This window comes from Crocodylus siamensis, chromosome 2, assembly GCF_052110815.1.
Source record: "Crocodylus siamensis isolate JL-2025a chromosome 2, ASM5211081v1, whole genome shotgun sequence".
NCBI classification, from domain to species: domain Eukaryota; kingdom Metazoa; phylum Chordata; order Crocodylia; family Crocodylidae; genus Crocodylus; species Crocodylus siamensis.
Window position 1 is genome coordinate 190,553,076 of NC_143396.1, and position 1,064,081 is coordinate 191,617,156.

Consider the following 1,064,081-nt stretch of genomic DNA (forward strand, 5'->3'; position numbering starts at 1 on the left):
AGCCAGGGGGAGGCAGAGGCACTACTATCCCACTTCAGTGAGGGCTGTGGGGAGTGTGTGGCTGCCTGGGGACAGTGGTAGTGGCATGCAGGCTGCTCCTGGCCTGCCTGCCTATCACCTCAGGGCCCCTTGCTCACTGGAAGCAGGTGTTGGAAGGAGGAATCTGTGCCTCACAACTGCTGTCCACTGTTGAGCCTGGCACCCTGGGCAGCCAGTCCCTGCAGCATGGACAGGAGCATCTCTGGGGCTCCCCCTGTGCCCATATTAGCTGGGAACAGCAATGGCAGCTGTGGAAAGGGTGTGTGTCCACATCACTACACCCCCAAGATCCACTCCTGCCCTTTTACAATTGGGTTAACTGTGGGTGGCCTTTGTTGTAAGTCCAGAGTATGGCTTGAATGTAAGCAGCCATAAAAATGGAGCTCATTTTTAACTACCTCTCCATGCTCCATACTAAAATAAGAGATAAAGAAAGGAATGCCAATTGCCACTGGCTTCAGCATGTGATTTTACTGCATAAACAATATGGAATTATGCTCATAATGTAAAATAAAGCTTTCCAAATACATTTCAATCTTATGTATTTCAGGATTCTGAGGCCACTGAATGTATCTGTTTGCTGCAGGACTGTGCTCCAGGATATGACCTTTTCTTTCTTTTCTTTTTTAAGTTCTTACCTGTTATGGTTACTGAAATAACCCCAAAATGTGAAAGTAGTGGGTAAACTGATGCTATGTCATCCATATAGTTTTGCAGAAAGCCACAACAGCTTTCAATTGGAGTCCCATTGGTCTGTAATTCTGCAGTTATATCATTTGGCATTTTCACAACTTCCCATTAAATGTGGCCTTTTTGCCACAGATGTCACCATTTTTCTAGGCACCTGACATATTATTTTCCATTTCCTTGCCCCATTAGGACCTGTCTGCAGTTGCCTCTTTCTTTGCAGTTTTTCTCACAAGAGGGAATAAAATGAGTTACAGTGCTCTCTTCCATGTAGCTAGGGATCTGGGGGTCAAGGAGTGAAAGCTGTAGTCCATCTCATGAACAGTAATCACAGAAATCCAGAAGGGCAGTACTGTGAATTAAACTGATTGGCAAACAGTGCAGCTGAGTGCTGAAGCACCAGAGACGCTTGACTGCCAAAACCATGTACAGTCTCCCTCGCTGCATGGAGGGAAGGAGGTTCTGAGCCTAATGGAAACAGGGACTTGAATGTGGAATAATCTACATGGAGAACATAGAAAAAAACATAGTTTAATATTAGTTTAAAGCCAGACTGGACCATTAGATTAGCTGCTTTGGCTTCCTATATATAGGCAAGATTACAGGCAATTAAATTACAACCAGATACCCAGTATTGAGGACCAAAGCTTTCATTTTTGTCTGTAGCATAAATTGTGTTTTGACTAAGGCATCTCTTCCAGAAAGGGGTCCAGTCATGAACTGAAGGAATTAAGAGATATGGAATCTACAACTACTACTGCTATTTTGTTTCAATGGTTAATAACCCTATTTAAAAAGTGTCTGATTTCTAATTTGAATTTGATGGCTTCAGCTGCCAGGCATCGGCTCTTGGTACTCCTTTCAGCATGATCTAAAGAGACTTTCTCCTGGCCACTGTTACCAGGTCAGAGAGACTCAACCTTTTCCTACATTCCTTGTCCATTCTTGGGGGGGTTCTTCTTAGACCCCCTGCATTGTGCATGCCAATCTTCTGGCTATTATTCACCCCTCAATCATAGAATCATAGAAAAATAGGGTTGGAAGGGACCTCAGGAGGTCATCTAGTCTGGTGGTTCTCAACCTTGTTTATATCAGGACCCATTTGTAAACATTGACAGCCAGTCTTGACCCAGTGCCTCTCACTCCCCGCCACTGCCCCAGGCTCCAGCCCCCAAGTGTATGGGGTAAGGGGCACTGGGTGGGGGGGAGGGCAAGCAGCCTCTTGAAGGCTGGAACTCTTCCAGCCTGCAAAGGAAAAGCCAGTTTCCCATGTTTTTCTCCTTTAAAGAAGAATCCATTTTTTAAAAAGTTTTTTGATCCATTTTTAAAGTTTGTTTGTGACCTTTTCATATATTCTTGTGACCCACTTTTGGGTCACAACCCACGAGTTGAAAAACGCTGATCTAGTCCAACCCCCTGGCTCAAAGCAGGACCATTCCCAACTAGATCATTCCAGCCATGGCTTTTGTCAAGCTGGGCCTTAAAAACTCCAAGGATGGAGATTCCACTGCCTAAGTAACCTGTTCCAGTGCTTCACTACCATCCTAGCGAGAGAGTTCTTCTGATTATCCAACCTAAGCTTCCCTTGCTGTAACTTGAGACCATTTCTCCTTGTTTTATCTGCCACCACTAAGAACAGTCTAGCTCCAAACTCTTTGGAACTCCCCTTCAGGTACTTAAAGGCTGCTATCAAATCCCCCCACAGGCCATGTCCACATGTCCCCAGGGAACCAAAAATCCACACCACAATTAGCAGCGCACCTTATGCCACCACTGCCTGTCCCCAGGGAACACCTGTGCCACACGTGTTCTGGTGCACAGTAAGTTACCCTGGGGGCCGTAGGAGAGGCTGGGGCCAGCAATTGGGCTGCCCCAGCAGCCTTACCTGGGTTTCTGGGGGACTCCCAGGGCTCCAGGAGTGGTGATTCTGCTGCACAGAGCCTAGCTGGCAGCCACAGTGTGGCCCTGGGCAGCCTGGCTCCACTTTTGAGCAGCACGCGCTGCCCATGTGTGCACTGCTTTACTTTTCTTCTCTGTGGGTTTTTTTGACCCCTGGATATCCAGGAGTCACACCCTCTGTGCTGCTCCCTTGCAGCATGGAGAACAACTGAACATGTGATATGTGGCACTGCAGATGCGTCTTCCATGCCATATACTGCATGGCCATACTCATCTAGACGTAGGCTCAGTCTTCTCTTCTGCAGACTAAATAAGCCTAGTTCCCTCATCCTCTCATATGTCACTTGCCTCAGCCCTCAAACCATTTTCATTGCCCTCCCTTGGACTCTCTCCAACTTTTCCACATCCTTTCTATAGTGGGGGACCCAAAACTGGACACAGTACTCTAGATGTGACCTCACTGGTGCAGAATAAAGCGGAATAATTGTTTTATAGTGAACTAAAGAATGTTACTAAAATGGTTGCTACTATAGCAGGAGTGCTCAAACCCTAGTCTGCAGGCCAGGTCCAGCTTGTGGATGTCTTCTGGACTGCAGGACTCCACATAGGTCCAGAAATTTGGTGGTGGGAGAACAGTAGCAATTAACACTGATGCTGTTCTTCTGCCACCAAACTTCCAAGCCCTGCATGGCTGGATTGGGCTCTGGTTGGGCTAGCCATCCAAAGACAGATCAGGTCCTGGCCGGACTGTTACCGCATGACCGGATTGGGCTCCAGCTGGACCAGCACCGCACATGAAATCAAGCCTACAGATCAGTTCTGGCCCACAGACTGCCCTGGGACTGCTCATCCGGCCTGTGGGGTGATTGGGTACAGAATTTGATCTTGTTATGCTGTAGAGCTGACCTTGTGCCAAGCATCCACATCCATAAGTCACCCTGAAAACAAATACGTATGTGCAATGGAAGAGATGGAAAGAGACATTTTTGCTAAGCAAGTGGACTCTATTTTAAAATTTCCAACAGAACCAATCTTCCAATAAATAGGAGCTGGGCAGCTGTTCCTATTTATTTTGGCAGCTGCAGTAGATGCCCAGCACATCACAGCATTGGGAACAGCGTCCTCTACAATGGCATGAAAGAAAGGAATCTGTCGAGAAACTCTCTTCCTCTCAAAGGGAGCTCAAGACTGAGATGTAATGAGCGTGTCTCAGCTGTCCTTTCACAATGTCTGATGAAGTAAACTTGGGTTTGAGAAAGTTATAGAGAGAGAGCATAAGTTTTCTCATTTCGTCTTTGTTGGGAATGCTTTGACTGGAGGAGCTCTACCATGGTTTGCTGATGGGTGTTGAGGTGATTCAACAGTTCAATCCTTGAGTTGCAAATCCATCCACAGAGGTTGCTGGTCTTTCCACAGAGGAGAGTGGGCTGGGATTCCTCTTGTTCCTTCCACTGCACTCTCTTTCTCTCCTCTGCTTGGAGGGCAAGACGCTTTACCTCGAAGGTGCTTGGTTGAGATTGTGATGCTGCTGGAGGTGGCTGGCAGCCTATTCCTGCCAGCTCTGGAGGCTGTGCTCTAAGAAAGCTTACCTGCTCTCTCTCCGTATGTAGTACGTAGACTGGCTTGCCCCTGGGGCCTTACGGCTGAAGGCAAGCAAAACTCAGGGGCATCCAAAACCCAAGCCTCTGGGCTTGGGCATGCAAGTAGGATACCCACCAAAGGTTTTGGAAGCATCTGAGGCCCCAGATGGGGGTGGAGGATGTTTGCCGGTAGTTAGGGCCACTTATGGTCCTGGACTGTCTCTTGCATTTGGAATTTGTTTTGGCTAATTTGGCTTGGAATATGGAAAATGTAAAAAAAAAAAAAAAAAAAAAAAAAGATACTTATATAGTAAAGGGGCCTCTCTCTCCTATGCAGCTTCCTGCCTGGCAGGGCTTGGTCTCTGCAGGGACAGCCGCCAGCTGAGGGGGGCAGCTCTGCAAGGAGCCTCCGGGGCCCCAGCTCTCTGCAGGGACTCGGAAGAGGCTGAGAGGCATTCAGCCGCAATGGGCCGCTTCCCCAGTCCCCGCCACGGAAATCTGCAGTCGGGGGTGGGGGGGCAGGTTTGAGACCAGCGGCTTTAACCAGTTTAACCAGGACCCATTTGTAAACATCCACGGCCAGTCCCCACCCGCTGCCCCTCGCCCCCAGTGTGTGTGGCAAAGGGGGATGTGTCCCCAAGCAGCCACCACAGGCTGGAGCTCTGCTAGCCTGCAAGGAAAAGCCCACGGTGCCCCACTTTCTTCTCCTTTAAAAATCTATTTTGTGAGTTAGTTTGAGTCCCTTTCAGCTCTTCTTGCCACCCGCGGGTGAGACGGGCTGTTTCGGAGAGGCGAGGACAGCCCGCGCCCACCCCCAGACCAGCAGCCCACAGGCAGCCTGTGCACGCAATACCGGCGACCCCGTGGGGCAGGCGCACGGGTTCTTCCGCCCCGTGGCGTGGCGTAGCGTGGCAGGGCCGGGCGGGGCGGACTACAGCTCCCGTGGTGCCCTGCGGCGGAGCGGAAGGCCCCGCGGGCGGCGGGGTTTGGTCTATCCGGGGCCTTGCGCGGCTCTTCCTTTCGCGCCGGCGGGTCCATGTGCGCATCGCGCCGCGCGGCCCCGGCTCTCCCGTCTCCCGGCCCGGCCATGGACCCTAGCGCTATCATCGAGGCCCTCCGGGGCACCATGGACCCGGCCCTGCGGGAGGCCGCCGAGAGGCAGCTCGACGAGGTGAGGCGCGGCCTGGCCGGGCCTGGGCGGTGCTGGGGCGGCGGAGCGGGGCGCTCGGCCCGGGCCCGGGCGAGGCGGCTGGGTCGGAGCCGGAGCCGGGCCCGGGCCGGGGGGCGCCGCCTTGGTGCCGGCCCGGCCCGCCCCGCCCCGCCCCGCCCGCGCACGTGGCCGGGGGACGCGCTGCCCTTCAGGCTGCTCCCCCTCTTCCCCCCGCGGGGGGGCCGCTGTCAGCGGCGCCTGCGCTCCATTGTCTGCCCCGGCCCGGCCGGGGCCTCCCGCCCCGCGCGCAACAGTTGGGCCGGGCTGGGCCTGGCCCGCGCGGGAGGCCCCGCCGCGTGCGCAGCGCCCGCCCAGCCACGCGGTCGGGCCCGGCCCTGGCTGCGGCCCCCAGGTGGAGCGGGGCTTTCGGCGCTGCGGAGTGGCAGCCGCCCCGCTCCCGCGCAGCACACGGGCCTGTCACCGCCGGCGCCGGTCTTTCTCCCCCTGTGTGAAACCCGTGATCTCGCTCCCGTCCCGCTTCTCCCGATATAAAGGAGGCTTGTCCTTCTGTCTTCGTGGGCCCAAGCTCGGGCGCCACTGGGCAGGTCGAAAGGCCTGGTCGGAGGGGTGGGTGCCTTCCTCCCTTGCAGCACTTGTTACCAATGTCTGACCCTCGCTCTCTGTTTTCTTCTCGGGTTGTCCCAAGTAATTAGTGGATGTGCCCTCACTGGCCTCACTCATTAAGGGAGGCTTATAGTTTCGCTTGGTGGGCAGTGGACCACGTTCTCCTGTGGCATGTCAAAAGGCCTGTGGCATGCAGCTCAATCAAGGGCCAGTGGGCCCTGTTCAGTGTGTCGTCTCCCACCCCCCTCCTTGCAGCACTTTTCCACGTCTGACCCTGTTGTTTTAGTGATCCTCCCAAGGAATTAGTTAGCACGCACCTGCCGCTGGCTAACAGCAAGGGGGCTAACCATTCCTGTGAGGGCACAATGTCCATGTCTCTTTGCACATCATATAGGCTTGTGTTACACAGACGCAGAGGGAACAGTATGACCAGGGTTTCCTCCACTGTTCTGCTCCCACTTGCAGTCTTTGGCATTGAAGGTCTAGGGCAGTGGTTCCCAATCTGTGGTATGGGTACCACCAGTGGTACACAGAGAACCTGTCAGTGGTACGCATTAACAGATTTATTATAATTACTTTTTCTAACAAAAATTTGCTGGTGATACTTAAAGTTGTATCATTTTAAATTGGTGGTAGGCAGTCTGTCAGGGTTTGGGAGCCACTGGTCTAGGGAGTTTTCATTCAGAAGCTGTATCCCCCTAACTCCCTCATTCAGTGGCTACTGGTGCAGTTTTTTTTGGAAGAATTTGTCCAATCCCTCAAGAAGGTGATGACATGAAGGCCAAAGTGAAGTTAAGCTTGCCCCCAAGTATATAATCCTCCTTGAAACTGGTGCTTTTTAATTTGACAGGTCTAGCAGCATACTTGTTTTGCTTTGGCAGACACATGTAATACACTGCGATAACACTGGGCCAGAGATATGATTGGTTGTACTGAAAAATGAGAGTGTCACTGTTCTGTAGGTTAAAAGAATAATTAGAAAAAGGATATACAAGAATTGGCTTGAGTGAAACAATGTCTCTTGAAAACTTTTCCTTAAGTTAAAAAAGGGAGCGCGAGAGAATGCACTTAACATGAAATCAGTGGGTCCCAACCTCTCTATATATGTTGCCAGTGAGAACTGTTATTGTTGCTCATAACCACAGAAAATTAAAAAGTTAAAACTTAGGTTGATTGGAAGGACAAAATATGATGCTGCTTGCAGCACATTACTTGTTGCCCATGGACCACCAGGGTTAAATGACGTATTTAAATTTGTCTAATTTAATCAACTGATTGCTTGGCTATTCTACACATTTATTGCAAATATTTTTGAAGTATTTACAATACAATGCTCAGTTTAAATATTTTTAATTTGTACTTGGGTAAAAGTAATAGAGATTAGCTCATAAACTGACTAAGAAGAAAGGTAGCATTTTGTATTATTAATAAACATGTAGGTTAATTTGCATCAGATTTATTCATTTGGATATTTACTACACAATTTCAGTTGCAAGACATTCAGGAAACTTTTGTACTCTGTGTAGCTTGTATACATGCATCTTGAGCACATACTTAGACATACTCTGTTGCATGGGAAATCATGCTGACCATCAGTTCTTAATTGTTTTTTTTAAATGAAACATGATGGACTATGATATACCATACAAAACCCCAAGACTTTTGCTGTATTTGGGTACAATAAATTGTGATTTTTTTACTTTAAATGCCAGGTTCCCAGCTTCCGGAGCAATGCTAATGGTAAAATACCTCTGTGTATGTGTAGGCCTTGATTCTGCAAACACTTATGCATGTGTATAACTGTACTCATGAATAGTTTCTATAACTTATCTGTTTAGCTCATTTGAAAGTCAGTTGCACATTTGTTTGCTGGATTAGGACCTTAAATTGTCTCCTGCACTTCTTTTGTATGGTAGGATATGTTGTATTTTGAACTGATGATTTTTTCTTCTGATATTGGGCCTATCTTGCTGTAAAGACTAACTTGTTTCTAGCACTAGAATGATGTACTGCAAGTTACCTGTGGCAAACAAGCTTTTTAATTTAATTGTTTATGATGGGCCTACCTTTTTATGTTTGCTTTGTTCAAATAGCTCGCCTGGGCTCATGAAACCTAGGCGTTTTCTGTGCTTGCCTTGCTCTGCTGCCAGAAGCTCTGGTGGCAGGCAGCAGCCACTACCATCAAGATACTAAAGCGCATTTGCGTCAATATGTTTGTGTCAGATTCATGATTTGTCGTTCATCAAATACGTTGACTGTGCAAAAAATGCATGCAGGGGTTCTCCAACTCCTGAAGCCAGATGAAGGTAAGGAATTGTCTGTGTGCCTTCTGCCGGCTGCTGGACAGCGGCAGGAACCTTACTTGGCAGAGATGCTTTAACTCTGCTGGCAGAGATGAGGTATCTGTTGCTGCAGAGGAGGATTGAGTGTGAACACGCTTAGAGTTTTGCCAGCAGACCTCCAGTGTCGCATCGAATAAGCCTTATTTCAGTAGAAGACTTGCAAATTGCTCTTCCTTTTACCTACTAAGAAGAGGGGGGTGATACTTGTCCAATTAATTGATAATTGCAGTGGTTATGAGAACTACATGCATTCTTACCAGTCTTGGCCATGTTGTTGATATGTAATAACTTGAATCTTAATTCTACAGCCAGCAAATTTATTACTTGAATGAGCTATAACATAAACATTTTACACACTGTTTTTGAAACTGTGTGTCATGTACTGGTTAGTAAAAGGGACTGGGAATCAAGAGTCCTAGATTTTTCCCAGGGTTTGCTGCTGATTGTTTAATCTTAGGCAAAATTTAACTTTACCTATGCTTCATTTCAGTTTTCTCATCAATTAAAAAAAAATGTAAAATTCACTGAATTTTTGTGCAACTTTATTAGCAAATGACTTAAAATGCTTTGAGAGCCTCAGCTTGAGAAATGGAATGTGAATGCTGAATGTCTCAGCATGCTAACCTGTTGGTTTTAATCAGAGGCTTGCAACACAGATATTAAGTGCACTTTCAAATGTTGAACAGTTGCTAGTGGGATCTTCTCTGATCAGACATAAATCCTCAGTACATTTGCAGGCAGGAAGTTGGACCATGCATGTGCAAGTTAATGAATTGTCATACAGGCGAGTTGTAGGATTTCCTGTTTTGGTTTTCAACTCCTTTCCCATTTAATAAGGGGTTATAGTAGGTCAGGGATTGTCCTGATCATAATCAATGTCTGTGACACTGCTGGGGGAGATGATTCATAGACATTTGGGCTGGAAGGGACCCCAGAGGATCATTGAGTCCAGCCCCCCACCCTAGGGACAGGAAGTCAGCAGGGATCATAGGATCCCAGCAAGATAAGCATCCAAATGTGTTTTGAAGGCGTTCAAAGTGGGCGCTAGAACCGCCTCAGGTGGCAGTCTGTTCCAAACCTTGGGGGCTTGGACAGTGAAGAAGTTCTTTCTTATGTCCAGCCTGAACTGGTCACAGTGGAATTTGTGACTGATCTTGTCATCCCTTGGGGAGCTCTGGTGAACAGCCATTGATGGCCATGATGCCATCAGTTGTTAAACAGCTGCTGCTCTCCCTCTGCTTCTCCCCACCTAGGATTCATATAATTGGGTACTTACAGAAATGGTTCTAAAGTCACGACACTCCTCCATAACTTTTCTGAATTTGGTAGCACCCTGATTGAGAGCTGCTCTTTTTAAAAACTTGGCTTACCTACTTTGGCTCGGTGCTGCTGCCAGGGGGAACTGTTACATATCTCTTTGCAAGAAGGGCATTTGGAACCAGACCAGGAAGCACCTGCAGTAGGAGCAAGCGCTCCTGCTTTCATTAACCACACTCCTGCTGCAGCCAGTTCTGTGTCCAGCTCCACATGCCCCTCCTAGAAAAAAGTGTGTGGGGCAGTTTCCCTTAGATGTGGCAGCCTTGCTAACTATCTTGAAAGGGTGTAGTGGCACCTGAACCGAGAATCACAGGCTTCCAGCATGTTAACTGTTGTCTCAGTCTCTGTGTGAAATAAGTACATCGTTCAGACTATTGGTTAAGAAGTTCAGTATGGGCAAAGCAGGTAATGCTGGTGAGCAGAAAAGAAACATTTAGAACTGGCTTTTTTTTAACCACTTCTTAACCAGAGGTCATTTCTCCCAAGTTAGCAAGATGGACCTAACTTAATGATCTTCTCTGAAAGTTAAGGATGAAGACAGCAGAGTTAGTCAAGATCTTCTCCCCTTCTGACTGGTTTGCTTGTTTTTTAAAATAAAAATAATGGATTTTTATCAATTCTCCATTCAGCCAAGGAGCTGAAAGTATTGAGCAAATATTTGTTTTTGAACATTCTGAGGATAAGGTGAATGTAGTGTTATCCCCATTTTTCAGATGGGCAATCTCCAGTAGTTTTAGTATAAGTAACCTCATAGTTATGTAGCAAATCAGTGTTAAAGCTCCAAACAGAGCGTAAGAGTTGTGGATCTTTCTAATTTTCAAACCACTACATCATGCTTTCTCAAGTGTCTCACTGTAATAATGAGTTGTGCTTCTTCCTTAGTAACTGAAATTCCCCCACTATTCAAAGCCAGAGTAGTCAGTGTGATATTCTTCTAAAATATTTTACCTTTTTTGCCTTTCTTCCATAACTGCAATTCTCTCTCTCGCTCTCTCTATTTGTGTAAGGGGAGGAAGAACAGAGTTTAGCTTGTGGAAGAATAGATTATTTGAAGTACATGGTGCATGGCCCCAGGGAAGATACTTGCCTGAAATCACTCAGGGGCTGTAAGGGACCACAAAAGCTGTCTTAACTGAGGAAAATATTACAGTTTTAAACTGAGTTGATCCTAATAAGGAGAAGGTAGTGTGTTGTTTTCACACGACTAAGTGAAGAATGTGCCATATTTTTCCTTGGGTGAAGATGACAAAGCCAAACAACTTTCTGAATTTGCAGGTGACCTTTTTTAGTGTACTGAACATTTAATGAGTTAGCACAGCAATAGCTGGCTCGGCAAGATTGGATGTGCATATATGCTTCAGTAATTTTGCATATCTTATACTTTTTACATATATAGTAAGCAGTAACTTTACTAGAGGTTGGTAGAACTACCTTGTAAAAAGTTGAAATCAGAAAGGCTTTAATATCTTAATGGCCAAGTGAATTCTTAAAGAACTGAAAGTAAGAGTATTTTGCTGCCTCAGCATAGCTTTACAGAATCTGACCATAGCTTTTGAGAAATGCTGTTGCATCTCATTTTAGTAGTTACATTCTCAGCATGCTTTTGGAGGGACAGCACATGAATGAACATACCAGATACTAAAAAGGAAGGGAAAAGTTAGAAGTTGCCTTTTTCTGGCCTGTTATACAAATCATTCAGCTGATCTTCATTTAATTTGCATGTTACGGTAATATAAAATATTTTTTTTCTAGTAGCTAGCTTTCAGTCCAGAAATATATTAAACATTTTATGTTTAGAAATAATCCTTTAAAATTCTTTGTACTAATTTTAAAAAATTGTCATAGGTAGTATAGCTGATATGACAACTTAATATCTTTGTGGCTCAAACGTGGTCCACATTACTGGAACTACAAAACTTTTCCCAAAAAACTATGACCACATGCACACTTTAAAGGTGGTCTTTGGCAGCAAAACACCTTCTTTATTCTGTCAGAGTAACACTGTTTCTTAGTGAAGAAGGCTGCTTCTGCTGACCAGCAGCAGGTGCATTGTAGGCATACCCTTGCCTTCTGCTAGGCGCTCTGATCCCTTCAGCGACTGGAGCCTTCCCGGAGTGGACTTCATACTGCCAGTACAGCTGATGAGGTGGAGCAGCAAAGATCTAGCTGATCCAGCAGAAGTTGTCTGATTGTGCACGTGCTGTGGTAGCTTCCACGTCATGGCTGCTGTCTGCTCACAAGAGCCCCGCAGTACTGTATAGACAAGATCTCAGAACAAGGAAGCATGTAATGTCTGTAGCCAAAATTAAATCAAGTGTTCAGACTTTATTGCTTAGTAGATATAGTTTATGTAAAATCCTCAGGTATTAAAACTGAGCATAAGTGACCTTAATGGATGCAGTTATGTGAGAAAATAATGCTTTTGTGTCTGTACTAATTGCTTCTCTGTGGCTCCATATGTTGTCATTTGCTCTGTATGTTAATTTCAGATTGAATTTTATATTTGATATTATGGAGCAGATGTGACAGCTTTTTGGTAATAAAAATGTGTTTGTATGAATTGGGCAAGCAGGTCCTGAGTAAATGACTTTTTTATTAAAAAAAAAAAAAAAAAAGTTGCAGTGGATATGTGTGGAGGCTTGTATTCTGGAAACTTATTTTGGAAAGCTGATTGATGTTAACAGACACTGCTGTAACATTTGTGGTCTGATAGAAAACATTCCCCAGCTAGTAAGGCAGCATAGCAAAGATTGCTTTTAGGAAATGTCCCTGAATACTTGGCTCTTAGACAACAGAAAAGTTATACTGGTGACACAGCATGCATGATAGGGGAGGGATAGGGAACAGAGATAGTCATTTTGCTATTACACATTAATTGCTAGATTATGTGGTAGGAAAGAATAGGCTTCCAGTATGGAGATCCTGTTGCAATTAAATGGCACTAAAATTCTGGTATTTTTATGTACAGACAGTTGATGCTTTTTTTTTTTTGCTTTTTTTTTTTTAACGAGCAAGATTAGACTAAGACAATATTTTCTACCTTTTACTGATGCCAAAGCTTTTAAGATTTAAGAACTCTCCTCTTTGCTGCAGAATTTAGAGCATATGTTGGAAATACTTGTATGAGCTTGATCTTCATGCCTTTCTTGAGAGGTGTAGTAGTCCTGCCGAGGGAAGCCTGTAGGAGATTTCATTTATACCACACCAGTTAATCCATGGTATTTCTGAAGGTGACATAAGTAGAAATCTACACCAGCAAAATCTTCTGAATTCAGTTACCATAAGAAGGAATAAGCATGTGTATGATCAAGCTCTTGCTGTTTACATTGGAAATATTCTAAAAGTAAGTTTTGAAATAATGAGGGACGAAAGTCGGGCCTCAGATGCACCTGAATTCTCAGCTTACATTGTTATCTTTCCTGGTATCCCAACTCATCCTGTGCATTCAAAACAAAAAGAAAACACAAGCTAATGATTGCATAAAATAAGTCTGAAACATGGAACTTTATTTAGCCCTGGTGTCAGTGAACAGGAATGGTAAGAGCTGGGAGGCAGCCATCTTTAGAGACTGAAAATGTGGCAGGAGTTAGAAGTGGCTGAAGCAGATGCATGTGCAAAAACTTTTGTCATAGTCACCATGACTACCTTTAGGAGATCGTTCTAATCTTAGTTCTATAGTATGCAAGTCCAGATATTTGTAAAAACCACTGAAATACTTGGGTTCAACAAGGCATGTTATTGGAATGCATTTGTTTGGCTTTGCTGGTTTTGTCAAACACTTAGGCCACTGACAGATGTTAAAAAGGAGGCATGATGGGATCTGATGTGTGATCCCAACAGTTGTGCTATCTGCCATGTCACACCATGATCCCGGGCTTTCCCTGCACCGTCATCTTTGTTCTCATCGCTGGGAGCTCTCAACCACAGTGGTGCACAATGTACTGCCTCAGCTGGTAGTCCTGATCAGCTGACCAGTACTCCTAGCCTCTCGAGCAAGTGAGTTTGCTCCAGAGACTGGGAGTATTGGCCACACAATCAATTTAAAGGCATGTAAGGAACCAGCCACAAAGTTATTACACTTCTTATGTAATCATTTTGCCACTTATTCCTGGTTTTATCATGCTGTTAGTTGAATGAATGTGTGGCCAGGTCACTACTTAAGACAGTGGTTCCCAACCTTGGGGTCACAACTCCATTTGGTGTTGTAAAGATAAAAAATGGGGTTGCAAAGACGCTCAGCAGTGTAGACCGATTGTAATGAAAATTACAGAAAAAAGCAGGAAGTGGGTTCCCCATGCAGGCTGGTGGAGTTCCAGCCTACAAGGGGCTGCTTGGGGCTGGCGGGGGAGCAGGAGGAGGGTGATCAGGCAAGGGGGTCCTTGTGCATGTCCATGCTCACATATGCATGTGGCAGCCGGGCAACATGGAGAGCAGCTCCTTCCAGGTAAGTCTGTGTAGGGGAGGGGGCAGATTGAAGCCCCCATGGTAAGGGAGGGAGTGGGGCAGGGCTGGGGCTGGAGGCACTGCCTAGCTGGACCACTGCATGAGGCCTGGGCCTGGGGCAGGAATGTGGGCCCTGGCTGGGGGGAGCAGGATGGAGATGCAGGCAGCTCATCTGGGGGGCAGTGGGAGGGGCTAGCTCCCTGCTGCTGCATGCATGCCTTGGGGGAGGGGCATGGTGGGACATGTGCCTCCCAGATTTGTGCATGGGGCAGGGGCAGATGTGAGCAGGTCCTGGTGCAGGAGGGCAGAGTGGGGTAGGAAGCTTGGGGATGCTGCCAGGAGCCCCATACCGGCTGTGCCACCATGGCAAGGCACCCCCTGCCAGCCTAGAAGCAGCAGGGGGCACAACTACATGCTGCCACCATTGCTGCCAGGCTGGCAGGGGGCACCTCACCATGGCAGCACAGCTGGCATGGGGCTCCCAGTGGCAGCACTGAGCCTTCCTGCCCCACTCTGCCCTCTCGCTTCAGTTCTTCCTCACGGGTCTGTGAGGCCTTGGAGAAAAGGCAGCAGGGAGGGGAGGCCTGAGCTTGTGGCAGGCAGCCTGCATCTGCGGCTTCCCCCCGTCATAGGCTCCGTTCTAGCTGTGCTGCCCATGGAGGGAGTGGGAATTGATCTTGTCTGTATCATTTTGGGGTCAAAAAGTTTCCAGTGTTTCCATTTTGGGGCTTTGGTGAGGAAATGGTTGGGAAGCACCAACTGAAGATGTGCTTAACCAGTTAATCACGCCTTAAGTGTGTGTAATGTAGGTCAGGGACCTCGGTGAAAACCTGGCTACATTAGTAAGGTGCAAAACTTACGTGCATTTTGGTAGGGCCAGAACTTCATCCATTTATACACCCAGGGTTGGTTAAAGTAATTGGGAAGACTTCAGTGGGTTGGATCAAGGTCTTGTTTGAACGCTTTCTTTAATAGTAAGGCAACATGAAAGGGAACAATGTGAAATGAATGACTACTGTTAAGGCTGAAGTTTCACTGGACTTTAAAAGGAGCAGGTATACCAATGATTCTCAACCATTTTAGTCTCCAGGCACCCTTCCATAACTTTTCTGAATTCTGTAACATCCTGGTTGAGAACCACTATTGTAATGTTTTAGTTTTCTATTTTATCTGATAAACCAGTAGCAATGGCAGTGTGGCAGCCTGGAGACAAGTCCAGAGAACAGCAGTTCTCAACTTACTGGCCATCTCTCCAGGGTGCTACAGCTACTTCCCAGTCTGGCTCAGTGTGCATCTCCTGGAAATGCAGATTTGTGTGGCAGTTTCAGCTGGTGGTGGCAGTGGGGGTGCTGTGATACCTCAGTTAGGAACCACTGATATATATTTGAAAATTAGCAGTGGTTCTTGGCACTTTATATTGGCCCTCATTCCGGAAACCTCCCATTCACAAGGCAGTTTAGGAAGTCCAGCATTGTTATGAGACACCTGCAGACTTATGGTATTTTATATAAAATGGGTAACTACATGATTGTTTTTTGTATATGACTTTAGTACCCATGAAATACATGGGTTAGGAGAATAGACTCTCCATGAAAGGTGTAAGCTAATCCTAGTATATGACAATGCAAGCTATTTTCATAATGAGCCTTGCTTCTGAAGTGAGCATCTACAAGCAACTTGCTCATTGTCCTTGACCAGTTTTCCACCTGGTATTTGAGACAGTCAGGTCTTATATGCAAAACTTTAAAAGAAAAAGTGGTTTTTGACATTAGTGCTTTTTTCCTAACTTTTATAGTAATCATTAAAAGTGTGTAATGAAAAATGCACTCTGGCAGAATTAGTACGTTTTGTTGCTACAATCTCAGTCATTTCTTACATAACTTGCAGGTTAAACAAGGGCCCAGTTTGACATCTTTAATCGTATAGCCTGGGTTCAGTAAACTTTTATCACAGCAAGCCACCCTTTGCAACCTGTCCCCTGCCATGCTTTGCAGGTCTGCTCCTTGGCACACCTGGCTGCTTGTGCTTATCCTCTCCTATTGATCCCTGTCTCCTGTGCAGCAAGAGTAAACATGCATGGTGGAACACCAGCCTTTGCAGCAGAGGAGAGTGCAGTGGAGGGGATGGATGCTACAGCTCTGTGCCACTGATTTCCCCCTGTGCTGAGTTGGACCTCTTTGCAGGTTGAATGTGGTCCACAGGTTGCCAACTCCCAATGCAGCCATTTATTTTTTTTTTAAGCGTGGGAATTGTACCATTGATTCAGATTGGGTGTCTGGCTCAATTTGGGTTAATTCATGTCATTAAAAACATGCTGCAAAATAAATATTTTAGTCTTACTCTTTTCCACAAGTTAAATTAATAGAGCAGCAGGTCAAAGTGGGTGCAGAAATGTATGTCAAGGGATATGTAGACATTTAGAACTCTTGGTTCAGAAATGATTCCTTTATTAGATCAACTAGGAAATCACAAAACAAAATTATTTTTTTGCAAGCTTTTGGGCTCAAAGGCTTTTCATTAGGCTCTGGGAAAATTAAAGATGGTAAAAAGGCCCATCGGTAGGAAATAAACTTCATTTTTGCACAGAGGGAGCTGGAGATGGAAAAGCTGTCCTTCTGGGTTTATGAGAATGTCTCATGGATGCGAAGGGACAACTTCTTCATTTCCAGCTCCCTCTTTGTGCAAAAATGAAGTTTATTTCCTACCGATGGGGCCTGATGAAGGGACTTTGAGCACAAAAGCTTGCAGAAAAAGATTTTTTTTGTGAGTTCCTAGTTGGTTTAATAAAAGGTATAATTTCTGAACCAAAAGTTCTAGATTTTTGCATTTCATTGTCTTAGACAAACACAGCTACCAAATATATCCCCCCTAACAGGGATGTATATATATTTTTAAGTTGTCACTTACACTAGAGTTTCAAATAAACTTATGTAGCCCTGATGAAACTCTCTCTAGCTTCTAGACACTTCAAGAAGCAGGGGTCACAGACCCTGAAATGTCATAATATTTTATTACTCCCAATCCCCCAGTATACGCTGTTTAAATGAATATTGGAGCTACATGCGGTGGGGACATTGTTTCTGTGAACTTTCAGTGGGTTGTAGGTTTTCAGACACCCAGTGCTTTAGAATATTCAAAACTATAACTATATTGTTATTTATAAAGAAGGCTTTTCTAAAACCACCAAATATTTAACAGGTAAATAATTGAATAGAGATGGCAAGTTAGTGGTATATGGATCTAACCCTCAAATAAACATTTGGAATGGATATGATGATATTTTAAATGAATATGTATTTAGAACAATTAGACTTTTTTTTCCATAAAACTTATGTCCAGGGGGAAGGCCCTACCTGGGTAGCCCAATGTGATATAAATGTTTATAAGCAGTGTTTGTATTACTGTTAATACTTGATTGCTTACAGCAGTGGAGGCCAACTGTTTTTTGGCAGGTGTGCTACAAATTAGCCTCCTACCCTCCCTAAGTGCCACCAATATCTTTTCCATACCTCATCTGATACTCTGATTTCTGCCCTGTCTGGCACTGTGTTGCCTGTTTCCCCTCCAGTTTGCTGTGTGCCATACGTACAGGCTGCCCACCGTTGGTATTACAACAAGCATTTGATCCTATACTTTTCATACTTAGGTCTTGAAGAGTATAGAGCACTCTAAAAGTCTTAAATTTAGTCAGTAGTATTAAAAAATAAAATAAGAGCATTTTGTTTTCAGGATAACATCTCTTCGTGTAAGGAGATTTCATATCTTTCTAAATCTATGTTGCTGATATTGCTCAAGATTGTTATCTATGTGAAAACTAGAATAGTTTATTTTGCTATTGGACAGTTATCAAGACTGGGGTTCTTTGAAACTATAGCTGGTTGTCTTCAGAAGACCATATTTATTGATGGTAAAGTACAAGTGAATTAATTATCAGTTAGTTTTGCTAAAATTTGGGTACGTTTTTAAGAACAGTTGCAATCTTGCTCAGATTATGCTGTTGTGAATATGGCTTGATTGCTTGAACTTGTCTCAATTTAAGAAGTAATTTGGCATCCAGTGGGCGCATCTACACGAGATGCTGACTGTGTAGTAGCCTGATAACACTGCACAGTAGTGTCGGGCAAAAACCATACTAATACACTACTGCACTGTAGTATTTGCTTACTGTGCAGTAAGCATCACTAAAAGCCTGTGTGCTGGCACTACTGCGCAGTAGAGCAAGTTACTGTGCATTGATTTAGTACTTGGTTAACCAAGTACTAAACTTAATGCACAGTAATATGGTGCATTAATAAACGTGTAGATGCACCCACTGTCCCCAAAAGATAGAAGATAGTGAAAGAGAGTAAATCTGGGCTTATTGGGAAATGGTTTCACGTTTGAAATAAATAGCAAATTGCAATTTGATCAACTGCACTACTTACATATAGAGAAGGAAATAGCCTTGTTTTTCTTAGTGTGTAGTTTAAATTCCATTAATCAGCTTTTTGTAGAAAACAGTTAACTTATCAGTTTCTTTTTGTTGGACAATTATACTCGCATACTTGGGCAGCAATAGGCTAGCGCCTTATGGTTTTCTATTTGAGCTGTCTACTTGCATATGTTGAATGTTCATATAGAGTTCTTAATTTGATACGTTTGTTTTAAAATGATTCGTTAGTGGGTGGTGTCTCTTGAATAATCCTACATAATAGAATGTTATGTATGCCAACAGATTAATATAAATCTAGGTCTGGAAGCTAGCAATGTCCCCCCCCCCCCCTTATTTTCAACTTAACCTTGTATGCAAAGTCTGAGGTCATGACTTGTAGCTGAGCATGGAATAACAGATACAACTGAGAAAATTGGAATACTATGGTTACTGGAAAATAAGTAGAGCCCAACATCTTTAAATGTGAAAAGCCACAAATAGCTTAGGTTAAAATCTCCATTCTATAAATTTCATACCTGAATGTCTGGTTATATAATTCCTGTGCTGTAATATAATTGTCTTTAAAATTTTTCTATAGTTAAAAAAGTAAATCTGGTTATAGAAATCTGTTTCAGATGCAAGAGCACTAGGGCAAGCAAAAATCTAGTTTCTTCAGTGAAAGTTTTCCCCCATGCCATTCTCTCCCCCTCCATATAGTCTTTTAAATCAACCTTAAGGGGTTTGAAAGCTTTCTTTTGTTAGCTGAGTATTTTAACATAGTTTGAATTGCTGGTGTCATATCAATTCCATCATATATGGTCCTCATAAATCATTTTGAAAATATTTTAATTTACTAGAGTGTACAGATGTTAAAGTTTTACTTGTAACCCATAATTGAATGATTTTAATATTTTCATTTTCTTGACATTTGACTCCTGTTTTTTGTATTTTGCTTGCAGGCTCATAAGTCGGTGAACTTTGTTTCAACTCTGCTTCAGATTACTATGTCAGAGCAGTTGGATTTGCCAGTGAGACAGGCAGGCAAGTTTTGAATCCTTTTTTTTCACCATTTTGACTAAGTATATGTTCTATATGCTACATAAAAAAACTTGCAACATTAAGTGTTCTTTTAACAAAGTCAAGCACTTAAGCTAGGAAATGCCAGATTTAAGACCTGGCCCTACACACTGAATTGTGAGGATAAAAAGATGTCCGGTACAGACACATCTGTGCTTTCAGTGGCTGGCATTTTCTCAGGATGTAGTTTGTGGTCTACTGAAACAGCTACTCCTCGGAGTTGCTGAAAGTGTGTAGGCTACTTTCTATTGCCGTAAGTTCTCATGGTAGAGCCAGGTAAGTATAGAAAAGGCCATATTGAGTCTTCCAACTAGTAGCTTATTCTACCAATAAATTCTTCCAAGCAGAATAAGCTACTAGTAGAACATTGACACCGGCTCAATTTTTTGTTGGGAAGAATTGCTTGGGAAGAATGTTATGCTTCAGTGGGAAAGGCTATAAACTTGTCATATTAAAAAAAAAAAAAGGATAAATTTTACTGTTGGTTTCAGAAGAAAAAGTTTGATCTTATTGTGAGTCCAGAAATAAGAAACAGTCTATAGAGGTTCTTGGTTCTGTTGAAATTAACAGCTTTCTTTTACTTTTGTCAAATTAATTTTGTTGGAACTAATTATCCTGCCAAACCTTGTGGTTTTCTGAGAAAGCCTGGTACATATCCTTCGGTAATTTAGTTTTCTTGTGGGGTGACCAGAATAACCTATGGGTACAGAAAATAAGTAAAAGGACAGTAGAAGAAATAATTGCAATTAAAATTCAGTTCTAGCAATCTGATCTATGCAAGCAGACTGTATTTGTGCATATCCACTAGCAGAATTAGGGTGTATGTCGTCATTGCAATACAGAGAGCTCTTTTAAAGGCATATTGCCCTAAGGTTTCTTTATCATAGTGGAAATGAGTTAAACATTTGAAAACATGAAGCAGAGAACTGTACCAGAGGGAGTGATCCTGGATTTCCTTTGTCACTTGTAAAGCAGTGTAATCTAAATTCTGCCACGCAAGCAGTTTGAATTCGGCTGTCAAAAAGCAGAAGCATGCATTTGTGTCAGGAGCATAATGTCTGCCATGAAGAGTTGTAACCTAAATTATTTGTATGGAGTAACTATTTTCTAACTCACTTGAATGTAAAGTAGACTCAAATCAAATAATTGCAGTATAAAGCTACCAGATTTTTTTTTTAAATACAAGAAATATTTGCCTACAGAAAGGTGATGTTACGTAGTATTTTTAGAAACAAAAATAATTTCAAAATACTTATAAATGGAGCTGCTTTAGAATTGTTTAAAAAACTCCATCATTCTTATGTAGAAGCAGTGGTAGAAATAGTAGTACTCTGGTGCTCAAAAACATTCTGTCTGAAAAATAATCAGGTGTTGAATAGCACGTTTCAGAATTATTACAGGTGATTAATTGGAGAGGAAAATGCCATTTTGGCATATACTGTAGATCAGCTTTCTTCCTAGATAAGTGTGTCCATGCAGTTAGTAACCAAATAATAAAGGAATACATATGTAGCAGCAGGTAGATTCAATCTGTGCATACTTTGTATTAATATCAAGTGGTCTCCTGCTTTTATTTGACAGGTGTTATTTACTTGAAGAATATGATAACCCAGTATTGGCCTGATCGTGAAACTACACCAGGGGAAATTCCACCTTATTCCATCCCAGAAGAAGACAGGCATTGTATTCGTGAAAATATTGTAGAAGTCATTATTCACTCTCCTGAGCTAATTAGGTATACCGTTTTAATCTGCTCCCAGTTCTGTCATGGTTTTATGCTATTCTCTTGCAGTTAAGAGCATCTGCATATTAAACCTCTTTATGACACAGCATGTTTTTGTACTGGAGAATACAGAATTGATGTAGCTAAAAGAAAAATTGTATCTGGTACAACATTGATGGAATTTACAGATACAGCACCCTTCATATTGGTGGGAGATTGGATCTGTAAAAGTTTTTCTCTTTACACTATTTCAGAAGATAGTAAATGCTAAGCATGTGTGAAGCAGAGGAAGCCCAAAGAGAGGGCTGACTCCTCTGTACATAAAAAAGACTTCCAAATTTATATAGAAACTTAAGTTTAGCCAAAATTAGTTTTTCTGTTATCACAAAAATACTATTAAAATAATGTAAGTAGTTATTTGTTTAACTATATGTATCTTTGACTTCCAGAGTACAGCTTACTACTTGCATTCACCATATTATCAAGCATGATTATCCAAACCGCTGGACTGCAATTGTGGAGAAAATTGGTTTTTATCTTCAGTCTGAAAATAGTGCTTGTTGGCTTGGAATTCTCCTCTGTCTTTATCAACTTGTGAAGAACTATGAGTAAGGGTTGTGTTTTGCTTTTTTCCCCTCCCCTTCCAACAAAAAACTTTGAAAATATGTTTGTAGCAATATGTTTTGTGATCTGTATGTCTAACAGGATTTGGAGTAGATACAAATGTAAAAAGTATTGAATTGTGCAGAGCATTGAGTACTAGTAAATATAAGGTTTTGAATTAAGTAACTAATCTTTATAACTTACCATTTGGGATGTAGTAGTTCATGTCCCATCTTCACTAAGTTGCTCCTAAAAACTAGAAAAGTTGTTTTCATTAATGTATTTAAGATCCAAAAACTAGGTATTTTTTAAAGATTTAATTTTCACATAGGAAATCCGCATCAAAGCCACAGTTAGAATGCTCTTCTCCTTTATTCAGTGCCTTTTACATAGGATATCCTTTCCTGCCATATGTCTCCTGAGATTGCCATGAGGAATGAAGGCTTGGTGGTACTGGGATCATGTTTAGCTCCATTGGCACGTATGAGGCTCATTTGGGGCTGGAGTATGCTTAGTGTAGTTTTTATCCAGGACATTTAGTGGGGCTCAAACATGCTATATGCAATGCTGGTTTGAGATTTTTTTTTTTGGTGAAAGTCCTTAACATACATTTCCAACCATGAAAATAACAAGTTTCTGAGGCTTATAATTGAGCTAAATCTTGATAGGCTTTCGTGGATCCAGCAAACTTCCCTGACAGTAAACATTGCTAAAAACAACCTGCTTCATCCTCTGGAACAGCTGAACTATTTGACTATAACTTGAAGAGAAAATTAGCATGAGACAGAGACTTGGAATGGAAAGGAATGTGTGCATGGGGAATGAAGGCTGTTCATTTTATGTAAATGGGGATGTACTGGGCTTAGGCTGCAGTGGAAATGTCTGTTCCTTTTCCTGTTCTTGGTTAGCTCTACCCCTCTTCTCAATTGAGACCACACACGTGGTCAACATCTGAGATGAGAAGGCATGTATGTGGCAGAGAAGACTTGCGAGTTTGGCGTTCGGGTATTATGGAAACATAAAGGAACCCAAAAACATTAAAAAATATGGTACCGTTTCAGAAGAGAATGTTTAAATTGTTTCTTCTGAAAAATTAGGAAATATTTTTCATAAAATGGCATGTCAAAAAGATCAGTTGTTTTTTTTGCTGTTTTATGCCGAATTTGGGGATTAAGCTCAACAATTTTTATAAAACAGAAGAATATTTATTCCTAAGTGCAAAATCCAACGCAGCCTTAGCTATTGAAATATTGGAAAGACCTCCAAATTATGCATTGCTGGTGTTTTATCTGCGTCTTTGCAAGTCTAAGACCCTTGCCAGATATGCAGGTAAAGGCATGATGGGATATCTGATGTGCGATCCACACAATCACACTTCCTGCCAAGTCGCACAAGCATGGCAGAAGGTGCGATTATGGGACTAAGCAAACTTCCCATCACGCTGTATTGTTGGTGTAGGGGGACCAGCAATATGATTGCCCTTACCCAGCAAATCAGCAGGCTTCTGTGGCTGGGAGCCCCATCAGTTGATTCACCTGGCCACACGTTCAATTAATGACATGATAGGAACCCCTGTTTTTTGTGAAATAATTTTGTGGCTTATTTCTTGTTTTATGATGCCATTAAGTGTGTCAGCATGTGGCTGGGTCACAACTTAAGGTATGTTTAACCAGTTAATCCCATCTTAAGTATAAAGTGGCAGGGGCCTAAGCCATTTTGCTTTTTTACTGTATGTGTTTCATTATTCTGAAAATCAAAATAAGTTTATAAATGGGGTCTGTCTTACTGTGTTTATCAATCTTCACTGAGTACTGAGAGAGGATTCTCTGGTATAGAGATTTTTTTTTCTGAACCAGGGTTAATTTTGCAACAGATACCACATATAGATGGTTATCATGTAGCTCATAGGTTTAGGCTTGGTTTCAGTTGCTCAGAACTTCATCTGATGGGCAGTGACTGTTAGGGCTTGCCAGTTTTGTGATAAAAGCTTGAGGGGCATGTTTATATTTGTCCTGTTGAATAATGCAAGCCAGGTATTTAACGAATTCAGCCCATGAAATTTCAAGTGTTAGCTTTGTTTTTAACAAACAAGTAAGTATTTTCTTCTGTGTGGAGTGTGCTGACTTCAAGTGAGTTGTTCCAGTTTGTAGTTCTTTGTTTTTCAATTAATCTGAAAACTAAAAAAAAATTGAGATCTGTTAGTGTTTGTGACATTGACTTCCAGGGTGGAAGGTTAATCACTCCAGGTATTCAGGTTTCTTGCTTCAAAGCTAGCAATCCTTTTAGTCTGGCAGGTTTTTACCTAAGTCAGACTTTTCACATCTGTCCTAACTTTGTTAACATTCTTGTTAACTGCATCTTCAGGAAAGCAGATTATAGATTTTCTATGTCAATAATTTAACTTTAACTTGATATTCTGACTAAGTGAATATATAGGGACTTTATTTGACTTTTGATAGTCTTAGCTCTTTAAGTTCTAAAGTAATTTGTATAAGACATGACATCTGGCACCAGATTATTTAGGTTTTTGTCTTGTGTCCTCTACTTTTGCGTATTGGAATTGTTAAATCATTTCTGTGTATTTATGCTCATTTTTATTAGGAGTGGTTTAAAGATGTTTTGGCACATGAATGAGATTAAGCAATTAATGCTACAGTTATAGTAGTGTAGCTGTGAATTCCTAAGAACAGTTTTACACTATTGACATTCTTAGCTAATGATATCTTTAGTATTATATTAGATGTGACCTGGCAGTTGTGCAGTTATTAGAGTCTCTTCTTGCTTATAACTGGATTTGGGTGAAGAAAGTTCATTTCATTTTGTGGAGGATTTACAAGTTTTGAAAGATTCTGTGAAAGGGGGATAGAGCTGTGGCTCCAGTGAGGTCTGCATAACAGGTTGCCCCGAACCCCCGGAGCTCTGGGATCTCTGCTTCTAAGGCTGGCAGGCTGCTGGCTAGAGGTCCTGAAAGCCCAGGCAGCCAAGACAGTAAGAGCCTAGAAGCACAGGTTCTTCAGTATTCTGTTGACACCGAACCAGCAAAATGGCAGGAAACCAGGTTAGTTTCTGTTGGGACAGAGTGATCTCCGAAACATTTTTATTTTGACAAATTGGCAAATTCTGACAACGCTGCCTTGGATTTTTTCTGACTAGCTGTGCTTTATAGCCTTTATGTCCGTTAACTTCTTGGTTTTGCTCACTGTCTTCCTACTGTTCTGACCTCATTTTACCTTAGTGAACTGTGTTGCACGCATGTGATAGGGTATTCAGAGTGAGTGAGTCAGCAGGAGAGTATTTTGAGCAGAAGTAATATAGCTGTACAGAAGAGGGGGATGGAACCTAAGCTGTGTCCTGCCTTCATTCATATTTGGTTGTAATGTAATACTTCTTGGGTTATATGAAAAGTGAAGCCATAATCCAATGAGCGCCATAACAATATATTCCTGGGTTTTATAATGCTGTGTCCTTGTGAACTGCACTGGTCTATATGCTTCTATTCAGGATTTTTAATTGGAAGAGCTGCCTATAAAGCCTTAAAGCTGGCTTTATTCTTGTCTAAAGGTACAAGAAACCAGAGGAGCGGAGTCCCTTGATAGCAGCAATGCAACACTTCCTGCCAGTTCTGAAGGATCGCTTCATTCAGCTTCTTTCTGATCCATCAGATCAGTCTGTCCTCATCCAGAAACAGATCTTTAAAATCTTCTATGCTCTTGTTCAGGTAGAAGCAATTTTTATATGCTTTTGAACAGGAATGTTATCTGAAGAAAGTTTTACTTTTTACTGAAATACTACACTACATTAGGGTTGTGGAAAGTTAAACATTTAAACAGTTGATATGTTTATACCAGTAATGCATTACAGTTACCGTTAAGCACAGGACACAGTCTTGGGGAAGGGAAGCGGTGCTCTGCCCTAGGAGGGCTGCTGGGCAAGCAAAGCCTCTGCCTCTCTCTCACTGCGCAAGCGGATGGTGGAAGGGAAGGAGGGGGGACTAGCATCTATGGACTGAGCAATTGAAAAGAAGACCTATTTGTCTGTCAAACACATGGCTTCACCTCTACCTCCCTCCCCCCACACAAGCAGATGGAGGGGGAAGAGGGAACTAGTACCCATTAAAGATAGTGAGTGGTTGCAAAAAAGCCCCAGTTGTCTGTCACAGCATGTGGTTCTGCCTCCACCGCCTCCCCCACCCCACCCCAGTGCTGCTGCAGCCAATCCCTTGCAGTTGCACACTGGCAGCTACAGCAGGCTGGGAAAGCCCCTGCGGCTTCATGTGGGTGGTGTGGTTTGCTGCTGCCTCCTCACCCCCTTGCTCTGCTGCAGCTGGTCCTGGCAGGTCAGAGCAAGTCCACCTCCCTCCAGCCTCAGCAGTGCAGCTGGGATGGCAGTCCAGTACAGCTGGCAGTTGGGCTGAGTGGTGCGAGGCATACTCTTCCCCCCCACCTGCATGAAGAGCAGCACAGATAGGAGAGGGAGAAAAAGGGACCGGTCCACATTGGCTGCAGCAGAGGAAGGGGCAGGGATGTGCTGGTGCTGCCGCTGCCGCCACCACTGGGCCAGGAAGGAGCACAGGAGTGCCTGGCTCCACTTAAAGGGAAGTTCCCAAGAGGATGGGGAGGAAGCCTGGGAGACCTGCCCCATGTGCACCGTATGTGGTGTTGGTTAACTGTTTAACCAGTATCATTAGAGGAGTTTAAATGGGTAATTATTTAAACAATAGTTACATCGCTACAATTACATATGTTCTAATTTGGATTAGATTGCATCAAGGACCTTTTCTATCAGTGGTCAAATATGGTGGGACTTAATACAAAAAATCATGCCAAGAACATATAATAAAACCAATGCTATGAATTTATCCGGTTGTTTTCTGCTAGTCTGAAATTGGGCAACAAATACTTAGAGCCTAGTGTTTTTAGAGTTGATCAGTATCACTCCTTGGTAAGACAATGGTTGGTATAAAATGCTAGATTGTGAATGGTTATAGATTGGCTGAACAAGCGCATATAATAACTTCTGTAGAGCTTTACATTGTTAGACTTTCCTAACTGTTGAAAAGGAGGTGGAATTAACATGCTGTTCACTGTAAATTTCCCTGTGGGATGAGGTATGTTAATACTGATACTAGAGAGATTGGTGGTTTTGCAGTAAGAAATATAATTCTTTCTCCCAATCCCTTTATTATGTTTTTAATGAGGAAACTGGTCATCTCCAATTCACAGAGCTATTGTTACCTTATAATTATTTCTTGCTGCCTGTTCATAGTAACCCCATGCAGCAAATGTTTAGTAAAGTTTTGGTATATGACTATATTATATAAAATTGAAGCAGTGGAACAACATTTCTTTAAAAATGTTTTATACTGATTTTTGTTTTTTTGCATGTATTTTTTGTAATAGTATACGTTACCACTAGAGTTGATAAATCAGCAAAATCTGGCTGAGTGGATAGAAATTTTAAAGACTGTTGTGGACAGAGATGTTCCTGCTGTAAGTACTTTTTGTTTTTTTTCAAGTTTTTAATCCTATGATTTGCTTCTGAATTCTTATATTTAAAAGTTTTCACCTATTTTTCTTCTGCGAGACATCTTAAATGCGTTTAAGCAGGGACTAGAATGCTTGAAGTACACTGCTTGTAGGTGAAAAGAAGACCTGTAGCATGAGTTGTTTTGGATTTGTCTTAAGAAATAATTTATTCAAGCATTTTTACACTGCCTCTACATTATGTGCTTTAATTTCTATAACTTGAGTATCTTTGACATTTCTGTGAGTCTAGAGGAATGTTGTGTAGCTAGCAGCACAGAAAAGGATAGGTAGTTCATTTGTTCCAAATAATTTTCTTGTAAATGTCATATTTCATGAATAAATAGTAAATAGCAACCTGGAAAAGTCTTAGAAAGACAAGAGGTTAATCTCAACCATGAAGTTGGTTCATTAAAATACACACAAAAATCCTTGCCTCTATTAAATAGTAATATATCTTTTTTTAAAGGAAACTCTTCAAGTTGATGAAGATGATAGACCTGAATTGCCTTGGTGGAAATGCAAAAAATGGGCTTTGCACATCTTGGCTAGACTTTTTGAGAGGTAACTCTTCTTTCACAACTATTACATTTAAAAAATCCTATTTAACCTTTATGAAATTTAAGCAAAATATTTCTGTTTTACTTTCAATGCTAGGTATGGTAGCCCTGGTAATGTTTCCAAGGAGTACAATGAATTTGCTGAAGTGTTTCTGAAGATCTTTGCTGTTGGTGTCCAGCAGGTAAAACAAACAAACAAACAAAAATTTGAACCTGGGGTATTAAAGTAAATGTAATATTCATAATAACTTCCTCCTTTCTTCATCTGTTTTCGAAGAGGCCTTGTGACGTTTTCTAAATTCCTTGTATTAGCCTGAAATTAAGGAGTATGCAGAAAATCCTTGCAGTTTTATTCCTGGGAACAGTTCCCTAGTAGTAGCTTAACAATGTTGTGTATGCAGTTTGTGTAATCTGTAAATAAATACACATGGGTTCTTTAAATGAGCTTCACATAAAGGGCTATCGTTTTTCCTTTGTGGAACAAATAGACCTAAAGTTTACGGGAGTGCAGTTGACATTTGTTGCTGTTGCAGCTTCCAGGGAGACTTCTCCTAGTCCCACTGCTGCAGCTTTGCAAGTGTATAAAACCAAATAGAAACCAAGTACAGTAAAAGCTCTCTTATCTGGCATCCCCTGGGAATGAGGGATACCAGATAACAAAATATGCTGGTTAATTGAGCGGCCCGGGCCACCGCTGCTTCTGCTGCATTTGGGGCGTCCCTCTGCCCCTCCCGCGGCATCACTGCCCTTCCCATGGGTCCTGTGGGACATATTGGTGGGCCCCGTGCAGCCCGTTATGCCCCCAGGCTGCAGGGGCTCAGCATTTCAAGCTGCTTTGCTCTGGGCCATGGGGGCTCGGAGAAACCAGAAGTGCGATGGCGGGCACTTCCAGTTTCACTTTCATCTTACAAGCCGACATGCCGGTTAGTTGAGCATGTCGGCTTGTAAGATGCCGGTTACCGGAGCTTTTAGTGTAGCTTTATTCACTGTCAGTTTGCTGGTCAGTAAGTGACAGAAGAGAGGAATGCCAGGGTACACAAATCCAAAGCCCTCCTCAGGGCATACTTCTTTGTACATGCAATTATTCTTTGTACTATCCAATCACAAGCTAACGTGGATACACACAGCTAGATGCTTAGGGGTGTGCCAATAGGGATTTTTGAGGCCAATGCTGATAGCCGATATTTAAGGAGGCATATTGGCCAATACCGATCCAATATGCAGTACACTACCTGCATCAGGTATGTCTCCCACCTAGGAGAAGGGGCAGGGGTAGGGGGAAGGGAAGGGGCATAGGTTGGGGGGGGGGGGGGAACGACACACGATGTGTGCCCTCAGATCTGCGCCAGGTGGGGTGGGCTGGGTCCAGGGCTGTTCCTCACAGAGCTTGGGCTGGGCAGGGCATGGGGTGGATAAGGTTACTGCCAGGAGTAGGGGGCTACAGCGAATTTTGGGGTGGCTGCAGCCCTCCCTGTAGCCACCTCCCAGTAGCAGTACCACATGTCCTGCCCTGCTCAGGCTCTGCTGGGAATAGACCTGTCCCCAGCCTGCCCCCTGGACAAGTCCTGCTCCATCCCACACTCCTGGATGAGCTGCAGCTTCATCCCTCACCTGCCCGCCCTGACTGGGCACCACTTGCCCCTGCCTCAGCTCCTGCCCCTACCTCTCTCCCTCCCTCACAGCAGGATCTTGATCTGCCCCCCCACGTCCCTTCCTTTCCCTCCTTCCTCCCCACCCCCCACCAGACTTACCAGCTGCAGGCAGCTGTCCATGCTGCGGGCTGTATCTTCACTGCCTATGTGCTGCGCTGCAGCTGTGCACAGCACGGGCATTTGTTGGCCCAATTATCAGCCCTTAAGGGTGATATCCGACATAGATAATTTTCTTTATATCAGTACTGATCCGATATTGGACCAATGTATCAGTGCACCTCTACTAAATACTCTTCTTTTTTCTTGCATATTATCAGAGAAGGATGGTTAGCTGTGTTAGTTTGCAGTGAGGCGAAAGGCAGGGTAGTGGCATCTTAGTGCAGCATTTCTTAACCTGTGGATCACAGCCTAAAAGTGGGTTGTAAGAGTATATGAAAGTGTTGTGAACAAACTTTAAAAGTGGATCAACAAACTTTAAAAAATGGACTCTCCTATAAAGGAGAAAAATGTGGGAAACTGCCTTTTCTCTTGCAGGCTGGCAGAGTTCCAGGTTGCAAGGGGCTGCTTGGGATCCCCCCTGTACTACACACAGGGGGACTGGGGCCTGGGGGCAGTGGGTTGGGAGTGAGGGGCACTGAGTCCAGACTGGCTGTCAATGTTTACAAATGGGTCCTGGTACAAAAAAAGGTTGAAAACCACTCCCTTAGATCTGTGTTTTTCCTCCAGGGTGTTGTAGCACCCTTTCAGGGGTGCCATAGGATCCCACGCAATGTTAGGTGTGCCAGCATAAACCCAGTGATTTCAAAAATCCATAGTTTAAAAAAAAAAGTCTGACCTGTTGTGGTCTCTGCATTCTCTGGAACAGAAAAATTGCTGTATAGTTTTTTTATAGACAAAACTTGAGTGAAAATTTAACAGCTGGGATTTGCTGAGGGGTGCCTTGAGCCTAACAAGCAGAGCTTTGTGTCCAAAAAGATGTATGCCCTAGAGACTTAACTGGTTTAGACAGGTGTAAACTTTTTGTAGGCGATAACCTATTTCACTGGTCTTCCCATAAGGCCCCCTCAGGTGCTGCAGAGGCAGTAACCAGGTAAAAGTACCCTATACTTTCCAACTGCATTAGGGATCTCTAAGCCTAAAGCAGGCAGTAAATCTGCCTAGTGTTGTGTAGACCTCCCTGGTCTGCCTCCTCTCATCCTTTCCCCTCTCCTTCCCCCCCTGGGTATGGACCAAATAAGGCTGCACAGCATGAGGCAGCTCTTGGCTGCTTCAGGTGCATCGGGGAGCCCTAATTCAGGAGTGTCACATGTACATGCCATGGCCTCCTGGAGGGCTGGCTGTGCAGCAGGCATGTGGGACAGTTTCATTCTGGAGCCAACTGAACCTGGCTGAGTAGCACTTGGGTATGTGGAGGCAGCACCAATAGTGGTCTTCAGCCAGGGGTACCACCAATTTCAAAGAAGTGGAGGTGTTCTGACCCTGAAAAGGTTGAGAACTGACCTACTTCATTACATCCCTGTTCATAGCATCTGACAAAGTAGGTGAAGTATGTTGTTGCCCAGGGAAGCTTATACTTCTCTGAACCGGTTAGTTTCTAAAGTGCTACCCAGCCCTGCTTTGTTTTGCTTATCGGTGCATTAACATTTCAGTTGATTTTCACATTCTTTGCCTATCTTGTCAGCTTCCAAGTCACTCAGTAAGTTACATCTTGATCAAATAGATACGGAATAGAGGGTATTTACAATCACTTTTTAACTGCTTAAGACTTTAACATATCCTAGATGTGCAAGGGTGTTCACCACATTCTTGCTAGGTTCTAAGGTGGATCTTGACCATTAAGGGATCCCTAGGCTGTGGATGTTTTGCTGCCATCCTAAGGTGGCCAACAATAGCTACTTTGTAACGTTTTTAACAATACTGGGACTAGATGATTTTTCAAAAGGGGAGATAGGCTATGAAGAATGGTGAATATGAAGACAAATAACTTATGTTTGGTATTTATAGGTAAGAATTTACCTAATTTGTGGCAGCTGCCTCCAGATGTTGTGGAGTGCGGCGAGGCCCCTCCCCCCCCAGATGCCTCTCAAGAGACTGACAGATGCTATCTATCAATTTCCAGGGGGGGACTTCTGGAGCCCCTTGGCCAATTGGAGGTGTGGGTAGGCCATTCCTGCCCCTCACCAAAAATTGACAGTTGGGTCCCTCAGCCAACCAGGAAGAGGCTACCACAGTCCTTTGCAAAAATCCCCCCCTTTACTGCCCCCTGCCCTGCTTTAGGCTGCAAGGGCTTCCTGTTTCTGTTTGCAGCCCTGCCCCCTCCCCCCAACTTGCTGCCTGTTTTCCTACTTTTTTTTCCCAGGGACCTACCAGATTCACAGTTTTTCATAAAATTGCAAATTTGGTAGGTCCCTAATTATAGAGAAGTGGCATGGGGGCAGGTTATGAACAAATTAAAACATAGATGTGATTCAAAGTTACAGAGTAGGGGAGTGAATTTAAGAAGCAGATTAGGAGTTGTAGGGCAAGATGGTGTTTTTCAAGGTTTTTTCACTAACTGAGGATGCCTGCAGACGTTTATGGGTCATGCTCTACCTCTTGGCACTTTTATATAAAGCACCATGAGTTAGAGACCAAGCACTAAGGTTTTCCAGTGAGTTGCAAGAGTTGGTACCTTGATCTTTGAAGGGCTCCATTATTAGAACTATGTTCCCACACTGGTAGTTGGCTAGTTTGAGGCACCATTGTGTAAATCAGAACTGTCCCAACTGGTGGTCCAAGGACTGTATGTAGCCTGCAAAAGGATAAGGTCTAGCCCCTGGGCTTCTACCTGGCCCGTGGTCTCCTCTGGCTGCTGCTGCAGCTAGGGTTTCTAGGTCCGTTGTCTCCCCCATCAGATCTTGCTTCCTGCTTCCATCCCAAGGAGTGGGGTGGCAGAGTCCATGGTGTCAGGGGTGCATTGGGCAGTGGTGTGTGTGGGGCTGCACACATGTACAGCACACGGGTCATGTGTGGTCTAGGAGCCCATGGCTCACACTAATGTGGCCCTCATGGTTGCAGCTCCGTGGTGTGCAGTCCCCCAGCCACTTAGATGTAGGCCAGCCCTGACCTAAATAATAGATGACTTTTCTAAAATAGGATTGTCAATTTGTTACTTCTTACAACGTTGAAAATTACCTCAGCAAATTAACTCCATTTGTGTTGGTGAACTGGAAGTGGCACAGACAGCACAACTCTTTATGTATGAACTAAATAAGTCAACACCATTTTACTATAGTAAAAATCTACTTTTGCAAAACTATGGGGGGCTTTGTGGGAGGTGAGGAATAGTTGAAGTCTGATTAAATGGCTTTTTGTTATTGTCCAGACACTTGAATTTTTATAAACTATTAATGAGATTTGATTTTTATAGGTGTTACTGAAGGTGCTCTATCAGTACAAGGAAAAGCAGTACATGGCTCCTAGAGTTTTGCAACAAACACTCAACTACATCAATCAAGGAGTGTCACATGCTGTCACCTGGAAGAATCTGAAACCTCATATTCAAGTAAAATATTTTCTGGGATTACTATCTAAATGACTGAGTTATGGTTTGATTCAGGGTTCGACAGCGTTTTGCAGTAGGGGGCTGATTTAACAGAGGTTAGTTCTCAGCGCAGCCTCAGTTCCAACTAGCATTTCTTGTCTCGTCTTGGCAGTGATGCTGTTGCCGTTTATCTCTACCATATGGGCGAAGCCTTCTGCTGCTGAAGTGCCTCAGAAGTCCCTTGCCAGATCTAGCCCATGAATTGTAGGTTGCCACTCCCTGTTTTGGTTGGTTCATTATAAAGCCTCTGGCTTCTTACAGATGTGAATAAAACAAAATAAAACACTGCTTTACTTTCAGCTCGGTGTGCCCCTGCACCAAGTGCAACACATGCCCAGAAGAGGCATTGTGTCAGTTTGTCCTGGCTCGTCCAACATCTGTATGGATTGCACGCTTAAGTGGGGCTTTTTGGTGCTTTTGTCTGCTAGCTGATTGAATCAGCTAGCAGATATAAGCGCCAGAAAGCCCTGCTGAAGCGTATGTTCTATACAGATGTTGGGCAAGCCAGGTCAAACTGATGCACTTCCTCTTCTGGTTTTCCATGTCTGTCAATGGGTTTTGGCTAGAACTGAAGGTGTTTAGGTAATTCAACACATGGCCTTCAGCCCTGCAGAATCTTACACGTGCTAACTTCATGCACTGGGAGTGAGGCCATTAATTTCAAGCCTATGTGTAAATTGTAGCAAAATTTGGGACCATTAATAAATACACTCTCTCAGTCAGCATAACAGCCAAATCCCAGTTAGGTAAAGGCTCCTTTTTAAAGACTTTTAAAAAACATGTTTATAATATTAAGATAGGTTACTGTCATTTTGGGACCTGAGACGTCCAAATACACTTACAAATTAAAACCCTCATAATGCAGTAAGGTCTACAAAGCTTTTGGACATCATCAGCCCTTTCTGTCTTTGATGCATTGAGCCTATTATTGTGGAGTTTTCTTAAGGATTAGAAATTGTACAGTATAGCACAGTACGACAACAAACTCAGAATTGTCAGCATCTAAATTCTTGCCATCCTACTGTACAAAATTAAATACAATTCCTTGTATTGCTTTGCAGTTCTACCTACGTTTTGAATTAACATAATTTCTTGCATTGCCTTATAGTTCTACCTACATTTTGAACATATTGGATTTTCCTCATTCAAGGCAGACCATTAAATTTTTAGAATGTGGGAGTGCTTCTGTCCTATTTTATAAAAAATATAAAGGAGAAATTTGTAAATTGTTTTAATATAGAGGAAAGGAAATCAGGTCTGGTTTAATAGCTTTAGGTTCTTCTTTGTTTTTTTTTGTTTGTTTGTTTTGTTTTTTTACTTTTTAATTGCAGGGAATTATCCAAGATGTTATTTTTCCATTGATGTGCTATACAGATGCTGATGAGGAACTGTGGCAGGAAGACCCATATGAATATATACGCATGAAGTTTGGTGAGAATTTTAAAATTTACATTTATACAATTAAAATAATATGAAACAGCTAGTATTTTTTATTCTGTGAAACAAAAGATGTGGCATACTTTTTTTTTCCAAGTGTGTTGTGCTTTTATTTTTAAGTGAGGTATTCAGTGCTTATCAGTATACCTACAGATGACTGAATTGTTAAGGTGTATTGTTCTCAGTGTAGGTGACCAAGCTAAACTATGTTAATGAGATGCTTAGATAGTGATGCAGCTACTCCTTATAGGTTTTAAAGGAATGAATCAAACTTGGAAATTCTACAAATTTTATTCAGATAGACTTATACTCTTTTAATTTTATTTGCTCAAAAAACAGTTACCCAAATGTAATTTTAAAAGTGTATATGGCAAATACAGTAGTTGTTTTTCAGGTCTTGTAAGTTCTGATTGTAGTTTTCTTGCTAATAGCTGTTTGGCTCTTTCTTTTATTTTTGAAATATGCCTGTGGTCTAATCCTCAGTAGTCATGAAAAGGGAATAATTGGGCCTTCCTGAATAGGATGTACTTTGAGACGTCAACTTGTCTGGGACCATAGTATGCCAGTATCCCAATGGTTGCTTAAGAGAGAGAAACCCCAAGGTGCAATCCTTACCACTTGTTATAAGGTTCTGAAAGAGTCACTCAGTGGAAAACCCTTAGTTTTTCAGCTGTGTCAATTATGGCTGGCTGTTGCAGCAACTGATACTTATTTCCAAAGTGTAATCAGTGTGCTAGTCCCTTTGCAGACATGAAAGAAATTCCTTGGGGCAAGGAACTTTACAATCTCAGATTTAGAAGCAGTGCAGACGGAGATCAGGCAGAGTGTTGAGCGCTTGCCTTTATGCCTTGTTGGTTCAAAATAGGAGTTTGTTTTCAACTAAAAGGAAATCTGTGTTGAAATTCTTTAATATCATATCACAGTTTGGTGACCACCACGTCAATCTAAAATGTATTACTTTTGTTTTGCATTAGCCCTAAGATTATTTTAGCATTGTGACTTGTACTAAAGGACAGAAATTTATAGTTTGTTTTAAATTTATTTAATAGATGTATTTGAGGACTTTATTTCCCCTACAACTGCTGCTCAGACGTTGTTGTTTACCGCATGTAGTAAAAGGAAAGAGGTAAGTTGTTTAATCCAGAACTAATCCTCAAATAAACCAGCTATTCACAATATTTGATATTTTCAGTGCATTTTACTGAGTGAAATTTAAAACAAAAGATGGTTATCATTAAAATGACAGTTCTTTGTAATATGCAGAATTACAGTAAACTTTATGGTTCCTACCGTTTTCTAGACATTTGCTTGATGTTCATCCATTGTTAAGAGTATGTTTACTCTAAGGTGAAGTAGCATAGTTTGCTAATGTGCCAACATGTTATATATCAAAGTGGCAATGTTTTGTTGGCAGCATAAAGTACTATTTAAATTCTAGACTTATTAAGATTAAAGTGCTGAAACCCCTTAAAAATTATGTGGAGAATGGAGAGTGGTATTTCAAAAATTGTCTGTGTTATTTTGACTAACAGCCATTATACTTAAATTAGGTTTTGCAGAAAACTATGGGCTTCTGTTATCAGATCCTCACAGAGCCAAATGCTGATCCTCGTAAGAAAGATGGTGCTCTCCATATGATTGGTTCTTTAGCAGAAATTCTTCTAAAAGTAAGTTGGTCTAATAAAAGATATTGCCTCTGGTCTAAGAGATTTGTGCATCTCTAAAAGTAAGCACAGATTTTTATCTGCTGGGTCTTCTGGTTCTTTTTCCCCTATCCTTTCCTTCCAACCCAAGTTTTAAAATAATGGAGATTTAGTTCCCTGAATTTTCAGTCTTGGTATAGGAGTCACTGTTTCCCACTGGAACTTTAATTAGATAGCTTCTAAACAATTGCAAACTTTATTGTACAGGTTTTTGCTTCAGTCTCTTAAAAAGTTAGACTGCAGGAAAAAAGCATGCACAATTCCAGTGTGTTGACACCAAAGAATGTGAATACTTCTGAATGGTAACTTTGTAAGCCTATTATTTTAATGGATTTTTTTAAGTTTCTAGAACTGTTTATTTTGCTGCCTTCTGATCTGAAGACAGTTATTATGCAGAATTTTTTCTTTTACTTAGTCAAATTCCTGGCTTTCAAATCAGAAAATTTTGGTCAGGACATACAGATTTAGATAGTCCCCTTTTTTTCCTGTTAAAGAAAAAACACTAGTTTTGTAATGAGTTTTGCAACCTTGTTTGCTTAAGGTGAGTGGAGAAAACATTTTCAAGATTCAGGGGATGACAGGATAAAAAAAATCATGTTGTTGGTTGTAAATAGGAAAGCTTTGTTACTTGAAATCAGGGTATAATAGGAAGAATTTTTTTTGTCTTGGGGTGGGTCAAGGATTCTTGGCCACTTCTTCTGCAATTTTTATGTGTAAAATGAGAAGATGGATTAATAACTATTTTCCCTGTTTTGATTTTTATTTAAAAACACAAACTGATATCATTGTCTTAATATTCTGACAGAAGAAGATATACAAAGATCAGATGGAATATATGTTGCAGAATCATGTGTTCCCTCTCTTCAGCAGTGAGCTGGGTTACATGAGAGCACGGGTAAGAACTGCATATGCATAGGAACTTATAAAATATATGATTTATTTGAATGTTTGTCTCCTGCAGTAAAATATGGTAGGGTTTTTTCTCATTACGTCTTGCTTCAAGTTAACATGGTATTTGGATGTTTCTGTAATGACTTTTACTCATAAGCATGTTAATTTTGTTAGATGTAGCAAACTATTTTTTTAAAATGGCTGCAGTACTGTGTGCATGGTTCCCATCTGTGTCTGGTGGTATGGTGTATTTGCGTTTTGCATTTAGATTGTACTGCTCACATAGAACCTGTGGCCAAAGATTAACTTGAGATCATAGTACTGGTCTAGTGAAGTCTGAAAGACAAACTTACCGCTGACCAGCCTCCAAATTCTCAAACATCTTTTTCTGAAAGTTTTCTAGTATTGTAATTAATAAACAGTGTTTAAAATACTGATGAACCATAGATTCTTAGCTTGCTACTTGGCTTATAGATAATTGCCCATTCACTGATGCAGGTTTAAACATCCCCTTTCTTTGTTTAAGAATCTTTTTTTTTCCCTCAGGCTTGCTGGGTCCTTCATTATTTCTGTGAAGTTAAATTTAAGAGTGACCAGAACCTCCAGACAGCCCTCGAACTCACAAGACGATGTCTGATTGATGATAGGGAAATGCCTGTGAAAGTGGAAGCTGCCATAGCACTTCAGGTTCTGATTAGTAATCAAGAGAAAGGTACCTCTTTCCCTTTTTCCCCCAATTCTCAGGCAGAAAAATCTCCTTGTGCAGTTCAGAAGAAAACACAGTTGAAGCAAAAAAAGATATAATGCAGTCTTTCTGTGGACTAAGCATAAATGTCCAAGAGAACCTTTTTGTCGGATTTTCTTATTGTCTACTGATGGTAGTTTGCCAGCATTAGTTTGGGATTAAATGCTTGACATATTTAGGGGGGTAGAACGACTTCTGTGTTGGATCAGTAAGTTTAAAAAGAAACAAATCTTGCGATATATAATTATTCATTGTTTTTCCCAGCTGGAGTTAGGAGTCCAAATGCAACACTGTGTTTTATTAAACTTGAGATGACATAAACGGGTGTTTTTACTGTTATGTGTTATTACCGTATAAATAAGTTTTCATGTTTTTGGGTTTTTTTTCAAATTATCTTGAACTTTTAATAGTACTGTAGTAATCTTTTATTAATGTTCTGGCTTTAGTTGTATGAAAACCACATATCAAACGTTTAAGTGTGTGTTGATTTGTTTTCTTATGCCTATATGGTTGGGTGCTAAGTATCAAAGTAAGAATCAACATAATTTCTGTTTTCCTTCTGTTTATCTTGCAGCTAAGGAATATATTACAGCATTCATTAGGCCTGTAATGCAGGCACTGCTTCATATTATAAGAGAGACTGAAAATGATGATCTCACTAATGTGATTCAAAAAATGATCTGTGAATATAGTGAAGAGGTTACTCCCATTGCAGTGGAAATGACCCAGCATTTGGTAAGACTTGTGATCTTGCACTGAAGAAGAATATTTCACATGATGGAAATAAAGATGACTGTCACTTGTTAGCTGTTTTTTTTTACCAGCTGGATTAAACATGTTAAGGGAGCTCAATAATTTTATTGCTGTTTGGGTTGCCATGTGTTCAAAAGCTGCTATTGGGGTACGTTAAAGGACAATAGCAAACATATCCCATAATGAAATACCAGCCTAAATAACCCTTGTAACTCATTTTTGTGCATACTGTAGAATCATTTCACACCGTCTTACTTGACATTGTTGTTCTTTCTACTTTAAAGTGGAGTTAGGAGCAGATTGGGTGTTAAATATTGTTTTTTAAACTAAAAGCACCTGCACTTAGCAGCTGATTTTGTAAGTGCAATTGCATGCTTAAACATCGGTACATTGTACTTGCAGTTTGATAAGCATGGCAGCCAGATTGCTTATTTCAAAATCAGGCCCTTCGTGCTTAGGGTAGTGGTTTATAAAAATTGAAAATGTTAATTTTACTCTTTACTGTAGTAGTGCATGTACAGTAATGTAATCTACTCCAGATGTGTTTTAGAAAAACTGTCCTGTTTGTTAAACCATTTAGTAATTCTCTGAGTTCTGTTGCATATGATGAAATGTAATTTACAGTTCCAAATCTTTGTATTTAAATATCTGAGAATTGCAAAAATTGAAAAATATAGGTTTTTTGGGGAAAATCAGAATGTCAGGAAAAAAAATCTCTCTTTGAAGGGTTTGGGGTAATTAGCATTCACTTTTATTTATTGTTTAAGGGGAAAAAACCCCAAACATTCATGAAGTCTTGAACTTGCATAATCATCCCTAGGCATATCCTTTAAAAAAAAAAAAAAAAAAGCTACTTAAGTGACGCATTTAACTGGTATTTCATTGTTCTTCAGGCAATGACATTTAATCAGGTAATTCAGACTGGACCAGATGAAGAAGGCAGTGATGACAAAGCAGTAACAGCAATGGGAATATTGAACACCATAGATACACTTCTCAGTGTAGTTGAAGATCACAAAGAGGTGAAGAAAAATTCTTTCTAAGCCATTAAATGCCTTGACACTGGATAGTACAGTAATTTGGTTAAAAAAAAAGTCAGTGTATAATGGTAAATCTTGATAATCTATACTGTTTCAGCCTGAACATCTTGGAAATGGCTGAAACACTTGTATACCCCTATACACACAGTTATTTTAAAACAATGCAAGGTGGGCTTTATGTGTCTAACATGGTTTATACAGTCACAGAGCATAACATGCTTTTCATTGAAAATGTGCTGTCCTGTAACATAATTCTTCTATATGTTACAGCAAATGGAGACTAACAACTAGAACTGGATGTCATTTCCTCAGTTTGTTTGTAGCAAATAAAAGAATTTTGCCAGCTGTGCTAGAAATGTCTGCCTTGATGTAATCAGTTCTTGGAGGAAAAATACATCTAATAGCACTTAACTTACAACAGTCTGCTGATTTCATTTTCTGCTTGCCACACAGCAGAATGTTAGAAGATCTGCATAAGGTCAAATCAGTGCACTAGGGTTTTATCTGTTTAGTTTGTCTTGCTAGATACTTCAGAAAAGGTAAATCTGCACTATTGAGATTTGCTAGTACAGCATTTGTGGTGTTTCTAGTCTGAGTATAATTTGTCCAACAGATACTCTTGCTATTTAAGGCCTTCCTTCATTTCTGATTTTTATTTTATTTTTTTTAAAAAAGAGGATGGAGAAATTACAAAGGGTACAAAGGTAGGCAACGAAAACAATTAAGGGGATTGGGAGGAAAGCTGGACATATTTAGCTTTCAGAGAAGGTGATTATGGTAGGGCACTAGCAGCTTTCACACATCTGATAGAAAAGGGACTGCAACCCCAACCTTGCCGCAAAGCGTAGGATGTAGAGCAGTGGCTATAAACTGTAGCAAAGTAGATTTAGATTAGAGTTCAGGAAAAACTTCCTTAATGTTAGAGTGGTAAGGTGGTAGAATAAACTGCCCAGGGAAGTTAAGGAATCACCTTCACTGAAGCAGCAAGAAGAGTATTGGACAGGGATAATAGAGTATTTTTACAGGGGGTTGGACCAAGTGGCTCTCAAGGTCCCTTCCAAACCTGTGATTAGTAGCATGGGCACTTGTGTGTGTGCAGGTGACTCAGTTTGGGTCCCTGCTCTTACTATCACCAGTCTCAGGGGACTGCCCTAACCATCAGACTGTTTTTGCAGTTGGCATAAATCATCTTGGCCTCTTGAAGGCTCAGATCAAGTGTTTAGTTGGGCTTAGTTGGCTAACATTGTATTTTGTGTAACCTAGTTGCGTTCCCCTCCTCACCCCCATCCCTCTTAGGTTAGTTCCTCACTTGGGCGATCTGTATTTCCCTGCTGGCTTTGTCATCTTTTTGGATTCACAGTTCTAAGCATCTACTGATAAAGTTCAATCTGTTCTTATCAGTTTATTCACTGGGGAAAGAGAGACTGACTCAGTAGCTTGGTGGTTGGGGCACACACTAGAGATAAGAGACAGAAATTGAAGTGTCTGGTCTGAATCGGGTAGATTCTTGAAATCTGAGTTCTGTGGGACAGGGATTTTTTTCCCAACTCAGTGGTTTTCTTTGCTGTTATATTAGATATGCAGATATTTTATACGAGTTGGGTCTAATATGTTAGCCCCATGGGTCAGATGAGGGGCCTGGGGCCTGTCCATGGGCTGGTTTGGACACTGCACTACCTCCACCTGGTCCAACCTGCTACGATCAGTCTCTGGGCTCTGTGCTGCCATCCCCTGGCTTTACATTTTGAGATCACGCCCCACACTGCATTATGTGTCCAATCTAGTGCACAGGGCCGTGGCCTGTGGGGCTCCCCACTGATCCATGAGGAGCCCTTACAGGATGGATGACATGGCACTGGGGGCCAGATCTGGCTTGCAGGCCAGGGGTTGAGCACCTCGGTATTAGTTTTATGAAGACTAAAATATTTTTCTGAAAAAAATTAAAAGAACAAGCCTTACAGCAAACATAAGTAAGAAACCTTGAAATATGTTTCCTCCAACACCCAAAGAGTAATGGTGTTCCACCAAAAAGGTTCTGTTAGAAAGACTGACATCATCAACTGTAAGTGTATAGCTGTAATGTATTTGGTGTTCTAATGCTAGGACTTCCTTTAAGATTTGTAATTTTGTGTCATCTTCTAAAAAAACAATTTACTTTAGATAAAACTTTCTAAAAGGATTTTGATTTTAAACTGTGTATTTAATCCCAATTTTGAAGTGTTTGGAATTAATTTAACCCTCTTTTTTCAGATTACCCAGCAGTTGGAAGGGATCTGTTTGCAAGTAATTGGAACAGTTTTACAGCAGCATGTTTTAGGTACCTGCACCTTTTTTTTTGGTCTTAATTGAAATCTATGTGATCAACATTCAATTTAACGAAGAATTCCTTATGTTTCAGAATTTTATGAGGAGATATTTTCCTTGGCTCACAGTCTGACCTGTCAGCAAGTCTCTGCACAGATGTGGCAGCTTTTGCCTCTTGTCTTTGAAGTCTTTCAGCAAGATGGCTTTGATTATTTTACTGGTAAGAAGCCTTGATTAAAAAATAAGGCCCAAGGATAGTGGGTTTCATAAATTTGATTCCAGATATAAAATGAAATGTGTCTTCATTTAAAGAATAGCCAAAGGACACTATATTTGCTATATGTTATTTTATTATGCTGGTGACGAAAGCTGTTTTATTTTAAGCTGTTTATAACTCCACTTTTCAGGTGATAGTCTAGTATGTTGGCCAACCTCTCTGTGTCTGACATCTTAAAAACAGACTGAAAGCTGTAAATAACAGCTAGTCATAGGAAAGATATGTTTAACAGCTAACTGACTGCTTTTGTTTAATACAGATATGATGCCTCTCTTGCACAACTATGTTACTGTTGACACAGGTACTCTTCTGTCTGACACAAAATATCTTGAAATGATCTACAGTATGTGCAAAAAGGTACGTAGGTCCCTGTGACCAACCGATGTGAAATGTATGCCTTCATACTAAATATAAGACATGCTTTATAGCAGGTATCACAGATGTGGCCTGCAGAGCTGTATCGTCTGGCCCACAGTGCTACTTGCTGCATGCAGCATGTGCTGGCCCCAGCCCACGTGGAGCCAGTATGGTGCAGGCTGCACAGAACCAGAGTTGGTAACATTTTGGGGGGAAAGTGGGGGCGCTGTTCTAAGGGATCTTAGTGCCAAGCATGGGCTGCCTCCAACCCAGCCCATTCCATAGAGTCACAGCTGCTGTAGCTTCTCCTATTGCAGGCCCTGCACCCAAAACACTTTGGAAGCCCAGCTCCCAGGTACACTAGCCTGAGGCTGTAGATTGCCAACTCCTGGTTTACACTGAAATGTCCATGGTATTCCCTCTTGGTTGGAAGTTTGAATTTCATCATGAAATACTTGTGTTTGCAAATTAGGTTGATTTTTATCAGTGTGTTCGCCTATAATTGAGTGGCATTGGTAAACATACTTTAGACTATTAGTTTGCTACCTAGCTGTTTGCATTCACTGCTTGAGATTCACTGTTAGGAGTATACGATTAGTCACCTAAATTGTATGGTAATTGCTGGTCTGATTAGACAACTGAACTCTTTTAAAAATGACTTTTCACAACTCTGCATAATTACCTTTCCATGGTTCAAGGTGTATTGGTTGTAGCCTTGTTGGTCTAAGGGCATAGGCAGACAATGTCATTTGGGTAAGTCTGATATCTTTTATTAGGGCAACTAAAATCTGAACTCATCTGCGGCTGAATATAAAGCTCACAAGAGAACTTACGAGAGAAAAGGGTTAACTCAGGGATGGGCAAAATATGGCCTGTAGGCCCGATTCAGCCCGCGAGGCCATTCTATCCGGCCCACGGGGCCCCTAAAAAATGTAGAAAATTAATATTTCTCTGCCCTTGGTTCCTGTCAAAAATGACAAGAACCAAGGACAGTAGGACCCAAGGGAAGCCCAGCAGGCTCCAACAACAGCGGGGCCCACCTGGCCCTGACCCCTTAGCCAGAAGCCCCAGATGGGGCTTCTGGCCTGGGAGCACATGGCTGCCCCGTGCTAGAACTGCAGGTAAGTTGGGGGGTGGCCCCAGGCAGGGAAGGAGCCTGGATGGGGTGGAGCAGCCCCTTCCTCACCCCATGGCTGGCGCCCAATGCTGCAGCTGCTTGCAGCCCACATGGGGCTGCCTGTGCCTGCTCCAGACAGCCCTGTGTGGGCTGCGAGTGGCTGCAGCAGGGAGCACCAGCCATGGGGCAGGCGAGAGGCTGCTTTTTTCCCCCGCACTCAGCTTTTCCCTGGGCTCCTTCCCTACACGGAGAAAAGCAGCCCCTCTCCTGCCCCATGGCTGGCACTCCCTGCTGCAGCCACTCACAGCCCACGCGGGGCTGTCCAGAGCAGGCACAGGGAACCTCATGCTGCAGCCGCTCGTAACCTGCCTGGGACTGCCTGTGCCTGCTCCAGACAGCCCTACGTGGGCTGCGAGCGCCTGCAGCAGGAAGTGCCAGCCATGGGGTGGGCGAGAGGCCACTTTTCCCTATGCTCAATGCCAGCTTCTTCCCTAACAGCAAGCAGGGGGTCACGGTTGAGCGCTGCTCCCTGCCTGTACTGTGGGGCTGTGGGGGGGACTGGGTGTGAGTGGTTGGGGAGCCAGTGGGAGCATGGGGTCAGTGCTAGCGGGGCCCAGAGCAGGGTGGCAAGAGCGCAGGGTCCCAGCTGGCAGGGGCTCTATGGAGCTGAGCCAGCTTCCCCCTCCCCTGCTGGTGCAGCCCAGCCCAGCTCCATGGATCACTGCCAGCCTGCACCCCGCTTCAGGCCCCACTGCTGCTAGCCCTGGGGCATTGGTCCCAAGATGGTGACCGGGGTGGGGCACCTGTCAAGGGGTGGGGCTACCCATGCGGCCCTTGACAGCCTGCTAAAACTGGTTAAGCAGCCCTCTGCCCAAAGTAATTGCCCGCCCCTGGGTTGACTGCTTTAGATGTTAGTTGGCCTGATAAAAGATTACCCAAAGAACTTTGTGCGATTGCTTATGCACTCACATATACCACTCTTCCACCCCACTCACATAATCATAAAGTTGGAGATGACCTAAAAGGTCATGAAGTCCAACTGCCAGCACTGATTTAAGATTTGTTGTTCCTAAACGCTCCCAAACAGATGCTTATCAAACTTCTTGAAAATCTTCAGTTAGGGCAATTCCACAACTTCCCTGGACAGTTTTTTCCACTGTCCTGTTTTTTACAGTTAGGACGCTTTTCCTGTGTTAAAATCTAAATTTGTTTTTCTCTATTTTAAACTCATTCTCTGCATAGTTCTGAAAATACAGTGCTCGAAACTGGACAGAATGCTCCAGATAAAATCTAAACAGTGCTGAGTGGATTGGTACTCTTGCCTCCCCTGACTTGAACACCTCGTTGCTGCTAATACAATTCAAAGATGCATTTTTTTTTTTTGTGATGGCATGTTTCAGAGTGTGATGCTAAGTATTGTGATCCATGATGGCACCCAAATCCTTCTAGATATTGCTACTGCCAGCGTATTGTATTTGTTTTTTTCGTCCTTTATACATAGTACATTACGTTTGCTTGTGTTGAATTTCATGTTGTTTATAGCCTAGTTCTCTAATTTTTCAGGTTCCCTTGGAATCTGTTCTATTCTTGCATCTGAGTCCTTAGTAAAAAAATAAAGTGAAATGCTGAATTTAGAACAGACCCCCATTTGAATCTAACTTGAGACTTCTTGCCAGTCTGACATTGATCTGTTAAAAATTACTCTTTGCTTGAGGTTATTCAGCCTGTTATGAACCCACCTAATGGTAATTTTCTCTAGTATACAGTTTTCCAGTTTGTGAGAAAATACAAATACTATTTTTACTCCAGGTCTCTTGGCAGAAGGATATTTCATAGTTTCTAGGGTCGGAAGGGACTTGAACAGATCATCTAGTCCGACCCCCTGCCATGGCAAGAAAGAGTACTGGGGTCAAATGACCCCAGCAAGGTGTTCATCTAACCTCCTCTTAAAACCCCCCAGGGTAGGAGCCTGCACCACATCCCTTGGAAGTTGGTTCCAGGCCCTAGCCGCCCTGACTGTGAAATAGTGCCTCCTGATGTCTAACCTAAACCTACCCTCTGCTAGCTTGTGACCGTTATTCCTGGTCACTCCTGGCGGTGCTCGGGGAAACAGTGACTTCCCCAATGCCTGCTGATCCCCCCTGACTAGTTTATAACAGGCCACAAGATCCCCCTTCAGCCTTCTCTTTTGGAGGCTGAACAGGTTCAGGTCCCGCAGCCTCTCCTCATGGAGGCTGCCTTGTTGTCCCCTGACCATACGAGTGGCCATCCTCTGGACCCTCTCCATGCTGTCCACATCCCTCTTGAAGCGTGGCGCCCAGAACTGGACGCAGTACTCCAGCTGTAGCCTGACCAGTGCTGCATAGAGGGGGAGGATCACCTCTTTGGACCTGCTCGAGATGCATCTGTGGATGCATGACAAGGTGCGGTTGGCCTTCCTAACTGCCTCCCCACACTGCCGGCCCATGTGCATCTTGGAGTCAATGATGACCCCCCAGATCCCTTTCCACCTCCGTGCTGACAAGAGGGGAGTTCCCCAACCTGTAGGTGTGGTGCCGGTTGTTCCTCCCCAGGTGCATCACCTTGCACTTGTCTGTGTTGAAATCCATCCTATTCTCATACGCCCACCCTTGTAACCTGTCTAGGTTTGATTGTATCCTGTTGCTTCCTTCTAGTGTGCCCACGTCCCCCCACATCTTAGTGTCATCAGCAAATTTGAACAGGGTGCTTTTTACCCCCTCGTCCAAATCACTGATGAAGATGTTGAACAGTGCGGGCCCGAGGACCGAGCCCTGCGGAACCCCACTGCCCACGCCCTTCCAGGTTGAGAAGGACCCATCCACTACCACCCTCTGGGTGCGGCCCTCCAGCCAGTTGGCGACCCATTTGACTGTGTGGGTGTCTACGCCACAGCCCTCCAGTTTCTTAATGAGAACGGGGTGAGAGACAGTGTCAAAAGCCTTCCGGAAGTCCAGGAAGACTATGTCCACTGCTACCCCTGCATCTAATGATCTGGTGATCTGATCGTAAAAGGCCACCAGGTTGGTCTGACAGGACCTGCCACTGATGAACCCGTGTTGGTTGCCCCTAAGCATGCAGTCCCCTGCTAGACCCTCCTGGATGTGTGCCAGAATAATTTTCTCAAACAGTTTGTCTAGGATCGAGGTAAGACTAACTGGCCTATAATTTCCCGGGTCCTCCCTCCTCCCTTTTTTGAAGATGGGAACCACATTGGCCCTCTTCCAGTCCTCCGGTACCTCTCCAGAGCACCACGAGTGCTCGTAAAGCCGTGCCAGGGGACTTGCAATGACCTGGGCCAGTTCCTTTAGAACTCTAGGGTGGAGATCATCTGGACCGGCTGACTTGAATACGTCCAGCCCCTCCAGAAGCTCCTTAACTAAATCCTCACTAATGTTAGGAGAGGGTGGCGCCATAAAGATTGAAGTGCCATCCTGCCCTGCCTTCTGCCTGACTTCAGACTAGCAGTTAAACTTTTTCGCTCTCAAGTTCTCTTGTGAGCTTTATATTCAGCCCAAGATGAGTTCAGATGCAACCTATTGGCTTTTCTTTGCTTATCAGTCTCCAGTTGTGATCTTAAACTTTGCTTTTTTTCTTTTTTTATTTATGCATTTTCTGTGATGGGAGTTGGTTTTAATGGCATTTTAATGAGGTCGGCACAGTTTCATAGTTGGCAGGGTTGGAAGGGATGTGCGGAGATCGTCAAGTTTAACCCCCTGCCATGGCAGAAAAGAGTACTGGGGTCAAACTACCCCAGCAAAGTGTACATCTAGTCTCCTCTTAAAGACCCCCAGGGTAGGAGCCAGCACCACTTCTCTTGGAAGCTGGTTCCAGATCCTAGCCTGACGGTGAAATAGCGCCTCCTGATGTCTAGTCTGAATCTACCCTCTGCCAGCTTGTGACCGTTGTTCCTAGTCACTCCTAGTAATGCTCGGGGGAACAGGGACTCCCCCAGTGCCTGCTGGTCTCTTCTGACTAGTTTGTAACAGGCCACTAGATGCCCCCTCAGCCTTCTCTTGTGGAGGCTGAACAGGTTCATGTCCCTTAGCCTCCCCTCGTAGGGCCTGCCCTGTTGCCCCCTGATCATGTGAGTGGCCCTCCTCTGGACCGTCTCCATGTTGTCCACATCCCTCTTGAAGTGCGGCGCCCAGAACTGGACGCAGTACTCCAGCTGCAGCCTGACCAGTGTCACATAGAGTGGGAGGATCACCTTGGACCTGTTCGAGATGCATCTGTGGATGCATGACAAGGTATGGTTGGCCTTCCTGACCGCGTCCCCACATTGCTGGCCCATGTTCATTTTGGCATCAGTAATGATTCCAAGATCCTTTTCTGCCTCTGCTAAGAAGGGAGTTCCCCAGCCTGTAGGTATACTGCTGGTTCTTCCTCCCCAGGTGCAGCACCTTGCACTTGTCTGTGTTGAAACACATCCTGTTCTCATCCACCCGCCCCTGTAACCTGTCTAGGTCCAATTGTAGCCTATTCCTCCCTTCTAGCGTGCCCACGTTCCCCCACATCTTAGTGTCTGTGACCACATCTTAGTGTTGTCTTGATTGTTGATTGATCTGTTGAAGCATGAGTATAGAAAACACCTTTTTCCTTCTTGCATAGAGTCTACAATAGTCTAATATTTTTCAGGTTCTTACAGGAGTTGCAGGAGAAGATGCAGAATGTCATGCGGCAAAGCTGTTAGAAGTAATCATTCTACAGTGTAAAGGGCGTGGCATTGATCAGGTTAGTAATAACCAGCTGCTTGATGTCTTCAAAGTTTTGTGATTAAAAAGTCATCATTCTGTAACGTGATTTGGTTAAATATTTTTCCACATGAGACACCCTATCACTTTAGCAAAACTAGGGCGCTTCTGAGATCTTACACTGCAAACGTAGTGTTATGAAGCAGTTTTTGCCTCCTCTGATAGGGTTGAAAAAATGCATGCTATATACTCAGTCTCCAGCAGTGCAGATACTGCATATTCTACAGCATTTTCATAAGTGTGGGAATATAGTTTTAGGAAGAGCGTAGATCTTTTTAGCTGCTGAATTGTATGTTCTAAATTTAAATCTTGTGCACATGGAGAAGGGTCAAATACTAAACCAGAATGAAGAGTGAGATTGAAGCCACTGGATTCCTGAGTTGAACTGGCAGCTTCTTTTTTCCAGAGTTATCAATGTTAAAACTATTTGCAATAGTTTTACTAGCACACACATTGTACTGGAGTTATTAGTATTAAAAGTATAAAGCAGAATTACTTAATTATTAGGCACTTCCATTTAGCTATATAGTAGTAGCAATAATAAATGTAGTTTGTGTACCATGGATAACGTTACAGGCCTAACTACTGCATATAGTGTGGCTCAGCTTTTTATCATTTGTATTACGGAATCGGTGCTGGTTTATCTTCTACCATCAACTTAAGGTTTGATATGCCTGTATTTTTTCTTGTTATGCTTCCTCTGCATATCTAAATCAGGTAGGTATAGCTCAGATATGTAATAACTTGCATATCCAGAGTCATGCACCATCGTATAAGCAAATACAGAAATTTCCAACTACCTTGTGCTTCTAAACCCGGTGGTGGGAGGTTATGGCTCTTGAGACATTGAAACATCAAACTGTAATGGTTCTTTATCTTCTAGTGTATACCATCGTTTGTGGAAGCTGCTCTGGAAAGACTGACCAGAGAAGTAAAAACAAGTGAACTGAGAACAATGTGCCTCCAGGTTGCCATTGCTGCTTTGTATTACAGTCCTCATCTACTATTAAATACCTTGGAAAATCTTCGTTTTCCCAATAACGTGGAGCCGGTCACAAATCACTTCATTACACAGTGGCTTAATGATGTAGACTGTTTCTTAGGGTAAGTTTGGATAGTGCAGCAGCTCTCTTTGAAAAAAAAAATCCTGGAAATTGAATATATATTAAATGTGTGGCTCTTTTGTTGTATTTTAGACTTCATGATAGAAAGATGTGCGTACTGGGCTTGTGTGCTCTTATTGATCTGGAACAAATACCACCAGTTTTAAATCAAGTTGTGGGGCAAATCCTGCCAGCTTTTATCCTTTTATTTAATGGACTGAAAAGAGCATATGCTTGCCATGCAGAGCACGAAAATGACAGTGATGATGATGATGAAGCTGAAGATGATGACGAAACAGGTAAGGGAACTGAAACGATACTGATAAGTGGCATTTTTCCATAGACTCTGTATGCAGTCATCTGAACTGTGGGACATTCTGTTCCTTATTTCTGGAGTTTGGGGGCACCCATTTCCTTTCTTCAGAATGCTTTACTTCCAGGCATAAAGTTTGTGAAGAAGTTTTGAAGACTATTTCACCCTTCTGGGTACAGCCACCAATTTTTCCCCCTGATTTTTGTAAAAAGTAGGAATGTTTTTTAAGCATGGAGATTGTTAGGATTCTTCTTTCTGGGGTCTCTTTCAGCCTACTGCATTGGGATATCCCTTGCTTTTCAGAAGGGGGATAATTTATTTTCTTCTCTTTTCTCCCCATCATTCTAATCTGTCTGTCACTTTTTAAGTCCTTTTGTGGTTTTGTGTACCTACATATCTTCGCTGCCACCCTTCTCCACCCCCTCTCAATGTTCTTCATACTCTTTTTCACGTAGCTGTTTCTTCCTTCTCTGTTTGCTTTCACCTTTTTTGCCTTTGTTACAGGAAAAAAAAGTTCACCACTACTCATGTACCATGAGTCCACACTGTCTTTCATGGCTTGGACCCACTTTTTTTTCCATTCTGTTGCTGACTTGTTTGTTACCTGTCTTACTGTTAGACTTCTTTTTGAACAAAATTATTAGATCATCAGAAGATAAAGTGCATGGCATTACAAATTGTATCTCTCAACTCTTCTACCGTTGTCCCCTCATTTTTCCTTGTCATCTTTATTTGTCTAATTTAGTTTCTAAATTTCTTGTGGGGGAAGGGGGAGGAAGGGTTGCAGAGTGGTAGAAAGATCTTGCTTAAATTCCTGAAAAGTGCTATATGCACTAAGTCCTCAAAATTTCCCATATGAACATTTTATTAGCTAGGTTCTTGGAGCAGGAATACATGTCTTTCTTACTGCTCAGGCCTATAGGAGAGGCAAACTGGAGGGGAGCAGATTCCTGTCAGTCTGAAAAAGTGTTATTGATTCCATTGCTGAATTGTATAATGCATCTTGCTTAAGCTGCATTTTTATTTTGAAGATAAAAATCTAATTATTTCATTATTTATAAAGAATCCTTTTCTGTGACATTTACTTTACAGAAGAATTAGGGAGTGATGAAGATGATATTGATGAAGATGGACAAGAATACCTAGAGATTCTGGCAAAACAGGCAGGAGAAGATGGAGATGATGAGGACTGGGAAGAAGATGATGCAGAAGAAACTGCATTGGAAGGCTACTCTACAATTATTGATGATGAAGACAACCCTGTTGATGAATATCAAATATTTAAATCAATTTTTCAAAGTATGAATGATTGCTTTTTGTTGTCTGTGGTGGGGAGGAGACAATTTTTGTGTTTTTAACTTTAGTATTTAATGAAAGATTTATTTTTGTTTCCTCCACTATGTTTTTAAAACGTAGTTTGTTCTTTAGAGAATTAGTAAGAGTAGGGTAAGGAGCACTGAACGTATTTCCACAAGGGATGGTTAATATTTCTGAGGCATTTCCCATTGTTTTTAGGATGGTTTTTAAGGTCATGCTAAAGTTGACATCTCCAAAAACTTAGGAGTCCCCTTGTGCGGGTACTGGCTTGGGTCTGCTGTTTCCTTGCCTGGTGTCTAAGAATGCCCCCTGAAGCATGGGCAACTGGTGCCCCTGAGTCTGGGGGGCACCCGCAGAAGCCAGCAGGGATGGGGCTGGTGAGCACCCGCAGAAGCCAGCAGGGATGGGGCTGGTGAGCACCCACAGAAGCCACTGCCGGCAGCGGGGATGGCTCTGTCAGGGGTGACATGTTCCCCTCCCCACTACTGGCCTGTGCCCTGAAGTCAGTCTAGGTATGGCTGCTAGAGCAATGGAGAAACCTTGGCTCTTTCCACCCTGAGACCCTGGCCTTTTGATTCCTGACCCTACCTGTGTCTGTGGCTTAGACTCAGAGCTGACTTCCTGTTCAGCTCCTAGAGAGCAAAATTTTTCTTGTTGAGGAACAAGTGCAACCTAAGTTCCAAGTAGCAAAACAGACAGCTTCTCTTTAATAAAGATTTGCACTGGGGCAAAGGCCAAAGAACAGACCCCTTCAAAGGGTTAAGCAGTGCCTTTGTCCCTCATTCTAGCCTGTACAGCCCTGAGCACCCCTGAGCTAACTCAGCTCATCTCTTTCTGGTCTTCCCAGCTCCTGAGATCCAGCACTGCTCAGCTGGTCTCCTCCAGACTAGACACCGGCCAAACACTGACCTTTGTTCATCCTGTTCATTGTCTTGATAATCTCTGTGATGATTATCCCATTGATGCCTCCAAGGCATTTGCCCCATGGAGAAGTACCAAACCCATCTGAAGCATCAACAAGGCTATTCAAGTTGTCTTGATGCTGAAGATCCTTCTAGTCCAGCATTTCTCAACCCATGCATTGTGACACAAAAGTGGGTTGCAAGAATATATGAAAGGATTGCAAACAAACTTTAAAAAATTCAACAAACTTTAAAAATGGATTCTCCTTTAAAGGAGAAAAATGTGGAAAACCATTGCTTTTCCCTTGCAGGCTGTCAAAGTTCCAGCCTACAAGGGGCTGCTTGGGATCCCCCATGCTCCCCGCTCCTCCCCCCCCTCCCCCCCCCCCCCCCCAAAAAAAATAAAAAATTCATCCCTTGCCCCACACACTGGGGAGCTGGGGAGTGAGGGGCACTGGGTTGAGACTAGTAATGAATGTTTACAAATGGTTCTTGGTATAAAAATGTTGAGAACCACTGCTTTAGTCTTGTCCTGCATGTAGGCAGCTCTGGGACTTACCACTTCCTTCCCTGAGACAGACTAATTATGGAAACTGAGGTGGACAATGTTATAACAGCACGGACACATTAAAAACAGAAATACTACAATAAAACCCTCAAAGCATCACACATTGTTGCTTTTATTCCCTCCAAGTCCAACATTTGGCTTAGAAGTGTGAGAGATCAAATTCTTAATGAGAGCCTATTTTAATGAAGTTAATTCTGCTTTTTTCTTCATAGCAATTCAGAATCGTAACCCAGCGTGGTACCAAGCTTTGACACAAGGTCTTAATGAAGAGCAAAGAAAACAATTACAAGACATAGCAACTCTGGCAGATCAGAGGCGAGCAGCTCATGGTACCTTTTTGTTTTTATATCATTAATTACATTTTATGGTTTAAGTGTTCACTTACTTGGTGCTGCACATAAAAAGCAGGTTTTGTGTTTCTCTCCCCCAGAAACTCTGCATGTTAATCAGACAGACAGAGGTGAGGGTGACTAGTTTGTATTTTGAATAAATCTAGCATTAATTTTCCTTTTGACAAGGTAACATCAAGAAGCCGTAAATTATTTACTAAATCGAGACTTCTTCTCTTGAAATACATGTGCAGTTCAGACTTGCTGTTGTGACCCCAGGACGTGGCTGCAACTTCTTTATTTTCTTGCTTGTTAACCTGCTTTGGGCAAAGCTAACTGGCACATCAAAGCTGTCATAGTAGTCCTAACTTTATTAGCTGGCTGGACGAAAGGGACAGCTGTGTGCAAAATTTTCATGGCTTTGCACCTTCAGCAAGAACCACCTGCCAAGTTCCTTCTGTTTTTTCCTCCTTTATCAGGGCAGAGCAGGTCAAACAGACCAACTTGGAGTACAGAAAGAACTCCAAGTACAAGGAACCTCAGGAGTTACAGAAGCAAAGCCCGGCTACCACTGGTCTTGCCTACTGAATCCTTCGTCTGGGGGACAGGTTTCAGTTTGGGCCCATGCATCCCACTCGTTCACTATATGAACAAAGACTCTTCTAGTCAACTCTGCATGTGTAAATCTTTTTCATGAATTAGGACTTTGGAATGTTGCCTCTGTTCAGGGTGATCTACCTAGATGGCTTGTCACCAAGCCGACTTCCAACACACCTTGCTAGAAGAAGTTAGAATGCAGTCATCCCTGCTGGTCAAGTACTGCACAGGAACAGCCATAAATGAGCAGATTTCAGGCTTCATAGGCCCTGTCGTAAGGGTCCATGGAATGGATAAGATTCTAGCCATAAGTCTTTTCTTATTGCTTTGTGTCCTGGGCCAGATCTGGATTGTGGGGCTCTTTGTGGTCTGGTTTTGGACCGGGGTACAAGGAAGCTGCTGCAGTGGGAGCAGCTCTGGTCTGGGACACAGGGAAGCTGCTGTGGCAGCAGTGGCTCCAGTTTCTGCCATTTTTCTTAGTTCAGAGCTGCCACTGCTGCCACCATGTGTTCCATGCCCAAGATGGAGCTGCTGCTGCCGTGTGCCCCCTGCCATAGCAGTAGCTCCAGCTTCAGTATGAGGCATATAACTGGCTGCTGACTAAGGAGGTAGGGCTGTGGCAGTGGCAACCAGCAAAGGTGTCAATCCTCACTTGCCCTCTTGCTGCCAGTAACTATTCTGTGGCAGGCCACTCCTCTGCCCCATGCCAGTAGTCCAGTGCGCCAGACAGGGTGGCTTCATGGGCTGTATGGTTGACACCCCTGGTCTAACCCAAAGGGCCATGGGCAAGCCATATAACCCCACAGATAAGTTCAGCCTGGCTTTGGTACTTGCAGGAAGACACACACAATTCAGATACCTCAGACTCGGAGATTTCCTTTCTGAAAATGGTATGTTTGGGCAGTAGGTGTTAAACATTTGAGTCAGAGTCATTGTCTCCCCCTGGACTACTGTAACACTCAAATTGAAGTAGAAGTAGAGCTGTATGCTACCCTTTGCACTGTACCAGGCAGCTTTTAATTTGTACATACGCTGTATGTTGCAAAAGCTGCTGCATCCTATATTGATCTTTAAAGTACATGAAAATGTGCAGTTGGTAAACATGCTCCATTCAGGCAAAACAGTTGGTTCTTTTAGTGAGGGTAGAGATGGAGATATGGATGTGGACTCTTAAGTGGTAGAATGGGAACTGATGTTCAGAATGTAGGTGGGATGTTAACTAATCAAAGTGCTTCTTGTCTTTGTAGCAGAGGCATAACTGTCAGGGTTTACGCCCTCAATAGTGGCAGCAGCTGGGCCAGCAGCAACAGCAGCTGATGTTCTTGCACCTCTAACACTGCCAGGGCTCATGCCTTGGTCACCCATTCTTTGTTACTCTGCTGTTCTGTAGCATTCATTGGACTATGCAGCCTAGCAACCTCAAGATAACTCTTTTTATAAGAGACTTCAGTGTATCTGTGTGCTCATTCTTATTTCGCAGAGAATGGCGTTTCTGTCTTCTCATTATTTTCTTTAATATTTGCAGTCATATTGTTGAATCTCAGCAGGAACATCATTGTATTAAAATTTAAATTAGTGACTTGACTGCTGTCCCTAGAGAGAACTTATTAAGTGTAAAGTTCATTACTCTAACTACTTTAAGTTCAGTAGAAATCTGTTTCAATAGACTAAATTTCAGTTAAATTTGAGTCCTTCTGTAATATGAAATTCTGGAAATACTTCATTTATAAAATGTAAATTTTGAGATTTAGTATTTTTGATTTTCTTTATAATCATAATAAAACTGGCCAAGGTTTTCAAAAATGGTTGTTACATTTTTAGGTGTCCAACTTGAGAAACCTTCAAGAAACCTGATTTTTTTTTCAGCAGGTTGGATGCTCAGTACTTTCTGAAAACTAGGTGCTCCTTATTTTGTCTTTTTTCATGTGTGCAAAGTTAAAACCAGAAAGTGGTAGCCAGTCATCAAAAGGGAGTTGGTCTGTACTAAATAGTTGCATCTTGTAGATGTTCACTCAAGTATTTTGTTTTTCAGAATCCAAAATGATTGAAAAGCATGGAGGATACAAATTCAATGCTCCAGTTGTGCCAACTTCATTCAATTTTGGAGGCCCAGCGCCAGGAATGAATTGAGTTATCACTTCTTTTCCTGCTACTGTGTGATTGTAGTGAAGAGCTTGTGTTCCTCCCAATAGTGGTTCCAGAACTGGTTCATGTTATCTACAGCTCACTCTAAACTAATTGATAAATAGATTGGACAAAAACCCCAGGAAGTGGGGCATGATCATGCAACCTAATACTGGAAAGCAAACCAGAGGTTTTCTGAAGATAGGAAGAACTTGACTTTAAAGCTTCAAATGACACACTTTGGAAATCTGAAATCAAGAGGGGATGTCATGATGGCAGCTTTTCTTTTTCTGAGGAAAAAATAGGCATGGGCTGCAGGACTACTTAAAATGTCTCATTTACAGTACAAACCGGAAGGCCGACTTAATTTTTACACCTGTGGCAGTATGAGTATTTGCCCAATTTCTTTCCCTTACTCTCCTTCCTGTTGGATGTCTATTCTTTTAATGTAAATAAGATAAGGTAATCAAATAGCCTTACTTAATCTTCATCATTTCCATTTATCAAGATTGTTCATATGTAGAATATTGGACACTTAATGTAGCACTACATAACTGATAAATCTGTAAATGAATTAGCACTTTCATATTGAAACAAGCCTGCTAGCCTATGTAAAAAATAGCAAAATGTTTGCTGTTTATTAAAAAAAAAAAAAAAAAAAGGGATGTAATGGGGAAAATAATTTCAAGATATTAATTTAAAATGAACTAGCAGTTTTGTACCTGGTGACTTTGTGGTGCAGTCACCTCTGGTTGTGACTTGAATTCGGTTATGTAAAAAAGGGGTTAGTGATATTTCATTGCTGCTAAAAAAAAAAAAAAAAAAAAAATGGCAACACCCTCTGTGTCTTTTGTTTTTCTTAAAGCTTTTAATGTACGAGTGGAAATTTGGATACGAAAATTTAATGTAAGCACGGAGAAAAAATTACCTTCTCTGACGCGTGTACATTGGACATTAAGTTCTGCTCTTAAAGAGTTGATTGAAGCGTGTGGATGAAACATCTATATATGCAACAAAAACTTAATTCGGCTAACCTGGGTTTGATCTATAATTGCAGTTTTTCCTAATTTTGCAAAATAATTTGTCCTGACTTTTTTTTCAGCACCTAGTAGTGGTTTTAACCATTACACTTCCTTCCCCCTGTTTTTGCACTCCCAGCATTAGTGTGTGCTTTTGTTTGCCTGATCTAGACAGGACATTGGAAGCTTCAACAATCTTTCATTCTTGAAGCCACCATTTTTTGTCCTTTCAGTTGTTTATAGTACCTAGTATTTTAGCTAGAAAGGCAAAATACAGCTCCCTCTGGGACCACTATCAAAACCACTGAATGAAGAAGCCAGCAGCAAGAGGCTGTGAATGGGTTGGGTTAGATCCCCTTTTTTCTTCTGAAAATCTAAATTCATAGTTTCTTGATCTTGCCTTGAGATCGTGTCAAATCTTTTAAATCAAATGTTTTTTTCTTTTGGCTGTTTTTATATTAACTGTCACCTGCTGTTACAACCAATATTAAACAAGCTACCTTAATTTAAATGTAAGCCTCCAAAATTTAAATGCAGGTTAAAAAAGGAGTTTATATCTGTAAAAATTAAACTGAAATGCACATATATATATTATGATATTCAAATGCAGTCTTCAGAAAATCGGTTTGTGTGGTGTGTTTTTTTTGCATCAACAGATTAGCAGGTATCTAGAGTTTGGGGTTTCCCTCAGTTGACCAATAATAGCCTCTACCTTTCACTTGTTGCACAACCATTAGGGCTACTTCAAACAAGGATAATGGGTTTTTCACTCACTCCTTCATTTTGGTGTCTCCATGCACAAAAATACCATACCATGTGCACAGAATTCTAAGGCGACAAACTAATGCAAGCCTGTGATGCTTTGTTGCCCTAATATGAATCTTTGGACATAGTTGTAAGCAATTTATAGATTTGAAGGAGTAAGAAAACGGCACCTGGTGTAGAAGAGCCTACTGATAGTCTTGAGTATGGATAATCCTTGAAAGAACTGATATAAGAACCCTTCTATCACTTGCTGATTACAGGGTTGGTTGGTAAAGTACATGTAATTAAACTGTTCTGAAAATGTGTACTTATTGCAAGCCTCAATGTCCTAATATCTAGGTGGGACTCTCAACCAGGTTATACTTTTGTGGGAAGAGGCGATGGACATGATTATAGCATTTACTTTCCTGTGCATTCCTGAAACTTGAACAACTCCCTAATTTAACATGTTAAAAAAGATTAAACATTTTATTTCTGAACTTCCACTTGTGGGGCAATTATTTATCTAGTAGTGCTTCCCAGGGATTTAAAAACAATTTTTTCCCAGTATAAAACATAAAAAAATTTAAAATTGCTTATGGCTAAGTGGGAATAACGGTGATGGGGAAAAGATCTTGTATACCTGAAGGAATCAAAGGAAAGCTAATGACTGAAGCTTGTTCTTTGGTCATTTATGGTTTGAATGGTAACATCTGTCAAGTCAGGTCAGTGGAAAATTTTTATATCTGTATGAGATAATACAGTCTTGATTCAAGAATGCTCTCATATCACAATACATAGCAAGGACATTCCTTTATAGAATGGAAATGAAATATACTTTATTCTGGCAGGTAAATTTATGTACACTTCAAAGGAATGCCTTTCTATTTAGATCACCTAACAAGCAATTTCCAGCTCTTAAGTTGTCAAACAGTCTGATTTAAAGCTGACCCTTTTTCCTTAGAGACCCCTCACTCATTTGAAGTTAATAGCTCTCTAAGGTAAGAGTTGTGAAATGTAAAGACTTTTTTCAGTATTGAAATTTTACTGGACATTAATATATCTAAATTAAATCTTTATTTATATCATTTCATCTCACTGTAGTTCCAAATACGTGCTGCATCTTAAAACATCCTGGAATCTTAGTCTAGCTACATAGCTTTTTAATAAGGTTTCTATTTTATCTCACTATAATATTTTTCAACCAGACCTTTTCAGAAGCAAAGCCAAATTTATATAAAAAACTGCTTAACCCATGTTACAAAAGGAGAAGTTATGCTATGCTGATTGCTAAGATACAGGCCCCTAACAATTCTTGACAATATAGGTTTAACACCTGCTGCTGCCCTAAATATTTTACCATAGGAAAAATTTTAATTGACTGGTTTGGAAACCATCTTACACTTTGGCATGTCTACACATGACACTTTAATGCAATTTAGCCTAAATGAATGCAGATTAAGGGTGCACATATACACATGCGCACCTTTAATGCATATTAAAAACAGCAAATTTTAGGCTATTTGCACCTAAACTTGATATCTGCATTTGATGCAGGTAACAAATTTAGGACAAATAGTTAAAGAGCATTAATGAACAAGTAGACTTTTTAAAGCGAATTAATGCTGCGTGTGTTGACTGGCTTGGGCACTAACTTTAGTCCCAAATCCATCCACACACAGCATTAATGCGCTTTAATGCATGCTCTTGTAGACAGCTGCCTAAACCCACTTAATGCACATTAAGATAAGATTCATTACATTTAGGCGCACTTACATGCACATGTAGGCATGCCCATAGTTCTGTATTAAATCCAGCACAGTGGCCAGGAGTTATAATTCATGGATAAATGGCTTGTCTAGTTGGATGAAGGCATAGTTTTATCCCAGTATTAGATGCTTTGGAGGCAAGTGGAAAACAACTTCACTGGACAGTTATGGAATATCCTGTTCATAGAGGAATTTTGTGTCAATTCCCAGCTCTTACTAATTTGCCTTGCATCTAAAGCATGAGGTTTTATATCACGCAAATCAAATAAAAGAATGTCCTATAAACTAATATTCTGTAGCAGTAACACTGTGTAAAGTGTATTTTCTGAATCTTATTCAGTGCTTTTTCCATGGTAGCTGGTGGTAGGAAGACATTCTTCAGGATAAAACTACAGGATAACATGGATAAAATAGAAATGACAGACATTTCAATATGCCAATGTTCTTGCCCTGTAAACAGGAGTTTGATTAATCTTCCATAAACCATTGTAATATGCATACTTCTAGCCAGGCCCCTCTAAAAATTTTCAGTCTTTCATCCTTCCTCATACAGTTTCTTCATGTCTTTAGATTTCATTCCCTGTTTGAACACTTATGTTCTTCCAAGAGAGGTTGCTCAGAACTGAACAGTGTAGGAAATAATGGCATATGATTAATCTGTACTTTGACCACTAGAAGATGGCACAAGTGACACCTTCCAAAACAACTCTACAAAAACAGTTGCTGTTCTTAAATATTTGGTTATCTGCAGTTGGACTAATCTTCAGTAATACAGATCTTTTTAATGAAATCCAAAACTTTCCAGCCCTCTAAAAGATCAGCAGAGTCCAGCAGCTTAATCTTGTAGGTAGATTACTGAGTCACTTCAGGAGAAAATGGGCATATTTTCTGAGGCATCTTCAAAAGATGCTTCAGGTTTTGAGATATGATCCTTTGCACTTCTTCCATGAAGGAGCCTATTATCTTTCAGATAGCCCAGAGAAGGGAGGTGATATTCTTGAACAGGCCAACCTGTGGCATGGGGGCCACAAGAGGGAGAAGTGTGTGTGGGCAGGGAGCATAATCTGAGCAGCAGACTGGGTATGGAAAAGGGCACTTGAGGACTGTGTGAGGCTAATGCAGGGGTAGGCAAAATGGCAGATTTGGCAGGCAGCTGGATTCCATTTCCCAGCAGCCCCAGCCCGGGTTGCTGAGGCCAGTTTCCATGGAGACCCCAGCAGCAGCAGTGCCATGACAGCAAGGGGCTAGGGTTCCCACAAACTGGCCACAGCAGTGGTGGTAGGGCATGCAGCTGTCAGGGAATGGTGATAGCCTGGTCCAGAGCCGGGATTCACTGCCTGCCCACCCCTGTCCAGGGCATGCAGGCAGCGAATTGCAGCTCTGCCACACTGTCACTGCTGCAACTCCCCACTCTGCCACATGCCCTCCCAGTGCTGCTGGGGCTGGTCTCCATGGATACCCTGGCCTGCACTGTCACATGCCACTGGTGCCAGGGTCTCCATGGAAACCAGCCACAGTGATGCTGCTGGGAAATGGAGTCTGCTGCAGGCCCAATCATGCCCAGAGGCTGGACTTTGCCTGCCTCCGGGCTAACTGGCGGCATGCCTGCCACCACTTTCTAGAAGACTGGAAGTGCACAAAAAAAGCATTTGTCTTAATAGATACAGGAAAATTAAATCGTCCAATATTGCTACTTGAAAAGATAATTGTTTAATGATGTGCTCAGTTAATTTGTAAACAGTAAGAAGCTAACAAGGTGATACATAACAATTGATACGGATTTGTTAAGGTCAAAATGTCTAACCCACTTCTTTTCCTTCTGTAAAGAGGTAATTGGTCTTGTGGATGGGAGGGAACAGTGGATGTGATATACCTTGACCTTTAAGACCTAAACTACAATTGGTTGCTGCTTAAGCTCTACTATTTCGTATTAAAAAAGATTTGATTAGTAATCAAAGTTAACTGGAAACATGAAAAGAAGTAACAGCTCAGGCTGCAACAAATGAGAGACGTCAAATAGGCAGTTGGGGTGCTGACAGATATTGGTGACTTGTAGGGGATGCATGCCAGATGCATGTGCACCCCCTGTAAAAAGGTGCTGCCGACACTGCAGGCAGTGCCTGTGGGTGGTTGCTGCTCACCACTGTTGGTGGCATCTGTGGCTGGTCTGCGATTGCTGCTGGCTGCCACCAATGCTGCCAGCAGCATCTCTAGGTGGTTGCTGACTGCTGGTCAGTGCTCACTGCCTCTTTCCCGCCCTGCCAACAACACTGTGGCCATCTGCAGGAACTCCATTTGCCACTGCCATGCTCCCACCACCAACACTATCACCTCATGCAGGAGCTCACCGCCCCCCTCCCCCATGGGCATGCAGCGTTCATGACAGACATGCAGCTTCCTGGTCCAACTCATGGCACTTCACAGGAAATACCGTGAGTTCTATCAGCCCTTCCTATCCACAGATGTTCACTGTTGAATCAGGTGTGTAATTGAACACCTTTAGCAGGTGATCCAGGAGAGGCTGTGTCTGTATTCTGTCCCCTAGTCCTGCCCCCTCTCCAAGCTCCCATGCTGTCAGGATGGGAGGAAGGGAAAGCAGGGGATGGAGTTCCTTTTGGGATTGCCCCAGCCACCCTGGAGTAAGAGGTGGATTGGGGGGCTCCAATCCACCTGCCCCACCCTCCAGCTCTGGCTGAGGAACCCCTGACTAAATTTATTCCCTCCCCCGCCCTTCTGAAGACAGACTCCATCAGCTCAGCGTGCTTCCTGCTGCATTGACAGATGTTAATGAAGGCACCCTACTTTGGACCACCTTCATCTGACCCCTCATGACAGTTCATATTGTCACCTAACCAGATTGCTTCTGTCAGTGCACAGCTGTACAGCACTTCCAGTAGCCAACTGCACAAGAAAGAGCTTTCTAATTGTGGCAGCATAGCTAAGTACTCTATCAGATTGCCTAGAGATGTGTTATTATTGGAAGCTATTAGGTTCAAAATGGACAAACACTTGGCTAAGATGGCTGGAAGAAAGATGTGTTGGTCTAGATGACTTCTCAGTCTTTTCTAACCCTATTTTTCTATGACTTTATCGTGGATACTCAAGATTCTCAAAGGGAATGGCTGATTTTAAAACTAGTTGTAAACTGATGTGTAGTTGACCACAGGCAGGATTTGCACCAAATTGGTGTAAAAATCATTGTTACAGCAACACAAGTTTTGCATATAGATGCACCTTTCCTTTACATACCCACCTTCCATTTCTTTGAGTGCCAAGGATGATTTCACCTCCATTTGTGTAATTGATGTGTTTTTATCTAGCCTATTCCCAGAATGTCTTTATTCGGGGTGTCCAACTCACCAGTATTGCATAGCCCTCACTCCCCACCCGCTGCTGAGGGGCAGGGTGCCAGATTCCGGGGCGGGCTCTACTCATTGCTAATAGCCATGTCCCCAAATTCCCTTGCCCACCAGTAGTCTAGTAGACTGGATAGAAGAGCTCTACAAACTGGATCCAACCTGCAGGCCGTGTTTGACACCCTTTTGTTCAACTGCTGAAAGCTATGAAGGTAGGATACTCTGTTTTGTTGTTAAGGAAAACAAAAATGTAGATATCACTCTTATTTATAATAAATGGTTTTGAATGGTCTTCCCATAAACCTAATGCTAAATCTACAAGGGAAGCATTATGAGAAAGTGTTTCTCAAATCACTGCATTATCAAATCCTATTTCAGATGAGGTCTTAAGACCTATCTGCACTGTGAACACACTAAATCCCAAGTACAATGCAGGTCCATGTAGCTGGATGAATGCCTTAATATGCTTCACATAACATTTTAAGTTATGCAAGCCAAACTGTGGAAAAATCATATTGTCATAACAGAAAATAGTTTTGGCAAAATGCTGACTTGCACAAAGCTTGGTGGTCACAACTGTTAAGTGTACCCCTGCCAGCACTGAAAATGAAGGTAGCTTTAAACATGCAAGGGGAGAAAAGGGGCAAGGAAAATTAATAAGCATATGGGAAAAGCAGAACGAACAAATATAAGGTAGGATGTGGCACAGGATTTGATGGCACTACAAGCAACTATCCCTCTCTGGTAAGTATTTTTAGCCATGATTGAAAATAAATTGATTTAGAACAAGATCTTGTCTTGGATGCTTGACTGACAGACCTGCATCTGTGTATTATTGCTTAATATGGCAGAAGACAAAAAGTTTGTGCATATGGAATCAAGTGCCATTGAACGTGGCAAGTATCTTACCAACTGAATAGAAAAAAGAGGAGGCCCATATGTTCTGTTGTAATTAGGTTTGCTTACTATGGCCGGGGAATAGCTACACCTGAACAATTCCATTCATACATAGCTGAGCCATAGGAACATAAGCACTGCCATTTACTGGGTCAGATCATCTTGTCCATATCCTGTCTCACAATGACAGAGAGATGCTGAAAGGGAGAGTGGACCAGGTATGGCCACGGGTGTTTTCTTCTACTGTTCCCCTCTGTTGCAGCTCCTGTATTTAAGATTTTAGGAAGCTGTTTCAGAGGCTAAGTCCCATGCTCAATAGCTACTGCTGCCCCTTTCCTCCACAAATTTCTCCAATCCTTTTAATAAATCTAGCTACGCTGTCATCGTCCACAAGATCTGGTAGCAGTACCCTCTGCACGTTAATGACATGCTGGGCAAAAAAGTAACTTCCTTTTGTTAGCTTTCAACTCCCTACCTACTAATTTCATTTTGTGACTCCTCTTCCTTGCATTCTGAGAGAATAAACAGTAAATCCCTATTCACTTTCTTTTGGCCAGTTGGTATTTTGTAAACCCCATCTGGGTCTCTGTGGAGCCTGCACCCTCACTCTGCCACATGGGCCTTGCTGGCACAGTGCCTCGTGGAGCAGGTCCAGGTATCACGGGGGCAACTGCATCCCCTGCGTGCTCCGGCATTGTCAGACCACCCTGAGCTCCCATAGGAATGCCAAAGGCTTGAAACCTTAATGTTGCACATCCATCCCCGCCCCCAGTCTCTTTTCTAAACCTGCACCAGGTCTCTCCTCCCCAGGAAGCCCTTCCATACAGTGTGGCTCATTACCCTTCAGCAGGGGCACCACCCTCACCACTTTGCTGACAACCCTCTTCCTTCCTCCCCCCGAGTGCTTTGTTCTCCACACCCCGTCTCAACAATACAGCCTCAAGCGACTGGGGTGTTTGTGCCGGGCATGTCCGCCCCACAGCGCCCTTCCCCGCTCTGCTGCGCGCCACTCGGGGCACCCGGAGCACGGCCCAGCCCGCAGCAGCGCCAGCGGCTCGTCCGCCCGCCGCTTCCCCGCCCAGGAGCTGTGGGGCGCCTCCCCTCTCGGTAGCGGGCTGGAGAAGCCGCCCGCCCGCCGGTCGCAACTCGCGGAAATGGCGGCAGCCGCGCTGCGAGTCGGCCCAGGGCCTCTGCTCCCCCGCGGCACAAAATGGCGGCGGCAGCGGCCCCGAACCCAGCATAGCGGAGAAGCCGGCGGCGCGGCGGGGGGGCGGGCCGGGCGGCACTCCGCCAATGAGCGCGGGCGCGGGGCGGCGGCCGACCAATGGCGCGCGCGGGTGCCAGCGCGCTGGCCAATGGCAGGCGGCGGTGGCGCGGGCGGCGGGGCCGGACTGCGGGGCGCGGGGCGGTGCTGCAGCCAGCGAGCGGGCGGGCGCTGAGGAGGCCGTTTCCTGTCCTGGTGCATGGTGGTCGGACGGAGGAATTGTTGGAAAATTTCTCGGCGAGGTTCGTATATAAATGTGTTTTTACCCAGTGTGCCTTATTCTAGCCACCGCCATCTCCGGCTGGGGCCGCCGCACCGCGCTGCCTCCGGCCCGCCCGCCACCTCCCTTCCCCCACCCCCCCGCACCAATAAAGCCGCGCTCCGTCGCCCGCCCCGCGCCGCTCCCGCCGCCGGCTGCACGCGGGGCGCGGCGAATGGGCCCGTCGCGCGCAAACGCGGCGCGGAGGGCTCCCGCCTCGCTGCGTCACGCGCCGGGCGGGACACGCGGTCCCGCACCCGCCGCGCTCGCCCTGCACGGCCGGACTGGCCTGTGCGGCGCCCTCTCCACGGGCAGTAGAGTCGCCCCGCGAGGGGAGCTGCTCCCCGGATGACGCGGCTAGCGCGGCCTCGCGCCCTTTTTTTTTTTTTTTTTTTTTTTTTAATTGTATTTTTTTATTTTATTTTTTTAAAGGCAGTGACTCAACCAGGGTCACTGTCCTTATTTATCCCCCCTTCCCCGTAGAAAAGGGGAGGGGGTATAAGGTGTGTGCACGTGTGTAAGGCGCGTGCGTGTCGAGCCTGCTTCCTAGCTCTCCCTTAAGGCCCATTAGCAAGGTGCCTTGTGGAGCAGGCCCAGGTAACTTGCTGGGTGGGGCAGCCTCGCCCCCACCACCGCCTTTGCGTTCTCAGGCATCAGCCCCAGAGGTCAGAAGCATTCCCCAAGGACAGCGGGTGTCAAAATCTGACAGATTGCATGCCACCAATTTAAAACAATACAGCCTGAAGTACAACCGGCAGATTTTTGACATATAATGATAATAAATCTGTTAATGTGTACCACTGACAGGTTGTCTGTACCACTGGTGGTACGGGTACCACAGATTGCAAACCTAGGAAGTTTTAAAGGCCTGAAACCTGAATGTTATTTGCCCAGTAAGGGAGTGAGGTTGTAGTCACATTGGTCTAAAGACATAGATAGATGAGGTTCTTTGGGTAAATCAGATGTTTTTTTATTAGACCAACTGAAATAATTGGAAAAGTTCTTCTTTGTGAGCTTTCAGGTAGCTTGTATCCAAAAGCTTACAAGGAAGAATTTTTCCAGCTATTTTAGTTGGTCTAATAAAAGATAGCGGATTTACCCATTTGCCTGGTAAAAAGTCTTTCACCTTCCCACGGTGAAGCAGCCCAATGATGGAGTGCTACATAATGGTTGTTTTTTTGAGGGGCAGGGGGACACTGCTAGTATCTTTACAGATGAGATCTGCTGTCGTAGTTTGTTGCACCGTTTGCACCAATTGTTCTGATGGTTGCAAAAATCCTGTTTTTTTACATGAAAGAAAAAAATGGAGTGTATAAAAACTTATTCGGGCTTTCTTGACAAAGCCTGGGTGCAGTGGATACTGAAGCTTGTTTATATATAATTTTACTACAGTGATTAATTTTATGGGCTTCACGGGATTGATTGTGTAGGGACACAGGTGAGTGCTCCTCAAACCTTAATAGATTTATCTGCTTCACACTTCCCAGAGGGGAGGTGGTTTCAGTGCTCCTATTTTACATCTGTAAAATGGGCAATTGATCACAAGAAGTTGAGATCAAAAGGGTTCATTAATACTGGGTACCCAAGCTGAGAGTCCAAAACCTAATTTTTTTAGGTTACTTAGTATTATACAGCACTTTATTTTTTGAAGGTACAGCTCCCACTCCAGTTGCAGTCAAGAAACCTCTGCTTTTTTTGCATGCCAGATGCCTGCAGCCCAGAAAATGGGAGAGAAAAATTGATGATTAGTTTGGTGTAAGTGATTCTGCCCAGTAGCTTAAGAACTCTATGGTGGAGACAGGGGTGGAAGCCAGTTCTTATGGTACCTTTTGCCTGCCTGAACGATTCGATCTTCCTTGTTTTTTTGCCTGCCATCTCCTGGCTCACCCACCAGTCTCTACAGTAAATAAGGCATGGGGCTGACTTATCCATTCCCCCGCAACTGCGCAGTGCTGTTTCACTCCCCAAACACCATCCACTTACCTGGCAATGGAAACACCATGCATCTGGGTTCATGAAGGCAGTTTTCCTTAAGCACTCCTGGGGATAACTGTTTTTCTGGCATGGTTTGGTACCTCCCAAAGTGTTGGGGCTTAAAGCCCACTTTATGGAAATGGGAGAATCCTCCATAGCTTGCTCCTGCAGTCATATGGCTGAGGGCAGGTGAAACTTGCGGGCATCTGAACCCCAAGCCTCTGGGCTTGGGCCTGCATGGAGGATGCCTGTCAAAAGACTTTGGAAATATCTGAAGCTCCTGGTGGGGGTGGAAGATGTTTGCCACTTATGGTTCTGGACTGACTCACGGTCTTGGACTTGATTTAGCTTGGAACACGAAACATTTCTTTTAAAAAAACCCAACCCACTTTGTGGATTGAATGAGACTGGTCCAGTGGAAAAAAAAAACCTGTGGCATCATGTTAGTAAGGCAGCATCATAATCCTTAAGGAGGACCTGTATTAGAGTTGCACTTATAACCTTAGTTCGGTCATTTCCTAGCTCTTCTGGTGACTGACTTTGCAACCTCAGTGATGTTTTTTTAATGTAGTTGGTGCAATTGCTTAGGCTTTAACAGCAAAGTTAAATAAAAATGAATTCTGTTATCTACCATTGCATTAATAAACACATCGGTTGTTTAATTTCACTATGCAGACCTCTGCCACTTGAGCTGAGAAAGTAACCAACACCCATAGCAGGTTGTCATTCTCTGGTTTGGACCAGCCAAAGGGATGGTTTGCAAGTGGCGTTTCCACAGCTCTAGGACTCCAGCACCTTTCCAAACTCTGATAAGGACTGTTCATATACCATTTTGCCTGATGCTAAGTATGAAACCCTCTGACCTATCCCTTCCAACTTTTCCTTATTCCAGTCTCCTTACTTCCCAGTCATAGTGTTTGCTCTTTAGAATTGTCATCCCAGTTTCACCCTTCTAAGACTCAGTCCCCCAACTGGCTGCTTGCCTGAGCTGGCCCCCAGTCTCCTAATACATTCAGTTTCTTCTCCCTCATTGCTTGGCTGCATATTCCAGTCTATTCAGTCTGCCTTGCTTCTCTCCAGCACATTAGTTTCTTGTCACATCTGTTTCCTCCTTCCTTCTGGCCCCACATAGCAGTTTCCCCACACTCTTAGCTCCTCTTTGTATTCAGTTTCCCCCTTTCTTCTAATTCCAGGGGACTTGTTTCCTTTTCTACCTTTGTTCAGGATGTCCTCATTTCCCTACCTTGCTCCAACTTCTTGTTCCATTTCTTTTGCCTGGGACAGTTCTAGAGGTGCACTGATATATTAGTTGCATATTAGATTGCATATTAGATTGGCACCAATAAAAGGAAAAGTAATATTATTGGCTTTTTTTGGCCAGTGTAGCTGATAATATCACCGATAAATACAATATGCCTTCTGGCCAGAGTGCCTGGACACTACATGCATGGATGTAGCCGGATGCAGTCAGGCATTGTTGAGAGCAGTGTCCCGCAGGCAAGTCTATGGAGGGGATGGGGCGGTGGGGGCGCAGATCAAAGTCCTCCACTGTGAGGGAGGGAGTGGGGCTGGGGGCGCTGTCCAGCCACAGCAGTGAATGGGACCCAGGGCAGGGAGCAGGATGGAGCCACAAGGCTCATCCAAGGAGTGTGAGCGGGGGGTGGGTCTCTGCTGCTGCATGCATCCCCCAGAGAAGGCATGGGGGGGCATGTGCCCTTTCCCCCCTGCTTTGTGCACGGGGCAGATGTAGGCTGCTTGCTGCAAGGTCAGGGCTTTCTGCCCTGCTGCCTTTCCCTTGGGCATCCCATACCTGCCACATGTCTCCTGCCTGCCCAGCAGCAGCATGGGTAGTGAGTTGTGCCTTCCGCTGCTGGGCAGGCAGGGGATGCATGGCCAGTGTGGGGCCCTCAAGGCAAATGCAGCGGGCTGAAGAGCCCTGAGCCCACAGTGGGCAGCCCACATCTGTCCTTGCCCCATTTGGCTCTGCTCCGGTTAAGTGTCCCTGTGCTTAAATATGGTGGTGCTTGAACTTTCAACAAGCTTTAGTTCAAGTGCTGCTGCTGCCATTTTTAAGCCTGGGACACTGATCCCCTGGATAAGCCACCCACAACTCTGTCCCGCTCCCCGCCCTGGATCTCATTCATCACCCTGGTTGAGCAGCATCCCCAGCCCTTGCCCCTGCCCCACTCCCTCCCTCACTGGGGGGGGGGCCTTGATCTGCCCCCACCCAGACTCCTTCCCTCCCCCATGCCCCTTCCCTTCCACAGACTTATATGCAAGGAGCTGCTCTCTGTGCTGCCCAGCGGCACTCCTATAAATCAGTTATCAAATCGGTACTGATCGATATGGCTGGTTAATGATTGGCTACCAGTATCAGGCAAGAAAATTTTTATTGGTGCACCGCTAGGAGGTTCTCAGTTCTCCAAGCCTCACCAATTCCATTTTCTTGTCTTTGCTACCTCATCCCATCAGATTTGTTCACTTGTTTCCCAATGTCCCCAAAATTGCATCCTCTGTTTCCATCTGGCTCCCAGTTTCAGCTAATTCTACTTTTCACTTCCTTGCTTATCAATACCAATCAACTTTCTTAGCCATTATCGCTCTCTGTGCCTTGACCCATCAACCCTAGTCTGTAGTTTTAGTCTTCCTGTCTAACAAGTCTCAGTTTCTTTCCTGGAACTCCCAGGACAGTTCCTTTGTCCAACCAGTCCCTGTATCTCTGCTTTGTGCCTCATCTATCAGTATATTTCCACTTTTTATATTAATTTGTTTTTGCAGCTTATCCTTCTGTGCCTGGTCTTTTGACTTTCTTCCCCTTGCCCCCTGTCCCCATCCCGTCACCTCACACGTCAGCCAGTAGTCTCCCGATAATACAACTTGAGACAAAGAGTCCAGCATATTTTACCCTTTGCCTGTGATCAGTTTATAACTTCTTCTGCACTAGTAACAGGTGGGTTTCCTCTCCACCCTATTAGGTGCCAGTGAGGGTACTGTTAAGAGCACAGGGCAATGCTCATACTGTGTTTATTTCTAGTGCCTGATCCATGCAGTCCTGGGCTATGATGTTGGGAGGACTGTAAAATTCTATCAAGTTTCTGTTTAGCATGCATGAATTGATTGTGTGGCTTATAACTTGACCCAATTTAAGCAAATTTTTGCAGGGATACTAAAACAACCATGACATCAGGATAGTCCTGTTAAGCTTTTAAGTTCTTGGTAGGAGAGAAAGAGGAGATTAGGTCTTCCAGAAGAAAAGGTTGCTGCATGTTTTGTTTTGGTTTTTTTTGCTTTTTTAAATTGTCTAAAGAAGCTACTGTTTTACTTGAATATAAGATGAGTTTTTTCCCCCAGTCAGCATGGGGGTGGGGAAATGCTCCTGGTCTTACATTTGCACCTTGTTAAATACATTGGCTATTACTAAACTGCTTCCAAAACTAGCATGTGCTCAGTAATTTAAATGAACTATGAAGTTGATTGAATGCAGCCAACACTGAGCATAACTTATAACACATTGCCCATATTGGGCAAACATACTGATTTCTTTCTTTCTTTTTCTTTCTTTCTTTCTTTTTTTTTTTTTTGCAAAAATATACATATGTTTGTTTATGTGTGTATATGTACATACATATGCACGACTATACCTCTACGAACCTGTCTTATGACAGTTATGGTTCACTCGACAGTCCAAAACACACCTTTACATTTACACTATTCTTATTCCTGTTACAGAACTGCACCACATGCCCACTTTCCCTATTACCATCACAGTTATCAAAAACAGTCACCCCCTCAGTGCCCTCCCCACACTTGTTTCCCCAGTGAAGATAGGTTACTGCAGCCCATCTGAATAAAATATGTGGTAGTGCCCATTGTGCTTAGACCTCAGCATCAATTCTTTCAAGTCATGGTAGGCTGCTACATTAAATATGTTTTAACTTCCTCTTCATTGCTACAGCTGAGCTGTGCCTTTCTCTCCCATTTCCAATTATTCTTGTTTCATCACCAGCCTTAAGTGCTTGGCAAACATCACAGAATGGGACCCCAAAGGGTTCACACAGAATCCCTCTGTTGGTCCCTCTCTCAGCCTGTTGCACGTGATTAGTGTAGCCCTGCCCTCCATGAAGTAGAGCCAGGCCCGGTTTCCCTGCACAACAAGAACACGGATGCCATCGTAAGTGGGTGGCTAACTAGCACATGGATCCTTTGTGTGGGGGCGGAGCAGTACGTGGAGTACACGTATATTGAACGGTGTGGAGCTTATGGGGTCACCGTGGCTTGAAATGCTGTTGATTCTGCTGGGGCCAAGCCTAACGAACTATATGGTAAACTATGAGCCTTTTGCCTTTGGATTAATAGTATAGTATGCATAGTTTGTATTTTATACTTACCTGGCAGGAAAGATACTACCATGAGGTGGTTTTCAGCTCCAGTGTTTTTACTCACTGGGCTGGGGAGATATCATTCTTCTTGGCTTGGAATGACTTGGTGTACTTAGAGAGAGAAGATAGGTGGGTTTGCACTACAGGCAGGCTGACCCATGCAGGAGTCTAGAATTACCTTCAAATGCAAGGATCTCGGGTACACAATTTATGATGGTGAGGGATTGCTCTTAGGTTTTTCCTCTAGTTTGCTCCTTTGGCCTTTTGGCTAGGGGCAAGTGAGACTAGGAGGCATCTGAACTCCAAGGCCTCTGGTCTTGCACATAGGATGCCTCCCATGGATTTGGTTGTATCTGGAGCCCCAGGCTGAAGAGTTTGGGAGGTAGGAGTTTTGCCGGTGGTAACGCTACACAGACTTGAACGACTGAGCTCTTCTCAGTCAATAGAATTTGGAACTGATTTGGCCCGAGACACAAAGTTAAAAAAAATAAAAGTTTGTACTTCATAGGTGCTAACTTGGGTGCTCAAGCATCCAACGAAATAAATTACCTGTTGCTCAGGACTCACAAGCCATAGCCATTTTGTTTTTGCCGTTAACCCCCCCCCCCCAAAAAAAACCAAACGCACTTTACTGGAAGATGCAGATACTTCAACCCAGCTCTGCAGCATCTGTAAAGATTGGGTGCTTCAGAAGGGCTTTTTCATGCGTTTAGCTAAAGCTGATTCAATCGGCATTGAGATAAAGGCACCAAAAAAGCCCCGCTAAAGCACCTGATTTTTACAGATGGTGCAGAGCTGGGATGAAGTAACTGCATCTTATGGGCATGTGTGGAGCTTGGTGCAGGAACCTGTGGAGTTTTAAGTGCGGGGGCGGGGGGGGTTTGCCTGTTAGCACACACCAGCAAAAACCAAAGTCAGTGCCTATGTTGTACTTTATTTAAGTAGATGCCAAAATGCTGCTTAAAAGTATTTTTATGGAGTACTTGTGCTAAAAGTTGCAGCAGTTTCAAAAAAAAGGTAACATGCATCAATTCTGGATGAACTAAGTTTGTGGGTACTACATGCAAATTACTACAGCTCTGTTTATTTCCAAGGTAATTATTTTCAGATTTGTGTCTCACTTCCATGTGCTCAGGTGATAGCAGGGTCTGACAGGAAGGAGAATGGGAAGAAGAGGCTGCAGAGGGAAAAACTTGGGGTGGGGGAGCAGAGGATTTATTTTCAGATTTATTTTCCCTGTTGTAGTGAGTGGGGGGATAGGACAGGACAGGGGGATGGACACATTCAAGGCAAACCTCCAACAGTTAGATTCCATACCTGGAGAGTTATAACTAATTTATAAATTTTCCCTATATAAGGGGTCTGGTTATTGGGGGATCATTTTATATTTGAGTAAATGTGGTAAATTGTGTCTGTTCTTCTGTCCAGCTAGTCTTGTATTAATTATCTTCAAGGAAAACAGGTCTTGGCCAAGAGTGAGAAAATAGCTTTCTATATTTAAAGTCTTTTAAACAAGTTTAAACTTGAAATGCAAACTTTTTAAAACGGTTCTTCTGAAAACTGCTAAGCTTTGTAATTCCTTTACCTTAAATGTGTTAGGTGATGTTAGCTATGATTTTCATTGCTTGCTTAGTCCAGTACTTACTGTGGGGTTAGTGCCCGAGTCCCCAAATTTAAAATATTTACAGTATACCCAAGCCCCTCTTTTTTGGGACTTCATGGCTATAAGAAAATTTCCAGGATTCAGCGTTTACTGTAAAATTGCATATAAAACCAGTGCCAGTTCACACCTTCCAGTGCCTTGAGCCCTGTATGTTTGGGGTGTTCTTTTAAAAACTAGAGGTGCACCAGTACATTGGTCCATATCGTATTGGCACCGATAAAAGGAAAATTGACATTATCAGCAATTGGCTTTTTTTTCTGATGTGGTCGATAATGTCACCAATAAATGCTGCGTGCATGCGTAGCCACAGCATGTATGTGGCTAGCCTGGTAGCTTGCAGAGCAGCATCTGGCTGGTAAGTCTGTTGGAGGGGGAAGGGGCAGGGGGAGGAAAGAGGTGTGGGGAGGGCAGATAGAGGCCCCTCCAGCAAGGGAGGGAGTGGGGCAGGATGGGGTGCAGGACAGCCACAAGCGGCTCATCTGGTGGGGAGGTGGCTCCCACTGCTGTATGCACCCCTGGGGGAGGCAAGGGGGCATGTGCCCCTGGGATCTGTGTGTGGGGCAAGGGCAGGCTGCCACTGGGCCTGGGGCAGTGCCAGGCTCTTCCCAGCGAGAGGGCCTGGGCTAGGGCTGCTCTTGTGACAGGCAGTGGTGCTGGGGAGAGGTTTGTGGGGGAGGGAGGAATTACAGCAAATTTTGGAGTGGCTGTACACTCCCTCCCACCCACCCACCCCCACTCATAGCCCCCCTCCCACCATTGCCACAACCCTCCTGAAGTGCAGTCCTGGCCCAGCTCCCCCACCAGGAAGAGCCTGGCACTGCTGGCCCCAGCCCATAAGCAGCAGACTACCCTTGCCCCATGCACAGATCCAGGGGCACATGCCCCCATGCCTCCCCTGGGGGTGTGTGCAGCAGTGGGAGCTACCCCCCTGCACACACGGTCCGGACAAGCCACTCACAGCAGTGTCCTGTGCCTGCCCCAGCCTCAGCCCCAGCCCCCCTCTTCCCTCACCATTGGGGCCTTGATCTGTACTCCCCACCCCTTTCCCCCCAACAAACTTACCAACCATATACTGATCTTCAAGCTGCTGAGCTGCATATCGGTAATTGGATCAGTATTGGCTAATATAGCTCATTAATAACTGGTTATTAGTATTGGCCCAAAAAATCTTTATCGGTACACCCCTATTGAAAACATTTATTAAGGTAAGAATTCTTGTTTCTGCATAATACCTCCCACAGTTGATAGCAGAATTTTAGGGAACCTGAAAACAATGCATTTTTGAATGTGTACAGCGTGCCCACATTTCAGAGCAGATCAGAATAAAATGTTATGCTCTGATTTTAATAAAGGGGAGATGGTTTCAGCGTCTGTCTTAGGAATGTTTAACCGTAGTGCCTTTCAACTTTTTAATTAGAAAAATGTAACTATACTTTAAATAACTGAGAATAGTTTGAGTTTAGAATATTAAATTTAAATGGATCCTTGGTCAATACTGGTTTAAAAGCCTGTGATTTAGTTATCAGATCACTAGTACACAAGTATTTATATAACACTATGGGCACTTGACAATCGACAGTTTTGTTGGCAGAGTTCAAAGATTGAATGGGCAGGGAGACAATAAGCTATGTTTCTAATGATTTAAATTTGGCACTTTTAATGATTTCTTCAGAATTAAAATGGACTGAAAGGTCTGTTCACTACAGATGGTTATATAAAAGGATATTCTGTCTCATTAGATTTTTTTTACTTTTTTCCTCACCTCTTCAAATTTTTGTTCCCTTGAAAATGCTCATATATAAAACTAAAAGTCTTACGTTTGTCTCAAAAATACCATTCTGAAATGCTTTAGAAGAGGCATTGAAAAAAATGAAAAATAGCGTTCCACTTGTATGTAACTCCTGCGAACAGCGCTCCCAGTCCTTGTATACTTGCCTGCTTTTGGTAGTTCATTTAATTGACATGGATTTTGATGTGTACAAACTCAGCTGTTCAAGTATTAAAATCCAGCATTTTAGAGTGACACCAGAATTCATCTGTAGTATTTCTTCATTCCCTTTTTGTGTAATAACTTCCTGAAAAAATATTTAGGATGGAAGATGCAGTGCTTGGTCTCATTCTGTAAATTAGTGGAGACCAACCTTTTTGGCGCACATGCCACAGATTAGTCCCACACCCTTTCCTAGTGCCACTTCAGTCCCTTTCCCTGACTTGATCTGCTTCTCAGTTTCCTGCTCACTGCCTTGTGCTCCCTGTCCAAGCTGCTTCAAAGCTTTCTGCTTCCTGCCTTGTGCTCTTTTGCTGATCTGATGCTCTGCTTTTTATTGCCTGCCCTATCTGCCACTGCTGCCTGTCCCCTCCCCAGTCTGTGGCTTGCCATACACAAAGGTTATCTGTGCCTCTTGGGGCATCTCTGCTGCAGGTGGGCCATCTCTGCTATAGATAGTTAATTTGGTTTTGAAAGTTGAAATGAGATCTGATTGTTATGTTTTGGGGTTTTCAGTTCAAAAACAATGCATGCCTCATTTTTACAGATGTGCTTAATCTTTTTTTGGACTCACATAATTTCAAGAATATTTTTTGCCTGTTTTGTGACTTGGCATACGTATCTTCTGAAACAGAAACTTTTTAGCAAGTGTACACATTATTGTTTTCTCTCCTGAGATGCTTATTTATTATTTTAAATACGCATTTGTGATTTTATTGCCTGAATGATTTCTCTAGAGACCTGAATCTTCTTCACAGTGTGGACACAGTGTGAACACATTGTGCTCATTATACTTAGATGAATATTCTCCCACTAGTTCAGCTGTGAATAGTACACTGCTCTACTGACACAGGTGCCAATTAATGGTGAGTTTATATTGTAGCTACTTACACATTTTGACCGCTAAATTCTGTGTAAATGCACATATTCAGGAAAGGTATTGAATGGACTGTTAATCCAAATTAGCCTGAATCTTCTCCACATTTCTGACCCTTTTCTGTAGTGATCTTTTTTGTCACTTTTACCATTCTACCGTTGTTTTCAACGTGTTCCAAACTCAAGGGCATTTATACACATACCTTTGTATCCCATGAATCCACTGCATGCGAGCTGACATGCACTGCGCTGCAGTGCGTGCAGTTGTATGAGCAGCAAAATGCGTGTCAGAGCACAGAAAACGGCAGTGGTGCGCTTTTGAACTAAAGCACCTCCAAGGTATTTTAAAAAGTGCACCACTGCCATTTTCTTTGCGCTGATGTGTATTTCATTGCTTATACAACTGCGTGCATCACACCGCCAGGCACTTTTCAAAATACCTGGTGCTGCAGCACTCACACATGTAAAAAAGCCCAAAGGTGCTTTTTAAGCACCCAGTAATTTCTTGTAAGTATGCTGTCTGCTAACAATAACAATCAGTACTCTGAAAAACAGACCTTTTAAATGTCATTTGTTTCTGTAACTGAAGTGATCAGTAAGATTTTTGTATAGAAAATATAAGCATCAGTGATGGTTGTACATTCACACTGATTATTAACTGTTTAACACAGTACATTGAAAATGTAAGATAACAGTCTTGTCACTTAGTTTCATAGTTTCTAGGGTCGGAAGGGACCTGAGCAGATCGAGTCCAACCCCCTGCCATGGCAGGAAAGAGTACTGGGGTCAAATGACCCCAGCAAGGTGTACATCTAGCCTCCTCTTAAAGACCCCCAGGGTAGGAGCCAGCACCACTTCTCTTGGAAGTTGGTTCCAGCTCCTAGCTGCCCTGACTGTGAAGTAGTGCCTTGTGATATCTAGCCTAAATCTACCCTCTGCCAGCTTGTGACCGTTATTCCTGGTCACTCCTGGTATTGCACGGGGGAGCAGGAACTTCCCCAGTGCCTGCTGGTCCCCTCTGACTAGTTTGTAACAGGCCACTAGATCTCCCCTCAGCCTTCTCTTTTGGAGGCTGAACAGGTTCAGGTCCCGAAGCCTCTCCTTGTATGGCCTGCTCTGCTGCCCCCTGATCATGCGAGTGGCTCTCCTCTGGACCCTCTCCATGTTGTCCACATCCCTTTTGAAGTGCGGCGCCCAGAACTGGACTCAGTACTCCAACTGCGGCCTGACCACCTCCTTGGACCTGCTTGAGATGCATCTGTGGATGCATGACAAGGTGCAGTTGGCCTTCCTGTCTGCATCCCCACACTGCCGGCCCATGTTCATCTTGGCATCATTGATGACTCCAAGATCCTTTTCTGCCTCTGTACTGACGAGAAGGGAGTTCCCCAGCCTGTAGGTACAGTGCCGGTTGTTCCTCCCCAGGTGCATCAGTTTGCACTTGTCAGTGTTGAATCCCATCCTATTCTCGTCCGCCCACCCCTGTAACCTGTCTACGTCCGATTGCAGCCTATTCCTCCCTTCTAGTGTGCTCACATCCCCCCACATCTTAGTGTCATCAGCAAATTTGAGCAGGGTGCTGTTTACCCCCTCATCCAAGTCACTGATGAAGATGTTGACCAGTGCGGGCCCAAAGACCGAGCCCTGCGGAACCCCACTGCCCACATCCCTCCAAGTCAAAAATGACCAATCCACCACCACTCTCTGGGTGCGGCCCTCCAGCCAGTTGGTGACCCATTTGACTTTGTGGGTGTTGACACCCCAATCTCCCAGTTTCTTACTGAGAATGGGGTAAGAGACAGTGTCAAAGGCCTTCCGAAAGTCCAGGAAGACTATATCTACTGGTACCCCTGCCGAAACTTGTGTTTGGGATAAAAATGACTTAATTGTAAGACGTTGTCTGAAGCTATTAGTGAGCATTATTACTCACAGATGCATTTGTATTGTAATTAGTGAAGTTGCACCTGGATATGACAGTGAATTTGTTTTTGAATGTATATTTTGATTTAAAATGTAGTTTTTTAATCCTATATTGTTTATAGGAGAATCTTAAAGCTAGCAGCAATAAATTATCCTTGAGAGGAGCTGCATTGTACTACTCATTGGACAGCAGAGGAATATTGGGAATTAATAATTTTAGGGTTTATTTCTGGCTTTGGAAAGAACTATGGCCAAACAGTTACAAATGTCATTTCCAGATGCATATATATGGGATGTTTTCATTCTGAAAACCAAGGTGAACAAGTGAATGAGACTTGTATCTCTATCAGAGACTGGGAATTGTTACCAATAGGATTTCTTTTCGCCAGAGCCCTAAAGGATTGACCCAGCAAATTGTCTGCTTTGGTATGGCAATATTACAGATTTCCTCCACATAATATGACCTTGGCAAGTGTCTCCTTAGATATTTCAGTGGTGACCTTCAGGGGTACCATGCCTCGGGTCTTTTGCTGGATGTCTGATGTTTCTGTCTTCTCTGTTGTCCAGCAGAGAGGTTTTTCTTTTTAATTAATATATTTTATGTTCCAGGTCAGATCAGCCAAAGTGGTTCCAAATCGTATCGATTGAGCAGAACTCAGTTATTCCAGAAACTTTATCAATCGAGCAGGCAGAACTTTGTCTTTGAAAAAATTATCAAGGGCCACATTTGTGAGAGCCCTGCAGGGGAAGTGAGGTTGAGGGGTAACCAACATGGGTTCGTGCCAGGCCAATCCTGCCTGATTAACCTGGTCTCTTTCTATGACCAGGTAACAAAGAGCTTAGCTGTGAAGGAGGAAGCCGATGTCATCTTCTTGGACTTCCAGAAGGCCTTCGACAGTGCACCACCCAATTCTGGTGGGCAAGCTGAGGGACTGTGGCATTGATGAATGCACAGTCACATGGGTGGCAAACCGGCTCTAGGGGTGCACCCAGAGGGTGGTGGTGAACGGGTCGATGTCGACCTGGGAAGGTATGGGCAGTGGAGTCCCCCAGGGCTCAGTCCCTGGGCTGGTGCTGTTCAATATCTTCATTAGTGACCTGGACGAGGGTGTGGAGTGCACCCTGTTCAAGTTTGCTGGTGACACCAAGCTGTGGGGTAAAGTGAATACACAGGCAGGCAGGGACTGCATCCAGGCAGACCTGGATAGGTTTGAGAAGTGGGCGGATCTGAACAGGATGCGGTTCAACAAGGACAAGTGCAGGGTGCTGCCCCTGGGGAGAGGGAACCAGCATTATGGTTATAGGTTAGGGGCTGACCCTCTCAGCAGCACAGAGGCAGAGAGGATTGACTCCAGGATGAATATGAGTCACCAATGTGACGAAGCAATAGGCAGAACCAACCGCACCCTGTCCTGCATCAACAGGGGCATCACTAACAGGTCCAGAGAGGTCTTGCTCCCCCCTCTATGTGGCGCTGGTCAGGCCGCAGCTGGAGTACTGTGTCCAGTTCTGGGCACCGCACTTCAAGAGGGACATGGAGAACCTGGAGAGGGTCCAGAGGAGGGCCACTCATATGGTTGAGGACCTCCGTGGCGAGCCCTATGAGGAGAGGCTGAGGGACCTGAATCTCTTCAGTCTCCGCAAGAGGAGAATGAGGGAGGATCCTGTGGCTGCCTACAACCTTAGCAGGGGCCACCAACAGGGACTCGGGGAAAGTCTGTTCACCAGGACCCCCCTTGGAGTCACCAAGAACAATGGCCACAAGCTGAGGGAGGATAGGTTTAGGTTAGATATTAAGAAGAAATACTTCACTGTAAGGGCGACCAGAGCCTGGAATAGGCTTCCCAGAGAGGTGGTGCTCTCACCTTCCCTGGAAATCTTCAAGAGGAGACTGAATAGGTGCCTGGCTGGGGTCTTATGACCCCTGCCACCCCCAGTGCTCCTTCCTGCCCATGGCAGGGTGTCGGACTAGATGATCTGTGTAGGTCCCATCTGACTCATTGATTCTATGATTCAATTGTTCTAAACACCATGTATGACACTACAACTGACGAGCATCCTCCATCCCAGGCTTTCACCCTGGGACTTCAGATGCTCCCGAATTCATTGGTAGGCATCCTACATGCAGGTCTAAGCCCAGAGGTCTTGGGATTCGGATGCCCCCAGATACCTACTACAGGCAAGCATCCTCCATCCCAGACTCTCAAGGCCAGGACTTCAGATACTTCCCACACTTGCTCTTAGCCCACAAATTGTCTAGCAGAGATTTTTTTTGTAAAAAAATATATATATACACACAGACACACACATTATTTATATCTATATAATCTTCTATCAACTTTTCGTCACATACCTTACACCAGAAAACAACACAAAACCTATGCAGTTATTACAATACATGAACCCGCAGAAGTGTCCTCCCGCGCACCCATCTGCAAGTCTTCCTAACTCAAAACACTGTCCCTTACTTCTGGCCGCAGTTACAGGGTTTAAAGTCTCAGTTCATTCACTGTTGCTGTTGGTCTCACTGGAGGATCTGCTGCCGCTGTTGCCACTGCTGTCCTCGTCATTGTCTCCAGGTCCGGTTGCCTCATCATCTTCTTGGCTGTCACTGTCCATTCTCCCTCTGGGGGGGGTCTTGGAAGGTGCCAAGTGCCCCTTTGCCAGTGGAATTGACTGCATCCTCACCGTCTTACGCCACCAATATCCAGTAGTAGTAGTCCAGCAGAGATTCAACAGCTGTGTCTTTTTTTTCCAGGTTCATCACATACTTTGTGTTAACTACTTTTTATAACTTTTTCATACCAAATTGTCCAATCCCCTGCAACTGGGCCAAGTATTTCTTATGGTGGACCAACCTTCTGGCACTGTGCCAGGCACATTCCTTATAAGGAAACTGTTGTGCCTTGCTCACCCAGCACACCAGTCACAGCACTCGCATCTCCCAGTGCACCAAAGGTACTCTGTTTAATTTTATGTCCTAGTTCTGGGATGGCCTGAACTCTGGCTAAAAGCCTTAGCACAACTCAGTTTGCTCACTACTACAGGGATCAGAGTCCAGATTTCATTTTGGTTTCTGTACAGCACTTCAGCTTGTTTACATCACAAATGATGCAAAGTACTTCTGGATCCTGGCGGACATTAAATAATGGCGTCATTGAGGTCTGGGGGATGTTATGCAGCATCCCACGAATTGCGCATCCAGCCATGCCAGGATGAAATGGATGAACTCGAACCGAATAGCATAATGCATCAGGGTTGTCCAGGGCCAGTGCTGTGAGTCGGCTGATTGTTGGCATCTACTGAAAAGCTCTGGATCTGGGACACATGTCACATATTCAGTTTAAGGCACCATATAAACTGGCTACAAAAATATTCTACGCTATATGTGAAACATCTCTGTGGCAGGTTTGTCATTTTATGACATATAAATTGGCTGAACATGTGGCAAGTTGCAATTTCTGGTATGATTAATGCCAGAGTCCTGCCATAAATGCTTGTACAAACTACGAAGTAAGTTTAATTTTCCTTTAGTACCTGGTTCCTATGGAGGATAATTGCTAAAAATTACTACCAGTCTAGCATTTAACACATGGGAAGTCTGTGTTGTATATTCCAGTCCTACCAGTAATCTATGCAGTGGGTCAGGCAGTATGATTTCACATAATGGAAATTATTTTCCAGTTTGCTTCATAAAACAAAAAAAAATGTAAACAAATTGCATTGTGACGCACGTAACATTACAGAGTTGTGTGCTCAGGCATTAGGAAATGCCAGTAATAAGGATGGCTGTGCAACCCTAATTTGTCTATATTGACCATGTTCTGTTTGTTCTACAGCACTTATGCTTCATTCAATGCACTGAAAGAGGCAAGGACTGTAAGGAGAGAGAGCATTTCCTTTTCTGTTTAAAGCATTCATTTGGGATCCATAAGAGATTAATTTTTATTCCTGGCTCTGCCACAGATTTCCAAAGCAATGTTGAATAAGGCTATCATAATATATAGTAGGGTGGCCATATTGCAATTTACAAGCTATGTGCAACTTCCAAACAGTTTAAATATGGCTCTTGAAGAGAATTAGTTAAATAAAAATATTCTATATCTGTTTATTATTTTCTTTTGTTCTTTCTTCTTAATTTTAAAAAGAAATTCAGCAACGGATTTATTATTTGAGCTAAGGGGCTTTATGTAGCTCATTTGTTCTGGGGCGTGCATATCTAGCAAATTTTGTTTGTGTGTGTGTCTAGATAGATAGATGTACACATGGGAGAAGGATTACAATTTCACAGACAGCCAGACCTGTAGCTGTGAATTTCTTAATTTTTAAGTTTGCAATTGTAATATTTTCACAGAATTACATACAGGTAGGCAATTCATATCGTGTGTTCAGGAAGCTTCTAATCTAAATTAAGAGGTGTCATTAATACCTTCTAACAGTTGTCATTCAACATTTTATGCTATGGCCTAGACAGCTGTAATACATAGAGATTGCCAGTTAGTATGTTAACTGTTAGTTGAGGAAGTTAATGTAGACAATAAATGTTACTTTTTGGGACTCATTTTGTAAAACATGTACATTAATATTTACAATTATGTCTGTTAACAAGGGTTACACTTTAAGTGGTAAAATACCTGTAGTTACTTTTTATGTGTTATCCACAGCTGTGCTAAGGGAGACAGTTTCATTAGCCTCCTTAGTAAAAACCTGTATAATTTATTTAAGTTCCATATGTTACTGGACTATGTGTTGCTTTGCATTTTTTATAGACCCGTTTTAGTTGTGTTTTTCTAACTTTTCTAAAAATAATTATTGTACATCATCAGATGTGTGCGTTACAAATAAAATTAATGTTTGCTTAAAAGTAAGTCAAACTGGGTATCATTTCAAACCCTTCATATATCCTCTGCACGTGAAATGAAAATAACTTACCTTTTTCAGGTGGATTTTTCTTAGTCTTTACTTTCTAGACATAACCTTTGGTTTCTCCCAAGCTATGCTAGTTTTCTTTTCCTTTCTCTTTTATTACCATCATCACACTTTGCTTTCTCAGATGCTACCATTATTACAAACTTTATTCCAATTCCTGTTACCTTCTCCTTTGTGACCTCCTTATCTCTCTTCTAAGAGGAACTGGTCATCAAGCTTAATTTTCTTTCTTCTGTTTCCCAGTGATCATTTCAGTTATCAAATGCCAAATTACAGTTATATTTCTCAGTTGGTGCTGCAACCAGTTGATGCCTTGACATCCTTTCCAGGGTGCTGCACAGTGTTAAAACTGTTAGGGGTACAAATATGATTCACAAGATAAACCTAGAGATTTTAAATAGGAATTCATAAGGTTGAACACATTTTGACCTGTTGTCAGCTTCTGAGTTTTTTGCAACAGAAAAATTGCTTCATTATATTTTTATAGGCCAAAAATAAATGAAAACTCAGAGCTTACGATTTTTAAGAGGTGTTTTGAGTCCCTTGAGTCTAAAAAACTTGAGAACCAGTGTACTACAGAAACAGCACCCAGCAGATTCTGCTACTTGCTTGAATAGCCATAGAAGGAGAAAATACAGGAAACCCTCGCTATTCATGGTTTCAGATATTCACGAATGCCAAATCCGCATTTTAAATACACTTTATAGACTTACAGGAGGAGCTCCTCCGGAGCTCCACACTTGCTGCTGCTGTGCTCCGTCCATCGCCGCCAGAGCCATGCCTCTCCACCTGAGCCGCCAGGAGCACTGCATTCATGAACACAGTGCCTTATTTGCAGATTTCGCCATTCTTGCATCCCCCGCGAATGGCGAGGGTCGCCTCTATCCTTCTCTCTGTTAATAAGCATTTTATTTAACTTAGAGATGTAAGGTGGAAAAGTTTCCAGTGCTTTATTTTTCCATGGGAAATTTTCCATTTCTGAAAATTCATTGTTTCATAAAATTAATTAGTAACAATTAATGGATGCCAATACAATATTATGCAAGCTTGGCAGTTTCAGAGTTGTAATTAAGATTTTTCAGGTGATTATCCCTAGGAAGTGTGTGAGAGAGTACATATACATATTACTGATTTGTAAACAGGAGGGTAAATACACTCTCATAACTTGATTTTTGGCTTGGATTATTATGAATTCACCTAATTGACTGTGCAGGTCAAATCAAAACCAAAGCATGGCATATCATGCACAATTCTTTGGGAGTGCTAAAATTAGTGTGTCAACCGTTTTCAGTGCCTTCGGTTTTTTTCCTTAGAGTTAAACAAGCAATGTGAGGGAAGTACATGCTACTGTGTATTGTCTTTACATTTTTACAAGTATTCCAATAAAAATAATTTCTTTCTGTATAAAGCTCTGAATTTGTTTGAATATAACATTGAAACCACATTAAGTGTGCTATATGCATTTATTTTCCTAATCAAATATTCCAATTTCAAGTTCAAATACTTGTAGCTATTGGGACATACAGTTAACATAGGGGTACTTTTTTAGTTTTGTTTACTAATTTTCCAATTAAAATTTTTCTGGAAAACCCACATCTCTAGTTTAACTATCTCTGAACTTTTCCTTAGGCATTCTCATTGAAATGTTCATAAGAACTGTAAGTCTTCAAGGATTCAGTAGTCTGAACCCTCCAAACATACATAAAAATCTTAGATTTTAAAAAAATAAAATGTGCGTTACCTGAACATTAATGGAAGATAAACTTATTAAGCAGCAGTAGCATATTTTAAATTACTCTGGAATTATGCTTTCTGTATAGACTTTGCTAAGAGAAGCATCAACTGTTTTTGCCCCCCAGTCTCAGATCCTGTTTTCAGTTGTTTATAACTTTGCCAAATTTTAAGTAGAAATGTCCATGCCAGTTGTCTGCCTCAGGCTGAATATCAGTGGAGATGTCAGTATCTTGAAACTTTTTTGAAGGCACTTCTGCTTTGAAGCATTGAATGCTTTGGAGTAGGGACTGTACATTTGTCACACTTGTGCCTTTTGTTACCCTAGTGAAAGTAATTTTAGATTTAGCCAAATTGTAAGATTTTGAAATATTATATTTACCTGAATCCAAGGCAACTCTAAATTTAAGATGACCCTCCAATAATTAGATTCTATACATGGCAAATGTATACATTTGTTAGTTCTCCATGCGTAGAATCTAATTATTGGAGATTTGTCTTAAATTAGTCACCACCCCCCACCACCCCCAAAAAAAAAAACTACGCTGTAGCAGGGGAAGAGCCAGCTTGGGATGGTGGGGAGGTGGTAAGGGGTCAGGCAATGGGGGAGTAAAGTGATCTGACCCTTGTACCACTGCTGCCAGCTGCCCTTGTTGCCTAGCCTCCACTGCAACCTCTGGTGAGCCCTGCTCTCAGCTGCTAACCCTCTGACAGGGCTCCAGTCCCACTCCAACTCAGGGTACAGAGCATGTAGTTGCTCCAGCTTCAGCCCGGCCATGCAACAGCTGTTGTGGCATTGGGAGCTGTGGCTGGTTCCCTGATCCAGATCTCATGCTGGAGCTGCTGCCACATTCACCATTACTACCAGGCCAGGCTGGGGCTGGAGCAACCACATACTCCATGCCCTGGGCTGAAGTAAGGCCAGAGGACTGCCAGAGTTGAAGGGTAAGCAGCAATGGCAGGGAGACGGTGGCCGGGCAAAGGTTGTTGGGTGGGGAAGCGATGGTTGCAGAGGTGGCGAGCAGCAGCTGTGGCTCTGACTCTGACCCCAACCCCAAGTTGGGATGTGGGTTGGGGTTATGGTTGCACTTGCAGTTACCATCTCAGCTGCTACCTGCCACACACACCTTCCCCCTGCCTTGTACTCAAATACAAGACAAGAGGCTTCCCCCATGTTTACTGAGTGAGGGGGAACCTCATATTAGAGTCAAGAAAATACAATATTGTAGTGTTTGCAGGCTCAGTACAGATTTGTTAGTTTTAACAATTAAACTCTGAAGCTGCCATCTTCTATGGGATTCTTGCACCTACTGTGACTGATCAGACTTCACATCTGCTTTTCCCATGTAGTCTTGAGCAGGACCATGCTCAGTTCTTCCATTGCATGCTTTCTCTGCAGTGGCTGCTCTTGGCTGGTGTATGGAGGGGTGCTGGAAACAAGCAGAATGCTCATTCTTGCTCTTCACCTCCCTTGGTGCCCTCTTAGGCATGCTGGTCTTAAACTTCAGTGAGATGACATGCATCTTTTCAATCCCGTACTGGATGGTTGAGGAAGGTGTAATCTGCCTGGTCAACTTGCTCCTGGGTTAGGCTAAAATGGCAACACTGAAGAGCTGTTAGAACTGGATCACCACATCCAACTCTGACAATGTACTTTGACTCTTTCAGCTCCTCCTTTGGATGTGTATGACTTTTGAGTTTAGGCATTTTGACCTAAAGCAAAATTTGGACCAGTTTGTATCCCACTGGGCCGTTGTGGGGGCTTTTTATACTGTGAAAGAGGCCAGCTGGTTCTTAAAGTGTGATCATAGGTACGTGGGAAGAGGAGAGGTGCAAGATTTTTCTTTGTGGTAATTTCAATGAATTGTCCTTTTGTTGTTTTATGCATAGCTCTATGTGGGGTTCCATGCTTTTAATTGGTTCATTGTTAAACTTTTTATAATAAAGGTCAACAAAGTCAGTCTAGGTCTGTCTGTCACTCACTCGCTCTCTGGCCTTGCCAGCACAAAGCTGTGCGATTCAAATGTAGAGAAGACAAAAGACAGGTGGGAAGAAACCATTGATTCGAACAAAGAGTCTCCTGAGACTGGATTTGGAGGGGTAGAAAGAAACTGATGGAAAGTTAGTGGGAGCTGGGATAGGATAGTTTAGAAGCCAGTTTGCTGGTGACGTGAAGGACCCTAAAATTGGACAAGAATTTGAGATGAGAGGAGAAGATTGCACCTGTTTGGACAAGGAGACTGGCACTAGAAACCTGCAGAGGGGAGAAGCCACACACTGGACAAGTAATCAAGATGGTGGGCAGAAAAGTAGAGTTGTCTGAGCCAAGAGATTCAGAGGAGCCAGGCCTCCTCTTCCTTCAGGAGACTGAAACTTGGAGCCATGTGGGGAACAAAAGGATCTAGGACAGGAGAAACTGGGACAGGTTGGGCAAGGAGCTGGGTTGGCAGTGGGGAGCAGGAACTGTTTTGACACAGGGACTGAGACTTGGATAGGGGAGGAGGACACATTGTTAATCTGGTAGCAAGTCTAGAAAGGGGACTGGCCAGGCAAAATAGCGAGTAGGGTAAGGAGCCTGGGACAGAAAGCTAGGGGTGGATGAATGTATGACTGGTGTAGGAACAGACTGGGGAGAAGAATGGAGAAGGAGAAAGGATTGAGGAAAACAGCACACATCTGTATATAAAAGCCCATGTCCATTCAAAGCCTGGAATGGAACTAGAGTCCTGAGTCTGCCCGTTTCCTTGCAGTAGCTGATATCTGTAGAAACCCCTCTGGCATGCTGTTTTATCTCTTGTGCTGGTCCAATCAGAGAATGACAGTCTACTATGGGAATCGGTTACTTTCTCAGCTCAAGTGTAGAGGTCTGCATCGTGGAATTAAACAACTTATATGCTTATGAATGCAATGGCACACAATGTAATTTATGTTTTCTTTACTTTTTTTACAATCTAAGAAAGTGCACCTACTACATTTAATTATTGAGTTTGTAAAGTCAATCTCCAAAAGAGTTAGGAAATGACCAAATTAAGGTTACCTGTGCAATTTTAATACAGGTTTTCAAGAGCATTATGACATGTCCTTATTAATATGATCCCACGTGGGTTTTTTCCACTGGACCACTGTCTTATTCAGTCCACAAAGTGGATGGTGTTCTGGGAGTGAATCGGCACTATGTAGTTGCTGGGGAACTGCCCAGTCAGTCCACTGCTTCATGTACTCCAGAGGCTGGTAGTAGGCCTTTGTGAGTTGGCAGCAATCCAATCCATCTTTGGATCTGGCTGCTTCGAATGCCAGGGATCTGATCCAGAGTTCTGGACTGGGTTTCTGCTTCGATCCGGCTGAAGCGGCTTTGAAGCTTAAGAGCCGCCTTGGAGATCCGGCCATAGGGTATAATGGGGAATCAATGAAATATCTATAACTTTGTCGTTTTTTGTCTGATTTGGATGAACCTTGCAGGGGTGGTAGCCCCTGCTGAGAGCAAGATGTCTGCCAAATTTCGAGATGATTGGTGCGTGGGCTTGTGGGGAACTGTACTCCAAATTGCTGAAAGCAAATCTCATGTCACATGTATGTATTACAACACAGGGGGGTGAAAACTGGGGTGGCGGCCCCTAGTGAGGCCACAAAGCCTGCCAGGTTTCAAGAAGATTGGTGCAGGGGTTTTGTGGGAACTGTATCCCAAATTCTTGAAAGCAAAACTCATTTCACGCCTATGTGTTACAACACGGGAGTCAAAACTGGGTGGTAGCCCATGGTGAGGCCACGAAACCTGCCAAGTTTCAAGAAGATTGGTGCAGAGGTTTTGTGGGAACTGCACCACAAGCTGCTGACAAGCAAAACTCGTGACATGGGTGCTTGTGCAACTTACTGTCTCTGTCTTGGGGCAGTTGATTGTCTGTATTGATTATTTCCTCTCCTTAGTCCAGGGGTGGGCAAAATACAGCCCGTGGGCCAAATCCGGCTTGGGAGGTCATTCTGTCCGGCCTGCAGGGCCCCTAAAAAAAATTTGGAAAATTAATATTTCTCTGCCTTTGGTTCCTGTCAAAAATGACAGGAACCAAGGGCAGTAGGACCCAGGGGAAGCCCAGCGGGCTCCAGCAACAGCTGGGCCTGCCTGGCCCCACCCCCTAGCCAAAAGCCCCAGCTGGGGTTTCTGGGCTGGGAGCACATAGCTGACCCAGCACGGGAAGCTCAGGTAAGTGGGTGGGGGGACCCCAGGCAAGGAAGGAGCATGGGGGGGAAGCCGCTTCTCCGACCCCATGCCCAGTGCTTTGTGCTGCAGCTGTTTGCAGCCTGTGTGGGGCTGCCTGTACCCACTCTGGACAGTCCCATGTGGGCTGCAAGTGCCTGCAGCGCGGGGCACTGAGTGTGGGGCAAGGGAGGGTCCACTTCTCCCCTGCGCTCAGCTATTCCCTGGCTCCTTCCCTGTGCGGAGAAAAGTGGCCCCTTACCCACTCCATGGCTGGCAGTGGGGCCAGGTTACAAGGTGGTGCTAAGCATGGGGAAAAGTGGCCCCTCGCCTGCCCCATGGCCAGTGCCCCAGTGTCCTGTGCTGCAGCGACTTGCAGCCCACCTGGGGCTTCCTGTGCCTGCTCTGGACAGCCCCATGTGGGCTGCGAGTGCCTGCGACGAGGGGCTACTTTTCCCCACACTCAGCACCAGCCTCTTCCCTGCTGGCGAGCAGGGAGTCGGGGCTGTGTGCTGCCCCCCACCTGTACCGCAGGGCTGGGGGGCACTGGATGTGAGCGGGTGGGGAGCCAGCGGGAGCACAGGGCCTGCACTGGTGTCCTGGGGCCAGTGCCAGTGAGGCCCAGAGCAGGGTGGCAGGAATGCAGGGTACCAGCTGGCGGGGCTCTATGGGGCTGGGCCAGCTCCCCACTCCCTGCTGGTGCAGCCCAGTCCATCTCCACAAGCCCCTGCCAGCCTGCGCCCCGCTTTGGGCCCCATCGGTGCTGGCCCTGGGACATTGGTCTCAAGACAGTGTTGGTCCCAAGATGGTGACCAGGGGGCGGAGCACCTGTCAAGGGGTGGGGCACGTGTCAAGGGGCAGGGCTACCCATGCAGCCCTCGACAGCCTGCCAAAACTGGGTAAGCTGCCCTGTGCTCAAAAGAATTGCCTGCCCCTGCCTTAGTCTCTGCTTTTGTAGGTGTTAATTGATGGTAATTAACTGGTTACATTAGCTACCTACTGTGTATTGAGCTGGTGGCTGAGTGAATCATGATTAGTTGGTAACTGGTAACACAGTAGCTTAGCAGCTAGGCCTGCAGTAGTGTCTCCGGGGCCCCAAGATAGACACAGTTGCACAAGCACCCATGTTATGAGTTTTGTCTGTCAGCAGCCAGAGGTGCAGGGCCCCAGAAGCCAGAACCACTGCAACGATCTCCTTGACAGCTGGCAGGCGTTGTGGCTGCAGCAGGGGCCACCGTCCCTGCAGCTTTCATTCCGCTGTGTCTTAACACATACAGTGTCACCCATGGCATGAGTTTTACTAGTCCACAGTTTGAGGTGCAGTTCCCTCCAAACCCCTGCACCCATCTTGAAACTTGACAGGTTTTGTGGTCTCACCAGGGGCTAATTAGCCTGCAGTTTTCATCCCCCTGTGGTGTAACAGATAGACGTGACATGAGTTTTGCTTTCAAGAATTTGGGGTGCAGTTCCCCCCAACCCCCTGCACTGATCTTCTTGAAACTTGGCAGGCTTCATGGCCTCAGTCAAGGCCACCACCCTTGCAGTTTTTACCTCTCTGTGATGTAATACATACACATGACATGAGTTTTTGATTCATAAATTCGGGGTACAATTCCCTCCCGGAATCCTTACACTGATCTTCTTGAAACTTGGTGGACTTCATGCTCTCAGCAGAGACTACAGTTCCTGCAAATTTCATCGAAATCAGACAAAAAACAACAAAGTTATAGATATTTCATTGTTTCCCCATTATACCCTATGGCTGGATTTCCGAAGCAGCTCTGAAGCTTTTCCGAAGCACTTTGGAAGCTCCAAACTGCTTCGGAAAGCTAATGAAGCCAGCCTTTCGATCCAGACATGCTGCTTCGGATGCTGAAGCGTCCATATCTTCTCCTGACCCAAAGCTCTGTCCAAAGCCTTGCACAGCCCTAGCTGGTAGGTATGTGGTGGGTGAGGCAGGAGACAGCAAGAAAAGAAAGGAATATCTAACAATTAAAACAGGCAAATGGTACCAGGAGAACTGTACAGAGTTCTGCCACAGAGTTGATGGAGTCAGGATTCTGCGCAAAAAAAAGTGTAATTTAAGACCATATCATAACAGACATGCCCCTGGTGGCTAGATTAAGGTTGCACAGGTAAGCTTAGTTGTGGTATTTCCTAGGGTGCCTGTAGACATGCTTGTTCATATTCTAATTAGAATGCATGAGAGCAGACTTGATTAAGCCACTGGTAAGCAGTTGCTTGCACATATAGTCCTATAGAACTTCGCTAAGACTTGCATGATTTTCATGATTTGCTTCTAGTTACAGTTTACAACTTCATTCTTAATTTTGAACAGAAATTATAGTACAATGTGAACTGTACCATTACTTATTAGATGAATAATTTCTATAATTTGTTTTAATAGTTAGACGCCTAAAATTCAGGGATTTCTATGTGATAAAACTCACAAAAATAAGTAGGTTAGCTAGCAATACTTGGCCATCTGATATAACTTTTCATCTTCTAAGCTCTTTGAGACATTGATCAATCACTGCATCATATCTTTGGGGCAGGTAAACCTAAATATCCATAATACACTAAGTAAAATTTTTGAGAGGATTTTTAAAAAAAATTTCAGGATTTGTTTGCCATCTTATTGGGCAAGGAATAAACATGTATTTTTTTATTTCTTGATGTTACTATTTATTGTTCAGCATTCAGTTCTTATTTTTTGTAAACTCCTCATTTTTTTCTAGGTAGACAATGTTATTAGCCCAGATAAATCGAGATTCTCAGGGAATGACTGAATTTTCCGGAGGAGGAATGGAGGCTCAGCATGTAACTCTCTGTTTGACAGAAGCAGTAGCTGTACAAGGTAACTATTCAGGTTAACATATCTCCACTTCATTCTGACTGTGAAATCTGGCATTTAAAAAACACATATATCATTGTATATATGGGGGTAATTTAGCATATTGTACATCTAAAATGTATTGAAATAATTACATTTGTTTAGATAATTTGTTTGATTAATCTAAACTGCACTGTAATTATATTTTAAATCATGCTATCTTTTTAGTGAGCCTTACCATGTTTAAAGTGTCTGAGTTTGACAATACTATAAAATAACTTTTTTTTCCCAATAGATGGTGACAACTTAGAAAACATGGAGGGTGTAAGTTTGCAGGCAGTTACACTTGCTGATGGTTCCACTGCTTATATACAACACAATTCTAAAGGTAAGTACGTGAGTAAAACTCTTTGCTTTATTTATTGGCTTCCATATTGTTTCTCTGTTTTAGTAACCTGTATCTGAGTTTAGATTATAAACTCTTAAAAGACAAGGATTATTCCTTTTCCTGGAGCCCCCAGCACAATGGGGCTCTAATTCCAATTGAAGTGCTACCAAAAAATAACTATATACTACTACAGTTAATAGGAAGGAGGGAATTAATTAGTAAAACAATTCCTTAAGGAGTAAAGCAAAAAAAATAGCCTTTCTGTAGATTTCAACACTAAATACTACCAATGTACAGATTAAGGGCCCGTAGAAGCATATTTGTAATAACAATAAAGATTTTCCACCTTCAGCATTTTTTATCCCAGAATGTCATGCAATTTACATACATTAATATGTACTTAGTATTTGTCAATACCAAATTTTTATTCTATGAAACATTTCCCTCACCTCATTTAAAATTGTGATATGTCATGTGGGATAATTTATATTGACTCTTGATGTATTCCAGATGGTAAATTAATGGACGGTCAGGTGATTCAACTAGAAGATGGCTCTGCTGCCTATGTTCAACATGTATCTATGCCCAAAAGCAGTAAGTGCATGAAAGCTAGAAATATATTTTAAAATATTCATTTGGCTGATATAACAATGATTTGAATGTAGTGTTAATCTGTTTGTAAAGATTTAAAGAAAACTTATTTCTAAAATTATACCTTTTTCCCTTTGAACAGGAGACAGCCTTCGTTTGGAGGATGGGCAGGCAGTTCAGCTGGAAGATGGAACAACAGCATTTATTCATCATACTTCAAAAGGTAAGTCCTTTTTCAAAGTATGATTCATTTTATTAAAAATATGTTATAATTTCCTTCAAGAATACTATGCTGGTCAGTATGATTAGATTCTGAGCATATTTACAACATTGTGGATGACTTGCTACATTAAATCCTAGCTAGATTTTAAGTATTAGCAAATGGAACTGCTGACCTGAGGGTGGTTCAGTTCCTTATTTGGAACATAGTGGTTCCCAACTGAGAAAAAATTGCTGTGGGTTTCTAGAGCTATTTTAGCTTTTCAATGCAGAGAGATGCTGATTATGGAGAATTTAAACCCCAACATGAATTTCAGTAAAGATTGAATGTAATGCAAAAATGAGAGAGGCAGCTAGAGAAAGCAGATATCATTCAAATTAGAGTGTCTAAAGCAATCATTCTCAACCAGGGTGCTGCAACACCCTGGGGTGTTCTGAGATCCTTTAAATGGTACCTGGGGATGCCACACAATGTCAGCAGTCTTAGTGTGTAAACATGATTCACATGATAACCTCTGAGATTTCAAATAAGAATCCATAGGCTCAAAAACATTTCTGACCTTTTGTGGTCTTTCTGTGTTCTTTGCAACAGAATTGCTTTATTATTTTTTTATAATAAAAAAAAAAAGGAGTGTGATGAGTGTTTGAAATGGAGTGCCGCTAAATTTAGAAAAATTATGGAAGGGCCTGGAGTCTAAAAGAGTTTGAGAATAGCTGGTCTAGAGATTGAGTTCTCAGCCACAGAGTATTTAGAATATATGCTACTTTTTTAGAAGAATTCTCTGTGTAAGAAGTCAAGTAAGCAAATTTATTTATTTCAAGTGTGAATGTTGACTTTTGGAGTAATTAACTACACTAGTTAAGAAATATTCTTATGCTTGACAAGCGTATAAGTGAATATTTAACTTTTAAACCAGTATTTTGTAAGGATCAGCAAAGCTAAAAAAATAGAGACAGAGAATGTAAAGTAGATAATCTTAGAAGAGCCTCAGAAGTAATCCCATATTCTACCATTACAGGACCCTCCCTTTAGAAATTTCTTTTGCAGGCACATTGTTTGAAAGAAAGAAAAAGTAAATGATTATACTTTTACTGATTTACTTTAATAAAGGTATTGAATATCCTAGGATCTTCCCTCTTATTCATTGTCACATTTAAAAAATCACCTTCCTCTTTGCAGCCCACTTTCCCAATCAAGTACAAGGGCACAGATTAAACCAGTGGTTTTGAACATTTTTAGGCTTGAGGCCTTGGAAAATGCCATCTCAGTTTTTACTAATTTTTTAACTACAGAAAAATAATAAAGCAATAATTCTGATGCAAAGAACTCTGAAAGACCACAACTGGTCAGAATGTTGTTGAGACTATGGATTTCTATTTGATACCTCTGGGTTTAACCTGTGAATTATGTTTGTACACCTAACAGTGCTAATATTATATGGAGCCCTTGAAAATCTCAAGGCATCCCAGGGTGCTGGAGTCCACTGGTTGAGAATGACTGGATTAGAATATGTAGCTGTGAAGAAAGGCTTGGACAAACTAGACTGAAATGTTGTTGGTTTTCAAAATCACTGAAATTCATAGTGAAGTAATGCAACAGGAGGATAGTTACTTTCCCAAGACACATCAGAGTGAAAACTGATCAGAGGAGTTTCACTTTCTTTTTTCTGCAGGGAATCCTGAATCTGTTAAATTGTATTTTGCTGCAGTTTTACAAAGCTGTAGTAAACAACAGTGACAGTTCTGGAGCAGTTTATTAGGAAGGAAAATGCAGTGGCTACCCGAAAGCTAGAGCTGTGCAGTACTCCTTTCACTCACACATTGCAATATTTAGGAGAATGAAGGGAGAACAGAAGGAAGAATGCTCCTTCCCCCGTTTGTCAGCCAGAAATGATTGGGATAGAAGAACTGTAAAGTATCAACATTGTACTAGCAAATATGGAACCTGCAAATAGGGGCCAAAGAGAGGAACTGGTAGGAATGCTAGTCCTCTGTTAGCAGTTTGGTTAGGGATGGATGACTTTTTTCACAATATATAGTATTGTCTGGATTTTGCTTCTTGAAGCTGGAACACCTACCTAAAGGTTTATGGCTGATAGGAATGAACATTCCGTTTATAGTTTGGAGTAAAATTGCCACAACTTCTGTGTTGATAGGAATGATTATTGAATAAGAGAAGGGAGGAGTGAGGTGGATGTGAGAAATTGAAAACAGAAGTATAGCAATGATGGAGGACTTGAGAGGAGAAAAAAAAAGAGACAGAAAATATAAGGGCATAGGTATAAAATGAAATGAAAGGAAAAGAGAGAGGGAGAGAGAAAGTGATAGGAAGTGAAAAAAAAGTAAGCTGATCTCAAAGACAATTCAGGATAAGATATACTATAAACTGTTTTGGGGAAAAAATGCAATCAAACCAGGAAAGGAAATAAAGTACAACAGAAATGAGCTCATTAAGTTGGTTGAATATTATATGGTTAATGTACCATATTTACTCAAATATAAGATGAACCTGATTATAGGATGACTCCCCAATAATTACATGTTATATAGAGAGAATTTATAAATTTGTTATAATTTTCTAGGTATATAATCTAAATATTGGAAGTTTGCCTTGAATTTGTCACCCTTCCCACTGCTACAGCAGGGAAAATAAATCTGAGGGGGTTGGGTAGCCCCTTGCCCTCTGCTTCCTACCAGCCTCTTCCCCCCCTCTTCCCCCTAAAGTGCCTCCCGAATCTCCATACTGTCAGACCCTTCTCTCCCTGAGCACATGGAAGTGAGGAACAAATTTGAAAACAATGGCCTTGAAATTAAACATACTAGCAGTTTGCATATAGTACCCATAGACTCCTGTTCATCCAGAATTGATGCATGTTGCCTTTTTTTGAAATTGCTGCAAGTTTTAGATTCCATACACACACTTTTAAGCGGTACTTTGGCACCTACTAGTATATAGTACAAACTGCATGATAGTCCAAAGCCAAAAGGCTTGTGATTTGTATATAGCTCATTGGGCTGGGCCTCAGCAGAGTCAACATGATTTCAGGCTGTGGTGACCCCGCTGTTCAGCACTGTTCAGTATGTGTGTGTACTCCAGATACCTCCTACAAAGGATCCATGTGCTGATTAGAACCCCCACTCATGAGTAGAACTAGGTGTTCTTGTTGTGGGTTCTGGGATCCTCCAAAATTTTATGCAGATGAGGCTCAGGGCAACTTAGTCTGGTTCCATCTTAGGGAGGGCAGGACCACAGTCATCACATGTGACAGACTGAGGGGCTGACAGAGGGATTGTGGATTAACTGTGTGGGGCCCTGTGTAGTGGTGATTGCCCGGCATTTATGGCTGAAGAAATAGGAATCGTTGGAAATAGGAGAGAAAGGCACAACTCAGCTGTAGGAGTGAAGAAGTCTAAATGCATTCAGTGTAGCGGTGATGGGGAGGACTGAGTGCAATGGGCACTACCATATGTCTTATTCAGATGGCCTACGCTAACTTATCCTTGTGGTAGGCTATCATTATTATGTTTTCCCAATAAGGGTCATGTGTTTTATAGTCATGCTTGGTGCTGGCTACATTTAATCAACTTCATAGTTGGTTTTCATTGCTGAACACATACTGCTTCTGGCAGCAGTTTAATGACAGCCAGTGTATTTAATAAGGTTCACTTGTATGTGAATGTAAGAGATGATTAAATATGGAATTTTGAAATTTGATTATTGTATTACTGGACTAAATAATGTAAAATTAATTTCATAGTATTCAATAAATATATCTTCTGTTATTCAACCAGGTAATATATTAAGTGACATTTTTAAATAAAATTAATTAAAAACTTGTTTGTTTGCCAGCTTGACTACATTATGTAATACACAGTATTCTTTGATTCCTTTTTATGACTTTGAGGGGAGTGACAACACAGGTATTTTCAACCTTAGTTAGAAGGCTTATTCCTTGGACTAGCATATGTTAGCTAAAGTTTTCAGACTCTGCTAGTCTGTGTTATTTTCATGTATTGAAATGAATTAGCGTGATTGCTTATTATGTACTCACAGAGTACTTCAGCTTCTGCATACCCTGGCACGTGCGTAGTAATGAATGTATTATATTCCTGTATTCAGAGTAATTATAAAACATTGTATTAGACATTGAAAGGATGCTTGGGTCCTTAAGGTTACAGGAATCATATACCTGTATTTTTCAGACCATAAGACGCACTTTTTTCCCCCCAAAAGTGGGGGGAAAACGAGGGTGCGTCTTATGGTCCGAAGGTGTGTGTCCCGGGGAGACGGGGCGGAGCTTGCCCGCGGAGGCGGTGGAGCCCGAGCGGGACACCCGCCGCTTGTTTATGCCGTGTCCCGGGGAGACAGGGCGGAGCTTGCCCGCGGAGGCGGCGGAGCCCGAGCGGGACACCCGCCGCTTGTTTATGCCGTGTCCCGGGGAGACGGGGCGGAGCTTGCCCGCGGAGGCGGCGGAGCCCGAGCGGGACATCCGCCGCTTGTTTACACCAGAAGCCGGCGCCCTTGCCGGTGGCCGGGAGCCGGCAATAAAAATGGCCGGCCACCGGCACACATAGTCTCTCCTGCCATAAAAACTGGGTGCGTCTTATGGTCAGGTGCGTCTTATGGTCCGAAAAATACGGTATATAAAAAACTTGTAACTGATGGTATTAACAAGTAAACAAGATAGATGAACAAATACATATTAGCCCTAGCGCATAGAAATTTCTAAGTGTATTTGTGGATTTGGCCCTCTTTGCAAGTGAAGATTAGGCTTTGTCACTTTTGTAAATCTTCCTTGCCACTTTGATAAGTGGACAGAAATAAAAAATATTTTGCTAGGCTGTAGCTTGCAACAAATTCAACCTGTGTTACTGATGTCAATATTATAAGGCAGTGTTGCTTGATCTTTTGGTGCTAAGGGCCACTGAGGGACACAGGGCTGATCCATGGGCTAGATTGCACCCCTTTGACTGGCTTTCACATGCACAGATTGGGCCCCAGGACCCTACACCACCTTCCCCTGGCCCCCACTGGCCAGGATCAGGACCCTGGGATTCAGGCTACCCCCATGCATCAGGGTCAGGACCTGCGGTCTTAACCCACCCTACATACCGATTGCAGCATGCAGGGCCATGCTGTTCAGCCCACATGGCTCCCCACGGGTCCAGAAATTTCACAGCAATTACTTTGGAACCAGCCACATGTGCAAAGTAGCTACCACACCATAAAAAGCTCCAACCAGCTATGAAGTTAAACCTCAAAAATGTGTATTAACTTCATAGCTGGTTGTTACCAAGCTTTAATTTGCACATGTAGCAGAGGTCTCTCCTGTAGCTGTGAGCTTCATCAGCTGATGGGGCTCCCAGCTATAGGAATGCACCATGCCCAGCTGGGACTGGGAGTCTAGGAACTGAGGTGGAGGTGCAGATGCTGGGTTCCTACAGCCTGCCTCCCAGTGCCAGGACCCAGATGGGTTCCAGTAACCACAGAACATGGCTGTGATCTCCCAGCCCCAGAGGTGAATGGAGCCCCTGGGCTGAGAGATGCAGGTGCCGGGATTTCCAAGCTCCTGTGGTGCACGAAACCCCCACAGCTGTGAGATCGCAGCTGCTGCAGTGCTCCTCTGAGGCTGTAAAATCATGGCCACTGTGTGTCCCAGCCCCAGGGGTGCGTTGGGTGCCCCGCCACTATCTCATTTCCTGACGTGCATGTGTAGCATGGCAGGAGGTGTGATTGTGTGAATCATGCATAAGATCCAATCACACCTTTACCTGCATGTGTAGAGAGCCCTCTGTTCTACTTGTACTTGTCAGTGACCTTTTAATAGATTGTGATTATTTCTCAGGTTATATTTTTATGTTGGTCAATTGCAGGCACTGGTATTCATTCTCTGTCTTGTAATAATTATTTCCCAGACAGTTATGACCAGAGTGCATTACAGGCAGTCCAGCTGGAAGATGGAACCACTGCTTACATTCACCATACAGTTCAAATGCCACAATCAGATACCATCTTAGCTATTCAAGCTGACGGCACAGTGGCAGGTCTTCATACAGGAGATGCTGCCATTGACCCAGATACCATCAGTGCACTGGAGCAATATGCAGCCAAGGTACATTAGAGTACATTTTGTATGTCTGTAGTGTCTTTAAGTAGCATCACTTTATAGAAATCCCATTTTAAATTAAGAAGTAAGATGTGAATTAGTTAGATAATGTATTCCTCAGCCTGGCAAAAAGATGAAGCATCTGAGATGGCAGCTTCTTCATTAAGATGCTTATTAAGAGTAGAGGGATCAGTGGTATTAAAAATGATCCTGCTATTAAGCTGGATAAGAGGAAAAGATACACTTAAAAAAAACAACATTGAAATAGGATGTATTCTAGAATGAATCAATTGAAGGGGCACCAGCAGGGGTGTGGGGGGCTTTAATTTTAATCATGCATTTGGGGGGGGTTATCTCAGAGAATTTGCGATTTTTTTTATTATTATTTTTTTAATCAGGGAAAACCAAGATCCCTGCTCATCAGTATGACTTGGGAAGCTCAGAATTCTGCTTATTATTTAATGCTGTTATAACATAGGTTATATTTGTGGAATTTTACATTTCTTGGGAACTAACATGTAGTATAAGAACTGAGTTCCAAGAGCAAAAAGAAAAACTGTGAAATGAATGAAAGTGTGGAATGAATGAGCCCACCATTCCTCAGCATTTCAGTCCTTTGTTTTATGTACTGAGTAAAAACAACCACTAAATATTTTTGGTTTTTATATCCTTTTAGGTGTCTATTGATGGAAGTGAAAGTGTTAGTGGCACAGGAATGATAGGTGAAAATGAACAAGATAAAAAAATGCAGGTATGTTATACTATACCATGCATTTGGATTGCCCATGTATTTACTTTCTTTGTCCCCTTTATGCCCAATATTTTTTTGTCACAAAAGTCTTCTACAGTCATTGTCTCCATAACAGCTAGAACGAGAACAATTATTTAGCTCTGAACTATTCTAGCTCCAGGTCTGTGAAGATAGGCTGTATTTCTCCCTTTGTACAAGAGTAAGTCACAGGATTAACAAATGTACATAATGTTTTAATTTTTGTCCTGAAAACTACTACGTTAAAAAACTTGGGTTTTTTTAATAGAGCTCTTTTAGTTGGCTGGGATCCAGCAGTATTGCAGATGATAATGAAGTGGTGACCCTTTTCCTTAGGGGGCTGTGTATATGTCTCCAAGCACGCTCCCCAGTCACTCTTATAGTTTTCCATTCCATTGTCAGAGGATTCCAGTTCTCTCTCAGATTTGGCGAAGGGACTGGTAGATGAGACTGTTACTCCTAATTAGCCCTTAAAGAAGCAGCACAGAATTTCAAGTTTCCTTGAAAAAAACAACAAGTTCCTGGCCTTCTTAGTGCTACTTTGATTTTAAAAACTTTTCGAAAAGGCAGGTTTTCAAAAATCCTAAGGACAGTGGGAGAACCCAGACAAAATTATGAAGCCAGAGCCCAGAACTAGATTCTACACCAATGCACGACATCCCAGAATCTGGTGGGGATATTATCTTTCTGTTTACAAGCTTTTTTGTTAAAGAATTAAGACAAAGGGGAAAGTTGCTTTTGAACTTTAAAGAGTCATGGGAAGGGATCCTAGTTTTTCATGGGGAAAAAAAGCAAAAACATCTCAATTTGAAAAGCATAAACATCTGCATTTTTCCCTGACCCTCCCCCCACCCCAGTGCTGATTGGCCAGAGGCAAAAACTGCAGCAAAAATAAAAGAACAGAAATGGCGCCGGTTGCTGTGCAACACTGCTGCATTTTAGGTAGGTAGCAGGAAACTGTTGAGTCCATGCTTTTCCATGGCAAATGGAAAACTGGAATCCCTGGTCATGAGTAAAAGAAACAAAAATAGAGAGATTTGTAATAACAGCGCAGAAGAAATGTGGGGGAGAAACCAAAATCTTTCTTGCTAAATCATTAAAGATTTTGTTTTTCCTTTTTTACATGATTTATGGGATCATGATTTAAACATGCCAGAGGATTCCTTATTAAAGGCGAATGTCTAGACTGTTCCTATGAAAGCAGAATTTCAGGCTATCATCTGAGGAGGTCTTTCAAATACTCTTTGTAAATTCTTTGGAAAGCCAGGTTAGGCCAGATGGATTTAGAACTGAATCTCATTTGGCAGAGAACTTGATGAAAATTACTCAAGATTTTGTCCCACAAAGTAAAAAGAAAATTTCTGCACAGAGAGAGAAATGTGATACTGTGAGTATAACAGATTACATCAGATTGTCTACTGCCATGAACTCAACTCTTCCACTGTTCAGGACTGGAGTGCAAAGAGCCCTTTCTACTTCTCTGATGCATCCTTGGCAGAAACATCTCAAAACTCCTTATTGTAGCTGCAGAAGTTTGTCACTCACGCAGCATCTGACTCCAGTGCTCTAGAGTTCTTCTTTCCTGCTCTCTGGCACAAATTATCTATAAACCTTGCTGACAACTGGTAGCAGATTTCAGAGCACAGCATGCATGAAACCATTTTATCAACATAAATGACAAATTGTTATGCTAAAGTCATATCTGACCATGAATAAGAAGGCATGTGCAGCTGAATAATATTCTGCTATGTTATTTTGTCCTTGAGATCTCCTTCATAAAGAAGAGTGAATCAGGGCAGTTGATTTTCAAAAGCAAATTGGAGGAATGGATGGATGCTGAAAACAATTTAATATACTATCTTACTTCTCATTCTCTGAAGAGCCCTTACTTAATTTGGTTGTACTTTTTTGTGGTATATTTCTGAGGTGTCTAATTTGGTTATATCTTAGCACCAACATTTTTCAAATATTCTAGGGGAGCTGTGTCCTATCTGTGGCCCTTGAAGCTCTTATAGGCAACTATGTGAAAAAGAAAATTTGTATTTGGTTGTGAATTTAGGGTTACCATATTTCCAGGTCCAAAAAAGGGGACACCTGTTGGGGGAGAGGTGGGGGGCAGAGTGCCCTGCCCATTCTGTTGCCCCTCACTGACAAGCCACACACCCCCCAGCCCTGCCAGTGCCCCTCACTCCCAAACAGCAGTACCCTGCCCCCCACCCCTTGCTGGTGCCACTTACTTCTGACCCTGAGTCCCCTGCCACTGCCAGTGCCCTGAACACCCAACCCAGTCACCCGTCCTGTCCCCCGTGCCCCTCACTTCTGACCTGTGGCCCAACCCTGCCAGTGCCCCTCACTTCCGACCTGCAGCCCCCTGCCCTCCATTCCGATGCCCCTCACTTCTGACCCACAGCCTCTGCCTCCCCCAGCCCTGCTGCCCAAGCAGCTTCCTCATTGCACATGCCTACATGCGCGCTCGCTCTCTCTCTCTCTCTCTCTTTCTCTCTCTCTCATTGGTTTGGCGGAGCTCTCACAGGGAGCACATAACCCCTGACAGCCAATCAACTTGCCCACTGTTCCCAGCCCCAAGCAGCCAGCCTGGGAGAGGTGAAACCCAAACATTTGCTCTTATTTAAAAAACCCACCCAGACACAGCACAGGGGTCCAAAAAAAGGACATGTCTGGGAAAACCTGGGCGTATGGTAACCCAATTGAAGCACATTCTCTAAGTTATCCCTTACATTTTTTAAATTCAAGTTTTCGAATCAGACCTATCATTGTATGGAGGAGGTAGGGGCACAACCCTTCTCAGTTCCTTCCCATCACTTCCACAGGAGCGGCTTTTATGTAAGCCAAAGTGCTCTGAGAAGTAGCCTCTCTATTTCAGTTGCACAAAATTCCTCTGCTTAACTTCTGTTACATCAGAGGAAGAAGGTGAGAGTAGCTGTATAGGTAACTAAGATTGTCCATAGACATGTTGTTGGAATGTACTCCAAAAAAGAAAATGGATATTAACAGTTCTTCTTGCCTTGCCATTGGGCACAAGTATATTCCCCTATCAGAATGCGAAAGCCCCAGGGAGAACTTGACTGGTACTGCCTGGTGTAACAGAAAACCTGTTAGAGTAAAGAGAAGAAACTACAATCACCATCCAATCACAAGTCCTTCGTTAGTGCGAAACGGGTCTGGTTCCAGTTTGTACACAGGCTGGGTATGGCCCATGAGGGAGCATATGCCAGTTTAGGTGAGCCAGACCTCAGTGTACTCTGACCTCTTCTCATGTATAGCATGCCTCAGGACTGTAGTTCTCAACCTTTTTAGACTCAAAGCACCCCTTATTAGCCTCAAAAATACCTTGCTGGAATGAAGGCACCTCTTGTAGCTTTCACTCGTCTTTTCACTATAGAAAAATAATAGAATCATTTCTCCCACTGCAAAGAACTCAGGAAAATCAAAAATCAGAAATGTTTTTGACGCTATGAATTATCTGTTTATCTTGTGAATCATGTGCAGATGTATGAAGGCCTAACAGTGCCAATTTTGTACAGCACCCTTAAAAGGATCTCACAGTACTCCAGTGTCTCATGGCACCCTCCTTGAGAATCACTGCCTTAGGGGATCTTTACTTGAACATCTAGAATCACTATTCAGTTTTGGAAATCTTGACCTGAATTTCCTTTAGATTCAGGCATGTTATCTCTCAGATATAATAATTTTCATTGTAATTTTAAGATCTTCGTAAGAATCTGTATCTTACTTCTGCTTTACCTTTAGTATTAAATAAGTATATATACTGCTTTTTCTCAGCCTTCTGTAACACAAGAACAGAACAGATGTCATACTACAGAACAGTCATAAGGTTAAGTTTCACACCATAGAAGAACACAAAGCCTCCTTGTAAATCCTAACGTGAATTGTATGTGTGAGAACAAAAGAACAGATATAAGCAAATGAATCTCTAATGCTATAAATGCTTTTCTTTTCAAGCAGAAGATGCCCATCTGCTTGCAAGAATAATATACTTGAAATACACACACACACACACACATGCACACACATGTACGCACGTGCGCGCGCGTGCACACACACACACACACCCTTTATAGATTTCTTTGTCACCCCTATTATTCCTCTCCTGTGTTACAACTGTGTTTGCATGTACATGTTATGGCTATGCTCTCCTTTGCAGTTACCTTTTTACTTCAATTTAAGGCTATTTTGAGGGAAGAAGTTTCATGTTACAAAATTATCATTATTTTCAATGTTCCTCTGATACCAATTCTAATGCTCTAGTTTCCTGTTTTCTTTAGAGATGATAATCTTCCAAAGATGTTTGCATAAGAACTTCATTTGTCTTTTTGCGTGATAATTAGTGCTAAATTCTTGGTACTCTTCAGTTTAATCGTTTGTGTGCATCTCGCTGCACGTGTTATGGGAAGGCAGGTGCTTTCTTGGATTGTAATTTAACTAGGCAACCACATCATTTCTGACTTGATTCTAATGATACTCTGGGGGAGAGTTATTTTCAAATCTTTACATTTATTATAAGTTCTTTCTCATCTATATCCCTGTAAATCCTTTAATAATGTATAGGTCTTAATCTTTGTTTGAAGAATACAGTTCATCACATTAGCAGAGTTATTGCTTATGTATCTATTTAAAGGTGTTTCTGAATACTCACAGCTCAATTTGCCTGACATCTCAAATCGGCAACAAGTATGCATATTTTATCTGCTGCAGTGATGTGGAAGTAACGATGAAATATGGGTTTACAAATATACGACCAGTTTGAGTTAAGGTTAAATAATTCCTGTTGGTGCTACTCTGTATGGCAGTCAAATGAAAAGGTATTCTCTTAAGTACACTTTTCATTGAAATAGTGGTCATCTACTAAGGTCATGAAACTGGATGCACAATTTCTCTTTGTAATATACATGTTATATAGTAAGTGTTTATTACAGATTTTATAATTGATATGCAGGCTGCAGGTCCAAGAGTACTAATAATTACTGGGGGGAGGTTTATTCACAAGGTTCTGTACGCTCACTGATTCAGGAGAAACTCATGTGCTGAAAACTGAAGTTGAAGTATGTCAAATCCCACTCAGATACCCCATTCAACTCTGAAGCCTGGGTCTTAAGAACAGTTTTAGGTTAACTGGGAGCATCTTAACCAAAGATTCCTTAAGAAATATTCTAGAGGAAATAATTTGAAATACATAGTCCTGTATTTTAGGAGAAATGCTCTTGGCCAGCAATTGGACCCATCTAAAAAGAAATTGGTTTAGTGAGTTATAGCGAGTTACCATACTGACATTTTGACATCTATTCATTTTGGACTGTATGGCTGCTTACAGAAGTGGAAAAAAACAAAACGGTGCTTTACTTTCAGCTTGGTGCGCCCCTGCCCTGAGCACAGCACATGTCCAGAAGAGGCATCACATTACAGTAAAATCCCTGTTATCCGGTATTCTGCTAGCCGGAATACTCTTATTAACTGGCATCGTGCCACCCTGCGCCGCCACGTGCAACCACCCTGTGCCACTGCCACCATTCAACATCCTGCACTGCCACTGCATGCAAGCTCCCCTTCCCCACCACTCCAGTATTTTTAGATATCCAGAATTCTAATATTATAAAAGACTAAGCCTGTCTGTCTGTAACACTTTATTCGCACTCTGATTGCCTTACGGAAACAGCCAGTCAGAGTGCTCCAAGTGTAGGGGAGCACCACCATGATTCCGAAGCTACACCGAGGACTGGACAAAGCGTGGGGGAACTGCTGGCCTTGGCTCCACCACCCTGCTCCCTGCAAGAGGCAGAACAGTAGCAGCATGGGGCGTTCGGTGGCAGCACTATCCCAGCCCCCTCTCTCCGCCAACTAATCAATCAACTATTGATTAGTTGATTGAATCAGCTATCAGAGAAAAGCACCTAAAAGACCCACCGAAGTACCCAATCTTTTACAGGTGCTGGGGAGCCCGGTCAAAGTAATGTGCTTCCTGTTCCAGTAAAGCGGTGCTTTTTTTCTACGTCTGTCAGCAGCCTATCTGACTTTCTTGAGTTGGGCTGTGAAGGGCTATTGTTATCTAGATGCTGTTGCAGTGTTCTTTGGTTGTTTCAAAAAATTGTACAACAGGTATCCTCAAATGACTTGCAGCCAAGAAGGTCTAGTTAGTTTTGTTTGTTAATTGTAGATCATTGATCAATGTCATGTTTTTGTCCTTATGCAATAATTTGTTGCAGCAGGATTTGTTACAAATACTGCTGGGGAAGGTTTAGGTCACTATTTTCATGGAAATACATTTTTTAAAAAGTCTATATGAATTAATATTGGGTTGTACAAAACTTCCTAGAGTTTTTATTTGTTTTTTTAAGTGAACTGAGGTTGAATTCAGGCCACCTGATATTTAATGTTTTATTTTAAAAGGCAAATTGAGAGTATTACTTTAAAAAGTAATGGAAAATGAAACTGAAAGGGCATTTCAAAGAGAGAATTCGGAGGAATGTAGACTGCAAGAAAAGAATCAGTGAATGCAGGAATTCTTTAACTTACATCAAATCGGCTGTGTATTTTTAAACTTATTAATATTTCATTGTCAGTTCAGCATCACTTCAGAAGATACAAATATGCATATTTGTTGCTGACTGGAGTTGTCAGGCAGATCAAGCTGCCAGTGTTCAGAAACACCTTTAATCAGGATAAACTCTTTTGAAACAAGATTTGTCCAGTTGATTATAATCATGACTAAATTCATTTTAATATTGTGGTATTTGTTTTATTCTAGATTGTCTTGCAAGGACATGGCACAAGAGTGACTGCTAAATCTCAGCAGAGTGGAGAGAAAGCTTTTCGCTGTGAATATGATGGCTGTGGGAAATTGTACACAACAGCTCATCATCTTAAGGTAAGAAGTCTTAATGAGTATCTGGTGCTTTGTAAATCTTCCTTAAAAGTATCTGAGCAAAAATAATGGAAGTGTGCATTAAGTCAGGCACAGTGTCGTTATTTTATCATAAATATAGTACACTGAAATCTCTATCAGTTAGTAGTCTGTCTTCCCCAGTACTCAGTTTGTCTAACATATTATGTCATGAAAATTTTGAGATTTTTGGATCCTAATTTTGAGAAACACTGTATAGAGCATGTATGAAACAAAAATCATTACAGCTGAGTACAGGAAAGATCAGCAGGAAATAAGGTTGAACAAAGTTTATTCTACTGATTGTCAAGGCATGATGGAAACAGATGTACAGTATTTTATATTAGGCTCATGTGTTGGCAACATCACAGAGAGTATCTTTTTTCATCAAAATAACCAATAGTATTTGAAAGCTAAAATGAGATTTATTTGACAGTGCAATTCACATTTATACATAATACAGCAGAGTTTCTCATCTTGTGATGTATAACATTACTCTCTTGCAACGTCTAATTCTTCAGAGTGATCAAATATTTGAAAAAAAAATCTGGAACATCTGGTCTTTTCTGCCTCCCCACTCCCTTGTTCCCTTTCTTAATCCAGGGCTCAGCTCTGATACAGCAAAAGTGTAGAGAAATGTCTGGGTTAATTGCTTTCAGGTGGAGGTAGGGTACAGTTGGATTCTGTTGCAGTGCAGCACAGTCTAGAGCAGTGGTTCTCAACTTTTTCAGACTCAAGGTACCTCTCAGTAGACTCGAGGCACCCCTTGGAAAATGCCAGCTGTGAGTTTTCAGTCCATTTTTGACCACAGAAGATTAATAGAACAGTTCTTCTGTTATAAAGAACTCAGAAAGACCATGACAGGGTGAAATTTTTTTAATACTGGATTCCTGAGTTTATCATGTGAATCAGGTTTGTAAACCTAACAGTGCTTACATTGTATAGCACCTTGTGGCAACCTTCAAAGGATCTTCACAGCACCCCAGGGTGTCATAGCATCCTGGCTGAAAATCACCAGTCTAGAGGCAGTTAGTCTCTGACTCTGTGTGGGTCTAATACTGTGGTGGAAGGCTGACCAGAAGTCTCATGCAGAGTGGTTGTGGGGGTTGAGAGATGGTTAGGGTGGAGAGTAGACTTTGAGGCACATATACAATCAGTCAAATTACCATCAGTTTCACTGTTTTGCCTATTTGATGGCTGGCCTGCGCATGTTTACAGAAACCTGTTTCTGTAAAACTGACCAGAGCTATTAGATCAGAAAGTGAAAACAAACATAACTAATTCTCAGTATATGCTGTCATTCTACTTCTTTAAATCTGCATCTCTAGTTAAGTAAGGATGCTTCTGGCAGAGTAAATTCCAGAAGGAAAAATAGAACTGCTAGTGTCTGAGAGTGAAATAATTTTTGTATTGGAGAAATCAAGTTACAGCTTTGTTACAGTGGTGTGTTGGATATTTTTTTAACAGGTGCATGAGAGGTCGCACACAGGAGATCGACCATATCAGTGTGAACATCCTGGCTGTGGCAAAGCTTTTGCAACAGGTAATATTGGTTACTGTCTGTCTCTTATGTAAGAAGTAAGGTCAATAATGCAGTTTTTAAGCTGCTGTGCCAAAGCACTTCTTGTCATTTATTTATGTATGAGAATTGTATAGAAACAGACAGATTTTCAGCTAATGCTCTTTGGTGAAGATGAACTGAGGACTATGGAAAAAAAATGGTATTTGAATGCAACTGAAGCAGGAATGTAATGAAACAGAGGAAGAAAAAGGAAAATGTGCAATCTAGCATTCTGTTATCAGTTTTATGCTATGAGCAGAAGTCTTTAATGTGAAACAAAAGTAACCGCACTAATGAGGGGAAAATATCAAGGCTCAACTACCTGTCTACACATAAGGGTATCTAAGTCTCTGATCACCAGGGATCCTGGTTTTCTCTGTTTAATTCTCTGAGTTAAAAATCCCAAATTCTCTAATTAAAAAAACCCAGAATCCACATTTTCCATGATTAAAATGACACACCACTATATATATAGGTGTCAGTTGAACACAATGCTTTATTGATATAGTTACAATTTTAAAGCAATTTGGAAGCCTACCAGTGCCTCAATTATTATAATAAAATAAATTCTAAATACCTATAAATTTGGTGTATGATATTTGGGTTTTTTATTATAGAAAATCAGAGTTCCCCCTTTGCTCCCCAGGATGAGGATCCAGCTGTGGCTGTTTCCCCTGCTGATTTGTGGCACTGAGCAGCCCTGTTATATGCCAGTCCCCTGCCCCAGTGTGGGTAGTGCCTCCTTTCCCCCCACATGGCCTGTGCCCCTCCTCCCCACCCCCTCTTGACCCACCTCCACATAAACTTACCTGGAGGGAGCTGTGGGAGCTCCTCTCTTAGATTCATAGACTGTAAGGGGCTGGAAGGGACCTTGCAAGGTCATCAGGTTCAGCCCCCCTGCACTAGTCAGGAAAGACAACTGAGGTCAGGTGACCCCAGCAAGGTGACTGTCCAGTATCCTCTTGAAGATTTCCAGGATAGGTGATTGCACCACCCAGAGGTGATCCAAGTAGGGTGTGGGGCCCAGGGCAAATCAACCTGTGTGGGGCCCGCCCCCAGATGCAAGGAACTTGGCAGCAGATTCGGGGGGTGGGTGGGGATGCTAAGCGGCTGGACGTGAAGCCAGCAGCAGCACAGAGTCACTGCGGCCACTCTGGACGGCTTTGCGGGGCCCCCCAAAGCGCAGGGCCTGGGGCGGTCTCTCCAATTTGCGCTCCCCCCAGGACAGCCCTAGCACCACCTGTCCACTGCTGCCTGGCTGCCGTGTGCATGTCCATGCACACATGGTGCCCCCTGCCTGATCAGCCTCCTCCCACTCCCCATGGCCCTTTGCAGGCTTTTTGTGTGACATGATACTTTCTCACTGATATATTTTTAATCATACAGTATTGTAATATCTAAGTTTTGGGTTTTCCTTTCTGTTCTGTTTTCTTGTGTTCCTTCCTTCCTTCCTCCTGTTAAAACTGTGTTCAAGGCTATGGATTAAAAAGTCATGTCCGAACACATACTGGGGAGAAGCCCTATAGATGTACAGAGGAGAACTGCACTAAGTCATTCAAGACCTCTGGAGACCTGCAGAAACATATCCGAACCCACACAGGTATGAGGAGCATTTATAACAGCCATGCTCTCTCTTATTTTCTTGTTTGTTTTGTCTAGATTTTTATTTCAGATGCATTTAAAAAAAAAAACCCTCTTCTGCTTTCTCCATGAAATGGTCACTTGAGAAACAATGAAAATCAAGTCTAGACTACAGCTCCTATCCTCATGCAAACCCTCTGTGCACGCAGGCACAGCTCCCGCTGCTGGCGCACCCCAAGGGAAGCACGGAGGGGCACATTCCCTTGGATCTGTGCGGGGCGAGGGCAGGTTGCCGCTAGGATTGGGGGTGGCACCAGCCTCTTCTCAGTGGGGGGGGGCTAGGCTGGAGTTGTGCGCATGTTGGGTGGCAGTGGCACTGGGAGGGGGAACTACAGGGTGGGCTACAGCCACCCCAAAATTTGCAGTAGCCCCCTTCCCCAAACTATCTCCTCCCAGTGTCACCGCCACCTGCCCTGCGCACAGCTGTGGCCCAGCTCCTCCCCTGCCCACCAAGAAGAGCCTGGCACCACCTCTGACCCCAGCCCGTTGCGGCAGCCCAGGGGGCACATGCCCCTCCTTGATTCCCACAGGGAGCATTAGCGGCGGGAGCCACCCCCTTCCTGCCTTATGTCCCCAGACAAACCGCTTGTAGTTGTGTATTGTGCCCATGCCCTGCCCCAGCTGGGCAGCATGTGCCCCACACTCTCTCCCTCCCTCACCATGGGGGCTTCGATCTGCCTCCCCCACACTCCTTCCCTCCCCTTGCCCCTTTTTGTGTGTGGCTGGAGGTTGCAACACTGCAATTTTTAATGTAGGTATATCCAGAGTTCCTCAACCCTCTCAATAAAGACTGAACTTTTTCTTTTCCTGTCCACTAATGACAGTTCCAGCACCTACCTAGCAACCCCTCTCCATGTTAGTCCGACTTGATTTTTCTTTTCCTACTTCTAGTTCTTTTCTAGACCCTCTTTTTTATTGCTGCTGGTCTAATCTTCCAGTCTTGTATCAGGCATTTTGAAAGACATCTTGAATTGAAAAGTTTGTCTAAGTTTATTCTAAACATGCATTTAGTTTAATAAAAGATGTTACGCCGGAACAATCCTTGTCTCTTGTATAATTCCTGGAACATCTAAGGTATTCTAGCCCTTCCCTAAACATACACTTTTTTTTAGTGCCTGATGCAGTCAGTTTCAAAACTAAGAGCAGAGAGGTTGATAACACGGGAGGTTGTTATCTCTAGGTATCGGTGATGGTTTCTGGTAGCTGGAAGGGCATAGGTCTTGTTCAGGGGAAGAACTCTAATTTACTCTCTGTTTCTGTTGTTAGAGTTCTCCTCAGCCACCTAGACTAGCTAATCCAGCAGACTGTGATATCAGTTTTTAAAGCAGCTATGTTCTGCCACAGTTAGATTAGAAAAACAAAGAACTGGGTTCACAAACAGGTTGTGTGACATTCCTGCAGGCCTCCTTTAATTTAAATTAAAAAGACCGACTTTAAGGGAAATCTGTTGCTGGGTGGGTCTAACTCCAACTTTCCTTTTTATTCTACCTGTAACCTGATGTGGGTTGTTCAAGGAAGGATTATAGGCACCATGGCAACGCCACATCAAGGCATGTGTGCTTAAAAACAGCACATATTCTTTTGGCAGTAAACTGACAAACTTTTCTGGAACAGCTGTTCTAAGTAGTGAAATACAGTTTCCTCTGCCAAAAAGTTAACTGCTTTGGAGTTCGTTGGGAGATAATGTCTTTCTTACAGCTTTACTTATTTTACTTCTGTCTTTAGAGTGCTTAATTTTTACTTATGGGATGAATTGATTCCTTCAAGAGTCCTCCAAGTCTTTTCTGTGGCAAAAAGAACACAAGTTGGATAGCACTTAGTACAAACAAATGTGAAAATACAACATAATAGCATGTAAGGAAGCTGGTATTTTTTAAGGGTTTCAAAAGAGATCAGTGTGGTCTTTAAAATAGGCTAATATAAATTACAAAGCAGAGGTCATGTTCATTATTTAGTGTACCTTTCTGGTAGCATTATATTGCAAATGAGTTTGACAGCAGAAGTTTACTATCCTGAAGTGCTGTGTTTAAAGTTGACAACAGATTAAAAAGGACAGCCATGTTGATACTTAATTTGCCATTAGTGGGCTGAAGAAATAAACTAACATTTCAGGTTTTTTTATCTTGAAAAGGTGCTTTCTTCACTTTTTAAAATGAAGTTCAACTAATATAAAAATGATCCATGTGATACTGGTTATAGGCTTATTTTTGGCACTACAGCTGATGAATGCGTGAAGTGTATGAAGCACTTGCATTTCACAATGACTTTTAAAAATATGAACAGCGTATATGTTTGCCACATTTGAGTATTGAACCCCCTTGTCCCACAAGAATCATAGAATCATGAGGTCAGTACTTGACACCATGGAAAGGTAAAAGTTCAACTTCAGTGATTTGCCATCACCACTTCTTCAAGATTGGCTCTGGATTAGTCAATACCCAGTGGACAAATGTACTTATCCTATGTACCACCATGTTGGGGTTAGTGGGATTCACAGTTAAATGCATCAGGAAGCTGGTCTTCACCACATTCGGGGAAGAGATCACCCTCTTTGCCAACATCTCTGGTAGTCAGATCATCTGTGTAAGAGCACCGAGGGAACCAATTGTAGTGGAGGAGCAACACCAGCACCTGTTATTACCACCAAAGAAACTTTGCAAAAAGGTATCCTTGTAGGGGGAGTCCAAGGATTCTAAATCATTCCAGGATCTCCTTGTGAGGATTGTTGAGGCTCTGGAGATGAAGTCGGTATAAATAACGTCCTGGTATGAGGACTTTTGCCTGTTTTAGGCCTTGCCATAGGTGAATTTATCTTGTGTAACCAACCCTTTTTCATTTTGCTAAGAGGGGAGCTATTCTGCAAATTTTTTTTTTTTCCTTGCTAAAAGTATAGAATAAGCACTTTATTTCAGAAATCAGTAGGTCAAATATCCAGAATCATAACAATCACTAGTGATAAAACTGTCACAAGCTATTGCTGTTTAAGAAAAGCTGCATTTTTTTCTGCCTTGGAACACCAGATATAACACAAATGTTAGGAAAGATAATGTCAGCAATCCTTGCAGACCCTGTTTCTGCATTCTCACAATTTTCCCTGTGTGGAAGGCAAAAGACCCCTTGTAATATGGTTGACCAACTTATAAGCCACTGCAGGCCGCACCAGTGGGGGCCACATGCCATGCCAATGCTCCCCTCCAACCCTCCACTGTACTGCATAAACACAATTTCTCCCCCACTGCACTGTGCTGGTGCAGTACCCTGTGAATGTGGCCCTGTTTCCCCCCACATTCCCCACATGGTCCCAGACTCACCCTCAGCTCTCCACACTGCCTCACTGGCCTGCCCCATAGGGCAAAGGCAGGAAGGGGCAGCTGGAGGAAAGAGGAGATTCCAGCTGCTGTTACAACCACAGCCATGGGGGGAGTGAGAGCTGGATGAGAGCCTGCAGGCTGCACATGAATCTTTTGCGGCCACATGCAGACCATGAGGGATTATGTGTGGTCAGCCCTGCCTCAGAAGAAACAAGATTAACCAATCACCACAGCAATATCAAATTAGCAAGGAACCATGTTATAAAAGTGAAGTGCCCCACAGGGAAATTGGGAGGAACTGTCCATAACCCAGAAGTCATTTACCCCTTCCCTTCCGGGGGTGTCAATACGTTCTCTGTTCTTATTCCTAGACATAACTGTATCCTCATGCCACCGTGACTGAATAATGCCCAGCTCTTGGGCTTGGCTTTCCAATAAAGAAGTGATTTTCTTCTCTGAGTGCTTTAATCTGCTTTTAATTTTAATTAGCTTTTAATCCAGAAAACCTGTTATAGGTCAAAATGGCGAGGGTCTCCTCCTATTTACAAGTTCATACCCTTCCCAACAATGGATATCGGAAAAATATCACAAGGTATTTGACATTTCTGTCAGTTTTTTGTTCAGCAGGATTGCTCTTCCCATAAATGAGGGTCTGTTTGATGCAGCTAAATCCCTTTATCTGGCCTTCAGTCACAATAATGCCTACTGAGATATCAAGTATTTCTATTTTCACTTCAATCCCAACTGTACTAGAGAGATAGCAGTTGAATGACAGTATCCTCAAAGACAAAGATCCATATGGGTTGATGCATTTGGGGGAAAGTTATACTCCACCTTTATATAGCTTCATGTGGCCAATGCTAGGCCTTACAGTGGGTGATTTCCTAACCAGGATGACACCTTGGGAAAGTTCCACATGATGACATCTATAATTAAAGATCATCTTCTTGGAGTTTTATGCCCCAGCCCATATTTCAACTGCACCATTCAATCCCAGACTGCTCTATAATCAGGCAACCTCAATATCAAGCCAAGAAAAAATCAAAATATAAAGGAGGTTGCTAACCCCTCTTCTTCTTTAGTAATGCAGCACATCATCAAATGTGACAGGACATTTGGGAGCACTGCCTTCAGAAGCTGTCCACCAGGTTTGATCTGTCAAAATATCAGACAGCAGGGTGTTCTCGATCATAACTGTGGCCATCTCAATCACATCCTTTCTTTAGTGCCATACTTGTGTTCCTTCTCTTTCCCTTTTCAGCAGAGGCATAATAATGCAACTGAATGCCCAGGGCAGTTCTGACAGGTGAGCAGCAGTGACTTCCAGCTGCTGTTGTGCCGCCAGTATAATTGTGTGGCCATGGTGACAGTGTTTTTTTCCATCCCTCCCAAGTTGGTGCCTGGGGCAGCTGCTCTGATTAGCATGCCATAATTATGCTACTGCTCTTCAGGTACCCTTCTTGTATAAATCTTCAATCAGAAATGATTCATTGCTTCCTCTTTGAGCCCAAGGGAGATTCCACCAGTGTTGCAAGGAGAAGAGGCTTGTACGCCTGGTTTTTTTTGTTTTTTACTATGAAGAAAGAGCTTGCTGGGGCCATTGAATGCAGAAGGGTTATTTCCTGCTCCCCCCACCTGCCAGATATAATGCTTAACATGGATGCTACAGGAACAGGTTGAGTTCTTTGCCTGAACCATGTGTAGATGCAAGGTACATGGCTTCACAATGATCTGAAGCTAGGTAGCCATCAGACTTATTTGTATAATGTTCCTGTATGTGATAAATAACACATGCAGTATACTATACAAACAAACAAAGACATTCTGAATCCCTTCTCTGCCAAGAAGCTATCAAGCTCTAGAAGTGGTGTCACCAATATGGGATGACCTCACTGGCTCTACACCTCAGCAGTGATTTCTGAAACAGATATGCACTAACCAAATCATGAATGTTTTTCTGGAAAGATCTATCAATCCATTGATCCAATATTCTATCAATGAGAGACTCCCAGGACATATTTCTTTGCTACAAAAGACCAGATTAAATGCCTGTACATCTGCTTAAGGAGAGATGTGATCCAAGACTTATAACCAAGTACTTTTCTTTGGCTGCAGTCTTGAATTCCTATGTGCCTTGCCATTAATTCTTCTTATCCCTTGTGCAATATTTAAGATTAGTACAAAAGTATGGTTATCACAATAGCCGTTATTGGTGGAGGCAGTTTTGGCAGGACACTTGGCTGCAGATGTCCAGATAGCCTTCCCTGTCTTATGGCTTTTGATGTTCCAGAACCAGTGGCAGATTTTATGTCCAGATCTACAGTTGTTGCATACTGGCTTGTTTGAGTACTGGTGATAAACACTGCTTCATACAGATTCTGAAAATTCTCATTCAAAACAGGTAACCTTCCAGCTAGAAAACAAATTTGTCCAAATGGAAATGATTTTTTATGTAGGCAATCCAAAATAATATGGACCCAGTGAGGCACCAGTACCAACACTCCTTGATTTATATGTTGCTGCCTAAACCGATTGGACTGGCATTTAAATTAAATCAACTATTTTAGTAGTGCTAGTTGTAACTTCTTGTATTTTTTCCAGGTGAAAGACCCTTCAAATGTCCATTTGAAGGTTGTGGCAGATCATTCACAACATCTAATATTAGGAAAGTTCACATCAGGACACATACAGGTGAAAGACCCTATTATTGTACAGAGCCAGGATGTGGGAGAGCATTTGCCAGTGCAACTAACTATAAGAATCACGTGAGAATACATACAGGTACGTGAGTTACATTTTGTTGTTCTGCTTGAAGAACAATTTGTTTGTAAACAGGCAATTTCTTTGTGAGCAGGTTATTGCCACACGTTAGAACAGAGCAATAAAAATCCTTATATTGATATGTTCTGTTTGTGATAGTTTTGTTTTTCCCTTTTCTTGGTTCTGTTGACCATTGTGAGCAGTTGGCTTCCTTACCCTGTTCTCAGCACAGAACAGCTAGTACTTGATTCAGAGATCTTTGAAGGCAGTGGGAAGGCTTCCACTGATTTCAGTACACTTTGTATCAAATATTTAGTCCATTCCTGGGGTTTGTCTTTTTATTATCTTAAATAACAGCAAAGCACAAATCTCAGCTAAGCTTGGCTGACCCTAGGATTCTTCCCTGCGGGACTTTGACCCCGTTGTATTTCTCCCTTCCAAAGAGAGAATTAAAACTTCTATTCTCAGGTAGCAGATAAAAAAAGATCTGGCTCCCTTAATAAGTCAGCAAAAGTAACTCTACTCCCATGTGCAGGATATAAAAGTTATAGCCATCATGTTTATATCTGTTGTATTCTGTAGTGAGCAGAGATTGGCAAGTCTTATGGAGTTCAAGGTATTGTATACCTCTTAAAATGTTCGGGGATTTGTAATTTAGGTTCCTTTTAAAAAAATCTATATGAAATGTAGAACATCAATTATATTTACCCATAATTGTTTTAACATACGAGTAGAATTTTTGTATGATGTAGAATTTTTATGGAGCTAAGATGACTGAGGTTTTGTCTTCTTATCGATAGAAAATTAAAATAAAGTTAAGAAAATAACGTATTTGACTGTTAAGGAAAAGAACTGGGCTTCCACTATAGTTAGCAGAAACAACTAATAAAATAGGGCAGAATTCACTGCACTGCGAAGCTGAGGACCACACTGCTACCTTGTCAGGAGCTTTGATGGCTGCATGTCATTTGTACATGGTTGAGCAGATTACGTCTGCCTTCCTTTTTAGTGTGTCTGAAATTAAAATGACATATTCCAGAATGTTTTGCTCTCTCCTCATTGAAATGGCCACCTCCAATGGCTGGTGGGTCTACCTTTGTTGACAGAACTCTATATTAAAAAGAAGGAAAACCATAGTCTGCATTGATAAACTCTGAGCTACACTGTGGTCACTTCTGAATTAGGGAAAAAAAACTGGAGAATACTAGGCTGACTTGTTTGATAATGAAGGTAAGTCATTAAATGTCTATGCAAGTTGCACTGAGCCTGAGTGTGGTATCTCTATATATTGCCAATTTTTTCCTCCTCGTGGTTATAGTTTTCTTAAATTACCTTTGTTTTTATACCTAGGTGAAAAGCCATATGTCTGCACAGTTCCTGGCTGTGATAAACGTTTTACAGAATATTCCAGTTTATACAAACACCATGTTGTACATACCCATTCCAAACCTTACAACTGTAATCACTGTGGGAAAACATACAAGCAGATTTCCACACTAGCTATGCACAAGCGGACAGCACACAATGACACAGAGCCCATTGAAGAAGAACAGGAAGCTTTCTTTGAGCCACCTCCAGGTCTGTGTGTTGTATTTTATGTCCTCTGACTCTAAATTTCCTCCCATAAGTGATAATTCTGTCAAGTGCCATCCTTGTCAAGAGGGTTAGCAACTCGATGGACAAGTGCTTTGGTTCTGTCTGTTGTCAGCTTGGCTAGTCTGATTATATACAATCCAGTCCAGTCCACTGTGTCTTTATATCACCTTTTCCTTGATCAACCCATTTTTTCCCTGCGACACAATCTTTTATTATAGTGTTTTCTATGTTGTTTCCTTCTGTTCTTAAAGCATTCCCACAATACTCTTGGTTGCTTATTTTTCACCATTTGTATTAACTCGGGCTTGGTTCGATTTTTTTTTTTTTTAGCACCAATTTATTGAATATTTTTTGGCAGATTGGGGCAGTGGGAGGAAGAGCTCTGGGAAGCATTAATTCAATAATCTTGTGTAGCATATGTCAATGACTGGAATTTTCTGTAAGTCTTCCCAAATTATTATTCAACATATTTTCTGATGTTCCTTGTAGCCAAGGGAATTGCAGCATAGATTAAATATTTTTTTATGATTAATATTTTTCAGTTATCTACTGCCTTTTTATCTGAGAATCCTAAAGTACTTTGCAAACATTAATTAAACTTCAAAGTGAGGTACACTGGTTAGATGAGCAAACAGGCACTGCAAGATTAATTGACTTGATCATAAAACAAGTCAGTTGCAAAGCTAAGAGAGAAATATGTCCCAGTGTTGTAACCACTATAAATATCTCTATTGAAACTAGCTGCAAGAGGCTACATAAAATACTTACCTTGCTTCCTAAAAGATTCTTTTATGGGTATATAAAAGAGGGATGAAAGTCTGTGCTCTGGTTTAAAGGCATTCAGCCTTGGGGAATGAAAGAAAAAAGTAGCTTTCCATACCTGTTTATACTCCTGTTTCTGAGCTATTCCTGAGACCAAAATGTGGTGCCCTTTATTAAGGCAGCCACCCTATACTGCCTTTGGGTCAAAGGTGCTGTGAAGCAGGGTGCTATGATCTGGATTTAGCCCCCAGGTAATCTCTAAGTAAAGTATTCCCTGTTGGTAGTTATTTTTATGTGTAGGAACCAGTGTAGGTTTTTTTTCTTAAATAGTTTGGTAGATTGCACTGAAACTGTTTACAATGCAGTGCTTTTAAACAGACCCTTTGGAGCATAGAGAAAATTAATTTTCTTATTGTAAGACTGAGAACATAATTTGTCAGATTTTGATTTTGCATAGTGCCGAGGTTGTATATTGAATAGTTTTAAACAAATGACTTAATCTGATTACAAAAATTGATTACAGTTTTACTGTTTGTATTTGGGAGATTGCACTGATGCACCTCTTCAGCAAATTGCTGAATTCTGATGGAACACTAATAAAAGAGAGATTAGAATAGGAAGTTTCCTTTTGTCCAAGTTAAACATTTATTAAGGTAATGTACCGTTATAATGTTTTCACACAATGGTGTCTCTTCTCTGAAACTTATTGCGTTAGTTAATAATTCTTTTTATAAGCTGCCAATTGTGTTTCCATCAAACCGCTAGAGTACAGAAGTTAATGTGTAACTGAAAGAATCATAGTAAAGTTTGTCGGTATTTTTAATGTTCTCTTTGTCTGTAAGCTAAGCAAACATGATATATAAACAAACGTCATTTTTTTCTCAATGCACAGAACTTATTTGCTTTGCTCCCCACTGTTGAAAGAGTTATCCCCCAGAATAAATATGTCTGATTTGATTTTGATCTAAGTTTTCCCCCCTGCCCCATTTTCCTTCCCAGAATTTATAGTTTTATAGCCAGAAAGTGTTTTATTTTTAGCTTTTATTTTTCCTCTTAGCTTCAATCTCATAGCTATTTGTATTTTCAATATGTATAATATTCTTCTGCCTTGTTTCATCAAATAGGTCAGGGTGATGATGTGCTTAAGGGCTCCCAGATAACATATGTGACAGGTGTGGAAGGAGAGGATGTAATTTCTGCACAGGTTGCCACAGTTACTCAATCAGGACTTAGTCAACAAGTAGCACTTATTTCGCAGGATGGGACACAACATGTAAGTATTCACCATGGTAAAGCCCATTCTGATGAGGACATTCAGGATGATGGCTGACATTTATCTAATCTCCATTGTGTTTTGGTTAGAATAGTTGAATAATAGATGTATTAGTATATAAATGTACCAAACTGAAGGCATTTGATCGCAGAAGCTAAGCAGTCCTGCACTTGGCTTGTACTTGGATTTGGTCATGAAGTCATTGCCAAATATATAGCAATTATTAGACCATGAAAACAGATTCATTGGCAAGACTTAATTTTGCCCATTGCTAGGCTGAAAGATGGGAATACAGGAAGGGAGGGAAGCACGTATTATATTGGCTCTCACATCTCTCACATTGACCAGATGTAACTGGGATGTGTGGAGTGATCCATTGTTCTGAAGAAGTAGCACTCCTGGACTCAACTTTTGATAGTGGTTATTCACAAAGGCTTATCACAAGTACTTTTCACAAGCTTAATGAAGCTCACCTCATTGATAGTCTTGCCTGTTGAGAGGTGGTCATTATGATTACCCTTTTGCTGTCTCAGAAAACATGGCCATGTCATTACTGACTGATGTCATCTTCCTGAATTTCTTGGGAGGTGAAGACTGTGTCTGCTGTTTTGTTTAGGATTAAAGTGGTGAATTCATGTTTCATCCTGAATCACAATCCTACCCATGACTTTTTTGGATTTGCTTAGAACTGTTCCCAAAACTTTCTGGAAATTTAAGCCATACCATTTTCTGATCAGCACCCAACATTCTGGGCATCCATCTTGTTGACAACTTTTCACAGCCAAATCTTCACTGAGGATGACATACGTTTACCTAGTGCTGATGCCCACTGTCTTAGCTATGTGTCTAACTACTGTAAATCTTCTGTTATTCATAGCTATCTCATGGCTGCATCAACTTGTTTTGCTGTGGTCCCTGGGATATTGGCACCGTGGCCGATTCTCAGTGCTGATTTTTCCTTGCTTAAATATAGCTCTTCAGTGTTTTACTATGGCCTTTGAAGGGACTTCATCCTCCAGTGTTGTTGCCATGTCCTCAGGGACGTCCTTTAGGATTGAACCTTTCTTATGGAGGTTCTTAATCTCAGTTCTGATTTCATTATTCATTTTTCAAATCTTTGGTGTCTAACTTTAACACGTCCACATACAAGTTCTGTACAAACAAAATAATGGTGACTAACAAAGACAAACGCATCAATATATCAGTACTTTGGTCTGTGAAAATCTTTTGAAATTTAATTAAGAATTTTTTTCTGAATCTCTGTAGCTAGGCTGCAGATGTGCTAGACCAAGTGCATTTAAATCATAGGGGAATATATTGAAAAGTAATCCAGTAATTCATGGGTATCAAAGTCACCTGTGCCCCTGGGCCAGATCTGGACCATGGGATGCTTCACTGGGCAAATCCTCACAGCAAGAAGCCTCCTAAAACATTTCCGGACCTGGTGGTAGCAGGGCGAGTGGCTATGGTAGTGGGCAAGCAGCAATAGCATGGGGTGGTGAGTAGCAGCACAGAGGTTAAGGTAGTCATGTCTCTTGCCACCCTACCCGACCTCCTGCCAACACAGGTGCCCACGAGGGCTCTATTCCATGGCAGACCCTGCCCATGCTTGCCCAGACCCCAAATTCCTGGCCCCTGTGGGAGCTCCAAGGGCTGAGTCACATACAAGATATTCTTTGGGACTGTTGAGAACAAGCTGCCTTCTCATTCTGGCTTGCTACTCATTTACTTTCAGACAAATAAATTGTGGTACTAGTTGGGAGGAGGTTATTCTATAAATGCCAATCCATTTTAAATCTCTCTTGTCATTTATATTCTGACTCAATCAAATAAAAATAAACTTGTTTTAATGCAAAAAGTGCACTATGTTTCCAGGTCAACATATCTCAGGCTGACATGCAGGCCATTGGCAATACTATCACTATGGTAACACAAGATGGCACCACCATCACAGTCCCCACCCATGATGCAGTCATTTCTTCTGGAGGAACACATTCTGTAGCAATGGTTACCGCAGAGGGCACTGAAGGACAGCAGGTAAAATTCTATTCACTATAAATATTTATTTTTTGTAATATGGTTTAAAAGCACTTAAATTTTATATAGTCCACATAAAATTATTTGTATTACAACAGAATTTCTCATACATCACCACAGCATTCTTCTCATAATACAGTGTAAGCCAATATGGCAGCTTGATTGGCAAACAAAATTTCCTGACATGCAAGACCGATGATGAATCCTTCTAGCTCAACTTAACAATTGTCAGCACTGCTGTTAGTAAACTTGAAGTAAAGTGATGAAGTCCAATTAAATCTAAGCTGCTGGTAGAATAAGACTGTCCAACTGGAAGCCCATGGACCTGGATGCTAGTCCCCTCATTGTTCCTGCCACTAGCAACTGGGGATTCCATGCTTTCTTCTCCTCTTCCAGCCTCTGCTTCAAGCAGGGTGGATCTCCCAAGTCCCCACTACTCCTGGAGGCACTTGGCTTGGGTGAGCAGTATGGCGGGCCAGTAGGAGGCACTCCTGCACTGAGCCACCCACCTTACTGCACCCAACCAAAAACCAAGCCTTGAGTGCCTCTCCTGGGGTGCCTACTTCTGGCCAACCCCCTTCCTGGAGCACACCCATGAGTCTGGAGTAACCCATGCCACCACCAGGGACCTGGTCTTTGTCTGGGCTCTGTTCCCCCTGGGCAGGGCATAGAGAAGCAATACAAACCAAAATGAATTTTGAAAGAAAACAGCCTTGAGCAAAACAGTATAAGGGGTTCATTGGCCCTTTAAGTACGTGTCTAGAACACTTATTTCTACGTTACTGGCTACAATTCAGATACGTTACACGCAGTAGCATCCAGAGGATTCTGAAGGTACACAGCTTCATCCTGATTAAGTGACCAGAAGATGTCTCCCGCTTCGTCCCAAGATGGAGGGACTTTATATATAACCTTTCTGACCTCACCACCTGGACCCAACCAACATCAAGTATTTTCTAAGCATCACTGATGTTAACCAGTGAATTTGAGTAGTCATCCCTCACCTTGAAGAGGAACTACAGCCTTAGGACAGCCCTCCCAGGTCAAAGGCGGGATGTTTAACAATAGACCTGGCCACAAAGAGAGGGAATTTCCCCCTCCCTAGGGCCTCCCCTAGGCACCCAAGTGGTTGCCTAGCAACCAGTTGATGGACACATGGGCTGTGAGAGAGAAAGAGAGAGAGAAAAGGGGAGAACAGGCAACCCAAAAAGAGAGGGGGCTGGAATGGAGTTCTTTCACAGGCAGTCCCCTAGCTGCTCAGAACTTGGACACAGGGCTCTGTGTTAGAGACAAAGGGTTATATTAGCAACTCTTTAATTACAGCTTTAAAGATAAGAGCAGAAGCTGAGTACCCACTTTGAGTAGCAAGTCTTAATGAGTTGCAAATAGTTGAGAGCAGGCTATTTCCAGACATATTGACAGGTACTCTTATAACCTGACTTGAGCAGTGCCTTTAATGTTGAAATCAGTGTGCCTTGGCAAATGGATGATATATGCATTGTATATTGTATAAGCATAAATCATCACAAACTAAACAGCTCTGTGTACACCAATGTACAGATGATGCAGTACTACTCTTTAAGGATGTTTTTACCATTTGAGAAGGAGCATGAATATAATGATAATTGTATTGCTTTAATTTTTTGTCATTTCTCTGTTTCTTGGATTGTTTTGCTGAAAAAAATAACATATTTAATTGTTCCAGTTAGACTTTGTAGTTAGCAGCCAAAATGAATGACAATACTGTAACATATTTTAGGTGAGTTTATTTTCTTCCTTTTGTATTGAAGGTTGCTATTGTGGCTCAAGATTTAGCAGCATTCCACAGTGCGTCTTCAGAAATGGGACATCAGCAACATGGGCATCATCTAGTGACCACAGAAACCAGACCTGTTACATTGTTGGCTACATCTAATGGAACGCAAATTGCAGTGCAGGTAATATAGTAATGCACAGTTATTTACAAAGAATCCTGTATCATAAGTCTTCTGGCTACTTCACAAAATTTAACTAATAAACTTGTCTTGCAACAAACAAAGGTAGTATGACTTGATAGTTAAAAAAGTAATACCAGAATGAGTTCAGAAATAATTAACATTACCTCCTTCCAGACATAAAAGGAGTACCCATCAAATTGTGTTTTTTTCCAAATAAATATATTGAGGCATATTGTGCTTTACCTAAAAATATGATGCATTTATAATCTTTCCTTTGTGAAAGAAGAGAATACTCCAGAGTCATAAACCTTCAGTCGTAAAGCACCCTTATTAATCCTTTAAGAACAACTTATTGGGATGATCAGAAATTTAGAACTCCCAAATTTATGTTTCCCTGACTAGAGAAAGGGATAACAGCTATTCCTTTGGTAGATGGAGTATGTGTTATAAATGGTTGGAAATACCAGTAGTAAAATCTACAGATGAAATTAGTTATCTAGAGAGAGACAGCTCCAGGCATCTCCAAAAATAGGTATCCTCTGTTTATCTGCATAATGTAGAGTACATGCTGCAGTAGTATAAGCTGTTCATTCTGCTGAACCCTGAAGGGGTTGGATCTAAAGTGAAACACAAGTTTAGTTTAAATACAAATTTTTAAAGGCAGTGGAAACACAAATTTTAGTTACAGAAAGGCAGAAAAATAATAATAATATGCTGTATATAGGTAGTTTATTTGGCGGGGGGGGAAGCATACTAAACGGGTAGCTGGATGTGAAGTTTCACTTAGAGATGAGATGTCTATAAGGCCAAATCCCCAAGTATGTTTTTTATACAGATACCACTTTTATGTATTACTTGTAGTATGATTAAGTAAAAAAGGAGTACTATATGCGTATTAGAGCCATAATTTGAAGGTCATGATATATTAACATTTAAAAACAAATTAAAAAATGAGATGCTACAGTCACAGGTAAGCTCAGGAACCCTGTGAGAAGTATCAGGATAATACTTTCTGGTGATGTATAATCCAACTCTAAATTCAAAATAGAAAATGGATGATATATGAACTGTGTTTAAATCTGACAATTTATATTTCAGCCAACCCTGCCAAGGTGCTGAGCACTCTTAGGCTCAGGTCCCTTAACCATTTGCTTAAATTCTAAGCATATGAGCAGTGCCATTGAAATGTACTGAAATTATTTTCTTACTTTCATTTATCATAGGGTGAGGAGCTGATTGCTCCTCATTTTACAGGATGGAGACTGTAGATTTTGTTTTATTTTACTTAGAACCAAAGAGACGCATTGTACATGCAGGAGTATAAGAATATAAGAAATTTGACCTCCCACCCATCAAACCTCAAAACCCTAAGTCAAAAGAATTAGTCCTTACTCATGAGAGTTGTCTCAGTAACTTCATTTGGATCTGACTGAGATAAGGACAACTATAGTGTAAGGATTTTTAGGACTGGGCCTTAGACAAATACCACATACCGAACAACAGTATGGCTGGGCAAAGATGAAAAATACAAGAACATTAGAGTGGAAATAAACATTAGAAGCTTCTTTTTACTTTTTTATTTAATACTATCTGTTAAAATAAGTTGGTTTGGAAGAAGATGATGTCCCTCTATGAATGGTAGAGAAATATTTCTAGTTTTAGTGCAGGTATAATGCAGAGCCTTTCACTGCAGCTCTAGGAGCCTTTTTTCTTCAAACTACTACAGAATTGATAAACATTTCACTACTGTACAGTTTTTTATTCCATCAGTTTGAATGATGTCACACATGTCAGTTTTAATAAAAAATGTTGATGTGCCACTTTTGTTAGAGTGTTACTTAGATATTAAAAATTAAGAAAAATGTTGTCTTTCATTTTGGCTTGTCAAGATGAGTAAGTCATTATTTAACACCTGCCTTGGATGATTGAACCCTTATCTTAGCCTTTTCTAGTAATATCTACCGAGCTGACAGATTATCTCTATGCATGTTAGGACATTTGTTTGTTATGTACAAAGACTTTTTGAAGAAAGGTCATTTGGCAGATACACAGAAACTGAGCTTAATTCCCTAAAGGGATTTATTTTTATTTTGATGCTGATTAGATAATTGCTAATACATAGTATTGAGGAAAGCCATGACAATACCAATTATCACACGTATTGCATACAGAAGTATTAACTGAAACGCAGGTTTTGCTTTTCCCCTGTGTCATTGTGTGCAAAAATGTTTTATCTTATACAGTAGTTTTGATCAACTGATGTTTCAAATACCATTTTTTCAGCTTGGAGAGCAGCAGTCATTGGAAGAAGCCATTAGAATAGCCTCCAGAATACAACAGGGTGAAACACCAGGGATTGATGATTAACTTCGAGCATTGCTACAAGAACAATAGAGTGATATTTTATTTTCAATCAGCATCAGTTCATAAAAAGTTTGAAGTTTTCCTGCTCATTGATACAGTGTACACATTTAATGCAGAGTGAAGAACACTTTGTAACTTCTGTGTACCCTTGGAATAGACTGACACCATCTACTTGAACCAGTGTATATCCAGGAATATGGAATTAGGATTATATAAATTCCCTTGTTATCCTTTCATCAGATTTCTGACCAGTCTACAAGCAAGTAAAAGCTGATGTGGAAGTACTGGAACAAATTGTTACTGCCGTGAGCAAAATAATGAAGGCATTATTGAATATTTCAAACGTTTAAAACCATTTAACAAAATCATCATTTCAGAAACGCTTACAGATAATAAAGCAAGCAAACAAAGCCTTTTTTAATTGTTTCCCATAAATAAAGGTCTTGAAGTTGGAGCCTATTATAAATCTTCACATTTTGACTTATGTTGCATACAGATTTGAAGGTTCTTCTTATTTAGATTCCCTGCCCCATCTCACTCATTGTAAATACAGACTGTTAATGCTGGAAGTGCTAATTATATTATCTTTAAATTGGATTATGTACAAAAGAGAAACTTTGGTTGTTCAATATTAAATATTAAAGACAGTAAATCTAATCATTTTGTTTCTTTACATATTTTACTTAAATCTTAAAATGTTATCCTCAAATTATGATGCAATAAAGTATAACAATATTATATTATCTGGATAGGATTATACTGTGGTATGACATACTGTTTTACTTTTTAATGACACTGAAGTAAAAATTATTTATTTCCTGCTTTGTATAAATTGTTCCAAAGTTTATTTACCATAAGCATTACTCTGTAGCATATTCATTTTGATTGGAAGCTACTATAGTGTATTAAACATTTAATATACATTTTAATTCAATTTTAAAAATTCTGAGATAATGCAAGAATGATTAAAATGGCAGATTAGCTGACAGTTTCTGTCAAATAAGTAAACTAATGGTGAACATGATAAAATATGTGTTTTACAAACACTAATGGTTTAATTTTCAGAGATGCAGAACACCTTTGAGACTGTGTAGGGGATTTGCAGATGCTCAGTGCTTTTGAAAACCAGGCCAAAAGTCACAAGAAATAGGCTTAATTCCTGGTACTGTAAGTATAGCACTCTTTATTACCCACCATATATAAAAAGAATTAATTGTAGTTGCACTTCAAGACATAGAGTAAAAGGAACCTTTAAACTTTTTATATAACCAAAAGTGACTTTAATCTTACCTTGTTAGTAGACTTGCTAAATTAAAATATTTAACTTAAGATAAAAATCAGTGCTTGTTTTAGCTGAACATGTTCATCAATGATCCAGGTACATGAGCTTCTGAGTACCTCCTGTCATCATCCCAAGAGAGAGACATCACCAGCACTTTGCAGGATCAAGCTCTAAGGAACAGTCCTTTTGTAAGTATTGTAACAGAGGGATGGATTTGTTTATGTACATTCACCCCAGCATTTGATTTCAGAAAGGCCAGCTTAAAATAGAGTCAGATAAAGTAATGTAGTGTTGGTGTTATTCTGGGTTACTGATTCAAAAGTGGTTGCATCTTTTCAGGTTACCTGTACAAATATGTCAATAACAATGAAACAAAACAATGAATGAGTACAAATGGAAAAAACGTTTGAAAGTGCCATGTTCTATTGACTTTCAGTAGGACTTAGATGCTAAATTAGTTGCTGGTTTTTCTGTTGCATTAACTTCTATTATCCCATCAACGTAAGTGATATGGAATGGTGAAAGTACATTATGAATTGGCTGGGTTAGTTACCTCTGCTAAACCTTAAAAATAATCTGAGGGAGAATGTGTACCAAATGCCCTATCTATATAAAGGGGCAAATTTTAGTCCTCGTAGTTAAGTTTTGGGGAGAGGTAGAAGCCTAGAACAGAAGTCACTTATTCTCTGTTCCTGTCTTCTTCCTCCTCAGGACATTCTGTAATTAGAATCTATACTTCTCCTATTCAGCCCATCTCATTGCTTCCTAGTCTATCACTATTGGAAATAGCTTTATACAGTAGTATTTCTGAACAATTCTCTTATGCATCATAGAAAGTACAGGGGCATGTCTGTATGTGCCCGTATGGCAACGTTGTTACTGAGCTGTACTTTAGTACTTTCTTCTAGTAGTACCAAAGTATGGGGCAGTGGCAGCCCATACTGCTCCATATGCCAGGTGCGTGGTTATTTTTAGCTGCTGCTTTGCCATAGTGGCACAATATAATGAGGGAGCATGCTGCTACGGTGAAGTAGCTGCTGGTCACGAGTAGACACACATGGTCACTACATCACCATAGTGTGTCACTAGAACAACATAGCATCATGCATAGAGAGGCACCCTTTGTGAAACTTACAAGTCCTTGAGTTTGGTTCAGTATTTTTTGTTACTAGTTATATGACTAAAATTTCAGTTTGGTGTTCACAGTGAACTGGAATTGTTGCTGCTTTTGCAGGCAGGTGTGGGGAAGAAAAAAGAAAGTTATACTAGTTAAAAAAAAAAAAAAAAGTTCACTGAAAGGTAATTGTCCTTATATTTGACTCTCTTCTCCTCCCCTTGCTGCACTGGAGGCAGAAGATATTTGACTTAATGGCCTTCCGTTCTTTAATGCCTGGCATCTCAGTTTTGGAGATGAATAAGGAATGTCCTTCTAAGAATAAAATTCCTTGGTAGCCACTTCCCAGACCTTACAGAATCTCTATGAGGCTAGACTTAAGAAAGCATGGTGCATGCTCTTCGTGTCTCCAAACTCATCCCCAAGGGCACAGTGGGTTGGAGTAATGGAATCGTCCCAAAGGGGGAAAGGATGGGGCAGATATCCATGTAAACAGCATACGGCACCAGTAAAGACAAGGGGGAGCTCCCCTCCTAGTCTAAAAGCTTTTACCGCTGTGGAGTTCAGCCAGGCTGTGTGCCTGAGGCTGATGCTGGGTTACAGAGGAAAACCAATCTCAGCTGGATACAGAGATTGTTCTTGGTGCAGAAGTGCTCTTTATAGCTACATTGTACGCCACTTCTATTTCACATAGCTGCAGTGTGCCAGTCTCTCTTGTGAGTGACAGGACTGAAATATTCTGTGCAGCTCTTCAGGCTGAAAAAAAGAAAGAAATTGTTTTTAGCAGTTAGAAGATGCCAATGGGCTGATTGCTTTCTGAAAGTATAGGAATGGTTTAGCTGACTGACCTTTTCAGCTACTACTTTCCATCTCAGCTATCCTGGAAAACATGTAAAACAAATTTGTAAACAAAATGTAGTAAGAGATGATTTGCATTTGGATTTGCAAACATGAAAGCCCAAGTTCCAAGTGGACACTTATAACAGTCATACTCCCAGCAGAGCATATTTAGGTTTAAAATAAACTATTCCAAGGTTGATGGTATGTTGTGGTTTAAAACATAAACCTTTTTAATATAGATGGCAATAAATGATTTACCAAGTTTGCAAACTACATTTCCTGCAGTTCCACGTGGTCTGTAAAGGTGATTGTAAAAGTAACAGTAGCTATGGGTGCCAGCAGCCAGTGAACTCTGTTAGGTGACAAAGATAGTTATTGTATGACTTTTATGTCACACAAAGGGCCAGAAAATAAAGAGCAGTCTGTTACTAATCTGCTGATGCATCACAACTTTATTACAGTAACTATTACAATGTCCTTAAGCAATACAAGGAAGCATTTCCCCTTGTCTCGTCTCACCCAGTTTAAGAATTCACCTTAGGTTTGACTCTCAACTATGTAATTGCTGCTTGTTTTTGATTCTGCCATGAGAATTCACTTTGTGAGAAAAGAGAATATTTGGTATTAACTCAATTAGACCTTTGCAGTGTTAACTGGCTATCGCTGACACCTAAGATCTTCGGGATCAGGATAGAAGACGACATCAGCTGCAAGGTATTTTCACAGAAAACTGTGCTTAGCTCAGTGAATGCACAAGCATGTAAATGGCAACACACAATAATTCCATAAGCATTTTGTCTTAAATTCTTTGCATAGGTTCCATACAGATTCCTTGAATGCCATCTCAGATTCTGAAGTGACAGCAGTGGTTGGTTTTGCTTCTTCTGTGTTGAGATTATTTTAAGCATTATACTTTAAGGAATGACACACTAGGTACACTATTTGTGGCATACTTGAATGGAGGGTTTTTACCCAGGGGAAGGGGATCTTTTGCATTCCTGTCAGAGCCATGAAAATGTCATCATTTCTTTTCTTTATATTTCCCACCATTCTCCTGGCAGAGAAGGAATAACTGAGAGACCTAGCAAGGGAGTTTTTTTATTGGTTATCTAATCTGATTTGGGTATGGTAGTCATTTTAATGGCCCTCTTTACAAAAGTGAGTCACAAAGTTTTGTGATTTGAGTAAGAGGTTTCTCAATATGCAAGGCCAGGACTGCTGACTTGAGGCCTGGTAGGTTGCCTATCATGACAGTACTAATACTCAGCTTTTCGAAACTGCAGGAGAAACTGAAATGTTACAAATTTTTTGTTGGATTTTTTTTGCTTTGGTGAAGATGTAAGAGAGTTTTTAGTCGTTAGGATTGGGATAGTTTAATGTTATGATGCTTGCAAGATATAATTCAGTTAAAGAATGGCTTGAGGGACAAATTGAATTAACTGGCACTTGCGTTATATGTAATTATTTAAAAATGTACATGTGGATAAAAAATTATATATTTAATTGTATGCCTCTCCCCCAATCCTTTGTGTGCCTCTTGTCTTCTTGAGCCCTAATCCTACGAATTCTCACACGTGAGTAAGGTAGATCATTCTACGTGTGAATAGTCCCATTGAGTCTCTTGGGACTCCTTATATATGTAAAATTACTTACATAAGTGTTTTCAGGATTATAGAATTAAAGCCTGAGCTATACACAATTTTTGTACTCCTACAACTAGACTGGGCTAGGTGTTTTGTATTATAATCCAAAATTTAAAAATATATATCTTGAGTTATTTACTAATAGAGCCAATTTTTATAGCTTACCCAAAAGAGTTAAGCATTCAAATTGGTGTTCTCCTTTCCTATCAAAAGACAAATTGGTTCTGCTGATGTATCACCTTTCTCCTGAACACCTGATCTTCTCAATCCAGATCAGCATAGTTATTGCCCTTTCACTGGTATCAGAAAGTATAACTGTTGAAAAAACATGCCACCTGGACAAAACATGTGTTTATATATCCTCAGGGCTTCAATGACTTACTTTTTTGCTTTGTGACTTACTGAGTCATAATGAGACCTCTTCTCTAAAATGTATTAGAATATCCTCTTCAAACCCACTTCAAGGTCTTTTATCATAAAATGTACAAATACTGTACTTGTATGGCAAGCACAGCTTTTATTCCTTGGAGCATGAGGAATAGATGGATGAGAAAAATACCAGAGGTTTCTTTGTATTCTTTTTTAATACAGCCATCATATGCAGAAATAACAGAAGTTCTGTAAAAATATAAAAGCAGGGGGTTTTTTCACTGTAAGATCTGAAACTAGAAGGTTATCAATCAGGGTGGACTGTCTGCCAGGTAATAAACACAGAAGACAGCTTGCATTCTATGCTTATTTGATAAAATTTCATTGTTTTAATTAATGATTAATAGGTGTCACAGAGGTGCCCCGTGATTGTGAGGGTGATTGGCAGAGCTGCCAATCACCCAGGCAGCTCAGGTGCCTGGTTGCCAGGGCAACCAAGTGGGTCACATGGCCGGAAGAGGGCAGGGCCAGGCCTTTATAACTAGCTGAGGCCGGAGCTGGAAACATAGTTCCCTTCTGGCGGCCGTAGGAGCAGGAGCTCTGCGGCTGAGCTGAGTGGCCTGCGTTAGTGGTTGCTGCTTTACCACACTAACCGGCTGCAATGATGCAGGGAACAAGACCGCCCTGACGGAAGGTAGGATTGAGAGCCCTGGCGGGGCTGGGAGGTATTGTTAGGCGTGTGGAGCCTCTGTTTATGTTGTAGCCAGATGGCTTGAGGTTATGTTGCAGTTTACACCGGAGGACCGGGTGAGGCTGTAGGGGAGCGAGGAGGCCTCAAGGGGAGCTTCCCCACAGCTTGGGGGTTCCCAGTGCCCAGTTGAGGCACAGTGCCAGGGGCACTAGTGTCGGTGCTGCTGGGCATTATATTGCGCCAGGGAGGCGCAGTGTGCGGGGTTACAGACCCCAGCCCATAAGGGCGGTGTTTAGCCCCGGAGCAGGGCAGAGACAGGGCGCAAGAGGCGCGGAGTCAGCCCTAGAGAGGGCAAAGCCCTGGAGCGGGGCAGAGACAGGGCGCAAGAGACGCGGAGTCAGCCCTGAGAGGGCAAAGCCCCAGAGCAGGGCAGAGACAGGGCGCAGGAGGTGCGGAGTCAGCCCCGAGAGGGCAAGGCCCCTGGAGCGGGGCAGAGACAGGGCGCAAGAGGTGCGGAGTCAGCCCTAGAGAGGGCAAGGCCCCGGAGCGGGGCAGAGACAGGGCGCGTGGCGTGTCGGCCCCAGAGTGGGGAAGCCCAAAGGGGCGAAGCGCAGGGAGCGCGGTAGAGGCCCCTGAGGGGCGAGGCCCCAGAGAGGGGCCGAATAGCCAGGCGTAGCGAGCCGGCCCAAGGGCGCCGGGACCAGGGCGGCGAGAGCGAGCCGGCCCAAGGGCGCCGGGACCAGGGCGGCGAGAGCGAGCCGGCCCAAGGGCGCCGGGACCAGGGCGGCGAGAGCGAGCCGGCCCAAGGGCGCCGGGACCAGGGCGGCGAGAGCGAGCCGGCCCAAGGGCGCCGGGACCAGGGCGGCGAGAGCGAGCCGGCCCAAGGGCGCCGGGACCAGGGCGGCGAGAGCGAGCCGGCCCAAGGGCGCCGGGACCAGGGCGGCGAGAGCGAGCCGGCCCAAGGGCGCCGGGACCAGGGCGGCGGTAGAGCCGAGATCCGGGCGGAGGGAGCGTGCTGGCCCAAGGGCGCTGAGACTAGGGCGGCGAGAGTGTGCCGGCCCAAGGGCGCCGAGACTAGGGCGGCGAAAACGCTCCAGTTCCAAGGAGAGCTGGCGATTAGCGCGGCGCTAGCTAGTCGGGCCCAGGAGGCGCCGGTATCAAGCGGCGCTAGCTAGTCGGGCCCAGGAGGCGCCGGTATCAAGCGGCGCTAGCTAGTCGGGCCCAGGAGGCGCCGGTATCAAGCGGCGCTAGCTAGTCGGGCCCAGGAGGCGCCGGCAAGTAGCTGGGCGCCAGTGGGACAGGCCCAGGGCGCGGGGAACGGGTGAGAGAGGGGCCCGACCCAAGGAGGCGCCCGGTGGGCGAGGAGCCCCAGTGCCCGACAGAGAGAACGAGGGGCGAGGGACTACACAAGCGTCCCCCAGAACAGCTGCGAGGCTTGGGGTGTGCTGAGGGGGAGGCTTGGAGGCACGCATTGCCCTTAAGGCAGGACGCATATCGAATCCCCAGTCTGGAATAGGGACGAACAACAAGACCGTCCATTAGGGAAACTGGCAGCCTCCACGTTATATATTTAACCATCAAAGTCGTGGCGGGCGAGATTCTGAGGGTGCTACGTCACCCTAACGTGACGGTAGGCGGCGCTAGGGAGCTCACGGCCGCCCCTAGCCGCCACTCCCTCACAATAGGTGACCAAAAATATGAGTCCTTATCACAAACCTGTGATCCAGAATATATGGTATACACAGTAGAATTTACTAAAATGTCACCGTTTATTTCAATCTCAGTTCTGTTCATTTGAGAGCTGTCTCTGTTCAGTACAATACCATTAATGGTTCCAAGGCCATTCCTAAGGTTTATCTTTTAAAGTCTCCTCTTTTTTTGTCTCAGTGATACTAGTAGAAGAAGAAGGATAGAAAACAGGATGGGGAAGAAACACACTGATTTGCCATTTATTTATTTAAAATGATTTTTGTCTCAGGGTAAAGCAGAACATAGGAAAATATTGACATTTTTGACCACAGTCACAAAGGAATATTTTGTGTTGTGTCCTCAGGTCTGGGTGAGAAAAACCTGCTAAAAATTAGGAGTGGGGGAAGGTGTTAAGGTGGCCTTGGCAGGCATTGTTTTTGTGCTATTACAAAGTTTGCAGCACTACAAAATATACAGTGCTGTGGGTAGGCACACATGCACTCTCCCTTGCCTGCAGCATGACAAACTTGCCACAAAGACGCACTCTCCAGCTAGGAGGTGAGGGGCCTGCTTTTTAGTTCCCCTGCAATACTCAGGGAAGCCTGTCAGTGAGTCAGGTGGCAGCAACAGCAGGTCTCTGATCTGGGACAATTTAGCAGCTGGAATCTTTAATGGGCTCCTGATACTTGAATGGGTCAATGTCATCAGCAGGGATCCTGGTTTTCTGTGATAATAAACCCCACAAATTCTCTGATAAAAAATCCCCAAATGTGTGGTTAAAATGAAATGCCCCCCACAGCCCTGCTGGTATTTGTCACTTCCCACCCTCCCCACCACAGCCCTTGCCCCCTGGGCCCGCTGGAGGGGGCTCCCAGCTGCCAGGACTGTAGGGCCAGGGACCCAGGTCTGCAGCCCCCTGCCCCCACAATGGAAGGCAGCGGCTGCTACAGCAGGAGCATGAGCTGGCTCCCCCCCCTGCTGCTGCCTGCTGCAGGCTCAGGTGGGGCCAGCTCCCAGTGGCAACGTGCACTCCTAGTGCATAGGGGAGACCTGCACCCCTCAGATCTGTGGGGGGGTGGGGGTAGGGCAGATGTGCACTATCCCTGTGCACACAGAGGAATTGTAGCCAGGGCAGCATGGAGCTTGCAGCATCAGGCAGCTTTCGTGCATGGCCCTGCTGCACCCTGCCGTGCCAGTCGCACACGCTGAGCTCTGGAGAGGCTGGGGGAAGGCAGGGAGCACAGTGTTTGTGACCCAGGGTTTGCAGCTGGCCAGGCACTCTGGCGGGGAGGGGGTTTGCAGCCTGCCTGCTCCCAGCCAGAGTGCTTGGCTGGCTGCAAACCCCTGCCACTCCCGGTTGGCTGCAAACCCCGCCTCCCAGCCAGAGTGTTTGGCCGGGGAGTGCCCAAGCTGGCTGGGGGCGCTGAGGGAGCAGGGAGGTTTGCAGTTGGTTGGAAGCAGCAGGGGTTTCCAGCCAGCTAAGCACTGGTTGGGAGCAGGGAGGCTGCAAACCCTCTCCTGCCAGAGTGCCTGGCTGGCTGCAAACCTCCCTGCTCCCTCAGTCCTTAGCCAACTTTCCCTCCTCCCTCCCCCCCAGCCCAGCCCCACAACCCCCAAGCCCCGCTTACCACCAGCAAGAAGAGTGAGCCTGAAGCAGCTTCTGGTAAGTGTGAGTGTCGGGCCCTACCCTTCCCCCCTTCCTTCCCCGCCCTGCAGGGTTGAGGGTTTCCCTGCCCCTTTTGCAAACAGCTCTTGTAGGCTGGAACTCTGCCATCCTGCAGAGCTCTTTGGAAAAGGGGGAAATCTGTGGGTTTCTCTTCTAAAAGGGAAATCTTTGGTTTTCTCTGTTTTTCTGTGGGAAACGGAAAACCAGGATCCCTGGCGATCAGTCTCTGCCACCACCTCAGCTGTGCCCCTGTTGCTGCTTGGCCTGTAAGCCTTCTTGACAACTCCCTGCTGGCTAGGCTACCAGAGCACCAGCTCCTGGAGGGAAGGACAGAACAGAGAGCAGAACCCTGTGGGATATGGGAGGTCTAAGGCTTGGCCACACTCTCTCAATTTTTCTTGGCATGACAACTTGCTGTTTGAAACAGCAACTCGTTTGTCACAGACCAGTCATTTTTGTGACGCATTGACCACTTTTATTAGGGTTACCATATTTCCAGTTCCAAAAAAGAGGACACCTGTTGGGGGGACACCTCACTTCCCACCCACAGCCCCCTGGCTCTGCCAGTACCCTCCACTCCCAACCTGCAGTTCCCCATCCATGCTGCTGCCCCTTACTCCTGACCCACAGATTCTAGGCCCTGCAAGGGCCCCTCACTCCTGACCCGCAGTCCCTCACCCCTCTATGCTATGCTGGTCAGTCCCAATGCACAGCCTCCCAATCCCTGTTTCTGACCCTCACTCCCAACCTGCATACTCCTGGCCATGCTGGTGCCCTTCACTCCTGACCCACAGCTCTGTGCTCCCCCCAAGCTCTGCTGGAGGGGGCCCCCAGCTGCCCCTGTCCCAACCGGGCCAGAGCATGGTGACTCCAATTTGTGTGGGCAGCAGCGGAGTGAGCCCAGCCCCAGTGCAGCAGAAGGAAAGAGGGGAGGCCTGTGACACCCCCCCCCACCCTGGGCTGGGGCTGCAGTGCCACTCCAGGCAACCTGGCCACGTGCCCCCACAGGCAGCATCTTCTGCCAACTCGGCCCCATAAACAAGGACACTGGCCCAGTGCCACCAGCCCAGCCACAGAGCTCCCTGCTGCCCTCAAAGGGCCCCCTTCCCCTCAAAGGGCTCCTTTTACTCCTACCCAGCTGCAGCCCCAGCACCCAGACAGCTTCCCCCAGCGCTGGTAGGCACCCCCCCCCCCCCACACAGTCACCCCCTCCACACACACATGCATGCGCATGTGCATGCCCACCCCAGACAGTCCTCAAACTCTGGCCATCCAACCCCTGCCCTGCACAGACATACCTGCATCCAGCTGCCAAGGCTTCTCCCACGACCCTGCCTAGCTACATACTGGCCACGTGTACGTGCACACAGATGTACATTTCCCACTGCCTCCAATCACCCTCCCCTACCTTCCCACCAGCGGAGCAGAGCAAAATCCCAGACATTAGCTCAGATTTCAAAAAAATGCTTGGATGGAGATTGGAGGGTCCAAAAAAAGAATGTGTATGGGAAAACCTGGACGTGTGGTAACCCTATTCTTATATTTATATTGTGACAAACAGTACAAATGTTCATGTTTTGTCACACTAATTTTCCATATGGAGTGGGACAAATGTAACACCTGCCAGAGCCTTATGCCACCTGTTGGCTTCTCCATCTCTGGACTATTTGCCTGTTATATTTTGCACCAACAACAGGCAGGTCCACAAGGATGTTCCAGCCACTGGATCTGATCTCTAGTGCTGTCCTTAGAAAGGACTTGCATAAAAACTACAGTAGAGGCATTCTTTAAATACAAGTATACATATCAGTAGTAGGTTTTTAGATATATATAAAAAAAGAATGAACAGAAGAAACTCCATACCTATTGAAAGTTCAACTGATCATCTAACGAACAGAGATAATGTTGCCTCATTTTACCTCACAGAATTTGCCCTTTTTACTAATAGTTTGTTTATAGTTTAAAAGTTGATGTTTGTTGTTAAAGTGTGCCTCTTTTAAAAACTCCACAAGTTGTTCTCTTGGGGCTCCTTGTGATTTGCTATTTCCTGCACTGTCTCGGCCCAGTAAATAAAAGGAGGACATTGGGTTTCCTTGCACCAAAAACTCAAATACATATGAAGAGGCTTGCTATGGTCTAGAAGTGTACCTGTGTATAACAAGCAAAGGGATTAATGACCTTATTGTGTGTGTCCATTAATTTCTCTGTTCTGCCACAAAAAGCAATAATGGAAAGGGATATGTGGTCTACATATGGTTACATAATCTAGCTAACTTTATTAACACTCTTCATTGACAACAGTTCAATTGATTTGTTTAGCCTCTGCTGATTACAAACCAACATAGTTAAACTGATTTAAAATGCTGTGATGCTAATACAGTAGTGTCTGCTAGGTTGCACCAGTTTACCTAAATTAGTTTAAAAACAACACCTTTTGGTGAACTGGAATAATTGAGAGCATTAGACCAGCCTGGGAAGTCCTTGAGCTGGTTGACAAGTGGGTGCTCCAACGGTAAGACACTGGCAGTTGGTGGCAGTTGCGCGGGCCTGAAGCAGAGGGAGCTCAGAGAGAAAAGAGCAAGCACAACTAGGAAAGAGAAACAAGAAAGAAGCCATGCCATTTATTCAATGCAGGCTGTGCAATATGCTTGGCTGAACTGCCAACTTTTGTGGCATTTCTCAGGCCTCCAGAGTCCAGGAGCAGTTGAGTGCTCTGGCTGCGTGAGCAATGCTGAACAGAACAGAGGAGGGAAAAGCCGACTATAAAAAGTTTTTAAAAGGTTACATTTCCTTCATGCTAATTCTCAATTGTTTTCACCTTCAAAAAAGAAGCTTACCAGACAAGAGTTCAAGGGTAGCCTGGATGCAAATATAGTGTTTTTCAATTTTTCGGTGTAGGAGGGTGGATTTTAGACATGCAAAGTGTCTGCTCTCATTGGGCACCCCGAGCCCATTCCTTGCTGACATTTTTGCTTGCAAAGACCCACTCCAGCCTGTAGCTGGTGCTGTGGCAAGAATTTGGCATCCATTTTCTTCTGTTGTATCACAGATCTGAGACCAGATCCTCAGCCTGAAGACAGGTCTAATGATCAGGAGCTACAAATGGGAATGGGGAAGACATGCAAAGGGAATCTGTTAAGAATGTGAGAGGCAATGAGAAAAGAGTTAGGAGTCTTCTCAAAAACATGTTAATATGAAACTGAAATAAATGTACCTGGGACAGCAGTGGGAAGACCCCGGGAAAGGAAGAGTGTAGCCAGGGAAGGAAGCTCACTGTGTTGCCTTAGTTACAGATCTTTGAGTGGCAGGCAGAGTGTACTGAGGGTAACTGGAGAATATGGTTGGTTGGATGGATGGATGGATTAGCTCCCTGGGACATCTTTCTTATACCATTTGCAGGCCTATGTCACCAGCTCTGAGCCTAATTCAAGGTCAAATAGATATAACTGGTAAAATGAATGGGATTACCAAGTACTTTAATGCCTGGAAAGAGTAGAGGTGGGCTAGAGAGAGATTTCTGATGAATGTATATATGTTTAGAGGTTATGTCAAGCATGAGGCCCATTTCTGTTTAATTTATGTAAAGGAACCCAGGAAAGGTGGCAGGTGTTTCTGCTTCTGAGAGCCCAGGAGGCGTCAAAGGTGGCAGGATGTACATGCAATAGAGGGTTGGGTTTGTTTTGTTTTGTTCTGGGGGGGGGATTATTTATTTATTTAATTTGTATCTGAGGCCAAATTAGCCAAAACTAATTCCAAATCCAAGAACCACAAGTGGCCCTACTACTGACAAACATCCTCCACCCACACCTTGGGCTTCAGATGTTTCCAAAACCTTTGGCGGACATCCTACTTGCAGGCCCCCAAGTTTTGCTTCCCCTTAGCCGTAAGGCCCTTGGAGCAATTAAGGGAGGAGGCTCCCATTTTCATAAACTGGGCTTAAAGCCGCTGCACCTTGGCAGGTACTGAACCACACCAGAAGAGCAATGCTCCTGGGGTGCAGTTCAGAAAAACTGCCTTCTTGGACACAGATGCATAGTATTTCCCCTGCCAGGTTAAGAAGCCATTACACTTGTCCTGAGCCTTCAAGAGGCCGAGATGTTTTCTGCTTCTGCTCAGATGTTTAATCCTTTCACAGAGCAGCCAGGAAAAAAAAAGGTTTCTTCAAGCTGTAGGAGAGAAGTATTTCCATAAATGTGCTCTAAGGCTCCCAAATGTATGGCAGGGCCATGGGATCAGGCAGCGGGTACGGCAGAATTGGAGACAGAGTGGAGAAGAGGGCGCCCTAGAAGGCTCTGTGTGATTGCATATTTATGGTGCAGGGGGAACGTTGCAAACCTGTGTTAAAAGGGGAGGCTCCAAGACACTCCTGGAATGGCATTTGGGGCAGAAAAGGCTAAGGATAGGCTAACAGAAATTAAGCTAGGCTAATAGAAATGAAGTGGGGAAGAGAGAGAGAAAGCAGTGCTTATAATGTATTCAAGTTAAGGTTTCTTTTATTAGGAACCACCCTTTCTTGGAACCTCAGTGGCCCAGCAGCAACAGAAGAGTAGAGCAGTGAACGCACCTGGATAAGTATAAACTTATTTTATCTTTTCTAGAGCTTGGGTCTGGTGTGTTGAATTTACCTTTTTATTCTAACCTCTTAAATGTAAAACCAGCTGGTACCTCCCTCAAGGGAGGGCGTTTCCTCTTGCAGCAAAATTGGTTAATTTTTGATGAACCCAGGACAGAGGCAAAAGAATTTGGAGTTGCCAAAAAACAGATGTAAAGTAGAGTGTAAAGTGGATCTGTAAAGGGGGACAAATGTATGCTGTCACGTGTGGCCTGATACTGAAAGATGCATCTTGCATACTTTCCTCCTCACAAGGAAGCAGGAGACCAAAGACTGAAGCCAACTTTAGTTAGTAACCAACTGCAGAATAACTCCGAAGCTGGGGAAAGGGGAGGGAAACGTGTCTTGTTTTGAGGGTCAGGAGAGGTAATGGTGAACTCTGGACTGAGTTATTTCTGGATGGGCTGAGGTCTCTTAGCTGAGAAAACAATTGTTTTGGGAGTAGGTTGCTTAAAGTATTTGTTTTACTTCAGACAACTTAAGTAATAAAGGGTAGATGCAGACAATTTTATCAGGTCACCAAGGACAAGCAGATATAGGTAAGTACCTAAGATGAAGCAGAGGGTCAAAGTCAGAGCAGCTCTAGAGCAATTCTTTGCCTTGTCAAATGAAATGTAATGTATGCATCACATTCGTTGTACTGTGACTTTTTGGTTCATTTACAAAATGCTTGTAAGTCAAAGGCTGTTAGTCAATGAGAATGCTGCATTTGAGGTCTCAAGACACTGAAGTTTTATGGTGTGTGGTTCAAATTTAATTTTTAACAATTTGCAGTTCTAAAGTTGAACACAATGTTATTAAAAAAATACTTGGGCAAAGAGTTGTTAAGCCCTTTACAAATCATGAAAACTAAAAGTGAAGCTCTTCAACAGCTTTTCCATAGGAGTGAGGGGAAAAGTCTTAGCTGATTTTTAAGATGGAAATATAATTATTTTATGAAGGGGTTATATCATGTGCTTCCTTGGGATACTAGGAGGATGCAGGGTACCCTGGGTCAGAAGTGAAGGGAGAAGGACTGGGGTGACCCAGGAATTTCCTGCAGTCCTTTATTTCTAAAAGAGAGCACAAGACACTAGTATTTTTCCCTTTGCAAGCCATCCTGAATTCAAATTAATGCTTTGCTACAGGTAGAAATGGTGAGTTGATCTAATGTAGTCCTTTTTTTGTCCAGACTACCCAATATTACTCTTGTCTTAGAGGTGGGTGTGGAGTAGCTGTGGACAACTGTCTGAACTGTATCTTTTATTTATATAAGAACATAAGATTTGTCATTTACTGGGTCAGACCACAGGCTCGTGTCACTCAGTATCCTTTGTCACAGTGGATGCTGAAAGGGACAGTGAACTGGGTCTGACCAGGGCTTTTTTTTCCTTTGTTCTTCTCTCACTTGCAGCCTCCAGCATTGAAGTTCTGATTCAGAGGCTGTGCCCCTAACTCCCATGCTCTGTAGCTAGATGCCCCTTTCCTCCAAGAATTTTTCCAATCCCTTCTTGAGTCTAGCTAAACTGTCACCTTCCACAACATCTGGTAGCAGTGAATTCCAGGCGTTAAAGACACCCTGGACAAAAAAGAACTTCTTTGGTTAGTTTGCTGGCAAATACCTTGTTCACGATTGCATTACCTAGACATTGAGGCAAAGCAGTGATGCAAATGCGCCTATAACACTCATGTTTATGTTCACCGAAAAAACTGCCAAGACCATCAGTGGCTGGGTTTCAAAAAATCTGGGCATTCCTCTGTGATTCAGGAGCCTGATTTATTTGCCTGCTCAAGCCTTCCTCAGTCACCACTGCTGTTTTTTTCTTCTAATAAATGACAGCTGCCAATCTTAACCAGTGGGGGAAAGCTTTAGGACTGGGAGGTTTAAGGAACATGCGACTGGGCAATGTGTATGTCCGCCAGACATAGCCAGATGCCTAATGAAAGAAGCCAGTGCTCCACAGCAGTGGTTTTAAACCGTTTTTGTACCAGGACCCATTTGTAATCACCAATGGCTAGTCCCAACCCACTGTCCCTCTCCTGTTCTGCTGCCCCCTGCCTGCAGTGTCTGGGGCAGGGGGTAGGTATGTGGGGCAAGGGGAGTAGGTATGGGGCATGGGGGCCTAAGCAGCTCCCACAGGCTGGAACTCTGCCAGCCTGTAAAGGAAAAGCCACGGTATCCCACGATTTTCTCCTTTACAGGAAAATCTGTTTTTAAAGTTTGTTTGTGACCCTTTCGTATATTCTTGTGACATCCTTTTGCGTTACAACCTGTGGATTGAGAAATGCTGCTGTGGAGCGTTTTCGTGTGGCAGAAAAGAGGGGATTTTCCTTTCCCACAAGAGGAGGCATATGAAGCACATGTGTACGTCCAGCCTCTGCAACTCTTGTGTGGAGGCCAGGTTCACCAGGCCTTAAATATAAAGTTATCATATTGGAAGCTCAATATCACTGTATTTGCTGAAAAACGACCGTACACTGACAAATAAGCAAATAAGTATGCAAATCAGTAAGTTGTGTAGTCTTTACTTTATTTTGCTCACTGTAACCACAGTGAGTGAGAACTGGATCATCATCAAAGTTGATCTTTCATTTGACCAATTAAAGTATGACTTTATTTATTTATTTTGCTATTTAGTTGATTAAACAAAAAAAAAATCTAACAGATACAGTCTCTGACTGAAAAGCTTTGTCTGTCAAAAGTTAGCGGACATTTTTCACACTTTTACTATTATTAATCGTGCAATCGGTTGAAATAATCCTGTACCTATGACAAGAGCTGCGACTCTCTCCTGGTCCCCCACCGGGGCCGGGCTGTGCGCTCAGTCCCACGTGCGGCCGCGCCCAGACTAGGAGCCCCGCCCTGCGCCGCAGCCCCTGGCCCCGCCCCCCTCCCCATGTGCCCCAGGCAAGCAGCGCCCTGTTTCCCCCTCCTTCCGCGGCTTGGCGTTCGCGCCAAAGCAGCGCGTGACGTCGCGGGTGTGGCTCCGCCCCTCCCCTCCCCCGCCTCCCTTGTTTTCAAACCGCGGGGGCGGGCGCGATTGGCTGGCGTGGCGGGCCACGTGACTAACGGTCGCGGGAAAGCTGCGGAGTCTGAGGGGCGCGCGGGGAGCGCGGAGCGGAGCCCCCCAGCGTACTCGGCCCGGTTCTGGCAGCTATGAGTTTCCTGAGCCGGGAGCAGGCGGTGCCCCGGCGGGTGTCGGCTCGGCGGGCGGCGGTGGCTCCGATCCGGCAGAAGCTGTTGTTCCCGGCCGGCGGCAGCGACTGCGAGGAGGAGGACGACGAGGACGAGGAGGAAGAGGAAGGCGGCAGCAGCGGCAACAGCACGGGCGAGGACTCGGCCTTCCAGGAGGCGGACTCGCCGCTCTCCGCCTCGCGCACCCCGGCGCGGCCCGCCCCCCCGGCACCGCCGCCGCTGCGCCCGCCCGACGGGCCGCCCGGCCGCATGGAGACGGCGGCGGCGCTGCCTGGGGACGAGGGGGACTCGTGGGAAGAGGAGGGCTTCGGCTCCTCACCCGTCAAGTCCCCCGGCGGCGCGGCCGCCTCGCCCTCGCCCTCCCCGTCGCCCCTCAAGGGCCGGCGCTGCTGCGGGTGGGCGCCGGGTGCGGCCGGTGGCTCGTCGCCGCTGCCCGACTACCCGGGCACGCCTCCACACAAGACCTTCCGCAAGCTGCGCCTCTTCGACACGCCGCACACTCCCAAGGTGAGCGGTCATGGGGCGGCCCCGTGCGGCCGTTACGTGATGTCACCCCAAGCCCCCCCCCCCCCCGGGATCCAACCGTCTCCCCCCCCCCCCCGCCCCGGGTGTGAGGCCACAGCGCAGCGCCGAGCTCGGCCGGGCCAGGGGGCCACGAGCCCCATCCCCCTGCGGGTGCCACACCTCCCTCCCTGCCTAACTTCCCCCTGCCCCGCATGAGCTCCTCCTACTATGTGAATAGTGTTGGGCACCCGGGGGCTTTCAGCAGCTCTGCCTGCTGGGTGGGGGGGTGTGAGATCATTTCATATTTAAGACCTGGCAAGGCTGATCATACTGGAAGCTCAAAATGATCGCATTTGCTGGAAAAACCGTGAAAAACATGCAAATAAGTTTAAAATATTTTATGTTGCTCACTGGTGAGAGCTGGGTCATCAAAGTGGAGTGTTTATTTTGAGGCAAGTGGTCATAAAGTGCTGGCAGAAAGCTGGAAAGTTAGTTAAGGCTTTGCAAGAGTGACTTGGGTTTTGCATACGTTGTATCAATTAGCTGGCTTGGAAATTCTCATTTATTTTGAACACTTTCTGTTGTTGGTCATTCCTCATACAAGGGTTGAAATTATTGTACACCCGGCAACGCTACTTGAGATCTCTCCAAGAGCCCTGTGCAACCGCCCAGTGCTAACACCGTTCACAAGATAAACCCCAAAGCATCCAGTTGAGCTATCGCATTAAAACCATTCTGCCCTGTTGTGGCTCTCTGAGCTGTTGGCAGTGGAAGAATTGCTCTAGGATTTTTCTGTGGGCAGAAACCAGGTGAAAACTAGCAGCTGGTGTCTTCCAAGAGGTACCTGAAGCCTAAAAAAAGCAGAGAAGGGTGGGTCTGACGGAATATTCAATACCACTATTTGAAACTGCTCCTTCTATGGATACTCCAGCAAGCTGCCAGTTTTCAGTCCTAGATGTTGCTAGCTGAGCCCCAGCCAATGCCTTATTGTCACTATACTACACATGATAAACACCTTACCCTGATGTTGCTGCCTGTTGAAAAGTGCCAATGTTAAAACATACAGGGATAGTAAGAAGTCAGTTGCATTCTTAAAGGCTTTTTCAGCTTACACTAAAGGGCTTTGGTATTGTTAAAAAACAAAACAAAACCCCCCACTTCAGGCTAGAAGTCAGCTAAGAGTGCTAGTAGCTGAAAGGTGGGACATTATGGTATGAGAATTATTCTGCTTAATTTGGGTTGTGTGGTGTTGCAGACAAGCATAGCTTCAGAGTTGGTGTGTGCTTGTATCAAAATCGGGGAGCAGCACATCTTTTAGGTGATACATGCTTTTATATTGATACAGTTGAAAACAGAGGAGGTAGTACCTGCCCCCCTTCCTAACTGTGACTTGTAGGTCATGAAAGAAAGTAAATACTACGGTGCAGGAGAAGGTATAAACAACTTGGTTAAAAATGTTGCAAGAGATGTGGCTTTTCTTTCTTCTGTCCAGACAAAGGTGGATGAACAGGTTTGACTAGTACCCTGCATGAGGTTGGGGTTGAATTAAGAGGAGGGGGGAAAGTGCCCTTGCTTACATAATGAAAAGCTTTTGAATGGATGTAAACTCAAATACAGGAGTTACTGCATTGCTAGTGTTCCACATTCTCAGCTTGTATTTAAAATATATATAAAAATAAATTTAAAAATCTGGGAATTTTTTGGGAGTTACCTTTGAAATATAAAAACCGGAATGAAATCAAGATAAAAGGAAAAAAAATCAGTTTTTAAATTGGGGAAAAATCAGCAGGGAGGGAGTAAGGCTAGGACAAGGGAAGGGCGAGGGGAGGGGCACTGCACTGCCTGTTGGCCACTCAGGCTGACAGCGAGGAGCAAAAGGGGGAGTTGTCAGTTGCGGGGGGGCATGCAGCTCTTGCTGCTACATGCCCCCTGGGAGGGCTGTGTGCCTGTGTCACAGTCTTCCTGGGGTGGTGCATGCTCCTGGATCAGTGGCAGGAAGCACATGGCACTGTTCCCTGCCTTTCTTTTCTGGCTGCATTTGCACCCCTTCCCCCTGCAGCAGCAGCCAGGCTGCCCTAGTGTTTGAGGGAAGGGGGGCATGGTTCGTGGCTGGATATTGTGAGGAATGGGACCTGACCCTGGCACCTCCTGCCCTGCCTGGGGTCAGAGCTAGGAGCCCTGCACCCCCAGGCAATAGTTCTAACCAATGTGGGGTCATGCAGAGCAGCTGGGTGCAGCATCCACTGGAGGGAGTGGGGCCAGACTGTCTCACTTGCCCCCCCCCATGGGGTTCCCAGTGCCCAGGGAAGGCCTGAAGGATGAGGGGCATGAGCAGGGCTAGGGAGGAAGGCCTTTCAGTTTAATCATGGATTTGGGGGCACTGAAAAAAAATCGGAGAATTTGCAATTTTTTTAAATCAAGGAAAGCCTGGTTATAAACAGTGTTGCAATACTGAAGTCTCCATTGTAAATGTAGCCTAGAGAAGTCCCCCATAAGTTGGGATAAGTTCATCTACAGAAGTAAGTATATTAAGAAAATACTCTTTTTCAACAAGAAAACTGTAAAGTATAACTAGATACAAAGGTATTGAACTGTAAACTACTAGACGGTAAGGACCTGTTTACCCAGGCAAGTTAGTGCACATATAGCCTAGGCCCTAGGGCAGTCAGCCTTTTTAAACTCAAGGCACCCCTCAGCAATGCAGTGTTCTGCATTCTCAGTTTATTGCTTTTCACTGATTTAAAAAAAAAGAAAAGAAAAATCAGGGAATTTTAAGTCATTCAGTCTTTACTGATTTACACCTGTTTTTCAGTTCAAATCCCTGTTAATTGGCACGAGTGGGGAAGGCCCATTCCACACACCTGCCAGGTAACAGGGATTTGAACTGAAAAATGGGTGGTGCTAGTAAGCTAAGAGTGTTGCTGTGCCTGGTTACTCAAGGCACAGGTTTCAAGCCAGATGTGGTGGGGGCGGTGGCAGCGGCTGCCTACGGAACAGGGGCTCGGGGGTGGGGGTGGCTGTGCAAGAGCGGGTGGCAATTCTGTGCTGCCACTCCCACTGCTGCTGCATGGGCAGGGGATGCATTGCTAGGGCAGCGTGGAGCTCGCAGTGGTGAGCAGCTTCCTGCGCAGCCCTGCTTTGCAGCTCCTGGTTACACCCACCAGGCTGTGGAGCCCCCTGGGGATGGCAGCAGGGCAGGGAGCAGGCAGTGTGCACCCACCTCCACCCTGTGCACAGATCTGGGGGACACAGTTCCCCCCCCCCTCCCCTTGCAAACACCAGTAGGGAGCCAGCCACATGCATGCTGGCACTACCCCCAAGCCACCCATGGCTCAGTCCTGCTCCTGCCAGGGCCCTGTGGCTGCACATTGCAGCCCCAAGTACTGCCCAATTCCCTCCCTCCCTATGGTGGGCTTCCATCCCCTCCCCTGCCCCACACTGGCCTGTGCGAGCTGCTGTCCAGACTGCCTGCTGGTCATGTGCATATACATGTAAATGGCACCCACTCCCACTAGCCCCCTGCAGGCTGGAATTCTGCCAGCCTGCAGAGAGAGCTCTTTGCAAAAGAGCAAAATCTGCATTTTACTTTGGTAAAGGGGGAAATCTGCAATTCGCTCCACTTTTCCATAGGAAACAGAAAATCTGGATCCCTTCTGATAACTTTCAAGCATCCTGCTACTCAGTGGAATTTCTAAGCCCGAGTTAGATGCCAGGACCCGTTTGGGGGAAAGGAAGGGAGTATCACCTAAGAATAGGATCCTCAAAAACCAGTAGACTAAGTAGGAATTGCAGAAGCTAGCTATTAAAAATACTGATGGGTAAGGTATGGTTTAAGGCCTGTTCTTCAAGAGAGCTTATGTACCTCCTTTAGTTTAAATTGGGTGCATCTCTGTGCTCACTGTTCACAAAAATGAACCTTCTCAAGCTAGATACTTGAGCCAGGTCAGTAGTCTGTTTTGCAAATTAAAACCAGGAGGAGGTGGTGCTCTTAGCCCTTTATCGAGTAGGCTAAAACTAGGGCGCTCTCCAGGGGCACGGGGCATTTTAAGTTGAGGTCCTTCTGCCTGATTTGAAGCATTAATTTGAACTGGTGTCTCATTTCTTGAGTAGTGCTGCAACTGCTGAGTTACACGTTCTATATAGTGTGTCTTTGTTGTTGTGAAGCAGAACCAGTTTGTGTAGTTTATATAACTGGAGCAGACTTAACCCTAATTGCATCCAACAGGACAGTAAAATAAAACCACCCTGGAATATACTGTAGGCCAGCAGTTGGGTCAGTTTCCTGGGATTTGGAAAACCTGGATTAAAATTCCTGCTCTGAATTGAGCAGAAGGCAGACCTGACCATGGTGTCAACCAAGTTCTCTAGCCAGTGAAACAGTTGAAGCAAACTGGGGTTCCACCCTTACCTTGTGCTTTGCAACCACCAACATATCTCGGGCAAAGTAGATGAGATAAGTGAGGGAATGTTTTATCAGTCCCTATGGGGCTTTGGTGCATCATGGACATGAACTGCTGTTCTGTCATCAAGACTTCAAATAGTTGTGCAAGTGCAGTATATAGAGATCTGAGTCTTAATTTTAAAATTCCAACTGGTAGTGACGAGTACTGAAGGTCTTGGGAATCTAATTCCTGCTTCTTCCCACATTCCTTTTAGCACTTTCTGTATCAAGAATAAACCTACAGTTTCATACGTAGTTCTTCGACACTGGGCTGTCTCAAACTAAATAAATAAATAAAACAGATTTGTTTTTTGTAAAGCAGCACTTGTATAGTAGTTTCGTGGGAAAAATAATGGAGTGTGCTCAGATCAAAAGGATATACAATACTTACTGATGAGTTTTGTTTCTCTCTACCTTTTAAGAGTTTGCTCTCCAAAGCTCAAGGAATGGGCTCTAGCTCAGTTAAGCTCCGTGTTGGATCTCTCTTCATGAACGTTGGGAAATCAGAAAAACATGATCCTGATATCAGACGGACGCCTCATGTGAACATTAATCCTTTCACCCCTGACTCTCTGTTCCTTCACACTTCAGAAGGGCAAAGTCGCAGAAGAAAAAGAACATATTGGAATGAGTGAGTTGCTCAAATCCCTTCTGTTACTTAAGATTGTTTTAATTTTTTTGTTGTAAAAGTTGTTGGTTGCAAAAGAGGTATGTTTAAATGTATTCAGACGCTACATTTTCTTAATAGTGCTAGTCAGTTTCAAGGTAACTGCCAGAAATATGTTATGAGTTGGTCTGTGCTACAGTGGGCATGTACCAGCAGTAGTGTAACTGCGGACAGGAGGGGCAATGGATTACTGGGGCAACAGTCCTGGGTGCCACATTTTATTGGGGGAAGGGCCGTTGGCAGTTCATCAGCAGCCAGCACCATGTGATGTGCCAAAACTGCTGCTGTTCCTCTGTGTACCAGTCCTTGGATCAGAAACAGTTACATTTTATCTTCATCTAGAATCATAGAACTATAGAAAGTTAAGGTTGGAAGGAACCTCAGGAGGTCATCTAGTCTAACCTCCTGTTTAAAGCAGGACCAGCCCCAACTAGATCATTGCAGCCAAAGCTTTGTCTAGCTGGGTCTTAAACATCTCCAAGGATGGAGATTCCACTGCCTCTGGGTAACCTTTTCCAGTGTTCTACTACCTTCCTAGTGAAAAAATTCTGCCTAATATCTAACCTAAATTTCCCTTGCTGCAACTTGACTGTTGCTCCTTGTTCTCAGTGGTGGCAGGTAAGAGAACAGTCTAGCTCCATCTTCTTTTTAACCCCCTTCAAGTAGTTGAAGACTGCTATTAAGTCTCCTCCTCTTCTCTAGACTATATAAGCCCAGTTCCCCCAGTCTTTCCTCGTAAGCAGGGATCCTCAATTTTCCTGATCTAAAAAAATTGCAAATTCTCTGGCTTAAAAAGTTGCAAATTCCATAATTGAAATTCAAGTCTGTCCCCCCCCCCCCAGCCTTGCTAGAGGGGGTCCCCAGCTGCCAGGGCTATGGGGCCAGGGACCCAGGTCCACAGCCCCCTGCCCCTCACAGAAGGCAGCTGCTGCAGGAGAAGGAGCCTGACGTGTCCTGTGTCGTCTTCATCCGTTCGTCCCTCCCACAACCACCTGCTTGGGGCAGTGGTTGGGCTGGCTCCAGCCTGCAGCACAAACTCCTGGGGGCAGGCAAGGACTGGCGACACTTCCCTTGTGCACACAGGCAGCAGTGAGGGGCGCAACATAACGCCACTGCCCACACATGCAGCGGAAGTGTTGCCAGGGCAGTGTGGAGCTCACAGGGGCAAGCAGCTTTCCTGCACAGCCTGCTGCACCAGGTTGCATGTGCTATGCTACGGAGGGCAGGGAGCATGAACCTGCAGCACACACCCACCCCACTCCCTGCACAGACCTGGGGGGCATGAGTCCCCCCTGCCCACTGGGAGTGCATGCTATGGCGGGGAGCCAGTCCTGCCCCCAAACAAGCCACCTGTGGCCTTGTCCTGCCCCCTGCCCAGGTTCTGAGGCCGTGCACGCTGCCCAACAGGGTAGCAGCCCTAGCCTTGCCCAGCTCCCTTCCCATGGGGGCCTCAATCCCTTCCCCCCGGCACACACACTTACCTACAGGAGCTGCTGTGCAGGCTACCTAAGGCCTACTGCCTGACCACCCTGCTCCTGCTCCCTTGCTGCAAAACTACAAAATCCATGGGTTTCTCTGCTAAAATGAGAAATCTACCATTTTCTCTAGTAAAGGTGGAAATCCATGGTTTACTTCATTATTTTTTTTTTTTTTCCTATGGGAAAACCTGAATTCCTGCTCATAAGTCGTGTCCCCCGGCCCCTTTACTTTTGTTGCCCTCTGCTGGAAATATTCAATAGGGCAAAGTGTCTTTTTTTTTTAATAGTTTATGTAGTAAACTTGGCTTCTGCTTGTCTTACTCTAGTTGTTGAAAGAAACAGTTTAAGAGGCTCAATAATGAATGTACTTTTATATTTAAAATAATATTTTCAGCTCCTGTGGGGAGGACATGGAAGCAAGTGATTGTGAACTTGAGGATGAAACTATCAGGCCTGCTAAGGTAACACACTTTTTACTACGTTTGCATTTAGTTTGGTAATGTGTGCATCTGCACTTCTGAATCTTTCCTCTTTTAATCATTGCAGAGAATCACAATTACGGAAAGTAATATGAAGTCACGGTATGCAACAGAATTTCATGAGTTGGAGAAGATTGGGTCTGGAGAATTTGGTTCTGTGTTTAAATGTGTAAAAAGGCTGGATGGCTGTATCTACGCTATAAAACGGTCCAAGAAGCCGTTGGCTGGCTCAGTTGATGAGTGAGTGTTTTAATTCAAGAAAATGTTTCTGCCTACTTTGCTGAACTATTTTGGTAGTTCTTTGTGCTCTTTTACTCCTACATGACATCTATATGCACATATTCAAAATGAGCATAGACTCAAAAATATTTTCTTGTTTTAGAGCTAACATTTTAAAATAGAAATTACTTTGTTTTCACTATGCTTAAAGATTAGGTCTCATGCTGTGTGTCAAAATCTGGGACAAGATGGGTTTTAGTCCCATGTCTGCCATAGGTATCCTTTTCTTGAGCAAGTTACTCAACCTGTAAAATGGGGGTAATGCTTGCTTGTTAATCAAGGAAGTTTTTAGTTCTACTTGATGTCTGCGAAACACGTTGATCTTTTGAAAACAAAACATTGTAAAAATATAAAATGTTCAAGCAAATATCCTATGTGTAACTTGAATGATGTATTAACTACCGTATTTCACAGTGTATAAGCTGACTTATGAAGATGGAGAGGCTCCTCAATGGGAAGGATCATCCCCCTTACCTGTGTGTGGGGTTTTTTTTAGAAAAAAAAAAAAAGGGGGCTCTTGAAGTCAGCAGGACATCTGGTACCACTGAGGAAGGGGCTGGTGTGCCCCATGGGCAGCACAGGTTGTTGGGTGGGGGGGAAGAGGCCTGCCAGACATGGGGCATGCTGGCCCTTTCCCAGGCAGCCCCAATTGCTCTGCCAGCCCCAGGACCCTACTGAAGGCAGACATGGTGAGGGGCCCCTATCCTGCGTTCAGTAGTCTCCCCACCTGCCCCACAGCCAGGCAGTGAGCTCAGGTAGCCCCTGAGCTACTGCAGAGGTGGAGGGGTTCTTCCCTCAGCAGTGGTGCCCTCTGGGTCTGGCTGGGTGGGTCAGGTGCTGCCTGAGCTCACAGGGCCCAGTGCAACTTGCTAGGAGCCCACTAGCATGTCACCTCTCCCATGAGCCTGCCTGGGCTTCCAGTGCCCCCACAGAGGTGGGGTTGATTTGTACAATGGATCTACAAAAATCCTACCTTATTTTTGTACAGAAACATGGGGTTGACTTATGCAGTTTGTTGCCCTATATGCTGTAAAATACGGTAGTTGAAGAGGTGGTTTCCCTTTCTGCTGTTTGTGCACAGTTCACAAGATTGATTAAATATAGAGGTTATTGAAATGTAAACTTACACTAGTGCACGTAAGCATCAGAACATAATTATTTTTATTATTTTTACCATTTGGGTTTTAAAAAAAAAAAGCGGGGGACGGGGTTTGTATTCACTAATTTTTTTCTGAAACATTTTGGTGGCAGTGTTTAAAGGTTAGATGTTACTGGTGCTTTCAAAGTACAATGACTTTGAGCATTTTTACCTCGCTATTAGTGAGGAAGTACCATTTTAGTTTACAACAAAAACTTTGATGCTAGCAGTACCCAAGCATTAAAATTTGTTTACACTGTAAAATAAAATTAAAAGTTAAATACACCATCACATTGACATTTGTATGAAGGCAGTTTAAGGCATCACACTACTTCTACATTTTGTTGAAGGCTCTACATTTGACTAAAAGACTCTAGCCTTTAGGTTATACAGTATAACCTCACAAATCCAGCATGCTCAGAAATGAGCGTCTGCCAAAAATATGAAGATTCCAGATTTGTGAAATTGAGCGGTGGCCAGTTGCGGAGGAGGGGAGGCTCACGGGTAGTGGCAGCTGGTCCTGAAGCAGTGGTTGCATGCAGAGCGGTTGTAGATGGCGGCAGCAGTCGCTCCGTGGAAGCTTCCTTCTCCGCTGCTCTGGGACCAGTTGCTGCTATTCCCCAGCCTAGTGTATTTTTAAAAAGTGCTGGATTTTTGAGAATTTCGGATTTTTGATAGCCTCATAAATACGGGCATACTGTAGTAGAGAGGTAAGTATTGCCTTTCACCAATGCAGACTTCCTTGATGATAAGCTTGTGTTGAGTCTTGTGTACTAATTTTTCAAGCCACTCGCTGATTAGCATGGCTACTACCTTATTGTTCATGTGCCCTTAAGAGATTATAGGTAACAACTTCTAATAATTGGACTAAATTTGACTTCAGGACACTGCTAAATATTTGCTTCTCTTTTGTGTATAACAGGCAAAATGCTTTAAGAGAGGTTTATGCACATGCAGTTTTGGGACAGCATTCTCATGTAGTGAGATACTACTCTGCATGGGCAGAAGATGATCACATGCTTATACAAAATGAGTATTGTAATGGTAAGCAAAACTTGTTATTAACTTGATTTGAATCCCTGGTCTTCAGAAGTTGCCTGCAAGATTTGGAAGGTAGATAGAAATACCCATACTCTCCCAGGGATAAGCTTGGAGTAGATGGCAGTGGTTGATTATCGTCCATGGTCATCAAATGTGAAAGAGAGTTGTGTGTGGGCTGTAGAAGGAAGGTATAGCAAGTTAGTTGTGCAAAGCAAAAAGATCTATTTTCCAAAATGTAAGTCTGAGCCCAGCTGTTGAACGCTGCCTAACTTGGGGGCAGGCATTTATTTCAGTTGGAGGGCTGCTTAATGAGTTTTTTGAGCTGTTGAGGGCCAAAAGGGTAGCTCTACACCTTGGCAAGTCTTCCGCTCCCTGGTCACCATCTTGGGACCAGAAGTCCTACCCCAACCTCTGACCTTTTGCCACCAGAAATCCCTTTCTTTGCCCGCAAAGTACTCCTGGGGGCATGCCATCTTGGAACTGGAAGAAAAAAAACCAAATCGTACTCAAAATCAAGCAGCTACTATAACACACTTTAATTTTATTTAAAAAAATGTTTTGTCCTGATTTGTGTATTTAGCCTGGTGTATATAGAGGCAGTTCCTTAATAGCTCAAAATAAAAATTTTACTCTTGTGTAATGTGTGGGATGGGATGTGTGTGGTTGAGGTGGGGGTATATATGAAGTGGGGTGGGAAGGCGGTGGTAGGTCCCCACCTTGGGGCAGATCCAATCAGCTGGTTGGCTGAATCCAGCCTGCAGGCTGTATTTTGCCAACCCCTGCCCTACCTAGCAAAGTAAATTTTTCTGGACTTAAAAAAAGGGGGAAAAAGCTTTTTCTAATTTAGTAGCTTAAGGAAGAAAGGATATATAATTTTTAGAATGTAGTTTGTTTTTACCACTAGGCGTACGGACACTTTTAAGAACAAAGGAAAAAATAAGTACTTGCTTTGTTTTATAGTTAAGAAAATGGAAATTAAGGTACTCTTAAGTTGTGTGCATATGGGGGGGGTTGTTTTGTTTTTTTTAAGAACTTTGTGTGATTAGCAACAGTGTATTAACATACTACAATCAGTAGGAGCTCCCCTTAGGGGGAAAAAAAATCAAATCCAAGTCTGAGCTGAATTAGTGTGAGAACTTTTATCAGTGAAACTTTATTCACCTCAGCAACTGTACTGGAGGTCTTTTGAGAGAGGGTTAAAAACTTATACATTTATACTCTGGTGAATTGTGCAATTATGCACCCGTGCAATTTTGCCCATAAGGTATGACCGTGCATACTTGCATAATTTTATATAATTTAACCACAGTGGGCTCCATTTCTCCACTTCCATGATGTGGAGGTACAAAGCCACGTGACTGGACAGCTGAGTAAATAGGGAGGAGAGCTCCTGCCTGCGGGGTTCATGGGGTTTGTGGGTGGGTATGTGTTTATGCACTGCCGGGTGGGCCAGTTCCACGCCCTCACATGCTGCTTCCAGCACTCCAGTGGGAAGCCACATGTGGAGGCACGGAGTCCACTTGTCCTGATGCTTATGCAGGAAAATACTGTTGCTGCATTAACACCTTTTTAAATGAGGGGAAAGAGATGGATATCACATGAATATATAGGTCAGTTGCAAGCCCTTGGTGGTTTGTGGCCCACTAGTTTTTGGGAGTCTGCTGTAAAACCTTAATCATTTTATATGAAACGGCTATGAAAATAAGGAGCTGACTCATTTGACTTTGTTTTTAGGTGGCAGTTTAGCTGATGCTGTAAGTGAAAACTATAGAAATATGCGCTACTTTACTGAACCAGAGCTGAAAGATCTTCTACTTCAGGTAGCTCGTGGCTTAAAATATATTCATTCAATGTCTCTAGTACACATGGATATAAAGCCTAGTAAGTATATAAGTGTTTCACTCTGAAGTTCCATTGACTGTTTCTTTTGGTCGGTTTAGTCTGTTGCATAAAGTAAGAAGCCAGCCACACCTTTAACTGTAGATTCTTCTTTGAAAGCCTGAACAGTAGTGCAAAAGATATTATTGTAAAATTGGCTGGCATAACTATTCTTGTTGGGTTCATCTTGGGTCATTTTTTCTGGAGTGAAGTTTGTTGACTTGCCTAAAACTTTGGTTTCTGTTCCCTGAGGTGGTTTCACTCCTGTCTTATTCCAGGGACTGGGTATATAACTGAGTCTACTTTGGTAATAAATATCACTTCGAATGCAAATGAGGTAAAACTATAGATCTGTGTTTTTATTCTAAAAACTTTGTCTTTTCCCTTTAAGGTAATATTTTTATATCTAGGACATCAGTTCCAAGTACAACATCAGAAGAAGGTGATGATGACGACTGCTCATCTGACAGAATTATTTTTAAAATAGGTGAGGAAAATATTGTGTGTGTGGCTGATGGCACACTTCACTTGTTCTCTGAAAAATTAATTCCTCTTTACTATTTCTTGTAGGTGACCTTGGTCATGTAACTAGAATATCTAGTCCTCAGGTGGAGGAAGGTGATAGTCGTTTTCTTGCGAATGAAGTCTTACAAGAGGTAACACCACTGTCTTGCTAACTGCAGCTAAACGTGTTAAGTCTGTACTTCCTTGTTTTTATAATAACAATTTTTTGAACTACCTCACTTTGTAAAATTATAATTTTTTCCAATAAGATTTGTATCTGGAACAAGAATAATGTTGAAGGGGTAATGTACTTGGAAGGTGAATGCTACATGCTAATTGCATGTGTATAATAAACTCGGGTGCAGTTTGCACTGGAGTTGTTGTGGTCCCAGGCACATGTGTAAAAATTATACCTGGGAGCAATCATGTTGAGCCAGGGCAGAGCAGTGCTAGCTGGCATGAGGCCCAGGGGATGCTGTCAGCCTGCCGGCCCAGGTGTTGTTTCATCCAGGCTGTGTGCTGTAGAAGGGTGGGCTGTGGCACAAGGGTGCTTCAGTGCAGGGCTAGCTGGCAAGCAGCCCCTACACTAGTGCCCCAGCTAATTTGCTGTAGGATAGTACTTGTCCTGGACAGTACTGTCCTACAGCAGAATTAATTAATTAATTTACTGCACCCCAAAGCAGGTGCACATGTAGATGGTAACTCTTTACTGCAGAGCTAATTAGTCAGCGTTGTAATAAAGTGGATGTGTAGATGCACCTGGAGAGACTTATAGTGCTGAGTAGTTTAATTGCACCTTAGAGTTGTTTGTTTGGGTGCCTTTTTTCCTTTTAAAGAAGGATAAATCTTCTTTCTTTGCAGAACTACGCTCACTTGCCAAAAGCTGATATTTTCGCTCTTGCTCTAACTGTTGTATGTGCTGCTGGTGCTGAACCACTTCCAACAAACGGAGACCGGTGGCATGAAATTCGACAGGGAAAACTGCCAAAAATACCACAAGTTCTTCCTCAAGAATTCTTGGAATTGCTGAAAGTAAGACTTGTTTTATGCAAATGGTACCCTTTTTATTTTCTTGCTCTATTTGATACTGGATTTTAAATGCAACCGTTTCTTTGAAGGTTATGATTAGTCCAGATCCAGAAAAAAGACCTTCGGCAGTGGCTCTAGTCAAACATTCTGTTCTGCTGTCTGCTGCCAAAAAGAGTGCAGAGCAGCTGCGGATAGAACTGAATGCGGAGAAGTTTAAAAATTCACTCTTGCAAAAGTAAGTGACTAAAAAAATATTGTTTATTGGCTATAAATAACTAATAGTATCTTTGTAAGGTGGGGATTTGGTTGTTTTCACTGAATGCCCCAGCAAATGAGAGAGAAAAGCATGTTGTAAATAAACTTTCATTCCTTTCCAGAGGCTTAAAAGAATAGGAGCACAGATGTTAAGGCCAAAAATAAGAGAAGTGTTTTGAATAATTTTCAGATTCCCTTTTTGAAGAGTCGTATCTTGTTAAATACTTTTTCACATGTTAGGTCTTTCTTCTAAAATTAGCATTAGGCCAAGGATTTATGGAGTTTTCCAGCATTTGAATCTCTTAGGTTTATGGATTTGATGCATGATGACCACAAATTTAAGTGTGTGTTGGTGTTTGTTTTGGTTGAAAATTTTTCTTAGTTAACTTCCATGCATTCCATCTAGCTGAGCTCTGAGATTCCCTCTTCGATTTCATGCCTAGCCTTTGCTGTGATCTGTAGAAGTGCAGGCAGGCTTGCTATCTTGCATGGTTATCTCTTGTACTTTTCTCTAGGTGAACACTGTTTACTGCAGAATGGACCAGGTCTGGCAGCCTGTGCAAGCTTTTATTGAAGGACAGACTGAGGATTAAGACCATTCCACTGGTTCACATACAGACAGCATATTGTGTTGCATGAAAACTGGGGGAGAGTAGCTTTATTAGAGTTGGTTATTTTTATGGTGCAATTTCCTTGGTATTTTAAAAATAAATACTTATCTCGATGTTAACATGGCCTTGGCGAAATAATAGATAATATAAGTTTTACCATGGAGCCTGTGATTGGCTGCGTCTTAAATGCACTTGTATAGCTGTTTCTTCAGCTGCATGCAAGAACTGGTCTATCCCCAGTAAATTTTAATATATTTCCTTAGGACAGTTTATATTGGGAGATTAGATGCCTGAAGCAACAGTTTTGTTTATTTTGGAGTTCTTTGAATAGGTCTAGAATAGAATAACCATCTCTGACATCCATTTTCTGGCTTTTCAAGTGTTTGAAATCCTCCCAAGAAGCTATTTTTAAATAAACTAAACTATTAACAGGGTAAACAGTTGTGGATCAGATCTGTGTAAGATACAAAATGCAGAGTAGGTATAAAAGACTAACTCTCTTACAAGTGCAAAATGTCAACCTGGAAAAGAGGGCGAGAAGTAGAATGCAGTAATTTGTGGATGACTTTTTATATTGGTTAATATCTTGGAGAAAGAGTAAGTATCAGCAATGTTACAGTGAAAGAAGGAATAGTGTTTAAAATTAGGTCCTAAATCAGTGGGATGCTCATTCCTAGTGTACTCAAAACAACAAAATAACAAAAAAACCCAAATAGTCATGAAGGATCATCGTTACATAATTTAGCCATCAAGCAATAGATTTTTACATAGTAATTTGTTCATCAAGACCATAACTTTTTTGTGTTTTTGTGCTTTATTTCGCCTGAGAGAGGACATAGCAAAAATACAAGAAATTCAGAGATGGCTGAAAGGAATGATCAGGGGCATAAAAAATGTATTTAAAAGATTAAAGATTGAGAGGCAAGGATTTCTGTGCATGGAACTTTTATTGTAGAGATGTCAAACCTACCACCCACTAGCTCAGGGGCGGGCAGTTATTTTGGGCAGAAAGCTGCTTACTGAGTTTTTTGGCAAGCCATTGAGGGCCACATGACAGGCAGCCAGGACAGATTAATATTAATTTTCTAAATCTTTTAGGATCCCTGTGGGCTAGATAGAATGACCTGGTGGGCCGCATTTGGCCCCCGGGCTGCATTTTGCCCGCCCCTGCTCTAGCTGGACATGTTCACTGGATCCTTCTAGGCCACTTGCAGGCCACTGGAAGCTGGTGGTTTAACCAAGGGGAGTAGCCTGCTGCAGCATCTTGGGCCTGGGTGGATATGACCCTCCACAGCAGGAGGGCAAGCAACAAGAGCTATATCAGCCCTTGTCCTCCAGGACCTTTTGCCTGCTGTTGCTGCCCCATGCTGGACATGCTGCCACTGCTGTTGTATACCCCATGCCACGGACATGGGGCATATATACCAGGAGCTGAAGTAGTTGCCTGTTGGAGAACTGCCACTGCCACTTGATATGCTGTAGGGGTTAAAGTGAATTTTTTTACCACCTATTTTATTGTAACATCTGTAGAGCTGGGAAGGACATAGACAAGCTTTCAGCTATTGCTATACCCTTTTTCAGGTCTCTGAAAAAGGATGCAAGAAAACCTAAATAGTAAATGGAACAAAGGCGTGTGCAGAACTCTATATGTACCTTTAAAAAAACAGGATATAAGAGAAATTTATCAAGTGCCTAACAAGCGAGAGAGAGTCTATGGTAAAGATAACTTGCTAAGTGAAAGAGCCAAGGCCATTTAACATGGTTGTTGCAAAGGGAGACTTCTTCGTGGAGGAGGTAGATAAAGTAATACACAATACCGTAGATAAGGCATTACTACTAACTTGTGCTTTGCAAGAACAAAGGGACATTTGATTAAACTGAAAAATAGGCATTTTGTTTTAAATATGCTAACATAATACACAAATAGTCTGTGGAATTCTCTTGCTTTATGTTGTTGAGTCTGAGACGGAGAGCTTAGTAAGGTTTAAAAATGGATAGAGCATTTCTTATGGAAAGTGACAGCACCCAGTTTTTTTTAGTAAGAATTTCACACACAAACAGACTTATGAAGAATGGGGATTTCTCCCTTCTAGAGTAAGCTGAGATACTGGACTCTCCCCCTGTAGTCAGGTTACTCTGTAGCTACTTAGCAGCAGAGTTTTGTTTTAACTTCCTCAAAAGCAGCCATTACTTGAGATGGGATTCTAGACCTAGGAGGCTTTTGGTTTTGTCTAGCCTGGCAACATTTTATTTTTTTTTCTTTATTGGCTTGGTCTTGTAGTCTAGTTAAAGTTGTACATCTTGAGAAGGCACCAAGAAAGGAAGATAATATTGGCGTCCTTGGGCTAACTGGCCATTTGATAGCCTTCCTAGTGGGTGCTTGTACTTTCTGTTACTAGAATTTTCTGCAGAGGTCTCAGCAGTGACTGAACACTAAATTTCTACACTTAGTACACTCTCTGAAAAGGGTTTGTGATGAGTACCCCTCCTTCTAACAACTGCTCTCTAGATAATAACCACAAATATATATAAGTTGTAATTGAAGTACAAAAAACAAACACCTTTTTGATTCTCCTAACATGCCTATGTTTAGATCTAGTCCTCTGTACTATACTGGACAGAAAAATCCTGATTGATTTTTATCTTTTGCAGAGAACTGAAGAAGGCACAAATGGCAAAAGCTGCAGCAGAAGAGAGAGCATTATTCACTGATCGAATGAAAACTAGATCTACATCCCAGAATAGAACATCTCGACTCATTGGGAAAAAAATGAATCGCTCAGTTAGTCTTACTATATACTGAACTAATCAATTCCTAAAGAACTGTTGAAGAAAGGCCACAAAATCTTCCTGGACTGAGTTTTTTCAGGAGTTGAAGGAAGGGTTCAAGTTCTGGCTTCTTGTCCAGTCCTCAATCAGTGTCTTATTTTACAGAAATAGCTTCTAGATTTTTTTAAATTGCAAAATACAGCTGATGGCTGTATTCAAATATTGAGGTAGTGGACTCTATCTGGTCTATTTGAGGACCTTAGTGTTAATCCATAGGCTATTCAGTTACACTGTTAGATGTTACACCGTCCCAGGGTTAACCACTATGGTGGTCTGCTGCTTTTTAGTGTTACAGCATTGTAATAAAAGGTATTTTTCTAACAACCTGTAAAAAAAAAAAAGTGGGGTGGGGTGCTTCATTGTAAAGTAGAGTGTCTCTGGCACAGAGGGAAGAAGTTTGGAGGAAACTGGCTTAAGGCCACCCATACTCAATATACCTGAAGTCAGGTAAACTTTTATTGTGAATTTTACTTGTATATTCAACTGGGAGCACTTTGTAGGCATTGCAAAAACCATGGGACCCCAAGCCTGTGGGAAAAGTATGTGCCATGTGAAACTGCTGCTATTAGTTTTTGTCTTTGCTGTAAACATGTAGCATTAAAACAATCATTGTTGTGTTAATAGGCTTTCTGTTGAAACAATTATGTGGGGGGTGGGAGAAAACCCTAAGCTGCATTTAGTGAAAGCAGCATTTTCCTTTGAAGCTAGTGCACTGTGAACTACATCAGTGCACCAATTTTCAAGTCAGATTCTTTGTATTAGTGTAGTGCAATCGTTTAATGTCTCACCTTGAATGTTTTTTGTAACTTTTTTTTTTTCTAATAAGGTTTTTTTTTTTTTAAATGTTGGGGTTTATCCTCCTCTTCCTTCCTCTGTTCAGTTTCATGTTTTGTTTTTTTTTTTGTTTTTATTTTTGTGGCAAATTACATATTTTTATGTTGGAGTTCTTGTACATAATTGTATTATTTCGTGTATGTGTTCTGGCTGTTCTTCCTTGATGTTCATGTACATAATTGTTTGGTCTTGCTCATAGTATACTATTACTAAACTGCAGTCAGTGCCAGCAGGAGAAACTTAACTGTTCCAATTTTAAGTTCTGAATAAAATTTGACTGTCTAATCACTTGCTCTGATATCGTTAACCTGACGTTGTCAAAATGGAAATTTCTGTTTTGATTTTTTTTTTTTTTTTTAAACAATAGTCCCCATTTGTGTGTTGTTCTTAATGGCATTGAATTGGAATATTAAAGGTCAAAGATTGAGTTAACCGTCTAATTCTTTATTTACAGTCAATCTAGTATTTTAAAGCATATTAAGGTAAGCTAAGACTTAGACTGCCCCCTCTCCTAATTTCATTGGTTCCACTCACACTGCAGGGTAAGACTGAAATTCAGCATAGTTGTTTAATGGTGTGCTCCATCCCCTTTTGCTATCCACAACAGTTTGACAAATGGCATTTCAAGAGTGCAGTCAGTTTGTGGGGATGCGGGCGGCTGTGAGGATGCTGAACCAGACTTAATGCTAACATAATTGTTGTAACTCTCTTGAGATGCACTTGCATTCTTACTACATAGAAAGAATGGCACTTTGTACATGTGTAGTACTATCCCTTATCTAAGAGGTTTGAGTGAAATGGTATAAAATCAAAATTTTACAGGACTTTCTTAGGAATTGAATCACTTTGTAGAAATGTTTTCTGTATGTAGGTGCATGAACTGCAAAAGCCAAGATGCGCAAGGTCTTAATTATAGAGGTAATTAGCATGAAAATGGCAAAGTTGCTTGTTGCAGGTGACTAGTTCTAAAAGGATAGTGGTTTTTAAAAGTTTACTATAACAAAGCAACTGCCAAAGCCTGGAATGTGCAATAGACTTTTCTTCTGAGTAACTTGCAGGCATTGTTCTACATTTTGAGGATAACTGAGTCAATAGAGGGAACAGAGATTACTAGTTACATACAGTACTCGTAGAAATTATCTATCTTGGCTAATTTTAATATTTCTTTAAATTATAACTGTTTACCTAAATGTTAAGGAGAACTGGTAACCTAATGTTATTTGGAACAGTACCACTTTAGTGTTACACAATTATTTTCAGACATCTGCAGTGTCAGTAACACTTTTTTTTTTTTTACTCATTTTAATTTGCTGTCATCAGTGTTGGAGGACTGCACATGCTTTGAAGTGTTTACTTGTCCATTACTATGCCAACAAAATTATTATAACCTGTTATCACCTGTGTGTTTCCTGTAGTCTGCAAGAAAAGTTGCACAGGGGTGTGGGCCAGCAGTTGCAGACCACAGTCAGATATTTTTTTGTGAAGGATTGTCTACCCTATCTTGGTTGTGAAGATATTTTTAGGCATGCATGTGTGCACCTTTCCCCCCCCATTATAAAATTGGGTTCCCATCTATGCTATACAATTTCAGTCTCCAAAATGTATGCTAATTTAGACAACTGCCCAAGAAGCAAGTAAAATTAGGCTCTATGCATCCAGGATCAAACATGCTTTTTATAAATTTTTTGCAACAAAAATATTTGGACATTTTCCCATTACTTGCTGTATTCGGTGTCCTACAAGAGTAGTATGTAACCTTGACATAGGTGAACTTTCTTTTTGAGGTGTATCAGTAAGTGACCTGTATCTAGGGTGACCATACATCTTGGTTTGGTTGAGACCAGTCCTGGATTTCGTAGGTTGGTCCTGGCTGGTTGGTGAAAAATGAAACAAGTCCCAGAATTGCAGGACTTGTAACAGAACCCCTGACACAGCACAGAGCAGCAGGGATTGCCCCCAACCTGGCAGCAGCCAGTGAGTAGGGGCTTTTTTTTGAGGGCCAGGAGCTGGGGTGGGTGGGGTAGCCATGGGGGGGAGGGGCTGGGAGCAGGTGGGGGTCAGGGGCCTTGTGGGAGAGCCCCCAACGTAGCATGGTGCAGTGGTGATCACCACCACCCTTCTGCTTGGCAGCAGCTGGTGAGTGAGGGCTTTTTGGTGATTGCCTAGTCACTAATGGTGTCTTACTGATGCTCTGGCAATAGAGACCTTCCTAAAAATGTGCGCACATTCAACTCAATATTCTCATTGTCCCTTAGATTAAGGCCAGAAAAGAAATATTTTAAACTACTCTGGTCTCCAAAATACAAAGCATGCAACTTTTAATCCATTAAGTCTTGCATCAAATTCATATCTTGTTAAGCTGTTGTGTTTCTTTTAGAAAAACTTTTTTAATATCTTGATTTGAAATATTTCCTAAGAATTCCTGTCTTCCTTCCCCTCTCCTTGAAAAGGTGTTTGTTTCACTGAAAAATGTGCATCTAAGTTGTTTTTGTTTTATTGTCCAAATTTTTGTTAACTGTCATTTTCAGGTATTTAATACTATTTTACACTTGCCTACTAGGTTGAAGGACTGAGAGGAGGATCCCTGTGTAAAAGAACATTTGATTTATCAACTAGGGTGACTTTATACCCTGCTGTCAATTTCTACTTTACAAAATAGTCCCTATCACATAAGTGTGACCTGTGTTCTTGAGTCCTAGACATTGGATCTCTTATTCGGCTGTATTAATATACATTTTGATCAAAAAATCCCAGTTTAACAAGCAGTTGCGATGAGACTGGCTGGTCTTTTTATGATCTCCATTTCAGTGTAAGTTGACCCCTAAGCCAATTTACCAACAAGGATTGAGTGATTTGTTTCCAGTATACTGATACATACAGAATAGCCTGGAGCAAAGGACAGGTCCCTGTGGGACTCCAATATAAATGATTAATAGGATGTAAAAGGTTAAAATGTTAATCATTTAATGAATACATGCAGTGATAACTGGTTATCTTTTATCTGGGGGCTGGTGCAGTCTGGAAGGGAAGCCCCCAGGTGCCCCAGCAGGGCAGGTGGGAGGGAGAGGAGAGGAGAAAGGAAGAGGGAAGCCACTAGGGTGTGAGGGGAACTAGTACTCCTAGCCTAAGAGAAAACCAGCCAGCAGCCTAATGATTCATCAATTAAGCAGTTAGCTGCTCATTCACAGGTGCTCCTTCCTTCCTCCCCTGCCAGCACAGAGCTTCAGGTGGGCTGTGTTGTCTGGCTGGGCTTGCCCCTGCCACTCATTCACAGAACCCCTGGAGTGGCTCCCTGCAACAGCCGTGTCCAAGCTGTTGTATTCTCAATTGACCTATAGGAGGCTAAACATCTTTTTAAATATTTACATTCCTAACACTTAGGTGAAGACAACTTGTCTTTTGAGAGTTATGCTAGCTATATTAAATTTGCTACATTGAAGAATAACATAATATAATGCTCACTTTTTAATTGGAGTATCAAGTCAAATGTCTTGTGGAACTTAAGTGTGTAGTTATTACACATTTAATGTAATTTTTTTTGTGATTTCTTAGTTGGTCTAATAAAAGGTGTCATATCTGAGCCAAGAGTTCTAGAGTTTTGTGTAGTATTACCATCAAACCTGTCTTGGACCATATGTAGCTTGTTTCTTTGGAAAGACGTAGCTTCCATAAAACTGTTCAGTTGTATTAGCTAGACTGCTGTCCTTCAGTTTTAATGTATTGTATTTCATGTCAGTAAAGGCCACGCAAAGAGCATTCATATCAAGGTCCCTCTCAGGTTCTATGATTCTGCAAATCCTCTTGAATGCTTGTTTCCACCACCAGCACAGATGCTGTGTCAAGCGAGTCATTGTCAGGTAAAAAAGTGTTCTTCAGGGCTGGCAGTGACAATAATATCTGTAAATGTTAAAAGGATCTCAGCCTTCAAACAAGAAATCACCAAACTACTAATTTCAAGTGCCAGGTCTACAGGAGACAGCAAAGTATAAACAGCAACAATGCTCAGATCGTGAACAATGTAGCAGTGTAATATTAGCGAATCCTTTCCTTGTCACCACATCAGTCATCTGTGACGTATCCAAGAACGTGGGCCCTTGGATGTGCCTAACTTTTTTGAAAGAATTTAATGTTTGAAAAATAGTGGTGGAAGGATGTGAGAAAATCCTGTTATGAGTTTGGCCAAGAGCCAATGGCAAGTTAAGTACCCTGATGTTACTACAGGGGCGGGCAATTATTTCAGGCAGAGGGCCACTTACTGAGTTTTGGCAAGCCATTGAGGGCTGCATGATAGGCAGCCAGGGACAGATGAATATTAATTTTCTAAAATTTTTTTAGGGGCACTGCAGGCTGGATAGAATGGCCTGATGGGCTGCATTTTGCCCACCCCTGCGTTACTGCAGTCACTCTATTTAAACCTTTTTAAACCTCAGAATTAGCGTTCTGGAATTTCCAAAATATCTTAAGATTCTGGTAAGCATTAGCTTCAAAAGCACAGACAGCTTGAATCGGGTTGAATCAATTCTAGGAAACAAGTTGTCAGTTCCTATAGATTTTTAAAATGTTTACCTTGGTAAAAAGTTAGAGACATACTAAATTTAGAATTTAATGTGTTTAATTATCACTTATCTCTGTTTTTTTCCAAATATAGAACTGAAATCATGATGATTCTCCTTTTTCTGCATTGTTATTGACATGTAAAAATGTCTGCTGCTAGCCTTTTAAATTTTATTCTGAATAAGATAAATCATACCTTCTTATTCTTAATTCTTTTTTACAATTTTTTTCATTGAAGTTTTTTACTGGAGCTTCCCTTAACAACTGAATGTATTCCAAAATGGCCACTTGTAGTCACTGCTGTCAACTTCCTCCTTTTTACATTTGTGTTCATAAAAATAATTAATAAAGTCGCCATCACTGGTTTTATTTTCCTTGTTGACCAGGGTGTGTGTGTAACTGAATAAGCCTTGTTCTGTGAATAGAATAATGGGGAGGAGATGGGTGGGGAAGAGCATCTGCAGCTAAAGCATGCTCAAACAACTCCCAATTATTACTCATTTTGCTTTCTAATCACTTCTCCTCACAGCTTTGCTGCCAATAGATAACTCCCTACAGCTGAAAACTATTTTAGAATGTAGTCAGTGCAAAAGCCTATAATTTCTCCAGGTTGACAATTCTTCTGGTGATACTTGTATTAAAATATTTTTTACTGGAAATTCCTGTAGTGGTGTCTTTTTTCTTTTTTTTTTTTTTAATGGTAGCATGGAGCTTTCAGTGTTGTCTCATTGATATTTGTGCTGATATTTAATTTCTGACCTCTGTGCAATGATCTCAACTTGTTTTGTGATGTTTGCAAAAGTGATACCCTTTATTTTTCCTGTTCATTCAAACATGATAATTGAAATGGCACTAAGAGAACACATTTCTCTTTCAACTGAAGGAGACTTGAATAATACTTCCTATGCTAGTGCTTCCATTGAGATGATGTCTGAAAACTTTCACAGTGGACAAGGCAACAAATCACTGTCAAATTCCCAAACTACCATGCAGAAAAATTAAAGAACTTGTTTTCTGCAAATTTTTCTGTCATTTTTGTTGTTAGATGTGGCAACAGATAAAAATGGAGAAAAAATTGCAATTGTCACTCCATTACCTCTATGAAAGTGAAACACCAAATGCTGTTGTGCAAGATACAACACTTAAGAAGTTGAGAATAAGGCAACACTCATATGTGCATATTTAGTAGCCTACAGCAACACCTACTGGTTAAAGTAAATTGGTTGACAAAAGACTGAAGGAACTTGGGGTGGGATAAGGTGGGTGGGGACCTCTAGGGAAAATAAGTTTACCAGTTTGAAGGCTTTACTGAGTTAGCGATGACAAAAGTTTTAGGCAACAGGATTCCCTCATCTACGTTTCCCACATAACTAAGGGAAACCGGGTATGAAGATCCTTATACAATCAAAACAGTTTATGGATTTTTCTATTTTAAGAGTGATTGTTACTATTACTACACTTGATGTATAGCCATAGGTCAAGGAATAAATCAACCTTGGGAGGTGGGAATAAACTAAAGGCAATTGAAATGAATGAGCAGTACACTTCAAAATACAGGAAAATGATGCTTGGATTTACCTGTAGGTGTGCTCAGCTTTCCTTCTGGTTTCCTGATACGGACCAGTTCAGCTTCAAGTGTAACCCAGAGCAGGGCTGTCCTACTTTTGGGCTACATGGGGTGAATTTGCAGGCTGCTGCCTGGCTGACCCTCCTCCCTCCCCTCTCCTACCCAATTCTTGCTGCTGATGTCTTTCTCTGGCTTTTGCTTCCTGACCTCTCCCCTTAGGGGCAGAGTGTGGGCCATAAATGTCAGGGGAGTCTGCACAGCCTGGGGAGTGGGGTTGTTGCAGAGGGTGCAGCCCTTAACTGCTCAGACCTAACCTAAAGCAATTGGAGCTAGAGTAAAGGTTACTGTAAAGGACAGGTATTTTACCAACAGTAACTTCTGTCTGGACCATACAAATCAATCCATTCATGTTGCTTCCTACCCAATTATGCCTTCGGTAGAAAGGCGCAAGTATCATAAAGCCAGTTATCAGCTCTGTGTTTCTCAGGGACTCCCCTGAGCTGGGAAATCCCAAATTCTCCTGTAACAGGCATTTTTATCAATGTTTTTATCACTGAGTAGTTCAGAGCTGTTACACAATGGGAAGCTAGGTTGATCTAACCATCCAGTTTTAACTGGTTTCAAGAAGGTTAAGTTAGAGCATAAGAAAATGACAGGCTGAAATAATACATTTTTGGAACAACTTTTCTATGTACAACAACTTGTGATTTGGGATTAATTCAAAGTCAGTAAGGTTGATATAACAGACTAGAACTTGGTTTTCAGAATTCAGGAAGAGTCAACTGTGTAGTAATTTCCCCTTCCCCATCTGCTTGTGAAATAAGGAACTGATTCAAGAGAGCAGCTAGAAGCTTTCTAGGAGGAGGCTAGCGTGGTGGTGGGAATGGCTAGTTGTCTTTAAGGAAGAAATGTTGCAGACAGAGAAGCAGCAAGAGGAAGTAGTGACTGGCCTGGCCAGCACATAGGAAACGAGCATCCTGCTCACAGTGAAAGCTGAGTGGAGACTTGAGCCTCCTTCAATAGGAGATGATCAGTATCTGGGCAAAGTAACATACAATTTGTAGACCTGCCCTCTGAAAATTGGAATGATTCAGCAAGCACACAAACAATGTCCTTCACACCTCCTAATAGTCTAAAGCCACTTATACACTCTGGGAATTATGTCCTTGCTTACAATGGGGTTTACAGTACAGAGCAATCTCAGACAAAACAAAGACCACTAGCCTGAGTGCCACGTACAGCAGAGCTGTCCAGCTGTAAGTCTGCAGGTTACATATGGCTTGGGTGGGGGGGCCGGCAGTTAAATTGCTGCCCTCACCCCTACCTCCCAGAATTCCCACCTGGCTGTAGCTTTCTCCAACTTCCCCTTCTTGCCTTCATCTTTGCCCCAAGGAACCAGGTGGTGCAGCCTAAGTAGCACAATGCAGTGGGAGAGCTTGCAACTGGGATGGTAAAGGTGAGGCAGGAGGCTTGGGGAGCAGCAGTGGGGTAGGAGGTGCCTGTGGTGCAGTGGGGAGTGGTAGTGGTGCCTGTGGTGCAGTGGGGAGTGGCACCCAAAGGGTGTGCGGTCCTCAGCCACTTAGCAGTTGGACAGTCCTGATGTACAGTAACGGTTGTCACTTCCTTCTCAGTGACATTCTGCTTTCACAATGTATCAGCAGATTTGATGGTCTGGCTGGAAGCTACAGCAGGGCCATTCTAGAGGTTCAGTTCTCCGGAAGCCACACTGATGTGGTCTGGCAATAATAATGGAAGCTACAGCAGGGCCATTCTAGCTGAATCAATAATAATGGGCAGTTTGGGTGCAAAAGGTGGGTGCCTATGGTTTCTGCATACTTACCCATCTCTTCCTCTAGGAAGTCTTTTTATGAGAACCTATGCATTCAGAAGTGTTACTTTTTTAGGAGCCACAAGACATGTCTACACTTGCAAATAATATAAAGCAATAAACTCTGGAATTTATTACTCCCTAGTGCACTGTTTGAATGCGTGCCTAAGCCTGCAGCATGTTGAGTGGGGTCAGAGCAGCCCTGGCTGGCAGGAGACCTGGGGGGTCAGCTTGCCACCCTAGGGCTGCTCTCCCTTTCCTGGCTAGCTGACAAGCAACTCCTACCTTGAAGGACCCTCATGCCCCAGCCAGTTGGGGCACTGTCTAGATGTGTGCTGCTGTGGAATAAAAAAAGCTCCACTGTGGAGCTAATTAGTCTACTCTGCAGTTAACATCTCATGTAGACACATCCACAGGGGAGGTGCTGCCAGAACTGAGGAGGAGAGGCTTCTATCCTGAAATCTTCTGTGTCTCAAAGATAACATGGTATTTGAGTGTGTTGCTATCCATGAGAAGAAAGGTAGTTAGTTAGCCATGTTAGTCTGAAGTCCTGTCTTATCTTAAAGATGGAAGGGGAAACTCAGTGAACTAATATGCTATCTTGGGTTCAAGCTAGCTAATTCACTTCCATCATTTCACCTCTTCAAACTTAGAACTAGTGTCTGGTTTTTAACTTATAAGTTAATACAGATGTTCACCTCACTGGGTGCCCATACACGTGCAGCGAGGCTGCTCTAATGCACTGTAATTACAGCACATTAGAGCAGACTTGATCAATCATGCCTGTTGGAGTTTGGTAATTAACACACTCCAGTGAACTCCAGCATCACATGCATCAGCATCCCCATGATGAAAAAATGGCAGTGGAGGCACTTGAACTAAAGCTTACTTGATTAAAGTGCCCCTGCCACCATTTTTCAGCATGGAGACACTGATACACATGACTCTCTAGGTGCTTTAATTAGAGTGGTTTCTGGAACTGCTCTAATTAAAGCCCCTCACAACCACAGCACACGTATAAATGCCTACTGAGGAGAGGTATCTAAGATTTATAGTACATAAGATTCACAGGTTTTGCATCTTTGAGGAGCCCTTATTTGATGAGATGTGCAGTAACCAAGCAAGAGAAATATATTATAGAACTTATATTTCATCAAAAGGGTCTACATAAAAAAACAAACATCACGTGCCTGTACTTCTGCTTAGAGTCTGTATTGTTACTACAGTAGTCTCCTCTGTATTTTGCCTCTGTTCCCATGATTTCAAGCATAATCTCTGGGATCAGATGAGGCAAGACCATACTGGCAAGGCAATTTTGACTGTCAGAGCCCCCTGCTTAGCTCTCATACACCTCCCAATCTGCCAGATCTGATATTTCAGAGCCATGGTCTGATTTTTCATCTACCCCCACTAGTGTTGCACTTAATGGCTTGGATGTCTAGCTAGTTGAGCAGTACTTGACAAGGGAGTGTTCTCAGCAAGTACAGTAAGTTTTTGTTTATAGCCAAAGAGCTACGAAGAGCTACTTCTCAGTAGAAACCATTCTTGTTATAGGGACCCCAACATAATCTGAAACCTTTAAAGCAGTGTATAGTAGGAGGCTTAACAAAATGCTTAAAAGCAGGTGTCACAGTGGATATAGTCTTTCTGGACTTTAGGAAGGCCTTTGACATGGTCTCTCACCCCATTCTCATTAAAAAATTAGGCAACTGTGGTGTCGATGCCTACATAGTCAGATGGGTCACAAATTGGCTAGAGGGCCGCACCCAGAGAGTGGTGGTGGATGGGTCATTTTCAACCTGGAGGGATGTAGGCAGTGGGGTCCCCCAGGTCTTGGTCCTCAGGCCTGCCCCTGACTTGGACAAGGGGGTGAAAAGCACCTTGTTCAAATTCACGGATGACACTAAGATGTGGGGAGAGGTGGGCATGATAGAAGGGAGAGACAGGCTGCAACGAGATCTGGACAGGTTATAGGGGTGGGCAGATGAGAATAGATGGGGTTTCAATACTGACAAGTGCAAGGTATTGCACCTAGCGGGGAAGAACCAGCAGCATACCTATAGGCTGGGGAACTCCCTTTTCATTAGCACAGATGCAGAAAAGGATCTTGGAGTCATAGATGAACATGGGCCGCCAACGTGAGAGGATGTGGTCAGTAAGGCTAATTGTACCTTGTCATACATCCACAGATGCATCATGAGCAGGTCCAAGGAGGTGATCCTCCCCCTCTAGGCAACATTGTCCAGGCTGCAGCTGGAGTACTGCGTCCAGTTCTGGGCACTGCACTTCAGGAGGGATGTGGATAGCATTGAACAGGTCCAAAGGAGGGCCACTCACATAGTCAGGGAGCAGCAGGGCAGGCCCTACGAGGAGAGGCTATGGGACCTAAACTTGTTCAGCCCCCAAAAGAGAAGGCTGAGAGGGGATCTGGTGACCGTCGATAAACTTACCAGGGGGGACCAGCGGGGAATGGGAGAGTCCCTGGTCCCCCAACCACTACCAGGAGTGACTAGGAATAATGGCCATAAGTTGATTGAGAGCAGGTTCAGGCTAGACATCAGGAGGTGCTACTTTGCAGTCAGGGCGGCTAGGATCTGGAACCAACTTCCAAGGGAAGTGGTGCTTGCTCCTACCTTGGGGGTCTTCAAAAGGAGGCTGGATAATCACTTTGCCAGGGTTGTTTGACCCCAGTACTCTTTCCTGCCCATGGCAGGGGGTCAGACTTGATGATCTGCTCAGGTCCCTTCCGACCCTACCAACTATGAAACTATGAAACTATAAGCTTGGTGTTTCTGCTACTTGAAGAGCTGGCAGGAAGCAGGAGAAGCAGGCTGCAGATAAGGGCAGAGACAATCAGGAGCCACATGATGCAGAAGGGGGCTGGGCTCAGAAAGGAGGCACTGAGCAGGCAGTAGGGCCCAGGAGGCCAGTGTCAGTACACTGTCTAGGCAGGATGGCTGCAGCTTCTGAATGCCAATGAGGAAAGTACAGTCTGTGGCAGTCTGGAGGATTTGGGGAAAGGATTAAGCAGTAGGGGAGGCTCCTAAGGGCCCAGTAAGAGGTCTGGGAGCCCAGAGTGGGGCTGGAGGAGTCTGAGAGCCTGCAAAATAGGGGCTGGGTGCCCGAAGCCTGAGAGGGCAAGAGTGCATGATTCCAGGTAGGAAGGCTGTGCTTAAGAGTAGTTGAGAGGGGAAGGGCCAGGGGTGGAGCAGGCCACCCTGGAAGTTGAATCAACATCAGTGAGTGATATACCTTCTAGGCATGGGGTCAGGTATATGGGTGGAGCCAGAGCCATGCAATTAGCTCTGAAGGCAATGACCACAGACATCTGTGGTCATGAGCAGGGATCTTGGTTTTCTCTGATTAAAAATTGCAAATTCTCTGGTTAAAAACCCAAAATCCGTGATAAAAATTAAAGGCCCCCCACAGCCCCTCCCAGTGCTGCTGGTGGTCCACACTCCCCCCACAGTCTCAACACCCCTCCTGATGCCCCTCGCAACAGCCCCCCAGACCAGACCCACAGACACTGACACTGTCACCCACTACCCAGCAGGTAGTGTGTGGCGGGGGAAGGGGCAGGGCAGGGTGGGGGAAAGGGAAGGTGCTGAGGGGGTAGAAAAAGAAGGGGGGAGTGTGCCCCTGTGCCCACTCCTAGGAGCAGGGCCAGGGGGTGACGACAGGGTTGCCACTCTGTGGACCACACACATGCTGGCTGGCCTGACAGGAGGTTCACACACAGAGGCCGCCACCACAAGTCTGCCACTGTGCCCTGCGCTACCTTACCACGGCCACCTGAATGGCTTTGTGGGCAAGTGGTGCAGGATGCAGTGGCAGCAGTGCGGTGGCAACCACCGTGTGTGGGCCACATATGTGCTGTCCGGCCGGGGGGTGAAACGGGGGGCATCCATGCAGTGGCATGCCCCACAACCAGCTGCACAGCTCCGCAACAGTGTGGGGTGGTGGCGGCTTTATGCAGGGTGGGGTGCTTTGTGGGCAAGTACTGCCACCGTGGAGCCATGCCCTTTGCCCCGGGATCCTAGAGGTAAGTGGGGCTTGGGGGCTGTGGGGCAGAGCTGGGGAAGATGGTTGGGGACTGAAGGAGCAGGTGGTGCTGTCAGCCCCAGGCAGCACATTGCAGGTGGGAGCAGGGCCAGGGGGTGAGGGCAGGGGTGCCCCTCTGCAGGGGGCTTTGTGGACAAATGATACAGGTGGCAGTGTGGTGGTGCCCGCCATGTGTGGGCTGCACACATGCCGCCCAGCTGGCTGCCCAAGGGAGGGGGAGAGGGAGGCTGGCATGTGGCCAGAGCACAGCTCTGTGGCTGATGCTGCAGCCACGGTGAGGGATGTGGTCGTGGGGGTGGGGGCTGAGGCCTGGGCTAGCACACAGCGGCCACTGCCACTTACTTGGAGGGCCCTGACAGTGGTGATGGCTGCTTCTGCCTTCACAACCTCCTGCTGCTGGCACCACCACACTGCCCCCCCATTGCTTACCCGCAAAGCCCTCCCTCCAGAGGGGCACCCCTGGCTTCACCCCCGGCCCTGCTCCCACCTGCAATGTGCTGCCTGTGGCTGGCAGCACTCCCCACACCCTCTGCTCCCAACCATCTTCCCCAGCCCTGCCCCAAGCCCCACTTACCTCCATGCTCCAGGGGCGAAGGGCAAGCATAAGCCTCAGGCCCCGCCCTCTCCCCTCTCCCTTCCGCTCCGGGGGTTTCCTGCCCTGTGCCAGCCAGCCTGCAAAAGCTTTTTGCAAAAGCGGAGAATCCATGGATTTCTCTGCTAAAAAGAGAAATATGCGGTTTCTTGGATAAAAAACAAGAATCCGTGGTTTTCTCCGTTTTTCCATGAGAAACGGAAAGCCCAGATCCCTGGTCATGAGAAGGAGGTCAGGTTTGGAAGCCCTGAGGAAGCCTCCTTTACCTAAAAGCTAGGACCCATCAAGGTGTGCTGGGTGAATGAAGGGGTGACTGTCTAAAGAGAACGGAGTGGATAAGGGAACTGAGGGGACTCCAGGGGCACAATGGCTACCCATGGAGGTGTGAAGCCTGTTACACAGTGGTTCTCAATCTTTTTAGACTCAAAGCCCCCATCCATACCTTTGGTGAATTGAGCAGCAACCCTTTTAAAAGACTATGTATTATTACAAGGCTTACCTACTTGCTGGGCAGTGTAGGGTGGGGCAGCAGCCAGGCAGGGAGGAGCCCGACCTGCACTTCTCTCCTCACCCCTGCTTATCTTCTGACATTTCCCATCACCCTGGTTAAGAATCACTGCTGTAAAGGCACTAGCACTAAAGATATTGTACCACTTGCTTCAGTTGAAACATGCTGGGAGTATCAGGAAGCCATGCTCTAATACAGACTGATACTCCATCTTTTCTCATGCACTGGCATGGGAATTCTACAAGGGTCTCTTCTTACACTGCTATTTCAAAGGCTTCACATGAGGCACACTGATCATAACTTCTTGTTACTTCATACACATTGCTATCTGAGCATCTTTCAGCCTTTCAACATTGATTCCAGTCACAGACCCCAGTGATACCAGGAGCCAGGCACAAGGGCTAGGGACAGAAGTTACATGCAAACCAGTCTACGTGATTGGAAACTGGTTCAAATGTGTAACATAACAAGTTCAATGCACGTAAACTGCTTTCAAAATGGCCAAAACTAGTTTAAGATAAACCTGGATGGATGTAGTATCAGACCTAACTGATGAAGGTTAAATCAGTTTATTGAACTTCTGTCCTAGATCCCCTCCAGATTCAAGTTAATTCGCAGTCCCCCAGCATCACAGGATGCTTTGCATCTCCCCCTGCAAATGCCCCCTCTCAGGGTGGGTGGGCTAGCCTTGCCTCAAGCTGTCTACTCCAGTGGAGCAGGAAGGCATGCTCTAGTGCCTTCCAGCTTCTGGCCTGGAGGCATGTGGCTGCATTTTCAGAATCGAAAGAGAATTTCTGTTCACTTGCTTATCGGTTCAATCTACGCAGCTTAAAATAATCTGCAAAGATTAAATTGATTCAACTTCAAGCTTTTTGACTGCCTGTACTTAGCCAAGGTTAGCCAGCAGAGAAGTTTGAATGGGACTATGGAGCTCCCCTCCATCTGCATTTTAGCTCTTTACTGTAAGTTGGCTGAGCACCAGCAGATAAAGGACAAAGAAGGATTTCCTAGGAGGTACCAGAGGAAGAATCAATTACATGGTTTGAAGATGCCATAATGCCAAAGCCACCACTGCTGTCACCTTTGCCTGTATCTGTGTTGGCTCTGTCAAGGCAGGTGGGGAGGGGAGGCACTGACTGCCAAAATTCATGCCTAAGTCCTGGTTTGGCTTTGTGAGGAACATAGCTTGATGGAGACAGCCAGGTGAAGGAGTGCTTGTGAGATGAGAGAGACCTCCTGGTGGATTCCCTCAGTAACCAAGTTAGGGAGCTGCAGGAGGAGTGGCTAGGCTGAGAAACAGCCATGAACATGAAGAATTCATTGACACAATGCACAAGGAGACCTCTAGGATTATGGAAGAGGGTCAGCCAGAGACACTTAGAGAAAAAGGGAGACTCTGATGCTCTCCAACCAAGCTGGTAGCTGGTCACCTCTGACAGCAGGTAGTGCTCTATGTCCAAACCCTCAACCATATAGGTGAAGAACAGGTATGAAACCTGGCATCAGAAGAGTAGAAGCCTACTCCATTTGTGAAAGAGGCCAAACCATGCATCCCAAAGGCTGGGAGGATTGAGACTACTGCCACCAAGAAGCAGCAGAGGATGGCAGTAGTTGGTGACTCCCTTTGAAGAGGATGGAGGATGAATCTGTTGTCTGGGGAGATGTACCTACATCTGAGATACGGAAAGGTTGCTGAGACTTAGCTGGCCCACTGGCTACTACCCCATCCATATGGGTACTAATGATGCTGCCAGGGGTGATCTGGCAGGGCTTTAGACATGAGAAGTTCAGGCTGTTTTCCTTCAATCCTTCCAGTTAATGGTAAAAACCCAGGTAGGGCTAGGTTTTTTACCGCAACCTAGTGATGAGGTTCAATGGGGAATAAAGAGAAAAGCCCACAGGTGACCTGGATATAAACCAAGAGGAAGTGATATGGGGAACCTTAAAAGTTTTCTCAGACGGAAATTAGCAAAACTATCTAAGATGTTTATTTAGTAATACAAGAAGCATGAGGAAGAAGCAGAAAGACTGGTAAGTCCTAGTACAGTCCTAAAAGCATGATGTAACTGGGATAATTGAGACTTGGTGGGCTGTCATGCATGGGTATAACTTTTTCTGGAAGGACAGACAGAAGACGAAAAGATGGAATATAAATATACACTTATCTTGAAGTGCAGTAAAAAGTGTGAGGTGGGCCTGTTGAAAGTCTCTGGGTAAAAGAGAGGAACAGTAAAGGTAATGTCTTGGTGGGTGTCTGTTACAGACCGCCACACCAAGTGTAGGAGCTGGACAAGGCTTTTTTCAAACAGCTAACTGAAGTATCCAAATCACAGGACCTGGAAGCCTTACCCTCCAGCATACATCATGGTAAACTCAGCAGCACACAGGAAGTCCAGTAAGTTTTTGGACTGTGTAGCAGGGCACTAAGGTGCCTGCTACTGACAAACAGTAATATGGGCTCAGCTGCCAGTCACCAGGGCAGCACAGGTGTGGGTTGCCGAGACAACCAGTTTGGTCAGCTGACTGGAAGGGGGCAGGGCCTGGCCTATATAAACAAGCCAGGTTGAGGCTGGAGGTCAGTTTCCCTCTGGCAGTTGAGGAAGGTGGAGCTCTGTTGGAGCAAGCAGAGCAGGGAACCCTGATGGTCTGAGCGGTTTCTGCATGAGGGTACTGGGTGGAGGAAACGCTAGCAGGGATATGAAGGAAGGTTAGCCAGTTTGGCTTGGAATTTATGTTGGAACACAGGAGTGTGAGTTTTCTGATTTCTTGTTGTGTAAGACCAGAGGACCGGGTGAGGTCGGAGGAGGCTTCATAGGAGTTCCCCAGTAGTGTGGGGGGTTCCTGGCGCTGGAAAGGGTGCTGCGTTTTGGGGTGTATCGACCCTGGCCCCAGTGTGGGCAGTGTCAGGAGGGTAAAACCCCAGTGTGGGTGCAGCCGAGAAGGCCCAGTGGAGCGCAAGACCCGGAAAGGGGGTCTGGAGGCCAGGCACGGCTACGGCCACCTGAGCCTCGATTGCGGGAATCGCGAGGCAAGGCCCCAGTGTGGGCCAGAGCACAAGAGACAGGCCCCAGTGCAGTTGAGAGCCCGGGCAATTGTAGGACCCACGCGTGGCCCCTGAGGTTAGAGCGTACCATGTCACTGAAGGCAGGGCACGGACTGGGACATCTCAAGGCCCCGTGCCAAAGAGGGTAGAAAGGCAGCCTCCCTTTAACAATATTACCATCAAAGACATGGCAGAAGAGATAGTGAGGGTGCATTGAACCCGATTTGGCACGGTAGGTAGGGGGCGCTAGGGGAGTTCACGGCACCCCTAGGTCGCGTCCTGCCACAGACTGTATTTGGAATAGTTTTTTAGTATGGTGGAGATTGTGAAGACAGCTAGGAAGAAAGCTTTTCTCTTCTCAATTTGCTCTCGTGAATAGAAAGGGATTAACTGAAAATGTAAAGACAGAAGGCAACTTGGGTGACAGTGACCATGAAATGACATAAAGATCTTGTGGAGAGGAAAAAAGAAGAACAAAAGAATAGATACTACACTTCAGAAAAGCAGACTGTAACAAACTTAGGACACTGGTGTTCAGGATCTCAAAGGAGGAAAGTCTTAAGGGGTAAAGGAGTCCAGGAGAGTTCAGGCTTCCTAAACGAGGGGCAAGACAAGTCTCACATTGTAGAGAGGCAACAGCTGGGCACCAGACTACCAAGCGTTGACCCTGAGATGTTGCAGAGTCACTTGGAAGGACTGGATGCATTTAAGTCGGCAGGCCCGGACGAGCTCCATCCGAGGGTACTGAAGGCACTGGCCAATATTGCATGGCCACTAGCAAGAATATTTGAGCACTTGTGGTGCACAGGAAAGGTCCCGGAGGACTGGAAAAGGGCCAGTGTGGTCCCTATTTTCAAGAAGGGGAAGAAGGAAGAGCCAGGCAACTATCGGCCAGTCAGTCTCACCTCCATCCTTGGCAAAGTCTTTGAAAAGATTATTAAGGCTCATATATGTGACAGCCCAGCAGGAAAAATTATGCTGAGGGGAAACCAGCATGGGTTCGTAGCAGGTAGATCATGCCTGACTAACCTAGTTTCTTTTTATGACCAGATTACAAAACACCTCGACACAGGAGTAGGGGTAGATATCGTTTACTTAGACTTCAGGAAGGCCTTCAATAGGGTATCCCACCCCATACTGGTGAACAAGTTAAGAAAGAGGCTGTGACTTGGATGATTACACAGTCCAGTGGGTGGGAAATTGGCTAAAGAGTCGTACCAAGAGAGTGGTAGTGGATGGGTGGGTATCGACCTGGAAGGGAGCGGGTAGTGGGGTTCCACAGGGCTCAGTCCTTGGACAGATACTCTTCAATATCTTTATCGATGACTTGGACAAGGGAGTGAAGTGTACTCTGTCCAAGTTTGCAGATGATACAAAACTGTGGGGAGAAGTGGACACACCGGAGGGCAGGGAACAACTACAGGCAGACCTGGACAGGATGGACAAATGAGCAGAAAACAATAGAATGCAACTTAACAAGGAGAAATGCAGAGTGCTGCACCTAGGGCGGAAAAATATCCAACACACCTACTGCCTAGGAAATGACCTGCTCGGCACCACGGAAGCGGAAAGGGATCTCGGAGTCCTAGTGGACTCCAAGATGAACATGAGTCACCAGTGTGACGAAGTCATCAGCAAAGCTAACTGCACTTTATCATGCATCAGCAGATGCATGACAAACAGAACCAAGGAGGTGATACTTCCCCTCTATCAGGTACTGGTCAGACTGCAGCTGGAATACTGCTTGTAGTTTTGGGCACCACATTTCAAGAGGGATGTGGATAACCTGGAGAGGGTCCAGTGAAGGGCCACTCGTATGGTTAAGGGCTTGCAGGCCAAACCCTACAAGGAGAGACTAAGGCACTTGGACCTCTTCAGCCTCCACAAGAGAATGTTGAGAGGCAACCCTGTGGTTGCCTATAAATTCATCATGGGGGCGCAGAAGGGAATTGTTGAGGATCTACTCACTAAGGCGCCCCTGGGGGTCACAAGAAATAATGACCATAAGCTAGCAGAGAGCAGATTTAGACTGGACATTAGAAGGAACTTCTTCACAGTTAGAGTGGCCAAGGTCTGGAATGGGCTCACAAGGGAGGTGATGCTCTCCCCTACCCTGGGGGTCTTCAAGAGGAGGTTGGATGGGCATCTGGCTGGGGTCACCTGAACCCAGCACTCTTTCCTGTCTATGCAGGGGGTCAGACTTGATGATCTATTGAGGTCCCTTTTGACCCTAACATCTATGAATCTATGGTTGTATCTTAAAGAAAATGTATTAAGGCCACAAGGCCACATTAATCCTAATGCAAAGAAAGGATGTGCAACAAGAAGTAGCCAGTCTGGCCAAACAGCAAACTTTTCAGTGGACTCAAAAAGAGATCTTACAAAAAGTAGTAACTTGTGGCGTGCTAATATGATTAAAGTGCTATTTCTATGAAGTTTTTTGTTTCTTTAGGTTTTTTGAGGGTTAAATTCTTAAATAGAAGTGAATATTGTTTAGTGACATTGACGTAATTTGGTTTTCTTTTTCTTTTCCAATTAATTAAGTGACATTTATCTGAAATAATAGGTAATAGTTAAAAAATTTTAAATGATTTTTAGTGCAATGAACTCAGTGCTTTCAGCTACATTGTCTTCATGCTTTTTGTTCTTCTTTTTTAGTTTGTTGTGGAAGAGGTCAAAGCAGAACTGAAGTAGTCAAAGAATGAAAAAGTTTGTTCTGGGTAATAATGGTCTGGCATTCTGCATGTATTAGTGTGTCTGAATTCTTTCCCTGATTGCAATCTAAGCAGCCAATGCCAATAAATACACTGAGTGACATTTTTAAATGTATAGTGCGTCTTCCGGTTGGGAGCTGCCTGACAAATATTTATTATTTGGTTAAACAAAGGGTAATTAAGCTTCTAAAGGAAAAAAAAAGAAAAGTAATTGTGACCTCCTATGGCTGAGCTCAGCAGGATCTAGTCATAGCTTCCTCCTGAAAGTCTGAGTCACTCTCAGATGCTGAGCCAATTTTCCCTCCCTCTCCTCCCAATTCCCATTTCTAACCACCATGAGCAAATGTCCAGAATCAACAGATTTTTGTTTAAAAAGCTCAGACTTTGTACAGGGTACTTCTGCATTTCTTGGAAGTTATAATCACATTTATTGTACCATCAATCCTACAAATAAAATTCATGGCATATATTAAATCTGCAGCTTTATTTGAGCAGATTGCAGCTCATGGGATGCTTAATCACTTTTGTTGTTGCGAATTATTTTTTCCCCAGGACACTTTAGCGATTTAAGACATTTTTTCAAACAGCCTTTAATTTTGCTTGTAAATTTTTCACCTCTAAATATTTGAGTGTGACCCTCAGACTAATGACTTTAAATTGAATTTGCATAAATCAAACTATGCAGTAACACATTTTCTGGTGATATACTAACATATATGGTGAGAGAGATATCTATATCTCTCTCTCACCATATATAGGAGCTGAAGGGGCTAGACAGGTTCAGCTTGTGAAAAAGGTGCTTAAGAGCGGGTGCTGTAGTGGGGGCTGTGGCCCTATACCTGGGATCTCGTTAACATATATTGACAACCTTTCATAGAAGCAGGACATTGACTGCCATGGTCCCCTGCTTTACCTGTGGCAGGTTAGAGCGTTAGGTCTGTATTGTGTCAGGGCTGAAGGTAGTCTTATGTAGCATTTAGATTTTGGTTTGTATGGGATGGTTATGTCAGGAATGATCCTGCCTCAGGCAGGGGTTGGACTAGGTGACCTCTGGTAGTCTCTTCCAGGCCTGTTTCTTTATGATTCTGTATCCTCATTAGTATGCAGGCTTGAGGGGCTACTAATGCCTGTTTTCACTGTTTGTGGGCTTGGGTTATACTATTTGAGGTTACACCATGCAGTTGAAAGGGCAGGTGGATCAGATTTTGTGTCCTCCTGGCCCTCCCTTCCAAATTTGTGAAGTTTGTATGCATTTTAAATGTTGTCAACACCAATCATACAAAAGTAACTAAAGGGACAGCCCTCATCTTAAACTGTGCAGAGGTCTGCAGTGGACTGTCCCTCAGTTTTAGTGTAAAGTTGGCATAAGTAAAAAGAGTAGGAATACTGCAGACAGCAATTGTCCCCTGGGTGCATCTGAACTCCCAGGATTCTGGGCCTGAGAGTTGCATGTAGGATGCCAGCCTGGATATGGGGAGCATCTGAGCTCTTTAGACTTGCAGGCCTGGGACTTGCATATTTGCAAGGGGTTGGACTAGATGACTTCCTGAGGTCCCTTCCAATCCTATTTTTTTTATGATTCTGTGTTCTGATGTTTAAACCTGCTCTGAGTGCGGATGCCTAGATCCTAAAGTTAGTTTAATAAAAGATATCAGATTCACCCAAATAACCTTGTCTGCTGATGCCTAGAACCTACATTTTACACTCTTCCCACTCCCACAGTAAAAGCTGCTGCCCCAAAGAATACATGATTCAAATAGACAAGATGAGCATATTGGAAATACTATTATGGCCATTTTACCAATAGGAAAACGGGCACAAAGATACTAAGTAACTCGCAGAAGGGAGTTTAGCAGACTGTAGAAAATTAACATAGGCCTGCTTAATCCCAGCACAGTCACCTAACCAAAGATAGCTTCTCAGAGCTGAAGATCACGTTTGTAACTCTTCCTTCCAAAAAGGATACGTACTCATGATGCAGATGCTAATATCGCTGCTGGCAGCATTACTTTAATCTGTGCTGACAGGGCAAAGCCAAGATTTGACTTTGTGTGTGCTTGGTGCAGATTGGATGTGACAATGCATGTTTTCATTCTCTTGCTATACAATTCTTTCGTGTGAACTGTATCTGGGAAGACTGCCTTGATGAGCAAACTAAAATAATCAGCAAACCAAACAGGAATATATGTTTTACCACGATGACAGCTCAGCTTCTGGAACTTTCTGTTGCTAAACAGTATTAAAAATTACAGGAAGAGAAAAGACAATATTTTGCTCCATGAAAGACAATGGAACTTTTACCATTAACTTCCCTGAGATTAGAAGTCTTAATATTACCCTGAAAAAATAATGGCTGCATAGAACTTGTTTGTTTGGTCATCTCAATTTATCTACATTACCTGAAGGATGGTTGCAAAGAGGATGGAGCTGGACTGTTCTTAGTGGTGGCAGATGACAGAACAAGGAGCAATGGTCTCAAGTTGCAGCAAGGGAAGTTTAAGTTTGATATTAGGAAAAACTTTCTCACTAGGAGAGCAGTGAAGCACTGGAACAAGTTACTCAGAGAGGGTGGAATTTCCATTTTTGGAGGTTTTTAAGGCTCGGCTTGACAAAGCCATGGCTGGAATGATGTAGTTGAGGATCACCCTGCTTTGATCAGGGGGTTGGACTAGATGACTTCCTGAGATCCCTTCCAACCCTTATTTTCTATGATTCTGTATCAATGATGACATCTCTCTGTCTGAGACTGGACACAGCTTAGATCTTTATTGCATGTACACTTCACCAAAATTTTAGATACTTTTTTTTCATCAAAAACCAAAAGTATTTCTTGTTTGATATTTGATATACATCTTAACTTTCACACATCTGCACAGGAAGGGCTGTGGGCACACTGATGTCATACAACTTTTATGTCTCTAGCTTTGTAACTTAAAATTCAGTTATACCTTATTGGCATGATGATTATATAAGTGTTGTCAAAAAAACAGACAGACTTCCTCTGGTGTCTAAACAAATCGTGGGGCATACACAATTTTGCATTTGATACTCTGTGTTAATTTATCATCTGTCTACTAGGGGTGTGCGAAGTGGGCCCTATTAGATTTGGATTTGGATTCGGTCCAAATCAGGGACTAGCTGATTTGTTGATTCAGATCACCAAATCTGAAGATTCAATACTGATTCGGAGAATCAGCTATCTGGACTTAGACACAGCTTTAAAAATTTTTTCTACATACCTTGTGGTAGCAGGCACAACTCGTGATTGCTGCAATGCTGGGGCAGATGGAGCGTCCCACAGGAATGCGGGCGGGCGCTAAATGTGCTCTGCGGTGAACCTGGAAGTGGACTGGAAGTACTTCTGGTCCACTTCCAGGTCTGCCAGGGAGCGCACGGGGGCACCCCGCATTCCCCTGGCTTGGCGATTGGCCACAGCGGGACCCTGGGTGCCCCTCCCCCAGTCCCAGGAGGCACCAGTCACTGAGCTGGGGGGGTCAGGGGGGCTCCCCCAGTGGACCCAGAAGTGGACTGGAAGTCCTTCTAGTCCACTCCTGGGTCTGCTGCTGAGCGCACTGGGGATCTCCCCACACTCCAGTGAGATGCTCCATCCATCGCAGCATTCATGAGCCCCTGCTACCTAGAGGTATGTAGAAAAAACATTTAAAGCTGTGTCTATGTCTATGTCTTTCCGAATTGATTTGAAGGGTTCTGATTTGATTCGGACAAATTAAAGGGTCCTCTGATTTGATTTGGATTAGGAGATTTGGCCACCGAATCAGACTGAATCGGGCAAGTCTCCGCTGAATCAAATCAGGGACTGAAGCTTCATAAAGCCCTACCGTCTACTCTTCATGAGGTGGCAGATTGCAGGGCTTTGTGATGCCACCTGTGCAGTCATACTCAGTTGTTTTAAAAGACATGGGGTCGGTGTCTTCAGCACAATGGGGTTTTAAAAGCAAACCTTAGCATTTGCTCATATAAGAACACTGTGGTATTGTCTGTGATCACTATTATTCTTTGTTACTTACGTGTCTCTAATCCTTTATAACGCCATGCTTATAGGGAGTTTACAGCCTAAGAAAGAGGGTTGTGTGATAAGATGTAATGATTTCAACCATGAGATGTAAAAGATCAACCAAAAGTTTGTTGAGGTGTTGAGTCACAGCAGGGATGGATTTGGTCTGTTGGATTAGACAAATTCAGGGACAATGACCTTGACACTGCATAGATTGATGTACATGCTTATCTTTTAACAGTATGGGGTTTGATCCTATGCTCAGTGAAGTCAGCTTTCTAGCTGCTGTTGATGTCAATAGTTCAAGATCTGGTACATTCATATTTAGTGTGAAGTCTTTGATATCAGATTGATGTAAAGTGTATAATGATCTCTTTCTGTCCCACTGCATCATGCAGCTCTCATTTTGCATTATCTAATCAAAACAATATTCTTTTTAACACACAAAGGGTTCATCTTACTGGGCACTGAGTGCCCCCAGGAGATTTGGAGCAGCATCTACTCCCACAGCTATCAATAGGTCTTATTTTGTTCTCTTTCTTTTTCTCCTGTGTTAATTTAAAACACATAGTTTAGGAAACTTTATTTGAGCTGCTCATCTGGGATGGTGTTTAGTAGTAATTGCAGTGGATGGGAGCTTTCCAGTGACTTCACTGGGAGCAGGTTCGGTATCAGTTTCTCGCACGAGTAGCGGCACTTCAGTTGTGGGTGACCTCCTGGTTTACAGCTCACATCTCAGTTTATGACTTCAGATCCTGCGAAATGCCCAACGTGGTGGCTGTTGTTTGTCTCCATGCGAAAGCTTTACTGATGCGTTGCCTCTGTGTGAGTGCTTTCCTCAACTGATGCTTTATAGTGTATATATTTACAGCACAGAAAGTGGCCCATTGTGCAAATATTGGCCGTGGCAAGGAGCCAGGAGCAGTGGTCCCAACAACCATACCGAAGCACAAAGGGCCTGTTTTGAATGCAACCGATGGAGCAATATAATGAACAATGACTGAAACAGAAATGATATAATGATCTTTGAAGAAAAGACGCAACTTCACTCATCGGGCAATTCTTCCCTGTTTGCCCCAGCTGGCTCCAGCCTTGGCATTACTCCTGACTCCGCTCTCTGCTGACACCTCCTTTGTCTGCAGCACTGCCCATTGCTGCCACCACGCTCTCCTCTCTGCAGCCTGCCGGCGGGTCCCACCCGCGCCCGGGGGCTGCTCCTGGGGTCCCTCAGGGCTCGGTGCCCGGCGGCTCCCGCCTGCCGCCACCAGGGCCGCGCAGCCCCGCCCGCTGGCGCCACGTGGGTGGGGGACGCGGCAGCTCCCGCCCGCCCCGGCGCGGCAGCCAGCTCGGGGCTGGTGGCGGCAGGCGGCTGGCCATGGCGGGGCTCAAGGAGGAGCTGCTCAAGGCCATCTGGCACGCCTTCACCGCGCTCGACCTGGACCGCAGCGGCAAGGTCTCCAAGTCCCAGCTCAAGGTGAGCGCCCCCGGCTCCCCCGCAGCCCGCCCCTCTCCGATCCGGCAGGCACGACGTCCCCGCTCGCCCGCCTGGCACGTCTGCAGGCCTGGAGCTGCCCGGGGGCCACCGCCCGCCCCGCGACAGCAGGAGTGGTGGAGAGGCGCCGGCCCCGCTGCGCTTTCCTCCCCGGGCTCGAAGCCCTCACTCAGAGGAGAAGTAGGGTGGCCGGCTGTAGCCGCCTTGGTCGGCAACGTTTTCGGGCGGGGTGCCAGAAACACCCACAGACTTGGCCTGCAAGAGGTCGGCGTGCCAGGGAGGACCGCAGGGAGCCATCATAGTACTTGGGGCCGGACGGGACCTCGTTGTGGCAGGGCCCGAGGGGAAAGCGCCTTTGTGTGCCGCGCTCTGGCATGCGTGCCAGGGGTTGCCTACCCCTGGTCTAAGGACATAGGCAGGCGGGGCTCGTTGGGGAACTGTTATATCTTTTATTGGGCCAGCTCAAATACTTGAGTTTGAGGCTTAGAAAAGATGTCACTGCTCCCCCAACGCACCTTGCCTGCCTGTTGGAGAAGCAGGGCTGGCGGAAACCTCCAGAGGGCATCCAGTGCAAGCCCCTGCCTGAGGCAGGATCAGCCCTGTTCAAACCGTACTGTACAAATCATAATCTTAAACTCTACATAAGACTGGTGGGGTAAAATTCCTTCCCGACCCCAAATACACCGATTGTTGCTTGTGCTCCTAAAAGCACTCGGGCGGCTCACTGTACTTGATCCCAGCCTGGCTTTGCAGGCTGGAGAAGAGGAGGAGTTGGGCTAGATCGGCAGTTCCCAAACTGTGATGGGTCGCAATATCAACGGATGGGGTTGCGGGGGTGGAGGGCTATGCTGAGGAAATGGGACCATAAAAGTGTGGGAAGTATTGGGCTAGATGAATCTGCTGAAAAGGAACAGTTCACATGTTGATAACTGGGGCTGTAGATGATTGTGTTGAAGGCTTGTGGGCAGAATGGGGATTAACCTGTAGTGGAAAGAAGGCTTGGCTTAATCGCTTCCTGATTGACTGCATTCAGTGCCACACAATTTAATTGGATTCATAGTGCATGAGGAGGAGTGGAGCGTTGTAGCTGTGATGGTCCAGGAATATGTATCGAAGGACTCCCAGTTAAGCAGCTGGTTCAATAAAAGGTGTCGCTTAAAAAAAAAAATCCTTGCCTCTAGGAAATTGAATCACTGCCTTCCTACTGTGCTACTATAGTGTCAGCACAACTTAAAGATTCAACCAACATCTCTTTCCCCTTCACGACAGCCCTTGGGAAGGCTCAGTTTAACTTCAAGTGAGAGTTTTTGACCGGAGGCAGAATGTGGCAGAACTGCTTGAGTTACAGCTCAAGTTGACAGGGTGATGGAGATAAGCTCTAGGTCACCTCTAGCCTCCATAGTCTCTTCAGGCAACACTAGACTCTCACTGTTCTGCAGCAGGGTCAATAAGAGTACTCTAGTGGGAAACCTGGGGCTAAATTAACTTGGTTGTAGAGACAAATGTTCTAATTGTTCAGGTCTAGCATGACTTCTGGAGGATTCCTGTTTTCTTTATGTGCCACTAGTCCTTGTTCTCTCCTGTCTTGATTTGCATGTCCAGAGTGTCTCTAGTGGGTTATGGAAGAGTGAAAGATCCCACACAATTTACTGATTAATTTGATGCACCTGGCTGGGGGAGTATTTGGTTGATTGCACGATTTCACAATGATTGCACACTTAATTCATACAACACAATTTTATTTTAAAATTCCTTGCTATGCATATAACACTGCTTAGCTTTAAGAAAAGCTACAAACATTAAAAACACAGTAACTACATATATTAGAAACAATGCTGCAAATGCACTTCCTTCTCAAACAATGCTATAAGAATTAGTATTACAAAAACAACTACAATTACAAGTAAAGGTTATTTCTCATGGTATACTTACAATCCTAGAATTCCTAGAAACCAAATCCCCAAGGATACTTTCATTCTTTAGTTATGGTTTTAGGGTTGGTCTCAGCAGCGATAGAAACAAGTCCCCTTCCTTCCGTCCCACTTGGGCACTCCGCGGCTTCATCGTGAATGGGAGTTCTTGTTCATGGAGAGGGTGGCTCAGGTGATCAGTCTGATCCAGTCTACACTTGCGATTCTTCCTTCGGTGTTCTGCAAGTGAGGTTACTTCCAAACTGGGACTGTAGGTTACAGTTTTTATTGGGTGAGTTGCCGTCTTGGGCCCCTCCTACCCAAACCTGTCACTACTCCCAAATTTTACCCAACAGATTCCTTTCCTGGGTCTTCTTTGGGAAATTTTCCAGATCACTGCTGTGACCTCTTGCCAGCCCTCTCCAAAATCCCTAGGTTTCTATCTCTCAGAATGTTTGCCCAAGGGTTACTTTTAGGTTAACTTTGTTAAAGGCCTCTAGAGATAATAGTCAAAAACCAAGACATTCAGCACGTTCACTGCAAGGCCTCTAAAGATAAAATTCAAAATCAAGATATTCATCATGTAGGCAAAAACAAGCAACGACCCTAGATAAAAAGATGAGCCTTGCCTTTTTTCTAAACTGGCTAATGGATATTTATTACAAGCATTCGAACTATTACATTCAATATGACACAGAGCTGTGTTCTCATCTTCACTGCAGTCTCCAGGAGATGTTGCAGCTCTTAGAGGCATGCCAAAGCTTTGATCTAGCCAACTGAAGTAACACATGTAATGAAAACAGTGGTCTAGGCTCTGGGTGTGAGCCAGTCTCCCTAATATGCAGGGTCACAGATGAACTTGTATGGCTTACGGTCAAACCCATGAAGCTGCATCTTTGCTGCTGCTCTTCCCTGGGTTGGTCAAGCTCAGAGATGCCTTAGATGTGTTGCAATTGTATTGCCTCATTACAGTGTATACTCTCTCCCCCCTCTAGTTATGTTTTGCAGTAGTTATTTCCCTTTACTCTTAATTAATCTGCCTTGAGTGTAGGAGAGCATAAAGGAAATGGCTTTGTCCTCTTTGACAGTTTCCCATAGAGTAAGCGTGTTGGGCACTGCTTATGTTAAATAAAGCATGTTGGGCACTGCTTATGTTAAATATCTGCTCTATTACTTACAGAACATTCTCTTAAACCTTTTCGGTATTTGTAAGTCTTCTGGAATAAAAAAAATAACTTCAGTCTTTGCAGTTTGAGCATTTACTCATGAAAATAAAATCAGATTAACAGCCAGTTTGAGAGGTCATTAACCAGTGAAAATAAGGAGTTCATATACTGGCCCTATGAGATTAGTGTTTCGGAAAAGTGAGGAGTGTGCTCCATTTACTCTGGATAACTAAAAATTGTTCCTATCTAATCTAGGGGTAGTAGATTGTACAGGGAAGACATTTTATTATAATGATACTATTTTTTTAGTGCTACTGGACTTATAATTTTTTCTAGTGTTACATTGCAGGACAAAATATCCAGGTAACATGGCAGTAGGTATGCTGAAAAATTGATTGATTGGTAGATATTTAGAGCATTAGGAGGAAGTATGTTTAATGTTGACAAGATTCTGCTGCCAAAGAGTGGTGTAAAAGTCTGATGAAATAACTCTGTTTTCTAAGAACAAGAAGTAAACATTTACAACTTGCAAACCTACCATCCACAAAAGGAAGGAAAATCAACTACATATAAGCTTTCCTTCTTTTAAGTGTAAACTAATTGGGAATGATTCTTTAGTTGTGCATGCCTGTGTAATGCCCTCCTATTAATATTGTGTTCAGCAGTGAAATGTTCCAATATTTGTGCAGGAAACAAAAGCTTTTTTGGACAATAGGGTACAATGCTGATCCATTAATTTTATTGCAAATGGAGTACAGTACTATTTCTGAAGAAAATGCATTCTAATTTATCTTCCCAATTATTGTGTTTGCTTTCCAAACGGGACATTTTAATATGGAATAAAAATAGACATATACAGTAGAGGTGTGTACCTCCTACATTGATTGTGACTGAATATAACTTAAGTAGAAAGTACTGTAATAGAAACAAGTTGGTTCGTGGTTTCATTCCCCTACTGTATTGTCTGGAGAGGAGCCAAGCTCATGTGATCCATGAGGCAGTTACTTGTATGAAATCTCCCTCATCCCTTATCAGCTAACAATTTAGTTCTGTTGTCTTTCAATTTACTAGTAAAGAGACTAGAAGTGAACAGAGAAGATGTAGTTCTTTACTCTAATTGGTGAGTCTTTTAAATGAAAATATTGGTGTTACTAAAGCAAAATCAGTACTCCAGTGTAGTTTAAAATTTTCTTTTTCAGCGCACATTGATTTTTTTCATCAGTATTTTGCCATTGCACTGATAACTCATTTTCCTCCAAATAAGCAAAAAATTTAAGCTTTTATGCTGCTCCTCGTTCTTAAGTTATGCACACTACATCTAAACACCATCATTGTTTTGTTCATATTGCCCATGCTCTTTCACATGCCAATACAGCAAAACCACAATAACTTTTGTGGATGTAATTATAGCTTCAGTTTTCTAAGGTGGTTGTAGGAGCTACAGGCAGGCACTTGTATTGCTATCTTTACATCTGATTTAATCTTTTTTGCACACTGTTGTGTCTAAATATTTGAATTTTTTTTTAATTAAAATGTTTTATGTTGTCAGTTGGTAATTTTGGAAAGTTACTCCCATTGCTTCCTGTTGGACTTCACTAAGTTTGCTTGTAGCATTAAGTGCTATTCTGGTAGTGTAGCTATGGCATTAGATTTAAAGAGCATCTCTAAACAGTGTTGTGCCATGCTAGAGAGCACCACCATGAAAACATGCCTGGCTCCTCAGTCCATTTTCACATGTATGAAATGCCAAAAATGTCATGTACAGTAGCTGCTTTTTGGGGGAGGGGAAGGCAGGCCTAGCACCACTGTAATGACCTATGCGACCTTTTTTCAGCATGCAGTCAAGGAGTAAGTGAGACATGCCTTGATGACACTTCCTTGGTGTGGCATAGATGTGCCTTGAGAAGTGACACAAGTTGAACTATATTTACAAACTATATTTACATAACCATTTCTTGATACTTTTCATGTAACTGTTATCATGTTCTCTCTCTCTCTCTCTCTCTCTCTCTCTCTCCCTCTCCTGCTGTCTCTTTTTTTTCTGTCAGTGATCTAGATCAACAGTCAGCATCCTTCATATGCCATGAATAACTTTCATAGGTTGTGGGCCAGAATGACCTAACTCAGGTCAGAGCTGAGCAGACACTGAAACTCAGGTGCTGCTGCTTTCTGCACCGGTGTGGGGAAAGCTCAATTATCCTTGGCTTGGACCAAATAGCACTGTGGGCCACATCTGGCCTGTAGACCATAGGTTGACTGCCCCTGGTTTAGATTTTGAAAAGTGTTTTTGGGTGCCCAGTTCAAGATACTTTTAAATAAGGCGACTTTTTGGAATGTGTGTGACCAATGCTTTTGGAAAATCAGGCCTATTTTTGGTTTGCCAAGTTAACTGCCAAAAATGAACCTACTGAAGTCATAGCTGCCTTTGAAGGTGTAAGCCAATGTTCTGATGGAAGTCTGCTGGGTGATACAGGATTAACTCAATAGGCGGGGTGGAAACAAATAGGTATGAAGTATGGAGCGGTAGTTCAGTGCACGTGGTGAGAAGATATGAGAACACAGTTAAGATGGGCCCAAGGGTTTTTCTGCGTGGGGTAATAGAGTGGGTGGAGTAGGATGGAGTTTTAAAGTTTTAGGATGTCCATTGGGGAGTGTGCTGGGGTGTTTTTGTTTTTATCTTGTGGGATGTTTGTTACTGCAAGCTTCTCTGAGCCCTTCTGGGTAGGGTGAAATATAAATCTAAATAATAATATTAATAATAAAAGTGGGTAATCAAAGTGAGTGTGTGGTGGAAGGATGGTGTGTGGTTGGAGAGAGACAGACCCCTCAGGAAGGAGGAAGTTAGACAATACAATAAAGAATTGCAGTCTGTGGCAAAATGGGCAGGACCATAATAAGACAATTGATGTCTTCTAGTATTTAAGGATAATGAGTCATTCTGACTCATTATTATTATAAATCATTACTATTATTTTAACTGGACTACAATTTTATCTATCTGTCTTTGAGGTGGCTAGGAGCAGTAGTTGTAAACCAGGATGTTTTTGTGCTATGTGCAGTACAAACACAGGGCAGAAACATGGACCCTGACTCCGAGAGTTTATATTCCAAGACGCATAACAGTGGCTAGATTTATACAGGTCAAGGAGGAATACAAAGAAACAATGAGTTTGTGTGCATCAGCATGATAGGCAGTGGTCTTGGTGCACCAGCAGCCTACTAAATTATTTTGTAGATGTCATAAAATAGAGTTCTAAAGAGGGCTTGAAGGAAGATAATGAGGGATGTTTATGGGAAACTCCTTTAGGAAAAACATAAAAGATAGAAGCACTTGTTTGAGAATTCTGACAATTTAGAGGTAGAGGTAGGCCGGTATTGTGGGCAGCTTAGAAGCAGAAGCTGACTTTCTGATAGAAAGAGGAGCTGGTCTGGTGTGGATGGGCTGCAATTAAGGCTTTTGGGCATGAAGACAAATAAGTGGCATATATTTGCAATAGAGAAAGGGGGAGTAGAAAAGAGATTCAGAGTGACAGGGCAGCAGATTATTTTTTTCAGCAGTGTTGTGAATGGACAGAAGGAGAGGGAGACTGTATTTGTTCAAGCTGGAGAAAAGGATGCTGAATTAATGAAGACCTAAGATGGCGAGACTCTGAATGAGGGTTGTAGCTGTAAGAATGAACTGGAATGGCTGTTTCACAGCAGTGTTACATTGACAGAATCTACAAATTAGACAGTCTGATAATGAGGACCTCAAGATAGGTCAATCTGGAATGATACCCAGTTACAGGTCTTTGTAACAGGTAGGATGATGTTAGTGTTCACAAGAATTAAGGGGGAAAAAAAAAAAGCATTTCAGGGTGAAGCTTGAGTTAACTGGCTAGATTGCCTACAGTGTCAGAGGTACAGTCCTGATGCATCCAGAAATTAATCCTTATGAAGCTACTGAGTAGAATTGTAAGGTTCTATAACCTCTCTCTTTTTAAGCCTGTAAAGAAGGTGGGAGGGAGAAAACACTCTCCTACAAAGACAAAAGCAGCGCTGAAGAAATTAATCACGGCCAGCGTGAAGTTTTCTTTCTGGTCACACTTGTCAACAAATGCTCTTTTACATGGAGAACTTAGTATTTCATGCTGAAGCTGACCAACAGGCATGTCTTTTTTGGGGAACAGCAGAAAATGTGAGTGTCCAAAGTAAATGGGCCCGTCTGTTTACAGTAAAGTATATGCATAAGTTTTGGATCAGGGACTAAGTGGTTTTAAAATAACAGAAGTAGAATTGTTTTGGACAGACAGACTCCAAGTAAGCTTGCTTTAAAAGAAATAAGCCAATCTGATTTGTCCATCTTTGTTTACCTTCACTTGCTGCTGGTGAAACTACTCAGTTACAGCTCACTACAGCATAGCTGGAAAGATAAGCGTCTGGCGCAGAAAGAGAGTGGTTCTGGCATGAAGGTGGATTGTTAAACGTGGCAGAAGAGCATAATAAGTACTGAAAGAAAAAGTTGCTTAGCAACTATGTGGGCACTAGAAGAGTGATTCTTACTGGTAAAGGTTTTTTTCCTTCTTCTCACAGTTGATAGCGATTCTGCAGTACAAATACATTTTAGTACCCTAATTAAACTAGTACTGGATTTTATTATTATTACTACTCATAGTAGATGATATGCTGGTTCTGGTAATGTACTGAAGAAAGAGAAGTAAGATCTTGGAGCAGAGTTTACTAAACATACTGGATAGCAAGAAAAGAAGTTGGTTCCCTGCCACTGCAAAGAATGCCAGGCTTTGGAAGGAATCAAGGAATTTCCTGAATCATGAAAAGAAAGCACCAAACTTAGGAGGGAAGTTAGAGTCCCTTCCTGGGTAATTGGTTTCCAGTTGTTGAAGCCACCCAAGTGTTTCCTTCAGACTTAGGACAGCAGTAGTCCCTCAAATTGGAGAGGGAATATAAGTGTAAGAACTGAGATGGCAAGAAAATACTGCATGTGTGAGATTTCATCATTGTTGTCAGTAACATTTTTGTAAATCAAGATTAGAATATTATGAATAGTTTTGCAATATTTTTTATTATGGGCAGTTTAGTTGCCTGAATCAAATAGATTCTCCCTCTCCTTTAATCTCCTGTAGATGATAGGTAAACAGGAAAAGTCTTGATCAGAGGAAGAGAGGATGCCATTCTTTTTCATTGTGTTAGATAGTTGGACTTCAATGTTTGGGATACTTTCACCAAACAGATAAGTAGAAGGGAAACATCATGTTGAAAGTGAGCTGTCTTTATTTCTGTTTGTGTGCATCAGGTTTTTTGTTTGGTTAGGTTTTTTTTTTAAGAAGATTGTCCACTTATACATAGTAGGTTGGTGAAAGACTAACTAGACTGAATGGTAAAAATTGCTTGAATGCTTCTGATCACTGAAGTGGAGATGTGCATTTTAGGAGAGTCCAGGAGGGTCATAGCATCTTTCCTCAATATATTAAAGTCCACTCTCAAATGGTCAGTGTGATGCATAAGACTGAATTCTACCCCACTTCTGCTTCTTCCCCACCTTTCTCCCTGGAAGTCTATCCAAAAATTTTTGTTCACTTGAATTCTTGTGTACAGTCTAAGAGACCAGACGTTGTGTAAATGCAGTTTTTTTTTTCTTTTTTCTTTTTGCCTGGATGGTTATTTGTGCAGTTCACAACGTAGACACACAGTTGCAGAGACCATTTTACTGTCTTGAAAATTTGGCTCTTAATCTGAAATGACTGTCAATACCTAGCAGCACCAATTTTTGTTCCTTACGTCTTTGCTACATGTCAGTGTGTTTTTATCATGAATTGTGAAGGGTGTGGATAAAGTGAATAGGGAACTGTTAATCAGTTAAGCCCCAGAATACAAGCTCCATGGGACATGCACTGAAATCAGGAGGTAAATTAACAAGAGAAGTACCATTTTTACGCAGCAGTTAACATATAGAACTTGTTGCCACAGGAGGTTGTAGAGGTACATAGTAGAACTAGGTTATAAAGGGGATTAAACAGATTAATGGAGGTTAGGTCTGTTGGGCAGTATTATTTAGACAGTCAGGAATATGTTCTCTGACATCCTTAAACTAATGAAAGTTGAGGCCAGGGAGGGTATGGCAGGGAACAGATCATTCTAGACTTGCCAGGTATTTATGTGCTTTTTCTCTAAAGCATTTAGTACTTGCCATTGACAGAAACTACCTGGCTAGCTGGACTATTGATCTGATGCAGTGCAGAATTTATGCTCTCATTTTATTTAAAGTACAAGCACAAAGACTGTTTTTTCATAGAAGCTTGTGATTTTTGTAAATGGAAAATACACAGATTGTGGGGTAGGGAGGAATCCCTCTTTGAACTGTTGGTGGTCTTGATAAGATTTCATACTCTGAATACTTACATTTTGCTTGTTTCTTACCCTACAAACTGTAATGTAACTTAACTTGAAAACAAACCAGAATTACTCTTAAATATGTAACCTAGGTACTTTTTACTTCGCTCATAAATTGAGAGACTTGAAACATATTTCTACTTCTTGTTCTGTAGCTAGCCTATTCTGAACTGCTGTCTCTGTAGTCAGCTAAATATACCTGCTTTAAGTCATCTGCAGATTTGTTTACTACTTTCTCTCTCTCTCTCTTCCTTGTTCTATTTTTTAATTTTGTACTTGCCCAGCAAACAGAGGAACATTATATATCTAAGTAATGTTGGCTGCAGCCTTTCTTTGCAAGTTGGGGGTTAACTTTCTTTAAGTAGGCAGGATGCATGTATTGAAAAGATGTAAACTATTTTATTTCTGTTTACTTAGTTGGCATCTTTCTGTGTTTTTGTGCATTTCTATTAACAGTTCTTGTGTAGCAGATTAGGAGAAAATTTACAGTTTCCGCCTGTTCTTAATATGAAACTAAATTCTTAATCTGATTTCTGTAGCTGTAGAAAGTATATAATCCTTAGAAGGATGAATCTGTATCATTCAAAATCATAGGACCATCCCCTGCAACTTGAATGAGAGTAGGTTCAGTACCTAATAAGCCCTGTTCTGCTAGTTGTTAAGCAGGTTGTTTTGATTTTTTGGGAACCTGTTCACAAGGGAAGCAAAAGAAAGATAGCATATAGTATTTGTGTTTGAGAACTGCTGTAACGTTTATTTACACTGTAGATGCCACTAGGTTCATGGCACAAAAGTAAATATGATTCCAGTTCTGCATTCAGTGAGACCAATGTGTTAGTGAATAGGTAGTTGTTTGCTTACAAAACACAATATACTTTGGAAAAGTTTAAAGGCATTTATTACCAATTAATTTTTGTGAATTTTTGTACTTCCTTAAAACTACTCAAGCATGGAGCCTTTTAAGGTCATTTACTAGAATCGGCATGGGGTTGTGGGTGAAACTGCCAAAATAACACATGCAAATATATTGTTTTAAAATGAAGAGTTGAAAAGTTTCTTCTGAGCTCTTTTCCTTCATATGACATTGTTTACTTTTTAATAGTTGAAACACTTGAAATATTGAAATGTAACTATAAAAAGGAAGTAGATGAGATATTCAAAGTTAATACCTTCACCTGACAAGTGTCACTCTTCCATAAACTGAGAGGTTTATTGAAACATTTTACTTGAGTCCTATTTGCTACATCTCAAATAGGTATAATCAGAAAAGATAGTTATTTCTTATCATTTCCTTCTTGTTTCTAAGATTCCCTTACTTCCAAAAATGTCAGCATTCCAGGTATACTTTGCATGGCTACATGCCTGTTGTAACAATTATGTTCCTGTTAACAGTGTTACAGTGGGTGCATCTACAGGAGACACTTACTGTGGAGTTGCCTAATTAGCTCCGCAGTAAAGCATCACTGTTTACATGAGTGGTGTTATTGGGCGGGAGTAAACTAATTAACTCTGCTTTAGCATAGTACTGCATGACACTAGTGCTGTTCTGTGGTGGAATTATTTATTCCACCACAGTGCACATGCAGACAGTGACTGGGACTGGCTGAGGCATTAGGCTGCTACAGTTCAGGGCTGCTTGTGGGCTAGTCCTGCACTGTAGCACCCTTGTGCCCCAGCTAGCCCCTCCATAGCATGTTGAGCCAGGCAGGAGCAGCCCTGTGTTGGCAGGCTGAACCCCTTCCCTCTCCCCCGGCCCCTTGCCAGCCAAGGGCACGCCACCTCCGTCTCAGTGTGCTGTGTTCCTGGGTACACACATAAATACTGCACCTGGGAGCAATAAATTGTGCTGGAGTTATTGCCCTGAATTCATTTAATGTGTAGATACATCCAGTTTGAAGTATTTTAATCCCTGCAACTCTCAAAATATATTTTTCTTCCCAAAAAATCCCAGTGTAAAATTTACCCTGACAAGAATATGTCCCATCCTTTGGTGGTGGTAAATTTGAGATCCTTACATTAAGAAAACTAAGAGGAGGGTGGCTAAGTGTAATAGTGAACTTACTGATGTGCCTTCAATTTCTAGGTCCTTTCTCACAACTTGTGCACGGTGCTCAATGTTCCCCATGACCCAGTGGCCTTGGAAGAACATTTTAGAGATGACGATGAAGGACCTGTTTCCAATCAGGGTTACATGCCTTATTTAAACAAATTCATCTTGGAAAAGGTAAGGTGTAGTTTCTTTTATTCTGCCTTCACTCAAGCAACGTTTGGATTTGGCAGTATCACAGAATGAATTACATACATGTATGCGCACCCACAACATACTCAGTAGTGATAAATTCCTATATTTAGAAATGTGCTTGGGTTAAAGAAATGCTGATTCTATATCTCTGTATTGGGCCGCAATGGAGATATGCTCTGTACAGAGCTGGGTGCTTTAAAAGGCAAGGTGCAGTATTATACTTCCCCCCCACCAACCCCGCTTGGTTTCTATTTTCTATCATACCTAGTTGCTTTCTGGGCCACCCTCATGCAGAGCTGTATTTGTACAAATACAATTTTACAAATTGTACAAATACAGCTCTGCATTATTAGGATCTCTGTAGGTCCTCATTTTAAAATATTTTAGGGCTGCACATGGATTCTGCTGTTGCTGTGATGTAGAATTGTGAATCATGATGTTATTTGCAGACAGGAAGGTCATAAATCCTGTAGATCAGGGATTGGCAATCTTTTGCTGTCACAGGCCAGAGCTTGCAATCTGGTTTCTAGCTGTGGGCTACAAACCTCTGCCACGCCCTCACCATTTCCCTCCCCTCCACCAGCTCAAGCCACCCACACTTCTCCGTACTGCAGGTACTCAGCTTCTGCAGAGAGAGAAAGAGAGCAGGGGGGAGGGCTGTGGATGAGAGTACTGTGGAGGGGATAGGCGGCATGATGCAGCTGTGTTGTGCTGGGCAGGTTGGGCCTTCCCCAGGCCAGGTCCAACCTCTTTGCATGCCTGACCTGGCCAAAGCCATAGGCTGCCATCTCCTGCCTTAGATCTCTAGCAACAGGTTATTTTAGGTAAAATACCTGCAAGAAAAATTCTGGTGAGATTCAGTATATAAGGCTGTTAAGTAGAAGTTTTTACAAGTTAGTTCTAGTGTGTAGGTGCTCTCTGGGTACTCTATTTAAGTTGGTTTAATAAAAGATATTAGATTCACCCGAAGAACCCTTTCTGTGTCCTTAGACTAACACGGCTACAACCTGCACCCCTGGGTACAGCCTTTTGTTGTTAGTTTGGTTTTGTGATGTATTTTTGGGGACAGGAATCTGGCGAGCAAAAAGCAGGTTTGATTTCTATTTTAATCTCATTAGAGATGATTTTTAAGGCAGAGTAGATCTCCAGGAGCCGAGCACTGGTGTTTTGGCTGGAATTCTTGAGAGATGGGATTATGCATGTGCTCTTCGTAACCATCTCTGTTCAAGAACTGGTGTGTTTAGTATAAAAATAAAAAATCTCCAAAGTTTCACTAAGGATTTATGTTTTTCTGCATCACTAATTTCTCTTTTAATGGGAAACTGACCTAAAAGACCCTAAAATCAGCTGAAGGGTGAGATAATTGTAGTGATCTTCTCTTATAACATGGAAAAGGTACCCGACAAAGTCATAAACATAGGCAAAACTTTGCAACTCCAGAGATCATGCTACATGCAAATTATTTAATGGCTTAATTTGCTTTTAATGTTTGCTTGAACTTAATATTTGTTTGCCTTTAATGCCAGTGAAAGAAGGGATATGACGTGAAGTGCAGGCTGTCTATTCGGAGATGTGAGATCCTTGAAATGTCTGGCTGAGGTGCTTTCAGCACTGAAGGCTGTTACAGGGGTGCTCAACCTCTCGCTTGCGGGCCAAATGCTGCTTGTGGAGCTTTGGAATCTGGCCCATGGGGCTCTCTGTGAGATGGGAAATTTGGCATCGGGGAGCAGTAAAAATGCCAACCCTTGGGGAGAGCTGGGCCACAACTCTCCCCCTGCACAGCCAAATTGGAACCAGGCCATGTCCCCTTCCCTCTGTGCTGCTGGGGTAGGGGTTGGCTGTATCCCTTTTTCTCTGTGGGGCCAGGCCATGCCCCTTTCTCTCCACCAGGGCAGGTTGGGGCTGGGCTATGCCCCCTTCCTCCTGTGGGGCCAGGTCAAACCCCCTTCCCCTGTGCAGCTGGTTTGGGGCGGACCATGACCCCTTCCCCCTCCATGGGGCTGGATTTTAACTAGGTCATGGTCCCTCCCTTCTGTGGGGCCAGTTTGGGTGGGAGTGGCCTAAGTCATCTTCTATCACAAGGTTGGATCGAGGCCAGGCTGCCCCACCCCTCGCGCTGCACGACCAAATGAGGCCCTGCTGAATCTGGCCCATGGAAAGATCGGGCAGTGCCCATCCAGCTGTTCAGCTAAAAAGGTCGAGTGCCACTGCAGTATTAGATTGTTCCACTCTACTCAATACTTCTCACCAGTCAGTTTCTTCTATCGTTCTGAGCTCTGTTTTTCTTCTGTCACCCATAGCTGGCTTTTAGTGGATTAGCTCTAAAGATTCATCAAGGAGTGTCACAATGCTCTTTATAACCAGGTGCTGTCTTTGTCACTCTCTGAAAATTTTTTCCATGAAATACTTGTGAAGAAGGAAGCATTTCAGTTCTGACTATTTATTTTAATAACGATACAGAATTCTAGCAGTGTTTTCCAAAACTTTCCAAGTAAGGAAGGGCCTTGTCTTTTCACAGTTTGAAGCAAATGTAAGGGTCATAGGATGAGTGTCTGAACTGTAGTCAAAATTTGTTACAATTCCTCTTTGTAGGTAATTTTAGGCAGTTATAGTCCTTCAAGGCCTGTGTGACCAGAGAGAGCGAGGTAGTGTTAGGGTGTTACACCAGTCCAAGCCTGTAGTGCACCATACAGAGCAAATAGAAAAGAGGTGGATAGGAAATGGAAAACCCTGGAAGGCATAAACAAGGGTTGAGGTATAAAGATGCTTTGACATAAACTCTGAATATGAGGAATTGCAGTGGCATAGGATTTTTACTAATGAGTGGCAGTTGAATTTGCAAATGAGTTTAATTGTAAAAGGCAAAAATTATTTAGAAAGCAGGGCTAGAATGCCTGGAGTTTCTTACTTTGTAATGTTAATTAAATGTTGCCTGTGATAACGCTTGCATCTTAGATTCAAACTTAAAAAAGTTGATGTGTTTTTTTCCTTACTTTTAATTCCTCTTCTGAGATCTGAATATGCATTTTTGTATGCAAAAAGCCATCCTTGGGGACAGTATCTTAATTATGGCCTGTTTCTTTGAAGGCTTAAAGGTTATAAGAGGAAATGCAAAGAGAAGAGATGCAGCAGACAAAGGCACTAATGCATGACAAACCTCACTTTCAAAACTAGTGATGTTTTTCCTTCTTCCATTTCAGGAATTTCTGCCTTTTAGTTTGGCATACCTGGGAATAAGCAGTGGTTAGGCATATTTCTTCAAACTTTAGTATTAGTAAAACATATAACCATTTTAGGATCAGTGCCTTTGGCCTATATCATTCCTTTTGCTATTCCTGCTTAATACATAAGAAGCCCTGTCATATTGTTTCCTGTAAATCTTTCTGTTAGGTTGGTCATATAACTGTCATCTTAATTTCAACAAGAGCAGGAATAGCTTCTTAGTGTAGGAGTCCTTGAACTCATGAGATGTTACTTTTTGAACATTAGCTAAATTCCGTTATTAAAAAAGAAACCCTTACGTGTGGTTTTTTTTTGTTAATGACATTGAGCATTTCTTAGCAAGTAAACATCAATGTTAGTATATGCTGTAGATGCTTGCATTTTATCACCTCATTTTAAAGAAATCTGATGAAAACCATCTTGTAGGTCAGTCTACTATTGGCAGATGTGCATTCAGATAATCCTGATCTTTTTATTATCAACAATCATGACTGTCTGTACAAAAAAAAAATCAGTTTGAGACACTAAGTAACAACTTTCCCTGCCTTACTTCTCCTGAGTAAACCTTATTGAGAAAAATGTTCAGGCTTTTAAAATCTTTCCTCTTATACTCCTGAATGCAAATGAATTATTTATTTAGAGAACTGGGCAGTGTCTTGCCCTGCAATAAAGCCTCTGTTGTTGAGCCAGAGAAGCATGGAGAAATGCCCAGGTTGACTAATTGAAGGAGGACGTTAATGGCAACAAGTTTTCCTTTGTTAGTATATGGAATTGTATATAACTAATAATCTGATCTTTTCATGCCATATTTCACTTATTTTATCTTTGGCATGTTTACATTGTAGTGCTGGTATCACCTTAGTCAAATATTACTGTAATATTAGAGGTACATACAGTACTACAAAAAATTTGACTTCTGCCTACATTTTATACTCTTCTTGTATATGTTAATAATTACAGTAGGTGCAAGGCAGAAGAGAATCTTATCCTTCAGCCATAGGTTACCTCTCTCCTTTGCTTTGTGATGCATGCAGGGTTTTTTACATGGTTAACCCACTAGGGACTGTGTTGGTCTTCATCAACTGTTTTGAGTCTTCATCATGAAAATAAATCAGTATTTGCATTTAAATGCTGTTTGCTTAAAGTGCCCTACTTTATAAATTCACCAGATTTCACAGATTCATAGACGTTAGGGCTGGAAGGGACCTCAGAAGATCATCGAGTCCAGCCCCCTGCCCAAAGGGCAGGATGTCAGCAGGGGTCATAGGATCCCAGCAAGACAGACATCCAAATGTCTCCTGAAGGGGTTCAAAGTAGGCGCTTGAACCACCTCCGGCGGCAGTCTGTTCACTGTATGGCTAGTGCAGGGGCAGGCAATTATTTCGGCTGGAGGGCTGCTTAACAAGTTTTGGTGAGGCGTTGAGGGCCGCAAGGGTAGCCCTGCCCCTTGGCAGGTGCTCTGCCCCCTGGTCACCATCTTGTGACCAGAAGCCCCACCCACCAACCCCTGACCTTTGCCACTGGAAATCTCTAACCTTACCCAGGAAGTACTCCTTTGGGCTGGGGGAAGGGGGTTGCTTGTATATTTTGTGTGGAGGGGTAGGGGTGTGGGGGAGTATGTGGATGGGGGTGTGGGTGTAGCGTGTGGGGGTGTAGGAGGGATGGGTATGGGGGTGTGTGTGGGATGTGTCGGGGATGCTTGTGATTGACGTGTATGTGTAGGATTACTGGGTATGTGGGTATAATGGGGGGTGTGGGGTGTATATGTGGATGCGTGTGGGGTGGGATGGGTGGTTGAATCGTATGGGACTGTTGGATGTGTGTGTGGGTATGACAAGAGGGTGGGGTGTGGGAGGAGGTATAGGTATGTGTGGGATGTGAGTGGATGGTGTGGGATGTGGGGTATGTTTATGGTGGGGGTCAGGGTTTGGGTGGATGTATGTGGTTAGGGTGTGTGATGTGTGACACAGTGTTGGGTGTGTGTGTGGGTATGGTGGGGGTGGGGGGTGGGTGGGTTGAGTGGGTGGCTTGTGGGTGGCTTCCCCCTGCCCACTCTTTGTGATGTGGCTGAGGCCAGCCCCTCTGTGGGTGAGGGGAGGGAATGGGGGCTCAGTACTACCTGCCCGGCTCGCAGTGCTGCAAAGGGCAGGAAAGCAGCTGCCACCAGGAGGCAGCAATGGTGGGGGGGGGGTTGGGGAAGGGAGCTGAGCCTGGCACCTCTGGCCCTCTTGGTCTCTGTCCCACACCTGCCTGGTGGGGGCTGCAGCCAAGCATGTGCTGGGACCTGCTGCTGTTGCTTTTCTCTCATGTGCCTGCCCAGGGGGGCTGTACCATGTGCATGCTGACTCCTGCTGCCGCTCTTCCCCTCCTGCCTGTCCCATGCCTGCCCTGTGGGACTTTGTGAGCAGCCAAGCTCCTTCATGCTCCCCCTGCTTGGCATGAGCAGGTCAAGAGTGAGCTGCAGCAGAGCCTACCCTGCTCCCCTCAGTGTTGCAGCTTCCCTTCCCTACCTTCTGCCTGGAGCGCTGTGGCCCTGGGGGAGCCCAGCAGTTCCCTGGGCAATGGCAGCAGTAGCCCTGCCTGGAAGTTGTGCCTGCTGGTGCCCTCTGGTGGGGGAGGCTGGGAGTGCAGCACACTTTGTCCTGGATGGGAGGAGGCTCCATACAGAGTGCAGCATGGGCACCCGTGAGTGGGGCCAGATGCAATTAATTGGTGGGTGTCTGCCTGTGGGCTGGATCCAATCAGCTGGCAGGTCGCATGTGGCCTGTGGGCTGTATTTTGCCCACCCCTGGGTTAGTGGGTCATTGGGATATCTTGTCACTGTTCTTAGTGCACTGAATCCCTTCCAGAGTCCTACTGAAGTATTTGTGTACAAGTCATCATCTCTTAAAGTGTAAGTAGTTGTTTGCTAATATTGGTGCATAATAAATCAGAATGGAATTTGTTCCTTATGATTAGCTGGTTTAACAGATACTGACTGGTGCCCTCTTTAGCACCTGTCAAGCCAGCTGATGCTTACAAAGTATTAAATACCCTTCAGTGTTTCTTGGCTCAATGAGACTTAAAAGATCAATTGTTCTGTTTTACAGAATTTCCTTCTCTTTGGGCAGTGAGTATATGTAAGAATGAAAGCAAAAAGCTTTGCTTATTCTACTCCATAATTATGTAATACTTTAAAGTGGGCACTCTGAATTTTTAAAATAATAATTTATTTGTATAATTATGCAATTCTTATATAGCGAGTCAGAATGCTGTTTTGTGGTCAGCATTTTTGTGATATATTTTTTCTTCATTATAAATGTCAAAAATCATGCTTGACTGTGCCTTGATATGATTTGCAAAATAGGCTGCCTACGAAAAGTTGCTAACAGTTAACTTCTGATAACTACTGTGATTACCACTCTCCTTCACGTCATGAATTAACCAGATTTCGCTGTGTTTTGTGGTTTTCCACATCGAGAACAGAAATAAGACGTCAATAATCTCTGAATCCAGTAGGGTTTTCATTTCTTTGGGTGCTTATTGTTCTGCTATAGTTTAACTGGGTAGTTTAATTCGGGAGATAAGCAAGTGACTTTTGTAAGTCATGGTTTTATTAAGAAAAATGCTTTTTAATTTTTTTATTGCATATGTCAGCCTCTGAACAGACCTACAAATTAAATGTAATGTTTTCTATGCAGTAGCATAGAGAATTACAGTTGTTTCAAAGAGGAATGTGTATGTGGAATTGACTGCCTACATTGTATAACAGGGTACAATCAGGTTGTTAATATAAAGATGAGATTCCTTGAGATTCATCAGGTTTCAAGCAAGATGAGGATTCAGTGTGACTGAAAGGAAAGGCCAGAGCTTAAAATCTTTTATAATGTTGTAGATTCAAATCAAGTCAAGTCATAGTTAGTCATTTTAAGCTATTTTTAAAAATTCTCTTAAATTTAAAATTCTGAGATGGTATTTGGCTTTATTTTTAATAATCAATTCATGGCCTTTTGCTTAAGATCAGTGTAGTTCTTTCTTCTTGGCATAGTGTTGCATTGAAATGCCGTTACCCCCTCTGACATAGACTGCATGTTCTAAATGGCATCAACATATGCCAGCTATGTTCTGTGTAGCTAGCATGTGGGGGGTCCTACATTCACTTCAATATCTATAAAGCTGTGTAAATAACTTTAACTTTTAACATGCATGAAGTTTTAAATCTCTTCTTATAAGATTTGCTAATGTCATAAAAAGCAAGCTTGTGTGCATTTGGCTTTGAGTTTGTAGTCATTTTAGGAAGCTATTCTACAACCGTCCTGAATGAGGCTTAATGACATTATATTTATCTTGTGTAAATACCTTCTAAGTGTAACTTGAGAACCTACTTAACTGTCTTTAAGTTTAGGAAATGTAAGCTAGATGCCTTACAGATTTATAAGGATTTATTCAGAAGGCTAAAATATGATTACAGTAATAGCTTGTTTATTTCCTTGCCACCTGGAGTGAAGCTTTCGCCAAATGTGCAGTCCAAAGTAAAGCAGCCAAGATTTCCATGATGTGAGTCTAGCTGTAGAAACAGTTCATTTTCAGTGTGGGGACTTGCATTTTTTCCTCTGCGGTTGTATGTGAAGAATGTATGCTTCACAAAGCATTATAGCATCATCCATACAATATTTTCAAGAGGGTTCTTGAGTATTTTATTGGATCTTTGCTAACTGTGAACAATTTAGCTTCACTTTTCACTTTTGATTTCAACATCCTTGTTTTTGGGTAGACATTATATAGCTCAGAAATGCATCAGTTTTCATGAGCAATAGCTTCATCAAATGCTTAATCGGTTCTTATGCATCTTATTGAATTAGTCTGTAAGGTGCAGCTCTACCCTGCCTTCTGCCTGACTTCAGACTAACATTATTATCTTCTTCTGGACATTTAATCCCTTAGGGCTTCCTCTGATTAAACAATTGTCTTAACTTTAAGGAAAAAAATTCTAGTGTTAATCCAGATTACCTGACTTGGTTCCCCTTTTCTTCCCCCAACTCTTCACCAACATAAAGTTGGCAAACTCACTTACTTTAGGCTTCAGTCCAGCAGTGAGCTCTGCATGGAGTTTATTGTGTGATTAGCGTAGGGGTGAACAATTATTTTTGCCCACAGGCCAGATAGGCAGTTCTGGGAGCTGTCGTAGGCTGGGCATCACCCCTTCCCTCCCTGCCCCCCTCGCAGTAGCCTGGAGCCCATGCACCACTGCCAATAGCACACAACCCTCAGTCTGCCCTGCCTTCGTAGGCATCCTGGGCGGTGGTGCCAGCTTCTTCCTACTGCCACTGGCCCTAGCCCTCCAGTACTGGCGGGGACCCATGCACACAGCCCTGACCCCAGCCTGCCCATGCCCACTCTGGACTCAGCCCAGCAGAGCAGACCAGCTCCGGGCAGCAACAGCAGTGCAGAGGAGTGGCAGGGCAGCCCATGTGCTGGCTTTGGGTGGCTGCAGCAAGAAGCACCTGGCAACAGGAGGGAGAGCGGTGCTTTTCCCCTGTGGTGAGCAGCAGCTTCTGCCTGCCCACCAATGCTGCTGCTGCTTCTCCTTATCGTGGGTAGGCTAGTCCAGAGCAGGCACAGGGCTGGTTGGGGCTGTGTGTGTGGGTTCCAGCTGGTCCGCTTTGGGCAGAGTCCAGAATGGGCGCAGAGCGGGCTGGGCTTGGGTCTGTGCACATGGGTCCCTGCCAGTACCAGAGGGCTGGGGCCAGTGGCGGTGGCAGCCGGAAGGAGCCACCTAGAAAGGCAATCCAATTGTGGTGCTGCCCTAGCCCCACTGTGTGCCCAGGGGGTGGCACAGATGGTGCCTAGGCCAGGCTGGACAAAGTCCCTCTGGCCTACGGGCCATATTTTGCCCACCGCTGGATTAGAGCCTTCAACTTTTGTCCAGTAAGGATTTTGACTAAATTGGGACTTCAGTGGAATTTCGAATCTCAGACTATAACCCTGAAAACTCTTGTTCAGTTCTTTCCAAACCCTGGGGAGGGCTCAGCTTCATAGGTACCTTTGTTTTTTCTCATCTAAAAGTGCCTCAGACACCCAGAGTTTTGTTTCTGTGTACATGCAGAAGCACCTCTGCTCTCTGCTTATAGCAAAGCTCAGCCAGAATCCAGAAATGAGGCATTCCTCTGCTCGTCTCCCTAGTGAGTGTTCTCAGAGCATGCTTACTTCACTGGTTTTTGCTCAAAGTGCAGTGACAGCTGGTGCCACCCAATTTTGTATACAGTAGTGCAATGTAGAACATGCCATTACGATGTGGGAGACCTCCAGTTCAGTGCCATCTTCCTGAAAGGAGTTATACCCTCATCCCCCACCTTCCTTGAGGGTGTTCATAGTTTTCATGGACATTAGGGCTGGAAGAGACCTCGGAAGATCATCTAGTCCAGCCCCCTGCCCCAAGGGCAGGAAGTCAGCTAGGGTCAAAGGATCCCAGCAAGATAAGCATCCAAACATTTCTTAAAGGAGTCTGGAGTAGGTGCTTGCACTGCCTCTGCAGGGAACCTGTTCCAGGCCTTGGGGGCTCGGAGAGTAAAGAAGTTTTTCCTTATGTTCAGCCTAAAACAGTCACGGAGGAGTTTGTGACCGTTGGTTCTTGTCACGCCCTGGGGCTGTCTGGTGCACAGACATTCTCCCATCCTGATGCACACTTCTGATGTATTTATAGCCTGCCACCAGGTCACCCCTGAGCCTGTGCTTCTCTAGGCTGAAGAGTCTCATGACTCCCAGCCTCTCTTCCTAAGGCCTGTTGTCCTGTCCTCTGTTCATGTGTGTGGCTCTCCTCTGGACTCTCTTGAGCTTCTCCACATCCTTCCTGAATTGTGGAGCCCAGAATTGGATGCAGTACTTCAGTTGTGGCTTCATCAAGGCTGAGTACAGTGGGAGGATGACATCCTGAGATTTACTTGAGAAGCATCTGAAGTTGAAGCACTCCCATTTCTCATGGTGGAACTGTTCCACTTCATCAAGCCTATTGCTGTTGAGATGTGGACCTAAAACAGCTGAAAAGAATTCAGACTTCATTGGTTTGCTGATGGGGAGGGAAAACAGACATGGCTTTGTGATGATGGCCCTCACCTGGGAGCAGAAAGACCTGAGTTTCAATTCCTGCTCTCGTGAGTGTTTAATTTAAAATTATTCCTTGCTTAATGTGCTGTCTGTTGTGTGCATCAGCATGGGATTCCTGACTCTCCCTGTGGAGGTAGAGGTGGCCTGGACGCCTTTCTTCGGGTTGTAGATGCTGCTCCAGGGTAAGGCATGCTATGGGGAAGAATTGCAGTGCTCAGTGCTGGAGGGCCATGCTCTCTTGTAGGATCTAACCCTGAATAATTATTTTTTTCTGGAAACAAACAGGATATAGAAGAGCTCACCAATTGACCAGTTGGAAACATTTTCTTCCTAATCTGCTTGTATCTGTCAGTTTACTCTGTGGGAAGGCTAGGTCTTCCCCCGCTCCCCCTCCTCCCCTCCGCATACTGCTGCTTGTTTTTGTTTGCATCTTACTTGCAGCAAAATAAACCATAACATGCTATTGAAAATAAAAGTAATAAAGAAACAACCTGTTAAGTACAAGTCTCGACATGTGCTCCAACATACCTGGGAACCTTTTTAATGGGCCATACTCTCCTGATACAATGTTTTTGATTGTTTAGAGTAGCCAAGGGATCTCCCTCTTTACAAACCCAAAGCCGGTAATAATATTACAGGAACTTCAGTATCTCAATGTTTATGTAAAGAAACTAGTTGAAAAAAGGAAGCTTTGTTGCAAGATTATGGCGTAGTGGCAAATGCCACTGAGGGTATCTCAGTTACTCAGGAGATATGCATTGTGTGAGAAATGCACTTGTCTGTGTTACAGTTTATTCCTCTTTTTTTTTTTTAAATAACGCTTTGAAGCAAGCCAGGGATTTTATGGAAAGTAGAATAAGACAAGGGCCTGCCACTAAATCTTTCTGGTTAAAGTAGATGAAAAGAAAAAGATGTGCAATGGAGGGTAATAGCAAATGGACAAACAAAGCAAATGCAATAATATTAAAGGCGTCTTGTTACATTGTGATGTTTCGGGCTTCTTTTTAGAGCCTCATTTCTAAACAGTTTTACTCTGATCCTCTCCCTCCCCAGCATCATATCCTTACTCTGTACTGGCAGTCAGATGTTTGAAAGAAAATATAAGGCTTTAACCTGATAAATATAAGGCTATAACCTTCCTTCATGGTTTTCTTCAGCCTTGGAAATCTTAGTACATATATGTACACTACTTAGCATGGGCTTGGGATTTTTTTTTTTTGTCCTTGGAAATTTTGTTTTTGTCTATACTTTATGCCAGTTAAGTTGCTCCTTGAGCTAACCTTTGTCTGTCTTCTGTTTACCCTCAGTGTAAGGGGGCAGCAACCTTTTGCTGGCATGGGCTGCCCTTTGTGACCCAGGCCCCATGTCATGGGCTGCCAGTCCCTGCCCCCTGGAGTGGCCAGCTGCCTCCACCTATCCCATTTTCTCTGCACCAATAGTAAGCACAGATGCTATGGAGCAGCAGACTCCACAGTACAGGGGAGTGCTATTGAGGAAGGGATGGATGGCATGGTGCAGTTCTGTGCCATCAATTCCCTGTGCCATATCAGACCTTTTCACTTGATGGATCCAGCCCCCATGAACCATAGGTTTCCAACCCCTGCTTTACCATGCTAGACCTCTTTGCAGATTAAGCTTTGTGCAATAAAAGTAAGTTGCACAGTTTACTGGTGATACCTACCAGATGATGGGCAATTGAAAATGCATTTTGTGCCCAGTCCCAAGGCAACTCTGGGATTACATTTTTCAAGGGGTAAAAGGACCTCTTATTCATGCTTTTTAAAAATGAGAGAGAACCCATTATAATGGAAAATGCACATTCAACTTCCCTGCTGGCAAAGAAACAGTGTGTCAGAACTGTAGGGCAATCAATGGTGGAATTGGCTTGGATCTAACAATTTCATAGGCATTATTTCATAGACATTAGGGCTGGAAGGGACCTCGGAAGATCATTGAGTCCAGTCCCTGAAATAATGCATAAAAATGATTGTAACATGAGGAATAGAAGACTTTAACATCTGTAGGTTATTTACAAATTATAGAATTGGATGTTGAAGGTGGTAAAAGTTTATGAAGAAGAAACTGAATGGAAATATTCAATCAGATAAAGAATAAATTTCAGTGAGTTTGGGTGGGGGAAGAATTGCATGACTTTTAAGAAAAAAAAGTGAGTGCATGCTTATTATATAAGCATTACATTTTATCGTATGATAATCTATTTATTTATTTTATATCTTTTACACTTACTCTTCCCAATTTGTTTTCTTAGTGTGAGGTGTGTGCATTTTAATATAATGGCATTTGGACTGATTTTGTTCATCCATCTGAGGAACATGTTACAACACAGGGATAACTGGAGTTGAGAAATTTAAGGTGATAGATATCTAAATTGACAACTGGACTAAACATGAAATATGGTGGGGTTTCTTTCATGAAATATTTTAAAATCAGGACTTGATGTATTTTTAAAATATGCTCTAGTTCAGACAGAAATTATGGGTTTGCACTAGCTTTTATTGCATGAAAATCTATGGCCTTCAAAGCCAGAGATCAGACTAGATAATTATAGTGGCCTGTAAGAATTCAACTTTTCTGTGCGCATTTGTTTCTTGATCAAAATAGTCTCAATTATGCTCATCTCTCTGCACAACGTATGCTATTTCATGTCAGTTAACTTTTTTTCTTTCTTCCTATTTAGGTTCAAGGAAACTTTGACAAAGTTGAGTTCAACAGGATGTGCTGGACTTTGTGCGCCAGAAAGAACACTGCTAAAAGTCCTTTAGTTATTAGTGAGGATGAGGCATTTAAAGTGTGGGTTATTTTCAATTTTTTATCTGAGGACAAATATCCATTAATCATTGTGCCCGAAGAGGTAAGATATAACCATTTAAAGTACTTAATAATATTAGTTTCTTCAGAGTTCCAGTTAACCTATGTTGCTGTTATTTGCTGCTCTCTAAATACTTTGGAAGAAGTAGTAAGGTCTCCTGAATTGGATACTTTTTTTCCTCTTCTGACAATTGACCTTTTTCTGAAATGAGCCATGATGAGTTGTATGTTTATGATTGTATATGCCTGTTATAATAATAGTTTACATTGTATAGAACTATGGTGAGGCAGAAATGGTGCCTGCTCCTTAGCAAACAAGGGTTTTCCTTTAGCTCGGCTTCATTTTGCACACATGCTGAGGAAAAGGGTGATAAAAATGGTCATGTGATGGACAGAGAGGAATGATGAATTTTAGAAAGTTGGCCTTAAAATACAGAGTTTCTAGGACTGGACTGAGCCCCCAGTTGTGAAGCTAAATTTTTCCTCTACCTACATTGACTCTTTCATTTTCATTGTCTTCTTGCAAGCCTGACCCACCCACTAACCTCACTCATTTTTTTTCTACCACTTAGCAAAGTGTGATCCTATGTGAGTGTGGTACTAAACCACGTGCAAATAGTGGGTACAGTGGTTAAGTTGAATCCTTTGCAGTATATCTTAGTGTGGGAACAGTTCTAAAGAAAACATATGTTCTTCCTCTTACTTCTCTGTTGTCACGATCTGGAAGATCAGCCTTTACTTGCCTGCAGCCATCCTGCTGGAAAAAAGGTTTGAAGATTTGCATTAACTTCTTCCTATTGACTGGAAGAAAAAAATTACTATTTATTACAGTGGCTGATCACTATGAAGTGATGAACTGAGGTCTGAATGAAATGCCAGAGGTGATCTGCTTGTCATTTAAGAATGTGAATAACCCAAGGCAGAGTTCAACTAATTATAAGTGTTCTGCACCAGTTTAAACCTCAAACAGTGTAGACTTAATTATGGAGAAGAGGACAAACCAAACTGTAACCATAATGTGACAACAATAGTAGGGGCTTTGTACTGCAGGTCATGAAGTACTTAAGCATTGATTTAGCAAATTCTCCTAATGGTGAAGGAGTCATTGTTCAGGTTCCAACACATCATAATAGGGTCAGGAAGTAGTTCTTTCTCTCCCTTTCCCCCCCATCAATCCCCACTCAGCCTAATACCATTGATAAATTTTAATCTTGCACAGAAAATTTGTACATTGTCATTGAACATATAGTTATTTTTCAACACAGTCTCCTTCTCCATCAGGGGAGTTTTTTCTACTGGTGAACAAAGGCATGTATCCTAGCATTGTAAAAGTCCTTGTCCTTACTGTCACATGGCCTCCATCACTTCCTCTATCCTGAAAAAGTCACCTTCACATTACCTCATTTATCCTTTGGGCTCTACAGAGGCTAGGGCAGCACAGTCCATCCAAATAATGAAACTGTCTCCATAGCACACAAGCTGATGTATGGCCAGGCAGAAACAGCATCTCTGTTATGTCTGAGTCAGGACAGGCTCTTTGCACATCATGTTTCAGTTCCTTCAGGGCCTTGGTATAAACTTCTGAGTTTACTGTGGCTTCATTAGGCAAGAAGTAAAGAAGAGAACCTTCCATGTCTGTCGTTTATTTGAGAAAAATTAGACTCATTACTTGCTGGCTGACTCTCTCTCGCACAGTGTCAAGGTACAAGCCCTTGTTCACTAGTAGAAAAAAGCCATTGTCAGAAGGAGACTATATTGTCCAGCAAATGAAATACAAATTTTCTATGCCAAGTTTAATTTTTTTTTACAATGGTGTTTGGCTGTGGATAAAAGCAGGTGGTGTTACTTGGCCTGATCCTTATAATTAAAAAGACAGCTTCAAATAGATAGCATGTAAAACAGTGAAATGAATGCTCCTTATTGTCTGACAAAGGTTTAAAGAACATTTGGTCAAGAAAGGTGTTTTTAATCCCCAAAAATACAGATGCTTATTGATTATCTCCTCACTCTTATCCTTTTGAAGGTAGTAATGTGTTTTACTCTGTTGTAACTTTGACACCTTTCTCAGTGGCTTGAGATGCGAATTGGATCCGCTGTTTTCTACACCAGTTTAAATTCAGCAAATTGAAAGAGAGCAAAAAGTGCTGTATTTCAGAGAACATAGAAACGTTGATAATGGCCATTTGGTGCAACATGGGAGAGTCATTAATATTCTGTCTGGATAAGTGACTTCTTACTGGCATTGAAATACATTTCTCAGGTTTGCTTTACATGTATTATTTACCTTTACCCAGCAAAAATGTTGCTATGCTGGGACTTGGTGATGTTGGAGACACCGCCTCCCCCTATCCAGTATCTTTTCTCGGGGTTTGGGGATGTGACTGTGACTCTCCTTTAAGCCAAGGAATATTTCCCGTGATGGAATCAGTGTTGACTTGAGTCACTGGATACTTTCACCCCTTCCAGAAGATGGTGTGGGCTACTATTGAATTATAGCACTTCAGAGCTAGAGTTCAATTCCTTACCTACTACTTAATTGATTTCTCCTTTAAACAGCCTGGATGCCCTGAGAATAAGTATTTGAATCTTATCTGATAGAAAGTAAGGTAGCTTTGCACGTTATAGAGCAACTAAATTAGAGATTCATAAGCTTTCGTAACCAGTGGCTTATTTCATCTGATGTTGTGAGGGGACTGCAGGAAGCAAAGTTTCTAATAGAAAGCAGTGACTAACATATAAAGGGTAAGGAAGGGGGAGTTAAAAGAGGGGGCACTGCTGAGAGAGGCAAGATAGGTAAGGTTAGAGAAAAAAATGTTAATCCATTGAGGGACATGGAAGTTTCGAAAAGCTAACCCAGGTAATGGCTTAAGAATCCATAGTCTTGGTTTAAACATACTTAACATTGTTCAGTCTTGTGTGTAGATGATTCCTTGTTCGCAGTTTCCCATGCCATCCTCAAGGTTTGAGAGCTGTCAGTTGTAAGATGTTGAGTTTTTCTCTTTTCTCCCAAACCAAGTGCAGCTATAAATAGCTTTGATGTCTGGCCATACAAGGAATATTGTGGTTATCCAGGATGAATCATCAGCTCCAAGGTTAAAATGCAAGCTGCATACTCCATATTTTGGGGTCTGTTTCATAGATGTCAATTCATTTCATTTCCACTATTATGTGTGCTTCAGCTCGGTGAAAGTGCAGCATAGGAGCCAATATCTAGGGTAATGCTGTGTGTGTTTTTATGAAAGGGTACTACTGTCCTAATTAGCCACTATAATGTTCCAGCCAGGAAACATTCCCCCACACCTCCTCTGTTTTGAGGTTTTTATTAGTGTATAAGTAATATCATAGCACATAGTTAACTGCAGGTTCCATCTCTGAATCCTTTGTGTGGCCTGGGGCCCTTCTCTCCACTCCTTCCCATCTCGCTCTTGCCATCATTTCATAAATAAATCAATTGTGGATTCATTCCGATTCCTCTTGATTAGGAAGCTAATCTCCTTAACATTCCTGTAGTTGGCACCCCACATTTTAGATTGATTCCAATGCAGGGGTTGGCAACGTTGGCTCTGTGGCTGGTAGCATCTGCCCAGAGCCTGGGCTGGCTGTGGTGTGCTGAGCAAAATTGGCCTTTTTCTTTCATTCATTCTTGTATTGGTACCTTCACATGAGGCACTGTTGTCAAACAAAACTTCAATTTGGGAGCTACCACTCATTTTAAAATTTACTGACGTTCAGAAAGCCTTTGACAGTGTGGACAGAGGATCTCTGTAAACTGAAATCTGTGGATTCCTTGTATACTTATCTAGGTCTTCCAAAACTCTTGTTAAGATGCCAGATGTTCCTGGTTGGTGATCACAGCATGAACAATCAGTCTGGTGTTACTCTCGGGGCTAGACTCTCCTCTTTGTTTGTAGCCGTTAACTTTGCCATGAAACAGACTTCTGGCAGGAAACTGGAATTCCCTGGGTAGACAGAGAGCTTGAAGATCTGGAATTCAGCTATGTTCTTCTTGAATACATTGATAAATTAAATTTTGGCAGAAGACCAATGGCTTAATTAGAACTGTTTGCAATTGGGGGTTATTATCAATAAGTTAAAAACAAAGGTTATAAAAGTTGGTATGATTTCAGATTATTTTATTATTCTAAGATAAGTAGCCTTGACTACTGTTGATGAGTGTGCTTGCTTTTGTAACTCTGATGACTGAATATACTATAAAATGCCTTAAGGTAACTGTATAAGGTGAGTGCTGCTTATTGGAGACTCAGCCTGATATGGAAATTTCATCACCAGCAGTATTGGCAGTAAGCTTCAGTAGCAACGTACCAAGCATACTGCAGTATGGATTGGAGTGGTATATGTCAGAAGGAAGAGGAAGATCAAGGAAACTGCTCTTCACATTCAGTAAGAGAACTACAATCTAATAATGGATGATGCAGAGAAGGCTTAAGTATTTAATGTCTTTCCTTCTTCAGTCTTTACAAATAAGATCAACTACCAGATGGCAGAAGAAGATAAACAGTTTAGAGCAGAGAAAGTACAGGTTTGGGATTACTTGCGAGAAGCTGGGTGTTTTTAGGTCATCTGGGCAGATGAGGTGCATTGGAGAGTACTCAAAAGAACTGGCCAAAGCAACTGCAGAGCCACTGGCTATTCTCTCTGAGAATTTGTGGAGGTTGGGTGAGGTTCCAGGCAATTGGAGAGGGTAAAAAATAATGTCCATTTTTAGGAAGGGAATTATAGACCAGTCAGTCTGGCCTTGTTACCTGGAAAGGTTATGGAGCACATTATCAAGGACCTTATTTCTAAGCATCTAGAGCAGGGGTTTTCAACCTTTTTGAGTCAGTGTACCCCCGGCAGCCAGTCAAGAAGGCAGGAGTCCCCCAGCAGCCAGACGAGCGGGGGGTGATCCCCAGTGGCCAATCGGTAAGCATGCCAGTGACACAGCAGCAGATGTGCTGGTGGCACAGTGGTGGCAGAAGTGGTGGTGGCACCAACACCAGCTGCCAAGTACCCCAGGGGTACACATACCCCTGTTTGAAAACCCCTGGTCTAGAGGACCGCAAGCTGATCAGGAGTGGCAAAACACATTTTTCAAGAGCAACTCATGCTGACCATCCTGATTTCCTTATACAGCAAAGTGGTGGTCTCTGTGGATGTGGAAGAGCAATGGGTTATACCTCAATTTTAACAAGGTTTTTGACACTGTCTCTCATGACATTTTCATTTAAGCTAAGGAAATGTAGTCTAGATAAATCATTGTATTCAGCAGTGTTCCACTGTCCAACTGGTAGGAGGTATGGGGTGGAGTTCCCCAGGGTTTTGTCTTGAATGTTTACTATTTTTATTAATGATTTGGACAATGTGGTTAAGTGCACACTTAGCAAATATGCAGATGACACCAAGTTGGGGAGAGCTGCAGACACTCGGGAGGGTAGAGCTAGATTTCAGAATGAACTTGATAAACTTGTTAAATTGTTTGAAATCAACTGAATTAAATACAATAAGAACAAATGCAAATTTCTCCTCTTGGGATACAACAATCTCATGCACAAATAGAGACTGGGGAGCAACTAGCTAGGTTGTAATATCTCAGAAGAGGACCTGGGGCTTATAAGGAACCCTAACCTGAATATGAGCCAGCAATGTGCTCTTGCAGCAAAATGAGTCAATAGCATCACTGAACTATATTAAAATGAGTGGTGCTTGCAAGTCAAGGTAAGTGATTCTCCTACTTTATTCCGCAGTGGTAAGACCCTTTTTCTAAAACTGCAAAGTTTCAAGATGTTAAATGAATAAAGGATATCAAACAACAAGAATGCACTTTTACAGAAAACAGTGATTAAATCGAGGCTTCCAGACCAGGGATTTAAATCAGGATTTAAATTGATTTGATTTAAATCAAATCCACTGTAGTCAGGATCAGATCCTGGTTTCAAGCCTGAACATGTTTCCAGTGTAGCGTAGAAAGCAAATTAGCATCTTATTGAGTTATTGTCTTGCCTGAAAGGGGCAGGCCTAATCAGAATTGAAGTAGTGACAAACTGGGTCATGTCATTCTATGTGCATGTTATAATTATCCAAGCTGGAGAGTCCAGGGCTCTGGATTAGTGCAGTAATTATCTGGAAACAGCTTGGCCTTCTGTTCTGATGAGAAAACTCTGAAAATGATAATAGTGATGCATGCATGTTTTTTATTTTCTCCGCTTGCTTGTTCCAGAGTTGGGTACCCACAACTCTCTAGCTTTTGCAAGCAGGCTTCTACCTTCCTGGTACTTGGAGAAAGAAGGTAGTGGAGAAAATTGTAGACTTAAGCAATACATTACTTTCATCTATGGCCCCATTTTGAGTCTTATTTTCAGCTCCCTTATCTGCAACTGAGCTTCACCACTGTTTAACCAAAACCTGTTTCTGTTTTAAAAAGGGTTTCTAAACCCTTCCTGCTTCTTGTTTCTACACGTGGCCCCGGGGATAATTTATCATTTAAAAATCATTGGTGTGCGGTTAGTAAACAGCCATATTCTTGGGTCACCTTTAATGATTAAACCTTTAGAGTTGTGCAATCCTTGTGACTCAGTATAGGATACATTCAAGTCATATTTAAAGACTTTAAAAATAAGTCAGAATAAATTCTCTATTTTCTCAATTGTTCCCATCTTTCTGTTTAGAACAAAATTCTCTTAAGTTTTTCTGCTGTTTTTAAAACTACAGTGTTCCCAAACCTATCTAATTTAAGACCAAATGTGTCAGGTTTGTGTCCAGTGGTTCTGAGCCTTTTTTTAAACTTAAGGCACATCTCAGAAAATGCCAGTTCTTACCTTTTCACTTATTTTTGACTACAGACAAATAACACCAGTTCTCCTATTACAATGAACTGGGAATAGGTCAGAATGTTTTTGACACTATGGATTCCCATTTGAAATCTCTGGGTTTATCTTGTAACTCATGTATAGGTGTTTGCACACCTAATAATACTAATGTTGCATAGCACTCTGCAGCACCATTAAAAAGATCTCATAACACCCCAGGGTGCTGCACTCTCCTGGTTGAGAATCGCTATTCTAGACCCATGTTTTGTGTTCAAATGGCATGATAGTGTCAAGGCTGGTTATGAAGTACAGGATGTGAAATAGCCCAATAGTGGTTCTAAGGAGAAATGTTCTACAAGAAACCATTTTTTTGGCTCTGACTGATGGTCATTATCTTGACTGACACCCTTGGGATTGAATTTGGGATGTTCAGAAGTTAAAAGCAAAGTTTAATATAATTTCAGCAAAAAAGAAAAGATCTGCTGTCTGGGGTGGTAAGTCTTGCATCCTTTACAAGGTGCTGGGGCACGGCAGAATGAGAGGCCTGCAGCCTATAGGTTTCTTGGACGTTAGTACTGGAAGGGATCCCACGATATGCTCATTAGTGGATCACATTAGGTTTTTTTGCTTGGTGAAAAGAATAAGGATAAGTGGACTGTTCTGGTTTAACACAGAACTGTAGAATCAGAGAAAATTAGGGTTGGAAGAGACCTCAGAAGGTCATTTAGTCCAGCCCTCTGCTCAAGGCAGGACCATCCCCAACTAAATCATCCCACCTAAGGCTTTGTCTTGCTGGGTCTTAAAAACCTCCAAGAATGGAGATTCCACAACCTGTCTGGGTAACCTGTTTCAGTGTTTTACTACCCTCCTAGTGAGAGCTTTTCCTAATATCTAACCTAAACTTCCCTTGCAACTTGAGACCATTGCTTCTTGTTCTGTCATTTGCCACCACTGAGAACAGTCTAGCTCCAAACTCTTTGGAATCCCCCTGTCAGGTAGTTGAAGGCTGCTATTAAATCCCCTCTCAGTCTTCACTTCTCCAGACTAAATAAGCCCTTTTCCCTCAGCCTCTCCTCATAAGTCATGTGCCCTAGCCCCGTAACCATTTTCATTGCCCTCCTTTGGACTCTCTCTCCAGTTTGTCCACATTGTTTCTGTAGACAAATTGGAGAGAGTCCAGCATGTATCTGTGTACTTGATTTGCACCTTTACTACTTGTAGTGCTGGTTAAATTTCCTGAGTTATTAATAGCTTAATTTTGAAGAGGGTAACGAATGATGATTTCATGATAAAAGCTTTGTACATCCATTGACACAATCTCTCTCTGTGCACTAGTTTCATGGGTGTGTGTGTGTGCGGGGGGGAAGGAGGGGGCGGCTTAGTGTAAGAGTGAGGTATTGTAGTCACGATCATCCAGAAATGCAAAGGTTTTTTAGGATTATATCTTTCATTTGACCAACTGTTGTAGCTGGGATAGAGTTAGACAAGCTTTTGAATGCAAGATGTTTTTCCTCAGGTATATATTAATGGGGAGGAAGAAAAAACATTTGTTTTATGAATACTTGCATATAAATTTACAAGATTGTGCAGGAGGTTTATAATAGCATGTAGTGCTTTTTAACTTGACTGTTGGATATTTTGATGTGATAACATCAGCCCAGTGCGGCTGACTGATCTTACATGTTGTTATAAAGTCTAAACTAACTTTGTACAAAATGATGGAGGTCAAAGTCCACCAGATATAAACCATATTTACAATGGACCCCCAATATATAAGTGGTGGGCCTAAAGAATAGCTGTGAATGTTTGGAGCAGAGGAGCCCTGTGGCTCACATAGTACAGGGGTGGGCAATTATTTTGGGCAGAGGGCCACTTACTGAGTTTTGGCAAGCCATTGAGGGCCGCATGATAGGCAGCCAGGGGCAGATAAATATTAATTTTCTAAACTTTTAGGGGCCCCACGGGCCAGATAGAATGGCCTGATGGGCCACATCTAGCCCCCCAGGCCTCATTTTGCCCACCCCTGGCATAGTAGCTAACTTGTTTAGGTCTTTTATCTTTACAAACAGATCTTTTCATCCAGTTAAGGGTTGCAAAAGGCTATATAAACATGAAAACAATATTTTACATTCAATATTATAGTATGGATTGAAACCAGTTGACTAACTAATAATGAAAGAAAGCCATCAAAATGTGACTATAGAGCAGTGATTCTCCACCAGAGTCCCAGAGCAGTCAGAGATGCGACAAAATCCTTTGAAGGGTGCTGTGACATTTGAAGAGATAAGCCAGGTGTGAGGAGATAAGGGTAGGATCAGGCTCTCCCCTGCCTGACTGATCCTCCATGCATACCATACTGCCTGACCCCTCTGCAACGAGGCAAGTATGAAATAGGGTGCTGCTCAATTCATAAAAATTATGAAGAAGTGTCTCAAGTCTAATGAGGGGTACCTTGAGTCTAAAAAGGTTGAGAACCACTGATATAGAGTCTCTCCATTGAAAGAAGGTACTAAATGGGCTTTTTACCTAGTATTAAATAAGAGACTTTTAATAGTCATAAGTTCATTTTATGGCTCTTGTTGAAATTTCACCTACTTAAAGGTAACTGAAGTCTTCAGTTCACTTAAGTGGGAGATTTTCACATGGTTTGTAAAACATTAATCCTTCTTTTAAACCCCAAGGCTCTTACCAAGTAAATTTTACAGCCCTCTCACAAAGTGAATAACTTGCAGTCAAAATAGCAGCAAACATTGCATCATACTTGCTTCTCAACCCTTTCAATGTATTAACCATAGGAACATTAAACCAGTTGACTTAATTGGTGAGTTATTTTGCTATGTTGACATGTCTCCCCTTGTAGAAGAAGGGAAAAGAACTGCTTCCAGAATGATAAATTGACCACTTGACCAATTTAAATCTGTTCATTAGATTGATCATCCATTGTTTTATGATGACATTTTCTCTAGTCCTCACTGCTGTAATGCATTGTATTTCTTTGGTTAGCAACATGCATGCTATATACATGTAAAAGCACAACGTATCTATTAGGCAGGGCATTGTGGCATCTTATAGGCCGGGGCAGGCAATTATTTTGGGCAAAGGGCCACTTACTGAGTTTTGGCAAACCATCGAGGGCCGCATTATAGGCAGCCGGGGCAGATGAATATTAATTTTCTAAACTTTTTAGGGGCCCTGCGGGCCGGATAGAATGGCCTGGCGGGCCACATCCAGCCCCTGTTCCACATTTTGCTCACCCCATTATAGGCTAATTCAGAGGCACAAGCTTTTGTAGGACACAGCCAACTTTCTTAGATGCTGTGAATGGACCTAAATCCATTCATAATACTGGAGGAGATAGACTGCAGCCTACTGAAGTTCATAGTTTCTTTTCAGACCCCAGTTGTGCAAGTAAACATGGTTTTGAATATATACTTGAAGGGATGTTTGGTGAATGGAAGTTAGAGTATTTGAAGAGCTGGTCTCCTTCAGGTGCAAATCTGTTTCCGTCATTTAGTCACACATTACTCAGCTCTTATCGGACTAATGAATGTAACGTCTGTTGTTTAAGGTGTTAATATGATTTGACAGTTTTTCAGTATTCCTTTTCACAGCCAACTGATCTGATGTAAGTTTGAGTGAAAAACTGTTTAAATGCAAGTTCTAGGCCTTCAGAACTGCTGGTCTCTCAGGAGAAACCATGAGTGTACAGGCTTTTTCTCCCAGACTAAAAATGGTCACTGTAGGAGAAAAATAACTTGGGCACAGCCAGGGTTAAATCACTTTCAGAAGAGTTTCTCCCAGGAGAGCAAATATCTGTACATACTGGGTGCATCTCTACATGGAATTAGTGCTATATGGGTTTACTCCATAGTAATGTATGGCACAGTAGACCTGTCCTGGGCAGGTGTCTACACGTGTGGCTATTTGGGAGCAAATTTGCTCTTCAGGACACTAGCCTGCTCCTGGCCTCCTCTGGGCTGGCATCAGCCCCATAAAGCAGCCAGGGGAAGCTGGCTCAGTGGCTGAGTGGGAAGTGCCCATGATGCCCATGTCTTTCACAATTCCTCCCTGCTAGCCCTGGTGGGGAGCGGGCGTTTTATGCCAGCTGGATGAGGTGATGGCCCTGCTCCTCCTCACTGGGGAACTTGCTTGCCTATCCACTCCTCCCCCTGGCTTATGTGGATCGACACGGGCCAGCTGGAGCCCCACCAGGCATACTTTAGCAGTGCCTGGGCTTGACCCATGCACTAGTGGAGTAGTGGACCTTCAGGTCAGTAGTGGACCTCCAGGCTGCAGTGAAGGCTCTAGCAGGCCGTCTGCGCTAGAATACATGTCATGGCTCTGGCCAGGGTCCTGGGGCATGAGGATGTGGTCCAGTTGCCACGTAAAGGGCATGGACCTGCAGGCAGCCCCTGATTGGTGGTTGGGGTCAGTGATACTGATCCGCTGTGCCCTCAGGGCCTTGACCTTTATGTGGCACCAGTGCGCCTGTGCTCCTGCATGTGGCCCAACAGGCCCTCATAGATGGGGCCATTGGAGTGCCTGCTTTGGAGGAAATGGCTCAGAAATTTGGCTGCACCCCACAGTGCCATGAGGTCTCCCATTTCCTCCTAGGACCAGTTCTGCCCCTGGGAGGTGGTGTTTGGCATCAGGGACAATGCCAGTGTGGCTCCCCCAGAGGCTGTGTGCAACACTCTGGGTGTTGCTGGGCCCAGACAGGTGCCCAGTGCAAGGGCACAGCACGGGCATGCAGGCAGGTGGTGGGGCTGTGCTGGAGGACAATGCTGGGGTCCAGGCAGGCTGTGTGCCTGGCCTGGGGCCACTGCTGTGGGATCCGGAGGCTAGAGGCTAGCTGCAGGTGGCACAGAGCCTCAGGGTCACTGCAGCATTTTAAGGGGCAGGCTGGGGCAGGCAAAGAGGCATTCTACCCCTGTGGCTAGAGAAGCTCCTAACCCCATGACCCTGGGACTAAAGGATGGTCCCCTGGTGGTGGGGCAGATTTGCTCCTGGTTGGTGTCTACACATGCTCTACTGTGCAGTAACTAAAGTGCAGTTAATTGCCACCTCCACTTGCAAGTAGCATATTAACTGTGCACTAGACTAATTTACTCACAGTAAGCATCTGCATGTGTAGATGGTGGTGCTTTACCACGCAGTCAGTTAGCCTACTGTGCTGTAAAGTGTTTTGTGTAGATGCTCCCACTGACAGCACAGGCTGACCATGGGCCATCTGGGTTAGCCAATCAAGGCTGCCCTGTTGCACTTATGTTATGTTGTCAGGCAGAATAGGGTAGCCTGAAGAGCATACTGAGATATGTGCACAGGGCTCCCCCTGCTCTTCACTCTTCAGGGCCTCAGCATTCAAAATGTCTGTACTTGTGGCTTTGGGTAAGTTTTTCTACCATGGGAACAAACCTGGGAAAATTCTCCCATATCACTTGAATATATGTACTCAGCCCTAGTCTCTCTAAACCTAATCCTATGAAATGATTAACATGGGATTTGAAGGTGCTGTATACCGCAGGTCCTTTAAAAGTTCTCAAAAAATCTGTGAACAGTAATTCCAGTGAGAAATTCAAAATATTTGAATTGCTGTCTTGTAGTCTGGCAGTTGAGGTTGCACATCACAAAATAAATGTAAGAGCTGCATGTTCACTTAAATTAGTGCTTTCTCCTTTGGTTATTTTAACTTCCCGTGTAGTTAAGAGAATATATAGTTTGTGGCTAAAGGCATCCTGTTTAGGGGGACTGTGCTGATGGGAGAAATGTATTTTAAATTTAGAAAAAGAGACTGACCTTCAAACTTTTCTTGGGGAAAGCATAGGGTGTTTTTATATCCAGTGTTGATTTCTGTTCACTAATCACAAAAATGTAACACTGGATGTGACCTCAAGATGAGTCCATCCCCCTGCAGTGTGTCAGGAGGATGTATACCTAGTCCATTTGAAACAGATGTCTGACCATGCTGAATCATGAATCAAGTAACTTCAGGCCTTGGAATACTTGCTTCTAAACACTGTAGTTTATGCATACTGTGAGCTAATGTTCGTTTGTTGTTTTTTGTGAAACTTGCCTGGAAATAGGAAGTAAGCTGCTTCCTGCATTTGATTGCATAGTGAGGATTTATGGAATCTGGGGTTGGTAAAATTTAGTCACACATGGATTATGTCTTAACATGACGAGGGGCTGGAAGATGGAAAGCAGCTACATTTATGTTGGGGATTTATTTTTAGGTGTTCTATAATACACACACATTCGCACACCTTGTTAAATAAAGAATTCTTCAACATCCAGTAAGTGGCTGTAGTTGGATAGCTTTACATGAAGTGCTAAGAGTTAAGTTAGTTATTATCTGAGTCCTTCAGTTTAAATGAGCTTAAAACAAATGATTCAGAGGCATGAATCTCTGAAATGCAAGAATCTTAACATCTTATTCCTGTGCACGTGTGTTCCTTGGACTTACTGCTGACTGCTGTGGGTGGTGCTATTGAAAATGGCAGGATTACTTACTATGGGAATCTCTGGGGATGGTATTAGATGTGTACAACTGGGTTGTTAACCCATCTATCTCTAAAGTACAGTTACTGTCCTGAGATTAATACACTACTCTCTGTGATAAACATTATGCTCTGGATTAGCCAGACAGGAATATTGCTCCTGATAAGGGCCTCTTTTAGCTCTCAGTGTAGCTCATGTATTTTCACATCCCTGCAGTTTCTGTGCACATGCTTCTATGCAGGTTTTTAAAATAAAAATTATACTGGCCTCTTTTTAAAGGCACCTCCTGTGCTAATGTGTCTTTGCTTGCAATAATCTTTGAGAAAAAGATTTCACAGGGATGCAGATTTAGCTAGCAAACATACAGATGGGGAACTTTTTAATACAGCAGAAGGATTACAATTAACTTCTTCATTTTAACTTTAGTATTAAGGCACATAAAGCTTAAACTGTTTAATAACTAACCTCAAGCTTCTAAAAATAGCAGTAAAAGTCCCCTAAGTATCAAGTTGATTTTAAGCACAGTAGCTGGGTTCTCTGCCACAGACTGTCTAAAGCATTGCTTTACTTTGCAGTATGTGTGAGAGTAAAGCGGATGCGTCTGTGCATCAAGGAGAATGAGAAAAGAAGTAATAGCCACAGGGTTAGCATGCACAGTGTGGTTAATGTCAGGTGCTTGAGGCCTTGCAGACTGAATACATAGAGGAGCTTTTCCTAATGTCTTTCTTCCCAAATTTCTGATGAGGGATTGTGTTGTGTTACTCAAAAGCCTACCAGGCCACTACCTTATGCGAAAGAACCACAAAGTTGTTCAACACAAATGCTGAAAGGCTAGGCTGCCTTGTGGAGACATCTCATCCATCCTCTCACTTTGCCTTTTCCCCTAATCTGTGGAAAAAATGACTCCCTGTTTCCCAGCAGCACTAGGGCAGGGACATTATACAGCATCACTGACTGGTAAGATGTGGATTTCAAAAGTGTCTACATTATCCAAAAACTTGTTTGCTTCCAACAGATTTACCTGACCCTCCATCACACCGACACCAGGCCTGAAAACTGTCAGCATTTTCAGACAAAGAACAAATCTGAAGGCCATCTAGTCAGATGTGGTGTGTCAGTGCCCATTCCCAGGTCTTTTCTTCTGCCTCCAACTCTTTCCACCACTGCAGCATGCAAAGAAAATCGGTGATCACTGAACCACTGTTGGGCTAGCTTTTGTGGGATGGCTAATCCATTTTGGGTCATGGTGTGGTGCTGAGATGAAGGAGCTGTTGGTTGACTTTGGCTCTTTCTGTCAAAGGTCTGAGAACCTAGTTTGCTATGGCAGGTGGGAACTGGCAGGCCATGGTACACTGCAGCGATCTTGCTCCCTTGGCGGCCATGCAGATGCTCTGTGTTTTTTCAGCTTTGCACGCGGTTGGTTGTTGAGGGCTGGAGTAGGATAATGTAGGGTGGGCAAGCAGGTACATGCCTCAAGCACTGCCTAAAGGCAGGGGTGCCAGAAAGATAGGGTCGGTGGGGGTATTGCTTGCCTTGCTGCCCAAATCTGTGACACAGGCTGCTGGCACAGGCAGTGTGTGAAAGATCCCAAGGCATTCTGGGAATTGTAGTTTTGTGGAGCAACAGTGGAGTTTGCTGTTGCTGAGGGTAGAACTGACCCATTTTTTTGCTGATGAATTCGAATTCACCATGTCTGGACATGGGCTTGTGAGCAAAAAAAGGGGGCGAGGGTGGAGAAATTTTACTCCGGCAGCAGCAGCAAACTCCACTGCCTGTCTAGAGTCCTAGAATGCCTCGCAGTGTGTGAGACTGCCTTGGTCTTTGCTTGTTCCTGTTTCTAGACCTGCAATTGAGAAGGTACGAGGTCAGGGAGAAGGGTGAGAGATGAATGTCCCAGATACATTTTTTCCATGCTGAACTTCTAGGGAACAGACATGCAGAGGTCTTGTCCATTGCATTGATGGGTAGTTGGAATGCAGAGTGAGCTGTGGTTTCCTTTAAGTCCTTCTCTGCTGTCTGAATATGGGTCCACCGAGTTGCAGGGATTTTGAGCATTTCTTCCCCTCCTGAAGGTGACAGGAACCTACAGTCTTTGACATCTGAGGCCTTTTTTTTCATTTGGGTGCCTAAATATGGACTAAAGAACCTAATTAGGGACCAGAACTTGAACGTTTTGGATCAAAGTTTTGAAGCATTTGAGTGCATTTTTCTTGTTTAACTGTACATTTTTGCTTGCATGTCTTACAGATTGAATACTTGCTTAAAAAACTCACAGAAGCAATGGGGGCAGGCTGGCAGCAAGAGCAGTTTGACCATTACAAGATCAGTCTCAACACCAATCAAGAAGGTCTTTCTGTATGGGAACTGATTGATCTTATTGGAAGTGGACAGTTCAGCAAAGGGATGGACAAACAGACAGTATCAATGGCAATTAACGAGGTCTTTAATGAGCTGATATTAGATGTATTGAAACAGGTAAGAACTGCATAAATGTGTGAAATGGAATAAATGTGTTACAGGGTTAAGAGATCATTTAAAACTTGTATAACAGTTTCTTTACCTATTGTTTTGAAGAAGTCCAAACACTTGTCAGCTTTCACGGGTTTTTAAATGTGACTTTTTATTTTTTCAAGTAACTTCTTTATGAAAGCAAAACTGCAAATATTAAAAGATCTATTCATTCCTTATAGTACTGTGAGGGATTAGTCTTTGGAAAATAGTACGTAAGAACCTAAGGAAAACGGGCCTTTGCATTTCTGACTTAAAATACAAACTTCTTTTTTATTGGTATTAATAATTCACTAGCTAAGAAAATATCCACAAAAAAAGTTTAGTAATTTTTTAAAGCTTTTATGAAAATATTAACATTTAATCTGCAGCTACTTTGTAGAATAAAAGTTCTGTACCTGATAGATGTTTTTATGATGCTAGAACTGTCCGCTGGTCCTAAATATGTAAGGCTAAACTGGTATAAAAACTATGCATAAGCAAGCCTGCACACTGTCTACGTCTACGTAATAAATCGTAGGGTTAGTAATTTATTAAACTGAAGTTGGTCAGAAAATAATAGATCTGTCTTGATATTCACAAGATATTTCTGTCAGTCTTCTGTATCTCCTTTCTTCCCCCAGTTGGAAGGATTGCCATTTTACTATTTTATCATTCGGCCCCAAAATATTTCTGACGGTCCAAGAAGGGCTTTAAAGAACTACATTTCTTTCATAGGAAAAAAGATGTTCCTTAAAACCCTAAATCAAGCATGTGTGTGATGCTCTTTTCAGGCAGTGTGCCTCCACCTATCTAAAGTTGTAATTCATGCTCACAAGTACCATATGGAGGAATATCTGTCATCTTTGATTTCTTCATAAGGAGAAAAAAGGCTTTCTTGGCAGGCTTTCTAGATCCATTCAGAAGTCATCAGAAAGTCTTGGCACCAAACAGTGCTTTCAACAATGCAAATCATCTATTCTACTTAACTCTTGATCAGCTGAATTTTGTCCTCAACCATTCTGCTGATACTGTTAAAATACAATAATTGGCATCGGGTCAGTTCATCATCTGGGATTTGAAAGGAAATCGAGGGGTGGGGTGGGGGAGGGAGGAGGAAACGTGTTGTGTTATTTTAAAACATTTTCAGTTTTGACACCATACAGTCTCTGATATAATGTGTGGTATCCTATCTTGACTGTCTCCTTTCTTTCCTCTCTGGTGACTGTGCCTTTGTTCAGGAATATTTCACTGCTTTTCAAAAACAGTTTTCTGTTACAAGTTGGCTCCTATTCCTCACCCAAACCCATCATACTCACCATTGGCATAGGTGCAGGCACTGGTGAAATCTCAGGTACCTTAATTTCTAAGTCAGAGGTATCTCTTTAAAATGCCTATGGAAGAGGAAGAAATCACAGGGAAGAATTTTTTTAATAGAAAGGGGAGACTGTGTGAAAGTGAGTTTTATCTAAATATACTCACTGAACATACAAATTCATTTGAATACAATGGGCTGTATTCCAGCTTTGTGCACAGCCCTGGGCAAGGGAGTTTTGCAAAGAAAATGGGGTTTGACAGTCTTAGACATACCTTGGTCTACGCAGTTAGCATCTGGATATCTCAAACTCCAAGTTATCCTGACTCCTTTTCAGGATGATAATTTCAAACTATTAATAAATGCTGTGCCAATTCCTGACATGAGTTTACTCCACCCTTTTATTGTACATTATTTTGGACACTCCAGAATTTGCAATAAAGATATGCAGTGCACAAAATTTAAATTTGTGACTTTATTTCTCTGAAAATATGATAATAATACTTCATACATTGGTTATTACCCCCAAAAGCTTTTCCTTTAGGGGCTATTAGAGGGGCTATTAGAAATGTACAAGAAGCTGATTTGCAGAAATCCTAACAATAATCTGTTTTTTGTATTTTTACTGTGTAAAAATTACTAAATACATTCGTGAGCAGGAAATTGCCTGTCTGGTTAAGGATGGATTGTGCAAATTATGCTACACTTCTGAGACTCTTTTTTGCGCTCCTGCGTGGCTACCCAGATCTTAAAGACTGGGTATTTAGGCATAAACAAAGTTTATTTAATCACTCCCTCCATGAAGCAAGTGAGTGGGGAGGCCAGGGAATGGACAGTACCTTGGCTCCAGTTTATTCCTTGTTGTCTGGAGGAGTGGAGCATGCATGGGATAATAGCCCTTCTTGTCTGATAGACATTAGGTTGCCTGGGAGAAAGGAAGGAGACAAATGAAGCTTAGGGAGGTGCCCTTTAGTTACAGTCCCTCTCAAATCTGCTCCTGAAGAGGTGCATCTTATTCTTGCTCAGGGCAGTACCCAGAGTGGAAATATTGCCCCTTGTATTTGAATGAACTTGTATATTCAGTGAATACATTTTCCCAGTCTCTTCTTTCTATTAAGAAACTAACTCCTCTCTGTTACTACTTCCTCTTTTGGACTCATCCTAAAAAGGCAACTTTGAATTACAAATCAGACTACCATGCTCCTTCGCCAACTGTATGATGGTACTTTGTCTACAGCTAGTTTAACTGCTGGACTCTGAGTCTGTCAGTTTTCCTTGTTGCTGAGTGAGAGAGCCACACAAGTAGGGCAGGGAAAAAAAAGAAATATGAGACTAATTGCAAAACCAGCATAGCAGCAGGGGCTGGTATAACTTGGACACTGATAGAACTTAAAACTCATCTTTTGAAACTGACTAGTGTTCATGTTGATGCCCCTTCTTAAAAGCCAGTAAAATCAAATGTTTGGTAGACCATTAAGGTATTTATCTTTCAACATGCACATCCTTTCCTGTGGAACATCTTCTCAAATAGCTTTTACTACACTGGATAAAGAACAACAGGTGTGTGGCTTCTAGTATGATAATTAATAGTGCAACAATTAATATTGACCTACTTAATTTTTAATCATCAGACTTCAAAGGTATACCTAGTTGAGAGGAATGGCAGATCATGCACTTTGTAACCAAATCCTTAAACTTTGCACAAACTGGGACTAAATGTGGTTTATTCTGGGGATCTGATAGGAAGTCAGAAGGAGTGGAATTCTTACAGGCACATTAAAGCTGCATAATGGTTGGCTGGCAGCTGCTGAAACTGCATGTTTGCCATGGTTTCAGCTAATAGAGAGCTCTCAATTTGTCTCTCCTATTTGCCATGGTTCTTAAAATAGCTGGCATTTGTAATTATACATAAACATGTTGTATATTTGTTATGCCTTTGTGGAGCTTAAGAAAGGATGCTAATTTTTCTTAAGTAAATAAATCTTTGTGACCTCTTTAATATTTCCTTTGTGTGAAATACAAGCATGTCAGTGCTTGCATTTCACATACAATTCTCCATGTGAAATATAAGAAGGTTCTGGTAAACTTTTTTGCCCCCGGGAAAAGAAAAGGGATGTGACTTTGAACTCATTCTGCTTCAAAAGAAAACTGCAGTATTTTTCTCTCTCACAATTATATCCGTTTTCCACATAAAATAGAGAGGCATTAAGTATAGTGCTTTTGTTTTTCCCTGGGTGCTCCTTTTACCAAGAAACATTTGGGAAATTGAATCCACTTTCAAGTATAGTTAATCAGTTACCTGATATTCCAAGTACTTTTAGATGATTTTTCAACTAAGAGTCCCATATTACATCAAGAATAATACTTCTTTGCTAAGGCATCAGTGCTTTTGTTCAAGTTACCAGTAAATGTAAATAAATGGAGCCAAAATTCCACTAATGGCTCTGCTTCTAGTTCAGATGAGAATGAATCACTTTCAATTTTGTCAGACTCCTCCTTCCTGGTTTCTGAAAGGCCATCTGCTATAAGAAGTTTGAGACTATCAGAGGTCAGGAACTGGAGACACACATCTTTCAGGAATTTTAGGTTGATTGAGTAGCTTTCAGAAAAACTAAAATGCTGTGGGTGAAGTCCTGGCTCAATTGAAATCAATGGCAAAATTCCCGTTAAGGTCAGGATTTTGCTCTATGCTCCCACAACACAGCAAAAAAGCCAGGAATATGGTTTTCACTCTCCTTCTAGTTATTGGGTTATTTATTTAAAAAACCCAATATTTTTGGGTTATTTATTTATTTCATTTTTAAGAATTCAGCAAAGTGAGCAGTGTAGCAGAAAATGTTTTAGGGAAGTAGAAATATTTGCAGGCAGTGGTGGTTTTGTTTGAAACATGCACACAATAAGCAGTAGGCTTACAATACCTACCTTCAAGTTCTGTGCACCTTGTTTAACGACCTTTAAGTTGATGACTTCCATATGTGATTGTTCTGAAGTTGATGTCATCAGAAAAATAATAGATCGATTCTTCTGCTGAAAAGAATTCAAAGACCACAACAGGTCAGAATCTCTGTGTTTATCCTGTGAACAGTGTTTGTACTTCTGACAGTGCAAAACCTGGTATATCTTTGTGTGGAACCTGTGGCACCCTTGAAAGGGTTGCCCTTGCTATGGCAGCTTGCTTGACAATCACTGACTTAAGGCCTGATCTAACTTATGCCCTCCAACCTTGTGCTTAAAGGTCAAACCCATACAGTAGGTACCAGACACTTAAATAATCACTATTTTTATAGGGCTATATGTTGAAAAAAGGCCACAGAAGGAAAAATTGGACAGAGCGTTGGTTTGTACTAAGACCCAATATTATTTCATATTATATGAGTGAAGATTTAAAAGACAAGAAAGGAGACATCATCTTGGATGACAACTGTTGTGTAGAGGTAAGAATAAATTGCAACTTTCTCTAAATATAGAAATATACTATCTTCTTCGGTGGTAGACTCGCAGTATTTGCTAGGTGATACTGGAGTAGTTATTTTTTTACTCTGTATTAGTGGCTCCCTCTGGATATTATCTCTAGATTTTATTTTTATAAAGAGTTTATAATGAAACCACCTTGCATTTATTTGTACACACAGGTGCTTAAATGAGAAGTGTCAGGAGTAAAAGTTAACAATGTTCTAAGGATTCAGTTGTCCAGGGACAGCAGCTTTTTCTCCTTTAAATACCCAAACAATTGTATGTGCAACATAAAATATGCATAAAACATGCAGTTGAAATATACCATAATTGTAAGCATGTTTAGCTGTGACTAATGAGATTCACTGGAATTTTAATGGTTTGTTTTCTATTCTAGTCCTTGCCTGACAAAGATGGAAAAAAATGCCTGTTTCTTATAAAATGTTTAGACAAAACTTTTGAAATCAGTGCCTCTGACAAAAAGAAGAAGCAGGAATGGATTCAGGGTAAGTTTTTTGAAGTATCAGATATTGTGGGAGTTAAGATCCCAACTTGGCCATTTATTTAAGCCTATGCTTAAATCCAAGATTTTCAAAAGTGACTAGTGATTGGGTGTTTACATCTGTATTTGAATGATTAGACTGAAATAATTTAAAGGGCGCTCAATTTATCAGGTAGCACTAGGCACCCACCTCAGAGAGCTGGACTTCTTTCTGGGGTATCAGGTTAGGCAATGAAAAAGTGGCATTCAAGACCTCTTTTGAAAGCCTTAACAAAACACTTGCAAGTTGAATCTAGTACTGTATTGTGAGTTTGGATGTTGCAGGAGAAGCACATGATGGAGCCCTTCAGACAGGTAGTTTACTTTCAGTAAATGATTTGCTTCAGCCATGTACTTTGGAATGCCCAAAAACTAATTTAAATGAAACACATGTTTTGTTGTTTCTAACACAAATTTCCTGTCTGATCTGGAGTTAAATGTTGTGGGAGTAAAAGTGAGTTGAAAAATGTTTGTAGTGGAGAAGATTTGATTTAATGTGCTGAGATGAGCAATTTTAGTTTAATTGCTTAGTTTGAGGCAGAGCGGTTTAGTGGTCATGGCACAGGGCAGGACCTGCTGTGTTTACAACCTGTCTCCAGTCTTGTCCTACAAATCGATGATAGTTCTTTTCAGTGAGGGTAAGAGTGGGTTTGGCTTGAATCCTGTCTTCAAAGGCCTCTACTTAAAACATTGGTAAGGCCACCTAACATCTGTGCATCACTGTAATGCAGAGTACTACATATTATTTTCACTTGTTTGGCTTTAAAGTACTTACTTGATTTAAGTTAACACATGACGTCTACGTAAAAATTACCCTGCTCTAAAATGATCTTGTTTCATAGTTGTAGTTAGTTTATTTCTGTGTTTCATTCATTTTTCTAACAGTTGATTATTTTTGCTGGTTTTTTTATTCAGTCCCTGAAATACAGTTAAACCAAACCACTTTTGTGCTGGAAGGAATTACCTTGTCTAATAATGAGTACAAGCAAAATGAAATGGTGATTTTAAGAGAGAACTTCAAGTAGTACTAATGGTTGATTGCATCTAAAGAATAAAAGTGCAGCTGGATTGGAAATACTAAAAAAAACTTCTAGTACATGGAAATTTTGCACTTCTTTTTTATCTTGGGCCTTATCTCTTGGATGAGTCGCGCAACTATTTACATACAAAACCTCTTAATCTAATGCCCCATTAGGAATTAACCTTGATTACCTGTGAAATAGGGTTGGTGTATTGGAACTGCTGGATAGTCCCCTTTGAGCAATGAACAGCACTGCAATATGTAGAGTGCAGTCACTCACATAATGAGAGTGAGGTAGGAGGGAGGAGCTGGCATGCATGATTAAAACAATAGCGTGACTGTTTTAATAGCAAGGCTATGTAGAGTTTAGTGTTACTTCTAACTGCTATTTCCCTCCACCTCTGGACTCTCTTCAGCCATTCAGACCACTGTAAACCTGCTGAGGTTGGGGAGCCCTCCACCTCACAAAGAAGCACGGCAGAAGCGGAAAGAGTTGCGCGAGAAACTTCTAGCTGAGCAAGAGGAATTGGAGCGGCAAATGAAAGAACTCCAAATCGCCAACGAAAACAAACAGCAGGAGCTGGAGAGAGTGAGAAAGGTGGGAGCAGGCTGTCAGCCTTCAAGTTTTCAGCTGTCCCCAACCAGCCTAGAACTTCTTAAAGTACTAGTATGTCAGAGCCATATGTGTGTTTTCTGTGCAAGTGTAAGCAGGTGCACTGAGCAGGCCCCTTGAGCTCTGCCTAGCTCAAGATCTCAGATAGCCAGGAGGGACAGACAAAGAAGTTTAATGCTGGTTCCAGAGGTGGATCTAGCAGGGTACACTGGTACACTTTCACCTCTTTGAGTCCTGCTCTACTCCAACTTTAAAATCAACTACCTGGCAGTGGCAGCAGCATTTCGAGTCAGGCAGTGTGGAGGGAGTTAGTTAACTTCATGGCTCATTATAATCTACCAGATTCCTTCTAGGCACTTCATTCCACAGGTATTAACAGCCATCTCTTTTTAATGGCTTTCATGATGCACTAGTCAAGCTAGCCTTGTTCTGCAGTTCTGCTGTCTATTAGCTGCTCCTGGTAATGAAGCTCCTATTTCACAGCCGTGTAGATTGTTTTTAATTCCTTCCAATGAAATTGTATTTGTTTTGCTTTGATTTTAAATGGACTAAGATGCCTAGCATATTTGTAAAGCTTCTAGTTTATTTTTAACTGGAGAAAAATGAATTAAGTTCAGAATCCTAGATCTGCCCATGTGTGGCTCATCCTGGAATTGGGTGGGGACTAAACCAGGCCTCAATGGTAGTAATTGCTACAACAGTTTTCTAGAGGCTGTTTTAATAGATGGTTTAGCTTGGCCCTTGCCTCCCGGAGAGGGTGGTTGTAAAGCCTGTGTCATCTCAATATAAGGGACATCCCAGTGATCTTTGTAGAGCAGCTTCATGCCCTGGGTGTGGCTTTAGGCCCCTTTAGGAGCCAGGAGGAACTAGACACTTTCACCACTTCCACTGGGATTTTCTTAGTTTTACTGGATTACAAAAATCACATAATATGAGGTATCATGGACTGAGAGGAAAACCCTGTCCCACTGTGTATCTTACAACCATATGTACAAAGACCATGAATGGATCCAGGATTTTGAAAAGGAAGGTGCAGATAGTGTGGCATGTCATCATGTATAACATAATGCACTTTTCTCCAGTTAGAGAGAAACTAGAATCTTGCATGCTAGAGGGTTAGCAGTATATTGTTCAGTTTAAGATCAAAGCAAATATTGAAATGTACACTATTTTGCTAGATTTGTATATAAAGTTTTAAAAAACTCCACAAACAAGGCAAAAAATAGTCAAAATAGCCAAAAGCTGCTGTGTCATTAGTCATTATAGTTAAATGTACATCTCTTACTGAGGTTCATAAAACAAAATCTGGCCTTGAGCATCTTGACCAGTATTTTATTGTCAGCTATTTCTACACCTGAGTTAGGGTTAAGGCTAGAGCTAAAAACACTCTGCAGGGCTGTGAAATGGAAGACACACATTACAACGGCTGACAGACAGCAAAATTGCAGAAGAAAGCATAGTTTGAAGAGCAGAACATCAAGAACGTTTAAAAGGATAGAGTAGGGACGTCAAATTCATTTGGTTCCAGGGACCAGGAGAGTGGTATGGGGACAGCTCACGAGCTGCTGGGCTATGCAGCTTGGTTCCAGAGCTGCCACCAGTGCTGGACTGTGTACCATGGCCCCCGAGCTCCAGAGTATCCACTGCATGCAGCACCGCCCTGGAATGGCACATAGTGACTCCGGGGTTGTGCTGTTTACAGCAGCCACTCTGGTTCATAAGCTAGAATGAATGCTCTGTACAGCACACAGGGCCATCCAACGTCCCATGTGCTGTCTGCGGGTCACTCTGAGGCCCATAGGCAGTGCCAGAAGACAAATAATGCAGCTTCGCAGGCTGGATCTGGCTTGCAAGCCATATATTGGATACCTCTGGGATAGGGTTAACACCTATGAAGTGGGGAGAGATTAGCAGGAATCAGGGAGAGTATAATGAACCAGGATGTCAATTGACTCTTTCAGCACTGCCCAAATAGAAATGCTGCTGCCCCTCTCAGGCAGTTGGTTTTAGAGTTTGAGTGGATCAGGAATCAAAAGGGGTTGCAGTTGCACCACTGCCAGATCCACCCCTGACAAACACCCCTTGAAACATGTTGCAAAATATTTGTGTGCATGTGTACAGTTCTGTTGGAGCAGTTTAGGCATTTATAGTTGAGATGAACATGCAGTGCTTGGAGTGCAGTTGGTTTATAATCAAACTTGGATCAAATTTGGATACATACTGCAGAACTGGGTTCAGAAAACAAAAGAACTGGCATTGGCAGAAAGTTTATAAGTAGATAAATAAGTCTTCAGAACTCTTCAAGGAAGTTAAGTTTAGATTAAGACTAATTGGCAGATGGTTCTATAAACAGCCCTAATGAGCGCTACACATCTGCCATTCCTGTTCACTATAACAGCAGATTAAATATCTCAATCAACTTTGGATGCAAGAGAGGTCTGCATCTGTGTGATAGCTCCAATGAGAGGTTTTGTGAACATTAAAATATCTATTCTGTTCTATTTTTAAGTGGAGGGGAGGCATTATTCATCAAGAAAGTAACTGCCAATCAAGCTTTTATTGACTAACCACATTTTTTAATTAAGTGTCTGTTGAACTTTAAAAAAAATAGACCATTTTTATCGATAGTACTGCCAACCCTGTGTCTCAGCTGCTACATATAGTTCTTCCTGTTAACAAGCAACACCAGAGCCTTACACTGATCTCCCTGTGTTGTACAGTGAAGACAGCTACCATTTCTAATCATTAGGGGAAGAAATAGCCAGATAAATGTATTCTTATTTTGCTTAAAAAATTGAAATTTCTTTCCTAACATCACACTTGCCATTTCTAGATCAGCAACAGGCCTACAGTCTGATTTGTCTTGGGAACTAGCGTGCTAGACATGTGTTTTATCCCAATGCAGAAGGGAAATTAATTGTACATGGTACTTTCCTTTTAAGCCCTAAAGATTCTGATTGCATATCTTAAAATTGTGATATATTGTATCTAAAATAGGTATAACCTTTTTCCTCTCTGGGAAAGCTGAGAAGTCAGCTGAATAACAAAATTATTCTTTTAAGGCTCTAGAAGGAATTAAAATGTAGTTTTCTCTTGAAAAGTGGTGTGCAAAGACTAAAGGGACATGGCTGGAGGCGAGGGCAGGGGGAAGGCAGAGTCAGGGAAGGGAGGGGGATGTTATTGGCATTCTTTCTGCTGATCTGCATTTATCAAATAAAATGAATCATTGAGTCCTCAGTAGCATTAAACACATTCAGAAGGCTCTTTGGCCTGTGTCTTCTGCTCTGTTTTTCTTTTTATGTTGTTCATTTTGTTGACTTTTTTTCTTTCCCTGGTCATACCATCTTACAGTACACATGCTCTTTATAGTGCTGATTATATACACTGTTTATATTTCATGACATACAGCACATGAAAGGAACAGAGGTGCAATGATACATTGGTCCGATATCAGATCAGTACCGATATAAAGAAAATTGGCTATGTTGGAAATTGGCCTGATGGGGCTGATAGTTTGGCTGATAAATGCCAGTGCGTGTGCGCAGGTGCAGCACAGCACTCAAGCAGCAAAGAGCAGAGGTCGGCAGCATGGAGAGCAGCCTCCAGCTGGTAAGTCTGTTGTGGTGGAAGGGGAGGGAAGAGGCTGGGGCGGGGCAGCAGATCAAGGCCCCCGGGGTGAGAGACAGAGGTGGCAGGTGCTGCCCAGCTAGGGCAGGGCAGGATGTGGGATGGAGGTGCAGCTCATTTTGGGGGGTGGCTCCCGCTACTGCTTGCACCCTGGGAGGACACCGGGGGAGGGATGGGGGAGCCCCTGAATCTGCATGGGGCAAGCGGGCAGGCTGCAGCTGTAGGCTGGAGCCAGACTCTTCTCACCAGGGCTGCTGCCACCCCAAATTTCACCATCGCTCCCTCCCAGCACTGCCACCGCATGCCTGGCACAGCCTCAGCTCAACCCCCAGCTCCTCCCACGTGGGGCACAGGAGAAAGGGCACAGCTCATCGGTGGGCGGGCAGTACCCTCCCAGTGCCACCACCAAGCACCTGACATAGGCCTGGCTTTTCCTGGCACATGGGGGGAGGCAGGGGTTGAGCCAGGAAGAGCCAGGTCTGTGCTAGGCGTGCAGCGGTGGCGGTGCTGGGAGGGAGCTATGGTGAAATTTGGGGTGGCTGCAGCCCCCTCCACAGGCCCAACTCTGAGCCTGCCACTGGCGAGAAGAGCCCGGCCCCAGTCCACAGCTGCAGCCTGCTCACTTGCCCTATGCAGATCTGGGAACACATGCCCTTCCTGTCCCCATGCCTTCCCAGGGCTCCAGCAGCAGTAGGAGCCACCCCTTCCCAACAAGCCATGCCTCTGTCCTGTGCCCTGCCCATGCCCCCTCCCTCACCACAGGGGGGGTTGATCTGCCCCCCCCCCCATGCCCCTTCTCTCCCCACTCTCCTTCCACCACAACAGATTTACCAGCTGGAGGCAGCTGTCCATGCTATGTCAGACTTCGGATTGGTATCGGCCAATATACCTCCTTAAAAATCAGATATTGGTATTGGTCCCAAAGATCTCTGTTGGTGCATCCTTAGAAAGGAAGCATGCACTTTCCCCTGCTGTCCTTGCAGGCTGTTAAAACTCGTGTTCTTTAGCTACATGACATGAAAAGCAGAAGTTTTTTCCTCATAACCGTCTCAATGCAGTTGATTTTGCATTTCCATTGAAAACACTTCTGCCTTTTTATCTTGGGCACCTCATGAATGGAAAATGGATTATAATACATTTAAGATCAGATCCAGTTATGAAGTAACCTAGAGTGACTGGACATAAAGTTTAACGGCAGTGACTTGCACACTTTGTGTCCAGTGCTGACATGCAGTCTTAGGCTGTTGTCTTGCAAGTATACCCACAATTAACTTTTAGCACTATGAACAAACTAGGTGCTGCACTTTCACAAACTAAAAGTATGGGGCATTTTTGATGGAAGAATTAGGAGTTCTTGACTAGTTCAGAAAACATGCTTAAGGGAAATAGGCTACATAAGCAGTCCTGGAAACTGAATAGTGCTGGGAAGTTTGGAGCTTAGGCTGCACCTGACTGTGAGCCAGCAGCACACAGGGCAACTCAAGTGTACTCTGAAAATACTGTAATCCAAACCTTTATATGTGTTGGTAATGATCCATTTAATGAAATTCTGAGACTCCCCTTAATCTCTTGAAAGGGTAAAATTCACCCCATAGAGAGACCAAGTACAAGGCTCTTGCATTCTTTAAGTCAGTGGGGGTGGAGGGCAACCTTTTTAGCATATGTGTCACACATTAAACCCCTCACCCTTACTGATTTTCCACTCTGATCCCCTTTCTCTGCCTGATCTTCTGCTCAGCTTTCTGTTCCCTACTCTATGTGCTTCCTGTCCCCTCCCAGTTCTGCCACATGCCAACACACAGGCTGTCCATGCCACTTGTGGCATGCATGCTATCGCTGCTTTAAGTGATGCATAGATCATGTGTCTTCTCCTCAGAGGTGAGTTGAAGTTTGAGCACACTAAAGACCTCCTCGTCCTCTTTGGAACCTGATTTATAAAGTTCCTATTCAAAGGTCAGGAGAGGGTTTTTTCTGACATTAATTCAGGGTAAAAATGTATTAGTCATCAGTCTCTAGCAGCAACTAGGTCCCAAGCAGCAGTTGGTTCTGCCTTGACTGGGATCTTCCTTGATGCCTGCAGGTGCTATGAAAATGCATGGCTCAGCTCATACGGCATCACTAGGAGGATTGGGGCTCTCAGATTCCAGTGTTATAAAGCTGCTGATGTGTTTGGCTCTTATGTTCACATTGGTTGTGTTTTGTCCCATTATATTAAGAATGGTGGGAGCAGGTATATTTTAAATAGCTGCGGTCAAATACTAGTTAGGTGATTTGTAAAATTTCTTAAGCAATCTAAGAGTCCTCCTTTTCTCCCTTTTTGCCTTCGTATTGGTCAGCATTCGTCATTTCTGTTAGCTAACGGCCAGCTCATACAGGCATAGCCTACTTTTGAGTGTCAAAAAGGAGCAAGAAAGTTTCCCATCTCTCCTGGAGAGCTGATGGGGAGTAGGAAACTTGCACTTAGGCTTGGTTAAATATCCCAGCCTAAAATACTGCATTAAAAAACACTTTCCACAATGGTCATTCCTAAAACTGTATATGGATTTCTTTGCAGAGATGACATTGTGAAGGAATTATTTTTGTTTGGAAAGGAAATTGTAGAATGCTTTGAGAGTTAAACATGGCCTATGAGAATCGGTCAGAAATTTCACACAAATGCTAAGGCTCCCAGCTCTTTCTGTGAAAAGAGAAAGGGATGTTGCCTTCATTGTGGAGTGAAGGTACAGAGACATGCTAACTCTCCCGAGACTGTGGAGGGTACCAGTGCCAGACTCAATACTAGATTCCAGTGTCTGTTTCCCAGGCCTTTGCTATGACCATGCCCCTCTGGTATAATAATTTCCTTTATTATGTCAGGTACTAATAATTGGCTCCAATCTTAGCTATTCTTATGAATAATGTACATATGATTACCACACCATTAATGGAACAAAGTCTAATTGAGTCAGTCAGTGTTTAATAGTTTGACTATGAGAATTACTTGTTTTCTGATGTTGAATTACTGCCACTTAAAAAATAAATAAATAAATCCTACCTCTTTACACATATTCTCTATTGCTTGAATTTCTTGAAGGCAGGTTTGCCTAAAGTTGTAAGGGAAATGGTTTTCCTATCAAGTTGAGGTTTAGAAAAGTTTTCCTGTACCAGATTGGAAGAAAAGTTATTCTTAGAAAACATTTTCAAACTGAAAACCTGTAGAAAAATGTTGATATTAAGTCTGTTGATAATCATTTTTTTATTATTATTCTGAGAATTTATCATTTGTTTGCATTAAAACTGACTTTTCATTTCTAAATTTTAAAGGTTCTTTCTGGCCCAAATGAAGCGGGGACAGAGAGACAAAGTTGCAAGTTTTTTTTGAAGCAGAGCTACTTAACAAGTTTCCTTTCTCAGAAACACTTCCAGCTTTAACAAATTCACTTTTTGTACAGTAAAAACTAAAGTGTTTACCTGCTAAGGTCATTGAACAAGAGCTCCTTCTTTGTACAGCAACTTGAAGAAGCAGCTGCTCGGGCTTCAGAAGAGGAGAAAAAACGTCTTCAGACTCAAATGGAATTGCAGGACCGATTCAGTTCAGAACTTGAGCGAGAGAAAATGGTAAGTTTGTGATTGCAGAAAAACTCTTTGTTCCAGTATCTAATAAGCTGAGCTTTCGCTGAGCTTTCACTTATGACTTTGCTTGTGGGCACTTGGTAATCAGTTTCTAATTGGGAGTGTACAAACATGGACATACAGTATTCTCATGCTGTGTTGATATTAAAAAATGTCCCTCTCCAGGATTACAGGGCCAGCTTGATTTTAACCTGGTTGGCATATCAGTGCCAAAGGGAGAGAGACTTAGGGGGGGATTTCTTCATGATTTTAAGTTTAATTTGATTCTTTCACTCTTAAAATTCATCATCTTAAAATTATTACAAGCTTTGCAACTCTGTTGCTTATGAAAATAGTAGCTCTTAACTCTTTTGTTGCAGTTTTCTTCTAATTGCAACCTAAGTTTTCCAAGTACTTTACAAGGGTTGAGAAGAGAAGAGTGAGTTAAGCGACTTGTCCAAGATCACAAAATCAGTTAATGGCAGAGCTGGGGATTGGACTTGGCTCTCTGGACTCCTGTGCCTCTTGTTTTGAAAAGCCAATCGCTGAAAAATATTGAGCTTATGTTAAACTCAGGAAGCCACATACCTAGTGGTATGGCCTTACAACCTTGAATTGGAAAGCCCAGGATCTGTTTACTAATTAAAAGTATTAATTTTATAATTGTTCAGGGTCTTAGTGTTGTCTTAAATGTTATATTACAAGTTAGTTACTGACAGTAAAGGACCCTAGCTGTCACTTTGGATAAAGCGCCTCTGCTGCCCTTTTGAAGCAGGCGGATACTGATACATGAGACATGGAGGCTGGCTGGAGCATGGTAATTACCATTAATTAATGATTAATTGAATCTGCTCCAACCGGCTGTAATTACAGTGCATTGGAGCAGCCTCTGAATTCGTGTCTAGGCACCTGAAGTTAGCATGCTGAACTGGTGACATACTGACTGTACTATGCCCATGGGAGGCCTGGGTTTTATTTCTTTGGGCACTTATACTCCAAGAGAGATTTGGCTTGGCTGGGGAGGTAGCAACCATCTCTTACTTTGGCTTCCGTTGTTCCCTCCCATGCCCTCTTATCCTGGCATTGGTATGAAGGGACTTTCCCCTACTGGTACTTTCTGCTTCTGAGCTACTAGATTCTTGCCATGCCTGGCACATTTGGAGAGTACAGGAAACTAAGTAGAAGACCTTTAACATAAGGCTTGGCTTGTCTATGCTACAGAGTTGTTGTATTCAGACATGTAGGTCTATTCTGCCAGTAAAAACCTGTAGTGTAGAATAGAGTGTAGAATTGTTCTATCAGCTTTCCTGGACCCTCTGCTCTGGCTAGAAATTAAAAAGAGGAGCAGAGACCGACCGAGTCATCAAGAGTCACCTTTTGCCTCTGCCTTTCCCCTGGTTTCTGTCTTTACTTTTGTGTCTCTCTAACTTACTGCTTGCTTGCTTCTCTCCTGCTGCCCTTGTTCCTCATCTGCTTTTCCAAACTTTACCCTTGTCACAGTTACCACCACTTCTCCCCATCATTTTAGATATATAATTGTGAAACTTACCAGCACTTAGTAAGGGCTTGTCTAATTGAATCAACCCAGTTAAAAGGCTTTAACTTTTGTGTCTGAACACTCTAGTTATTTTAAAGCTGGTTCTGGCAGTTTAGCAGCATCTATACATTGACTGGCATGAACCAGACTGCACTTAAACAGGTATAAACCATCATAAAAGTATCCACTTGCACAACATTTTGACTGAACTGAGGTCAAATTGCTCTTTTGGTAATCAGTGTACAGGCACATATAGGGATGATGTGTTCTCTTCATCTATCCTTTATACTGCCAGGTAAGACAGCAAATGGAAGAGAAGGTTGCTCAGAAATCATCTGAACTGGAACAGTATTTGCAGAGAGTGTGTGAACTGGAAGAAATGTATAAACAGCTACAGGGAGCTTTGGAAGATGAGAAACAGGCACGTCAAGATGAAGAGACTGTAAGGAAGCTTCAAGCCAGGTCTGATCTTAATCTTACAGGTCACAGAAGAAATAAACCAATTGTGTTGTGGGGAGGGCCAGGGAGAGGTAGGGTTTGGGGCCTGGGATGTCAGTATCTGTGGGAGTCCCCTGGATATTATGTAGCAGGGAGTTTGTTGGTTTATTAGATTGATATCCCAGCCTATCCAAATGGCTCAGAACATTAACTAGAAACAAACAACCCTGAGGCAGTTTACCCAAGCATTTTCCCCAAACCTGGGAATTCCCACTTCCCCAAAACAATGCCTCCTGGACCAACCTCCCTCTCTACCACAGCATCCTGGGTTGTATTACCAGGAGTGTCACTGGCAAATCAAGGGAAGTGATTCTTCTGCTGTATTCAGCTCTGGTGAGGCCTCCCCTGGAGTAGCATGCCCAGTTTTGGGCACCGCACTTCAAGAAAGATGTGGACTGTTTGGAAAGAATCCAGTGCGAGGCAACAAAGATGGCCAGGGGCCCAGGAGATAACTTTTATGAGGAAAAGCTGAAAGAACTAGGGTTATTTATCATGGAGAAGACAAAACTGACGGGGGGGATATGATAACTGTCTTCAAGTACCTCAAGGGTGAGTACAGAGAGGATGGAGATGGACTTTTATCTGTGGCTGTAGGGGACAGGACTAGGAGCCATGGCCTCAAACTGCAACAGGAAATTTAGGCCAGAGATGAGGAACATTCCAACTCTGAGAGCAGTCAGGATTGGAACAGGCTGCCCAGAGAAGTTGTGCACTCTCCATGCTTGGAAACTTTCAAATGGAGATTAGATGGGTATTTGGCAAGATGGTTTAGTCAGGGATAATCCTGCCTTGAGCAGCAGGTTGGACTAGGTGGCCTTGTGAGGTCCCTTCCAGCCCTTTCCTATGATCCTAAACCCTTCTGCCAATTCCAGCCAAGCGCTCAGCATCCAGTTACAAGAAACCTCTTCTAACCCTCCACCCTGCCCTGCCTCGGCCCCAGGGGAACAGGAGAGATCCCCCAACATCTCTCAAAGTCCTCTCCATAGACACCCCCTCTCTTACAGAAGCGCTGTGGCAGTTACTCCTCTCTCCCCCTAACTCTTCTTCACCCCCAAGAAGCATAAACCAATAGTAAAAGACAAACCCTCCATCCCCACCTGCTCACTGCTGAAAGGCAATGATGTAAGCCCAGGAGGACCTGCCAATTTGTTGGGCCTGCAGGTTGGGTAGGTCCAATCTCACGCTTTTCAGATGGCCAGATGGTGTTTAGGCTAGGCCCCAGCCCTTCTGCAGAGGGAGGTTTACAGATGCACAGTAATTAATAGGAATCCTCTTTAATAAGATGCCAAAGACTATCTGGGTGATACCTTTCGAATACAAATGTAGAAATACAGCTGCTGCATTTCAGAGATGAGAGACTTTAATATTTGTGTGGATGCTCAGTGTTTTCAGGAAACAGGGCCACTTTATTGTATCAAGTTGGAGACCTAGAGTATGTTACCATTTCTGAAAACAGGCTTTGGAAATTAATGATTACCTGCTTGCCATGTCTGCTTGTATTTTATCCCAGTTTAATTTAATGCTGCTAACTTTCACTTCCTGCTGTATCTTCATATTCTGCTGTGGATAGCAGTTCTCCTATTTAGTGACAAGTGTAACTGTTTGTTTGCACGCCTGCCTTTTCTGTGGTTTTTCAAGACTGCAAAGGCATGCAGTAAGGCAGCCGCCCTAGATTTTAGGAGGGCAGACTTCAACGAGCTAAGGAGGATAGTTGGTGAAGCGCTGAAGTCCCGAAGGGGAGGGGAGCCAGGTGTCCAAGGAGAGTGGTCGCTCCTTAAGGAGACGATCCTCCAAGCCCAAAGGAAGGTAATCCCAACGAGGATCAAAGGGAGCAGGAGAGCACACAAGCCTCCATGGCTCACCGAAAGCATCCGGGAATGTCTCCTTGCTAAAAAGGAGGCTTACACCCAATGGAAAGAAGGGGTCATCACCAGGGAGGACTATTCTGTAGTTGCTCGGGGATGTAGGGGGGTAGTTAGGAAGGCCAAGGCAGAGATGGAACTGGGACTAGCTTCCCAGATTAAGGACAGTAAGAAGTCCTTTTTTAAATACGTAGGGGGTAAAAAGAAGGTCCCGGGTAATGTGGGGCCCTTGCAGGACGCGTTGAGAAATTTGGTCGTCACACCAGACGGCAAAGCTAACATGTTTAACATTTCTTTGCCTCCGTCTTCCTAAGTAGGGACCAGAACAGCCACCTCCCTGCTGGGGGAGGCACACCTGGGCCACGGGTTAGCGAGGATTTAGTTAGGGAGCTTCTGGAGGGGTTGGACGTATTCAAGTCAGCTGGTCTGGACGATCTCTACCCTAGAGTTCTAAAGGAACTGGCCGAGGTCACTGCAAGTCCCCTGGCACGGCTTTACGAGCTCTTGTGGTGCTCTGGTGAGGTACCGGAGGACTGGAAGAGGGCCAACGTGGTCCCCATCTTCAAAAAAGGCAGGAAGGAGGACCCGGGAAACTATAGGCTGGTTAGTCTTACCTCGATCCTAGGCAAGCTGTTCGAGAAAATTATGCTGGCACACATCCAGGAGGGTCTAGCAGGGGACTGCATGCTTAGGGGCAACCAACATGGGTTCATCAGTGGCAGGTCCTGTCAGACCAACCTGGTGGCCTTTTATGATCAGATCACCAGATCATTAGATGCGGGGGTAGCAGCGGACATAGTCTTCCTGGACTTCCGGAAGGCTTTCGACACTGTCTCTCACCCCGTTCTCATTAAGAAACTGGGGGGCTGTGGTGTAGACACCCACACAGTCAAATGGGTCGCCAACTGGCTGGAGGGCCGCACCCAGGGGGTGGTAGTGGATGGGTCCTTCTCAACCTGGAAGGACGTGGGCAGTGGGGTCCCGCAGGGCTCTGTCCTCAGGCCCGCACTGTTCAACATCTTCATCAGTGATTTGGACGAGGGGGTAAAAAGCACCCTGTTCAAATTTGCTGATGACACTAAGATGTGGGGGGACGTGGGCACACTGGAAGGATGCAACAGGCTACAATCAGACCTAGTCAGGTTACAAGGGTGGGTGGATGAGAATAGGATGGGCTTCAACACAGACAAGTGCAAGGTGATGCACCTCGGGAGGAACAACCAGCACCACACCTACAGGTTAGGGAACTCTTGTCAGCACGGAGGCGGAAAAGGATCTTGGGGTCATCATTGACTCCAAGATGAACATGGGCCGGCAGCGTGGGCAGGCAGTTAGGAAGGCCAGCCCCACCTTGTCATGCATCCACAGATGCATCTCGAGCAGGTCCAAAGAGGTGATCCTCCCCCTCTATGTGGCACTGGTCAGGCCACAGCTGGAGTACTGCGTCCAGTTCTGGGCGCCGCACTTCAAGGGGGATGTGGACAGCATGGAGAGGGTCCAGAGGAGGGCCACTCACATGATCAGGGGACAACAGGGCAGGCCCTATGAGGAGAGGCTACGGGACCTGAACCTGTTCAGCCTCCAAAAGAGAAGGCTGAGGGGGGATCTTGTGGCCTGTTATAAACTAGTCAGGGGGGATCAGCGGGCATTGGGGGAGTCACTGTTCCCCCGAGCACCGCCAGGAGTGACCAGGAATAACGGTCACAAGCTGGCAGAGGGCAGGTTTAGGTTAGATATCAGGAGGCGCTACTTCACGGTCAGGGCGGCTAGGGTCTGGAACCAACTTCCAAGAGAAGTGATGCTGGCTCCTACCTTGGGGGTGTTTAAGAGGAGGTTAGATGAACATCTTGCTGGGGTTGTTTGACCCCAGTACTCTTTCCTGCCATGGCAGGGGGTCGGACTAGATGATCTGCTCAGGTCCCTTCTGACCTTAGAAACTATGAAACTATGACTGCATGCACAGCAGGCTGAAACAACTCCAACAGTACTTTCCAATGGTGAGATCATAAACTCATGAATCCACCTGTGTACATTTGCAGTTTTGAAAAAGAGCCCTGTCTTCCAAAGTTACTCTCCAGGAATTTTTTTGATAGCCCTGCTTACATATAAGCTGAATTTTCCAACCAAGAGAAGCTGTCATCACTGTCACCTCTGTAGGTTATTGGAGGAAGAGTCAAGAAAAAGAGCCGAACTAGAAAAATGGCACTTGCAGCAGCAACAAACTATTCAGATGACAGAAGCGGAGAAGCAAGAGCTAGAGAACCAGAGGATCATCAAAGAACGTGCTCTTCAAGTTGCTATGCAACAACTGGAACAGCTGGAACTGGAAAGGAAGCAAGCACTTGAACAATATGAGGTGAGAGACTGCATGTCTCAGCAGCGTTTCTGATGCTTATGCCACGTATTTGTTGATAGCTGAATTAAAAGAAAGCCAAGGGCTGGTAATGCGCATAATAGACCTTTTTAAAATTCATTCATCCCTGTTTGAATCCAGTGACCTTTACTCAAGATCATATAGAAGGTCTTTGGGAGAAACAGGAAGCTGAGCCTAGGTCAGGGAATTCTGGGCATATACTGAAACGTGTCTCATCTCAATCCAGGTTCCAGTGAACAAGTGTTCTTTTAACATTAGAACAGGTGGTGTTAATTGGAAGCCTTGCTGGTATTTGGAAAAAATACGTTATTCAGTCCAAGAAATGTATGTCCTAGGACTGCAGTGAAAAGATGTTCTGGTGCTTGCAATTTTGCTCCTTTTGCTAATGCCTTTAAGAATATGAACTCCAAGGCCATGTCCACATGTGGTGTGGATGTTTGGTTCCCCAGGGACAATTAGCAGTGGTGCACCTTGTGCCACCACTACTTGTCCATGGGGAACACCCATGCCACTCATGCTCTGGCAAGTTACCCTGGGCATGGCAGAAAAGGCTGGGGCCAGCACTGAGCTGGCAGCCACAGTGTGGCTTCAGGTGGCCCAGCTCCACTTTTGAGCAGCACATGCCTGTGTGTGCACTGTTCCCCTTTTTTCTCTGTGGAACCTTCTGTGCTGCTCCCTTGCAGGACAGAGAACGACTGAACGTGTGGTATGTGGCACTGCATGGCTGTGCTTGTCTGGATGCGGCCCAAGATGCTTAAGCTGCTCTGCTTGTGGTCATGATGGTAGCAGGAGATCGGCTTAGAAACCACTGCTCCATTCATGAAGCTTGAGTCTGAGTCTTAGCTTCACCAGAAAACATCAACTTATTTTGAGATGGAAATGAGGATTTCAATCTGCATGGGGAACAACCAGCCTTCCACCAATGCAGAAAACATGAACTTGATCTCCCCTGTCAACATAATAGCTTATACTGAAATACATCATTAGTTCTTTTAACAGCCGATCAAATTACTTCATGAACCTAGGTATTCCTGCCTGAACTATGAACAAAGGATGCTTGCTGGCTTTTGTGGGATGGCTTCAGTGTCAGGGGAGGGGGAGGGTGTGTTCACACCTGTATCCATTGGGGAGGGTGTGTTCACACTTTTATTTGAAATAAAGCAAATTTCTTGTTTTTAAGAGTGCTGGATCTTTGTTTCAGGGAGTTAAAAAGAAGTTGGAAATGGCAGCCAACAACACCAAGAGCTGGAAAGATAAAGTAGCTCATCATGAGGGATTGATTCGATTAATAGAACCAGGTGGGTTACCAGTATAGAAAACTTAGATTAAGAGAGCCCTTGTCATTGATATGTCTAAGACAGTGCTTGAAACTATGGCTTACTTATCTGGGATGACCTTTTCCTCTGTAACAATGGCCACTGAGCAGCCTGGTGATCTGAGTATGCTGTTTTCGAGCATGGTGGCTGTGGTTTTGCAGACTCCACACAGTCATGAAGAAACTGAAAGCTTTTGCTCAACCCCCACCGATGGCTTTTGAGAACAAACACTATAGCACAGTTTCACACTGCTCTAAAGTAAAGCACTGTACAATAGTGTCATGATAAAATATTGAAACAGACATGGCCTCATGCTTGGAGGCATGCTTATAGAAGCAGCTATCTGGCTCTACCTTTTTTGAAAACCTAAAGAGATTTCCTGTTAAGATTTATGTGAAGCCTTGGATCCTGGTCTAGTTAAAGCAGTGATGTTGGCTGGAGAAGGAGTCAACTTTGACTGAGTCAGAGGAAGACTTGTGTTGTTTTGGCTACACGAGAAAAGGAAAAGGCCAGGATTTACCATATTTACCCTATTCCAAGAGGACTTCAAATTTAAGATAACCCAAAATTGTTAGATTCTGCACATAGAAAATTGGCAGATTTGTTATTATTTCCCATCTCAAGAATCTAACTACTGAGGGAGGGGTGATAATCTTAAATTCATCCCCCCACACAAGGCAACAGCAAGGGGGAAGGGGCCAGACCCCTGCCTCTTGCCATTTGTTCCCTGCCACCTGTTTCTTGTTCATGCCATACCTGTGCCTGCCACCTGTCCCTCTGCCCAGTGCACCCCTCATCTGTTGCCTTCCTGCACCTGTCTGTCCCCCTCTTTCCCCCAGAGCCTGTCCCCTGCTCACCCCTACCTGTGCCTGCCCTACCCTTCTTTGTCCCCCTGTGTCTGTCTGTCTCCTAGCTCCAGTGCCTGCCCGCATCCCATGCGCTCACTTACCTGTTCTGGGAGGCTCTGGCTTCAGCTCTGGGGCAGTCAGCAGCAGCCCTGCCCCCTCCAGCCAGGCAGAAGCAGATTCAGCAGCTCTTGGCCTGGCTGGGTTGGTGCCAGAGGGGCTAAAGCTGGAGCTGAAGGTAAGTAGTGCAGTGGGGGTAGGACAGGCTGCGCAGTCTTTCCTGTGCTCCTTCCTTCCTGTCTCCATGACCTGCCTTCTTCCCTCCCCATCACAACAGTCCCTTCTGTGCACCCTACCCCACTGTCTTCTCTTCTACACTCCCTCCTGCTGCATGCCCTGTCCCCTGCTCCTTGCCCCAGGTCAGAATTGGAATTTAAGATGAGGTTTTTTTGCCCCCCTAAATGGTGACTGGGAGCAAAAAAACCTTGTCATGGATTTGAGTAAATATGGTATTTGGGGGAGATGGGGTTCACCAAGGTGCCAGAAATTTAAGGCCAGGGAAAATTAGAATTTGCTGCAGTCAAACAGTGTGTGTTAGAACAACCATAACTCTTAGGTTAGCCATGGCCTTATGATCTTTCACAGATAAAATCTTTATGGTATGTGTACGTATAATTTAAATGTAAAACTTCTATTGCCAGCTTCCATAGGCGACCGAGATGCATACCCTACTATAACTATAATGGTCAAAGACATTTCCTTGCTTATGTTAAATGATTGACTTTCACAAGCGCAGTCCTAACTGCTGGCTCCATGCCCTGTGTTCATTGAAGGAGGCAGGAAAATAGCTTTGTAGCTCCTCTGTTGTGGAGGCAGCAGGGAGCAGGTTTGGCCCTGGATCACTTCAGAATTTAAGTCTGCAGCTCCTGGTCTTGGGTCAAAGGCTGCTTAGCTGCTTCTAACCCTCACTTTCTCCTGAGGTCTAATAAAGAACAGCATAAGCTGTTCTGGTCTACATCAGGAACCTGCTGTGTCCATCTAAAAATTTATAACCAACATGCAGCAGTTAGTTGTGTGCAAGTGATGCTGATTCTATCCCTAGCCTAATGCAGTCATTGGCGATTTTACCTGTGTATGTTTAAAATGCTGAACCGTGTCTTGCAGGTTCTAAGAATCCTCATTTAATCACAAACTGGGGACCAGCAGCCTTCACTGAAGCTGAACTTGAACAAAGAGAAAAGAGCTGGAAGGGAAAAAAGGTCACTTCTGAGTAATCAAGGGAGTTGGAATGTCGCCCATGAACAGAAATAAAGCATATTTGATCATTTTGTTTTATAGTTAAAATGTTTTCTGCTTCTGTAGTGGTGTAGCATGTTCAAAGCCACATGTTGGACCTTTCTAGGAAGCGAGTATTATCTGTCTGCTACATTATATATATATCTATTCAGGGCCCAGTTACAATACTATCCCCATTAGCTGTTGTCATCTCCTTGAACACAGCTTCCAGAAACCTTACTATTTATACAGAGAACTTTTCTGTTCTTTAAACTACAGATATTTTTATTAAAATTTTAATTATGTAAATCAGACACTATGGCATAAAGTTAATAGGTTATTCTATGAACAATCTAACAACCTTTGACAGGGCAAATACCATGGCTTCAATTTGCAGGATTTTTAAGGGAAGGAAGCAGTGTTTTGCTTATCTGTAATTGTCCAGACAATGCAGCTTTAAACCCAGGCTTGATGAAATTCTCAGGCTACTGCCCAGACTCTGAATGTGACATTATTTCATTTCCTATCCATCTTCTGCACCTGCAGTCACATGTGTGCAGTGAAAGGTGTCATGAATGTGGATAATGCTAAAGAATTTTGCAGCTAGATTTAATTTAACTTTTTTAAGAGATGGGGTAAAATCTTCAAATCCTTACTGGGTACCTTTTAAAAAGGCGGGCTATGACTCACAGAGAACCTGCAAGCTTGGTTTAGAAACCAGGTGATGGCCCATGTTTATGCAGATTAGATGTTTGTCATATCCTGTCTAGCCCTGTGATTTAAGGGAATTATTAGTACCACACAGCACAGCTGTCTGGTTCTTCACATAAAGCCTGGATTCTGGGGGTGGGAATAATCAACAAATAACAGGGTAAAGTGAATTTCCCATTTGATTTCCACTCCCCCTTTAATTCTAGAATTCAAGATTTATAATGAAAACATCATTCACCCAACTTTGTTTTGATCACTTAGTACTGAAGCCTTCAAAACCTTACTCTGTGGCGTAACTTACAAATACACATACAGCATCAGCATCTCTAATAATCTACAAACATTTCCAAAGAAATATAGGGCCCACTGTCTGAAAGGTATCTGTACAGGAAAGTCCATTTATTTCTAATTTTCCTTGGGAAACATAATGTGTAACTTCTACTTTGTAAGTAGTTCTTCCACACAAGGGAAAGAAGTCATTCTGTTGCCAAGTACTCGCAATATACAAATTTCTGGGGAAACAAGCCACTTAGCGAACAGCAGCTACATATTTGTCAAGTGGTCTTCCATGTGCACCAAATTCTCTTGTAGCTTCTGTTTTTTATCACCTAGATGTCATTTGTAAGCTTATTATAAAACAAATGTTTGAAGGTTTATAACAAGCAGAGCAGCTACGTATGGAGTAGTGTTACTGTATGATTGTTATACTAAGATATTACAGGAGTAGAAAGTACTTTGGGAAACAGAAAGGGTCTGTAGAACTAGAACTTATTATTTGCTTATTACCTGAGACTCAAACTTAATACACAGTCATAGTTTTATACTAATAGACGTCTTTCTAATGTTTCAGTCTACTGATATACATGTGAGTAGTAACAAATTCCAGAATCTTGCATTTGTAATTACTGTACAGGGAAAAATTCCTTTAGTTTGTTACTAAGTCCTTTTTATTAATTGACTGTGGACTTTACTTGTTTACAGAGAAAAATGTGAAAAATCATACTAGAAATACTAATGTAACTATACATTGTTAAATTATGGTAAAGGAGATGGAACTGTATCTATAACTTCCAAATACTTTTTGCGTGGACAGCATAATGTGCATTGGGCTAAACAACTTTAATTTTTTGCTAACAGTCTCTTTTTTAAGGAAACACCAAATGATGCACATTTTTCATATTTTTTACTGTTCTTTAGAATTGGCTACTTAATAAAGTAATGCAAAAAAGTCATTTCTGTACAAGCAGCAGACTTGCATACTACTTTCTTTTTGTTTACTGACTGGGAAATGGTCTGTGAACAAACATCCCACATGTTATGCTGGGGAAACAATGTACTTGCACCTAGTGACCACAGTCATTGCACAGCTACTAAAAGCATCTACAGCAAAGGTTTGATCCATTGAATTCACTGGCTTTTGCATCAGGAACTATGTAAGGTGGCCATTATTGAGACACTAAGCATCTGAAGCAGATTCCAGCTCTTATTTTTTAAATAGTTCGACTTTATTGCACAGCAACATGACTCTGAAACAGCTATACAAAGTGAACCTTACAACACTGTTTCTACCTATGTATTTTCAGAGACTCCAGGGACTATTGTTTGGCAATTTGCAGCAGTAATGCTGGAGAGCAGGAGTTTTTTGGTAACTTCCAAACAGAGCACTGCACTTTTGGAAGAAATGGGAACTAGTCAAATTAGTGCAGCTGCAGCACGTGTAATTTCCCATTTGCACCCGCACACCCACACCCACCCACACCCACACCCACACCCACACACACACACTCTGTGGTAAGCTACATCAGTTTTGGCACTGCAGACTTCCTCTTTCTAGCGTAGGCAAAAAAATCCAACTCTGGATTCAGAGTCCTTACCCTGCATTCAGTGATGATGTTTTATACCGTGCTTCTGTCTTCAGCACATTTTTCCTGAACTAAATGCAAGAAGGGCTTTTCCCCTCCCCTTAACACTAATAGACAAGTCTTTAACACTAGCACAGTCACAGAGAACCCGATACTCTCAGATAATGGATGTAAAGTTATTTTGATCAGAAGAAATTCATAGGTAGATATGGGATTTTTTAATGAAATGGAAATGTGGTATTCTTTTAAAAGAAAATTAATTTCGGGTTTTTTTCACTTGGGTTGTTTTGCTTCCTCTTTTGATGAAGAGTAGTCACTACTAGGCTTCACTGTTTTAAAATGTAAGACTTGTGTAAGGTGATGATTCATTTTTCAGTTAAAAATAGGTTTAACCAGATTTGAAAGTTTAGTGGGCTTTTTGAAGCAAGTCCACTAAAAGTGAAAAATAACTAAGCTACACTTGCTACAAGATGACTATTTTGAGAGGGACATAGTCATATCTCCTTGTAAAACACTAACCCATGGAAAGCCACGACTACTCTTTCTGGCAAACCCTGATGTTATAAAAACAATTAATTAGCTCCTCCTTTCAGATGAAGAGGAAACTATCCACAAGGAATTCCTTAGTGAAGTGGCAATTGTTTGTTTTTCATGTTGGAGTTGAATCATTACTAACTCAAAACTTCTTCCTGCTTCTACTGAAGGCATTTTCTAATGTCGACTGCCATGGGTAGTGACTGGACTAACTTGCCTGTTCATTTGTGGTACAGTTCCCAAGCAATCTAAGGGAGAGAGAATTATATTGCCCCTTTTGGAACATCAGGAAGTTGCCCTACAGTGTTTAGTCATTGCTATTTCTTGATCCATTTTTGCCCTTAGTCAATAGGACAGTTCAGATACGTAAGTAGAGACACTTACCAGGTTGATTAGAATCTGGTCTGAGCTTCATATCATCATAACCACAGTTTGACGTTTGGTCTTAAGCTGCCATCTAGTGGTGGTTTATACACTAAGCGTTAGAGTTTTTCCAACCACATTTCAATATGAGAAAATGAGTTGCCCATGTGAGATCATCGGGTCCAGCCCCCACTTCTCTGGGCAGATAATCAGTGGTTTTCAAATTCTTACTGCTGACCTTCACTTGCAATCTTTCCCCTTCATCAATTTTTCATTCAGGGTGCAGGGAAAGATAATATGACAGCACAAAGAGACAAAAGGAAATAAACACACAATAACTAGGGGGGCACTGCTAGATATTTTGGGGGCCAATACTGATAGTTGATTTTTAAGGAGGCAAATTGGCCGATACCTATCTGATGTCTGATACAGCCGTGTGGGGGGAAGGAAGGGGTGTGGGGGGGTGCAGATTAAGGCCCCTGCGGTGAGGGAGGGAGTGGGACTGGGGTAGGCAATGCCCAGGTGGGGTGGGATGGAGTTGTGGTTCATCTGGGTGGGGGGTGCAAAGAGTGTGGGAGGCTCCCACCACTTGAGCAGAAGGGTATGGGGTGGGTGGGGGGCATGTGCTCCCAGATCTGCATGGGGCAGACCGGGCAGGCTGCACTCAGGGTGGGTAGCAGTGGTGCTGGGAGGCAGACTACAGAGGGGTGGGGGAGGGCTGCAGCCACCCCAAATGTCACCATAGCCTCCTCCCAGTGCTGCCACCACCCACCCCAAGTACAGCACAGCATAGCCCCTGGCCCCAGACCACAGCTGCAACCCACCCAGCCTGCCCTGCACAGATTCTGGGGCACATCCCACCTTCTGTCATCCCCTTCCCCTCCTGGACGAGCAGTGGTGGGAGCTGCTGGATGAGGCACATAGTGGCAGGAGCTGCTCCCCTCCTTCCCCCCGCCCCCCAGATGAGCCACAGCTGGGCACCACCTACCCAAGCCCCAGCCCCACACCCTTCCTAACTGCGGGGGGCATTGATCTGCTCTCCATGCCCTTCCCTCCCCCTCTTCTTCCACCACAATAGACTTACCAGCTGCACGCTGCTGGGCTCTGCTCCTTGCTGCCTGTGTGCTGCGCTGCAGCTGGGTGTATGCACAGGCATTTATATCAGCCAAATTATCGGCCACATCAGGCTGATTTCTGATATAGTCCATTTTCTTTATATCGGTGCTGACCTGATATTGGACTAATGTATTGGTGCACCTCTAACAATAACACAACAAATGTGCAGGATGATTTAAGGCCCCCATCTCTATGCTTCATCCCATCCCCCTTCCTGAATCCCAGCATCATATTTATTCATATTTATTTCCTGCAGAATTCATGGCTCTAAACATTCTAGCCAACTTTACAGTCTGATTCTGCCATCCTCTAATTTTAACATTGTTTGATCACATGGGTGTCATATGCTTAGCTGATCCTAGATAGATCTATTACAAAGCTACCCTTTACTGATAACTGGTACAGCTCGACATAGCTGAACTGGCTGCAAGCATGGCTGAGAACAAACTTCACCTCTGATGAAGGGAGCTCTTGCTCACGAAAGATGACGCAGCTCTGATTCAGTTAGTCTATAAGGTGCATCTCTACCTTGCCTTCTGCAAGAATGAGGCACAATTTGTGTCGTTCAGTGCCTCCAAGCAGGTTTAATCACAGCTTTCAAAAAAGGCACTGAGGAAGGTTTATCTGTGCTTTCAAATACATCATGTCCAACAATTCAGCTGCATATTTTGCTGCTACCACTTACCAGCCAGGGATACTTTTAAATTTTAATCCCTACATACTTTTAAATCCTTAAACCTCCTGAGTAGCTAAAAAAAAGAGCAATCCACACACAAATGAAGAAAAGCCACAGAAAATGCAGAGAAGTGGGGAGATTGGGAGGGGTGGGTGCTGTGAGAGAGTGAAAACACGTGTATTTTCTGGTGATTTGAGTTGATCAGAAGAGACACTGGAGTGAGTGGTGAGCCAGGCTACAAGTAAAAACAAAAGTGGTTACTTGAAGGCACATAGGACTTCATGAACTGCAGCCCTAGATTCCACCAGAAATGTAGAATAAAAGAATTTTTATTTTAAAAAAAATCAAATCATATATGCTTTTTTCACTTACTTTCAGTTTTACTCACTCTGTTTAGTGAAGAATCACCACTTCTCTGTTTAAGCAGTTAAATCATTCGCCTCGTGGCTGTGAAGCAGCCCCCCCACCTCAAGCCTCCAAGAAGCCTTTCAAGTTAGAATAACAACCTTAGATAATCAAACACACTTCAGAGCAAAAAAAATCTTTTTGTCTACATATAATAGACTTAACACTGAGAACGAGACAATGGGTTCTGACAACCTTTTATACGCATATCTACATACATTAATAGTCAAATCGATTCAATTCTCCTTGTTCCTTAATAGGCAAAAAAGCAGAAGTTAAGGTCAGAATGGACTATTAGGTCATCTTGTTTCGCCTCCTGGGTATCACAGGCCACTAAGTTGATTTTTGCTCCATTATCTTTGTATCTGAGAAGCGGTGGGAGCAGCTGCAGGAACCGCCGGATGAGCCACCAAACAAGCAATGCACAGCGGTGGGAGCTGCTGCCCCCCTACCCTGCGAGCCACAGCTCAGTCCTGCACTTGTTGGTCCCCAACTGAGCAGCACCTACACCAGCCCCAGCCTCTCCCACACCACAGGGGACGTTGATCTGCACCCTCTTCCTTCCCCCCTCCCTTTCCACCGCAATGGATTTAACGGCTGGATGCAGCTGTATCAAGTGTCGTAAAGGAACCAATCCCCCATTTATAACACTGTTCCTATGGAAAAGTTGGTTCAAACTTACACTTTTTCAACTTAAAACGTGGTTTTCAGGAACCAATTGTGTTGCAAGTCTGAGGACTGCCTATACCTTGACTTTGACTAAACCGTATCTTCTGGAAAGGTCTCCAGAGCTAGATCCACAAAAGGACTGACTTAGGTGCCTAAGTGCCACTTGACTGCCTGCAGGAACAAGCCCAGAATGTAAATCCTTAAAGCTCCTTAGTAACTGCTGTCTATTGTCTAACTCTCAAAAGCTCTGAAAGTATATAAAAGCCTCTACTTTTGCCAGTAACATTTTCTAGGCACTTAACATGTCTGCTGTTAGGCATGTCCAGAACTGCCTATGCATTGACAGTGCTGAACAGGTAGGTGTCTCAGCTCCGTCAGGGCCTGAAAGCCTTAGTTCTTCCCTCCATCATTTTATCCCATGGATAATCAATCACTCTCACTCTCTTCTTTGGTCTGGTTTTTTAAGATCTAATATTTTATTTACAGTATATATAGTTTCACCTTCAAGCCATTGGTCCATTCTGTGTCTATGGTCCTTTAGATTGAAGAGCTCTCCAGACCTGGTATGGTCTCCTTGGGCAGGAACTTCGCTCTCTTCTCAGCCTGTTGAGAAGGTAAATAAATTGAGCTCTAAGTCTCTCCCCTTCAAATTATTTTTATGACTTTACATACACACCAGTATCAGGCCCACCAACATCATACATGGTGTTTAAATCACCTCCCTTCTCCTATTTCTCTGCTTGTACATTCAAGGTTCATGTTGCTCTGCCCTCCACAGCATCATACTGGGAGCTCTTCTTCAGTTGCTTTGTCCACTGTGACCCCCTAAATCCTTCTCATAGACCCTGCTTTCCAGAAAACAACCCCTCCATTCTGTAGGAGCAGCCTGCAATCCTTAGCCTAAAATGTATCAAACATTGCTGTACTAGAGCAAAATGTGCCCATGGGGTGCCAGGGAATCCAAACCATTCTGCACAATTGACCCATCCTCACCGTTTACCACTCTGTCAGGCTGTCATCTACTAGTTCCAGTGGTAGAGATTTTCTGTTGCTTGATCACTGTTGAAAATATTGAGTAGTGCTGGGCTTAAAACCCATCTCTGTGGGATCTCATGGGACATACACCCATGCAACAAGGCTACCCAAGAGAAGACTGTTTTATGATCTCAGCCATATTTGAAGGCCATGTGGTCTATTGTTCTTATACTGTGTTAACTTTTCAATCAGAGTTTTCCTTCATATTTACTCAGTTGTCTTAGAAAAGTCTAAATTTTTAAACTAAAGAACAATTGTGGTACACATACAAAGCTGGTCCCGAATAAACTGATGCTGGGAACTGGGTGGTTTATAAGCATCAGAGGAGTGAGTTCTGGATTAGCCTTTTCATAGGGAGAAGTAATGGCACTTCAAACACCTGACAAATTATTAAAGGGACTAAATGAATATTGTTGCCCACTGCTTCAAACATATTACATCAACCAGACTTGCAATCTCAGTGAGAGCATTTTTTAAAAGACCTATTTTCCATAAAAACCTTGTTGACTGGTCTGAATTACAGTCCCATCTTTTGATTTCTTAACAATACAATCTAGTACCAGCTTTCCCATTATTTTTCCTCTAAGATTGATGCTGCTTGCCCTTTTTGACTACCAGCACATTCTCCGGTTTGAATACCAACCAGCACTCCTCCAGTCTTCTGGATTTGCAGCGGTATTCTGAGAGTCATTAAAGAAAAGACAAAAAGCACCAGGAGTCAGAGATCTCCTCAGCCAGCTCTTTTAGATTTCTTGGATGGAAAAGTTTGCTGATTAAAAGTATTTTAGCAGACGTTAGCATCCTCCTTGGTTAAGAATAGACTGATACAATATTTTACAGTCTGAGGTGATACACTTCCAGTATTCTTCTTTCCAGGTATAGCATGGAAATGTATTTTTTGAAAGCTTCCATTTTACAATTTATGGCTTCCTTTCCAGGCAGACTATCCATCTGTACTGGAGTTCATATAACCTATGTCACCCACAAGCTATATGGCCAATTCTCAGCATTTTATTGTGAGATTCTTAACAACTGGTGCTTTTTAGGAAAGTTCTGGAGTCAGGAGAATCACAGGTTTTGCTAAGTTCAGTTTCTAGTCCTCAAAATGGCAGGAAAAAAATTCTGAAGGCTCCAAAAACAGAAGGCAAAAAAACAAACAAAAAATGATCTAAGACAATCCTATGACTGTATTAAGTTTTTGGGTTTGCACTACTGAATGTGTGCTGCTGTTGGGTGCAGTTCTGGTGTAAGACAGTGAAAGTAATCCGTAGCCAAAATGTTCAAAAGGAACTAACAATGCTAGACACCCAAACTGAGCCACCTTAAAGGGGCTTGGCTGGGTGGATGGATGCTGCATCACTTTCTAACAGACATCTCTACAGTGTCTCAGTTTGGCAAGCAACTTAGCTGGTATGTTTTAGTAACTAGAAAAATATTTAGTATTTACTCGTCACCATCATTTTCTCACCAGTAAGTGCCACTCAAGTTTTGAATTAATTATATTGCAAAAGAATAGTGAGCAACAGGTTAACTAGGGTAAAAATAGCAAACACGTTTGAAGATAGGCATAATATATCATCTGAGAGTTGAATAGTCCCTTAATTTAAGAAATGGTGCTCAATGGGCTTGTTCTAACTAGTGGAAAGACCAAAATTACCCTTAGGATATCAACAAACCCAAACCTACATCCAGCACTTAATTCTGAAAGTGGCTGTTCTAAGCAGTTGATACGACTAACACTCCATAGTCAAATCCCCAGAAATGCCTGTAGTTCAGGCAAGAATTTTATTAATCTGGATTTGTGGAGTTTGGGATTGAGATTTTTATCCTGAACTACTTGTGATCTTCAGCTATTTTAAGAGGTGATGAAAAGAAATCAAGTTGATAGCAAGTGCTGATGTACAAACTATGGTGTGCCATGTATGGTGTGCAGGCTGGGTGCACATCTTGTCTTTACTTATAACAGAGTTCAGTTTGCAAATGGTTAGGGTGTTGGTTGCTGCGCCACACAGAGTGTGAGATCATTGGAAGAAGTGAAAAGAGGATGAGGTAGAACCTGGCAAACAATTCCTGCCTCTGGAAGAAAATTATACTTGGAACAACATGGTATTACACAAATTAGAAACACTGCTACAGGCATTTTAAAGAGAGAAGAGAGTGGAATTTAAAGAGATAGTTCTTCACACCCACACATGCCCTGGAGGCCTCTTTAAAACATGACCCCCAATGCTGCCTCTGAAAAAAGTCTTAAGGATTTGGCTTACTCAAGAGAGGTAATGAAAAAGGATTTATACTAATGGCAGCTGGCCAAAGGGAAGTCCCATGGCAGCAACAGCAGTGTGTTGATAAAAGGGCAGAAACAATTCCACAAATTTAGAGATATTGTAAAAATATTTATAAAAAGAGAGCAAGAGTTTAATCACTGCTAGAGTCAAAGCACTCTTAACTTCCACTGTCCTTCAACTAAGCCATTGCGCATCAACATTGAATTGTGCACAAAAACATTGTGCAAGAAAATTCAGCCCGTCTCCTTCAATAAGCCTACTACTTATTGTAATTATATCTACGAGTTTTGCCTGGTAAAAGAACTTAGGCCATGATCCAGCTGAAAGACTACAAAGCATGCATAGCTCTAGTAGAGCTAATGGAGATCCTCAGAGCGCATCACATAAAGAACGCGCTAAGTCTAAAAGAACAGTGTCTAAATGGGCAGGCACTTGCCTATTTGTATGCATCATTTCCATATTGGCCTGTCTCAGGAAAGAGCCACCTAGATATAGTAGTATAACAGGGGGTGGGGAGATTTGTGCAACCAGGGCAGCAGCTGTGCAACCAGGGCACGGTCTTTGTTGGGCACGGGGTGCAAAAGCAGCTGTTGCCACAACAGAAGTGTATCATATTGTTGCAATCAACATGGCAAGTGCTGGCGCTGCCCCAAGTCATCGCATGGCTGCCCCAGGCTTGGAGCTGTGCTATTACACTTCCCAGTAAACATGCTTACAACATTTGCAGACAGGGAGTATCTACATGTGATTTTTTTAGTCATGTTTTAACATAATTAGCAAAGATTACAAGTACTAACATAACCAGGGAACAAACATCTCTTGCTGATCATGCTTAACCATGACTAATGTGACAAACATGTATACACTTGTGACCTGCCTACAGTGGACTTCACAATTAGTCCATATATGGTGATTAAGCCTATGCTCAAATGTGATTCAAATATCTAGTAGTCACACGGGCAAATCAGTGCTAAGGACCCTCATTTGTATGGAAAGGTACTAGTGCCCAAGGTATTTAGGCTCATGTCTTAGACACTTCTGAAAATTCTACATCTTCCCTTAAAGAGCCAAAATGACAATTGGGATTTGGTGTTGTTCAGAGTAACACTTGTCAACTGAATCTCTTTTATGAATAAAATTTTCCATTTCATTTTAGAAACTGTTGCCATCCCTTTTAATGCACACGTCAATGGAAGATGATACCTGATCTGAAAGCATCAGCATATCCCTGTTCCTTTGGAGCGTTTTCTATCTTCAAACACAACTTTCACTGTGTGCTTCCCAACCTTGTGGGGAAAATAGAAGGGGAGGGGAACAAATTACACTGTGGTTTTGGCACAGATTAATGAAGAATGCATATTTTTCAACTGTGACACCTGAGCAAACTCCCACAGGCACCTGCATGGCACTTGTGTGCTGCACAGGTCAGGGAGCTGTAACCCACAACCGGCACTGTACCTAGACTCCTCCCAGCCCGGGGTGAACTTTTAGTATCGGGGCCCCCTTTGCCAAAGATAATGATAATAATAATTATTTTCAGGCTCCATTTCTGTCCAGGTCCTGGAAGGCTGCGGCCGGCCCTGCCCACAGCATGTTTGTTTCTCAGTGGGATTACAAATAGGCTGAAGAGAGGCACACTTGCCAAATCTCCCTTCATCAGTATGGCTCTGTGAAAGAGTCTGTAAATCTCCTTCACTGGCATTCTTGACAGTCTCTGCACAAACACCAACAGCAAACAACTCTCTTGAACTGGTTGCCCTCCCAGGCTGTTAATTAGAGAAGCTGGCATGAGTGACTCCTACTTTATGACTTCAGGGTACAGTTTATCTGGGTAAAAGAACAGCAGAGTTGACATCTTTGGCAAGTTCTTTAAAGCAGTGTTGATAAGCAGTGTTTTCCACTTTTCCCCTGAATATTTGGAGGACTCAGGCAGATCTTGTATACTTCCCAGTAAACAACTACCAAGGTTTCTCAGTTGCAGCTCTCTTTGTCCAAACAATATCTGGAGGGTGAATTCTACACCTGCTTGGTGTGTGTCATTGTTAAAGGCTAGAGAGTCTGCCCCATGATTGCCTCTTCACATTGCTCTTCCAGTTTAAGAGTTTGAAAATGGCCTCCATAGGCCACAGTTCAGATGTTGGGAGATGCTGGGAATGAAATCTCTATGCCAAGTTGCCCAAGCTCACGGGATTACAGAATTAGAAGAAGCACCAGTGGGTGCCTGGACTGCTTTATTTTACGCTAGCCCATAAAGTCACTCTCCATCTCTCAGCACAGCAGTCTTTGAGGCGGGAGCAAAGACCTTCTTTGCCTGCTGCCTTCCCTCAACCCTCTAAAAGTGACCATGTGGTTTTCAGAGTTATCGTACTGTCAAACCAGTAGGCGTCTAACAATGCTTTGGATGTCTATAGCACCTTTCACTTGAGGATTTCAAAGGATTACAAATATTAATGAAACAAGCTTCTCAACACCTCTGTTAGGTAAGAAAGACATGTCATCCTTACTCTGACCCACAGGTTGCAGAGGAGAAATCACTTGTTCATGCCTCATCTATCTTCCATGGCCCCTCCTGCCACAGAATCCTCTGGCTACCATTCCTGTACGTTAGCCACAAACCTTACCTTCCTCTGAGGGCTCCCATACAATTACCTTCACGTGGCAGCTCCCAATCTGACTACTGCCTCAGATTGTCTGCATTGTTCAGGGTGGGAGGCCTTCCTGCACTGAGCAAAACAAAGCAAGTCTTCCTGAGAAGGAGGAATTGATGCTTCTGGTGAAGGGCCTTCCACATCCCAGGAAGACAGCATTAAGAGAAGCTTGTATGTGGGTGAACTGCCAGTTGGGAGCCTCTTCTTTACAGCACAAGGGTGTTAAGTCCAGCCGGCACTGTCACTGATCTAAAAATCAAGCTACATTAGTAAAGAAACATCCAGTCTAATGCTCAGTAGGCAGCTATTTTCCGTATGGTATTAGCTCTTGGCAAAGTGGAGTTGAGAATAATTACTATAGTTTCCTTTGAGTGATAACTATATTTGATGGCCTATGGTTAGCTCTCTGATAGCAAAAGCAGGAATGTGTAAGTGCCAGGGTATTTTGTTTCCTGAAGGCAACTGCTTGAAGAGATGCCTGTGCCTCAAGACCTGCCATTTAGTATTATCTGCAACAGTAACCAGGTACTACCCATGAATTCACCCAACGATCAGACCATCGTAAACAAGCTCATGGTAGTGGTTCAGACAGGGACAGAGGGAGCAAAGCAAAACTTTTGATGAGTCACCCTGTCTAAGCTGCTCTACAACTACTGTTCTCCCAGTTTTCTTCCTGTCTATTGACCCCAGGAATCAAGAGTTGTGGACATGCTGCACTAATGTAAGAAATGTTTAGGTTAATCCACTCGGCCAGAGCCCTTTAACAATGCTGTGCACTTATTCTACACTAGATGGCAGGCAAGCCCTGTCTTTATGGTGCTTCAAACCAGGTTTCTATGGACTTTTCACCCAGCATATCTGCACTTCCTATTTTAGAAGGCAGTTTATCACAAATTTCCATAGTTCCTAGTTTGATTTTGCAGCTGGATTTGTAGAGTGATTTGAGCAATACTCATTTTTCAGGTACTGAACATCATGTTTTCAAAATTACTTATTAAACAGCTGGGAAATCTGTGCTATATGTACACTAAGGTAGAGGTAGGCAACCCCATTTTGCTTAGCACATGCACCTCAGGGCAAATGGTGGGGAAGTGGCCAGGGCTGCACTGCCACAAGGACTGGGCTCCTTGCAGCTCTCCTGCCATCTGCCTTGGCATGTCAACATCAAGTTGAGGCTGAGGTTGTTTTTGGTACCCTGCCCAAAAACGTTGTTGACCCTTGCTAACTAAAGTTTCTCATTAGGGCTTTAATGAGGCTTGTTACTAGAGAGTAGGTAATACAGCAAGGATCAAGCATATTAAAGATAGCCATATAACCAGGATATTAAGACGATAAGTAAAATCCAAGGCCACAGAGAAAAATCAAAGAAAAAGTCACTTTCCATTGTCTTAAAGCTCAGATATTACTATTCTAGCAGCCTAGCTGTTTACATAAAAGTATACGCATACTCAGACACAAGAAGTCATCCTCTTGCTTTACTCGGCCTTGGTAAGCTGCAGCTGAAGTACCGCATCCTGTTCTGGGCTCCACACTTTAGAAAGGATGTGGAGAAGCATGGAAGAGTTCAGAGGAGAGCCACACGCATGATTAGAGGACAAGAGAACAGGCCTTACGAGGAGAGGCTGAGAGCCATGGGACTCTTCAGCCAGGAGAAGTGAAGGCTCAGGGGTGACTTGTTGGCAGCCTATAAGTATATAAGGGATGTGCACCAGGAATTGGGAGAATGTCTGTTCACCAGGGCATCCCAAGGGAAGACAAAGTCTAATGGTCATAAACTGCTGGAAGACTGTTTTAGACTGGATATAAGGAAAAACTTCTTTACTGTCCAAGTCTCCAGAGTCTGGAATAAACTCCCCCCAGAAGTGGTGCAAGCACCTACTCTGGATACCTTTAGGAAATGCTTGGATGCTTATCTTGCTGGGATCATTTGACCTCAGCTGACTTCCTGCCCTTGGGCAGGGGGCTGGACCCGATGATCTTGCGAGGTCCCTTCCAGCTCTAATGTCTATGAAATTTATGAAACATTCAGACTCCAAGTTATAATTCTCTTTTCTACGGAATATACTTTAACAAAGACTGTGACTTGGGGTTTAAATGCTAATCTTTGTTGGTCCGTGGGTAACTGGAAAACTAGGGGCGCCTGTACACCTTAGCTGTAGATCTCTTAGCTGTCGGTTACCACTATATTCAGTCTAGGTGTGTCTGCAGGTGTGCCCAAGTGAGTGTGTAATGGAAGATAGGATCCCCCTCTCCCCCCAAGTTATGAAGGGTTGCCAAGGTCCACAGTGCTTTGAATATCATTATGTTATTAGGCAAGATTTTCCAAAGGCACCTAGGTAACTTTAGAACCCGAGTCCCATCTTCAAAAAACATCTGCAGACAAACTTGCTTATCTTAGTGCACCTCAGTGTTTCCATTTACCTCAAGGAAATCTTGCAAAGTGGGGCTGGAATGATCTCCTCAGTTCCCTATGCAGGCACATCATACTCTAAGTACATTTTATTTCAGCATTTAAAAAAGTAGAGCTCTCACCCCTCTAAAAATAAATAAAAGCCACTGCAGTGTCTGCACAGCACTTGGTCCTCTGCAGGAATGCAAACCTGGTGGTTTAGTTGAAAAAAGAAACAGAGCCAAAACCATGTGTGTTCACATTTGCTTTTCCTTTTTTCTTTTTTGAGGAATTAAGATCACTGGGTTTGAACTTCTGCATTAATGAAACCTATTACTAGCAAGCTATTTTTGTTTTAGGAAATTGCCATCTCTTTGTTGAATAGCTCTTTAATGCCAAAGGGTTTGAGCCATATAATGGGAGTACAGAATCTGAATCACTGTGTTGTCTTGGCCAAGACATTTAACTTCTCTGTCTCCGGGTATGTAGTAAGAGTATGACCCTCCAAATGTGCCCAGTCTTGACAAATAGACTTAATTTCCTGCCTGTTAATTTTTGCTACTTGCAGTGTTTTCCTCCCTGCACAGGTTTTCCTTTTGGTACAAAGATCATGTAGGTGCTTTTTCTAACTGTTCTAACACTTCAGAAGCTCTAACAGCTAAACACTTCCTTATTACAAAATTTTCCACTAAATCATAAAACACATTACAAAGAAGAAAGAGTCAGTCCCTTACAATAAGTTTTTTGATCTGCTCCCTTGGCAGCTTTTAAGGTGTGGAGAATATCTATTACCTAGTGCATGCAAACCGTGTCAAAACTATTATAACAGCCTAGGAAACAGCCCCCTACCCCCCCCCATTTCTCAGCCCTAGTCTCTGGAGGTGCCTGTCTGCTGACAGCAAGATTGTTGTTGTTGTCATAAAGCTCTTAGAACTAGAGCAATGTGTCTGCAAATGGGATCCCAGCCGGCAGTGCTAACACGTTCTTTAAACTGTTCTGATAGAGAGAGATGCTTGAAACACCAGAACACGGCGTTCTTCTGATCCTGCCCTGCTAACATGTTCTAACCTTGTAAATTATTTCTTCACAGCATCTTTCAGATACATGCTTTATGAATTCAGTCGTGCTGCAATCAGACTTGGAGCTCTCTATGCTGATTTGAATGTTCCTGTTTGAATCGTTTTTTTTTTTAACCAGGCTCATTTTTTTCTCTGCTGCAGGGAAACTTCCTGTGAAAAGAACATATTTGCACCCAGAAAAGTATTCATTTGATATGAAGAGGTTGATAGCTTGCACAATGATAGGCCAAGAACATAGATCAGTTAAGAATGTAGATAACATCTTTGTGGCTCTATAATCTAGCTGTTTAGATTAGACAATTTTGATTTTAGGGGCCTCAGAAGCTTTTTTCCAAGTATATTTTATTATCAAGGAGCATTCAAAGATTACTTCTTGCCTGTTCTTGCCAGAACCCGCACAGTTCCTTTTTGCCTTGTATTCTGAGCCAAAACAGCACCTAACAGAGAGTTAATTAAATCTCCCAGCACCTTTGCAGGATGGAAAATTGTTATAGGTGAGGAAACAGAGACAGCTTAAGTTATTTTTTTGTAGTTAAAGCAAATCATTGGAAGAAGTAGAATGGAACAGCAAGGTCCCATCCATCAGTCTGTCACCGGGCCGATGCTGACTTTCAGTGGGACTTGGGATTTGTCTGGACTTCAGTGCAGTGCAGCTGGTAGCAGTGTAGCTCTCGCAGTGGGAAACTGCACTCAGACTATTTCACTGTTTCTCAGTGGTACAGAGGAGACATATCTGTGGGCTCCAGATCACAGTGACATAATGGCAAATCCTACCTTTAATAAATATCCCTTTTGGCCCAGCTCCTGAGAAGACATGTATGTGCACATGCATACACTGAGCATGTGAATTTGACCACTGATCTCAATGGACCACTTGCACACCTCATCTTAAGCTCATTCATGTGTCTTTTCAGGATTAGGTTCCTTTACACGCCACTAGTTGAGATTCTGTTCACAGAAGCCAAGTGCATCAGGAAGAACCTGAACTTTACTTGCTGTTTCCATTCCCATCACGTGGCCTTGCTGAGACCTGTTAAGAATTAGCTGTGATATTACATCCCAGACGAGTCGAACCAACAGGTCCCACTGCAGACTGTCTGCATTTAGCAAGATGAGATGATTTAGTTACCACTCCTCCCCTCACCCCCCAACACTTTCTTATTCCCATTAGCGACAGGCTGGCTGTAGAGAAAACTTATTCATGCTTTAGAAATGTAATATTTACTCAAAACAATTTTTATTTGGCTTGGCTTCTTCCCAGTGCCATAAAGTGATAGCCAACCCCAAGTGCTTACACAGACAACATGTGCATCTGAGTCATATTTATTAAACCAGTTATAAAAAAAACACACAATTTTGTTGTTTGGTGCTGAGGAATGGGACTGAAGGCAGCAGCACGTCCTGAGCATAGCCTGACTCTGAAATCTTCAAAAATTTGCCATGCTCCAAATTTAGAACTTGTGGGTGGAAGCTAAGCAAAGAGCCAACTTTTTATGCCATTACATCACAGGAATCAAGGGCTTTACTCTTCAGGATCCAAGAAAATTAATAAAGAGCAGAGGCTGTAACATTCCCAGCTGTTTAAATTTAAATCATGGCAGAGAGCGGTAATTATTAAAAAAAACCCCAAAAAAACGGCGGCTTCATTCACAGCATGACAATCTCATTGCTTAAATTAAACATATCCCTCTCAGTGAATTTTACTATTCTGTTGGAGCTTGTAAGGGAAATGGTTAAGGATTAACATTTGTAAAGAAGAGGCCCATGAAGACAAACTCACTCAAGTTAAAAAAAACCTGGGCACTCCACTGAATAAGCTTTTAACATAACAAAATGCCTGACCAGCACATGCATTTACCCAGACAGCATCACAGTTCTTCTGGCTTGAGAAGATGCCTACACGTGGCTTCTACTTTGCAGCAGGAGGCGGGGGGGGGGCAGTTTCAAATGGTAACCTGTCAAACTGCAACTAACTGATTTAAAAAGTCACTCAGTTTGCTCAAGCATCATAGTTTGGGGAAGCCAGTAAAACACTGGTGGTCAGCATCAGTTTCTCAGGAGCTGACAGTGCATGTTACGAAGGTGCAGGGTGTGCAGAGTGAGTATGCACAGGCTGTCCGATTCCTTACCTTGCTCACCACTGTGTACACCCATTGCCTGTATGGCAAATGTACCATTCATACAGTACAGTCAGAAACCTATGGTAATACTGTGGCTTAAAGCAGGCACGTCAAAGATACCGTACTACCCACAGGTTGCATCCGGCCTGTGGAGCTCTATGATCTGGACTGTGGGTCTTGGATGGACATTGTGCACCGCATACGGCATGTGGAGCTGTTCTGGAGCATGGGCTGGACCCAGCATCATGGGTGCTGCAGGTGGCACAAGGGATTGGTCCACTGCACACAATACATGTAATGCCCTGATGGACTAGCCCAATGTGCTGGCTTCAGTGCCCATGGGTGGGTTGGGGCTTGATCCAAACCAGCCCCAATATGGAGGGCCACGTTATGAATTTGGGTGAGCTGTTGTGGGCTGTGGGGAGGAACAGGCAGGGAAATGATACTATCCAGCCTGGGCCCATCCACCCTGTACCCACTGCAAGGGGCACCAGATGGAACGGGTGGGTGGGATCTCTGTGGAGACCAGCCAGGACCCCAGGTGCATGGGATGGGGCCGCAGGGAGGTGGTGAGCGGCATCCAGGAACACGCTGGGTGGGCAGGGGCTGGGGCTGGCATCCACTCCCTGCACATTGCTGCCTGCAGAACTGGTGCCTATTGCAGGGATGTGTGGGGAGTGGATCATGGCTCTGCCCCAGCCCCTGGGACCACACTGTCACCACTCGATAATCCCAGTGCTGGCCTCTGACCACTTGTCCTTCTCTCCAAGCCTGGGCTAGATGCTCTCAGGCATTCTATCCACATTAATAATGTTGCTTCATAATTATTATTATAGAGGGAGGTGGTAAGGATAAGAGACACCTTATCACCTACAGACTTACTACCTGGTGACAGCTGCCAGGCTCTGTGGGAATGAATCTCCCACAAGGACCTGGACAAGGAGCACAGAGACCTGAACTGGCAGGCAGCCCACTGGGCACTCCCTGTACAGGCATGGAGAAACAGGGCAGGGAGGAGAGATCCATCAAAGTGCCTGAGACAGACCTGCCGCTGGCAGGCAGAAATGATCAACCGCCTCTTTTGGGACTGCCCATATGCCACAGAGGTGTGGAAGAAAGTCTGTGTGCTCCTCCTGGTGGTGACAGGTTTCAGAGACCTGACCAGGGAAGCGGCTCTCTACAAGCACCTGACCGCAGCTCGCTTCGACCAGTTCATCTCCTGCCTCAGGTATGCCCTGTGGAAAGCCAGGAACCTGCTCATCAACAGACACTCAGACCCCAGAGTCGAGGACTGTATTAAAATGGGACTCAGTGAAATGTACTGGTACTACACAGAAAGACAGAAGAGGATGATGAGAAAGAAATGGCAGACCTCATCTGGTAGAGAAGGGTCTGGCATAGATTTTTTCAGGAGTAGACCCACTGAGGAGGGCACTGGGTGGGGGTACAAATATGGAGATAGGTGCGCAGGTGCACAGTTGCATCGTGTGAACCATGTAGTGTGTTTTTAGTGCGCTTTGAGCTGCCAAGTGAACCACAGGGGGCACTTGGCAGAGTATTGGAGGTGGAGTTATATACATATACACACACATTTACATATATACCTATACACACACAGACGCGCGCGCACACACACACACACACATATATATGAGAACAAATATTTTTGCAAAAAAATAACAATTTTGCTTCATAACCTTTAAGGGAGACAGATCTCCATGTCTTCATGTAACAAATAAAAGGAACTGGAGGGACAGTGATTCAAGACCTAATTTGAAGCAGTTGAGGTTGCCCTGGCAAATCAAGTAAGTGTCATTTGCCAGCTCTTTCCTTTCGTAGTATTCTTATGCCAGAATTTGCAGATCCGTTAGAATCTAACAGAGCTGTGCCCTGAGCGCTTCTCTTGTGCCCACAAACTTGCGACCTCTGGGCTGTCAACTGTGAGCCTTGGCGCCCACACTCCTCAGTCCCCATTTGCCAGATGAATGTACACGAGGACACTTGCATATTCATTTGGCTATTTGCATAAGAAGTTGCCCCTTTTGCACATGGAACCATTATAACCGCACACACCCACTCAGGACAAAAAAAATCTGACTTGTCACGTACAGAGTGGTGACAGGTCTCCCATCCTCCAGTTCTGTGCTTTTAGCACAACAGCAGCACTGTTGCCCTGGGGTCAAATCTCTTCCTTCTGGGATAATGCAGAAAATATTTTTTCTGGGAACCAAGGTCCTCTGGTTGCCAGAAGACAACCTCTGATTCACTACCACTTGCACTTGGGGACTGGCTGTGCCGGAAAGATAACGTGTGGAGATGGCATGGGGCAGGGGGAGGAGAGAGGAGCATGACCACAGAGACCAAAGATCATCCTCCATACTGGAAGAAAAGAGCTTCCATGCCCAGAGGGATGTCAGAAAAAGCTTCCTTTCTTAGAGGGTCGTCAGAAGATTTCACGCTGCTCTGGACGCAGACCCTGGGTTGTGTGTTCTACCATGAAAACTACTGCTAAACAGAAGATCCCTGCACTGTCCTAAGAACACCATTCCCAAATGTCCTCAAGCACAATTTTGACCTCTTTAACACAAAGGATTTTTTTTAATGATTTTGCTTCTCACTGCGTTGCTAGTTCACCACAAAATGCTTCATTTACATTTTTTTTCTTGGCAAGCAGTACTTATGACACACTAATGACAGTTAGTTATGACAGACTAGTTTAACCAGCCACCTCACCTACAATGAGACCAATTGTTGCCCTGAAATAGCACCAGCAGAGGACAACTAAATCAGCATGGATTAGGCCTTTCAGTTTGTGTTGGACATCTTCCTCCCCAGCTAGGTAGTTGGACTGAAGGTTGTACACTGGAAGAATTAAGCCCTGTGCCCTCCCCAAGTCCCACTATGACCTCCTTCCCTTGCCTGCTCTGCTGCTCTGCTTGCTGCTCCATACCCTGTGCTCCCTATCCATTCTGCTGCTCTGCTTTCTGCTCCTTGCCCACCTGCTACTGTGCTGCCTGTCCCCTTCCAGATCTGACACGTGCTGTACACAAAGAATGCCCATGCCACTTGTGGCACATATGCTACAGGGTATCCACCCCTGCTTTATAGCAGTCTCTGTGGCTGAGCAAAAAACGGCACTGCAGGGAGTCTGATGCAGACAGTCCTCGACTGGTGAGGCCCCATGAACTAGGGAACTTAACATGAGAAGGGTCATTATTAAAGGGATACTTTTCAGAGCAACAAGATGCTCCTGTTACAAGCTGATGGATTCAGATACCACGTAATCTACTAACTACCACCAAATATTTTCCATGCAAATTTGAGGAGCCTGAACTACTACTGTAACTTCTTTTATGCACAAACGTCCCATATTTGGCTTGCCCTGAAATGACAAGTAGTCATCTCATGATGAATATTTATACTGTTAACTTACATGTTTTTAAAGCATAAACCACAGATTACAGATAGCCAGGGTCCCTGTGTCATTCTCTGTCACAGACCTAGATGCAAGATGAAAGAGATGGACAGTAAAAAAAAACCAACATGAAATTATACAGTGAAGATACTCCCAATCAGCACAAAAACATTCTGCCCGTCAGAGACAGAAATTTGGGGTGTGGGGCATGGGTAAGATTTTTCTTGGATGCTACAGTCAAATTTATATTAACCTACTCAAGGCTGCTGTTTAGGAAATTCACTGATTTCATGGAAACAAATAAAATGTCCCTTGGAAGATATCACTGTAGCTATAGTTGAAAGGGATTCTGAACTACCTAGTCATCCATGCATAGCTTCCAACAGTGCTCCCACTGAAGTCAACAACAAAACCCTCTTTGGCTCCAGGAGAAGCAGGACCTCCTGATTTGGACCAGTCCATTTTTTCATGGGCTAAGAGCTAGATTCTGTGACCTTCTGTTGAATAGCATCAGAAACCTTTGTGTTTTTGGTGGAACTACTTGTGAAGCAAGGCACTATGTAATATGACTAGAGAGCACTTAATCTTGTCCTAGAACCAGGCTTCAAATGAAAGCTGTTACTCAGATCATCATTTCCCAGTAAAAATGTAACACCCCCTTGGCTGGCTGTTGGGCCTTTTGTGGAGAACTGAGGACAGAGAGCAGGGCAGCTAAACTAAATATAGAAGGACTATCTTGAAAGTTAGATAAAAAATTATTCATCCTTTCTCTGGCATTCTAGCCTTATAAAAATCCCCAAAGAAAACTAGCAGCATAGAGATTAAAACAATAATACCAAGTAGCAGGGAACAATTTTATGAGTAGGTGGGTTTGTGGGGTTTTTATTTTATTTTTTCATCAGATACTTAAAAGTCTCAAGCCCTGAAATTAAGAAATTGTGAACATTATGTCCCTGCAGTTTCTTTCAGGATGAAGGATTTGACAAGCATGGAAAGTATTAGGGTCACAGCTTTGAAGTTTATAGCAGAAATTTGGGATGGATTTGAAAAGAATGAAAAGAAAAGAAGATTGCATTATTTTCTTTTGGAATGACATCCTGAGAAGACTGGTACTATTATAAACAACATGAACAATAAAAAATAAAAATACAAGTCTGAACTCGGGAGCAGGCCGTGGAAGTTTTCCTCTTGCTGAAGTTTATAGTTTGAACCTAATGGGTTCAGGAAACAAACACTTGTGTTTGTTAAACCAGAATGAACAGAATGTACTACAGAGAATATGACTCACTTTTCCATAGGAGGCCTGTCTGTTTTTCAGCTTTAAAATAATGAAATATTGCACCTCTTAGCTGCAGTTTATTGTACAATTCTTTAATGAGTTCATCTCAATGAGTTGTAGCCCGGCCATAGAAAAGCCGATTCATTTTCTCGATGAAAAAGCGGCCTTTTGACAGGACACTTTGCACTAAATCAGGTCGGGGGGGGGTAGATTCTTTCACAGGTGATTTTAGTCTGTATTGCTTTTTAGGAACTGAAAATATCAGTCAGTTCAGCAATGCATAGCCTATTTTCTCCAGGGAGAGAGGTTACCTTGCTATCTCTGGACTATCCATCTCCTTATTTTTACAGAAGTTTATCCTTACAAATTCTAGTTTAAAGACCAATTTTATCAGGAAGGAATTTATTGCAAAATTGGATTTGAGGAATGGGTATTTAACAGTTTTACATCATTATTTGAATGTTACATCATTATTTCAAAATGCTATCACCTACTGCAGGGGTGGGCAATTATTTTGGCTGGAGGGACACTTCATGAGTTTTGGTGACCTGTTAAGGGCCATATTCATTTCGCTCTCTCTGTCTCTCTCCCCGTCTCCAGATCCTGGCTGGAGCTGTTGTTTGCCAGGAGCCCTGAAGCTCAGCTGTGGACTCAGATGGGGACTTCCGCTGCAGTGGGCAGGTGGTGGTGTCTGCTGTGGGCGCAGCCAACGGGTGCTGGGGCTCCAATACACAATCTGCTTTAATGAGTAGGAAATTCCAGTGAGGGCCTAGGAAGGGCAGATATCCTTAGTAAAGCTCAGCTGAAGTGGGACAGGGAGAGAATTCAAGCAAGAAAATAAAATGCGAGGGAAATTACAAGCAAAACAAGAAACCTGAAGGGTGGTTACAAAGAAGATGGAGCTAGATTGTTCTCAGTGGTGGCAGATGACAGAAGAAGCAGCAATGGTTTCAAGTTGCAGCAAGGGAAGTTTAGGTTGGATACTGGGAAAAAAACTCTCTCATGAGAGAGTAGTAAAGCACCGGAACGGGCTACCCAGAGAGGTTGTGGAATCTCCTCCGTGGCTGTTTTTAAGATCCAGCTAGACAAAGTTTGGCTTACCAACCTGAATTCTGACCCCATCCACACATAGCAAAGTCCCTTTGAATCAGAAGAGCTGCACAGGTAAGTGAGTGAGGATTGAATCATGCCTAACAGTTAAGTCTCAAGCCAACTCTGTGAGGTATATATGTATTATGATGTCCATTTAAAAAAAGGAAGACAGAGTTATAGTCAATTGCCCAAGGTTACAGAGCAAGTCGGCAGCAGAATCAAAAATAGAGACTAGAAAGCCTGAGCACTAGACAGAAAGACCGCTTTAAATAACAGGTTTAGGAGATGAAGGGCATGTCTCATTGTGGGAAATAGAGCTGAGGACAGCGGGGTGAGGATGGGATGGTGGGGGGGCAATGCAAAGCAGCTATATCTAGGAAAAAAGGAAGTTCAGAGGAGGACTGTTCATCTGAGAGGAGAGAACCTTAAGAAGCTAAGAGAAGGGCTTGTTTCTGCTATAATTTGGGAACTGACTGATAGAGACAGCGCACGGATACAGGAATATTGCAGAGGACCAGCCAGGGACAGATCCAAAGACCAACTTATGTTAGTGTATTTTAAACCAAAAGTGGTTACATGCTGGCAGAGGTACACTGGACTGTGGCTTGAGGAGGAAGGGTCAATCTGCGCAAGTTAGCAAAACATTTCAAGTAGTATTCCCAAGATGTCAAGTTTTCTCACAACAGACATTTTTAGTACGGAGCTCCACAGCCCTGAAAATAAGGTTTTACATTGTCAGTTTCTTCTTAGCCTTAAATTGTTATACTGGTAAATAGGCATGACTACAATGAAACAAGAGAACTCCAAACTCTGGACAAATTACTATTAATGATGATGAAAGGTAGTATTTACAGATATACAGGGCTATGAAATCTTGTGTTTTCCTGTGCCCACTGATGGCGCATCATGGTAAAGATTATAATTTTACATACTGAATATTAACTGCTCTCCCAAGGGCTTACCATACAACAATCCCTTCAACTTAACTGATGTGCTACTTGACTGGGTGCATAACAACTCAAAACAACAGGGATTTATGAAACAACTTACCAACTTCTACACGCGACAGCCTGTAATCCCAAAGAAAGTATATATTAAAGCATACCTACACCTTTAACCCTGCTAGTGGAAATGATCCTTTTCTAAGGATCTGAAATATGACTTCAGGTTCAGAATTGGCTGTAGTCCATTCACCATGAGCGAGTCCATCTTAAAGAGGCTTTCCCTCCATTATTTTAAACCTTCTAATTCTTCACATATTTCTGGTTAGAAAAAAAGCCGCAGCCATGACTATGTCAGTGTCTTAGCTGTATAAATTTTAACATTCCATTGTAAGCTAAGATTATCTTGCCTCTTGCCCATTGAGACATGTGGGTTTGGCTTTATAAGACTCTATAACTGGCCTGCTTGAACCCTGGCCAGTAAGTTCTCATCTAAATTGATTAGGAGTTGGAACATATTTTCTTGGACAAATTGTATTGTAATGAATAGAACACTCCCTCACAGCTGTCCTGCTGGAATGCCAAGATTTTTTTCTGTCTAGAAATCATCCCAAAGTGACCCTTAGATGAAGTTCAGAATCCCAGTTTCATTTTTTAATTAAGAAAAGGTTTATCTTATCCTGTTCCATACATTTCAGGGCTAGGCAGTTGCAGCATTAATGCTCCTTAAACGCTTCAACCAGAAGAATTTGCTTGTGATGTCAGAGGCTTATATGCACTGTATTTCTTTCTAAGAGACGCATTACAATGAGCGTAAATGGTGAAGGGGCTGGGGGTACCTCTCGCTCTTTGTCAGCCGCAGGTGTGGAAGACTCCAGCTTGGTTCATGCCTGTGCCAATGTAACCCAAATTATATTTCAAGACAACAAGAGGCGGTGGGTACCCAATCCAAAGCCCGTTGAAATCGACAGGGAATGTCCACTGACTTCAAGGGATTTCAGAGCAGACAACGGGGCAAGCAGATTTCATCCTATCTACCTCCTAGTATCTCATTACACCAAGTACCTATGCCCTCAGAACCAAGAGTGAGCAGGTTGAATGTCAGGACTGACAGAACATGGAAAGCATTTTGCCATTAATAAAACCCTGGCTATTCTGGGATTAGAACTGTGCTGACAGAGTTTGGATGTGGTTTCCTGATGAGCATGGATATACATTTCTTTTTTCAATACTAAGTCAGATTTCTTCCCAAAGATGCTCAGCATTGGCCCTTATGATTCTTCTAGTGTGTCCAGTCAGATGATACACAAACAAATCTGATGCAGTCTTGATATATGCAACAGATACCTAGCTTTAAACTGTGTAGGTAAAAAACTTGCTTATATTAAAACAGGGTTTCTAGGAACCAGGGATGCAACTCAAACGAGCTGACATTTATTTAGTCTCGATAATAAGGATCTGGTCATGATGGTGGGTATGGTTTTGATATCATGCCTTCAAAGGCATGATATCTTATGCCATATTTCATAAGAGATGAAAGCCATTCTTTGATACCTTGTCTACATCTCTGTGGATTAAAAGAGTATGGGACTTGGGAGAAGTGAAAGCAAGACAGTTTGACCTTATTGTTTCCCTTTTACTATCCATTTATGTGACTCAAAACAATTCTACCTGGATCAGGTGTCAGTTATAGTTTCTAAATGGTTAGAGTAAAATGTCCTTGCATGGGGATATGTGAGGCAGAGACTCTAATGGAATATTGCTTAACTCAAAAGCCTTTTTACTCTTGTTGCAAGCAATGTATTCAGCCCTATTTTTGTGGTCTTCAACCTGAATTCCTTTGCGTAACTACAGCTTTGGGGCAACAGAAGATTCAATAATTACTTTAGTGCCATTAAATTGTTCATCTCCACTCTCCCAGAAGAAGTACCGGAGCATCTAAATATTAGAATGAGAGAAAGATGTGAATCTATCTACTCACATTGCCACTGCACTGTGTTCTATTGTCTGGAAACATGGTGGTAACAACAAGCTTATATAATAAAATCCCTCTCCAAGCAGGGCAAGGAAACAGTGATATAATCGTGTTTGCAGCAACTCTCTCTTAAGTTGTGGGTTCTGAGCTCAGTGTAGAGTAGTAAGTGGAATTATGGGCCTAAGGCAAAACAATAATTAGTTGCCAGAAAATGTCCTTGGTCTGTATTATTTAATAAAGTCACCCTAAAATTCAATTAGTTGGGAACATCCAGATGAGAAAGTGGAAAAAATGTGTGAGGATGCTGATGAAATGCTAAAGCATTGAAAGATCTATTTCATTTCCTTACATACACTGTTAAAAAAAAAGAGAGAGAGAAAGAAACAGTCATTTCAGGATATGTGCCTGGAATGACAGGCAAGGCCTCATTAGACTTTTCATGTACTCACAAAACCACTTGTTTACATTTGACATCACACAACCTAGTTCGAAATGCCGACCAGAGCTTCAACCAGAGAAGCAGACACTGAGGTAAATAGCAGACTGACGGTCATTTCAGGATACAATGATGTTTTCAGGCCAACACACCATTGGGATCCACTCTTCTTGGACATAAGCCTTCCACATGATTCAGAGCTGTGCACGTGCAGATGAACGAGTTGCTGCAGAGCAAAGACACGGGACTCTCTGTTTTGATTTTCAAGTGCTTCTTCATATAATAAAGGGGTTTAATAAAGAATCAGAGCAGGTCACTGGGATTGTCCTGGTGGGCTGCATATTATGCGCAATTGCACCAATGGCCCAATTCCACCTGCTCCCCACAGAGCACAAGAGTATATTTACCAGTCTGAAGAGGAGAATTGGTCCAGCCAGAAGTGATCAAAGGATGAGTTAGTAGAAGATGAAGGATACAAGACAAGAGGAGGAAGAAGGAAGCTGAACTGGAAACAAAACAGACAAATGTACAACCTCTCTTTCCTCCCATTTCAAACAGCTCAAGGACTGCAGCGTCTCTGCAAGCCATGAAGTTAATCACAATGACAGTTTCCCAGTTCATTGTATACAGCATATGCAGGACTGAAACAAGGCTCTGCACTTACCCTAGAGGTTGCCTGTAATACAAACCACTAATGCGTATCAAGTACACAGCATTGCCGGTGTTGTGGTATGACACAGCCCTCAGAACTGACTAGCTCCCCTTATTTTAAGGCTTCTAATAGTGATTGTAGGGGCTGCTAGTAGTAGGTTGACCATATGGAAATCTCTGAAATGATGGATATCATCGGGGAAATTTGGGACACTACCTTACCCCTGTGCTCTCACAAGTTGGCAAAGGCAGGGCTGCGTGCTGGGCAGGCAGCAGTGCCTGCCTTTCTACCTGCAAGGTACTTTGCTCTGCTTGGACTGCTAGCCAGATAGTGCCCCATGCCCCTGTGTTTCTGGGTTGCCCATTGTAATGCCCAACAGCTGCACCCGGGACCAGTCTCTGAAATCTGGGATTGTCCCCGCTAAAACAGGACATATGGCCAGGTAGAAGTCTTGGAAATGAGGGGAGGTAACAGCAGCTGTGAAAGCAATTAGCTCATGTCATTTTCAAGGCCTCTAATAACAGTCCTTTGACAGCTGCCTCCCCCACTTTAACTGTCTCAGTTAAGCTAACAGTTATAGTTAGCATTGACTTAACTGGAGTGTGATTGACATTACAAAGCGGATGGTGAAATATGATGTGCACTTAGCCAACATGCAGATAACCAGTATATGCTGCAGTGTGACCAACAGACAGACTGATATTTTTAATACGTTTAAGCAAATTATGCACTCACCTGGCACCCCTATGAGCAGGGTACACTGCTCCTCAGAGTATTCAGCTCCTCATTTGGTTAACTGTTTCATGTTATTGCATGTGACAGTGATTTCACAAAGTTTTTAAACCAAGATAGTCCCAAATGGTCAGGGAAAGACACAAGCTAATTCTTTGGCTGAAAACATTTCAAGGCCAGATGCCAGATGTCAGGCCCTCTGCATCAGCAGCAGAAGAGGGACTAGAAGGACAGCTGGGAATTTCCTTATCGCATGGAATCAGCTGGTGGTATTAAGCCAGGCATGGGGAACTTTGTGCCATCCCTTCCTTCTGCACAGCAAGTGATCCAGAGACCTGAAGGCAGAGCAGAGCAATCTCCATTAAGAATAATAGTTCCCAAGAGGCTATTCCAACTGGCTTATGTTAGAGAAGCCATGTGACTGTTCCTTTTCCTTATATGTAGCAGCAAAAGCAGGCAGGCTGACTGCTTCTTATTTTCAGCTGCTTTTACAGTAGTTATGAGTCAACATTGTAAAGAACAATGTGGTTACCTCTGGAAGACCCTGGAAACAAGAGCTTGAACTAGGACCCTTGTGATCAGCAGTTCTTTGGTCCTGATTTTAATGGAGGCCATGGATACTCAGAACCCAAATTCTCAGGTTTGTCAACCACAGGTTACCACTTCCATACTCAGAATCTGAAACACTCCAAAGTAACGCTCTCTCGAGTCCTTGGGGGCTCTCTTCTTGTGCAATCTTGCTTTTTTAAGACAATCCAAAAGTTACACTTTAGTCTTTAGTTTTGAATGGGCACATGCATAGCAGGATTTTTTTCTTCAACCCAACTATAACCATTCTATAGATTAACTCTGACTTGTCTCATAGGGAGCTTGTACATGTGATGAAAATTGGCCATTTTTGCTGTTCAGTTGTGTCATGTTGTATATGTACGGGGTTTTTTTTACGATTTAAATGAGTTTTCTATGTTACAAACTAAACCACATCTGCATGTAGTTTAGTTTGCAACGTAGCTATATGCAACATTGCAGCCTTTGGCAGCTCACCCTCCCATCCTGCCACAGGAGACATGGGCTGAAGGCAGAAATGATGAGGGCCCCGATCCTTCATTTTTTTTTTTGTGAAGCTTGCCCAGGGCTCGGTCCTTGGGCCGGTGCTGTTCTACATCTTCATTAGCGACCTGGATGAGGGTGTGGAGAGCGCCCTGTTCAAATTCACTGATGACACCAAGCTGTGGGGTAAAGTGAATACACCGGCAGGCAGGGACCCCATCCAGGCAGACCTGGATAGGTTTGAGAAGTGGGCGGATCTCAACAGGATGCGGTTCAACAAGGACAAGTGCAGGGTGCTGCCCCTGGGGAGAGGGAACCAGCATTATGGTTATAGGTTAGGGGCTGACCCTCAGCAGCACAGAGGCAGAGAGGGATCTTGGAGTCAGGATCGACTCCAGGATGAATATGAGTCGCCAATGCGACGAAGCAATAGGCAGAGCCAATCACACCCTGTCCTGCATCAACAGGGGCATCACTAACAGGTCCCGAGAGGTCTTGCTCCCTCTCTATGCGGCGCTGGTCAGGCCGCAGCTGGAGTACCGTGTCCAGTTCTGGGCGCCGCACTTCAAGAGGGACATGGAGAACCTGGAGAGGGTCCAGAGGAGGCCACTCGTATGGTTGGGGACCTCCGTGGCCAGCCCTATGAGAAGAGGCTGAGGGACCTGAATCTCTTCAGCCTCCACAAGAGGACACTGAGGGGAGATCTTGTGGCTGCCTACAACCTTATCAGGGGCCACCAGCAGGGACTCGGGGAAAGTCTGTTCACCAGGGTCCCCCTTGGAGTCACCAGGAACAATGGCCACAAGCTGAGGGAGGGTAGGTTTAGGTTAGATATTAGGAAGAACTACTTCACGGTAAAGGTGGCCAGAGCCTGGAATAGGCTTCCCAGAGAGGTGGTGCTCTCACCTTCCCAGAAATCTTCAAAAGGAGACTGGCTCGGCACCTGGCTGGGGTCTTATGACTCCTGCCACCCCCAGTGCTCCTTCCTGCCCATGGCAGGGGGTCGGACTAGATGATCTGTCTAGGTCCCTTCCCACTCAGTGATTCTGTGATTCTATATCTCCTGCAGGTGGAGGGTGAGCTGCTGGAGGGCCGAGTGTCCCCTGAGCTGCAGGGGTCCCTGGTCCTACTTTCCGTGGTGGCAGTGAAGCCCCATGGGGCCTCCTGGGTGGGCTGCTAGTGAGTGGGTGCTGCCCCAGCTTGGGCTCAGGGACCACTTGGATTGGGTTGGGTGCTGCCTGTGAGCTGCAGCAGCACTTGCCCAGTAGCCACCCACTCAGGTGGCCCTGGGGGGCACTACCACTGTGGAGGGAAGGTCTGGGACCCCTGCAGCTCAGGGCCTGCTGGCAGCCATGGGAGAGGCAGGCAGGCTCTGCAGAAAAAAAAAAAAAGGAACATGCCCTCACAACTTTTTTTTTTTCCCAGCGGATCCTACCTGCGCGAGCTGCCACCAGGCCATGCAGCTCCTGAGCTGCAAGTGGGCCTGGTCCTTCCCTCCGTGGTGGCAGCACCCCCCCAGGGCACCCAGGTGAGGTGTTAGCTGTGTGGGTGCTGCTGCAGTGCTCAGGCAACACCCACCGAATCCAACTCTTCCCCAAGCCCACGCGGGGAGCAGCACCCAGCAGGCTTCCAGTGTGTGGGATCGGGGAAGAGGTGGATCTGGCAGGAGCTGCCTGTGAGCTGAGGCAGCACCTGTGCAGCTAGCACCCTGCCTGGGTGGCCCTGGTGGCACCACCGCCGTGGAGGGAAGAACCAGGACTCCCTGCAGCTCAAGGGCTGCATAGCCTAGCAGCAGCTTGCACAGGCAGGTTCTGCTGAAAAAACTAAACTAAAATAAAAGCAATGAGCGGCCTGTTCCTTTTTTCCCCCCCCATGGAGCCTGTCTGCGTTTCCTGAGGCTGGGGGGCAAGCTGCCCATGGGCTCTGAGCTGTGGCAGACTCTGGTCCTTTCCTCCATGGTGGCAGTGCCACCAGGATTAAAAACCCACCATTTCTATTTAGGGGACTAAATCCCCATCATGTGTACAAGCGCCCTCAAAGATTCAATAACATAGTTCCATTATCCGTACAGATGTGAAGGCTAACAGCTGGTACTGCTGAGGGCCCCATTCTGCAGTCTTTCCACATGCAGGACTCCCAACGGAGCTAACTGGAGCTTTGTCTGTGGGCTCTGTCCACCCTAAATGGGAGTGGAAGGTACTCTGCAGATCCATTCTTGGGCAAGAACCACAGGTTCATGCTCTTGGTGGATGAAGCCAGGAGTAGAAGGTGTATAGGAAAGTCACGCTTGAACTTTGTAACCAGAGCAGAGAGTTCTAGGAGAGGAGCCGAAACATCAGTGTTGAAAAGTAAGGCAGAAAACTAGAGCGAGAGAGAAATGGGGTAGGGAGGGGAATGGAGGAAAGAGGAGAAAAATTCAAAATTATGGACACGAATGAAACTGTAGTATTAGATATGGGAATAATCTATTGTCAGGGCACTACCTTTGTTGGGGTAAAGTCATCATTTCTCCTGTCCTTGATACAAGCTGAAATCTGAGGGCAGGATTGTTCACTGTGATCTAATTATGGCTCTGTCAGCACTAGCAATTAAGGTAATTTTCCTGGAATTTAACATTAAAAAAAAAATCAAGTATAAAAACTGACATCCTGTGCAAGGTCTCATTCCTGGAGGGATTGCCTTTTAGCGTAGTAAGCCTCAAGAAGCATCCAACTTATGGCCTTGACCTGATATTTTTTTCCACGGAATTAGCGACCAGTTGCATTGATCCTGCTTCTCTATTGTTGTTAATCTGTGCTCCATACAGGAAGGGAAGGGAGAAGGCAGGAGAGAGGTGACTTTATGCCACCTCTGGATGTGCTGGATTCTGCAGCTGCAGGTACCCACATCCTGTTGAAAGTAAGTTAGGAAAGTCTCAGAGCTCCTCCACAGGCTGCTGTAACTGTCCACACTAAGATGGAACAAACTAACGTCCCAACCCTTCCAGAAAATACCCTCGCTCACCCCAGTGCTCAGGGATGGTGTCACATGATATTAAGTCCATTTCTCTGGCCCTAATCAGTAGTGAATGTGCTCTATGTGGAGGTTGTCCCCCAGTAGTATAATTAATTAGCATCCTTCACTGACGGCTATGCTACCACAGTTCAGCTTTCCTTTGTTGTGGAGTAAGAGCATGTACATGGGCAGTTATCGCAGATTAGCTCATGTATGTTAACACCCTGACCACTTTTACCGTTTGGGCAGCCAGTTTATGGGCATGCCCTAACTTTGCCATTGTTGTATGCCAGCCATGCAGTCATTCTGAGCAGGTGACACCCAGAGTAAAGTACAACTCAGTTTACAGAAAGGGGGAGGGGGCAATGTTTTACTGACCAATGAAGGTAAATACTCAAATCTCCCAGAAATCCTCTCTTGCTAGCATCATTAACTGGAAATAGATTTGTGTTTTAGAGAGAAGCATATCCTGACTTGAACTTCAAAAGGGAACAGGAAGTAAGATTCCAACTTGTTCAAATTATGTGCTCTTCTAAACAAATTGCAATTTCTCCTCCCAGTAAAGAAAATAGGTCAAGATAGGGGTGTGTACTTCTTAACAGTGTTGCAGAAGCAGCACAGATACACTCTTAGTGCTGCTGTTAGAAGACAAGGACCCACAACTACACAGGACATTTTAGATGCCCAGTTTCAAGTGGATTTAAGTGGCCACGTGCTTTTGTGGATTTGGCACTTAGGCGAAAAGTCCAAGTTTCAGAGCTCACTGTGAGTTGTGTCAGGTGAGCTGACGCAGAATGTCTCTGCAACACCCCAAACTAGACTGTAGTCTACAATGGACATCTTGGTGCTGAAGCCACAGGATAATGCATTTAATTTTCAGAATGCTGTCGAGTGTCTAGGGGTTTAGCCAAACTGTTAAGAATCAACAGTGGTTGCACGTGAAATACTTATAGTTTCCAGAGCTCCTGTCACAAATGTGGCTCACACCACAGGGATGGCTGTGTTTTCCAAGTCTTTGCAGGAGGAAGAATATTTTCTAGGGAATAAGGTCAAAATATTAATTCAGTCAGCATGGGCCAAATTCATGATGTTACTACTCCATTGTGGTCTTCAATATGTGAAACCTGAGAACGTGGTTGCATCAACAGTACATCAATCTGCAGTGCTTGCCAGAGCAGCAGTGATCAACCTTCTGTGTTGCAGTTTTGCTGAGTTCAGCATGGAAAGATTATTATAGGTTTGTGTCATACTTCCCAACAGATAGTGCTAATTAGCATGTCTCAATTCATGTCTTAGCATTCAGTGACATCCATTTGTCTTCTATTCTGCTCATAGAATGCATGGAATAAAACAAAATGGATGGGGATAGCTGTAATTAATCCTTGTTATGAATGATACAGTGACTACATTTAAAACTTTAGGCAGAGATTCTTAAAGCACCCTTTGGAGGGGGCAAAGGGCTACATCTCCTTTTCATTCACCAACTACTTGCAAAATTGTGTGTTGAAAGATTTGTTCTGTTGTTGCTTTAAAGCTGCCTAAATTCCTCCTTCAAGCCCAAAAATGCCATGGCCAATGGATGTAAATCATATCTGGTAAAAACAAATCTCGCACAGAGGCGGAGATGTAAATGCCAAATTTCAGCCCTGACAAGAGTAAAACAGCCAAGCCACCCCTCCAAAACTGGAAACGTTGACAGGCCCTGAGCTGTAGCAGCTCTAGCTGTAATATATATATGTATATGTGTATGTGTGTGTGTGTGTGTGTGTGATTTGGCTTCATAAAGCAGATGTCAGAGGCTGACATTTTGGGATTATTTATGCTACCCACAGCAAAATGAACAATGTTAACTCTCCCCTCCCCTCCGTGCTGTACATACCACCTGGATGCTGAGTTTTATATTGGAAAGCAAAATTGGACGGGCCAGCGCAGCGGTGACGCAATGTACTGCCATACGGAAGATCTCTCTTTGAACTCGAGACCTGTTTCCCTGACCCCAGGAGGACTCTGTGTGCCGTTCACACTGTGCCTGACAGCAGAGAGTGCTTCACAGTGCTCTTGAGTAACCTCTTCAGAGGAAGCCAGGGGAAGAATCCAGCTCAGCTTGGCCAGAAAGATGGGATGTCCCAATATGGGACTTTTTAAAAGAGGAGAGAGAACCCAAAGGGCCGCCCCTCTCCAAAGTAAACCATACGAAACAACAGGCTAAATTCCTTGCAGAGAGCACTTCGGGGCTCTAACCCCATGACCGTGGGATGCCCTGCATTGCTGGACTCGAGGGAGCTCTGGTAACCTTTTCCTGAGGGGTTTTTCAGCTCAATGTCACCTCAGCGAGGCTCAGATGGACTCAGTCCTTCCTGAATAAAGCTCCTAGATCCTGGCTGTGCTCAGGTCTTCCTCATCAATGCTTGGACCGTTTGCTCCAGCTTCTCACAGCTTTGCTTGGTTGTCTGCCTGAGCTGTGCTCGATCTGGGGGGTTCTTCTCGGGAAAGTTCAAGTATCTGCCACCGCGTGCCAGGATATTCCATGTTCAAATCCATGGCAGCTCAGTGAAGCAGCGGTCAACAATTCTTCCCCTATTATTAGGAACATGTGCACTTCAAGTTGGAAAATTTCTCCTTGGCAAAGGACAAATCTTTGAAGGGAGGAGTCAGCACTTCCTTCTCTCCAAGCGCATGGCTTCTGCATCCCTCCATGAGCCTGTGATTACATGCCCAAGATCAGACCAATTTACAAAGGCCAGGATTTTTCTCCAAAGCTTGAACTTTGGGATTTGTTCTCAAATCTTCTACTTTCTCTAGAATAATGTGGTGCATGATCTACCCCTTTCCCCAGGGAAAAAGAGGAGGATGGGCCTGTTATGATCTGCCAAGATTTTAATGAGGGCATCCTTAGTACTCCAACCTAGCATACCGCTGGAAGGTGGCCCGTATTAATGATCCTATTTTGTCTTCTCCAAACATGCTTGAAGATACACTGGTGCCAACTCACACAGCACTGAAGGCAGAATGACAGCATCCGTGCAGCCTACTAACCTGAAAGACAAACGTTCGTGTTTCCTGCTAGTGCTCTCAAGTGTCTAGCGATGAGCAAATCAGAATCTTTCTTCACCTGAGTGCTCCCAAGACTGTAGAGCTATTTGTTTTAACAAGAAGCTGGTCACATATTGACATAAAATTATGATGAGGGCTGCCACTTGTCCCTCCGTTCCTAACTGTAATGATTCACATCGAGTCAATTGTGGGCTTAGCAAATACAGGGCGTCTTTCAGGAAAGAACTGAAACGCATGCTTAACCACCTCCCCCCTTTAATAGAAGAAGTTGTAGTGAAAATTAATGAGCGAGTGTGTCCCTGCAGATTCTTGCTATTTCTTGGTACACTTCCTTGGTGACCTGCCCATTTTTCCATTGCTTGTATGCTATCCTTTTCCATTTGCAGTATTTCAGAAGCTCCTTGTGCAGCCACATTGGTCTCTTGCCATTCTTCTTGTGCTTCCAACATGTTGGGACAGTTTCTTGCTGGGCTTGTAAAGCTGGGAGCTTTAGAAGCTCTCAGCCCTCCCGGGCACCTTTATCCTTCAGTTTGTCTTCCCACAGAACCATGCCTATTAACTCCTTGAGTCAGATAAAAATCCATGTTTCTGAAACCTAGCATCCTAATTTTTCTGTCTGCATGCCTTCCCAGTCGCAGGATCTGGAATTCTATCACAACATGAAGTACTTTTGTTCCTCCCAAGATGTCCATCACCTTCCCATCTTCCCCCAGTTCTTTCCTGTTTGTCAGGGAAAGATCCAAGATAGATGATCTCCTAGGTGTATCCTCCACCTTATGGAACAGAAAGTTGTGATCCACACAAATTGACATTTTATGTTTGGCGGCTGGTTGCCCCTGCCCTCCCCTTTCTGCTACATTTGTCAGGGTGTTTTTAACCCTCCCTTAGAGGCACTGAGGATTGGCTAAACCAAAGCTGGAGATTTTGACTGGAGTGTGCTCCACTGGGATCAAATGATCCCAGTGGAGCATGGGAGTGCTCCTGCTGGGACCAAAGCCTGAGGCTCCTGGATTGAGGGTCTTGTTCCTCTGCTCGGGGTCAGATTGATGGCCATATTTGGTGTCAGAAAGAAATTTTACCCTATGGCCAGATTAGTATTGACTATGTGGGTTTTTGCCTTCTTCACAGTTTCATAGTAGCTAGGCTCAGGAGGGACCTGAACAGATCATCTAGCCTGACCCCCTGCCACAGGCAGGAATGAATGCTGGGTTCACAAGACCCCAGACAGGTGATCATCCAACCTCCTCTTGAGTTTGCCCGTGGTAGGGGTGATGACCACTTCCCTGGGAAGCTGGTTCCAGATTTTGGCCACCCTAACTGTAAAAAATTGCCTTCTGATCTCTAACCTAAACCTATTCTCCCTCAGCTTATTACCATTGTTCCTCATCACCCCAGGTGGTGCTGGGGAGAAAAGGGCTCTACCTATTTGCTGTTGATCTCCCCTGATGAGTTTGTAGGCAGCCACCAGGTCGTCCCCCCACCCCCCCCAGCCTCCTCTTGTTGAGGCTGAACAGGTTCATGTCCCTCAGTCTCTCCTCGTAGGGTCTGTCCTGCTGCCCTCTCACCAAGCGGGTGGCCCTCCTCTGAACCCTCTCCAGGCTGGCCACATCCCTTTTGAAGTGTGGTGCCCAGTACTGGACGCAGTGCTCCAACTGCGGCCTGACCAAAGTCGCAAAGAGGGGGAGTATCACCTCTCTGGACCGGCTTGAGATGCACCTTTGGATGCATGACAAGGTATGGCTGGCCTTGCTGGCTGTGGTCTGGCATTGGCAGCTCATGTTCATCCTGGAGTCAATAATGACTCCAAGATCCCTTTCTGCCTCTGTGCTTTCAAGAGGGGAACTCCCCAGCCTGTATGTATGCTGTGGATTCCTTCTCCCAAGGTGCAGCATCCTGCATTTGTCTATGTTGAACCCCATCCTATTCTCGTCTGCCCACTTTTGTAGTCTGTCTAAACCTAGTTGCAGCCTCTCTCTCCCTTCAAGTGTGTCCACCTCGCCCCACATCTTAGTGTCATCAGCAAACTTGGACAGCATGCTTTCCACCCCCTCGTCTAAGTCGCTGATGAAGATGTTAAACATGCGGGCTCAAGGACAGAGCCCTGGGATACCCCACTACTCACATTTTGCCAGGTTGAGTACAGCCTGTCCACCACTACTCTCTGGGTACGCCTCATCAGCCAATTTTTTACCCATCCAACTGTGTAGGCATCAGTTGGATGGGGGCATGGTTCTCTTTCTGGGATCTCTTGAGCATATATTGACAAACTTTTATAGAAGCAGGACATTGGCTGCCACCGTCCCCTGTTTTACCTCTGACAGGTTAGGATGTTATGTCTGTGTTGTGCCAGGGTTGATTGTAAATCTTACATAGAGTTCAGATTACAAATTGCATAGGATGGTTTGTATAGGGGTGATCCTGCCTCACACAGGGGGTTGGACTAGGTGACCTCTGGAGGTCCCTTCCAGCCCTACTTCTCTATGATTCTGTGATTCTAATTTACCAAAAATGCTTCCCTCCTGGACCCTCATCTTCCTCACAGTGAACTACCACAGTCAGGGCTAACCCTAGAGGTGCGGGGGCTGGGGAAAATCAGCCTGTGTGGCCCCCTTAAGAGAGCCAGGCAGTGCAGGCTGCAGAGTGGGATGGAGGCAGCAGCCCTGGCCCTGGCGCTGAGGGAGCTGCTGCTGGTGCAGCCTGCTCCGGGAGACCATCTGTACCATGGGGCAGCCAAGGCAAGGGCCACACTGGGTGGGCTGGGCTGGGTCAGGGACACCCATGCAGCAGGGGGACGCGAGCTAAGCCATGGTGCTCAATGCTCAGGAGCCTCACAGGGGCCAGGCTGTGTTGCAGGGTGGGCGCTAGGCAGCACCTCTGCCACAGCCCTCAGATGTCAAAGCATGTGGCCCCCCAAAGCGCAGGGCCCTGGGGCAGTTGCCCTGATTTGCCATACCCTAGGGATGGCCCTGATTACAATGAGTATGCTCCCATCCCAAGGGCAGTGGAATGTGGCTGCAGCAGTTTCTGCACCGTAATGAAGCAGCCAGCATCTTTCAAAACCTTGGTAACATTCAAGCTGTGCTTTTTGGGGGCTTGGTTTACTCTGGAACAATGACTTTTTTTGCTGTTAATCTTGACTGGGATCCAATCCACTGTATGCATCTTTTTAGTTGCTTCATAAAATTCAAGGTATAGCATTAATACTTCTCATATCCTCATAAGCTGTAGGGAAATAGGCTGCTGGTGGTAAATTTAATCACTCCCTGCCTTTTCTGACTTATTCTATGGACTTCACAGTATGCAAAGACTGAGTCAAATTTTATACTTCTTTCTCAGGCAAAGCTCCCACCGAAAACAACAGAGGTGTAGCATGACTATGAACCTCAGGTTTTAGAAAGATTCACAGTGGGGGAATCTTGGGGAATTCAAAATGATGCAATTAGACCAACTTGAAACTAGTCTTATCTGTGGCTGTTGCAACACAATTCTTTGTGCATTATGCATACATTTCCAAAATGCTGAAGTCAGAGGATAGAAGAAACAAAGCCAAACCTTCAGGTTGCTCTGAGCAGCTTCTGCATCTCAGAAAGGCCAAAAAATAGCTAAATGTTGTTACATAAGGTTACCATACATCCAGGTTTTCCTGAACATGTCCTCTTTTTAGATCCTCTGACTTTAGTCCAGGAGGCTTTTAAAAATATGATCAAATGTCTGTCTGGGACTTTGCTCTGTTCTCAGCTTGCCCTAGCAAGGCGCTGCTTGGGGCTGGAGGCAGGGCGATTGGAAGAAGGGTGCACACACGTCGCTTACATGTAGCTTGACAGGTGGTAGGAACAGCCCGGCAGCTGGACCCAGGGAAGTCTTTGGGGGGTGGGTCTGCGTGTGTGTGCGGTGGGGCAGCAGGCCTGGGGCTGCAGCAGGGGCAGGGGAGGTGCATGCCCCAGACACATGCCCCTCCAGTGGGGGAAAGGAAACGGGGTGGGGAGGGAAAAGGAGGGAGCTGCTGTTTGGTTCAGTGGCACTGGGGCAGGGCTGTGGGGAACCAGGGGGCTGCAGGTCAGGTGTGAGGGGCACTGGCAGGGCTGGAGGGCTGCAGCTTCTGAGAACAGGGCACTGGGGGGCTGGGAAGGCTTTGGCTTGGGAGTAAAGGGACAACAGAATGGGCAGTGGCAAGGCACTGTCATATCACTGCCACCATTCCCAGTCATATACCTCCTCCACACAACAGGTTTCCTCTTTTTTGGAAGTGGAAATATGGAAACCCTATGTTACAGGAAACCCATGTACTGCAGAAATCCTCCTCACTTCAGCTAGGGAAAGCGGACATAGGTGAAGCGGGAAAGGGAACAGTAAGGAAGTTTTAGCTCTTGAACTTAGTGTCACAATAACTTCTTGCCAGCTGGAGGCAGAACTTTCTTCATTGACATGACACAGATTTTTATTCTTATGCTAGGTGTTACAGATTGCATGTTGTCTGGAAAGAACTGGGATCCCCCCCAGCTGTTCCATCACTTCAAGTCTGGTTAATCTCCATCAGCATCACATTCGCCAACCCTCCCCTCTGGTTCCCCCAACCATTGAAAGCACTGCAGTGAAAGATCAAGATCTGAAAACAGAATATGCTTTCTCCTCCTGTTCAGAAGAGAATTCACAGTTTATGTTTGCATGACAGCTTTCATTTGAAGCTCTCATAATGCTTACCAAATAAGCACCACATTAAACCATTCAGGATAGTGAAGTACCAGCCTTATCTCGCTTTATGGAGTGGTAAACAGGGACACAGAAGTTTAGGACTCTGCCCAGGGTCACACTGACCAGGAATGGGTGGAGAATCTCAGCTCCAAGTCTCACACTATCTTAGATTTCCAGGTTAACGCAGGGTCCTCAGGGCCTGTCATCCCACATGAAGTAAAACTTGCCAGGACAAGGGCAAACATTCCTGTCTCTGCCACAGAGTCAGTATTTGACCTTGGCAATTCCATGAGCGAGTCCTTCCCCCGCAACAAGCTCCAGCTGACTGTCTAGAAACTTCATGAGGCCTCGGAGAGCTGAAGAAATGTTTAAAGGGATTTCTACAACTTCAGCTGTCTTCTTAGTAGTTTAAGACAGTTTTGCAGCCAAATTTTGAGCTTTCTGCCGTAGTCAGTCTGAATCCCATGGTAAAGAAGGGCAAGCACTTTTTCATGGAAGGATTATTACTTTGTTAGCATAGGATTTTTGTATGATGCACTTCCCACCTAAGTTTATACTAAGTGGTTAGTATGGGAAGCGTGAAGAACAACCTAAGGAATACAAACACTGTAGGTGAGGGCTACCTAGTCACATGGACTATACAGCTTCTTGTTAGGAAGTGTGTGTTTCCTAACATGTAAAGCCAGGAATAGCATCAGTTTACTCAAGAACAAGAAATTGTGTGTACTCTGTTCTCTTCAGGTTGTGGGGGAGCAGCATGTAGGGAGGGGAGAGCTGGGAAATATGACAGCAGCTTTTAGAGCTTGCTATATAGCATAGCAGGGAGGAAAGTTGTAAGACAATAGCTGGCCCACAGAATGAAATGTAGATTTGTAAGCCCGTGATCATCCAACTGCTCCCATTACCAGTTGCTATGAATGATAGTGGATACAAGAAGAAATACTTAAGGCCAGTAAATACTATGCAACTTGTGACTTGACCTCCTGTAGTCAAAAAGAAAATGGAAATAGCTTCCTGGTAATAAGCAAAGGCCTGTGGAGATGCAGCTCAGCATCAACCTTTACTGTAATTCAAGAGACTGTCAGGCTATCTCAGTTGCTTCTGCAAGGATCCCAAGTCAAACTTCATGTCAGCCTGAGCAGCTTTGGAGCACATGAAGGAATGAAGGAATCTAGGGCTGTCCAACGCCAGAGTTCCTGGGAGCTGTGTGCCTTGTGACCCTTACAGTGCCCCTCCTCTGGCCCTGCCATGTGGGTTGTGTGGACTCCGTGGGTCCTTGTGTGCTGTCCCACCCTGCCCCTAGGGGCAGGGGCAGGGGCAGGGAAGCTGGGGGAGAGAGGAAGAGCCCAGACACCCCGGCAGGTCTCTCATGTGCCAGCAGCAGATGCAGTGTGAGGGAATAGTAGCTTTGGAAGAGCCCACAGGCTGCAAGTTAACCCCCTGTGGGTTGCATGTGGCTCATTGGGTACATGAGCTGGACAGCCCTGTCCTACCAGCCAAATGTCAAAAAAAAGTCTTTGGGAATCACTCCCCCAACACGTAAGCAATCCAAGTGTCGCAATATTTGGCATACTGGCTAAATAGCAAACTCTAGGAGCAGATCTTCTAAATTAGATCATTTCTCAAAGGGCTTGGAGATGGCAGCAAAGGACATGGCTAAAGCATTATACGTTGCCTCTAAATACTCTCTAAGAGTGTCTTATGATCCCTTAAATGCTGCAACAACAATCTTGGTGTTGGGTCTCAGTCTGAGAAGTCACACTTGATGCTGTTCATCAGACTTCTTGCTTCTGAAGCTCTGCAGGAATGCAACTTCCCAGAAATGAGAACAACTAGAGACAACACCCTCAGAGAACTAACATTATTAAAAATGGACCTTGATGTCCTGGAAATTAGCCAAAACCAAACCCTAAATCCAAAAATACACCCAGAAACTTTGAGAATGAAGTCTTAGTCCCATTCCAGGCAATGGCAAGACTCCCTTTGGCTTAATGGGGCCCAAAAACAATCCACCTGGGCATGCTCAAAATAGAAACTCAGATCCAACTTCTCTAAGTGACCTGAACTAAAATTCTGGACCCAAACACTGTGGGCGCAGACAGAAGTGCAGTTTCCTGCTGTAACTAAGAATGCTCCAAACAGAACTTCACTATTGCTTCAAGGGGGAGGGGAATCCAGCCCCTGGCTGAGACCCTGCCGCTGGTTTTCCCTCCAACAGCCACTCTCTCTCCCAGTCTGTCACTGTTTCAGAGTGAGAGGGGGGAGAGGGAGCTCATTTCAGGGGGTTCCCAGCCAGCCCTGGAGACCTCTTTCTGTGGCTAGATTGGGTGAAAATTGTCAGTTCTGTCTGCACCCCAAGGGGCTCCAAAATCTAGTTCCACATTTTGCAGCGCCTGGCTATTTCTGATAGTTATAAAACCCTTGGGCGAGAAAGCACACACACACAGCAGGTCAGAAATTGTGGGGTTCACCTCTTGCTCTTACAATTTATCATAGCTCTGAGACAGAGTTGAGCGAAAGGAGAAACCGTTGCTGAAACTTACAGAAACATGAAATGTGTGATTTGTCAAGGGTATGAAGCAGCAAACTAAATCAGTCACTTCAGGATCACCAATAACCGCAGTGCAGAGAACACCTGAACAGAGTGGACTCTTTTCAGCTTTATGATATTACAGAACACTAAAGCTTCGCAGTGTTTCCTAAGGAGTTCACTCTCCAGTTCCCATACACAGCAATTTTGTGTAAGAGCCCAACCCCTTCCATATGCTGTTTTGTCAGGGTTAGGGATTAAAAAACAAACAAACACGTATGTAATGAGTAAGGGTCTACTTAACTCACGATTTTGTGGATTTGTGGAAAATGTGAAATGTGTAATTATCTGTGAAATCAACTTAAAAAAAATTAAAACTTAATAAAAGTAAAATGCTGGCTCCCCAGTGGGAGCCAATGATCCTTGCTGCCACTGCGGCCCAGCCTTGCAGCCCGCCCAGGAGGCAAGGCACCAGCTGGTGGGGGTGGCGTGAAGGGCAGCAGTTGCTTTGCTGAGGACTGCTCTGCCTGGCTCCAACTACACACAAGACAGTAGCCGCCCCCTTGTCCCTCCTTCCCCCAGTGGGGCATTGGCATACTTTAATGGATTGTTTTTATTAAGGTAAGCATGAATTAGTGTATCTAGATTTTTTGTACAACTCTATGTCTAATTTACTTTGCTGTATATTGTGTATGAGCACATCCAGGAAATATCTGTGGAATTTACTATTTATACTGTGACCAACCTGCAAAAATTGGAGAGAAACTAAACAATTTAAGTAGACCCCTAGTAATCCTGCTGAGGAAAGCAGCCGTGTGATGATGTGACTATCAGAAAAGCTAGAGCCCACAAAACATGATCCTGGCTGCTGGAATTCATAGAAACATGGAAAGGTAGGGTTGCAAGGGACCTTAGTAAGTCAAGAGAGGATCATCCCTCACTAAATCATGCCAGCTAAGTGTCTGCCTAACCTGCTCTTAAAGCCTTCTAAATTTGGAGATCCCGCAACCTCTCTAGGTAACCTGTTCCAATGCTTAACCACTCGCATAGTGAGAAAGTTCTTCTGAATATCCAACTTAAATAACCCTTGGTACAATTTAAGATCATTGCTTCCTGTCCTGCTCCCTGCAGCCATAAAGAATAGTCTATCTTCATCTTCTTTATATCCAACCTTCAGGGTAGCTTTGTTCCCAGGGTACAAAACCTACTAGTTCTGGTAACCCCAAAACTAATAGGTTTTGTACCCTGGGAAAACCCTGCCTGGGGAGGGAGGTTGGCCCCAAGGAAAACCATGGTGGGTGTGTGCCAAGCACTCGAGAGCAGAGGAAGAGGGAGGGGTCAAACTTACATGCTCCAGGGATTCAAACAACTCATCTGCTGCTGGCATGAAATAGCCTGGCTGTCATAGCTGCTGCTATAGCAGTAGTGGAGATGTTGCACTCAGCAGTTGCTATGATAGCCATGGCACGGTGTCCTGCTGCTGCAGCACCATGAATTTCCCACAAAGCTACCACTCTGGTGCCCCCTCCAAGTGGGTGACTTTCCCATCCCAAGTTACACTACTGGCTGGCCACGTTGCAAAATAATGCACAAAGCAATTAAAATGTATGAATAAAAGAATCCCTTGGCTCTGTCTATCCACCCAGGGCTGGCTTTTGCTTTTATATCGATGATAATAAATGAAGGAAGTAAGCTGGACCAAATGTGCCACCACATAGGAGAGTCAGAAAGTCAGCAAATGTGTGGGGGTGCCTAATAATAGTCTACACATTACAGTTGAAAAGTGTGAATGCAGATCAGAGAGCTCTCACAGGTGATGGCAGTTTAGCATGCTGTGACTGGCCACTCATTTACGAGTATTTCTTGCATTTTGCTCTTGCGCTGCTGCTAGCCCAGACATGTCAATGCGAGCACCTCATCCTCTTGGATTGCAGTGTAGACATACACTTAGGCAATAAGCAGGTGATTTATGATGCTGTGAAAACATTTGAATTATCCATGTCATGAATACCACTATTACAGCCACCTTTCATGACAGCTACTTTGTCACTGGGGCTCCTTTTCACTTGTATTTTTCCATCCTCCAGCAACCGCAGTACTCAGAAGACAAAAGGGGACCTGGAACGGGGCTGAAACTGTTCTTGCAGTCACATACTCCCACTCAGTCTGCTATCATTTCTTGTGCTGCTAAATCCATCGCATTTTTCCTAGATCTGCCACTGCTTTTTGCTGTGATATTGATAGATTTTTGTCAACAGACAGTACTTGTATGGAAAAGTCTTAATGACAGGGCAAGACAACTGCTTTATCTCCACACACACATACTTGTACAACTGTTAGCTTGTAACAACTCAGGAGGGTGTGAATGGTCACTTTCCATTGCAAGCACCTCATGTTGTGGCAGGCCTTTAAACACTGCAACTGTAACTACATATCCAATCTGACAGCTAAGCAACAAACACAGGCCAGTTAGTTCATAAACCCAGATTAGAAAGTGTCACCAGTTTGTATCATCTGATGCTATTGTTTGGGAGAAGGGCTTTTTAAGAAGTCACTTTGGTAGAGTAATCCTGGCACTTAGTACTAGCTTTCATCCCCCTCATGTGACTCACCTCTGTTTTCTCAAGCTCAGCAGTGATTACCTCAGTGGTTTAGTTATCTGTATTTACAGCAGGGTGAATGTTAGTAACAACTAGAAATAGAGCTGAGCTGGAAAGTTTAGAATCGGATCAGAACTTTGCAAAGTCAGTGGGAGTGCAGGCCTGGGTTTAGATTGTTCTGGTCTAGAGGAGCTGCCCAAATAAGGACCAATCTGAATGTCGGCCAGTTTAAGGATGGGGAAGTTCTAGGGATTCAGAAAGGCTAGATCTAGCTTTGGCTAGATCTAGTAGACTCTGCACAAATAATAAATTGCAGCTGGTTCAAAACAAAACAGAACAAAAAAAAAGTCACAATTCCTATCCTGTGGAAAATTCCATTCCATTTTCAGCCCAATTTGAGATGAGCAGTTGAAATATTGGAATTTTTCACTGAATGGACATGTTGAAATATTTTGTTTCATTATTTTGATAGAAACTGAATGTTTCTGCACTCTGAAATTGGCAGAGAGAGTTGGAAATTTGACATCTTGTGCAAGGACACCATTTTTAAAAAAGCACAAAGGAAGCTTACTGAGGTCAGTGTTAGAGTGGTTTTAAGCAGAAAGCAGATGAATGCTGATAAGCCTGATGAACAGAGAGGTCAAACACATGACCTACAGATATTGCAGTGAGAAATCTGCTCATCGTGGAGGACTTGCACATGGCCCTTTATGTCACTAGCAGACCTGTTAAACCCTTAGTCTTGGTCAGAAGCAGGGAGCCACACAACACTGTTGCCAGTTTTTGTCTAGAATAGGCAACAATTTATTGCCCAGCTATAATTACCATTCCAGTTTGTGAGTAGCATGTCATATTTAAGTACCTGCCTGGCAAATTCAGCCTCAGCTCTTGGAGTGAAACTGTGTTTTTCCCCTCGGCACATCAGTCAGTACCTTGCTCTGCAGGGCAGGTTATAACTGCAGCAGCCTGGATATACCTGCAGAGTTTTCAGAGGCCCCAGTGCATGGCATTCAGCTATTCTTTCTGCTGATGATTCAAGTAGCAGAAGGCAGCCTGCTCTGTTAGCTATGCTTGTTGGCTTTGCAGTGCTAATGCTCATTTGTCACTAGAGATGCACAGCTGACTTAGGGTAGGAAGGTGCCCCATTTTACAGTCACTTTTCAGAGTGGACCTGCACTCAGGTAGAATAACTGGATAAAACTGCTCATGTAGAAATATTATAATTAAATTCACCCTACAAGCAAAGTACTACTGTAGTAGTAAAATTAAGTACCACCTTAGAGGGCTAAGTTTTAGTTTCCTTATGATAGAAATGCAGCACTGCCACCCTGTGGTAATTTAGGGCAGGGCTTTTTGCTGTCTTAACCCTCTGAAGTTCCCTTATGGGGCTTACAATTAATTCCCTTGTTTCCTTTTTCTCAGCTCTCTGTACTACTTTGTGTTCCATCACATGGACATTAAAAAACTTGACATGCCTATATTAAAAGGGAAGAAAAGGACACATAGACAAGTTAAGAACAGCATTATTATATGATGCCAACAGGGTGCCCATCACTGTACATATTAGATCTCCACCAGTTTCTGAAGACCATGATTATCTCCGATTCCACTGGTCTTCCCCTCTGTAGTCTTGTGATACAACAACATTGATATCAGTGAATGCAAATGCATGTTTTTACATGAAAACCATGTTATGTAGCAAAGTTTGGTCTTTTGGGCTCAAGAGCTCCCCTCCATGCTCTGATGAAAAAAAAAAGTCAGCATTCATGGGGGGGAACAGGCCTGGTTTTGATTGCTGCAAAATGTGTCAGAGAAATTGGCCACAACACCCAGAACCTGTCAGTTTAATAACTTAAATTTTTGCATACTTTTATTTGCATGCAATTTTAACTGTTGAAAAGTGCATGTATTGAGCAACTGGAGAAATATCATTTTAATTCCGTTGAGAATTTTACCATTTTTTAGTTAAAACTGCTAAAATTATGATTATTTTTCTCTCACTGGTTAAAATGGCTTGCCTTTTTCCAGCATCATTTAAATAAATTTTAAGTCTACAGATGTCCAGATGAACTGCATCAGTTTATATCCTTGCCATTTTTCTAGAAGGAGTGCTCAAGTTTTTGTTGCCAAGTCTCAAGCACTTTGCCTCAGTGATATTTGGCTACTTATCATTTAACACCACTATCAGTTGCAAATACCATCTCTTTTTGCATTGTCTTTCATTCCCAGTAGTTGGAATAACAATTAATTCATTTTTAAATTTACAATAGTGAACTCTTTTACAAAGATACTGGCCACATTTTCTCAAATTCCTTGTAGTCATTCTTAGCTTTACTTCTGGCAGCATAACATCCTTCTGTTTGTTATCAGACTGCCCATCAGAATAAAAATAATCCATCGATTCATAATCGTGTGACATACCAGCTCTAAGCAATATAAATATAGTCCAGTGCTGCTACTTTTCACCCACACTTTTCTTACTTTCACATTTGTGAGGTATTGAAGCTTTAAGCCAGTTTGGGAAATGCATCAGTTCCCCCAGTACAATTCAGATGTTTTTGTTACAAACAATTTTTGTTACACACAAGGAATTAGTCAATCATATTTAGAAGCTGGGTGGAGTGTATTAAAGTGATTGGTTTGATTTCAGGAAGACTATTCACATGATTAAGGATTCCTGGATGAATTATGATTTACAGGATCAGCCTCCAAAGATATTAGCCATATATAGAACTGAAAGCTGCACCCACTACACATGACTAATCCTGGCTCACCTTTAGCCTGGATTCTACCAGCTATTGTTCACATGCTGCATTGTCTTTTCGGGCTTGTCTGCGCTTGACCTTTGGTTTGGATGGATTTAAACTGCTTTGCATTAAAATTGCCTATGTCCACAAGCATAGTTTCATTGCGAATCATCTGGTGTTTGAACATGCATTATTCACTCAACTGCAAAAGGGGGTTTTCTGAGATGTGCAACGCATTTACTAATAACAAAGAGAGATGCAGATGTAACACCATCCTGAAGCAGCTCCTGAACAGCTCCCAAATTATCCCAGGCCTGTTCCATATTGCTTTGCCAGCTACCTGGTCACTGCTCACTTTTGTGCCTTCTACGGATCCAGAGACACCCTGACTGGGTGTCATCTCACAGGTTAAATGCCAGCATGTGGCCAGCCTGTCATTGGATTCCAGCTCATAGGGAGTTCAGACACCCATATCATATTCTGATTGCCTGGTTTGGGAGGTGGGGCCATTTTCTTTTTATTGAAAAAATTCATACAGTTGGGAAAGGTAGGAAACAAGCTTTCAGGCTCAGGTGCTCTTCATCAGGCCTAGGAGACAAACTGTCATAGCCCGGGCTAAGTGAAAGTTAGAACAATTACTTTAGTTGAACCTAAGCACTTGAAAAGGGAAGCAGGCAAAGAAAATAGTTAGCAGGAGAGGGCAGTTATTAGTTATATTGAGTCATAAAAACCAATGGTTTTGTTAAGTCCCAGTTTTTTGGCACCCAGGAAAACTATTTGGTTTCTCCTCCAAGATGCACTATATGGTTCAGTGCTGCATGGCTTGGGTTCTGTGGCCAGAGACTGGCAGTGCGGGGCTACCAGGTGGTGGGGTGGGGGGATTAAAAATGGTCATCAATAAAATCTGTGAAAAAAGAGAACCATGTGTAAACAACAAAACAGACAAAACCTAAAAGCCACTAAGAAAATATGAGCTTGACTGAAAATCTATTATCAGAATGAGGCTGGATGCAAGAGGTGTTGAGGGACAGATGCCGCAGCTTCACCTTGTACTTGAGCAGGAGTATAGCACCTGCAGGGATCTCCCTGTCAGGGTTTTGTAGCACTTGGGAGCCTCCTTAGCCCCCTCCCCCAGCCATGTGCTGCCACAGCATCTGCCTATGCTGTCTGCAATGGCTAACAGTCCCACACGCTACCAGGCTGGTAGCAATCCGAACGTAGGGATGGCAACAAAAGTGTGGCATTAACTTTCCTCAAAGAGGTATTGATGAGGGAAGACAAGGAGAAGCCATTGACTCCACTTTGACATCAAACATGAACACCCTTGCCAATCACTTCCATAAGCGGTGTCTCCCGCTCAGCCTCACTAAAACAGTGGCAAGAGCCTTCCACCTAAATAACAAACAAGTGAAGAAAGAAATAAAAGTCAAGTTTATTTTCTACCTATGGGGACTTTTATCATCTTTACATTTTCTCCGAGTCTGAGGATGAGCGCATGTGCCTGGAAGCTTGCAGAAAAAGATTTTTTTTTTGCAATTTCTTAGTTGGTCTAATAAAAGGTATCATCTCTGAACCAAGAGGTCTAGAGTTCTGCATTTCCTTTGGTCTCAGACCAACATGGCTACCAAATAGATCCCTGAAAGATTGGCAACTGGACACTTGAACATTGTTACACCATTACTTATTTAGGAGTCAAGCTGGACTAGACCCTGGCCTACCACCAGCATCTGGAAGTGGGTCCATGGTAAGGTTAATAGCAGAGGAGCTCTTATCCATTGCCTCACTGGCACCACCTTGGGTGCAAGCTTCCAAACACTCTGCACCTCCACTTTGGCACTGGCGTATGCACCTGTTGAGTACTGTGCACCACTATGAGGCCAGAGCATGCACAGCAAGTTAGTGGATTCTACCCTTAACAGCATCATGAGGACCATTACTGGATGCCTTATGCCCAGTTGACAGCTTACCAGTCCTCTCTGGCATTCCCCTTCCCCCTACAACCCCCGACATCCAGAGACAATGCTACCTTGGCCCTAGGCCTCAAAACCCAAGATCTAGACCATTCTTTGCACTCTAGTCTAGTAGCCACAAGCCAGAAAACTAACTACTGTCTGAAGTCTCAGAACCTGTTCTCCACTCAGGCCAATAAGCTCACCAAATCTACAGATGGCATGTCACCTGCAGCACGGGTGTCCCATCAGCGGAGCAGGAAACATGCTGCATAAGAACTGCAGCTAAAGAACGTCATCCTCAACACCAGCTTCCACCATTCAGTTTGGCAGCTACCCCACAGGGCCTGGATTGCTCTTAACCCTCCTAGAATGGACACTGGGCAGTTTAAGGCAAGCATGCGCTCTTGGGGCCTGTGCAATGACACTGGCTCCAGGTGTGGTGCTCAAGCTCAGACAGCCACATCATCTGTGAATGCCTTTACGGCCCTCCTTTGGGCACCCAAGGTCTTATTGACATTGACCATTCTATCTGTTGCTGGCTTTCTGGTCCTCATGCTTCTAACTTACGAGTGTGGCAACACTTGCTTCATCAGCAGCAGCAGCAGCCTGCAATGGCTGCTCTTCTCAAAGTTAGGCAGGGGTCCATGGCTCTGGGCAGTCTGAAGCACCAGGCAGGACAGAGATGGGGGTGAGTCTAGGATGAAGAAATTATTACTACTACAAGGGTTAACAGTGCTGATGTTTCAATAAACAAGCACAAACAGGAGGATTCTAAGGATGGTTAAAATAATTCTTAGCTGCAATTCATAGTTGTGTGTGCATTTCTGTACACACACAAATGTACTTCTTTGATGTAACCCTAATTATGTTATGTAGCTTCAACTATGGTTATGTTCTACTATGGTAACCATGTATTTCTTCTTTTCATACCCTCATTTTGTCAGTAGCTTTTTTTTCTTTTACCTGGGTTGGCAACCCTGATGGCATGATAACTTGCATTTTTGCAATGCTTGTGTAAGACAAAAATGTTAGGATATACATCTTTAGGCTACTGCAGAGCTTATTGGTTAAAAAAAATAATTAAGCCAAAGAGAAAAATTTAGCTTGAAAACCACAAGACAGTGCAGCCCTCTCAGGACTGCCCATGCAACAAATGGCTCTCTTCCACTCCTGCACCAGATCTAGGGACACCATCCAGGTAAAAAAAAGCAGCTTGGCATATTCTACCAGCTTGCCCACTAACTTTTCAATCAGAAGTCTCCTATGATTTTTTGGAGGATATTGCTCAGAGACATGTTTTCAGAAATACACAAGCTATTATTAGCCAACCTCTGCTCATCCCTCTCTTCTTCACTCTCTTCCACAAAAGGGTGAAATTAGTAGCCTACCTGTGTGGTATATTTGGTACCTTTTCCCCAAAGTTAGACATCCAGCCCCTTGCTATTCTCCCCTCAGATCTCTGGGATCCAAACAAGAGGGACTATTTTATAAAAGTCTTTAAAATCTGCAAGTCCAATCAAGACTAAAGAGCCAGAGGAAATGGGATTCCAAAACAATTTACTACAGCTCCCATAGAAACTATAGTAGCTGAGGCCTACTCTTCAATTGTTTGAAATACACAGAACTTAACAGCCTTCTCTTCCCACTCATCCTCAAGGTGCTCTCCCTTTCTCTCACTGAAGGTTGTGCAAAATGTAGCAAGCAGCTATCAGAGATAGCACATATTTGGATATCAGGCACTTCCCTCTATCTTTCAGTCTCTCAAACATACATCAGCTATCACTCTGGGACTACTCCAAAATAAATATCCCTTTTTTCCATTGAAGCGCTCAATAGAGGCACTGACATATCAAGGAACCAGAGGTTAAGCTACCAGAATGCCCAGAGGACTAGCAATGCCATCTAAGTCTATAGCAGCAAGACTATATTCCTCTCATTGCAGGAAACATTTTGGCATTTTAGACCTTTGTAGGCCGTTCCAGATTAGGCTGGCAACTGATAGTGGGGCCTCAGGACCTGAAGAAATACCCCTTTCTGCTGATGAACGTCATAGCCCGGATATGTGTGTATGTGCTTGATGGGGAGTGTGGGGGCGAGAAAGAGATCTTGGAGGGGTTGTCAAAAAAAATAGGCGCACATGCCCCATTAGTAACTTAATATGATTTGGGAGTCCCAAGCTTGCATACTTGCCAAGAAACTTCACTGTGTTACTCAGCTTTGTGATCCTGGGGGGTGGTGGTAGCAGTGCTAGGAAAAAACACACCATCTTAATAGAAGCATGCTTCTCCACTGAAACAGCCCAAACAACAAATCTGTCAATGCCAACTAGTTAACAACTGACTGGAGGCAATAAGGGAGAGTGAACTTGCAGATGAGGGCCCCCCTCAGTACAGAGTGCTCCAATGCGATTGGTACAAGCTTGTCTTGGAGCCTGCAGCACTTGAACAGGAAGATGACAACTTTTGACACCTTGAGACTTTGTTGCAACTCATGGTCACCTCAATTCCAAAGCACTTTTCTGCCCCATCTATCACTGGTAGGTGTCAGAGACCAGGAAAAGATTAAGAAGTGTTTGTTCCATGTCAGCTTCCTTTTCCTCCTCAGATGCCCCGCTTCTGCAGGCATTGTACGTCTTTAGATGAGCCTGCAACAGTCTGTTTATGTTCGGTGTGGATTGCAGCATTTACCAGCACTTCCTCTATGCTGTCTATCAGTGCCTCGAAAATAGCATTGGCTGGCTTACAAAAGCCAGTCGGATGATAAGATGAGAAGAATCATGGGAATTTTGTCCAATTTTATCTCCCAATTCCACTGCCTTCCTGTAGGTGTCCTGAAAATACACAGCATGAGAGGAAGTCCAACAATGCTTGCACAGAAGAGCAGTAGAGAAACCGCAGTTTGTCTAGTCCAGGTATGGAGCATTTGTTTTGAAACACTAGTGTTTTGGGGCTGCAATGATACATGGAGATGCCCCCAGTTAGAAGTAGTAAGCATTCTAGTAAGAATTAGTTAGAAACAGTAGTAAAAACTAGTCCTGATTGCAGAGTAGCAGTGCATACATATTACTTATACAACAACTATACAGAACCCAGAGTAAGTTTCAAGTACAGACATGTGTAACAAGCCTGAGGTGCCTCAGCCAGTCTGTCTCCCTCTGGCATCCTGCCTCAGCCTGCTTAGCTCTCTGGCCACCTGGTACATGCCCCCCTCTCACCTGCCATGCCTTGATGCTACAAATGATAAGTATGGGAGACTCTTCTTGGTTCACCATGTTGCCAGTTTGAATTCCCTCTGCAGCAGCAGAGATCTTAGTCTCTCTGGGGTCCTATACATGTGCAGAGAGGCTGCTCTGATGCACTGTAATTAAAGCACATCAGAGTAGACTTGATTAATTAAGTCTTGCTGGAGTCTGGCAATTACCGTGCTTCAGCAGACACCAGCATCAAGTGCATTAGTGTCCCTGCACTGAAAAATGGCGGCAGGGAGCTTTAAACTAAAGCTTGTTCAGTGAGCTTTAGTTCAAAGCACCTTGCCACCATTTTTCAGTATGGGGATGCAGATACATGTGCTGCTCCAAGTGCTCTTGGAGTTGTGCTAATTAAAGCATCCCCCCTGCCTGTGGGAGCACATCTATAAATGTCCCCTTTCTCTTTTTTCTTTTGAGTTTATGGTAGGTAAGCCTGTGTATACCTTCATGGCCAATTCTGGGGTGTGGGCATCCACTCAACTCTTATTCTGTGCATCTTACCCTCCCATGGGGCTCTCCCTAATATGTCTTCCCCCAGGCACCTTCAGTGGCCTCCTTCCACCACCCCTCTAGCTATTTCCAAGCCTCACAGAATTTAAAACAGCAACATCAATCACTTCACCTCAACATAAGCATCCCATAGGGCTTGCTTTCTGCTCTCTGAGCCTGTCAAGGGCTAGTCTGAGGCCTCATCATTGGCTCTGGGCTTATAATGCCCTTGGCCCCTCTTCTTCTGGTCATCTGACCCCCCTCCATCCCAGTAGGCTGTGAAAGCACGCTGTCATGGATCTCATTAGCAAAGCCTTCAGGTCAAGCTTAGTCATTATCCAGTTAGCAGCCTGGTGATTACTATGGCTGTGCAAAACAGCAGCGTCCTGCTTCAACACCCGTTTTGATGGAACAGCGTTTCATTTTGGGTTTTGTTTCTTTTTGAAAGCCCTGTCCCGTTCTGTTGAGCAGAGCTGATCAGAATGCAGGCGGGAGGCAGGCAGAGCTGGTGCGGCGCTCCCATCGCTCTGCCAGCCCCACCAAGCGTAACTGGGCCGTGAGAGGCAAGGAGAGCCAGGGCTGTGCTCCCCATCTGGCTGAGCCACATGGGGTTGCAGAGCCGCTGGCAGCGCAGCCCCACTCTCCCGTCTCCCACGACCTGGCTGGCTGCTTCAATTCATTTTGACTGCCCTCATTTTGTTTCGAGGTGGTTTTGAAGCCCTTTGTTTCATTTTGATTTTGTTGTTTTGAGCTCGAAATGAGTCGAAACAGTGTTGAAATCAAACAGCTGGAAAAATTTCAGACGGCCTTAATGATTCCTGCTTGGAGTCCTTCAGTTTCTTGACTCTCGGTCTGGCTGTACTCCCAGTACCTGAGCAGCAGTTTCAGCCAGAGTCTCGAAACCAGCTCCTATAGCATCCCAGCACCTGCCTGAAGCTCTTCACAGGCCCCTGGAGCTCAGCAGCAACTCAGAGGCAGCATCTCGGACCCGAGTCTGCTTAACAGTGCCCCATCCCTCGCTGGCCCTCTCCTCCTCAGGCCCCCATTAGAACATGCTCTTCTTTTGCACATAGTTTTACCCAAAATAATCAGAAGTAAACTATGCTGGGGCAAGCCCCGCTTTCTACTGTTGCAGCATATTTCTATTCAGCATGTCAAGAACAGATGGAAGAAAAAACACTGTCATTACAAAGGAGGCATTCATCATTGGCAAGATTTTTCTCCAGAACATTCTGGTTCAGTTTTCTTATCCATTTTAAAGTAGGTTTTCTTTTTTGAGGATTTTGAACTTTTGTGATTGCGAAATACCTAGACAGCCTCGGCAGACAGGCGCGAGGCAGATAAGCAATCTCAGCACAACAGCAGCTGCAGAAGGGCAGTAAACATGCACGTTGGTGATCTGGGGCTAAGCAGCTTGAAACAAAAACAAGGAGGCACCCATGATTATGCTATTTATAGGCTAAAATAAACCCCAGGATGAGCAAGGAGCACAAGGCAACAAAAAGAGTGTTCCTTCCATTTACCAGCTTTGTTATAACTATAGAGGGTAGGAAGAAAACTGGAGAGATAAAAGGGAAATTCATTCTTCGGGGGTCTGATCCCAAGCCCACTGTAGTCCATGGAAAGACTTGCATGGAGATTTCAATGGATCGGTCCCAAGAGAAGATCAGCCAACTACTAGACAAGGAAAATAAGAAATAGATAATAATAATGAAGAAGTCAAAGTCTTGTGGAAGGTTTCCTCAAGGTAATTAGAGCCCTTTTTGGTGCATCCTGTCACTGTTTCCAGAATAAATTATAGCATCTGACAAAGCAGGTTGCTGCTGATGGCAGCCCATGCCTCTCTGAACCAGTCTGTTTCTATGGTGCCACCTTGCACTGGTTTCTGCCTAATCTGCCTAACTTCACACAAACATGGCTAGTTCCCTGTGACAAGGAATTACAGAAGCTATCATTGTCTTCTGTGAATTTCTCAGTTACAGATGTTAGGGCAGTAGAACTCAGAAAGTTTAATTTGCACATTTGATAGGAGTTTGTAAAGTCAGTTCCACTATCTCTCTCATTTCTCTTTCACAGTGGGAAAAGAGAATTTAAAATTAAGAAAATGGCATTACAAAAGGCAGAAGTTAACAGGGAATCCAAAGGCACTTGAACAAAAGCTGCTCTTTACACTTCTTACAGTTGGGTTGAAAATGGGCACTGAGTTTTCCTTATGATTAGGGACCTACCTAAACTGCAGTGAGGCAAAAGTTTTTTGGGTCCGCACACGGCGTACCGAGCTGATTTTGTGGGCGTTTTGCACAGCTCTGCCCTTGGTGCTGTTTGGCGGATAGGCCCCAGCAGGGTGGAGGAGGGACAAGGGGAGAGTTGCCATCTTGTCTACTGCCCTACGTGCCACCCTGCCAGCTGATGTCTTTTCCTCTTGGCAGCAAGGACTGCTGGCTCCCTCTGCAAAGCCAGCATTTTACTTTTAACAAGGTTTTTTTTTTTTGTTGTTGATTTCACAGATTTCGTGGACTGTCCTAGATTTCATGTTTTCTGTGCTATCTGCAAAACAATGAATTAAGTAGGTCCCTACTTACGATTCTTCTAATGAGTGTAAGTGGTTTTTAAGAACTGTAACCAAATGTGGTTCTTAAATGACTCTTGGAAAATATAGTCCTTCAGCTTGAGAAATTGAACTTTCTCCTCTCTCTAGCAATGAGGGACATTATCCATTGAGGTGCCAATCCACTTCAATAGAAATGATGTTCTGGTTAAAAAAAAAAGTGGAAAAATGCTCAAATACTACATCCAAGTGACTTTACTGGGTCACTAAGTTAAATACATAGGGTTGCTTCTGCTAAAACCCTTACATTTGACTCTTAATGTGAGTGGATTTTTTGAGTAATGCACGTTACCACTATGCCACTAAAACTGAAAAGTGGTGAAGAGGAATGCATCATAAGAGAGTAAGTAGAGGACAAGCTTAGTTGTAATCTCCTCCCTGTCTTTATGATGCATACCATCACTGAAAAACAAAATCAGGATCTATTTTAAGGGGTAGATACTTTTATTATTCCACAACCATAAGCCTGATGTTTTCAGTCAAGCTATTCCTCCTTTGCACTAGTCTAAAGACAGGGTATGTCAGGTTCTCTTATCTCAGTACCAGCATAAATCCAGAGTGATGTTACTGGAGTTAACACCATGCTGCTGTCAAATTTACACTAGCATAATCAAGATGAGAACTTGCCCCCGTTTCCACCTCTGTCTCTGACATTAAAGTGCAAACTCTCCTTTAGCTCCATTTTCTTTCCAGTGCTTCCCCAGGCAATCTTCCTTTTCATTATTGCTGATTTTCTGCTTATTCCAGATTTCTGACTGTACCTAGAGCTGAACACACAACAATTTTTCCAGTTCTCTTGCCCAAACACAATGCCCCCCAGGGAGACAGGCTGAGTCAATTAAAATAAACTTTAAATTTTTGTTTTGCTGCTTTGTTATTTTGGGGAAGAGAAATATATCCTAGTTGTTTCCATTCCTGTAGAGGCTGGGGCAACCTGCTTCTCATACAGAATCCCTCTTCTTTCCTCTCCAACACAGAGGTAATTTATGATGCCATTTTTGCAATATTTATTGGTAAATTATCTTCTTTATGTTTGTTATGAAAGCCTTGGGTTATACAGGTCAGACCACACTCATGCTTACAACGTGTTCTTAGGAATATTGACTTTTATGGAGCAAAGGCACTGTCTGTTCATTTAAGCAGTCACCTGACTCTCAACCGGACACACCACGTTTCAGCAAATGAAACCAGAGACCTAATCAGTATTTTTTTTGCACCCTCTTAAATATTAAACCTAGTGCTTATGTCCTCTACTCTGAACCATCCTCCTTTGTGCCCTGGAATATGATAGCTGATTCTTCAAGAGTAGATTGCGCACACAGAGAGCACATCTGGTTTGTCTCTCCTGCATGCTCACCACATAGGACTACATTAGCCAGCAGTGTGTGTTTGAATCGAGCATATCCCCAATTCTTCTACTGCCATGTACCAAGAACATCCAGAGCTCTTAAGTAGCAGGGAAGGAGGGCAAGTCAGCTCCCCAGGAACCATGATTTCTGTAATTTAGCAACTCTGAGTCACTTCCACATAACATTCCAGGCTTAGTGACCCAAAATGCAGTGCTTCAGATCTATCTAAATACAGGTTACAGCACAGTTCTGGCAAAACAGTCAGTAACCTTCATGCTGCAACTAGGAGACAGCAATTTGGAAAAACCTTTACTGAACCACAATTTGCTGTCTTGCATACTTCCAGGATGGGTGCAATTCCCCAGGGAGCTGCAGATGCTGCTTGAGCTGTGGTAGAATGAATCATTGCCTGAACCAGAGGAGCAAAATTGGCTAATTTATGGTGTCATGCAGCTAGACACCTACTAAAGTCTCTAGGTTGAAGTAGCTGGTCCTTTCAATCGGTCTGCACATTCTACCAAGAGTCTCAGAAATTCTAAATGGTCTAGTTCTGCGTAAACGAGACAGTGCTTAGAGGATGTCTGTTGTACATAATCTCTCCTACCCTTCACTGGTATGTGGCTTGGGAAAGAAGCCCAGTAAGTTTATCATTTGGTTCAAATGGAAAAAATAAGTTAATACCTTATATAAACATTTGGTATGGAGCCTAAGAGTGACCTTATCCTGATGGAAAGGATATCCTATTATGGAGGGCCTGACACAAGAGCCTGAATTTCCCCATTTTTTCTAGCTGATGTAATTGCTGCTAAAAATGCTGTTTTCATGGCTAAATGTAGCCAAGAACAAGTTGCTAATAGCTCAAAGGGGAGGGGGGTCCTACTAATCCCTTCTGATTCCTCCTGGACTATACTGAGGTCCAAGGGAGTAGGCAGTTTCAGAATTCCCTAATAGTTGTGTTGGAGAAGACTGTCTGTTCCTGGGTTATAACTGATGTTGCTGCACAGTACACCTGCATTAAAAAAAGGAAAAGACAGGAAAAAAAAACCCACTAGAAGAGAGAGTCCAGAACTTTTAGTACAGTTCTGTTAAGTAATCCAGGAAAGCTGCGAGTTGGGTATCCATGGGAAATAACTGATACTGAGCACCTTGGCAGCATATGTAAGCTCTTTTCTGCCTTTAATTAAAATGTTTTTAACATCCAAAAAAGAAGAGTCTGTGCGTGCATGACAGCTAATCAACAAAGTAGCCAAGTGTCTTACACTTTGACAAGACTGCCTCTTTCTTGGAAACTTGCTGGAGCTTTGGTGGTACAGTGTTATTGGATTAGACTGTGGGCTAGGGGCGTGCAAAGCAGGCCCTATTCAATTCAGATTCAGCCTGAATTAGGGACAGCGAGTCGATTCGTTGATTCGGATCACTGTCCTGATTTGATTCAGCTGATTCCAAATCTGAAGATTCAACGTCAATTTGGAGAATCAGCAATACAGACAGACACAGTTTTAAATGTTTTTTCTACATACCTTGAGGTACCAGGTGCAGGTCAGGAACGCTGCAATGCTAGGTTGCATGGAGCATCCCAGAGGAGTGCGGGGGGGGGGGGGGGGGGGGGGGGGGGGGGGGGGGGCTCCACGTGCTCAGCAGCAAACCCAGAAGTGAACTGGAAGTACTTCCAGTCCACCTCCAGGTCTGCTGGGGAGTGCCCTGGGGGACCCCCTGCACCTCCCTGGCTCAGCAATCAGTCACAGCAGAACCCCTGGTGTCCCCCCGCCCGACCAGGAGGCACCAGTCACTGAGCCGGGGTGGGGCCTGGGGCCCCGCCCCCCGCGCGCTCCCTGATGGGCCTGGAAGTAGACTGGAAGTGCTTCTGCTCCACTTCCAGGTCTGCTGGCGAGCATGCTGGGGAGCCCCTTGCGCTTCTGTGGGATGCTCCATGTACTTTAGCATCACAGCACTCATGAGCCCCTGCTACCTAGAGGCATGTAGAAAAAGCATTTAAAGCTGTCTCTCCATCTAAATCTCCAAATCAAGCCGAAGGCTTCTGATTCAATTCAGAGAGATTAAAGGGCTCTCCAATTCAATTCGGAGATTTGGCCTCCAAATTGGGCAAAATTGAATCAAGGAACAAAGCTTTGCACAGCCTTACTGTGCACTATTGTTTTGCACATATTCCTGGCAAATACAAAATAGCCCAGAAGACCCTCCGGAGTATAGAGTATCATCTATATTTCTACTAAGATAGTTCAAGTTCCCATAAAAAGGACACCAACTGCTGTCTGCACCTCCCTTGGGATGCCCAATGTCATGAAGAAACCATCTTGGTTTCAGCAAATGGAGCTTACTTATGGATCATGCCTCAGTATCTGAAGCATCTCACTCAGCTTGGTGAGAATTTTTGACTGCCCCTTGGAAATCAGAAATTTGGACTTGGGTTCTCAAGAAAACCTATTGGCAGGCTCTGGGCTCTCCCCACCACACACACTGCAACTCACTAAGCATCCACTCCCTTTCACCCTCTAACAAGCTAGAATCTCTAATAGAGCCAGTTGTACAGTGCTTAGTAATTTGCAATCTTTAATAGCAAACTGGCTGAGAAAAATCACTCTGCTAGTTGAAATAAATCAAGTTATTTCAACTTCTGGTTCTTGGGCATAATTTTCAGGCTGCTGTTTAGATGTCTGATGTCCTCTACTTCCACAGGGAACCTGGCATAGGGTGGGTTTATGTATTCGATCCAGGTAGATAGCTCCTGGTATCCCTTGTCTACCTTCCTAGAAATTAAAGGAACAGGTACTGATATCTGCCCCATGGTCTTAGCAGGTTTCAAAAAGGCATTATTGATAATACCAAGAAATCAGAGATCCACATACGAATCTGTCTGATAACTTGTAGGAACCATCTTGCATCCTGCTCTACTAGCACTTGAGATACTCTGCTATATGGTAGAGTAAGCCCTGAGGGCTTCTGTAGTCATCTGGCTCAGGCGTCTTCTTGGAGAATGACAAGATAGCAACTAAAATGCAGCAGTTCTCTTTGGAAAAAGTTTTTTTTTTTGGCCTCAAAATCCCTCTTCGTGTTCAGTGAGTTGGGAAGTTACTTAAATAATACCTGGAGATATAGCAAGGGGGTTGTTATAACCCTGGGCAAGAGTACACTAGGCTCAGGCAAAAGGTATGAATAGCAAGGATGGCGGCTGACTGCAATTTTTCTTGGTCCCTAAAGTTCTCAAATAGATAAGCCTGCCTGACCACCAATGGGTGGAGGAGCTTGACAGAGATCCTACAATCCAGACATGCACATTATCCTTTGCGTGTTTGACCACCTGAGGATTCACTCCATTTATGCTAACAGCCACCGCACACAAGGTTGGCATTGTAAAATGATTAGTGTATCCACTCTGTTCCTTTTGCATTATGGGCTTTTTTAAGCTCACTTAGCTGACACTGAAAGTCAGAGGCACTGCTGAAATTCCCTCCGAGACACAAAGACCCAATCTAGTGACCCAGTTTAATGTCCAGGTATCCTCTGTTTTGCATCAATATTGCATGAGGTATTTTAAAGAGCTATATCTAGAAAGGACCCCTCATCATCTCCAATACTAACAAATGCTGCATTCTGTAATTTCACAAGGATGGAGGAATATTATCTGATGCCATACTTGGCAGGGGACTGGCTTTGCAGAGGCAGAGGTTCTCAAATTACTTCACACATCACTTAATGCATAGTTGTGAAACATCCCTCATTCCATAAGTAATGGCAAGCCATATTGGCTGTAGTCCAGTCATCTTTCCTCTTATATGTCTTTTTTTTTTTTGCCAACTACATTACATGGTGTGTTTGTGTGCTGCAGAATTAAATGTTGTGTAGCCTCTGTGGCATCCATGTCCAGTTTCTTATCAGTTTGTACCTGCTCAAGTTTTCTGATGACACTAACCTCAAGAGGATGCAAACACATGGGAAGATTTAACTAGACCATGAAGCAGGGCACAAAGATGCAACTCAAAACAGTAGGAATTCACTATTAAAATCCTGCATCCAAAGAGGAAAACAAACTGTAAAGATAAACTGGGCACTGTTGTAACCAAGCCAGCATTACACAGGATATAAAATGTGTTTTCATCTAGTCTTCTTAGAAATGTCCTAATGAAATTGCAAAGGTCTCTGTAGTGGCTTCGGAGAAAGGAAGTCAAGTCTGACAACTGAAGGAGGAAGATGGACCATCCCTGAGATGCTCTCTCAGGATTTATTGCTTTATCTGACAGGACAAAGTAGTCAGAAAACTACTGGCCTTGGGAATAAGTGTAGCAGGCTTACCTTTTCAGAGCTTGGGTGCAGTCCCAGGATCGAGGTTTGATTGGTCTGCTGTTTGATTGGTGGAGCCCGGCCACCAATCCGGAGGCAGCACAAGGGAAGCAATGCCCCGCCCTTATCTGAAGGGAGGGGGCGGGGAGCAGCTGGACCTGAATTGGAGCCTGCAAGGGCTTGGCTCCCAGCGAGGAGAGCTGAAGGCATCTCTGGGGAGAGGCTCTTGTGGGATCAGCCACCAGGGGACGAGCCTTGACTGCTTCAGAGAAGAAGCGTGAGTTACTGGGGAAGTGGGCCCTGCAGGGGAGGCTGACATGGGTGATGAGGGGCTGCCGCCTCCACCCTCCATTGCATGTCCACGTCCCAAGGCCCTAAAGGGGAGTGGCTCCAGGGAAACCCCTCGGGGAGGTGCTGAGTGCACTCCCTATTTTGAGGCTGTTGTTGTGTGAAGGGCTTTATAGCTAGGGGTATTCTTTAAGGGGGTTTATATGATTTATGCGTTTTAATGCCTCAGTGTGTATATTGGTATTGCTATCTGTGAAGGTTTAAAGAAATATCATTGTTAATGTACTTGGGTTATATGGGTTAATATCCCTATGTGTTAATTTGTGTCTATAGGCTGTAAGTTATTTGGTTCATATTTGGCATTATAGGTGAATTGTGGCATATTTTATACATGTTAAGCCTTGTAAATATTGTTTTATATTAAGTGCCCATATTTATTCCTGTAATAAAATGTACATAGTTAAGTACTTGGTTTTGGCCTAGCTCTATAGAGAGGAGGAAGACACTCTAGTAGCCGACCCTTTCCTCAGCACCCTGCCTGACCACCACCACTGTCATCAGAGGACTGGGCACCCCCTGCCCCCACCAAGTGTACCCGGGCTGGTACCCGAGCTGTCAATGTCCTTGTTACATAATGTTACATAATGGTTGTGATATGCCAACTTCCTCTACTCCTGATGGATTTTTGATGAAGTTACTATGCAACTTCCACATCAGAAGCACGAGGCAAAGAAGGATAAACTCATGCAATTATTCTGCATGGCTTATTTTAACTTTGCAATAGTCTGAATGCCAACAGCATTCCATCACAAGATGGAAGTTTCCTTTTAAATTGCCTTGGGAATAAGCGTCTCAACTTCTGCATGTAAATGGGTAGTCTGTCCACCAAAGTTAATTTCTATGAATCAGGTCTGAAATGCATTCTCCGCTAAGTATATCTTGCATAATTAAGCTTTTCGACTGTTTAAAAGTTTCCAGATTTCCTTTTGATTCCACAGATGGATGCATGAGGGACAAGCAAAATAAAGCCTGGAAAAAAGCAAACAAAAACATGCCTGCAAACACATCACGATTGTTCACTTTGCCTTGAATTACAAAACAGCATTCTTCACATGGTTCGAGTCTTAGGTCATAACAAGTGTCAGTTTAGAAGAATGTAGAGTGGAAAGGATGCAATATGCCGAGAGGACGTCTGGTGGAACCTGGTTTTAGGAATGACTTCTCAGAGAGAAAGGGCTTTAATAATAAGCAAATGTATCCGATTTCTGAAAACACACTGTTAAGGTCGGCCGAGCAGCTGGCAGCGACGCGAGTTCTGTGACCTGCCTCTGAACCCGTCAAACTCATTTCCTGTCAAGCATCAGACCCAGGAGGACGAGCAAAGAGCTGTTAAGTTCTTTTCTAGAACACTGAGATTAGAATTCCAGTAATGGCTCGAATTCCATTCCCCTTGTCCTGAACTGGCCACTTCCAGCTCCTACGGCTGCGGTGCTGCATGGCAGCTCTGTCCTCCTTCGGGGGCCAGCAGGAAAGCGTGGGGGTTAGAAGGGAAGTGTGAGGTGGAGGAAAACAGAATCCAGCATTTCAGACAGCTAACAAGGAGATTCAGATGCGATAATCATTTGACATCGAGACTCCCTGTAGATGAAAGTTAATCGGTTTGCCCTTAACAGCAGAGGTGAATCCAAAGGCAATATGCTGGGTGAATGCCTACGTGATCTCATCCTTGGATTGTATGTGCCTTGACCAAGTGGAGCCAGGTGACATCTGAAGACGGGTAGGCAAAACTGATGCATACAGATTTCCTCACATGCTGGTTTACACAGAGGGGGGGCAAACAGATTAGTGCACATCAGAGTAGGCATAACTCCCCTTTCTTACCCCTCCCCAAGACTCATAGAATCATAGAAGTAGGGTCGGACGGGACCTTGTAGATCTTCAAGTCCGACCCCCCGCCTGGGCGGGAGAAAAGACTGGACTCAAATGAGTCCAGCCAGAGGCATCAAGCCTCTTCTTAAAAAGACCCCCAGGGTAGGAGCCAGCACCACTTCCCTAGGAAGTTGGTTCCAGCTCCTAGCCGCCCTAACTGTGAAGTAGTTCTTGCGGATGTCTAATCTAAACCTACTCTCCAACAACTTGTGGCCGTTATTCCTTGTTATGCCAGGGGGTGCTAGGGGAAACAGTGTCTCCCCCAAACCCTTCTGGTCCCCCCTAGTGAGTTTATAGACAGTCACCAGGTCCCCCCTCAGCCTTCTCTTGTGAAGGCTGAACAGGTTCAGGTCCCGCAGTCTCTCATTGTAGGGTCTGCCCTGTTGTCCCCAGATCATGCGGGTGGCCCTCCTCTGGACCCTCTCAATGTTGTCCACATCCCTCCTGAAGTGGGGCGCACTGAACTGGACACAGTACTCCAGCTGTGGCCTGACCAGGGTTGCATAGAGGGGGAGGATCATCTCCCTGGCTCTACTTGAGATGCACCTGTGGATGCACGACAAAGTGCGGTTAGCCCTGCCAACCGTGACCTCGCATTGTCGGCCCATGTTCATCTTGGAGTCAGTAACGACTCCAAGATCCCTTTCTGCCTCTGTGCTCTCAAAAAGGGAGTTTCCCATCTTATAAGTGTGCTGCTGGTTACTACTGCCCAACTGCAGCGCCCTGCACTTGTCAGTATTGAAACGCATCCTGTTTATGTTAGCCCACCCCTGCAACCTATCCAGATCTTGCTGCAATCTTTCCCTCCTTATGAGCGTGCTCACCTCACCCCAAATTTTGGTATCATCAGCAAATTCAAACAGGTTGCTTTTCACCCCGTCGTCCAAATCTCTGATAAAGAGATTGAACAGCGCGGGCCCAAGGACCGAGCCCTGGGGGACTCCACTGCCCGCTTCCCGCAAGGTCGAATATGACCCATCCAGCACCACCCTCTGAGTACGAACCTTGAGCCGATCTGCAATCCATCTGACTGTGTAGGCATCAATGCCACAGTCGCCTAGTTTTTTAATGAGGATGGGGTGGGAGACTGTGTCAAAGGCCTTGCTGAAGTCTAGAAAGACTACGTCCATGGTGACACCTGCATCCATTGCCTTTGGATTCTTGCAGAGGGTGATAGGGGAATGTCTAAAAGTTTCAGATTTGGCGGCTGTTTGATAGAAGGACACCTAGTGGGTCACAACGCTGATCTGAGCTATACAAAACCTACAGAGGCATAAGGCTGGCAGGCATTCGTAAAACACCTCGGAATTCCACTTCTGTCTTTAGCTAAAAAGTAGAAATACCAGATCTGACTATTGTAGAACTCAAAAAACAGTGCATTTGAACTCAGTGCTAGAAATGGAGATGCATATGTTAAGGGGCAGAGACTTATTTTTCTTGCACTGACTAGCCCACAGTATCCAAATTCACAGTGGTACAACCCACCCGGACTTCTGATCTAACCCTTCCAGTCCCAAAACATTTGCAAAGTTGAAATATGGGGCAAGACAGCACAGTGGCTGGCAGCCCATATACAGACAGCAGTACCATGAAGCCAGGCTTTTATTCTAGTTAAAAAAAACAAAAAAAACCTGTAAGGTTTCTCAGCATCCACTCTTTGCCCTTATCAGTTCCCCTGTCAAAACCACATTTACTGCAATAAGAGCTGAACAAATAGTTACTGCAAGGTCTAGAACAAAAATAGGATTATGAGGCAATCTGGTGCTGCCTTTCAAAGTTAAGAGGCACTAGGGATATGGAAGCAGATTTGATAACTATTAGTGCAGGAACTCTCTTTCATTTCATATTTCATTGTTTCTAGCTGGTTTTATTTTTATAAGGAAAGCAGCATATCTAGATGCAAGGCAGATTGTTTAATATTAAACACAAATGTAATGTTAAAGACAACAAGAGGAGAAAATTTGCTGAAAATCAATCAGAACATTTGCTTTCAATGTGGATGAAAGTCTGCATAAATCATTTATGACATGCTTGTGATTTGGTTTTGTTTTTGTTCTTTTGATTATTCTCTGTATATTATTACCCAGAGATTTAAATTAGTGTCTGAGAGTGAGCCAACTTCCGATAAAGCGCTTCTCCAGCAGGTGTACAAACTGAACAAATTCTACCATCAACAAAATATTAAAAGCAGAAGACTCTGCCAAGTACTTGGTCTGTTCCCTCTAGTCAGCTTATTTGGTGTTTTGCTTTTTACACACACACACACGCAGGCACGCACGCACGCACGCACACCCCCCCCCTTGTTTCCAATCATCAGCTTGTGACCCAAAAAATTCACATACAGCACAAAGACCACAACAGCCACCATGTTACTTTATGTCAAAAACTAACTGGAGAAGGTTTCAGTGGGATTAGGCATATTTTCCAAGTTAAATCACTGGAAGTCCTTGGAAGCAGAAAAATGAATGGACAAACCATTAAAAAAAAATTAAGTTTAGTAACTCTTTGAACTGGCCATCACAGCTGCTGGCTGAACAATGACCGACCAGCAGACAACATATAAAAATGCAGGGCTAAACAAAGGACAAATAAACAAGAAAAATACCACCCCTTCAATGTAAGGCATGGACCCACTTTGTTCCATCACTTGCCTGTCTATCACCTTTCCCGTCAAAGACACAGCCAAACTGTACATGAAGTTATGGTGCTATGGGTTTGTGACCCTGGTTTGGCAAGGAAGTTGAGGCTTACTACAGAGGGTCTAAGAGGAAAGCAGGACTAGGCTTGCCAGTTCCCTTTTTTATAAGTAAACAGAATGGCCTATTTAGGAGGAGAGAGATGTTTTGTATGCATAACAGGAAAGGAACAAGTGACACTGATCTTTCTGATGAATACTTAACTGTAATTAATAACGGACTTCAAAAGACTCCTGCTGGGAAACAGTCCTGAACCATAACATTTATTATAGCTTTTACAAAATGTGCCTTGTCTTTTGGACAAAGTCTAGAATTGGGTTTGAATTTTACAGTGGCTCACATTTGAAGGTTCAGATCTGAATCCTCCTGAATTTTGATAGAGCTTGGTTCTAAACCTGGATCCAAAGTCTACAGCACAGGGACATTCGTAATATTCATGGGAATTCACATTTAGGGAAACAAATACATGTAATTTCTGTCCCTGTTTAAAAAAAATTTCTGTAAGCAGAAGTCTATATTCTGCTCTCAAGGCTATCACAAGCATTGTACGTTGGACAGGCTGAGGCACAAAAACTTATAAATGAATGTACCTTTAGTGCACCAAGTACTAAACTGTCTGGGGGCTAAACAGAGCAAAAACAGACCTGTAATAAAAATAAGCTCAAACCCCCTCCTGCATGGTCACACACACACATTGATGGCTTTTGTTACTGACAACAAATCGGGACAAAGTTAAGACCTTAAGTCAGTAAGAGTTTAACACAAACTTACTGCAGTTTTGAACAGGGACAAACTTACACACATACATATGCATCTTGAATAGTCATCATTGTTAGGGTGACTGTGGGTCCTGTTTTCACAGGGACTGTCCTGGTTTTAACACCTGCCCTAAGCAGCCCCGCAGTTTCTTCAAATGAAAGCTTCTGTCCCATCTTCAGAAACCTCCATTCTCTTGCTACGGTATGTGATAGGGGGTAGCCAGTCTTCCAACAGTGCTCTACTACTCCCCTCCTCTGCTTCCTGGCACACACAGCTAATCCCACAGACTGCCACGTGTGGCAGAGAGCTGGGGCAAGAGACAGCTGAATGCACCAGAGAGCTGGGAAAGCAGGGCAGGGGGAAGTAGAGCGGTGCAGGATGTTGGAGTACCTTTGCAAAGGAAACACTTTTCCCTCAAAACTTATCAGGCTGTCCCATTTTGAGACTCGGGGAATGTGGCCACCCTAGTCATTGTGGGTAGGCTATTGTGAACTATCCATAATTCCAAAAAACAAATTTACTCAAAATATAATCAAACGGGGACAATGGAAAAAGCGAAACACATCCTGTTGTTGATATGATCAAGAAGTGAATGTTTAATAATCTACAGGATGTTATCTGAGATTGTCCTTAGGGGACGGCTCTCCAAATAAACTTGAAAACGCAAAACCCAGAAATATTTATTCTAGTGCAAATAGCATATATTCCTGAAAACCACTAGGCAAGCCATCTAGGAATCCTCCTAAAAGTGCGCCTGCGTTGGTATAATTCAAAGATTTCCATTGTGCTGCTTTAGGGGCAAATACTATATTTGAAAATAGCAAGAAGAGATGTTCCATTATGTAACACGACCTAGGACATTATTTTTTTTCCCAGGAGACTAACTGTGAATTACTGTTGCTCCATTGTCAGAACTATGGGAAGTGAAACAGAATCCTTCCCCGTAGATACTAGTTATACTGAAATCAGAATGCAGGAATTTTGAATATCACATCTTCCATTTATTTTTTTTAACCACAAACCACACATCTTTTGATGAGAAAGACATGTTGTTGATGGATTACAGCCTTCTTGAACCATTCTAAAACATTATTTAAGCTTCTGTGGGAGTAAGCTTCATTTAAAATTGTGTTGGCAGAAGAAATCTCCTTTTAGTATTTAAAAAATGCTATGATAGAGAGTAAGTTTCATGATCCCCACTTCACAGATAGGTAAACTGAGCTGCAGAGCGCCTAAAGCATCATTCTGGTACCAGCTCCCAAGGCATCATGTGTATTAGCCTCTCACTCAGCCTTCCCTATTAGGTTATCCAGCCTGGTGGTCCCATCCATATACCACTACTCAGGTGGAAAGTATCTAGGCAAACTGGAGAAGTTATTCAACCCTCCCCCTCCACCCCTATTGCCTGTCTCTTGTATCTAGGCAAACTGGAGAGGTGATTCTTCCCACCTCAGTAGCTGCATATGAATGGGACCATCAGGGAGTACATTTGGATTTGACATTGGCACCCATTGTGAGCAACTGATTTAATGTTTGAGCCCCACTTCTCAACATAAGCTTGCATTATCATCAATTAAGTGACATTACAGCCCCACCTCCCTTGTTTTCTGGGAACCCTGGGAGGAAAAGAGCTGAGGTGCATTGCTCCAAGCCATGTTTTCTCCAAGACAAGGCAGGCACCAGGAATGTCATTAATGAGCACTGAAGCACCACACAAAGAGCAGCTCTCATATTCCAGCGTGAGCCTCAGCCTATCTACACTGACAACTAAGGTCACCCACAGGCCTGTACCAGCTAAATTTACATATATTGTAAACTCCCAAGCTTGATGTGCAGCGCCAGGGCATCTCAGCCCTGGAAGATCTGTTGAATTGGGTGTAAGATCCACCCCAACCTGTGCTTGCCTCCTAGTATTTTAGTGCCAGGCTCAAGTAGTACCATGTGAACAGCTTTAATGTGGGCTACCAGAAATAATATAGATAGTAAAGATCTACTCATGCCAGCTGAAGACAACTAGGGTCAATACTAAATAAATGGCATTTCAGGCAGACCGTAACAACTGTTTGGGGGAGAGGGGGCAGGAATGGATGTAGCTAAACTACACTAACTATATAATATTTTTGTCAGCATACAAAAGAACAACAGCAGTTATGCTATTAAATAAATCAGTGTGTACAGATTAACTGGACACTGCCAGGATTCTCCCTCAGTGCCAGGGACAAGAAGTAGAAACCTGAGGACGGCTGAGCCATGGGGTGGAGTCAGGAGTGCAGTGGTGCAGTTGCAACCCACCCCCCTCCTTTAATGCGTGCTCCACCCAAACTTTAAAACCAACTTCCCGGAAGGGGCAGGGGCATCTCTATTCAGGTAGCAGCGAAGGAGTCAATTGACTTTATGGCTCCTTATCTCCCTAATTCCTGTTAATCTCTCTTCACTACAGAGGTGTTAAGAACCCTCTACCCTTTTTAATGACCTTGATATTGCACAATTCAGAGTATCCCTTCTGCAATTTTGTTCTAATAGCCATTTCTGGTAATGTCTCTTTTGTGTTTTACAGCCCTTCAGATGTTTTTAGCTCTACCTAAAACCCTTATCTTTGGTAATACTAACTCAGGTGGAAAAATGACTGACAAGTTAGTACTGGAGGCACTGTCAGAATGCTCAAGGATAGATTTTAATTTATGAGTCTGAATAAGAAATTTTCATTTAACTATGATGACTACAGGACAAATGATTCAATACCCATTGACTATTTTTTACTAGCCTGTTGTTTTTTAAAACTGTTTTATATACTCTAGCAAATTAAAACACATGCCAATAGTTATATTTGTTTTTTGCTTTGATCTTAAACTGAATAATATAGTGCAAGCCCCCTACCATATTAGTAACACTTCTAGTTTCAATTTAACTGGAGAAAATATGCCTTGCGTTGTATGTGATGATGTTCCACACCATCTGCACCTTCCTTTTCAAAATCCTAGAACCTATTTATCAGATCTGGGATGTTCTAAAGTCCTTTATTACTTGTTTCCAACAAATGGCACACAATTTATTAAGTTCACTTTTCAGCATAAACAGGTATTACTGTTGAATATTTCATAAGAGTGAATGCAAGACTTTGTCAAATAGATTGTCCCCTCCTTCCAAGTCTAAGCTACTGAAAAATATTCCAAAGTGTTGGAAAATATTTTGTATAGTTCCAACAGCTATTTAGAAGAAACATCAGGAAAAAAGACAACTTTGCTCTCAAATTTGTTTTACATTTGCCATACTTCTTTGTACACAAAAAAGTACAAGGCTTGACTGCAAGAACAGTAAAATGTTTTTAATCAATGAAAAAAGCACACCAAGCTTTAAAAAAAAATAAAATTTACCTGTAGCATTTAGCAGTATGCCTAAATGTTTAGCTGTTAACTTATGACAACCAGAAAGCAAAAAAATCAGGGAGTTATTTTTTTGTCCAGACTTAAATAGTCTGAGATTATAATAGATTATTTTTTAAATCTTGTTTAAGGTGTTGTTAGTAACAAAGATAAGGAACCAAGTGTGTCTTCAGCTAAGAATGTCCTTGTAAAGCTTTAAGAGAATATTGTAGATTTAAAAGTTAGGATGACAGAAAAGTACTTGATAAAAAGACAAGTGAGTCAACAGATTTTTCTGATTATATTCTCAATTTCAGTGGATAAAATTTTGACCCTCCCCACATTGTAAAAAATATATGGCCTGGAATGAGTAGATCGGTGATTCTCAACCAGGTTGAGAACCCTGGGGTTCCTTGAAATCTTTCCAAAGGTGGAACGTTAGCACTGTTGTGTGTGCAAACACAATTCACAAGTTAAATCCAGAGATTTCAAATAGGAATTCACACTGTTAAAAGCATTCTGACTTGTCGTGGTTTGAGTGCTTTGCAACAGAAGAATTGCTTTGTTCGTTTTCTGTAGTCAAAAAAAGAATGAAAACTAATAGCTAGAATTTTCTTCTATTAGGGGTACCTTGAGTTTAGAAAGGTTGAGAACCACTGGACTAGATTCACTCAAGAAGTGTTTCTAAGTAGCCTGTCTGTTATGTTCGAGGCCTTGTGTTTGTGAAAAACTTTTTGCATCCTAGGGAAAAAAATCCCTATACTTTTTCATATTTAAAAATCCAAATAAAGGAGTAATACAAAAGCCTTCAGGGGAGATGCAAGGAAGACAGTAATGTGCTAATATTCTGAAACTGAACAGAAATGCAAAACAGCAGCTGACTTCAGTGGTAAGGAGGACCCGTTTTATATTTAACTTTGCAATATGCAAGAAGAATGACAGCATCTTCTTTCAGACACAGGTATATGCACCATGCTGTATAGTTTGATTGGACATCTGAAGACCCACACCCAAGCCTCCTCTCTCATGCCCAAGTTATACTGATATAGGGTAGGTACAGAAGTGCTCCATGCACTGTAATTTAGAGCACTTTTTCTAGCATTATAAAAGGTACAGTACTCTTAAACATGACAGAAGTGCGGTGTTTGGTGAAGGGTGGTGGGTGGGTTCCTCTGAGCCTCCCTGTACTTGCCAGGCTAGGTGGCAGGGGGCACTAGCTTGTGGGGGCTGCAAGAGACTACAGACAGAAGCAAACCAGTAGAGAAGGCAGGGCTGGGGTGAGAGGTTGTCACTCACCTCTCCTACTCCCAGCAGAAGCTGGGACAGGCACTACTTCTGCCACAGGCTGGGCAGCAGGTCTCACCCTGTACTCCCCGGGTGCTGTGCTAGGCTCCGAGCCATGGCTGCTCTGGTTCTGTGGTTTATGGGTGTTTGATGAGTCTCCACCCCAACACATTGAGCCCCCATGCTTCTCTGACTTATCCAGGACTGCAGCGCTGTGCTGGGAGGGAGTGGGTCCCCAGCCAGGCAGGATGGCATGGAGCCGGCACCAATGCTCCCCTTCTGCCTGGGCTGTACAGAGCTGAGCCTACCTCCTTCCCCCCAGCACTGCTCAGCCCAGAGCCTGCCCTGGCTGCAAGCCCTCCTGGGCATCCACCAGCTTTCTGGTGTGGCAGGAGCTCCACAGTGCCTGGTAGCCCCCAGCACAGAGCCAACCCCCCCCAGTTGCATGGTGAGACATGCTGCAGGGATCCAGAAGATGGCCTCCCCTCTCCTTCCATCCCCATCCCCATCTGGCCTGACTGTCGCCGTCTCAGTGGGAGCAGGGTGAATTGCTGGCTTTTGCAGATTTGGCTATTGGGATGCTGGCCAGCGCACAGAAGTTATTTAAGGCTGTAGGGTGCTAAAGTGCTGTAAAATACAACACTTCAAATTTTATACCTGGTTTAACATGGGTTAATTTAAAAGCGCTGTGCCCATTTTTGAAGTGCTGTAAAGCCCTGCACTTTTGTTAAGTCACAGCAATAAAGTGCTTTAAATGGTGAAAAAAGCAACTTCTGTACACGCCCATAGCATGCAACCCACACATACATACATCAGCACAACAAAAAGGGTTACAGGAAATGCTTGCACATCAAATAAGTGGAGCATTTTATTTAGAAATGACAACCAAAAAACAGCATCAGGGTAATCCAAATGAGCATGGCATCTGGACAATGAAAACCAGAGCACTTGTGGTATGCTTAGTCCATTAGACTGAACTATATAAACGCCAAAGGAGTGTGATGGCCTAGTCATAAGACTGTGGTGAAGTACTATCCCATGTGGGAAAAACACTATTTGCACAAAGATTAGCGGTGTCAGTAACAGAGGGATCTGGAAGCAACAAACACCCTCTTCAAATCAGGTCGGGGAACTGGCAGTCCCTTTTATAGCTATGCTATCAAACTGGGAGAATCAGGGAGAGAGAAAGAGCGAGACAGAGACAGCGGCAGGACATGTGCCCATGCTGTATGAACACTGCAATGTGATTCCGTGATCTGAGGTTTCAGTTATTTTAATGCATATTTAATAAAAACCTGTGGTCCTTTTCCATACATCTTAGCAAAGCAGATTATTACAGATTATGGACATTTCCTACTGTGAATTGTGTCTGACAATGGACAGCTACAGGTATACACATCATGTTCCTGATTTACCAGCATATACTGTTGTGGTTTCAAATTCTTGGAATCTGAGCTTGGGAGAGATGTTGTTGGTAACAGTTACTGGGTAAACACCCTGAGAAAAAGTTGATCATTATGATAAAAGGTGAAGGATATTTGACTCTCTTTCATGCGAATCAAGAACCATGAAGAGCAAAGCAAGGTCTCTGCTTTAAGTTACATTATGGAGCACAGCTTGCTAAGCTATAGTTACGGATGAGTCAGCAGTTCCAGTTGAATTTACATTTCTTTTCAGGGGTTAAATATGCAACTATTTTACAATTTTCTTCCAGCTGAAATTGGCAAGCAGACCTTGTGGGCTGGAGGAATGTCTTATAAGAGCCTGATGTTGTATTGTTTTACTGGGATCTTATATCCTTTTTTTTTTGAAATCCATAAAGTTGAATCACTGTGCTTTAGATTTATGTCTTTGGGGAAAGGAGAGAAAGCCAGGGACAACTGGTTTATTTCATTTAGTAGCTCTAATCACTATAATTGTGCACTAATTTTTTCTTTTCCAAAATCTTGTTTCAGGCATCCAGAAAAAATGCATGGATTCATTCTTCTTCTGGGATGCAAACAGAGCTCTTCTGGCTGGCAATGAAAAGAAGGGACTGGAACCTTGGCTGTCGAGCAGATAAAGATCAACTGGGAATGGTCAATAATCTGCCAGTATACCATGGGGATGTGCAGAAAGCATAGTCACAATTCAAGCTCTAAGAATATCATTTCACATGATAAAATACCAGCCCCTACCATCTTTTGCACGCAAATGTTTTACACTAGCCCCCTAGCACAAAACTTCCTCCGAAACCAGTACAACAAACTCCAGGAAGCTTCCTGGAGGGAACTTCCAGTCACATCGGGTTTCTACACCAACCCCTTCCCCTGCTTCCAGAGAGGGAGTTTGGCCAGATTAGTGGGGCATGGCTAGAACTTCTCTGCCCCCAGTCAATCCTGCCTGTATATCACAGTCTCCTATAGAGAGCTCCCATTCAAAGTCAACACAATTCATATATAGGGGGCAACCTGAAGCATTTTTAAATTCTTAAAGCATTTCTAAGGGATTTGGGTTTTTTATGCAAGAACGCTTGTATTTTTATGCAAGATTCACTTTACATAATTTTTTTCCACAGGATAAAACCTCAGATCCACTGGGGACGCATCTTCAACCACAGCAAAGCCAGCACTAACAGGAGGTGCAATCAATCACTCGAGGAGGAGGTGTTAGTGTCTTCACTGGGCAAATTATGGATATTCAGAAGGAACAAACGTAAATCAAATAAATACTTCTGGCACAACAACAAATGCAATCCAAGATGTGAGCATATTTGTGATGTCCTCATGTCACTGCTTTGTCTTGGGAACAAGCCTGTGAAGACTGACTAGATGATTTTAATAGGTCTCTAGGACTGACCCATATAAACCTGAGCCTGATCCAGACCACAGCGGGACTCTTTAGTGCATGAAAGGAACAGATCCCAAAAGGACTGAGATAAAATTAGATCTTGGCAAATTTGAATGCAAAAGTATTATTTGAGATCTCATTCTCCACAATAGATATGCCATTGGCAAACGATCGAAAACAGGACGTATGTGCAGAAATGATCATTATTATTTGAGGCCTAATTACCTTACTACAATATTTTGAGTACTACATTCATAGGTCATAAAAACCAAGATAAATTACATTCAGTGCTCTTGCTAGAATTAGACTTGAATCAAAACATCAGAAAAACACCAGAAAATTCATATCCAGATTCAAACTATGCAATTGGCCTACATTTTTATAACAAGTTGAACCTTTTGCTTACACAAATTGTTGGAAAAAATCTAATCCACAATCACATTCTGTGCTTTGGACCAGTCTCCAATGTTGACTAACACACCAGTATTCTCCATCTTATTATTATATACAGTCTCACTGAGAGCAGCCCTGGATTTTGGGTCCAGTTAAAGAACACAGTAAAAAATAAGAGGGTATAAAGGAGAGTGAGTTTAGCTCACCAAGAAGTTTGAAGTGAATTGATTAGAGATGTACAGGTATCTTAACGGGATCCTGATGCACTATAGCCATGAAGAACTTTCCGAACCAATGGACGAAGTCACAACAAGAGCTAGTAGATGGAACTTAATACCAGAGAAAACTGAATTAAAATTAAGATGAACTTAAACATACCCAAAACAAAACTCAACCAGAGAACCAACCACACACACAGGGTATTTAGTATCCCAAATCCGATATTCCCCAAGTAATTGTTTAAATTTTGGGATCCTTTTTTTAAAACAAGCTTAATTTCTAGTAACAGTTGTCAAACCAATAAAGATGGCCGCATAACTCTAAAGCAGTCTTGTTATACCTTATGCTGTGAGCTGCCCAGATGTTGGCTGGTGTTAGTACCAGCTTGGATTTTGAAGCAGTCACACCTTTAGTCTAGAAACCTTCTCTGATTGTCCCCCACCTGCAGAGTTGTGAGTTGCTAGTGGAGGCCTGGTGAGCAGGGCCAGGACTAGGAGATGCAACTGTGAGTTGCCACTAGAAGGCTGGTGAATCAGGGCAGGCTTCTATCCCTGCTCCATGGGCAGGAGTGTGAGAGATCCCAGGATATTGGAGGACTTCCACTTGGGCAGAACATCTGTGTGGAATGGCCACACCTAAATGGAAGAGGAATTGGGTGGTACAGATCAGAGGTAATCCTGCCCTGAAGGAGTGTAACTTTGAGTCACATAATGAGTGCTTAAAACCACTCTAAAGTGTTGATCTGTGGACAATCCAGAGGGTAAGAGCTCCAGCTGCTGCCCAAAATTAGTGTGCAACAAGGCCTGTACATTACTAAAATGAAAGGAATGCCAGTGCACCAGTGGCTTTGTCTGACATAGGACCCTGGCAGACATTACACTAAAGATATTAGTCTGTTAATCACATCATGATCCCGGTCTTCCCCTGCATTTGCAAGAAGGGCATGATTTGGATCTGATCCCCATCCCTGTGGCATGGCAGGAAGTGTGATGGTTGGGACTGAGGATCAGATCCCATCATGCCTTTAAATTGTCTGCCAGTGCCCTGAAAGTGACACCAGATTTAAATAATAATGGTAATCTTCAGACACAACCAAAAGGTTTGCCACTACTTCAGTAGTGCTAAATTTCACCCTAGATGTACAGAGGGGAGTGGAGGAAACCACTGTTACTGACAAAATAACACATTCCTAGCTCCCATTAATAACTTCCTGTAGCTCTTCATTGGTTTTGCTACCAACAACAGTAGAGAATGAAACTGACTAAACAATGTGCCAAGAGAGTGGTGGGAAATCCCTAACATTTTCAGTGTTGATTTTGTTATGCAGGAAATTAAGCATAAGCTAAATCTAAATACTGTAACATATAAATCATGCTGGCCATGTACATGCAGCCACCAAGAAATTGTCCTGTTTGCTGTGGTGTTTTGTAAGGAAAGAAAGACTTCACATTTTAAGGTTTGGCTGCACCTGAAAGTCTTGCAGTATTGTGAAGAAACAGATCTTTTATTTGGGGTGTAGCAACATCTAAAGCTATTCCTGCAACCATTAAAACATTTGTGATAATGCAGGGATTTTTTTAGGAACATGCTGGATCAGGGAGAGTGGTGTTGGCAGGGGTCAGGCTGGGGAATAGGCTGCATGGTGCAGTCAGAGGTATCAGGGTGTGAGGTAAGTAGGGGACCGCTGTGGTAGGGGAAGCAGGCTATAAACCATTGCTGCAGTCAGACAGAGTTGTCGGTAAAAAAAGTTAGCATGTCAGTAAAAAGTTTGCAGATTGTCAGTAAAACAAAAATCCTTGGGTTCACAGCCTTTATATGCAGGGATCTTTATTTGGGAGGCATTTGAAAAACAAAACCTGTGAACCACCATTTTCTCTTAAGCAATTCATGCAGCAACTCATTTTAGATGCTCCTTAGTCCATCTTTCTGCTTATTATGGTTTCTACCTGCATCCTCAATTTTTCCACTTTGTCTCAATGGGTGTCTACACATGAGCAGCGAGGCTGCTGAAATTCCAGTGCATCAGAGCAGATTTGATTAATTGAGTCTGGTGGAACATAGCAATTGCTGCGCTCTAGTACCCTCCTGTGTCTCATGCATCAGCCTCCCCACACTTAAAAAGGGCAGTGGGGGCACTTGAAACTAAAGCTTGTTCAATGAGCTTTATTTAAGTGCCCCCACCACCATTTTTAAGAGCTGGGATGCTGATACACTAGATATGGCAGCCATTTTATTAAAGAGTCTTTGGGTTTCATAGTTTCATAGTAGTTTCATAGTAGCTAGAGTCGGAAGGGACCTAGGTAGATCATCTAGTCCGACCCCCTGCCTTAGCAGGAAAGAGCACCGGGGTCAGATGACCCCGGCAAGGTGCTCATCTAACTTCCTTTTAAAAATCCCCAGGCTAGGAGCCTGCACCACTTCCCCTGGAAGCTGGTTCCAGGCCCTAGCCGCCCTGACTGTGAAGTAGCGCCTCCTAATATCTAATCTAAACTTACCCTCCGCCAGTTTGTGACCGTTATTCCTGGTCACTCCTGGAATAACGGTCACAAACTGGCGGAGGGTAAGTTTAGATTAGATATTACGAGGCGCTACTTCACAGTCAGGGCGGCTAGGGCCTGGAATCAGCTTCTAGGGGAAGTGGTGCAGGCTCCTAGCCTGGGGATTTTTAAAAGGAAGTTAGATGAGCACCTTGCCGGGGTCATCTGACCCCGGTGCTCTTTCCTGCTAAGGCAGGGGGTCGGACTAGATGATCTACCTAGGTCCCTTCCGACTCTAGCTACTATCAGTAGATTCTAATCTACAAGTTATATCAGTGGTTCTCAACTTTTTTGAACCCAAGGCATCCCTCCATAATTTTTGTGAATTGTGTGGCTCCCAATTTCCAAAAACTAATGTATACATTAGTGCTTAACTCCTTAAAAAGGGGTTAGGCAATCATTTGGACAAGGACATGTCTGAGACTACATCTACTTAGCTCATCTGCTTATTTCCTCACATCCCACAACACACTTCAAAGGATCTGGATCCAAAGGATGGTACCCTAGGGTGCCTCACCACCTTGGCTGAGAATCTTTGGTGTATCCCAAGCCCTTTGGGGATCTGGGACTGGACATATGGAAGCTGTTGTAAGGTAGGAATCAGCTGCAGAAAATGGTTTTGCTGAATTTTCTTTCCTCTATTTGCAAAACAATTTCTGTTTTTTGCTTGTTTTGAAGCATTTCTTGTCCATAGAGACCTATACAGGACCAAAATGCGCAAAAGTGATAAACAACAGCTGCAGACCCTTTTGGCTTCCTTCTCTTTCTATAGTATACACTGTTTCTGTACTTAGTTTAGCCGGGGTCTAGTTGTCACTATGAAGGGGAAACAAACAAACAAACAAAAAAAGACTTTGACACTAAAGCTGGACGTTTAAGATCAGATCTGGCAGGTTGCTGAATTCAGCTGCTAAGTTCTCAACCAGCCTTTCCCAAACACACTAACACAGATTGACTGACTCTTTCATTGTTGCTTCTGATATTTGTATTCACACAACAGCCATCTCCACAGTCCTTTTAAAAAGGAGGCAAGCCAGAGATATTTTCAAGATCTCAGGAACTCTATTGATTCCTTAGGGACTCACTGCACAGTATACAGCACTAGTTTATTTTCAAGCATCCTATTGTAATGGGGACCTGACACTTCTGATCCAGCCTTCATGAAGAAGCTTTTCAGAATAGCTTTTGATCTCCCAAACTTGGTCTCCACCAAGAGTAAATCCCAGCACTGTTCTGCCGAGTGATGAGTGATTTATTTCACACAATTCCCTACTCTGTCCCCTGTCCTTTCCTTAACCTTAGTGAGCAGGCTGGAAATAACATACTACGCAGCACCTAAAAACAAGTAATCAAAGTGAACCCTTAACTTCAACCAAGAGCTCTCAACACCGCAGCAGTTAGGAGACAGGAACTCCTGCTAGGTGTTCAGTACGCTTAACTCCTACTGAGATGGTCTGTTTGCTTTTGTTTCCTGTAACACACAAAGTTAAAAAAAAAAAAAAAAAACAGCCCCAAAAGGCACAGGAATCCCACCTGCATCCGCCAGTGAGATCTTTCAAAATGCACAGGTTGTGGACAGACAATCCCGAGTAGAGAGCAACTGGACCAGAGAGAAGATGGTTACAATGACACTTAACGCTGGGCAGCATTGCTGTGGCAAACTGGAGGGTTTGAACCGTTCAGATCCAGAGCTGTCCTAAAAGGTTCCCCAGGGGACCGTAGTTCTGGGAATGACCTCATATCACATAACCTGCAAATACTGCCTTCCACACACCCTTCAGGAATGCTCATTGTCCCTAAAAAGAAAGATAATCACACTCACCAAATGAATGATGTGCTGCCAGAAACGGTCATTCGCCCTCGCACAAGCAGTTACCACCCGAGTCTCAGCTAGGAGACATAACCAGGCTTTGTTATGTCAGCATGGGAGTTTGCCCCACAACATCAGCATGAGCACAGAAGACAAGTACAGCAGCACTACTTATGTGTTTTGGCTCCAGTCTGACCCCTGCCTCAGTTTCCCCTGCTGCATGATTAGACTTCCCAGCTACACGCTTGCAGTGGTAACTTGGCTCTGGAGGTGTGGGGCCTTCACCTCTCACAGGAGAGCAGGGTCCAAACAGATTGCAAGGCCAAAGGAGACTTCCACCCCCTTTTCAAACTGGAAGGAACAATTCATTCTTGAGCGGGTCTGCTCTTATTGCCCCTCCAGGGGACTGCTTAATGTCTTCACTTATTTTTATGGCTCCCTGACCCTCGGGAGTGCTCCCCCTGGAATCCCTCTCCGTTCAGCTTCTGACCTGAGGGCTAACCCAACTGCTCTCAGCTCTCCCTCCATCCTCCTCTCTTTTCCTGGGGGTTGTTTTTCCCTGAGATCCTGCTGCTGGCTTCCCTAAGGGCCCAGGTGCTCCTCATCAGCCCCTTAATCTACAGCCAGGGGACAGCTATCAGGCACAGGTGAACCTGGCTTGGGAAAGGGGCCAGCCAGCCAGAGACAACTGGAATAACTACCCTCACCAGACTAATTAACAAAGCAGGGTGTGTGCAGCATTATTCCACTGCCCGGGGGGCGGGGATTCCACCATCCCTTGTCCTTAGCTGACTCTATGGTGATGCTTGCAGAAACAGGCGTGTAGACTGGTTAAATTATTTCCAAGATTTACTCTTTTTTTTTTCTCTCCTGGGCCTCATATTGATGTTTTCCATGGGGCCCATCACCAGAGCACCTCCTCCAGGGCACAGTTTGTCATTTCATCTCCCTGAGTTGATTTTTGGTGAGGGCTTCTGCGATCGGGTGTCTCCATGACTCAGACCTCTGGCCGGGGGATACACATTCCAGGTTACATAATGTAAGCAAACACAGTGTAATTCATCCACACTCTCCCACCCTCCTCGGTCCCGCTCTCTCATCTCAGAGCAGTGGCTTGCCAGATTCCATCAGCATAACTCAAAAAAACAAACCAACCCCAGATAAAAATACAAGTTTGGCAACATCAGCCCATGCCAGAGTTTGAGTGTTTAGTTTAACTTCAGTTCTCCTCAGATTGTTGCATTTCCGCAGAACGCCATCCTACATGATGCCTCCTCAGCATCTTACTCTTTTTTCAAGGTCCTCCCACAGGAGATAATGCTGCTTCTGCAATTTTTTTTGTTTTTACCTGCCTGGCTTCAATCCAGCCCTTCTTGCAACTAAGAGCATTCCAGGCCCTGGGTCTTTTCCCCTCCAGTTCATCTCTCTGAGCTTCTGTGCCCTGGGATGACTTTCATGAGGCCCTGCTGAGCTGAATTCATTCAGACCAATCAAAAGCTCTCTGACCGTTTCTTTTGTTATCTCCTCCCTCAGCTTGTCCCGTTCTTTATTCAACTACTCCTTATTAGTTGTTTGTTTGCAGTCTAATTTTTTGTGAAGACTGAAGCAAAGTAGCTGTTGAGTAGCTCTACCTTCTTTGCATCTTCTGTTAAGAGTTCCCCCTGCCTGTTTAACAGGGGGTCCACAGCTTCCTTCCTCTTTCTTTTCTATCCAGTATACTTATTGAATCTGTTCCTTGCATTTAAACTCTCTCACCAGGTGCAGCTCTTTTTTTTTAACCCATACCTTCCTTTCTCTGCAGGTTTTTGCTACTTCCTGGTAAGCTTTCTTGGTGACCTGCCCATTCTTCCATTGCCTGTATGCTTTCCTTTTGTATTTCAGGCATCCTAGAAGTGCCCTGTGCAGCCGCATTAGTCTCTTGCCATTCTTCTTGTGCTTCAGCTGTCAGGATAGTTTCTTATTAGATTTCCAATACTATGCTCTTTAGAAGTTTCATACCATCCTGAGCAAATTTACATTTCAGTCTGTCTTCTCATTGCACCATACCTATTAATAACTCGAATCAGTTGAAATCTACCTTTTTGAAATCTAGCATCTTAGTTCTGCTGACCTCAGGCTTTCCCTATCTTAGGTTCATGAATTCTTTCATTATTATGATTCCTTTTCTCCAAGTTTCCCACCTCCATCACATCTTCCCTATTGATCAAGACAAGACCCAAGATAGATGATCCCCTAATTGTATCCTCAACCTTCTGGAACAGAAAGTTGTCCTTTATGCAAGTTAGGAACTGGCGCAGCATTTTATGTTTGGCTGTATTGTTCTTCCAAAAGATACCTTGAAAACTGAGATTTTGATCAGTATCATCTCTTAACTTTTGGATAATTTTGTCACCTCCTTGAAAAGTGCCTCATCCACTTATTCTTCCTGACTTGGTAGCATATAATAAATCCCCATCATTATATCAGTGCTTTATCTTTCACCTTTTATCTTCACTCAGACACATTCTGATCTGTTCTCTTTTTCCTCCTAAAGCAGGGAACAAGGGTATAAGTTTTTGATATACAAGGTGACACCACTTTTTCTCCCAGCCCTGTTTTTCTGGAACAAAGTGGAGTGCAGAGTATTGACATTCCAGTCATCACAACTGTCCCACCAGGTCTCTGTGATACCAATCAGGTCATGGCTTTTGTTTTTCTTTTTTTTTTTTAAAGTCTGTGACTTCCAGCTCATCTTATTTGTTCCCAATACTCCTCTCATTTGTAGAAATATATCGGACGTATTTTGGATTTCAACCTGCCTGGTTCCATTTTGTATCACTTATTGCTGTCCTGTGGCTCTCTGGCCCTATATAGTTTCATAGTTTCTAGGGCTGGAAGGGACCTGAGCAGGTCATCTAGTCCGACCCCCTGCCATGGCAGGAAAGAGTACTGGGGTCAAATGACCCCAGCAAGGTGTTCATCTAACCTCCTCTTAAACACCCCCAGGGTAGGAGCCTGCACCACTTCTCTTGGAAGTTGGTTCCAGACCCTAGCCGCCCTGACCGTGAAGTAGCGCCTCCTGATATCTAACCTAAACCTACCCTCTGCCAGCTTGTGACCGTTATTCCTGGTCACTCCTGGCGGTGCTCGGGGGAACAGTGACTCCCCCAATGCCTGCTGGTCCCCCCTGACTAGTTTGTAACAGGCCACAAGATCCCCCCTCAGCCTTCTCTTTTGGAGGCTGAACAAGTTCAGGTCCCGAAGCCTCTCCTCATAGGGCCTGCCCTGTTGTCCCCTGATCATACGAGTGGCCCTCCTCTGGACCCTCTCCATGCTGTCCACATCCCTCTTGAAGTGTGGCACCCAGAACTGGACGCAATACTCCAGCTGCGGCCTGACCAGTGCCGCATAGAGGGGGCGGATCACCTCTTTGGACCTGCTCGAGATGCATCTGTGGATGCATGCCAAGGTGCGGTTGGCCTTCCTAACTGCCTCCCCACACTGCCGGCCCATGTTCATCTTGGAGTCAATGATAACCCCCAGATCCCTTTCCACCTCCGTGCTGACAAGAGGGGAGTTCCCCAACCTGTAGGTGTGGTGCCGGTTGTTCCTTCCGAGGTGCATCACCTTGCACTTGTCTGTGTTGAAACCCATCCTATTCTCGTTCGCCCACCCTTGTAACCAGTCTAGGTCTGATTGTAGCGTGCTGCATCCTTCCAATGTGCCCACGTCCCCCCACATCTTAGTGTCATCAGCAAATTTGAACAGGGTGCTTTTTACCCCCTCGTCCATATCACTGATGAAGATGTTGAACAGTGCGGGCAAAGAAATCGTTAAACTTGTTAGCTTTGCTGTCTGGTGTGACGACCAAGTTTCCCATCGTGTCCTGCAAGGGCCCCACATTACCCGGAACCTTCTTTTTACCCCCTACGTATTTAAAAAAGGACTTCTTATTGTCCTTAATCTGGGAAGCTAGTCCCAGTTCCATCTCTGCCTTGGCCTTCCTAACTACCCCTCCTACATCCCCGAGCAACTACAGAATAGTCCTCCCTGGTGATGTCCCCTTCTTTCCATTGGGTGTAAGCCTCCTTTTTAGCAAGGAGACATTCCCTGATGCTTTTGGTGAGCCACGGAGGCTTGTGTGCTCTCCTGCTCCCTTTGATCCTCGTTGGGATTACCTTCCTTTGGGCTTGGAGGTTCATCTCCTTAAGGAGCAACCACTCTCCTTAGACACCTGGCTCCCCTCCCCTCTGGGACCTCAGTGCTTCTCCAACTATCCTCCTTAGCTTGTTGAAGTCTGCCCTTCTAAAATCTAGGGCCGCTGCCTTACTGAATGCCTTTGCCACCTTGCGCTGGATGGTGAATTCCAGCAGGCGATGATCGCTGTCGCACAGGTGGTCGAGCACCCGCAGCCCCCTCACCAGGTCATCACCCATGGCCAGCACTAGGTCCAACAAGGCGTCCCCCCTGGTGGGGCTGTGCACGTCCTGGGTTAGATGGAGGTCCTGCACTCTGGCCAAGAACCTACGTGAGCGTTCAGACCTGGCTGACTGCTCTTCCCAGCAGATGTCCGGGAAATTCAGGTCCCCCATGACTACCACATCCTTATCCTTCACTACCTCTGTGAGCTGACCCAAGAATTCCTGGTCAAGCTCTTCTCCTGGTTGGGAGGTCTGTAGTAGACTCCCACCGTTAAGTCCCTTTCCCCTCGACTACCTTGTACTCTAACCCAAAGCACTTCAGAGTGCCCCTCCCCTGACTCCTTGCTAATTAACAAGAATGTGTATTCCTCCTTAATATAGAGCCCCACACCCCCACCTCTCTTTCCTATCCTGTCCCTCCTGTACAGCCTATAGCCCTTGACATTCACCGCCCAATCATGCGTTGTGTCCCACCACGTTTCCGTAATCCCCACTATGTCTGGGCTGGTGTCAGCCAGCAGGAGGGTGAGTTCCTCCTGCTTGTTGCCCACACTACGAGCGTTTGTGTAGAGGCATTTGAGGCCTCCTGTGGGTGTGTGTATTGATTCCCTAGTCCCAGCGTTACCCTGGACCCTATCTCTTACCTGTTTGTTCGCTTTGCTTGTTGGGCTGGGCTGGGCTGTAGTTGTGGGTGCTGTTTGGTCTGGCAGTCTGATGTTTCCTCCACCCTCATCTTCCCCTTCCCCCGACAAGCCTAGTTTAAAGCCCACCGGAGGAGGTCTGCCAACCTAGAAGAGAACGCACACTTACCTTTAGGGGAAAGGTGGAGCCCATCCCATCCCAGCATGTCTCTTGTCGTGATGTGCCGGTTGTGGCTGAGGAAGCCAAAGCCCTCCTCGAAGCACCATTCCTGTAGCTGCCAATTGGCACGAGGAGTGCTGCTAGGGCCTCTGCCCAGGGGGACAAGGCTAACCGGGGCTGGTCTGAGGCCTCCACCCAGACCGAGCCCATGGGGAAGCTGATGTCCCTCTACCTCCCGGCTTGCGGGGGATCCCCAGCAGGGCCGGGGGGGGCAGAGATTGGGAGCCCCCACACCTGTCCGGCAGGTGCCCGGCTTAGGGCTCTGGAGGCACAGGTGAGGGAGCTCCGGGAGGAGGTTAGCAGGCTGAGGGGGATCAGGGAGGCGGAGGAGGAAATTGACAGTTATTTCCTTTCCCTGCAGGACCAGGCACCCAAGGAAGAAGCAGCCCAGGGAAGGACCTCCACGGCAGAGTGGCAGACGGTCACAGCCAGGACCGGAGCGGCTCGCAGCGAGCAGGTACAAGCTTCTCCAGTCCGACTGGAGAACAGGTACGAGGCCTTGGCGACTCTGCAGGAGATGGAAAGGGAGGAGGAAACCCTTGGGCAGGAAGAAATGCCACATTCTTCACATTCCAAACAGATCAAGAGATCTGAGAGGACCCAGAAGAGGAGGAGACGCGTGCTCGTCATAGGCGATTCCATCCTGAGAGGTATGGAAGGGCCCATTTGTCGCCAGGACCCTTCAGCATGAGAGGTCTACTGCCTGCCTGGAGCTAAGATTCAGGATGTGACGGAGGTAATCCAGGCCAGGATCAAGCCCACCGATTACTACCCCATGGTCCTTGTCCATGTGGGTACTAATGATGCGGCCAGGAGAACCCCCGATCACCTGATGGCGGACTACCAGGCTCTCGGCAGCGTGCTGAGGGAATTTGGTGCACAGGTGGTATTCTCTTCCATCCTACCAGTGAACGGACGTGGAAGACGGCATGAGAACTGCATCCGAGAGACCAACTGGCGGCTTCGGCAGTGGTGTCTCGAGGCAGGCTTCGGCTTCCTGGACAATGACCCACACATTACAACGAGGGACATGCTCAGCTGGGATGGGCTTCACCTGTCCCCCAAAGGTAAGCGTGTGTTTTCTTCCAGGTTGGCGGATCTCCTCCGGCGGGCTTTAAACTAGGCTCGTCGGGGGGAGGGGAAGATGAGGGTGGGGGAGGCTGTGGACCACCAAACCAGGTGGCACCCACAAGGACAGCCCAGCCTGAAGAAAGAGAGCTTTGGGAACGTGAAAGGCAGGGGGTGGACAGCAATACGGCACAGGTAAGGAACGGGAAGGTTAGGGACAAAAAGCCCTTTAGGACTTGGAGCGAGGGGGTAGCAAAAGCACCAGTCACAGGGCTCAAGTGCCTATATACTAATGCTAGGAGCATGGGGAACAAGCAGGATGAACTAGCGCTCCTGGTTGCACTAAACGACTACGACTTAGTGGGGCTGACGGAAACCTGGTGGGATCCATCCCACGACTGGGCGGTACATATTGAGGGCTATAGATTGTACAGAAAGGACAGAGTGGGGAAAAGGGGGGGAGGGGTTGCGCTCTATGTTAAGGAGCAATATACATCAACCCTCATCAAGACAGAATCAAAGGATGAGGAAGTAGAAGGACTGTGGGTTAGGCTACATGGGGGGCAAGGAGAAAAGGATTTGGTGGTAGGGGTCTGCTACAGACCCCCACATCAAGGGGAAGAAATAGATTTGGGGCTCCTGAGGCAACTCTCAGAGACCATAAAAGCTAAAGAGGCGGTGGTCATGGGGGACCTAAACTACCCGGACATCTGCTGGGAGACACAGACAGCAAAGTCCCACCGCTCACGCAGGTTTCTAACCTGTGTACAGGACCTCCACCTGACGCAGGAGGTACATGGTCCCACTAGGGGGAATGCCTTACTGGATCTGGTATTGGCAACGGGGGATGACATAGTAGGGGACCTACAGATCGGTAGCCATCTGGGGGACAGTGATCACCTAAAAGTACAATTCAACATAAGGCGTCGAGTGGGTAAGGTAACCAGTAGGGTGAACGTGCTGGACTTTAGGAAAGCTGATTTCAGCAAACTCAGGCGATTAGTGAAGGATGCACTGCAGAGTAGTAGTTTTGAAACGATGGGAGCCCAAGAAGGGTGGCTGTGCCTTAAGGAAGCTATCCTTCTCGCACAAAGCGAGACGATCCCCGTGCGAGGTAAAAGAGGAAAAGGGGCCAGGAGGCTTCCCTGGCTGACCAGAGAAATCCTGGGGAGACTAAGGGCCAAAAGGGGAGCACATAAAAAGTGGAAACAGGGAGAGATCACCAAAGAGGAATATACCTCTTCTGCTCGTGCTTGTAGGGAGGCAGTTAGACAGGCCAAAGCTACCATGGAGCTGAGGATGGCAACCCAAGTAAAAGAAAATAAGAAATTGTTTTTTAGATATATAGGGAGTAAAAGGAAGGCCCAGGGAGGAATAGGACCCCTGCTAAATGGGCAGAAACAATTGGTGACGGACAGAGGGGACAAGGCTGAACTCCTCAACGAGTTCTTCGCCTCAGTGTTCCTAAGCGAGAGGCATGACAAGTCTCTCACCGGGAGTGTAGGGAGGCAGCAGCAAGGCACCAGACTTCCATGCGTGGACCCTGAGGTGGTGCAGGGTCACTTGGAGGAACTGGATGCCTTTAAGTCGGCAGGCCCGGATGAGCTCCATCCGAGGGTACTGAAGGCACTGGCCGACATCATTGCAGAGCCACTGGCGGGAATATTTGAACGCTCGTGGCGCACGGGTCAAGTCCCGGAGGACTGGAAAAGGGCCAATGTGGTTCCCATTTTCAAGAAGGGGAGGAAGGAGGACCCGGGTAACTATAGGCCAGTCAGTCTCACCTCCATCCTTGGCAAAATCTTTGAGAAAATCATCAAGGCTCACATTTGTGAGAGCCTGGCAGGACAAATTATGCTGAGGGGAAACCAGCACGGGTTCGTGGCAGGTAGATCGTGCCTGACCAATCTAGTCTCTTTTTATGACCAGGTCACAAAACGCCTCGACGCAGGAGGAGGGGTGGATGTCGTATACTTGGACTTCAGGAAGGCCTTTGACACGGTATCCCACCCCATACTGGTGAACAAGTTAAGGGGCTGTGACTTGGATGACTGCACAGTCCGGTGGGTGGAGAATTGGCTGGAGGGTCGCACCCAGAGAGTTGTGGTGGATGGGTCGGTTTCGACCTGGAAGAGTGTGGGCAGTGGGGTCCCGCAGGGCTCGGTGCTTGGACCGATACTCTTTAATGTCTTCATCAGCGACTTGGACGAGGGGGTGAAATGTACTCTGTCCAAGTTTGCAGATGACACTAAGCTATGGGGCGAAGTGGACACGCCGGAGGGCAGGGAACAGCTGCAAGCAGACCTGGACAGGTTAGACAAGTGGGCAGAAAACAACAGAATGCAGTTCAACAAGGAGAAATGCAAAGTGCTGCATCTAGGGAGGAAAAATGTCCAGCACACCTACAGCCTAGGAAATGACCTGCTGGGTGGCACGGAAGTGGAAAGGGATCTTGGAGTCCTAGTAGACTCCAAGATGAACATGAGTCGGCAGTGTGATGAAACCATCAGAAAAGCCAATGGCACTTTATCGTGCATCAGCAGATGCATGACAAATAAGTCCAAGGAGGTGATACTTCCCCTCTATCGGGTGCTGGTCAGACCGCAGCTGGAGTACTGTGTGCAATTCTGGGCGCCGCACTTCAAGAAAGATGCGGATAACCTGGAGAGGGTCCAGAGAAGGGCCACTCATATGGTTAAGGGCCTGCAGGCCAAGCCCTATGAGGAGAGATTAGAGAAACTGGACCTTTTCAGCCTCCGCAAGAGAAGGTTGAGAGGCGACCTGGTGGCTGCCTATAAGTTCGTCAGGGGGGCACAGAAGGGAATTGGTGAGTATTTATTCACCAAGGCGCCCCCGGGGGTTACAAGAAATAATGGCCACAAGCTGGAGGAGAGCAGATTTAGATTAGATATTAGGAGGAACTTCTTCACAGTTCGAGTGGCCAAGCTCTGGAACGGGCTCCCAAGGGAGGTGGTGCTCTCCCCTACCCTGGGGGTATTCAAGAGAAGGTTGGATGTGTATCTAGCTGGGGTAATGTAGGCCCAGCACTCTTTCCTGCTTATGCAGGGGGTCGGACTCGATGATCTATTGAGGTCCCTTCCGACCCTAGCATCTATGAATCTATGAATCTATGGTCTCTGTGATGCACGTTTCATGCCATCTGCCTCGTCCACTCACTGGCAGGATAGAAGAGAAAACCACCTGTGTGCCCATCTCCTTCAGCACGCACCCCAGAGCTTGGTAGTCCTCCATCAGGTGATCAGGGCTCCTCCTGGCCGCATCGTTAGTGCCCACATGGACTAGGACCATGGGGTAATAATCGGTGGGCTGGATTAAGGCCTGGAGCATCCCTTTCACATCCTGAATCCTTGCTCCAGGTAGGCAGTATACTTCGCATGCCGAGGGGTCCCGGCAACAGATGGGGCCCTCCATACCTCTCAGGATGGAGTCACCAATGACGATCACGCGATGCTTCTTCCTCCTGGCCTTCTTGCCTCCTTCAGCTTGCACGGGATGCGGTGAGTGTGGAGTTGCCTCCTCCCCGGTTTTGTCCTCTCCGTCCTCCTCCTCCAGGGCTTCGTACCTGTTCTCCAGCCGGACTGGAGGAACTGATGCTGCCGTGTCTCGAGCAGCCCTATATAATATATATATTACTATTCAAAATATAGGGCCTGATTCTCACTTCAAATTTATACTAAGGTCCTTTCACCTGAGTTTAGCAGTAGGTATAATTAAACTATGTCAGAGCAACAGGAAAGGGCCTTCATGTAAATGAGAATGGAGGCTTTATATGTACGAGGCAGTATTATTAACAACAATCTGGGTAGTTAAGCAAAATAATATAAGAAAACAGACCAAACTAATAGCTGGTATAAGTAAGTTGATTGATTTTGACCTAATGTCTTCCCCTTATGACAATGGCTAAATATTTTTAAAATAAAAACAATGCTCAAACAGCCAAATTATACATTCAGTAGCATGTTTGTGGTGACGTGCTGATGCAGCTTAAGTTTCTTGCAAGATCAGACACACAAACTGTATATCAAGAGAAAAGCACAGTCATATATAGAGAGGGTATATTTTACCTTGCGTGCTATGAATATGGCCAACCGGGTCTTTAAAAGATGTTTTATTATTCAAAACAGTAAGGATCGCGTGTTTGACCCTGTCTAAGTGGGTTGTAAAAAAATGAATAAGCAGTGAATTTATGTATAGTATTCCTTCCAGGAGAGAGAAAACCAAAATCTTTTAGTACTACTAATCTCCTGAAGTGCTTTATTAGAGCAAAAGAGGGACAGGAGAGATTTGGGTCCAGTTCTATTTTTTAAAGTTATGGGTGCATACTGTTTAGCTTTACTTTTTCCCTGTGTGCATAATCTAAGACATCTGTTGGCCATGGTTTGTGGTTTGAAAAACATCCAACATATGCAGCGTGATTTAGTTCTAGATGGACCTGCATGTTTATTTCAGGCACAGCACTGGAATTTGTGTCATAATTAAAGTTATCTAATAGTTTAATATAATATTATTAAATAGTAATTATGTAAAAGACTGTAGTCTAGTCATTGCCAAGCCAGATCAGACAGTGGTTTACCTAACCCAGTATCTTGTCCCTGACAGTGAACCATATACTTAATATGAAAGAAAATGCAAGAAAACCCACAATGACACTGCTATTGGAGAAAAGCAGTATTACTAATGCTATACTTAATCCTAAAGCATCCATATTCTAGTTTAGGGGTTTGAATTACATACTAATAATTACCCCACATTTTGAGACACTGCATGGAATTATCCATGTAACATAAGTAGTTTCACCTTGGAAATAGCAGCTCCAAATTTGGAAATTAAAATAGAAACCTGACAGCGCATCCTTTGTACTCATCTCTGGCAGCTGATAATCATTTGACTGTGCGTATCTGTGCCTGATAAACAGAGCTGTGATGTTCTACTGGACATACACTTATAGTAATATTAGTAATGGCATTTTCAGTGACCAGAGTTCAGCCCACTTTATGTTGGCTTCTTGTTAACCTCCTTCTATTATGCTGTTAATCTAGTTTCAAGCAGAGATAATGGTATGTCAAATGCTGAGAGTGTTTGAAATTCAGGCTCAGATCCCAGCTTTACAAAACAGCCTCTTATAATGGATCAAACCAAAGCCCCCAATTTAAACATCTCTGAACTTTTAAATGCTTAAAAATCTGAATATGCAGCTTGAACGAGCCCCTAATTTCACAAAACTTTATACAACTTAATGAAGAACATTCCTTTTTCAGCTTTTATTACATCACAACACCTGGAAGTATTCTAGGTACCTCACAGAAGCAATTAACCAGAGTCCCAGTCTCCAAAGCATTTAAAATAAATTTATCCATGACTAAATAAGTACAGATCACAAACGCACAAAAAGGAGGTGAAGGAAGAGGAAAAGTAGGGGAACAAAGTATTAAGGTTACTCAGAGGATGAAGTGCACAGGAAATCTTCATCCATTACACTCTAAGTAGGTGAAGGCTAAGTAGGACTTAAATCCATCAAAACATGGCTAGACATTTTCTGCTAGCATTCACACAATCCAATCCATTGATATCTTTAGTTCACTGCTTGTAAGAAGAAATATAGGTAAAATAGGGAATTTTAAACTGTTTCATTTTGGAATAACTGAGATCATCCCAGTAGGTGGAAAAATAGCAAACTAATTGAAGGCTGCATCTGACCCCCATGTAATTCAGATTTAAATTAACAATAAAAACAAACAAACTGGGGGATGTGGGGTGGGGCTTAAACATTATTTATTATTGGACGTCCTGTTGCAAACCTCAGTAGCTGGAAAAGAACCTGTATCTAGAACATGACACACACACACACACACTCACTCTCTCTCTCTCTGAAAGAGGTTAAATGTTTTTAGCTGTGTACAACCAAATAAGCAGACACAGTCCACACCCCTTAGGATTTTATAAGTTTAATTCAGACAGACAAAACAATTCAGGCATACACAACACTGGTAAATGTTTTACTCAGAAGTGGTACTTGCCACTTGGAACAGGAAAAGTGGATAGATTTGCAGAACTGTTCTTTTCAGGAGGGATTTGCACGCTGTAGAAGCAAGATGCACATGTTGCTTTAGGAGAGGGGAGAAACTTATTTTTATAAAGTTCCTTGTGACAAAAGCTACTAAAAAACTTCTGTTTATAGTCTACAGGAGAGTTGCTAGGGTATATTTCACCTTGCTGACAGTGACAATGTTCATTATTTTTATTTTTGGTCACAAAAATGGAAAAATCCACTCCCATGACAAAAAATCTGAGCACAGTGTTCTTGGGATTAAAACGTATTAGATATAACAGGAAATAGCTACAGCTGCCTTTTAATCTTGTGCCAAGAGAAACTTGTCCCATATACCAATATTTGATCAGCTGTGTGGAAACTAACAACAATTGCAAAGGTCACCAATGTATATTAATACATATTAGTATCTTTTTTAAAATTCATTTGTCTCCAGCCATCTCAGAATCAGTAAATGAACAAAACTGTCAAATGAATAGTTATTTTGAGGAAGAGAGGGTGGAAGAACTAGTCATTTTAGAGTTAAAACAAATGTTTGGCTGCTATGACTGCAACTGCCTGTTACATTTTGAGACTGTAATGTGACCTTTAGGCCATGTTGACATCCTTAATGTACGTAATACACACTATGGTCAATGACATAACTTTTACATACCATAACTAACTCTTCAATTTATTCCTGGCTCTGGGTCACCATCACTCGATGGGATATCTTCCAGGTTTTCAGGCATTGCTGCATACTCATACCACAAAAGGAGCCAGACTGGAGGCTTTACTTTTGAGTGAGGAGTCTAAAGTAGAAAATTAAAGTCAAGTTAATTTTGACATATTTTGTCAAAAATTGATTAAGGTAATGAAGAAAGGAACACCTGGTTCCAGGGATCTAAAACACAGGAGAGCAGGAACAATTTCTGAAGATTTTAAACATATTTCTTCTTAAAACTGCAGAGATTTTTGAGTTAAGAAGGCACTAAAAATGAGAGGGATATTTTAAATAAATGCATTTCATTTGAAAAACTTAAGGAAATCCCATAAACGTTCAGATTTTCAAAGATGCCTAAGGGAGTTATATCCTCAAACTCCACTGAAATGCATAATTCCCTCTAGGTTCCCTTGCAAATTCCAGCTCTACCTTATTCTTATTTGATTAACTATTTCCTTTTTAATAGAACTCTTGAAAAAAATACTTGGATATTTTATTATAAAATTATTTAAATGTCAATGCCTAATAAAGTCAAATTTGTCAGGGTAAACATCTGTCAATTACAGCCTAGATCAGGAGTTGGCACCATTTTGCTGTCCTAAACTAGAGCCTGCAACCTGGGTCCCTGCGGTGGGTTGCAAATCTCTGTCCTCTCTCCCCCTCTCTATGTCCCAGAGCTCAAGCTACCTGTGCTACAGGTACCATACCTCTTTGTAGCGAGGATAGGTACAGGTAGGAGGAAGCAGCAGGAAAAGCTGCAGAGAAGGGTGCTGCAGAGGGGATGGGTGGCTCAGTGAAGCTCCATGCAGCCAGATCCTGTGCTGCCCCAGGCTGGGTTGGATCTTCAGTGCTGTAGCAGGGGGGAGAAAGCCTGGGTGCCAAAGCGAAGGGGCGCGAACACGTGCTGCCCAGCCAGGGCGGGGCATAGGATGGAGCCACAAGTGGCTCATTCTGGGGGGCCTGGGGACAGGGAAGGGTGGCTCCTGCCACTGTCCTCCCGAGCACATGCACGACCCTCCTGAGTGTGCCCCCTGATTTGTGTGTAGGGCAAGGACAGGCTGCTGTTGCAGGCTTTGTCTTGGTTGCCAAGCTTTGTTGCTATGGCACCGCAGATCTTCCTGCACTAGATCAAACCTCTGGCACGGGGCATATAAGTTGCTGACCCCTGGCCGGGACACACAGAAGTTAAAAATGGAAAGTTGATTCTATTCAACTGTTGTCTGGCACTGCAGTATGCACAAAATGTGGCTTGATCTTCTGGTGCTTAAACATGAGAGTGACCTTACTTGGGCGATTAATTGAATTTAACTTGATGCCTACATGAATTCATGGATTTTTCAAATTATCATTTTGAATTTATTTGGATAATTAGCATAAGAGCAATTCAGATGCTCTACATCCTGCAACTGTGAAAATGTTTATATTGTCCAAATATATGCGTAGTGAAATTTAAGACCTAAGACCACAGGATGAAGCTGAAGCATTAATTGCACTTGAGATTTGCTATTATATTCTTTTCTGTCTTCACATCCTTCTCTCTCAACCAGCTCTGTACAGTGTCCCTGCCTTCTTGGTGCACACAGTCCTCCACTATGAGCTCTTGTTAGCAGCATAGGTGATGTGCAAGTATTGATAGTGATAGAGTAACTCTGCACAGTCGCTGCCCTCAACCCCACCACTGCTGGGTGCTGGTTCCAACCAGGTTGCAGCCCCGTGCCTGCCATCAGCACAGAAATCTGTGGAGGGCGTGTGCCCCCTATGCCACCTTGATGTGCTGCCTCTGGTTAGCAGCATCTTCCTGGCTTAGTGATATTGAAAACTTCCATATTCTTCTGGCAAGCATCATAGATATTTGACCTGCAGCAGGTATAAGTTAGCATAGGCTTCATTCCCCTCAAGAGAGCTACACTTACTATCACCTGCAGATTTTCTCTTTAGCATGACAGTGTTTGCAGAATCAGCATTTAAAGCATGAGTTCTCTTTGGATGCTACAATTTAGTTTGGTCTGTTCACTCCAAAAAGATAATAGTAAATTTAGATAACATCCAGAATTGATCCTGATTGTCAAAGAGGAAAGTGTTCTTAATAAAGTTATTTTAACATTAAAAATGCTTGATGATAATGTGGGAATTATTTGGGACAGGTGATGCTTTAATAAAGAACTTTTATTGCAGGATTCCCTGTATAAGTGCTGACTTGAACTGTAAATGAGGTCTGTTAAACAACAAGAAACTCAGAAGAATACCAATATGCAAGCTACAACTTTCATACTGTGGGCACATCTACATGAGACATTTACTGCAGAGTAGATTAATTAGCTCCATAGTAAATGTCACACATCTACATGTGTACCCTTATTAGGCTGGAGTAAAATAATTAACTCCGCTGTAACTATCCTACTGCAGAGTTTTCTACTCTAAAGCAGCACAAGTGTTGATGTTGTCTCGGCTGGCTGGGGCATGAGGGTGCTTCAGTGTGGGGGGCTGTCTGCTGACTGCTCCAACCCAACTTAAAGACCTGGGGGCCTGGGCACACATTCAAGTGGTGCACCCAGGAGCAATAAACTCTGGTGTGATAAGCGCCAGACTTTATTGCATCACATTAATATGCACGTGTAGATGTGCCCTGTCTTACATAAATCTCATTTAATCTGAGACTGTACTCTGTGTGTGTGTGTGGGTGGCTGTGTGTCCGTGTGTGTTTGTACACGTGGGGGAAGCTGAAAGCAAAGCAAGATTAATAGCTTAGTATAATTACCTAACATAGTATCTCTTTTCAAACAGATACCGTGTAGCCATTTGATCACCATCAGTTTTCACATCTGTCATTGCTTATTAAACTAAGAGGAAAGGAACTGAAAATATCTTCTGGAGAACACACAAACAAGAAATATCTCAATCAAAAAGGAGATACTTGAAGTTAGGATCTGTCACACCTCCCACAACGCAAGACCATTCGTAATTTACTTCACGAATTGGCAAACTGAGGCCATGAACAAGTGTCACCATTTGGACTGGGAGAAAAGCCAAGGAAGAGGGAGGGTAAGCACTAGTTTCCTGTCAGCCCACCCAGGGGTCAGTTGTCAGGGAGACCTATGGGGACTTTGCATGGGAAAGTTCTCCTGCTCACCACACCAATCAGCTGATTAGCATGCATGTGCATATTATCTAACCTTGCTATTAGACTTTAGGTAGTGACACTGAAGTCATTAAAATTGCATGAAAATGCTCTTGAAGAAAGCATTTCTTGAGTACAGCAATTTCCCATTTTAAGCAATAAGGCAAGCAGAAAACTTGGTCTAGACTAAGACAACAAAATAAGACCAAGACAAAGGGCAAAGCGTAGCCTAAGTCAAGACACAACAGAAACTTTGCTAAGTCTAACATAGTCCTGAGGACATAGTGTCTCCCTGCAGCCAGGCATTCAGAAGTTTTCTGGGGGTTTGCAGTGGGTGGAGGTCCCACAGGTTTCATCTTTACCTGCACTTTTATGGGTAATCCATACTCCTTCTCCCTCTTGGTTGCCTTGACAACAACATTGCTTTTTCTACTCAGAATGTTTTCCTGGGCTGGTTTTCATCCCTCTCAGGCTGTCTCTTGGTTCTATAAGATCCCTAGCTTTCACAAGTTTTGTCATGTTCATGGTATGAATGTTTACAAGGTGTTTACAAGGTGCCTACTAGGGCTGTGTGATGCTTTGGCCACTGATTCAATTCAGTGGAGATTTGGCCGCTGAATCTCTAAATTCAAATCGAATCAGGAGACCCTTTAATCTCTCCAAATCAAATCAGAACCCTCCGAATCAATTCAGAGAGATTTGGAAATATTCAATGATTTGGTCATAGACACAGCTGTAAATGTTTTTTCTACATACCTCAAGGTACCAAGCGGCTTGTGAAGCTGAGATGCTGGGGCAGATGGAGTGTCCCATGGGCGTGCGGGGGGTCCCCAGTGCACTTGGTAGCAGACCCGGAAGTGGACCAGAAGCACTTCCGGTCCACTGGGGAGCATGCCGGGGGTCCACCCCGCAGCCCCTTGGCTCAGTGATTGGTGCTTCCTGGGTCTGGGGGGCCACCTGGGGTCCTCCCACAGCTGATCGCCAAGCCGGGGGGTGACACGCACTCAGCGGCAGACCTGGAAGTGAACTGGAAGTCCTTTTGGTCCACTTCTGGGTTTGCCACCAAGCACATGGGACCCCCTCCTCCCCGCACTCCTGTGGGATGCTTGATCTGCCCCACCATCGCAGCATACATGAATTGCACCTGGTACTTTGAGGTATGTAGAAAAACATTTAAAGCTGTTTCTATGGCTGAATCACTGATTCTCTGAGTCAGGATTGAATCTTCAGATTCAGATTTGGCAAATCGAATTGGGGACAGTGAACCGAATCAATGAATTGAATCGCTGCCCCTGATTCGGGCTGAATCTGAATCAAATATGGCCTATTTCGCACACCCCTACTGCCCACTTTGAAATGTAGCCCTCTGGTTCCTTAGGCCCTATCAGTGTTTACTGCCCATTTAAGCAGTATGGCATGTAGTCTATTTATTCAACTTCTTTTCTTGCGTGGCACATGGGGGGGGTAGACTTTCATGGAACAAGGAAGAATGCTTCCACCTCTCCCTGCACTGTTTCTGTTCTTCTTTGTAGCTCTCAGCTGGGACACATGTATGCTTCAGCTTCTGGACTATATTTCTAGCCTTGTTTGTGGCCTAAGATGCTCAAACCAAACTCCCAGATGAAAGGTGGCTTGAAACCAGTGATGGATGAGAAAATTGGACAAAACACAACTTCTGATTAGATCTTGTCAGCAAGCAATATTTTGAATCAAAGACGAAACAAGCATGGGGTGACTATTAAAACAAAATCACATTTATATGACAAATGCGGTGGCCAGAAATGTGTAATAAAACGTCAGCTCTTACCAGTAATAAATAGACCTAGCCATTTAAAAAAACACACATTACATGGTAGAATTTGCATTTAAAATTGCTTTGTTACTCTGTACCGAGTCTATCATAGTCTGGGGGCTTTCTAAAGACAACATACAGTCCTTCAGCTTCAATCTCTTTCACTGCTCAGGAGCTGCAGATAGGACTCAGGAGGAAGCTGTGACCCCTGACTACAGCATCAGTCTTTACACACAAAAGGCTGCATATGCATTAGTGCTGCTAGCTAAATCAAACCTGGCCTCAGAGTCAGAGTCCCAGTTCCAAATACACAGGCCTTTTTTTTTGCGTGTGCTTAAGGGGAATCTCATTTAGTTGCAGTAGTGAGTAGGGCTGCTATTTTTAAGACAGCATCCATTATTATAGTACTATGATGCACATAGACAGTGAGCTCAGTTTACTGCACACACATCTGCCAAGACAGGAAGGATTCCAAGTTAGAGCAGAAAAATAAACTGAAAGGAGACACAAAGTCAAATAGCAGGAAGGCTTATTGGAAAACGTTAATAAAATTAATGCTGAGGGGCAAAAAGCTGACTCCATTAACAACAGTCCATTCATAGCATCTGAGGAAGTAGGCTGTTTCCCACAAAAGCTTATGCCTCTTTCAACCAGTTAGTCTCTCATGCTATTTACAGACATTCAGGGAGGTTGGGGGAGGTGAGATCATATTAAAAATGGTCACCCGATCTTAGTTTGTCCAGATGCAGACCTTAAACTTAGCTTCGTAGTTAGGCTGATCTAAGTGTAAACTGTACAGAAGTTCAGGAAAGTTAGACTGGGCAAAAAATGGCCAGCCCAAACTAAATTAACCATACCTTTGAGATAGTCTAACTTAGATTGGGTCCAGCAAGACAAATCTAAATGAATTTCTGTACATATTCCCAGCCCAGCTCCTGGTCCCAGCCCTGGGGGTGCACTTTTCCTACCCCTCCCCTCCCATCGCACTGGGCTATTTTTATCTCCTTGGTTCCTCCCCCATGGATCAGCTAGACACCCTGATCCTGGCAAACCACTCCTGGTACTAGTTTTACCAGTGTTTGCTAGAGCTGGCAGCCAATGCAAGTCAGTCAGTGTGGAGGGTAAGCAGTATTGAGGGGGTTGGTTCACTAAAGGGGGGGATTGTTCTACTAGGGATGGGTGGTATCAGAGGGTTAAAAATAGCTCCTGGTCTGGGATGGAAGAGTCCCCCACCCCAATCCAGCCAACCCCTGCAACCCTGCAGAGCCATAAACCTCCAGGCCAGCCCCCTCCAATTTGCTCACTTCTTCCCCCACGGACTTATTTTATTCAGCCTCCTGGGACCAATGAATGCTGGTAAAAATGGCTCTGGGATCAGTTTGCAGGATTGGGTGTAGTTTGGCAACTTCAGGCGGTGGCTGGGAGGGTCTGGGGGTTTTAGCAGATTTGGAGAACCTGCTATACACCCTCTGATCCTGGCAAATGCTTCCAGACCACACCAACCCCCTGTGGTCTCTGCTAGCCCACATGATCCTCACAAATCTCCATGTGGAGCCCACTGGGTCCTGATTCCCCCAAGCCACACTATGGACTCTGCTAGCTCTGCAATCCCTCCAACCTGCCATGGACCCCACTAACACTCCTGATCCCTCCCAAAGCCCCTGGTAGCCCCCATCCCAATTTACCTTAGATCAAATGGCCATTTAAAAGCAGATCTAACTCCTCTTAAACTTCTCTGAATGTCTGTACATTAGATGCCACCCATCCCCTGCCTCCTGACTTCAGACAAACATGGCTAACTACTCTCTCTCTCTCTCTGTTAATGATATACTGTTCATTTTGTATTCATATACTGGACATTTCACTGTTCAATCAGTAAGGTGGTTGAAAGGACCAAATATACTTTTGCTATCATTTAAGCAAAGGAGGAACAGTCAATGTGGAGAATTGAGTCTAAGATTAAGCAGCCAAATGTAAAGTTTTAAGGTTCTCTGCTGTGAAAGCAAACATGAAAGATACTCTAATGTTTAACATATATTCCAATAAACTAACATGTTTAAAAGTCAATCATAGAAAGAAATTACTTAAAAAATAGAGGAAATTTAACTTTGGAGTGTCCTTATTCAATTATCAATTAAGAAAAATTCAGCACATGAAAAACACCCAAGGATGATAATTTGCTGAATGAGGGTCTGAATTCTGAGTTCAATTTTACCTTACACAGTAGCTCGAATTCTGGCACTGGGCCATATCATACAGGCAGTGAGCCAGGAAGTAGGTGAGAGAGTGATCCTTAACATGAACGTCAGCATAAACAGGGAACTAGTAGATCCATGGCAGTGTTCTGACCCTCCAAAGTGACCGCAGGGTAATCATAAACAGACAAAATATTTAAATGATCATGAACGTGAAAAATGAGAAATGTGGTGCAGTTACTGACACAGAGTCCAAGATTACAAGATGAAAAGGCAAAAGAACTATGTTTGGACAAGATCGCAACATTTTTGTGTGTACATGTGCTTTTTTGCAAAGTATCAGATACAAATAATTATGGGTGCAGAACGTGACACTAAGTTTTTAACATCTGGTCCTGTGTTCGATAGCTGTTTATGATTTTATTGCACAAGTACTGACCCACAAAGTAGAGATGCCAAAATATTTTATTGATCAGCATAATTCTAAAGTACTAAAACATGGGTTTGCTTATTTTTATCAGTAAAAAATTCTGTTAAAACATCATCATGTTTTGGATATGAATGAGAGGTCAGTAATATGACATTGTGGTATCAGTGCTTACAAATACCAAACTCTGAATTAAAAAAAAATCCATCTTATGTGGTGCCACAAGAGAAGAAGCAAATGGCAAGGTACTCTGTGCTCTATAAATATGTCCCATGATAATGGATCGCCTTCTTCCAAGGGAGTCTGATAGTTCATAGAAGGGGATTACAAGTGTTGAATGATAGAGGAAGTGTTGTTCTATAGGATTTTTCCCATAGAAAGTCTGGAGAATTTCTCTATGTTGGGGAATCTACACAGAAAATGGGCTGGGATTCCTTCAGCATAGGGAATCTCCTGCCACTGGGAGAAAGCTTCCTTGTCCTGCCCCATGCCTACCCATCTCTCTTGCTGCCCCTCAAATCTCATGCTACTCTTACTTCATGTTCTCCCTGCCTTTTCTACCTGCTTCCTGACCCTGAATCTGCTCTCTCATTCTCTTTTATCTTGCTGACAGTAGAAACCCATGGCCCCTGCAAATTCTATGCCTCTACACCAAAGGACTCTTATACAGTCTCTTCATCCACATCCAACACAAATCTGACTTTACAATTAACACTCCTGTGTGGATTTTCCTTTTAATTTGGAACGCTTTGTGCTAATGTTGCTCAGATGCATTTCCCATCAATACAAATACTAAAAATTGAGATCAACTCATAAGTCATCATTAACATGTAGAGGAAGCTCAGTTTACATGCTTCATACCCCAACCCCACAACACAATATCCACAAAAGTCTCAGTCTACTCACCTCTGTAACATAATCCCTTTTTGTTCTAACCCCACTCGCCAGATAGACTCATGTTTATTTGATGCATGTGCAAGTCAGATGCACATCTCACCTCTGATTTTTTACTGCTTAATTGAAACACAAAATTAAGTACATATATAAGATACGACTGCTTTTGTGAGTTCAGCTAAAGGTGAATAATGATACTTTATGATGTGAAAGCTCTGGTTTCTTAACATTATTATTATTTAAGGTTTTAGTACAATAATTATGTCTCTCTGGATTATTTAAGAGTTTAGTACTAGGTCTCTGGATAAGGTACATACATGGAAGTTGGCATGAATGAAAACATTGCTTTAAAATCTGATTTCCTCAGTTTCTGGTGTGGAGGCATTTGAGTTAAATTTGCTCAAAACACAAGCCTTTGGTGTAGTAAATATACACATATACACAAGAACCCACTGGTTTTAATACATGATATTTGGGGATTTTTCTTCATCCCATGGCTAGATGGTGCAAGATATAGTAAGCTCTTTATTCTGTGGGTATTATAGAGTAACTATACACCCTTTTATAGTAAAGGTGATTTTTTTTCCTTGAGACGTGTATTTATTACAAGATGGTTAGCATACATAAGTCATGAAACATACATAAAATAGTTAAAATAACCTAGTTACAAAATAAGAAGTGTACATTTTCAAAACCCTAGGAAACAATGGGATCAGTATTTTACAAAGTACATATAAAAGTACTTCATATACAAAGAAAAATACAAATGTGCAAATACCATTCTCACAGGTGGATATTTATCAATTGAAAAATGCTAGAAAACTCCTTCATTCCTTCGTTTTGAAATTTCAAATGTATTAAAAACAGCTACATTTCCTACTCTGTGTACAATGTGAAATTTGAATTATTTTGTCAAAAGAGGAACAATGGTTAAAAAAGGACAACTCATTTAAGAACTCAAATCTTAAAAATGAAGTCAGTTGGGTTAGTTTCTATTAAATTACAAGTAAAATGTCTAGAAAAAAACAGAAAATATTAAATCATATATACAAACTCTCTGAAATATTAGTTTGCTATTTAACATATTAACATTTCAAAACAAAAAAATGGGTTAGCTTTCTAAAGACATCACAATGTCATCACAAGTTGTAGCATGTAAACCACTATCAATTTTGGGCTACATAAAAAAAACCAACATTCCTCAGAGATTTTAAATTGAACACATACAATGTTATCAAATGTAAAAATCTAAAAACCGTCTTCCAATTTATGTGCAAAAATGTTTTTAAAGTATCAAATCACAACACATCAAATCCAATTATGTACATATTTAATAATTGTAAATGTTGTTAACTAGCTACTATTGTTCTGCTATAAATAACTTACCTCTGTCCTTCAAAATGTCTGCATTTCAAAGATTTCAGTGCAAGTGCTTGCTTTATTGTTTAGTGCATTATCACTGTGTTATTTTTTTTTTAAATTTTACAGTGAGCAGAACAGCACATAAATTAACACATACAACTTCATGGAGAGAATTTCTCCTACAAAAGTCAGTTTGTGACCAATTTCTTCTTGCTATTGTCATCTATTGTCCTATTGTAGATAAACACAGAATTGAAATGCCATAAATTAATAGTAAACTTCTTGGTAGAGAAAAGGGTTTGAAAGCAGCTAGAAGATTCAGAAGAAACCTTTCTTTGAAAATAAAATATTAGATTTCACTTTTTGGTCTTAAAAAAAAAATAAGTGTCCAACACATTTGCCAATCTGGTATGCATGTCACTGAATTAAAAAATGTAACTATTTTTTCAAAACTGCAGAAATGGTTCCCCATATACTTGACTACGCTGAAAACAAGACTGTTTAGGTTTGTTACTCTTACATAAACCTGGTGAAAATACAACTCTACTTGAAGGAAAATATCTACAGTTGGTACTGGACAAGTTAAAACTGGACAATTTGAGCAACTCTGTAATTAGAAAAACAGTTTCTGATGGTAGATTAATTCCTGTGCAATACAGCAGGCTCATTTAGCTAGGAGACATACTGGAAAGAACAACACTACAGCTAATTGGGTTATTAATTCAAGAGGTCCTCCCTGATGGAGAAAAAATATAGTTATAGTGGTTATAATATTTAAACAGATGATACTTCAACATATTATGAGAATTTATGGCTGAAATGAAAAGAAGGTTTGCTTGCTCAGCAGTAGCATTTAAGAAAATATCTTCTTATACAATGAGGTGCTGAAAGCATTTCTTTCCTACAGTTGGCAGTGGAATGGTATTCCTTGTTACGCATCTGAAATACAGCTCTGGATTTTGTCCATCCATTGCTGAGCGCTCTGTGCATCTTGAGCACAGAAATTGTACACACGTTTACTTGTCTTGAGCTGTAAAATGGAAATAGAGTATCAGATAGAAAAATAAACAGATAAGATACAGTAAGTAATTCACAACTTTTTTTCATATATATTATATCCAAACTGTTTCTTTTTTGTTATAATAAACAAAGGCTCTGAATTTTCACTGTGCATTCAGAATGACGACTATTTGCTAGGTTTGCAACAGTTTTTCTACTGTAACTTTTCAGCAGGCAGCACAAAAACATTAACAAAAGATATGTCTCTAAACAAAAGCCAGTAGAGTAAATGTACTTACATCAAAAAACGCTTTTTCACTAGCATGCTTTGGAGCTCCAATTGTTGGGGAAGTGGGAATCACTGTTTCTACTTCTGCAAGATCTATGTGTCCCTTACAGCTTGTGTCTTCACCAGAGTCATAATATCTCAGCTAGGGCACAAGAGAGGGAAAACCACATGCAGTTTCCAAACAAATCAACAAACAATATGCCTTTTAGGGCCAGAACTTCATGTTTGTTCTTGCTATGCTTGGCACAATCTAGGAGCTGAAAGATGTCAGCAGCAATTGGCACTAAGGGGCTTCACCCAAGCTGCGCTGTGGTTGGGCAAAGGGAAGAAGCAGCCGCAGCAGCTGGGTTCTAGTGCTGGCCCATCTTAGATCGGATCGCTGGATCATTCTGGCTCATTGCTGGAAAATGTTCCTGATGGCTGATTTAGAGGATTCTGAGGGTGGACAAAATTTGGTTGGTTTCCAAACCATCTTTGCATGACCCAAATCCTCATAGACAACTGGCTGCTGGGCTGGTTCTGATGCAGAATTTGCAAATGTTGGAGTTTGGCTGAGTGACGTAAGCCCTTAGGTCCATTCCCACAGTTGCATCACTAGGTGGTAGGGATGTTTATGCCACCCCTCTGTTGAGGGAGTTTTGTAGTTGGCACAGGAAACACTGGGGGAATCCTCAAGGCTTCGTAGTCAAAAAGCCTGAGGGCGAACTGATTCAATCCATGTGGGTTTCTCTAAGCTGCGTAGACTGGATCAGGAGAGAACAGACACACATCTCTCCTCTGTGGGAGGGAGCAAACAAATGCCTGCGCTGGCCAAGACCAGAAGCTCGAGGTTACTCTCTGCTTGCCAGACGTTGCTGAGGGCAGCTGAACATCGCAGAGCTGGGGCCCTCCTTGATTGGCTGTGGAGTACATGCCCCCAACCCTTTGCTGTCATCATGCACCCTCCCCACGCTGAGCCCTAGGCTGGAGTTGGGCAGGGAAGGGAACTGGCTTCAGCTCTGCCAGACCACAGCCCCTCTGCCCAGTTTCGGCTTCTGGCTGGAGCAGACGGGGGGGTGTAGCATGCCAACGTGGACACTAGGCCTCTGTGAAGCGGCTAGCATTCGCTTTGGATTCGGATTTGGCTGATTCAGGGGACAGTGATTCGATTTGGTGATTCAAATCACTCCCAAATCGATTTGGCCGTATAATTCAGAGATTCGGATGATTTGGCAGCAGCCGAATCTCTGAATCAAACAGGTCCTGTCCCCTGCCCACTCTCCGAGCCCCGCCCGTCCCAGCTCTTTGAAAAAAAAAAAGCCCACGCTCACCAGCTGCTGCTGGGCAGGAGGTGATCCCCACTGCCCACACCACGTGGGGGGCTCTGCCACGAGCCTCCTGACCCCCACCCATTCCCGTAGTCCCTCCTGCCCCAGCTCCCAGCCCTTAAAAAAATAAAATCAAATAAAAACCCCAACTCACTGGCTGCTGCCTGGTGCGGGGGCAATCCCCGCTGCCCCCCACTGCCCTGAGGCCACTGTAGCAGTTGGTGAGTTTGGGGTTTTTTTTTTTTTAAAGGGTTGGAGCTAGAGCAGGTGGGGCAGCTATGGGGGGGCTGGAAGAGAGGGCAGGGGTTGGGAAACTTGTGGCAGAGCTCCCCCATGCAGTGTGGGGCAATAGGGGGCAGTGGAGATCGACCCCCAACCCCTGCCTGGCAGCAGCCGGTGAGTGGGGGCTTTTTTTTAAACAACCAGGAGCTGGGGAGGGCAAGACAGCCATGCAGGGGCTGGGACAGCAGGCAGGGTTCAGGGGGGTGCTCAGGGGGGCTGGGGCCTGGTGGGGGTCCCCCCATGGTCCCCTCTCTCTTCCACAAGCCTCCCCTGCTTACCAGCACGGAGTCTGGGTCCAGCTCCCTGCTGCAGCCAGCGGGGGACTGCCTGAATTGCCAAAGCTCTCCAAATCTTTTTTGAATCAATTCAGAGAGCTTTGAATCGATTCAGACCTTTTAATTGGTCCCCTAATTTGATTCAGAGATTCAGCCACCAAATCAGGCCGAATCTCCTCTGAATCGAATCAGCATATGAAGCTCTGAACAGGCCTAATGGACCCTAATGGACCTTAGGGTGTGCAAAGCCCTGGCTCACCCAGCAGGAAGCCCGGAGCTGGCAGGGGGAATCAATATGGACCCTGAGAGAAGTATTTGTGTTGGGTGTCCCCATGCCCCCTGCCCCACCCTAGCTCTGGGCTGCACACTGGCCAAGCTGGGGCTGTGCAGATCCTAAGGGATGGCTCCCCACACCTCTCTGACCAGTGTTCTGGCAAGCCAGGACTGTGTGACCCAGAGGGAAGCATCTATGTTGGCTCCCCGTGCCCCCCTGCCCACCCCTGCTCTGGGCTGCGTGCTGCCTGGAGCTGGGAGCTGCAGCTGGGCAGAGGAGCTGTGCGGGAAGGTCTTTGACAGCTCAGGGGTGAGGCCAGTTAGGCACTGGGCTGGATCAGCAAAACGTGAGTCATGCTACAGTGGGCTGCTCTACAAGAGGGAATGGGAGTTGCAGGGAGCTGCAAAGCATCTTGGGATGGTAGAGGACTGCAAGCTAACCTGAGTCAGGAGGGGATCTGAGACATTCAATAGATCAGTTTAACCTAAATCAGTCAAACCTGATACTACTTCCATCCAGGTTTATCTTAAACTGGGTTTGGCCATTTTGAAACCAGCTCATGTGTTCTGAACTTATGCTCTGTTACAGGTTTAAGCCGGTTTCCAATCACTTATACTGATTCATGCAGGGCTGGACTTGCTGCTCTTAGGATGGCTCTGTATAGAGGAAAACAGCAAAGCTGCCCCAACACAAAGTAGAAGCTAGTTTTTAGAATGCAGAAGGACAGGTGACAGGATTCGTGATTTCCTCTCATGATTTTCATCCGTTATTGCACTGGAAACTAAGTCTCTGGACAGGTGTTCAACTGCAGCACCAAGAAAGTTCTGAGAAAACATGTTGAGAAGGGGAGCATATAGGTGGTCCAGCGCCCTGGCTGCAGAGTTACACATTCACCTCAAAGGTGAGATCTTCAAACAGGGGGCAATAGGGGGCTGCTCCTTGGGTTCCCCTTGGACCAGGGTAGGGGGGCTGGCTGTCAGTGATCAACTGGCACCTACTGAGAAGCAGCAACTGCAAAGGACATCCCTCTGCCCTGCAGAGGGGCAGGGTTGAGAACTGCTCTGCTCTCCTCAAATCTACCACCCTTTGTGCTGCCACAGTTTGAAACCCAGTTCTTGCCAGGGCTTTTGAAGTGGCAGTAGAAATTTCCTTACTGTAACGCTAACCCCAAACCCATTCCCTCACCCTGACTACTCTGCTCCAGATGGCACGTTTGGGGGGAGGGGGGGACAGAAAGGAAGGGGATGAAAAAGGTGACTGTAAAGGTGTTACAATTGGGACTAGGAAACTCCTCTCTCCAGAGAAGTTGCTGTTCAAAACAGATACCACTCGGTAGTGGAGTCATCACAGTATTCTCCTCACAAACCACTTGAACACCTGTACACTCTCTTTTTGGGTCCTAAAAGGGAGTATGTCTTGCTGGAAATGCAGCACCTATCCATAACTTAGCAAAAGGCTACCTCAACTTGCCTTGCACCAAAGAGTTAACAGAAGCATTTATGCCCTGTATTGTTAAGGACGGAAAGTGATCATCAAAAATTCAAATATAATTTTAGATAATTATAAACTACATATAAAACTGACATGTTTTCTATACTGTACTTAGTGGTTTAATGTAGTTTTTCTACAAAGATACTATGATTTCAATGATAACTACCCTAAAAATTAGTTTCAATACCAAAATAGTTCCACAAAAGAAAATCTGGTATTTGCAAGCTAAAAAAAGACATTCCTGTGAACTGGATATAAGTAGTAAAGACAAAACCTCCCATTAAAGAAGAGACTGTACTTCTAAATTGAATTTACTTCCATTTGTCCCTTTTACTTACATATTTATGTTACATGGACAATACTCCTTATGTGTTTTGGATAGACACAAATTATTAAAAAGCAAGGCCTTTTATATATGAAGGAAAAGAACCTATCTTCATGTACTCTGAGGAACCCAAGTATTAATCACAACTAGTTAATATTTTTAAAGATACTGAACTAGGACATATTCAACACAATTATAATGATATCAATAATTGGGCATTTAAGGAGCTATCAAAAACAACATATTTGAGTGAAATTCTGGCTGTATTAAAGCCAAAGACAAAATGAATATTGTCTTGTCAGATTTTAGGGCCAAGCTATCCTTTGTTCTCAAAATATGAAAACAATTTAGCACAAAAACTCCATTAAATTATCACATATGCAGGTTGCTATTGCATTACAAGCATCTATAACAGCTCAGTGGATCTTTGTGCCAGGACAATTTAGCTAAAAAAATTATCCACAGTGTATACTGTACTCTAACCCATCTTTATACGGTAGGCCTCAAACGCGAAGTGCTCTGAAAACCAAGAAGTGGTAAAATGCCTGGTTTGGGAGCATAAAGTAATGACTGCAATTTGCACGGGAGTCTTAAACAACTTTGACAAAGGTAATTCTACAGCATACGTGGAAAAGCTGGACAATGCCACAGAACTAGCTCAACAAGGCAGAGGCGTAGCAAGCTCACTGAGCACCATGGCTGGGGCTGGGGGGATGCAGGGTATGCCAACCACTGTAAGCAGGCAGCAGTGGGGGACATGGACAAGGGGAAGAGCTATTGCTCTTGGGCTACTACTGCCACTGGTGCTGCTGCTGTAGCAGAAGCAGCTCTGCTTTGCCAGCAGCAGCCCTGTGTTGGGGCTCCCTAGTAGCCAACCCTGGTGTCCCTGTTTGCTCCCCCTCTAACCATGATACATACATATTGGGTGCCGGGTTGTGCAAAGACTCTCTGGGGAGAGGCAGCACCATTCTGCTGACTCTACTCACACCCTGCCCTGCCCCACCCCCCACATGCAGTATTTGGTATAGTGCTGCCCTGTCTGGTTCCTATGGATGAGCAGGGGCAGCATAGAGCTGTCCCCTACAAGGCTATAACTCCATGGAGGCAATTCAGGTGCCCCGGGGAGTCTCAGCCATGGAAGTCTTAGGCTGGTGCCCTGCTCACCCCACCCTAGTTATACCACTGCAACAAGGGCCCAACTCTTCCGGAACTGGCATCCTTTAAAAAAACGCTCCTGTAAGGGGAATATCTTCTGCTGTAAATGCCTTGAAACAAAGGATTTGTGCTCAACAAACAGACCACTGCCAGATCACAGTGTCTTTTTAGAATGGTACACCAGATAGTGTTACCTATGTTTTTTAAAAAAAAAACAGAAGCTTTATATGAAGGAAGGTATATCAGCCACACACATGCTACAAACTCATCCTACCCACCCGCCCACCCACATACATATTCATACAGATACCTATATCTACATATCATCTGCAAACAGTCACTACTGCATTATTGTCAAACTACTAAATATGCTTAATAAGTAAAATGTAACAGGTTATTAAGCTAAAAATCTAGTTTCTGAAAATTTTACCTGGTGTTTTGTCACATCCAGTACAAACCAACGGGGTTTCCAACCTTTTAACAGAGCTCCTCTTTTGTAAAGTGTACCTTCAAATGACCTTAAAAGGTAAGGAGATCAGAGGTGTTACCAAAAAGATTTAATACGTGAATGTTGATTTTATATCCTGAACTCCATGGCACATAGGACAAACTGAATTTTTTCAGTCACCACTTTTATTTAGCATTTTATTTCAGGTATAAACATAAATAAGATAAATCACTCAGTGCTGTGGGCCCACTCAAGTACACCATAGTTACTTCTGGGATGAGACAGCTGTAGACTGCCTCATATACACCTCATTTTACTTTTAAGTATTAACAACATGATTATTCTGATTTGAAGGTAGAGAAAAGGGACAAAATGCAACTCAGCATAATCAAAAACTGTGACTGGCAGCAAAAAAGCAGCAGAAAACTTAAGGTATATAGGATCATAGGAAATTAGGGCTAGAAGGGACCTCACAAGGTCATCTATCTAGCTCCCTGCTCAGTGCAGGTTCACCCCTGACTGTTGGCGACACGTAGGGGGTGCATGCAGGTGCATGTGCACCCCAAGCTTGGTGGTGCATCCCCTGCAAAAAGTGCTGCCAACAATGCTGGTGGTGCCTGTGGGCAGTCGCCACTCGCCACCCCCCTCCACCGACATCATCGCCACTGGCCGCCATTGCTGCTGCTGGTGGTGTCTGCGGGTGGTCACCGACTGCTGGTTGGCACTTGCCCTTTTCTAACTTTTCTAGGTAGCCTGTTCCAATGCTTGACCACCCTCATAGTCAGAAATATATCCATAATATCCAACTTAAATTTCCCATGATGCACTTTGAGGCCATTGCTCATAACCCCACCCCCTACAGCCACCGAGAAGTCTATCTTTTCCTCTTTAGAACTGCTCTTCAGGTATTTTGAAGACATCAAATCTCTTCATAGTCTTCTCTTGCTCAGCGTAAATAACGCTAGTTTTTGCAGCCTTTCCTCATAAATCATGTTTCCCAGGACTCTAATAATTTTTGATACTCTTTGTTGGCCTCTTTCCAAACTGTCCACTTCTTTTTCGAGGTGTTGGGCCCAAAACTGGATGCAGTACTCCACATGAGGCCTCACTAGCACCAAATTAAAATTCAGTTTTTAAACTGAGGGTGGACAAATGCACATTTCTACTATATTCCTCATCATTATATCAGCTGTTTGATTCCTTGAATTTATCTGACTTTAATAGTATGAAATATAGTAGTAAATTGCTAGCCTACTGAAGATAAGGTTTCAGAATGATCCAGCAATTACCCAGTTTACCTATTTTCATCATGCCTTGATGTGAACTGATTGTATAATGTGGTTGCTCTTCTGTCCACTCCATTAGAGGGAGTAATGCTCATACTTTGTTCTTCACCCAGTCCACTGTCAGGAAGATGCAACAAAGACCTCTTCTGATAAGAATGGAGATTAGCAGATAATATCCCTGAGGACCCAGAAGGATGTCTCCGAAGCTAAAAAGAAAAATGTACACTTCAGCTAAGGATTTTAGACATGTTTCGAACAGAATAGCTCTCTAAAACTTGATTACCTGATGAATTAACAACCAAATTATCAAATGAATACATTACCAAAAGTATTTCAGCCAAAATTTCCCCAAATCCACAACTCTTCTTGCTAATCCACATTGTCCATTATTAGCACAGACAGCTATACAGCTTGAATAGCCAAAAAATGAAGTTAGTCTCATCACCAAGACCTAATTATTTTTCCAAAATATACCATATGATATCTCCTTATACACAATGCTATTATTATTAACAAAAGCTATTCCAGTAAAATAAATCTGCAAAGTATATTTTTAAATATGTGTCATATTCATTAACTGATTAATGAATATGACACATTAACTCATATAACTCATTAATGCTTCTTCCAGCCATTAGTTAGAATTAGTAAGAAGTTATTGTTTATTCATTCCACTCATTCATAAACATAATTCAACAGTGACTCAAAAATAGTCTGAAGAATACAGAGGCCAACATTTAAATTTTAATTGCACAAAGCAAGCTGTATTGATTAGCTCTTGGTGAACTGCTTCATTTTAGAATCCCCTTTTATACAAATCTACATTTAAAGGTCATGTCCTTTGATACAGAGGATCTTCCAGCTTTACTCTGAGTGTTTTGACTAGTTATTAGATAGCAGCACTAACAGCAAATGGATAACTGAATACTTGAAAAATAAAGAGTTGCTAAACTGAATACTTGAAAAATAAAGAGTTGCTAAACCTTTATTTTTAATTCTGAGATTCCTGGCAAGGATAAAAGTGACCACAAAGAATGAAAAATGTGTCAACCTTTTTGCTACAGAAAAATTCTGACTTCACATGAACTGCACATTACAGATGACTCCTGTATGCACATTTAAAAGTACTTGCTCCCAGAGATTACTATGAACTTAAAGAACTAACTGGTTTTCCTGTACCTACAAGTAAACAGTTAAATACAGCCGAACCAATCTTTTTGGCAAGCATACCAGTGTAAGCCACACCCCTTCCCTAATCTGCTGCCTTTCTATACCTCCCTAATCTGATGTCTTTTTTTCTGCCTCCTCCCCACTCTGCCATGTGCCAAACACAGAAGCAGCCTCTGCCACAGGTTGGCCACCTCTGATTTAACAGATCGTCAGAAAACTGCCCTGTAATTCTGCTTCTCGGATCTGAATTTATAAACTTTTATGCTTTAACTCCTTTGCACAAAGTTAGCAGAATTCTATCGGTTTCTGGAGGTCAGTGACAGCAGAGTACAGGATATGGCAGGCAGGATGTCCGTTACTGGACATTGTGTATGGTTCCCAAAAGGCACAGCTATTACCCTCACGCATTCCAGGCGGGATGTGGTATGATATCAAACAATGGTATGCTTTGTGCCCACAAAGATCAAAGTAATTTAGAAGCTGTGAGAGTCACACCAATCTTGCACTAAAAATCTAGGAGTCAAAAGTGAGAATCCTTGCGGATGGTACTTTTAGAGAGTCTGTTCGCAGTGTTATTTTACAGAACTACACTGTGATGTAGTGCTTTATAAAGTGATATGCTAAAGCACTGAGGTCAACCTTTTTGGCAGTTATGTCTCAGAATTAACTCAGAAGGACCCTTCCAATCTCTTTCCCCTAGTTGATCTGTTCCTTTGCTTTCTGCTCCCTGCCCCATGTTTCTTGACCAAGCTGCTGCTCTTGTGTCTGCTCCTTGCCCTATCTACCACTGTTCTGTTAGTCCACCTCTCAGTCAGCTGTATGTCACACACAGAGGCTGCTTGTGCCACCTGTGACACCTGTTCAACAGGTTGGCCAACCTGTGCTAGGAAGCAGAGTAGCAGATTTTCAGATTCAGTAGTTATACTCTTGAACGGCACCTATTTAATGAAAAGTATACATAGTGATTTTAAATAACACCATGCTTTAAACAGATGGGCTGCAGCCACACATGCAGGCACATGAGCTTGCAGCAGCTCAAATAGAAGCAGTGCAAATTTGTGCTGGAGCTTTTTGCCTTAGCACACATGCCTGGATATGCACTTTGTTGTGGAGCAAATTGTACCACCTGGGGCAAAATAAGCCTGCTTGGCTTCTCCCAGATTTGCAGCCAGGGGGAGCTAGAGCCCAGGGCCAGCACCTGTGCTGGCTCCTGCACTATAAATTTCATAGACATTAGGGCTGGAAGGGACCTCGGGAGATCATCGAGTCCAGCCCCCTGCCCAAAGGGCAGGAAGTCAGCTGGGGTCATAGGATCCCAGCAAGATAAGCATCCAATTTACTCTTGAAGGTGTTCAATGTAGGCGCTTGAACCACCACCGCTGGCAGACTGTTCCAGACCTTGGGGGCTCGGACAGTAAAGAAATTCTTCCTTATGTCCAGCCTGAAACGGTCTTGCAGGAGTTTGTGACCGTTCGACCTCGTCATCCCATGGGGTGCTCTGGTGAACAGATGTTCCCCCAGATCCTGGTGGTCACCCCTGATAAACTTGTAGGTGGCCATCAGATCACCCCTGAGCCTGCGCTTTTCCAGGCTAAAGAGTCCCATGGCTCACAGCCTGTCATCGTAAGATCTGTTTTCCTGACCTCTGATCATGCGCATGGCTCTCCTCTGGACTCTCTCAAGCTTCTCCACATCTTTTTTGAATTGTGGAGCCCAAAACTGGACGCAGTACTCCAGCTGCGGCCTCACTAAGGCCGAGTACAAGGGGAGAATGACGTCCTGGGATTTGCTCGAGAAGCATCTATGGATGCACGCCAGCATTTTGGTCGCTTTACTAGCCGCAGCATCGCATTGGAGGCTCATGTTCATCTTGTCGTCAATGATGACCCCCAAGTCTTTTTCTTCTGTAGTGCTAACCAACGTAGCACTGCCGAGCCTATAAGGGTGCTGCAGGTTTTTCCTCCCAAGGTGGAGAACCTTGCATTTTTCGGTGTTAAACACCATGAGGTTCTCGTCTGCCCATTTGCTGAGCTCGTCCAGGTCAGCCTGGATCACCCGCCTATCTTCTGGCGTGGATGCTTTGCCCCAAAGTTTGGTGTCATCAGCGAACTTGGCCAGTCCACTCCTGACTCCAATATCCACATCGTTAATGAAGATGTTGAACAGGATGGGTCCCAGGACAGAGCCTTGAGGGACCCCACTGGTCACAGGGCACCACGATGAGTGACTGCCATCAATCACAACCCTCTGGGTCCGACCACGAAGCCAATTTCCCAGCCAGCGGATCGTGGTGGAGCCAAAGCCACAACTGGCCAGTTTGGCCAAGAGGTGATCATGGGATACCAGATCAAAAGCTTTTTTGAAGTCAAGATATATGACATCAATCTCTTCTCCCTTGTCCAGGTGATAGGTCACCTGGTCATAGAAGGAAATGAGATTGGTCAAACAAGACCTACCCGCAACAAACCCGTGCTGGCTGTCCCTTAGAATGTTAGCCTGGGCCAGTCCCTCAAGGATGGCCTCCTTAATAAACTTTTCTAAGATCTTCCCCAGGATACAAGTCAGGCTAATGGGCCTGTAGTTAGCCGGATCCACTCTCCTCCCTTTCTTGAAGATCGGCACCACATTGGCCTTCCTCCAGTCTTTGGGCACTACACCAGAGCGCCAGGAGTTTTCAAAGAACCATGCCAGGAGCTGGGCTATGATGCTCGCCAGCTCCTTGAGTACCCTGGGGTGCAGGTTGTCAGGGCCAGCTGACTTGAAGGTATCCAGCTTCTCAAGGTGTTCCTTCACGAGGTCAGCATTGATGGAGGGTAGGGGATCCCCCTCACCCAGATTTCCCTGTCCCATAGCAGGCATGGGCATCCCGTGTGACTGATGAAAGACTGACGCAAAGTACTTATTTAATAGGTTGGCTTTTTCCTGGGCGTCAGTTGCCCCATCTGGTTTAGCAGGGGTCCAACATTGCCCTTGCTTTTCCTCCGGCTCCCCACATATCTGAAAAAGGACTTTTTGTTGTCCCTGATGCCTGAAGCTAGTTGGAGTTCAGTTGCAGCCTTGGCTTTCCTGGCCTAGCAAGTAGCTCGGGGCTACTCTCTCTCAGGAGCTTCTGGGGCCCAGCCAATTGGTATCTGGGGACACTACCCCTTGTGCCAGCTGAACTGCTGCAGCAGTATCCCAAATCCATTTTTAAAAATACCCCAAAATCTGTGTTCTTCCACAATTAGAACAAAAGACCACTCTACACACACACACACAAACACACACGCACACAGAGAGACAGACAGGGCTCGATCATTTGGGCAATGGTTTATTGGTATATTTAACAATGGTAAAGCAATTTGGAAGCCTACCAGTGTCTCTATCATTATAATAAAATTAATTCTAAATATCTATATGTGTGAATGTGTGCTTTTGGCTTTCTTCGCACATGATGGGTGTGTAATGGGGGGATGTGCAGGAAGGGGCTGGGAAGGGGTGTGGGAGAAGGCAGGTGGGTGTGTGGGTGGGTGTAAAGGGGACCGTGTGCCAAGCAGCACTGGGTCCTGCCTCCATGGGACTGAGCTGGCCTGGCAGTGTGAGCGGCCCCAGCGCTGGCAGGACCCGGCACGGCTCAGCACATGGTCCCTGCATGCCACGCTGAGTCCAGCCTCCGGCAACAGTGCTGCCTGCCCCACTGTGCAGGTGGGGAGGTGGCGCATGGCAGGACTTGGACCAGCGTCAGATGACTCACTAATCCGGCTTTGCACTGGAGTGGGTCGCATGGCTTCTGTGCAAAGGCACAGTAGCTGCATGGCACAGGCCAGATTGGGAGCATTTTCCAATGAGTCCCACTGGCCCAATCTGACCCAGGCAGCTAGTGTGCCTTTGCACAGGAGCTGTGCAACCCGCTCTGGTGCAAAGTCAGATTAGCAAGTTGTACGGCGCTGGGCTGGGCCGGGTCCTGCCACACGCCACCAGCTCTGGCCACCTGCCGCCCCCTCGCAACCCCTCACCACCCCACGACCCTGCCACATGCCTGCCCCCCCACCTGGCCCCTGTGGCAGCAGGCAGCGTGGCTGTAGCTCTGCTGCAAGCATAGGCAGGCAGTGTGACCCAGACTCCTACATGCAGAATGGACCCGGCCTGGCCTGGCCCAGCCCATCCAAGGCCGTGTACTAGCGGGCCAGGCCGGATCCATTCAGCATGTAGGAGCCCAGGTCACGCAGCAAAGCGACACTGCCCACTGTGCCTGCAGCAGAGCCACAGTCATGCTGCCTGCTGCCACTGGTGCCACAGGGGCTGGGTGGAGGGGGGCAGGTGTTTGGCAGCCCCTGCTCGAGCCCCTCCATGTCCTCCACTCGGACATGCCCCCCGCACTGCACCTCATCCCCTTCTACTCCCCAAAGCCCCCAAGAACCCTGTCCACTCCCAAACCCCCCTAACATCCCTCTGCCACCCCTCACACACTCACACCCTCCCACCCCCATTTCCTAACTTACCTTGGACAGTGCTGGGGAGCAGCAGGAGTACCACAGAGATACTCTTGCCAAAACCAGAGCTTCTCTTCTGGAGGACTGACTCCTGTGTTTGCTCCAGGCATGGTCTAGGACTGTGCCTTGCCCCGCTGTTCTGCAGAATGTTTTTTTTTGACCCCTGGATATCTAGGGGGGTTAATTTTGTTCCTGCGCCGCAAATTTGCAGCGTGGGGGACATTTTTCTGTTCCCACACATGCCTGTTGCAGTGTCTTAAAGGGGTTTGAGATGCTGCAAGAGGCACATGTGTGCTCGTCTGGACCCACCCATAATGTTTGTTTGCTGCATACAATGCTTAACTATCATAACAGTATTCAATAGTTCTATCTAAACAGTCAATATTTCCACCAAAAATATATTACTCACTGTTTGAGCTGGCTTTATTATTTGCTAAGACATAGAATGTACTAAGTCATGTACAGAACACAAAGGATGAGTTCTTACCTAAATAAATAACCAATTTATACCAGTTAAAGATCACGTCCAGAGTATGCAAGGTCCCTACCCTGATTCTAATCTCTGGGTCCAGAACTGTACTGTGTGAGTAACTTCTCTTGTCTCATTAACATCCATGGGACTACTGTTATGAGTGAAGTACACTTATATATGTTTATAGCATCAGGTCCCAAAAGCTTTTTACAAAATTTAATTTTACACCTTTACATATTATTAAAACTTTAGAATTTTTCTGCATGCATGTCTATTTGTGAGAAGCAGAAGCAATAAAAAGCATCTGAATACATATTTTTCCACCTGAAGCAATATAGGGCCAGTAGCATGGGTTAGAACAACACATTCAGTTTTTAGAAGGCAGTGATTTATTCCAACAAATACAGTGATTTTGATAATATCCAAGCTAACCTCTATAGCTAGGACAGAATTATTATTCTGCTGGCTGATCTCTTCTATTACTTACATTGTCTTGTCTGGTGTCATCTTTAAAATTCACTTTGACCCTTTCCCACAAAAGCTGCCACCTTTCTGGGTTTTGATTTAATTTATTCTCCAATCTTTCAATTTCCTGAAATCAATAAAATAGGTTTTTTTTCTCAGGATAAACATTTTGAACTGGTTGCATCTTAAACAGTCAAAATTCATCATCACTTGCTATACTGGAAATATGGTAATACAAGACTTGGATATATTTTATGAAAGTATTTACACAGAGCAGCTCCAATACTGTGACATCAATATTAAACATTGCCAACATTAACATTTACCTTGGTTTTCAAAAGGTGATATCAAATCTTAATAAAAGAAGGAAATGAACAGAAAGGCTTATTCAATGTGGATGTTAAACTAACAACATGTTCTTGTGGTGAAACTTGTGATATGACCTTTCTTGACAGTTTCTAGTGAGGAATATTTCCTGTTAATAAATAAAAAATAACTCACCTAGCTTATATTTACTTGGGAAGCAGCCTAAATATAATATATAGTAATATGTACTCTATATCCAACTTTCTGTCTTTGGTACTCTGTTTTTCTGCATATTTATTACCAGCAGCAGATGTCACTATCATGAAAATCTGATTCCTAGTTCAGCCATATGAGCATATTGTCCTTATATGTCCTTTCAAATTCCAGGCTAGTCGGCTGAGTGATTCTAGGGATAGCTAAGATGATCCTGTATGGGTTAAGTAGTTTAACAAAAGCTTAAGCAAATCAGATTAACTGGGCCATCTCAAGTATTCATCTCCTTGCTTTATTTTTTGTATCTTCTTCCCTATTAGTAGTAATGAGATAATCATACCTCCCAAGGATCACAACCTTGACCTAGTGGAGAGGTTTGTGGGCTATCAGTGACCTCAAGGGCGATGCTGTTTAATGTTTTGTAGTCCAGGTAGAGTTACCCATTGAGGCAAAGTCGAGAATAAAGTTTCCAGACTAATACTGATCCAAAAACAAAACTAAAAGTTCTCAACAGTTGAGCCGGCAGATGAAGAAGCAATACTTCACAATGGCAGATGAAGGCTCCAGCATATCAGAAACCTCCAATTCTCTAGGTTTTCCTTGCCATGGGTTAAGGTTTCCTTCCCCATAAGAATTGTGTGGTTGCTGATGTGCAACAGCATCCCCACATTAAAAGATGGTATGCACAGATGTCTTCCTTAACTAGTGTCCTCGTATTAAGGGACTGCCACCCCCAGCAGTAATGATGGGCAAATGATTATGTTGAAATGAATGGGTCATGTGCATAAAATGGTGTCTGCAGTCTGCCAGTTACCTTTTAGAATTCATTTTTGTTGAAAACCCATTTTGAGGGTTCCACTTTGATGCTTATTTAGTTTGGCTTTTCAGACCCTGCTCCTGGGTTATATCTCTTGGGAACAGAAAATAATTTTACAAAGACATTATTTCTACTGCTTCTGTGTTCATTGACTGACTATTCCTTTATCTTTACTCATTTAGGCTATATGACTTTGCTGCAGAGTTAAATTGAGTGAACCCGGGTCTGAATTTGCCTAATTAGCTGTGAGCAGCCACACTGCAAATCCATACTTGAGTTATTGTATCTTTACTGGTATTTGAATCACTCATATAAAACCCTAAGATCTCTAAGTTCACACCACATAGCTCTTAGCAGTAAAGTTGAACCACTCCATGATTCTTTGTCAATAAATTGTGGAAGAACTTGTCTGCCCTTCTGGATACACAGGGAGAATCACATGAAGGCATCAGAGGACTATCAGAACTCCAGTTGAGCATTCATCCTGACTGTTTCAGTTTATACCTCAGACTAAGCCAGCTAGTTCAGATATAGTGCTGTGTGAGTGAATGGGTTGGGACTCTTTGAATGTCCATAACTTTGGAATTGTCTGAATGCATTCTTCTTGATTGGGTAGGAATCTGTATTTCAGATGCATTACAAGGTAGCTCTGCACTCTAGGCAGCACTGGCTACTGCACTGCTGATAACAGTGATGTCTATTTTTATGCGCACCCACCCCCCAATTACACTACTGCTGCATTTTGAAACATCCCACCACAACGTGGGTGAAAGTGGTTACACAAAGAAAGCAGGAGCCTCCAAGTTACTGACAAGAGTGATTTTGATTTTTCTGCCTCTGGTAAATTTTATGGAAAAAATTCTTTTATTTAATTAATCTCTGAAAGAAACACAGAGAAAGAGGAATAATAGGTTTCCTAATCCAAAGTACATATTTGCCTATCTTCTTTCTCTATAGATGGATGGACAGAGCCAGTTTTCCTATAATCACAGTGGCCATGTCTACACAAGATGCTGACTGTGCAGTTGTTATTGTGCAGTCATTTAGTACTTGCCTACACCGGTACTAAATAATTGTGTCGTACCCAGAGTTACTGCGCAGTAGCATCCCCAAATGATTTTTGGTGATGCTGACTGTGCAGCAGATCTCATAACTACCGCGCAGTAGAGCTGCATCATGCTTCATGCCACACGATGCTACCGCACAGTAATAACGAGCTACTGTGCAGTCAGTGTCTTGTGTTGACATGGCCAGTGTCAAAAAAAGTCAGTTGTGAGGCTTGAGGGAGAGTAAAAAGCCTTTAAGTACCCTGTTTCTCATTTTCCCTGTTGGAGGCCTTCAGCTGTCATATATTTGAAGTACTCCAAACTCCACATGTCGAATTCAGAGCACTTCAGGCCACAGACAGACATGCAGCCCCCCACCCCATAAATGGAGCACTCCAAAATAGCTATGACAGTACACAGAGGAATGCTCTCCAGCCAGGAGGTGCATCGGGGGGAGCAGGGCAGACGGCCAATGAGTGTTCTGTGTGCTCAGCTTCCAGGTTGCAGAGGTTGAGAGGCATGCAAGAAATCATTTTCTCCAGGCCCAGGGCTGAAAAGAATCATTCCTTGCACAACTCAGTCTCCAGAGAGATTGCTGAGGCTGACCAAGCACTGCCACCAGAACCAGGAGACTGGAGGTCCTGCACTCCCTGACAGAACTGGGAGATTGGAGGCAGAGGCATGTACAGATTCCAGCTCTCCCCATGGGTGGCCAAGTACACAGAAGAATGCACCCTGTTGTGTTGTGTACCCTGCTGTGTCCTGTTGGGGGGGGGAGGGCAAAGTGAGGCACCGTGGGATGCCAGAGGACCAAACAACTCCCTGACACACTCTGTAGAGCATACAGGCAAAACTGGAATTATTTAAAATGAAATGCTTCAAAATGGTGGTTGTTTCATCAAGGATTACTTTTGGAGCACTTCAGCCGTTTTTGGAGTACTTTATAGGATGTACGTGGCTGCGTAAGGGTCAGCCTATATTTCCCTACACCACAACGTGGGGATTGCAAAGTGAATGCCTTTTGCTCCCTGCTCAGCTGGAGCAGTAGAATCCAGCCCGAGTGACACCCTGTCTCTGGGGGTTGGGGGGGAAGGGAGGGGGAAAGGGGCACAGTGGGAGAAAGCACCCTGAGATGCTGAAGGATTATGCTGTGGTTTTTCTCAAAACGAAATGAGTACAGACATTTTATCTCCCAGGGAACAATTTAACTGGGGTTGTTCCCAGGTTATTTTTCTCACGGAGTGGCCATTTTTGGTCTGAGAGAAAAAATCCTGAATATCTATACACTTGTGGATTCTACTGGGAGATCAGCAATTCTCCCAGGAGAAACCAAATGTCTGTATGTGGCCTGGGAAAGCAAATGCCCATACATTTTCTCATCTAAGAGAAACCACAGCACAGTCATCCAGTATCCCAAGTTGCTTTGCTCCTGGTCCCCCTCTCCTCCTGAGGGAGAATGCACATCACTCACCGGACTCTACTGCTCAAGTTGCAGCAAGGGAAGTTTAGGTTAGATATTAGAAATAATTTTCTCACTAGGTGGGTAGTAGAACCCTGGAACAGGTTACCCAGAAAAGTGGTGGAAGCTCCATCCTTGGTTTTCAAACCTTGGCTAGACAAAGCTTTGGCTGGGATGATGTGGTTGGTCCTTGTGGTGGCAAGATGCCATCACAGGCTCCCAAAGAGGGGAGGGTACTCCCCGTGGGCCCCAAAACCTGGGAAAAGACCCCCCAGTGGGGATAACTTACCTCCTGCTGGGCAGCCAGAGCAGGAGCTGGGACAGCGGCCACCGGCGTGTGAGCCGGCGTTATGCTGGCTGTTTAATCAGCTGTTTCCTGTGTGGGGAACAGCCGGACCAATCGTGGCAGCCATACCGGCCGCCGTGGGAAAGTTTAAAAGCCCTGCCAGAACGAGGCCAGAGGGAAAGCCAGACAGAGAGCACGCTGGTGGGCAGCATGCTAGATGTGCTGAGGCTTTGGAGAGGGAGAGGAGCAGCACAACCTGCAAGGCACCCACAGGCAGCACAGGTGAAACCTTTGAGCCCCCTGTAGGCGACAGAGCAGGGGAAGCCCTCCAGCTCCCTGCTGAAGGAAAACTGAAGGAAGCATTTTAAGCTCCCTGCAGGCAGCAGGGCAGAGGAGGCATTTGAGCCCACTGGAGGAGGCTGAAATAAAGGAGGCAGGTCCACAGTCCTCTCCTCCTTAGAATATTTCTTTTGAAGAAAATAACCAAAAAGGGAAAACCAAAGAGATTAGAGAAAGGCAGGCCATGCTCTGAGGCCGGAGGGATGAGAGTCAACTGAGTCCCTCAGACGTGGGACCCCATTCGAAGCAAGCTACAGGAAACCCCCGCAGGGCCACAATCAGCATTATACTGACACCTATCTGGTTGGCGAGTGGATGGGGTATAGGGGAGGCGGATCCCCGTGGAACACTGTGCCAAGCAATCATGAGTACTGCCGTTTGTTGGGAGGCCCCCCCAGGAAGATCTCCACTGAACCCCCTCTCTTGATAGTTTAACATCAAAGTCATGGCAGGCAAGTTGAGGGGAGGGGCTATGCACCCGACCAGCCGTGCAATATGCAAGGCCCCAGAGATCACAGTCCTGCTTTGAGCAGGGGGTTGGACGAGATGACCTCGTGAGGTCTCTTCCAATCCTACCTTCCTATGATTCTATTATTTTATCATGTAACTTCACCCAGGAGCGCACAGAGCTTGCTCGTATGTGTGCAGAAGAGTCCCCTAGGTGCTCAGAGTCAGCACTATGAGCACTCTGCTTTTCAGGGGCACAGCATTCCAATGTCTGTTCAGGAGTTTCTGCGTAGGTTATACACCAGCAATATACTTCAAATATTACATCTGTCCAGGGCCTGATTCAGAGAGCTGTTGTTCTTCCAGGAAGTTCTCCTTCTGAGGAGCAGCAACTTCCTTTGGAATCAATTTTCTTTCTTAGCTGTTGTTTCAGGAACCCTGCTTTTTATAAACATTTTAGAAGATTTAACAGATGGATAAAGCAGCTCATTTTTCTCTTCTGTCTTTGGGCAGGAGTGGCTTGAGAAACAAAAATGTATCTTTTAAAGTTCATTTTATTACCTGAGACTTGTAAAAAAATGAGGCTTATAATTGGTTGCCTTAGCAGGACAGAACCCAATTCAGCAGTCTGAACTTAGTGAATATACTGCACAGACTGTGTGTTCCTACAACCCAGTATGATGATTTGTGGGAATCTAAGTCATCATAAATACCTGGTTGATGGTGGATCATTAAATGCCCAGTTTCAGAACCACAAGATTTACTGCTGTGAAATTATAGCTTCTGCTCCTACTACAGAAGCATAGCATACTAGCAAAGGAAGTCTGAATTAAAAATATACCAAACCAGTGGACTACTGCATTTCAGTTTTGCTAGAGCATTACTTTCTTTTTCAATCCCCAAATATTTTACATTTTTGTTTAAGAACAAAAACAATTGAGCTTATTATTATAGATAAACCTGGAATCAATCTTCCCTAGTAGTTTGACATAGTTAAACATGATCTTTGCTTGAAGAGGCTTTAGGTACAGACATATTCTCAATGGGTTTTTGAGAGAGATGTATTCCTCCTATATCAGTGCAACTCCTAAATGAACAAAATGTTCCGAGCAATTGTACACTTTTCTTTCTCAACTTAGTTCCATATTTTTATAACCTTCTCACCAACTCTTCACAGTTACTCAAATGTTCTTCTGTATTTCTACCTTTTATTAGTGTAATCTAAATAGCAGATGACATTTTAACTTTAGAAAACCTGACTCACTATTCACTGGAATACAACAGGGGGAACTAGCTACACAATGTGACAGTTTCTTAGATCTGTGGATTTGGAAAGTTTGGCATATACTCCATACACAAGTGCAGAAAGTTCACTATGCTGCATTCCTTCAGTATGTACAGCTGGCCTTTCAAAAACCAAGGGTGAAAGCTCTCTGTCTTCTGTTTAAGATACCTTCATATGACCTCTGCTAATTGCCTATTTGTTAGACGCCTTTCCCTGATTTTGTGAAATTCCTTCCACCCTCTGCAGAGAAGAGAAGAGGGAAACTTCATACGTAAAACTTTTATCTTTTGTTAGGCAGTATTTGTTTGCTCAACCACATTGCCAAAGAATGCTCCAAAAAGGAACCCAGGAAGGTTCTTGAATAAAGCTTGGTGAAGGCTAGTCATTTCCCCAGGGGGTGCTTTTTTCAGAAAGCTAGAAAACACACTATGAACTATGCACAGACAAGTTACTTAGGTGTTATGCTATCACTGACATCAATAGGAATTAGGGGTGCCTGTACCCGAGGGATGCCTACTCTGATGTGTTCTAGTTAGAACCTCTCAGAGCAGACTGCTGGAGCATTCTAATGTGTATTCAGTGTCCTTGAGTTTCAAAATGGTGGTGGGGGCATTTTAACTAAAGCTAGACAAACGAGCTTCAGTTAAAGTGCCCCCACTGCCGTTTTGAAGCACAGGATGCTGAACGCATGAGATGCAGTGATCGTTTTAATTAGCTGCTCTAATTAAAATGCACCCTCCCCCCCAAACACGTTTATAGATGCCCTAGGTGCCTAAATACTTTGAGGAACTGGGCTGGAGACACCTATACTACATCTGCTTTAAATTACACGGTGAATAGGAAAAGAAAGATAAATCCAGGGTTAGCCCCAAATAAAATGACATACCTTGTGAAATATGCAGCTACAATGCTGAATACCCTGGGGAAAGACTGTCAGAAAATCTATAAGGCAAGTTATTTTATTATTTTAAAAGGACATTGAAAGAATATAAAAGGTCTAGCTTTAGAGAATAAAAAGTTATCTCCATTTTAATTGCCTGATTATTGACTGCTGTCAAAAACTATTTACAGAACTGCATTAATCCAGAATAATATAACCTTTTGTAAGATGTTTGATTAACTTTCTGAACCCAACATCTCTTCTCAAGCCAAACGAACTACTGTTACCAAATATGTGCTTTTACAGTCAGTGTGATCTTCTTACAGTACACCTACAGGGCAATAAGTAAAATAAAAAACTGGATATGAATTTGATGAGTGTAATAAAAGCAGTGTCCTCTACTAACAACTGCTCTTGCATTTAATTGATTAGCATATATACTTACATTTAAGAGGCTGGTGATCGCATCAGGCTGTACTTTGCTAACATCATCATAGCATGGCCATACTATTTTCCTCTTACTCTGGGAAACAGAACCATCCATTTGGTCACCTTCCTCCAAAGCATTGCTTTTTGAAGTAACCATGGTCCAGTCATAGGAAGGTCCCATAGCCAAGGTCTCTTCAACATAATAATCCCATTTTCTCAGGCTGGACATATTTATATTTGGTTTTAAAGCCTATTTGAAAGATGTTTACAAAGATCATAATATTACATGGAGGTCTTCAGTTTCTGTTCTTTAACATTTATAGTCTGTCTGTACTTCTAATAGATTCTAGTTTGGATTATTTTAGACAGCAGCATCTGTTGGGCCTGTACCTATGCCTTACTTGTCTTCATATCTTCTACATAAATAGTAGGGCTGAGTGAAGCTTTGGTCGCTGATTCAATTCGGCAGAGATTCGGCCCAATTCGGTGGCCAAATCTCCAAATCTGAATTGAATCAGGATACCCTATAATCCCTCCAAATTGATTCAGAGAGATTCGGAAAGATTCGATGATTCAGACATAGACACAGCTTTAAATATTTTTTCTACATACCTCAAGGTACCAGGTGGCTTGTGACTGCTGAGATGGTGGGGCAGATAAAGTGGATGGAGCGCTTCTGGTCCACTTCTGAGTCTGCCAGGGAGTGCCCTGGGGGGCTCCCCCACACCACCTCGGCTCAGCGATTAGTGCCTCCTGAGTCTGGGGGGGCACTCAGGGTCCCCTTGCGGCCAATTGTCAAGCTGGGAGGTTGCGGGGGGGAGGCCCCCCACATACTTGGCAATGGACCTGGAAGTGGACTGGAAGTCCTTCTGGTCTTCTTCCAGGTTTGCTGCTGAGTATGCAGGGTTCCCCCCCCACCCATGCTCCTGTGGGATGCTCCACCCACCCCACCATCTCAGCGTTCATGAGCTGCGCCTAGTACCTTGAGATATGTAGAAAAAACATTTAAAGCTGTGTTTATGTCTGAATTGCTGGTTCTCCAAATCAGCATAGAATCTTCAGATTCGGATTTGGCTGAATTGAATCAGGCACAATAATCCACATCAACGAATTGAATCACTGTCCCTGATTCGGGCTGAATCTGAATCAAATATAGCCCGTTTCGCACACCCCTAAAAAACAGCAAGACCATCCCAACTGTTTCTTAATGCAGAATCCAGGCGCTACAGGAGTCTGCAGTAGCAGAGAAGGAAGGGAGGTTTCACAAATACAGATGGACAACGTATTTCAAAGGTAAATGAGCTGTAGGCCACACATGCATTGTAGGCCATGTGCAGTATGTGCTATGAGTAACAGGCTGTGTCATGGCCTGACCTAAGTTTGAGCTAACATAAATTAAGCATGCATTATAAACAGTGATAATATGTATTAATATAATAAAGGCAGTGGAAAAGAACTGGCATAGCTCCAAAGGATAACCAAATATGGAAAAACGCTGTGTTAACTCTGTAAAACGGAAAAGGATTGATGTAGCTGCAAAAGCATAATCAAATATGGAAAACTCTATGTTAAGTATATAATTGTGGTTAAAATATATGGCCAGGTACAGACATTCAAAAAGCCCTGGGCGGAACTGATTTAAGTTATGCAGTTTTCTGTAAGTGGCATAATTTAGATCAGTAGCGAACAGAACACACATTTGTCCTTTGGTTGGTTGTTGGGGGGCAAATCATAGACTAGGTTCTGCCATTTTTAAACCAGTCTGTGTGTACCAAACTTCTGTTCTGTTATGGGTATAGACTGGTTTTGTGTGTTGAACCTCTGTTGCATTACAGTTATAGACCAGTTTTTGACCCCTTATACTGGTAAAAGCATGTCTGTACCTGGCTTATGACTTCAGACTTCTCTGAAGCTCGGCAAAAAAGGAGGCACCGAATCAGCAAAAGTTCCCAAGAGAACAGAGAAGCCTGGCCAGTGGACCTGTTTTCCCCTTGAATCCAAGACTATGTAAATACTATCTTTACAAATACAAACAAGTCTTTGCTATTGTGCATCCTAATAAAGTTTTTGAGTTGTGACTGGAATAGTCTCACTGGTCATCAGTCTCACTCTCAGTCCCAGTTAAAGTTTAGAGTAACAGAGCCTTTCTTTGTCTTATAGTGTCTGTTCATTTCACTGTTTGTGACTCATAAGCAGTGGATTTGATCAGCATGTTTGTGCTAAGAGGCTACTTAAACAATGCTTGTAGGGTAGGTAGTCCAACAGAAAATTGGCATTTGATCTTGATTCTTCTACTGTGGAGTAGGGCTAAGCAAATGTAGGTATGGAGCCCCATTAACTGCACCACATATCTCTTGTGTTCAAAAGAAGTGACAAGAATTGCATGAAGAGAGTGAACTGTCACCAGAGGTGTAGCAGTGCAGTTTCAAGCCCAGGACAGTTGTGCAGCCCAGGGCAGCGCCAGTTGCTACCATGCTGATTGCAGTTGCCAGGCTGACCTAGTTTCCCCATCCCATTGACGCTACTGGCTGTCACACTCAGTGGTGGGTCTAAATTGGCAATTCCATAGCACAGTTTTATGCATGTGGAAAGGCAACTGGAAGGTCTCTGTTGTTGATATGACTGGACTCCATCCCTCTATCAAACTACAAATCAATTTACATGATTTGTATACAATTCAGTAAATTAAGGCCTGAACAGAGATTGTCATGGTTTCAAATAAAATTTTAAGCAGACTTATTTTAATAAAGCAAAATGCACATTTTGTACATTATTTAAATGTAAACATCTTTAAAAACAACAACAACAACAACAACAACAACTTAAACCCACTTTTTCTTTACCCCATATTTCTCAACTGAATGGCTATTTTGAAGCCTGGTACCAGGACAGTCTGATGATCAAAAGAAAGTTTATTAGTATGTAAAAAAGAAAGAATACACTATCAAAATATCTGATGTTAACCCTAATTACTGTCTGTCTGAGTGCTAAGTATCTATCTATTTAGAGTGTAAGGGATAGAAGAGACCATAAAAAGTAAGTACTAAAAAGTAAGAAACTCCTAACTGCAAGCTCCCTGGACTATGGGAAAGAAATGGGTGACCCTCTTAGTCTCTCTTTTCTGTTCTCAAGTTTGCAACAGCAGAACATAGATGGAGAAGAACCTAAAGAAGAAATGGGGCTTGTCTATAATGCAGAGCCTCTCCTCCTAGCTGTGCTGGAATAGCTATTATTAAGCAGAGGGCCCTGGTGAACACATGGCACATGCTGGCAGGATTTTTTTCTCCGACTCCAGCTACATCACCTCCCTATACAAAATACAGGGAACTGATAAAATCATTCTTCTGTCCACAGAGCTGCATCCATTCCAAGGGGTTGACAGCATACCCATGTGGGCTACGCGGCTCAGTACTTCTGACAAACCTACTCCTTTTAACGCACCTATAGCTATGCTGCCAAAACTCTGCTGTGTAGGCTAGGCTATAATTAAACTCTGGTTCTTAAAAGCACATTGCCTGCTTCTCTCTGTTACTACTACAAAGTCTTATAACACCTGGATGCCAAAATGATGAATGGAGGGAGGAGCAGGTGTGAACTCACCATCTCTAATACCGTTGGACAAGAAGCATAGACACTCTAAATATGCAAATATGGCTCCAACGTATGTTGATAACTACAAGCATCTATTCAGTGCTGGACTGGATCCAGAGTTTTACAATGATGGTTAAATGTAGTGAAATAAACTGGTATAGTTCAATCTAATTGATATATTTCTATTTATAAAGTTAATTAACAAAGTTTACAGTAGTTTACAGAGACCATTAAAAACATACAGGAAACAGAGTGCTCAGTTATTAATCTGTGTTTTGCTATGCAACCCCAATATTTTATTCAAAGCTTGAATTTAAAGATGGATAAATATAGTTCATGATAAAGTACTTTTTGCTTACAGAATACTTCTAAATAGGAGCAATATAGGTCAAAGTACAAATATTAACTAAAGAAAATTTAGTAAATATGCACAATCATATCAGGTAATGTAATATAAAATATAATACAATATGTCAAGGATTGGGATGTATCATATATAAATTTATATATACTTGAACCAATTTCCCCCAACTGTGATTTAGAGAATATCTTTTTATGGTCATGTGTAACTTTTAAGATTGCTCTTCTAATCATTACTTGTGTAATTAATCTTAAATTACCAAATTTAATCTTAAATCACCAAGACAGACATGAATGCATACATTTCTCAGGATCTGGCCCTTTACAAATAATGGATATAACTCCTAAATAACTAGCTAATATGAACCAATGAGACACTATGCTGATTTATTAAGCTGCCTTTAGGAAGGCTGTTTAGAATAATAAATAAGTGGTCCAGGCCATTTCAGGTACCCAAACAGATAATTATTCAGAGGTGAACGCACAGACAAATACGAACTTTTATTCTCTTATGTCATACCTCTGTTTCAACAGGTGCATAGAGGTAATTGAAGAAAACAGGGTTCCTTTTGTGCATTTTTTCAATACATTCCCAAATACAGATTCCTTTTTTGGCATGTTTATCTCCTTTATCTTCAAACAACGTTCCTATCAAAAAAGAACAGTAGCAAAAAGAAGGACTTATAGTATGTAACAAACAGCACATTGGGAGGTTTTTCTTTTATTAAGTGTGTAAAAAATAAAAACATATTACCAAAATGCCCAATATTACAGAGGTCTTAGCTGACAAAACACCAAACTGATTAAAAAGTGTGTTGTATTACATGTTATTATTACGTTAAAATTTCCAGAAGTACCTTAGTACTGTTAGTGAGGTTAAAACTATGTTAGATTTATTATTACAGTTCCACATATTAGTTACAATTCAATGTAATATATATTGCATGAAAATATTTGTGACTAAACAATAACCCATGACTACCTGTGCTGTTTTGCAACACTGTCCCCAAAGGTGTGAGCTGAGAAGAGGCACACAGTGGAAAGCAAAAAGTCTGAGTAAAATTGTGGTAAGCAGTAGTTTGTTACTCACTTCACTGGGCCATGTTTTCACCATGAGTGCAGTGACGTATTTCACCATGAGTGCGGTGAAGGCATTAGCACCCTCTTGGGTAGTTCAGAACAGTGATAAAATGACTGAGTTAATGAAATACAAATCACCCTTTTTGTGCAGGAATGGCATAGATGGTCAGTGTTACACTCGTATTATTTTCATAGTTATTAAGAATTTCACAGAAAGCACAAAATTGATCAGGTTCCATGAAAAAAATCAAATTCTCCATGAAAAAAATAAAATTCAGTTATTTCACTAGCATTTTACTTACTGCACATGTTCAGAGAAAAACCTGAGCTATGTGCTTGTCAATCAGGGTGAAGTTACACATAATACTTTGACCAAACTATGGACACTTAGGGCATTTTTACATGTGCTCTGGGAGGTGCAGGGGGGTGCTCTAATTAGTGAGCCACACTAATTAAAAGCACCCAAGCATCATGTGTATCAGCATCCCCCATGCTGAAAAATGGCAGTGGGGCACTTTGAACTAAAGGTCATTGAACGAGCTTTAGTTCAAAGTGCCCTGCCGCCATTTTTCAGCATGGGAACACTGATACACATGATGCTAGAGTCTGCTGGAGCATGTTTATTTCTGTGACTTGCTAGATCTCCAGCATAGTGGAGCTGGCTCCCTGCATGTGTATAGGAGCCCTTAAAATGTAAGCATCTACAAGTCAAAGCTCATTAATTTGTGCTAAGTGCCCTCTGGGCATCTCAAAGTTACGCCATGTCAAGCAAGGGCCATGCTACTTAGATTGTGCTAGCATAACTTCAATCTGCTTAATGTAGATAAAATGAGCTATTTGTAGTCCTCTGGCATCCCAGGATGCACTGCTTTCAGCCCCCCTCCACCTCCAGAGCAGGGATAGAGTCCAGGTGTCCTGGCTGCTAGCCACACCCCTGCATGCCAGCCCTCTAGAGCTATGCAGACAATAAATAGTATTAACCCTTAGCGTACAACTGCTCACAGCACTTCTGTGACTTTAGCACTACTTAACATTCCACAGATTTAGTATGGTCTAAGTACAATGTGTAACTTTATCCCTTATCCTATCAGTGTAACCAAGTTAGGGCTCTCATGGGGCAAAAGCTGAAAGGGGTCTTAGCTGGAACCAGTCAGCCTGCAAGAGACAGAGGAAGAAAGGAGGAAAAAACAAAGGTGTTCAATAGAAAGGGGTAAACAGACTCCCCTCTCCAACAACTCCAAGCATTTTCATAAATATCAGGATTCCTGCAATTCAAGATTTAAAAAATCTTTAATGAACAAGCAATTGGAGGAAAATGTGTTATGTGCACATTTTAGTGAAGGAAGCAAAGCCTGGCAATGGTAGTCATTCCTTCCCTCCTATTTACACTCTCCACCTTTTAACATAATTCAAGAGCCGTTGATTCAATATATTCCAGTATATTCCATGAAAATAAAAATGTATGTTAGGTTTTTCAGTTTCAGGTTTGCTGCAGCTTAATCATCAGTACAATATACCTGAACCACCACATACTTAGTGATTCCTGTGAATTAAATATTAGTGGCAAAACTATACATTTACACAAGAAATTACATGCAATAAATAAACATCAATCCCATTCTTAAACACATACCATGCTCTAGTCTTTCATAGTCTGAATCCAGAAGAAATGTCTTAAATCTGTTTGAAACATAGTGGAAAGCTAAGAACTTCAGGTAATACTGATTGAACTCAAATTCTGTGGGATATTGGTTGTGAATCTAAAAAATACACATAAAAGGAAAACAAAAATATTATAATAATAATGTCAAATATTGTGACAAAGTAAAACATAGTTGTTTTATACTCCACATGGATCTGTCTAACCAAATTTTCTCCTGATACTTCTTTTTCAGACATTTTGTAGCTCAGTTAACCCATGAAATATCTACTCTATCAAAAAACTAAGTATAGATGGTTGATCCCCATTTGGATTTAAAAGCACCGTAGTCTTTCTGTATAAACTATATTTGAATATACTTTGATAATGTTTCTATTTTCTCAAAAGCTGTTTAGGTCTACACTGATTTTCCAAAGTTCAGTATATTTCCCCCAATATAATTTTTTTTCCACATATAGTAAATACCAGCATCCCATTACATTTATACTAGGCCTAAATTAACTTGGATTAAATGTGGCATTCCCTGACTGGACTTAAAGTTAAGTAAATTGGTCTTCCAAAAGTTGGAAGTAACAAGGTTAATGTAAAAGTTTTCTTAATTTTGAAAACCCCCCAACTTTTTACCCAGGCCATATACATTTGTTGTGAATCCTGAACTAGACTATTTCTTTAATAATATTTTCCTTTCTGTCATGTAGTTTAGTATTGTAATCAATTGTACTTGTATTCTGGTGAATAACAAAGAAGGATTGGACTCGGGAAATAGCCACAGCCACACACACAAAATTTAATACTCCAAAACTGAGGCCTATCAAGTCTTGAAATAATCTCCTTAAAACTGTCTCTACCAGTCTTCTAATTTCCCTTTACATTTAGGTCCCTGCTTCAAAAGAATTTATCTTTTTGGCTGAATTATATCAGCAAACTCAAATATAGGAGCTGAGGATGTTGCCTTTATACCACTTGGCTGTCCTTCCAGGTAGGAGGAATAAAAGACCAGTACCAGGAATCAAACTCTACCTTTATGAATGACAGAGCAGAATACCAGTTAGACAGACCAGTGGTAGCCTACCTTTTTAGTAGGTCTGCCACAAGTGAAGCTGTGCCCCCTCCCACAATTCTTTTCTAATCCCTGCTCCCCAGAAACATATAGAAAAGGTGTTTTCTACCATTTTAGACTTGAAGGCACCTTGAAAAATGTCATACCTTAGCTTTTACTTGTGTTTTGACTATGGAAAAATAATAGTCGCAAAGAATTCAGAAAGACCACATGTCAGAATGCTTTTGACATTATGGGATCCTATTTGAAATCTCTGGGTTTATCTTGTGAATCGTGTAAGTATCTGCACACCTAATAGTGTGCTGTGACACCCTGGGGTGCTGGACAGGGGAGTTCCAGTCTCCAGCCAAGCAAAACAAGATGGGGACAGGACACTACACAGAGAAAGGTGTCACTGCCAAGAGCCAACTTAACCTTTCTTTGGCCCTGCCATCGCCGGTTTTATATCATACATGAGGATCTAAAGCCCTTAATTCAGTGGCAGCTGCAGGGCCTGGGAAAAATTAACTTGGCTTTTGGTGGTAACACCTGACACCTCCTCTCACAATAGTGTCCCACTCCCAGCATCCTGCTCCATATGGTCAGGGCTTGAACTCTCCTGCCTCCGATTCAGTGCCTCCCTTCACTGAGTGCCCAGGTCTTATGTAACACCCACAGCAGCTCCCCATGTCATTAGTGACACATGTGCCATGGGCTGGCCAGTCCCAAGCTAGGCCATCTACACCCTCAACGCATTTAAAAAAAATCATATTGGTTTCCTACCATATATTTTCTCATAATCCATCTGGTATTGACTGGTTCAAGCTATGCAATAAATTGTGGGTGCTCAGCATCTCTCTTAAGATCATGCCCTGTGTCTTTATGGAACCAGTCTAGAAAGGAAAGTTTCCTAATAAAAAAAATTCTAAGATATGATCTGCTTTATAAAGTGGTATTTCAGAACAAGGTCATTTCCTAATAATATCTTGGAGGTTGAAATGTTAGAATTTATAACACTGGAAATAAGATTAATTATCATAATCTAATATTCCCTCTCTCAGGAATGTTCTACTTAGTACTGAAAACAGGACCCACGGCAGTAGTTTAATTGGACGTGAATCTCTTAAGTAAACTCACGAGAAGCTGGACAAGCTTGCTTGGTAAGAAGGCAGCTCCAGTTGCATTACATATTGTCCATTAGTCCTTATTTCACATATTATATGGGTTATCTTTGTCATGTCAAATAGCTAGACAAGGAAACTTTTGGGAATGTTATCATACGAAGATAATTCTGTTTTGCAAGAGATTGCTCATTTTTGTTCACATAATAAGCAGTGTTAGTGCTTTAATGTGGTTCAGGCTTAGATTTTTAGAAATGTTAGAAGTTTTGAGCATCATGCATGTAGTTTACTAAATTCCCAATGTAAATTGCAAAAAGGAGATATCAGGTACCAATGTATAGCAGTGACAGGTTAGAACAACATAGGAAAAAGATCTCTTAGTCATGCAGGTAAGAGTGCTTGCACTAAGTGAATTTCTTATTCAAAGGCTAGTTACTACAACAGACATCTAAATAGTAACCTACTTCAAGGAGATTCCAGTTCTGCACACTTGCTTATTTTATCCCCTTATTTCTCTGATACAAATGCTAAACTCTCACACAGCTTTTGTAACAATACAAATATGTAGCCTACTACTTTGAATAATGCCCTTTGATTAGCATCTAATGGAGTGAGCTCTTGCTCATGCTTATGAAAGTTTATGCATCTCTGATTCAGTTAGGTTATAAGGTACATCTCTACAGACTAACACATCTAACTACCTGTCTTTACTTTCAATGATGTTATTTTTCCAGAATGAAATCACAGAAGACAGCTTTATAGAGAAAAAAGGGAGTGTTTCATAAAGCTTTTTATAAATTTTCTTTATGAAAAGGAAAAAAATAAAACTAACAATTACATTTGGATTATAACATTTTATTGCCTTTCTTTAGATTAAAAAGAGGTGACACTGTACGTTCATTCTGAGTGGCCAGTTCGTAATTAAATCAACAGATTACAAACACTCTGTTTATAAGCATACGCTCTATACATAGAGTAGTACTATTTCCTTATGTTAGGAAGTGAGAATTTTTCAAAGCTTTGGCTAAGGAAGTGGCATTTTAATAGAACATACTTTATCGTTAGTCATGAATCTTACAGGGTCATAATTTCTACCTGTGTATCACAAGTAGTTTATTGAATTTAAAGCACAATTAAATAAACTGTTGTAGAAATGCTGGCATGGATCTGGGTGTTGAAAATGAAATAAGAATTTCACAGCTAAACTTTTTCTGAGACATTTGGTTTTAAAGTAACTGCAGAAATTATGATAGTGCAATTTACTATTGAGGGAAAATATAACCTAAATCACTTCTTGTATGAAAAAAGGTAAATTACTGTAACTGTATCTGTTTTAATAATTGATTTCTACCTCCTTGGAGATTAGAAAATGACTACTCTTAATATTGATTTCTCTAGCTGCAGTACAATTCACAAAATTTACATCAAAGGGGAGCGATTATGGGAAAACACTAAATAAAATGCAGTTCAGACAATCAGAAATGACTAATCTATGGACAGCTACAAACTAGGAATAGAAGGTGGCTGGGTTAGTTTGAGCAATTAAAAATAAACACAAAATGAAATGATATTCATCACTGCAAGCTCCTTAACCATTTGATTTAAAAAGGTTATACTGTAAATACATTTAGTTACCATCTAATAGCTTCTACTCCTACTGCAGTCTGGGGAAAGGCTTTCCTTGACTTCCAAAAGATTAGATCCTAAATTTATATATGACTGAAATGTTCTTTAATTACTTAATTTTCACATACACAACCAAAAAGATAAGACTACAGGTATGTGCCTCTTGTTAAGCCCCTTTGAAAATCTGGACCTATCTTTTGCCAGTATATAAATTATCTAGATATTTCTGACACAGTGACACAGAATGACTTCCAATGCTCCAAAATTACTTTTCAGATCATGATGTCCCCATTCACTCAGTTCTCTGCTGAATGTTTCTTTGTCATCTTACTTTTGCTTCATCCCTTTCCATTTCTGTAATATCTTATAGTTTTGCAATTCTGGTGCAAATAAAGAAATAATAACTTGGTTTAAATAATAAAAAAATCCTAAAATATCTTAGCAAATAGGTAGCAGTCACCAAGGGGCTGTCTGTACAAACACTTTCATAAGTGTGTATCATTACTTATAGGAGCAGTCACACTGCCTTCATTGGGACTGCTAAATATCTCGTAAAAGTAACTGTGTGCAGAACTGGACCTTTAGCCAGAGGATTTTGTCACATGTAAATTCTAGATAACTATTTGTTCATCATTCAGCTGAACTCCATTTAAGAAAATACCAGACACTCTCTGCAAAGAAGGAAAGCATCCTGTAATGATATCACTATAATCAGCCCAGTCTTCTTAGAAGTAATGAGAATATCTGCCAGATGTTGCTATTGTGAAAGAATGATTTAGCATTAATAATTCAGCTGACACCTGGAGATATTGGCATAAACAATGGCTTTTTAAAAGATGATGCCTTTCTAATTTAAGAATCACTGCTTAATTTTTTTTGTAATTTCAGTTGAATCAATAACAAATGTAACGGCTCTACAGTAGTTGTCTCACTACAGTCAAGATATTAAAACTAAAATTGTTAAAAATAGGTTTGAGGAGAGGCCAAAAGTTTCTCTAATGTGTTTATTTGGAGTTTTTCCTTCAATTTGAGTATATAAATTGATGTGTTAATTTTTTTGGTTAAACTCTAGTATGATAGGATTGCACAATATAACATCTAGCTGTATATAAACTAATGAAAGTTGCTTTTAGCAGAAATGCTGAAATAATTAAGACCGATTCTCCCCAGTGAATTCTTGTGCAGATGTATGTACTAACATAGATGATCTCACATTTAGAACAATACTGTTATGATTTGTTAAATCAGCAACAAAACATGCTGGGTTAAAAAACTGATTTTCTAAAATTTACATTAACTACTGTTATATCATTTGCTCATAGTTTTGACACTGTAACATATTCTTAACCTAAAGCATTTTGCTATTCACAGACAAGGAGGTGCACAGGTCAAGAAGAAAGACAAAAGACAGGAAATACAGGTTTTTGTGTGATAGCGTGTTTGTTAAAATATCATTGTCAAGAACATGATTCAGAAAGACCTGAGAAGAAGGAGATAACATTTACCAAGGAAAAGATGGAGTTAAATGTTTGAGTGGCTAGCAATCTCTTTCAGTGCTCAAAGATTTTCATTTTATTTTGCTCCCAGTTACCCTCATGGGCCCCTTCTAAGGTTCTCAAAGTACTGCTCCTGGAGCACAAGTTCTATCCATCTCTATTCCAGGACTCAGATAGTGGTCTGTTTTCCTCAGAAGATTCAGTCTAGAAGTAGGGATCCCCATAGGAGGAAGAAAGTGGTTGTTTTAGAGATGGTAGCAGAAGAGAGAACTTAGGTCAACAATTATAATATATTCTGTGCTTTGTCTCATACTTTCTACCTACAACCTGCAGGGAGGAAGAGGAGGCAGCAGGTGAGCTCCACACTCAAAGATGTGGCTGCTGGTACAGGTCATAAAGTTCCAAGCATGATCATCTGGCATGCTGCTCTTATGGCTTCATTCTCTCATGAGCCAAGTGCCAATGTTACATCTGTAATGCTACAAATACCTCTGTAGTGCTACACAAGTTGAACAGACAGATGTGCATGCCACCTGCAGTGCTTTGTAAATGTTATTGGATGAAACAGCAAATTCTATGTAGTGCTACATTTTGTAGTGCCACATATGACACAGTGCATTGCAGAGGAACAGGGCATTCCTAGGTCTCATAGCATCCTAGAGTGCTTAGCTCTCTTCTCCACCCTCCCAGTCTTGAGGAGAGGGGGTTGGACAGAGTGCTCTGGTTTCCTGGGTCCCATTAGTTCCAGGGAACTGAAAGCAGTCAGAGACTGTGGCATACTCACTGACAGCCCATCACCACCCACACAAGGGTGGGAAGCAAAGCTGTAGCCCCTGTTGTACAATGAATGACAACCTATCATTCCAGGGGGCTGCAGTGAGAAGGCTCATTAGGTGGGGCCATAGGATGCCAATGAGGAGGCTCACTAACAGGCTTCCCTTCTTTGGTGGGGGGAGAAGCAGAGTTACAGGACTGAGCGACCCACCTGCATGCCCTGGCTGCAGAACATATTGCTGCACGTGTTTGTGGAGATTTTGTAGCATTCCAGCTGCGGAGCTCAGCAGGGAGCACAATCTGAAGCTTGTATCTACATCAGAGTTCTACTTAAAATTCATATGTATATGACCTTGGTGATTCTCAACCAAGGTGCTGTTGTACCCTGGGATACCTTGAGATCCAAGGGTGCTGCAGGGTGCCACACAATGTTAGCATTTTTGGGTGTGTAAACATGATTGCAACATAAACCCAAAGATTTCAAATAGGAACCCACAGTTTTACAACTATTGTCCCTTGTTGTGGTCTTTCTGAGATCTTTGTAAAAAAATAATTGCTTTATAATTTTTCTGTAGACAAAAATGAGTGCAAATTAAGAGCTGAAATTTTACAAGGTGTGCTTTGAAATCAATGAGAGGCACCTTGAGTCTAAAAGGGTTGAGAACCACTGTCTTAGATGATCCATTATGCAAGCTGTCCCTGTGAAATTATTTATCATTTAAACATTTCTAGTAACAACATCCCTGTTTTCCCACGCTGTACTGAAGCTGGTCACTTACTCCAATAGAGGTTAGGAAGTCTTCCTAAGGAGGAAGTCTCGGTTTCTTCCTTAAAGCACTAACTCTACTATAGATCTGAAATGTTGGTATGCACAATTTCATTCTGGAATAAATTTTTTAAACAATGAGTAGATTTAGATTTATTATGCTTACCTGATGCACACAATCCAAGAACTGTAAGAAAATAGGAGCAAATCCACTACCCTGACAATTGAGGGTCAAATTACTACGTTGACTAAATTTATGACCAAAAGAAAGCCACTCTTTTTCCACTAGCATGCGGAAGCCTTCAAGTGTCCTGTAGAATGGATCACTGAGTAACTGTACCAGAGACACCACCTACATCACAAAACAGGATTTATTTGTGTTAACAGAAGAGATATATTTAATGATTGAATGTTTTGATCAATGAATGGAAACATTCTTCAGCCTGGTTCTATGAAATACCACAGGTAATCAAACACAGTCATTCAGATAAATGAAGTTAAAAAATAATTGGGAAAATTGCAGGGTAGGTTAGGCGTAAGGCAGAAATAACCAAATAGGGGTAAGAGCAAATGTCATATTAAACTGTATTAGCTTGCAACTAATATTGCATCTGAGTGACTACAAACTTTGGTAGTCACTAGAATACAGTATTTGCTAAATTTAAATGATATATAAATTCAAATACCTTAATAAGAAACATGAAAGAGAAACATTTGAAAAAATGAACTTAGCCAGTGTCAGCTAGCAAAAGATTCCAGAGTAAGAGTTGGGGAAGACTCTTCTTTGAAGTGGTACAATGGTGCCTGCCAGCCAACTGAAGCCCCTCCATATTGACTGGTGGGTGAGGTGACTCTAAAACACAACACTAGGCAGATACAAACTTCTTCTGATTCAGTATCTACATACTGCATTTCCTCAAATATAAAATGAGGTTTCCCCCTCCTCCCAATTAATATAGAGGAAAAAAGCCTCCCATGATACATTCATATACAGGGAGACCTTGTGAAATATACTACCTATGGCAACATGGCTGCCAAAAGTAGCATGTGCTCACTAATGGAAACTGAAATTGATTAAATGCAGCCAGCACCAAACATAAGTATAAAACACATTGTCTATATTGGTTAAACATAGTGACAGAAGCCAGTAATAATGCATTTAATCTTACCCAGAAAGCTTACAGCTCATCTGAACAAGATGCATGCAATAATGCCTGCTATGCTCAGTCCCCCTTAGTGACAACTCTTTAGAGTCATGGTGAGTCACCACACTGAATACATTTTTACTTCCTCTTCACTCCCCTAGCTGAGCTGTACCTCTCTCTCTTATTTCCAATGAGTCCTGTTTTTTAGCCAGCCTTAAATGTTTGGTAAACATCACTAAATGCGGCTTCACACAGTTCACCCAGAATCCCTCTACAGGAGCCTCTCTCAGCTTGTTGTATATGATCAGTGTGGCTCTGCTCTCCATAAGGTGGAGCTGTACCGGATTGCCCTGCACCTCATCTGCACATACATTTTTGAAGGATCCCAGTACTTGACAAGAACACCCAGTGCACTACTGGTGCACTACTTAGCACCTGGATACTTTATATAGGGTATCTGGGGTACATGCATATATTGAGTAATATTGACCTGTGGGGTCACCGTGGCTTGACTTCACCGGGGCTGAATGGGAAAAAAACCTCATCTTAAATTTGAGTAAATACAGAATAACTTATCCCCCCGTTCCTTTTAGTTTAATACCAGCAGGGGTGGATCCAGACAGGGTGAAATGGCGTGACTGCACCCTCTTTCTGGCCACACAGCAGGAGTGGAAGTCAGGGAGCACTTTATGCCCTGAAGAATGCAAGAACTCCTCCTATACCCCTGCTTTTTCTCTGTGCTCAGACACATAACCCTTCTTCTCCCTTCCCCATTCCCTCTCTTCCAATTCCGTCCCTCCCTTGCCTGTTGCTGCCACTGTACCCCTTCTCCCAGGGGTGAGAAGAGCTCCTGTCCCACTCCAGCTCGGTAACATGGGAGCTGGACCCAGTCTGGGATAGCAGTGTTGGTGGTGGATGGGTGGGTTCCCCTTCCTGGTCCTCCTGGGTGTTCCCTGGGCAGGGAAAAGAAAACTGTGCAGCCACAGCCACCACTGCTGCTATCTTGGGCTAAGCCCTGTCCCTATGTAGCCTCGGTGGAACATCTCTGAAGCTCCCCTTGGGTAGAGTGCAAGCAGTGGCAGGTTGAGGAGAGGAGGGGACATGCCTCTAAGCACAAAGGGGAAGGAGTGGAGACATTCTTTCTTGCTTTAGGAATTCAAAAATATTGCTGAATGATGCTTGATGGTGCTGTCTGCCTGCCCCACTGATCTCACACCCTTCTTTGCGAAATCCTGGATCTTCTTCTGAGTACCAGATACAAGGACAATGTTGTTTCACTTGTGCTTTTGTTAATATGGAGGTATGAGCTGTATGTAAGATCCTGAAAGGCTTTTCTGCAAGTACCTAATTGTTGTGCTTATATTTCAGATTCTCAGACAGAACACAGACACAATCAACTCATCAACTGAGTTGGCTAATGGCAGGGGCGAGCAATTATTTGGGTTGGAAGGCCACTTAACGAGTTTTGCTGAGCTGTTGAGGGCTAAACACACAAACATGCACACACATGTGCACACTCCTCAGAGCCAGGTTGGGGCTGGCACCAGAGCAGCAGAGGGAGCCTAAGCCCACCTGGGGCTATAGCATGCCCCAGTCTCCCCACTGCTCAGAGTCAGCACCTGCCAGCTGCATACATAGCCAGGGAGGCGGGCGATGAGGCCTCTGCACTGTCATACCCCACCCTTAGGGCTCCATTGTGTGCATATCCCCCTCCCCACCCACCGACCCTGTGGCTCCCAGGAGCCCTGATGATGAGGCGGGGGCAGGGCGGGATGGAACAGAGGCTGGCCTCTGCTGGCGCTGCAGGGGACACTGGGTGGAAGCAGTCCCACCTGTATGCCCAGCACCATGTCAGCTGGACCCAGAGCTGCTGGGGCCTGACTGCAACTCACCCAGGACCTTGTGCATGGTGTTGCTGCCCACCTGCAGGTCAGATAAAATCAGTTGGTGGGTTGGATCTGGCTTGGGGGGCCATATTTGCCCATATTTGCTGGTTTACAGTTTCTTTCACACGTCTCATCTTAGCATAAGTTTGTCAGGGGTAAAATTATTTAGGGGTGTGTGGGTTTAGGCCTCCCAATCCCGAACAGATAGAGAGAATAGGTAATTCCTGTTAACTCACCTTCCAACCTATGCTGAACTGCATTTCCCTTAGAAGAAAAAGCAAGCTTTTGTAGTGAGGTTCAGCTCTTTCTAAGGCAGTAGTTTGCACAGGACTACAGAACTTGGGTAGGTGTTTGACCTATGCATCAGGACACTGGGTAAAAATGTATTACTTCATTCTGAATTTGAAATCAATAAAGGATGTAAGACAGTGAGAGATAAGACTGCACTAGCCTCTTCTGTGATGACTGAATAGGTAGTCTTTAGGAGTTTATTGTTTAATAAAATTTCAGCCACAAAAATCTAATACTTGGCATTTGTCCTTACCAGCACCTGCTGCATGCAAGTTTTGAAAAGCAGCTTACCTGTGCAGTAATATCCCAGCCATCTTCCAAACAAACCATAACCGAGGAACCATTCTCAAGGAGTTCTGAGATGATCACACTTAACTGCATTATCCTGTGAAGCTACATAATATTAAACATAAGTAACATGTTGGAGCTCAGGATAAATCTCTTGATACTACTGACCAATGTAGTGATTTTATAATTAATAAGTATTTAAAATTCCTATCTTATGAAATGTGCAATTTTGTGCAATTGTATGACACGTGCAAACAATGCAGAATAGTTGGTTAGTAGCACTGTGACAGAGTCTGAAATCACCATACACCAATGTGTCAAGTTTTCAGATGAGTTTTACTATAACTAAATCAAAACTAAGACAGGAGAACTTAGACTGAAGCACTGATTCTCCTTATATTTTGTGATAAAATAGGTGCTGTAAAAATATTTAGTGATTTAAAGGAAAATGGGAGGAGCTCATACATTGTTAGTGTGAAAGCTAGTCTCAGAGTTGGTGCGTGCAGAGCTCCACTGTCTCTCTCAATGGTGTTGCCTTACAGTATATAGACATATCAACAGAGGATAATTTACTGTAGATTGAGCGCATAAGTTATGTGGGCCTTACACATTTTCCCACAAGAAATCCCCCATTCCATAAATGTCAGTAGATACATTAGAATTGTTGAATGGGAAAACATCATATAGGAGATTTATAGAGAACATTTCTATGGTTTAAACACTTCAGAGTTTGACATTAATTCACTGGAAAGTATTTTAGACATTTCCAAATGGATTTTAAAAGTGTTTATAAGACTGGGCTCTGTTCCTCTTTTTCTTATTAACAAGCTTATGTTGGTTTATCAATAACTTATTTATCACAGTAAAGTATTACAGTCCATGACTAAAAAGAGTCTCTCTGTGTTCTGTTTCTATCATTTTTTTTATTAGTCCTAGTATGCCAAGATGGATGTAAAACACACTTGTATAAACTGCATTTATGTATATAGTTCTTTACTAGTTCTGTTTTTAGCAGTAGGATGGAACCCACTGGGTATATCTACATGTGCATATTAATGCACTGCAACAAACTCCAGTGCTTATTGCACCAGAGTTTATTGCTCCAAGGTGTGTGTTTACACATGTGCCCAGGATCGCAGCGCATTGAACTGGATCAGAGCAGCCCCAGCTGGCAGGAGGCCCTGGGGGTCACTCTGCCAGCCTGGGGCTGCTCCCTGTGGCTCAACAGGGCTGCTCCTCCTGTGGAGGGGCTGGCTGGTGCATAAGGATGTTTCAGTGCAGGGCTAGCCAGCAGGCAGCCCCTGCACTGAAGCACCCTTGTGCCCCAGTCAGCCAGGGGAGTGCCTACACATGTGCTGCTGCGGAGCTTTTTACTCCACTTGTAAATACAAGTACTATCCTGTGGCAGAGTAAATTAGTTTATTCCAGCCTAACAGAGTGCACGTGTAGACACACAACATTTACCATGTTGCTAATTAGTCTACTGTGCAGTAAACGTCTCATGTAGATGTGCCTACTGTGTGTGTTAATGGACTTGACCCAACCTAGCACAGGTTACAATTAGTCAAAGGAATCCTAAAAGCTTGAAAGAGTGGAATAAAAAAGTAGTAGAGAACAGTATAGGAAAGAATAATATGAAATAATATGGAAAAAGATGCATTTAAGGTCCTGGATCTAGGAAGAAGAGAGACAGGGCTCAGGGAGAACAGAGTGAAGGTAGAGAAAGAAAATGTAAGAGAAAAAGAATCACCCCTAGTGCCCTTCTAACAATGACCTCACTTTAGAACAGGGATATACAGCATGTGGGCAAGATTTGGCCCATGGAAGCCTATCATCTGACCCACAGTGGTATCTGTGGGTCTCTGACATGTGCATCACATGCAGCACGTGCTGGCCTTGGCCCTATACACTGAATGCAGCACATGGAGTACATCTGGTGCAGACAGCACATGGCATGGAGCCAACCTGGGGTGCATGCTGCTGGTATGGGGCCAGTATGGATTGAGCCCATAGACCAGATCCATGTGCTGGATCCAGCAAGCATAGCTGGTCTGACATGGGCCCCACACATAGTGTGCGCCTTGGACTGGCCCCACATGCTGCATGTAGTGCACACTCAGAATTGCCTTGTGTCACACGAGGCAGGGGTGGTGTATGCTGCACCCACACAAGCCCAGCACTGTGGGATGGATCTGGCATGTAGCCTGGTCTATGAACTGGACCAGGCTACATGCCCCAGACACCCCTGCTTTAGAACATTTGCTCTTCTTTAAACTCATCTGAATCTACTTTGCTGTTATCACAAGATGAAAAGAGGAAAATACTTAAAACATTACTACAGAAACAGTAAAAGCATATTAATTTTCATTATGAAGATAATCAAATGCTTAACTTCCTTTAGCATTCACATAATCATTTCTCATTTAGAAAACAATAGTAACATATCACTCTGAAATTGTAATAGGTCAAAGCTGAACAGCTTGCATTATTGCAAGCAGCAAGGAGGCGAACCATTGTTTTTGCTGGCAGGAGGCCCATGTTGTTTGAGGAAAAAAAAAGCCACTTCACTGCAAGGTGAATGTATGAAATCAAGTTAAATGAATGCACAACAATAATTTAAATTTCACAATTTGAAACTTAGGTATATTAGTTAAAAAGTGCAATACACTGCAATTTTTCCTAATAAGGAAAAGTTCAACTTTTACAAATAGTATTAAAATCCAAACTGCATAATTTATCTCTTTACAAGGAAGTCCAGTCCAAAACAAATTGTCACGATAAAAAACCAAAGTCTCTCATATCCACAACCTAAGTGGGAAATTAAATGTAAACTCACCCCCCTCATCACAAGTATCCCACAATGTACCAGGTAATTGTGCAATCACCTAGAGACCAGCTACATGTGTAAATTAGCTATCACACAATAAAGGCTCCAACCAGCTATAAAGTTAAGATCTCAAAAATGTGTACTAACTTTTCGGCTAGCTGCTATCAAGCTTTAATTTGTATGTGCAGCAGGGAGCCGCATTAGCTGACAAGGCTCCCAGGTGCAGAGGTGTACTATGTCCAGCCAAGGCTGGTAGTCTTGCATCTGTAGGGACTCTCAGCCCCAGATGCTGTCACTCTGGGTCCTGGTAGCACTGCCATGAGGACACAGAGTCTCACAGGAGAGGATGCTGGGTGCCAGGAGGTGCAGCTGCCCTGGGGTGCATGAAAACCCCAGGATTGGGGGATCACAGCTGCTGTGATCCCCCAGCCCTGGGGGTGCGTGGAATGATCTCGTGGCTGGGAGCCCCTAAACTGAAGGAGCTTCCAGCCATGGAAGCTTGCTTCTTGCTGGGCTCCCTTTGCAATAAGGCATGCTGGCGTCTAACGTGTGATCCCACAATCCCACTACCTGCCATGCATGTATGGAATAGCAGGAGGTACAATAGTATGGAACATGTATTAGATCCCAGCATGCCTTTACCTGCATGTGCAGAGGGGGTCCTTAGTACTGCATCAGGACTAAACAGAGACTAATCCTAATCACGCTTTAATTTGATTAAAACTTGCGTGTATGTGTGAGGGTTGGGAAAGAGAGGGGCATATTTGCACATAATTTGCCTTTAAACATCCTCATACACGTTTTGCCATGTTTGATCCATCATATGTCATAGATAAATTACTGTTTCTGTTAAATACCAGTGTAGAAAAATGCAACATAGTACATATTAGTAAGATGCAAAGAATGTTACTTTTTTGTTCCACATTATTATAATTGTGCATTTTAAAGGAAACACAAACTGTGCATTCAAGCCATAAATCAAAAGAGTTAGAAAAAAGGAAAATAGGAACCTGTATTTTTGTGTTTTGTTCCACATTATGAGGAGCAATGAATTATGCTATCTAGTTGTCAAATATGTCTCCTATAAGTAAATCCTAACACTGTATTAAAATAACAGTGTGTGCATAACATATAACTGATTTCAAGCAATATAATTACAACGAAGAAAGAAAAGGATTTTCTGGTCAGGATAACACATTAATTTCTGTCAGAACATATCAGAATTTATTCTGTGTAAACAGAACTGCATATAGATTTTTTTAAGCATCTGTCATATAAATTACCTGTGGAAACCACTCTGAATCCCCCAGAGCTTTAAGGAATGTTACTTCAGTATCTGTAGGAATGGTGCTGGGAATACAAGCCCTCATCAGCTTTTTAAAACTGGCTTTCGTCTGTCGGATGTCACTAAACTCAACAGGAACAAATTCACAATTTAAAGCAAAATCAAGTTTGAAGCCCTGTGGGGGGAGAAGATGACGACATGTTATTCAGCAGAGAAGCATATTTTTTATCAGGAATTTCAATGTGAGCAGGAGTGTTTTATTGCTAAGAATTTTCAAATGTATTTTCATATTCTATTCATTTAAAATCCTGTTTGGTACAAGATGATTCTTACAACACTTAAGAAAGGTACAAAAACATAATTTCTCCCAGAGAGTCCCCATCTACACAGAGAGCTGGTTTAAGGCAGACATTCTTTTCTATCTATTGATCTATCTATCTCTCTATCTATCAACATTTCAACCCCCTTCCTGGATCTGTTGCTGCTAACAACCAAATAACCACACAAGTGCAAATATCAAATTAATCTGAAAACCGGTTATCAAACCAATCAAATGTAATACCAATTACCTCTTAAGAATCATATTAACCAATTATATTTTACTTTCTGTTTAACCCTAACGATAAAGTCTAAAAAAATATAAATATTAATTAAAATTTAAAATAATGTATTAAAAATGTAAAAATAATATAAAATCAGAATAGAAACTATTTTGCAGGAAATTCAAAATTCTGATTTCTGCTTCTAGTTCAGAATTAGGTTTTTTATGGAATGAAAACGAAGTTTCAGTAGCATTTTATAGAAAATGTTTACATATTTTAATGGTTATGCTGCTTATTTTTGTCCTCCTTTTACTTATGTATCATAATCTTTGTCAAGTGCAAACAAAAACACGATTAAAAAAATCCTTGGAACTTCTAGGCTTATACTAGCAAGCTGGCAGACCTTTGTTTTGGCAGGGGTTTTATTTTGCATTCATTAAAAAACTAAAAATAAACTCTGGTGTATTATTTGGGGAATTGTTTTATTTTTATTATACCTTTTTAGCTCACTGCTAGCTGCCCCAGCAGCAGATTGGAGCATGGGGCTAGGACCTACCCCACCCCTGCAGCTCTTTTCAAGCCCCATACCTCAATCACCCAATCGGGGCACAGGGTTGGGACCTGCTCCTGACCAGGTCAGTTCCCAGCCCCTGCCCTGCATGTAGGACGGAGGCTGGGGAGCCTGTTTCCCACTCAGCTCCATAAGCATAGAGTTGGGTGGGGAAGAGGCTGGGGAACAAGCTGAGGAGCTTGTTCCCTGCTCAGCTCCACGAATGTGCAGCTGGGTGGGGAAGAGGAGCTTGTTCCCTGCTCTCCTCTGCAAGCACACTCCCCAGGCTCTGCGAGCTCTCTAGCACTCGTGGAGCTGAACGGGAAACAAGTTATCCAGCCTGGACCCTACCCAGTTGCGCATTTGTAGAGCTGAGCAGGGAATAAGCTGCCCAGTCTGTTCCCTGCTCAGCTCCGCACTTGTGGAGCTGGGCGGAGAACAGGCTCCCCAGCCCCTACCACCAGGGAGCTTCCAACACCAGTTCTGCACCATGGGGCTGGCAATGGGAGACCCTTATCCCCCAGCACCAGATACACAGTCATGGGGCTCAGGCTGGGAGATCCTTATCTTCCAGTACCAGCTCCGTGGTCAAGGGGCTCAGGCTGGGAGACCCTTATCTTTTGCCACAGCTCCGCAGTTGTGCAACTGGGAAATAAGGGTCTCCCAGCACTGATCCCAAGGTTGCAGAGCTGGCGCTGGGAGCTAAGTATCTCCCAGCTCCAGGCTTGCAACCTCAGAGCTGGCACTGGGAAATAAGAATCTCCCAGCCCCCTGCTCCCCAATAGTGATGGCAGAGTGGGGGCTGGGAGATAAGGACCTCCCAGCCCTTGCTCCCTGATCGCAATCTTGGACCAGGGAGTTTGGAGCTCCTTGCTGCTAGGACAGGGGGACATAGTCCTTGCCTGGGCTCTAGTGGAAGAGTCTGCCCTGGCCAGTGATGCTCAAGCTTTTGCCTGTGTGGGCCACCCAAGTGCAAGTGGGATGGTCTGGAGGCTGGAACAAACTCTCAGTGTCCTAGACAGCTACCTTCCTGCCCAAAGTGTCATGATAAGGCCTGGGGCCCAGAACCGCCCCCACATGTTGGGATTCACCTTGGGGGTGGGCCTATCTGCACACCCTCTCACCACTGCATGAAAGGATTGGACTTTGGGAGCCTGGACATCCTTGTATGCCAGGATTCGGTCATCAGGGACCTGGAACTGTCTCTGTCCAACCTTGTACACTGGGATTGGGTACCCTATCCAGTGCGTCTCCACAGGTCCTTGGGGATCTCTGCATGCTGGATGACACGATACTGCAGGGTGGGAGTGGAAAGCTGTCCTATACTTTTCCAACATTACTGGGTGCTTCACATTTCTGGCGATCGCAAAAAAAACTTTCTACTTTCTCATGACAAACTTTCTGAAAGAACTGGGAAATCAAATTAACCTAGAATTGTACAGATCCCTGAATTTAACTATCTTGAAACAGAATGAGTAAATAAATATGTTACATTTCCCTTATATCTGTTTTAGAATTCCCAAATACTGTAAATTGTTATTTAAAGTATAAACAGCAATTAAAATGTGCACTGCCTTATGACAAATATGTTTGATTACCTCATCTCATGGCGTGATGTACTGCCATAAATAGTATTATAATATATACTGCATTCCAAATCAAAAGACAACAGAAATCTGAAGGTATGTCTGCATTGCAAACACTATTAACAATCCTTATAAAAGTTTATATGCTAACACAAGTTACCTACCTGCTTTTTCTCGAGCATTCTTCTGTTATTTAAGGAAAAAAAAATAATGTTACCAAGTGCAACCAAATACAAACTCTTAAATTATAGGGAAGAGAGATGTTACCCTTAATTGAGATTTTTCTCCAAATATGTAGAGGGCAGCTTGACGTTTCAGGAGCTGGTTTTGCAAAAAGTTGCTGTTACTGTAGGCAGCTGGGTTATCTTTCCCTGCCAGTCTTGCCCCAACATCTAGGAATGGTGTCTGAGTGCTGATAAACCGGTTGCTAGAACGAAGACTTGCCCAGACACCTTCATAAAAAATAAAAATATTATAAAACAATATCTTTCATGAAATTGAGATACTGCAGAACACAAAGCATGCACACGCAAATAAACTCTGAAAGTAAGGTGTGTATGACATTTGCAGTTTTCACAGGATGCAACAAAAAATCATGCACTGGAAAGAAATAATTAGAAAATATTATTCCACAATGCTAATATAGTAATCATCTCCCAAACTGCATTACTGTAGGATAGCTAAATGTAGGAGACTAATTCCAATCCAGTTCAACATTATATATTCTACACACTACTTAAACACATTACATTCTACTAATACTGATTACTATCAAATCAATAACATGATACAAAGATGAATAACAATTTGAAATAATAAATGTGCATTCTATAGAAATGCGCATTCTATAGAAAAGAGCTAAGTGCTCTTTTCAGCAGTGGGGACATAAGTGCTGTAGAGTTCCTTGCCTCAAGGCCTATTATTTTAGAGGCTTACCTAGTAGGAATAGCTCTGCTATTACAGAAGCATCTCCTTCAATAACTGAGAGACTATTTAAAATACAGTTTGTTATAAGCAGGGGCCTCCTGAAATCGTGATTTTGTGGATTTTGCAAAATCTGGCATTGCCCATGAAATCCACGGGGAAAAAACAGAAAAACTTACTGAAAATAAAAGGCTGGCTCTTCAAAGGGAGCCACCAGGTCTCAGGGCACTGCAGAAGCCTACCGGGGCAAGGAGGTGGGGGCCGATGGCTGCCACGCTGGCCCCTCACTGGGGGGGGGTTTAAGCTGCATTCACAGAGAGATGGACTAAGTAACTTGACAGCTCTTTTATTTTAATTTAGACAAGTTTGCGCCTTGTTTAACCAAGGAAAGGTTTTTGGATTAATGACTAGTGATTTTTCATTAGTCAATTTCTGCACAGCCAATGTATCTTCTTAAAGTGCCTGATTTTGAAAGATGAACGCTCAATATTTTCTAGAAATCGAAGCTTGCACAGGTATTTCAAGTAAGGTGTTCAATAAATTGGTGAAATTCTTCTTTGTCTAAAATTCTGTTTTAAGTCAGACTAGAGAAGACCATAATAACCCCTCCTTGCTTATAAATATAAAAACAACATCCACAACTTGAGGCACCAAAAATATCTACTTGAGAATGTTTTTCCTCTATGGTATAAAAATGGGGAAAACATATTTATTCAAACTCAATACTTGTTGAGACTTCATGTATAAATGATAAGAACTGCTGATAATGCTGAATCAGGTATAGGATTTTAGCACAGAATTTCTATACAAGCAATAGCACTGTAGCTGTTGCCTATCTGTACAGCAGAGCCTGTCTGCTTTTTAAAGGGGTGTATTTAAAATCTGGAGCTCACTCTGCAGTCACCTGTAACAATGTAAGAATACGCTATGCAAAACTGTGTTGAATCACTGTCATTTCTATAGATATTCACTATCAAAAGTATTAGTTAATACAGAGTTAAGGTTATCTAATGCATAGCATGAAGCAATAGCTCTTGCCTATCTGTACAGCAGAGCCTGCTTGTTCGGCTTACAGCTTTAGATGTAAACAAACAGGTAGGAATAAATGAGAAGGTTTGTTAGAAACAAGGCTGGTGACAGATCAACTCTTTAAACAACTCCTCCAAAGAAAGCCAGTTGTCTAAAGTACCTCACTTACAAAAACATTACCTTTAATATTAGTTTTTCTTCCATATCTGAAGCCATAACGGAAGTTGTATTACAGTACTTTTTTTTGCACATCATGTACCTCCAAAAAAGAAGACATGCACTTGTTTTGGGAAGGCAGAAGGAACAAAAAAAAGATTTTTCGAGCCATGACTGAGTTCTGACCCTGTGATATCAACTAATGCTACACTATTAACAGTTTCACATCCACTACTGAATCAGCAGGAGCTTTTGACAATGGCTATGAAAGGGTCAACACTGTAGCTCTGAACCTGAACAGTGAACTCTGCCAGTACAAGTCTCCACGTTTCCTCCATTCTGGCACAGAAAATCAGTTACTCTGCTTATGATCTGCATGCCAATATGGAGAGCAAGAGGGATGGGAAAGGGTATATGTGGTATGTGGCTAAATATGTGATTAAGATTCATAACAGGCATGTAACAATTTATAAATTGTTATTCATTTTGTGAATGAAAGGAGGAAATTCCAGTAAAGAAGACCAAATACTAGGAAAAAATAAGGTAGGATATCTTGTGATATTTTGTAACTGTCAAAAGCACGCTGTCATCATGGCTTGTGGCAAAACAAGCAAAAGCAAAGAACCAATTACAAATAGTTGCAGACTAATACATTTACCGGTTACCGATAACAGCAATTAAAGGTGGTTTCTTTCTGTTCTATCTGGTGTTTAATTTTTGCAGTTTTATTTTGCAGTGAAATTTTGGAAAATATGGCTTCTTTTATACACATTATGTTTCTGTGCATTTCTAGCTGAGCAAGAAGTTGTTACTTCTCTGTTCACCAGCAGTATCAGTGACGATGTCAAGAAAGTCCCGACTGTATAACATTTCTTAGTTACTCTGCTAGACATCAGAAATAGCGATGAATATTGTTTTGGGAAATGCTTTTTGGTTTTTATAATTTTAACAAAGACAAACAAATTTAAAGGGGTGTATTTAAAATCTGGAGCTCACTTTGCAGTCACCTGTAACAATGTAAGAATACGCTATGCAAAACTGTGTTGAATCACTGTCATTTCCATATATATTCACTGTCAAAACTATTAATTAATACAGAGTTAAGGTTATCTAATGCATAGCATGAAATAAAACATTAAACCAACTGTGGAGATGGTAGAATAGAATATTGCTTTCAGGACACAGAATACAGTACCTTGATGGACTCTTGCCTTAGCTGCTGATTTGGAATGTGAATGAGTGAAACACTTATCTCTGTACCCAAGCACTGGTAGATAACAGTAAAGACAGAAGAGGGAGGAATGGAATGGACATTGCAGCGAGATAGTCATAGCAAATTGAACAGGAGAGAAGAAAAGGGTTACTGTCAATTTCCACAGATCTAGAATTATACCAGAACAAATTTGACAGTACTTAATTTAATAGACAGCACATTTCCTAGTCATGACAAGACAATATGTCAATCAAGCCAAAAAAAACTAAGGTAAAATGGTAAGGAAGCACTTATTACTAAAGAGAATGATTTTTGAGGACCCTGCAATAATTCTACACATGCAGCACAGCTAAATAGATGTGTTATTATATACTTATTATATCAAATGGAAACAGCCATTCAATCACATAGCTAGACACCTCATTGTCTGTGTGTGTAATGTCCTGTGTGTGTAATGACTAATAAAAATAAAGAAAAGGAAGAGGGGAACCAAGGTTAGAATACTGAGTTTATTTTACAACAATTCTGCATAATCTGATTATTAAATGGATGCTAAAGCGGCTGGCTTGTTTACTGTGATAAAATGGCTCACTGACTATAAATATATATTTATTCTTATGTATTTACTTTTTGGGTAATATTGAAATATGAAGGAGAGAGAGAGAAAAAAATATTTGCAACATTTACTATAGAGTCTTTTGAGAGTTGCATGCATATTTCAGTGATTCTAGCTTTAATCTCCTATTTTCTAAAATAAATGTATTGATGATTAACATCTTAAAAATACCACTACTTTCAGGCTGCCTGCCTAAGGTCTGTTTTTCTGTTTGATCAAAAATCTCTTGTATCTTACATTCTCTGTTCCAGATATTTCACCAAAAGTTGCAGCATTGTGAAACATTGTTAAACTAACCATGAGAGGGCATAAAACCTAACAGAACCAAAATTAAATATTAGCAGTAATGGGAGTTCTTCAAGTTTAGAAGTTGGATATAAATGGTGTCATCTTAGGATTTCTTTCAAGAGCACAGTATCCTACTATTGAACGTGGACGGTCCGGTGTTTACACACTTTGTATGGAGATACTCCTCCCCCTCCTCCCCTTCACTTCAACTCCTTATCTTCTCTCTTTAATCAGAACGGTGCCATCATCTGATATATTGTATTTATCCGAATCCAAGATGACTTCGAACTTAAGATAACTTAAGATAATTAGATTCTAAAAATGAAAAAAGGAAATTGGTTATACTTTTTCCATGTTTAAAATCTAAGTTTTGGAGGGTCATCTTAAATTTGTCCTCACCACCCACTACCGCTGCAGGGAGGTAAGCTGCTGTGCTGGCAGCAGCTTCTGCCCTGGCCCTAGTGTTGAGACAAGAGCTGCCACTGCTGCTGTGTGGTCAGACTGGGGCCAAAGCCATCACATGCTCTGTGCTCCCTGCTCCTGGCCAGAGCACGGCCCCCAACCAGTGTTGGAGCTGTAACAGGAAGGTAAGCAGTGGTGGTGGAGGGAGGGGAAGAAGCACCAGGAAGCACAGGTTGTGGGCAGCAGGTGAGGGGCAGGGGAAGAGTGGGCAGTAGCTGCAGCTCTGACCTCAACCATGGCCTTAACTATAGCCGCAGCTGGCCCTCTCTGTTTCACGTGTACTTGAATCCAAGACAAGTTGCTTTCCCTCCCCATGTTGAATGGGGGAAAAGAAACCCTCATCTTGGATCTATGGAATTTATCAGATACTTCTGCATATCAGCAGGATTCTCACAACTGCATCTTCCAGGCATATGGAGTTGCTGTAGTTAAGATAGCCTCTCTCCCTCCTTTCTCATTGCTCCCTTTTAACTAGTAAGCAGCAATAACTGAGAAACATCACCCAGGTCTCCCTATCCAAATTGTATCCATTTACAGATATCCGAGACAAAGGGATCATGCATCTTTATTCTTATTCCTAAAAATGAATTTTATGGTGCTCAATACAGTGCTTTTTTCAACTTGTACAATTTAAAATTGCAGTAAGTGGCTCATAATTGAAGAGCAAAAGTAAGCTGCATTTCACTGCAGATATCCTCTCCTCCCCCCACAAGAAAAAACCTTTGTCTTTATTTTTGTTGATGCTACAGTGACCCACCACTGGTACGTGAAAACAGCTTTGCTTGAGGAGTGCACCATGGTTAGTGTCCCAGTTCTGCTTCCCTATCTCCCTTTCACCAAGAACTTACAGCCATATTTTAAAATAGTTATTTTTCTTCTTCCCGGGGCATGTCAGCTACCCACAGTTAATACCCAGGCATGCAAAACTCAAAAGTAACAACCTATTGAGATTTATTAATAAATGATTTACTTATTTTGTTTTAAATACAGCTTTCTGCACACTGACCTCTCTCCTTCATTTATACATCTCACAAAGTAAAAATGGTAGCTAAAATTAACTTCAATCACTTCACCACTTAGTGGCCCACTGTAATGCCCCTGTACAAGCCTATCTATTAGTTCCTAAGCATGTGGGCATTTAATTTCCATGGAGTAAAGTTATTCAGATGAATCATCTGAATGTTTAGATGTTATTGCAGAAATTTTACTAAACAATGGATTGATCTACAATGTGGATATTCTAAGACATTATTTAACCACAACTCTAATGCAAAATGAACATGTTTGGATGCTAATAATATCCTGTTAACAATTAATGAATGAACATTTAATTTAACTACTATACAAGAGGTGTTTTAAAGTCATGTATGGCTGATGAACTAAGAGTCTCTAATATGTATCTTATTATTTTATAATGGAATTAATTGACATGTAGACTAATTTTTATTTCACTACTAACATTATAGTATATCTCTTATTTCAGATAACAGTAATGTTTAGTCTTTAGCTAGTCTTACTAACCTCCTCGAGCAAAGCTATTGGATAGATTTACATCCAAGTGTCCTGGCACTACCTGCTTAAACACAGTGGACAATCTTGAAGCCCTCCTTTCAGTGCCTAAAGTCAGTCAAAAAGAATATAAGATTAAAAAACTACAATATCATTCAGACTAACACATTACTCAAATGAAAAAATGCTTTCTTTTCATGTATAATGCTTCTAATTGCTGCCAATTAAGAAAAAGAAACAACATATATACATTTGCAACATTACAAAGGGTTAGGAATAGCTAGTGCCATCAACGTATATAATGACAAATGAAGCAAAGCATGCACAGTTGGGGATGATGTTACTTTACAAGAAAAGCTGTCATTTAGGTGTTCCAGGCCAGTTCCACCAACTGATTAAGCCAAGAAGACAAACTTTTAAACCACATGCTCCTGTTTCTAACACATCAGGGTTACCTTTACGTGAACCCTATACCAGGTTTCATCACTTGATAACTGAAATAGAATAGTGATGATTTTCTTAATGATTTAACTCAGACATAGCTAAAATAGCATGTATTACAAGAATTGTAAATTTATTTACAAAAAAACCCTACATCTGGAATAAGAATGAAACTTATTCTAAGGAAGCAAAACACAAGAAAATAACTACTACTTATGCACCCTCAGTTACCATTGCAGCTGAATACTTCATATGCAATTCCTTCACAAATTTTCACATAACTTTAAATAATGTTTCTTATCCTCTTTTATTTGAAGTAAAACCGTATTTAATATGTTTGCTATAAAAGAGTAAAACATTTATCAGTGATAATAGTGACATCTATATAATACAAATACAACTGTAACTACTGCATTTACAACGTGGCACATTTTTGCTTTAGGAAAAATATTTGGAAATATAAATTGTAATGTTTGGATGCTACCTAACTACCTGATGGGTGGTTCCAAAGAGGATGGAGCTAGGCTTTTTCAGTGGTGGCAGATCACAAAAAAAGGAGCAATGGTCTCAAGTTGTAGTAAGGGAAGTTTAAGTTGGATATTAGCAAAAACTCTCTCACTAGGAGTTTGGGTTACCTAGAGAGGTAGAATCTCCATCCTTGGAGGTTTTTAAGGCCTGGCCTGACAAAGCCCTAGCTAGAATGATTTAGTTGAGGGTGGTCCTGTTTTGCACAGGCAGTTGAACTAGATGACCTACTGAGGTCATCCATAGATGACTTCCTGAGGTCTTCATAATTTTCTACGATTTTATGATTTATGGCTTTTTTCTCAGTAACTGCCCTTCATCATAAATACATAATTTATTGGCAAAAATAGTAAAAAAAAAAGAATGTAAAAAACTACAAGGTTGATCTATAATTTTGGCCAGAGAAAAAAGTCTTTTGGATAGACATTTATCTTTTCATGTTCTTAACACTTTGAAATATTGTCTGCAAAAAAATGAAGTGAACAAGATGCCTGAAGGGTGTAGCACTCTTCTGAATAACAGAATTCTGATTAGGTAATCTAACACATACACAATCAGAGTGATTTCACTTTTCCTCTTAGTTATAGAAACATAGACAATACACTACAATTTTACCTGGCGACAGAGCAATTGCTGGTCTTACAGTTAAAGTATTACTGCCATTCATTTTGTAATGGACGGAAATTGCATTCAATAAGGCTTGTAGGTATTTCTCTTGTTCTATACTGCTTGAAGATTCTAAAGAGGCAGGAGCTAAATGAATATAGAAAAATACAAAACAGATAAATAATGCTATATTTACTTGTATGTTTATGATCCAAGCAGCATAGGTAACTAAAGCATAAAAGATCCGACTGTGAATGAGAATAGTGAGCGAACTTTGCATTCTTCTGTTATATACATCAACTATTTAGCCTCATTTGCATGTGTTTCAATCTAGGAAAAAAAATCAGTGGTTTAAAAAGGAAGTAAATTGTTCAGTGGTCATTATAAAAAATGCCTGATTATCAATGGTCACCAGAGAATCATACTAGAGATACTATAGTTTTCCACTACCTTCAGAATAAGAAATGATACAGCAACTTTGTGGCACCTGTTTGCAAAATTCAACATTTAAAAAAAGTTAGTACTGAATATATAGAATAATTTGTTTACCATATACAAGTTAAAAACTCAAACAGAATGGTTATTTGCCTGACTGTATCAAATTCTTTGAGATGTGTTGCCTGCACAGATTCCATGATTGATATTCATGCACCCTTGTTGCAGTACACTCAGGTGCCTTGCGCCTGAGAGTGGAGACTGCTCTGGGGAGACCCCTAGTGGCAGAAAGGGGGAGGCTCAGCTGCCAGTCACCAGGGCTGCACAGGTGCTGGTTGCTGGGGCAACTGGGAAAACCAGCTGACAGGAAGGGGCAGGGCTTATCCCTTCTTAAGCCCAGGAGGGCAGTCCCTCTCCAGCAGTTGTGGGAGTAGGGACTCAGCTCGGACAGACAGAGGGGAGGACTCTGGCAGTGAGTGCATCCCCCGGTCGCTGCTGGGGTTGGAAAGACCTCTTTCCCCCCCACTCCCTCACTCTCTACTAGGGAGTAGATGTTGTTTGACCGGACGGTCTAGGTTTTATGTTGTAGCCCACAGGCTTTATGTTTTATGTTTACTGTTTTGACTGGAGGACCAGGTGAGGCTGTTAGGGGTTGGAGGAGGCCTCACAGGGACTCTCCAGTAGCGTGGGGGTTCCTGGTGCCTGAGAGGGTGCAGCATTTGCAGGGTGCAGTGGCCCTAGCCCCAGAGCGAGCGAGAGGGGGCAGCGAGGAGCTCCAGAGTGAGCGAGAGGGGGCAGCAAGGAGCCCTGGGGGTAAAGAGGAGGGCCAGAACATAACAGGGCCCAGGTCAAACCACGTCAACTCCATCTGCGAGGCTTGGGCTGTGGTGTAGGGGAGGAAAAGGAGCCGCAGGTAGTGCCCCCTGTCATTGGGGCGTGGAAAAAATGGGCAGCCTCCTGCTGATTACAACCATTTTCTAATTAAGTAAGATCAAGGTGTGGCAGGCGAGTAAGCAGGTGGTTGGCCCATTACAGGAGGGTGGAGCCACCCCAGAAAAGCTCTGATAGCGATACTCCTGTCACAACCCTATGTATACTTTTTTGATGAGCTGTGTACATTGTGGCCATGCCTATACTCCTTGTAGACAAGGGGATAAAGTACAGAGTACTTCAGTCACCACTCAAGTTCCTTCAGCAATAGGAATCTCATACAATAGGACTCGGAGTCACTAGGAAAGGAGGAAAGCTTGTGGACCTTGTGTGGACAGAACTGCAGTTACCATAATGTTCTCTCTTGGTGACTTTGGAGGTGGAAAGAGAAATTCTGTTTCAATTCTGAATTGTATTATAGCTCATTAAAATAAGGATCTAATGTGGAAGCTGAACTAAAGACTACATGTGTACCAAACTCCATGTTATAGCTCTGGGTACCTCATCTACTTCGGGGTGTGAACAAGTCTGCTGCATTTAGTTTAGGTAGCTTAGTTCAAGCCACCTAGACCTAAACCAGGCATGGCACATGGAGATGTTTGCCACTGCCAGGAGTGGCATGGGCAGCTGAGGTAAGTAACTTAGGGTGGGATGGGGTGGGGGGAAAGGTGCTGGTGGGATCAGGTTGTGGGGGGGGGGGCAGGAGTAGTTGAGGGGCCAAAAATAGGCTGGTCAGGTCAGGGGAGTAGGAACTGCACAACTTGCTGTCCTGGGGCAAGTGGCTGGGTTTTCAGGAAAGAGTGGGGAGGCCATTATCTTGACATTAGAGAGCATCTACCTAAAGTCAGGCCCACTGCATCCAGGACCTCTAAAAATCAGGCATGCAGCTGGAAGCCTCAGCTGCACATCCACTTCTTTAAGTTCCTGGAACACCCATAAAAGCAGGAGCTAGCTCCCTGCTCCCATGCTGCAGGTGCCACTTTCTGGTGCAGGCCATGGGTAGCTGGGGAGGCAGGAGCCCCCAGATCCCCAGCTGGCCATGCTCTGCATGGTGCACAAAAAGTTTTAAAGAATGCAACTGTAGGTAGGCTGCAGCTGTGCTTTTTAAAACTCCTCAGGGACTTGGACCTGGAGAGACTCCCTGCTCTCTGGCTCTTGGCACCTAGGGAACTTTAAAGAGTATGCTTCCTCTGCTGCAGACTTTAAGCCCCACACCTGCCAGCTCTGGCTGGACTGTTGGGTGTGGCAGATGACAGGCTCCTGGCAGATTTTAAAGTCCCCAGAGAGGGAAGCCCTTCAACCACCTCCTTTCCCCACTGCACTGGGAACCTCTGATCCACTACACCCAGTAGCCTGGCCAGAGTTGCTGGGCACAGGGTTTTGCCAGTCAGCTGACTGTCAGTCTGGCCTGGACAGCCCCAGTATCCAATCATACTGGAGGCTGTCTGAACCAGGACTGACCATTGTTGGCCCAAGCAGTCCTTTCTAGGAGCCTGAGCTCCTCCTGCACTGGCATGTAGTAATTGTGTAATGGATCTGATACCCAATCCCAACAAAGACACCTCTTGCCATGCATGTGTGGCATGGTAGGAGGTACAATTATTGGGATCATGGATCAGATCCCATTGCACAATAAAATAAACGTGCCAGGAACTATAGTGAGGAAAACATCTTCAATTTGGCCCTGTATGACTGTCTGATTGAGGGGTTTCTGCTTTATACTGATATATTGTGAATCTCAGCAGAAGTTTTTTCTCCATAAACGTCATCAAGCCAGCATCCAGACTGTTAGATGCCAAGGTTCTGGGTGAGTGTAGAATCACTAATTCAGAGTGTAACAATTGCAGTCAGAAAGAAATGGTGAGGTGGTTTCTGCACTGACAGGTTCACTAGATTGGAGTACCAAATCTGCCTGGCCCATGCTAAAAATATTATGATGTAACCTACAGCTTGCCTTCGCTTCTTTAAATTTCTGGGTTTCGTGGGTATTGGTGGCTGTAAATAGAATCACTTCTGAAACCTTTTGCAGCAGATAGCTGTAGATTTGAATGACCATCTGTGGTTCTCAGATGCATCAGTCGGCAATATGGTTATGAAGACCAGGGAGGTGTTTGCTATCTTAAAGACCCACTAATATCCAAAGTTATCTCAGTTTAGTGTCTTGGGAAGTAGGACACATGGTTGCCAAAGTAATTTGATGATAACTACTCCAAATCTCTCAACAAGTAATTCTGGTACCAATCCTACAGGGATGTCACCATATAGCTATTACCTGGACATTACTGTCAGATAGGCCTTGATGTGAAGCTCAGTGCCAATGTCAACACTGTACAATTAGCAGCAGACAAAGTGCATTCTTTAGTCTGCTTAGGAAACATCTGTGCCAGCTATAATTTCAGCATGGAGGTAGCAGTGGGAGTGATTTCAGGCTTTTGGTAGGAGTACAAGGAAAGGATTTCTGACTTGACTGTACAAACTGATACATGCTCCAATTCTGGAAGTGGTGCTCCTTACTGAACTTTTCATAAGTGGAAGCTGAATGAATATGACTTGTAACAAGCACCATGAGTACTTGGAGTGATGGACAGGTTCAGCACTGCATTGATTTTTCCCTTCTAGAAGAAGAGTTGACACAGAGCAGAGTTCTGGAACATGGCCCTCTCCTAAGTAATTCAGACACCACCCATGCACATCATTATCTTGGACTGTTCCACCATAAGAAGGGTAAGCTGTAAAACATGGTTATTTGATGTCAGCCATTTAAAAAGTACTGAACAGAAAAACAAGAATCTCAGAATGAGTACATAGGGTAAAGGAAGCTTATCAATAAACTGTCTATTAAAAAAAACAAAAAACAACAAACAGGAAATAAAAACCTATGCAAGAACTGCCCCAGCTACAAATAATTAACAATATGCTACGGACAGACATTAAGAAAGCCCAAACCTGAATTGATTCAATCTTTGCAGGTTAGTCTACAAAGATTGAACAGCTTTGCAAGTGCAGGCACATGCCTGCAGTGGCTCCAGCTAGAGGCCCAGGGTATTAGAGCATCCCTCCCTTCCCTTTCACAGGGAAGCTGAGCTGAGCTGAGCTGAGTGGGGTGGAGAGGGAGGGGGTGGCCAGGCCTGGGCATGCCTGAGTACGACAGAGGAAAGGTTTAAACCCCCACCTTGGCCTGCAGGGTTTGGAGGGTGTGAGAAGAGGGAGTGTAGCCAGATCCCTGTGGCTGGGGGTGAGGAGGAGGAGGGGAGAACTCTGTCTACCCCAGCAGCTCATTACTGCCAGGAGCAATCCAGGCACACAGTACTGCCTGGACTCAGAAGGAGACTCTTCCCCCTTCTCCCTCTCCCCCATAGCCAAGGGGTGGGGAGCAGGGCTCTGTGTGATGCTGGAGGGGGGTCTGTGCAGAGCTGCCCAGCCTTGCAGGGAGACTATTCCTCCTGCTCCTCCCCCCCCGTGGGGTGGGGAGGGGAGCTCTGTTTGATGCTGGAGGAAGACTCTTCCCCCGCTCTGCCACTGAGGGGTGGGGGCTCTGTGCAGGGCTGCCTGGCATGGCCCAGTCTTCCAGGGGACGGCCCCACTCTTGCAGCCTGGCCCCGCCATGTGGCTGCCTTGGCCAGGACTCCGTCGGGCTGGGCAGGGCTGTGGGGCTGGGGCCACCCCCAGGAGCTGTGGCTCAGTGACAGCCACTCTCCGTGGCCAGGCTAGGCTGGGCCAGGCCTAGCTGGGCAGTACTGCACAGAGCCCCACCCCTCCCTGCCCCCTGCAGCACCAAACAGAGCCTCCTTCCCAGCCCCGTGGTGGCGGGGGGTGGAGGGGGAAGAGTTGCCCTCTGGGGCCAGGCAGTCCTGCACAGAGCCTTAATCCCCACCCTGCGGTGGGGGGAGGGGAGGGAGAAGTGAGGGTGCTCCACCTCAGCTGCAGTCCCCCTGGTGGGAAGGGGGGAATTAACCCCCTCCCTGCCCCCTTAGCCTTAATGGGGCCATGCAGAGACAGCTGTGGTCCCTGCCATTGAGACAGGGAAGGGAGGTGGGGAATAAACCTCTTCCTGGGCAGTCTGACAAAGGCTTCTGCCCTTTCCCATCCCCTTGCTATTCCAGCGCTGGGACTTGGCCAGATGGCATCCTGGCATGGCCCCATTAAGGTGAAGGGGCAGGGACAGGGTTAATTCCCTCACCTGTCCCTTTTCCCCCAGGGACCACAGCTCGGGTCTGTCAGCCCTGACCACCCCCTCTGCCGCTGCCTGGCAGACAGGCAGACCCCAGCTGCCATGAGGGGGAGGAGAAGGAGGGAAGAATTAACCCCCTCCCTGTCCACTTTGCCTTAATGAGGCCATCCCAGCCAGTGTCTTACCATGTCCCCACCCCAGCTCAGGTTAGAGAGCAGAGGGGCAGGGCCAGCCCTGCTGTGCTGGAGCAGACAGCCCAGCCCAGAGAGCACGCTGGGACGCTGAGGGACTCTGATTTAACTTAAACCAGGAAAAGGACTGGGTCAGACATTGCATAAACTGATTTGGGCTCAATCAGTTAAGTCTGATACTACATTCAACCAGGTTTATCTCAAACTGGTTTTGGCCATTTTGAAATTGCTTATTGTGACCTGAACTTATGTTCTGTTACAGGTTTAAACCAGTTTCTGATCACTTAAACTGGTTTATGTGTAATGCCTGTCCCCAGCCTATTAATGTAGACAGATGAAACACTTGTACCAGTGATATACACACTGCCACACTATAAAATGATATAGTTGATTGCGTGTCCAAGCCCTAGCATTTGAGTTGCTCAAAGATTCAGGCACTCCAGGAATTTTATCTTTTACATCTCTGTGCGATGAGAAGACATGCACAGTGAAGCCACCTTACCCTTTATGTCCTAAGCTCTGAGGAACAAGAAAGGACTGAGGGTACTGAAGTAGTTATAAGAATGAAAGGCATCCAAATTCATGCACACGACAGACATACCAGATGTGTAATCAGCAGGGATCCTGGTTTTCCCTGATAAAAAAAAAATCACAAATTCTCTGATAAAACCCCCAAACCTGTGATTAAAATGAAAGGCACCTCACTACCCCCCTTACAGCCTCCTGGTCCTGCTGGTACTCTCACTCTCCTCAACAGCTTTCCTGGCCCTGCTGGTGCCCCTCATTCCCCCCACCACAGCCTTGCTGGTATCCCTCACTCCCCACCTCCCACAGCCCTCCCAGCCCTGCTGGTACCCCTTGACCCTCCCCCCCAGCTCTGCTGGAGGGGGCCCCCCATCTGCCAGGGCCCCAGGTCCACAGCCCCCTGCCCCTGGCAGGAGGAGGTGGCTGCTGCAGCATAGTACAGCCTGGTTCCCACCCCTGCTGCCAACATGGGTTGGGGGTCTGGCTCCCTGCTGTGGGTGCCTGCTCTCCCAGAGGATGGGGAGACCTGTGCCCCTGTGACTTGTGAGCGGGGTGGGGGTGGGGCAGGCTGTGAGCTTAGGCTCCTGCCCTGCTGCCCTCCCCTGGGGCCTCCACAGCCCAACCAGTGGGAAACTTGGTCATCACACCAGACGGCAAAGCTAACATCTTCAACAATTTCTCCGCCTCCGTCTTCCTAAGTAGGGACCAGAACAGCCACCTCCATGCTGGGCCCCCCTCGGGCCCCAGGGGAGGCACACCTGGGCCACGGGTTAGCGAGGATTTAGTTAGGGAGCTTCTGGAGGGGTTGGACGTATTCAAGTCAGCCAGCCCGGATGATCTCCACCCTAGAGTTCTAAAGGAACTGGCTGAGGTCATTGCAAGTCCCCTGGCACGGCTTTACAAGTACTCGTGGTGCTCTGGTGAGGTACCAGAGGACTGGAAAAGGGCCAACATGGTCCCCATCTTCAAAAAAGGCAGGAAGGAGGACCTGGGAGACTATAGGTCGGTTAGTCTTACCTCAATCCTAGGCAAGCTGTTCGAGAAAATTATGCTGGCACACATCCAAGAGGGGCCAGCAGGGGACTGCATGCTTAGGGGCAACCAACACGGGTTCATCAGTGGCAGGTCCTGTCAGACCAACTTGGTGGCCTTTTATGATCAGATCACCAGATCGTTAGATGCAGGGGTAGCAGTGGATATAGTCTTCCTGGACTTCCAGAAGGCTTTCGACACTGTCTCTCACCCCGTTCTCATTAAGAAACTGGGGGGCTGTGGTGTAGAAACCCACACAGTCAAATGGGTCGCCAACTGGCTAGAGGACTGCACCCAGAGGGTGGTGGCGGATGGGTCCTTCTCAACCTGGAAGGACGTGGGGTCCCGCAGGGCTTGGTCCTCGGGCCCGTGATGTTCAACATCTTCATCAGTGATTTGGACAAGGGGGTAAAAAGCACCCTGTTCAAATTTGCTGATGACACTAAGATGCGGGGGGACATGGGCACACTGGAAGGATGCAACAGGCTACAATTAGACCTAGACAGGTTACAAGGGTGGGCGGACGAGAATAGGATGGGTTTCAACACAGACAAGTGCAAGGTGATGCACCTCGGGAGGAATAACCGGCACCATACCTACACGTTAGGGAACTCCCCTCTTGTCAGCACGGAGGCGGAAAAGGATCTGGGGGTCATCATTGACTTCAAGATGAACATGGGCCGGCAGCGTGGGGAGGCAGTTAGGAAGGCCAACCACACCTTGTCATGCATCCACAGATGCATCTCGAGCAGGTCCAAAGAGGTGATCCTCCTCCTCTATGCGGCACTGGTCAGGCCGCAGCTGGAGTACTGCGTCCAGTTCTGGGTGCCACACTTCAAGAGGGATGTCGACAGCATGGAGAGGGTCCAGAGGAGGGCCACTCGTATGATCAGGGGACAACAGGGCAGGCCCTATGAGGAGAGGCTATGGGACCTGAACCTGTTCAGCCTCTGAAAGAGAAGGTTGAGGGGGGATCTTGTGGCCTGTTATAAACTAGTCAGGGGGGATCAGCAGGCATTGGGGGAGTCACTGTTCCCCCGAGCACTGCCAGGAGTGACCAGGAATAACGGTCACAAGCTGGCAGAGGGCAGGTTTAGGTTAGATATCAGTAAGCGCTACTTCACGGTCAGGGCGGCTAGGGTCTGGAACCAACTTCCAAGAGAAGTGGTGCAGGCTCCTACCCTGGGGGTGTTTAAGAGGAGGTTAGATGACCATCTTGCTGGAGTCGTTTGACCCCTAGTACTCTTTCCTGCCATGGTAGGGGTTCGAACTAGATGATCTGCTCAGGTCCCTTCCGACCCTAGAAACTATGAAACTATGACTCAGTGCTGCAAAGAAAAGTGGGCCTGTGCAGGAAAGCTGCTTGCTGCTGAGAGCCCTGCGCTGTCCTGGCAACACATCTCCTGTGTATGCAGCACCAACTGGGGACAGAACCCTGTGCCACCACCTCTGCTGCTGCTGCATGTGCAGGGGACATGTTGCTAGGGCAAAGCAGAGCTTGCAGCAGCAAGCAGGTTTCCTTCATGACCCTGCTCTGCTCTGCAGTGCTAGGTCACACCCACTAGACTGCAGAAGCCCAAGGGAGGGTAGCAGGGCAGGAGCCTGAGCCCACATTGAGCAACCTACTCCTGCCCCACGCACAGATCTGGGAGGTATGGGTTCCCCCCCAGCCCCCCTGGAGTGCACACAGAGGTGGGGAGTTGGCCCCTCTCCCCCGTTCTCTGGATGAGCTATCCACAGCTCCCTCTCACTCCCTACCGGTGCCCTTCAGCCGCACATTGCAGCCCTGGGCTCCAAGCCCCACATACTGCCCAGCTAGGCAGCAGTCCCAAGCCCTGCCCAACTCCCCCCTACCAAAAATTTACCTGCGGGAGCTGCTTTCCAGGCTGCATGGCAGCCATGTGCATGTACATGCACTTGGCACCCCCTGCCTGAGCACCCTCCTCCTGCTCTCTCCCAGCTCTTTGCAAGCTGGAATTCTGCCAGCCTGCAGAGAGCTCTGCAAAACTGCAAAATCTGTGGTTTTCTCCATTTTTCTGTGGGAAACAGAGAACCTGGATCCCTGGTAATCAGTGTGGCAGTTACCTTGAAGAACAATTCTTTTCCCCTTTGCACTTATTTTGCTTCCTCCTGTGATTCTGCCTCTAATGATACATTTTATTCCATAATTTGTATTGCTTTAACAGACTGACAGTATAAAAGAAATGAAGATATTATCAAATGTAGACAAGAAAGAACAAGACAAGAGTGGCAAAAATGTTTCTATTTACTGCTTGCAGGAAATTTTCCACAGTTTTGTGATTTATGGGGGGAAAATCTGTAGTATGTTTGAAGAAAGTTAATATGTGTATGAAAATACTAACAAGCTTTGTTCTTGTACTCTTTCATATTTGCTAGATGCAGGAGATACTTAAGCAAATATGTGAGTCCAAAAGAAAGGCAAATCTAAGGGTGGTAAGGATTTGAAAGCTATGGAGGGAGGGGATTCAGCCATTTTTTTTGTAAGCAGAGGGGAAGTGTAAGGGTAGATGAGAGTCAGAAAAGGAAGCTTCAATACGGCCTAAAGGGCACTGTTGTATGGCCCTGAGAGAATCTTAGAAGGAAAGGTTTTGAGTTGGGGCTCTGGCTGAGAAAGCCTTGGGGCTATAAGTAAGGAAACTGTTGCTGGGTGCTTGATTTCTCCTTTTATCCAGAAAATGGATTCTTGTAAATAAAAAGAATGAAAAATTACTCCACCATTAATTTCTCCTTCTAACTGAATTTTGGCTGGCTGGTTCTACAAACCCTGTATTTTGGCTACCTGGTCATGTCAAAGAGGGAAATGCTATCCTTACTGAGCAGTTTTAGAACAAATTTTGAAATATCCTACGAAGTTTTGTCTTTTTGAAATAAACAAACAAAAGCAGATGTGCTCCTGGTCAAGTGTCTACATGAGTGCTACTGTGCCATTACTAATTTAAAGTAAATTTGCTACTTGCATTTGCAGGTAGCAAATTTACTCATGATTAACAAGGTTTAGTGAGTAGTAAGCATGTGCACATGTACACACGCTTACTTCATAATAAATTACGCTACTGCACTTTGTGTAGACACATCCACTGCCAATCAAAACACTGCTGTCATCACTGAATGTCAAATCAAAATATATCCAAAGTTTAAGCACTCCTTGCTTTTTTTATTATTATGTTTTAAAGGTGACTACGAAGGACGAAAAGCTGATAAAAGAAAATGTGCCAGCTGTAAATTGTTCTTTACAACAAATTTAAACTATTCATATACATAAATAAATTTAAGTTTAAATTTTCTACGGTTATTTCCAAGAGATATATTGTTAAGCATTTCTTTATCCATAGGATTAAACAAATCTTTAAATTCTGCAGTCTACTCCGATCATGAGCTCTTGAATGACTCATTACTTTTATGTAACTTGCACAGATTTGTACACTGTTCTTGACAATGCCTCTGAGAAATTTCATAGGACAAATTATTCAGTAAAGTGAAATACTCCCAACAGGTTTTTTTAGCTATTAGGTTGACTACATAATATGTCCCAACTGCAGAGGCAGAAAAAAATTAATGACTGAGGAATTTCTTTGCTGATGGGATGAATATCTATTTCTCTGTTTTCCTCTCATGCTTTCTGAGCAGTGTACTGATTCCATCCATCCTGAACAGGGAGAAGACCCCCTAGTTCTTATGTGATGTCCCAAGGTCAGTTTAGGGTTTGACTATTTAAACTGGATACTTAATTGTTCCTCAGCTGGGTATCCAATTCCACTTTTGTAACTTTTCTAACTCTAGATACCCCAAAGACAAGAGCAATGTAAAAAGAAGGAAGAATTGAAGTTGTACTGTGGGGTTCAAGGGAGGTGAAAATTACAAGTAATGTATCTTTCACAATCCATTTCCCTCTAACATAAGATTTGTTTTCTTCTAATACTCTTAAAAAATGACTCTATTCTGAAAGTGCCTACACTGTTCTAGTGGCAAACATAGAAAACAGAAGTCTTTTAATTCATCTGAAGAGTCCAAGTAGAACTCTGGAGGTCTTTCACATCCATGTTTCATAAAAAGCTTGTTCAAAATTAAACAAAAATTATTCTCAAAGCCATCATAAAATTGAATGGGTATTGTTTTGCTCTAACTGTCTATAGAATCAATTGTTAATGGTAGCAACATTGCACATAATACAAGGACAGTCAAGTGAATGTGAGAGAAGACTTTAAAGGAAGCACATTAAGTTGCTGTAAATTTAAAAAAATATTCATGGAAATATTATATAATTCTATGAAGAAAAAGAAATGATTTAACTGAAAAAAAATACATTCAAGAAAGTGTAGCAGCATTAGCTTACCGGTAGTCTGTGTATTTTGAGATTTGAAGAGGCCAACCACTCCCTTTCCATAAAAGCCCCCAGCACGAAGGAGGAGACTACTGGTTTTTGAGCTTTTCCAACAGACAACTGGTAGGCGATTGTGACGATAACAACGAGCTACTCTCTGCAAGCTGCTGTCCTGCACAGACTGAGGTACTACCAGAAGCCCAGGATAGCTGTATGAATCATGGGGGAAAAAATTAAACAGAGAAACTTATTTACAAAGAAATCTTTCCTTCTAGTTCTATATTTCTGCAATTGTCTTGGTATCTGTACTTTCATTCAATGTCTCTTAAAAACCAATTTTTTTATTTCTAATATAAAACAGTCCTGGCTAATATTTTAATTAGCTGAAAACTGCTCAGGAATGTTTAAAAACCAACTATCTTTGGCAATAATTTCAAAGACCATTTCTTCCTTTTCTCTTTCCTTTATGGTCTTAATTTAATCGTTGACTCTTCTCCCTTCTAATTTTCTTTTAATATGTCATTTGAAAAGAGTCAGCTCTCTGAGAATGACCCAGAAAACAGGAGAGACCACTGGGACAATTAAAATAAAGCAGAACACAAATTATTTTCATATTTGACCACATTGATAGTATATAGACACTGCCATTTTAAAAGCAAGAATGTTCAGATTCTGTAAATTAAAACATCATAACCAAAAATCAACATTTTGGCACTGATGATAACTGATCCATGTCAATATGTTTTTAAATATTTTAGTAAGAAAGTTGTGGAATAGCTCATTACTGACTGCTAGTTATATAGTGTTTTAAACAATATAAAACAAAGACAGCTTTCATGCTATCACTGCTTGGAAAGGCAAAATCTGACAAAACCATTGTCTCTGGTTATATAAATGAATAAGGATTCAAGCAATATGATTTTTTTTTCATTTTTCCTAAAAAGAAAATGCAATTGAAGTATTAATTTTACGTTGACAGAAACTGAAAGTTAAGAATAGTACTTGGGAGATTTCAGGGGTTACTAAAGAATGCTTTTGCTTCTATAAAATACAATATTGGTTTTGCTTTGTAAGGAAGAGCAAAATCAGGATAAATGAAATCTTTTGACATTTAATAAATATACTGCCATGGAGTGGATGCAAAAGTGGTTATGGTCTTTTCTTAAAAAATTAAAACCACATGATATTAAGTAACCAATCAGATCCTGCAATTTGTGAACAAAACAGACAATGATCACACTTCCAAAACTAGTGACAAAAATGTAAGATATGTTTTTAAGGCATAATTAAAGCAAAGCATAGATTTATTTGCCTCAATTTGCATCACATTCACTAGTGATTGAACAAAAATGCTGCTATTAGATTGTTACTTTGGACAAAAGCAAACAGATTGGATTTAATATTCTTTTGTGCCCTCCCCATGAAAATACTGGCAATTTCATTTTCTGTAATTAAAACAGCTGTTTGCTTGTGTTGGCTTTAGGAGATGCGAGTGCTCCTATAATGTTACTTCTGCACATCTGCTGCTGCGTTAAACAGCATTTTTGTGGAGAGTGGTAGTTAGGGTGACCATATATACTGGTTTAGCTGGGACAGTTCTGGATTTCAGAGGCAGGTCCTGGCCAGCTGTTGAGAATTATAATGGCGTCCTGGAAATGCAGGGGCACAGGGTACCATCTGGCAGGGAGCTGGAGAGACACTGCTGCCTGCCTGGAATGCAGCCCCACCTCCACTGACTTGGGAGACCACTGGGGGCGGGGGTGGAAGTGGTATCCCATTTCTATATGGCCAGCTTCATGATAGTAAATCTCAACAAACTTTCCCAATTAAAAAAGGCTTATGAATTCTCTTCTTAATAATATTAATTTGTTCACATGCCATATGTAGCTTTTAGCATTTGTGATGAACATTTTCTAAAAACTCTGACAACCGATTCATTTGCTTGCTTTTGGTTTGAACTAAATAATTAAATATACATGTTTCTAGTGCTTGCTCTCCAGCTCATGAATAGGAGTTTTATGTAAGCTCCAGTAATATTAAAGTGAACTGATTGTACATATCTACCATAACCTGATAGGAAAATAAGCCCTTAAAGTATATAAATTCAACTTTTTAATATAAAAAATGGAAATTATAGATCTATAAAACACATGTATTAGTAGCTCAATATGCAATGATGCAAGTAACTAAAGACAGACAATTGCTGCTATGATTATTTTAAGTTATCTATTACCAGTTTTTAGGTCACAAATTTGAAGAGAAGTACAATTTCCACAAAATAAACTCTCTGAATTGATGAATTATGTTATATGAACTGCAAGTGCTGTGTAATATAGCATGTGTTTTTGTAAATACAAAAGCAAATTGTTGAACTCACCTTCTGCAAAGTGAATACATCCTGTTCAATGCAGTTATTTTTAAATACTCTGTTTTTGAGCGAGAAGAACTACTACTGATGGTTCCAAGCCCCAAACGCTGGTAGTCTCTAAAACAGGCTCTTTCTACTAACTGCTCCATTGTTGATTTCTCTGAGGCTTTTAAAGTACCACTTGGGTGCAGTTCACTGTCATCTGAAACTTAAGAAGTTAAGATAGTATGGTAGCTTAGTATTAAGTCACTCAGTAGTAGTTACATAAAGACTTACTCGCTTCATTCTGAGTAAAATATGAACTTTATCCTATCAGCAATAGCCAATAGTGGGGGCAAATAAGGATAAACATCATATTATACAGGTCATAAACTATAGTAAAGTAACTTAAGCTAAAGGTTACCTATGCTAGAACTGGTGGAAGGAAGTATACATAAAGTAGAAGCACCTTGAAAAGGTTACGAGTGACTTTGCATTCAAATACTATCCAAGACTTAAGCAGTTCTACTTACCTCCAAGCAAAAGTGAGCCAGAATAATTTCAAGTAGGTAGTTCAACTTAATCTACAGCACTGGGAAAGTCAACATAGGATCTTTACTATTCATGTGCATCTAATCTCCCTTATGAAGGCAGGTAGAATGATGGCCATTCTAGAAGGAAAGGCATCTGTCTGTCTCCCAACCAAGAAAAGTAAGAATTTGCCATCACGGGTCAGACTTGAAGACCATCTGGTCCAGTCTCTGATCTAAAACTCTTCAGAGGAAAGCATGAGACTCCAGCCGTAGACTGATGTATGTTGACTTGCTGTCCAACATTAGATTTAATCTCCATCAGTCACAGAGATTGAGTTAAACCCTGACGCACAAAATGTAATGTTCCTTCCACAAAGTCTGTCATTGCTATAACAACAACTGTAGATGTAACAGATAGTTGTATAAACATCCAATCCTTTAAAAAAAATTTTCAGGTTACTGACTTCAATAACTTCAGCAGCAAACTCCACAATGAGTTCTATGGTCCTCCTTCATATCCTTCCCCCTGCCCAACATTCTCACCTTCCTCCCTTTATCATCAGCCAAAATAATTAAACTCTGAACAGAATAACGTACCCTTTGCTGAATGGGACACATATCTAAAGGATGCACTTACTAGAAACATAAATTGAACCTAAATATATCCTGTGTTCGGTAGCAGAATTTGTGGCTTGAAGGCTGGCTGGGATGACTGACATTGTCTACAGAATTTTGGAATTTCCTTTGGATTCACCTGAGCTGAATCGATGAGTATATTTCTTCTAGCTGGGTATTTATTTATGAAAAAAATGATATATTCACAGTATAAAAGGGGTAGTGCATACAATGGGTGGACACACTATTGGTAATAAACGATATCTGTATAAATGCCTTAGCTAGAAAGAAATAGATTCCATGCTTTCTTTTTAACTATCTTAATAAGCTGTGTTCATGTGTCTAAGTATTAGCCCATGGAATTAATGCCTTTTATACTATGTTTTAACAACAGATAATCTTATTTATTTATTTTTAATGCTCGAGTATCAGGGTGCCTATACACAAGCAGGGACACTGCTCCGATGTGTTCAGAGCAGACTCAATTAATCTACAACACTCCATTAATCGAATATGCTGGAGCGTGGCAACTACTGCACTTCAGCAGCCTCCCGTGTCTTGTGTATCAGTGTCCCTGCACTTAAAAAATGGCAGCGGTGGTGCATTATCTAAAGCTCATTGAATAATCTTTAGATAAAATGCCCCCACCACCATTTTGAAGTGTGGGGATGCTGATACACGAGACATTGCAGGCACTTTAATTATAGCATCTCTCAGAGCCGCTCCAACCCCCCACTTCCAGAGCACGTGTATAATCGCCTTCAGTGTCAAACAACAGCCTTCTTCAGCACAGTATTTCTATCAACTGTACTTTCCAAACCTGGAAAAAAAATAGCCATGAAAGGTGAAAAGTCTATTACAAGCTTGAGTTGCAATGAAATTCAAGGCAGACACGCTCTTTATAAAAAATTTTGCCACCTGCCCATTATCGCTATTTTACTTAAGCCTTTCCAAAATATGTCTGTAGGCAGATTTATTATTCATTCTATTAGTTCCCTGCGCCTTTTTGATTTTATCTTTATAAAATGCGTGTGCATATAAGCAGAATTATTTCTATATGAATGCTGGAGCAAAGGTACTGGGGAAAAATGTATGTATTTCAAATTTTAAAAAGTTTAACAAATTAAAATGTTATACGGAGAAATAACTTCCATGATAGAAACGTGAATTCCTTTCATTCAGGCAGCTGTTCTAGTATATGGTGCTTAACAGACTGCTTTGTTGCTCCTAATACACTCCAAGCCAAAATAACCTACACCATATTTAATCTAAAACTCTAAACAGAGTTTTACATCAGATACCTCCCTTTTCTTTGTTATGTTTATATACTTGTCAAAGAAAGAAAAGTGACAAGTGTTTTCTAGTTAATAAAAGTATACTAAAAGCAAAAAGCTATATGGGTTTTAGAAATATTTTTTCACATCTTTAAGAACCAACTCAATATTTTACATTTCTGAATGGAAAGCAATAGTTACTTATCTACAGTAACGGTCTGCAGTAATTATTTTAGATGTGTTGACTAGAGGCATTCCAACTCTGGTGTCCATGCACCTTATGCTTTTGAGTTAGAGGGGACTAGTGGTGATGGTGCTCAGCCCCTGGGCTCTGGAGCGAACAAAAGCAGAATCAGAGCTGCTCTTTGCCCCTACAGTTGAACTGGCAGGAGAGTAGGGAGATGAGGGGAAGGACTAAGGGCAATAATGCGCACCATTGACAAGCTGGTAAGCTCAGAGCTCATAGCATACAGGGTGCTCCAGCAGGAGCTGGTCTGACATACCAGTGAGCTCAGAGAGCCTATGGGTATCCAGGATCATGGTGGGGTGGCACATGTGCAGTGAGCTCTCTGCCAAAGGGGGTGGGGTCAACTGCCCTTACAACAATCTTAGATCTTCCCATGTAGGACTGTATGCAACTTCTAACCTCTCCTGAAAGGTAATGACCATCTCAAGACAGCCTTGGAGACAAGTCTGTCCTTGTTTATAGGCAGCACCCCAACCTCAAATGACAGCTCTCCAGCAATAACCTACCCTAACTCCAATTCTCACTAAACCACTAGGCTTTGCTATAGACCTAGATGCCAGCAGTGCCCCTTCATCAACACAGACCACATCATACCTGCACCAAAGAACAAAGATTATAACATCTAGGTTCATGCACCTGCTCCTATACCAATGTCATACATGCAATCACCTGCTTACAGAGATCCTCTACTACCTATGTTGGATAGAAGGGTCAATCCCTACATAAAAGGTCAAACATAGAGTGATCTAACATCAATTCCAGAGATACAAAAACCTGTGACAGAAGACTTTAACCTACCTGGAAAGTCCACCACTATGTAGCTGTTCTTAAAAACAAAACTTTAAAAACCAAACTTGAATGCAAAATTGCAGAAGGAGAACTCACCCACAGACTGGACTGTGAAAAGTATGCAAGTATTGACAGAGACTCTGAATTCTTATTCCATTGCCTGGACTAGCTTTTATAACCCTTGTGTCTGTCAGTGGGTTAACTGTTTTTGTTCTCTTCAACCCACCTTTGCCTCGCTCAGTAGTACCCCCTCTCCCCATCCTCTTCTCCCCCTTTCCCTATTTTTTGTATTTAAATTACTTTATTTGTTTCTGAGAATGAATCCTTTGTATTTAAATTACTTTATTCATTCTGAAAATACAATATTCATTCATTTCCTGCTCTCTGCAGATCCATTCACAGCATCTGATTAAGTAGTTTGTTGCCTATGAATATTTTTGCCTCTATGAAAAAGTCAGTCTCTAAGGGCATATTCCCACATGCAGGGGCATGCGATTGCTGCAGCAAAAATAGCAGTGGCACAAATCTGTGCTGCTGCACATGCCCCTGTAGGTAAGGTTGGTGTGGGACAAATTGTTTGGGGTGGGGTACGAGATGCTGGGGCCAGCAACCACGCTGGCCCCAGCAGCCTTACGTGTGGTACTGGGGGCCTCCTGGGGCAGCAGTGATGGTGATCCAGCTGCTCAGAGCCTGGCTGACAGCCAGAGTGTGGCTCTGGCCAGCCAGGCTCTGGTTTTTGGCGGTACACTCTGCTGCTGCGTGTGCCACACTGCTTTTTCAGCGGTGGTTCTTTTTTTGACACCAGGATCTCCCAGTGTCAACCCCCACCCCTGCTGTGTTGCTAATTAGCACGGCAAATGCTTGCACGTGTCACATGCAGTTTGCAGTGCCTCACACTGCTTTGAGCTGCCGCAAACCACACATGCACACTCATGGGGGCATACCCTAAGATGCCACACTGCTCTACCGTTGGCTAGGGCCCTGAAACAGACAGGAGTTCAGATTAGGGACTATATGAGAGCACCACATCTTAAAGAAAGAAAGTTTACCTATCCTACCACAAGTGTAGTTTTTTGAGATATTATGATAAGTGTGCAAATACCCCTTCATGGGTCAAGCTCTGAATATCAATATGCATCTGTGCCAAGCATACACCCATTTTTCTTTGTGCTTCTGTATAACAACATAAAGGCTAGAATAGCTACAATCTTCTCTCAGAATTAAGAACTCATTGTAGCTCAGGACTCTAAAAGAGCAGATTAGTGGAAGGTCACACCTTCCACTTGAACTAAAGCATTTCAGAAAAAAACAATTACTACAGACAGAGAACTGATGGGTGGCAGTTTAGAGACTAACTGGTTCAGAGAGGCATACGTTTTTGTAGGCCACAGCATTTGATGAAGTAGGCTGTCACATATGAAAGCTTATGCTTCTCTGAACCAGTTAGTCTTTAAGCTGCCACCCTGCCCTGTCTTCTGCCTGACAACCTTTAATTTATGGAATGAGATATATTGGGCATTCTGCCATGAGAACCTGAAACTCACCCACTCTTCTGGCTGAAGTGGTAACTACCAGAAAGAGAGTTCTGAATAAGATGGAGCACTCATAATAGGATACTGAAGCCCCTGCTGGTTCTTTAACCAGAGGATAGAGCCTACATTAGTCCTGTAAGATATTTCAACACCCTTGAATGAGTGATTGTCTTTGTGGATGACATGAAAATATTGCTGCCAGATGGACCTCGACTGAGCTAAATGAAAGTTTAAAATGTTTCAAATGCAGCCAATACTAAAGAAACTTTAGTACTACAGCACGAAACGTGTAGGATGTGTTGGACTGCTTGTATCAAGAACCTTTTCCATTTGGCAAACAATATCTTCCTGCTCTGAGCCAGGATTTCCTGAATGGGCGAGGAACAGTTGCTTTTCAATGGTGTTCATCTGGCCAACATCCACAGATGTCAGTTGCAGTGACTTCATGTTTAGCTGGAATACCTGATCTTGCCACAGCAGGTCTGGGCAGCGTGGGAGCCTGATGGGTAGTTGTGTTACAAGCCTGCGAGCCAGAATTGCCTGGTTTTGTCTGACCTAGCAAACACCCTGGACATTAGTGGACTTGGCAGGAAGGTGCATAGGAGGCCTTGATTCTACTGTAGAAGGCAGGCATTCAGTAACAGTCCCATTTTGCACTGTCCTTGGGCTCAAACAAGTCTATCACACTTCTAACTCTTGGAATACTAATTTGGTGATGGATTTCAGTAGTAACCTGTTGTAGGTGGTGAGAGACTGCCTCCTTAGGTTGTCTGCCAAGTTGAGACCGACTCCTAGGAGGTACACAGCCTGGCAAATGATAGCAGTTCCAGTCTCATTACTTTTCTGCAGAGAGTGTAAGAATGAATGCTACTAGGCTTGCTTATGTAAGGCTCTTGTATTGTCTGTGGTTGGGTCTTGTAGGACAGGGAGGAGTGCTACAGGTACAGTTCTGATACCTGCGAGCTCCAAGACATTTATGTTACAGGGGTGTAGATTGTAGCTGTGCTGGTCTAAGGACACAGGCAGACAAGGTTCTTTGGGTGAACTTGATATTTTTTATCAGACCAACTTAAACAGTTGGACAACAATTATTAAGCAAGCTTTCAGGTTCAAAAACCCTTTGTCAGGATAAGGAAGTTTCAGCAGTTGGTGTGTGCTCTTCCTGGATGGAATGAAAAGTAGAGAAGCCAGAGAGGCTGGGCTGGTGTGCATGCAAGACAGGCAGTCAGTGAAAATGTAGATTGAGGAGTCAAAGGGTGAGAGACAGGCTGGGGGAGGGGGGGCGAGAGAGAGAGAGAGAAGGGGGATGAATAGTGGAGAGATACCTAGGGACTCAGCTGTCAGGCAGGTTATAATGCGTCATAAATCCAATGTCTCTATTTAGTCCATGATTTTTAGTATCCAGGAGGTTGATGAAGTGGAGTTCATAGGCTGGTCTCTGGGAAGTGTTTTGTAAGTTTCCTTTGAGGATCAGCCTTAGAGATTGGAGAGAGCGTGGTTTTCTTGTGAGAAATGTGCCCATACCAGTAACTGGGTATTCCTGTCTTTGATAGATTTCCAGTGTGCATTCATTCTGGTGTGCAGTTGTTGTTTGGTCTCTTCTACGTATTTTCTATCAGGGCATTTGGTGCATTGGATGAGATATATTACATTTCTGGAGGTGCAGCTGTAAGATGTGGGGATGCTGATGGCTCTGTTGTGGGGTATAGAAATTGTGGGGGTGGTGGAGATGTGTTGGCAGGTTTTGCATTTCTTGTCATGGCATGGTCTGTATCCTTTTGGTGTGTTCTTGGCTTGAGGAAGTTTGCTTTTGGTGATGAGGTTAGCGAGGTTTGGTGCTTGTTTAAAGGCTAGGATGGGTGGCTCTGGGAAGATCTTTTTAAGAGTAGGGTCTCTTTCTAGTATGGGTTGCAATTGTTTGAGAATTTTCTGCATAGGTTCAAGGGAGGGGTGATATGTCATAACCAGCGGTGTATGATTTGTGGGGGGTTTTCTTCTGTACTGCAGCAGTTCTTCACATGGTATCCAGATGCCTCTTTCAAACATGCGATCTATCTCTCTGGAGAAGGGTCCTTGTTGGGTGAAAGACTTTTTAAGATTGGTGAAGTGGCAATCTCGGGTGTTCTCTTCAGTGCAAATTTGGTGGTATCTGATATTTGCACTGAAGAGAACACCCGAGATTGCTACCTCACCAATCTTAAAAAGGCTTTCACCCAACAAGGACACTTCAAACAAGCACCAAACCTCGCTCACGTCATCACCAGAAGCAACCTTCCTCAAGCCAGAACACACCAAAAGGATACAGACCATGCCATGACAAGAAATGCAAAACCTGCCAACACATCTCCACCACCCCCACAATTTCTACACCCCACAACAGAGCCATCAGCATCCCTGCATCTTACAGCTGCATCTCCAGAAATGTAATATATCTCATCCAATGCATCAAATGCCCTGATGGAAAATACGCAGGAGAGACCAAACAACAACTGCACACCAGAATGAATGCACACTGGAAATCCATCAAAGACAGGAATACCCAGTTACCGGTGGGGGCACATTTCTCACAAGAAAACCACGCTCTCTCCAGTCTCTCAGGCTGAACCTCAAAGGAAACTTACAGAACACTTCTCAGAGACAAGCCTATGAACTCCACTTCATCAACCTCCCAGATACTAAAAATCATGGACTAAATATAGACATTGGATTTATGACACACTGTAACCTGCCTGACAGCTGACTCCCTAGGTATCTCTCCACTATTCATCCCCTTTCTCTCCCCCAACAGCCTGTCCCTCACTCTTTGACTCCTCAATCTACATTTTCACTGACTGCCTGTCTTGTATGCATACCAGCCCAGCCTCTGGCTTCTCTACTTTTCATTCCATCCAGGAAGAGCACACACCATCTACTGAAATTTCCTTAGGCTGACAAAGGGTTTTTGAACCCAAAAAGCTTGCTTAATAATTGTTGTCCACCTATTTAAGTTGGTCTAATAAAAGATACCAGATTCATTCAAAGAACCTTGTCTGCCAAGACTTTTATGTGTAATTCCATGTCCTGCAGGGCCATTACCAGGTACCATTCCTTGTACCTGGTAATGGTCTTGCTAGGCTCAAGATCTCATTCCAGGCAGTTTATTTTTAATGATCTGGATGGTGGAAAGCTTGTGAACAGCTTGAGACACTGTCAGAATTCAGATACAAGTTTAGTGCTGTGAGAACATGAAGGTGGCATTAGGACTTTCTTGTTCTGTAGATAAAAAATAAAATAAAGGAAGTGACCAAAGCTAGAGTTGGAGAAGCCTCATGAAGTCTGGCAAGCAGTGTAACCTATGCTGACATGACATAATAATATGAAGCAAGTTTGAGTTGCTATAATTGTTACCAAGCTGCCTTGTGTATTGTGACTATCACACTCCTGGACTGAGAGCCAGTATCAGACTCACCTATTACAGCCTGTGATGGAGATTTGTTACCATTACTTCTTGTTTACAGGTTATCTCAGCCTGTCTCTACAGTCCCACAGAAGCCTAGAGCTTAGGTCAGGAGAAATGACCCACTTTTGAATAAAAACTGTAAACAGCTAATAGGTCCTGGTAGTTAACAAGGCAGAGCTGGAAGAAGTCCAATAAGTAAACCTTTTCTGTGCAAGAAGTCTAATTTTTTGGTCCTTTCCTTTTGGAGTCCTGGTAAAGCTGGTCATTTCAAGGACCACATACTACAAGCAATCTTGATGTCAGACATGCATACAATATTCAAAGCTCTTGAGTGGGACTCACTAGCATTTTAATACTCTCTCTGAAGTAGGAAGGAGTAAAATTGGAGAGTTCCACAATCTCTCTGTGGGGTCAAATATAACCTCACTGTTTTTAAGGAAAATCTTGTTTGCAATGAGATATCAGCTACACTGTGAGTGTTCTCTCAGATTACTGTTGTCATGATGCCCAAGGCTTTAGCCATCCTTCAAAGCAACTTTGGAAGGCACTAAGCTCACAGACTGCCACCACTGGGGTCAAAGTGGCAATCTCGTTCAGAGTAAAGGATTTCTTAGATGGGGAGAGCAACTGGAGTCTTTACAAAATCATCATAAATGCATAGATACTAGGGTCAGAAGGGACCTCAACAGATCAACAAGTCCGACCCCCTGCCTAAGCAGGAAAAAGTGCTGGGGTCAGATGACCCCAGGCAGATGCCTATCCAGCCTTCTCTTAAAGACCCCCAAGGTACGGGAGAGCACTACCTCCCTCGGAAGCCCATTCCAAATTTTGGCCACCCTTACTGTGAAGAAGTTTTTCCTGATATCTAGTCTAAATCTGCTCTCTGTTAGTTTGTGACCATTGTTCCTTGTTACCCCAAGAGGCGCTCTGGTGAACAGAGCATCTCCAATCCCTTGCTGCATCCCCGTAATGAATTTGTAGGCGACCACATGATCAACTTTCAGCTTTCACTTGTGGAGGCTGAAGAGGTCCAGGTCCCTTGGTCTCTCCTCATAAGGCTTGTCCTGTAAGCCCCTAACTATATGAGTGGCCCTCCTCCAGACCCTCTTGAGGTTATTCACATCCTTCTTAAAGTACAGAGTCCAAAGCTGGACACAATACTCCAACTGTGGTCTGACCAATGATGCATAGAGGCGAAGCATCACCTCCTTGGTTCTATTTGTCATGCATCTGCTGATGCATAATAAAGTGTGGTTAGCTTTGCTGACGATTTCATCACACTGTCGACTCAAATTCATCTTGGAGTCCATTATGACTCTGAGATCCCTTTCCGCTTCTGGTTGCTGAGAGGGTCGCTTCCCAGCCAGTAGGTATGCTGGATATTTTTGCACCCTAGGTGCAGCACTCTGCACTTGTCCTTGTTGTACTGCATCCTATTGTGTACTGCCTACTTTTCCAATCTGTCCAGGTCTACCTGCAATTGTTCCCTACCCTTCGGAGTGTGCACTTCAGCCCACAATTCAGTATTGTCTGTAAACTTAGACACAGTACACTTCACACACACATCCAAGTCACTGATGAAGATATGGAAGAGTACAGGTCCAAGGGCCAAATCCTGCAGGACCCCACTACTCACATCCTTCCAGGTCGATACCGACCCATCTACTACCACTCTCTGGGTGTGACTGCTAAGCCAATTTGCCACCCACCAGACCGTGAAAACATCTGTGTCACAGCCTCTTAACTCTTCTTTACTCTGTGCTCTAGTTTAGTGACAGAGGGCCTGAATATTGATGCACTATTGTGTCTATTTCTTAACACATGCTCTAATGCTTTGGGACTCATGGAGACTTTAAACCCAGTAGTAATCATATGGGTAGTGGCAGGATTGCATAGGTGTTGGAAGCAAAAAAGGTATTTAAGGAATCTAGCTACTGCTACATGAAATAATTCTGTGTAATCTCCAATTGAGGGCAGAGATTCCTGTTTACTGAACATGTAAGTTGAGTATTTTCTACTGTGGATCTCTGTAGAGCAGTGAAGTGGTGGTTAGTTACACAGCATCTACACAAGAAGGTATATTGAAGCTGAGTTTAAATAGAGGGTCTGTCCCTTCATGTGGAAGATTTATATCTGGAAAGTGAAGTATGTATTGGAGGATGACTGGAGATTCATCAGGTCTAAGAACCAGAAATGATTTGGCCAAGCCAGTGCCAGGAAGTCCATCATAGCTGAATGAGTACTGTCTGCACTTCCCTGTAACACTTAATATCAGTGCAAGTGGTGGGTCAGCATATGTTTTTTTCTGGTGTTTAGATATCAGTGGAAGAATGAATTTCTTTTCTTATGGTTAAGGACCGCAATTGTTGGAGATACCTTGTAAAATATCTTTGGCCATTTGTGGTCGCTAGCTCAGTGCCACGTGAAGTGGCCTGCAAGGACATTTTGGAAGCCTGGGGTGGGGGAAGTGAATGGAAAAGTGGTTTCGTGGTAGAAGTACAGGTCCAGAGCTGTGCAAATTCTTGAAAAAAGAAAAGAGAACATGCTCTGGTATAAAACATCACTATAATATTATTAGTTATATCTGAATGATCACTCCTCTGAGTACAGGAATGAATGCCATGCACGGCTGACAGCTTTCAACTCCAGTACATTCACAGGAAGGCAGAGAGGCTTTCTTGGGTACTTAAGGACTTTGGGTCTGAAGAAGATCCAACGTAAGGTCTCTTATCAAATGTAAAAGACCCTGTAAGTAGTTTGCCACATAGCAATGGTGGAGAAAAGGATTATCTCCTTGCTTTTCTTTCAAAAGCTAGGGATAACTGGAGTTCCGTGGGACCTGTGCCTTTATGTCTGCTATGGTTGTTGGGCAGATACAGATTTCAACCCCCTTGCATACAATGTAGATGAAATCTGGTATTCTGTGCTGTGTTACTGCAGGAAACGACATACTACAAAAGTTTAAGGAAGACTGCATCTTGCAAGTGGGCGCTAAAATCAACTTTCGTATGTTAACTTTGTGACCTACTCCAGTGAAGAGCAGAAGTATCTGATGCATAGGGTTAGTCATGTGCTCTGGTGATTTCCTCACATAAGCCAATAATCAAAATACAACTACATCTGGATATCTTGCTTTCTCAAACGAACTACCACTGCCAGGAATTTGAAGAGCTGTTATGGGTATCCTGAATGGCAGGACTCTGTATTGATAATGTAAATTCCCCATTTGAAATTTCAGGTATTTCCTGGGCACTAGATGATTTTTATATGAAGCAGGAATGTGGACTTTAACAGCTGCAAGCCACTCTTGGAGATCCTGGCACAGCACTATAGAAGACAGAGTTACTATCCTGAAACTGAAGTTGAAGACAAGGGTATCTTGCTGTCTCAAATCAAGAACCAGGCACTGGTCCTCCTTTCTTTTTGGATTTAGAAAATAGTGGGAGTGAACTCTCTCCTTCCATTGCTCAAAGACTTAAAAGTGATTCCACTGCTTCTTGTAAACTAGTACCTCACACAAGAGGTCCCTATAAAGGAAGGTGTATGTGGAGAAGGGAGGGTGGAATGTGGGAACACTGGATTTATTTGGAATGCTCTGTTTTGATCATCTCTTAGTACCCAGCTATTTGTAGTGACAAGCTGCCCAGACTCTCTGGGCATGTCTATGTGTGCCCCTATGGTGCCATTGTTGCTATGCTGTCATTTAGTACTTTCTTTCGGAAGTACTAAATGACGGCACAGTAACAGCCCACATTGCGCCATGCTGGTGGTGCACAGTTAGTTTTAGCTGCTACACTGCCATAGCAACACGCTATAGCGAGGGAGTGCGTTGCTATGGTGACATAGCTGTGGCATCACAGTTTGTGCCTACCGACGCTACGTTGCTGTGGCGCACTGCTACGGCAATGTAGTGTCTCACATAGACGTGCCCTCTGAAAATAAAATATATGGCTTTCAAAATGGGATGGGTGAGAGAAAATAATTCTCCAAGAGTTGCACTTCCTGACCAAGGCTGCCTTAATGTTATTTCAGGATGCTGTGTGACCTGGCCTGCTTCTTCCTTTCTCCAAGTCCATAGAGTCCCAGAGAACTTACCTAAGTGCATTTATCCTGGTGCAACCACAAGGAATACACCTCATGGCAAAAGACGCCCCTATGCTGTTTCATGTATTGAATAAGGCCTGGAGAAAAATGTGAGCCATCAGAGGATCTTTAGAGTAGGGAACTCAAATCTTTCTTGTGGGTTAAGGTGTGCCTTATGACCCTTTTCCTTTCTCTTAGTGTGTAAACAGACATTGATAAAAAAAATTATGGTGTCACAAAGGCTGAGCAAACAGACACCCAGAACCCCTGATGTACCACAAATGCCAAAGATGTGTGGCTGTGACATAGATGGTATGATTTTGTGCTGCGATTTAGCACCTGAATTCTGTTTGCTTTGAGGTGGGAGAGTATGGGCCCTCCTTATTCACAGAGCATCATGACTGGGCCCCTGAAGCCCAGGAAGCACCTGCCTGGGTTTCCCTAAGTACATGCTGACACTGGCGTGGTCCCACCAATCAGCTGTTTGACAGGCTCAGCCCTGGAACTGCACCTCAGTGAGTTTGACACACTGGCGTGGGTTACCTCTGCTAGCAAAGGAGTGCCTGGGGAATTGTGAGACTTCCTTTGTATTGGTTTCCAGGCTTTTTGTTGCACTGAAGTTTCCTGTGGAATTGAAGGGCCCGGGGAATCCCTGGGTGCTCCCCTGCTAGTGGGAGCTGCAACGACATGACCTGTGGGACAACAGGTGACATCTGTTTTGCTCAAGGAAGTGGATCAGCTGTACTGGGACATGTCCTGAAAACAGTACATTTATCAGAAATGTGCCAGTGTCTGAGGCACAGAAGGTATGCCCACTGTTAAGTGAGATGACTGTCACTAAACGGATATTCTTAAAACTAAGAAACTTGAGTTTAACAAAAGCCTGGAAACCAATACAGAGCAAGTCTCACAATTAAGAAAAACCATTTTGTTTTGTTTTGTTGGTGGAGAAGGAAAGCTACCAAATATTTAATGAACATTAAATTAACAATTTCTACCTAATGGCTTTAAGCAAGAGAGAATTTATTTGCTCTGCCCTTAAATGCTGCTAAGGTTCTAACTTATAATCACAGATTGTAAGAGGGAACTGAGGGAGGCTGGGCCTGTTTCGCTTGTGGGTGGGTGGGACAAGAAGACTTAGACCTTGTCTATCCCAGAGCAGCAACATGTGCTGGAGAGCAAAGAACTGAGAACACCATGCCCAATGAGTGTGTTGACATGCTTTAGGACTGGAAGCTTGCCAGTGAGTCTGAATTAAAAAGGATCAGGCCCCTCACCATTTCTGCTTTCAGCAGGATCCTGTGGCCGGCAGGACATCTTGGGTCACCTAGGAACAGGCTGACTTGCCCCTGGTGCAGCATAGAGAGGTGGGCAGGAGGGTGGCTGGGATTGCTGGTGGCTGAAGGAGGAGGCGGGGATGGGGCACTGGAAGCCCAGGTGGGCTCAAGGAAGTTTTCGATTGGGTGCCTCTGAGCTGGGGCAGCACCTAGACAGCTAGCAGCCTGGGCTTCCAGAGCCCTGTGCACCATCTCTGCTGCCTTTTCTGATTGCCAGCACACCCAACCAACCTCCTGGTGCCTAACTGTGCTGCCCCAGGGGCAAGCCAGCTTGTTCCTGGGTGGCCCCAGGTGTCCTGCCGGCTGCAGGAGCCTCCTGAAGGCAGAAGTGGAGAAGGGCCCGATCTTTTTTTTTGGGCAGAGACTGCCCACCTCTCTTGTGGCCAGAGGGCGAGCTGAAAGTGGGCTGAGTGGCCCCAGAGCTGTGGGGGCCCCCTGGTCCTTCCCTCTGTGGCAGTGGCACCCCCCCAGTCACCTGGGTGGGCTGCTGGCAGGCCAGGTACTGCCCCAGCTTGGGGTTGGGAAAGTGTTGGATCGGGCTGGGTGATCCCTCCAAACTGAGATAGTACCCGGCTCGTTAGCAGCCCACCTGGGTGGCCCCGCTGCCGTAAACAGGACTGGGACCCCCTGCAGCTCAGGGGCTGCTTGGCCCCCTGGCCGAGGGCAGGCTCACGCTCCGAGAAAAAAAAAAAAAGGATTGGGCCCCTTACTGTGATGCGACAGAAAAAGTGAACCACTGGGTCTCAATTAAAAACCCGCTGTTTCAATTTAGGGGGCACAAAATAAATCCCTGAGGTCTAAAACCCCAGCACGTGTACAAGTGCCCTAACAGGCCAAAAGAATGCGAACTTAAGATCATATAAACTAGAATTGGGATACATGCAGGTCAGTACTCAGAAGAATTGGTTGTTCATAAGAGGACTGTTATTTCTGACTGATGTAAAAATCATCCAAGATTGTGCATCTTTTCTTCTGCCTTTTTCCTCCCATCTCAGAGAAGGTTTTTATATCTTTTGAAACCATGAAGACACTGCAATAATTGACCTATCCTTAACCTTTTTTGTTGGAGTAAACTTTATATTAACTCAATACTAGGAGCCACATACACTGATCAATTACTTGGATTACTATAATACTGAAAAAGAAATGTTTTAAAAATAAAATGAAAGAAAATTAAAAATGAAAGACCTTTCTCTTGTTTTTACCTGTAATCTTTCCTATAGAATCCTCAACGTTTATATGTCATTTATATTGGACATATTTAGCTTGTTTGAGATCTTGGAGGTATTGTTAATATTTGATATACTTCAAATATATATAATGGCTGACTTCATTATCCTAACTAAAATATGAAGGAATGGTATAATAAAACAATACCTATTTAGGTACAGGAGAATATGGTTCCCTCTAGTGGCATATTTAATACTAGCCGTGATCCAGATTAGTAGATACAGGATTTGATGACAGTAGCGCATCTTAGGAACAAAAGTATTTGGAGGAAAAACCTCACTTTTGACCTTCTGCCTCAAAATACTTTCCACTGATCTTCGCAAGTGTGATAACGTATGCTCATTCAAAAACAAACTTAATTTTGCACCCACATAACTCTTGGAAATATCCTACACTATTTGCTACTACTTTAAACCTGCCAAACTACCTCTTTCTAGAATGAGACTTAGCTGTTCTAAGAGCACAGTCTGTCAGAAACTATTTAACAATAAATGTGTGGTGCTTGTCTTGGTGTTGCATGGCAACAGTATTCTTATCTACCCCAGCATTTTGTAGAGTGGTGATTCGCAACATTTTTTTAGACTCAAATCACTTCATGGAAAATGCCAGCTTTTAGCTTTCACTTGCTGACCATGGAAAAAATATTAGAGCAATTCTTTTGTTGCCAAGAACTCAGAAAGATTACAACAGGTAAGAATGTTTTTGAGACTATGGATTCCTATTTGAAATCTCTGGCCATGTTCACATGAGTATGGACATTTGTTTCCCCAGGGACAAGAAACAGTGGCACACTTTTTGCTGCTGGAACTTTTTGCTGCGTCCCTGGGGGACGCCTGTGCCACATGCCCTCTGGTGTGCAGTGGGTTACCCCAGGTGGGGTAGGGGAGCCTAGGGCCAGCACTAGCCTAGCCCCAGCAGCCTCATCTGGGGTCCTGGGGTCTCCTGAGGCTGCAGTAGCAGCAATCCTGCCGCTTGCGGCCTGGCTGGTAGCTAGAGCATGGCTCTGGCCAGACAGGCCCTGGTTTTGGGTGGCATGTGCTGCCCCTGTGCACACTGTCCAGCTGTTCTCCACACTACCTTGCAGTGTGAAGAACAGCTGAATATGTGGTATATGGCACAGCAGACAAGTCTGCATGGCCACGCTTGTCTGGATGTGGCCTTTCGGTTTATCTTGTGAATCATGCGTGGGTATTTGCACAACTATCAGTGTTAATGTTGCATGGCACCCTGCAGCATGTTCAAAAGGATCTCAACAGCAGCCTTGATGAGAATTACTGATGTACAGGATAGTACTGAAGTTGTACAGAAAAGTTTGACGGTAAGAAAACAAGGATTTGACATTTTCCTTTACAAGTATACAAGTTAAAAGTTTTTACTTCCCCTTGTCTCCTACTAGCTTAGCAAGGTGATAACAGTTGAAAGTCATCACCAAGAGATGAGTTATTGATTTCAGACATTTAAAAAGCTTTCTATCTTTTATCAGTAGACTCTTTCCCCAAATAAACACTTTGAAAATCCCCTGACAGGCCAATGCATTGGAATGGAGCTGAAGAAAATAAAAACGCATGGTACAATATGAATATATATTCTTTTTACCAGAGATATCATCCTCTTCATTCAAGCCTGAACGAGTCCCTCTTTCCTCCACTATTGTGCCCGTCTTCTTCTTTAATAAATACTGCCGACCAATAGTCATCTTCCCTGCACGTTTGGCTCCTTTCACAATTGTTTTTGAGATGGTACTATAATTCAGAAATGAATAAAAATATTTTTTTAAACAGCTTTGATTTTTAGGAATATATTGTATTCGTGTCATTATACCTAACTACACTTTTATCATGGTTCTGCTTGTGCACAAACTGTTTGTCATAATTTTCCATTTAATTTCAAGAAAAGCAAGAAAAGTAAGGATTTCAAAAAATAAGCTCCTGAGGTAATTTTTAATTGAGGTTTGGAAGAATGTGCCAATATTTTTCCAGTATGTCAATGTGCCCAACTGCAGCATCTTCTCTTTTCAGGTGCTGTTGCTATGTGACAATAAGTCTACTTGGCTGACATTAAAAAAAAAAAGGCAAGCCTAAACATTTTAAGATTCCAGAACTATTTTGGTATTTATTCTAACAGGCTAGCAAGGGAGAAATTAATACAGGTATACAAGTTACCACCCTGGACCAGACTTACTATCGATCTAGTCTAGTAACTTGCTTGAAATTAGCTTAATTTACTTCAAAGGAAAGTCAACCCCCCCAGATCTACATAAAGAGCACCAGGACAACTGCACTGAGCAGAAATTTCTTCTTATCGATATTCTCATGGCTGATTTATTTCCTAACCAGGTCTTGTACAACTGATGGCCCATGGGTCACATCCACCCACAAAGGGTAAATGCATGGCCCACAGGTTCCCACCTGGCTGCATTAGAATGGAAAGTGAAAAAAAAGATATATATGTTCATACATATTGCGCGCTACATAGATTTCACTTGGCACACATAAACAATGAACATCATAAAATTTAATCAACTGAGCTTTGTTGAAGACTACTTTGGTTTGGAATTTTGCAAGGCTCTCAAAGCTTACATATAATACGTTGGAATAATAATAGATACGAATATCAACAAACATCTCATTGAAGAAAAACAGAGAATACAACTTACCGAAATGAAGTGTTTTTTTCTTTTTGCTTTGGTAAGATTAGCTGTGGTGCTATCTGTCCAGCTGCAAAGGCAAAAGTACTGAAGATGGACTGAGGGTAACGGAACTTCGTTAGCTGCTTCTTAAATATTTCTACCACTTCAGGACTCACTTCTTCATCAAATGCTACTTTAATTAACTGTACAAAAAAGAAAGAACATGTTATAGACTAAAAATAATTAAATATGGGGATTTCTGGGGTGAAACGGCTTAAAAAAGAACACATTTAGGAATACTAAAATTCCTGAAAAATGTATTCATAAAACATGTTTATGTAGAACCATACTATTAGAAAATACAGGTACCGGAATATATTACTTATTAGGGGAACACAGTATATATCCTGTTCATTTTTGCTTTATTTTTTGAATTTCCATTCTAATGCAAAAGCATTTCCACTATGCAGTATCTGGAATTCTCATAATACTAACACAAAACATTTTGGAGAAACCTAAGTGGTAGTTTTGGCACTCATAATATTGTGCTAGTTAAACCACCAGTCATACTTTCTCACTACATGAGATAGTTTTGGCCGGAAGTGTGTTAGTGGCCCAAATCTTTGAGGACATATGTCATAAGTTGGCAAAAAAGGCTGGTAAGCTACATTAAAGACTTTTTCACTACCACTACATGCACAATTCCAACATTAATAAATGACTACAGGCACCCTTGTCTTGCTCTTTCATTCCAATTTGTTCAACTTACAAAGCCTAGAAAACTGTGCTAAGAGCAAAGCATAAGAGCCAAATCGGACCCCTGGAAAATGAACTGCCTCAGATTAGCCAACACTGATGTATTTTATGAGTGAAAGAATGGCATTATAAAGTCCAGAAGGTCATCTTTCCCATAATCCTCAGTCAGCAGATGACAGCTAGCCCTGGGGATGAAGGGAAAAAAAGAGCAAGGGAGATGGACAAAGGGACAAAGTAAACCCCCATGATGAGAGGAAATAAAAAATAAACATTGAGTATTTTTTAAGGGTCCAGATGAAATTATTTCTTAAATACATTTGCTTGCCCATCACAAAGCAGATCTCATCCTTTGTTTTCATTTCACTTGCATTAATGATTTCTTTCCAAATGGCTAATATTCCTGTTGATCTAGAACCTCCTTTGTACAAAGTTTTGAATCTTTTAAAGATTATCTTATGCAATGTTTTAAATACATTAAAATAATGTAGCTGAAACTAAAATCCTTTAGATGGCCACACTTAAGATGCACAGAGAAAAGATTATTTCACGTGGTATCGAACTCTGGCTTTTGTAAAAGGAATAGAGAGTAAGCTGCTTGATGGCTGTTTTTGTTTAAACAACCTAAGGCAAAACTATTTTAAACAAAAGCAGACATTATATTTGATCAGAGTTCAGCAACAGAAATACTGAGTTGTGGCTGCATTTCCCATTCTTATGCAGCACATTAAATAGGGTAATACTAATTCTACTCATTGACATTTTTTCTTGAAGATTTCTATCTTGCATTCTCTTCCCCCTCACTTGGCGCCTCATCAGAGTTTAGACTGCTTTTTCTATTAAATCTACAGGATGGAGTTATGAGACAAAAATCCCATGAGGATTTCCACTCCCACCCCTTGTCCTCTGCAGAGAAAGTTTTGGGAACTGTCCTTAAACCTGGCAAATCATCAGAGGCCTGTGCAGATCTTGGGGATCCATCAAACCCCAGAGCCACCCATGCTGAGGCCACATGTTTCTCCCTTAGGTCTAATTACTAGGGGTCCCCCTAATGATCCTTGGAAGTGGAAGTTTCATTTCAGCTGTGCTACCGAGGAAATCCTCTTCCCATGAATGCTCCTAGAAATCCTGGTGAATGGCAGGAACCTCTACAGAAAATATAATGTACATGTACTACAACCTTTTCCAAATACTGGATTTACTCAAATATAAGACAACCTGCAATAATTAGATTCTATACATATAGAAAACGTATACATTTGATATAATTTTCTAGGAATAGAATCTAATGACTGGAGTTTTGCCTTGTATTTGTCTCCCCCTCACTGCTACAGCAGGGGCAATTAATCTAGGGGCAGGGAGGTCAGGTGGCCTCTTTGCCCTCTGCCCCACAACTTATTCTCCCCTGCAGCCCCTCTCCTGCCTTACTGTCAAGACCCTGCTCTCCTTGAGCACATGGAAGTGAGAAGCAAATTTGAAATCACTGACCATAAAATAAACATGCCTGAAGTAATTTGCATATAGTACCCATAGACTTAGTTCATCCAGAATTAATGCATTTTAACTTTTTTGAAACTGCTACAAGTATTAGCACAAACTATGCACGATACAAGTTCAGTGGCTTTCAAGCTTTTTTCATTTGTGGACCCCTAAAAAATTTTGAATGGAGCTGTGGACCTCTTTAGAAATTCTGAATGGAGGTGTGAACACCTTTGAATTGTAAGTGAAGGTATACATACTTCTGATTGATCATAGTCATCTTTTGCGGATCTCTTAGTCTGTGGACGCCTAGGAGTCCATGGAACATAGCCAAAAGGCTCGTGATTTATCATACAGTTCAATGGCCAGCACAGTCAACATTTCAAGTCATAGTGATCCCACAGCTCAGCACTGCTCAGTATATGTGTGTACTCCAGATACCCCCCACAAAGGACTTATGTACTAGCTAGTTCCCCACTCATGGGATGGAACTGGGTGTCCTTGTCACAAGTCCTGGGACCCTCCAAAAATTTATATTCAGATAAGGTGCAGGGCAACCTGGCTCAGCTCCATCTCTTGGAGGTCAGGGCCACACTAATCATATACAACACATTGAGAGGGGCTATCAGAGGGGCTCTGTGTGAACTGTTTGGGGCCCCATTTGGTGATGTCTACCAGACATTTAAGGCTGGTGAAAAAACAGGAATCTTTGAAAATGGGAAAGGAACAGCTCAGCTGTGGAAGTGAAAAGGAAGTAAAAATATATGCAGTGTAGTGGCTCACCATACCTTCAAAAAGATTTGGTAATGATGGGGGACTGGGTTCAATGGGCACTACCATGTATCCTACTCAAATGGACCATATTAACCTACCCTTGTGATCGGGGCTTTCTTTCCAGCTTGTTTCTTTGGCCTTTTGGCCTCTGGAAACAAGACTAGGGAGCATCTGAACTCCCAGGGCTCTGCGGTTGGGGCTTGCATATAGGATGCCTGCCTTGGATTTGGGAATATCTTAAGTCCTGAGCTGAAGAGTCTAGGAGGTAGGAGACTTGGTGGTGGTAGTGCCACACAGATTTGAACAATTGAGCCCTGTTCACTTGATATAATTTGGAACTCATTTGGCTGATGACGTGAAAAAAAAAAGGTGGGGGGGTAGGTTTCCATCAGCATGTTTGCCCAGTATGGGCCATATGTTTCATAGTCACGATAAGTGATGTCTGCATTTAACCAGTTTCATAGTTGGCTTCCATGACTGAGCACATTCTGGTTTCGGTAGCAGTTTAAAAATAGACAGCATATTTAATGAGGTTTCCTTGTATGTGAATATAAGACATGGGGCTTTTTTCCCCATGCTAACTGGGAGAAAAACTTTGTCTTGTATTCAGGTAAATATGGTAAATTCTATGGGACTGATGATATGCATACCTTTTGACATACTCAAAATCCTTTTGCTGTCAAGCAGAGAATTTGGACACCTAAGCCACATCCAGATGAGTGCGGACATTTGGTTCCCTGGGGACAAGTAGCAGCAGCCCACCTTGTGCCTGGGGACAAGTAGCAGCAGCCCACCTTGTGCCACTGCTACTTGTCCCTGGGGAACACCTGTGCCACAGTGGTTCTGGTGCACGGCAGGTTATCCTGGGTGTGGTAGGGGAGGCTGGGGCCAGCAACTCTGCTGGTCCCAGCAGCCTTACCTGGGGCCTTGGGGGCCAGGGAAGCTGCAGCCATGGTGCTTCTGTAGCTGGGAACCTGGTTGGCAGCTGGAGTGTTGCTCCGGCTGGCTAAGCTCTGGTTTTAGGTGGTGTGTGCTGCTGACACGTGCGCTGCCCTGCTTTCTTCCACACAGGTTTTTTTGACCCTGGGATTTCTTATGGCCAACCCCCCACCAGTGCTGCAAGGTAGCAGCCTGGGGAATGCCTGAAGGTGTGGTGCGTGGTGCTGCAAACAGGTCTGCGGTGCCACAAACCGCACAGCCATGCTTGTCTGGATGTGGCCCTGAGTTGCTCTCTGACACACAATGAAAGGTGAAGAGAGAGAAACATAGTTGCAAAAACAGTTCTGAAAGATACTAAGTGCCCACTGAGTTCCTTTGGCTCCTCCCAGAATTAAAGGTGTAAACTGTAGGAGGTTGTTTGGATGTAATTATTGTTTCAGGTGCGTCTTACAACCCTCTATTCTACCTGAAAGGTGGCTGAGGTGATCTGCAGTCCTTCCTGCATATTCTGTTGCAACTGGTTTTGAATAGCAATCTTCTTCTCCTTCATTAAAGATGCAATAGGAAAGCTTCGGACCACCGTCTGTTCTCCAACTAAATATCACAGGAGCACATTTATAGATATTTATTAGATTATGGAGGTAGATCTGTTTGGCTTCATAGTACTTTGAACATTTGTTACTGAACAGACTGAAGACAATAGAAAAATCATACCTATAATCTCAAACATAAGAAATATTACCATATAGAATTCACTTTGGGCAATACACTTTACAGAAGCTGATAAATTCCCGAAGTATTACTTACACCCAAGATTCAATTTGCCTATTGCTAATCTTTTTGATTGAAAATACTTTTTTTTTTTTACTTTATCTATATCCTGCTAAAAAAATGCCATAAAAAATTGGTACAGGTCCAGGAATCAGTTTCTAATGTAATAATTTGCCATATTGTATTATGCACCTCATAAATAATAACTAATATGCACTAGTTTTCTTATTAAAAACTATGCACTTTATAACTAAAATTGTACTTTTTTGGCTGACACATGGAAAGCTGCTCTGTAGACCTGCTACTATTTCCATGATATAATTAAAAACAAGACTTAATCCTGTAACAGCTGTATAAGAGAGAAAGTTAATACCATTCTGCAAGATTTTCAAGCTAATTTTTTTTTAGTTCCTACATTTCAAAGTCAATCCATTTTTCTTGATTACCATACTTGTTGGTACTATTTTTAAGAGTGTTTGAACATATTCAGGCCTTTGAGTGTAGGAATTTATTCCTATTTGATTGTAAAAGTCTTCAACTGTAAGGCTCCATTCTGATATAGATCATCACTTAATTCCTGAACCCATTACATGAGATTTTAATTTTTAGCCACTCATGAATGCCATGTGCCTCAGGAGGCTCAGGGGTGGGCACAGCAACCACCCACAGGTGGTGGCACCGGTGTTGGTGGTGAGCAGGGAGCTCCTGCAGGAAGCCACGGTGGCATTAGTGGCGGTGTGTGCCGACTAATGGTCGGTGACTGCCCACAGACGCTGCCGGCCGCATCAGTGGTAGCCAGTGGCAATTGGGGATTACCCACAGATGCAGCTGGCAGTGTCAGCAGCGAAGGGAGGGGGTGGCGAGCAGCAACCATTGGCAGGGAGGGGCCTAATTCCCCTCTCTCCATCCCACCGGCAGGGACCCGAGCCAGGTTTGCTGGACACTTCCCCCTCACTGCTGCAGCAGTGGGGCACCATGGCCCCTGAGCATGAATGACTGGTGCTTCCCACGACTGGGGGGCACCATGACAGCAAGCGGTGAGTGGGGACTGACCGCAGCTGCTGCTGGTGGTTAGTGGTGTTGGTGGTGAGTGGACACTTGCCCTGAGCACAGAGAGGCTGCTGGCACTGCTGCAGAGTCTGCCCAGCCCAGCTGCCTGCATTCTGTACTCAGGGCCAGTGGCTAATAAGCCCCCTCCTGTTGGGAGGGGGGCTGGCCCTGAGCAAAGAGTGGTGGCAGAGGCCAGGCTAGGCAGACCCCACTGTAGTGCCAGCAGTTTCTCTGTGCTCAGGGCAAGCTCAGCAGGAGGGGGCTTATTCAGTTGCTGCCACTACAGCGGGGTTTGCCTGGCCTGGTGGCAGCTGCCACTCGGCCTGTATTTGGGGCCAGAGGCTGAATAAGCCCCTTCTTGCCAGGAGGAGGCTTGCCCAAAGCACAGACTGAACAGTAGGGACTGGGCCCCACCCCTGCTTAGGAGCTGGAGCGGCGATGGTGAGTGACCCTGACGGGTAGCAGTCCATCGTGGTTTCCCAGAGTGCGAGCTGCTTCCCAGTGGGGGCTGCTCTGTGGGGGGCTTGCAGGGCTCTGGCTTGCTTTGGACCCCAGCACTGCTGTGCACAGTCCACCACAGCTCTGCTGGTCCCACAGTCCAGCACCCCTGCTGGAAAGGGGCTCGCACTCCCCCACATCATGGCAGGGGCTGCTGCCCACAGCAAAGGCCCTGCCCCCTCCCGCTGCAGCAGCGGGGCAGGGTATGGTCAGACACCAGCCAGTAGGGCCCCTTCAGGGTGGGGGAAGGGACAGGGGTTATTCCTCCTCCCTCTGTTGTCCAGCAGGGGGCCTATTTTGGGTCAGGGAGCACGGTGGTGAGGGTAAGCAGATCTAGCGCCCCGCGGCTGTAGCATCCCCCTGCTCTTGGCCCGGGGAACTGCAGGCATGTGCCTGCATTGCCTCAGTCCAAAGAGAATGTTTGTCCTGTTACAAACCAGTTCAGCCTAGGCAAGTTAAACTAACCTGCAAAGGGTGAATCAATTCAGTCTCTGGCTTTTTGAATGTCTGTCCCTAGCCTAGGTTTCACAAGCCCTCTTTAACGGGGATTGTCAGCCTGCAGGGCCCATACATGCAGCCCTCAGGGTCATTATATGTCATGTAACCATGACTGCTAGTTCCTCACTGTGCTCTAGCTGCTCAGTTGTTTCAGAAACCAAGGCTCCAAGCCCCCTACAGAAAGACAGAAAGACACAGCTGAACCTTCCTCACCTCTCCATGGGAAAAAGGAGAGGAAGGGAAGAGGAAGAAGAGACCCATTAAGGGAACCTTTGAGAGGGCCTGCTGCTGTCTCACAAATATTCAGTGAGGAATGAATGATGACTGAACAAGAATGGAAAAGTCAGGTAAAGTTCAGGAGTACTCTATTTCTGTTTGAAAGGGAAGGAGGGCCCCTACAGCTGTGCAGAGGGCCTCTGCAGTGAGCAATCACCTGGGTGTTTGCAGGAAGGTTGTGTGTGTAGGAGGTGGCCTTTCTTATGTGTGTACTTGGAAAGATAACTTGGTATTAATAGCACTATATCATGGTGGTGGTGAAATGTGATGAAAGCCCAGATGATATCTGGAAGGCCACAGATACATTTATGAGTGAGCAATTTGAAAACCACTGATCTACTACATTTTGTTGTTAGGTCCAGTTTACAGATGAGGAAGCTGAAGGAGTGAGAAATGAAGGGATCTGTCCACATCAGACAGCAAGTTTGTGGGAATGCCAAGAATTCCAGAGGCATAACTGAGCAGTATGGTGCCCAGGAGGACAGGGGTGAACAGGGCAGCAGCAGTTGAGCTGCTGGAAGCAGTGACTGCTCCTTTTGTGTGACCTCTTCCCTCCAGTCAGCACCCACTCTGATGCTCTGCTCGCCATTGCTGCCGCTCCCACTCTTGCTCCTACTGAAGAATACTACCCAGGATTTCTTGTGGTCTCCAGCTTTAACCAAATCACTCCCTTGCTCCTGTGATAAGGACTACTGAATTATTTCTTTTATGCAAGTATAAACAAAAAATCATCTGTACCCACACAGGTGAGAAACAAATGATTACACGAATATTTGAATTTTCAATCATTTTGAATGGAACATGTATTTTGAATATGTTAATTAAACTAAAAAGCCAGTTCAAAGGTTTACATACATGAAGGAACATGGTTATTTTGGCTTGAACAGAGATGAGCATACCTAGTTGATCATGAGGAGTGCCTTTAAATATAATCCTATATGTAGTAAGGAATAATGCTCCTTCTGCTGGGAGAATATGAGGGCCTCCAAGTAATCCTCCTGTTGCTTCTTCTCTGCCATCAGGATCCAGTAGCACACGGAGACCTTCACATACAAACTCTTCTCCTGGAAGCAAAGCTGGTCGCAGAATCTTAGGCTGACCGCCCCCAGAAGAAAAGAACGTATATTTTAAAAGAAATATGCACTGCAACACGGGGATCTATTTAGCCTATTTGGTACAAAAATCTTCAAAACAAAATTGTTAGGAGATGGAGGAGGAGTCTGGACTCAACTCAGGGAAATGGGTTTTTTAAAAATAACAAGCATGCAATCACTTGTTTATGTTCAGAGGTTTGGCTCTGCTACTTTCACAAGTTTGTATTTCATAGACCAAAGCCAAATAGCTTGTTTATTACTGATGAAAACTTTCTTTTGGTGCTCAGATGTCTCTTTACACTAGACCAAGAAAGATTAATGCTACTTCTACCTGTATATGACTCCAATACTTGAGGACAATACAAACAAATTTCACAATGCTTGCCTTTTGTATTGGTGGTAGTCTTCTACTCTCCCGGTGGACAGCCTCCAGAGTCTCTATGTGCATCGCTACAATGCCTAGGAAGCAGTAATGCTATAAATTAAACCTCATATAATACAAGAAAGATGAAAACAAAGTAATGATTCCAATGTTCTAAAATCTTGGAATTAACTGTCAAGGAAATAAAAAATAGATAACTTCAATGGTTATTTAAAATTTGTCAATAATTACAGTCTAGGAAACAAACCCTTAAACAGTACTGAAAATAAAAGAAACAAGACACATTTCTCCTTTCCAAAATGATCAGTTCCCAGAGAATGAAAAGAACTATAACAGACTAGGAAAGTAAGTGAAGAGCATAAAAGGAATTTGTATTTTTGGCACAGCTCTTACCTGGTATCATGCAATGAAGGCCTTTGATGTGATCCTGTGTGACCCCACTCTCTGTACAAACCTTGTCAATAAATCGGGTGATGAAGCGCACAACTGCATTGGCAACATCATTATTTTCAGAGTCCTCAAACCCACTTTCAGTGTCGTAGCTCTCTGCCACACTGCCTGCAATACTACAGAAGAGGAAAACAATTCTTAGCATGAAAAAAATCCAGTTAGCTAACCATATTGTACACAGGTCTGACTATACTGCTAACCTATTGTGCTGGTGGCACTTTTCTACATGCACAGTAGTATAACTGCCTGAATGTGATTTTTGCAGACAGACTAATTAACTGATTGGAGCTAATTAGCTTAGGCACAGCAGTATGCATCAGAGAGGTGCTACCCAGCGTGGTAAATTATTGGTACAGACATGTTCAGAGTAAGGTATTTAAACAGAGCAAGCACTTTACCTCTGTGTGTCAAGCAGTTTCTGATATTAACAGCATAAATCCACGGACATACACTGACACCTAGTCTAGAACTGCTACTTTTACTGTTGCTAACACTGTTGGGTGCACTGGGGACAGAGAAGCAAAGGACTCCTCCAAAAAGGCTAACTTAGATAGGGCTATAAGAGACAGCATAGGATTCATTCTTAAAATCGAACGCCCCTGAAGCCCGGTCTTCTTGTTTTCTCTTCTTTAAATATAGCAGTGGTTTTCAATCATTTTAGAGTTGAGGCACCCTTTGGAAATATCAGCTCTTGATTTTCACTACCACAAATTCTACAAAACTAAGTCTTTATTTTAAAAAAATGCCCAAATGATAGGAATTGTATACATATATAAATATCCTCTCATTAAAATACGAGGAGAATACTGGAGACATTGTATGACAACTATTTATACTGTAGCCCTGGATCACTCATGATTTTTAGTCTGCAACAACCCCAGTGATTACATCACAATATCTGAAAAGAGCTTTTTTATTTATACCTACACCTAAAATGAGGAAACCGTTTTTGGTTGTTTTGGCCTTTTTAAAATACAAACCACTGGGGTTACCAACTAAAAACAGCTAACAACTATTATTGTTGGAAAAGCAATAAAGGGCTTTACAACTTCAGAGTTGTAGGTAGCTCAGCATAGGTGAGAGAATTTCAGCAGGACTCTGTTCTGAAGTGCCTAACAGTTGTAATTATTGTTTTGTTTATAAAGATTTTAGTAGCTCCATTAATGTTTTCAGATGGACTCAATATTCTGAAACTTATAATAATACTATGGATTTGTATGCATGTCAAAGGACAAAACAGTACTTTTGGGAAAATATTAAAACAATTTGTAGACATTATTGGCATTAGGCCATGTATACATGTTATAGTTAGTGTGCAATTAACTGGTTAATTGTACAATTAACTGAGACCAGCTACTCGTGCAAAGTACCTATCATGCTTTCAAAAGCTCCAACCAGCTATAAAGCTAGACCTTGAAAACGTGTACCAATTTTAAAGTTGGTTAATTTGCACCTGTAACAAGGAGTACATCATGTGATAGCAATCTGTGGGTCCTCTGGCATCCCAGGGTGCATTGTTACATTCCCAGTGTAAACTGCTCTGAAAAACAACAAGAAGGAAACCCCTGCCCCAGCACAACTCTGAGCCCTAGATTCATTCCTCCAACCCAGCAGGAGAAATACCACCATACCCACCACGTGAGCACTGAGCAGTTGAGCAGGGACACCCCTGCCATGCCAGAGTTGAGCTGTGGGACTCCTGGGTAGCAGCAAGCATGGGGTAAGGGAGGTGGAGGGGGGAAAGGAATCCTTCCCCCAACTTCCCCGCACAACGGCATGGAACCAGGAACACTCTGCCTGGCCACAGTGCAGCCTGGGTCTCCTGGGCAGCAATAACCTGGTGGGGGTGGGAAATGCCCATGCTTGTTGTCACTCAGGAAACCCTGGGCTGCACTGTGGCTGGGCAGGCTGTCCCCAGCTCCATACCTTTGTATTAGAAAGTAGAGGGGGTTCCCCCTCCACCCCCATTTGTTGCTGCCCAGGAGACCTAGCCTGCACTATGGCCAGGTAGGGTGTTTCCAGCTGTCTGCACATATGGGGTGAAGTGGTGGGGGATTCCTCCACCTAGCTTGCTCCTCTCTGGAAGACCTTGGCTCCACTCCAGCCAGGCAGAGTATCCCTGGCATTATGTGCACATGGGTGGAAGTAGGGGGAGGATTTCCAGCTTGCTTCCTGGGAGAACCCAGGGGTCCTGGGGGATGACTCCTTAGTAGAGTCATCTAATTCTTTCAGTGGTGCTGCTGACCAGTAAGAGCTCCTCTAACTGGTCAGCAGCAGTGAAAGCTGCTATTCCTTTTTCCCTCCTCCTTATAGCCTCCCCTATGCACATGTAGCTGTGCACTGGCATAATGTCTTCACCATGCAAGAAAAGCTCTGCTGTGATTGGAATAATGTCTAGAGCTTAGGAAAACAAATCACTGAAAGCCAAGTATCAAGTTAGATACAAAATCAGCAGGCATTATAATACAATGATTTCAAAATGCACTGCCTTTAAATTGTTACAAAGATTGCAAATATAAACTTTCATGGCTGTCAAGTGTGTTTAGTTTTTGTAATTGATATAATATTTTTATTAAAAGAAACAAGTGACAACTACTTATCACTGAACTTCTTTACGTACCTGTTTGTGACAATGCTGTTGCTTCCACTCTCCCAGTCCCCTGTAGCTGATGTTCTTAATAATTTGTTTTTACTTGTGTCCAGTGGTACTAGCAGGTAGACCATGAGGTTTGCAAAATGAATGGCTTGACTGAAAACTGTACTTTCCTCATTCTGAACTAATTCCTGCTGGGTTTCTTTATTGAGTGTTGGCCATAAACGCAACTGCTCAGCAGCTAGGTCCATGGCTGTCTTTTCCTGGTCCAGCCCTACAGAATTTTTATCCTACAAAAATATACAAGAAAAACTGTAGTATCATACTGATACTCTTAAAAAAAGGTCAGTGGTATTACAGAAGTGTTGAGCCCATAATTTAACTCATTTAAAATATTTTTTTACTGAAATAATACAAGTAGAATAGCATGGCCAGGTTAAATTTAGATCAGTCTAGTTCTAGATCTTTTTAGGCTTTACCTTGTTTTGTTTTTCTCCTCTGTGTATAGTTTGACAGTCCATAACACTGTTCTTTTTAGCTTACAGATGCTTAGTTTGCTAAGTAATCAAGATTTAATAGGCTAATTGCCCAAATGTTTATGGTGTCCAGGTGAGGCTCCGGTAAGTAAAAATAGCTTATAGCCAAAATATTCATGTTTTTACATGTTGGATTCCAGCTCCAATGTATAAACTGGTTCACGGCACGTAGGCAAATTATATTATAGCCTGAGGAAATGAGCTGATGTCATGCAACCTCATTTGGCTGACGATGAAATGTTAAAATAGGAGGTAGCTATTAAATACGGAAAAAAGCCTTAAAGGCACATGTAACTTTCCAAACAATTACACATCTTGGAGGTGAGGTTAAGGTAGGTGTCCTCCTTTCTAGCACATTCCTTCCCTCTGAAGCTCCCCCTATACCTCAGGTAGATAAAGGGGTTCCCTTTGCAGCTCTGTTTCCCATTACTTTGACAAAACACATGCATGAAGGTTGTCTGTATGCCCAAGTCCATATAGTTGTGGGGCATGAAGGAATGACTCTTTTCAGTTTTCTTTCCCCAACTTTCCCTGAAATGCCCTATGTCCTTGGAAGCACATTCTTCTCCCATCACATGTGGGGATGTGGTTTTCACAAGTTCACACAATGTAAGAGAACAGAGCCTGGCTTGGGAGATCAGCTCCTGGCATGCTGGTATGCAACTCAGTGGAAAATTCTTATTTAAATTTTTTTTGGAGGCTCACCTTCATTCATTCATTCTTGCATTAGAGAAACTCCTTCCCCCAGTGGGACAGACAAAAATGTTTTCTGGGAGACCAGCCCAATCTCAAGCAGGGGAATGGAATGCTGAACAATGGACCGGCCTAAAAGGAGATAGCACATCTAACGTTGGAAGCCAAAACTCTTGTTAGCTTATAATGTTGATATATAATAATATATTGCCCCAGGGGAAATATCCAGCTTACAGTGTGAGAACTTGTGAGTTAGGGCGGCTGTCAGAGAACCCCAATATAAATGGGAGCCAGAAGAGTTTGTGTAACTCAAGCTGTGCACAAGAAAATTATTTTAATATTCTTATATAAAGACAAAGATCAACTGAATGCCAGAGAGTGAAGAATTCTTTTTTGGTTGTGTGAAGTGTATTTTTCTTATGAAAAAATTGCAAGAATAAACTGTGAAGTGGTTCTCTCTGCCTTTCTAGGCTGATCTCTTTAATAGCATTAAATGATATATCAATATTTTAGATTTTGAGCCTGTCTTAATAATTCTAGTTGTTTTTTCTTTAAGATATTATCATATAGTAACTATCTAGATATAACAGAATGGTACCAAAAACACTATTTTTTTTAGAGAAGTTTATGTTCTCAGCATATTATTGACTATAAACAGAACTGCAAGTTTAGAAATTCCTACCTAATTTGTGGGCTAGCTCTTGCTTGGGCATTTATCTATGATCTGTAAGCTAAACATCTGGATGCAATTATTTCCAATCACATACAGAGTATCCACATTAAAACATACCACAACGATCTGGGTAAGTGTCAAAATTCCCTTGTTCTTCATTATGAAGATGTATTACACACAGCGTTTAATTTATATTTGAAAATAAGGAAAGCTGGCGGGTTTGCTACCTATATTTTAGTTTATGGTAGACTAGACAACAATGTAACTTAGATATTTAGACAATATATGGGAGAGTACTGTAAAACTGTTTCTCTTATCATCAAAATATCTCTAGAGTGCAGAAAAAAATAACATTAACAATTAACATTATATTATATTATATTACATTATATTACATATTTTAGTACAGTGCCAGATTTAAGATACAGCAATATAATTCAGAGGGCAGCATACGTTTTACTTGGTAGAAGGTTGAAACGCCCAGTAGTGGAAACTTTCAAGTAGTATGCAGCAACAGACATCAAAATTTCATTTTTGCAATTACTGTGTATATAAATACAGGGCACTGTACTGTTCCATATGCTTGAAAGTTGTGTTTCCTGTATTATTTTTTCTTAACTTGCTTCAGATGTATATATTCTGACACAAACCTAACAGTATACAGCCAATGTTCCCTCTAAGTTGTGTGGTGTGCGTGGCTGCGTAGGGACGCTCATGCCACGCTGCCAGCACCTGCACGGCCGCTCACACTGCACAGTTTAGAGGGAATGGTGTATACAGCTATTCCTCACTTAAAGTTGTTACGTTCTTGAAAAATGTGACTAAACAAAACAATGCTAAGCGAACCCAATTACATCACAGTAGCTACCTACTAACAGGTGGCGGCCAAACAACCTCATAACTGAACACTGCACAACTTAAATGAGTATATTTTCTAATAGATCAATGACATAATAATGAAACAATGTGAACCAGGATGATGCTAAGTGAGGAGTACCTGTATAACCATTCAATGCGAGGTAATAGGAAAACAGATGGTGGCAGTGATAACTTATGTCTTCATGACTTGTTGCATTTTTTTTTCATTTTTCCAGCTTAAATATTGCATTGATATATATTCTTTAATTTGTTTTATATATTCTTTACCTTTTGCTTTAAATGTGTTGCATGATTGTCTTCCTTGGTTGTCAGATAGAGGGAACGAACTTGATTTTGCACATCATTATAAAATGTTGTTTCCCAAAACTGCTGGTTAGTCCATATAGGGTGGTCTTGCACACAAGTATAAGCAAACTGACTCACTCCAGTTGCCAGTTTCTGAAAGTACAGAAGTAGTAGTATCTGTTAAAGTAATATTGAACATGCATTTGATTGTGTTAGGATTTAATTCACTTTAAAAACCACAGGCTGATTAATGTAAATATTTAAAACAGAAAGATGAGCTGCATACCATTATAGCTAGAATAGCATGGGAAAGGGAAAATTACCTGAAATTCTGTTTCTTTGAAATTATCATCTCATGCATAAATCTCACTCTTGAGTCTTATGCTGCCAGTGCAAGACAAGGTTTACTGGAGTTGCACCAAAGGCTCAAGACCAAAGAGTGAGATTCCCGTGAAAATAGTATCTTTACAGAATTAGTTTTTAATAAAAATATACTTTAGTTATCAAACAGTATATAAACTTTTACATGTTATTATTGATACTTTATACACATACATAGCAAGAATAAGGAACATCTAGTCGTGTTAGGAAATCTCTTTATCCAAGTGAAGTTTATTTTGCATTTTAAGTATTCAGTAGTCAGAAACCCAGTCATGTAATTTAAAACATGCCAGTATCATATTTACCTGAATCCAAGACAACTTTGAATTTAAGATGACCCCGCATAATTAGGTTTTATGCATGGAAAATGATAAATTCCTTATAGGTGAACCCAACCATCAGGGTGCTGTCTTAAATTCATCCCTCCATGGCTGTAATGAGAAAGGTGAACCTCTGCCTCTTGTCCCTCTGCCAAATCTCCAGTGCCTGCCCTTCTAATTCCTGCTCCCTTTCACCACTTGCACCCCTGCCACTTCTCTCCCCCATCACCTGCCTGCATGCCACTTGCACCCTCTGCCACCTGCTTCCTGCCACTTAACTTGTGCAGTGGCCTTGGCTCTGCCCTATAGCATTGAGCACGATGGCTCTGGACCTGGCTTGGCCAGGCACTCGGTGGTGATGGTGAGCTCTGGCCCTGGCCCTGTCCTGAGGCAGGCAGTGGCTGCAGCCTTGGGCCCAGATCAAGGCAGAAGCTAGAGCCATAGCAGTTCCCCTCCTGTGTAGTCTCCCTCCAGGCACCATGCTGTCCCCCCTGTGCAAACCCCCCCCCCCAAAATCTCCCCTGTGCTCCCTGCAACACACGAGCTGCCCCAGCCCAGATAGGTGGCAATTCCAGTTTTGAAGTTAAGGTTGGAGCCATAGCAGCTGCCTGTCCTGGGCCTCTACTCAAATCGAAGATGAGGATCTCCCCCTCCCCCATGTTTCATTTTAATTAATTTTATCTATTTTAAATAAACTAATACATGATGTAAGCCACTTCAGTTTCAGTAAATATGATATATTAGTAGAACACAAACTTTTTCAAATGAAAAATTACAGTAGCAAAAAGGTCAAATCAAGGGGGGAAAAAACTTGGGTCTGAACTGACATATTTTACACAATACTCTGAATGTGAGCAAAATCTGTCTCTTGAGAGACAGCCAGAAGAAGGTACTCCTCCTGAAGTGACAAATGCTTAGACCACTATAGTAGGGTCTACAGCAAAAACAGAATGGTTGAAACTTTATTACTTTACGAGTAATCCTATTAATTTAGATAATACTGTTTATGGGATAAAAGGCTACTCAAAGTGATTAAGACTAGGAGAATTCTGGTTTTCATATTTTGGCTAACCATAGGCAAAAAAAGGAACTTAACCCAGTGTGAACCCAAATCTTACAGTTTAACCTTGATGACCCTGAATTCTTGTTTTGTGACAAAATGCTACAGAGCACAGAAGCATTTTTGCCTTTATGCAATAATAGAACCAGATGCCAATGAAGCACATTTTATCCAGGATCTGCTGAGTATAGCACCAGTAAGTCTGAAGGATGAAAAATATGCTATTTTATACCTAGCTTAGAGCCTGGATCACACCTATATTATATCTAGCTTAAAGCCTGGATCACAACTGTTAAATACCACAAGAAATATCTAAATAAGTTAATACATGATGTAAGCCACTGCCGTTTAGAGGATAAACTGTACTCAGTTTGATATTTATAATTATAAAAACATAACAGCCAGTGTAGTGTTTCAGTGCAAGACAAAAAGGACCAAAAAGTAGAAAAAATGTAACTGAAACCTTTGATGACTGGTTTATGCATTTCCCATTTTGAAGTCCCCTGAACAATCCTATTTTCCATGCTAAGTGTTTTCTTCCAAGAACAAGTAATATACTAAAACTCCTGATCATGTGCCATGTATTCATTTACTATCATGGAAGAAAAAATTTGAAATGGTACACTTGAGAATATGACTGGTACTGTTTTGCCAAAATCTATCATATTGAAGCAGATGCTCATGATTAACACTATGCAATAAAAGTGATATATGATTCTCATTTAATTATGTAGCATCTCACCACAGCCTCTCGATGAACTTGGTAGAAATTATGATTATATGAAATATTTCTGGATAAACTGAGTTTACATGTGGATGTGTTATTCAAATCCATATTAAACCACAGCCTCATTTGGATGATATAATTTAAACACAGAGATTCTCAAGTAAAAATTTGTGGGATGCTTCATGGAGCTCCTCAGAATGAGCTGGCTGGTCACAAGATAATGGATCTGTTATTTATTCCTAGCTGTGAAATCACAGCATAAAACAACTAAAGTACACCTTCCAAATAGTTCTTTCCATTAATATTCAGTGTCACAGGGTACCCAAAAAATATTTGAAATACCCTGCTGTATAGACTGTCTCCCAGGTCTCGCCCACCACACCTTGATGTTAGTTGACATATAGAGTACTTCCGCTGCCCTGGTCTTATTACAGTGACCACCTGGATTGTGGTCCTGGCCTTATGGGCCAATTGCAAGGCTCTATACATCCCCTACACCATGCCCCATGCCTCACAGATGGCATCCTTACAGATATTTTACCAGCTGCTGGTGCAGCCCCTCTCCAAGGCTTTCAACCCCTCGACCTCTATCAGCCCCACTCCAGGCCCTCAGACCCTTCGGTCTCTCTGCACAGTCCCTTCCTGAGCTGACAGACCCCTTGGTCTCCTTCTCAGCCCTGCTCAGTTTGCCAGACCCTTTGGTCTCTCCTCCGGCCCCTCAGAACCTTCGGTCTCACACAGCCACTCCCTGGGCTACCAGACCCCTTGGTCTCTCTCCTGGCCCCTCTCCAGGCTGCCAGCCCCTTTTGGTCCCTTGTCTTGGATGCTTTTAGTTCCCCACTTTCCTGGTCACTCTCTGAGCCCTCAGACCTGTCTGGTCCTGCACTATATTCCCAGCCCCTTGCTAGCAGCTGGACCCTTTTGGTCCCATAATACCAAAGGGGCCTCACTATATACTTCAGGCCCCTTACTGGGCCTCACTATCTAGGCCCTTGGACCCATCTGGTCCTGCACTCTATTCCTGGCCCCTTGCTGGGTTGTCAGATGCCTCTGGTCCCACTATGCTTGCTGGGCCTCACTAATTGCCACAGGCCCCTTGCTGGGCCTCACTCTATTCCTCAGGCCCCTCTCTAGGCTTCCATCCAGATGCTCAGACCCGTCTGGTCCTGCAGTGCATTCCCCAGGTTCTCGCTGGGCTGCACTCTATTAACCGGCCCCTTGCTGGACCACTGGACTCACCTGGTCCTGGTTGTCCCTGGCCCCTTTCTGGGCCTCTGGACCCACATGGTCCATCATCCCTGCAAAGTGCTTTTCTGTCAGGATGTGATCCCCTAGCCTTCCTCCTCCACAGGGTAACCCACAAGGCAGTGGGAGCTGAGGCTTTCCTCATCCCCACCCTTGCCTTTTCCTCAAGTAGCCCATGTGTGGTATTTCATGGAGTCTGCCCCTCCTCAGGTAGCCCCACCACACTAACCAGTCCCAATAGGGTGCAGTTTCAGGTCTTAACCAGGACCAGTCTTCAGGCCTACTTGATCTTACTTGTCCCTCTATGGGCTCCCTCAAGATGTCCTATGCCCATCCTGGGCTGCTAACCCCATGGCCCTGGCTCCATCTCCTACCCAAGTCCTCCATCTCTGGCCACCAGCAAACTCTTGGTCCCCTTTCCTTGATCCATCCTCACCAGATGGCCTAGCCATTGCCATCTCAGGCTGCACATTCCTTGACTCCTTCCTCTTGGCTATAGACACACAAGGACCTTTGGCTTCTCCCAGGCCCAGGGCTTGCCTCAGGGCAGTCAAGAACTCTAGGTTGTCCTGGCTCTGGCAGTCTCTGCTGTGGTCTGTTTCACCCTTCGGACCCTCCTGGGCCCTGGCCTCACACCGGACAACTGAGATTCCCAGGGTCAGTCCTCCAGCTGACAGTCTTCTCGTCTCTGCGAGTCCACCCTCTTGGGCCCCTCCACAGATTGTTCCCTCTCTCTGGGCTCACCCTGAGCCCTTCATAGGTCTTCCTACACAGCTCAGTCTTTCTCTGGGCTCATCTGAACCCCTTGATAGGCCCCCACACTCAGTGGGTTCACCCAGACCCTCCACTAGGTCTCTCAAACACTCAGCCCCTCTCCCAGGGATTGCCTAGCCCCTCTCTCTCTGGGCTCATCTGGCCTTCACTAGCCCCCTCATTTGGCCTCTGACTCAGCCCCTCTCTCTGATCTCATCTGGCCACTCAACAGGCCCCGGGTATTCAGCCCCCTTCCTCAGGGCTCTGGACTCCCACTGGGTCCCCAGGAACCTCCTCTATCCCTTTAGTTCCTACCTAAACCTCCAGATGTTTCAGATGTTATTCTCCTTGCTGGCATTCAGGAGTGGCAGCCTTCCTACACCAGCTCTTAAGATGTTTCTGCCAGCCTACTTTCAGGGTCTTGGCTTATACCCTGTCTAAGCCCAGCCTTCTTCCGATCAGGTAACTGATCGTACAGGTTTCCACTGTCTTCAAAAGTAGGCTAGATAATCACCTAGCCGGGGTCGTTTGACCCCAGCATTCTTTTCTGCCCATGGCAGGGGGTCAGACTCGATGATCTGATTAGGTCCCTTCTGACCCTACCAATTATGAAACTATGACTCCTTTGATCAGGCCTATCCTCATCTGCCAGCCCCCGGGTCAGCTGACTCTGCGATTAGCCCTGATCCCCACCTGCCGGTGGCTCAGCAGGATGCTTGACCTTGTAAAGTGGCAGGCACATCAAGGGTCCTGCCACACTCAGAATCCATGCTGAGCTGTTTGAGAATACAGGGTCTATTTTGCAATCAGTGTTGTGTTAACCCTGCCTGTTATATTAATAGAGACATCAAATTCACACATTAGAGGGATCAGGAAAGTTAATCTTATTATAATGTTGCAAGTCATTAACCATGGTTATGGACAGACATAACTTTAGCCACTTTAAAAGAGGAGAGGGATTTGCAAACCAGGAGTACAAATCAGCTGTTATGATATAACTGTTACTTCTACATCCTCCTTTAGCACCCAGGCTGAACTGCTGTATTTCTAACTCTGAAACAGGGTTAAAGTTGCAACTGGTTTGCTACATACTTGTACTATTATACAAGCCCACAGAAGTAAGTTATGGCATAACAATTTATGCCAGTATCATTTGATACCTATGCAATTGTTACATCTCTCTATACCTACCCCATGAGCACCTTCAAACACAGAAATGGTTATGTACTCTACAGTAACTATAGCCTAAGCAAAAGTACTGCCCGTATACTTATTTCACTCTTGATATATATGTACCTACTGAACTTGAGATGGATTCTTTTGGCCAGTTACATCCATTGGTGTGTATCTGGAACCCAAATATTCATGTGCAATCCACCAAAGACAAAGAGCCTTACAAATTTGTCATTAATACAGAATTCTGATTTTAAAATTCTGTAGCTGCAGACACAGAAATGAAAAGGGGGGAGCTGTGAAATATATGTAGACAACTGACTGTCTTTATCTGCTAATCAGACAACTGGTAGGTGCTGTTGTCATTTACTAGAAACATGATTACAATATTAACTTAAATAAAAGATGACCCCCCAGTAATTAGATTCTATATATGGAAAATTATCAGATGAGTCACACACAGTGTGATTTTGTGGTAGATGCCAAAGTTCCAAAGAAGTATACCCTAATGTCATTGAAGTGATTTCAGTTGAACCTTGGTTATTTACATAAAAAAGAAACTGTAAGAAAAACTGAGCATATTCACAAATGACTCTTAGCTCTTGGGATGTTATGTGTAGTTCTACCTCTCTTGCAGAGAGAGAGAGTTAGCCATGTTGGTCTGAAGTCAAGGAGAAGGTAGAGTGGATTTGCACTTTATTTTCTTGAGGAGTCCATAAATAGGATGCGGTTCAAGTTATTCAAATGGGTTCCCCATCTTATCATGGAATTATTTATCATTGGTATATTCAACAGATGTTAAGGGAACTTCCTTGAAGTTTCATTAGGTCCCTCCAACATTTTAATAATACAGGTGGAATGCATTAGTATGTCCAGCTAACATTTTCTAGGTTGATATACAGACTTAGACTATGTTTACATGCAACGAGCAACGAAGGTGAAGTTTCAGATGTTAAGTCACATACTTAAAACAAATTATTTGTCTGAGGCAAGTTCTGACTGAGCTTTCAGGTAGGGTCTAGTATGGCTGAGAATCCCTCTGGTGCTTGATCAGTTATCACTGCTGTACATCACTGCTGTACAACCTACCATTTGCATTGGAGTTGCTTTGACTCTTCTCTGTTCACTTTCAAGCCTAAAAGAATGAACAGACATGTAGTCTGTTTTTCGCACAAACGAACCAGTCATCCAAATATGGGAACATTTGGACACCTAGCTTTCTGAGCCAAGCTGTCCTTATCATGAGGTACTCCATGAAAACTCGTGGTGCTGTTGACAGGCTGAATGGTAACACTTTGTCCTGGTAAAGACAATTGTGAAGCCTGAAATATCTTGTGTGGGTTGTTTCAAACACAAGATGAAAACAAACATCCTGGAAACCTGACAGCTGTTTACCAGCTGTTCAGCTCACATAATGGGATTATCCAGTATCCTGAATGTGAGCTTGAGGATAAAGGTGTTTAAGTTGTCTCAGGTCCAGAATAAATCATAAAGCAACCTTGTTTTTGGATTTATTCCTGGCTGCAGGTACAAGTGAGCCTGGTCTGAGCTAAGTATGCAACTCCTGAGAAGGTTTGTTAGTAGCAGTCTACTCTTTTTTTATGAGACTGAAAGTATCTGCCAGAGCAGGTAGGCAGGATCAAAGAGCCTTCCATAAAGCAGTCCAGGGACTGAAGCATGGAAGATATTAAAGAGTTTGTATGATTTCTCTTGAGCTACTTCAACTAGAATCAATATATCGGCCATTCTCCTCAAAAGAATGTTTTCTGGTCACCTGGACTGGAAGTGATTCAGGCATTACCACCTTACTCAGGCATGGGAAGAACATATGCACTGGATGTTCAGAAATTTGTAAATCCTCATCCCACTCTAAAACAGTTATTTTGTACTGTTGGAAGCCAGCACTGAGATCCCTGACGGCAGTTGTGGAAGATCAGACTGTTAATGTGGGGTGGCGGGGGGGAGGTGTTGAGTGAGGCTTTCCCAGCTGAGCCAAATAATGCTGGCAGACATAAAATACAAATGGTACAGGGAGATGGAGCCAGATGAAGTACTTGAACTAGTATCCATATAATCAGAATCAGCCCCAGAGAAAACAGAGCTGACTACCTAGCATGATGAGAGGATTCACAGGATGTTCTACATTGTAAATGGCAATGTACAGCAGTCCTCGTCTTACAGTGTTTTGAGTTGTAATGTTTCACACTTGCAACATTTATAAATTGATACCCTGTATCAACTTTATGGCGTCAGTTTCAACTTTACAACGTTTGATCCGATGTGACGCCATGCCAGCGAACAAGTTTGCTGCGTCGCTTATCTCCCCGGAGAACATCTGTCCAAACTTCCTTGGACACTTTCTTTAAGAAAACAAACAAGACTCCAGAAAAATCTGCAGCCAAGACTCCTCAGAAGACTCCAGCCAATAACCCTTCAAAAAGTCCAACCAAGAGCCTTTCAAAAAGTCCAGCAAAGTCACCTCAAAGAAGTCCTTCTAAATTAATACGATTGCTATTTACATTATAAGTACATTAATGTAGCTTTATTACTCATGTATAATTTATCAGATACAAAATTCTGGGGGTATTTTTAGTGAAAATAGGGTCTTGGGTCTTTGTTCAGGAACCAGTCCCCCATTTATAACATTGTTTCTTATGAGAAAATTGGTTCTGACTTGCAATGTTTTGACTTAAGATGCTGTTTTCAGGAACCACTTGTGTCATAAGTCCGAGGACTGCCTGTACTTACTTTCAGAATTGGGAAGGCTGCAGGTATGGATGGAGATACCTTTACCAGCCTCAGGCAGGAGGCTGGACTAGATGACCTCTGGAGGTCCCCTCCAACCTTGCTACTCTACGACCTCTGCTAACAATTTTTGACACTGAATGTTGAGATGTTTCTCTGTTCCTAGCAACTTAGTATCAAAGGAAGGATACTGAGATCTCTCCAGAAGAAACATTTTCAACCAAGATTTCCTTGTTCTCTGGATTTCTCTTAGAAAATGATTTACAAATGAAACTACTTCTGTGGTATGCCTTTTAGCCAGGCACAATAAATACCTGGTGTGTCCATAGTTTAAAAGAACTCCAGCCTGTATGAAGGCAATTTTTAAAGCTTGAATCTTTATTTTCAGATGTAGTGACTGAACTATGTATCAAGAGTTATTTAGAGGAAAAGTAAAAATAGCATCCTCATAAAGGATGAAAGAAAACACTATCAAACAGTAAACACTAATCTAATCACTAACTGTCCATTTAGTAGCTAACTATTTAAGACTATTTACTTATAAAGATAAAAGCCAATCATTATGCAAAGAGACTTGGACACTGCAAATTCTGACTTTGAGCCAGGCTGGCAGAGAAGAAATTGGTGAGGTGAGGACAAGAGGGGGTGTGATCATCTGTTTTTTGGTTTTTTTGCTTCAGCTGGGGAATAGCAGCACTCAGTACACTCTCCTGATCAAAACAACCCATACAGAGTTCACTGGATGCATATACCAACAGCAGGATTTTATATACATACAAAAATACACATATATGATTCAGTGTGCTTGAGCATATATGTGTATATATAGATTAGTATCACAAAACATAACATTTAAGTACTATTTCATTATTATAGTGCTTTAAGATCCTGTCTTTTAGGGCAAGCTACATTTAGTACTTGAAATCAGTGGGGTCTATGTTCTCCACCTTCTGTAGCTCCTATAAAAGTAAACGGATACTATTTATCTCCAAAGGGCTTCCATGCTTACATTCTGCTCATTATAAAAAATAGATGTTGCATGATATCTTTATAGTGCAGGTAAAACAGTGGAAAACAGACATTGTATAAAGTAAGCAAAAGCATTATTGTATACCAAATAATTCAGCTGGAAGCTGACAGGAGTTAAATTATATAGACGTATAGCTAAAAAAACCACCACAATTACTCTCTGGCAGATGGGATGAATGTAAGAGGCAGCAAAATAATCTCTTCCTTCTACAGGAGCATTTGAGGGGTGAAAGTTTAAAAAAAACCCAGACAAAAATCATAAAAATAGTTCTTAACCAATATAAACTCTTTAAACTAAAGCTGTTTGTGTGAAGCCTTACATGAAATTTGAGCTCTAATAGGAACATGCATATCAGAAGTTCATGTCTCCTGCAAAGTATGCTGTATTAGCTCAGTAGACCACTACTGCTGAGATAATGATAAAATACAAAATCATTTTACAAGATATTAATTTCTAAATATAGAAAATCATTTGAAGAATGGCCTTAATTCATGAAAACCAATACAAGGCATATTTTGAATTCTCTGTGGAATTCTTTGCGAACCTACCAGTTCACTCAATTTGTCAGATATGTCAGGACGGTCAAAAATCCAGTCTGTGGGCCAAATCCAGACCGTGGAACTGTTTTACCCATGGGGCTCTCAGGGGCTGGGTGAGTGGGGGCGAGACCTGAAGTTGAATTCAAAGCTACAGAACCCCGTTTTGAACAAGGGGGGAGGGAAACAGCTGAACTAACCCCTGTGCCGCTGCTGTTGGGTCCAAATTTGGTCCTGATCTATACCATTGAATATACATAAAATTTACTTCTCATTGTTCCTGCTACACAATGTAAACACAATGAACAGTATTGGGAAGTAGCCTTTAAAAAAACTGATATTACAAGAAAAGTAAAAGGTTCACCTTCTTCCACGTCAAATAAGTTAGGTGCGTGCACAGGTATCCACACATATGCACAATCACCCTGTTTCTGCTCTTTGACAACTAAGACTTGAGACAAGGATGTGGTTCTAGTCATAAGGATCAGATTGGAAGATGAAGAATGTGTATCATCACAAACATATACATAAATAAATCAGTACAATTCTCAATCCTGTCAGGAGCGCTATATGGGCAGACCCCTGTTCCTCTTGCAAAACCCTAGTGAAGTCAGTAGGGGTCCTTGATTTTGAAGTTCAGTGCAGGACTTGGACCACCGATATTCTGACATAATAACACAGAGGGACAAAATGGAAGAATTACAAACAGCTGGGTTAGCTTAGTGTTCCTAGCTTCTCAGTTGTTCCGAAAAACAACAAACCAAATCAAACCAAAAACCAAGATACCTTGAACTCAACTAAGTGGTAGACTGAGCCTTCATGTTGTTTATATATTGCTATTTCCCCATGAAAACCAAATGAGTCATTGTATATTATTCAGTACTACCAAATCACAGCTGGGCACACTGAACCAGTAGAGGGCAATAGAATTCTAGAATTCTGCAAAAATAATACATCGCTCTGCTGGGCAGATTTTTATTTATTATACAGATCTTCTAGCAGAAGTGACCATATAATCTAAGTATGGTTTTTTTTGTTCCATATTCCTAAAAAATTATACATTATGTGCTACAGTGCTTCATACCACCCTGACGCTTAGTTAGTACTGAACAACAGGAAAATACAGTCCCAGTTCTGAAGAACTTATTACAGGAATTTTCACTACCTGAAAGCAGCAACTACTCATATCCTTATTTAGCTAATTCTGCATATTTCCTTAAAACTCTGCTCAACTAAGTAGCCTCTGCAAGCCCTAAATTTATATTACAATTACTATTACAAATAGCTTTCAATTAGATTGAGATATTCATCATTTTTTCTAGGACAGAAAGCAGAAACCTAATAAAGACCATTGACTCCTCATGGACATTGGGAGCATCACCAGTTGAAAGGAAGATTCCTAAAACGTTATGCCGGATGTGAGCTCCCACCATAGAACCAGGAAATAACAGTTACGCCCCACTTATGACATTGCTGATGCCAAGTGTCTACTATTTCTGCTCCACATGGAGGAAGAAATGAAATCATTCCAATTTCTCTTTTATCTATCTATCATATATTAAGGAATTGCCTTCTGGTATGAAACCCAGTAAGGAAAACAAAATGACTGAATTGTTATGGCAGAGGAAGGTAGTTAGCCCATATTAGTCTGAAATCAGGCAGAAGGCAGGGAGTATCTGATGAAGTAAGCCTACTGCTTATGAAAGCTTATCCTATACATCTCTGATTTAGTCTATAAGGTGCAAATCTACACAGCTTTCTGCCTGAATTATTATAACCAGTTTGGAAAATATTGTTAGTATTCATAGTTTCTAGGGTTTCATGGTTTCTAGGGTCGGAAGGGACTTGAGTAGATCATCTAGTCCGACCCCCTGCCATGGCAGGAAAGATTACTGGGGTCAAACGACCCCAGCAAGGTGTTCATCTAACCTCCTCTTAAAGACCCCCAGGGTAGGGGCCAGCACCACTTCTCTTGGAAGCTGGTTCCAGATCCTAGCTGCCCTGACCGTGAAGTAGCGCCTCTTGATATCTAGCTTTAATCTACCCTCTACAAGCTTGTGACCATTATTCCTGGTCACTTCTGGCAGTGCTTTCACTTGTAGTACTATTAATTCATACAGGATTTGACAATAAGAATAAATTCTGATATTTATTTTTGAGGTTTACAGCAGTTTATAACTATATAATATATTAAACAATGTGGAATAATGAACAGCATAACACTTTTCCTTCCCTAAAGACCTTCCAGAGGAATTGATCCTGCAATGGAACATACCAAAATACATTCACACCAATGAGTTGAGGGTGCTCAAAACATGCAAAGGAAATAACACTAACTAAAGGCCAGAGAAAGAAGAACCTAAAACGCAGGAAAAAGTTCAAGTAAGGGAGGGAATATGGATTAGAGATGATATAAATAAAGTGAGAAAGACTATCCAAAGAAGTGGGTAAGGAGCATGGTGATCTCTTTCCTCTGCCTATAGTTAATTCTGCTTGATTATGATAAAAAGATCAAGAATAAACAAAATAAAAAAAAAAAAGATTTCAACAGTAGAGATGGCCTTCATAGTTCATAGTTGGTAGGGTCAGAAGGGACCTGAGGAGATCATCAAGTCCGACTCTCTGCCATGGGCAGGAAAGAATGCTGGGGTCAAATGACCCCGGCTAGGTGATTATCTAGCCATGGTAATGGATCCATATACCAAGATTCAAGTCTTCCTGTCAAAGAATTATATATTTACTTAATCTTAAATTTAACATCCTTTAAACTTACTTTGAGGAGTTTCTAAGATTTTGAAATGGCTAATTTTGATATTACTAATTCCATATCTTAGTCAAACATAAGGTGCCAAAATTTACAAAACTTACAGCGAGTGCAGTGTCTATATGACTACATTTGCTATTAGCTTTGGGAAATCCCAACTATTTGCAGAAAGGAAAAGAAAGCTTTCACTTTTCATACTCATTCCTTAAGGAGTTAAGATATTTAGACATCAACTTTTCTACTATCTCGAGTTAAAAAATATTTAATTTTGTTCTTAGTACTGATGGTAACAGGCTGAAACCACAAAACATTTTAGGGATCACTGTCTGTATAATACTGTTCTTGAACACTTATTAAAACAAATGGAATGAGCTGCTTTGCTGCATTTTTTAAACAATTTCTGGCCTAAACATTAAACCTAGATTCCCAGTAGAGACAAGTTTCAAGTGCATTTGGGGTTTTGGCTCTGCCTATTAGCCTGATAGTTCAGAAAGGAAACTCAGATGCAGATATGCATTTATAAAATTACAAACCCTGTGAAATTTATGATGGTTCATGTCCAGAAATTAGTTAAGGCTTACTGCTAATTCTGAGAAAAGAAATATAAAGCCCTGTTCACGCTGAATTCAGCATTCAAACAGAAGATCATGAAAGCAAAGAAATCATTCAGAAGTAGAGAAATAATGGAATGAAAATAAATAAAGCAATGCTATGTTAATACGCTCCATCTTTGGTTCTAGAGAAGACATTTTTTCTTTTTCTTCTTTTTTGTGTGTGTGGAGTTCTTTCAGTATGCAGTGTAACCATCTGGAGAGACTACCAAAATAAACAACAAAAACTGGTGGTTTCATCTAGATTGTTTTCAAACAAAGGAAGAGCATAACTGGAATCCATGTATTAATGTATCATAAATGGTAAATCTGTTAATTTGATTATAGGTTGACTTTTCCCCCCTTTTTAAGATCTATAAACATCACAGTTCAACTTAAATGCAGGACAACCTAAAATTGGAACAGTACAGCATTAATATACAGCACAGTTTATACCCTTTATGGTATCCTTAAGGACCAGACCATCTATACTGCTAACCTCAAGTGTGCCGTACAGAATAATCTGTTCCACGCCCACTGCGCTGGAATGGACGACCTTTATGTATTTTCCTTAAGAGGCAGTTACTGTGACCCTGATAGAGGCTGCATGGAGTTTATTCCCAACATGTTGGTAGCAGAGCAGATAACCTTGTATGCCCTGCTTAAAGACAGCAAAACAGACTATGCCACATAAGGGTGCCATGCGACAGTCTGTTATAGTGGCAGTGGGCCCAGGTTGTACAGGGAAATGCCAGAGTGGCTGGGTAACCCAAATTATCACTGCTCTACAAGGAGGCAGGCAGGGTAAAAAAGCACATTAGCCCTAAGGGTCTGTGACAAATTGAGGCTTCCAGAGCTCATACAAAGCAAGGAAAAGCATACCAGGTGAGTTGGTTGACAGGAAAATGGCCATTCTTCTTTTTTCACAGTGGTCTCTCAATTATTTGGAAATGAGATCCTGAAAATATCTAGAATCAAACTAATGTTTAACTGATGCTAAATTCAAAATATTCAGAAGATGGGAGTGCACTTCACCCTTCCAAAACCACAAATTTTCTGAACAAACTTTGTCCACATTATTAGGAGGGGTCATATCTGAACTGCCACCTACACATAACAATGGTTTAAATATAACCACCTCAGTTTACCCTTCCCATATCCTCAAAAAATTAGGAAAGTTTGAATTTCAAGCCCCTAAAATAAGAGCTGCTTAGATTCAGGGGTTGGACTCTGCTTGTCACATGAAATTTGAACACAGAATTCCAATTCAAAGCTGGCATTTTAATAAGGGCCTGTCTTTGTTTAAACCTGTAACCTGTAAAAATATTCATCTCCATATGTAATAGCATGTAATTTTAGGCAGAAGGTAATATGGTGAGCCTTGGACATGACTATCTTGTATAGAAAGGGTTTTTATATTTTAAATATTTTAAGTAACTTTATCTTTGTGGGTCCTTTCCTTAAGTTATTTGATTTTCCTAAGGGATTTTGTAAGGAAGAGCAGCTCAAAGGCTTTATCAGTACTCACTGAGGAAAATAATATATTTGGGGGAAAAATATGTTTTCCCTAAAACTGAACCTGAAAATGTGGGGTCAACTTAGAATAACTTGTAATAGGTAAATGTAAAAACGGTACATGACTATCTCCTAAGGCACAAGACAGCCTCAAAACAGTGTTATTTTTAATAAATATTCATTTTTGGTAGTTCCAAAAAAGCTTTAGAGAAAGCATGGTTCCTGCCCCCTTAAGAGCTCATTATTCAATAGGTTAACAAGTAGAAGAATGTAGAGTAAAGGATACAAATTAAAAATAAGTAAAAGATGACGGGTTATATCTTGACAGCAGAAACAGGGACCTAAGTAGTAGTTTCAGTGCCCTGGGAAGAGATGCTGGAGAGTGGGTGTGGGGGACATGTGCGTGTCTGTGTGCATACATGTGCATGCACATACATGCTGTTGCTGCTATTGCATGGCCTCCCTGGAGGCCGCCATTGTGACACCCCCTCGAAACAGGCGCTTGCTGCTTGTACGCTTCTTGCCCTGCCTTAGCTATGCAGCTGAGTTCAAATTATGTATCAACTAGTACAGGGCAACTCATAGAGAAACCAGGCTAGAAAACTAGGGAGGAGAAGAATCATGCAGGCTCTGAAGGTAAGAACAAGGTGAATTTAATGAACTCAATGAGACTGAGACCTTGGAGGGATTCAAAAAGGCTGTCACATGATTTGAATCCACAAGCAAGGAAGATTTTGATAGCAGTGTTTTGACTGAGCCAGCAAGAAGAAATATGGGTATCAGGAAGAATGGAAAGGTAATGGCTACATGAAATGCAAATGGCCGTAACAGGAATTTTGGCTGAAGGGGCAGAAAAGAAATGTCTAAAAAAATCTTAGGGAATAAACAGACATTGTGTGTCCTGACACACTGTTTCTCTAATTTGGCATCTATGGGCATTGCCAGGGGTTGCTGTAAAGTAAAGATTACCATTCTCAGTTAAAATATTCTAATGTCTGAAAGGTTAACATTTAATTACATTAAGAATTTAGCCTTTATTTTCCATCACAGCATTTAATTCTACTCAAATAGGAATAGATACAAAGCAATGACCTTTTAACTGATTCCCTTAGAAAGAAGTAACATTCTAAATTATTTCATTCTGATTACCTAATTGGATTGCGTACTTCTCTGAAAAAGTGTTTAAAATGACAATGCAGAGGTACATTTTGAATGAGAGAATGAGCTTGTAGCGTCTTGAACGCTCTACGTTTTATCTTAAAAAGGATCCTAATATTGGTATAATGCTAGTAGCTTTAACTGACAGGTTTCTAAAATAAGGTGGTTTTTTAACACCACCTTAAATAAGCTAATCTCTGAAAGTTCTTTTAAAGCATAATGACATCTTGACAAAAACTACTATATAAAAGTCCTTTGTTAAAGTATTTTTAGTTCATTTTTAGTTAAGGAAAACATGTCCCTGCTTTCCTTTGGATGTAGCAGATTCTGTGCTACAAAGGTAACCACAGTTTCTCTGCTTTGTGGAAAAAAGAACCCCGTCGTAATTATTTATATGGGGCCTTCGTATGAGTGCTCCACAGATGCATCACGAGCAGGTCCAAGGAAGTGATCCGCCCCCTCTATGTGACACTGGCCAGGCCACAGTTGGAGTACTGCGTCCAGTTCTGGGTGCCGCACTTCAGGAGGGATGTGGATAGCATCAAGAGGGTCCAGAGGAGAGCCACTTACATGATCAGGGGGCAGCAAGGCAGGCCCTATGAGCGGAGGGAACTGAACCTATTCAGCCTCCACAAGAAAAGGCTGAGAGGGGATCTGGTGGCCATCTACAAACAGGCCAAGAGGGACTAGCAGGCTATGGGAGAGTCCCTGTTCCCCTGAGCACTACCAGGAGTAATGAGGAATAACGGCCATAAGTTGACTGAGAGTAGGTTAAGGCTGGACATCAGGAAGCACTACTTCATGGTCAGGGTGGCTAGGGGCTGGAACCAACTTCCAAGGGAAGTGGTGCTTGCTTCTACCCTGGGTGTCTTCAAAAAGAGGCTGGATAGACACCTTGCTGGGGTCATTTGACCCCAGCATTCTTTCCTGCCATGGCAGGGGTCGGACTAGACGATCTACTCAGGTCCCTTCTGACCCTACCAACTATGAAACTATGATTCTATATTTTAGAATATACTCTTAATGTCTTTTTTGCATTGCTCAATTTAATTTTCATATCAGTGATTGATTTTTATTTGCGAGATTAAAAAAGTCTCATTTAGTTTTAGTAGTCCTCCAGTCTTCATCTAATAATTATCAGCTATCAATTACTATCAATTGTTAAATGTGTTGGGGAAAAGGGACACACCTAATATAAAATGTACACTATATAGCAAGTGAACATATTTGTACCAAATTTTTTTAAAGATTGAATGAGTTAAGGCAGGCCTCTCTTTTCCAACTCAACTGGTCATCTGTTTTTGTCTCTACCAAAGATTGCAATGTAATGACAGGCTGCATTGCTTGGGGATTTGGTACAAAAAGAAGAGTGGGGGGAGCGGATATGGGTGTATAAATTAATCCCAAAACTCATCTGTACAAAATATTTCTGTAACATTTCATCATGAGATTTTAGAATTAAAATTGTCATCAGAATCCAATTTAAATTTTACTGGAAACTGGATGGCTTACAAGTGAAGAAACAACAATTTTTTTCAAATGATACATTTGGATGAACCCACTAAAAGTAAAGTCAGTTGACCAAGCAAATAATGGAGTCATTCAGGGAGTGACACAAAAGATTGGACTATAAAATAGCTCAACTGTACAATAGAGTCACACATTGCAAATTATGAGACAATTGGTCACTAATTAGAAGCATCTAACTGTGTTACCTTAAATGGAATATGTTGATTTTCCAACGCATGAAACAGTTTACTATATTCAAAGTTATTTTGCCAATAAAAGGATGATCTCTGACAAAAATACTTTAAGTCATTAGAAATATTAACTCATTCCTGTATCTCAACAAAACGGTTTGAATTATGAACAACAATAACATCCTGCCCACTGAAATTTACACGAATCTCCATTGCTATAAATTTAAATCCTCAAAAATTTTCCATAAAAAATATGGAAAATATTTGGCTTTCAAAAAGGGAATATTTTTCATCATTTTTTATCTTTAATCAGTTTTGAATGAATGAATGAGCATGGGAAACTAGCAGGAGGAACAAGCTGGAGGAACTTGCATTTCTGCTTGCAAACAAGAACTTTGATTTAGTTTGGCTAATTGAAATTTGGTGGGACCCTACCCACGACTGGGCAGTAAGCACTGAGGGCTATAGGCAACATAGACACTAAAGAGTAGGGAGAAAAGTGGGGTAGGGTGTTGCTCTCTATGTGAAGGAGTAATATACATCTTCCATAATCAAGACGAGACCAGAGGAGGAGCAAATTGAGGTATTGTGGGTCAGAATGCAAGAGGGTCAGAGGGAAAGGGACTTGGTAGTGGGGATCTACTACAGGCCACCACATCAGGAGGAGGATTTGGACCTGGAATTCTCCAGGCAGCTTTCAGAGGCCGTATGGTCAAGAGACGTGGTTGTCATGGGTGACCTGAACTACCTTGACATCTGCTGGGAGCAGCAGTCAGCTAGATCCAACCGTTCATGTAGGTTCTTAACCTGCATACAGGACCTTCATCTAACACAGCAGGTATATGGCCCCACTAGGGGAAATGCCTTACTGGACTTGGTCCTGGCTACAGGGGATGATTTGGTGGGGGATCTACTGACACAAGGTAACCTAGGAGACAGTGACCATCACTTGATTTAATTCATTACCCAGCATAGGGTGGGAAAGATATTCAGTAGGGAAGAAGTACTAAACTTCAGAAAGGCTAACTTCAGTTTGTTCAGAAGATTAGTTAATGAGGCACTGAAGAACAGGAGAACTGGTGAGACAGGAGCCCAGGAAGGGTGGTCGTTCCTACAGGGAGTAATCCTATGGGTGCAGGAGACAATCCCTTTGTGCAGAAAAGGGGGCAAAGGGGCCAAGAAACCCTCCTGGCTGAACAGGGAAATCCAGGAAAGCCTAGGGGCAAAAAAGAGGCCTAAAGGCTGTGGAAGCAGGGGGTAGCTACCAAGGCAGAGAATACCTACTTGGTCCGTGCTTGCAGGGAGGCAGTCAGAAAGGCCAAAGCAGAAATGGAACTTAGGCTGGCAAGAAAAATTAAAGACAACGAAAAGAAGGCACAGGATAGCATAGGACTCCTACAAGACAAACCAGGGCAATTAGTGGCAGATAGGGGGTACAAGGCTGAGCTCTTCAGTGAGTTTTTTGCCTCTGCATTCCTCAACTTGGATCAGGACAAATAGTTTCATAGTTTCTAGGGTCGGAAGGGACCTGAGCAGATCATCTAGTCCGACCCCCTGCCATGGCAGAAAAGAATACTGGGTCAGATGACCCCAGCAAGATGTTCATCTAACCTCCTCTTAAACACCCCCAGGGTAGGAGCCTGCACCACTTCTCTTGGAAGCTGGTTGCAGACCCTAGCCGCCCTGACTGTGAAGTAGCGCCTCCTGATGTCTAACCTAAACCTACCCTCTGCCAGCTTGTGACCGTTATTCCTGGTCACTCCTGGTGGTGCATGGGGAAACAGTGACTCCCCCAATGCCTGCTGATCCCCCCTGACTAGTTTATAACATCCACAAGATCCCCCCTCAGCCTTCTCTTTTGGAGGCTGAACAGGTTCAGGTCCTGTAGCCTCGCCTCATAGGGCCTGCCCTGCTGTCCCCTGTTCATGCGAGTGGCCCTCCTCTGGACCCTCTCCATGCTGTCCACATCCCTCTTGAAGTGTGGCGCCCAGAACTGGATGCAATACTCCAGCTGTGGCCTGACCAGTGCCGCATAGAGGGGGAGGATCACCTCCTTGGACCTGCTTGAGATGCATCTGTGGATGCATGCCAAGGTGCGGTTGGCCTTCCTTACTGCCTCCCCACACTGCCGGCCCATGTTCATCTTGGAGTCAATGATGACCCCCAGATCCCTTTCTGCCTCCGTGCTGACAAGAGGGGAGTTCCCTATCCTGTAGGTATGGTGCCGGTTGTTCCTTCAGAGGTGCATCACCTTGCACTTGTCTGTGCTGAAACCCATCCTATTCACGTCCGCCCACCCTTGTAACCTGTCTAGGTCTGATTGTAGCCTGTTGCATCCTTCCAATGTGCCCACGTCCCCCCACATCTTAGTGTCATCAGCAAATTTGAACAGGGGGCTTTTTACCCCCTCATCCAAATCACTGATGAAGATGTTGAACAGCGTGGGCCCGAGGACCAAGCCCCGCGGAACCCCACTGCCCATGTCCTTCTAGGTTGAGAAGGACCCATCCACTACCACCCTCTGGGTGTGGCCCACCAGCCAGCTGGCAACCCATTTGACTGTGTGGGTGTCTATACCACAGCCCCCCAGTTTCTTAATGAGAACGGGGTGAGAGACAGTGTCGAAAGCCTTCCGGAAGTCCAGGAAGATTATATCCACTGCTACCACTGCATCTAATGATCTGGTGATATGATCATAAAAGGCCACCAGGTTGGTCTGACAGGACCTGCCACTGATGAACCCATGTTGGTTGCCCCTAAGCATGTAGTCCCCTGCTGGCCCCTCCTGGATGTGTGCCAGCATAATTTTCTCGAACAGCTTGCCTAGGATTGAGGTAAAACTCAGCGGCCTATAGTTTCCCGGGTCCTCCTTCCTGCCTTTTTTGAAGATGAGGACCACGTTGGCCCTCTTCCAGTCCTCCGGTACCTCACCAGAGCACCACGAGTGCTCGTAAAGTTGTGCCAGGGGACTTGCAATGACCTCGGCCAGTTCCTTTAGAACTCTAGGGTGGAGATCATCCGGGCCGGCTCTCCTGAATACGTCCAATCCCTCCAGAAGCTCCTTAACTAATTCCTTGCTAACCCGTGGCCCACGTGTGCCTCCCCCGGGGCCCGAGGGGGGCCCAGCAGGGAGGTGGCTGTTCTGGTTCCTACTTAGGAAGACAGAGGCAAAGAAATCATTACACATGTTAGCTTTGCTGTCTGGTGTGACGACCAAGTTTCCCATGGCGTCCTGCAAGGGCCCCACATTACCCGGGACCTTCTTTTTACCCCCTATGTATTTAAAAAAGGACTTCTTATTGTCCTTAATCTGGGAAGCTAGTCCCAGTTCCATCTCTGCCTTGGACTTCCTTACTACCCCCCTACATCCCCGAGCAACTACAGAATAGTCCTCCCTGGTGATGACCCCTTCTTCCATTGGGTGTAAGCCTCTTTTTTAGCAAGGAGACATTCCCAGATGCTTTTGGTGAGCCACGGAGGCTTGTGTGCTCTCCTGCTCCCTTTGATCCTCGTTGGGATTACCTTCCTTTGGGCTTGGAGGATCGTCTCCTTAAGGAGCGACCACTCTCCTTGGATACCTGGCTCCCCTCCCCTCCGGAACCTCAGCGCTTCTCCAACTATTCTCCTTAGCTCGTTGAAGTCTGCCCTCCTAAAATCTAGGGCCGCTGCCTTACTTCATGCCTTTGCCACCTTGTATTTGGAAATCTCTCAATTGGATCATAGACAGGCATAAAGGGGAAACCAGCCCACCAATTGTTAGCGCTGACTTAGCAAAGAGACACTTGGAGGGGCTGGATGTGTTTAAGCCAGCAGGCCTGGATGATCTTCATCCAAGGGTGCTGAAGAAATTGGCCAGTGTCATAGCAGGGCCACTGGCATAGATGTTTGAGCAGTCATGATGCTCAGGTCAAGTCCCAGAGGACTGGAAAAGAGCCACTGTGGTCCCTATTTTCAAGAAGGGGAGGAAGGAGGATCAGGGTAATTACAGACCAGTTAGTCTCACCTCTATCCTCAGAAAAACCTTTGAAAAAATTATTAAGGATCACTTTTGTGGGAGTCCAACAGGGAAAGCTATGCTAAAAGGGCAACCAGCATGGATTCATACCAGGTGGATCCTGCCTGACTAACCTTGTTTCTTTTTATGACCAGATCACGAAATGCTTAGAAAGCAGGAATCGAGGTAGAGCTCATCTACTTGGATTTTAAGAAGGCCTTTGATACAATATCTCATTTTTTTCTCACAGATAAACTGAGCAACTGTGACATAGATAATTACATGGTCAGGTGGCTGGTAAATTGGCTTAGGGGTCGCACCCAGACAGCGGTGGTGGATGGGCTGGTATTGACCTGGAAAGATGTGGGCAGTGGAGTTCTACAAGGCTTGGTCTTTGGATTGGTGCTGTTCAATGTCTTCATCAGTGACTTGGATGAGGGTGTGGAAAGCACTCTGTCTAAATTAGCAGATGGTACCAAATTATGGGGTAAAGTTAACACATCAGAGGGTAGGGAATGAATCCAGGCAGATCTGGACAGGTTGGAAAAGTGGGCTGAACAGGATAGGATGCAGTTCAATAAAGACAAATACAAGGTGCTGCACCTAGGAAGAAGGAATCACCAGCAACTTACAGGCTGGGGGATGACCTTTTCAGCAGCAAAGCAGCAGAAAGGGATCTCAGAGTCACTGCTGACTCCGAGATTGCTGACATGAGTCGTCAATGTGATGAAGTGATCAGTAAAGCTAACTGCACTTTATCATGCATTAGCAGGTGCATGACAAACAAGTCCAGGGAGGTGATACTTCTTCCCCTTTATGTGGCATTGGTGAGGTCACAGTTGGAGTACAGCATCCAGTTTTGGGCACCACACTTCAAGAAGGATGTGTAAGAAGCGTGACTACCTTGAGAGGGTTCAGAGGAGTGCCACTTGTATGGTTAGGGGCCTGCAGGTAAAGCCCTACAAGGAGAGACTGAGGGCCCTAGATCACTTCAGCCTCCACAAGAGAAGGCTGAGAGATGATCTTGTGGTCACCTACAAATTCATCAGAGGGGTATCAAAGAATAGGAGATACTCTGTTTACCAGGGCACCCCTTGGAGTAACTAGGAACACCACCATAAACTGATGGAGAGCAGATTTACGTTAGACAGCAGGAAGAACTTCTTTATGGTAAGGGCTGCCAGATTTTGGAATGGGCTTCCAAGGGAGGTGGTGCTCTCCCCTACGTCGGGGGTCTTTAAGAGGAGGCTGGACATCTGACCCCAGTGCTCTTTCCTGCGCAGGGCAGGGTGTTGGACTCGATCTGCTAAGGTCCTGTCCAATGCAAACATCTATTAATCAATCAATCAATCAATCTTCACCGTTATGAATGTTAAATAAAAGCTGAAAATTAGGTCAAGTAATTGAATCTTCCATATTAAAATGCATCTATACAAGAACATAAGACTGGAAGGGGTCTCCAGGCCATCAAGTCCAGACCTCTGTGTTCATAGACAATTGTTAACTAAAGGAATCTTCAAAATTACCACTTCAAACATCCACCAACTACAACATAACTCATATATATAATTCAAGATCCAATTAACTGAAAGCTGATATCAAGGCTATACAAAATTCAAGGCTTCAGAACTGAAATCTATTTTCTGAAACTCAGGTTCTAACTGTGACAGAATCTTCATTCAAATACACTGAAGGTTTTGGCAAGAAGAGTTTGATCAGACTATGTCAGGGGATAAACAGCTTCTGAGTCCTGAGAGAATGAACAGGTTCAGATTATGTCTGAATATGGAGGAGGAAGAGGGTTTTTTTCTACTTCACCTCGTTGTTTTTAAGTTAGGCTGGTCCAGTGGGGAGGGAGAGATTATTGACTTCTCATGGAGCATCTCTTGCTGTAAAGTCAGACCAAACATTTCTCTCATGTTATATTATATTGCTCCAACACCAGGATCCACATCTGGGATAGCACCCTATAAACCATGATTTACAAAAAACCTGCGGAACACCAAATACATATATCCACAAACCCAGCAATTATCCCAAGCACACCAAAATCAAGTCAGACCCTCAGATACCACTGCATCTACTCCGAAGGGAACACTTGTGATGCCCCCTGGCCAGCTGAAAATCTGCCTTCCTACTCCAGTACAGAAATAGAATATCCAATAGATTCCAATAGAGAAAAAGCCACCTAACTACCCTGTGGTAACCTGGTACAATACAAAAAAGAAACCCTTCTGCTACCACATATCCCTGGTGGTCACATACCCTGATTAGAAGAATCATCAAACAACTACGGCCTATACTTAACAAAGATCAGACCTCGTGAGAAATATTCCCAGCCCCTCTGCCCCTGGCTTTCAAACAACCCCTTAACCTTTCCCATTTCATCATCAGGAAGCAAAACCTTCACTGTTCAACAGACATCAAATGAGACACAGCCTTGCCTTAGCAATAGATGCTTAACCTGTCAGCACATCTTTACTGCGACTACAACCAACACCCCTGCAAAACAGACCCATCAGAATCCATGGCTCCTGGCACGTGCCTTTCCCAAAATGTGATATATCTGATGCAATGTACCAAATGCCCTCACAGTAACTATGTGGGTGCAACTAAACACCAAGTATGTGCCAGAATGAACTTTCACAGAAAAAATATAAAGGACTAACACATGCAGGTACCAGTAGGAGCACATTTTTTACAGAACGACCACTCCCTTTCTGGACCTCAATATACTCATGTTCAAGGGAAATCTACCAAACACCTTTAAAATGCAAACAAAAATTCTCAAGCTGGCAAGACACTAAGAATCAAGGAATGAACATTGATATTGATTTTGACACAGTAATCTACCTGATTCCTGATTTTTTTTTCCTGGATACAACAGGAATTAATGACCTCCCTTCCCTTTTGATAGGTATTGATCTACCACTGATCACCTTCTTCTTTTTGCTAATTGCTTGTATGCTATCCCTGGGAAATCTCTTCCACTCCAATTTCACAGCTTTACTCTCAGCTCTTACTATTGCTGTGTTTGCTTCCCTTCTCAGCCCTGATGAAGACTGTCTTGCATTTGAAAACTTGCCTAACTATCCCAACCATGCAGTTGGTCCAATAAAAGATACTGCCCTCCAAAAATCCTTGCTGCTCACATTGCTCCAACATCTGATTTGCAATTTGCATGATATACTTTATTAAGAGGCAGCATTCCTGGATGAGTTGTAGCCTAATTAAACAACTTCCCTTGCATCTTATCCTTATTCTTGATTTGTCAAGAAAATATTTGTCTATCAACAAACATAACAGGGATTACTACTTTATATACATGATTTAATACACACATACACACACATTCTAATATAAGGCTGTATATATATCTATACATAGCTAGAGTCCACGTACAGGCCATCTGCAGGCAAAACTCTGGAAAACATATTACCATTTTCATGTATAAATAAATTTTCTTTATTTATTTTATTTAAATTTTAAACAAAATTCCGACAGTATTACTAATAGTAAACTAAAACCTTTTTGGATCAGAAGCCAAAAAAAATGTTTGCTTACATGACATTACAATACACGTTAAAAAAGACTGCTGTCACTGATGAGTCACACTGTTGGTAACTTAAAGTCCAGTATTTTTAAATTTAAAAAGCAGTGTCATTTTTTTTGTAGAAAAAAAATCACGATTTTTCTGCCCACAAGTATGCACCCAGGACTGACTTGTTGTCTATGAATTTAAGTTGCCAGCTATGAGTTAGTATGTTTTTGTAACCATATCCTGTCAAATCAAGTTTCACAACAGCCTAGTCCCTGGACATTAACTACTAGTATTTTGGAATTTCGGTGGACATCCTAAGAGATACTGTAAATTGAAATTATTTCTCTTATTTTAAATACATCTCATAACTCCCTAGACAAAACTTTTCATAATCAGACATCTGAAAATGGAAAAGATCTACTATAACATTGTGTTTAGCTTGTGGTGGGGCAACTTTGATTTCTCACACACTTTTAAAATGTTTCTTCCAGGTACTGCTGAATGTCTCAACAGATGGAAATTTTACAACTTCCATTGGAAGAGAATTCAAATCTTACAAACTTCACCATTAAGAATGTTTCTACTGTCATTCAACTAAAATATTCCTTTCCTTGGTTTCACCTACTATCTCACTTCTGTTCAAATACTCTTTTTCCTATTCATTATTTATAAACTTAAAATGCTTGCAGCTGCAAAGTACATATAGGCCAAGGAACTTTGATACCCAATTACTCCTTTATGTTGTTTCATTTATTTGAAAACACAGGAAATGAAATTAATTAATTTTAACAAAAGTGTAGAAAATGGAAAGTTTCACTCTTCTGCAATTTTAGGACAGACTGGTACAGCAATGGGAAATTATAGATATGAAACAGATCATCTTTCGATTCTTATTACAGTACAAGGCTAAAGAGCTGTTCAGTTATTTTGGCTATGTACATTATAAATCATTCCTAGACATATCGTAACTGAGTCACTGGTAATTCTATTAGAAATTAGTAAACTAGTACAGAAAATATGGCATACCAGGAGACAGCAGGCTGCTGGTTGAGGCAGCAGCAGCTCCCTGTGCTGTATGGCTCCCCTCCCACTATGTGGCAGGTGCTCCTGGGCCACACAAGGTCCCTGGGCCCCTCCAGACCCCAAACCCCTGGCTCCCTCAGCCCTATAGGGCATGCCTTGTTCCCCGAAGCACAGGTGCAGGAAACAGAAGCTGGAAGAGGAAGGAATAGCCCAGAGATTCAGGCAGCAGCAGCAGCTGAATTCATGCAGGTACCCCTGGACCAACAGTGTAGGGGCCACAGGTTAATGATGCATTAGACAGCCCTGCTATAATTAATATATATGTATAATATCAAGATACTAAAGACTATATGCAGCAGCTCACTTGCCCTAAGCCAGCTCAACTACTGCTTCAGGCACAAGCTACATTGCTCAGCCAATACATACTGTGCTTGTGAGAAGGCTAACATAGAAACGCAGTGCTTCTACTTGCTAGGGCTAGTTAGAAGTGGCAGCCCTTTTGGCAGCCATTGAAGTACAGTGTCTGCACATTTCTATTCCTCTCTGCTTTTATTCCAGTGAAGAAAAATCAGGTTCCCCACTTAAGACATATGGACAATTTTAGAGAGCTGTTCTTTGGGGAAAGGTTGTGTATAGTATGTGAGTAAATATGATATAATGAAAAGCACTAGCAGAAATTCATATCTGGAAAATATAAAAATAGACATAGGACCAGATTGCAACCTGCCTCTAAGGTAAGTCAACCCAGACATCACAATGCATAAAATGTGGGTGCTATGATGCAGGATTAGGCACCTAGGCTTTCTATACAGTGAAGAGATCTAAATGGCTCCTAAAGGCGATCCAGAACATCTATTCACTGTGCAGGGAGGTGCCTAGTATAGGAAAGGTAGGATATGTTGGAAACTCCTTCTTTGGCATCAGACTTGGGGATGAAAGGAAGACACCTCTCATGTCGGAACAGAGATCAGTATGAAACCAGAATACCTAGCTAACAGCACTGTGGAGTGCAGTACATGCCCAAGGTCTAACTGCTGGGTTCTAGGCTCTCCTCACACTGAAAAAATTCAAACCCACATCTCTTACATCCCAGGGGAGGGCCCAAATCACCAGGCAATGGGTAAGGCTAGAACTTCTCTGCAAAGCTTGAAATAGTAGAATATTAGCAATGGCCTAACCCAAGTCAGCTCTGTAGGAATAAGGAAAGCTAAAAGAAGGAAAGCATCATTTAGCTAAAATAAATGGAAACACATAGCTCTCCCTTCAGAAGCTCATATCAGATTGAGAACTATTTGGCCCAGTCCAATCCAGTATGAATTCTGAATAACTGTTCTTAAAGTTTGACTCATATTCTAGTTGCAAATGGAATCCTTGCTAAATCTTTCCAAAAGCTCCTCTGTTGGTTTGGCATACTAACCAATGTAATTTGTTTTTAAAATTAACGCTTAATTTTATAGCAAAACCAAAACAAAACAGAATTTCTTCCCCCCAAAACCCCCCCCTGCTTCTGTGTTTTTGCCAAAAATTGTGTCTTATGGGACATACCACAGGGACCGTCACTTAACCTGAGGATTAGATCTGGGAAAAACAAAATTCTTTTTCTATTATGCAGAAACATCTGTTTTTTTCAAGAGGCAATCAGGTTCCTTTGTTTCTCAACTCAGGTCTGAGACATGGAAAATTATCATCCTTTTAGCATCCGTGGTCTCAGAACATTTGCTCTGGATACTTTTAGGCTCATGCAATAAATAAGGGGTCTTCTGTCATACCCAAGACTCAAGTCTTCAGTGGACTGTTTGAAGGACAGGAAAGTTTTTGAGATCTTTTCAGCACCCTTACTTAACAAACTAAATGCTAAATTTTCTATACTGTAATTATACATTTTCTTCCTCTTTATTAAGAAATTAAAAGCTTATTATGGCTTAAATGAGCATTCATGATTCTGTAGGCTGACAATCAGGAATCTGGACTACATGACCCCTGCAGGTCCCTTCCTGCCCTACTTCTCTATGATTCATTGCTGTCAGTTTTTTCTGTCCTTGGTTCTACATCTAGGGCCAATATATAAAAGGAGTAGATCAAAATTTATCTACTAAGGAAACTAAAGCTTCCTGTAATTGCTGCAATTCATAGCAAAATTTAGGCCATTGGAGGTATTTTTATAAGAGAGTAAAATTATCCAGCAACTGATATGAAAGAAAATAGCAAACAGAAACAAAAACAACTTGGAAGTTCTACAATATACTCTACTTAACTAAGTCAGATCAGCTTTATAGAAATTCCTTCAAAGCCTGAACACTTCCACAGGAGCAGGAACAGATCCAGCACTAATTTAGTAACTCTTTCAACTAAGTAATCTGCACTACAGATTGGTCATTCAATGTAAGAAATGTTTGCCAGATGCATTAACAGAAAAATCTCATGGGTATCCATATATCATCAGGTTCTTCACAGAACGCTGTCTCCAGTATATTTGTGCAGGAATATTGGTTAGTCTAGTGGCATCAACAGATAGCATAAACCTGAGGGTTATATTGTTCAGGGTCCCAGAAGACAGAGAATAAAAATAACTCATTAGCCAAAGAAAAAGACAAATAGTTTCATGCCAAAAGTGAAAAAACAAACAAATGAAAAACCCTAGTGCCATGGTTACAAAACTGAATGTACATGACCAAAGGGCCTCCTGGAAAATGATCTGCCAAAAGCAGTCCTGGAATCACTGCATATAGTATCATGTACATGAACCTGGAGGAGGGCAAAATTAGTATATTTTTTTGTTTAATTAAAGACCAAAAGTGTTTCAAAGTATGAACTGCAAGAGGCAAGAAAAATCTACTGAATGGGTTATGTTTTACCTGTATCATATACTACTGACTGGAGTAGATAGGAAATTTCAGAAAAGCTTCTATATATCTGAGTGTGACAAAGTTGCTCTTGACTTCAGCATATGTTTCTGGTTGTTATGTCTGGGAATTTTCTGTACTGACTTTTCCCTATGTCCAAAAACAAATTCCAGTATGAAATATCTGGAAACTTTTCAATTATAATACTTGGTTTCAATTAAAAACCACACATGGATTCATCAGCTTGATACTGCAAGAAACCAGGCTTGTGGGCACAGATCGCAGCTGGATTTGACACAGTTCATGATCCAGTTTGTACAGTGGGCACCACTGAAATCTTGATATTTATTGTATTGTTGTAGCGATCATCATGATAACACCTTGTATTCCTGTGCTTAGAATGAAGAGTACAACTGATGGGGAAAGCATTCTGATCATTAAAACCAAGAAAAAAAAGTACAAAAATATGAAATGGAAACCACATGTGTACAATTAAAATACACCATTTACAATATTCCTTTTGTTTCACAATGGAATAGGCTTCGACATTTTAACTTGTATTTTGGGCCATGATGTAATGTACAATTAGTTTGACCTAAAAAATACTGAGATGAACAATTTTGGTACTGAATCAAAAACAATTATTCCAGCAACTGTAATAATAGTTCAGTGCTAATTTACTCATGCATCAGAGAAAGAATGAGTGATGCTCAGTAGTGGGCTAATGTTGTAATTTATATTATGTAGCATAGCCCTGATGCAAGCCCACTGAATTCAAGTGAAGACTCCCATTGACATCATTGGATTTTAGACATTTCCTATCCTTTTCTAGCTCTTCTCTTAGTGCTTCTTTCCTTTTAGGGATTAAAAAAAATGTAAACAGATATTAGGAAATAAGCGCCTTTAAGACCAGTAAAATCTTACCCTGTAGAATGCAGTTGTCAGAGTCAGTAACGCTGCAGCAATGCTGTATTCTTCTGAAGTTGAACAATCCTTCAAGAAAAGCATATACATAATGTTAGTCACCATGACACACTCATGGTCTATCTACATTTTTAGTGTTATGTAACAGATATACTTTAGTGTTCCCAGTGGTGCTGCTGAGACTATCTTCTTCCTTTTTAACTGCCTCCTGAATGAGAACATATAAGCATTATCACGTAATTTAGGCTTTTTTTTTTTATATAGTGTTTTCTACATTCTTGTTGCTAGAGTGGAATCCTAACCTCCTGTCACCTGGGAGAGGCAATGCTGATACATGGATCAGCATGCCTGCCCCCCCTGCAGCCTCAGCTCCTCCCTTCCCACTAGCCTCTGTTCTGCTTGTCCCTCTCGTGTGTGACGGACAGAGGGGACAAGGCTGAACTCCTCAACGAGTTCTTCGCCTCAGTGTTCCTAAGCGAGAGGCATGACAAGTCTCTCACCGGGAGTGTAGGGAGGCAGCAGCAAGGCACCAGACTTCCATGCGTGGACCCTGAGGTGGTGCAGGGTCACTTGGAGGAACTGGATGCCTTTAAGTCGGCAGGCCCGGATGAGCTCCATCCGAGGGTACTGAAGGCACTGGCTGACATCATTGCAGAGCCACTGGCGGGAATATTTGAATGCTCGTGGCGCACGGGTCAAGTCCCGGAGGACTGGAAAAGGGCCAATGTGGTTCCCATTTTCAAGAAGGGGAGGAAGGAGGACCCGGGTAACTATAGGCCAGTCAGTCTCACCTCCATCCTTGGCAAAATCTTTGAGAAAATCATCAAGGCTCACATTTGTGAGAGCCCGGCAGGACAAATTATGCTGAGGGGAAACCAGCACGGGTTCGTGGCAGGTAGATCGTGCCTGACCAATCTAGTCTCTTTTTATGACCAGGTCACAAAACGCCTCGACGCAGGAGGAGGGGTGGATGTCGTATACTTGGACTTCAGGAAGGCCTTTGATACGGTATCCCACCCCATACTGGTGAACAAGTTAAGGGGCTGTGACTTGGATGACTGCACAGTCCGGTGGGTGGAGAATTGGCTGGAGGGTCGCACCCAGAGAGTTGTGGTGGATGGGTCGGTTTCGACCTGGAAGAGTGTGGGCAGTGGGGTCCCGCAGGGCTCGGTGCTTGGACCGATACTCTTTAATGTCTTCATCAGCGACTCGGACGAGGGGGTGAAATGTACTCTGTCCAAGTTTGCAGATGACACTAAGCTATGGGGCGAAGTGGACACGCCGGAGGGCAGGGAGCAGCTGCAAGCAGACCTGGACAGGTTAGACAAGTGGGCAGAAAACAACAGAATGCAGTTCAACAAGGAGAAATGCAAAGTGCTGCATCTAGGGAGGAAAAATGTCCAGCACACCTACAGCCTAGGAAATGACCTGCTGGGTGGCACGGAAGTGGAAAGGGATCTTGGAGTCCTAGTGGACTCCAAGATGAACATGAGTCGGCAGTGTGACGAAACCATCAGAAAAGCCAATGGCACTTTATCGTGCATCAGCAGATGCATGACAAATAGGTCCAAGGAGGTGATACTTCCCCTCTATCGGGAGCTGGTCAGACCGCAGCTGGAGTACTGCGTGCAATTCTGGGCGCCGCACTTCAAGAAGGATGCGGATAATCTGGAGAGGGTCCAGAGAAGGGCCACTCGTATGGTTAAGGGCCTGCAGGCCAGGCCCTACGAGGAGAGATTAGAGAAACTGGACCTTTTCAGCCTCCGCAAGAGAAGGTTGAGAGGAGACCTGGTGGCTGCCTATAAGTTCGTCGGGGGGCACAGAAGGGAATTGGTGAGTATTTATTCACCAAGGCGCCCCCGGGGGTTACAAGAAATAATGGCCACAAGCTAGAGGAGAGCAGATTTAGATTGGATATTAGGAGGAACTTCTTCACAGTTCGAGTGGCCAAGGTCTGGAACGGGCTCCCAAGGGAGGTGGTGCTCTCCCCTACCCTGGGGGTCTTCAAGAGAAGGTTGGATGTGTATCTAGCTGGGGTAATGTAGGCCCAGCACTCTTTCCTGCTTATGCAGGGGGTCGGACTCGATGATCTATTGAGGTCCCTTCCGACCCTAGCATCTATGAATCTATGAATCTCTCAGTCTCTGCTCCTGCACCCTCACTTCTCTCTAACCTCTGCTCCATGCTGGCTGGATCCATCGCTATTCTAGCTAGAGGCACTGAGCGCAGCCCCACTCCATCCTCCATAGCAGCTGCTACTATGGGGCCAGACTGGGGCTATGCTTTGTGCCCTAGATTGCAGTGTACAAAGACCCTGCTGATATGGAACAAGGGTAAAAGTGGGGTAAAGAGGCTGCAGGGGGGAGAACAGAGACTGTGTGTGTGTGATGGGGGGGTCATGGGGGGTATGGGGAGAGGCTGCAGGAGGGAGATGGTAGGGTACAGAGACGGCAAGTGGGGGACAGGGATAGGCAGCAGCTGTGGGTATGCCCCTAACCCATGGTAGGGGCTGGAGCCCAAGCCACAGCAGCCAACTGCCTCCCCCTCCCCTGTACTCAGTTCTAAGATGAGGTGCTTCTCCCCATGTTAAATGGAGGGACCATGTCTTAGAATAGAATAAATACAGTAAATTGCATTCATTTAACATGCTGAAGCTAATTTGTACAAACATAATTCCACTACCTGAGTAACTCCCTGATCTGTACCACTGCAACAACTCAGAATAAAGCTCTTCAGTGGCATCCAGTGAACTATTATAGAGTCAAAATCACACATAGTGAAGTTACTGAAGTTTATGATCCAGCAAAACACTACAGAAAAGAAATGAAATAGCTGGAATTCTTCAAGAAGGGTTTCTGCATGTATGAAGGTATTATCCTAATCTCAAGAAACTGGAATATAAAGAAGCCACCTTAAAAGTGCAAGTTCTCAATTATAATAGAATTAAATCAGAATAGAATTAAAAGTAAGCTTGAAGGACACTTTTCAGGAGAAGTTTACAAATACTTCAGATATTGACAAATATATTTCAAGGCATAAACATAAATAATTGTATCTGGTGGGAAAGAAACTCAAAGTTTTTTTGTAATGGACTCTGAGTTTATTTCTTACATTTCTACAAAGCTACAGCAAAAAGACAATATAAATGGGTTGCATATTAATGACACTGCATGTGGCTACGGAACATCAATTATCATGCAAGAACAAGCTCTTAAAGCATGACTGAACAACTGCAAGAAGCAAGAACATGGAAGGACTTATAAAAGAAGAGTTAAATCTAGTATGTCCAACAAAGTCAATGAAGAACAAATTGTGTGAGTGAAGTGGCTCAATGTCCAACTCTTTTTGACTTTTAGTGGACTATTCCTGTAGAATATGACTATGATAAAATTTCTGTTGAATGAATTATAAAAGGCAGGTAATTATATCACAGCCTTTCACACTTGAAATAGCCATACAATACAACCAATTAATAGTATACATGCAATATAAAAACTGATATAGTTTTCATTTTTTACCATCTTTATGCTTCTAAACTGAAAATGTTGGCAGACCTATTTTGTATACAACTGAAGTTACCATTCCTTTGTGAAAAAACATAAAGGGACCTTATCTGGCTTTTATATTAGTCAATCTGAATTTGACTTCAAGGGTACAGAGGAATTCTCTCTCATAAGATGACATGATGAAATTGATTTTAACCAATAAGAAGTGGTCACCTTCATGATCTTACCAAGACCTTTGGCACATGGTTAATTTAAAAAGAGGTTAACACCATAATGCCCCTATAGGTCACTCACACTTCCAAAATGTAAATGAAGCAAAAAATAACATGCCAAAGTAAATCAACCAGTGATCGTATTCAGGATAAAAGTGATCCTGTTATAAAAATTATTTAAGGTAAACCAGGGTTGATATGCATTTTACAATGAAAAGGTAAAGTACATGAAATTTCAAAACTATTTTTTTAAATTATCAACAAACAGAATTAAGTGAAAAAGTGAGGCAAGCCGTAACACTCTTTCGAATGTAATTTATTTCTGCAAATAATTTTTAAAGAAAGCTGAAACTTTTTTCCCCTTTTGCTTATTTTTGCCAACATTTTAGAAGCACAATTATGCAGCTGTTTCTAAATACCAAATGTAGACTTGATGACGAGTGACAGAAAATGTCCAGGAGCACTACCTTTCTCATTTCATTTTAATGCTTGCCATCGGTATTCTAAAATCTAACCCATTCTAATAGCTTTGAGTTCTCTATCCAGAATTTCTGATACATTTCTTGAATTCAAATTATTTTGATGGTTCCTCTGTCAAAACTTTATTTGTACCTTCACTTGACACATGCTCTCCATTACACTTCTCTCTCACACCTAACTTTTTGCACTTTAATCTGTACTAAATGCAGAACTTCAACTTTTCACTGGTAGGGAGATCTTTGATCACATTGGTCTCATCTTCATAATTTCCTTTTCCTTTTCAGGGCTATTCCTATGAACTCTTATACCAGTTTCTATAATACCATACATACAAACGTTACTTCACTCAGAGTAACAATCATATTAAAGAATCACAAAAGCCTGTAGCAGAACACTTCAACATCCCTGGACACTCCAATGCTGATCTCAGGATTGCTGTTCTCAGGCAAATACATTTTAAAGACTAGTCTGAATGGGAAACTGCAGAACATGAAATCACCCACAAACACACCTGTGTTAAGTATGGTTTAAACAGGGACTATGGATTGCTACCTCATACTTAGATTAATTTTTCTGACCCACTTTGTTCCTACAGGTTTACTGTTTGTTTTTCTCTTCTAGCACTACCTCCCCTCCCTCAAACTCCCTCTTTCCTCCCTTGGATTCTAACTACTCTCTTATACTCTGCTTTCTGAATATCCTTTCACAGCATCTGAAGAAGTGACTTCAGGTTCATGAAAGCTTGTGCTTTCTCTCTAAATATATCTTAGTTAGTCTATAAAGATGCATCTATCTACCCTACCCTGTCTTCTGAGTGACTTCAGACTAACACAGCTAACTACCTCTCAAAGAATCACCAAAACATTGCTGGGCCTAATTTAACAGCTCTTTCTCAGATAAGTCACAATTTACTATTAAATCTTGTAAGTGATTACAGACTACAGCCTGGGTCTCAAGTTGGCAAATTAAAAGGCTGACCGTAAGGCTGTTTTTCCTCTTATAACTGCTTGGGAAGACTGCGTAAATCTGTAAAGCAGGGGTTTTCAACCTTTTTTAAGGAGTGTACCCCTTCTGGAGTGGGGGACTTGCACATGGCGGCACAGGCTGGTGGGTGGTGGATGGCAGCTCCCCCGCTTCCCCTCCATGCCCAACTGGCTGGGCGGTGCCTGTGCAGTCCACAGGGTGGAGCCGCTGCCCCCACCCCCCCACCCCCACTGGTTCTCTTCCTGGGAGGCAGCAATGCGGGGTGGTAGGTGATGGCACTCCATCCCCACCTGCCCACACATACCCCCTTAGCCCCTTTCCAAGTAGCCCAAAGGGTACGTGTACCCCCAGTTGCCAACCCCTACTGTAGAGCTTTCAATAACAAACGTGTCAATGCTCTTTTCCCTGTTCAAATACTTTAGCCCACATGAGTAACACACCAAGGGAACACAGAGTCAGGAAAATATTTGGCGAACTATTTAGAGCCAAGTTTCTAAAAGGCAGTGTATAAACAAACACTTAGAAATGGGATTTTATTTCTCTAGATTTGAGGCCTGTGTGAACATGAACTGTACACGGAAATACAGGTGTATAAATGCCATGATTTTTATTCACACACATCACATTGATTGAGGTGGTATTCCTTATAGAAAATGATAAAGATAGTTAGTAGAGCTGTGTGAAATATCGATGGCCATTTTGTTTCGATGCTGTTTCAACTCATTTTTAGGTTGAAACAGCAAAATCGAAGCAAAACAGGCCGTAGAAATAGCTCAAAACAAAATGAGGCTAGTCAAAACATTTCAAAAGTTGAAATGTTTCGATCATAGCACTAGGGATGGGAAGTCAGTCCAGCTGGGCTGACTTCCCATCCCTTGACAAGATCTGGGGGGTGGAGGGGAGACAGCTCAGGTGGGCTGCCTCACCATCCCCCATGCTAGATAGCAGGGGGCAGGCTACTTCCCCGCCCTCCTCATGGTCTAGCGTGTGGGCATGGCGAGGGAACCCAGCTTGGCTGTTTCCCTGTCCCCCACACAATCTAGTGCACGGGGATCGCAAGGCAGCCCAACGGGGCTGCCTCCCCGCTCCGGAGCAATCTGGGAGGCCCCTGCTCCCACCCAGCCCTACGGCCTATGCAGCCTGCACACACACACCTGCCAGCAGCTGCCAGGGCCCACGTGCAGAGCACGTGATCTCCCAACAGTCAATCAGCTTCTGGTGGTGCCCCCAGGCCCAAGCAAAAGCAGAAGCAAAGCAAAAACTTGGACATTTGACTGCATTTTAAAAACCTGCTTGGACAGAGGACAAAGGGCCAAAAAAGATGACGTGTCTGGGAAAGTCTGGACATATGGTAACCTGAGTGAAGTATGGTCTCAACAGAGACTCTGGATACTTATCCCACTAGCCAGAATATGCTAATCCCATTAGCCAGTTTTTTTTATATACCTTAGGTCCCTCAGTAGGTTAACGGCTTTGTTTTTCCCTTTAGATCTCTTCAACCCATCTTCAGCTTTCTCTGCAGTGCCATCTCCCCTATCTTTTCTTCTTTTCCCTGTCCTTTGTATTTAAATTAATTTATTGCTTTCTATTTAGTACTCCTGCTCTCTGCAAGTCCATTCGCAAAAGCTGATGAAATAAGCTGTTGCCTATAAAAGCTTATGCCTTTCTGAACATGTCACTTATTAAGATGCCACCCTGCCCTGCCTTCTGCTTTATAAAAAATGAGAAGATATGATCATGTATATGCTCCAATAGGTACTTAAAAATATTATGTAGTTTATAAAACAATACATCAGTGTCAGACTTCCAGGCTAGGGACAGAAGTTACACATAAACTGGTTTACGTGATCAGAAACTGGTTTAAACCTGTAACAGAACAGAAGTTTAGTGCCCATAAACCAGTTTAAAAATGGATGAAACTGTTTAAGATAAACCAGATTGAACGTAGGATCAGTCTTAATTAATTTCGGTAAAACTGGTTTATGAAACTTCTGTCCCAGAACCCTTCCTGGTTCAAGTTAAATTACAGTTCCCCAGCATACTTTGCAGCCCTGGGCTGAGTTGTGCTGTCTGTGCCAGAGAGCAGGCCTGGCCCTGCTCTTCTGCTCCCTAGCTGGAGCAATAAGGGCTGGCTAACAAGAGGGTATGGGGGAGCAAGCTTGGCTGGAGATGCCGCTCAACCTGGGGGGAGGAAGGGAAGGAAGGGGGAGGGGACTGCCCCCGACCCAGGCAAACCCCAGCTGGAATCTGGATCCAGGGACGGGGGTTAAACACCCCTTCCCCTGCTCAAATTTACTGTTGGCTGCAATTTTGGACTACCAATCCCAGAAGCACCTGGAAGCAGGAAGTAACAAGCAGCCCTGCAGAGCCCTGCTACTGTGATTTTGGACTGCAAATCCCAGACACCTCGAGGGCAGCAGGAAGAGGAAGTGAATACACAGCCCTTGCTGGCTATGTGCCAGAGAGCCATTTGCTAGTGCTCCCCTGGCTTCTGGCTTGAGCTGCTGCAGACACGTGGCTGCATTTCCTGAATCAAACGTAAATGTCTGTTCAGTTCTGTTTCAATTTAATTTTTGCACCTTAAACTAACCTGCAAAGACTGACTCAATTCAGCCTTGGGCTTTTTGACTATCTGTACTTAGCCCCAATCTCTAAATAGAAAGGAGTTAGGGAAAGTCCAGTTTGCCCTTTTATCAAACTATGTATAAAATTTATTATTTTCTAGTTATCCATGCCTGAACAATTCTTTATCAGATTGCTTGTGGTGTGACATACATTTACAGTGAACTCTGGCTGATTTGCTATTCCCAAGGGGAATGCAAATAACAGCAATTTATCCAGTATTGACCAATAATTAGAAGTTGATAATGGGGGGCAGGGTGTTGGTGGGGAACTGGAACAACAGCTAAACAAATTACAATGACAAATCATCCCATAGGTGAATTAACCAGAATTTACTGTATGGCATGGTATATACAAGCTATATACACTGTACATTTTTAACATTTTTTCACTTAACAAGATTTTTATAGTCAGTCTATACATTATTTAAAAGTGTTCAATGCTTTCCAAAAGGGGAAAAAAATAAAACTAGGAAAATATGCATTGTGTTTATATCTAGGTGCAAAATGATATCTGCTGATTGTTTCAAGTCATCCAGTCAAGCTTTTGGCTCAAATTATTTGTTGGAGTTTTGGCTTCTATTCAATATATACACAAAATATCTTTATAAAACTGAGCAATCCTTGAATTCTCACCAGGAGAGCATTCAATATTCCAAGAACTAACATATGTCTTAAAGATATATATCACCACTGCACTGACAACATGCAGTGCATTATTTTTACATTTCAACTTACAAGTATGCAATTCCCTACATTTTGTATGTCAGCAGCACTCCCTGGATTTCTAATATATATCATTATATATTTCCTCCTACAGCACATGATGAAAGCATTGGACAACACAAGTAAAATGATCCCAATCCAGGATAAATTGCTCCCAAAGACACTTGCCTGATATAGCTGCTCCAAGTGGAGTAAAATACATTAGTTATTCATATATTTTCTATGAGCGCATTAGAACGCTGCAATTAATGGAGATTTTATATTGAAATCTTAGACCTCCAAGTACGAGGACACTTAGGCTACTGCTATTGTTGAATTCAGATTTCTGAAGGCCATAACATCACCAACAGTTCACATGCTTAATTTGTGATAACATATCATAAAAATGTTTACTGCTTATGCGATACAGTACTTTACCATCACAGGTGGCTGAAAAAAAAATTCCTGAGAATGGGAATGGGATGTTGCGAAGTAACTGAAGATGAAATATGTGGGTAATCAAGAATTATTCTTGCCACATATGTAGCTTATAAAGAATAGCAACTGGAAATGAAAAGCTAACACTGATCTATAGTAGAACACCTCGGCGAAGGTCTTTTGCACCTTGAACCAGATATACAGTAAAGTCAGATAATTTGTATTCAGGTGGCTTAAACCCTGAATAATTTGCACTAGTTTGTGAATTCAGTGTGAGCCACTTAGCCATTTGTTGCAGCTGTAGGAACATTTTACTTCAAACAGCACCACTTCCCCAATAGCTAAATCTCATCAGCAGGTTTGCACAGTTTAGGGTAGAAACAGAGCCCTTTGAAATAAAATCCAGAGCAAAAAAGTGAAACACCTCAGCAGTCCTGCACAGCTATTTGCTGAGGCTGTGTATACACCAGTTACTTTGCAAACCTCCATCTTCAAAGCAGGGTAAGGAATCTAACTGCGTGAAATACCTGGTTCTATTGTATTTCTGATGCTGGCAGTGGCTGAATTCTCAAGCAAACTGGAAACCTACAGCAGCTTCAAATACTCCAAAAAACAAGAGTCACCACTGAATTAAATATGAGAATTAATGATAAAAATCAGCATGAATCTAACACTAAATTTAAATGACATTTTATGCTTTTACACTGACACTATTTAGCAGCTTTAGAGAATTTACAGAGGAGAAACTGTAGGCCTTGGCACAGTCCAGGATTGTCAACTGTCTGTAAATTTATAGGCAGTAAAAAAATCAGGCAAAAAAAGTCTGTAAAGTCTGTAAATCAATTGAAGCCATCCATAAAAACCTAAAGCTGCCATTCTGTTTGATGGCAGGATGCACAGTTTTAAAGTCAAGGATCATATCCCAATCCCGCCATTACTATTTGCCACTGCAGCAAGTTGAAAGCCAGTTGGTTGGAGATGGTACCAAAGCCAGTTTGAGACTCCAGTAGGGTCCCAAGGCTGTGACTGACAATCAGTTGACAATCACCCCTTGCATCACCAGAACTGGTTGGAGACTTCAGTGAGGTCCCATGGCTGATTGTCAGTCTCTGTATCAGAGACAGTTCAAGACTTCAGTGGGCTCCCAAGGCTGGGACCAACAATTAGCTGATTGCAGGTCTCAAGTCCAGGATTGTACCAGAGTCTCCAATACGCTCCTAGAGGCTCATGCACTGGGATGTTAGAAAACTGAGTGTGCAGCCATGCTGCACATGTTTTTAAAAAGTTCTGGCAGATGAGGACCCCAGCATCATGGAACCTCTCACTATCCCACAGTTCCAGTGGCTAGGATGTGTCAAGTGCCTTGCTCCACAGTTCCTTGGGAACTGCAGGGAAAGGCAATTGACCTGCTGGGTCATGGGAAGCCCCTTGGCTCTGTTACCTGGCACCTCTGGCCCAACTGATGAGGTCCCCTGACTTGGCACCCTGAAAACAGCCCCATGCAGGATGGCACCATACAGCTGTCAGCCTACTGACAAAGGGAGAGCTCTCAACCAAGCCACACCAGGGAGCTGGCACAAGCGGGGACCTTGCCACACATTCAATTTAAGCACAATAGAAACCAGCCACAAAATTATTCAACAAAATATGTATAATAACTAAAAAGCTTATTTCCTGTTTTGCTGCACCATTAATTTCCTGAATGTGTGGCTGGGTTACTATTTAAGACACAATTAACTGATTAATCGCATCTTAAGTGTAACGTCTGCCAGAGGCCTCAGTGACATGCAGGGAATGAACAGGAAGGGTGAAACACTAACAGGAGAATCCTCATAGTAGATAAACTATAGACCTACCAGGCCAACCACAGGACAAGAGTAGACACGAAACATGTAAGGAACTGCCTTTTGTTCATTTCATACACACACAAACACACATGTATGCAAGCACACAGCTTATAAGGTCTGTACACAGCACTATAGGTGAGCATTGTAGCTTCTACAGAACAAATGGGTGAGTATCTTTTAAGATTATGTAGAAGTAAGATGTAGAGGATCAGACTGCATCAGGCAAAGGGGTGAACACAATGACAGGATATTAAACAAAATAAGGTTGCTACATTTTGTATAACAAACATCTATACAAACATCTGACTGCAAAAATGCATAACTGTACTCACATGCTTAAATGCTTGAATATCAGAACTAAGTGAAATAAGTATATTTGGCAATGCTTGTCATTTTTATTTTATTATTGAAATATCTGACATTTCACCCACATTCTGAGTAATGCTAAGTGGGCAGTTTTCTCCAGCCTTGAAAACAACTTTCTTTCTGCAATCCCTTCCAAGTCATCTGGTATAACTACACAAGGTAGCCCAAGCTTCCATCTTAGTATCATAAAAAATTAGGGTGGGAAGGGATCTTAGGAGGACATCTAGTCCAACCTCCTGCTCAAAGCAGGACCATCCCCAACTAGATCACCCCAGACAAAGCTTTGTCTATCTGGGTTTTGAAAACCCCCAAGGATGGAGCTTCCACCACCTCTCTAGGTAACCTGTTCCAGTGTTTTACTACCCTTCTAGTGAGAAAATTCTTCCTAATTTCTAACCTAAACTTCCCTTGCTACAACTTGAGACCATTGCTCCTTTTTCTGTTACCTGCCACCTTTGAGAATAGCCTAGCTCCATTCTCTTTCAAACTCCACTACAGGTAACTGAAGACTGCTATTAAGTCTCCTCTTCTCTAGACTAAATAAACCCAATTCCCTCAGTCTTTCCTCGTAAGTGATGTCCTCCAGCTCTTTCACCATTTTTATTGCCCTCCGCTGGACTCTCTCCAATTTGTCCACATCCTTTCTATAGTGGGGGGCCCAAAACTGAACACAATAGTTCAGATGTGGCCTCACCAGTGCTGAACAGAGAGGAATAATCACTTCCCTTGACCTTCTGACAACACTCATATCAATGCAGCCTAGTATGCCATTAACCTTCTTTGCAAAAAGGGTGCACTGCTGGCTCATATTCAGCTTACTGTCCACTGTAACCCCCAGGTCTTTTTCTGCAGACCATCTACCCAGCTGGTCAGCTCCAGCCTGTACTAGTGCATGGGACTGTTCCATCCTAAGTGCAGGCCTTTGCACTTGTCCTTGTTGAACCTCATGAGATTTCTTTAGGCCCCATCCTCCAATTTGTCTAAGTCATTCTGAATCCTAGCCCTACCTTCAGAGTAACTACTACTCCCTCCAGATTGCTGTCATCTCCAAACTTGCTGAGGGTGCACTCTATGCCATTTTCTAGGTTGTTGATGAAGACACTGAACAAAACTGGCCCCAGGACCAACACCTGGGGCACTCCACTTGATACTGGCTGCCAACTATACATCAAGCCATTGATTACTACCTTCTGAGCCCAATGCTCCAGCCAGTTTTCTATCCACCTTACAGTCTATTGATTCAGCCTGTACTTCCTTAGCTTGCCTGCACAAATGTTGTGGGAGACCATATCAAAAGGCTTGTTAAAATCAAGTGTATCACATCCACTGGTTTCCCTGTGTCCATAAGCCAGTCACCTCATTATAGAAGGCAATAAGGTTGGTCAAGCATGACTTGCTCTTGGTGAATCCATGCTGACTGTTTCTGATCATCTTCTCCTCCAAATGCTTCAAGGTAGATTCCTTGAGGATCTGCTCCGTGATTTTTCCAGGGGCTGAGGTGAGGCTGACTGGTCTGTAGTTTCCCGGATCCTCTTTTTTCCCCTTTCTTAGATATGGGCACTATGTTTGCCCTTTTCCAACCATCTGGGACCTCTCCTGATTGCCATGAATTTTCAAAGATGACAGCTAGTAGCTTTGCAATCTCACCAGTCAACTCCCTCAGCATCCTCAGGTGCATCCCATCCAGCCCCATAGACTTGTATATGTCCAGCTTTTCTAAATAGTCACTAACCTGTTTTCACCACTGTTGGCTGCTTACCTCCTCCCCAAACTGTGCTGCCTGGTGCAGTATGTTGGGAGCTGACCTTGCCTGTGAAGACTGAGGCGAAGAAGGCACTGAACATTTCAGCCTTTTCTGCATCTTCTATCACAAGGTTGCTTCCCCCTTTCAACAAGGGACCCACACTTTCCCTGATCCTCCTCTTGCTACCAACATACTTGTAGAAACCCTTCTTGTTACCCTTCACAGCTCTTGCTAGCTGCATCTCCAGTTGCAGTTTGGCATTCCTGACTTCCACCCTGCATGCCCAAACAATGCTTTTATACTCCTCCCTATTTATTTGTCCAAACTTCCACATATAAGCTTTATTTTTGTGACTTAATTTAAAGAAGAGTTCCCTGCTAAGCCAAGCTGGTATTCTGCACATGGGGACAGTTTGTTCCTGCATTCTCAGTAAGGCTTCTTTGAAATATAGCCAGCTCTCCTGGACTCCTCTCCCCCTCAGACTGGCTTCCCAGGGGATCCTGCCCATGAGTTCCCTAAGTGAGCTGAAGTCTGCTTTTCTGAAGTCCAGGGTCCTTACTCTGGTGCTCTCCATCCTTCCTTTCCTCAGGATCCTGAACTCTATCATCTCATGGTCACTATTGCCCAAGTTGCCATCCAATACTAAGTTCCCCACCAATTCTTTCCTATTTGTAAGCAGCAAGTCAAGAAGAGCATGGCCCTTAGTTGGCCGCTTCAGCACATGCACCAGGAAGTTGTCCCTGACACCCTCCAAAAATTTCCTGGATTGCCTGTGCACTGCTGCATTGCCCTCCCAGCAGATGTCAGGGTGACTGAAGTCCCCCATGACAACCAGCGCTTGTGACTGGGGAACGTTTACTAGCTGTTTGAAGAAAGCCTCACCTACTACCTCCTCCTGATTTGGTCTATAGCAGATGCTCATCACAACATCACCCTTGTTGCTCTCCTCTCTAACTTTAACCCAGAGACTTAACAGGCCTATCCCCAGTTTCATACTGGAGCTCTGAACAATCATATGGCTCTTTTATATGAAGTGAAACTCTTCCTCTTCTTCCTGGGCTGTCCATCATGAACAGTTTGTACCCATCCATGACAGCGCTCCAGTCATGTGAGCTGTCCTACCAAGTCTCTGTTATTGCAATCACATCACAGTTCCATGACTGTTCAAGGACTTCCAGTTCTTCCTAATTGTTTCCCAGGCTCTGTGCATTTGTGTACAGGCACCTGAGGTTGATTGCCCTTATTTCTCAGGAAGTATGAGAACACCTTCCCTGCTGCCCCCTCCTGCTTGCTCTTCCTCCATGTCTCCTGCTTCTGCACTTACCTCAGGGCTTTGGTCTCCATGTCTTTAAATTCTATAGATTCTATAGATTCATGTCTTTAGATTCTATAGAAACTTAGTGGAAAGAAATTTTAGAAAGGGGAGACAATTCATCAAGTCACCTCCCTCTCCATAAGCCCTCCCCCCACTTTGCAGTTTCTCTGATTCAATAATACATTGTCTACTCAGGACATAGTAGCTCTCAACAGCTAAAAATGAAATGGTTGCATTTTATTACCACCTCTTACGAGGCTAGAAAGATGGCATATGATCAAGCTGCTATCAAGATCACTCAATTCAGTTCAAGCAAATGAATGAAAGTGGCCACCTGTATTGCTCCCTGATCCTGGGACTGATTCAGGGCAAACCACCAACCTCAGCTTCTCTCTGACTTATGCTAGATGCACTACCCCTCCCAAAGGCCATCACGATAGGGTGAGATAACTGGGACACAAGTATGCTCTAGTCATGGACCTCTAGAATACCAAGAAGGGAGGCACAGAATTTACTACCTCAGTTGAGAATACTTGGTTGGGCTGTGAAACTGCCTTTACACTCCTACCTGATAAAGTGTGCACACACTAAAGCAATATAAAAAGTCAAGGCTGAAATCAAGAACTAGCTTCAGGGACCATTCTACTTAATCTACATGAGAGGTGAAAACCCAGTAAATAGGCAAAATAGATCTTTGGCGTGAGGAGTTGTAGCATGCCTTTCCAGACTGCAGGAGATCCCACTCCAGCTGATATAGCTTTTACTTTACAAATGTTCTTCATACTTGGCTCTGCAAGGCTCTGACCTCTTGCAAGTCTGTATGTGCCTGTAGACTGACCGAATGTCATGGGTGCAATTTAGATGGAACCATAAATGCACTACATTTTTATTAATTTAAAAAAAGTTTCAATCTAGCCAACCTCTGTATGAGCAGAGGTTAAGAATGAAGAATGTTTTCCCTCTGCAGTTCCATGGTGCTTCTGACCTAGCAGCAAGGGAACATAAGCAACAACATTTTACTAAAAAGAGAGCTGCTGGGGGTCTCTCTCATAATGCTTATATGTATGTATTATTTTTACAAGATTTATCTTTCTCCGCCATTTTTGGTAACATAAATATTTAGGAAACAAGGGACCTCAGTTCCTCAATGCAGTAGTGACAGATTCTTCACAGTATTTTTACTATACCATAGGGCATTACAGAAATGAGTGAAAAAGTTGTTTTTAATTTTTCTGCTTGAGACACTGATAAACACAAGAATGCCATCCCTTGTGTCTGAGCACATCTGAGTTTCTTTAACAGAAATGCCATGCATGTTTCTGAATACTGTCATGAGGCCCATGGCAATAAAGTTCAACACACTCAGGCTGTAATCTTCTCCCAAGGAAATGGTTGGGATGCCAAGATGCCTTTTGACTTTTATTTCACAGCAGGGCTTCATTCACAGTGACTCTGTCCAAACCTTAAACTACACCAGCTGTGATACAAGGTCCTGCACAATAATTTGTAAAAGTATTTGACAAACTGAGGGATACATTACAATTCATGACAAACTGGAAATCAATAGTCATTAGCATGCTGACAGAAAGGGGTTATTAATTGACAAGATGTTTATATGCTACAGAGCACATTTAAAACTTGAGGTCCAGTAAAACGCTGGTGTAATGACTGCAAAACATAAATACAAAATGCTTTGTAAACCACGTTACAGACATTTTAGTTAATTGACTTAAGGAACAATGGAAAAAATCCTTCAAATAATAAGAAAGCTATTACATAACTTGAACCTTCCAGGATGGTCCAGTTGTTATCTATTAGGGAATCAGTTCATAAATACACAGCATGTATATTATTCTAGGACTCATTTGCTGTGCAACAGCATCCCTAACTTCCCAGGGAATGTGCAATTTCAAAAGCATAAAAAGCCTAACACCGAATACCTTGAATAATGTATATATTATTATTCTTCTCCCAATGAAATTGACCCTAATTTTCTAACATTTCACAGTCAATTTTAGAAGTTCCTGTGCTATTTGTGTTTTTGATAATGAGTCTCAGTGTCTTTTCTCTCATATAGCAAAATGTTATCCTCCTTATATAATCAGCATTTAAAACAGGGAAATGATATTTCATCAACTTGGCTCTTGAGCAATAAAAACAGACAGGTAAATAGACTGATGGGTCCTCAGAGGTCAATGGCTGGAGGACTGTCAACATAATGCACAGTACAGCTAAACCCACATATGTGAAGATGTGCACATTAACTTAGTATACAAATAGAAGTAAAAAATATTCATAAAAAACTGGCAAATATGCTATTGCCAGTAAATAGATTCTAAAAACTCTGTTGTATGGAAGGAGGTTATTTTAATGTGCTGCAAGTGAAACTACTGAGACCCTGTATATCCCATGTAGACTAGGACTCCAAAGTTCTATGCCACTGAATCTCAATCAGGGTGCCATAGCATCCTGATGTGCTGTGAGATCCATTTAAAAGTGCTGTGGGGTGCCATGAAATATTGGCGCTCTTAGGAACATGAACACCTATGATTCACAAAATAAACCCAGAGATTATAAATAAGACACCATACTGTCAAAAATGCTGACCTGTTGTAGTCTCCCTGAATTCTTGAAGCAGAAGAATTGCTTTACTATTTTTCCATAGTCAAAAAAATGAGGAAAAGCTAAGATCTGGAATTTTCTAAAAGGGGTGTGTGTGTGTATGTGTGGAGGGGGGCCTGCCTGGTTGCTAGGTCTGTGAGCCTGCTATGGGTGAAGGGAGGGAGGCGTGTGAAGCAGAACTGCCTGGGCAGTGCTGCCCCTTGTGGTGCTCTGCATGGGGCTGAGCCCTGTTCGTTTGCGGCACAGCAGGCCTTGCTGTACTCCCTCCAGTGCCCGCAGCTCAGACGGGTGCTGCTCTACACCCCCCGCCTCCAGTTCCATGATCTGGAGCCAGACCCCTGTGTGCCTGCCAGGAGTGATGTCCTGTGGTGCAGCAGAAATGAGAGGAGGAGCTGCTGCTGGAGGCTGGAGACACAGAGCAGCACCTGGCTAGCTGCAGCAGCACTCCCACTGGAAGCTGCTCCTTCCCTAGCACATGGGGCTCTGGCTCCAGATCCCCGGAAAGCAGCCAGGAGCTGAAGCTGGAGGCCCGGCACTGTGGCAGGAGCCATCTGGCTGAAGCTGCTTAACCACCCGCCCACTCAGAACAGCGTGGTGCAGCATGGTGTGGTGTGGCAGGGGCACGAGAAGCTTCCAGCAGGCTGTTCCCAGTGTTGCTGCAGCCAGCCAGATGCTGCTCTGTACCCCCTGCATCCAGCAGCAGCTCCTCCTCTCCCTCCTGCTGCACCATGCTGTGCAACTCCCAGAAGGCATGCAAGGTCCTGGCTCCAGATCCTGGAACTGGAGGTGGAGGGCACAAAGCAGCACTCAGCTGGGCTGCAGGCACTGATGGGAGTGTGGTGTGGGCTGCTGCAGCGTGAGTGAGTGGGGTGTGGCCCCATACAGACTCCTGGGGCTCTGGCTCTAGATCCAATGTCCAGGAGCTGAATCCAGAGCCTCTCATGCTGGTATGGGACCCACTGAGCTGAAACTTCTCGTCTGGCGTGGCTTTCCAAATGGCAGCCCCAGCCATGGAATGACCGTGAAATTGGGGGCCTCAGCTGTCTTACAGCCATGTAATTGGCTGCCAGGGTACATGAATTTGATAGGTCCCTAGCCATTATATATCTAGTTGGACTAATTAATCCACATACAATTATTTAACTTGCTACATTTTTCTCTTTCAAGGCAATTAGATATCCAATTATTTACTTTTTTTCCTTGCACATCACTGAAGTCTATCAATAAATAGAGCAACTGTATTTAATACCAAAGTTGCAAATTATTTACAGGCTTGTGATTCCTCACATCATATTTTTATTGTAATATAATCAAATTATGCATTTTGTACCCTGAAACAGCTGCCTTATTTTGACTATTTCTTTTCTAATCTACTATCAGGCTGATAATGTTCCAAATTACTTGCTGCAAGAGCTTAAGCTTCAAAAGATGCACTGTTAATAGAAAATAACATATGATCTCTTCACCTAGACCCAACCACATTTAAAAACATCCATACAAGTTTTTCAGAAATATTTATTGCATGACAACTTACTTTAGTAGTCTTTTGCGTAAGAGTAAGACAAAAGCCATCCATATGGTAATATGTACTTGGAAATACTGGATGACAATTGTGAACAGTTACATTTTAAAATACTGAATCCTTCTTTAGAATAACATAAAAGTCCCACAGTATCTGGAAGAATGCTCAAATGATACAAGTGAAGAAACAATTTTCCTAAATTAAGCAAGCTTTCTGCATTACAATTATTGGATATCACTTCATAACTGCAAATAAGTAAGGAACTTCAGAAAAAAAGCTATTCTCTAGTTATGACTTACATTGCAAATAGTGATTTCCCAAATGTAGTTATCAGAGATTTAACTAGGTTTTGCAATGATGATCAATAAAGTTGGTTTATCTGTCATGACAAAATATTGGAAAAAGCACTGCTTTGTCATGGCAAAAAAAAAAAAAAAAGGAAATTCCCAATATAGCTGAAAACATCCCAAAAAGGAGGTCAACATTTTGTCATTATAATTAAAGGCCTCAAAAAGCTGCCAAAAATCTGTACCTTCAATCTACTGAATGATAGATGGAAGGTTACAAGATAAAACCCACAGGGCAGATGTTTAAAACCCACAGGACAGTTTGCCACATGGGGAAAACCCCTTCAAGGTCCCAAAGCTGGTGATCAGTTTAGCCCCTGGAATTACCAGGAATCCAGCGTGTATATTAAGCAGCAGAATGGTAGGATCCAAATACAGAACCCACTTTGGATTTCCCACCTGGGGAGCAACTCACATTCTAACCCTCAAATAGGAGCTAATCACCTGGTTCACATTAAACACCAAGGTCTGGGACAGGCATTGCATAAACCGGTTTGACCCGAATCTGTTAAGTCTGATACTACATTCAACCAGATTTATCTCAAACCAGTTTCAGCCATTCTCAAACTGGTTTATGTGAACTGAACATCTGTTCTGTTACCAGTTTCTGATCCCTTAAACTGGTTTATGTGTAATGTCTGTCCCTAGCCCAAAGGAGGAATAGGGTCATGTGTTGCCAGTGACTTTGTAGATAACACTGTTTGAAAATGTCAGTCTATAAATATTATGGTTTCTGTTAATGCATCACAAAATCCAGAATTAGCTGCTGATAAAGAGCTTAGTGTATCATTCTTGCCAAAAGGGTTGTCTATTGACATGAATGATAGATTCAACCTCTACAATGGTAAGAAGCTTGCAACAAATACTGCATAAGAATTCTATTTAAAATGCTCAGGTTATATTTTCTGTGACCTTCTATTCAGACAAGCTGTCTTCCATTGGCCTTAAATCATTTTAGAACTTGTTGCACTTAATTTGTTCATGATTTTTTTCTGATCAAGCTGTTTGAGTAGACAAAATATTTCCATCAACAACAGAGAATTTAAAAGATCCGTTAGAATTTCAACTTAATGCGATGGCTTGTAAGGATAAAATCATTTTGCTGACTAATAATGGAACTGTAATAACTAATAGCTGCATTCATAATGCTGTTGTGCCTTGCATTTTGCAAATTAGATGCAGCTAAAAGTATGAGCCTCAAATTCTAATTTAAAATTTAAAACCCAATGTAACCCTTTTTCTAGAAATCATGGGATGCATCCTTTGCCATTCCTCCTGAAAATCTTCAAATCTCAAGAAATAAAGCCACAGACAAAAACTAAGTGTACTTAACCAGAAATTAACTGTTTAGCAACTTAATTAGGAAATTGTAAACACCAAAAATAAATCAACTGTAATTATTACATGCCAAATTCATGGTACACAGGGCATCAACACTGATGTGATATAGTGGGACAGCACATAATTTCAAGACTGACATGGTTTCAGTGCACAGTTTTGGAAAGCATCTTTGGTGGATTCAAAACTTGCTGGTCCACAGAAATGGCCTTCTCAGGTTCCCTTGTATAAAAGCATATCCATCAAAACTCTCAATTCCCTTACTCTTGTCACACTATTTGTAGATGCCTGTGACTTAGATGAATTTAAAGTGAATTGCCAATGAGCCTGACTTTTGTTACGTGCAGTACTATTCATATCAACAATGTCCCATATAGTTTAGTATATACAATGTGAGACCCAGTCACTGTAACTGAAGTCCAGAAGGAATGCCTCACCCGTGGCATAATTGATTCGTAAAGTTCTTTCACCTGTTTCTAGACTGTTTTTTAAGAATCATAGTTTATAGGGTCAGAAGGGACCTGAGCAGATCATCAAGTCTGACCCCCTGCTATGGCAGGAAAGAGTACTGGGGTCAAATGACCCCAGCAACGTGTTTGTCTAGCCTTGTCTTAAAGGGTAGGAGCCAGCACCACTTCACTTGGAAGTTGGATCCAGATCCTAGCCGCCCTGACAGTGAAGTAGCACCTCCTGATGTCTAGTCTGAATTTACCCTCTGCCAGCTTGTGACCATTATTTCTGGTCACTCCTAGTAGTGCTCAGGGGAACAGGAACTCCCCCAGTGCCTGCTGGTCCCCTCTGACTAGTTTGTAACAGGCCACTAGATGCCCCCTCAGCCTTCTCTTGTGGAGGCTGAATCGGTTCAGGTCCCGTAGCCTCTCCTTGTAGGGCCCGCCCTGCTGCCCCCTGATCATACAAGTGGCCTCCTCTGGACCCTCTCCATGTTGTCCACATCCCTCCTGAAGTGCGGTGGCCAGAACGGGACGCAGTACTCCAGCTGCGGCCTGACCAGTGTTGCATAGAGGGGGAGGATCACCTCCTTGGACCTGCTCGAGATGCATCTGTGGATGCACAAGGTGCAGTTGGCCTTCCTGACTGCCTCTCCACACTGCCGGCCCATGTTCATCTTGGCATCATTGATGACTCCAAGATCCTTTTCTGCCTCTGCACTGATGAGAAGGGAGTTCCCCAGCCTGTAGGTATGGTGCTGGTTCTTCCTCCCCAGGTGCATCCCCCTGCACTTGTGTCAGTGTTGAATCCCATCCCGTTCTCATCCGCCCACCCCTGTAACCTGTCTAGGTCTGATTGCAGCCTATTCCTCCCTTCCAGCGTGCCCACATCTCCCCACATCTTAGTGTCATCAGCAAATTTGAACAGGGTGCTTTTTACCCCCTTGTCCAAGTCCCTGATGAAGATGTTGAACAGTGCGGGCCCACTGTGGAACCCCACTGCCCACATCCCTCCAGGTCGAAAATGACCAATCCACCACCACTCTCTGGGTGCGGCCCTCCAGCCAGTTGGTGACCCATTTGGTTGTGTAGGTGTCGACACCCCAGTCTCCCAGTTTTTTAATGAGAACAGGGTGAGAGACAGTGTCAAAAGCCTTCTGAAAGTCTAGAAAGACTATGTCCACTGCTACCCCTGCATCTAAGGATTGGTGACCTGGTCATAGAAGTCCACCAGTCTGGTCTGACAGGACCTGCCCTTAATGAACCCATGTTGGTTGCCCCTAAGCAGAACCTCCCCTGCTGGTCCCTCATGGACATGTGCCAGGATAATTCTCTCAAAAAGCTTACCCAGGATCGAGGTAAAACTAACTGGCCTATAGTTTCCCTGGTCCTCCCCCCTCCCTTTTTTTGAAGATGAGAACCACGTTAGCCCTCTTCATGTAATATGGTGGGTATAGGATGGTTTTAAGATAGTCATTTGTGATGGTATGACAATAACAAATGATTCCAAAACCTAGCGTCCACTGAATATATGAACAGAAGTTGATGGAATTCACACCTTGTTTAGTTACATAATGAATTTATTACTGAATGTTTCCTAGAGCAGTTCCTTACCATGAGAATAGTTTCATAGTTTCTAGGGTCGGAAGGGACCTGAGCAGATCATCGAGGCCAACCCCCTGCCATGGCAGGAAAGAGTACTGGGGTCAAATAACCCCAGCAAAGTGTACATCTAACCTCCTCTTAAAGACCCCCAGGGTAGGAGCCAGCACCACTTCTCTTGGAAGTTGGTTCCAGACCCTAGCCGCCCTGACCGTGAAGTAGCGCCTCCTGATACCTAGCCTAAATCTACCCTCTGCCAGCTTGTGACCGTTATTCCTGGTCACTCCTGGTAGTGCATGGGGGAACGGGGACTTCCCCAGTACCTGCTGGTCCCCTCTGACTAGTTTGTAATGATGGTCTGAATGCTTTTTCTCAAAAAATGACCAAGATTCTAGAGGCAGAAGGAATTGGTTGCTAACATAAAGCACTCCTCCTGAGTATACCTGATTTTATCTAGTGGAACACTGACTATGAAAGGATTAGAGCTAGAGTGGGTCAGGAATGGGAGTAAAGGATCATCTGTCACAGTCAAGAACAGGGTCAAGGTTTCTGACTTTCATAAAATGTAAGGACTAAGAGCCTGGGTAACAATGTGTGTTGAACATTAAAAACCAGTTCAATAAAGTGAACTGCATGTGGTTAGAATTTCAGTTGTCCCTATTCCCAACTGGCACTATGCTGCAAAATTATCCATTAACAGAAATAATACTTTAAGATTATTTTATATATAAAAAAAATGCATCCTTAAATAGTTATGCAAACACAATGGATCAAATTACGACAAAGTAAATAGGTCTACAAACTGAGATTTGGCCTGAGGCCTGTCAATTCCTGCTACAATTAAAAAGCAATTAATTGCTCTGCCTTTATTCTAACAAAAAAAGTTTTTGATAATTATAGGCATAACTGCTTAGTAATAACAGATTACTCAGGAGTCCTTAATATATTTAAAGAAACTGTTGCTATTTAATGCTTCTCTTAATTTTAAAGTACATTTACAAATACATATTTATATTGAGATAATACAGAAATGTTATAAAATAATTCACGGTGTTCATCTCATAATTAGAGTACGATGACCTCTGACTATTCAGAGATCAAAAAGACTTAATTAGTTTTAAACTGCTAAAGTTTCTAGATTAAGTTAATTGATATCAAGATAAACTGCTACATTTAATCAAAGGTCCCGGTGAACTGCCACACTTGTAAATTAATTTTCACATGCAAATATCTAGATGGATCATTAATCTAATTGTTTTTAGAGGATATAAATTGTTCATTCCAGACAGCAGTTAACATTTCCTCTGGTAAGGAAAAAAGCTACACTAACATTTTTCCTGATGACTGACAGACTTTGACAGCTCACAGAGAGTGCAAACCTGGGGACTGTAAATGGTAGGGCTCTTTAGGGCTATTTCCAAATATTCAGTAATCAGATGCCAAAACGTATTCATCTCATACTCCCAAAGTAACAATGCTTCTGTCAATGGAATTTCAGATAGAAGCTATTGTTTCCCCTGCAGCTTGGCCATAGTGCTTAATAGAGCATGAAAGGGCTAGGCCAGTAAATAGGTATCCCTTAATTTAAAAAGTAGTTGCTTAAACGTGTCTTCTTAGAGAAAGGAAATTGGAATAACTATGAGGGCACTGGAGCTGAGGAAGGATGTGGAAGGTCATAAGGATTAAATATTTTAAGACAATTCTTAAAACACTGTAGAAAATTATTTAATAAAATCTCTCTGTATGTTACTGTATTTACTTGAATCCACGAAAAGGTTTTTTCCCCGTTGAGCATTAGCGGAAAGGCCCTTCATCTTCAGTTCAAGTACAAGGTAGGAGGCAAGAAGGCAGCTGCTACAGCATTATCTCCAGACCCAAGCATAGTTCAGGGTCAGAGTCAGACCCACAGAAACTGTCTATCTCCCCCGCCTACCTGCCCTCTGCAGCCTTCCTCCGAACCCTTATTATCAAGCATGGCTTTGGCTCCAGCTCAGGTAGAATTCTCTCCCAGGACTCAGAGCACATGGGAACTCCATCCCCTGCCCGGTGCAGGTCCAGCCCCAAGACACTGCTCGGCGGCCAGGCAGGGGCTGCGGTTCCATGTGCTCTGTGACCTGGGAGGGAACAGAGCCAGAGTCACGACTCACAGTAAGGTGGAGGAAGAGGCTGTGGGGAGAGGAGGTGGAGAAAGGGTAGAGGCTGCAGGGAGCAGTGGAAAACAAGCGCCCAGATTCAGGGTAAACAGGAAGGTTGCAGGGGTGGGTGTCTTAAATTCAAAATTATCGTGGATTTGGGTAAATACAGTACTTCGATAACTTGAAATCAGACTGGTCATAGTAAATGTCTCCAGAATTATGGAAGGGATTGTTGCTAGGACGTTTCCTAAGCTAGACCCAGGTTTCTCAACCAGGTTTCTCACTTGAACCAAAAGAAACTCAATTTACAAAATCACAAAGTGTGCCACACAACTTTAAATTCATGTACATCTTTTCAGAACTCTAAATATTAGAGGTTGCTTTCTGGAAAGTGCTTATCTGAGAGAATTTATCATCACTGTTTTACTGACTTCATAGTTATGCAGTTATACTACTGTGATAGATATATTACTGGCTAATATAATGGTATAAGTATTAAAAAGTCTTTTGCTATCCTCTTTTTAATCCTCTAACACCTGAACTTAGGGGGTTTTCTTTTTTTCTACTGATCCTCTCTTGATATAGAACATGTTTAATTGGCAAACCAGTAAGAACATGACTTTGAAAAACTGCTTCCCAAACCATATCCTAAAGAACTTTCTGTAATATATATATTTCCCTTTGCTCAAACATCTGGATATTGTAATTGAAATGTACTTGCATGTGACTTATTTTGGTAGGACAGGCCATATATGCTTTCAGAAATGATAAGCATTTTAACTGCGACTGAAAAAAATGGAAATGCAGGGTGCTTGGTACTTCAGAGAAATAAGATCAGTTGCATAGGTTTCATGCTAGTTTCTCAACTATGGGATGGTCCTGTTCCTAGAGGCAAAGGAGCTACATAGGAAAGTCTTTTCTTGTTACATATACAAGAAACATCATTTCATGCTAGAGTTACAGTACCATAGGTACTGCTGTTTAGATAAAAAAAATTATACTTAACAGCTGAGTGCAGAAGAGTATTTAACCCTTGACAGATTATGTATTCCTAATCTGCAAAGAACAGCAGTATATCAGCAGTTGCATAATACCTAATTGCATTATTTATATTCCCAAACCTAAAACCTTGATAACGATTGTGTAAAAAGTGGACAATACTATTAATTAAATGGCTTACAAAGTGTTTTCTGACACATCCTAGCATCTAATTAATATAACCTACACATTTGGGCTGTAATACCAATAATTGATACCAAGAGTTCCATGACAGTTTTCACAAAAGACGTAGGTTTTCAGTTGAGGCAGGGGAAGATCTTCATTACCCTTATTTTCTTTTAGTTGTTATAATAGATTATATTCTTTTTATATTACGTATACAGTTATGTCTACCATTCTAAACACATTTATTTTTGGCTAATTTATTTAAAATCACTCTAAAAAGACAGATGGTTATCTATTTTTCTACATTTTGTCATGTTAACATCTCTATGCAGGTTTAGACAAAATGTTGACAAAACACAGAACTTGGCTGAATTTTATAGTATATATTTAATACTTTTTTCTTTTTAAGCAATGTGTTGCCAAAATTTCAACTATTTAAACTAAAGGTTATACAAATGTTATAGCAACCAAATGACTAAGCAACTATGAGTGTGTTTCAGAGTTCTTTGTTGCTGTTTTATAGTTGACAGCATGTGAAAGATTAATAAAATGCTTTATGTCTTTATGGCCAACTTACTACATCTTTCACGCAAAATCCCCCTGACAACATGTTCACAACACAAAATCAGTACTATAAAGTTCTTCAGCATACATTTTGCTGTACGGCATGATTCCTTCAGGATGTTGAGCATAGTCAATGTTATGGGGCAAATTGTGACTTTACCCCCACAGTAGCAAAATATCCCAAACCAGTAGTGTGGTTTTGTGGTATAAGAGAAAAGGGGCCAAGCAGATGGAAACGCAGTACATCACCAATACTGAACATTGTGCTTGGTAACATGGAAGAAAGAGACTTATGTGGGAGACAAAGGTAGTTCCAGATCCCTTCCAAAGGATAAGAGACTGGAGTAAAAACACTGGTGATGCATAGGGGTGCACGCGGGTGAACATGCACCCCCTGACATTGGTGGTGCACCCCCTGAGAGAAGTGCCACCGGCACTGCCAACGGCATCTGCGGGTGGTTGCTGACTGCTCGTTGGTGCTCACTACCCCACCTCCATCCCCGATACCACCATGGCCCTCTCTCTGCTTGCCACTGCCACACACCTGCCACTGCCACCACCACCTGCCGGTGGTTGTCGTGCCCCCGCCCCAGCCTCTTAGGGCACGTGTCATTCATAAGTAAAAGCCACACAAGTAATCTAAGATGACCATATGTCCTGTTTTCACCAGGACCATTCATTTTAGACATGTTCTGAGCATCCCATTGTTTTGGAAAAATGAATGCTTTTCTCTGATTTTTAGCAGGATGCCTGTGACAGGCACTTAAAATAGGACTGTCTTGCTGTCTGGCATGTTACACCACTTGCAACCGCACCCACTCCTTCTCCCTAGTGTAGGGACAGGCAATGATATTAGGTGGAGGGTCGCTTAATGACGTTTGGTGAGCTGTCGAAGGCCACATAGGTAGCCCTGCCCCTTAATGGTTGTCCCACCCCCTGGTTACCATCTTGCAACCAGAAGTCCCACCCCCTGACCCCTAACCTTTGCCACTGGAAGTCCCTCCCTTTGTCCCCCAGACATACTCCTTTTTGGAAAGGGAGTTGCCATCTTAGAACCAGAAAACAACAAATCATATACTAAAAGTCAACCACCTACTATAACATATTTTAATTTTATTACAAAAAATAATTTTGTCATGACTTGTGTTTGTGTACTATATACAGAGGTGACTGCATAATAACTAAAAAATAAATTCCTAGTCTTTTTTATTATGTAGCGGGCGGGTGTACGGTGGTGTGTGTGTGTGTGTGTGTGGGGGGGAATTTGTGAGGGGGTGTGGCTGTGTGTGGTGGGGCATAGGATATGTCAGGGGGTTGTGTGGCGTGGGTGTGTGGTTCTGTAACACTTTGTCTTCTCCTGCAGATAATGCAGGCAACACCAGGGGAGCAGGGAGGGTGGTATTTGTGGGGTGTGAGGGAGGGTGGGAGAGGTGTGGGGATTCCCACACTCTCCGCCCGTGGCACAGCGGCAGGTGGGGGCACTGGTGCCTGGCTCTTACTAGTACTGCACATCGCAGTGAGGGGTGCAGCCCCCACTGGACTGTCTGTATTGTGGGCACTCCCTGCACATGTGCACAGCACAGGAGGGAAGCCCCAGGCATGGGAAGGAAGTCCCAGGCACTGAAGCCATCTGCCTTCCCCGCGCTAGCCAGCTCCAGTGCCTGGAGCTTCCCTCCACATGGGGGAAGGAAGCCCCAGGTACATGTGGGGAAAGATGGCTCAGTCCGGGTTGCACTCCTTGTCGTGATGTGCAGTTCTGGCCAGAGCCAGGCACCAGTGCTGAGCACAAGCACCCCCCTTGCTGCTGCCAGGAATGCATGCCATGGGGAGAGTGCGGGAGGGGTCCCCATGACCCCCTTCCTCACACCCACACCCCATCTAGACAAGCTCCACACTGCAGCCAGCCCCAACCCCACTTCTGCACTCCTGCCCAGCTGCAGCCCCACTCCCTCGCTTCCCTTTCTGCTCCCCGGGAGCAGTAGGATACCAGGGAAGCCTGCAGCAGCAACCCCTTCTGGTGCTAGTGTGGCCGAGTCCATCTGCCCATGAGGTTGGGGGCAAGGCATAATAGGGTATGCTGGTGACAGATGTAGGTGCCTTGCTCCCGGTTTTGCGGGTGGAAGGGCTGGGAGGGGTACAATTCACTGGGGGGTGTCAGAGGCCAGATGAAATTGCCTGGCAGGCCAGAACTGGCCCATGGGCCATATTTTGCCCACTCCTGCCCTAGTGTGTTCACCTGAGACCAGAGCAGAGAGACAGCCGAGTATGCTAGAGAGTGCGGGAGGAGGGAACAGAGTGCTCAGGTTTGAAAACAAGGAAATATGGTTACCCTAAAGTAATCACAACTCTATTTCATTCACTGGATAAATTACAGTATACCAGTATCATATCATACTCTACTATAGTGATTCTCAACCAGGGTGGTGGTATATATGAAATAAATGTCAAGAATTCTATAAAAACTGAAGTTATTAGTTTTACACAGCTCTACACTATTCTCAGAATTGCTTTTTAGTACCTATACTGCAAAGATCTTCCATTTTGTTTTTAATTCTTCTTTTATCAGCCATCTCTTCTCTTTAATTAACTGGCTAGAGTGTAAATACATAGCAATATGACATGATTCCCAAACCTAAGTTATTTTATTTACAGCAATAAGAAGCATTCATACACGTCTGCTTTTCATCAAAATGGCCAAAATATTTAGTGCACAGAGTTATTAGAAATTCTTGGCAACCACAATAACACAACTAATGGAAATGACACTTAGCAGTCACAGCCTACCATATCAGTGTTCCAAGAAACCATGTAATTTCAGTAAAAGATATGTATGTGCGCGCGCGCGCGCACACACACACACACACACACACACACACACACACACACACACACACACACACACACACACACACACACTCTCTCTCTCTCTCTCTCTCTCTAATATTAAGGGTTGGAAGAAGGCCAAAAAAGGAAGTAAACTCAGCATGAAGAATGCTGTGCATAGATGTTGCAGGGGTCCAGTCTTAGGTAATTATGGAACTTTAGGTCCACTTTGCGTACAGGTATTTTTGTAAATTCTTTTATTTATGTTTGATCATTTATCTGAAGAGCTTTTGACTGTTCCTCATATAAAAATCTGAGATGTTTCAATAATGCTCCATCTTTTCTTTCCTTTTCTGACTTCCACAAAACCACTTCCCTAACAGCTGTTACCTCTGTAACTTACCGCCTTGTGGCACTTAGGCATATATACATATATCTCCATAAAATCCTTCCACTATTTGTGCTCAGTATATAGTAGGTATTCTCTCACTTCCTTCTTTATGAATGTGAAGTTGTCAAGATCATCTTTTATTTATGATCTATGTTTATATGGATACACCTACTTGCCTGTATCATTTAAGATATGTATATAATAGTATTTCTGAGGCCCTAATTAAAATTAGGACTTCATTATGCTCAGTGCTGTACAAACATGTCAAACATTGTGCTATTCTAAAGAAACTGCAATCTAAGAACACAATCAACATCTGGCTCAGCAGGGGGAAAGAGATTGTCAAAGATGGGCTTGTACATGTGCATGTCTTTTCTGACATTTTTTTATCTTCTTTGGCTTAGCTAAGATAACTTGAATTTGTGGAAATGTAGGGAAGAGTTCCTTTCGTTAAAATAAATGATATTTTTTCCTTTTAAGTACAAAGGAATCTAGAGTCATCTTGGATTTTTGGACACATCAGCAATTGAAAGCATGGATGCATCAACAACATCCTCAGCAGGAGAGACTGGAAAAGCAAAAAATAGCAGCACTAGGATAATTAGATAGGGTCTTCACCAAGATTTTTTTTAAAAAAGCCATAAGGTGAGCACCCCCAGGTTCAACAAGGCTTCAGAAATGTGATAAATATTCATTCCAATGGGTTATGATTTCTCCAACAGGAAATTTTACTCACAATTTATGGCTATAATTGCCCATTTTATGATTAAATAAATATTATCAGTGTGTTGCTAAGGCAATTGCAGTATGCTTCAGTACATGATGCAGAACCCAATCCTGCAGTTATGTGGATTTCCTTGTGGTTTGTGACCATGGACTAAATTATCAGTATATGTTTAATATACTATATAATAAATCACTTCCCTCAAGTCTTTGAAATCTTAGTCAGTCTGGTATAGGGGTGGCAGGCAGCAGGGTGGGGTATGCAAACGGGGGCAAGTGATGGTGGGACAGATGCCAAAGGGCACAGGCAGCAGGGAGAGGTATGTGGTGGGGAGGAGGGGAAGGCAGTAAAGGGAAAGTGGCTTAACTCTCTTAATATTTAACTCTCTCCACTGCCTGTCCCCACAGCACCTGCCCTCCTGATGCTGCTTGCTTCACTGTAGCAGTGTGGCAGCGGGGGGCAGGGATGAATTTAAGATGATCCTTCAATAGTTAGAGTCTATACATGAAAAATTATAACAAATTTATAAATTTTCCATGTATAGTCTAATTACTGGGGGTCATCTTATAGTCAAAGTCAGCTTGGATTCAGATAAATGAAGTAATATCTAGCTGCTGTTATTTATGCCTTATGCCATGCACACCATCTCTGCTTTCATATAATTATTCAGAAGATTAATAACCCCAGGGCTGTAATATAAAGAGATGCACATCTTCCCTTGAAAGGTTATATTTTAAAATCTTTATTACATCTTGATTTAACTAGCTACATTTAACATATAGTAAAAAGATGTCCTGTTTCCATGAAAAATACGCAATATACCTTCCAATCATAGAATAACTTTCTCAGTGAAGGACCATCTCTTTCTAAACCATCTTTAACCTGTACTGAAAACTGTCCACCATCTGTCCAGAATCTAGATAATGTGCTGTAGTGCTTAGCCACATTAATAATTTGAAAGCTCCACTGAAAATCTCCTTTGCTGCTGATTACTTCCTGTTGTCTCCCCTGTTGACACAGAGAACAACTGATTGCCATCCACTTTGTGACAACTCTTGGCACATTTCAGTACTGTTATAGCCCCTTCTTCTCTTTTGCTACAAGTAAGTAAAACCAGTACTGAACTGCATGGAAGAAATCAGTTCTTGTGACTTCCATGCAACATATTTATTAATACAGCCCTTTATCTTATTGGGTTTTTTTAAACAATAGTTCACTGGTGACACATTTAACTTGTGATCCACTATAATCTACAGATCTTTTTTTCTGCAGTACTGTAGCCTAACTTAGCTAGTTCTGTCCTGTTTTTCATTTGTGCATCATTCCTTCTTAAGTGTAGTACTTGGAACTTTTCCTTATTGAATTCCATTCTATTTATTTTTCCAAAGATATTTTTCCAAATTATAAATGCCATTTTGAATTCAAATCCTGTCCTTTACAGTGTCTGCTACGTAAAAAAAAATGTGTGTCATCCATGCATTTAATAAGAACATGCTAAATACTTTCTTCCAAGTCAGTTTCAGGTCCAGGAAAACAATTTGGTTTTTTCTCCCAGGCTGACACTGAGTCACTGATAACTACTACCCTTTAAGCAAAGTTATCCAACCAATTATGCATCCACTTTAAGGTGGTTTTATCTACACAGACTTCTTCAGATGATTTACATGAATTCTGTTAAGAGACAATACTAAAATGTTATGTTACATATGCACCGCTTAGGCAAGATCTTCATCACAAGATAACTGTAACATGTGCCAGTATCATTTAGAACAGTTGTTAGGAGACTCCTAGCTGTGTTAAAAACAGATTCCAGCTAACTGTAGCATCAAGGAAAAGGAAACGTAACTTAGATCTCTCTTTTTCACTCTGTTAGGTTCTGTTTTAGATATAGTCTAGCAGGAGTTTTAAAGATTCAATTATAAGGAATTAGTTATGGCTTCAATCATATAATAGCAATATTAACTGCATAATAAAAGAAATCCAAAAATGCTATTCCATTGTAAGGAGAGATTTTTAGTTAATTAGCAACAGCTAAGAAATAAAAAAGACAAGGAATTAAGAGACTAACCAACATTACAACTTATGCTGGTGTGGGTTATCAGCATTGTTTATAAAGAAAGCACAATGCAAATTGTGATGGTATTCTCTAAACTTTAATTGATAAACGAGTAAAATTAATTTATAAACATAATAAATTAATCATAACTTTCCAACCCATCATTAACCAATGATTCTGAATTCACAGACAGTCTTGGGCTAATGAAAGAGCCTGCTGCGAAACACTTCATGAGACAGCCAAGAACTAGCAATGAACATTAAATGAATTTCCACTGTTACATATTATCAACAAAGAACTTACTGTCTTTAAATTTGGTAAACTAGTGACTTCACTAATAGCTACACATGTGAAAAGACTGCAGAGATTTTAGTAGAAGACTTGTCAGACTAACAAAGTAAACCTCATAATTCATCTAAAGGCAGTTGAGTATTATTTTTGCCATACTACATAGAATGAAAACAGAGATAAGAAATGAGCCAATTTATTTAGGACTACAGGGCAAGGAAATGAAGAGCTGGGTTTAAAACTGAGAAGTTTCTGCCTCTCAATAATCTGCTTAACCATTAGACTACACTGCTTTACTAAAAGTATGGGCAGGTATCCATTTGAAGCACTAAACATTTCTGGGGAATCTGCAGCGCTATGAAAGCACGGAAGAAAATGCATGTACAACTGTCCAAGTGGCCAGTCATAGGGTGTGCCATAGAGCGTATTCCTTCATGCTTTTGGGGGGCTCCCATCTCCAGAGGGCCCCAAGGATACCTGGGTGCAGAGGAAAGCTCCAACTGGCTGGCTGCCAGAGGAACTACACTCACCAGGTACTTCCCATTTTCCTCCCTCCCTCTCATGCTGCAAGTACATTGCCACAGAACACCTCTTCACAGATTCCCCTGGCAAAAAGGCTTCACAACTTCATTTTCAGCCCACGAGGGATGCCTGCCACCTGTATGCCCTCTGGTTTCTGATGCAGATGATTCTATTTTAGGCATGGCTTTGCAATGTTATGAGGACACCATGGAAAATAACCCCAGTCATGAGCTGATTCACTTTCAACTGAATGGAGGGATAAACAAAGCAGAACTATAGTTAAGTGGGATTGTTTATTTATTTCCAAAGGATAATTTTTTACAAACCAGTTAATGAAGTCATGTAAGAGTAGTCAGGGAAATGAGTGCAGAGAAGTCCAGTGTGGCAAGCTGAGTACATGTCATATTCCTACTGGCATAGACTGAAAGCCTGCCAGTACTTCTGACAATTTTAGCTCCACATTTTTTCATGCAAAAGACCCACTTACACCCCAGTCTGCTTGCTTTTTGAAGCACAAAAAGATGTATTTGGTACAAATGTAATGCCTGTCCATGGCCTAAGACTGAGTTATCAATGGAGATTTAGTGTGAAGGTTTTTTTGGAGGGGGGAGGGAAGAAGGGGGTTGTACAGTGTCACACATTGTTCTTATTTTAGCTAGTTTCTTATGGTGAGTTCATTTATTGGGAGGAAAAAAAGAGATGTACCTTTTCCAGGTATTAACAGTAGTCCTTATTACTATAATATCTGACCACCAAGCCATCTTTAATTGTATTATTACAAAACACCACTTGTGAGGTACTCTTTGTTTTACAAAAAGGATATGGATACACAAAAACTTGTATAATTGGTCCAGGGCGATAAGGGATTTCTGCTGTACAGCAGAAAACTGCACATGGATTTCCCTGCATCAAGGCTAGCCACTGCATTATTCCTTTCTTTCACTAAAATAATGTTGTGATTATCTTCTGCAAAGCATGAGGAGAAAAAATTCAGGCTGCTGAACAGCATATTACTCCACTTGAGAGAGAGAATTCTATACTGTTTGCCTTCAGTTATGTTCATTTAACATAAATGAATCAATGCTCTATGATTTATTTATTTTTCCCTTGATATGTTCTTTCCTCTACTTTCCTAAGCATTGGTAACAATGTTAAATATCAGTGGGTCCAGTAAATCCTGACAATCTCTTTTGCCATCTTTGCAACCTTTTAAGCATATCTTTAAATACTTCCTTTCATTGCTGCTGTCCAACAGTACTTCCGAGTCTCTGCTTTCAGAAATGCAAATCAAGTTCAGCAGTAAAAAGGCAGGATAATAAAAATAGGTTGGAAAAGAAGTATTTCAAAGAGCTTTGACAACATTCCAAGAGACAGACATCTGGCAACACTGTTTCAAAATAAAATCTGAGGAATGCAACTTCACGTATGCTTCCTATAAGAAAGGATTCTGAATCATGACAGCCACTTGATAGTTTTTGGTCTTTTAGAAACATGAAAAACTTTTTTTTTATATTGGATGGTACTGCCTAGATGCTTAGCTTGTAATAACTGGATGCCAATTTTTAAGCTTCATTTGATTATAGAACAAATATGATGGTATCAAAAAAATCAGTGTACATAAATAAATGGACTGAATATTTTTAGTAGAATGCCATGTCCTTTACCTTATATTTGAATGTTTCTTTGGTGACAAACTGCATGAGTAATCACTTATGACTGTAACTTTAGCATGAGCAAGTGGTATTCATTGACATATGATTTGTGTATGAAAGTCAAGGATGTTAAAATTATCTAAATCTTGATAGAAAGCATCCTACTACAGGACAATTTTCCAATTGTCTACATAATGTTTTATTTCCTGTAGGCTGTGAAACTTCACTCTGGTTTATCTCCTTTTCCTATGTAAAAATTAGGCCATGGCCAGACGTGCCTTAGTATTTTCAGTGAGTAAGTGTTCTTCAGACTTGCTACCTAAGGACACGTCCAGATGTGCATGGACGTTTGGTTTCCCGGGGACAACTAGTGGTAGTAGCAGCCTTACCTAGGTTCCTGGGGGCTTCTGAGGGTGCAGTCGTGTTGATCCTACCATGCAGAGCCTGGCTGGCAGTGGAACGTGGCCCCAGCCAGCCAGGATCCAGCTTTGGGTGGCGCATGCTGTCCCCATGTGTGCCACTCTGCTTTTTTTTTTTTGGCCAGTTTTTTTGACCCCTGGATAACAACTGAATGTGCTGTATGTGATGCCACAGACATGTCTACCACGCTACATACTGCACGGCCGCACTTGTCTGGACGTGACCTACTGGCAAAATGAGAGGTCTAAATGACAGGCAGATACTGATGTGACAATCTGCATCACACAAAGGTATTTTCCTGTGCATCATTTTAGTTTTCAATAATTTTAATTAAAGCCTTACTCTTCTCCAAGTCAAGTATAGTCCTGTACTTTGTACCATAAGCAGGAAAACATTTAAAAAACCCAGAAGTCATCATCCTTTTAGGAAGCCTATTTATCATATTTTAACATCTGATGCTCTCAAATCTATTTGAAATATCTTTCTTAATTATTCTAAATTAATAAATACATTCTAATTCTAATAATAAATTCTAAACTGCTTATTATTCTAAATAATGAAGAGAAGGCTGAGGGGGAGTTTGATGATGGTTTTCAAATACCTGAAGGGCGACTATAGAGAGGACGGAGATGGACATTTCTCTGCGGCAATAAGGGACTAGGAACAATGGCTTCAAGTGGTTGCAGAGGAAATTTAGTTTAGAGATTAGGAGGAACTTTCTGACTATGAGAGTGGTCAAATATTAGAATAGGCTATTAGAGAAGTTAAGGAGTTTCCATCCCTGGACATTTTCAAGAACAGGTTAGATAGATTCTTGGCTGGGATGGCTGAGTCAAGATGATCCTGCTTTGACCAAGAAGCTGGACTAAATGACCTCCTGAGGTCCCTTCCAGTTCCACTTCCCTATGATTCCAAGATTAATTGAGATATTCTAGTTACACAACTGGTTACATAACCTTATTTCCATGTTCTCTCTCTGCTTCAGTGAACATTTTATGTTACATGCTCTTTTGTTTTAGAACAACTGTCTCTTTGGTGCTGCATAATTAAATACAAAAGGGAACCTAGAGGTGTTGAAAAGATATATGGACAAACTGAAAAAGCCTAGCTAATTCATTCAGCTTCTTCATAAAATGTCTGGGGGATAGTGGACTAATTTAGGCTTGATAGTTTTTGCCAGTGTTTCTTTTATAACCGTATTCATAAAATAAACATACCTGTCATTAGTAGTAAAAAAAGAGACAAGATAAAATTAGCCCTTAAAATATAATCCATATAGATTAATATGTATTCCTTGTTCACCTTTAAGAAAAAAACAAATTTCTCTTTGGTGAAATTTTAAATTTGTTTGCAAAATTACATATTTTACTGACAGGAATTTTTCCAATTACTGTCAGTCTTCACTTACATAGGAAAGAAAAACATTTCTTAGGGAAAACTATTGAGAAAAAAATTAGAGATAATAAAGAATCCCACCCATGGTATTTTGCCTAAAGCTGACTGACTACAAATGTTTGCTTGTCAATCACAGTAGGTGATAGCACCAAAATATTTTCTACTTTTCTGCAGATTACACTACCACCTGTAAGAAGATATATTTTACACTTATGTATGAAGTTTCATAAACCCTGGAGAATGTTACTAATGGTAAATTAAGTAATTAACATAAATAAAACAGTTCGTAACTTTGCTTTCATGAGTATTAACCATTATTGCAATTCAAGCTATTTACATTCTTGCCACAAGTTTAAAATTTCTCAGGAGGAAAAGAAAAAAAAAACTTAGGGAATGAAAAGAATGTTTTTAAGAGGTCAACCCAAACAGGACACATAGTGAAGCTGATAGATAGAGACAAGTAGTTTGAGGATTTAATAACTATGCGCCCAGCAATGTCCAAGCCCTTTTGGACTCTGTCATAAATGGTTCTTTCACCTCCATGGTAGTGGCAGATTATGCTATCGCTTCTTGGATACTGATTTAAACGAGACCCACAGTTCTGACAATTCTAGGCAGATGAACTGCAACATGCTCTGGCATAGGCTTATGTCAAAGTTTGGATTTAAATTGTAACCACCCACAATATCAGTGGCGCTCAACCTTTTGGTCCCGTGGGAGAGATGAATGGCCCAGGGCCAGTCAATAAGCTGGACTGGGCCCTGAGGCCCAGCACCACTCCATCCCTGTCCTGTGGGTTAGGACAGATTCCTGGCTGCTTGGTGCCACCCCTTCTTTTCCCCAAGTGCTGAGACTGGGCCCGTGGGCCCAATGCTGCCCCCTCCCAGCCTTCATATACCAGGATGGATGCCCCATCCAGCATGCAGGGTCTGGGGCTCCCTACAGGTCTGGAAATTTGGCAGCAGGAGAATGCTGCTGCTGTTCCCTCACCACCACATTTCCAGACTCCTGGGGAGCCCAGTGGGCTCAATCTGACCCATAGGCCAGGGGTTGAGCACCCCTGCACAAGATAAATGAGACAGATTAATGTAAAATTCTAGTGATCTATCTTGTATCTTTTCAACATTGGGGCCACTTCAAGATCCTGCTCACCTTCCGAGACTGCCTTTTTGCTTTGGATCTCACCATACCAGCTGCTATTTGATTAGAGAGTTGAGATTGACAAAACCCAGCGATCTGCATAAACTGCAAGTACTACTACCACTAATGACAATTATGAGACTTTCCCTTCTCATTTTTAAGCATCTGCTGAGTTGCAAGAAGGGTTGCAGACTGGATAGTTAAATAAGAAAACCACTTAACTTTGATTCTACCTAAAAGCAACTCGTTTTACTCTACATAGAAGGGTTCTTCCCTAAATTCTTACAGAATGAGAAATCAGAAGAAATCATTTACTTTTTAGTGAAATGTTTTTCTAATGTATTTACATGATATAGCTGGAAAATATTTGAGAAGCACTGGTTAGACATAATGCTTTTTCACTGAAAATGAACAAACATTTTGACTGAAAATGTGTGGCATTTTCAACAGTATTTCAAAGATCTTCTAATTTATTCAGAGTAATGAAATTTCCTAGTCAAAAGAAATGAGAGACAAGGAAATCTGGGACACAGCAAATATTGTCATAAATTAATCTGTTTGAGTAAATCTGCTCTTCTGTAGTTTAACGGGACTTTAAGAAAGAAATACTGCAATTCAGTTATCTTGGGGTAAAAAGAGCATCACAAAGAAGATATTACTTCAAGGATATTTCCAACAGTATTTTGGTAAAATCTCAAAACAATATTTTTACTGCTTCTTTGTATAAATGAGCATAGCCTATCCTTTTAAATAAACTCATTTGCCTCACAGGGTATAGCAAATATGATGACAGGATGACTTTCTACACAGCACTGCACTGGCTTGCTGAGTATACTGCAACAAAGTCAAACTAATTTAGGAGGCTCTTGTAGCACAACACAGAATGAAAATGTATTTTCATCCTTTTGCTGGTAAGGAAAAACTATATGACACAATTTATACATTTAAAAGAAAGAGTATTTCATATAATCTAATTATGTGAGCAAACACTTAATTACTAATTTACCAATACAGTTGGCCCCAAAAAAGGTATCATTAAAAAACAAAAACAAATTAATACTACTGTAGGCCCTCCTGCACATGCAGGTAAAGGCACAGTGGGATTTAATACATGATTCCAGTCACACTTCCTGCCATGCATGTGCAAAGGGGCCTACAGAGGTACTAATCTGACTCATCTGGACTCTCTCCTGTTTGTTTATACCAGTCTTGTAACTTGGTACCTACGTTTAAGGGGAACGTGCAGCAGGCTAGCCTTGCTGTGTAGGCAGGCAGCTGAGCCAAAGCTAGCTGCCCTCAACAAGTTTTCTGTGTGGGGCAGATTCCTAGGCAGCCTGAGAGTAAAAGCTGCAAGTAGCTGTGTCAAGCTGCAGCAGGGAGGAGCAGGCTGACCATTAGGCACAAGGGGAAACCCCTGTGCTCAATTAGGGCAGGGGTTTTCAACCTTTTTGGATCAGTGTACGCCTGCTGGCCAGTGTAACCCCAGCAGCTAGACACGGAGTGGAGAAGGGGGAGGGGAGGGAAGGGTGGCATACAGCCGGATGCAGAACGGGGGGAGGGGGCACGATCGGATGTGGAGCAGCAGCAGCTGCCGCGTGCAAGCTTCCTTTGCCCCCCGGATCTGGCCATGCGGGCGGCGCCTGTGCGGCAACGTGGGATGATGCGTGGTGGTGCTCCGTCCCTGCCCACCCACGCATACCCTCTATGGCTTTCTCTAGTACCCGTGGGGGTACCCCCAGTTGACAACCCCTGAACTAGGGAGCCAGCTAACCAAAAGGGGCCATGCTCCAGGGCATATAAGCCCAGCACCTCAAGCAAAGCAGACTGGACATACACACTTCAAGGGGCTGAGAGAGCCTGGCAAGCACCAAAGCCACGCTTGACAGCTGGGAAGCGAAAGCTCAAAGGGAGTAGGCCTTGCAGGATGGCATAAACTCAAGAGTGGGGGAAGCTGTCTGGCTGCCTATAGACATGCTCACTTACGTTTTAATTAGAACGTTTAAGCGTCACATTACCGTCATGTGTAGTAAGCCTCCGTGCATTTCATACTGGGTGCAGGGGCACTTTATCTAAACCTCTTCAAGTGAGCTTTAGATGAAGTGCCCCGTTCCCATTTTGAAATGCGGCAGGCAAGGTGGAAGTTACCAGTTGGAAAGCCATTGTTTTCTACAAAAAGTGCATTTTTGTTGTTTGATATCCTTTATTCATTTAACTTCTTGAAACTTTTCACTTTTAGATAAAGGTAAGGACTTGACTGTGTGTACACAAAGTTGCAGAGAGATAGGGATGATGAGTAGATAATCAGGTCTGTTATCTCTCATCTCCATATACTGCAGTTAGCAAGGATGTTCTCTCTGGAGATAACAAATTCTTCCTATGTCTGAAGAAGGGGATTTGTGCCTGAAAGCTTGCAAAGAATAATTTTGTCAACTATTTAGGTGGCCTAATAAAAGATATCACATCTACCCAAAGGACCTTGTCTGCCTGTGATCTCTGGAGAGAGAAATCCACAGTTTAAGAACTGAAACTAAGCATCACAGAGATGGTAATGGGATCTTCTAGACTGAGCACTGAGTCGCATTGGGTAGAGTGGTTTTCTTTAATATTTACTAGTCTATAGAGGAGCCTCTGGGAACCCCATGAGATTGGGCCCCTAATATAGTCCATGGCCTGTTGTGATCTATTTATAAAACTTCTAAAAAGGTTACATGAATATATTGCCTCAAATAGTATATAATTAGAAGTTACAATCCATATTCCATGAGGGTATCTTTGAGCTTTAACATATTTTAAATTAAAACTATCTTTATAGAAGTTTATTTTTCTTAAAAAAAATCTTAACAAAAAAAATTAAAGTGCGATTAAATAAAAAAAACCTGTTTAAATAAAAAAAAATCTGATTTTTTTTTAAAATTATTTTTATCTACCCTGGCTGTGGGGCTTAATACACATGATGGTGAGCCATTGTAAATAGAGCAGCTGTACCATAACCTTTCTAATTAAGTGCCTCCACCTCCCACCCCTGAGCACATGTATAGGCAACCTTTGTTTGGAAGTGGTTGCTTGTATTTGCATTGCGTTTAAGTTGATGCTGGAGGGTTGTGTGTGGATGAAAGGAGTAGACAGGAGGCCACAGAGGGCTCACCTGAAGGGCACTTGTGTAGAGGCTGGGGATAGCAGCTCTGCAGAAAAAGGAACTCAGGGGGCTGAGATCAATCAATGAGGCCGGGGGCTGGTGAAGTGTGAGCTGCCATGCCAGGGGCACCATGGGACTGGTTAGACTGTGAGCAGCCCTGCCCTGGGCCAGGGATGCCAGGAAGGCTGAGTTAATCCGGGAACAGCCTTGCTTGGGCCAGGGGCACTGGGGGGCTACCAGGGAATGTCATAGCCACCCATGGAGGGCACTGTCATATTCCCAAAACTGCACATAACATTGTAGTTGAGATCTTAGTACAGTGCTGAGTATAGCAGAATAACTGCATATGCCCTTATGACACTCCTCTTAATTATACTCCAAATTAGATTTACCCTTTTCACAAAAACACTACACTACATCTGGCCCATAGGGCTCATCAGGGGTCAGGAATTTGAAGGCTGAGTAGTGGAAATTAATATTACCGCCCCTCCCTGATGCCAAATTCCCAAACCTTGCATGGCCAGATTGGGGCAGGACGATGTGCCCTCTCTCCCATGCAGCTGGATGGGGGCTGGGCCATGTAGCCTCCCTATCATGTGGCCAGACCAGCGAGGGTCCACACCCCTTCCCTCCTTCTGCACAGCTGGATCAGGTCCAGACCACATCCTCTTCATGGTAGGATTGGGGTCAGCCCATATCCCTTCCCCCTTGCTTGGTAGATTGGGTCCACTGGCCAGATCAAGCCCACAGACAGACAGGGCACAGAGACCAGGACAGGCTGTGGGAACTGAACCTGTTCAGCCTCCAAAAGAGAAGGCTGAGGGGGGATCTTGTGGCCTGTTATAAACTAGTCAGGGGGGATCAGCAGGCATTGGGGAAGTCACTGTTTCCCCGTGCACCGCCAGGAGTGACCAGGAATAATGGTCACAAGCTGGCAGAGGGCAGATTTAGGTTAGATATCAGGAGGCGCTACTTCACAGTCAGGGTGGCTAGGGTCTGGAACCAGCTTCCAAGAGAAGTGGTGCAGGCTCCTACCCTGGGGGTGTTTAAGAAGAGGTTGGATGAACATCTTGCTGGGGTCATTTGACCCCAGTATTCTTTCCTGCCATGGCAGGGGTTCGGACTAGATGATCTGCTCAGGTCCCTTCCAACCCTACAAACTATGAAACCATCTGGCCCACAGGGCAGAAAGGTTGGACACCAGTGACCCAGGAGATCAGGAATGGGCAAAGTCAGGGAAGTGGGGATCCAGACTAGAGCTGGGAGTCAGGGAATGAGGACCAGGTGGGTCATTAGACTGAGGCCTATAAATAACCCTATGCAGAATCACAGGCCAAACTGGAATCAGGAACAGGGGCCAGGAATCCACTCTGGCATCACTTGATAAGAGTTTGGAATACGCAACTATAACTATAGAGGACCAGGACATAAATGATTGCCTAGCTAAGCCATGAGTCAGGAGCTAGCTGTCAGAGGACAGGTGTCTGAAAGCAAAGGGACAAGGATCCAGCAAGGCAACTGGAAGCACAAGGAGTCCAAGCTGAAGTCTGGAATCAGAAGCAGATGGGAAGGAAGCAGGATGAACTGAGGAAATGGGATGCAAAGCACAGAAACCAGGAATAAATAGTCAGGACTGAGGAAAGCAGTAACAGAGAGTGAGAAGCTGAGGACTAGCCAGAGGAGGGGTCTGCCTTGTTGTATAGCCTGCTGGGCACTGAGGGGGTTGCTCCTGCTTACATGCAGGCAGCCAGACTTAGCTGGCAACTGGGACCAAGTAAGGGTAGTTAGGCCACTGACAACCAGGCCAACTCAGGCCAGCTTGTGGCAATTTTGCTAGCTTTCTGATCTAGCCCCTGAAAACCACTACCAAAGGCAATTCCTCACCTTGTTCTCCTGTCCTACTGTTCTTACAGTGCAAAAGTTGCTGCAGAGACCTGCTCTAAACTGCAGCAAAAGTATATGTAAACCCATTGCACCTGTCTTACCCTCTCTGGAAATGAAGACTACTAGTGCTGCATCACTATAGTATCCTTTCAACTACCTGAAACATGCTATCACACACTCCCTTAATCTTCTCCATTTCTCAAACTAAACATATCAGGTTCCTTCAACGACTCCTCGCATGGTTTGCTTTCTCATAGCTTTTATCATCTTTGCCACTCAGTTCTGGATTTCATAGATTTATTTCATAGACATTAGGGCTGGAAGGGACCTCGGGAGATCATCGAGTCCAGCCCCCTGCCCAAAGGGCAGGAAGTCAGCTGGGGTCATAGGATCCCAGCAAGATAAGCATCCAATTTACTCTTGAAGGTGTTCAATGTAGGCGCTTGAACCACCGCCGCTGGCAGACTGTTCCAGACCTTGGGGGCTCGGACAGTAAAGAAATTCTTCCTTATGTCCAGCCTGAAACGGTCTTGCAGGAGTTTGTGACCGTTCGACCTCGTCATCCCATGGGGCGCTCTGGTGAACAAACGTTCCCCCAGATCCTGGTGGTCACCCCTGATAAACTTATAGGTGGCCATCAGATCACCCCTGAGCCTGCCCTTTTCCAGGCTAAAGAGTCCCATGGCTCACAGCCTGTCATCGTAAGATCTGTTTTCCTGACCTCTGATCATGCGCGTGGCTCTCCTCTGGACTCTCTCAAGTTTCTCCACATCCTTTTTGAATTGTGGAGCCCAAAACTGGATGCAGTACTCCAGCTGCGGCCTCACTAAGGCCGAGTACAAGGGGAGAATGACGTCCCGGGATTTGCTCGAGAAGCATCTATGGATGCACGCCAGCATTTTGGTCGCTTTACTAGCCGCAGCATCGCATTGCAGGCTCATGTTCATCTTGTGGTCAATGATGACCCCCAAGTCTTTTTCTTCTGTAGTGCTAACCAACGTAGCACTGCCGAGCCTATAAGGGTGCTGCAGGTTTTTCCTCCCAAGGTGGAGAACCTTGCATTTTTCGGTGTTAAACACCATGAGGTTCTCGTCTGCCCATTTGCTGAGCTTGTCCAGGTCAGCCTGGATCACCCGCCTATCTTCTGGCGTGGATGCTTTGCCCCAAAGTTTGGTGTCATCGGCGAACTTGGCCAGTCCACTCCTGACTCCAATGTCCACATCGTTAATGAAGATGTTGAACAGTATGGGTCCCAGGACAGAGCCTTGAGGGACCCCACTGGTCACAGGGCACCATGATGAGTGACTGCCATCAATCACAACCCTCTGGGTCCGACCACGAAGCCAATTTCCCAGCCAGCGGATCGTGGTGGAGCCAAAGCCACAACTGGGCAGTTTGGCCAAGAGGTGATCATGGGATACCAGAGCAAAAGCTTTTTTGAAGTCAAGATATATGACATTTATTCTGGATTCTGGATTCTCTCCAGTCTTTGGACATCCTTATAAGGAAGTACCAAATTTAGACACAAAACTCCATCTGAGGAGTAACCAGCATTAGGGGTGTGTGAAACAAGCCATATTTGATTCAGATTCAGCCTGAATCAGGGACAGTGATTCAATTCGTTGATTCAGACAGCTGTCCTCGATTCGATTTGGTTGAACCTGAAGATTTGATGTTGCTTCAGAGAACTAGCGATTCAGCCACAGACATAGCTTTAAATGTTTTTTTTACATACCTAGGCGTGGCTTGTAAACACTGGGGTGGATGGAGCATCTCACAGGAGCGCAGGGGGGCTCCCCTGCGTGCTCGGCGGCAAACCCAGAAGTGGATCGGAAGTTGTTCTGATCCACTTCCGGGTCTGCTGGGGAGCATGCAGGGCCCCCCCCGTGCATGGTGATCAACCCTGGGTGCCCCCCCAGACCCAGGAGGCACCAACTCCAGGCCAGGGGGCTGCAAGGGGTGCCCCTGGCATGCTCCCCGACAGACCTGGAAGTGGATCAGAAGTGCTTCAGGTCCAATTCCAGGTCTGCTGCCGAGCATGCTGGTGAGCCCCCTGCACTCCTGTGGGACGCACCATCCGCCTCAGCATCACAGCATTCATGAGCCCCCTGCTACCTTGAGGTATGTAGAAAAAATATTTAAAGCTGTGTCTATATCTGAATCTCCGAATCTTTCCGAATCTCTCTGAATCAATTCGGAGGGTTCTGATACGATTCAGAGAGATTAAAGGGTCTCTTGATTCAATTCCGATTTGGAGATTCGGCCACCAAATTGGGCCAAATCTCCACTGAATCGAATCAGGGACCCAAGCTTTGCACAGCCCTAACCAGCATCATATTGCACTATTGTTTCCTATATTTTGAATGCAAAACTTCTTTTAATACTACCCAAGCCGCATTTGCTTTTGTTGCAAAGCATCATGTTGCTGACTCACGCTATGTGTGACCCACTAAAATCCTTAGAAAAGAGACCCATAGGAAGAGAGAGATGAAAAGGATCAAGTTCATAATACTTCTATTTTTAAAATAAGTTTGAAATATTTTAGAAAACAATATTGAGAACTGAAGAAGAGGAAAAGGATCAAAGTGCCTGCTTGCTGACACCACAAATGGACACAATATTCTAATAGAAGTAGTACACATACAAATACTATGTATAGAGGACTAGTGATAGGTGAAAGTAAATATATTAATGCATTCTTTAGTAGCAACCCCCCCCCCAGGTTTTTCTTCTTTTTTTAATTATTATTTAAAATGAGGGAGTAATCTGCCACCCCAACGCCTTAGCCCAGGAAGTCTGCCGCTTCCCGGGGACCCACATCTGAGACATCCCTAAGGATGAAGATCCCTAAGGTCCTCCAGCCCACAGACCACTATCCCATGCTCCTTATTCATGTGGGTACCAATGACACAGCTTGGAGCGCTCCCAGCCGGGTCATGAGGCACTACAGGGATTTGGGAGCGGGGCTAAAGGGTCTAGGGGCACAGGTGGTGTTCTCTTTGATCCTCCCAGCCTTGGGGTATGGGCTGAGGAGGGAGAGGAAGATACAGGTAGTTAACCAAAGACTGAGGCGCTGGTGTCATCAGGAAGGCTTTGGCTTCTATGACCACAGCCTGCTCTTTGGAGAGAGAGGCAGTGAGCTGTTGGGAAGAGATGGCCTCCCACCTCTCTCTGCTGGGGAGGAGGCTCTTCTCAGCCAGACTGGCTGACCTGCTCCACCGGGCTTTAAACTAAGCTTGCTACCGCCACTGCTGGTCCGCTGAGCCTTGCAAAGCCAGCAGGCCAAGGCACTTAAGGGAGCCCACCCTTGCCCCGGTACAATCTGTGGGCAAGGCAAGAGCCCCCAAGGGGCCTATACACAAATGCCAGGAGCTTGGGGAATAAGCAGGAGGACGAGTTCCTCCTGCTTAATGCAAATAATTACGATATCATAGGGATAACGGAGACCTGGTGGGACTCCACCCATGACTGGACCATAGGTATAGATGGCTATACCCTGTACAGGAGGGATCGAGTAGATAAAAGGGGTGGGGGTGTAGCTCTCTAGGTTAAGGAAAGTTACGTGTCCCTGCAAGCTGATGTTGGCGACCAGGGTGGACGACTGGAGACCCTCTGGGTTAAAATTCATGGGGAACATGGCACAGGAGACACAACGGTGGGAGTCTACTACAGACCTCCCACCCAAAGTCAAGAGCTTGACCAGGAGTTCACCTGGGAACTAGCTGGGGCCGCATGCTCCAGGACCATGGTTGTCATGGGGGACTTCAAGTACCCACACATCTTGTGGGAGGTTCCCTCAGCAAAATCCGAGCGGTCGCAAAGCTTCCTATCATGCATGGATGACCTCTACCTGACTCAAGAAGTCTACAGGCCAATGAGAGGTAAAGCACTGCTTGACCTGGTACTGGCAACTGGGGGATGACCTAATCAGTGACCTAGTGATCGATGGGAAGCTGGGTGACAGCGACCATGAGCTGATCACCTTCACCATCCACCGTAAAGCTGGCAAGTCAGTCAGCAACACGGAAGTCCTTGACTTCAGAAAAGCTGACTCTGACAAGCTCAGGAGGCTTGTCAGTGAGGCCCTAAGGGACCACAACCCCAGGGGAGGGGAGTTCAGGAAGAGTGGCTGCTGCTCAAGGGAGCAATCCTCACTGTACAAGCTAATTCTAGTCTGTCTCAGAGGAAAGACAGCAAGAGGGCACAGCAGCCCCCCTGGCTCTCCAGGGATCTAGCAGACCTCCGGAGGCTAAAAAGAAGGGCCTACAAAGGATGGAGGATGGGATTCACCTCCAAGGAGGAATATTCTGCACTGGTCCAGTCCTGCAGGGAACAAACCAGGACAGCCAAGGCTGCAACTGAACTCCAACTAGCTTTGAGCATCAAGGACACTAAAAAGTCCTTTTTCAGATATGTGGGGAGCCGGAGGAAAAGCAAGGGCAACTTTGGACCCCTGCTGAACCAGATGGGTCAACTGACACTCAGGAAAAAGCCAACCTATTAAATGGGTACTTTGCGTCTGTCTTTCATCAGTCCCATGGGATGCCCATGCCCGCTATGGGACAGGGAGGTCCGGGTGAGGGAGATCCCCTGCCCTCCATCAATGCTGACCTTGTGAAGGAACACCTTGAGAGGCTGGATACCTTCAAGTCAGACGGCCCTGACAATCTACACCCCAGGGTACTCAAGGAGCTGGCTAGCATCATAGCCCAGCCTCTGGCACAGATCTTTGAAAACTCCTGGCGCTCTGGTGTAGTGCTTGAAGACTGGAAGAAGGCCAATGGAAAAGCGCAGGCTCAGGGGTGATCTGATGGCCACCTATAAGTTTATCAGGGGTGACCAGCAGTACCTGAGGGAACGTTTGTTCACCAGAGCACGCCAAGGGATGTCGAGGTCAAACAGTCATAAACTACTACATGACCGTTTCAGGTTGGACATAAGGAGGAATTTCTTTACTGTCCAAGCCCCCAAGGTATGGAACAGCCTGCCATCGGAGGTGGTTCAAGCACCTACATTGAACACCTTCAAGAGCAAATTGGATGCTTATCTTGCTGGGATCCTATGACCCCAGTTGACTTCCTGCCCTCAGGCAGGGGGCTGGACTCAATGATCTTCTGAGGTCCCTGCCAGCCCTACTGTCTATGAAATCTATGAAAAATACATTCCCACCCCTTCCTCAACTGTTTCTGACTTTCTCTCTGCCCTCTCTGTCCCTTGTAAGTAGTTATGATATGGCATAGTTAAGTTAAAACATAGGATAAGCTTTTGTATGCCACTACCGTAACAAGCCCCTTTTTGTCCATGTATTGTTGTAAAAAGTGCCTTATTATTTTCATAATGATTTTTACTGTTTTATATTATATTCCTATTATATCTGTATTGATTTTTTAATGTTTTATATTGATATTGTATGATTTAGGCCTGTTTCTGTAAGTTAGCCAAAATAATGTCAAGTCTCCATCTTGACTTGTCAGGTCTCCATTTTGTGTCCTCTGCTCAGGCATGCCCTATTGTAATTGTGTTGCAACTGTGACTCATACCTACCCTTCCCATGTAAATTGGTTCCTGGATGAATGAGAGTGAATGAGAATGCTCAAGACATAATGGTAGCAGGCCTAAAAATAGCTCCTGCTGAATGACTGAACCATCAACTTAACAACCCTACCATCACCTTGCATTGACTGTCTCTGAAACCACAAACCTACTCCCAGGACCAGAGACATTTATTATTTATTCCAATTATTTGAAAAGATAAAGACCCTTTGAGAAAACAACAACATGGAAATAAAGAATAGAATAGAAACCAGCAACTCCACCATTGCATCCCAGCGGACAGTGAGGACACCTGGAACTGCATGACTTCATCTGAACAGGACCAGCCCTTGCCTGGGCATGTCCTCCCCACAGGAGTCACAGGTAGCCCACTCATATAAAAGGGGTGGTAGAATGTGACATCCTTGGGACACCTTCTCTATCCGAACCAGCATTACGCCACACCACCTATCCACCAAGCCCTGCGGCGCCCCCCTCTGGACAACACCTCGCTGGAGAAGACCCTGACTGACCAACAAGGATCAACTTTCGGCCTGGGATAGGTAGCTATCACCCACATCTTTCCTCCAAGCAAGAAACCTGAATTCTGTTTCTTTATACCTTGACTTCAATCCCTCTCTACCAAGCCTTTTGCCTCCTGCTACCTGTGTGTGTGTGTGTGTGTGTATATGTGTGTGTGTGTGTACACACTAATAACATTGTGGGCTGTATAGTGTGTTGCCTAATAAAACTGATACTTTTGGATCCCTGAGTTGGGTTTTGTCTTGCTGACCTCCTGGCTTCTCTGCCAGTTTCCTGCTCCCCCAAGCTCACTGCTGCTCTATCACCTCCACCTCTCCTGATCTCCCAGCTTCTCTGCCGGCTTCCTGCTCCCCCAGCTCACCGCTGCTCCACCACCTCCACCTCCTGGCTTTCAGCTTTCTTTCCCCAGCTCTTATCTGCCTCCATCTCCTGGCTCTCTACCCCAGTTTTCCCCGCTGCCTCTTTGGCTTCTCTATCAGCTCTTCCCCCACACCACAGCTTCCTACCTCCACCTCCGCTGCCTCTGCTGTCTTGGGTTCATGGCCCATCTTCACCGCCTCCTCCGCCCAGGGCTCCAAGAGCCCCCAGTCACCAAGCACCCCAATAACCCCCAAGCGCCCCCTAGTGTTAACACACACTGTCACTGAAGTGTGTGTTTGTGTGTGTACTCATAGTGTCATACGTGCTCTGTGTGTGTGTGTGTGTGTGTGTGTGTGTGTGTGTAATTTGTGTCTCACCCTCCCACCTAATAGTGCAATATTGAGATCCCAAGCGTTGATCTGGCACATGTCAAGTCAACACTTTCCCCATTTTGCATGCACTAAAGAAAAAAATACATTAACCTATTTATATTTTATATCACAAATAAGCACGCTAAACTGTTTGGAGTCCTCCAATAGTAACACTGATTTAATACTTGGTATCTGTACTGAGGCTCCTAAAACTGATGCTAGATAGTGGTAATAGCAAAACTGTCCAGTATATTAATATTATAATGAAATACTATGAGGCAGTGATGGCAATTCACCCTTAAACTGTAATAAATATGTTTTATGCACAGACGCAATTTAAGTACTATGACCAGTTTCACTTTTAACTTAAATTTCACATCTTGCTTAAGCCATCACTCAGATCTTGGAGTACCATGTAGGATTCTACTAATAGTTATCATTTTTTACTCTATGTCCTTGCACGTGCAATTTTTGCCTTTGTAGCATTCCTCTACATGGTATTTTCCCGAACTACAACAGTGCAGTAAGTTTTACAACAGAAACACACACTTCACTTTGGAAGATTGATTTTGAAGGAAGTCCAAATAACTTACAAGAAAGGAAAGAACTGAAGTACAAAACTCAGTATCTGTTGCTATATTCTTTATTTTACCAATACAATAAAAGCCACTATATTAAAGTCCACTAGTGTAAGCAGCCTTGAGTTAGAGCCCATAGTCCATGAACTCACAAAAAGACTTAAATCTGTTACGGTAGTAATGTATTCTAACTTCTTTTAAATAAAAGCATTCACATCTTAAATCTCAATTATCATCAACTTGCAAAATTACAGTAACTTTTTACTTATGAGAGCATGAACTGTATTAATGAAAATACCACAAATCTAAATCATTGTAGGTACCACATTTTAAGAAATAACCTCCAGACCACATTGGATCTTTTTGAAGAAGCCAACAGAACTTTGGGCCTCTTTTTCAACATCAAGAAGACTATAGTGCTCTATCAGCCTGCCCTGGGCTTCAAATGCGACTCCCTTCTCCAAATTACCATTGAGGAAAAGACCCTGGAGGTAATCAAGCACTTCCTCTACTTTGGTAGCCTCCTCTCGGAGAGTGAATATTAAATCAGCACAGGATCTGCTAAGCGAATGCCTACTTTGGGGAACTGCTTTGGTGTCTTTATTCATTGCAATCTATGGAAAAAACATCAAGATCCAGATCTACAATGCAGTCACTCCCCGCCCCCACTTTCCTCTACAGACATGAAACATGGGTGACCTACCATCATTATCTCAAGAGTCTCACAATGCCTCCAGAAAAACTTCCAAATGAAATAGGAAAATCACTGCATAAATGCCAGCATCCCTGCTGAAGCCAATGTTAGCAGCATTAAATTGGGAATCCTCAAGCACCAACTTCACTGGGCTGGATGTTGTGTGCAAAAGTCTAACTCTCGACTCCCAAAACAAGTGCTCTGCTCCCAGCTTAGTAATGGCCTCAGATCTCACAGTGGCCATAGGGGACGCTACAGGGACACATTGAAGGCATACCTCAAGAAAATGGCTGCTAAAGTCAAGACTTGGGAGGAGCTTACTCCTGACCAACTCCAATGGCACCGCAACTTCAAACAAGTGGCTGCATGTTTTGAGATAAAGCGTCTCACCCTGAAAGCAAAGAAGAGAGAGCAGAGGAAGGAAAAGAGCCGAGGAGAGAAATCCTGGCCTACAGCCTATCTGCCCCTTCAGACCTGCAACTTCCGTGGATGGGTCTGTGGCTCAAGGATTGGACTATAAAGTCACCTCAAGACTCATCAATGAAAGATCCTTGAATAAGGGGACTGCCAACAACAACAACAAATACAAATTAGCCAGCGTGCAGTGCTACAGAAACACTAACCTGCAAGAAGCAGCACAGTATAACTGGGGGCCCCTCTGCATGTGCAGGTAAAGGCACAATGGGATCTAATGCATGGTCCACACAATCACGCCTCCTGCCATGCTTCATATACATGGATCACAAATCAGATCTCATAATGCAAATTCCTGTGGCTGGAAGCCTCCTCAGCAGACAGGGCTCCCAGCTGCAATACAATACACCACTCATCCCTGCAGCTGAAAGACCAGCTGCTGTGATCTCTCAGCTGTGGGGGTTAGATAGAGGTACACTGATATATCAGTCCATATCTTATCGGCACCAATAAAAGGAAAACTGACATTATTGGCAATTGGCTTTTTTTGACCAGTGTAGCCAATAATGTCACCAATAAACGCCATTTCCATGTGCACAGCCACAATATGTACACAGCGAGGAATGCAGCCTGGCATCTTGGAGAGCAACCTCCGACCAGTAAGTCCGTGGGGGGAAGAGGTATGGGGCAGAAGGGGCATGGGGGCGTAGACTGAGGCCCCCACACTGAGGGAGGGAGTGGGGCTGAGGCTGGGGCTGCCTACCCAGGCAGGGGTGGGGATGGAGCCATGGGTGGTTTATCCAGGGGGCAGCTTCTGGCGGCTATGCACACCCCCAGGGAGGCATGGGTGTCATGTGCGTGTGGGGCGAGGGTGGACTGCCTGCTGTGGGCCCAGGACCAAAGGCTGCATCGGCTTCTTCCCAGTAGAGGAGCTGGGCTCAGGGCAGGCAGGGGTGGGACATGGCAGGAAGTGGTGCTGGGAGTGTAGGGCTACAAGGGTGCTATGGTGAATTTTGGGGTGGCTGTAGCCCACCCCTTAAGCCCCCTCCCAGCACTACTGCTGCCCAGCTCAGCCCCCCACCAGTAAGAGCCAGCATAGCCCCTGGCCTTGAGCCTGCAGCGGGCAACCTGCTCTCTCCCTGAGCACAAATCTGGGCAGCACATACCCCGATGCTGTCCCCAGTGGTGTGCACACTGGTGGGGAGCCAAACCCTCCCTCCACACCCATGGCTCCATCCTGAGCTCTGCCCCTGCCCCAGCTACACTCCCTCCCTCACTGTGGGGTCCTCAATCTGCCCCACACCCCTTCCCCTACACAGACTTACCAGCTGTATGCTGCTCTTCAAGCTGAGGGGCTGCATATCGCCAGTTGGATCAGTATCGACTGATATGGCTAGCTAATAATCAGTATCGGCCAAAAAAATCTTTATCAGTGTGCCCCTAGTAGGGGTGCATGGTGTGATCCTGTGGCTAAGAGATCACAGCAAATGCAGTCTCCCCCGCAGCTGGAAGCCCTGTCAGCTAGAACTTCTTAGGCACATGGGCTCTCTGAGCTGGGAGCTCCAATCAGCTGATGGGGCTCCTAGCCGCAAGGGCATAGGTTACACATACAAATTAAGCCTTGATAGAACCCAGCTATAAAGTTATTATACATTTTCCAGCAATAACTTTATAGCTGGTTAGATCTCTTTAGTGCGCCATAGTTAATTGGCAGCGCGGGTGGGCTGAGTGGGGACTGCCCGCAGGCAGCTGCAATGGTGTTGGCAGTGGGGGTGGGTGTGTGTGTGTGTGTGGGGAGGGGGGGGCGAGTGGCAACCGCCTGCAGATGCTGGTGGCAGCATCAGCACCAGCCAATCTTAGGGGCAGCACATGCCCTCCCTGTGCCAGGCCTGATCCTAGAAGCAGCTACTCTGTAGCTTTTAATTATGCTTCTGAAGAATAGTAGAGACTTCAGAATGCGTTCTTGCTACACAGGCCACTTGCCCATTTCATTAGCATAGTTTGTTAATCCATAGGCTACATTTCTACCCTTTTCTCACCCAAACACTAGAGGTCTGTATTCTTCCCTGCAACTTTTTTACATGGTATAGATTTACTCCCGAAAACATGCTTGCATTGAGCTGCTTTGCCTAAGAATCCCTGCATTTTAAAAGCAGTGATAGAATGGCAAGGAACATCAATTGTTTATAGTCAGCATTATAGAAAAAAAATCTTTCAACAGAGTAATTATACAAAAACTTATGTTTAACATAAATATGCACAATCCTACACAGACAACTATCAAACAGACATCACCTCATAAATCAGTTTAAACAACTCCCATCTCTTCAAATTTGGAAATAGATAGTGTTTCAAACAGCTATTTCCATGTAATTATTTCCATGTTCCAAGTGAATGGAAGTATTTAGGCAGGTTTATGAGCTGATCTTACTTTTGAGTGACAGACAAATGCACAGGAGATGGGATATGTGTTTTGTAAACCATTTTTTATTGAATTGGCATAAAAACAGCTGGATAATGGAAATAAACAAACTCGAAGTGGTAATCATATGCTGTCTTATGTATTTTGGCAAACCCCCTATGTTTAGGACAGAGCATCTCTGGGATACGGACAGCAATAATTATTATTTAAGGTTTTTGAATAACTATTATCTAGATTTTTGCTCATTTTGACTTTAATATTTCTCATCTAAAACAAAATTACAGATGTTTGGACTCTCTGCCATGGAACTCTCAGTGCTTTAGTAAAAATGTTCAGAATGTTAATTTAGACCCTGAAAAGTACATTGTTGCTCAAAAAACCCATAAAAATTGATAAACCCGATGATGGTCATAAATAACAGATTAAAAGCTAGGTTATCACCTCTGAGCCTAGGCATAACTGGAAAAGGCCTTTGTAGAACATTCAATATTAGCAAGTGTTTGAGATGTGAAGAATACTACTTCTGGAGTTTTAACTATGACAAATGCAGTACATCAGGGCTGTCCAATTTAGTGGCTGAGGGCTGTACATCCTGCAGGTAGCATCAGTGGGGCAAGGAGCTTCCTGAAGCACTGAGCGTGTGGGTGCTCCTTACTCCCAGTTGCAACAGGCATGTGGGCAATTTTTACTGCCACTGTACTGGGCACATGGACACTCCCCCTACTCCTTGTTGTACCAGGGACAAGGGCAGTCCCTGCTCCTTGCTGTACTAGGCAAGCAGGCACTCTCTACTCCCTGCTGCATTGGGCACATGAGTGCTCCCTAACCCCAACTACACTGGGCATGCAGGCAGTCCCTACTCCTCCTGCATCAGGTGCATAGGCAGTCCTTACCCACCCTTCATTGCACTGGGCACATGGGTATTTTCTACCTCCCACTGCACCAAGCATACAGGCGCAGGTACCCTAGCCTCACCTTCATTTCCCCAGGCGTGGGCTCTTCCACTCTACCAGTGCCACATGCAATGGGGTTCCCCAATACATGGACTGCATCATACCTCTGTGTCTTACCCCTTGCAGTGAGGCAGGAAGCAAAATCCAGAGGAAGGTGGGGAGCCCAGAGCCTCCAGTTTCTGCTGCTACAGTTGGAGGAACTTGGGGGCCACAATCTAACCCCTTGAGGACTACATATAGCCTGTGGGCTACTAGTTGGACACTGTGATGATTCATATTCAAATTATCAGAACACACTTTATATTTACTTACATTTACAACAAAGTCAACAAAAAATACACTACTAAGTTTGACAAATGATATACAACACTGGAAAAAGATATTATACATCCTAAACTATAGGGATGAACCTGAGTATTCTTTTAATCCTTCTGAAAACATACGTGCTAAAATTTTCTTTATGAATCCTTTCACAGTATATTCATCTTATCTACCAAATATAAAATGACCCTGAATATAAGAACCCCCCCCAAGAATTAAATTATATATATGGAAAATGTATAAATTTGTTATAAGTTTCCAGATGTAGAATCTAATTATTGGAGATTTGCTTTGCGAAAGCAGTAAAAACAGATATGGGGGGTGGGGAGGGATCAGGTGGCTCCCTTCCCCTCGCCCCCCCCGCCACTTGTTCCACCCTGTAGGCCGTTTCCACCCCCTTTACTGTCAGACCCTACTCTCCCTGAGAGCACATGGAAGTGAGGGGCATATCTGAAAACACTGATTTTGATAAACAGGCCCATTGTAATTTGCAGAGACAGTGCAAATACGGGTCTCGATGTGCACATAGGCACATTACTATGGGTACCTATAGACTTAGTTCATCCAAAACTAATGCATTTTACCCTTTTTTGAAAGTACTGCAAGTTTTTGCATGGGTATTCCATAAATACACTTTAAAACAACACTTTTGTACCTTTTTATATACAGTACTAACAATGCATGATATGAATCTAAAGCCAAGTTCATGATTTCCCATATAGTTCATTGGGCTGTGCCACAGCACAGTCAACAGTATTTCAAGCCATGGTTACCCCACAGCTCAGCACTGCTCAACATGGGAGTGTACTCCAGATACCCTCCACAAAGGATCCATGTATTAATTAGCCCCTACTCATGTCTGGAACTAGTTGTTCTTGTCACAGGTCCAGGGATTCTTTAAAAAAATTATTTGTAGATGAGGTGCAGGACAACCTAGTTTGGCTTTACCTCATTGAGGGTGGAGTCACACTAATCATATGTACCAGGTTGAGAGAGAGTCCAACAGAGGGGTTCTGGATGAAATGTTTGGGACCCCATTTGGTGACATTTCCCAGACATAAGGATGGTGAAAAATAATTGGAAATGGAAAAGAAAGGCACAGCTTAGCTGTGGGAATGAGGAAGTAAAAATGTATGCAATGTAGTAGCTCACCATGATTTGAAAAAGAGTCAGTCCTGAGGGGGACTGAACACAATGGGCACCACAATATATCTTATTTAGATTGTGCTAGGTTCTTATCATCATGCACCATGACCACGATGGTGGCAGGGGAAGTACTCTACTAAGGTAACACAATTAAAATGGCACTGTGTAGTGGAGAGTTGCACCCTTGCCTGCTTGTGGACAGGACTCCCTGTGATAGCCTCATAGTTAGCTTCCCACTGGCCAGATTTCAATGGGAGGATCGCAGATACATGCTATCTTTACAGAAATGGGAGACTCTTCCCTAGAGCTTGCTCCTGCAGCCATATGGTTGAGAGCAAGCAAAACTCAGGGGCATCTGAACCCCAAGCTTCAAGGCTTGGGCCTGCATGTAGGATGCCCGCCAAAGGATCTGGAAGTCCTAGGCAGAGGTGGAGGATGTTTGCCAGTAGTAAGGTCAACTACGGTTTTTCAATTACTCACAGACTTGGAACTGATATAGCTGATTTGACTTGGAACATGAAACTTTTTCTCAAAAAAAAAATGTTTGCCCAATATGGGCCATGTGCTTTATAGTCACGCTCAGTATCAGTTGCACTTAGTCAACTTCCTAGTCAGTTTCCATTACTGAGCACATGTTGCTTCCGGCAGCAGTTTAATGATAGACAATATATTTAATGAGGTTTCCTTGTATGTGAATGTAAGTTGAAGAGCTCCTTCCTGCCCCATGCTGACTGGGGACAAAAACACGTGTCTTAAATTTGAGCAAATATGGTATTTATAAGAATCAAATCCCAATGTAAGATCTTATATACTAAGAACATCCTTAAAAGAAGTAGCTATCAGAATTCAAACTGACAAACATGTTTGCTCCCCTGTATTAAAGAACCTAAAAAGCTGGTATTTGGAGGGCTTTTCCTTCTCTTTTTAAAATACATATTACACTGTAACTTAAATCTTTTATAGTTTCAAAAGGCATAAAATGTTAGAGATACAATTACTCACAACAAATATCACATTCTAAATGTAAAACAATTATTGCATTTAGATTATAGGCTGAAACACTGAAGGTTCAACTGTTCACATAAAGGTAAAAAATCATGAGCTATCTATTTTATTTATTTTTACTAGAACTGGCTATTGAGACTTTGGCTACTCATTATACGATGCATTTTAAATATTTATTGTTCAGTTCATTGCCTAAGCAAACTAAAAATAGACTTGGAAAGCACCTTTAACACATGAGGATATCACAAATAACAAACAGAAGCTCCAGCATAAATCTGGGTAACAAAGACTATACTTTTCTTCTCCACTGACCATTTTTGCACTGATACTGTAATTAGCATTTACTGTCAAAAGCTCTGCAGATTTACTTTTCTTTTGTTGCAAATGAGGCCTGTTGAGTGAGAGGGTAAATTTAATGTTTTGTAGCGGTTGGCGAAAGCTTTATCAAAAACTAACTGTACAAGTGTAAAGAAAAAACTCCATGTTTCATTAACTAGACCATACCTGTATCAGCAGCTTGGAAATGGATTGGGGAAGCTATTACTGCATAATGGAAGACAGGAACTCATGTATATTAAACCAAATCACTTTTGTGGAAAAAAGCTAATATTTTTACAATGGAGCCAACAATTTCTCTTTAGCAAATAATTCTTGCTATGAAACACTTTGACTGTCTTTGACATGCAAGATGGCAAATTCACTTCTCTACTGAAGTTCAGCTGTTAAAGGTGATACTCTAAATCAGGATTTCTCAACTGGTGAATATTCAAAAGGGAATATTCCTCAGAAAAAACAGAGAAAGCATGGGTTTCACCTTGCAGGCTGCCAGCATTCCAGTCTACAAGTCACTGCTTGGGGTGATTGGAGGCAACAGGCATGTGTGCATCTGCATGTGCAGACGCATGGTGCCAGCACAGAGTGAGCCTGGGTCATGGGAGCAGCCCCAGCAACTGGACGCAGAAAACTGAATGGGAAGTGAGGGATGGAATGCACACATACATCTACCTGCTGGCACTGGGGACAGTGGCCAGGCAGCAGGGCACGGGGAGCAGGGTGTGGGGGAGAAGATGACTGGCCCTTCAGCAGGGGAAGGAGGGGGGGCAGTTTTTCACAATGAGGAGCTGTGTGCCTGGCCCGGAGGCAAGAGTCAGTGCCGCTACATGTGGGGCCCACGCTCACTGCTCATGCTCTGGCCTGAGCAGGACAGAGGCAGCTGGGGCCCCCTCTGGCAGGGCTGGCGGGTCAGAGGACTGTGAATCGGGAGTGAGGGGCATCACTAGGGCCCAAGGGGGCAGTGGACTGTGGGTCAAGCACCAGCAGGGCCAGGGGGTGTGGGTCAGGACAATCCATTGTTCTTGGCAAACGGGTCCCGGTACAAAAAAGGTTGAGAACCACTGCTCTAAATGATATTGTATCAATGAACTGGCAAAATTCACTGGCTAGTGGAAGGACTTGTGCTTTTATCCAACTGGATAGCACTGCTTAGAATCGGTGAATATCACTGTGCAGGGGCATAAAAGAACACACAAGCTAGCTCATATAATATAGAAAGCAGATTAGCTAAACAGACCTACAGACTTAGCTCCAGATCAACTAAGACTGTTTTGAATAACAATTTCTATGGAGGTTGGGACCATGGTTATTTTTTTAATTAAATTTTTAAAAGAAAAAACCCACTTTTTCCAATACAAATGGAAAGGAGGCTTTGACATCATGTAGACTACTTTCCAAATACAGATACAGTTGGCCAGAGCAATGTGGATCTTGGCTCATTATCATCTCAGCTGCAAAACAGCTAAAAACTCCACTGACAGGTAATATGCTACATTTTCTACAGTATATTGTTCCCCAGTGACATTATGATGTTTTTTCTACATCATCATTAACATTGTTTTATTTAAAATAACAAAGGAGATCTGTAAAAGGACATAAAAATAAATGTAATGTACCTGTAAAGCACAGTTCATCATCCTCACAATGTAGTCAAACTGCTGATGGTCCAATATTGCTCGATTTTGCTTAACATGAAGGCTTAACTCCCGTGTCAGGCACTGTCGAGCTGCCTTTCCTTTTAGGGCCCTCAGTGTAGCAGGCAAAGTCTACAGACAAGAAAATCTAACCTCAGTGAAATGAAGGGCCAATAAATATTGACTGTCATTAATTCTCTGTCGAGACATTGCAAACAACGATTTAATAAATAAAAACTCCAAAATGAATTCAAAACTTCATCATCAGACTCTCATTTTAACATACCACAAGCTAACCCAGTTACTAAGCTTTAAGCTCTCCCTGGTTTTTTTTTGTATGCATCATTAATAAACAGCATAAAAGTCCTACTAAATCTCTAAGCAGAAGAAATGTTGAGGCCAGTAATAAAACAAATATAAAATTGGAGTCAGATTCTTGTGCAAATGAGGGTGAACATCCTGTTTCTCTGGAACAGAAGGAACACAAGAAGGGCCAGGTCTTAAACTAGCATAAGTAATGCCTTTTAAAACCTACTGAACATGTGTCCTGATATGGTGAGTTTTCAGCATGATTTTCGGATGGACACATTTCTCACAAGTAGTAGAACTACAAATGTATTAGGTACTTTGTGCTACAGGATCATTATAGCATGCCATCTTGCATTCTCCAAAACATACATAGTTTATAGGAGGAATCTATTTGAAAAATATTTGAGAGAATTCTTTTACTGGTACTTTTTCCATTTCCTCTTCACTTACAAATCCAAGAGTACCAGCTAAATAATTCTGCTGTACAGGCTTGAAATGATCCACAAAGTATTTACATAGCTCCTAAATTTTTAGAAATCTCAACAGATTTCCCAACAATCTTTCCAGACAGCACAATATATTAGCCTACAAATGGCAGATGCTAGGACTGAATTCACAATGGATCTTGAGGAAACAGACTAAAACTGCTTCTAGTCCACAACTTAATACTGTCTAGCATGAACAGTTTTGTAAAATTTGGAAAGCAAATTCCACCGAATCTAATGAATGTGAACGCAGTTAAAATTTATAGCGTTACTCCTTCCTCCAGCTCTTAAGTACAGCTGTTTGATGATGCTTAGAGTTTTGGATTATTAGGAAAAAACTCAGAAAAGAAAGATTTGTAGGAAGAATGTAGGATGCAGATGAGGAAGTCTAAGTTGCATGAAATGTATTTCACACATACACACAAGAGACAGACACACACAGATGCATGCAGAACTGAAAAAACAGAAACAAACCTCTAGCTTTGTTTTTTGGATTAAAGTTACAATTCACTTGGCTTTCTTTCCTAAACTTTACGTAAAAAAAATGACATGGTGTGGAATTAATAGCTGTAAAATTCCATGGATAAAATCCATACAATTAGCCATATCTAGAGGCAGAAATAATAACAATGCCAAGTATAACAATTCTGGAAGGTCACACATTTTATTAACAGTGAACAAGCCAACTATTTAAATACAATCCTAAACACTATACACTGTATTAACAGTATAATTTTTGTAATATATAGGAATTAGCTTCACTGAAAAGTTCAAAAGAGGACCTGTGGCAAATAACGATGTCACTAGGTCTGTGTTTTGTTTACATTCTTTGTAACTGGAACTTTTCTGTTTCATGAACTTTTAAAAACCCATATGGAAAATAATATTAGGTGAATAGAGTCAATATGATTAGGCAAAAATGAACATGAATTCACTAAATATTATAAACAGACCCTTAGAAGGCGCATCTACACACAAGCATACAGACTGGATTTAAACAATTTTGTGGGTTTACTACTTACATGTGTTATTATTCATTTCAATGAATGAAACAGTAAATGAACATTAGAAAAACAAGTTTCAGAAACTTAACAGGAAAGTTAACTTTTTTAATTACCTTTTCAGTCTCCAAAAATTTATTTTCAAATATGAATGAGATGCAGTTTCTAACAACTTCAAGCCTTTGTGCACTGTTGAAAACTGTACTTCCCTTTTCCATTATAGAAACTACGGAGGAAGGAAAAGTATACTGTGGATCAGTTTTATGGCAAGTAGAGAGTAGTCACAAAATTCTTAACATTTCTTCAAGTCAGTTGACCTTAGACACATGTGAGAAACATATTAGAAACTGAAGTAGCCTTTAAAAATATTTGCTTATTCTTGTTTTTCTTAATTCACCTCGACTGTATTGACTTGTGATGGTGCTCTGAATTTTAACTGGGTCTCTATTTCTGGTTTTGGTTGTTTTATAGACAGCCAGATTCTGACTCAAGAAACTAAATATAATTGTGTTAACATACAAACAGATTGTTTTTTCAAGATCACAATCTTAACCACTATGGCATGAAAAAGTGAAGTCTATTTCCATCTTCTTACAGCAACTTACTGAATTAGTATATAATCTTTTCTTCAACTTTGTTTTACTATGTTAATCATATGTTTAACTCACATTTCATTTGTGTTTTTCTTTTCTAAGAATCTAGTCTCCTTACAAAAACATATTTGCTATGCTGAATTTGCTAGCTTTTCTAAGTTTTAAAACCAAGAAAATACAATTGTTAAAACTTATTTTCTCATCTGCTGTAAGTAAAGCAATTGTAGGGTTCCACATTTACCTAGCCTTTAAATAAGCCTTTAAAACATGTAAACCATTTCAAACTAAACGCAGAGTTTGGTATCAATGTTTCCATCATAGCATTCATTAAAGAAAGCATGTCTTCTATGCAGCCTGATACATCTTTCTATTAATATCCATAATTTTCATGAGAGTATCTTCCACTCAAAAGCATGCAAACAAACACAAACATATTTGGGGCATTCATATTTTCCTGCAGACAGTGCAGAATTCATTTAGATTGTATCTGTTCCTTAGAAGAGACCTCTCTTTTGATTATTCAATAAAAGGTTTCCTGATAAAAGAAACTTAAGTTAACCTTATTAATTCACAACTTGCCATTCTCTAAAAGAGTTTCTCAAAAGAATCAAGAATCTAAAGCCCCCTGCGCAGATCTGACCCCCTGCGCCAAGTCATTCAGCCTGCTGGGCTCCCCAGGGATTTGCAGGAAGCCTGTGAGTCATGGCCCTGCATGCTACATAGAGTGTGCAGGGTGGCAGAGGGCCTGATTCTGGCAAGCAGTGCCTAGGCAGAGCTCCCAGAACATGATCCTGGCCAGGTGGGGGTAGTACAGACCCTGCAAAGCCTGATCCCAGATGGACGGGAAGGGGTATGGACCCCCAAGCCACCTCCACCCAGCCAAGTTTGGGACCCAGGGCCCCAATGTCACCTCCACCCATCCTCTATCCATTAGGACTGGGTTATGAACTTTCCCAATGCAGTCAGGATTGGGGCTGGGCGGAGTCCCAGGGTCCAATCTGCAACATGGTAACCAATAGCATGCAAAATGTTAACAGTGAGGGTATCTGAAACAAACTGTTAAGGGAAATGGTGGATTCTGTATCTCTTGATTGAAGATATCATATCAAAAAGTTATTGGACTTGCATAGGGAGAACCTATGCAACATGGGGCAACATGGTAACCAATCCAGTCCATGGACTAGCCCTGCACATTTATTTGGCCTGTGGGGTCAAAAGTCTGTGCACTGCTGATCTAAAAGAATCCATAGTTTGCAATGAAAATTTCCAACACAGACCTCCTACCTAGAATCTCGTTTCATTTCAATTTTAGAGATTCTTTAAGACAGCCTTTGTTTTGAACTCACAAGAAACTTTAGTATTTAAGATCTATCATTCTCATTCTCTTTCCTCTCTCTTTCTACACAGAAGAGAATGCCACGCCATAGACACAGGAACAAAACAGGCTTTTTCCGCCCACATAAAATGAACTAGTTCCTGCATGTGCTGACATAACAAATAAAAGAAAAAAGAATTAATGTAATAAGCTGTACAAGGAGAAGGCTACAATTTAATGAAGTCAAGGCAAGTTTCTCATTTATTTAGAAAACTTTTACTTTCATTTATTCCAAGATTTTTAAGGTACTGAACTTCCAGAACTTTTTAAATCAACTCATTACCTAATTAGTAAATTGAGAACCAGATTCCTTGATACATTAATTATACTCTCAAGTAATTAAAATAGGAATTCTTTCCATACTTTCTGCCCACCCAGTTAAATTTCTATGATACATTTTACTTTAAGTAGAGACTTCCATTCTACCATGGATTCAAAGATAAAAACTAGTTATCAAGGGAACATACCAACAGGTGGACCAGCAGGAACCACACATTTCTTTTCTAGACGAGTAGCAGGTGGTGCACTTTGGTTCTTAGCAATGCCTTCTTGGATAAGCTCCTGAACCCGGCTCTCATTAATCTTGGGAAAAGGAAGGATGTGAACTCGCAAATGGGATCCCTCAGTGGGCCGTGGGACTTTCTGGAAAGCTGTATGAGGATTTGGATTCTCCTGCAACCAAAAATATAACATCTTACATTAAAGTATCAATATTTCATATATTAGCAACATGATATCTTGGAACATAGACAAAAAGTAATAATATGCAGTGGCTCAGGTGGAAAATATGCCCACTATTGAAAACAGCACCATACATAACCTTTTAGGATTAAATGCAATTTTTGCACAAAGACAAAACTTTTCTTCACTACAAGTATAGAATGTTTAGTTTGTAGAAAATGAAGTCCAACTTCAGTCATATCTGGGTTATACTTATGCTTAATGACCTGAGAATCTGCATCTTTTAAGTGAAGTTCTGTTCGAAATCACTCCCCAAAACCCTTCATTGTAACTTTTCCAACTTTGTTTTTATGACATTAAGAAATGTTATTAACAGTTTAAGACTTGAATAAGCTTGCAGGATACTGAAGTGAAATATCGAAAAATGTTCTTTTAGATTTGGAGCTTCAAAAAACCCTAATTTTGTTGTTAGGCCAGCAGTGTAATTGTGGGGGAGAAGGGGCAGTATAGGAGGCACAGCAGCAGCTACTCCTCCAACTGTATGAGCAGGGTATGGAGAGACAGAAGCAGCAGCCAGGGTCTTTGAGTCTCTGGGGCAGGTAATACTGCCTTGCCTCCTTCTGTCCCATCCCTTCCCACTGCTCTCCAGTGCTTGTCACCCCACTGCCTCCAAGAAGCAAGGTAGTTTTCCCCAGGGTGAAAAACTGAGATATTGCCACATACTGCAACTCAGTAAGGAAACGACTACTTAACTTTGGCCAGTTTATTTTTATTTAATTGCTAGTTCGTAGTTATTCTAAACACTAAATGATATTTTTACTTCTGGGAAGATTGAAGAGCGGCATGACATATAACTATTTCACTTCACTGAGTATCTGACATACATAGATGATTCCAGGCACATACCACAGAGATAACCATTCTCTCAGACTGTTCCCAAAGTCATCTATTTGCTCATACTGGATTCTCCCAGTTTCATTCATGCCCAAGGCTTACATGGGTTACTCCTCCTTTTGGCTTTCTGGAGAATGACCAATGTACAATATTAACAGAAAATATTTTCATTTGTAAAATTTCACAAGGTAAAAATGTACCAATGTGTATTTCACTTTGTTACTACAGGAGCAGGTGTGGATATGCTTCTGTAACTAAACTTTCTACCAGTAGGGAAAATCAAGATACTATATAGGTCATTACTTGAATTTCAGAAGACATAGATACAGGGCCGTCCCTAAGGGGGTACAAATTGGGGCAACTGCCCCAGGCCCTGTGCTGGGGGGCGGGCCACAGAGCAGGGTGGAGCAGCGGCAGCTTTGTGTGCAGCCACTCGCTACCTGCCCCCTACTGCAGATGCTGCCACTGGCATCAGCGGCGGCAGCTTCTTTGGGTCCGGGGCCCAGATTGGAGAGGGGGCAGGGCCCCACATGGGCTGATTTGGCCTGGGCCCCACATCCTCCTCAAGTCAGCTCTGCATAGATAAGATGGACCAAAGAGGAAAAGAAGGGTGCAACTATGTGGGAAAGGCATAAATAACAAAAACTTGGGAGAAGTCTCTGAATAAGACAAAATGGAAGAAAGTTTGCAGGTTATCACATCTACCCAATGCAAAGTTAATGGCTCCCTAAAACTATTAGGAGCATAGGAAAGTAGGGCTGGAAACAGACCCCTGGTCAAGGCACGATCATCCCTGACTAAACTATGCCAGCCAAGTGTTTGTCTAACCTGCTCCTGAAAATGTTCAAGGATGGAAATTCCATGAGTTCTCTAGGTAGCCCGTTCCAATGCGTGACCACACCCATGGTCAGAAAGTTCTTCCTAATCTCTAACCTAAATTTCTTCTGCTGCAACTTGAGGTCATTGCTCTTTGTCCTGTTCTCTATAGCCAGAGAAAAGCCCACCTCCATCCTCTATAATTGTCCTTCAGGGATTTGAAAACTGTTATCAAAAATCTCCTTTCAGTCTTCTCTTTTTCAGACTAAATAACCCTAGTTCTTTTAGCCTTTCCTCATGAGTCTTACTTCCCAGGCACCTAATCAGTTCTACTACTCTGCACTGGACTCCTTCCAATCTGTCCACGTTCTACTTGAAGTGTGGGGCCCAAAAATAAACACAGTATTCCAGGTGAGGCCGCACCAGTGTTGAATAGTGTGGAAGATTCACTTCCCTTTACCTGTAAGTGACATCCTGTTAATACAACCCAAGATGCTGTTGGCTTTTTTTGCAAGAAGAGCACGCTGTTGGTTCATATTCAACATATGCTCCGCTATAAGCCCCCGGTCCTTCAGTACTGTAGCCTAGCCAATCATTCCCAGTCTGTATTTGTGCATGCAATTATTCTGTCCCAAATTCAAGACTGTACTTGTCTTTGCTGAATTTTATCTGACTGGTTGTAGATTATTTTTTCAGTCTACCTAGGGCATTCTGGATCCTAGCCCTGATATTTTTCAGGTTCTGCTTTTCTTCCAGTCCGAAGTGGCCTAAGAATCCTGACTTCCATCATTCTCCCTAGAATAACAGTTCTCCTTATTGGCAGGAATTGTACTATACTCACTAAAATGTCTCTTTTCTCATCTTTATCCATTGCTCTTTTATTTCATAGGCGTTTTGGAATGTATTCACTAAAATGAATGTTTTCATATGATTGGGACCACTGTTCATAGCTGCAGTGATTTCTGAATATGCTTGCTCCATGAAAAGCATTTAAAATTATTCAGGATCAGTTGAATTTTTAAAAGGTGAAGAAGAAATGCCAATTCACATGAACTTATTGTTATGAGTTACTACCAATTTTATAGTCTAAAGAAAAATAAAACAGAGGCAGACCCTTTAGGTAAAAAAGAAATTTTGTGCAACTATATTCACAGCAGCCCACGAAAGTAACAAATTTATCCTTTCCATTAGTATGACCTCTGCTTTAGTGACTAAATAATTAATATGACAATGGCCTTAAATTTCAGTCTCCATGTTAATGTGCATATAACATGCAACACTAATGATAATAATTTAATAAGTTTCTCTGACTGCCTTGTCTCCTTGGGATATCTCATTTCCAGGGATCCGGGTTTTCCATTTTCCATGGAAAAAAAAAGAAAAACATAGATTTTCCCTTTTCTCTGAGGAAAAAGTGGGTCTCTCATTTGAACAGTGAGACCTGTAGATTTTTAAGTTTTGCAAAGAGCTCTCTGCAGGCTGGCAGAGTTCCAGCTTGCAAGCAGCTAAAAGGGAGCAGGAGGAGGGCAGTCGGGCAGGGGGTGCCATGTATATTTATATGCATATGGCTGCCAGGCAGCCTGGAGAGCAGCTCCTGTAGGTAAGTGGCAGTGGGAGATTGAGGCCCCTATAGGAAGGGAGAGAGGAAGGGAGTTGGGCAGGGCTGGGACTACTACCTAGTTGGGTGGTGAGTGGGGTTTGGGGCCTGGGGCTAATGCATGGCCGCAGGGCCCCGGCAGGGAGTGGGACAGGGCTGTTGGTGAAACCAGCTTCCCATCACTGCATGTACTCTCAGGGGGGCAGGGGGGAGTCCTGCCTACCAGATCTGTGTGTGGGGAGGGGTTGGGCATGGGCTGTTTGCTGGCAGGCTCAGGCCCCCACCCTGCTGTTTGCTGCTGTTGGTTCCACTCTGCCCGGACAAGGTGTCCCTGGCATGCTTCACTGGGCTGCGTAGGTCCTGGGGGAGGACAGCAGGGTAGGAGCCTAAGCCTGCAGGGGGCAGCCCATGTCTGCCTCATGCACAGATCTGGGGGGCTCAGGTCCCATCCCTGGCCATGCGTGTAGAGGCAGAGAGATGCCCTCCCTGCCTGAACCCACAGGAAGCAGGCAGCAGGGTGGGAGCCAGGTTCCGCTCCACTACAGCAGCCACTGCCTCCTGCTGGGGGCAGGGGGCTGTGGACCTGGGTCACTGGCCCCATAGTCCTGGCAACCAGGGGCCCCCTCTTGCATGGCTGGGGAGCCAGGGGGTTGTGGGTGGGGGATGAGGGGCACCAGCAGAGCTGGAGGGGCAATGGGGGGAGTGAGGGGCATGAGCAGGGCCAAGGGGCTGTGGGGTCGGGGTGAGGGGTTAGGGGCACCAGCAGGGCCAGGGGACCTGTGGGGGGTGGGGAGTGAGGGGCCTTTCATTTTAATCACTGATTCAAGGGGGTTTTAGCAGAGATTTGTGATTTTTTTTTTTTTAATCAGAGAAACCTAGGGTCCCTAGATTTTTTGTTCTGGCTCTGTGAGCTGTCTTGGAATCTCTCTATACCACTACTGCTTTGATGGTTACTCTCAGATGCAGATTTATATAACCTACCTCTGATTTGTAACATTTGAAATCCAGGAAACACCACTTGATCATCTTGTCTGACTTGCATATCATAAAAGGTCAAATTTCTCCACAGGTTCTCCCTATGTAAGTCCAATAACTTTTTGATATGATATCTTCAATCAAGAGATACAGAATCCACCATTTCCCTTAACAGTTTGTTTCAGATACCCTCACTGTTAACATTTTGCATGCTATTTCAAATTTCACTTAGTAATACTAATACGTTTAGTATTAATAGCACTGTAGTCCATTGGCCCTGATAGACTGTCAGATTAACTGCAGTACTTACTCTCCCCTTGGCTATATTTTGGGATACACTATTAACCAGGCTCATAAGATTACTAATTATTTGTAGTGTGGTAGCACCTAAGAGTTCTACTGATCAAAGTCCTATTGCATTAGTGCTGTACAAATGCAATGAGTTAGCAAAAAATACATTACACATGAGACAATAACTAGATACAAAAAGAAACCTCTAGGAACACCAGGTAACAATGAGGCTGCACTGACCAGCATGAGAATTAGCAGTCAGCCTGTACTAACTTATCAAACCAATATTAAGATCCTTGTAGGCAAATATGCAGAGGAGAGTTTTAAGGAGAGATATTAAACAAGACAATAAGGTACATGTTGGTGATGGAGGCTGGCATTATAAATGGAGCAGAGGTAGACAATAATATTTGAGCAGCGTGCAAGAAATGGTAAGTAGTGGAGGGGACAGGCGAGGAAGTAGGGATGACTTACTCATGCTGTGTGTGAAGACAGCTGTTAGAGAAATGCATCGAAGTGAGTGCAACGCTTGAACCGATGAACCAGAAAAACAATTTTTATAGCAGCACTGTGAATGGATACGCATGGAACAAGGCTCCATTTCTCATGGTCAACAAGAGATAATGCAGGAGTCACGATGAGAAATAATCATGACGGGAAGGACCCGTTTGTCTGTATGACACTGAAGCACTTTAAATTTGAAACACATCTTATTGGAATGGTATTTGAAGTGCTTCAAAAAATATCTGCTTCATCAGGTTTTACCTTAATTGAAACAAATATGTACTGAATTCAAGTTAGGAAGCTTTGGGCTATCTTAAAATTTGTGTGGTAACATACAGGATGTATGGGTAGTGGGGGGATTCTTAATGAATCAAGTCTTTCTCTCTCAGATACTTCCAGGGGAGACTACTACCATTTAATATGTAAGCAGAAAAGTCAACTGACAAATTATATTTAAGACCTTTTTTCAGATGATGTCAACGTGTGTCATAGCATATTAGAATCGCACATGTGTCACATTATATATTTGTGTAAGAATGTTAAGAAAACAAAATCACGAGGTCAGTCTTTAACAATTGTTAGTTTTCAATTTCCCAGCCAATCAAACTTGGCTGAACCTACAGTATTGTTGTAGCGTAGTATCACTAGCTTTTCATTCCCACAGCCTTCTACAATTACCAAGATAGAAGAGGTTTTGCTAAAGCTTAAGCAAAAATGCAAGTTTAAAAATGAAAAGATCTGGACTTGAATGGAAACTGATAGTTTAATGTACAGTACAGACTTCAGAAGTTTTCCTACTAGGTGGCCAAGAGAAGGAAGTAGAGGGGCCATGAGGAAGAGAGCAATTTAGAGGGTGTGTAGTTCAGTGAGATGGCTGCTACCCTAGAAAACCATGGATAGTGCTTGACCTGTGGTATGGCAACGATTTAAAATAATAGCATTTAAAATAAAGTTAGAATATCAGGATTTCATCCAAAATAAAAAGCAAATGGGTCACCACCGCTTTAAAGTGTGGTTGAAAAGAAATTAAGAATACAAAAACAATTCAGCATTCTAGATTGTAAACTGGTGTTTTAGGAAACAAAAACTGAGGATAAATTTAGAAGCACAATGAAAATAAAAAGATGGTAGGCTGAAATTTTCAGGCCCTTTTTAAAGGAGAAAAAACAGAGTTTCTAGTCCTCCAGCAGAACAAGAAATCTAATAGGGCTTGTATTAAACCCTGCTACGAAATGCATTCAGATTTCCAAAGATAAACTATACCAAGACTATTATCGTATAAGGGAAACATCTAAAATGCAAAATTTGGCTCTGCAGGTTGGTCAAGGCACTTAGCTTGAAAGCCAGGTCTCTGGGCACTGCTGATCTTGCCAGCTAGAGCCTGGGTTTCTTACTTCCTGGGTGAGTACCCGAACCACACAGTTATTGGCACTAAACCATGGGAGGGCTATTGTCCTCCTTGTCTTCTGCTTCTGTTTCCCAGATTTATACTCATGTATGTGCCCAGACAATGCACAGCCTACTACATTTGCTCAGATGTCAACAGTGCAAAGGAAGGGCCCAAACCAGCTAGGTGCCTAAAAAAAAAAGCCTTTAGATTCAGAAAGGAAAAAAAATTCTGCATTTAGTGGGTGCTGACAAATAAAGTCCCATGAGTGGGAGCACCCCCTCAACCCAACAGATGTTCACCTGTCTGGTGAGGGGCAGGAGAGGAGGAAATAGAGCCTGCCTGCAGGTTAGCAGCAAGCTGAGGAGCCACCCTGCTTCCCAACCAAGGAACTGCCCCTGTCCCTAGTAGAGATGCACCAATATATTTGTCCATATCATACTGGCACTGATAAAAGGAAAATTGACATTATTGGAAATCAGCTTTTATTGGCCAGTATGGCTGATAATGTCACTGATAAATGCCCCATACATGTGTGCAGCCACAGCATGCACGTGGGCAGGAATGCAGCCTGGCAGCTTGGAGAGCAGCAGGCCCGTAAGCTGGGGGTGGGGAGAAGGGGCAGATCGAGGATCCTACGGTGAGGAGGGAATGGGGCAGGGTCAGAGGCAGGGTGCAGGACAGAGCTGCGGGATGCATGTTTGGGAGGCACAGGAAGGGCGGGCCCTGTTGCTATATGCACGCCCCAGAGAGACATGTACCCCCTAGAGTTGTGTGCAGGGCAAAAGTGGGCTGCCCACTGCGGGCTCAGGGCTGGGGGCTGTGCTGGCTTCCTCCTGGTGGGGGGGCTGGACCAGGGCTGTGCTTGGGGGGCAGGGGTGGGGCAAGTGGGGGTGGCGCTGGGAGGGGGACCTAAGGTGAATTTTGGGATGGCTATGGCCCACCCCATAGCCCCCCACTTCCAGTGCTGCTGCCACCTGCCCCACCTGCACCTGCCCCACCTCCACAGCATCAGCCCAGCCTCCCTGCCAGGAAGAAGCTGGAGCAGCCCTTGGTCCCAGACACACAGTGGGTAGCCCAACCTCACCCCATGCACAAATCTGGGGGGCATGTCTCCCCCATGCCTCCCCTGGGGGCATTCACAGCAGGGGGAGCCACTCTTGCCTGCACTTCTCTCTGCCCATGGCTTAGTCCTCACCATGGAGGCCTTGATCTGCACCCCCATGCTCCTTCCCTCTCCCATGCCCTTTCCATCCCAACAGACTTACTAGCCAAACACTGCTCTCCCCAACCTGCCAAGCTGCATATCGGCTATTGCACTGCTGACACTGCTACAAGTAGGGGTAGGCTGCATTAGCCCAGTCCCATATATGTGAAAAATTAACCCTAGGGAACACAAGTTCCCCAAGGCACTGTAAAACAGAACACCTTCACCTGACAACTCTTTTGAGAAGGGTTAATTTTTTGCATAATTGGCCACTTTAAAAGTAGTCTGAAGCTATGCACGTGTCACAGCACAGCTGTAGAGTGATTTCAGGGACCTGATCATGTGAGAAATGTAACTTCTATCTGCGCCCAGTGTGCTTACATCAAGGAGTTTTCTGCCTAACTTTTGGAACGTACGTTGTGCATCATGAAGTTATCACGTTAATGTAGTGAAGTATTATCAGTATGATCAAAACACTCTATAGCCAATACAGGGATACAATAAACTTACATTTTTTAATAGTTGTTCTGCAAGCTCTCGGACATGCTTCAGCATTTTTGGTGGATTGCCTTCATCAGCTTTAATTCGTTCCACTTCAAAAGCTACCAACTTACAACATGTTTAGAGATGTTAAAAAACAGCTTACAAAGATATCTTTGCTAATACAAAAGTATGTAACAATCATATTATCCCTAAAATACACCGAATTTTGGATAATGAAAGATCTCTTGCTTCTAGGAAATGGTACAGAATTTCCCAGGTGAATTATCAGGAATTTTTGCTTCTCTCTGAACCCTTAAAATCATATTCCTAGCCAACCAGGTACCAAAAAACCTATATTCTTAAAGCAGTCATTTAACATCTGTAATACTTTAGTCAGTATTTCTGTATGACATTATTCCCATATAAAAGTAATAGTGAGCTTTCTCATTTTTGTTACTAAACATTCAAACATCCAGGTAATAAAAAACGTTATTCATTGTGCCTGCATTTGATTCTTTTTTAGACAAAATTTTAGAAGACAGGACTCTGGGTGCCGATAAATTGAAGATCCCATTGCATTTTTATAATAGAAGATATCTGCCCCAGTTTCCTTTGCCAGGCATGTATTCCACGTATTTTTATATATATATATATTAATGTATCGATACATTTAATTAATATTTCTTTCCAGAAATTTTCTTAAATTATTCAAAATAATTCTGGACTAGAGCGTTACCCATTATAAAGTTCCAAATATAACTATAAAAACAGTATTACAATGACTTGCACAAGTTTAACCTTCTTTGTGAGCTCTCCTAGTGCCTTTATGTGTGTAAAATTATATACATTTATGTGGGTTATAGAATGAGGACTTTAGAAGACAATATATTCTATATATTTTCTAGTGATCTATCTGCAAAAGTCCTATTTACGATACAATATGATATAGAAGCTTTTAAATAACTTATTTCTAACATACTGAAATATCCAACCTAAAATTTTGACGTCTTTGAATATAATATATACCTTAAACAATACAGTGCTTACCTCATCAAAGAGATCACAGGATCTGTAAGGAGGGCCTCTCTCTGACACAAAACCAGCAAATGCCATTCCACTGAGGACTTTGGTAAGAAAGTCATTCTCAATCAAGCCTCGCTGGCCTAAGAAGGCTGCCTGCAGTGACAGTAGACAGGAATTTACCACTTTACAGTTATCAAACCTTGTCAAAACAAATACTCTTATTTCAACTCTTGGATCCTTCATAGGCAAAACATTTTTTTCCGCTTATTACAAGTGCAAAGTACTTGTAAAAATACTGGATGTGAATTACATATCTTTTAAACTAAATCAAGCATATTGTAATTGAGAGCTGGTTAGCTCTCAAGTCAGACAGAAAATAGAGCAGAATGGCTTCCTTAGGCTAGAAATAGATATCACTGTCTGAAATATCAACTGTGCTGGGATGTGTTGAAACAGCAGCTGATCTGTTTCACTGGCTGAAAAACACATTGTGGGACAAGGGGCAATATGACATCCTCACTTTCCCCACTCATCTAGACTCATCCCCCCACAATCTCAGGGGACAGGTCTGAGTAGGAAAAAAGTGGGGCATTCCTAGGGCTCTCAAACTAATTCTCATTGCACCCCATGATGGCTACATGGTGCATGCTCACTGAGGTCTCTGAGCTCACCAGCATATCAGTACAACTCTTGCCCAAGCTCCCTGAGCTCACCCGCAGGTCAGCACAAGCTTTTGCTGCAGCCTCTGCTTTCACACAACTTTGAAGCCTGGGGTGCAGGGGAAGATGAGCACCACAGCTGCTTGTCTTCTTTTCTTCTCTGCCACTGAATTCAGTGGGGGTTGGGGAGAGCAAGGGAGGGCAAGCTGTGGCACCACTTAACCTCTTCGCTCCAGAGCTATGTGAAAGCAAGGGCTGTGGTAAGCTGAGAGCACACAGCATATACAGAGTTCTGGAAAAAGTGGCACTACTCGCCTTGCCAAGATGCTGAATCCACCTATGATTCTAATTATACAGTAACTCTATTCTTTTAACTGTAGGTTTAATTTCTTGAAATTCATTAATTACTGCCCAAGTTATATTTTGTGGGTTTTTGCTTTAAATTAATATGTATTCTTTACTAAACTGTTATATTATGTCCACTACTTGATTTGTAATACCAAAATTATCACCCTTACATAAGATAGCAACTGTATGGCAATGTAAAATTAAATTCCAAGATTTGATATTTGAAATGGCTTCAAAAAGTAAGTACATGAGAGACATTTGTATACATAAAAACAAACTTATTTCTCTTTTACCTTATGGAAATGAATCACTGGTTCAGCATGAATTCTGATCAGCTGAAGGCATGACCTGTATCCTTGGAAGAGTTGTGCAAAGAATCTCAAGAAAATTGCTCGCACTTCTTTATCCTGACAATGAAAATGGAATATCTTGGAAACAATATTTTATCTATAATTCTTCTTCCTCAGCCCTATTATCACACAACGTTACAAACTTTTATTAATTCTTCAAATACAGCAAAAATGTTCAAACAATATAATGTAGCTTATATACCAAACAGAGACTTTCTTATATTTTTATTTTATATACAGATACACACTTCTATATACTTAATTTGTCATTTGGTATAAGAATCACATCTGCTTCCGATCACTTCGTCATTTTATACTACTATATTTCACTTTGCCACCTAAATAGACTCTTAGCCAATCAGTTCTTCTGGCATCCAAACTGCGAGTTGTTTTAGGACTCCAATTTTATGTCTCATTCAAATGCATTTTTAAAATACGACCTTTCACTTGAAAAATAAAGGCACTAAACACTTCTAGAGCAAAGTTAATCTGAAACAAACAGCTAAAGCTTGCAATGGATTGTCTTGGAAGTAGATTTTTGTACTTAAATATAAACTTCTATCAATTTTTAGATGCCTGTGCTGGACTTCACTGTAAGTATATTTGGTGGCATTCTCCCCATTTATAAATTAAATTTAGGATTCAATAAAAGCTAGCCTTATTGGCAAATACAAGCTTATTTTAGGCGTAGACAACACTCACCTCTGAGTAACTTCCAGTAACTTGTACCAAAAATTGATGACAAACAACAAGAATCAGTGTTTTTTATGTTAAAAAGAAATTATACAAAATTATAGGGATTAATATTGCGATATGAACCATGCCAATTTACAACTATGCCACCCACCCATGATGACAAACTGGCTCTAATTATGTCAATGTGAATCAATCCAGCATTGATTTCAGCAAAACCAGCGGTTTACTTTTAGTCTTCAGGGATGAAAAATAAACCCAGACAGAAGTAATTTTTTTAATGCTTCCAAGTGCAATGCACCTGGAAATGCATCTAAAAAGAAGCGTTTCAGCCAGACACATATGTATGGCCTCTGTGGCTCCACCCAAAACAGACACAGATGCATGTTACCATAGCTTTTCAGCCAGGGGCACTAAAGAAGGCAGAGGATGTCTTCCAGAGAGGTAGGAGAGGGGCTCCCCACCACCCACATTTTGACTCACCAGCCCCAATCTCCCCTCTCTCCTCCTTCCCACTCACACAGTGGACAGGTAGAAGGGACTGGGCTGAGGACCCTGAACGTGTCTGTGAGCTCCCTAGCCCTGCCACCTCTAGCCTCAATTCACTCTACCTCAGCAATCTCCCTCTCTCTGGAGGAAAGAGGCAGAAGGGACTGAGAGTGAAAAGCTAAGCACTGCCAGTGAGGGGACGCCCCAATGAGGAAGCAGCCAGGACTGAGGAGTGAGATCCAGAGGCTGTGCAGACTGCAGGCTGTCACTCAGTATCTGCAAACTGTCTTTGTATAGATGCAACAAAAAAAAAAGCAAAGCTCTCCAAAATGGTACCTCATTTAAAGACGTACAATTTTGCAGAATCTCTGTTGCTTTTGGAACATTTCAAAAGGGCATATACACTTTGAGTTGGAGCTTTTGTCCTCTGAAATGTTTCAAAGGCATTTGTAACATTTCCGTTTTTACTTCTGTCCATACCGTTACAGGTGAACTACAAAGAAACAGGAAAAATTGGAAAGATGTTGCACTTGTAAATTAAGTCATGCTATTTTAACCTAGACACTGCCTACACTGTAATGGAGAATACAGTAAAACACAGAAATATAGTTTCTTAAGAAAGCTTATTTTAAAGAATTAATATTGTTCTATTAAGTAAAAAAAATAGTCATAAAGGGGGAATTTTTACCAGCATTTTTGAATGTGATAAAGCTGTTCGTGGTGGAGGGAATGCATAATCTGCTGTTTCCAAATCAGGATGCAAAACCTAGAACATTTTTAAATGAATGAAATATTCAAGTAGTCTTGTACAGGAAGCAAAAGTTCCCTCCCACCACCCCTGATTCCTTCTTATTCATAATCATTGCATTATAGATGCTTTAAAATAAAACACAAAATTAAGTCCTAACTGCTGTGCAGAGATAAGGGATGAAGTATCTTTGGGCAATAGATGGAACAGATATTATATACAATAGACTTTAGTAGGTGTGGAAAGCCCCCATATCTATCTGAAATGTCTCAAACAATGGTGTTAAATGAATACATTAATTTATGTCATTATCATTTCTATCCATTTTTCATAACAAATTCAGTTTTGTAGAGATTTATAGCTAGTTGACTTGCAATAACTGTGAGATGGAATGTTAAAAGAAAGTTCTAAAACACGAATGGAAAATCTTGAGGGTAGGATGTTTGGGGTATGTGTTAGACTTTTATTGTTTTTTTAAAGGTTAACCCTGAAGTTGCTGTTGCTTTGCAGATAGCATTTTCTTGTGCATTATGTAGAAGCAATACTTACTGATATGAATTAACAGAACTGAATGTTTATATGTTTAACTTTACACCTGGAAAATGGATTACATTTGCAAGTCTGATTTGTAAAGTTACTAGTTAATAAATACTTCTAAGTATTAATTTGAAGTTCTATAACATCTTTTGCCCAACCATCTCAATATATTTAGTAAGCATTAACAATCTTCAGAAAGCCTGGGTGAACAGAAGTAGTATCTCTGTTTTACTTTTGTAAGTGGATTCACTGCAGTTAAGATACTCATCCAAGTTCAATGACAAAGCTGGGGAAAGACAATTAAGTTGTCTCAGATATATTATGCCCAGTAAAAATGCTCCCTCTCTATTGAAATTATAACCAATGGTTTCAAACATGGCTAGTTATTTTGGGTTTCCATCTTAGCTTAAAAGATCTAATTCTACATAAATTCCTGAGTATCCACTAAAAATAAAACACCTTTAACGTGTTTTATATTGGGATTCCAACACTGAGGCATGTACTATGACTGGGCACTTGAAAATGTTGTCCTGCTATGATTACTTTGTTTAAGTAATAACTAAGCTATTTTATTTTTTTAAGTCCTAGAGCCTCCATATTTCACGTTCTAATGTTGGGACAGTGCATAAAATATGAATGCACATTCTCAATATCAGTGTTGCATCCCACTGTCTTTTTTTTAACTTCTTGAGGTTAGAGCTTTTGCCTGAACCACAGGAAGATATACATGTGAAATGACCATTGATGACCTCCATTGTGGTAAACCCATAAAAGGGAAAAGGAAAGAGAGGAGGATGACAGCAGGAAACCAAAGTACATCACCGCTGCTATAAAAACTTTGGTGGTAAATCAGTCCCTGTTTGGGATTGTTCCCATTGGTTAGACCAGCTATGTTTAATATTGAAACAAGTGCTTTTCAGTTTTTGAGAATGCTGGAAAAAGACAATTTACTTTCAATGACAGGAAACTAAACCACTGTTGTGGTGATTCCTCACTGTGCAATGATAATCAAGCATAAAATAATATGTACTGCAACAGGTCAGTTCTTCCATAACAATTCTTGAACCACGCATTCTAGTAATTTAAAATCTAAGTGGATTTCTTGGAACTCTGCATCCAATTATAAAGAAACCAAGGGAAAGAATAGTAAAAGCAGCTGAATACCAGTAACAATTGTTAGAACAGTAAGGTTGAGATGTCATATGAATCACATTATTAGGAAGGAAAAAGTAATTTTCTTCCCTTGGAGTTTGAAACTATAAGTTAGTTGTCATAAGCTATAAATGAATGTAATGGTCTGAGGTATTAATTACAAATTAAGATAAGAGTTCTTTTAAGAATAATTTTCTTAGTAGAGTAATATATGCAGTATTAAGCATATAAAGTTGAGTTTTTAGATTCTAGAAGGAGCATAGAAAATGGCAGCAAGGCCCACTTCAGGCCTGATTCTGCAAAACTCTCATTAAATTTAGCAAGGAGCAGCTTTTAGGAGGAAGGACTTCATAAACTGAATAGGATGGGTCAAACAGCATTGAAATAAATTCACTAGCTTCAATAAAGTTGATCTTAAGAACATCAAGGTAGATGTTTGCCAAAGAGCAGAATAATGGGCTTCTAGGACATTTGTAGAATATTTTCTTTAGAATTCTATGTATTTATGGTACTCAGCCAGAATGCATTTAGCGATCAATTATTTTTAAAGCTGCATTAGTATTTTTTTAATGTACTCATGATTGAATGTTATATTTCTTCTGTTTACAAACTGGAAAATTATATTAGGAAATGTGACTTACTAGAGAAAGAGCTGTTTGAGTTTGATGCAGCAGTGGTTCTGGGAGCTGAGAAAGATGAATACATTCAGGAATTTTAATCGTGCCTCCATCAAGATCTGCTATGATTACATCTAACTGTAAGAAACAAATAAAGGGCTCATATATAGTATATACCACAAACAGTTAAAATAATAGATTATATTTCACATGTCCCATATAGATCAACTTAATGAGCTGAAATAATATTACTTTGAATTAAAAAAATTGAACACTTCAATAATATTAATGAATCTAACCATGAAACACTTTGTGAAACAGAAAGAAGTCTAAGTTTTTAAGTACAGCTACTCCTTGCTTAATGTTGTAGCTATATTCTTGAAAAATGCGATTTTAAGTGAAATGATGTTAAGCGAATCCAATTAGTTTACAGTAGTTACCTACTAACAGGCGGTGGCCAAACAATGTTATAACTGAACACTGCATGACTTTAAACAAGTATGTTTTCTCATAGATTGATGACATAATAACAAAACAATGTTAACCAGGACAACGTTAATTGAGGAGTACTTGTACTCACTTTGGTATAGCTAACATCTGATTTCCAGAAATGCCAAGTAAACTTAATTTTAATAAAGTCTGTATAATCTTCAGATACTTAGTCCCTCTGAAAATCAAGTTTAGTCTCTCCAGAGGAGTGCTTAAAAACTGAGGCACCCCAAATCCAGGACTGCTTAGCAAATGCTGATCTAATGGTGTGGACAAATGTACACTTGCTCCTGAAGCAAAGACAACTGCTACTTGGAACATACATGCACAGAAACAGAATACAAACCTGCAATACCCAAATGTAGTTCTATAGATGTCCAGAAAAGACACCTACACAGAATGCTATCCTAGGTGTGCATAAACCTGCAAATCCGCAGTAATACAAGTGCAGCAAAACGACTGCATCTTCAACCCTGCTTCATTCAAAGACAAATTTAGCTCGCTGACACAACTACAGGCTCATGCACACCTACCAACTACATCATAAAAGCTACTACGTGCTCCTAAACACTAACCTCCCATCCTTTTTGAAGCCACTACAAATGTATATTTGACCGTAACCTAGGTGATTTGTCCAAAGTCACAAAAGAAGTGTGAAGAACTGGAATTAGATCCCTGTTTTGTGAACTTCACATCCTACAATCATGGTTTCAAATTTCTCTCTCTCCCGATTTATTTCCCACTGACAGCTTAGCTATCTGGGCCTTTGTGAAAAAAAAATGGACAATGAAGTCAATCCTTTTCTTTCTTTTATCCTTCTCTCCCCTTCTTTTTATATCAATTATCATCTAACTTTATCTGCTGATACTTTTTTATGGAAAGAATAGTTTAAACTAATAAAGCTGGAAGCACAAAAAGAATCCCTACTTCCAAGTTTCACAAATACTATAACACTGACAATATCCTCGGTAGGTATACTTACAAGCTCATGGATGTCATTACGAAAGACAGAATGTACACCAATAATAAAAGGAGTTGGTGAACTGAGAACTTCCAGCAGCTGTGCAGGGAGAATTGGAATATAGGGATAACTGTGAAGAGAATGAATTCATAAAAAAGTTAGTTGTTTTTGTCTACCCCATCACATGAGGAAGTTTTTCTTCAGCTTTCTTTTAGCTACTCAGTTTACTATAACTACTTAATATTTTGTTAAAACAGTGGAGTATTTTTTACCTTGATGAGAACATATTACACTCAATGTTAAGAGTAGGGATGCAGTAAGGAAGGCCAACCGTGCCTTGTCATGCATCCACAGATGCATCTCAAGCAGGTCCAAGGAGGTGATCCTCCCCCTCTATGCGGCACTGGTCAGGCCACACCTGGAGTACTGCATCCAGTTCTGGGCGCTGCACTTCAAGGGGGATGTGGACAACATGGAGAGGGTCCAGAGGAGGGCCACTCGCATGATCAGGGGGCAGCAGGACAGGCCCTACGAGGAGAAGCTATGGGACCTGAATCTGTTCAGCCTCCAAAAGAGAAGGCTGAGGGGAGATCTAGTGGCCTGTTACAAACTAGTCAGGGGGGATCAGCAGGCATTGGGAGAGTCCCTGTTCCCCCCAAGCACTACCAGGAGTGACCAGGAATAACGGTCACAAGCTGGCAGAGGGTAGATTTAGGCTAGATATCAGGAGGCGCTACTTCACGGTCAGGGCGGCTAGGATCTGGAACCAACTTCCAAGAGAAGCGGTGCAGGGTCCTACCCTGGGGGTCTTTAAGAGGAGGCTAGATGAACACCTTGCTGGGGTTGTTTGACCCCAGTACTCTTTCCTGCCATGGCAGGGGTTCGGACTAGATGATCTACTCAGGTCCCTTCTGACCCTAGAAGCTATGAAACTATGAAGAGGACATTCTGGCATTAAAATATCAGGAAGTCCATAAAACCGCTAGGGATAATCACAAAGGACTTGTAATTCCTTTATAAAATGTTACTGCAAAATAAAAACACTTCCTATTTTGGAAAATATATGTAAAGTAAGAAAAAAAGGCATCAAAATATACAAATTAATATGCCTCTTATTGGTGTCTTGTATTGAGCACAGAATTATTTTTATTGATTAGATCATTTATGGAGAAGATTTTGAGTTTTAAAAGGCTAGTAATACTTGACAGAGAGAGCACTGAGTACAATATATAAAGCAAGTTGTTGCCTTTGTACAGTGGCAGTTAAAAATAAAATCCCCACATATAAAACATTGTGAATCAGACACTATATATTTGGGACTAAATTGAGAATGCTGAGCTATTGTTACTTGTGATCAGAGCCTCACTAAAACCTGGATAAAAAATAATCATTTAGTTCACTACAGCTCTAAAAGATTAGACACTGTTTTCAACAACAGTAAGGAACAATGTTTCAAAATCCACTTTCATTTTTTTAAATTATTGGATAGTAAAATAAAAGCCTGCCTTTAAATTTTTTAAACAATACAAGACTACTGCAAATTTAAAATGAGAAGTATCATTTGCAAACAACTGAATTATAATTGTATTACTTCCATCTGGGCTACACTAAAAGCATGCTTTGCTATCTTTTAATCCAAAAATGTGGGTTCTAATCTTGAGTTCATAAGGAATTTATTGATTGTAGTATGAATACTTGTAAACATTAGAAAACTATCAGATAGGCTGGTACGGATTACTACATTATTGAAGAAGTTTACAGTTAGAATTAGTGTTGCTGATAGGATTTCTATTGTAGTTTTGTTAAATTATTTAAAGCTTAAAATGTAATGCTCATGCAACCAGCTTCTTCATTAATGAACTACACCAACTAAGCCCCAACTGTTTTTACTCATGAAAGTAGTCCATTCCCTTACATGGTACTGCTCCCATGATTAAAACCAGTTTGCAACATTAAGGGTTTTGAAAATTAATTCTGAAGGGTCAAAACTGTCTAACAAAACTCACCTGTATTTCAGAGGAAACATTAGAGATTCCAACGCTCTACAGGCATCACTGAGCCTTTGGAAACTTGCCGAGTGAAAAAGAACCTTGTTTTCTGTCAGGACCGCACAGAACAAACTCAGTACATTTTGGATTCCTTAAAAAAAGGATTTAGAAATTCTGAATACCTTGGCAACACAGAATAAAGAATGAAAATTAAAAAGTCAATTTAGAAAAAAAATTGTATTACAACTATGAACATGTTACTTTTGGAATACTATACGCATGCTTGTAGTGTGACAAAAAGATAGTATCTGCACAAAAATGGCAGATCTGACACAAAAAGAAGTTTCTGTTTAAGAAGCAGACCCTTATCGCCAGGGCAGTCTGAATGTGTTCATGTCCCCATAGCACTCTTATTTTTATCTTATTTTTCCAGCAGTACAAAGTGCTGAGGCACTTGTAGTGTTGTAATATATGTGTCCCTTAACGCTGTGATTTTTCTCCCTTTTCTTTAAATTGTCAGTTTTGTTGGTTTTCTGCTTTAGAAATTTGTACATCAGTTGAATATTTTCCTGCAGTTATAATTTCTATTGCATACTTTCTTTTTCCATCCCATTTCCAAGGACTTCCTTTTTGGAATACAAAACCCAACAACACTTGTGTAATGCTGCACGTGGTATTACGCACAAGTCTTTATTCTGAAAGTCCAATATTGGTGGCTGATCCAGGCTTAACTTCTAAACCCTTCTGCAATATCTGTGAATAAATCAGACTAGTGACCTTGACTTACGATGTTTGCCTGCTAACACATTCATACTTTATCCATAAAGGTATATTCTTGGAATCATTAGGTTAAATGAAGTCCAGTATTGACTTTGCATATGCGTGGAAATATTTAAAGGACAGCTGACTATTTAAACCACAGGTGTCAAACGTAAGACCTTTGGGCAGAGGGTGGGTCATCTGGCCTGTGGGGATTTAAATCACAGCAGCCAAGAACCAAAGAATTAACGCACCGCCACTCAACCCCAGCACTATAGCTTCCAGAGTCACAGTGCCAGGGTGGCCAGCAGCCAGGGGGTGAAAACCGCCACAGATTTTAGTGTTTGCAGTTGCTGTTGGTGAGTGAAATGGGCAGCGATCACCCCCTGGCTGCTGGCCATGCTGACACTGCAGCTTCAGCAGCTGTGGCTCTGGGGGGGTTCAGTAGCAGCAGCAGTGTTAATGTGTTGGCTGCTGGCACTGACAGAGCAGTGCCAGATTCCCTGTGGTTCACGTCCAGCTCACAAGAGCCCAGGGTTCAAATGAGTTTGACAAGCGAAGCACTGTTTAATTAAGACTAAGGACCAGATTGTAAAGCAAATTAAAAATAAGTTTTGTGAGGTAAGAGAATGGACAACAGACTACCTAGGTCTGGGCTGTTTAATATCTGAGCAGTTGGGGTCTGCATATGGCTTCTGCCATAAAATGTAAGTGTTGCAAAAGCCCCCTGGGATGCCCATGTATGGCCAGTGCAGGTCATGACCTCATGGCCAGTATTAGCCACCCTCACCTACCACGGGGACAAGCGCAAGCTTTCCCCACCTCTCCCACCATGCGTACAGCACAAGCCCAGGCACTGCTGCACAGGCAATGGGCTCGCTGGGCTCCCTCCTATCCTGCTGCCCTGCTGCCCTGCCCCAGTAACCTCAGCTGCTGCAGCAGAAGGAACAATGCAGCGAGAGGAGGCTGAGCAGCAGGGTAGGGAGCCCGAGCCCACAGCATGCACCCACCTATGCCCCATGCACTGATCTGGGGGCATGGGTCCCCCTGACCCTGGAGGGGTGTGCGCCTCATCAGGGAGCCGGCTCCATCCACTGCCCAAGCAGGCAGCAGGGAGGGAGCTAGGCTTTGCTCTGCTGCAGCAGCTGCCTTATGTCAGGGACAGGGGGCTGTGAACCCAGGTCCCTGGCCCTGTAGCCCTGGCAGCTGGAGGCCCCCCTTCCAGCAGGCCTGGGGATGTAGAGGCCTGGGGCGGGGGGGTGAGAGGCACGAGCAGGGCTGGACGGGCTATGGGGCGGGAGTGAGGGGCATGAGCAGGGCCAAGGGGCTGTGGGGCAGGGAGTGAAGGGCACCAGTAGGGCTGGGAGGCTGGGGGGGGGATTGGGAGGCACGAGCAGGGCTGGGGTGGGGAGTGAGGGGCACAAGCAGGGCCAGGGGGTTGTGGGGAGGTGGGAGGTGGGGGCGGGAGTGAATGGCCTTTCATTTTAATTATGGACTTGGGGGGTTTTAATCAGACAATTTGCGATTTTTTAGCAGGGAAAACCAGGATCCCTGCTTATAAGGCATAAACCAAAAGTAGATTATAAAAAGATTATTAGAAATGATGCTTATAATATGTGTATCTTTACTGATACACTCAGGTCCCACCTACATGTTACACTTGCAGAGTGATTAACTTAAGAAGTTAATGACTTCTTAAGTTGTGACCTAGCCACACATTCAACTAATTAATGATGTAATAAAAGAAGGAAGAAGCCACCAAGTTATTCCACAAAAAACATACAGTAACTTTCTGGCTCATCCTTACCATACCATTAATTGAAAGTGTAGCCATGTGATCCCCTGACGCTGGGAGCCTCATCAGCTGACAGCATGCACCATATGCCCTCACAGCTGAGGGGCCTGCTACGTAAGATCCTGCCATGGCTGTGAGCCTTGTCAGCTGTAGGGCTTGCAGTCATGGGAGCTTTCTACTTGCTTTCTACTTGCTGATCTCGATCCCGGGCTCCCCACTGCACTGGCAATAAGGTATGATTGGAGCTATTCCTCAGTCTCACAATCACACCTCCTGCCATGCATGTGTGGCACATGGCAGGAGGCATAATTGTGTGGATCATGCATCACGCCTTCGCCTGGACGGCTAGAGGGGCCCTTAAAGTTAAATACAAAACTGAAAATGGTTTTATATCCATAACTCCATCCATTCCTTTAACAATTACAGAAACAGATGCTAAACAAAAACACAACCTTAGTTTCTGTCCCATAAAAAGTATCTAGGTAAATTCTCCTTGCTTACATGATTTTCATCTTTTACTAATCCTTTATTAAGCTGGTTAAGTTTATCCAGCCAAATGGATAAAAATCAGCTTCTCCAATAACATTATTAAAAAGGTGGAAAAAGCATTTTAGATTGCATCATCATATTCTTTCTAGAATCTGAAACAGCTTTTCAGCTGACTTCCAAACTATCTTATATAGTTGAAGAGAGAGGCTGCAACTAGATTTAGACAGACTGCAAAAGTGGGCAGATAAGAATAGGATGGGGTTCAACATAGACAAATGCAGGGTGCTGCACCCTGGGAGAAGGAATCCACAGCATACATACAAGCTAGGGAGTTCCCCTCTTGACAGAGGTGGAAAGGGATCTTGAAGTCATTATTGACTCCAAGATGAACATGAGCTGCCAATGCCAGACCGCAGCCAGCAAGGCCAGCCATACCTTGTCATGCATCCAAAGGTGCATCTCAAGCCGGTCCAGAGAGGTGATACTCCCCCTCTATGCGACTTTGGTCAGGCCGCAGTTGGAGCACTGCGTCCAGTACTGGGCACCACACTTCAAAAGGGATGTGGCCAGCCTGGAGAGGGTTCAGAGGAGGGCCACCCGCTTGGTGAGAGGGCAGCAGGACAGACCCTATGAGGAGAGACTGAGGGATATGAACCTGTTCAGCCTCAGCAAGAGGAGGCTGAGGGGGGAACTGGTGGCTGCCTACAAACTCATCAGGGGAGATCAACAGCAAATAGGTAGAGCCCTTTTCTCTCCAGCACCACCTGCGGTGATGAGGAACAATGGTAATAAGCTGATGGAGAATAGGTTTAGGTTAGAGATCAGAAGGCAATTTTTTACAGTTAGGGTGGCCAAAATCTGGAACCAGCTTCCCAGGGAAGTGGTCGTCACCCCTACCGTGGGCAAACTCAAGAGGAGGTTGGATGATCACCTGTCTGGGGTCTTGTGAACCCAGCATTCATTCCTGCCTGTGGCAGGGGGTCAGGCTAGATGATCTGTTCAGGTCCTTCCTGACCCTAGCTACTATGAAACTATGCAGCTATATGAGTTTGCATACCTCTGCTAGTTAGGTCATGAGAAAATTACTGATGTTGCAGAATGCAGAATGACTACAACTCTTGAAAAACCCACAAGGATAACAGGAAGATCCCATAATCGCATTTTAGAAATGTTGGTCCACTGTTTTCTCAAAACTCATCATAAGAACATGTTTAGCTTTTTCACAAATCTTCCTTTTTCACGTTTCTCTTCCTTTCTCTCTAAAATAAGACCACTAGAGGACAAAGTTTTGCCCAACAGTATTGACTCTGAAATACACAGAGATAGACAGACTTTTGTTTTAAGCAAAAGTTTCTTTTGAATTAAAATGATAGAAAAGAGTCTTTTTTCCTATGTCATATTATGCAATGAAGTACTTTATTGCAAAGGTAAGTGTAAAAGAAATATCAGAATTCTGACACAATTGCTATTCAGTAAATTCTTAATCAGGACCATTTTTCCTTTGAAATCATTCTTGAGTACAGGTTTACAATCACATATCAAAGCACTATAGAATTCGAAAAGGTATACGATGAGCTTATATTGTTAAGATGTAGAAAGATAATTAAAGTAGGACTGACAAAAACATTGATAAGGAAGACAATAAGATTTACAGTTATAAAAGAACCTTACTATAATTTATAACTAATGAAGGGTTGCTATTGTCATGACTATATATAACATGTCCTTTTCAATATTGGTGCTTTTTTCCATGGACTATACTTTAAAATGTAATCATGTATTAACAGGATTATCTTGGAAGATTTCCATTTAAGTGTAGTTTTTACTGTGGCTGCAAGGAGCTCCTTGTTCAACAGTGATTACGAGGTAATTACTTTTCAGCTAGCTTCATAACCTGCGAAACATTTTTTTGTAATTATTTGTACTGGAGCAACTCTTAGGCAAGTTTAATGACCATGGAAACACTTGTATTTATCTAGCAAACTATTTCTGGTCTTGATGAATTGTTCTTAACGTTAACTTGTTTCACTCTTCTCCTTCACAACATTCAAATCTGATATGAACAACTAACATTTTAGGAGCCTTAAAAAAAGAAATTAAAAGTCCCAGTTTAAGTGATATTCGCTAGGGCTGTGTAAAATTTTGGCAGCTGTTTCATTTCTTTTTTGATTTGGACATTTTGACGGTCGAAACACCAAATCCAAAACAAAAGGCAGGGCTCCATTACAGCCTACAGCTGAAACAGTTGGAATTCCGAAACAGCTCCAAAAGAGTTTTGGCCGAAACAAAATGGGACAGTGATTCAAAACACCAAAACGAATCACTGCTCCTCTGAAATGCCAAATAGGAAACAAAACAAAACACAGCTGGTTTGGACAGCCCTATGAACTGCAAAACACTATCCCTCTGAAACACTGAATTCAAAACAAAACACAAGCATTTTGCACAGCCCTAGTTTTCACTATACATAGGCATAAGTACAGTATACAGACATTTATACACGCACATCCAAACAATTTGAATATGTACTCAAATTGCATTAATCTGTGCTTTAAATCTTAGTCGGGCATATATCTGTCCATCTATCATGCATTTAAATAAGAGCTCACACAAAAATAAGAGCACAAATAAGCACCTACATTGTCTGTGAAAATACTTAGTTGTAATATCCCATGCCATTTGAAACCTGAATTCAAAACTATGAGGGGCACAGGAGCAACTTGAGCTTTTAGCTCAAATAACTGTCTAGAAGCTGTAACCAAGAAAAACACTGCAACTGAAACAGAGGGGGAAAAAAAAAAGAGTGAGAACAGAATAATTGTACAAGACAATGTCATAGTCTGCTAGGGATTATCAAACTGCACAGTATTTTGCAGCTGAGATTCAAAGCCTGTCAGACATATTAGCATTCACCCATACCTCTAACAGTTTACAATGTCCAAAATATAAATCTACCTGAAATGCTTCTGTCTAGAAATGGTTTTTTCGGTAATGATCCTGGACTGGCTGTAGGGAGCTTTGGATTTGGGATGCCTGTAACTTTCACTTCTGGAATATTTTCCTGGATTCTATTGCTGGTAAGAATCTCAGTTCATATACAGTGTGCTGGAAGTGACATGGGTCATAACTCAATGCTGAAGTTGAGGTGAGTAAGCATTTTTCTACCTGATGGAATTTGATCTTGGAAACAAGCAAAAGGGTCCCATAAGTTTTTCATTTATGTTAAACTCTGAAACAAATGGTATAACAGTAAGTGCCCTGGCATCTGAATCCAGCTAAATGGAGTCTGGACTTCATCAGTTCTGCCTTCACCACTAAATGTAATTGTAGGAAGATAAAAATTACCATATTTTATCACATATCACATGTCCCCAGATAAGTTACACACCTTGCTTTTGGAAGACAGAATGTAGAAAAGAAGATTTTTCCCATCATGGCCTTGAGCCTCCATGGGAGCAAGCAGGAGGAGGTTAACCCTTTTATAGCTGCTCTCAAATTGGCACCCATTTGTATCAAGTTTATCCCATAATAGTGATATGGGAGTATGTAGTGCCATGGGGAGTGGCACCTGATTACTATATATCCCTTGTATCCTTACTTCAGGGTAAAATTTGACAAAAATGGGTGCCAATTTGAGAGCAGTTGTGAAAGTTTAACCCTGAACTGCACCCTCTCAGGCTTGCTGTCAAGGGGAGAGAAGCTGGCAGCCATCTTGTAGCACAGTGTCTTTATGCTTCTACGTCTCCATGCAGTGCAATTCTGGAGAAGAAAATCAGCTTCCCTCCTTAAACTACATACCCCAATTTTGAAAGGATGATTTTCTAGGAAAGGGTGTATGTGGTATGCCTTTTTGAAAGGCATAGTATACTATGGCAAAAAAAAAAAAAAGGATAATATTATAAGAGCCAATAATATAAAAAAAGTCTAAGAGACATATAATGAAATCTGAGTGATCTGTGTGAAAAACCCCAATGACCCCATAAACCCTGCTAATACCTCTTGATAGGGATAAAGTGCTGTGTCTACACTGGTAGGAAAGAAGGGTAGTAGCTCCTTTCAATGTTTATGCCCCTGGGCAGTTGGGAGAGGTGTAAGCAGAAAGTACCACCTAAGTAGAGTCATGGGGCTCCAGTAACTTAATGATTCCCTGGACACACAGAGGAACAGACAAAACCTCATCTCTCCAGCCTGAGTCATCTCTCATGCCTAAATCAGCAGCCAGAAGTAAGCAGCAGAAGAACCTGTCATAGTTACAAGTGCTGTGAACTATTGCTATTGGAGTTAAGGGTTGTCTACAGCCTCAGAGGCACTTGTAGTGACAAGTGGATAAATTCATCCCAGAATCAGAGAAGCAGTGGCAGAAGCAGGCAGTTCCTTGCAGGATCTAGAATAACAACCTGTATTCTTCATTCAGGATGTCAGGGACAAAGCATATATACACAGAAACCATAAAACTGTAGTGTGTGCGTGTTGTACTATGTACTATTACACCTTACTTCTGGTATTCAACTTTGACCCAGACTTTTTGGTTTTGTTTTCTACCCAAAGTTTGTTTAAAAAAAAATAAAAAAAAATTCAAGGGTTTTTTTACTTCTCATTAAATGAAAATCACAACTCCATCTTCCTCAGCATCACCATCACTTTTTGGAAAGCGAAGAGAGATAAAACCCTGTTTTTGACCAAGCTATTGCAGGAACAGATGAATGGCATGTGAAGTTTCATTCACAAATTGATCTCTCAAAAATTTTGCATGACCTCGTAAATTTGAAAATAAAATGGCTTCAATTGAAGTAAACCCTTAAAAAGAGCACATCCAACTAAACATATCCTTAAATTTAAAACATGCAAGTCTGAAGCCACACACTGTGCATTCATGACAAACTGTGTGTTCATGAACACAGACAGAGGTATCTGTCAAAAGCTGCTGAAAGTCAGCTCTTCGGCCTTTGCACTCTAGAATCAACTTAGGAACCTTTCTAAGGAGAAGTTCTTTATATAGTATTTAAGCTAGACCATCTATTGGACATACCATGTTTGGATTAGTGGCAAGGCCCTGAAACTCATCCCATGCCCCAGCAAGAATTTGGTCCTTATTTTGACGCAAATTCTTGGAAAATTTAGCATCATTGAACTTTTTTGGACTCTTCACTCATGAATCTGATGATGGGCCTTGTGTGGCTTTGCTATGAGACCTCCAACTGTAGCTCTTTAAAACTCTGTATCAGTGCTTCTCCACTTCATTAACTCAAGGCACACATCTCAGAAAATGCCAGGTCTTAGCTGTCACTTGTTTACTGACTATAGGATATAGCAATTCTTCTATGACAAAGCACTCAGAAAGAGCACAACAACCAGTCACAATATTTTTGACACTATAAATTTCTATTTGAAATTTCTAGGTTTATTTTATGAATCATGTAGCTGTTTGCACATCTAAAAGTGCTAATAGTGCATGGATCTTGTGGACCACCCCCCAACCAACACAACCTATATTTTAAAAACAAAGACAAGCTAGATCTCTAAGTCCATGTTTGTTATAAGGCATCTGATTTTCAAAAGTGATAAATAACCAGCAGCAATCAGTAACTTCATTTTGAAATATTACACACACACACACACATTTTAGACACTCTTTTTAGGTCTAGGATATGTTCAGCATTACATATGTGAAAGCAATCCATATCTATCACCGTACTAACAAATAACTGTAAAACTGCTGACTTATTTTTAATTCTTTCTTAAATTACTTTATTACATAGGAAGACCAGCAAAATGTCATTTCGAACCCTGAAGTGTATCCACTGCAAATAGATGCAACAGAATGTCAAGTCTCTGAGGACATGAGAATCCAGTTTCTTCCTGCTATAAGGCAAAACCGTATTTGTTTGCAACTCTGAAATGTTTACTTCAAGGTACATCCAATGCTAAATATTCAGGGCACAAACACAGCATGAAAAAGAACAAACACGTTGATTTTTATGAATTACTCCTCTACAGTTGACAGGCAGACATACATCCTGTTGAATATTATGCATATGCTGGAAAATTTGGAACAGCGGCTTCCTGACCTTCACTGTTTTCAAGTATTTAAAGGATCTGTAATTCGTACTAAATTATCTGACATCCTATTCCAACAAATGTATTATTCTGCCTGTTTCCTGTTGTTCTAGAATCCTGATTTAAACATTATACCCCCACACATGCAAAATGTAATGGTCAAATAATTAATTGTATTTCATGGTTCACTCTTTTGTAAAAACTTATGTAAATGTCTTAAAGGTTAAAGTTCTCAAAAACGACCTGGAAATGTATCTAGCTCAATACACTACAACTATTATGCCACAACAGGCTTCTGGCTCTTAGAAATATTGAGCAACAAAGAAAAGCTTAAGTGAAGAAATAATCCATAATTCAGCCAGACTAATCCAGGAAATGGGTCAACACTGAGTGAAAAGCTTTTCTAAAGGGCACTGGAGGCTTGCACTGCTTAGTACAGAAGTTGTACAATTTGTACAATGCAAAATCTTAAGGTGACGGGAAACAAAAACAAAGGAGAAAAAGACAGAAAGGTCTTTCATTTTTATTTTTAGATCTGACAGACCATAACTACAGAGGCACTTAGCTGAATTGCACTGCTAATGAGGAAATGACAGGTTTGACTAGGAAAGACTACTTTATTCAACAATCAACCTTCAAACACATAACCTCCAACAAATATTATTTATTTACCTCCTCATACTAACGTTATCATGTTTAACAGTCAAATCAGGAATGATTCTTGTTAAAACCAAGATAATAATCATTATGTCAACAATCCAATATTAATTCACGCAGACAACATTTCTCAGCCTTCTCAAGGAAAGCCTGTACTGCAGATAGTGGTGTAAGTGTAGAGGTATCTGAGCTAGCTTTAACTGAACTAGTTCAAGCACTTTAATTGAACCACAAAGTAGGCTAAACATTACTTTTTCACTAACTGAAATTTTTGAAGGACCAACAGGTATGCCGCGTAGGATTCCAATGCATCAGTGACAAAGACATGGGTCAGCAGTCAAGGACCCTACAAAATGCAGTTTGTAAACCCGAGTAACCAAAGATAGCAAAACATCTTTAGCTGAAAGATCAAACATCATCTCTTATTTACCCTAGCGGTTTCCATATAATCCAATTTATCTATGTATTATCAAGGAATATTCAAGAAACCAAACCAGATATTGACAAGATGCTAGGAGCAAAATCACACAATCTAATTAAAGAGATGCACGTAGCTGACCCTAATGGCTGCTGTAATCCCAATGGTTGTACTAAACCCCTAAGCATATGCATTCAAAATTTATCATGAATGAACTCTGCCTTCCTGTAAAATAAAACCACTTTTGTTAACACGCTGGCAATTGCCCAATACTAAACTATTTGTTTAAATAGAAAAGAATGGAGGCACTCAAGGCCAATTGTTCCAACGTTCCCAAGACATACTATCACCACAGGACTTTGTTCAGGTTACAGCAGAGGCAGCTAATCAAATTCAGCAAGACAATCAGGTAACTTGGTCTCCATGCTTGGTTGCCTGCTGGTGCCCTTCACTCCCAACACACAGCCCTCTGGGCCTGCTGGTGTCCTTCACTCCCAACACAGCTCCTGGGCCATGACAGTGCCCCTCAATCCTGACCCACAGTTCCCTGCCCCCCAGGCCATGCTAGTACCCCTCATTCCAAACCCGCAGCTCCATGTTCCTGCTGGTGCCCCTCACTTCCTTCCTCCAGCCCACTGGCCCAGCACTGTCAACCCACAGTCCCCTACCCACCCCGATGCCCTTCAGTCCCAAGTCACAGTCCCCCCAGCCCTGCCGGTGCCCCTCATTCCTGATCCACAGTCCCTTCCCCGCCAGCTCTGCCAAGGTGGGTCCCCAGGTATCCTTATCCTGCCCGGGCTGCAGTGTAGCGACTGCAGAGGCCCTGACACATGCAGGCAGTAGCAGAGTGAGTCAGACCCCAGTGTGGGCTACAGGGACGAGGGGGGAGGCCTGTGGCTCACACGTGGCACCCCCTGCCTCCAATCGCCTTTCCCCTGGTCCTCCCAGCTCTAAGTAGCCAGCCTGCAAGACGAAACCTGTGGTTTCCCATTGTTTTCTCCTTTTAAGAGGAAAATCCGCATTTTTCTCCTTCAAATGAGAAAATCTGTGTTTTTCCGCAGCAAACAGAAAATGCAGGCACCTGGTCATGATATAAAAATGCAAAGGATCAACTGATTTTCATGCTAATTCTTCCCATTATATGTCATTCTGTATTAACAAAAATAAAAGTAAAAACACCTAGTCTACATAGAGTGCTCATGCGGGGGAAAAAGTAGCAATCACTCCACTATAAATCACTTTAACTGACACTGGTAATTAAAAGCTTGTATTTTACTAACTGTATGTTCTGTTTCAGATGATGGCTTAATATATACATCACAATGTTATAGTGTCAATTATATGTTGTAATGCAAAAATGCAACTTTCACTGGTGCTACTAAAATAATAATTACTCAATTATTCTTCTCTTAATAGCCTCCTCTAAAACAATTTTTTGGATAGCTTCTCTAACTGACAATTATGAACTCTATTTTTTTTTCTTTCAAGAAGGTGAATACCACATAAAACTTACCCTCTGCAAAAGAATAAACATTAGCGGTTGTGACGCAAATAGTCTTACATGTAAAAAATGAAACTTTTTAGAAGGGCAACTCTATTTCCTCTTACCAAACATCTCAAAATACCTGTGAAACTGCTGCCGGAATGACTGGATGTATTTTTGGATTCAGGCATTCTTCAAGCCCAAAATTATTAGAATTGCTCGATTTTCTGTTTGTCTTAACATGAACTAATCAGATCCCATTGGATGTTGCAAGTGACTTTAGGAGGAGTGTCTTATTTTGATTTGCTGAGGGAATTTAGGGGAGGATTATCGCGGGGAGGGAGGAAACGGATCAGCCAGGTCTTCCCATATTCAAAGGAAAGCAAGATGCTTACTAACCTTCCAGCTTGCCATTAAGGTTTGCTTGCCTCCAGAGTCTGCTGCCAGAGCTGATGCTGCATCTACTATCTTGACCTCTAGCCAAAATGACACCACAAATTCTTCTCCCTCCCAGCTGGCCACTGAGGGGTAGAAGCTCACTAAGATACATATCTTATATTTTGTATTGTTAGCCTGCAAGTCTTTTCACAAGACCACCACAACCTTTTTCAAGCACATAGTAACTCCTGAAATTGAAGGAATCTACAAGAGCCATAGAATCATAAAAAATTAGGGTTGGAAGGGACCAACCTAAACTAGATCATCCCAGACAGAGCTTTGTCTCGCCAGTTCTTAAAAACCTCCAAGGACAAAGAGTCCACAACTTCTCTGGGTAACCTGTACCCTCCTTGTGAGAAAGTTTTTGCTAAATTCTAACCTAAACCTCTCTAGCTGCAACTTGAGACCATTGCTCCTTGTTCTGTCATCTGCTACCACTAGGAACAGCTGACTCAGCTTTAGATAAAAGCACCAAAAAGCCCTGCTGAAATGCTGACTATCAGCATCAGGAATCAATGATGATTAGTCCTAATCACCACCACTTCCTCCAAATGCTTAGAAATCCTGAAAACCATCCTCTGTACAAGTACCAAATCTTTTCCTTTTGTTTTCTTTTCCATTTTTATTAGGAGAAGGATATCTCTAACTTCGTTTTTTTTGCATTTTTTGAACTTCATGAGATAGCAGGAAGTGTAAATACACATATGAGAATGAAACTCAGCACCTCAATATCCAAAGCCTTATTACATTAAACCACTTTGCTGTTTAAGACTTCACACATGCAAATATTTAGTGAGTTAGAAGTTGTCTGTTTAATCCTAAAAAAAATATATCATATTTTCACACACATTTTTCAATAAATAAAACAAGTTATTTCTTTTTTTTTTTGTGTGTGTTGGAGTGATTCATATAATCCCAGAATGAGGGGAAGAGATGGGCTAACTCGTAACAGTCTACATCAGGACTGTCCAACTTCAGAACAGCCAGGGACCACAGACTGCACAGGAGATGGATCCCAGGCTGCACACAGTGTGGGAGATGCACAGGTTCCCCAAGCCCCCCAGTCACAAGCGGCTCCTTTCCCACAGCTGCATGCAGCCCCCAAGTTCTACTACTGTGTGAGCAGTCCCTGTGCCCATATGAGCAGCCTCCTCCCTCCACTGCCACCACCATGTGGAAGTTTCTTCCCTCCCCCTGCCGCTGCTGTACAAGGAGTGCCCTCCTGCTGGTGTTGCTGTTCAAACAGCAAGCTCATTGGACCTCCTACCGGACTGTTCTGCCCCAGAGAACCCAGTTATCACCCACCACAGCAACCAGGGCAGTGGGGAGAGAGTGGTATCTGGGCAGGAGCCTGTAGGCTGAACATTACACCTTGTGGGCCCAATGCAGCTCATTGGCCACCAATTGGACAGCCTTGATCTACATGATTTTTACATTCTAGCTATAATCTCCTTTAAAATGCAATCTTTAAACAATCTAACCCAACTTGCACCATATATTTGAATGGAATATTGCTACAAATCAATCGCTGTTGGGACTAATCCCCTCTTATTCTGAGGCCTGGCAACTAAATAAGATGGCTGTATTTCCAAATAATTAAAAAGAGATCATACGAATTTTTTGGCTTATTTGATATAGTGTAATCAACATGCTAAATTTGATATTTGGTATTATGAATTTGATATTAATTCATTTTCTTAAAATAGGATTTGTTTATATGAAGACCATTGATTTTGGAGGCAAGATGATGTATGTATTCATCACTTATTTCGATGAGCGATATGACTTCCGGGACTTTCGTGGGCCTTAAGTAGTGGAAACTAGTCCATCCATTAAATCCCCATAATAGATCTGTCTTTCCCACAGGGAGGAAGAGCCTTTTTTGAAATGTTTCCATACATACTAAAATCCTGAAATACTCCATCTGAAATGCCTTTTTATGCACCACAAAGTTGCTACCTGGAACCAAATATTTTATCATACTTTCTGTTCTACATTCATTAAACCATTTGGGAAAACAGAAAAATGCTATAAAAATGATTTATGATCAGTTTAAGTGGCCAGAACATTTCCTTATTAATTTTGATAGCAAGTCCAAAATCTTAACGTGATGTGAAGTAGAAGTTATATGCGACTGCTGACCTGCTCATACAGTTCAAAAATAGGCACAGCCATGTGCCAACTATTCAAATTATTTTTAGACAGCTTGGTATGTATGAATAAAACAATTATAGATTTCTTTTCAACAAATAGCTTAAGTTTATAATTTAAAAAATGGAAAACTCTTTGGCCATTCCAGTTTATTTTTTTTAAAAAGTAAACATTATTATTGAAAACAGTATGTGATAGCTCAGAGTATTGGTAACACATCATTTGTTTAGTTCAGAGATTCAAAATAAGAGTGGTAAGCAGAGATATAAACCAGCCACCATGACTGCTGAGTAACTTTACTAGAACCAAGTTTGGTAGATTCAGTCCTTTTATTGCTTGGGTTTGTTCAGATCACAAAAAGTCTCATTATTATTAGCATCTGTGCTAGAAATCTCAGCAAATGGACAAAGAAACAAATGAGGGAAAAAGGTACTTAGATGAAATATGCTAGTTGGACAGTCTGAGAAAGTTGCTACAGTTACTGCCTGTCATGTATTTATAATAAAGGTAATAAATCTGCAAGTCAGCAAAAATATCAGACATATTATTAATCAAATTATTAATTACTGTGATATCACTGTGATAACAGTTACTTTGGAAGTAGTGGGCCATATTCTACGTGAGTCTATTATGTGCAAATTAAAATTAGCATATTTGTGAGCTTCGGTGACACATTAGCTGAAGAAATGGTTCAACACATGGATCAAATTTTATATATTTTTCTCAGTGCTAAGAATCTGGCAAAAAGCTACATAAAACATCTAATTAACCTACAATCAGTGATAATAGAAGATTACTGTAGCACTGTATGGGAGAGACTGCTGCATGACTGCAGTACTGCAAAGGATGTGTACTATAGAAACTATCTAGTAATTTGCCTGGGATAAGTTCTCCCACCAAACCCCCCTCAAAAAGGTCAAAGAACAGAGAGCTCAGATGTAGGAAACGGATATCATCACATCATCATGACCCTTGGAAAGAATATATCTAAGAATGAGAAGAGTATTATCACTCTTGTACTGTATACAGGAAAAATGGTCAAGGATGCACACAAAACCATACAGCTTTGTCTGCTTCCTGTCTATAGACTATAATGTTTTCCCCAAGGTACAGAGCCATTTAAACAGTGTAATAATGAAATCAGACAAAAGCAAAGATGACAAGAACTGAGATGATTGATCAGGAGACTCTGTAACAGATGTTCCATTTCAGATAGGTCCTGATTCAACAAACCATTTAAATGAGGGACAAAGAAGTCCTCCTCCTCCTAGACATGCTATATAAGTGATCAAAGATGGTTAACCCGGGGTGGCTCAGTTTTTGTAATATTTGATAAATCATTTTTTCTAGTTTTGGCTTTTACAATAAGCCAAAATATGCAAAGAACTGATATGTAATAACTGGGTGAAACATGCAGATAACCAAACTATGTGAAAAAAGAATTTGATTAAATGGGTTCTATTGTATCCATAAAAAAGGACAGATATCATGAAACCAGGTTAGTATGCTTCAATAATGTGAAATACCACTGTATTAATATATAAGTAGCAAACTGCTCATCAAGAATGATGGTGGGGGGGTGGTGAGGATGGAGTACCGCCGCCTCCCAGGAGCATGTGTATAAATGCTCATTAGCATTCAGAAGCAAGGCAGGGACTTAAAACAAACATCCCCTACACCCTCCCCCCCAATTTCACACTACTGCTTTTACAAGATATCCAGGAAGCTTGTTCAACACGTGAGTGACTATAGGGTACAAAGCACTAATGTGATAAAAGGAAAAAACTGGACGGTAAAAGGTAAGAACAATAACAGAGTGAAGAGAATGGCTGCTTGCAGATGTTAAAAAAATTGTGCTTCACTGGAAGAAGCAGTGCATTATTTCAGCTCAGCTCTGAAGTACCTATAAATATCGGGCACTTCAGTAGGGCTTTTTGGACCTTTTAGCCAAAGCTGATTCAAACAGCTATTAAATAAAAGCACCAAAAAAGCCCCACTAGAGTGCCTGATCTTTACAGACATCAGATGAGCCAGGTTGAAGTAATGTGCTGCCTCTTCTGGGCAGGAGTGGGGGTTGGGGTGGGAATGCACCATGTTTCATGTAAAGCGCCGTTTTTTGTTGGGTTTTTTTTTTAATGTATGCAAGTACCCAGCGTGTATAAAGTAGTCTGATAGACAAGACAGGGTTAAGTCAAGTACTGTCTTAAAATAAGGTTTAGAAACTTATACTTGAAAAGATAATGCAAGGTGCATTTGTAAATAATAAGCATAACCATGCATATTAAAGCAAAAATGATTATAACCATTTAAGGAGGAAAGAGGAAGGGATTATGAAAAAAAGAACAGGAGGCAAAGAGAGAGAAGGATTCACCAAACAAGACACTGAATATAAGATCAAAGAGACATGAGAAGAATCATGAAAGGATGGAGTAAGAAAAACAGTGAGGAGTGGCTAATGTTTTCATAAGCTGCTGAGAAATAAAGGAAGATGAGAACTGAGTAGAGGCCATTATATATTTGTTTCCTCTATTGATGAACATTTTAAAGGTCAGCATTTATTCTATTTATGTACTATTTAATTAGGATTTCTTTTTACAGATGGAACATCCAACAGAATCTTACACAGGACATTACAGGAAAAGATCAGTTACTCTACATCAACTGCAATTGTTTAAAGTATTGTAGTCAGTACCAATCCTAGTGTTAATTCTTATGCACCTCATGTGCTTCAGACAGAAATTTTTTATACGGCAGTGTCAGGCAGGGCAATGCATGTAATTCTGTGCCTCCTTGTATCCTATATCAGAGTGTAAAGGATCTTCTATCAGGTCATAGAATTCAAAGCCCATATTGTTGTAGACTCTTAAAAGAAAGGATGGATGGCAGGTCATGAAATCCATTCTGACTACTGCGTCTCTAAGAACCTCAGTTATTTCAGGACAGTTCTTTCATTTTGTGCGTCAGCGTGGAGCCCACACTGGCTGGTGCCAGTGCAGTTGACTGCCAAATAGTATTGTCCTTGAATGGTATGAGGAAAACTTCAGCTATTAATCAAACAGTGATTTAAGGTCTCCTCCCTCAAGTGCGGTGTCGCGGGGCACTCCCGCGCCCCGCTCCTAAGGAGATGCCCCAGGAAGAGGAGAGGCCTGGAGCAACACAGATGGGGGTTGCTAGGGCAACCAGGCCGGTCATGTGGCCAGGAGGGGGCAGGGCCAGGCCCTTATAAACAGCTAGGCCAAAGCCTAGGGAGCAGTTCCCTTCTGGCTGCCGCAGGAGCTCTGTGGCTGAACTGAGCAGCCTGAGGCAAGTGGGGCAGCCTTACCCCACTAACAGGCTGCGATGATGCAGGGAACAAGATCACCCTGACTGCAGGTAGGACTGAGAGCCCTGGCAGGGCTTGGAGGTATTGTTACGCGTGTGGAGCCTCGGTTTAGGTTGGAGCCAGAGGGCTTGACTTTGAGTTACAGTTTACACCGGAGGACTGGGTGAGGCTGTAGGGGAGCGAGGAGGCCTCAGCGGGGCTCCCCAGCAGTTTGGGGGCTCCGGGTGCCCAGTAGGGGCACAGTGCCCAGGGGGCACAACGGTTTGTGCCGGAGTGGCACGGAGCACGGGGTTGGACCCCGGCCCGGAAGGGCGGTGCACTCTGCCCAGTGGAACAGAAAGACCCAAGAAAGGGTCAAGGGGGCCAGGCACGGCTACGGCCACCTGAGCCCCAAGCGCGGAGAGCGCGGTACAGGCCCCAGAGAGGGCGAGGCCCAGAGAGGGCGCAGCGCGGAGAGCGCGATAAAGGCCCCAGAGAGGGCGAGGCCCGCAGAGGGCGTGGTGCGGAGAGCGCGGTACACAGGCCCCAGAGAGGGCGAGGCCCGGAGAGGGCACGGCGCGGAGAGCGCGGGACAGGCCCCAGAGAGGGCGAGGCCCGGAGAGGGTGCGGTGCGGAGAGCGCGGGACAGGCCCCAGAGGGGGCGAGGCCCGGAGAGGGCGCAGAACAGGAAGGGGACCGGACAACGTCCCCCGGGACAGCTGCGAGGCTTGGGGCGTGCTAAAGGGGAGGTTTTGGAGGCACGCATTTGCCCATAAGGCCGGGGTGAGAGTACCCCACTTTGGAACGGAGGGGATACCATCGAGGTGCCGTTAGGCGTAAGTAGGCAGCCTCCCATTCTGAACTTTAACAGCAAAGACGTGGCGGGCGAGAAGAGGGTGCCAGACCACCCTAATTGGCACGGCAAGGGGGCGCTCGCGAGTTCACGGCCGCTCGCGGGGCCATCCGTGACATGCGGCATCCAACAAAACTGCGATGTCAAGGGCACCTTGTTTTAAAAAAACCCAAAAAGCAGGCTGCTCAACTAGCTACTTCATAGGCCAGGGTTCCAAAGCAGGCAGAATATGCTACCTTGGTGGTAGACTGTATGTTGACATTCAGAGGGAGAGGTATGACTGCCATTTGGTAACAGATGGAAGTATAGTGTGATTCTCAGAGATTTTATGTACAGAGAGAATCTAGCTTTTCACTGCACCAGATATAGCCACAAAGAGGTGGTAGAAGAAAAGCCTAAAGAGACTTGGTCCACTTGATGTAAGAGGTAGGTAAGAGATAGGGACCAGGGTAACGCTGGGACTAGGGGATCAGTACACACATCCACAGGAGGCCTCAAATGCCTCTACACAAATGCTCGTAGTATGGGTAACAAGCACCCTCCTGCTGGCTGATACCAGCCCGTACATGGTGGGGATTACGGAAACGTGGTGGGACGCAACGCATGATTGGGTGGTGAATGTCAAGGGCTATAGGCTGTACAGGAGGGACAGGATAGGAAAGAGAGGTGGGGGCGTGGCACTCTATATTAAGGAGGAATACACATCCTCGTCAATTAGCAAGGAGTCAGGGGAGGGGCACTCTGAAGTGCTTTGGGTTAGAGTACAAGGCAGTGAAGGGGAAAGAGACTTAATGGTGGGGGTCTACTACAGAAACTGCCCTGGGCAGGCAAACTTCAACGAGCTAAGGAGGATAGTTGGAGAAGCGCTGAGGTCCCACAGGGGAGGGGAGCCAGGTGTCCAAGGAGAGTGGTCGCTCCTTAAGGAGATGATCCTCCAAGCCCAAAGGAAGGTAATCCCAATGAGGATCAAAGGGAGCAGGAGAGCACACAAACCTCCCTGGCTCACCAAAAGCATCAGGGAATGTCTCCTTGCTAAAAAGGAGGCTTACACCCAATGGAAAGAAGGGGTCATCACCAGGGAGGACTATTCTGTAGTTGCTTGGGGATGTAGGGGGGTAGTTAGGAAGGCCAAGGCAGAGATGGAACTGGGACTAGCTTCCCAGATTAAGGACAATAAGAAGTCCTTTTTTAAATACGTAGGGGCTAAAAAGAAGATCCTGGGTAATGTGGGGCCCTTGCAGGACGCGTTGAGAAATTTGGTCGTCACACCAGATGGCAAAGCTAACATGCTTAACGATTTCTTTGCCTCCGTCTTCCTAAGTAGGAACCAGAACAGTCACCTCCCTGCTGGGCCCCCCTCGGGCCCCGGGGGAGGCAGACCTGGGCCACGGGTTAGCAAGGATTTAGTTAGGGAGCTTCTGGAGGGGTTGGACATATTCAAGTCAGCCGGTCCGGATGATTTCCACCCTAGAGTTCTAAAGGAACTGGCCGAGGTCATTGCAAGTCCCCTGGCATGGCTTTACAAGCACTCGTGGTGCTCTGGTGAGTACCGGAGGACTGGAAGAGGGCCAACGTGGTCCCCATCTTCAAAAAAGGCAGGAAGGAGGACCCAGGAAACTATAGGCCGGTTAGTCTTACCTCGATCCTAGGCAAGCTGTTCGAGAAAATTATGCTGGCACACATCCAGGAGGAGCCAGCAGGGGACTGCATGCTTAGGGGAAACCAACATGGGTTCATCAGTGGCAGGTCCTGTCAGACCAACCTGGTGGCCTTTTACGATCAGATCACCAGATCATTAGATGCAGGGGTAGCAGTGGATATAGTCTTCCTGGACTTCCGGAAGGCTTTTGACACTGTCTCTCACCCCGTTCTCATTAAGAAACTGGGGGGCTGTGGTGTAGACACCCACACAGTCAAATGGGTCGCCAACTGGCTGGAGGGCCACACCCAGAGGGTGGTAGTGGATGGGTCCTTCTCAACCTGGAAGGACATGGGCAGTGGGGTCCCACAGGGCTCGGTCCTTGGGCCTGCACTGTTCAACATCTTCATCAGTGATTTGGACAAGGGGGTAAAAAGCACCCTGTTCAAATTTGCTGATGACACTAAGATGTGGGGGGATGTGGGCACACTGGAAGGATGCAACAGGCTACAATCAGACCTAGTCAGGTTACAAGGGTGGGCGGACGAGAATAGGATGGGTTTCAACACAGACAAGTGCAAAGTGATGCACCTCAGGAGGAACAACTGGCATCATACCTACACGTTAGGGAACTCCCCTCTTATCAGCACGGAGGCGGAAAAGGATCTGGGGGTCATCATCGACTCCAAGATGAACATGGGCCGGCAGTATGGGGAGGCAGTTAGGAAGGCCAACCGCACCTTGGCATGCATCCACAGATGCATCTCGAGCAGGTCCAAAGAGGTGATCCTCCCCCTCTATGCGGCACTGATCAGGCCACAGCTGGAGTACTGCATCCAGTTCTGGGTGCCACGCTTCAAGAGGGATGTGGACAGCATGGAGAGGGTCCAGAGGAGGGCCACTCGTATGATCAGGGGACAACAGGGCAGGCCCTATGAGGAGAGGCTACGGGACCTGAACCTGTTCAGCCTCCAAAAGAGAAGGCTGAGGGGGGATCTTGTGGCCTGTTATAAACTAGTCAAATGCCTGCAGTGGCTCAGGCCAGAAGCGTGGGGCGGCAGGGGCAGGGCTAGAGCATGCCTCTCTACTCAGCTGGTGCAGACAGCTGGGCAAAGGCTACCCTGCGCACCCTGTGAGGGGGGATTTGCGGGAGAGGTGCAAAGTATCCTGGGATGCTGGGGGACTGTGAGTTAACTTGAATCTGGAGGGGATCTGGGACAGAGGTTCAATAAACCGACTTAACCTAAATCAGTTAAGTCTGATACTACATCCATCCAGGTTTATCTTAAATTGGTTTTGGCTGTTTTTGAAAGTTGTTTATGTATACTGAACTTCAGTTGTGTTACGGATTTGAACCAGTTTCCAACCATTTATACCAGCTTATGTGCAACTTTTGTCCCTAGCCATCTTGATGGTAAGGTGCTGTATTCAGCACTCTTAACTGTCATTCTGGCTTCACCTGGACCAGTATTATTTATACTCCTTTTTCATTTTAAGGAATTTCACTTCCTGGTAGAAGGTTTCCTGCTTTGTTCAAAAATCTCCGAAATGTTGTCAGCAGCCTCTCTCATTAGTATGTAGCCAGCTGACGCACAAAGTGTAAGGTGAAATAGCTGTAGGTCTGAGATTGTATCTGGACAAGTCAGCAGGTGCATGAGAGGATGTTAGACATCCATGACAAGCCTGAAATTTTAATCATTGCAGCCAGTATGGGCCATAATGAGTATCACAGCTTTACCTTGTCTGATCCTGGATACTATTCTTTTCCTAAGGGCACTAGGAAACTAATAAAGAACAGTGAAGTCAAGCTATTTAGAATTTTTAAAAAATAGATATACTTGTGTTAATATCAGTACCATAATAAATCCCAGGACAAATGCAATCATGAATATAACAGACATAAAAATGAAATAGTTATTTCCAAAATGTCTGCTGACTATTGCTTTAATCAAACATCACAATATCTACGATGCTTAGTTAATGAACTGACAGAAGTTAATTCAGTGAATGAGGTAATAGTGCTGGCTGAAGTAAGGCATAAGGGACACATCCAATAAAGGATAATCATCTTTCAGTATTTCTATTACAGTTCTTTTAACTTAAACCATAATAAAATAGCTAACTTTAGCTCTCAGTGGCATGCACACAAGCATGCACACAAAAATTTAATTAATTTTTCATGAGGAAATAAATTACAGAAGAAAATGCAGGCCAGGCTCGCTATTTTAACAGACAGAAATGAGGGGTGCCTGTGGAAGCACCTAGAACTATCAACATCATCAAAACAGACTGCAATAAACAATGGGTCTGAAGAGTTAAGATACTTTATCCTAACTAAAGGAAATCTTACCAAAGAAAAAGTTAGCATAACCTGCATGGTGATTATTATGTGATCCTGAGCTTATATAATTGCACAACTACATTAACAAATACATTTGATATGAACTTTTTTCAAAAGAAGAAATGAAGACAAAAAACTGCTATAAAATGGGGATGGAGGGTTTCTAGGTTTTAATATGGAAATTAATACTAAAAGTTGGAATAGTTAAATATCATTTCAAATGCTAGGAAGCTTGCTGGGGGTTATCAGGAAGAAAGAATCCTGTTCCTGGATTTGGACCAGGACCAAAAAAATATAAACTTATGTATTCACATTAAGTTGTATTTTTAGTATGCTATACCAGCAAAGGCCAGAATCCTTTGTTTTTTTTCAAATTTAGTTAGGCTAGTTTCTTTACGTGGAATTTAAATGTTACCCACATCTGAAAAAAGATCTTTTAGTTCTAACAAAAGCTTTACTAGAGTTCTTTTATAAAATGGAACAAGAACATTCCGATTCAGGCTCCTTTGAGACATAAAAGCATGCGACTCGTAAGAAAGTATGCACCAGTGTCAATTAACTCAAAAGAAACTGTTACCCATTGATTTCACTTAATAGTTGCGAGGCAAATGGAAGCCTAGACTTTTATACTTTTCTTATCATGATTAACAGGTCATCTTCCTTTTACTAGAACATCATATCTAAATGTATATAGTGCTTTATCATGTACTTAGATTTCCAATTTATTTTCTTTAATGTTAGTATTTGCTTATTCCAATCTCCATTTCCTTTCATGTTTCATAATTCACTTCCAGAATCACTGTGGCTTCAGTTCTACCAGAAGAAATTCACCAGTCAGTAATGCAGGTTCAGATCAGGCCATAGGTAATTTGGCATCCTGTTGCACATGTTTCCTGGCTCTGTTATAACACATAAAGAGCAACATTGCCGGCAATCTTGGTCAAGACATCCCAGCATTTTTAAAAATCCACCATGGTAATGGGCGATATTTACAAAATGAAAGATGGATTAAAGTTAGATCTCGCATGATGTAACCAGGTATGCCAAATGAGTGCAGGCAAGTTTGTCACTGATCTTCCAAGGTGAACATATGCAGCACCAAATTAATCTCTCTCCCTGATGTAAGCACAGCTAAGCAAGCTATAGTTCAAAGCTTCTTGTATTACTAACAAACTTGTGCTACTATCTCTTGTTACCTTCTGACATTTCTTATGACTTCAAAGAACATCATAAAAAGCTTTTGTTTGTTCTGCTGTTTTTGCAGCAGCAAATACCATATCAAATCCCTTGGGAATCTATCTGCGGTTCTCTGCTACACTATATAAATCTGTCCAGAAAGCTGGAATGGGAGATTTTCTTTCCCTCTGGTTATATAGCTAATCACAATTCATTGGTCATGTACTCATGTGCCAAGTCCCACAGTGGGGAGAATGAAGTTAGAAGGATCAAGGAGTAATGACGTGTTTGAGCATTCACCCGTATGTTATTGTTGCCCTGATCTTAGTATCTGCTATTAATGACAATAAAGTTAAGGTAAAATGTCCTCCTTTCACAGACTAATGGGCCCTGGGATGATTTACATTTTGGGATGCCAAGATGACTTGGGATGATAACATTGTCAGACAATTTAAAGGGTCAAAATAATTGAGTTCATAACATTGCAACTTTATAATACACATGAGGTAGAAAATTTCCATGAAACATGGAGCTACACAAGTGGGCTACACTGCATGCAACCTGTAATTGTATATATTATTGCATACTTAACACTGTACAGCTGTCCATTTCATGCAATACTCTAAAGATATTACTGTTTAATATCACAATAATTATTCTGAACAAAATAAAACACTAAAAGTATAAGCAATTATTCTGATCTATGTTAAGGACATTAGAATATTTTCAGCAACAAGTTAAAACCAGCTAACATACTGACTGTGCAATGACCCTTCCATAATGTTTCCTAGCGATAGAGGTATGCACATACATTTATAAGTAATGTCTTTTCCCAGTAACACTGCAATATAATATGGCATTCTGTGAGCACAGGACACATTATTTAGGAGGCTGAACATTACAGTTCCCCTTTCTGGACCTGAATTAAGATACATATTATATTACTAAAAACATTCCCCAAAGTAGCAAATATACTGGGAACAAATATTTATTTACAAATAACCTGGTATTTAAGACATTAGGACATGGGTTTGGAAAGGACTGTCAGAGTCCAGCCTTTGTTATCTTAAGAAACTACATTTATTTAGTTCCAGTTATGAACTAAACTCCACTTCAAACTAGTTCAGCTGCTTGTCCTCACCACTGCTATTGGAAAGCTGTCCCAGAACCTCACTCCTCTAAGTTGTGTCCTAAATTTATTTCTATTTGTTCTTGAGCCAGCACAGTTGCTTAGCTTAAATCACTTTTTCTTCCCTAGTGTTTATAAATACACTGGGAATAGAGAACCATCTTACCTGTTTTCAACCTTTATTTTGATAGGATTAAAAAAATGGGTTTAAATTCACCTTGTATGACAGGCTCTCCAGAAAGCCTATACCTCTTACTACGATGCAATTAGACAAAGACATTTTTTAAATAAATATTGAAGAAATATATATCCATATCCAACTTTGTCCCTGATGGACCCTGGCACTGCACAACTAAAATCTTTTCTCTGAAAGTGATTCTGTTTCCATCACAAACTATAGTGTTTTAATCACAGTATTTCTTCTGTCTTGGTAATCCATTACATCAAAGAGGTACAATGCTATTCAACCACTTCTATCTTTATTTTTCCTAAACAGGCTATACCCTTCAATACCTGTGTTCCAGCCATGACTGCTACCCTACCATGTTTCTCTCAACCCTATATCCAGTTTCACATCACTAGGTCTTATTCCTCCATTTTGTTACCATACACACATTTAGTTCCGCTCCATGGGCTAAGACTTTATAATGCTGGGGAAGCTTGTGGATCCCAATGACCCTTAGAGTATGTCGCCTGGAGTCTCACATTCCTGGCAGGTTCACCCATAAGGAACAGGCCTGAGGGGAGGGTCCAGACAAATCACAGTCCAACCCTAAGTGCTCAAAGGCAGATCAGGCAGAAGATGTCAGGATCTCAACTGCTGTAAAGACAGAAGAAAGCTGCAGCAAGATGGAGGTCTCCTGTTGTCTAAGGCAGGGGTTCTCAAACTTTGTGCTACTGCAACCCCGAGTGCTGGATGACGGCAGTGGGGGACAAGGAGCTCATGCACAGCAGCAGCAGCTGCCATGGCCATCCACCACTCAGTGCCACTGCTGTGCACTGCTTCCCTGCACCACTGCAGTGCCCTCCGAGAGGTTTGCATCCCCCTTTTAAGTTGCTTGTGAACCCCTGGGGTTTGAGAACCCTGGGTCTAACATTTTCCCATGCCACAGGGTTCAGATCTCCACCGTGTCAAATTCATGTGGTTGCTGTTTCTGTGCATCACCTTCCTCATGTTAAACAAAGTCACATATAGACTTCTACTACAGGAAACAACAAACTTTCCTATACCAACCTCCAAAAGACCTGCAGCGATGGACCAGTGGTGACAGAGATGGGACCAGTGAATTCAGATGTCTTCAGCCACAAATCTTCATGCAGCCAGCGGTAATCTGATAGTTATCTTGCAGCTGGGTTGAAACAGGGGTGCAACTGGCAGCTGCTACCATGCCTGAGAAGTCCTAATCCACTCTGCTCACCCCACATGGGGAAGGAGCTAGAAAAGATGTCCTAAACCTAGGCTGCCTTATCTGCTCCTGGCTGGATAACTGCATCTAGCAGGATCACACTCTCTAAAGTTGAAAATATGATAAGAGGACAATGATTTTTGAACAAGGAATGTTTGTACCTTGATGGACAACTTGACTATAGCAAGGATTATACTTTTACTTAAGCAAGTCTTTTGGAATGGTGTCCCACAACATTCTTGCAAGCAATGTGAGGAACTGTGGGTTAGATGAATGACTGGAAGGCAGACAAAGTTGTCTGGCTCTTTGGGCTCAACAGGTAGTGATCAATGGCTCGAGGTCTAATTGGCAGCCAGTATTGAGTGCAGTGTCCCCCAGGGATTGGTCCTGGGGCTGGTTTTGTTCAACGTCTTCATTAATAATCTGGGCGATGGGATGGAATAGCACCCTCAGCAAGTTTGCACATGGCACTTAGCTAGGGGATGTAGTAGATATGCTGGAGAGTAGGGCAAAGATTCAGAATGACCTAGACAAATTGGAAGATTGGGCCAAAAGAAATCTCATGAGGTTCAACAAGGACAAGTGGCAGGCCTCAAGTTCCAAAGCTGAGGGGTGACTACTGAGAACGAACTCCCTTGATTTTTGCCAAACAAATTTGGTGCATTGATGGTATTTTTGCCAAAGGTTGCTTTTAGCTGAATTTAGGATGGAAGAATCCTATGCACAACTACAGGCTCTGCCCCTCCCCCCCGCTGGAGCTGGGAGTCACACTCCCTCCTGGTGGCCTAGAGGCTGAGAAGGGGGCATGGCTAGGGGCCTCCAGCCCTGCTCCTAGCTCTGGGGGGGGTGAAGCCAAGCCCCACTGTGGGCTTCCCTCCCATCGAGGCGGAGGCTGAGGAGGGGGTGTGGCTCCCATCTCCCAGCTCTGAGGGAGGAGCCAAGCCCCAGCGCAGGCTTCTCCCCTCTCCCTGCCATCAGCCAGCCTGGAGACTGAGAAGGGGGTGTGGTTCCTGACTCCCAGCTCTGGGGGGCAGAGTGATGCCCCAGTGCAGGCTTCTCACTTGCCCTCCACCCACCCTCAGCCACCCTGAAGGCTGAGAAGTGAGAATGGCTCCTGAATCCGGAAGTGGAACCAAGCCCCAGTTCAGGCTTCTCCCCGTAGCCCTGCCCTCAGCCAGCCTGGATGCTGAGATCGGGGTGTGGCTCCCAGTTTCCAGCTCTGGGGAGCAGAGTTAAGCCACCCAGAGAAGTAGGGGGACAGGTGTTGCTTGCTAGAGCAGACAAAGCATCTTGTGATGCTGGGGGACTGTGAGTTAACTTGAACTGGGAGGGGATCTGCGACAGAAGTTCCATAAACCAATTTGACCTAAATCAGTTAAGTCTGATACTACATCCAACTAGATTTATCTTAGACCAGTTTCGGCCATTTTTAAGGTGGTTTAAGTACACTGAACTACTGTTCTGTTACAGGTTTAAATTGGTTTCTCATCACTTAAACCGGTTTATGTTTAATTTCTGTCCTAGCTCAAATGCTTCAGTTATAGCCGTAAAGTTAAAGCAGCACAAACTGCCTTTGAGTGGACACAGTGTCTCTGTACAAAGGTGATTTACACTGATGTGGATATTATCATATGGAAAGGGGAATAAATAATAATAGCATAAAACACCTTTATGTCAATATAACTACACCCATACCATACCCATATAGGTATTTTTAAATAAATCAATGTTCAAACAGTAAATAGCATACCTCTACTCCTAAACAAAATAGTTTTACCAGTACAAAAGTAGACTAGGTTGGAGATTATTCATTGGAAATGATTGCTAAGCAAAAAGTCTTTGGAGGTCTATAGTCTCTTTATAATAACCGTACAATGTTCTTCTCTCTCCTGTGAACAACTGGAAAATGTAACAAACACCATGAAAATCAACCTGAAGAGGGAAAACAGACTGAATATCAGGAAAGCTGTATGCTTTTCTTTCCAAGTTCCTACACTGATTCTAATTTGGCCATGCTGGATACATTTGGCTACGCTGGAACAGACAAGTTTGATGTTAGAAGTTTTATTTATTTATTAGATTTACAGGTCTCCCTTTCTGACAAAAGAAGTTTGCAGAACATAGCAAAACAACTTGCAAAACAAGTGGACAAGAGAGCAAAACAAAAAAGGAGTAACAAAACAACTTACAAAAGCTGAGTAGTAAAATAAACTGTATTGTAAAGCTGTTTCACAATATCACAGCTTAGCCTTACCTGCTAAATATCTGCCCAAACTGGAAGTTTTTACAATGCTTCTGGAAGATATCCAGCCTCAGGCTCTGGCAGGCCTCAAGTTCCAAAGCTGAGGGGTGACTACTGAGAACGAACTCCCTTGATTTTTGCCAAACAAATTTGGTGCATTGATGGTATTTTTGCCAAAGGTTGCTTTTAGCTGACAGTAAGAATTGCGACTGATCAGAGGGGGCAGGGCAGCCAATGCCTTGAATTGTGCCCAGAAAGTTATTAGGAGCCAGTGGAGACTCTGAAGCAGGGAAGTAATGTGTTACTGGCAACCCACCCCTGTCAGAAGGTGGAACTTCTGTATCAGCTGCAACTTCCAGACAGCTTTCCCATGATCACCATGAAGGTATCACTGTCTGACTATCACAGTGTCCACAGTGGCTGAATTATTAACAACATTAAGGAACTTGCTTTAGAATAGTTTTATACATTATACAGCACTAAAGATTTTTTGTATGTTAGGAGTCTAAAAAAACTGCCAAATCAGTTTTAGTAAGTATGCAGATAATGAATTCATATTCAAATTGTCTGAACTTTTGCAACCTCTTCTGGGTCTGTCAACTCATTTCCAGCAACCTCTGGTTCCATAATATTTGTACTCTTTCATGATTAAGGCAGAGCTTTTGCCTTTACTGATACCTAGATTTCCCTTCCAGGGCAGCCCACTTTCCCCATGATGGGTGACCTATTCTTTTCATTTGATTGTGCCGCTAACTAAACCATATCACCTCTTCACTAGATAAAGGTGCACTACATACAATTTTAGCAGTAGTCTGGGTTTTCCTTTATTTTGAAAACCAGAGTTAACCACAAAAGATAAGATTATTCCTTCTTGCAAAATTAGCAAGTCTTGAAGAAAATGCAGGAGACGTGTAATATATTCTGGGAACATACAGTTCTGAAGACAGGGTATACGTCAATAAAATATGAAAATATAAAAAGGAGTTGATACATTGGATGTCTGCAGGTACTCATCTCACTTTGGTGCTATTGTTATTTGGAATTTTGCTAAGGCATCCTCAGTGCTTCTAAGACTGTGACCATCTTTCAATGGTGGTTTGCTGAATGATGGTTCTAGATTCATTTAATATAAGAAAAATAATAAAATAAAGATGTTAAGCTAACTGAAAACTAAGCAAACTATTATGAAGGTGGACCAGGAACCCACTAAAGTGCTCTGAAATCAGTGAAATATCGGGAAAAGAAAAAAAGCCATGTTTGCACCAGAGGGGATATTCTAACAAAGTAGGAAGAAAGCTTCATTCAAGGGCAAGATTATGGCATTCATTTAAACTGTGTTTAATGCATACCTATAAAGCTCACTCTTTTACTGTCAAACCTAAAGTTATTGAGCACAGATCTATCTATTCAGCCTAAGTTAGGCTGAGCACTGGTGACTGCTCTTTAATGAGTGGTTCTCAAACTTTTTCAGCTTCAGGCACCCCTCTGTAAGTTTGGAGAAGTGAGTGGCACCCCGTTTCTAACACTAATGTCATGTATATGACAGTGCTTATCTCCTTGAACAGGGCCTGGGCAATAGGGAGAGAGGGAGAAGCTGCCTAGTACCAGCCTGTGATTACCTCCCTGCACCCTGTGACACCCTTCAAAAGATCTCATGGTACCTTTCACCTAAAATGGAGAATTACTGCTCCATTTTACAATGTTTATCTGAATCCAAGACTACTTCAAGTTTAAGAAGACCCTCTAAAAATTAAATTCTACATATGGAAAATGATAAATTTTATTTTTTATATATATATATATATATATATACATACACACACACACACACACACACAAAAGGGCTTAGTCCATCTGTCTGTGTCCATAATACTCTTGGAGCGCTGTGACTGGTTGTCTTGGCATACAATCACAATGCTTACTGAAACAACCAATCAGAGTGCTCCACACAGACAGACACAGATAGACGGCCAAAGGCCAGAGGGGGTGTCGTGGGGCTGGACGTGGAGCTGGGGGGGGGCACAGAGGCAGGGCTGGATGCAGAGCGGCAACAGTGGCTGCTACATGCAAGCTTCCCCCCCCTCCCACTTCTGGGAGGCGGCAGCAGTGCAGGGTGGTGGTGCACAGCACTCTATCCCCACCCATCATTCTTGATGGGCAATTCGCTAGTTTCTTATAATATTCCATTTATAGAATCTAATTTTTGGAGAGGCATCTTAAGTTCATCCCTCCGCACCGCTATAGCAGGAAAGCAGCAGCAAGTGGGGCAGAGGATACAGGCAATCTGACCCCAGTCCCTACCCTAGTTCCACTGCTGGTCCCCCCTCACCCCTACACCTTGTTCCCCCAGTGCCTTCTCTGCCAGTGCTTGTCCCTGTTCCTTCTGCCCACCTTTCCCCCAATGCTGAATGAAGGAAAAAACCTTGCCTTGGAATTGAGTAAATAGTATATGCCTTTGCTAAAAGGCTAGAGGCACAGGGAAAGCAATATTGTACAGGCAACCGCTGCTTAACGCGGTTTATGTTAGCACTATTTTGCTACAGTACTCATTTGGATTTGATACCTGAGCGTTCAGCCAGTTTCACTGTAGCACTCAGTAGAATTAGCTAGTTTTGGTGGAAAGGCAGGGAGAAATAGTGGTGGCAGCAAGTGTGGTGAATAGCAGCAAGTGGGGGGCAAGTGGCAGTGAGTGGGGGAGGGGGGGTGAGAGAAACCAGGCGTGGCTGGTGAACTCAGACTGGTGGGGCAGTGCAGCATTCCACAGGAAGGGGGTTATGCAGCTGGCTAGATGTGGGGTCAGGTTTGCAGCCAGCCAGGGAGGCTGCAAAACCCCCGGCTCCTGGACAGCTGCAAACATCCACCCGACTCCTGTGGGACACTCCACCGCCCCACCAGTCTGAGTTCACCAGCCAAAGCAGCAGCAGTGGTGAGGAGTGTGGGGACTGTGTCAGTGCCCAGTGCTAGGGCCACTGGGGGCCTGCACCTAAGGTGGGGCAGCAGGAGTGCAGGGCCTGGGACAGGGCTGGCAGGCACTCATACCCAGAGTGAGGCAGCAGAAGTGCCAGTGCCTAGGCTGGCACGTGGAGCTGGAGTGGCCAGCGGGTGGGTGGATGGGTGGGGAGAGATGGCAGCAGTGAGATAAGATGAGTGGGGGGGGGTGGGCATCAGTGCAGGGCCTGTGTCGGTTGCCCAGGGCCAGGGCTGGCAGAGGCTCAGGGAGGGGCAGCAGGAGTGCAGGCCTGGGCTGGCATGTGGGACTGGAGCAGCCAGCAGACTAGTGGGGAGAGGTTGGCAGCAGCAAGAAGGAGCAGTGAGAAATGGCGGTAACCAATTATCTATATTTACATTCATTCCTATGGGCAAATGGGTTTAACTTAGTGCAATTCTGCTTAATGCTCAGTTTCTCTGGAACCAATTAAGAGCACTAAGCAGGGGTTGCCTGTATTGGAATCTCTGTGCTGTATTGGTAGATTGCCATGGGAGCCAGAAACGTCATTTTACATCCCCAACCTCCTGGTAATATAGTGAAAAATTGCTACATTTCCCCAGAGGAATTAGCCCAGTATATAGAAGGAGAACCTTTAGTTAATTTATTAATATTCAACCCAAATCAGTAATGGAAAACATGAAAAACAAAACACATACAAACAAATAAAAGCAGGTAATATTGCCTTAAGGTGCAACTGCTACATATATACAAAAAGATTTATAGTTTTGGGTTTTTTTTTCATTCTTCAGTGACTATAGGCATTCTGTCTTCGGCCTCCAATTTTTATTAGAACAGATATACCTGTGTGAACTGAAAGAGACAGTTATACTTAAGGGCTTTTATTAAAATCTATATCCATTTCACTTTCTGAATGAGATTCACTATACACTGGATACAAAAGCAAGACTCTGCAAACCACTTTAACTCAGTTTTTACATAAAGAAAAAGGCATTATTTGGGCAATGGAAATTTTACACAACTTTATTATTTTTGGATATGCTTATGTGCATTAGCACAAATATGTTCTTTTGCTAAGACTAACATATTGTCACGGTTCAGAAAGAATGTTCAACATACTCATGTCACATCCTTTAGATAAGTACCATAAATTCAACAAACACTGACATGACATGATCTATGGCATAAACAAAGAAAAACAAAAGGCTTAAAAACAGGCTATTTAGTCTAAAAAAATCTAAGTTCATTCAAGAAAACAACATGACTAACAAAAAGCCATTACCAACAAGTACATCACAGATAATTTATCTTCTTTCAGATTCTTTCTTGTCTATGTTTTTTGAAGTGTTCACTGTTCGTTTCTAGGTACTGTAGCTACTTCAGAACTGTAGCAAGGGTGGCACTAGGCACCCTCACACTGCCTGTGTAATGGCACTGGGTGCCAACTTGAGGGAAGCCAATAAAAAGTGGCAAAGAGAAGTCACTAAAGTCCCTGTGAACCAGTGCCTAGCTATGGCACTACACTGCTGAGCTTTTTCTTTAATTCCATGCAAGGATAACACTGCAAATATTTTAAGTAAGAATGGCATTTTACAAATTAACTGCAACTAGCTAGTTAACTTAGAGCACTGGGTATTCAGGTTTTTCTATCTCCCTCCTGTCCGAATAAATATTTTGTGAGAGTCGTAACAATTAAGAACTATATTTTTAATAGTCTTTCTAAGCATGTCTTCTGTAAGATGTTTCTATGGGGAAAAAGGAAACAAGCAATCAAAAGAAATATTCTATTTAAAAGTTATGCTTAAGTAAACCTAAGGCAAATACTTTTTTGTTTGTTTTTTAAATAAATGCAAAAATATTAAAAGAGGAAGCACCACAGAATTACAAAATATACCACTTAGCTCATTCATTCACAATTTCTTTGGAATAATTCTACGTATGAGACAACCTCCTGCTGTACAGTTTCATACATGTCAGATCATACTTTTATATCTGAGAACTTTGCAGAATGACTAAATGATATCTTGCTAAAGACCAGACCTGTCTAAGAAGAAACATAATTAAATTATCTGGTTATAAAAATCTATCTATAATTACATGTCTAAGAGCCTGATCCAAGAACCACTACAAATCCAATGTATCAATAGCAAATAGCCTTGTTCTCAGCAGAATTGGAACAAATGAGACAAGATCAAAAGGGAGACCTGAGCCACTATGATGCTGAGTATTCCTGTGCCTAAAAGTTAGGCGTCTGCCTCTGGAAGTGGAATCCACAAATCAAATTAAGTGCCTAAGTTCCTTTTACATGCAGAGACTGCTTATGCACTTTTGCGTTGAATATACATTGGCTAAAAACACATGTACAGAATTAAAGCAGGAACCAGAACACACTTCCCTCCTCTGAGCAAGAGATATACTACTTGTTTGCTATCCTTATAGCCCCATGTCGTAAGATACTTTTGACATAGTGGCCTAATTTCAGCAAGTAGGGAGGAGTGCCCTCTGTGCACCTCAGCCTACAGTGCAGTGGTTAAGGCACTCTCTTAAGAAGTGAGACCTCCACTTGAACCTCACTAGGCTAAGGAGAGTCTTTGACTTCCTGAGCTAGTGTCTTTATGATTAGACTACTACATAGAAGGTGACCACCATCCTATCTTTCTCTAGCCATATTTCTGAATGAAAGTGTTCATGAGCACTGAACTCAAGTGGTGTCAATCATGTTTTCGCTATGCCTCCCCTCCCCCGCCCCCTTCCCCTACCCCAGGGACTCTGATGCAGGGACACGTAGCTTGTGAACACAAACAGCATTGGGCATAAAATATGCGATGAGAGGCCTGGCTGAGCCAACATGGAAGCAGTTCTGCATACATATTGAAATGGAAGTGTAGGTGCCTGTATAACTGGCAAAAGCTTCACTGTGGAGTTCCAAGTGGTTAGGTAAGGGCTTTGTGGGTCACTCTCTGAGATTCAGGTAACTAGCTTGCCTAGGTAGCACAATTTTTTGTACATGGTCTCTAAAGTTTATCTCAAACCTCTGGATGGATTAAAGAACAAATCTGTCAAGAGCTGCGAAGTTTTAATGCTTCCTTGATCTGCCTTGGATGTCTGCCAGCTGAATGAAGGGCAGAGAGAGGCAGGACATGGAAATAAGTGCGTCCCATAAGCCCAAATGTTAGTAGAGTTACAGCTTTAAAAATAAATTAGTTGGCTGCTGCTACTCTAGCCCAACCCTAAGTGATGAAATCATTTTCATCATTTTCAGGATTAGGGAGGACAGCTAAAATCTGCCTCTTGTCAACTCAGTCTTGGTTAATTTAATAATATATTTTTTTAAATTAAAAAGCTAGTCTTTGGCCGGAAAATATTTCAGTTTGATGTTTTATAGTTTATTATCAAACATCTTGGGACCATACTTCCTAAATACAGCTTAATGCCTACCTAAAGTGGAGGCCAGGTGGAGGGTGGGCTATTATACTCAGAAACAAAGTATCCCCAGTGGTACAGGGAGGATCACCCTTTAGGTGGTATCATCTTGCCAAACAGAAAAGCTTGATGTGTATATCATTGCACAATATCTCTCCAAGCAAATGTGAACATTTATGTTTATAATGGTTCTCACTATTTTTGCTACACATGCAGTAATGATTGGTCACGTTGCACATATTTCCTAAATAAAGAGATATTTTATAAAAGTGATTTCTTCATCTTGGAAAACTTTCTCTGATTATATTTTTTCATGTTTTGTTAATGTTTTGCATTGAAAACGAAAAAAATAAACATTCTGTTATTTTGCCAGACCAGTTCAAATAGTATTTTGTGCTTTATTTCTTTATTCTGATATTTGAGGGGATCAAAAGCTAAATACCAGCCAGTATTTAGCTGGGGGGTTAAACTCTTGCAGAAACACTAGAATACTTTTATCTAGAGTGAGAAAGGTGGAGATGCGTCAACTTTTTGCATAGAGAAAAATAAAACATGCCACTCTAAACTTTGTTAGTTGCTATAAAAAAGTGTTTTACTATGTTCATCTGTATACTCAGAAGGAATACATAGCCATGAGTATACTCAGAAAGACTGCACTGTAGCTTAGAAAAATAGTGGAAAAGATAAATTAAAATAAAATATCCCATCTTTCAGAACCAGCCATTCCTCTGCTTTTAACTCTTCGCTAGACTGTAAAAGAAAGGAAGATGAACAAGAGAAGCTATGGAAAGAGATTGTTTTCTTTTCCTGGGATTTTTTTATCATTCATATTCATTGTGACTAGACAGACATAGCTTTGATATTAACATCTGGGTTTTACTGAATATAATCAACAGTTGAAAGTTAATATTGGTATAAATAGATTATTTTTAAAAGGGCATCAGAAGTCTGAAACTTTTCCTTGGCCTTGTCACAGCTCTTATGAGAGACAAGTCATTTGAATGGACAAATTTCCTGAATTTTAGACAGAACAGTATATTATACAATCAGAACCACAGAAAAATAGTGGTTCTATCTTCACATGTTTTAAGTCATTTACAGATACCCCATCACAACCTCTACTATACACAGATCCTGGCAAAGTGGGAGAGTCCTCAACTGGGAGCCAAAGTTTTATATATGTCACCTCCTCACTACTGGTTTCCTGAGGGAGGAGGGGTAGAAAAAGCGAGATTGTATTCCTGTTCCTGTTAAAAGATCTATCCACAGCTGCTTTAAATGCCTATTTCCTAGACTATTTCTATCTGAAACCTAAAGCAAGTGCCAGAACAGATGTCTCTTGTACATGTGGTGGGTGTTGCTTCCCATTCTCTACATCCCCCCCCTTTTACTATCATCACTCAGAAAGTAGGGATGTTTTCTGAGTACTCAGTATCTGTCTACTGTGTAGACAAGGAAGAGATTCTGGCTTCTGTTACCATCTTACAGAATGTCTACATGGCCGCTCACCATGCCTGTGAGTTTCACAGTAACAGCACGAGGCCTGTTCACTTCCCGCAATATGGAAATGTGCCAATATACATGCCTAAAACTAACAGCAGCACTGGCTATTGCCAAATGTCAGCTACATGACATCATGGTGACATTTAGAACATGGAGTAGAAACCAGTGAATACAACAAGCATTCACCCTTGAACAATCAGATGTAATAAATAGGGCTGTGTAAAGCTTCAGTAACTGATTCGATCTGGAGGAGATTCAGCCCAATTTGGGGACCGAATCTTCAAATCCAAATCGAATTGGGAGACCAAGTAAAAGATCCAAATCGATCTGGAAAAGCTTCAGAAAAGATTCAGCCGATTCAGAGATCTGGCCATAGACTAAACAGGCAGCTGACAGCTGCCTCCAGCTGGAAAGTCTGTTGGGGTTGGGAAAGGGAAGAGGTATGGGAAGGGAGGGAGGGATTGGGACTGGGACGTTACTCAGGGAGGGAGGCATGGGGGCACAGACTGAGGGCACAGCAGCGCTGGGAGCAGGGGCTCTGCCCTGCTGCCACTTGCCCAGCCATGGTGGGATGTGAGAGCGGCTCACTCTAGACGGAAGGGGCCAAGTGGCAGCAGAGCATAGCTCCCACTCCCAGCGCTGCCGCACCAACATCCAGTGTTTTCTGCACTGGCTGGCAAGTGGTGGCAGGGCAGAGCCCCCACTCCCAGTGCTGATGTGGGCATGGCAGCACTGGGAGTGGGGGCTATGCCCTGCTGCTGCCCAGAGAGAGCCACGCCTGCATTGCGCTCCCCCCCCCCCAAGTCGGCTGGGCAAGCAGCAGCAGGGCATAGCCCCCACAGCTTCCCCCACCGGGGTAGAAGCAGGCACAGCCAGAGGAGCAGCAGGAGGTGCCCCCATGGCTGCCCTGCCCAGCCCCAGCCCCCACCTGGCCCAACCTCTTGGCACTTTAAAGAAAAAAAGAAGAAAAAAACCCCACACTCAACAGCTCTGGCTGCAATGAGCAGGAGCCTCTGAGGGCTCATGACAGAGCCCCCCATGCAGCAGGGGGCAGTGGGGATCACCACCAACCCCCTGCTTGGCACCCGCCCCATGGCATGGGTGCAGCGTAGCTTGGCAGGGCACTGCATCCTGTCTGAGAGCTGGGGCGGCTCCAGCAGTCACCCAGAGCCTGGCAGCAATCAGCCCCAGTGGCCCCAGTTCTCAGGCAGTGTGTGGCACCCTGCGGAGCCGTACCACACCCATACCATGAGGCAGCTGCTGTGCAGGTGCCAAGCAGGAGTGGGGAATGATTCCCACAGCCCCCCGCTGCATGGGGGGGCTCTGCCATGAGCCCTCAGAAGCTGCTGATTGCCATTGACAGAGCTGGTGAGTACGAGGCTTTTTTTCTTTTTGTTTTACAGCTCTGCAGTCACTGGCTATAGGAGTGGCAATTGGGGTCTCTGGGCGCTCACGGCAGAACCTCCCCATGCAGCATGGAGTAGTGGGGGACAGTGGGGACTGTCCCCCACCCGCACGGCAGCTGGCCCATGATGTGGGTGCAGTGAGGCTCAGTAGGGCACTGCGCACTGTCTTGGAGCTAGGACAGCTTCATGAGTCAGCCAGAGCCAGGCAGTGCTGAACCCCAGCTCCCAGGCAATGCATAGCGCCTTGCTGAGCTGCACTGCTCCCATGCTATGGGGCAGTTGCTGCACGGGTGCCAAGCGGGGGGGGGGGGGGGGGGGGGGGGAGGTGCAATCTCTACTGATGCCCACTGCTCAGTACCATTTGGTCCTTTAGCTTCCTTGCCTCAGGTTAGAGGAGTTCAGTTTGTTTCATCAGGTCACTTGGCCTATACCTTGGATGACTTCCAGCCTAGTAAACTACCAAATTTTACTCAAAAAGCATATGTACCTTTCCCCCAAAATCAGGGTGAACTTCTTAAATGAGGAAGCTAATTTTCCCTCACTGGAATAGAAACATGCAGACACTGTGCTCTAATGGCTGCCAAGATGGCTGCTCATCTCTGGTCCAGTAAGCAGGGCAGTTTGATTTTAACCCTGCTGCAGCCACAGGTATTGGCTGAACATCATAGCTAATGCCTGAAGGAGCAACTACACTGGCTCAAGGCAAGTGAGCATAGCAGACTACACATAGTCTGTAGTATCTGGACAAAGCTTATAGTGTGGAAAGAACACTATTATTTACAGAAACGTATACAAAGAACTATTTACAGTAAAGCAGTAACAGTCTTGCTACTGCTTTTGCAGGAGTCTGGGGCCTAACTTCATTGTCTTGCTACACAATGGGTTCCTGTGCCTCACAAAGACTGTCTCCTGGCATGCCACACTTCCCTGGAAACTCTGTGTTTCCAGAAGAACTTAATCTATGTAACTCAATCAGCCATGACTGGAAGAATTTTTTTCTCTCATTCCTTCTGCTCCCAAAAACAAGGTGTGTGCCTTATTTGGCAGGGGGGGAGTGGGGTTATGCAAAGTAATTCAATACCTAATTGCTTCACTGGCTGTCTTCTGTGTGTAGCAAACTTTGTATCCTGACAGTGATCATTGCTGAATGAATTCTCTCCTAACTAGAATCCAGAAAAGATGCATAGACCCCACCAAATATGTTTTCCCTCACAAATAAGAATAAGAGGAACAGGTAGGAACTTCCGCAAGGTCACTATATAAAATTCTCTTGGGAGCCCCCTTATTCTTGTAGAAATGAGAGAAGATGCAGGAAAACAGGTGGTGGTTGGACTAAACAAAATGATCTGGATGGGAGGCACAGATTGAGAGCAAGGGAAAGTAGATGTGAGAGGAGGTACCCATGAAAAAGAAGACAGAAAAAAATACACAACATTATTTTAGTTTTTATTACTTGTTACCGCTTCCTACTATTTGACACTTCTGAACTTTTTAGTTCCAGCTGGGTGTAATAGTAGTATCATATTTACTCGAATAGAAGATGACCTTGATTATAAGATGACCCCCCCCAATAATTAGATTCTATATCTAGAAAAGGTATAAATTTGGTATAATTTTCCTACTGAAGAATCTAATTATTGGAGGTTTGCCTTGAATTTGTCCTCCTTCCACTGCTATAAGAAGGGCAATAAATCTGGGAATCAGGTAGCCCCTTTGCCTTCTGCCTTCCCCAGCCCCTTTCCCCTCTCCTTACTCTCTGCTTTTCCTGGGCACATGTGAGTGAGGAGCAAATCTGAAAACAATGACCTTGAAATTAACTGACTGTAGTAATTTGCATATGGAACCCATACAATTAGTTCATCCAGAATTGATGCATGTTCCTTTTTTTTTTTTAAAAACCGTTTCAAGTTTTAGCCCAGGTACTCCATAAACATACTTTTAAGCAACACTTTGACACCTACTCATATATAGTACAAACTATGCATGATAGTCATCCAAACCCAAAGTCTTGTGATTTACCACATAGTTCGCTGGGCTGGGCCCCACCAGAGTCAACAGCATTTCAAGTCATGGTGACCCTACAGTTCAACATTGCTCACTATGGATTCATGTGCTAGTTAGCCCCCTGACTCATGACTGGAACCAGGTATTCTTGTCCTGAGTCCTGGTATGCTCCAAAAATGTGTATGCATATGAGGCGCAGGGCAACTTGGTGTGCCCTTACCTCAGGGAGGGATGGGCCACACTAATTATATGCAACAGGTGGAAAGAGGATCTGACAGAGGCATTCTAGGTGAACTACTTGGTAATGTTTGCCAGGTATTTAAGGCTGGTGAAGAAACAGAAATCACTAGAAATGGGAAAAAAGGTGCAACTCAGCTGTGACAGTGAAGAGAAAGTAAAAATGTATACAGTGTAGTGGCTCACCATGACTTGGAAAAAAGAGTTGGCAGTCACTAACATATATCTTATTCCAATGGGCTGCACTAATCAATCCTTGTGGTAGGTTCCTATCATTATATTTGCCCCATACTGGCCATTGTCAGTGTTGACTGCATTTAATCAACTTGGTTTCCATCACCAGGCTGCTTTTGGTAGTAGTTTAATGATAGAAGATGTATTTAGTGAGGTTTTCTTGTATGTTAATGTTAAAACAAGGGGTTTTTCCCCTTCCTGATGATTGGGGAGGGGGGAGAGGTTTGTGTTGCATTCAGTATTTCAGCACTTCCAGAAAAAACATTGAAAACAGGAGTCAAAGCTTTGGCAAACCTTTCAATTCCATTCCCAGGAAGAATGAAATACAATAATTTTTAAGAATTCACTTTTACTTTTCTTCAGGTAAAAGAAGAATTTTTATTTTTACACAGTATTTTCTTGTGCAAGGGACTCAAAAACCATATGGTCCATGTTTCCAGCTGATCACTTTCTAATGGCTTAAGTTCTTCCTGTGGAACTGGCAAACTAAAGAATTTTACAAAACATACTTGTCCTATTCTGTCTCCCAGCAAGTTCTGCAACTCTCTTTGACAATACTGGCCTTGAACAGTAGCAGTACTTCTATATTTCTGAGGCTGTCCTGGTGTGAGAAAGACAGGACCATTGAGGTTTACAAAATTTCAGGGAAATTAAAATGTGAGGAAAAGCAGCATTCAAGGAAAACTTCAGGGAGAGGGATGCTGGAAAACAGGAGAACATAAACAAAGTAGGCAAAAATAAAGAAAATGGTAATGAAATAGAGATGGGGGGAGAACAAAATTAACAATATTACTACAAAAAAGCAATGGATGGCCTATGACTAATATGCAAGACATAACCCAGGTGACCTGGTTATATTTACAATACTGTTACTGATCTGCTTGGGGGAAAAGAAGTCATATTAAACCCCTTTACCTAATTTTCCAATTTTTTGAGATGGGGTTAAATAATACATGTGGGTGAAACCAATTTGAGGTATTCAGATGTAAGCATTATAATTGATAATTAAAGATGGGAAAATGTTGCTCATTTCATATGTTCACATCCACAGAATGGCATTGTAACTGGGCAACTATGGCTGCTTACAAGCAATAAAAAAGTGCTTTACTGGAAGAAGCAGCGTAATAGTTTGACTCAACTCCACAGCGTCTGCATAGATCAGGTGCTTCAGTGGGGTTTTGGGTGCTTTTATCTAAAGTTGATTCAATAAGCTATTAGCTACTGACATACTTGTAGAAACTCTCCTTGTTACCCTTCACATCCCTTGCTAGCTGCAAGTCTAATTGCACTTTGGCCTTCCTGACTTCATCCCTGCATACCTGAGCAATGTACTTATATTCTTCCTTAGTTATCTGTCCAAATTTCTACATCTTATAATGACAGTACAGTTGCAGCAAGGGAAGTTTAGGTTAGATATTCAGAAGAATTTTCTCAGTTGGAAGGTAGTAAAACACTGGAACAGGTTACCCAGAGAGGTGATAGAAACTCCATCCTTGGGGGTTTTCAAAACCTGTCTAGACAAAGCTTTGGCTGGGATGATCTAGTTGAGGATCATTCTGCTTTAAGCAGGGGGTTAGACTAGATGACCACCTGAGGTCCTTTCCAACCCTAACTTTCTATAATTCTAGATAAAAGCTTAAAGTAAAGTGCCCATTTGCAGGGGGGACTTTTTGGGGGGTGGGGAGGAAGGTTGGATTACATTTGTAAGCAACCTATAATCCTAACCACATTGAAGAAGGGAAAAAAATAGCTCTGTCAGTTCATTCAAACTCCTGGAACTCCATCACGAGGCCAGTAGTCTTTTCTCCTACACAGTGCCATGTTTCAAATGCACGTGTCCTTGGGTGCACATGTCCATTCTCTCATATAAACACTTGTCTTGGATTCAACCTGGTTTGCTACATTGATTCTTTTCAGATACACATATTTTATTGTCCTTATTCCCTTTTTCACATGACACAGAATTATACAATATGAATTTGTTAGGGGAGATCAATTGCCAGCAGAACTAGTGAATGCTAAATAGTATATCTATTTCACTCACCAGTGGAAATGTTATTTTTATGAAGCTTTAGAAACTCTGAGTTACAAACAACCTTACTACAGTTCCCAGAAAAAAGATATTGCCTCAGAATAATCTTTAACATTATCCTCATTACAGTTCAGTAGAAAATCCACATTAATCAGAAAAACCTCTTAGAATTATTGTTCAGCAATGAAGTCATACTTGAACCACTTTACTGACTCTACTCTGAGTAACCAGAAAGAGATTCAAAGTTGATGCTTTACCCAATAAGGTCTAAAAGACCTTGGTCAATGACTAGCAATGACTTCATGGTTATATAGACAATGTTTTCAGTTTAAACTATACTTCCACCATCAACAAATGACAGTGTAATGATGGCTACTCAATAATATCAGGGAAATAGTTTAATCTGTTAGAGTTGGAGCTAGTACTACACATAGTAGTATCTCTACTTTGTATTTTACTTTCTGTTACATAAGCTCTATTTGTTCCCTCTGAGCTTTTTACCTAACACAATGGCCTGAAATCACATAGTAGCTCTTTCTGGGGTTTTAAGTCATAGCCACATATTAAACAGGTGAATTATGCAAAAGGAGTTTTAGATGGAATAATTTGTCCATGGATATGTTGTTAAGTGAGGCTTTTTTCTGAAAAATGGAATCCATTAAAGCCACTCTTGACTATGGCTTCAGATGATAACCGTTTTTATTTCTGTTTATCAATATTATGACCTGATTGTAGCCAGTTTTCCAACTCCAACCACTTACATGTATTTTCTGTGGCTTGAGGAGCATTCATGCTGGCTGAGAACTTGGGTCATATTTTTCCAGTCTTTCATTCCCGCAAAAGTACGGTTTATTTTAACATTTGAAAGCAATCTGTAACAGAAGCAGAATGAGGAATCGGCTATGACAGAGTACACTAAACATCTTCAGTAAACTTGGTTCCCATCACAAAGGGTCTACTTACTTAGTGTACACTAAATTGTCCATTATCACTGACATCAGAACAGCAAGGGCATAATCAGCCCTTTTTGAACCATGACACTTTAAGTTTTATCATAAAAAAACAAGTCCAGTAAATAAGTTTGGAAAAAGGTTTTTCACACTTGGATTTTATATGATGAAAAAAGATCTCCTTGAACTAAGACTTCAGCAGCAAAATCTGGTACATAAATATAAAGCTGTTCTAATTCTTAAATCCCCAACTGAATACAAGACAGAATGGTCAGCTCCAGACTAAAAAAGAACATAACTAGCTATTGTCCTTACTAAGCATTAACCGACACATTTTTTACTGAAACTGAGCAGAGGATGACTACAGCATCCTTTAGGATATTATTTTTTCCAAGCAGCAATAATTAAAAGTTCTCTCTGCGGGCAGATTTCCTTGCAGGATTCCATTCAGACTGTATCGTCCTACATATTTTCCTTTTTTGTGGTAGATCCCAAAAGTTAGTTATTACAGGCTAATTTCCTTACATTTTCAGACTTTTCTTGCTCCTTCTCAGTAAAAGCTATTCATATTTATTTTTATTATCTATTTACGTGGGTGAGTTACTAGTCACATGTATCCACAGGCCTTTTCATTATTACTTACCCTGAGGCTAAAATGTAGAGAGTACTTCCCTCCTCCCATCTCACAAACCCATCTATCTACAGGCTGGAGTTTCAAAGTAGCTTCATAAACAGAAGAGGGAAATGACGAGAATGGGTCAGAACTAGGACTGACTTACTGAGGAAGTTAGGATCACTGTTGAAAGCCGTAACAGTCTTTGTTTTTCAGTTTGGAACCTGAGTGAAGAAAATGGGCCTGCTACCCTCAGCTATTACTACAGTAACTAAGAAATTAGTATTTGACACGGGCCGTGTTAGAGAAATATTATGTATTCTACTTAGCTATTTATGTTAGTATAACGTGTCGCTTTAATTAATTTTAAATTACATTTTTTTCATAATTTCTCTCTCCTTTGCTAGAAACATGGTTGGGTCCCTAGCCAAGAACACACCCTATAGGATTCACTTGTCATGTAATGCAGACCAGCCTTCGTTCCATCTACAATAGTTGCAGATATTGCATAATGCTGGAGATAAATTCCAAAAACAGGATACAAAGAAACAGTTTATACATAAGCCAGATAAACAGAAAAAAAAGCATTACTAGCTATTTTTTTCCACTGAAAACAAATACATGTTACAATGCCGTCTTTTTTTTTTATATATGACCTAGCGTGACTGAATTACAGGGGAGGCCACACTGTAGCTTTTAGTAAATGACTATAAACAAATCAAGAAAAGACATACCCAATTGTTGAAAGAGAAGAGCCACACTTGTGCCTGTAACAGGAAGACTATCATGTAAAGGAGTTTGTATCAGTTGTCTGTCTCCTGCTCCCAAAGAAAATAGTTTCTGTAGATAGAGACATTGTTAATACAGAATGAACTGTCTTATTCAGAGAAAGCATGGAGTATAAAGTGTTATTGCTATTTATATATTCTATATACCAATATGTTGGTAATTAAAGTTTGCTACATATGATGGTGGGCAGCAAGTTTAATGAGACAACACTTAGGTCCTAAGCATCTCCAGAAGGAGAGCCATTCAATAAAGCAAATCACTGATCAGCATTAACCCCTCCATTCAACTTACTATTATCATCAATAACTATAGCATCATTTGGATATAATTCTTCCAGCTTCGTTTATTAAAATGAATATTTTTTTTTTAGTTTATGTTGATAAACTTTACATATTTAAACAAGTCAAATGGCTTGGAAAGATAGCTGAATTGTAATACACAAAATATTACTATTTTACAAAATAGTAAAAAAAAAAAGACTATAGAATGACAGCTGGAATATACATTGTGACCACAACCTCCTTTAAAGGGATTTTAATTGAATAGTTTAAATAATTATGAATTGATTCCCTTTAAGGATTTCAACCTAATCGGTTGAAGGTGTTTACTAGAATATATTCTAAAAAACTGCAAAGAACAGAAAAATGGTTAAAAACACGCTAACAGCAGAATACGATGTTTTGTTACTAGGAAACAGGGAAAAAACTGAGTTCAGGGTCACTAGGTTGTGAAATTGTTGAAATTACAGGTTACGAAATTATGAATTTTAAATGTTAGCTAAGTTAACTACCATAATACATAACTTAGAGATTTTTTTCTTAAATTGTGATTAAAAAAAAGTTTCAGTAAAAGATCCACTAATCTTTATGGCTCTGTTCTAATTATGAGTAATGTATATTCTTTCAGTTTTTCTTACATTAATTCATACCATTGATCTTTCCACATCTTTGATACAACCACATGAAAAGATGGTTGGTGTCATAATAAGAAATATTTTATGCCCAACATCCTTTCTATGTTATAATTTAGATCTTCATAACAGTATAATTCCAGATTCAATTAATTCAGCAATGCATATACAGCTGAAAATGTGAAAACTCAAAATACAATATCCTTATATCAGGCTGTTTTCATCAGACTACAGATAAAATACATCTCAAAGAGTGTTCTGTTTTGAATTATTCTTTCAGTTTGCAAACAATTATCACAACTATACCTGTTTCCCTATCAGTAACATACTTTATTTTAGTTAAAATAGATAATATAATTAATTTTAAATCTAGAAAAATAAATAACAAACTGGAGTAAGGACACGATTCTGACCTCAACAGCTTAGCAGAGATTTCATTTACTGGCATCCTTCGGGTAACTAAAAATGGACTGCATTAGTTAAAGGCCATTTCCAAGAATCATATCATTATGTCTGACACAAGATTCATATTATCTTAACCTATTTTTTTATTCTGATATTCACAGCTACTATATTAAACCTAATAATTCTAGAGTTAAAATTTTATATATGGCTAACTCCACATGTCTAGAGATTTCATTAGCACTAATAATGTCATTAAACTTTGTAGATGTGGAATGTGTTTGCATTTCATAAATGTAAACTCTACAGATAAACTAATTGGTGGGTCAGCTTTTTTTTTTTTAACCTGTGCTCAAATATTTCTGAAATTTCTTTATCTTGTTCTCAAAATATTAGAGGGCTACCCCTAACGTCCAAAATCTAAAAGTATTAATCGTGTGGAAGATACTTGCCAGAAAACTAACAACATTTCCTTTGGCCTCCAATTTGGCATTCTTATTTCAAAGAAATTGATATTTTACCTGTCTGAGGGGGAAACTGCTAATTAGCAGTGTTGAAACAAAGATATAAGTGAAGACGTCAGAAAGGAAAAGCAGACAAGGAAGGAATCTGCTGGCTGTGGACTCTTACCAGTCATTGGGGACTTGAACACGTGACAGGGGTTCAGTGCTCCCTAAACTGACACAGTGTGTTCTTAATTGTGTCAATTAAAAACTCACCATTTCAATTTAGGGACTTCCGTCACTGTTATGGAACAGTGATGGCCTGCTGGCAGCTCACCACCCCCAGCCGCAGGCAGGCTCCGCCACAAAAAAAAAAAGCGACAAGGGGCCTGATCCTTTTTTTTCCCTCCAGAGCCTGCCCATCTTTCCTGCAGCAGAGGGGCAGGCTGCCAGCAGGCCTGGTCCTTCTATCCTTGCTGCCAGTGCCCCCCTGGGCAGCACCTGCCTGCTAGCACCTCGCCTGAGCAGTCCTTGGGGGCGTTGCTGCTGTGGAGGGAAGGACTGGGTCCCCCCCACAGCTCAGGAGCTGTGTGACCCGGCAGCAGTTCATGTGGGCAGGCTCTGCTGACAAAAAAAAAAACAGAAGTGGCAAGGGGCCCGATCCCTTGTTTCTCCTCCTGGAGCCTGCCTATATCCACCGCGGCCAGGGGGGTGAGCTGCTGATGGGCTGAGCACCCCTTCCTGCTGCCTAGGGCCACCCAGAAATTGGCTACCTTGTCTCTGGGGCAGTGCGGGAAGGTGGGAGGAGAGCAGCTGGGTGTGCTGGAGGCGAGAGAAGGCGGCAGGATGGTGCACAGGGCGCTGGAAGCCTGCCAAGCCTTCCCTCAGTATTCCTCGGCTTCCAGCACCCAATGTACCGTCCCCAGTGCCTTTTCCGGACGTATTGCTGAAATTTATGTAGCAATACATCCTTATAGTAAGTATGTACTATTCTTCCAAACATGTTTTTCCTATGGCAAGAATTAAACAAATAAATATATAAATATTAGCTCACATAGGTTACTGTAATGTTAGTTATCTGTACAACCTAGCACAGTTTGGGCTTCTCAAGAAATCCTTGGCCTAGTTTCTTGCCCCTATCAGAAACAAAGGATGTTATGTAAGTGCAACTATCTACTACTTTGAGTTAAAGGAAGAGGGAGCATGTCACAGCAACAGAGATGCTCTCATCTGTTAAGCTAGCTGACTGATACTTTTCCTATTTAACAAATAATGCCTACAAAACAGGGGGTGGGGATCAAAAGAAGCCTTAAGTGGAAACATAAAGGGTTTCAAGAAGATTGAAAACTGATAGAAGAAGAAAGAATATACACAGAAGAATATATTAAATTCAATTTAACTATTTTGAATTATAATTTTGGAGACTTGTTTTCAAGGTGACTCATTTACACAAATGAACAAACCTACCTAGCTTTGCACCCTGAAAGATGCACTGAAAATGATGACAAGTCTCACTATTTTCTGAGCAAAATATAAGAACCAGCTCAAGCTGCACAATAATCTTATCTCCTGCATATAATAGTTAAGCTAGCACAGAAAGGAAACAATTTGAAAGGAAGAAAAGATTTCAAAGGTGTGTTGCTTTATTTGAAATAGTCTTTCTGTGCTACTACTAAGCTTCTTGTAATTTGCCACTAGCTCAAAAAGCATAGTGAATGTAGTAAATATTATTGAATGAGATTACATTAGATCATATACCATATATACTTGAATATATGATGACCCCCCAAATAATTAGATTTTATATATGGAAAAATTATAAATGTATTATAGTTTTCCACATAAATCGAATTATTAGAGATCTGCCTTGAATTTCTCCCACTCCAACTGCTACAGGAGGAAAAATAAATCTGGGGGGACAAGTAACCCCTTGCCTTCTGCCCCCACAACTTCTTTTGTACCTATAAACTATGCATGATATTCGTCCAAAGTCAAAAGGCTCATGATTGACCGTATAGTTCATTGGCTTGGACCCCACCAGAGTCAACAGTGTTTCAACCCATAGTGACCCACCTCAGCACTGCTCAATGTATGAGTGTACTCCAAATACCCCACACAAAGCATCCATATGCTATTAGCCCCCCACTTATGACTAAAACCAGGGGTTCTTGTTGTCGGCACTGGGAGCCTCCAAAACTTTAGATTTAGATGAGGTGCTGGGCAACCTGGTCCAGCTCCACCTCATGGAGGGTAAGGCCACATTAATCATATGCAACAAGCTGAGAGAGGGGCCAACAGAGAAATTCTGGGTTAATTGCTCAGGGCCCCATTTAGTGATGTTTGCCACACATTTAAGGGCCATGAGTTTTATAGTCACACACAGTGTTGGCTGCAACTAACCAGCTTCATAGTTAGTTTCCATTACTAAGCACATGCTGCTTTTTGCAGCAGGTTAATGATAAATAATATATTTAATTAGATTTCTTTGTATGTGATAAGGCAAGGGGCTTTTTCCCCCAGTGATGATTGGGGGGAAAAACACATCTTTGTATTTGAGTAAATACGGTACATAAGTAGTTTGTATGAACTCCAGGATTCTAGGTCCACAAAATACTGAAATAAGTAAAAATGTAAAATTTAATTTCTCATCACTTAAATATATATATTAACAAACGAGTCCAAACTCCTTAAAATAAATATCCCGAATATCACCAATGAAATTAGAACCATTAAAAATGATTATTCATGACTCTTACTAGCTTATACTATCTAGGTAACCTTTTTACAAAAATGAGTGATTTTTGTTTCTGTGTGTCAGCAGTTACTGTACATTGCAGCGGTTCAAATATCAGATACCAGAAGACTATAAACCTGATTTCTGCCTATAATACATTCAATCAATTTTATTTATAGCACTGGAGCTGCTTGTACGTCAATACTCAAGAAATGTTTTTTTCTTCTTGTCAAGTTGATATTCAGTAGTTTGTGCACTGAAAGGTCAGAAGCAGCCATATTGGCAGAATATGCTATTTTTCCCTGTATTTAATTTCTAAGTTCACCATATGTTACAATTGACTAATCTTTTATATTGTTATTGCAAACTTCTCTTATGATAGATCATTGCATAGTACATTCCTGCTATATAGACAAGAATTATAATGGATATGGTGTTTTTTCAAGGTTTGCAGGAGAGAACCATGTAAGACAGATATATTTATGAGAAACTCTTTGTTTATTCTGTTCTTTTTAATATATGGTTAATCTTGGGTCCCTAAATTTAATTTGATAAATGGAAATAAATAAAAATGTGTAAAGTTATTAATTTAACTTAAAAAAATTAGGAGTCTGGAATAATTATCAACATCATATATGATCTTAAAACGCCAATGAAATCCTAAACTACTGCCACTACAGAATAAAAGGAATGAAAGAGTAGGGTATATGACTATTGTAGACAAAGAGCCCCATAAAAATATTTTAAAATCAATTCTGAATACATAGGATTTAAAAAAAAAAAAAACAACTTATACAAATGACTTGATTTGTTACGATGCCTTGTAAAGACAAATCCAGCGACAAAATTAACCCTCTGACCTCATCCAGGAATGGAATTTTTGCTATCTTTAGAAAACAGGCCATAGGGACAAGACTCAGCTGAACTATGATCCTTTTTTCAATAAAAATATTTAAAGAATTTAGTTTTTGTTTTCTTCATAAATTAAATTAACTGGAAAAATACCCTTTTATCCATTTACCTGAGACCCTCCTGCAGTAGGGACAAAGCATGAACAGAGATTTGCAATGAGACTCTCCAACGACACACTCAGGCTGTCCACATACACAGTATAGATCAAGCCAAGACAAGCCTAGAAAGTTAAATGAAAATATATAATCACTATTCAGGGAAGGCAATCACTGATAATTACTAAAAAAATAGACAACGGTATTTTTATAATAAGCTAGTCCTTAATCTTAATATTCTTACGTATACATTCCAGTAGAGAAAAAAAAATTGAAGTAGAAGACATGTGTAGACATATAATCAAGTGCCCTTGAATTCCTGTTGGTCTCCACAAACTCTAGCATGTACATTTTTAAAGGGAACACAATATTTATTCTGTTTCCTTGTTTAATTATTTATTCTACGTTCCCTTGCTTAATCAAGCTCTTATTTCAAAATTAAGTTTTAAAAATCCCACATTATAATAATACAATTTCACCAATACTTCCATCCTGTGAACCTGATTCTGCGTTGAGTTTTCCAATGGTAAGCCTCAATGTTTATGCGAAGTACCACCCAAGTCAGTGATAACTCATATTAAAACAGTGGTCCATGTTAGTATGCCCTGATGAAGAGCTGATGCCTAAAATGTTATATTATTATTTCAATATCATCTGAAGATATTTTCCCTCCCTTGACAATTTATTTTTGTTACTTGAATAAAAAGATTATTTAAAAATAAATAAAGTTAATATTTTAACTGTGTAACATGAGTAGACAAACAGGACAGGAGACCTGGGTACCAATTCAGAGGGAGTGCCCTAATGGTAGCTCCTAGGGAGCCCAAGTTGCTGTTGTCACAGCAGCCCGTGTTCAGGAGCTTGTGCGGAGGGGACAGCCACAGCCCACATTACCACCACAACTGAAGTTGTGCCAGAAAGTAAGTGTTTGCTTCGCTATCTCCACCCTGACACAATTTCAAGTTACGTCTCTGAATTTTAGCATTATTTATTTCACATCATTGCAGTTTCCATTAATGAGTGATCACAGGTTTGGCAAAACAGATAAAGCTATTTTCACGTTACATAATAAAATAGTTGGCTTCTCAAAAGTGTTAGAGAAAAAGAAGCAAAGGTAAATTATATTTCTGAGTAACCATCCCTGATGCTCTTTACCTTAGCTGCTACAATATGAAAATTCTGAAAACTAGATCTACCATATTACTTTACATAAAATATGACCTTTGTTCCCAAAAATCACACCCCCCATAATTGGTGTGCATGTATTAAGAGGAAGCTGATTTCCTGACCTAGATAGAAGTACCCTGCTTTGATTCCTGCTCCATAGTGCAGCACCTGTTGCACTACTATTCAAGAAGCTGAGGGAGTCAATTGACTTAACGGCTCACTGTTTTTTACTCCACAGGTATGAATACCTGGCCTCTCCTTTTTAATGGTCTTGATATTCCACTAATCAAGCTAACTTTTCTCCAGGAAATGTTGCTGTCTCTTAGTTGCTCCAGGTCTCGCTTTTGCCATTTCACAGCTTTGGAGACTCTAGCTCTTTTCAGAATCAGACATCCACCCACGAAGACCAGTCTTCAGCAGCGTCTAGATGTTCAGCTTTAGTCTAATAGGACAGGGAGGGTGAGTCAACTGAAGATTAGGCTCTTCCCCTACTCTAGGCAGCCATAACTCTGGAAAAATCTTTTTTTCTTCATTTTGCCTTTCACAAATAAGGCATATATTTTAGTCAAGGGAGTGTGTATGTGAGAAAGTATGGTATATTTTAGGCACTACCTGGTTACAAGTAATTTCAATACTTTGACACAAGTTACTATTGAGTGAATTATCCTTGCATTTCTAATGTATATTATTTTTTATTATAATTTATTAAACAACTGAAAGTGGAATGGGCCTGACGGATATTCAAATATTCTATTTACATCACAGCAGCCCTATTGTTTCCTAGAAGCAATACGAGATTTTAAATCCCTTTATCTAGCTTAATGCTACCTGGAAAAGCACTAATTCACTCACTTTTTATGCAGGTGAAAAAAACATCTTCAATACTTGTCTCATTCTTCATATATTTTAAACACATGAATTTCACCTAAATAGTTGTGGTTTTGTTGTGATGATTTTTTTTTCACTGTGCATTTCGCTGAACCCAGTAAACCTCTCTCTCATGGTCTGTGTAAATTTAAAACTAGGCCTCCACGAGTACAAGGGCACTGTATTAATCTACAGGGGCACTCAGTCTCTCAGACAGTGATTTTTATTTAGCTCAGTCTAACTCCGCTTGTGCTGGTAAATTCCCAAACCAATGCTAAGATGTTTTAAATCAAAACTACATGTCACTGCTGCTCATTAAAAACAGGTTTGTCCACTGACACATATTATAAATGACAGCTGGGAGGTCTTTACCCTGAAAATTTCCGGATAATCTAGTCTGGACACCAACACCAGGCTTTTGGGAGCAAATACTTCAGCAGGCTGAATTAAACCAGACTCCTCTTCTTCACCTTCAGTTTCTTTTGTTCCCTTGAAAAGAGATACACTGAGATTAATGAACAGAAATACGTATTTCTTCTAAATAAAGTTAGTTTTCTTACAAAAATATAATATTTTTAGAACTTCAAAAGATCAAGGTAACTTGTGAATGGAAAACTTGCATATTACATTGTATCTTTTAATCAATCACACACCCAAACACACAAACTGCTCATGTGGCCCAAAAGTTTTTAAAATATACAAAATGAACGGATGCACTATTGATGTAATTACTAAAAGGTATGAAATTACTGACTTAAACTTGTCATGAAGGAAAATAATTGTTATCCTCTAAAAAGTATAATACTTCCAAACTATGGAAAAAATAACTAAACATTTATTTCTGTTTAAAAGAAAAAAGAACACCCCCCCAAAAAAAACAAAAACAAAAACAAAACACTACCTATAGATGGAAGCACCAATGCAGAGATTAAGGTCACTTGCAGGAGCAAGACTTAAGTCTATTCAACACAGACAAATTAGAATGCCAAATTAAGAGTACTTTCTCTACTCTAGTTTTATAAACCTTGTATAATAGCAGTTCAGAGACAATGAAATGACTTTGTACAGGTGCTTTGTAACCGTACTGTTATGCACAAACTGCAAGTGAATGTCAGCAGTCTAAAGTCACTAACCACAAAGTTTTCTTAAACTTAATTTGTAGAAAGCAATAGCATCACACATGGATCTACTAGTATCTGTTGCTGTACATCTACTTTACAGGCCTAATTTCACTTTGCCAAACAGCCTGAAGAGGTTCAATATACCAATATGTCATTAGCTGGCCTGAGGAATTCACCATAGCTCTGGTTAACTTTCAGCATAAGTAAAGCTGAAGTCAGAAGTCAACAGGACCATCAGAAATACCCACCTTTGCAAGACACCTCTAAAAGAAGAGTAGATGCAGGCATTCAGCGCTCTGCAGAGCTGTGTAAAGAACATAACAAGCACCTGACAACCCTAAATTTCACGACAGGATGGAATGACAGGTCCAACAATGCAACCTTCTATTGAACGTGGTACTTCCCACAACCTGAACATGGTGGTCACTGCCTTTCATGACTCTGTAACACCACAATGCACCCCATGACATTTGGCAACACCAACAGCAAAAGCAGTGGCCTGTGCAGAATATTGGGAGCAGACCATATAGAAAGGTTGGACTAGAGACACCACAACTATGAAGAATGACACTGCAGTGCAGTGTTTCCCAATCATTGTGCCTTGGCACAAAAGTATGCCATTAGAAAACAGGAATTTTGCCATGGGAAGGAGCTCCAATAGGTATGAGGATGGGGAATAGCTTAACAGATGTGCCACGGAAAATTATGATTAATGTAAGTGTGCCTCGGGCTGGAAAATGTTGGGAAACACTGGTGTAGTGAACAAAAGGGCAAGCTTATTTTCCAGAGAAAGGGGGGCACAGAGCTGTGGATAAGACCATAGTAGATGCTCAGTCCCAGGTATGGATAGTATAGATCAAAGCCTCAGCTCAGTTAGATGACTTGCATCCTGGATCCATTTTCTGAGGACCTATCATTTAGAGAGAAAGAAATGCAGAACCATGGAGTGGGTCCAAAGATTTGCAAATACCATAACCCATTTTTGTTTGTATAGTTTTAAAAGGAATGGGTTGCTGGGTTCTGATTAATAAAATTATTACTATGGACAATATTGACTGCAATGGGGGTACAATCAACTTCAGTTGAAAGTGGAAGCCACATTTACTTGGTCCTTTTCTCTCCATCCTCAAAACACATAACAATCCAAGTGGAATACTGAGTAGCAAAAAATATTAAAACTATAACTCTATCAAAATTACCTTAAAATATAAAAAGGCTACCAGCTTAAAAAGCATGAATGCATCTCTTTACAAATATTACTTTCTTTTGTAATTTGGTTATTTTGATATAATGATATAGTTTTAAACTGTTTTAGTATTACACACTGTCAGAGAATTCAGAGATTACAGATCTTAAAGGCTATAAAAAGTGGTCCTCAGAGCATGTCCAAGTCATTATGCTCATTTGCAGCACACTCTCCAGTTTTGAGCAAGGGGTATTAAGGAGGCAGAATCTACTCCATTAAGCATTCGGTTAATGTAAACCAAATTTCCCTCCGTTCCTGACAGTGACGATTGAAGATAATTTACAAAACAGCTCTAGCACACTAGGCCCTCTTTTTAGCGATACACTCCTCAGTCACCAGACACTGAAAAAATCTTTTAGCATAAACAGATGGGATTCTTCCATTGGCCTGGAAAAGTACTTGCTTTTTCTACTCTGGTACATGTAGCAGAATAATATTCTAACAGTTTTCTCTGCCTGAAACAACGATATACCCAAGCTTGGTAACAGAGTCCTTATCCAGATTCCTATCTCACATAAGGCAGGCAGTAATTTTCTTTAGAATTTTGTAATAATATGTATAATTCTTCATACTGTGTGTTAGCAAATTTAGTAGACACTTCTGAACAGGAGAGCAGAAGAATAGTAAACCATTCCAAAATATTAGCAGTTATGACCTACAACACAAGACATTTAACAAAATAAGAAATATGCTCTTTTATTCTCTTGGCAGGCCCTTCCACCTCAGCTGAGACAACACTCCACAAATTACTATGTTGGTCTGTCCTTCAGTTGGGGGAAAAGGAAAGCAGAGGGCTGAGAAATTTGGGGATATGGCCTACAAAAATTATGTCCATCTGGAATACCAGAAGAAAAGAAAAGCATGTCATATGGCAGGAGAAAGACTGCTAAAAATACTTCTTATAGGATAACAGAAGCAGTAGAACCAAGATCGTTTGTTGATGATACAGCTGATGAACACAGCTAGAAGCAGAGGCAGCAGTCAGCTCCATAACCAGTGATATATCTATCTCTACTAGAAGGTTAATTGCCTGTGCCCATCATATCCCCTTTTCTCCTGCATCCAGCAGCCCATGCAAGCACTGGTGAGGTAACTGACAATTCATGAACTGAAGCAAACAAATATCCTCTACTCCATTCATAAGCAACCTCTGCAACCTGTGTGACTGTGTGCAACATAGACAACATAACACTATCCAAGGAAAGAACAGGAGCATTTCATACCTGCTTCGACAACTACAGGGATTGCCCACTGAAGCTTGGAGCATGGATTTCATTTTATTCTTAAATACTGTTTTAGCCTTGCAGATACTTTGCAAGATACAGTACATCAAACGGATGCCATTATTCACATTGGCATTCAATCCATTTTGTAGGCAGTGCTATCTTGCTTCATTCTGCCAAATGCATTCAAACACCAGTCTGCAATTGTAAGAAATGCAACTGAAGCCTCCCTCCTGGGCCCTGAAATTCAGACATGCTGAGTAGTATCCCCCAGAGTATAAGTGTGCACAAACACCCAGTTCATACTTACGTTATTAGGAGGCAAAAAATATTCCTACTTTTGCTAACAGGTTGGTGCCAAATCTCCTCAGCATCCTGGCATCATGGAGCTTGCCAGGGTATCCTGCACTGGCATTTATGAACCTACTTCTGTATGTCAATTGTTGTATCCCATCCAATTGACATAATCAGTTGCTCCTACTGGTGAGCACATAATGGGCACATGGGCCATCAGTGGTGTCAGAGAGACTGGGAACTTCATTCTCTGAAAGCCAGCTATTATTTCAGACAAAACTTTTACTCTCATCACATCTAGTTCAATCAGTCAACTACCTTGTAGAACCCTACATCTCAACAGCAGACTTGCCAATACCAATGGATGTCTGGGGTAGCCAAATTCCAGAGGACAAATACAACTTCATTCTGTACAAGTAGATCCTCTCTGTATTGAATGATCTGTTGCTGGTGGATGAAGGCAAGCTCCACAGAGACCTCCATGAAGTTTTATTTCCTTATGATTAGCCACAGTTAATCATCCCAGGTCTAGGAAGTGATGATAACTATGAGTATCCCAACAAAAAGGCCTAGGTCTCCTGCAAAAGATATGTAAGTCTATACATGAAGAATCTACATTAATAATGGTATTTCGCATAGCTGCCTGCTCTGCCATAGTACGTTTCTACTAGAGTCTTCCTCATTCTGTCCTTCATAAAAAGCTTCTAAAATTCATTTGGAGTCTTGTTGTACATCTGTCCTGCTGCAAAAACAATTTACCCACAAACACGAGAAACAATTCACTGGATCCATGGCTTTCCCTTGACTGGAAATATACAAAATAAGGAAAATTTAAAGTCAGAAGTGCATTAGCCAAATGTACTTATTACATTACATAAAATTAGCTGGCTAAAGATATTTCCACATAGGAGTCTCTGAAGTATTCCCACTGTACCACACTGCGGGGGGGGAGGCAGACTCTGCCACTGCTCTCAGAGGCCCCAATCCCCTCTGCCAGAGCCAGTAAGTGCAGGGCTTTTTTCTTTCTTTTCTTTCTTTTTTTTTTTTTTTTTTTAAGTGCCAGGAGGCTGAGGATGGGCAGGGCATCCATTGGGGTTGGAGATTGTGGAGCAGGGGCTGTGAGGTGGGGGCTCTGCCACATGGCCCCAGAGCCACAGCCACCTGGCCTCTCCCCAGCCGATCTGAATCATCGAGTCAATGCTGAATCTTCCAAAGCTGATTCAGTCAAATTGATTCGGGACAGTAATCCGAATCTCCAAATCAAATCACTGTCTTCCGAATCTGAATCGAATACTTCCCTGTTTGCACAGGCCTACCAGGCAGTTGGTTTTAAACTTTGGGTGGAGCAGAAATCAAAGGGTGGTGTGTGCAACTACACTAGTCTTCCCCCCCACTTCAGGTATCCACCTAGAAATCCGACCACAAAAACATATATAGCAGGAGAATATGCACAGTATGAGGGTCTGTAACATAGAACTATGAACACTGAAGTGAGCTGGGCTAGTACACTCCTGCATGCATGCAGGCCAAGGTGAATACTGAACATACCTGTAGGAAGCCCAGTAGATAGCACTGGGTCACCCATCCACTTAGTAAGGCTTGCCAAAAGAAACACATTGCAAAAGATGCCTGGGCTCCCTACTTGGCTGCAAGTGTAATTCAAGGTCTCAGTCTTTTAAAAAATCTAACAATCTATCTGAGCCTTAGTCACTCTCTTCAAATGCCACTGTAACAGTTAACTCAACTACAGCAGCTGGCTTTAACAGACTTTAGAATTAATAAACTCAAGGAAAAGCAGGTAATTTCTTTTCCATGATTACAAGTACACCTGGCCACTAAACTTTAGGAAATATTTATACTCCATAATGTGAAGCATGGAGATATGCGAGTGAGCTCTAACCAAGCTAGTTGATGTATGTGAAGTAACTTGGTTAGTGCTAATCTTAACCTTGCTTCTCAGTGCTTCCCATGCTAACTATGTCCAATACCCAAAACAGATCAGTTAAAGTTAACTTGATATCTTTATACTGCCACATCATATCTGCCCCTGTGAGTCCAGGACTGGTCTCATGGGCCAGATGGATGATACAGGCCCGCTCCCACAGTCCACATCAGACCCACGGACCTTTCCGGGCAAACAAAGTCCCATCCCCCCTGCCCCACATGCTGGATGCAGAGCCTACTCTGGTTGGTTTGGGACAGCACTGTAGGGGTGCCTTCTCCAGGAGCTGAGCTGCACTGCACACAGTGCCTAACCTGGACCAGCTGGAGTGGGTGCCAAGTGCCAAACTGGCTGAATCAGGGGCTGGGGACAGTAGAGCTCACATTCAGGGGGGTGTGAGGGACAGAAGGAACCAGCAAGATCCTTGGGTCCCAGACCAAGTGGAGGGCCAGTGGCCCCAGGTCTGCAGCACCAAGAAGCCAGGCAGAAATCCCCCTTACACAGGTGTGTGGGGAAGGGAGGGGCCGGTACTTCCTTTGCCGGCATAAAAGAGAGGCTGGGACCGACAAGCGAGGGCAATGCAGAACTGGAAGGAAGACGTGGAGGTGGTGAAGCACACCAGCGCACGCTGCAAAGGACACTGCGAGCAACGCTGAGTGCTGGTAGGAACCTCTGGCAAAGGGCAAAGCCCCAGCGGGGTTTTTGAACACAGTCTGCTGGCCCCTGTGGGGCATAGAGCTGTTTGTTTACCAACTGGGAGCGGACGGAGCCCGGAGGGAGCTGGGTACCGTAAAGACCCTAATAGAAGGGCAGTATTTGACTCTGGGAACCATAGTCCCTGTAATAGGGGTGTAGCTCAATAGTAAGCTTTAACTGTGATAAGGGAAGCTGATCAAGCCCTCCAAGGGGGCTCTTCGAAAGTCAAGAAGGGGGTTCGACCCCTTGGAGGGCAAGTGGGTACTGGAAGATGGCTGCGGACGGCTGGAGCAGCCGCTCCGATCAAGGGAACCCTCTTGGTCGTAGTGTTTGTTTTGATTTTTACTTTTCTTTTGTGGATCATCTGAGTGGCCGTGTGGATACGTGGCTGGACCAGACAGTCGACCACCATCCCGGTGGAACGGGCGAGGGTATAGGGGTGGCGGAGCCCTCAGAAACTCAGGACCCACGTGATGCCAGTGAGATTCATAATTGGACTGCGTGCGTCGGACATCTGAACCAACTCTGTTAATATCAAACTCGTGGCAGACGAAGCAGATGCGTGTGACACCCCAATTAAAGGTGAGGATACACTAGGCGACTGGCAGGCAGTACCTGCACAGTCCACGGGCATTGGTGATTACCTGACAGGGGGTCCCAGCTGGTCCCACACGGAGCCAGCACCAGGGGCCAGATGATGTGGCTCCATGAGCCAAATCCAGCCCATGGGCCACATCACTGATGCCCCTGTCTTAAAATGTATTCATGTTCAGGTAAAAGCTGAGAAAATAAGGTACACTGTGCCCTGAAGAGGTGGGAATGTGGTTTTAATTGGGACTGTGACTGTTCTTGATTTAGGGGATAAAAATGCTAAACATTTTAGCAACATTTAACTAACTTAATGATTTTTTTTTTAAATTCTACCTGCACCCAGAGATATAAGAAATGGCTACTTTCCCAAAACAAATGCACCATTTCCTATCAATAAATCTTTCTGGCAGAGTCATGCATTTTAATTGTACATATTAAAGGGCATCATATTAGAGGTTTCCTGTTAATACCTTACAGGCAATAAGACTGATTATTACAAGGGAAAATTCCTTGTATCTGATAAAATTGGTCTTTAGCCCATTGTTTCAGTCAAACATCTACCAAAAAAGTAAGCTGTTTTGTAATCGACAAAAGAAAGTTTAGCTGCAACCCTTGTGAATTTGGAAACTATAGGAATGTCTTTACAAAAAAAATTTAAAATTTTCTGAAAAATCTCATTAAATCTATACAATGCTAATATTCTGATAAAGAAATAGATACATCCATATAAATTCTGGGAGCCAAACAGCACTTTGTATAAGCAACTACAAAAGAGTCCACCAGTAGTAAAAAGTAGTATTCTTTCAAAAGATTTTGCCATGAGTGCTAATCAAAACCAAACAAAACACTAAGTCCTCTCCATTTCTGACATTCCTTGCATTCTTTGACAAAACATATTATTTGATATTATGGAAATAGCAGAAAATGTGCTGCTTTTCTGTTTTATGTGCCTCTCCTATACTATTTTTTTGTTGTGCCTCTGAAACAGTATTCTTCTAGACAGATGTCACTCTACTATCTTCATTATGAGAAGGAGGCAAGCTACTTCCTTTCAGTTTGACAGCCTGAAACAGCAGCTTTCTACAGCTGGCATGTTCTTCATTAATATCAATATCTATCACTGTAATTCCAGTCATTACTGCCATACTAAAGGGGAAGTCTGGATATAATTTTTTTTGGGTGGCAGGAATACAGTTAGTTTCATTTTGCTAGACACAATGTATGGCTCCTTTACACTGATGCATGTATCCAAATAAAATGGGTAAATAACAATTACAGCAATAAAAAAGAAAGTGAACCTTAATGCTAAGTGCAGGAACACATTTTGATGCACTACATAAATGTTATAATTGGGGAAAAATGTTTTTTTTCTCTCCAGTTTTAGCAAGTCTTACTAATTGTGGGAATCTTGCTGAAATTCTAAGGTGAAATGGGTCGTGTTTTATCATAAGAAAAGTGTGATCTCTTGGTATTTCTACAGATCATCCATACCAAAATATGGGTTCAAACCATTCATACTCAGGCAGTTCTTCCTTTTAGTACCTCCTGACTAGAATACAGAACCACTGTTTTGGAACTACTTTAAATCTCAACCTTAATATAAAACGTTGTTGCTTTGTGCTGCCTATATACAGTGCTGCTAGTGTTCCTTCTGAATAGAAGAGCTACAAACCTTCTTAAGAAGCACCAAGATACATAACTCACTGTGGATGTATATTTTCAGATCATCCATTTAAAGAAGACATTATAATTTGAAAACTGACTATATTCTGAATAAACTTCAAAATACCTTTTAAAGCAGTATTTCAAAATATCTGATACATAAATGCCACAATTGGACTGATAAAAACGCTGCAAAGAAAAAAGCACTTCTCTCTCATTTAACAAGTCTGTGTCAAGTTTTTAATGTTTAGCTTCCAGAAGTATCTTATTCTTGATATGCCATGACAAGATAAGAAACCAGTGACTGATGTCTTACAGGACAGAAAACAGCACTTGCTGAACGTGGGTTCAGTTAACAAGGGGAAATTACATATATCAAAGAAATCAATGGAACTTTTGACATTGTTTTCATAGAAACAACGATTGAGCAAGAGTTAATAATGTGCAGGCACAGCGCCATACAGTGAAACCTACAGCAATATGCATTTACTTTTCTTTTAGTAATTTTAGAGCAAGGATAAAGCTGATCAATTCCAAATGTTTACAAGCAGAACAAACAATTTTTATTTCTCTTTAAAAGAAGATAGAAATATGAGAAAATACTATGGTTTTTATATGCCAATGAGGTAAGGCCATGAGATGTCCTGTAAAATTGATCAGTTCATGTCTGTTTTACACCTTCTCTTATTTAACCAGAATTCAACATGTTGTATCCATACTGTTATTCAAAACAGCCTAAAAAATCTAAATATCGTAGCATAAAATAATTGATCTCATTTTATTTAATCTAAGGGATAGTTATATGCACTACTTCATATTAAAGTACACCACCTGACAGAGAAAAAAAAAAGTGACTGCCACCTGCTGGATTAACACATACTGATTTTTACCAGGAAAACAAAGATGCAGTACTGCATATATTTTATTCTGCCCCGCTACATGCGTATCTCCTATCACATCAAAAAAGTTAATGATTTACAACACAACAAACAGTCATGTTCTTCCCTTTTATCAGTAAAATATATAATATAGGTATATATATTCTTGCCCTGTGTAATGCAGACATGGGGAAATTTTTCTACCACAGTAGATTACAATATTCAAGTGCAAGAGGACTTGTTTAAAATACCTTGACAGGAAATAAATAGTTAGGAATTAGTGTCCTCCAAGCAAAAAAAAATATTATATGAAGTAATCTAAACAGCAATTAGTAATTTAAACTTTAAAAGCATCAAATTCTGGCTACCCTACAATTTATGTTCAGTCATACAACTGGAAAAAAAGTACTTAAAATGACTGTTTATGCTGCTCTACTAGCCAAAAAACACGGAAACTTGTATGGATTAGCATGTTATCAAAGTAAAGAAAATGACATTTGATTTTTTTTAATGTTCTATGTTAATTTCATTCCACCTGTAAGTCTTGAAAAGAAACCAATTCAAATGACTTATTTTAATGTTTAAAAACCTAGCAGACAACACTACCCTGCTTTACACATAATAAATAATTTAATAAGAATATTATTAACATTGTTTCAATTTAATGAAGCAACTAGGGAAATACCCCTAAAAAAACTAGTCACATTACAACCAAGGTTTCTGACAAACAAATATTATTAGAAGTCAGCAGACTGAGTGGATAATCATTTCAAACACATGACTTTTAACCTACTTTTCATGTAAAGTATTAACAGTGCATGTATTCTGGAACAGTACCACAAATTGGCAAAGCTATAATCTTAATCACTCCTTCTGCCAACTTACTATCTTTCACAAATACAGAGAGATCCACGAGCACTACACTCTCTTTCACCCAGTCTGTTAAGGTGCAAACAGATGCTGCCCTTGTGCCACCATAACAATTTTTATGGCAGCTGTAAGCAAACAAACATTCTAGCCCCTTGTTGTACCCTGAAAAAGTTGCCGTGACCAAAATTAGTTTGGGGACTTTACTGAGAGGATGTTTGTTTGCTTAGTGTACATGATGGAGGTCCCCGGTTTAGAGACACACACTCCAAGTTGAGGCATGGCAGCTACACGAGCAGCAGGAATCCCCAGCAGGGAATTCTCAAGGCATGGGCCTGCAAGCAGGGGGACACACAACATGAGGCACAACACCCAGGGCCACTGCCCCATAGGATCAGGCCCCAGCGATGTTTGTAGATACCATTGAAGTAGATTAACTATGCTGGGACATCTCTCAGCACACCTGATCCCACTCCAAAAACAATGCCTATTTATAGCCCTAGAAGCGGAAAAAGAACAGACGATAAGGAAAATCCTTATTTGAGAAGATCGGGGGTTGTACAATGGTACAGCTGCACCTCATCCCCCACCTTTGACTCCTGGTCCATATAGAGTTTAAAACCAACTGCCTGGCAGTAGCAGCAGCATTTCTATTCAGGCAGCAGTGAAGGAGTCCCTTGACTTCATGGCTTCTTATAATATACCCAATTCCTTCTCACTTCTTCAGTCCAATTGTGTTAAAGACTCTTTTTCCTTTCTTCATCTGGTTTGTTCTGCAATGTTGCTGTCTGTTGGCTACTTCTGGTCACACAACTCCTATTTCATAGCCCTACAGAATGCTTTTAACCCTAGCTAAAACTATCAAATCAAGCATGGAAACACTAACTCAGGTGAACATAAACTCAGGTGTAGAAATAACTTTTAGTGAAGCAATAGATGCACAGTCCAGATGCTCAAGGCGGCTTGGCTTTGCTTTAAGTATCTAAAAGAAGTATACAATACGTTCAATCATCATAACTGCAGGGCTAAAGAAACAGTATCTTTTGACTATTTTGCCTAGTTTGTTCTGTTATTAATAAATAAGGCATGATACAGCAAAGTAATGCACATTTCAACGAAGTTTTTTTTTTTTGCTTTGATCTAAAACTGAACATTAGAGCCCTAGGACCCTAGAATACTAATAAAGCTTCTGATTACTTTTTACCTGGAAAAAAAACTGTCTTGTATTATATGCACCATACCATTTTCTCACCCCTTTTCAAAATCCTAGATCCACACATGGTTAAGAATATCATATTTTCACCCTAAAAGGAGTTTAATAAAGCTAAATTACATGATGATTGCTGACACTGAATAATCACCAGCCAATGAAGTCATAAGTTCATCTATGGTGAGATCACAAGCAATTTTGCCAATGCAATTTATATCTAAAAAAAAAAAAGTTTCTTTTCTGCATGTATCTGCAATGTCTGTTGTTCTAGTGCTTCTTGCTTCAAATTAACATGTCTCAGCAGGTACATATATTGTGCACTACCTTAAAAACATTGGACTTTATGTTGTGCAAAAGAATAAATTAGAATAAGACTATCCAACTTCTAAGCAGTCAGGAGCCACATACTTCTAAGTGCTGGCCCACCCCCAAAGATGTTGGCAGAAAGCAGAAGCTAGAGAAGGGAGTGGGAGCCCAGTGATCCCAGCAACAGCAGCAGCAGGAATGATGGGGAAATGGATCCTGGGCACCTTTTCTGATACCAATGGTACTCAATATTTTTTAAAGAAAATATAAAATTACTCCTAAAAAAAAACATGAAACCACTGTTGATCAAGTTTATTAAAAATTCAGAAAACTAAATATATTAATTCTACATCATTTCCTAAACACTCTGCTAAGTGCCAATGTAGTCCTAGTCCACAGAAGGCTGAATGGTGAAAAGTTTTTGGAATGTAACCAGCCCATCCATCTGGTAAACAAGTTAATGAGCTCTATTGTCTGGACACTAAAACTAGACAAATTCTAGTCAGTAACTCAACTACAAAATGTTAATAGTGAGATTAAGTACCCCCTGAGACTACTAACTTAACAATGTGGTAAATGCTCCATCACTTGTTCTCTAGTTCAAACCTGGGTGTCCTTTGCTGCATATTTTATAGCTATAACTTAAATAGAAGTTATGAGCACAGTGCAGAAATTATTAGAAAAGATTTAACAGTGCTTTGCAGAAGGTCAGAGTAGGGGACCATTAAAGTCCTTTTTGGCCTTAAACCCATAAAGGTATTATGATGTGCTAAGTAAAACCACTATGTGCTTTACTGTACTGTATCAAGTAACAAGCATCTATCTTAATGAGATACTAGTTCTTACAGTTTTGGGTTAAGATATAAAGGATATAAGGCAAAGGTTAATTTGAATAATAACAATGCAAAGGTTAATAAAACAAACATTTTTATAAGTCAAGAGACCACAGCTTCTCTTAAAACTGGCATTCACAGTTTAAATTGTTTTTCATACACATTTCAATGATATATGGGTCCAGGAAAAAAAAAATCTACAAAGGTTACCTCAAAGTTACTCATACAGCTCACAAACTTTAGTGCCTCTGCCAAATTATCTATGGTGATATTACAGACTTATTTTAACTACCACTGAAAATCTATAAATATATACTGTACACAGAGCCTTAATTTAAGAACTCGTGATGTGCAGCAATTGTAAACTATGTTGCAACTAATATTCCACTGTGTATTCAATGCTCTACATGAGCCAAGCAACAACATTTTGGTACACATACAAGGTTGAACACCAAATAGCTGTGCAATGACTGCTTCCCTTCAATGCACTTTGTTTAATTTAGACCACAAATCTAGAGTCATAGGTGACAATTCAGTTTCAAATGTCAACTTACAAGTGGCAAGAAAAAACCTTCTATTTAACATAAATACCTTTAAAATAATATAAGGCTTTTTTTGTTGTTTGCTTGTCAGTGTAGTGGTTAAAAATACTGCCTTAATCACTGTAAGTACCTGCTCTCCACAGTACTCAGAAGACCAAAATGGAGCTAAAATTGCAGAGCAGTTTTAATGAGCAGATTGTCAGGGGCTCTGATCAGGCATGCCCAGCTAAGCACCTTTTTACCTACACCTGCCCCTGATTCTTGGCTAATGAGACTGCCCCAATTCTCTGCCACTGAACTGGCTGCTGAAGGTGCCACTCACCCCTTATAAGCACACCTGCAACCTCAGGCTGCTGGCATGCCTTCGCACAACCTCAGCCTGTTCCAGCAAGCCTCACGTTCACACTCTCTCTGGTTCTCCCTGTCCCTGACTCAGCTTTGGCTTTTCCTAACCCTGATCTTGGAGTCAGTACTGGCGCTCTGACCCCTGGTTTCAGGTTCTGGCTCATTTCTTGGACTACGCCACTGAGATCCCCGTGAGCTCGCCTGGAACTTGCTGCCCACACTCCCCAACCCTTCTGCCCCAGACCCCAACCCAATACTTGGGTAATCAGTGCTCCCACCTTGCTAAACCCCAGGTCACTCCTAGGGCCCTGCTGCAGGCCCAGCCACCTATGGCCAGGCAAACCCTCACACAAACTTTTTATTGTCAGTTCTGTTCTTCATACAATGTGTTACAACAGGCTGCTGAACCTAATACAGCCAATACATGGAGAGGGAAAAAAATGACATCAGGATGCCTGCCACTGCATTTTGTATTCAGTTAATTAATTTGTTAATGATCTTGCAAGATATGACATTGATATAGCTGTCCTAAGTGAGACCCTCTGGGCAGATGAAGGCCAACTGAAAGGAGGAGGAGTTGGCTACACCTTTTTTTGGAAAGGAAAATCATGTTTTTCATAACTCTCAGGACTTGGGTGATATGGACATTGGTAAAATCACAAGCTCTGACAATAACATATTCAAGAACATGCCAGTGATTGGAACATGAATGTTTTCAAGTGGTCTTATATTAGTTACTCTGTCTAAAGATAGTATTCATGATGAGCAAGTCACGCTCTGCACATTCGCTGAGAAAGAGGATATCATAGAAACTGACTTTCCCCACCCCCGTCTTTCCCAATGGTACTGCTCCAGAGTTCAGAGTGTCAGCAAACTCTTATGTTGAAGTCACCCATGAGGATGAGTTTGTCTTCCTTGGCAGTAGCGGTCAGGACTGTGTCAAGAGTCTACTACAGATCTCACACCCAAAGTCAAGAGCTTGACCAGGAGTTCGCCAGGGAATTGGCTGAAGCCACATGCTCCAGATCCATGGTTGTCATGGGAGACTTCAACTACCCAGCTATCTCATGGGAAGAGCACTCAGCTAAATCCAAGCTGTCGCAAAGCTTCTTCTCATTTGTGGATGACCTCTATCTGACACAAGAGGTCAATGGGCCAACGAGAGGGAAACTGCTGCTCGACCTGGTACTGGCAACCGTGGACGACCTAATCGGCGACCTAACAACTGATGGGAAGCTGGGTGACAACGACCATAAGCTGATCACCTTCACCATCTGCCATAAAGCTGGCAAGACAGTCAGCAATACAGAAGTCCTTGACTTCAGGAAATCTGACTTTGACAAGCTCAGGAGGCTTGTCGGTGATGCCCTAAGGAACCATGACCCAAAGGGGAGGGGAGAGGAGGTCAGGAAGGGTGGTTGCTCCTCAAGGGAGCGATCCTTGATGCACAAGCTAATGCCATTCTGTCTCGGAGGAAAGGCAGCAAAAGGGCACAGCAGCCTCTTTCGACATTCAGGCACACTGAGAGAAATTGAAGAATGTTATTCACAAAGCATGCGCTGAATAAATTCAATACTCTACTTACTGTCACCAAGATTGGTTCAATGAGAATAATGAGGAAAGCCTAGCTCTTATCCATCAGAAGAGAACTACATTCTGCAGCTGGCAAAATGAACCCTCCAACCAGCAAAAACAAAAGCCTTACCACTGGCTTAAAGCTATAATTCAGAGGAGGCTACAGGATAGACAGAACCAGTGGTGGCAAGTAAAGACCAGGGAGATCCAGTTTCATAGACTGTAAGGCTGGAAGGGACCTCAGAAGACCATCAGGTGCAGGCCCTGAACCAAGCAGGAAAGGCAACTGGGGTCAGGTGACCCCAGCAAGGTGACCATCCAGTCTCCTCTTGAAGATTTCCAGGGTAGGCAATTGCACCACCTCTGGAGGGACCTTATTTCACAGTTTGGACACTCTAGCTATGAAGAAGTTTTTCCCAATGTTGAGCCTGAAACGGTCTTCCAGGTGTTTGTGACTGTTACACCTAGTTTTCCCCAAGGGTGCCCTGGTGAACAGTTGTTCACATTGCCCTTGATTTGCACTTCTGATGTAGTGATAAGCTGCTATCAAGTCCCCTCTCAGCCTCCTTTTTTTCAGGCTGAAGAGTCCCAGATCCCTCAGCATTTCCTCGTATGGCTTAGGAGTAAATCTAATTTGGCAGAACAGTTCTGCATGCCAGATGCAGAACCCTGGCAACTCTGTTTTGGGTTGAATCTGTGACACTATATTATCATGAACAGGGGTCTGGTCCCAACCAACCCATCTGGACATCTGTGCATTATATTTTTTAGCATGCAAGTTTATTTTGTTCAGTCTTACAGAGGAACTCACAGGAAATCTGTGGCACAGGCTGGATTAATTAAATCAGTGCAAGTTCAACACCTCAGCACTTTTTAGAAAATCCCACAGACACTTTTCTGGATCTCTTTAAAAATCTGGTGCTTCTGAAAACTTTAACACTCAGTTTCCTCTTGGCCTCCAATCTAGTGCACTTTTGCCTGAGTTGAGAACAGCTGGGGTATCTTGAATGGTTTCTTCAGTTTGTTTACTGATATAGCACATGTACTCTCTAGATGAAGGTAAATGTCAAGTTGTGTTTAGCCGTATTGTCGTTGAGTTCATATGCCCTGTGGCATTTGATACAAAATGTATTTCTTATATGTTACACATATAAAATACATTCTGGCACACCTAATCTGTTTTATTTGGAGATGAATATTTATGCCCTTATCTCCTTTGGGGAAAGAAAGTTTAGGGACATCGTGTAGGAAGAACACAACACTGGAGTAGAAAATAGAAGGAGCACCTTTAGCTAATAAGGGAGTAGACCTGTTGAAAGCAAAAGAGAGCTCTGTCCGATCTTGTTTTGCTAAATGGCTGCTGAACTACCCTTGAGAGGCAGAGTAATAGAAGATCCAGGAAAAACAGGTCTTACTCAATATACTGAACACCTTCCCCTTCTCATCCCAACAGGGGACACACATTTTAAAATATGTTATTGTGTTGATATTTCAAAATCACATACTACGCAAATCAGGATAAGCACATTACTGATATAGTAAATGCAAGAGAGGTCAATAAAAGAAATGAACTTGAACTGTTTCAACCTTAGGTAGAACAAAGCAGAAAGGAAGCAAGATACTTTAATCATTGCATGATACTGTGACATTTATTTTCCAGATTATTTAGAAAGTGATGACAGAATATACCAGGGGTGGGCAAAATACAACTCACAGGCTGGATCCAGCCCACCAAGGGACTTTATCCAACCTGTAGTGGGCCCCTCGGTTCCACCTGGCCCAGGTGTGAGAAGAAACCTGGGCTGTGGCATTTGCAGCCAATCCCAGTGCCCCAGGCCACACGGTGGAGCTGGGGCAGCACAGCGGTTCTTGGCGGTAGTGGTGGGTCTTTGCAGCTGCTGCCGCTGCAGAACCTAGCTCTGCTGCCTGTGCACCCCAGCTGATCTGTCCCATACCGACCACCAGGGGCAGGACCCATATAGGTAGGGTGTGCAGTTGGGTAGATGGGATGGGGCCGCAGGCAGGCAACTGAGAAATGGCATCTAGGAGCAGGACTGGGATCATGATGCAGCGACAGCACAGGAATGGGTCCTGGGGCAGAGTCATGATCTGCTCCGTGCACATCCCTGCTCCAGGCCCACATTGTCACAGTGCTGCCTGCCTGTCTGATTCCTGGATGCTGCCCCCTGTGCCTGCCCACAGCCCCATTCCAGCCACTAGGCCCAGTACAGAGCAGAGCCACTTACGAAGCTTTGGTGAGCCACTGTGGGGGGTAGGAGGGATGCTGACCTGGCCTGCCACCACTCACCAAAACACCCTTAGTGGCCCTCCAGCCCAAATAATTGTCTACCCTTGAAATATACTAAGCATGACTAAAAACATTTTTCCAGAACTAACACTCTGAGATCGTATTTGTAAATGACTAAAGACAACATAAATGTAGGGCATTTTTCCATGACAACTTTAACATTTGGTATAATCATGGAATACTTGAATTCTTTAATAAAAAATACTAACATACTGCCCAAAAGAAGCCCAGATTTCATGTTTTTCAAAAAAACCCCATCATTGTGGACCAAATGTTTTCATTGTCTGGAAACACAAAACCATGGTTACTCATCAAATAACATTAATTTTATCACAGTAGAACTACCAAACACTCTGGTCTAAGCATAAAAACTCAACTTCCTGAACCCTGATGATGTTGAAATGGCAGGTTTGTTATGACTTGGGAAATACTTGTGAATAAGAGATTTTTTCCTTGCACATCACATGTTTATTCACATGCATTTTTCAGAATTGGATCTTCAACATTTTAGCAAAAACAAGCACAAAATATTTTACAAGTGTATGTGCAATGAAACAATCCATGGATCTGCAACAAGCTTTTGTGTATGCATACAAAACTTCATGGAAACTGACATTTAAAATTTGCCACTGATGTCAATGACTAAAGTTAGCAGGATTTTGCAAAACAATAGTCTACGGTGACTGTATTCCACAGCTGTTGTCCAAAGAAAATAAAAGGAAATTGATTTGCATTAGTTTTGTTGCTTAATACTTTGGTTTTAGTGAAATGTATTGTAACATTTTATCATTAACCTTTGACTTTTGTGTCATTTGATAACTTATCTAAAAGGATTCTATCATTGGCAATAATTTTTCTGTAAAAATTCTAACTGACTGGCTGACAAAGCGCTGCTCAGGTCAGGTGGAATTTCCCCTGAGAACAGAATGCTGATTAAGTCTCCTTTGTTAGTTGCATTATGGTAAAATCCAGAAGCTCCAATTTGGGATAAAGGTCCCACTGTAGGCAGTGTATGCAAATATGAACAGCGTCTTTAAACACTCATTCTTTAGTCAACTATAGCAATAAAGTTACACAAAATGACCAATGGAGGTGATTTCTGTAGAGTTAAGTTATGATTCTTCTGAATACAGACATCTGATTGTTCCATATATTCCAGTCCAAGTGGCAAGGTAAGGAATGAACTGAACGCTTTTTATTTTGTTCCACTGAAGGTGGACCATTGAACAGTCAGTAAGAAGCTGCCCTTTTCTGTGTGGATGGTCAAAGAGAAACTATAAGAAACAAGACCTTGTTAAACTAAGGAGAAGGGGGAAGCAGGTAAAGAAGGAGAGAAGCCTGCTGGAAGATGAGGCCTTGTGGAGAAAAGGTTTGCTGAAACCTTAGCAAGACAGCATTAGAGGCATATGGCTTCTACTCTATCCAATACAAACAAGCAAAGAATCATACCAAGATTTCAAAGATACCAAGGCTGTTGACAGACATTCACTTAAAGGTGTGATCAGATCTGAGCCCCAATCCCAACAAGCATGCCTCCTGTCATGCCACACGTGGCACAGCAGGGCACACTATTTTGAGATTGGGACTCAGACCCAAATCACACCATACCTGCCAGCTGCTGGAAACTGAAGTGTGCATTTTAAGCAAGAAACCACAGTAATAGCAAATTCTGCCACATGAGCCTGTGCTGGGGGAAAAATAAAGTCATGCTATAGGGGTTGGGGGCATGCTGTGGACACTTTCACTTCCCCCTGGCAGAGGTTCATGCTACAGAAGCTGCTAGTGACCCAGAGAAGGCTCTGCTAAGGCACCCAGATCTCCACTGAGCTGTATTTCTAAAGCAGAACTGAACCCTCAGTGTCTGCTGAATCAGCTGGGTGAGCCCTCAACTGACTACAGGTGTTGCTGGCTAAGACTGGGCTTTCATCTGACCTGGCAGAAACTGCTGCCCACCAATCTCAGCTTGAGGAGAAGAGCCAGGCATTTTGGCTCAACCAAAACCACCTGCTGGGTCGTGCATTTAGGGGTTAACAGAACAACCACAACATGCTGCTTCCCACATTTTGCAGCTGCCTGTGTTTTCTCTAGGAAATGTTTACCAGTATTTTCAAACAAAAAAATTTCTTTATTCTGTCTATCAAAAACAAAATGTGCATCTTATTTGAGGGTATGTTGTATGCAAGAAAATATGGTAACAATACCCAAAACACTAGCAGCTATAATAAAATAGGTTCTGAATCGGGGTGTGCCAATAGAGATTTTGGGGGCCAATACCAATAGCTGATACTTAAGGAGGTATATCGGCTGATACTGATCCGATTTCCAATACAGCTGCCTCCAGGTGGTAAGTCCATTGTGGTAGAAGGGGAGCGGGGAGGGAAGCGGCATGTGGGGGGGGGCAGATCAACACCCCCGGGGTGAAGGAGGGGGCAGGGACAGGGGCAGGCTCTGCCCAGGTCAGGGGGGAAGCATGGGACAGAGGTACAGCTCATTGGGTGGGGGCAGCTCCCACCATTGCTTGCATCCGGGGGGGAGGGGCATGTACCCCTGGATCTGCGTGGCACAAGGTGGGCTGCAGCTGCAGGGTGGAGCCAGAGCTGGCACTGCACAGGACTTTTCTTGCCTGGGGCTGGACTCAGAGTGGGCTCTGGTGGCACTGGGAGGAGGCTGCAGCCACCCCAAACTTTGCCGTAGCTCCGCTCCCAGCCCCATGCCACTGCCCAGTACAGCCACGGCTTTTCCTGGCACATGGGTGGAGGCAAGGCATTCAGCCAGGGCTGTGCTGGGCAGTGTGGGGCTGGAAGCGGAGCACCGGGGAAAATTGGGGTGGCTCCAGCCTCCTCCCAGCACTGCTGGAGACTACTCTGAGCCCAGCCCCCTGCAAGAAAAGCCCTGCGCAGCACCAACTCCGGCTCTACCCCACAGCTGCAGCCTGCCCCACACTGTGCCACACAGATCTGGGAGCACACCCCCCCCCACCCCGTCTTCCCAGGGCACAAGCAGTGGCAGAAGCTTCCCCCACCCCACAAGCTGCAACTCTGACCCGCATCCCTCCCCCATGTCCCAGTTGGGCAGCACCTACCTCTGCCCCCTCCCTCACCATGGGGACCATTGATCTGCCTCTCCCACGTTCCTTCCCTCCCCCTCCCCTTCCAACTTACCAATTGGAGGCAGCTCTTCATGCTGCCAGCTCTGCTCCGACTACACTGTGGCTGCACCCAGCACTGGAATTTATCGGACAAATTATCGGCCCCATAGGGCCAATATCTAATGTAGACAATTTTCTTCATATCGGTACTGATCCAATATCAGACTGATGTATTGGTGCACCTCTAGTACTGAATATTATATATTAGTTGCTCACTTATAAACCTCTTTCAGTAGCTTTAGAATAGATATTCCTTTTCTCTGCCTTCCAGGGGGAAAAATCACATGAACAGAGGCAGCTCTTTTTGTTCTAAATTAATCAAAATTAGGTCCACAGAGCAGAAAAACGTTATTTTATCCTTGAAATTGTCAGAGAAAATTTTGAGCATCTGCTGCCAGCACAGAAGAGCTGGACTGACATGCACGGTTTGATTCTGTGAGTGGAAAGTTCCAAGGCTCACCCAGCCCTTGGCCCCTGGGTGACCTGCGGACCTGTCAATCATTGTTGACCTACTTTCCCCACAGACGCATGCTCAGATTGTGTCAGCTTCTGGCTGAGAGCATGCTCAGTCAGAACCTGACATGAGGTAATCTGACTAGAAATTTCTCTGCGGAGAGGGTTCTGATTGGCTACCAAATTCATATAAAAGTTCAGTGAACCCCTCCCTCGGGGGGGGAGATCGCGCTAGCTGAGAGCAGAGGCTGCTGTTGCAGGAACTGTCTCTCAGTCAGGCTTTAGGGCCTACAGATCTCCTCCTTCGCTCTTGTCATTGGTTCTTTCGTATCACTCAATATATTACGCTCGCCTGGCTTCTGATTACTCTCGGTACTGACTAATGGCTACGATTTTGGATCACCCTTTGGACTCTGTTATAACCCGGTTCCAGATCACCGACCTCGGCCTCCTCCACTGACTACGACTCGGCTTACCCTTCTGACCTGACGTCTCAGCTGCATCATCTCCTGGCTTCCGACCTCGGCTTTCTCTTCGACCACCTGATTGTCCACCACCTTGGACTGGCATCACGCGATTCATCATCTGCACGTTACAGTTCGTTTTATCGTTGTATTACCCATTAATGAGCTGTTGACCAGCCCTGGGACTAGGTCTTCGGACTGAACCTCGTGGGCCAACAGACCCCTTTGTTGTGTTGTTGTTCGTACGTTTGCAACTGTAACTGAAGACTTCTCTGCCTACGCCAAAAAGCGTAAGTCAAAATAAATCTTTGCATTTCAACCCTCTCCAGTTCCGCCTCTCAGACTCCGCAGCCACTAACCCCACCTGTCCGTGCCAATAGCCACCACCCGGCCAACCCACCGTGACCACGACCCCGAGCTCGGCTTGCCAGCTCCACCGGGTTCATCGTGACAGAAATAAACGTATCTTTTGAAAACTTTAGGTCTTCTTGTGAATTAACATGGAACAAAAATCTGTACAATATTTTAAGACCAAAAATTATTAGCCAAAATTTCAGTGTATGTCATTTATGTCCTGGGCACTGCAATTCAAATCTACATTACTTAGTCCAATGCTTCACTAAGATTCCGTTTCATTATGGATTGTATGCATGTTGAATTCTTGTCTAATAAGTACGTAAGATGGCAAGTTCAGTTATTCTCTATAGGCTTTATGAAGAAACAGAAAGTCTGACTATAAACAATGCAGTCATGGAATAATTTTAATTAAACCAACTTCATCTGTAAAACAAGCATCCTTCAGAAGACAGCCAGCATTCTGTGAGCCAAGATCCTACTTCTGTGTGTTTAAATATACTTGCATCTTAAATAATATTAGAAAAAGGAAGCTTTTTAGCAAATATGGATCTGGCTGTGGAATGAGTTTTATTAATTAAGTTGGGTACTGGAAACTGTACCATTAAAGATGATAACAATTAGTATAGATTATGAAACCCATAAAGAGGAAAGAGCTAGCTTTTTTAAGCTTTAAATCAGTCCTGAAAAAATTACCACAGAACATTTCATTCCTTATTTTTGAATTAACAAAAGTTGCCACAAAAAAATCCTATCTAGGGAAATACCAGTTTGCTTTCACTGAAATCTACGCTGATGTAGAATTTATCCAATTTTTGGATACATTCCTGCATTTCAATTTAATAGACACTTTGCAAGAAACTTCGCTTTCAGAAAACAGAGTTAAAAATGAAGCATATCTAAGATTACAGCTAATATCCTTTCATTGCCATTTATGCCCAAGAGGTATAATATAATTACTGCTGCTCAGTATTTTTTTTTCTGTAGGGTTTTCAGTGGCAGTTTGGAATAATACTTCAATTCAAGGAAAGCAAAATCCTACTAATAGCAAATCATAGAATCACAGAGAAATAGGGCTGGAAGGAACCCTCCAGAGCTCATCTAATCTGAACCCCTGCCTCAGGCAGGATCTTCCCCATCCAAACTATCCTCTACAAACCATAATCTAAACTCTATAGGTAAAGCAGGGGAAGCACCGCAGCCAATGTCCTACTTTTATAAAATATTGTCAAGTTGCGATGCAATACTCAGTCTATTCCACTGCTTCACTGTTCTAACAGTGGAGTTTCATGGATTTCATAGACATTAGGGCTGGAAGGGACCTCGGGAGATCATCGAGTCCAGCCCCCTGCCCAAAGGGCAGGAAGTCAGCTGGGGTCATAGGATCCCAGCAAGATAAGCATCCAATTTACTCTTGAAGGTCTTCAAGAGTAGGCGCTTGAACCACCGCCGCTGGCAGACTGTTCCAGACCTTGGGGGCTCGGACAGTAAAGAAATTCATCCTTATGTCCAGCCTGAAACGGTCTTGCAGGAGTTTGTGACCGTTTGACCTCGTCATCCCTTGGGGCGCTCTGGTGAACAGATGTTCCCCCAGATCCTGGTGGTCACCCCTGATAAACTTGTAGGTGGCCATCAGATCACCCCGAGCCTGCGCTTTTCCAGGCTAAAGAGTCCCATGGCTCTCAGCTTGTCATCGTAAGATCTGTTTTCCTGACCTTTGATCATGTGCGTGGCTCTCCTCTGGACTCTCTCAAGCTTCTCCACATCTTTTTTGAATTGTGGAGCCCAAAACTGGATGCAGTACTCCAGCTGCGGCCTCACTAAGGCCGAGTACAAGGGGAGAATGACGTCCCGGGATTTGCTCAAGAAGCATCTATGGATGCACGCCAGCATTTTGGTCGCTTTACTAGCCGCAGCATCGCATTGCAGGCTCATGTTCATCTTGTCGTCAATGATGACCCCCAAGTCTTTTTCTTCTGTAGTGCTAACCAACGTAGCACTGCCCAGCCTATAAGGGTGCTGCAGGTTTTTCCTCCCAAGGTGGAGAACCTTGCATTTTTCGGTGTTAAACACCATGAGGTTCTGGTCTGCCCATTTGCTGAGCTTGTCCAGGTCAGCCTGGATCACCCGCCTATCTTCTGGCGTGGATGCTTTGCCCCAAAGTTTGGTGTCATCAGCGAACTTGGCCAGTCCACTCCTGACTCCAATGTCCACATCGTTAATGAAGATGTTGAACAGGATGGGTCCCAGGACAGAGCCTTGAGGGACCCCACTGGTCACAGGGCACCACGATGAGTGACTGCCATCAATCACAACCCTCTGGGTCCGACCACGAAGCCAATTTCCCAGCCAGCGGATTGTGGTGGAGCCAAAGCCACAACCGGCCAGTTTGGCCAAGAGGTGATTGATCATGGGATACCAGATCAAAAGCTTTTCTGAAGTCAAGATATATGACATCAATCTCTTCTCCCTCGTCCAGGTGATAGGTCACCTGGTCATAGAAGGAAATGAGATTGGTCAAACAAGACCTACCTGCAACAAACCCGTGCTGGCTATCCCTTAGGATGTTAGCCTGGGCCAGTCCATCAAGGATGGCCTCCTTAATAAACTTTTCTAAGATCTTCCCCAGGATAGAAGTCAGGCTAATGGACCTGTAGTTAGCCGGATCCACTCTCCTCCCTTTCTTGAAGATCGGCACCACATTGGCCTTCTTCCAGTCTTTGGGCACTACACCAGAGCGCCAGGAGTTTTCAAAGATCCGTGCCAGGGGCTGGGCTATGACGCTCGCCAGCTCCTTGAGTACCCTGGGGTGCAGGTTGTCAGGGCCGGCTGACTTGAAGGTATCCAGCTTCTCAAGGTGTTCCTTCACGAGGTCAGCATTGATGGAGGGTAGGGGATCCCCATCACCCAGATTTCCCTGTCCCATAGCAGGCATGGGCATCCCGTGTGACTGATGAAAGACTGACGCAAAGTACCTATTTAATAGGTTGGCTTTTTCCTGGGCGTCAGTTGTCAGTTGCCCCATCTGGTTTAGCAGGGGTCCAACGTTGCCCTTGCTTTTCCTCCGGCTCCCCATATATCTGAAAAAGGACTTTTTGTTGTCCTTGATGCCTGAAGCTAGTTGGAATTCAGTTGCAGCCTTGGCTTTCCTGGTTTGCTCCCTGCAGGACCGGACCAGCGCGGAGTAATCCTCCTTGGAGGTGAATCCCGTCCTCCATCCTTTGTAGGCTTTCCTTTTTAGCCACAGTAGGTCCGCGAGGTCTCTGGAGAGCCAGGGGGGCTGCTGTGCCTTCTTGCTGCCTTTCCTCCGTGTTGGAATAGATTTAGCTTGTGCACTGAGGATCGCTTCCTTGAGAAGCAACCACTCTTCTTGAACTCCCAACTCCCTGTGGTCATGGTCCCTGAGGGCCTGACTGACTAGCCTCTTGAGCTTGTCAAAGTCAGCTTTTCTGAAGTCAAGGACTTCTGTGTTGCTGACTGACTTGCCAGCTTTACGGCGGATGGTGAAGGTGATCAGCTCGTGGTCGCTGTCACCCAACTTCCCATCAATCACTAGGTCGCCGATTAGGTTGTCCCCCGTAGCCAGTACCAGGTCAAGCAGCGCTTTGCCTCTCGTTGGCCCATAGACTTCTTGAGTCAGGTAGAGGTCATCCACGCATGAGAGAAGGCTTTGCGCCCGCTCAGATTTAGCTGAGTGATCTTCCCACGAGATGTCCGGGTAATTGAAGTCACCCATGACAACCAAGGTCCTGGAGCAAGCGGCCTCAGTCAGTTCCCGGGGAAACTCCTGGTCAAGCTCAGGACTTTGAGTGGAGGTCTGTAGTAGACTCCCACCGTTGTGTCCCCTGTGCCGAATTCCCCACGAATTTTTACCCAGAGGGTCTCTAGCTGTCCATGCCGGTCACCAACATCAGCTTGCAGGGACATGTAGCTTTCCTTCACATAGAGAGCTACACCCCCGCCCCTTTTGTCAACACAATCCCTCCTGTACAGGGTATAGCCCTCTATCCCCGTGGTCCAGTCATGGGTGGAGTCCCACCAGGTCTCCGTTATCCCAATGACATCATATTTCTTTGCACTGAGCAGGAGGACGAGCTCGTCCTGCTTGTTGCCCAGGCTCCTGGCATTAGTGTACAGGCAGGCAAGTGTGCCTTTGGGGGCTCTTGCCTTGCCCACAGATTGTGCCAGGGCTGGGGCAGGGGTGGGATCCCTTAAGTGCCCCTTTAAGTGCCTTGGTCCGCTGGCTTTGCAAGGGCCGTTCAGCGGGCCAGCAGGGGCAGTAGTCCCCCCATCCCCCAGCGGGCTTAGTTTAAAGTTTTTATGGATATCCAATCTAAATTTACTTTCTGCAACTTCAAGCCATTGGTCTGCATCCTCTCTGCACCAAGAGAAAAGGTGCTTTCCCTTTATGGCAGCCTTTCAAACCCTTTATGATCTGACTGGCATCACCAAGACCTAGTGAGACAGCTCTTAGGACTGGAATGTCAATGTGGAGGGTTACACTCTGTTCTGGAAGGACAGGGCTGAGAGAAAAGGTGGTGGTGTTGCCTTTTATGTCAAAAACACCTCTGCTTGTTCCCTGGTTCAGGAGGAGGAAGACAGCAAAGCAAAACACATTTGGGACAAGCTGGAAGGTGAAAGATGCAGTACTGATATAATGGAAGGGATTTACTATAAGCCACCAAATCAGGAAGAGGAGGTGGATGAGGTACTCTCCAAGCAGGTGACAAATCTATCCAAAAACAATGGGGTGGTACTAATGGGAGACTTCAGTTTTCCAGACATCTGCTGAAAGAACAATAAAGCCAAACAAAGTATCCAACCAGTTTCTCACTTGTGTGGAGCACAACTTTCTATTCCAGAAGGTGGAAGATAAAACTAGGGAATCATCTATTTTGGATCTTTCCCTGACAAACAAGAAAGAACTGGAGGAAGATAGGAAGGTGATGGGCATCTTCGGAAGAACAAATGTACTTCATGTTAGATAGAATTCCAGATCCTGAGACAGGGAAACATGAAGTCAGCAAAATTAGGATGCTAGATTGCAAAAAGGTGGATTTCATCCGACTCAAGGAGTTAACAGACATGGTGCCATGGGAAGGCAGACTGAAAGATAAAGGTGTCCAAGAGGGCTGGGAGTTTGTAAAGCTCCCAGCTTTACAAACCCAAGAAGAAAATGTTCCAACATACTGGAAGCACAAGAAGGATGCAGGAGACCAATGCGGCTGCAAAAGGAGCTTCTAAAATTCCTCAAATGGAAAAAGGAAGCATACACACAATGGAAAAATGGGCAGGTCATCAAGGACACATACCAGGAAATAACAAGAACCTGCAGGAACAACATGAGGAAGGCAAAGATAAAGAACAAGCTATATCATGAGTGACTACAGAGCTCGGGGGGCTGGGCTGAGACAGTTGGGGGTGCATGTAGTTTTCTCTTCGATTCTTCCAGATACGGGTCACAGGCACAGATGGGAGACACGTATTGAAGTAGTCAACAGAAGACTGTAGCATTGGTGCCACTGCGAAGGCTTTGGCTTCTCTGATCACAGTCTGCACTTCAGAGAGAGAGGCAGTGGTCTGTTGGGAAGGGATGGCCTCCACCTCACTCAGATGGGAAAGACACTCTTCTTGGCCAGAATGACTTACCTGCTTGACAGGGCTTTAAACTAAGCTCACAGATGACACCAAATTATGGGGAAGTATGTTCATGCTAGAGAATAGGCTGGTGATTCAGGCCAACCTGGATGGGCTTGCAAGGTGGGCAGTTCAAAACCTTATGACATTCAACATGAGCAATGCAAGGTGCCACACCTCGGGAGAAAAAAAACAACATCATACTTATAGGCTCGGCAATGTTACACACAGTAGCACCACGACCGAAAAAAACTTGGGGGTCATGACTGACCACAAGATGAACATGAGCCAGCAATGCGATGCTGTAGCCAGCAAAGCAAATCAAGCTCTGGCTTGCATCTACCAATGCATCTCAAGCAAGACACAAGAAGTCATCCTTCCACTTTACTCAAACTTGGTGAGACCGCAGCTGGAGTACTGCATCCAGTTCTGGGCTCTACACTTTAAAAAAGATGTGGAGAAGCTTCAGAGCCCTGAGGAGAGCCACATACATGATTAGAAGTCAAGAGAACAGGTCTTATGAGGAAAGGCTGAGAGGCATGGGACTCTTCAGCCTGGAGAAGAGAAGGCTCAGGTGTGACTTGGTAGCAGCCTATAAGTATATAAAGGGTGTTCATCAGGAACTGTTGACCAGGGCACCCGCAGGGAAGACAAGGTCTAATGGTCATAAACTGCAGGAAGACCATTTTAGATGGGACATAAGGAAAACTTCTTTAATGTCTGAGTCTCCAGAGTCTGGAATAGGTTCCCCCCAGAAATGGTGCAAGCATCTACTCTGAATATCTTTAAGAAATGCTTGGATGCTTATCTTGCTGGGGTGCTGAACCCAGCTGACTTCCTGCCCCTTGGGCAGGGGTCTGGACCCAGTGATTTCACAGGGTCACTTCCAGCCTTACTGTTTATGAATCTATTAATCTATACCTGGCAAAGGAAGTTAAGGACAAAAAGAAAAGGTTCTATAAGTACGCTGTCGAGGAAAGAAGGACCAAGGATGCTGTGGGTCCACTGTTAACAAGCCAGGAGGATTAACACAAGATGCAAAGAAGGCACAGCTACACAACAGCTACTTTGCACTGAGTCTTCACAAAAAAAAATAAGCTGGAGCCAGATGCCTAAATAAAGATTATTTGGATAAGGAAGGGGCAAGTGGAGGGAGGAAATAACAACAGAGACTGTCAGAGAGCTTTTGATGGGACTGAATGAATTCAAGTCAGCAGGACCTGACGAACTTTATCACAGGGTATTGAAGGAACTAGAAGAGGAGATCTCAGAGCTGTTCATAATAATCTTCATGAAGTCATGAGAGACAGGTCAGGTACCAGAGGACTGGAAAAGGGCCAGTACAGTGCCCCTCTTTCAAAAATGCAAAAAGGAGGACCCAGGAACTGTAGACCTCTTAATCTCACCTCAATATCTGGGAAGTTACTGGAACATATTCTAAGGCAGGCCTTTGCAAGCATCTGGAGGAGGCTCACAAGCAGCCTCCATGGATTTATGGAAAATGAAGTGTGTCAAATGAACCTGATCTCCTTCTCTGACACAGTAACTACTTAAGTAAATGAAGGGAATGCTGTGGTTATATAGTACCTGGACCTCAGCAAGGCTTTTGACAAGCTTCAGCATGACCTTCTCATAAACAAATGGGAAACAGGTGAGCTAGATAAAACTACTACAAGGTGGATAGATAACTGGCTCAACAGCCACAAATGAAGGGTAATTATTAACAGCTCCTTGTCAGAATGGCAGGAGGTTTCAAGTGGAGGCCCATAGGGGTCTGTCCTGGGCCCAGGGCTGTTCAACATATTTATTACTGATTTGGATGCTGGCATAGAAAACTTCTTAAGCAAGTGTGCAGACATCACAAAACTGGGAAGGACTGTGAACACACTGGAGGATGTGAGTGCAATTCAGAAGGATCTCTACAGACTGGAAAGTTGGGATGGAGCTAACAGAATCAAGTTCAGTGAAGACAAATGCAAGGTGCTATAGCTCAGGAGGAACAATCAAAAACACAGTATAAAATGGGTGACACTTGGCTGGATGGCAATACTATGGAAAGGGACTTGGAAGTCTTAGTAGACCATAGACTCAATAGCAGTATGCAGTATGATGCAGCCATACAAATGACAAATGCAGCTTTGGGATGCATCAATAGAAGCATTTAGGTGCAAGACACAGGCGGTGATAGTGCCTCTCTACTGTTAAGCCTCATCTGAAGTTGTATATGAAGTTCTGGGCTCCACCTTTTAAAAAGAATATATAAAGTTAATTTATACTTGGAATTAATAGCAGTGTTTCTTTAAGTAAACCTACTTAAACTTACTAGTGTGCAAACAATTTTGGGCCACATTTACTAGATATGTAAGTTCTGAAACACATTACTGACACAATTAATGCCAAGATTTTACTAACTTTGATTTCTTACAGAGATACTGTAGGTTAAAAGGAAAATGCTTCAAACTTAATAATGACATTTCATAATTATGGCTTAGATTTATCCATAGGCTCTTTCTAATAAGGATTCCAAGTAATATGTCATAGTATAGGATTATATGAAATAATTTATATCAAATGGAAAATCAAGTGTCTATTTTTAGCTAATTAAAAGTTTCCAAAAATTACTGAATAACATGTTTAAAAAAGAAACATTGCCAAATAGTTGACTCCAACATCTCATCTGCCTAAAAAGGTTATTATTGGAGGACTACCCTACCAATGCTAAAAATCTTTATTTTAACCCTACTAGAGCCATTTCAGTAATTAAAAATTCCATATATATAAAACTTATTTGCAGCATATAATGTATACACACATGCACACACGTACACACACACGTTTAGTATTTTAGCACAATACTTTAAACTTGGATATTTACAATGTTCTATGCCAGGCGTTTTCAACCTTTTGGGATTAGTGTACCCCTGGTGGCCGGATGTGGATCTTGGGGGAGGGGAGGGGAAGGGAGGTGGCGTGTAGCCAAATGCCATGCGAGCTTCCCCCACCTCCACGTCCGGCCAGGCCCACGTCCGGCCAGGCAGGCAGTGCCTGCGCAGCAGTGCAGGATGATGCATGGTGGCGCTCCATCCCTACCCACCCATGCACACCCACTAGGGCCTTCTCAAGTACCTACCCTCGGGGTATACATACCCCCAGCTGACAACCCCTGTTCCTATACAACCCCTGTTCCATTATCATAGGTAGGGGTCGACCCAACTTCAGGAGGCAGCTAGCCAATTTCACAGGCAGACTGTGGTGGAGCCTCCCACACCACTGATTGGTTGAGGGGACCCAGTGGCACCACTCCCTGCTGCTGATTAGTGGTAAGGGCTGTCCATCATGTGGCCCTGCCCCCTCGCTGCTGTTTGGCTGAGAGGGCTGTCTGTCTGTCATGTGGCCCCACCCCTCACCACTGATGGATGTAGAGACAGGGCCACACAAGCAGTCCTCTCAGCCAATCAGCAGTGAGGGGCAGGGGTGGCAGCGATCTTGCCCGCTCGTCTTTGTGCTGGCAGCCCCGTTTGTGCCCTGCTGCATGGCCAGGACTGCTAGCTCTCACTGGGGAGGCAGCATTTGACTTCTAGGAAGTTTATTTGAGCAAGTTTTTGTCTTGTTTTTTTTCCCCCCATAGATTTCATGCAGATCTCCCGATTCTGTGATTTCCATTAAATCCGTGCGATCGTGATTTGAGTAGGTCCCTGCTCATCGGAATCACAGGAAAGTAGGGCTGGAAAAGACCTCACAGGTCATTTAGTCCAACTCCCTGCGCAATACAGAATCATTCCTGACTAAACCACACCAGCCATGTGTCTGCCTAACCTGCTTGTGAAACTCCCCATCCCCTACAGCAATAGAGAAAAGCTCATCTCCATGAGAACGCCAGAAAAATTTAACTTATGTGCTCATCAAACAGATATGCCAAAGAAGAAAAGTAATGTGGAACCATCACCTTAGCTGTCCTGTGTAAAATACAAAGAAATTGAAAGAAAAATGAAAGTAAATGAAACTAAAAAGAGTGTTTTTTAAAAATCTCTTAAAATGAGTTTCAAACAGTGGAGGATTAATAAAACCCAACCCAAATAAGTACTTCAAATAAAAAAATTAGTGGATTAAATTTTAAAAGTGTGTATTTATTTAGGAGCACACAACCGCCCCCACATTTAAATGTAAAGAGCAGGGGAATATTTTCTGTTCTAACATATTAAATAAAATAAAATTTGATTTAGAGTATTTACTTTTTCTGACCTTTTTTCTTCATTTTTCTAAAGAAATTTACCTGCAGGTTGATCTCTGCTTCATAGAAAGTTAAACATGAACAGTAGTGTCGTTCTGAATCTATATCAGTCAAAACCACCACAAAAAAGGTAGGCTGTTTTCTCTCTCTGGACAGCTGCCATCCTCCAGGCTGACAAAACTAATTAAAGAAAACAAGAGAATATAAAAGTATTGTTAAAAATCAATACTACTTTAGAAATAATCTAATAATTTCTAACAACATAATATAACTTTTTCTGAGATACAAAATGTAAAATACATATTTTTTCTTGCATGTTTGCTCAATATTATATTGAATGAACAAAACAAGGAGTTATCATCAGCTGATATAAACACATCTCCATAGACATGAATGGAATTTTAATCATTTACATTAGCTGAAGACCTGCCTTGGGAATTCTTATTCCAGCCTCCTTGAATGCATCAGTTGTAGCAATGGGAGTTACATACATAAAAATGAGAAAAATAGCCAAGTCCTTGTTCTGTAGAGCCTAAGAATTTACAACTTAAAATTGCTTTTCTGTTTTTTATTATAACATCTCTGCATGAAACCAATATTTTCATTTCAATGTCTACGTTTAAAATCTACAACCATTTTTAATATTAGTTTTATGTATAAGATACAACTTTCAAAGGTAATTCTGAAAGATGAACTGAGGATTTAACTTGATTTTAGCCTACTGTTTGAGTGAAGTGGCAAAACTATGCTGCAACCTGTTTTTTTCCTTCAAGATTTCAAGCTATATACAAGCAAAAAGAAAAAAGAAAGATTCTTTGGTGCTGAAACCCAAACCATAGCAACCTCTGATCTGAGGACCATAATGCTATCATGACTTCTTGTCTCTTTCTAAAAACTCAAAACTAGTCTGGATTAAACTTCAGGGGTTCTGGCCTACCTGCTATAACTTCAGGGGGTACAGCTTGCTCCTCCTGCAGACAAGGTTCCTAACACTTTCCAATTAATACCCAGTTTTCAACTGCATATAGCTTTGCTTGCTTTAAATATTTAGGTTGAAGTTTTCTATGTTGGAGAGTTGCCTCAGGCAGGATTTATTTTTCTTAAATTTCAGCAGAACATCAGCACTACTCTCCCAAATTGGCTCTGTACACAGGGCAGGGGGCATTCCCATGGGATTCAAACCTTCCTGGACTTCTGGCACACTGCAAGTCCCTCTGACTCTGCTCTCTCCCTTGCTGAGAGTCATGATGCCCCAGTTCAAGTCCTGCTATCTCTGCCCCTGTGCCCCTTCTTTATACAAAAAGTAGTGAAAGACCTGATGGCGCTCATCCCAATACAAGTCAAGCGGGGTTATGGGGGCAGTAAAAGGGTGAAAGGGTTATGAAAACACTGATGGCGTTTGTCCTAATCAGGGTCAAGGAGAGGTGGGGGTAGAAACAGTTCAGGGCTCAATCCCAATTGCTCAGTCCCCCTGCTGGTGTTTGAGGGTTGTGTTTGATAGCCCAAGTTGGTGCTCTGGGACCTATGGGGGAAAAGGCAAGGAGGAAGGAAACGGTGCACCTTAGGATGCTAGAGGAGACAGTATAACCTTATCATGCCATGCATTCAAATTAAAGCACAACACAAACCACCTAAAAATGTTCTAAACTCAACAAGTAACATTTTTGTGGCTGGTTCACCATTTTTGTAACTGGTTTGTAAGTTTTATCACTGATTTGCCATTTGTTTCCCATGACAAATTGTCTAAACATGCGGCATACTACAATTAATCATGATTGAAGCATTAATCAATAAACAATGCCTACTAGAGGTTTTGTACATGCATACCATGAAGACTTCTTAGAAGCTGCCTCTTAACTTATCTGAACTAAGCACGCTCCATCTTCACATGCTTTCTACTGCACTCACTAGACTAAGTAGGGGCTTCGCATCAGTAAACTAGGATTTACTATGCTAGTTTCCAGCACTGAGAACAGAAACAGTTTGACTCTAGTGCTCTACAAACTGGTGTACACAAGGAGGAAAAAGCAGCCAAAATCAAATACAAATGAGTGAGGAGTACGTCATCTCCTGCTAGTGATTTGTCCACAATGCTGCTAACAGCCTACTATCAAACATGAGCAAATTACATGTTACGAATTCAGGGCAGTCCATCTTCTAAATGGCTGGAGACCACACCAGCATGAGCCATCAGCACCTTGGGCTGCACTGCATACTGCCACCCCACTGTGCTGCACCATGGGCTCCCTCAGCATTCAACTTGAGGCACTTTGGTTCTGATTTCTAGAAGCATTCACAGTTACAAAATTCATTCATTTTCCCATAAAAACGGTAATAAAAGTTACTTTAATATTTTAAAATGAACACATTGAAAGGGACCTTAGAACTCAGTACAAAAACAGGTTACTATACAATGAGATTAATAATATCAAATAAGCACTTAACCATTCAGAACAGCAAGAAAAATGTTGCTTTACCAAAACTCCATACCAAAGAGACAAAAAACCTCTACTAATAGAGGGAGAGATATAACATAATCAAAAGTTCATCTAGGTCTCCTGTATGGTAAACAAAAAAGAGAAGTTTAAACATGAACTCTGATTTTCATATTGCTTCACTTAATTTGCCAGAATTCTTGGAACTGGAACACAGGTTCTATCAAAGGCATTAAAAATTCAAAACAATGATCTTGTCTGGGTTGGGATGTATAGTATGCAGAACACAACTGTGTGGCTGCTTCTAATCCTACACCTTAGGCATTTCTATTCCTAACAGTCTAATACAAGTATTCCATCAGCTGACCTAAAGGAATAAATAAAGGTACATCTGTATTTGAAGTTGCGGAATTACATTACACACTGTGCTCAAGGCAGCAAAAAACTTTCCACTGACTAGTCACAAGTGCTTTTCTACAACATGTTTAAAGCAGGAAACTAGGTCATGTTTTAAAATGTTAGACAGCACATTTTTTTAACAGAGATGTAGTTGAAATTTACTGCCACTAAAAATGTTCTGTTTACCTTCTATGGCTTGGTGATGACAAGCCAATGTTTTTTAAAATACTTAAAATGGGTCTACCCTACTGTTTATAAACCAATTAATTAAAACTTGCTTGTGGGCAAGTTTTTAGAGATGATCTATAGTCTTAAACTAGCGATGGCTATATTCTTAATGCTGCATATCGTTTTATGAAAGCATGTGCACTTGCATAGTTCAGCAAGAATTTCCAAAGGGATCCTATGCTCTTGTATGTTATTAAATTAATTGATTCCAGTGTTACAGCACTTGAAGTGAAAGAATTTTAAAAATTTACTTTACTATTACCAATGTCACTTTCAAATTTGCAATGTTACAAATAGGGTGCGTCTAAATGTGCAATTAAATGTGAAGTAATAAACTCCAGAGCTTATTGTTCTGGCATTTACTGCTACAAGGCACACTATTTCCATATGCACCCGTGACTGCAACATGTTGAGACAAGTCAGAGCAGCCCCAGCTGGCACAGGGCCCAGGGGTCAGCCTGCCAGCCCAGAGTTGCTCCCCACCGGCTCAGTATGCTGTGGAGAGGCTGGCTAGGGCACGAGGGTGCTCCAGTGCAGGGCTGGCCAGCAGGCAGCCCCTGCACTGAAGCACCCTTGTGCACCAGCCAGGTGGGAAAACATCTACACGTGTACTGCAGTGGAGTAAAAAATTCCACAGCAGGATAGTACTTGTAAATAGTGCTATATAACTACAGCAGGACCCAGAACAACCAAATAAGATTGGACCAGGCTATCCCATTTTTAAACATTTACAAGTATTTACATGTACTGTCCTGCTCTGGAGTTAATTAGTTTACTCTAGCTTGATAGGGGCACATGTGGAGACACACAATGTTTACTGTGGAGCTAATTAGTCTACTCCACAATAAGTGTCTCATGTAGACGCATCCACAGTATAAGAAATATTTTTATGTTAAAAGTTTATCTGGAAATAATGTTTTAAAAAGTGTGCTGTCTTTATTATTCCTTACTAAGAAGACCAAAAATATTCTTCCTCTCATCAGTTGCAAATGCAATTCCTTGATTTGAGTTTTACCCATCAGCGGCGTCAGCTCCCAGGCGCAGGGGAGGAAAGAAAGCTTGCACATGGTGGCCACAGCCACCACCCAGTGCCGCGTGCTGCCGCTGCTGCGCATCCAGCCGTGTGCAACCCCTTCCCCCTCAGCTCTCCTCCCTCCCTCCTGGCTGTTCTCAGGGCCCAGCAGCAGTGGTGGGGTGACCCACTGTGCCCCCCCTTCCCTTCTTGCTTCCCTCCTCCCCACTGCCTCCCCCTCCCTGCTGACTTTTGTTGTGGCTTGGTGGTGGCAGCAAAGTTGGAGCAGGGGGGCAAGGCCAGCACTGTGCTGCCAGCACCCATGCTGCTGCCTCCAAGGAGCAGAGCCAGGGGGAGGGGCGGAGAGCCCCACTCCATCCCCGCTGTCATGGTGGCACTCTGCCGTCCCAGTCTATCCCTGCCATTGCCCATTATGACTGACAGAGGAAGTTATAACAAGAATCAGTGGTATGACATGGAGGTCAGAACAGATGATCTCATGGTGCCTTCTGGCCTTAAACTCTCTCAATTTATGATAAAAATACAAATACAGTGGAAGGCAGCATGTTTAATATTAAAAAAAAAAATTTTTCCCTTCCCTGCCAACCCCCTTAAAGGAAACACAACATTGTTTCTTTATATGTCACATTTAAAACTCTCAATTTACTATTAAAAAAATAACAAACCATTGGAAAAAAAACCTCTTAAATGCCCTAAAATATGCTTTCAATTATGCAGAATAATTAAATCATTGTCCTAGAAGTCAGATGATATATTAGAAGTGGGTGGACTGAAACTTGTGCTTTTCAGTAAATTGCAAAAATAAAACCTGAATGTTATATTGCACTTGATAGTAGAGCTGAAATATTGTAACCACGGTAGTCTAGGAAATATATGAGGCAAGGCTTTTTTTGTGACCATCTGTATAATTCAGAGAGCTGTTCAACAAGCTGTATGCACAAAGATGACCCCCAACCCTTCATGAGCCATCTGGAAGAATATCTAGAAAACTATGTCATCAAATCTATACTATACCTGTGCTACAAAGATAATATTTTCATCATCTGGCCCGAATACATGAACTCCTTTATTGACTTCTACCATAGATTCAACAGATGCCACTCTTCAAAGCAAATTCTTCCTGGAATACTCCTACATCAATGTCAATTTCCTGTAGACCACAATCCACATCCTGGATGGCACCCTATAACCCATTGTATATAGAAAACCCACAGATCACCACACATGCATCCACAAAACCAGCAACAACCCCAGACACAACATGAAAGCTATAATCTATATTCAGGCCTTCAGATATCATCACATCTGCTCTTATACTCACAACGCCCTCTTCACCAACTAGAAAAATGCCTTCACACAGCAAGGACACTGCAGCAGAGAAAGAGATTATAACTTTGAATGAACTACCCAAATAACCTGCAACAACCTGCTATGATAAAAAAAGGAAAACCCCACTGACCTCACTCATCTAGTTATTACCTACCATCCAACACCAGAACCTTTAAAAGGATCAATTAGTGTCTATTATTGAAAAAGATCAGACTTTTGAGTGAAATATTTCCAACTCCTTCACTCCTGGTCCTCAAGCAATTCCCAAATCTGGCCCAATTCATCAGAGGAAAACTTCTGTCCAATCAACAGATTCCAAAGGGAACACAATTCTGCCTTAACAGTAAATGCAAATCCTGTCAGCACATCCCCTCACAATAAAACCATGAGAATCTACAGATTTTACTAATAACATATCACAGATATAGTATAATCTCATCCTGTGTACTTATGCCTTCATGGTAACCATGCTGGTGAAACCAGACACAAACTACACAGAAAAAAAAATAGAGACGACAGAAACACATGAACACCAATAGAACCTTTTCACAGAATAACCACTCCCCTTTCTGACCTCACAATCCTTGTGTTCAAAGGTAGATTACAAAATAGCTCTAGACGACAGACCTGGGAACAGAAATTCATAAACCTAATAGAGAGTAGAGAAAAAAAAGGACTCAGTGTAGACAGTGGCTTTATATGCTGGATCAGGTGCATGCAATGCACACTGCAACTGCACAGACAGCTAGCATGGGATGTAAAAGCTCTATGCAGTGCCTCATCAGACCCACAGCCAGCAGACAGGGCCAGCCAGCAGGGCACCACATGAAACATGCACCCTGTACCAGCTCGATGAAACATGCACAAGTAGTCCAGACCTAGGACCATGCTGTCTGCAGTGCTTGGGCACCAGACTGGGCACTGCATGTGACATAGGGGAACCAGGGTACAGCTTGTATGGGTGCAAGCAGGGGTGGCCCAGGGAGAAACCTTCTAGTGCCCCCTGTCTGGCTGTGAAGCTCTCCAGTCATGGGGCTGAAGAAGTGTCAGTACAGTCCAGCTCCCAGGCTATGACTCTGTGAGTTAACCTCTGTTAAGGCCACTACTGGCAATATCTTGGGGACATAAGACCATGGAAACTGGTCTTACACAGAGAAACCTTGCATTCCTGGACATTGGCAGATGCCCATATAACTTAAATAGGGAGGACACTGCCTTTAGGAAGTTTGTGTATACTTAATTGTAACTCCTTGTGGGTTTTTTGGGTTTTTTTGTTTTTTTTTTAAGTAGACGTAATGGTGGGATCAGAAGCTCTGTACAAAGCCTTCTTGTCTCTGTATACATTTGTTCTTGTCTATCAGGTGCCTCCTAAAGAGGAAAACTGTAAATATGTTTGTCAAAATTCTAGAAAAGGGATATTTAATGTATGGTGAAATGCTGAGGACAGGCAACTGGACTATATACTCCAGTGACAGGATCCTAGACAGGGAAATTGTACACTGAGGGAATGCCTGAGCTCTGTTCCGATTCCAGAGACTTAAAACACCCAGAGGTACAATAACTTGGTCTCCTAATGGGGAAACTGGGCACTCAGATGCCATCAGAGAAAACAGTAAAGGTTCATCTTAGTAACTATAGGGCAAAAACAATACAACTTTTTGTGAAGGACTTTTTAAAAAAATGAGCAGAATCTTTACCAAGAATCTTTATCAGAATCTTTACCAAGGCTTAAAGTATAGTGAAAGTATTGGGATGATTTATTTGGAAGCTTCAGAGATTATGTAATTCCTCATACATGTATCAAGAGTTCTAGTAGTCACATTACAGATGTCTGAGATAGACATACTCCTTAACTATCTTGCCATAGGTACTTGATAATCAGTATTCCGTTGTGTAAATAATGGAATTCCTTTCCTTTTGTAATTAAGGGTAAAATCAAGTTGAAAACAGAACAACTTTAGCTATAACTTTTGGTGTGCCTTCATTTTCTCTTTAATAGGAAGTTGTAAGTACAGTAGTTTGCCTCTTGATGCCCTAAACCCACAGTGAGATTTCAGGAGGAGCTCTTCATCAAGTGGAAAGAGATGGTTCAGGAAGGTACTTGTAAAGTTCTTTGCTGCAGTGGACAGCAAGGCAATCCCTCTGTAGTTTCCATAGTTGGACTTGTCTCTTTTCTTGAAGACTGCTACACTCATGGCATCCCTGAGATCATCTGGGATTTTCTCATCATTCCAAAACCTTAAGATTGAGGGCATGGAGCTGTGATATGAGCTCCTCTCCCCACTGCTTGAAGATTTTGGCAGGGATCCCATCAGTTCCAGATGCCTTGTCGTCTTCATCTGTTTGATGGCTTTCCTCAACTTGTCAAGGTTTGGAGGGATTTTAAGATCATCTTTGGGTGTTGCAGGATAGAGTTGAGAACACTCATCAACAACAGAGACTTGACTGAGATGGTCTTCAAAATGCTCCTTCCAACAGACTTTGATAGCTCCCCTTTCCTTGATCAGGTATCCTTCATTGTTAGGTCTCAAAGAGGTTGATCCCTGAGCGTTCAGACTGTAGGTGGCTTTGGCGGCATTGAAAAAAAGCCATGGATATTGTGGATGTCAGTGAGATGTTGAATCTCCTTTGCCTTGTCTTCCCACCATGTGTTCTTCATATCATGGATCCTCCTCTGGACCTCTGCATTGTCTTGTTAGAGATTCAATTTCTTTTGCTTGGAGTTGATATCATTCTGCCAAACACAAAAGGCCTTGCACCTGTGGTTGATCAACTCTTGGATCTCCTGGTCATTCTCATCAAACTAGTCTTGATGTTTCCTGGTAGAGAATCTAAGTCTCTCTTTACAGGTGCTGAGGACGGTGCACATGAAGGCACCCCAAGCACTGTCCACATTCGCCCATTGTTGTTGACTGGAATTCACCAGTTTTTCATTGAGGCACTGGTGGAAGCACGTGCTCACTCAGGAGCAGACCTTCAGGCAATCATTGACGTCTTTACCAAGGCATACAGGAAAATGGGACTGATGCTTAACATTCAGAAAGCTAATGTCCTCCATCAACAAGCTCTTAATGAACAGTCCGCAGCTCCAGTAATTCAGAGTCACAATGCAACTCTGGAGATGCAAGTGCAACCTTTGGATGCCTGAGGAAATGGGTGTTTGAAGATTGCGACCTCAGATCCAAAACCAAGCTCGTAGTTTATCAAGAACTTATGATCCCCACCATACTGTATGGAGATAAGACATGGACAACATGCAGGAGACACCTCAGGTTGCTGGAAAAGTATCATCAGCACTGTCTGTGGAAGATCCTTTGAATCCAGTGGGAAGACAAACACACCAACATTAGCGTCCTTTCACAAGCAAACACTGTGAGCACTGAGGTGATGATTATCGAGACCTGATCAAGGAAAGATATCACCTTTGCTGGGCCAGCCATGTCATCCAGATGTCTGACTCCAAGCTCCCAAAGCAAGGCTTATTCTCCCAGGTCAGTCAAGGTGTATGCTCAAGAGGAGGGCAGAGAAAGGGTTTCATGGACATCTTCAAGCCAAACTTGAAAAACAGGCAACACAGGCATCAACTCATGGGAGACTATCACCAGGAAACTGCCTCAAATGGAGAAAGAGTCTGCCACAAAGAGCTTAGTACTTTGAAACCTTATTACAACAACAGGAGATGGAAAATCAGGAGTGGCAGAAAGTGTTCTGCGAGCCAAATCAATAATCTGAAAACATATGCTCAAATTGCAACAGTCTGTCGATCCTGGATTGGTCTTGGTCAGCCATATTTAGACCCACAGATAGGATAATAATTGAAGATGATCATCTTTGACTGTAAAGGACTGCTGAAGAAGTAGTCTATTTTTCCTTCACTGGCAAGGTCTGCAGCTCATTGGTGTATCCTGGTGAATATGAATCTACAAGCAATTTTTTCTGTACTTTAAAATCTAAATCCGGAAACTGGTGGTTTAAAATGGAGTTTCTACTTAATTCAGGTTTCAAGGTGCAAGGAAGAAACCTTTTTTTTTTTTTTTTAATTCTGCTTTTTGAAAACAAAAGAGAATACCAAATGAGTTTTCAAGAATTGCGATCACTTTCCATTTGTTATGATAATTTTTAACAACATTATTACATTACCTGTGGCTGTTTCACAAATATAAAAGAAAGTATGCTGTTTTTGATCATCGTATACCTATTGCTGTTATGGCACAATCACCTGATGGCACAGCCACATACAGGCTTTCTAGCTCTCAGCACACAAACAAATATTTGAGAAAACATATTATACTGGTGATAGGATGTGTTACACAAACTTCTGTGTAGAGGCAGTGGTCGTGGGGAGCTATGAGACCATCCTGAGAAAGTCTGCTCTCTACTTTTGACTGTACAGCTAAATCTTGAGGCAGGATGGCTCTCTGGGAACCAGTGTACTGGTGTTGGGCTCAGCCTGCATAGTGTCTAATGAATTTTGCTCCAGGACTGGTATGTGTTGAACTCCGCATCACTCATTTCTTCCTCAATACAACCCAAGATTTTGAATATATGTCCTCCATCTCTCAGTGTTCAAGTTCTTACTGGAAGCTGCCTCAAGTCTTGTTGGGAGGGGTGGCACATAAATCAAATACTTAACTAAAACAATAAATAAATCATTGTAGAAACCACATTTTTTTGCATTTTGGAATTCAGACCCACATGCAGCTTTTGTACGTGCAATTATTAATAAGTTATCATTAACTAAGTAGCAGTACTTTACTTAAAAAGTTAGGGGGAAAAAGGTAAAGCCAACAGTAACTGAACATTAACTTTAAAAATCAATTTCCTACAGGCACAGCTAAATTTAAGTAAACTGTTAATGTGTTTTCCATACTGTAAATAAGCATTATCATTTTTATAGTTTTTTCTAGTAGGATGTAACTGTGATATAATATACTACTGTGATATAATTATCACTGCCTTTTTTTAATACAGCACATTCAACTGTGATTTCAATCATCCTAAGGAAGTTTTTTTGGTCTACCAAATAAACCAGGCAACAGAAAATCCCTGGAATAAATCTTGATATATTGCTTCATTTTAAACATTCCATGTGTGGGAAATTTATTTTTCTTTCTATTTTTTTCTTTTTTTTCCATATTTTTTTAAAAAATGCTTGTTAAAAGCATAAAACAGAAAACAGAGGTTCACATTCTGGCTGTTAAGTAATAGAACTGGGCACTTGCTAATCTTCTATGTGCCAGCACAAGCTGCTGAATGTTTTACTCTTTCACTATTCATTGAAGTCTGGAAGTTTGGCACAAGGAATTTTCTTTTTGCTTGCATATTTTTACTTTGAAAAAAGGTTTACAGTAATGCTTACTAGTACAATAAAGCCTGATGTTATGAAAGTGTAAATCTAAAAAAATGGCTGAAGGTCTTGGGATGTATGTATGAATGCAAACAGTCCACATTATGGAACTTTCCTGAAGTTCAGTATGTTATATCTACTAAACTATACATTTAATTTTACACTATGGTCCACTGTTATCAGTGACAACAGTGCACAAAAACTATTCTAAATTATTAGTATGTATGAGTTATTTACTAGGTAAGTTAGCTTTGTGGGAGGTCTCTAACCTATTTGCAAAACAGTCACTGGTTAAGAAAAAAAATATTAACATATATTAAAAAAACCAAGGTCTTTTATATCTGTTACAAAGTGTTACTTGGAACAGTTATTTATAAACCTACTGGACAGTAAAAAAAAATCTGGACTTGATACAGACAGTGGCTCTATGGTTCATTGCAATTTAACAAATACTGTTACTAATCTTCCTGAACTTCACAGACAATAACTGCCTTCTCCCTTCCTAAATGGTTTTACTCTGCTATTAACTAGATTAGAAGGCAGGGTAGATTTCCGTTTCACAGATTAACCAAAGTCAGACAGGTTCTCTACTTTTGAGCATAGAGCCAATATTGTGGCAGATTTCTGGGAACCAGTGCACTGGTGTTGGGCACTCCATAGTGTCCAATTACTTCTTCTCCAGGACTGGTGTATGTTGAACTCTGCATCCCTGATGTTCAGGGCACTCCTCCACCCCTAGTGGCAGACTGTTTGCATTTAAAGGGAGTCTTCTCTGTGCTACTTAGCTCAGCCTGGATCTGCCTCCTTTTTTTAGGCCTGAGGACCTGCACTTGGGGTACCTATACATGTGATGGAGTTCTGCTCCGACGCATGCTAATTAGCACACATCAGGGTAGACTCAATCAAGTCTGCTGGAGTGTGTTAATTAGCACACTCCAGCAGCCTCAACGTCATGTGTATTCAGTGTCCCCAAGTTTCAAAATGGTGGTGGGGGTGCTTTAAATAAAGCTTACTGAACAAGCTTTAGTTAAAGCACTCCCACCGCCATTTTGAAGCATGAGATGCTGAATACACATGACGCTGCAAGCCCTTTAATTACAGTAGCTCTCCCCTAGCCCCAGTCTCACTCCCCCCACCCCTGCTGCAGCCACCAGAAGCCTTCAGCCAGGCTGCCTTGTGACCCTAACACTGCCTTGCTTTTGGGGGGGGGGGGGGGGGCTAAGCCCCATTAGACACCCCTTCCACTGCCTATGACCATTTCCTCTTCCTGGTAGTAAAACCTTGCAATAAACCCAGACAACCTTACCAAAGTGCCTGCAGTAAATCATGATTTCAGGAAAAATTAATAACCTGAGCATACCATTCACCAGAGAGAGGGAGTCAAGAGGGTGCATCTGGGAGCACCCCAACATCTTAGATTAATGGTGTTCAAGCTTTTGGCTCCACAGGCCAGGTGAGTGGCATGGAGCGAGTCCTTGGGTCACACAGAGCCATGCCCAACAGGATCAGGCCCTGGTGCCACCCCTGTCAAGCCTGAACACTAGAAGTGGGTGCCCAATCCAGCACACAAGCCAGGGCTCCCCAGGGTTCTGGAAATCTGGCAGCAGGGGAGCGGTGCCGCCGCCAGCCCACAAGGCAGGAGTTGAACACCCCACCTTATGTTTTTGTCACTTACTTCCTGGACCATAACAGCTACAACAACACTCCAACCTTGTAAGTGTTACAGAAGGCAAAGATACAAAGGTTACTTACTGATAAACAGTGTTCCTGAGGAAAAGCCACTACATATTTACCCTTCTGTTGATTTGGGAATTGCTAACCTACAACACTGAAGAAATAGTGGCATTTGGCAGTGTAGGTGGCTAGGCAATACCTAATGCCCAACTACTCTAGGTTTACTCTAGAAGACAAGAAAAGAAAAGAAACAACCAGCAGCACCTAATGTGGGACACTTGACAGTGAACAATAATAAACAAAAAACACTTCAGATTTATCTTTTTACTATAATAACAAATACAATAACAAATGAACAACAAACTACAAATTAAACCCTTACAAAGGAAAAAAAACATTTAAAAAAATCAAAATATATACACATATACATTCTACCACTCCCTGGTAGCAAATAAACTGCTAAACAGCTTCACCATCCCTAATACTCCTCAAATTACAATCTGGCTATCAGCAGATTAAATCCATCGTTCTCTGGAGCCTCTGGATGGATTCAATGCACTTGGGTCACTTCTTCCTCCTAGCTGATGCTCAGAGAAGGACACACACCTCTACTAACAGGCGTTCACACAGCCCTGATTGGTCAGTGTATTCAACAGGATAGTCCATTACAGTCTCCTTGACCCTGCCCTTGTTCACAGAGAATTCCCTCAACAATCCTCTCTGGGTTCAACTCCACATGCTGCAGCCTGGTTGCCAGGATAGATTTATTTTTTATTCTTCCCTTGACTTCAGTGGTAGCCCCAACACGGCACCAGCCACCACCAGAGCACTGAGCATGCTCAAGAGCAGGGGTGGGTAAGATGCGGCCCGCCAGGCCATTCTATCTGGCCACAGGGCCCTTAAAAAATTTAGAAAATTAATATTTATTTGCTCTGGGCTGCCAGCCATGCGGCCCTCGATGGCTTGCCAAAACTCAGTAAGCAGCCCTCTGCCCAAAATAATTGCCTGCCCCTGCTCAAGAGGGTCTCAGTGACCTCCTCAAGATGGATGCATTCTGAAAAGTTCCCTTCTACAGTACAAGGAGGGTTATAGCAGGATGATGAAGTGTCATCTCAAAGAACTCTGGTTAAAGATAAATTTATTGTTCCTAACATTAGCCACTGCACATTCCCACTTTTGGAGGTTGAAGAGTTCTAGGTGAACAAGGGTAGCAAAACTGTTAAATTAACCTTACACACAAGACATAAAAGAAATGGAAAGCCCAGGTATCTTTACATTATTAGGATGGGGCACAGATTCATAAATGCTAGGGTCGGAAGGGACCTCAACAGATCGAGTCCAACCCCCTGCTTAGGCAGGAAAGAGTGCTGGACCCCAGCCAGATGCTTATCCAGCCTTTTATTAAAGATCCTCAAGGTAGGGGAGAGCACCACCTCCCTTGGAAGCCCATTCCAAATGTTGGCCACCCTTGCCGTGAAGTTTTTCCTGATATCTAGTCTAAATGTGCTCTCTGTCAGTTTGTGACCACTGTTCCTTGTTACCCCAAGAGGCACCCTGGTGAACAGAGCATCTCTGATCCCTTGCTGCATCCCCCTAATAAAATTGTAGGCAGCCACAAGATCACCTCCCAGCCTTCTCTTGTGGAGGCTGAAGAGGTCCAGGTCCCTCAGTCTTTCCTCATTGGGCCTGTCCTGTAAGCCCCTAACCATATTAGTGGCCCTCCTCTGGACCCTCTCAAGGTTATCCACATCCTTCTTAAAGTATAGTGTCCAAAACTGGATGCAGTACTTCAGCTGTGGTCTGACCAATGCCACATAGAGGGGAAGCATCATCTCCTTGGTTCTATCTGCATGATAAAGTGCAGTTAGCTTGGTTGATGATTTCATCCTACTGACTCCTCATGTTCATCTTGGAGTCCACTATGACTCCCAGATCTCTTTCTGCTTCTGTGCTGCTGAGAGAATCACTTCCTAGCCAGTTGGTGTGCTGGATACTTTTGTGCCCTAGGTGTAGCAGTCTGCACTTGTCCTTGTTGAAGTGCATATTATTGTGTACTGCCCACTTTTCTAACCTGTCCAGCTCTGCCTGCAATCATTCCCTACCCTTCGAAGTGTGCACTTCACCCCACAATTTAGTATTGTCCGCAAACTTGGACAGAGTACACTTCACACCAACATTCAAGTCACTGGTGACAGACAGACCCATATGTCCTGTAAAAATACACCTTACAAGAAGCAGGTTTATACTTGATCAATGAAGTCATCTTCAGAGAATACAAAGAATGATAATCCAACCAAAATTTACATGGAAACCTATGATTTTAATAAAGATAAAAATTATAATCCCTTATTTCATATTAAAAGGGATAGTCTCCAGGGTGAAACAAATTACCCTGTTCTGCAGTATTTGCAACCTATCCTCTGAATTAACCTTTAAATAAGATGTATTTAACATTTCAGAACTATCCTCTGAAACATTTCAGAGGATATTTAAAGGTTAATTCAGAGGATAGTTCATGTACTTGGAAAGGCTATTCCTTTTTCAGAACAACAAGCAACAAGACATCCTGCGTATTTACAAAATATTTAATATTACTTCATAGGGTTAGATATTTTACCGGTTAAAAAATTACTGATTAAATAATGGGAAAATACTTTAAGCCAGAATTTATCAGAACAGTGACTTTAATTTTCAATTTGTTAGGTACTTATGGCAATTAAAAAACAAGTTATGATGAAACAATCAAATTAAATTCCATAAAACCGCAATGATTTTTCATAACTATCAATATCAGGTAAGTGTAAAAGTGAATGATATTCAAAATTAAACAGTTCTTTTCCTTGGTTTTTATTCCAGAACCCCAGGGTCAGCCTGAATAGTTATCAAGTATTAAAAAAAAAAAAAAGGAAGAAATTAAAGAGAAATAAAACACACATAGCACTGCACTTTAAAACTGACTTTTGCCTTTTATAGTTGCTAAGTAGGCAGTCGGCCAATTCTCCAAGCATTTTGCTGTTTGCATTTGGAAACGTCTTCAGTCTCAACACATGGCCAGTAGGGGATGCTTTTCTATGCTGCTAGTTTTGATTCTTCCCTCAGCACAGGGTAGCTCCTGCAGCCCCATATTGCTGCATGGGAAGGAAAGCAAGCTGAAAGAGCTTGCACCTCAGGAAGGGGGGAGAGGGAGAGGAGGAGGAGGAGGAGGGAGACCCTGCCTATCCTGATTCCTGCAAGACTGAAGGGCAAGATATGCAGTCCTTCCCTGGCTAGCAGAGACACATTGTGATGCAATATGAAGGCAGGCTGCTACACAAGGGCATTCCTGGCTTCATGGAATATTTGACAGTTTTAACTGCTATCAAATAATAGGCAGCTAATTGACATTAAATTGCTCCATCTGCTGACTGGCTTGCCAACCCTACTACTGCCATGACAGTAATTTAACAGCTTCATTAAAAAAAAAAAGTATATATATATATATATATATATATGGTAGTACTACATAAGGTATATACTAAAAACACAGCTTCATTTAAAAAAATAAAATGAAAATAATCTTGAAAACTAGTTACGACAGTGGTCTCCGAACTTTTTAAGTGAGAGATCACCTTTGGCATTTAAAGGCAACCCAAGATCTATACTGAGTGTCACTGCCAACCCCCTCCCTCCCCTATCCTCTGCCACCCAGCACGTAAGTCTGTGGGGGTAGATCAAAGGAGAGAGAGAAAAAATTATTTGGGGGCATGCCTCCCCAGCAGGTAAGTCCCACCTGGCCAGGACCCCACTCAACTTCCTTCCCCCACGGACGGACCTGCTGGGCTGGGGTGCATGCATACATGCACGCAGGCACTCAGCCCCCCACTCCAGACTCAGATCCACTCCAAGAGGCTCCAAGATCTACCGCAAGAGACTCCGAGATCTACCGGTGAATCGAGATCCGCTGGTTGGTGACCACTGAGAGATGCTCATACGTCATACCCAACAAAAATAAGTATATTTAAATGTAATAAATTAACAACAACATTCAGCAGTCAATCTAGAATATGAAATATAGTAATTATGAAAACGTGTCCCACAATCAGAGAAGGGGTAATGGAGGCCTTCTTAATGAAATATTTAGTTTTTTTAACTTTACTTGCAACATATATACCTATTTTAACCATGAAATAAATTTGATAAGTTGAGTTTTTTCCATGTTGCCCCTCTGCCTTCCTTCTCTGCCCCAATGTCTATAAAGATAATCTTATAGCAATGTTAAGAATCTGAGACCTGTAATCTTAAAATACAGAAGTGCTCTGTATTACATCAGGCAAAGCGACTAAAATAACTATGGATAGTATCCAGTATGCTCAAACTCAGATCAAGATGTCAAAGCAAATTCAGATATGTTAAATGAAGTGTTTGTGGCATTTTGAACAAGATTTTCAAGAGAAACAGAAATTTTCTTTAACCTAGACACTCAAAACATACTCAATACTCTTGTGATGTACAACTAAAATGATTCATACATAACCTGCCTTCAAAGGTCTCTTATCAAGAGATCTCTGCTATTCATCAAAGAATGTTGACAGGCTAGTCTTAGTAAAAAGGCGGCAAAAATCTCTCAATCAGAGAGGAATGGTAAGTGGTATATACTAGAGACACAGCAAAAGATCATAAACTGTTATTTTGAATACAGTATAATAAGTAAGTAATGGTCAGCTCCGTGAACATACCAATTGAACCCATAAAGCAATATACTTCTTTTCCCAATGAACTGCATTCATTTTGAAGGAAAGAAACATTATGAAATGTTGTCCTGTTACTATGTAGGTTCGTCAAATGAGCTTCCCAATTACAATAAAAAGGAGTTTTGACCTACAAATCCGGAACTATTTTTATTTTCAACTTTGCTTAAATCGAAAATATTAAAATTAATATCTATCTTATGAAGACAGCCTTACAGTATTTTTATTTTGGGGAATGGGGAGAGCACATTACTGATTTAAAATTGTAGAATAAGAAATTTATGGAATGTTTAATATTGTTAAAAATAAAACAATCTGGGAAATACAAGTATATTTTAGAAAATTACATACAAGTACAGTGTAAAATTTCAAACTGCAAGACACATTTATCTTAGCTCATGTACTTAGTCCCATTTTTAACAGCACCATCACATTATGAGACCAGCTATAAACTTACTGAATCTTCATCAGTCTAATGCTTCTAATTTATTTTTTAAATGGCTATATGCCAGCATTCAAAAATGTGTACAACTATATTAATTTTGATAAATGTTGAAAAGTAAATGAAGTTTAAATAAACTAAATCATTCAAGTACACAGGCACTGTTTATACAGTAGTAAATTTTAATCTGACTTTTTAAAGCTTCTGAATCCCCAAAGGGTAACTTGGTCAATGTCATATAAAATACACCTGTAATTCAGGAAAATCTATGGCATAATAGATATCTGGATGTACAGACATTAAGCCACACTTTTGATATCCTGCTCATTAGAGCTATTTTGTGTGTTTGATGCCATCAATAAAATGAATAACAAAAAAAAGTAGATTTGTGGTAGAACAATATGCTTGTAATCTTGAAATTCTTACAATGTATTAACTACAGAGCAAATTGCTACTGTACATAAACATGTTAATAAACTGTATACTCAAAAGTATGTTAATTGGAATTGACAGAAGTCTGGCAGCTAAGACAGAGATATGACTACTCAGCAAAGTAAACCCAGAGATTTAAGACATGCCAACATCCCCATGTAGACAAGATGCAGAACAGGAAGTCATGAAATCTGCAAATGAAGAAAAATTCATAGAATTTGGCACAGAAAGTGCAAAGGAATAATTGAAACAAACTATGTAATTAAGTTTCAGCATGTGTTGATATGATAACAAAATGCAAATCATAAACTTGTTTAGTTTACAACTATGCTCCATTCATCAAATGACAACTAATTTCCCTCTGGTCGTTATGCTGTCATAACACAACCTTATGAGGTTACTTTCCATAAGCAGTTGATCAGGACACACATCAAAAAGGCAGCAAGTGTTATGAATTTAATACTCAGGAGGGCACTACTCAATCAGCCTATACTCACTCTCATTGGAGTTCACTGGCTGCACCAGGTGGCCCACACCTTGGTTATGACCTAAGATTTAGCTGACTTCTGAATCATCTTTCCTTTGTTTTTTGCTTGGTAATGGTTAAATTTGGGATTACCAACCTAAAACCTTAAGGTTATCCTTCCAATCCAGGCAAAGTTTCTACAACAAAATTCCATATCTCATTTACGTCTGAAGCTGGTATTTTTAACCTTTATCTGGACTAGACACCACCCACTACTTACAAACTAAACTGTCTTACCTCTCCTAATATTAAACTTTCAATACCTACTGCTTTCAACCGAAGACTAAAACCACATATAGCACCAGCCCTCCATCTGTCTTGTCCCAAAAGAGAAAATCCCAACTGATTACAAAAAGGAAGCTATTATTATGCTAACACTACACATCATAACAGTACAACTAAAGGGTGGGAGAACAGGACAATTAACAAGAGAAAAGCTCAAAATAATTAAAATATGTGGGCAGGGGACAAACAAGAGCCAATCAGGTAGTAGTGTACCCACATCCACAGCCATTGGTGAGTGGAAAATCTAAGAAGGAGATGTCCTGATTCCCTTCCATCATTTTGCCAAGACTGGACTCTTGTATCTCCACCTTCCCCCTCACTCTGAGCACTCTGGCTAGGGACAGACATGACACGAAGTGGTTTAAGTGATCAGAAACTGGTTTAATCCTGGAACAGAACAGATGCTCAGTGCACCAGTTTCAAAACAACTAAAACTAGTCTGAGATAACCTGGTTGAATGTAGTAGCCGACTTAACTGATTTGGGTTTATGCAATGTCTGTCCCAGACCCTTTGCTGGTTTAAGATAAACCAGACACCCCCAACATCCCAGCATGCTCTCTGGGCTGAGTGGGGCTCTCTGCTCCACAGCAGAGCTGGTCCCTCCACTCTGCTCCCTGACCAGAGCTCCTGCAGAGACTTGCAGGCACAGAGCATCTGCCTGGGTTCTCCCTACTAAGCAGGATTATTCCCTTCTCCCTTCTGCCTTACAGACACCTCAGCATTAGCTAACAAACTACAGCTTAATGACCTTCCTTGGAAAAGCTGTTTAAGAAGAGCTCCATTAGTTAAAGGAGAGAGGGGCTTTGCTTTCATAATGGGTTGATAAACACTGAGTTAGGGATGATAAACATTCACTGCTGGACTACTTAGGAGAGTGGGGAATAATCAGTGTGTCCTGCTGGGACCTGGCCACACACCCCTCAGCTCAGCCCAAGGGCTAGCACCCCCCAGCTTGTAGCCTGAGCCAACTCAAGCATGTGCCTGCATTTCTGAGATGTCTGTCTGGTTACAAAACTGATTTAGTCTAGCCAGGTTAGACTAACCTGCAAAGGCTGAATCAACTCAGGCTCAGGCTTTTTGAACGTCTGTCCCTAGCTCTGGACACACTGTGCTGTCTTACACATTGACAGCTGTGGAGGGATGGAGTGTGGGGGAAACGGGAAGGTAGTCCACAGAATTTTAGAGAGAACTATTACAGTATCCGGTGGCAGAAACCTTGCTCAACTAAAAGCTCCCCATTGTTGCGGGGGGGAAGGATGGATGACCGGGACTATGCTCAGTGCCCCAGGGTGCAGTGCGCATGGAGCAAAAGTAACAAAGGGAGGGAGAGCAGGCACAGAAGCAGAGGCTACATGGTGGAAAGCTGAAGGGAAAGAGGCTGCAGAAGGGAGATAGTGGGGTGCAGACATGGTTGGGGGGGGAAGGGAATAGACAGGCAGCAGCTGTGGCTATGACCCCAACTCCGAGTAGGGGCTGGAGCTGGAACTGGAACCACAGCAGCTACCTATCCCAGCCCCGCTCAAGAGAAGTGGCTTCCCCACCATGTTAGATGGGGGGAATCCTTATCTTAGAATCAAATACATATGGTACCTTTGTTAAAACAACTCAAATTATTGCATGTAAAAACACTGCAGAAAAATATCAATATATTTCTCTGTCTTTCTGGAATGTTTACATTGGGCATTTGACAATACTTTGTGTATGTTTAGTGTTACCATTTCCCATTTAGGGTCACTTCATTTCCTTTTGATGACTCTGTGGGTTTCCACAAAGAATGCATAAACACTGAAAGATGTAAGAAAAGATCCCCAAAATCAACAATTTTAGAATGACAGAATTCTGCACAGTGGTCCTCTACTCAGGGTAAACCCACACGATTGCTGTTCACTTAGGGAAAAAAAACCCACAAGAGAATTGCTTCTCAACACATACCAAGTCAACTAAGTTATCAATTACAGCATTAACACCCCCAACAACCTACATTTATATGCATTGTCAGCCAGATATCTTAATAATCAAATACTCAGTTCTAGATCATATTTTATTGTGATCACAGAGGTGGTTAGCTTCCGAGATCAGGACGATACCATGGAAACAAACTGGTTCAGAGAAGCATACCCTTTCGTATGCAACAATCTACTTTATCAGATGCTAAGAATGGATTGCTGCCTCAGTGCACACCATTTCCACCGTGAATTCAGTAGGTCCCTATCAATACCATACTGCTTGATAGACTTTAATGGACAGACCAGCACTTTCAAGTAACCTCCATAAATCAAATATGAGTGTTAAGTTGCTACATTGGATAGCACTACAGAAGAAAGAGACTTGGGGGTCATCATTGACCACAAGATGAACATGAGCCTCCAATGCGATGCTGCGGCTAGTAAAGCGACCAAAACGCTGCCTTGCATCCATAGATGCTTCTCGAGCAAATCCCGGGACGTCATTCTCCCCTTGTACTCGGCCTTGGTGAGGCCGCAGCTGGAGTACTGCATCCAGTTTTGGGCTCCACAATTCAAAAAGGATGTGGAGGAGCTTGAGGGAGTCCAGAGGGGAGCCACGCGCATGATCAGAGGTCAGGAAAACAGATCTTACGATGACAGGCTGAGAGCCATGGGACTCTTTAGCCTGGAAAAGCGTAGGCTCAGGGGTGATCTGATGGCCACCTGTAAGTTTATCAGGGGTGATCACCAGGATCTGGGGGAACGTTTGTTCACCAGAGCGCCCCAAGGGATGACGAGGTCAAACGGTCACAAACTCCTGCAAGACCGTTTCAGGCTGGACATAAGGAAGAATTTCTTTACTGTCCGAGCCCCCAAGGTCTGGAACAGTCTGCCAGCGGAGGTGGTTCAAGCACCTACATTGAACACCTTTGAGAGTAAATTGGATGCTTAGCTTGCTGGGATCCTGTGACCCCAGCTGACTTCCTGCCCTTTGGGCAGGAGGCTGGACTCGATGATCTCCCGAGGTCCCTTCCAGCCCTAATGTCTATGAAATCTATGAAAGTACATCAGATTCAGCTTAAACAAGCTTTCATACTGATCCCCTCATACTGACCCCCTCATCCTATTCTGAAATGTTCACTGCCTGACGAAGTGTTTTTAAATCTGAAAGCTTGCTGAGAAAAATATTTTTCCAACTATTTAGTTGGTCTAATAAAAGATATAGATTTACCCAGAGAACCCTGACAAACTATATAGGAGATATTTGAAAGCTGTGAAATCAAAAACAGAAACGGTAGCTGAGTATCTAAATGTTTTTATTGCTCAAAATCTTGATCTCTCTGTTACAACCTACAATGAACTTGTAATTAAACTGGATATTTATTTTGTAGTCCATAAGACTTTCCTTTGAAGAACAGGATGCTCTAAAAGCAGTTTCCTGTTACATATTTCACACTAAAGTAGTACTACGGAGACATAGTAGGTAGGTTCAACAGGACTGTAGATACCTAGTAATGGAATGTATGGAACAAAACCAAGTGCTTACAACTTCTTAACTTTGTTCTCCATTTTGTCACAAAGGTGCAGCTGCATCCCACAAGTCAAATAAGTGTTGCTGAAAGACTGTGCAAAAACTGATTCTTTAGAAAAGGCTCTCAAGCTTTCAAAATACAAGTATTATCTGCTTCCTTACCATACCAACTCCTACAACTTCAAACACTGATTTAACCAAAAGTACTTGCTTTTAATTATCTTCCCCTGTAGGCAGTAACAGGTATTACTGCTATTCTGGAAAAACTTTTCTGGAAAAGTTTCAGTGGACCACAGTTAATGTGAACTGTGGATGATTTATGGCCAAATTTACTATTTGTTTGCTTTAGAATTCATGAACCTTATGAAAATATATTTGGTAAGAAAAGCTGTAATGTTTTTGCTAACACCTGTCTAGGAAAAATGAATATTCCCACTATAACAATGTGATTTGCCTGATATGGAGAGACAGTTGTTTTAGAATTCTATGAGTGAGATTATTATCTGTGTCACTTCTGAGAAAGGCACTTCCAAGAAATTCCTGGCTGCCAAACAATATCCAAAACAATAATTAACACAGTCATTTACTGTATAAGTCAACTTCAATATTTGCTATGAAATAGTAAAAAAAGATGTGGAAGGGAAAGTAAGATTTGGATATAAGGAACATAAATGGTACCATGAAAAGCCTTCCTAATACAATAGTCATGAGACCGACAGCATAAAAAGAAAGCATTAAGTAAACCAGTTGGTACACCCTAGCTGTTACTAACAATATTCATTTTTAACATTTTTCAGGAAATTATATATGTTTAAGAAATTTAGCTTCTGTGTCAAAGGACAAGTAGCATATGGTGTAGAAATACCAGAAAGTACGGTGCTTTCCACTGAGTTTCAGTTTCCTGTGCAGAAAAATGTACCCAGCAATGTAAGACATTCATCATCCTATTCTGCAAGATAAAGCTGTTCATCATAGCCTTGTGTCAACTTTGCATTTGATAAACATTTACCAATTTTGCTGGTATAGATATTCTCTTGTTCTTATTACAAGCTCGTCTTTTCTTTTTCCTCCAAAAGAATTATACTGATCACACATACATAGGGTTGACCTATAATTGGGCTTCCCACCATTGATTTTTGCACTTGCAGTGTTTTTTGCATTAAATAAAAACACTAAGTCAGTATTTTATTTTTAGTGCATTTAACCTGTGGATCTTTTCCTTTATTTGATGCTCCTGGGCAAGAACAACTCTTGCTTTTTATCTGCATGGTTTTTATCATCCTATATGCAGAGAGAGGCTGTTTTTCCTAATATTAAACTTGTAAAAAAGTGGGTTTGACCTGTATTCACCAAGTTGGGGGGTGCAGGGGGAAGATGCAGCCATGTTCTGTACAGACAGGTATGACACCAAAAGCCCTCATATACAAACAGGTGCTTGTGTTTATGCTTGACAGGGGGGTGTAGGGGAGATGCTGATTAAAAAAACAAACCACTTTTTAGCATATCTTATTGTGACAGACAATGGTTTTGTTGTAATATTTCTGGCTTAACCGTGTCCATGCAGGTTTCCCTCACTTTATGCTGTACATGCGTTTCTGAAAAATGGCGCATAACTCAAATTCACATAAAGGGAACTCACTTTACAATGTAACAAATAGGAATACATACCAAGACCTCGACTGGACTGACATCCAGACCCATTTCTATCACTTTTACAAGACATTTTTGGTACTCACCAACAACAGACAGTACACACAAGGACAGAGGGTCCCCCTCACCAGTTTCTGCATGGTTCAAAATCTCCAGTTTTGTCTCTAGTGTTAGTGAAGTTCTCTTGCGCTTCATTAATGGACCAGGGAGAGGGGTAGGAGATGAGTTAGCAGGACGCTTAGAAGCCATAATGGGGATGGCAACTACAGAAACATGTGTCACAGACAATGAGCAAGGAGCATAGATCCACACAGGAGACTATATTTTGGTGTGCGTCACTCCCACCATGCACCACACAAAGCAGCTGACTGCAGGCTTCTACCACACTGATTGCATTAAAGTAAATTTTCACATATAACAAATTTTTGGTATAAAAAAGGTAAATGCATAAGAGTGAATTCCCACATACTGAACCCGCATAAAATGATGGAAACCTGTATTGTAATAATGCTGTATGCCCCCGTTTCCCTGACCACCTTGTACAAGAGGAAAAGAAGGGATTAAGAGGTGTAACAGTGTCCCAGGAGTGGCCATGATGCAACTGGAGTCCCCTCAGCCCTTGTGACCTCTACTTTTTTGGAGCGATCTTTCCTTCTGCTTACCTGCCACATCCCGATGTAATTATGTTTTTAAGAAAAAAGGGAGGCTGTGTACACTCACATGTGTGTATGGCCGTCAACAGCTCACCAAACTTATTAAGTGGCCCTCAAGCCCAAATAATTGCCCACCCCTGTCCTAGAGGAAGAGCCCCGGAGGGCCAGGGAGAAGGCCAGGTCTCAGTCTAAGAAGTGACAGGTTTACTCCACTCTAGATTATGTAGCACACACCTTGAAACCAGAGGAGAGTTTACTATAGTGTTAGAGTGATATTATAGCCAGAAATTATATTAGAAGCAAGGATGGTTTAGCGCGATATCATTTATTGGATCAACTACATAGTTGGGATAAAGTTAGAGAAGCTTTCAAATGCTAGACATTTTTCCTGAGGAAGACAAGTTTACTATTACAGTGATATGGATCACTTAGTTAAATGGCCAATGAATTTTAATACAGATAAAAGTAAGGCAATACATATGAGAAACAGGAAAGCAAGTTACACTTACAGGATGAAAGACTGTTGAAAAGCAATGACTTGGAAAAAGATTTAGAGGTCATTGTAATAATGTTTTAGGACAATGAGGCAAAAAGGCATATTATATTATTATAACATATTAAAGAACTAGGGAAATGGTTTTGTCTCTGTATAAAACATTCATAAGACCAATACTAGAATGCTGAGTACTGAAAGGTGTAGGAATACCGTGAGTCACAAGGAGGACCACAAATATGAACAAAGAAAAGAGAATTAACTTGATCATTATGTAAAGGTACTTGAACATAGTACAAATGTTTAATGCAAGTGTGGAGGGAGAGTCAGGCAATGGCACAGCAAATTCCAGTAGGTAGAAGTAAAAGTTAGTGAACCTCAGCTTCAAAAAAGGTTCAGTTCTCTGATTAAATGTTGGATAATCTTGTCACAACAAGTACTAGACTTGCCAAAAATCAAATGTGAGATGGGGTAGCCTTTTAGAAGATTTAGCTTGCTAAAGCAGCTTTTTAATCTCTTTGTCCAGAGTGAAGAAACTCAGACTGGATGGTTGTGGCTGTTCTTTCTGATCTCAGACTCTACAGAACTGACCCTCAGGTTTATTCCCTTCTGTCATGGTCCTGAACATAATCATACTATTTGCAGTTCCACAATAAAATAACGATGATCACCAAATTATGCTTTAAGGTCTCAGCTAGTCATCTGTAGGAATTGACAAACATTATTTTTCCCTGGGTATGGTTGAAAATAGGATATTGAGTTCAGTTCACTGGTGCATGGAATTACCTTGCTCATATGCTCAAGGTCATACATAATGACAGATCCAGGGTCAGAAAGGAATTTTCCTCCAGGGCAGACAACAAGAACTTTAGGAATTCTTTCCGTTTCCTATGCAGCACAGAATATGGTTCTCTTGCTGGGATCAGCAGGGCACATTTTACCTAATCTGTTCACTGGCACTGGAACCGAGAAGTCCTAGTCTTCCCTGTTCTGTATCTGCAGTACACCATCTTAGGTTTTGGGGTGTTTTTTGTTTTTGCATTTAATTAACATACACAGTGTTTGTGGACTTTGAGGGAAAACTGTAGAGGTTAAAACATATACTTTAAATTCAAATAAAATCCTATGAAGGTCCAATCATAACGTGTGAAGGAACCCAGTAATTCTCACTTTTACTGAAAAAGATTAATAATAGTAAGTAGAAATGAGCATATGTGCTCTTCCATAATGTACAATGGCACTTTGCAGATAGGACACACAAAAAGAAGGAGCTTCTGTTATTTCTTTATTGATGTTAATTTCCTGAATAGTTCACACATTACTTTAAGGTGCTCTTTTAAATTTATTCAAATTAAATAATATAGATGGCATCTTATAGGATAGTTGAATTATATTACACAAAATTGATTAAATTATATCTTATTCTATTTTGAACAGCACAGCATATGTTGATGGTGCTATTTAAATTGCATCAAAAGAGCTACTAATGAATAGAATGAAGTAGTGAAAAAGTAAGTAATTAAATGGAACTCTAAAATCAGAAAAACATGATTTTTTTTCATTTAAAAAGCATAAAAATTAATATTTTTCTCTCTCAAAATCCATAGTAATCCTCTGCGTAACAATAGCAAGATCAGTCACTATGGGGCTTCCCTTCTTTTGTCCCTTAAGTATACAGAGGAAACAGAAATATTTCAAGGTATCTGTAATGTTGGATTCCTACTTGAATGTAAAAAAAAGCAGCTATAGCACTCAGCAACACTGATCCCCACTCCCTGCCCCCCAAAAAACAAACAAACAAAAATTATACCCCAGGTGAAACTATTTGCAGGGAAAATGAGAAGTCAGGAGAAAAAGGAAACTCTTGAACTGTGCAACATTTGTACAGTATGGCTGAGAAAGAACATGTTCTTTTAAAACAACTACTATGTACCCTTCCAACATAAAGCAACAATAAGTTACCTGGACTTTTTTTAAACCCAAGAATAAGTCTTAAATTGTCCAGCTCTAAAGTACCTAAAGCTAAATTTTATCAAGATTTGAAGCAAGATGATTCTGAAAATTTTTCTGGAATTATAGCAAAAGACAGGCAATGTTCTACAGGTAGGATACAGCAGTCTATCTATCTGTTACATGGGAGTAAACCTAAATCCTGCTATACCACAGGATCTAAAATTTAAAAAGCTTTGTCTGTCTTACTGGTTCTCAACCATTTTAGACGCAAGGCACACTAGGAAAATACCAGCTCTTAGTTTTCATGCTTTTTCATTATGGAAAAATGATAGAACAATTCTTCTACTGCAAAGCACACAGAAAGACACAAATCAGAATGTTTTTGGAACTATGGATTCCTATTTTTGATCTCTGGGTTTATCTTGTGAATCATGTGCAGATGTGTATACATACCTAACTGTGGTAATATTGCGCAGCACCCTTGAAAGGATCTCACAGCACCCGGGGTGTCAGGATACCTTGGTTAAGAATCATTGCTCTAAATTTTTTGCCAGTTATGTCACATATGCATGTGTCATGTACTCCTCTGAAACTCAGACTTAGTGTTCTTGGCTGAGCATATTCAGTCTTCAAGTATTCTGAAGCTACATATTGGTATACTCAGTCACTTTGCCTCAGGAGTGATGATACAAGATGAGCAAAAATAAATCTCATGCATGCAGCATTTCCTGATGCAGCAATATTTCCTAAATCTTCTAAGGGATTGCAGCCTAAATTTGCCTATTTTTAGGCATTACATTCAAAATGTAAAACAGATTGAGCTGGATAGAAAATAGCATGAAAAATATTCTCTGCAATCCCAGAACTAATTAAATGAAAATCTAAAAATAACTGTCCAAACTCTGGACAAGCATGAACAGAATAATAAAAGTGCTTGGACAGTTTGTGTGTGGGTTATATTGAAGTAACTTTCAATAGTAATGTATCAGTAAATGTGTTGAGCCATGGGATTTGAAAAAACTAATGATATAGTTACAGTCTCTAGCTTCAACAGCATAAAGGAAAACCAATTTTGTTTTATACAGAGCTTTTTAGGCTGGGGAGCACATAGGGCTAACAAATAGACAGAAGAACATTTCTACAGTGCATGCTACCTATTATTAGTTTCTTTTTCTGAAGTTTTGTACAACATATAGTACAAAATGCCTACATTTCTTAGCACACGTGCAGGATTTCATTCATCAGTTCCAAAAACTGGAAAGTTAGGTACATTATATGAAAGTCTCTATATAAAAGATAGTAATTAGTAGGAACTATTACAGTAAAAAGTTTTCCCCAATTATCCCTATATAAGCCCTACTCTGCTCCTCCCTTCTCGTATCCTTTTTTTAATTATTATTTTGGTCTTTCCAAATCTCGGTTCCCTTATGTCAATCTTTTCCAGATTGCTAGGCTTTACTTATATGTCTTATCTCCCTTCTTTTACCTCACCTTTGATTTTTTTCTATTTTGCCTGTCCAATGTATTTTAGGGGCTCCTTATTTAAGTACTGCATTGCTCCGATTATATCCGTCATTTTTTCTTCTTTTCCTACAAAACAATCATAAGAACAGCACTCAACTTATACACAGTCACCTTATAATTGGGATACAGACAAAGCCTTGGAAGGGGTGATCTAGTTGGGGATAGTCCTGCATTAAGTAGTGGGGGTAGACTAGATGACGTCCTGAGGCCCAACCCTCATTTTATATGATTCTACAATATCAATGTACCATAACAAAAATATACAACATACAGTAAAAGCTCTGTTATCTGGCATGAGTGGGGAGTGGGGATGCTGGTAATCTAAAAATGCAGGTTACCTGAAGCAGGGGTTTTCAGCCAGACACAGAGTGTGGAGGGGGTGGGGGGGTGGAAGGTGTCAGCATAGGGTGGTGGGTGGCGGTAGTGGTCGCCACATGTGAGCAAGCTCCCCCCCCACCCCCATCCGACTAGCTGACTTGAAATTCCAGTTAGTAGAGTGTACCAGTTACTAAAATGCCAGTTACACAGCTTTTACTGTATCCGTATAAAATATTTTGAAGAAAAAGCTGTTTTTCCTAATATTGAATCTGAAAATGTGGGTTTGACATGTATGCAGGACTCACTTAAAATATTATAGTATATGTTTTATTAAGTGAAGTTATAGTAACATAAGTAAAAATAGCTTGTGTTCAGGAAAGCACATGCCTAAATCCTAGCGACTCCTACAGAAATAAGGCACATAATCAGTGCTGTCTGAGTAGGACAATATCCTCATCTGGGCCAATGATACAAGAGATTTCAAATTTTTTTTACAGACTTAGGTAATTTCTGTTCAAAGTACCTGAATATACTGGTTCCAATTTTAGCTTACAAATGTCTTTTGTTGTTGAGGCTATTCTCAACTGTTACTGTACTCAGTGTACTATAATCTTCACAAACTATATAAAGATATTTTTATCTTTACGAGAGAAGTAGAACATATACATTGTTAAATATAAATTCATTTTGGCATTATCCGTTAGTTTATTTACAACTTTTACTAAAACAATACAACAATATTGGCAATAACATGATATAAAATAATAGAATATGTAATTAATGGTTATGGTTAAAGCATAAAATTGGATTATACATTCTACGAGTTTAAACACAATTAAAATAAAACAGTATCTGATACAAAAAAATAAATAAATTGAAGCAATATACAACAGTACAGTAAAAGAATATATAGATAAAAACAGGAATTCTGTTCGATTTTGGCCCCTTTTTGTGTACATAATATAAATACATTTAGGGAGTACAGGACAAGCTCTAAGTTGTCAAGAAGGAGTCAGTTATTTTTGTTATTAGCTGAATATTTAAAATTTTCCACTATTAATTTAATTTCTTATTTCTTCAAAGAATGAACAAGACCACAGATAATAATTTAAGTCACCTATTCAATTCTTTCTGAAAGAATATATCTGGTCTGTATATGGAGTCCAACACCACCTATCCATAACAACTGCGTATCTCATTTGAGTGAATAACAGCCTAGTAATTAGAATTTTTTCTGTTTTTGAATGAACAGAACAGGCAGTAAACAAAAGACTGCGGCACTGGTGACACTGTAAAGGCTGCACAGCTTCTAAAACCACAGTCCTCTCTTCAGTGATATGTGGGAAGAGATGGCCTCCAACTCACTCCACTGGGGAAGAAGCTCTTCTCAGCCAGAATGGCTGACCTGCTGGACCTGGCTTTAAACCAAGCTCACTGGGGGAAGGGCAGACAACCACCAAAGCAAGCTTATCAAGCATCAACCACAAAACCAATAGGTTAGAATGCTCAAGGGAACCCACTCCTACCCCAGTCCAGTAACAGAGCTTCTCCACGAGAACAAGGAAGTCTAGGGCCTCCAATGGCACACTCACCTGCCTGCACACTAATGCTAGGAGTTTGGGAAACGAACAGGAGGAACTGGTCCCTCTGCTAAACAAAAACAACTATGATCTCATAGGGATCACAGAGACCTGGTGGGATGACTCCTATAACTGAACTACCGGTATAAATAGCTATACACTGTATAGGACAGATCGTGCTGAAAAAAGGGGCAGGAGTGTACTTCTCTATGTCAAGGAGAGCTACACATCCCTACAAGCTAAGATTGGCACTCAAGGAGGATGGCTAGAGACCCTTTGGGTTAGAATACAAGGAGAACATAGTGAAGGGTATACAACGGTAGGAGTCTAATACAGACCTCAAAGCCAGAAACAAGTGCTTGACCAAGAGTTTGCTAGGGAACTGGCTGAGGCTGCACGCCCTCAGTGCACAGTTGTCATGGGAGACTACAACTACCTGGACATCTCATGGAATGAGCGCTCAGCCAAATCTGATCTGTCACAAAGCTTCCTTACATGCGTGGATAAGCTCTACCTGTCTCAAGAAGTTTATGGGCCAAAAAAGGCAAGGCACTGCTGAACCTGGTACTGGCCAAAGGGGATGATCTAGTCAGTGAACTGAGAATCAAAGGGAAGCTGGATGACAGTGACCAGGAGTTGATCACTTTCACGATTCAAGTCAGCTAGCAATGCAGTAGTCCTCAACTTTAGGAAAGCTGACTTCCATAAGCTCAGGAGGCCAGTTCTTGAGGCCTTGAGAGGCCATGATTTCACAGGGAGGGGAGTTCAGGATGACTGGCTGCGCCTTAAGGAAGAAATCCTAGAAGCACAAGGGGAGTCCATCCCAACCCATAGGAAAGGTGGTAAAAGGACTCAACAATTCCCTTGGCTCAGCAGGGAACTCATGGATCATTTACATCTGAAAAGAAAGGTGTATAAAGGATGGAAGACAGGAAACACCGCTAAGGAGGAGTATACTGTACTGGTCCACAACTGCAGGGAGCAAACTAGAAAAGCCAAGCCTGCAACTGAACTCCATCTCGCTATGTGAATCAAGAACAATAAAACGTCCTTCTTCAGATACGTGGGGAGTCGAAAGAAAAACAAAGGCAACATTGGACCTCTGCTAAACCAGCTGGGGCAGCTGACTACCGACACCCAGGAAAAAGACAATCTACTTAATGATTATTTTGCATTGGTTTTTCACTAGCCCAAAGGGACCACCCCTAGCTAACATGATGTGGGATGACCAGGGCGAGGATGAATATATGCCCACCATTGATGTGGATCCTGTGAGGGAGCATCTTGAGAGGCTGGACCCCCATAAATCAGCTGGTCCAGATAGGTTGCGCCCAAGAGTGCTAACGGAACTGGTAGACATTATAGCACAGCTACTGGTGAGAATATTTGAGAAATAGTGCTGAGGCATAGTACCTGAAGATTGGAAGAAGGTCAATATGGTGCCCATCTTCAAGAAATGGAGGAAAGACGACCCAGGAAACTACAGACCAATCAGTTTGACCTCAATCTCTGGGAAGATTTTGGAAAAAAATTATCAAAGAAACCATTCTTGACAGGCTAACAGAAGGCAACATTCTGAGGGACAACCAGCACGGGTTTGTTGCAGGTAGGTCTTGCTTGACCAATCTCATTTCCTTCTATGACCAGGTGATGTATCACCTGGACAAAAGGTTGATGTAATATATTTGGACTTTAAAAAAGTCTTTGACCTAGTGTCCCATGATATCCTAATGGAAAAATTGGGCAACTGCAGCCTCGACTACTCCACAGTCTGATGACTGGGGAACTGGTTCTGAGGTCAGACCCAGAGAGTGTTAGTTGATGGAACTGAATCAATATGGCACTCAGTAACTAGTAGCATGCCCCACGGCTCCATTCTTGGACCTATACTCTTTAATGTCTTCATAAATGGCCTGGACACTGGTGTCAAAAGCGGACTGGCCAGGTTTGCTGACAATACCAAACTTTGGGGAAGAGTGCCCACACTTGAGGATGGGCTGGTGATCCAGACCAACCTCAACAGGCTTCCAACTTGGGCAGATGAAAACCTGAGGGCATTCAATATGGAGAAATGGAAGGTGCTCCATCTCGGGAATAAAAACCCACATCACACTTACAGGCTTAGCAATGCTACGCTTGCTAGCACCATGACCAAAAGAGACTTGGGTGTCATGATTGACCACAAGATGAATATGAGCCACCAATGCGATACCACAGCTGGCAATGCAAAAAAAACTCTGGCTTGCATCTACCGATGCATCTTCAGCAAGACCCAGGATGTCATCCACCGCTGTACTCAGCCTTGGTGAGGCCACAGATAGGGTACTGCATCCAATTCTGTGCTCCACAATTTAGGAAGGACATGGAGAAGCTTGAAAGAGTCCAGAAGAGAGTCAGGCACATGATCAGAGGGCATGAGAACCGGCCTTATGAAGAGAGGCTGCGAGCTATGGGACTCTTCAGCCTGGAGAAGCGCAGGCTCAAGGGTGACATGGTAGCAGCCTATAAGTACATAAGGGGTATGCATCAGGATCTGGGGGAATACCTTTTCACCAGAGCACCCCAGGGAATGACAAGGTCCACCAGTCACAAACTCCTGCAAGACCATTTTAGGCTGGACATAAGGAATAACTTCTTTACTGTCCAAGCCCCCAAGGCCTGGAACAGACTCCCTCCAGACATGGTGCAAGCATCTACTCTGGACACTTTCAAGAAACATTTGGACACTTGTCTTTCCGACTTCCTGCCCTGTAGGCAGGGGGCTGGACCTAATGATCTTATGAGGTCCCTTCCAGCCCTAATGTCTATGAAATGTATGAACCATTGAGTCAGCATCCGAGAGTTCTGCTCCATACAATACAATGGACTCTACTTCAAATCTATAGATGTTTCATGCTGCTGGTACTGCCGTTCTGCCCATCTTACACATACATTTTCAATACATTAATTCCAACAAATATTTTTTATTGAAATAGATTCTAAGGTATTTAAATGACAACACTACCTCTAAATTCTGTTTCTGTAAAAAACAAAACAAAACAAAACTTGTTTCCTCCTTTCATTCCCATACACAAAACTCTGTATGTAGCAGTGCTGATTTCCAAACTGTTTGAGATAATACTTGTGAAAAGCAGCAAGTATCTGGGGTTGTGACATTAATAGCATGTCATCTGTATAAAGCAAGACAGGGATAGAATCATTCAATACTCTGTGTGCAGAGAATTGGTTCCCTTTTAGTTCATATTTTAGATGATTCAAGAACAGATTAAAAAAGCAGCTAAGAAAACAGTCATCACTGTCTTAGTTGAAAAGCTACTGGACAGGACATCACCAGTTCCGTAATGTGCCATAGATGCTGTATTTACTTGAATCCAAGAGCAGGTCCCATCCCATCCCCCCACCCTGACATTCAATATGGGAGGGGCCTCGTCTTGAAGTTGATTCCCAGCCCAAGGCTGCGGGCCAAAGAAGCCACTTGTCCCAGGCTGGGGCCAGCACTTCAGCTGTCTCCACTAATGCTGCCTGGCTAGAACTAGTGACTCATGCAGTGGGGGAGATGTAACACAGTGGTGAATACAGGGGAGATTGAGTGGTACAGGGAGAGGGAGTGTGAAGAAAGCTGAGTAGTAGCAGGAGAGCTATTACAACACTGTCTCTGGCTCCAGTTCTGATCTGGGTCCACAGCCCATGACTGCTGCCTAGCCTGGGACAGAGCTGGTGCTGAAGCCATCATGTGCTCTGTGCCCCATGCTGAAGCCAGAGCCAGAGCCACCGCATAGGGTATAAAGGGCTGCAGCAGCAGAGACAGCCAGTAAGGGGAAGGGCGGGGCGGGGGGCAAGTTGCAACCCACCCACTTCTTTCCCCACCACAGCAAAGATGGGGACAAATTTAACACCCACCCCCATAATTAAATTCTGTACACAGAAAATTATAACAAATTTATAAATTTTTCACATATGGAATCAAATTACTGGAGGGCTGTCTTAAATTCAAAGTTGTCCTGGACTTGGGTAAATATGGTAGTAAGCAGTGATGAATAACAGAAGAGGTTTATCCATTGATGACACTGCCAGTTGCTTCCATAATTTTAATCAGTTTATGGAATCAAAAGCTCCATTTAGTTAACGAAAGCTACATATAAACTATTTTGCCTTTTTACATATTTGGATACCAAATAATACAATGCAGTGGTCCATTCAAAAATAGCCTTTTGTCATCATTTAGTATTTCCTTTCTCTATATATTTTTGCATATTCAAACACTGTAAAGCAAGATTAAAAATGAAAGATGGATTAACTTCCTTGAATTTCCTCTTGTCTGAACAGTTACACAAATTGCAACCTACCAGGTGATGTCCAGTTCTAGATGGAGAGCCTTCTATATTCAATCTACTAACAGAACAACAAAACTGAGGATTTTTTCCAAGAGAGGGGCTGGAGAATTTGTGCTCAAAAGTAGACAGACACCAAAGAACAAATAAATGTTTCCAATATTTTTAAGTGCCATTGAACAAAAAATTCTCTCTTAAAATATAGCTAAAAGTGAAAGTTTAAAGCCAGGGCTGTCCAGCTTCTTAGCGGTCTTAGCGGCTGGGGGCCAAATGCCTCACCGGCTGTACCAGCAGGGGCTGTATAAACCTTGGGCCACAACAGAGCAAGCCACAGGCCTCTAGGCCATGTGGACACCCCTCTTTTCCCTACTACAATAGGCACCTGAACCCTGTCTTCCAGCTGCTGCACCACACTTTTGAATGGCCCCAGGCTCACCCTTGACTCCCTCAGACATGCTGCAGGGACCTTCCCCCTGGGGTATGAAAAGGCAGCGGAGGCTAGATGAGGGAGAAGCTGGGAAATTCTGGGTGTTGTTGCAGCTGGAGTTATGGGGGGGGGGAGGAGGGGGGGAAGAACGGGACCAGAAGCCAGGCAGGAGCCTGGACAACTTAAATCCTCACAGTCCATTATCTGAATAACCTCGATTTAAAGCTAACACGGTACCTTTTATACTAAACAAGGTATATTGTAAAAGAGTGGCTTTTATTCTATACAGAGAAAGGGAAGAGTCATTAAACTACCATTAACTGGATTCCAATATTGTTTAGGGTTGTTGTTACTAGGCACTGGCTAACACAAGTAATACAAGGAAATATTCTAGTGAAGAAAATGCAGTTTACAGACCTCTCAAAGCATATTACTTTGACCTGCTGATGTGTGAAAACTAACCCCCCCCCCCTTTTTTTTGTTAACGTTTTCAGCTTGCATTGGCTCGCTCATGGTAACATGCAATAAGCATGCATCTTTTCACACCTTTAGCAAAAATGCAAAAATTACTGAAACAGTCATGTCATGTACATTGGTAAGGAAAGTACAGAAATACTAGATGAGATAACGCCTAAGGAATGAAAAGAGTAGTTCTGATAAGATTTAGATGTGAGATAACTTTTGACGGCCCACAAATTAGAATTCTCTATTTGTCAGCCACAGATATCTGTGTGTTATGTAATATCATCTGTCACTGCCAGCTGTTCAGAAAAATGGCTGTATTCCAAATGTACAATTTTTCAAACAGGAACTACCTGCTTCATGGAAATATGCAAATTCTTGCCAGCCGTAGACAGTGAGAAATCCCAATCCCTTCAGTTCACCCTAATACCAAGACATGTTTATACTGTAAAGCTGGTGATATAGCAAAAACACTTTAAAAAAAAAAACTAAAAAGGAAAATAAAGAAAATCCAAATGAGGAGAGGAGAGAAGAACCACTAGAAAAGATACATTAGTGCCTCAGAGGAGGAAAAGGACACACAAAAGTATCTGCGCAAAGTCTCCCAGGCAAAAAATGTGAAGCATTATCCACAAAGTCTAAAATTCAGTTTATCTTTCCACCACAATCCAGGAGTGGCTCTTTTTCAACCGCTCCTGACTGACCTTCCTGTCATCTAACCCATCTTCTCCAATTCCTCTCAGCTCTTCCTCTTCACTCTCCATCTTGGACCCTGTTAAATCTTGCTATTGCTTCCTTTATCTTCTTTTTATAATCAACTCTTCCTTTCCATTCTTGTAACAAAATGTGCCGACAGTTTGTAAATGTGAAGTGTTTCTCACACAGAAAGTTTCAAAATGTTTATAAGCTAGACTGAGATACCAGCTCCTAACAAAGCTGTGAGGGGTTATGGAGACAGAGTGCAATTACTTAAATCAGAATTTTGCAAAAACACAGCGGATAACATTCCTACTCTTGTATGGGGAGTTCTTTAATAATCACAAGTAGTCAGACATGGTTTTGTGTCTCATCAGAAGATGTCTATTCTAAAATACAGTCTTCCCTTAAAACCACACTGAAGCAATGCTTCTGTTATGACTCACTGACTTAAAGAATCACTAACCCTTCTTCCTAACCTCCTGTTTTATTTTACTGTTTTCTTTCCATATACTCATGAATGCCTGATCCTGCATAACTTAAGAACTGATAACTGGTAAGATGAAAACAGATGTAGAAACAAACTCTAGGCTTTACCTCACCTAAAAGTACTCCATAACAGTCTAGGCAATAATGAAAATGCGTCAAGTGATGTAGAAATAAATGAGCTATATACTGATTATATTGTTATAGCTGCAGATTCCAGGACCATTATATGCCTAGGGAGAGAAGAAATGCCAAAAATGAATATTATTAATATAATTCAGCTTCCTGAGTTTCTTGAGTTTAACTTTCCCTCAATGGTTTCTCTCTCCATCTGCACAGAATCAGCATAGTAACATCCTGGTTATTGACATGATGTTTGAAGAAATGGCCATCCATCATAGACCGCTATCAAAGATTTTAAGTCATTTCAATATAGATGGATTATATTAAAGGTGTACTCAATTTGTGATTCTGCAGATTTCGCAGAAACTGCAAAATCTAGGAGTGTCTGCAAAATCAACTTAAAATAATATCTTAATAAAAATAAAATAAAATGCCAGAGGTCCTCACTGGCCTGAAGTGGCGAGGCCCCAACTGGTGGAGTGGCACAACAGGCAGCAGACAAGATGGCGGCTGCCCCCTCGTCCCTTCCCCCTCTGCCAGGGCCTCTCCACCAATCGGCACCAGGGAGCAAGGCCACACGAAGGACATTCAGAAGACAAGATGGTGGCCACCCCCTAGTCCCTCCTTCCCCCACTTGGGCCTCTCCACCAATCAGTGCTGAGGGGCAGGGCCACCAGAGCACAACCAGAAAATATCCATGGAATTTGCTACTTAAGCCATAATCAACCCACAAAAATTGTTTAGTTTCTCCACAATTTAAGTAGACACCTAATTATTATAATCTAATGATTAGATCCAAATGTCTACTATTACTCTACAACTAACGTAGTAAAAAGAAGTGCAGAAAATCTTAGTCATTTGGTTTTTTCAAGAATTTTTTTTTAAATATTTGTGGCTAAAGCCCTTCATTTATTGACAGCTCCCCCATTAGTCTGAGCACCTATTTCATTCTTAATGGTGTACAGTGAGCAATAAAACACAAGGAAAACAAAAAAAATCAAAACCAGAAAGTGTGGAACACAAGCTAGTACATTCATGTCTCACGGTACAATGCAAGCAAACCACACTTTCAGACCTAGGCAAAAACATTTCTTTTCATTTCTCCAGAGAAGGACAATTGATTGCTGACTACTGTATTGTACCTCTCCATAGAAATAGGTCAACATGTAAATATGTATAGTAAAATGAACACTTCTTTGGTCTCATACCTAATTGAAGATAAAAGGTGTGGATATTTTACATACAGATTCTTGTCATCTGGAATGAGAGCTAAGCGTTTAAAACTTGATACTATCCCATCACTAATTTCAATCTGTTTATTTCCTTCAACCTCAAACCATCTTACAGCAGTTAAAAATTCAGCACGTGCACTTGTATCATATGCAATTCATTTGACAGATTATAGCTGTACTTAAAACAGAAGTACAATAAGAAATAGAAACTGTCTGAAAACTTTTGGTCTTCAGAATATCACACAATAAGTGGTGGTGTTCAAGCGACGATGTAGCTATGACAATCCACAAAATGTGAAAGGAAAGTATTTTTGTGGGTGCTATTCTTTATTGAACCAACTTCATGGTTGTGAGAGACATAAAAAAGGTTTCTGAATGCCGTGCATTCTTTTTCATTTCTTTGACTTTTCAGGGATATAAGTTAATAGTAACCTAGTGTACTACAGGGGTCCATAAAAGGAATGAAATGTTATGAATTTCGTAAGTTAATTCAGAACATACACTCCTTCAGAAAGAAAATAAAATTCCATGATAAAGGCAAAGGATAAGCATTCAGAAAATTGTTCACTGTTTGATACTGAGAATCATCTAACTATGTATCAATTAAATTTGGTTTGCAACCCAAGTTCCATTTTGTAATACAGCTCACTGGAAGTATAATAAATCTTAGACACAAATACTGGATCTCATCCTTATGATTCTATGAAGCGCATGACCTGTTAACATTTACATCAGACAACTATAATCATCAGACCTGCTACAAAGAGAACATTAATGAAATGCAGATCTAATAATGTACTGTCAGTGACTTTATACTGATATTCTCAATTTTAAAAAATTCAAACAATTCTAGAACTACATTTCACGAAAAAATAAAAAACTAGGCATTAAGAGCATATAAGGCAGGCTGTATTTGATTCGGATTTGGATTCGGCTCCAGCCCGATTCAGGGGACAGTGATTTGATTCGTTGATTCGGATCACTGTCCCAGTTCAATTCGGCCAAATCCAACACTGAAGATTTGATGCCAATGCGGAAAATCAGCAATTCGGCCACAGACACAGCTTTAAATGTTTTTCTACATACCTCAAGGTACCAGGCACAGCTCGCAAACGCTAAGATGGTGGGGCGGATTGAGTGTCCCACAGAAGCATGGTGGACAGGCCCCCACATGCTCGGCAGTGGACCACCCCCTGGCTCAGCAATTGGCCATGGAGGGACCCTGGGTGTCCCCCCACAACACAGGAGGCACCAGTCGCCAAGCTGGGGGGTGGAGGGGCCCCTGTGAACTCCATGGTGGACCTGGAAGCAGACCACAAGTGCTTCTGGTCCACTTCTGGGTTCACCGCCGAGCGTGCTGGGAACCCCCCTGAGCTCCTGTGGGATGCTCCATCCGCCCCACCATCTCAGCATTCAAAAGCCTTCTGGTACTTTGAGGTATGTACAAAATACATTTAAAGCTGTATCTATGTCTGAATAATCAAATCTCTCCGAATCGATTCAGAGGGTTCCATAGATTTCACAGACATTAGGGATGGAAGGGACCTTGGCAAGACTCCTGCGTGGGTAACTCCCCTCTTTGTTGCAAGACCCTGTCCTCCAGCTCCCACTCAGGGTGGAGGCGCTTGGACAAAGTGCCTTGAACCCCCACCAGGAGGTTTGGCCTCAACATGTTCAGGGGCCATGGTACCTTCTGGATCTTGTCCAGCACCATCTCGAACAACTTCTTGTCCTTCTCCAGCCATGGGAGAAGGGCTCCAGCTTGCGCCCCTCGATTGCTGAGAGGCACCACCGAGGGAAGGACAAGGCAAGTGAAGGCAGCAGCTGCACTGGCCCTGGGAGAAGGTGGTTTATGAGGGGAAGAGGCTCATGGTCCCCCCGTGCCTTACATTTGTGGTAGAACTGAGGTGATGCTGAGGCTGTGACAGGCCAGAAAAAATGTGAGAAGCAAGGATTTTTGTGGACATCTATTATTGGACCAGCTGTATAGCTGCAAGGGGTACAGAGAACCTTTCAGGGAGGAAGGTCTCCGAGAGAAAAGCAGACAATTCATGAGATCATTTTAAAGAACCTTAAGCCCATGTCTTGCCTGCTTTTTCTAAGCAACTTTAAGAAGACTATTTCAATTATCTGAAAACTTGCCTATATTCCTTCCAACTAAACAGTTGGTCCAATAAAAGATATCACCCACAAAATTCTTTCCCTCTAAAAATGCATTTGTATGACTATTATGTTTTCCTAATGTCCAAAGCACATTTGAAGGGGATAAGATGATGCTTAAGCCAATATTAAGCTGATATTTTGGCTTAAGTCAATATTTTGTTTCTTGCAACACTACAAATACCTCCAACAATCATTTTAAACTTGGGATGTCAAACTTGCCCAGCTGTGCAGGCCAGGTGAGTGTTCCTGAGCCAGTCTCCAGGATGGAGCAGGACAAACTCCCTGTGGAACAGTCACAGCACTGGGTCTAGTCTGTGCACTGCATGAAGCACATATCGGCTCTCAATGCTGGCGCATGGTGTGTGGACTGCAAGCAAAGCAGTGGGTCAGTCTGAGACACCACACACAACCCATTCCCTGAATCCCCTATGTCACATGCAGCATGGGATCCAGCCTGCGCATGCCCTATGTTGATCCCAGAGGCCATAGGCACAGTGAGCCCCAGAAGCAGCACGTGCTGCATGTGGTGTATGGGGCTTGACCGGTTGTGTGAGCTGCAGGTACAGTGGGGCACATGATCATCCCTTTGATCAATTTCAGAAGATGAGCACACCACATACATTTGGTGCTATGCTTATTTCAAGGGCATCTTCCATGTTCCAGAGTTTACTTTTAAAGGCTTTGAAGAAGATTCATTATTGAAAGAGTGAGATAAATTGTTTGGTCTGCTGCAAGAGGAGACCATTCTAAGTAGTAGGGCAGGTACTAAATATGCTCCTATTTTGTGACCATATTCATGCTCCTAGAACTTTAGGTCAAGAATGTCTTGATCTTCCACTAATCAAGCTCATCTTTCTTCTGGCAATTTTGCTATCTTTTAGCTACTCCTGGTCTCTCTTACCCTATTTCACAGTTTTTCAAAATATTTTTAGCTCATTTCAAAATCACAGATTCACCATGGAAACCAGTCTTCAGCAGCAGCTAGGGTTTTGGCTTTGAGAAAAAAAGAGGACAAGTGAGCAGAGATTAGGCTCTATCTCTGCACTATGCAGTCATAACTTTGTAGACATCTGTTTTTACTTCATTCTGCTTTCCCAAAAACAAGACATGCATCTTATATGGGGGGCATGTGATATGCGAGAAAATGTAGTGCGTCCCGCTCTATTTCCAAAGACCAATGGTTTCTGCTTACTCAGGAGTAACTCAGATGACTCAACTGGAGAAAAACTGCACTTCATCCTCCCCAGCATTTCCTCCTGGAAAATTCTTTGTATAAACAGCTGAAACCAGGATCACACACCTGATTAGCTGTCATGATAGAAGATTATATAAAATGCCACAACTAAAAACTGAGCATAGAGTAGATAGAGGTTTCAAGAGAAAGATCATCAATCCTGTAACAACTAGCCCACTTCAAGTTTCACATTTAAAGTCCTGAAACTGATGATAGGTCTACCTGAACTTGGCTTTTAGTTTCCTGGTCCACACGTTTTGCAACACGCTGACACTCATAAGGTCCTGCAGTAACCCAAGATGTTGAGATTTTGAAAAAAATGCCAGTTACTATTTGACTAGGACAATTCAGAACTCTCTACTTAACATCTAAAGTTTTAACCTCTGTTTAAGCCAAAAATAAACATCACCTTTTCAAAACATCGAATTCAGCTCCAGAATCTGACTCTACAAATCCAGGTTGCAATGCCACCATTTTAATTACAAGCTGTTCAAATGAAGAATTTAACATTTTTAATAAGATAAGATCTTTATCCAAACATTATATTCAGTTACATAACATAAAAGCTAAAAAAAACTATGCTTTTCATACTTAAAAAATAAAGTAGATTTGTGGTATTATAAATCCAAATGATTTAGATCAGCGGTGTCCAACCTTTTGGCCATATCTGCAAGACAGATGGGATTTGTGGGGTTGGTCCACACACCAGGTCTGGTTCTTGGGCCTGATCAGTCATGTTGGGCCAGCCCAGTGAGAACTCAATCCACTGTGTGGCACCCTAATCTGGTGTGCAAGGTGTTCCCAGATTTCTGTGCTGAACAGGACTCCAGTTCTGGTCTGGGCCCCACGCCAGATTGCAAGCACAGCCACAGCCATATGCATGACTAAGTCATCTGGCCCACATAGCTTCAAAATTTGGCAGCTTAGGAGGAGTGACAGTCCTAACTGCCACTGCTCCCCCCACTACGAGATTTCAGGACCCTCATGGAATGAATGAAATGGCTCCACAGACCAGCTCTGACCCATGGGCCAGAGGTTGGGTACCAATGGTTTAAATTAATGTAGTCTAACTACAAAATATTATAGAAGCAATATTTTTCTGTGTCCTTCTGGCTATGATGATAGAGCACAACGGACAAAATTTATATGTAAATATTTGTGCAGTCTAAGATGCACATATTTGGGGCGGCATCTGTTGACAGTCTAAACAAGTCAGACACACAAAACAAGAAGCACTGGTAAGCCTGGCTAGGCCCACAAGTTTGCTGAAAAAGAAAGATTCATGGAGTTTTTTCAGCATCCTTTAAAGACAGTTATTTAGAAGAGATTTGGATGGAGAGAGTGAAGATGGAAAGACACACTAGAAATGAGCCAAGAATGTAATGCTAAAGCTGTAGGGACTTGAATGTTTTGCAATGTTGGACATTCACAAACTCACATTAATTTACACCAGCAAGTCATGAGTTTATGAGCTTGGCACTGAACATAAATGCAGAAGAAGGGATCCATAAAAACGTGATAGTCAAGCTATTTTTAGTTTGCAAATGCCTTTTATTAGACATGTCATTTTTTCTCTTTACCTGGCTCAGGAGACCTCTTTCAAATATAAATACATTTGTTAATCATTATATGAAGAAAATAAAGAGAATATGGGATACCATATATATGCTCACTCTTAAAATCTAAGTTAAAAAAAATAAAATAAAATGTGATGCTTACTATATACCACAAAATATTTTGTGATTCCATTCTTATTAATAAGTAACACATTTTGCCAAATGAGAGGATTTCAACTAACTTGGCAACCTCCTTCAGATGAGAACCTTCTGTCATTAAGCACTCAAAAGGAATTTTATACATGTGTGTACTTCTTCAATTTAAGCAAGCCCAAATTGAAATCCCAAGGTACAATATGGATCATAAAATATATTTTTAAATTAGAATACTAATAAAATTCTCCAAAATTAGAATATGAACAAATACCTTTGGGACAACTGATTTGTTCATTGTTTCAAAACACAGCACTTCAAATTCCAGTAAAAATCCTGAAAACCCATAAACGCTTAAACTAATTTTGACATTGAACTGGAGCTTCTCCACTAAGGAAATCTGCCAACCAGATGCAAATTCATTTTACCAGATTTATTTTGTGCTTTAGGGGAAAAAATTAGTTGTAAACATGCTAAAACAGGCTACAAAACAAAAATCTTCTCTTCTTCCCTCTACTTACAGTCGGGATTATAAGCAAAGTAATTATGAATGATACTGTAAATCAATATACTAGCTGCTGCTAAATCAATTTAACAAAACTGAAATGTGGAAGGACCTTAAAAGAAAATAAAAGTAACCCCTTTATAACACAACATTACTAGTCTTAAACAATTAGCTCACATATGTAACACCTTCCATTTAATCGCAACATATAAAAAAATCTTAGTTGCCATAAAAAGTATCTCTCTTCAGCTGTACACTTAACAAGACGACAGGAATAGAAAATGACATACGTGTGCAAATTAAAGCTTAAGTTGGGACTTGGAAAAAGTCAGGAATTCAAATTATTGCATTAATAACACATCTAGGTTTCAACACTCCCAAAAACCTAACTGCCATGGTCCATTACTGTTCTAGCTATCTGCTTAAAGAAAGTAAGGGGCTCTCATCATCACATTTAAGCATCATGGAATCTTGAATGTACTTATTTTCACAACACTACCCCAAAACATGGGGGTTTTTATTGTATTTTACAGACAGGGAGTTGAAGCAAACAGAGATGACTAAATGACTTGCCCAAGGTCTTTGTCTCTCATCCTGGCTACAATGAGCACGTAAAATGCCAGAATGTCATCAAGTGAGTTAATCCTGATGACAAGCCAGATACGGGCTCAATCAGGGGCAGACAATTATTTTGGATGGAGGGCCACTTAATGAGGTTTGGTGAGCTTTCTTGGACTGCATGGGTAGCCCTGCCCCTTGACAACTGCCCCATCCCCCGTCACCATCTTGGGACCAGAAGTCCCACCACCTAACCCCTGGCCTTTGCCACCAGAAGTCCCTCCCCTTCCCCCCCAGAAATTTGGCATCTTAGAACCAGAAAAAAAAACTAAATCATACACTACACTAAAAGTCAAACACCTACTATAACACATTTTAATTTTATTACAAAAAATAATTTTGTCATGATTTCTGTTTGTATACTGTATATAGAGGTGACTGCATAATAACTCAAAATTAAATTCTTAGTCTTGTATATTGTGAGGGGAATGTGGTTGGGGGAGTGCGTGTGTATGGTGGGGTGTGGAGGGTGTGGGGAGGTGTGTATGGTGGAGTGTGGGGGTATTTGTGTGGGGGGTATAAGGGGGTGTAACTATGTATGTGAGGGAGCAATAGGGTATGTTGGGGGTGTAGATATGGGGAGGTTGTGGGGGAAGGGTGTGGGTGTGCATTGTTTGTGGGGTGTGAGGGAGGATAGGAAGGTGTGGGGAGCCCCCCCATGCTCCCCCCATGGCACAGCAGCAGGTGGGAGTGCTCAGGGCACTCATGTCTGGCAGCATGTGGCTCTGGCCAGTGCAGCAAGAAACTCAGCCCCCGCCAGGCCATCTCTATCACTGACACTCCCTGGTACATACACACAGTCCCTGCACTCACGCAGCATAAGAGGGAAGGCCCATGGGCAGGTCTTGTGACTCCCCAGTGAAGCCGAGGCCAGGGCTCCCCTCCACTTCCAGTGGAGTCACAGAGCCTGCCTGGCAGGGGGTAGGGAAGGCACCCAGCTCCAATGTGTGGGGCTTCCCTCCCATGCCGTGCAAGTGCGGGGGCTGCACGTGCGTGGTGGAGAATGCCAGTGATGAAAACAGCTCAGGAGGGGCTGCACTCTTTGCCACAATGTGCCTGAGCCATGTGCTGCCAGACACCAGCACCTGCGCTAGGCACAACCACCCCTGTCTGCTGCTGTTGTTGCTGCCACCACCTGCCAGGGCTGTGCACCACTGGGGAGAATGTGGGGGGTCCCTAAACCCCCCAACCCTCCCTAACATGACATGCTGCCCACCTGAGCTCTGCACTACCACCAGCCCGTCCTACGCTACGCACTCCTGCCCAGTTGCAGCTTCACCCCCGCCCCCACTGCTTCCCTACCTGCTGCCTGGGGAGACCAGGATGCCAGGAAGCCAAGCAGATCCCCCGGTGGCTGCAGTAGCGGCAGTAGTAGCCCTGCCCAGAATCTGTGTACTGGCTGGGCTGGGCCCTTCTGCCCATGAGGGTGGGAGTGAGGTGAACAGGGTAGGTTGGGGGCATGTGTATACAAGACTGCCCCACTCCCACCCTCACAGACAGAGGGGCTGGGCAGTACACAATTCGCTGGTGGGTGCCAGGAGCCAGATGAATGTGTCTGGAAGGCTGGATCCAGCCCGCAAGTCATATTTTGCCCACCAATGGATTAAATCCCCTCCTCTGTTGCCAGGGTCAATGCTGAGGGCTACATCACTGGAGCTGGAATTGTGGGCAATGGTATCTGCTATGCTGCAGATTTCTGTTTCTCCTCAGCCCTCAAAACTACGTGGGGCTTTCCAGAGTTTGCCCTTATGGAAGGAGCCTCAGTTCTTTTTCAAGTTTTTGCCTGTCTTTATAGTGGCTTGTTAGTGCCTGTCACTGGAAGCACTGGTGCTTGTTCAATGATGTCACACATGCTGCTCTTTCATCTTTTCTGAGTTCTGTCTTTACTGCTCTAGTCTTCTGGAATTGTCTGTCTGTTTGATGATATGCTGGGTGTACAGGTTTGCCCAACAGTAGTATTCTTGAGCTCATTTACATAAGATCTGATGAGACTGCCATGATCTGCTGCAGAACCTGAAGTTTGAACCTCACATCTCACACACTAACAGAGTACCAGCATAGATAAACGTAGTTAGCTGTGTTAGTCTGAAGCTAGGAAGACAAGGCAGGGTGAGAGAGCCAAGAGCTTTTGTGATCTACAGCCTACTTCATCAGATGTTGTCAATGGACCTGCAGAGAGCAGGGCTAATAAACAGAAAGGAATAATAAAAAAAAATCTGAGTGTACCTGAGCAAGTTCCTTGCGTAGACTGATTTCAGTTGCTTTCACTTGGCTAACTATGGTGCCACCCATGAGTAAAGACAACTAGTTACCCTGTTAGGCTGGGAACAGAAGTTACACATAAACCAGTTTAAGTCATTCAAAACTGGTTTAAACCTGTAACGCAACATAAGTTCAGTGTGCATAAACTGCTTTCAAAATAGCCAAACCTGGTTTAAGAGAAATCTGGTTGGATGTAGGTCAGGCTTAACTGATTTACATTAAACCACCTTAAGGAACACCTGACCCAAATTAACTCAGTCTTCCAGCACCCCAGAATCCTTTGCAGCCCTGGACTGTTCTGTCTGTCCCAGAAGAGGAAGGCTAGCCCTGCCCCCAGCTGTTACAGAGCTGAGGCACTAAAGCCTCTTCTCCCCTGCTTCCTGCCTGCCCCTCTCAGCCCAGCAGGATAGGGGGCAGAGGAATGGGCCCCCAGATCCCCCTAGCCCCAGGCTGTACAAAGAGGGGCCAGAAATCCCTTGTGGTGGGAGCTTTTTGCCTGAGCCATGTGCTGAGCCTGGCAAGCTGGGCTGGGATTGGCTCAGGCTCACTCTCTCCAGCCTCTGTCTCCTGGGAGGAGAGATGCACCCCTCCCACTCCTGCCTGGCACTTGCTACCCCAAGCCAGGCTGGGATCACCCAAGCACCATACCTACCTCAGCCACCCGCATCCAAGAGGCAGATAAGGGAAGAACGTACACCACTCCATCCTGCCCAGCACCATGCCCCCCCACCCAGGGACTGCCTGGCACAGGGAGGGAGGAGCACCCACCAAGGGGCTTTTTGACCTCCTACAGCTGAAGCCAGGCTGGGATCAACTCAGCCCTCCTCCTTTCCTAATCATTTGCCTCCAGGGGGGCCAGAGGGTGAGAACACCCTCCCCCTCAGCCTGGCACTGGCCTAACAAGGGTCTGTCTGGCATGGGGCGAAAAAGCACCCAACGGGGGAGCTTTTCACCTAGCTGCAGCTTGGAGCTAGGCTGGGATCACCACAGCCCCACTCCCTCCTCAGCTGCCTGCTTAAAGGTGGATGGCTGGGGGAGAGGCTGGGGTGATCCCAGCCTGGTTCCTAGCCATAGAGGGAAGGGGGGAAGAAGGGGACTGGCAGCCAGGGTCTGCAGTGCATGTGGGGAAAGCCCCCAAAAGGGGTCCTGCATCTTCTGTGTCTTCCAATGCCTTCTCTGGTTGCCCCTCTTCCATGACACTGGAGGTCTATATGCATTGAGTCTATGAATGCCTCAAGCTCAGAAGCATCTTCAAGCATACCTACTTTTACCTGCAGCTCCTCTACTTGATTTGAGAGAATCCATCAGGAGATACCTCTCACACCACAAACACTGCTCTCCCTCAGCTGTCTTTGGCAAGGACATGAAAGCCGCAGTCCCCACAAGCCAGGCATGGATAGAGGCCTCAGTGGTCCATGGCTGCAAGTGGACAGAGCCCATACAGGTACAGATAAAGGGAGAGCTGACAGTAGCTGAGGCCTTGGCATTGTAACATCCTCCAGCTGTCCTGTTGAGTCTTCTGCTAGATTCTTCTCGTCTGCTACTATTTCCTGGAAAAATTGCCTCTTCCTCTTTTGCCCACTTCCATTCAGCAAGCTTACAGTAAAGGATGGGTCAGAAAGTGGCTGGTAAACTCCCCCTTCTTGATGGCCTCTTCACTGGTGCTGGCTTCACTATGTTCTAATTAGCATAAACTTTCTAGCACAAACTATGCAATATACAAAGTGTGAACTGTAGATGCACACAGTTTGAAGCATTCTAAAATAGTGTATGTTTTTAAGTGTGTTGTTACTTCTTTGTTACAATACAATTATACTACATATAATACATATTTTGTCCCTGATGTCTTAAACTATATAGTTCTAATGTTTGTCAGTATTATCCTTAGTTTTCCTTTGGAATTTCTTGGAATTTTTGTTCCAAGGAGACAAATAATTGTGGATACTCTTTGAAAACAAAATATACTAAAAACAAGAGGTAACAGCAACAGCTTTGCCCACAGAAGTTCTCTTTCACTAATGTTAAAGCATACAAGTGTTGTTAAATCTACCACTCAGCTGGGTATAAGAAGTTGCATCCTAAATTGTAAAGGTAAAATAGAGAACTGTGTGACAAGGATCTTTCTATGTTACCTATAAAAGGAACTCTCTCAAATTATAATTCAGTAAACATATGAATTAAGACTAGCAATTAAATTATTTGAATTATAAAAGGTGCTGAATACTCTGGCATCAATACAGAAAAGCACTCGAGCATGTTTAAATCTTAAGCATTTAAGTAGTGCCTCTGATTTCAACACACTAATATGCCTGTATCATTGCAAAGACCAGTTAAGCATTACAGTGAAATTAAAATTAAAATTAAAATTATGGAATTAGAAGCATAAAATGTTGGAGAAATTGCATTTTAAAATCACATAGGAATTCCTTCCATTTCTTCATCTTTATTCAAACTGTTTCTTCTCATTTTCACAAATGAGTTGAAAATACTTATGGAAAATTTTTATACCACTTTGTTTTGCCAAGCTATGTTCATGTTCTAACCCATGCCATCTTTTAGCTCTATATACATTTTGAAGACTTTTGTTTCCTGTGTTACAGATAAGAAACATTAACATAATTATATATGCAGAGCAAAAAATGGTTTTCTAATTCAATCTGGAATGCTGTTAGCTTTTATAAATATTTACAAACTGAACACACAAATGCTAATAGTTCATCCTCTCTTTAGTGCAAAGGTACTGTTCTGATGTTAGAAGACATTCCTCAGTGTACTTCTGCCAGAGAAAATGTGGCCTTAAAATATGCAAGCAATGCAAGGAAATTCTGAACTCCTTTGACTTTAAACAGGTGGCTGTTTTGTGATGGTTAACCATTTCTGTGTTACTCAACTGTATGGCAGGATTTATGGTCTGAAATCAGTCTTGTATACAAAATCTTTTAAATGCAAAGTCTGCTCTTCACTGCACACTCTATGGCTAGTTCAATGCCTTGAGTGTCCTCATGTCTCCAATCAAAGATTAGTACAGGTCATTCAAATCCATCACCAAACCTGAATCTCCTATCATTGAGACAGATGTTACTTCTTTAAAATTCTTTAAGAGACTGTTTTAATGGATGGAAGGAATAAGGAATACAACATAGAGCACATAATATGAACCTATTAAATCCTTCAAGATGGCACTGATATCCCAAGCTGGAGAAGCTAACTAGGAAAATATACCCATATAAAAGCTTTCAGGGATCTAGTTAGCACGGGTATAAAAATGATAAATTAACCTTAAAGAGGAGTTTGGAAAGCTGAGATAACAGTTAAGTTACCTGCGCTCAAAAATAGTCCATACTGCTATAAAGATAGAAAATGTGTCTGTGTCAGATATCTGGGTGCTCTAGCAACACAGCTGGTATTGTTGAGCCCTGATAATGAATTTATTTCACTTGACTGATTAGGTTAAGCTAAGGATACTTGGTGCCTCTCCAACTAACCAATATCTACACCTACACTTTGCTGAGGTGCAGAGAAAGCAAGCCTTGATGGGAAAAGTATCCTCATTTTTGTAGTATCTTATTTATCCGTAAGAGGCGAAGAGAACTTACTGAATATATCAAAGAACCAGAACTACCTCAGCCATTCTGGGGCTATTATGATCACTGGGCCAGAAACATGCCCACGTTTCCCAGTATTTCTTGGTACTGATGGAATTGGAGGATAAGTAGGCTTGAGGACTAGAGAATCAAAATGTGTCAAACAGACCCCCTTCTGCCAGAACCAGGATTCTGACTCCCCAGGCCCTAATCCCCATGTTCCTCTCCAGTTCCAGAGGTGGGGTTGGAGATCTTGCATCAGCACCAGTGTGTGTGTGTATGTGTGTGGTGGGAGAGCAGGGGTCAGGGCCAACATGTCTTCAGTCTCCTGACTCCAGGGGCAGGGCAATCCAGGAGAGCAGAGGCTGGAGGATCCATTGATCTTCTGTTGCACTCTTTAAGCATATAAGCATCAGCAGGAACAAAGCACTTAATAACATATAGTATGTTGGAGTGCTTCAAACTGTGCACATCTACAGTTCACCTTTCAAAGCACTCTGAAGCTGACATCTGTTCACATCTTGAACGTTAGTAGAGTCTATATTACTACAGTGATAAACTGTATTTAATGAGTGAATCTTGGTGTGTTTACTTACATACAACTTGTGTCTTTTTTGCAAAAATCATCTGTTGGAAAATGGGGTGGGTGTCTTAAAACAGGGAAGTACTAGGAGCAGTGGGTAGATCCTGCAGGAACTGAACTGCCCTGCCCCTCTTCTCTGGCTAGGTGGACCCTTAGCTGATGGGACACATGTTGCTGTCTGCCCATGCCCCTTACTTGAGAAGAGGGATTGGGCAGTTTGGCTCAACCAGCAGTACTGGCTGGATCAGCTAAGGATCCAGTCCTGCTGGAGATGAACTGCCAGGCCCTTCTTCAGCTGGATGTACAGCCTGCAGTGCATGTCATGTCCTGCAGCTCAGGACTTAACAGAACAGGCCCAGGTTTTTGTTCCCACCTACAGCAGCAGCCTGTATTTTTCCTGAATAAATACCAATACTTACAAGTAGGGGTGCAGCAACAGAGATTTTTTTGGGCCTATGCCAATAGCCAATTTTTAAGAAGGTATATCAGCGCTTACCAATCTGATTTCTGATATGCAACCTGGGAGCTTGAAAAATTGCATCCAGCTGATAAGTCTGTTGCGGTGGAAGAGGAGGGGGAAGGGAAGGAGCACGGGGGGGAAGGCAGATTGAGGCCTCAGTGGTGAGGGAGGGAGTGGGGCTGAGGCAGGCACCACCTAGCTGGGGCGGGGTACAGGACAGAGCCACAGCTCATCCAGGGAGCACGGGAGGGTTGGCTCCTACCGCTGCTCATACCCCGGGAATGCATGGGGGGCATGTGCACCAAGAGCTGCATGGGGAAGGGTGGGCTGCTGCTGCAGGCTGGGGCCAGGGCTGTGCTGGGCTCTTCCTGGACGGGACTGGGCCAGGCTATGCTCGGAGCAGGTGGTGGCAGCACTGAGAGTGGTGCTGGGGGGGGAGGCTACAGCAAATTTTGGGGTGGTTTTCAAGCTCCCAGGCTGCATATCAGAAATCAGATTGGTATCAGCTGATATACCTCCTTAAAAATCGGCTATCGGCATAGGCCCAAAAAATCTCTGTTGCTGCACCCCTACTTGTAAGTATTTAGGAAAAATACAGGCTGCTGCTGTAGGTGGGAACAAAAACCTGGGGCTGTTCTGTTAACCCCTGAACTGCAGGACATAATATGCACTGCAGGCTGTGCCTCCAGCTGAAGAAGGGTCTGGCAGTTCATCTCCAGCAGGGTGGGCATGGGCACAGTGACAAGGGGGGGAGGCAGTTCATCTCCAGCAGGACTGGATCCTTAGCTGATCCAGCCAGTACTGCTGGTTGAACCAAACTGCCCCCAGGCAATCTGCAGCCCTCCCAACCTCCGCTCCCAGCACTGCTGCCGCTCACCCAGAGGACAGCCCAGCCCAGCCCAGTCCCAACCCCAGCCTGCAGCAGCAGCCCACTCTGCCCCATGCAGATCCAGGGGGGCAGAAGCCCCCATGCCTTCCTGGGGTGCGTGCAGAGGCAGAAGCCGCCCCCCATGCCCTCCCAGACAAGCCACAGCTCAATCCCATGCCCTGCCCTCCTTACACCCCTTCCCTCCCCCCTCCGCTTTCAGCACAACACACTTACCAGCTGGACACAGTTCTCCAAGCTGCTGGGTTGTGCTCCTCTCCACCTACATACTGCACTGCGACCACGCACATACATGGGGTGTAACAGGGTAAGGTCCCTAGGAATGGCCGTGTTACCCCTAGGGCTCCCTAACCGTGCCAGTCTCACCCAACATGCACCCATTATCTCACCCACCATGTCTTGCTGGTACTATTAATATAGGGAGGCTACCCTTGATCTTTTATGTTTGGACACGGTCTTGCTGGATCCTGCTGAACCCTGGGGTTTGTAGACCCCTGGGCATCCCGCTTCACAGTGGATGCCTCCTGAGACACTCTCAACCTTCTGGGCTACATGTGTGGCTCCATACCACCCCTTTACCATGCCCCAAGCCTCGCACATGGTACTGACATTGTCTCGCCTAGGCCTTGCTATAATTCGGCCCCCTCGTTCCCCCTGGGCTCTCCGCAGTCCTGTCTCTGCACCTCACCGGTGCCAGGCTCTGGTCATACCCTTGTCACTGCGCCCTCTGGCACCGGGGTCTGGTCACCCCCTTGTCACTGTGCCCTCTGGTGCCAGGGTCCCCACCTGTAGTGGGCCCCCAATGAGGCCTCCTCCTTCCCCAGTAGCCTCATCCAAACCACCAGTGTTATCAAACAGCAAACAAACATAAGCGCCTCAGCTGTAACGTAACACAAAAATTCAGGGTATGCTCTGCCCCTTTTAAAAGCGTAAAACTTTTTCTCTGGTGCTAAATGCCTAGTAGGCAAGGGTACCTTGTGGGCTCCTAGAGCCCCATTAGCCCTAAGGGCAGTGTATCTGATGGCTGCTGCATCTCTGGGCCATTCCTCCCTAGAGGCTCCTTCCCCTATGGCTGCTGGCAGGGAACTGAACTGCCAGGTCCCAGCCCTGGGGTTTATATGGGCCCAGGGCCCTGCCTCTCCCAGACAACTGACCAGATACAGGTGCAGCTAATTTCCTCATTAGCCGGTTGTCATAGTAACCTGCACCTGGGCTCCTGTCTGGCTCTTTGGGCTCTTTCCCCAGGCAATCTCTGCTCTTAGAGGAGCACACACCCTAGTGCCCTGTGACATGAGGCATTTATCAACCAAATTATCAGACATATCAGAGAAAAAGTCCGATTTCTGATAGTCTATTTTCTTTATATCAGTACTGATCTGATATCAGACCCGTGTATCGGTGCACCTCTACTTACCAGTATTTTCAAGGAAAGAGATTTCCTTCATCATTCCACCTTCCAAAAGCAAGACATATGTTTTATGCATGGCGTGGGAAGGGGTTGGGGCAGATGGGGAAGGGGATACTATGATTGCCATATAACTCTAAGATTAAGAAATGGTTGTACCTGCTAGCTAAAAATGCTCTTGTGGAAGGAGCATGGAGACTGAAGAAGACAGTGGAATAGGATGGAGAAGCCTATGTCTATGGTTTCCAGAAGCATACAGAAATAGTGTTCTGGACATTCCCAAATCACATCCTTCAGAAAACAAAACAAAAGCAAAGGCAGCTTTTCCTTTGCTTTGCCCATAGTACTGTTTAAATATTTAAATAATGTCTGCTCCTTTTAGGAAGGTTTAATAGTTTCACCTAACTGTAATGATAAATAGCATTTACCAATACATTTGCTAAAAACTTCAGTAAACACTGCACAATGCACCATGTATACACATACATATCTGCTCCTTGTGACAAAACTGTTTCTGTACCCTCTCCCCTCATTATTTAAATGGCTGTAGAAAACAAACAAGTTGAACACCGCCACCCTTTCAAATACACATTTACATATAAACCAATATACGGTATGTCATTGTTGTTAGTCCCAGTTCTTTAACTGGATCCACAATGTTATAAAATGTCCCCCCCTCATAGATCCAGTTATAAAATCTGTGCCACGTTTACAAGAATCCCCTGAATGGAAAAAAGGAGATTTCCAAGTTCAACTAATTTCAATTTCTAAATCACTCAAAGAAAAAGCTCTAATATAGAACTCTGCAGAACTTCCATATTAATCTTTTAACAGCATTTGTTATTAACCATGATGAGAACTGACTATTTATTGTTAAACTGTTTTCTGTACAGTTTCTGATTCATGACAGAACTTTGCCCCTCACTTTGTCTTTTTTAGTAGCCTCTTTTAAGAGGATTTATCAAAGTTCAAATTATGCCTAACACTTTAGCATTATCCATTATTTTGTTAATTCGACCCAAATAATAGAGATTAGTAATGTACACATTTTTAATAGAACTTATGGTGCTTTACTCCTTTAATATCATGATCATCTACCAGCTTTTATAATTCTATTTCTTAATTTATTTCAATTACTTTTCCAAGTAATAAAATTGAAAGGGGCAGATCAGATGACACCCAAAAGGTCTGGAATACTGCAAAACCTTGTGTAAAACTAAGAACTACAGAAGCTTATTATTGGCATTGTTACTTTGAGTGTGGAGGAAGAACAAGGTCACCAGGATGCATCCCTTTTTATCCGTATATTCTTTCCAGGATTTCCTTAAATAACTGTACTAAGAATTTGGCAAATGCCAGAGTATGCTTGGAATGAGACTCCCCTTTTCAAGGTTAAAACAACATCTGTTGTCTAGTGACAACATCAGTGGCTAGCGATCTTGCTAAAGATTTTAAGGCATCCACTAACTAGTATGCCATAACAAAGTTTGTAAGGAAGATTTTCTTGGCAATGGATTTAAGATACTCATCATTAGACATTTTCATGATCATTTACACCAGATTTCAAACGCTATGGAAAAACAGAGATGGCAGGTAGGTTTACATTGCAGATTTATCTAATTAAAAAAACTGCCAATGTTTTGATCACCCAATGACCTGATGGAAATAAAAAACCTGTTAGAAGGGAGAACTGTGAATTCTGGTAGTTTTGAGAACTAGACATAAATTTAGACACTGTCAGAATTCGTTACTAAATAAAAGCTTGCCTCCCATCCCCTTTTGATAGGTATATGTCACAAATTTGACAGATCTTAATTGTTTCACCTACAACTGAAGAGCATCAATTGCTTGTTTAGACAGGGCTGAGAATGTCTTATGAAAACATCAACTTTTTCATATTCCTACTATATTTTTAACAGGCTCTGGTTCAGAGGGCATTGGAAGATTCCTGTCCTGTCCTGTCCTTATTTGCCTTACACTCTTCTGGACCAGACTTCTTCCAGGTGTAAAAACAAAAGGAGAGAAGGAGGACAAAATAGGGTATTCTGTGGCTCACTATTTGCTTGCTAAGTAGACAGGTCCTGAAGAATCCTCTGGAAGGGAGAAGAGATGTGAAGGAGGAACGCCAAGGCTAAGTACAGACATTCGGCATTTGGGGGAAATTAAATTGATTCAAAATGGCTGCCTGATATCAGGTAAGTCAGGATGGGGAGGGCTAACCAAGGAGTTGGGGGGGGGGTCTGCTGGCAAATGGGGAGGGCAGTACAACCCACAGCTGAGGTGGAGCGGACACATACAACCTACAAGGGGTAGGGGAAGCAGGTGCGGCCTGCAGGTAGGGTGGGGGGGCCCCTGCTAGCAAAAAGACACCCCATCCCTCCCTCCCCCCACCAGGACTTACTTGCTCAGCTCCAGCATCTGTGAACCAATAAAAACAGCTGCACCCAGAGCAGCTTGTGGGATGGGGGTTGAGAGTACTGGCTGGGGGAAGCAAGAGGCTGAGGGGCAAAAGCTAGATAAGTGCAGGGGAAGGGGGAATGAAAACAGCAGCCCTCAGGCTGGGGCCAGTGGCCGGTTTCTCCCAGCCCTGGGGCTGTGCAGGGGAAGTTCCATGTAACAGTTATACCTAAATCAAATGAGTCTGATACTACATGGATCCAATTTTATCTTAAACCAGGTTCTGCAATCTTTAAACCGGTTTGTGTTCATGGAACTTCTTTTCTGTTACAGGTTCAGACTGACTGCCAGTCACTGAGACTGAGTCTGGAAGTATAAGGTCGGCACCAGGACAAGCTAAGTTTAAATCGGGCAGCCATTTTGAACCTGCTTTAATCTCCCAGATGTTTGTATTTTAGCCCATGGGTGTAGACACGCAACATATTTAAAATACAGGGAAACTGACTTACTGCATAGTAAAAATGGAGTGGACACACAATGCACAGCCCTATTATATTGTAAATCACAGAGAATTTATATCAAAGAGGAAAGTTACTCCTTGAAAAATGTGGAGTACCTTACTATGTAAAACATTTTCCATGTCTGTTCCCCAAGTCCACTTCATCCCAGGGTAGCTATTTGCTCAATGCTACCCAGGCTCCCTTGCCAATGCAGTGGCCAAGTGGTATAATACAGACTACTGTGAGCAGCTAACTTAGGAGGTCTGATCTTGTATCTGTTCCTTCCTATGGTGTAAATTTTCTGTAGAGTAAAATGCATGGTCATTTTCTCTGAAGCAATCATGTAATGTGTCTATACCCTCAGTGTGGATGGGCTTCAATAAAACAGCACTGCCTTGAGAGAGCAAGCAGCTAGAAGACCCTTAGAACAAATGGTAAAAAAGCATTCCCTCCCTTTTCCTCATCCTGGTACCTGCAGGGGAACTGAAAAGGTAGGCACAGAGACACAGTAAAGGAAAATGGTAAGGAGACAATGAAAGGCAAGAGGCATTTATATTCCTCTGGTAGGTGGACAAAGTGTGGGGGAGGCTCAGTTGTTTAACTTATGCACAAGCTGGCTTGTGCATCAAGGAAAAAAGGAAACTGTGCTGTCTGTGATGCTAGCAACAGAAAAGGAGTATGCTCTTCAGTTAGTGCTGCTCTACAATTAGAGGGCTCACCCTGTATCACTGCAAGTCTTTTCACCGGTAGCTACATGCCAAGAATTCCAGAATTCCACATAGGACTTTGCATTTTAAATTTCTACAATATTTTGTAGTACACGTGCCAGGATCTTTTGTCTTCATGTTACAGATAGCTACATTATAGCTATCTATAACATAGCTGAAGCTGTGAATGACCAAACTGGATTTCACCTCATGCATGCATGCACCATAATTAGCACCATCAACAAGAATCAGGACTTGTGGTAGAGGTGATATCTTTTATTAAACCAACAAGATTTTTGCAAAAAAAAATTATTTGATTGCAAGCTATAAGGCACAAACACCCTTCTTTCAGGCATAGGAGAAAATATTGTAAAAGTTCTCCTGGGTAGAAATGAAAGTTCATATTTCATAGGAGAGTTGAAGGTGTGGTAAAATCTCCTGTTTGGAACAGTTCATTTTATATGCAGATTAGGCTCAGAGAAAAATTTGGAATAGTCTGTGTACCTCAAAGTTGTTTAGTAGTAAGCAGGATGTAGTCATATTTCCTTCTGGTTATGGTGTTTCCAAAACCTGGATACCTGCACCATCAATAAAAATTTGCAAAGTTCTGACTGAAAGATCTGCATTACTCATAAGACTAAGAGGTAAAAAGAACATGATTTCAAATTATGAGAAATGCGCAGGATTTGCAATTTGAAAAACAATATCCTGAGTTATAATCTAAGGAAATATATGTGGAAGTCATTAAAAAATATATAGAATACTGATCCTATGACACTGCCTAAACAGTCATTTTTTTCTGATTATAGTCCAACTAAGCTACTGTACTCAAAGGACAAACTCCAGTTTCAGAAGTATTGCAATCTTTTTTTCTCTAAGAGCAGCTTGCTAATTAGTAACATGATGCTTATGTTCAAAAGCTCTTTCTGGAATATGTTATAAATGAAAGGAATCTTGGCAGGTCAGCTTCTTGCCAGCAACGTGCAATTCTGCATGTCACTGCTTCTTGCCTGTTCACTGAAACAACAGATTTCATTACAAAACAACTAAAAGAAACAAACAAAGCCTCCCATAGTTCCTGTTCTCCTTCATTATTAGCATTCACCTTTCCTTTCCTCTATGCTCACCACGGATTGCCAAAAGTTTGTCTCATAGTAAGACAGGAAAACAAGAAAATTAAAGAATTGCTGAGCTGATTTCAGTTATCCTTAGTCACACTGATGACACTATTCCTATTTAGGCATTTTTAGAGTAACATTTCAGTACTTCCCGGAAAGTCATACCACATTCCACTTTACAACTGGGACTTGCAATATAACAAAAGGAAAAGCTTAAGAAGCCAAACAGTCTGAGAATAGCTCCATCTGTGACACTCCTTCTTAATGCCTACCCAAAATAAGAAACAAGATAAATTTTCAAATATATTGCACATGGATTCTAAATTAATCCTCTAATTGCTTGGTTTGTCTGTATCAGACTTCCTATCCCCAACACAACTGCTTCCAACTGCTTTCAAACATACCTTTCAAAACAACTGTTTTCAGATTGTTTTCTTTAATCATCCCTTTTTTTCCTTACTTCTTAAAGGGAAAATTTCAATATTAGCATATATCTGGATATATTCATTGCTTCCTCCAACATTTTTGGTGAGTTAAACAAACTTAAGTTTGGTTCTGTTTGCTAAATAACAGATAACCATCAGCAGCACTGAAATTTACCTGTCACATGAGAAAATAAAATGCACACATGTCCACACCCTTTCTCCACCAGACTGACTGTTTAAAAAAGTTACTAAAATTTATCCAAATCTTATCTATAATTATTCTGTAAACACTGAAGCAGTATCAATATCTAAGAGGAAATACACAAATGAGTACAATTTGCACCCACAAACTCTTACTTCCTTTGCCAGAGAGAGGAAAAACAATTTTGACATATGATGGACTCACTCCGGTCATAAATATTTCTATTGGATAATGTGGAGAATGAAAAGGAATACCACCACTTATATTTGAAATAATGAGTAACAGTAAATTGAAATCAATGGAAAAAGAACACATGCCATCCAAGTGTATTTTTTAAATGAATGCTAAGCATAATCTGCTTATTTCAAAGTTTTGAAGTTATTCCAGTTTCTTCACAAGCAACTTTTTTCATTTTTACCAAACCTAGATCTACTCATTGCAGATATCTATTTGAAATCCCAAAACAAGAATTTTAAATTTGCATATATCTTTTTCTTTTTTTGAGGGTAGGGGAGGAAAGCAATGAGAAATGTTGCTTTTTTATTTTATTCCTGGAGTATTTAAATTACCTTGAATTTGGACATTTTAAATAATAAAAACAGCAGCTCCAAGTTCAACCTGTGACTGGCTAGCTATGTTTATAAAGCTGTCTATATTCTATATTTATGGAGGGAAGAACATAGCTTATGCATGAGATTTGATTTGTACAGCTAAGTACAGACATTCAAAGAGCCAGAGGCTGAATCAATTCAGTCTTTGCAGGTTAAACTGCCAAACTTGAATTGAGAAGCAAGTGAACAGACATTTACTTTCCATTCTGAAAATACAGCCACATGCCTGCAGTGGCTCAGGGCAGAAGCTGGGAGGGCACTAGAGCATGCCTGCCAGCCACTGCCAAAGGAAAGGGACAGAAGTTCCCAGGCTTTTCCCCACTCCCTGCTTGAGCACAGGGGGCACTGCCAGGCCACTGCCTAGGGATAAAACACTGAGATCAGGGGAAAGAGGGCATTAAACCCTGCTCCATGGCTCACATGGAACCCCAGCCTGGGGCCGGCAGTGGGGTGGGACACCCCTGCCAGGCTTGTCCACACATTCTCCGCCCCCCAACCCCCAAGTTCCCAGCCTGGGCCACCATGCTGAGGGGGGAGAGAGGGATTTAAACCCCATCCCTGGCCCACAGGGGACCCCAGCAAGGGTCTGCCTGGTGCCTGCAGGGGGGACATCCCTGCCAGGATTTCTCCATCCCAAACAGAGCAGAGAGTAGGGGCATGGCTACACCCCAGGTCAGCAGGCTAAGGGGGGAAAGGAGAGTAGCCCCTGCCAGGCTTCTGCCCCTCCTACTCCCTGCTTGAGGCAGAGGGAGCAGCTCCTACCAGAGTTTTGTTTCCCCCACTCCCCGCTCAAGTGAAGAGCAGGGTCTGTGGTCACAAACCACCTGAGGCTCAGAATGGTTTAACCACCTCCCGTCTCTGGCTGCACAGGACCCCAGCCCGGGCCTGAGCAGTGTGGCTATTCCCTGGTCTGGGAATGAGGCAGGGAAGGAGGGAGATCTAAAACCCTTCCTATGCCCTAGACACCAGCCACAGTTTGCCCAGTGTGGGGCAGCCCCTGCCAGACTTTTGCCTCCCGCCACTCCCCCAGGCCCAGAAAATGGTAGTTTAGGGAGTTTAAACTCCTTCCCTGACCCACACAGGACCCCAGCTGGGGTCTGATGGAAGGGCAGCCCCAGCCAGGCTTTTGCCCTCTTCCTGGCTCAAGCGGGGCCATAGTCACACCCTGACCCCAGGCTCGCTCGCTGGGGCAGTGGGGGAAGTGGAGTTTAAACCCTCTACCATGCCCACATGGGACCCCAGCCAGGTCTGCCAGGGGGACAGCTCCTGCCAGGCTTCCAGCCCCAGCTCCCCACTTGACGGGGAGGGCAGCCCCTGCCAAGGTTTTGCCCCCTTCTCCCCAGCCCAAACAGACCCAGCTGGGGTCCTGTGTGGGAATGGTAGGGGCTTTAAACCACACTTCCCCCACTCCCCCAGTGTGCTGGCCTAGGGCCAGGGCATGGCCACACCCCTGCTCTTCCCTTGAGAGGGAAAGGGGCAAAACCCTGGCAGGGGCTCTCTCCAACCCCCTTGAGCAGGGGTGGGGAAGAAGCCTGGCAGGGGCTACTCCCCACCCATCAGACCCCAGCTGGGGTCCTGCGTGGGCAAGGGAAGGGGTTTAATCCCCCTCCCTCCCTCAGCATTTAAGCCTCAGGCCAGGGCATGGCCATGCCCCCACTCTCCACTCCAGCCAGGAGAGATGGAGAAAACCCTGGCCAGGGCTGTCCTCTCCCCCTACTTGAGCACAGAGCAGGGTGTAGAAGCACAGCAGCCACCCCAGGCAGATCCCACTGGGGTCCCCTGTGGCTATGCTGGGCCCGAGCTGGGGCATAGCCATGCTCTCCCACTCAACCAAGAAGCGAGTGGGGGGGGCAAAACCCTGGCAGAGCTGCCTCCCCAGGCAAACTCCAACTAGGATCTGGGGCAAGGGAAGGGATTTAAACCACCCAACCTCCCAGCTTCAGTGTGTGAGCCCCAAGGGGCTTGGCCAAACCCCCGCTCTTTGCTCAAGCAGGGAGCAGTTTGGGGCCCTGGCAGGGACTCCCCCCCGCCCTCACCCAGGCTGGGGTCCTGTGCGGCCAGGGATGGGAAGTTAAGCCTCTCTCCCCCTCCTCAGCCTGCCAGCCCCAGGCTCAAGTAGGTTGTGGGGTAGAAGAGGAGCAAAAGCCTGGCAGGGGCTGCTCCTTCCAGGCAAACCCCAGCTGGAGTCTGGGGACTCCCTCCCCTCTGCCTCAGCACGCCAGCCCAGGGATGGTGTCTGGCCGTGTCTCCCACCCCCTCCACTCCAGTGGCAAACAGGGAAAAGCCAGGCAAGGGCTCTTCTGCTCCTGCCAGGCAGACCCCAGAGGGCTCCCATGCAGGCAAAGGAGAGGGCTTAAAGCCCTGTCCTCCTGCCTCATTCTGGTGACCTGGCCTGGGGTCTGGCCATGGCCCCCTCCCCCTCTGCTCCTGCAGCGAGTGGGGGAAAAGCCTGTGAGAGGCTGCTCCACGCCCCCCCCCACTCTCCCCGGCAGACCCTGATTGTGGTCCATGGCTGGCTTTCCCACACCCACCCCCTTCTCAGCCAGCCAGAGCATTAGTAGTGCTCCAGTTAGGGAGCAGAGAGGCAGCCAGACAGCACAGCACAGCATCCTCAGATGCTGAAGGGCTGTAGTTGAACTTGAACCAGGAAGCGGTATGGGACAGAAGTTCCATAAACTGGTTTGACCTAAATCAGTTCAGTCTGATACTACATTCAGCCAGGTTTATCTAAAACCAGTTTCTGCCATTTTGAAAGTGAATTCTGTGCACTGAACTTCTGTTTTGTTAGAACAGGTTTAAACCAGTTTCTAATAACCTAAACCAGTTTATGTGCAAGTCCTGTCCCCTACCTAAGAGATAAACAAACATGGTTAGGCAGATATTTTAAATCTGTGGTGCTTTGTTTTCCTAAAATCTAGATTACAATATAACAAAAGGTGACTAACTAGCTTATCTTATTTTTCCAGCCATTGGTGTTATATTCATAAGATAGTAATTTCCCACATTATGCATGTAGGAAAGATGACCAAACAGAGCAGCTGACTGAACTTTTACTAGAGTTGGAACAAGCTGTACTCATTCATCCTCATATACTATAGGATGACTCAGGACAGGAAGAAAAAAGTTTGATATGTAACTAATAGAAATAAATTCTGAATTCCTTATTTCTCTTCATCATTGTAATAGGGACTCTAGCAGGAGCCCTGTTACTTGGGCTAGTAGCAGGAGAAGTGACCTCTGATTGCACCCGGTCAGGTGGAGATGATTACTCACCTGAAGAGAGGTTGGAAGATTAGCCCGTGAAAACCAGGAATAAAAACGGCAGTGGGACATTTACAAGGTGCCTTTGGGCACCAAAGGAGAAACCAGGGGCTGACTGAGACCCTAGAGAGAGAGGCAAACAAGAAAAGTCTTACCTGCGGCTGGAAAGAACTTCAGGGACTCCGGACTACCTGAAGATATAACAGGTCCAGTTCCCAATGAACGGTGAGAGGACAGCGAGCACAGAGGGATACAGAGGCAGTGGAACCAGGCTCGGCAGAGGAGCCAGAACGAAGAGGAGAACTTTGGGACATGGCACAGGAAAACAGTGCCCAGAGAAGCCCCGACCCCATGGGGACAACAACTGTTTAAAAATAGACAGAAGAATCGGGCTGGAGCTGCAGGGAGCCACTCCCGACACAAACCACGGGCGGAGACTGAAAGATGCGGGGACCACGTATAGCTGATAAGGCAATCAGCAGTTTAGTTTAGTTTAAACAGAGTTTGATTAAAAGTTTCATGTCAAGTCTTTTCTTTCCTTTACAAATCAACTGCCTTTGCCAGAGGAGTATTTGGCAAGGCTACTGTTCGTTATCAGACCCTCTACTTTTAAAAGAATAAATCTTTAATTTGAATGTGGAACACATGGGTGATGTTTGTTGATCACAAGCTTTAACAATTTACTGATATCCTTCCTTTCTTATTAAATCCAAGTTGTGGCAGGCAAGCGCAGGAAGAACAAGTAAATTACCCAACACATGCACAATCATTTAAAACAATACATTAAGATTTCTCCCCCAAATGTATGTTGACAAATGAGTCTGTCTGATAGTCTGCTGTATCCAAACGTTAGGAAAAATGTGGAAATAAAATCATGTAAGGGAGAACAGCTGAAATCAACACTTCTTCATTTTTTTGAAAGAAGTGTACTTATTTTTCATTTTCAGCAAGTTTTTGCAGTCAGTTGAGTGTATTTTCAGTAGATCTAGTTTGGTCTTGTTAAAACTAAGTACCAAGCTAAATGATGAAAAAGCAAATGCTATCATAATGGTAGAAGTGCAGTGTTAAGTAATGGCATTAAACAGTGGCAGGCAAAACTAGTTAATATATTCAGGATTCATTTATGTTGTACCGTTTGAATTGCAGAACAAGTTTTTCACTTTGGAAAATGTGAGTCTTGCTATACTTGAGAAATAAATAAGCTTATAAAGGTATGATACATATTCATTTCTTAAGACCACCTTTGTTTTTTTTCAGAGATTTATTTTCAGGGTGTTAAGAGTGTTTCAATTCCCTCTAATAAAGTGGCGGGGAGAAGGGACGGAGTCAAGAAGATAAGGGGGGAGAACTGTGCAAATTTCAACAGAAAATAACTACCCTGACTGAAAGAATAATTAATAAGTATTTTCTAAACAACATTTCCCTTTCTGCTCTAAGCTGCATGCTGTGATAGAAATGTACAAAAAAGAGCATCTTTCTTTCTCTAACAGCAACATCTGTTTCAAGTTGCCATATCTTCCCAAATCCAAGATGAAATGGAAAACTCATAAATATGTTACCATTTTCCATGTATTCAAATCTCATTATTGGAGACTCATCTTAAATTCATCCACCCCACTACTGCTGCAGCAGGTCAAGCAACGATAGGAGTGCAACTGTGTGTGTGGGGGGGCAATGTGACAGGGGAGACTTGGCCCATACTCCTTACACCCTCCCAACTTTTTACAGAAGATATTCCGATTACAAGAGTTAAAAATATAAATACTGTTTTTGTTTTGAACATAGCAATTTTCAATAATTTGTCATGTTGTATAAGACAGTAATAAGTTTTGGGCAAACTTAAACATTTTTCACTTACCTGTATTACTTCAAACTACCCTAGGCCTAAAACCAGGCTAGCGAACAAGTACACACATGGTTCACTTTTGTTTAAAAACATTTGTGCTGCATTTTACAGACAATACATTATGTGGAAATTCAAGCTTAAAACTTAGACGTAAGTTTTTACTAAACATGGTTTTCCCCAACAATACTCAACTGTGTAGTCACTTTCCACTTTCCAGAGATACAAATCGTAAGATGAAGTGCTGCTATTATAAGATTTGTCACCAGGCATTTACATGTTACATGTAACATGGTCACAAAGTTTTATATATTCAATTGCTATACAGACGTTAACAAAAAAGTTTTTGGAACACTATTATAGGATAGATGGATAAATATTAATTCCATTTGACAAATGGGAACACAGAAAACTGCAACCATTTCCCAAAGATGACACAGAACCTCAGTGGGAAAGCCAGGATTAGAATTTAGGACTCCAGACTCCCCGTCACATGCAGAATATACATCTCCAGCCCAGGCCTTTTTCAAACTAACCACAACACTAGAATTTGCAACGGGAGGCTTTTGATTTTTTTCTACGACTTTTATTGCTTTATTTAGATGATCAAGATTAGATTAACTAGAGGTTATCCCCTGTTTACATAGTACTAAATTAAGGCACAGAAAAATTAATGCCTAGGGCATATATGGACATAAAGGCAAATCTCAAGCATACATACACCTGAAGAAAACTGCATCACAGCTGCACACAAACAAATAAGGAGTGCATTTGAAATCCTGAGAAACAAGAAGGTTCTGCATTTAAAAGGTAGGCATTTGAAAGTATGGGAAATTACTTCTGATTTGTCCAGAGGTAAATATTCCACTGCTTGGAGCAAGCTACATTGCTTCTAGGGCTTGTATCATGTTTGCAGCTTCTTTTTATCTTTTAATCTAAATACAATGACTTTGCCAAGTTAACCCATTCATACCATCCATGAATATGCAACTTGGTTGGCTACAGCCAAACAAAAGTTATTTTTAAAGGTAGACAGGAAAACAAAAAACATAAATTACAGAATAAACAATGTGTTCAACAGGAAGAAAGTTATCATTGAATGTTATGGAAAAAGTTGAAAGATACGTTTAGAACTTCATCTTATACAGTTAACATTTATTGTAACAAAACTTAAATTCTTTGCTTTCTTCTCCTTTTAAGGAGGCTCTGGTGAACGTGGGAAACTCGACTGACTTGCCTGGAATCTCAAAAAGACTATCAATACAACATGCAGGTACAGTTTATACTTAAACTGCTAGAAAGGAACAGCATTAAATCAGGGTGTTTACAGACAGTTTTGCCATCTAAACTCCAATTCTGCTTTGGGATCTGCATGAGCAGCGACTTGCAGAGCCCCAGTGAAATTAGCTGATGACACTTCTACATTAGAATTTCCCAAGCTGAGTTTCAAAAAGTACCCGCATTTCAAGCATATAAAGAGGAAAGGGAAGAAGGAAACTGAAAAGACGACTAAATTTGAGGGAGTTATTCTCAAGAAGAGATGGGGAACGTTCTTTTACTGAAACAGGTAATAAGGACTAGGTGGCATTACTGCACCTTTCCAGCAGGGGGAGCTGAAAGTAAAACAAATATGACTACAACTAAACTGCTAAATTTAGTTTTTACCACTGCAAATTTCTCATGAATTGGAGGGAATGCTTATGAAGGCTAAATTCTCATTTTGCATGACTGATATATCTGGGCTTCTCTGTTGAAGACAGCTATATTTCAACTGTGTTTTACATAGTTTCCTCAGCTCCCAGGTATACATAGAAATGAAAGAACCGCAAAATAAGATTACTATTTAGGAATCCATGCACTTTTCTTACCTTTCAACGTCTTTCACTTCTGATAATGGAGGGCTGTTTGTGCAGGATGTAAGAATGGGAACCAACACTATGAAAGGCTAGGTATTCTCTTGAATATATCCTAATGCATGCTTGGATCAATATGACTAAGAATCATGGAGATCTTTCACTCAGTAAAACACACACTCTTTCAGATGCTATCCCATCCCTCCAAAAATACTAAAAAGGACAAGATATTTTGGCTTTACTGATTTACACACTAGTTACCTGACAGGACAGAAACACTTCCAAATTATAATGTAGCTTTAAAAAAATCAAGTTAAAGTATTTAATTGATTTAAAGGAATTAAATAACCCTGAATATATTATTTGCTATAAACTCACCATTTTCATATGTGATACTAATTATTTCCAGGTTCTAAGTTTGTCCAAATAAGATAACAAAATAAAAGACTTCTATTACCACCACATCAGTATTTCTGTATTCTGAAACTATGCCTAAGAACTAATCAAACCCATTTGTGAAATCTAGTAATAAAACCCTGAATTTTAAGTCATAAACATATGCTATGTTCTATGAAAGACCATAGGGAATAAAATGACGCAAACATCTTAATAGTAAACTAGCATCAACACAACAGTGGGAAAACAAAACAACATCCTTGTACTCCCTTAAAAGAAGTCCAGAAGTCACCATATCCAACAAGAAGCTTATAGATTATTCTTAGAAACTATGCAGAGGCAGTAATATCGAAATAAAGAGTGATTGTTGCAAATTACTGTGCATCCAAGTTCACTTGACGCACATGCATGGAACAAGGTAAAACTAACATTCAAGACTGAGATTCCCCTAGGTCAAAGGTTACTAAGAATATTTACTAAGAATATTTTTCTATATGCCATAACACTTTAAGTACACAGATAATTCAAAACCAGATATCTAGATGGTTAGATGAACATCTTGCTGGGGTCATTTGACCCCAGTATTCTTTCCTGACATGGCAGGGGGTCGGACTAGATGATCTGCTCAGGTCCCTTCCGACCCTAGAAACTATGAAACCTGTGGTGTGGAGCGGAAGTTAAACTGATTATATGTTAGAAGAAATATGACCTCTGATACATAAGTCTTTAAAATGTCTATGTTACTATCCCTCATACATTCCACTTTAAAGCAATAAAGTTTCCCTGCATTAAAAAAACTTCACACATATTTTAGCAGTTAAGTACAGTATCATCCAATAACAATGATGATACTTAGTACTAGGGGTGTACGGAATGGGCCATATTCGATTCTCATTCGGCCCGAATCAGGGACAGTGATTTGATTCATTGATTCAGATTACTGTCCGGATTTGATTCAGCCGAATCTGAATCCAAAGATTCGATGCTGATTTGGAGAACGAGCAAATCGGCCATAGACACAGCTTTTTAAATGTTTTTTCTATACAACTCAAGGTACCAGGTGCGGTTCATGAACGCTGCAATGGTGGGACAGATGGGGCATCCACAGGAGCATGGGGGGACCACCCCACATGTGCTTGGTGACAAACCCAGAAGTGGACCAGAAGTACTTCCAGTCCACTTGCAGGTCTGCCGGGGAGCCTGCAGGGGGGCCTCCTTGTGTCCCCCCAGCTCAGCGATCAGCTGCAGGGGGACCCCAGGTGCCCCCCCAGACCCAGGAGGCACCAGCCACTGAGCCAGGGGGAAAGGGGGGGCCCAGTGTGCTCCCCAGCAGACCCAGAAGTGAACGGAAAGTGCTTCTGGTCTACTTCTGCATTTGCTGCTGAGCGCACTGGGGACACCCCCCCCACCACACACACTCCTGTGGGACACTCCATCCGCCCCACCAACTCAGCATTCATGAGCCGCCTGGTACCTTGAGGTATGTAGAAAAATCATTTAAAGCTGTGTCTATGTCTGAATTGTCAAATCTTTCCAAATCTCTCCGAATCAATTTGGAGGGTTCCAATTTGATTTGGAAAGATTACAGGGTCTCCTGATTTGATTCAGATTTGGAGACTTGGGCACTGAATCAGGCCAAATCTCCACCAAATTGAGCCAAATCTCCACTGAACTGAATCAATGACCAAAGCTTCACACAGCCCTACTTAGTACATCACTGTGAAAAGTGGTAGTCTTGAAAATATTTAAGGCATTATATTCCTTATACAACATTTACGTGTAGCAACATGCAGGCCTGTAGCTAAGGCTCCTAGAACAGAACAAAACTAAAATTTTAAAGTGAGATGCTACTTGATACTTCATTACCAGTGTCAGCAGTTTTAGCAAATGGAAGACAAACTCATGGCTTCTTAACATAACTGATGTTTAAAAAAAAAAGAGTACAGCGATGTCCTTTGCTGTTTAGTACGGAATAGTAAGAAATTCAGCTCAGAAAACAACAAACACTTAAATGTTACTTTTCTTTCAGCAGACAAAAGGTACACCAGGGAAAACATTAAATGCACAAATACTTGAATTACATGCTGTACAAAATGTGTACCTAAAAAGCCATAACTGAGTTGCACCTTAGGCCCAGCAGTCTAAAAAGTGTCATTAGAGATTCAATATTTTGCTAAAATAACATTTCAGGTTATATCAAAAATGTAAAAAGTATACCTTTGTTAAGTATAAAGGTGCAAAAGTTAATTCTGAAGCCTTGACATTTTTATGTTTTGATGTCTGGTTTTAAACTTAACCATTTCCAGAGAAAACAGCTTAAATGTGAAAGTAGCATTCTTTAGTAGAGGAAAAACTAACCAAAATCTTGGAAATAAGCATTAGTGAAATAAAGGAAAAGCAACCAAGTGTCATCTAAATTCAAGAATAAAATTGTAGGAAGAAAAATATTCTCTCTCTCTTAACGCCCAGACACACAGCCTATTTACACAGGTGAGCAGCCCTGTGCACTGGTATAAACAAATAGAGGCTAAATCGTATCCTGGGTCAACTTTGCATACCAGGTATGAACTTATCCTTGGAAGAACTTGGAATAAACATACACAAACGTAAGTTTACAAATTATTCCAGATGGCCTTCTGCTTAGTGCTATTGCTGGCTCTGATATCATAAAGCAGTACAATGCAATAGCAACCTACAGTCTTCTAATTTAAGATAAACTGCTCATCTGCCTATTCCAGATCCTGGAATTAATGTGTCAATGCTTGTATTCAGGTGCTCAATTTCAGTAAAACCAATGCTCATGAAAATATTTACAAAGCCAAGTAGAAACTGACAAACCGGGGGGGGGGAGACAGACTATCAACCAGTTCAGATACAACAGCATTAACTTTTCAAAAATAAAAAATGCATGGACTGCCTTATCGCCAGTCATAAAGGTACTTAAAAATACATTTTACTTTACTCTTTTATCACAAAAGAAATTGTGAAATAGCATATTTTCTCACATACAACATGTACTTTGTCTCTGGAAAACTGAACATAGAAAAAAAGGTTTTTCCAGAGTCATGGCCAACTGCATGACAGAGTTAAATCCTTATGGCAGGGGTTGTCAACTGGGGGTTCATACATCCCCCCCAGGGGTACTTGGGAAGGCCCTAGGGGGTACGCATAGGCAAGTGAAGACAGAGCGCTGCCACCCACCACCCCATGCTACAGCCTCCCAGGAGCAGGGCTGGGACAGGGCAAGGGCAGTAGCACCCCCCTGTGGGCTGCACAAGCACAGCCCAGCCAGCCAGATGAAAGGGGGGGGAGGAAGCTTGAACACAGCAGCCGCCACCCACAACCCCGCACTGCCACTGCTCCGCATACAACCATGTGTCACCCTCTCACCATCCCTCCCTGCATCCAGCCACCGGGAGTACACTTACTAAAAGAGGTTGAAAACCCCTTCCTTTTGGGAATATAGAATGTCCAGGAAGTGTGGCACAGGGAACTTCTGGTGCCAGCTGTTTCACCCAGACTGTCTCCTAGGATGCCACACTTTATGGACAACAACAAAGTTTTAGCTGAATGTAAGATACTGATCTATTTTATTTGTAAAGAATCAAGAAGGGGAGAAAGGAGGATGTCGGCAATTATAGGCCAATTGGTCTTACCTTGGTCCTTGGGAAAACCTTCAAGAAAATTATCAAGGGGCACATCTGCAAGGGCCCAGCAGGGGAGGTAATGCTCAGGGGCAACCAACCTGAGTTTATTGAGGGCAGGTCCTGTCTGGTTATCCTGGTTTCTTTTTATGATCAGGTCACAAAGTCCCTGGATGAGGGTGTCAGGGTGGATGTCGTCTTCCTGGACTTTAAGAAGGCCTTTGACATGGTTTCCCACCACATTCTCTTAAACAAACTTGGTGACTGTGGCACAGGTGCTTACACAGTCAGATGGGTGGCAAATTGGCTAGATGGTCGTACCCAGAGTGGTGGTAGACGGGTCATTTTTGACCTGGAGGGATGTGGGCAGTGCAGTCCCCCAGGGCTCCACATGCCCGCATCCTGGGACATGTACTGTTCAACATCTTTATCAGCGATCTGGATGTGGGTGTGGAATGCACACTGTCCAAACTCACTGACGACACCAAGTTGTGGGGCGAGGTGGGCACGCTAGAGGGAAGGGACAGAATCCAGCTAGATCTAGACAAATTGCAGAGGTGGGCAAATGAGAATAGGATGGAATTCAACACAGACAAATACAAGGCACTGCAACTAGGGAGAAAGAACCAGCAACACACCTATAGGCTGAGGAACACCCTTGTCAACCTGGTGGCAGAAAAGGGTCTTGGAGTCAGTCGACTCCAGGATGAACATGAGCCACCAATGTGAGGAAGTGGTCAGTAAGGCTAACCGCACCTTGTTGTGCATCTACAAATGCATCATGAGCAGGTCCAGGGTGGTGATCCTTCCTCTCTAAGCTGCATTGTTCACGCTGCAGTTGGAGTACTGTGTCCAGTTCTGGGCTCCGCACTTCAAGAGGGACGTGGCTAGCACTGAGAGGGTCCAGAGGAGGACCACTCGCATGGTCAGGGGGCAAGGGGGCACGTCCTATGAAGAGAGGTTAAAGGGCCTGAACATATTCAGCTGCCATATGGCTGAGAGAGGATCTGGTGGCCATTTACAAACTCACGGGGGGGACTAGCAGTAATTGGGGAAGGCTCTGTTCCCCCAGGCACCACTTGGGGTTACTAGGAATAACGGCTACAAATTGTTAGAGAGAAGCTTCAGGATATTACTTTATAGTTAGGGCTGCCAGGCTCTGGAATGGGCTCCCAAGTGAGGTGGTATTCTCTCCTACCTTGGGAGTCTTCAAGAGGAGGCTGGACAGATATTTGGCTGGGGTGATATGACGCCGGCACCCGTTCCTGCTCGGGGCAGGGAGTTGATGATCTGGATGATCTATTTAGGTCCCTTCTGATCTTAAGTACTATGATACTATTACACTATGCCTCATTGGATCTGGAGCTCCAACACTTGGTAAGAAAGTAAAATATTTGATTACAGTTCATGGTCATTTTGAATTCTTTGTAACTAATACAGAAGCCTAATGAATAAACTGACCCTCAATTAACTTTTAACACATTCAGAGCTATTATGCACAAAGACAGAACGAACATGCAGTCCCTCTTATGCAGAAGTTAATATGTATTTAATATTGTAAATTTAAAATCTTAACATGCCCTTGGTCTATTCAAAAGAGTAACTGTTTTATCTAAAAATGTTTCAATGGAAAAAACACTTTCATTTGGTCAGAACCTTTCAAAATTGTTGAAGTACCTGGAAGCTTAGTATATGAACACTGACTTTTTTTTTAATCATTAGGAATCTAACCAAAAATGTCCATGTGCTCACAGTTTTCCAGTTCAGAAGGAAAATACATCTCAGACTTCTTCTTGTTTGGTTGGTTTTTTTTCAGGTAACTTCATATTAACATTATATTAACCTTGGCTACGTATGAAAACTAGAGTTGGAATTAAGAGTTTTACTACAAAAATAAATCATCACATGTAGTACCATATTGTTTAATCCAGGAACATTATTTAAAGAGCATAAGTATATTAAAAATATGCTCCTGGCAGACATTACACTCAAGACATGATTAGTCTGTTAATCGTGTCTTAAGCAGTAAACTAGCCACACACTCATGGTGTCACAAAAAGGAAAGATATACACAAAAATATGTAATACTTTTGTAGCTTGTTTCTATCCTGTCTTAAATTGAACATGTGGCAGGGTTAGGAACACACCAGAGTTTCCAACTAAATCCAGGGAGGTCAAGTGATTCCTGGCTGGCTCCACACCTGCACTAACCTGGAACCAGCCCCAGTGCAGTCTCCACTGGCCAGTGATCAGCTGATTGTCAACTGACTCCAGGACAACACTGGGGTTCCAACTGGCCCTCGTGCAGTCCCTGGAAACAACTAATTATCATCTGATTGTCAGGCACCTGGCTTTCAACTTACCAGTGCAGGGGGAGCCTGGGATCATAATCCTGAACATCCTCCACACTTGGAAGTAGGGAACACTTGGGGTCTGATGCTCGAGCCCACAATCACATTTCCTGCTATTCATGTGTATTATGGCAGGAGGTGCAATCACTTGGATCGGAAATCAGATTCCACTGTGCCTTTAAATGAACATCTGTCAGTGGCCACACAAAACTATGGTTTGTAAAGAGAAAAGTTTTTAAGACAGTTGGGCTAGGGACAAACATTCAAAAAGCCTGAATTGATTCAATCATTGCAGGTTAGAGCAGAGAGCCCAGCCAAGCTCAGCCCAGCCCAGAGAGCATGCCAGTATGCTAGGGGAGTCTGGTTTAACTTAAACCAGGAAGGGGTCTGGGACATACATTGCATAAAATGTGTGTCCCTAGCTTTGGAGCAAGTGTTCTACATTCCTTCCTTCAGGCTTTTAATATGCCCAATTCAAAATATACCATTTGAAGATGAACTAGCCAAATATTTTCATACACAATCTTAGTAATGATATTTTTACCATGACTGCTGTGCTATATTACTAAGACTGAATTGTTGTTTATTTAAATATTTTAATCACCAAGATAATACATAAAGTGTAGCTCATTTTTATGCAAGACTTGAGAAACGAGTGAGGTTATTAAAATCATTGTTCCAATTTTTAATCACGAAGATAAGAGAACAACTGACAATAAACCTATTAATGCACATGCAAAAACTACAATATTATCTAACAAAGTGAGCAGTAAAAAAGAACAGTAAAAAAGTTCTTCCTTATGTCCAGCCTGAAACGGTCTTGCAGGAGTTTATAATCGTTCGACCTTGTCATCCCTTGGGGTGCTCTGGTGAACAAATGTTCCCCCAGATCCTGGTGAACACCCCTTATAAACTTATAGGTGGCCATCTCTTACAATGGAGTAAACCAATAAATTTATAAAGCTTCCACTGGTATAAAAACTGCTACTAGCAAGAGAAAAGTCAAGTTATTTTTTATTAAAGCAGACTCATTATTCAATCAAATCAGGGTCATTTTTATTAAATCAAGTTATAAAACTACTGAACTCAGCCCAATTCATATTCTTTCCTGTCACTGTCAGGAATCATATTTTACCTTACTTAACATTTTAAGGATTATATTATCTGCTGGCAGATTTAGGAAAAATAAAAATCTGAAGACATTAATGGACTTTTTAAATAATAAGTTTTAATTACCCTCACTGCACCCCAAATGCCAAAACTAATTACAACTACAAATGTAATTTTGCTTTTGCAATGAAGTAAAATGCAATCCATAACAGGTAACATAATTTACAAGTCAATGATATACTATGCTTGCTATATTACCCAAGTTACAATACAATAATCTTTCCTTTTAAAGCATTAATTTAAACAATACTGCATACTTAAGCAATAAGACATCACTGGGTGTGTATATGATAGAATAATGACACGCTTCAGCAGTTAATAATCTACAAAACATGTCATTATTAGCCTATAACACACACCCTAGTGTCTTATCAGGATACAAAATATTAATTGAAAATGAAATATGAGACATACCCCTAGTATGTACCTTTAATCTAAAATTATTAATCCACAAAATATTTTCCTATGCATCTGTAATACACACATTAGAGTATGGGAAATAATTCCTCTTTCTAATGATTTTTTTCTTTTAAGTACTTTTATGGGTTTAAAGGTGACTTCTGATCAATGAGGCATAGCCAACACACCCCATCAATGTATCACTGTGGTCCAAAAGGGACTTTTGAAAATGAGTGGTTGTTCTCTCTCCATTCCTGTTTTTCAATCCATGGATTGAAGGATTAAGAGATTTTAGTTAAATTCTTAGATAAACAAATCACAAACTTCCTTAGATATAAGCACCATATTTCTTTCAATTTGAGGCCAAAATCAGCATCATATCTGAAAGTATCTTGACAGAAACAAGACATACAGTTTTATATTTGCCTTAATTGTATTATGGCCCACCTTGGGAAAAATTTAACAGTTGGAAAAAGCACAGGGGATACTGGGTTTCAGTGATGGGAACTGACATGCAAGCCAATCATCTATCCTTCACCACCACAGGGAATTAAAATGAAAATATTTTCATGCTATTCAACACCAACAAAATTAAATACAAGAATACCTTCTTTTTCTCCATTCAAATTCAACCAGCATTATATTTTTAAACAATACAGACACAAGACAATACTTTCTCTTTTGGATACACAATACAGGGTTCTGACTATCATAAGTAACTAATATTGCTTGATCACATGAGCTTTTAGCAAGATGATTCTCACCTTGGATTTTCTTTTAAACCCCTTACAGTTCCACACTATGCAAACACTGCAGATGTTTAATGTTTCTTTAGTTATATGAACTGAAAATAATTTCCTGATTCATGTTAGTTTTCACAATTCCCTTGCTCAAGAAAATGGAAAATTCTAGATTATATTAAGCATTTTAATTGCAATATGTTCCAGAAAGTATCCAGTCTTTATATAATATCAAGTACTGTTGATAGCTTTGGTTTAAATAAATAGCTAAACATGATAATGTGAAAATAGGTCTTTTTAAATTAAGAACAGAAAAAGTGTCATATTCAGTCAGACCAATGGTCCATCTAGCTTAGTATCCTGTTAGTGGCAGAAGTGGATGCTATACAAGGAAAGCACTGAACCAGGCATCTCTACAGTGATCTATCCCCTGTTCAGTACTCTCCCTAGCATCAACCATTTATTGGGTTAGAGATGCCAAATAAAACATCTCCAACCATTCTGTTCCATCACCATTAACAGATCTATCATCCAGGAATGTATCCAGTCCCTTTTTGAATCTGGCTGTGCTATCTGCTTCCACTACCTCCTCTGCAGCAATGAATTCTACAAGGTAATGTGTGTAATGAAGTACTTTCTCTTGTTAGCTTTAAACCTGTCACCTACTCATTTCAGCTGGTGCCCCCCTAGTTCTAGTCCACACACTCCATGATTTTATAGGCCTCTATTGTAATCTCTCACCCCTTCAGCCTTCTACTTTCCAAACTGAAGAATCCTAGTCTCTTTTGGTCTCTCCCGGTATGGCAACTGTCTGGGTGCCTGATCATTTCAGTTGTCCTCTATACCTTTCCTAATTGTACTACACCCTTTTGGAGATGCAGGGACCAGAACTGCACACAGTATTCAAGATGTGAGACCACCATGGATTTGTATAATGGCATGATTTCATTTACCATTTTGTTTTCAATTCCCTTATTAATGAGGCCCAACATTTTATTGGATTTTTTGGTCACCACTGCACACTGAGTTGATTTTTTTTAAGGAACTACCTACACTGACTCCAAAGACTCTCTCCTGGGTTGTAACAGTTAGTTAAGTTGGCATCATATGCAAACTTCGAGATTTCAGTGGGCACCATTATTCCCATGTCAATGATGAAAATATTGAACAAAATTGTGCACAGCACAGATATTGTTAAAATACTTTTAAAGAATTTCTGAATTGAAATGCAGTATTAATGGTTTACTGACAGTCAAATCAATGATTTCTCAAACGGTTTGTTATTCACTATACTTTGCACCGCACATTCAACATCTACTTCTATAGAAATTTGTTGTTAGAATACTGCCTCAATAAGGACATGTCTAAATATGGAAAAAATATTTACTCTCCACTTACCTCCTGAGAATCTTGGCAATTCTACCATTATTTGGGATGAGGAAGTCAAATTTAATACAAGGAACATAAACAGATACGTGACAGGCTCAACAACAGATCTTAGAACTTACAAATGCCAGCAAGTCTCTGCAAGTATATTAGTGCAGCCAAACTGAACGAAATAAGCTCTTCTGGTATGTAGTTATAGCAAATATGCATGAGGTGATGCTGAGAACTAGACAAAACTGGCACTTGGCAAATTTTAAAACAAACACCAAAGGCAACAAACATAGTCTGCAACCCTAGTACCCAATTGCAAACTGCTATTTTGATATAAAAATATATTCAATTCATTATTCAAGTCTAAGTTCTGTTCCATCATTAAAGGTAATGAATTCCTAATGTACAAGTTGAAGTAATTTAAAGAAATAGATGTGTTTTGTTGTAAAGAAACAAAATCTCAATTCCCAAATAGCTTTGAGACAGAGAATGCATCATATTAGGCATTAGTTCTTGATCTGCAAGGAAACTATGGACGTGAGCAAAAATGCACAGTTCTAGTGGAACTCAGTCTACCACCTAGAACAGGAAATTAATCTACGTATAAAGCAATGACACGGTAAAATTATTTTAATATAGTTTATCTAAATTAATTGTACTGGATTCTGTTAAATTACAATTATTTTACTGTTTCTTCTGTATTTGGGTTGCCTTTGTTTAAAGCAATTGATTTGGTAACTTTCCCCGCTCCCATCCAACATGAAAACATCCTCTCTCTCACTTAAAAAAACAAACGAACAAGGAATGACCAACTTCCTTTAGCCAGCCAGTAGGCTGGCAAGCTGGATGAAGCAGCTCTACAGGCCAGATCTGCCCATGGGCCATACAGTTGATTCCCTTGCTTATGAGGATCAAAGGCAGAAGTTACAGTTATTGCACAATTCATGCACGTTCTGCATGTTAAATTATAACACGAAAGATGGTCAAGCAATTTATCATATAATAAAAAGGACAAACCCACCTCAGTGAAGTTACTCATTCAATGTGGAACTTCTTTGTGGTAGGTATGCATCATGCACTCATTTCAATGTCTGGCACTACTGAGACCCTCTGCTATTCCACAGTAAGTTCTCTCTCTCCCACCTCCCCATGCAGCTGGCTCATTGACACCCTGGCCATTAATAAGTTGATAAAAAGCTTGCCGGTTGCCTTGTCCTGTGTGCCAAGCAGCAGCAATCTGGACAGAATTACAACCAGCAGGGCTGCCTGGGCAGGAAAACCAGGACACACTGCTCTTCCAGCCTGCAGGCACATCCTTGACAAGTTCCAAATGTGCCTGCAGCATAGGATCTGAGAATGAGAGACCAGACAGGGGACAGTTCTATCCCAGACCCAGGAGCTGAGCCCTGCTTAATTCTGCCAATTAGCTGACAAGCAGGATCTGGCAGAGGGAGTCCACCAGCTCTGGCACACAAGGGAATTTGTGCAGCCCAGGATGGAGGAGTCACTTCCTAGTCTCAGGTTACTTGTGTGCTTAGAAGCTTAAATGGCGGTAATTATGCAGCCCAGGATCCAGGCATACTTGCCTGTGGCCTGCTAGTATGCCTGAACTTTTAAAGGGTGAGCACGTAGCTCCGGACAAAGAAGCCACTTCCCAGGCCTGACTACACACCTGTGCTTTAAAAGTTCTCTAAGCTTGGGCAGGGAACCTCCTCACCCTTACTGCCTCACAAGCAGCTGGCAGGGGCTGATCAGGACACAGACCCCAATCAGCCCCAACACTGTGGGATGCTCCTAGGCACCCCCAACCTGCCTGGTAGCAAGGGCTGCCTGCAACCCAGAAACCTTAAAAAGCTGCTGGTGCTTGAACAACGATAGTCCATTGAAGTGTTAGGAACTTTAAGGCAAGGGACAGACATTACACATAAACTGGTTTAAGTGATCAGAAACCAGTTTAAACCTGTAACAGATCAAATGTTCAGTGCATATAAACCAGTTTTTAAATGGCTGAAGATGGTTTGAGATAAACCTGGTTGAATGCAGTATCAGACTTAACTGATTTGGGCCAAACTGGTTTATGCAATGTCTGTCCCAGACCCCTTGCTGGTTTAAGTTAAACCAGACTCCCCCAGCATCCCAGCATGCTCTCTAGGCTGGGCAGGGCTCTGCTCCACAGCAGAGATGACCCCTCCCCTCTGCTCCCTGGCTGGAGCTCGGCAGAGACTGCAAGCAAATGCTCGGCTTCCCCCTGTTCTCTCCACCCCCAATTCCTGATAAGCAGAGACTGCCCCATCCCTTCTGCCTTACACAGGCACCTCTCAGCATTAGCTAGCAGGCCACACGCTGGCTATGGTCCGTGCTGTGACAGATGGGACAATGGCAGAATCAACAGGTAGCTGGTAATGTCCCTCTGTTATTTTCTTAATGGGGTGATAAACACTGACTTAGCCGTAATAAACACTGTGTTATCAATTCCCTGCTGGGCTCGTCAGAAGCTGGGGGGGCGGTCTCCCTAATGAGAATACCCTGCTGAGGCCTGGCCACGCCCCCTCAGCTCAGCTCTATAAAAGGGAAGGGAGGGCTGCTCTAGCTTCCCCTGGCTTCTAGCCTGAGCCACTGCAGGCATGTGCCTGCATTTCTGGTATGCCTGTACAGTTACAAACTGGTTTAGCCTAGCCAGGTTAGACTCACCTGCAAAGACTGAATCAATTCAGGCTCAGGCTTTTGAATGGCTATCCCTAGCCTAAAAGGCTCACAAGCATTGTTCAATGACAGGTTCCCCTGGAGTTGGGGGAACTACAAAGCTGCCTTTTATCACCCCGTGGCTGGAAAACATGCCATTGTCACCCTCCAGCCAGGGGCCTTTGAATGCCTGGCTGCCCACAGCATTTTATTTTTGTTGTGCTAACAAACTCTGTAGCAGGACAAAAGTAACATCTGCCAGGAACCACAGAGAGCGCCCTATGGTGGACAACATAAGTAACAAAATACTGATATCACACCAGTTTCACTTAAATAGTAATTGTATAACATTTATATTAGTGTAGCACCTGGAAGATTCAATCAAGTTGGCCCCCATAATGTTAAAGATGGTATAAACAACTAAAAATGACTATCTATATCCTTAAGTGCTAAAAAACTAAAAACTAAAAAAAGAGGGAGCAGATCTATGAGAAAAGACAGGAGCAGGTGAAGGTGAGAGAAAAGGAAATGTGAAGTTCAGACCTTTTTAAATCTACAAAGAGAAAATAAAATGAACCTCCAGGTTATTTTTCTTCCATATTTATAGCACAAGAAAAAGGAGGAAAGAAAAAGAGAGGGAAAAGGTTAGCCACAGTCCATTAAGGGGAGCTAAGGAGCCTAGAGTTCCAGAAAAGTGGCATTCAAAGGAGTCCTGGCTACAGGTTAACTTTAACGTGTTTATTTAGGTTCACTCCACAGCTACTGCAGCTTTGACAAAGGAAGAACTTGAAACCTTGAAGCATATACAGACGTGGAAGGAGGCGGGGTCTGTACACACACATACACAAATCCATAAAATGAAGAACTGCAGTGTGCCCAGTTACAAACTAATGAATGACTAGTTTAACGATCTCTAAAAGGAAATTAAATTACTTCCTTGCAGGTTTATCTTGTTATCTATAATGTGTACATAAAAGAGACTTTTTAAAAGATCTTCTGTAACTTTGCTTGTCTTGAAGATGATCAAAATGTTTACAACTAAATACCGTAAATTTAGAAGGGATCTCTTTACAAGAATGGCACCCAACTTTCCAACCCTGTAGGCCAGATGAGTGGCACAGGGTCAGCACACAGGTTCAGTCCATAGGCATGACCCTAAGCATTGACCTAATCCCTCACACCCTGAGCTGGCTGTGTGCTGGCCTGCACTTGGATCTAGGAGGGCCAAACCACAGGACTCCCCACAGGTTTGGAAATTTAGGAGCAGAGAAACAGCAATTAATGCTACCACCATTTTTCTGCCACCAAATTTCTGTACCCTTGGAGAGCCCTGCAGACTAGACAATCTGGTTCCATGAGCCGGATCTGGCCCGCAGGCTAAGGATTAAGCACCCCTGATTTACAACATTATAAATCTTTTATGACAACATCCGAATGAAACTGTGTACTTTGTGACAAGAAGGGTTACAGTGGCCAATCAAAAAGAAATCAACATAAACAACTATATTATTTCCTTACTATGTAGCTCTTATCTAGAAACAATATGTAATGTTTGTAAAATACTACATAAAATATTGCATGCACAATATTACAGAATCAGAAAGAAATTCACCAAGGCACTGATTTTCAAACAGAGGTATATTAGCATGAACTTTTGACCACAGTACTGGTTAGCCAAGCTGTAATACAATCTAAAGCCAAGCCATCTATTACTTATAAAAGAACACCAGGTTTTAGATTCAGGGACCTGCAGCTAAAGATATTATAGATTTATCAATTTACATAAAATTGTTTCTCTCCTGTGCTCCCCCAGCCATCCTTACAGGGGGATCTGAAACCAGATTGTTTACCTAACATGTTCCTTTTAAATCACTGTACCACAAAAAAAAGAGCAAAAATCCTTCTCTAAGTTTCCTGCCTGAAGTTGCTTCTGGGATTGAAAAGATCCCAACAGGCCTTCAGGTAAGTACAGCTTGCCCCATGCTTCCCTTTCTCACTCCCCACCTGGGGCTAGGGCAAAATGTTGCTCTTATTTCAGCTGGAGCCAAGACAAACCATCTATTTAGTTTTAGGTCTGCCCTCAGCTACTTAAATAGCAAGACTGAGGAAGATTAAATATGACATATATAATAATATATGTAAAATAATACATAAAATATTGCACATACAATATTATAGAAATTCATCTTGGTACTGATTTTCAAACCGAGATATATTAACACAGAACTTTTGCCATAGTATGGGGTAGCTACTTGTAATACACACAATAAAGTCAGCCCTTCTATTGCTTAAAACAGCAGTGCCCAAACTTTTGGCCCTGCAGGCTAGATGAGTTGCCTAGGGCCAGTCCACAGGCCGTACAGGACCCAGGGTTGCAGCACCGCCCCCCTCCCACCAGAATTAAGTCTTGGGCACCTGCCACCACCTCTTCCTGCTCCAACACACTGGAACTGGGCTCTAGCACGACCTCATCCTGCCCCTGCATGTCAGGTTTGGGCACCCAGCACCACCACCTCACACCTCCCATGCACCAGGATCAGGTACCTGATGCAGTGCACAGGTCCAAGGTCTCCCCACAGCACTAGAAATATGACAGCAAGGGAATGGTGCCATGGCTCGCCCACCCCAAATTTCCAGACATATGCGGAGTCCCATCAACCAGATAAGACAGTGCTGTAGGCCGGATCTGGCCCACCAGCTGGGGTTGAGCATCTCTGACTTAAAAGAAATATGCTCAAGAATCACCAGATATCAGATTGAATAATTTACAGCTAAAAAAGAAAAGAAAAATCTTATCTAAACCATCAGAAGAAACTTGGATTAAACCTGGCACAACATACACAAACAATTCTGATTTAAGTCACCAAAATACTTAACTGTGTAAGATAAATTTCAAGATTTGCTGTGGAACTGATGAAACATCCTTCCAAAAGAGACTATTAACATTCTTATAAACTGACTGAAGGAAATACAAAACTTCATTTAGCTCTCTTTAATTTGCTTTTTTTTGAATTGCTAGAAAACATTCCAAGCCGATTCATAACCACAGGACTAGCTCTTCATATAAATCAATTCTGGATTCCTAGAATATTCGTACTGACCTGGTTCAAATTTCACAATCTTATGTTTAAGCCAATAGACCCCACAGATTAGACACTCATTATTTCTTTCTGTTCCTATTTATACAGTCTTGGAAATTATCATTTCTTATATTTGTGACAACTCAGTAAGTAGGTATGGATTCGATAGGCACATACTCCCTAACCCTTGCCTGAAATACCTAACAGAAACTTAAGCCAGCTCCTAAAACATTTAAATAAACAGAATGCATTGTAACATAACTTCTTTTCCTACCATGATAAGTGCCTGCTCCTTAGGGAAAGTTCATTACTTAATATCTCTGATGAGAGATCCATGAAAATAAAATGTTGCATCAGAGCTTATAGGTACACAAGCAGCTTGAAATCTGATCTATTGTAAAAAATGAACTGAAAAATAGTTTCAAAGCATTATATCATCAAGTCTTCATCCCCACTTTTATATTTACCATTTTCCTATTTTGATTTTTCTTCACTCCACTTAGGACTGTGGGAAAAATACGACAAGGAGCGGCAACTCATTATTTGGGTGAAGCCATGCAATTACATGTTTGACAGCTGTGAGAGTCCTGCATCTTTGTCCTCTCAGGTGACAGACCTTATGCATTGCCTATCTAAGGCTGGAATATTTAAATTCTCTCACTCCTAGATCAGGACATATGCTAACTCATCCTTTATGTCAATGACTTCTAGCCTGCAAATCTGACTGAGTTCAAATACCCTGCATGTTTTGCCTTGGGTGTCTGATTAGATGCACAGTAACAAAACAGCCCTTTCAAAACAAAAGAGCAAAGTAGAAACAAGATTTTCAAAGGAAAAATTAGGATTTTAAAAGAGTCCACATGTCCATCTTACCTGAAATTTTGATCTCTAATGGTAGCTAAGATAAGCCTAACTTCTTAGGCCCTTCCTTAGGGTTGTTTATGTTTCAGTCTCTTTCCCTCTAAAGAACTATTGCCTTGACACAACTATATTTGGTCTTTCTTCATGAAAACAATCCTGTAGGTTGGGTAGGATATCTAGCCAGAGTCTTTGGAGCCAACAGTGCTCGCTGTAGTCCCTTAATTTTTAACTGTCAATTTATAAATGTTTATCAGGAGCCTTCTTCTCTTTTCTGACAAACTCCCAGGGCATGTCTACAGAATAGGTGGAAAAAACTTTCAAAGTGGGTTAAGCCAAAGTGTGGCAGAAAGCTCTTATGTTTTAAATGGAGTTACTCACAAAACAACTTTAAATTAGACATTTAATACACACCATAACTTTATCGAAATTAACTTTCAAGTTCCTACTAAGTTAAGACAGAAACTTTTCAGTAACCATACCAATAGACAGCATCAATGAATTGTTGAAAAGCAGTTTCAAATCTACCACATCAGGTAAAATCTGAACTGGGAAAAAACAACAGAAAAGGTGTAGCTATTCATCTGTAATTGTGCTATTTCAAAAGTTACCTCTGAGGACCCAGTGCCCTGACAAGACAGGCTGTAATCCCCAAGATCATCAAGATCTCGGGCCCCTGGGAGAGGGACTCATTTTGATACAAAATGCTAGTGCTTCAGTGCCCCCCTTCTAAAACATCCCATGGCTCCCTCTAACATCCCAATTACTTATTTGAAGAAACTCCTCAGATTCTACATGTAATATTGTAAATGGCAGAATAGAAGTCCATCTGAAGACAAATACCTACTGAAGACAGAAGCAGAACTGTGAGCTAATATTTTCTTCCCCCAGAGGATATCGTATCAACTGGTCTTGTATCCTACGAAATTAAAAAACATAAGGAGCCTCCATAAACCCAGATTCCCCAATCTTACAGAAAAACACATGTATGAAGATATTCATATAAACTCTATGAACCATAGAGATTTCTTGAGTGCTAGCCACAGCAGGTAAAAAGAAAGTCCAGAGAAATATTAAGTAAATATCAATAACCAAAGGGCATTAGCTTGTAGATGGGAAAGGATAAAGATTGTTCCTTCATGGATACCCAGAAAAATGTCAGCAGACAACTGTTATAGTGATTTAATTTAACCTACTGTAATACTTTGAATGACTAACTGTCACGTACTCAGTAAGTTCCCACCAGCTGTTCTGCCATTACCTATCAATTCTTTTTGCTCTTAGGTATTGTCCATTGAGCAAAACTTCCAGTCTTGTTGCAAATGTCTATACATGTTTTTCAAAAAGTGTTCTCTAAGAAAAACCATAATAATTAAAATTTCAAGTCCCTATACTGTACAGACCATCCTTGCTATGACAAAGTGAGAAAAAAAAAATCAAGATCAATTTACAGCACTATGAAGAAAATATCATCTTTGATCCACAAAACAGACATGTACCTAGTCAGTGGACTTGTTTAGACATATTATTATAAGACTGGTATGGTATTTTGGGCAATGCTCTGTTTTTTCTAATTGTGCTATTGAGATGCAACCAGTCCTTCTTTAATAACTTAAACTTTTTAAAATCATCATAATAGACTAAGATTATAACTCAGATAAACAGGAGTTTCCTGTAATTTGCCTTTTTTTCCTACAAGATTATATAAGCAGATGATACTAATAAACAGAACAGCGAAAAGAAACACAGGAAAATAAATGAAACCAGCAGTGTAAAAAGAAGTGAAACTAGCAGTGTAATTTCCCATTCAAAATGAGGCAATGCATTGCAAATTGCTCCATAAACTTTTTTTTAATCAACTTTTAAAGACTCACTGGTGGAGTCTTTACTGTTTACACTCAAGACCTTTGACCATGGTTTGGACTTGCTTGAAACCCAGATTAACCTACCCTGCTGAAAGTGTGGATTACACCCTAAATTGCTCTGTACCGCAAGGCAAAACTCAGCTACAGAGGACAGGAAGAGGGGGGTGAGGGGGAAGGCATCCGAGGGTCGATACTTTTCCTGTACCTTGAGTTCTCCCACAACCGAGTGGAAAAGAACCTTAGGCTGTTTCAATATAAAGATCTGGTACGGTTCTAAATACATACACAAGTCCAGACGCACTGAAGACAGCTGCATGTGTATGGAGTTGCATGCAGTAGAAATGCTCATACTACCAGCTAAACCAATCACACCTAGCAGCAAATCACCCAGAATAACTGTGCTGTGCAGATAAAGTCCAGCTGTCAATAGGTCAAACAAAAAGTGTTACATGCAGGATTCAGAAGATGTTTCAGTTGGTTACCTCCAGAAACTGGTCCAAATGTGTGGCTGAACTGTGCATGCTTCAAATGGCTCAAAATCTTTGATAAATAAAAGAGTTCTAAGTCAGTTTTATGCTAGGAAGCTAAGACCCAAGAGTAAAAATTCAGTGAAAACAATATCTTTACAATAAAAGCAATTCTTCCTCAGTTACCTCCTCTGCAGACCTGTTTATTTCACTGCCTGATAGGAAGGCAGTGCCTTTTACTTCAAGGGCCTTTGCCATTAAAGTAAAAGGCATTTGAAAGCCATTGAGGAATTACTGAATCATTCAGAATAGGCTGTTCATTCCCCAATCCAATAATCTTCAAACAATTTCTAACTACATTGGTTGATTTCAGAACCCTGCTTCCAGTGAACACATACCATAAACAGTATGCTGAGTGAAAGGATTTTTTTCTAGATTAGACTGCCTACATATATTCAGAATTAAACAAAAGGAAAAGGAATGTAATGGAAAAATGAGACCTACCACAGAATTATTCAATAAAACCTTACTACTCTGTATTTAAGTGCACACTTTATATATAATCTGCACAAAAATGTAGACATTTTCTCATCTCCCAGGAAAGCTTTAACAACAAATGTTGCACTTACATTCTGTATACATATTACTCAAGCATTTTTACTGATAGCAGTAAGTTTGCTAGTATTTTATGAAGTGTTCTAAATAATTAAAAATAAACTATAATTATGAATATAAATAAACAAAACATCATCTCAGGGGTATTACTTTATTGTCTGTGCTGAATTAGGACCAAGTTTTCAAAAATGCTAAGAGCCACCAGCAAATACTACTGACTTCAGTGTAAACACCTTTGAAGCTGAACCACACTAACTTACAAAACTCAGGAATTCATGAGCGTTCTTCCAGTCAGCGTGAATTGGTGGGGTTTATAAACTTTTTGTGACAGTGTCTATTAAACAACATATATATTTATAGTACTATAGAATAGGTGCCTAGAAACTATGATAGATACCTTGGAAAACAAAGGAGTGTCCAACATATACATAAATATGTAGCACTGCCCATCTAGATGTACTACAGTAAATACAGAGTTGGGAAAACTTTTGTGTTGCAAGTATTCCAGAATTGTCATTAGTAAGAGCACTCTCAAAAAAGGCACGCTACTCACTGGGCCTTTCACTGAATCATTGCCACTGCCCATTTATTTAGGCTACCTGGGCAGCACAAATGACCTGAATTTAATCCTAAAGACCAATTGAACCAGTTGCTGCACCAATCCAACCCATATCTTCAGCACTGAGTATCCTGTTGCTCCCTAAAAGTATTCAAAAGCTTCTCAAACTGCAACTCCAGAGCGTGACATCCATATTTTATATCTTTATTTCTCTTTAATAAAGATATACAGTCATTGCCTAAGGCTTTGAGCATGTTTATAGTACAAAATGTAGCAATGCATCAAGATTTCTTATAATTCATAATTGATAACAAACTTGCAACTACAGCAGTAAAACTGAAACAGTTCCCAGTAATAATCCATGCACTGAACTTTACAGTTCTGTTCAGGCTAGTTACTTGAATGCAGCTGGACATCCTGCCGGTCCAATGAGTAGTGAGGGCTATAAAATCAAGTAGCAAAGCAACACAACCCAAGCAAGTGAAAATACCATTTTTGCTGCCCCCTCCCCCCATTTAGTTTAATTTTTGAGATACAAGAACTTGCATGCTCTTTATTTAACAAAAAAGAGTTCTGTGAAGGCCATAAGTTATTATTACGATACCCAAAGCTTCAGATAAAATATTAGTGGTCAGACCTGAGAAAAAGCAAACAAGCACTGCATAGCTTCATTCTAAGCCAAAAAGTCACTCACAATTCTCATTTCAAAGTCAAACCAACTAAATCCATAGTACAATTTATTTAGAGACTGATATAAGACAAATGTCATTTTGCTTCTACCTGTGTCATACCCTGGGTTTAAAGCACCAATTATACACCATCAAGATTGGTAAGAATGAAGATGGAATTCTAAACCTAAGATACTTAGAAGTAATGCTGTGATCACCAAAATAAAATAATTCATAAAACAAAACACACATATACATAAGAAGTCCTGAATTTTAAAAACCAGTTGATGGAAAAAAAGAGTAACTCTCACAAAACGTTTGCAACTTGTAGACTGCATAGATGGTGATATCGGATACACTATGCAGTCCTTTAATCAGCTCCCTAAAAAATTTCTGGTTGCAGAAACAAAACTGGCTTACAGTTCAGTCAGTGGAGACTGAAACATTTAAAGATTAACACAATCAAAACTCTGAGTAGTTCAGACCCTAACTAGTTGAACTGTAACCTATTTAGTTTCTCATTTCAAAAGGCTCATGAGTAACATTTTGAGATGCATTCTTTTGTTGTACAAAAGATCATACAGGCAAGAGAAGAATACCTTAATGTACCATACCTCTTGCATTATAGTAATTTTGGGCTCTGTCATTGAGTGATACATCAGAGAGGTAATTTGTTCACCTAACCTCTGAAAATCTGGTTCCTTTCCAGCATCTCAAGTGGACTGACAAAGCTTCAATTCTTAATATAAAGCTAAGAACTAATACAACAACATGCATCCTACAACAGTGAAGTAGTAACAGCAATAAGCATGCACCAAAGATAGAAACAGACATCACCGAATGAAGCCGAGCAGCTGAGCTGTGACGTCTTGTGACACAGCTGATTTGCTTCACTGGGCGACACACTTGAGTGGCAAGTGTGACAGAGGCAAAAGGCATGCAATGCAATAAAGCGGCAGTCTGTTACCACCTTTTGTTGCACCACTGATTTTCCTTTCATGTGATGCATCAAAGGATTATTTACATTATTTGCTTATCATTTGTGCTACCATAACAAATTTTATGGCACAACAAATGAGACATCAGGCAACATCTGTTTGAGTCTTTAGAGAAAAGAGTCTGTGGTAGACCAGCAGGGGCCATGCTGAACTACCTTCCTCACTGTGCCTGTTCACCTACCAGGCTCTGAGTGCCTCTCTGGGGTGCCTCACGTCTGGCCGACCCCTTTCCTGGGGCACATCTGTGAGCCTAGGATCACCATTACCACCACCAGGAGTCTCTGCCCACAGCCCTGTGTCCCCCGGGATACACAGGCCTTGTAGAAATTGAGGGTGCTTGACCCACTGCAAGAAGTTGGGGTGCTTCCCTTGGCCAGGAGCACAAATAGTAGCCTCCCTTAGTCAGCTGGACCAAGGGAACATGAAGGCATGCCTCTTATCAGGCATACAGGAAATGGAGACAGGGGGTAGCTAGCAAAGAGGAGTATACTTCTTTGGCCCATACCTGCAGGGAGTTGGTCAGGAAAGCCAAGGCAACTCTAGAACTCAGGCTAGCATCAGGGATTAAGGACAATAAAAAGTCCTTCTTTAGGTACGTTGGGAGCAAAAAGAGGGTGCGGGGTAGCATAGGACCCATACAGGATGGGTGGGGGCTTAGTGATGGATAGCAGGGACAAGAAAGAGCTCTTCAGTGAGTTTTTTTTGCCTCTGTCTTCTTGCATAGAAATCTGGACGAACCTTCAACATACATCGCGGACACCAACAAAGGGAACATCAGCTGACCAATGGTCAGTGTCGACACAGTAAAAAGATACTTGGAGGGACTGGACATATTCAAATCACCAGGACCAGAGGGACTCCACCCACGGGTAATGAAGGAATTAGCGGGGGTCATAGCTGATCCACTGGCAAGGGTATATGAGCATTCCTGGTGCTTGGGTCAGGTTCCGAAGGATTGGAAGAGGGTTAACATTGTCCCAATCTTTAACAAGGGGAGGAAGGAGAACCTGGGAAACTATAGACCAGTCAGCCTTACCTCTATCCCTGGGAAAATCCTAGAAAAAATTATCAAGGAGCACATCTGTGGGAGCCCACTGGCTAATGTGATGTGGGGGGGTAACCAACATAGGTTTTTAGCAGGAAGGTCCTGCTGGGTAACCTAGTTTCCTTTTATAACAAGGCCACCAATTGTTTAGATGCAGGAGTCAAGGTGGATGTGATCTATCTGGACTTCAAGAAGGCCTTTGACAAGGCATCCCATACCATCCTTTTAAATAAACTGAGGGGATTTGTCTTGGATGATTACATGGTAGACTGGGTAGCAAATTGGCTCAAGGGTCACACTCAGAGGGTGGTAGTGGATGGGTCGGTCTCAACCTGGAAAGATGTGGGCAGTGGAGTCCCTCAGGGTCCAGTTCTGGGGCTGGTGCTGTTCAACATCTCCATCAGTGAACTGGATGAGGGTGTGGGAAGCACCCTGCTCAAATTCGTGGATGACACATAATTATGGGGTGCAGCTAACACCCTGGAGAGAAAGAACCAGATCCAGGCTGACCTAGATAGGCTGGGGAAGTGGGCAGAGAGCAACAGGATGCAATTCAATAAGGACAAGTGCTGCATCTAGGGAGGAAAAACTGCCATCATACCTTACAGGCTGGGGGGCAACCTTCTCAGCTCCACTGAGGCAGAAAAAGACCTTGGAGTCACTGTTGCCTCGAGGATGAACATGAATTGCCAATGTGATGAAGCAGTTGGCAGAGCCAATCTCACCTTTTCGTGCATCTGTAGGTGCTTCAAAAACAGGTCCAGGGAAATGATTCTCCACCTCTATGTGGCACTGGTCAGACCATAGCTGGAGTCCAGTTCTGGACACCACAGTTCAAGCAGGATGCGGACAACCTGGAGAGGGTCCAAAGAAGAGCCACTCGCCTGATTAGAGGCCTGCAGAGAAGGCCCTACAACGAAAGGCTAACCTCTTCAGCTCTACAAGGAAAGGGACCTAACAAGGGAAGGCCCTAGGAGGAAAGGGACTTTAACCTCTTCAGCCTCTCTAAGAGAAGGCTGACAGGGGACCTTGTGGCAGCATGCAAATTCATAAGGGGAGAGCAACATGAAGTAGGTGACAATCTGTTCACCAGGGCACCCCCTGGAATGACAAGGAACAATGGCCATAAGCTACTAGAGAGAAGGTTTAGGCTGGACATTAGGAGAAAGTTCTTCGTGGTCAGGGATGCCAGAATCTGGAATGGGCTCCCAAGGGAGGTGGTGCTCACCCCCCATCCTTGGGGGTCTTCAGGAGGAGACTGAACAGGCACCTGACTAGGGTCACATGACCCCAAGGTTGGTGACTCTTTTCTTGCCTGCCAGGGGCAGGGGGTCAGACTAGATGGCCCACTAAAGTCCCTTTCAACTCTATGAATCTATTATTAAGTTGTCCGACCCCCATACCCAATTTTGCACATTCCTGAAAATTTAAAACAATAACAATCTAAAAAAATGCTTACAAATAACCATTGATTTTAGCCATCAAAATTTTTTTTTAAAAATTAAAATTGAATTCTGCCAAGCCTAACTATATAATGTATAATGCATTTTAATATGCTCCAATTACATATACCTTTTCATTTTTCTTAATCTGCATAAAAATCAGAAAAATTACAGAAGAGGTAAAATAAAATGTTTTAAAATACAAATCTGTTAAAAAGCCTTAGGAACGTATTGATAAAAAGTGCCCATCTTAAATCCTGAAGAAAGACGATATGCTACTAAATCATCATTTTTCTATTTGTATCTCATAAAAATTTTTCCTTGTGTCATAACACTTTTCTGCTTTGCCTTTTAAGGACCTTATTAAATCATTAGTTTGACCTAAATGACTATTTTGAAGACTGATTAACTGTCATGGAATACATGTGCAAGAGCGATAAACTGTCACGAAATACATGTACATATTTATACTTGCATATGCTTGCTTTTATTAAAAATTACAAATATATGACAGCTATACACACTCATCTTTCTGACGTGCGCAACTGCACACATACACTTGCATCCAGTTTAAATTTAGCAATAGCATCTATTTCTAGGTGTAACATTTTTACTATGTGAATTATTATTCATTTCCCAACTGTTAGTCAAGCAAATACCAAACAGTTAAGATAATTAAGCCCAAAGACAAAAAGGAATGCCCAGCATAGAAGTAGGCATCAAAGTTTAATTTGCTGATGAGTAACTTATTATGTCTGGGAAAGTTGTCTTTTTTTTAAAAAAAAAAACAAGAATCACACAGACATGCATAAATGTAACAATTCATTCTACGTATATGATGTTCTCCCAAAATTTCTTCCTACAGGCTAGAACAGGCAGTGGATTAGGTCATTTTGCATATTTCTTAATATGAAAATCATCTATCCTGCTTCAGCAGTTTTTCACATCACTTACCAGTTGCATAGTTTTAGAGGGTCAAATTAAAAACTGCACCTGTGTAACTCTACTAAGACTAAACACACTTATACAAAAGAAAGAACAGAATTTGGCTGAGTACCTGCAATACAACTAAAGTGCATGTCACCGATTTAGCTCCAAACCCCTACCGTTTCCTGCCTGACCACTGAAAAAAGAAGTGATTTGCCAAAAGGCCAGCTCAACTCAACCTTTCTTATCTGGGATAAGTTTTTGCACTGCTCTGGCAGAAGAGATTTTGTCAATTTAAAGAATCTTGCCTTTGTCTGACTTATGCAAAAATATTATTATAGGTCGTCTCCTCCCCTATAGGAAAGATAAGCTATTGTCAACTGCTCTGAAATAATACTTACCAAAGACAATCAGTAAGATATAAGAAACAGCAGAAGGATTTATTACATAAACAAGAGAAATCATAAAAATATTGACCACATATTAAGAAAAACAGAGATATAAAAACCAACAAAGAAAAGCTCTAAGAACTAGATATGATCTTACTCTGTACCATTCCCTTAAAAAGAAGCGCTTTGCTCCAACCACTGTCTAAGTGTTTTCTGAAAGCAGTCTGTCAGCTTGCACTGCCCAGATGCTATCAGATAGAGGACTAAACCACCCCTTGATCACGGCTCCTCAGACCTATGGCAATTCTTAAGTACCCACTCTTGTCTGTTCTTCTGCATTCCTCTGCTGAATTTGCAGGGAATGTGTGTATTAGGGATGTGAAAATTTAAACATTTAAATGATAGGTATATTTATTAGGGGCGTGTGACGTTTCGGTCACCAATTCGATTTGGAGAAGGTTCAGCCTGATTCAGCAGCCAAACCTCCAAATCCGAATCGAATTGAGAGAGCCATTAAAAGGTCCAAATCAAATTGAAGCCTCCAAATCAATTCAGAAAAGATTCGGAGATCTGGAAGGCAGGCTTGCAGAAAACAGAAACTGAGAAGAGGGAGGGAGGGGAAAGAAACTGACATGTGTACCTGGCCAGTGATTGTGATCTTTCCTTGAGTTCCCTTCCACTCACAGTGCTCTGGGGGAGGGACGCAGAAACAACATATAAGGCCATATGTGATGTGATCTAGATACAAAACTCATGAACTCAATATAGATATTGGATTTATGACACACTATAACCTGCCTGACACCTGCCTCCCCAGGTACTTCTCCACTTTCACCTGCTACATCCCCCTTCTCCCCACTCCCAGCCTGTCTTTCACCCCCGATGACTCAATTTACATTTTTACTGACTGGCTTTATTGCCTGCAGCCCAGCCTCTAGCTTCTTTACTATTCCTTCCATCCAGGGAGAGCACACACACCAACTGCAGCTGCTTCCTCAGTTTGACGAAGGGTTCTTAGAGCTGAAAGCTTGCCAACATATATTTCTCCAACTATTCAGCTGATCTAATAAAAGATATTACATCCACTCAAAGAACCTTGCCTGCCTGTTCCTTAGACCAACATGGCTACAACCAGAAACCCAATTAACACACAAAAGTGACACAGGTTTTGCTTTCAACAGTTTGAGGTGCACATTCAAAGAATCCCCTGCACCTATTTCCTTGAAACCTGGCAGGCTTCATGCCCTCAGAAGGGGCTACCATCTGCTGTTTTCATCCCGCTCTGCCTTAACACACACGGCACAAGTTTTGTTTTCAACAGGTTGAGGTCCACTTTCACAAAAGCCCCTGCACCCATCTCCTTGAAACTTGTCAGGTTTCATGCCTCCAGAAGGGGTTACTATCCCTGCTGTTTTCATCCAATGCTGCAAAAAAATGACAAAGTTATAGGTATTTTAGTGATTCCCCATTATAGGCTATGGTCGAATCACACCAAACCAATGCCAAATCTTTCGAATCCGATTCAGCCAAATCGATTTGGGACAGTGATACGAATCAACAAATCAAATCATTGTCCCCTGAACTGGCCAAATCTGAACCAAATACTGGCCACTTTGCACAGGCCTAATATTTATAACGGTAATACATTATTAATTACCATTTAGCACAGGATGCAGTCTGGCAGGGAACAGAAGTGGTGTGGTGCCTCAGGAACAGGAAGGCAACAGGGCAGGCAGGCAGGAGGGAGAAGCAAGGAGGAGAGATGGTAGAGGGGCAAGGAGGGACCAGTACCTAGAGATAGTCTGCTTTCCCTCCCTGAGCACTGGCAGCTGCAGCAGGCTGGGAAAGGCCCTTACCTGCTGCTGCCACCCACAGTTTCACACGGGCTGTACTGTCTAGTGGGGTTTGTCACTGCCTCCTCTCCCTTGTTAAAGGCCCCTGGGAACGACTTCCAGCAGCAAGTGTGCCTCAGCAGGTCCATGCCTGGCCCCCAGCTCCCTGCACTGCTCCAGGTAGGCAGGCAGCTGCAGACCTGCAGCAGGGTGGGCAGGGCAGGCACTGGCCTAGGGCTGCACAGCCAGCCAGCTGGGACTAGGTACATCTTATCAGCTTACTGTGTATAACTTCCTCCCGCCAGATGTGCATCAGTTTAATAGGCTGGATGTCAACACGGATCCAATTATGTCTACGATATATTTGTTTTCTTTTAGACTAATGCAGGGGCGGGCAATTAATCCAGCTAGATGGCTATTTAACGAGTTTTGGTGAGCTATTGAGGGCTACATGGCTGACCCCGCCCCCTGACAGTTGCCCTGCTTCGTGGTCAGCATCTTGGGACTGGCAGTCCCACTCTTAACCCCTGACCCTTGCCACCAGAAATCCTTTCCCTTGTCCTGGAAGTACTCTTTTTAGGAGGGGGGGCTGCCATCTTGAAACTGGAAAAAAATCATATACTAAAAAAAAAAATTGAACATCTACTACAACTTGTTTTAAATTTATTTGAAAAAATATCTTTGTCCCGATTTATGTGTTTGCATAATGTATCGAGCTATTATGTAATCACCTCTAAATACACTCTTACTCCTGTATATTGTGCATTGGAGGATTAAGGACATGCATGTGGGGGTTGTGTGGTTGGGGAGTAGGTGTGAGAGTATGGGGGGTATATGTGGGGTGGGGTGGGGTATATAGTTGGGGATGTGAGAGGATGTGGGTATGTAGGAGTGGGAGCATGGGAGTGTGAATGGGGGCAGTGGGAGTGTGGGTATTTGGGGCTATGGTGTGAGATGGGGTGTGTAGGAGGGTGTTGGTGTGTGTGTTGATATGGTGGGGATGTGGGAGTGAGTGGGGGGGTGGGAATGTGTGTTGGGGTATGGTGAAAGGTGGGGTGGCAGCCCCGCCCATCCCATCTCAGCTGCAGTGCACAGTTCCTAGCTGCAAGGTCATGACATATATGGTGCGGGCACGGAGCCAGCGCAGCATAACCCAGCCCGGCCCATCCCAGCTCTGGCACGCAGTTCCTGGCTGCAAGGCTGGGACCCATGTAGTGCAGCACAGAGCCAGCCTCACTTGGCCCCTCTGTGCCACGCTGCATGAGTCCCAGCCTTGAAGTGGGGGACCACATGCCATAGCCAGAACAAGCCAGGTTAGGCTGGCTCTGTGCTGCACCATGTGGGTCCCGGCCTTGCAGCCAGGAACTGTGTGGTGTAGCACGCAGTCAGCCAAGCCCAGCCTGTCCCAGAAGCATTCACTTCCCCACTGCTAGACTGGGACCCATATGACATGGCATGGAGGGTATGGGCTGGGCTAGCCCCATGCCATGCCATGCAGTCCCTGGCCTTGCAGCTGGAACTGCATTGTAGTGGGCCAGGCAGCACACTGGCTGGGGCTGGTTGGGCTCTTTCATTTCCCTCACCTCCAGCAATGGCTGCTGCTGCCACTGTGCTGCCATGCCGCACTGGGTGGGTGGGCAGGAGGAAGGGATGCTTTAGCGGGAGGCTTCTGCCCAGCATGTGGAGCTCTGACTCTAGCTCCCAGCCGCCTTCCATCCATTCTGTCCGCCTGGCTTGATGAGCAGCCCCTGCGGGCGGGCAGAGTGGGAGGAAGGTGGTTGAGAGCTGGATCTGGATTTCCATACAGTAGGCAGGAGCCTCCCACTGAAGCTTCTCCCCACCCATCCACCCAAAGTGGCGCAGTGCAGCACAGAGTAGCGTGGCAGGAGCAGGCACCACAGTTGAAGGCGAAGAGAGCAAAACAACTCTGCCAGCCCTGGCCAGCACATGAAGCTTCCCTTGGGACTGTTCCCATTGTGGCTGCAGCCAGCTGGATGCTGCTGTGCTCCCCTTGCCTCCAGCAGCCTCTCCTCCTCAATCTCCTGCCCCCTGATGTGTCGCTCTAGGTGGGTGGGGAAGCTTCAGCCTGGCTGTTCCCACTGGTGAGGGGAGCAGAGGAACATCTAGCCGGCTGCAGTCAGACTGGGAACATTCTTGCCAGAAGCTGTGCACTGGCTGGGACCGGGACTGTGGGGAGTGCAGGCCTAGGTTGCCCCGGTGGGAGCAGGTGGGACTCAACCCCATGTGGAACATTGCAGAGGCAGCCACAATCCAGATCCAGTCCACAGAGCTGTATTTTGCCCTCACCTGGACTAAACCAATATCCTAAATCAGGGTTATCCAACTTCTAAGTGTCTGAAAGCCATGCCAGCAAAAGCAACGCACACCTTGCAGGCTTCACCAGGACAGGCCATGAGACCCCTGTATGTACCTCCCTCCTCACTCCCACTGTCAATGCACCACGCACATGCAGTCACTCCACCCTCAGCCCTTCAGCTTCCTGATCATGAGCTCCTTGCTGCACTGTCATGCAGGTGTCCCAAGCATTAGTACTTTGATATCTCAGCATGGTAAGCTGCACTGTGGTACAGTATGCCACCCCACCCTTTCCCAGAAGCAGGAGTAGGAAGTGACAGTCAGAGAAGTCAAGCCAGGCCAAAGGCCCTGGCTGCAGCTAAAGTGAGAGCGATGGGAAGAACAGCAGCTAGATGGGAGCCTAGGGGCCACAAATTAAGCCCTCCAGGGCTGTATGCAGCCTCTGGGTCACAGATATCTTAAGTTATCAATTATTCCAGAGAGATATGATTTCATAGATTTCATAGACATCAGGGCTGGAAGGGACCTCGGGAGATCATCGAGTCCAGCCCCCTGCCCAAAGGGCAGGAAGTCAGCTGGGGTCATAGGATCCCAGCAAGATAAGCATCCAATTTACTCTTGAAGGTGTTCAATGTAGGTGCTTGAACCACCTCCGCTGGCAGACTGTTCCAGACCTTGGGGGCTCGGACAGTAAAGAAATTCTTCCTTATGTCCAGCCTGAAACGGTCTTGCAGGAGTTTGTGACCGTTCGACCTTGTCATCCCTTGGGGCGCTCTGGTGAACAAACATTCCCCCAGATCCTGGTGGTCACCCCTGATAAACTTATAAGTGGCCATCAGATCACCCCTGAGCCTACGCTTTTCCAGGCTAAAGAGTCCCATGGCTCTCAGCCTGTCATCGTAAGATCTGTTTTCCTGACCTCTGATCATGCGCGTGATCTCTCTCACTATCTTCAAAAAGCCTTTGATTAGACTTCTTCCCAAATACTGCTTCTTTCCTTTGAAAGAACTCCCATTGTCTGTCTGTGGATGGGTCTTGGCTCACATACACACCCAATATGAATAGCTTTGCACATTCTCAGTCATTATCCCTAGGATATGGGAATAATATTGTCTAGAAAGTAACACTTAACTTTATCATTATCATACTGCCCAACCCCAGGCAGATTTGAAAAACACAGAATAAATTCACATCAAATACCGTAGTTTATGCAAACATAAAACTGATAAAAACTAAACACAGCTTAACATTAGCTACAAATACAAACCAAACACTATATTAGTAAATGTAATTCAGGAAAATATCTTTGCATGACATTTAATGAGCACCCGAAAATACTCCTACTTTTGGGGTAGGTTTGTAACATTACCTAATACAAATTTGGATAAAGCATTTTAGTTTCTAGTGTGCAAAAGCCAAAATGGATAGATCTTCTGAAAGAAAAAAAAAAGGAAGGGTCAGGATTTAATACAACTATACACAATCAATTTTTTAGAATAAAAATAAAATGGAAGGAAATATCTTTTTTTTTTCCATTCTGCCCATCTTATTCAAGATCATGCTGTGTGCAAGAAAACATGGTGTTTTTAAAATCCACACAGAATCTATCCACATTATGTTGTGTTTAGAAAGTTTCAGAGAATTTTTTTAATGTGCTAACATTCTTTTATTTGTCACACTCCCAGCCAAAACCACTTTTGGCAGCAAGTTGAGGAACTGAAAAATGCTGAGGTGTTAAAATAATTTTTTTTCCCCATTATGCCTTTATGATCAGTAGTTCTTGGAAATGAGGAAAAAAGAGAACTGTATAATGCTGTCACTTTCCAACATGAAGTAATGAAGGAAGTAAAAATTGTTAGTATCATGCCTATACAAATATTTATTCTCTCCCTTGTCTTCAATTTTAATAAAACAAACTTCTTGACAAGTGGGAAAACTTTTATGACAGTAAGCAGTAACGTTCTGTGATAAGCGTGTAGAACATGAAGTAGTACAGAAATTTTATAATCACTTGCAGTGGCTCACTTTTGGAAGTTTTTGCACTGAACCAAAAATATTATATTATAATATGTTATGCACTCCTTAGGAAAGATGCATGGGTAAAGTAAAGAACAGGAAAATTTCCTCATTTCTCTTACAAGGACAGATTTTAGATATTATTTGAACAGAATCCGATACAAAAAGGTTCATTTGACAGGATACCTTAAAGAGCTACACCATCTATCCTCAATGACATTAGAAGTTGCTCCTGTAATCTTGGTGTCCTGAAGACAATCTAGTTTATTTCATCAGTTGAAACAATGGCAAAATCTGTTTCTAACACTTGTGACTTCAATAGATTTTTTCAGGGTATAAATTTTGGTAGAATTTGGTCCATTATGTTTTTTATACAAACCTGCATATACATAAAATAAAATACATACCAAAAATAATTTAAATAATAATCTTTCCACTTAAGTTTACATACAATTCAAAGTTACAGTTAACAGTGCACAATGATCAAACATTTTAGCACAAATTGCTAAAATGCTGTATTTTAAAATTTTACAAGATATAGTCTTAATAGACTTTCCATCTGGCAGATGATGAACTGAGATAAATTAAGATATAACTTTAAAAAAATGTGTTTGCTTGTAAAATTATGTAATAAGTGTTGAAAAGCAGGAGCTGAATGAGGATAATCAACTTTTCTACAAAAGGTATTCTCCAAACAACCTAGAGTGGCTCACTTTGTCCTGTCGCACAATTTTTACACACTAACATATCATTTCAATCTAGACTGGGAAAAGCAAAAGAAAAGGTATCATTAGATGACCTAAAAGTCCTCCATCTCCAAAGTATTTGCACTCTTATGAAACAGGCATAGGTCATTCCCTTCTTTAATATCTATTATTCTGTTTCACAAAACACCATAAAAAACAAGAATGGAAAAAGACCTATTATGTCATCCACACCTTCCGCCCATCAAAGCAGGATTAATCACTCCAATATATGATCCCTAGCCACATTATTTAGACACCCTATAAAGTATTCAATTTCAATCTTAAATCAGCTCCTTGCATGCCTTTTCTTCAGCAAGCATTATATCTACCGAAGATCTGCAGCAAATCCTTTCAATCAGTTTTAATTATCAGCATATAAAAAACAACAACATATATAATCAAAAAGGCTACAATTCTTATTTATATTGTCCATGTATATTAAGATTTGGAGGAAAAAGGTTAATCTTTAGTTTATGTACAACATAAAGTTCAAAGATAAGAAACAGCTTGAGAGCTAGGAGGTGAAAATGGAGGTATAATTTCTTCACTTCTCACCAACCATAATGATTATAGTTTGTAGGCTGAAATGACTAATTGCAGCAAGAAGTTTAAAACCTCAGTGAACTAATTTGGAAGCACCAGCCTCCACAAAGATAAAAACGTGGAGCTTTTTTCTTTTAGTTTAATCTATTTCCTTTAACTCTAATTATAGAGTTAAAGGAAATAAATTCAAGGAAAATATATTGGTTTTTTTCTCCCATCAGGCATAGTTTCCTATTTTTACTGAAGCAGAAGAGAGGCAATAGTAAGTTTTTCACATATCCTCTGACTCATTTCATTCCTGTTTCAGGAGTTTCATAGATTTGATTATAGAAATCTAAAATATAAAAGGCATGCTCATGAGATTCTTTGTTCTTTAATGATCACTCATAAAGCTAACTATTAGTTTTCACCTAATTCTGATTTTCCTGTCTGCAGCCATAACCCTTTCACCATCTTCCTTCTTTACACAAAAGCTGATATTGCAGTGGAATTTTCTGTGGCATCATTACTAAAAAGTTTTTCCAGTATTCAGCATGTCCTTAAGACAGCCACCAGAAGAAGTTAAACCGTGTTGTCTTCTTGCCTTTTCCCTCCCATGAACTACCAGTGTAACCTGCTAACAATGAAGAGACGCAAGATTAGTCCAAGAATATGAAAAACAACATTGTTCCCATACTCAAGTTTCCTGGATGTGCACCAAAGACGTCATCATCACAAAATTTTCTAACCCTTCAAATACCAATGAGTTTTGCAGTTTTAATTTTAGAAAAATGTAAAAGAACCAGAATTCAGCTATTCTTTAAAATTATTTAGACAGCTGTTCTTAACTCAATCTTTGTATATTTCTTGAACCATTATGGCAAAAACACCATTTCAGTACTACCAGATTTCATAGTTTACTTCGTAAACTAAAGACTTAAATAATTGGCTTAATGGATCATCTAAAACCTGAAACCAAATAGGAATCAAAAGTGACAATTTTGTTTAACCAGTAAAAAGCCTTCCTCAAAAAAAATTATAGAACAATTTGTTAGAATTACATAGTTATTATGTATTAATTCAAATATGCTTGCTTTTAAAAGTTCTACAGCCTGTATAACAGCTTTTATAGTGTATTTCAAAGTATCATTAGAAATCAGATATGTAAATTGTTTTGTCTGAAATATATGTAAGTAAAATTTGGGGGCAATAAACTCAAATTACCATTATAAACTTTGTTGCTTAGCACAAGATCAAGCCCTCACTACTTGACCTGTTAGCAGAATCATTTGCGTACAAAAGTAAAACAGCAACTTCCTAAAGAAACTATCTTACGTTATCACAGCACAGAAGAAATTATGACTAGGAGATCTTTATCATTCTGTCAGACAATAAAAATAAATATGAATTTTAGTAAATTGATGTTATGGATGCTTAGCATACTATTTAAATTATGTTGAAGAAGTAACATTTATGACAGACCTAAAGAATACTGTGGATATTCTTCTTCGGAGTCATTATCAGCCACAAAAGACATTTGAGTGAAGACTCAGGGAAATTCTCTCACTATCTTTCTGTCCACCTACCATAATCAGTCTAAATTTTCACTTAGCAATTTTTTTTTTAAACATAAGAGAACTCCAACATCTGACTGAGCACTCCCTGGCTGCTGTTTGTCAGACTAATGTCACGGGACTTAGCCACAGGAGCAATGGGTGTTTTAAGCCTTTGGAGTCTGACGAGAACCAAGGCATCCTCCTCTTCCCCTTTCCCCCAATTTTGAAGTCTCTTCCCTAATCTTAAAGTATAGACTCTCATGCTCAGTATCCCCTTCTAAGAACTGGAATTCATATTCAAACTGTCTGTTCCCAGGGTCCAGTATGAGCCACTCATATTCTCCTACTACCTCCTGGCTTCTCCCAACCTAAAAACATTTTTCCCAGTCTCCGCAGAAAAGATTTTGAATAATAAAATTAACTGATTACTTGAACTTTTCTTCTAATCTTAGCTTTCAGAAAATATATAAATGTAGGCTGCAAACGATTTCAAGAGATCATCTACTTCAATTTCCACATTGAATAAGAACCAAGCAAACTTAGAACATCCCTGAAAGATGTCTGTCTAACCCAAGGCTATCCAATTCACAGTCCTCAAGCAGTTAATGAGACATCCTAGGCTCTCACTCAGCTGCTGCTCCACTCCCACTGCTTTAGTTGCAATAGCAGCCGATCTTCAGGTTCCCCCCACCCCTCATCTGGCTGCTGCTTCCTGCCTTTGCCCCAGGTGGTGGGGCAGTGCAGCAGCACAGGGAACTGAGGGTGAGTATGAGGCCATACTTGGAGGTGCAGTTGGGACGGGGGGGAGGAGAAGGAAACGATGGAGGTAGGAATCACACCCCGTGTTCAGCAGTGGTTTGGTGGAAGCATCAGCAAAATGCACTGGTATAGCCTATACAGTGGACAGCCCCCAAGACCTTAGAAGTTACACAGTCCGGGTTTACTCATTCTTAAAATCTTCCAACAAAGGAAATGCTACAACCTTAAATAGAGAGTTTCAGTGTGCCACACCATTTGTGTCAGAATGTTTTTCCTAATATCTAGCCTAAATTATCCTTGCTGCAAATTCAGCTAATTTCTCCTACTCTTTCCCCAAGTGTATATGGAGAATTGCCATTTTCTCTATGGCAACCTTTCAAACAATGAAAGACTTATCAGGTTCTACCTCAAATCTGCTCTTTTCTAAACTAAACAAAACCAATTATCTTCAACTTTCCCTCATAGGTCATGTGTTTAAATTCTTTATCATTCTTGCTGCTCTCCCCCAAACTTTCTCCAGTTTGTCTACATGTTCTTAAAGCATGGTCTGTGGACACCATACTCCAGCTAATGTCTTACCAGTGCAGAGCTGAAAGAAATAACCAGCTCCTGAATCACAGAACGATATTTACCCTGTGCAAGCAGCATCATATTTCTGACTCCTTCAGTTTGCTGTCCACCATAAACCCCCTCAGGTCCTTCACTGTAGTACTACTGGCTAGCCAATTATACCCAGTTTTGTATTTGGACATTTAATTACTCTTTACCTAGCAGAACACTTTCCACTCTTCTCAATTGAATTTCATCTTGTTAATTTCAAACCATCTTTCCAATATCTCAAAATTATTTTGAATTTTAATCCTGCCGTGCAAAACATTTACAACCCCCCACCCAATTTGGTCATCTATATATTTAAAATATATTCTCCATTCCATCATCCAAGTTATTAATAAAAATGCTGAACAGAACCAAGCCCAAGACACTCTTGAAAGAGTCCATATAAAATGCCCTCCACAGTTTGCTATACGGATAACTTCACGTTGAGTAAGGCTTTTCAAACCACATGTGCAGCTCTCTTGCAATATTCTCTAAACCATATTTACCAAGTTTGCATATACAAATCTCATGTTATACCAGTATCAAAAGCCTTACGAAAGTCAAGATATCACAGTACTACTGCTTCCCCCTTATCCACCAGTTATCTTGTCAAAGAACAAATTAGATTGGACATGATTTATTTTCATGTTTCTGTGTTTTCAGTCACCTTTCTATCCTCAAGGTACTGATAAATGGATTATTCAATACTCTGTTCATATTTTTTCTGGTCTGTAGTTCCCACAACTTTGTTTTCCCCATTTACAGAGATAGGTACTCCATTTGCCCTTATCTAGCAGTGTGGGACCTTCCCCATCCTCCATAAGTTCTCAAAAGGCAACCACTAGGGCTAGGGACAGGCAATACACATAAACCTGTTTAAGTGAGCAGAAACCAGTTTAAACCTGTTACAGAACAGATGTTCAGTGCACATAAACCACTTTAAAAATGGCTGAAACTAGTTTGAGGTAAACCTGGTTGAATGCATTATCAGACTTAACTGATTTGGCTCAAACTGGTTTATGCAACGTCTGGCCCAGACCCCTTGCTAGTTTAAGATAAACCAAACTCCCCCAGCATCCCAACACACTCTCTGTGCTGGATGGGGCTCTCTGCTCCATAGCAGAGTTGGCCCCTTCCCTCTGCTCCCTGGCTGGAGCTCCAGCAGAGATCGCAGGCACAGCAGGGTCTGCCTGGCTTCACCCTGCCCTACCTCCCCACTCCTTGCTGCTCAAGCAGGAATCCCTCCCTTCCTCCCATCTCCCACAACATGGATCCTAGGCATGTGGTATGCTAGCTAATGCTGAGAGGTGTCTGTGTGTGAGTGTCTCAAATTTCACTGGCAAAGACAGACAGAACCGCTTAGGGCTTTTTGGAGCTAATCAACAGGCAAGCTAGTAAGCTGTTTAAGAAGAGTTTGAATTAATGGAGAGAGGCTATTGTTCTGCTGATGGGGTGATTAACACTTATCAGCCCCCTGCTGACTTGCTCACCTGTCAGTTTGCTGCAGACAATATAAGCAGCAGGGAGGGAGCTTGAAAAGCTCCATATCATCAACAAATGCATGCACTGCATACCCACCTTGCCTCAGAGTGCTAGCAGGTGGCTGGGGTCTCACAACACTCCCGCTCCTTGAGCAGCCAGCGGGGAAAAGCCTGGGATGATGCAGGCAGACCTCCCTAATCAAAGGTCTTGAGGAGCCTGGCCATGCTCCCCCCCCCAGCACTGTGGAAGGGAAGGCTGCTCTATCGCCCCCCAGCTTCTAGCCTGAGCCACTGCAGGCATGTGCCTGAATTTCCTCAGTCCAGAGAGAATGTCTGTCTGGTTACAAACTGGTTCAGCCTAACCAGATTAGACTAACCTACCAGAATTGAATCAATTCAAGATCAGGCTTTCTGAATGTCTGTCCATAGCCTAGTAATTCAGAGATTGTTTTGGCTAGTTTCTAAAATACAACCTGAATCCATATAACTTATCTAAATATTCTTTAATCTATTCTTTTTTCTTATCCATGCCTACTTGCCTATCTCCTTGTTACAATATATTTTAAACATCTAGTCACAATTATACTTTTTTCTGAAGACAGAAACAAGCAGACTTTTTTCAAATCATGAATATCTGCCTTCTCCAAAACATATTATTGCTCTCCTTCCTGTTAAATAATAAACCTACATTTTCCTTGTTTTCCTCTCACTTCTAATGTATTTATAGAACATTTTCTTGTTAATTTGCAAATTCCTTGTTAGTTGCATTCATTTTGTGCCTTACCCTTTCTGAATTAATCCCTACGTTTGTGCTATTGCTTTACAGTCATCCATACTTGCATTCTTGTCTTTTTTAAGTAAATCTCATGTTTTTATTTTTATCTCCTGATGTAGGCATCTGGGTTTTCTATTCTGCTTCCTATTTTCCTTCTACAACGAGATAGGATATAATTGGGTATTTTATAAAGTCTTGGTAATTATCAAGTCCCTTAACATCCCTTGATCTGTCAGATTATTTTCTCAGGAAGCTCTACTTCCTTCATCGCTCCGTTTTGCATATGTCTACTTCAGAAGCTCATTTTTCTTCTTGTGCTGATCTCACTTCTTTTTCTTATCATTATAAAATGTACCATCTTGTGGTCACTTTCACCCAAATCACTTTACACATTCAGAGTCACAAATCAGTCCTCCTTGATTGCACAAATCCAATCAAAAATAGCTGCTTCCAGAGTACCTTCTGGAAGATGGCCAAAACTATCCAGTAGGAAGCATATACTATTCTTAAACTATAATGAAAAAGCAAAACCCTAAATTTCTGAATTTCAACAAAACTTGTGTGTTTGGGAGTATAAAATGCTCAAATAGCCATTCAATCTTAATTTTATTTTAATATATTAAAATGTCTAGCTCTCTTAAATATCCCAACTGTGTTAAAATAACTTTGTAATCAGTGTTGTATGCAAAACTAAACTAGTCTAAACTATTTAAATGATTTGGGGTTACTAGAAATTACTTTCAACAACAATTTCAGAATCAAAACAGGAGAGAGGCTTCAGGGTGTTTTCTTACTTTATAAGGTATAGTTCAAACCTATTTATCTCCACAAAGCATATCTTTATTAAAAACACATTTTAAAGGCTTCTTTAAAAAAAAAATTCAATGGAGAGGCTTGATAGTTATTTTTCACCAAAATTTGTTTTTCCCCACAAGGAGTAAATTTATTTTCCTTCCATTGAGGAGATGACTATAAGAAACATAAATAAAAAATGAAGGAGTAGCAAAAATATGAAAATACCACGCCATATGTATGCATTGCCAGCTTTACTCTCCAATAATGTTAACGGGGGAGGCAGAGAATGACTCTGCAAAATTATTCTTTTTCTGCCTTGTGTATCACTCACTAAAATTAACTCGGATTCATTTGTGTGCTTGTTTGTGGTTTCTCATACTTTTTTATAACATAAGAGACCTGATAAAAATAACTATAAGAAGAGAGAAGAGAAGTGATTGCGCCAAACATTCTATTCTTATCGCTAAAAAGTACCAAATAAGTTTTTCTCTTCAGAGCCATACTGACATTTTAAATAGAACCCATTTTTCTTGGGTTAAGCAAACACTCTCTTACATTCAGTATTCTGCTTCATTCACTGAAAAGAAGATTACAAAGAAACATTTCAAGATAAAACCTTTTTTCAAGACAAGCTCTTTAATATCAATTATTTTTTAATCAAACACTTAAAACTAAAAAATGTAGAAATAGAGTATATTCTATTTTAACCCGTTATTTTTTAAAAATTAAATGGCAATAATATTGTGTAATGCTGACTTTTACAAAAAACTGAGGCACTTTATAAAACAGTTCTTAGGAGACAAATGAAAGCTAGTAAATGGGTAAGTAAAGTTATATCCCATTGATTACTCTTTCCTCACCTTGCATACTGCTCAAAAAGCACTGTAAACAGTGACTCATGTTGAGTTAGGAAAGTCCCTCTCAAAAATTATCAAGGGCCACATTTGTGAGAGCCCTGCAGGGGAAGTGATGTTGAGGGGTAACCAAGATGGGTTCGTGCAAGGCCAATCCTGCCTAACTAACCTGGTCCCTTTCTATGACCAGGTAACAAAGAGCATAGATATGAAGGAGGATATTGATGTCATCTTCTTGGACTTCCAGAAGGCCTTCAACACAGTGTCCCACCCAATTCTGGTGGGCAAGCTGAGGGACTGTGACACTCACTGATGAATGTACCGTCACATGGGTGGCAAACTGGTTCCAGGGGTGCACCCAGAGGGTGGTGGTGGACGGGTCAATGTCGACCTGGGAGGGTGTGAGCAGCGGAGTCCCCCAGGGCTCGGTCCTTGGGCCGGTGCGATTCAACATCTTCATTAGCGACCTGGACGAGGGTGTGGAGTGCACCCTATTCAAGTTCACTGATGACAGTCACACAAGCTGTGGGGTAAAGTGAATACACCGACAGGCAGGGACCGCATCCAGGAAGACCTGGATAGGTTAGAGAAGTGGGCAGATCTGAACAGGATGCGGTTCAACAAGGACAAGTGCAGGGTGCTGCACCTGGGGAGAGGGAACCAGCATTATGGTTATAGGTTAGGGGCTGACCCTCTCGGCAGCACAGAGGCAGAGAGGGATCTTGGAGTCAGGATTGACTCCAGGATGAATATGAGTCTCCAGTGCGAAGAAGCAATAGGCAGAGCCAATCACATCCTGTCCTGCATCAACAGGGGCATCACTAACAGGTCCAGAGAGGTCTTGCTCCCCCTCTATGCGGCACTGGTCAGGCCGCAGCTGAAGTACCGTGTCCAGTTCTGGGTGCCGCAATTTGGGAGGGACGTGGAGAACCTGGAGAGGGTCCAGAGGAGACCACTCATATGGTTGGGGGCCTCCGTGGCCAGCCCTATGAGAAGAGGCTGAGGGACCTGAATCTCTTCAGCCTCCGCGAGAGGAGACTGAGGGGGCATCTTGTGGTTGCCTACAACCTTAGCAGGGATGACCAGCAGGGACTCGGGGAAAGTCTGTTCACCAGGGTCCCCCTTGGAGTCACCAGGAACAATGGCCACAAGCTGAGGGACGATAGGTTTAGGTTAGATATTAGGAAGAACTACTTCAGAGCAAGGGTGGCCGGAGCCTGGAATAGGCTTCCCAGAGAGGTGGTGCTCTCACCTTCCCTGGAGATCTTCAAGAGGAGACTGGACAGGCACCTGGCTGGGGTCTTATGACCCCTACCAGCCCCAGTGCTCCTTCCTGCCCATGGCAGGGGGTCAGACTTCATGATCTGTCTAGGTCCCTTCTGACTCAGTGATTCTGTGATTCTATGATTAAATCTGTTACCTTTGTTCCTTCCATTTCCGAGAAGGGTTCTCAAAATTAGGCTCCCTCTTTCCCCAGCCAAATGTAGTTCCTTCAAAAGTAGGAATGAAGTACCAAATCTGTTTTTCAAACTAGCATTCTTCACTTGATAGTATGCTATATACCCCTTGGCTAACAAATTAGCATTTTTATATAAGATATGCGTATGTAGCAGTAAATAACCCCTAATTTTGATTTTTAAATGAAGAATTAAAATACCACTATTCCAGCTCTTATAAGAAAAAGCTATTCAGCAAGAAACCTGAAAGGAATGTACATTGAAAGAAGAGCCTAGAGGTTGTAATATTACATTTTCTTATACTGTTTCAAGTTCTGTTCCTCAACTTTTTAAACTTCCGTTTTACATACATCAGTAAAACCACTCTTTATCAATAAGCCAATGAAAGGTAGTACTGATTTCCTCCATGCTATAACAGCAACAAACTATTTAAGAAAATCGAGTTTAATTTTTCACATGAACGAATTTGCACCAATTTCTTCCTCCTGTATTGAGCCATAGAAATAGCTGGCTACCAAGCAAGGCTCTAATTCATTTCACTGCAGGGTACAAGTACCCTGTTTCATCCTCCACAGTTAATTTTCATTATTCTCCATTCAGTAACATACCCAAACAAATACACATCAATAATGAGACAGCATTTATTATATGCATGACCACATTTCTAGGTAAAACATGCAGACTCTCAGAAACAATTCAGAGAACGTGAAATCTTCCTTTTTCCGCAGCACAAAACTGGGGCAGGATTGTGGCCCACACAACTGGTTTGTGGCCATGTGAATAGGCATAATGCATATTTTCCTCCTCTCCTGCTGGACTTACGCTTTGCTGTATTTTGACTATAAAGTGTTGTACCATTTGTCTTTTTCTCTTGAAAGCCAGAGAAAAACGTCACCAAATTATCCTCAAGTAAAAATAGTCGTGCTTTCAACTGAAGCATTCTGGAGTGAAAATAGCCTTTTTGTAGCACAGACCATACTGTATTTCAATCCTGATTGTGGTTTCTCAAGTGCTTCAACAATAAAAGGTCAAAATAAATTTAACATTACTTAAAAGCCAAATTATATGATAAAATGGTCAGAAGCATGAACATTGCCAAAATACCCAAAGCGTGAGTTAGCTTGTCCCCCTATTTCAAAATATGCCCAAGTCTCATTGTATAAGATGTGGTCAAGTTACTCAAAACTTGGGCCTTCAAAACATAATCCTTTTTTTTTTACCTTTTTCATAAACAAGACTTATTTTATTTTCTCACTGTAAATGTTTGTGAATGTACACAAATCTTAACATTCTTCACAAAGGCAAATAAAGCAAATAAGCAGTACAGTATATTCTCAGTGATCTGAACCGTTTTGGAAAGCACCTGCTCAAGAGCCATTCAGACAGGTAAATTCAGCAAACATAAACACCATGTTAATACCTAACACCTGACTACCTAATACCTGACTATTAGAAAAAAATGACCAAGATGGTTTAGAGAATTGTCCCTGTTTTATTCATAGTTGTCAACATTTGAGAATCTGTTTTACAGAAAGCACTGTGAGGTGGAGGGGTTTTCCCCAATATACTTCTACATATACTGGATTTATAGATTGGATTGTTTTTTTACCAAACTTTGGTTCTCATGAATCTAATTAGCTTATGCTCAAGTCAAGTATTCCTAAATCTAGATTCTTGGACTTCCTCTATAAAAACATTTCTCTGACACTGTAATTTTTACAAGATATAGAAAATATGTTCCAAATGAATATGCTCTACTATGTTCAAAATCTGAAGGTCATAGTTATCCCGTTGAAAGCTACATAAATTTGAGAAAATGCAGAAACAGACTAAAGTGCTTTTGAATCAGGAACTAACAAAAGAAAACATTCCTCAATTGTGTTAAAATGCTCCTTATAAGACCATGTTAGAGTAATGCCTATTTTATCTAAACTGGTAAAATTAACACTATCATTGTTCATTATTCAGACACTGAGGTAAGCAGCCTAGCTCTTTTTTGCTCTTTACATGGTCCATTCTCCAAAATAAAATATCACTATTATTTATATTACAAGAATCACAGCAAGTTCTCTCAATTCGGTATTGAAAAATGTTGCAACATTTCTGTTACTCTAGAACCAACCAACTTAAATGTAACAGTAGAAAGCTGAGGAGAAACACTTAAACACGTGCCTTTAATACAAAAAAAGTTGCGCAGATCATACTTAATACTGAAGACTTGAACCTTAAAAAGCTGTGGCTGTGAAGAAAAATTAGGAATCACCATGAAATTCTGGGGTTGTATAATGCAGGACAGTCAGATTAATCATGATAGCACCTACTGGCCTTTTGGCATATAAAAATATGGCATTACTCATTTATAAATTAATATCATTCTTTGTCTACTATTCTTACTGCGTCCCCCCAAAAAAAATCCAAAAGACTTAAGCTATTTACCATCTGTAGCTCTATAGCACCTCTATACACATTCAATTCTACTGTTTCTGATAAATGTTGAGGTTTAAATTAAAAATATTTTAGCCCTAAAGAGACAATATTCAGCCAGTAACTAAAATCAAAACAATGTCTAACAAGCTATAATGAACACCTACAAGTCTTTTCCTTCAGCCACTGAGGTGTAACCACTGAATGCATTATTAATGTAGACACACACACACTAATATATACTTGAATAATCATTTACTAATAAGCCTTCCACTATACAGTACTATTATATGGTCTAAGTCATCATCATCATTAACCTTTTCCATACTTTTAGAGGCAAAAATAATTTTCTGCAATACTTAAAGATAACAATTAAGAAATCTAAATATTCTGCATATTAAACATTTATTCTGCAAAGAAACAAACATGCATTACATATTTAAAACCCTTTTTCTTCAAACTAGCTCAGTTACTTTTAAAGAATTATTAATATATATTTGTATATTGGCACTGGAAGAGAAGCTGAATTAGAATGGAAAGTACTTCTAATAATGCAGCTGCCTATAAACTTAGTTGCAAGAGGAAACAGGTCTTTAAAATAAATGAATGTTTAGCTTTCTAGCTACCATATTTAGTAGTCATTCTATTTTTTTTCATTTCAGTTATTTCTCTAAGGCTAAGAACAGACAGTCAAAAAATCTGAGTCTGAATTAATTCAACCTTCACAGGATAGTCTACAGTTTTGATTCCTGAAATGCAAACACATGCCTGCAGTGGCCCAGGCCAGAAGCTGGGGGGCACTAGAGCATGCTAGAGCAAGCACACTGGGAGCAAGAAGAGGGCACCAGGCAATGTAGGGCCCCTGCAAGACGCAAACAGTAATCTTGTGGCTACGCCAGACAAGAAGGCTGATATTTTTAACAGTTTCTTTGCCTCTGCTTTCTTGAACAGGGACCGGGACATCCCACCTACCAGAGGTAGGGACAATCTTGGGGATAGCTCTGTCAGGCCTTCAGTCAGCGCAGATGTAGTTAGGGATCTTCTGGAAGAGCTAGACATTTTTAAATCTGCAGGTTCAGATGCCATCCACCCAAGGGTGTTGAGGGAGCTGGCAGGGGTCATCATGGAGCCCTTAGCCTGGCAGTATGAGCATTCATGGTCATCTGGCCAGGTGCCAGGGAACTGGAAACTAGCTAATGTGGTCCCAATTTTCAAGAAGGGGAGGAAGGAGGACCCAGGTAACTATAGGCCTGTAAGCCTCATCTTGGTGCTCAGGAAGATCTTGGAGAGAATCATCAAGGAGCACATCTGTGGGGGGCCAGCAGGGGAGATCATGCTCAGGAACAATCAGCATGGGTTCATCAAAGGCAGGTCCTGCCGGACCAACCTGATTGCCTTTTATGACCATGTAACTAAATCCTTGGATGATGGTATCGCCGTAGACGTAGTCTTTCTGGACTTTAAGAAGGCCTTTGACACTGTCTCTCACACCATCCTCCTCAATAAATTAAGCGACTGTGGCATTGATGCCTGCACAGTTGGATGGGTAAAAAAATTGGCTGATGGGGCACACCCAGAGAGTAGTGGTGGACAGGCTGTACTCAAACTGGCGAGATGTGAGCAGTGGGGTATCCCAGGGCTCCATCCTCAGACCCGCATGTTTAACAGCTTCATCAGTGACTTGGACGAGGGGGTAGAAAGCATGCTGTCCAAGTTTGCTGATGACACTAAGATGTGGGGTGAGGTGGACACACTTGAAGGGAGAGAGGCTGCAACTAGATTTAGACAGACTACAAAAGTGGGCAGACGAGAAAAGGATGGGGTTCAACGTAGACAAATGCAGGGTGCTGCACCTTGGGAGAAGGAATCCACAGCATACATACAAGCTAGGGAGTTCCCCTCTTGAAAGCACAGAGGCAGAAAGGGATCTTGGAGTCATTATTGACTCCAAGATGAACATGAGCCGCCAATGCCAGACCACAGCCAGCAAGGCCAGCCATACCTTGTCATGCATCCAAAGGTGCATCTCAAGCCAGTTCAGAAAGGTGATACTCCCCCTCTATGCGACTTTGGTCAGGCCGCAGTTGGAGTACTGCGTGCAGTACTGGGCACCACACTTCAAAAGGGATGTGGCCAGCCTGGAGAGGGTTCAGAGGACGGCCACCTGCTTGGTGAGAGGGCAGCAGGACAGGCCCTACGAGGAGAGACTGAGGGACATGAACCTGTTCAGCCTCAGCAAGAAGAGGCTGAGCGGGGACCTGGTGGCTGCCTACAAACTCATCAGGGGAGAGCAACAGCAAATAGGTAGAGCCCTTTTCTCCCCAGCACCATCTGGGGTGACAAGGAACAGTGGTAATAAACTGATGGAGAATAGGTTTAGGTTAGAGATCAGAAGGCAATTTTTTACAGTTACAGTGGCCAAAATCTAGAACCAACTTCCCAGGGAAGTGGTCCTCGCCCCAACCTTGGGCAAATTCAAGAGGAGGTTGGATGATCACCTGTCTGGGGTCTTGTGGACCCAGCATTCATTCCTGCCTGTGGCAGGGGGTCAGGCTAGATGATTTGTTCAGGTCCCTCCTAATCCTAGCTACTAAGAAACTACGCCTCCATGCTCAGCTGGAGCGGACAGCTTAGGCAAGGTTAGCCCACCCTGCAAGGGGCATTTGCAGGGGGAGGTGCAAAGCATCAGGGGATATTGGGGGACTACAAGTTGACTTGAATCTGGAGGGGACTTAGGACAGAAGTTCAATAAAGCAATTTAAGACAGTCAAGTCTAATACTACATCCATCCAGGTTTATCTAATCTTACTGGTCTCAGCCATTTTGCAAGCAGTTTATGTGCAGTGAACTTCTGTTGTGCTAGAGATTTGAACTGGTTTCTAATCACTTGCACTGGTTTATATGTAATAAATATTTGTCCCTAGCTTAAGTGGACATGATTTTCTTTCCCCTTTATCTTTTGCCAGCCAAAATGATTCTCCTGAAAGCATTATCTTCCTTCCTACTCAGTTGCCTTCGATAACATATCAGCCTAGAGGGTCGTACATATGATTTCATCAAGGCAGATCAGTTGCCAGGATCTATCCTAAAGTAGTTAGTTTCAAAAAAAGAAAAGAAAGCAAGCAAGCAAGCAAGCTGACATGAACTTACCAACTCTATTCCCTGTGGGAAAGGAGTGTCATTCCAATCCTTCTGAGGAAACCTCTGAATAATTTTCCCCAAGCCTTCTGCCGAGCCTAACACAAGATAAAAATTAACACATGAAATCAGACCGAACTAAATAATTTACTGAAAGAAAATGCTATAATAAATATCACACTGTATTTATGCAAGAATAAATCCCATAACACAAGCATTGTTAGCAGTAGGCTATTACTCTGGTTTAAAATTAAAACAAAATAAAATAAAGACTCTGGGGCCAGGTCCATGCAAGCAGGGGTGCGCCTCTGCAGCACCACAAGTAGTAGCAGCACAAATTTCTGCTGCTACTTTGTACTGCAATGCATGCCCCTGCCCATGTTCTTTGCAGCGGGATACAGGGTTCTGCTGCTTCACATGCTGCAGGGGGGAGCTGGCTGGGACACAGGCATTCCCTACACTGAAGCACCACTGGCCAGCCAGGGAGCAGCACATGAAGATGGGGAGATGGATCACCGTGTGCTGTGGAGCCCCCATACTGAGGTATCCTGTGCTCCAGCCAGCTGCTCCCTGCCTGGCTGGGATGCAATGTACCTTGAGACAGAAGCAAGCAGCCCTGGGCTGGCTGCTTTCCTGTCTCCATGTACCTCAGCATACGGGCTCCACTGTGGAGACAGCTGTCTAGGGTGCAGTGTGAAGTTGGCTGGGGTCACTGTGCAGCTGGCTGGGGCGCAGTGGAGTGGAGCCCCCACGCTCAGGCATGCAGAGATAGGGGAGCAGCTGACCTAAGGCTGCCTGTTCCTCTGTTTCGAGGCACCCTGCACCCCAGCCAGCTGGGGAGCAGTCGGCTGGGGTGCAAGGTGCCTCAGAACGGAGGCTCCACAGCACAAGGAGACAAGAGAGCAGGCAGCCCTGGCCTGCCTGCTTCCCTGCCTCTGCATTTGTCCCAGCACTGCCTCTTTGGTGTAGGTTGTGCCACTTTTTTCCCAGGGTTTTTGTTCATTTGTGTTTTGCTACCGGCCTGCCCCGGCACTGCAAACTGGCAGTGCTGTACACTGATTAATGTGCAACTTGTGCAGTTTGTGGTGCTGCAAAGAGGTTTGCAGCAGTACAAACCACGTGTGCCTGCATGTCTGGATCCAGCCTCTGATGTCATTTTTCTTGCTTTACTATAGATGATAAACCTTTTTTTAAGGCAGAAAGAAAGAAAAGATTATGTTCACAACTGGTAAAATCACTTCAGCTGGAAACAAATGTTGCTTTTGTGCTATCCACACCTGCTTTTTTATGGTAGACATCTGTTTACTTTGGGTCAAGAGAGCGCTCCACGGCTGCCTTCAGGGACCTGATTCTCTGTGTCCCAAGAATTTCCATTCTCGGGTTATGCAGGATCAAGCCCCTGAAGCCCCAGACTAGGTTTCCCCCTTGCAGACACATGCCCCTGGAATCCCCCAGCCTGGGAATTTCCTGGGTGCACATAAGGTCCTGCAATACCCTGACTCAGGGCACGTCTCTGCAAACACGGAAACTCCGGCTTCTATGTTTGCAGAGACATAAACATGGAAGCCTGGCTGAGGTGGGGCACATCTGTAAACAGGGAAGCCCAGGGTCCTGCCATTTGTACACTCCCAGGAGTGGCAGGGATCCAGTCCTGTGGGACAATGGGCAATGGCTGCTTTCCACAATGAAGCAGATCAGCTGAACCAGAACAACAGATGGGGAAACATCCTGGCAAAGGTCATCTGCTCCATTTAGCCATGTCTGTTTCTACCCTTTCCAAGCTCTGCTACTACCTTCCTACTAACTGTGGAAAATATTGTGGTAACAGATGTCACCATACAGCAGTAATGTAAATTCATCACCAAGTGTTGCAGAGAACAATCCTACCCCAAAACAGTGCACTTTGAAATCTACTGTATGTCAAACAAACAGGACAGTATATTGAAGAACTGCAATCAAAACTGTGACAGGCCAGGAAGAGGGATAGAGTCAGAGTCAGTGTCATGACAGCACAGCTACAAAAGCAAGCAGTAGACTGAAGGAAGCATAACTGTAGTTAGAATCTGTAAGGGTACTGTCCAGCACAAGAAGGAAATTGTGTCCCAGCCAAGTGGTGGTAAGTGACAGTAAGACTAGAAATACTGTGGTAATTTTGTAAGACCCACTAATTTAAGCCAGTAGGAATCTGAAGGGGCATTTTGTGGTCTGCCCCCAAATCCCATTACCTTTCCTCTCTGAATCAGCTTTTTTCAGGCAGAAACTTGTCAGCTTGGTCAGAAAGATGTATTTTTCCTTTCTCCCTATAAATCCTTCAATTTTTTCCATTTTATTCCCCCCCCCCCATAATATTATTTTACTAAATGTTCCTTGGATCAGAAGCAGCTTACAACCTGTCTTTGGCATAACTGGTCTCTGCTACACCAATGTACCTCTCAACAACCTCTGCCCTGCCCTGTTTCTCACACAAAATCTAAACACTCTCCAACATACTGCAGCTACTGAACACCTGAGTCTTCTCTCCTTTCTTCACACCTGTGAAAACTGTTTGCGATTACCTACACATTCATCACTCAGATATATAATTAGAGATTGCACTTTCCTTCCAATCCTCTATGCCAGCAAGACTAGGAACAGAATTTATACACTAACCAGTTTAAGTGATCAGAAACCAGTTTAAACCTGAAACAACAGCAGTTCAGTGCACATAAACCACTTTCAAAATGGTCAAAACTGGTTTAAGATAACCCTGGTTGAATGTAGTATCAGATTTAACTGATTAAGGTCAAACCGATTTAAAGAACCTTTGCCCCAGACCCCTGCCTGGTTCAAGTTAACTCACAGTCTCCCAGCATCTCAGGATACTTTGCACTACTATGGCTCCAGGTGGCTGAGAAGAGGATGGGGTGAGGGTGGGAAACCCTGCAGGACTGCAGCCCCTACTAGGCTTTTCCCTGCTTGGGAGCAGGGGGTATGGTCAGACCCTGGGCCAGCCCCATGAGGCAAAGGGGGAGACAGGGATGGGGATTTAACCCCCCCCCCCTCCCCAACAGAGGATCTTAGCCAGGGTCTCCCTGGCAAGGGTGCAGCAGCCCCTGCCAGGCTTTTTCCCCAGCTCACAGCTTGAGCAGCAAGGACATGACCAGATGTCAGTCCCAGGACAGCCACCTGATGCAAAAGGGGGAGGGAAGATTAATCCCCCCTCCCTCCCCGGCACAGGACCCCAGCCAGGGTCTGCCTGGCAAGGGCACAGAAGCCCCTGCTAGGCTTTTCTCCACTCACCGGGGGAATCAAAAGTGAATGTCTATTCACTTGCTTCTCAGTTCAGTCTATGCAGTTTAGACTAACCTGCGAAGATTGAATCAATTCAGGCTCAGGCTTTTTGAAGGTCTTTACTTAGCCCAATTCTCAAGCCAGGGGCCATGAAATTATTTTAAAGGTGCCGCACAGTATTAGCACTGTTAAGTATGCACAAAATCAATCCAAAGATTTCAACTAGGAAATCTGTCAAAAACAACCTGACCTGTTGTGGTCTGAGTTCATGCAACAGGAAAATTACTCTAGTATTTTTCTATAGTTAAGAAACAAGTGAAAAACTATCAGCTGCCATTTTCCAAGGGGCACTTTGAGGCAAAAAAGTTGAGAGTCACTGCTGTATACAGTGGTGAAGGCAGGAACCTCCAACTATTTCACTAAAGCTAGTATGATCTCTTCTAGTAAAGCAATAATAGCACCCCTCCCATCACATAGTAGCACCCCGCTGCATCCTCCCTCCTGCCTGCCCTAGCGCCTTCCAGTTCCTGCTGCAGCACCATGCAACTTACTTTCCCCCCCTCCCTGCTGGACTGTGCCCTGCCCTGCGCTAAACAATAACCGGTAAGCTATATAACCAGTTATCATGGGACTTATCAGTAAAACAAGTATTCGTTTCACCATTCGCATCCCTAAAAAGAACCTTCTGTGGGTAAAAGAAAAGGAGGTCCAAAGGACTGCTGTGTAAATGGAGCAGCAGCAGATACTGAGATCAACTGGGAGGCCTCATCAGAGCAAACAGCTGCAGCAGTGAGGCAACCCTATACTTATAGTACTAGTTAGGGTTCCAGAAAGAATTTATCAGGTATCCTTATACCCACTCTAGGCCTCAGACTCCATAGGAAGCCTGAGACCCCTGCATATCAAACAGACTAATTTTGTAAGTATGTATTACAGGAAAATATCGCCACAAAGAACTTACTGCCTTCTTTCTTTATAGGTTTTAAGGCTACCTTTGCCTACCAGATTGCTTTTAATTAGACTGCTGAAAAGACACTAACACTCAGGAATAGGAACTCATTTAGTTCATGTGCAAGTAAGATTTGCTGTTTGTGATATACGTGTGCTATTTAGGTGCTACACATTTTAAAATACCTCTCCAGGTAAGCTCTTACTAAGGTCTCTAATAATTCTTAAAGAGTTGCATGAAATATGCTCTTTTAGTACTTCTTCTCCAGAAGGTCTTCCTTCATGGAATAGTAATTCTTAAACATTTTAAACAATGTTTCAAAGCTGTTTGGCCTGACTCCTGATATTAAAGGCATTAAATTCACAGAACACTACTAGTTAAATGAAAAAGTTCATAAGGGGAAGGACTGTTCTTACTCTTTTACTATCCTTTTGAAAGCTCTTTTTATTTTAACAACATTGAGAAAAAGTACTGTGATTTTTTTTTCGTATTTGCATGTTATCTTCACTTGCTCGGTATCTCACCTGAAGCAGAACAAGACAAAAGGTTACTGAAAAACTTTTTAGAAGTCCTTAAAATTTCCTGCTAAATAAATGGAACGTATAAAGTTTAGAATAGCTTAGTCCAGTGGTGCACAGACTTTTCAACCTGCAGACCAGAAGGTCAGTGCCAGGTTGACCCATGGGCCAGATCCAGCTATGAGGGTTTATGCAGCCCAACCCTGATCCATCTCCTGGGGGCAAGGAGTGGCCTGGTCCCAAGCTGGACACATGGGGGAGGGATCCCTGATTTGGCCATGGTGGGGAAGAGGTCGCTAAGAGGCCCTAATCTGGAGGTTGGGGGTGGGAAGGGGCAGAGGCTTTGATCTGGATGTGCATGGGGTGGAGGAGGAGAAAGGGGAGGAGCTGTCCAGCCTGGGCTCAGGCTTGATGCCACAGCATGGGAAATGGCTCAGGCAAGGCAGGATCTAGCTTTGTGGAACTTCCATAGCCCCTCTGCTGCCAAAGTTTACAACCTGTGGCAATTCTTGTCAAGGCTCCATGGACTAGATTTGGCCCACAAGGCAGAGGTTGAGTACCTCTGGCTTACTCAAATACAAACTACTTTCTGAACTAGGGAGAGACCAGATTGGGAGGGGGGAGAGGGAGAGACTAATGTATAAGACCACCCCACACTTGGGGAGGGGGGAAATGGCAGACAACTTTGCCTTCAAAGCATTTTAGTTGTAACAGCCAAACACTTCTTCAAAAAGTAAAGGCCCCTGACCACAACAGGAACCAGATAAGATTCCTGGCTTCTTACTCCGTGTTTACCCTTCTATTCTAACCTTTAACAATTTCCTTTGATAAGTAACACATTTTATAAACACTGCTGCTGATGCTCATTCCTTCAATAACAGCATCATAGCTTTGCCAGACAAAAGAATTAAAGTTAAAATAAAAACATGCAAGTAGTACTGCCCCTAAAGAGGCATATTTTGGTTGAAAACTAATTTCTTTGAACTAGATCTACTAATACTCCAAACTAAAATCTAAACTACTATTTCTCCTCCTAGTCACCAAGCAGCTGTAACTGATGAGATTCTAATTTAACTTCTAATTCATTCATCAACCATTCCCTAACACTCCTTGCCAAAGAAAATGTGTTGTACATACAAAAGTCATGCCCCCAAAAAAGAACAGAATCCTATATATAAAAAATTATCAGAATTAAGATTTAGAAACCATATTAGATTGACAAGGAAGCATTTCTATGGTGGAAAGCAACTATAAAAAGAAAGGGAGCAAAAGAATAAATAAAAAGTTAGGAAAATGAAAAAAATCCAAGCACATTCTTCAGTAAAAGGCAGTCAAAGAAATGTCGAATGGGGAATAAAAACACAAATAGGTAAGGCATAATATTAAACCTTGTTCTCCCAAGTAATTAAAATTATTAGATTAATTATCAGATTCCTATTAAGCAACATTCTAGATCAGCTTTTCCCACATTGCCAGGGAATTTAGTTAAGAACAGTGCATATCCCTCTAATACAGTGTGTGAAGTTTTCTTTCTGTAATAACATTAAATTTAAAAAATGAAATCTAAATTTCTCAAACTCAGTTACGTTACGCATAGCTTAAGGCATAGACAAAAATGCCTTTATTAAACAACTTGTTGCTTGCATCTGATTGCACATTCAAGATTTCTCTTTTTGAGTTGTCTATTCAGCATGTACTCTTGAAAGACAAACGCTCTTCAATCTGTCTCCATTTCAAGTGCACTTGATCTAAGGATCAACCAGACAAACAAAACCTTTCTCAAAAGGGAAAAAGGGGTCACATAGATCGGGGAAGTCTCAAGAATATTTTTTTAGATATAGTCAAGATATAAGGTCCACAGCAACTAATATTCATGCATCTTTGAAAATTAATCTTTCTTTATATTAAGAATATTGCTATACTTAAAAGTGAAGAAAAAATACGGGTTTGTGAGTCCCCTGCAGAACTATCCTGTTGATTATTGTGAAACCAGTGAAAAAAAATTAAGAAAATGGTCCCATAGAATATCTAGAAAACCTGAGCAGTAGAAAATATTTTACCACCAAATGAGTATGCAATATAAACTGATCAAATATTTTAATATGATTGATCCTGTACAGAAAGTTCCTGTAATAAAGATTTATAAAAAGTCCCCTTTACAGTACATAAAATGTGCATATCTGCTGACACAGCTACTTAGAATAATGTTGAACAGAATTAGGTAGGAAATCACTTACTAGGGGAATTTGATATTTTGAGAAGTTTCCCATCCTGATAAGAACAACATCCAAAGCCTCAAGTTTTGTAAAACAACAATCAAAAAAAAAGAAAAAAAGAGTGAGAGAGAACTAGTTTTAATAGTTTTTAAATTAAAGGTTTTTTAGTTTACATTTACTGCGTTGTAACTTAAATTTCTAAACAGAAGTCAGTTCAAATCCAAAATCAGAACTTCCTTTTACATCAACTACTTTTGAGATTTCAAAATTTTCAGCATTTTTTCCAAAACAAAATCCATCAAAAATCAACTCTCTCACATTTAGCATTTCAATACTTTTCTACAAAAAAAAGATGTTTTTGTGATAATATAAAAAGAATTATCCTTTTTGGACGAGCTCTGGAAATCACATAAGTGATAAAATATGATAAAACTGTCAGACTTTGGGAACACCAGAATATTAAACTAACAAGGAAATTCTCCATGACTCTAACCACCATCAAATCATTTCCATCAGAACTACAAGAAAAACTACAGAACTCGATCCACTCACTACCCAACCCACGGACTTTTTACACGCTCCTTAAAATCCACAAACAAAGGAACTCTGGCAGTCCTATCATATCCAACCATGGAACCCATACTAAGGGTAATAACAGGTTTCATTGAATCAATCCTAAAACCTCTTGTCACCCAAAGAGCAGGTTTTGTCCAAGACACAACAGGCCTTCTATGAAAATTTAAAAATGTAGACCACCTTCCCAACAATCCCCTGCTATTTACCATGGATGTTACCAGCCCATATACCAACAACCCACACCAGGATGCCATTCAAGCCTGCCTTACATATCTACAAGAAAAAGATTGCAACTCAGAGTACAGACAGGCCCAAAGATACTACTGAACTTATACACTTCACTTCCAATAACCAACACTTCCTCCATACCATGGGCACAGCTGTGGGCACCAAAATGGCCCCACAGTATGCCAACCTTTTCAGCAGCCACCTGGAAGAAAAATTCCTCAAGGACTGCACCATCAAACCCTTGCTATACTTGAGATATATCAATGACATCATCATTTGGACTGAAAACCTGTAATCTCTGATTGATTTTCATGAGAAATTCAATGTGCAGCACCCCTCTATCAGACTACCTCTGGAATACTCCAACACCAGCATTCACTTTTTAGACATGATGGTCACTATCCAGAATGGTACAATACAGACCGCCATCTACAAGAAACCCACAAACCAGCATACATATTTGCACAGAACCAGCAATCACCCTAAGAGCACTAAGACAACTGTAATATTCAGCCAAACCCTCTAACACCACCGAATTTGCACTGAGAACACATGTGATTATCGCATCATAAATCTTAAAAGGGCCTTCACTCAACAAGGAGACTCCTCCAGAGAGATCGATCACATTTTTGAAAGAGCCACTTGGAAACCACATGAAGAATTGCTGCAGTACAAAAGAAAACCCCCCATAAATCACACACCACTGGTTATGACATATTACTAGTCCCTGGAACCTACATGGAAATTCCTCAAACAATTGCAACCAATACTAGAAGGAGACCTGGTTCTCAAAGGGATATTCCCAGAACCACCCATGCTATCCTTTAAACAGGCACCAAATCTCACCGACCTCATCACCAGAAGCAAACTTTCTACAGCCCAAAACACATTGAATGTATTCAGCCCAGGCCAGTACAAGAAATGTGAAACCTGCCAACACATCTCCACCACCTCCACAATTACTACACCCCACAACAAAACCATCACCATTCCTGGATCTTATACCGGAACCTCCAGAAATGTAATACATCTCATCCAGTAAACCAAATGCTCTGATGGAAAATATGTAGGAGAAACCAAATAACAACTGTGCACCAGAATGAATGCACAGCGAAAATCTATCAAAGACAAGAATACCCAATTACCTGTGGGGACACATTTCTCACAAGAAAACCACTCTCCAATCTCTGAGTTCTAATCCTCAAAGGAAATTTACAAAATACCTTTCACAGATGAACCTATGAGCTTCACTTTATTAATCTACTGGATACAAAGAATCATGGACTAAATATAGATATTGGGTTTATGGCACATTAACACCTGCCTAATATTTAAATCCCTAGGTAAGCCCTCCACTTTTTACCAGCTATTCTCATTCCCTTCCCCCCCATCCTCCTGTCTCTCATCCTTTGACTACAGTTGCATTCATTCCCTGCTCCCTGTCCCCCTCCCCCAATCTACTGACTACCTCAATTTACACCTTAACTGAATGGCTGTCTTGCATATATACTGGCCTCTGGCTGCTTTACCACTCCATCCAGGAAAAACACAGACGAAGGGTGTTTGTACCCAAAAGCTTGCTAAGAAGAATTTTTCCAACAATTTGAGTTGGTCTAATAAAAGATATTGGATTTACCCAAAAAAATCTTGCATCTCCATGACTCTAACACACACATACTCATTTTACTTGGCTTGGAACCTGAGCCAGAGCAGCTGCTTTAGGCGACTGGATCTAGCCCACAAGTTAAAAAAAAAAAGAGAGAGAGAAAGACTCATACCATCCAGAATGGTACACATCTAGATTTTTAGCCAGTCTCATAACAAATTGCTTTAACAGGAAAAAAAGAATCTTCTCAGTTCTCCAAGCTATCTAATATGGAAACGTCAGTTCATTTACATGGGATAAAATACAGCATATGGCCTCTAAATCAGTGTTTTTCAACTGATGGGTCACAACCCAAAAGTGGGTCGCAAGAATATTTCAAATGGTTGTGAGCTGTGGCAGGGCAGAGGGGTGGTGGGAAGGCATCTTCTCCTTCCAGGAGGGAATGGTGTGGGGGAGAGTGGTGTGGCCAGGCTGCTGGCATCAGAGCCAGTGCCCATGCTCACAGGGGCGGGATGGCCGGGAGATGCTGTCCCGGGAGGCAGAAGGGGTCATGACCAGGCTGCCTACCTCAGCGTGGGAGCCCCAGCCCAGGGCAAGGGGGGTGCCACAGGTTACTCCTCTTTCTCCCTACCGTGCCAGGACTGGACTCGCTCCACTGCCACCCATGAGCCAGAGTCACTGCAGCCACCATGCTCTGGCCCGAGCTGGACAGGGACAGCTGGGGGCACCTCTGGCAGAGGGAGGAGGGGAGGGGCTGCAGGTCAGGAATGATGGACACCAGCATGGCCCAGGGGTGGACAGGGGACTAGGGGTCAGGCACCAGCAGGGCCAGAGGGTGCAAGTCAGAACAGGCCATAGATCTTTGCAAATGGGCCCTGGTAGGAAAATGGTTGAATACCACTGCTCTAAATCAAAGCAGTGAAACAGGAATGAAACTGGTAAGGGAGAAAACAAACAAACAATCAGATCCGATATCTGCGTTTTAATAAAAAATGGAACACAAGTTAAATAAAAAATGTTAAAGCAGTGTACATTCCAAATTTTTCTAATGCTTTGATATAATTACTGATGACCCTTGATTATTCTTTACTTTTCAGATATAGGTAGCCAAACAGCATTAACATTGTAATAAGATCCCTCATTCCCACAGTTTATTGGGTCATTGACTCTAACTACTTTCAACTGACTTTTATTAAGTCTTCCAACTATCAGCAGATCTCTTGAATTTAAAATATCAGATTATTCATCTTTATACTCTAGCAGAAACATTGTAAACACCTGAATGATTCCATATTCCTACATATGGCAGCACAAAAGGTGTTAAAAGAAAAACTCTATTAAAAGCATATGAAACAAATTTCCAAAGATAAGCAAGATTGGTTTCAATAAATGCTAATGTCAACTTATGACAACATTCCAAAAATATCAAGGGGCCACATTCCAACAATAAGTCATTCTCAAATCAGTTTTCATTCTTGCAGACTTATTTGTCCCTAGACTGCAGTGGCATATTTAACATGGTTTTTAAGAACTTAGAGGTTTTTTTAAATAAAATAAATTATCTGCAAGCATCTGAAAACAAACTTATTGAAACCAATACATAAGATCCTGATTTTCAGTTATTCAACTCTGTGCAAAATTAGTTCAGTGAGACAAATGAGACACTGACTTATCTGTCCTGGAAAAAAAAAGTATCCTGAAATCTAGACTTTATGATAAAAGAAAAATTATTAGGAAAAACTCAAGTTTCACCCTCTCACAAAAAAACCCCCAACGAAATACAAATGTTTCAGATATGGCGGAATGCATTAATTAGAATAAGTCTATCAAACAAAATCATATTTTAAAGTAAAAATGCTAAGGCTTCAACTACAATCATAACATTTTAGAAAGCACAACTTTAAATGTTTGCAAAACAAATTGTTTTGTTTTATTTTGAATGGCACATTCAATTTCACATTGGGTATAATTTTTTAAAAGATTGCCAAGCAGTTGTAAAAGTCACAACATTTCAATTAAAACAGGCTTACATGAACAAGTAATTCAGAGGTATTCTGGGAACTAGAGAAACCATATTTATTTTGCCTTCTACTTTCTACTTTCCCATCTTAGTTCAAATAAGTGATGAGAACAACATACTTTCATAAGAAGGCGTTTGTAAAGTACAAACCTTTCAAGTCTGCTTACGGCTTTATTCTTGCAAAAGCTTAAGATTCACTGGTAAAAGTGACAACTCAAGAACAAACAAGGAAGGGAGACTTACAGCAAAATAACTTTTAGCCAACATAAATAGGTACACTGGTTCCTCATTTCTACAAATGAAATGTAAACACTCACTCTAAACATATGAGAGTTAATGTTAATTTAAACCAAGGAACATTAAGGGATAAGATGTCTAGTGATCAAGTGAACAGGAACCCATCAGGCTTTCCAGTTTCCAGCTCCCAAAAGAAACCAATCAGGATTCAGTGAGAGAGGTTGTTTGATCGGAAAGATGCTGGCTCTTACAGGGGTTTGACAGTTGAGCTCTTACAGTAAATGGAAACTCTAAGGATACTTTTTTATGGAATCAGGACTACAGGGACATACACATATGCAAGACAGTAGCAGTCCTAGTATCTCATAACACACAAAATGTGTCTCCATTCACTAACCTTAATTCCATCCCCCCTCCCCACTAAGTTAGAGAATCTAAAGCAATTTTAAGTATACTTAAGTCTAAAAGTAAACTATAATAAATAAACTATTGTAATAGAACTCCCATAAGAATCTTCAATAATTATACAGAAGGTAGAGCAGGTTGGTATATCAGCATAGTGATTCTCAACTAAGGTGCCAAGACATCCTGGGGTGCCTTAAGGTTGTTTCAAGGGCACCATGGATTATACCCCAGTATTAGCACTGTTACATATGCAAACTCATGATTCACAAGATAAACACAGAAATTTCAAATATGACTCCAAAGGGTCAAAAACATTCTGGCCTGTGGCTGGCTTAGTTCTTCATAACAAAAAAAAAAAAATGCTATTTTACTTTATTTTTTCACATATAACCTGCACCTTTTTCCCAAAAACCAGCTGGGGAAAATCTGGATGCCCATTATATGCAAGAAAAAGGGATCTCCATGGGTTTGGATACTTGGCAGAGGCAGAGTGGTGACAACATTAATTGCCACAGCTCAGGGTGCTATGGCAATTAACACTGCTACTGCTCCTACAGCTCCCATGCCAAATATCCAGACTTGCAGGGAGGCACAATCCTGACTTCCTTGAAGAAAGCTCCTCCATACTTATGACTTAGGGAGACAGAAATGTTAACAATTAAAACTCCCTCCTTCCTTAAGGGTGATTCCAATACTTTTAGGATTCATTTATAATCGCTTAGTTATGGTGAGGGTCTCCCAGTAAAGCTTAGTGGTATACATAAAGCACTGCACTAAGGCAGCTCTAATGATCCCTGTTATGCACTTGTGGCAAAGGCACATCTCAGGTTACTGTTACCTGCCACCCACAGCCTTCTTCCTTCAGGCAAAGTACAGACAGTCAAAAAGCCCAAGGCCTAATTGATTCAATCTTCACAGGTAAGTCTAAGTTGTGCAGATTGAACTGATAAGCAAATGAACTGACATTCACTTTTGATTCCTGAAATGCAGCCAGGTGCCTGCAGTGGCAAAGACCAGAAGCCAGGGGAGGAAGGACGGACGGACGGACGGACACACACACACACACACACAAAATCATGCCTCCCTGTTCAGCTGGAGCAGACAGCTTGAGTCAAGGCTAGCCAACCCACCCTGTTAGGAGGAGAGGGGTTTACAGGGGAGATGCAAAGAATCCTGGGATTCTGGGGCCTGTGAATTAACTTGAATCTGCAAGGGATCTGGGACAGAAGTTCAAAAGACTGCTTTAACCTAAATCAGTTAAGTCTAATACTACATCCATCCAAGTTTATCTTAAACCTGTTTCAGCCATTTTGACAGCAGTTATGTTCACTGAACTTCTGTTGCATTACAGATTTGAACTCATTTACCAGTGTGTAATTTCTGTCCCTAGTCTGCATGTTCATGCATGCACATGCAAAATACATGCACATGTTATACAGTTAATCTTGCATCACTGACCACATGGCTTGAAATAATAGTTTAACAGGAATCCAAGTGGAGTCCCAAAAGCTGCATGAAGCCTGCAAGAGGTTAAGTTGCAACCCCCCAGACTCCTGTCTGGCCACCACCAACTACAGTTGGAGTCTCCCCCTCCCTCCTCCAATTTCCATGCTCCATGTCTGTCCCAGAGGGCAGTTCAGCATGCCATGGCAAGGCAGGGCACAGGTAGCTCAGGGTGAAGTCAGGTCTGCACATGCATGGTGCAGTGGTGGTGGCGGCAGGAGATGCCAGTGCAGTGAGAAGGATGCAGACTTTAGGTGCAGGACAGAGGCATCTATAAGGCCTGAGGGCCCATGAACCCCCACCAGTACAACCCACAGGGTGTGTGTGGCCCCTGGATGTTAGACAGCCCTAGTTTAACAGACAAATAATGAAACCCAGTTATTATAAACAGTGTACACATGCATACACCTATACTATATCACTTTAAGAGTACGAGCATAGGTATAGTGCCTGCTTACAGATATAAAAAAAAAAAATTAAAATGCTGCTTTACTTCAAACTCCACATACCCCACGCCAAGCCCATGCCCAGGGGAGGCATCATATTAGCTGGACTTGGCTCGCCCAACATCTGTATAGATTGAACATTTCAGTGGGGCTTTTTTGGCACTTTTATCTAATAGCTGATTGAATCACCTATTAGATAAAAGAGCCGAAAAGCTCCTCTGAAGCATCCAATCTATACAGATGCTGCAGAGCTGGGTCCAACTAACACACTGCTTCTTCCAGTAATGTACGTTTTCTCCACACCCTTCAGTTGTATCAGCACCCAGTGGTTTTATTGTTGTAACAGCAGATTCATTTAGAACAGGAGTGGCTAACCTGTGGAACAGGCAGCCTCTGTGCATGGTACATGGCAGATCAGGGAAAGGATAGACAGCCCAGTGGCAGACTGCATAAATCAGAAAGCAAAACAGATTGGGTGCAGAGCACAGAGCAAGTAGCAGAAAGCAGAGCAGCAAATCAGCCAGAGAAAGGGGATCAGAATGGCACTGAGAGGAGAGAGAGCTTAATTTGTAGCATGCCTGCCAAAAAGGTTGGCCCCCCACTGCTTTAGAGCCAGTAGAATCTTTCCAACTAGTGGAACTCAAAAACAATCACTCTGCATACAGCACTCTAAGTCACCTCTTCTTTTCACAGGGATGGAGGAGAAGAAATCTGCAAAATCCTAAAGAGAAGAATGTATTCTACTTAAAAATAGTAATAGTTTTTATTACTTTTAACATATATAGTAAGAATTTAAAACTGAAAAACTATTAGATGCGAGTTTGATTAATATTTGCAGGTCTGTTTCCATGTTGATGAATTCAGTAGTTGTGTCACACCATTTTCTTTCACATTTATAAAAATACTACAGGAATTTAGAAAATAATAATTTAAACACCTATTTTAGTGAATTACTATTTTGTTTAGTCAAGACAAAAAGTCCTAAAAATACTCATAAAGATATTTGCCTTCTGGGTTAATTTTTTCACTCAAGTCTCCAAAAATATAGCCAAAAGAAATAACACACACTTAAGGAGGATCATTCTTCCAAAATTACTTTTGATTTTATATATAAGCAAACGTGCTGCTATACTGTAGATACACATGACTTAATGAACTGTGCTTCTACGATATATAACCTCATTTGTTTTTGTCCAAGAAGAATTTTGGAGTCAACAATTTACATTTTCAGGCAATTTAGAAAGAATGCATTTCTCCCCCAACAAAAATCTCTTGACCCTCCTTTTTCTTTAAACAATACAAACACACAACACATCAAAATTCTGGCTAAAGTTGCTAGTTCCTGAACCCTAGTCCCCTCAACTCCCTTCTTATATAAATCTTTGCCCATTAAAGGTCACATGTCATCTTTTGCTTGCCCTTTAAATTCCAGAAGCAAGCTGTTAATACAACTTACATTCCAAATTAATGAGAAACGTGATAAACTCTGTCTTTTTACTTGCAAACCACTGATAACAACACATTCATGTTGTGGTTACTGTGAACTCTGTGTATAATGCTTTGGAAATAAGTTGTTTGGTAATTTTTAAAGCAATTAACTAAGAAAACCTGTGTAAGTAGAGAGTGTATTTAAAGGATGCACAGTAGGGTGACTGCAGGAACAAACTACACTTTAAGCTATTTTTTTTGTTGCTTTCACTATAGATTCTATAAGGTTTCCATGAAATCCCATTTAAACTAACTCAATTTCCTCTAAAAAAAAATCTTTTTTGATTGACACCTTACCTGCCCCATTATCCACCCAAAGATGTGAGTTTATTACCAGGTTCAATTAATATAAAACAAATGCAAGTATTAAGTACAATGTTGTGTTCCTCCTGGTGAAACAGGATCACATACATTAATGATTCATTGTGTATCATTCTTATCTAAATGAAACCTATTTATTGAAAAAGTTATTAGTGTGAGAGGGGAAGCATTAGATACAGTAAATTATTTCTAATTATCCAAATAAATTCAAATCTCAAATTATTTAAAAAAAAAATTTCTTCTGGATATTAAACCATAGAATTTTAGTAAGAAATTCCCCGTGATCAACAAAAAAACCAAAGAACAGACAAAAAAAATATGGGAAGAAACCAAACCAGCCCTGGAAATGACCCAAAGCACTCTCAAGTAAAAATGCAGCAATACCTTCATTGTATGTTATGGTCAACATGGAGAATTTTCAGACAAAGTGGCAACACCTCAAGTTAATGGTTCTCAAACTTTTTACCTCAAGACACCCTTCACTAAACTAAAGGCACCCCTCAGAAAATGTCAGTCATTAGCTTTCATTCATCTTTAACTACAAAAGCATACCGTACATTCTCGCATATCGCATTTATAGTATGCACTCTGATGCACTTTGAAGGAGAGGCTGGGGGTGCAATTTTCAATTGAGGTAACTAAATGGCAGCAACTAAGAAGCCAAGCCTGCTGCCAGTCCCATGCAGTACATGGGGCCCAAGAACTGATTCATGATGTCTGGTCTAGTGATCCAAGCCAAGTCCAACCCCACTCACTGGCTCAAGAGCCATGTGCCAGCTCTAAGCCAGCGGGCAGCCCCAGACTAAGCGCCCCAGGGTCAGACCTAACCCATGACTCTGGAGCCAATGCACAGGGTCAGACCCAGCACGCCAGCCTAATTTGTGTGTAGTTGTAAAGAGGGGTTACTCATGGGTCTGAAAATTTGGCAGTGGGGGGTTGAAGGAAAGTGGTGGCAGTGTTAAATGGCAGCTAACAATGCCACCACTCTGCCTTACCCTTCAGCCAAATCTCCAGACCTGCGGTTAGCTCTTTTCTGTAAATGTCTTATTTTATTTCTGTATAACTGCCACGCAGCACTCTCACATTTATGTGACCTTGTAGTTTTGGCCGTTAATCAAAATGAAAACCTTGTACTTTTCCACACTTGTATTAAGCTGCACACGCGTATTCTGTAAGTTTCATTTCTTACCTGTACGTGTCATTCCTGCAGAAACAAAACTTATGTAGAAAATCTACCTAGTAACTATTATGTAAAAGAAACTATCCTATCCCTGTATGCTTAGCTTATATCATAGTTAGTGTCACAGAGACAGTCCAACCAACATCTATAAAAAAGGTAAAAAAGGAAGTAGCAGAGACGACGACTGGACGACCCTTCAGGCCTGATCACCCTGTAGCTGGTCTTCAGCTCTCCGTCTGGGCATTTCCCAGTGAAAACCAAGGCCTCGAAAATCCGACAATCGACAACGATTCACCGTGTTACAGTTTGTATCCACCATCCCATTTATGAGCTGTTGACCAGCCCTAGGACTAACTAGTGGGCAGCTGCACCCATCCTGCAAGGGGTGGAAAGCAAGGGCTCGCTAGTGAACCCTGTGGGCCAACAGACCCCCTTTGTATCCAGCATACTGTAACTGAAGAAACATCGGAGACTCCATCTTTCGACTGCCTCTCTTCACAGCTTAGACAGCATATCTACGCTTTTTATACTTATATTTACTGCAACTTCATTCCAGCTGGTCTTCCCTCTTATTCATAAAAGGGTGAGGCCAGGTGAGTGAATAAAACAAATTTTTACTTCACCTTATATTTACTCTGTAATAACTTCTATTACTAACATCCCATCTCAATGAGCTGTTGACCAGTTCTGGGACTTACGGAGTCGGCAGCCGCACCCATCATTGAACTAGTTCCAGTGGTGGAAAGCAAGGGCTTGCTCCGGAACCCCATGAACCAACAGACATCCTACAAACTTATTATAGAAAACTAACAACTTACTCTAAGTCGTCTACTTGCACCAGCTCTGCGAACCTCGAAAGCAGTCATAAAGCTACCTCCAATCCCACCCCACAAGCCGCACGCTCGCCCGCTCCGTAAAGCCCACGGCTCCCCAAGTGGTGCCGGAATCACTAGCCCAGCATTCCGACACATTTTCCTTCCATATAATGCATACCCCAATTTTCCCCCAACTGATTTTGGGGGAAAGGGTGCAGATTATACATGAGAAAATATGCTGAGTTTCTGTTGCAAAGAACTCAGAAAGGCGACAGGTCAGAACTATGGATTCTGATTTTTAATCTCTACATTAATTAGTACTAACAGTGCTACTATTGAGCAGCACCCCTCAACGGCCCCCTGGTTAGGCATCACTACTTTAGATTCTTTGACAAAGATATTCTGATTCTGTTGCTCACAGAATTGCACCTTTTTTAGAATGCAGTAGAAGGGCACAATTTTACAAAGAACAAGTTGGATTTTTGGGGGGGGGGAGGGCCAGGAAAAATTTGAGGCATACTCCCTTTAAGAATATATTATTATGAGCACTCTGTAGGACAGTAATACATAGTTCTTAATTTTACCAATCAATGTTCTTTTTCAATGCCCACCTGACAATAACAGAGGAAGTAATTTATCAATATGTATGTTTTCCATACACATGGACGTAGTATATTGCCAGGTTGTCCCACTGAGACTTACTTTTCCAAATACATATCCATGGTTTGATATTATATAGAACCCCACAGGATTAAGAGTCCACATAAACCTAACAATAAATTAACTTTGAGTGTTACATTACTGGTAGTATTATAGCAACAGTTTTGTAATGACAATGGAATGGTATAGCTATTGAGTACAGGTGCAATTAAAATAATAATAATAATAATGCTTCATTACATGATTTCAAAATGCTCTCCCCACAAAGTCTATCTCTCTTTATCATGTCCTCTCTAAGCATCCACACTCTTAACAGTCCTAATATATCAGTCCTCTCTACTTATGCGGAAATCACTCCATGCTTTCACCTAAAGCCTGCCCCCCAGCCACAAGGATTACACAGCACTTGTGAACATGGACTTTTGCCTGCCGTTGTGCTACCCGCTGCCCATTCACTTAAGGTCCTCTGAAGAGTTCTCTAATCTTGACTAACCTAAACACTCCCATGTTATCTCCAGATTTGTATCTCACTACTATTGATCTTAAGAGAGAGTCTAGGCCATCACACTGTTAAACTCTTAACCTACAAAAACTGACTGTTTTTATTCTTTTGTCCCATCTGAACTAAGAACGCCAGGCTGAGACAGCTAGCCCCTACCACCTGCCCTAAGAAAAGACTGCTATATTTGAAAAAGTAAAAATTGCACTATAAACACAAGTACGGTAGGGATATGTGTCAACCCAACTCAAAGATAGCAATTTTCATAACTAAGAAATTTGTAGGGCAGAAATAGTCTTTGTTCTTCACATTTTTGCCTATTTTAGGTGCTATTCTAGGCATAAATCTGGAGCAGTTTAAGCTATTTTAATCAAGAATACAACTAAAACAAATCTAAAAGTTATTCTGATACTAGCTTAATGTGTAGACAGTTAAACTAGTATAACTAGTGGTATAAACTTGTGTTTAAAACTTCTTAACCACAACAATACTTACCTTTTCTATAAGTGTTTTATTTTGCTAAATAAATAGCTTCTTCTAAGAGAATCTGTTATAAGTTTTTGAAAAATCCAAATATATTGTTGATCATTTTTTCTTTATATATTCTATTAATGTACTTTAGAATATATTTTTATTGCAATTTCCTTTTATAGAATCTTACTTCGGTTGCTTTTGGGTGTTTAGGATTCAAGTTTTGAATTACCATTTCAATCAGATTTCCCAGTATTGAAGTAAGGTACACCATTCTAATACTTAATATCATCTCCAGCATCTTTAAAGAATAGATACATTTATTGTCCTCTGGTCCTATAATACAGTAAGGGCATGTCACCCTTCTCTCTGGGTTTAAACAGACATATTTAGAACAGGATCAGCTCTACCAGGACATGCCCCTGACTACCAACACTCTCCTGCCATAAACAAATAGATGACATCCACCCCAACACCCTCGTCCAGGGTCTTTGTGACATGATCATAAAAAGAAACCAGGTTAGTCAGAGTTAGTCATCTTTATCAGTGACCTAGATATGGGGGTGGAATGCACGCTGTCCAAATTTGCTGACAGCACCAAGTTGTGGGTTGAGGTGGGCACGCTGGAGGGGAGGGACAGAAGCCAGCTAGATCTAGACAGGTTACAGAGCTGGGCAGATGAGACCAGGATGGAATTCAATACAGACAAATGCAAGGTACTGCATCTAAGGAAAAGGAACCAGCAACACACCTATAGGCTGGGGAACACCCTTCTTGTCAACATGATGGCTGAAAAGGTATCTTGGAGTCATTGTTGACTCCAGGATGAACATGAGCTGCCAATGCAAGGAAGTGGTCAGTAAGGCTAACCACACCTTGTTGTGCATCTACAGATGCATCACAAGCAGGCCCAGGGAGGTAATCCTTCCCCTCTATGCGGCACTGATCCGGCTACAGTTGGAGTACTGTGTCCAGTTCTGGGCTCCGCACTTCAAGAGGGATGTGATTAGCATTGAGAGGGTCCAGAGGAGGGCCACTTGCATGGTCAAGGGGCAGCAGGGTAGGCTCTATGAAGAGAGGCTAAAGGGCCTGAACCTATTCAGCCTCAAGAGAAGGCTGAGAGGGGATCCGGTGGCTGCTTACAAACTCAGCAGGGGGGACCAGCGGCAACTGGGGAAGGCTCTGTTCCCCCCATTCACCACCCAGGGTTACTAGGAATAACGGCCACAAATTGTTAGAGAGAAGGTTCAGGCTGGACATCAGGAGGCATTACTTTACAGTTAGGGCTGCCAGGCTCCGGAATAGGCTCCCAAGGGAGGTGGTGCTCTCTTCTACCTTGGGCATCTTCAAGAGAAGGCTGGACAGATATTTGGCTGGGGTGATATGATCACGGCACAGGTTCCTGTTCAGGGCAGCGGGTTGGACCTGATGATCTGTTTAGGTCCCTTCCAACCCTAAGCACTATGCCACTATGATAGAGAAGAACATAGTGACTTGTCAAGTGAGTTATGCAAAAGGCAAACTTCATCTTAATGGAGTCAGAGACATATATACAACAATCCTTGGAACAGCTTTCCAGAGTCTACCCATATAATCAAGGATATAGCTGAAACAGTGGAATAAGAAAAAAATCCTTTGGTGCTTTTCTCCGTATATAGAGAAACTTGCTTATTTCATTACTTTTTCAGGAAAACCATGTATGTTGATCCCTGCTGAATTTGTTGATACAACTGCTTAGGCTACTCAGATAAGTTACATGGCATGAACTACTAAATGCTCCTGGCCATTAGACTATATTTCTTCTCCTATGGCTACTGAAATTTTAATAACAATATTTGGTTATTACCTTCAATATTGCTAAGGGGAAGGAAATAAGTTCTAAGAAAGTGGTTGAATGAAGTGAGTGTACCTGGCTGGTGCACAAACAATGAAAAGCTATTCTAAATATAAAGGGGCCGCATGAAAGAACATGATGAGGGTGATGAGAAAGAAGGAAATAGAAAAATCAAGAAGCAGGAAACCTGTACAGAATTAAAAGGCACAAATGTGAAAACAGGGTTCCATCTTTAACAACACCTAGCATTAAATGAAAAAAACTATGGATAGACATTATATTTGTAGTGTGTTATATGCGAGTATCACATTACCTGTGAGTATCATGTGACATAAGTAATGTCTGCCAGGGGCATCTTCCAAACATCATGAGTCCCAACTACTTGGTCTTCTCCTAAACCCTGTAGAGATTGTCTCAAAACTATATTGTGAGGTTGTGTGTATGTTGTGAGGTTCCATTATTAGTAATACCATAAAATGTATATTACACACTAATAGCACATATGGGTATTTGATAACCACAATAAGTGTCCTAACCAATTCTGAAAATCACTAAGTTTTTACTCTCAAGGACAAAATGCAGCAATGAGGTCACATTTTTAAAAAAGTGAAAAAAGTATTCCTTGCAACTGTGTCAATTTGGTCTCTTTTCAAATTTCATGGACAATCCTCTCATACTTGAATTTTGTGACAATAATAAGATAGAAGTATTAAAACTTCTACTTCCACATTCCTGCATTTTGTAAATAATTCTCTTTCCAAAAAACTGAAATGGTGTTACTCATTGCTGGTGAGGAATCCTTTAATTTTTGCTGGCTAAAATTCCATATTCTAACATGTTGTATTTAGGTGAGCTGCTAGTGTAACAAGTTACCCCATAAATGTTACCCCCTAAAAACAGGAGTTTGGTACATACTGAACTTCCAAAAAAGGTATTTTGTTCTATTTCTCTTAAGTGGGCAACCAGGTGGTTTGCAGAAGTCTTAGGACAAAATCATATACCAGATCAAGCAATTCTGAAAACTAAAATAAATCGTGTAACTCTCTATTTTGTGACTGCCAAAATACTTAAAAAGGCAGAAAATTCTCCAGAAAGAGGACCTCTTCACAGACTGCTCCTGACCCTATTTGCAAACTACCCAACCACTGGATATCCAGATGCTACTATTATATTTGTTAATTGTTTTTTTAATACTGAATTGAACAATGGCTCTCTTTCCATTTTGTAGCCTTTTAATTGTGTTTCCCTACCAGGAATAAAGTTAAGATGACAGAACTATCTTCTCAGGCAGCATCTTTCCTAAGAGCAGGCATCCTCCCTAAGGGGAGGAAGAAAGGCGAGAAAAGAATAAGGACAATGGACTTCAAAGCAGACTTCCACAAACTCAGGGACTTGGCAGACAGAATCCTTTGGGAGACAAGTCAAAGAGGAAAGGGAGTTCAGAGAGCTGGCTATATTTTAATGAGGAACACTTAGGGCACAGAAGCAAGCTGTCCCAGTGAGGCAGAAATAAGGGAAGTCCAGTAAGAGACCAGTGTGGATAGAAAGCAATCTCTTCAAAGAGTTGAAACTGAAAAAGGAATCCTGGGGCAGGGACAAAGGAGGAGTACACCTCCCTGACCCGAGCTTGTAGGGATTTGGTGAGGAAGGCTAAAGCGGCACTGGAGCTTAGATTAGCTTCTGGGATAAAGGATAACAAAAAGTCCTTTTTCAAGTATATAGCAAGAAGAAGTTTTGGGGAAACATTGGACCCCTCAGGGTAACATTGGACCCCTACGGACGCGTGAGAGAAGGCAGAACTCTTCAACAAGTTCTTTGCCTCTGTGTTCCTGTCTGCTGACAATGGGGTGCTCTCGGGTGACAGCGTACAGAGGCCTGGGAAGGATGCGAGTCCCCCGACTGTTAGTTCAGACCTAGTTAAGGATTACCTGGAGGGCTTAGATGTGTCCAAGTCAGTGGGCCTTCATCCTCGGCTGCTGAGGGAATTGGCTGGTGTCATTGCGGAGCCATTGGCACGGCTGTTCGAGGACTCCTGGTGCTCGGGTCAAGTCCCTGAGGACTGGAAAAGGGCCAGTGTGGTTCCTATTTTCAAGAAGGGGAGGAAGGAAGAGCCTGGCAACTACAGGCCAGTCAACTTCACTTCTATCCTGGGGAAGGTCTTTGAAAAAATTATCAAGGGCCACATCTGTGAGAGCCCTGCAGGGGAAGTGATGTTGAGGGGTAACCAGCATGGGTTTGTGCAAGACCGATCCTGCCTGACTAACCTGGTCCCTTTCCATGACCAGGTAACAAAGAGCTTAGATGGGAAGGAGGAAGTCAATGTCATCTTCTTGGACTTCCAGAAGGCCTTCAACACAGTGTCCCACCCAATTCTGGTGGGCAAGCTGAGGGACTGCAGCATTGACGAATGCACAGTCACATGGGTGGCAAACTGGCTCCAGGGGTGCACCCAGAGGGTGGTGGTGGATGGGTCGATGTCAACCTGGGAGAGTGTAGGCAGCGGAGTCCCCCAGGGCTCGGTCCTTGGGCCAGTGCTGTTCAACATCTTCATTAGCGACCTGGACAAGGGTGTGGAGAGCGCCCTGTTCAAGTTCGCTGATGACACCAAGCTGTGGGGTAAAGTGAATACACCGGCAGGCAGAGACTGCATCCAGGAAGACCTGGATAGGTTAGAGAAGTGGGCGGATCTGAACAGGATGCGGTTCAACAAGGACAAGTGCAGGGTGCTGCACCTGGGGAGAGGGAACCAGCATTATGGTTATAGGTTAGGGGTTGACCCTCTCAGCAGCACAGAGGCAGAGGGGATCTTGGAGTCAGGATTGACTCCAGGATGAATATGAGTCACCAATGTGATGAAGCAATAGGCAGAGCCAACCGCACCCTGTCCTGCATCAACAGGGGCATCATTAACAGGTCCAGAGAGGTCTTGCTCCCCCTCTATGCGGCGCTGGTCAGGCCACAGCTGGAGTACTGTGTCCACTTGTGGGCGCCGCACTTCAAGAGGGACATGGAGAACCTGGAGAGGGTCCAGAGGAGGCCACTCGTATGGTTGAGGACCTCCGTGGCCAGCCCTATGAGGAGAGGCTGAGGGACCTGAATCTCTTCAGCCTCCGCAAAAGACCTGAGGGGGGATCTTGTGGTTGCCTACAACCTTAGCAGGGACCACCAGCAGGGACTCGGAGAAAGTCTGTTCACCAGGGTCCCCCTTGAAGTCACCAGGAACAATGGCCACAAGCTGAGGGACGATAGGTTTAGGTTAGATATTAGGAAGAACTACTTCACGGTAAAGGTGGCCAGAGCCTGGAATAGGCTTCCCAGAGAGGTGGTGCTCTCACCTTCCTTGGAGATCTTCAAGAGGAGACTGGATAGGCACTTGGCTGGGGTCTTATGACTCCTGCCACCCCCAGTGCTCCTTCCTGCCCATGGCAGGGGGTCAGACTAGATGATCTGTCTAGGTCCCTTATGACTCATTGATTCTGTGATTCTATAAGAATGGAAACCTGGTCATAGTAATAGAGAAGAGAATAAGAGTATTGCATGAACATGCAGGGAAAAAATTAGGAAGGTCAAGGCACAATTTGAGATGCAGTTGGCAAGGGACATAAAAGGCAATAAAAATATATTCTACAGGTATGTCAAAAGTAGATCCATGAGTCCCTTTGAGAATGTAGAAGACAATCTAGTTACAGATTCTGCAGAGAATGCTGAAGTATTAAATGCCTTTTTTACTTCAGTTTCCACAAATAGGGACAGCTAACAGATGACAAATGCAGTCAGCAGCAAAAACAGGAAAGGAGACAAACAGCCTAGAATAATGACCAAACAGGTTAGGCATTACTTATAGAATCTAGATCTTTTCAAGTTGGCAGGACCAGAAAGGATGTACCCTAGGGTACTGAATGCACTGGCTGAGGTAATTTTGGAGCCATTGTCTAACTTTTTTGAGAACTCACAGAGGTCAGGTGAGGTCCCAGATGACTGGAAAAGGGAAAATATATTACCCATGTTTAAGGGGAAGAAAAAGGATCTGGGGAAACTATAGACTGGTCAGTATGACCGCTATACCTGGGGAGATCATGGAACAGGTTCTCAAGGAACCCAGAAGATAACAAGGTGATCAGGAAGAGCCAGCACAGATTTACCAAGAGCAAATCATACCTGACCAACCTTATTTCCTTCTATGATAAGGCAACAGACTCAGTGGATAAAGGGAGAGCAGTGGACATGGTATATTTTCATAGTTGTTAGGGGCTGGAAGGGACCTTACAGCAAGACTTTTGGCACAGTCTCCCTCAACATTCCCATTAATAAGCCAAGGAAATACAGACTAGACAAGAATACTATAAGGGGGATACATACCTGGCTGGGTCATCGTACTGATCAAGTAGTCCTCAAAGGCTCTACACCTAGTTGAGAGAAGGTATTAAGTGGGGTACCATACAATACTGGATCTGGTATTGTTTAATATCTTCAGTCATACTTTGGATGATGGGACCAAGTGCATACTCAACAAATTTGTAACTGGATGGAGTTGTGGACACTCCAGAAGGTAGGACTAGGATCCCAAATGACCTGGATAGACTGAAAAATGGTCAACAATCAATGAATCAGATGAGATTCAATAAGGACAAGCACAAAGTCCTGCACTTGAGATGGAATAACTGCATGCACAAATACACACTGGGGAATGGCTGGCTAGAGTGCAGTACTGCAGAGAAGGATCTGGGGGTTACAGTTGACCATAAGCTGAATATGAGCCAACACTCTGTTCTCGTTGCAAAAAAGGCCAACAGCATCCTAGGTTGTATTAACAGGCATGTCACTTGCCGATCAAGGGAAGTGATTCTTCAGCTGTATTCAGCACTAGTGAGGCTTTGCCTTGGGCACCACACTTCAAGAAGGATGCGGACAGTTTGAAAAGAGGCACAGGGCAACAAAAATGATCAGGGGCCTGGGAGACTAGACTTATGAAGACAAGCTGAAAAACTACGACTATTTAACTTAAAGAAAAGAAGATGGAGGAGAGATTTGGTAACTGTCTTCAGATATCCAAAGAGTAATAATAGAGAGAATGGAGATGGGCTTTTCTTTGTGGCCATAAGGGACAGGACTAAGAGCAATGACCTCAAGCTGCATCAGGGAAAATTTAGGTTGGAGATAAGGAGGAACTTTCTGACTATGAGAGTGATCAAGCAATGGAAGAGGATACCTAGAGAAGTTGTGGAATCTCTATCTTTGGATTCTTTTAAAAGCAGGATGGTTTAGTCAGGGTGATCCTGCCTTGAGCAGGGGGCTAAACTAGATTACTTTGTGAGGTCCCTTCCAGTGCTATTTTTCTATGATTCCTATGATTTTATATTTTTCAAAAGTCTTGATCTAGGATAGCTCCCCTACTTTTAAAAAACAGATGTGGGCATACCTTTGTTTTACAAAAGATGACTGGCACCTTACAAAACAGACGTTCAGGGTGCCTACAGATAAAGTGCCATAAGTTATGGCCACTAAACCACCCCCCCAACCCAACAGACATGTTGGAACAAGGAGGGCCTGGAGTCTGCTTGCACTGACCCTGGCCAGCAGGTTGGGGTACCCCAACAACCCTTCTTCTCCCTATCTCCATTCTCCCCAGCTCCCTAGCCCCTTATTCCACTGACAGCTCTGGACCTGTCAGTGAGGGCGGGAGCAGCAGCAGAGATGCCAGAGTCTTTGAATGACCAGAGATTGGGAGGGGGAAGGGTGAAATGGAGCCTCCTTGCCTTACAGCTACCCACCCAGGTACCCTGGCTGTGGGTACTGATAGGAATCGGGCTGGGCCTGTGAGATGATGGAGCTCCATTCCAAACCCCCAGCCATTCGAAGGCCCCAGGAGCACCATATGACCACTGTCAAGAGGTCTGGGGTAGGGTGGGGTAGGGAAGGGTGGGAGCCCCCCCTCTTGCCTTGCAGGCCCAGCCCAGCTCCTCCCAATACCCTAGCCAGGGTAGCTGGGGGGAGAGGAGCTGCAAGGCAAGGAAGGTTCTCTTCCCCCACCCAGGCCTCTTGACAGCAGCAGCATTGAGCTGCCAGCTGCTTTGAACGGCCAGAGCTGGGCAGGGGAGGCAAGGTGGAATGAAGCCCCCTTGGCTCATGAGCAGGCCTGGCCCAGCAACCCCAAGACCCCAGCCAGGGTAGCTAGGAGGGCCCAAAGGTGAGGGGGCTCAGTTCCACCCTGCCACCTCCCCCCCCAGCTCCGGCCATTTAAAGCAGTTGGCAACTCTGTGCTGGCTGCTCCCTCTACCTTCCTCTCCCTCCCCCCACTGACACCCCACAAAGCAAGAAAAAACAGCACTCAAGGGAACAAATTCCCCAAGGTGCTCTGCTTTAGAGTACCTTAATCTAATACCTCATTTGACTGTGTTAATTTTTCGCACAACTGGCCATTTAAAAAGCATTCTGCAGATGTATCTGTGTTAAGTCATGGCTGTAGAGCTCTTTCAGGGGCCTGGTTATATGAAAAATGTAACTTGTGTAAGCGCCCTCAGTTTTTGACAAATGATTTCGCCCCTCTCTCCTTATCAGGATGAAACTAAACTTTAAAGAGAGGTATACATTCTAACTGTTCATTGTAATAATAAATTCAAAACCGTTTACAAATTCTCTTTGACAAAAGATATGGAATTGCAAGTTTATCTTACACTTTTTTATTTTGAAATAAATTATTTCATATTTATCTGCATTTACAGCATGGATAAGTCAAGGAAAACTGCAATAAAGTATATTGTTCCATAAATATAAGCCTGTAACTATCTTTTCTAAACCAAACGTACTTTGTGAGGTCACAGTAACTATTCAGCTCTTTAGAGTCCAGTAAGCAGCTTTAATTAACTTAGCTCATTTTGCAAAGCATGAAGTAAGTAAAGCTATTCATACTTTGAAAACGAGTGCAGGAAATAATTTACAAAAGCCTTTCTACATTTAGAGATAAAGAGAAAGAAGTCTGTTCATTTCATTTGAAAGCAGTTTGTCTAAAAATTGTTTTAGGAGTACTCCACTGAAAGGAAAGTTCATGTTTCCACAATAACCCCCTATATAAGAATGCATTGTGGAGGCATATTTTGTTTCTGAATAATCACAGGGATTTTTTCCCCTAAATAATTACAAACTTTTTTTTTTAGTTTCACCATAAAACTTGCAGTTTTTAAAACGAACATTCACATAAGATTCTGAAAGTCTATAAAAGCAGAGCAATGCTTTGAAGCTCTCTCTGTTCTGGGGACTGAAGAAGCAATTGATTGGGAGAAGATGTTCTGGTTTATTTTTCTTTACAGTGTATATGCCATGTTCCCATTTGCAGAAGTCTCTTTTAAATACTTTTGGAAGTACTTACCTCATACTTGGCTCAACAAAGAAAGGGTAATCTAGAAGTTAATCCTTGGCTAATGCTACCAGACAGAATACGACCTAGAATAAAATTCAAGCCTGGCAGTAGTAGATGCAATACCATGAAAATTAATTATATTGATCCCAGTTCACACTGTAACTGAATAAGACTTAGTTATATTACTTCCGTTGTACTGAAAGCAAAAAAACTATATTAGCCCAAACATCAGTTTCATGGAACAATTCAATATTTCATATGTATGTATTTTAAACTTTACAGATATAGTTTAATTTTTTTTTAATTTGATTCTAATCTCATCAGCAGGTGATGAACACATGTAGGGAAATGGGGGAAAACTCAGTTCAATTAAAAAAATGAAAGCTGCAACAACATTTGAACCCAAGGCTAGAACAAGGTATAGAATGAGAACAGAAAGAAAACAGACCTAATTCAAGAAATGCTTGTAGTACAGCAAATAAATGAAACAAAACTAATTATATATTACAAAGAGAGACTGGATTATGAAGTAAATCTGAAAAGTTACTATAAAACCCAAGAGTTCATGTTCTGCAATCATAGCATCCACGTTCTGCTTTTGTTATGGACGAGTACTTTAAAGTGACCATGCTTTCTCTTTTATAGGAAGTACTCATCTTTACTAGAGAGAGATTTCTGTATTGCACTTTAGACCCTGGAGACAGCCAGTCTTTCAGCGTTGAGGGTATCACAATACAATGGACCTAGCATAGTACCCAACAAACTGAGATGACTTGAAAATTTCTAGGACTACACACTGGAGCTGTGCTAGGCATATAAAATTCAGCGCGATTTTGTTTATTTTGAAGAATTTTCTAAAGCCTCACTGAAAACCTTAGACAGCAAGGAATGGAGACATGGTGTTGTGACAAAGTGGGAATTCTAGAAGGTTCCTCAATCACCAGAATCTGTCTTTCTTCTGTGTCCTCCAAGCAGGAACCTACTGATTCACAGTTTATGGCATAAGGGGTTCTCTCTCCCCCAAACGGGAAGGCACCTCTAAACATCTCTAATGCCAGAGTCAAGGCACAAATTTTCTCTTACACTTACCCTCACAGGAGTCCTAACTAATGTTACTGCTCGACAACCTGCTGACTGTACTGCAATAGGTCTATTAGAAAACAGCAATAAAATCTTAAACTTAACATTTGAATAAAGCTAGTAGACTATATGACAGCATACACTGAAGTTCTGTATAAATGCCTGCAGTCCGAAAATGGAAGAGGCAGACATTTCTGAGCTGCAGACCCTGTACCACCATCATCTTTGAAAGACTCCCACCTGGCTGCTGCTGCCTCATGCTCTGGCTACACTAGGGGGGAAGGGCACTGCAGCACAGTCTGTTAGGTCTGCCAGATGAACTGGCAGTCCAGAGCGCTCACGCAGCGTGGTGCTACAGGAGAGCCCGCAGGCAACTGCAGGAGTGCGAGTCAGCAATAGGCAGGGGAGCACACACTTGCTCAGCAGGGTAGGAGAATGTCTGTTCATTTGCGCACATGCATGGCTTGCAGACTAGGGACCCTGTTCCTCCCCCTCCCCACCGCCACAGTGTGGACCCCACACTCATGCAGCTAGCAAAGCATGTGGCCCCCAGCCATTGAGAAGTGGACAGCTCTGCATTCAATAAGAAAAGGATGACCCTCCATCCAAATTCTGAAAGTTGTTCCTTCATGCTCGCATCAGTGTCCAATCATCTGTAAAGCACATAATCCACAAGGGGGTGGGAATCGATATCACACACAGAGCTCTGGTACTCAAAATGGGTTTTCTATCTTATTAAATTAAAAATAGACGATTCAGGTGATCTTTGCTACATTATCATCATTTACTACTGATACAATTTCTAACTTCTAAAGTCTTTAGTTCATATTGTAACTTATGAAGCAGTAACAAGACAATCCATTTAAAAAACAAAGCCAGATATGAGTTTAAAAAAAAAAAAAGTACTATTAGAGGTAACAAATGAACTGCAAATAAGCGAACCATTAATAAGGCTAACAGCACAGCTGACCATGAAATAAAGACAAAAATAACTTCTCAGTATTTTTTCTTCTGTAAAATTCCTGAGAAACTTAATGAATGTATCCAAATCTTTAGAAATAACTAACCTGTTTATGATAAAAATTCAGACACAATATTACACAGTGTGTAATATATCTGATACAATATGGTACCGTTACAATAATACAATATTGTAAACTGCCTTCCTACTATTGCTGTAGAACTGGTGTGACAAATTAAAAAAAATAGGCTTATATAAATCAGCAGGCCCAGATGAACTTCATCTGAGGGTGCTGAAGGAGATGGCTGAAGTCATAGCAGAACCCCTGGCAAAGCGCCAGAGATGTCCCTGAGGACTGGAAGAGGGTCAATGTTGTGCCCGTCTTCAAGAAGGGGAGGAGGGAGAGCTCAGGTAATTATAGGCCAATTAGCCTAACTTCTATCCCAGGGAAAATGCTGGAAAAATTCATCAAGGGGTCTACATGTGATAGGCTGGCAGAAGGTAGGATTCTGAATGACAGCCAGCATTGCTTCATCATGGGCAAGTCTTGTCTCACCAACCTCATCTCCTTTTATGATCAGGTAACTCGCCACACCTGGATAAGAGAGAAAAGGTTGGCATTGTATACTCTGACTTCCAAAAAGCTTTTGATCTGGTATCCCATGTTCTCATGAGAAAATTGGAAGATTGTGGGCTTAAATGTGAGAAAGTTAGGTGGGTAGCAAGCTGGCTACGGGATAGGATCCAGAGAGTTTTACTAAATGGATCGGTGTCGTCTTGGCAAGAAGTGGCCAGTGGTGTCCCTCAGGGGTCGGTGCTTGGTCTAGTGCTTTTAAACATCTTCATTAATGATTTGGATATAGGAGTGAAGAGCTCGCTGGCCAAGGTCGCAGATGACACCAAGTTATGGGGAAGCGTGATCACGCTTGAAGATAAGCTGCAGATACAGGAGGACCTAGACAGGCTGGCAAGTTGGCCAGATCAGAATCAGACGAGGTTTAACATCAAGAATTGTAAAGTGTTCCACCTGCGGACGAGCAATCCCCTGCATACCTACAGGCTTGGCAAACGTCAATCTGACCACCGCTACGAATAAAAGAGACCTCATGGTAATAACCACAATATGAACATGAGCTGGCAGTGTGACACTGTAGCCAGCACGGCAAATAATACTCTTGCATGCATCAATGAATGCATCTCCAGCAAAACCAAGGAAGTGATTCTTCTGGTCTAATCAGCACTGGTGAGACTGAAGGTGGAGTACTGCATCCAGTTCTGGGCACCGAACTTCAACATGGACATTGAAAAGCTTGAGAGAGTCCAGAGAAGAGCCACCCGTATGATCAGAGACTTCCATGGCAAGCCATACAAGGTAAGGCTGAGGGACCTGGGACTCCTGAGCCTGAAGAGAAGGCTGAGAGGGGACTTGGTAGCAGCTTGCCACTAGATCAGAGCTCAGTGAACAACTGTTCACCAGGGCACCTTCAAGGAAAATCAGGAGCAATGGTCACAAACTCCTGGAAGACTGTTTCAGGCTCAACATTAGGAAAAACTTCTTCACAGCCAGGGTGTCCAGATTGTGGAATAAGCTCCCTCCAGTGGTGGTACAATCACTTACCCTGGAAATCTTCAAAAGAAGACTAGACAGTCAACTTGCTGAGGTCACCTGACTCCCAGTTATCTTTCCTGTTTGGTGCAGGGGGGACTGGACCGGACCGGATGATCTTCCAAGGTCCCTTCCAGCCTTACAATCTATGAATCGTCCTTTTGTGAATAATAGTAAACATTTCTATGCAGTATGTTGAAGAACTACAAATATGGTTGAAAAATTTATTGTTGGATATCCAGCATTTACAACATGCAACATAAATGGGGAATCAAAGCACCTTAAACCTGCCCTCAGAAGAGGCACTCTACAGATATTCCAGTTATCACCTGATAATTCAGTTGCTGGTGAAAAACTTTAAGCTTTAAGACCAAATGCGTTTTCTCAAGCTTTGATGGGTTTCAAAGGCACCAGTCAGTCGGATGCATCTAATTAGTAGGGAATGCAGTGTTGCATAAGAGTAAGCAAAAATATTTCCAGAGTTCAGATCATGAGCAAACAGACAAATGATAAGTGAACAAAAGTACATTTTTGCACTAAATATAGTAAAGAGCTGCATAAGCTTACCATTTCAACAACAAGAGGAAATACAACAAAGGCCATCTATGCCAAGCTTATATTTTCAACTAAGTACACAGTTTTGAGTGTTTAGTAAGATGTATCTCTGTTAGCAATCTGACTTTTTACATATAGATACTTTCCACCTCTTCCAACCAAAGTTCTGTATATAAATCTCTTCAGAAAATTCTGATATGCCTGAAAATTTGGCTGTGAGAAGACTGAGAAATTACAAACATCTCAATTTATCTGGCCCTAAACAAACTTTTTTTTGTAGTGATAAAACACTTTTACCAAAATAACTTGTTTCTATGGATGCTTAATATTAGGTATAAAAATTTTGACCATATCTTATCTTTGAAACTTTAGACTTCAGATTTCACAGAAAAAAAACAGGTTACTACTGCTGGCTATTCCAAAATCTCTTTCACCAAAATTATTCTTTTACTACTAAATGCCAGAGGATTCTTGTTTTATGAACTCCTCTAAATGAATTACTTCTACTGAAGGAAGGGAACAGACGTAAAAAGTAAACCAGCAAAGTCTGCTTTGCATGCCACTTTTTGCTTAAATTAAGTTTGCCATAATATCCAATGCACTGCAAAAGAAATGTCAGTCCCGTATACCACAATCAATGTGGCAGAACAACTTTAAAACTGCTTCAACCGGAGTTACTTATTACAGATACGGTTAAAAATTAACAAGCTTTTCTGCTTTTTGTTTATAAAAGTTCTTCCTAAAAGACATGAATTCTATTTTCAAGGACTTCTTCTATTCTAATGGGCAGCTCAAGATTGAGGATTAAAGACTGGTATACAGAGATCCTCAGGAACTTTAATCCTAATACCACTTCACTTTTCAGACAGCATCTAGCCAGGGACTTAAACTGCTTTAGCTTCACACCTGTTGCTAGTTAGGCTTACTGAGTGCTCCTCTGTAGGCAAACCATTGTATGTGTCTGTTTTATTACTGATCAAATATCCTCTTTAAAAATGAGTTTTTAGCATATGTCATGCTTCCAGGCTGATACAGAGAAGATGCTCCTTTCTACTTCACAAAAAGCAGGGTTTTTTTCTTCTGGGCATTCTTAGCAAATTCATATGCAGAAAAGTAACAGCATAGAAAATGACAAAAAATGATTTTTTTTCTAGAATAATTTGAAGCTATACAGTATCTTTGGCGGAAAAAGCTACTGCAGGACCAAAAATAAGCTATTTGCACTTGTTAAGTCTACCAGGACCTAAACGAGATGATCCACCACGTGTTCTAATGTCCTGCAACTCAATAACTGGAAAGGAAGATGAGCAAATCTGTCTAGGACTGCAATATTGTATTATACAGATATTCCACCTATAACAATAAAAGAAGGATAAACACAGGATTTTCTATTATTATATTTAAAAAGATAAAACTTTGCAGTAGCTTAAATCAAAAGTGGCATAAAGAAACAGAGCACAATATTCAAACATTTTTTACAAAAATGTGGAAAGGCATATTTACAGCTTCTACAGGGAGCTTCTCTTCATATTGGAGTTCCTCATACGCACCTGATAAAACTGCTCAGTACTGAAGTTTCAATATACATTTTCTTAAAAGATCTCAGAAGGATTCTCATACCTATTTTTATACCCTGTCTTTTGCTCTGTAGAATACCTTTTCTGCATTCTGCTAGCATTAACCACCTTTGCCTGAATGATCACATTCTTAATCTGAGTCTCTCCAAGAATCTTAGCAGTTTGCATGCATCAGAAATAGAAATGAGAGAAGTATTTGCCTCACTTATTCTGACAGATCTAGTTCTGAGATGTGTAAAGTTTGTATACCTAAATGCAAATGACAGAAGTATTTCAGTCAAAAAGACTATTTACAAGTAACATACTGTACCCAGTCAGGCAAAACACTTAAAAGCCTTTTAATAAACAGTTTAAGAAAGAAAACTAAGCCAAAACTCCACTCCTAACTCCCAGAAGACACTGGGTCAGAACTGCGCATCTCAGAATATACAGAGCTAGAGTACAAAAGGAAATCCAGGTAAAGAATTCCAACCTTGAAGATTCTGAAATGCTTTAGGAAATGAAATATCACATGGACATAAAGAATGTTAATTCTTTGGGTGAGGATCCTCTTTTCTACCATATTTCATGATCTTAGCTTGCTTAGGCAAAAAACAAACAGAAAATTAAACAAATAATATATTACAATTATCGAGTACAAAAGAAACTCAAGTACCATATTTTTTTCACTTATGACATGCCTCCAAATAAGATATGCACCTTGGGGGACAGGGGCGGAGAATGGAGGAGATTCCCCCCACCCACCAGTTTAGGTCACATAGAGCAGAAAAAGAGACTAATCTTCAGCTTGCTCACTGCCCCTTTTCCCCAAGCAAAACCTACAGCTTGAACACTTTCACAGCTGAACTGTCTGCTGCTGAAGACTGGCCTCCAAAGGTGAATCTAGGATGTTAAAAAGAGCTATAAACAGTCTGCAGGGCTCTGCAATAGAAGAAGAAAAGACCAAGCATTGGTAGGTAATAAAAAACAAAATTGCCAAAGAAAATATAGCTTGACTATCAAGACCATTAAAAAGAGAGGAGCATTAACACCTGAGGACTGATAAGCAAACAGCAGGAATTGGAAGGATTATAATGACAGTTATTATAACTGGATGGATTATGATGGCAGTCATAATAATTAGTCATGTTAGTCTGGAGTCAAGCAGAAGGCAGGGCAGATCTGCACCTTTGCAGACTAACTAAGTCAGAGATGTATAATATAAGCATCTGATAAATAAAGTCCTCTGCTTACAAAAACTTATGCTACACATCTGTGATTTAGTTAGCCTATAACAATTATAATGAGCTATGAAATCAATTGACCCCGTCAGTGCTGCCTGACTAGAAATGCCACTACTGCTGCTGCTGGGCAGCTGCTTTTGAAATCTGAATGGGGCAGGAATCAAAATGGGTACAACCATACCACTCTACTTCACGCCTGGATCTTCTCCTGCTGGACTCAGACCCTCCCCCTCTATGCAGCTGCTGGAAGGAAGGGGAAAAAAAAGAAACAGCAGCCATCTTGCAGTGTTTCTGTGGTTCTATTCTGGGCAGAAAAAATCATCTTTCCCATTTAAGACACACCCCAATTTGGGGAGGCTAATTTTTGGGGGAAAGTAAGCATAGTATTTATTTAGTGATTAGGGTGTACATTTCAGAACAGTTACAAGAAGTTTGGAAAGGCAGACTATAATACAAAAAAAATAAAGCCTTCAGTGTTTCTGTGAAACTGTGCTATTTACAGCAGCAAAAGAGCTCAATTGTTTTCATACTTTTGCATTTTCTCAAGATGTTAATATATATAGTTCCAAGTGCTACACTGCAACTGAATGATCTAAATGTCTTCTCTTAGACTGTATTTCAACAGTAATTGGAATGTACTAATCTCACTGCTTACAGTGATGGTCTCCAATAACATACATCACTACAGAAAATAACTAAGCCCCTAAAGTGCTAGTATTTTAACTGTCCTTTGTTTTCAAAAGGATTTATTTTCCAAAATTTAAAAATTGTACAGTATTTTGCATTTTATTTTTATGGGAACTTAAATCTACAAGTCAAGATTTTCAAGACACAATCTAATACTAGGCACTTAACTAAGCCACTCAATTGTCAGACAGTGCCAAGTCCCCAGCAGCTCACATTTACTTCAGTGAGAGTTGCCAGATGCTCATCTTATTCAAGTATCTATGTATAAATCCAAGGCTCTAACCTAAGCCATAACTGCTTATGGAGTTTTTAGTTCTAAATCACTGAAGTGCTTCCATAAATCCTACTCAATCTCTCGTGAAAGCTGAATCAAACAAAAAATAAGTCGCTGTTCTTACTGGTAAACAGTAGCAACTGGCAATCACAGAAGATAAATACAAATAGCCACTCTGGGTTCATTCTCCAAAATGCTCTCATGTCACTGGTTGTTAGAGGAAGGGACATGACATTTGGGAAAAATGCATATGAAAATTCCTTTTTTTATTTATTCATATGGAGTCTCCGAGAACCTGAAGCACTGCATTTACACCTTTCTTTAAAGCCTTACAGTTTTCTTCTTAATGAGCTAATCTACTATACAAAGCCAAAAAAATGTTTCCAGTAAACCAATCTTAGAGGATTTAAGTCAAGCAGCAAAAACATGACAAAACGTACAGAGCAAGGGCTTTCTGTTTAAACATGTAAAGAAACACCACACTTTAAAGTTAGGCAATCTTTTACCAAAACAAATAAACCACCAGTCAGTCCCCTGGGAAAAGCTGGAAGAGGAAACAACACTTCTCTTTATAAACTCATAAGTAACAGACAATGTATTTTATAATCCAGTTCACAGAAAGAGTTTTACACAATTTTTCTCCCACTGGTCATTCTTTTTGGCAACAAAGTCATAAAAGGTTCACCTTTTAACATCCAAGCAATGTGCACGTGACTCTTCACATGCAGAATGCTCCCGATTCATGCTGACTCAGAGCAAAGACATCTTATCTCTACATGACTGCACATGTGTACAGATGCAACTGTGCAAATGCAAGTTGCCCATAAAAATGCTGAAGTAGTCCCACATGAAGCTTTCAAATCACAGATTTAATATGCAATTCATGGAATACATAATACAGTACTACAAACATCAGCTTTCTCCTTTCCATAATTAGAATAAAAAATAACTTGTTGCCAGCATTAACATTAGTTTTCAAAAACTACACTGCAAAGCAGCAAAAAGAACTTTATTATGTTTCAGACATAAGCATCATCTCTTGCTCATTTTCCCAATTTCATCCAATTTTCCAGTCTACAATCACATATCTATCTGCTCATGGGACGAAACACAGAAATAAAACAAAATCTGTAATCGTAAGAGGAAAAAAAAACTAATTTAATCTCTGTAAGGAATCACAAAAATTAGAAAAGCTTTTACTCTTTCAAAAGAAACATCCTTTCCCCAACCGTGACATTTAAGTTTTTAAATGATGTTCTCAACTGTTATATAATCAAAACAATAGCAGTATATGTTGGTCAACTGATGAAGAGGGATTGTTTTCCCAAATACCAATGAGGCCAGTTTAAGTATTTAATGCCAAAACTAGATTCCTAATGATGATATGCTCACATCAGAAGTCTACTATACACTTTAATCTTATTATATGCTCACCTTGTATAAATAGCTAATTTTTTACCAGCTGCTAAAAAAGAAAGACTAAAACAGTGATAAATTGCTCTCTCTCATAAACATCACCTCACCTTCCTGAAGTAAAATTGACCATTTACCTACAATTTATGAAGTTTTCACATCCTGTAAAACACCTCTCACCAGTAATGTACATGAAGCTAAATAAAAATTCAGCATTTAGTTAATATTTGCAACATTAGTGTGAATGTATCTTCTAGACTTGCATCATTTTAGGATGGTTTTAAAACATTACTATTTAAGATTAAGTATGCTTCACTGTAAATGCTGAAAAGTGAAAAATTATAAAAGGAATCTAGCAAATATCCACAGTAAAAGGGGGTGGAAATGGAGTGGGGGGATACACTGCTTCTAACAGAGAATTTAACCTCCATAAATCTTCTAGTTTTAACTTGCATTATTAACTCTCACTTCCTTAGTTAGGCACTATTAAAAATACATAAGGAAGAGAGAGAGGTAGTTATCCACATCAGTCTAAAGCAGGAGCAGGCAAAATACAGTCCATCGGCTCTGTAACCTGTAGGTGGGTGCTTACCAATTGACTGTATCCAGCCCGTGGTTGCCCCCGCAGTACTCCACATGGGGCCAAGCCCTACCTGCTACTGCCCAGGGCAGTCCACATCACACTCCCTGATGACCCAAGCCAGCATGTGCAGCTTCCCAGCAGGGTTGCTCCCCATGCAGATGCAGCCACTTGAGCACTCCTCCTTCTCCTGCACTGCTCCAGGGAACAGGTAGGACAGGAAAGCAACGGGCGCCGTGGGATGTGTGCTGGACAGCAGATGCCTTTCCAGGTTGGGGGAAACTGCAGCTGAGTGGCTCCTGCATGGGGTTCCAGCTGTCTTCCACCCACTTGGCAGCCTACAGATGGCTGCTCATTGCACCAGGCAGGTAGAGTGGGTAGAAGGTGGCTGGGAGCTGAAGCAGGTGGTATCTGGCTGCAGCTTCTCCCCAAGCTGGGAGGGCATCTGCTGCCCAGCATGCATCCCCATGACTTCCCAAGCACTACCTGCTGCCTGGCGCAGCAAAGCCTGGGCAGGAGGAGGAGGAGCTGCTGCTGGAGGTTGGGGAGGCCAAGTAATACCTGAGTAGCTGTGCCAGCAGCCTTGCCAGGCAGCTGTAAGTACTGGCCAAGGCCAGGTCAGGTGTGGGCAGAAGTGCAGCATGGGCTGCCCTAGGCAAAAGTGGACAGGGCTCAGCCTCAGGCGGAGCACAGTGGGGGCAGCTGTGGGCTAGACGTTGTGCAGTGGACTGCACCTGCACCTGCTCTGCACTGCCTGGGCAAGCTCTGCTGCATGTATCCCATCTCCTGCCTGGCCCCCTCCCCACCCGCCACAACACCCAACCAGCTCCCAGGACCTAAAATGAGGGAAGCCTCCCACACAGACAAGTGCACCCATTTCCCCCACACCCCTGCACACACTCACCCCTCCCTACACACAATATACACGAGTAAGATTTTATTTTTGAGCTATTATGCAATTGCCTCTATATACACTACTCAAAAAAACCCACAAGTCAGGAGAGATTTTTTTAAGAAAGAATTAAAATATGTTATAATAGATGTTTGATTTTTAGTATATGATTTTTTTTTTATCTATAATCTGTTAAAATGATATCGTCAAAAGATTTTGCATGTGCAGCCCTTGACAACACACCAAAATTCGTTAAATGGCCTTCGGGCTAAAGGTAGGTAGGAAGAAGGCAGGGTGGCACCCTAGTCTCTGTAAATCTATTCACAGCATCTGATGAAGTAAGCTGTAGCCTACCAAACTCATACCTCTTAACAAGTTAGTCTATAACGTGTCATTCTGCCCTGCCTTAAGTACTGCAGTCTTCTGTGGGATCAGTTAATAAGGCTGGACACGCTCAAGAGGTAGAATGTATTTTCCAGTAATGATGACTATGCAAATGTCCCATGACTACAGAATAAACCTGTAACATTTTAATTATTATATTCAATAAGATTTCATTACGCACATTATATAAACCAGATTCTGATCAAGTTTTTTTGTGCAGACAGATTTTCATAACAGAAATGCATGCCAACGAAGCTTTTATTTGTCAAATAGATAAATGAGACTTGCTGGGGTAAACATTACTTTTCCCACTGAGTTCTGTGTTTTAAGTACTCTGTGTCCTGTAGAATGTAATCTAATGCCTAGTTGTTTTTGTGACATATTTGTACAAATTCTGAGTAAAACATTTATTCTAAATTGGATTTTCTATGTGGTCTCCAAAACAGCAGTTTTGAAAGATACTGGCTCACCATTTAAAAAGATGCACACAAAACCACATGGTTGCTTTTCCATGGTATGCATTTCTAATCCCTCATATTTCACAGATTACTTGCAGGGTCATTAATCCCTTTATTCTTCAATGTAAATGAAGTACTAAAAAGATCTAATATAGTTTTTCTTGTATGATCTTTACAAAGAATTTTGAAGCCTCAAGAGCCTTTCAATTTTATTTTTTCCAATTACAAATATACTGATAGCCTGTGGAGACTGAGATTCCTCTGGACATTGCCTAAACATTTCCAGAATCTTCATATCTATCTTCCACTTATCTTTGTTTGAACCCAGTAAAATATCACTTGTATTCCATACTTCTCCAAGTAAAATCATCAAGCATTCCTTTTTATGACTCAAAGTCTATTATTGTTGGCTCATGAATAAGCCTAAGTGAAGTTTTGATCATGCTTTGATTGTATATGGTCATGAACAAACAGAGGGATTCTAGAAGTTCCAGAAGATATAAGATAATTCTTCAGCTGAGTCTCAGTGATCATAAGAAAATCATTTGAAGATACTATCACTCTGAATATAAAAAGGCTCAAAACTTTTATAATCATTTTCTAGTGTTCTTTTCTGCTCTTCATTCTGTACATAATAGCAGCTATGCTTTAACCTATGTGAAAAGATATTTGGAAACAGCTCTCTCTTCAAAATAGTGTGCCATAGATTATGAGTCATCAATCTTTGGGATTTTTTTAAAGGAAAAATATCTGACCCCTTGTAGAGAGTCGCTTACTTTTCCATTAACAGAAGCCAGAACAAGCAGCAGAAGAGGGCAGCAGAGGCTGCTTAACCACATGACAACCACTAGCAGCAACAATGCCAACGACTTTACTTATTAACAATTCTAAATCTCATTATCTAGTCATCATACACATTATAGAGAAAATTCAGGACCTTATTTTATGTATTTAGCACTCCATGAGCTTACTATGCTGTTTAAACAACAAAAACAAATAATGACCTTAAAGTGAATGGACACTGCTATGTTGGCCAAATGGACAGAACCCTGATATAGAAGATATAATATAAGCTTGCAATATTTTTATTTTTGACTTTCACTTTATTTCTTGTTTTTATGTAATGTTGTACAAAACTAATAGGTTTTGTAAGAGTAAGACTTGCTAGCAACATTAGCATTTTTATTAACACAAGCTAGCAAAATTCTTCTTGAATAAAAAGCAAAAGTAATTATTTCTGGGGAGGCAAATATAAGCTGATTAGGCTTTGTTCTTCTCCATCATCATGCCACGGTATGTACACAGATGTTGAATCCAGAATAAGTTTTCAGGACAAATTGTGCAGGTGGGTTAAAATTCACATTAAATTCATGGTTGCCTCCAAAAAACAGCATTCCTTTTTGCTTCTTTGTTCACTCATGTATTTTACACTAAACCAAAGTTTTCTCGTATTTATATATATTTTCCATATTTCTTCTTTTCTTGTCTAGAAAGAAAGAGGATGGAAATCATTACTATAGTTGCAAGTGAAAACTAAATTAATGTTCTGTAGCTGTCTGAAGATGAGAAGTCCCTGATATTATTTAAGGCTCGTCCTTAGTTCCCAACTGGAAAATTACAAGTCATAATAGAAAAAACTGCAGTGACTCTAGACGTCAGTCGATCTACCGAAGTTCTTCAAATATAAATACTAAACAGCAGCATTTAAATCAAGTCCACTAAGAATCAAATTCAGCTAGAAATGGTCAAAGATACTAACCTATTTCCATACATACTTAATAAGGACTGTATGTTTAGAGAGGCATTTAATTGAACTTGTATACTCAGAGCTCTTCATAAAGAACAATACTTCTGCAAGCAAAAAAAGTCATAGACTAAGTACTGCTAAGATTTAGGCATTACCATCATCACAAACAAAACATATTACAGTAACAGAAGTGAATGTTATATCCTTAAGATTCTATCAAATAAGAAGAATATCTTGGATCCTGTTCTAAGACTTAGAAAATACACAGTGTGTCCAATATTAAAAACATGGCTCAAGTGTAAATTGATTAAACTGTCTCAAGAAATGTGACTTTAGATCCATTATAATAACACCCATTAAAAAACACAAAATTGCGACACTTCCCAATCCAGTGTATTTTACTAGTAGATGTTTTGGTTGGGGAATCCAGGAAAAAGATGACAATGTTGAGATGGAAATACAAAGCGCCCGAGCGAGGGACTAACAATCCAGGGTGGGGGAGAGGAGTGGAACGCGACTAGGTTACATACCATACAATGTTAGCCAACTAAGCCCGGGGGTGGGGGGGGTGCTAGCATCTCATCCATAAAAATAATGTTTTGAAGGTACAAAGGGGACAAAAAAATGAAACATGCATCTAACCACCAAAAAAAACTGTCCCTGTTTGGGGGAAAGGAGGAGGAAAATGTTGAGAATCAATATAGTACATGAGAGACACAAGCGCATATTACTGCGAACACTAATGAATTAAATGCAATATGATGCATTTCAATGTGCCTCTCCCAAAATGAACAAGTAACCCCAAATCACATGGTTAAATGAGCAAGTCATTCGACTCACCAACACTACAGCAGAGTCTTGCATGCTTGTAAAACTGTTAATTAACGACCTAAGGGAACCCAGTCAGAAGTTTAGCAGCAAACTTACTTAAAAGCTCAGCATATCTTTCAAAAAGTCAGTCATTTCACTTCATTCATAAAACACTGGGATGGCCATAAACAGAATTAGTATTTTTTTACATCAAATAAGACCAGATTTAAAAAACCTTTTATACCCTTGGAAATGTATGTTCCAGAGGTACCAAAAAGCATAAAGCAAAAACATTTTGTAATATTCCTCTGTTCCAAATTTTCAACATAGCTAGTTGATAACTTCAGTTGATCATAAAAAAAACATTATCACATTATTAAACTAGAGTCTCTTGACCACCAACAAGATTTTATCCAAAAAAGGAGGGCACAGGGAGAACCTAAAGTTAGAGAATTTAAGTGGACATACACAACTGGAAATTGTGTACATCTACAGAAACAAACAGAGTACATTTTAATAAGTGTATGCGGCTACAGAGCTTTTTCACAACTAAAATGCCTTCTATCTTAAAAACAGAAGTCCGCCAAAAGTTGTATGAAAATTTGATAAAACAAGAGGTCTGAAATTGAAAAAGGTTTCAGGCAGCCTGTATTGCAAACATGGAGAAAATCTAACAAACTTAAAACAGAAAAGGAAGAAAAGCCCAAGCTAGTTAAATGCCTCAACCCCACTTCAGTGCACGTGCCATGTTCTTCTATACAAATACTTCTGCAAGCACAATCTTTAGAAAAACATAACTTTTGGCGATGCCCAGCATACTTAATCTGACAAACAATCTTAGAAATTAAGTGTTTAGGCCCCATATCAATAAATACCAAAACAATTATTTTTGAAGTTATAATGTTAAAGTAGGGAAAGCATGAACCAGATACACTATTAAACTGCTGCAACATCTGTTTTATAGCACTGCAATGTCTTGTTCCAAAAAGAGTTGGAATAGGAAGAGACCAACTCACAAGATTATAACCAAAAATAACATACTCTTGCCAAAATTATTTAATTTTTTTAGTACAAGAACAAGATAGGACATGCCAGGTATGCAGTTGATGCATCAGGCTGATGCCATCACATGCTCGCATCATGTGGGGATTAACCTATGGCTTTGAAGATGAAACTTATGAGTTAAAAAGAAACCTCAAAATAGCACAAATAAAACAATGCATACATCAGGGCACCTGTAGCCACCACGTGTGGCATATGACAGATCAGGGAAGGGACAGGCAAGACAGCAGCAAAGGGGGCAGGAAGCAAAGGCAGGGAGCACAGAGTGAGGAACAGAATGCAGAGCAGTGCATCAGGCAGAGAAAGGGGACTGGAGTACCATCAGGGACAGTGTGAGGCCAATTTGTGGCACGTGTACCAAAAAATCTGGCCCCCATTGGCATAAGTTATTCTGTGCTCTTTGGAAACCACTTAGTTCAGTGGTCACCAACCAGTGGATTGGTAGCTCTCGGAGCCTCTTGGAGTCTATCTGAGGCTGGGGTGGGGGGCTGAGTCCCTGCATGTATGCATGCCCGCACCCCACCCCAGCAGGTCAGTCCATGGGGGAGGGAAGGGGCAGAGGCTAGATCAAGGCCCACACAGTGAGGGACAGTGCCACAGAGGCAGGAGCAGGGGTAAGTTAAGTAAGACCCCAGCTGGGTAAGACTTACCTGCTGGGGAGAGCATACCCCCAAATAATTTTTTCTCCCTCTACCTCGATCTGCCTCCCCCCCCCCCCGATTTAACTGCTGGGTGGGGGAGGTGGGGTTGTTGGTAGTGCACAAAAGATCTTGGGTTGCTTTTAAATGCCAAAGGTGATCTCCTACTTAAAAAGATTGGAGACCACTGACTTAGTTGGTCTACAAAGGCCAGTAAAGACAAGGAAAGCTCTTCTTCTCTAATTCATGTTTTTGGACCATGGCTCTGAGTTGATAAAAAAAAATAGTCTTTTATGAAACAATTCCTGCATCTTTCTTCTTTTGAAAATGTCAGCCATGAGCATATAAGCTTAAGTCTCTGAGGGGCACTCATCCCCTCTCAGAGCTCTAAGGCTATAAAAGGGGATGTTGCCATAGCCACTTTTCAGTTCTTTCTGGCCACCAAGTGCACAACTTTTCCTGATAGGTAGTAATAACTTCCACATATTATATTATGTTCTGGAGAGCAGTTGGTAATATAGGTCAATACACTAAAGGTGGAATGGTCTTATTAACTTTGGTATTTAGAATCAAACTGTTTTATGTCACTCAAAAGCAAAATTATTCTATGGGTTCTAATGCACAGAAAATGGGAGCTCCACAGAGAGTATGCTACATCCAAGCAGGAAGTGCGTTTGACACAACATTTTTAAACAATTACAAATGAATCACAAATTAAACTGTGACTAACAAAAGGACATCATGTGATAGTCATGATACAATAATGTGGCTTGTTTGGGTTTTTGAAAGATTTCAAAGTAGTAATAATCAAGATGTATCAATAGGAAACTGCAAGTGCTTGAAAAAAACAACACACCATGTAAGTCTAAATCTCAAAGTAATTTAAAAATAAGAAAATACACACTATAAATATTTTGAACTTTCTTGTTTGAATCTCAAAATATTTCATATGGACAATAGAGATTTAGCATCTTTTAAGACTTGTTTCTTGTATTGGTTATTATCTGTAGTTCCGTGACTATAGTTACAGCATTGTGACATGGGACACGCAGCATATGTTATACCTAGTTAAAATATAGATTATAGTATGCACTGGAGTGTTGAAGCAATGCAGAGGCAGAAAGCACCAAAGGACTCAAGATCCAGTGCAAAGGAAACAAGGAGTGGGTTCTCGGTCTCAGAGTGCTTCCTGCCTCTCATGGGTCTCATGTCACTGCCAGACACAGGACCCAGCACAGAGGCAGGGAGCAGCAGGACCGAGGTCCTGCAGCAATCCCTGCCTCTGCATCAGATCCCAGGAGCCAGCATGGAGACAGAGAGCACCATGGGACCCAGGACCCAGCATGAAAGCAGAGAGCAGTGGAGTCCCAGCCCTCCCACCACACTGCAGTGGGGGGCTTTGACTGGCAAACAGCTGACTGTCAGCCCCAGCCTTTCCACAGCATCAGTCTTGAACCCCTCTGGCATGGCAAGATGGCTGGGACTGCCAACCAGCTGTTTGTCAGTCAAAGCCCCCACTCCACTGAACTCTTGAACCCACTCAGTGTCATGGGAGAAGCTTTGACCAACAAGCAGCTGACTGTCAGTCCCAGCCCCACCAGTCTCTGATCCTATTACTTTAGTGGAGTAGTCGAACATTAGATCAACATGCATTAGATAATGAGCTCTGGAGATACTCCTTGCCAGAAAAGTGATACACTACAGTGGCACTTAGCATGTGCTTAGCATGTGTTTACAATTTTAATGCTCAGACACTAAGTGAAGTTGACATGCTAAATTGATGTGTGCTAAGTTAATGCGTAACAAATTCCATGGACTCTACAGTGTAGGCATTAATTTCTTGTCTGGGGAAAATTTTAAATATTCTGCTCCTAATGAATTAGCAATCTATTATAAGATACAGACAGAAAAGGGTTGTTGGGTTTTTTTTATGGACTACTCAAAACCAAACGTAAAAAGTTATGAATGTACATACTGTTACACAAATGTACAACAAATCTTTGTTTACACTTTTCTAACTGCAAAAAATGCTTATTTGCTAAACTTTCATTGCATTTTCTACATATTCTCTTGCTCATGTAACCCAGTCTACTGATCTGTCCTTTATATTCTGCATATTTGGCCACAAGCCCCAGTCCAGCTGCATAAGACTAGAGGACAAGTGGGAGTTGGCTTTAAGCCATCCTTCTACTTCTCTCATCCTAGGAACTGCTGGGAAAAGGCTCAATCCCCAATGCAAATTACAATAACCTAAGAGCTGTTCATGCACTGGTCCCTGAAAAGACTGTTCTGACAGCTGGGGATCACCAAGGCATGGGAATATACAGACCACCCTAATAAGGCTGCTTTGTTGACACCATGCAAGAACTCTCACAGATCATTTACCAGTCCCACAACTGTTTTACACCAATATACCAGTGTAAAAGACAGCAGAGGTCTAGATGCAAACTGCATCTAGCCTTATGCAAACTGTATACTGTCAAACTTGAATAAGTACTAAATTCCATTCCTACCACTCGGAGGTCACAAAATATATTATTGTTGGTAAGCAACCTGAAAACTGTCCTTTTAGAGAGACTTCTTCAGAGATGATAGATAAATCACAAATATACTGAAAATGTACTCTACGCCATGGTTTTGCTCAATGTAATATAAAAGTTACAATTCACCAATACTACCCACTCACCCCAAAATACAAACAAAACAGTACAGACTTATCAACCCCATAAAGGCAGTATAAAAATATTTTTCTTATTAAGGAAATATTTTACAAGCCAAGCGATGAAAACCCCCTGAAATTCTTACTTCTCTTCTTTAGATTGGAAAAAGTCACTACCTCCTAGGGCCCCAGGGAGGGAGCCTTTACAACACAGATGAGTTTTCAAGCATTGGACATCCTCCTCTGGAGCATCTGGCATGGCAGACTACCAGACTATGAACTGGTGTGTTCCAGTATGGCAAAACACAGTATGTTTTTAACTGTTTTTATGGGGAGTTCTTGGAAACCACCTGCCATGGAAACAATGTCTTATATGGCAAATGTCCTTAGTTTCCTGAAGGGCACTTCTCGACTTTCAACATTTAGGTCATACTGTACTAAGAAAAATCAGGGGAAAATAATTGGATTCGTTTGATTATATTTAAATGGGAAAATAAGAAATCTTTATTGTCCAAACAAAACTATACAGCAGAGACAAAAAGATTTGTTATTACTAGAACAACTACCACAATTCTGAAAACTGTATAATTGAGGTCTAATTTTTGCTAGCGAGCTATAAATCGTAAGTAAATATTGCCCTGCACAGAAGAGGTGCCCTCTAAAAGAATGAATAACTAATCAGTTATTTACTAATCACTAAACTGGCATAGACTAGAAGTCAGAACGTTTGTGACACTGAAGGAAAAGCATGGCAGGAAACTATACAGTCCGGAAGCCAAATGGCTCTCTCATTTCTAATACTTCTTTTCTTATGGACAATATTCACAATTAAAATCACTGCTAACTGACTAAGTGTCCAGGATTAGTTTAGAGAATTAAGTTAGGGGTGATAGGGCAAAAGAGTGTGTATATATAATCTTCCCATCACTGTTACTCTGTAACATTTCTACAGAGCCGCACAAGAAAAACAGACACTTCCCTGTCAGAGTGGAAAAAATAAAAGAAGCCTGAAAACTGACCAAGGAAAAGATCTACATCCTTGATATATCAGAATCTTCTTACAAATCATGGAACTTCCTCAACTTATAATCTCTACTTAATATTAAGTATAATCAAGATAAAAGCAGAGCTCCTATCCAGATCTTTCAGTTTTCACCTTCTCCCTGTTAGCGTATACCTCAACTTTAGGTAGAAAAGTCATTTTACCCCAACATACATACACATTTTCTCTTTCAGTGTTCACTAAAGAGACAGCAGCAAATCATTACTCCACTGCAAAAGACATTCAAGATAGAATCTCAGTTCTGTTTTCTTTTTCTTGGGTGGGTGTACTTACTGGAAGAAAAGTGTAACATTAAACTGCTCAGAATGAATGGTTTCTATATCTATCTATTTAAAAAGCCATATGCTGAGACAAGGAAAGAAAGAAGACAGGGAGAGATCCAGCAGTAACGTATAACTCAAGCTGGCTTGTAGTTAGGAAAGTACAAGCAATAATCAACAATTATTAAGGTGCTGGCACTCTACAGAATGAATATACCATCTTATAACAATTTTTTTGACAAAGCAGGAATATAATTTTGCAGCATAAATGTATTTTAAACAATACACTTTGTAAAGAGGCTGACAATGTGCCCTTAAACTCAATGAACTGCCCATGCACTATAATTATATTCAGAAAAAGTAGCAATATAAAATGAAGTCTAATCATTATTAATTTTGATCAAAATGTATTACAATGGTATAATGAGGCTAAGAAAAGTATAATCAGTGTAAAATAAAACAGAAAGACACAGACAATTAACACCATCCCAAAAAGACACAAGTCAAAGCACTGTTCCCCAACTAAATGCATGTGTTCCAATGTTCACTTTAAAATCAGAGGTATCAAGGATCTGGCCTTCAGGGTCATTTAATTCAGAAAATGGGGCACCTAGAACAGCTGGAAATTCAGGAACAGGTTCCTATAGAGTTGTATTATCTTCTCTCTCCAACAGTTGAAGATATTCAGCTGCTGAGCTAGTGTGCAAAAAAAGTTTACTAGGACAATTAGGGAAACAGAGAATCCACAGTCCAAAAGGAACATTAAAGGAACATGGTTTGTATAACACAGCAAAATGAAGATTGAGAGTGGATATTCACAGATTCATCAAGAGCAAGTCATGCCTGACCAACCTGATTGCCTTCTATGATGAGATAGCTGCCTCTGTAGATACAGGAAAAGCAGCAGACATGATATACCTTGACTTTAGCAAGGCTCTTGCTATGATCTCCCACACCATTCTTGCAAGCAAGCTGAGGAAGTATGGGCTGGATGAACAGACTAAGATGGATAGAAAGCTGACTGGATTTTTATTTTTGTGGGAAAAAGGAAGCCAGTTGCTCAAGAAAACACTGAAAACACCCTAAAGATTCATTTGATGACTTACCGCCTACTACAAACTCTTCTGCAGTCTTAACCACAAATAGGCAGCAATAAAGTACCAAAACGAAAGGATGCATTTTTAAACAGCAGTTGCATGCCCATAGGCAGAAAATACATGCAAAGCAAAGGATGCATCAGCAGCAGTACCAGCAGAATACCTCACATGATGAGTGGTGCTCTGGAATTTGTGACAAAAGGCACTTACGTGCATAGGTCTATACAGGCATCCACCACACTTATCCTGAGTATGACCACAATTAACACTGTCATCTGCTTGTACAAAGAATAGGTATGATCTTCCATCTTCACATTGTAGGGGGCAATAGAACCAAAATAAGCATTTTCAGGAAACTAAAAATTCCTTCGGGACTAACCAGGGTTTTGGAACAGTGAATGATGCTTCTAAGTTGCTTTTTGTTGCTCTTTTCTTAACACTAAATTATATCCCATAAAGCACGTGCAGGATTCCTAAAGCCAGAAAAAGGGGCAGCCATCCACTGTAATTCGGTGCAAGTCACAACATATTATCCTTTCCACATGTCAGGACCTGTAATAGTTTGTTGTTTTTTTTAAATATACTGTTATTTTGCCTGCTAACTTTATTCCTGAAGGGTAACAACAGGTGAATGAACAACTTCCTGAGGTACAGCATTAAAGCTTCAAAACTGATAAACTTAACTTCATGCTCAACAAATAATTGATCTGAGGCTTCATAACAGATGACTTTTCAAACCATTCAGAAAAATAAATATTTACTCACAGAAAGCATCATAAGGGGGAAATCATTACAATTTTTCAGATACAAAATTATTTAGGGTAGAGATACAACTACACTAGCTACATCCAGTATCATTAACTAGATATAGCCTGAGAAATGCCTTAATTTAAAGAGAAAAGATAAAACATTTTAGGAATGAGGAATGCAAAGGATGTTCCCTACACTTGTGGCATGCATTTTACAATTCTCATGAATTTATGAGGAAAAACAAACAGAGTCTGGAAAGTAGCTATATGTATGTCTAGACAAAAGCTTTTTGTTGATTCTACATAGGTTTAAAAATATCAGTGTACAATAATCAGTGCAGACAGCAAAAGTTACAGAAGACATAAAAGAGTAAAGCATCCTATTAACAGTAAACATGCTAAATAGGATATAGTCTCAGTATGAAGCTGTTAAGTGTCTAGATTATGACTATTTTTATAGACTTCCTTTCCCACACAAACAACTCCTCCCTCCACTGCATATATTCCTCTCTCAGTAAACCTATAAAGAACAATACACTTCCCTCACATTAATCTTACCAGTAGTATTTCAAAGGAAATTGTAGGAAACCTCTTGCAAAAGTCTGGACAAAACCAAATTAGATATAAACAACAACAATTATTGCAAAAGATCAAGTAAAGTTTCCCCTACTAAAAAGACAAACACCTCTTTTTTCTCTTCTCCTCTTCCAAGAGGAGAATGCCAGTTTAGACTTGGAAGACAAGGCAGCCCTCCACAGGAAGACTAAATGAGGCCTAGCCTCTGTTCAACACAGTACAATCTGTTGCTGACTAAATAAGTGCCCCAATTTACATCCTTTGCTAGGAGAAAAGGGTCAGATGAAATATAAAACTTTAGATAAATCATCAGTACCAACACTAGGAAATCTGAAAGTACCACACAGTTAAACAGCAGACTAGCCTGGGTGCAATCTGCAGGCAGTTCTACCAATCATGCACCAATCAGTCTGATATCTTTTTTTCTACATTTGATGCATACAGGGGTTGATCTAGTACTCTGCAATGGGGATGCAGAGGTTTATAGTCAGTCACCTATTTTCTATACAATCTCCTGCACACCAACTGCCTCAAGGGTGTCTTTACACGTGCTCCAGGAGTGAGGGTTTAATTAGAGAGGGTCTCCAGAGTTGCTCTAATTAAAGTACCTGTAGTGTCTCATGTATTTGGCATCCCACACTTCAAAATGGCAGTGGGGGCGCTATAGCTGAAGTTTGTTTGATGAGCTTTAGTTAAAGCGCTTCCAGTGCCATTTTGAAGCGCAGGGGTGCTGAATACATGAGACACTGAGCCTGCTGGAGCGTGATCTTAGCATGATAGTTAATTGAGTCTGCTCTGACACTGTAATTACAGCACATCAGAGCAGACTTCCAGCACGTCTACAGACACCCATACATTTTGACCATTCCATACTCTTCCTTGAGTTTTCTGCTCAAGATACTCCAAGTCTTTCTGGCTCTTGTAAAGTTGTAAAAGGATCTATTTTATTCTTTATTTAATCATTTATTAAGGAAGGATCTATATAATCCTAAATTATAACACTAATTAGACCAGATGTTGCTAAAACTATTTCCAAAGGAGTTTAGATAATTCCATTTTACTTTCACAATTTTTTCAAATAAAATAATCAAAGCTAAAATTAAACAAGATATGGTCATGGGGTGAAGGTTAAAGATTAAGTGGAGTGAATAATTTAGATTTTTTTTTCAGGTTAAGAAGAAATGCAACATATTTAATCCCTGAATGACACCACCAGCCTGGCCAGACTGGGAATTTGATGAACATGTTTTGTTTGGACCCTTGGAAACTTAACTAAATATCCTCCTGAACAAGGGGCATCCCAGATAATAGCAACTCTGTACCAATCTTGCTTCACTCAAACATAAATGGGCAAAATGTCTGCACACACAGTGATCTCTAATTAGCAAGATGGTAATCAGTCAATCACAGTTTAAAATATGCCTACCACTACTTAAGATGATGCTACAAGTCAAACAGAACAGAGGTGACAAGAAGCCACTTTTGCTCCCACAGCCTGTATCTTACGTGAAACAGGCATTAGATAAAATACAAAAGCAAGCCTGGGAATAGTGACTGGAACCCTGGCTCCTGAGCCAGCGAGCTAGAGAATCTGGGTGACTTCTGCTCTTTCTGACCGAATGAACCTTGAATTCCCATCTGCCTCATAACAGACTCAGTGGAGATGGGACCCCTCCACCACTCCTGTCTTGTCTATACCCTAATTCAGAAGACACCAGCATACCACTGTAAAAGGTCCAAAACTCCCAGGATCCATCCAGTCAGGAGAAAAATTCCCTGGCATATAAACCCAGTAAGACTCCCTTCACAAAACTTATCATTACAAGTATACCATAGGGAGGCGAAGTCAAAACAAACAACACTGCATGATTCTAGGTTGTGCTGCCACCCATCATTTCATTTTTGCTACAGAGGATTGCAAAAGTGACCCTACAGATCCTTGTGTCTTCTATCATCGCTCAGAATCAAGAAACAAAGGTATTTTAAAATCACTGGGGCTTTCTGTTCCAGTGAGCTACAAGGTTTGTGTGGAGCCTTTAATGCAGTACAGTATCATGTAAAGATACTCAAGTTAACTTAAGCTGAGTTATAGGAAATGATGTAGACCCACAGCGCAGAGCTCAATGAAGACTAAGATACCTTGCTTCTCAGCAGGGTAAATCAAACCTTGGTAAACTCCCTATACTGTTTCTGATACTTAAGCCAACTCAGATATTTCTAAGATGCATCACAAAGAAGTTGCAATGTACATAATCCCTAAAAGATTCAAAATGCAGCTCACTAAGTATTAGTCATATGACATTATTTAAAAGAAAATAATACTCCTGCTTTAACTGCTCCACACACAGACACATGCCACAGCCACCAATTAAAAGTGCAACCTACGGATTATAACCACCCTGCTTTTAGTTTCTCTTAATTTGATAGAAGTACAAGGATTTTTAACGGGCTTAATTTTTTTAAGAAGTTCCCATAGGAAAGCTAATTTTCCTTTTCTAAAATGAAAGCCTGCTCATCCCTGCTAGGTTAAATACTGTATTTTCTCTCATGCAATATGCACCTATTTTTCCCAAAAAACAGCTGGAAATTGGAGTCCACATTATATGCAAGAAAAAGCAATAAGAGCAGTTTCTGTCACTTATTGGGGAAAGCAAAAATAAAGTCTGCAAAGGATCCACTGGGATCCTTTACAACAATGAGCAGGACTGGATCCCTGCTGCTACACAGATACTTACTACAATGAAAGATCTTTTCTTCTTCATTCTGCCTTTCAAAAACAAGGTGCATGTCTTATTCCAGAGGTGTGTTCAATGCAAGAAAACATGGTGTTCTCACTTCACAGCAAAGGAGATGTTTTAGACCTGAGGTGTTCAACTTTCAGCCTCTGGGCCAGAGCTCACCAGTGGCACTATGTCATCTGGCCCATGGGGCTCCCCATAGGGCCAGAAATTTGGCAACAGGAGAGCACTGCTCCCCTGCTGACAAAACTCCAGGCCCATGTCAAGCTGCAGGCCCTGCACACTGCATCCAGGACCTAATCCCAGCACCCAGGGATGGTGCCTAGTCCCTGGGACCTGATCCCAGCACAGCAGAGGTGGTGCCAGGCTCCTAGGGCCTGATCCAACCTGCAGATTGGCTCCACACCACTCATTTGGCCTTCAGGGCCAAAATGTTGAGCGCCACTGTTTCTGCCAGTACTTAACACATGCCCACACATTTCTTCGACTGGCCTATTATGTCACCTGCAAGGAACTTGGGGAAAGGGGGATGAACTACATTTGCTTCGTCAAGAATATGCACTCTTTGGATATTTTTTAAAATATAAATTCACTGACTTGAATGACAGGAACCAGTCCCTTCCAACCCTAATTTTCCATGATTCTAAGAGACAACAAACCTCTTTAAAATGCCATGAAGTTTCTTCTGGTAGAAGTCTTCCAGCATCCCAAAGTGCTTTGCACTCAACCCTCTACCCTGAAACAGTGTGTCATTCAGGCTGGACTCAGCTGCTCCAGTCTAGCAAGGAGAAAGACCACTCAATTCCCTTCACAATTTCCACTTTGTGCTGCAAGAAGACACAAACTGACCCTGAGCAGTCTGCAAGCTCTCTCCTCTTCAAAGGCTCAATATTCAAATACCTGTTCAGGCATCTCTGGGAAAGTTTTTGTACTAGGAAAACAAACCTGAGAGAATCCCGTTTGATAGTGTGTGGGCAACCTTGTCTTTTACATTCTAAGCTCTTAACTGAAGTGGAATGAGTCCAGAACAGGAAGGGGGAAAAAAGAGCTAGGGGTCTTTTGTTCTACACTGAGACAGAAAATGTAACTACAGGTAATATGAATATTGTACTTCTCCAAGTAGCTAAAATTGCTTGGAGAATCTCATGAAGAAATCTGTTTCATCACACGTATCTAGGAATAGTACATCTAAGACTCTTGTTTTTCTTCCTCACTCCCAGTACCCCTTCACATCTTTCTCCTTCTAAAATAAATCGCCATGTGGATTATGAAAAGGCAGATCTGGATCATATTTTCAGGGAACTAATATAATTTCTAGCATCTATTGCAAGACTCATGAAAAGCTGGATAAAATCCTACTTGCCCTGCTCTGAAATGAAAGGGCAAGGATGGGATAATCCTCTTGTTTTATGGCCTATAAGACCTAAGGTCTCATTGGGATAAAGGTTCTTGAATTCAGCTGCCTTTACAGAGTCAGGCTGCATACAGACATGAAATAAAAAAACAGCACTTTACTTTCAGCTCAGCACACCCCCACACCAAGCACGACACATGCCCAAAAGAGGCATCACATTAGCTGGATCCAGCTCACCCAGTGACTGTATATATCATGCACAGTGGGACTTTTTGGCAGTTTTATGTAATAGCTGATTTCTTTTTCATACCAGTCAGTGGCTTCAATGCCTATCTTGAAGAAATTCAAAGGAATGTCCCTTGCTAAAGCAGTGGCTGAAATTGTGAGAGACTAAAAGGGACAGGTAGGAGGACTGATATTTGAAAACTTTCCTTTAAATTACACAGGATATCAAAAGGACCATCAGGACTTCAGCATTTCTAGTACTTCTCTCCTAATATTAACCATTTACTGTAGGATTACAACTGTTTGACTGGTCTACTGATTCTGGCAGATTAACAGTATAAGGTAGTAGAACATGTTGTCCTTCAAACAAAGGCATGAAGACATTAAAGTGGAAGGCTAGGCTGAGTCTCTCTTACAAGTGCATGAAAGAATCTGGAAAGACAAGAGAGCAGCAGTCTTCAAGCTTTTTCTTTTTCCCCAGTAACTTGAAACTTTCAGATTTCCAAGCTATCAATTGTACGGTGTGGCTAGTCTGAGAATGATCTCTCAGACAAAGTTGTCAGAGCTCAGTGCTGCCATACTCCTAAATGGAAACTTTTAACAACAACAAAAGCCAGTCTACACACTTCTATCCTGTAAAAGGAATCAATCTAACCCAGCACCAACATCTAGATCAATGCTTACCCATGCACAATATTTAATGTTTGCCTTACAGTCTGGAAATAGAACCTAGATTTCACAAGTTTAGGAACAAGGTCTAAACTATCATTCTTAGAAGTCTGCAGTAAAATGTAGTTACTGCATTAATATCTGTACACAGCTATGTAGGTGGTTAGCCACAGGATGTGGTTTTGGTTTTCTGTTTCCTCTGGTTTGTTTAGTCCTTACTTGTTCTATGATATACACAGCTTGAACCTGAAATCAGATGAACTCTGGCATCCCAAGCAAATGCAATGTAAGCCATGTATAAGCATTAGATTTCTACTTTGAGAACTGCCATTTTCCCAGTAGAAATTACAAGCATACCAGCACTTGGCTCAATTTCTCTGGAGTGGGGAGTGGAACAGGGACATGACCCATCAGAGAGAAGATCTTCCAGGTATCAACCTGGAAGATCTCCCTTGAGAGAGAGCTCCTCTTGCAAGAGTGAACATTTGTATACTCCCCTCCCTGTCTGGTCTGCAACAGTTTGGGGAAGGGATGGCAGCTTTACCATTACCAGTGCTGGAGGGGAAGAGAGCAGCAGCTATGGCTCCCTGCCTCTTCCCTTAACCAGGCAGTCCCTGGTTTGGAGGAAGAGGCAGAAAGACTTCACTAGCTACCTATGGCTTCCCCCTGCAGTCTCCACTGCCCAGCTGGGCAACAGGGGCAGGGACTTCAAAGCCCTGAGGCCTGGGAACCAGGATCAAGGAAACTAGCTCTCTCTTGCCAGTGCTGTGGTAATAGCAGCCAGAAAGATGCCTAGCTACCCTTATTTTTAAGGGTACTAATAGTTTCAGAGCTGATATTAGCAGCCTCAAAAATCAGAGGAAGCTAGTCAGTTTCAAGGCTGCTAACACTACAGCACTGACAATACTGTGTATTTAACTACTGCCTACAGCACTGTCAGTGCTTTGAATCAGCATCCCTGAAATAATTAGTGCAGCAGGTCAGAGGCAGCTAGTAAAAGCCTTGAAGATGACAGGAGATAGCAGCCATTAAACTGGTTTACTCCCCTCATTTTCAAGGTTTATATCAACCCTTTGACAGCTGCTTCCTCTTCACCATTGTGTGACAGAGTACAATTAAATTAGGGTAGACTAGGGCTGAAAAAAGGCTATGCACTTTACTGGTATGCAAATAACACACATTTCTACCATGCCACTAAAAGGCAGCAAATTGGGACTGGCATGTTATGCAATCAAGCAAATTATGCATTAATCCAATATGCAGATAAGTAGAGTGCACAGATATATTGACTCAAAATATGTCAAAGTAGGTAAATATTCCTCCTTCTACAAATATAGACAACAGCAAGCGAGCAGCCCAAATCACAAAGTCAACTAGCAGTCACGGCCCAAGAGTTTGGTAGACCACATATTCCGCTAAACACATAGATTATGCCTAGGTTGACAGAGTTTATTCTTAACTACGGCATGAACTCTGAGCATGATTATTTGGGAACAGATCATTGCAATGAGAAAAGCATTCAGATCTCCTACAACCGGAGAAAAAGGGATGTTCACCTGTAATGCCTTCCTGGAGTCCCACAGGATTCTAACACGGGGAGATGTGGAAAGTGTGCTAAGCAGTCTCGGGCATTTTTACATGTGCAAGGGCCACAGTGCCGGGCTCTTTCAAAAGCACCTAGTGCTGCGATGCTTGCAGTTGTATAAGTGGCAAAACGTGCATCAGCACTGACAAAATGGTAGTGATGCACTTTTGAACTAGAACACATAAAGGTGCTTTAGTTCAAAAGCACACCGTCATCATTTTCTGCACACCGACATGCATTTTGCTGCTTACACAACTGCATGTGGTGCAGTGCAGCCCGCCTCAGCTCACATGCAGAGCAGACTCAATTAATTAAGTCTGCTCTGAAGCAGCAGATCTCTGGTATTTTGCACGACAAAAAAGTATGTGTATAAATGCCCAATAAGGGTAGGGCTGAAAGTGAAACAGTTAGCAGCTACACTACCTACTACAAACTTCATATAAAGACTGGCTAAAAGAAAATGAATAGAGCCTGAAGAAAAAGGATGACAAATTTTAATCACTTCACCATCCAAATGCAAATCAACCATTTTTCCCTTCACTTTCCACAGAACAACAAAAAGTGTAAACTTTTTCTTTGGAAAAAAACTGAAACACATGCAAAAAAACCAAAGTTTGCTCGACAATGACAGCAATGTAACAAGGGTAATATAACAATTTACTACAACAGCTAGCATAAAAATGGGCAATATTTCACATACATCTGACAGAGAAAGGATAGGTATTTTTTTTAAGCAGGAATGACTGTCTTACAGAACAATAAGGGTAATGTTATGCATCTAACATAATAAATGCTATTTTCATCGAATAAATTATTTCTAAGATACGAAGAAGAGAAACAAACCATATTCTATCCTGATTATTCCCTCATATGGAAATACTACTGGGGACAGGAGGGAAAAAACTTCAAGGCCACTTCCAACTCTAGCACTGAATCTTCTTATTAAAGGAACAGGGTTGCCTTGAGTTCTGACTGAATAAATTCTGCAGATCATCCTAAATCTGAGAGACAGGAACCATTTTCCCTCCTCCATACCCTCCTGCTCCTGGAACCACTACCAAAGCCTCCAGGACCCTGATGTTCTAAGAATCTCTCCCCCAGTACAGAGGACCATCCTGAAAGGAAGATATGATCTGAACTCATCTGTTAAGAATGCCCCACCTCCTGAACGCACAAATTCCATCCTTGGGACACACAGGAAACACTTAGGAGCAAAGCTGAATCAAAAGAATGACTTACACCTCTGAAAAAAATAAGAGCTTACTTTTTGTTCCCAACTGTAATGCTTCCTACATTTGAAATGTGCAAAAGGCTATAATCTGAGATGCAAAAATACAGAGAATGACTAAATGCAATAATTATTTGTCATCAGATGATCTGATGATCTGAATTGTTGCAATTTTGTGCTGTCACTGAAGACCCTATTTACATTTATACATCAAAGTGAGTCATCTTATGACTATTCATTGGATTCATCTGATGCTGTTTTTATTATAATGTTACATAAAATCTAAAGACATTGGAGAATGTCTTCTATAACCATTCATTTGTGATTCAGAATACTAACTATATATTTAAGCTGCTGGAAGAGTCTAGTAGGCTTACTAGGGAAAACAATATGAAGCATCACTTATGTGAAAATTGAGAGGAAAAATATTTACTAAATATAGAAAGCAACTTAATAATTTCCACATCTTTCCATAACCATAATGTATTGCTTAATAACCAATCCACAGACTAATTCCTGTCTGACTCATTGATTAAAAAATTAATTCTGAATAACAGCACCTTGCTAATATAAAATTATGCTACATCAGCTTAGTCTCTGCTTCATAGCAACACACAAACTGATCAACATTAACTTTTTGGACTTTTTTCCCACAAAAAAAGTGGAAAAGGTGTTAACTACCTGGACCTCACTCATTCATCCTGTTCCAACTGCATGGAGTTCAGTGACGTGCAAGGAGCAACACGGAGGTGCAGAGGTATAAACACAACTGAAATTGCAGGATTATGCCTAATCGCCAAACTCCTGTATAACAGCAAGATTCTGTCCGCAAATTGAGATGTTTTTGCTTCAGTTTCAGTTATTAACTAAAAAAACCAAAATTCCTCCTCTGACCTGCCAAAAAATGCCTTTTCCAATAAAAATAAAACAAAAGCCATAAAGAATATGATTTACTTTAGCCTTACAATCATCTGGAACACCTTTTGGTGTTCCCTCAGCTGTTCTCAATGACTTCTTAGTTTATTTTCACTCTTATCAGGTCAGCAACAGTCAACAAAGAATGTGTGTAACAGTCTGACAAGTATTTTGATACTGATAAAAAGTTCTTTACATCTTCTCACACATACAACATAGTTCCAGGAACCATTTGGACAGATTAGCTAAGAATGCAGAAGACTTCTTTCTCAGCATTAATGTCTAAAGAAATACTCCTGATGTGGAACTCATTCTCAGTGTGTTTCATCATAGCAATGAAATACTTCTAGCAGAATTCACCACAGCAGCTTTTGTGTATGAACAGTGTCAACACTGGCTGCATACAGCTGTGAAGAGGTTCTTTAGAAGTGTTCAGCCATTTCATCTCATCTGCAAGTCTGTGTGCAAGAGATTACAACAATATTTAACAAGATATAAAATGCACATCTTTATCAGACTATCTTAATAATACAGCCTTCAGAAAGGACCACTTTTCTACTGCTAACTTAGAACAAGAAGCCAAAATACACATTCCTGACGAAAAAAAAGTTACTGCTGGAGAACATTCTATCCATCCAGTCTTCTGTTTTTTAAATATTTTAAAGACAAAAGCTAATAACACCTTAAGGCTAACTTAAAGAACTGATATCTCATATTTCAGTATCACTGAAAGTACTCCATGCAAACAAAGCAGCATAGTCTATGCTAACTTTATGATGTTCAAGGAAAATATGCATCATAACTATTAATCTCTGATTACTTTAAAGGCACCTCATTTAAATGAAACACAGAAGAGATGCAAACAGCAACATTTAAAATTTTTTCAAAAAATTGTTTTGTACTATTATATCCTGGAGTCAAAGGAAGTATAAACTCCAGTCAAAATTTGCTTGAAGGGTCCAAATTTCCAGTTCAGCAGCCACATCACTTACTTTAAACTAGCTGCATCCTCTCCTGTATAGTTACAGGATAACTATAACCTCCAGAGCACTACACCTATTTTTGAATAAGGTCTGCCAACTGTACTAAAAGTTAACTTCTCTGTAAAACATAAACGCAATTTGCAACACAAGACCAGACAAACTCACTGGAAACTTAACAGAGATCTTGAGAACTGCAGGCACAAGAGACAATCAAATACCACCTGGCTCAATCATTTTTTTTCTTTAAGCGAGCACCATATGGATAATCGACCGTACTTCACGTCTCTTCCCCCTCTCACAACCCCCTAGCTATATTGGGCTAGACCACAGGTTTTTGTAGTCCAGGATTCTAAGGAGCAATGGACACTGGCCAGAGGTCTGCCTGATCACCTCCATTAGCACCCCGGTTATTAACCTTTAACTTTCACTCCTGTTCCTGTTTTGTCATTTGTTGTCCTGAGGCAGCAGGAGCTGCTCGGCCACAGGCCACATCAAAGCAAGCCGTGGGCTCCTCAAGCCACACACTGTGCAGATATCCCTTGCCCCCTGAGCACTGCATTAAACACCTGAGCAGGTGCCCACCATGGCATCATGCACCTATATGGGCACCGCCTCCTACAGGTACCATGTGTTCAAATGGGGCCAGGGAGCATAACTTAATAACTCGTGGGCCAAAACAAATAGGCCTGTCTCTCACAACAGCAAAGAGTGGATGCTAAGGGAAAGAGTATTTATTAAGGCTGCACTGATAAGAGATTTCTGAGGCCAGTACTGATAGCTGATTTTTAAGTAGGCATATCAACTGATACTACTCCAATTTTCGATATGCAGCCTAGCAGCTTGAAGAGCAGTGTCCAGCTGGTAAGTCTGCTGTGTTGAACGGGAGAGGGTAGGGAAGGGGCGTAGGGTGGGACAGTTCAAGACCCCTGCAGTGAGAATGGGAGTGGGGCTAGAGGCGCTGCTCAGCCGGGGCAGGGCGGGGTGTGGGGCAGAGCCAGAACCGGTTCGTACAGGGGGCATGGGAAGGAAGGGGGCAGTTCTGGCTGTTCCATGCATCCCGGAAGGGCACGGGGGGGTAGGAAGGTGTGTGCTGCCAGATCTGTATGGGGCAGGACACTGCCACTGCACAGGGCTCTTCCTGTCAGGTGTAGGGTTGCGCTGTGCTCAGGGTGGGCAGTGCTGGGAGGGAGTTATGGGGAGGGGGAACCTGCAGCCATGCCAAAATTTGCCTTAGCCACTGAACAGCGCCCCCCCCCCCCCGGAACCACCACCCACCCCAAGTGCAGCATGACCCAGCCCTAGCCCCAGCCCACCCCACCCAGATCTGGGGGTAAACACACCCTCACCCCCCGGACAAGCAGCAGGAGCAGCGGTGGAGCCAACCACCAAACAAGACAGTGAGCACTGGATGAGCTGCCGGACAAGTGGCAGAACCCACCCCCCCTCTCTCCCTACGCCCCCCAGATAAGCTGCATCCCTCCATCCCTCGCCCACCTGCCCAGCTGGGCAGCACTTGCCCCACCCTATGCCCAAGTCCCAGACCCACTCCCTCCCTCACTGTGGGGGCCTTGATCTGCCACCTCCACATCCCTTTCCCTTCCCCTGCCCCCCCCCTCCTTCCAGCACAACAGACTTACCAGCTGCAGGCAGCTCTCCACACTGCCGGGCTATGCTCCTTACCACCTACAAGCTGCACTGAGGCTGTGAGTATGCACGGGCCATTTATCAGCCAAATTTATCAGCCATATCAGGCCAATTTCTGATGCAGACAATTTTCTTTACATCGGTGCTGATCTGATATTGAACCAATGTATCAGTGCACCTCTAGTATTTATGCAGGGCCTATCCAGACTGATCTGTCTCCTGATACTCTCCCACAACAGCTTCCATGATTCAGAGGCCTAGGACGTTTTGAGCATGCACCCCTAGCTATGTTTAATACACACCAATGAATCTATTCTCTAGGAATTTAATCAAGTTCCCAAGTGGGTTGGACAAAATCAGCAGTCTCCACAACACTTTAGAAATGAATTGTGCAAGTTAATTACATGCTGTGCAAAAAAGAACTTCCTTTTGTTTTAAACCTTCTACCTAGTAATTTCATTCTATGTTCCCTGGTTCTGGTATTGTGAGAGTTCATAATTAGTAAATCCCATTTACACTCTTCATAGCATTCATGATTCTGTGGACCTCTATATTCCTTCCCCCAGTCGTCTTTTCCACAGAAGTTGAAGAGTCCTATACTGAGTTCCTCCTTGTATAAAAGCTTCTCCACAATTCTCATCCTTATTGTCTTCTTCTGAAATTTTTATAGTTCTATCTTTTTTGAGTTGGGGCATGGGTGAATATGAAGGAAAAGGACAAGAACTGAACAAAGTATTCAAGGTATGGGCATACTACGGATTTATGCAGTAGCACAATGACATTTTCTGAGTTTTTATTCTCATTGCCATCTTAATAATTCCTAACATTCTGTTTGCCTTTGATTTCTGCTGAACCATGAACTATCTACAACAACTTCAAGGTCTCTTTCTTGAGTAGTAACAACTAATGTAGAGCACTTCATTGTGACCAAAGCTGTCCTCTCAAATCCCTCCATTTCATTTCCCCTAGGTTGGAGAAGTCTTGGAATATGGCTTTGCTCAAACTCATGATAAACATTAGAATTACCCATACATTACCTTCTCATTGTAGCAACACATTATTAAGTTCTTCCACAGCATGATCAAATTCAGTGCCTGCAATCCTAATCCCTTTAAATTATAATCATAAAAAGACTGCTGGGCAATAGTCACTGAATTCTACATGTGCTTGATTGCAACTATACAGTCAATAGCAAATATGCCTCCACACCCAGCTTAATAGTGGCTGCAGTGCAAGTTGGTGTATTTATTTTGGGGACTATCAAGTACTTGGTGCTCCTTCATGATCCTCACACTTGACCTTAACAACACACTTGTCCTCACATGGGAAGGAGAGTCCAGTGACTTAAAAAAGCCATTAACATTCATGACAGACGTTAATACAATAAAGGAAAGTATTAAATATTTCTTCTTTTCCCCTCTATTTGAAGATGAGTAATGTGTACATGATCAAAAAATAAAATTTTCCTCTGTTTTCCCAGGATTAAACAGATGGTAAAAATCTCTATAAACATGCCATTGACGGTCTATGAGTGATGATGAGCTTGGGGCCACCTGGGAGTTTCCCACCCTATGTATTTCCTGCAGTACCAATAAGATAAAACAATTCAATAATATTTTGATCTTAGAGAAATATGATTTTAAACATAACAGCTGTAATAACGTCCATTTATGATAAACCTACTGCTGCCAACTCAACGCTTCTAACATAAAAAAACATTTTTGGGATATAGATAATCAACTAAATTTTACAAAAAAGAATGATTCATACATCTTACAGGACAAATATTTTGTCTGGTCTAACCATACAAACTCAAAGAACAGCAAACTAAAAATATAACAAAGATTTTTCCACTGAGTATTACTTAAGGACATTATATATTTCAGTAAAACAATTTCTTATCAGACTAATGAAGAAGTAACATTATAAACCTAAAAATCTACTTGTTCATTCTTTCTATATTTATTTCTAAGCTATTTCTATTGCTTTCTCACCAGTTATGGACTAAACTAAACTCAGCCACAAACATGTGCAACTCAGGTTTGCAAACAAATATAAAATAACATCAAGACAGAAGCTGCCCCTAAGTAGTTCAATTAGTTTTTGTTTAGTACTATATCACATTTGATTTACTCATTGTGAAAAAAACTTCAGTAGTTTGCAATCACAAGCCATGTTGAAGCTTCAAGGGTCAGGTGTATTTGCAAAAACTATTGCAGTTATACTTTCACACTGAAATGCACCCACCTCTTTAGCCATATCGGACTTTAACTGTAAAAGAGTGTAGTAAATTTGTAAATCTGTTCTGTAATTTTTGTTGCCTGCAAAATTTTCTTTCAGGCACTCTCTAAAAACTGTTGTACTGTTTCAAAAGAAGCCAATGACTCTCTTTAACATAATATAACATCTAACAGACAGGACATTTTTCAGGTGGAAATGAGGACAGTCTAGATCATCAAGAACAAAGAGATGGCCTGGGAATGCCATTTATGCAATGCTTATTCAAAACATAGTATCAAAAGGCAACAGAGATATGCCATGGAGCATGCTTATGAGAAGAAAAGAAAAGAAAAAAAACACGGCCACTCATCCAAATCAAATAATCTCATTATGGTAATACTTAGGACTGTGCGAAGCTTCAGCCCCCAATTCAGTTCGGCAGAGATTCGGCCCGATTCGGTGACTGAATCTCCGAATCCGAATCGAATCAGAGGACCCTTTTATCTCTCTGAATCCAACTGAAACCTTCCAAATCAATTTGGAGAGATTCAGATTCAGACATAGATGCATCTTTAAATGTTTTTTCTACATACCTCTAGGTAGCAGGGGCTCGTTAATGCTGCGGTGCTGGGGCACATGGAGCATCCCACAGGAGTGCAGGGGGCTCCCCAGCAGCAGACCCAGAAGAGAACCAGATGCACTTTCAGTCCACTTCTGGGTCTGCCAGGGAGAGCACTGGGGAGCCCCCCGGCCCCTCCCACTCAGTGGTTGGTGGCTCCTGGGACTGGGAGAGGCACCCAGGGTCCCTCCCCATGGCCAATCGCCGAGTCAAGGGAATGCAGGGGGGCCCCCTGTGCACTCCCCTGCAGACCCAGAAGTGGACCGGGAATACTTCCAGTCCACTGTGGAGTACGTGGAGGGCCCCACTGCACTCCTGTGGGATGCTCCATCTGCCCCAGCTTTGCAGCAATCACAAGCTGCACTTGCTACTTCAAGGTATGTAGAAAAAAAACTTTTAAAGCTGTGTCTATGTCCGAATCACTGATTCTCTGAATCAGCATCGAATCTTCAGATTCACATTCAACCAAATCGAATCAGGGACAGTGATCTGAATCAACAAATAGAATCACAGTCCCTAAGTTGACCCAAATCCAAATTGAATAGGGCCTGCTTCGCACACCCCTACAATACATCGTTAAACTCTTCCAGGACAAACTCTTCGTTCTTCAGGACCATCACAAGCAATCCCTTTAAATTTCTGGATCAGGAATGTTTAAAACAACAAGTACGTCAATTAGCAAGGCAGCAGTATCACCGCTGTTTCCAACACTATAAATTTAAATATTTAAATCACCAATTTAAAATGGTATCTGCACGCATTTTAGCTACCAAAAGTTAACCATTTATGCCATCTCCAAAAATGATCCACTTGCAAAATTAGAGAGCATTTTAACTATTTCAGTGCTAAAAATATAATTTAAGGCTAGTATCTTTCTTGACCAATTTTTACAATACATATGTATACTCCTGCTTCCAAGTATGAAATTTAGGTACTCTTTTTTTTTTTTTTTAAAGCTGTGAAAAAAATCCCATTAATCATGTATGTTTTTTATAATGTGGTAGTATATCACACAATTGCAAAAATAATTAGCTATTCAGGTTTACTAAATCACCCAAGCTGTTTTCTTTAAACAAAATCATAACTTAAAGCAGGGGCAGGCAATTATTTCAGGTGGAGGGCCACTTAATGAGTTTTGGCAAGTTATATAGGGCCATGTGGATAGCCCTGCTCCTTGATAGTTGCCCCACCCCCTTGCCACCATCCTGGGACTGGAAGTCCCACCCTAACCCCTGACCTTTACCACCAAAAGTCCCTCTACTTACCCCCCCCAAATTCTCTGGGAGAGAGGGGGTTGCCATCTTAGAACCAGAAAAACACCAAATCATACACTAGAAGTCAAACATATACTATAACATATTTTAAAATATTTTAGAAAAATATATTTTTGTCATGACTTGTGTTTCCATACTGTATATAGAGGTGATTGCATAATAACTCAAAAATTCTCAGTTTTGTATACTGTGTAGCAACTCCCCCACCACGCACCAGCAGTAGTGGGGCGCTCAGGGCACAGGTGCCCAGTGAGGCACAGCTCCAGCCAGCTCTGCACATTGCAGCAAGGTGCACAGCCTCCCTTGGGCTGTCTGTATTGCTGGTACTCTCCGTCACTCATGCGCAGCCCATATACTGGCACAGCACAGGAAGGAATCCCCAAATACTGGAGCCAGCTGCCATCCCTTCCAGGGCTGAGCAGCACAGGAGAGAAGCCCCTCAGGCTGGAAGCCATTGCCATCCCTCCCGGGGCTGCGTTGCAGGGGAGAGAAGCTCCAAGTACCTTTCCCTGGGGAGTGGGGAAGGCAGGCAGCTCCAGCCAGCAGGGCTGCTCACCTGTGCTGTGCAGCCCTGGAAGGGAAGGCACCTGGCTCCAGCACATAGGGCTTCCATCCCATGCTGTGTGAATGCATGGGCTGTGTGTGAGTGGTGAGGAGCACCGGCAATACAGACAGCTCAGGGGAGGCTGCATCCTTCACATGATGAGCAGTGCTGGCCAGAGCTGCACCCCACTGGGCACCTGCACCCTGACTGCCCGGCTTGCTTCTGCTGCCACTGCCTGCCGGGGCTATGCATTATGGGGATTGTGGGGGAGGGTCCCCACACCCCCACCACCATCCCTCACACCCACATGATGCCCCCCCAGCTCTGCGCTGCTGCAGCCCCCTCCCCGAGCTCAGGCTCTGCGGTGTTGCCAGCCCCAGTCCCATGCTCTGGCTCCCTCCCAGCTGGGTGGGATACAATTTGTTGGGGGGCCCCCATGGGCCGAATGAAAATCCTTGGCGGGCCAGATCCGGCCCGCAGGTCAAATTTAACCGCCCCTAACTCAGAGGTGTAGTTTGTCTTGTATAAACTACAGTACTGAGAGCAAAAACCATGCAAATATACAGGCCTAGAATAAATGTATATAGCATGTCTAACAAGCTTATTCTAAAATATAAGTTAAAATATGCTACTAAGAATGACGTGTTTTTACATTTATTGTTTCAGTACAGGCAGTCCTACACTTGCAATGTTTTGAGTTACATTTCACACTTACAATGTTTATTAATTGACACCCTGTTTCAACTTTCTGACATCAGTTTCAACTTTACAATGCTTGATCCAACACTACGGCATGCCAGCAAACAAGTTTGCTGTGTCACCCATCTCCCTGGAGAACCTCTGTCCAAACTTACTTGACTGCTGCCTTTAAGAAAGCAGACAAGACTCCAGAAAAACTTGCAGCCAAGACCCCCTGAGAAGACTCCAGCCAAGAACCCTTCAAAAAGTCCAACCAAGAGCCCATTAAAAAGTCCAGCAATGCCACCTCAAAGAAATCTTTCCAAAGATGCTATTTACAATATAAATACACTATTGTAGCTATATTACTCATCTATAATTGATTGAGTACAAAATTCTGAGTTATTTTTGGTGAAAATAGGGTATTGGGCCTTGGTTCAGGAACCCAATCCCCCATTTATAACATTTCCTATGGGAAAAATCGGTTCCAAGTTACATCTCAACTTAAGACATGGTTTTCAGGAACCAATCATGTCATAAGTCCGAGGACTGCCTGTAACTGCCTATTAATTACGATAAAATTGCAACAAAACATTCAATTAGTTTCTTCAGAGGACTCTGAATGTAAGTGAAAGTATGTCCTTTCTGGCTCAGACATCAACTTTAATAACAACTGTCCAGTCTATTTTTTTACAACAATATAACACCAACCGAAGGCGAGGAATCAACTGGTGTAAGCAAGAGCACAGCTGAAGATAATGGAGCTGTATAAGTGGGTCAGCAGTTGGAACTTGTGAACAATTATACAGGTCTTCAGTTCTCTGCCTTCACTCTATTTTTTATCCAACTAATGTCTGGATCAGTAAAGGATTCATGTACAGTGAGGAAAGTATAGGTTCTATGATAATTAGCACAATTTTGATTTCACTACATTATCCACTTAAAAAGCAAAAAAAAACCCCCAAAAATAAAAACATCAGGATTTGAAAGGTGCAATTCTGATTTCTGGCAAAATAAACATATTACAAGACTCTTCTTACATAGCAAAAAAAATTACTTCAGTAATAATCTTACCAATTATAAGAAACTGTTATGGGGCATAAGCACCAAACTCCAGAGAAGATACAGAAAATAAAAATAACCTCTAAAAAAACAAGTATTTCATGGCAAACATGAACTCGACCCACAAAACATGATGGTATATTTGGAAAACCTAGTACAAACACAACAGTTGTTCAAACTATCAAAGCTGTATCAACTTTACCTGTTGAGTAGCTGAGTTGGTATCATTATTTGCCCAGATTACATTCAAACAGGAAACATCTTTTAAAGGAGAGCCCTGAATTAAGAATAGCAAACATGAAATTCTATATTCTTTTACTTTATTTTTCAGTTCCTTTGACTTCAGAGAACAAATAACAACTAAAACATAAGCCAGGATCCTGGTTTTCTCCGATTAAAATCACAATCGTAAATTCTCTGATTAAAAACTCTCAAATCCATGTTTTTCTGTGATGGGGGCAGCCTGCTCCAGGGCCAGGGTACAGCCACAATCTGCAGCCTGCACACTCCCGGCAAGGGTACGCAGGCAGCGGATCGCAGTTCTGTTCCTGCTCCAGACCAGGCTGTCACTGCTGCAAGGAGCCAAGGCAGAGCTGCGATCCACTACCTGCATGCCCCTGCCTGGAGCATGCAGGCTACAGATGGCAGCTCTGCCATGGCCCCAGAGTGAGCTGCCCCATCGCAAGATCCCAGCAGCTCCCTGCCCTGCTGTACACCCTGCCAGCATGGCTAGGGCTGGTCTCTATGACATCCGGCCCCAGCCATGCACAGGGGTGGCTGGGAAATGGAGTCTACTCTTGACCAGATCCAGCCAGCAGGCTGGACTTTGTCTACCCCTGCCTTAGATGTTAAATTCTACTCAAAAGTCTCAAAGTAACCATGCAAATTAATTGGTTTCAAACTCACAAAGAAGTATTCCATTCATTGAGCAGGGACTACCTACTGCACCACATGAAAGCATCCATAGGGTTGTGTTGTAAACAATTTCTCCAATATGACCCTCTGAGGCTTCCTTGCAGAGAAAGCAGGGAGGATCTCAAAAACCGTCCAACCTACACCTAGAGGTTGCTGTCCTGCAGCAAGTAATCAGCCATATCAGAAGAGGCCAACTACTCTTACAATATCAGTAGGTACAAATTTCCTTCAAAACCAGTAAAGAAGTCAATGTGTAAACATCTGAAAGAGGAAAGGCTGATCACTAGGTGCCACCAGCAACTTGCCTCAAAATGCAAAACAGAAATCCAATTTAATCTCCTTCTTTGACAAATGAACTACTTGGGTAGATGAAGGAAATACACTAGGCATAACAAATGTGAACTTCAGCAGACGCTTGATAAAAGCTCCCCATGACATTCTTTTAAATTAACTTGAGATGTATGTGCTGGATAAAATTACTATCAGGTGGATATATAATTGGCTCAATAAATACAAGCAAAGGGTAACTATAAATGGATTGTCAGGATGACAAGAGATGACAAATGATAAAAGGAGTGGGGAAAAAAGCCGCATGAGAAAAGGTTGAGACAGCTAGGGAAAAAAACAGATAAAAGGGGGAAGGGGGGAAATGACAGCAATTCCCAAATACCTGAAAGGCTGTCATAAAGAAGAAGGAAAACTGTTGCCTCCTGCTGTAGGGATAGGATGTCAACTTCACCCTGTGCCCCAGGTCAGATACAGATCAAAGGATTCCTCCTGGATCCATGGGGCCAGGGGCTGCAAGTGGCACATCCGGCAGCAATGGCAGTAGGCAAAGTAGCCATAGGGCTATATCAGCCCAGTCCTTAATCACCTTCCTTCTACTGAGGGCCATCTCCACTAAGGCCCCAAAAGAACAGATGGAATGGTTCTGCCAACCTGACCCATGTGTTTAACATACCTGCAACAGTGGGAAGGACCCAAAGCGATGGCTTTCAATTGCCACAAATCAGACTTAGACTGGATCTGTGGAAAACCTTTGTTACTGTTACAGCAGTAAGGCAATGGAATAGACTGCTCAGGGAAATTATGGAATTCCCTTCCCTAGTAGTTTTCAAAAGGAAGGTGGAAAAACACTGACCAGGGATGACTATAGAATCAGACCCCCCTATTCAAGCAAGGGGTACGGCCAGATGCTGCCCAATGTTCCTTAAATAACTTTGGCAAACTAACTTTCAGGCTGAATTCAATTTGCCTCAAGCTGAATTACTTTGGAAAAATTTAGCCAAAAGAGTTCATGTGAATGAAGCTAAGGAAAAAAGACATTATTTTGACCATGTTAAAAATTCCAGAATGTTTCTTTTTAAATGTTTTATCAACACTATTTTTTTTTATCAGGGACATGGGACCTACCCAAGTCAAGGAAGTACCTTTGTGTCTTTGTGCCTTTGTGTCAAGGAAATACCATTTGCTGTTTCACTGAAAATGCACCTACATTTGGCCAAGTTATAAACTTTTGAAAAGTCTTAATTCATTTCACACACAGTGTAGACTTACTTGATTTTACCAGCTAAGAGCTTTGAACCACCCATCATAACAGAGAATATTGGACCTCCCCCTCTTCTTTCCCACTGATAATTATACAGTGCATGTACATACATGCAGAATGGCAAATCAACCCATGATTGGGGGCTCTAAAGGACTCTTCCGGTAACTGCACTTCGGGCAGAGTAGACTTGGGCACAGGAACTAATAGAAGGGAGCTTGTGCCCTCTGTTCTTTCAATAACACCATCTACTGTGGGTATCCAGCAAGAGAGGAGAAGTCCATCTAATTCAAAAGCAAAGCAGGCAAAAATAAGGCTGGTAATAAGGAAATGGTCTAAGTTGAAGCAAAGAGTCTGGGGAGGAGGAAGAGGGAAGAAACTGAGATTGGATGGGTAAGGAGACTCGGAAACAGGACTGAGACTGGGTCGAGAAGAGGTTAGACAGAACAGACAGGCTCAGGTTTGGGAAAAAAGGAGCAGGTAAGGTTGCAAGTCTCACCATTCCTTGTCAGAATATATTGACAAAATCCTGTCTCACTCCCATCCAGGTGTGGACACAGAGAATGACAGCCTATCACTGTATCAATTTTTCCATTTGCCCTCATGACAGAGGTCTGCGTTTGCCAAATCCAAAGGTTGCAAACCAGACAGTGACCTATGTTCATGGTAATATAATGCCATGTGGTCACACAATGGAAATTCTGGGAGGTTTTTTTTCTAAACCCAGGAAATTAAACAATGGGTGGGGGACCCAAAACCACACAACTTAAATTTGGGAGTAATACTCCTACAACCCAAGTTCTTGATTTTGCAACTTAAATATGTTCTTACGTAAGTTTTTGCATGTAATAATTTAGACCAGCAAGTACCCCCACTACTTTTGTAGATTTTTATTAATAAATTAGTGATTATGGTGATTTTTTTATATATTAGTATTACCATCCACATCTTCATAAAAGATGAAGGTCCACTGATGCTGGTCAACATCTTTTTGGCTACAGCCTTAAGCATTTGGCACCTATGGCTATTTCAAAAGAAACTGTATATTTACATACTGTCTTCTATTTGCCATTTTCCCAAAGGAATTGTGTTCCAAAATAAATAGAAAAAAAATTAAATTTGGCTGAGATGGTTCCACTGTTTCACAATACTAAATCTTGAGGAACATAATATTAAAAATGAAATTAGAAACAATCTGAAAGTCAAGAGAAATTACTGAGGCCCCAAGTCACTAATATACAAAAGATGGCATATTTTTAGCTCAAGGAGAAGGACTGAATGGGATTTCAATCCCTAATTACACTATTTGGATTGTTCATTACTTCAGAACATTTTACTAATGCTACAATTAGAATTTATTCTATTAAAAAAAAAGAATACTAAGGCATAGAAGAAAGTAGCACCAAAACCCTAAAAAGAAGATATGTATTGCCACTACAGTCACACTACTGTAGCCTTCCACGTGAATCATCATTGCTAGGAATACTACTAACCTAGGAAAGATAATTAACAGTCCCAAACCTTGATCTACTCTGCTAAGTAGGAATAAAAAGAGAATCAGTAAGTTTCTACCACAGTTTGTCAGTTTTTTAAAGGTATAACCTTACCAATATTAATCAAAGATGAACACTGCAGCTACTGTTTCCTGCTAGAAAAAATATTCCACAGTGACTTTTTTCCTTCAGGTTTTTGAGTTGCAGCTGTTTGGGAAGAGACTGGCACCACACTGGTATTTTAAATTCATGGCAGTGAAGTACCACAGCGGTATAATTATCTTCTCTAGTGTTATAAGATAAAGCTATTATTTTTGTGATGTTGTAGGAGTTGAAATGCCAGTCACCATTGTTTTCTACTGAAAAAATATGCTTGTGGTTATGCCAGTGCCTTTGCAATGCTCAAACTTCCATAACAATGTGTTGTCCAGAAAAATGGAATTTCAAAAGTGTACTTTTGTAAGACAAACTGCAGTGTCAATTCAAGATTTTTGTGGTATAAAAACAGTCATCGCTGTTGAAACCTAATCTCAAAATACCCCTGGAGATAGTTTATCTTCCCTCTAATGAAGAGTCACTGTCCTCACATTCCAGGACAAATTATGCTAGTTTACACAATAAGCATATGTACTTTATGGACTTTACATTTTAAATTGAAATCCTGCATGAAATACTTGTCATAACATCACCACAATGAAAGGGAAACCCATTAAAGAAAATTCAAAATGCAACATTTTCAGAAGGTACCCTGAAGACTTTTGAAAGGAATTATAACTCTATTTCTATCAGTTTCTAATTCATCATGGATCTGCCATTCAATGATAACATTTCAGTTTTTGTGAACAATTCTCAAAAATGTAATAAAGACATGTTAACAACACTCTGAAGTATAAATTTCCAGCAATTACCCAAAGCAGCATGATAGATGAAAACACAGAAAATGGTTTTTTTTCCACTTCACCTTAATGCTTTATGTATAGGTCATCCTATGACAAAGATTAAACTTTATGACAACTTCCTATTATGACCTCATTTTTCCTACCCAATGTGACTGATTTCAATTATGTTCTCCTTACCCAACACAATTATTGAGCAGCTTGCAGTCTGATGTAGCCTAGAGTAGGTTTTAGCATTACATCCAGTCACAGAGCTGGGATGCCACCAGAACTAAATGAGCTTTGCTTCCTTTTTCATCTTTCACAGAAACTTAAGTGCCACACTGGGTCAAACCAATGGTCCATCTAGCTTAGTATCCTGTCAGTGGTAGACATGGATGCTATACAATGAAAGCATTGAACCAGGTACCTCTACAGTGATCTATCCCCTGTACAATACCCTCCCTAGCACTGACCATTTATTGAGTTAGAGATGCCAAATAAAACATCTCCAACCATTCTGTGTGATCACCTTTAATAGATCTATCATCCAGGAATATATCCAGTCCCTGTTTTAACCTGGCTGTACTATCTGCAATTAATTCCACACAAGTTAACTAAGCAGCCAAGGTTCTTTGGTAAATGCGATATCTTTTATTAGACCAACTAAATAGTTGGAAAAAATTGTTCTTTGCAATCTTTCAGGCACAAAAACCCTTCTTCAGGCATAGGGAGAGTCTGCTGGTGTTTTGCGTGCTCTTCTGGGTGAAAGAAGCCAATATGCAAAATGCAGGTCTGTGAAAATGCAAACACGTGGCAGTGAGGATCAGAGGGAACAGGAAACAATAGGTGAGAGACAGGTAGGTGTTGGGGGGGAGGGGAATGTTCAGCTAGTGATAGAATGTAACTGGTAAAATGAAGAGAGGTTACCTGGGGTTACTGGATGTTAGGCAGGTTATAATGTGCCATAAATCCAATGTCTATATTCAGTTCATGCTTTTTTTTATCCAGTAGTTTTATGAAGTGAAGTTTGTAGGCTCATCTATAAAAGGTGTTTTGTAAATTCCTTTTGAGGATTAGAACTGAGAGACTGGAGACAGAATGGTTGTCTTGTGAGAAGTGTGAACCCACAGGTAACTGTGTTTTTGTCTTTGATAGATTTTTGGTGTGCATTCATTTTGGTATACAGTGGGTTTCTCCTACATATTTTCCATCAGGGCATTTAATGCACTGGATGAGATATATTACATTTCTGAAGGTATGGGTATAAGATCCAGGAATGGTGATGGTTCTGTTGTGCAGTCTAGTTATTGTGGAAGTGATGGAGATGTATTGGCAGGTTTTACCTTTCTTGTCCCAGCATGGTCTGGATCCATTTGGTGTTATTTGGCCCATAGGAAGTTTGCTTCTGGTGATGAGGCTGCTGAGGTTCGGTGCTTGTTTAAAGGTTAAGATGGGTGGTTCTGGAAAGAACTCTTTAAGAATTAGGTCTTCTTCTAGTATGGGTTGCAATTGTTTGAGGATTTTCTGTATAGATTCCAGGGAAAGCTGGTGTGTCATAACTAATGGTGTGCAATTCGTAGGGATTTTCTTTTTGTACTGCAATTCTTCATGTGGTATCCGGGTGGCTCTTTCAAAAGTGTGATCTCTCTCTCTGGAGAAGTGTCCTTGTTGGGTGAAAGCCCTTTTGAGATTAGTGAGGTGACACCTGCAGGTATTTAGTGCTAATTTGGTGGTATCAGGAGGCCTTGGGTGTACATTCTTGGTGTGTTTAGGGTGATTGCTGGGTCTGTGTATGTTGGTCCATAAGTTTCTTGTATATGGTGGTTTGTATTTCTAAAGTACTTTCTCTTGTTAGTTTTAAACATATCCCCTTCCTGATCAGGTGGTTAGTAGTACAATCCTAGTACTAAATTCTTTTTATTCAAGTACAGGATTTCTACCCACAGAGCTTCCACGGTAGTTTTCCTTTCAGGTATGACTTTTATGCTGTTACTATCTATACTATCCTTAACACAGTACCCATCCTCCACCTGCATGTCCCACTGTGTCATTCCTATATAGTTTGTAACCTGTCAGAACAGTATCCCATTGATTATCATACTTCCACCAAATCTCCAAGATGCCTATTATGTCAAAGTCACCATTTAACACCAGGCATTCTAATTCAACCATTTTATTTTTCAGGCTTTTGGCAATGCTGCTACACAAATGCCAGAAGTGCCACCATCTTGCCTCAGCCAAACAGCTTAGATTTTAAGCCTAAAGGTATTTGTGTAGAGACACTAACTTACTTTGTCTTAAAAATATTACACATTTAAACGCAGATTGCAACTACTCCTAACACAGCTGTGGTACAAACCAACATACTTGATTTCCCAACCCTCATTCTTCTTACGTTGCACATCTTTTTTTGGCAGAGGGTAGGAAGTTTAATTTAAGAGAGGAAGAAAGCGCCTGCCCCTAATTTGTGAGATAGTACAGGTGCTCTGCTTGGCTGAGTTAAAAAAAATACATAGTTTAGCACTCTGGATGATGAGATTACACACCAGTCACATTATCCTCAAAAACTTCACAAGTAATTCTTATTTTATTTACTGAATAAAGGTCAAGTTTGGTTTGTTTAACTGAACAACTCACAGTATTTTCCTACTGCTTACAAGCAATCAGCTTACAGAAAAGTGAAATGATACAAAATGCAGGACAGTGATTCGCAACCCAGGTACCATAGTACCCTGTAGAGCCCTGAGATCCTTTCAGGGGTGCCACACAATGTTAATTAATACTATTGGGTGTGCAAACACAATTCACAAGATAAATGCACAGATTTCAAACGGCACTCCACAGTGTCAAAAACATTTTGACCTTCTGTGGTCTTCCTGAGTTCTTTGCAGCAGGAATGCTCTGTTATTTTTTTGTCATCAAAAAATTAGCAAAGGGTAAGAGCTGGCATTTTCCAAGGGATGCTTCTAGGCTAAGCAGGTTAAGAACCACTGCCTTAGGAAATTTCTTTTCCCTACTTCAGTGAACTCCTTCTTTAGGTTTACAACCCAGTAAGATGATAAGCAAATGGGAAGATGGAGTGGTTTCTTTAAAATAAGCAACATTAAACTATTCTGTAAAAGTGAGAAAGTAGGCAGCTGTAATAGGAACCACTCCTAGTCTCACTGACTTCAGATTTACTTGTTGTAATAACAGATAAATGTGTTACATTATGGAAAGCCTTATGCCTCTATCATACACAGTACCACTGAATACGAGCACAAAAGACTAAATGTTGCTTCTGTTTTAGGAAAAATATTTACAAAGATAGATTCCTTTGTTTTGGCAGTTTTCTTTATGTACATTACAACATCTTAATTACATTTAAAACACTTAAAGCTAATTAAAGTAATGGTGGGTATAGGGCAGATTAAACATGCCCATTATCTAGTTTTTGTTTTCTACACTACTATATTGTTTCCGTTTTGGAAAAGCCGACTTTCTCTCATACCTTTTTTGAGCAAGGCCACATGTAAATGCCATTCATGAATTTATGATTAGGGCTTATACCAGCAAAAACAAGAAAACAAGAAAAAGAGTATTTTCTCATGCCCTTATATGATCTTTGCAAACATCTGTTCACTTCCCCAAATCCCATTCAAATTCCATTATGAAAACACATTAGACAGGAATTTGTTGTTAGGGACATCAAACACACTTCAAAACCCATGGAAAACAAGGCAAAGGGTACACATGCTGTAGATTTTGTTCTCTTCAATTCATGGTGCCTGTGCTTTTTGACCACTATATGCTCTCCAAAGAAAACTCAATATATGCCATTCTGGTCTAGTTCTACAGCAGATCTCCACAACACAACAATGTTGGGGAAAATGCTGATTATATACCTCAACAAAAATATAGTTCTTCAAATAAATACAAGGCATAAATATGGGAAAGTAATTGAGCTTGTCATATTGCCAGCACAATTCATGCTTTAATACTAAAGAATAAATATGGGGGGCGGGGAATAAAACAACAGGGTTTGGATCTACTTGACAAGTGCAGGAGCCAGTTAAGATACTTAATTCACTTCACTTCCAGTGACAGTTGATGATGCTACATTCCATACACACCCAAAATTATCACAAATCTCATAAGTTTTGAATGCAGAAGGAATGCGAGTTCAAGCACCCAGTAAACACAATACTGATTCGCATACATGGGCTGTTACACTAAGACAGTATAAACAGAAAGTTAAACTGGAAATTGTAACCATGTGTTTGGCAGGGATAGAAAAACAGGTGAATTAGATTTGCCTTTGTAGCAGAAGGATGGTCTCGTGATTAGGATACTGCAATGCAAATCAGGAACTTGGATTCAATTCTCAGCCTTGGGCAAATCATTCACCTCTTTACCCAAATTCTTTATCTGCAGAGTGGAAATAATCCTTTAAACACTAACATAAGAACTGGAAGTATAGATTTGTTAGAATCCGCAAGGTTCTGAGGCAAGTTCTACAAAAGGACAGGAGTGGCACTTAAGCAACTCAGTTCACATCTGCACTCTTTAAAACCCTGCCTAACCTGTTAGGCATCTAGGGGCTCCTATACACGGACAGGGAGCCTTCTCTGTTGCACTGGAAATCTAGTGCCTTATAGCACAGAAAATAACATGCTCTAGCAGACTCTAACGTCACATGTATCAGTGTCCCCATGCTGAAAAATGGCAGTGGGGTGCTTGGAACTAAAGACTGTCCAACAAGCTTTAGTTCAAAGCGCCCTGCCACCATTTTTTCAGCATGGGGATGCTGATACACATGAGGATTGGGAGCTTTTAATTAGCATGGCTTGCTAATTGAAGTGCCCCCCACACCTCCCAGAGCACATGTAAAATGCCCCAAGTGCTTGTTGATAAAGTTGCCCAAGTGCTTAGAGCTGTGTCCTTATGCACAGTCAAAACAGCCACCATCTCGGCAGAGCTGACCAGCTTAAATTTTATTCGACGCCTACACCAATTGGAAATCCTCAAATTTAAGTGCTCCTTTACCTAAAGGTCTAGAGAGGTGCTCAGGTGCAGAACTGCACGTTTCTGGAAGCATACAGGCATTCTACCCTGCAGGCACCCCCACAGGCAAACTGGGGTTGAGCTCTCAAGCCCAGAGGCTGCCCTGGGTCCCTCATGGCCACAGGGAAATGCTCCCCGTGACTTCCTGACCCCAGTCTGTGAAAGGTACAGGGAACAGTGGCAGCTTGACACCTTCCGGTCCCTAGAGGAATTAAGCAGTGGCAAATGCCCCTCACACCAGTCTGTGAAAGGTGTAGGGGACAGCAGCAGATCAACTCTTGCTGATCCTGGGAGTATTTGAGCTGCAGGGATACTTCCTTTGTCCTTTCCATAAACCAGGGCAGAAGCGTATCTGTTCAAGCTGGCGCAGGAAAACAGAGATCTCCCGGGTAGAAGTGGTTGTGTTTTCTTGTGGAAGAAAAGCCAGTTCTCTTCCATACAAAAACCCTTGAATGGCTGTACTCTGTTTTTTGTGCTTGGAGAATGGACAAGTGAACCAGTCTTCTGCTTCCAAAAGGGAAAATTTCACAGGTGAATGTACTTAAGTGTCAGTGGCTTTAAAGGAGAAGAATGAGTTGGCACTGGAGAGTTTGCATTAGCTTTTACAATGCGAGTGTGAGCACCTACAGCAGTGTTTCCCAAACTGCTGACACAGAAGGTGCGCTTTCTCCTCCATTAAAATTGACAGCACACTTCACTCTTACACCCAAAAATGGGAGTGGGGAAAAGGGGCTGCAACCGTGCAAATGCAATTTACAGGTGTTTGGTCCCAATGCAGGTCACTAGCAGCTGGAAACTGAATGTGTACTATAGCCAGGAAGCAGAGAAACAGTGGCAGCATGGGCCTTCCTCAGGGGAAGCAGCGTCAGGCTGAACAGGGGCAGCAGCCTCTTTGACATAGTACAGGGAGCCTCTCCACTACAAGTCCTGGGACCATAGGGTAGGGTAGGGTAGGGTGGGGTGGGGTGGAGGAGCCGTTGTAAACAAGCTCTCCACTGCCCTGGGAAGCCACAGGGAACAGGCATGACTGCAGTGGAAAGGGGAGCACAAAGACACTTATTGCTGAGGGCTCCCCAGAGCTCAGCGCAGCAGGGATGGGAGCCAGGCAAAAGAAAGCAAGAAAAAGAAAAGAAAGAAAAGAATCATCTTCAGAGCAGACTTCTGCTGTTCTCACAGCACACCCTTGGGGAACCACAGGTCTACAGGCTGCTAGAAAAGACTAAGCAAGCTAAATCCTCGCGTCTTTAACCCTTCAAGAAATGGGATCAATTTAACAATGGTTTTAGTATGCCTACACCACTATTCAAGTAGGCAGATGTTAACAATTACTTTGTAATAGTATATATCAGTACTTCTGGATACCTGTATAATTGTTATGTCTGTCTATACTTTTAGGCACCTAAGTCCAAAAGAGACTTTCAGACTGTAGAGCTAACTTGCAGCTGAAAGGAAGCAGCTAAACCCTGGAAAAAGGCAGAATTTTAGACACGTGCCTCTATTTAGTATTCATATTAGCTTTTCAGCATGCTGTCTGTGTGAAACCTATCTTGAGGTGCCTAACCCTCTCCATTCACAAGTACAGAGGAGTGTCAAAATCATCTGACCCCATGGGCCAGACAAGTGGCATGGGGCTGGTTTGTGTACTGGATTCAGCTCATACCTCAGTCATAGCCCAAGCACCACATACAGCACTCCCCAGTCCCACCATGTGGCATGCTGGTCCAGTTCAGAACCACAGGCAACACCACAGGTTGGATTTGGCCCATGGGCCCCATATCTTTGACATACCTGATACATTTTCACACTTCACTCAGGGCTGTGATTTTTCAGTGGGGTCCAGGCTCTTAAAAAGTAGGTCAAGCCTCTCAATGCTAAAGTTTTTCTGTAACTAGCCACTAATAGGGGTCCTAAAAACATGACAGTAAAATGGTATTTTTCTTCCCTCCTCAAGACCATTTAAAAAGCTACTTAGATCTAAAGCTGTAATAGCAATATTGAGAACTCTCACCAAAAGAAGTTGTGTCTAGATTTCCTAAAACATTAAGCATATTTCTGATTTGGAAATTTTGCATCAAATAAGCTTGAAATCAGTTAGAAAAGATAGTTTATTGATTCTTGTTTTTATACTACATACTAACATTTTATACCCATTTCATTCAAAACACCAAAACAAGAGTTTCTCTTTATTATCTCTATATATAGATTCTCTCTTTAGAAACTTTTAAAACCTTCAAGGATCATGCATTTAAAACAGTAGAAACATTTTGGTTGCCTCTCTCATACAAAAGGAAATATAATAAATATCCCAAGAGCTTGAATTGTAAGTTACAAGAAAAAAAATGTCACCACTCCATGTATAATGGGATTGTACGTGGGGGGTGAAGGAATTTGGAATACAATGTGCGCCTAGTCTTGTGGAGAATGTTGTTTTCTCTCAAACATTTTCAGCACAGGTTGTTAAAATAGCAGCAAACAAATTACACAACATCTAATTAAATCTAACATGGCTATTTTGACAACTTGATCTGAAGTTTGTCTTGAATGTATGCAATTAAGATTGTGCTTTGAAAATTCAAGTAGCATGGAAAAAATCAATTAGATAAATTCACAGAATGCAAATGGACAAACCTACTTAATTTTATGTATGCGAGTTATTTCTTATAATGCAGACAGCATAAGCTGCATGTCCTTAAGATAAAAACCTACTTGTTTTCTCTTCCCATGCACCTTCTATTTCCACCTGATACCTTCCAGAAACCCTATAATTTTTCCCCCAATTCCAGTGGCAAAACATCCTGAAATTGTTCATATCTTAACATAGAAGAATGGAAAAAAATTCTGCTGTGGACAGAAGACCTTCCATTGATAGGTTTTTAGTCCACTAACATTTTATAAACAACATCTGGATTTTATACTTTTCTTATATTTAAAGAAGAAAGAGAGAAAAGATAATACAGCTGCTATTTAGACTTCTCCAATGCATAAAGCTAGAAACTATGGAGTAACTGTTTCCTTCAGAAAATCTAAGAAAGTTAATTTAAGTAAAAGATTAAAAAAGGCTTGCTAGATGTAGACAAAGGAATTAATTAAAGGGCATTTAACATCCTAAAATCCCTCTTAAGGACAAGGTGCGGTTAACAGCTAAGTCCAAAAATATCCACTGAAAAGTATGGGTATTAATGCACCAGATGACCATCAACACCCTTGTACGTAACGCACGAGTTGAAAGTCTGTTCAGCAATATCAAAAGAAAATGTCAACACTACAGTCTGGAGACACCGATACTGCAATTAAGTAAAAAAAACCCACAAACAAGCATTTCCTGATGCTTGTGAAATGATAACTAAAAACGCTACCTCCCTTTCATTGACCAGACAAGGAAAATCATCTTTGCTTTGTCAATCAGTTGCAAATGCAGCCTTCCCTAAGAGCTTGCAACACACCACCCTGCTACCTACACTATATCATCATCAGCCATGCATAAGCTTTTGGCATCAACAGCCTACTTTGTCAGACGCTACAAAGCATCTTTCATAGCACCTGATGAAGTAGGCTGTTGCCGCCAGATGCTTATGCCCATCTGAATGAGTTAATTTCTCTAATCCCTGCCCTGCCTTCTGCCTGACAAGACTCAAGCGGCTAGTTCCCCCTCTATGCATTGCCAACATCACCTCTGCAGGTGGTAGTAACTGCTCACCCCCAGCAGAAAAGGCGATGGCCCCAGCTGGTTTCTAGGGAGGTCCCTGTGAACCTAGACTTAACGTTTTGTTGCACAAGAACAGAAGTGCCACACAGGGTCAGAGCAGCGGTCCATCTAGCCCAGCATCCTTGTCTGACAGCAGCAGGAGCAGCGGGGACCACAAATCAGCCTCAAACCCCACTCTGATCCCCTTCCCCTGCCAATCTGGCTGCTCTGCTTCTAGCTGCCAGCTCTGCCCCCCCCGCCCCCCGACCTGCTCCGGGTCCTGCATTTGTTTCTGGAGCAGAGGTTGGAGCTGTGGTGGTCAAAGGACATAGGCAGACAAAGTTCTTTCAGTATCTTTTATCAGACTGACTAAAATAGCTGGAAAAATTCTTCTTTGCAAGCTTTGAGGTACAAATATCCTTTGTCAGGCTGAGGAAGCATCTGCACTTGGTCACTGCTCTTCCTGGATGGGATAGAAAAGAAGCCAGAGCCATTGGCTGACTCAGTTTGCATTTTCATCCACTGGCTCTCTCACACGCATACAGGCCTCCTGCACAGACCAACTGCAGATGCTTCCTCAGCCTGACGAAGGGTAAAATTTATGCCTGGAAGTTTGCAAAGAAGAATCTTCCCAACCATTTTAGTTGGTCTAATGAAAAATAACGGATTTACCCAAGGAACCTTGCCTCCCGCCTGTGCCGCACCCTGGCAAGGGAGCGTGCGCAGGAGGCGTGCGCAGGGTGTAACCACCCCCTGCCCCAGCCCCTCCCTGACATCCACCAGCATTGGCTCAGACGTGCCTGAGGGCCAAATTTGGACGGACACACATACATCCACCCCGCAGGCCGAGAGGCAGGAAGAGGAGACAGGGAGCCGGGGAAGCCTCACACCCCTCCCTCCCTGCACAAGGGAAGACAAAGCCCGGCCGGCAGCTGGGGCCGCAGCCGAGCCTCAGGCGGCCGCGGACCCATGTTACCCCGGGGGAAGGGCTGTGTGTCCACGCCGGGAGCAGGGGGAGGGGACGCAGCGCCAGCCACACCTACCCGCCTTCTCGTGGTCATAGCCCACCACGATGAAGTAGTCGGCCAGCCGGGCCATGGCTGGGGAGCACCGCCCGCCGCCGCCCCCGCCGCTGCTCCTGCCCCCGCCGCCGGGCGCTCAGCATCCCCCCGGCTCCCGCCGCCGCCGCGGGGCGGCCCGCAGCGCCGCCGCCATGTTGGAGGCCCGGGCGCGCTGTGCGCCTGCGCGGCCCGCGCCCGCCGCACTGTGACCCCGCGGGGCCGGGCCGCTCTACCCCAGCCGCGGCAGCGGGCGCCGTGTGCTAGCGCCGTGACATCTCCGCTAGGCTGTGACGTCTTGCTTGCACCCCCAGAATGCTGTGACGTCCTCCGCATGCCCCGCAAAGCGTGACATTCCCCCCTGCGCCCCCAAAACACCGTGACGCGCTCCCCACACCCCCGAAAAGTGACGCCTCCGCCGTACCTCCTCCGTCCTACCTCCCCAAAACACCATGACGTGCTCCCCAGAAAACCGTGACGTCTTCCTACCTCCCCCCAAAAAACTGACGTGTACCCTGGAAACGTGACGTCTCGTCCCTACGTGCCCAAAACACCATGACGTGCTCCCCAGGAAAGCGTGACGTCTCCCTACTTCCCCCAAAAGCGTGACGTGTACCCCGGAAAAGTGACGTCTCCTTCCTACCTCCTCCAAACACCGTGGCTTGCACCCCCCACCCCTAAAACACCGTGGTCCTCCTCCCCACCCCCATGGAGCTGTGACGTTGCCCCGCTGACGTCGAAAGGAACGCTTTGATGTCATCCCCGCGCTGAGCCAGGTGCCCGGGGCCTCCCGGGCCCCGGCTGTGGGCGGCGTTGGGGCACGTTGTGAGGGCGCTCAAAAAGCAAGGGCAGGCGGGGCCCCTTGGTGCGGAGGCGGGATCCTGTTTCCCGCGGCCGCCGAGCGCTGGCGACGTGCCGCCCTGCACGGGAGTAGGGGGAGCGGCGTCGCGCATCCCCGCCCTGCGGGCCCCGGCCCTCCTTGCCCGGGCGCCGCCTTCGAGGCAGCGCGAGTCCGCGGGGAGACGTGGGGCGGGCGCACAGGGCAGGGCAGGGCACAGAGGGAGCCCCCCACGGCCCGGACGTGTCGCTGCCGCAGCCGGCCATGGGGCCACCCGCGCTTGCCAGCTGTGGGCCCTCCCCTGCGTGCGGCTCGCTTTCCGGGACAAGGCAATCGGGACTCGTAGGAGAGAGGATCTCTGTTCGACCAAAGATATCCTCTGTACTATGAGTCCTGATGGTCTTTTCCTCTAGACCAAAACGGCTACAAACTGGAGACCTGACGCTTTCCGGGAGAGGCAGTGGAGCTCTCGCCCCCCCAGCAGGAAGTCAAAGTCGCCCGCGGGTGTCGTGGACTCAGGGATCAGACGAGGAGGTTGGAAGGGACCCTGCTCAGAGCAGGGCTGTCCCAGCTCCCTCCGCCCAGCCACCGCTTTGTTTCTCCGGCTCTCTGTCAAGGATGGAGATTGCACCGCCCCTCCGAGAAGCCTGTTTCAGTATTTCAATAACCTCCTAGTGAGAAAGTTTTCCCTAATATCCAACCTAAGCTTCCCTTGCTGCAACTTGAGCCCATTGCTCCTTCTATCGGCTACCACTGAGGAAGTCCGTCTCCATCCACTCTCCGGGTCATCGCTTTAAACGTGACTGGGGGAGGGGATGACACAGAGAGAGAGAGAGAGAGAGAGAGAGTGTCCCTCCCCCAACATGTCTCTCCTGCCTCCCCCTCCTTGATCCGTCCCTTACTGGATCCCCCTCCCCACTGAGGAGAAATGTCCCCTCCAGGAGCCCTCGGGCTATGTGGGACATCGCTATATATAGTCTGTACATGGGAGCGACACCTTTTGTTCTCCCTGCAAGCTCCCCCAGCAGCTGCCAAGATGATGCAGATAGGCAACGCGCCCGACATGCCGGGGTTTTGATGCACTGTGCCAGAAACCAGCGTGATAAGCTCCCACGTGCATCCCAATCCTGATTTACAGTACGAGGGGGGAAAAACAGCCATCAATTACGTGGCAATAGTGGGGAGAGCTGAAGCCACAAGTAACAGGCGCTGTTTACATTCACCGCTTTACTCACGGGGTTTCCACTTACTCCACGGCAAGGAAAGGGAGGGAAAGGATCGCGGTTGCGTAAAGGAGCATGATTTGCCTTGTCGCCCACACCGAATAACTTAACTACGCTGCACATTTCGAAGAGTCATAAATAATTAGAAGCAACATTTTCCTGAGATACCAAGCCCCATGAACCCATTTGGATCTTCTCCCTCGTTACTTCCCAGTAGAGGGCAGCATCTTGTATTAATCTCTCTCAACGGCGGAGAAACCAATTCAATGTAAACTGGGAACACTTTATATCCACAGCTTTATATTCACACCTTTAACTCTCCTATGAAATATGAACTTTCATATCTACCTAGGAGAAGCTTTACAATCTTTTTTCCAATGCCTGATGAAGGGTGGTTGTGCCCAAAAGTTTGCAATTAAAAGACTTTTTTGTTGCAAAAATCGAGTTGGTCTGAAAAAGCTATCACCTCTACCACGAGTTCTGAGTCCTTTCCTATTCCCAGAGCAGGTTCTGTGTGGAGTCATTTGGTTCCCAGAGGCTAGCATGGTTTGAAAGGATCCATTTTTGAAACTAATGATCAGAATTTTAAGACCATGTTTCCCCGAGACTTTTCTAACTGAACCCCACAGAAGTAGTCTGAAATGTAGCGGTTTAAAGTCTTATAATGCGAAAACACTGAGATCATTGGATTGAAAGAATTACTGGAGTGGAACATAAGTAATGAAAATATGAATGAAGTCACACAGAATCCTCGTGAGGTGAAGAAGCTGGCAGACTCAATGCAGTCACTCTTAGGGTGAAAGAGCAGCTATTCAGAGTGTGCCCCAAAGAGAACAGAACAATTTACAAGGGGAACTGAGGAATTCTGTATACAACTAAAGTTGCACTGCAGCTTAAATGCCATAAGCAGAGTGTAATTACCTAATTTGGAATGTAACCAGGTTTTAAGGATTACATTCTCAGCTCTTTCAAGCAGTGGCATGGAATATGTAATAACAAATATCAGGATCTCACTTCCGTATCTAATTTCAGAGAGCACTTTTAACAGGAGAGGGTCTCTAATGTTGCTTGGGCATTAACTCACTGTAGACTTAAGGGACAAGAATACTACTTACTGAATCACCAGCACTGTTACCAGCCATATCTCACCATTACTAGGTCTTTTTTGAGACACACCTAGCTAAAGCATGATTCCTTTATGAAACTGTAGAAGTCTGGGACAAAGACAGCACTGCTTACATCAGGGGTGGGCAAAATGCAGCCCAGGGGCTAGATGCAGCCCACCGGGCCATTCTTTCAGGCCCACGGGCCCCTAAAAAATTTAGAAAATTAATATTCATCTGCCCCTGGCTGCCTGTCATGCGGCTTTCGATGGCTTGCCAAAACTCAGTAAGTGGCCTCTGCCCAAAATAATTGCCCACCCCTAGCTTACATAATCAAACAAAAAAGAAAAAGCACACTACCTTTAATTCACTTTGAACCACACCCTGTCTGTGCAACCATACCAATGTAGTTGAGCAGCTAAGAAATATTTAGGAACTAATCCTCTCACAATTCCTTACTTCCATTTGGACCAAGACACACAAAGATCAGAGACTTGCCTCCAACCATGGAGGAAGAGACTTGAACCTGAATTCCCAGGCCAATCTCCCAATGATGATGTGATGGGCTAGCTAGTAATGATTTGGCCCAGGTGTTTTGAAAGGGTAAAAGATGACTGGAGGGTTTGGGATTCCCTTTCCTCACCGATCAGGCCCCAGAGACTCACCCTCCATGTCCCCTGATTGGCCCACCTGGAGGGGGATAAAAGGGGCAGTGCAGCGAGGAACCATGAGGAAGGAGTTTCAAAGACCTGGGCTAGCAGCAGTTGCCCCAGAAGAACCCAAAGAAGTGGGACCTGCAGGCCACAGTTGGACCCTCAGCAGCACAGTGTGCAGCTGGCTGGAGAGGCTCCCTCTGGGCTCCAGGATTCTGTATGAGAGGCTGCAGCCAGCAGGAAAGGTTGCCTAGCTCCAGCAAGAAGCTGAGCAGTGACCTGAGAGGTTCCCATCTCTGTTCTAGCTCCTTCAGCAAGAGGTCAGGGAGCGCAATGTGAGGCCAGGGCTTCTGGAAGGTCAAAGTCCCTAGCAGCTGAGCCTAGTACCAGTACTGGTAGCTGTGTGGCAGAGTTTCTGTTTACTATATGGGAAGTCTGAGTTCAAGTCCCTGCTGGGATGAGTGAAGCAACTAGGGGGAATTCTTGCTGGTGTGGAAAAGGGGTCATTATATTTTCCCTCTTTCCTCCCTTCAGGTACCTAGGCCCTATATTCCTTGTTATTTCTCATTTTGTATTTTGTGCATTTTATATTTTGCCAACCAGTATTGTTTGTTCTGCTGTTTGTGTTTTATATTTTGTTAAACCTGTCTTTTGTCAACTGGATGAATGTGTATGATTGATGGTAAGTGCCTAATCTTTATTGAATCCTGCCCCCTCGGGGTGTTGTAGTATCCCCTATACCCCCTGGTTTATACATGTTATGTTCCCACAACCATATACCTTTTAATGAGAAAACAGTAAAGTCCCCACTGGTGGTCTGGCTCTGCTCTATAGGGGGAGGAGGGTCCCTATACCTCCCACAGCACTTGTGCACCTGCTCCTATGCCTTCAATTGTCAAGGGGGTACATCTTGGAATACCACCTGGGTTACAACAAAATAATCTTTCCTTCCTGAGAGGAGGTGGGTTTCATCCTGCTATTTTTCAGTATTAAAAGGGCTCATAGAAATCTGGGTATCTTCATTCTAAACATCACAAGTAAACTATAGACTTTGGCCTAACTTTTCAAAAGAATCCAGAGTTATTTTGGGGGCCCCAATTTTTGAGTACTTTTTGAAAAATCAGCTCCCTTTGAGGCATCCAAAAATAGAGGCATCCAAAATCATTGGACAATTTTGAATATTATGGTCCAGAGTCATTCAAGGGGAGGGGGCTGAAAGCAAGAGCTGTACATGTTACATTTGGCTGGCATTTTACATCGTATGTGTCATACAATACTTAGATTCATGCATGCTTTAATTCAGTTGCAAGCTAGGAAGGGTCTGAGATGTTAGGGATCAATCCATACTTGACAAGGTCTGTAGTCCCAACTGACTTTAAGGAAAGATCTTGCATAAAGAACATGAAAGTTTGCCTGAAAGATTTTTTTTTCCCATTGATGCGCGGAGAGTTTAGGGAAACTCTCCTCTTCAGAGCTACCTGTTTAAAGTGCTGTACAAACAATAACTAATCCTCACAATCTTTCTCCAAAGAAGGTACATGTTGTAAAGCTCAATATGCATGTGGGAAAGCTGAGACACAAAGGGGTGAAGTAACTTGCCCAAGGTCAACAGCAAATTAGAAACAGGACCAAGATTAAAATTCCAGGCTTCCAGACAGATAGCCTGGCACTAGTTTCCCCACCCTACCAATTTCCCAATTACTAGGAGTTAGTATCCACATAAGAATGGACATCTCCCAGGAAACACAAATCGTATTGTAGTGAGACAGTGTCTCACAATTATATTTTATGAATAAACCCCAGGGAAAATTTTGTGCCTGTTTTTCAAACAGTAAATAACTTGGCTGTGTAAAAAATAATCTGAACAACTGGAAAGGCACCATTATCTCACCGTGCAAATGCAGTGGTTATACGTCGTTTTTAAACGATGTATGCTCAAATAGAACAAAAACAACTGAATTAAGAAAACAATGTTTTTGTTAGATTTACAACCAGTTTTACCTGTGAAACCCTCTTCACAAAACACATTGGCAAGAAACTGTATCCGGGTTGATAACCTGTGCACCGAGCTTTAATCCCTTATTAGGATGAAAGCACTTAATTACACAGCACCGGAATGAAGGTTGTACTCAACAGACTTCCAGCATGGCACTCTGTCGGGTGTACCAAAGAAAAAGTAGGATGGAGAACCGTATTGTTTCTGCTAAGAATAGGCAGAACATACTTTGCCTTTTGGCCCAAAGTCTTTGATCAGGGATTTTCCAGGTTTTTCCTAAGTGTCTCATGTACTGGCACTCCAGGGGATATTTGACTAGAACAATGGCCATTGCATAAAATCCTGTCGTCTGACTCAGCAAAGGTAAGATCTGGTTCAGGATGTATTTACTCCTGATTAGGGAAAGTTTTAAGCGGAAAGCTGCCAGGCACTTGAACCTTAGTTGCATAAATTACACCTTTAAAATACATTAGCTTCTCAAAGTCTTAGTATAGTCTTGCCTGTGGCACAAACCCGTGTGAAAACGGTGCACGTGTGATATATTTCTCCATGCCCCTCTCTCTCTGCTTAACCTTTAACTACATTATTTACCGCTGCTCTGGAAGGTAGTTTGTACAAAAGGCATTGGGACCCCTGCTCTGAGTAAAGCTGCCCAGTGTGTAAGCAGGACTAAGCCATAAAAATGCCAGAGTGGAAAGTTCCCACTTGTTTTCCTCCAGAAAGATATGCATGTGTTTTTGCTATAGTGACAGCTCTGTCTCTTTCCCTAGAAGAAGCGATCGGCGGTAATTGTTTCTCTGGAAATGGAGAAACGCTTCTGCAAATCACCTGCGGCAGCCCACCTAACACCCTCCCCTTTGCCAAAAATGGGTGAGCGCGAGTGAAGAGCCTGGAGTAAAGTCCATCGCAGGCTTTAGAAAAGAAAGGCGATCCGAACTCGAAGAAATGTAACAAGCAGTCGGGAGAGATGGAGACACAGAATAATTCAGGGACTGTCAAACACATATTTGAAGTGAATTATAAATGTAATGATAAACAGCTGAAAAGCCCCCCTACAAGTTTGGCCTGATAACAGAAAGAACTCATTCGAAGTTGCAAAGCAGTAAATTAATCAGTCGCGGCTCCCAGTTCAGCATGACTTTTCAAAGATAAGTATCAGACACTCGGCTGGTTCTCGCCAGGGAAGGAACACGGTGAGTCACCTGCATTCCAGGGGAAGTCTTCACCCGCAGATCTCTCCCACGTGCCAGACCTGCCGCACTCCCCCCAGGCAGGAGGCAGGGCTGGGTAACCGCGGGAGACAGCATCATACGCACACCCACAGTTCTTGAATAATCCTATGAGCAGAAGCGTGAATGAAATATTCCGGGGGTTGAATCCAGGGTCTCCCCTTGACTACGTCTCCATAGCAAAGGCAGCGGGACAGCAGGGATCTCCTTGGGAAGTGTCCGTACCGGTCTAAAGAATTTGCATTGCATCAGCTAGGCTAGGGCTGGTTCAGTCTGGAGCAGACTACAGCGTCCTCTGTTCAAATCGGAGAGAGAAAACAGCTGTAACCTTCACAAGAGCTATGTATCACGGTATTGTAAAAAGAGGTATTCAGGGAACGCGGGCAAAAGCCCCGACACCGGCAACACACGTGCACAATTTCACCATCCTCCTTATTCACAGTAGTGAAGTTAAGCACAGGATAAGTGTAAGTGTAGGAAGATCCGAGTCAAATGGTTCGGGGCAGCTTTCCCCCTAAGCAAAAATTCCCCCACGGTATTTTTGTTATTTTGGACTGTCTCTAGTCTAACAGTAATATTTAAACTTCGGAGTGTCAGCTGTCTATACACACACCTCTTCAGGTATATGTATATATGTAAGGGTGTGCGTGTGTATATGTGTAGGCATACATATGTATACGTGTGTGTATGCATATACCTGTATATATGTGTGTGTATGGCCGTATATATATATATCAATGTGTATGTGTGTGCATGTGTGTGTGTATATATGTGTATGTAGATGTATATGTATGCATGCATATGTATGTGTGTGCGTGTATGTGGATGCATATACATGGATATGTGTATGTATGCATGTATAGGTGTGTGTATGTATATGTATATTATGCATGTGCAATATATATGTGGGTGTATGTGGATGTATACACATGCCTAGGTGTATCTCCGCATGTGTGCGTGTATGTGGATGTATATACGTGTGTGTAATGTGTATTGCAGCCGACGCTAAGACGATCGCTACTACCCCAGAAAGTGGAGTCAGAAAAAATGACTTCGGATGATCTTCTCCTCACTTTAGTTAGTAAAAAGCCTGGTTCTAGTGAAATGATTCTCTATAATCCATGTTTCACCTTTTTACACATTTTGTTATTCCCAGAGCTGTTTGGCTGTTGCAAGGGATCGGGTCTGGCTAGTAGGCAGAGAGCGAGCGATCCCCTGCGCCGCTGGGGCAGCCCCGCAGGTAGGCACTGGCAGCCTGCTTCTGCCCTCGCGTCCCGTCCAGACCCCTGGGCTCAGCCAAGCCTGCAGCACATCCCCAGACCAAACGCCCACCCCCGCCCTGTCTTTGCTAATCGTACATTTCCCCTCGCCTTGGCTGCCCCCCCTCGAAGCCCCGCTGGGGGGGAGGGGCAGACGCGCCGCCCACTTCCCCCGCTATAAGAGGGCGAAGCTGAGCGCCGGCCAGTCAGTGGTTCCTCCTGTGGCACAAGGGAGACTTGAGTTTTTCCTGGGCTCTCTGCAAAACCTTCCTGCACAAACTCCACCTGTGGCGTTGGGCTCCGCGGCTGCCAGCAACTTTGCTCTCTGGGATTATCAGCACCAGCAGGTACGAGCCTTTCTGCGCGGGGGCTGGAGAAAGGGGCTTTTCTCCTGGCGGGGCTGGAGCTTGAGGAGCTGTCTCTTGGCACTGACTCCGGGCATCAGCGCCCAGCCAAGCCCGGGGGGCTGCCCGGGGCAGAGCTGCAGCCTGGAGGGAGGAGGGGGCTGCTGCAAGCCCGGGGTGGGGGGTACTAGTAACAACCCCGGTCCCCCCGCGGGCTGTCTGCCCCGCTCCTGCCCTGTGGACCCGGCGATCGATGGCAGAGCAAACATGAGCCTTGCCCCCCGCACCGGGGGCTGCGAGCCGAGCCCGTCCCCGTGTCTCACCCCTTGTCCCGCCCGCCCCCGCCAGGTCCCGGCCGCCGCGATGAAGCTGCTCCACGTCGCGCTGCTCTACCTGGGCTCCGCCACCTTCCTGGGGGCCGATGCCGCCAGCCTCGACGTCGCTTCAGCCTTCAGGAGAAAGTGAGTGTCCCCGCTGCTGTCCGGGCTTGGCGGGGGGATCCAGACTGGGGGAGATCCAGGCTAGACTGGGCTGAGGGGATCTGCGCTGGGTTGGGGGATCAGGGCCGGGCTCGGCTGGAGGGGACCTGGGTGGGGGGGCTGAGGGGATCCAGGCTGGAGGTGGGGTGGGGTGGGGTGGGGAGGGAATGGGGGCCGGGCTTGACTAGGGGGATCTGGGAGGCTGAGGGGATCCAGATTAGGTTGTGGGGGTGGTGGAAGGGAATTAGGGCCAGGCTGGGCTGGAGGGGCCCCGGGCTGAGGGGGTCCAGGCTGGGCGGGGAGGAATGGGATCAGGGCTGTGCTGGGGGGATGCGGGCTGCGATGCGGGGCTGACGGCCGTGCGCTGCTTCCTCTCAGGTGGGCTCGCTGGGCGCTGTCGCGGGCCAAGCGGGACGTGCCGGCTGCCCCCGCCCCGGCCGGTCCGGCCGCCGTGCAGCCCTTGGTGCGGCCCGAGGACGTGAAGGAGGAGGCCGGGCTGTGGCATCTCAGGTGAGGCCCCGGGCGCGGCGGGGGAGGGAGCGGGGAAGCCGCAGGCGCGTGCCGCGGGAGCCGGTGCAGGGGGGCGGGCTCGGGGCGCCCCCGGCCCGCTCTCACCGCGCCCCCTCGCCCTTGCAGCAGCAGCCGGGAGGCCGCCCACATCCGCGTGAAGCGCTACCGCCACAACCTCGGCAGCTTCCCGCACTTCCAAGCCATGCGCATGGGCTGCCGCTTCGGGACGTGCACGGTGCAGCAGCTGGCGCACCAGATCTACCAGCTCACCGACAAGGAGAAGGACGGCGCGGCGCCCGCCAGCAAGATCAGCCCGCAGGGCTACGGCCGCCGCCGCCGGCGCTCGCTGCCCCGCCCGCCCGCCCCCGGGCCCAGGACATAGGCACGAGCCGCCGCCGCCGGGACGGGCCGCACTCTCCCGCCCGCGCCCGGCAGGACACTGGGACCTGAGCGCGGCCCCGCGGGGCCGCCACATACTTGAATGTCGCGAGAGGAAACGTGCAATGGGACGTGGTCGGCTGGTTACTGTCCGCGGGTGCGTGCGTGCGTGTGTGTGTGTGTGTGTGCAAGTCTGCGTGTGCGGGGTGTGGAGGAGAGAAACGTCGGTATTTAAGAGGTGACTGTGTCTGTGTCTCCAGTCCCTTGGGTTTTTTTTTTTTTATCTTCTTTAAAAAAAAATTATTTTTATACGATGACATAAATATAAATATATCTAAATAAATAAATAAATATATATATATATTGCATAAGGGCATTTTAAAAGCATTGTATTCCCCCCCGTGTGAATGTCAAACCTGGTGCGTGTGAAACTCCTTATTTCCCCCCCCCCCTTTTTTTTTATTTGGTCTCTTGCATTCGGTCTGATGAAAGCTGTGGAGAATGTATGGGCTGTCCTCCCTGGGTAACTGCCAAACAAAAATAAACACTATTCTATAAGACTTTATTTTTTCTTTTGTCCACCTTTCTCCCCCCCCCCATAACAAGAGATGATGTAGTTGGGGATGGTCCTGCTCTGAGGGGTACCTGGTGGGGGTCAGACTAGATGCGCTTCTGAGGTTGCTCCCAACCCTATGATTTTTGTGAAGAGCGAAATGATTCGTCTTGCTTTTCCTAGCCTCACAGTGCAGAAAGGGGGGCATTAAGCCATTAATCAAAGGCAGTTTGTTCGCAGCCAACCTAGATCCCAAAAGCCTCTCAAACAAGCAGAACCTACATCTCAAAATGCTAGCCAGGGCTGTTTAGAGGACTTCAAGGCCTTTCCTAACATGCTCTAATCTGGGCTGAAATGTGTCAGAGCTTGGAGCGATCCCGCGAGTTTATTTTTTGCCACAATTAATCAGAGAAACAACTTCAAACCTCAACATTGCACAACACAGTAAGAGATTTATAGAGGGAACCCGTTCCAAAAAACGGTCATGGCAGTTTCCAAGGTTATTTATGTTGAAGGATTTCCTGGGCCATGGTTCAGGTTAAAGTTTAAATCCTGACTGGCTCAATGCGGGCAGGATGTCTTGGTTAAAGCCTTAAGATTGGGGATTTTTGTTTTTTGTTTGGGTTTTTTGTTTTTTTTTCATAAAGAAATTCCTAACACCACAGGCCAGAAAACAAACTGAGATACTGCAGAGTTTATGAATGCAGCTACAGCACCATCTAATGGTATCTATGCTTCAAACCTCAAGTCCCCATTAGATGAGTGTATTTTAATAATGGTTTGAACTTAGCAGATAAGTTTGCCTTACTTCAAAATAGCTGTGAAGATAATGGTCACCCTTGACATACAGGAAAAGGAAGGGAACAGAGCAGCCCTTGGTATTCAGAGATTAAAAGGCTAGACTGTAAATCCCAATATGACCAGGTGTGATGTTTTTACTGGATATGGACATGCCTCGGGCACAGACTGACTTAAACCATCCGAAGAGGAGTGGAGATGCAGCAGAACAGCACCATTTGGCTTGCATAATTCCTTTTGCAAATGAAGGAATTTGTTTTTTCTGGGAAAAGTAAATGTAAACAGATAGTGAGATCTTTACCAGAACTATCTTTAAAAGGTGCAGATGCTTCCAGTTGCATGGGAAAAAAACCTTGCAACTGCATGGATAAATTCTGCATGTTGGGTTTGACTTCTGTTCCCACTCCCACAATGAATACCAGACCTGAACCTTGGGGTGTTTGCACTAATAGTTCATGGAAATCCGTTTTAAGGTTTGGTTTGCATATGTTACTGAATATTTTAATTGTTCCTCTCTTGTTTCATGACATTTGTGGAAAGAAGAGACAGGCTTGGTAAAAATAAAACAAACGTGAAACAAATTTTCTTTTAGACCACCTACGTGGGATTAACAGCCACTAGGGTCTCTCACCTGCAAACTTTGGCTGATGGCTGTCCACCAATCCGCAACAAGGAGCAGCTCTCACAAAAACAGATCAAGATCTTTCACTCATTCTGCCTTGTACAGTCTGTAGCACCTTATAATTCTTCTTGGCAGGGGAGAGGGAATAAAACACAGAAAGAAGTTTAGGTCCCATCAAAATCAATGAGGTGACTCTTATTGATTGTAGTTACACAACCATACACCTTTGGTGACCCTAAACTTGGGGGGCAGGGCAATACCAGGTTGTACACTGGGTAAGTGTTGACTTTAAATGGATAAGTGTCTGCGGTTGCACATTCCAAGTACCTGCTTTCATTTTTATTTATTTTTTCTTTATCCAATGCCCCAAACCGTCCCCTGTTCAAAAGGCTTCTTTTTCTTTTTCTTTCACTGCTGGGAAATACTAAAAGGAGAGGACTCTAAGATTCATGGCCTAGATGAACAGGGCTGATGGCCAGCAAACTAGTGCCCAGGCCACTATTTTGATATCATGGGGGGGGGAGGGGGGGAGGTTAATTTTCCACTTCAAGGATCAAGAGCACCATCTGGTGCTGTTGGATGGAATTACAGAATCTCCTAGTTTAAGCAGTCTGGTTTCAGTTGGGAGTGAATAAGGAACTGAAGAAAAGTGAAGCTCTGGTATTCCTCTCTGACATTTTTAAATTAAGTAGATCAATTAAGTGAAAAGAGAAACACTGCTGAACCCTACTTGCCAAAGGGTACTGGATGATATTTTCTCACAGAGAAAATATCAGGGGCTAGGAAAAGGGAACTTCCCTCAAAATATAGACATTTACCACGTATCTTTGGTCAGTGCCTAGCAGAGCGTAACTTTGACTTGGTTAAGGTATAGAGACATTGTTCTACAATACATTGCTCTACAATACATACACATGTAGTAGCTACTAAACAGGGCAGTTTGCAGCAGTTCTCTGGAAGCAAGAGAAGGAAAGGGAAGAGGAACCGGGCACCAGATCCTGCTCTGGGAAGGGAAGTGAGCCAGGGTTGCCTGTGTGTTTGGCTTGCTGAGGGTTGTTTGGTGGGCTATGTGCTTGGGCCTGTGCTCTGAGCAGCTGAGAGGGCTTGTTGATATTTGACTGCTGCCTGGGTGTGACAAAAGGCCTTAAATAGGCCTAGCCAGTCCAGGTCCAGGAAAGGTATACAAGGAGACACTCCAAGGCTGCATCCAGAAGAGCATGGCCATGCAGTATGTGGCGCTGCGGCCAACTCTGTGGTGCCACAAACTGTACGTTCAGCTGTTCTCCTTGCTGCAAGGGAGCAGTGCAGGGTTGTTGTTTTTTTAACCCCTGGATATCCAACATAGTTTTATTTTAAGTAGCTAAAATTCAGCAGCTAGACCAATATTTAAGCCCCTTGTTTAACCAGAGTCCAGAGTGAGGGAGTTTGCTAGGGAGTTTGCTTGGAAATGTAGTTTCAAGAAGAAGGTTTGCTAGGAAGAGATGGGATCCCCCCTGACAAAGAGAGAGAAGAGCAGCTTCACAGACAGGCTCACTAACCTAGTGAGGAGGGCTTTAAACTAGGTTCACCAGGGAATGTTGACCGAAGGCCTGAGGTAAGCAGGGAAGCAGGACACCTGGAGGAAGCACACAGAGGAGGGGGCAACAAGGGAGGCTGCCTCATTCTTACTGAGAGAGCAGGGCAATTGGCTCATTACCTCAGGTGCCTGTACATAAATGCATGGAGCCTGGGAAACTAGCAGAAATAATCAGAAGTCTCACACACTCAAGGAACTATGATGTGATTGAATAATAGACTTGGTGGAATGGCTTGCATAACTGGAGCACTGTCATGGATGGGTACAAACTGTTCAGGAATGATAAGCAGGGGAGAAAAAGAAGATGAGTTGCACTGTATGTAAAAGAGTTTTGTGATTGCTTGAGAGCTCCAGTATGAAACTGGAGATAGGTCTGTTGAGAGTCTCTGGGTTAAGGTTAGAGGGGAGAGCAACAAGGGTGATGTGATGGGTGTCTGCTATAGACACAATTAAAAAAAGTTTCCAGAACACAGGCCTGGGTTCTAATGGGGGACTTCAATCACCCTGACACATGCTGGGAGGGCAACACAACAGTGCACAGGCAATCTAAGAAGTTTTTGGAGAGCACTGGAGACTTCCTTGTGCAAGTATTGGAGAGACCAACTAGGGACTGTGCTCTTCTTTATCAGCTGCTCGCAAACAAGGAAGAATTGGGGGATATAGAAGTGGGTGGCAACTTGGGCAGCAGTGACCATGAGATGACTGAGTTCAGGATCTTGGCAAAAGGAAGAAAGGAGAGCAGAATAAGGACACTGGACTTCAGAAAAGCAGACTTTGACTCCCTCAGGGAATGGACAGGCAGGATCCCCTGGGAAGCCAGTCTGAGGGGGAAAGGAGTCCAGGAGAGCTAGCTGTATTTTAAAGAAACCTTACAGAGGGTGCAGGATGTGCAAATATGGCAGGTGACCAGCTTGGCTTAGCAGAGAATTCTTCAGTGAGCTTAAACCCAAAAAGAAAACTTACAAGTGGAAACTTGGACAGATGATTAGGGAAGAAGATAAGAATATTGCTTGGGCATGCAGGGATGAAGTCAGGAAGGCCAAAGTGCAATTGGAGTTCAAGCTAGCATGGGATATGAAGGGTAACACAAAGGGTCTCTACAAGTGTGTCAGCAACAAGAGGACTATCAGGGAGAATATGGGTCCCTTATTGAATGGGGGAGGCAACCTAGTGACAGAAGTACATGCTTTTTTACCTTGGTCTTCACAGGCAAGGTCAGCTCTCTGACTACTGCACCAGGCAGCACAGTTTGGGGAGAAGGTGAGCAGCCCTCAGTGGTGAAAGAACAGGTTAAGGACTATTTAGAAAAGCTGGATGTGTACAAGTCCATGGGACTGGATACAATGCATCTGAGGGTGCTGAGAGTGTTTGCTGATGTGACTGCAGAGCTGCTGGCTATTATCTCTGAAAACTCACAATGATTGGAGAAGGTCCTGGATGACTGGAAAAGGAAAACATGCACTGATACATCAGTCTCATATCAGAATGGCACTGATATAAGGAAAACTGACTGTATCGGCAATCAGCTTTTTGCGGCTGATGTGGTCTATAACGTGGCCAGTAAATGCCCCATGCACATGTATAGCCTCAGCAGCATGCAGGTGATGAGGAGCACAGTCCGGCAGTGTGAGGAGCAGGGTCCAGCTGGTAAATCTGTTGTGGTGGAAAGGGTGGGGGGAGGGAAGGGGCATGGGGGGGCAGATTGAGGCCCCTGTGGTAAGGGAGGGAGTGAGGTTGGGGCAGAGGCAGGCACTGTCCAGCTGGGGCAGGGCGGGGCATGGGACAGAGCTGTAGCTTGCCTGGAGGGTGCAGAGTGGGGTGGGGCAGATCCCGCCACTGCACACACCCCAGGAGGGCATAGGGGGCGCATGCCCCTGGATCTGTGTGGAGCCTAGGTGGTTTGCCACTGAGGGCTAGGGCTGTGCCAAGCTCTTGCCAGCGGGGGGCTGTGCAGCAGTGGTGATTCTGGGAAGATGGTTATGGGGGGGCTATGGCAAATTTTGGGGGGGCTGCAGCCACCCCCTGTAGCCCCATTCCCAGTGCTGCCACTACTTGCTTCAGCCCCCCACTGAGAAGATCTTGGCCCCAGCCCCAGGTCTCAGCGGCAGCTTGCCATCACCCTACGTGCAGATCCATGGGGCACGTGTCCCCCATGCCCTCCCAGGGGGGGGTGCATGCAGCAGCAGAAGCCACCCCCTTTGACCCTCAGATTAGCTGCTCATGGCTCCATCCCGTGCTCTGCCCTGCCCTGCCCTGGCTGGGCAGTGCCTACCCATGCCCCTGCCCAGCCCCACTCCCTCCCTCACTGCAGGGGCCTTGATCTGCACCCCTCATGCCCTTCCCTCTCCCCATCCCTTCCACCACAACAGACTTACCAGCCAGATACTGTTCTTCAAGCTGCTGGGCTGCATATCTGCAATCATATCGGTATTGGCCAATATGGCTCGTTAAAAATCAGCTACTGGTATCAACTCAAAAAATCTCTATCAGTGCACCCCTAGAAATATAGTGCCCATCTTTAAGAAAGGGAAGAAGGAGGATTGAGGGAACTACAGACCAGTCAGCTACACTGCAAAAATCATGGAGCAGGTCCACAAGGAATCAATTTCTAAGTACTTAGAAGAGAAAAAGGTGATTAGGACTAGTCAGCATGGATTCATCAAGGGCAACTCATGCTTAACCAACCTGATTGCCTTCTATTATGAGATGACTGGATTTGTAGATGCGGGGAAATTAGTGGATGTGATATACCTTGACTTCAGCAAGACTTTGGATAACATCTCCCACGGCATTCTTGCAAGCAAGCTAAGGAAGTATGGGTCAGATGAATTGACTGTAAGGTAGATAGAAAGCTGGCTGGATTGCTGAGCTCAACAGGTAGTGATCAATGGTTTGAGGTCTAGTTGGCAGCTTGCATCAAGCGGAGTGCCCCAGGGGTCAGTTTTATTCAAGATCTTCATTAATGATCTGGAAGATGGGATGAAGTGCACTGTCAGCAAGTTCATGGATGACACCAAAATGGGGCGGGGGGGTGGGAAACTAAATATGCTGGAGGTTAGGGCTAGGATTCAGAGTGACCTAGACAAATTGGAGGATTGGGCCAAAAGAAATCTCATGAAATTCAACAAGGACAAGTGCAAAGGCCTGCACATAGGACAGAAGAATCCCATGCACCACTACAGGCTTAGGACCAACTGGCTAAGCAGCAGCTCTGCAGAAAAGGACTTGGAACTTACAATGGACAATAAGCTGGATATGAGGCAACAGTGTGCCATTGTTGCCAAGGCTAACAGCATACTGAGCTACATTAGTAGGAACATTGCCAGCAGCTCAAGGGAAGTCATTATTCCCCTCTATTCCCGATTGGTGAGGCCACCTCTGGAATGGCAACCACCGATCCTCCTGGATCATGGTATATGCATGAGGGCCACTCAGACCTTCGATGCATATGCCTGGGCAGGAATTTTTGGAGGAGTGGCCAGACCTTCCATCCTCCCTTTAGGTCACTGAGATAGAATCTAAAGACCAGACTGAATCCAGATGTTTGGTGCCTCTGTGGCTGTAGTTATACACGTGTCTAGGAAGTGAACCTAGGTCTCCTATGTGGTAGACAAGGATTCTACCACCGAACCACAGGGGACTCCAACATCTAGAGTACTGTGTCCAGTTTTGGGCCCCCCACTACAGAAAAGATACGACAAGTTGGAGAGAGTCCAGTAAAAGGCAACAAAAAATGGTTTGGGGGCTGGGGCACATGACTTGTAAGGAGAGGCTGAGGGAACTGGGCTTATTTAGTCTGCAGAAGAGAAGACTGAAAGGGGATTTGATAGTAGGGCTGTGTGAAATTTTGCTGGCAGTTTTGTTTTGACGCTGTTTCAACTTGTTTCAAGCTCGAAACAGTGAAATCAAAATGAAACAGAGAGCTTTGAAACAGCCTCAAAGTGAAACGAGGAAAGTTGAAATGTTTAGAAATTTTTAAACATTTTGAGTCTAGCCAACCCCCCAATTTTTCTTTTTTTTAATTTTAAAATGCATTCCCTCCTCTTCCCCAACCATTTTTGACTTTTTATTTCCCTCTCTATTCCTTATAGATAAGTATAAGTGAGCTAAAAGATAGGATAAGCTTCAGCATTTTATTTTGGTAGCAAGTTGTATTTTTTTTGTGTTTTTTCTCGTTCTTGATATTGTATAATTATTATGTTTATATTGAATTTTACTGTTCTATATTACTGTTTTACTGATACTATGATTTAGGCCTACATATGTAAGTTAGTATAAGTCATGTCAAGTTGCCATTTTGTCAAATCTCTATCTTGTCCCCAGGCCCGGTTGTGTAACCCATGACTCACACTTACCCCTCCTATGTAACTTGATTCCTGAATGAATGGGGATGAATGAGGGTGCTTGAGAGACAACGGCAGTAGGTCTAAAAACAGCTCCCTCTGAATGACAGAACCATCAACACCAATACCTGGACCAATGACCCAGCCCTTGGAACCACCCTCAGCATTCACAAAAGATGAGGCACCCCACCATTGTGCCAGGCTGCACATGCTCAGTAAGAACACCTGGAACCCTCTGGACCAGGACTCACCTTAACTTCCCAGGTATCCCAAGTACCCCAAACACACACAAACATACCATACAGGCCCTCCCCATAGGAGATCAGAGGTAGTCTGCCCTGTAAAAAGGGGTAGTGAAGACTGACTCCTTGGGATGCCCTCTTCATCTGGACCAGAACCATGCCACACCACCTATCCACCCAGAGGCTCTGCTGGCAAACCCCCTCTGGACAACATCTGCTGGACAAGGACCCCTTTCCAGCCTGGATAGGTAGCTATCACCCCCACCCTCTCTTCAACCAAGGACTTGGACTCTGTTTCTCTTCCCTACCTGGACTCCAACCCTTCCACTGAGTCTATCTCCTGCTGCCTTTGTGAGTGCTTGTGTGTGTGAACCAATAATTTCATGGGGCTGTATAGTGTGTTGTCTGTTTAATAAACCTGTTGTTTTGAAACCCCGAGTTGGGTTTTTGTCTGTTTTCTGACTATTTCCTCCTTGCTATCACTTATCTGTGCCCCCAAACTCCCACCTTTCTGCTTCAGTTTCCAGCCCCAAGCTCTCAGCTTTCAGCCTCAGTTTCCAACCCCAAGCTCCCAGGTTTCTGCCTTAGTTTCTTTCCTGGCTGTCTCCTCCTTGCCACCAGGCTTTTTCCCTTGCACTAGTGATGTTGAGTAATCCTGGGGCCAATTGACTCTAAGTAACCCCAAGCCTTAGTTCCTCAGCCTAGCTTCTCTCTAGTCTACTGGTTCTTATCTCAGTTCTGGCAACTTTTACTCCTTATACTCTCTCTCACTTTAACTTCCCAGGTATCCCAAGTACCCCAAACACACACAAACATACCATACCATCCAAGTTAGGAACTCACCTGTGTGTATGTGTAAGTGGGTGGTAAGTGTGTGAACTGGTGAATACACACACACACTCACGTATATGTCATTGTGTGCATGATATGCGAATTAGTGATCCATGTATGTGTATAGAGTGTGTGGGTATTGACAACTGATTGTTGTCTAATTTTCGGTGTGGAGTGTGTAAGTGCTTGAATTGGTGATAAATATGCATATGCCTAGGCTGGTTTGGATGTGTATGTGCCTGAGTTAGTAGTGTGTGTGTGTATGCACCTAGTTGCTTTGTGTGTTTGTATATGTGGAATTGTGTCACACCCTCCTGTCAACGCAATATTGAGATTCTGAGCGCTGGCCTGACTCCACAGGGCAACACAAGTTTCAAAGGTCAAGCTGGACTTGCCTGCAGGGAAACAGAAACTAAAGTAAGGAGAGGGAGGGGGAAGGAGTGCTGTCATTATTGACTGTGTAGCTGGCCAGTGACTGTCATCCTTTCCTGAGGTCCCTTCTAATCCCTGTGCTCTGGGGGAGGGATGGAAAAACTGCATAAAAGGCAGCATTGTTTGAACTGCCCTACTTTTGCCTTGGTATCAGTTGAGTGAGGGCACACCTTAACACACACACGCTGTCACCCATGTCACAAGTTTTGCTTGTCAGCAGCTAGAGGTGCAGGGCCTCAGAACTCAGACTCCCCCTGCACCTATCTCCTTGACAGCTGGCAGGCTTTGTGGCTACAGCACAGCCTAACAGGCCTGCAGTTTTCACCTCCCTGTGCCCCAAGACAGACACAGTCCCACAAACACCCATGTCATGAGTTTTGCCTGTCAGCAGCCAGAGGTGCAGGGCCCAAGAACCACTTGCACCTATCTCCTTGAAAACTGGCAGGCTTTATAGTCTCAGGAGGGGCTAGCCTGCCTGCAGTTTTGACCCTGCTGTGCCTTAACACGTACATGTGACATAAGTTTTTTGCTTTCAAGACTTTGAGGTGCAGTTTCCCTGAAACCGCTGCACCTATCTCCTTGAAACTTGGCAGGCTTCATGGCTTCAGAAGGGGATACCAGTCCTGCAAGTTTAATCCAAATTAGGTCTGAAATGACAAAGTTATAGGCTGTTTCATGCTTCCCCATTATAGCCTATGGGCGAAACATCGAAACAGCAGCAAAACAACGAAACTGTTTCAACGAAATGAAATGGAACAGCGGTTCTGAATCATAATGAAATGCTGTTCTGTCAAAATGGAACAGTGCCGTTTCGCACAACTTTATTTGATAGCAGCCTTTAACTACCTGAAGTGTGGTTCTGAAGAGGATGGAGCTAGACTGCTCTCAGTGGTGGCAGACGACAGAACAAGGAGCAATGGTCTCAAGCTGTAGCAAGGGAAGTTTAGGTGGGATATTAGAAGAGACTTTCACTAGGATGGTGGTGAATGGGTTACCTAGAGAGGTGCTGGAATCTTCATCCTTGGAAGTTTTTAAGGCCTGGTTCAATAAAACCCTGCCTGGAATGATCTAGTTGAGGATAGTCTTGCTTTGAGCACAGAGTTGGACTAGATGGCCTTCTGAGGTCCCTTCCAACTTCAATTTTCTATGAATTTTTTATATTAAATAACATAATTAAGTGTTCTGAATAGCTCTTCCTCCTAATGAGGGAAATTTGGGCTGCTGAAGTGAAAATAACTTTGTTTTTTTTTAGATGTGTTTGAGGCTTAGGACTAACTTGATAGAAAAAGGGAGTGACGTTTTGTTAAGGGCAGCTGATGATGACCATATCTACTGATTACAGGTTAGATTTATTTTTTTATGGGAGACACACAAAGAGACCTTACATCCATAAGGATGACCTTCTTAAGTTCTCAATCAGTTTTTCTCTCAAGTGGGAAGGATTGTGGGGGTCATGTGTAGATAGGACAGGATACATCTTTCCAACAACACAACTTGCAAGAATCATCCTCAAGGTAGGCAATCTGCAGTCCTAGTGAAATCCTTGAATGATCAGAACTATTTCCTGGAAGCAGGAGGGTGTAGTAAGACGAAACTGCAGGCAAGAGGCTATGATGACAGTGCTGCATTCAAAATTTTCTTAGGTGCTGCACTCTGCTGACTTTGCATCTATTGCCTCTGAGTTCATCTCTCAAAATATCTTAGAACTCCATGTCTAAGAGTTCATGGAGTGAATCTGCAAGGCATTTAAGTTATAAAGGTAGCTCTCTCAAATACAGTACACTTTCTGCATCTCTCCCTAACTGAGATTAACCTGATGGCAGTCTCCTCCTTCAATGATGCAGAAGACTCAATAGAAGTCTTTATTGTCATGGACATTCTAGGCACATAAGTTTAAACAAACAAACAAACCACATAACAATCTTGTAACAATACAGCTAAGCAGATGTTTATTGAAACCCATTCATGGGCCACATCAAAAGCCCTGAGAAAAACAGAGGATTTAAAACTATCAAGAGAAACAATACCCTATCCAAAGATCAGTAAAAAACAGAACTGCATGTTGCCCTTACACTGCAGAGGCAAATGAACAAATCAGATCCTTCTGTGCAAGCCAAAGGCTCCCACTGCTTCCAAACAGTCTGCCCAGAAAAGCAAGACAGTACATAAGGTTCCAGAAACTCAGTAAGAGTTGTATCCATAGGTCAAGGGCAGCATGTGTCCCAATGTGACAGATGAGAAGTGAGAAATGTCATCACGTTCCTCCAAAATCAGCAGCATCTGTTTGTGTAGAGCCTCTGTTAAAATCAAAGTGTCAGTTTCTAAGGACAGTCTGCACCCTGGTAGGGTAGTACTGCAAAGGCAGTTTAAAACACTGTTAAGAAGCCCAGAGCAGTTAACGTCTAAATTAAAAATGAGTTTTGTCAAGGGAACTGTGTATTGGGGTATGAGCTCATTCTTGTAGCTCATCCATGCCCATCGGCCTGTCCAAGAATGTATGCCAAAGGAGTGGTCACCTTTCTTTGCAGTGAGTGATGATGTGTCAGGAGATTGCCGCTTTCATTCATGGGATCTCCTTTCAAAAGTATTGTCTTGCTCTCTGGTACCCCAGAGCCTGTATGGAGCAGAGGAAGAAAACTAAATTGTTATACACTGTTTTTATTCCCCCTCCATCACCAAATTTAAGAGATTCTTTCACTAAGGAAAAATTGTAGGCTGCATTAGTACTGTTTTATGGAGCTGTAATCAAGAAGTAGAATAGGCCATATCTCAGTCCTTTATCCAAAGAAGGACTCATAGCCTTCACTTCTAGCCTGAGAGAGTGTCTGCTATTTGCATTTGTAACCTGATATATGCTACCTTGGTAGAGAGACTAGCAGATATATTACTTGTAGGGGTATAAAAATAATTCAGCCTTCAGATACTATAGAAGAAGGTCAAACAACAGCTTTAATTTTCTGAAATAATTATTAACACACTTGCATACCTATGGTACATACAGGGCACATCTACATATTCTTCTATAGCGATGTTGTTACTGCCCTGTGCTTTAGTACTTCCTTTTGGAAGTAGTAAGGCATGGTGCTGTAACTGCCTGTACTGCACTGTATGCCTGGACAGTTATTTTTAGCAGCTACTTCGCTATAACAGAGCACTATAATGGGGAAGCGTGCTGCTATGGCAAAGTAATTCCAGGTCATGTGTAGACACCTGTGGACACTACGTTGCCATAGCACATCATTACGGTGACATTGTCACATGTAGACGTGCCCACAGAAGTACATTTTCAGACTGATGCCTACAAAAGTCCCTGAACCTGATAGTCTCTACTAATGAGAAATGTGACTAGGTGCCAAAATGAAAATTTTTTCATCAAACAATATGACAGGAAAGAGAACTCTAATGAATATTTTGGCACATTTATAGCCTTTTTTTTGGCTCATTTAGCACTCGAGAGACAGGAGATCATAATTAAAGGAAATAACAGCAACTCCAGACAAGCATTTAAATATTTTCCTTGTGCTGTCAATGCACCATTTCATATTATCTAACATCAGTCTTAAGCAGTGTAGAACACATATGTATCCAAAAAAATCCAGCTAATAATTAAAACTAATTAAGCCTAAATAGACTTTTTAATTGTGTTTGAAGTGTTTAGAGAGCGGCTTTATTAGCCATTTTTTTAAAGAACTATTTATTTCCAAATAGTTTATTTCAACTTTGAATTTCTTTTTTCAAATACTAAGCTCCTTGGAGAAAGGTCACATATTCTGCAATGATAAAAAAAGATCACAGTTTGCTCATGAGGGGAAGACCTGTGTTATGTAAAAGGCCTTTTAATACTCACTGTATCATTTGGTAAAGTACCAAGCATTTTGAACATTTTATAAAGAGATGATTTAATACAACCAGGATTATTCTTATAATGAGATATGGGTAGAATTTTCTACCTTTTGTTCCACAGCCTTTTTTTTCTAAAAAACAATCAACTTAGCAGCAATGATGGGGCCAAATGAAGTTATTAAACTCTTCTGATTTCTATTTCTTTTTATGAATGTTTACCAACTTCAGCCACAACTTCTTGATTTGTGCCTATGACACTGGGGATTCTCTAATGGTCACTATCCCTGGGCCACCAAAGTCTTGGGCTATTATGAAACTATGGTGGGTGCTCTTCGGTCCAGTACAGACATGGGCAAATATTTCACAGTAAAACTTAAAATATGTTTGTGATATTCCTCCTGTTTCCACTGATTATTGTATCTGCAATATCATTTCCCAAAACTACCAGGTTGCACAATTTATGCAACTCTTCCAGCAACTTTTGTCTTTATATTTTCCTACTATGGTAAAAACAAAAGGCTGTTTTTTACTCTTTGATGTCTAGTAGCATTATAGGAAGAAGACAAATGAGAAGGACCATACCTGTTATTTCAGAGGGTTCCTAAAGCAAATATGATTATTCTTTTAATAGATGCTTTATTGTAATTGAAGTTACTATGGAACCTACACAACTTAAAACTAATTTACAGCCCAACTGTAATTGATCCTCACACTGCTGTGCAGATGGACAAAAAAGGAATAAGAGTTCCTCACATGCCCTCACCTGGCCTGGTTGCATTGCTGTCCTGCACTAGGAAAGAGTGGGTCTTAAGAGTCCCCCCTCCCCCCAACATTGTGGGCTGAGAGGGCCTGGAAGTGGTTTGAGATGATCTGTGCATTCATGGTGAAGGAAGAACACAGCTGCAGTATGGAAACAATGTACTCTCCCAGGAGTGAGGAGGTGGTGGCATTCTGAGTCATTGTTTCTTTCTTAGGGTAGTGCATATACATACTGGTCCATTCACAGAATAGGATATAAATCTGCAGTCTATCCCGTCACTGATTAATACAATTAAATAAAAAAAGAAAACTTTAAAGAGGTAAGCATCATTATGTCCACTTATTTCATGTGGGCACCAGAAGTTACTGGTGAAGCAGATTTGAAATCAAACCTGGGACCTAATTCAGTTCCCATTTGATTAGAATTGTCAAGGTCCTTAAGGGGAAAAAAAGTGAAACCCTGGTCTCTTGCAAAGTGTTCATCTTATTCCATAAGATCATATTTCCAATTTCTCTCTCCAATGCAAGTCCCTGCAGGAAAACTATTTCTGATGTTGTGTGTCTTCCACATAAAGCCTTGTTTCTGAAAGCTTTAAAAAATTGCAAAAGCTTTGATATGAGAGACAGTACCACACAGAGGTATATATAATCCATACTTGAGGATGAATCCAAGCCAGGCTCCTTATTATGCAAGCATTAGTGCTTTTTTTCCCCGGTGTGGCCAAGGGTTAAGTGGAGGCAAAATTGCTGCAAGAATAGCTCTAAGAAACACCCACATGTGGAAGTGAAGTGTTAAAAATATTAAAGAGTAGGGACCAAATCCCCGAAGCTTCTCTCGCTGCTATCCAAAACCTGCACATCATTATTTATTTCAAGCAGTGAGTGTTTGAAGTGAGTGAGCACCACTACTTTTTACGGCATTGGATTTGGACAAGCTTCCCTTCACTCTCTCTCTCATTTTCTCCTAACCGCAGCACCTATTTTGAAGCCCCCAAAAAGGATGTATCCAGGCAAACATCCAAATAAGGAGGAGCAAGTTCTGTCTTATCCTTCACACAAAGCCTAGGAGTCAGAACTCTCTGGATTAACGTAAGCACATCAACAGGTAATTTAACACTTCAAGGTGGTATAGTTTATTATAATCTGCTGAACAAATTGGATAAGAGAGGCTTGTACAATAGAGCAAGTTCTGAAGAAACAGTAGTATTAGGGGTGACAGTTCATACTGTCCTGCCCCACTTTGACTGCATTATCTCTTGGCAGTGTAGGAAATCACTCATGTTACAAATGCAAAAGAGCCATGAAAGATGATTTATTATCTTCACCACACTGCAAAGCCAGTCAGAAACAAATGAGACATTTTTTCCATGGAATGTTGTTAAAACCCACATATTAAAAGATTTTCTTCCTCTGCCAGTCTGGTGCATCTTTAAAACTCTGGTGCCCTCTGCTGTCTGCTGAAGTAAAACAAATCATTCCCAGATTTCATTATTCCTAGATGTTGGAGTGTTGCCAGCACAGTGACCTGGATTTAGAAGAGAAGCTCCCTGAGACTGGCTACTCACTAGAATGAGGCAAAGGCTTTGGTTCTCCATTCTTCTTGAGCTCCACTTTGCCCAAGAGCAGTACTTAGATATAATCAGAGACAATCCTTTCCTCACTCAAATGTTATTTCTCTAGAAAGGCCTGATTTTATTTCATACTGGGTGCACATACATCCGCATATAATGCAAAGCAATAAGCTCGAGCTTACTGCTCTGCAGTTTATTGCTCCTGGGCACACCATTTGAATGTGCACCCAGGATTGCAGCATTCTGAGCCAGGTAAGAGCAGCCCTGACTGGCAGCCTGCCAGCCCTGGGTTGCTCCCTCCAGCTCAGTATGCTGCAGAGGGGCTGGCTAGGGCACAAGGATGCTTCAGTGTGGGGCTAGCCAGAAGGCAGCCTCCGCAATGCCCCAGCCAGCTGGGGCAGTATCTACACACATGTTGCTGGGGAGTAAAAATTTCTACAGCAAGAAAGTACTTGCATTTACAAGTACTATCCTGCTGCACAGTTAATGAATTTACTCCAGCCTAATAGGGATGCATGTGTAGAGACACAAACAACTGATCAGTCTACTGTGCAGTAAATGTCTTATGTAGATGCGCCCACTGAATAGTAACATAATACTTGGCCCCTCTATATGGCAGGCTCTTTTCAGACAAGCTTAAAGATATGTGATGAGGTTCTAGATGTAGAACTTCTGACAGCCAATTATCATCCAAAAATTTTACTAAGACTCCTTCCCTTCCTTCTTCCTGTGTATTTTTACTTGGGGGATGGGGACCTGAAGGCTCTCAGGTGGGTTTTGATTTCTAGTTCCTCTTTACTGCACAGAGCAGCATTATTAATAAAAGCCAAAGGGCTCTAACCATGAATGACATGTGCCCCTAGAGGCTGGGGGGGGCATGGTGGTGGTGGGAGTGTGGCAGAGGTATGCGGGAAGCTCCCATAGATGCCGCTGGTACTGTTGGTGGGGGTGGGGTGGGGTGGTGAGCGCCGATCAGGGGTCAGCAACCACCCACAGACACTGCTGGCTGCATTGGCAGTGGCCAGCAGTGATCGCTGGCTTCCCATAGACACTGCCAGCGGTGTCAGTGGCAGGGGTGGCAAGTGGCAACCGCCTGCAGGCACCGCTGACAGTGTTAGTGGCACCTTTTCATAGGGATCCACCACCATGCTCAGGGGGTGCACGTGCACTTGTGTGCATCCCCTACGTATCACCAGTGGCTCTAACACAACTACATCTTTGGCACTTCTGGATGAATGTTCAATTCTATTATCTATCCATATAATACACAAATAAAGGCTTTTACTGTAGTTACTGTAGTGCTGTTTTGAGATTTTGGATCTTTTAACCTAAACTTCACTTTGCAATACAGGCAGACACTAGAAAGGGAGAAGCTGTGAGGGGTGGGGAGGGAGTGAATCCTCCAACAATGTAGAACATAGTTCACTGTAAGCCAACTGAGGTAAATATCCCAACAAAGTTTAGTTTCTGATGATCACTTCTAACCAACATTTTTGAACATATCAAAAAGCCACTTTTAAAAAGAAAATTGAATCCACATTGGTTTCTTGCATCTCCATGAATGTGAATTTCTTTCCCCAAATTTATATAAAATTCTGTGGGGTCCACATGCAATATTCAGTCCTCAATTTTATGATGGGTTTAAAATCCAATAGTGTATGAGCAGAGGCAGATCCAGGGGGGCATGCAGTGGTGCAGTGCATCCCCATTTGATTCCTGCTACACCCAAATCTTTAAAATAACTGCTTGGGAGGGGCAGCAGCATTTCTATTCAGACAGTGCTGAGAGAGTCAATTGATTTCATAGCTCATTGTTATCTCCCTGGTTCCTGCTAATCTCTCTCTATGCTACAGATAACAACAACCCTCTATTCTTTTTAATGGTCTTTGTGAAAGAGCCCAGAACTGTACTGGACCCAGGTCCTAATCTGTCCTTACAATTATTTTTTCCCCTCTGTTACCTCCTTTGGAAAGAGAAACATGACAATTTACAGAGCCCCATTCTATCTTTTGACTATTTTGGTCTAGTTTGTTGTGTTTTTTAAAAAACTTTACATACACTCTAGCAAATCAGCACATATTGTGATAATTATGTTTCTGTTTTGATCTTAAATTCACTATAATGTAGTGCTATTCCCCTAGCATATTAGTAAAGGTTCTAGTTTCTCTTTAACTGGAGAAAAATGTGTTTTGTTATAAGTGATGATGTTCCAAACCACCTGTACCCACCTTTTCAAAATCCTAAATCCACCCATGCATGTGAACTATCCAGGCCAGAAACACTGACTGAATTACACTGAAATGTAGCCTGATTTTAGTTCAGTCATCTAACAAGATATTAGATTCTAATATGACTGAGAGAATGTGAGAGGTTTAAGAAAAGAAATGTAAAAGGCCTTAAGGCTTAATAAGAGAACAGTTGTGTTAGCTCTCATGAGAAATGTTGTTGGGGAGAAGGGAGACCTTCAAACTGTGAATAGGATTCCTGGGTTGAACAGCCTGGGAAGACTCTGGGAACTGATAGGCTGCTGACAGAGGTGACCCCATCCCCCTTCAAAAATATACCCCCTGTGCTTTACCGGAAGAAGCAGTGTGTTAGTTCAACCCAGCTCTGCAGTGTCTGTATAGAGTGGGGGCTTCAGCAGGATTCTTTGGCGCTTTTATCTAACAGCTGATTCAATCAGCTATTAGATAAAACCACTAAAAATGCCTCACTAATGCACCCAATTTATACAGACGTTGAGTGAGCCAGGCCCAACTAACGCAATGCTTCTTCTAGGCATGCACTGGGCTGGTCGCGCAAGCATGCTGAGATTAAAGTAAAATGCCATTTGTTTTTCATGTCTGCAAGCAGCCACAATGCCCAAATATAGCAGACAATGTTTGACAGCCTCAAATGAAAGACCCAATAATTTTTCAAGAAGAAAACCTTAAATGTTGTAATAGAAGCTTCCTTTGCATAAATAACACTTCTTGCAAATAAGTGACAGACAAGAAACAGAGATGGTGCAAGATCAGTGTGAGAAAGGAAAGTCTCCTTCTAAGTAGAGAAGCAATCCAGCAAATTCAAGGCAAATAAGGATTTAGGGTGAACGGGAGGTCTTATGAGTGAGAGGGAGAAAGTGTGAGGTGCTAGAAACTTTAAGTAGATAGATAAGGAAAAGGGGGCCTCAAGGCTGAGGACAGTAGGCTTATAGGGTGGTGGTAGTGGTGTGGGAAATACTGTTTATGGGAGAGGAGCTGGAGGAGAAAGGAGCTAACAGTAACAACCAGAAAAAGAATACAAAGAGGGAAAAGGGCAATGTCTCAGGACCTAGAGGAGAAGATTTTAGGGGAGGCATGGAGCTAGATGTAATATCTTTGTGAAAGAGCATAGAACTGTACTGGATCCAGGTCCTAATCTGCCCTTGCTCACAATTATTTTTTTCCCTTTGTTACCTCCTTTGGAAAGAGAAACATGACAAATTAGACCCACAAGCCACATTCTATTCCATTTGCCTTCAGTGAGAATTGTAGTGCTCCCTGAGGCAGCACAGATACATACATAGATCAGAAGTTTATACTTCTGTTTTCATGTACCTCTGCATATTTATGTAATCACAAGTTTATTTACAGATTTAAGGTTTTTTATAATGGTTTGTACTATTTTTCTTCTGTCTCATCAAATCCCTTGCAGATAAAAGATGGAAAAGGAAATCAGGATTAAGAAGAATTGGTTAAATTCTTTTGTATGTTCCCATTAATAAATACAGAACAACACTTTCTGGTCACTCTGTGCATTTTAGATTAAACAAAAATAAGATGGATGCTTCATCTCAGATGTTTCATTTGAAAACTAAGTCTTCAAAATGTAACATTGGTGAATGCAATACCACTAAAACCAAACTACTGTGCGCGCACACACACACACACAAATTAAAAATAGATGTACATCCCTGAAGTTTTATTCTCTTAGAAAATATTGTCTATTCTGAAAAGTTTGGTTTAAAGAAGTCATACAATGGATCACAGAGTTAAATAACTTCTTAATCCTAATTTTATCCATGTAAAAACAAATATTTTAGATCACACTGCTAACCAATTTCTGATAACAGCCAAGGTAGCTAGCTACTAAGCTTTGTAGCTTCTGTACTTTCCAAAATACTTCTGATATGCTGCAGAAAATACAGGCAAAAGGTAATATCACTTGCTGCATATGAAACCATTTAAGATAGCAATTGCCTAGTAATCTGTGTTTGTCTGCACAGTTAAAACATTCGTAAAGACTTGACATGACTTAAGCTGACCTTATTGTTTGTATGATCAAGAGAGAGAACAATTATGTAACTGCTAAAATAGTACTATAGGCAACAGTACTGTGCTGCACAGAAGAAAGCAGAAATGCAGTGAAATTGGTAAACTATTCCAATTTCATAGACCAAATTAATAATCATATTTCCTACTCTCACTACTTTAATGTAGTACTATAAAATAGATGAAATCCATGTAGACAGGCTGGGGTAGAAGTGTAAACTGTTAACCAAGACATCTTGTAACTATTTCAGCCCTATGATTTTGTGTTTCTTACTTACATCAGAGTCTAAATATTTTTGGACAAATACCATGCTTGCCAGAACAATGAAAAATACAGTAATTAAAAACAGACTAAAGTGATGCTAAAGATGGCATATTACTAGAAGACTGCGATGTGATAGTACATATCAACCAATTGATCCATCTGTATTTTCAGTGATAAGAACTTGACATTTATAAGAATTGGTGTGGCTTTTTATTAAGAAGGATCCTTTGTGGTAACTAAATCTTTTATTTTATTAGGCTGAGTAGCTCATAAACTAATGTTGTTAAAATCTGACATAGTTTAAAACCTGAAGAAGCCACAGACACAGTACTATAACTTTCTCTTGTGTCAACCATCTTTCTGCAGAAGCGTTGATACTAACATGTGAGAGAAACACAGTATGACAGAGTCCTGGAATATTCTGTGGCATCTATGTAATCTGATTTTCAAGTTTTTCCTCTTAGTTTTGCTGGCAAACATATGTCTAAAATTTTGGTTTTATGTAAGTGAAACCACATAAAGTCTTACATAACTGCAAGATGCCCTCTTAAAGTTATTCTGTTACATTTCCCTTCAAGTTTATAAAGTCTTTATGAATGTTTTAACTGCAGACAAACACAGATTACTAGGAAATAGCAGGAGATTATTGTGGAGCCTCTAATGATACCACCCTCTCTTGTTTTGTTAAATGTCAGAAACTAATTGGGACAGGATGGGTTCTTGCACTCAATTAAATCTTGCATGAAATAGTGTTAATGCTTCAAGAGGTGGAACATTTCTCTCTAATTTTACAGCGACCTAACGTGGAGCAGGGGCCAATATGATGCTGATGGTGCTGTTTTTAAGATAAAGCATAAACCCACTTGTAGCCATTAAAGAGCACAAGAGCTTGTTTGCATGGGTATTAATTCTAATGTACTTGTTAAATGGCAGCCTGGACAACTTTATTCTATGCATCTTAAATCCTCCTGTGTTATTTCAGTTGGATGGTATTCATTCATCACTTCATGTCTCACACTTTCAAAGCTGTTGCATTTCAGTGGTGAAAAAATAATTTGCATCTATAGGGACTGGCAAATTGCTTTGGTTCCACAGCAAAAACAGCGTTTTATAAATACCATATTTTCTTACATACAACATACATACCCCCCCCCAAAATAGTTGGTGAAAACTGCAGTGCACATTATACGTGAGAAATATGACAGAACAGTTTCTGCTGATTAGTGGTAAAAGTGAAAGTAAGCCCCCCCCCAACACATGTTATAGGTATTGTACACTTAACTGGTTAATTGCACAGTTATCTGAGACCACATTCGAAGTACCCATCACGCCATATAAAGGCCCAACCAACTATAAAGTTTGAGCTCAGAAATGTGTACTAACTTTATAGCTGGTTGCTATCCAGCTTTAATTTGAACATGTAGCTAAGGGTATTGCAGCAGCTGCATCTCCCAGCCATGGGGGTGCATGAGGCACCCCTGCAACTGGCACCCCCTCAGCTGAGGGGGCTTCTAGCCACAGGAGCTTGTTTCTTGCCAGTGCAGGGGAACCCCAATCTGGCAATAAGACACAATGGGATCTAACCCATAATCCACCAGTCACGCTGCCTGCTACCAGGTCACATGTTAGAGCTCTGTGCTGGGATGTTGGGTTCAAAGTCCTTCTATGTGAACGAGAGCCTAGAATACAATCTCATACTCCCTTGGTGGGAGCCCTAACCATTTCATTGCTGTAACTAGCTGTTCTTCTCCAGAGTCTAACACTCACCACCAATGAGTTTCTGAGCAGCTACATTTTCATGAGTTAGACACAGGTACACACCCAGAACGGGCACATGTATACAACCATATGCCTTTCTGGCTAGTGAATAGCCTACTGAGTATTCTCAGTCTCTACACACACACACACACACACACACACACACACACACACACACACACGTGCGTGCACATGCCCGCAGCCCCCCCACATATCTGTGCTACAGGGTAAAATGATTGCTACCTGCACGTAAATGGCAAAAACACTGCTTACATAGCTAGAAAACTGCCATCTTGGTACACAAAGGGAAGTACAATTCCACCTTCATTCTCCAATACAATCAGTTCCCTGTTCTGCAGCCAAAGATGGTGTGTGGAACTACCTTCCTAAACAAAAGACACCCATACATACACAGCTGCTGATTTTCAGGTCAGTATGACCTACCTACCACTGGTAATTCTGGTGGCCATGCAATCAATTATCAGTTGAGATTTGAAAATCAATCAAGTGCTGTTGAAAAGGTTATGACCTGTCCACAATATTTCTCCAAGTCAAATAATGTTGAAAATGGTCACTAGATGTACTTGTTGCTTCTCCTGCCTCATGTTGCAGTCATTCCCTCCACAAAACTTTCACTTCTTTCACAAATGTGCCAGTGTTACCCATAAAACTCCTAAAAACTTTTCCAATCTATTATTGTGTTAATCTTTAACATGAAAGGATTTTGAAATACAGATAAAAAATAGTAGTCACAAACATCTGTGTTAATCTGTGAAGATCAAAGTTCCTGTTTCATCCACCTATAAAATAACATGGCTATTTTGCTAATGTGCAACATGATCAGTCTCATGAGGAGCAGAAATGCTGTCTGTATTTGCAAGTGGTTATAGAGCACAGACACTATACAGCATCGTCTCTCTGTGAGTCTGCAGAAATTCCTTCTTTTAGGAACTGCTTCCTAATCTTTGGGTTTAACTGCACAGTACTGCTCTGTTTATGATATCCACTCTGCAAAGGAGCAAGGTGCTGGGCCAGTAATTGCCCAATATGGCCCACATGGAATAAAAAGGAAAATGATGGCAAACCAGGCTCCAAATTAAGAGTAAGTTCTCCTTCCTTTCTTCCTTCACTGCCAGGGATCTCAGATTACAGTGAGAGGGTTGCTGGTTTCTACCTTGCACTTATACCTCAGAAATGGCGGTGTTTACTCCTATCTACCCCTATTGATTGAGTCCATGGACTAGACTGTTTCACACATCCAGGAAGACTAGTGAACCCAATGGAGTCAAAGAAACATCCTAGGACTGTTTCCCTCCTAAGTGGGTGCCAGAGAAAGGCGGCCTCATTGCGAAGTTTTTGCAATACGGCCCCAGCAGCAGAAGAATTTAAACTCCTTGTGGGATTACCTAATACATTATCAATTAATATTAATAACATGAAATTATATAATGAATAATAAAGAGAATGAAGAGAGTAGATTTCTTTGTACCAGTTCATGCTGCATTGAAGGGAAAAAGTCTTCATTTCTGTGACAGATTTATCTCCTGGCACCTTTGCTGTGCTTCATCCATGTTTTGCTTGTTTCCTTTTCCTCTCTTTCTCCCCATCTTTGAGGGTGGTCCTATTTAGGGGCACAATCCAGATTTCTCAAAGCTTTGTGGCTCTCATATTTCGTGGAAAATGTGTTCGAGTTTGATGGTTAAATTATTGCTAATCTCTTCAACCTATTTTTTCCCAGACTGATCTTGGTGTTCTGTAACACCAAAAGAATAATTGGTAACCAGTCATTCATACTGTCTGATGCCCGAATCCACAGTTTGTTTATATTTGGTTTGATTAGACTGACATTTCAGCACTGTTCATTAGCACTATTTTGTAGGCTTTCATGAATAGGACAAGATGAGCTTCTAATAGTTTTTAACTGTTTGCCTTAGCTAGTGTGTTTAAGAATTTGTACAATACAGCTTTCATAGCCTGATAGCTCTGCCTTATCTCTTATGCTTTCCAAGACCGTACAACATTCCTGAGCCTTTTATTATGGTAATGAATACATATTCGTGCGAGTGTCAATAACCCATGTTGGGCAGACAAGCAAGAGGAAAATAACAAAAATTCTAGAAACAAATAATAGTGAAACCTCCAGTGAACTTTCCTGATGTTCTCAAAAATTATTTCCAGATTTGCTAAAGAAAAAAAAAAGTGTACAAAGACTACACGGTTCTAAAGAATGTAACAAGAAAACTGCAAAGTCTGGCTCTCGGCACATCTCACATGTCTTTAAATCTCAGCCAGATTTTCACTATAGGAAGCATAACCACCTAAACCTGTACAGAAGCACATTGATCTATAAATGCACTTTCAGTTAGGGGTTTTTAAAGGCCACTTTAAACCCCTACAAACTTCGTAAATCTACTTTATATATATATATATATATATGCCTAGAAAATATTGTTACATGGCTTGAAGTTGACCAAATTGGAATTAGTCTATGTATTTCACAGGGTGCACTTACATGCACATATTAATACGAGACAATAAACTCTAGTACTTAGCGCACTGAAGTTTATTGCTCCCAGGTACTGCATTTAAACGTGCACCTAGGACCACAGCACACTGAGTTGGGGCAGTGCAGCCCTAGCTAGCAGAGCCCCAGGGGAGCAGCCTGTCAGCCTGGAGCTGCTTTGCCCTGCCTCAACATACAACAGAGGGTCTAGCTGGGACATGAGGGTGCTACAGTCTGGGGCTAGCTGGCAGGCAGCCCCTGCAATATAGCACCCTTGTGCCCCAGCCAGCCCTGGTCACTGTCTAGACATTAGGGCTGTATGAAGCTTTGGTTGCCAATTCAATTTGACCCAATATGGTGGCCGAATCTCCGAATCCGAATGAGGAGACCCTTTAATTTCTCTGAACCAAATCAGAAACTTCTGAATCAATTCAGAGAGATTTGATGATTTGGACATAGATACAGCTTTAAATGTTTTTTTCTACATACCTCAAGGTACCAGGCGGCTTATGAATGCTGAGATGCTAGGGTGGATGGCGCATCCCACGGAAGCACAGGGGAGTCCCAGCACACTCAGCAATGGACCTGGAAGTGGACCTGAAGCACTTCCAGTCCACTTCTGGGTCCGCTGTGGAGCACTCAGGGAACCCTTCCCCTACCCCCCCAGTTCAGTGACTGGTGCCTCCTGGGTCTGGGGGGACACCCAGGGTCCCCCTGCAGCCAAATGCCAAGCTGAGTGGCTGCAGGTGTGGGGGGGTCCCCCCACACGCTGTGCAGCAGACCTGGAAGTGGACCAGAAGTATTTCCGGTCCACTTCCAGGTTCGCTGCTGAGCATGCAGGGCTCCTCTGGGGCGCTCCATCCACCCCACCATCTCAGCATTCAGGAGCCACGCCTCGTACCCCAAGGTATATAGAAAAAACATTTAAAGCTATGTCTATGGCTGAATCACGGATTCACCAAACCAGCACTGAATCTTCAGATTCCGATTCAGCCAAATCGAATCAGGACAGTGACCCAAATCCATGAACTGAATCACTGTCCCTTGATTTAGGCTGAATCCAAATTGAATACAGCCCATTTAGTGCACCCCTACTACACATGCATTTAAGCGCATGCAAGTACTCCACTGTAGGGCAGTATTTGTGTTGGGCAGTTAACTAGTTTACTGCGGCCTAACAGCACTGCAGGTGTACACTGTGACAGTTTACTGCTGAGCTTATAAGTCAACTCTGCAGTAAAGTGCATGTGTAGATGCACCCACTGTGCATTTAAAAAATTCCACAGAAGAATCAAAATTGATAAGTTAATGGTAAAGCAGAATGATATTCTGGATCGCTCTGTATTTTATCATTGAGATTTTTGTTTCCTTTAAGGAGTATACAGAATTAACAGTACCTAATTAACAATTACTTTGTAAATGCATTGTTCAAGAGGGAGGAATAGGGCTATAGATATATCAACTTAAGTCTTTATTTGTTGTCAAGAAAGGGACATTTAACCAGAAATCAATTTCTTCTCTGAAGTATTACTTCAGAAGTCATATGCTAATAGTCTGCTTTGGGATAAAGCGCTGCCATACAATAGTGTGAACCCTGTCACTAGGGGTGTGCGAAATGGGCTGTATTCAATTCAGATTTGGCCTAAATCGGGGACAGTGATTTGATTAGTTGATTCAGATAGCTGTCCCTGATTCCATTCAGCCAAATCTGAATCTGAAGATTTGATGCTGATTCAGAGAAGCAGCAATTTGGCCACAGACACAGCTTTAAATGTTTTTTCTACGTAGCTCGAGGTACCAGGTGCTGCTCATGAACACTGTGATGCTGGGGCAGATGGAGCATCCCACATGAGTGCAGGGGGCCCCCCCCACGCATGCTCGGCATTGAACCTGGAAGTGGACCAGAAGTACTTCCGGTCCACCACTATGCGCTCTGGGGGGCTCCCTGTGCCCACCTGGCTCAGTGATCAGCCACAGGGGGACCCTGGGTATCCCTGAGACCCAGAAGGCATCAATTGCCAAGCCAGGGAGGTACTGGGGCCCCCGTGAGCTCCCTGGCAGACACAGAAGTGGACCGGAAGTGCTTCTGGTCCACTTCCAGGTCTGCTGCAGAACATGCTGGTGAGCCCCCCATGGTCCTGTGATGCTCCATCCACTCCACCATCTCAGCATTCATGAGCCACCTGGGACCTTGAGGTACATAGAAAAAAACACTTAAAGCTGTCTATGTCCGAATCACCAAATCTTTCTGAATCTCTCTTATTTCATTCAGAGAGATTAAAAGGTCTCCTGATTCGATTTGGATTCAGAGATTTGGCTACTGAATCGGGCCAAATCTCTGCCGAATCAAATCAGGGACCGAAGCTTCTCACAGCCCTACTGTACACTATTATATACATGTGCTACTTTGGATGGAGTGTGGTGCTGACCATATCATCCCCCCCTCATGATTAGGATAAAGAAACAGTCGAGCCCTGCCTCCTTGTCCCAGTGGCCGTAATAGCTTGTAAATGGGATGCCTTTAATTCCTTGGCTGATTTTATTGGTGCAATTAACATAGAAAGCTGTTTATCAGGTAAACTGTACGCGGGGGCAGATCCTATTCTATCCACTGGATACCTAATAGACATAAGCTTCTAACAGTGATCCTATTCCACCCTACTTGGGTCCCTGAAAAACACATCCATATACCTACTTTTGTAACATCATCAGCTTACCTTTAAGCCTAAATTGTAAAAAGCAGCAGTCAGGAGGAGGACACATCTACCTTTTGCATGAACTGTTCTGCAGGGATTTGAGCAGGGTACACTAGGATCACACTTAGGTGATCCTATATGTATAGGATCTAACCCATACTGTGTTCATTACAGAATAATGAGGCTAGGAGAAATAGAAAGTCTCAAACTAATCAGCCTGTCTACAGCCATTAATGTTTTCTCAAGACACTTTAATGGGTGTAATTAATTTTCTAAATATGCTCGGGAACATAGCAGAGAGGGGCAACCAGCAGAGGCATAGTGGGTGCAAACCCACTTGGCTTCTGTGTCTAGTGGGTGCAAACCCTTTCTGACCATTCTCTCAAAGATCGACCCTTTGTATCTTGCCATCTCCAACCTGAGTCCTGAATCAGACAGTGGAGTCTTCAGAGATCACTGTTACTAAAATCAAGTTTGTACTGAATATATACCAGCTGCAATTGCTGAAATCTTTATAACATGGTCAAATTTGTGTGATTTTTACATGGATGGCAAAAAGCCCATCCTTAAGTTAGAGGCCATACACTGACCAAATTTCAATCGTCTTCCAAAGTATGGGGGCATGAGAGCTACTCAAGAAAGAGGTACCCAGTGTTTGGGTTTATTTTAAACATGAAGAAAACAAAGTACTGCATCATGGCTATTCTTCTATAACCCTTTTCTAACAAACAGCTGAACTGTTTTGACTGAAATTAAAAAGGAATGGAAAAAATATCCAGGCTTCAGGCAGACAACTAATAGAGACAATTTCAGCCCAAATGACAAAATTACAGGCAACTAGAAGCAGGGGTCTTCAAAGGGAAGTGTAGGATAATGAGTGATGCCCAAGAGTGCATCAAATAATTTCCCTCCTTGCTTCTTTCTGATGTCCCGCCCCTAGTTTCGGAGGCTATTAATGGAGTGCTTATCCCAAGTCTGTCTTCATGGACTTAGATTTCCAGCCACCCAGTTTTCAGAGCTCTTAATGCTCTTTTCCCTCCAAGTTTAAGGAAGCAGCCAAATGTCTTATTCTGTAAACAGGATGAAAGATTTTCATAGACATCAGAGCTGGAAGGGACCTTGGGAGATCATCGAGTCCAGCCCCCTGCCCAAAGGGCAGGAAGTCAGCTGGGGTCATAGGATCCCAGCAAGATAAGCATCCAAATTACTCTTGAAGGTGTTCAATGTAGGTGCTTGAATCACCTCCGATGGCAGACTGTTCCAGACCTTGAGGGCTCAGACAGTAAAGAAATTTTTCCTTATGTCCAGCCTGAAACAGTTTTGCAGGAGTTTGTGACTATTCGACCTAGTCATCCCTTGGGGCGCTCTGGTGAACAAACGTTCCCCCAGATCCCGGTGGTTACCCCTGATAAACTTATAGGTGGCCATCAGATCACCCCTGAGCCTATGCTTTTGTTGCCCTACTGCTAATGCCTGTGCACTGTGCAGCAAAGGCTTCTGTTTTTCTGCATTAACATTAGTTTGGGTCACACACAAAACTGTTCAGAGCAAGTATATTTGCAACCAAAAGTTCTCTGTTGCTAGCCAACACCCCCCCATCAGCAGCCAAGCTGTGGATGAAGCACAGGAGTAAGAGACAGATGTTATTTGGGTAAGAGATAAAATGCAGAAGCCTTCATTTCATTTCATGTTGACAGCAGTAACCTTTGTTCCCTACAGAACTGTCCAAACACAGCACCACTACTTGTCTTACAGCATTCACTAGTACATATGTTTCCTTCCAAGCAATAAAGAATAATATCTAAGGCATTGTAGCAAGTTGGGGATTTGTTTAGCTCAAATCATCTTAAAACCCAACTCAGTCCTTTATTTCCTAGGCACAGCTGCTCCGTGGAAACCCTTTAAACATAAATAAGTCTTTAATAATGCAACTTAGAATAGCTCACACAGGGCACACTCAAGGTCCCAAGTCTTCTCCAGCCCCCGTGAAGGTGATTCCAACTCTCTGCTTCTCTCCCCGCCCACAGTCTTCCTTCTGAGGCTGTCTCTGGCTCTGGTCCTGTTGGATGCAGATGTTTCTAGTCTTGCAGTCCTGGGTCTTCAATTAGACTGTCTCTCTCTCTCTCTCCTCTGTCTCTCACAGTCTTCTAGCTTCCTGTGGCCAGCCACTCATTCATCTCAAGTGGCTCAGTCCTCCTAAGCAGCCTGGAATCACTATAGACTGCCTGTAGGTGGGTCTCAGCCCCTGTAAACCTTCAGTTCGCTACTATCTGAAGTGTGCAGCCTTCTCTCAGCCTCTTCAAGCTTAGTCTGCTTACAGGCATGTAAGGTCCCTTCAAAGGCATGATTTTAAATGAGTGTCAGATTCTTAAATACTGTGCAAGATTTGGGCTTTCAAGATGTGACACAGCACACCTTCCTCCAGAACTACTGACCAGATGGTGTCTTGCCACTGAAAAATGCTTCAAGGAAACAGGAGTATTGCTACAAAAGTGTTTCTTGTAGAGGAACAGAGAGGAACTAGCTCTTCCCAAGGAAATTCTGCAGTGTCAGAAACCTTGACTAATACTAATTGAGTCTGTGCTCTTTGAGAGTCCCTCAAACAGTCAACCCACAGCTCACAAGCACATACATGTTTGGCTTGGATCCCACTCATGCAGAATTGGGCCAGTGCTTTTGATGTTATGGAGGTAGCATTACAACTTTCTCTGCGCTGGCCTTTATTGGAGAAGTGCAACTTTCCTCTACTCCAGTGTGGCTACAAAACACATGCTTGCAAACACTTGAAATGGGAGAATCTGATTTTCTCCAAACACATCTGGATTTCCCAACTCCAGCAGATGAATAGTATAAGCTATCAGACTGCTAACTGGAGCAACAATCAGGATATGCCAAGTCTGAAAAATAATCTACGAGTCATTCCTTAATTCAGGTTTAATTATATTAAGTTTAATTCAGTTCTTTCATTCATGTCTCTCATTGTTTATTCCCTTTCCTTTCACTTTTCTTGGATAAAGAAAAAAAAAAAATCACTTCAGCATCACACACTTTTACCTGCTTTTCTTGGACTAATGCTGTTTCTATATGCAGCAGGTATCTTTGGCATTTCTCTACAATAGCATCTGTATTGCAGCCCAGCAACAAGAACTAGTTCCATCTAGTACCTAACCACTTAGATATGCATGTCCTGCCAATTATTATCTGATCAGCTGCTGCCTCTTTTTATGCTCTCTTTCAGATAACCACAAATGCCCCATGATGTTCCTGCTCAACAGCCACACCCATAGGACATGTCTACACAAGATGCTTTACTGCATATTGGACTAATGTGCAATAGTCACTGTCTATAGATGCACTGGACTTAACTGCACATTAAATTAGCCTAATGCACCATTTGCTAGTACCAACACATACAGGTACCAGATAAATGGCACCTTAGGTAATGTGCAGTAGCGCACATGTAGATGCTGAATGGTCAGTCCAGGGGGCCACTGCAGCTTGGATAAGCCCTAATGCTGAGAGAGTTGTGTTGGCTGCAGGGCAGCCATCTCCTGGTCCTCTGCACATAAGGATGGGTCACAATGTGCATGAGGCCAGGAGATGTCTGTCCCTGCAATCAGCACAGGTTTCCCAGCCCCATGCACAGGGGACTGGCTCCCTTGCCCCCTGCCACCCCCGATCAGGCTTCCATGGTGCCAGCCGCTCACCCTGGCTGCTGCAGGGAGCCAGAGCAGGCCAGGGCAGACTGGGCTGCTCCCATTAGGCACAAATCTAAGCCTGACAGGGGGCATATGTAGATACATTCCTGGCCACATCTTGCTATGCAGTGACCTTGCTGTGCATTAATTGCATGCGTAAATGCACCCACAACATCCCAAAACTGTGTCGCCTCCTCATAGGGCACAGACAACTTACACTTGGCTAACTTGCTTTCTGAATATCCCAGATGTGCACAAGCTCCTTTTAGATTACTGGTGACAGGCACCTGAGCACAGAGTTAAGTCATACTTTGAAAAATCTGTTTTTAGTTCACATACAAATAAGAAATGCCGGACGGCAGGGTGAGAGGTTCTCTTTGCCTAGCTGTTCTTGGCCTTGTGCTTCCCAGAAATCTTTGTCACTGGAAACCTTGATGGCTTTTAAGCATGATCCAGACTTCATTATTTTACACTCCTCTCAGGTTTCATTACATAATGTAATTGACAGAGCAGAAGAAGAGTTTCTTCTTTAAGAAGCCACAGGTAAAATACTATTTAAGTCAATGGCAAACACATATTGCCATTAGGGGTGCGCAAAACGGGCCATATTCGATTTGGATTCGGCCTGAATCGGGGACAGTGATTTGAACCAGGGGAGGCTGTGTTGCCCTCTGGTGGCTGTGTGGCACCCATTTGTTTACCCTGGCCCCCTAGTCTGGCTCTTCTCTCCTGCTTGCCATGCCTTGATTTTTGATTCAATATGTTGTCTAGGATTAACTGGCCTGTAATTGCCTGGATCACTCTTTTCTTATCTTTTTTGAACATAGTCATTATATTTTCTATTCTCCAGTCATAACACATTGTCCCTGAATGGGAAGTTTCACTGAAGATCCTTATTAAAGAAGTTGCTACTTCATGCTAACTCTTTCACATTTGGGGATGGAGATTATCTTGGCCTCCTGATTTTGTCATAGTAAGCAATCTAAGTTTTGCTTCCACCTTAGATGTGGCAGAGTCCACAACCATATCCTTTTGGGTAGCCAGAGTCTAGCTGAGGATGCTTTGCCTCCGCTCCTCCAGCAGCACACTTGCCTAAGCAGTAGAGGGATGCCCTTTTCTACCTTGCCCTCTCCCTGCCTATCTTTGGTTGAGGGCTCCAAACCTGTTGGGTCCCAGCTTGCCTAACTTCAATCAGGACCTCTGGACCCAGTGGGCTTTCAACCCTCTTTTGGACCTCTACCTCCAAGACCACTACAAAATATTAGAAAAGGGTTAACAACAAACAAGGCAGGGGAAACACTCACAGGGTGCTGAGCACTCTGCTCTGCAACCTCTATACCTCCCTCTTACAGTTATCTTGTCCACCAGGTGCTACCAACAAATAAGCAGAGTTAGAAAGATAAAAGAAAAGAAAAGTGACCCCCTACTGAATCAATATAAATGGTCCCTGGTGCGCACCCATGTCTCCAGGCCCCTCCTGGGCCAACATAAATACTCCCCAGTTTTCTGGGTGTATTTACTCCTCAGGACTTCTCCTGTGTTAATAAGCAGTCCTCAGCCTTCTGGGCGTACTCACTCTATTCATCATCAGAGGCTCCTCCTCTTGGGATGCAGCCCCTCTTGCTGGGATTGCATTACTCCTTGTCTTCCTGCAGGGCTGCATCCTTCTTTGCCATAGGGGCCAGTCTGCCCCTTGCCTCTGCCAGGTATTCTCTCTCCCTCAGTCAGCTGACTGGGCCTCCTACCTACTTGTCCCAGGTGTTGCCAATCCCCCATCTTCCCTTCCTGCTAATGTCTCTGTAGCCTGCTACAAGCTTTGCAAAAAGAAACAGGGACAGAGGTGGTTGGGTTCCACTGTTGTCTTTGAGGGGTTCCTGTCCTTACCTGTAGCTAGCAGCTTTCCTCTGCCCCAGTGTTGCTACAAAATGCACCTTGCTTACCACTTGGTGTCTTTTCTGGCTGCTGGTGTCTCAGCCTCTCTGGCTGGATTGTCAGTGCTTCCCCTTCTACAGGCAGCCAATCCTCTCCCTTCCACTACATAATCCTAGCCTTAAAGAGACCCTGCTGCTTTCTTTCACCTGGCCCTCCCCCCTCCATAGCAGGGCTAAGGTTCTCGGTTATACACTGTTCGTAGTAACATAGGATAGGGAGGGGACTCTTAAGCTGTCAGGTTCAGTCCCCTGCATTTGTAGACAACTGTTTGTGTTAAAAGTCCTAAAAACCATTTACTACAACTTTCGCATACCACAGCCACAAAACATAAGGAAAACCAAACTAAAACCCCCTATGACATGCCACAGGTAAAAAACAGAGGTGTTGGCTGCTTTTGGGGCAGCTGCAGCAGGGGTTAGGGTGATGGGGAGAAGCAGAAGCCCGCGGCGCAGTGAGGTAAGTCTGCAGGACAGGGGTTAGCAACCCCTGGAGCACAGATTCCCCTGCCCTGGAAGCAGCCAACACCACAATTACAGTTGCTACCTGCCCCCTCTCTTCCTGCTTCCCTTTCTCTCTTCAGCCTCCCCCCCTATAACCTTGTCTGTCTATCCATCTCTCTCTCATCCTCTTTCCCCATCTTTCTCACCCCTTCCTCCTCAAAACTATGGCAAAAAATGTGACCGTTCATTTGCAGCAGAACAGAGCTGAGCAGAGTGCAGCAACCAGATAGGCCTGAGGTCCCAGTGAAAGCCATCCCTGAGGGCGTGGCACATAACTGCTCCCCACAGTCTGTTCCCAGGGCTTTGTCCTGTTGCAAATAACTCAGGTGTGAGGGCACTGAGCACATCCCAGGGGAGACTGGCCCACAGTCTACTTGAGATGCAGAGCATGACCTCATTTTAGCTCCAAGAGGTCTGGGGGTTGTGGAGTATGTTGTTCCCAAGCCCACAGCAAAACTCTAGCTGACCCAGCAGCCCTCCATGCCCAGATCAAGGCTTGAAAGTAACCAGGCAATCAGGTTTTCCATCATGTTCGCTGTGCCCAGCCTGGCACGAGCCCAGGAAGGGTTTCCAGTGTGTTGATTAGCCTTCACTGCAAAGCTTCCAAGTATCTCAGGCCTTAATAACACAATAAGGAGCTGAAACATTAATAAGCAAATTAGGAGAATGTTCACACTATGCTAATGAGTGTAACCCGGGCAGTACTCCAAGAGGTACCCCCTCTCCAATTGAAGGGATCAAATCAGGTGCACAAGCACTGTGGGAGGTGTAGGGACTCTCCTCCCCCTACAGAGCAGAGCCAGACTACCAATGGGGACTTAACCATACACCTTTTAATGCTGGGAATATAACAGGCATAAATCAGAGGGTATAGTGGACACTACAATGCCCCAAGGAGGCAGGATTCAACAAAGGTTAGACACTTACAATCATTGGCAAGAGACAGGGTTAACAAAATATAAAACAAACAGCAAAGCAAACAATACTGGTTGGTGAAATATTAAAAGGCACAAAATACAAAATGTTAAATGACAAGGAAATATAGGGCCTAGGTACCTGGAGGGGGAAGAAAACACAATGGCTGCTTTCCACTACAAGATTTGCTTCTTATCTCACTCACCCCTAGTCAACTTAGCTGGGACTTGAACTCAGATCTCCCACATGGTAGCCATGAACACTGCCACACAGGCAGCACTGGTGGCACTAATCCAGCCTGCTAGGGGTCTTGACCTTCCTGGAGCCCCAGCCTCACATTGAGCTCCCTGGCCACTGATCAGAGGAGCTGGAAGCAGAACCGGGAACCTCTCAGGTCACTCCTCAGATCCTTGCTGGAGCAGAGGAGCCTCTCCTACTGGCTGCAGCCTCTCATAGGGGATCCTGGAGCCCAGCAGGGAGCCTCTCCTGCCAGCTGCACGCTACACTGCTGAGGGTCCAACCACTGCCTACAGGTCCTGCTCCTTCAGGCTCTTCTGGGGCAACTGCTCCCACCCCACTAGCTCAGCTCTTTGAAGCTCCTCCCTTGTAGTCCCTCACTAGTCTCTTCCTGAGTTAGCTGCCCTGCCCCCTTTTATCTCCCTCCAGGTGATCCAAGGGGCCAATCAGGGGACATGGAGGGTGAGTCTCTGGGGCCTGATTGGTGAGGAAAGGGAATCCCAAGTCCTCCAACCATCTTTTGCCCTTTCAAAACCCCTGGGCTAAGTCACTGCCAGCTAGCCTGTCACATGATCATGGCATACGAGGCCATTTTGCTTGGCACTCCACTGCCAGCCAGGCAGTTCCCAGCAGGTGGCTGGGAGGCTGCAAGCCCTGCTGCAAGCAGCCTGGTCTCTGTGGCTGGCAGCAGCTAGCTAGAGCCTGGGCTGGCTGCAGCCAGGAGGCTGCAGAGGAGCTGCTCCAGGCTCCAGCATCCCATGGCTCTGAGCAGACGGGGGGGAGGAGGGGCGGGGACCCTGAGGCAGTGCATCCCAGAAAAGCCCTGTGCCACCAGTGGCACCGCCTATATCCAGCCTGGGCTCTGGGCAGCTGCAGCAGGGAGGCTGCAAACAGCTGCACCGGGCTCTGCAGTCTCGGCATCAGCTCCATGCCAGCGACTGCACATGCACCTCAAAGCAGAGAGCAGGTTTGTCTCCACTCTCTGCTCTGAGGCGCATGTGCAGTTGCCACCAGCACAGAGCTGATGATGGGGCTTGGGAGCAGAGCGCAGCTGTTTGTAGCCAGCTGGACTCTGGGGCAGCTGCAGCAAGTAGGCTGCAAACAGTTGTCCCAGGCTTTGCAGCCCTGGCATCAGCTCCGTGCTGGCAGCAACTACACGCATGCTTCAGAGCAGAGAGCAGGGATAAACCCAGTCTCTGCTTTGAGGTACGCATGCAGTTGCCAGCATGGAGCTGATGCTGAGGCTGCGGAGCCTGGTGCAGCTGTTTGCAGCCTGACTGTTGCCTGCTGCAGCTGCTCCAGAGCTCAGGCTAGCTACAGGCAGGGTTGGCGGCAGCACAGAGCTTTCCCCCCACATTTGGCAGCAACAGCTCTGGGGGGGGGGCAGGCAGCAGCCCCCCTCCTATCATCGCAGCCTGCCCTGAGTGCTGGGAAGAGCCCAATGCCACTGCCAGCCCTCCCGCCCACAGTGAATTGGGCCCTGGGCGGGCCGGGTCATGGGGCCAGTCCCTACGGTGCAGGAGGGAGTGGGGCAGACCCCTGCCCCTCCCACACTCTGGGGATCTCAATTTGCACTCCCCCCACCAAAGCCCAGGCAGGATAAAAAAGAAAGAAAACTTACCTGCTGTCAGTGGGGAGTGTGCAGGTATTTGTGTGCCTGCCCTCCTCCTGCTGCAGCAGCCTCTTACTGGTTTCAGGGTGGAGGAAAGTGCCCAGACATGAATCTGGTGGTGACAGGGGGAGCGACTGTGCCCCCTTCCTGCGGAGGTTTTCTGTGCTTGCGTACCCCCTGCCTGTGTCGCATACCCCCAGGGATACGTGTACCATGGGTTGAGAAACTATGGTCTATGCTATGCTATCACATTTTATTTCAATACTATCTACCACTTCATTTTACTCTCTCTCTCTTTCTCTCTCTCTCTCTCTCTCTCTCTCTTATTCATTTCCTTCATAAACAGCCTGTACCTTTCAACACTTGTAGTCCAGTTATGGCTACTATTCTAGCAGGCCTCTGTTATTCTTTTAATATCCAGCTTTGTGTCCCATACTTGGAGTTACAGTTCTTCCATTTTACTAATAAGACTTCCTTGGGTATATAATTTTTTGTTTGTTTTCTTATCTCTGCTTGACTTTATTGGAACTTCTATGTGCTGAGGATGCTGGAGGGAGCGCACATGCTCCTGGTGTCCCCCAATCCTTGAGGTGGCAGCAGCAGCAGCAGCAACAGCAACGATCTGCAGCTGACGGACAGCTGCGGCAACAAGGAGGTAAGCCGGGGAAGGGAGCGAGTGGGGCCAGGTGAGGGCGATCGGGTAGGGGATTCTTTCCCCGCCTGACCCCATTTAGCCACGCTGCGGGGGGGAGCCCCACTCTTTAGGGGTGCGCTGCAGTTTGCAATAGGGTTCTCGCAGGGAGGTGTGCGAGAGGCCACAGGCAGTAGAAGAACCAATGGTGGCAACAGCAGCAGCAGCAGTCATCTCCAGGTAAGTGAGCGGGGGTGACAGCATGGGAGTTGTCATGTGGAGTACAGCCAGGGCTCCTGCCCCATGGCTGCCTCCTGGCCTGGGGACCGGTGAGGCTTCCACACAGGTGGGACCACTTGCCTGTGGGGGCTGCCTGGCCTGGTCCCTGGGGCCGGGGGGGGACGTGGGAGTAGGGGCTTCTGTCACCTGTCCCACCTGTGCCAAGATTGTGGCGCAGGAGGGGCAGGTGCGAGAGCTCCAGGCAGAGGTGAGCAGGCTGCGGGGGATCAGGGCCATGGAGGACGAGATTGATGGGTACTTTCTCTCTCTTCAGGGCCCGTTCCCTCAGGCTGTCACCACCCAGGAGTCTGCAACTGTCACCACCCAGGAGTCTGCAGGAAGCGAATGGAGGATGGTCACCTCCAGGGCCAGGCAGTGTCGCAGGTGGCACACAGCTGCATCAACTGTCACCCCAGTATAACTGGGGAACAGGTATGCAGCCCTGGCAGCGCTGGAGGAGACTGGGTGTGAGGAAGGAGGAAGGGAGGAAGCCACGCTCTCAACCAACAAGCTGGCATCCGTACCTACGGAGCATCATCCAGTGAGCCAGAGGAAGAGACGTCGGGTCATCATCATAGGGGACTCCCTCCTCAGAGGAATGGAGGGACCCATCCGCCGCACGGACCCCAATGTGAGGGAAGCGTACTATCTCCCAGGAGCCAAGATTGGGGACGTCACAAAGGAGATCACTGACCTCATCCAGCCTTCCGACTACTATCCTATGGTCCTCCTCCACGTGGGAACCAATGATGCAGCCTGGAGTAGTCTGGACCAGATCATGGATGACTATGTGGTTCTGAGGGCCAAGCTTAGAGAGTTGGGGGCCCAAGTGGTCTTTTCGTCCCTCCTCCTGGTTAGTGGAGGCCACCAGTGTCAGAATGCCTGTATCTGTGAAGTGAACTGGCGCCTCCGGAGTTGGTGTCGTCACACCGGATTTGGCTTCCTGGACCACGACCCACACTTCAGAGCAGAGGGCATCCTGCAGTGTGATGGTCCCCATCTCTCCCCCAAAGGTAAGAGTTTGTTTTCTTACAGGCTAGTTGACCTCCTCTGGCAGGCTTTAAACTAAGTTCGTCGGGGGTTGGGGATCCACAGGAGCAAGAGACAACTCAACCAGGTGTAGGACCTGCCCACGTAAGAGCTCAGGTATATATCAAGGGACCAGTTGTCTCTCAGGAAGGCGGCGTGCCCAGGGCTCCCACAGGGGGATTAAGGTGTCTCTTCACTAATGCAAGAAGCATGGGGAACAAGCAGGAGGAGCTTGCTCTCCTGCTTGCAAGTAGTAAAATCAACCTGGTTGGCCTAGTGCAGACATGGAGGGATGAAACTTTTAACTGGGCAGTAGACATAGAGGGCTATAGGCTGTTTAGAAGAGATAGAAAGGGGAAAAAAGGTGGGGGGATTGCACTCTATGTTAGGGAACAGTATACCAGTTCTACCTTCCAAATGGGACCAGAGGAAGGCTTAACTGAGACCCTGTGGGTCAAGCTCCAAGGAGGGCGGGGGGAGAGGGATCTAGTGGTAGGGGTTTACTACAGGTCACCACATCAGGAGGAAGAGCTGGATCTGGAATTCTCCAGGCAGCTGGGGCAGGCCATGCATGCAAAGGATGTTGGGGTCATGGGTGATATGAATTACCCTGACATCAACTGGGAGGAGCAGTCGGCCAGGTCTAGCCACTCACAAAGGTTCGTGATGTGCGTACAGGACCTACACCTCGTGCAGGAGGTACTTGTCCCCACTAGGGGAAACGCCATATTGGATCTGGTGTTAGCTTCTGGGGATGACCTGGTGGGGGAGGTGCTAGTACAAGGGAGGCTAGGGGACAGTGATCACAAAATGATCCAGTTTGCTATTCAGAGAAAGGTGGGGAGGGTAACTAACACAGTGCAAATGCTTGACTTTAGGAAAGCCAACTTCGATGTGCTCAGGGCAATAGTCAGGGAGGCACTCAGAGCCCAGGGGGTAGCTATTATGGGGGTCCAGGAAAGGTGGTCCTTCCTCAAGGAGGCTATCCTTGGGGCACAGCAGGAAGCAATTCTTTTGCGCAGGAAGGCGGGAAAAGGGTCCAAGAAACCTTCATGGCTGAGCGTGGGTATCCAGGCTGGCCTGAGGGCAAAGAAAAAAGCATACTGGCAGTGGAAGCAGGGGGCAGGGACAAAGGAGTAGTACACCTCCCTGACCTGAGCTTGTAGGGATTTGGTGAGGAAGGCTAAAGCAGCACTGGAGCTTAGATTAGCTTCTGGGATTAAGGATAACAAAAAGTCCTTCTTCAAGTATATAGGTAGCAAGAAGTCTCAGGGTAACATTGGACCCCTACGGGGCGGGGCAGGGCAGGGCAGTTGGTGATGGATGTGCAAGAGAAGGCAGAACTCTTCAACAAGTTCTTTGCCTCCGTGTTCCTGTCTGCTGACAATGGGGTGCTCTCGGGTGACAGCGTAGAAAGGCCTGGGAAGGATATGAGCCCCTTGACTGTTAGTTCAGACCTAGTTAAGGATTACCTGGAGGGCTTAGATGTGTCCAAATCGGCAGGCCTGGATGACCTTCATCCGTGGGTGCTGAGGGAATTGGCTGGTGTCATTGTGGAGCCATTGGCACGGCTGTTCAAGGACTCCTGATGCTCGGGCCAAGTCCCTGAGGACTGGAAAAGGGCCAATGTGGTCCCTATTTTCAAGAAGGGGAGGAAGGAAGAGCCTGGCAACTGCAGGCCAGTCAGCCTCACTTCTATCCTGGGGAAGGTCTTTGAAAAAATTATCAAGGGCCACATTTGTGAGAGCCCTGCAGGGGAAGTGATGTTGAGGGGTAACCAGCATGGGTTCGTGCAAGACTGATCCTGCCTGACTAACCTGGTCCCTTTCTATGACCAGGTAACAAAGAGCTTAGATGGGAAGGAGGAAGTCGGGCTCATCTTCTTGGACTTCCAGAAGGCCTTCGACACAGTGTCCCACCCAATTCTGGTGGGCAAGCTGAGGGACTGCAGCATTGACGAATGCATGGTCACATGGGTGGCAAATTGGCTCCAGGGGAGCACCCAGAGGGTGGTGGTGGACAGGTCAATGTCGACCTGGGAGGGTGTGGGCAGCGGAGTCCCCCAGGGCTCGGTCCTTCGGCCGGTGCTGTTCAACATCTTCATTAGCGACCTGGACGAGGGTGTGGAGAGCACCCTGTTCAAGTTCACTGATGACACCAAGCTGTGGGGTAAAGTGAATACACCGGCAGGCAGGGACTGCATCCAGGCAGACCTGGATAGGTTTGAGAAGTGGGCGGATCTGAACAGGATGCGGTTCAACAAGGACAAGTGCAGGGTGCTGCACCTGGGGAGAGGGAACCAGCATTATGGTTATAGGTTAGGGGCTGACCCTCTCAGCAGCACAGAGGCAGAGGGGAACTTGGAGTCACGACTGACTCCAGGATGAATGTGAGTCGCCAATGCAACGAAGCAATAGGCAGAGCCAATCGCACCCTGTCCTGCATCAACAGGGGCATCACTAACAGGTCCAGAGAGGTCTTGCTCCCCCTCTATGCGGCGCTGGTCAGGCCGCAGCTGAAGTACCGTGTCCAGTTCTGGGTGCCGCAAATTGGGAGGGACGTGGAGAACCTGGAGAGGGTCCAGAGGAGGCCACTCATATGGTTGAGGACCTCCGTGGCCAGCCCTATGAGGAGAGGCTGAGGGACCTGAATCTCTTCAGCCTCCGCAAGAGGAGACTGAGCGGGGATCCTGTGGCTGCTTACAACCTTAGCAGGGGCCACCAGCAGGGACTCGGGGAAAGTCTGTTCACCAGGACCCCCTTGGAGTCACCAGGAACAATGACCACAAGCTGAGGGACGATAGGTTTAGGTTAGATATTAGGAAGAACTACTTCACGGTAAGGGTGGCCAGAGCCTGGAATAGGCTCCCCAGAGAGGTGGTGCTCTCACCTTCCCGGAAATCTTCAAGAGGAGACTGGACAGGCACCTGGCTGGGGTCTTATGCCACCCCCAGTGCTCCTTCCTGCCCGTGGCAGGGGGTCGGACTCGATCTGTCTAGGTCCCTTCCGACCCAGTGATTCTATGATTCTAGGTGGAACATGTGAATTTAAATACTTGTCGCCTTCCATTTTCTATGATGTTGTTTCTATCCATTTTCTTCCTGGTCATCAGTTGACCTTTCTTTCTGGCCACCCCATCACTTACTTGATATCCCTTCTGTTTTACACTTACTTTCAGCATGAAGATGTTGTGGGTTTCTCTTAACCCTCTCCTTCAAGTTCCTAGTTTAAAGGTCTTATTTTCAGTCTTGCCAGCATTGGTCCCAAAAGGCTATTTTCTTGCTCATTCAAGTGGAGTCCATTCCTGGAGAAAAGTTCTGTGTCAATGAATGTCTGCCAAATACCTTAGCAATGTTTCAGAAATTTGCAACACAAGACTTGAGGGGAATCAGTTATATAATTCAGAAGTTTTACAGAAATATGTTCTGGTAGTTTCTCCAGGTTTTGACCAGAAACTGAATGGCCTGGCAAAGCTCCTTCAGTATTTTAGAAACAGGACAAACACTGATTTTGGACAAGAATATATTCCTACTTCTTGGCCAAGTCACGATCTTTACAGGGATAAAACCAGATCCAAGTAAAATGAACTCCATCACAAAATTTCCATAAATTGCATCTGTTCAATAGGTTTGCCAATTTCTTGGCTTTTTTAAATGTTGGAGGCAATGAACAGCATCTGACCAAACCCTCAGTACCTTTCTATACTGATATGTAGTAGATGTGTGATTACTAGTTATGACAGATGTTAGAGCCCCAATAGCATTCACCATTAAAATTCAGCATTTGGTTCTGAGGTTTCTGAGATCATTTATTTCCTGAGGAGATAACCATGGCAATGATTTCTGCTCTAAATGAAATAACTCATTGGACCAAGCTCTTAATGCACTGAGATATGAATGATGACACCTTCTTGGGATAGACTGGCTTATTGTGTTGAAATCTACTTCTAAGATTTTGCTTATGCACAAATGTCACCCCAGCTGAACTATAATTAGGATGGTCACACTTAGATGAGTCAACAAGTGGTCTGTAATAATTTTTCAGGCTATAAGAAAACCCCGCACTTACTGGGTCAGTTAGGTTGTAGAACTGTTTAGCAGAGGAATGGATAGAAGTTCTATAGCTGCAAACATTTATCTATACCACTACATGGGAACAGTTTTAAATGGTCAGGAAACAATGTTCCCAATGTACAGTCCCAGCCATATTTGTTGACATCCTATTGTATGCTGTCAATTTTTTTCCCAGTTTCCAGTAAATTTATTCACAGAAAGGTAAAAATAATACATCACATACTTTCCTAATTTACTGTTGAGTTAAAGTAACTGCTGTAGTTGCTGCTGGAGTGCAATATATTGACAAATCCAAAGACTGTCCAGTCACAGACTGGAGGGGAGGTGGTTTCTGAGTCAGTGGATTAGGATGCGGTTATGCATTATAAAAAGTTTAAAATTCCTTGGTTGAATAACCCAGACAGCCACTTCTATTTTTAATTTGTATCATTCGGTTATTGTAGCTAACTCTGCATAGCAATGCCACTAGATTTGAACCCACTTTGGGCCTACTTTTTTTTGGCTTATTCCATGTCATCTGGAACTGCTTTATTGCTATTGGTGGGGTTACACTGGTGTAAAACCAACATAAGGTAGAAAAGATTCAGGTCACAGAAATTTGGGCTTGGATTTTTGAAGAAGCCTAAGGGAGCAAGGTAATACTCCATGAGGGTTCAGTCATAGCATTTAACTCTCCTGTTGCAATCTGCCCTTTGTTGCTGTTCCTTAGAACAATTCTGTCCTTGTTCTCATAGAGTAGAGTTGGGTCCTCTCTGAAGGCCATCTACAGCTGGTTCACAAGTTCTTAAAGTCTAGGTTTTTAATGCTTTGTTTTGTTCAAGATTGCTTGGAATGGTTTTCCATGTCAGAACATTTCAGAACAGACAGCACAGGCAGCTCAATCAATCTCCCTGAAGAAGTTTCTGTCTAGAGGTAAAATGCTGTGAAAGATCCTCTTAGATACATTTACCTTGTTAAGTTAATGTGGAAGAAGCTGTTTGCCACCCTGCAGAGCAACGAGCAATTTCACCTCCTTATCCTGCAGGTATTCAGGTATACAGGCAGACCTTAGACAATGCAGAGAACAGGACCATATATATTGGGAGACCACTGTAGTGGCTCCGGAAGCCTTGTGACTTCAAGAAAGCCATACTGCTATAGTTGCCTATAGCTACTAATCAAGACCCACCCCCCGCCCCCACATTAACTGGGATTCCTCCCTATTGGCCATTCCTTGCAAATCATTATTTTTTCTTCAAGGACTAAATCATGGCTTCCTGCCTATGTCCTTGTCCAGATCTCAGTTAGAAAAATACCTCTGCTTAAGAAAACAACATTATGGGACAGGCCATGGCAACACAAACACTTATTTTGCCAGAACACATTTATACTGGAAGGGTGGGTAGTTCAGATGGCCATGAACACTTAATAAAGTTCATTCTTCTAGTAATTCCCTATGGCTCATTATTTCTTTTTACTACCAGAGAGAGGCACAGAACTTCCAGATTTAAACATTTACATTGTTTTAATCATTTTTTTTGCTGTACAGTAATCCATGGAAGACATGTGTGTTTAAACAAACTGTCTCTGTATTTAATTTGCCTTCCAAGCACTACAATCATCATAGAAGACAAAATAAAACACTTTTTTAAGCCCCAAAGTCTAGTAATCTGTTACACATTTACATTCCTGCATTTTTGCCCCCATTTTCTTGGGTAATCTATTCCTTGGTAATGTAATCATTCCACTTTTTTCCAAATGTTGACAAATAGAAAACTTTTCAGGCTCTTGCTAATGCTTAAAAAAATGGCTCATGCCTCTGGGCATGCAATTAAAACATTAGAAAACACAAAAGAAAAAAAAGCAGATTTGGATCCAGATACAGCATATCAAACAGTTTAAGGAATTTCACAGATTCAGAGAATTTAAGGCCAAAAGGGACCATTAGATCATCTAGTCTGATCTCCTGTTTGTCACAATACATTATGTTTTCCCCAATTATCTCTGAATTAACCCCAATAACTTGTGTCTGGTTGAAGCATAACTTCTATAAAGGAATCCAGTCTTGGTTTGAAGGATAAGGAGATGGAAAAATTCACTTTCTCCCTGGTTAATCACATACATTTTTAACAGTGTGTGCCTAATATCTAATGGCTAAAACTTCCAGCCATTGGTTCTTGTTTTCTTATTGTCCACTCAGTGAAAGAGCCTTTAATATTTGATATGTATTCCCTGCAAGGGTACTTGTAAAATAATTGAGTCAAACTTAAATATCCTTGTTGATAAGCTAAACAGATTTATCTCTTTAAGTCTCTTCATATGAAACACACCCTGAATAAGTTTTACTACTACTTCTAGACACACTCTAATTTTTCAACATCCTTTTAAAATACTGACACCAACTATGTCGTATTCTAGTATTGATCTTAACTGTGTTATTTACAGAGATAAAAGTCACCTTCTTACCCATAGTCACTCCTTTTCTGTTTATATATAGCAAATGAGCCCATTAGCTTTTTTTGCCATAGCATCTTATTAGAAGCCCATGAAGTACTGGGTGCTTCACTATGACTCCTAACATCTTTTCCAGAGTAACTGCTTTCCAGAAAGTCTTCCACTCTGTAGATATCACTGCCAGTTTTAAAATCCATTTTATTTGAAGAGACTCAGCTTAGCAAGAAATCTAGATGACTGTATGACTGTCTTGTCCTCAGCCTTATCTACCAATCTTGGCATCAGTCACATACTTCTATTGGCAGCAATCCAATATGTGTTTCCAGATGACTGATGAAAAATGTGTAGCGAGGGCTGGGTCTAGTACTGATCCCCTAGAAACCTGCTGGCTATATAACCATTAGGCGATGATTTCTCATTAAAATACATCCATTAACCAGTTCTGAATCATTTAAGCAGGTATACTCCATTGGTACTGTGTATGATTTTTAAAATCAGAATAAGTCAAATACCTCACAAAAGTCTTAGTATATTGCATTTACAGTTATGTGTTATCGACTAGACTTCCTTTCTCCCAAAAGGAAATCAGGAGTGTTTGATGAGGCTTATTTTTCAAGGTTCATATTGACTGGTGTCAAATCTCCACCTATTAGGCACTCAGCATGTTACATTCCTATCCACTGGACCCTAAATAACCACTAAGTTTCAACAGACTGCAATACTACTTCCTCTGACATATTTTGTGGGCACAGATTTGTCATTTCTTGGGCATAGACTTTCCATTCTCTAGTGGCAACAAGAGTCCCACAGCCCATCTCCCTTGGGTCCTCAAGAGCAGTGCTGATCCAAATTTTCTAGACTTCCAGCTTAGGGTTTACAGTTTACTTCTTCAGGGCTACTTCAGGCATACATAACACCTACATGCTTTGCCAAAGATTTTAAAACAGCATTTCTGAAGTAAAGAAAAACTCTCTCTCATACACACATTATAACTATAGAGGAATAGCAAATCTTCCATGCAGCTAGCTCCCTGCCTGATTTGTGTCACTGGTCTAGAGCAGAGGGTGGTGACCTGTGGCCCACAGGCTAGGTCTGGCTCAGGAAGTGCCCACAGTAACTCGGGGAAATCTAGGGCATGCTCCAGGCAGAGCAGCAGAGGAGGCATCCCAGGATCCTAGTGTGTGCCTTGTTATATTTATTCCTTTCATTTCATGTACTGCTTGCTAAGGGACTGTGAGGAAACAGCCTGCAGTGGAGGCTGAGTTGTGAGAAGTGGCCTGTGGTAGCTAAAGATTGCCAACCTCTGCTCTAGAGTATTTCCTGGGTTGCAGTCAGCAGTCTCTGAAGTTTTCCAAGATCCTTCTGCAGCTCATGACTTATCTTCTGAACCACAGAGTCTGTCTATATTAGCTTGTCTTATCTGATAACTAAACAGGAAACCCTGCCATGAAGGCCCCAACATCTTTTCCTCTGTCCTTCTTAAAGCTTCCTCTCTCAATTTTTTTTATGCAACTCAGGCTTTTTAAATGTAACTACCTCTTTCCCAAACCCTTTTTTCCCCCCTGTGCTGAAATTTCCCAGCCCTCTGCAGAGATTTCTGGGGCAAACATTCTCCAAGGCTTCAGCCAACCTCCTTTCCATATCACTTGCTCAGTCAAAATCCATAAGTTAAGGTGAAAAAACTTCCTTGTCTCTCTTATCTGTTGGACATATGCTAGTGGCCTTGTGAGCAGATGGACACATATTCACATAAATGTATTTTAAGAAGTGCAGCAGCTACCCACTAACACCACCAGGTAAACCAGTTTTTTAAGTTGTATATGGAATTCATAAATCATCATAATTGAAATTAATTATATTCTAGACCATTAATCCTTTATCAGTTAAATTCCGTATTAGCTTTTCCATTTCTTTGTTCAGCCCTAGTACAGGCTAATCAGCCTATAGTTACCCAGGTCATTCTACTTGCCGTTTTTTAAACACTGGCACATGACTGTTCTGGAATTTCAGCAATATTCCAAGATTTATTAAATATTAAATATTAACAGGCCAAAAAATCTCCCCCACCAACTCTATTTGGATTCTTGAGTGCAAATTAGCCAGGCCTGGTGATTTCAAAATATTATTTCTAACAGATGCTGTCTAAACTCCTCCTCAGTTACTAACAGACTAGAAAGTACTCATGGGATACAAGAATGTCATCTTGTTTCTTTCCAAATGCAGGAAAATAATATTGAACGCTTATGCTTTTTATGCATGCTTATCAATAAGTATTAACCACAATTATTAACCATAATAACCCTGCTTTCTCCATCCAGTACTGAGGCTCTAAAATTGCTGGGCTTGCCAGGTTATTCTTTTTGTGATCGTGGAATTATGGCTTTTCAACATGTTAGTAAAGTTTGCTGAAAGGACCCCTCATTCATAACCTTTTTTCTAAAATTTCTCTCTTGATCAGTTTAACTTACTTTACCTTATCTTTGGGAAATTAACCCCTTTTTACACATCAAGAAGATATACCTTTGTATTCACATGCCACACTTGCATTTTTTCTCTGAAAATTAGCAACTGAAAATTGGGGTGTGTTTCTTAAATGAAGAAACCAATTTAGAACAGTTTGATTAAAAGAAAAAAAAAACATTTCTTCATTCTATCTTCCCAAAACAAGGCATATGTCTCATTTTAGGACATGTGGTATGCCAGAAAATATGGTATTTCTCTCATTGGCACTGTCATTTCTTTGCTCATAGTGAATGCAATTAGGTCCATAGACCAATTCAATTTTTTTCTACTCAAACTGTTGCTCAGACTAACTCCTCCTGTTCTTTGGTTTTTATTTGGTTCTTTGTCACAGATCACCACCAGTATTCCTCCTAGACTTTGTTAATTAGAATATGCAGTAAATGCACATATGCAAGACCCCATACTTTTGATAACAACTCTAACACAGAGAATAATGTATTTAGGGTCAAGTCCTACCTTTTTTTTTACCTGAGCTGTTCTTTCTAAACATGTTGCAATGGTGATTTTAACATTCCAGTCAGGTAAATCTTCCCACCAGGTTTAATAAACACTGTTCCTCCTGCAATTTATTTATTTATTTTTTGTTATGTAGCCTCATAGTATTGTTACACAAGTTATTCATATTCTTTGTCATATCTGTTTAATTTGCTTACAACAGTCTGAATTTGAATTTGCCTTTGCCTTCTTAGCACCTTCCTCTGGTGTTACTGTGTCACCCTTCTCACAATTCCTGCTAGTCTCCAGTCAAGAAGATTAAACAGTCACCTTCCACTAACTAGGTCTAAATCCCTGAAACTGTTTTAAAAATCTCAAGTTCTAATATGCTTCTCAAGCCCTTTCACTGTCTACAGAGGTAGTACGGGGTACTTATGCCCTTAGCAATATGCACAGTATTTCTAGAGTACAGTTCACCATTATAAGCACATAACAGATGATGAGTTTATGGTTAAGGCAATGAGGCCCTACCACACTGCAGTGGGACTTCACAGTGTGTAGCAGGGGCTAGGATGCAGCCTCTGTTATACCTCCATGAGACTGGCAGTGCTGGTGGGAAACTTACCTAGCTGGGTCTGGGGGAATAGCACATCCCCAGAACACCAGAGGAACTGTCTGGGGGGAAAAACAGGGCCATGAGCAGGCACCTGGGGCTGGAGCATACATGCCCCAAAGACCCTGTGCTGATTGGTCTGGGGGAAACTGTGGGCTGTTTAAAAGGGAGACACCAAGAGCAGCTGGCATTTGGCATCTCCAAGAACAAAGACTGCACCACTGGACCAGGAAGACATCCAGCAGAGCTGGGAGTCCAGCCAGCTGAACCATCATGGGATCATTGATGCACGGGACCCATGACCCAGGGACATTCATCAGAATGTCCAGAGAGATAAATAGCGATGGATGGTGGGATAGTGGTGGGTGGTCCCACAAAAGGAGCAGGTGGGGGAATCCCTGGGAGATTAACTCTCAAGTTAAGCCCTTCTGGGAAGAGAGCAAAGACAGACCTACCAAATGGAGGATAGTGTTAAAGAGAAGCTGAGGCAGTCTGGACAAAGGAGGAATTTGACTGATCCTGTAGGGATGGATCTCCAACCAGTTTTGAAGCAAAGGGTGCTAGCCTGGCTGAACACCTGAACTTGTGGGGAGCCAGGGTGATCAGAACTTCTCATGTGCAAAGGTTTAGTTAGGACCCATACATTGTGGGGACCAGAGCCCATTCCCTTTTTGTTTTTGTATCTCTGGCTAAAGGAAGAACAGCTGGGGAGAAATATCCCCCTTCATGTTTGAATTAGGGTTAACAGGGCTTGTTATTTGCATCTGGACTCTTTAAACAAGTGAGTCTAGGGGCTTGAGGGAGAGCTGAGAGAGAGGCCAGTCAAGTGAGATAGACTGACTCAGGAATAATCACGGACACCATGAGTCTCATGAAGACAGACAGGATCAACCACAGAGAAAGTGGGAAAGAGGGTGAAGATAGGTCAGGTGAAGTGTAACCCAGGCAGTTTAGCCCAAAGAGACATTGGAACAGAGAGAACTGAGGCAGAACCACAGTGGAGTAGAGGATGAGGCTGAGTTGGGGAAGAACTTGTGTCAAGCAACTTACACTCCCGGTCAACAGAGAATAGCAACCACCCATCTAAGAGGAAAGGGGAAGGCTGTAGGGGAGGTGGAGCCCTGTGGAAGAATCATTCATCCTCCTGAACATCATTATAACATCAAGACGTGGCAGAAGAGAGGTGAAGATGTACCAGGTGTGAAGGTAATCACAAAGTGGAAATAGTAGATGGGACCCACACTCCCACACAGTGCCAATCTGTAAAATGGTGATGGTGTTTCCCTGTCTCCTGCCTTCCCCCATCTTCTCTATTTAGATTGCAAGATCTTCCAAATGCGGCCTGCTACTCTGTGTATGAACAATATACATTGGGCCTCCAAACATCAGTTTAATATAAATCGTGATAAAATAATGATAAAACTACTGAATGCCCCTAAACGCGACTCAAGATTCATGCCAAACAGATAAGGCTTTAATGATCAATGTATCAATACATTCACCAGTACCTTGTGTACTTTCATCTTTCAATGGTTTCATTACACAGGCCACATCCAAAACAAATAACAGCTTTTTTGGGGCTTTGCCAGGAACAAGATTGATAGTGAGATACCTTCATTAACATTTCCATAGTTTCATAGTTTCTAGGGTCAGAAGGGACCTGAGCAGATCATCTAGTCTGACCCCCTGCCATGGCAGGAAAGATTACTGGGGTCAAACGACCCCAGCAAGGTGTTCATCTAACCTCCTCTTAAAGACCCCCAGGGTAGGGGCCAGCACCACTTCTCTTGGAAGTTGGTTCCAGATCCTAGCTGCCCTGACCGTGAAGTAGCACCTCCTGATATCTAGCCTAAATCTACCCTCTACCAGCTTGTGACCGTTGTTCCTGGTCACTCCTGGCAGTGCTCAGGGGAACAGGGACTTCCCCAGTGCCTGCTGATGCCCCCTGACTAGCTTGCAAATGGCCACTAGATCCCCCCTCAGCCTTCTCTTCTGGAGGCTGAACAGGTTCAGGTCCGGTAGCCTCTCCTCATAAGGCCTGCCCTGCTGCCCCCTGATCATACGCGTGGCCCTCCTCTGGACCCTCTCCATGTTGTCCACATCCCTCTTGAAGTGCGGCGCCCAGAACTGGACGCAGTACTCCAGCTGTGGCCTGACCAGTGCCACATAGAGGGGGAGGATCACCTCCTTGGACCTGCTCGAGATGCATCTGTGGATGCATGACAAGGTACGGTTGGCCTTCCTAACTGCCTCCCCACACTGCTGGCCCATGTTCATCTTGGCATCACTGATGACTCCAAGATCCTTTTCTGCCTCTGTACTGACAAAAAGGGAGTTCCCCAACCTGTAGGTATGGAGCCGGTTGTTCCTCCTCAGGTGCATCACTTTGCACTTGTCAGTGTTGAATCCCATCCTGTTCTAATCTGCCCACCCTTGTAACCTGTCTAGGTCCGATTGTAGCCTATTACTCCCTTCTAGAGTGCCCACATCCCCCCACATTTTGGTGTCATCTGAAAATTTGAACAGGGTGCTTTTTACCTCCTTGTCCAAGTTGCTGATGAAGATGTTGAACAGTGTGGGTGCAAGGACCGAGCCCTGCAGAACCCCACTGCCCACATCCCTCCAAGTCAAAAATGACCCATCCACCACCACTCTCTGGGTGCGGCCCTGCAGCCAGTTGGCGACCCAATTGACTGTGTGGGTGTTGACACCACAGTCCCCCAGTTTCTTAATGAGAACGGGGTGAGAGACAGTGTCGAAGGCCTTCTGAAAGTCCAGGAAGACTATGTCCACTGCTACCCCTGCATCTAATGATTTGGTGATCTGATCATAGAAGGCCACCAGGTTGGTGTGACAGGACCTGCCACTGATGAACCCATGTTGGTTGCCCCTAAGCATGAAATCCCCTGCTGGCCTCTCATGGATGTGTGCCAGCATAATTTTCTCGAACAGCTTGCCTAGGATCGAAGTAAGGCTAACTGGCCTATAGTTTCCCGGGTCCTCCTTCTTCCCCTTTTTGAAGATGGGAACTATGTTGGCCCTCTTCCAGTCCTCTGGCACCACACCAGAGCACCACGAGTGTTTGTAAAGCCGTGCCAGGGGTCCTGCAATGACCTCAGCTAATTCCTTTAGTACTCTAGGGTGGAGATCATCCAGACCTGACTTGAATACGTCTAGTCCCTCCAGAAGCTCCCTAACTAGTTCCTCACTAACCCTTGGCCCAGGTGTACCTCCCCTAGGGCCTGAGGGGGGCCGAGCGGGGGAGTAGCTGTTCTGGTCTCTGCTTAGGAAGATGGAGGCAAAGAAATCATTAAATATGTTGGCTTTGTTGTTTGGTGTGATGACCAATTTCCATTTAGGAGTACATTTTATCCTTTAGAACCATAGCTTATACACAGCTGTCACTTAATGGAAAGTTCACAATATCAGCAGAAGTAGTGCCACGCCATCCAGAGCAGCTCTTCCTTGCATCTGCACTTCAAGAAGACTCCACAAGAACAGTTAAACATGGATTCTGCAAGTGTATCAGGCACATTGGCCATAGTGCATCTTGTCTGCAGCTTTCTGGCTCGAGCAGGATGCCCAGCCATTGGTGGAATTTATTCCACCAATCAGGATAGGTTTCCCCCCCGCCCTCCTGATTGGTGCATTTATAATCTAAGTGAAGAGCTCCTGGGAGAAGAGGTCCCGGCGAGGTTTTCACCGCCCCTCGCTCTGATTGGCCCTTTTGCGATTCAGGTTGGAGCCCCGGATGTCTATAAAAGAACAGCATGTTTGGTTGGGGGGTCAGACTGGTGAGAGATGAGAAGAGTGGAGCTGAGAAAAGCTGAGAGCTGTCCCAGCAGGTGATAGCCCTATGCTCCTAAAGACGCTGCTGGAGGAGCCACCACTGGAGCCTCAGCCTGGGGAGCAGGGAGAACCTGTTCAGGCCTCATATGGTGCACACCCTGGTGCATGAAACCTTGGCTCTGGGAGTGGCAAGAGACTGCTTGGGCCTCGTCAAGGGGCATCTGCCCTAAGGAGCTCTTGAAGCATCGCCAGTCCCTTTCCTCCCACAGGGACACTGGGCCTGGGCCCAGAAAAGGAGGGCTAAGCCCCACCCCTTGCCTCTACAGAAGGCAGGGCCATGGAGGTGCCCAGGGCTGGACCGCGGCCTATGAAGAAGGAACCCCCTGTGGCACATCGGAGTAGCAGCTGGGTCCACACGGTGGTGCAGAAAACAAACCTACTGCATTCCCACTTGGGACAACCATGAGTTCAGAGAATAGGGGCTTTGCAGGGGAGGGGCTGGAGAAAAGAGAGCCCTCACCCTCCTCCTTTCAGAAAACTGGGTGAGAGTGTGCCCTACAAAATGGAGAGCTGCACCTAATATTTTGTAAACTGCTTGTACTGTGTGAGTTATGTTACATTTTAGCTGTTAAATAATTTTAAGGTTGTTATTTTCTATTTGAGTCTATTTTTCTTGTTTAATTTTGTTGAGAATTATATTGCAAATCTGGTACTTACCTGCTGGAGGCCTGCACAGGATCACCCTGTGGGCCTAGTGGCTTACCTTATGGGTCTCGGGGTCCTGGGTGAAAGGACCCAGCATACCCTATGCAACCCCATTCCCAAATAGAGTTATAAGTATGTGTATGCATAAGAGTGTATAGTGGTTAATTTTCTCTAATATTATCTATTGCTTTGGGATATGTATATTTATATATGTATATAGTTATATATAATTCTTTATATGTTAAATAAATTCTGTATATAGTTAAGAACACTTTGTGTGCTGTGGCTCTATAGAGAATAGAGGGATCTGTACCTGAGTCACAGCATCCCTCTCACAGCACTGTTGCCTGCCCACCTATCCCATCCAATTGAGAATGGGGCATAGCTTTGGGTGTACCCAAGTTACAAAAGTGTGTGCTGACATAACTCAAAAGTGTGTGCTCCATGACTTTGATGGGGCTTGCAGGCCTGGGGCAGAGCGCCCCAGAAGTCAACCTGGGGTAGAGGCCGAAAACTTGTAGGATTCTCTCCCTTCTTTTATGCCAACAGGTTAGCTTTAGTTGGTGTTATTACTTCCTTGTTTCCTTTGCAGTGTGCATAGAAGTGCACATTGCAACAAAAGGTGGCATAAAGGTGGAAACAAAATACATTACCTCTGTTTGTCTTAGCCAATAGTACTTAATCACAAAAGATGCCAAAAATGATACCAAAAACGTACAGCTGTTTGCCACTTGCAAGAGAAACAAGCAACAACTGGTCTCCTTATCCCCCATTCAAGACGTAAAAAGCTTTACTACCCTTTTTAAAGGCACTCAGACTGGAATGTCACAGTGTTAAGCTTTCACCTACTTGAAATAAATGAAACAGAATTAAAAAGTGTGCCTGAACAACTATTTGCATGTACTAGAGAGAACATTGCTCTGGCACAGGGTCAGACTATGTGACCTACTCGAGAGATGTGTGAAGTCATTCCACAGAGAGGACTGTTTTCCATTTTTAAAGAGTGCTCATCTATATTTAGGACTATATGGTACTCTTAATCTGCCATTGGGACTCACACTAATGCCAGTGGGATTCTGGCATAAAGATCAAGGGTACAGTCTGGCCTTTTGCACAGTGGCAACTAACCTCTTGCTTATTAGAATTATTCCTTCTTAAATAGGATAACATTCCCAGTTTTATTGCCAGTGATACTTCTGCCCTTTGTTTCCCTGCCTTCCATATGCTTCTTTTTTCCTGCTCTTCCCCCTTCATCCTCATCCTGTTGTATGTCTGTTCTCCCTGCTCCCCCTGACATATTGTTGCTCAGTCCCAGTTTCTCTTATGGTTTTGCCACTGCTCCATTCCCCATTTCTTCTAATAATAATTTGTCACTCATCATTTGAAGTGATATCATTAGATGTTAGTGTTAACCCTCGATTATATTTATTAAAGTAGTGAAAATAACACCTTTCAAGACTATTATTTCAGGCTGTTTGTAGACTAATGGAGACTATACTCTATGTTTGGAGGCAGATATTTGACTTGTCAACCATGGGAAAAGGGACTCTTTTGGCTACTGCTATTCTAAAAAAGCTGTTTTGAAGTAGCTCCCCATGTGAGCCCTATTCTAGAAAAAAGCCACTTTCATGTACAAATGTTATAAGTTTTGGTAACATTTGTGTCACAGTAAATGTTCCAGTTAATTTCCCTATTTAGACAATGCCTTTGGGATCAGGCTAAGAGCCTGATCATTTTTAAATCTGAACTGGATTCTGGTCCAGTATCTGGAAGCATCATGTGGGCCATATAAATATATCATGTTGATTAGGCATATGACATCGCAGACTTACGTATGTCTTTCGCCATCTCCAGTTTCTTTCATCTATGCTGTTGGCTTTTACCCAACTTTAAATGCTGTATTATGATCCTTTGGCTTTCAGACCTTTGTTTTAACCATGAAATTAGACCATTTTTTTTGAGGTCAGAAATGATAACATAATCTCTTTGACAGGATTAGAGAGCCAGAGTAATGTCTTGTGCTTTCATCAGAATCTTAATGTAGACTTTTGGCAATATTATCACTGTAAAAACCACAATGCATTATTTTTAAACTTTTATATATCTAAGGCAGTATAGAACCATGAATAACAAGCAAAATAGTTTTATAAAGAATAAAACTTACCTGATTTCTTTCTTAGGCTAAATCACAAAATTAGCACAAGGAACAGAGCTGTTGCATTAATCCTGTATGAGAGAATTGTTATTAAGCAGCCTGCTGTCATAAAGGGTCATCAACAAATATCCACAGAAACAGTGAGTGTAATTCTCAGACATTATGAGACAGCTGCTAAGCAACTGATTTGTACTGGCTCCCGAGTGGTCACTTAAAGCCTATATTGCATTTGGTGTATATTCTAGTTGTATGTAATGATGTACATTCAGGTTCTAATGTACTGAGCTTTTTCACTCTCTGCCCCTTTTGGATAGAGCAGGCTATAAATCTAATAATAAATAAATAAATAAATAAAGCATGTTGTTTTATATAGACTCTCACAAGATCTTATTCTCAGACTTTTTTCAGATTGGTTTGGATAGGCTGTACTGAAAAAAAAAAGATTCATATTACTGATTCCAATATGTTTATAAAAACCTGGATATCTAGACAAGATAAGTAACTGCCCCAGCAATACACAGGTAAGTGTCATGACAGCTAGTGCATTAACCAGCATAGGAGGAACTGAATTAGTGACAATCAGAGCTAAAACAAAGAGTTACAGCTCTGCGGCAGAGCTATAACAACTCCAAAGGCATAACATAGAGTTGGTGGCCAGGTCATACCTTGCGAGACAGCAGGGAGTTGGTGCATGTGTTCAGGAGCAGGGGACACAGGTTCTGAGATGAGGGATGGGGGGGGGCACACAGCACTGGATTTAGGCTTAAGCTGCTTAAGATACAGTTTAGGGCCTCACAATATGAGGGGCCTCTAAAAAATATCAAGTTTTATAATAATCAGTTCGTAAATAAAGGCAATATGGGAAAATGACTCTAAATATGGACATTTCTGTTCTAATATGACAAAAATATACATACATTGGATTATTTTTATTGTACTGGGCCTCTTAAGGTGGACATAGATTAGAACCTCATCATGTCATAGTCTGGCACTGTGGCCATGGGCTCAGGAGGCTGCAGATTTGGAGTGGGGGTGAGGCACACAACAGCAGCCTTCTCCTGCTGGGTCTTCCACACCATCCTGGCTTAGCCATTACTGCCACCATGTGTATTCTGCCCACACTGACTGCTGCTCTTAAAGCAGCAACAGCTGGGATCTGTTTTGGAGTTCCTTGCACAGCAATGCTGCTAGGGTATGGACTGCATGAGGATCGGGGTGACTCTGGTACCCCTCCTAACTTAACACCCAGGGAGTGTGTCCTTTCTAGGCCACCCCTAGTTACACCACTGAACAACTTGTGTCTGTTGTGGACTGGATACAGAAAAAAATTTGTACCATGCATTCACCAGTGGGTTATACTAAGCTTAGAGCACAGAGAACAGACAACTTAAGTATTTGGATTGTGCCTTAACTCTAAGGTAATCTTTCTTTTGCATCGGAAATCATCAGGTAGGCAGAAAGTGATAAAGCCTGGAAAATCTTGAGGAAAACAAGCCCAAACAGATATGAAAATCAGTAATGCTGAAAGAGACCATTGCCAAGAAATAACGTGTAAGCCTTTGTGGGTGGTGATACAACCACCATCCACAAAAAAAAAGAGCGAGTACCATTTCAAGCTTTAAATATAGGGTAAGCATATCAAACAGCTAGAAGAAAGCAGCCATTAAAGCTGATTAATATAATGTTTTGACATTTCATAAAAAAGAACATTATCATGCAAATGTTGCCTATTTTCTGGGCAGAAAAAGGAAAGAAAGAAACAAATGTTGTACAGCTATCTGAAAGGGTTAAAAACCTAGGCTAAGGTGGATTTGGACAAGATACATAACTAAAAGCAATCAACTGAAATTAGGAAATGCTGAATGAGAGAGGCAAGGCAGAGGGTTTAGTAGTATCTTTTACTGGATAAACTGCACAGTGGTCTTCCACGGAAAGCAGTAAAAACCTCATTAGAAGTATAATTTTTAAAAAAAGTATGTACCATTCGGGGACAACTTCCTGCTGCAACTGCTGGAGGAGCCAACTAGGGACTGTGCTCTTCTTGACCTTCTGCTCACAAACAGGGAAGAATTGGTGGGGAATGTAGTAGTGGATGGCAACTTGGGCAGCATAGTTTCATAGTTCCATAGTTTGTAGGGTCAGAAGGGACCCGAGCAGATCATCTAGTCCGACCCCCTGCCATGGCAGGAAAGATTACTGGGGTCAAACGACCCCAGCAAGATGTTCATTTAACCTCCTCTTAAACACCCCCAGGGTAGGAGCCTGCACCACTTCTCTTGGAAGTTGGTTCCAGATCCTAGCTGCCCTGACCGTGAAGTAGCGCCTCCTGATATCTAGTTTGAATCTACCCTCTGCCAGCTTGTGACTGTTATTTCTTGTTACTCCTGGTGGTGCTTGGGGGAACAGGGATTCCCCCAATGCCTGCTGGTCCCCTCTGACTAATTTGTAACAGGCCACTAGTCCCCCCTCAGCCTTCTCTTGTGGAGGCTGAACAGGTTCAGGTCCCGTAGCCTCTCCTCATAGGGCCTGCCCTGCTGCCACCGATCATGCGAGTGGCCCTCCTCTGGACCCTCTCCATGTTGTCCACATCCCTCTTGAAGTGCGGTGCCCAGAACTGGATGCAGTACTCCAGCTGTGGCCTGACCAGTGTCGCATAGAGGGGGGTATCACCTCCTTGGCCCTGCGTGTGATGCATCTGTGGATGCATGACAAGGTACGGTTGGTCTTTCTAACTGCATCTCCACACTGCCAGCCCATGTTCATCTTTGCATCAATGATGACTCCAAGATCCTTTTCTGCCTCTGTACTGACGAGAAGGGAGTTCCCCAGCCTGTAGGTATGGTGCTGGATGTTCCTCCCCAGGCGCATTACCTTGCACTTGTCAGTGTTAAATCCCATCCTATTCTCATCCACCCACCCCTGTAACCTGTCTAGGTCTGATTGCAGCCTATTTCTCCCTCCTAGCATGCCCGCATCCCCCCACATCTTAGTGTCATTAGCAAATTTGAACAGGGTGCTTTTTACCCCCTTGTCCAAGTCGCTGGTGAAGATGCTGAACAGTGTGGGTGCAAGGACCAAGCCCTGTGGGACCCCACTGCCCACGTCCCTCCAAGTCGAAAATGACCCATCCACCACCACTCTCTGGGTGCGGCCCTGCAGCCAGTTGGCGACCCATTTGACTGTGTAGGTGTCAACACCACAGTCCCCCAGTTTCTTAATGAGAACGGGGTGAGAGACAGTGTCGAAGGCCTTCCGAAAGTCCAGGAAGACTATGTCCACTGCTACCCCTGCATCTAAGGCCACCAGGTTGGTCTGACAGAACCTGCCTCTAATGAACCCGTGTTTGTTGCCCCTAAGCATAATCTCCCCTGCTGGGCCCTCGTTGACATGTGCCAGAATAATTATCTCAAAAATCTTGCCTAGGATTGAGGTAAATCTAACTGGCCTATAGTTTCCCGGGTCCTCCTTCCTCCCTTTTTTGAAGATGGGAACTACATTTGCACCACACCAGAGCACCACGAGTGCTCATACAGCCATGCCAGGGGTCCCGCAATGACCTCAGCCAGTTGTCTCAGTACTCGAGGGTGGAGATTGTCTGGATCAGCTGACTTGAATACATCCAGTCCCTCCAGAAGTTCTCTAACTAGTTCCTCACTTAAGTTGTCTGTTCTCTGTGCTCACTAACCCTTGGCCTAGGTGCGCCTCCCCTGGGGCCTGAGGGGGCCCATAGTGTGGTGGGGTGGCTGTTCCGGTCCTGCTCAGGAAAATGGAGGCAAAGAAATCGTTAAATATGTTAGCTTTGTCGTCTGGTGTGACGACCAAGTTTCCTAGCGTGTCCTGCAGGGGCCCCATGTTACCCGGAACCTTCTTTTTGCCCTGTATGTATTTAAAAAAGGACTTCTTCTTGTCCTTGATCCGGGTAGCTAGTTCCAGTTCCATCTCTGCCTTGGCCTTCCTGACTGCCCCCCTGCATCCCCAACACAGTATTATCCTCCCTGGTGATGGCTCTTCCCTTCAATCCGGTGTACGCCTCCCTTTTAGCTAGGAGACACTCCTGGATGCTTTTGGTGAGCCATGGGGGCTTTTGCGCCCTCCTGCCCCCTTTGATCTGTGTTGGGATTACCTCCCTTTGGGCTTGGAGGATCGTCTCCTTAAGGAGCGACCACTCTTCTTGGACACCTGGCTCCCCTCCCCTGTGGGACCTCAGTGCTTCCCCGACTATTCTTCTTAGCTCATTGAAGTCTGCCCTCCTGAAATCTAGGGCTGCTGCCTTGCTGTAGGCTTTGCCAGCTTGCACTGGATGGTGAATTCCAGCAGGCCATGATCGCTGTCGCCCAGGTGGTTGAGCACCTGCAGCCCCCTCACCAGGTTGTTGCCGGTAGCCAGCACCAGGTCCAACAAGGCGTCTCTCTGGTGGGGCTGCGCACCTCCTGGGTTAGATGGAGGTTCTGCATTCTGGCTAGGAACCTACATGAGTGGTCAGACCTGGCTGACTGCTCTTCCCAGCAGATGTCTGGAAAGTTCAGGTCACCCATGATGACCGCGTCCTTTGACCTAACTACCTCTGTGAGCTGACTTAAGAATTCCTGTCTTCCCCTTGGTTGTGTGGTCTGTAGTAGATCCCCACCATTAAATCTCTTTCCCCTCGACTGCCTTGTGTTCTAACCCAGAGCACTTCAGAGTGCCCCTCCTCTGATTCTTTGCTAATTGACGAGGATGTGTATTCCTCCTTAATGTAGAGTGCCACGCCCCCACCTTTCCTCCCGGTCCTCTCCCTCCCGTACAGCCTATTATATTCACCACCCAATCATGAGTTGGGACCCACCACGTTTCAGTGAGCCCCACTATGTCCAGGTTGGTGTCAGCTAGCAGGAGGGTAAGTTCCTCTTGCTTGTTTCCCATACTACGAGCATGTCCCATGCTAGTGACCATGAGATGATTGAATTCAGGATCCTGAGGAAAGGAAGGATGGAGAGCACCAGAGTAAGGACTCTGGACTTCAGAAAAGCAGACCAACTCACTCAAGGAACTCATAGGCAGGATCTCCTGGGAAGCCAGTCTGAGGGAGAGAGGAGAGCTGGCTGTACTTGAAAGAAGCCTTACTGAGAGTGCAGGAACAAACCATCCTGATGTGCAGGAAGACTAGCAAGTACGGCAGAAGACCAGCAAGTACGGCAGAAGACCAGTTTGGCTTAGCAGGGAACTCCTCAGAAAGCTAAATCACAAAAAGGAAGCTTATAAGAAGTGTAAACTTGGCCAAACAACTAGGAAGGAGTATAAAAGTATTGCTTGGGCATACAGGGATGAAGTCAGGAAGGCCAAATCACCATTGGAGTTGCAGCTAGCAAGGGACATGAAGGGTAACACGAAGGGTTTCTACAAATATGTCAGTAACAAGACGAAATTCAAGAAAAATGTGGATCCCTTACTGAAAGGGGGAGGCACCCTAGTGACAGAGGATGCAGAAAAGGCTCAAGTATTTAATACCTTTTCACATCAGTCTTCACAAGCAGGGTCAGGTCCTAGACTACTGCACCTGGCTGCACAGTCTGGGGAGAATCTGAGCAGCCAGCAGTGGAGAAAGAACAGGTTATGAACTATTTACAAAATCTGGACAAGTACAAATCCATGGGGCCAGATGGGATGCACCTGAGGGTACCAAGGGAATTGCTGATGAGATTGCAGAACCACTGGCCATTATCTTTGAAAACTCATGGTGATCAGGAGAGGTCCCAGATGACTGGAAAAGGGCAAACATAGCACCCATATTTAAGATAGGGAAAAAGGAGGATCCAGGGACCGACAGACCAGTCAGCCTCATCTCAGTCCCTGGAAAAATCATGGAGCAGATCCTCAAGCAGTCTATTTCTAAGTACTTGGAGGAGAAGAAGGTGATTAGGAATAGTCAGCATGGATTTAACAGGGGCATCGTCCCTGACCAACCTGATTGGTTTCTATGATGAGATGACTGGCTCTGTGGATGTGAAGAAACCAGAGCCTGTAGTATACCTTGATTTTAACAAGGCTTTTGATATTGTCCCCCACAACATTCTTGCAGGTAAGCTAAGGAAATATGGGCTGGATGAGTAGACTTTAAGGTGAATAGAAAACTGCCTGAAGCATCGGGCTCAGAGGATAGTAATTAAAGGCTTGATGTCTTGTTTGTGTCCAGTATCGAGTGGACTACCTCAGGGGTCAGTTCTGGGACTGGTTTTGTTTGATATATTCATCAATGACCTGGAAGATGGCATAGAGTGCACTCTCAGCAAGTTTGCAGATGACACAAAGCTCGGGGGAGTAGTAGACATGCTAGAGGGTAGGGCTAGGATTCAGGGTGACCTGGTCAAATTGCAGGATTGGGCCAAAATGAACTTATAAGATTCTTGGGTCAGCTCACAGAGATGGTGAAGGCTAAGGATGTGGTAGTCATGGGGGACCTGAATTTCCCGGACATTCCTGGGAAGAGCAGTCAGCCAGGTCTGAACGCTCATGTAGGTTCTTGGCCAGAGTGCAGGACCTCCATCTAACCCAGGAGGTGCACAGCCCCACCAGGGGAGACACCTTGTTGGACCTAGTGCTGGCCACGGGTGATGACCTGGTGAGGGGGCTGCGGGTGCTCGACCACCTGGGCGACAGCGATCACCGCCTGCTGTAATTCACCCTCCAGTGCAAAGTGGCAAAGGCATGCAGTAAGGCAGCGACCTTAGATTTTAGAAGGGCAGACTTCAATGAGCTAAGGAGGATAGTTGGAGAAGCACTGAGGTCCCGCAGGGGAGGGGAGCCAGGTGTCCAAGGAGAGTGGTCGCTCCTTAAGGAGACGATCCTCCAAGCCCAAAGGAAGGTAATCCCAACGAGGATCAAAGGGAGCAGGAGAGCACACAAGCCTCCGTGGCTCACCAAAGCATCAGAGAATGTCTCCTTGCTAAAAAGGAGGCTTACACCCAATGGAAAGAAGGGGTCATCACCAGGGAGGACTATTCTGTAGTTGCTCGGGGATGTAGGGGGGCAGTTAGGAAGGCCAAGGCAGAGATGGAACTGGGACTAGCTTCCCAGATTAAGGACAATAAGAAGTCCTTTTTTAAATATGTAGGGGGTAAAAAGAAGGTCCCGGGCAATGTGGGGCCCTTGCAGGACGCCATGGGAAACTTGGTGTCACACCAGATGGCAAAGCTAACATGTTTAATGATTTCTTTGCCTCCATCTTCCTAAGTAGGGACCAGAACAGGCACCTCCCTGCTGGGCCCCCCTCGGGCCCCGGGGGAGGCACACCTGGGCCACGGGTTAACGAGGATTTAGTTAGGGAGCTTCTGGAGGGGTTGGACGTATTCAGGTCAGCTGGCCCGGATGATCTCCACCCTAGGGTTCTAAAGGAACTGGCCGAGGTCATTGCAAGTCCCCTGGCACAACTTTATGAGCACTCGTGGTGCTCTGGTGAGGTACCGGAGGACTGGAAGAGGGCCAACGTGGTCCCCATCTTCAAAAAAGGCAGGAAGGAGGACCCGGGAAACTATAGGCCAGTTAGTCTCACCTCGATCGAGCTGTTTGAGAAAATTATGCTGGCACACATCCAGGAGGGGCCAACTGGGGACTGCATGCTTAGGGGCAACCAATATGGGTTCATCGGTGGCAGGTCCTGTCAGACCAACCTGGTGGCCTTTTACGATCAGATCATTAGATGCAGGGGTAGCAGTGGATATAGTCTTCCTGGACTTCCGGAAGGCTTTCGACACTGTTTCTCACCCCGTTCTCATTAAGAAACTGGGGGGCTGTGATGTAGACACCCACACAGTCAAATGGGTCGCCAACTGGCTGGAGGGCCGCACCCAGAGGGTGGTAGTGGATGGGTCCTTCTCAACCTGGAAGGGCGTGGGCAGTGGGGTCCCGCAGAGCTCGGTCCTCGGGCCTGCACTGTTCAACATCTTCATCAGTGATTTGGACGAGGGGGTAAAAAGCACCCTGTTCAAATTTGCTGATGACACTAAGATGTGGGGGGACGTGGGCACGTTGGAAGGATGCAGCACGCTACAATCAGACCTAGACAGGTTACAAGGATGGGCAGATGAGAATAGGATGGGTTTCAACACAGACAAGTGCAAGGTGATGCACCTCGGGAGGAACAACCGGCACCATACCTACAGGTTCGGGAACTCCCCTCTTGTCAGCACAGAGGCGGAAAAGGATCTGGGGGTCATCATTGACTCCAAGATGAACATGGACCGGCAGTGTGGAGAGGCAGTAAGGAAGGCCAACCGCACCTTTGCATGCATCCACAGATGCATCTCGAGCAGGTCCAAGGAGGTGATCCTCCCCCTCTATGCAGCACTGGTCAGGCCGCAGCTGGAATACTGCATCCAGTTCTGGACGCCACACTTCAAGAGGGATGTTGACAGCATGGAGAGGGTCCAGAGGAGGGCCACTTGTATGATCAGGGGACAACAGGGCAGGCCCTATGAGGAGAGGCTTCGGGACCTGAACTTGTTCAGCCTCCAAAAGTGAAGGCTGAGGGGGGATCTTGTGGCCTGTTATAAACTAGTCAGGGGGGACCAGCAGGCATTGGGGGAGTCACTGTTCCCCTGAGCACCGCCAGGAGTGACCAGGAATAACGGTCACAAGCTGGCAGAGGGTAGATTCAGGCTAGATATCAGGAGGCGCTACTTCACGGTCAGGGCAGCTAGAATCCGGAACCAGCTTCCAAGAGAAGTGGTACAGAAGCCTACCCTGGGGGTCTTTAATAGGAGGCTAGATGAACATCTTGCTGGGGTTGTTTGACCCCAGTACTCTTTCCTGCCATGGCAGGGGGTCGGACTAGATGATCTGCTCAGGTCCCTTCTGACCCTACAAACTATGAAACTATGAAATACAGTATTTTCAGATTTAAGCACTAGGTGGCTCTGGAGTTAGAACTAACTGCAGCATTTCTCAGCATGGTACTTTTAAAAGTATGTCCTGGCAGTTAAGAGGCAAACACACACCCTTTTCACTTATTGTAAATATTATTTGACATTATTAGTTACTGTATAATTGCATAATTATATAGCAACAGATTATATAATATAATGGTACTCAGAGTGGCTGCAAAATACATAATAGATATAAAAAAGAGATGAATTAATAGCAGCTTCTAATCAAATTGTTGTTGGCTTCTATATGCTAATCACTCACAGAAACACAAAAGCATTTTGTCCCAATACCTTGTTGCCACCTTACAGGACATCATTGATTCTGCTCATTGAATGCAGAATTGATGCTTGGTGATCAAGGTGCAATCAGAAAGAGGGGATGGACAAGCCCTGCTCCCTGACTCTGGCAGATAAATGCTCGGCTAACCCTGAGAGGCAGAGTGCAAAAATGGCTGTTCCCCCTTGGACAATTCTGTGCGGAGCTGGTGCAATTTATAGTGGACTGCTGGATAGCAATGATAGCAAGATCAGGATATAGACATGTCCTTTTCCTCTAATCCTACCTTTCTACCAGACACAGGAAAGCAGGTTGACCTAAGAGAAGCTTTGTATTACCTCAGGATTTCCTTCTACTTAGCATTTGTCCCACAGCTGGCTAAGCTGGCTGAGTGATATAAAAGAAGCCCAATGCTGGCTTGTGTTGGGCATTCTCAGGTACGGAATACTAGCACTGGAAGATTCCTGGTAGCTTATCATAGTAACAAATGCTACATTTTGTACAAGCAGATTCAGTAAAGTATAAGTCATTAAAGCATATTTGGAAATAGCAAGGAGATAGAATATTTGCCAAATTTTGCTGTTGCTTTGATATGGAGACACACACCACTTAATCAACCTATGCATCAGGACCTGAATGTGAATCTTGTCCAAGTAATTTTTGGCTGGGATATAATCTGTAACATGATTTAATTTTCCAAAATTAAAATTCATTAATATCTATATATCTATACCTATATTTATATAATATATTATATATACCTATATATAGACATACATAAATATTATATATATCTATGTCTCAAAACAGTTCTGGTTCTGAAGGGAGACAAAGTTCTTCGGAAATTTCAGCATGAAAGGAATATCATCCACATAATGCTCTCCTCTTCTCCTTATTTATTTGCCACAAACACCTCCATACACTTTAAATCCCTCAGCAATTTCTGTTTTGCAAGTAAGATACTCACAAATCTTATTGTTAAGGTATGTCAGATATGTCAAAGCATTATTTAATACAGAATCCTAGAACTGACTTGAAGGCAAGCCAGAAAGAACACCAACTGCCACAGAAAACTATATTATAGATAAGTCTCCAAATAGTTTATTCATTACAATATAGATCTCCTCTCCTCTGGGAGGAGTTACAAATCCATATAATGATCTCAAGAATTTAATTATTTGTATTTGGATCCCTGATACATTCGATGTAGCCAGAGGAGTAGGAGGTATCACATGTTTCTGGGTAACTCCCCAATGCCAAAATATTTTAATATTTGGCGTCCACATGCTTATCTTACTTTGGCCCATCATAGAACCAATACATTGTGGATTTACTGTGCTAATTAAGTTGATGGCATGTCCTAGCTCAATTGTCTTCTAACTATGCAATGGTCTGTTGTACAAATGATAACTTCTAGTATACTGGTATTATGTTTCAAGGGGCTTGAGGACAAAACTGACTGCAAAATAAATTTATATTTCATTAGGATTAATGTTAAATTAAAAAGGAAGGCATAAGAAGACAAACTACAGACAAAAAGAAGACAGGAGAGCAACTCTGAAGTAAGAAACAATTAACCAGTCCCACAGCAACACATATTCTCTTCCTGTAAAGTGATTAAATATTAGGGATCCATCCCCCAAGTGAATAAAGTAAGACAAATCAGTGCATTACAGTGCAAGTGTGCCAGTCCTAGATAACTCCCCAGTGCCCCCAGATCCTAAGGCTAGGGAGAGAAATTACACAAACTGGTATAAAGTGATTGAAAGCAGTTTGAACCTGTAACAGAACAGAAGTTCAGTGTACATAGACTAGTTTCAAAATAGCCAAACCCAGTGTAAAATAGACCTGGATAGACGTAGTATCTGATTTAACTGATTTAGGTTAAACCAGTCTATCCAACTTCTGTCCCAGATTCCCACCTGACTCAAGTTACCTCACAGTCCCTTGGCTTCCCAGTCCCCCTTCAACCCCTGCCCACCCCCACAGGGCATTCACTGGAACACAGCTAACACTCTGCTGCTTCAGCCCAGAGCCTAGCTGGCTCCGCTCCTGGGCTGCCACAGAGCTGAGGCAGCAAAGCCTCTGTGTCTGCTCTCCAGCCTGCATTGTGCCCGTACCTGTCAGCAGTGGAGCAATGGGGAGGGGGGGCAGGAGGGAATGGAGCCCTGCCACACCAGCTGCCGAGCCCTGGAGGGGGGCCCCCATCCTCTCCCTCATGCGGCTGGGGTGTTTGGCTCTGATGCTGCTGCAGGTGGGAGGGAGGAAGGATTCTCCAGGACTGGGTGTCTGCCTGTGCAGCTAGGTGTGGGGGTACAGGGAACGTCAGAAAACTTCCCCTGGCCTGGCCCAGGGTTCCCCAGCCTGGGGCTTCCCTGCCATGGGGAGCTGATGAGAAGCCCCCTGCCTCTCTTCAATGCATCTGGGCAGCTTGGCTGCAATACCACGGGGTGGTGGGGGAGCATTCCCCTTGGCTCCCCAAGGAAGGGCAGCCCCAGGCTGGGGGACCCCAGGCCAAGGGAAGCCCCTGCACACCTCCATGTCTGGTTGCGCAGGGAGGCATTCAGCTGGGAGACCCCGGGCCAGGGGAGGCCCCCCCCACCCCCAAGGTGTGTGGATCCCCTATACCTCCATGTCTGGCTGCACAGGGAGGAATCTGGCCAGGGGACCGCTGGCCAGGCCAGGGTAAGCCCCTTAAGTGCAGAGCTCCCCTCCTGTGCCCCTGCGCCTGGCTGCCCCCACCAGGAATCCTCCACTCACTGGTCAGGAATCTCATCAACAAGCCAGGAAATAAACATGATTCTCTGGTTTGCTCAAACTCTTGGCATACAGCGCAGAGAGATCTAACAAGTGAGAGTGGCAGCTGGACCTTTCCTGGAACAGGGAGTCTGATAGGTCCTTTCTTTCTGCTCTCTACTTTTTTTCCTTCCCTAGATCTGGGGAGGTTGGCTGCCTTCTCTCACTGCTGGTCCCAGCTAGATGCTGCCAGCTGTTTGGGTAAAAGAAGCCTTAGTGAATGAGGTGCTTTTAGAGGCTTGGGTTCTAGAGGCCTTGAGATGATCAGCTTTCACTGTGTTGGCTAAGGAAGAAAACAGTTCTTTCTTGTCCCACAGAAATTGGGCCAAATAGCTTTTGAATCAAATCCGCTACCGAAGCTTCACACAGCCCTACTAGGCAAGCCAATTCCGTTTTATTTTCCCCAGCTGTTGCTTCAGTGAAAGCTGATCCTCTCAAGGCCCCTCCACTTCTCCCCAAGGCAAAGTTGCTGGTTATGCACACAATGCCTTCCCTTCCCTCATTGTACATCTGGTTTCGCATGGTGGTACAGGGATCCTGGTAACATGGATGAGAGGGGAGAATGGTTCATGGATGAGAGGGAAGAATATGAGTCAGAAGCAGGGAGGAACTGACCCATATTGCACAGGAGAAGGGGGAGGGGAGAAGAATGGGTGACTGGTGCCTCTGGAGTTGGGGGGCACTTGCCCCTCCTGACTGGGTGTCCCCCCATGGCCAATCCCACAGGCCTGGGCGGAGGGGTCCCCCTGTGGCTGATCCTGTAGACTGGGGTGGGGGAAGTTCACCCATGGCCAATCCTGCTGACCTGCAACTTGCAGTGGCACTTCCAGGCACACTGCTGGCACTTCTTGGTCAGTGGGATCAGCTGTGGGGGGGACCGCTTCTCCTGGCACAATTGTGCAGATTTTGTGGAAATTGCGAAATCAGGTTCTCTCTACAAAATCCTCAGGGGGGGAAAAAGTACTAAAAATAAAATGGTGACTCCCCAGTGGGAGCCAGCAGTCCTCCTGGCTGCACAGCCTGCTTGGGGGAAAGATAGAGGGAGGCTGCCAGCATGAAGGTGAGCAGGCAAGACAACTACCACCCCTGCCTCTTGCTGCTGATTGGCTGAAAGGGCTTCTTGTTGTGTGGTGCCACTCCTCCAGCAATCAGCAGCAAGAAGTAGGGCCTGGGCACATGACAGACAGCTCAGCCAATCAGCAGTAGATAGTAGGGCTACTGGGGTCCCTCAGCATAGGGGACCCCTGTCATGATAAGCCCTCAAAAACGGCAGCTGGCCCTATGATCCGCCCATGAAATTGGCTGGCTGCCTCCTTGAGTTGGCTAGATTCCTAGCTATAGGTTTTTTTTTAAAACAACGAAAATGGTTCAGGGGCTGGGGCACATGACTTGTGAGGAGATGCTGAGGGAGCTGGGCTTAAGAGTCTGCAGAAGAGAAGACTAAAAGGAGATTTGATAGCAGGCTTCAACTAGCTGAAGGGAGGTTACAAAAAGGATAGAGCTAGTGGCTTCAAGTTGCAGTGGTGTCAGATGACAGAACAAGGGGCAATGGTCTCAAGTTGCAGCAAGAGAAGTCTATGTTGGATATTAGGAAAACTCTCTCACTAGGGGGGTGGTGAAGCACCAGAACAGGATACCCACAAAGGTGGTGGAATTTACATCCTTAGAGGTTTTTAAAACCCAGCTCAACAAAGCCCTGGTTGGGATGATCTAGTTGGGGATGGTCCTTTGAGCAGGGGTTGGACCAGATGACCTCCTGAAGTCCTTTCCAACCCTAACTTTCTATGATTCTATAGGGCCTCACCCTGTCCCTGCTCCATTCTTAGGGTTAGCAATAGGATTTGGAGGTTTCCAGTTAAATTATGTAGTCTTTGGAAACTTTCAACACAAATGATGCTCCAACACTTATATCACTCTTGTCTTTTTCTCTCCCATTTGGACTCATCTTCACTCATTACTTAGTGATCTGGGAGCAAAGGAGAAAGGTAAATTTCCGGACTGCTGCTAACTCCACTCAGGAGAAGAGGGTGACACAAGCCATCCTTGCTTCCTGCAGTCCCTACAAGCTAGCTCTTGAAAACAAAGGGATGGCAAATTGGAGCACAGGTACTTGTGCAAGGCTCCACAGAGAGCCTCTGGCTGTTGGTATTTTTTTTCCTGTCCCCTGTGGATGGAAGCTGCCTTGGTAGCTGACACAAGAATTACATGTGGCACTGCTACAGGCACACAGATGGTCAGAAGAGGGCCCTAACACTGCTGGAGGCTTTTGGGTTCACAGAGACTAAGCAGGAGCCCTATACAAGACCCAAAGGGAGGACCACAGGTGTAGGTTTCATGCATCTCTAAGGCTGAATGTTTATATTGTTCTTTCAAAAGGAATCAATAATAAGAATTCCATGTTTTCTTGGTTTTTTTTAATATATCAGCAATTGCACAGCCAACAATTACAAGTAACTTAAATAATAATCCCTGCTTCTAGACACGTGCTAATATTAATGATATCATCAATTGCTGCAATGACAGACATGGGATTTGGAGAGGGTGGAAGGACCATGCACATATGAAAAAAAGAAAAGAAAAAAGAGGATTTTGCATTGAAATGCTATCAGCTGCAGATGTATAGGTTTCATCTGTATGAGTTTATTATATAATAATACATCACTAGTATTTCAAACACCCTATTGAGAGGAAGTAAGTGTGACGGGCTGGCTGGCAGTGACCTGGCCCAGGGGTTTTGAAGGGGTAAAAGATGATTGGAGGACTTGGGATTCCCTTTCTGCACCAATCAGGCCCCAGAGACTCACCCCGTGTCTCCTGATTGGCCCCTTGGGTCACCTGGAGGGAGATAAAAGGGGCAGCATGGGCTGACTCAGGGGAGAACAGTGAGGGACAATGAGGAAGGAGCTTTACAGAGCTGGCAAGAGCTGAGACAGCAGGGCAGGAGCAGTGCCCCAGAAGAGCCTGAAGGAGCAGGACCTGCAGGTAGTAGTGGGACCCTCAGTAGTGTAGTATGCAGCTGGCAGGAGAGGCTCCCCACTGGGCTCCAGGATCCCCTGGGAGAAGCTGCAGCCAGCAGGAGAGGCTCCCCTGCTCCAGCTAGGATCTGAGCAGTGACCTAAGGGGTTCCCAGCTCTGCTTCCAACTCTTCCAATCAGAGGCCTGGCAGCTCAACTGGTGCAGTACCACTAGTGGTGTCTGTGTGGCAGTGTTCCTGCCTACCCTATAGGAGACCTGGGTTCAAGTCCCAGCAGAGATGACTTGGGGTGAGTGAGATAACAAGAAGCAAATCTTATTGTTTGTGTTTTATATTTTGTAAACCCTGTCTTTTTGTCAGTGATTGTAAGTGTCTAACCTTTGTTGAATCCTGCCTCCTTGGGGCACTGTAGTGTCCACTATACCCTCTGATTTATGCCTGTTATGTTCCCAGTATTAAAAGGTGTATGGTTAAGTCCCCATTGGTAGTCTGGCTCTGCTCTGTAGGGGGAGGAGAGTCCCTACACCTCCCACAGTGCTTGTGCACCTGCTTTGATCCCTTCAATTGGAGGGGGGGTACCTCTTGGAGTACTACCCAGGTTATATAAGGTTCTATGAAATTTTGAAAGTGAGAAATACTGCAATATCAAACAGCTCTTCAAGTTGGACTTGAATCACAGATGAAAAATCTCTAATAAAGTGAATATTTTTTTTTTTTAAATTTTTTAATTCATGGAGAGTAATGATGGGGAATAAAGAAAACACCAATTGGAATCAACTGTTATGTAATCTAAAATCTGTAAGGCATAGAGCCGCTTTCATTTCTTGCATAACAGCTGCTTGCATAACATCAGCAAGGTCACAACAGATAAGGGGACACAAACCAACAACTATTCTTAGTATAGACAGTAGATGGTGCAACAGAACTTTGAAATCATGACATTAGGATCCTGTGGACAAAAATTCAACATCTAGCAAAATGAAAGCTGTCCCCATCTTGCAGAAGTGTAATACAGGCACATATTTTGTAGCATAAGACTCCTGGCAAAACATAACCACAACAAATAAAACAGCTTTTCCTTTATTTTCAGTATTTGCAGGATGGGACACAATATGGAGGACTATGAAAACCTGTTTTAGCTCCAAAATATTTCAGGGAAGTTTTGTAGAAATAAGGCAGAACCTTGTTTCATTTTACTGTGCATGAGTACAAGCATGGTATTTTCTCATTCCAATCAATCTAGAGACAAAAATTTAAACAACAAAAGCAAAGTATTTTCCCCCTCCCCCCAGGTGCAAACTCATAACTTATCTATCTACTGGATACAAAAAATCATGGACTAAATATAGACCTTCCATTTATGACACACAATATAACCTGTCTAACATCTGATTTTCCAAGTAATTTCTCCACTTTTTACCAGCTATATTAATTCCCTTCCCCACACCCCTCCATCTGTCTCTCATCTGCTGACTACTTCAATTTACATTTTAACTGACTGGTTTTCTTGCATATGTACTGGCCTCTGGCTGCTTTACCACTCCATACAGTAAGAGCACAGACCAACTGCAAATGCTTCCTCTGCCTGACAAAGGGTATTTGTACCTGAAAGCTTGCTAAGAAGAATTTTTCCACCTATTTGAGTTGGTTTAATAAAAGATATTGGATTTAACCAAAGAACCTTGTCAACTCAAAGCTTACAAATTTGAAACAAGAACATCCAGGCTTGGCTCCTCTAGACCACTGTACCTGCTCAGTACTCCTTAGGTAGGGCAGAATGTCCATATACAGGTGGTTCAGCCCTCTAACCCAGTGGTTCTTAATTTTTTTTGGACCAGGGCCCATTTGTAAATGTCAATGGCCAATCCTGACCCAGTGCCCCTCGCTCCTGGTCTGCTGCCCCCTGCCCCAGCCTCTAGTGTGTGGGGCTGTAGGTGGGGTGTGTGGCGCATAGGGAGGGGGCACCAGGCAGCCCCTCGCAGTCTGGAACTCTGTCAGCCTGAAAGGAAAAAGCCACAATTTTCCATGTTTTTCTCCTTTAAAGGATAATCTATTTTTAAAGTTTGTTCACAACCCTTTCATATCGTCTTGCAACCCACAGGTTGAGAAACACTGCTCTAAACTTCCTGCCTGAGCCACTCATACTTTGGCATAGGGGAAAGGGCAAATAGGTTGTGGACTTTTGGGGGGCAAGGTAGATTAGAGCACTGCTGCACCCTAGTCCTCAGTGTCATAAGGATACTGAAGAAACTTGTGCCAGTGGCATAAATATTAGCTACTACTTAGCATTTTTAACTCATGCTAGGACTAGATGGAGTTGGTGTGACAAGTTGTATGCAGCTCCATGATGGTTTCCACCCTCTCTATGCCCACTCTCTGCTTAGATGCAGTAAACAATCTGTTTCTTTAAGTTTGAAGAGAACTTTACGGAAATGTTTATGAAAAACAGGACTGATTTTTTTCACCATTAACCAGTCAGGAAAGTACAAAACATCATATCAGACACAGATATTGCTTTCTTCCTTCAACCAAGACTCCTGGGTACAGACATTACACACAAACTGGTATAAGGGACCAAAAATCAGACTATACTCATAACTGAGCAGAAGTTTGGGCACATAGATTAGAAAATGGTAGAACCCAGTCCAAGACCTGTATTGATGAGGTATCAGACTTAATCAGTTTAGGTTAGATCAATCTATCAAACTTCTGTACCAGATCCCCTATTGGTTCATGTTAGACTACTGTCCTCTGGCATCCCAGGTACCTTTTCAGCCGACCCCACTAGCCCCCCTTGCAGGGAGATGCACTAGCAATTGCTTGATGCTTGGCTGCTCCAGGCTTTCACAGACTTCATCCAGCAGAGATGCAGGCAGGTGGAGTGGAGGAAGGGAGCCTTGTGCCAGGCAGTGGGGACAGGGGCACTGTATAGAAGGAAGGATTGGGTCCCTTAGAGCTCGGCAACAGTGGCAGCCTCCAGGAGATGTATGGGAGGCTTGCACCAAGCAGTGTGGCTAGGGCACTCCCTAGAAGGAAGGATTAGGTCCCTGCCAATGATGATGAGTTCCAAGAAGCCCAATTCTTCCTTTTGGGGAGTTTCCCTACCCACACTGCCCCATGCAAGCTCCTGTGCTGCCAGGCAAAATCTGCTGCTGGTGCTGAGGACATGCTTGGCAGCCTGGGAGGCTTGCACCAAGCAATGGGGACAGGGCCACTCCGTAGAAGGAAGGATTAGGCTCCTTTGATCTTGTACCAGCAGCAGTCGAGAGGCCCGATCCTTCTTTTTACATAGTGCCTCAGCCACCCTTAGGCAGCCAAGTGAAAACCATCTGATAGGCTGCCAGGCACGTGCCCCCAAACACCTTGTCCTCACTGCAGACCTTTCACTACACTCAGTCCTAGGCTTTCAGGAGAGCCCCAGAGCAGTCAGTGCTTGCATACCCCTCTCTTCTCCTCTCAGAGGGGAATGTGCATTTTTTTCACCCCCCCATTCATCTTGGAGAAACCCATGTAGGTTTGATCAATTCTGTCTTGTGCTTCTTGAATGTCTGTAACTAGCCCTTGAGTGCTTATTGGCTATCTTGGAGCACTGGGACATAAGCAGAGGCATAACTACCTGGGACAGGGACAGGGACAGCTGTGGCAGCAGCAGTGACCTGGATGGTAGTGGCATGGATGTCATTCTTGTGCCCCTTCTAACTGGGTGCTTGGGGCTGGTGCCCCAGTTGCCCACTCCTGTTAAGCTACTGGACATAAGTTTTGCAGCAAATTGATGGCAGGCTAGTTTACTTTTCATCTGAACCAAAGTTTACTATCTTGGTTTCCAACTGATTTCAGAACCAGGTTTATTTTTGGATCTCTTGAGAACAGCTATTGATAAAAATCCTGTAAGCACAGATCTCATAGTCTACGTGCTATTTTGGATTGGAGTCTGACAAGACTAGATCAGTACTGATGAATCCACACCCAAATCCAAGTTCTCTCTCTAGTTTATTGTCAAATGTGAACTGTACAATCTGTGTAATAAAATCCAAAATTCAATGTTGTGCACTGAAACCATTTGAAGTTCCATTACAAGCTTAACCAGATTAAAATGTGGAGCTGTGTTTCCAGTGCTATTTATGAAGAAATCAAATAACCACCACCATTCTCCACTTCTAGGATTACTGAATTACAGACTAACAGATCCTCAGTACAAGTTTTGAAACATAGCTACGCTGTAACAATATTTAGCAAGCACTGATTCTGTTTCATGTACTGGCGGGCCATTACTTCCAGCCATTTTCTTTTATGTATATGCCAAGTGAGTAGAATTTCTTTTAAAACAAGGCTGACAATGGAGGTTTAGTACCTCAAAATGTTGGAGGCATGAGTTAAAAAATTCCATCTGGACTTGAGATTTTACTACACAACAGATATGAAACTTTCTGGAAATCCTGCCCTATTTTATCATATTAAAGATGATTCAGTTCTAAACAAAAATTTGCCTAATAACACTGCCTGATCTTTGCTGCTTAGGAAAGCTGCAGCTTAATTATTTATGACTTTAAAGAGACAATCTTCCATTAAGAATAAATGTTTGAAAAGTCCAAACTAGACAGCTGTAAAAAAACAAACAAAAAACAAAACTGGTTTTGAACAGATATTTTTTAAAGAAGAAAAATACAGTTATACCAATAAGACCTACACACCTCTAGGCAGATCCAGGAGAGTATGACTATACCCCCTTTTTGCTGTGAGATGCATGGGCAGAGAACTCTGAGCTTACTGACTTACCTATGCAGCAGTTATTAGAACCTGTGTTGTTGCAGCCCCAGCACCTAGGGGTGAATTCTGCTGCTGCTTGTTCCCCACCTCCCAACCCCTTGCTTGCTGCTGAAATTAGTGGCAGGGGAAAAGGGAGGGTGAGCCACAGCCATTTTAATCCCCTAGATTCCAGAGCTGTACTATTGCAGGCAGCCGAGCAGCTGTGGTGAGGTGAAGTGAGAGCTCACTGCATGTGTGTCTCACAGTCTAAGTGGGATAAGCCTGTACCTCCCACATCACACCTGGATCTACCCCTGGTGGGCCTCACTGGAGCACTGATTAGTACAGGGAGGTCCAATTCCTATGTTGCTGGATACCGCATACCTTGTGAACCACAGCAGCAGGAGCTGCATAAAATTAAGACTTTGGCCAGTGTGGACTACCCTCCCTGCCCCACTGCAATGTGCTCACTAGCCCCACCCCTGCTGGGCTGCTCAGAGGTGCCCCTCCTGCTGCATCATGCATGCAGGCACCTCAGCTTCCCTGACTGCAGGCTCCTGTGCTGCCCTGTGCCTCATGGGAGCCCTGAGCCATGGCCATCCCTTCAAAAAACCTGGGACAGACATTACAAAAACCTGAGGCTGAATTGATTCAATCTTTACAGGTTAGTCTGACCTGGCTAGGCTGAACTTGTTTGTAACTGGACAGACAGTCTCTGCAAACTGAAGAAATTCAGGCACATGCCTGCAGTGGCTCAGGCTAGAAGCCTGGGGGAGGTGCAGGTCATGCTAGAGAAGACCTCCCTTCCCTTTCACAGCACTAAGCTGAGGGGGGCATGGCCAGGCCCCAGCAAGAAGCTCTGATTAGGGAGGGGTATAAACCCCCACCCTGCCTGCACCATCCCAGGTTTTTCCCCACTGGCTGCTCAAGGGGCTGGAGTGTTGCCAGTTGAGACAAGGTGGGGTTTGTGCAGTACATACATCTGTTGACGATAGGGAGCTTTTCAATCCCAGCTCTCTGCTTCTTTATACTGTCTGCAGCAAACTGATAGGTGAGCAAGCCAGCAGGGGGCTGATAACAGTGTTTATCACCTCATTAGCAAAACAATAGCCTCTCTCCATTAATTCAAACTCTTCTTAAACAGCTTAACAGCTCACACACAGGCACCTCTCATTAGCTAGCATACCACATGCCTAGGCTATGTGGGGCTAGAATATGTACTGTGAGAGATAGGAAGAAGGGAGGGTGGGAATCCCTGCTTGTCCAGCAAGCAGCAGGGGGGAGAAAGGCCAGGGGAACCCAGGCAGACCCTGCTGTACCTGCAGTTTCTGCCACAGCTCCAGCCAGGGAGCAGAGAGGAGGGACCAGCCCAGGTCTCTGGAGCAGAGAGCCCCACCCAGCCCAGAGAGCATGCCAGTATGCTGTGGGAGTCTGATTTATCTTAAACCAGCAAAGGGTCTGGGACAGACATTGCATAAACCAGTTTGTGGCAAATCAGTAAAGTCTGATACTACATTCAACCAAATTCAACCGGTTTATCTCAAATCGGTTTCAGCCATTTTCAAAGTGGTTTATCTGCACTGAACATCTGTTCTGTTACAGGTTTAAACAGGTTTCTGATCACTTAAACTGGTTTATGTGTACTTTCTGTTCCTAGCTGTAATGTATCGGTCTGGGCCCTGAAGGGTGTGGGCAGGTAGTGGAAGCCAGAGGGGGGAGGGGAAGCCCAGAGACCCTGGCTCTTGTTGCAGCCAGAGCACTGATTAATTGTGGTGCAGGGTAAATGTGTGGTCAACCTGAATGTGTGAGTTCAGTAAGAATAGCTTGTGTTGCTATTTGAGAAAGTACAGTACTAGTGCATACTGAAAAAAAACACTCTAACAAAATATTTTAATATTTATTAAGCATGTAAGCATTTTAACTTTTGAAGAGGATTCTGTTATGGTAAAATGAAAAATATCCAAAATTTGTTTTCTCTTAAAGATAGAGGGAGACAAAGACTCACTTTAAAATTTTTTTAAAGAAAGTTTAGTAGTACCATGTATAATTTATGTAGGTATGTTTCTACTTTACTGAAGTTGTTACCTGTGTAGTTTTCAAAGAAGCTATGCCTATTGAAATTGAGCTGGTTGTATATAGGAATGTTACAACAAGAAATTTGTGAAAATATAGAAGCTATCCCTGGACACAAAACTATTTGGATCCAATATTCCCCTGTGAAACTAGGCAAACCTGAGGATGCTGTGAAAAATGTGGATAAACATTCCTTGAGAAGTTGGTCAACAGGATATTGCATTCAACCAGTCATCTTAATGAAAGCCTTTTGGATACAGAGACAAGTTTTTTCTACATGCAATATGCATAATATTGTGAGTGCTTTTAAAAGGGTTGGATCAATAAGCTGTTCAGCAATTGTGAAACATCAGGTCTCTGCAGTCTTACCCATGTCATATATATATTCACATGCTGCTATCTATACTTATATAGTATAACCTTGTTTATTTATCCATTACTTTGCTTACCAATATTTAGATTATAGCTTAGTCATGCCTACTACCCAACACCATAGTGCATACAAAATGCTCCCAACTTTCAAGCAGGCTACACGTCTCAATTTAAATCCTGGATCTAACATTCCCAAGCCTGCGCTAAGGGACTAAAAATAAATTGGATAGAAGCTTTCTACAGTCATATAAGGAATGTGTACTCCAAAGGTAAACAGAGAAAGGGCATGAATGTATGGATGGGCATAATGAAACAGCCACACAACTAAGTCACCAGGCTAGGGACAGACATTACACATAAACCGGTTTAAGGGATCAGAAACGGGTTTAAACCTGTAACTGAACAGACATTCAGTGCACATAAACCAGTTTGAAAGTGGCTGAAACTGGTTTGAGATAAACCTGGTTGAATGTAGTATCAGACTTAACTGATTTGCCTGAAACTGGTTTATGCAATATCTGTCCCAGACCCCTTCCTGGTTTGATTTAAACCAGACTCCCCCAGCATACTGGCATGCTCTCTGGGCTGGGCTGAGTTCTCTGCCCTAGAGCTGGGACTGCCCCTCCCTCTGCTCCTTTGCTGGACTTGCAGGCATAGCAGCGTCTGCCTGGCTTCCTCCTGCTCTATGCTCCTTGCTGCTCAAGCAGGGATCCCTCATCACCTTCCTCTCCCCAGCATGTGGTATGCTAACTAAAGTTAAGAGGTGTCTGTGTAAGGCAGACAGGACAAAGGCAGACAGGACAGTGTCCACTTAGGGCTATCTGGAGCTAATCAACAGGTAGCTGGTTATGTCCTTCTCTTCCTTCTCTGTAAAAAGCTGTTTAAGACGAGCTTGAACTAAGGCGAGAAGCTTTGTTTTCTGATGGGGTGATAAATGCTGATATAGCTGATAAATGCTCTGTTATCAAGTGGGGCGGGGGAACCCCTCCCTAAACAGAGCATCCTTCAGGGGCCTGGCCACACCCCCCACAGCTCAGCATGGCAAGGAAGGGAGGGCTGCTAGTGTCCCCCAGCTTCTAGCCAGAGCCACTGCAGGCATGTGCCTGAACTTCCTCAGTCCAGAGGTGGTGATTGTATTAACTGTTACAGACTGGTTTAGCTTAGCCAGATTAGACTAACTTGTGAAGACTGAATCAATTCAGGCTCAGACTTTTTGAATATCTGTCTCTAGCCCTTCAGCCTATGACTTCCCAGGAGGATATGCAGACATCCTTTCCTTTACAAAGGCAAAGGGGGTCATCTAGTGAATATAGGCCTCACTGGAGCATTGGTTAGTGCAGCCAGTGATTACTACATATACTATTCAGGCTTTACTTAAACACTGACCAGTGTAGGCCTCACTAGAGCCCTGACAGACACCAGATGCATAGTATTGCCAGTCATGTACATCAAGTACTAGATGGTGCAGAACTCGCATGATAAAGAAAGAACAGGAACACATACATTGTGACAGCCACAGGGTGGCCCACCATACCAGCAGAATGTAATATGTGGTTTCTTTTAATCAGTGTTTTTATGCTTAGTAACATGGGATGATTTGAATTAAGGAGCTAGGAAACATGGTACCTTGCATTAGCTTGGGGGAGCTGGGGCCGTGGGCAGGAAATATGGTTTTAGAGGTATGTCTGTGACAATGGTAGCAAAGTATAGGAACACCATGTTGGAACAGGCATGTTGGTACTATTTCTTGTAGGCAATAAACCCACTGAACTGTACCTGAAGTCTTTGTGGTTGCTACTATCTTCCTACACTGGAGACAGAGACCAGCAGATGCTGATCAGACTGTATAGAGAGAACAAAGCCGGCAGGTACAGTCTCCAGACTACCTGGCAGCTTTCCAGAGGGAGAGCGCTTTCCAAATATTTAACTGATATCTTTCAGGCCTAAAAGTCCTAAGATTTTTCATCTGGCATCAGGGCTTTTTCATGCAATAAAATGTTACAGGACAATCTGTTTATAATTAGATGGTAAACTATTGTTGAAGTATTTCAGACCGAGATTACAGATGTACACATACATTTGTTTTCTTTGTTTTTTTTAATGTAGTGAAATCACCATTCAGATCCTGGTGTGGTTTTTGTGGTTCTTGCTTTTGTTTTAGCTTTTACCCAATTTAGCTTTATAAAAGTGTACTTATTTTAGTATATGGGGAAATGTATTGCAGAAACATTTTCTGAGTACAGTACCTCCTGGAAAGATCCAAAGAATTTATAGAAATAAGCATTCAAGCCTACTAGCAGTTCCAGTGTTAATGAAAGTCCAAGTTCTATTTTCAAAAGCACCTGGCTGAGACATTTTTGTCAAAACAAGCATATTATAGTGTGTTAAAGAGGACTAGAAACTTATTGTGCTTCAGCTGCTCTATATTAGCTACTCATGAGCATGCTTTTACTCTGCAGGAAATGAAGAGCTGTGACAACTTAGCCCACTTTCCTTGAGTTTACTTTCATTGCAAGTTATATGCATGCAAATGGATAGTTATCATGGATCAGATACCCATGGGGGTGCCCAAAGTACCATGTAAAGGTATGGTGCTTAGATTTGGAGCCCGATTTAAGTTTTGGGGTGTCTGGAGTCAAGAATCCAATTTGACTTGTCATGGAGACGGACTGTAGCAAGCCTAGGGTGCCTTGAACAGTCTGTTTCCCCTTTGGCATCCTGTCTTGGCCTTCTACCTGGTGAAGTCTCCCAGCTCACTTGCCACACATTGATATCATCAGTCAGAAGGATGGGAGATTGTATTTGGTTAATCAGGTCTGAACTCCTGTTGCTGCAGTGGAGACCTGCATCTCTCTCCTTCTGTCTCACTCCTACAGTCTATTTGGGTAAGCCCATGTATGCCTGCACAGCTAGTTCTGGGTTGTAGGCAGCCACTCTACCCCTGTGCTATATATTTTACCTTCCTACTGGGCTTACACTAGGACACCTGCCATCTCTCACTTAATATCAGTTCAGAGCTTTGCATTAAGTCTTAAAGAATCTTTGGGCTTCATCACAGTCCATGGAGTTCCTGAACCTCTCATAAGCCTCCAAGCTCAGAGTCTCTTTCACAGACTTCTAGGCTCATGGGCCTTTCACAGCCTTCTCAGGCCTTCAACAACCCCAAAGTTGGCCTGCAATCCTTGGGCCTGGCTATGACCCCGCAGAGTTTAGGTTCCTTTCACTCACTGCCTCAGCAGTCTTAAAAACAAACCTACAACACCATCCTGCCACCCCCCTAGCCACTCTCAAGCCTCAGAGAATTTAAAACATCAACAGGAATCATTTAACTCAACAGACTTCCTGCAGGGCTTCTTTCACTCCCAGTTCTACATACCTCACTCTTTGACCTTCCTAGTAAAGGCCAATCTGAGGCTCTATTAGTGGTTCTGGACTTATAAGGCATTTGGCCCCTCCCCTTCTTACCACCTGACCTGTCTCTCTCTCCCAGTAGGCTGCCTCAGTTCTCTTTCATAGGTCTCATTGAGTCTTCAGCTCAATTGCAGTCATTATCCAATTAGTGGCTTGTTGATTACTGCCTGGAGTCCTGCAGCTTTTTGGCTTTGTGGTCTGGCTGCACTCCCAGTACCTGAGGTAAGGACAGCAGTTTCCTTCCGTCTCAGCAGCTCCTATAGCATCCCAGAGCCAACCTTTTCACAGGGCCCTGGAGTCTGGCAGCAGCTCTTACAGGGCTCTGATTAGAGTCTTTTTAAAGGTGTCCCATCTCTCTCTCTACCCCTCTTCTCCTCAGTAACATGGTGAGAGTCTTGTTTTACAGTGATCTGATCCACCATATCTACACTCAGTTTTCCCATAGTTTTTCTTCGGGATCATTTGTGCCCTATAGCTTTGTCTAGTCAGAAGTCAAGCACTTGTGGAAGTGGAACTCTAAGAATTTCCTAGGAATTGTTCCATAAAGAATAACACACAGAATGAAACAAGGAAGAACAGTGCCATAGCAACAAAGTTTGGTACCCAGGGTAAAGTTCGCAGCAGCAGCCTGCCCTTGCCCTGTGCACAGATTTGGGGGGCATGCCCCCTGCTGCTTGCTCGGGAGTGCTCACAGAGGTAGGAACTGTCCTTCCCCTGTCCTCATGCCTCCACAAACGAGCCACCTGCGGCTCCATCCTGCGCTTGGCACCAGCTGGACTTTGGTGCCCAGGGCAGTTGCCCCGCTTGCCCCACCCTTGCTACAGTACAGAGGAAGAACAATAATTCTTTGTGATTTGGTAACTTCACAAAAGACAAATGTCACCTATGTTCTGCATCATCTCAAATACATAACAGAATAATTTTCTTGTTCTCCATCTTACTGCATTTTAAAATATATATTTCTGCTTCAACGAAATTACCAAATTGCACAATTCTTCTATCAGTATATTTAAGTAAATGTATAAATATAACTCAATTGTATTTTGCATCTCTCCCCTTAGCTTTACAAAATTATCTTATTCATTTCTACATCTTTTTATGTTTTAGTATGAATAATTTCCATAGTTACATCTAATAATGATATACGTATCAGTTACAATGCCGATTAAAGAAAAGGTTCAGAAAGCTATATAACCTGGTATCCAGTATTCTTGGATACAACTGATGGATCCATTAAAGATATGGAAACCTTTTTCAGCCCGATGTATTACTTTATTTTGCTGTTCAGAATAGTATAATCAATAATATGAATATATTAAAAAGAAAAAGAATTCTAAATCCCTTAACTTCAAAGCACTTTAGCATCTAAAGTTAACATATTTGTAATAATAAAATAAACATCACCAATAAAAAAGAGAAACTATTTCCTAATGTTGATTAATGCATGTTTCATTTTAAGTAGTCTCCTTGGTGAAAACGATTGGTTTTCTCAAAAGATTGGTATTAGCACAAAATTCAGCATCAGGGAGATTTTCAATATTTGCCTTCTGTTTTTTCAGAGAGTGTTGACATGCAAACAGGATTGCAAAACTTTACTAAATTTCTCTTTGTCACAAATCAGAATGCCAAACTGTCCTCACAGGGTAGCTAGAGTTCTATGCTGGATTAGTGCCATATATATGCTTGCTGTCAAGATGTTAAACTTCCTGTGAAAAGCCTGGACCTGTAAGCACTCATAAATAGTCTCTTATAAGTCATAAGGGAAATATAGATTATAGGGGGAAGGTAAATGGAGTGCTTTTTCATAATCCAAGAACAAGGGGACATTCAAAGAAACTGAAGAACAAACAATAAAACATAAAAGATAATGCATTTTTACACAGTGGAAAATTAATCTGTGGAAATTGTTACCGTGGCATGACCTTGTGATCAAGACCTTAGTAGGCTTCAAACAGGATTAAACATTTATAGCAATGAAAACATCGTAACCACATTAGATAAAGCAAAATTATCAGTAACAAAGCAACTGGACACCCAGGGCAGTGTCATGCATGGGGGCAGCAGTGCCTTCCAGTGTTATTGTGTGGCTTGCAGCAGCAAACATTTTTTCACCTCCTCTCTTCCTCCACTTCCCAAGCTGGTGCCTGGAGCAGCTGCCCTGGTCCTCCCACCGTAGTTTTGCTGCTGGAAACTATTTTAAAGAATGGATAAACACTTGTGTTATCATGGCATAAAGTAACCACTGACTAGCAGGTGTTTGGATTAGAGACTACATTTTACTACCTGGCATCAGTCATAGACAGGACATGGTGGCAAAATGGCAAAACTATCTTCATCACAGCCCATAGAGCTGGATGCTACAAGTACAAAAGCATGATTTCAAACCTCACTCTAGACTTGTGTTGAAGGTTGTCCTGGGTCAACCCAGCTGCAAAGAGTTATCTGATCATTTCAGCCAGGCAGATCTTGTTCCCCTATGTGCTGTTGGTTATAGAAACTGGTGTACTGTATTGCTAACCCAATAAGCTACAAGGCTGAGGATGGACTTTTGACTGTTTTGATTGGTTCTGTGATGTGTCTTGATACAGTGTTAACTATCTGCCATTTTGTAACTGTCATTAGATACTAAACACTGACAATACTTATAGATAGGTTCTCTCCCATTGGTTTTATGGTTCTTGTGTCTCTCTTTGATGAATGTGGTGATGGTCAGAGCAGAGACAAGATATGGAGCTAGATAGATAGACAGATGTTTCTTTGTCTCTTCTGACTGCTTTTCCAAAATGTGACCAGACTGGAAAATATTGTGAAAAGCATATTGTCATGTCTCCATTGTGCAAATTCTAACAACTTTTTTCATATTTCTTGCAATATTAAGGGCTGTATTTTTGCAAAGTAACAATCTCATCTTTAATTTTTTTAAAGCAAGGTTCAAACTTACATGGTTGGCAGGGGAAAGGGCTCCTAAATATGCATCCTAAAAGACTGAAAACCCAAAGGAAAATTAAATTAATACATTTTCCATTCTTTTTAGGTCTAAAGATTTAAAAAAAAAATCAGTATCATATTATTTGGGGCGTGATTCATTATTTACAAATTGCTAGGGATTAGCAGAACTAAACGAAGTGCCTAATTTTCCTGTGTGGCACACAGCAAGCAAGCAATAACAGTGTCTGTTTTGACAGATGATAATTCTTGCCCCTTTTCTCCACAGACTTGAAAGCCCTTTGAAGAGGGACATACTTTCTATAGTATGGAGGAGGGAGGGGGATAATGTCTTCATGGTGCCAGAGTACTAATATTGACATCCGGGTCTCTTCTCAACTTGACCTTTGACTTGCTGCGTGACTTTGGACAACTTGCCTCCTCTCTCATTGCAGGCAATATAGCAGCATCGGTCAAATGTGAACTGCTTGGCAATTTGTGCACAAAGCAGAAGTGTGTGAAGGATGTTATTTTACAATCTTTGCACTCCCCTGTGCCTGAGAAAGGGCATGTGTGTCTGAAAGCTTGTAAATAAAGATTTTTTTTCCCAACGGGTTGGTCTAATAAAAGATACTGCCTCTAGCACACTGACTGAAGGATGCAACACATTCATCAGAAGATTATACAACCCTGTCCACACCTCAGGGCTAAGCTCCCTCATTTTCTGGGCTTCTCTCAGACATGGGCCCTGATACTGAAGCATGGCCTCTTTTCCAGGGTCTGAGTGGAAGATCTGCATGGAGAGCTGCTGCAGCACTGGATCCAGGGCTGGCCCCAGGGTAATCAGCACCCACATCACTTCCAATATCTCTTTTATAGTTTCAAGTTTCATAGTTTCTAGGGTCGGAAGGGACCTGAGCAGATCATCTAGTCCGACCCCCTGCCATGGCAGGAAAGAATACTGGGGTCAAATGACCCCAGCAAGATGTTCATCTAACCTCCTCTTAAACACCCCCAGGGTAGGAGCCTGCACCACCTCTCTTGGAAGTTGGTTCCAGACCCTAGTCGCCCTGACCGTGAAGTAGCACCTCCTGATATCTAACTTAAACCTACCCTCTGCCAGCTTGTGACCGTTATTCCTGGTCACTCCTGGTGGTGCTCGGGGGAACAGTGACTCCCTGAATGCCTGCTGATCCCCCCCTGCCTAGTTTATAACAGGCCACAAGATCCCCCCTCAGCCTTCTCTTTTGGAGGCTGAACAGGTTCAGGTCCCATGGCCTCTCCTCATAGGGCCTGCCCTGTTGTCCCCTGATCATACGAGTGGCCCTCCTCTGGACCCTCTCCATGCTGTCGACATACCTCTTGAAGTGTGGCGCCCAGAACTGGACGCAGTACTCCAGCTGTGGCCTGACCAGTGTCGCATAGAGGGGAAGGATCACCTCTTTGGATCTGCTCGAGATGCATCTGTGGATGCATGTCAAGGTGCGGTTGGCCTTCCTAACTGCCTCCCCACACTGCCGGTCCATGTTCATCCTGGAGTCAATGATGACCCCCAGATCCCTTTCCGCCTCCGTGCTGAGAAGAGGGGAGTTCCCCAACCTGTAGGTGTGGTGCCAGTTGTTCCTTCCGAGGTGCATCACCTTGCGCTTGTCTGTGTTGAAACCCATCCTATTCTCATCTGCCCACCCTTGTAACCAGTCTAGGTCTGATTGTAGCGTGCTGCATCCTTCCAATGTGCCCACGTCCCCCCACATCTTAGTGTCATCAGCAAATTTGAACAGGGTGCTTTTTACCCCCTCGTCCAAATCACTGATGAAGATGTTGAACAGTGTGGGCCCAAGGACCGAGCCCTGCGGGACCCCACTGCCCACGCCCTTCCAGGTTGAGAAGGACCCATCCACTACCACCCTCTGGGTGCGGCCCTCCAGCCAGTTGGCGACCCATTTGACTGTGTGGGTGTCTACACCACAGCCCTCCAGTTTCTTAATGAGAACGGGGTGAGAGACAGTGTCGAAAGCCTTCCGGAAGTCCAGGAAGACTATATCCACTGCTACCCCCGCATCTAATGATCTGGTGATCTGATCGTAAAAGGCCACCAAGTTGGTCTGACAGGACCTGTCACTGATGAACCCATGTTGGTTGCCCCTAAGCATGCAGTCCCCAGCTGGCCCCTCCTGGATGTGTGCCAGCATAATTTTCTCGAACAGCTTGCCTAGGATCGAGGTAAGACTAACTGGCCTATAGTTCCCCAGGTCCTCCTTCCTCCTTTTGAAGATGGGGACCACATTGGCCCTCTTCCAGTCCTCCGGTACCTCACCAGAGCACCATGAGTGCTGGTAAAGTTGTGCCAGGGGACTTGCAATGACCGTGGCCAGTTCCTTTAGAACTCTAGGGTGGAGATCATCCGGGCCAGCTGACCTGAATACGTCCAACCCCTCCAGAAGCTCCCTAACTAAATCCTCGCTAACCCGTGGCCCAGGTGTGCCTCCCCCAGCAGGGAGGTGGCTGTTCTGGTCCCTACTTAGGAAGACAGAGGCAAAGAAATCGTTAAACATGTTAGCTTTGCTGTCTGGTGTGACGACCAAGTTTCCCATGGCGTCCTGCAAGGGCCCCACATTACCCGGGACCTTCTTTTTACCCCCTACATATTTAAAAAAGGACTTCTTATTGTCCTTAATCTGGGAAGCTAGTCCCAGTTCCATCTCTGCCTTGGCCTTCCTAACTACCCCCCTACATCCCCGAGCAACTACAGAATAGTCCTCCCTGGTGATGACCCCTTCTTTCCATTGGGTGTAAGCCTCCTTTTTAGCAAGGAGACATTCCCGGATGCTTTTGGTGAGCCACGGAGGCTTGTGTGCTCTCCTGCTCCCTTTGATCCTCATTGGGATTACCTTCCTTTGGGCTTGGAGGATCGTCTCCTTAAGGAGCGACCACTCTCCTTGGACACCTGGCTCCCCTGCCCTCTGGGACCTCAGTGCTTCTCCAACTATCCTCCTTAGCTTGTTGAAGTCTGCCCTCCTAAAATCTAGGGCTGGTGCCTTACTGCATGCCTTTGCCACCTTGCGCTGGATGGTGAATTCCAGCAGGCGGTGATCGCTGTCGCCCAGGTGGTCGAGCACCCACAGCCCCCTCACCAGGTCATCACCCATGGCCAGCACTAGGTCCAACAAGGCATCTCCCCTGGTTGGGCTGTGCACCTCCTGGGTTAGATGGAGGTCCTGCACTCTGGCCAAGAACCTACGTGAGCGTTCAGACCTGGCTGACTGCTCTTCCCAGCAGGGAAGATGTTGCCAGTGTCTCCTCTTGTCCGAACCCCCCTTGAGAGTTGAAAAGGTACGAGTTGCAAGTGGAGGGCAAGACAGCCACGAGGTGCACTTAAAGCCATGTCCAAGCCCTTGATATAGCTATGTGGAAGTAACCAGGCGTTGTAGCTGTGATGGAGGTTGATTCTAGCCATCTTTTCGGAGGTCTTTCTCCCTTGAGGTCTTGGACCACGGTGGAGCCGTAGCCAGCCAGGGCTCTTGTTTAGAAGGCTGTTCCTATTATTTTCTTCTGCACATCATTTTGCACCCCCCAGTTTGGACGGGCCCTGACTGACCCTTGGGCAAAGTTGTTTTTGTTTTTAAAAAACCCCAAACAACCCGTCATCTCTCGCGTGCGGAAAGCCCGCAGATAAGGCCAAATAATGTCAGAAGATAAGGAGCGCGCTGGCGCTGAGTCACGGCGCCCAGGGCCGCTGCGAAGAGGGGCCTGGACTGAGACGCCGACAGGTGGGCTGCTGGACCGGCTGCTTGAGCGAGCGGGGCAGGGGCTCCCCCCGCCGGGCAGGGCCGGGCCGCCTTGCCGGCGGCGGGGGCCGGGCGCGGTGCAGCGGCCAGCAGGCGCCGCCAGGGCTCTCCTTGGCTCGCAGGCGGCTTGCAGCGGGGCGGGAGCTGCCGGCACCCGGGGAGGAGCGGCCGGGCCCGGCTCCATTCAAGTCATTGGCGCTGAGTCCCCGCCAGCGGAGCTGCCCAGGTAGGCGCGGTAGCTGCCCCGCTCAGCACTGGGGGGGGCGGGGGGTCAAGGGCAAAGGCAAGGGCAAGGGCGGCCCCCCGTGCAGGGGCTGGCGGGCTGCCCGCGGGGCCGCCGGGCGGGCAGGAGGGGGTCGGGATGCTGCCGGCCATAAAGGGCGGCACTGCGGCAACGCGGGCTGCTTGCATGCGGCAGCCGCCCCCCCCGCCGCTCCTCAGCCTCCTGCCCTGCCCGCCCAGCATGGCTCTCGGTAAGTCCCAGCGCGCAGGCGGCCCCTCAAGCCTCTCTTGCCCGGTGCCCCTGCTCCTCTGACTGCCGACTGAAAGCCACAGCCCCGGCACCCCTCTCCCATCCTCATTTCCTCCCTCGGGACTTGGCAGCCCCCCGCTTCCCAGCCAGGCTCTCGAGAGCCTTTTGGGGGTGCCCCGCAGCGCAGGAGGCTGACAAACAGGCTCCCGCCCTGCCCGAGTCCTTTGCTACAGAAGAATTGCGCCTGCACTCAGGAAATGAGCGTAAGCCAAGAGCTGGCCTTTCCCCCACCCCCTCAGCGCCTGGGGTGTCTCTAGCGCACCTGGCATAAAAACAAAAACACAGAAAAAAAAGGCTGAGAAGCGCTGCTCCAGTGGCTAGAGGTCTGGGAAACAGCCTCTTTTGCAACCGGTTTTATAAATCCGTGAACGCGGAGATGTGAACGTGTCACCTGCCCTGCCTGAGGAGACTGCTACTGGTATTTGCATGAATACTGTATGAAGTGTGCCTTGGATATCTTTATGTTGACTCCATCTCCCTCAGTGATGTAAACTGAACTTTTGCTGCGAAGAAAATGACCCTGCCTTGGCAACGTCCCCCACTTGAATCTCCTGTTCGCCTGAGTGGGGAATGCAGGAGCAGGTCTTGAGAGATGCCCTTTAGCATCAGCACAAAATATTAGCTGGCCATATGTGTAACTTCTGACATTTTGTTACATCATTGTTGCTATGATTTAGTGACCTGAAATCACTTCAGATATCCAAAGCATAAGAGTGACAGACCAGCCATGGTGGTCCAGAAGTTATTTTGTAGGGTAAGATCTGTTCTTAGACCAACTGTGTAGTTGGGATAAAGTTGGACAACGTTTTTGAATGTATGACATGCTTCCTCAGGTCAGTCTTCCTCACCTGACCCAAGGAAGAATGACTTGCATTTGAAAGCTTGTCTAATTTTATCCCAACCACATAACTGGCACAGTAAAAGGTATCACCCTTAATATATCCTTCCCTCTCACACTTGTATACCTGATGCATGCTGAGTAACAAAGTACCATAAAGTAGTTTATTCTGGAAAATATTTCCTACTGAATTTCACTTTAACACAGTTTTGCAACAAAGACCATGATTCATTGGGAGAGTGATCAGACATTAATTATTATTCAGCTCTAGGTCCTCCCTTGTCATCTTCAGCTAGTGACTTGTATAAAAGACAGAATCATTTTCTGCTGGGATTGCTCACACCCTTAATGGAGCTGATTTACTAGCTGTAAAACCTGTTTTCAACACCAGCTGAGGCTGCTTAGGAAGACCTTATTGCTGGCACATATATGTGTCAGTAACTGTTGCTGACAACTATGTCTACTGAGGTCAGTTGAAAGACTCCCATGGCTTCAGCTTGTTTTCAAACCTCAGTGAACTGAGATCAGATGCTTTTAAGACAGTATGTTGTACTGTCATTTAAATACTAGGCTACCTGTTATAAAATTTGTTACTGATTATAACTGTTTTGTGAAGGTTTAATATTTGGTTATCATACAGTGCTGCTAGACATGAGGAAAAGAGCATTGACAAAGGATCAGATCCACAGTCCACTTGATGTAGCAGTCTCTCTAGTGACTGTAACTCAAAAGAAGAATAACAATATCCTGTAAATCATTTATAAGTTATAGAATATATTACAATAATAAGATAAGTATGTCATTTTTTAAAAGAATGAGACTAAAAGCAAAAATTATTTTCAAAACAACTCTGAAAACAGGTGGATGTTTTATTGGAAAAACCTTTTAGACTGAGAACAACAAGATCACATATCAGATGGATTACATATAAATATCTGAATGCCTGCATCATACTTTCAGAAATATTGTAATGCGAGGGCTGAGAAATCATGAATTGTGGGTAGATAATTGTCATGATCCATGCTAGATTTAAGTGTATAACAAACAGTAACCAAATATAGATTTAAATAAAAATTTTTAAATCAGAAAGAATTCTAAAATGTAGGGTTCAGATCTGAACTTTCCTAAAGTTTGGCAGCACTTGAATCAATTTTTTTAGTTCCTGCTCAGCTCTATTTTTAACATATGTAATCAGAATGGAATCTGGTTTGTCACAGCACCTATCAAGGCATTTAACATATTTCCCTATAAAGTATTTTTAAGTGCTGTTGGGCAATAGTTTGCATAGAGTTGTTTTTTCCCTTTGAATAACTACCCTGTTTGTCAAATCCCTGATTAGGGCTAATATATTTGAATGAGTTATACATAAGCCAGTGAATTTATCGAGTTGCAGAATAAAGATACTGTCTACTGTAGTGCAGCCTTAATAAAATCAAAATGTTATAATAATTGAAGACCACTTAAATAGGGATGTTAAGTTGTAAGCATAACATTAAAAGCAATAATTAAAAAAAACCTACAGTCCATACCCTGCCTCCTCCTGATGTGTAGCATAATTGCAGGATACGAGCCCTTAAAAAAATTAAAAACTTTCACTGAGATGAATAGCAGTTTAACTCCTACCACATAGCTGCTTCCACTGAACAGCATCTCTATTACTACGTTATCTATGGTAAACAAGGGATTAACAAGAGAGGCATTTAAACCATTTTTCAACTTGTCTATGCTTTAGAATTTGTTTACAGACAAGGAGGTGAATAAAAAGCAAGTCTGCACTAGTACAACTCTGTAATCTGTTAACTTCCTGTTCAGAATGAATACGTATAACTTACTCTGCTGAGTATGCATGACACTGCTAAAAAAACTGTCTCATTTCTAGTGCCCAGTTTCAATAAGTTCACAGGTACCTACATTTGAGAATGCTCAGTAATATGCCACATAGTGTACCTGAATCACATGGGAAAATATAAATAAATTTCTTTATTCATCATGATACTTGCCTTCTCTGTATTCTTCTAAGAATAATCCAGAAGATAAATAGAAGATGATATTTTACACTTGGCGAGTTTTCAGGACAGAATTACTTAACAGTAGAAATCTTTGTCTTAACTTCTGCCATGTGTATGTCATTCAGTTTCACATAGGGCTATGGTTTTTGTTTCTAGTTGAACTTAAACCTTGGAAAACATACTTCCCTTGGAAAGTAACGAAGTCATGCAAATAGAGGGAATTCACCATATTTATAATTCACAAGTTAGTTCTGACCTGCCAGATAAAGCTGTCCAATGACTTCCCTTTTTTCTTGCGTACAAATCCTGGTCACCCTCTACATTGACCTTAATTTCAATACAAGTGCTGTGAAAAGTTAGTGTTTTTTGCAAGTTTTAGTTATAATTCTTTGACTTATTTTTTAGCTGAGATGCCTCGACAATTTCCAAAGCTGAACATTTCTGAAGTTGATGAGCAGGTGCGGCTTCTAGCAGAGAAGGTGTTTGCTAAAGTTCTCCGAGAAGAAGACAGCAAAGATGCCTTGTCACTGTTCAGTGTGCCTGAAGACTGTCCTATTGGGCAGACAGAGGCTAAGGAAAGAGAACTGCAGAAGGAGTTGGCAGAACAACAGTCTCTGGAGACAGCTAAAAGGTTTGTTCAGTAGTCACTGTTTTCATGAATGGTACATAGACACGCATCACAAATATCATGGTAACTATCCATGATATTTCAGTGCAGAAGTGAAACAAAAGAGATGCTTGTCAGCAGCCTGTATTGTGTGCTTCAGAACTACATAATGTTTTGCTGCACATTTGTACCTTGAGGTATGAATTAAATATGTATTGTCTTTATTTTATTCCCATCTTTGGCTCTTTATTGCTTTCAAGCTCTTTACAGGCCCTTGCACTGTTGGGTTGTTAAAGCACACCTTATAATTGTGGTATTGCTAGCCGGTGACCTTTCAAAAGATTCCTTATCCTATAAATACATATTACAGAACACAAATAACTACCAAAGGAGCATGAATGGAGACCAAAGGGCAAACTGCAATACACCCTATACCCAGAAAGGATATGCATACAGTGCAAAGCAGTTCTGGATTGGCTTGGTCACGTTCTGAGTAGGGCACAATAAAACTTTAAGACCTTCTGAGAGGTGATCACCATTTGTACCACTTTGTAAGAATCAAAGACTGTTGCAGGTGCCCATCACTCCCACCATGTTTGGTCCACTTGGGATGGAAACAATACGTGCCAGTACTACACAATGAGTCTATTTCAGGATCACTGAGTGTAGGTGTATTGAGATGTAGGACATGTGTTGGCTATTGGCCAGGCTTTGTAATGCCCCTTTACAGTCCCTGTTGCAGATAATCTGGGTATGACCTAAGGAGTTATGGAAAGAGCCTGGACTGAGAGGCAGATCCTGAATTGCGCTTCTAGCAATCCATCTGGTATGCCCAGTAGGCAAACTTACCAGACAGCATAGGAACTGAGATATAAATGCACTCTGATATTCTTTCAGTATAAATAATCAGCATCATAGGTAAAGAAGTTGCATTTGTGAGAATGAAAAGAATGTTTTCAGAAGACAGTGGTGAGTGTTTTAAAATATATAAAAACTGACAGCAGTCTCAAATGGTTGTGTATTCTCTGTAAAATAAATAAATAAATAAATAAATAAAAAAAATATGCCAGCAAAGGCTTGACATTTATTATAGACAGAGAAACTGAAAAATGTAATTGACTTAAAGCAGGTTATTAAATGACATCATCATCTATAAAACATATAACATGATAGTCTAAAAATACTCAGTGGGACTTTTTCCTTTGTGTGAGTTGCTTTTTCCACATGAAGGGAGAAAAGGAAGAGAATGATTAGATACTGGCTGAGATATTTTGATGTCGATTCACAGAGCTTTAAATTCATGGGTTCTCCAGTTAGCATAAACATATAAGGAATAAGAACGCAGAAAGAAAAAGTTGACTTTTAGGCAACCATTTTGTACATGTTTGTTCTCATAGGGAAGAAAAACACCACATTTAAATTTCTTAATGTAGGAGAACGTTTTATAAAAATATTTTCACTCTGTGCTTTGGTACATGTCTAATGGCAGGAAGTTGGATGCTATAGCTTATGGGGGATAGGACTAATAATGATTCTTATCTTTCAGTGACTGAAAAATATGTAGGGCCCAGTTCTGCATTCAGTTATACAAGTGTTGATATCAGTTTCTGTGGAGCCATTCCCAGAGATGAGTTTCATTATTGATGTAAGCAAGGTTTGTTGAATTGGCCAGTACTGCATTTATGTTGCAAATGTTAAGCATAACGGGAGAAAACCATCTTGGAATTAATGGAAAGACCTGAGAATCCAGTTTCTCTCTAAGGGCTCTTATTGACATTGAATGGAAGAAGGACACTCTTACGTTTCTTGAAACAAGTGGCAAGTTTTATCAGGGATCATTTTATTAGGCAGTAGTGATAGGTACCTATATTTGTAAGACTGCCAAAATCTCTCTCTAAGGTCATTAAACAATTTTGGCATGCTGCTTATAAAATTATGAAGTGAAATTAGTTTTAAGCACAGATGGTAGTCAGTGTGGCATAGGTAACAAGTAATTTTTTATTTCAAGTACTTTACAAATGTACAGCAATATAATACATTGCAAAAATGTCACACAGCAGATTAATTTAGCTATATGTACAATATAAGATTTGCCCTTTATGAGAGTCTCTCTTACTAATTTTATACTGTAAACCTCACACAGATATACTAGTGATTAAAAACCAAGATTTTTGTTTAGTGTATAAGGCCCCACAGTGAAGCAAATGGCTAAACTCTTGACTTGAGTACGGCTAGGCCCTGATGAATGATGCCAGCTAAAACTATATTTTCGTTTATAGAGTTAGCCCCTATTTCTTTCAATATACCACATAAGAAATACACTTATTTTTGAAGTGAAATACAGGTCTTGTCTCTATCAACTAGAAAATTTCTAAGTCCTGCAGGTTTTACTTTGAATCAAAAAGCCTATGTAATTACTTGACAGCACATAATCATTTGCTTTTCCTAGTATATACCTATTTACTTTGCTGTTTGTCACTATTAAATTCCTATAAAATACTTTAAGAAAGTCTTTAAGGAAGAACTCTTTCAATTCTTGCTAACAGGAACGGACACCTTTTTACTCATTGCAGTGACTGTCAGACCTAATTTCAATGAGACATGCAAAAAAGAAATCTTTACACCAGCTTTAAGTGATCAGTTTTCCAAATAGCAATGGCATATTGTGTGTGGCTGAGTGCATGGTACTTGCATGGTGTGTATCATGCTGCATATGTCAGAATTATCAATAGACTAAACATTTCAAACTTGTTAATGTTTATAACAAACATTTTCCAATAATGTAAACTATTTGTCACATTATAGAAAGCTTCCTAGAATAAAAGACTTCCTTGTTATCATTTGTTTTTTGACATATTTATCTTTTTATGTCATGGATTCCTAGGAAGAAAAGTTTCAAGATGATTCGGTCCCAGTCCTTGTCATTACAAATTCCAAACCAAGAAGGAAAGGCACCATCAAATACTTCATTTCTGTCTCCTGCAACTCCAGTTGTTCCAGGTGCTTTTCAGCAAGTCCCAGTGCTGTACAATGTACCAGAATTTCAGAGAGTTGCAATTAGTGGGGATTACTGTGCAGGGGTAAGAAATCTTTTCTTTTTTATCCAGAAAAAAACCCTCATGACTATGAACAGTGGAATGATTGTATATTATGACCCCATATTATTATACAATTGTACAGTGGCTACTAAAGTTATTGGAGATGTAAGGGTGTGATGAGGCAGAATATGTTCTCAATCATTTGTGTGTGTATATTAATTGGTAAATAAAGAAACAAAATGTAACAAGGCATTAAAGATGTATTAGCATATGAAGATAGAAGATGTAAAAATACACAGTGAGACATGCAGGCGTGTGCGGTTTATGGTGCCACAAACTGCACTTCTGGAACACTAAAATGTGCCTTGCCTGGTATATAAAAGAAAAAAAAAACTCTGGGGGGAAAAAAAGCAGTGGAGACCATACATCTGCACCATGTGCCAGAATAAATGGAGGGCTGGCTGTCCAGAGAAGCACCTTGGCTTCTGGCAAGGCTCAATGATGTTGGATTTGTGCTCCTACTGCACCAGGACACCAAGTAATACTGCTGGGGCCAGCACAGGTGCTGGCCTCAGCCTCCCTTATCCCTACTCGAGACAATTTGCTGTGTTCCAAAGTGCACGTGCAGGAGCGTGTGATGGGACACAAAGCAGCGGCACAAATTTGTGCCTCTGGAAGTTCACACCCTATGGTGGGGAAGAATGCTTTTGTGTTTAAGGCATTAGACTTCAACTGAGGATGTTGTCTCGGAGTTCCTTTATGACCTTGGGCATACTTACACTTTTGGAAATACTATCTTTTTATTACTGAAATGAGTTAAAGTTACTGACTAAAACCAATGCTTGTAGCTGTTCCATTTTTAATTCTTCTTTTTTCTTCCCTTTAAGGTTACAGTTGATGATTATGAACAGGCTGCCAAGAGCCTGGTGAAAGCTCTACTCATTCGAGAGAAGTATTCACGTCTTGCCTACCATCGCTTTCCAAGGACAACATCGCAGTATTTGTGTACTATGCAAGATGAAAACTGGAAGATCGAAGATGAAGTATGTCCAGGTAAGCAAGTATGACTTTTTTTTTTTTTTCTTAAATAGAAACCCTACCTTAACAGGGTATAGATACCATTTTTTGGTTTCTTTGATGTTTCCTATCCTGAATGTAGCTTTTTTTGGATCTAAAAATGTTTTCCTCTCATCTGCACGCAAGATGGGAACTTAAACTATAAAGTTCACATCTGAATATACGCTTCCCTGAAGATTGGACAAGTTTTGAATGTGATAGGTTTAGACTATGCTGAAGTTTCTTAATATTACTTTTCTTTTTTTTTTTACAAAAATATTAAAGAAGATATTACTGTAGTTATACTTTTACTAATGAGGGAAAGAGAGGCGTGGATCATATTTTATTATAACCCTGGAAACAAAAGAAGCACAAACTACACAGGCTCTCTGAACCAAACAACATTCTCAACTATAATCCTGGATGAAAATAAACAATTTTATTGGTTGTCCTCTGGTATAGTGATTGGGAGCATTAACGTTTCAGAGGAATAGTCATATTACTTGAAGAATACAAGTAATACAGGCAGTCCTCGCACTTACAGCGGGTTACGTTCCTGGAAAAGGCGCTATAAGTCAAAACGATGCAAGTCAAATCTGATTTTTGCATAGAAACAATGTTATAATAAGGTTTTTTTTAAATAGAAATTAAGGAACATAACCCCCTATTATAACATTGTTTCTATGGGAAAATCAGATTCGACTTGGTCCGTTGCACTTTAGAAAGCTTTTAAATTAACTATTTAATCAGCTATAAATGATATACACTGTACAAAGCTTTCTGAAGTGCAATGCAGTAACTAAGAGGGGCAGTGGGGCCAGTGTGGAACACTTACTGAAGGTAAGATCCTCAGTACTAAAGTGGGACAGGCAGCAGTTCCTCCCTGAGGTGAGGTGAGGCGAGGCAAGGGTGGGGATGGGGGCTGGCGTGGGCTCTGCCAGCTCCGGGGAACTGCTCCACTTCTCAGCCCCGATGGCATGTGCCTCCTTGCTCCCAGAGGTATGGCGAGGTGGGAATGGGGGCTGGGAACTGCTCTGTGGGCTCTGCCAGCTCCGGGGAACTGCTCTGCTCCCCAGCCCTGATGCCATGTGCCTCACTCCCCAAGGTGATGCAGAGCCCCCAGAGCAGTTCCCCAGAGCTGGTGGAGCCTGTGCCAGCCCCTGTCCCTGCCTCGCTGTGCCTTTGGGAGCGAGGAGGCACATGGTGTCAGGGCTGGGAAGTGGAGCAATTGCCCTGTGCCAGCTCCCAGCCACAGCCCTCAGCCCTGTCTTGCCTCTGGGAGCACATAGCTTACCTCCGGTAAGTGTCCCACACCAGCCCCAATGCCTCCACCGTTGCCTGCCGTAAGTGCGAGGATAGTGCCCTCTTCTCCATACTTCCCCTATAGCAGGTTAGGGTGTTTTTGGTGTTTGGGATCAAAGTGCTTCACTCAACTAGGTGGTTAATGTAGTTTTTAGAACAGGTTAGGTTGGTGGTGCCCAATTCATCCAGCCCTGTGGGCCCAAAGTGGTATACAGGGCTGGTCCACAGGCTGCATCTTGGCCACCCCTGGGTTAGACGAACACTTATCTAGGATAGTTTGGATAGGGATGATACTGCCTTGAGCAGGGGGTTGGACTAGATGACCTCCTGAGGTCCTTTTCAGGCCTACTTTTCTATGATTCTGTGGCTTTAATAGATAGATCAGCTGTTAGAATCTAAAATGGCCCTGCTGTAATTATTTTTTGAATAGGTTGCCTTTTTCTTAAGATACCTGTTGTGCCATCAACCTTGCTTCACAGATTTCCATCCTCCCCCAAAAGAACTAGAAGATCCTTATAACCTTGATGACGCTCCAGACAACTTGGATTATGTTGTCAAGATGAAAGGAGGAATTCCATTTGTTTATGACAACAAAGAAATGATGGGACTGAACGAGCCTCGGAGCTTGCCGTATCCTGACCTGGAGACCTACACACTTGACCTCAGCCATGTTCTTGCTCTTATTGCAGATGGTCCAACGTACGTTTCCCAATATGTTTTTCCTCTCTCCTCCCTCCACAAGATTTGAGCCTAATCTGAACCAAACCTTTTGAGGTGTGGGAGTTAAAACTTGAATATCACCACGACTGTCCAAATAGCGTTAGCTTTTTCTTTCAATTAATGAACCAAGATTGTGTGCTCTTTTTTTAAAAAAAAAATTAAATATTACACTTACCAGTCTTTAGTCAGGAAGCAGGGTAATATTATGGGATGATAGACTCATAATACTTCAGCCCCAAATAAAGAGGAGAACTCCATCCAGTGCAATTCCAAAAAGTCCTGGTCTGGGACTCTGGAACAAAGGAACCATTTGGGTTATCCTTTCAAATGTTTTGCCTCTCTTACAGCCATCACATTCCCTAGATCAGGGCTGTCCAGCTTTGGAGTTACTGAGGGCTGCACCTGCGTGGGCTGGAGATTGCACAGGCCCCATGCTACACTGACACCAGTGGCACCTTGCTGAGCCCTGCCATGTGGATGCTTCCTATGCTGGGCAGGGTCTCCCGGCCTGCTAAGCTGTGGGCTCCTTGAGTCATGTGGGGCCAGCAAGTGGCAGCTGGAGGAGGGGGAGCCCAGAGATCTGGGGGTGGGGGTGGGGCAGAGGGCAACAGCAACTAGAGTAGTTGGAGGGAGTGGTGGATGGACTGGAGTATAGGGGCTACATATCAGCCCCTTGTGGCCTGTGAGACTGAGTTGGACAGCCTGGTCCTAGAAGGAAGGTTACATCACTCAGAAATTAAGATGCAAATCATAGGCAAACAAAACTCTTGTGGTAAAGGTGATATCTTTTATTAGACCAACTAAATAGTATCAAAAAATGTTCTCTCTTTGCAAGCTTTTGGGCCAAACACCCTTCCTCAAGCAAAGGAGAATTGAAAGATTGTAAAAGTTCTCCCAGGTAGAAATGAGACTTCATCTTGCACAGGGGAGTTAAAAGATGGTAGGAATCCCCTGGGTTTAGCAGTCCATTTAAAAAAAGGTTGATCTGTGAGTATGCAAAGGAGGCACAAACAATAGGCAGAAGCAGGTTTGTTAATTGATGGTGTCTGATTGAAGGTAGGATGTTGAATTTTGCTTCTGTCTTGTTCAGCGGTGAAGTTAAATCTGCCTGTTGTTTGTGCCTCCTTTGCAAACTCACAGAGCAACCTTTTTTTTAAATGGACTGTTATACCTGGTCTGTTTAACTTCATAGTGTTTGGGAACAATGCACCACATGGCCAAACCAGCAGGAGCTCCACATTGCAGGGGCACCAGTAAGGGCCATGGATCCCTACCTTCATCTTCCCAGCTGAAAAGTCTCCTAGCACCATGTGGGCAGGTGGCCCCATTACTGCTGCACTGTCCAGGTGGATGGGTGGCCTCCTCTCACCTCCTTGGCTGTTAACTCCCCCATTACACTGCATTGTGAGCTCCCCAAGCACTGCAGCTGCACTGAGCCATGGTGTCTTGTTCTGCCTTGTCACCTGGGGGCAGAGGCAAGAAGCAAAACCCAGAGGATGGGGGAGCCTGGAGACTACAGCTGCAGCAGCAGCCAGAACATTGAAGGGAACAGCAGTCGGGGAAGCCTGGGGACCATACAGCCCATAAGCCACCAGTTGGACAGCTGCGGGAGAGACAAACATCCCAAACTATTTGTTGAGGTGCATTTAAATTCCTGTTTACTCAGTGGAAAAATGATATGCCTGCTTATAGTTAGGCTCTTCCACTCTGATACCTACCTATTGTCAACAGAGACCAACCTAAGTAAACTCTTTTTGTTAACCTTGTCTCATGAATTTTCTACATCACACTGTTTCCCGGTTCCCAGCCACTGAGTTCCTGCCATTTACTACTTTTGCTAAACCACAGCTCATTGAACATTATTTTTTAATACTTAATCAATGTAGCCTGTTGAAATCTTGTCTATACTCTTTTGAGTGTCCCCAGCTCCTGAAGGGTAGTATATTCCATCAGATTTGTTCGGTTTAATCTAAATAAAAGCTTTCCCAAAGATCTGGCAAGCTTTGAAAGTGATGGGTTTAGACCATGTTGAAGTTTCTTAACATTTAATATTTATAAAAAAACATAGGAAAGATGATGTGGGTAATCTCATTTCTGTTTTTACTATGAAAACAACTTATTCTGTATGTTTGAATTCTTTTTAATTTGATCATAATCAAAGCATAATCTTTTTTCCCCTGCAGAAAAACATATTGCCATCGAAGGCTGAATTTTTTAGAATCTAAATTCAGTTTACATGAGATGTTAAATGACATGTCTGAATTCAAAGAACTGAAGAGTAATCCCCATCGGGACTTTTATAATGTGAGAAAGGTAAGTGTGAAAGGGCTTATTGGGGCAATCTATTTTTGGGATAGAGTTTTCCACTCCAGTTTTATAACATTAACAAATCCTCTGAATTATAGATATGACACATTCCAGATATGGATTGCAGGGTATCTTCTTGGGGGTTGCCTACAAATGGCTGTTCATGAAAGTTAATCTAAATTAATGAAAGGCATGATTTTTAAACTGAATTAAACTCCCATGTAGATGGTCTTATTCAGAGAGGACGTAGCTTTAATCTGATAGCTTTGTTTATTTTGGAAGTGAAATTAAGTTAACTAAATCAAATAACGGCTTTTAAAAATTCTGTTAGACTCCACACAGCAAGTTTGACACAGCCTAATTAAATTACTTTAACAGTTAATTCAGATTCACTTTTGTGGAAGACCACATGTCAGCAGAGCTCATTTTTGGTTATAAATTTAAGCTGGTATTGAAAAGATAGATGTATTGAATAATTTTCCTCTAGGCCCTCCTCTATGGCCTCTATATTGCTGCTTTTGTTTAGAAATAGGGCAGTGGCCACTTGAATGCATCTCCAGTGCATGAGTGGGATAGGGCTTTGTCTTTTCTTGGAGCCGGAGGTGTAGGCATGTGTTTGGGTTCTGGCAAGGCTAAGCAGTCTGTCCTACACCTCAGAATTGTGAGGATATACAGCCCTGGTAGGGCTCCTGTGAATTAAACCAGTCACTGGGTTGGAGCAGAAACCTTTGTATCTGTTCTAATTTCTGCTGGGAGCCAACACAGAACTTGCTAAAATCCAGAAGGGATAATGGTTATCTGAAGCCATCTGTTTCCTTTTGTTTTGGCTGTGCCTTCTGAGAGAAAGCAGTGAAGAATCAAGTCCTATAATGTTCTCATTAAAAATACTGTGGAAATATTAATAAGACAAAATATAATGTCCCTACTTCTTTAATAAGTAAACTGAAGGACAAAAATCCATTTGTGCTGTGTATTGCAACTTTGTACAATTAGGTGCCCTAGATATATGCCTTTGTCTCAGGCTTCTGGTTTGTAATATGGGAAAGATAATATGTATTTCCTGCTGTTCTGTTTCACTGAGATAATGAATGTGTCTTGTTCTGTGAACATACCAAGTGCTACTAAGTAATAGTAACAGCAAAAGGGCTTCAGTGAAGTATAGTAGAAGTAGTAGGGGACAGTGCACTGTTGTATATGCTATCCTTTGAATAAAAGTTTAAAGCTGTAGATCTTCCCTCCACATTATTGCTTTCTGTTTAGATGTAGAATCACAGTTGAAATTATGTTTTGTTCAGTAGCATTTCATGGCAGGAAAATCTGTTATTTAAAGCAAGGTGACAAGAAATCAAAACCAGTTTTCTAGTTTTCAGTCTTGTAAATTTGAGCATGTTTTGAAATAAAAAACAAAAACAAAAACGTAGATTCCTTTCTGGCTTGCATGTCCTCACAATTTAACAGGGATTCAGCAAACCAATTCTGCCCTCAGTAGCATGGAATCCAGCTGAGTCTCCCAGAGCTGGGATCTATAGCATCAAGAATAAGAACTTTACTTAGGAAACATATTTTTGTTGCCGAGGTCAGTAGGTATGAATGAATATGCAGGGAATGCAGATCTGACTAAAAAAGTTATCAGAAATACAGTTCTCAAAAATACAGGTCCAAGCTCAGTAGAATTAAAGAAAACACTGTCATTAGATTAGGTCTTTTAAAATGCAGTCCCTGATAGTTCTGAATCATGAACTGATTTCATGCACAATTTGATTGTTAGATCAGTAGTGTTTAGAAAGGGTGTGGAAAGAATCTATCCTAACCTCCCTGATTGAAAGTAAAAATGTAATATAGACTCTGCCGAGCCAGCTTTAAATCAGCTATATTTGACACAAATTGCAATCTAACCATGACAGCCCAGAACTCAGTATTGACTAAAGCCTGTCTCAGATGCTGGATAAACATTTGAGCAGTCAGGATGCTTTGAGCTCCAGGCTGCCGTAGTTAGGGAGGCTACTATCAGTGCTGAAAAGGGCTATTTTAAAGCTAGTGCAGATATGTATAAAAATGTACTGCAGTTAGCTGCATCCTGTCTAGATTGCTGAAATGATTGCTAAAAAGGAAGTCAAATCCAACCTTTGCTTTTAGCATGACAATTTAGAAGAGCAAAATTCCAGATAAGCAATGTTATGCCTTTCGTAGTTATTATTTAATCTTTAAAAAAAAAACAACCTCAGCTCTGGTTGGAAGGAAGCACACTGGTGGCAAAGGGTAGAAATAGTTCTTAAATGTTGCAAATATATGTTAAGTCAGATCTTTATTTTCAGTTGTTAAAAGAGGAACTGTTCTTTCCTACTTACAGGAAAGACTACAAATTCAGAAAAGTACTGAAAATGTTTCTTTTGTTTAATAAAACAAGTAAAACATTCAAAACCATGACCTATACTTTATTAAAAAAATATTTTAAACTATGGCCAAAGACTTCTTAAGTTTCAACCTTGTCTTTACTGAGGTATGACATGGTCAAGTGTTGCCCCAGTTCAGAAAGATTTTTTTCCTGCTCTAAGGAATAGACCATTCAAATGATTGAGTCCAGAGTCTGGCCATCAGATCAACTGCATAAACTTTGCTGCTAGTGCAGATGAACTCTTTGCTACCTTCATAATCCTTGGCTAGGCAGGTGCAGACACAGCTCTGCAATTTAATTTGGCTGGAGCCAGGTACTCTGCCAGTGGAGAATCTTGTGAACTCCTCTACACTCTGCTTGTGGCACACTTCCCCATTCCTCTCTGAATCTCAGATATGCAAATAGGTTAGGGAGTAGAGCCAACTGTAGTCACTTGTAGGGCTGTGCAAAGATTCGGGTGCTGATTGGATTCAGAGGAGATTCGGCCTGATGCAGTGGCCAAATCTCCAAATCAAATCAGGAGACCAATTAAAAGGTCTGAATTGATTCAAAGCTCTCCAAATCTATTCGTAAAACATTCGCAGAGCTTTAGCAATTCAGGAAGTTCCTGCTGGCTGGAGCAGGGAGTTGGAGCTGGAGCTAGACTCCATGCTGGTAAGTTGGGGAGAGGGGACCATGGGGGGGGGACTGCTGGCAGGACCTATCATGGCTGCCATCCCTGGCTCCAGCTCCCAGCTCTTTAAGAAAAAGCCCCCACTCACTGGCTGCTGCAAGGCAGAGGGGTGATCCCCACTGCCTCCTACTGCCCCACAGCATGTGGGGGGCTCTGCCATGAGCCCCTCAAATCCTGCCCACTCTCCTAGCCCAGCTCCTGGCCCTTTAAAAACCAAAACCCTTCTGGACTTACCAGCTGCTGCAGTAGCCTCAGGGGTTCTGGGGGCTCATGGCAGAACACCCCCCCCCCAGGCAGGGCAGTTAAGGGGCAGCAGCTAGTACATTGAGGCTTTTTTATTTTAAAAGGCTAGGAGCTGGGGTAGGCTGGGAGGCTCATGGCAGAGCATGAAGCAGCATGCCCATCCATCCCCTAGCAGCAGCTAGTGAATACAGGCTTTTTGTAGAGGGCTGGGAGAATGGGTGGGGCAGCCATTGAGAGTCGGCAGGGGATGGGGACAGTTCAGAGATTGGGCTGCAGCCAGATCTCAGAATTGGATTCAGCTGAATCTATTTGCAATGGTGATTTGAATCACTGAATTGAATCACTGTCTCCTGAATCTGCCAAATCCAAAGCGAATACTAGGCTCTTTGCACAGGCCTAGACTTTTACCATCTCTGGAGAGAATTTCCTGGGAAAACCTTGCTTTTTCCATTTAGGGCAGGTTTCTAGCTGCTTTGCTCAGACTTGGCAATGCCAGAACTAGAATAGGGTGGAGGACTGGGCCTTATGTCCCAGATGTGTAGGCACACATCTTACTAACTTTAGCCAGAGTTCAACATAATAAGAGCTAGAGTTTCATCTAATGGATAAATAGAGTTGTGGAAAACACCTAGGTGCAGAATTTGGCCTTAAAAATAGCAAAAGAAGATCACTTGAAGTGTAGCTGCTGGATATATACTTAAACTGAAAGACAGTAAGCAGACTTTGTTTGTTATGCCAGTTGCTGGTCTTCTCTGACTTTCTGTATGTAGTGATATCTATACATTGCTCAAGTTTGGGTTAAGTCAGTTAAGCCACTAGGTTAATAACAGTTTGATTTTAGAATTTCTTTCCATTGCCCTTGTAACAAGGTAGGCTGGCCCTTTTAAGTGGGAGCAAAAAGCCATGTTGCAACAGTCCAACTGCAGGAAATTACCTCCTTTGAGTACTCCACTGACAGTTAAAACCCCAGAGGGAAGAACTGGGAGAGTTGAGCTAGAGGGAAGAAGTGGTCTGTGGGCAGGAGGCCAGCTGGAACATAGATAAGCTTGATACTAGAAGGGGCCAGAGCAAAAGGGCTTCTCAGGGCCTGGAGAAGGGCTACAAGTTTTGATTGGTTTGGGTAAGACTTGCTTACATTCAAGGAACTGGCCAAGTAGCTCCAGCAGACTTTGCCCACAAGGCAAAGTCAGACTGCAAGTCAGCAGGCTCACCAACCCATCTTCAGACTGCACATACTTTTAAGTAACTAACTGAGGAGCCCCCCCAGCAAGGCCAGCCTGCAAGACAACAGGCTTACTAACTTGCTTACACTCCCTTTCCTGGCCCTTGAAGACAACCATGGCTCCCCCTGGCAGGTGAATTTGTCCTGCCCTGCTGACTTTAACCTCCCAAGCCTACTGCCTCCTTTTCAGCTGCCACATTTTTGATGACCTATAGATTTGGGAGGCTGCTTTTGGAGACTCAGAGAGAGCCTTGGGGTGCTCTCTTCCTGTTTGGCCTCAGTCACTTGTTTTTCCAATCTATGTTTTTCAAGCCCCTGGCTAAGCCACCTGATGCCACAGTAGCACTGCCCTGTGCCTAGACCAGCTGCCTTTCAGGATATCCATCCCTTTATATAGCCACCTGGGTCTTCACCCCTAATCATAGCCTGTAGCTTCCCCCATAGCCACACCTGTGCCTCACAGGTTTTACTCTACCTTTATGTAGAAGGCCCTTTTGAGCCACTCTTCACATGCACTCATCCAGCCCACCAGGCCCCCATCCCCAGCAGGGCAGCTGCCTCTGTCAGCCCTCCAGCCTTTGGTCCCATCTTGGTTTCAGCACCCCTGCCTAACCTTGTTTCTAGCTGTAGTTGTCAGGCTTAACCTTCTGATTCTGGCTTTAGCCTACTTTGTTCTTCTGCATGGGGCAGGGCTCAAGATGCAGAGTGCCCCAGGCACTTTGCAGTGTGGCCTGCAATCCACCCTTTATAGTCATTTCCAAGCCACCAGTTAAACCAGAAGAAGTTCCAAACCAAAGCAGTCTCCAACCATATAGTAGATCAATATGTCTGAACCAGGGTGCTTCAGCACTCTGTAGTGCCTTGAGATCCTTTCAGGGGTGCCATAGAATGTGAGTTAGCATTGTTAAGTGTTCAAACACAATTGAAAAGATAAGTAAACACAGAGATTTCATGTAAGTTGTAGAGTTAAAAACATTCTGACCTGTTTTGATCTTCAGAACAGAAGACTTATTCTATTCTTTTACCATAGTAATAGGTGAAAATTAAGAGTTAGCATTGTCTAAACAGTGCCTCAAGTCCTAACAAGGGTTGACTTGACTCTACAGAGGTTGAGAACCACTGCTTTATACTACCACGGGAACCTTAGCCTAATCAGCTGGCTCCCTTCCAAGAATTTCTCTAGGTCTGCAGCTTCCATTCTGCTGTAGGTAATGCTAGCAAAAGCTCTTTCCCATCCAGACTACAGCATCTGTGCTGGAGCTGAGTTTGTATCTCCCTGGGCTCCACCTGTTTTGGTCATGTGCTTTTCTGATCAGCCACAGGTGTGTCCCCTCAGCTCAATGCACATTTCCCTGCAGTTTGCTCAGCTGAGACACATTCATTGTCCTTCTCCCAGCCTGGAGCTTTGCCTTTTTGCCTACTGTGATGTACTTGAAGTCCTGTAGTCACTATCTTGGCCTTCCCTTGGCTGCTACTCTCATGTACCTGGCCCTAGCTCAACTGTACACAACAAATTGCAGCCTCTGCCTGCTGTTTCCTTCTTAGAAAGGAGTCTTAAAGTAACAGGGTCTCTTGACTTCTGTTACACTGCTATGTAACAGGGCCCATTTCAGCAACAGTTCCCCTTACCAGTATATACAGGTCTTCAGAAAAAGTATCCAACAGTTTGGGGACAAACTATAGCTTACAAGAGGGGCTGGAATTTTTTCATGCTGTGGGTTGTAACGACCTGGCTTCTGCCCAGCGTGGGTGGGGTGGCTTCCACAGCATGTCAGCAGCAAGGGGGGTTTGCTTGTGCCTATGCCAGGACTAGGCAGCTGGAAGCTGAATTGGCACCACTTCTAGCCTCCCATTCCCCAGTTTCTGCGTGAGCATAGCTTCCAGCTGATGGGAAGCTGCATCAGAGCTGGAGAACTAGGTGCTGTATCTGCACTGCTTCTGCTTCTTCCTCTCTTCCCTCCACCCGCAGCTGCAGTGTGTGTAGCCGGAAGCTGCCCAGCCCCAGTTTGGTTCCTCACCAGCTGGAAGCTGAGCCTGGGGTGCAGCCAGGGTCCAAGGGGTGGGGAGAAATGGCAGTGATGTGATTGCTGCTTCCAGCTGCTCAGATCCAGTGCAGTTCTTTGATGCCCAGCTTCAGCAGAAGTGAGGGCAGAAACGCAGCCTTCCTTCTAGCTTGGTGGGCCAGTCCCAGCAGCTTTGAGAGCCACATCCAGCTCATGACTCTCAGAGTTGTTGACCACTGTCTTAGAATAAGCTGATGTTCCTATTTGGTGGGAACAGGCCATTTCATCAACAGTTTTCTTTGGAAGTCCAATCCTAGTTCTTGTCTCCTTCTGCAGATAACACCCCCTATGTCACTTTATAGGACTGATAGAGGAAAAAGAAACTGAACAAGCCTGAAAAGGCCCTAATAACATTTCTCCTTTTTTATATATATATTAATAAATTGTTGATGTTGCTGTCAGTGAAGTGGCACTCTTAGGTTCAAATGTTACTAGGGGTTAGCAAAGCTTACAGACAAAGCACGTTGATTTCGGGTTGATACTTCATGAGGCAGGAAAGTGTTTGTAACTGTACCTACCATTTGATGCAGCTGGGAGCACTTCAGATATAAATAAGCTGCTTTGTGGGTATGTTTGAGCAAGGGCCAGTCAGTAAACATGGTTTAGCAATGTGATGTGACCAGAGACTGGAATGAACTTTATCACAGAAGGAAAGCCCCTTAGCCATCCCTTGAATACAAGGGTTGCTGGTTGGGATGTCATATTTATTTTGTACTTTTAGACAGCATACTCTTGCATATTGGCTTGCTTACTGCAAAGTATTGAGAAATGTTATGGATTGTGCTGTGCAATCAAGTACCAGTTTTCAGTATCAAGTATCAGGGAATCAAGTATTGATTTTTTTTCCAAGCAATCCAGTATTAGTTAGAAACCAGAGGCCTGTTAAGTGCAAAAGTCTCCATTTACTGAGGTATCTGAGCACATTACAATGATTAAGTCATTTTATCTTTACAAACACCTTGATAGGTAGGAAAGTACTACCTAAGAACAAGGGAAATTAAGTATCTTTTCTAATATTATGTAGAAGGTCTGTGAAAAAAACAGGAATTGAACTCTAGTCCCTTGAGTCTTAGTCCAGTCCATTAGATATCTTCAGAATATCACCTGTCCATGGTACTAACAGATTTATTTATGAAGGAATTTGTATGCAAACTGTCAATCTAGTATTGTAATTGTGGTATACAAGGAGCATATTTGGCAAACATTTTCTTTTAAAGACTTGTATTTTGGATTGTTCATTGTGCTTACTGCGGTGATACATTTAGTAGCACAAGAGAAGCACTGACCCTGGCCATTGACAAGTATTTATTATTAGCCAAGGTATTTGGTTAACAATGCTGCTGTGGTTTAAACAATGGGCTTCCGTCATCCTCTTCTTTGAGGATGTATAATCCTGAAATAAATGTCATGGGATAAGTGTACATAAATATTTTTTCCTTAATATAATATTATGTTTAAAGCCACACACACATGCACACACAGCGTTTGTGGATTCTTTGCTATTTCTGTAGCAATCCAAGGGGTGTGCACATCTGTTTACTTGACTTTTGTAGCACTGCAAAGGAGTCTGTAATGCTGTAAATGTAACTTCCATCCATGGCCTTAGTCTAATACTAGACAGATCAGGGTCAGGGAATTAAACCAGTTCCAGAGTGCTCATTCTGCTCTCAATTGCAGCCCTGTGAAACTCAAAAGAAGATAAAAATCTGCCCAAAATGTTTAATAAGGTCTTTAAGTATTACAAACAATAATAGACCCCTTCTGCTAGTTGCTACTGGCAGCAAAAAGGGTAGAGCTTAATTTGTTCCGTGCTTCTTCTGTAAAACAAACAAAACTGTTTTAAGTATCTTCCCAGAACTTTATTCCTGTTTCTGGCTCCAGAAAATTAAAAACCAGCCTCACAATTGGTGAATCAGGATGCAGAGCTAGAAAGCCCTCCATTCTCATGCAGTCAGTGGGAATCGTGGCTGCTAAGCACCTCTCAGAACCCTACTGCTGATTTAATTGAAATCAGTGGGAAATGTTTCATTGGATTCAATGGAAGCAGTATGAGTACCTTAACTAGTAAGGGTAGAAGTGTTGACAAGGTAGCATGTATGTACCCAGAAAATCAAGTAGTTCACAGCTGAGGATATCACTGATTTAAGTACAGAAAAACATAGATTGTCCCTCAGTAGGCTGCCCAAAACATTTGGGTTACTATATTTATCGTGAACTCTTCTAAATGTAGAGCAAGTACATAATTCAGTGACAGTGTATTATACATATGTGCAGTTAAGACTGTATGAAATTCCACCTGATAAATCCTCTTTTTCTTATTGGCCAGAAGATGTTGAAAGAACAGATCCAAGTTAAACTCTTTGAAGGAAAAAATTATTATGAAAACTTGTCTCCTTCATTATTAACATTTTAATAATTCAGGAGTGGGATAGTAGAGTGTAAATCAGTGTGAGATGGAAAGCTTAATGAGGCAGAGGTAGAGTGTGAAGAGTGGCAGCAGAAGAATATGCTTTGCTGAACCCTGATTGAGTGTATGATGGAAAGAGAGCAACGGCAGGTGGAGTGGAGGCTGTAGGTAGGGGAAGATAGGTGCTAGAAGAATAGGAGGATCTGGTTAGTAGGGGTGTAGAGATTATACAACTGCCTCTGTCCTGGCTGATGGGAGGAACTAGCACTTCATTCAGTATGCCAGCCAGCAGCAAGTGACCAAAGTGTTCAGAAGTGTGAGATGATATGGTACCATGGCACTTGGGTAGAATATCTTTCTTAATGTCACATACTACAAGTTCAAGAATATTGGCCTTGTGACTGTAAGAACAGCAGAGTACTAGGAGTGCTGCAATCCTTAATCAGAAAAGTTGCCCACCATCCAGGAACTATAGGGGTTAATGGAAACGTGTGTTGTCAGTGGGTACAAAATTAAGTTCATATGAGGTATGTTGCAAGAAAAGCTTCCATACCGCATTTGAGGTTTTTGTTTTTGTTTACCTGAGACAGTTAAAAAAACTAAGGGCAAAATGTTCTTTCTTGTGGAAAACTCAATCAGGAATCTCAGCCTAAGGATGCAGGGCTGAGCTTTTTCTTTGCCAGGCCTACCACAGAGGTGAAAGGTATAGATCAGGAGTAAGCAACCCTGCACATGGGTACCAGAGTGTGAGACGTGAAAGCCTTTTATTTGGCACGTGTGCCTTGAGGTGGATGGTGGGGAAGGGGCCAGGGCTGCACTGCCACAACAAGAATCAGGCCTCTTGCAGATTTCCCACCATCTGTCCCTGGCACACCAGCATTTTACAAGTTGAGATTGAGGGTGTTTTTGGCATCCTGTCCAAAAACATTGCTAACCTCTGATAAAGATAAAAAAAGAACATGAGAGAAAGTCTGGAAACTTGTACAGGAATTTACAAGAAACAGACCAATAAAGGGCCAAAAAATAAGGGAGTGTTTAAAAAAAATTATAGGAAGTAAAAGCAAGCGTGGTGTTCAATTCCTCACTCTTGCCATATTTGATTAATGTAGATTGTATAATACTTTTGCGCCGGGTACTTGTTATACCTACTGGGAGAGCCTGTCACACATTTTGAACTTTGTATCAAGAGCAACTAAAAAAATTACAAAAAGTTGCCCAGTTCTGCAAATTGTTGTAAAGACCATTATTTGAGTGATCAGGAGTTTTTGAGTAGATGATGCCTTTCATAATGAAAAAGAAGTTGCAAACAACTACATATTGGTTCTCTTCCCCTGCCCTGCCCTGCCCGGCCTGCGTTGGCCAATTTCTGTCCCAGGCAGGAGGAGTGGTGTCCAGTCCTGCCCAGCGTGCCCCGTGCTTCCAAGTACTATTCAGGAGGAGCCGGGCCAGGCACCTGCAGGGTGGGCACCTGCTCCAGTCTACCCACCTTGCCCTTACACAGCGGCAGTGCCTGTAGCAGTGCCACTGACTTGGGGGTGGGAAGGGGTTGCCAAAATACAAGTTAGCTGAGGGCACCATTTTCCCTCAGGCCCGGTCTGGAAGGAATGGTTTCATATAGACAGAGGAGCACATTCAAAGACATGTGATTACCAATCTATCACTTAATCTTTGCCAGAAAGTAAATAAATTCAAAGTTATTTAAAACAAGGTGTGTTTGTTTTGGCTTGACAAGGAGGGAGTGGTTGTTTGCAAGGCTTGTGAATTATCAAGATTTACTCTCATCTGGTTCTGCGGCATTTTGGAAACTTCTGAGCCATGCTTCTACTGAGATCTTCTGAAGCCTGGATTTTATGTCATCTTTTCCAGGCATTTAGGTCACAGGTTGTATCTATTAATTGTCTCTGAGGCTTGCAGTAAATTGGTCACCTCAGGTACTTTCTAGTATCTCATTGGTCAAGGCAATGTTGACAGTGAACATGATGCCTGTTTCCAGGACAGAAAGCTCTTAGCACTCTGAGCATATGTAAGATACACTAGAGCACTTGAATGCCCATGAAAATACTCTGAAGAGTTTGATGTGAGCATCCAGGCTATTTTTACTGCTTTAAACACATTGGTGTTTACTGTGTTGTTAGTCTTGTGTTACAGATCTTTCTGTGTATTCCCTATCTTGACATAGGAACACTTTTCTTGCTTTTAATTCTGCTGCAAGATCCTATCAATTCAATTAGCCATTTGAAGTGATCAGTTAACCAGCTGTCTAGTGATTAGTCCTGGACACTTAGGGTCAATTCGTACACATGTTCTTTCCTTGCTCTATTAATATTTCCTGACGTATCTATTTGCATGTGAAAGAACTCACAGGTGCATACACAGATCACAGTCTGCATGTACAATTACAACATCTGCATTCTGATTGCCTAAGTGTAGGCCAGACTGTGGCCTGTATAGAAGGGTTGTATTGCAAAAGGAGCCCTAGAGGAAACTTAAGTTCACAGATTCATAGACTCCGGCCAGAAAGACCCCTAGACAATCCAGTCTGACCTCCAACATATGCAGGTTGTAGAATTTCTCCCAGCAACTGGATTAAATCTTATATTTTAGCAGGAGAACTACTCTCATTTTAAAAATTCCAGAATATCTTCTAGATCATTTGTGAAAATGCTGAATAATGTTAGACCTGGAACTGATCCTTGAGGAACCCAACTACCAACAGTTCTGCTGACAGATCTCTACCCATTACAACTGTATTTTCAGATTTGTCAGTGAGACTGTTCTTAATCTGGAGGGGTTGATAATGTTTTCTGGCAGGGGACTAGAATGACCCAGCTTGAGTCTGAGCTGGGTGAACGCTAGGACTCGACATGCTCTATCCTTTCCTTTTGCCTCCTGACTGGCGCAGTATAGGGAAACCTCTCTCTCTGCTGAAGCCCTGGGTAACCTCCTGCAGTATGGTGTAGTGTAGGCAACCCCTGTTGCTGAATGCCACTGGGGCCATTACTGTGCAGGGTGGATCCAAATGCTCTGGAGGCTGCGTCCATTCTGCAGGCTATGGGTTGTTCCCTGGTTTGGCGTGTACCCTGTTAATTATCCTAAATGCTTGTTTGACAACACCTTCTAAGGAACCACACTGTCTGACATCAACTGTATTTCTGCTTCTGATTCTTTATTGGTGGAGTCCCAAATTAATAATTCCATTATTTTTTCTGGGAATGAAGTTAGGATAACTAATAACAGTTCATTAGTTCCAGTTGATTCAGCCAGGTTTTTTTGCACAAGTTCAAAGTAAGAACACTCTAGAGCAGCAACTCTCCTAGTCTGATCATCTAGTACCACTCCGCTGACACATTCAGTAGGAAAATAAATCCCCCTCTAAACATATTTTAGGTATTTAGATCTCATGGAGTCACTAATATTGCATATTCTTTCAAAGGAGACTGTACTCATTAGCTACACAGAGATGCAAAGGGAAGAGGGAAGTTGGGGAACACTCTTGATACTCTGTTCTCTAGTGCTCACCTAGATTAGGACAATCCTTCTAAGTGTAGGGGGAGCAGGTTAAGGAATTAACTGAAAATGCAGTCCTTTGTTGTTTCTTTGACCTGGGTCCTATTACAGGTTTCATAAAAAACTCTTACAGAAGGTACAGCAGCAGTGTGGTCTTCTGGACAGAAGAAAATCTGACCCACCTACACTTGTGGTGGTACTTGGGTTCTTCAGAGTTGGATTGCCAGAAAGCTCAGGAATTCAGAATGCCCTTTTGCATCTGGGTGTGCTCCATATCCACCTGATTTATTTGTTAGCATGGAACAAATAAATCATAAATTGCATCAGCATAGAGTGGGAGTCACACCCATTTATCACAGCAATTCATATTGCTCATGCGTACTCATTTCTCCTGTTTTTGAACGTGCTATCATTTTATGTAGCGTTCATGATGGAGAATAAAGGAGATGGCCTTCCGGTAGTTTTACTTGTACACTGATCTAAATACTGGGTTATTTTCTTTCTGCACACCATCAGCACTGATAGATTATTTTTACAGGTTGCTTATGGCCACTTGTAGCACTCAAGGCCTGGGAAGAGGTGAGGAGCACCCTCATTTCCATTTCACTCCTATTAGAGCAGTGAGTACCAAGCGTCCCTGAAAAGTAGCCTTCTTGGGTACGTCCAAATGAGTGCACATGTGCATTACCCCAGGGACAAATAGCAGTGGCACATAGTTGTGCTGCTGCTACTTGTCCCCAGGGAACACCCCTGCACTCATGTCCTGGCATGCAGCAAATTACCCCACGTGGGGTAGGGGGAGGCTGGGCACCTGGACTGGCCTCATTAGCCTTACCTGGGAGCCTAGGAGCCTCCCTGCACTGCAGCGGTGGCAATCCAGGTGTGTGGAGCCTGGCCAGCAGCTGGAGTGTGGCTCTGGCTGGCCAGACTCCAGTTTTGGGTGGCACACACTGCCACCATACGCATCACCCCATTTTTTTTTTCAGTACCAGATTAGATGCATTGCATGCATTTTACAGTGCCTCAAGAGCCTTTGAGGCATGACAAAACACATGTTCTTATTCATCTAGATGTGCCCCTTGGGTACATCCCCATGAGCATGCACGTGTGGTTTGTAGAACCTCAAAGCTGTTTGAGGCACCACAAACTATACGCAATGCACATGCACTGTGCTGCTAATTTGCAATACGGCGGTTATCTTGATGTCAAAAAAAAAAAAAAAAAGCTTTAAAAACAGCATGGTGCACATGGCAGCAGCATAACTGGAGCCTGGCCAGCCAGAGACACGCTGCTGGCCAGGCTCCGTGTGGCTGGCTTGGTGCTGCTGGGGCCAGCATAGCTGCTGACCCCAGCCTCCCTTACCCGACCTGGGTCCCTTTGCTGCGTGCTGGAGCATGCATGCAGGGGCATATCTGGATGCAAAGAGCAGCACAAATATGTGCTGCTGCTATTTGTTCCATGGGAAACACGTGCCCCTTCACATGTGTGTTCATGGGGACATGCCCATTGAGTGCATCAGTTTTTACTTATAGAAACAAAGACATTCTGACTGACACAAAGTTGGAGTGATGGCATCAACCAGGACGGGGCAGTCACTGAAGCAAGCTCCCTCCCTTGTAGTGGGTTCTGTGTCTCAGTTTTAGTGCATGAGGAGATATTAAAGAAGCTCTGAGCTTTTTTGCTTTACCTAGATCACTTAATTAGGATGAAACTTGGAAAACAGCAAATAGTTCTGAATAAGAGCTGAAGTTCACATGTTCTGGTTCTTATAACCTCAGCTGTTTTGTATCTATAAGGCCTATCAAAACTATGGACACGTGATACCAAACAGCAGAGTAGTCCAAGTCCTTTCAAAGGTAGAGATAATCCTGAACTATGCTGTTCACTGCAAATCTGTAGCCAAAGGTATTGGTGAATTCATGAATGGGATAATATACATCTGGGTAGATAAACTACAAAATGGTCGTTATTAGACTAAATTGTTTTCTGAACAATAGCAACTAAGTTTCAAATCCTTCACAGGAGGATTGCACAGAAGGACCTTGGCAACAGTGGACCTATGTAGTTCTACATAGTAGGAGTTGGAAGAAAATCCCTTTTAAGTGCAACTTGTAGGAGAGTTTGGGATGATGTTATTTAAGAAAGGGAAAAAAGGGATCCAGGGAACTACAGATCAGTCAGCCTCATCTCAGTCCCTGGGAAAAAGCCACAGAGCAGATCCTCAAGGAATCCATTTCTAAGCACTTGGAGGAGGAGAAGATGATTAGGAACAGTCAGCATGGATTTACCAAGGGCAAGTCATGTCTGACCAACCTGATTGGCTTCTATGGTGACATGACTGGCTTTGTGGACATGGGGAGACGAGTGGATGTGGTATGCCTTTATTTTAGCAAGGCTTTATATACGGTCTCCCACAGAATTCTCACAGGCAAGCTAAGGAAGTACAGGCTGGGTGAATGGACTGTAAGGTGGATAGAAAACTGGCTGGAGCAGTGGGCTCAGAGGATAGTAATCAATGGCTTGATGTCTAGTTGGTAGCCAGTATCAAGTGGCGTGCCCCAAGGGTCAGTCCTGGGAATTAGTTTTGTTTGATGTTTTCATCAGCGACCTGGAAGATGGCATAGAGTGCACCCTTAGCAAGTTAGCAGGTGACACCAAGCTGGGGGGAATAGTAGACATAGTGGAAAGTATGGCTAGGATTCAGAGTGACCTAGACAAATTGGAGGATTGGGCCAAAAGGAATCTCATGAGGTTTAACAAGGACAAGTGCAAAGTCTTGCACTTAGGACAGAAGAATCCCATGCACCAGTACAGGCTGGAGGCTGACTAGCAGGGCAGCAGCTCTGCAGAAGAGGACCTGGAGGCTGCAGTGGACAATAAGCTGAATATGAGCCAGGACTATGTCCTTGTTGCAAAGAAGACTAATGGCATACTGGGCTGCATTGGTAGGTGTGTTAACAGCAGTTCAAGGGAAGTGATTATCCCTCTATACACCACTGGTGAGGCCACATCTGGAATACTGTGTTCAGTTTTGAGCCCCCCACTGCAGAAAGCTATGGACAGATTGGAGAGAGTTCAGCAGAGGGCAACAAAAATGGTTTGGGGGCTGGGGCACATGACTTGTGAGCAGAGGCTGTGGGAACTGGGCTTATTTAGTGTAGTGAAGAGAAGACTTTCAGGGGTTTTGACAGAAGCCTTCAACTACCCGAAGAGGGATTCGAAAGAGGATGGAGCTGGGCTGCTGTTCTTAGTGGTGGCAGATGACAGAACAAGGAACAACAGTCTCAAGTTGCAGCAAGGGAAGTTTAGGTTAGATATTAGGAAGAATTTTCTCACTAGGAGGGTAGTAAAGCACTAGAACAGGTTACCCAGCAAGGTGGTGGAATCTCCATCCTTGGAGGTTTTTAAGACCCAGCCAAGGGGGTTGGATTAGATGACCAACCTTCTGAGGTGCTTTCCAACCATAATTTTCTATGATTCTATGATGCAAGAAAGAAAAGAGAGAGGACAAAGGAAAGTAAATTCAACTACAGTGATCCATCAGCTATTGTGCACTGCTGTAGTGATGACAGCTGTAAACCTGCAGCTGCAAGGAGGGGCTCTGAAACAGCTGTGCAGCCTGACGGGAAGGATCCCATTCTGCCCTGCCCTGACTATTTCTACAGACACACAGCTACTGTAATTCAGGCTCTCCATTTTAAGGGCAGGATGATATCTCAAGTGTTCCTTCTTATTACTTCTCTTTAGTTTCCTATAAGTGGCACTTACACCCATCTAACCTGTAGAAAAATACTTTTTAAAATTTAACTGTTCTCTCAGAATGACATCCATTTAGTTTTAATTTAATGTAACACTTTCCCCCTGTCGGAGAAATCCTCAAGTACTTGAAGAGTCAGAGACCTTTGGGAAGACTTTAACACCAAGCCCTCTGACTCCTGAAAAATAGTATTTTTTTGTAGAGCTTCTGTAATTTTCTCTATAGTAGAAGTCCTATGTTTAAAAAAAGAACATACTAAGGAAGAATGATCTGGTTTTGATTTCAGGTGGATACTCATATCCATGCTGCTGCCTGCATGAATCAGAAACATTTGCTGAGGTTTATTAAGCATACTTACCAAACAGAATCAAACAGGATTGTTGCAGAGAAAAAAGGCAAGAAAATGACATTAAAGCAGGTGTTTGAAAGCCTTCAAATGGATCCTTATGACCTCACAGTAGATTCGTTAGATGTCCATGCCGTAAGTAAAATGGAGAAAGTAGCATTCTGTTAATTGTAATCATTTGGGGTGAGGAACGGGAATTTTTTGTATGGTCTTCGTTGAATGAACTGTCCTTTAAATGAGTTTTTAAATTATGTTTATTAGTATTTTCTAAAATATTTGCTTGTTCTAAAGGTGTTATTCTTTCCTAGGAATAAAGCATAATTAGAAAGTAATTTGATTTATAAGTTTATTGTACTGGGTAATTCTTAGCACTGCTTAGTAGTTACCATGTTGAAGAGGGTCTCTTTCTGCAGGGTCGACAAACATTTCACCGATTTGATAAATTTAATTCCAAATACAATCCAGTTGGTGCCAGTGAGCTAAGGGACTTGTATCTGAAAACTGAGAACTACATTGGTGGTGAATACTTTGCTCGTATGGTCAAGGTAAATAATATTTGTCCTTCCCCACCTGTTGAGGCACAGTGTTCTGTTAAAACATGTAAATATATGTTTGCAGTATGTGAAGCGATTCAGTGTTTTCTCAAACATTTCAGGCCGCCTTACCAGTTTATCAGATAGAGGGTTCTTCTGAGCGAGGCCCCATCTGCTGTGTCTTGTTACAGCTTTTTCCTGTGCATGCTTTTATGTAGCTTGGACTGTTTCAGATTCATGGAGTGAATTTAAAGACTCAGTGTGACCCCTGAGTCTTTAAATCAGTCACTGGGCCCTGGCCCTGGCTGTGAGTGCTTCAAAAGGCACCCAGTCTTCTGGCTCAGATCAGAGGGCTTTCCTAAGGAATAAATCCTGGTCTTTCCACTTGGCATCCCCAAGAGTCTATTTTAAATAAACAAACAAAAATCGGGGCAGAATTGCTGCCCCTTATCAATTTCCGGTACTTGGTCTTCAGCTTCTCGTCCAGGGGACCTCGCCCTCTGACTTGTTGCATTCTTATAGCTACTTCTACAGTGCTCCAGTTGGTCAGGGCCAGGTACTTCTGGTGTGGCTGTCTCCCAGTCTCCTACAGGTGAATAGAGACCTTCAAACTGAGGAAAGCCCATAGTGGTACCAGAACTCCTGGGCTTCCCCAGTATCCTGCACACGGTTTCCCCCATGACCTGTGTGGGACTCCTCCCCCGCTCTCCAGCCGAGTCAGCAATGATGGCTTGGGCTGTGCTTTGATGGAGGTTGGAGAAATAGCAGCAGCCCCTGCTCTTGCTTCGGACGGGGTGGAGTGGGGACAGACAAGGACCCACTCTGCCAGCTTGGGCAGTGAACCTGCAAGGCTGGTAGGCTCTGGGACCCCCTCTGGTAAAGGCAAGGGTGCAACCAACTAATAACATAGTTTTTTTGTTAGAGAAAATTGTTACTAATGATTCTGGTCCTGATTCTTCATTGTTCTGTATATTGTATAGTCATTTTCAACAGTATACAAGAGAAACTAAAATTATCTATTTTGATTTAGTAGCAGTTGCATGTACTTTATATTGGCACAAACAATTACAAGGTTCAGGACAAAGAAGAATCGAACCTTGTAAATCCAAGTGGTATAAATCCATGTTATGAAAGCCATTAAAAAGTATTCTTCTAGCATGCTAAGTATGATGTTTTATCAACTAACAATGACTATCAAGTTCCTTTAGTTTACTAGTAGGCATGCACAGTTCTGCTGTGCCACATTATAAAGTCTGAGAGAGGAAAAAAAGATGGACAGAAATTGTACAATCTGTTGTGTCCTTGCCAAAGTAAACATGTTTAATGATTTATTTTTTAATAGGAAGTAGCCCGTGAACTAGAAGACAGTAAATATCAGTACACGGAACCTCGGTTATCCATTTATGGACGGTCTCCAGTTGAATGGCAGAACTTAGCGAAGTGGTTCATTAAACACAAGGTTTATTCGCCTCACATGCGCTGGATAATTCAGATTCCCAGAATCTAGTAAGTAACTGGGTCTATTGGTAAGAAATTAGTAACAAAATGAAATCTTGCTAAGCGACCCATTTTCCTTTTCGCTCTCCCTTTAAGCTACTTTATGTAATTTTATATAGAAATAGGCTCTGGGAAATTTTTTATGGCTAATTCTGTGGCTGCATTATTACTTCAGCTTCCTTAGTAACATTTTGGGAATAAAATGTGTTCATTAAACCATTCAAAACTAATGACTTCTTCCAAAATGTTCATGGGCAGCTAACACAAATGACAAACCATCGGCAAAATGTTTGAAATGCCATTTATCAAAAACAGGTAAAAATGCCACTTTTCATTCCTTTGAGTGATGAAATAATGTTAGTTTCTCATTACAGAAATGCTGCATAAGGAGGAGAGAACACTTTGCAAACTTCTACTGTCTGGGTTTTCTGCCTGATTAGTGAATGACAATTTCAACCAAAACAACTGTAAATTGCAAAATTAAATCAATATGAGTTTTCATGCAATTGCCAACTGTCCTTAGGGACCTAGATTGTGATATTAAACACTGTATACTGTAACTAATACTATTTAGTCACAGATATTTGTCAGAATAAATAGTAGCTGAACTTGCATGTTTTGAATTTTGAAGCTGGAAAATAAGTTTGAGAAGAATTCCTATGACAGTACAGAATATTGAGACACACTGCTCATTACGGGAAAGCTTCTCTCTTAGTTCCCATGTAGCATTTTCAAATGGGGCACAATTATTTCATTCAGTCATACAAACTGGGCCTTTCAAAAGAGGACCTGCAGTTGTATGAACTGAAAAATAAAGCTTTCATTTAGCTTACCTGTAATCTTGGAGAAATGAATCATTCCCAATTGCTTGCCAGTTTGAATGTCTTGATTGCTTTAAGGAAATTGATTGCTGTTCTCAGGACTTATACATGAGAATTAGTATTGCAAATACAGAACAAAAAGAAAGTCTAAGCTTAATTTTGTAAACCATGTAATAGAGCTTTCAGATTTTCAAACAAACAAAACTCAAACCTAATAATGTCAGGAAGAAATAAATTGGCCAGCTAAATGAAAAGTAGTTACAGTGATGTATTTGTTTCTTTCAGTGATATATTTAGGTCAAAGAATCTGCTGCCTACTTTTGGGAAGATGTTAGAAAACATTTTCTTACCTCTGTTTGAGGCAACTATCAATCCCAAAGACCACAAAGAGCTGCACCTCTTCCTCAAATATGTAAGTCTGTAGTATGGGATTGTTTCTCTTTACCTCAGATATGCCCGTTCTCCACCATTAGAATTTTAGTTAATATCAGCAAAGAGGTAAAGGCTGTAGACTTAGTTAAACACCCGCCCATAGAAATGTCTGTTAGGATGTTTTTTAACACATTATATACCCTAGTAAAAAGAGATGTGCATCTGTCTTTCCTATTGAAATGAGTAGTGACTCTGTGTATAGGGCAAGTAGTTATGCTGGTTTGGGCCAGAAAAGCATCTTGTACTGATCCACTGCCAAATAAAGAAAGGGAGAAAAGTTTTCTTTGAAATCTTCATAAACATTAGAAGACCTCTAACAGTGTTTCCCCCCGCCCCGCTCACAGTGGGTTCTTAATTAGTTGTTGTCATATTGGGAAAGAAGCATTCTTATCAGTAGTTCAGCTCTAACAAATATACACAGAATTTTAACTCCAATTTTAAATGATTTATGTAAACTTACACAGCTATATTGGTTGAGCAAAAATGTGAATCATTTTTATTATAGGATTATTTATTTTTAAGGTGGTTTTTGTTATAACTGTTTTAACAATCAGGTTAATATTCCGTGTTCGTATTATGCATCACACTTATATTTGTAAGTTTCCTGTAATGCCAGCTTGAAAAATTTATGACATTCTATAGTTTCTGCTTGGAGCCTCATAGATCCCCAACACCTATTAATTATAAGGGAATTTAGGCATTTATCTACTTTTGAGGATCTGAAGTAGTACATCTTGATGTGCTTCAATATGTGATGAATACATGATTCAGAGTTACAAAGCCATATGAGGACACACCCCTCTTCTAGTTGGCCCCTCCATGTAGGATCTAGGAACTTACATTAATCCTCTGTAATAGTTCATGTAGCCTTCAGAAATTTGTTTTGTAATATTATCTTGAGGAGTCCTACAGAGATATAAACATACGTTTTAGATTAGGGGTGTCAAAGATATGGCCTGTGGGCCAGATTTGCCCACCAGAGCCACATCATCTGGTCCCCAGTGCTGGCCCTGGGTCTCGAGTTGACGCATATGCTTCACATGGCGCTCACTGGATTGGCTTTGCACCCACTCTAGGACCCACGCTGCATATAAACACCCATGTGGGACCAGTCCGGGACCCTGCCACATGCCAGATCCAGTGCCTGTAACACCTCCTTTGGCCAGTTTGGGATGAACACTGCATACAGCAACTGGTTCAGCCAGTCTGGGATGCGAGTTACATGCGACACCCACTTCATTTGATGTGAGGTAAATGTGGCACAGTCCCAGACTGGCCCAAGTGGGTGCTGGATCTGGCAGGTGGGGGGGGCTCTGAGCCTGACCTGGCCTACAGGGCTAACCCTGTGTTAGTCTTCTGGCCTGTGGACTGGTCCTTCATCTGGCCGACAAGGCCAGGTGAGTTTGACACTGCTGTTCTGGATGATAGCTTGGGAGTTGAATCCAGTGCACTAGTTATTACAGAGCTACACTGTCATGTTAAATGAGCACCATCTAGAGGCATAGTAGATCAAAGGATTTCAATTAACATATAAAACCCGTTTTTCTGATCTGTCCAGAGAGACTAATACAACCATGTCCATTTCAAATGTCTGCTAAGGATGATACTGTACAGTTTGTGGATTGTAGAGGTGCACCAATACATTGGTCCAATATTATATCAGTACTGATATGAAGAAAACTGTCCATATCGGATATTGGCCCGATGGATGATAATTTGGCTGATTTGTAACAGGATAGGCATCCTAGGGGTTGCTGTGCTCTATCCTAGTGCCTCCCTACTGTGCCCAGTAAGTCTCTAAAGCACCCTCGGTTCTCTCCTGCCACGTGTTTGATGCTATATATATTATAGGGAGGCTGCCTCTTTGTCTCCCTGGACACGGTTTTCCTCCTGTACAGTGGCCTCGCTTCTCTAATGGGTGCTTCCTCACACCCTAGCCTTATAGGCTATGCATGGCTCCAGCCAGTCTCGCTGATGTACCAGATGTTGTTTGGTCACACGTTGCGCCTTGCCTCGCTCTGTCCCTCTCTGGGGCTTCTCGCTGCCCCCTCTCTGGGGATGGGGTCTATATGCTACCATGGGTCCCCTATGAGGCCTCCTCCAACCCTTGATAGCCTCACTCTAACCTTTGGTTTCAAACAGCAAATACAAAACACAAGCCCCTGGGCTATAACATAAAATCTAAGCCACCCAGCTAAAACATTATTCAGTCCCTACCAGGGAATTCTCAATCCCATAACAGCAATCAGGAGCTGCTTGTGCAGTCAGGCCTCTCCCCTCTGCTTGCTCTGACAGAGCTCCTTTTCCCTCGGCTGCCAGCAGGAAGTTGCTTCCTGGCCTCTGGCCTGTGTTTTATATGGGAGCCAGGCCCTGCCCCTTCTGGTCAGCTGACCAGGCAGGTGTGGGTCATTAGTTCCTTCTGGTTACCCTAGCAACCTGCACCTGGGTGGTTATCCTGGCTCTCCTTGTAGCAGGCACCTTAGTGTCCTGCTACATTAATAAATGCCAAAAAGGCTCCTGCCCCCTCCCTCCCTCACTGCAGAGGGGCGGGAGGGGAGGGTGTTGATCTGCCTCCTCCCCTTTCCCTTCCACTACACTGGACTTACCAGCTGGAGGCAGCTGCATTGGAATTCAGATCCGTATCAGCCAATACGCCTCCTTAAATGTTGGCTATTGGTATCGGCCCCAAAAATCTCTGTCAGCGCACCCCTAGTAGATTATGCTTTAATGGTTTGGGGGATTGCTGGGAGCATTTTTATCTACTATAATGGATACAGTGATGCTTAAATTACCTTTTTCCCATATCATTTTCACTGTTCTCCCACAATATAGGGATAACATTTGGTTAAGTTCAGTTGAAGTTAAGGTCTACAGAATGCCTGTAGGATTTGGTCAAAACCTTTGGATCTAATTAACACTCAGAGGCTTAATTATCTTTTTTTAACATTCAAGAGGTTCAAGTATCTTTATTGGTTCTTACCAGGTTCCTTTTAGCAATAGACCTGGATATGCCACCTCAGGTCTGTCTTGAAGTTCATTCAGTTTGCGTAAAAACCAACACACCCTTGTTCTGTAGTATTTATTACTTGTTAGGCTTTTTTGGTGTTTCATGGAATCATAGGAAATTAGGGTTGGAAGGGACCTCAGGAGGTCATCTAGTCCAACCCCCTGCTCAAGGCAGGACCGTTTCCAACTAGATCATCCCAGACAAGGCTTTGTCTAGCCAGGTCTTAAAAAGCCTCCAAGGATGGAAATTCTACCACCTCTCTGGGTAATTTGTTCCAGTATTTTATTACCCTCCTAGTAAGAAAATTCTTCCTAATATCTAACATGATATTCCCTTGCTGCAACTTGAGACTCTTGCTCCTTTTTCTGTCATCTGCTGCCACTTAGAACAGTCTAGTTCTTTCCTCTTTCAAACCCCGCTTCAGGTTCCACACATGCAGAACAGGAGGAACAGTTTTGGATTTGGGGATCAGATCCCAGTTATCCCATTACAACTTGCTTGGGTTCTCCCTGAAGTGGCATGCTGGACTAGGGTGGAATAAACTTAGTGTAGAGTGAGTCCGCATGCTCTAAGCACTAAGCTATTGGTAAAGAAGGGTGGGGAGGTGGCAGCTCATCCTGGTTGTGTTTGCAAGCAGAGCAGCTGGTGCCACTGCATTTTGTCTAGAGCTGTGCTCTGAGTATGGCTGCTACATTAGGCAAGTGGAGGATCCCTGTCAGGATCCCCCTTCAGGGTCTAGCTGTGACATAGGTACCAAGCTGCTCAACCCTGTGAACCCTGAGCTAATCTACTGAGATGTAGATCTTTAGGCCCCTAAACATCTTTAACATCAAAACCATAGGTATCTTTTGCCTTTAGGTGCCTCCAGGGTTAGGCAGAAGCTGAACTGGAGACTCAGAGGATTGCAATTTTGAATTTAGGTCCTTGAATCTTTGTCTGATGTGGACTTAGTTATCTAACCAAATGAAAAGCCGTCCTCTTATATTTTGAACCATTTCCCTGGACTGTAAATGTTGCTTTTATGGAAAAATTGGCACATGGCAGAATCTAAAACTGTCTATTGGTGGACTGCTTATTTTATGGCTCATCCCTTTTTATGTGTAGCTGTCATATCATGTTCTTTGATGTGCTTCCTGGAAGCTTCCCTTTTGGCTGGAAAAATACCCAGGAGCAACATTATACAGAATTATGGTTGTTGATTCAGCAGCATTATGACATTGGCCATGAAAGCAGGGATCTTTGTAATATGGTCAGAGACTGACACTCTCGAAGAATGGAATGGCTAGAATGCTGTCAGAGGAGAGCAACTGCTTATGGAGAAAGTGGACTTTTAATATTAGTAGCACCTAAAACAAGGGTTGATCAATTTTAACATTTCCTTATTCAGAATAATTGTTCCTGCAAATCTCTTCTTTTGCCAGGTAACCGGCTTTGACAGTGTTGATGATGAGTCCAAACACAGTGGCCATATGTTCTCTGACAAGAGTCCTAGCCCAGATGCGTGGACCAGTGAAAGAAATCCTCCATATAGTTATTATTTGTATTACATGTATGCCAACATCATGTTGCTTAACAACCTTAGAAAGTAAGTACAATACAATACTAATTTCCTTCTGCCCAATTCTGTGCTTGACTGAGAATAAAACCCAACAATTTTGACCGCAGTCTAAAACTATGTCCAGATTTTATATTAAAGCCCAGATTTTATATAAAGTATATTAAGGTTTTATATTAATGTCAAGAATATTTAGAAAGCTAATTTCAAAATGTTTAGAGTGACCCCTTATATTCTGAAAATACATAAATTACATAAAGAAATTACATTTAATATTCAAGCTTGTGTGTGGGATCCCTCAAGCAGCAGATGCCATATTTACTTGAATCCAAAATGAGTGTTTCTCCCTCCTGTCACCAGTGCTGGGGTGGGGCAGATACCAGGGTGGGGGGTGAGGGATAGGGGAATAGACATAGGCATGAAGGGGGCAGGCACAGAAGGTGAGGGGGCAAGGAGTCTGGCCCCTTGCCTCCCCCTGCTGCTTTGTGGGCAGAAATTTAAAACAATCCTCCAATAATTAGATGCTGTACCAATTTATAATTTTCCATGATAAAATCTAATTATTGAGGGGGGCCATCATAAATTCAAAGTCATATTGGATCTGGGTAAATATGGTACATATGACTATTTTGCCCAACACTCACATTTACTCACTTTGTTGATGGAAGCAAATATTTGTTTAACAAAATCCATTAATCTGCAGCTATGCATATTAGAAACTGTGGCTCCCCTTGCCTCTGTGAAGGGTGTTTTCCTTAGTTTAAGATGCTCTAAACTAAGTATGTTTGCTTATATGTTATACACTTATCCACCATTGTAACTTGCAGCTGCCAGTTAGTTACTTGATGCATTGTGTCAGAATGAAAACATTGAAATGTTGACTCAGTAAAAGCAGCTCATAATCAAAGATACAGGAGGTTCTAATTATAAGAGTAAACTATTCTTATTAAAGTACAAATTGTCTAATTTTCAAGTAGAATTTAGTAGCGTGGGAACAGCTTTCATTGGAATGCATTTCATCACATGCTGGGTTTTTGAATACAGCATAACACAGGTTTTCAGAAGGCACATCCAACAAGAGAAAGCATGTTATCGCTGAAGCATTCATTCCTGATATATTTGTTACTTCACCAAGAGGCATGGCTGATTTCCTGGTTTGTTATCTGCAATGTCCACCACATAGTTGTCCGAATCACAGGTTTTTGATATAGTTATGTGAAAAATATTACCTGCCTTATTCTTATAGGTGTAAACTAGTTCTGTTTCACAAGTAAAACAGGGAGTGTAATTAAATTTCAATAATTCTCTCAAGTCCTAGCATCTAGATTTCTTTTTCTCACCCAGCTAAAATATGGTGGAGTGATCTAGACATGTACAGGCTCAGAAATGTATATTTATATGCATTCATGGACAACTGAGGGGTTGAGCATCTATGATTTCCATTGCATCTGTGTGCTCAGTGCTATTTCAAGTCAAGCCCTAGTGAGTTATCTTTTGAATTTTAGAACAGTATAGGTTTAATTTAAAAACTTCTTGTCAAAATTATCTTTCTTTGGTTAAATCATCTTCCTTTAAGATGGGGGTAAAATATATGGTCCACAGGCTGATCTGGTTCATGGAGCCATAAGAACCAGCGTATGGGTCTTGGGTCAATTCTGGACTCTGCATTGGAGCACTGTTCATAGCACACAGGCACAACATGCAGTGCCCCAGGCTGGCAGGGTGCAGCATGCTCCATGTGCTCTGTGCTAGCCCAGTAGGCTGTGGGTACTGTCTATGTCACTGAGCCCAGCTTGCATGTCACTTTTAGCACAAGCCCCAGAACAGGGCAGATGTGCTATCCACAGTACAAGGGGCCCATGCAGGGAGTATGCTGCTTACAGTGCCTCACTGGACCAGCCATGTGCACTGGATCCAGTGTGGCCTAATCTGGCCTGTAGACTGGCCCAGAGACCCTCATCTGGTCTATGGACAGGATGAGTTTGACACTGCTGCTTTTAAAGATTTTCCATAACAACCTAGAGTGTATGTAGCTCAGAAGACTTACAGTTTATGCCTTTGGATCTCCCCCACCCTAGTTTTTTTATTTTGTGCAAGGAGAATATTGGAAGGAAGTGAGGGGCTTTTATTATTTGTTGTTATTAAATTTAATTAAACTTTTTTTGGCTTATTTTATGAGGGGCTATTGTGAGCCTTTAAAATACTTAACTGCAGAGTTATGCAAGTAAGAAAAAAAAGACCAGAATTTGGCTTTGTAATGTGGCAGCGTCTCATGAGAAGTAGAGGATTCAGTGCCTCCTTCATGCAACAGAAGGGTACACTGAGTACTGTCCATGAAAGGAGACTGCACCCTTCAGCTAATTTATCTTGGTGTGATTGCTGACCAATTCAGTATCTTATAAAATGAGTAAAGTCTGCCTAGGCAAGGAATACAGGGAGAGTCCAGCAGTTTGCAGTAAAATTTGAGCCTTTTGACTTTGGACTTTTTACCTCGACTTCAGTGACTTTAGGAATTCACCCGTAGATTCCATTCCTGACTCTGCTGTTGACCTACTGTGTGACCTGTTGCAAGGTCACTCTTGCATCAATGCTACAGTAATATTATTTCCTTAATTCATGAGAATATGTGAGGATTGTTTTCATTACCTATTATTATGTGTTTTGGGATTCTCATACAGAACGGTGCTATATGTTTGCAAGCATGGCCCATAATTTAATTTGTCATTGGTATTTCCAAATTATCATTCAAAACAATGTTCTCTCTCCCCTATTCTAAATGTGTCTTTCCTCCACCATGTCATATAATAATGAAATGTAATAGCAACATATTTTTTAAACTCCTTGTACTTGTATCAAGCCATTTTTCTGTTACTGTTCAGTTGTCCCTTTCCAGTGGAACATTAGAAATGATTAAACTATTTCTCCCAGATTCCTTTCCCTTTTTTCTGTCCTTGAAGTTCTCTCTTGAGAAGGCAGAGTTTCTCTCAATTTTGAGAGAGTTCTTTGCCAGTAATCTTGACGTATATCTATATTTTTAGTAGCTGAGAACTGTCTGTACAATCTATGACCATTACACTTGAAAAGATTGAGAGTAGGTACCTTTCCTAACCTAATCCTGCAAGACCGTTTCAGGCTGGACATAAGGAAGAATTTCTTTACTGTCCGAGCCCCCAAGGTCTGGAACAGTCTGCCAGTGGAGGTGGTTCAAGCACCTACATTGAACACCTTCAAGAGTAAATTGGATGCTTATCTTGCTGGGATCCTATGACCCCAGCTGACTTCCTGCCCTTTGGGCAGGGGGCTGGACTCGATGATCTCCCGAGGTCCCTTCCAGCCCTAATGTCTATGAAATCTGAAACAGAATCCATGGAAAATTTCCTAATCTACTGTGAAACAAAATCCATATACAATAACCCCTTTTCTGGTTTCTATTAACTCAGTAATTAACCATAAGCTCTTCTTAAGCATGACTGCTTCAAATTCCAAGCTCAAGACTACCTTCACTCCACAGCTTTATACTACAGAGTTGACTTATTACCTCACTTAGGGTGCTTGTACATGTGCTGGGAGGCTGTTCCAATACAGTGTGTTGGAACAGACTTGATAAGCTGTGTCTGCTGGAACATGCTAATTGGTGTGCTTCAGTCAGCCTCCACATCTTGTGTGTCAGCGTCCCCACACTTAAAAATGGTGGTGGGAGTGCTTAATTGAAGCTTGTTTGATGAGCTTTAGATAAAGTGCTCCCCCACCCCCCACCTTTTTGAAGCGTGGGGATGCTGATACATGAGACGCTCCAGGTGCTTTAATTACAGCATCTCTTGGAGCCACTCTAAAAGAACCTCCTCCCCCCCAGAATATATGTAAAAACACCCATAGATATAGAATAGGTATGATCCATGAACTCATCTGAACTCTTCTAAGCCTTATTCAGCAGAAACACCTGTTAAATATTGGAATCAATATTCTGGCAGCTTGTTGCAGAGCCGTTTCATGTTTTTGAATAACATATAAGTCAGTGAAGATGGAAGATGCTTTCAAATCTTTCTGTCAGTACATTTATTAATTGAGCTTCTTCAGGAACTGGCAGGCTGTTTCAGTTTATGCAGGATAACTGAGGCCTGTTATAGTTTTGGAATCTTAGCAGCGGTGTCAAGTTAAGGCACTAGTAATTATAATATAAGCACACACCTGTGTGACTAGCTTCATAAAATAATAGCTTTGGGGGTCTGTTCTCCCATTGATGTGCATTGTTATGGCAATGGAATATTTATATGAAATAAGTGAAATTATGATTTTCCATATTTTTAATTTCTACAGGGAGAGAGGCATGTCTACCTTCTTGTTTAGGCCTCATTGTGGAGAAGCTGGGTCAATCACTCATTTGGTATCAGCCTTTCTGACAGCTGACAACATTTCTCATGGACTACTCTTGAAGAAGGTATTGAAGCTAATCAAAGCAGGCATATCAATTAATAAGAACAGCACAATTAATATGAACGTTTTTTCATTCTCTTAATGCATGATAAATGTAGAAGGTGGAATCCTGGCTTCATAGAAGTTAATGGGGAAAACTCTCCTTGATTTCAGTGGGGCTAAGGGTTCACACATTGTTTGGAAAATTTGGAGTTAAAATAATTGGCCACAGGGTGGCAGATTTGTATCAATTACTAATAATTCTGGTACAAATAGTTTTCCTTAGAAACAGTGATTTATTTAGGAATGCCAAAGAAATAACTGGAAACTGTGGGTACTTACTGTCCTAAAATTAAACCCAGACATTGTACTAGGGTTGTACATATCCACAACACCATGTTATTTCCCTCTTCAATCTATCAGCAGTATTTTTGTGAGACCAAGAATGGAATAAACTAGAAAGCTAATAGAGCTAGTACAGACTTATGTCTATGTTAGTGGGCTTACTAGCCAAAAATGATTATGAAGTGAGTCCTTAGAGACTGCATACATTACATGCTTGCCAACATTTATGACCTCTCTCTATTGCTTCTGAAAGCTGACTCACCTAGTGATGGCCTTTCAATGCTCAGCATGTTCCATTGTAGCTGTTAAGTACCTGAGTTTAAGTTTTCGGGGGTAGAGGCAAAGTGCAGAACAAAGCTGTCTCTAGCTCAGTGTTTTTCAAACTTTCTAAAGACATGGAACCCTTTCATGCCACTTCTGCTGTGGAAGCACTACGCCAATCCTAAAGGTTGATGTGGAGCCAGGCACCCTGCCCTGGCAATAGTAGCATACTGCCTCCTAACCTGCTCCGCTGCTACCTCCAGTCTCTTTGCAGAACCCCAGGGTTCCACAGAACACAGTTTGAAAGCCACTGCTCTAGTGCTGTCTCCTTTCTAGGCTATGTTAAGGCCAAATCATAATTATGAGTTAATGAGAATATTGTCCTTCTGCTTCAAAAATTCTAAAGGTATAATTTAGAAAGTGTAGAGGAAACCTTGATACAAAAAAAAAAAATAACTCCACAAAAGGCAGTTCAGTTTTTCTGGTCATAATCCTTCTGGACTAATTTTCAATGAGGCTCTATCCTTTTTCTCTGATTAAAAAAATCCTTCCTTATTTATCTGTCACAGTGCCATTAAATAATGAATATCCATATTGTTTTTCTACAGACTCCAGTTCTCCAGTATCTTTATTATCTTGCACAAATCCCTATTGCCATGTCTCCACTTAGCAACAACAGCCTATTTCTAGAGTATTCAAAAAGTCCACTTCGGGAGTTTCTGCATAAAGGACTTCACGTTTCTCTCTCTACAGATGATCCTATGCAATTCCATTATACAAAGGTAAGTAATGCAGAAAACTCTTGTTATGAATTTAGCTTAGCAAATAATGCCACATGGGTGTAAGGTGACCTGAAACCCTCTTTATCTCATTGTATAGTACAGTGGTTCTCAGCTTCTTTGGAAACAAGACCTCCTTGTTAGAATTGCGGCACCACTCTATAACTTGTGAATTGAGTGACACCAATTTAAAAAACTAATTTATAAATTTATATACAGTACAGTACTTACCTCTTTGCAGAGAGGCCAGGCAGTGGGGCTAGGAGATTGTCTAGGCAGAGAGCAAGCCAGAGCGCTGGCACCCTGGTAGAGAATTACTGGTATAGTATCTGATGCCTCATGTCTTTAATTTAATCTTACTTCTAGATTTTATGATTTCCATTGGATTTCATTGGGAGGAAAGTCTAATTGTCCAATTGCTTTTCTTTAACTCTTGCTTCCTCCAGCTACTAGCTGCTACAGTACAGAAGACAAGGAGGAGGTAGCTGGGAAGTTTCTTTGCTAAAGCCTTGATAAAACAATGAATCTGGATGAAGCACATAGATTCATAGATTGTAAGGCTGGAAGGGGCCTTGGAAGGCCATCGGGTTCAGCTCCCTGTACCAAGTAGGAAAGACAACTGCTGCCAGGTGACCCCAGCAAGGTGACCATCCAGTCTCTTCTTGAAGATTTCCAGGGTAGGCAATTGCACCACTTCTGGAGGGAGCTTATTCCACAGTCTGGACACCCTAGCTGTGAAGAAGTTTTTCCTAACATTGAGCTGAAAATGGTCTTCCAGGAGTTTGTGACCATTACTCCGAGTTTTCCCCAAGAGTGCCCTGGTGAACAGTTGTTCACTGAGCCCTTAATGTATGCCTCTGACGTAGTGGTAAGCTGCTACCAAGTCCCCTCTCAGCCTTCTTTTTTTCAGGCTGAAGAGTCTCAGATCTCTCATCCTTTCCTCATATGGCTTGTTGTGCAAGTCTCTGATCATATGGGTTGCCCTTCTCTGGACTCTCTCAAGCTTTACCACATCCTTGTTAAAGTGTGGCGCCGAGAACTGGACACAGTATTCCAGCTGCAGTCTCACCAATGCCGACTAGAGTGGGAGAATCACTTCCTTGGTTTTGCTGGAAATGCATCGATTGATTGATTGGAGATGCATTGTTAGCCCTGCTGGCTGCAGTGTCACACTGCTGGCTCATATTCATACAGTGGTCTATTATTTCCCCCAGGTCCCTTTCATTCATAGTCTTGGTCAGGTTGGCATTGCCAAGCCTGTAAGTGTGCCAGGGATTGTTTGTCCCCAGGTGGAGCACTTTACATTTCTCAGTGTTGAATTTCATCTGGTTCCAGCTGCCCAACTTGCAAGCCTGTCTAGGTCTGCCTGTATCTGTAGCCTATCTTCAAGTGTGACCATGCTTCTGCATAACTTGGTGTTGTCCGCAAACTTGGTCAGTGAGCTCTTCACCCCCACATCCAAATCACTTATGAAGATGTTGAATAGCACTGGGCCAAGCACCGACCTCTGCGGGACACCACTGGCCATTTCCAGCCAAGATGACTCAGATCTGTTCATTAGAACTCTCTGGGTCCTATCTTGCAGCCACACATTTAGGAAGAAGAAAATGTCTTTGGAAGACTCTGAAGGCTGGACTGTACTGACCTATGTGTCAGTCTATACTAGACAAGTGGATATATAATTTTTGTATTCTGTAGGTCAACACTTTGAAGAGCCGTGGTCTGCTTCATTGCCCCACTCATCTCTGCATCCTTAACAAGGGGGCAAGGCAGCTTGTGTAGGAATTTGCTCCACACAATTTGTTGCATCTTAGAGTAACCTGGTGCTGGCTTAATATTTCACCTCTTTATACCACACAAAAGAGCCAGATTAGAAGTGAGAAATTGTCCTGCCAGGTGTATTTATTAAATATTTAGGACCAAATCCTGAAAAGTATGTAGGTTCCTACTCCCATACAAGTTAGAGACCTAAATACTGTATGAGGGCCTGTGAGCCATAGTCTGAATTTTTCAAAGTAGTCTCAAGGAAGTCATAATTTGTCTCCTTCAAGTAACTGTCCACATATGAATTCTTATCCCCTGAGCTTTGACTGGAAACATTCTGCCTTAGCAGGAATTAGAGTGCACCCCAGCTCTGCCCCCTCCTGATATCCCTGCACTGAGGGGGTAAAGCACTTCTTGCTCTCGTTGACCCTCAGAATGATTCTGGGAATGAAGGAAGGTTTGAGTAGCCCATTCCACCAAAATTAAGCACCCAAGAAAACAAATTTAAATAAAATTAAATTGCAAGTTTAATAATGAATTGCTTGCAATATATATATATGACTAACAGTATAGGTAGGGCATATCAAGCAAATGATTAAAAATGATAAGATAACATGGGTTGGCCTGTTGGGGAACCTGACTTCTTACTTAGATTTAAAAAACTATGGGTGCCTATACACACATTCCAGGGCGAGATGTGCATTTTAATTAGAGTGGCTCTCAGGAGTGCTCTCAGGTTTCTGGCAGCATACACTGCTGCCATGTGCCCTATGCTGGTTTTTGGGTTTTTTTTAGAGAGGGGTTGTTGTTGGTTTTTTTGACACTGGGATCTCTGGATATCCAAAAAACCTGCTGCACTGCAAATTAGCAAGGCATATAGGTATACATGCTGCATACGGTTTGTGGCGCCTCAAATTTGAGACACTGCAGACTGCACATGCATGCTCATGGGGACATCATTTAGTTAACCCATTCCCTGGAGTTTTGCCTCTAGAGAGCACTGAGCCTATTCTAGTCTCTAGGGCTTGTTATCAACCACTGGAAAAATCAAATGTGGTCCCCACACAGGCCATAAACTTAACTGGAGCTTGCAAATTATCAATATCAGTGAAGTCATATCTCCTACAAGACTGCTTTTAAGCCTTTTAAGGAGCTTACCCTATCAGTCAAGTAAAACAAGATGAAAACTTTAAGGATGTTCTCATTGCTCCTCAGGCCTGTAGCCTTGTGTACCTTTGATGTCCCACAGGGTACTTCAGAGCTAACTGCACACAATTCACTCCCCAGACACTTGCTGGATATGCCCATTCCAATACCAGAGTCAGTGTTTTCCCCACAAAGATTATGAGGATAGGGGTGTCAAAGATACAGCCTGTAGAGAGTCCTATCATCCAGATCATTTATTTCACTGATAGATGTTAAGAGGTTTGGCCTACTAGCTTCATAAAAACAAATGGTTCAGAAAATTTCCATAACTGGGTATTTGGCTGTATAAAATTATGCTGAGACCACTAAGGTGGGTCTGCTGCCAGCGGTAAGAACACATTCAAACAGAGTCCAAGTTACTTCTACAGTATCGCTGTGTAAGCAACATTTGCAGGACAGCCATCTGGAGCTCTATTCACACCTTCACAAAGCATTATATCATTGCAGAAGCCTTTAGGTATAACACATATCAAGGTTGGCAGAGAGTCATACAATTACTGTTCACCCAGGAGGATTTGGAGACCCACCTGCAGGTATGTGGGTACTGCTCTGGATTTGCCCACACGTGACAATTATATATGAGGTCAACTACTAAAAGGAGAAAATGAAGGTACCTATCAGTAACTGATGTCTGAGATGTCTTATCTGCATGGACATTTTACTCATGCCCTTCTTCCTCTCTTCCTTAGAGTCACTATACTATAGGACTCTGTGGCTGAGAGGAAGAGAAAATGTGCCTTTGTCCCCTGGGCATGGAGGCACAAGGTACTGCCAAGGTATTGCTAAGGTAAAGTCTCTGGTCAGAGGTCAGGGGCATGAGACATACCCAGAAATGAGAATGTATGTACAAATACATCTTGAAGAATTCCAGTTTCTGGTCAATATGTTCCAGTCATCCGTAGTTCTAAGTTGAAAAACGTGCTAATAGGTCATAAAACATTTTTTTTTCAGTGAGTGTAAAACAAGTTGCTTGACCATAAGTGATTCCATATCAAACGTAATTTTACTGAGCACTGCATAAGTTAATGCACAAATGTGGTTGTCTAGGAAGCCCTTATGGAGGAATATGCCATAGCAGCTCAAGTGTGGAAACTGAGCACTTGTGACCTGTGTGAAATAGCAAGAAACAGTGTACTGCAAAGTGGATTGTCTGATAAGGTATGTTTGATGTTGTATCTTTCGGTGTTATTTGCTCAGCATATAGTCTATGTACAAATAGTTTTGTTTTCCTGATTAATCTCAGGAAATAAAGTTTTGCATTCTTATTAGGCTTCTGGGAGACAAAAGTTATACTTTAGGAGGTTTTCATCTTTGGGGATTTGTAGTGCAATTCAAACCCTTTGATGTAATGCAATATTACATCAATATGTAATCCACCGACACTTATGATGTCGGTGGATAAACCAGGCAGCCATTTAAATCATGTAAGTAATGACTTCAATATTAAAGACATTACTTAAACCCAGGGTGTTTGCCAATTTGTGCAGGAACAGCCAGCTCTGAGTTGTTCATGCTTCATTAAGCCTCTTTACTTGGTTAGTGAGAACTTTGCCTCTAATAGTAGCCTTAAAACTGACCGTAACTAATCAGTTTTAGGGCTTATATTAGCAAGCTATTAGTGAGCAAGATGGATTAACTACCAGCTTTACAAGTATCATGGAGTTTTCTGATTGACAGACAAGCCTGCTGCCTGAGGCTTGACTTTTGTCACTGCCTACCTGTGCTATGTTCATTAGAGCTCCATATTTGTCTGGTAGCCTACACTATAAATATGACAACTGCTAAGAAAAAAAAATTATAGCTGATCTAAGATAAGATTACTGTACAAAAAACTAAGCTCAGAAGGGGACATCGGATCTTCCAAGTCTGACCTCTGTGTAACACTGGACTTAGAATTTCACCCAACAAGCTCAATAACTCATGGATTAAAGCGGAAAGGCATCCCCTTTTATGGTGACAGTGTCCCAGTCCAGATAGACTGGCCGTAAGATCTCACGGCTTCAAGCCATGTTAGAGAAGCTTCTTCATCTTTTCTAAGTAGCCATCTCAGACTGACATTACATATTAGACTTAAATCATACTAAAACTATGGAATCTAAAGTGGTGTTAAAAGTTAGAACATGCTGCGAGCAGTCTCATGTTGAGGATTAATATAATTTCTGGCTTGTACTTCTGACTTAGCATGAGTGCTAGCAAGCAGGTGTGTGGCTAGGAGTCGGGACACATAGGCTGTATACTACTTTGGGTCAGGGGGTTGGGGGACAGGGGAGGAAACAGTGCATCCTAGAATGCTAGAGGACTGCAGATTGCTCATCTTGTATCTGTGGAGCAGACTGAAGTTACTCGACACAAGCTGGGTATCACAGCCCATAGTTAACCCTCACCTGAAGTAGCATAAAACTTTGAGATGCTCAGAGGACAGTTACAACTTAATGATCTGTACCATGACAATGCTCACATTTTAAGTGTCCTTAAGATGGTCTAAATGTAAATGTGCAATCACCTATTTTCTTACAGACATGAAGTTCAGTTCCAACTTGTACAAGGAATCTAAGCCTCTCTAACTTCTCATTTGAAAGTTTTTGCATTCTAGCACCAAGATTGTCAGCCTCCGAGATGGCATACAACATTGGGAATAAAATACATAATCATAGGTTTCATAATCCTGAAGAAAGTAAGGTCCTGAGCTTGAAGTCAGTGGTAATTTTCCCATTGATTTCAGTGCGTTTTGGATCAGGCTGTGAGAGTAGATGTGCTATTTGTTTCTTGCAGCATGTGTATGAGCATGATGATTTTGGTTAAAACTAGCAACATTCATTTTTTAGCAGATTCTAATTTAAGTAAAAGGCAGTTCAGGAGAAATGTTAAACTTGGGTAGAAAGAAAAATCTTTTCTTGTTGAACCAACTAAGAATATGGATATAGCAAGTTAGATACCTAGAAAGAAGTTAAGAATTATTAACCAACCACCTGATTAGCTGGCATGATTGCTCTTTTCATTTATCCCAGTGCCATACACTTAACAGATGCTTTTACTTGTAGCCTCAGTAATGGCTCTTTACTTTGTTCACAGGAGAAACAAAAATTCTTGGGAATAGATTATTGTAAAGAAGGGCCTGAAGGAAATGACATTCGAAAGACAAATGTTGCACAGATCCGAATGGCTTTCAGGTATGAGACACTGTGCAATGAGCTTAGTTTCCTGTATGATGCTATGAAATCAGAAGCAATTACAGCTTTATCACAACAGTCGCAGCGTCAAGAAAAAAGCCAGTTTTGCTCCTGACTGGATTTATTACCAACTGCTTTCTTAATATTGAATTGTCTGTGTCTGAGAGATGCCAAGATGGAACTGTTTGAACAACACCAAGTAGTAAAGTATCCATGAGAGAGGGAGCGAACAGCATTTGAAAGAATCTTCTACACTTTTACACTGTTATGTAGTGTTGGTTTCTACAGCCATTAAGCTTTAGATATCAGATGCAAGCTCAGAACTCTGTAATCATACTGCCTTTAAACTGTACTGTGCAATGTAGTTTTAAAACCCTAACATATTGTTGATATTGCTTGCATCTGTGATATTCTACTGTAAATGCAAGATGCATGAAGACAACAGATGCTGGTAGTACACATGCAACTTATTTTGTCATGCTGGGTGTCAGTGACAGTCACAGCTAACAACACTTAAATTTCAGTCCCTGGTTTGTTAGAAGATTTTAGGATGCACAAAAATTAGAAGAGCACTTCTATTCATTTTGTAAAATATTATGTGGCACTCACCAGTCTTTATATAAAATATTAAACAGTGATCTGAAGGGGAAGAGAGATCAATTATTGCACATCTTTTTAGGATTACAAATCATTTATTATATTATTATTACCTAGCACTTGGGGTAGAGATGAGAAGAAACATAGAAGATAAATGCTGTTTCCTAATGAAAATAGAAAAATCAGTGTAAAAATATTGTACATCATAGTACTACAAAGTAACTTTTGAAGGTGTAGCTTCATTATGAAAACATGCCTTGGAAGTGGAGAACAATTTTTGTTTTGCTTGCTTTATTACCAAAAAGAGTAGGTATGTCCTGTCTCCGTTATCTTATTTTCTCACATACCACATGACCCCATGATTTAGGAAGGCAGAATGAAGAGAAAAAGATTTTTCCAGTCATGGCTGAGTATTGGTCACGTGCAGCAGGGAAGGAAACTACTCTTCAGTATCACTCGCTCTCCCCTCACAGCTCTACAACTAGAGCTTGTCACAGGCACTGCTGAATTGACTGCTCAGCCAAAAACTGTTGCTAATTTGGCAGTGGCCATGACAAGGTCCAAGGTTTACTTGCGTATCAAATCTGCCAGGAGAGGGAATGACTCTCAAAAGCAGACTCTTTCCCTGCTGCACATGGCTGGGAGCCCAGCATCATGCCAGCAGCCATGTGGTGTGAAAATCAATTTTCTTGTTAAAATACACCCTCAATTTTGAGGGAAGGTGCATGTGGTATGCAAGTGAATACGGTACTTGGAAATGCAAGCGACTTGCTGTGGATGCATACAAAGGAGAACCTATTGACTTGAACAAGAATGAACTCTGGCTATTAGTGGTAGAAATTAAAGACTTGTATTCAGGTATGACTTCTGACCTCTTACATGTGTTTTGTTGTATTTTAGCTTATATTTTTATTAATGGATGAGATGGGTGGTAAGTTAAATTGTGTTTTTATTTATACAGAAGTCTACTATTTTGAGATAAAATAGTCTAAAATTACGTATGTGAAACGTTTTATTTAGGGAAGGGGTTGACTTAAGATGTAGCTACTATAATATTTATCCTGTGATTTCACATTCTTCTGCTTGATTGTCTTCCTTAAGACATAGCATTACCATTCAAATGAAAGGATTAAAATATAGTATGCTGCTAGCACCTTATCCATGTTGCAATACTATACGCCGTTCATACCAAAAAAGATAAATTGCTTGATTCAGTAAAGGACTTTAGTGCTGCAGTGCCTAACTGGAAGTTGCTTGGGCTCTGGAGTGGAATCTAGAGCTTGGTATTTAGGCTTCCTGTGCAGTGCACTGGCACAAGTAGGCCTCACAAAGTCCATCCGAGAAATTCCACATGCTGAGCAGGCAGCTGCCTACAGCTGGTCAAAAGAAAATGCTTCAGAGAGGGACACTACTTAAATTATCATTCTCTCTAGAGTAGGGGTAGGCAACCCCTGGCACCAGAGCATGGTACTTGAAGGCATTTTGCTTGGCACATGTGCCTTGGGGGCAGATGGCAGGGAAGGGACCAGGGCTGTGCTGCTACAACAAAGATCAGGCCCCTTGTGGCTCCCCTGCCATCTGCCCCTGGCATGCCAAAAATCTTACAAGTCAAGGTTGCGTGTGTTTTTGGCACTCTGCCCAAAAATGTTGCTAATTCCTGCTCTAGAGCTTTGGCACCTGCTGGCAGCTCCAAGTCAGATGACTTCATCAAGTTGGCACCCCCAGCCTGGAATCCTCTCTCAAGGGTAAATGCCTATATCTGTTCTCACATAAATAAGAGTGAATCCTCTTCAATTTAAGCATGGTCAGGGTATGCGGGCAGCGGATCACGGCTCTGCCCTGGCTCCAGACTATACGGTTACTGATGCAAAATCCTGGCCCTGGAGCGACTCCCTGCCCAGCCACATACCCTGCCAGCACCACTAGGGCCAATTTCCATGGAAACCCTGGCCCCACCACAGTTGCTGCTGGGGTTTCCATGGAAGCCAGCCACCATGACATGGGCAGGGGCTGCTGGGAAATGGAGTCCGTTATGGGCCAAATCCAGCCCATGGGCTGACCTTTGCCCACCCTGGTTTAAACTCACATCATCTCATCTAAGAGTGACATAACCACTATGTCACAGGATTGTGCTCTCTCTTATGCTGTCTGTGGCCCAGTGATTCTACATCCTTTTCTGTGCTTCTGCGGGATGGGTAGGTAATGCCCACCTACCCCAGCCTAGCCTGTAGTCTCATGCTTAGTTCTGCTTTGTAAGCAGAGCTGGATGGTGCCTATGTCTAAGGGCAGTTTTATAGGGTGGGCACTATCTGTACCACTTTGTTTTTTACACTTGTAAAATAAATTGACCATAACTGCATGTGATGTCTCTTATTGCCAGGATGTGTTAGGCCTGCTCTGTGAGCACTGAGCAGCTTAGGACATTCTAGGGGCCTAGGCACTGAGCTGCTCAGGGTGACTTTCAGGCAAATGCAAAAATGCTACTTAAGGTGTCTAGAATAACCAGAAAAAAAAAATCAGACTACCATATTTTCTTGCATATAACGTGTAACAGCCACATAAATAAGATATGCATCTTGTTTTTGAAAGGCAGAATGAAGAGAAGAAATCATTTCTTGGAAACATCAGTAAGTAACAAAGTAGTGGCTTCCTCAGCAGGAGCCTGTGTTGGTATATGGGAGAGGGAACAAAAGTATACATAGTAAGCCACTAGGGAACTCAAAACATGCAGCACTTCCACCTCACTTTTCTTTCCCCTGGCAAAGATAGAAACTTCTCTTACTGTATTATTTCATCACTTATCATTTACACCCCAATTACTAGAAACTGAATTTTGGGGGAAACAATGCATGCTTTATGTAATTAACATACAGTAACAGTGGCACCTAGCAAATTCAGCTGTCTCTAGGGTTATGTGGCAGCTGCACCTCTTTTTTTGCAGGGGGGACTTAGGCATCACAGTTCTGCCAGTGCCTGTTATCGGGTCCAGCCCAACATCTTCAGTCCCCATTTGGGGTCAGATTCCTAAGACTCCCAGTGAATGCAGTGGTATTATACAACAACACACACCTAATACTGTTTGAATGTATGCCAAGAAAATTATACAGAGGGGTTTATTTTCAGTAAATGCATTAACTTGGTTGTGGGGGGGTGGTTCCCCTCATAGCACAGGATCAAGCCTTTTCTTGAGTTCCATTTTCTTACACTTTGGCAGAGGTGGTAGTTAGAAGTGTGTGTTCAAGTGGTCATGTGAACTACTTGAAGTGAAGAAGCCTTGGGTGCTGTAAGGCTGCTCTGATGTGCTGTAGTTACACAGCATGAGAGAAGACTCAGTTGGGTCTGCTGGAACATGATAGCTAATGCACTCCAGACAGCCTCTGCATCTTGTGCATCAGCATCCCCACTCATTAGCTTTAGTTAAAAGCACCCCTGCTGTCATTTTGAAGCATGGGGACACTGATACATGAGAAGCTGCAGGTGCTTTAATTAGAGCAGGTCTTGGAGCTGCTGTAGTTACAGCCCCCTCTCCCCCACAGACCATGTGTAAAAATGCTCCTTGTTTTTATTAATAATGGATCATTAAGAAATGTTTATCTGACGTGAATTACCACTCTGATTGTTTTGGAGCTTTTAACTTTTCATGACATGTCTTCTTTATCTCCAGTGAGAAGGGAATGCCTTGTTTTTCTTGGGTTCTCTCCCCTAAGATTGCTCTTTTCTATCTTGTTCGATCCGAGTCTGACTTTTGTTTAGCTAGTTGAACCTGTTGTATGGCTTAATACCTTTTCAGCTCCTTGTGCCTTGAATCTTTCTCTCTCAACACCAACACTATCTTCTGTAAGAAGTGTTAGCAAAGATTTACTGTGGCTTGTCTCTCATTGGACACCAATATGCTGAATATATCAGTTGTTTGTCATTGCAAGATAAATCACTTATTTTAGATTGAGTTTTGCTGCTGGTGCCTTCCAAGATGCTGCTGTAAACTACTAACAAATTAATAGAAAAATATCTATTCTTCAAAGGCTTCCTCTATTCTTTGTCTCCTATTTTGTTGTCTTTAAGTGAGGGCTTTGCAGGCTCAGGTCTGAAAAGATTCCTTTATATTTAAAAAAAAACAAAACAGAGATCTGTGTTTAGTATGAGTGACATGTATATATGTGTGTGTACACACACACACACACACACACACACACACACACACATATGCTTCATTCTGCTTTAGAACCCTTTTAAATGTGCTTGTGATATCAGAAAATCCCATACTCCTGCTATGACTTTGTGAGAGACTTCTGGGTTAGTTTTCTGCCCCCCCCCCCATTTTTTACTTGGATGTTAACCTAGGGAAGGGGTAACAATTGCTCAGCTAAGCTGGTATCAAGGCACACATGCATCATCTGCAGGTTAATTCTAGTGAGGGAGTAGAAAATAAGTATCAGAATTTCTTGAGTTTCAGTTCAGTATTTTATTTTGTTCCGTTTCCCACGAGTCCTGCATCTTAATTATGATGGTAAGTTTTCCCACCTTTGCTAATTCAGTAGAGTTGATCAGCTCACAAATTTTCTTTAATCAATTGGTAAAATGAAATTATAATCTCAGAACTTGATTGCCATAAATAGCTCTCTCTCACATTTCAGAGAGTTTTATACTGTGCATCAGAGCCCAGATATCTTTTGAACTGATCCTAGTAAAATGTACCCGTTTTCTGAAAACGTAATATTTTGATTATAAAGCACTAATTTACCATATTTGCTCAAATAGAAGATAACTCAGATTATGAGATGACTAATCAATAATTGGATTCTATATATGAAAAATGTACACATTAGTTATAGTTTTCCAGGTACAGAATCTAATTATTGGAGGTTTGCTTTGAATTTGTTCCCTCCCACTGCCACAGCAGAGAAGATAAATCTGAAGGGTCAGGTAGTCCCCCTTGCCCTCTGCCTCCCCCCAGCTTCTCCCTTCTGCTGTCCTTTCTCCGCTTTCTGTCAGACCCTGCTCTCCTTAAGGAGCAAGTTTGAAAATACTGACCTTGAAATAAACACACCTGTAGTAACTTGTGTATAGTACACATTGTAGCACATCAGGGTCCCAGGTGTGGCCATGATACCCCACCCCCCCATGGCTCTGCAACTGTGACCTGCTCCACCCCTAGGGCACCTTCCCTTCTTGCCTACCACACCTTGATGTAATAACAGTAATAAGGAGGCTGCCCACAGGCCTTACAAGTCCCAGGCCCTTTGCTAGGCCTCTCTATGACTGTCACTGCAGGACACCTAAGTCTTAGGGATTAATTCTGTGGCCTCAATCCTCCCGTACACCACACCCCAAACCTTGCAGGTGCTATTGTAATGTTCTCTCCTGTTGGGGCTTCAGCCTCCTTGGCCTCTGCCCCTTTACTCTGGCTAGGCCTTCTAGCCTGGGCCCACCGTATCAGACCTGGCTTTGAGGCACTAGCTCTGGTTTGGCTCTTTTGGGCCCCAGGACCCCGTCTGCCTGGTTGTGCCCTTCTCAGGCACTGGGCCCATGTAGCTCTGTGGCCTCACTCTTTGCTCCCTCTGGGCTCAATAGTTCAGCGTTGAGCCTACTGCTGGCAGGGCTCAAGGCAATCACATGCCCCTTGGGCACCAATGATACCTCCCCATACCACCCCTACAGTCCCAACCCAAACCCAAAGTGTAAAACTATAATGCAAACCATAAGCTCCCAAGCTATAACATAAGCATAAAGGGGAAGCAGCCTTCTGCCCCTTTAAGAGAGAAAACTTTCCCTCACCCAAATAGGACAGTCTTCTAGCCCCAAACTATCTCCTAGTGAGCTCTTAACCTCACCAGGGATCCATGTGTAGCACCACAGTCCCTTCAAAAGCCCTGCTGCTGGGAGCTCTTCACCCTATGGCTGCCATGGAGAGACTAGCTTGCTAGCCTCAAGTCTCGGGTTTATATCCCTCCAGGGCCCTGCCTCCTTTCAATCACCAGACTGCCTAGGCTGCCTGCAGGTGCCTGCTAATTGGCCCAATTGCCCTAGAAACCTGCAGCTGCCCTGGCAACCAGCACCCTACCTGCCTTGCAGCCCTCCCTCACTAGGCTGCTTTTGCCTTAAAGGAACAGCGAGCCCCAACCAGCTATATTCATAGACTTCAGTTCATCCAGAATTGATGCATGCTCCCTCGTTTTAAAACTGCTGCAAGTTTTAACACAGGCATTACATAAACATGCTTTTGAACAGCACTGGAACACTTGTTTACATGGAGTACAACCCATATGTGGTACTAGCCCAAAGCCAAAGGCTTGTGATTTACTGCAGTTCACTGGGCTGGGCCCCATCAGAATGGACAGTATTTCAATCTATGGTGACCATGGCTCAATAGTGCTCAGTATATGTATGTACTTCAGGTACTCCCACCTCCCTCCACAGGGGATCCATGTACTAATTAGCATCCGCTCATGACTGGAAGTCTGTGTTCATGTCACAAGTCCTGCAATACTCCAAAAATTTATGTGCAGATGGAGCACAGGGGGACCTGACCTGACTTTACTTCATGGAGGGTAGGACCACAGTAATTGTATGCACCAGGCTGAGAGTGGGTGACAGATAGATATTGGGTGAATTATTTGGGGCCCTGTTTTGTGCTGTTTGGATGGTGAAGAAACAACAATCATTGGCAATGGAAAGCAAGGTGCAGTTCAGCTGTGGAAGTGAAGAGGAAGTAAAAATGTATACAGTGTAGTGCCTCACCATGACTTGAGTTGGCTGTGGGGGGGGCTGTGTTTAATGGTCACTATCATATGGCTTATTCAAATGGGCTGCACTAACCTATTCTTGTGGTAGGTTGGGAGTATCTGAAACCCAATGCTGAGGAGTCTGAAAGGTAGGATACTTGATAGTGGTAGTACCACACAGCCCTGAATAAATGAGCTCTGCTCAGTCAATGGAATTCAATATTGATTTGGCTAGAAATGAGACCTGGAAAAAAAATCAGTATTTTTGGCAGCTTAGGAGAGTGTTGGAGCCTGGTCAGGTCTCTCAGAGTGCTGGTCTGGTATTACAATACCTCCAGGCGTGGTACTTGTACCCTCTTTGGGGAACAACTGCCCATTTTAAGGACCCAAAAAAGGTATGCTGCTTTTGGCAGTAGTTTAATCATAGACAATGTATTTAGTGCAATTTCCTTGTGTGTGATTATAAGATGAGGGGCTTTTCTCCTCTATGCTAATTGGGGGAAAAGCCTTATCTTGTATTTGAGTAAATGTACTCTTTCACAACAGAGACGATACTTTCTTGTCTCAGAGGTGTACCTTAGTTAAGAATATTTTCTCTCTTGCACTTTTCTTTAGAGACAACTTTTTCTCCAATTCACTCCTAGTATTTTTTTGTTATAAAATCCACTTTGAAAAACAATGCATCATTTGTTCCTTGTGTTCTGACTGAAAAGCATCTGGGTCAAACTGTTTTCTGCCTGTCATTTAAAAGGAGAGGAAATAAACATTACATTGAAATAAATGACCAACCACTTTCTCATAATGTAGCAGGATTTACAAAAAGATCTTGGTGATGTAAACATCTCTTAAAAGGAGACTGTGTTCAGGAGTTGGTTATGCGCAAGTGAAGTCCATGAAGGAAAATTACTGACCCCAAGAGATTATATGAACCTTTCCCTTAACACCAAGTCCTTACATTTACAGTATTTTGAGGCACTCAAAATGGAGAAGACTCCTTAGATTTTTTTTATCCCACTAGCACTACCTAGCATAGCTATGATGGGTAAAATACCATACAAAGTCCTGACCTGCATATCCAGGGCCATAGCTCATTGTGTTAAACTTCAGTATTTAGGAAGGAAAGAATGCTTGGTCTGTGAAATATGGCTTAATAGATTCTAGACTTCCTTCTTCATCTGTCTAGAAGGAATGTCACAAATAATCTTTAATCAGTAAGATGTGTTTAAAAAAAATCAGAAGTCACACTTATGAGCTGCCCATGAACCAGCACTTAGGATAAACCCTTGAGACTTTACATGAAAATGGAAGGGAAATGTAAAATTTGAGATGGATACATATTCAAAGGCCAGAATGCGTCAGTTTGCTTCCAGCTGCAGGTGCAATGAACAGGAGTTAAAATCATACAGTTTAACCTATGATTCTCATTGTGTTATGTAGCCGAGGTTTCCTATGGATGGTTTCCCCCAGTCACAAGTAGGGAAAACTACAGCAAAGTCCCATAGCTAGGTGTTTATTCCATTAAGAACAGGCCTTACCCCTAGAGGTGAATACAACTTTTCTATTCCTATTTTAATGTTACTAAGAAGTGTCACTGGCTGTTTTGTATTACTGGAGCAGGGGAGGAATCTGGATCAGAAGTTACAGAAATTGCCAGTTTCTTGCATACAACATGCCATGGAATATCATACATACCTTGTTTTTGAAAGGCAGAAAGAAGACTACAACTCTGAAAAAGTCTTTTCTTCTTAATGGAGTAATGGCTGCATAGAGTAGGTATAGAGCCTAATCTTCAGTTGAATCACCCTCCCTTTCCTGCTTAGTGAAAGCTGAAGCCCTAGCTGCTTTTGAAGACCCATTTCCATCTGTAATTTTGTGGATCTGTAATTTTTAGAAGATCTAAAGTCTCTAAGGCTGTGAAATAAGAGGAGACAGACCCAGAGCAGCTAGCAGATAGCAAGATTGCCCTAAGAAAGGTTAGTTTGATACGCAGAACATCAACACCATTAAAAAAGGAGACCTTGTTAATACCTGTGGAGTGAAAAACAATAAGCCATTAAGTCAACCAATTCCCATCAGCTGCCTGAACAGTAGTGCAACAGCTACTGCACAGTGGTAGAGCAGGAATCAAAGCAGGGTGCTTCTTCCTGGGCAGAAAATCAGCTTCCTTGCTTAATACACATACCCTGCTTAAATACGCACACCCGATTTTGGGGGTCTGATTTTTTTGGGGGGGGTGCATGTTTTATCTATCTGAGAGTGATACAATCACCCACAATAAGCAACAGTATTTACAGAATTTGGTGGCTGGCACTATTTACTTAGACTCTGATTTTGAAATCCAGGACTTAAAAGCATCAGGTGCACTTTCAAGAGACACTCCTTCCTTTTAGTACCTCTGCCAACTTTTGTGTCTTTGCACTCATATGTTTCTCATCTTTAAAAGCGGGTCACATCCATCCCTTTCCTACAAAGGATCCATGCAAGCAGAAAAATCAGAGACAGTGACTGACTACACATGCAAATATTGTCTAGAAACAGGGTAAATAGATTAAAAATGAAGATATTTTGATCTTGCAGGTACTGTTTATAACAGTAATAGATACCCTAAATTGTACTTCTGAGAAAAATTGACGGTGCCTCTGTGAGGTAAGAGGTTCCAAAGTTGCTTTGCTGGGGGGATAGAATAAATGGGGTGGAGTAAACAAATCCTTCCCCAGAACTATATTTAGTTTGCTGTTGACATCTGTAACAGGACTGGCTGTCAACAGTGGCTGCAGTGGCCCTTACAGGACAAACCACTAGTTTTACTCAGTTCCTTGGGTAACCTTCTCACTGTCCCCCCTGCCATCTCTTGATGGAAATTGTATTTTACACTGGGAGGCTGTTTGCCAGAGTCCCCAAGTGCGCTCAATGAACCCACTTGACCTAGCTTCACCTGTTTGCCAGGCCCCAAGTCCTAATCATGGCGATGGGCCCAAAATCTGCTACCCCACTCCACAGTGCCCTGCTGGCACCTGGATCTCACTAGCTGATGGGGCCCCAGTTGCCCTATCTGTGCCCTCAGGCACTAGCTTGCTTTAAGGGCATTAACCATGGCTTCCAGGTGCCCCCACAGCCATGCCTATGCCTCACACGTCTTACTGTCTTAATTCATTGGGCTCTCTGACTCACCTTCTCTCGACTTAGCCCGCTCACTGGGCCCTAGCTTAGTGCCAGGAGATGTTTGCCAATCTTGACCCTAACCTCCACTGCTTAGGCTTTGGACTTCTCAGCCTTAGCTTGCCTCTGCTCCAGACCTCAGGGTCCCTGACCCTAGGCTAGGTTGTTATTACCCAATACCCCTCCATGCCCTTCCCCACTTTGCCCCACACCCCAGTGACTTCACTCCACCCCCATAGCCATGACCCAGTCCTCCAGTTACTTATAGCAGCCAATACTCAAAACCAGTCCCTCTTGGTTTCCAGCAGATTCCTACCCTTTGTCCCCTAGTGCTTTGCAGTTTATCCAGGTAGCTGCATTGCCTAGGTTCCCCTTGCTAGCAGCCCAGGATGGCAGAAGCTCTATCCTCAGCAGAGAGATCAGGACTAAACTAAGCTCTCTAGCTCAGAAACCAGGATTCTGGAGCCCACCTTGCCTGCTTAGTTTTCCACGGCTGTTTCTACCTTAGCTGGCTACCTGAGTGCAGCCCTCTAATGCTGCCTTCCCCTCATAGAAACAGGAGCCTCTGGCTCCCTCTTATAACATCATGCTGAAATTTAAATGAGTGTCATATGTCATTTGTGGAAATGGCATGCAAATACACTGTATTACATGCATGATAGAATGGAATTCAAGTTAAAACTTGATTCAACTAATATATATGAAAAAGAGGAGATGAACTTTAGAATTCTTTAAAGTTTTCTTCCAAAGTATCTTTATTACACAAGTTATTATACAATCTATAGCATTTCAGTTTCATCTTCATATCAAACCTTTAAGAAATCTTTGCTGCAATACTACAGAACAAAATCGCAATTTTATGCCACCCAAGAACTATTTACATTAATTCACATTCAAGATCAGATTTCTGAAACATACTACTCAGTTCAAGTCATCTTGATTTGTATTCTTTTCTAGATTCCAGTCAGCTAAATGTAGTATCTCAGACAGTGAAATACTACTGCTATCAAACTATAAATTTTTAGTGGTAACACAAACTACATCCTTTGCAACATACAGTACATACATTTTACAAGGCACACATTACATTAAAGAACTTACATCACAGCAGTGTGCATTAAAGTAGCTTAATTAAAAAGCTGTACAGAATATAAAGCTTATATTTTTCCATTTAAAACAAATGTACAGTTTTTGCTAAGTTTATGGTGTGATTATATGGATCACTACTTTGCAGTTAATACTCAGGCTGCATCATTAAAGTCCTCAGCAGAAACTCGCCATGTGCATCAGTTCAGTAGTATTTTTTCTTTTACCATTTGAAAACAAAAAATAGCAGTTTGAAGCTGTAATGATACTAGATACTTATTTGTGCTCCAATAATATAAAAATACTTAACCCCCCCTCCCCCAAAAAAGTTATCTTAAAGTCCTGAATATGGATGAATACTAAGGTGAAAAGGAAAAGGAGTAAAAGGCTTTATGGTTTGAAATGTGTTGCTAAATATTAGTAGTAAAACCTTAAATATTTATGATTTTCAATATAAGAGATGTTATGCTATGCTTAATGCAGCAAGTAGTCCACATTTTTTCTGAAAAATCCAGAAGGTTTCACTGACAGGCATTAAAGTGAAGAAGGTACAGTTATTATTGATATGCATTCATTTCAAGAAATGTTTCAAAATTACACAATAAGCCCTACTGACTGTAGGGGTGATTTGTACAAGATGTCACTGTTGTTTGTTTTGAGCTTGACACTTGTGCCATAAGTCCAATTTAAGTGTGTGTCATATTTTGTACAAGTCCTGCAATTAACAAGATGACAAGCCTCTTTTAAGATTTGTTTCCTACTATTTTTACTAGTTACTCTTTTATAACCAATTTTACAAAGTGCTGTGCATGGGTACATGCATCTCTGAAGCGCAGAACCCATTATCAATGCAGAATTTGTTTTTCAGCTTTAAGACATCAGTAAGTTTTATCAGGTACAGCCAGCACAGTTTAATTTTTACGAAGAATTTCACTGAATGGAGCAGCTGTGTATAAATGCATCTGACTCAGACTCAAATCAGACTACATGTTAATTACAAAACGCCACCAATTATATTCATTAACTCATTCTTTACAAAGCCAGTGGTTTTCCAAGGTGTTATTTATGTAAAACAGACTTCAAAATTTATTACTAGTTCACTGACAAATTAGACAACACCGATAATGGTTGATGATTTTGCTACAGAAGTATATTCTTACTTTCCTAATCATTACTGTTCTTTTCCTGAGTTTTCATAACTGCACATTCCATTAGAAAGAAAAATGAAGCCATTATCAAAGCAGTAGTTTATCTCCACTACAGAAAGGTATATTGCACTTGCAGAAAGTACAGCACCATTTGTTAGCTTATAATCACACTTTACATGGATAATGATATGACTGAAAACTCAAAAAAAGTGGAGAAAACTAAAATATCAACAGTAAACCAAACCCGAGTAACTACTTTCCAGGGGTCTTTTTCAGATGTTTAAGGAAAAAGGAAAAATTGGCTGTTGCCGATTTAAAAAGCTGCTGGAACACTAATTTATCCTTTTGGGACTGCACACGAAGCTGTTTAAAGATCTGGAACTAATGAGGCTGTTATAATGAGTAGTGCATAAAATATCTTGCTAAATTTTACTTTTACTTCAATTCCATTCTTTTACTAGGAAAAAAGGGAAGTGCACAAATAGCTTGCCATAGCTGTTTTTGTACTACACGAAAATAGAATTAAAAGTTTATACTTAAATTTCAGCTAGTTTAAAGTCAATAAATGGAAATGCTAAAAAAAAGCAGCAACAACTGAGCATAGGTGGGCAATGGATAGCCCTCAAATTCCGCAGCAAAGCCTTGTTTTAAGAATAACTGCTTAATCCTAACTAACAAACAATCTCTATTCATGTTAGTTAGCCCATTTAAAATTAGCAGAATTATTTATCAAGATAAGGGCTACAGGGTCAGGCCTTTCTGGGAACAGCATATAATCAGTATGTGGTACTTGGTCACCACAAAAACATAGCTGTGCTGTTATGGTTCAACTTGCAAATGATTCTATACCAGTTTTTTAAATCATGTAAAAAAAATTAAATGGGCAGACAACCTTTGCTACTGTCACTGATCAAAATAGTTTAGAGCATTTAATAAGAAACTACATAAAATGTTACGAATGCTCACAGATATATTGGGTCATGTATGCTGTGTTTTAAAAGAACAGCGTAAATCTATAGCAGCCAAGAAGACTCCTATATTAAACAAAGTGCAGAACAGTGTCAAAGTAAGATGGAAGTGGGAAGTCACACAAAGAAAACCTCCAAGTGCTTCTACTATTAGTCACTGGCATCAGGGTCTGTGAGGCTGCCCTGCTTCATCTACCATATTAAGTATGTAGCTAGCAACATCATCTTCTGTAGGTGCATCTGACACAACCCAAGAATCGTTTGCCCCAGTCACCTGAAGACGGCAGATAGGACAGTTCCTGTGACGATCACTCCTGTTTAGGAAGACAGAGAGAAGCCCATGCATAATTCTGAGATGCAAGAGTTTGCTGTCTAACTTGATGCTGTGCTAAGTTAAATAATCTGAATTTTATGCATAATATTTTGTCTCAATTAAAAACTTAAATATTTTTCTCTAGAAAAGTTATAGGCCATACATTTTATCAAAGTTAAGGAAAAAATTACATTATAAGACATGTCCAAGAGAAGTCTTTACATGCAGCTTAAAAATAAGATCCCTTTTATAGTATGTTTATCAAGATAAATGGTCATTCTAATTTGCCTTGGGCTTGTAACATTCAGAGGACTAAGTACTTTTTAATCAGAATGTTGTGATACTTCTGACGTTAAAAGCAGATCAAGAGGTGGACTCAGCATTTCTTCTTTATCATAAATATTTTTACAATATTTTAGATAAGGACAATATTTTAAGTAAGACCAGGGTAAACAGGACATATCCATTATTTTTGTGAAGTCCACTGGAATATTTCTATCCAATTAAGAGTTAAATCACTGTTTTCCTATAAAATAAGCTAATTCTAAACTTATATCTAATTGTGTGTTTTTTTTCCTGTCGTTTCCACCATTAAGTGATTTCTCTAATTGGTATTTTTCCAGATCAATTTCATAGGAGTTCTGAAGTGATTCTTCATTATTCTGCTGCAATCCTAGTCTTTCCTTAAGCTTCTTATCCATCGCATGTATATTGCTAAGACATCTTTAAACACTAAAGCACATTAACAGTGAAGAGTCCTTCATTACCAAAGCCAACAAGTTAGATGTTTGATTCAGAATTTAAACTAACTAGTTCTTTTGTGAAAGCATTTTACCATTTATCAATACATTTCTGACAGAAGCTGTGAGCACATGGTAGGATAAGGTCAGCACGTCCATCCATACAGATGCAACATTCTTCTTCATCAGTCAGCTGTTTAACCCTGTATTACAGAAAACAGTTTTATCAGAATAGAGTTGGAAATTTATGCTTTGACTATTATTTAAATAATTCATTTTGTGCACATGTAGGCAAGAGATATTTATTGACATTTTATTCTCATATCCATTAAGTTCATAGCCTCTGTTCATATCACTATCTACAGTAAGTATCTTTAGTGTAAAGTGGTAAAATCAGTCTCAGCTACTGTAGCTCCTCTCAGTCAGCAGTTATGGCCTAAGGTCAATGTGTGCAGCAACAGCAGAAACAGCACAAAGGAACTAGGACTTCAGTAAAATTATGCGATACAAAAATCAGTGCACAGAATTGTGCGTCAGTTTATTTTTAATATCAGCAAAATATGTAAAAGTTCTTATTCTGAACAGTTATATATTGTATCTTTGGACCAAGAAATTAATTGACTTTTTTTTTAGAAGGACTGTCTGTGAGTTGTGACTGTCTAGCAAAAATGAAGGACCATGGAACTCAACAACTTCTTTGTTAGCTGTCCTGGTATGAATTCTGAATTAGAATAGCTCCCCACTAATGTAAAGGTTAATAGTTTAAGTGTTTTTGTTCTGGTCTTTACTTCTTTGGAGCCAGGCACATGTGGGGTTTCCCCTCCTCATTTCTGATGTCTTATTTTACGATGTTGATGAGAGACTAAAGAAAGCATGCTAGAACATGAGAGTTTCACAGGGAAGTATTCTTTACAAGAGTAGCTGGTGATTAGAATACACTGCTCGGTTGATTACAGGACTGCATTGCTAATAAGGAATAGTATCCAATTACTTTCCCGTGATCCCATTTCAGAGTATGAAAGATATGCTAGGTGCATACAAGTTAGTACATCTGTGTACAGTGCAATTTTCAAGAAACAGATTTAGAGCATCATAAGACCAAATGCTTAAAAAAAATATATATGCAAGCCCTTCTTAGGTAGAGAGGAAGCAGAATAAAGATTACATACAGAAAGCAGTCTGGAAATGTACAAGTAAAGATACAAATAGAATTAAATATTTGGGTGACAAACTAAGGAAATACTTATGTTTCTCTATTATTTTATATAAATTTGTGGATGCTGTGAATAGGAAGTAGATGTTGTAGAGAAGCACAATACTGGTCGACTGGTACAGGTTCAAGGTTAGAGGAAAAAAAAGAAGTGAATAGGTAACTGTCATGGAGTGGGGCGCAGGGGCGGCCGTGATCCCGCTAGCGCCCCCTGCCGTGTCAACTTAGGTGATCCAGCACCCTCTTATCCTCGCCCGCCATGTCTTTGATGGTAATTGGTTCAATTAGGGAGGCTGCCTTTATTTCGCAGCTGTACCGGATGTTCTCTTGTCATATATTTGCCCCTCCTGGGCTTCTATTCCTCTCTCGCCCTCTCCCGGGCCTACTTGCCCCACCTGGGCTTCTGTACGGCTCTGTCGAGCTCTTATCGATCTGGCCCCTATCTGGACGTCAGCCCCTCTCTGGGCTTATGCCGCGTGCCTGTCCCTCTCCGGGACGTATACCGCGTGCCCGCCCTTCCCCGGGGCTTCATGCCAGTCGGGGACTAATTGCTCACTCCGGAGCCTCTTGTTCTGATTGGCCCTCTCTGGGGCCTGTGCGGCACCGCTTGCGCTTCCCTCGCCCTCTCTGGGGCTCCCGCCCTCTCTGGGGCCTATGTTGCGCTTCCTGCACTTCTCGCCCTTACTCAGGCTCCTCAAAGTTGGGCTCAGGCGGCCCTATCCCCGCCTGGCCCCCAGACCTGCCTTCTCGGGCCTAACTCGCGCGCCTCCCGCACTTGGGGCTCAGGTGACCCGCAGCTGGGCCTGGCTCCTTGACCCTTTCCTGGGTCGTTTGCCCCACTGGGCAAAATACCGCCCTCATGGGCTGGGGTCCGAAACCCCGCACACGTGCCTCTCCGGCGCTCACTCACCATGCCAACTCCGGCACTAACCACTGTGCCCTTACAGGGCACCAGGAACCCCCGGATTATTGGGGAGCTCCTGTGAGGCCTCCTCACACCCCTACAGCCTCACCCGGTCCTCCGGTCTAAGGATAACTAAACCAGCAGCCAGCCGGCTGTAACGTAACAATGAGCCTCCTGGCTAAAGCATAGAACCTAGGCCCACCTGGCTCTCTTGTAAAGGCCTTCCAGTCAGGGTTCTCTCTCTACCCCATATCGTGCCGTAGCTGCTTGGGTGGTCAGGCTGCAACAATCTGCTCTGTCTGCTCCGCTCTGCCGCAGAGCTCCTGCTCCTGCGGCTTCCAAAAGGGAACTGCCCCCCTTAGGCTCCGGCCTGGGCCATTTATAAAGGGCTGGCCCTGCCCTCTTCTAGCCAGCTGACCAACATTAATTGCCCTGGCAACCCTTACCTGTGCTGCCCTGTTGATTGGCAACTGTCCTTATTACTATTGCTAGTGCTCTGCTACAGTAACATTTACTACTTTTGTGCAGTAAGCCATCTGAAGGGAAGCAGTTTAGGTAAGTGTGGAGACTTCACACAAAAAAACCCAGTCGATTTCCTTTGCATAAGAACACTTGAAAGTGCTTCTTTGCTTGTTTTCCAGTATCATTAAAGGACATGAAAAAAAATTAGAAGATGCACTGGACTATGCCAGCTCAGTGGGCTCAGTCTCATTAGAAATAGCATTCTAACATTTCTACTTCAGTTGACAGTTATATTCCTACAGGAAACCCCTTTACAGAATCACAAGGTTGGAAGCAACCTCAAATGTCATATGGTCCACCCCACCATATGAATCCAGGCATGGTATGTCTAAACTATCCTTGTCAAAGGCTTATCCAGCCTCCTCTTGAAAATCTATGGTGGAAGAGAATCTACCATTTCCCTGGGCGGTCTATTCCATTACTTTATTGTTATAACAGCAGGGGAGTTTCCTGAGATCTAAGCAAAAAGTCTGCTTTGCTGCAATTGTAAGCCATTGCTTCATGGCCTGCAAAAGAACACTCATTTTCCTCCTCATTTATGGCAGCATTTCAAGTAGTTTGTGAAGACTGTTTTCATGTCCCCCATCACCACTTGAATCTTCTTTTCACCTAGCTCTCGTATCCTCTCCTCCCATGGCTTTCCTTCCAACCCCTTTATCATTTTTGTTGCTTGCTTCTGAATTCTGTCCAACAACTCCACATACTTCCTAAAAGGTGAAGCCCAGAATTGTACACCTCCAAATTAAATAAAGCAAGGCACTTAAATGGAAGGGATGTTGGCCTTTCCCATCCTCTCAAGGCTAAAATTGGAAGATAAGACAAATTATAAAATGCCATACCTTTATTGCTTAGTGTAATAATTAAGCAGTATAGTAACATTCCAAAAAGCATCTTATACTATAAATGCATTTACATATGTCTCTTTGTCTTAATAGTGTGAATAGAAAGTAGGGAAAAGCCACCTCTCTCAAATATGCCCAATATATTTTTGAACAGTGTTATTAGCATTTCAGTCAGTCATTCCAGCTGGAAGTTAAGGACTGATGGTTCCCATGGAAGATACAGATGAAATTAAAATCACAGCATGCTTTGCAGGAAACTGTATCCAGCCCAGTTTAACTTGCCCTTCCTTGTGAAAGAGGGGCTGTGGAGAGTTTCTTTGCAAAAGGGTTTTAAAAGGTCTCACACACAAGTTCTAATCCCTCCATTTTCAAATTTTAATCTTTTTCTGCTGTAGTATATCATAGTGAAAACTTCAGTAGCAGGATTTTAAAAGTAAGTGACTTGGGAGAAAGGACAGATTTTAAGGAACTTGTGGTTCCTGTTTTTGACAGGCTCTTCAAAAATCTGGCTAACCATCTTCATTTGTCAGCATTACTAGAAGGCCAATTACAAATGCTCAATAAAATCTATGAAAATGATGTATTATACACAAAACGCTTTAATTGCCGCACACTATTCATAAAAAGACAGTAGGACAAATATATACTATGCTACAATTACTATTACCAGTTTCAAAAATATTCCGTCAATGTGAGCTTTTTTCTTCTATTTAAGATTCTGAAATAGTCAATAATCTTAAAATGGAAGAAGCTAAGTATGACCATTGTAAACGAGCTGGAATTAGAAATTTTTTTTTTCACATTTTTTAAAATACAGCCAAATATTATTACCTGCAGTTGCACCTATGCAACTCCTGACATAAGTGGCATGGGGCAATCTGCAATCTTCTATTGCTAAACATTACTCTTTTAAAACATACTGCCATATATAATGAAGCCTTCTAGGCATGGTTTTACATTACAAAATAAATGAATAATTAATTTTCACCACTAATATTTTGTATATTCATGTTAGAAGCCACTGGAGACTCTCTCCTACCAAACACATTATCCAAGAGACTGAAGAGAACACTAGACTAACAAGATAATATTCCAGAAGCTTTGCATTTGGTAGCCAGAAAGAATCAATGGGCAGAAGATATCAGGTTACAACAAAATTCCCACAGAATGTGAAGAAGTATCTCCAATGTAAAGTGTGCAAACTGCACTAAGGGAGCCATATAACTTTGAGAGTTCAAATAAAGAGACACAAAGCCAAAATATCATTCTACTAATAAATCAACAGAACTGGGTTTACCAGGTCCCTGGTGTGCCTACATAGGTGCAAACCCTAGTATCAGTAGGCAAAAGGATGCTATGTACTGGTGAAATTCAAATAAAGTTCAGCTTCACTAGTACAAGCAGAACTGCTTCCCATCCATGTTAGGTTTTTATCAGTGTAGAGGTACCAGTAAGACATTCCCAAAGCAGACAAAGCTTTAATATCTCATCTCACTGTTAAAGAGAAGCCTTAAAATACTGGAGATTTTGGGAATAATCAGAGCAGAGTTTACATATACAGCAAAAGCTGTGTTATCCAGCATCCATGGGGAGTAGGGAAGGCCGGTTAATCAAATATGCCAGTTATCTGAGAGGCATCTTTACCTGTTTGGGCCTCTGCCCCTTCCACCGCATCCGGTGTGCCAGGGATTTCACTCCCTGGCATCAGTGTGCTGGGGGACAGGGAGGGGGCCCCTGCATGGGCTGCTTGGACCATGGCCCAGGGCAAAAGTCAACAAAGTGGTACTCGGCAAAACCAAAGTGCCATGGTGGGATTTCTGGTTTCACTTTTGCTGCATCGATCTGCATGCCGGTTAATGGAGCATTCTGGATGGTAAAGTGCCAGATAACACAGTTTTTATTGTAGCTCCAAGTTCTAAACTGAGTCACATCTGCAAAAACACCCTTTGTAAGGCAGTTTATTGATACCACACCATAATATGAACAAACATCTTTGTCAGAGAGTCAGCTTGCCAACTTAGCTGGTTTTCTGACTTATGATGGCCACCATGGCTGCACTGCACCATATACAGCACCCACCCCAGCAGCTCTAGGACCATGCTGTGTGCAGTGCCTGCTCCAGCCAGTCTGAGACCACACTGCAGGTGGCACCTGCATGTGCCAAGTGCAATGTGGGTTCCAAACCAGCTGGAGCGTGTACTCTGTGTAGTGCAGATCCTAGGGTGGGCATTGCATGCAGCTGAACACTACTACATTCAACTAAAATTTGCCATTTTATCCATCTTGAGCTAGCAGGTTCTGCCGGTTTTGACCACAGTTTTTTGCTTCTCCCATGATTAAAAACAGGATTCACCATGGACGAGCAAGTTTGTATTATTCCCCCACTCTTACAGGGTAAAATTAAAGTTACAGCTGGTGGATCTCTAGTGACAACAGCTGGAACTGTCACACACCAAAGTGTAAGAGAAGAGGAAAAGAAAGTTTAAGCGGAAAAATAACATTAAATCTGTTTAAATAAACACTACCGAAACAAGCGTTGTAGCTACAAGTGATTTCATTTCCTCCCATTTTCCTCATTCAGAAGATAAACAAATAAGGTGCACATTAGAAGAGATCACTAACAAGACTGTTCCAAAGCTAGTGCAATGACACCGACAGTAACATAACTAGGTTGACTGCAGGGTTACAAGTACTAACAAACCATTTGCTCTATACTCCACTTGAAGTTTGTCTGCCAAAGACAGAAAGTTCATTCTAAGTAAGATTAAACACAAATATATATATCCTCCAAAATTAGGTAATATAGTGATACCTTCCCATCCATAAACTGGCCTGACAAGATGACACAGATGTCAAATTCTCAGCAGTTCCTCCAGAGGCACTGCTCTGCGCAAGAACTCCTGCTGCTTGACTGGTGATGTCTTTATAAAGCTGAATGAACTGATACAGGTTCATGATTCTTGAAGCTTCTAGGATGCCACTTGTTTTGTTTATCTAAGATACAAAAATATTTACAGAAAAAGTTTATACAATTAAAACAACAGTTACCTACTGTGAATTCTCAACTCTTCATTGTAAACATTACTCTATGGGAGGAAGTTTGCTACTTTCCTTAGTGCCCATGATAATGCCAGAGACCTAAGTCAACATCTAGTTAAGTTGTAATATCCCTAAACAGAGTTCCAGGTAAAGATCATAATCACTTACAATGGAAAATACAAGCTTAACTGTAATAAGACATACAAGACCATTATCATGGTATTTGACACCATTAAGCTATAAGTAGGATGTATATCCAGAAACTTGATTATGTTGTTCCAGGTTCCAAGCCTCACCATTTTAAGAGCATAAAATAGACTGCAATATTGGCTGCCTTCGTGAAAGTCATAGATTTTCTTTGAAGTAGAAATATTACATAAAGAGTAAGAAAAAAATAGCTATATTAAGAATCATTGGCTCCAAGTATGATAGGTTAGTGATCCATGCTTGGTTTGTACTCTAAAATATTTAAGAGCTTTAGAAAAATTCTGGCTGATGGGCATGGACAAGTTAAGAAAGGAATAGAACCATGCGTTTAATAATTATGCATGTAGCAAGTTCCTGATCATAAACCATACAACTTTAACCAGTAATACTGAGATTGTGCACAATAGCTAGAGACTTAAATCATGGCAGAAGTTCATGATGCAGTGGCACTTTTAATCTTACCCTTTTTGCCATGTGCTCTCCTCTCCCCTTCCCCCCGCCCCGCTTCTGCCGAGTGGCAGAGGTAAAAACTGCAGTATTAATGGCCTCTTACCCCCCAAATGGGGAGGAGATGTAGCAAAAAGAGTGAGATTAAAGGTACCGCTGCACCACAGACTTCTGTCATGATTTAAGTAGGTCCCTAACAATAGCTTCTGGATGAACTATGGCACTTGTTCTGATTTGAGAGATTTTTTTCTGTTAAGGTATCTCCTGTTTGAATTTGTCTAGTTTCATCAGCTAGTAATTTGTTTGCTAGATTAAAGAACCCTCTGATGTCAAGAGTCTCACAGACAAACTGTGATCAAATATCAAATTTTCTTTCATAAATTAAATAGACAGATCTTTAAATTATGGAAAAAAATTTACAGAGACCTACATCATTATTCTACCTCTTTTCTAAATCCTGTTCTCTTTGGATCTTACTCTCCATTTCCCAAAAATTCCTTTTGAAATTGTCACAGAAATTGGATCCTGCTGCAGAAGTCTCATTAATGCTACATAGAGAAACAACACTATTTTCCCTATGTTTGTACTTTTGGATCACCTTAGTGCTCTCAACTCCACCACCACATTTGAAGTTCAAGTTCAGCTGATTATACAGTGACCTTCATACACTTTTGAGTAACTACTCTCCCCCCATTCCCTCCATCTTGAAGTTTAATTTTTATTCTTTGCTCCTAGACCTAAAACCTTGCATTTTACCACATAAAAAGTACACTTGCTTGTGCGCACCTTACCAAGTGATCAAGATTGCGCTGTGTAACTGATCAGTCACTACTACCACTATAAATCACTTTACCAACTCTGCCATCATCATGTAGCTTTAAGAGCAGTTATTTTTCTCTTATTGCTGGTATTGGGGCCAAGAACAGATCTCTGCAGAAACTCACTAGAACCATCCCCATTCAGTCATGGTTCCTCATTAACAGTGAGAACAGTTAGCCTATTTGATTTGCTACACTGATTTTATATGCTGTGCTTTATTTTTAGTTGTTCACTGTCACATTCTGGTTTTCTCAGCTGACTGCTATTGTAACACAAACCAACATGCTGAAGTTACACTCTATGTGCTCTTCTGTGAAGAACCGTCATTTAAACAAGCATGTTCATTATACGTTACAGGATAAAGTGGTCCTATAGCAAGTATATCAGGCTAACGTCCTGCACATTTGTTAGTTCGTGTATCAGTTGTACCCCCAAACAATGCCAACCAAATATTTATTGTGCCCTCATAATTTAGCATAATTAATTTATTGTGCCCTCATAATTTAGCATAATTAACAATAAGGCCCCCATTACTGAGGTTGATCTAAATGGGTGAACTGATGTAACCACTTGGGGTTACATCAATCAATCAATCATTAAGAGTGATTTTCCTGCATGCTGCAGTTTACAGTTAGGCCTAAATTAGTAATGCTAAAAGGCCAAAACTTTAAAGTGAGGCTTCTTTTAGTTTTGTATTAAATATGGATAAATTATCTTATCACTTAGATACTGAATGTCAAATCAAATCCTGCACAGACCCTTTACTGGACTGCCACCTCTGTCCAACTAGTCAGTTTCAAACTTGGGTTCTTACCTGTTCTCAAGACTGCCATGAATTGGCTAATGAACACTGCAAGGGAAGGCATTATTCCTTTAGGGCTGGCCATTAAAATATTTCTGTTGATGCCTCAGTTTTTAGAAAAGACCAAAATTTAGGCCTAATTTAACAATATACTTTAAACCCTTTATGTTAAAATGAAAACTGAATGGTGACTGACCAAAAACATTCTTAGTTTAGTTAGCTTCATGTTAAATGCTAAGCTAAAAGGGTTGATAATCTTACTTTAGTACAGACTATCCGAACTGCCACCTTCCACAAAGCAGAGGAATCAGAACCTGGCTGCACTTCAAATAATAGATGTTTGTCTTGTCCAGAAGCCAACTTTGCCGTTCTGAAACAGAGGAGCATTGATCTGACTTTATGCAATAGATATACACTGCAGCAGAGCCACTCTTCCCATTGCAATTCATTTACCTATTTAATTTTAACCATTTTCATAAAGGACAATTTCACCTTAATGGAAAGATTAAATGAGTTTTAGATTAGTGACTTTACATGACTGCAGCTTAAATATACAGGTGATTTCTATTCCAGTCATTCGTTCATTTTGCAGGAATCGCAAGCAAGTCTTTCATAATCACACCTACTCTCTGCCCCTTGATCAACCCCAGTACAAATATTTAGGAAAGTTTGTACTTTATTTTTGAATATATTCCATTGTTTATTACAGGGCTAAATGTTTTAGTTCGACCCAATAAATTATTTCCTCACCATTTATGAAACACAGCTTGAAAGGATCAAGATACTACTGGGTAAGATTTTTAAAATAACTGCTTTATTTAATTCGGAGGTGTACAATTCTGGGCTTCACCTTTTAGAAAGTATGTGGAGATGCTGGACAGAATTCAGAAGCAAGCAACAAAAATTGACTATTGAAGGTAAAGTGCAAAAATTCCTTTAGGAATTGCACAGCTTCTAAAGGGACAGTCCATTTTGTGGATCTATACTACTACCATTTCCTTTTTTATAGAAATAATTTTATAGTCTAATTTGTATGTATCTGTATTTGTCCTGTGTAGTGGTATGTTTTTATAGGTGACTACTACACGTGGACTTAGGATACTGAAAGCTGCTGCTTTTAAGATATACATTGAATTTCAGACTTCCCTTCCATTTTGCTTTAGACCTCAAATGTACTTTCAGTTATTTGGCACTGGAATGTGGCTGAAGTTCAAGTTTGTAACTGTAGAAGAAACTCAAGAAAAGTAGTTGGCTGATCTGGTTTTAAAAGGTGGGGGTGGGATTAACTGTTTATACCACAGAGACAAGATTCAAACAATCTTTTCCTTTGACTCTGCGTACTGTTATGATATTTATGGCTGTTTTGGAAGGAAAAAAGATAGACTTATAAATCAGGACAATATATTGCATAAATAAAAACGAAACAGCAATAGAATGCCTTCTAATTTTAAACTATACTTGCAAAAAGATAGGGATTTTTACTTTTAGTGGCTCCTGTTACTTTGAGAAAGAGCAGCAGGTTGCCCTACTTTATCTGCAGGCAGCTGAACAAAAGCCAGCTGTAACAAGCTTACTGTGTGGGGCAGATTCCTAGGCAGCCTGACAGTAAAGGCTGCTTCAGCTTGACCCAGCTGCTTGCAGGGAGGGGCAGGCTGACCATTAGGCACAAGGGGAAACCCCTGTGCTTGGTTAGGGAGTCATCTATGGCCAGAAGGGGCAGTGCTCCAGGGCACTGAGCCCAGCACCTGAAGGGAATGGATCTCTTGGAAGAGAGGGGTTGCAGGAGATAGCTTTGGTGGGCACCAAAGTCATCCAGGAAAGCTAACAGGTGAGAGCTTGAAGGGAAGTATGGCTTGTAGGATAACACTGACCCTGAGTGAGAGTGACTTTTAGTTTAGAAGCAGGTTCTTATGTTTATGTTGCAGTTAAATTAGATACTAGAAGACAAGGTTGTGGTTACAGTATGGAGGCCACAGGGACACCAGAGACACCCTGCATACAGCCCTGTAGGGATGCAGGAGGCTGAGTGATATACAAGCTTCCCCCGGGGGCTGAAGCGCCAGAAAAGGTTGAAACCAGGTACAGGGGCCCAGAAACCAAGGTTCATGGAATTGGATCTAGGGTGAGGGGTCCACAGGCAGAGATAACGGGATGAAGCCCCAACACAGGTTTGGGACCTGAGGGGGCCAAGTGTTGTGGCAGGGCTATGGGCCCCTCCAAAATGATCAAATACCACCTGCAAGGCATGGGCATGGCTATGGAGAGGTTGGAGGCCACACAAGAGGGTCTGAGGCTCACTTTGGGACTTGGACAGTGGCCCAAAGTATTAGTAGTACTATGGCAGGCAAGGTTAAGTGGCAGAATACTCCAAGGAGCTGTGATAGGTATGCAAACATTATTCACAAAAATCAACTCAGAGTTTTCACATAGGGAACCTACAGTGTTAAAAACATTCTGACCTGCTGTGGTCCAAGTTCTCTGCAACAGAAGAATTGCTCTAGTATTTTTCTGTAATCAAAAAACAAGTGAAAAGCAAGAGCTGAAATTTTCTGAGGAGAGCCTTAAGCATAAGAAGGTCGAGAACCACTGCACTACACAGGCTTGGAAAATAGAAGAACACAGTTGAAGGCCAGATGGTAGAGTACGGATTGGCCAGCCCAAGACATTATACTGTTTGTACAATTTTTAAAAGGATAGGAGACAAAGTCTTACACATCATTAAGTTCAGCTACTCTTCCCAGAAACTCTTCATACGTCAGGAAACCACTTTCACGAACCAGAGCTGCATGTTTTGCTACTTTTTCTGGTATCTTGTTAATAACAGTTTGTGTCTGATTTGAGAAGTGCTGACCCATGATGAAATTCCTCAGCTCAGTGTCCAGGAAGAAAGGGGATTGTATTCATTTGTACATTTTCTCCTGAATACATTAAAGAAAAAGGAGAGACAATATAAGATAGCAAGTCTCCACTTTGATTTCTCCCAGCTTTCCTTAAGTAGAGCAGACTACCTAATTTCTTGGTAGTTTAGAAAAGCACTTATTAATTATTATAGGGTTGTCTTCAGGTAATAGTTAAAATCTGCAACAGCATAATACAGAAACAAAGCACAGCACTTATGGGAGGGTCAGTTTCAAACTAACAACTTTTAAAGTGTATTTTCTTGCTGGTTAAGTTAACATATATTTACTATTCTATATAAGCATCCCACTGTGTCAACAAATTGGTAAGCAGCCTTAAACCAAGCCAAGTGTTGAGAACCACTCAGACTGAAACAAAGGAGGTCACGAGGACAGACTATCACAGGTTCTCTCTACATTCCCCCATCACCTTTAGTAGTGCAAGGTCCTGATTTCCAGCTTCTGATCCTAATAAAAACAAACCTTCCTCTGTTTTGGTGTGGGGTTTTATTCTGGGTTTTATTCTATTTGATTTCAAGTTATGTAGAAGTCCTCATTTCCCCCTCACCTCCTCCAAAACAAAAAAAAAATAGTAAAAAGGGAGACCAATCAAATCTACAGGGTTTGGAGCTATATTCCTACAGTCAGTCAGTAGTGCAAATTTATGTGGCTTTAAAGAAGCTCTACAGACAAAGAAGTCCATGGTAACAGATCCAATTGCAAGATGGACGCTAAGTCGCATGCAGTTTGGGAGTAGGCACTTTATATAAGCTACAACACAGGATAAGGCCTTGACCCTGAAAGTATCTGAACATACATCAACATCTTTGAGCACAACACCTAGATGTAGACATAGATATCTTCAGTTTTATATGAATTCTGACAGACAAAATGCAGACCAAAAAGCAAACTTGCAACCCAATGCTTTAACAAACACCCAAGCCTCATGTTGCATACATCAAGAATGCCTTTTTTAATTTAGACTCGCCAGAACTGGGGCAATTTCTATTCTCACATACACAGGAGCTTCCAATGAAATGCCTTGCCTCTTTCCAGCTGAGGCACCCAAGCCTGGACTTCCCACTCTGGCTGGCAAATGTTGTTCAAATAATTGCTGTCATCATTGTTATTACTTTTTAATTTTATAAATATATGGGTATTGATGGCTGTGATAACAATGACGATAGTAATATAAACAACAATACTGATATAAGCATTATTAGTTATTTACACAGTGACACCAATGGCAACAGGAATCATCCCACAGCCTTTCCCTACCATACCCTGCATCCCTTTCATTTCCCCATCCCAGCATTTCCTTGCTGACTCGTGCCTACAGCTCGACACTCTTGAGCTTCCTGCGGCAGCCAAACCCCGGTGTCATTGGGGTTTCTGGCAGAAACACCGCCCAACGCTCATGGGTGCAACGTTGGCAAGGAACCACCCCCACCCCGGGGGCTGTTGAGGCACCTCCGCAAGCAGGAGTGCTGGAGCCACCTCGAAAACTAACTGAAGGAAGCTCTTTTTCATGCCCCACGTCCGGGACACGGCGCTGCAGCAGCCGACAGTGAAGCCAGACTCCATAAAAGGGCAGGGGCCCGTCCCTGGGGGAAGAGGGTGCGGGAGTCAGGGGCACGGCCACTGAGGGAAAGTCCTGCTGGGACCCAGGCCCCTCTCTCTGCCCTGGGGTGCAGGAGACGGGGCAGGACGGAACCCATGGGCTAGTGCTGGGATGCGGCAGGAGGTGAGGACCCCTAGGAGGGGCCTCGAAGGCAGGTCGCACGGGTCTCCCACCACCCCCGCCCTTGCACAGTGGGCCCGTCCGCTTGCAAGCGACGCCCGGTACAACCCCGCGCGCAGCTACGTCACCCCCTGCAGCGAGCCGCGCCGAGCACCCGACCCCTCCCCCGGAGCCGCGCCCCTTCGCCCCTCGGCGCTGCCCCGCCGGCCCCAGCCGCCTCACCCCCGCGCCGCTGCATCCTGCTCCCGGCGAGTCGCGGCGCTGGCGGGCAGGAGACGTCCTTTGACCCCCGCTGCACCCAAGTAGCGCGAAACCGCCCGCCGAGCACTCCACCACAAATGGCACTCGGCGGCTCCCGTCGCGCTCCGCTGACGTGTGTGCGTTCGCGGGCCGGCCGTTGCTAGGAGACCGGGGGTGCCACCGCCCTGCCCCCCTTTCCAGAAAGGTCGTGCCCCCCTCCCCTAGGCACAGCCGGCACGTGGCAAGCCGTTGAGGTGGGGGAGGGGGCGGGGCTATGGGGAACCCCGCCTAGTCAGGCTGACTGGGGCTTCCCTGTACCACCTGCCTGCCTTGCCCCTCCCCCACTGCTCACGCAGGGAACAGCCCACGCGGCCCACGGCCTTGAGGGGGCGACTGGTCCACAGGGCAGCCCAGCAGCCGTGGCGCCCTCCTGCTCCCCCCGCCCTGGCCGGCATCCGGCGTGAGGGAGCGCAGGGACCCAGGGCAAGGATGTGGCCGGGGGGTGGCCCCATGCCACTTATCTCGTCCATGGACCAGCCCCATGCTGCTCATGAGGCGCTTGGAGCTGGCCCTGCACTGCTCTTCTGGCCCCCAGACTTGGCCCCACACCATTCATCAGGACATTCATCTCACTCTCAAGCTGGCCTCACACCATTTATCGGGCCCCCAAGACTGGTCTCACACCACTCATGGCCAGCAGCACCCCACAAGTTAGTCGCCCCTGTGAGGGCCACAGCGTGGCAGGGCGAGCAATTGGTTTTGGCATCTTTCCATTCTGTTCTTTGTTAAAAGGGGAGAAGAGATCCCCCAAGCTCCAGCATTTTCCGCACCGGTGACAGTGAAGAGGACCCTGTATCCTCAGCTGCTGAGGCTTGGCTCCGAGTTGCGAAGCCTGACGAGTTTCCTGCAGGAGCTGCGTAGGCTGAGCTCCCCCCACCCCCGTAAGGTCAGCCAACATCTGCAGCCTCCGTGTGGGAATCCCAGCCGCGTTGCTTTTGAGAGCACAGCCCAGGCTGCAACTTTCCATTAGCCGGAATGAGCCTGGTCAGAAGAAGCTCAACTGTGCTGGCATCTCACGTGAGGAGAGGGCAGGGTACATTTGCACCTTACAGGCTAACCAGTGTAGCACAGGCCATCAGATGCTGTGAAAGGACAGGCTCAGTATAGCTGTCTTCTTCAGTTAGTCTAGAAGGTGCAAATGTACCCTACCTTCTCCTTGGCTTCTTACTGCTAACTACAACTCATTTATGAGGCTTCTTGGAGGCAGGCATGTAGAGTCTGAGTGCAACTATCTTCTGTAGAGAATAAGGTTTTGAGCCTTTAGTTGGGATCAAAAAGGAGTTCCCTACGGTAAGAATGAAAAGAAATCTGTATGGCAGCCCAAGTAGACTTTAAATCATGTTTTTCTTTCAGGCCTACGTGCTTTGGCAAGGGAAACACGGGTCTAGGCCCACCAAGGGTATAAGCCTCCCTTGATCAGGGAGGCCACTAGAGGCACAGCGACTGATTACTGGTGCAGCTAAAGAGAAAATGGGGATGAGGGGTGGGTCACAGGTTTATAATGAATGTTCTAAGGGGGGGATGTTTTCCTTTTAGGAAGCAGGGCACATCTTTATTCTCTCCACAGCCTCTTTCTCCTGTTCAGGCAGGAGCCCAACAGGAGTAGGGAGGGAACAAGTTACTGCTATCAGTGGTCTGCAGTTCCTCTTGGCTTTATATAGTGTGCAAATCTCCCACAGCATGTCTGTAAAAGGGCTGGGGAGAATCTGGTACTGTGTTACAAATCTGTGGTTTAGCTAGGGTTACCATATTTCCAGTTCCTAAAAAGAGGACACCTATTGGAGGGTACACCTTATTCCCAACCCACAGCCCCCTGGCCCTGCTGGTGCCTGTCACCCCCCACCCCCCCAGCTATGTTGGTGCCCCTCAGACCCAACCTGCAGCCTCCCAATCCCAGCTGCTGACCCTCACTCATGACCTGCAGACCCCTGGCCCTCCTGGTGCTCTGCACTCCTGACCCATAGCCCCATACTCCCCATAGCCCTGCTTGAGGTGGCCCCCAACTGCCTCCGTCCTGACTGGGCCAGAGTGCAATGACTTTGATTCATGTGGGCAGTGGTGGAGTGAGTCTGGCCCTGGTGTGGGCAGGAGGGAAGAGGGGAGGCCTGTAGCACCCCTTGCGTTGGTCTGGGCTCCAGTGCTGCACCAGGCAGCCTGGCCATGTCCCCCCAGCCAGTGTTTCCCAGTTGGCCCAGCACTGTGAGCAAAGGCACTGGCTACAGGGCCGCTGGCTCAGCCATGGAGCTTCCCGCTTCTTTCAAAGGACCCCCCCCACCTCCTTCCCCCACCCCCCTGCCCTGCTGTAGCCCCTGCACCAGGACATCTTTCCCCAGTGCCAGCAGGCACCAGCCCCTCTCATACACCCATCCTCTCATCCCCTCTCATACACCCCACCCTGCCACACACACCCCTGCAGCTTCCGGGACAGTCCCCAAGCCCTGGCCCTGCATGCATCCAACCACTGGGGCTGCTCCTATGGCCCGGCCTGGCTGCATGCCAGACACATGCATGTACACATGCAGAGCACATGATGCCCCCTGCCTCCAATCTTCCTCCTCATGTTCCCAGCACGGAGCAGAGCAAAATCCCAGACATTGGTTCAGATTTCAAAAAATCAGCCTGATGGAGATTGGAGGATCCAAAGAGAGGACATGTCTAGGAAAACTGTGGTGCATGGTAACCCTAGGTTTAGCCCAAAGAACCCTTGTAGTTCTTCCTAGAGCTTCAGCACTATTCACAGATGTTAGGTAGCTGGAAGGGAGCATATTAAGGATAAGGCACCTATCATCCAATGCAATCTTGAAAGCTACTGTTTTTAGAAATCTGGTACAAGAGGAACTTCTAAGTTAAGATTTTACCACATCTTGATTTTGAGACTGCTTCAGCTCATGGTTGAGTGGTAGAATTGTGACATCAGTGGTAACACAGGCAATCATAACACAATTGATTTTTAAAAATTTCTCTCATGACCAAGATCCTTCAAATGTTTACTCACCTCAGTATTTCTTACAGAAGTTTATTTTCATACGTAAGAATTTTTCACATTATAAAAGTTTCAAGGATCATATGTGTGCCTTCAAAAAATAGTAGGTTATTGCCTTTTTGTATTTACCTGAAGCTGTTTGGATACTGCATCTTGTATCATTTCCTTAAATCAGGGATGTCCATCTTCTAAGTGGCTGGGTGGGGGCTGAACCATTTGGGGTATGTACTTCAGGGACTGCACTAAGGCAAGACATGGGCCCTGAACTGTACCTTCCTACTTGCATTTCACATGTAGCTCCTACTCCACTCCCTGCTGCATCACATGTGCAAGTGGACACTGCACTGCCTGAGTGGGTGGTATCCCACCACCACTGTACCCTGTTGCGGGTTTCCATGGAGTGGGAGCAGGAAATGAAACCCGAGGAAGGGAGGGGGAGATTAGAGACCCCCGTTGCTGTAGGTCACCTGTTGGACAGCCCCATTTTAGATTAATTTCATATTAGAGGGCCCACAAAACTAGCATGACTAAGGAAAAATTAAAATATATATATAAATATTTGTAAATATTTTTAAAATAAAATTTGACTTCCAGCACCTAATGGACATGTTTAGATCTGATTTCAGCTTAAAGTAATAGCAAGTTGTAATTGCTGTTTACTACAAGAACTTACTACCCTGTAAGAAGCCTGTTTCATAGTTGTTTCACTAGTACCTACTGAAGAACTGAAATTGTTTCTTGATGATAAAGTCATTATAAAAGAGATCTAAAAGGCAGAGGCCTAGCAACAGTTTATGGTATATCTTTTTATCACTGAAACCATCAGTTGAGGGTTTGGCTTCTGAGACTGTCTTTACATCCTGATCTCTTGAATCCTTTTCCTGTTTTCTTTGTAGTGGGACATAACTTGTCCTAATTTCAACAATGATATTTTGTGTATTTTATTATATTTTTATATCATATTTATGCAACTTGGAGATGGCACATAGTGTTTCTACCTCTGTTGTCTTAACAGAGTAAGTCTCTCACTGTCCAGAGAGGAGTGAGCTACCTCCTTTGATACATAGCTGTCTCTATTCTGCAGTGCTGGAGTAATCTTTCTCTAAAAATATTTGCAGTCATTGCAGACCCAGGTAAGTGGAAGCAACTCTTTAGCTATTCTAATAAGCCCAGAAGTGCTATGTACACAGCAGAACCAAGATAAAGAAAATGCAGAGGGACCACTTGAGCTCAGTGTGTTTTGTCTACAGCCAAGAATCATTTCTAGGTATATTTCACATGTAAAACAAAACTATTTTTTTGTGTTCTAGGACAGGTGTCCAACTGGCAACCACAGGTTGCATGGGCTTCCACATGGGCACCACTCCTCCCATTGCTCCAGCTCCTATGGCAGCCAGGGGCTCTGGGCTCCCCCTCTGTCTTCCAGCTTCTGTTTCCTGTCCTGCTCCTGGAGGCAGGGCAGTGTGGTAGGAAGGAAGCCAGGGAGGTGCAGCTGGGGAGAGCAGAACAGGGCAGCTGAGGTGCTGTGTCATCCTGTTAAGGGCACTCTGGCATGCTTCACAATATTAACACTTAGGTGTGGAAATCCCTACACATGATTCACAAGAGAAACCCAGAGATTTCAAATAGGAATCCATAGTGTCAAACCATTGCTGTGATCTTTCTGGGTTCAAAGGAATTGCTTTGTTATTTTTTTGAAGTGATGATCCTCTATTAGAGTGGACTCCAATCTTTTTAAGGTAAAGATTACTTTTGGAAGGAAAGGGCAATCCAGGATCACAGACAGACAGACACGCACGCACGCACGCATGCACACACACGACCTCCACCCTCCCCAACTGTCGATCACATGGAGGCAGCCCTCTGGCCCCCTTTCCCCTGTTGCTAGCTGCCCATGGTTCAGTCTCACTCCTGCCTGGCCTCTGTTACACTTACCTGCAGGAAGCTGCTGGCCAGCTGTCCCGTGCAGCCATGCAGATGCAGAAGGCCGGGCTGGGAGTGCCGTGTCTCTGCAGGTGGGCAGCAGCACTGGGAGGGGTATCTGCGTGGGGGCAAAGATGAATTTTTGGGGCTATAGCTCCCAAAACGCTCCCAGCGCTGCCACCCACAAAGGTGCAGCATGGTGCAGCACTCCTGGCCTGGGTTGGGCACAGTGACAGGAGCCCCCTTGGGTGCCTGGACAAGCCGCCTGGGAACTGACCCTCCCCTGGCCTGGCCTGGCCTAGCTGAGGCCCCACTCACCAGTGGCAGGGGGCATCGAAGGGGATCGTCCCTCTCCCCTGGCTCGCTCCCAGTGGCAAGGGGCACAGCTCAGCCCAGCCACTTGTTTCCTGCCGCTCCCCATGTGTGTCCTGCCACTCCCAATTGTGGAGCCTCTGTCAAATGATTTCAGTCTGGGGGACATCGACTGTCAGAGGCTCCCCGATTTACCAGTTGATTGTGATCAACTGGTTGGTGACCACTGCTTTATTATTTTCCATAGTTATTTTTTGAATGGACTGCTGCTAAATTCAGAAAAGTTCTCAAGCACCTTGAGTCTAAAAAGGTTGAGAATAGGTTCATTTCACTTTTGGCTGCAAAATTATTTTTGTGTTGTTCCTTGTTGATTGGTATGCGTTCCTTACTTGTAGGCCTGATGGTTAAGCTGTATCATGGACTCTGTGTTGTAGACTCTGGCATATCACAAATTTTACAGGGCACTTCCTGTTTTTCTGCAGCTATGTGTTCAACATTTTTTTCTCTGCCTCCTGAGGACTTAGCCACAGCTTTCTTTTTTTATGCTGTTTTGACCACAAAAGCAGTACATTTCTCCTACCCTCTGAAGCCTGGGGCACAAACTTCTGACCCTAAAATAGGGAAAGAAGTGTTAGAAAGCATTGGCTCTCCTAGGGTGTCAGTACCTTCCTTTCTTCCCTTTTTTATAAGTGTGCACTGATATCAGAATGTGAACTAATTAATTTTGTAGCCTTTTTTTCATTCTGGTAATAGCCAGAGGACTAATGTTTCCTTTCAGGGAATGGATCTCTTATTTGGGTAATAGTTATAGGGATTCTATTCAAAATGACTTCTATAAGTTAGGGTATTTTGAAGTCTCTCAAAAGAGGCCTAATGGAGATAATTGTTATCCAGTGTTTGTTAATATATATATGTAACACATTGATATTATTACTGTTATTAATATTACTGTTATATAAATCAATCTTTACAAGTTTAATATTGAAGTTATATCAACTATATGTTTGGTCTTACAAGGTAGTTTTCAAGTGAATAAAAATGAAATAGTCATAACCAATAAATATATATTTACCATACTTTATTTTCTTATGTAATGCTGTAAACTTCCCTCCCACTTGGGATACTTTTCTTGTCAAAGCAAATTTAAATATACATCAGAGACCTTTATGACAATGATTGTGATACAGTTTTGAAGGCTTTTTTTCCTGTCACTTGCTTAAAAAAGAATGATGTAATTTAAAAAAAAATAAATACAGTTGTAAAATACTGATAGAGAATATTTCCAGGACAAACACTTCATTGTGGATTACGTTATACTCAGTATAAATATATTGGTTTACTACAAAGATGATTAAAAGCACCCTTATATGGGAACTTTAAAATGTAAGGAGATAATCCTGCAACCTTTACTTGTTTGACTAATCCCTATTAATATGAGCTTGTCCCTTTGAAAACAATGAGACTACTTAATAGGAATAAGAATTACCTCATGAATAAAGGCTGCAGTATCAGATCTTAATTTTAGATCTTACTACATTAGCAGACAACAGCCAAAAGGATAAAAAGAATTGTCTATTATAGATGTGTTCCTCTGAGTTCTAGGGAAACAATTATACACTGTATCACATTCAATAGAGCATTCTTAGACCTAGTTATTTCATGTTAAGATGGCAAATGCTGTGTTGCAATATGGTGGTTTTATTTTTTTGTGTTCATGCCAGTAAGGCTCTGTGATCCTGCAAAAGAACATTTTCTAGCAAAGAACAAAGGTAATTAGGTATAAAATTCTGACCATTCAAATGTATGTACAAGAAATATGCACTCAACTTTCCCAGCATTGATGGTCTTCCACTTATAAAGGATTTAATAGTTTCTCCTTTTTTAAATTTTAAAACGGTCAAACTTGCTAAAGCATTCACTGTCTTAAACTTCAGCTTCCACACATTTTACAGTGGTTTCAGATTTGGTTTGAGGCTCTTCTGCTTTTTTTCCATTATTCTTTGGTTCCTTCTCAGGTTCTCTGTCACTTGGTTTAGCATCTTTGATTACATTAGTTTCAATCATTTCTTTTTTCTGTGTCTTCTTTGAAAATGGGAAGGTTTTCTTGTACCTTTAAATATAAATATTTAAAACAAAAACATTGCCATATAGCAAAGAAAAGCTCTGAATAATCACTGAATGAATGAAATACAGAATGGTATATTTTCTTGCATACAACACATACTTCTTCCTAAAAAACAAGTGCTGAAAATTTCAGTGCACATAATATGTGAGAAATACAGTAAGAACAGTTTTTCCTGGATACTGACAAAAGTGAAAATAAAATCTCTCTGACTACAGTGACGCAAGTAGTAGCAAGGGGGAAGGCAGTAGGGGAGTCAGGTGGGCTGATTTATCCCTTGTCCCTCTATTCATTGCTCTCTGTTGCCTTTCCTTCCTCATCACTTGGCCCTCCTGCTACCTGCTCCTCCCATGCCTGCACCCCCTGCCACTTGCCCCCTCCTAGTACCTGGGCCACCCTGGCACTTGCCTCTCACCTGCAGTTCTTGGGCCCCCCAGCACCTGCTCCCTGGCCACTTGCTGTTCCCCTCCACCTTGCTGCGTCTGCCCCCAGTGCCACTTACCCTCAGTCATGGTTCCAGCTCTGGCCGGGCCACAGAGCATACAGTGGTTTGGGCCCCTGCCCAACCATATAGGAGCAGTTTTAGTGGCTGCAGCTCCAGCCCTTGCCTTGACCTTGAGCCTGGGACTAGGTTGGAGCAGGAGCCAGGGCTAGACCAGCTGCCAATTGCCACTGTTGCTGCTGTGTGGCTGGGTTGGGGCTGGAGCCACCATGTATTCCATGCCCCTGGCTGGACCAGAGTCAGATCTGGAGCAGCAGCTGAGGGGGACAGAAGTGGTGGAAGGGTGAGGAGAGGCAGCAGGGGTGGGGCCAGAGGCAGCAGGGGACAGGAGGGAGACTCCAGGCTTGGATCAGAGGCAGTGAGGGGTGAGAGAGAGGACAGAAGAGGTAGGAAAACAGAGGCTGTGGGGGGCAAGTGGTGCAGAAGGGATAGTGGCTGTGGCTCCAATTCTGACCTTGAGCTTGGGCAGGGCAGGGCAGGAGCCAGAGCCTGCCCTCCTGCCTTGTACCCAAATCTAAGACAAGGGCCTCTCCCCCCCGCATGCAAGTTGAATGTGGGGGAAAACCTTGTCGTGGATTTGAGTAAATATGGTACTGTAAGGAAAGATCTTTTAAAATTCATTGTGTGTTTCCAAAAAAAGATGTGTATTTTATTCCGCGTTGTATTGTTCTTGAGAAAATACAGTATCTAGAATTATTGCCTGAATCTGCAGGCCAAATGCAGCAAAAATTTCACTGAAGATGAAGGGGATTTTGGATCACCATTCAAGAGAGATACTTTTTAGATGCAGTTCTTAAGTATTTTAAATATAAATCAGCACTAATAGAACAGTTATACAACTAATCAGTCTCTGATTTCAGAAATAGGTAGTTTTTAGAACTGAATTCACAATCTGTTGCCTTGAAAATCTGTTTGCATCATTCCTATAAATTATATCATTTTTAACCTTTGACAAGCATTATTCAGAAATAACTCTTCTATATGGAATTTTGTGGCACAAAGGTACAAGAAACTATAGGCCATGTTCAGATGTTCAGTTTCTACTGGGAGAATCCCTGTTCTCCTGATAGAAACTATAAGCGTATAAATGTTCATGCTGTTTGTCCCTGACCAAAAATGGTGGTTCTGTGAAAACCAACCAGATAGAAGTTGCTCCTAGGACACTGAACTTTTATACACTTTCCCATTGTTTAACTCCTCCTACGGACCAGGAAGACTGGAGCCTCACAGAAACCCTCCTGTGACTTCCTGAGATGAAGGTCACCCTGGTCTGGAGAAGGTATGGGGAACAGCTGCTTCTCATGCTCACTTCTCATGCTGGGGTCCCTGGAGTGAGAAGTGGAGAAGTGGTGCAGCAGAAACCCCCCTGCCTGCTTTTCACTCTGGAATCCCTGGTGTGAGAAGAGGTCAGGGGACTGCTTCAGTCCCTTGGAAATGGGAGGACTTGAGTAGCCCATAGTTTCCCCAGATTGGGATCACCCAGTGTTGGGAAGCTGTAAAGAGCAGGGGAGAGGGGTTGGCTGCAGGATGAACATCTGCACTTCTTCCTTTCCTGGAATTATTTCTGGCAACGGAAGTTTGAGGGAGCACTGGCCAGGAATTGGACCTATCATGAATTATCCATAGGTGGCTTAAACAGAGTTTAGTGTATATTATTTTGTGTGCAGGGGCAACAGTTAACATTAAAAAATTCCTTGTGAAAGAATTACTTACTTTTTGATATAACAGACTGCTAGAACAACCGAAGCTAGAAAAAAGAAGAGTGCCAGGACGAGGAGTGCAGTGGGTACACCTAGAAATAAAAGGAAATTGATAATGAGATGTGTTTATGTTGAGATTATAGTATTCTTTGTTCTTAAATGTACCTGTCAGAAGATTTGCATTTGTAAGTCCAGATTCTTTTACAGGCACCCTTGGTTAAATAAGTACAAATAAACAGAAACAGGTCTTGAAGGCACCTCAGGAAGTCACCTTGTCTGATCTCTTGCTCTGATGTTGAGTAGATAGACCTAGATCATGCCTGCTAGACATTGTACAATCTGTTCTTAAAAATCTCCCAGGAGAGGGATACTATAGTATCCATAGGTTACCTGTTCTAGTGCTTACCTGTTTGTATAGTTTAAATGTTATTTCTTAATTTCTAACCTAAATCTCCTTTACTGCTAGACTAAGCCAGTTACTCCTTATCCTACTCTTAGGCATAGAGAACAATAGATCACTGTTGCCTTAATAACAACCTTTTGCTATGTACCACTTCAGTGATCTCTTACCTAGACTAAACAGGCCCAATTCTTTCACCCTTTCCTTTTTGTTGCTTTCCTTTATACTCCCTCCAATTTTTACATATTTTTCTTTAAGTGTGGTACCCAAAACTAGCTACAGTATTATAGCTGAGGCTTTCCAGTGCTGATTATAGAAAATTGCCTCTGTCTTGCATGACACTTCTGTCATACATCTCAGAATGTTATTTGCCTTTTGGCAAGGGCATTATGCTTTTTTGACTCATATTGAATTATTGGTCCACTATAACTTCCCTGATGGGTTTCTATAGCATTGCTGCCTAGTCCGTAATTCTCCATTTTCTATTTATATACCCAGTCCTTCTTCCTCATTGCAGTTCTTTGCACTTGTCAATATTGAATTTAACCTTAATGATTTCAGATCATTTCTTGAATTTATTAAGGTCACTTTGAATTATAAACCAGGCCTCTAAAATGTTTGACACTCCTTCCAGCTTGGTGTCATCTATTCCATCAGTCCAGCCATTAATGAACATATTGAAGAGACTGGGATTCAGCACAAATTTCTGCTGGCCCCACTTGGTATGTCTACCTAGTTTGGCAATGGACCGTTAATAGCCTCTCCTCAAATATGTTTTTACAAGTTGCAATCAGTTACTATCCATGCACCGACCATGGATATATTTCAGTTTGAATTCAGCAATGGCCTAAGTGACTGCCTGTTGTGATAGGGCAATTTAATAGAAGATTAGGAAATCACCAACCTATATATGTTACAAATTCATTCAAAATATTTAGGGTTAAAGAAAACTAGATATGACCCAAAGTGTTCTCCAAATAAATAATGAACTCTGGGTATAAATTTCAGGGATGCTACTAGTGAAAACATGAGTTTGTAGCACTTTAGACAACTGAAAGGCTAAGGATTTTAAAAAAAAATCTATAGATTGACCATAATAGGCCCCAGTCTAGTAAGGCTGGAGTTCTAGGCACTAATGTGGACTTTAGATCCTGCTCACCCTTGGCTCTCCTTGTCCTTCTGAATATGCTCAGAGTGGCCATTTAAGCTCTGCTGTGATCTTATTCCACCTGGGAAGGCACGTAACTGTATAAATCCCGAAAATCTTAGTCACAAAAAAAGCACAACTAGCAATGGGGGAGATAAGGACCCAACAACCTAGTGATTAGGGCACGTGTTCAACAGTGGTTCTAGGCCCCTTTCAGCCAGCAAGGGCTTAAACCTACATCTCCCACTTCTCAGCCAAGCACCGTAACCACCTGGCTATGAGATAAAACATTCTCCACCGTGCTTTGACGGGCCTAAACATCTTCCATATCTCCTGTTGAAGCTGGCCTGCTTGACAGCCAGGAGGGAGGGAGTACAGAGACGAAGGCTGCCCTGGAAGGGAGAAGTCCTTTGGTTCTGGCCCCTACCTCTGTCCCCAGTAGGACTAAACCTATCCAACTTCTGTTTCTCCATTTTATTAACTATTAAATGCAAAATGCAGAAACACTATTAGGGCAGGAAGAGGTCTCCTAATTACTAGTCTATTGGGCTAAATTGTGGGAGGGCCGTCATCTTGCTTCTCCATTTTCGGTGACTCCCACACCACAGAGTTACCTACCTTTGTGAGGGAGCTAGGCTATAAAATCTATGAAGTAGGTTAGGATGGGGGCTGGCAATGTTTTCCAGTAGCAGGATGGAGTTACCCAGTTCAGGTCTAAACCAGGCTGGCACTAGGACCCAGTCATAGAAGCTTCTGCGTGCTGCCCCCTGGGCAAAGCCTCTCCCCTTCGCAGAAGCCCCAGCTGCTTGGGAACCTCCCCCCCCAGCTGAACACAGCTGGCAGGATACAAAGACTCCATGGACTGTAGTAGGTTGCCAACCTTTGACCTAGATAGAATGCCAGTTAACCATCCAAAAATAGAACTAGATTTGGGCTTTTATACCTATACAGTCTTTACAGGCAAAAATGAATCCACATTATATTTTCTAAGAAGAACAGCAAAGAGAGATAATTTAGGGATTATTGACATGTAAGAAAATTACACATTTTACTCTCATTGTTTAACATTAGGGAGTTTTCTGTTACTTCTCTGTTAGTTTAGGTTTTAGAAACAAGTTCTTTAGTTGCTTGGATCATGTGGTATATGTTGCCATAATTCCTACTGTTTTCCTGAGGAAAAGTCATACTAAGTCCAGAAGAAGGTATGTCCAGCATAAACAGAGTCTTTGGGGAATTTATATGTAAAGCTCTAGCAGTTCTGCAAACGCCTATTAAAGTGCTAAGTGATGTTTCACCTGTACATTCTTCACATATGAATGCACACCTTTACAGATTTGTGTTCAAAAGAAAGACTTCTTTTGAAGGCCTTTTTTTTAGCTTTACAATCCTTATATTCTTATTCTGCTCATAGACAACAGTGTGTAATGGGCCTGTGTGAAGTGGCTAGTATTTGCTTCGAATTTGGCTGATTCAGGGGACAGTGATTCGATTTGGTGATTTGAATCACTGTCCCAAATCGATTCAGCCAAATCTGATTCAGAGATTTGGCTGCTGCCAAATCTGCCGAGTCGCCGAATCAAACAGGTCCCATTCCCCGCCCATTCTCCCAGCCCCCGCATGGCTGCCCCGCTCGGCCCCAGCATTGGCTCTTGAAAAAAAACAAAAAACAACCCCTGCACTCACCAGCTGCTGCCAGGTGGGGCGGGACAGGGCGATCCCCACTTCATCCCAGTGTCCTGTGCAGCATGGAGTCTCTGCCATGAGCCCCCAGAAGCCCTGGTGGCTACTGCAGCAGCTGATGAGTGTGGGGCTTTTAAAAATTTTTTAAAAGAACCGGGAGCTGGGACCAGGTGGGGCATGCATAGGGGAAGGGGGAGGGTTGGGAGAGTGTGTTGTGGGGTGCTCAGAGGGGCTGGGGGAGCAGGCAGGGGATGGGGCCTGGTGGGGGTCCCCCCATGGTCCCCTCTCGCCTCCTCCAGCACCGTCCCCACCCCCTACTTACTGGCATGGAGTCTGGATCCAGCTCCCTACAGTAGTGAGTGGGGACTGCCCAAATCTCTGAAGCTCTCTGAATCTTTTCTGAATCGATTCGGACCTTTTTATTGGACTCCTGATTTGAATTGGATTCGGTGATTCGGTCACCAAGTTGAGCCAAATCTCCTCCAAACTGAATCAGCATCCAAAGCTGCACGCAGCCCTAGTGTATAGCCCACTTTTGATTCTGTTGAGGTTGGACATGCTTTTTCAGAAACAGTTTTATCACTCAGGTCCGTATAGCCAATTTACTAGGAAAGTAAACAACACATATAGCCTTTACCGCCAAATATAACTCGATCGTTCCTAAAGGCCCCTCGCTTTCCATCAGGCGGTGTCATGTCCGTTTGAGTTTCCACACTAGTCTGCTCTGTTTGTAATATAGTTTCTGTAATACACATTCTGCGAATGGACTTTGGAGGTTTTGTCTTTGTTGGCAATTCAGTAGTAGTATTAGGCATTTCTGAAATGTCATCAGTTGAGGCTGTTGAAGATGAGTTTATTTCTGTAGCTGTTACAGGTATGGTGCTTATACTTGTTTCTGGTTTGCATGAATCAATCCAAGTATCTACAAAAAGAAAAGAAAGAGTTAAACATTTTGCTGGGCAGTATTGCAAAATGTTTTATGTATGAGATGTAAAACATTTAAACCTGTACTGAGCATTTTCAGATGTTTTTCTGAAGATTTCTATGTATTGTAATTTGTTTATTTACAAATATGGTGCTAGATTCAGTTTACATGTAACATCTGAGTAGTTTCAAACCATCCAGGTATTTAAAATAAGGCACATGCTTAAGCACCTTACTGAATCAGTGTAACATTCATTCTATAACGGCAACAAAAAACAAAGTCCATGCTACAGAGAGCCTAAAATGTTTCTGTACATGCTAGGGGAACAAAACAAGATAGACTGCAAAAGTTATCAGGAAGTTACCTGCTATCTAGAGGTTAATTTACAAATTTTACTTCATTGTAGGTAAGACTTATAGCACCAGCAGTCATTAATGTTGTGGACACTTCCTACTTTAAAACTCAGTTTTCAGTTTCTTATAACTTTGCCAATTTTAACTAATAATAATTATGTCATTGGAGCATGGTTTGAATGGTGAACAGTAAATCAGGGCTGTGGTTACCCATTGAAAGCTGATGAAATAATTAATACTGAATCACTTGCTCATTAAATTTGTACTGAACACTGAAAGAGACAGGTACCAGATGGAAAAAATAGGTGATTAATGTTACATAGATAACTTTAATTTTGGCAGGTAGTACCTTTTGACTTTACAACATTAATATTCTTTTTAATATGTGTGTAACATGTGTGTATACATATACTTATATACCATAAGTACTTACTCCTTGAGGACTAAACAGTACATCCATTAGCTCAAAGCAGAAGTAGCCATAAAACTCCCATCGTTGTTATATCAGTTTTTATAAGTGCTTTATCTGTAAGCATAGCTAGGAATTAGACAGTCAGAAGGTATGAGTGCTGTCTGTAAGTAACTGTGAGTCCAAAGGTACATCAGTAATATACTATGTAAAAAACTGGAATTCTGGTTAAGAATGGATTGAACACATGGTCCTAACAAATAATTGGTAACCCATATTTTTGGTGGCATCTTACACATTCTGAAAACTATAAAGCAGTGATTCTCAACCAGGGTTCCAGGGCACCTTGGGGTCCTGCCAGATCCTTTGAAGGGTATGTAAGGTGTGAGGAGATAAGTAGATAAGCCAGGCCCAGGCTTGTCCCTGTCTGCACAGTTCCCCACTCCTACTGCTTAGCCCCTGTGTAAGGAGATAAGCACTGTAATATATAAATTAGTTTTTGAGATTGGGTGCCACTCAGTTCACAAAAGTTGTGGAGGATATGCCTCAAATCCAATGAGGGTTGGCTTGAGTCCAAAAAATGTTGAGAGCCACTGTTTTAAAGTTATCCTGACAGTAACCAGCTAAATACATTACAAAAAATAATGGGGGGAAATGACTTATGTACTGTTCTGAATATGAGTCCTTGGTGGAAAGTCTGATGATGCAGTTTCATTCATAAAGTGAGTAGCCAGATGACAGGGAATTGTTTTATCTTTTTCACTGAAGTATTTAAATGACTTCACACAATACTGCCACAAGGACAAATTACCACAAAGTGACCTCTCGCTTAATACTTTTCAAGTCAGTGCTAAAGCAGGTGGAAATTTATCCATCATGATGCATGCTGATTCTTTATTCCCTTTGGTACATCAAACTTATGTTCTATAAATTACTTTATAGCTTTTTAATGCCCTAATTTGCCCTGATGAATGTGAAAACAGCGTAAAATTGGCATACTTTTCTGTATTTACAAAAATAGAGAATCTTTTCTTTATCCAACTTTTCTAACAGGTGAACTACAATGCAAGCTATTTCACACACAAAAAAGTAGCATTGTAAAAGAATAGTTCAAGCCTAAAGACAATCAGCTGCATTAGAAAAAGCCTATTTGAGTAAACAAGATAGACTGGACGTATTTCCTGTACAAGTTTGTAATCTTCATGTAATAGTTCTGAATTGTAGAGAAGGTTCAAATTAACCTCCATTGTCTTTTTTTAAATTTTGTTTACTAAGTGGCTATTGCTGGCCTTGCTGTTTCTCTCATTATATCTAGTAGGTATCTACAATCTGTTTTTTTCTTCTCTCACTACTCTACTACACCAAAACTAGTCAGTTAAGATAATTCCTTCAATCTGAGCCTAACAGTTTTATCTCTAATGGCTTTATCCTCAGATTTTCTGCCACCTCTGCCATGAGGAGTCTCTTTCTTTTGTATAAGTCTCTCCTTAGGTCTCCATAACTTACTGTTCTTCACAAGCTTCCAGGGTTTGCTGCTTCCCTAGCTTTTCCCTGGCCACCTCCAGCATTTCACCTCTTCTTCTTCATCTAAATCCTTCAGAGTTACATACTGGGCCTCTGCCCCTTTCATTAGCTACTCCTTGGGAGGGACATGTTGTAGAGTATAAATTAGGATAGTTACTAAATCTATATTTAGTTGCATTGAGTTATTAGAATATTTAATATTCATTTCAACAGCAGGGCTATTAGGATACTTATAGGAAAGCAAAACTATGAACTGCTTTGTCAGTAGTGGATCTCATGGAAGACAGGACTGAGAGTGTTCTGCTCCTATCAGTCTTGATGCCCTCCAGAACTGGAAGTTGACTTATGAGGCTGCTCTGGGTTTGTCCATTGTATTTGCTCTCAGTCTTACTGAAAACCAAGTGGTTTGAGACTTGGGCACTGTATATGAGTCCAAAGTAACCTCATGGACAAAATTATGGTTCTGGAGTGCATCAACTGACATGGGTAGGCAAGGTATTCTTGGTCCAGTTTCCCCCAACTTGCTGCTGATGTGATGTAGGTTAACCCTAATGTCTCTAGATAAATAACCTTTTGGTACCTATAATGGATCCATTAATAAACAAGTCCAAAAAGAACAACTTTTATGCTGCAAAGATGGTACAATGTGGCCCTGATTTAAAGTTACAATATTTTTAACTAGGCTGGGAAGTGACAAATCAAAAAAAGATCTGAAACAGTTAGGAATTGACTGTGGAATGGAGCTGGGACTGTTGTCAGGGCTTGGATCCCTCACATAACAGGCTGACCCCCCTGTCCTGTTCTTCAACTATTTATGGTCTCCTTCCACCCCTACAGCCATTCCCATGTCTCACCTTGCAAATCTTACTTTAGATCCATGCACCAGCTTATACGGGCTTCAGATCTCCTGGTTTTAGCCCGCTGGTTACTCTTGCTTTTGACTGCGAGACTAGGCCCACTTCTTCTGGTCCAACTTCTGAGTTTCAGTCTGGTCTGGCTTTTGGCCCATCTCACTCTGGTCAGGCTCTTGCCCCCTATCCTGTCTGGCTCTCCTTGGGCCCTCACTCTTCCTGCTCTGTTTTGGCCCTTGGCTCTCTTGGCTGGAGACTGCCCCTATCTCCCTGTTGGGGCTTAGGCTCTGGTCCTCTTGGCTGAAACCTGTCCCTGGTAGGGCTAAAAATCTGGAGTGCCTCCCAGAGACCCCTGTGTGGCCTCCTGCCTTCCTCTCCAACCTTTCTGTCCAGTCCTCTGTTCTAAAACAAACATGAACATTAGCATAACAGAAATACAGGTTTCCCTTCCTTTATGCTGTACTTGTGTTCCTGGAAAACGGCACATAACTCAAAATCTCATAAAGGGAACCCACTTTGCAATGTAACAAATTGGGATATATTCCAAGATTTTGACTGTACTGATCCCCAGACCGATTTCTACCACTTTTACAAGAAACTGTGGTACTTACGAACAGCAGACAGTACACACAAGCAGAGGGTGCTATCATAATGGAGATGGCAACTACAGAAGCACATGTCACAGACAATGAGACACGAGCACAGAGCCACACAGGAGACTATATTTTGGTGCATATCACTCCCACCATGCACCGCACAAGCAGCTGACCATGGGCTTCCACCACACTGATCGCATAAGAGTGAATTTACCTCAAATATAACCAATTTTTGGTATGAAAAGCGTCATCGCATATGAATGAATCCACAAATACAAAACCCGCATAAAGTGAGGGAAACCTGTATAAGCAAACAGCTTTCACAGAGTTCTTTCCCAATCTAGGTCAATACCCTACCACAAGCTACACTTCCGCTCTCTCACTCTTGTGGGTAGCTTGGGTGTCCACAGACCTGCTTCCTGCCATCAGGTTCCCTTGGAAGCTCCCCTCCCTCCAACAGGCAGAGTTTTGCTGTTTGTTCTGATTCAGGCCCGGGGTTATAGGCCTTGAAGCCTCAGCCCATTTCCATCACGTGGCTCTCCAGCCATACACAGAGGTGTTCCCTTTTAATTAAGGACCAGCCTGTGCTCCTGATGCTGCAGCCCCATGCAGCCATCTTGGTCTACTGCATTCTCTTTAAAGTAACAGGAGCCCTTTGGCTCCCCATTATAGGCGGTAACTCTGATATTCATATTCTCCCATAACTTCAGTTGCTGTGCTTTGCTAATAACACTCACATTTATCTCTACTGAATGCTGTCCTTCAGTCCAGTCCCACCACTTGTGTTTAGTTGACGGCTCCTTTGGGATGCACTATCATCATGACCTCATACTTAACTTGTCAGAAAAAATATTTTTTCTCACATTTTACTCTCTTTTTGAACCATTGACAACACTACCCTTCTTTTTATTAGAACACTTCACAATCCTCAGGTCATCTTTATCTCTACTCTGTCTTTTTTAACGCTCATGTTCCAGCTACCTCCAGATGCCTCTCATTCTCAAATAGTTCCAGAGTTCATACATACTAAATATTCGTTATATGATTAGATCAGGGGTGCTTAACCCCTGTCCCATGGGCCAAATCCAGCCTGTGAAGTCATGATGTCTAGCCTGCGGGGCTCCTCACAGGTCAAGAAATTTGGTGACAAGGGAGCAGTGCCAATTAATACAATGCACCCCTTCCCTGCTGCCAAATTCCTAAGCTCCATGGCAGGGTCAGAACCAGGTCATGCCTGTTTGCCCACATGGCTGGGTTGGAGCCAGGCTACAACCTGTTCCCTCACATAGCTGGTTTGGGGCTGGGCTGGGCCATGCTGCATTCTCCCCATGGGGCTGGGCCAAACCCCCTCCCCCATGCAGCCATACTGGGGCTGAGCCATGGCCCCTTCCAGAGGGCCAGACCAATTCTCCTTCCACTCCTCAGCTGGGTCGGGGCTTGGCTGCCCCACTCCCTATGGCCAAATAGGGCCTGGCTGTGCCCCCTTCTGGGTGCTGGATCAGGACCACTGGTAGATCCAGCCCATGGGTGGACTGGGCACTGCCCATATAGCCCACCAGGCAAAAATGTTGATCACACTGATCTAAATAATACTCTTTGCCTAATCACTTACTACTTCACCTGGGACACTTGTTTATTCTCCATTTTTTCATCTCTCCATTCCAAGCCTTTCAAGATGCTTCTACCTTTTTTGCTGCTCTTTCCATATTTTACAGCATCTCAGGTCTTGATATTTGATACGTTTCAAAACTTGCCTTACCCATTTGCTCCTAAGTGCTCCTTTTGTCTCCTTCATTCTTCTAAGGTCATACTTTTCCACTGTCCCTTACATCTGAGACAACCTTCAAATCATCTCAAGCAACTGTTCCTTTAGCAAGAAATACTTTAAAACATATTAGTGCTGTGGTACCACTATGAGGCCTGATCTGTGTACAAATTTTGTATTGGTATTATGACTTTATTTAGGGATGTGATTACTTTTTAAACACCAAAATAATTATACAGGCAACCCCCACTTAATACGGTTTCTTTGAGTGCTATTTCACTATAGTGCTTATTTAAAATTAATACCTGATTCCACTGAGCGCTTGGCTAGTTTCATTATAGTGTTCAGTGGGGGGATGGGAAAAAGCAGCAGCGGCAGTGAGTGGCAGTGGGTGGCCATAAGCATGAGGCCCATGCTGGTGCTATAGGGCCAGGGCCAGCAGGGGCCCAGGGTGAGGTGGCAGAAGTGCAGGGCCCAGTCTGGGATGTGGTGCCAGAGTGGCCGGTTGGTGAGGGGCTGGGGAGAAGGAAGTGGCAGCGGCAAGAAGCAGCAAGTGGATGGGTGGGCGTGAGTGTGGGGCCCATACTGGTGCCTGGGGTCAGGGCCAGTGGGGGTCTGAGGTGGGGTGCCTCAGAAGCGCAGGGCCTGGACTGACATGTGGGGCTACAGTGGCCAGTGGGTGGGCAGGCAGGGGCGTGGGGAGAGGCGGACGTGGCGAGAACCAATTATGTCTATTTACATTCATTCCTAATGGGGAAATGGGTTTTGCTTAACGTGGTTCCGCTTAACTTGTGGTTTTTCTGGAACTAATTAAGAGCACTAAGTGCGGGGTTGCCTGTACTACTGCACCACTAGCATGGATGAAGTTATATTGGGATAAAAGTGCCTTTTACCAATAATATTTATTTCTGTTCCTGGACAGGAACTACTATGCCCACATAAAGCATTAGAAATTTAAAATAATTTAAGAATAATTTAAAAATAACTAAAAATGAACATAACTGGTAAGACTCTAAATGAAAATAGAATATATATTTGACTCTGGTCCCCTGAAAATCAATGTTATCATCACTTCTTAAAATCCTGCCTATCTGTATAATACTTTGATTTATATGACCATGTGTACACACTAGAAATAGCAAATTCTGCATACTAAATTTTAGAAGCATTACTCAAAAATCTACGGGCAACTCAGAGGCTGAAACATGTTAAGAGAGATTCATTTTTTTGTATTAGATTTACCATATTTACATGAATATAAGATGACACCCCCAATAATTAGATTCTATCTATGGCAAATGTATAAATTTGTTACAACCTAATTGTTGGAGGTTTGCCTTAATTTGTCTCCCTCCCACTGCTACAGTAGGGCAAATAAATCTGCGGGTGGGGGGGTAGAGGGTCTCTTGCCCCCCTACCTTTTTCTCCTGTAGCCTCCCCTCTACCTTCCTGCTCCTGTCAGACCCTGCTGTCTCTGAGCACATGGAAGTAAGGAACAAATATGAATACACTGACTTTGAAATAAATGTGCTTGTAGCAAACTACCATGGGTACCTATAGACTTAGTTCATCCAGAATTGGTGCACTTTATCTTTTTGAAACTGCTACAAGTTTTAACACTGGTGCCCCATAAACATACTTTTAAACAGCATGCTGGTACCTACTTATATATAGTACAAACTGGGCACGTCTACACGAGATGCTACATCCCCGTAACAATGAGCTAATGTGCCGTAGCTTGTTGCTACAGTGATGTAGCATCACTGGGCATAAACCATGACAGTGACTCTACTGTACAGTAGCAATGAGCTACAGCTTAGTAGCTTGTTGCTACTGTGCATTAGCAGCTAAAAATAACCATACGGTGACAGGACCACACAGTAACACTGGTGTAGACACGTCCAGTGTGCATGATATTAGTCCAAAGCCAAAAGGTTCATGATTTACCATATAATTAATTGGGCTGGGCCTTCCTAGAGTTAACAGCATTTCAAGCCATGATGGCCCAGTTAGGGAACTGATGGGCGGGATCCCCTGGAAGACCATGTGGGGGGGGAAGGAGTCTCATAGTTTCATAGTTGGTAGGGTCAGAAGGGACCTGAGCAGATCATCAAGCCTGACTCCCTGCCATGGGCAGGAAAGAATGCTGGGGTCAAATGACCCCGGCTAGGTGATTATCTAGCCTCCTTATCTAGTCTAGGACAGCGGATTGTATTTTAAAGAAACCTTACTGAGGGTGCAGGAATGAACCATCCCAATGTACAGGAAGAATAGCAAGTATGGCAGAAGACCAACTTGGCTTAGCAGAGAACTCTTCAGTGAGCTAAAACACAAAAAGGAAGCTTTCAAGAACTGGGAACTTGGACAAATGACTAAGGAGGAGTACAAGAGTATTGCTTGGGCATGCAGGAATGAAACCAGGAAGGCCAAAGTGCAACTGGAGTTGCAGCTAGCAAGGGTTTTGAAGAATAACAAGGAGGATTTCTACAAGTATGTCAGCAACAAGAGGAAGTTTAGGGAAAATGTGGGTCCCTTACTGAATGAGGGAGGCAACCTAGTGACAGGTGATATGGAAAAGGCTGAAGTATCAATTCCTTTGTCACCTCAGTCTTCACAGGCAAGTTCAAATCCCAAATTACTGCACCTGACAGCACAGTTTAAGGAAGAGGTAAGCAGCCAATAGTGGCAAAAGAACAGGTTAGGGACTGTTTAGAAAAGCTGGATGAATACAAGTCCATGGGGCCGAATGTGATGCACCTGAGGGTGCTGAGGGAGTTGGCCAATATGATTGCAGAGCTGCTGGCCATCATTTTTGAAAACTCACAGTGATCAGGAAGGTCCCAGACAATTGGAAAAGGGCAAATCCAGTGCCCTCTTAAGGAAGGGAAGAAGGAGGATCTGGGGAATTACAGACTGGGCAGCCTCACCTCACTTGCTGGAAAAATCATGGAGCAGATCTTCAAGGAATCCATTTCTAAGCACTTAGAGGAGAAGAAGGTGATTAGGAACAGTCATGCCTGACCAACCTGGTTGCCTTTTATGATGAGATCTGGCTCTGTGGATGTGGGGAGATCAGTGGACATGATATACCTTGACTTTAGCAAGACTTTTGGTATGGTCTCTCACAACATTCTTGTAACCAAGTTACAGCACTATGGGTTGGATGAATGAATAGTAAGATGGATAGAAAATTGGCTGGATTGTCAGCTAAGAGGTTAGTAATCAATGGCTCAATGTCTAGTTGGCAGGTAGTATCAAATGGAGTGCACTAGGGGTTGGGCCTGGAGCCAGTTTTGTTCAGCGTCTTCATCAACCATTTGGAAGATAAGATGGAGTGCCTCCTCAGTGAGTTTGCAGATGACACCAAACTGTGGGGAATAATAAATCTGCTGGAAGGTGACCTAGACAAATTGGAGGATTGGGCCAAAAGAAATCTCATGAGGTTCAATAAGGATAAGTGCAAAGTCCTTCACTTAAGACAGAACAATCCCATGCACCAGTACAGGCTGGGGGCTGACTGGCTGGGCAGCAGCTCTGCAGAGAAGGACCTACAAGTTACAGTGGACAATAAGTTGGATATGAGCCAACAGTGTTCCCTTGTTGTGAAGAAGCCTAATGACATACTGCATTAGTAGGAGTGTTGCTTGCAGATCAAAGGAAGTGATTATTCCCCTCTGTTCAGCACTGGTGAGGCCACATCTGGAGTACCGTGTCCAGTTTTGGGCCCCCCGACTACAGAAAGGATTTGTATAAATTGGAAGAGAGTCCAGTGGAGGGCAGTGAAAATGGTTTAGAGGGCTGGGGCACATGACTTCTGAAGAGAGGCTGGGGGAACTGGGTTTATTTAGTCTGGAGAAGAGAAGACTGAGGGGGATTTAGTAGCAGCCTTTAACTACCTAAAGGATGGTTCCAAAGAGGATGGAGCTAGACTGTTCTTAGTGGTGGCACATAAAACAAGGAGCAATGCTCTTAAGTTACAGTAAGGGGAGTTTAGGAAAACTTTCTTACCAGGACATCATATGGAAAAGATGAGTGTGGCCTAGACTGTTCAGGGGCAGGACCCCCACAGAAGACAATGATGACAACCATGATGAGAAAGAAAATGAAAACAGTGTTGAAGAAGGGGAAAGCAGTGAGGATGATGGGGAAGAAGAAGATGATGAAGTCAATGTGGACTAAGAACTTGCAGCAAAACCCCCAGTTTTTCTTTTTTAAAATTTAAAAATACATTCCCTTCCCTTCCCCAACCATTTCTGACTTTCTCTCTGCCCTCTCTATCCCTTATAATTCATTACAAGTAGTACTAGGTAAACTAAACTAAGTTCTTGTATTCTATTATTGTAATGAGCCTATTTTTATATATTGTAAATAGTGTTTTGTTATGTTTGTATTGATTTTTACTGTTTTATATTGTATTATATTGTATTCCTATCATTTTTCATTGATTTTTATTGTTTCATATTAATATTGTATGATTTAGGCTTGTAAAGTGATGTCAAGTACCCATTCCCATCTTGTTTCCATCTTGTCCCTATGCCCTGTTCTGTAAGTATGTTGCAATTCTGTAACCTCTCCCATGTATATTGGTTTTCTTTGAATGCCTGAAACAAAGGAGTGAATGGATGAGTGAAACACAATGATAGCAGGATCCCCTACTAAATCACCCCACCATCAAAACCAATACCTGGACCAATGACCCAGCCATTGGAACCACCCTCTGCATTCAAGAAACAGAAGATGAGGCAGCCCACCATTGTGCCAAGGCTGCACATGCTCAGTATGAACATCTGGAACCCTCTGGATCAGGGCCAACCTTGCCTGGACATGCCCTCCTCATAGGAGATCATAGGTAGTCTGCCCCATAAAAAGGGGTAATGAAGACTGACTCCTTGGGGATGCCATCTTCAGACCTGACTTGCTCCACGTCATGCTGCCTATCAACTCAGAGGCCCTGCTGGCAACCCCCCTCTGGACAACACCTGCTGGAGAAAGACCCCGACTGGCCATCGAGGACCCCCTTCCAGTCTGGATAGGTAGCTATCACACCCACTCTCTTTTCGGCAAGGATGTGAACTCTGTTTCTCTTCCCTACCTGGACTCCAACCCTTCCACTGAGTCTCTTTCTCCTGCTACCATTGTGTGTGTGTGTGTAGGAACCAAGCTGTACAGTACAGTGTTCATTTAATAAAACTGTTATTTGGAACCCTGAGTTGGGCTTTGCTTTACTACGGTTCTGGCCCTGCTCCAATCTCTGCTCCTCTCCCCTCTAACTTCGGTCTCATTTCTCCCTCTCCACTTGACCTTAAGTAACCCCAAGCCTCAGTTCCTCAGCCAGTTTCTCTCTAGTCTACTGCTTGTAATCCTGGTTCCGGCAACTTTCACTCCTTATATTTTCTCTCTCACCTTAACCTTCCCCCAGGTACCCCAAACACACACATGCATACCGTACCATACAAGTTAGGAACTCACCTGTGTGTATGTTTAGGTGGATGGTTTGTGTGTGAACTGGTGAATATATGTCCTCATGCGTGATATACAAATTAATGATCTGTGTATGTACTGAGTCTGCAGTATTGACAACTAATTTTTGTCTAACTTTTGGTGTGTATAGTGTGTAGCTGCTTAAAGTGGTGATAGGTATGGTTGTGCCTAGGCCGGTAATTTTGGATGTGTATGTGCCTGAGTTGGTAGTGTGTGTGTGCACACCTGGTGGGGGTGTATGGACCTGCTCTGTTGAAGTACTGCTCTGTTGAAATTGAATTTTTTAATAGGAAAAGGTAAATTATGATAAAATTATTGGCTCAAAATTTTGGGAAAAAATCTTATTTTCTAGTTTAAAACAATTAAAATTTAAAATTTTTAAAAATAAATTTAAGCAAATTTTAATAAAAACATTTAATTGTCAAAGCCAAAATGGAAAGTTAGGAATGTCCCAGAAATTCTGGTATTCTGGTATGTTCTGGTATGAAACTATATATAAAACTAGGTAAATACCAAGTTTGGAAGTAAGTGACAATGGTGGTTGTGGAGTTTGTCTGTCTTTATGGATGTTCATCAGAACTCATTTAATTGACATGTTTACAGTTAATGATTTATTGGGCATTTTTTCTGTTAGACTATTTCATAAATCCTACTACTCAATGGGCACATCTACACAAGATATTTACTGCAGAGCTGGCTAATTAGCTCCACAGCAAAGTCAGCATCTACATGTGAGATGGTATTAGGCTGGATTAAACTAATTTACCCTACCCCAGGATAGTACTTGTATATAGTACTATACAAGTACTATTTTACAGCAGAGTAAAGTACTCCACCACAATGCACGTGTAGATGGGAATGGGGTTGGCTGGGGCATGAAGGGCCTTCAATGCAGGGGCTGCCTGCCACTTAGCTTCAACACTGGAGCACCTTTGTGTTCCAGGCAGCCCCTCCGCAGCAAGTTGAGCCAGTTCTGACCCGGTTCAATGTGCTACAGTCGTGGGTGCATGTGTAAATGTGGCCTCCCCAGAGCAATAAATTCTGGCACGATTGCACCGGAGTTTATTGCTCCACTTTAATAGCATGTGTAGTATGTAGCAGCCAATTATTGGTTTGTTCATATTTAAAACATTGTCACTCAAATCATTAATGAGCATTTTTACAGTCTTTAAATTGCTGAATCTACTTGATGGAATGTGAAGGAACAAGTCTTATTCAAGGACTTTATAGCATCATGTTATTAATTTGGCTGAATAAAATGAACCTTCTGTCTCTGATATTTGCATTTATTGACAGATCTCTTTTTCCTAATGGGGAAAGAATATAGTGCAAGATGGTGGAAAAAACTAACTACGGTATTTTTATGCAGCCTTCAAAACAAAACAAAACAAAACAAAACAAAACAAAACAGAAAGAAAAAGAGCAAAGACTCTAAATGTAAAGAATCTAGATGTTTTACTTGCTTACCTGAAGAATTGAAGCAGTAACCATCCTGCTTCTTTCCAAGGTCTGTTTTCCATTGCACTACACCAGTTTTGTTCTGACCACATTTTAGGTTTGCTTTTATCCGAGGAATGACAAGCACCTTATCTGCCACCCATCCATACCTACAATGAAAAGCATTGATCTATTAAATAGGGGATCTGTTCAGAAGCCTAGTGCTGAGTATAAGGATATGGAGCTGGTAAAAATTAGTGAAATGCTTGTGGGTGTCTGGTACCTGCATGTTTCAAATCCATGTCTTAAAGCCTTCTCAACATCTGTTGTGTGTGCTAGGGTTAAGCCCAGCTGTTCGCACGCAGTTTCTGCTTCTGTGAAATTCATTTTTGAGACATAACTAATTAAGGTTACACCTGTGATCCTGCAGGCATCAGTCTTGAGATCTGTAAATTAAACATAAACCTTCAAGGTTATTACCTTAAAATTATTCTTTCACTGAAAGTAAGAGTGCATGTTTGTGGTACTGTGCATTTTCTGTTCACTTTGTAATACTGTGCAGAGTTAAGGGCATTAGAAGTATCAGTTACAAGTGAGAGAGTTATTTTGGCCCTTTAAAAGGAAACAGTCTTTTTGCTCAACCCAACAATTTAACATCTTAGAGTGGGGAAAAGGGTGTATTTTAAATCTAATTATAGTTGGCATCATTTAATCTTTGACTGGATAGCCATCTTGCTAAAGAGGATGTAATTTATGACACTACTATATGACAGCCCAAAAGGAGGGACGGATGACCATTTTCTCCCTGTTTAGTAATTTCTTAAAATTGCAAACTCAGGACTGATGTTCTCACCATGCTGATCTTCAGGGATCTTGGTTTTCTCTGCTAAAAAAATCCAAAATTCTGTGATTAAAACCCCCCAAATCCACGTATTTCTGTGATTAAAATGAAACACCACTATATATAGGCATCAGTTGAACACAATGTTTTATTGTTATATTTACAATTTTAAAGCAGTTTGGAAGCCTACCAGTGCCTCAATCATTATAATAAAATAAATTCTAAATACCTATATATTTTGCTGTTTGATTTTGGCTTTTTTATTTGTATTTTTTACCCCTGCCCCTTTTGCTCACCAGGATGTGGATCCAGCTGTGGCTGTCCCACCAATTGCTTTGTAGTGCTGAGCAGCCCAGATATCCCAGTGCCCTGCCCCTGCCCATGCTGTTGCCCCTCACTCCCAACCCACATCCCCCTGCCATTCCTGCTGGTGCCTCTTACTCCTGACCTGCAGCTCCCTGGCCCTGCTGGTGCCCCTCACTTTCAATCCACAGCTCCCCAGCTTGGGCTGGGGCTGTAGCATGCTGCAGTGCAGCAGGGAGGACCAGAGCTGCACTCCACAGCAGCACCATGAAGCCAAGCTCAGCTTTCTGGGCCATACTACAGGCACCAGGAGGATGAGAGGCTCCAGATGATCTCTGTCCCACTCAGGTGGAGCATGGTGGCTGCAGCAGCTCTGGCTCATGTGAGTGGCAGCAGAATGAGTCCAGCCTTGGTGTGGGCTGGAGGAAGGAGAAGGGGATGCCTGTGGCATCTCCTGCCCTGGGCTGAGGTTCCCATGCTGCACCAGGTAGCTGGGCCAGCCCCCGCCACCCTCCTGGGCAGTGTCTCCCAGTCACCTTGTCCCTGCCCCTGAGAGCACAGGCACTGGCCCCTGGAGGTGCCAGCCCAGCTACATAGCTCTCTGCTACTCACCTTCCCCCACTGGAGGGGCAGGCATCTCCAGGCAGGTCCTGCTGGCAGCAATGTGGAGCTGGGCTTACCAGCAGCACCAAGCACTGCCTCAGACCCCCCTGCCCCGCTGCAGCCCTGGTGCCTGGACACTTTTCCTCAGTGCCTGTAAGCACCTGCCCTACCACAGCCCTTCCACACATCTCTGCCACACACACACTCACATATATGCCCCTTTCCCACAGACTCTCAGACAGTCCCCAAGCCCTGGCCCTCCAACCCTCCTCCCCACACATAGACGTACCTGCTCAAGCTTCCAGGGCTGTTCCCACCACCCTGCCTGGCTGTATGCTGGCCACCTGTGAGTGCATGCGCACACATGCATAACACCCCCTACCTCCAATCACACTCCCATTGCTCTCTCCAGTCCCAAGCAGCTCCTTGCAGAGTGGAAGGCTGCCTGCCTTGAAGAGGAAAACTGTGGTTTCCCATATTTTTCTCCTTTAAAGGGGGCAATCCATGATTTTGTCCTTTAAAAGGAGAAAATCTGTATTTTTCCATGGGAAACAGATAACCCGGATCTTTATTTGGTAAGAAATACTGGTCGGAAGAGCTGCCATTAGCAGTGTAGATGGTAGCAGACAGGCTAAATTTACCTACGCAAAGATATACCTTGAGGATTTTTATGATAATAAAAGATGCCATTTCCACTCTTCTCATATTTATCTATCATGTCACTTTTAAAATATAGGAAGGTTCAAACATGGGCCAAACTAACTTACCAACTTGGGCCACTTTGAGCCAAGACTCCAGCTGTGCTGAAAGAGTACCTGGGACAGCTGAAGGGTATGAACAAAAGTGATTTTCCCCCACCTTCATAGTTTATAGTTGGTAGGGTCAGAAGGGACCTGAGTAGATCATCAAGTCTGACCCCCTGCCATGGCAGGAAAAAGTACTGGGATCAAACGACCCCAGCAAGGTGTTCAGCTAGCCTCCTCTTAATGACCCCCAGGGTAGGAGCCAGCACCACTTCTCTTGGAAGCTGGTTCCAGATCCTAGCTGCCCTGACCATGAAGTAGCACCTCCTGATATCTAACCTAAACCTACCCTCTGCCAGCTGGTGACCGTTATTCCTAGTCACTCCTGGGAGTCATCAGGGGAACAGGGACTCCCCCAGTGCCTGCTGGTCCCTCTGACTAGTTTGTAAACAGCCACTAGATCCCCCTTCAGCCTTCTCTTGTGGAGGCTGAACAGGTTCAGGTCCCTTAGCTTCTCCTCCTAGGGCATGCCCTGCTACCCCCGATCATGTGAGTGGCCCTCCTCTGGACCCTCTCCGTGTTCTCCACATCCCTCTTGAAGTGTGGCGCCCAGAACTGGACGCAGTACTCCAACTGTGGCCTGACCAGTGTTGCATAGAGAGGGAGGATCACCTCCTTGGACCTGGTTGAGATGCATCTGTTCTCTGCAGTGGTGGTACCAACCAGCCAGCTGTTTTGCATTGCTTCAGGCTGCAACATTCCCTGCTGGACAGTCGTCAGTTGCCAGAGCGCAGTGGCATATTGGCTATGGCCTCTACATCAGAACTGGGGATAGATGAGCCGAATTGGTTACATCAGCCCTGTACCATTTGGGAGTTCTATGCCACCTCTAGGGAACTGAGCAGACTTCTGGGCCTGGAGGTTGGGAAGGGATCTGGGCCTTCAACATTACATAACATTCCACCAACAGCAGATAAAACAGAAACTAATTTTACATGTACCAAGAAAGTATGTTACAGGAAAAATACACTTTATACAAAAACAAGGACATTGTACGAACAGGAACAGAATCAGTAGGTACTATTAGCAGAGCTTCAATACATAATTTCAAAAGTAAATAGATCCTAGCATAAAGTAGAGGTAATTTCTATGGCTGAACGGCCGCATAGATTGTGGCTTATGTAATGGCCACAGCAGTTACTTGCTCCTCAGATATTCTATTCGGTTAGTATTTATTTTGTATAAGAACATGAAATAAACAAGCCTGTCAGTACAGTTCTGGTGGCAAATGGTGTGGCTGTGTCCACATCTTTTCTCTCAAGCTTTGCTGTCAAGAGTGCTTTGCAGAGGAATCAAGAAGGGTTGCAGTCATTAGGGCGTGGTGCCAGCCACTGACACTGCATATAGCAGGAGTGCAGAGTGGTTTCATGAGAAGTTATGTTCCGCACAGACAGTGGGTGAATTTACACGTGCTATTAATTTGAAGTAGTATTACTGAGCAGGGAGCACATTTACACGTTCCCCCTCTTGGGAAGGAGATTTGCTCCCACCCTCTTCTGCCCCCCTGCATCAGTCAAGGGGAGCTCCAGCCCCCCCACCCCAGGTGCTGGCAAAAGGCACAGTGGTCTCAGTGGGTATGGGGCCTAGAGAGTTGTGCCAGCTGCAGTGGCAGCTGCCTCCTGGCCCCATGCACATTGGGAGGGGACCTAATGTGCATAGGACCAGGAGAGAGCTGCCCCTGCAGTGGGCAGAACTCTCCTGGCCCTGTGCTCATCTAGAAACACAGCTGCCAGCAAGCCCTCTGCTGGGCTGGGTTTTCCTGCCCAGCTGGGCATAGCTGGGAGCTGTCTAGGGTATGGGGCAGCTGTGCACGAACCTCTTGCTAGGAGGGGGGGCATGGGGCTCAACCAGCTGCTGTCCTGCTTGGCATGGAGCTGGCTGCTCTGGGGAGGGGTGGGGGGGTTGGAATCCCCTTGCCTGTCCCCCAGAGCAGCCAACTCCACATAGCATGGAGCTGGCTGCTGCAGGGGACAAGCTGGGGCTGGATTCCCAGCTCCAACTCACTCTGAAGAGCAGCCAGTTCTGTGCGGGGAGCTGGAACAGGGGATGCTCCCCACTCCTGGCGCTGCTCAGTTCCTAGCTCCTGGCAGGGAGTTGGGAATCTGAACAGCACCAGGACCAGGGACAGAGAGCTTCCTTTCCCCTGTGGTCCCCTGCTGGTTAGGCTGCCGGGGAGCAAATTTGCTCCTGGCCAGCATTTATACACATGTTACTGCTCAGTATCTACTGTGTAGTTATTTTACTACTTGTATTTACAGGTAGTAGCTAACTGCACAGTAGACTAATCTACTGTGTAGTAAAGCATGCCATGTAAAGACACTCAGTGAGAGTGGTCAGACTGTGTGGAGGGCTCAAATTTATCTTCTAGTGCTTTCTTGGCATCTAGCATATCCTACATGTAGCCAAACTGCAGCCCAAACTCATCCTGGTCACATCCCCTTTCTCTTCTTGGTCAGACCCTGCTCCCTTATGCTGAATCTCTCATATTCTGCTTCCTACCCTTCTTTGTCTCATATAATTTACACTGTTGTTTTCCTTCCTGCCTTAACATTTCAAACCAAACTATCCCATCCTCACCTCTGTCCTTATTCTAGTCAGTGGTTTTGCTCAATACATCTCAGGACTTGGCCCGGCATACCTTCTGAAGTGTAATCATTAGATGGAACTTTTTATTGACCAGTCCTTTGATGATGATTCTTAATTTTCCAGTCCTCAATACACAGTATGTGAGAAATACAGTACTGCTTTTCAAATAAAGTTGAGCTGCTGATTGAATGGAACTTCCTGACACTTGGAAATTTGGCTGGATAGTTGTAACTGAATGACTGAAGCTTAATATATTTAACAAAAGGAGAATTTCCATAAGGACTTTCAACCCCAGTCCCAATTGCCTTTTAGAAGAAGCCATTGTTGTTTAATTAAAAATATTTCTAAGTTAATTGTATATAATTTGTTATAATGAAACGAATTCTGATCTAAGAGCTATTCCAGGCACATAGTTCTTTTATTAATTCCTCAAATACAGAGGGCGAAATCCTCTTCTACCTAGTAGGCACCAAAGTGGACTTATGGTACCCACATATCATTGTATTTCACCCTGATCAAGTGCCTGATAAATGTTAACATGCCTATTTTCTAATCTGCTGTCCTCTTAGCCTGAAAACTACGATGAAAAAAAGTAGTGAGTGGAAGAAGGACCTGTCAACCTTTTTGGCATTCATTTGTTTTCAGTGACTTGAGCAGGATGGATTAGTTCACACTTAAGTGCCCAGTTCCACCTATACATCTAATAGGTAATATAGGATCTGGCTCAAAGCATATTGCAAAAGTAGAGACCTTCAAAGTTTATTTTTCTAGTAACCAGACAGAGGCATAACTGTCTGGAAGAAACACTTTGAGATCCATTCCCTGTGTCTTTCAGAAGTTTGTGGAGAATCATGCCAATAGATATTCCAGCATCAGACCAGACATTTTTCATTAAGCATATCTTATTTTAGGCACACATGGCTGGTTTCGTAACTTTCTGTTATCACATAACTTTTCAAAAGCTTTGCTTGTGACATTGAAAAAAAATACGTTTGGGCAGACCTGAACTTACTCCCTAAAATATCACTCAAAATTAAACAAGTCTCGTACCACATTTAGACAACATCACTTAAAGCTGAGTAAGAAATAATTAAATCAGATATAAAAATTCAGTGAAACATATTCATTAGCCAAGAACATATACTTTATTGCACTGTTTCCCAAGAAATAGGTTACCTTTAACTATTTAAATAAAGAGAGGCACACCCACACAAACAGAAATAGGAATATACCCACATATCTTATTTGGCAGCATGCTGATTTGATAATTATTTTTCCTTCTATTTGGGAAAAATAAAGAAAATCTATGTTCTGTTATGAAAGATATTTTTTGGAAATTGGGAAAAAGTTTTTCCAAGTATTTTAATTGTTAGTTATGTTAACTAACAGGAAATCCAGCTGCTTCTTTCAACTACTTTTCTATTGCATTAGAACTTCCTGGAAAAAATTGTAGCAATACATACCGTTAACATCAAAGGAGCCTGGAACCGTGAATTTTATAATCCAGATTGAGAACAAAACCAGAGTAACTCCAAAATTATTTGCCATGGTCACTAACACGAACAGGTTAAAAAAACTCAGGCTGGGTTATTTTCTATCCTAATGACAGTTAAGAGTAAAGCATATATGCCAGTCCACTTGTTGTGAGCTTTGTGATGACTGTTCTCAAAGCTACTTAGCTATAACTGCACTGATTCACAGAAATCATGTCAGAGCGAATTTGTTGCTCAGGTCTAAAGCCATTCACTGGGCAAGGTCATCGGCTGAAAACACGTGACATCCTAAGCCCCTTTAAACTTTATTTAATGCATTGCTATTTGGAAAATTCAACTAATGCTGACTCAGAGACTGAGCGGCTGAGGAAAGGAGATAACAGAGAGTTAGGCTGTTATCCTCAAACACTTCGGAAAATGTTTTTCCCTTGCTGTTCATTGCGCAACTGCTCCTGTTGAACTGATTGATAGCTCATTATTCATGTTGTCTTTTCATTTGTTAACCAAAAAGGAGTGAGTATATAACGTAACAGCATGTCAAATAATTATTGTAGAGAATTAGAGATCAAGATTCTTGGTTTTCCTTCCCAGATATGCTACTATATGTAAGGCACATAGGCCCTGATAGAAGTTATATTAAATGTGCAATGAGATCTGATGCATGATCCACATAATCACACTTCCTGCCATCCCACATGTGCATGGTAGGAGCCACAATTGTGGGGATCGGATATCAGTTCCCATCACTCCCCTTGCATTGACAAGTAGAAAGCTTGTCTCCCCAGACTGAGAGACTTGATCAGCTAATGAGGGCTCTGAGCCAGGGGAGTGCAGAGGAATCTTTGGCTCTGATGTGCTCCTCTGGTTGGGAATCCCAGTTAGCTGATCAGGGCTCCCAGTTGCAGAAGTGTGTGGTGCACTCCCCTGGCTGAGAGCCCCGATGACAGATGCTCTCCCAACCTCTGGAACATACAGGAGTCTTTAAGGGCTCCAAGGGGCTCCAGAACCTGGAAACGCTGGCTACTCATTCAATTAAAGCAGGGGCAGGCAAAATATGGCCCACAGGCCAGATCCAGTCTGTCAGGCAATCCCATCTAGCCCACAGGTGCCCACCAACCAGTTGTACCCCACCCAGCCCATGTGGTTGGCTCCCACCCTGGTGCATGGAAGAGCCCAGTCCAGCCAACATGCACAGCTTCTGGGCAGGGCTGCTGCTGCCGCTGCTGTAGCTATAGGGGGACCTGCTCAGCTTCTCCAGCATCCTGCTCAGTCCAGGCAGTAGGTAGGGAAGTGGTGATGATAGGGGGAGCTGAGGTGGTGGCACAGGGTGGAGTTGCACCTGGGCAGAGGGGCTGGGGTTGGGGTTGCTGGGAATGTGGATCCTGCATCCAAGGGGGTGGTGGGAGTTTGGGGCTTGTGTGGGCAGGGTGTGGGTGTAAGGGTGTGTGTGGAGACACTCCTGCACACCTCTTGCCATGGTGCATAGCTCCTGCTGCCAGTGGCAGCAGCAGGCAGGGACCCTCAGGGTGCTCGTGGTGCTGCTGTTTGGCAGCATGCGACTCCAGCCAGAGCTGCATATGGGGGCAACGAGCTCAGCCAGGCTAGCTTGCCTCTATTATGCGGGGCTCCCTGTGGTGTACCTGCAGCTCCTGTACTCACACGCCACTGGGAGAAACCCCATACAATGGAGCCAGCTGCCTTCCCTGCCAAGTGAAGCTGCTGGGACTCCACTGGTAGTGGCAGGCACCCTGCCCCGTGCTTGTGTGGCAGCAGGGAGTGGCAGAGGCAGTTGGCTTCATCGCGTGGGGCTTCCCTTGGTGGTGCACAAATGTCGGGAGCTGCACATGCACCTCAGGGAGCTCTGTGCGATAGAGGTGGGCTCCTTGCCACCATGCACAGGTCTGGTTGGAGCCACGTGCCACCAAGAGGCAGTGCCTGTGCAGGCCACGAGTGGTCCCAGGGGCCCTGCCTGCTGCTGCTGCTGCCACTGCTACTGGCAGGGGTTGTGCACCATGTGGGGGGAGTGTGTGGGGAGTCCCCACAGACCCGCAACCTCCCTCATACCCCACAAATGCCACACACTCACATCCTGCACAACCCCCGCAACACCCATACCCTAAAATACCCTACACCCCCACACACAGCCACCCCCTCACAAACCACACCCGCACCCCCCACTCCTCCCCACAAGATACAAGAGTAAGACTTTATTTTTGATCTATTATGCAGTCACTTCTATATGCAGTACACAAACACAAATCATGACCAACATATTTTTTGTAATAAAAGTAAAATGCGTTATAGTATAGTAGACTCTTAGTATGATTTGTTTCTTTTTTCTGGATCAGATGGCAACCGCCACTCCCAAAAGGAGTACTTCTGGGAGCAAGAGGAGGGACTTTTGGTGGCAAAGGTCAGGGGTTAGGGGCAGGACTTCTGGTCCCAAGATGGTGACCATAGGACAGGGCTGCCCTTGTAGCCCTCAACAGCTTACCAAAAGTTGTGACCCTCCAGCTGAAATAATTGCCCTCCACTGAATTAAAGGCATGATAGGAACCAGCCATGAAGTTATTACACATATTTTGTGTAATAACTTAGGGGTTTATTCTTCATCTTATCACGTTGTTAATTGATTGAACATGTGGCTAGTTAATCATGTCTTAAGTGTAATGTCTGTCAGGGGCCTAGTCATTTAAGTCTTTTATCCCTAGACAAATTATGCCCATATCTCAGAACAGAAATGTCCTGGGATTGATGTGTACACATATTGCTCTTCTAAACACAGTTTAGTGAGTGGCTGAATGCACTGCTATTTTTCTGCCATTGATTCACTGTTGCAATCCCAGGACAACCATTCAGAGGTACTTTGAAATAATCCCAGGTTAAACTGTTAGCACTTCTTATCCCAAGAACCCTTTTAGGATTTATCCTGGGACAACAGATAAGGATGTCTGAACTGTTGTTGCACTTTGTCCTGGGATCATAGAATCATAGAAGTAGGGTCGGAAGGGACCTTGTAGATCTTCAAGTCTGACCCCCTGCCTGGGCGGGAGAAAAGACTGGACTCAAATGAGTCCAGCCAGGTAGTCATCAAGCCTCTTCTTAAAGACCCCCAGGGTAGGAGCCAGCACCACTTCCCTTGGAAGTTGGTTCCAGCTCCTAGCCGCCCTAACTGTGAAGTAGTTCTTGCGGATGTCTAATTTAAACCTACTCTCTAATAATTTGTGTCCATTGTTCCTTGTCATGCCAGGGGGCTCTAGGGGAAGCAGTGTCTCCCCTAAACCCTTCTGGTCCCCCCTAGTGAGTTTATAGACAGTCACCAGGTCTCGCAGTCTTTCAATGTAGGGTCTGCCCTGTTGTCCCCGGATCATGTGGGTGGCCCTCCTCTGGACCCTTTCGATGTTGTTCACATCCCTCCTGAAATGGGGCGCATAGAACTGGACGTATTACTCTAGCTGTGGCCTGACCAGCATCACATAGAGGGGGAGGATCACCTCCCCGGCTCTACTTGAGTTGCACCTGTGGATGCATGACAAGGTCTGGTTAGCCCTACCAACCGTGACCTCGCATTATCAGCCCATGTTCATCTTGGAGTCAATAATGACTCCAAAATCCCTTTCTGCCTCCGTGCTCTCAAGAAGGGAGTTTCCCATTCTATAAGTGTGCTGCTGGTTTCTGCTGCCTAAGTGCAGCACCCTGCACTTGTCAGTATTGAAACGCATCCTGTTTATGTCAGCCCACTCCTGTAACCTATCCAGATCTTGCTGCAGTCTTTCCCTCCCTACTAGCATGCTCACCTCACCCCAAATTTTGGTATCATCAGCGAATTTAAACAGGTTGCATTTCACCCCGTCATCCAAATCGCTGATGAAGAGATTGAACAGCGCGGGCCCAAGGACCGAGCCCTGGGGGACTCCGCTGCCCAGTTCCCCCCAGGTTGAATATGACCCGTCCACCACCACCCTCTGAGTATGACCCTTGAGCCAATCTGCAATCCATCTGACTGTGTAGGCATCAATGCCACAGTCGCCTAGTTTTTTAATGAGGATGGGGTAGGAGACGGTGTCAAAGGCCTTGCTGAAGTCTAGAAAGACTACGTCCATGGTGACACCTGCATCCATTGCCTTTGTGACCTGATCATAAAAGGCAATCAGGTTGGTCTGACATGACCTGCCCCTAATGAAACCGTGCTGGTTGCCCTTGAGCATCACCCTGAAGCCAGCCCATCATAGATGTGCTCCTTGAGGATCTTCTCAAAGAGTTTCCCAAGGATAGAGGTAAGACTGATGGGCCTATAGTTGCCTGGGTCCTCCCTCTTTCTTTTTTTGAAGATGGGGACCACGTTAGCTATCTTCCAGTCATCCGGCACCTGGCCCGAGCACCACGAGCGCTCATAAAGCCATGCCAAGGGCCCTGCAATAACCCAGCTAGCTCCCTCAACACCCTGGGGTGGAGAGTATCTGGACCCGCTGACTTGAACACGTCCAGCCCCTCCAGAAGCTCTCTAACCCAGTCCTTCCCAACCTGAGGTCTGGAGGCGTTCCCCTCGAGTCTGTCTGGCATCACAGCGGGGAAGTCCCAGTCCCCGCACCAGAAAATGGAGGTGAAGAATTGGTTAAAGAGTTCCGCTTTCTCCTCTGGCGCAACCACCAGATTGCCCAGCGTACTTTGCAGGGGCCCCACATTACTCGGTGCCTTCTTCATCCTCCCTATATATTTGAAAAAGGACTTTTTGTTATCCTTGATCTTGGATGCTAGTCCTAGCTCTGTGTCTGCCTTAGCTTTCCTGACAGCCCCCCTACAGGCCCAAGCAGAGGAGGTATACTCCTCTTTGGAGATAGCACCCCCTTCCACTGGGTGTAAGCTGCCTTTTTGGGATAAAATGGTTCATTCTAGAATAAATTCAATATCTGTTTTTAGCCTTAACTTCTCTATGCTTCAGATTCCCAATGCATAATATGAATACACTTATGCAGAGGTAGCAAAAGACTTGGCAGCTTTGAGGATACCCTACCATGAATGAGAAAAGAGGAATTTCCTATAGAAATATTCTCCATATCATACTATCAGGAATGGCTGTGTGGTTTGAACCTCATTCTGAATGAAATCCTTGGCTCCCTAGCAACAAGTACCAGTAAATCAACTGGTTTGTATAGTATAAATGCCAAACCTTAGAATATCATGGGAGAGCCAAAACAGCAAGAGTCTTGTTCCATGAATATAGGGGTGTAGGTTGTAGCTGTGTTGGTCTAAGGACATAGGCAGACAAGGTTCTTTTGGTGAATCTGATATCTTTTATTAGATCAACTTAAATAGTTGGAAAACAATTATTAAGCAAGCGTTTGGGTTCAAAAACTCTTCGTCAGGCTAAGGAAGTTTCTGCAGTTGGTGTGTGCTCTTCCTGGATGGAATGAAAGCTTGCCTAATAATTGTTTTCCAACTATTTAAGTTGGTCTAATAAAAGATATCAGATTCACCCAAAGAACCTTGTCTGCCTTGTTCCATGAATGTCCTTTATCTCTGTGCTGACTCCAGGTCCCTGCCTTAATTATTATTCTTGGTCTGTTGCAGCCACTTCCCCTTGACAATGGGTGTCCCATTGTGGAAAGGTCCTTCATAGAAGGTAACACTGTAGTACTGTATTTGTATATTTTTCTGCAAGGCTGTTGGGATGCATGCTGAGTAGACTCAGCCTGAACCCATCCCATTTATTAGCCTCTTTTATAATATGGAAAGGCTTCTACTGGGTTGTGGAAATGGGGAATGGCGCTGCTAAAGTGGTTCATCCTTTGTCATGTGAAGAACTGAAAACTATGGTGCATTTGTGTCTGCCTTGGATCTGAATGTTGGTAAAGCACTTTGAGATCCTTCTAAAGAAACTCTTATGCAAGTGCAAAGATGTATTTAGGAGGCATTCATTGCTCAATTCTCTTTCCAGACTTTTGCAGTTATAATTTGCTTATATTGTATACTACTTCAGAGTCACAGCAATATAAAAGTTCAGTCTTCTTCTCATTGTCACAAGCCACAAACATACCTATTGGCTTTCATGATGCAATATAAGACTGTTAGAGCTGGTTCTGCAAATTAAGACTCTAATTTTATATAGCGCTGAGGATGTTCTGTGGGGTTCCAGTCCCCACTTGGACAATCTAGAGACTTCAGTTGTGAATAAATAAAGGAATAGATTGGATGAACCTGCTGTTACATAATTCTCACTATTATGTGAGCTAGAAAAGTTCTTCACATTTAGCTTTCTGAAGGGAGGCTTGTTTTCAAGCTGAATGTTGAATGCCACACCCACCTTTAATACCGTGTGCCAAACCCGGCAGCCCTCACTTAGGCAAAGGTCGTTTGAACTAAATTCTGTGCTGGCTTGTCGATTTCAGTGAAAGTTTTGTCTGACTGAACAGTGAAATCAAAAGACCTTTTGTAACATTACAGAAAACTAAAATATGTGATCTTTCATACAGCCTTGGAACAGCAAAATGTAAATTTGGAAAGGATGAAACTACCTTAAAATGGGGAAACAAAATTGACATGATTTTGTTCAGCCATTCTAAGAGCAGTTTCTTCCTCTCCTAATTTACATTTTGGCTCTTACAAAGCCATGTAAAAGAACACATATTTTAACTCTGACATTACAGAGGACTCAAGCCTTTGTTAATTAGAACTCATTAAAGCTTATTCAAGTTAATTTGCCTTGTGTTCAATTCATAGTGATGCTGGGGTATTGTTTATTGTTTGGTGATTAAACATATGCTTTATACAGTTGAGGAGACTCTCAGGGCCCCTCCAGATGACTGTGCATATGTGGTTTGCAGCACTGCAAACCTGTCTGTGTTTATGCAAAAAAAAACAAGCCAGAAAAAAGTGGGGCGGTGCAAATGGCAGCAGTGTGCCACCAGAAATCAGCCTGACCGGCTACAGCCACATGCTAGCTCCCAGCCAGGCTCTTCGTGTCTGGATCACCACCACGGCAGCCCCAGGAGGCTGTCAGGACCCCAGGTAAGGCTGCTGGGGCCAGCCCGGGTGCTGGTTCCAGTCTTCTCTACCCCACCTGGGGCAACTTGCCATGCACCAGAGTGTGTGTGCAGGGGCATTCCTGGGGATAACTAACAGTGGCACAAATATGCACCACTGCTAGTTGTCCCCAGGAAAACACATGTTCCTACTCATGGGGATGTGCCCTTAGTGTCTGGCCTGAAAACTATTATAAAACTGTTAGACATGCTGATGGTTCAGAATTGTTTTTAAAAAAAATGCTAACAAGGATTGCTAATTGCAGAACATTTGCGATTCACTGGACTGTTCCATATGACTCCAAACTGACCTCCTGTGATTTGCAAACCGATTCTGAGGTATTCGCAATGGATTCCCACAAAAGAGATTTTCAACACAACCAACACTCTTACATCCTAGTGTCAACACCACCTGAAGGTGGAGCATGGGGTTCCAGGTGCTCCTTCTTAACACTGCCAAAGACAATGTACTGATTTACCTGTTCCCTGTGGAAAGGGAGCCTTTTTCTATCCAGATCCAGCCCTTCATTTCAGTCAAAACTTTCAGGCCTTCTTTGATAACAAGAAGTACAAATAAGTAAACAGTGCAAAGCTTTCGCTCCATCTCTGTGGGGCATATCTCTCGCTTTTGGCTGTCACCCAGTCTCTCTCTATTGGTCACAAGTTTAACTCTCTTAAGGAGAGAGCAGTCTCCTTGTCTAGGAATATAACAGCAATCCATCTGTTGCTCCTTGGAGTAAAAGGGGAGCTATGCTGTTCCAAGTCAACAAGCATCAGCTTTGGCAATAAAGCAGAAATCAAGGTCATACCTCATCTTGTCTGGTCTCTTCCCTGCAAAGCTTCTTTTCTTACCCTGCCACAAACACCACCTTTCCACCACCATCTGCCATATTCTTTATCAGGGCCCTGAAGATTCTTACTCATTCCTAGTTCTTTCAAGAGTCCCACAGGAGGTCTGTGTTTTCCCTAATCTTTCTTCAAGGGAAAAGAGAATGCCTTATAGCCACACCTGCTTTCCGTGAATGTGTTAATACAAGGCGAAGAACTGCCATTGATCTTGGGAACTAAACCCCCTAAAAGGCCACTTGTCCTAGTCTGAAAATGGCAACAGGGCAATGCCAGATCTGTGCCTGACTTTAAAGGATTCAACATACCCAGTTTTGCAGGAAAGCTGAAAAGCATTTAAGTTGTGTTACAAACAAGCTTAAAAACTCTTTTCCCACTGAAACACGAGCCTGCCATGGATACAGCCAAGCCTGAAGAACACTCCTGCATGCTTCTTAGACACCTGGAATCCCAGTCTGCTGAAGATCTGCAAAACTGAAACAAGGACAAAAAAATCATAAAAAAATAGGTCATCAGTAGCTGAGAGGAAGTGGTCTTTCATATCATTTGATGTGATGACCCAAGTGTTTGTTTTAGGATCACTTCCTAAAACAGAAATAGTAGACTCACAGAGTGGGAAGGGGAAGGGAAAATTTAAAGTTACTTTATGAGGTTATCCCAGCTCGCTTGGGTGCTTGTCAGGCTTGTTCTTTCACCCCTCTCTCCATGGAGCTTTGCTCCCTGCAGCATGCAAGGCCAGACTGCCTGCCTTGTCTCAGGCCTGGGGCTTATATGCTTCTATGCCCCACTCCTTTTGGTCATGTGGCTCCTCAGCTACACATATAGCAGACTTGGCTTACTACACTTTTACTTAAAGTGACAGGGGTTTCTGGCTCCCTGTCAGTTATTTATTACTAATAGTGTGGTAAATTCTGTTGTATGTTGGTAGTTATCTAATGTACAGCTGAAGGCTAAAGGAGGCCTTATTGAATTGGCAATGGAGCCATAGTCCAAGCATCAGTGGCCTTGACTTGGGGATTGTCTTGTATATTTTTCCTGTGTTGAGACTTTTTAGTCATGGTGTAGAGTGAGAATTGGACTAAATAATGTTTGGAATCATATAGCACCATGGCCGGATCTAAAACTTTGAAAGGGGCAGTGCAGAAACTGTGGTGCATCATCTCTTATAACTAGACATGCACTGATACATCGGTCTGATATCAGATCACCTATATACAGAACATTTTCTATATCAGAAATTGGCCTGATATGGCTGATAATTTGGCTGATAAATGGCCTGTGCATGTGCACAGCCACAGTGCAGCATGTAGGCAGCAAGGAGCACAGCCCCGCAGCTTGGAGAGCTGCATGCAGGTGGTAAGTCTGGTGTGGTAGAAGGGGATGGGGGGGCAAAGGGGCATGGTGGTCCCCATGGTGAGAGGAGAGTAGGACTACAGCTGGGCCTGGGGCAAGCGCTGCCCAGCTGGGGCGGGGCAGGCATGGGACGGAGCTGTGGGTCATCCGGGGGCACGAGAAGAGGCGGGGAGCTCCCGCTGCTGCGTGCCACTCATCTGGGAGCCACTGGTCCAGCAGCTCATTTAATGCTCACTCACTCATCTGGTGGCTCCTGCTGCTGCTCCCACGGCTTGTCCGGGAGGGCATGGGGAGGGGGGCATGTGGCCCTGGATCTGTGTGGGGCAGGGTGGGGGTAGGGTTTCGCCAAGCTCTTCCCCATGGGGTAGGGCTGTGCACAGGGCAGGCAGCAGTGTACTGGGAAGGGCTATGGCAGGGGGGCCTGCAATCACCCCCAAATTCACTGTAGTTCCCCCAACCTCCCTCCCAGTGCTGCTGCCACCACCCACCCCATACACTCCCCCACCCTGCCGGGAAGAGCATGGCACAGCCCTGGCCCCAGCCCACTCTGTGCATATCCAGGAGCACATGCCCCCTGCCACCCCATGCCACAGGAGTAGCGGCAGAAGCCACCAGACAAGTGGGCAAGCATTGGGTAAGCTGCTAGACCAGTTGCTCCTGGACCAGCTGCATGCACCCCCCCCTTCCTGTGCAAGCACCCCCCCTTCCTGTGCCCCCTGAGATGAACTGTGGCTCTGTCCCATGCCCACCCTGTCCCAGCTCAGCAGTGATTTCCCCAGCCCTGCTCCTTCCTCACTGCAGGGGCCTTGATTTGGACCCCCCCCACACCCCTTTCCCTCCCTCTTCCCTTCCTTTCCCTCTCCCCACTCCCCTTCCACTACACCAGACTTACCAGCTGCATGCAGCTCTCCAAACTGCCAAGCTGTGCTCCTTGCTGCCTACGTGCTGCACTGCAGCTGCACACACGCACAGATCATTTATCGGCCAAATTACTGGCCACATCAGACCAATTTCCAATACAGAGAAAAGAACAGCTTGATTAGTAGAACATCAAGACGATTAAAAAGGAGAGTGAGTCATTAAGATTTTAGAAGGAATCAGGTAGATTATAATGAGCCATGAAATCAATCAACTCCCTCACTGTTACCTGAATAGAAATGCTGCTACCACTGCCAGGCAATTGGTTCTAAACTTTGGGTGGACCAGGAATCAAAGGGGTTGCAGCTGTACCCTCTGGGTCAACCCTTGAATGGCACAGGCCAATTTATTTTAGAGATGTCCTGGATTATAGATACATAAAGGAAAATCCTAGTCTCTATGAAGTCAACAACAAAACTCCCATTAATTTTAGGAGGAGCAGTTCTATAAATAGCGTTTATATTAGGATAATTTGTTTGATATTAATTTGATAGACTCTGGCCCAGTTAATCACTTTTTAAGTTGTAACCCAACCACATGTTAAAGCAATTGATGGTGTCATAAAACAAAGAGTAAACCACAAAGTTATTTTGCAAAAAAAAGCATAAAAACTTTGTGGCTGGTTCCTATCATTCCATTAATTGAATGTATGGCTAAATACACACCTGAATCTCAGAATCCCTTCAGCTGCTGGGGTTCCCAGCTGCTGGGGTGCACCATGTGCCCCAAGGTTGGGAATCCACAAATGATGGGGATCCTAGCTGTGTACTCCCACTGCTGGGAGCTCTGTCAGCTGAGGGGGCTCCCAGCTGCAGGAACTTGGGCTAAAGTGAATTAATAAACTCTGCAGCAAGATAGTACTTGTAAATATAAACACTATCCTGAAGCAGAGCTTTTTCATGGGCAGCAGTGCACATGTAGATGTTGCCCTGGCTACCTGGGGCATGAGGGTACTTCAGTGAGGGGGTTGCCTGCTGGCTATCCCTGCACTGGAGCACCCTCGTGCCCCAACCAGCCCCTCCTCAGCATGTTGAGCCATGGGCAACAGCCCTGGGCTGGCAGAATGACCCCCAGGACTCCCTGCTAGTCAGTCCTACTCTGATGCAGCTCAGTGTGCTGCAGTCTCGGGCATGCATTCAAAAGGTGCGCCTGGGAACAATAAAATCTGGAGCAATGAGCATGCATTATTGCTTTGCATTACTTGCACCTGTAGACATGCCCATTGTGTACAGTATATATTCTGTTTCTCTGAATTGCAAAAGGAGTATGCCTTATTTGTACCATAAATAATCATATATTTCATACTTAACACCATGTCATAATTTTGTATGGCACTTTTGCAGGATGCTATAAAGATACTATAAAGTTAATGCAGAGAGGAAAACAAGGATGTGATATTTGTTTCCAAAATGTATATAAACAATATATATTGTTTCCAACTAAAGATAGCCCTGAACTACAGCTTTCAGATATGGATCTTCCCAGGTAGATTAACTGAATCTGCCCAAAGGCAATCTTATTGCATGATGAGAGTAGCCACCTGAATACCGTATTTTTCGGACCATAAGACGCACTTTTTTCCCCCCAAAAGTGGGGGGAAAACGAGGGTGCGTCTTATGGTCCGAAGGTGTGGTACCCCAGAACATTTGTTTGTGGTCCCATGCGCCCGCTTACTGTCCGCTGTCCGCTGCCGTTCCCATGCTGTGGATTGCTGTGTGTGTGGGGGAAGTCCCGCCTCCTGGAGTCTCAATGTCAGTCAGTCAGTCAGGTCACATGATCGGCACAGCGCACGCCTCCCCTGCGTGTGTGTGTGTGACACTGACAGACTGACAGGATTAGAACGTTGAG

At 43.0% G+C, this 1,064,081-nt stretch overlaps 9 protein-coding genes, 2 long non-coding RNA genes and 1 other non-coding gene across 22 annotated transcripts; 9 read left to right on the forward strand and 3 right to left on the reverse strand.

Annotated features, from left to right (window-relative positions):
• The first annotated feature begins 5,166 nt into the window (after positions 1-5,166).
• On the forward strand, positions 5,167-58,130 carry IPO7 (importin 7). The gene is made up of 25 exons (XM_090032675.1): positions 5,167-5,376; positions 19,452-19,533; positions 21,151-21,304; positions 21,742-21,900; positions 25,457-25,613; positions 27,295-27,384; positions 27,887-27,981; positions 28,075-28,159; positions 33,039-33,173; positions 34,544-34,643; positions 35,699-35,775; positions 36,200-36,316; positions 37,158-37,247; positions 37,790-37,955; positions 38,563-38,723; positions 39,635-39,763; positions 42,032-42,098; positions 42,180-42,305; positions 42,622-42,719; positions 48,493-48,588; positions 49,492-49,712; positions 49,805-50,010; positions 51,117-51,323; positions 53,024-53,140; positions 55,770-58,130. Exons 1-25 carry the CDS (start codon positions 5,242-5,244, stop codon positions 55,865-55,867), a joined length of 3,168 nt encoding a protein of 1,055 aa, XP_089888801.1. The 5' UTR covers positions 5,167-5,241; the 3' UTR covers positions 55,868-58,130.
• LOC149871521 (small nucleolar RNA SNORA23) lies at positions 37,447-37,627 on the forward strand. Its single transcript, XR_016440900.1, has one exon. It is a non-coding gene; the product is annotated as a small nucleolar RNA SNORA23 (small nucleolar RNA).
• Positions 58,131-65,034: 6,904 nt separating the features above from the next.
• ZNF143 (zinc finger protein 143) lies at positions 65,035-126,878 on the forward strand. Its single transcript, XM_090032677.1, has 16 exons — positions 65,035-65,152; positions 91,559-91,677; positions 91,949-92,041; positions 92,552-92,635; positions 92,775-92,855; positions 98,768-98,964; positions 99,635-99,709; positions 106,512-106,631; positions 108,114-108,189; positions 109,682-109,807; positions 115,761-115,940; positions 117,270-117,497; positions 119,402-119,550; positions 121,426-121,587; positions 123,378-123,524; positions 125,808-126,878. Exons 2-16 carry the CDS (start codon positions 91,566-91,568, stop codon positions 125,889-125,891), a joined length of 1,914 nt encoding a protein of 637 aa, XP_089888803.1. The 5' UTR covers positions 65,035-65,152; positions 91,559-91,565; the 3' UTR covers positions 125,892-126,878.
• A 15,779-nt stretch (positions 126,879-142,657) lies between these two features.
• On the forward strand, positions 142,658-161,363 carry WEE1 (WEE1 G2 checkpoint kinase). The gene is made up of 11 exons (XM_090032676.1): positions 142,658-143,476; positions 148,337-148,545; positions 150,454-150,520; positions 150,606-150,778; positions 152,878-152,999; positions 154,731-154,877; positions 155,266-155,361; positions 155,445-155,530; positions 156,240-156,410; positions 156,497-156,642; positions 159,926-161,363. Exons 1-11 carry the CDS (start codon positions 142,931-142,933, stop codon positions 160,074-160,076), a joined length of 1,914 nt encoding a protein of 637 aa, XP_089888802.1. The 5' UTR covers positions 142,658-142,930; the 3' UTR covers positions 160,077-161,363.
• Positions 161,364-184,975: 23,612 nt separating this feature from the next.
• SWAP70 (switching B cell complex subunit SWAP70) lies at positions 184,976-251,755 on the forward strand. Its single transcript, XM_090032678.1, has 12 exons — positions 184,976-185,293; positions 196,861-197,001; positions 210,023-210,196; positions 225,705-225,932; positions 230,547-230,693; positions 231,110-231,218; positions 232,691-232,872; positions 240,004-240,111; positions 241,938-242,104; positions 246,160-246,358; positions 247,578-247,674; positions 249,702-251,755. Exons 1-12 carry the CDS (start codon positions 185,195-185,197, stop codon positions 249,809-249,811), a joined length of 1,761 nt encoding a protein of 586 aa, XP_089888804.1. The 5' UTR covers positions 184,976-185,194; the 3' UTR covers positions 249,812-251,755.
• A 70,069-nt stretch (positions 251,756-321,824) lies between these two features.
• On the forward strand, positions 321,825-325,903 carry LOC149871525 (uncharacterized). The gene is made up of 3 exons (XR_016440535.1): positions 321,825-321,921; positions 324,111-324,233; positions 324,713-325,903. It is a non-coding gene; the product is annotated as an uncharacterized LOC149871525 (long non-coding RNA).
• Positions 325,904-335,382: 9,479 nt separating this feature from the next.
• LOC149871526 (uncharacterized) lies at positions 335,383-338,342 on the forward strand. Its single transcript, XR_016440536.1, has 4 exons — positions 335,383-335,693; positions 335,785-335,940; positions 336,113-336,271; positions 338,202-338,342. It is a non-coding gene; the product is annotated as an uncharacterized LOC149871526 (long non-coding RNA).
• A 15,205-nt stretch (positions 338,343-353,547) lies between these two features.
• On the reverse strand, positions 353,548-845,355 carry SBF2 (SET binding factor 2). 6 transcript variants are annotated; one of them, XM_090032679.1, is made up of 42 exons: positions 845,157-845,355; positions 761,878-761,963; positions 648,379-648,516; positions 616,783-616,899; positions 614,391-614,501; positions 608,826-608,931; positions 564,427-564,559; positions 562,442-562,550; positions 560,995-561,108; positions 558,605-558,682; positions 556,678-556,791; positions 555,402-555,530; positions 554,382-554,480; positions 545,987-546,191; positions 543,668-543,777; positions 541,739-541,888; positions 483,059-483,127; positions 453,019-453,189; positions 449,998-450,260; positions 447,321-447,493; positions 446,931-447,004; positions 446,351-446,546; positions 442,825-442,952; positions 438,441-438,616; positions 437,381-437,526; positions 420,736-420,934; positions 418,371-418,567; positions 406,742-406,879; positions 405,173-405,268; positions 402,268-402,339; positions 399,231-399,415; positions 396,284-396,460; positions 392,177-392,278; positions 388,730-388,915; positions 381,715-381,841; positions 379,522-379,649; positions 375,067-375,300; positions 367,566-367,670; positions 360,977-361,170; positions 359,661-359,748; positions 354,132-354,263; positions 353,548-353,863 (listed from the first exon to the last, which is right to left on the reverse strand). In XM_090032679.1, exons 1-42 carry the CDS (start codon positions 845,209-845,211, stop codon positions 353,765-353,767), a joined length of 5,709 nt encoding a protein of 1,902 aa, XP_089888805.1. In that variant the 5' UTR covers positions 845,212-845,355; the 3' UTR covers positions 353,548-353,764. The 6 variants fall into 6 exon arrangements, with proteins under 6 accessions (XP_089888805.1, XP_089888807.1, XP_089888806.1 ...); XM_090032681.1 differs by lacking the exon at positions 845,157-845,355 and adding an exon at positions 738,565-738,693; XM_090032680.1 differs by lacking the exon at positions 402,268-402,339.
• Positions 845,356-853,689: 8,334 nt separating this feature from the next.
• Positions 853,690-855,743, forward strand: ADM (adrenomedullin). 2 transcript variants are annotated; one of them, XM_090032686.1, is made up of 4 exons: positions 853,690-853,819; positions 854,165-854,277; positions 854,674-854,805; positions 854,932-855,743. In XM_090032686.1, the coding sequence occupies exons 2-4, from the start codon at positions 854,180-854,182 to the stop codon at positions 855,185-855,187; spliced, it is 486 nt and encodes a 161-aa protein (XP_089888812.1). In that variant the 5' UTR covers positions 853,690-853,819; positions 854,165-854,179; the 3' UTR covers positions 855,188-855,743. The 2 variants fall into 2 exon arrangements, with proteins under 2 accessions (XP_089888812.1, XP_089888813.1); XM_090032687.1 differs by having other exon boundaries at positions 854,935-855,743.
• Positions 855,744-942,167: 86,424 nt separating this feature from the next.
• AMPD3 (adenosine monophosphate deaminase 3) lies at positions 942,168-992,639 on the forward strand. 2 transcript variants are annotated; one of them, XM_090032689.1, is made up of 15 exons: positions 942,168-942,313; positions 945,872-946,097; positions 948,958-949,153; positions 949,999-950,164; positions 951,949-952,168; positions 954,373-954,502; positions 971,050-971,244; positions 971,523-971,654; positions 972,985-973,148; positions 974,246-974,372; positions 978,821-978,984; positions 983,272-983,392; positions 984,582-984,755; positions 988,770-988,880; positions 990,795-992,639. In XM_090032689.1, exons 2-15 carry the CDS (start codon positions 945,877-945,879, stop codon positions 991,005-991,007), a joined length of 2,334 nt encoding a protein of 777 aa, XP_089888815.1. In that variant the 5' UTR covers positions 942,168-942,313; positions 945,872-945,876; the 3' UTR covers positions 991,008-992,639. The 2 variants fall into 2 exon arrangements, with proteins under 2 accessions (XP_089888815.1, XP_089888814.1); XM_090032688.1 differs by lacking the exon at positions 942,168-942,313 and adding an exon at positions 942,460-942,560.
• A 9,468-nt stretch (positions 992,640-1,002,107) lies between these two features.
• Positions 1,002,108-1,019,538, reverse strand: RNF141 (ring finger protein 141). 4 transcript variants are annotated; one of them, XM_090032690.1, is made up of 6 exons: positions 1,019,278-1,019,538; positions 1,017,130-1,017,335; positions 1,014,679-1,014,787; positions 1,011,916-1,012,097; positions 1,005,721-1,005,828; positions 1,002,108-1,004,886 (listed from the first exon to the last, which is right to left on the reverse strand). In XM_090032690.1, the coding sequence occupies exons 2-6, from the start codon at positions 1,017,270-1,017,272 to the stop codon at positions 1,004,736-1,004,738; spliced, it is 693 nt and encodes a 230-aa protein (XP_089888816.1). In that variant the 5' UTR covers positions 1,017,273-1,017,335; positions 1,019,278-1,019,538; the 3' UTR covers positions 1,002,108-1,004,735. The 4 variants fall into 4 exon arrangements, with proteins under 4 accessions (XP_089888816.1, XP_089888819.1, XP_089888818.1 ...); XM_090032693.1 differs by lacking the exon at positions 1,019,278-1,019,538 and adding an exon at positions 1,018,825-1,019,130; XM_090032692.1 differs by lacking the exon at positions 1,019,278-1,019,538 and adding an exon at positions 1,018,812-1,019,130.
• Positions 1,019,539-1,025,636: 6,098 nt separating this feature from the next.
• On the reverse strand, positions 1,025,637-1,052,318 carry LYVE1 (lymphatic vessel endothelial hyaluronan receptor 1). The gene is made up of 6 exons (XM_090034938.1): positions 1,052,065-1,052,318; positions 1,045,749-1,045,911; positions 1,045,496-1,045,635; positions 1,032,762-1,033,046; positions 1,028,911-1,028,989; positions 1,025,637-1,026,683 (listed from the first exon to the last, which is right to left on the reverse strand). The coding sequence occupies exons 1-6, from the start codon at positions 1,052,147-1,052,149 to the stop codon at positions 1,026,497-1,026,499; spliced, it is 939 nt and encodes a 312-aa protein (XP_089891064.1). The 5' UTR covers positions 1,052,150-1,052,318; the 3' UTR covers positions 1,025,637-1,026,496.
• Positions 1,052,319-1,064,081: the final 11,763 nt, after the last annotated feature.

Excerpts from the sequence above, each read along its gene's own strand:
- SWAP70 (XM_090032678.1), top strand. The coding sequence starts at position 185,195 with ATGGCGGGGCTCAAGGAGGAGCTGCTCAAGGCCATCTGGCACGCCTTC. Across the intron at positions 197,002-210,022 it reads ACAAATTCATCTTGGAAAAG|GTTCAAGGAAACTTTGACAA; the intron begins GTAAGGTGTAGT and ends CTTCCTATTTAG. Across the intron at positions 232,873-240,003 it reads AGCTGGAGAGAGTGAGAAAG|CAACTTGAAGAAGCAGCTGC; the intron begins GTGGGAGCAGGC and ends TTCTTTGTACAG.
- IPO7 (XM_090032675.1), top strand. The coding sequence starts at position 5,242 with ATGTGCGCATCGCGCCGCGCGGCCCCGGCTCTCCCGTCTCCCGGCCCG. Across the intron at positions 38,724-39,634 it reads TGGAAATGACCCAGCATTTG|GCAATGACATTTAATCAGGT; the intron begins GTAAGACTTGTG and ends ATTGTTCTTCAG. Across the intron at positions 39,764-42,031 it reads TAGTTGAAGATCACAAAGAG|ATTACCCAGCAGTTGGAAGG; the intron begins GTGAAGAAAAAT and ends CTCTTTTTTCAG.
- SBF2 (XM_090032679.1), bottom strand. The coding sequence starts at position 845,211 with ATGGCCCGGCTGGCCGACTACTTCATCGTGGTGGGCTATGACCACGAG. Across the intron at positions 616,900-648,378 it reads AAGCAGAGATCAACCTGCAG|GGAACAAAAGAAACTGAAGG; the intron begins GTAAATTTCTTT and ends TCTCTTTTCAAG. Across the intron at positions 359,749-360,976 it reads TCAAGGCATGATGAAAATAG|GTCATTTGAAGGTACACTTT; the intron begins GTAAACTGGGTA and ends TTACCTTTTAAG.
- ADM (XM_090032686.1), top strand. The coding sequence starts at position 854,180 with ATGAAGCTGCTCCACGTCGCGCTGCTCTACCTGGGCTCCGCCACCTTC. Across the intron at positions 854,278-854,673 it reads GCTTCAGCCTTCAGGAGAAA|GTGGGCTCGCTGGGCGCTGT; the intron begins GTGAGTGTCCCC and ends GCTTCCTCTCAG. Across the intron at positions 854,806-854,931 it reads GCCGGGCTGTGGCATCTCAG|CAGCAGCCGGGAGGCCGCCC; the intron begins GTGAGGCCCCGG and ends TCGCCCTTGCAG.
- WEE1 (XM_090032676.1), top strand. The coding sequence starts at position 142,931 with ATGAGTTTCCTGAGCCGGGAGCAGGCGGTGCCCCGGCGGGTGTCGGCT. Across the intron at positions 150,779-152,877 it reads TTGGCTGGCTCAGTTGATGA|GCAAAATGCTTTAAGAGAGG; the intron begins GTGAGTGTTTTA and ends TGTGTATAACAG. Across the intron at positions 156,411-156,496 it reads AATTCTTGGAATTGCTGAAA|GTTATGATTAGTCCAGATCC; the intron begins GTAAGACTTGTT and ends GTTTCTTTGAAG.
- LYVE1 (XM_090034938.1), bottom strand. The coding sequence starts at position 1,052,149 with ATGGCAAATAATTTTGGAGTTACTCTGGTTTTGTTCTCAATCTGGATT. Across the intron at positions 1,045,912-1,052,064 it reads AGGCTCCTTTGATGTTAACG|ATCTCAAGACTGATGCCTGC; the intron begins GTATGTATTGCT and ends TTTAATTTACAG. Across the intron at positions 1,026,684-1,028,910 it reads GCAGTCTGTTATATCAAAAA|GTACAAGAAAACCTTCCCAT; the intron begins GTAAGTAATTCT and ends TTATATTTAAAG.
- ZNF143 (XM_090032677.1), top strand. The coding sequence starts at position 91,566 with ATGTTATTAGCCCAGATAAATCGAGATTCTCAGGGAATGACTGAATTT. Across the intron at positions 117,498-119,401 it reads TTTCTTTGAGCCACCTCCAG|GTCAGGGTGATGATGTGCTT; the intron begins GTCTGTGTGTTG and ends TTCATCAAATAG. Across the intron at positions 123,525-125,807 it reads GAACGCAAATTGCAGTGCAG|CTTGGAGAGCAGCAGTCATT; the intron begins GTAATATAGTAA and ends CCATTTTTTCAG.
- AMPD3 (XM_090032688.1), top strand. The coding sequence starts at position 942,497 with ATGCGGCAGCCGCCCCCCCCGCCGCTCCTCAGCCTCCTGCCCTGCCCG. Across the intron at positions 954,503-971,049 it reads ACTTTTATAATGTGAGAAAG|GTGGATACTCATATCCATGC; the intron begins GTAAGTGTGAAA and ends TTTTGATTTCAG. Across the intron at positions 971,655-972,984 it reads ACTTTGCTCGTATGGTCAAG|GAAGTAGCCCGTGAACTAGA; the intron begins GTAAATAATATT and ends ATTTTTTAATAG.
- RNF141 (XM_090032690.1), bottom strand. The coding sequence starts at position 1,017,272 with ATGGGTCAGCACTTCTCAAATCAGACACAAACTGTTATTAACAAGATA. Across the intron at positions 1,012,098-1,014,678 it reads TTCGGATAGTCTGTACTAAA|ATAAACAAAACAAGTGGCAT; the intron begins GTAAGATTATCA and ends TTTGTATCTTAG. Across the intron at positions 1,005,829-1,011,915 it reads GCCAGTTTATGGATGGGAAG|GGTTAAACAGCTGACTGATG; the intron begins GTATCACTATAT and ends TCTGTAATACAG.